The 1,153,433-nt window shown below is 38.5% G+C and overlaps 3 protein-coding genes across 29 annotated transcripts; 2 read left to right on the forward strand and 1 right to left on the reverse strand.

Moving 5' to 3' along the window:
* The first annotated feature begins 132,979 nt into the window (after positions 1 to 132,979).
* PPFIA2 (PTPRF interacting protein alpha 2) lies at positions 132,980 to 625,462 on the forward strand. Of its 24 annotated transcripts, XM_080661577.1 has the most exons (34): positions 132,980 to 133,205; positions 133,933 to 134,039; positions 138,095 to 138,345; positions 225,641 to 225,694; positions 439,950 to 440,051; positions 450,144 to 450,308; positions 457,064 to 457,138; positions 491,663 to 491,779; positions 515,704 to 515,925; positions 524,927 to 525,073; positions 526,081 to 526,215; positions 531,952 to 532,038; positions 532,465 to 532,548; positions 532,817 to 532,948; positions 534,605 to 534,667; positions 539,009 to 539,100; positions 541,521 to 541,656; positions 543,391 to 543,611; positions 548,236 to 548,473; positions 550,981 to 551,010; positions 554,386 to 554,516; positions 556,941 to 557,095; positions 566,291 to 566,384; positions 585,882 to 585,963; positions 592,135 to 592,335; positions 600,217 to 600,279; positions 601,630 to 601,659; positions 603,395 to 603,588; positions 607,626 to 607,723; positions 615,045 to 615,220; positions 616,089 to 616,157; positions 620,650 to 620,809; positions 621,977 to 622,068; positions 624,083 to 625,462. In XM_080661577.1, the coding sequence occupies exons 3-33, from the start codon at positions 138,097 to 138,099 to the stop codon at positions 622,033 to 622,035; spliced, it is 3,861 nt and encodes a 1,286-aa protein (XP_080517703.1). In that variant the 5' UTR covers positions 132,980 to 133,205; positions 133,933 to 134,039; positions 138,095 to 138,096; the 3' UTR covers positions 622,036 to 622,068; positions 624,083 to 625,462. The 24 variants fall into 24 exon arrangements, with proteins under 24 accessions (XP_080517703.1, XP_080517693.1, XP_080517712.1 ...); XM_080661567.1 differs by lacking the exon at positions 531,952 to 532,038; XM_080661586.1 differs by lacking the exon at positions 621,977 to 622,068 and having other exon boundaries at positions 624,083 to 625,461.
* Positions 625,463 to 626,101: 639 nt separating this feature from the next.
* On the reverse strand, positions 626,102 to 822,059 carry ACSS3 (acyl-CoA synthetase short chain family member 3). The gene is made up of 16 exons (XM_080661591.1): positions 821,629 to 822,059; positions 777,841 to 777,985; positions 744,702 to 744,890; positions 739,712 to 739,846; positions 736,105 to 736,245; positions 726,628 to 726,708; positions 726,452 to 726,547; positions 695,905 to 696,056; positions 684,985 to 685,088; positions 668,224 to 668,319; positions 664,774 to 664,837; positions 648,344 to 648,425; positions 646,109 to 646,231; positions 629,438 to 629,537; positions 629,176 to 629,351; positions 626,102 to 628,289 (listed from the first exon to the last, which is right to left on the reverse strand). The coding sequence occupies exons 1-16, from the start codon at positions 821,934 to 821,936 to the stop codon at positions 628,221 to 628,223; spliced, it is 2,061 nt and encodes a 686-aa protein (XP_080517717.1). The 5' UTR covers positions 821,937 to 822,059; the 3' UTR covers positions 626,102 to 628,220.
* A 122,915-nt stretch (positions 822,060 to 944,974) lies between these two features.
* On the forward strand, positions 944,975 to 1,105,728 carry LIN7A (lin-7 homolog A, crumbs cell polarity complex component). Of its 4 annotated transcripts, none has more exons than XM_080661518.1 (6): positions 944,975 to 945,378; positions 988,174 to 988,292; positions 1,054,051 to 1,054,122; positions 1,056,724 to 1,056,933; positions 1,089,810 to 1,090,028; positions 1,100,332 to 1,105,728. In XM_080661518.1, the coding sequence occupies exons 1-5, from the start codon at positions 945,336 to 945,338 to the stop codon at positions 1,090,026 to 1,090,028; spliced, it is 663 nt and encodes a 220-aa protein (XP_080517644.1). In that variant the 5' UTR covers positions 944,975 to 945,335; the 3' UTR covers positions 1,100,332 to 1,105,728. The 4 variants fall into 4 exon arrangements, with proteins under 4 accessions (XP_080517644.1, XP_080517646.1, XP_080517645.1 ...); XM_080661521.1 differs by lacking the exon at positions 944,975 to 945,378 and adding an exon at positions 1,054,198 to 1,054,274 and having other exon boundaries at positions 988,232 to 988,292; XM_080661520.1 differs by lacking the exon at positions 1,056,724 to 1,056,933.
* The last annotated feature ends 47,705 nt before the right edge of the window (positions 1,105,729 to 1,153,433 follow it).

Consider the following 1,153,433-nt stretch of genomic DNA (forward strand, 5'->3'; position numbering starts at 1 on the left):
CAGTGCAGCAGTTCTTCCATTATAGACACAGCGGGTCCTCACAGCCAATTGGCCTGGAGGTCAAATCCTCCCAGTGTACCAACAGCAATCAAGACTTAACTACACCAAGACTTTGCACTCAGCCCACAAAGGGGTGTACCAAGAACGTCCACCTCAGGTGATTGGGGAGGCTGAGCTACTGGCCCCTATAGGTCACTTACCACACAAAGCCACTCCATCAACACAGGGAAGCAGCAAAATGCGGAGACAAAGAAACGTGTCACGAATGAAAGAAGTGGAGAAAAGCAAACTACTGGATGACATAGAGTTCAGAACCACATTTATAAGGTTACTCAAGAATCTTCTAAAAACCTCCAAGAAACTTGAGGAGACCTTCAAGGACCTTAATGAGAATGCCAAAAAAATGGAAAAGGACCAGTCAGAAATTAAGCATACACTGTCTGAAATAAAGAACATACAGAAACTCAACTGTAGATCAATGTACCCCAAGAATCAAACCAAAGATCTGAAATATGAGAAAACAAAAAACAAAAAGAAAAAAGAATCCAAAAATATTAAGATAGTGTAAAGAGCCTCTGGGACAACTTTAAGTGTACCAACATCCGAATTTTTGGGGTGCCAGAAGAAGATAGAGAGCAAAATATTGAAAACCTATTAAAAGAAATAAAGACAGAAAACTTTCCCTACCTGGTGAAAATAAATAGGCTTACAAGTTCAGGAAGCGAACAGAACCCCGTACAAGAGGAATCCAAAGAGGACCACACCAAGACACATCATAATTAAAATGCTAAGGGCAAAAGACAAAGAGAGAATCTTGAAAGCAGCAAGAGAATAACGGTTAGTTACCTACAAGGGAGCACCCATACGACTGTCAGCTGATTTCTTGGCAGAAACTATGCAGGCCAGAAGGGAGTGGCAAGAAATATTCAAAGTGATGAACAGCAAGAACCTACAACCAAGATTACTCGACCCAGCAAAGCTATCATTCAGAGTTGAAGGTCAGATAAAGAGCTTCACAGACAAGAAAAAGCTAAAGGAGTTCATCACCACCAAACTGGGATTACATGAAATGCTGAAGGGTATTCTTTAAGAAGAGGAAGAAGAAGAAAAAGGTAAAGATAAAAATTATGAACAACAAAATGACATCAAACACATACCTACCAACAAGTGAATCTAAAAATCAAGTGAATAAAAAATCTGAAGAACAGAATAAACTGGTGAATATAATAGAATCAGGGACATAGAAAGGGAGTGGACTGACAATTCTCAGGGGGAAGGGGGTGTGAGGGGTTCAGGAAGAGATTGGACAAAAATCTTACACCTATGGATGAAGACAGTGGCGGGGGGTAAGGGCATGGTGTGGGGTGGGGAATCAGGTGGAGGGGAGCTATGGGGAAAAAAAAAAAGAGGAACACTTGTAATAATCTGAACAATAAAGATTTATTTAAAAAAAAACACATAAGGCAGGCTTAGTTGAAGCAAACAAAAAAATAAATAAACACAGACACATCAGGAAGTAGAGGTGTTTAAAGAGACTCAGCAGCAGAAGGAAAAAATATTTGTTGGGAAGACTGAGAAGGGATGCATAGGAATGGGGAACATTTTTGCTGTGTGTTTTTTAAGTTGTTAAAGATGAGTTTGTTTTGATGCATTTACTTCACCATTCTCATCAGATGAACTTGCTTCCTTAATCACAGACAAAATGGGACTCAGTAGGTAGAAAACTCCTCGATTCCTTCCACTACAGTTGTCAACTGTCTGCATCATTGTTCAGTATTTGTCCTTCCTTGTACCATGCCAAAGTGGAAAAAAGTGCCTCTCTGGTAATTCCCTCACATAATATTATATAGTAGGATCCAAAAATTAAGTAACTTATTATGTGGGGGTTACATTTTTTGCAGGATTAATAAAATGAATTCTGATCCTGCACAGCTACCCATCCTGAATTCCAGGGGTCTGTCTGCAAGAGTCACATCCAATTTGTTCTGGCTGATGTTTGGAACCATATGATAACTGTTTTCCACTGTGGTTTAAATACGTATGAAGATGATTCTAGGACCTAAAGCTGGTTGTGACTTCTAGCACTTGCAACTCCAGGAATATTCCTAGTTATTGTTACCTTGGGAGATTGAGACTGGAAAATTCTGATAAGATAAAAATCTCTTGCAATACCTGCAGTTTTCCTGCCTGAATTCAATCCCCTTCAATATATTCTCTTCCTTCCAGGAAATAAAAGTTTTGGTCAGCTCCAGTTCGGAATGGGGTCTGATTGGATGACAGAAGCTGATTGGCAGTTTTACTAAATGTTAATTTTCTTTGTCTTCTCAAAAATTTTCTCTAAGATTGTATTATCTTCAGTCACTATCATAATTCTCAGTACATACTAGAATCACAATACAATTTCAAAGACTATGTGAATGAATGAATAAATGAATGAAAATATAGATCATTTTGTGCAAGTTAGAAGAGGCCAGGAAGGAAGAATTTTAGGGAAGGAAGAATTTTAGGAAAGAGGAACTCCTTTTCCTTTTATAACCTCTCTGTTCTGCTGGGAAGATAACAATATAGATTTTTGTCTCACGCAGTACAAAGAAAAAAGAAAATCAGATAATAGGTGTTTGATGTTATTTTTAATTCTCAGAATGGTATTCTGGGTGAATAAAGGATTATAATAATTGGAAATATGTTTAAATGTTTACTTCTTCTAATTTTCAATTCCAAATGAGTTAATTGAAGTAGTTTGATACAATTTTCTTATTTTGGAACAACCAGCCTTATTAAAGTAAGTTATCAGAGATTTAACAGCTGTGGGTTTTAAACTAAGGATAACTATTAAGCTGTGTCTCTTCAGTTTGAAAACAAAGTGCTTTATTTATATTGCTACAATTATAATGTGGTTCTGTTTGGTCAACACCTTTGGAATTTTTTTTTAAAGAAAAAAATATGTATAGCTCAGCTGGTGTGTTCAGTGGTTGAGTGTCGACCTATGAATCAGGAGGTCACAGTTCAATGCCAGAGTTGGGGGCTCCATCTCTAGTAGGGGGCATGCAGGAGGCAACCAATCAATGATTTGCCCTCATCATTGATGTTTTTATCTCTATCTCCCTCTCCCTTGCTCTCTGAAATCAATAAAAATATATTTTTTAAAAGTAAAAATATGTATAGACATGCTTTTTAAATGTTAGTCTTTGGCTTTTTGCACCTTTCTTATTCAAAATTGACATGGAACCCTAATTCTCTTAAAATATTAAGCCATAAAGAAACAGCGATCTAGAATGAGCTTTATTTTTAGCGTATATCTAATAAGTTACTCTGGTCCTGATTTTTTTTTCATACTGCCTAGGTTTATCTCCTGTTATTTCTAAATCATCCTGGAACACTGATTTGTTTGATAAATCCTCTCTGATGAATGAAAAATGGACAAATCCACTTTGAAATCTCTTTTCAGATTATAAAGTGTTGGAGATACTTTAGTATTCAGTGAAGTAGGGGATTCATCAAAAAAGCTAGCTATTGCCCTAACCCGTTTGGCTCCCTGGATAGAGCGCTGGCCTGCAGAGTCAAGGGTCCCAGGTTCAATTCTGGGCAAAGGCATGTACCTTGGTTGCAGGCATATCCCCAGTAGGGGGTCTGCAGGAGGCAGCTGATCGATGTTTCTCATGGATGTTTCTAACTCTCTATCCCTCTCCCTTCCTCTCTGTAAAAAGTCAATTATATATATATATATATATATATATATATATATATATATATATATATGGCTAGTTATTATTGCTAATACAGGAAATTATCACCAGTAGTAGTTGTCCACTGTAAAAATATGTGAATGTAAAAAGGTCCTATGGAAAATAACCTCACAGGGTGATCTGTTTATAAATTCTTAGCTGGGCAAGTCATGGTGGGTAGTCATACCTAGGTACATAAGTCTTTACTAAGAGATTATCTTTGCCTTAAGCAAGCCATGTGCATTGTTTCTGTGCATTAACACACCATTGAGATGCCTCCTTTCATACCCCTCCTTCTAATATCAAGGCCACCCTACCATATTTCTCCTTTTAAAGCATACAAGAGGTAATGTGATCCCCTTATTGCTTTCTCTTACCTTCCTCTAATCACCTATCCCTTCCCTCCTCATCGTAAATGCTTAGAAGAAACTGCAAACTTATTCTCCAAAGCATTTTTCCTGTCTGTCGAGATCTTGATTCCAGCCGTATCCTCTTTTTGACTCAAGTAAACTTTTATAAAATTATCTACAAATTTGAACCTTTCTTATATAAACAAACAAAAATATAGGGTCTCCCAAAAATGTATACACACTTTGAATAGTTATAAAGACAGTGTGTATTAAAATAGATTTCATTTTCAAAATTGAGCTACCAGCTGTTAAAGTGTGTATGCATTTTTTTGGGATACCTTGTGTGATGTTAGTTTAACAGCAGTGCCTGGATAGAAGGCAATCCATATTATGCTATGGCAAATTATTAGGCAATATGTCTGCTGAGGTCACATGGAGGACAGTTATGTACACAATGAACTCAACTTTAGGAGGTGTCGGAAAATAGAAAGCCAATATGTATGTTGGTTGTTGTTTGCATTTGCTCAGGAATTACAGAAAGGGATGAGCTCAAAAATAAAATTGGTGGGTTTGCAAGCAAGAAACAACAGGATTACATAACCCAGAAATCGGGGTCTTAAAATGTTGTTAGAGGCAACTAATTTTAGAACATAAACAATAAAAATAACATTAAGAAACAAAGACTGATTTGAGCAACAAAGCCTTTATCTTTCCACTACCCAACTATCAGAATCCTAAACTCCAAAGCATAGGCAACACCACATGCTGGTGAGGATGTGGAGCAACAGGAACTCTCATTCATTGCTGATGAAAATGAAACAGCCACTTTGGAAGAAGTTGACAGTTTCTCACAAAGCTAACCATACGCTTTAGCAACCCTGCTCCTATGTATGTACACAAAGTTATTGAAAACGTGTCCATACAAAAACATGCACATAAATGTTAATGGCAGTTTTATAATAATTATCTCAAATTGGAAGCAAGCAAAATGTCCTTCCATCGGTAAACATATGAACAAATGGTGGTACATCCATACAATGATAAAGAGAAATGAGCTATCAGGCCAGAAGAAGACATAGACAGACCTTAGATGTATTTTGCTATGTGAAAGAAGCCAGGCTAAAAAGTCTACATATTTGCTGTCTGATGCCAATTATATGACATTCTAGAAAAGGCAAAACTATGGAGACAGTGAAAAAAAATAGTGGTTGCCAGCCCCCTCTCCCACAAATACACATCTGGAAGTATGTCATACATTAAGATTTTAAGCCACTACAAACGATAATCTCAGCTTTGACTGGAATTTTCTGTTGATCTGTGAAGAACCTTGAAGAAGTTTGAGCTTCAGCAGTTGGCTTGTTTCTTATTCTCCACAAGACTAAGGAAATAATATTTGAAATAAATAAAAATGAGAATCTAAGAATGTTGTACAAATTATTTTTATAACTTTGAGTAGTAACTTCATGTAAACTTTTGGGGATCTTTAAGTAAATATTTTCCTTCTTATTACTCTATTTTTTTTTTTTAGAACAAATAGTATCTTCTGGAGTGTTTGTGTGTGAGCTTCTCAGTTTGTGAGAGAGAAATAGAGTGGTGTGTGTGTGTGTTCATGTGTAAAAATAAGAAGTCTGCGCAAATGACACTGGTGAGAGAACGAAAAACAAAACAGGTTTGGCTTATCAAAGCACTGGCAGACACTGTAGTATGGTGGAAAGAATTTGGACTTTGAGATTAAGAAGTTTTGTGTTTAATTCAGGTTTTAGTTTCCCTAATCTCTATGAGTGTTTATTTACTTATTTGCAAGTGATTTATAGCTCTTAAGATTATATGAGGTGATACATGCAAAGGGATTGGCTCATGGTAGAAACTCAATAAATGTTAGCTAGTTTTATTCTGCTGATATTTAAAAACCATTGAAATTGCTTGAATAAATAGTGGGTCATATTAAGAAGTAATATGAGACATTTCTTTAGTCAGGGCACCATACAGATCTTGGTCCAACTCCATGTAGATTCTTTTATACAAATGAGTAAACTTTTCTTTATATTAAGTCTTAATTATTAAACATTTACTGAACAATTATTTTTAGTACATACTAAAGTAAATGCATTTAAAATATATAATTATTTTCTTCAAAATGCTTAGAAAAAAATTCAGAGAGTGATTATTTATATGTCCAATAAAACAAATATAACAGTGTTAAAAATTGAATGCTGATTCACAAGTGAGGTCAGATTACTATGATGTGGGAATGTTGGAAAAATTCAAGTGGAAAATGAAGGATTTTATCTGCATATTAAAAGAGGAAAATGGCTTAAATAAATATGTGGGGTCAGAACACCAGAGAAGAGTAGATGACTGATGTTGAGTGTTCACTGTATTTCAGACACTACCTACAAATACCTAAGTATTCAGATAGGGCCTGATAGTGTTTGCATACAAAAAGATGGAGAGAGAGAGAGAGAATGAGAGACAAAGAGATAAATCTTCATTTCAACTCTTAAAATTAGCTATTATTAATTCAGTTTTGCAGATAAAGAAATGGAAAATTATTCCATTGAGAAACTTGTCAGGTTCTTATGGCCAGCAGGAAAGAACTCTGTTTACCAGCCCAATTCTGACCCATTAGTATGTGCTCTTTCTAATACAATAAGGTACTTCTTAGACATTACAGTGTTTTTTTAAGAGAGATAGTGAAATACAAGGTTAGAGAGGCTAAATTATGCTCTCCCAAATTCACTGATTTCTGTAAAGATCAAGAGTAAGGCTGGGACACTCAGGTGGAAACAGGGAAAAATATAAAAAAATGTCAGTCTTATGAAATACTAACCCAACTTTTCATTTTGACCTTTAACTTACAAGTTTAGAAAGAAATTCTTGAGATGACTAATATCTCTTTTCTTTTATAATATTTGTTTTTTGTTTTTTTTTAATATTTTATTGATTTTTTACAGAGAGGAAGGGAGAGGGATAGAGAGTTAGAAACATCGATGAGAGAGAAACATCGATGAGAGAGAAACATCGATCAGCTGCCTCCTGCACACCCCTCACTGGGGATGTGCCCGCAACCAAGGTACATGCCCTTGACCGGAATCGCACCTGGGACCTTTCAGTCCGCAGGCCGACGCTCTATCCACTGAGCCAAACCGGTTAGGGCTATAATATTTGTTTTTATAAATTTTGATTTATTAGCAATCCCTCCTATCTTCATAGGTGTTTTCTGAGTAAATGTGTTTGAAATTTATAAGTTGACATCAGCAGTCAGGGCACTGGATTTAGTTTGCATTGTATCATCAAAATAGAATCTAGTAGTTTTTCATTTTATTTTTTTAAATGTTTTTATTGATTTCAGAGAGGAAGAGAGATAAAAACATCAATGATGAAAGAGAGTCATTGATGGGCTGCCTCCTGTATGCCCACTACTGGGGATCAAGCCTGAAACCTGAGTATGTGCCCCTGACTGGAATCGAACCCAAGACCCTTCAGTCCATAGGTTGATGCTCTATCCACTGAGCAGAACCAGCTAGGGCAGTTTTTCATTTTAATATGTTTAAATTTGTTTAGATTATAAGAATTTTCTTTTTGTTTGGATAGCATTTGAGTTATATAGTATTTACAATATAATTTTATCTTTATTGATATATATCAGGTTGTATAGAATCATTAACAACTAGAGGCCCAGTGCATGAATTTGTGCCCCGATGGGGGATGATTGGGCCAGGCCAGTGGGGAGGAGGGGATGTGGGAGGTTAGCCAGCCAGCTCAACCCATGATGGGGTGGGGGGAGCAGTCAGGGGTGGGGCCAGCCAGGGGGAGTGGCTGCAAGAGGTTGGCCGGCCAGCCCCGCCCCCGATCTGGCCGGGGCTGGCTGGGGAGAGGGACTGTCTCCCAATTGGGCCGGTTGGCCGGCCGCAGTGCATGTCATAGTGATAAGTCGTTCCAGTTGTTCCAGCATTTTGGTCGCTTGGCTTTTAAATATATAGATGAGCAATAGTCAAATATTTATGGGTATATCACCAAGGCCAGTAAAAGGAATCATCATGATTTATTGTTACAGTGCTTGAACATATTATGCAAGGCTTTAATTTCTATCTTCTTTGATGAGACATCTTCAAAAGGTAAGAGAGTACATACAGATTGAGGAAATAGTTACAGACTTTCTACTTCATGATTAATTTTATCAGTTTTATACATATGGTTTGTTTTGTACCATTATTTAACACCATCTATTAATATTGCTATAAAATTCTGTTGGAATCAACTATTTGCTCTCTTGAGGGAGAGTTTTTTGATAGTCAAATTAATTTTCTACAACATTCTGTAACATATTCATTGTCTTTTACACAAGCCTTACATTGTTTGCTTAGATCAGCACTAGATTTTTCTCAAATTAGTTTAGCATATTATTTTCTTGTGAGGCTATTATTTGTTGTTTAAGCTTGTGGCTTAAAATGTATCTGTATATTATTAGATTTTCCTAGAAGTTGGCCAACTGCTTTATGTCCTATGTACTAAAATTTTGTCCTAATCATAATATTTACTATCTTTTGGTGTTTTGCGTAAAAAATGTAACACATAATCAGTGCATATGATATTTATAATATAGGCATACATAAACAAGAAAATGCTACCCATAGTTCTATAACACAGGGGTAATTATCATTAACCTAGATATGTGTGAGAGAAAAAATAAATACATAGATGCAAAAGTTATATTAGAATGTTTAATTTTCTTGGTGAAGTTAGATTCAGACACACATTTTTCCCAAAGAATATAAATAAATGGCCAATGCGTACATGAAAAGATGGCGAATTTTAGTAATAATAAAGACAGTACAAATCAAAACCACAAGTAGATAACACCCCGCACTTGTTAGATGGCTATTGTTTTAAAAAAAAGAAAAAGAAAGAGAAAAAGAAAGGAAAGGAGAGGAAAGGGGAAAAAAAGAAAAAAAAAGAAGAGGAAAAGAAAAGAGTGTTGGTGAGTTTGTGGAAAAATTGGAATCCTTGTATACTGTTGGTGGGAATGTAAAATGATGCAGCCACTATGGAAACCAGTGTGGAGATACCAAAAAAATTAAAAATAGTATTACCAAACAGTCCCTTACTATTCAACTTATAAGTGTCCAATCTGACAGCAACAGAGATTGATACCAAGTCCCCAGTATGGTACCATTCCTCAGGTGGTCAGCTAGCTACCTGGTGACAAGTTGACTACACTGCACTGCTTTCATCATGGGAGAGACAGTGCTTTGTTCTAATTGGAATGGACACTTACCTTGGATATGGTGTTTTTCCTCCCTACACACAATGCTTGTGTCATAACTATCATCCAAGAATCCACAGAATGCCTTATCCCTTATCCACAGTCATGGTGTTTCATACACAGTGCTTGTGATCAAGGAATCACTTCACAACAAATAATGTGTGGGCCTATGCACACAGAATTCACTGGACTTATCATGTTCACTGTCATCTTGAAGCAATTGTCCTGTGCTACAGATTTCAGATTTGCCAACATGGAAAACCACATGAGCCAATTCCTTAAAATAAACTTATCCTATATAATAAAGATGTAATATGCCAATGGTCGTTACACAGTGAAGCGTAACAACCGACTGCGTACCGACCAGATCATGGATCAGGAGGAGGGTGGGGCAGTGAGCTACAAGCGAGCAGTGGAGGGCTACAGGAGGGGGCAGAGTGGCAGAGGGCTACAGGAGGGGGGTGGGGGTCAGAGGGAGCTACAGGAGGGCAGGACAGCAGGTAGAGAGCTACAGGAGGGTGGCAGCGAGCTACTGTCTACAAGCGGGCAGCAGAGAGCTCTGGGAGAGGGCAGGGCAGCAAACTATGGGGGAGTGGGGGGCAGAGGGAACTACAGGAGGGCAGGGCAGTGGGCAGAGGGTTACTAGAGGGTGACAGCGAGCTACTGGAAAGCTACTGGTGCACAGATTCGTGCACAGGGCTACTAGCTGTATCTAATAAAAAGGGAATATGCAAATTGACTGTCACACCATAACAAAGATGGCTGTGCCCACAGTGGAAGCAAGGATTCCGTAACACAAGATGGCTGCACCCACAACAGGCAGGGATCCTGTAACACAAGATGGCTGCGCCCACAGTGGAGGCTGAGTTCCCATAACGAGCCTTAATGAGCAATCAGCAGGGACCTGAGGCTGCACCCCCTGCCTGGCGGGGCTTGACAGGGAATCTCAGGCCACGCCCCCACCTGGCAGGGCTTGACAGGGGACCTCAGGCCATGACCCCTGGCTCAGGCCAGGGTACCTCAGTCTTCACCCCCCGCCCTGGCACTGGGCCAAGCAACCTGAGGCCGCAGCCCCCACCCGACTTGGTTTGACAGGGATGGGGCTGGCCGGGTCTGGATCTAGCCCAATGGGGATGGGGCTGGCCGGGTCTGGGTCTCCTGCGTTTTTGAAGTGCATGCAGGTGGTGGGCGAGGACTTGACTCTAGGTCCCACGGCACACCCCAGACTCTGACAGGAGGAAAATTTTCATATACATTTTACTAATTTTCTTTCTTCTCTGACACTTCTCTTATAGAGAAAGGGCAAACAGAAATATTAAAATATTTCCTCTAATTAATTCCCTTTTAATGTGCATGAATTTTGTGCACCAGGTCACTAGTGATATATATGTATGGATATCTCCTATTGGTTCTGTTTTTCTGGCGAAACCTCACACAACAAGTTTTTAAAATTATTTAAGTATCCGTTAGCTTATCTCTTGCATGTAATAATAAAACTTCTTATATGATAGAGTTAAGAGTAAAAAATGAAAGGCCTTAAGAAAAGATCTATGACTTCCTTGAGAAAAAAGACATTTTATCTGTGAATACCAGCTTTATATTGTGCCCAGAAGATCCTGAAAGCCTGCCCTGCAGAGTTCGGATTTACTTTTTCAGCTCCAATAATTGTGCAATCCAATTTCTTGTAATAATTTTCTTTTTATACAGGGTGTCCCCAAAATGTATACATACTTTAACAGCTAGTAGTTGAATTTTGAAAATGAAATGTATTTTTTTAATATATTTTATTGATATTTCACAGAGAGGAAGGGAGAGAGATAGAGAGCTAGAAACATCGATGAGAGAGAAACATCGATCAGCTGCCTCCTGCACACCTCCCACTGGGGATGTGCCCGCAACCAAGGTACATGCCCTTGACCGGAATCGAACCCGGGACCTTTCAGTCCGCAGGCCGACGCTCTATCCACTGAGCCAAACCGGTTTCGGCTGAAATGTATTTTAATAAACACTTCCTTTATAATTATTCAAAGTGTGTGTATACATTTTTTGGGGGGACACTATATATATATGTCTCTTACTGGTTCTGTTTCTCTGAACCTTGGCTGATAAAGGCTGACAACTGAGAATTGCCTACTAACACAATGCCTAGTAGCGGTTGATTAATCCTTCGGTCCATAAGGGATACCTAAGCTGGACATCACAGTGTTCACTGTGGGTTAGTTGATTATTTCTTGTTCTCTTCATTTTACATTCAAATTCACACTTACTAGACAGATCAAGAAAGATGGGGGGAATGGGAATAGCTATGAAGCTATTGTACTAGAGATGACTCTCATATTCAGGATGAAGAAATCCCATTCAAGCAGTCTTCGATTCACTCTAATTGAAAGGTCTGGGGGCAATGCGAGCTTCACCTGCTGTTAAACGTGGGGATTCAAAAAAAATTAATTTTTGGATTTCCATCCTTCATCTTCCACCTTTGCTTTCATCTGGATTAATAGCATTCTCCCCCCTGGTTGGCTCCTCCACTGCTCAGGCCTTCATAAGCCTCACTCATGCAGGCACACCAATGCAAACAAAGAAAACAGAAGATTTAGAAGTACAATTAAGTTTCATTTCTCATATTTGTATGGTAAGACTAATCCTGATCTAATACTATGAGTAAGGTAGGCAAAATATGCAGATTGACCAACGAAATCTGGGCCACTAGCCTACCAATGGAGATAGGGGTTTTAAATTTCATGGAAGGGAAGGAGCTAGAGCCCTGGTGGGTAGGTGATCGTGATATACTTGTTTACAGCTGGAAATCATCATAAAGATAAACTAGAAAAGCACCCACTCTAGGATAAGAAGATAACAAGGATGTTTCTCTGTTGCAACTTCGACTCTGGAAAGAACAATAGTTTCTTATCTATAATAATAAAAGTGTAATATGCTAATTAGACCAGACATCCTTCTGGACAACCTTCCAGATGAAGCCGGGGCTGCGAGGGAAGCCCGGGTCCCAGGTGCCAGAGGGAAGCCGGTGCCAGCAGCCGGGGGAAGAAAGGCCTACTCTTGCACGAATTTTGTGCATCGGGACTCTAGTTATTTAATAAGTAAATAAGTACTTATTAAATAAGCATGTTTAAAATAAAGAATAAAATAAAAAATCAAAAGATAAGAAGTGACAATATTTTATGAAATGGGTGGAATTTAACAAAAATAAAATAAAACATAAAATTAAAGTTTTTTTAATATAGTTATTGAAATTAAAAACCCAGTAGATGGGCCAAATAGCCATTTAAGCACAACATAAGATGAAATTGGTAAAATGAAAAATAGATTGAAGGCAATTACCTAAAATGCAGCACTGAGAATTAAAGAGGAAAAAAAATCTGAAAAATTAAAATAGTGGGAGGATTCAACACATATGAAATAAGAATTACATGACTAGAAACTAAATGAAACAAGAAGCAACAATATTTGAAACTTAAGCTGAAAAGAACTTAGCATATTTGAATTCCTAACTCCTCCTGAAAGGTTTTCTGTGGGTATAGCCTTTGACCAGTTAGTCAATTTGGTAATTGGACTGATTCGTCCCACAAAGTAAATTCTGATGAGCAACATTGAATTATTTCCCTATTCCATTTCTTTCTTTAGTTCTATCTTCACTTTTCATAGTAAACTATTTTTTAATCATGTATACCTATCATGTATATTTTATGATTTGTTTTAACCAATACTTTGGTTAAATTGTATATGAAAGAAATTTAATGACTATAAAACCTTTTGATTAATATAAAACCAATGTATTAGATTCATATTTCTATCTCTGAAAAATCTAGAAAATAAATTCTTCAGTATTTATCTGAACTTCATTATTTAAACACTTAACAATTAGTTTTTTGGGAGATAGGTAAGATGAATTCTACCTATCAAGTCTTTGAGTAGAATTTTATCCCTCCCTAGTCTTAGCATAACATAAAAAGTTATAATAGTATGCCATTTATTTCTATTTTTTAAAGATGATCATAAAATGCTTAATTTTTAATTAAATTTAAAGCATTATTTCTTAAATAGGCTGAGCTGAAATACACATTATTAGAGGTCTTGACACATGTCACTAGATGTAGAAAAATATTGTAACCTAAGAAAAGTTTTGGAGGCATTATTTTATATCAAATAATGTTTGAAAACAAGTAAAGTTGTTTATCCTGGAAAAGAAATTAATAAAAGTAGACCTAATAAGTATCACCATAGATTTTTCAAACACAGTTTTCTTTTGAAAGAGAAATTAGTGTATTATGAAAAGACAAATTTTAAGTTACTTCGTAGAAAACCTTTTTAGTAGCCAGCCATCCAATATTAGAATAAAAATGAATAATTTATGTCATGCTGGATATCAGAAGGTCTAATATAAAAATGATTCCTGAATTAGAGTATAGCAACTACATATAGCAAGTAAAGCAAATTTTTAGTTTTGCTTAAAGGAGAAGAGAAGTGGCACAGAAAGAGACTATGGGACAAGAGAAATTTGTTTTTTTTTTCTTAAACCAGAAGAAAAGACAGCATGGTTATATGTTAAGAAAGATAATCCAGGAGAAAAGGGGTGCATAGAGAAAAAACATTAGGAAAATTATGGAAGCAGAACTCTATGCTGTAAAAAAGCAGGTGGGATGCAGCAGACAAGTGGCAGATACATCTTTGATAGGAATACAAGTTGTTCATTTCTGATAATGTGAGGTGAGGCAGAAACATGAGTATAATGCAGTGGATTGAGTTATATCATGGTGAGAGAATGAAAGGACTCTAATAACATTTAATTACATCTCTTAATTTCCTCTTCCATGAAAATTCTAAAAATAAAAATCTGATTTTTGAACTTTTTTGATTTATGTAAGAAGAGTAAAAATGTACAGAAAGGATACCAACATGTACAGAATATTTACGATATTTCCAGGCACTCTTAATAAAGTTTACTTATTTTATCACATTTTATTTTCATAAAACTGCTGAATTAAAGAAATTAGTGTAATTCTTTTATAGGTAAGTAAACTAAAAATCAGAAAGATGAAGCTATTTGCATAAATGACACACTGCTAGAAGTGACAAAGTCAGGACTTAGAGCAAAGGTCTGGAAAATTTAGATGCCATGTTTCTCCCGTAACTCATCATTGCCTCAGTAATTGAAAACCACATGCAAGAAACCCCATTCAATTTCATTTTAATGAAAAATTAATACTAGTGTGTTTATAAAATCTTTCCTAGCATGTGAATTTTACGATAATGGTTTGAGCAATTATTATAAGCTCCCTTTATTTTCAGTTTTTAAAGACTTTAGAACACATTGGCACTCTGGTAGTACTTAACAGACAATTCCTAAGACAGTGCACTTAGAAGCTAATAAGTATATTTTTACAGTTCAAAATTTATCTCAATTTTCTAACTCCTCCATTATACAACTCCTCTTTGTTGTGTAATTCTGCCCAATAATTATTTGTACATATTTTTTTTGAAATTGACAACACACCATATGTTTAATGTAAAGAACTCAGCACTAGCTTCACAAAGTTTTGAACTTCAAGTAAAATATCTCGCCTTGAAAAACAATGCGGTCCCTGAGAACGCAGGCAGCTGCAGGGGATGGCTTCCCTGGCATGCTGTTATTCTGTGCTCTGGGGGATTCATACGTGATTGATATCTACCCCTGATGTAACTGTGCCCAGAAAACCTGGCCATGGGATTGCAGATTGTCCAGCTGCCCTTGAGAATCAGGAGAGGGGCGCTGGAATATGTTATCGCTGTGGATCTACAGAGCACGAAATAACCAAGTACAAGGCTAAAGAGAGCCAGCTCTTGGTGAATTTCCTTTTGTAAAATGTTTTGCTTGTGGGGAAATGGGCACCTGTCCAGATCATGCCCTGATAATCCCAAAGGAGTCTATGCTGATGGTGGTTGCTGCAGACTCTGTGGCTCTGTGGAAAATTTTAAGAAAGATCTCCCTCACAGTCAGAGTTCAAATCAAATAGTTACAGTTGATTCCTGGGCCAAGAGAATGAGTGCAAGTTACCAATAAATTTTGGATGTGCCTGAACCACTGACACCAAAAACAAAGATACCTAAAGTTGTTAATTTTTGACAATGATCAGTACTATCCTATGTTACCACCTCATTGTTACATTCTCAATTGGGCCTTCTCACAAGTTGGAGCCTGGCTCCTTGGAGAGGCCGATATTGTGAATATCAATATGTCAGATAGTTTCCTGAGCTCTTTCCATCAATGAGTGCTTCTACTGCGTGGAGAAAGTCACTGAAGAAAAGCATAAGATGTTTAAATTGAATACTTTGAAACAACTTGTTTAATAGATAGAACTTAGGTGTAACTAAGTGGTTACATGCTGACTTTTAACAATCATCTTTTTCTTCTTTTTTAAAAAAAAAAATATATTTTTATTGATTTCAGAGAGGAACGGAGAGGAAGAGAAAGAGAGACATCAATGATGAGAGAGAATAATTGATCGGCTGCTTCCTGCACACGCCCTACTGGGGATTGAGCAACACAAGCATGGGCCCTAACTGGGAATTGAACCGTGACCTCCTGGTTCATAGGTCAATGCCTAACCACTGAGAAACACCAGCCAGGCAATCATCTTTTTTTTAAAACCAAATCAAGCTTTCATCTGAACCACCCCTAAACAAAGGGTGACTGCTTTGCATTTAGAAATTAATTTTTGTTTATATTGTTTTCTAGGTTCAAAATATCTATTTATAAGTTGCCACAATATCTGCTGTATTTTAAAAATACTTAATAAAAACTGATTTGCTATTTTTCTGAACACCTAAAAAGAGAAAAAAAAAAGCAGTACAATTTCATAAAGTAATCACTCAGAAGGTGCTGAATATCAGTAATCCCTTTTAATTTGTCTACAGTAGGAAAATCAGTTGTGTGTTCTTCCATTCTATTAGTATACATGGTCATTTATAAATCAACATCTTGACTTTAACAAAACTTATGGACTATGAATGTTCAATTTTTCCCTCCTAAGTGCATGCCATGTTAAGCGTCTTTGCCCTATCTTCTATAGTGTTATCAAATATTTGATGCTATTCATAAATAGGAGATTCATGAATGCTTGAAAGTTCTTTATAAATTGGAGAAAACAAACCTCTATTCTATTTGGCCTAATTATTATTAATATTAATAAATCTCAAAAAAAATTAGAAATAAGTACATTATCAAAAGAGACTGTTAGACATAAAGTGAGCTGAATGCAGAATAATTTAATTGGAAGTAAAAACAAAAGAAACATACTGTAATCCTATATAATAAAAGCCTAAGTGGCGTCACACACTCGCGTGACATCCTTGTGCAATGTCGTCACAAGATGGCCTCCAGAAGATGGCTGCACAAGATGGTCACCACAAGATGGCCGCCAGATGATGGCTGCGTGCACAGTGGAGGCGGGGCCCGGTGGCCACTCTGCACAGTGAGGCCTGGGGGTCCCACAGCTCTGCGTGGCGTGGAGGAGGCTGGTCTCAGCATCTCCGCTGCCTCGCATGGAGGAAGCGGGTCCCAGAGGAGGAGGTGGGTCACATCAGGGGAGGGCAGTTGTGGGCGATTGGGCCGGCAGGAGAGGGCATGTGGGGGCCATCAGGCTTGCAGGGGAGCAGTTAGGCATCAATCAGGCTGGCAGGGGAGTGGTTAGGGGGTGATCAGGCTGGCAGGCAGAAGCGGTTAAGGGCAATCAGGCAGGCAGGCAGGCGAGCGGTTAGGAGCCAGTGGTCCTGGATTGTGAGAAGGATGTTCGACTGCTGGTTTAGGCCTGAAACTGGGAGTGAGACATCCCCTGAGGGTTCCCAGATTGGAGAGGGTGCAGGCTGGGTTGAGGGATACTCCCCGCCCCCAAGAACGAATTTCATCCACCGGGCCTCTGATTATATATAACTTCACCCCTCCTGTCTTTCCTAATGATGGAAACAAGTAACCAAGACTGATAAGGCCTTTAAAAACATTTAAAATGTTCAGGTTATTCAAAGAGAAAATTTTCAGAAAAAGTGTTATAGAATATATAGGGATTTATAAGACAAGGTTAGGCTTTGTTTTTTAAAAACACAAGTCATAACAATGAGAAATATTTAGATAAATTATTTTATGCTGAACATTACGATAATACATTAAAGGCAGTCTAGATCATGTTGGCTTTCTTAAAAAGAGAGCATTGAGCTTTAAGCTGGCTAGAGATTAAGTGGAACTTTTTGATCCCATCAGGCTCTTTTTCTTTGGGCACTTTATTTCAGTTTTATTTTTACCTATAGGCTGTGGTCTTACTCTATGCACGGTACCTACTCTTAAGTTTTGGGTGACTACGGATCTCACTTGATGACCTTCCAAGAGAGTTTTCTTCACTCTGGTCAAGCAGCAATATCATGGCGTGACCTCTGGTGTCATGGGTCAGCCATGCAGCACTAGCCCTTGCCCTTATCATTTGCAGTCCAGGCATTGATCAAAGACTCATTAGAAACCCTCACATGGACTTCTGGATGGACATCATCAGCTTTGAAATTAGCAACCACTTCAGCAGCCCTAACTCTAATCCTTGATCCTTACTTCACAGAGAAACTATGTATTTTGTTTAGTTTTATAATTATTTATGGTGGAGGATAGCTCTAGTACCAATCACTCTATTATTGCTGGAAGTGAAAGCTCTATAGATAAATTATTAACCAAAACATAATCATGGTTTTTTTTTCTCCTAAGAACTCTTTTCTTTCCTGAAGGATATATGCTAAAGCAATCCTTAAAACGATAAACATTATATGTGTGTTGTAGGAGAAAGTAAATATATATTACCTTTTGTAACTTATGCTACTTGTTGGTAAACAAGATTTCCAGCATGCAGTAAAATAATGCAGGAATTAAAGCAAAACAGCTAAAGGTAAAACTGTAATTGTGCAATTCATGGGGAATAGCAGTATGGCCACTTTAATTTTTCCTTTTTAAAAATTTACATATTCCTCAGGTTATCAATTAAAAAGATCTAGAAGCAATGACAACATAGTAGTATTGACCTCTTAATGTCTCTAAATATCATTGCCACTTAAAGGAAGGAAGCCTCCTTGAAAACATGACTGGCTTCAAGTCTGGGTCAGAGGATGTATATGAGGAGGCTGAGACATCATGCTGTGCTGGGAAGTAAGCTAAAAGAACTAATGGTGTTATATCAAAACTTCACAGGAGTTGTCACTGACTAATGATGGGACAATGTGACTCTCAAAGGAAAAAAAAGACGGAATTTGATTAAAACATTGTGAGTATTAAAAGCCATGAGTTTATCATTGTACTTAAAATAAAAAGGATGGACTGAGAAACAAAATTCAGTATACAACATTAGAAATAAATAGTACACTAATCAATAATTTGTAGTAGCAAAAGAATTAATAAATTTTTCTACCTTTCCAACATAAATTGTAAATCATGGTAACAAAAAGACTCTAATGGATGAATAAAAGTTTTTTTTTAGAGAAGAATTCCAGGTAATGAATCTAGAAGGAAGGACATAATTAGAAAAATCACTGTTTTGCTATCATGAACAAAAGGATTGATTTGGGAAATTCCCAGGAATGGATGTTAAAATCATCAGGTGAACTTTGATGTAGAATTTTGAAGTGAAGGAATAGAGATGTCATCATCTAAATCAACATATCAATCAGTGTCACTAAAGTAAGACAATTAGACAATGTGTACCTCCAAAGTGATGCATTATGAAGTACAAAGCATATAGAATGACTTTGTGAAAAAGAAAATAAAGTACCAGAATTGACTCAGATCTTAAAAACTTATACCCAGTCTAACAAAATATATAGTGAAACACCACAAGAAATAATCAGCTAAATCCAGACTGTGGATCATCTATAGGATAACTGATCTAATTTCTCCAAAAAAGCAATGACATGAAATATACAATGGGAGGAGAAGAAACTGGTCTATATTTTATAAAAAAAATAGAGAGAGAAAAAGAGAGAGAGAGGGAGAGAGAGAGAGAGAGATGAGAAATATAATAACTTATTTTCTCTTCCCTTTTTATGATTAATATGTAATTAACACCCCTAAAAAGTCTAGCCTCCCTTGTCTTAAAAGTATAGAACAGCTGCTTATTGAACTGTCTTGTTTTTTGTTTGTTTGTTTTATTTTTTTTAAGCTGGGTGAAAGTACACAGAGGAGTATGTTGGTAAAATATTTACAGAAGAATATGTCTGAAATCCCTTGAAAAAGGCGAGCAGAGAAAAATGAGTGATATTTTTTTGTTTTAAAAAAAGGACAAATCTGAAGATATCTCTTCATAGATGTGGCCAGAATGCTGGAATTGAAAACATTTGAAATAAATATGCTTAAAAAAAGAGAAAGAAAAAAAAAGAATGACTATTTAGGTACAGAAAGAATATCTGCAAATCTCTAAGGAAAAAAGAAGAAAGTCAACAAAGGATCATGATGACAATTTATAGAATTGGAGAAAGGAGGTAATTTTCTGAAAATGCTGGAGTCCAGTCTATGTCTCAATGAAGATAAACTGAACATCAGTTAGAACCAGTCTATAGATATAGCTTATATTATTTGTAGTTTTGAGTGTGTCATCTATTTCCTGCACATACAAAAATGATAAAATTGGCCAATAGTAAGCAAAAAAAAATACTGTTAATAAAACTATTTTAGGTGTGTAAAGGGCATTATATTTCTGAGTACATTGTAAGTGCTCAATAAATGGTATTATTATTATTAGCCAAGATTTATTCTCAATATTGGCATCTTAGTAGAATTCTGGATAGCATTTTACATATGGTATTGCTTTTTAGCATATACTATAGCATTTAATATAGCATTTTACTAAATCCATCTGCCCTTCCCCAAGTTAAAATATGTTACCAATAACTAGAAAGTGGTAGAATAATAACTTTGTTAAGACGTGGGTCTTCACGATTAATTTATTGTCATTTTATAAAAATTCAAGTGCATTTTCCAAAACTGCTGCAGTAGCAGAAGTACATTTACTTTGTTTTATGTCAACTGGGAGAGTCCTCTGTATACAATAGTGTGGTTCAAATACAGTTCAATTTATGATTCAGACAAGAAGGTAAATCATAGAACAAGGTTCTAAAAATAGCCAGTGATTACCTGTCTGCTTCCTGAGTTTCAGATGCTATAGTAAAGCCACTCACTTCTACTTCATTCAGACAATAGCCACAAAATTCAACTGGCCAAATATAAAGCTATGGGATACTCAATAATTAATTTAAACCTAGGTTTTAAATTCTGTGTTCTTCTAATTATTGTTTGTGTGTAATTTTTTGAGAAGGTAAATCTACATGATGCTATTAACGACTTTTTAAAATTCTTTGCTGGTGAGGAAATCAACATCCTAGCCTTCCCTTTGGAATTGCTCTTAAGCTCATACCTGAGCATGATGTAGTCACTATAACACAGCATGGAGTCCCAGATCTTTAATGAGCTAGGCAGAATGACTGGGGTTAGAAGTACTTGAATGTCTACAGGAAGTCCTGCAAGCTTCTTATTGTCAAAAAGATAAAACTGGAAAGAGGGAGCACCACAGTCTTTGGTCAACATATAAACTCAAAAAAAAAAAATTACTTCTATGGCAATATTATGTAATTTACTTTATTCTGTAATTATAATTTTTAAACTACATAATTAGTAATTTTAGTTTTAGTAATTTATTTTATTGACGGTAAAAAATCAAATAAATCTGATTTTGTTAAAAGCCAAATATCCTTTGAGATATATCAGATAAATCCATGTGGAATCTATATTTTTGTCATACATATCCACTATGACTATGAAAGTCAGTAAAGCTTTATATCCCCCTATTTTCCAAAATTCCTTTAACTCAAATTCTTCTGTGTCAACCACCTATGACATTTGTCTTCCAGATTTACAGTTAAGCCATTTGTCAGACATTTCTTTACTCCTGGCACATAGAATACAACCAGCTGTTTTCAATCTTTATCCCTACCAAGCCTTTTGGCTCAGTGACAACATCTCACCTCAAAAGATTCCTTGGTGTCTTGACTACATAGAAAACCAAATGAATATCCATAGTCTCATACCACAGAAAAATGCTTCTGGGAAATGAAAGACTGTTATAGTTGCCCACTGTAATGATAAAAATGGCCAAAAGTACAATTTGTTTACAGATCACCTAGGATAGGACATCACTCTTCATGCTACAGAGTCAATTCTGAACACTTCCCACTTACGAGGAAAAGAAACACTGCTAGCCAGCTGTTGGGATTGTTCATCTTAACTTCTCTAGAATACCTACAGTTTTAAAGATCTAAAAAGTTCATGTTCCATAAAAATCTATGGAAAAATTTTAAGTATAGGTAATAAGAATGTTTAATATTTTAAAAAGTGAACTTAAAAATGTAGTCAATATGATTGACCTTTGTTTTTTATTCACTAACACTTTTTATTAATCAGATCATTTGATTGTTCCTCATAGAATTAAGATTGCCTACTTTTGTAAGTCCCACCTGACAAATGGCAGGCAGCTCAGCAAGGCAGCAGCTATGACACATCCTTCACCATGCTGTAATGTCTTCATGCCCACGCCTTTTTGTGATATAAAGGGGATGGTAGACGGACCAGAAAGAGCAATGAGAAATGCACAGATGATCTCTAATGGTGCCTTCTGGCTCATGGACTCTGGGGCCCAAGATAATCTAAATGATTCATTTAACTCCATTTCTGCCCAGATGGTACTCTGTACATATATATTCAGTGTATATATATTTAGCAATCATAAAAAAATAAGTTTAGAAATCATTACTGCATCGGGCATATTGTAACATTTCATTCTAGGGATTTTTACTGAATTTTTCTCTCCATTGACTACCTTCCCTCCCCAATTTTTTATTTCATATAAAAATACTTATCAAAGTAATATAAAATATAAACCAGTTTAAAAATACAGAGCATTGAAAAATCACACTTCCCATTGCTAATCCCCAGTGCAATGACCTCTCTGTTTCAGTTGTCTCTTCTGATACTTACCTATAGTTTTCTAGGAAACAAGTTGATGCCATCATTTCTTTTTTTTTTTTTTTCCACTTCTTAATTTGTATCTTTGTACATATATATTGACTTCCTTTTATGGTAGATAAAGATTTAGTTTCCCCGTGTTCTTGCTATTCCCTTTCTTCCACTCAATATGGAAATTATAATTTTTAGTTAAATTAGAAATCAGTGTTTAGAATATCATGGTTGTGTAAATGTTATTGTTGAGTGTACTGTGATTTATATTTCCTTTATTGAATACCTTTTAGTGGTTTTAATGTTTTCCCCCATAAATTTGTTGTTGACTTTTCTGGTGAAAATCAAAAATTATAGAAGAATATGGAAAAGTAATGTTAGCCCTGGCCGGTTTGGCTCAGTGGATAGAGCGTCGGCTTGCAGACTGAAAGGTCCCGGGTTCGATTCCAGTCGAGGGCATGTACCTTGGTTGCGGGCACGTCCCCGGTGGGAGGTGTGCAGGAGGCAGCTGATCGATGTTTCTCTCTCATCGATGTTTCTAGCTCTCTATCCCTCTCCCTTCCTCTCTGTAAAAAATCAATAAGGTATATTTAAAAAAAAAAAAAAAAAAAAAAAAAAGAAAAGTAATGTTAAAGACACACAAAGGGAAATTTAAAAGCTAAAAGTCATGTCAATGTATTACAGTTCTTCAGAGAATCAGAATCAATTATATATATATATACATATATATATATATATATATATATATATATATAATTTATATATAATTGATCTGTGTATATTTTATTTATATATGAAATAAGGAATTGGCTCACACACACAACTATGGGGCCTGGCCATCTGCCATGTGGGCCAGCAAACTCAACACTCAGGAGAGTCGGTGGTGCAGTTCTAGTCCAAAGGCCAGCAAGCAGACCCAAGAAAGCCGCTGATGCTGAATTAGTCCAAAGGTAGTCTGCTGGAGAACTCCCTCTAGGTCAGAAGGACCAATCTTTTTATTCTATTCAGGCTTTCAACTCACTGGATGAAGCCCACTCACACTATGGAGAGCAATCTGGTTATTCACAGTTTACTGATTTAAATGTTAATCTCATCCAAAATGACTCTCCAAGTTAATACATAAAATTAACCTTCACATCCATAGTTTTCCTAACTACAAGCACTATATTTAAAATGACATTCTACTTAACCAGAATTTCCCCCAATATGCACATTTTAAGAAAATTATGAGAAAACAAATGGTCTCTTTTGTACATCCTTGTGTTTAAAATAGTAATTGACTTTGTTATAATGTACTGCTAGAAGCTTACTATGGCTTGTTTTTATCAGGGGATACAAAAGTTCAAATAAAAAGAGAACATGAGCTTTCAGTGACTATAATAGAAGCAGGGGGAAAGAAATAAACTATAATTTAAAAAATATGAGTGTTCCGCCTGTCTTCAGGATTCTATTATTTTTTTAAATTGTTTTCACTTTTCTAGACCTGTGCTATACAATGTGGGAGCCATTAGCTACATGTGGCTTTTTAATTTTAAATTAATTAAAATAAAATACAATTGTAAATTCAGTTCCTTAGTCACACTAGCTCCTTCTTTTAAAGGCCACATGTCCTTACTCCACTGCACAGAGCAGATATAGAACATTCATATTCAGTGGCCACATGTCCTTACTACACTGCACAGAACAGATATAGAACATTCATATCATCATGGAATGTTCTGCCCTGGGCAAACATATAGAATAATTAATGATGAACAAAAATATTATTCCTATCTTACAAGATAATTGAAGCATGAGTTGGATTTCTAAAGGCTGCTTGATTCTCTTTTCCATTAATAAAAGCTGTTTGAAATTTAAAACTAAAACTTGAACAAAATCTTACCTTTAAAACATCCCATTAGGACTTCTTGGTCCTTACAACTCAACCTATAATAAAGGCCAAGACATGAAAAATAGCATGGAACATTAGAGGAAGAGCAATATGCTTCATATTTGGGAATGTGGTACATGAAGGGAGAGAGCTAGGCTGTCAGGGGTGGGTAAGGACTAGGTTCTGAACGTGTATGTCAAGCATGTTAAGAAGTTTAACTTGAAAGCTTCACTAGAAACTTTTCTGAACTCCAAAGACAGCTTGGATTGGGAATTAGAGCCAGGGGCAGAATATGTTTGACATTTATTCGGTAGAGGTTGCACATTGGATGTACACTTCTCACATCCTCCCTGAAGGCATTTTTTCCCCTGACAAGGTGTAAAAGTATTGAATTATTTTACAACATTTTTAAAATGCTTGATTTCATAGCAAACTGAACTATGGGCTTCTGGGCTCCATTCTTGCTATCCTACATGGCAAAACTTTTATGGAATGAGAACCTGCAGGGTCCCCTTAATGGAGCCTTTGTACTCAGGCTTGTCACCCAAGATCTGCATTGCTCATATATATATATCACTTGCCCAACTCCTTTATAGAATTTGAATTTATGATCACTTCATTAGGTTATTTTCTTGCCTAACAGAAAATTATTTCCCAAAATGTCTGCTATGCCATCAAATTCCATAAATAAAGACCTTGTTTTTGGTTTACAAACTCTACAAAATTATCAGGCAGAGAGCAGATGGTGTACTATGGGAGAAATTAATAATTTCATTCTCACATTAATGAAGATTGGTTTATTAATGCCTAAATAGGGAGTAGAGTTCTCAGTGAAGGTGATATATAGGGTATATAACTGTTCATGGGTTGAACTTAGAAGCTATTGATACCAAAAGGTCTATGAAACTCTGAGTGATCAGGCTGCAGGGATGAGAGATAAAACAAACAGTCCATAGAAATCAACAAAATTAATTTACTTCTGAAATTAGTGTGTAAAATTCCCTGACTTGTGATAAACACAGCAGCTTAAAAAGCTGCTCACATTGGCTTTTGAATAATTCTGAGTTAGTTGCAGAATTTTGAAATAGTGGCTTAAATATACCATCCTTATTAAACGTATAATATGTTTAATATTCTATGGTAGTTTGAACTCAGAAACACTTTTTAAATCTCATACTCTTCTATATTTTCATGAAAAACAACTTTGAAATCTGTTGTTTTCTCTTCAGGACATATGCAATTAGTCTACATTGGCATTAATCTAAGAGTAAACATCATTAAAATTGTAATGAAACCACTCATACAGCCATTAATAAAATGTGAATAAAATCCATATTTAAAAATTCACATGGTTCTTTCTGTAAATCTATTCAACTTTTCTATTTTTGTCTCAGGCAATTTGGAATTGAAATTTACCGCAGTCAGCAGTTTGTTGGAATGGTTTGATGTCCTATGGGATGATAAAAACTGGGTCAGAGAATTTAGGTCCCATTTGGGAAAATAGAGTATATGCTCCTTTTACTAACTCAAAAACATTGAAAAAAATCTGACTATATAATACAAACATGTCAAACTTGCGACCCACAGGCTGCATGCCTCTTTTATTTGTCCCATGTTAGCCTTTGAGTTTGACATGCTTGATAATACTTTCATTAGTCCTTGCTGAGACTATAAAGAGGAAAAGACATGGTTCCTATTTATCAGGAGCTAGCACATAGCCAGGAGGAAAGACAGCTAACTAGTATCTTGTGATAACTGTAGCAATGATCAGAGGTGACTGCAAAGGGAGCACCTGGGGAGGATAGATTAATATTGCCATGAGAAGCAGAGTTTTCCAAAAAAAGCAATAACAGTGAATTGGACTTAAAAGCAGACTATGATTTTATCTCAAAGCGAAGGGATGTATGAAAGCACATGGCAGGCTCAGAGAGCCATTAGTAAACTCACATGAAAATAAATTTGATGAGTGATAAGGTGGCTAAAGGATATTGGAACCAGATGGCAAAGTGTTTTACATTGAGGCATTGTCCAAGAAAAATTGGAGACAACTGGGAAATGTATACCAAGAATCTTGGAAGTTATATATGTACTTTGAGCAATTTCATGTCTGGGAGTTTATTCTAAGAAAATAATGCCAAATAGACAAGGATGTTCCTTACAGCATTATATAAAAGACAAAAATTTAGAGACATCTGCAATGAATAACATTAGGGGCCTACAGGCATAGACCTTTAGAATAGACATTTAGAATTATCTACATTTTGGTCTGTAAGGATAAGATTTTAAAGTTAAAGCAAACTGAGTTAGACAGGATGAACTTCCAACATCTCTAATTCTCTCCAGAAGCACTATTTCTCATATCCCACTTACAATCTTTCCATAGATTTTAATGAATTATGAATAAACTAGTAGATTCAGGGAATGACTGGGGAAAACAACTGGTAGGCAAAGCAAGTCTTCCAGACAGTCAGGTTTCTGCATTTATATCTATCTCTTCACTCTCATTTCACAGTACCTTTTTTTATATGGTTTATTTATACTTCTTAAAGTGAAATGTATCACTTTTCCTTAAAGTGAAATATTTGTACTATGTTCAGTATACACTAAGTCAACCTCCTATCACAGGTAGTTTTTAAATCCACACTAACCACTAAGTTAAAGAATGGCATATGAAGCCAGGCTGCTAGAATGCAGATTTGGACTCCACCTAGATGACCTTTGACAATTTACTTAGGCCTTTTCACCCTCAGTTTACTCATCTTTAAAAATTTGGATTAAAAACACTACCTACCTATTATGGCTTGAATTGTATTTCTCAAGTACTCATTTGTTGAAGTCCTAAGTCCCAGTACATCAGATCATTACCTTATTTGGAAATAAGGCCATTGCAGATATCTATACTAATAAAAGGGTAATATGCTAATTAGACTGGGTCGACCCGTTATCTTCCGGACTTCATTCCAGACAAAGCCACAGTGGCAGGGGCCAAGGCAAAGGTGGTTAGGGGTGAGATCAGGCTGGCAGGGGAGCAAGCAGTTAGGGGCCATCAGGCCATCAGGGGAGCAAGCAGTTAGGGGCAAGATTAGGCCGGTGTGGGGGAGCAAGCAGTTAGGCGTGAGATCAGGCCAGCAGGGGAGGGCAGTTGGGGCTATCAGGCCAGCAGGGGAGCAAGCAGTTAGGTGGCGATCAAGCCAGCAGGGGAGCAGTTAGGGACAATCAGGCTGTCAGGGGAGCAAGCAGTTAGGGGGCGATCAGGCCAGCAGGGGAGGGCAGTTGGAGGTGATCAGGCTGGCAGGGGAGGGCAGTTGGGGGTGATCAGGCTGGCAGGGGAGCGGTTAGGGGGTGATCAGGCAGTCAGGCAGGCGAGCGGTTAGGAGCCAGTGGTCCCGGATTGTGAGAGGGATGTCCGACTGAATCAGGCCTAAACCATCAGTCAGACATCCCCCAAGGGGTCCCAGATTGGAGAGGGTGCAGGCTGGGCTGAGGGACACACCCCCCATGAACAAATTTCGTGCACTGGGCCTCTAGTAATTAAATAAGGGCCTAATCCAATTAGACTAGTGTCCTTATAAAAAGGGGAAATTTGGACAGACTTATAGGAAGAACATTATGTGAAAATGAAGACAGAGATCTACAAGCCAAAGAATTCCAAAGATTTCCAACAGACTATAGAAACTAGGAAAGAGGCATGGAATAGCCTCCCCCTTGCAGCCATCAGAGGAACCAAACCTATTTATACACACACACACACACACACACACACACACACACACACACACACATATACACACACATACATATACACTAGGGGCCCAGTACACGAAATTCGTGCACTGGCAGCGGGTGGGGGGCCCTCAGCCCAGGCTGCCCCCTCTCACATACTGGGAACCCTCAGGGGATGTCCTACTGAGGCGACGGGGCTGATCAGGGAAGTCACCAGCCCCATCACCCCTCTGCTGCAGCCCCTGCTAGTCACCGCAGCCACCAAAGTGTTTTCACCAACACGGACTCCAGTCCCTTCACCATGAAAAAATGACAACTTTCTTCAGGCATTTTCAAGATATGTCTTTCATAGGATATGACATTTCTTTATTTTTTTTTTTAGCCTCACCTGAGAATATGTTTCCATTGATTTTTAGAGAATGTGGAAGAGAAAGGGAAAGACAGAGAGAAACATCAAAGTGAGAGGAACACTTTGATTGGTTGCCTTCTGCATGAGCCCTGACCTGGGCCCCAGCCAGGGAGGAGCCTGCAACCTAGGTACATGCCCTTGATCAGAATCGAACCGGACCCTGCGGTCGGTAAGCCGAGGCATTATCCACTGAGCCAAACCGGCTAGGGCAGGATGACATTTCTTAGCCCTCCAGCAACGGACCTTCCTTTTTTCTCCAGAAGTGTGATGGAAAAACCCTAGATCACCTTTTTGGATTCTTATACCCAAGTTACTAAAAATATTACTAGTGGCAAACAGGGAGCTTAGCCAATGAGCGTTCAGAAAAAGTATTTCCTCTGTAGTTCACACCAATCACCTCTGATCTCTGGCTCTGCCCCTGCCAAGGCCTAAAGCCTCCGGGCTTGGGCAGGGGACCCCCAACTCCCTCCAATCGCCCAGCTCCGCTCCTGCCCAGGCCCCAAGCCTCTGGCCGGGGCTTGGAGCCTGGGCAGGGGACCCCCAGCTCCCTCCAATCGCCCGATCGCCCGGCTCCACCCCTGCCCAGGCCCCAAGACTCTGGCCCGGGCATGGGGCCTGGACAGGGGACCCCGAGCTCCCTCCGATTGCCCGGCTCCGCCCCTGCCCAGGAGCCCCCTGGCTCAGGCCCTTCCCAGGTTGCTCAGGACCCACCGGGGGCCTACCTCAGAGTGACCTGGGAGCTGAGAAAGTTCCTGGGACCCAGGCTGCTGGGTGCCTACGTATGCAAATTAAGCTCCATCTTTGTTGGGTTAATTTGCATACTCACTCTGATTGGTTGCGGGTGTAGCGGAGGTATGGTCAATGTACATGTTTGTCTATTATTAGGTATGATATATATCTATATATATATATACATATATATATTTATTGTTGAAAGTGTTATAGATGTTCCCCCTTTTTCTCCCCATTAACACCCTTCTCTCGTGCTTCCCCCTCCCAGGCCTTTACCTTACTGTTGTCTTTGTCCATAGGTTATGCATATATGCAAATATGTTCTTTCATTAATCTCTGCAAGCCCCTTCTGCCCCCTTTCCTCTGATATTCCTGTCTGTTCCATGCTTCCATATCTCTGGATCTATTTTTTTCATCAGTTTATTTGTTCAATAGACGCCGCATATAAATGAGAGCATATGATACTTGTCTTCCTCTGACTGGCTTATTTCGCTTAACATAATGCTCTCCAGGTCCCTCCATGCTGTCTCAAAAGTTTCTTTAAAAAAAAATTCCATTTAATTTTTAAAAAAATTCTAGCCTTTCCTCTAGACTGCCCCCTGTTCCAGGAAATGCTGCTATCTTTTTTTTATAACCTTTGATTTGATGTAAAAACTTTAACTCAACTTAGATTTTTTATATCCTTCATGATTGGTCACAACAATCTTATTATTTTTTTTGTGTTCAGATTTTCATAACATTTAGGTGATCTTTTAAAATATGTTTTTATTTATTTTTTAGAGACAGGGAGAAGAAGAGAGAGATAGAAACATTGATGAGAGAGAAACATCAATTGGCTGCCTCCTTCATGCTTCCTACTGGCGATCAAGAGCACAGTGCAGGCATGTGTCCTGACCAGAAATGGAACCACCATCTCTTTGTGCACAGGATGACACTCAACCAACTAAGCCATACCATCTGGGCACATTTAGATGATCTTAATAGTTTCCATATTGTCTTTCCTGTACATTTTATGCACTGATACTCAACACACCATCCTGAAATGCTCTTTTGAGCACGTCATCTCCTTGCTAGAAAATATAGTTTTCAGAAACTGACTTAAATTCTTCAGTTTAGCATTTAAGACTCTTCATGATTAATTGACCATTTAATTGATACTTTACTCCCATTTACATTAGCAGTTATTCTCAGGGGCAGAGAACATAGCAAAAGAAACCCTTCTGCTTTTGCATTTTACCTTGTTCCAAACAAATACTATCGTTCAATGTTCCTATAAATAGGAACATTTCTCCTTTTTTTCCAGAGCAATTTACTTTATTATTTTTATTAACTATATTGTATTTATGAAAAAGTTTATAAAATAATATGAATATTCATGTGCTCATTACCCAGAAATAAATATAGAGCATTAAAAAAATTCTTGGCAGTTCAGTATGCATTCCTCCCCAATCTAATCTCCCTTCTTAAACTTCAGAGAAAATCAGCTTCATGAATGTCTTTATACTTGCATTATGTTTTCATCTCTAAATAATGTACAGTATTATTTTAACATGTAGTATTTTATATTTACTAGTGACCTGGTGCATGAAATTCGTGCACATTAAAAGGGAATTAATTAGAGGAAATATTTTAATATTGCTATTTGCCCTTTCTCTATAATAGAAGTGTCAGAGGTGAAAGAAAATTAGTAAAATGTATATGAAAATCTTCCTCCTGTCAGAGTCTGGGACGTGCCATGGGAACCAGTGTCAAGTGCCTGCCCACCCACATGCACCTTGAAATCATGCAAGACCCAGACCGACTGGCCCCACCCCCATCAAGCCCTGTCTGGTAGGGGGGTGTGACCTCAGGTCACCAGGTCTGGTGCCGGGGCAGGGGGTGGGGCCTGAGGTCCCCCAGCCTAGCTCCAGGGTTGGGGGCATACCTTGAGGTCCCCCCTTCAAGCCCGGTGGGCGGAAGGCATGGCCTGAGGTCCCCTGTCAAACCCCACCAGGTGGGGGATGCAGCCTCAGGTCCCCTGCCCTGGCCCAGTGCCAAGCACCCTTAGGACCCTACTGATTGCTGTTAAGGCTCATTATGGGAACTTGGCCTCCACTGTGGGTGCAGCCATTTTGTTATGGTGTGACAGTTAGTTTGCATGTTCTCTCTTTATTAGATAGGAAGTTGTATGTATTCCTTCTGCTGTAACTGTTTTACTCAGTATTATGCATTTGGTACTCATCATGTTGATGTAGCTCTGGTTAGTTTATTTTCCCTTTTGTATGGATTTTTTATATATGACTATGCCAAATGAATTCATTGTCCTGTTGGTGCACATTTAATTGGTAATTGATTTTATTTTATTCATTTAACAAATACTTACCAATCACTAAGCATAAGAGAAAAATGAAGCCCTCATTTTCCTGAAGCTTATGTTTTTGTACAAATCCATTGTAAACTTCCCAGTGGTGACATTGCTGGGGGGATTGATTATTCATTTATTTAACATCAATAGATAGTGTCAAAATTTTCACCACAGAATTTGTATCAGAATATTAGCATGCTACCTGATCTATAGCCTCATCAATACAAACAAATTTTACCACCCTAATGGATATGAAATAATCTTTCCATATGGCTTTAACATGCAATTTCTTAATTACTGGAAATACACACATTTTGTTAGTTTGTTTTTGTTCCTTATGTTCATAAGCCATTTGTGTTTTCTGTGCTTTTGCCCATTTTACTACTGGAATATTAGACTTTTAAAAACTGATTGGTAGGAGTTCTTTATATTTTTTGCATGATAATCTTATAATTTTCTCTATATAATTTAAAATATCTCTCATATTTACTCTATAATTTTCTCTACAAAATCTTAACAATTTGATACATTTGTCTTTTTAAAAATGTTTTTATTGATTTCAGAGAGAGGAAGGAAGAGGGAGATAGAGATAGAAACATCAATGATGAGAGAGAATCTTCAGTTGGCTGCCTCCAGCATACCCCTGCTGGGGATTGAGCCCACAACTGGGGCATGTACCCTGACCAGGAACCAAACTGTGATCTCATTCATGGGTTGACACTCAAGCACTGAGCAATACCAGCGAGGCTGATACATTAGTCTTAACTTATATATTAACTTTTGTAAATGACATTTATAAATTACATTGTCTAATTTTTTGTGTGTGTGGTTGTGAAAGGATTTTATTTGGGGAAATAAGTCAGGAGTTGGCAAGCTTTTTCTATAAAAGGGTAGTTAGTAATTATTTGGGGCTTTGAATACTAAGAAGCAAAATCTAGGAACTGTTTTCACCCCAAAGCTAAGAGATTTTTTACATTTAAAATCATTTTTAGTTGATAGGTCTTAGAAAAAACAGGCAGCAAAATGGATTTGGTCTGCAGGCTGTAGTTTGCTGACCACTCTAAATTATAGCACACTAAATTATAGCACACTTGAAAAATCTATTTTCAAGTGTAATGCTTTTATACATTTGTGTGAAATTTTTAGTTAGGCAATGATATCATCTTTGATATGGAATAGTTTTACTTTTCTTTTTAATGATCATAAAATTACTTCCTTTATTTTACTGCATTTTATGAGGACTTTCAGAAAAATATTGAGTAAAGTGTTGATTGTGGTATCGTTCTTGTTTTTTATATACTGGCATATCTCATTTTATTGTGCTTTGCTTTATTGCACTTCACAAGTGTTGTGTTTTTTTACAGATTGAAGACAAAACCCTCCACCAGCAAAAATATCACTACTTAATTGTGGTAGTTATTTCATTACAGTGTTTTGGAACCCAAACCTCAGTATCTCCAAGGTAAGCCTATAATAGTGATCATCTTAATATTTCACCATTGGGTATGGTATTTGTTAGGGGCTTGTATTAGTATATTCATCAACTTAAGGGATTATCTTCTGTTCCTAGTTTCCCAAGGGATTATAATAATTATTATTAATTACTATGAATGCACATTTAATCATGTTTAATTCCTTTTCTTTATTTTTAAATTAAGACTATCATATTTTCCTCTTATGACTAAAACAAAACAAGAGATCTTCTGATGTTAAATTCTTTTGCATTACTTGTATTTATTATTGCTAAATAAGATTTACTATTTATTAAGAATTTTTCACCTATGATAATATGTGAGATTAATCTACAAATTTTCTTTGTCATGTTGTCCTTTTCTGGCTTTGGTATCAATGCTATATTTGCTTAATAAAGTGAGTTGGAGAGATACTCATTTTACCACTCTTTCAAAGGATTTGTATGTAATTGAAATTGCCTGTTTCTTGAATATATAGGTCTCACCTGGAAAAAAACACTTAAGACTAGTAGGTTTGGTGTGTGTGTGTGTGTGTGTGTGTGTGTGTGTGTGTGTGTAGATTTTTAAATATGGGTTCCAATTTCTTTAATGGTTATATATCTACTAGAGGCCCGGTGCATGAAAACTCATGCACTGGAGGGGGGTTCCTCAGCCCTGCCCCCTCTCACAGTCCGGGAGCCCTCAGGGGCGGTAGGCGACCCAGTGAACAGGGGAAGGTGATGCCCCCATCGCATCTCTGCTGCTGTCACTGCCAGCAGCGCAAGCCTCAGCCAGCCCTGGTTACCTGAGCCTCGGGTGGCCCTGGGCAGCTGAGTAGCCACCATCCAAGGATTGCCTGCACCTCGGGCCAGCCCTGGGTGGCTGGGGGACTGAGGGGACTGAGGACTATAGAGACAGGTGCGCAGAGCGGCTGGACAACCCTGGGGGCAAGCCCGGCCATGCCGCATGCCTGCCACCCTGGCAGGGCTTGAGGGGACTGGGTGCTGCCATCTTGTGGCTGTGGGCACCGCCATCTTTGAGGGCATGGCAGTCAATTAGCATATTCCCTCCTTATTGGCTGTGGGCACTGCCATCTTTGTGAAGGTGTGACAGCAATTAGCATATTACCTCTTTATTAGATAGGATTAAGATTTTTGTTTCTTAAAAATGAGGTTTGATAAGATGTTTTAGGAAATTGCTTATTTTCATCTAAGTTTTTAAATTCATTGGCATAGATTTGTACTACTTTAAGTTTTCAGATATTTTATTATGGAAAATTTCCAAACATTCATCAAATAGAGTAATGAAATAAACTGCCATGCACCCATTGCCCAACTTCAATTATATATAATTATATAAATATTGTACTATATTATTTTATTTATCTTCCTGACAGATTTCTTTGGTGTATTTTAAAGTAAATTTAATAAGTCATATAATTTTACCTGTAAATAATTTACTATGTATTAATTAATCTATAATAACAAAAGTTTAATATGCTAATTAGACCGGACAGCCGAATGACCTTCCTGATGTCATTCCGGACGTCCTTCTTGACAAAGCTGCGGCTTGGGGGCCAAGGCAGAGGCAGTTAGGGGCAATCAGGCAGGCAGGCAGGCAAGCAGTTAGGGGTGATCAGGCAGGCAGGCAAGTGATTAGAGTTCAGGCAGGCAGGCGGAGTGGTTAGGGGTGATCAGCCAGGCAGGCAGGTAAGCAGTTAACAGCCAGTGGTCCTGGATTGCGAGAGGGATGTGGGATCGGGCCTAAACCAGCAGTTGGACATCCCCCAAGGGATCCTGGATTGCGAGAGGGTGCAGCCGGGCTGAGGAATCCCGCCCCCCCCCCCATGCACAAATTTTGTGCCCTGGGCCTCTAGTAAACTAATAATGACCAATATATGTATTTTAATACACTGTCTGCATTTAGTTTACCTCATTTTGGGGGAATGAGCAGAATGTACCTTTTTGAGGAAAATAATTATGCTTCTAAGTTCAGTCTGATTTTTTCTGTAGTTTCTCACTTAGTAGTAATGAGTTTTAATGCTTATATGACCTTGTTAATCATTTTATCTTCATGGCTGAAAACTATCCTGTAATGATAAGATAATGTTGATCAGAGAGAAAACTTGATTAGAGAATCTGAATTTTAGTTCTCATTATCTATATGTGATTTGCCAAGTCTCTTGCATCTCCAATTCCTTAATTGGATAAACAGAGCAAAAATACTTATCTCCTACTGAGTTTGAGTTTGGCATATAATAATCAACATGAGCAGAATTTTGCAGGAAAAATATCCTATATAATAAAAGGGTAATATGCAAATTGACCGAACGGCAGAATGACTGGTCGCTGTGATGCACACTGACCACCAGGGGACAGACGCTCAATGCAGGAACTCCCTGGTGGTCAGTGTGCTCCCACAGGGGGAGTGCTGCTCAGCCAGAAGCCCAGAAGCCCAGAAGCTGGGCTCACAGCTGACAAGCACAGCGGCAGTGACGGGAGCCTCTCCTGCCTCCGCGGCAGTGCTAAGGATATCCAACTGATGACTCCCAGACTGCAAGAGGGTGCAGGCTGGGCTGAGGGACACCCCTGAGTGCACAAATCTCAGGCACCGGGCCTCTAATCCTATATAATAAAAACCCAGTGACCAAATGGCGGAACGACCAGAACGACTGGTCAACCAGTCACTATAATGCACACTGACCACCAGGGGGCAGATGCTCAATGCAGGAGTTGCCCCCTGGTGGTCAGTGCACTACCACAGTAGGAGTGCTGCTTGGCTGACTGGAATGAGCAGCTGCTCTGGCTGCAAACCCCAGGCCAATAGGCAGGAACCTGGGCTGTAATTGTCTCCTCCTTGCCCCAGGCTCCTCCTCCTTGCTCCCTGCCACCTCCTCCAGGCTCCCGCAGGCCGCCCAATCTGCCACTGGGCTTGCAGAGCTGACCCCAGAGGCTGGGAGGTGGGTTCGTGGCTGCCACGGGATTGAGGCCTACTCCACCTTCTCTCAGTGCTATTGTCCCTGTGACAAGCCCCAACTGGGTCCCCTGAGAGGCGAGTGCTCTGGCTCCACAGAAGATGCTGGACCAAGGAGCAGCCGCTCAGAGGGCCGGTCCACAGCCACTTGTCTGACTGAGATGAGCAATGAGCGGCGCTCCCACAGTGGGCCAATCCCCACAGGCCATGCTCCCCACCAGTGCACGAATATTGTAATCTAGTAATTTAATAAAATTTCTTACTGCTACTTTTTGGAGTTGGGTAGAGGAGATGATAACATTTTCAATTATTCTTTTAAAAGTTTATTTTGTATCTAATGACACAAAAATATTTCTGTAGATTGCCAATATTTATATTTTAATAATTATAGCAGAAATGCTAGGACTATATTATCTGCACATTTTCCATGTACCACTTGCAATCTCTTTTATTTATGCTCATATTTATTTTTCTAACCCTTATATTAATTTTTTTTTCATTATGAGAATAATATTTAAAGACCTATTTACCTCTTATGAAGCCAATAATGCCCATGGAAAGTCTATTTTGAATATAGTTGAATTGTATCTCAAATAGTCTGCCAATACATTTAATCACTCATAATGTGCAAGGCAGAAGTCATTAACTATAGATAGATGTTGGTAATCACTACCTACTTAAGACTTTATTGTTAGAATCTACAAAATCATCTGGATTATTGGTGTGCTATGCCTTCTCTTTTGCCCTTTGCCCTTTTTAAAAAATGGCAAGGCATTTTTATCTGTGTTTTTTTTTAAAGGGGTATTGGGGTTGCTATTGTTAATTTTAAAACATTTTTCTCATTGTAAAAAATGTTGTGTTGAATAATTATTTGGAAAATATGTTTTAAAAAGAGAAATAGAAAAAATGGTAATCCCTTCACCTAAAAAAATATACTATTATTTTGAATTCTTCAATCCCAGTATTTATATGCATTTTACTATTATATTTTCATTTAATAGAAATGTTTGCTAATATATTTTTACTTAAAAACATTTTAAGGAAATTTATATGATAAAATTTAAAGTTCAAATAAAATTTAAAAATTGAACTAAGAAAGAAAAGTAAGTTAAAATGTTAACACTGTGATGTAAGCATACTAATAATTTAGTGAACCCTTTCAAGATCTCTAAGTGCGCGCATGCACACACATACACACACAACATATTCTGATATATCCTGTTAATCATGCTGTTCCATAAGTACCCTTTTCCCTTATCAGCATATTCGAAACTGAACAGGAACAACTTTTAAGAAAAATTACAATAAAGATAAAACTCAAGAGAATTGTTTACTTGAGACCCAGCAGGGAAAGCTTAAATATATAACATTCATTTTTATCTTTTCATGAGGTCTTTCAAATAACTGCCTCATAAATTATTACCTTCTGTGACTTGGTTCATTCTCATGCATTTCTCCATGCGTGTATACAGTAGGCCTTAATTCTACTATGGAGAGCCCATTATTTTGAGTGCTAGAGTTAGCTTCTGGGAAGCAAATGCAGCCCTGCTCTTGAGACATATCAGCTTAGTGAAGAGTAAAAAGAATTAAACATGTATAATACGTATTAGTGACCTACATAGAAAACATCAGCAGGACTTAGAGGAGTGGGCATTCTTCCTAGGGATGAAAATGGTTTAAAAAAATCTTAAAATAAAATATCTGTGTTGAGTCTTAATAATAAAAGGATGTCTGTTTTACATTGTGAAATTTTAAGCCTCAGAGAAAGGAAAAAGAAATCTGAAATCGTATCTGATATTGAAGTAATAGCAACTTCAACAGATTCACTAAGTCAAGAGTGTAAGAGTACCAAATCATAGGTATTGGTAGAAGTAATAAGCCCAATTACAGAAAAAAATTGAGCTAAAAAAAGACTTTTTTTTCCAAATTTATTTCATTTTCAGTGATATGTACTCCTTATCTTATAAGACATAGCTATTTTGTATGACCTCCTGCTATGATGGTGAAATTAGATATTCATTTCAGTAAACACTTCAGTATGTTTTAATTAAAATGCCTTCTGAGAAAATAAAATGTCACATTTTTAAATAGAATTGTAGGTTGCTATAGTAACTAGTAAAACTGTCACTATTTATTCTAAATAACATTAAAGCATCTTTAAAGAGGATAAATCATTTTTGAAATATTCTGACCATTAGTTACTGATATTAAATTGAATTGTATTAACAATTAGTTGGATGTTTCGCATGTGAGAAACTGTAGAAACTATATAGAAAATGAAGAAAGTAGAGCTATCTTTAAAAACAAATATTTAACGTACCTTCTACAAAATAGAAGACTGTTTGGAAACAAATATTTAACGTACCTTCTACAAAATAGAAGACTGTTTCTCTTCACTGATCAGATCATCTGTTAATTTCAAATCATCCGAAAAAATATTTTTTTTTGTTCCCATAATAGTATGCAAGCCACTGAAACATAAGGGTAGCTAAGTGAGGGAACCAGTGAGTGACATAAGTGAGTAATTCATCCTGGAAGTGTGGGCCTCTTGCGGTCAAATCCCTGCAGGAATACTTGTCTCTCCATTGCAGACTTGATGACATTGGAAACAAAAGGGCAAATGAAAACAGTTTAATATTTTGAAGACTGTTTTTGCACAATATAACGAATGCATTATAGAATCTCAGAGATTTCCCGACATCTTTTGAAACTTACAATATTGTATTAGTTTCAGGTGTATAACATAGTGATTAAACATTTACATAACTTAGAATGTGATTGCCCTGGTAATTCTTGTAGTTCTTAATCCCTTCAACTTTTTCACTCCTCTTTCCAACACTCCTATCTGGGAACCATCACTTTATTCTCTGCATGAGTTTGTTTTTGTTTTGTTTGTTTATTCTGTTCTTTAGATTCCACATACAAGTGAAATCATATGGCATTTGTCTTTCTCTGTCTGACTTATTTCACTAGCATAATACCCTCTAATCCATCCATGTTGTCACAAATGGCAAGATTTCATTCACTTTATGGCTGAGTAATATTCAATTGTATATATGTACCACCTCCTCTTTATTCATTTATCTACCCATGGACATTTGAATTACTTCCATATCTTGGCTGTTGTAAATAATGCTGCAGTGAGCATAGGGGTGCATATGTCTTTGACTTTGTGTTTTAGATTTCTTCATATAAATAACTGAAAGTGGAATTTCTAGGCCATATTGTAGTTCTTTTCAATTTTTTTTTTTTGTGGAACCTTTATACTGTTTTCCTTGGTGGCTACACCAATTTACAATCTTACCAACTGTGCACGAGGTCTCCCTTTTTTCCACATCTTCCCAACACTTGTTGTTTATTGACTTATTGATGATAGTTATTCTGGCAGGTGTGATGTGATATCCCATTATGGTTTTAATTTGTATTTCCCTGATGATTAGTGATGCTGAGAATCTTTTCATATGTCTATTGGCCATTTGCATGTCCTCTCTGAAGAAATCTCTGCACATTTTAAAATCAGATTATTGGGTGATTTTTTTTTTTCGTGTGTTGTTGTATGAGTTTGTTATATATTTTAGATATTCTCCCTACCAGATTTATCATTGGTGAATACTAGTATATTCTTCCATTTAGTAGGTTCTTTTTTTGTTTTGTTGACAATTTCGTTCCCTATGCAAAAGCTTTTTAGTTTGATATAGTCCCATTTGTTTATTTTACTGGAGTTGTTTCCTTTGCCCTAGGAGACATATTCAAAAAGTATTACTAAGAGTGATAGCAAAAACTTGCTGCTTATGTTTTCTTTTAGCAGTTTTATGGTTTGGGGTCTTAATTTAAGTCTTTAATCCATTTTGAGTTTATTCTAATATCCTATGTAATAAAAGCCTAATATGCTAAGTGTCCGACCATTTGTTCGAATGTTCGACCACTCGCTATCATGTGCACTGACCACCAGGGGGCAGACGCTCTGACTGGTAGGTTAGCTTGCTGCTGGGGTCCAGCCAATCGGAACTGGGTGAGACAGGCTGGACACGCATTGGAGCCCTCCTGTGGTCCCTCCCTGGTCCCGATTGTGCACTGGTGGGGTCCCTCATTCTGGCCTGCTCCCTCTTACAAGGGGATGTTGGAGAGCTGGTTTCAGCCCAATCCCGGCAGGCCAGGCTGAGGGACCCCACCGGTTCATGAATCCATGCACCGGGCTTCTAGTATGGTATAAGAAAGTAATCCAGTTCCATTCTTTTGCATGTATCTATTCAGTTTTCCCAACACCTTTTATTGAATAAACTGTCTATACCCTACAGTATGTTATTGCCTCCTTTGTCATGGATTAATTGACCATATAGGCATGGGCTTATTTCTGGATTCTCTATCCTTGTTCTAAACATCTATGTGTCTGTTTTTATGCCCATAGAATGCCATTTTGATTACTATATTACTATATTTGTGTAGTATAGTTTAATACTAGGTTGCATGATACCTCCAACTTTGTTCTTTTTCAAGATTACTTTCGCTATTTGAGATCTTTTATGGTTCCATATGATTTTAGGGTTATTTGTTCTAGTTCTGTGAAAAATGTCACTAAAATTTCAATAACCATTAAAAAGGATAAAAGTATACATTCATGCTTTTCCAAGGAATACTATAATATACCAAATAATCAGCTTTTGCTTTAATACAATATTTAATAATATTTTTGTGGGAGAGGAAAGAACATATGACTGATTTTCTTAATTAAGTACCTTAGTCATTAAAATATTTGCACATTTGAGTGCATATATATTTAAGGCATAGTATTGTCAACTTATGGCATTAGTATACTGAAGAGCATAAAAACTGATATTTAAGGCTTAAGATAGCAAAGGTAATTTTACCACACTATAGAGATATTTCTAAATTCCATGTAATTTGTAATTAAATTCTGAACCCAAGTAACAAGAATAATTATATGTTCCTTCTCTAGATTTCTATAATAACCACTTTCATTTATGCATTTATATTACTTTAACATGTCAGAGGGAGTGCATATAAAGTCCAGAATGTTTTAATCAGTGTTTTATAAAGTATTTGGGGGAAAAAACTTGGTAAGAAATCAAGAAAAAAAAAACTTTTAGGAAGGGTTTATGACACATTAACTGCATGTGATTCCTATCCACACATTAAATCACAGTTGTTTTCCATTGTTTCTCTATGTAGTGATTTACATTTTCAAATTTTTTATGTCTCATAATAAGTTTTTGAATTATGTTATCAAATTTGTAAGTTCCTAAATAATGGAACTCCTTTTCATCTAACTTTGAATGGACATCAATCGGTACCTGGTATTTGATTGACTAAAATTGAATTTCATGAAAGACTCCTTCTGTCTGATTTTGAAAAACTTAGATTCATATACTAGCTCTATTATTAATACTCTGAGACACTAGGATAGTTGAAAGCACTCTAAATCTCTGACTTCTCAGCTGTCACATACAGATCATAACATGTTCTGCACTGCTGTCCTCATAGGTCTATTTAGTGCAATAATATGAGTAAAAATGTGGTTGTTTACTCTAAATCCATTGCTTCCTTTCTAATCACACATTGTCCAGCTAAGCCAGGAACTCCCCTTTAGCAACTCATATAAACTATAGGGGACAGATTTTATCAGACCAACCTTTAGTGGCAAATAGTCCTGTTCTCACTTCTTTTTTTTCAATAAAAACAAAACCACAATAAATGTATGTCCAAAAATATTAGCTGATATTCTTTTCTATAGGACAAATTTGTAAAACATCACCAAGGACAAAAATGTGTCTATGTCTATTAATTTTTTAGCATAATTCATAGATCTGGACACTTTGTTAATTCTATTATTCATCTTTAATATGTCTTGTACTTTATCAATTCTGATTGCTTGCATTTCCATTGGAGATGTATGCCTTTCCCTAAGTTGTATTTGTGTCTCAACTAGGCAGTTTTATAAAAAATATATATATAAGAAACATCATAAACCAATTATAGATAGTGTTTTTATGATGTTGTTTTGGCCATAATTTTCTTGAGTTATTTTTACTATGATATCTAACATGTGTTTGACAGTTTTATTAAACTCTCCATAATTACCCAGTGTGAGTATACAATCTGTTTCCTGATGGGCCATGGCTGACACAGAGTGTTAAGTATAGTAGCTAAAAAGGAAATGTAGCTACTGAATGTAAAGGACTTTCATTTCACCAAAAAGGTATAACTTTATGTTATAATCAGGGGGCCACTGAAGATTGTTAAATAGAAGAGTAGCATTTTCAAATTTCAATGCTTATCCTACTAGTAATAACCCAAGGTCATGGCAATTCAATACATCAAGAGATTCTGAAATTTGAGAATTAAGCACATTCAGATCCAGTGATTTAATAAATAAAACATGAGCAAATAGCTTGTCTACATCAGTTTATTGACTGTGATATTTAATCTAGATGAGGCAAGACATGAAAAAGAGGATTTATCAGTAGTAGTCTTTCCTGAAAAACACCTTCAGACTCCTCAAACATTAATGAACTTCCATTCTTAGACCACTTCATCATACCAGCCATTATTATTATCCTTTCCTTGTCTTGCTATCTCAAAAGTACTAACAGACATTCCTTTTACATTTAATCTTGACTGGACTTATATCTTATTCTCACTTATGAGAAGACTCAGAAAATATTCTACCGTATATTTCTTGTTATGCAATTTTTTCTTTTCCCTTTAGTCAAAGTCAAAAACTTCTACAACTTATTCCTAGAAATGTTTTTGTTATCTACTTGTTTCAAAGTTTTTTTTTTTTAACTAGGTATCTATATGGTTAAGTCCCTTACCTTAGATAATACTTGCTCAAATGACTTTTTCTTTTTTAAAATTAAATTTATTGGGGTGACAGTTAATAAGACTATATAGTTTTTAATATACAGGATCGGTATACTGCATTGTGTACCCACCACCCAAAGTCAAATTATCTTCAGTCTCCAGATATTTATCCCCCTTTACCTTTTACTCCCCCTCCCCACCCCATTTCCTCTGGTAACCATCATACTGTTGTCCATGTCTATGACTTTCACTTTTATATCCCACATATGAGTAAAATCACATGGTTCTTAGCTTTTTCTGACCTTATTTTGCTTAGCATGATATTCTCAAGGTCCATCCATGTTGTCACAAATGACAGTAATTCACCTTTTTATGGCTGAGTAGTATTCCTTTGTATATATGTACCACATCTTCTTTATCGAAGCATCTATTGAAGGACATTTTAGTAGTTTCCATCTTGGCCATCATGAATAATGTTGCAATGAATATAGGGTGCATATGTCTTTCTAAATAAATGTTTTCAAAATTTTTGGTTATATACCTAGAAGAGGGTTTGCAGGGTCATATGGTAACTTTATTCTTAAGTTTTTGAGGAACCTCCATACTGTTTTCTATAGTGGCTGTACCAGCTTTACATTTCCAACATCAGTAAATGACGGTTCCTTTTTGTCCACAACCTCTCCAACACTTGTTATTACTTGTCTTATTGATAATATCTATTCAAACAGGTGTGCAATGGTATCTTGTTGTAGTTTTGATTGGCATTTCCCTAATTGAGCATCTTTTCAAATATATATTAGAGGCCCGTTGCACGAAATTTGTGCACTGGGGGGGTGTCCCTCAGCCCAGCCTTCACCCTCTCCAATATGAGACCCCTTGGGGCATGTCTGCCGGTTTAGGCAGTCTGACATCCCTCTTACAATCTGGGACTGCTGGCTCCTAACCGCTCACCTGCCTGCCTGCCTGATCACCCCTAACCACTTTTGCCTGCCAGCCTGATCACCCCTAATAGCTCCCCTGCCAACCATCTTGTGATGACATGGGGGCGGCCATCTTGTGATGACATGGAGGCAGCCATCTTGTGACAACATGGGGGTGGCCATCTTGTGGCAGCCATCTTGTGACAACATGGAGGCAGCCATCTTGTGATGATGTGAGTGTGAGACGCCACCTAGGCTTTTATTAGTATAGATATATGCCATTTGTATGTCTTCTTGTGATAAATGTCTGTTCAGGTCCACTGCCATTTTTTAATTGGATTGTTTGTTTGCTGTTGAGATGTATGATTTTTTTAGATATTTTGAATATTAACCCCTTGCTGGAGCTGTTGTTTGCTAATACCTTCTCCCATTCAATTGTTTGCCTTTTTGTTGTTTTTTTTTTTTGATGATTTCTTTTGCTGTGCAGAAACTTTGTACTTTTATTCATTTACTAGAGGCCTGGTGCATGAAATTCGTGCATGGGGGGTGGTGTCCCTCAGCCCAGCCTGCACTCTCTCCAATCTGGGACCCTGGCTCCCAACTGCTCACCTGCCTGCCTTCCTGATTGCCCCTAACTGCTTCTGCCTGCCAGCCTGATCACCCCCTAACCACTTCCCTGCCAGCCTGATTGCTCCTAACTGCCCTCCCCTGCAGGCCTGGTCACCCCCAACTTCCCTCCTCTGCCAACCGGGGTGACCCCTAAAGGCCCTCCCTTGCAGGTTTGATCACTCCCAACTGCCCTCCCTTGCAGACCTGGTCCCTCCCAACTGCCCTCCCCTGCTGGCCATCTTGTGGCAGCCATCTTGTGTCCACATGGGGGCAGTCATCTTTGACCACATGGAGGCAGCCATCTTGTGTGTTGGAGTTATGGTCAATTTGCATATTACTCTTTTATTAGATAGGATAGAGGCCAGGTGTATGGGTGGGGGCTGGCTGGTTTGCTCTGAAGGGTGTCCTGGATCAAGGTGGGGGTTCCCTTGGGGCATGGGGCAGCCTGGGCGAGGGGCCTGTGGTGGTTTGCAGGTTGGACATGCCCCCCGGTAACCCAAGCAGAGGCCCTGGTATCTGGGATTTATTTATCTTCTATAATTGAAACTTTGTAGCCTGGAGTGGAGTCCAGGGCCGGGCAGGGTGTGTGGGAAGCTTGGCTTCCTCCATTGCCGGGGAAACCCAAGCCTCCTGCTGGCTCCGTGGCAGCAACCATCTTGGTTGGGTTAATTTGCATACTCGTTCCTGATTGGCTGGTGGGCATGGCTTGTTGGTGTAGCGGAGGTATGGTCAATTTGCATATTACTCTTTTATTATATAGGATTTATTTCCATTCATTCATTCACTCATTTTTGCCTTTGCTTCCCTTGTCTTTGGGGTCAAATTCAAAAATCTTCTCTAAGACCAAGGTCCATAACTTAAGTACCTATGTTTTCTTCTGTGTAATTTATTGTTCCAGATCTTATATTTAGGCCCTGGATCTATTTTGAATTAATTTTTGTACATAGTTTCAACTAGTTTTGTACAATGAAACTAGCCACTGCCATTTTTTAATTGGATTGTTTAAATATTCGGATTAAATATATGGTACTGGGAAATTCAAAAAGCCACATAACAAAGAATGAAACTAGTTGACAAAGAATGAAACTATACTAATACCAAGCTGTTTGGATTGTTGATACTCTATAGTATACTAGTAATTTGAAGTTAGGTAGTGCCGGGAGCCATAAAAACAGAGTTCGGTCTCACTTCCTGGTCAGCCCTACTTCCTGATTAAGCAAGAACAAAGAAAGCCCGCGCGCGCCAAAGGCCAAAAGAACCTCCCACATCAGAATAACCAATCAGCTAGGACAGATTCCCAGTCCCCAACCAATCATCCCATGGCAACTCCTTATCCTACCCCTCCCCTCCTGAGTGCTTATATACCACAACACTCGAATGAATAAAAAACAAGGCTTGATCAGAACCTTGTCTTGCCTCCGTTCTTCGCATTCCTTGTTTGTTTCATTCTCTTAGGTGGTTCCTGCGTGCCCTCGTGGTTGCCCCACGAGCCGGGGCAAGGTAGTGTGATACCTCCAGCTTCCTTCTTTCTTTTTTCAGGATTGTTTGGCTATTCGGATTGCTTTGGCTATTTGACCGGGCCTGCAGGGAAGGGCAGTTGGGGGTGACCAGGCCTGCAGGGGAGGGCAGTTAGGGGCAATCAGGCTGGCAGGAAAGTGGTTAGGGGGTGATCAGGCTGGCAGGCAGAAGCGGTTAGGGGCAATTAGGAAGGCAGGCAGGTGAGCAGTTGGGAGCCAGGGTCCCAGATTGGAGAGAGTGCAGGCTGTGCTGAGGGACACCCCTGCCCCCCGTGCATGAATTTCATGCACCGGGCCTCTAGTAAATGAATAAAAGTACAAAGTTTCTGCACAGCAAAAGAAATCATCAAAAAAAAACAACAACAAAAAGGCAAACAATTGAATGGGAGAAGGTATTAGCAAACAACAGCTCCAGCAAGGGGTTAATATTCAAAATATCTAAAAAAATCATACATCTCAACTAGTTTCATTCTTTGTCATGTGGCTTTTTGAATTTCCCAGTACCATTTATTGAAGAGGCTTTCTTTTCTCCATTTTATGTTTTTTATTCCTTTGTCAAAAATTATTTGCCCATACACATTTGGTTTTACTATATCTGGGCTTTCAATTCTGCTCCTTTGGTCTGTATGTCTGTTTCTTTACTAATACCAAGCTGTTTGGATTGTTGATAGTCTATAGTATACTAGTAATTTGAAGTTAGGTAGTGTGATACCTCCAGCTTCCTTCTTTCTTTTTTCAGGATTGCTTTGGCTATTCGGGATATATTGTGGTTCTACAAATCTTATAAATTTTTTTGTTGTATTTCTTTAAAAAGTGGATTTTTTTTTATGGGGATTGTATTAAATCTGTATATTGCTTTGGGTAATATGGGCATTTTAACTATGTTGATCCTTCCAATGCATGGACACAGAATATCTTTCATTTTATTGTGTCTTTTTCAATCTCTTTTAATAATGCTTTGTGATTTTCAGTATATAGGTCCTTCACATCCTTTGTTAAGTTTCTCCTATGAGTTTTCAATAGCAACTTTACACATAATTTAAGTTGTTCAATCTTAATCAAGTTGAATGAGATAGAGCAAAGAGCTCCAGTTAAAATTATATGCTTGTGGTATGTAGGGCCAAATAATCTATAAAAAGTTAGATTCGTTTTAGAAATAGCATAGTGATTGTGCAGTGGTTGGAAAGCCAGGAAGACCACTGAGGGTGCTATTTCGATAGCATAAACAAGAGAAGTTAATTGAGGATAGAGTGTAGGGAAGAAATTTGAAAGTTAGTCACTAAGGAGAACTTGCTGACTAAATGTGGAAGATATTAATAGAAGTTGAGGATGTTTATAACTTGAGTGAGGGTTGGCAAGTGACATGACTATTTCTATCATTTCCTTCAGGATCTCAAATATTGTTGGTGGGATTATAAACTGGTATTTCTTTCTTCCCATTCTCTCATATCATTTCAATTAGGCCTTCATTTTCATCACTCCAGTAAACAAGCTCTTTTCAAGGTCATCTATGTCTTGTATGTTGCTAAACCTTAATGGTCAATTCTGTTCTCATGTTATGTGACCTCTCAGCAGCATTTGACTAAAGTGATCATTATGTTTTCTTCAATATACTGTTGTCACTAGTTTTCTTTCTTGATTTTTTTCTTTCCTTTCAAGTCGCTCTTTCTTTCTTTATTTTTGCTAGTTATTCCTCTTTTCATTGATCTTTTAATGCTTGAATATCACAAGACTCAGCCCTAGGCTCTATTTTTTCTTTATCAACAATCACTTCCTTATAGTCTTATCTAAGATACTCCAACTTTTCCCAAATTTACATTTTCAGATAAGAGATCTCTCTCAAACTCCAGATATGAGTATAATAGTGTTCACTTGACATCTTTATTTAAATTCCATATATATATTTTTTAAACTTAGGTAAAAACATGAAAAATAATGCTATTTATGTTATTTTAGCAAATTGTTTTCTTTCTACATTTGTCATCTTAGGTAATGGAAACTTAAAGTTCTGGATGATTGGACCCAAAATTTTGGAATTATATTTGACTTCCATTTATCTTTACACATCACATACATTCTCATGGGAATATTTTTGTGTTGTTCAAATGTTTCTAAAGTCCAATCATTTACTTTTCCTTTTTTCACAGTATTTCATTATTTATTTATCAGGAGAAACTATTCCTTAGCTCAAATATTCATGTTTCATAGTTCAGGAATACAAGTCAGTGACAAACTTCCATGGAAATCAACCCAAAGAAATTCTTTACGTTCCAAGATCACTTTGTACTCTGAAAGATACCAGCCTTCCTCATCTTCTCAAAATCTTTCATGGAATCATAATTTTGGTAAAAATCTGCATATGCCTTCTTTCTTGGTTCAGCTATATCAAACTTATGGGAAGCTACAACCCCCAGGGATACAATTATGGCTCCAACAATATGAAATCTCAGACACTTGGCCAGAAGGCCATGCATTTGAGGTTTTGGCAAAGTACCAGAAGACATGGTAGTTATATTCTCCCCAACACCAATGTCCCAAGTCCAATCATTTCTTACAAAAGTCAATGCTACAATAGATCCAAAACACCATTAACTCTTAGCTGAAATATTCTAATAGCCTCCTTGTGGATCTTCTTTTCCTTTATCCTTGCCACTATACAGTATCTTCTCAACATAGCATGAAGAGTGCTCCCTTGGAAACATTATTTAGACCATGTCTTCCATATGCTCTAAAATCCATTTTATTAAAAGTAAAACCCAAAGTCTTTATGATGAGCAATAATTTCCTTCATAATCTGTGTCACCACAGACTCTATTATCTTTCTGATTTTATCTCCTACTTACTCACTTCTTCAGCTGCAAGGGCATTGTTGCACATGTATTTTGAACCCATGTTCCCTCTACTTGAATAATCTTCCACTAAATATCTGTATGGTCAACTCCCTCACCTCCTTCAATTCTTGCTCAAATGAGTTGTCAATGGAATTAAATTGCAGGGCACCCCTGCTCAACAGTTCTCCCAATTCTCCTAAGCATATTACACTTCTTTTTTTCTCATTGTGCTTATCACCCTCTAACATACTATGTAATTTAGTTAGTATATGTATTGTCTGTATTCTCTATTTAAATGTAAGTACCAGGAAGGCAGCATTATGTTCTTTTCATTTATTGATGTATTCCATGGATACAAAATGATGATTGACACAATACATATTTTTTTCAATAAATACTTGCTGAATGAATAAGCTATTTCTCAATTTGACATTGTATCATGGCATTAGACATTAGCATACTCTCCAGTAATTTCACTTCAAGGTACATATACCCAAAAGAAACTTTAGCACACTGTACTAGGAGATGTATTCAATCCAAAATATAGAAAGAATGCCTACAACTTAATAGCACAAATCCAAATAATTAATTCTAAAAATGGACAAAGGACTTGAATAGACATTTTTCCAAGGAAGATATCCAAATGGCCAATATGTATAGGAAATGTTGCTCAGCATCATCCTATCTAATAAAAGAGTAATATGCAAATTAACCACCACTCCGCTACACCCACAAGCCACGCCCATCAGCCAATCAGGAGTGAGTATGCAAATTAACCCAACCAAGATGGCTGCGGCCACAGAGAGAGCAGGAGGGAGGTTTAGGTTTCCCCGGTGATGGAGGAAGCCAAGCTTTCCACACACCCTGGCCGGCCCAGGCCTGCACTCCAGGCTACAAAGTTTCAATTATAGAAGATAAATAAATCCCAACAGAAATGGCTGCCGCCACGGAGTGAGCAGAAGGCTTGGCTCAGCTCCAGGCTACAAAGTTTCAATTGTAGAAGATAAATAAATCCCAGATACCTGGGCCTCCGCTTGGGTCGCCGGGAGGTGTGGCCAGCCTGCAAAGCACCACAGGCCCCTCACCCAGGCTGCCCCATGCCCCAAGGGAACCCCTACCCTGATCTGGGACACCCTTCAGGGCAAACCAGCTGGCCCCCACCCATGCACCAGGCTTCTATCCTATCTAATAAAAGAGTAATATGCAGATTGACCATCACTCGAACACACAAGATTGCTGCCCCCATGTGGTCAAAGATGGCTGCCCTTATGTGGACACAAGATGGCCACCACAAGATGGCCAGCAGGGGAGGGCAGTTGGGAGGGACCAGGCCTGCAAGGGAGGGCAATTGTGGGCAATCAGGCCAGCAGGGGAGGGCAGTTGGGAGGGACCAGACCTGCAAGGGAGGGCAGTTGTAGGCGATCAAGCCTGCAGGGGAGGGCAGTTAGGGGTGACCAAGCCAGCAGAGGAGGGAAGTTGGGTGTGACTGGGCCTCCAGGAAAGGGCAATTGGGGGTGACCAGGCCTGCAGGGGAGGGCAGTTAGGGGTGACCAGGCCTGCAGGGAGGGCAGTTAGGGGCAATCAGGCTGGCAGGGGAGCAGTTAGGCATCAATCAGGCTGGCAGGGGAGTGGTTAGGGGGTGATCAGGCTGGCAGGCAGAAGCGGTTAGCAGCAATCAGGATGGCAGGCAGGTGAGAAGTTGGGAGCCAGCAGTCCTGGATTGTGAGAGGAATGTCCGACTGCCCATTTAAGCCCGATTCCACCATGATTAGGCCTAAACGGGCAGTCGGACATCCCTCAAGGGGTCCCAGATTGGAGAGGGTGCAGGCTGGGCTGATGGACACTGCCCCCCTGTGCACGAATTTTGTGCACTGGGCCTCTAGTTAATTATAATGGATATGCAAAACAAAACCACAGTGAGATATTACCTCACACCTATTAGAATAGCTATTATAAAAAATGAAAGATAACAAGTGCTGTCGAGATTGTGGAGAAATTGGAAACTATGTGCCGTTGGTGGGCCTGTAAAATGGTGCAGGTACTATGGAAAACAGTATGTATGTTCCTCAAATAATTAAAATCAGAACTGCCATATAATCTAGCAATATTACTTATGGATATAATATTTAAAAGAATTGCAATCAAGATCTTGAATATATATATGAACTCCTGTGTTTATAGCAGATTTATTCACAATAGCCAAGATATAGAAACAACACAAATATTCCTCAATATATGGATAAGTTAAAAAAAAACAAAAAACATGGTATATACATACAATGGAATACTATTCAGCCTTAAATAAGGATGAAATATTGCCCTTTGCAACAATGTGGAGGAATATATTGGAGGGCATTATGCTAAGTAAAATAAGCCAGTCACAGAAAGACAAATACAGCATAATTCTACTTAGATGAGGTATCTAAAATAGTCAAGGGATATGAATAGTACTGCTAATAGTCCAGTATAGGAAAATTTGCAATAAATCTTAATAACAATGTTAAGTGAAAATGCAGATAGTAATATAAATAAAATATTCAGGTTGCAGATTTGATGAGGAAGAATCCATAGTAAATATAAATAGGGTTAGTGTTTTAATTGTTAGTGGGTAGTGGGTTTATGAATTTTTTTGTTTTTATAAAGAAGAAAAACATGACAGAAAAAAGTGCATGTATGAATCAATGCTAACAGTGTACCATGAACTACATGCTATTTTATCATTCATCTAATTCTCTATATATAACTTCCAAAAAAGAAAGAAGAAGAATATTTGGAATTTGGGAAGAAACTTTCGATTCTCCTTGGTTGTGCGTCAACTTCCTTCCTTCCTTTTTTTCATTTGAAGACCTAGGAATATTCAGAGCAATCATCTTCCATTTATCTGAGCTGGGTGTCTTGGGTCTTACAGAAGAGTGCTCAGTAAGCAACATGAGTCAGGTTATGTTCTGGTATGAAATTAAGAAGTCTTCAAGTGTGATGCAGAATATGAAAAGGTCAAAACACCACCTCTTTTTATGTAGTTTCAAAAAGTGGAAATTTATTCTCAGCATGTAGATATCACAGTGGGAGAATCTGGTGCAGCAATTAACACTCAAAAGTAGTCAAGTGCTCAAGTAGTTTAATACCATGAGATTCTCTGGTTTTTTAAGTAATTTAGAAAAAGCAGAAATATAAATAATCAACTACATACATGAATTAAAATGAAAATAGCCAGCAACATGGTGGAATGATACTTAAAATCAATTTTTTAAAAAAAATATTGTCAAATTTCATTTAGCTCTCCAAATAGAAATGCTCATTTTCTTGCTTTTAAAATATATATGTGCCTTTAAAAATTCAGCAGTATCTTGGTTTCTGAATTTTATTTTACCTTATACACATAATAAAGTAAATATGATGATGAAGATAATATACACATTAGCTATGACACTTTCTGAAAATAAGGAGTTTTTAAAATAATATTATTATGAATATTAGCACTAGAATACCAATGAAAAGTATAAAAAGTAAAATCCAGATCAAATAATTGACATTGTCTAGAAAAGAGCCTAGAGTTTAAATTTTTATTATTCATCATATTTTTTCTTATTGGAAGAGACTTATGAAATATACATCATAATATTCATGCAGGAGAATAGTAAAAATTTTGCTTTCCAAACATGCTTAGTAGTACATGAATAATTTTATGCTGAAAATTATATAATATCAATTATAATTATTTTATAATCAAGAGGTGGATGATACATGTTAAACTAAGTTTTTTTTACTAGAAAATATTCACTCTTTCCATAATGGGAAAGTTTACCACTTTCCTGGCTCTTTACCCTGAAAACAGACTAGTTAAAGTATGACTGAAACAATTATCTTTGGTGATAACAATATAAATACCATCACTAAAGTCTTAGTAAAATTTCTAATAATGATGTAACCAGCTGATATTTTTCTTCTATTAAACATAATTCCATTTTGGATCAATAAGAAAACTGTAGCTTACTCCAAAACAGAGTAGAAAAACAAATCATAGTGGGTTAACTGATTTGCATGCTCGGAGATGTTACCAGCTGCTGTTCTTAATAATAAATGAAGTCATCACTTTCAGCAATCTGGAAAATAAACTGAAGTAATTATGTTTTCAATTTCGATTTAACTGGAAAATAGTTCATAGGAAGGGAGCAAATATTCTCCCAACTAAAAAAAAAGAAAGAAAGAAAAAGAAAAGAAAAGGTTGTAGCCCACTAACAAGCAGGTCAAGTGTGTGTTTTTTACAATGGCCTGACTTATTGGTATGCATACCCCCTAAAGTGAAGAAGGCCTCAGAGGGCCTTAATGCAGAGGCCCAAGAATTAAAATCACAAACTCTATTCAGAGTCAATAGCTATCAAAGGCACTGTCTTGAGATTACTACTCATTTCTGACCTTATTTTTTATTAATAACAAACATTATTGAACATTTAATCTACAGTTTGTTTTCCTGTTACATTAAATATATTTAATCCCCAAAAATATGCTTGAGAAGAGGTTGATGTTATCATTATCCTATTTTAAATGTAAAGAAACTGAAAAGTATTAACTTGCCCAAAGTTACACAGTAAGCAACAGATCTTGGATTTCTTACAGTATTTCTGATTCAAAGCCTGGGATTCCCCCTCCCTGCCACATGATAGTAACTTCCTATGGGCTCATTATTTTTTTTTTGGGTGGGGGAGTTTTTTTTTTAATAAATCTTTATTGTTCAGATTATTACAGGTGTTCCTCTTTTTTTTTCCCCCATAGCTCCCCTCCACCTGATTCCCCACCCCACCCCATGCCCTTACCCCCCGCCACTGTCTTCATCCATAGGTATAAGATTTTTGTCCAATCTCTTCCCGCACCCCTCAGACCCCCTTCCCCCTGAGAATTGTCAGTCCACTCCCTTTCTATGTCCCTGATTCTATTATATTCACCAGTCCATTCCATTCTTCAGATTTTTTATTCACTTGATTTTTAGATTCACTTGTTGGTAGGTATGTATTTGATGTCATTTTGTTGTTCATAATTTTTATCTTTACCTTTTTCTTCTTCTTCCTCTTCTTAAAGAATACCCTTCAGCATTTCATGTAATCCTGGTTTGGTGGTGATAAACTCCTTTAGCTTTTTCTTGTCTGTGAAGCTCTTTATCTGACCTTCAACTCTGAATGATAGCTTTGCTGGGTCGAGTAATCTTGGTTGTAGGTTCTTGCTGTTCATCACTTTGAATATTTCTTGCCACTCCCTTCTGGTCTGCATAGTTTCTGCAGAGAAGCTGACAGTTGTATGGGTACTCCCTTGTAGGTAACTAACCGTTTTTCTCTGGCTGCTTTCAAGATTCTCTCTTTGTCTTTTGCTCTTGGCATTTTAATTATGATGTGTCTTGGTGTGGTCCTCTTTGGATTCCTCTTGTACGGGGTTCTGTGCGCTTCCTGAACTTGTAAGTCTATTTCTTTCACCAGGTAGGGAAAGTTTTCTGTCATTATTTCTTCAAATAGGTTTTCAGTATCTTGCTCTCTCTCTTCTTCTGGCACCCCAAAAATTCAGATGTTGGTACGCTTAAAGTTGTCCCAGAGGCTCCTTACACTATCTTCATATTTTTGGATTCTTTTTTCTTTTTGTTTTTCTGGTTGGGTGATTTTTGTTTCCTCATATTTCAGATCTTTGGTTTGATTCTTGGGGTACGTTGATCTACGGTTGGGTTTCTGTATATTCTTTATTTCAGACAGTGTATGCTTAATTTCTGACTGGTCCTTTTCCATTTTTTTTTTTTTTTGGCATTCTCATTAAGATCCTTAAAGGTCTCACTAAGTTCCTCAGCAGTTTTTAGAAGATTCTTAAGTAACCTTATAAATGTGATTCTGAACTCTATGTCATCCAGTAGTTTGCTTTCCTCCATTTCTTTCATTCGTGACATGTTTCTTTGTCTCCACATTTTGCTGCTTCCCTGTGTTGATGGAGTTGCTTTGTGTGGTAGGTGACCTATAGGGGCCAGTAGTTCAGCCTCCCCAATCACCTAAGGTGGACGCTCTCGGTACACCCCTTTGTGGGCTGAGTGCAAAGTCTTGGTGTAGTTAAGCCTTGATTGCTGTTGGTACACTGGGAGGAATTGACCTCCAGGCCAATTGGCTGTGAGGACCCGCTGTGTCTATAATGGAAGAACTGCTGCGCTGGAGACACGCTTATGGTGCAGGACTTGTTTCAGTGGGGCTTTGCTGCTCACTGAGTCTGCCTCTTGAATGTGTCACTTATGGATGTGAGGAGTTGAAATCTGGTGTCTCACACTGACCACTAGGTACACTGGCTTCTGGATCTCCAATGGGGTGCAGGTCAGCTACTGTCTGAGGCCACCCAGCAGGAGCTAGCTGCAGTGAGAACTACAGTTTTCTCCTCTGTGCTTGGTGTTTGGAGATTTTGGAGCTGTCTGACCCTGGCTGCAAGTTTGCTAGGTTAAGCTGCGATGGGGCAGGCCATTCATATGCTACAGCCACTGCTTGGAGCTTGGGTGGGTTTGTAGGTTGTGTGGGGCAGGGTCTCAGGGCGTCACTAGGCTAGGGCGTGGCAAACAGCAATGGCTGCCAATTAGCTGGCTCTGCGTCTCCGGCCACGTCCCCACGTCCCGCGCCCTAGCGCAGTAAACAATTATTCCTGTGTGCAGCCGTGCAAGCAAGCCACCCTCACTTTCCGACCCAATGGCAGACAGTCCAGCTTCTCCCTGTACAAGTTTGGGTCCCCCGTGTCTCCCCAGAAACTGGAGTTCAGAGTAATCGGGAGCTTGTCTCCCTTCGGGTTGAAAAATACAGCGCTCCCAGTCGCCAGCCACCAGCCCGATTTGTGTGCCTCCATACCTCAGATTTTTAGCACTTGTGCTCCTCTCAATGCTGTTTTCTCTTTCCTTCTAGTTGTAGAACTTCCACTCAGCCAGCTTTCCCATGGTTCTGGGTGATAGACATTTTGTCTTTTAGTTGTAGTTTTGAAATTGTTGTGCGAGGCAGCAGTTTAGGTGTTTACCTATGACGCCATCTTGGATCCTCCCTATGGGCTCATTATTAAACCCACTATTTCCATTCAGGAATTAATATATAGATTGCATGTTTGGTTTAAGAAACATTTTCAAGAGAAACAAAGAAACTCTTTTTAAAAAAAAATATTTTTATTGATTTTAGAGAGGAAGGGAGAGTGAGAGAGAGATAGAAACATCAATGATGAGAGAAAATCATTGATTGGCTACCTCCTGCCTGCCCCACACTGGGGATCAAGCCTGCAACCTTGGCATATGTCCTAACTAGGAATCCAACCATGACCTCCTGGTTCATAGGTCAACACTCAACTACTGAGCAATGCCAGCCAGGCAAATAAACTCTTTATAGCTCCATATAGCACAGGAGTCACAATCTAATACCATAAATATTTAAGATCCCAATGTTCCTGAAGACAGTACTAAAAGCACATTGCAAATAAATTAAAATATTTATTTTATTAGACCTTATAAGTTAGTAGTTGGATACCAGAATTTAGCAACTCAGAGCTACAATGCACAATTGTGGTGCTTTTCACACCCAACTCTACTGGGCACTATTCATGTTGCTGACTGTGTAACTGAGATACACTATTAAATGATATATATCCAACTTCTGTGTATTTCCAATACTTTGTAGAGCTTTGATTTCAAAGAGCTAACACTGGAACACATTTCTTTTGTATGTATTTTGCTAAGCAGTAAATTACCAGGAATTAGTATTTTTTCTTCTTTAATGAAGAGACAGAAATACAAATTAAGCATAATACAATTCTATGTAATCAGAGCCTTAAATATCTATGTTCAAAATAGACCAAAAACAATATGCCTATTGTAAGACATTAGATATTACTAGGGAAGTAGTAGGAGTTCTGGAGTTAATCTGCTGGAATTTGGAGTCTGGCTTTCCTTACTAGAAGTTATTTAACTACTTTATACCTTAGTTTCCTGTTTATAAAGTGAGGGTAACAATAGCACCTGTCTTGTAATTAGTTTTGAGAATATAATGAGCTAGTGTACAGCAACTCCATGGCCCAGTGCTTGTGACACAGAATAGTTCAATTAATGTTCAATAAGTATAAAACAAAATTGCAAATGTGGTAGAAATTTTTGGTTTATAAATAATCTTGCAAATTAATTAGAAAAAAATCAAATAAATTATGACTATAATAGAAACATGCAAGGAGGAAATATAATTAGTACCTAAATGTATATTTTAAAGAAGTAAACTTCAGTCATAAACTAATGCAAAGTGAGGCAAAAAAAAGTGGTGAAAATTTTTCTATGCACTCAGTAAAAAAAGTAGAATAAATATTTATAATAGAGAATGTGATTTAAAGTAGTTTTATCCTTCATTGATAGTACTATAATTATGCAATTATATTGAAAATATGTTTTGCAATATGTATCAAGAAGCATCCTTAATTTTAATAATCTTTGATATAGTAATATTAGTCCTGTGGACCTTATCTAATAAAATAACCTTGATATAAAAAACAAAGACAAAAAATATTTTAATAAGGACATTCTTACATAAATAATAATTTATTTACATAAAAATATTGCATACTGCCCTAGTTGGTTTGGCTCAATGCGTCGGCCTGCGGACTGAAAGGTCCCAGCCAAGGGCACATGCCTGGGTTGCGGGCTCAATCCCCAGTAGAGGGCAGCCGATCAATGATTCTCTCTCATCATTGATGTTTCTATCTCTCCCTCTCCCTTCCTCTCTAAAATCAATAAAATATATTTTAAAAAAATATAGTGCATACTGTTAAAAATAAACACTATAGTTTATACAAAAAAGGAAAATCCTTGGTGTTTTAAGTATAAAGGGGGCAGAAATTATAAATAAGTTTTTTAAAAAGATTAAAAAAATCCTAGATGAAAATACAACATCACATCACAGTAATTATATTATATTCATAGCATTTTTAGTGACTTTTTTTCTTTCCATATTTTGTAATATGGTTACAATACTTTATAATTCTAAAAAGTGTTTAAAAATATATCTCATAAAATATAAATAATATTAAATAAATTCATAATTATGTACATTGTCTACATAAGAAATTTATAAAATAAGCTTTTACTCTTTGGAAACTTTGTAAAAAAAAAAAAAAATGATAGCTCCCTCTCTTTAGTGTTTATCACAAATCAGGCATTATGCTTCACACAGTGATACACATTTAAAAAATTTAAAAGATAGAATGTCCCTGCAATAAGTTTTGGGGCAAGAGAGAAAAGCTAGCTCAGTTTAGGAGTTTGGAGTGATTTGATATCTTAGCCAAATCTTGAAGGATGCGAAAAGTTTGCTAAACTAAAAATGCAGAGGCAGAGGATACGGTATAAAAGATATTAAAGAAAGAAATATCAAAGTGAATTTAAATAGGGAAGAGGCAGTTCATTATTAATATAATGTAAATTGCCAGACAGGAGTAGCAAGAGATGATGTCCAAGAGACAGCCAGTTCATGAGAAAGCAGATATGCAATATTTAGAAAATAAACTCAATAAATAGTTTCCTCTGTTGCTTTAAGTTATGGGCCTCTAATTATCTGCTGAAGGTAATTAACTCACTTCTCCTCAAATTGTGCACCTATATAATCAATTATTTTGCACACAATTTTCATGATTTCACTGAGCACCTGAAATCTATTCATTGACTCTGGAATCTCGTGACAGGTGAATAACAACAACAACAACAACAAAAAACCCAAAACAACAAAACCTGATCTCATTAACTAAACCGAAATGATGACAGTAAAAAAAGGAGCTGTGATTATTTTTATCAGAAGTCTATCAGTAACTTTTGCTTATTCAAAATTAAAACAAATTCCAAACAAATCAACCTTTCCCCACTTCTAAAGCCCCATCCTGGACCAAAGCCACTGTTTGGCTACCTAGCAGACTTCTTAGTTGGTCTCAGTGTTTCCATTCTGCCTTCCTATAAGCTGTTTTCTGCTCTAAAGCCAGAGTGATAAAAGGAACACCAATTCATGCTACCCACTGACTGAGACTCTGAAGGCATTGTATCGCACTTAGCTTAAACCCAAAACCACAACAAGTACCGGAGCCCACAGGACTGGTGCTCTGGCCCTGGCTGACTTCCCCACCCTCACCTGATACCTGCTTTTCTGAGTGCCTGAACTCCAGGCCACTGGTTTCTTCTCTCCACCCACCAAGCTTGTTCCCATCTGAAGCCTTTGAATCTGCTCTTTCCTCTGCATCATATCCTTCCCCAACAGCCTCATGATTGATTTCTTCCTATAATTAAAATCTCAGCTCAAACATTACTCCTGAGAGTAATATTATTGAAAAAGAAATTCCTTAACAACTCAATCAATAGTACCCTGGTACCTTACAGTCACTATCTCAATAATATATTTTATAACAATTATTGTTTGCTATATTGTGATTATTTATGATTATTTACATTAGGTTTCTTTCTTTCCCTCCACAAACCTGTAGGTAGAATTTGACTGCTTTTTTCTCAACATATCTACCTGCCAGGCACATAGTAGGCAGTCGATAAATGTCATTTAAATCAATTTCTCCAAATAATTGAGAATGTATCACGAAGTATTTAGACTAAGTTTAAAATATAGCTTCTATGTGTGTCCTGAACAAATGCGTTAAAATGGACAATATCTTTCAGTAGTTGTTTTATGTTGACATTCCTGAGATGAACAATTAACCTTAGCAAATGAATTTAGGTTTATGTACAGTTCTCTGATTTGTTTTACAACTACCCCTTTTAAAGAACTGACTTAAGTAATTTAAAGTTTGAAATATTTGTGTATCTAAAGGGAACATAAAATTCTCTGTATTTTTCCAGCCTAGCTCCTCTGCCAAGTTGTTTTCCTGCTTATTTGAAGTATAAAGCAAACATTGCTGAAAATTGTTTTGGCATTGCTACTAAGAAACTATACAGTCAGTCCCAAGGATTTGGAACGAGTGAAATAAAAATTTAGCACTGTACTGATTTTTTTTAAGTGTGAGAAAAAGGAAGATTAAACATTGTGTAACTTCTATTTTCTTAAATCCATCATGAAATATAAGTGAGATGATAAATGGTTTTGTTTGCCTGAAATAGCCCTAGTTTATGTTTGGTGTCTTATCCTAATTATTCATACTTTCACTCTCAAAGTATCCCAAAATGGACAGCAAGTTATATGCTAACTATAAGTAGGGGCTATATTAATTTTGGTAGCATTGTGAGAAAAATAATAATAGCATTTACTCTTATAAGTTTCTGTCAGGATTAAATACTTCAGCATATGCAAGTACTTAAAAGGTGTCTGGCATATGATGCATGTGAAATAAATATTAGCTCTCATTATCTAGTTCCTTTGGAAAGGATAGACCAGCAAAAGCTATTCATTTTGGTAGAATGAAAGCATTTAGATTTTAGAAGGTCTAAGCACTAGGTACCCATCATAGGTACCTTTTCCTGTTTGGTTATATTTGATTTTGTTGTTGTTGATCCTCACCTGAGGATATTTTTTTCCATTGACTTTTTTTTAGAGTGGGATGGAGGAAGAGAGAGAGAAAAAAAAAGAGAGAGAGAGAGAAACATTCATGTGAGAGACACATCAATAGGTTGCCTCCCACACGTGCCCCGAGTCGGGTGGGGATTGAACCTATAAACCAGGTATATGCCCCTGCCTGGGAATCGAACCTGAGACCTTTAGTGCATGGGCCAACACTCTAACCATTGAGCACACCAGCCAGAGCTGTATTTGATTTTTACATTATATTTTCAAGCTCCCTGATTTTTCTATGGAAATGAAACCAAATAACCACGCAGACCACCACAGTCTTTTAAAATAATTGCCTCCCTTTGTAGACATTTTTCTAGCATTTTGATTTCACTAGAAACAGGGTTATGCTGAACAAAAGACTGAAAAAATATAACATACTGACATTATTAGGTTATGAATAGTATAGGAATACAAATTTCTTTTCATGTGGGGAGAGAATTAGATTTTGGAGAGTGTGAGAACTGGAAGACAGAAAATCTGTTTGATTAAAGTTATTGTGCTCTAGCTAACATATTCTTCTAGTCCTCTAGTTTTAGAATGAAACTTAATTAGGTAAATCAGTTTCAGATGTAATAGACTCACAACTGAAATGAAAGTATATGTATCATATATCCAACCAACACGAAAGAAATTACTATTCTTGTGTTAAGAAGCATTTTCTTGTATTTAATGATTTAAAAAAAGATTTGAGAATTTCTTTCTTTGTGATCTTCAAGATATTAATTAATATTTCAGAACTACAACTCTTTTATTTTTCTTTAAACTAAACAAAATTTTGTCTTTTAATTTATGTATGGTGATCACATTCATTTTAAAATTGAGGCAATTTACTTAAATTTTACAGCAAACATCCCTAGTTGGTCAGGCGATCTTCACTCTTGAATGTGTCTGTATGAAAGGTCACTATTTCAGAATGCTAAATTACCAAGGTATTTATGACCTTTTCTTAATTTATATATTAATTACAAAAAGATTTTGAAAAGCATTGCTGGTGTATATTTGTCTTTTTATATTCATTGGTCCTTAGTTTACATTGTTATCCAGTTCTAAATATATTCTTCTTAAAATAGATCTTTTTGGAGAAATCTACAGATCCATTTTGAGTGACAATTGCTAGAGAACACAGTAAGCTCCTCTATTCCCAAATTCTGTCACAGAGCAAAGAATTTCAATGCTTATCTTTAGTCTGCATTTCCTCAGACCATGGTCTTCCATGAGTGTACTAGTATTTGTGGGAAATGTTTATTTTTTAACATAACAAGTGTCAAAGTAGCAAAAGTTTTGCATTTAAATTGTGCAAAAATAGATCCTTAAATTGAATTCACAATCAGTTTTACTGGCTTGGATTTATAATACTTCCTATAGAATAAAACAGGAAGTAGAGATCATTTGCCATTTAATTGGTTGTGTAGTACTCTGAACAGTGGAAAGATATCTTTTTTGGGGGGTGACAAATCCTATATGATTGTAAAGAGCGGAAGGATGATGGTTTATCATAAAAGGGTGCTACTGTGAAAAACAAGAAACGGAAAACTTATATTCTGAAAGTGACTAAAAAAATGACAGCCAAAGTAAAGACAACTCCTAAGAAATAATATGTCAGATATTGGCTGTTAAACAGTAACTTCTACATAAGATTGGATTTAAACATATAGCAAAATTGATCATTGTTCATTATTGAATGGATTACTGAAGATTTGGTTAGATTCCATTGAAAAGGCAACCAGAAAAAAGTAGTATTGCCACTTTATCAAATTAACCATTGAGTTATTTTAGATGTTGACTCTTTTCAACATGAATGGAAGCTGGAAAAAAATTGCCACACCCATATCCAGCCATTTTTAGTGCATTATCTGGAACCAATATGCAGAGTTGCTACAGGCTGTTTTTAGGGATGATTCTCAACTTGCATCATTTATTCATTCATTTATCAAATAATTACAATCCTATATAATAAAATCGTAATATGCAAATCGACCAAACGGTGGAACAACCAGTCGGCAGGGGGTGGGGCTGGTGAGCAGGTGGCACCAGGCTAGCCAAGGTGTGTACCAGTGGGCAGAGGGAGGGAATGGCGATGGGGGGGGCACAGTGACCAGCGGCAGCAGAGGGGCAATGGGGGGGACAGTGCCAGTCGCTCACTGGCCTGTGCCATCCCCTGATCAGCCTGCCCTGCCCGGTCGCCTCCCGCAGAGGGAGACCAGACTGTGGCTTAGGCCCGCTAGAGGGAGCAGGCCTAAGCCATTAGTCGGACATCCCCTCAGGACTTCCCAACTGCAAGAGGATGCAGGCCGAGCTGAGGGACCCCCACCCCCAGTAATAAATATAAAAGAAGCAGGCATTCATTGTGCAAAACCCTGGAGATTCAGTATTGACAGAATACTTTGTCTCTTTCGATAATATGAAATACTTTATGGATCAAATGGCATACTAATAATGTGGCTTTAAAAAGTTCAATTTATTGTTTAAATCCTCTTAGATTACAGTTGATTGACATTTTTTAGTTATCTTATAGAAATAACTGACTGATAAGGCAACTGTGCAAATATCAAGGAATATTTCACAGTAAGAGCATTCCTGATAACATTTACTAAGCTTTTACTAAGTGTTAAATCTTTCCTCACAACAATCCTTGGTCAGTTGTATTAGTTAGAATAGGGTAAATTACTCTGGCTGGTGTGGCTCTGTTGGTTGAGCATTGACACATAAATCAAGAGGTTGCTGGTTCAATTCCCAGTCAGGGCATATGCCAAGGTTGTGGCCTGGGTTCCATGTAGGGGTTATGCAGGAGGCAGCTAATTCATGTTTCTCTTTCTCTCTCCCTCTTCCTTCCTCTATCTCTCTAACATAAATTTAAAAAATAAAATAAAAGAATAGAGTAAATTACTTTCAAATGGCTCAAACCTATTTATCAGTTAAATAATCAAAGGTAGGTGGGCAGCTGTTCTTCATGGAGTGATTCATCTGCAATGAGCTAGTTCAGTGAGAAAAAAGACATGGAGGAAAATATCTCTCTTTTTAATAATCTTGGTCCAGAGCAGGCAAACATTACTTCTGTTCAGATTCCATCAGTAAGTGCTAGTAATATGGCCATCCTGGCTGCAGTTAGAGCTGAGAAATGAAGTATATGGATGGGCAAACTTTTCTCAGCGAAACCCAGTGAAGAAGTGGAGAGAGTTAAACAGCTAACCCACCTGCCTAATATGTGTTAATGTGATCCACATTTTACTGATGTGGAAACTGAATAATAGAATTACTCAGAATTTTCCAAGGTATTTTATTCCAATTGATTAAGTAATCTGTTAAATCCTCATTTCTGAAAAAATACTCAGTTTATAGAACTTGAGTGTTGTTAAACATGGACCTGATGATGCAGGGCATGTTGAGGATTTTGAATTTGATCTTTGGATCAAAGAAAAAATATTGAAGATTTTTAGATAAAACAACATGATCATATTTGCATATATATATATACTAGAGGCCTGGTGCATAAAATTCGTGCATGGGGGGATGGGGGGCAGTGTTCCTCAGCCCAGCCTGCACCCTCTCCAATCTGGGACCCCTTGAGGGATGTCTGACCGCCTGTTTAGGCCTGATCCCACCAGGCCTAAATGGGCAGTTGGACATCCCTCTCACAATCCAGGACTGCTGGCTCCCAACTGCTCTCCTGCCTCTGCCTGATTGCCCCTAACTGCTTCTGCCTGCCAGCTCGATCACCCCCTAACCACTCCACTGCCAGACTAATTGACGCTTAACTGCTTCCCTGCCAGCCGGATTGCCCCTAACTGCCCTCCCCTGCCAATCTGGTTGCCCCTAACTGTCCTCTCCTACAGGCCTGATCGCCCCCAACTGCCCTCCCCTGCTGGCCTGGCCCTGTCCAACTGCCCTCCCCTGCAGGCCTGGTCTCCCCCAACTGCCCTCCCCTGCTGGCCTGGTCCCCCCCAACTGCCCTCCCCTGCTGGCCTGGTCTCCCCTACCTGCCCTCCCCTGCTGGCCTGGTTCCCCCCAACTGCCCCCACCTGCAGGCCTGGTCCCCCCCAACTGCCCTCCCCTGCAGGCCTGGTCCCCCCCAACTGCCCTCCCCTGCTGTCCTGGTCCCCCCCAACTGCCCTCCCCTGCTGGCCTGGTCTCCCCCACCTGCCCTCCTCTGCTGGCGTGGTCCCCTTCAACTGCCCTCCCTACATGCCTGGTCTCCCCCAACTGCCCTCCTCTGCAGCCTGTCACCCCCAACTGCCCACAACTGCCCTCCCCTGCCAGCCATCTTGTGGTGGCCATCTTATGTCCATGTGGGGGCAGCCATCTTTGACCACATGGGGGCGGCCATCTTGTGTCTTGGAGTGGTGGTCAATTTGCATATTACTCTTTTATTAAATAGGATATCCTATCTAATAAAGAGGGAATATGCTAATTAACCATCACTCCATCACAAAGATGGCTGCACTCACAGCTGAGGCCAAGTTCCCATAAGGAGCCTTAATAAGCAATCAGCAGGGACCTGAGGCTACACCCTCCCCCGCCTCCATGGGGCTTGACAGGGGACCTCAGGCCACATCCCCCACCTGGCAGAGCTTGACAGGGGACCTCACCTGCACGCCCTGCCCTGGTATCAGGCCAGGAGACCTGAGGTCATGCCCCCCCCGCCCGGCGGGGCTTGACGGGGGACCTCAAGGTACGCTTCCCATCCTGGTACTGGGCTAGGGGACCTCAGGCTGCTCCTCCCACCCCAGCGCCAGGCCGGGTGACCTCAGGCTGCACCCCCCTGCCTGGCTGGACTTGACAAGGAAGCTCAAGATGCACCCCCAGTGCTGGGTTGGGAGACCTCAGGCCATGCCCCCCACCCAGCAGGGCTTGACAGGGGACCTCAGGCCGTGCCCCCTACCCAGCGGGGCTTGACAGGGGACCTCAGACTGTGTTCCTCACCCAGCGGGGCTTGACAGGGAACCTCAGGCTATGCCCCGCACCCGGCAGGGCTTGACGGGGGACCTCAGGCCGTGCCCCATGCCCTGGCACCGGGCCAGGGGACCTGAGGCTATGCCCCCTGCCTGGCAGGGCTTGACAAGGGTGGGACTGGCCGGGTCTGGATCTAGCCCAATGCAGGGGACGGCCGGGTCTGGGTCTCAAGCAATTTTGAGGTGCATGTGGGTGGGCGGGGACTTAACTCTGGGTCCCGTGGTGAGCTCCAGACTCTGACAGGAGGAAGGTTTTCATATACATTTTACTAATTTTCTTTCATCTCTGACACTTCTATTATAGAGAAAGGGCAAATAGCAATATTAAATTATTTCCTCTAATTAATCTCCTTTTAATGTACATGAATTTCGTGCACGGGTCAGTAGTATATATATATTTATTTATTTACAATATATTTTTATTGATTTCAGAGAGAAAAAGAGAGATAGAAACATCAATGATGAGAGAGAATCATTGATCAGCTGCCTCCTGCATGGCCCCTACTGGATATCGAGCCTGCAACCCAGGCATGTGCCCTGACCTGGAATGGAACCATGACTTCCTGGTTCATAGGTCAATGTTCAACCACTGAGCCATGTTGGTCAGGCTACATTTATATTTTTAAATTATATTTATTGGGGTGACATCTATATGTAAAAGCCTAAGCGACTGTTTGACCCTTCGGCCCTTTGACCATTCAACCAGTAGCTATGACGTGCACTGACCACCAGGGGGAAGACACTCAATGCACAGGCATGGAAACATGGAACAGACTGATGAATCTCAGAGGGAAGTGGGGAGGGGAGGGTGGGAAGAGATTAACCAAAAATCTTATATGCATACTAGAGGCCTGGTGCACTGGTGGAGTCCCTAGGCCTGGCCTGCGGGGATCTGGCCGAAACCGGCAGTCTGACATCCCCCGAGGGGTCCTGGATTGCGAGAGGGCACAAGCCAGGCTGAGGGACCCCACCAGTGCACATGCACAGGGCCTCTAGTTGGTAAATAAGATTACAAAGTAAAAAGGGAATCATAAATATATGGTGACATCTTTGCATTTAAAATGATTTGTGGGAAATAGATTGGATTAAGGAAAGAACAGTGAGTTGAGAGTCAGTATCAAGATTCAGCCTACTTTTTTTTCCTTATATTGATTGTAGATCTTCTTCCTTGTCTGAGCTCCCCTTTCAAACAGAGAATCCTGAATTACTTCTCCACTTATGAAAACTACACTCATCAATTCCAAGATAAAGAAGAACATCATAGGAGAAACAAGAAGTAGCCTCTCAGTATGGGGAACAGGAGTTACTTACTGATAGGTAGGGACATAGCCAAAGGGAGCAGGAAGGAGAACAGGAGTGGTAGACAGTGAATGTTTCAAAGCCTGGATTCTTAAAAATCACTGCTCACATCAGTTTTATTTAATTTATGTTTCTTGGCAAGATCTTTGGCTTAGTATAGATAAGCATGATAAATGTTAGAAATGAATACTATATTAATATCATATTTTAAATTTTTGACTGGAAGAGGAAACAGTTTGAAAAGTTAAAGAGACAAATACAATAAATTGTAAGAAAAATTATTTTAAAATGATAATACTTAATCCTGAAAAATATTTTGGATGTGTGGAGTTTTATGTTGTTTCTCAAAGCTGAAGATAAATTATATTCTAGTTGATTAATTATTTTTTTGCTCAACTTAACTATATTATTTTTGGTATTCAAATAGACTTTATCACTTTTGAAGAAACTTGCAAATTACAAATTTATTGCTAACTCTTCTATTCATCTCATATACATTGTGGTCAAATAGGACTAATGTTTCTTAAAAATAATTATATTTTAAATTGTACTTTTGGTTTCAATTATTTTCTTAAGATTGTTTTATTATGCAAAATCTTTACTTTGATTGTCTCAAAGGAATATAGATTAAACCATACAACTTATATAAAATAGATGATATAGATTTTACATTTTTGAAATAAATTCAATTCATTTAACTTGATAATTGACATTCATGGTACTAAAAGTTTTTCTTACACAACTGTACTTAGAAAAATAAGTATTAATTTAATCAGGTTAATAAATTATCTTTCATTTTTTCATTTCCTCTTTGGTACATAGATTCTCTCTAATTTTGATCTCAAGTATTATGCAAAATATATGTAGTTAACTCATCTACATCATTTAATTAAGAGCCTATTAGTACTACAAAATTAAGTAAGTAGCTAAATAAGCTAATATAAGAATTTTTCAAGAGATGTCAATAATATGGGAGTAGATGGGAGAATGGTAGGCATACTGAAAAGTGTAGGTTACTGAAGAGACAAGCTTTGCACTAAATTCCTATTTGAAAACCACATCCAGGTTAACAATTATGTATCTCATTATTTGAAGAAAAAAGAAAATAACAACTTAATAATACTAGTATTATGGGATAAAATTATTGATTATTTTGAAGAAAGAAATATTTTCCTTTAAAATATTTCCATTTTCAACAGTTATTCATCATTTCAGGATATTAATCTAAAAAGATTCATAATCTTTTCAGCAAAGCCTCACAAAGCATGAAGAAAATAGAAGGGAGTCATTTTGTATTCACATAAAAAATTAACCAGAGTGTTTTTCAGACCTGCTTATGCTCAGTCTTAGGCATGAAGCGTGTGAGAGGATGGGAATTCATGAGAGGATGGGGTATTTACCTGGGCACTGCTTCAGCTGAACTTAAGTTTCCACAGATGAAAGTAATGTTGTCTCCTCTACATTTTCAAATCATTTGATCATACCAATTCTTGTATGTGTATTTGTCTGCCTGTGTTTATTTTAAAATTAAAGCACACATTTATAAAATTAATTGCACTAATTTTAAGTCTATGACTGGAGAAATTTTAACATGAGTTTTATATATTAATACACTTATTTAACACTACCAAGATTAATATGTTCAACTCCATGTGATTTTATTTTTATTGTGCTCCATCCAAGAGTCCCTTCCTCCAGAGGTAACCAGTATTTGAATATACACTGAGTGGTCAGATTATTATGACCACCCCATCAGTACTTCGTTGGGCCACCTTTTGCCTACAATACTGTGGCGATTCTTCTTGGCATTGACTCCACGAGATGTTGAAAGGTGATGAGAGGAATCTGACACCATGCCTGATGAATAGCACTGTCCAGTTCTGTGAGATCTGATGGTTGTGGAACCAGCTGTCTGATGGCTCTTTTAACTTCGTCCCACAAATGCTCAATTGGATTGAGATCTGGTGATTGTAGGGGCCACCTAAGCAAGATAAATTTTCCCTCAAGTTCTTGAAACCACTCCTGCACAATATGAGCACCGTGGCATGGTGCATTGACTTGTTGGAAGAAGCCATCTCCATTGGGATATGCCATCAACATGATAGGATGAACTTGATCAGCAACGATACTTAGGTATGTTGTGCTATTCAGACGTTGATCCACATGAATTAAAGGGCCCAAATCATGTCAGGAAAACATGCTCCAAACCATAACCTGCCCCCACCAGCTTGAAGGGTTGTACTCATGCATGTGGGGGTGCATGCTTTCATGCTGTTTCCGTGAAATTCTCACTCTGCCATCTGCATGATGCAACTGGAAACATGATTCATTGGACCACATAACTTTTTTCCAATGCTTGACTGTCCAATCCTTGTGTGAGATGTTTTATCTTGGTAACTGCAGACAGCAAAGGTGTTCGAACAGGCCTTCGACTTCCATATGCCATACGATGCAGTGAACGGTTAATTTACCTACAAACGTCAGGTGGTCATAATAATCTGGCCACTCAATGTATATTACAATAGATTTGTTTCACCTATTCTTGAAGCTAATATAAATTTAATTATACAGTATGTATAACTTTTTTCAATTAAAATGTTATCTGTGAGATCCATTTATGCCATGGTGGTTATTATAAATTTGTTCTTTTTATTACTAGGTGTGCATATACATAATCTATATATCCATTCTATTGTTTATGGCCATTTAAGTTTTTTCAAGTACTTGAGTATCCTATATAATAAAAGCCTAATATGCAAATCGATCAAATGGCAGAACGATCGGTGGAATACCGGTCTCTATGATGTGCACTGACCACAAGGGGGAAGATGCTAAATACAGGAGCTGCCCCCACCCACAGACTCTAGGCCAACCAAGGAACCAAGGCCCCACCAGTAGCCCTGCAGAGGGAGGTGACCAGCGGCGGTGATGGGGGATGGGGCTGGTGAGCGGGCAGCACCAGGCCGGCCAAGGCAGGTGTCAGTGGGGGCCCCTGATTGCCCCATGGTCACTCTACAAATCAGCCCTGATTGCCAGGCAGGCCTAGGGATCCTACCCGTGCATGACTTTCATGCACTGGGCCTCTAGTTATAAATAAAGTTGGATAAACAAATCATTTGGTACACATATGTACTCTTGGGAATTTAAAAGTAGAAGTGATGGGTATAGGGCAGCAACTTTCAACTGGCGTGCTACAAGAATTTTTAAAATATGCCATACCTGACTATTTAGTCAGGGGCACTTAAATTGTCCAGTAAAAAAAAAAAATGAACCTGGATGGCGTGGCTCAGCGCTTGACCATTGAACTATGAACAAGGAGGTCATGGTTTGATTCCTGGTCAGGGCACATGCCTGGGTTGCGGGCTCGATTCCCAGTAGGAGGCCTGCAGAAGGCAGCCAATCAATGATTCTCTCTCATCATTGATGTTTCTATCTCTCTCCCTCTCCCTGCCTCTCTGAAATCAATAAATTTTATTTTTTAAATTACAACAGCCAACACAACAATAGCTGTCAAATGTGAATGAATCAAAATTATACCAATTTTTAAATCAGATCCCCCCAAAATATATATTTTTTGGTGTGCTGCAGAATTTTAATAATTTGTTTATGTATGCCATGAGATGAAAAAAAGTTGAAAATTGCTGGTCTAGGATAAGTGCAGGTGTAATTTTCATAAATACTACCTAAAAATTTGCCTAAGTGGTTGGACAAATTTATACTACCACCAGCAATGTATGAGGGTTTTTCTTACTATATATCTGTTCTAACACTTGGAATGGTCTCTCATCTTAATTTTAGCCACTGTGATAGGTGTTTTGTGGTTTTAATTTCAATTCTTAGATAATAATGTTTATTGCCTATGTGAACATCCTCTTTTGTGAAGTACTTGGTCATCCTTGGCTATTTTTAAATTGAGTCATTTATTAATTTTTTTATTGTTAGTTTAGTGAGAGTTTTTAATATATTCTGAATATGAGTGCTTTGTCAGGTGTATTTATTGTGAATATTTTCTTCTAGTATGTCTTATTCACTCTCTTAATTATAATTTTTAATGATAAGATATTGCTAATTTAATGTTGTACAGTTAGCAATTTTTAGTTAATTTTTGTGTGTGTGCTTGGAAAGTCAGGAAGGCTTAGGATAGAAGCACAGATAGAAGAATTGGGCTTGAATATGATAGGGGCACCTCTTTTGAAAGGAGAAAGATAGAGGAGAGAATGTATATAGATATGTGGTTTGCAAGATAGGTGGGAGGAAGCTGAAAGACTTCCTTTTACTTTTCTTCTGTGAAAGAGCAAGGAAGATCATTTGCTGACAGGGAGGAAGACAAAAGATTGGATGTAGAGAGTGGAAAAGATTTTAAATAATTTATAGAATAAGAAAGCAATTTGACCAGAGAAACTTAGAAGGACAGCTGTTGGGAGGGGTTCAAGGTTAATGTTACTTTGTTATCATAAATTTGCTTATTGTAGAAATCTCTCTAGAAGTAACTGTGCAAATTATTGTCTTGTAGGTATATCTAAAAAATCTTTTCAAAATAAGTTTTCTCACAGACACATATTTCATTACATCTGGATTCTAACTTAATATGAAAATATCCTTTGATACAGAATATTATTATGCTTAGAAATCTTAAGAAAAGTCTTTATTTTAATTTATCTAGATTACAAAAACTCTTGTTTTATCTGTGGTGAAGAAGAAAAATAACTTTATTATTATTTATATGATTAATCATCAGCTGCTTAAAAGTAATTATAAAGTTAATTCAGGTTTTTCCTACCAAAAAATTTTTAATGTTTTTATTTATTTCAAAGAGGAAGGGAGAGGGAGGGTAAGATAGAAACATCAATGATGAGAGAGAATCATTCCTCAGCTGCCTGCTGCACGCCCCTCCTGGGGACTGAGCCTGCAACACGGGCATATGCCCTGATTCAGAACTGAACCATTACCTCCTGTTTCATGGATCGATGCTCAACCACTGAGCCACACAGGCTGGGCCAAAATTTTTATGTATATACATATATCTTATTATACAATCCTTAGGTGAATTTTCCTACTGTATATTTCTTTATATTCCTTTAATTGTCCGGCTTAGAATAGTAATAATTTATGTTTACATAAACTTGAAGATTTACCAAGTATTTTCTCCTGTCTTGCCTAAATTCATGCAACTTTTATGCTATATAACTAGAACATAAACTCAATTCTTTTGATTCTAATCTAGTGCTATTTCCTCTACACACAGGGGGAATAATAATACACTTTTCGTCAGACTGACTTAATTATACTAGAAAATTTGAATTGTATTTATTGATGAGTATGTTTTCATTTGAATATGAAGATACAGTATTTTTTCCTTTTATGTTTCATAAATATTTTGTATAAACTTATTAACTAGTCAGATGATTAAATGCAGTAGACAAGTATTGTTTTTTAATCCTATAATCATTCTTTTTCTTATGGTTTTGTTTGTGGGTTTTTTTGGAGAAGAAAAGAATACCATATGATGTGTATGTGATTTTACCCTAGTTTATTAGTTTTGTAAATGTAGATTCTTTTATTTCAGTTTCATTTTTTTCTAGAGTGAGGCATACCTAAAATTATAAGAAGGAACATTTAACATATAATGTTAAATAACCAAGACATTGATCATCTACATTTTAACTCCATCTATATTTCAGGAAACAATTTCAAAATTTGAAGGTATGATTCATGGTTTAATGTTTTATGTAAATTAACACTGGCTGAGATTCAAAAATAAATAGCAGCACTAATAAAGACAGATTGTTCATATTTTCTCATGACCTACATGAAATGTTTTTGTTTTTGTTACACTATTACATCACTTAAATGACAGTTAAAATATTGCTTTAAAAATCTCCTTAAATCTGAAAAATCAAAACAAGAGCATTTTAAATTTAAATCCATATAAAAGATTTGAGCAGATATTTCTTCAAAGATGACAAGCACATGAAAGATACTCAATTTCATTAGGAAATAAAAATCAAACCACAATGGGTTTCTGTAATATGCCCAGTAGAATTGCAGTGATAAAATAGATAATAATAAATGCTGGAATGATATGGTATCATTTGAACTCATATATTGTTGGTGGGAATGTGAACCTGTGCAGTCACTTTGGGAAAGAGTTTAGCAGTTTCTCAAAATGTTACACATGGAGCTAACTCAGCAATTTCACTCTTCAAAATATATCCAAGGGAAATGAAAACGTGTCCACACAAAGTCTTGTAGATGAATGCTCATAGCAGAATTATTTTTCATAGTCAAAAAGTAGACGCAATCCAAATGTCTATCAACTACTGAATGAATAAACAAAACGGTACATCCATACAAGGGAAATATTATTCAGCAATAAAAAGGGATGAAATCCTGACACATACTACAACATGCATGGAACTTGAAAGCATTATGCTAAATAAAATACCATGTATTATGTAATGACATTAATTTATAAAATATGCAGCATAGGCAAATATATAAAAATAGAAAATAGATTACTGTTGCCTATATCAAAGGAAAATTGCACCAGACAAGCTAAATAGGCAAGGAAGATTTTATTGAAAACTAAAATCTTCCTTGGCTCAGTGGAGAGAGCGTTGGCCTGCGGACTGAAGGGGCCCAGGTTCAATTCCGGTCAAGGGCATGTACCTTGGTTGCGGGCACATCCCCAGTAGGAGGTGTGCAGAAGGCAGCTGATCAATGTTTCTCTCTCACTGATGTTTCTAACTCTCTATCCCTCTCATTTCCTCTCTGTAAAAAAGCAATAAAATATATAAAAAAGAAACTTTTAAAACTATTGCAATAGAGGAGAGAGCCTGAAATAAAAAGTGAAAGAATTGTTAAATGCTGGGGTGAGCTAGGGATGCACTGGAGGACATTAGGGGGGAAAAAGTAGAGGTGAATGGATTGGATGTGGAGTATGAGAGAAAGAGAGGTGTCAGAATAACTTCAACTATTTTATTATGCAATAACTAGAAGGATGAGTTTTCTTTAACTGACATAGGATGAAAGTTTTGGGAGGTAAAACGCAGAGATGGTTAGAGCCATGCTAATTGTGAAATGACTAATAGAGAGATTGAGAATGCAATTGAATCTCTGAAAATGCAATTCAAAGAAAATGACTCAGTATGAGATTTACAGTTGGGAGTCATCACTATATATATATATATAGTGATGTATATATATAGTGATATATGTATCCTATCTAATAAAAGAGTAATATGCAAATTAACCATCACTCTGCTACACCCACAAGCCATGCCCACAAGCCACGCCCACCAGCCAATCAGGAGCGAATATGCAAATATGCCCAACCAAGATGGCTACAGCCACAGAGAGCAGGAGGGAGGCTTGGGTTTCCCCGGCAATGGAGGAAGCCAAGCTTTCTGCCTGCCCTTGCAGGCCTAGGCCTCCACTCAATGCTACAAAGTTTCAATGATAGAAGATAGATAAACCCAAACTGAAATGGTGGCAGCCACGGAGCTGGAAAGAGCAGGAGGCTAGGGTTGCCCCCGGCGATGGAGGAAGCCAAGCTTTCCACACACCCTGGCAAGCCCAGGCCTCTGCTTAAGGCTACAAAGTTTCAATTATAGAAGATAAATAAATCCCAACAGAAATGGCTGCCGCCACAGAGCAAGCAGAAGGCTTGGCTCCGCTCCAGGCTACAAAGTTTCAATTATAGAAGATAAATAAACCCCAGATCCCAGGGCCTCCGCTTGGGTCACCAGGGAGCGTGGCCTGCCTACAAACCACCAAAGGCCCCTCGCCCAGGCCACCCCACGCCCCAAGGGAACCCCCACCCTGATCTGGGACACCCTTCAGGGCAAACCAGCTGGCCCCCACCCGTGCACCAGGCCTCTATCCTATCTAATACAAGAGTAATATGCAGATTGACCATAACTCCAACACACAAGATGGCTACCCCCATGTGGTCAAAGATCCTGCCCCCATGTGGACACAAGATGGCCACCACAAGATGGCCAGCAGGAGAGGGCAGTTGGGAGGGACCAGGCCTGCAAGGAAGGGCACTTGGGGGCAATCAAGCCTGCAGGGGAGGGCAGTTAGGGGTGACCAAGCCAGCAGAGGAGGGAAGTTGGGGGTAACCAGGGCTCCAGGGAAAGGCAGTTGGGAGGGACCCAGGCCTGCAGGGGAGAGCAGTTGGGGGGGACCCAGGCCTGCAGGGGAGGGCAGTTAGGGGTGACCAGGCCTGCAGGGGAGAGCAGTTGGGGGGGACAAGGCCTGCAAGGGAGGGCAGTTAGGGGTGACCAGGCCTGCAGGGGAGGGTAGTTAGGGGAAAACAGGCTGGCAGGGGAGCAGTTAGGCATCAATCAGGCTGGCAGGGGAGTGGTTAGGGGGTGATCAGGCTGGCAGGCAGAAGTGGTTAGGGTCAATCAAGCAGGCAGGCAGCCAAGCAGTTGGGAGCCAGCAGTCCTGGATTGTGAGAGGGATGTCCGACTGCCCGTTTAGGCCCGATCCCACCGGGATCGGGCTTAAACGGGCAGTCGGACATCCCTCGAGGGTCCCAGATTGGAGAGGGTGCAGGCTGGGCTGAGGGACACACCCCCCGTGCACAAATTTCATGCACCAGGCCTCTAGTATGTATACACACACACACACACACACACACACATATATCTCCTATCTAATAAAAGAGTGATATGCAAATTGACCGTACCTCTGCTACACCCACAAGCCACGCCCACCAGTCAATCAGGAGCGAGTATGCAAATTAACTCAACCAAGATGGCAGTTAATTTGCATATCCAGGAGTAGAATGAAGACTGAAGACAGTGTAGAAGGAAGCCAAGTGTTCCAGAAAGGAGCGAAGCTACAGGAGAAGCAAGCAAGTGGGGCTGTGGAGAAGGGAGGGAAGCAGGCAGTGTGGGGGAGAAGGGAGGGAAGCAGGTGGGTTGGCGGAGAAGGGAGGGAAGCAGACCACCGCAGGAAGCCCTATTGCAGTAATCTTCCTGCAACAGGCCTCTAATATATATATATATATATATATATATATATATATATATATATATATATAATTTATGAATGAGATCTCCAAGGAAAGACTAGGTAGAGAGGCAAGTAACCCAAATCCTGAGAGTCAGAAAAGAGACTGAGATAGCCACTATGAAAGGAAGAAACCAAAAATGTATGGTATCCTGGAAGCCAAGGGAATAAAATCTATCAAGATAGAAATGAGCAATTATGTAAATACTACAGGCCTGGTGCACGAATTAGTGTATGGGTGGGGTCCCTCAGCCTGGCTGGTGATCAAGGCCTATTGAGGGGCCGGCCAGCCAGGGGAAGGGACCACAGGAGGTGGGCCAGCTGTGGGGGCTGGGTGCAGGAAATTGGCCAGCCAGGGGAAGGCGCCGTGGGAGATTGGCTGTGGGAAATGCTCCTGCATTGAGTGTCTGCCCCCTGGTGGTCAGTATGTGTCATAGCAACTGGTCGACCAGTCATTCGATCATTCTGGTTGTTTGGTCATAATGGTCACTTAGGCTTTTATATATATAGAAGACTAGAGGCCCGGTGCATGAAATTCGTGTATGGGGGGTGTCCCTCAGCCCAGCCGGCACCCTCTCCAATCTGGGACCCCTTGAGGGATGTCCGACTGCCCGTCGGACAGTCAGACATCCCTCTCACAATCCAGGACTGCTAGCTCCCAACTGCTCACCTGCCTGCCTTCCTGATTGCCCCTAACCACTTCTGCCTGCCAGCCTGATCACCCCCTAACCACTCCCATGCCAGCCTGATTGATGCCTAACTACTCCCCTGCCAGCCTGTTTGCCCTTAACTGCCCTCCCCTACAGGCCTGGTCACCCCTAACTGCCCTCCACTGCATGCCTGGTCACCCCTAAATGCCCTCCCCTGAAGGCCTGGTCCCCCCCAACTGCTCTCCCCTGCAGGCCTAGGTCCCCCCCAGCTACCTTTCCCTGCAGGCCCAGTCACCCCCAACTTCCCTCCTCTGCCAGCCTGGTCACCCCTAACTGCCCTCTGCTACAGGCCTGATCACCCCCAACTGCCCTCCCTTGCAGGCCTGGTCCCTCCCAACTGCCCTCTCCTGCTGGCCATCTTGTGGCAGACATCTTGTGTCCACATGGGGGCAGGATCTTACATGGGGGCAGCCATCTTGTGTGTTGGAGTGATGGTCAATCTGCAAATTACTCTTTTATTAGATAGGATAGAGGCCTGGTGCATGGGTGGGGGCCAGCTGGTTTGCCCTGAAAGGTGTCCCGGATCAGGGTGGGGGTTCCCTTGGGGCGTTGGGTGGCCTGGGCGAGGGGCCTGTGGTGGTTTGCAGGCTGGCCATGCCCCCGACGACCCAAGCGGAGGCCCTGGTATCTGGGATATTTTTTATCTTCTATAATTGAAACTTTGTAGCCTGGAGCGGAGCCAAGCCTTCTGCTGGCTCCATGGTGGCAGCCATTTCTGTTGGGATTTATTTATCTTCTATAATTGAAACTTTGTTGCCTGGAGTGGAGGCCTGGGCCGGCCAGGGTGTGCGGAAAACTTGGCTTCCTATATCTCCAGGGAAACCCAAGCCTCCCTCCTGCTCTCTCCATGGCCACAGCCATCTTGTTTGGGTTAATTTGCCTACTGGCTCCTGATTGGCTTGTGGGCATGGCTTGTGGGTGTAGCAGAGTGATGGTTAATTTGCATATTGCTCTTTTATTAGATAGGATAGCTGAGAGATCAAGTAAGATAAGAAATAAGAATTGACCATGAGATTAAGCAACTGGTGTCTTTGAAACAGTTTTGATTTTTAACATATGACTAGATGGATAACTACAAGAGTTCTTAAATCTCTTCAAGGGTGCCTGTCACCAAGTGTTTTAGTTTCATGAGTGTATGGGAAATATCTTGTAATCAGAAGATCCATCAGAACCATGATCTCAAAAAGTTACTTCTTTGGTGCTTGTTAGTAGCCTTGATAAGTGGAAAACTGTGGCAAAGTAAGATGCCACATTCTATAAGAAAGATGATTTGGGTTACTACATTGATGAACCCTGTCCAGAAAAGTTACTAGTATAGGGTAAGGAGAATATGACTGTATTGTGAATTAAGGCAATTATGATCACCAACCCAGGTCAAAGAAGTGGGGACATAGCTGTATTTCACATTATTTAACTCTTTTTTTTTCTCACTCTTTTTTAACCCATTTTCTTAAATGAACACTAGTTTGGGTTAATATTTTAGGTTTTAGACGGGAATATGATTGAATGAACGTTCTGTGGGACTTTTATGTATCTTCTGTGTTTGGGACACACCTGTCACCTATGTCAAGACAACAGTGTGTGCTGAGAAACAGAAGGACGAACTTCCATATATCTTCTTTTGTGCTTTCAGATTCACTCTCCCCCGGCTCACCTTCCTGGAAAGTGTACCTGTAGAGGTTATCTCAGCAGGCTGTCTTGTCCTCTCACTTCCAAACTGAAACTAGCCAACGAAAATTTCTGAAAGATGTTCAGAAGGAAAGCAGACAGACACATTGGGTATTTAGTGCACGAGTCCTTTCCCTATGGAGTTCCTCAAGCAAAGATTGTCACACTACTAACTTTTAAAATAATCTCTTTAATAAACTATCCTCAATTTATACTAATTGAATATACTATCTGTTTCTTGCTGGCATCTTGATTTATACATTAACTAGAAACCAACCAATAGAAACCAACCAATCAGAACCAAATCTGGGTGAAATGCGAGGAGCCAATGGCTGCCTAAGAGGCGGAGCTTTCGACGCTGACTGGCATAGAAACCGACCAATCAGAACATAATCTGGTTGAACTGTGAAGGCAGAACCTAAGGTGGGGGCTGAGGAGGGGTTTTAAAATATATCTATGATATATTTTTGTTTGCATTGTATTAAGTATGAAGCTAAGTGAATAAATATTTTGGCCACAGAAAATATTCCAAATATTGAAAGCTTTCAAATTAACTGCTACCTTAGGAAAACTGAATATAATATGACCTGGTAAGGTCAGTCATAATAGAGTATAACATTCTTCCAGGAAAACCAAGTTTTTTTTAAGAAGCCTTTATATTAACTTACATACTATCCTATTGATGAACAAGAATGATAAATAAATTATCTATATTGCATTTTTTCTGATCATCCTAACATATAAAAACCCAGGGTCTGTAATGACAGAAGGCTTAACTGAATGTCAGGCTGCGTGCGCAGCAGGCTCCAGTGGGCAGCGACTGGCAAGCGGGCTGAACTGCTGACCTCTCAGGGAAAGAGAGAGGCGGGGCTGATCAGTGGCTATCGTGGATGCTGGCAAGGCCCCAAGAGAGAAGCGGGATCTGATCCGCAGCCTTGAGGACCTTGCTTCTCTCTCTCTTGGGGCCTCGCCAGCAGCAGTGCCTCTCTCTCTCCAAGAGATCAGCAGTTCAGCCCGCTAGCCAGCAGCCTGGGGTGACTGTTGATTAGCCCCGCCTCTCTAATCAGGCCTGGAAATAGGCCCGGAAATAGGCGTGGAGATGCTGACTTGCATAGAAACCAACCAATCAGAACCAAATCTGGGTGAAATGCGAGGAGCCAATGGCTGCCTAAGAGGCGGAGCTTTTGACGCTGACTGGCATAGAAACTGACCAATCAGAACATAATCTGGTTGAACTGTGAAGGCAGAACCTAAGGTGGGGGCTGAGGAGGGGTTTTAATGGCAACAGCTGTTTAGTGTAAGGTGTAAGAAAGTGGTTCAATTTTTTAATAACCGGTTTGGCAGTATAGTGCATATGGCTGGCTATCAGTCCAGATACAGGGATTATGTATTTTTGTCTGCCAAGACCATCTCTTCCTGCTGAAAAAGGTTCCCGCCCACCCCCACCAATTTAAGCAATCCTATCTTATATAATCTATCTATGCTGGAAGCCGATCATTGTTTTATTAATGGAGAGGTGTGGACAGGGAATCCGGAGGGCTGATCAACCTTAATTGCTCTGAAGGGTCAGAGCTAATCACTAGACATTGATAGTTAAAGCAGCCTCCACCTGTTAGTCTTAAGTAAATTCGCTGATTGGCTATTATTGGAGTTTCCTGCCTAGGGGATATTGGTGTATCCCATAATCTTAATCTTAATAAAAGGGATGGCAAGGCTGGAGCGAGTAGTAGTCCTCCCACTAGAGTTGGACTACCACCTGGCCTCCATTTCCCAAATTAATGCTTTTCTAAGTCTCTTTTCATTTGTGTGTGGCCTTCTCCAGAACCCAAACCCTGAACTGGAACACTGAACCATGTGGGACGTGAAAGGGGTTCCCACATTTGGCACCTGACTGAGGGACATCTGGAGGAGATGATATTTTTCACATAGAGAGAAGGGAGGAAAAATACACCAAGAAAAGGTGTGGAAAATTCACCTAGAAAAAGGTGAGGGAAATTCACCGCATGCAAAGCCCACGGACTAACTGCAGAAACCAGATCTGTAAGTAGGGTGGGAACGTCTTTTTCAGCCAGGCTAATGGGGAAGAATTAGATTATAAAATAATGTGGTTTCTTGTTCAAATTAAAATCTTAATTGGTATTTGGAATTTAAAATCTGTAATAAGTGAAACTCTACTGATGAAACCATCTCTGGTGCAGAGAAATTCAAAGGTGGCAGGAGAGGGCAAGGCTATCTGCTCTCCTGCAATGAGATTGCTTAAGGTACTGTTTAAAAATTATAAAAGAACTCACAGGGAAATGCAAATTTTGGCCAAATTGGGTGTTAGTTATTGCTTTGGAAAGCGAAAAAGAAAGAAAAAATTTAAGATCTGTCTATCTTTTAAGCATGAAAAGAAATTTGTCCAGATCTGTTGCTGAAACTTCCCCCGAAGTAAGCAGGATGTGGGGGAAGGGAGACACGTGGTGATCCAATATGGAAGCCCACTCTCCCAGTATGCTAATTTAAAGTTTCCTTTCTCGCCATGAAAAAGTCTTAAAAATTTAGAAATGTGTCTGGAATTTCTGTGCTCGTGGGGAGAGAACCTAGCTGTAAGACAGAATGCGTGAATGGTCTGATTTCGGACATTTAGATTGTCTTCAGCTGGAATCTCTCTGCAAAAGCTATAGAAAATGAGAAACCCAGAACTGGTTCTTTTTCCTAAGAAAAACAGCAAAAAAGTCTTCTCGAAAGAAATTCAAGCTAATTCCAGCAACAGGATTCACATTTCCATAATAAAGAGTAGTTTTTACAATGCTAATGAACCTCGGTCAAAGTTAACTTTTAAGGCCTTCAAGAAAATAAGTAAAATTGTCTCTTATAGAATTTATCCAAAGTAAATGCTTTAAAATAATTATAATTGACTTTAGAATCTCAAAGAAATTGTTGAAATATAGATAAATAATGTATTAATTATAAAGATATAAGTAGCCCAGGTAACTGGCTATGCCCTTTGTTAATGGAGGAAGGGGTAGACGCCCTTCCCCCAGCAGACAGGTAATCTAGTTTCCTGCCAGGAACCATCTTTGAAAAATGTGGTAATTTACACTTGAATAAACCAAACCTGGTTTTCCAGAGCTACTGGCAAATAAAAAGTAAAGTTTAAATTTGCCTCATAAAAAACCTAGAAGACAGAATTGAATCTATTAATTGATTATGTCTTGTATTTTTCTTAAAAATGTAAAGTGTTATTAATCTAGGAAATGCTAAATATATTTGACTTGCCAGCTTTAAAAGTTCAAAGTGCAAATTAAATTGGGAGAAATTATATAGTTGTGGTAATTAAATGCCTAAAGTATAAGAACTTATTTTTGAGAAAATAAAATGTTGTGTTTTCTCTAATAATTAGGAATTCAAAATAAATTGCTTATTATTGGTCTAATTAAAAAAGAGGATTAATTCTGTGATCCCAACCAAAATTTTTCTATGCAAAAACTAGTTTAAAATCTAATTGATATCTTAAAATAATTATAAAAAGTATTAAAATATTTAAATGATATATAGATATTTGTTTGATGGTTTTTTCCATGTTAAAATTTCAAGGCTTTAACAGAGATGATTCTTGGAAACATCCAAGGGCCCAGAGTAATACAGGAAATTTGTTCTCTCTTCTTAAAAGAAATATTTTTGAAATTTAACCGATCTAATATGCTTAAAATTGCATGGAAAGCTTTATCAAATAAAAATTAATAACTTTAGATGTTATAAAGGTTTTGGCCTCTCAGGAGGGCAAAATATTTCTTAAAATCCCAACTTGAAAAACAAAAAGGGGGAATGATGGAGAAATCACCTGCGTGTAGGTTGCACCAAGCCTTAATTACTTTAAATTTCTTCACTTGTGATGCTGATGGAAAGACACCTATGGAGCTACATTGGTGTCAGAATAAAACAAAATAAAATGGTCTAGTTAAATGGAAAGATCCCGAATCTGGTTTATGGAAGGGACCCGATCCATTATTAACCTTTGGCAGAGGGTATGCTTGTATATTTCGAGAGAATTTTTCCAAGCCAGTGTGGATTCCGGCTAGAAATATTAAACTGCAACAGGGACCCAAGAGAGAAACTAGTTAGATTAGTGAAAGAAGATTTCTGCTGGCATTTTGGGGTTTCACTAAAGGCAGGAAAATTTGAGTTGGGGCTACATTTATTCTCCTGTAGAATTCTGTTAGTACTACCCATCCGAGTGTAGGAATGGCTTCCCAGAACTACCACTGCTGTCTACTGTGACAACTTACCCTGCTTTATGACAAGGGGATTCAAGGAAAGAGGATATAATCCTAATATATAAAAAGCCAGGGGCCGTCACGACCTAAACAACTGGATGGACGACTGAACAGCAGGCTGCGTGGGGTGACCAGGCCAGCAGGGGGGTCAGTGAGGCACGACCAAACGACTGAACAGCAGGCTGCATGGGGTGACCAGGCCAGCGGGAGGGGCAGTTAGGGGTGACCAAGCCAGCAGGGGGGGCAGTAAGGGATAACCAGGCCAGCAGTGGGGGGGCAGTTAGGGGCAACCAGGCCAGCAGGGGAGGACAGTTAGGGGCAATCAGGCCAGTGGGGGGGGGGCAGTTGGGGGCAACCAGCGCGGCAGGCAAGGTGGTTAGGGGTGATCAGGATGGCAGGAGGGGGGGCAGTTAGGGGTGATCAGGCAGGCAGGCAGGTGAGCAGTTAGGAGCCAGTGGTCCCAGATTGTGAGAGGGATGTCCCGGATTGAAGAGGGTGCAGGCTGGGCTGAGGGGACCCTCCCCCCCCCCCCATGCACAAATTTCATGCCCTGGGCTTCTAGTATAATATAAACATGTTTTATGGCATCAGAGACCAGAAGTATGTGGACAGCAATGGGGAAAAGAAAAGGTCTAAAATGTATAAATGATACAGATACAGAGCCAGAAGCTAATCTATGAAAACATTCTTCCAATTACTTTAGTATATGTGCTGCCAAAGCAAGCACTCTTCCAATTATTAAATATGTAAAATTGCAGGGGACACTCTCTGTGTCTCTTTCTGTCTGTCTCTCTCTTTTACTCTCTCTGTCTCCCTTCATCTCTTTGTCTCCTTTCACTTTGCCTCTCTCTGTCTCTGTGTCTTTCTCTGTGTCCATCTCTATCAATATGTATCATGGAATTGCTTAAATAGAATTGATCTGTATTTGTTTTGTATGGCACAAATCAGCAGCAATATTACCAAGTCAGGTCTAAAATTAGGGACCAGTGAAACTCATAATCTGTTTCCTTCTAGTTTGGTCAAAGCACAAAAAATGGTGCTCCCTGAGAGAATTGGTCTCATTTTCAGGTCTTTTTGTCCCACCCCACTTGGGTGGCTCACCAACCTGTGTGAACTCCCAACCACTCTTGGAAAGCTCAGCAGACAGGATCCTCTGTACCTTCTGGCCCCACACTAATTCATGCAAAAACTCCGGGGAGTCAAACTGAATTGCCTAATATGCCATATGACCACTTACTCTGATGTGGACAACCCAGGATTGATGTGGGAGAAGATAACACCTGAGAAGCCTTTTTATTCCATAATCCAAAAGGAAATGGGGTAGGACATCCAAACTCTCTCTTGTCTGACTCTTCCTTCCATGTCAAGACCTAGAAGGAAAGATCAGAACACAAGTTTCACCAATTTCACTCTTATCTCTCTTCCCTGCTCTGATAATCTCATGGGTCAGAGAAGAACTGGCTCATCCCCTCCTCTTTATCCTAATTTCTTTCTATTAAGAACAAGAAGCTCTCAGGCTCAGCCATCAAAGGAAGAAGAGGTGTCTTCTCTGTGCTATGCTTGTGCCCTTTATAATTGCCCTTCAATATGTTAAATGGGAGTTGAAACAGTCTGGAAATTTTTTCCTCTCTCCATAGTTTGTTCTTCAAGTCCAATGTCTTGCTAAAGAGAGAAAATTCCTAACCTTTCCTTCCCAGGAACAATAAACCTCCTGGCTTAGCTCTGGAAATAGAAGAAGGAAAAATCAGACATGATTTAAAGGGGAAATTAAAATGCATTTGGGTCGCCATTTGCAAAATATTAATCATGATACACAAGTTTGTGTCTTTCCGCAGTTTTTCCTTTTTTTTCATAACCTTATTCACAACCCTTGTTTTCAGAATGGAACACACAAAAGTGATGGAAACAAACCCTGAAACACTTAAAAGTATAGAAAATTGATATTTCCTACTTAAAAAAAAAAAAGTTCTACTCTACTTATTGTTAATATCCTTGAAACTATGAATTTTAATTTCCTTGGATAAAAGAATTATAATCAAAGTTAGGAAGCCATCCTAATATATAAAGAGCCAGGGTCCATCACTGCCTAAAGGTCCGACCGAACACCAGGCTAGGGTCCCGGCCGGCACAGCAGAAGTCAGTCCTGGGTCCCAGATGCCCATGGTGGGAGTCAGTCCTGGGTCCCGGCCTCCCGTGGCAAGGTGGCGGGAGGGAGCTGTGTGCCCCAGCCGCCCACGGCATGGTGGTGGGAGGGAGCTGTGGGAATAGAGCCATTCTTCCATGAGACTGGCCTCTGGGTCCCTCCCCCCACCCGCAGGCTCCAAGGAACCAGAGCCATGCTGCAGTCAGACTGGCCTCTTGGTCCCACGGGCCGGGGAAGCAGATCCATGCTGCGATGGGACTGGGCGCTCCCTGAGGGGGCCCGGATTGTGAGAGCATGCAGGCTGGGCTGAGAGACCCCCCTGCGTGCACACGTCTTTGTGCACCAGGTCTCTAGTATCTATATAAGAGTATTGACATGTTTGTGCATATGAATAAAACATCAAATTTTTATCTGCCCTTTGTATAACTTACAGCTTAACTCTCAAATTACACATGTGATTTATTTTGTTTTTAATAATATTTAACAAAAATAAATTAAAATTATGTCAGTTATTCTACCAAATGACAACAGAATTTAAATTTATCTTACAAAAACATACTGTCATTCTAATTTTTGCCTAAAAGTAAAATATTAATAACATTCTTCAGTTTATCACATTTTCTATGATAAGTAGAAAGGGAAGGGTTCTGTCTTATCTTTAAAATGATTTTCAATCACTGCAACTATTTTAAACTTTTAAAATTCTGTTATATATTTGCTCTATTAGGGTAATGAGGCAGTTAATTTTCTTTATGATCAAGGATCTGGAGGTTACATGGTCCAGGTCTATACAAGGATGTCTTCATCTTTGTGCTTCTTCTCTCTTCTTTTCCTTCCATCCTTGGCATACACCCTAGACACTTCCTGGTCTTAAGAAAGCTGCTGCACTTCTAATCACCATGTTCACATTCTAAAAAGGAGGAAGGAGAAAGGGGAAGGTCATATGTAAAAGTCTTTTTTTAAAAGAGATTTTGACTTTTCATTCAGGATGTAAAGCTTGAGATGTCCTTCCACATTCTACTGGCCAGAACACTACATCCTGACCAACTCTGGAGTAATGAATATTTTCTTATTGTGCTTCCCAGTCTCTAGAGTAGAGAAAGGTAGAGAGTATTTCAATGAGTTTTGAGTGAGCCATCTGCCAGCATCTGCCACACTGACATGCAGCTGTCTTTTGGCACAAATTCAAACTTAAAGGAACTTTGAAAATACCCTTACCTACCTACATTCAAAATTATAAATTATATTGTAATTATAATTCTTTATTTATAGTAAATGTTTGTGATTTGGGGTAATAAGTATAACTAGTACAGTACCACTTACATACTATGTAACATCTAGTATAATTAAATACTAATTCTGATCTATTATGACAAAAATTTCTTCATGATTAGGACGATAATTCTTAGTCAAACTATTGTAAGCTAACAATATTTTCAAGTATAATAAAATGTCATTGTGTGCAATATTAATTTTCTCCCAGGAAACAAAGGCAATTGATTTTCAATTGAAATTCCACTTGAACTTCAGTGAAAAATTTGTTTGGTCAGCACATCCAAAACAATACAAAAAGAAAAAGGAAAAGGAAAAACTCATGAATGAGAATGAACTTGATTAAAAAGAACATTATATTTAGTTCTTTTATTTTCTTTACGTAAAGTTCTTTATCATAGCTACAGTTCAAGTTATACTATTTCTGATTATGTACTATAACATTGCAGGATAAAAAATTTGAGGATAAGGGTCAGATGGCATTATTTGAGCTTTTGTTTATTTATTTTACAACTAGAGGCCTGGTGCACAAAATTTGTGCATGGGGGGAGGAGTCTCTCAGCCCAGCCTGCACCCTCTCCAATCTGGGATCCCTCTCACAATCCAGGACTGCTGGCTCCCAACCGCTCACCTGCCTGCCTTCCTGATTGCCCCTAACCGCTTCTGCCTGCCAGCCTGATCACCCCCTAACCACTCCCCTGCCAGCCTGATCGACGCCTAACTGCTCCACTGCCAGCCTGATTGCCCCTTACTGCCCTCCCCTGCTGGCCTTGTCACCCCCAACTGTCCTCCCCTGCTAGCCCGGTCACCCCTAACTGTCCTCCCCTGCAGGCCTGGTTGCCCCCAACTGCCCTCCTCTGCTGGCCCGGTCATCCATAACTGCTCTCCCCTGCAGGCCTGGTCCCTCCCAACTGCCCTCCCCTGCCAGCCATGTTGTGGCAGCCATCTTGTGTCCACCTAGAGGCAGCCATCTTTGACCACATGGGGGTGGTCATCTTGTGTGTTGGAGTGATGGTCAATTTGCATATTACTCTTTTATTAGATAGGATAACAGATACCTGGTATATGTTTACAAATGAAAAAATTAATTTGTCTAAATGAGGAAATATACTATGTATTTTATATAATTACTATGAGGGGGGGGGGAAATCCTAAAATCAAGTTATGAAACAAATACAACTAATTTTTCATAAGAAAATAAATATCCCAAAATAAGACTTGATGGGCAGTTTGAGAACTTTTACCTAAATATACAGAAATTACCCATTTGGGAAATATTTATGGAGTATCTACATCAAGCATGTCAAACTTGCAGCCCACGGGCTGCATGCCTCATTTATTTGACCCATGTTAGCCTTTGAGTTTAACATGCTTGATCTACATTTTATTAAGGAATAATTCTAGGTGATGAAAATACAGTCATAAACAAGATAGATGTTAAGATATTTGAACCATATTTATATAGTTCAACCTAGAGAGGAAGAGATTTCTATGCACAATAGTTTAAGGGCCAATAACTAAGAGCCATTAGCTTCTTTTTTCAAGAATTCAGCCCCGCTGGCATGGCTCAGTGGTTGAGCATCAACCTGGAGGTTATGGTTCAATTTCTGGTCAGGACACAAGCCCGGGTTGCAGGCTCGATCCCCACTGTGGGGCATGCAGGAGGCAGCTGATCAGTGATTCTTTCTCATCGTTGATGTTTCTCTCTCTCTCCCTCTCCCTTCCTCTCTGAAAGCAATAAAAATATATTTTAAACAATTAAAAAAAGAAAATAATTCAATCTGGGTGGTCGGTCCCATCATTCCAACTAATGGTATTCTAATTAGCATACTGGACATCAGAAATGGGTTTATATTAGTGAAAGTAGTGGCTCTTGAGTATTATGATGAATACTACATTTGGATTCTCAGTGGAGAACATTCAAGAAAAATCCATTGTGTTTTAGAAATACTTCTGCCGCTGCACAACAAAGCATAAGACTCTAGCAAATCCTTTCTCTTGTAACCTTCCGTCAGCCTCAAGCAGGTCAGTGCCTGAAGATGACCGTAAGTGTAATAGAACAGATTGTTTTATCTGCCCTTTTGGCAAAGTGTGGTTGGAGCTCCTCAAATAAAAGAGAGCTGAATTGTTTTGATTTACAGAATGGTTTGTGTGAACTGTTTTGGGCCAGCTTGCTAATGATTGTATTTACTAATGTCTGACATAGAATTGGTCTGAGGTAACATTCATCCTGATCTAGCAGTAGAACTGTGGAAGAGAAGACTATGGAGGAGGGTCATGCTACCCTGTACTTCTTTGGAAACTGCTGTAATATAAAGCTAAAACCATAAAAGTTTAAGGCTTCTGCATGATCAAATTGTTACCCCAAACAGCAAGCCAGAGTTCTTATTCCAGGTTCTTGTCCCACAAAGTTTGAAGAATAAAAATTGTGGACTAAAAGATTTGAAGCAAAAGTGTGGAAATTTATTGCTAGTTTATACAAACTCCCCCCTGGGAGGGGAGTTACCCCAGAAATGGGTAACTAGTTACCCAGAAATGGGTAACTGGTGAGGTCTCTTCGTCTAAGGGTTTATAAATGCTGGCAGCTTCTTTTTCTGCTCATGCTACTTACTAATTGGGCCCTTCCCATTTTATATCCCCTTGTGTTTTTTCTCAATTGACAGATTTCCCTCTTCCCTGCCTGGTATTGGTTTCAAAGTTTGAAAACCCACTCAGCACTCTCCCTCGACTCCCCCTTCTTTTGTAATATTCTGCTGCCTTTTTTCTTGTAAGATAAACATTCTGGTGGTTTGGAGCTGGCTCCGCCCATCACATACTCATTCCTTTCCCATAGACCCTACCCTAACCGCCTCTCTTATCTCTAAATCCTCTCAAAATCAAATTAGGTCAGATTACAACAAAAACTTCCCTAATCTGTGGAGTTTACATCCTGGTAAGAGAGATGAATAACCCACAAATGTATATACCACATGTTACTATTACACTATTTTATTGGGTACTCACAGAATGCCCCTTAGTAGATGATGATTGAATAAGACCTGAATAAAATGGATTGAAGCAAGTTTAAAAAATTACATCAGCGTAGAGTCTTGTTAGGTATCATCAGGATCTGGGAGCTCTTCTTCCCAAGGTGTACCTAAACCAGGGTTGTTGGAACTACGGGTCTGCTAACCATGCAAAATGAATATCAGGCAGGAGGGAATAGTCCTAAATTCTGTGGAAAGTTTTATCATCTAGTTGTGTGACCTGGAAAAAGACAGAGACTATTTTGTCCTTTATGATATGTAAACTGAAGTTGGAATATAAAGTATCTCATGTTTCTTTCAATTCTAAAATTTAAGTGATTATTATTCTAAATACTAGTACTTTAGGAAATGTTGACCTTCTAGGCTTTGATATAAATGAAAGTCAAGACAAACATTTTTATAAGTACTTTGTTAACATATAATTCACATAATTTACAATTTACCCATTTACAGTGAACAATAATTTCTAGTATATTTACAGTCATGCAACCAAAAGGAGTTTTAGGGGTAAAATAGGCAGATTTAGGGAGTTTTAGAAATAAAGAGGGTCCATGGGGGAGGACTGCAGAGATGGGGGCTTGGAGCTGCCAAAAGGCATACATCCACAGAAAAGAAAAAAGGTGCCACAGGATAAGGAGAGAGGATGATATCCATTTTCAGAAGATAGGGAAAAGCCACAGGGTATGGGGAGAAAAGGAAACGAACTTTCACAAAGGATAGAGAAATGCCAAAAATGGGAGAAAGGAAAACAGATTTTCACAGGAGATAGAGAATTCTACCACTGAATGGGGGAGAAAAAGAGGGGGACACCACATGGGTTTTGAGCTTTGAAGCTGATATTCTACCAATTGGAAGGCTGTATGAAGAAACAAAGAACTGCAGCCTTTATAAACCTTAGAAAAAAGGAGCTTAGTGGGTCACCCCCTTGGTACCCCCTCCATACATGGGAGTCTGTACTTGCTTCCAAGAAATTTCCACCCTTTTCATCTACCACCTTTTATCCGTGGCTTCATTCTTCGAATCCACCTGGACAAGAACCAGGGAAAGAAACAATCCTTGCATCCTGCTCAGGAGAAAACCACCCAACTTACAGCCATCGCCACAATCGATTTTAGAACATTTTCTTCATCCCCAAAAGAAACCCTATACCCATTAGCAATCTTTCTTCACTTTGCCCCAAATTCCTTCACTTCCAGTCCTAGCCAACCACCAATCAACTTTCTTTCTCCGTGGATGTGCCTATACCAACCATTTAATAAAAATGGAATCATATGTGAGTCTTTGTGATTTGCTTCTTTCACTTAACCTAATGCTTCCAAGGTTCATCCATGTTGGAAAATTCATCAGTACTTGATTTCATTTATCACCACATCATATTCCATCAAATGTATATACATCTATTTATTGACATTTGACTTGTTTTCATTCTTGCCTATTATAAATCAGATGCAGCTATGAATATTCATATACATGTTTTTGTGTGGACATATTTTAGCTTTTTCTGGCTACATACCTAGGACTAGAATTACTAAGTCATGTAGTAATGAAAGGTAAAGAATTTTGTTTACTTTATCTTATCTGGGCAAATCCTGAACTTCTTAACTCCAGAGATTAAAAAGCAACAATAGAAAATGGAGCTTCAGGAAAAAAAGCAAACCCTAACTGAAAGAGTAAAGTTTTTTTTTTACAGCTGTCCGTTTTATCTTAAATCTCCAAGGTCTTCCCCCTTCGCCAGTGATGGGAACAAGACCCTTAAACCTGTCCCAGGAAACAGCACCGAGCTAAGAGCAGACAGAGCAAATAGTGCTCTGACAGATAAGAAAAGCAGGACATGAGATTACCGGATGGGACTGTTGACTGAAAACTTAGGCCCTGTCATTAAACATGTTATCAACGAGCCCTGTTGGAATTTCCTGGCGACTTTGTCCTCTCTTCCCCCCTCACATGTGTAACCCCTCGATGTATGGTTTTTGCCTATATATACTTGTAAGACTTTCTCACGATCCGTGAGATAGAGTAAGGGTCTCCCTCTGGGGGTCTTACAGTAACTATACGTTTAATCTTTTGAAAAACTGCCAGATTGTTTTCAAAGCTGTTAACATTTTAAATTATACATGCAGTGTATGAGGTTTCAAATTTTACACAAGGTAACTAGTTAAAGGTAAAGTTTTTTAATTCAAAAAACTTTAATCTTAGGGATAGATTAGCAGTTCAGTCATCCTGGCCCCCAACTTGTTCTTAGAATGTCACAAGTTGTGCTAGAAATACAATGCATGCTTATCAGAGTTTGTTATGCAAGGATTAAAGGAGATACACTTTATAAAATACTAAATACAGAGCCTAGTGCATAGTATACATTCAAAAGTGGCATTTCTTTGTTTTATTATTAACAAAGTTATTAATGAGTGACAGTTGCATATTGATGAAGAGCTCAGATTCTGAACTCAGAATCCCTAGAATTCAGACAAATATTAGGTGTATGATCCCGGAAAGTCATTTATCATCTCTGTGTCTCAGTTTATTTCTTTATAAAATGGTTTTACTAATAGAACCAAGTCACAGGGATGTTGCAAGTACCTAGAAGCTCAGTAAATTTTAATATTATTTATGGCAGAATTGCTTTCAATCTCCTTAATTACCACATTGAAGGTCTCACTTTTTCATTTGTGGAGTTGTATTTGTTTACTTGTGGGTAGAGGAATCTTGAATAGTTTGGTGTTGTGTTTCTATAATTATCTTCCAGTCTGTCACACCCTACTTGTCACACAATTCACACCAAACAATGTTGCCTAGATCATAAACCAGTGGGGAAAATCCCCTATTAAGTGGCCCATTTCCTCAACCCCTGTCACAGTGCTTGATCACCAAAGAGGCTTCTAATTCTGAAAGCTTCCCTGAGGGCAACATCCCCAGGCCTGCACTTGTGTGCAAAGTTGTTTTCACTTTCAGGAAAGGAGCTTTGTTTGCCCTGATAGCACCCATGCAATTACCCATGGGCTCTCAGCTTAGAGTCCAGTCAGGCTCAAATTCAGGTCAGGTATGAGAAAGGAGCAAATCAGCCTGCACAAGCATGCCAGAATCAAACAAAAATATATCTGGATTTTATGTATGAATTTTCTTCAAAAGCACTCAGAACAATTCATACACTTGGATTTGCACAAGCATTATATTGATAACTCTTTTCAAGAACAACATCTCACTGTTCCATATTGCAGGACACTTTTAATGTATCATAATATTTACTCTTGACACGAATACCCTGGAACAGATATTATTGACCCAGATTTGCACTTGAGGAAACAAAGTGTAAGATAACTAACAGAAACAGGCAGATGTAGAGAATAGAGAGAATCAGGACTTGGATCTATGCCTACCTAGTAACCCAACAGCAGATGGATATGCCAATATTTTAATCATTTTCTAAACATTGAACATGTAAGTTTTCCCCCCCAATATCTTGCTTTTAACAGTAATGCTGCAATGAATATAACTGTACATTAATCTTAGTCAGAATTTCTATTACCTCTAGATAAAATAGTAGAAAGTAACACATTAGGTCAAATGGTATGCAATATTTTTTAAAGGTTTTTCTTTTTTTAATACATAAGATTGCTTCCCAAAAAGGTTGTTCTGGCCCTTACTTCCAGCAGAAGTAAGAGTGCCCAATACATGCATTTTAACCCAAAGGAAGAGTGCCCAATTTGTGCACTTTTCCCCACATTGTCATTCTTTGTGAATTTAATAGGTAATGTAGAATATTTACTTACCTATTTCACAATGAGGTTGAAAATTATTGTATGTTTATTAGTTATTCATATTTCTCCTATAAATTGTCTATGCATATCTTTTAAAATAACAACTGGAGCTATTAATGGAATTTTAGAAATTGATTTGTGAGAAATATCTTTTGGGTTCTCACATGTTATATTTCCTCTGCTTAAATTTTGCTTATTATTTTGTTTATGATGGTTTTGATGTCTGTAATAGGTAATAATGTGTTAAAAAACAAAATTCTGTGGTAAATTTGAAAGATCTTATTGGCTTTATTCAACGATTTATGAACTGGGCAATATCCCATCCAAAGAGCCATGCAAAATAGACTGGGGTGGGAAAAGGGAGCTATGCTAGCAAAGAGCAGCTTGTTTGTGTCAAGGTCACCTTTATTAAGGGGCAAATTACCTTACTAGTGCTAACCGGGTAATTTCAGGTTGACTGGTTTAATATTCTGATACCACTGTCATTAGCTAGTTAGTTATTAATAACTAGAGGCCCAGTGCACAAATTCATGCACAGGTGAGATCCCTCGGCCTTCCCAGCGATCAGGGTGATCGGGACTGTCTCGCCCAGTCCTGATCAGGGCCAGCCAGCCAAGGGGGGGGGGACTGCGGGAGGTTGAGTGTCTGCCCCCTGGTGGTCAGTGTGTGTCATTGCTACCGGTCGGTTGTCCAGTCTTAAGGGTTGTTTGGGCTTTTATATAGTTAGATAGAAAAGGAGCAAAGGAAAGGCCAAATATTATAGACATGTCATTTGGGCAGCTTCACTAGGAAGCTGCAATTTCACACTCCCCAGGGGACACCTGTCTATTCCCTACAAAATGTTGGGTGAAGGAATCCAACAAAGGAAGATAGACACATGCCCAGTAAAGTTGGGTGGAGCAGGGAAGGTACTTGTCTGTCAATCAAACCTGGGGACAGAGATGGTTGGCCAGAATAGGTGTGACCATTGCAAGTGTGCCAAAATTTGGGAATACATATCCCTAAACAAAGGAATTTGCTCTCTTGAAACTCTTGTTGCTCTTGGGACTCTTGGCTCTTGTTGCTCAGGGTGCACTCTCTTGTTTTTGTGTGTATGTGGTTTTTGTTTTGTTTGTTTGTTTGTTTGTTTGTTTTTGCTTTTACCCATGTGATCATGGCCATGTGGACCCACACATGCAACTTACTGATAGATTGCAGTGGGGAACACAAGTTAAGCTAGGCTGGTGCTGGACTGGACCTGGCTCCAACATGGAAAGGAAACTCTGGACACTGGCTCTGATTTTAGCTCTACTGAAACCCCAGCTACACTTCTTCTATGAGTGGACTAAGGGAAATGGAACTTTGGAAGCTCAGAGATTTCATTCTGCACAAATAAAAATCATTCATTCTCCCAGGTGAGTCTCAGAGAATTCATTTTCTTGGGCTATCACAAGAACTTCACCCCCAGCAGCAACCGAGGGAGATAAGACCTTCTCCCATCTTTTAGCAATTCTACTCCTGGAAGAGGCTGAAAATGTAATTATTATGTCTCATTTTAGTGACATGGGACTTAGCACAAGTAACTCCATTTTGGGCCTTTTATATCCTTTCTAACATATTGCGGACGGATCACGAGAATTCTTGTTTCCTGTTCTAAGATTTGTGGCCAATTACGAAAATTCTCGGCTTTCCGTTGTGATTTAGAAAGAAATAGTGTAATGGACGATGCATTCGTTGAAGTTAAAAATTACAAAAGGAATTAAAAGTGATTAGTCTCTTGTTAGTAATAAAAATAACTGTTTTTCATATCAATTTTATATTTTTAAAGTGCTCAGTAACCATGGATAGTGATGAAGAATATGATAAAATTCTGGATATATTTGCTGACAATTTATCAGGTATTCCAAGTGAAAGTGATGAAAGCTTTGACAGTGGCAGTGATATAGTTATTCCTTCAAAAAGGTGAAAAATAGTAATTTCAAATGACTCTGAACCTGAAAATTTGAGCAATTCCACACATGATTTTGAGTGTAATTTGTGTCTTGGTTGCTGAGATAATGATTGGTCAAAAGAGGACTTTCAACCTAATTTGGAAAAAATTGAAGGTAATTCTGGGGTTACAGTTATACTGTCTGAGTCTAAAAACATCATTGAAGTCACCAACTTGATTTTTGATGACCATCTGTTTGAATTATTTTGTCATCAATCAAACATATATTATAACCAAAATTTAGGAAAGCACAAAATTTCTAAAGCAACAAAGTGGTCTCCTGTTACTCCAACAGATATGAAAAATTTTTAGGACTTACAGTGCTAATGGGGAATACTTGAAAGGATACTTGGAAAGAATATTGGTCTACAAATCCAGTTCTAGCTGTTCCAAGATTTCCTCCGATGATGAGTGGAAATAGTTTTGAACAAATCTAGACTTATTGGCATTTCAATGACAATGCAAACATGACTAAATCTTCATCCAGGCTATTTAAAATTCAACCTGTACTTGACCACTTTATTAGTAAATTTCAAACAATATATAAACCTATGTGAGAATTATCATTAGATGAAGGCATGATTCCCTGGAGGGGACTTCTTCTATTTTGAACTTACAACCCAGCTAAAATTATTAAATATGGTTTACTTGTAAGAATGGTATGTGAGAGCAAGACTGGGTATATTTGCAATATGGAAATTTACACAGGTGAAGGGAAAAAATTGAATGACTCTATTCTGTCACTACTTCAGCCAGATCTGGAATTAGGGCATCACATATACCAAGATAACTATTACAACAGTGTTTCAATTGCAGAAACTTTATATAAAAAGAAATATCCTACTGAAGTTTGCAAAGAATGCAAAAGTAACGGTAAGAGAAGAGAAATGCGTTACATTTGCCAGCTTTGTTTAGTTCCACTTCATATTCCATACAGTGTTTTACAAAGTATCATACTTTAAAAAGATATTAGCTTGTAAGAACATGTAATAAATAACTTCAAAATGCAACGGATATTTAATTTTAATGTGTGCCCTTAACATTTATGTAAAATATATTTTTTACTCATTCAATAGAAACTTATCTGGCCACTGGGTAAAGCTAGCAATAAAACTAATGGTCAGCAATGTGTTAACATATCTAATAATAATATATGCAAATTAATTTTTCCTTTATGATTTACTCATAATTTTGTGATAGAAACCTTTATTATCTCCTTCCCTTAGGTCACACACCCATGATCATCTATATTAGGGGTCCTCAAACTACAGCCCGCGGGCCACATGCAGCCCGCTGAGGACATTTATCCGGCCTGCCGGGTGCCGCTGCCTGTCCTGCTTAGCAGCCGACTCGTCCCGTGCCCACAGTGCGCATAGGAATTTGTTCATAGTTTTTTTTTTAAACTATAGTCCGGCCCTCCAACGGTCTGAGGGACAGTGAACTGGCCCCCTGTTTAAAAAGTTTGAGGACCCCTGATCTATATCTTCGTCTTATCTATTTGCAGGTGTATGTTTCACATATAATTCTTCAAACTGATTGGCATATTATAGTATACTAGAGGCCCGGTGCATGAAATTCATGCACAGGGAGGGGGGTCCCCTCAGCCCAGCCTGCACCCTCTCTAATCTGGGACCCCTTGGGGGATGTCTGACTGCTGGTTTAGGCCCAATCCAGGATTGGGCCTAAACCAGCAGTCGAACATCTCTCTAACAATCCTGGACTGCTGGCTCCTAAATGCTAACCTGCCTGCCTGCCTGGTCACCCTTAACTACCTCCCCTGCCAGCCTGATCGCCCCTAACTGCCCCCCCTGACAGCCTGGTTGCCCCTAACTGCCCCCTGCTGACGGCCAGGTCGCCCCCAACTGCCCCCTTCCTGCTGGCCTGGTTGCTCTTAACTGCCCTACCCCCACCAGCCTGGTCACCTCTTACTGACCCTGCTGCCAGCCTGGTTGCCCCCAACTGCCCTCCTCTGCCAGCCTGGTCATCCCTAATGCCCCCCCCCACAAGCCTGGTCACCCCCAACTGCCCCCCTCTGCCAGCCTGCTCGCCCCTAACTGCCACACCCTGCTGGCCTGGTCACCCTCAACTGCCCCCCTGCCATGTCCTGGTCACGCCAAACTGCCAGCCTGGTTGCCCTTCATGGACCCCTGCTGGCCTGGTCGCCCCACGCAGCCTGCTTGTTCAGTCATTTGGTCATCCTTCACTAGTGCCCCTGCCGGCCTGGTTGCCCCATGCAGCCTGCTTGTTCAGTTGTTTGGTCATCCCTCACTAAGCTCCCTGCCAGCCTGCTCACCCCACACAGCCTGCTTGTTCAGTCGTTTGGTCATTCCTCACTACCCCACCTGCCGACCTGGATGTAGGCAGCCATCTTGTGAGGCCGTGAGGGTTAATTTGCATATTACCTCTTTATTATATAGGATAGTGTAAGGTTAGAATATAACTATTTTTTTCTCAAATAGCAAAAAATATCTAGCTGTATCATATATTTATTTATTCTTGGTAGTATTTTTAAAACACATTTTTTATTGATTTTAGAGAGACACAGCAAGGGAGAGGGAGAGAGAGAAAAACATTGATGGTTTTCCTCCTGTCCCATACACACCCCAACTGAGGACCAAACCTGCAACCTGGGCATTTGTGGTAACAGGGAATTGAACGGGTGACCTTTCAGTGCATGGGATGATGCTTAACCAACTGAGCTACACCAGCCAGGGCTATTCTTGTAGTTTTTATTAGAGCTCTTAAACCTAGTATGGAGGCTAAAACATTTATTTATTTTTCTTCTACCTTCTAAAAATTATTCTGGCTTCTAAGTTCTTCTGGCTGGATGAATAAGAAAATTAACAGAGACAGATTAACAAGAGAAAAAGCCAAGTTTCAATACATGCACGTGGGGAATTCACATAGGCATGAAAATTCCAAAGACAGCGACATTTTGGACAAAGGAGAAAGAGGGAGAACGGGGTATTAGATTTACAGATAGTTGAGGAACAGCCAGAGCATAAATGGCAGGAAAATTCTTGCTACACAGGCTTGGGGTCTTTCTGCCGGAAGCCCTCTATGTCCCATACTTAATTCAAACTAGCCTATAGCAAATACCCCTAGATCTCCTTCCTGAAGCAAGTTTCTCTCTCTGAATCTCTTGGACAGGAAATGGGGGAGAGTCAAAGGTTCTTTCTGAGTCTTTTGTTTCTCTAATATATGGCTCAAAATCCATACCCCAGAAAGGCAGCTTCAGGCTAGTAAAACTTTGGTCCCTTCAGTAGGTATTATTCTGCATTTTCTTTTTTTATTTTGAACTATCTGTATAAATTTTAGCTTTTTTTTATTATTTGCAAGGAACTGTATGATTCCATAAAGCTAAATAACAAACTAAAATCAGAGTTGGTAAGTGATGCGATGAAGCCACGTTTGAGCAAGCAATCAAGCTCTAAATGATGTATGGTTATCATCACGCTGGTCTGTCTCCATTTTATTTATTTTATTTTTTCTCTTATTTGAGATAGCATATATGTTTCTTACATTTTAGTGACTGCACATATTAAAGGCATTTTAACATTTTCTTACTTTTCCTTTATTACATTTGAGGAGTCAACTTTATGCTATATTTTTAAGGCAATGTTCCCATTAAGTCTTGCCTAGTCTTTTCATTAGCCTAAGGCCATTTCCTCTGTTTTAAACTTTCTCCAGTTTCCTTATTCTTTTATTATACTTTTATTATTTTATTACTTTTTCTATCACCATTTATTTCCCTCTATGCCCTCTTCCAGTTTCCTTATTCTTGAATAATGACTGCTCTATCCCAGTAGTTTGCAGCTCAGCACAGACAAGACGCACATTTTTCTCTTGAAATCCCTCAGTTCCATCTGCGTGCTACCAGAACACTCTCAGATTTTGAGCTGCAAAATCTTAGCCAAATTTCCACTGTCTGACAGCTTTTAGCCAGTATGGTTCTGCAAATCTAAGAATGATGTGCCTCTCATTTTGCCTGTGCTTCCAACTCTAAAGGATAGGACTGTTTTCCCTAGACATTTTGAAAGAAATTGTAGCTCTTTTGCCAGCCTCAGAATGACTGCCTCAGGTACAGTAGTGTTTACATCCCCGGGGGCTGGTTTCCCTGTTTGGAAATGTTCTCACCTGGCCAAGCTACATTACTGGGTTCTTAGTCTCCAGGGCAAATGCTAAAAGTATAAAAGGAACACCTGAAAGTGGAGAAAGATTCAGAGTTTTAATGCAGATCCTGTCTTTCCAAGGGCTCTCACTGCACCATGTGACCGTCCCTGAGCCTCATACTCATGACTTTCCTAGGTGGTCCTGTTTGTTTCACTAGTCAAAACAGAATCTGACACATCTGCTGTGTAGCAGGGGGAATTCCTTGCTGAATGTGCCAAATAAGAGTTAGTACTCTCTCTAGGGCGGTGATTTTCAGCCTCTTTCATCTCATGGCACACATACCATAATTATTAAAACTCTGCCACACACCAAGAAATATATTTTTTACCAACCGGTCAAAAATAGGTATACTTTTGATTTGTTCACACTGGACAGCTATTGTTATATTGACTGTTGTCATTTTTTTATTTGGCAATATAAAGGAAAGGAGGTCAGTACCCCTGACTAAGTAGTCAGGTATTGCATGTTTTAAAATTTTTTGAGGCGCACTGGTTGAAAATTGCTGCTATAGAGTCATGGAGACACAGACACTTGTGATTTCAGGGGTAATTTGAGGAGAAAGCAGAGCAGGTGGATGAGTCAAACACTGAGAAGTGTTAGTCACCAATGTAAGACAAAAGCCATAAGCTGGTTTAAGAATTCTAATACCACACAAACTACGATGATTTACAGGCTTGTAACACCTTATTTCAACCCACCTCCCTGAGAACTGTTCTGGAAGTACATGATTTCAGGCAAGCTAATGGGAGAGTCCTGCCTATTTCTCACTGATGCTTTGTACTTTTTCCTATCTATTTCTCATCATAGAACCCAGTGCAGTGAGGCAATTGTGAGTCACATAAGTGGTTATAAGTTGATTCCGACTAGGTTTTCTTCTCTTAACATTTGGTTTCGTCGTTTTCATCCACCCTGACTTAGCTGCTATGTTTGCGCACATGAAACTCAGATAAAAGCTATATTGACTCTGGAAAGCTTCTGAATCATTCCCTATTCCTGCTTCTTCATTATCTTTAGGAGACACACATAACAAAGTCCTGTTCCTGTTTTTTGTTTGTTTTTTTTTTTTTTGTTTGTTTGTTTTTACTCAAAACCTTTTGGTTCAGGTGTACCTTCTATTTGTTTCTTCCTCCTCACTCAGTTATTACTTTGTATTTACTTGAAACAGTTTCTCAAAACTCACAAGGCCTATTGTTAGGGGTCATTTCAGTAGCTTGCCCATAACCATATACCTGATGAATCAGTGGTAGAACCCTAAGTTAGGGTAAGGATATTAATCTTACTGGTTTACACTTTAAAAATCATTCTAATATACTCATTACCTCAATGAAGGCTATTATTCATTTTATAGTTAATAATGACAAACTGATATAAAATGTATTTTTGCTGAACTATGACATAATATAAATTCTTTATAAAGCTAATAAATGTTGCCTAGATTGCATTCAATTTTATAACAATTCATTAGAACAGTAAATGGGACAATAACGTGGTTAGCAGAGTGTCTGGCACGTAGTGGGTGCTCAACAAGTCTTTCCTATCCTTATTTATTAAGTGACTTACAGATTCCAAATGAGCTGGTATTTACTTTATAGCCAAGGAAGATTTTAAAGCAAATTATTTATCTGGATTTTTTTAGGCTCTGATATTTTTTTAGGCTCTGATATTACACTGTTATTTCCAGTATAATTTATATCTCAGTATGATTAGAATTGACATATCAGAGAGCAGTGTGTTTTTCTTCATCTATTTAAGTTCCTTTAGTGAATGCTGCAGTGAATTGGTCACATCCAGAACTGCATTTTCTGGAAATAAATGTGTTCTTATAAGTCTGCTTTTGACTGTTTACCATAATTTCTACTTGAAAAAAAATTTTAAAAACTTTTAAAATGTTTTTATGCTCTGATTTTTCTTATACAATGTGTATATAAAATGAAAGCCTGCTGATTGAAAATAAGCAATTCCAATTTAATATCATGGCTTCAGTTAGTATCAAATAGACATTAAGGCCAAAGCTGGAAAATGAAATTAAAGACAGTAATAATTTATTTCATAAATACACTGAAGCTTTTTTTTTTCCCCAAAGGATGCCCCACAATTTCTTTGTTTGAAACACTATTGGGCTGTACCTCCATAAGCAATGTTGGGTGAAAATCCCCACCACAGCTTAATCTTTAATACATGGTGTGCATGGAGTTTTCTTTATGGCTGTGATTGGGATTCCAGTGAAATGTGGAAATCAAATTGAAACACATGGTTTCTTCTAAGTAGGATGCAGAGGTGATGTCTTTCCTGGGTTCTTGTCCAGATGGATTCGAAGAATGAAGCCACGGTAGAAAACATTTCTATAAGACTGTTGCTCTGTTTTCATTAGTATCCCAGCCCCCTTCGGTGGCCTATTTAACCAATTGGTGCCATAAATTCCTATAAATTTCTTTTACTCTCTTGTTCCAATCCTTAAATATCTTTTATTTTCAGATATCTATTTTACTTTTGAATAAAAACATTATTTGTCATCAGCAGATGAGTGGATTAAAAACTGTGGTACATCTACACAATGAAATGCTACGCTGCTGTAAAAAGGAAGGAACCCCTACCATTTGCAACAGCATGGATGGAGCTGGAGAGCATTAAGCGAAATAAGTCAGTCAGAGAATGATAAATATTACATGATCTCATTCATTTGTGGATTGTAATGAACAATATAAACTGATGAACAAAAACAGATCCAGAGACAGAGAAGCATCGATCAGATGCTCAAATCTCAGAGGGAAGGTAGGGGAGGGAGGGAGTAAGGGGGAGAGATCAACCAAAGGACTTGTATGCATGCATATAAGCCTAACCAATGGACACAGACACCAGCGGGGTGAGGGAATGAGCGGGGGGGTGGGGGGGGGCGCAATGGGGGGGGGGATAAGGACACATATGTAATACCTTAATCAATAAAGAAAAAAAACACATTATTATTATTATTATTATTATTTATTTTTTTTTTTGTGGAATGACTGGAAGCAGAGTTCCCTGCGGCACTGCTTCCTGGTTTTGTTTTTTTAATTTAATAAATCTTTATTGTTCAGATTATTACAATTGTTTCTCCTTTTTCCCCCCATAGCTCCCTTCCACCCGGTTCCCACCCCACCCTCTGCCCTTACCTCCCCCCACTGTCCTCATCCATAGGTATATGATTTTTGTCCAGTCTCTTCCTGCACCCTCCCCTACCCCTTTCCCCCTGAGAATTATCAGTCCACTCCCTTTCTATGCCCCTGATTCTATTATATTCACCAGTTTATTCTGTTCCTCAGATTTTTAATTCACTTGATTTTTAGGTTCACTTGTTGATAGATATGTATTTGTTGTTCATAATTTTTATCTTTACTTTTTTCTTCTTCCTCTTCTTAAAGAATACCTTTCAGCATTTCATATAATACTGGTTTGGCGGTAATGAACTCCTTTAGCTTTTTCTTATCTGTGAAGCTCTTTATCTGACCTTCCAGGCTGAATGATAACTTTGCTGGGTAGAGTAATCTTGGTTGTAGGTTCTTGCTATTCATCACTTTGAATATTTCTTGCCACTCCCATCTGGCCTGCATAGTTTCTGTTGAGAAATCAGCTGACAATCCTATGGATGCTCCCTTGTAGGTAATTAACTGTTTTTCTCTTGCTGCTTTTAATATTCTCTCTTTGTCTTTTGCTCTTGGCATTTTAATTATGATGTGTCTTGGTGTGGTCCTCTTTGGATTCCTTTTGTTTGGGGTTCTGTGTGCTTCCTGGACTTGTAAGTCTATTTCTTTCACCAGGTAGGGGAAGTTTTCAGTCATTATTTCTTCAAATAGGTTTTCAGTATCTTGCTCTCTCTCTTCTTCTGGCACCCACGTAATTCTGATGTAGGTATGCTTGAAGTTGTCCCAGAGGCTTCTTACACTATCTTCAACTTTTTGCATTCTTTTTGTTTTTGCTTTTCCGGTTGAGTGTTTTTTGCTTCTTTGTTTTTCAAATCTTTGACTTGATTCTTGTGATCCTCTAGTCTGCTGTTGGGTCTCTGTATAATATTTTTTATTTCAGTCAGTATATGTTTAATTTCTAGTTGGTCCTTTTTCATATTTTCGAGGGTCTCGCTAAATTTATCAGCCTTTTCTAGGATATTCTTGAAAAGCCTTATAACCATGGTTTTGGATTCTATATCCAGTCATTTGCCTTCCTCTATTTCTTTCATTTGTGATCTGTTTCTTTGTCTCCGCATTTTCGTTGCTTCCTTGAGTTGGTAGGGTAGTTTTGTGTGCTAGGTGTCCTATAGGGCCCAGTGGGTCAGCCTCCCCAGTTAACCTGAGGTGGACACTCTTGGTGCACCCCTTTGTGGACTGTGTGTACAGCCTTGTTGTAGTTAAGTCTTGATTGTTGTTGGTATCACTGGGAGGAATTGACCTCCAGGCCAGTTGGCTGTGAGGATCAGCTGTGTCTACGCTGGGAGAAGTTCAGTGCTGGAGACAGCCTTATAGGATCAGACTTGCAAAATTGCAAAAGCCTCTGTGCTCAGCTTGGATGGGGTGGAGTCTCAGGGCGGAGCAGACAGTCTTGGCTTCCCATCAGCCCTGCCCTTGCACACGTGCCTCCAGACCTCTGCCTTCCGCCTGACAGTCCAGATTCCCCCCGTAAGAGCGTGGATCCCCAGTGGCTTGGGGTTCAGTGCAGTTAGAACTAGGGTTCAGTGCATTCAGGAGCTTATAATTCCTTTCCGCTAGGGAATGCCTGTGGCAACCTCTGCATTCAGTCTTCTCTGCGAGCACTTGCGCACGCCTGCAGAAACACTGCCCGCTGCGGCTCCCCCATATCTCTGATTTTCCATGTGCCTTTTTCTCTACCGACAGTCCAGACTCCCCCTGTATGAGCCTGGGTCCATGGGGTTTCGCCCGGAACTGGGGTTCAGTGCAGTCAGGGGCTTCCTTCCCCCTCCTGCTAGAGAAAGTCAGCCAGGCACTCAGTCGCCCTTCCTCTCTGTGCGTGTGTCTCCGTACCTCAGCCCTTTGCCACTCCTCTGAGTCTCCGTGTGCTTTTCTCTTTCCTTCTAGTTGTAGAATTTCCATTCAGCCAGCCTTCCTGTGGTTCTGGATGATGTCAGTCCTGTCTTTTAGTTGTAGTTTTGAAATTGTTGTGCGAGGCAGCGGTTTAGGTGCTTACCTATGCCGCCATCTTGGTTTCTCTCAAAACCACATTATTTGTGACAGAAAAAAAGATTTAATATTTTAAGCCCCCAAAACTTTATAAGGAACACTAGAGGCCTCGTGCACGAATTCGAGCATGGGTGGGGTCCATCAGGGTGGCCTGCAGAGATCGGGCCCCAGCTTGCACCCCCAGCCTTGTAGCTCCAGCTCATGGCCCCAGCCTTGCAGCCCTGCAGCCTGGCACCCCACCTTGGCCTGGTGCTGCCCCCTCACCTGCTCCACCATCCCGCTTGCAGGACAATGGATCAGGGCCGGGCCCCCCACCCGGCTACCTCAGTGCCTGGGAGCCCAGCGGTGGCCCTGCCCCTGGTTGCCGCTGCTGGTTGCCATCTGCAGGGTGATCAGCAGGGCAATCAGGCCCCTGCTTGCACCCGCCTTGGCCTGGCACAGCCCCCTCACCTGCTCCACCATCCTGCAGCGGTCCCACTCTTGTCGGGGCCCATCGGGGCCAGCAGCGCCTCCACTGCTGCCCGCTGCCAGCGCTGCATCACCAATGCCTGCCATGTTCCATGCCACCACCTGGTGGTCAGCACATGTCACAGTGAGTGGTTGAACTCCCGGTCTCCTGGTTGAACGACCTCCATAGGGGACAATTTGCATATTAGACTTTTATTATATAGGATGCTTTGCTTACTGAATGAGGTGATAGGAATGAGGACATATGCAAGATTTAGAATTTGAAGGGATAACTGAATTCTGCTGAAGAAGAAACAAGTGAAATGGAGAGACCCTGAGGGCAGATTCCAGAGTTTGAAGGCTGGAGAGAGCTAGAGGAGGGGAATGGAATGAAGGAACTTTGAAAAATTTTCTTAAATTATGTTACATGATTGCAACAATCATGTAACATAATTTTTCAGTGAAATATACATGTAAAGCTGTTGCTTTCTAGAATTGCATTTACTTTGCTGGAGGGTGTGCAAGGGGTTCTTATTCAGAATGGGCACAAATAAGTGAGATGCTGATCAAGAGTACCCCATAACACTTGCATTACCCACAGCTCCAACTTACATCTGAACAGTATAATTTATACTGCTTTTTAAGTTGTATTTTCAGTTAACAATAGGAAAATGATGTATATAATCTTATAACAATGCATTTATAACAAATAAAATGATATCATATTTCCAACTATAGTTCTCTAATTTGTGGACATGTGATAATTATATCTGAATTGAGCTTGTCTTTGAAAATTTCCATTTTTTGTTTGCTACATCATATTCATATTTTTAATCAGATTTGCATTGGTAACAGACAGCCACTTGCCATGTTGTAGTTACAAAGTAGGTTTTGTCATATTTGACAAACTTTAGCCATGTCTTTTTTTTTTATCTCAATTATATTATTTTAGAGAAATGTGGTTTTAGTGTGTCCAGGAAAAAATATACCAGCAAAAATGAATAGTAATAATTGCTTTTCATGTTGACATTTCTTTTGAAAAAAAAAAAAAATGCTGTACCCTCAGACGGCACTATTAGTGCTAATACTCATGTTTAAAAACCATATTTGATTACAGTGTATCACTAAAATTCCTTTTCTGCTAGATTATGTAATTTCTTATAGTATTATAAATTAATAAAATTCACTGAATTACTATCCCTTACAGATAATTCCCGCCTTCCTTTCTACAAAAGAAAGGCTTTCACATAAAATTCCCATCAAAATAATTTTAAGACTCATACCATTTTGTATGCATGTAAAATTCATGTCACATGTACATTCACAAAGGCCCTTCATACTGCTAAAATTAGAATTGGTGAGAACTGATCTAGTGGGGAGGAATGCCAATGCCCTGGGGGTGGGAAGGGGTAAGATGATTTCTGCAGGGAACCCGAGTGCCGATGCTAGAGTCCTGATGGGATTCTTTGTTGACACTTTCAACAGAGATTTTCAGTCATAAACTTTAGATGTTGGTAATTCCTACATTTTGTAAAATGACATAGAACTCGTTTTGTGTGGTATCTTCTATCAAAAGAATTTACTTTTTGTCATTGACTGCCAAAGGCTGATTAGGTAACACAGAAGCTGAATACTAAAAGACTCTTTTATTTAAATTAAAAAATTAATGTCCACAACCTTCTAGAACAAAAAGGTTTATATTCTGTTGCCAGTAGGATAAAGGGATTTAAAAAAAGGATTGCACATGAAATAAAGCAAGACATTTAATGGACATGTATGGAATATTTGTTGAGTGCCTTCTTTGTGTCGTATGGACACTCAATGGAATGGCCTAAAGATTATTTTACTTCTTTCATTTGCTTGGAGAGAATGTTAATGATCAGGTGTCAATTCTCTTTGTGTGTGTGTTGTTTTTTCTCCTCAATTGCCTTACAAATTGGTGTTTAAAAAAGGAAAGATTGTGCCCAGCCAGTATTGCTCAGTAGTAGAGCATCAGCCCAAGAAGCAAGAGATGGCAATCTGATTCCAGTCAGGGCACATGCCCAGGTTGTGGACTCGATCTCCAGAAGGAGGCGTGCAGGAGGCAGCCAATCAATAGTTTCTCTCTCATAGGTGTTTCTATCTCTCTATCCCTCTCCCCTTCTTTCTTTCTCTAAAAACCAATAAAAACATATTTAAAATAAATAAATAAATAAATAATATTAAAAAGCCAGGCTTGTTACTATTACTATTTATGTATATTTGACTGAATCAGGGAAAATATGTCATATAGGAGCAGCATGAGTGTCGCCAGTCCTGCTGGATGTTTTTCCTGCCATCTGCTTCATGATTCTCCACTTTGCTTTTCTGCCCTTCTCTAATAATTCAGCAAACAGAAGGTTGCAGCAATCTCGGTAGTTTTTCTTTCATCCAGCACCCATCCTCTTGTTGATTATTTGTTTCCTTGAGGTCAGATATCAAGAACAAACAAAACTTATTAGAAGGCAGCATGTTGTGGTGTGTAGAGAGAGGGCTTTGGAGCCCAGGGTCTTCGGTTTGAATCGTGGTTTTGTCACTTACTTAGCAGCATGGACTTAAACACAAGTCACATGTTTCTCTGTCACTTGGTTTTCCTATTATAAGATGGTGATAACAATACCTAGCAGGATGTGTGGTGTAATTAAAGATATGAGACATGTAACATTATTAGAACATAAGATGTGTGACTTAAGTGATAGCTAGATGTCAAAAGTAAAATCCAAGGTCTCTGTCCTCAGTAGCTTAGAATATAATTGGAGATCCTTTTTTTTTTTTTTTTTGGTTAATCCTCACCCAAGGATATTTTTCCATTGATTTTTAGAGAGTGTGGAAAGGAAGGGGAGAGATAGAGCGAGAGAGCAACATCGAGAGAGCAACACATGGAATGGTTGGCTCCCGCTCAGTCCCAACCATGGTGGAGCCTGCAACCAAGGTATGTACCCTTGACCGTGAGGTACTCGCCCTTGACCAGAATCAAACCTACGGCCCTTCAATCTGCAGGCCCACGCTCTATCCACTGAGCCAAACCAGCTAGGGCTGGAGATACATTTTACACACAAACACACACACACTCAGTATTACAATACAGTATGTGACTTTGCCAAATTGTTGATCAGGATTATCATTGCTAGAGAATTTTAGAAGCCCATGTGAAAGATTCCATGACATTCATAAGCTAGTGACCTTTTCTGAGCCAAGGGCACCACTGTGAAATCTCTGTCTTGGGCACGTTCTCTTGACAGCAGTTGCCGCAAGACACTAGAAGTGGCTATGGAAGACTACAGAGCTACTGCAAAAATTTAACAATGTGTTAGAGGATGGAATTGTACAGGCAGATAATTCTGTTTACATTGAGATTAACAGCATTTAAAGACTGAGAGGAGCGAGCAGCACAACTAGGTAATTCGCTCACCAAATGTTAAGCAGAGATATAGTAAGCATAATTTTTTCCCACAGATAGTTTGGTAGCATCATTGACTTGAAATGAATTCAGTTGCATTGTGTTACCGATTAGTCCAGAGAAAACCAATTGCAGCTATGTATAAGTATCTTTCCAAATTATTTCCCTAGCAAGTCCACAGCCTGGTGCTAGGGTTCAATTTAATAAAACAGGGCCAAAGCAGCTGTGGCAATGGAAGCATGTAGCTTAACTGCAGAGCTGAGGGCGGGCACACAGGGCTTTATCCAGACCATTTCACAAAGATGTAGCTTCCACAGAAAGCACCTCAGGATTTGCTTTCTTATAAATTCCTCATCTTCCCTTCACTCTTGGCCTCCTACATATAAGAAAGATTAAAAAAAATCTACTGCCCAATAGAATAATAATAATAACTCTCTTATCCTATATGGGCTTAGTACTTTGGAGCTGTCATAGTGAAATCACATAGATCTTAAGCAGTTTTTATTGGCTATCTTCTCTACTAGTAAATTTCTAAATATCTTAAAATGCATTTTAGTGTCTCAAAAATTGCATAATATTCACATTATTGGAAGACAGTCTGTGAATTAAATTTAAAATGTCCCCTATTTTAAAATCACTTTAAACATTGATGAATAGAAATATGAGAAGTTTGGTCAGAATAATTATGTCTCTTGGTAGGAAAGGAAGTGGAAGTGTGAAGAACATGGCTTTTGTTTAAAAAAACAAAATGAATTGTTTGAAATAGGACATTAAAGATGATGAGCAATAGAAAAAGAGCAACATGTTCCCCTATACCCCATCCAGATTGAACGCATCAATTTAGCATTAATATTGAATTTTTGGACTCGAACCCGAATTCTTTGTCCACCGGAATTGAAGAATGAATCCACGAACAGAGGTAGTATAGCAAAGGTGGAGATTTATTGAAGAACAAGTACAGACCCCCACATGGGGAGAGGGAAAGAGTTCCACAGAATGGATTCCCATGTAGGGCGGGGGAAGAGTCCCACTGGGTTCCTTTTCCCTATGGCTTATAAAGGCTGCAGATCCTGGTGCCTTGATATCCCCTCTGATTGGTCACTATTCCCTTAGACTGGTTACTATAGTAACTCCTGAACTCAAAGGTCAAACACCACAAGGGATGTGTGATACCCTCTTCCCTCATTATTCTTTTCTTTCTGGCTTTCTTCCTTCTTTATTTTGTAAATATAGACCTTTTTGGCTACTTCCAGCTCCCTTATCTTATGTAAATGCAACTGTTGCTGCTCCCTGCACCTGGCTTCCTTGTGTTATGGAGATGTACCTTCTTCCAATCTATAGCCCTGTGTTTTTCCATGGACCTCAATTCTAAAAATTCCCTAAGCATGCCTATATACCCCTAAAATTCCTGTTTCAATATGACTATACAAGTCTTCAGAGAAAGAGATTGAAGTCTTCAGAACTCTAAACTCAGACACTGAGAACAGCAAGTAATATATGAGCATTAAAAGTGCCACTTAAACATAGTGTGCTCAAGGACAAATGCCCAAGTTGAAAAACACCTACTGCTCATTATCAATCATAATGAATGTGAGTGGTGCACATTGCAATCCATCTACCAGTCTTTCTTTCTTTCTTTCTTTCTTTCTTTCTTTCTTTCTTTCTTTCTTTCTTTCTTTCTTTCTTCTTTCTTTCTTTCTTTCTTTCTTTCTTTCTTTCTTTCTTTCTTTCTATTTTTTTAAATAAATCTTTATTCAGATTATTACAATTGTTTCTCCTTTTCCCCCCCATAGCTCCCCTCCACCTGGTTCCCATCCCACCTTCTGCCCTTACCTCCCCCACACTGTACTCATCCATGGGTGTATGATTTTTGTCCAGTCTCTTCCTGAACCCCCCATACCCCTTTCCCCCTGAGAGTTATCAGTCCACTCCCTTTCTATGCCCCTGATTCTATTATATTCACCAGATTATTCTGTTCCTCAGGTTTTTAATTCACTTGATTTTTAGGTTTACTTGTTGATAGATTTGTATTTGTTGTTCATAATTTTTATCTTTACTTTTTTCTTCTTCCTCTTCTTTAAGAATACCTTTCAGCATTTCATATAATACTGGTTTGGTGGTGATGAACTCCTTTAGCTGTTTCTTATCTGTGAAGCTCTTTATCTGCCCTTCAATTCTGAATGATAGCTTTGCTGGGTAGAGTAATCTTGGTTGTAGGTTCTTGCTATTCATCACTTTGAATATTTCTTGCCACTCCCGTCTGGCCTGCATAGTTTCTGTTGAGAAATCAGCTGACAATCGTATGGGTGCTCCCTTGTAGGTAATTAACTGTTTTTCTCTTGCTGCTTTTAATATTCTCTCTTTGTCTTTTGCTCTTGGCATTTTAATTATGATGTGTCTTGGGGTGGTCCTCTTTGGATTCCTTTTGTTTGGGGTTCTGTGCACTTCCTGGACTTGTAAGTCTATTTCTTTCACCAGGTGGGGGAAGTTTTCAGTCATTATTTCTTCAAATAGGTTTTCAGTATCTTGCTCTCTCTCTTCTTCTGGCACCCCCATAATTCTGATGTTGGTACGCTTGAAGTTGTCCCAGAGTCTTCTTACACTATCTTCAACTTTTTGCATTCTTTCTTTTTTTTGCTTTTTCGGTTGAGTGTTTTTTGCTTCTTTGTATTTCAATTCTTTGACTTGATTCTTGTGTTCCTCTAGTCTGTTGTTGGGTCTCTGTATAATATTTTTTATTTCAGTCAGTGTATGTTTAATTTCTAGTTGGTCCTTTTTCATATCTTCGAGGGTCTCGTTATATTTATCGGCCTTTTCTAGGATATTCTTGAAAAGCCTTAAAACCGTGGTTTTGAATTCTATATCCAGTTGTTTGTTTTCCTCCATTTCTTTCATTTGTGATCTGTTTCTTTGCCTCTGCATTTTCGTTGCTTCCCTGAGTTTGTAGGGTAGCTTTGTGTGCTAGGTTTCCTATATGGCCCAGTGGGTCGGCCTCCCCAGTTAACCTGAGGTGGACACTCTTGGTGCACCCCTTTGTGGACTGTGTGTACAGCCTTGTTGTAGTTAAGTCTTGATTGTTGTTGGTATCACTGGGAGGAATTGACCTCCAGGCCAGTTGGCTGTAAGGATCAGCTGTGTCTACGCTGGGAGAAGTTCGGTGCTGGAGACAGCCTTATAGGATTAGACTTGCCAAATTGCAATAGCCTCTGTGCTCAGCTTGGATGGGGTGGAGTCTCAGAGCAGAGCAGACAGTCTTGGCTTCCAGTCAGCCTTGCCCTTGTGCTCGTGCGCGCCTGCAGACCTCTGCCTTCCCCAGCTCCTGAGTCTCCGCCCGAGAGTACAGATTCCCCCCACAGGAGCATGGGTCCCCAGGGGCTCGCCTGGAACTGGGGTTTAGTGCAGTCAGAACTGAGGCTCAGTGCAGTCAGGAGCTTCTGACTCCCTTCCACTAGGGAAAGCCTGTGGCAACCTCCACAGCCTTTGTGCACACTGGCATGCGCGCGCCTGCAGACCTCTGCCTTCCCCGGCTCCCGAGTCTCTGCCCGAGAGTTCAGATTCCCCCCCGTAAGAGCACAGGTCCCCAGAGGCTTGCCTGGAACTGGGGTTGAGTGCAGTCAGAATTGGGGTTCAGTGAAGTCAGGAGCTTCGGCCTCCCTTCTGCTAGGGAAAGCCTGTGGCAACCTCCACAGCCTTTGTGCGCACTGGCATGCGCGCGCCTGCAGACCTCTGCCTTCCCCGGCTCCCGAGTCTCTGCCCGAGAGTCCAGATTCCCCCCCGTAAGAGCATGGGTCCCCAGAGGCTCGCCTGGAACTGGGGTTCAGTGCAGTCAGGAGCTTCGGCCTCCCTTCTGCTAGGGAAAGCCTGTGGCAAGCTCCGCAGCCTTTGTGCACACTGGCGCACGCGCCTCCAGAACCCTGCCTGCCGGGGCTGCCCCGGGTCTCCCCCGGGTCCCCGAGTCTCTGGGTGCCTTTCTCTCTACCTGACAGTCCAGACTCCCCCTGTATGAGCCTGGGTCCACGAGGTTTCGCCCGGGACTGGGGTTCAGTGTGGTCGGGGGCTTCCTTCCCCCTTCCGCCAGAGAAAATCAGCCAGGCACTCAGCCACCCTTCCTCTCTGCATGCACAAAGACCCTTTGCCGTACCTCCAATTCTCTGTGAGCTTTTCTCATTCCTTCTAGTTGTAGAATTTTCACTCAGCCAGCTTTCCTGTGGTTCTGGATGGTGTCCGTTCTGTCTTTTAGTTGTAGTTTTGAAATTGTGTGAGGCAGCAGTTTAGGTGCTTACCTATGCCGCCATCTTGGTTTCTCTCATCTACCAGTGTTCTTGACAAAGGAACTGTATCGTTTTTAAAGCATGTGCCCTGAGTGTATGAGTCCACTTTTCAGCTATAGGAATCTATTGGTAAAGCATAATAAGCCCCAAAGAAGTCAAATAGTAGGAGAGCCTTTACTGTGAGTGTGTGTTGTGTGTGTGTGTGTGTGTGTGTGTGTGTGTGTGTGTGTGTAAGAGGGGAAAAAAAGCACCTAGTGTAAATAGAAAGTTCAGATAAACAAACATTGGAAATAGAATTTTTAAGTGCTGTAAAACATTGTGTATTTCAAAACAATGATTCTGAGTATTCACTTAATACTATATTTTTTAAAAGTTTAACCATTCTATTTGGGAAAGGCCAGGAATAATAATGAAACTAATCATACTATCTCTAACTTTTGCTCTGTTCAAATATATTGTGAGTGTAAATTCTACAGTCTATATGAGATCACATCCAAGGATATTTTAATGAAAATATCATAATACTAATGTTTAAACTATTATTAAAATGAGGATTCTGTGTATTGCCCATGTTTTTCACATGCTAGGCAACATTATAGCAGAAGCTGGACATTTTGAAGTAGCAGTTTACCAAGTGCATCTTGCCATACTTAATGCAAGAGTTAATAGTAAAATTTTATGAAAAAATGAAAAATCTTGGACAAATATAAAAATGAATGTGGCACCATAATAGTAAGCATGATCCAAGGTTCTCTTGAGCAACCCAAGAAATGTTGTCATTATGGTTAGGAGTAAAATTAGGAAATACGGTTTTAGGAAAGCTAAAGAAAGAGTTCTGAGAAACAGGGCTGTCAGCACTGCCTACTGTTTCTGCGAGCTCAGGTTAGATGAAGCCTGGAAAATGCCCATTTGGTGTAATGTTGTAGTATAACCCCCATCTTACAAAGGATGCCTCAAAAATTCAAATTATGAAGTCATTTATTAAAAGCTGGCGGCATACAGGGGAGCAAAAGCACTCCAGACCTTGCAGCCTCGAACAGCTTGCCACTTCTGGCTTATATGCAGAATATCACAAAAGTATTGATTACATCTTTGGGTCTGGAATAAGGAACCTGTTTCGCAAAAAGCATTCTTTACAGAAGCAACAATTGAGCAAGTTAGTTATCTAAGGTATTTACGAATCACTGAATCAATAGAAACACATTATTTGGGACCACCAGGGCAATCCTATCTAACCACCAGCCAATCAGGAGTGAATATGCAAATAAACCCAACCAAAATGGCTATGGCCACAGAGAGCAGGAGAGAGGCTTGGGTTTCCCCGGCAATGGAGGAAGCCAAGCTTTCCGCCTGCCCTTGCCGGCCTAGGCCTCCACTCAAGGCTACAAAGTTTCAATGATAGAAGATACATAAACCCAAACAGAAATGGCGGCAGCCACGGAGCTGGAAAGAGCAGGAGGGTAGGGTTGCCCCCAGTGATGGAGGAAGCCAAGCTTTCTGCACACCCTGGCCGGCCCAGGCCTCCACTTAAGGCTACAAAGTTTCAATTATAGAAGATACATAAGTCCCAAAAACAATGGATGCTGCCACAGGCTACAAAGTTTCAATTATAGAAGATAAATAAACCCCAGATACCAGGGCCTCTGCTTGGGTTGCCAGGGGGTGTGGCCAGCCTGCAAACCACCACAGGCCCCTCGCCCAGGCAGCCTCATGCCCCAAGGGAACCCCAACCCTGATCCGGGACACCCTTCAGGGCAAACCAGCTGGCCCCCACCTGTGCACCTGGCCTCTATCCTATCTAATAAAAGAGTAATATGCAGATTGACCATCACTCCAACACACAAGATGGCTGTCCTCATGTAGATATAAGATGGCCACCACAAGATGGCCATCAAGGGAGGGCAGTTGGGAGGGACCAGGCCTGCAAGGGAGGGCAGTTTGGGGGGGACCCAGGCCTGCAGGGGAGAGCAGTTGGGGGGGGACCAGGCCTGCAGTGGAGGGCAGTTAGGGGTGACCAGGCCTGCAGGGGAGGGCAGTTAGGGGGGACCAGGTCTGCAGTAGAGGGCAGTTAGGGGTGACCAGGCCTGCAGTGGAGGGCAGTTAGGGGTGACCAGGCCTGCAGGGGAGTGGTTAGGGGAAATCAGGAAGGCAGGCAGGCAGCAGTTGGGAGCCAGCAGTCTTGAACTGTGAGAGAGATCCCAGATTGGAGAGGGTGCAGGCTGGGCTGAGGGACACCCCCCTCCCCCATGCACGAATTTCATGAACTGGGCCTCTAGTTTAGAATAATTGTGCTGTCCAGATTCCGGGACCACTGAGTCAACCAAAACTCAGTTATCTGTAGCTACTGAGACAATTTAGGATAATTGTGCTGTTCTGATTCCCAGAAGAATGTGCTTCAATAACCAGTGAGATCACAATCAATGGAATATTCAAACCATCATCAATGGAGTATTGGGATAGCATACATAAGTTCAGAAAATCAAAATAACTTTCTATTGTTTTAGCAAACAAATAAGTACAGAACCCAAACAGCAAGGTTAAAATATTAAACAGCAATTTTTACCCAAGGATGGTTGCTACCATACTTCAGTAGTAGCATGAAGCTCAAAGTTGACCTTCATTAGAGAATATTGTTGTGTGTTGTAGAATGAGTGGAAGCTCATGAAATGGAGAGATTATGGGTAAATATGTCAAGAAGATTGGCTATGATACGGAAATTTTGGACTGGAACCCAATTCTTTTTCCACCAGAGCTGAGGATTGAATCCATGGACAGTGGGTAGTATAGCAAAGGTGGAGATTTACTGAAGAACAAGTACAGACTCCCACGTGGGGAGTGGGAAAGAGTCCCACAGAATGGACTCCCACGTGGTGATGATGGGGAAAATGGGACATTTGGGGGGGCTGGCAATTTGAATCTGTGCCAGTAACTTGATGTACATTCTTGGTAGCCTATAATTAAGTCGCTGCCCCTTTCTCCACAATCTGGTATGGTGGGACCTGTTTTTCTGATTGCTCCCAATTTGCAAGGGGGCCATAAACAAAGAATGTAACAGCTTAGCTCCAGGGGAAGGCACTGACACCACCCAGACCAGACATTTAGATACAATCTAACTTCCCCATTCTAACTGACTCAGGATGGGCTGTGGAAGCCCACCACAAAAGCCTGGTAGTTAGGAAACAGATAGAAAACAAAGAAATTGAAGGGTATAGAGAGAAAGTCTCCTCCATATTGGCTTACTCAGGATTTGAAGAACTGACCCCTCGAGTCACTGTACTAGTACATGTGAAACATCTGAAAATAAATGGGTTTATCCTGGACCTCCAAGTACTCCTGTGTATTTTTTGGTCATCTGGTAAATTCTGTAACAGGGAGGGGGAAAGGGTCTCACAGACTTCCTGTTTCCATGGTTTATAAAAGCTGCAGTTCCTGTGTCCTGATATCCCCTCTGATCGGTCTATATTCCCTTTCAAATTGGTTACTATAGTGATTCCTGAGGCCCTCCTCCCTCATAGTCCTTCCATTCCTTCTGGGCTTTCTTCCTCCTTCTTTATTTTGTAAACATAGACCTTTTTTGGCTACTTCTAGTTCCCTTGTCTTATGGAAATATAGCTTCACCTGGCTTCCTTGTGTATGGAAATGTACCTTCTCCCAATCTGTTGCCCTATTTTTTTTTCCCATAGACCCCAATTCTAAAAATTCCCTAAACCTGCCTATATCCCACTAAAATTCTTGTTTCAGCTATAAATGGGAAGAGATCTAGATTATTAATTGATAGTAGAGTAGATAGGCCCTAGGAGGGATTTAAAAGATAGATGAGGCTTGAATAGGTTTGTATGTTTGTAATTATTAGGAGCCAAAAGAAAGGGAGAGGTTGATGATAAAAAAGAGAGGTAGATCAATAGAATAAAACATGGAGAGAGCTCCAGAGCACAAGCATATATTTAAAGCCAATTTAAATGAACTCTGAACATGCTATAAAAAATTTGCTTGTCATTGTGTGAAGCAAACCTAAAGTGAATTAGATCCAACAGAAAGAACAGAAAAAAAGTACACTTATTAAGAGAGGATAAAATAATAAGTTATGAAGACAAAGTCTTCAGTAATTTGAAATGAATTTCACTTTAAACTACATTAAATAAATGAGAAAATATTAAGAAGGTATTATGGCAATAATGAGTTTTAAGTTTTTTTTTAAAATGCTGAATAATTAGGTCAGATTTTCAAGTGAAGATTGAGTGATCATCCTTAGAGATGCAAAATATTCATGGAACCTATAACAAGGATGTTATTAAAGTTTCAGATAAGCGTAATTCAGTTCAAAATAATAAGCTTTCATTTATCTTCCAGAATGTCAGTAAAATTTAGCTCCAAATTTTTTATGGAAACTAAAATTCTATATAATAATTTTTACAGTTTCCAGATGAGAATGTCTGAAACTCTTCTAAAGCTGGAAAACAATTTTTTGAAGAGTTGAAAACCAGTGAAACTGCTATGTATAAATATCTACACTAATAAAAGAGAAAGTTGCAAATTGGCCGTACCTTCGCGACACCCACCAGCCAATCAGGAGTGAGTACGCAAATTAATCCAACAAAGATGGTGGGTTAATTTGCATACACAGGCACCAAGCGGCCGGGGGTGGGACACTTGCATCATTGCCATGGTGATGATGCAGGCATTCCACACCACCCCAGCTCCTCTGGGCCTCTGGGCAGCATGGGAAGGCAGAAAGGCAGCTCCGGATGGAGCGAAGGCGGTGCTGGCAGCCAGGGGAAGGAAGGCCCATTCTTGCATGAATCTTCATGCATCGGGCCTCTAGAAATTAAATAATTCCCCTGTTTAAAAACTTTGGTTCAATTCAGTCATTACATCACTTCTCACATAACAATGTAACTTGTTAAGGTTTAATTTATTGTCTACATTTGGCTGTATCATTCTATCTTTTCATTATTTATACCACTACTGGAAAGAAATCAATATCTGTTTATATGCTACAGCTGATAAAAATAAAGTTTCTTTATTATTAAGGTACATGATAGAGTGGCTAGTAAAAACTTAAAATGAGAAAACCTATATTCTATTATAGGAATATGGCTTTCTTGTTGTCTAACAATATAAAATCATTCTATCTCTTTTTATATTTAATTTCTGCAAGAGAAACAGAATGAGATAACTTTCTATATATTCATAGTAGAACAAATTTCACAGACACAGCTCTTTTCTTTCATAGCATTTTAGCAATACTATGATTATTAATGATATATCTATTTAGTGTTACCACTTATTTCACCCTATATTTTCAAATATTTATAATTAAATAGCTCACTTGCTATCAGAGTAAGTAAAAATAATTTAACAGATTTTTATTTGGAGTGGTGAGAAGCTTATAATATGGCTTAGAAACTAGTATTTTTGTCATGTAGTGAAAGAAAGCACATGAAAGACACAATATCTGCATGCATATGGAGAATATGATTATTAATTGAACTCAAAGAAATTTTAACGTGTGACTTCAGTTTAATCATTAAAAATAAGTCCATGTCTGGTAGCCCAAGCTTAGTGGAGAGAGGTCAGGAGTGAATCTGGAGACCCAAACTGACAGTGTCCAAAACACTCTCCTTGTATGATATCCTTTGAAAACATTACAGAATAACAATTGTATTTCAAAACCTTAATTTGCTTAAGTAGTCCCTCAGGAATGATCATTAGTTTTGTTTTTTCAGTTTTGACTATTATAAACTTATATAATGATGATTTTTATCTTCAGAATGCTATTTTACATATGCTCAATGAAAGAGTATATACTTTAGTTCTGTTTTACTTAGAAGCTTTTGATATTGTTTAATATAAGTAGTTGATATTTTAAAATCCTGTCTCTTACTGTACCTCCCTCAATAATAGAGGCTGTTTTAAAATATTAAAATATGCCTCAAATGATGGACATAACACAAATTAATAGCAGCTCTGACTAATGCAGAACTTCTTCTAGTGTAACCATGGTTTCATCATTGAACATTTCTATTGTTAGTTCCCTATTCTAGTGGAGAAAGGCAAAACAGCAGGACTTTTTGATATCAGGATAATTTGAATGTAAAATGATAGACTATAATACAAAAGGAAGATAGCTGAGCTTTTATGTGAGTATTGAATTAAATATATATATATATATATATATATATATATATATATATATATATATATATCTTAATTTCACAGAGGTAATATGAATTCTTATGCCAAAGCTATGCCTCTAAGTTAAACTTCAATTCATTGTGAAGAATGAAGTGCATGATGAAACATTAAGGCAAACTGTCAATACCAATGCTGAAATGTTGTGATTACAGTTGCTACTCGAGAGCAGGGATCATTTTGCTGAATTCCTTGCCAGTAAATTTATTGTTCAAATAATATGGTCCCTAAAATGTGGTCTAAAATGGATGGCTACAATCAATAGACTTATGATTTATGCATCTGTTGTAGATATTTTCATTGTCAGGTTGCAAAGAAAAGAAAGAGGGCATACCAGTGGGAAATATGTTGAAGATGCAAATTACAGAATATGCTTTCAATTCACTAGTGGCAAGGAAATTTCAAGGTACACACCAGCTTCATATGTTTTTACCTTTTTTTGTAATTAGAAGAGAATAAATGTTCTTAAAAAGGTGTAAAGTGACAAGAGACATTAGCTCCTTTGGTAAATAATATTGAACAATTTTATGTGTTCTTGAAGTTACATTATAAATTTATATTGATCAATAGGTCTGTGACATAATTTATTAAATTAATTGTTATAATGTAAAGTTTAAGTTTAAAAGCTCCCAGAGCAAAACCTTCAAAGATAATAAATTAACATTCCTTTGACCTGTTAGCCAAACTTTGATGGGCATAGAAGATAATTTTTTTTGTTTGTTTTTAGAATTTTGCCCTGAGCTTCATCAAATTATGTTCAAATAAAAAATTCCTATTTCACTTTTTAGAATGCTACATCAAAGTTCCTATTTGGGTTTTGGCATATTTTAAAAAAAACAACTTGTAAATATTCTTTAAACTGATAAATCATAATGGTGATTAATGACCCTCTAAAATAAATTCTTGAAATAGATATTAGAATGGCAGGGTTTTTTTTGTGTGTGTGTTTTTTTTTCAGTTTTCATGATTTGTGTTGAGCTACTATGTACTTTCCTTATTCATTTTTTATGGTCAAGTATTAGAAAACATTTTCTAACTAATCAGAGATGCAGATGACAGGAATAATTATTTTATTTAGTTTTAGCTTTGATTCTAAAACACTGTATTAAAGAGAAAAAGAAACAATATTTATGGCCTGATTTTCTTTTTTCTTTTCTTTCTTTCTTCCTTTCTTTCTTTCTTTCTTTCTTTCTTTCTTTCTTTCTTTCTTTCTTTCTTTCTAATTGTCTAAAGTTTTACATATGTCTCTTTTTTCCCCAATTGACACCCCCCGCCCCATCCATTCCCACCCCGGGCAAGCCCCATTGCCTCAGTGTCTGTGTCCATTGTGGCTTGATTTTCTTATAAAAATGGTTTAATTATTAGTAGTATTAATATTATTATTAAGAATTGATTTCTTTTTAGTTCACAGAATGGTGTCATATGTAATGATTTACTATGGAAATCATATATGATTCTCAGGTTTCTTAAATGTGAATTCATTACCAGTACAAAGTGGAGTTAGAACATTAGAAATGTATTTTAAACCCTACTCAGCATACCTTCTATTTACCATTTGATCTGACCATATTTTAAATTCTTTGGAGAAATGTAGTATAATTAATTTTATTATCTTCCACAAATATATATATAACAATTTTTTTCTGTGTATCACACAAAGATAAGCAAATGATTTGTTTTACTCTGTTTCTTTTTGCCTTTTTACATTAGCTTTTAAAGTGACTTTACTTTCAAAGATCTGAATCAAAGGGTAGTGTTAGCACTTATTTTAAAGGTGTCATTTAAGATTTTAATATACTTTTCTTTCACAATAATTAAATTGTGAACTGCTTGGCTATAATGGTTCCTGATACAAAAAATTTTTACTATAGGGATATCATTTAAGAACAAATTTATTTCAGAAAACTGATAGTATAATGGATATCACATCATTAACCTTGAAACCAAGACCTATAATTAGCTAAAGTTGACAAAGAACAAAAGTCACCATCTGAAGGTTATCCTGAACATCTTGATCTAATTTCTAAAGAACAAACCATTTCTTTTAACACTTGATCACAAAATAATAACTGTAAATTAGTCTACACTAAATCACCTTGTGGTACCTGTGGAGTGGTTTTGTCACATGATAGGGAAATGACCACGAAGGAAATATTAGATTACTTTTGCTGATATTCACATGGTGCCTGATCCATAATGTATACACCTACTAAGCTAGTGGTTTTATTAATCTTCTCCAATTAGCCAATGTGGTTAGTCCTTTCTAAAATGTGCCATTCCTTCACCAAGTATAGGTTTTCCTAAAGTTTTTAAAATAGATAACCCTTAAGCCTTGAATAGTCTTCCCACTTGAGTAAGTTAAAGATATCTTCAGGTCACATAAAAGTAATTAATCAAACCATTCAAAGGACTTTTAGGTAAAGATGTGGCCTTTAATTTACGTGGCATGTACATTATTCCAGTAAAATACAAGAAAATAAATAAGTACAAATGTAATTTGGGATTTTTTTCAACTAGTATAGGTTTGTAAAATAATATAATGTAAGATTAAAATGTAAATACCTAATGTACAAGTTCATGAAAGAAATAACATCTCTTATTCATATAAATGTAAATAATAGAGATGAAGGAAGGAAGGAAGGAAGGAAGGAAGGAAGGAAAGAAGGAAAGAAGGAAGGAAGGAAGGAAGGAAGGAAGAAAAGAAAGAGAGTAAGAAGGAAGGAAGAAAGACTGTTAAAACAGTCATTATTTATGGAATGACTGGGCATCAAATATTTCATGCAGATGGTACTGATCAATGACAAATATTCTTAGTTGCATGCTCATTTTACAATGTTTTGACAGTACCTATTTTATTAGTTATATCTTCAAGTGTTTAGCCAATTTTAAATGTGCATAATCCTTCTGTACAGCTTGAATTTATTTTTAGAATACATTTATATGGACTATTATGAGTTATTTGTTAAAATTAGAGCTTCTGATATAAGTTTAATGTCTCCTAAAATGAACCTAAGCATAAATTATACATTTAAATTCATAAAATGTAATGTTTATGGCAGTAAACATAACAGGATATAATAATACTACAGGCACGGTACACAAAATGCATGGATGGATAGGGTCCCTAGGCCTGGCCAGTGATCAGGGCCAATCAGTGCCTTCTGGCTGCCGGCCGGGGCCTTCCTTCATTCCACGTCACCCCCTGGTGATCAGTGCATGTCATAGCAAGCAATAAGTCTCCTGGTCCAACTCCCGCGGGGACAATTTGCATATTAGGCTTTTATATATATAGATTTTTAAACACTGTCTGACAGGAGTATCAAGTTTATACTTAAAGTAAAAATAAAGAAATTTAATTAAATTATATTTTCCCATATTATAAAAAAACTCTGTTTTAATCCTAATACAATTTTAATATTCAGTTTTTTATAACATGCACCTAAATATTCAAATTACCTTATAGTACTTAAAAGAATTTCCTGTAATATGCCTTCTATTTGAAAATTTTGTCTTATTTTACCATAAAAATAATATCTGGGAGGTAATTATTTTTAGTAGCCCGCATTTTATTTAAGATTTTGAAAATGGTTTCTTGCTTTGGCAGAATTCATCCTGATTCTTGAAGCCTTATCAGAACTCTGGATAAGCCTTCCCAGATGTTGCAAATCAACAAAGAATTCCTATTTAGAGATCCTCACATTTTCTGTGTCCTGAGTCTTTCCTGCTACACCCTCACTTGTCAGCCTCCTACCTCAGTTTCTCTCCATGGCAGAACTTAGGAAAAAATTTAAAGTAAGCTTAGAGCCACTATGGTGTTCATTAAATGTTATAAAATGATTGAATAAAAGTGTGCCTTAAAAGAAAGACAGAATAAAATGTCTTCTCATAACTACTATACATGACGATATCAGAAGTTAGCTTGGCAAAATATTGGTGAGGTAGGAGGGATAAATGAATAAAAAAATAAAATTGTATTTGATGTAGGAAAAGTTATTTGAGTGAACGATGTCTTTGCATATTTTAGTTTAATATTAAAAAAAATAAATGTTGGGAAACCAAGATGGTGGCATAAGGTATACACCTGTACGTGCTGCCTCTCACAACCACACCAAAACTACAACTAAAAGACAAAACAACTATCACCCAGAACCACGGGAAAGCTGATGGAGTAGAAGTTCTACAACTAGAAGGAAAGAAAGAAGCTCATTGAGACTGTGTAGGAGGTGCAAAGGCTCTGAAAAGCAGAGGCAAGGAGGCACACATAAACCAGGCTGGCGACTGGGTGCGCTGTTTTTTCCAATTGGAAGGGACATACAAGCTCCCGACTGATCTGAACTCCAGTTTCCGGTGAGAATCTGGGGACCCAGACACATATGTGGAGAAACTGGACTGTCTGGCATTGGGTCGGAAAGTGAGGGAGGCTTTCTCACAGAGGTGCACGCAGGAATCATTGTTTACTGCTCTGGGGCGTGGGACACAAGGACGCGGAAACGTGGAGATGCAGAGAGGGCTGACTGGCAGCCATTGCTGTTTGCCACACCCTAGTGATTCCCTGAGACCCTGCCCCACCCAATTTACAAACCCGCTCTCGCTGTGCGCAGCAGCTTTTGCATATGAATAGCCTGCCCTTTCACAGCTTAAACTAACAAATTTCAGGTGGGTCAGACAGCTCCAAAACTTCCAAACCCCAAGCAAAGAGGAGAAATATGCAGATCTCACTGTAGCTCCTGCTGGGTGGCCTCAGACAGTAGCTGACTTGCACCTCCTTGGAGATCCAGGAACCAGTGTACCTAGAGGTCAGTGTGAGACAACACCAGATTTCAACTCCTCACATACATAAGTGACACACTCAGGGGGCAGACTTAGTGAGCACCAAAGCCCCACTGAAGCAATTTCTGCCCCATAAGGGTGTCTCCAGCATAGCAGTTCTTCCATTATAGACACAGCTGATCCTCATAGCCAGTTGGCCTGGAGGTCAATTCCTCCCAGTGTAGCAACAGCAATCAAGGCTTAACTACAACAAGACTGTGCACACAGCCCACAAAGGGGTGCACGAAGAGTGTCCACCTCAGGTGATTGGGGAGGCTGAGCCACTGGGCCCTATAGGTCACCTACCACATAAAGCCACTACATCAACACAGGGAAGCAGCCAAAATGTGGAGACAAAGAAACATGTCAGGAATGAAAGAAATGGAGGAAAGCAAACTACTGGATATAGAGTTCAAAATCACAGTTATAAGGTTACTCAAGAATCTTCTAGAAACCTCCGAGAAACTTAGTGAGACCTCTGAGGAACTTAGTGAGACATTCAAGGATCTTAATGAGAATGCCAAAAAAATGGAAAAGGACCAGTCAGAAATTAAGCATACACTGTCTGAAATAAACAATAATATACAGAAATCCAACAGTAGACTAGAGGACCCCAAGAATCAAACCAAAGATTTGAAATATGAGGAAGCAAAAAACACCCAACCAGAAAAACAAAAAGAAAAAAGAATGCAAAAATATGAAGATAGTGTAAGGAGCCTCTGGAACAACGTCAAGCATACCAACATCAGAATTATGGGGGTGCCAGAAGAAGAGAGAGAGCAAGATACTGAAAACCTATTTGAAGAAATAATGACTGAAAATTTCCCCCATCTGGTGAAAGAAATAGACTTACAAGTTCAGGAAGCACAGAGAACCCCAAACAAAAGGAATCCAAAGAGGACCACACCAAGACACATCATAATTAAAATGCCAAGGGCAAAAGACAAAGAGAGAATCTTGAAAGCAGCAAGAGAAAAACAGTTAGTTACCTACAAGGGAGTACTCATATGACTATCAGCTGATTTCTCAACAGAAACTATGCAGGCCAGAAGGGAGTGGCAAGAAATATTCAAAGTGATGAATAGCAAGAACCTACAACCAAGATTACTCTACCCAGCAAAGCTATCATTTAGAATTGAAGGTCAGATAAAGAGCTTCACAGACTAGAAGAAGCTAAAGGAGTTCAGCACCACCAAACCAGGATTATATGAAATGCTGAAGGGTATTCTTTAAGAAGAGGAAGAAGAAGAAAAAGGTAAAGATAAAAAATATGAACAACAAAGTGACAACAAATACATATCTATCAAGTGACTCTAAAAATCAAGTGAATAAAAAATTTGATGAACAGAATAAACTGGTGAATATAATAGAATCAGGGGCATAGAAAGGGAGTGGACTGACAATTCTCAGGGGGAAGTGGGCGTGAGGGGTGCGGGAAGAGATTGGACAAAAATTGTATATCTATGGATGAGGACAGTGGCGGGGGGTAAGGGCACGGGGTGTGGGGGGGAATCAGGTGGAGGGGAGCTATGGGGGGAAAAAGAGGAACATCTGTAATAATTTTAACAATAAAGATTTATTAAAAAAATAAAAATAAATAAATGTTTTCTTTTCTTGAGTAAGTCCAGTGTGTCAGCTACTAATTCAAGTGCATTGAAGCACATACAACTCTTTACCTTTTTAAAGTAAAAACAATACCTTAGAACAGCAAATTTCAACCTTGTGCCATAGCAGGCACACTGGTGTGCCACAAGAATTTTTAAAAACATGCAATACCTGACTATTTAGTCAGGGCATTGACTTCTTTCCCCTTAGGTTTTCAAATTAAGAACTGAGGACAGCCAACACAACAATAGCTGGCCAATGTGAATGAGTGAAAGTTTCATTATTTTTTCTTTAGATTGGCAAAAAAATGTTTTTGGGGGTACCTCAGAATTTTAGTTATGAGTTCATGTGTGACACGAGGTAAAAAGGTTGGAAGTTGCTGCCTTAGTACAGTTTAAGTAGATATTTATTGCTTGTTTTGACTGGTTGCTCATCTGAATTTAACAATCATTATGGTAACTGCTCAAAGAGAGTATGTCAGATTTATCCTATCTACTGTGTCTGGCACAATAAATATTTGTTGGATGAATTAATAATTTACTGTTTTAAACACAGGGATATTTTCTATTGATATAAAACACATGTAATCCTAAAATAGTTGTACTATTAATGTTTTACCATGTGTTCTTATTTTTTTAAGCGAGCTCTCATATAGCCTTGTCAAAGAATAATATTATCTGAGATTAATAAACTAAATGGTATGTTGATGGCATAAATCTATAGATATACTAGTAAAAGCCTAAGCGACTATTATGACCAGAACAACCAGTCGACCAGTCACTATGATGTGCACTGACCACCAGGGGGCAGACACTCAATGCAGGAGCTTCCCCCTGGTGGTCAGTGCACTCCCACAGTGGGAGCGCTGCTCAGCCAGAAGCCAGGCTTGTGGCTGGCAAGCGCAGCTGCAGCGGCTGGAGCCTCTCCGGCCTTCATGGCAGTGCTACCCAGCAGCAGTGGTGGCAGGTGCTGCAGGTCAGGATGAGTCGTGGCGTGGCAGCTGGGCCTGGCCCCGGCTTGGGCTCCTCCCCAGTCACCTGCTGCTTTGGCACTGCTACATCCCTTGGGGGATGTCAGACTGCCGGTTTTGGCTTGACTTGCAGGGATCGGGCTGAAACTGGCAGTCTTACATCCCCTGAGGGGTCCCAGATTGCGAGAGGGTACAGGCCAGGCTGAAGGACCCCACCTGTGCACAAATCCGTGCACCAGGGCTCTAATATTAACATAAATTTTATATAATTTAGTTATATATTCTCTAGATGAAACCTCAGAATTCAAAGAAAGCAAGGTATCTATTAGGAACATCCCTGACTTTCATCTGCTTATATAAATTCGATCTATGGTGACCTCTAATTTTTATCTCACTGCAAATACTAGGTTTTGCCTGGTTTCTCTGGTCTCAAAATACTGATGCTAATAATAGCTGGCATTTATTTAGCTCTGTATATAAATGATCTCTTTTAATTCTATGACGCAGATACTATTTTATCTCTATTTTATACATAATGAAATGGGAAATACAGAAAATTTAAATAATCTGCTTAAGGTTAGCTAGCATATGATAGGATTTGAAACTGGGCAGTCTGCTTAATTAATACTTTCAAGAATACATTTTATTCCCTTACTTAGGGCCAGTGTCCTCGCTTGCTCTTGCAAGGTCTGGAACTCTGCTCATGTCTGTATCTGAGTAAACCTCACATGATTCCCGGCATTCCGTTTGCCCCTACTCAACTGCTGTTGGCAGTTTGGCACCACTTGGTGATAACTTACATATTATAAGATTATTTTAGGTTTTGTGGCTGAATGGGAATTCATAGGTTCCAGAGGACATCCAGTTGACTGACATCTGGTTGGTTGATATCAGGGTTTTGTTGTTTGTTTATTTGTTTTATTTTGGGCGTAATCCATGGAGATAACCCTGGGAAAATATTTGGGGTTATGGAGAACCCAGTTTGCCTCTTCACTTGTCAAAATAAATTGTCATATGGGACATCACCTTGATACACCAGTGGCCTCCAAATATATTATCAGCAAACTATATCAGTGGTCATAAAATAGAAAAGCTCACAGAACAAATTAGTGAAATCACACATTTTATCAAATCTATTGAAAACACACAGAAGCAGAGAAAAGAGCTAGGATAAATTAACATACCTATGATAAGGTACAGTGTAGAAGGACAACACCATCTGAATCCTGGGGCATGTAATGTTCAGATGTCCTGTTCTTCTCTCTGCTGCACCAACCTTCCACACTGATGGTATGGTTTCGAGGGCCAGAGTTGAAGTTTGAGCTAGGAGTCCACAGGCAGAAGACACTCTGGGGCAACAACACATCCTTGTTCCACTAGCGAGATGCAGGAACAATTATACCTGGCAGAGATGTAGCTCTCCAATTAGCTGAAAGAACAGTCATGAGCTTCATTTGTATTACTTAGCAGAAAACATATAGTGTTGTAATTGAGGTCACCTATGGATGGCCAAAAAAGATTTGAGAATGATCAATTTTTTTTTGGCATATCTAGTGTTATCTGAACACCTACAAGCTCTTATATATTTATTCTTAGGCATACATACATGTTATAAATATATAGTACCTAGGTGTCTCATGAATATTTGGTATCTCTTATCTTTCCATCTCTTTCTGTCTGTGTTTGACACACAGGTGATCTGCTTTCTCATACTTCATTCCTATGAATTCTGCCCATTTCTAACAAACATTTTGCTTATCAGCTACTTATATATTCTTATTCTTAAAATACTTTGCCTACGTTTTTAAAACCTATTAATCTAATATAATTGAATTTTTAATAATAAATATGCATTTCATAAAGGTAGGCTGCTTGATTGTATTTGCTAAATTGGCTTCAATAATATTCTTATTATCGTGTGATTTTGATGCTCTTCACACCAAGAGGAATTGGGCGGGGAGGTTGTTTTTTCTCTTTGAAATCAAGAGAGCTCATTACTATGATCTAATGACAGAGTGTGGTGGAAGTGACACTATGTGACTTTCAAAGCTAGGTCATGAAATGTGAAGCAGCTTCTGCTGACATGTCTGACTGCCCTTAAGCTGCTGTGCTGTGATGAAGTCCAAACTATCCCATTTAGCAATACCACATGGAGAAGTCGAAAGAAGAGAGAGAGAGAGAGAGAGAGAGAGAGAGAGAGAGAGAGAGAGAGAGAGGGAGCCTATCCCTCCGAGTCAGCCCTAGCTGCTTTAGTTGTCCCTACACTGTTACATTGCACCCCATGAGAGATTCCAAGCCAGAACTACCTAGGCAAGCTATGATCAAATTCCTGGCCCACTAATACTATGATAAATAAGAAAAAGATAGTTGTTTTAAACTACTAAATTTGGAAATAATTTTTAAAATATATTTTATTGATTTTTTTTACAGAGGAAGGGAGAGGGATAGAGAGTTAGAAACATTGATGAGAAAGAAACATTGATCAGCTGCCTCCTGCACACCCCCTACTGGGGATGTGCCCGAAACCAAGGTACATGCCCTTGACCGGAATTGAACCTGGGACCCTTCAGTCAGCAGGCCGACGCTCTATTCACTGATCCAAACAGGTCAGGGCTGGAAATAATTTTTTAAGTACATGCCAGGACACTTGCCATTTTCCCACTTGGTCTTGACCATCCTTCCACATCTCACTCCTCTGTATTCATGAGATATAAATTTGAGTCCACCTCTTTTAAGACTGAACATAAGACAAGAGCCAGTTACTAAAGACATATATAACAATCATTTTGGAGAAAGTTTTCTACACAACATCAACTGTCTAGGAATTATTCTTTTTTTTTAAATATATTTTATTGATTTTTAACAGAGAGGAAGGGAGAGAGATAGTTAAAAACATCGATGAGAGAGAAACATCAATCAGCTGCCTCCTGCACACTCCCTACTGGGTATATGCCCACAACCAAGGTACATGCCCTTGACCCGAATCGAACCTGGGACCCTTGAGTCTGCAGGCTGACTCTCTATCCACTGAGCCAAACCGGTTAAAGCTAGGAATTACTCTTAATAATTTTTTATTGAAGATGCTGTCTTCTATTCACAGTCTTTATAAGCATACATTTGTATTCCTCATTGCTGTATGAATCTTTAAACTGCATTCTATAAGGATTATCCATGTAAGTTATTTTTTAAAAATATACTTTTATTGATTTCAAAGAGGAAGGGAGAGAGAGAGAGAGAAAGAGAGAGAGAGAGAGAGAGAGAGAGAGAGAGAGAGAGAGAGAGAGAGAAACATCAGTGATGAGAGGGAATCATTGATCAGCTGTCTCATGCATGCCCCATATTGGGGATCGAACCTGCAACCCGGGCATGTCCCTGATCTGGAATCTAACTATAACCTCCTGGTTCATGGGTCAACACTCAACCACTGAACAACACCAGCCATGCATTATCATTTTATTTTTATTTAATTTACTATCCATGACTGCTTACATGTCTTTGAATGGTGAACACTAAGGAAAAGCTTATTTTTATGTTGGTGAATTTTCTTTCCCCAATGATTTCTACTCTGAAGAAAAGCAATACTCACTTATCTCAACTTCATCCACTTTATCTGTGTTGCCAATTGAAACAAAGAAATATTGGATTGGTATCAGTGATGTCAATGATTGAAGTAATTAGGTAATCATTAATAATTTTGAATCAAATTCTGGAAGATTTATGTTTACTAGAAGTTAAAAAGTACCTGCCTAGCTTCTTCAGACACTTCATTTGAAAACCCAGGAATTAATTCTACTGACTTTTATTTTATTCATCTGTAAAACTGGAATTAGATTAGAACTCCCAGCATAATATCCTATGATTCTTTAATTACAAAGTGAGGTTGCCTGAATTGGAACAAAAAATGAAAACCTTTATTATGAGGGTTCATGTTAGAATAAATCTTTCTAAGTAAAAACAATTAGAGAATACAATTAGAATTTTTTTCCCTTTTAATATTTTATCTCAGGGATTAAAAATATATTTCCTACAATGTTATTTTGTTCTTTAATAAGAATAAAAAATATTCCAAAAGCCATCACTATTTAACTTATTTTAGAGCCCTTATATTGCTCTTGGATTGATGTCTGATAGCATTAAAGAATGCAAAAAATAAAAATCTCAAACTCGTTTCCTCTTATCACACCTTGACTTCAAAAAATAAGTTTTTGCTGTTTTGTAACACTAAGATATTCTTAGTTATGAGTTGAAATCTCAGTGACTATTTGTCAAATTGCTACATTTTACAGTAATCCCATAGAAATGCATAGATAAAGGTTGATTAATGCACCCTTTCACAACAATTTATTTTGTGAGAATTAATACTTATACATGTAGTGGAGGCACAAGAGCCAGCAAGTGTGTGCTTAGCATAGCTTTCATATTCTGTAGTTTGCTTCTTTAGACAAATAAGAAGAGTAATGTGTAACATATAAAATAAAATACATAATGTCATGTAGTTGTTTTAATAATGTTAATATAAACTATTGTGAATATAGGTGAAGTATTTTCATAAATGGGTAGCTATCTATTTGAAATGAGGTGATATTAATATCAACATGTCTGTTACAACTAATATTACTTGTTTTCATTTTGCATGAAAATTATCCTTGTACTTAAAAGAAAATTACTGCCATTACTAAGTCGTTATTATTGTCATGGTCCATGCTTAATTACCCATTTTCTTTGGTGCATGATTTAAGTAAACTTTATCTTTACAAACAAAGCTATATTTGATTTAAATAAAACAAGTGCTTCTTCTCATTATTATTACTACTAGAGGCCCAGTGCACGAATTTATGCACCAGTGGGGTCCCTCAGCCTGGCCTGCGGAATTGGGCCAAAACCGGCTCTCCAATATCCCTCAAGGGGTCCCAGATTGCGAGAGGGTGCAGGCCAGGCCGAGGGACCCCACTGGTGCACAATCAGGGCTGGGGTGGGATGTGGGAGGCTGGCCAGCTGGGGAGGGACTGCGGGGGTGAGGGGGGGGCTCCAGGGTGTGTCCGGCCCATCTCGCTCAGTCCTGATGAGCCAAACCCCAGCAGCAAGCTAACCTACTGGTCAGAGCATCTGCCCCCTGGTGGTCAGTGCATGTCATAGTGAGCAGTTGAGTGGCCTTAGTATATCATTAGCATATTACGCTTTGATTGGTTGAACAGACGATCGGACACTTAGCATATTAGGCTTTTATTATATAGGATCACTTTTACTACGAACAGAACATGCAATATGTAGAATATCTAAAGAGATGGAAAGACTAGCCATCATAGTAAAAATGAAAGTGGTTGTACTTAAGAGTATATAGACAAGAATACTCATATTAAAATAAAATGCAGTAGAAGAATTAGTGAGTGTGGCTGATAATATTGTATGCCTCTATAGACTAATTCATTTCATTGACATTAGGTACTAAGACTAAAGAAAGAGGTAGCAAATAGTTGACTATTTAGGAGGTAAGCTATTTCATCTTAATAATTGATTCTGACCTATCAAAAACTAGTAGGAGTAGATGATAAAGTCAGCATAATAATTGGTTTTATATTTGTATGAGAGATTTTTGTCCTGAGTGAAAAATATTTATCAGTTGTTTTTCTTGTTCTGTAGAATAAGTACTTATTGTACAGAACAAGAAATATTTTTGTTCAGGTTAATTTCTTCAGATTAATGTAATCAGTGGTTCTCAAAGTTGGATTTCTGACCTAGCACTATTATTAGCATTACTTAGGAATTTATTAGGAATGCAAAATCTCTGGCTACACCACAGATCTATTGAGTATGAAACTGGGACCCGTCTTAGAAATCTGTATTGTAACAAGCCCTTTGGACATTCTCTTGCATGCTAAGTTAGAGGGTCGTGAAACTTGAATAACTGGTGCAGGGAGTGACTTTTTTCATGTGAATTGATTAACCTGATGTTTTCTGCAAAGTTGCTCCTTAATAATGCCTCTCAGTTTGATAGAAAATGTTATTTATACTCTTGACTATAATGTTGGGAGTGATAACAGTAGAATGTATAGTTTCTAAGCTGAGAGTATCCATAAAGACTATATCTTCTTAATTAAAAACGTTTACTTCACAACTATTCTCTGCCTTCCATTATCAAATTCTTCCTTTCTGTGATACCACTATGGAGTAGTCTTTCAACTCTGTTATGTCAACTGAATGTGCAGGGTTTATACTTAGAACTACAACTTCTATTTGATATGGGAATGGGAGTCAGGCAAATGAAGACTTGCTGGAAATGACCCTGTATTTGAAAAATGTTTACTACCAAAAGAAATTACAACCAAGGGTTAAGAAGGAAGGAATTCTCGGACAAAGAGACATATTAACTGTCTTTTAAAATGTGAAGGTCTATCATGTAAAAGACATTTTATGTCTTCTGGGGAATTCTAGAGAGTGAGAGTTATGAGCGCTGATATGTGATTAATATGATAAAGCTATTATTTAATCAGATGTATTTGAAAATGGACTGGGCTGCCTTTGTGTTAATAGGTTTCTTATGGTTAAGAGTATTTAAGTCACAGCAAAGGATGACATGATAGGGTGGTTTAGAACTTGCTGCTCACGGTGTGATCCCATCTGGGAGCTGTCAGAAATGCAGAAACTCAGAGTCCACCCCAATCCTAGTGAATCATAATCTGAAATTTAATAAGATCCACGAATGGTCTACATGTACATTAAATTTGGGAGAGTGTTCCAGTTGACATATAGTGAATCTTCATATTATTCTATATTTAATTTTTACGGAATTATCTTGTGATTCAGAATTTGAATAACAATCTAGAAGAGACTGGGAAGGGGGTACTTGACTTCCCATTTCACGGTGGAGTCACTAAATGAATTAAATGCTACCCTCAAAATGAAAGATCATATCTTGAATATTGTACTTAGGGAGCTGGTATTTGAATATTATTTCATTAGTTAGCTTGTGACTCTTTGCTTTAAACAAAAGTAAAACATACCTTTTAGATTTATTGCACTATGTCCTGAAGGTACTTGCACTAACCCCAACATTATTCCTAATGTTTAACCCTCTTCCCAGTTCCCTTCTGTACACCCCCTTTTTTTCATGGAAACTAGGATATGTGAATTTCCTACACAGAAGCTTTTCTTTTTTGCTGAGAGTAGGTATTGGTTTTGTCTTCTGCTTTCTCCCTGCTCCTGGGAGATGAGATGGGTTTGTATGAATGAAGAAGGGAAGGAGAATGGGTAAAGGGACATGTAGGTATAGAGAAACTAGAACGCTATGGAGATCAGACTGCCCAAAGCTGAAATTTACTAGGGCAGGGAGTACTTAACACACAATCTTCATCGCCAAAGCAATGAATGGAGAAGAACTGTAGAGGTAATGAGAAGTGACAGATGCCACCACACCCTGGATTGACTCAGGTCTTTACAACCGTGACTGTCATGCCCTCGTCCTGGGAGAAGGAAGCTGCTTAAAGAAATGAGCACAGGAGACCAGAGAGCCAGAAGGTGCCCAAGCCCATTCCCCTCCCCAGCAGCGCGGGCAGACGCACGGTTTCCTGCAAAGACCATTGTGTGTGGGGAGGCTCGGTGAGGAAGAGCCTACTCCTCCCCACACCTGCCCATCCCTAGCTCCCGCCTTCGCCAGGGGCACTGGGACCAGCGCGAGCCCAGCAGCCTGGCAGCGGCTTCGGGGCAGTCGTGTGTATCCGCGAGCGCGTGTGCGTGAGGAGGAGAGAGCGAAGACGTGATTACTTCAGAATTTATTTAAGGGCCGGTGGAAACCACTGCAGCAGCTTCCAGGGGAAGCCCTTGTTCCAGAGGAAGAGGAGGTGGCTGCTGCCAAGGAGGAGGAGGGGGAGAGACGGAGGAGGAGCAGCGGCAGCAGCAACAGCAAGAGGCAAGTGAGGAGAGATGCTGTAGCATCCAAAGCGGCTCCCAGCAGGTTGGTCCTCCCGGCCCATGGATGCCAGCAAGGAGGCTTGCAAAGAGGCTGGGAGGAGAAACTGGGTGTGTGGGGTTGACTGCTCGACTGCTTGCCTTTCCAGAGAAGAACTGCCTTTTTTTTTTTTTTTTTTAAGTGAAACGAGACACCGTAGCGCGGAAATAGGCTGGGGGCCAGGAGGGCACCTGTCCTGCCTCTCGCATCCCTGGGGACTCGCTTCCCTTTAGCTTTCCTACTTCGGGCGTCAGCGGTAAACTCCGGAGGGGCTCCAGGAGGGGGATGTGGTGGAGAACTTCCCTGCCAGTTACTCAGCATCCTTTTCCCCGAAGCTCACGTTTGGGGAGATACCCTGCGGGTGGCTTGGACCTGGAGGGGGAGCAGTGCCACTAGATTAAGTTTTTACAGGTCCAACCCAGCCCCCAGTTCCCGGCTCCCCGCGCCGGGTGTCCGGCTGCACGCGTGGAGCTGGGGCGGCTCTGGCAAAGGGGCTGCTGCTGCTTTAAGAGCTGCCTCCCCCTCTCCTCCCTTTGACAATGGTCTGAACCGAGCTCTGCTTCCCAAAGCAAAATTTGTAATATGCCATTTTTCCGATGGACGCTTCTCCTTTTGGCTGCTGACGGAGCCGCGGGAAGATGCGGAGCCGCTGCCTCGCCACCCAGCCGCGGCAGGTTCCGGAGGGCGCGGGGGCGCGCGCGTGTCTAAGCTGCCTTTCTCCTCCCATTGCCAGGGAAATGGTCCTGGAGCGCCGGGCGTGAGCCTCCCCTCTGGTCCAGCCGGAGACTGCGGTTGTCATTGATCAATTGAAGAAGCAGAACCCGAAATTACTGGCATTAGGTACAATAACTGTATTTGAGTTACATGGTCTCCCCTACCGCTTTATTTATTTTTTAACTCCCTCCCCACCCCGGCCCCACCCCGCCCCCAGGGAAGATGAGATGCAAATTCCTCCTTGCCAATTACTGCTCTGTACCTTTTGCTTTCCACCAGACTCCCATCCCTCCTATTTCTCTACTGCCTCCCTACTTGGTTCCCTCCTGTTGGGCAGAATGAAGAATGTTAAGTGTGGAAATGATGAAGTCAACTTCTTCAGGGGGTGGGGGTGTGGCCGAGAGATAGCTGTCCAGCCCTGTGAGATGATCTGGCTCTTTGGCCAGCTGTAGAGGCACTGGGGTAAAGAAAGTGCAAAATGCTTCCTTAGAGGCGATGGTATTATTTCCTGAGGACAGGGGATTTTAGAGTTAAATAGGAGGAGGAATATTCATGTAACATAATCAGACAATAGCTAGGATTTCTCTCAAGGAATTACTTTTGTGTGTGTGTTAACTGAGATGGAGCTGGGTTAGTTCTTAAAACTCAAGCTTTGCAAAAGAAACTAACTACCAAAGATAATTTCATCTTTGCCTCTACTAAGGTCTAAATCCTAGTGATCTGCCTGAATAAAGTGATTCACTGACAGAAAAAAAAAAAAAGCCTTTTGTAGCACTATTATATCTATATAGGTATTGCTTAAATGGTATATATTGCTAAGAAACACATTGGATCTTGAAGCTTTTGAGTACTGGCTTCAGTGGGCATTCAAACTTTTATTTTGAAATCTGAGAGATTTAGGAGACAGTCAAGGTTATGTGCTAAGAATAAGGGAGTTGGTTTTCCTTGTATAAAATTATTCAAGCTAAATTTAAGCACTGGGATAATTAAACCAACCAAGTTTATTGTTGTTGTTTTTTCCTTTTAAAATACAATAATCTCTACCCGGTCTTGAGACCTTCAATAATTTAATGAACAAGGCATACACATCTAGAAGAGGATAATGTAATTCATGTATCCCATTGACTTTGGAGAGGAGGAGATGAAAAGGCAAATATCAAAGCAAAGTGTTAGTAACCCCTTCCGGTTTTTCAGGAATTATGCTATGCAAGGCAGTTGCAATTTTGAAAATTATTAGAAAAGTTAAAAGTGGCATATGAAGATGAAATGTACTAGAGGTTGAATGACCATAGACTCCTGGACTGTCCAAGTTGCTTCAGATGTCATCTATTCTATGAGAGGGTGTTTAATCTTACACTGAATATCTATTTTTAATTGTTTTTAATTCCTAAAATGTGCATTTAAGAAATAGGTTACATTATATTTTGAGGATTATACAAATATTTTGTAATTTATATTAGAATCTGAGTTCTATTGCAAGAAGCTAAAGTAGTTCATGAAAGTGCCTTATTTTTTGTAGAAACATCCCCCTCCCTGCCCAGTTTTCTCGAGAAGAGTTCAGATGTATTTATTTGGGTTGACTGCTGGTTAAGAAAAGCATCATGTATTTATCTTATTTCCTAAGTAATTTTTGCATAGTTTGATTTTTTAAGTTGAATGTGGAGAGTTCAGAGTACCCAATGAAATTAAATGTTTAGGCATGGAAATATAATGAATCAAAAACCAAAATATTCTTTCTGAAAAGATGAATGTTGGCCACTTTATAATAAAAAGAAATACTTGAATTTCTAAAAGCCCTTTATTATTTTACTGTGTAATCTCAGTCAGGTATATGATCAGAGCATTAGAACACTTTTTTTAAAGCATAGATTATTAACCCGACTTTACAGAAGTTTTGACAGGTGCAGTGACTTTCCCTGGTTCACATGCTACAGGAGTGAAATTGAATCCAGTTACTTGAGTGTAGATTTGATAGACTTTCTGAAGTCCCCAAGGTGATTCTTCTCATCATAGCATCTTTGAACTTACTCAAAACCCAGCTTTTATAGCCTGGTGACAAGTCTTTGTTAGAAGTAGTGTAGTATATTCAGGAGAAAATTATAACGGAGTTAATCAATGAAGTTGTGTTTTTTTCATTGGAATTTAAAGTGAAGATGGGCTAGTGGCTTTCTTTCAAGAAGGATATAATTTAAAATATATATTTAATAATGTTTAAGTAATCCTAAAATTTAAACCTTGCAAGTGTTTTGACACAAATTGTCACAATGCTACCATTTTCTCTTCCAGTATTTTGTTGTAACCGTACATGTCAAACAAACAAACAAACAAACAAACAAAAAACACACAAAAAATTCTACATTGGCTCCTGGTAATGATTTCTCAGAATGACACAGCTGTTCAGTGTGTATGTCATGCATGGCAAGTAAACTAATCGTTTTAAATATTAAAATGTGTTGGAACACTTTTTTGTTTTGCAATTCCCTTTCAATCAATGTAAAGAAAATTTGTAAGTTTAGGAGTCTTTTTATTCCATCTTTGTGATAGTGTTTGAATAAAATTCAAATTAAAAAATACAAATAATATTTTATTTTTATCATTAAGTGCTTAACAATAGTAACAATGTATGTGTATGTGTGTGTGTGTGTGTGCCTGTGTGCACACGTGTGCATTAATACATCCTGTGTGTGTACCTTGTTATTTATTTTAGGGTGAATAAGAAATTGAACAAGTCAAATTCTTACCTACAGATAGCCCACTGTTTTGAATGATAAGCAATAATTCAAAGCATTATCTTGAATTATTCTAAAAATTGCCCTCCTTAATTTTTTTACATAGGGTATCAGTGACAAAAGTACTTTCCTCTTATCTTTCTGAAAGTTTCTCCTAGCTTTCAGTGAGCCCTGATCAAATCATTTACAGATCATTGAATTTCTCTCCTCAATAATTCAATTTATAGAAAGAATTACATAAAAATAATTAACTATTGAGCTGTTAAGTCTTGACATTTTATTTGAAAATATCATCCTAAACGTTTTCCCCAAGGACAGGAACATGTAGGCAGAAAAATGAATTGACCTTGCATTATAAAACCAGAGAATGCTTCAGGATCAACAACCAAACCAGCCTTTCTCCACATCAGCCTTCTACAAAACCAAGCCCTCTAATTAATAGCTCCTGGCCTCAGGACAACAGCTGAAGCTGAGATGTGTTTGATTCTTTTAAAAATATAAGACAGAGCATAAATGAGAAAAACAGATAATTTCTGATTATTAAAATGCCACACAATAGATCAATGTTGTATCTTAATGTCTGTGTTGTCTATTTAAAAATAAATCAATAAATTATTATTTTTTAAATATCCTGTGTAGTTAATTTATTTCATGACTGGTAACCTCTGATTAGCAGCTGAGATGTGAAGTTACTGCATTGGCTAATGTAATTTATGGTATCAGTTTTGTGGAATATTCGGAAGTGTTAATTTGTATTGTTTGGATGAAAACCAGACAATGCAGCTCACAGGAAACAAAGGAATATTTAGTGCAATTAGTAGTATATTAATCTAAACAAATGTATGTACCTCAGTCTGTTTCATAAAGCTTATATTTAATTCAGGCACTTTACCTTGTAGTCTACTGCAGGAATTTAGGGAGAGAGCATGTAAAAATAATAAAATGGGAGTTTTGAAGTAAAAAAAGCTTTAAATTGGTGTGAAAAAAATGTTGATAAAATAAAAAAGTAAAAACTGTTTATTGTATAAACAGAATACTCTCTTATTTGTGAATTTTGCTGAATAAAAGAGTGAACATTAATTCATTGAATTAAGTCATTTAAAAATAATTTACTGCCCACCCATCAAGTGGCAGACACTGCTTGTTGTTAACAATATATAACAAATAAAGATAACATGAAGGTATTAGCAATGAGGGATTTGTAAATTTATAGGGGAAGAAAGATGATCAATTAACAAATGTAGTGACATGTTACTATAAATTGAATTAGGTGTAATAAATCATGAAAAAAATCACTTTTCTTTGAGATAAAAATATTTAGTTTGCTTGGAATAAGGGAAAAAGAGACAATTAGGCTAAGGAGCTGCAAAGCATTTGCTGGGTTGAGGCCTGGGCAGCATTATTGGAAAACATTTCTTTACTAAGACTTCCCTCCCCTTTACTTTCTTTAAGCAATGATGTGTGAAGTGATGCCCACGATTAATGAGGACACCCCAATGAGCCAAAGGGGGTCCCAAAGCAGTGGCTCGGACTCAGACTCCCATTTTGAGCAGCTGATGGTGAATATGCTCGATGAAAGGGACCGTCTTCTAGACACCCTACGCGAGACCCAAGAAAGTCTTTCACTTGCCCAGCAAAGACTGCAGGATGTCATCTACGACAGAGATTCGCTCCAGAGACAGCTCAACTCAGCCCTGCCACAGGTATGCTTCCTCGTAGCTTTTGTCCTTCCAACTGCAATTGAAAATGTGATAAGACTTAAGTAAGCTTTGTTTTATTTCCATTCTTATAATTATGTTTCTCTTTATAATATATGGTATGTATGTTTTGGTGAGAAAAAAAAATTAGGAATAGATACTAATTCACATAAAACCTTGCCTCAAAGACAATTGTGGTATGTTGGTGATGGGAAGTGTGAAGCATGAGTTTCTATCTGGTCTTTTCTTTTTCTTTTTTTAATTTAATCTGTAGGTTTTGGTGGGGGCAGAAAATCACCTGTTGATCATCAGAATATGGGAACAGTTCATTTCTTTTCCTTGTTTTTTTAAATACAATCATGACATTTGGAAGTATGTACTTTCCGCTTTCAGTTGTGTGTTCTATCTTTGGAAGGGATAATAGTTTGGAAAACTACTGTTTAATTATTTTGATTTAGACAGTGTTAGGAATATTTCTTTAAAAATGCCTAATCCTGCTTAAAAATTCTGGGAGTTATTGATATATTGCCTTCTCCACTCAAAAACATTTCAACCAGTTTCTTTTAATAAACTATTTTGGAAATTAGAAAAAAGGCAAAAGTTCAGCACTTATTCCCACAAACTTAAAATTGTTAGATGAGTTATTTTTTAGAATATTTTTGTCAAGAATATCATTTTATAAAAAATATAAAATTTTAAGGATTTCCAGATTAATTATATACAAAGTTAGTAATGAAAGTTAATTTTCTTATTTAAGAGTAGCATACTTGTATTTACTTGAGGTGTGGAAAAAAGCACAGGAAATGAATGAGATTCTTAATAACCACTTCCAATATATACTATATTTTTTGTATAATATACAAAAAATCGGTCCTCTGCTTTACTACAATATAGCTAATGTTGAAGAGTTTACTTCTCTCTGTGAAATTATATCTTGTAAATATTATGCTTTCATAAATATTAAAATGTATATAATGAAAGTTGATGAAATTCTAAGCCCAGCTGTATTATTAACTTGCACTGTGATGGTGAGGTACTGATCACTATCAGAATGGATAGGATCACCTAGAACCGTGGTCGGCAAACTGCGGCTCACGAGCCACATGCGGCTCTTTGGCCCCTTGAGTGTGGCTCTTCCACAAAATACCACGGCCTGGGCGAGTCTATTTTGAAGAAGTGGCATTAGAAGAAGTTTAAGTTTAAAAAATTTGGTTCTCAAAAGAAATTTCAATAGTTGTATGTTGATATTTGGCTCTGTTGACTAATGAGTTTGCTGACCACTGACCTAGAACCTTTTTCACACCCCATTAGGTAATCCCATAACTTTATATGGATAACACCTGTCCTAGACTTTTCATTTTCAGTCAGCTTGTCTTGCTTTGAGATACAATCATATTTCCAGTAACTCTCACCTGTAGGTACACTGGTGTGTCTAATTACACTGGATGAGTTGTGTTCATTTCAAAAACTTCATCAATAATTTTATTCTTAAAGCTAGACATTTCTGTCTTTGCAATTGTTCTTCACAAGGTAATTTCTAGAGTGATCACATCAAGTTTAATCCTCACTAGGATTATTTGAGTTGGTCAGTGCTGCTGTTAAAGGGTGGTCCCTGAACCAAACATATTATTCATTATCTTCTGTGACAAGCATAGACTGGGACAGTCATTTCTCTTTCTGGATAGAGTGTTTCATTATAAGAAGCATAGGATTGTATTATATCTGGGAGCAGCTTCAACATACTTTCAGTATGTCCTGGGACAGTAGCCAACTTACAACTGAGTTGCATAAATGTTACCTGTGTTCCCCTTTTCCCTACGCCTCTTGGAAGTTGACTCTTTGGTCCTAAGTGTACGAATATGCATGTACCCCTCCTATATTTATCTTTTCATATTTTATTCAAGCCTGATGGTGTTGATTTGGATCCTAACTCTATCAAAGTGATTTTAAGAATAATTTAGGCTTTTGAATTTTTTTCTCTATCTTTACAAAAAGAGTGATTATTTCATAAGGATGCTGAAAATAGAAAGTACTAGAACAATATATATTTTTGGGGAAAAGAAATAAAACTGGAAATGTTTTCATACATAATAATATTGTATAGATAAATCTATTCTTAAAGGTATAAGGATGAAAATTTTAATTCTAGAAATTCGGTTGTGTTGAATATCTGGTTTATAACATGACCTAAAATTTCAAGTTTTGAATTTTAGTCAATCTCTTATCCAAACACTTTGGGGCCAGGTGTTTTAGAATTCAGAATTTTCCTTAGTGTTTTGTATAAATGTAATCAATATTATGGAATACTCCAGCAGATGGGTTCTGGATAGAATCCCATAAATATACATTTACATATCTGAAGATAATTCTATGAATATTTCTATTGCATGGAAAAAATAAAAACTATAAATGTCTCATGTTAGTACAGGCTTGGTCTTGCCACCCTTCAAGGTTGAAACATACAACAAAATATCAGTTTATAGAATGTATAGGTTTGGGAATTATATACTAGGCATTATGAACCTGTACATTTAGATGCACATAGTTTCAATCTGATCTACAAATACTTGGACACATTTCTTTAATATTGTTTTGTAGTTTACAATTATAAATATCAAATACTCTGAGTAATCCACAGGTTCTTAAGTGATAGTCCTGTCATTTTAATTACCTACTCTGTACCTTAAGGGCTATAGGTTTTCTATAAGTAATAGAAGAGTATTCTTTAATTGCTATCTTTGAATCTTTTTCAATATTTTGTAAGCAATGCACTTGCACTGTTTGGTGGCACTGCATTTGACATTTATCTTGACAGAGAAAGTGATTACCATAAATGTTAGTTTTAAGGCAGAAATAAAGCATGTAAATTTGAAAATTACTATAAATACATCAAGTGAAAATTATTTTAGCAAATATGGGAGAAAATTCAAAGCAGAGTCAAACTTTATGACACATCATTGTAAAAATTGCCTATCTAATACTTTTAGGTATTGATGACTTGGTGCTTTGCTTTAGTTACTTTCTCTCATCATTCTTTTATGAACAATGCATCAGTGATTAGTTCTTCACTATATGAGTGGGTATAAATGTGTTTAAATAGTACTTATAATTTAAAATTATTCCACATCTCCAGGCCTGATGTTTCTAAACTATACACTCAATTTTTTACCTCACACAGATCCATTTACATGTTCCACAGAACCTCAGATTCAATGTGCCTCAAACTCAGTCATCATCTGTCTCCCATTCCTCAACCTAATCTGCTTGAATTCCTCACCCAGACACCTGAGAATCCTCATAGATGAAGTCTTCTCCCTCATCTCTGAATTTAGTGCTCTTTGGGCCATACTGTTTTTAATCTCTTAAGTAATTCTCAAATCTCTCTGTATTTTCTGGTTTTCTGCAGCTGGACTATAGTGTTCCTCCTCAATATCTTTGACTCACTTCTCATTCCAGCCTAGTCTTTATATCTTCCCAGAAGGCTTCTCTGAATTCCCAAGTATATTTCCTCTGTGTTCCTTACCCTTATTATTTACCATATTATCATTAAGATATCTGATTAGGTGACTAGATTGTAGACTCCTTGAGAGCAGGCACATATGTCAATCATCTACAACTCTCTCAACCAGTAGAGTAACAGTATTAAGTACTTTCAAGGTAAAACTAGACTAAATGTATACGGTTTAATGTAGAAAGAGCAATACATTTGAAATGGGAAGATTTGGTTGGTATTGTGACTCTACCATACATCATAATTTGAGTCAGGACTTCAGATTTCCATACTACAAAAAGTGGTTAATACAAATACCTCAAATGATAGTTTATGATGATTAAAGAAAAGAATATAAATAATAATGTAAGTAAAAATTAATTAATTTGTAAAGCATTATATAAAAAATGATTGTATTTGTTTAATCCAGAATGCCAAAAGATAAACTAATTTCTACATATGTATGTCAATGGGCATTAGAACAACTTGCTAGGAATATTGATAAAATAAACAGTCTAACATTTTTGAAATCAGGATAAATATTTGTTAATTACCAATATGTTTATTAAGAATATTTAAAGAAAAATTAAAGACAGTGAGATTTCTATTGCAAAAAATCATATATAAAAGTTTAAAAATAATTTTTATCATTTTATTTAATATTTATTGAAGGCCTTCTGTATATTATTAAATGGTTACATATGTTTGTAAAAGGACTAGAATAAAAGGAATACAATTTGGTTCCCAGAGAATTTAGGGAATAGAGTTGCTTTGCAAAAATATGTAAGTGGATCAAAATTAATATGGTAAAAGATTATAGAAGTACTGGAAATATTTGAGATATAATATTGATTGTGATTAACAGCAGAAAGTTTCATGTGGAAAGCAATTTTAGAGAGTTATTTTTAGGAGAAGGTTGGAAATAACTCGAGGGTATTCCATGTGAAGGAGTAGAGTTTTGCATAGGCCTCTGTTCAAGGACATTTGGGGGATAGAAATTCAGCCTGTACTCTGCTTTCAGGGTTAGGCTTTGGGTTTCCTGATATTCACAGTGTCCTTTTTTTTTTTTTTTCTTAAAGAAGACTAGGAATTAAATTAAATAAGGAGAATAACAATTGTTTATTGAAGGGTTGTAGGGTAGGAATGAAATTTTTTATAGTGTCAGTGGAGGAGTGGAAGAGTGTGGCCTGTTCATATGTGTGGTGACAGCTAAAAACAGGAGTTTGTCTACAGGATAATTAGTAAAATTATGAATGAACTGGTGATATGATAAGGTGATAATGAAGAAATATTATTCTGATGTTTGAATTAGGATAGATTGCATACTATTCACGTATTAGCTATCTTGCTAAAACAATGCTGTGTGACAAACAACACAAAAGCTCAGTGTCTTGCAAAAATACTGGTTTATGAAATTCAGGTGATCTTGACTTGGATTGGTTGATCTTGGCTGTGCTCACTTATGCCACTGGTTAGCTAAAGGTTGGCATGGTTAGTTATACTGGCCATTGTCTGATATAGTTGGCCTTAGCTAGACCAACTGGGGTCACTCAGCCCTATGCATGCGTTTAATCCTGCAATAGGCCAGATTATTCATGGTCATGGCAAAGGACTATGAGCAAAGCAGAAATAAGCAAGTGCTCCATAAGCTTCTTCTTGGGTATATTTTGCTAATATCACTTGGCCTATACCAGAGACCAAGTAGAAAGCAATACAAAATTACATGGAAAAACTACAGGGAGGGGTGAAGAAGGGACCATGAGTGCAATTCATCTATTGTTAAAATAATGCTGTGTAATCTACGCTAAAAGAGTTACTTAGGTAATCATTATGTTAGGGAAACATTATCATGGTAATGTGTCAGTTTTGGTGAAATGTAGGAATTTAAAATAGGATTGTGAACCTTGAATATAACAGAAACAATACAAATGGAAAGAATATTGAGGAGAAAAAAGAAACAAGAACTAGTAATGAACTGAATGGCCAAGGCGTTGGACTTGAGTTGGAAGATTTGATTATTTATTTATTTAAAATATATTTTATTGCTTTCAGAGAGGAAGGGAGAGGGAGAGAGAGAGATAGGAACATCAATGATGAGAGAGAATCATTGATCAGCTGCCTCCTGCACGCACCTCACTGGGGATCAAGCCCACAACCCAGGCATGTGCCCTGACTGGGAATTGAACCATGACCCCCAGGTTCATAGGTCAATGATAAACCACTGAGCCATGCAGGCCAGGCAGAAGATTTGAATTTGAATTGGAGTCCTTTCACATACTAGCTGAGGAACCACTGGTACATAACTTGACTTCTCTGAAACTCTGTTTCCTTAATTGGAAGAAGGGATGATACCTTCTCTCAGGAGTGGTTGAAAAGAGCTGTGTGTATGTGCTTCAGAAACCCTGAACATTATAAAATGTCAGGAGGTACTTTTCATAAACTGGAATGTACTCATATATTCTCTGAAGAGGAATTAAATTAAAAGAGGCTACTTGTGGAGAAGAGAGATATGTTTTTATTTTGACATTTTATTTATTTATTTATTTAACTTTATATTTAATGTTGACACTAATTACAGATGTCCCATTTCCCCCTTTGCCCACCTCTACCCAACCTTCACTCCCCCTTCCCTCTGGCAATCACTGCACTGCAGTCTGTGTCTATGGTTTATGCATATATTTTCTTTGGCTAATTCTTTCACCTTCCTTCATCCACTTCCCCAATCCCCTCCCTTCTGATAGCTGTCAATCTGTTCTATGCTTCCATGCCTCTGGTTCTATTTTGTTCAACAGTTTATTTTGTTCCTTAGATCCCACATATAAGTGAGATCATATGGTATTTGTCTTTCTCTGACTGGTTTATTTCACTTAGCATAATAATCTCCAGTTTATACTTTGACATTTTAAAATGCAAAATATTTAAGTAAAACTTGCTGAGAGTGACAGAAGTTACTTTTATTCTGGAGGCACACTACCTAGGTATCTTTTTGGCTTGCTAGTTACTAGCTCAATAACTTTGGTCAAAGTAGTTAATTCAAATAATGATAGAACCTGCCTTATAGGATCATTATGAGAAATAAATGAGCTGGAACATGTCAAATGACCAATTCAATGCCTCATAGATAGTACATGCTCAATAAATGTTAAAAGCCACTATTGATGCTGTTATTATTACCATAGGTGTTATCATCACTATTAGCCAACCTTAACTGCACAATTTTACTGGGTATTAATGAACACTGGCACACAGTGAAAGCACTAAAATCCTTACTGTCCAAAATCTTTATCAAATTTTGCAAGTCCTTTTATTATTTATTTGTGTGGTGTTTTTTTATTAATCTTAACTACACTCTTCTAAATAGTTTTCCCAAATTCTCCACTTCTTCAAAGGCCACTCTTATGTGTTTCTTGATTAAGTCAAACAACATTCTTTCCTATTGTGCTGAGAAGATAAAATCTGGGTTGAGCTTCTAGCTTTTCAGGGAAACCTAATGCCACCACACTAAGCAACAGGCCAATTTTATCCCTTGCTCCTGTCAGAGAAAGATGCTGAATTTTTTACTACCTCTTATTGTAGTCATTTTATTTTCTTGATGGCTATTTCTATCAGTTGGCTATTTTCCCGCCCAGGCAACTGAAGTGGTATTCACTTGAAGCTTTTATTTTTCATTATTTCTATCTCTTTTTTTAACCTTTATAATAAGACTTCTATTATCACCATTCTTCTAAAACTGTATGCTGTCAATGGATGCAGTTTTTTAAATCTATCAATCCTCTTTCTCTCTCTATACTCCTTACATCTTTGTGCCAAGCAATGCTATTAATTATTTTATCTTGAAATTCTAATGTCCTTAATTCTCCATAACCATTCATTTTCTAGGCTACTAGGTATGTTGTCCTTCAATATACATTCATTTCTCACATACCACTATACACTTATTTAAACCCATAATTGTCTTTATTTACTATGTTCTCTAATCTTAAGCATTGCTTTTCCTGCATAGGACTAATACTTCACTCTAAATCCTTGATCCCTCCTCATCTCCTCCAAGTATTTTTTTTTCTGGCTTTTGGGGTAACATTAAAATCTATCCCTTAAAAGTAAAACGATGACAAGTACAATACTAATAATAAAAACAAAAACAAAACACTGTCTCCACAATCTAACTTTTCTTTTCCTATAAACTTATTTCCCAACTTGTCTGTCCTCACCTTCTATTTACTCTTTGAGCAAATGCAGTTTGGCTTTCCCTCTAACTCACTGCTCAAAATTAAGTCTCCATTAACCAATTAATGAATGAGGTTGTTTTGTTTTATTAAAATTCACCGTAAAATTTGACATTGTGATTACTACCTTCTCAACAAAACAAAGCACCTACTCTCTTGATTTTTATGACACCAAACTGTCTTGGTTTTTAAATCATTTTGATTTTTTCTCTAATTTTTTTTATATGTGTAGCTCCTCATCTAGCCACTCTTTAAATGTTAAATAAGATGAATAATAGCAATAGCTAACATCTCTGAACTCTCCCACAATGCCAGGCAATGTTTCATTTAAGTATCACATATTAAAATGGGAGTCTTTCTTTCTGTTGAGAGGAGGCTAAATAAGTGAGGTGTAAGACTTTACTTGCAGGGCTTGATAAGATATAGTCCTACTAATAAGTCCAGCATTAGCTCAAACTCCATTTTAAGATTCTAAAATTTGAGGTGGTAAAGCTCAAAAGGATGGGGTTTTCTTGGAGAGCTGTTGCTTTGCTGTGTATAATCTACCACTCTATGTATGAGGGCTGAGTGGTTCCTGTTCAACTTAACTAAGTGAGAAGGTCTTCAGGGAAAACATTCAGAGAGCTTGATGTTTCTTTTTTTTCGAGATGGAGATGAAGGATATAGAGTCTGATGTCTGTTTCCTCTAAGATGAAGATGAAGGATATAGCGTCTGAAGTCAGATGTAGCTTGAGATATCCTGCGTCTATGGTAGATTAAAGAGTCATATATCAGGCAAGTTGTAAGAACTCCAATGCCAATACAAAAGTTGGTGATTTTTTGAAGAGCCAATGGGACCCTCAAAACGGGAGTTTGGCCCAGTTGGTTCAGCTTAGTTGGTTGAGCATCGTCCCATGCAGCAAGAGATTGCCTACCAGGGGTCCTCAAACTACGGCCCGCGGGCCACGTGCAGCCCGCTGAGGACATTTATACGGCCCGCCGGGTGCCGCTGCCTGTCCTGCTTAGCAGCCGACTCGTCCCAGGCCCGCAGTGCGCATAGGAATTTCTTCATAGTTTTTTTTTTTTAAACTATAGTCCGGCCCTCCAATGGTCTGAGGGACAGTGAACTGGCCCCCTGTTTAAAAAGTTTGAGGACCCCTGGGCCCTATTCCATTCCTGGTCAGGGCACATGCCCAGTTGTGGGCTCAATCCACAGTAGGAGGCATGCAGGAGGCAGCCAATTGATATTCTATCTCATCAATACTTCTATCTCTCTCACCCTCTTCCTTCCTCTCTCTGAAATTTCTGAAATCAATAAAAACATATTTTTAAAAAGGGGAGGAGCTTGCTTAGGATTATTTTGGTGTAAACCTACAGAGTAAGTACTTTCCTTGTTAGAAGAAGCCCAGGTACCTAAATAGTGAACAATAAGTGAGGATTGGGTGATTGGTACCAAAGAAGAGACTGAGAGCAAGTCAATAAAACTGGGGAAGAACCATTTCTACTTGGGAAAGCCACAAATATACTCCAGAAGGAGGGTCACTAATTATATATATTTTAATATATTTTTATTGATTTCAGAGAGGAAGAGAGAGGGAGAGATAGAAACATCAATGATGAAGAAGAATCATTGATCAGCTGCCTCCTGAACACCCCCCACTGGGAATCAAGCCTGAAACCCCAGCATGTGTCCTGACCAGGGATAGAACTGTGACCTCCTGGTTCTTAGGTTGATCCTCAACCACTGAGCCACACCGGTCAGGCAAGGAGCCCAATTTTATCCTCAGAGCAATGGGAACACATAGTAGTGTTTTAAACATGGAAGCATCCTGATTAAATACTGTTATGAACTGTCCATGTTCATAGAAAAGGCCAGCTACCTTTCAAGTGTTCTAGATCTCATCCTCTCTTGCTATTCCAGGATAAAACATTCCTCTTTGTTTTCTACATCATCAATGTTTCTATCTCTAATGGATTATAGCCAAGAGCATTAAATAGTCTTATATTTATCCCATTTAAGAAATCTATTAATGACCCTGCCCTACCAAGCTACCACTGCTTTTTTCTTTTCCAGTACAGCAAAAGTATTTTTTAAATTATGTTCACTTTATTTTTTTAATAATTTCTCTTGAATCCATTTCAGTTAGGTATTCACTCAATCAACTTTATCTAACTGCTCTTGTGAACATTATCTATAACTTCCATATTGCTAAACGTAATGATCAATTCTCTGCCTTCATTCCTGTTTATCAATATATATAGTAGATTTCTCCCTTCTGTAAACATTTCCATTAGGCTCTAGGGCATCTCACTTGTCTGGTTTTTCTCCTACTTCATTGCTCACTCCTCAGTCTTTATTATTGGTTATGCCTCATCCTCCAGGGTTTAGTTCCTGTACCTTTTCTCAAGTCTCGACTGACACCATTAACGATCTCTTTCATCTCCTGGCTTTACACATCAGCTAAATGTTGATGATGCAAATGTGTATTTCTCATCTAGACATTTTCTTTGATGTGCAAACTCATATTGCCAAGTCAGAAATTTAACATGTCCAAAACTGAGTTCATGATTTTCATTTAGTCTTCTTCATGTCAATTAATAGCAATGCCAATTTTCCATTGGCCTAGGCCAGAACCGTAGTGTCTTATTTTGTTCACATTCTGTATTTAGTCTAGCAGTTAAGTCTATCCGTTTTATCTTCAAAAGTATATGTAGAACTGAATCACTATAATCACCTCTACAACTTGATCCTGATTAGTCTTCATCTCAGACCTGGGGATTAGACAGGATTTTCCTAAATAGTCTCCTTGCTTGGGTGCTTGTACCTCACCAGGAATAGCAAGTGATATTCTGATTTTGATAAAAGGTAAGTCATGTTGGTTTTAAATCCACTCAAATCTCTGAAATGCCTGCCCATCTCAAAGTACAAGCCCAAATTTTAAACTGGCCGAGGTCTAACATCTGTCCCCTTCTTTTTCTCTGTCTGATCTCATCTGCAGTTTTCTAGCTTACTCACTCTATCCCACCACCCAGGTGTTCTTGCTGTTCAACATTTCAGACAGTTGCCTTAGGGATTTTGCACTGGCTTTTTCCTACGCCTGGGAAAGTTGTCCTCCTACCATTTGACTTGCTTTCTCAAGTCAATCAAGGCTTTACTCAGCTATCACCTCCTCAGTGAGGCTAGGCCTGATCACCCTATTTAAAATTGTAATAGCCCCTACTTAATTACTCCCAACCCCTAGTCTCAGCTTTCACTCCATAGCACACAACCATCCAACACAGTGTATATTATATTTCTTTGTCCTGTTTATTAACTCTTTCTCCCTCTACTAGATTCTGTTCTGTGAGCCAGGGGATTCTTTTCCAAAGGTTTACAGCTGTATTTTCTACCTATAACAGTATCTGGCATTTGATTGCTGTTCAAAAATACTAAGTAATAAAATGAAAATAAAAATAATTCTTTTGCATGTTGAACATATTTCATGATATTTCTTCTGTGCTTAATTGGCAAGTCATATAGTCTGAATTATTAGGATATATTAAATATCTGGATAAAACAAGAAACAAATACAACTTATAGAGCTTTATACTATACTAAAGTCATAGTATAAAAAGGATGGTGTTAATATTGCACCTCAAAGCCCCTGCTAGAATGAAGTGTGTTTTATATCAAGAGGTGGAGGCATTTTGAATATTTTATAAATCAGATCAAAGATCAGGATGTAAATTACTTGCTTTGAAAATATGCATAAAGGATATAGATCCAAGTCTTTTAAAATTCAAATTCCAATCTTTTTTTTTTTTTTTATTAAGGAGTGTTTTTATAAAATAAATGATATGGATCATTTTGTGATGTTGTAATACTACTAACACTATTTGATAGCTATGTCTGACTTTCATTTTATAGAAGGACAAAAATAAAATAATGTTTTGGTTGTTTTTTAATTTTTGAATCAGTTGTTGTAATCATTGATTTTTTTACTTGCTCTCTCTTTCTCTCAGAAGGAATGATATCAACAGGAAAATGGCCACTAGATGAGTGTCTAACCTGTTTTCTACAGAATTTCACAGAGTGATTTCTTATACTTAATATTAGCATATAGATGATTCATTTATTTTTGAAGTGTTCCTAAAAACCCATGTTAATTTTGATGCTAATTAGAGGAAATTATTTAAGAATGGATGTGATTAGAATTTGATACTACATTATTCTACAGTAAGCTAATTTTCTTGATTATTCTGACCTATGATTCTTTTTTTTAAATGCCCACTTGCTGGGTAATCTGCTTCAATTAGGATATGTAATATATTGGCTCAAAATTTTATCAATACTTGTGAGAGTTTAGAAGTTACATGTTTTGGTGACTTATTATATACTATAGGCCCAGTGCACAAAATTTGTGCATAGGGTGTGTGTGTGTCCCTCAGCCCAGCCTGCACTCTCTCCAATCTGGGACATCCCTCTCACAATCCAGGACTGCTGGCTCCCAACTGCTCGCCTGCCTGCCTGCCTGATTACCCCTAACCACTTCTGCCTGCCAGCCTGATCACCCCCTAACCACTCCCCTGCCAGCCTGATCAATGCCTAACTGCTCCCCTGTAAGCCTGTTTGCCCCTAACTGCCCTCCCCTGCCAGCCTGGTCACCCCTAACTGCCCTCCCCTGCAGGCCTGGGTCCCCCTAAACTATCCTCCCCTGCAGGCCTGGTCTCCCCCAACTGCCCTTCCCTGCAGGCCTGGTCGCCCCTAACTGCCCTCCCCTGCAGGCCTGATCACCCCCAACTGCCCTCCCTTGCAAGCCTGGTCCCTCCCAACTGCTCTCCCCTGATTGCCCACAACTGCCCTCCCCTGCCAGCCATCTTGTGGCAGCCATCTTACGTCCACATGAGGGTGGCCATCTTGTGTGTTGGAGCAACAGTCAATTTGCATATTACTCTTTTATTAGATAGGATTTTTAATGGACCAAGCTTAAAAAATAATACTTGTTATTTGAAAGTTTTTCATGATGAAGGTCTTACCTAGAGGTCTATTTCTAAGATAAAGGAGATAAATCACTTTCAAATATTACCAAGATTATTTTATCTTTGTTAATTTTATATATGAGAAATATTATTTAACAATATGCATAAAATGTCATTTAAAAAGTCTAATAGCCAGTTGCCTCATATACTGTCACTAGAAGCCTGGTGTATGGGATTCGTGCACTGGTGGAAGGGCGTGGCCTTCTGTGGGAGCGCCACACCCACTGTGGGAGTGCACTGACCACCAGGGGGCAGCTCCTGCATTGAGCATCTGCTCCCTGGTGGTCAGTGCGCATCATAGCGACTGGTTGACTGGTTGACCGGTTGTTCTGGTCATTCTGCCATTCGGTCGCTGGGCTTTTATTATATAGGACTAGAATATGGTCCCATAAACTATATTCAATCAATATAAAATAATTCCTGGGAGTTGACATTGATAGAGTTAGAAGAAACATATCTATTAGGATCTTTTCTTGTAGAAAAATGGTGTGTCTTGGGCAAATCCTTCTCATTTGGAGCTGAGACTCTGAAGGGTTGTAGTATAGAAGAAATAATCCCTGGATGATAGATCTTCCCAGAAATTGGACAGAGTGATTGAGGATTGCTATTTTCTCAGACACATGGCCAGGACAAATAGATATTCCCTCTGGAAGAAGATAATATAATCCTAAAACTAAAATGACTTCCACTAACAATTTTATAAATAAAATGACTGAAACACATACAAAAATCCTATCTAATAAAAGAGTAATATGCAGATTGACCATCACTCCAACACACAAGATGGCTGCCCCCATGTGGACACAAGATGGCCACCACAAGATGGCCAGCAGGGGAGGGCAGTTGGGAGGGACCCAGGCCTGCAGGGGAGAGCACTTGGGGTTGACCAGGCCTGCAGGGGAGGGCAGTTAGGGGTGACCAGGCCTGCAGGGGAGGGCAGTTAGGGGCAAACAGGCTGGGAGGGAAGCAGTTAGGCATCAATCAGGCTGGCAGGGGAGTGGTTAGGGGTGATCAGGCTGGCAGGCAGAAGCGGTTAGGGGCAATCAGGAAGGCAGGCAGGTGAGCAGTTGGGAACCAGCAGTCCTGGATTGTGAGAGGGATGTCCAACTGCCCGGTGGGATTGGGCCTAAATGGGCAGCCGGACATCCCTCGAGGGGTCTCAGATTGGAGAGGGTGCAGGCTGGGCTGAGGGACACCACCCTCCCCCCCCCCCCCCCCCGTGCACAAATTTCGTGCACCTGGCCTCTAGTAACCATATAAATGAGATGACAAGGAATCAAAAATACATTTTTTGCAGATCTGACTTAAAAAAAATAGGTTTAATTTTGATTCATTCACACCAGATGGCTATTGTGTTGGCTGTTGTCACTTTTTATTTGACAGCCTAAGGGAAAAGAGGTCAGTGCCCTGACTAAATAGTCAGGTAGTGCATGTTTTAAAAAATTTGGCATACTGGTTGAAAATTGCTGCTCTAGACCAATGAACTTGCCAAATATACTGAGTTAGCCCCTCTAAAACTAGGGAAAAAACAGGTATTAATGTCTGAGACCAAACTTTCCCCCTATTCCAAACTCTTCATTCTTCTCTATCCTTCTTTTTGAATTAGGTCATAAGTGAATAAAAAAGTTAACATTTGTGATTTTCTAAATAAACAGAGCTGGTCCATCATGCACAGTCTGCCATTACTAGAAACAGAAGTTTATAAGCTTTAATGAGTACAATGAATGTAATTAATTCAATAGACAGCTTAAAGCAATTTTCTTAAGATAAACAGGTCAATTTCTGTGAAAAAAAAATAGCAATTATATTTCTTAATTCATTTTCTGGTTGACTCCTAGTCTTGTTAAATATTCCTGCTAGGATTCTGATGTCAGTAACTGTTTCAACTGTGTTAAAAAAATAATCTTCTTTCTTCAGCACTTCCTCCTTCAAATACATCCTTCTTGCAGCTGCAAAATTATCTATTTTAAATGCAAATTTGACTATGCTTCTCCCTTTCTTAAAATGCTTCCATGTTCACAAGAAGGAAAAAGAAAATCACCCAAAACTACTAGAACCAATAAACTAATTCAGCAAGGTCACAGGATAAAAGGTGCATATAAAAAATATTTATTGTTTCTATATAGTATCTAAAAGTGGTCAATAATGGCTGTTGTCACTTTTTATTTGACAGCCTAAGGGAAAAGAGGTCAGTGCCCTGACTAAATAGTCAGGTAGTGCATGTTTTAAGAAAATTGAAATTAAGAAAATAATTTCATTCAAAATAGTACCAAAAATAGTAAAATAATTAAGACTAAATTTAACAAAATGCATGCAAGGCTTATGTACTGAAAATAACAAAATGTTACAAAGAAAAATTAAAGATTTTGAACAGATGGAGAGATATTCCATGCTCATGTTTTGGAAGACTCAAAATTATTAAGATAGCCTATATGCACCAATTGATCTATAGATTGAGCACAATTCCTATCAAAATGTCAGATGGCTCTTTTTTAGCAAGGGAGAAGGTGATTCTAAGATTTATAAAAGCAAAAAAGAACAAAATAGCCAAAACAATGTTGAAAATTAATAACAAAGTTGAAAAACTTAAATTACTGATTTCACTACTTATTTAAAAGTGCAGTGATCAATAAAGGCTAAAGACAGCATATTCTTAACATAGCTTAAAAATAGACATAAGGCTAGAACAATGGAAAACAATAGAGTACAAAACTAAACTCTAAGATTTATGGTCAATTGATTTAACAACTATACCAAAAGTCTTCAATGTAGAAACGATAGTCTTTTCAATAAATTATGCTGGGATGAATTGATATTCACATATGCAAAAAGATTAATTTAGGTCTTTACCATGCACTATCCATAAAAATCAACCCGAAATGGCCCAGAGACCTAAATGCAAGAGCAAAACTATATACATCTTAGAAGAAAAGAATAAGATCTTTGAGACCTTGAATTATGGCACATAATTCATGAGAAAAATAATAAATTGAACTTCATCAAAGTTAAAAACTTTTATACTTCAAAAGGCACTGTCAAGAAAATAAAAAGACAGACACCTAGAGAAAATATTTCCAAATCGCTAATCTAATAAAAGACTTGTATTCAGAATATATAAAAACTCTCACAACTGAATAAGAAAACAACTTAGTAAACAGGACGTGATGTCAGGAACAGAGCTGAATAATAGTTCCACACTCCTATTCTCTACTCAACAACAATTTGACATCTTTTCATGGCAAAGTGCCTTTGTGGGGGCTGTGGGATCCAGCACCATATGCAAAGGGACCCAGGAGAAGTCTCACTCAATTGAGTGTCAGGTAATAGACATATTGACCTGGGTTCGAGTTTGAACTCTGCAATGGCTCCAGTCCCTGGTAACTACAGTCCAGGAACTCATGGAGAAAAATGTCAGACAGATACCCCTGGTCGAGAAAGTCTTTCTGGAAGTTCAGGTTTCCAGTGAAGTTGCAGCATCAACAAAATTGGTACAGTCACTATGGAGGGTCCTCAAAAAAGTAAAAATAGAACTATCACATGACCCAGAAATTCACCTCTGGGCATATTTTTTTAAAATATATTTTTATTGATTTTTTACAGAGAGGAAAAGAGAGGGATAGATAGTTAGAAACATCAATGAGAGAGAAACATCAATCAGCTGCCTCCTGCACACCTCCCAATGGGGATGTGCCCACAACCAAGGTACATGCCCTTGACCGGAATCGAACCTGGGACATTTCAGTCTGCAGGGTGACACTCTATCCACTGAACCAAACTGGTTTCGGCAGGGCATATTTGTAAAGAAAATGATATCAGGACCTAGAAGAGATATCTGCAAATGCAGAATTACAATAGCCAAGATATAGAAAATACCTAAGTGTGTGCCAATGGATGAAAGCATAATATACAATGGAATATTATTCAGTCATGATAAGAAGGAAATCCTGACACTTGCAAAAACATGAATAGATATTGAAAGCATTATGCTAAGTGAACTAAGTCAGACATAGAAAGACAAACACTGCATGATATTACTTATATGGGAATCTAAAAAAAGTCAAAATCATAGAAATAGATTGTAGAATGGTTGTTGCTAGGGCCTGGGGAGTAGGGGATTTGTGGGGGATGTTGGTGAGATATTGTTTTAAAGATACAAACTTTGAGATATAAGAAATAATTTCAGAGGATCTAATGTCCAGCAATATGCCTATCCTATATAATAAAGGGGTAATATGCAAATGGACCATCACTCCAACACACAAGATGGCCACCCCTATGTGGTCAAAGATGGCCGCCCCTATGTGGATACAAGATGGCCACCACAAGATGGCCGGCAGGGGAGGGCAGTTGTGGGAAGACATGTTGAACCCAGGTCAATATGTCTATTACCTAACACTCACTTGAGTGAGACTTCTCCTGGGTTTCTTTGCATATGGTGCTGGATCCCACAGCCCCCACAAAGGCACTTTGCCATGAAAAGATGTCAAATTGTTGTTGAGTGGAGAATAGGAGTGTGGGACTATTATTTAGCTCTGTTCCTGACATCACGTCTTGTTTACCAAGATTTTAACTGAGTTGTTAAAATCTATGTGGTCAAAGATGGCCACCCCTATGTGGACACAATATGGCCACCACAAGATGGCCAGCAGAGGAGGGCAGTTGGGGAGGATCCAGGCCAGCAGGGGAGGGCAGTTAGTGGCAATTGGACTGGCAGGGGAGCTGTTAGGCATTGATCAGGCTGGCAGGGGAGTGGTTAGGGGGTGATCAGGCTGGCAGGCAGAAGTGGTTAGGGGCAATCAGGCAGGCAGGCAGGCGAGAGGTTGGGAGCCAGCAGTCCTGGATTGTGATCGGGCCTAAATGGGCAGTCAGACATCCCTCGAGGGGTCCCAGATTGGAGAGGGTGCAGGCTGGGCTGAGGGACACACCCTCACATGCACGAATTTCATGCACTGGGCCTCTAGTAGTTAATACCATATTGTTTACTTGAAAGTTGCTAAGAGAGTAGATTAAATGTTCTCATCACAACAAAGAAACAATAATTATTTGTGGTCATGGAGTTGTAACTAACCCTATTGTGGGAATCATTTTGCAATGTCTGAGTGTATCAAATCATCCTGTGGTACACCTTAAACCTACACAATGTTATATGTCAATTATGTCACAATAAAACTGGAAAAAATTAAAATATTGGAACATTAAAAATGGGAAAACAATTTGAAATGATGTTTTATCACTAATGATAAATGGATGTCAGTAAGCACATGTAAGCACTCAACACATTTAGTCATTATGAATTCAAATTAAAGGCACACTTCACATTTATAAATAAAAAGACATCCAATACCAACTGTTAATGGTATTGTAGAGATCCTATAACTTCCATAAATTGCTAATTGGCATATAATATGGTACAATCACCATGAAAACTTAGTGGCAGCTTTCTAAATAGTTAAGCTTAAATTCCATTCTTAGAAATCTACCCAAGAGAAATGAAAACATATGTCCACATATAACCTGTTTACAAATGTTTATAGCAGCATTATTCATGATAGCCAAAATGGCAGCAGCATAAACATTCCTGAACTGCCAAATTAGTAAACAAAATAAGTGTATATTCATGCGATGGTATGCTATTCAGCAATATCAATAATAAACTACTGATACTCAAAAGCATTATCCCAAGTGAAAGAAGCCAGTCACAAATGGTATGATTTTATTCATATGAAATATATAGAAAAGGCAAAGATAGAGTGATGGAAAGTATATTAAAGTTTTGAGGGATAGAGGTGGGAATATGAAGTGGCTGCAGTTGAGCAGTAGGGATCTCTTTGGGATAATGGAAATATTCTAAAATGGTATTGTGGCGATGATGACATAACACTATGAATTTATTAAAATCAGGCCATTGTACATTTAAAGCAGATGAATTTTATGGTATTTAAATTATTTATCAATTAAGATCTTTAAAAAAACAACACATTTTTTCATGGTTCTCAGTCATCTAAAACAGTTTTCCCAAACTTGACTGAAGATAGGAATCACTCACAGTGCTTCTTGATAATGACATATTCTCTAGAGTTTTTTATCATATTTTTAACAATTACCTTGGGTAATTCACATAGATTTGGAAAGCACTAACCTGGAATATAAATCATTACGTTTTTACTATATCTTTAGGGTCTGACCTCTAATCTGCCTCTCTCACCTCATATTCTTTCACTCTCTGCCTCATAACTTAAGATACCTGTCTAAACTTCCTTATTAATGCTGTCCTGCTCAATGTCATTTCATGCATTTTTTTTTCTCCAAATGAAATATAATCTCTGAGAATATAGATATATTATCTTATGTTTCCCCAAACTACTAATGCAGTCCTGAGCCTGGCTTTATTTGCAATTAACAATTGTTAGATATTTCAAGGGTTCACCTGAATTAAGAGAAACTCAAATTATGAGCTCCACAGTCCCAGGGAGAGCACTCATAATTTTCACCAGAGTGTTCTCAGATTTGGGCACTATATGCACCCCTCAAATAGGAAATGGTGGTGACATGAGAGCATGGTTTTATCTAGGACATGAATTGATTATCTTTTGCCTGCATTTCTACCCTCAATAATTTTATGTATTTTCAGAAGACACAGATCCTAATCAGAAAATTATAATACCGGGTGGGACAAAAGTAGGTTTATAGTTGTTTATATAAAAAATAATGCAAAAATTAATAAATAATGATACAAGAATAAACTGCATTTTGTGTACTCACAAGTGTAGAGCTAATTTTGCCCCACTTTATATAATGGTTATGTACTAGACAGGCATGTGACTACTAGCATGGGAACACATAGAATGGACAGGAGTTCACTGTACTGGGCTTACAGAAATGGAAAAGAAAAATGAAAAATACCTCTCCTTCTAGAAATGCTTAGCTTATTTGAGGTGACTGACGAGTAAACCTATATTTACGGTGTTATGTGATAGAAGCATGGCAATGATGGAAGTATGCAGATAATGAATAGTGCACAGTAGTGGAATGGTAGAAGAGGAGAAACATCTGTTCATCATGTATTATACTACTCCCAAGTACTACATTAGATGACTCCTACACATAGTTTACTCTCATTGGGGTCCAGAATGCAATCCCTTTAATTATATTTCATATATAGTAAGATAAAGTCTCAGAAAAGTTTGTTTTCTACTCTCACATTATTGGTGTCAGGAGCAGGATTTAAATACAAATTTCCCTGATTTATCTTATTTCTTTTAAATTATTGTTCTTGTGGTAAGAATACTTAACATGAAATTTATCCTCTTAAATATTTTAAATGCACACAATACACAGTATTGTTAACTATAGGCACAAAGTTTATTGAACAGCACATCTCCAGAACTTATTCATCTTATAAACTGAAACTTTATACCATTACACCTTTGAAATACAGCTTCTCTTAAAGCACTTAACATGTTAGCGTCAAAGGCAGTCAAAGATAGTCAAGAACAGTATTAAACATGTGATACTTACTAGTTGTTTTACATTTTTTTAAAAAAAATATTTTATTGATTTTTTACAGAGAGGAAGGGAGAGGGATAGAGAGTTAGAAACATTGATGAGAGAGAAACATCGATCAGCTGCCTCCTGCACACCTCCTACTGGGGATGTGCACCCAACCAAGGTACATGCCCTTGACGGGAATCGAACCTGGGACCTTTCAGTCCACAGGTCAACGCTCTATCCACTGAGCCAAACCAGCTAGGGCGATATTTCTGGGGGAATTATTTAACCTGAATCTTAAAGAAAAAGATTCTTAAAAATGATAACTCACATGTTAGAACTGGAATTACATGTATTTCATCATCATAAACTTAAATATAATGTATATTTATATATGTAGTCTGTCTATATAAGAGACCACAAAGGGATAGCTGTTTTACTTTAAGGAATCTCCTCACTAAAAGATTTGTCAAAAACATAAGACCAGATATAACTAAGATAATTTTTTTCTGATGCTGTGAGCTGATTTTCAACACAGTTTACACATATATTTTGCTGATTTTCCACTTTGAGTCACATACTGACCTTGTTCAATTTTTGCCTGTTCTTGGAAGTTGTCTTAATTTGCTTTTTTGTGCTTTGCAGTACATGTTCAGGTATCTATATCTACAATTACTTGAAGGTCAATTTAAGTAGATTTTTATCACTGGCTATACTAAGGGAGAGGTACTTTTCTCAAAATTAAAATTTATATATTGATTTTCTCATTTATTATGTCACTAATTGTTTTTTCTTTTTTCTTCTTTGATATTGCATTTGCTTTTTTGCTTTGGCAGTTAACTGGCTTTGTTTGCTTTTCTTCCTGCAACATATGTAAGAAATACAAATTAGTGTATCCTGTTTTCTTTTTAAAAATTATCCATAGTATTTTATAGCAAAATTAGGAAAATAATTGCATCACTTTTGTATAGACTATGAAGAGGAAGAATTTAGCACTTCTCTCTTTTTACTGTTTTCTCATACTGAACTTACCCCTCTGTATTAACATGAATTAATATTTATTTTTAGAAACTTTTATACAAGATTTTTATCCAAGACGTATTGTCTTGAAGTACAAAGAAAAAGCACTGCCTGTGAAATTTGATGTTTAGATTTCAAGTTACATCAACCTTGAGCCTCTCCATGCCAAAGGGTCTTCATGTTTGAATCAGCAAAAAAAGACTTAACCCACAGATTCAAATATTTCACCTTGTTAGGGAGGGAAGTGGAAAGATACACTGGAAAGTTTCAGTTTCAATCTCAATCCTCCTAGACAGATAAGAAAAGAAGAAAAGAGGATGAAAAAGTAAAAAACATTTTTAAAAAATAGTATTTTATTGATTTTTTTACAGAGAGGAAGGGAGAGGGAGAGAGAGAGATAGAAACATCGATGAGAGAGAAACATCAATCAGCTGCCTCCTGCACACCCCCTACTGGGGATGTGCCCACAACCAAGGTACATGCCCTTGACCGGAATCGAACCTGGGACCCTTGAGTCCGCAGGCCAACGTTCTATCCACTGAGCCAAACCGGTTAGGGCGAAAAACATTTTTTTTAAAAATATGTTTTTATTGAATTTTAGAGAGAGAGGGAGGGAGAGGGAGAAAGAGATAGAAACATCAATGAGGGAGAAACATCAATCTCAGTCAGCTACCTCTTGCATACCCTCCACTGGGGATCCAGCTGGCAACCCATATGTGTGCCCTGACTGGGAATCAAACCGGTGACCTCTTGGTGCATGGGTCAACACTCAACCACTGAACCAGTGGGGTGAGAAAACATTTTTTGAGCAGCCAGCACTGGGTGGGGTGTCAAAGCAGCATCCCCACCCTGGTGGAGTCCAGAAGGGACGTGCCACACCAGCTCTCTGCCAACTCCCCAACCCTGCTTCCATGCCTTACTGGGACACCAAGCCTTATAGGCTGCACTCTGTGGTGGCTGTTGCTGCCTCCTCTCGTGTGACCAGCTCACTGTGGCTGGTAAAGGAGCTCAAGGCCTTGGGCAGGGAGCCCTGCTCCAAATGAACATCTGGCCAGCTGTCTGAGGGACCTGAAAGCAGCTGAAGCTCTGTGAGCATTGTGTGGAGGGGGACAAAGCACTTCCTCAAGGCCAAGGACAGTACCTACCAGATACTATCTGACCCCCTCAGGCCTGGGTTGCACACTGAGGGGAGGAGGACAAAGGTAGCTCTCTTGGCCCCCTTGGGGGCACTGGAAATGGCAAAAACTTTGGCCACCAATTTTTGGCCCCTGAAGGCACCAAGCATTCTCAGTGTCAATACCTTCAGCCGAGAGCATACTTCAGCTACCTCTTGTCTCCTATGTCATCCCTGTGGGCCCCCTCCAGACCCTCTGCTTGGCACTGGCCTGGGTACTGTCCCCAAATAAAGGAACTGTTTCCAAACAACAAAACAAAAAAAGACTCATTGACCAGCTATGGAAAAGGTTGAATTTCAACTGAACTTAGTAGCAGTGCTATCAACGTGTGGAAGTGGTGGTAGTTGGAATCAGAGTAGCAATATCAGGATGTCAGGAGTCACAGAAATGTAATGGGTAAGCAAACATTATTGACTCTTTTTTGCTATCATTAAAGAGTACTATTTGAGTGCTTAAAATTTTCACTTTTCTTTTTAATCTTTTTGTAATTGATAGTATCTATTTCTTATCTTAATTGTTTGTAATCCTCAGGAAAGTATGACTGTTTTACATTAGAAACTTCTCAGAAGCAAAGCTTGTATCTAATTAAATTTTGAGTGTGCCCAACACTACACTATCTAGCATATTGTAACTTTTTTTTTTTTGGCACATTTTCAGTGAAGCAGGGTAGGCAAAGCCAGTTTCAGTAAATTTAAGAGAAATTGAGTTGAGTAGAATAAGAGATTTTAAGTATTTAAGAGATGTTTCAAGGAATTTGCTATAAACAGGAAGATATAAATAGATGGTAGCTGATGGGTAAAGTAAATAAAGATACTTTTTTTTCTTTCTTTTAGGTAGAATAACAGGATGTTCTTATAGTTACGGATGCTGATAGGAATAATTCATACATTTGTGGTGTATGAAGAGGAGAGATTTCCTGGAATTATGTTGTTGAGAAGGTTGACAGGGAAAGTACTGACAATAGCTGCAGTAAGAGAATACACATTTTTTTCTATGTAGTATCTGAGATGTTAAAGGATGTTAGTAGAGGTGCTGGTGAGTCAACTGATGTGATCAGGGAGCCTGTTGCTTTAATTTCAGTGCAGTAGGGATCATGGGCATCAGCTGAAATTGAATATGGGAGAGTAGTGGGAGGATAGAAGAGATGCAAAATAGTTTTCTAAGAGAGTGAAAGAAAAATGAATTAGATGTGGAATATGATTGCTGGAAAGCGTGAAGGATTCTGTTAGATTTGTTAAAGTAGCTATTACTTTACCTGTTGTTGTTTTTTTCATTTTGTGTACCCATGCTTGTCCCTTCCCCTTTATCTTGATTAGAATACTCAAAAGGTGGTCCGTTTGTTCTGTTTTCAACTTACGGACTTTTATTTGGTTTATAACTTTTTAATATTTGTTTCTGTATTTATCAATTTATTTTTTACCATTTAAAAAGATTTTATCCTATATTCTGTAGGTTTATCTTATTTTTCTTACTTTGTGACTTGGATGTTTAATCTCATTTTTTTTATTAATATGGATATTAAAGATATCCCCCCCACACCCCAAACTGTTTTGGTTTCTTTCCAATAGGTTCTGATATGCTATATTTAAAATATTCTGCAATTTAAAAAAATGTTTAAATAGTTTTGAAAGGATTTGGGGGGGTTATTTTCTAATTTTATTAGTATTTCTATTTTTATAAATTGTGATAATAAATTGTGGTCTCTACTTCCAAATTATTGATTTTCTTATGTTTTAATATGATAACATTTTTGAACTTTCTAAAACAGTTTGGGAAAAAACTTTATTTTTTGTATTTCAATTTATAGAATTTAAGGCACATTTCAGGTAGACATATATTATTATGTTATTAAGTTCTTCTAAATTGTTATTTAATTTTTGTTCACTTGATCTCACATGAACTGAAAAAAATCTGAATTAATTATAAAGGCAATTTAATAACATTTTGTCATTCCTTATAATTATAGAGCTTTCAAATTATCAGCCAGGCATAACATAATGGCATTTTGAAACTTATAATAAATGGAACAATTAACAATCACTATTAACAATGTCAAATCAACCTATTTACAGAAGATATTCTACGAATCTTTTAATGTTATTTTTAACATTCAAATTTAGAAATAAACAGTTGCAGTCAAGCCAAAAGGTGACTGGAAATACTCTCACATGAAACAGTGAAGTTTTCTGTTTTTCCCCTTATATTTGCAGATAACTCCATTATTTAAAGTAAGAAAAGTAATCATAATTTGAAATTCTTTAAAATGTGCTTCAGTTTCAAACATTTTAGTTGACAATTCAGATAAAATTAACAGAAAATGTCACATAATTTATCTCATTTACAGTCTTGAAGGAGAAATGTCTATTAATTTTACCCTCTAATTTGTGCTTTCAGAAATAAAGCACCTTAAGTAGGGAAATTATCCCATTGTAATATGCAGAACTTTCTCAATGAGCTTGCTTTATAGACAGAAATTATAGAGTATCTTTATATTTCATAATTTGCATTACAATAGATGTTATTTGCAAGAACTTAATGTACGCAACTGAAAGCTTTTCAGTGTGTACAGGGAATTGTATTCTGTGAAGTGATGTCATGATTTTTTTCTTTATGTAGAAGAGTAATTATTTTCTTGGACACCTGGAGTATATGTTAGATTTAGAATACCCAGGACAGAATAGATGACTATTATGATATGTAAGAGTATATCTCATTGATTCCCCAAGTACCTCAATATAGACAGTTTTCTACAGAATGATAATCTTTCTTTGTTCACTGTTTTCAAGAAACTAAAAAAAATAATTAACTTTCTATTTATTTACATTCTTTTAACATTATATATTTAAAACAATTATAGGTATATCCTATGTTATTTCAATTAATTGTCTCCATACACTGTGAGGCAGCTTGTACAATCTTGGCTGTGAAATCTCTGTAGACTGACAAAGCATATCCTCTTTATGTTTTGTGTTCAATTGCAAGCAGAAAAGGTGAAGTGAACTAGTCAGTATTTTGAGATGTTAATTATGGGTTTCAAAGGAGTTGCATGGAGTTAGCAGAGCAGTGAAATTGAGGCGGTGAAATAAAGACCCAGTATATTTATAACCTTTATGTTCCTGAACATGTTTGCCTATGTGCTTAAACCTGTACACATGTGCAACTAAACTTAATTGAGGCGAGGCACAGATGACAGAGGTTATATCTGAGGCAGTTTGTTTGCTGTTATTTATTGCCAATTGGTGTGCGGTTTATGTATTTCAGAGACCTGAAACGCTGAAGAGGTAATTAGTATATTTTATGCTTGACACATGCACCTTCACGAAATCTCAGAAGAGAAATTTGAAAATAAATCATGTCATGGCAAGACAGCAAGACCAGTTTAGATAGGCATTAATTGGACAAGTTTTTTTCAAAATAGGGATCTTCATTAGGAAGGTTAGAATGAAGTGATTTGGAAAATCAATATTAAGACCTGAATTTTGAATGATAAAAAACTTCCCATGTGGAAGCTGAAGCCTGCCTGAGGGGATGTTCTGATTTGCAAGCTAGAGGGCAAGGGACAGGAAATACATAAACTCTTCCTCAAGGGACTTTACTGTGGGCAGCTGAAGCTTAATGTAGGAAGTGAGATGGGTGCACTTTCATGGCATTCTGTGATGGTAGGCAATATCTTGTAGATAAATGAGGAATTATTTTAAAAAATAATTGAAGGAAATTACATAGGCATTGTTACCTGTAAAAATATATTACAAAGGCCAGTCTCAGATCTATTAGGTCTATTTCCAGTCAATGTAGATTTGAGAATAAGTTATGTGTGAAATGCACATCAATAGAATTTTAAAAAATTTATATCAGAGGCAGGTTGATAGGCACATCATCAAGTTCTTATTGTTGGTGTTATACACAGTCTTCTATTATTGCATGTCCCAAGACCACTTGATTTTTTGTTAAGATTAAACTTGGCTGGAAAGTGGAAGGTGAGGGAGACTGAAGAGTATGTCATACTGCAGAACTCTGTCTGGGTTATACTGCTCCATATATTGCATAATCTATATAAAGTTTGGCATGAAAAATGTTATTTTAGAGATAAGTGCTATAGAAAAAGTTTTCCCTGAAAAGTGGATGGGTTTTTCTTCCTAGACAACAGGAACAATTATAAATCACAGGTCTAAACTATTGACCTCCACATGTCACTACGTATTTTGGTTTTTCAACTCATTGTTTTAAATAGAAATGATAGCTAATGTTTACTAAGTACTTATATCAGACATTCTGTAGTCCCATCGAAATCCTCACAAAACCCTTCTGAGGTAAATACTATTATTATTTTGTTTTCAGGTGAGGCATAGAGAGCGTGATTGTTATATTCAAGGTCAAACAACAGTAAGTGATGAAGCCAAGATATCAACTCAGGCAGTCTGATTGGAGACATGATTATTTTTTAATCTCCCAACTATGATTTAATTTCAAATTTGGTGCATTTTACATAAAATCTATAATTCCAGTTTCTCTTAAAACTTGGGTAATCTGGTGACTGGAGAGTTTGCATTTCTTCATAAAAGCAATGAATTTCAGCTGAACAGCAATTGCTCTTTAGACACATTTCAGTAGGGCTGTTCCAGTTGTTTGTGCTCATGGGAGTTGTGACCCTGATTGTAAGTCATTATGTCCTCCTCTTCATTTTGATCACCAGGTTATTCAGAACTATCTTTGAGACTAAATAGTAAACTGCTTTTTCCTTTTGGTATTGAATTTTAATCTTTATAGTTCACTATTTTATTGTGTGCATTTCTTTATAGGCATGTCAAAGTCTTCGTAGGGTATTTTACTCGACTATTATGTTAAAATCTCTTCTGTGATTATGTAAAGATCTAGGTTTTTAAATAGGCACACATGTTGCTGTAAAGGATTTAAATAGATGTTTATGGAAGTGTATTAGAGCATCTATAGTTCATCTGTGTTTTAAGTATATGAAGTTTATGGAACTAAAAAATATGTGGATGATAGTGCACCAGAGCTATAGTATGATATTAAAAAGAAAGAGGTAGAGTTACTTTTCAAAAAGACTTAGAAAAAAATAGTATTTTTTTCTAGTGGTAAAATTTTGGGGAATATGTTTTCTGAGACCCCAATTCATTTGAAGTCATGTTCCAGTAGCAGCTACCTAGTCATTGGCGGTAGCCTTAGAGACCAAATTACTGTATGTGCATGTGCATGTATGTGTGTGTGTGTGTGTATGTGTGTGTGTGTGTGTCCATTCACTTGTTAACTGGAATGAAGTCAACATGTATTAATAGAATAAATATTCTGCACAATTCACTTTACTAGATATGGAAAACATAGTAACCATAAGTCCTGTCCAGTTGGAGCTTATAAATACATTGAGTAATTCAATACATATTAGAACACATGCAGAACAAAATATAAAGTCCTTGAGACCAGACCATAGTTAAGCAGGGGGATTTTTCTAGGAAAATCTTGTGGTCAATCTTGGCCCCATTTTACACCTGCTTCTCCATTTCATTAGAGGCCCTATACTTTCCCCCTTTATTGTAGTACTAATGTAACTTCTAATAGCTGTAGCTAGGTAATAAAAACTGCTTTTTTTTTTTTTTGTCTTGCTAAAGTGTTACATTTTATCCATTACATAATCACTTCCCTGTCTGTTGCCTTTTCCAACTTGAGACATAAGGTACATTTTATGTGTCAATTCTAATTTATTTGGTATTACTCCCACACAGAAACATTTCATTTTCTCTGAACATATAATATTTTATCATTTTTATGAGGTTTCATTGGTCAGAAATCTTTCGAACTAACATAAGTTGATTCTTGCTAATTAAAGACAAACACAAATTTATTGTAAGTGTTTAAGGCAACTCAGAGTCTCAGAAAGGAAAAGTTAGGTCTCAGAAAGAATAGTAACCAAGGAAAATACAGGGATGTGAACAGGAACTAAGGGACATCAATAGGTTGTTTGCATATGAGCTGAATCACCTCCAAATTTTTTCAGCCTTCCTGACATTCTGTTCAGAATTCATATTCTGAGGTAAGAGATTTGAAGCAGCGTCAGTTTAGTCAAAGCCCATACTTCAACAGAGGAGAGCAGTACTTTAATTGACAGTTCTAATGTAATGGGGAGAAATATTGTTCCAAAGAACTTGAGGTCTCATTAACACAAGGAAGAATTAATGCTGTGCAGGAAAACCAACACAATGACAAATCTCAAATTCTACCAATTTTAGGTTTTCTGATATGTGTGTAGCTCTTGGCCATACAAGAATGACGTTGTATATATATTTGACATGAAGACCCAAATGTATTTAGTGCCAGTAATTTCAATCAATACATTCCCCAAATTCTATAATCAGTGAAGTATTTAAAAAAAAAACACAACATTTCTCTTCCTAATTAAAGAATTCTGTTGAGAGCAATTTCTGTCTGTATAGAAGAAAGAACAATTAGGGATTTGATTTTATTTGAAATGTAATATGTGGGCATATGTAGGCCATGCTTCCTCACCAGTTTTAACATAGGTTATTTCATAGAATCATACTTGACCTCTTAAAGTGGAGAAACGCCAGACTATTTTTAAATTATAATGAGTTTTCTTGAGATTTACTAACTCTAAATACATTTAGAATGGATAAAATTTGTCAATAAAACATCACTCTTTAACTATAAGCAAATGAAATAAGTGCTCTGTCAGACTCAAATAGTATAAATGTTTAAAATAATAGTTTTAAAGTATATTAGGCCAAGTATGCCATGATGTTATTTTTCAGAAATATCTTATTGTAAAAGTCAGTAGTGATACACAGTATTTAGAAATGACTTTGTCCCACTATGGCATGAAAATAAATAAATATATATTATAATATATGTAATTGTAGAAAAGAAATAAGGTTTTACTCAGTGACCCTTTTAAGATCTGTGTTTGAATGCTGTTTTAAATATAAATTTTAGTAAACTTAAAGATGTTCAGCTAAAAGCTCTACCTCTTCTAAATGTATCAATTAGACTTAGATTTTCTTTTTTTGCTATTTATGTATATTTTTATAATTTTTATTGAATTTATTGGGGTGACATTGCTTAATAAAATTATATATGTGTTTCAGGTATACAATTCTATAATACATCATCCGTTTATTATATTGTGTGTTCACCACCCCAACTCAAGTCTCCTATCACCATTTATCCCCCTTTACCTTCTTCTCCCTTACCCCACTCCCCTTTCCCCCTGCTAATCTTTATACTGTTGTCTGTGTCTATGAGGTTTTTTTCTTTGCTGAATCCCTTCACCTTTTTCACCCCTCCGACTCTCCTCCCCTCTGACAGCTGTCAGCTTGTTTTCTGTATCTATGAGTTTGTTTCTATTTTGTTTGTTAGCTTATTTTGTTCTTTAGATTCATATATAAGTGAAATCATGTGATACTTATATTTCTCTGACTGGCCTACTTCACTAAGCATAACACTCTCCAGGTCCATTCATGTTGTCGCAAAAGGCAAGAGTTCCTTCTTTTTTATAGCCAAGTAGTATTTCATTCTGTAAATGTACCATAGTTGTTTTATCTAATTTTCTGCTGATGGGCATTTGGGCTGCTTCCAAATCAGAGCTATTATAAATAATGCTGCAATGAACATTCTTTTCAATGGTGTTTTGGGTTTCTTAGGATATACTGCCAGAAGTGGAATCACTAGGTCAAAAAGCAGTTATATTTTTAATTTTTTGAGGTAACTCCATACTACTTTCCACAGTGGCTGTACCAGTCTGCATTAACACCAACAGTGCACAAGGGTTCCTTTTTCTCCACATCCTTGACAACATGTGTTGTTGTTTTTTTAATTTATTCATGGTAGCCTTTGTGACAGGTGTGAGGTGATATCTCATTGTGGTTTTAATTTGCATTTCTCTGATGATTAGTGACTTTTAGCATCATTTTATATGTCTATTGGCCATATGTATGTCCACTTTGGAGAAGTGTCTATTTAGGCCTTCTGCCCATTTTTGAATTGGATTGGTTGTTCATTTTTGTTTGTTTTGGTGCTGAATTGTATGAGTTTTTTTTATAAATTTTGGATATTAACTCCTGATCTTATGTATCATTGGCAAGTATGTTCTCCCATTCAGTGGGTTGGTTTTTTTTCATTTTTTGAAGGTTTCTTTTGCTGTGCAGAACTTTTTAGTTTGATGTAGTCCTACCTGTTTATTTTTTTCTTTTCTTTTCCTTGCCCAAGGAGATATATCAGAAAAAAATATTGCTAAATGTCTGAAATTTTACTGCCTATGTTTGCTTCTAGGATTTTTATGGTTTTGAATCTAACATTAAGTCTTTAACCCATTTTTAGTTTACATATGGTGTAAGAAGATGGTATAGTTTCATTTTTTGGCATGTATCAGTCCAATTTTTATAACATAAACTATTTTTATTCAATTGTATGTTTTTGCTTCCTTTGTCAAATATTAATTGACCATAAAGGCATGGGTTTATTTCTGGGTTCTCTATTTTGTTTCATTGATCTATATGTCTGTTTTTATGCCAATACCATGATGTTTTGATTACTATGGCCTTGTAGTATTGTTTGACATCAGGTAGCATGATTCCTCCAAATTTCTTCTTATTTCTCAAGATTGCTGTTGCTATTGGGGTCTTTTGTGGCTCCATATACATTTTTGGGATATTTGTTTTAGTTCTGTCAAATATGTCATTGGTATCTTGATAGGAATTATGTTGAATCTGTAGATTGCTTTGGGTAGTATGGACATTTTAATGATGTTAATTTTTCCTACCCATGAACATGGTATATGCATCTACTTATTTGTATCTTCTTCAATTTCTTTCTTTGGTGCCTTATAATTTCCCAAGTACAAGGTATTTTACATCATTGTTTAAATTTATTCCTAGGTACATATGTAATACCTTAATCAATAAAGAAATTAAAAAAATAAATTTATTCCTAGGTATTTTATTTTTTATTTTTTAATATAATTGTAAATGGGATTGTTTTCTTAGTTTTCCTTTGTGATAGTTCATTATTAGTGTAAAAAAATGCAACTGATTTCTGAGCCGTGGCTGGGTAGCTCAAATGGTTAGAATATTGTCCTGATACTCCACAGTTGCAGGTCAGATCCCTCCTGGTCAGGGCAATTATAGGACTCAACTAATGAATTCACAAATAAGTAGAAGAGCAAATCAGTGTTTTTCTCTCTCTCTTTCCCCCCTCTCTGTCTTTCTAAAAACAAATCAATTAAAATATTTTTAAAATGCAACTGATTCTGGATATTTATTTTGTATCCTGCTACTTTACTAAATTCATTTATCAGTTCTAGTAGTTTTTTTCATGGGATATTTTGAGTTCTCTATATACAGTATCATGTCATCTGCAAATAATGACAGGTTTACTTCTTCCTTTCCAATTTGGATGCCTTTTATTTCTTCTTCTTGTCTGACTGCTCTGACTAGGACTTCCAGTATTATCCTATCTAATAAAAGAGTAATATGCAAATTGACCGCACCTCTGCTACATCCACAAGCCATGCCCACCAGCCAATCAGGAGCAAGTATGCAAATTAACCCAACCAAGATGGCTGCAGCCACGGAGAGAGCAGGAGGCTTGGGTTTTCCCAGCAATGGAGGAAGCCAAGCTTTCTGCCTGCCATGGCCTGCCTTGGCCTCCGCTTAAGGCTACAAAGTATCAGTTATAGAAGTTAAATAAATCTCAACAAAAATGGCAGCGGCCACGGAGCAAGCAGGAGGCTTGGCTCCGCTCAAGGCTACAAAGTTTCAAGTATAGAAGATAAATAAATCCCAGATACCAGGGCCTCCGCTTGGGTTGCTGGGGGGCATAGCCAGCCTGCAAAACACCACAGGCCCCTCACCCAGGCTGCCCCATGCCCCAAGGGAACCCCACCCTGATCTGGGACACCCTTCAGGAAAAACCAGCCGGCCCCCACCCGTGCACCAGCCTCTATCCTATCTAATCCTATCTAATAAAAGAATAATATGCAAATTGACCATCACTCCAACACACCAGATGGCTGCCCCCATGTGGTCAAAGATGACTGCCCCCATGTGGACACAAGATGGCCACCACAAGATGGCCAGCAGGGGAGGCAGTTGGAACGGACCAAGTCTGCAAGGGAGGGCAGTTGTGGGCGATCAGGCCAGCATGGGAGGGCAGTTGGGAGGGACCAGGCCTGCAAGGGAGGGCAGTTGAGGGTGATCAGGCCTGCAGGGGAGAGCAGTTAAGGTTGACCAGGCCGGCAGAGGAGGGAAGTTGGGGGTGACCGTGCCTGCAGGGAAGGGCAGTTCGGGGGGACCCAGGCCTGCAGGGGAGAGCAGTTGGGGGGGAACCAGGCCTGCAGGGGAGGGCAGTTAGGGGCAAACAGGCTGGCAGGGGAGCAGTTAGGCATCAATCAGGCTGGCAGGGGAGTGGTTAGGGGGTGATCAGGCTGGCAGGCAGAAGCGGTTAGGGGCAATCAGGAAGGCAGGCCGGTGAGCAGTTGGGAACCAGCAGTCCTGGATTGTGAGAGGGATGTCCGACTGCCCGTTTAGGCCCGATCCTACCGGGCCTTAACGGGCAGTCGGACATCCCTTGAGGGGTCCCAGATTGGAGAGGGTGCAGGCTGGGCTGAGGGACACACCCCCTCCCATGCACGAATTTCATGCACCAGGACTCTAGTGTTGAATAATAGTGATGGAAGCAGACATCCCTGTCTTGTTTCTGATCTTTAGGGAAACACTTCTAGTTTTTGCCCATTGAGTATGATATTGTCTTTGAGTTTGTCATATATTACCTTTATTATGTTGAATTATGTTCCATTTATTCCCACTTTGCTGAGAGTTTTATCATAAACTAGAGGCCCGATGCACAAAGATTTGTGCAAGAATAGGCCTTCCTTCCCCTGGCTGCCGGCACCCAGGACCCGGGACTTTGCTCTGGCCCAGAGCTGTCTTCTGCCTTCGCTTGCTGCCCAGAGGTCCAAAGGGGCCAGGGAGGGGCGGAATGCCTGTGTCATCGCCATGGCGACGTCGCAAGCATCCTGGCCTGGTTGGTGCCATCTTTGTTGAGTCAATTTGCATATTCCCTCCTTATTGGCTGTGGGCGCTTCCATCTTTGTCGTGAAGTGATGGTCAATTTGCATATTCCGTCTTTATTAGATATGATGGGTGCTGGGTTTTATCAAATGCTTATTTGCATTTATTAATATGATCATGTGATTTTTATCATTCATTTTGTTTATGTGGTGTATCACATTTATTAATTGGCATCTAACCTTGCATCCTCAAAATAAATCCCACTTGGTCATGGCGTATAATCTTTTAAGGTATTGCTATATCTGGTTTGCTTATATTTTGTTAAGGATTTTAGTACGTATGTTCATTAGGGATATTGGCTTATGACATATTTTTTTTAGTGTTTTAATCTGATTTTGGAATTAGGATAATGCTGGCCTTATAAAATGAGCTTGGAAGTCTTCCTTCCTTTTGAATTTTTGAAATAATTTCAAGAAGATAGATGTTAGTTTCTCTTTGAATGTTTGGTAAAATTCACCTGTGAAAGCTGTCTGGTCCAGGACTTTTATTTCCTGTGAGTTTTTTTTTTTTTAAATTACAGCCTCAATTTCATTAGTTGTAATTTGTTTATTTAGATTTTCTGATTCTTCCTGATTCAGTTTTGGAAGAGTGTACATTTCTAGGAATTTATCCATTTTGTCCAAATTGTCTGATTTGTTGGCATATAGTTGTTTGTAATATTTCCTTACAATCTTTTATTTCTTTGATGTCAGTTGTTCTCCTCTTCATTTCTGATTTTATTTATTTGGGTTATTTTTTTTTTTCTTGCTGAGTCTGGTTAAAGGTTTGTCAATCTTGTTTATCTTTTCAAGAACCAGCTCTTGTTTTCATTGATACTTTGTATATTTTTAGACTCTATTTCATTTTCTTCCTTCTACTCACTTTGGGTTTTGTTTGTTGTTCTTTTTTTCAGTTCCTTTAAGTATAAAATTGTGTTGTTTATTTGAAATTTTTCTTCCTTCTTAATGTAGAGCTGTAATGCTATGAATTACCCTCTTAGGACTGCTTTTGCTGTGTCTTATAGATTTTGTGTTGTAATGTTTTGATTTTCATTCGTTTAAATGTATCTTTTGATTTCTTCTTTTATCAAAAGGAAGAAATCATTGTGTAGTAACTTGTTATTTAACCTCCATGTCTTTGTGTGTTTTTCAAATATTTTTCTTGTGATTAATTTCTAATTTCAGACCATTGTAGTCAGAGAAGATGCTTAATGTGATTTCAATCTTCATAAATTTATTGAGACTTATTTTGTGGTCTAGTATGTGGTCTATCCCAGAAAAGGTTCCATATGCACTTGAAAAAAAATGTATATTCTGGTGTTTTGGTGTGAAATGTTCAGAAGATATAAATTAAATCTACCTGATCTAATCTGTCTTTTAAGGCCACTGTTTCCTTGTTGATTTTCTTCTGGAATATCTATCCATTGATATCAATGTGGACTTTGGTTTCTTTTTTATATCATTGGTATCTCAGCACATTTTAAAAATGTAAGAAGTGTGACACAGAGATGAAAATTAGATTTCTATTTCAAGTTTATCTCCTCAGTAAAGGGTGATTTATTTGAATGCCAAATAATTAGGAAGCAGTATTGGGGTTAGAAATTTTATATAGGAGAATTGCCATCATAGTAAGCTATGGGGTCTTTAAGATAAAACCAGAAACTTAAGAAATTGTTTAAAAAAATAAACAAGTATGGCTTTGCGTTGGAGAATATAAAAATATTTTATTTAATAGAAGCATTGGATACAGTTACTCTTCACTAAATCAAAACATCAGCAACAACAGAGGCTTGCAGCCATTAGTAAATATTTCTTGAAATGGAATATTTCCTTTAAACCAATAGAGATAATAGGATATCATTAGTGTTATTGGTATTCATGTGCAGTTATTTTCAAATTACTTTATGACTACTTACTGATTATCCTTCACGGATAGTCTGCTGTTCTCCATTCATCGACTTGAACGTAAAATACTTTGCATTGGCACTAGTGGGATTCACAATTTGTGGAGGATAGTCATCCTGGCAGTTGCATGTAAGGAAAATATGGCTCACTTGTTGAAAACAGTTATCACTATTTCTCTTTCCCCAAGGTGGTGAAATTACAGCTAGAATAAATGCCAAGCCAATGCCAGACTGTGAGCACGCATTCCCTGCACATCAGCCAGCTAGCTCTTATTCTCTCACAGTTTTGCCATTGATTGGATGACATTAAGATTTGGGACTTAAACACATGGAGCCTAATATGCAGAAACTGTTCAAAAATTTCTAGCAGATTTTCTTTCAAATGTATTAAATGGGAAGTCACTTTCGATACATTTTAGAGTTCTATCTTTATCCTTTAGCTACAATGTAAATTTTTCCATTGTAGAAATGCTTTAAAATTGAGGAGTTAGACCAGAGGCATTCGAGAGTCTTCTGGTTCTAAAATTATGATGAAGATATCTTGTGGAACTTGGTACTTTTTAAATAAAATATGTTTGTATCGATTTCAAAGAGAGGAAGGGGGAAGAAGAGAGGATAAAAACATCAATGATAAGAGAGAATCATTGATTGGCTGGCTCCTACACGCCCCCTACTGATGATCAAGCCTGCTACCCGTGCATGTTCCATGACTAGGAATCAAACAATGACCTTCTGGTACATGGGTTGACGCTCATCCATTGTGTAACACTGGCCTGGCCGTTTTGGTTGTTGTTGTTGTAGTCTAAGAGTTCAACACCATACAATGATCGTTAAGGCTCTCGCACTACCCTTTTCATTTCCAGCCTCAGCTCCTACTTTATCCCTTGTTACCCACCCTTCAGCCACACCTACCTTTTCAATCTTCCTAGAACATCCCATTGCTAGTTCTGTATTGATTTACACTCTCTCTTCTCTCGGATAACTGCAGAACCAGGATTCTTAATTTCCTCAGGTCTCTTCTCAAACTTCACATTATCAGAGATGCCTTCCTTGTCCACCTTATCTAAAAGAGCAATTTCTCTACCAATGTCATTCTCCACCCACATAGACATGTCACCATCTGAAATATTAAATGTTTATGGGCTTAATTTTATCTCCCTCTGGTAATGGATAATGTCTGTTCCTTGTCTGGATTCCTCTACTGACCACTCCCAGGTGCTTCTGTCTCCCTATCCTGGGGATATTGTCCTCAATCCAAACAGGAGCTGCCTTTCAACGAGGCCATGCTCCCCCACACCAGGAGTACACAGTCTAGCCCCTTCCCTCACAGGGCAGCCAACTGTGCTGCAGTTGCTACTTCACATTTTCTCAATGGGATCAATTTGAAGCCTGTCTTCAGTGAAGTCTGAATTATTGCTTAGATCTTACTTCTCCTGCCAAATTCTGCTTCCTCCATTTATTTTCTTTTGAGAGCACTTTACTGTTGGATTGCTTGCTCAAGAATTCACACCTCAGGCTCTGTCTATGGAACTTGACCCGAGACACCACTCTGGGATATAAGCTCCCTGAGGTTAGACAATGAGTCTCCTTTATTCACTGCTATATTTCCGGCACCAGGAGAGTGCCTGACATATGTAGGTGCTTAAATTATTTTGAATGGCCGTGTTAGTCTTGAGGGCTCTAATTATTTTACATAGAGCAACACTCTAGGTTATTTGAGCACTCATTCTGCCATTCCATATACCAGTTTCACCCTTCTCACTTGCAAGCATCTTAAAATTCAATCAAATAGAGGATCATTAACCTAAATATTTTGTTAACCAACATTGGATTTTCTGCAATTCTATAATGATTTAGGCTAGAGGTCAACAAACTATGTCCTGTGGGCCAAATCCAGCCCTCTTTTGTGTAGCTCACAAAATCAGAAGGCTTTTACATTTTTTAATCATTGAAAAAGATAAAAAGAAAACTAAGTCAGGGTACATGGGAACTGTATTTAAATTCCAGTGTTTATGACTAAAGTTATATTGAAGCACAGCCATGATCATTGATTTATGTATTGTCTATGTTTGCTTCCATGCTACAAAGGCAGAATTCTTAGTAGCTGCAACAGAGACTGCATATCAGGGTGAGCAAAAGTAGTCTAATAATAACAATAAATAATATAATGACAAATAAATAAATAATAATATAAGAATAAACTCTATTTTGTGTACTCACAACTGTAAACCTGTGTATGACCTTCAAAGCCTAAAATTTTTCTATCTGATCCACTGCAAAAGAAGTTTGCTGACCCCAGATTTCTTTTTTTTAATATATTTTATTGATATTTCACAGAGAGGAAGGGAGAGGGATAGAGAGTTAGAAACATCGATGAGAGAGAAACATCGATCAGCTGCCTCCTGCACACCTCCCACTGGGGATGTGCCCACAACCAAGGTACATGCCCTTGACCGGAATCGAACCCGGGACCCTTCAGTCCACAGGCTGACGCTCTATCCGCTGAGCCAAACCGGTTTTGGCTGACCCCAGATTTAAATTCCCAATTTTCCCACTATCTTTGGATTTTTAGAAGTATCACTTCAGATCATGCAGTGTCTTTAGTACATCAAGGCCTATGATGCCATGCCTTGCCATGTCATCATTTTCTGACCTCTTCAATTTAGCACCAACTTTACTGTTTCCTGGTGGGAAGTTAATCTTTCCCTGGTTGACAGCTCCTACTTGTCCAGCTAGTAATCTTTCTTAGTTATCCAAAGATCCACAGCTCTGAGTACATTTGCTGTCTTACCTAGAAAAACATTCCCAGCATAGGTCTTGCTAACAGAAACAAGAAAAATGAATAAAATACACAAAAATGTAACAAAATAATCCCACTTATGGCAATTTTCTTCTGAGAGTTCTTTATGATTTAGCAGGTGCAAGTCTTAAAATCCTTTATTCCAGAAGAAACTACTTTTAGCAGCATTCCTTCTAACATGCATTGCTTAGAGAACAGGTCTCCCCTCCCCGCTACAAACAGTGTACAGAGGAGAGAATGTTTGTGTGTGTATGTGTGTGTGTTGGTGCTTTCCAACTAAGAGGTAGTTTATTATCTAGTTGAAGATCTGTTAAGTAAAAAATAAAATTTAAAACAATAATCATGGATTACACTTGATATAAAAAATGAATTTCGCCTGGCCAGTGTGGCTCAGTGGTTGAGCATTGACCCATGAACCAAGAGGTCCCCAGTTTGATTCCTGGCCAGGCACATGCCTGGTTATGGGCTCAATTCCCAGTCGGGAGTGTGCAGGAGGCAGTCTGTCAATGTCTCTCTCTCTCTCATCAATGTTTCTATCTTTCTCTCTCCCTAAAAACCAATAAAAACATTAAAAATGAATATCTTGGCAGTTATATCAACTGTGTTATGATTTAGTTATCTCGGTTAGCAGTTAGACCAGGGGTCCTCAAACTTTTTAAACAGGGGGCCAGTTCACTGTCCCTCAGACCGTGGCAGGGCCGGACTATAGTTTAAAAAAAAACAACTATGAACAAATTCCTATGCACACTGCGGGCCCGGGATGAGTTGGCTGCTAAGCAGGACAGGCAGCAGCACCTGGCGGGCCGGATAAATGTCCTTGGCGGGCCGCATGTGGCCTGCGGGCCGTGGTTTGAGGACCCCTGAGTTAGACCATAGTTCTAACGAGTTGAAAAGGATAAGCTTATTTTCTGCTTAGGCAAATTAGCTTTATGCATTTCTCTGGACACACAACTTCTATTTAGTGACATATTTTGTTGGCCCAGCTCTTGGTTTGCATAGAGAATAAAGCAATAGAGAAGATAAAACCAATATAATTTAAGTAAATAACTTTTATTCACATTCTAGAAGAAAACATATATTATGCTACAAATTCATATTACATTTTAATATTTATAAAACTTGATTATATGTACAGAAACTCAATGGTAAAATTAAGGTCATGAAAATTATGGTCATGACAATCAATTAAGATCATGATAATCAATACTAAAACCAAATATTTGGAAACTATATAAATGTTAAATATTATTACTTTATTTACTTAGTAAATCTGTTAGATTTATTAAAGAAAAAATTTCTGGTTCTTCCTAAAGTTTTTAACTGAATTATAAGTTAAAATTTATTACTTCCATAGAAATTTAAAAATTGTGTTCTCTATCTCTGTGAAAAATACTTTGGAATTTTGATGGAGGCTCTGCTGAATCTGTATGTTACTGTAAATCTTCTTTTTTAACAATATTAATTATGTTGATCCATGGGCACTGTATATCTTCCCATTTATTTATGTATTCAATTTCTTTCATCTGTATCTTATAGTTAGTGCAGAGACCTTACACCTCCCTGGTTAAATTAATTTCTTATTATTTTATTGGTTTTGATTCTATTGTAAATGTGATTATTTTCTTTATTTTCAGATAGTTTATTGTTACTATATAAAAATGCAATTGATTTCCATATGTTGATTTTGTATCCTACAACTTTACCTAGTTCATTTGTTAGTTCTAATTGTTTTGTGATGGAGCCTTGAGGGTTTTCCATGTACAATACCATGTCTTTTGCAAACAGAGACAACTTTACTTCTTCCTTTCCAATTTTGATGACTTTATTTCGGTTTTTGACTAATTGCTTTGGCTAGGACTTCTAGTGTTATATTGAGTAGGAGTGGTAAAAGTGAGTATCCTTACTTTTTTTTTTTTGAGCTTTATCTTTTGATTGTTACCCTTTATTTTATTAAGATGGTACATCACATTTATTTATTTATTTTATTTTTTAAAGTATACTGTTTTTCTCGCCTGAACCATTTATTTATTTATTTATTTATTTATTTATTTATTTATTTATTTTAAATTTCATAAATCTTTATTGTTCAGATTATTACAATTGTTCCTCTTTTTTCCCCCATAGCTCCCCTCCACCTGGTTCCCACCCCACCCTCTGCCCTATGCCCCCACCCCCACTGTCCTCATCCATAGGTGTACGATTTTTGTCCAGTCTCTTCCTGCACCCCCCTTATCTCTTTCCCCCGAGAATTGTCAGTCCACTCCCTTTCTATGCCCCTGATTCTATTATATTCACCAGTTTATTCTGTTCATCAGATTTTTTATTCACTTGATTTTTAGATTCACTTGTTGAGAGATATGTATTTGTTGTTCATAATTTTTATCTTTACCTTTTTCTTCTTCTTCCTCTTCTTAAAGAATACCTTTCAGCATTTCATTTAATACTGGTTTGGTGTTGATGAACTCCTTTAGCTTTTTCTTATCTGTGAAGCTCTTTATCTGACCTTCAATTCTGAATGACAGCTTTGCTGGGTATAGTAATATTGGTTGTAGGTTCTTGCTATTCATCACTTTGAATATTTCTTGCCACTCCCTTCTGGCCTGCATAGTTTCTGTTGAGAAATCAGCTGACAATTGTATGGGTGCTCCCTTGTAGGTAATTAACGGTTTTTCTCTTGCTGTTCTTAATATTCTCTCTTTGTCTTTTGCTCTTGGCATTTTAATGATGATGTGTCTTGGTGTGGTCCTCTTTGGATTCCTCTTGTTTGGGGTTCTGTGTGCTTCCGGGACTTGTAAGTCTATTTCTTTCACCAGGTGGTGGAAGTTTTCTGTCATTATTTCTTCAAATAGGTTTTCAGTATCTTGCTCTCTCTCTTCTGGCACCCCTATAATTCGGATGTTGGTATGCTTGAGGTTGTCCCAGAGGTTCCTTATACTATCTTCAAATTTTTGGATTCTTTTTTCTTTTTGCTTTTCCAGTTGAGTGTTTTTTGCTTCTTTGTATTTCAAATCTTTGACTTGATTCTAGCGGTCCTCTAGTCTGCTGTTGGGTCTCTGTATAATATTTTTTATTTCAGTCAGTGTATGTTTAATTTCTAGTTGTTTCTTTTTCATATCCTTGAGGGTCTCGCTAAATTTATCGGCCTTTTCTAGGAAATTCTTGAAAAACCTTTTAACCATGGTTTTGAACTCTATATCCAGTCATTTGCTTTCCTCCATTTCTTTCGTTTGTGACCTGTTTCTTTATCTCCACATATTCGCTGCTTCCCTGAGTTGGTAGAGTGGCTTTGTGTGCTAGGTGTCCTATATGGCCCAGTGGTTCAGCCTCCCCAGTTACCTGAGGTGGACACTCTTGGTGCACCCCTTTATGGACTGTGTGCACAGCCTTGTTGTAGTTAAGTCTTGATTGTTTTTGGTATCACTGGGAGGAATTGACCTCCAGGCCAATTGGCTGTGAGGATCAGCTGTGTCTACGCTGGGAGAACTTCTGTGCTGGAGACACCCTTATGAGACAAGACTTGCAAAATTGCAAAAGCTCTGTGCTCAGCTTGGATGGGGCAGAGTCTTAGGGCGAAGCAGACAGCCTTGGCTTCCCACCCCTGCCCTATGAGGCCCCTGGGTCTCAGTGTCCCTCAGTAATCACTGCAAGCACCTCTGAGAGAAAGCCACCCTCAAGTTTCGCCCGCTGCCAGACAGTCCAGTTTCTCCCCAAATGAGCCTGGGTTCCCAGAGTCTCACCCGGAACTGGAGTTCAGTGCAGTCAGGAGCTTCCATCTCCCTCCCAGTTGAGAAAGCCAGCCGCACACTCACCAGTCAGTCCTCTCCGCATGTGCGTGTCTCTGTACCTCAGCCTTTTGCAGCTCCTCTGAGTCTCAATGTGCTTTTCTCTTTCCTTCTAGTTGTAGAATTTTCACTCAGCCAGCTTTTCTGTGGTTCTGGATGGTGTCCATTTTGTCTTTTATTTGTAGTTTCAAAATTGTACGAGGCAGCAGTTTAGGTGTTTACCTATGCCGCCATCTTGGTTTCTCCACATTTATTTATTTTTAAAATGTATTTATTTATTTATGTTTACTTATTTATTCATTTATTTTTGATCCTCACTGAGGATATGTGTTGGGTTTTTTTGTTGTTGTTGTTTTTGTGTTTAGTTTTAGAGAGAGAGCAAAGGAGAGGGAGAGAGAGAGAGAGAGAGAAGTATCAATGAAAGAGAGAAACATGAATCATTTGCCTCCCATACACATCCTGACCCAGCATTAAACCCACAACCTGGGTGTTTGCCCTGATTTATAATCCACCTGAGCCCTTTTGCTGTACCAGACAATGCTTCAACCAACCAAGCCACACTGGCCAGATTAGTATCACATTTATTGTATAAGGTGAACCATCCTTGCATCCTAAGGATGAATCCCACTTTATCAATGTGTATGATCCTTTCAGTGTGATATAGAATTGGGTTTGCTGGAATTTTGTTGAGAATTTTTCATCTTTATCCATCAGCAATATTGGCCGGAAGCTTTTTTTTCTTGTAGTGTCCTCATCTGGCCCTCATAAAAGGGTAATTATGGACACTTAAAATGAGTTTGAGAGTATTCCCTCTGCTTCAGTTTTTAGGATGAGTTTGAGAAGGATTGGCATTAATTATTTTTTAAATGTTTGGTAGAATTCACCAGTGAATCCGGAGTCCAAATAATCTAAACAATCTTGAGAATGATAATAAAATAGGAGAATCACACTACTAATTTCAACCTATATTGCAAAGCTATGGTGATCAAAACAGTGTCATGCTAGCATAAAAAAAGACACATAGACAAATGCAACAGAATTGAGACCCCAAAAGTAGACCCGCACATATATGGTCAATAATATTTGACAAGGAAGCTAAGGATAAACAATGGGTGAAAGAATCATCTCTTTAATAAATATTGTTAATAAAACTGGATATTCAAATAGAGAAGAATGAAATGTACCCTTATCTTGTACCACAAAAATTAACTCAAAATGGATTAAAAACTTAAGTACAATCTGAAACTGCATTACTCCTAAAAGAAAACTTAGGGAAATACTCCTTGACATTGTTTTTTGTTTTTTTGTTTATTTTTTATTGTCTAAAGTTTTACGTATGTGTCCTTTTTCCCCCCACTTGACTCCCCCGGCCCCCCAGCCATTCCCACCCTGGGCAAGTCCTTGCCGCCTCAGTGTCTGTGTCCATTGGTTATGCTAATATGCATGCATACAAGTCCTTTGGTTGCTCTCAAACCCCCCACTCCCCTGCCATTTGTCTCTGGATCTATTCCTGTTCATCAAATTATATTGATCATTATATCCCACATATGAATGAGATCATGTGATATTTATCTTTCTCCAACTGGCTTATTTCGCTTAGCATAATGCTCTCCAGTTCCATCCATGCTGTTGCAAATGGTAAAAGTTCCTTCTTCTTTATAGGGGCATAGTATTCCATTGTGTAGATGTACTACAGTTTTCTAATCCACTCATCTGCTGATGGGCACTTAGCTGTGTCTAAATCTTAGCTATTGTAAATTGTGCTGCTATGAACATGGGGGTGTATATATCCTTTCTGATTGGTGTTTCTGGCTTCTTGGGATATAATTCTAGAAGGGAGATTACTGGGTCAAATGGGAGTTTCATTTTTAACTTTTTGAGAAAACTCCATACTGTTTTCCACAGTGGATACACCAGTCTGCATTCCCATCAGCAGTGCACAAGGGTTCCTTTTTCTCCATGTCCACGCCAGCACTTGTCCTTTGTTGATTTGTTGATGATAGCCATTATGACAGGTGTGAGATGGTATCTTATTGTTGTTTTGATTTGAATCTCTCGGATGATTAGTGACTCTGAGCATGTTTTCATTTCTCTCAGCCTTCTGTATGTCCTCTTTCGAAAAGTGTCTATTTAGGTCCTTTGCCCATTTTTTGATTGGTTCGTTTATTAAGTTGTATGATTTGTTAAGTTGTATGATTTCATTTGTTAAGTTGTATGATTTCTCTGTAAATTTTGGAGATTAAACCCTTATCTGAAATATCATTGGCAAATATGTTCTCACATGCAGTGGCTTTCTTGTTGTTTTGTTGATGGTTTCTTTTGCTGTGCATAAGCTTATTTTTATGTAGTCCCATTTGTTTATTTTCTCCTTAGTCTTTATTTCCCTAGGAGCTGTGTCAGTAAAGATATTGCTACGACATATGTCTGCTATTTTGCTGCCTGTGGAGTCTTGTAGGATTTTTATGGTTTCCCATCTTACATTTAAGTCCTTTAGCCATTTTGAGTTTGTTTTTGTGTATGGTGTAAGTTGGTGATCTAGTTTCATTTTTTTGTATGTATCTGACCAATTTTCCCAACACCATTTATTGAAGAGACTGTCTTGACTCCATTGTATGCTCTTGTCTCCTTTGTCAAATATTAATTGAGTATAATGGCTTGTGTCAATTTCTGCATTCTCTGTTCTGTTCCACTGGTCTGTATATCTGTTCTTGTGCTAGTACCAGACAGTTTTGAGAACCGTGACTTGGTAATATAGCTTGATATCTGGTGCTGTGATCCCTCCAACTTTGTTCTTTCTCAGGATTGCTGTGGCTATTCAGGGTCTTTTATTTTATTCCAGATGAATTTTTGGAGAATTTTTTCTAGGTCTTTGAAGTATGCCGTTGGTATTTTAATGGGGATTGCATTAAATTTATAGATTGCTTTAGGTAGTATGGACATTTTAATGATGTTGATTCTACCAATCCATGAACATGGTATGTTCTTCCATTTGTTTATGTCTTCCTCTATCTCTTTTTTCAATGTCCTGTAGTTTTCTGAGTACCGTACACGTCTTTTACCTCCTTAGTTAAGTTTATCCCTAGGTATCTTAATTTTTTTGGTGCAATGGTAAATGGGATTTTTTTTTTTTCATTTCTCTTTCTGTGAGTTCATTATTGTTGTAGAAAAGTCCATAGATTTCTGGGTTTTAATTTTGTATCCCGCTACATGGCCGAATTCATTTATTAGGGCTAGTAGTTTTTTGATGGAGTCTTTGGAGTTTTCTATGTTTACTACCATGTCATCTATGAATAAGGACAGTTTTACTTCTTCTTTTACAATTTGGATGCCTTTTATTTCTTCTTCTTGTCTGATCACTATGGCTAGCACTTCCAGTACTATATCGAACAGGAGTAGTGAGAGTGGGCATCACTGTCTTGTTCCTGTTCTCAGGGGAAATGAGTTTAGTTTTTGCTCATTGAGTATGATGTTGGCTGAAGGTTTGTCATATAAGGCTTTTATTATGTTGAGGTATGATCCCTCTATTCTCACTTTGCGTAAAGTTTTTGTCAAGAAAGGGTATTGGATTTTGTCAAATGCTTTTTCTGCATCAATTGATATGATTATGTGATTTTTGTCTCTCAATTTGTTTATGTGATATATCACATTTATTGATTTGTGGATATTGTACCATCCTTGCATCCCTGGAATAAATCCCACTTGGTCATGGTGTATGCACTTTCTAATGTAATGCTGAATCTGATTTGCTAGAATTTTGTTGAGGATTTTAGCATCTATGTTCATCAAGGATATTGGCCTGTAATTCTTTTTTTTGGTGGTGTCTTTATCTGGTTTTGGGATTAGGGTAATGCTGGCTTCATAGAAAGAGCTTAGAAGTGTGCCTTCCTCTTGAATTTTTTGGAATAGTCTGAGGAGGATAGGTTTTAATTCTTTGAATGGTTGGTAGAACTCCCCTATAAAGCCATCCAGACCAGGGCTTTTGTTTGCTGGAAGATTTTTGATCATTGCTTCAATTTCTTTGGTAGATATCGGCCTATTCAGGTTTTTTTATTCATCCTGCTTGAGTTTTGGGAGCCTGTATTTTTCTCAGAATATGTTCATTTCATCTAAGTTGTCCATTTTGTTGGAATAGAGTTGTTCATAGTATTTTTTCATAAACGTTTGTATGTCTGTGGAATCGGTTGTTACTTCGCCTCTTTCATTTCTGATTTTGTTTATTTGGGTTCTCTCTTTGCTTCTTGGTGAGCCTGGCTAGAGGTTCATCAATCTTGTTTATCCTTTCAAAGAACCAGCTCTTGGTTTTGTTGATCTTTTATATATATATATATTTTTTTGGTCTCTATGCCATTTATTTACACTCTGATCTTTATTATTTCCTTCCTTCTGCTTATGCTGGGCTTTTCTTGTTGCTCTCTTTCTAACTCTTTGAGTTATAGGGTTAGATAATTTATTACCATTTTTTTCTTGTTTTTTTAGGTAGGCCTGTAGAGCTATGAACTTCCCTCTCAAGACTGCTTTCACTGTGTCCCATGGATTTTGGTTTGTTGTGTTTTCATTTTTGTTTGTTGCCATGATGCTTTTTATTTCTTCTTTGATCTCTTTGGTAATCCAATCATTGTTTCATAACATGCTATTTAGCCTCCAGGTGTTTGATTTTTTTCATTGTTTTGATTGTAGTTGATTTCTAATTTTATGCCATTGTGATCTCACTTGATATGATTTCTATCTTCTTGAATTTGAAGAGACTTTGCCTGTGTCCCAATATGTGGTATCTTTGAAAATGACCCATGTGCGCTTGAGAACAATGTATATTCTGTGGCTTTGGGGTGAAATGTTCTGAAGATGTCAATTAATTCCATCTGATCTAGTGAGTCATTTATGATTGATGTTTCTTTGCTGATTTTTTGTTTAGAGTATCTATCCAGTGCTGTTAGTGGGGTATTAAAGTCTCCTACTATAACTGTATTGCTGTTAATCACTCCCTTGATATCCTCCAGAAGTTTTTTTTATGTATTTGGGTGCTCCTGTATTGGGTGCATATATGTTTACTAGAGTTATATCTTCTTGTTGAATTACTCCTTTTAGTATTAAGAAGTGGCCTTCCTTATCTCTTGTTATGGCTTTCACTTTGAGGTCTAATTTGTCAGTGATAAGTATTGCTACCCCAGCTTTTTTAAATTTCCATTCGCTTAAAAAACCTTTTTCCATCCTTTCACCATCAGTCTGTTTGAGTCCTCTGTTCTGAGGTGGATCTCCTGTAGACAGCAGATATATGGGTCATGTTTTCTTATCCACTCAGCTACCCTATGTCTTTTGATTGGGGCATTTAATCTATTTATATTTAAAGTTATTATTGATAAGAACTTGTCACCATTTTTATTCTTTATGCCTGTGTTCCTTCTTCCCTTCCTATTTCTTCTTTTTACAGCAGTCCCTTTTGTATTCCTTGCATGGCTGGTTTGGTGGTAATAAACTCCCTTAGTCCTTTTATGTCTGTGAAGATCCTGATTTCACCCTCAACTTTGGTTGGTAGCATTGCTGGGTACAGTATTCTTGGATTCAGAATGTTTATTTGCATGACTTTGTATATTTCATTCCATTCCCTTCTGGCCTGATGTGTTTCTGTTGAGAAATCAGTTGATAGTCTGATGGGAGATCCTTTGTAAGTAACTTTCTGTGTCTATCTGGCAGCCTTTAAGATTCTTACTTTGTCATTGGTGTTTGCCAATTTAATTGTAATGTTTCTTGGTGTTGGTGTTTTTGGGTTCATCTTATTTGGGACTCTGTGAGCTTCTTGGACTTGTGTGAGTTTTTTCTTCTTCTCAATATCAGGGAAGTTTTCTGTCATTATTTCTTTAAATAGGTTTTCTATTCCTTCTTCAGTTTCCTCTCCTTTAGGGACCCCTATTATACAGATGTTTAATTTCATGTTGTCCCAAAGTTCACTTAGGCTCTCCTCCTGTTTTTTAAGTTTTGTTTGTTTGTTTTTTTTTGTTTTCCAGTTGCTGCTCTGCTTCTTTATTTTTTCCTACATTGTCTTCTGGCTCACTGATGTGGTCCTCCGCTTCTTCTAGTCTACTGTTGATGCTTTCTATTTTGTTCTTTATTGCAGCGATGCCATTTTTCATTTCCTCTTAGTTCTTACACGTATTTTTGAATATGTCTTCCAACCTTTTCAGCATCCTTATGACCATTGCTCTGAATTCTTTCTCTGACATACTGCTTACCTCCATTTTGTTTACTTCCTTTTCCGGTGATTCCTCCTTTTCTTTTGTATGGGGGCTGTTTTTTTTTTGTCTCCCCACGTTTGCTCCTCTCAGCATCTCTGGTTATGTAGCTCTGTCTCTCCTGTGTTGACTTAAAAGCACAAAATATGACATGACAGGACACAACATACAGGATCCAAACACAAATGTATTCATGATACCAATAACCCCAAACGAAGGTGACCACCAGAGAAAAGTGAATTAGGTGAGAGGAAAAGAGTGTAAATATGATGTTGAGAAAAGGAAAAAATGTAATATAGGAAAGAAAGAGAAAAAAAAAAGAAGGGGAAAAATATATGTATATGGGGAGAAAACTCCAAAAAACTAACAACTAATCAAAAAAATGCAAATAACAAACACCCAAACAACAAATGCCCAGCTGAATCTGAGGAGGTGGTGCTCTCTCTAGGTCAGTGGTCAGCAAACTGCGGCTCATGAGCCACATGTGGCTCGCGAGCCATGGTTTGCTGCTCTGTTCACTAATGAGTTTGCCGACCACTGGTATAGGGGATTAATCACAAGGAACAACAACAGCCTGTAATTATTGGAATCAAGAGTCTAGGTCAGTGGTCTACAAACTCATTAGTCAACAGAGCAGCAAACCGCAGCTCGCGAGATGCATGTGGCTCGCGAGCCACAGTTTGCCGACCACTACTCTAGGTGATCTCTGACCTTTCCATCCAGGATTGCCTCACCAGCTGTGTTGCATTCACCAATTCCATGTGAATGTCATTCGATTCAGTTGTTCCTTCTATCTACTCTGTGAGAAGCACAGGCCCGTCTGCGTATTCGAAGCCACTTTGTCTCCCCCTGGACAAACTTTTTAGATGCCTGCGGCCATGGAGGCTGGAGTCTCAGTGTCCCTGGGTTCTCAGCTGAGGCAGCTGTTCCCTTGCCGATGTGGTTGTAGGGTCCCAGGAGGTATCCGAGGTCTCTCCAGTTGAAGGTAAGGCTGGGCTTCTGATCACAGCCTGTCTCCCATTCAAGATGGCGTGGTCTCTGCAGCAGAGCTGGCTGCTTGGGGAGATATTTCAGCAGTAGTAGAGGCTGCCTGGCCAGAGGAGCCTGGTCGGCCAGTCCCCAATAGTCCTGTGGAATATAGCTGTCCCTCACTCACACATACAGACACTTCCCGCACATCCACACACTCTCCTTTCATTCTCTCACTCACACACTATCTTGCAGCCTGCCATCTTGTCAGTCGCCATCTTGGATTGAGAAATCTTGACATTGGTCTTGGCAATGAGTTTTTGGCTATGACACCAAAGCACAAACAATAAAAGCAAAAATAAACAAGCAGGGCTACAGTAAACCGAAAAGCTTCTGTACAACAAATGAAACAATCAAGAACATGAAAAGCCAACCCACAGAATGGGAGAAAATATTTTTAAACCATATAACTGACAAGGGGTTAATGATATTCAAAATACATAAGGAAATCATAAAGTCAATTGCAGAAAAACAGTCTGATTTAAAAATGGGCAAAAGACCTAAATAGACACTTTTTAAAACAAGATATATAAAAGTCCAACAGATACATGAAAATGTGCCCAACTTCAGTAATCATGAGGGAAATGCAAATCAAAACCAGACCGAGATGTCACATTACACCTATTGTCAAAAAATACAAGTGATAACAACTGTTGGCAAAAAATGTAGAGAAAGGGAACCTTATGTACTGTTGGTGCAAATATAAATTGGCATAGACATTATAGATAACTGTATGGAGGTTCCTCAAAAAAATTAAAAATAGAATTACTATATGATCCAGCAATCCCACTTCTGTGTATAGACCTGAAGTAAATAAAATGTATATCTCAAAGAAATACCTGCATCTCCATGTTTATTATGGAATTATTCACAATATCCAAGACATTGACACAACCTAATTGTTTGTTGATAGATGGATGGAGAGGGAAGAAGGGACAAATGGAGGGAGATAGAAAAAGTAAGAGAGAGAGAGAGAAAGAGAGAGAGAGAGAGAGAGAGAGAGAGGTATCGATGAGAGAGAGAAACATTTGTGATAGGTATATTTTATATATTCCTATTTAACATCAGATGGGAACTATTGAGTTTGTAGAATCTAAAACATTGTATTAATAGAAACTGAGAGTAGACTGACGGTTTACCAGGGGCTGTGAATGTGGGGAAATAAGGGGTGTTAGTCAAAGGAAACAAACTTTCTTAATAAAATAAATTCTGGAGATCTAATAATATATAGCATGGTTGAATAGTTACTAATACTGTATTGTATACTAAAATTTGCTGAGAGAATAGATCTTAAAAAATGTTCTTAAAAAAAAAAAAAGAAACGAAAAGAAAAGAGAAAGGTAACCATGTGAAGTGATGGATGTGTTAACTAACCTTATTGTGGTAATTAGTTCACAATATATATGTGTTTCAAATAATTACATCCTACAACTTAAACTTTTACACAATGTTATTCGCCAACTATATTTTTAAAAAGCTGGAAAAATTAAAATTTGTTTATATATCAAGATCAGTCATATGTAATGAGCTATATATAACTTGGTAATATATATTTTATTTTAAACTAGAGGCCTAGTGCACGAAATTCATGCATTGGTAGGGTCCCTAGTGGCTGCTGGCTGCCGGCCAGGTACTCCCTCCCTTCCCCCAGCCATCCCTGCCCCTACCCCCTGGAGGAACTCCTGGAAGAACTATAGTCAAGGGGACAATTTGCATACTATGCTTTTATTATATAGGATCATTTTTAATTAATAAAAATACAATCTATAATAAAATTGTGTACACTTGAAATCTAATTTTATTAACTAATATCACCCCAATCTATACTAATAAAAGGGTAATATGCTAATTAGATCTACATCTTCCGGACATCATTCCAGACGTCCTTCCTGATGAAGCTGGTGCCGGGTAAAGTTAGCCGGGTTCCCAGGCGCCTGCCGGCGGCAGGAGGAGGGAAACCCAGGTCCCAGGTGCCAGAGGGAAGCCGGTGCCAGCAGCCGGGGGAAGGAAGGCCTACTCTTGCATGAATTTTCATACAATGGGCCTATAGTCTATACTAGTAAAAGGGTAATATGCTAATTAGACCGGGCGTCTTCTGGATGTCCTTCCAGACAAAGCCACAGTGGCAGGGGCTGAGGCAGAGGTGGTTAGGGGCCATCAGGCCAGCAGGGCAGAGCAGTTAGGGGCCATCAGGCCGGCAGGGGAGAGCAGTTAGGGATGATCAGGCCAGCAGGGCAGAGCAGTTAGGGGTGATCAGGCTGGCAGGGGAGAGTGGTTAAGGGCGATTCAGCAGGCATGCAGAGTGGTTAGGGGCGATCAGGCAGGCAGGCAGGTGAGTGGTTAGGAGCCAGCAATCCCACAGGGATCAGGCCTAAACTGGCAGTCAGACATCCCCCGAGGGGTCCCAGATTGGAGAGGGTGCAGGCCAGTCTGAGGGACCCCCCCAGGCACGAATTTTGTGCACCAAGCCTTTAATAATTCAATAAGAATTTATAAAAATATATAAATAAAAATGAAATATACCAAAATAGAAAGAAAATAGGAATTGAAGACTAATGCATAATGGGGTTTCTTTCTGGGATGATAAAATTCTTCTGAAAATAGTGGTGATGGTTATACAACTTTGTGGATATACTGACAATTACTGACTTTTACACATTAATAGAGTGAATTTTATGGCATGTGAATTATACCTCAATAAAAATAATAAAAGATTAAAAAAAAAAACAAGGTAAAATGAATAAAGGATCTACAGGCCATTAACTTCACTTAAATTCCTGTGAATTATATTACTTTGTCAGTAATTGTTCATTTCTTTTATAAGTTGTATTTCCTTGTCTTTGTTTTGTACATCCAAATTACAAAGCATTATACATAAAATGTGTGTTTTTATTATTGATTAGAGGACTGGTGCATAAAATTCGTGCACGAGGGGGTGTCCCTCAGCCCAGCCTGCACCCTCTCCAATCTGGGACTGCCAGTTGGACATCCCTCTCACAATCCAGGACTGCTGGCTCCCAACTGCTCGCCTGCCTGCCTTCCTGATTGCCCCTAACTGCTTCTGCCTGCCAGCCTGATCACCCCCTAACCACTCCCCTGCCAGCCTGATTGATGCCTAACTGCTCCTCTGTCAGCCTGTTTTCTCCTAACTGCCCTCCCCTGCAGGCTGGTCACCCCTAACTGCTCTCCCCTGCATGCCTGGTCCCCCCTAACTGCCCTCCCCTGCAGGCCTGATCAGCCACAACTGCCCTCCCTTGCAGGCCTGGTCCCTCCCAACTGCCCTCCCCTGCTGGCCATCTTGTGGTGGCCATCTTGTGTCCACATGGGGGCAGGATCTTTGACCACATGGGGGCAGCCATCTTGTGTGTTTGGAGTGATGGTCAATCTGCATATTACTCTTTTATTAGATAGGATAGAGGCCTGGTGCATGGGTGGGGGCCAGCTGGTTTGCCCTGAAGGGTGTCCCGGATCAGGGTGAGGGTTCCCTTGGGGCGTGGGGCGGCCTGGGCGAGGGGCCTGTGGTGGTTTGCAGGCTGGCCACGCCTTCCGGTAACCCAAGCGGAGGCCCTGGTATCTGGGATCTATTTATATTCTATAATTGAAACTTTGTAGCCTTAAGCGGAGGGTGTGCAGAAAGCTTGGCTTCCTCCGTCGCCGGGGGCAACCCTAGCCTCCTGCTCTTTCCAGCTCCGTGGCTGCCGCCATTTCAGTTTGGGTTTATGTATCTTCTATCATTGAAACTTTGTAGCCTTGAGTGGAGGCCTAGGCCGGCAAGGGCAGGCGGAAAGCTTGGCTTCCTCCATTGCCGGGGAAACCCAAGCCTCCCTCCTGCTCTCTGTGGCCGTAGCCATCTTGGTTGGGTTTATTTGCATATTCGCTCTGATTGGCTGGTGGGCGTGGCTGGTGGGCATGGCTGGTGGGCGTAGCGGAGTGATGGTTATTTTGCATATTACTCTTTTATTAGATAGGATTCTAGCATTAAAGTTTATGCTCATAAAGTCTTTGAGACAATTTTTCATTCTTCTCAGTAATATTACTGCCTTTACCTTAATGTCATTTTTTTTTAATGCTAAGAAAAAGCACACAATATTTGATTATCTCCTAATCGGCCTATACCTAGTAGATTTTCTTCATGTGAGGCTTGAACATTAAATCATCTGAGAAATTGTTTTATTTATTATCCCCTATTTAAAAAGAATTAAAAATGCTCTCTACATAAAATTTAGGGGACAGGTATGCATTTAAGAACATTTACCGTATTCAGCTATTACTATGTTGCTATTAATATAATTAAATTATTATACTTACTATAATAATGTAATTAATATAGTTAAATTATCTTAATATTAGTAAAGCGGAGGCATACATGAATGAAGATAAAGCGTTCATACTCTTTATCAAATGTATATAAAGTGTTTCCAGTAGTACAGCTCTATGTAAAAATTGTGTTATATGGTCTGCTGCATATATTAGGAAATTATCTGCATTTAAGTACCAGAGGTCTTGTGGCAGGCATCTTGTAAGATTAGGGCCAAAGAGTGCTTTTATTTCTTCAGTGATTTGACCTCCTATTGCCTTCCAGGTTAATAATAAGAATAATGGCTGAGCAAAATTGATAAACAGACTTTTCTCTTCATTAACATCTATTGATCATTTACAGATATTTATAACAAATCCCTCATCAATTACCTCTTGAAAATGGTAAGTATTGTCATGTGCTCTTGGCATTCCATGCCATGAATTAATGTATGTTTTTGTGGTCATTGCCTTTATTTTCATAAAACAATATCAATTTATATTTCCCTTGGTTCATTGTTAAAATCAAAGAGTCTTCCCCTATCCAGGTACAATATCTCTATGACATCTAGTATGTATCTTTTATGAATGTACTTGCAAAACATAATATTGTTGCCCAGCCGGGTGTAGCTCAGCGGTTGAGCGTCAACCCAGGAACCAAGAGGTCAACTGTTCGATTCCCGGTCAGGGCATATGCCCAGGTTGTGGGCTCAATCCCCAGTGGGGGTGTGTGCAGGAGGCAGCCAATCAATGATTCTCTCTCATCATTGATGTTTCTATCTCTTTCTCCCTCTCCCTTCCTCTCTGAAATCAATAAAAATATATTAAAAAGACCATAATATTGTCATAGGACATTGTCTGAAGGATATTCAGAACCTGTTTCTTCAGATCCTATTCTAACTTTTTAAAATTTGAACAATATAATTTTTTCTCATTTTCCCAGCATCTAAATGTCAATATGCACCAAGGTTGGTCCTCTGTTTTCTCTTTCTACATGGACTCAGGGTGAGCTCATCCAGTCTCAATGGCATTAAATACAATTTGTAGTGGGATAACCCCCAAATTGCATTTCCAGCTAGAAATTTTTCCTCAAGGAGGACTCACATCTTTAACTATTTACTCAATAGTTCCCATCTGACATTAAATAGAGATATGAAATAGAACATACCTATAACTCGAAACCCTTATTTCTACCCCCAGACACCCCAAAATTACTCATATAACTGCCTACCAAATCTTTGTAACATATTCAATTTTTTCACTTGCTTAGGCCAAAATTTGAAATCACCTTATTTAATTTTCTTTCTCACACACGTGCAAACCAGCACTTAATCTTCTTGGTTCTGCTTTCATTACAGAGAAATGAATGTGTGCATGTGTGCATGAAAACACGCACACATATTTATATACATATTTCCAATTTCATCTGCCCCCTCTATCTCTTTGACCCAGCCCACTCTCCTTTCTGTTTTCTTTTCTCTAATCTCATCGGTACCTTGGATATTCTTCAGAACTCCTCCTGGCATGGTTTCCTCCCAGAGATTTACATGGATCACTCCAGTTCATTTCACACTTCATTCAAATGTCAGTCTATTATTGAGGTCTGTGCCCACCATTCTATATAAAATATCTTCCCTTACCTTTGACTTTTTCATCCACATCCTTATGGCTAGTTGACAAACTATTTATAATTTGTCACTCTTCTCTAGAATATAAGCTTCGTAAGAGCAGAAATTTGGTTTTATTCTTTGCTATTTTCCCAGAGGCTGGAAGAGTAAGAGACACATAGTTAGTACTCAATAAAATTTGATCAATAAATTAATCAGGCTGACCTGGGAGTTAAATTAGACAGCAGGAAACTTCATGACAGTGACATGGGAAATATGCTACAGAATAAATACTCTGGCAAGCCCATGACACATAGCTAACACATTAGGATTTCCAGAACTTGCTAGGAGTAATTGAAATTGGAATGATGTAGAACAGCAGAAGTTGGCCTTGCTGAATCAAGGAAATGTTTTCTCTATTACACACTTTCATTATGACCCTGTCATAACTTCAGACTATGGAATCTGGGGGAAAGTGTAAGTTATATGAAGCAGTAGACAATATTCTGTAGACGCAGTCGGCCTGGCTTTGTGTCTTAGTTCTGCTGCTCCTAGCTGTGTGACCTTGAGCAAATTTCTTAATTTTTTGATGTGTCAATTTTCTTGTCTGTTGAATAAGAATACACATAATGTGAATGTCATAATATTGCTATGAAGATTAAATGAATTAATACCCTTAAAGCTCTTAGTATATAGTCAGTCCTCAAAACATTTATTGTTTATAATAATTTCTAATAAATTTGTACTATAATATTCAAGGGAACCATAGAAATACTAATCATGGTTATGTTACACACTGGTGAAGTCTGACCTACTAAGTTCCATTATGCGCAGAAAAGAGCAAGAAAATGAACAAAGTTAACCAGAGTATTTTAGACTTCCAGAAATGGGCTCCAGTTCTTGCCTTGAGAATAATGAGCTTTTGATAAAAGCAAACTTGACATACTCAGTGGGACTTTAGTCACACCATCACTTCATCATCTCTCTTGGCAATGTGGTTGAAAATCAAAACATTTAAGGAAGTCTGAAGCTACTGACAGGATGGCATCTCCATGATGCAAGTTAAAGGCTCAATTGGAAGTATAAAAACAGTGACACCCCACTAAAAAAATCTCTGTTTTATTGTGAGAGCCAGAGTGAAGGGGCTGAGTCACCCACTAAGCCACCTGTTAAATCGTGTTTCAACAAACTGTATCTACTTTCAGAATATATTTGAGAGTGGGTTGTTCATTAGCCAGCACTGAAAACATTGTGTGGTACTGAAATGCAACCTAGAAACACGAAATCTCTGTAACTGATACTAACTTATTACACCCCTACTCTAAGCTTCTAAGTACACTTACAAGTTTCGTTATCCTGCTTCTAAGGAACATTCTTATAAACCCAAATTAAAGTCAGTTGGGAAAGACACATGAGCAATTATGGGGTTTCAGCATTTTTTTATTCCACAGAAACAATATTATTTGGGAAGTTCTCTTTGAGATTTATCAATATAAAATATTAAGCACTTTGTATCAAACTATTATAATTGCACTTTTATCTAAGCCTCAACACATTCAAACTTGCAAAGTCATTTCTCTGATATCATTTATAGATATTTTTAAATATTAAAGATGAAAGTGAGACCAACATAATAACATGTAAATGTGTAATATGTATTATAAGGTATGCACATTTTGTATACATGTACATCTAATTTTCACTTGGGATAAAGTGGAACCTTTTTTTTAAAAAAATGTTTTTATTGATTTTAAAGAGAGAAGAAGGGAGAAGGACAGAGAGATAGAAACACTGATAGGCTGCCTCCTTCACACCCCCACAGGGGATCGAGCCCACAACCTGGGCATGTGCCCTGACAGGGAATTGAACTGGTGACCTCTTGGTTTATGGGTCAACGCTCAACCACTGAGCCCCACAGGCCAGGCAAAGTGGGACCTTTTAAAATTTGATACTAAAAATAAAAATTCTGAGTTAAAGACTGATTGTCTATAAAACAGCTAAAGATAAACTTGTAAAAGATAACATGCATATGAAAAATTGGAAAAACATTTGCAACTGAATTATTTGACTATTTATATTAAGTATTTTAAATAAATTAATAGATCTTAGAAATCAATTTAAAGCATAAGCTTTCTAATGGGAAAACATACCAAAGGCAATAAACAATTTATTCAAAAAGGAATAATATATCCTCTCCTATTGAACTGTCAAGTATTCATAATTTCAGTATTGCTAAGAAGAGTATGGAGAAATTGTCACTTATACTCAATGTTGATATAAGTAGAAACCAGTAAAACATTTTTGCGAACAGTATGGCAACATGAGGTAAATTTTTAAATGTGTATATTTTAATTTACTTAGCAATTTAACTTAGGGAAATATCTGGAGGAAACAACCAGGCAAGTGATCAAATATCTAAGTACAAGGATGTGAATCAAAATATCTTACCTAATAATAGACAGACATGTAAATTGACTGTACCTTCGCTACGCCCACAGCCAATCAGGATTGAGTATGCAAATTAACACAACAAAGATGGTGGGTTAATTTGCATATGCAGGCATGGAGCAGCCGGGAGGGATGGGATGCCTGCTATGGGGGGGAGGGGTGGCGGAGGGAGCTACAGGAGCGGTGCTCCGGCTGGGAGTGAGGACTTGCTGGCTCCCAGGCGGCTGGGAGTGAAGCCAGGGGAAGGAAGGCCTATTCTTGCACGAATATCATTCAATGAGCCTATAGTTGTTTATAATTGTATAAAATGGTGCAAATCTATGTATCCAACAATAGGGGATTTGATAACCAAGTCTGGTGTATTCAAATGGTGGACTACCCTGTAACCATTAAAATATATGCTGCAGAGATATGCTTATGGACTTTGAAACAATATGCATACCATCAGTCTGCTAAAGGTAGTTTGTTAATGGCAAATAGGTTTCTGCTCTCCTAGGTATATGTTCCACAGAGGAAAGTCCAACAATAAGTAACTATTCACATAAATTAACAAGATTCTTTCAAATTTGATGGCTGTTCTGAGGGAAAGGAGGGAATAATTTTTGCCATTAAGGGAAATGATGAGCTCTTAGAAAGGGAACTTTGGAGATTCCTTTGGAATAGTAATGTTTTAACTGAGATCTAAATGAAAATAAAAACCTAGTTGTGAGGCCACTGAAGAACATAGTCTTCTAGGGAGAGGGAGCAGCATGAACAAAGATTATCAGGGTTCCAGGGCTGGAGCAGGATGAAGATCTATGTGATGGAGGGACCTGAGCAGTGAGAAGGGGGGTGAAAAAAGAAGTCTGAGATGCTAGTAATCTAAGGGCCCTGGTGCTTCATTAGAAGAAAGGAAGAAAGGAATCTTAGTGCAATGTATGAATTAAGCAGGACTTATAGTTATAAAAATAATAAAACAATTTAATTTTTTTATTAATCCTCCCCTGAGGATATTTATTCCATTGTTTGTTTTTGTTTTGTTTTTAGAGAGAGTGGAAGGAAGGGAGGGAGGGGTAAGAGAGACAGAGAGAGAGAAACATTAATGTGAGAGAAACACATCCATTGGTCGCCTCCTGTACACACCCAGACTAGAGCAGGGGATGGAACTTGCAACCCAGGTATGTGCCCTTGATGGAGAATCAAACCCACAACCCTTTGGTGTGTGCATTGATGCTCTAACCACTGAGCACACTGGGCTGGCTTAAAACAATTTTATTTTTAAAATTACCTTGCCTTGAAAAGTAAAAATTCAGATAGAATCTTTAGTATTGACTTCCTAAAAGAACACTGCCTGCCTTCCCTAACAGTTTAACAGGTAATCTGGTTCATTGAATCACAGTTAATTGTGAAACTTTCAAAATTAGCAGAAATCTTCCATTAGGAGCCCAGTGATTATGTTTATTAGTATTTGTGGACTGATTTGTTATTATGGACAAAATGCTATTACTGTGTAATTTCATGCATTTTAACAGCTGTGTTATTCCCAGTCATTTAAATAACACTATAAACTGAGTCTCTTATATTAACACAGTAGAGTAACAATCCATTTTATTTTAAGACACTTCACAGAAATTAGTGGAACTATGTGATTAGTTCAATGTTGTTGAATACCACTATTGCTTCATGTTAACTCAGCTAAATAAATATTAGATGTAATTTTATACAAGAAATAATTTTATCAAAATTACTTTAAAAACATTTCATATGAGGTTCATTGACTTACAAGAAATTTCTAAACATATTTTTCTTAATTTTATTACAGCAAATTGTCAATGGATCCCCAAATCTTTAGTTTTAATAAATAGGTATTGCCCATTTAAAGCCATTTTCAATTTGATTCCTTTTGTTGTCATCTTCTGTGCTTTTATATTTCTTAAAATTAAAAAAGTAAAGATAATCAATGAATATGTTGCTATGTACATTTCTACCTGATGTTCACAGTTTGATTTTATCTTTAGTTTTAACATATACAAAATTCTATTGGAAATCAGTAGATTCAGTTGAAGGGTGTTATACATGAGTCAGAAAAATAAAGAATTTTTGTAAGTTGATTTTCTAGGGTTGTAGAAATAATAGAAATAACACAATAAATAGCCTCATTTAAAAAAATAAAGGTGGTTATGAAACTTTCCACTAGTGCAGCACAATATTGTAGAATCTTTTCATGTTTAATTAAAATTATAAAATACTAGAGGCCCGGTGCACAAAATTCGTGCACAGGAGTGGGGGTAGGTCCCATAGCCTGGCCTGCACCCTCTCCAATCGGGGACCCCTTGAGACTGCTGGCTCCTAACTGCTTACCTGCCTGCCGGCCTGATCGCCCTAACTGCTTTCCCCTGCTGACCTGATCCCCCTAACTGCTCTCCCCTTCTGGCCTGATCCTTCTAACTGCCAATGATGTACTATAAAATCGTACCCTTGAAACTTGTATAACCTTGTTAACCAATGTCAACCCAATAAATACAATAAAAATTTTAAAAAGGAAATCTGAAGAGTGGTTAAAGAGGAATAGAACTAAGAGAAAGTCCAATATTTCATGGAAGACAGTTTTATGGATTAAAATTTTAAGAAGTGAGGATTCAACCCTGTTATGGTAGTATTGACAGCTAATAGTAATTTAATTTAACAACACATTGAGATCATTGTGCCCTTGGCAAAATAGAATTCAATAGAATTGTGGAAGTAGAAACAGGTCTGGAATTGTATAAGTAAAAATATGGAGAGAGGAAAATGTATGTTACTTCTTCTAGAAGATAGATTAAAAAGAGGAGAGACAGGGACCTATCTGGAGGATGAATCAGGGCTAAGAAATACATATTCACAACCAATATTATTTAAAGTTATAAGAGAGAAAAAATATGATGATAAAATCCACTAAAATAAAACTTTTACATATGGAATCATCATTTATTCCAATAATTTATGTTTTTCTTTTTCTTTTGTTTACCTTTAACCTACAGCAATTCTAATATTCAAAGAAAATGCTAACTTTTGTTTTAGGGTACATTTCATATTTTTAAGGTAATATATTCTTGACAGATGCTTATAATACTACTATAAAAAAGTAATTTTGCCACTGCACAATTTTTCTAACATGAAAATAGCCATGATGTTTTAAAAAACTTTAAATCCAGAAAATATTTCTGCAAAACTCATGTTTATCCAACCTTAAAATCATTAAAAATAATGTTCAAATATTATGCTTATTTTAACCATATATATAATGAATACCAGAGTAGGGTGTGCTGAACACCAACAATTTTTAAACTGCTATCGAAGCAAATCAAATTCAAGTCACTATTCAAACATTAATAAAAGCTAAAGCAAAATCAATTGAGTAGTGACTTTATGCCCTATATACCACCTTTAGTAATTCTTAAATCCTATAATGTTTTATTTCTGAAGTCTTTCTGTGGTTTCATTATAGGTCTATGGCCTGATTCTGCATATCCTTTGATAGTAGAATGTATTATCTAAAGGTGTTTCTGGATTAATTTTCTCATGAATAGCAAATATCTTAGCTCTATCAATATTTATAATAAAGTCCCTTGTGCTCAAATGTACTTTATTATAATATATGGTCATTGTCATGGAACATGCAACAGGTAACTTATATTCAGTATATTCAAAGCCATTACTTTAAGGGTGAAAATTAATGAATGTTTCCACTAACTCTCTGTTTATATGTGTATGTGTCTGTATAAGTATTTATATGTATTTTACAATTTCATATATATATGAAATTGTTTAATACATATATATATGAAAAGAACTAGGTAAGTTGACATTAATAACACATATAAAATGCACATTACATACACCCTCCACAAGCACAGGGAATGATAAAAGTTATACAAATTAATGTCAATTAATTAATTAAATTTAAAAAGGATTTGTCTCAAATTATAAACAAAATGTTTCCCCCTCAGTTCTTATATCTTCATATTCCTTTTTTGATACTTTATCCACAGCCATTCTACATTAGCAAGCCTCCTTTCTTAGAAATAAATATTTTCAATTCTTGGCTTACTAAATCGGAAACTCTCAGAATAAGGCCTGGAATCTGCATGTTTGTCATCTTCATGTTTCTTTTCTGGTAGCATTCAGGTAGATATTTTTACGTGGCTTTAACAATGTTGCCCAACAAATTTATTTGAATGGACTTATTTTTATCACCTTGGTTATGGTATTCTGTATTTCAGATTCCAAACACCATATATAAATAAAAAAATTATAATGTCAAATCAAATTGCTTGATTTTTCATTCTAGCCTGATTTGAGTTGAAAGAGCTTATTCATCCAGTCATTCAATTGTGTTTGTTGAGTGCCCATCATATGTAGACATTGATCCAGGTGCCTGGAAATTGAGTGGTGAACAAAGCAAAGTCTTGGCCTTGAGGAAATATGCTGGGAAAGAAACAACATAAGTGTATTTGTAACATTTTGGAAGTTTCTCTATTGATTGATTTTCATTTCACTAAAGAGAACCCATGTTGTCTTGCAGTTTCTGAATTAATGTTTTTGATAAAAAGTGGTATAAATTTTCCTCCTCTGGATAATGTAAATCTGTAGTCAATAATGTTATATACTTATGGACAGATTTTTTTTTTAGCTGAAGTGGTCTGTAAAACTCTTCATAATTATAAATATGAATTATTTAATTTCCCTGCTTTGTCTTCCCTTCCCTTCTCTTCCCTTCTCTTTCTTTCCCTTCCCTTCACCAGCTAATTGGATATATGTTTCTAGTCTGAGTTGAGAGGTTGTTGCAAGGAAAAAGAATTGTGACTAGAGTAAATAATTATGTTTTGTAAATGTTTTTAAATAATTTAGTATAATTTTTCATAACATTGTATGGTATAACATTTAGTGAATTAGAATAGCCTAAGGTTTTAAAAATAATTACTGAGAAATTACTTCATTTGGAGTGTACACTTTCTGATAAGATTGCCCAACTGAGAAAGACAGGGAAAGATATCTTTCTTTTTATATTTAATTTACTGTATAATTAAAAGGTATTCATTAAATTTATAAATTTGAGGAAAATCTGCATTTCCTGTGTAAGCCTTCCACTTTTCTCATTAGGTAATGTCTATCTATGATTCATTTCAACAACAACAAAATGATACTAGGTTCATAATAAACCCGGATATAAAATTGAAATCTTTTACTTTAACATGCAAAAAATTTTTTACTTCTCAAGAGACAAAAACCAAGGCCAAAGGTAGAACTTTATTTCCTTTTAAGTGTATGAGGTTTAAGGATAAAAGAGTATCTTTTCATCTAGTGGAGAAAAACATAGTAGGAGATCAAATAAAACAGGACTAATTGGATCCCATTTTATTGCCTATTTTTTTAAAAAATGTCCATAAAATCTTTAATTCCTTTCCTGAAAGAAGAGCTCATGATATGCCTTGAAAAATTGCTTGATCTTGATAAAAAATAAACTCTTAAAAAATGGAAGTATAGTAACATGTATTATAAATGAAAATTTTTGCTGAAACCATTATATATACACATACTTAAAAGAGGTCCTGCTTATTAATAGGCTCCTATTAAACCTGCAAAAATATTATGAGATCTGTTAACCTTGCTTTATGGCTTTCCTTTAGAAGAGAAGCATGTTTGCTTCATGGTTTTGTAAGTCAAATATGCAAGGTTTAAATAGACAAATGTGCAAGATGTCAGACTTTTTTCTTACTGTTCACTAATTCACAATGTCTGCTGATGAAACCGGGCTACAGCATCCTTTGTGATTGGATTATGAGGGTGAAGAGCCTGTAGGCCATACACCTGGTAGAAAAATTGAAAAGCCAGATTAATTTAATATTTAAAGTAAAACAAAGCAAAAGAAAATTGAAATAATTACTATTGCTACTTAGCTGCTACGAGCTAACCCTTGTTTGCATCTACTATGTATAGTCAATTACTCTCCCAACAACCATGTGAGATATGTACTATTATTATACAAGTTTTATACATGATACAATAAGCATAGAAATGTTAAGTAACTAGCCTAAGTTTACCTATCTAATCAGTGGCAAAGTCAGGATTTAAACGTAGATACCCTGTCTCTAAAGCTCCGGTTTTAATTAAGTTTTACAGCCCAGGTATTAATACTAACACTAAACTACAGGACACAACCACTATATGTTGAAATTAAGTTAGCTTCTTCATTGATTTTCTGATTCTCAAATTCTGGATAAATTCCTTTCTCTCATTGTTGGAGACCCTGATTGTTCATACAATTGTATAACAGCACCGGGTATTAGGAATGAGGTCAGAGAGTTGCCTAAGGAAATCAGAGTTGGGTAATATAAAATGCAAAACCATTTAGAAGAAGCAGAAATCTATTGATAATGTAGTGGCAATCATTGGTGTGTGGAGTATGTATTTGCATATGTGTACACACACAGAGTGAGGCCATATCATTCATAAATGTTCAAATAAGTGGGGAATTCTTTATATGGAATTTTAGGAATATCTTATATACCTTATAGTGGCTCCTAAAAAATACTTTTAAATTACCTTATTTATTACTAAAGCACTAGGTAGAAATGAATTGGATACATATGTTCGTATTTTTATTATGTGGTCCACATTGAATAAGGATATTTTAATCTATGTTGTAAAATATCTCAAGTTAAAAATAAAGTATGAGTCATCTGCTATGATGGTATATTCAGCAGCTAAAAATCACAGTGCTTTTAAAACATTCTACTGTGTCAATTTTACCAAGTTATTCATACATAATTGAAAAGACATTGCTTTTTTTTATAGGATTTCACATAATAACTGATAACTGATAATTACACTGAGTGTCCAGATTATTATGATCTCTGAATGCATACACACACACACACACACACACACACACACACACACACGAGTGGCCAGATTATTATGCGTTCAGAGATCATAATAATCTGGACACTCAGTGTATATGACTTTGAGGGATCAAAACTCAACCTCATAGTAATCATCACAAAAAATGTTTTCTTAGAAATGTAAGGATCTTTAAATATTCAGAAATGGCCAAGACAATAGAAATGTGTGTGTGTGTGTGTGTGTGTGTGTAAGAAACTATATTGTGAGTTATATGTATTTTAAAATAATTCATACTGAAATTATCAACAATGCAGACAATCAGTTAGTCACTTCATATTTTTGCCTCAACATTGCTTCTCTTTTAGAAATATAGAGTTGTACAAATGCATAAAACTATGAACAAGAAAAATGTTTATTTTTATAGATTATATTGGTAAAGAAGTTTAATACTGTGAAATATTTTAATTTTATATAGAGCTCTTATATGGTGAATATATAAAATTGAATGATAAATTAGAAATGTATGAAATTTGAGTTTAGTTGTTTTTTTCAATTATTCTTTTATTTGTAAACAAGTATATAGTTTTGTAAATCTCGAAACTTACTGGCTTAAAACAACAGCATTTATTACCTTAGAACATATGTGGATAGGGGTTTGGTGCAGTTTATCTGGGTTCTCTGACTCAAGATCTCTCACAAAGCTTCAATCTACTAGTAAGTATTAGCTCAGGCTGTGGTCATCTCAGGCTCAAATATGGGAGAAGGGCTTCTAAATTCACCTACATGAGCTTAGCAAGCTTCAGTTCCTGGCTAGTTGTGGGCATGAGACATTCATTTCCTGCCACATGGACCTCCCTATAGGGATATTCACAATGTGTCAGCTTATCCAGAGGATTGTGACAGAGAAAAATATAGAGATGTCACAGGTTTTTGTAATCTAATCTCAGAAATGACATCTCAACATTTTTGCCATATTTTAATTAGGTCCAGCCCACACACAAGGGGAGAACATTACACAAGGGCATAAATTCCAGGAGATGAAATCATTGAGAGTCTTCCAACCAGAATTTCCAAAGCATCTTAAACAAATTATAAAATAAACAAGATGTATCTTTTTCTTTTCTTTTTGATAATTTTCATTCTTATAGATTGTCTCACTGGGTGCTATCTCTGTTCTGAAATTACAATTTTCTTTCCATGATTCATTAAAGTTTGCTTTGAGCTATTCTCTATCAATAGGCATTTACTGAAGTTACCTTATTTTATGAGCAAAACATTTGGCAAATGCAAAGCAGACAATAAAAGAATGAGTAACTTAATGTACTTCCCCCCAATGAATTTATACTGGAGGTGCTTAAGATTGGGTAGAATTTGTTGAAATGATTTAGTTAGTGTTAGTGACTAATTACAATAAGTGTTCTAAGGCTTCAATGACAGAAAAGAAGAATAATGTATAAGGAAAATTTCAGATTCTCGGACTTGAAAGGGAATACTTTTTGGCATAGGCCTTACGAAGGCCTTGTTTCCACCAGACAGGAAACTCCACTGCCTACTTCATGCATACTTCCATGGTTTGGGGTTTTTTTGAATCAACATATTTATTTGGAGCCTACAGAAGACAGTGAGTTGTAGATAAATGTTGGTTAAGGGTGTTAGAATTTATATGGAAAAAAACACAAAGGATGATAATGTAAGGCAATATATACATTAACATAAATAATTAGAAATTTAGTGGACAGAGGTCACAGTCTGATCAAGAGAGTGCTGTTTTGAATCTGAGTTATCTTTACAGTTCCTGTGATTCAGGCCAGACTATTCTGGCTTACATTTTTAATATCCCCCTGCAGTTGCTGAATAAGGATCCATCAAAGATGTCCATATCTTAATTTTCAGAATCTGCAAATATGTTACCTACCATGGTAAAAGGGACTTTGCAGGCATGTTTAAGGATCTTGAGGTGGGCAGGTTGTTCTAAATTACCTGCATGGATCCAGTGTAATCATAAGGGTCTTTATGAGAGGAAGGCAAGAGGCGTAGAGTCAGAAAAAGATGTGAAAAATGAAACCACAGATTGGAGTGATACTCTTTGAAGGAGAGTGGGGCCATGAGCCAAGGAATACTAGTGGCCTCAGAAGCAAAAAAAAGGCAAGGAATTTAGTTCTGTCCTGAAGTTGTAGAGTTCTGACCTCCAGAGCCGTAAGAGAATACATTTGTGTTGTTATAAGCCACTAAATCTGTAATAACTTGTTAAAGCAGCAACAAAAATTTAATTCACTCCTTCACTTCTGGGATTTCACTCATTCCTACCCAGGCTAGTTTGATTAACCCTTCTAAGTAGTCCTCTTGGGTTCAACTACCTTTCAAGATGCTCTCCTTCCTATATAGCCCAAATCTGGTCATCAAGAGAGGGAGAGAGAGAGAGAGAGAGAGAGAGAGAGAGAGAGAGAGAGAGAGAGAGAGAGAGGAGAGAGAGAGAGAGAGAGAGAGAGAGAGAGAGAGAGAGAGAGAGAGAGGAGAGAGTTTTTTTGTTTTTTTTGTTTTGTTTTGTTTTGAGGTTAGGCAGTAAGAAACAGGTGCACAGGCTTTGGTGCCCAGGTCTGAAGATGCCAAACATTCTGAAAAGCAATGACATAAAGAAGACAACAATTGTTGGTGAAGATATGAAGAAACTGGAACCCTGATTCACTGTTGGTGGGAATGCAAAATGCTGGAACCTCTATGGAAAACAACATGGAAATTGCTCAAAAAAATTAAAAATAGAAGTACCATATTGTCCAGCAATTCCACTTCTGGGTATTTATTTATAAGAATTAAAATCAGGATCTCAAACAGATATTAGCATTTCTATGTTTATTGCAGCACCGTTCATAGCAGCTGAGATATAGGTAAGACTCAAATGGATGACAGGGTAAAGAAAATGTGGAATGTACTCACATACACACAGTGGTATATTATACAGTCTTTAAAAATAGGAAATCCTTTTGCCCAGCCGGCGTGGCTCTGCAGTTGAGCACTGACCCTGAAACAGGAGATCAGGGTTCAATTCCCAGTTAGGGCACATGTTCAGGTTGTGGGCTCGATCCTCAGTGTGGGGTATGCAGGAGGCAGCCAATTAATGATTCTCTCTCATCACTGATGTTTTTGTTTTCTTTCCCTCTCCCTTCTCTGAACTCAATAAAAATATATTTTTTAAAAGGAAATTCTGCAAATGCAATAATATGGATGAACTTTGAAGACATTATGCTAAGTGAAATAAGCCAGTCACAAAAGGAAAATTCTACATGATTCCACTTATATGAGGTATATAAAATAGTCAAAGTCATAGAAGCAGGGAATACATATATACATATATATGAAAGAGAGAGAGAGAGAAAGCACGTGCACGTGTGAGAGAGATTTGGCTGATTTGATTTTTTGGAAACTTTACCAGATGAATAAAAGAAAACAAGACTGTGTATACAACATATGCTCACTACTAAATATTCTGCCGTATGTTTATTAAACATATATGTACACATGAATATATAAAAAAAATCCTATCTAATAAAAGAGTAATATGCAAATTGGCCGCACCTCCACTACACCCACAAGCCACGCCCACCAGCCATTAAGGAGCGAGTATGCAAATTAACCCAACCAAGATGGCTGTGGCAATGGAGCGAGCAGGAGGCTTGGGTTTCCGCAGCAATGGAGGAAGCCAAGCTTCCCTTACACCCTGGCTGGCCCTGGACTCCACTCAAGGCTACAAAGTTTCAATTATAGAATATAAATAGATCCCAGATACCAGGGCCTCTGCTTGGGTCCAGGGGGCGTGGCCAGCCTGCAAACCACCACAGGCCCCTTGCCCAGGCCACGCCATGCCCCAAGGAAACCCTCACCCTGATCTGGGACACCCTTCTGGGCAAACCAGCTGGCCCTCACCCTGCACCAGGCCTCTATCCTATCTAATAAAAGAGTAATATGCAAATTGACCATCATTCCAACACACAAGATGGCTGCCCCCATGTGGACACAAGATGGCCACCACAAGATGGCCAGCAGAGGAGGGCAGTTGGGAGGGACCAGGCCTGCAAGGGAGGGCAGTTGGGGGTGATCAGGCCTGCAGGGGAGGGCAGTTAGGGGTGACCAGGCTTGCAGGGGAGGGCAGTTAGGGGCAATCAAGCTGGCAGGGGAGTGGTTAGGGGTGATCAGGCTGGTGGGCAGAAGTGGTTAGGGGCAATCAGGAAGGCAGGCAGGCAAGCAGTTAGGAGCCAGCCGTCCTGGATTGTGAGAGGGATGTCCGACTGCCCGTTTAGGCCCGATCCTACTGGGATCGGGCCTAAACGGGCAGTCGGACATCCCTCGAGGGGTCCCAGATTGGAGAGGGTGCAGGCTGGGCTGAGGAACACCCCCCCATGCACGAATTTCATGCACTGGGCCTCTAGTATAATAAAATATATTATAAATATATAAATATATAAAATATATTATAAATATATTATAATATATAAAATATTACACAATCTGGGACTGCTGGCTCCTAACCACTCACCTGCCTGCCTGCCTGATTGCCCCTAACTGCCTCTGCCTGCCTGCCTGCCTGATCACCCCTAACTTCCCTCCCCTGCCGATCTGATCTTGCCCCCAACTGTCTCCCCTGCCATCCTGATCTCACCCCCAAATGCCCTCCCCTGCCATCCTGTTCACCCCTAACTGTCTTTGCCTCAGCCCCCACCACCATGGTTTTTGTCTGGAAGGAAGTCAGATGTCCAGAAGAGGGCCAACTGACCTGGTGTAATTAGCATATTACTCTTTTATTGGTATAGATCAGTGGTCGGCAAACTGCAGCTTACAAGCTGCGGTTTGCCGCTCTGTTGACTAATGAGTTTGCCAACCACTGGTATAGATTATATAGGATAGGATTGCTTAAATGGGGGCGGGGAGCCATTTTCAGCAGAAGGAGATGCTCTTTGCAGACAAAAATACATAATCCTTATATCTGGACTGATAGCCAGCTATATGCACTATACTGCCAAACTGATCAATAAAAATTTGAACCGCTTTCTTACACCTTACACCAAACAGCTGTTGCCCTTAAAACCCCTCCTCAGCCCCCACCTTAGGTTCTGCCTTTGCAGCTCACCCAGATTAGGTTTTGATTGGTCAGTTTCTATGCCAGTCAGCATCTTTGGGCCTGTCTCCAGGCCTGTACAGAGAGGTGGGGCCTGATCAGCAACCCCCTCAGAGGCCCAGAGAGAAAGAAAGGCACAGCTGCTGGCCAGGCCCAGAGAGAAAGAGAGAGGCAAGGACTGATCAACAGCTGCTACAGAGGCTATGGATCAGGCCCTGCTTCTCTCTCCAGGCCTCTCTCTGGGCCTGATCCACAACCCCCTTGGCAGTCAGTGCTGGGTCACCACGGCAACCCAGCACTGATTGCAGGACTGACTTCCAGTGTTTGGTCAAGCCTTTGGTCGTTACGGATCCTGGGTTTTTATATATATTAGGATATTTCTTACCCAATATACCAATAAGAAAGATGCTTATCAATTCTTCCAGAACCTTTTATATAGTATTTTAGCATGGTCTTGTGTAGCTCCTTGCTCGAGAATATGGGGATACTTGTCACCATAGCTTAGTTTTTGACCTTTGGGCCAAGCTAAATTAGAGAAATTTTCTAGTTTCAATATTGGGTTATATATAGCTACTATATTATTCATTCAAAATTCACAATTTAGTTTTGGGGATGCTAGAGGCAAAGGAATAAAACTAGTCTACTATTAAAAAATAACTGCTGCCCTACTATTAAAAAGTAACTGTAACTCAGTTGGTTAGAGTGCCATCCTGATATGCCAAGGTTGTGGGTTCAATACCTGGTCAGGGAACATCCAAGAGTCAAACAATGAATGCATAAATAGAGATTTGGTTGATTTCTTAGAAACTTAATCAGATGAATAAAAGAAAACAAGACTGTCTATACAACATATATTGACTACTGAACATTCTGCCATTGACTAAATTTCCAGTTTGGAAGATTCTCGAATTATGCTCTAGTCTCAATTAGTTTAGTAGCATAATATCAGTGCATTTTATTATATGTTTTAGTCAGTTTCATTTCCTTTCATTTAGTAGTATTTTGAGAATGTGATGTTGATATTGCATTGATTCATATCAGAATCCTGGTAGCATAAATTCAAATGGAACTGCCCAGAAGAAAAATAGAGAAATTATGTCTTATTGCTATTTCTGGTTACCATTATAATCTTCATTAATCATTTAAATAACAGAAGAAATAGGAAATGATTTTTAAACATACTTTCTGTGGTTTTAAATGTGGCAAATTTTCCCCCAAAGAAAAAAGCAATGCAAAGGGAATTAGTCTGCACATCACTTACATTCAAGTTAGACTTCTTTCTGAAATTTTTGCAAATCTGTTTTTAGATAGTGCTACTAATTGCTGTTGTTTTCTAGTTCCCATTTCTTTCCCCAGCTCCATCTGATTCCTGCAGGGCTAGTATTTCTAAAATGAAGGTATGGACACGAAATACTTAATATTTAGGTGAAAAATCTTATACCAGATTTCTCTGAAAGTGTAAAGTTAATGAATTGAAAATATTTTATCTGTTTGTTTTTTTTTTTACCACATGACTACATTAGAAAATAAGAGATTAATTGCAGAACTTATATGCATATATGCATAACCCATGGACACAGAAAATAGTGCGGTAAAGGCGGGGGGGGGAGGGCAGGTGCAATGTGGAGGGGGTCTAGTATTATAGACATCTGTAATACTTTAAACAATAAAGATAAATAAATAAATATATGTTATTTGCCCTATTTTTGTTTTCAGTTAACAAGCAATTCTTCCTTGCATTTATTTATAAAGCAAAATGATAAATGGCCTGAAGGTATAATATTCAGTGGAACTGCAGATAATAACAGTTGGAAAAGACAGACATATTTTATTCTCCTATTAAAATATTGCATTAGGAAAATCTCCTTTATTTTTTTGTTAATCTTCATGTGAAGATATTTTTCCCCACAGATTTTTAGAGAGAGTGGAAGAGGGAGGGACAGGGAGAGAGAAAGAAACATTGATGTGAGAGAGACACATCAGTTGGTTGCTGCCTGTATACACCCAACTGGGACCTGGATCAAACCTACAACCTATTGAGATGGGAATTTGGCAAGCCGACTCTCCTTGTGGGTTCTTGTCCTGCGAAGTTTGAAGAATAAAATTAGCAAACCAAAAGGCTATTTAGTGAAAATGTGGAAGATTATTGTAAGTGTATACAAACTCCTCCTGGGAAGAGGTCCCTAAAGGGGAACCCACTTAGGAGGGGGTCTCCAAATGGAGAAAGCCTCTCTCTTCCTCTAAAATGGGAAAAGAGCAGTCCTTCGAGTCCCTTTGTCTTAGGCTTTGTATATGCTGGTAGCTTCTTTGTCTGAACATCTCGCTTTCTAATTGGACCCTTCCTTAATTTATGTCCCCTGTGCTCTCCTAATTGCCTACTTGCCCCCTCTGTCCTTATAGGGTATCAGTTCCAAAGTTTCAAAGCTCACCTGGGTGCCTTCCTCTTCTTCTCCCCCTTATCTTGTAACATTCCTCTGTCCTCTGTGAATGTAAGATAAGCAATCTGGCTTGGAGCTATCACCACCTGTTATGTATGTCTTCCTCCCCCATGGGATGCCTTTCCTGTCTCTAAAATTCCTTTTACCCTGTTTCCCCGAAAATAAGACAGTGTCTTATATTAATGTTTGCTCCCAAAGACGTGCTAAGTCTTATTTTCAGGGGATGTCTTATTTTTCCATGAAGAAGAACATGGTACACATTTATTGTTAAATGAAAATAAAGGAAATTTATTACCTGTATACGGTACGGTAGTACAGTAGTTGTCAACACAAACCAGACAAACTGTGAATCCTACAGTATCAAGAATTTACTCATTTATTCAATGACAATCATGTCATCATCTTCTGGAACATCATCATAACAATCCAATTCCTGAATTTCCTGGTGAATTTCTTGTGACTCCATTTCTTTCAGAATCAGTGGACCAAATCTCTCATGTTTAGCAATAGCACTGTCTTTAAATGAGTACTTCTTGTCAAGGTAGCCTGCTCGCAGTGCACTTGCAATGCAACTGTCAGTGATTTTCTCCCATGAATTCTTCACCCAAGTCACAACTTCTTGCAGTTTAGGTTTCACAAAGTTTCCACGCTGATTTCTCTCCATTCTATTTTCAATGTAGTCATAATTTCCATGTGCAAATTGTCTTTGAATAGCTTGTTTATTGCAATACCAAGAGTCTGGAGATAGGCCGTCATTCCTGCGGGAATCATTATCTGATCTATTTTTCTTTCCTAAAGAAATGTCTTCATGTCTTTAGCGCAGTGAGTGCTGGCTGCATCCCAGACTAGCAGACCTCTTTGGCTCCCTCGCATAACAAGCAGCAGCATTAAATCGACCCACTTCCTTATAACTGCTTGTGTGGCCCAGGCTTCTTCAGTTTCAAGAATAAAAATGCCCAAAACACGTTCAATCTTTTCCTTCTTGCCCTTAGAAATGATTAAAGGTGGGATTTTAGTGCCATCCAGACGAATTGCCAAAATACAGGAAACATGTGCACTTTCATAAGCAGTGGAGGGAATGTACACTAAGGAGGCACTCCACTGTTCAATTGTTGTTTGAGATGATTGGCCCATAAACACTGCAGTTTCATCCACAGCAATCATGTTGGAAAGATTGTATTTAGAGAAGTCAGCATCATCAATAAAGGACTTGAATGCAAGTGCTCGCTTAATAACTTGAGTATCTTCCAACCTAAACAATGTTGGTAGATCTTCTTAAAGACAGTTCACTTCACTGAAGGAAATTATCCAGCCAGTGTTGTGATGCTTTGAAGTCTTCGGGGGCTATGTCAAACTGTGGTGCCATTGCAAGGGCAAATTCTTGAATCTGAGCCCTATTCACAACCAAAGCCTTTGCTCTCCTGTCAACAACCCATTCACAGATCAGGTCTTCCAGCTCGGAAAATAATGGTTGCCGACCTGATCCACACTTGCGCTTTTTAGCATTTCCCTTGTCCACTTGTTCAATGAGGTTACCATACTCTGCTCGCCATTTTCGGACCAATCGGATACTCAACATCTTCTCTTTGCAGAAAGCAGTAAGATTTTGGCCCCAAGAGTCTTCCACGATTCATTTCTTGTACTCCACGAAGTAGCTTTTTCTTTTTTGTGCTCATTTCTAGGGGTAAAAAAAAGGAATTGGGGTATCAAGGTGTGGGGAGGGGGATCACTCAAAATGACACAGGGGGGATCAGTGGGGGGAATCAAAATGGCACAGAAGAATCAGAGGGGGGATTACCATTTTAGTAACCCCTTTTGATCCTCCTGTGTCATTTTGATTGCCCCCTCTGACCCTCCTGTGTCATTTTGATTGCCCCCTCTGATCCTCCTGTGTCATTTTAAGTGATCCCCCTCCCCCCACCCCTGTGCCACTGAACACCTTCACCAGACATCCCCCCTACCCCTTTATCAGACATTTACCCCCTGGGGCCTGCCTGGGGACTGTCACTGGGCTTGCTGGGGCCTGGATCTGGGCTGGAGCAGGGTCTGCCACTGACTGAGAACCTTCAGTCATCATGAAGGCGGCCGTGAGCATCAGGTAGTGTCACCAGCACTCACCACCTTTGCCACGTCCCGTCCGCTCTAATCCTCCTGTTCTTCTACATGCATCTGCGAAAGTCTCCTCCTCTCTCCCGCCCCGCGCTCACCGCTCACTCCGACCTCCGCTCTGCCTCCACACAGCAGTGACGTCAGGACTCCGCATAACGTCACTGGTTGCTAGACGCCAGTCGGGGCGGCCCTAGCAACCAGTTTACGGTAAATTAATTTTCATTCTGAGACAGAGCCTGGGGGCCTTATTTTCGGGGGATGCCTTATATTTCACTCAGAAGGAAACCTGTAAGTAGGTCTTATTTTCGGAGGATGTTTTATTTTTGGGGAAACACGGTACTAGGTAAGCGCCCTTGACTGGGAATTGAACCCTTCAGTGAGCAGGCAGACGTTCTAACCACTGAGCAGCCGGCCAGTGTTAATCTCATTTATTTTTTTTAACCCAGTGAATATTTTAAGTCATTATTTAATGATTCAGAAATAAAACCTGATTTTTAAAAGAAGGCTAGGGCACTGTATTTTTTTCCTTGTTATATACTTGTGTTTTGTGTTAGAAAGGGAAAGATCAAGCATTATTAATTAATTGGAGATTTCATTGTAAACTAAGATCACAGTAATTAAGCCTCTCTGACTCTCAACCAACAAAGGCTGATAGATAAAACTCCCATAAATTATGTATATCTAGGTTTATACACTGATATTCTCTTTTAAGTGTTAGATGCTTCCTCTCAGTTGCTAGAGCACATTTCAAACAGGTTCAAAGCTGTCCACCACGGTCCATAACCAGGTGATGCCAGATACTCAATAAAAGAGGAATAAAATGTTATAGGTTCCTGGTATGGATTTTATTCAATAAATAATTCTTACTCTAGAGCAAAACAATTGCTCAATTTTTAGAAGAAATAATAAAAATGATATATTTTTAAATGACAGTGTAAAACTTATAGCAATGTCATAGAAATACATAAAAATTTTAGGGCTAATTGAGGAGGTAAAATACAAAACAGGACCTCTTGCCTTTCAGGCAAAACACAGAAATCTAATGGGGATTATAGCCAAACTTTATCTATATCTGGGATTTATGTACATGCATTCTAATGCATGTATGTTTAAACACATATCCTATAATATGTGCTCATAATCTATCTTAATTTTATTCATGTGTAATCCAATTTGTGCCAGTGCATGATTCCATGGATAATAATAGCTAATATTAATTTAAAATTTACTATAAGTTATCAATAGTAGCTTTCCATGTACTTTCATAATATTCTAAGATCCTCCAAGTACCTACTAGGACATAGATTAACTTATTTTATATGAAGAACAAAATTGCCCAAGGTCACACAGTTAATACTAGTGAAGCCAGGCTTGGACCTGTTCTCTTGATCTCTATGATATTTTTTCTTGCATGTGTTGCATCTTACAGGTTTGAGCAGAATTGAAATGCTGCTAGCTACCCCTCTGGCAGGGTCTCTTGGGACAGTGCTTATGTTATTTTGAAAAAATATATAACCAGTTGTCTTGCCATTCAGAATTTCAATTTCTACAGTAAACTCAAAGATAATCAGCTTCTCAATGGCTGGTTTACAATAACAAAACCAATATATAAACATAATTCAAATCTGTTCATGTAGAATAATGCACATTTCAAAGTGGTCCCAAGTACCAATGTCAGCTAAATCAGTTCATTCTTTCCCTGTAGAAGGAGTTCATGGGAAGCTAAATTTAACATTGATTTATTTAATTCCTTTAACTATTTTTGGTCATTCTTTGTGATAGCTTCTGAGTCTACAGAGATGATAAGTGCACCACTGAGTTGTTTAACCCTTAAGTGCTTGGGAAAGATGAATGAGTAAAATGAAAATTATAAAATGGTGGACTAAGAGTCATGACAGAGTTAAGTACAAGATGCTGTGGAAGTAACAGTAAGTAGAACAATTACCCTCATCTGGGGACTCAAGAAAGTCTCCTAAGAGGTGGTAAAGCCTGGGATAAGTCTCAAAGGGTGACTAAGATGTATCTGGAGGAGAGAGGTGACTTTCTAGGCAGGGGGAGCTGTGGTGCAAAAGCATAAATACAAAAACAAACAAAAAACACAAAGAGGAGGAATAGAGTGTATTCTGATGGGAGTATAATATCTCTTTTAGGAAGTGTTGAAGGGTGAAATGAGAAAAGTAGTTGAGAACTTTGTAATGAAAGACCTTGCTATTTTTTTCTTCCTAAGAAGAATGAGGACCTTATTAAGAAGTAACCTATACATATTTGCATTTGAAATACAACATTCTGGAGCAGTGGTTCTTTTCAAACTACATCAGACTCACTTGAAGGACTTGTTAAACAGTTTCTGGAATAAGCAAATATCGGGGGAAAGTATATCATTGTCTAACTGCCTAACCACTAAGCAATACACCCCAAACCAATTTATATTTATATATATATATATATATATATATATATATATATATATGCATTACTATGTTTCCAGTGACACTGATACTACTGTCCCCCAGTTTAGGGGTGAGAGTGGAAAAAATAACTTAAAAATATAGCTCACAAAAGACATTATTTTGGAGAAAACGAGGGAGGGATGGGGAAAAATAAAAAGAGGCTTTGAACTAAGGTAATGAATGCAGTGGTTATTGAAAAAAAAGGAATAGATAGGCTGAGCAGATATTTCTAAGGTAAATACCAACAGGGAAAAGTGTTGGAGGACGAAATCAAATGGGAACAGTTGACCATAGAATGGCAGAGGAGAGGAGATGATGTCTGATTTGTATATATGGAGTTTGAGATAATAAGGAAACATTGATGTGTGAAAGTTGACAAGGAGGAACTGAATGAGACTAAGTCAGGATTTAGCAAAAAGTTGCCTTTATCAGCCATATGGGACAAAACAGTCATGGAAGAAAATAGACACGATAAAAGCAGTTCAAAAATTTCATAAAGGAAAGTGCTTCAAAGAGAGCACTCCCTGGAAATAAAAATAAGCCTTAAATCTGGCACTTTCTTCAGACAACCCTATTCCATGGTTCACTGACACAATTGTGTCTTTGATATATATTAGATTGCCTGTTTAGGTTTGAATTTGAGGTGAATATTTAGAAATTAGAAATATATAGCAAAAAATCTTTGGAATTTTACTTTTTTGCTAAATCCGATAGTATTAACTCTCATATCCATAGATCAAACAAGGATATTCTCTTTTCTATCAGAAAAGAATATGTGTCTTGAAAATACCATTGCAGTTTCATTCATATACAAATATTAAATGAGTACATTTTCTCTCAAGTCACTTTGTGGCATGCCAAGAAATCCCCCCTTTTATGTACCTCAACTTATGCAAGAGAGCACAATTGTTAAAAATGATTGCCTGTGGAGTCAGCCTGTCTACATTTGAACACCTATTAACTGTATGATCTTGGTCAAATTATTTAAACTCTTAAAAATTCAGTTTCACATCTTGAAAATGGTGAGAATAATGCCAGGTAAAAGAGCTAGGATGCTATTTAATGAGGCAGTAGAGCTCAGTGTGATGACTAGTACAGTAAATCCTCAATAAATGTTAGTTATTATGTTACCCAGCCAAGTTCATAGGACAAACTTACACAATATGCATTCAAAAATGAAGTAAAAGACTGAATATGAAATACTCAAACTTGGTTTCATTCTATAAAATGTTCCCCTCGCAACCCCTGTTATAATTTTAACACTTATTTCCCAAAATTCTTCCTCATGTTGTTCTGCAGATGGACATACTCTTAGATAAAAGATCCCTGAAGTCAGAGAGCATGTCATAAAGTCTGGATTTCATGCACCAGATTGGGTGTGGCAACTTGCACTTATTATGTATTCACTATATGCTTGTTGACTAAATTGTCTTTGCCATTCTGAGTCTGTACTAAACTCTGAACCCTTTGAAAGCTGTGACCTTGACTTATTCATCATCATGTTCTCGGTGTCCAGCAGTGCCTCAGTCACAACAGAGGCTCAATCATTCTTTTTTTGAAGGCATTAATTATGTGGTTCAAGGAAAATTCAGATTTGGGCTGGAATATGCTCAAAGTAAAAGTCTAGTCATTTTTTTTAGACTAATGACTAAATAGGACTCCTTCTGACTTCCATAGGAAAGATGATTTCTAAAATTGGTTGTGTGTGCTTCCTCCTATTTCTCTGCCTCCCTGTAAAGTCGCCAAGGCAACACTAACAGCTTAAATCTGGTAGAGTAGAAAGATGCCTCATCAACAAACTCAGTTTTATTATTTGGATGCTTGCCTCAAGGAGCTGTGATGAAAGACAGTTTCTATTAAGCAATGTGTGAAAAAAACTGAATGATTTAAAAAAAAATATTGTCTTCTGACTGTTACTCATTCCCAGTGCTGTGAAACTTCTTACATGAGATGTTACATAAAAATAAAGTAGTGACCTTTAGTCTAATATATTTGAACTCCTTATCAATACTAAGCACAAAGTTTTTAAGCATTGATTTATTCATTGTATAATGATTAAGGTATCAGGTCTTTAATCTGTACTAATAATAGCATTTGCCAGAAAATAAATTTAACGTATTGTTTATTGCCTATTGAATTATTTTGTACATTTTCCTTCTTATGAACTGGAATTCCTGGGATATATAAAATGTATTTCCTCAAAAGGAGACAATACAGAGTTGAGTGCATTTTCCTTTAGGAGGATATCTCATTAGAGAATCATAATGAAATAGAAAGCACACTGGGCTTGAGGTTAGACCACTTGGGATTTTAAAGTCTCTTTCCAGCATTCCCCAGTTATGTGATCCTCGGCAAGTCATTCATTAGTTGTTGTGCAGACACTATAGCCTTGAGCTATGCTTTCAAAATGATACATTTATAGAAAAATGAGAAATACTTAATCATTTACATAATCTGAGCCTTCTCGGCTTTTTAATGTATAAAACATGGTATTATGTGCTTCATTCATTTATTCATTCATTCATTCAAGTATTTATTGAGCTTCCACTGTGGCAAGCTGTTCTAGAGGCTGTTGTTCCCCCTTTGCTGGACTCTTCATAATATTGTTCTTTTTCCTTATTACTTCTTTGGGCTTAAGGGTGGTTATGATCTCCTGCTGTTGCTAGCCCATGTACCTCAACTTTCTTCTCAATTCACTAAGCCATTCATACTTCTATAAAATATACTTTTGTTAAACGTTCTTTTATAGTGTTTTTTTAATGCAATTTATTTCTGGGTGAAACCTTCACTGATTTAGACAGCTCGTTAGGGAAAATTTGTCTGAGATTTTGATACTTAAACTTAGATATCCGAATGAAGTGAGTTAACTAGGAGGCTATCTAAGGAATAAGCATCTTAAACAGCAGGAAAAGCATGAGCAAAGGCCCTGAGATAGGAGCCATATTTGGACTGTTTGTGAAACAGCAATGCGGCCAGTGATACTGGTGGCATGAAGTGAGGGGGTTAATGGTGCAAAAGAAATCAATGTTATGGCCAATGCCAGATCACCAAAGGGCATTGCTAGACATAGTAATAAGCTTGTATTTTATTTTAAGAATAATGGGGCATGACTGGTGTAGCTCAGTAGTTAAATGTGGACCTATGAAGCAAGAGGTTGAGGTTCAAGTCCTGGTTGGGGCATATGCCTGGGTTGTGGGCTCAATCCCCAGTGGGAGATGTGCAAGAGGCAACCAATCAATGCTTCTCTCTCATCAATGATGTTTCCATATCCCTCTCCCTCTCCCTGATTCCTCTCTGAAATCACAAGGGATTAGGATGATGTGAATATAGGTGGTAAGAAATAGTCAAATTCAAGGCATATTTTAGAGATAAAATTGGCAGGATTTGCTGATGAATTTGGACCTGAGAACCTAGGTGAGTGATAATGTCAAGGTGGACAGCAATGGGACAAGAACCTAATTTGGAGGAGATGTTCAGGTGGAAATCAAGTTTGATTTTGCAAATGAAGATTGGAGTAGGCATTGTGGATCTCACAGAAGTTAAGGCTGAAATGAATTCACAAGTCATCAACATACATGGTATTTAAAGCCATGGTATTTAATAAATTGATATAGAAGATGAAACTAAATTGAAACCAAGAGAAAAAAAAGTATTTCAAGGAGGATGGAGTGGCCCACTGTGTCAAATATGGCTTAGAAATCAAGAAAAATGATAATGACGCAGTGACAATTGATTCAGTCAACTCGGTAGCATTGGCAACCTTGATAAAACAGGTTGCAATGATGTAGTGGGGACAGCAACCTGCTTCAAGAGAAATAGGAGATGAGGAATAGTTTCAGGAATTTTTCAACAAAAGGGATGAGAGAAATGCTTAATTTTGATATTTCGAGTATATGAATTATGAAAACATCTCTACAAACATAAAACCTCGTCAAATAATTTTAAAGGCTTTGAAACAAATTTTGAAAAAAAGTATTCAATAAAAATTATTGATATTTTACTATTTTATACAATGTACTGATGCACTTTCATAGAATGTCTAATGCACTAAAATGTACTCTATATTGAAATATAATCACTTTCTTCCAAAGAATTTCTAAAATAGTCCCAAATTATAAATATGCATAAGTCAAATTTTAAAATAGTCCTAGCTGGTAACAATATTGTTATGCTTCAAGTATCTTCATATTATATAAAGTTATTTTTTTGGAAAAGTAATGCTTGAAAACTTGATATAAAGTTTAAATTGACTATCAGGTTTATAGTAAAGACTAGAGGTCTGGTGCATGAAATTCATGCACAGGTAGGATCCCTAGGCCTGGCCAGCGATCAGGGCCCATTGGGGCCTTCTGGCTGCTGGCAGGGGCCTTCCTTCATTCTGCGCTATGCCCTGGTGGTCAGCGCACATCATAGCGAGTGATCGAGCTCCCGGTCTCCTGGTCAAACTTCCAAGGGGACAATTTGCATATTAGGCTTATATATATATATAGAGATGTTCTGGGTCTTGTGGCATGTGTAATATCAGATTCAATTGACTATTTATAATCTTATTTTCATAATTTTTAATGTACTTGACATCCAAACTATTTTAACATTTTTTTCTTGACCATAACTCTTCAGAAATAAAAATAAGGATCCAGCAATAGCCTTGAAAGAGACCTCAAATTCCAATATCCTCTTCCCACCTCTACACAGAGGAAGCAGGACTTACATCTAAACTTAACGACTTGCACTGAAAACCACATGATTAATCCCCATAGCTCCATCACTCAAATTGTCTGTCAAGGGGAAAATATGTTAACTATTGGCGCACAGATCATAGGGAGGGGGTGTGGATGGAAAACCAACAGCATCAGTTCAGCATAACGTGGAGTTTATTTTAAACCTGTGCTGAGGTGTTACCCAGGCTCCAGGATGCCCTCAAATCTCACTCTACTTGTAGCTCTGACACTGATTGCCTCACTCCATCTGCGGGTCAACTTTCCAAAGCTTTAAGACTTCTGATTCACAGGTCAGCCTTGGATTACCAGGTTTCCATCCCAGGAACAGAGCTGCCCAATAATAAAAGAGACTGACTCTACACAGTTTGCATCAAGGGCTGGCTAACAATCTCACTTAGGTATTTGACACCTTGGAGAGAGAAGTGAAACTTTCATTACCTGAATTTTTTTTTCAAGAAATAAAGTTGATTATATAATTGATAGGTCCTAGTTTGTTTGTTGTTGTTTTTTTCTGTGCAGCTGATAACAAGTCATATAGCAGAGGCTATATATTACTGGTATTAAGCCACAAGCAGTCTGTGAGCATGCAGGCAAGTGCCAGGTTGTCTTCTCACACTTCTATAAATTTGACTTCTATAAAGGAGAGAACGAGTCCAAATAGATTTTTAAATATTTTATTGAATATACAGCATGAACAAAGTCATGGTAGCATCAGCTCTACATGTCCTTAGAAGAGCTAGGACTAGGGTGAGCCAAGTAAAGTACTTAGGGCACAAAGTTTAAGGAGTCCCTCACTTCCAGTATTGTATAACTGCCAAACCTGTTCTTGCAGGACTCTAATAATGAGGTTAATAGGGCACAACTTTTAAGGAGATACTAAATCTCAGGGTCCTGCAAGTGCAGGGTTAGCACTTGTATGACACTTAGAATGAGTGCCTCCTTAAATTTTACACCTTTAGCACACCACTTGCCTCATTCTAATTCTGGCCCTGATCCCTAGTTCCACAGCACTACTTTGAATTGGATGGGTCAGATGGTAAACAATATGAGCAGGGGAGTTGCTCTGTTGGCAAAAGCTAATTCCATATTGCACCCAGGCAGTTTTATAGACTGCAGATGGATCTGGTTTGGAGAAAAGTGAGGTGGACAGTACCATGCCTCATTGGTGCCAGGGAGGAGAATGATAAACAGCCACGTGGAGGCTCTTCATAAGACCATCTACCTTGTTATGTTTTTGGGTGGCTCCCAGGGGATTCCACCAGCCTATGGTATAGCCTTGCCTTTGTGGATAAGTGCAAAGTCACCAGATGCCAGGGTGAAGCTATTCCTTGACAACTAGTATTAAAAACACAGGTTGGGCATCATGCAAATAGCTGTGTGATACTAGGTAAATTATATAAACACTTAACCTGTTAAGTGAGAAAAGAAAGAGCTAACTTATCTATACTAATAAAAGAGTAACATGCAAATTGACTGTACCTTTGCGATGCTCACCAGCCAATCAGGAGTGAGTATGCAAATTAACCCAACAAAGATGGCGAGTTAATTTGCATACACAGGCACCAAGCAGCCGGGGGCGGGGCGGGATGCTTGCGTCCTCGCCATGGCGTTCTACACTGCCCCAGCCACTCCAGGCCTCTGGGCAGCATGGGAAGGCGGAAAGGCAGCTCCGGCCAGAGTGAAGGTAGTGCCAGCAGCCAGGGGAAGGAAGGCCTGTTTTTGCACGAATCTTCGTGCATCAGGCCTCTAGTGTTAACATAAGAAACATTCAAACCTGTGAAGAATTTGTTTGAGATTATTTGAACCAAACTGTTGACAATTGCTGGGAAACAGACTCAGAAGGAATTGAGATAAGTCTCCTGGGAATGGCAGTTTTGCACCTTATTTTATATATTACAATCACAAGAAGAGATGTAACTGGGTTACATGAAATCCACTGGTGATAGATTAGGGAGGTGGGAAAAAAGCAAAGGGGGTGGAAACCTCTGGGATTGGATAAAAAGTAAAATGATAGATGCATGCTTCTTTTACATAGGTGGGTAAAGGATAGTTAACAGTCAACACTTAACACAATAACAATAGCAGATAACATTAACAATGAGGAAATTTGTGGTTTCTGCCCCAGTGCATTGGTTGTGCCTTGAAGGGTCAGAAAAAGGGAAGTTACCCTGACATTTCAAAGGTATGTTATAGTAGATGCAAAAAAAGACAATAGGCTCAGTTAAGGTCAAGGTTGATTTTCGTCAGGGAAGGTACCAGCCTAGAATATGACTACCTACCATAGACTGCTTTTAATTAAGAAAGTTTTAATTTCAGACCATCCTTTGTGGTTACTTTATGTCTCTGAGTTTGCAAGGCCACTCCGCAGGCCCTCCCTGAGCTTGTCAGGTTAGCATGTGGGCCCTTTTCGTCCACACTTATAGGGCTGCTATAACCACCTTATAAGGCTGTTTATAATGTGTATAAAACATTTAAAGAGAGTGCCTAGAATGTAAATGTTCAGTAAGTGGTAGCTAGTTTATTAGCTATTAAATCTAAAGCATGAAGTATAATAGAGTTAATAAATTCTATAACAGTAAAAAATCAAAGTTTGTTTTAAATTTTTTAATCAAACAAATATTACTACAGTAGTTAGTTTAAAAGTTTTCTAGGATATCAATGTCTTTACTTTTTGATGTCCCCTTTGCTTGCTATCTATATAAAAGTAGATTAAAAAATGCATTTGTCAAGGGTTTTGGTTATATTTTGTAGATAAAATATTTAATAAACATAAAAAATATTTACTCACTTTTAATTATGTTTGGAGCATCTCAAAATAATTATTTATTTAACCTATTAATTTTACCACAAAAAAAGCATTTATACACACTTATGCTCATTCATACCTGATTTTTTTTTTTTTTGAGAGATGAAACATGCTTAACAGGGGTGTCTGTCCAAGTAGGACACTCTTTTTCAACTTATGCTCAAAGTAGAACATAAGCTCAAAAAAGTTTTTCAATTAAACAAGTGAATGGAATAAAAATGTACATCTATACTCTGTTTACAGCCATGAGTTCAGAGTTTGCTTTAATTCACCATGTTAAAAACCATAAATATCAATGCATTTCTATTTATTTTCTAAATTCTCCTTTGCTTTATTTTTCTCAGGACCATGACTACCATGAAAAGCTTAAGATTTGGGAAGTCTGAAAATTTTCCCAGTTTATCTATGATAGCAAGAAATTTGTGATGGAACTTTTAACACTATGACAAAATGCATAAAATTGCTAAAATACTTTTGAAAACTGAATCAATTTCTCTATTATCTCTGGTAATACCATCAGCAATTCTATTGTTAATTTAAGTTATATGCCTTTCTATGAAGAACAAAAGGTATTAACTCAAAATGTACTTAACATAATATTATTTCATTGTAAATGTACTCACAATAAACCTTTCATAGGAATAGAATTTGGAACTTTTTTTAGTCATGCTCATAACAAGAAAATGGGTTATGTATTTTTCTGTTAATCTAATAGTGTAGCCATTTTACTACCAAATCTTCTCAGTTCATCCCTTAAAATTCTGAAACATTTTTAAAAATTATGTTATCTTTGGATTTATAAGGAATATTAATTTTGTTTGGCAACTTATGAATATGTTTTATACTTTACTTTTAAGGTCATAATTTATAGATGACTTAATAGAAATGTTAAAGAACATGCAAGATCTAATAATGTAGGTGATTTGGTTGTTTATAGTGTGCATGGTATTGGAATAAAGAATTTTAACAGGATGGAGAGGGGGGAACATTTTAAAAATAGAACAATACGGGAGTATTAATTAGGATCTTTTAGGTTTTGAGAGCTAGAAACAATCTAAAATTTGAAGGCAGGGAGAAAATTTAGTATCAAACATTGCTCAAACAATAAAATTGAGGACTTAGACTATACCATTATACCTTCCAGAACCTAAATTGCCTTAATTCTCTGGCAGGCTCCTACAACATTTGAAGCAATTTTTATAAGCCTTTTTATGGAGCTAGAGTCAGGGAGCAGGAGGGTTCCCCAAAGGAATGCTGGATAAGAAAACATATTATATACAATATATCCATTACAGAGAAGCAGCTTAACTTTTTTGGCTAGCATCCCTTGTGATTTTTTGTCATTTATGGCCCTAATAAAATATGCATGTAGAAATTCATCACCCACTGAGTTCCCATTTAAAATCAGCTTCTCCAAATGGAAACTTGCGTTGCACCATCCCTTTCTTCTCCCCTGCCTTCAGTGTTTTCTTCACATGCTTATTTGAGCCCCATATTTGTTGTTAAGATTCCCCCTTTTTTTTTTGAGATAATCAGGGAAATGTTCTGATTAAGTCCCAATGAACTAGTAACATAATCTTCATGATATAAAGGTGTTGGCTGTTTCTCTGATCATAGTTATCTATTTTCTTCTTTCTATCTTTATTCAATTATCTTTCATTTGATGTTTTTAATACAACAATATTCCCCCAGGTTCCTCAACCCTGTATGTACGAGATGCAAACATATAAGAAGTGACCAGGATCACACGAAAGAAACTTTTTAGCAAATAGTGTAACTTTTCAGGATAACCCCAAACTCCTAACTGACAGCCTTTGAGCAGACAGTTTTTGTTTGTTTGCTTTTTTCATTTTGGAGGTGTGGGACCATGATTTTAAAATTAAAACACTTGCAAACATTAACATCCTGAGAGATTTTACTTAAAACTGTGCACGTTTAGCTTCTTTTGGCAAAGTCGTATGATTAGAAAACATGGAACCAAAGCCCTACAATGACCCAGTGGAGCTCTGCTTGTCCCTGCAATATGCATGCTCTCCAGTGTGTACAGCATCACTCAGTTCTCCATCGGCAATACCTTTGACAATCAGTCTACTCAGGCATGATCTGCTATGGTTACTGATTCCAGATTAGAAATGATCCTTGTAAAAGAATAGCTAATCTACCCATACCTGTTTATAGTTTCATCTATGTATGAAACCAGAGTCCAGTGCTCATGCTACTACCCGTCACTATCCAGCCAACATGCAGAGATAGGGATTAGATTATAAATGCGCTTAATATCAGATGCTGGAAATCTGGGAAGGTGACGGGTGAAAACCCTGACATCCATCTTCCCCTTAAACTTGTTAGGAATAACCTTTTATAGGGGAATCAGGGGAAGAGAATATGGGTAAGGAGTGTAGAGGGGGGTTCTGGTGACCTGCAGTCCTAAAATTTGAGTCCCTGTGGGGGTCCTGGGTCTTGATGAATGTCTTCATTACTGGTCCTCAGAACAGGATGGCCAGTGTTCTGAAACAGGTCAAGGGGTGATCGGGTGTGCATCATCCTGGTGTTTCTGAGACCTAACCCCTCAGCCTCCGCATTCCTGGTGGCCAGGAGTGTAAGTCCAGGGCTGGATTAAAAGTCTCGGTTCTTATCTGGCCAACTGAGAACTGCAACAAAATCTTAGCCAGAACATAAGGTTAAACACATACAGTTGATGAATCAATTACTTACACATCCTGTTAGTAAAGGGAACGGAAAGGAAAGATAAAGGAAGAAGAAGAAGAAAAAGCAATCCTATTTTATTCTACCCTGGTACCCCTATTTTATAACAGATGAACTATGGGTGATTTAATCATTTCTGTAGGTTCAGCATTTTCCATGGGATTAGTATTCTTGCAAATGACATATTATATTGAAGTTTCATTAATTTTTTTTCATTTCCTTTCTGCACTTCAGCTCCTCAGAGAACAAAACATCTGCTCTCCCACCTAGAGCCTTTTTTTGTATAGTCAGGAATAGTTCGTCTATTTATATTTTTTTGTTTTTACAGATTGTACAGAGTAGGAAACAAATATAAATTTTTAGATACAGGCTGTTTGTATAGTATTTGTATAGCAAGATGGTCTAAAAACAAAACAAATGTAGCTGATTTACCTAAGTTTGTAGCTTAAAGAAAATATTACACTGTGGGACTGGGAAGTTCTCCATGCTGTTGAGTAGCATTTTACAATCAACACCTCTCCCCTTTTCAGGATATCGAATCCCTAACAGGAGGTCTGACTGGTTCTAAGGGGGCTGATCCACCGGTAAGTTAGCTTCTTCATTAAATTTAACTATTAACGAATTGAATTATGTACACACCAGATCATCAGATGGTCACTTGCATACAACGGTCATAGAGGTAACTTTTTGAAATATATAGCTATTGCAGTAACTAATACAAAATTGTGAACTTGCCTTGTGGTGTCATTTGGTGTTTTAAAAAGTTTTAATAACCCATAAAATTCTTTTCCATGTATTGACTCTAAAAATAAGAATAAAAGCTTCATTAGAATATGTAAATGCTTTTATGTCCTACTAATGGATTATACCAAAAGTTAAAATCTTTTGGAACTTGAGAATTCACCTTTCCAAATATAAGTGTATGATTTGGGTTGCAATATATTTTCTAATTATTCTTTCAGCCTATTTAATCAACAGTATTGATTCGTGATATTGCTGTTTCTTTTTTACTTTACTTAGGAAGCCTCTAGAAATTTAGAAAAAGTGTTCAAAAGTTTTAAAGAAATCATTTTGTTGTTGTAGTTTTTTTTTCCATTGAGAAAAAGAGTGAAAGGGAGGGAGGAATGGAGAGAGGGAGGGAGGGAGAGAGAGAGGTAAAAGGATGTGAGAGAAATGGGAATTGAACCTTTGATCCTTTGGTGCGTAGGCTGACCTTGTAACCACTGAGCGAAATGAGCCAGGGTGAGAGAATTATCATTTTTGCTCAATAGTCTAGTTTTGGAGCATTTTGTTTTTTTCTGTGATGTCTGATTTCAGAAAACATTAATTAATATAACATTCCTGTGATTTCATGTTTGAAGTACAAACATGAACTCATGCTGTATGTCTAAAGTAATAAGATTCAATTTATTTCAGCAGTCAATGCAGTAACGTTATCACCATTTGCTTTTTTACTTAGCATTGTAAGATTTAATGTGGAACCAAAGTTATCAGTTTTTAGCTGGACTGCATGTAGGCATCCAGGTGAAGAATGTTATTACATTGAAACACCAGTGAGCTGTTAAAAAGAAAACTTTTAGTTGTAGCTTTTCTCTTCTGTCTCTCTCTCATGTGTCTCATCTTCATCAAAATGCAGGAATTTAAAAAATGTATTGTCTTCAGATAGTTGCTTATATTTGGTTCCTGAGCCTATTAGATTTCAGTGTAAGACAAGGTGAAATGTAAGTCAGCACAGGAAGCATATTGCGACAGGATTTATGGCCAACTTTATATGTAAGCAGTATAGGTCACTGCTTATGTGATATAATTTCACCCTGCTGTCTTGCATAGTGTTTGTACATAATCTAATGAACAAAATAAACTGATGAACAAAATTGATCCACAGACATAGAAGCATGGAATAGACTGTGGAATCTCAGAAGAAAGGTGGGGGTGGATGGGTGGGTGGGAAGAGATCACCCAAAGACCTTGTAGGCATATATGCATAACCCATGGACACAGACAATAGGGTGGTGAAGGCCTGGGGTGGGAGAATGGGGTGGGCTAGGAGGCGTGAAAGGGGGGGAAAAAGGGGACATATGTAATACTTTCAACAATGAAGATTTTAAAAAGTGGCATCACTGCGTCAAATGGGAGTTCCATTTTTAATTTTTTGAGGAAACTCCATACTGTTCTCCACAGTGGCTGTACCAGTCTGCATTCCCACCAGCAGTGTACTAGGGTTTCATTTTCCCCACATCCTCACCAGCACTTGTCATTTGTTGATGATAGCCATTCTGACAGATGTGAGGTGATACCTCATTGCCCTTTAATTTGCATCTCTGGGATGATTACTGACTGAGCATTTTTTCATGTCTCTTGGCTTTCTGTATGACCACTTTGGAGGAGTGTCTATTTATGTCCTTTGCCCATTTTTAAATTGGATTGTTCGTCTTCCTTTTGTTAAGTTGTATGAATTCTTTATATATTTTGGATATTAACCCTTTATCAGATGTATCATTGCCAAATATGTTCTTCCATGCATTGGGCTCTCATTTCACAAACAAAGGGGACATCTGTAATACTTTCAACAATAAAGATAAATAAATAAAAAAGATTAAAAAAAAGAAAATAAAAATAAATGCGTTTCCTTTAATGTATCTTTCTTACCTGTGCATTGATTCTGGAAGTAATTTTGCAATTAAGATCAATCAGTTTTAAAACGATTTTTCTCTTGTTCAAAACAAAACTAAACACCTATCTTCAGCAAATAGCAATAGAACTCTTATCCATTATTTACATGTTAAAATAATTTGGTTTATCATGTCCTGTCAAGAAAGCATCATTCTGCCCGGCCGGTGTGATTCAGTGGTTGAGTGTTGAACTATGAACCAAGAGTCAAGGTTTGATTACTGGTCAGGGTACATGCCCAGGTTGCAGGCTTGATCCCAAGTCGAGGGCACGTAGGAATCAGCCAATCAATGATTCACTCTCATCATTGATGTTTCTCTTTCTCCGTCTCTCTTCCTCTCTGAAATCAATAAAAACATATTAACAACAACAACAACAACACACAAGAAACATCTTTTCAAGCATAAATGATTGAGTGAGCATAAAGCCTAATTATTGGAAGCCCCTTGCAGGGGAAAAGGTCACAGGCAGGCAAGATGGTGTTCTGAACTCAAACTTAACCAACTTCATTCCCATTCACTAAATGTGAAGTGCATATGTGTATGTATGTTTACACATATGCATGTTTTTTTCTTTTGACATAATTTATAATATTGTGAAGATACAGGTTCTCTCTTTGCTATGTCCTGCTAAGATAATGGATATTTTATACCGCTGCTTACAACGACTGAAATTCAATGGCTGTGCTTACTTTATAATGTTTGTAGAGTGGAGAACACAATGCATATTTCAGAGTACATAAGAGTTTAGGCAATCTGGGGGAGGGGTAGTAAAAGTACACATAACTTTAGTGTCTCCCATGTTAAAGAACAAGCTGGAGTGCATTACCAGGAGCTATGTAATGAAATAATTTTTAGTCCCCCCTAAAGCTTATATAAAGTAGTCTTAAGTAAGAAGTTGAAATGGTGATAGTATTCTAGGAGTTACTTCAATCATTTAAAAATAAGGCTTTTAACGAAGCTATTATTTTTGCCCCCAAGTTAGAAAACTGAAGTCAGGTTAAATTATACATAATCTAAATCTATTTGAAGTTTTATATTTTTTTTTCTTTAAAAATGCCTTTGCAATAGTCATTTAAATCTCTGTTATGCATTTTTAAAATTGTATCTTTTGTATAAATATTTACAATGAATTTCTAAATCCTTTCTATGATGAAATTTTCATTGGTAAAAAAATGAAGGTTCTCTGATTTTTCATTCCTTGAACAGAATATATAAAGTGCTGAAAGAATGCATAGCTGTGGACTTATTTCTTTACCAGTATAATGAAATCCCAGATATATCTTTAAATGTTATATTTAAAAATTGCAAATTTTTCTGTGGGTAGACATAAATATTACTCCTGAAGCATAAGAAAAAAGTGAATTTTGCACTTTTTAAAATAACCAAGTGGGTATAAAAGTTGTGTCAAATTTTGCAAATGTTATAAATAAATTTGTGTAGTAATAAGAATAAATTTGAGGAACTCCAGAAATATACTTTGCACTAATTAAGGCTAAGTAGGTATTTTAAAACTTCAATTAGTCTCAGTTTTAATGCTAATAATGAAAGAACCAGTCATTCATGTTTTCAGGGGGGCAATTCAAGTTTTCTAATGGTCTTCTTCTGAAAAGGATTTTAAAAAGCATGTTTTTAAATTCAGACCCTGGAAATTAGTTGCTGCAGCAAAAAAAACTTGCAGATTTTTTCTAAATCACATAGTTATAGAAAATAAATTCTATCAGTAAGAACAATATTATCTGTTAAATGTTAACTTAGAATTTTATTTGAAATATTCTATTAGATATTCTACATTTGACATGTTTTTCATTTACAAAAATCGGATTACAGAATAATCTTCAGTATAAAAACAGTATACATTTATATATAAAAATTAAGGGAAAGAAAATAGATAATTAAAATCTAAAGGGTAAAAAATTACTAAATAGAATTTTTAAAAATAATTGCCATAGTGTTTTAAATTTTAAATATTAACAATATTAACTTGTGAACTATAAGTTATCAGGGGTTTTTCACATGATTGTCACCCAGCCTTTCGGAAGCCAGGGTAAGGTCTAAGCAGCTTAGCTGCATATGGCCAAGAGGATTCTGGATACTGAAGCACTGGGTACAAGGTCTGAACATTCACTCAACTGTACCCGCTGTACCTGGAATCTGGAGAGCTGTGTTATGCAGTTCCAAATGGAACCAGTAGTGTGACATATTGCTTTCCTGTCTTGGGCCAGTGAGCCAGTGACGTAGAGGTGTTAGTCAGCCCCTAGACAGGAGCCAGGATTTTTCCCAGACTGTGGGCAAGATTTAAGGTGGGATTTAGTAGCTCAGCTTGTTCACCAATATTACGTTTATTCATGTAGACCCAAACAGACTAACATACACAATGAAAGGAGTTTCTCTTTTATTTAATTTTGTTAAATGTATTGGGATGTCACTGGTAAATAAGATTATGTAAGTTTCAACTGCAACTCTATAATGCATCATTTATATATTGCATTGTGTATTTATGACCTAAATTCAAGTCTCCTTTCATCACAATACATTTGACCCCCTTTACCCTCTTCTGCCTCCCCCTCCCACCCCATACTCTGGTAACCATCATACTGTTGTCTTTGTTTATGCGTTTTTTGTTTGTTTGTTGTTTTTTGTTTTATATTCTACATGAGTGAAATCATAAGGTTCTTGTCTTTTTCTGTCTGTCTTATTTCACTTAGCATGATATTCTCAAGATCCATTCACTTTGTCCCAAATGGCAGTATTTCATCTTTTCTTATGGCTAAGCAGAATTCCACTGTATGTATGTACCACATCTTTATCCAATCATCCACCAAAGGATATTCAATGTCTTGGTCAACATGAATAATGCTTCAGTGAACATAAGGGGTACATATTTTTACTTATAGATGTCTTCAGTTTTTAAGGCAGATACCCAGAAAAGGGTTTTCTGAATCATATGGTAGCTCTATTTTTTAGAGGAAATTCTGTACTGTTTTCCATAGTGGCTGCCAGCAAAGTATGAGGGTTCCATTTTGTCCATAGCCTCTCCAACACTTGTTACTTCCAACACTCGATAATGGATTATAGCCATTCTAACAGGTATGAGTTAGAATCTCACTGTGGCTTTGATTTGTATTTCCCTTATATCTAATGGAATTGAGTTTATTTTCATGTATTGTTGGTCTTTCTGTGTCTTCTTGGAAGAAATGTTTCAAGAAATGATCAATAAAATAAAAAAGGCAACTACCTGAGTGGGAGAAAAATATTTGCAAATAATACCTCTGAGAGGCTGATGTCCAAAATATCTAAAGAACTCATATAACAACTAAAAACAAAAAATCCAATTAAAAATGGCCAGAGGACCTGAGTTTCATTTGGTTTAAGAAACATTCTGATTATTAAGTAGCTATTTGTTTTCTTATCATTTCTGATTTGTTTTAAAGGTTAATAGAGACAAAATTTAATAAGGAGGAATGTGGGCCAAATCTTAGATGACATGAAATATTCCTGAAAACATTGGACAAAGGTGGGAGTGTGATATTTCAGAGTGCTTTTATGGGTGTTTGAATAAATTTCACCTCCTTGCATCATCTGGAATTTACAGCAAGTTTGCCACTTGGGGTATGCAATTCTCTTGTTTTCCTTTCTATTTTTTACCTTTGGAGTAATAAGATCTATAAATTTTCTTTCTTCAAAACTTGGTACTTTTTAATTGTTCTAAGTTTCCTTTATCTAAATGCCAATGGTTCTCTTTATTTCTAAAGTGTGGTTAAAAAGTGATTCCCTATCTAATTCCTATCCTTGGGCTTGATATGCATATTCTACAGCTCTATTAATTTTTTCCCCACGGAGGAACCAGAATTGTACATTCCATGTTTTTGTACTTTTTGTTCTCAATTTAATGGTCTTCCTGTTGGTTCTTAACAATGTGAATAAATACTCCACAGAATTGAAAACCAATTTAATTTCCTGAGGATGTTGTTTAGACCAGGTTATATATTTTTCAAATTGTAGATGATCTTAAAATTTAAAAGCCTCCAAAACTGATTTTAATTTGACTACTCAGAAAATGCCAATGTTCTACTCATCTGCTTCAAAGAATAAAGGAATAAAATAGGTGAATCTAAATCATGACCTAATTTAATATATTTTAACCTGAATGTTATGTTGCTATATTACTTACTTTTATTCTCCTATTTTTAGTCTGAATTTGGTGTATATTTCAGTGTATACTATGTGCTAGACATTTGGTTAGGTTTTGGAAATACAAAGGCCAAATACAGTTTTATATTTCAGAATCTTGCAATATAGTGAAGTAGGGAGGTTAGTAAAAACCAATTACAATATACTGTAAGCAAAGAATGAGATAAAAGTAAGAGGGTTATGTAATCCAACTGGTGGGAATGAAAAAGGGCTGGAAAATCAAGAAGGTAAAGGAAAAGAAATAACTTGATAATTGCAGGATGAGTTGGAGTTTGCCAGCTGAGGAAGGTGGTGCATAGTATTTTAAGCAGAGGAAATAGTGTCTGCATAGGTCAAAAAATGAGAAAATAACTTAGTGTGGATAGATTAAGAAATAATGTAGAGGATAGGAAGTAGGAGGTTGTCAGGGCAAGAAATAAGACATTTCATGGAAGGAATTTGAACTCTATATTAAGGATCATGAGGGCCCATTACAATTTTTAAATAGGCGAATCATTTAATCAGCTCTCTCCTTTAGAAACATTTTCTTGGCTGGTTAGAGAGTGAGTCAGAGAAAAGTCTAAAGCAGGAAGACCAGTGAAAAGACTCTTATAGTCATGCAAAGTATAGATGATGAAAATGATTATGATAACTTTTTAGAGTGTATATCCCACTTTATTATAAAATGAAACTGAGAGAAATATCTCAGGAGAAAGTCACCATTTTATTTTGAGTAAAACACTAAGTTATTAACATAAGCCTCTAGAGCAGTGGTTCTCAACCTTTCTAAAGCTGCGACCCTTTAATACAGTTCCTCATGTTGTGGTGACCCCCAACCATAAAATTATTTTCGTTGCTACTTCATAACTGTAATTTTGCTACTGTTAAGGAATCATAATGTAAATATCTGTGTTTTCCGATGGTCGCGACCCACAGGTTGAGAACCTTTAGCAGGGTCGCCTAAGACCATCGGAAAACACAGATATTTACATTACAATTCATAACAGTAGCAAAATTACAGTTATGAAGTAGCAACGAAAATAATTTTATGGTTGGGGGTCACCACAACATGAGGAACTGTATTAAAGGGTCATGGCATTAGAAAGGTTGAGAACCACTGCTCTAGAGTGACAGTGAGAATGGAGAGGAATAAGCACTTGAGATGTTAAGGACATAATGAATACACAAGAACTGGAGGTTGTTTGGAGGGAGAAGAATGAAGCTTATTGCGAAGTCAAGGCTGAATTTGAACTTTCTATTTTGACAACTGAGTGGCTGGAGTCATCATACATAGGAATAAGAATCCCACAAGCTACAGAATTTTTGGAAGGGTGATGATGAGTTCAGTTTTGGACACATTAAATTGAGCTAACTGGTTTGGCAATACATAAATGCTTTTGGAATTTACAGGTGATATCTCATTTATAGCCTTTTATTTGGACATATTCAGTAGTGAATTGGAACTATTGGAGTTGATGAAATCAATCCCCACCCCCTCCAAATGTACTCTGTGTGGGAAGATAAAAGAGTTCTTCTATGAGAAAGAAAAGCATTGAATAAAAATCAGAGGAAAGGGAAAGATCGGAACAAGTGCATGCCTCAAAAAAAGATAATACAGAGATGGATACAAGGAAGGAACACCAGGAAGATGTGGAATCATGAATGCCAAGGTCAAAAGAGGGTGGCAAAAATGATTTATTAGCAGTTTCATGAAGTTGAGAATTCAAGGACAAATTACTCATTGAAATTTAGCAGCAAGAAGATAGAGGGTGATTTGGTGAAAGTAATTTTAGTGGAGTAATTCAGGTGCAAATTTCCAGTGGCCTGAAAGATTAAATGGAAGATAATAATTGGATTCAGTGGCCATAGAAAACAATTTCAAAGTGCTTAATTATGAAAGAAGTGGGAGGGAATAATGAAAGAACATGAGGTTGTGAGACAATTATTTTAAAAAGAGAAAATTTGAGTGTTGAAATATGTGGAAAGCACATAAAGAGGGAGGAGAATTAGGGACAAAAAGAATGGACTCCAGGGCATGTCATATAGAAAGAGCAATGTCTCTTCAAATTTGAAATGAGAGTAGAAAAAAAAAAAAAGAAGCTGATGCAAACATATTTGCAGATAGGGATCTTACAAAGTTGAGAGTTTCTATTTAATGGCTTCTATTTTCCCCACAAGTTTTTAAAAAAGTGAATTAGCTGACAGTGACAGGGGAGATGATGGGATCAGATGTTTAAGGAATATGGAGAAAATTTACCTAGCATGATGGATTGTGAGGAAACTAGGTAAACCATAGATGAATTAGTGGAAAGTGTTTGAATATTATATGTCTTATTTATTCATCATGTTCAATATAACTAGGTATCAGCCTCTTGAAAGCAGGAATTTCTATCTGGCTTATAGCTGCATCCCCAATGCTCTGAACATGTCTGGCACATATTAGCCTTAAATAAATGTTTAATGAGCAAAGAAATGAACCAAGCTTGATAAACACTAATAAATCTTCAGACAGAAAAAAAATGTGGATGAGCTATTGCAAACTTCAATAAATAAGAGAGTAATAGGTGTGAAATGGAACTTGCATTGTTGATTCAGAATTTTATTTAAAGACACAAAGCATTGTAACATTGGTAATAAGGATCCCCATGTTCTATGGAGAAGTGCTAGACATACTCACTACAGACTTAACTGCAGTAGTAACAGTCCAGCATATATAAATCACCACATTTAGTCTCTCTAAAATAAGACCAAAAGGACTCATTAGCAGAATTTCAGCTTGTAGGGAAGTCCTGAAGGGTTTTTACTTGTGAGAGACAACATTGTGCTTCTCCAAAGCCAAATGAGGGCGGGCCCAAAGCAAGGACTCATAGATGGTCTCTGAATTTGAATATTTATTCAGCAGCTAAATCAGCATGTGATTCCATGGAATAGATGTGAGGACAGAAAGAAATTGATGTGTATCCCTTGGAATTTGAGGACATGAATAAAATTGAGTCAGATATTCCTACTAGAGGCCCAGTGCACAAAATTTGTGCATGGGGGGGGGGGTGTCCCTCAGCCCAGCCTGCACCCTCTCCAATCTGGGACCCCTCGGGGGATGTCCGACTGCCCGTTTAGGCCTGATCCTGTGGGATCGGGCCTAAACGGGCAGTCAGACATCCCTCTCACAATCCAGGATGGCTGGCTCCCAACTGCTCACCTGCCTGCCTTCCTGATTGCCCCTAATGGCTTTTGCCTGCCAGCCTGATTGATGCCTAACTGCTCCCTGCTAGCCTGTTTGCCCCTAACTGCCCTCCCCTGAAGGCCTGGTCACCCCTAAATGCCTTCCCCTGCAGGCCTGGGTCCTCCCCAACTGCCCTTCCCTGCAGGCCCAGTCACCCGCAACTTCCCTCCTCTGCCGGCCTGGTCACCCCTAAATGCATTCCCCTGAAGGCCTGGTCCCCCTCAACTGCCCTCCCTTGCAGGCCTGGTCCCTCCCAACTGCCCTCCCCTGCTAGCCTTCTTGTGGTGGCCATCTTGTGTCCACATGGGGGCAGGATCTTTGACCACATGGGGGCAGCCATCTTGTGTGTTGGAGTGATGGTCAACCTGCATATTACTCTTTTATTAGATAGGATAGAGGCCTGGTGCATGGGTGAAGGCCAGCTGGTTTGCCCTGAAGGGTGTCCCGGATCAGGGTAGGGGTTCCCTTGGGGCATGGGGCAGCCTGGGCGAGAGGTCTGTGGTGGTTTGCAGGCCGGCCACGCCCCCTGGCAACCCAAGTGGAGGCCCTGGTATCTGGGGTTTATTTATCTTCTATAATTGAAACTTTGTAGCCTTGAGTTGAGGCCTGGGCCCGCCAAGGTGTGGGGAAAGCTTGGCTTCCTCCATCGCCAGGGAAACCCAAGCCTCCCTCCTGCTCGCTCTGTGGCTGCAGCCATCTTGGTTGGGGTTAATTTGCATACTCACTCCTGATTGGCTGGTGGGTGTGGCTGGTGGGCGTAGCAGAGTGATGGTTAATTTGCATATTACTCTTTTATTAGATAGGATATGCTAGTGTAGCTGTAGGATAGGAAAGAAAGAAATCAACATTTTAATTAATCTATTAATATTTCAATTTATCAGAATAGGTATTTAAAATGTTAGTGACATGATTATCTAGTCAAAATAATGAAAGATTGTTCATATGCAGGAATTTTATCATGAGAGAGATGTGATGCTTAGTATATGTGGCACCCAAAGATCTCCATGATTGGTAATTTCCTACTCATTAGTGCATTACTGATTAGAACTGTTTAAACATCTATATTTCAACACAATTGAATTACTTAATCGGAGGGCACATTAGAATGTGGGTTTCTATATTAAAAATTAAATTATGCTAAATATGAAAGTGAGCAAGATATATGATTTATTAAAAATATGTTTTTATTGATTTTAGAGAGAGGAAGGGAGAGTGATAGAAACATTGATGAGAGAGAAACATCCATCATCTGCCCTGCTGCATGCCCATCCCTCATTGGGGATCTAGCCTACAACCCTGTGGCATGTGCCCTGACCAGGAATCATACTGGTGAACTCCTGGTTCATGGGCTGATGCTCAACCACTAAGCAACACTGACCTGGCAAAATATATGAATTTTCAGGCTAATACTTGAAAACTGGGTTTAGAATAACACTGAATATGGGAAGCATTTTTATATCTTCCAGCATATCGTTTCACTGGTGGTTAATATGATAGGAAACATTCTAGAAATTTTTTCAGTATTGGTGAAGTTATTTGGGAAGCTCAGAATAATAAAACAACTCCTTACTGGAAATAGATGTACACGTTATTACAGTTAATGTCAAAGGTACTTGAAAATTTTTTTTAAGGAAAACCAATATATAATGAAAAAAGACAAATAAAATCAGAAACGTATTATTGCAAAGATATATTAATTTTGTTAATACTAAAACATTGCAATATATATTGAGATATACTTAGTTTCCTGGTTATATAATTTAAAGTGTAATGTGAATTATTTTAATTTGCCTCTCTTTGCTCCCCTAAATATCTATCATAATTTAGGCCAAAATAATAATATACTTGCAACTACAGATATTGTTCATACTTGTATTTTGTTCTTTTTTTCTACCTTCTTTTCTATTTCTGTTTAATTTTATTATATAAAGATTCATTTGTATATGTGCACAGATACTTAATATAGCATATATAAACATATAAATCTATATAAAACATATATCCTATATAATAAAGAGGTAATATGCAACTTGACCATCACTCCATTGCACAAGATGGCTGCCCCCATGTGGTCAAATGGCCACCACAAGATGGCTGGCAGGGGAGGGCAGTTGTGGGCAGTCAGGCCAGCAGGGGAGGGCAGTTGGGGGTGACCAGGCCTGCAGGGAAGGTCAGTTAGGGGCAACCAGGCCTGCAGGAGAGGGCAGTTGGAGGTGACCAGGCCTGCAGGGGAGGGCAGTTGGGGGTAATCCGGCCAGCAGGGGAGCAGTTAGGCATTTATCAGGCTGGCAGGGGAGTTGTTAGGGGTGATCAGGCTGGCAGGCAGAAGCAGTTAGGGGAAATCAGGCAGGCAGGCAGGCAGGCAAGTGGTTGGGAGTTAGCAGTCCTGGATTGTGAGAGGGATGTCCCAGATTGGAGAGGGTGCAGGCTGGGCTGAGGGAAACCCCCCCCCCCCCCAGTGCACAAATTTTGTGCACTGGCCCTCTATAAGCACATATTTATTTTCATGTATTTCTTCTTTAAAAAAAGGATATTTTAGTTTCTTGAGTCCTTGACTAAACAAAAGGGCATGTTCTAATTAGACTGTTCTTATCTAACACAATAAAGTGGGACTATTTTTATTCTTGATCGAAGATGCATATACTATAGGATGTTTGTGAGAAAAAGGGATAGATGAACACAGCTTTATACATAAAATTGCTCATTAACATAAAAAATACAAAGTAAAATTGAAGGTTTATGTGCCTATTGTGTACTCAGCACAATATTCTGGATACTTTAGAAAAAATAAAATATAACTCAGTGCTATAAATATTTGCCCTCTAACTGGGTAATAGTTGTTTCTTTTAAAAACATGATTCATAAGTGTAAAAAAAGGTATGTAGGTAAATAATTACTTTTGTGTTATAGGGAAATAATGATGATAATTATATTGGGGGAGATTTTCTTTTTATTTTCTGGTAGACTTATTTTAAAAGGTGAACGTTGAACCAGGCCTTAAATTAATCTGTATCAAATTAAAATCTTTATTTTGAATAAAAGGAAATCAAGAGTCTTTCTCCCCCTGCTATCCAATAGTACAATTCTGTAGGCTTTGGCAACAAATAACGCTGGCTGTAATAAAGCTGGCTGCTGCCACTTATTTACAGTATGTTTGTTTAAATTTAATTGCCAAAGTTATTTAGACTATTAAATTTAGACTGGTTTTTAAATATATTTTTAAAAGTATCCTATCTAATGAAGAGGGAATATGCTAATTGATCCTCATGCCATCACAAAGATGGCGGCGCCCACAGCCAATAAGGAGGGACTATGCTAATTGACTTCGATGCCCTCAAAGATGGTGGCGCCCACAGCCACAAGATGGCAGCGCCCAGTTCTCTCAGCCCCATCAGGGCGGCAGGCACATGGCAAGGCCGGGGCCGCCCTCAGGTGGGCCCAGCTGCTCTGTGCGCCTGCCTCCGAAGTCCCCCAGTCCCCTCAGCACCCCCCAGCCACCCAGGGCCAGCCCAAGGTGCAGGCAAGCCTCAGATGGCGGCTGCCCAGGGCTGCGTGAAGCTCAAGTAACCAGGGTCGGCCAAGGGTTGTGCTCCTGGCAGTGGCAGCAGCAGAGGTGTTATGGGGCATTGCCTTCCCCTGATTGCTGGATTGTCTCCTGCCCCTGAGGGCTCCCGGACTGTGAGAGGGGGCAGGCCGGGCTGAGGGAACCCTCCTCCAGTGCATGAATTTTCATGCACTGGGCCTCTGGTATATATACTGAGTGGCCAGATTATTGTGATCTCTGAATGCATAATAATCTGGCCACTCAGTGTATATCCTATATAATAAAAGGCTAATATACAAATTGTCCCCTTGACCAGGAGTTCGACCAGCAAGCAGGCCGACCAACCACCCATGTCCCCTCCCCCTGACCAGGCTGGCCGGACCCCACCCATGCACGAATTCATGCACCGGGCCTCACACACTGAGTGGTCAGATTATTATGCATTTAGAGATCATAATAATCTGGCCACTCAGTGTATATTTTCCTTAATAAGCCCCAGACAACTTCTATTTGGGCTGCTTAACAGCTAAACACCTATTCCTAAGCCTCAATGAGTTTAGGCTGCTGGGGATGCTTGAACCCAGCTGGCCCTCTAATGGGCCCTTCCAGCATAGCCTGAGGCAGTAGGACATCCACAGATCCAGGGCTGCTGCTGTTGCCTTCTCAGGGATCCCAATGACATGGTTGATGCTCCATCTCCTTTGGCAAGATGAGAAAATGTTCTGAGAATTTTCCTTCTTTTTGTCATTATTTATTTATTAATCATAGCTTGGGTGGGTAAGAAACTACAACCTTCTTTGGCTTGGGATCCTCCCCTTCTTCCTCATTAGGCTTCCAGAAGAGGCAGCATTAGGGCTTTCCTGCCCTCTAACTCTACCCAGGAACTTATGTCTCTGGGAAGGAACACTTATCTGGAAGGAAAACAACTTGCTCTAGTTACCTCTCAGTAACTAAATTGTCTGTTTCAAATGCTTACTGTCTGGGAAACATGAAACAACAAAATGCAAATGCCTGAAATTGTATGCATAGTCTCTCTCGCCCTCCCCCCGCCCCCAACTTTACGTTACTCATAAGCACTACAGCAAGCATGTCAAACTCACGGCCCTCAGGGCACATGTGGCCCACAATGAATATTTTTGCAGCCCAGACAACATAATGGTATTAAGAAACATTTTAATAAAAATTTTGTAACTTAATTTTTATAATATCCTGTTATACATAATTATTAATAACGAACTACAATGTTCGCTAATGACTGATTACTATAATCATGTTGCATTCATTTTCCTTATGTGCCTTACCTGCAGGCCCACCATTTCTCTCCACTAATACTAGCAGCGAATATTTTAGCAGCCTATTGCATGTCGTTAGTCTTGGAATGACTTGTTTGGTGTGCGCAACAGGAAATATTTTGCATTCGGAGAACAAGAAAAATAGGTTTATTTGTGTTACGCTTATTAATTTGTGCAGTTATTCAGTGTCTGATAAGTTAATGTTCAAGAAAAGATATTAATTTTTATTAAAATGTTCTATTATTTTATGTCAATGATTACTCATTTACTTCAGCCCTCTGTGTTCAGCATGTCTCTATCAAAATAAACCTATGGTTCTATGAAAATTGAAGCTTTTGTTTTTTTGTGGCCCACATAACTTAAACCTTGTTTATTTGTCCTGTGCTAGCCTTTGAGTTTGACATGCTTGCACTACAGATCCTTTAAAAAGGAATCTGATTATATATTCATAATAAATTAAAGTTGAGATTCTGCAGAACTCCTACTTTCAACTAAAATCTGTGTTGATTTAAGAACACCACCTAAGGATATGACCTAAAGATTTTATGATAGGCTATTAAATTATTTTTCAAAAAGATATTTGAAACAATTGAAGTGTTTTTAAAGTTATAAATATTATAGGAAAAGTAGAAGAGTTATAATATTAAAAATTTAATATTTGGCCATAAAAGTTCACCAAGGTCCCTGACCTAAATAATCTTATGGCTATATAAATTCTCTATATATTCTTACATTTTACTCATGGGAACCATTTATATTTTTACTGGAGTATGATGAGTTTTATGGTAATGCTAGCTATTTTCTCTATTTTTACTTTTCTTTATCACAGATTAAAATGTGTAATACACATGAATGACTGTTTTTCTTCTGCAAATAATTCTTTCTGCAATAAAAAAAAAAAAGCCCTGTTAGTAGGTCTATCCAAAAACACTGGGTTTTATTTAATTTACATCACCATTCTCTAAAAGACAAAGAAACTAACTAAAATTTGACATTACAACCAATAATATTATTCTAACTTTGAAATAGAAGTATATAAGTAATTGCATTAAATATAAATGGGAAGAAATAGTCAATGTGAGGTAATGATTGTCCAAATAAATTTCTAAAATATATACATAGCTTATAAAAAAAGTCTAAAATATAAGAAATAAGAAAGGTTTTTACTAAAATGATAGAAAATATCCTCCTATCTAATAAAAGGGTAATATGCAAATTAACCATCACTCCATGACAAAAATGGCGGTGCCTATAGCCACAAATATGGCAGTGTCAGCCGGAGCCATGGAGTCAGTGGAGCAGGCAGGAGGCTTAGCTTCCTTCATCACCAGGCAACGAAGGAAGCCAAGCCTCCTGCATGCCCAGGCCGGCTGCTAAAGGAGACATGCAGGGAGTGCAGTGGGGATACACGCAGGGAGTGACCGAGGTTCCCTGTCTGGGGATTCCAAATCCACCATTGGTTCCTTTCACCGCTGATTCCCCTCCTCGCAGGTATCCTCCATGCAAAAGCCATTCCGTGCAAATATGTCATGTCCTAATGGGTGAATCCTAAACCAAATGAGTGTCACATCTGGGCAACCTAACTCCCGTTAGAAAAAGGACCTGGGAGGAGGGATTTAGGAGTCAGGAAGCCATCGTGACCTGCTCAGTCTCCGGAACTGCTGTCAAACACAGGCAGTCTGAGACCCTCCCAGACACCACCTGAACTAAACCTGAGAACCAAGATATTTTCAAGGCCCAAAGCTGACGGGGGTAAGGGGGCAGGGGAGCAAAGCAAGCACAACAGCCAACTCAACCAAAGACACAGGAGCCTAAGAGAATGCAGAGAAAGGTCCTGGCCACCATGTCCCACAGTCGAGAAGCAGAGTCAGAATCAAGAAGTAAAGTCTTACCTCAGCGCTGGGGTGTTTAAAAGTATCTAAAAATAGCAGTTCCATCGCGGAGTCCATTGCCATGTTTGCCGCAGATGGAAGGTGTGCAGAGGACTTCCAGGGCAGCCCTATAACCTGGGGGTGACAGCGGCTCTGGAGAGGGAGAGACTGCAGCACTTCCGGTGTCCAAAGAGCTAGCGCAGCAAACCTTGGCCTATCCGGAAGCTCAGTGCTGCTGGAAGTTGCTGGCTCTACCTTCTCCAGCACGGTGGAGAAAGGCTGAGAGAGGAGAGGCAGATACGGTGGCTCCAGTGGTCCAAATCCTGTCATTGTCTCCATTACCTAGCCTCTGTGCCCTCCAGGACAGCCTCAGTACCAGTGCAGAGGAGGCTTTGGAGAGCGTAGTGGTGAGGAGAATGCTTCTGACTCTGGATACCAGTGAAACCGTTGTCAAGAGCTTTTCTGGGGCTGGCAGGAAAATGCAGCAATGAGGGAAAAATAATGGCTCAAAACGAAGAGGTTGTTCTTTTTTTTTTTTTTTTTTTTTTCTCATCAGTAAAATGTGAATATTACCTAAACCACAGACTTTGCGAGAATTAACTGAAATAAAATTCCAGAAATTGTATAACAGCCAGGCTGAAGTGGATAGGTTGGTTGAGTGTGTGCGTGGTCCTGTGCACGGAAAGGTTGCAGGTTTGATTCCAGGTCAGGGAACATACCTGGCACATACCTGGGTTTCAAGTTGGATCCCTGGTAAGGGCTCCTAAGGAAGGCAATTGAAGGGATGTTTCTTACATTGATGTTTCTCTCTCTCCCTCTTCCTTCAACTCTCTCTAAAAATCAATGGAAAAATGAATTAATGCCATATCTACAAATGTGGATAATCTAAAAAGAAGTGGTGGTGGTGAGGGGTTGCTAACCAGTTTGGCTCAGTGGATAGAGCATCGGCCTGCGGATTCCGGTCAAGAGCATGTACCTTGGTTGCAGGCACTTCCCCAGTTGGAGGTGTGCAGGAGGCAGCTGATTAATGTTTCTCTCTCATCGATGTTTCTAACTCTCTATTCCTCTCCCTTCCTGTCCATAAAAAAAATCAATAAGATATATTTAGAAAAAACAACAGGGTAAAAGAGGTTGAATATATACTGTATAATTTAAAGTGTGTAAAATAATATAACTTTTTAGGGGTATATATGTTATCTATACTAATAAAAGGGTAATATGCTAATTAGACCAGACATCTTTCGGACATCCATCCAGATATCCTTCTGGACAAAGCCACAGTGGTGGGGATTGAGGCAGAGGCCATTAGGGGCAATCAGGCCAGCAGGGGAGGGCACTTAAGGGCTACCAGGTTGGCAGAGGAGGGCACTTAGGAGCTACCAGGTTGTCAGGGGAGCAGTTAGGCATCAATCAGGCTGGCAGGGGAGTGGTTAGGGGGTGATCAGGCTGGCAGGCAGGCAAGCAGTTGGGAGCAGCAGTCCTGGATTGTGAGAGGGATGTCCCCCAAGGGGTCCCAGATTGGAGAGGGTTCAGGTTGGTCTGAGGGACACCTCCCTCCCCGTGCATGAATTTCATGCACCAGGCCTCTAGTATATCATATAATATGATTTTTAATCAAATAATAACAATAAAAAATTAAATATAAAAAATAAGATACTTAAGTATAAAAATTGATATACCAGTAAGATAGAAATGTTTAATGCTTATGTACCTGATAAACACTTTAAAATGTAGAAAACAAAAATCAACAGAAGTAAAAGGAGAATAAAAACATGGTGGAGCATGTTAATATTTCTCTCAGCACATGACTGAACAAAAAAATGAATTTGTAAATAATTCAAATATTATCAAAAAAATGAATTTGATGATAATTTTACCAATGTGATAAATAAACTTGTCCTCAGTGATATATAGAGAATCCTGCACTTATTTCCCATAATCGACAAATGCGCATCATATAGAAAGACTCAACAAATTTCAAAGAATTGAAATGATGTACAATGTGTTTTCTTACAATAGCAGAATCCAGCTAGAAATCAATGCAAAAAAATGAAACTTATAATATGATAAATATAAAATACTGAATTTTTTGCAAAATATGGCATATATGTCTAATTAACTCATTGGTCAGAGAATTAAAAATAAAAAAAATAAGAAAATTGAATTCAATAATATTTATATACTAAACATTGTAACTCCCTAGTTATAGTACTCTTAGAGAAAATTTATGGCATTAATCTATATAGTTGAAAAAACATTCTAAAATTTGATTATCTGAGCACTTATTTCAAGAAGCTAGGAAATAGAAGAGCAAATAAAACCTGGGATATATAGAAAGGAGGAAATAATGAAACTAATAGCAAAAATTAATAGAGTAGAAATATTTAACATAGAGTATAAACAAATCTGAAAGTTGATGTAAAAATATTGATAATTCTCTGGTGGGTTGATAAACAAGTGAGACGCTGTAAATACTTTAAAAAATAAAATAATTTGAACACAACTTATGCTGATGAATTTAAACTGTAGATGCAATAGAGAAATTCCTAGGAAAATACATTTTAACCAAGATGACACAAGAAATAAAAAATGCAAATACTGTAATTTCACATTATAGAAATGGAATCTTCAATTAAAAATATTCTCACAAAGAAAACTCTAGTGAACACTATAATTATTTAATGAATTATACCAACTATTAAAATTTCTAAAAGTCAGTTAAAAAGAAGAAGGACTTTCCAAGTTATTTTATAAATTGTAGTAGTTTTCTATTGCTGTGTAACAAATTACCACAAACTTTCAGGCTTAAAGCAATACACTTATTATCTACCTGTGGACCAGGAATCTGGGACTAGCTTAGGTGGGTCCTCTACTCAGGGTTTAACTGACTGCAATCAAGGTGTAGGCTAGGCTATGTGCATGTGTAAGTGTACACACATATTATATACATATATATATGTAATGTGGAAATGACATCCAGTTGCCTTTACCATAATCTGTTTAGTTAGAAGCAAATCACATGAACATGGGGGACACCTCTGTCTGACACATGCGGCCAGAAAAAAAATTATTTTTGATTAATCCTCACCCAAGGACATTTTTTTCCATTATTATTTTTTTTTAAGAAAGAGTGGAAGGGAAGGGGTGGGAAAGAGAGAAACATTGAAGTGAGACACATCAATTGGTTGCCTCCCTCATGCGCCCTTATTGGGGCCTGGAGCCCAGGTATGTGCCTTTGACCAGGAATCAAACTTGCAACCCTCTCGTGTGCTCTGGCTGAAGATCTGAACACTGGGAAACCACCAGCCAGGGCAAGGCCAGAATAATTTTAAATTAAATTGAAATAATTTAAAAATGTAAAATTGAAATTTTAAAAGCATTAGTTTAATCTTTATAATTCAATGAATATAATTCACCACCTTAATTAAGAGGGACAAATCATATGATCATCACATAGGTACAGATAAAATATAGATAAAATTTGGCATTTATAATTACATACTTTTATATTATACTAGAGCCACAATGCACGATATTCGTGCAAGAGTAGGCCTTCCTTCCCCTGGCTGTTGGCACCGGCTTTCCTCTGGCACCCGGGACGTGGGCTTCCCTCTGGCCCCGGCTTCATCCGGAAGGATGTCCGGAATGACGTCTGGTCTAATTAGCATATTACCCTTTTATTATTACAGATATGAGTGGCCCAGTGCACAAAATTCATGCACATTAAAAGGGAATAAATTAGAGGAAATATTTTAATATTGCTATTTGCCTTTTCTCTATAATAGAAGTGTTAGGGATGAAAGCAAATTAGTAAAATGTATATGAAAATCTCCCTCCTGTCAGAGTCCAGGGCGTGCCACACCCACCCATGCACACCTTGAAATTGTGCAAGACCCAGACCTGGCCGGTCCTACCCCTGTTAAGCCCCACCGGGCGGGGGTCGCAGCATCAGGGCTCCTGTCAAACCCTGCTGGGCAGGGGGCACGGCCTCAGTTCCCCTGGCCCTGGCATGAGGGCGCGAGGGTGGGAGGGCATGAGGGTGCTAAGACCATTTGCATATTAACTCTATTATAAAGGATTGGTCATATAATGATTAAAATTATGTAGTGATTTAGTATCATTAGCTATTGACATAATAATTATTTTTAATGATATTTCTACATTCTAGAAATAGAAGTAAAGTTCCTTATTAATTAATTAATTGATGTCATTATTTTATCTAAATATTTATTAAATAACATTTGCCAGGAACTCATGTTTTCCCCATTCATATGCACTCATGAGGATTTCTTCTTTTAAAATATTGGCAGCTCTCCATACACATTCATTATACAGAGAAGACTACTCTATACTTATTTATTTATACATCAAAGTACTTATAAACTAAAAGTACTCAAAATGTATTCTACACTTATCAAAATGTATATCTATATTTATATTTAATAATAATTTTTTTCTCTCTCACTCTTCTTTCCTTCCTTTTTATTTAACCAAACATAATAGCTCTTTCCGATCTTTCCATATTTAACAGCTAGAGTTGTATCTAATTTTTAAAATTTATCTACTTAGTCCCTTATAATAGCTAAACTATATACACTTATTTTTTGGCCAACCATACTAAATTAATGAAATGAAAAATCTTCAAGGAAATGTGACTTTCATCCTAGTTTGAAATTTTAAAAGTGAAAAGAAGTTACATTATTATAAGTAAATTATATAATACTAGAGGCCCTGTGCACGAATTTGTGCACGGGAGGGGGTTGTGCCCCTCAGTCCAGCCTGCACCCTCTCCTATCTGGGATCCCTCAAGGGATGTCCAACTGCCCATTTAGGCCCAATCCCAGTAGGATCGGGCCTAAACAGGCAGTCGGACATCCCTCTCACAATCCAGGACTCCTGGCTTCCAACCGCTCACCTGCCTGCCTTCCTGATTGCCCCTAACCGCTTCTGCCTGCCAGCCTGATCACCCCTAACCACTCCCCTGCCAGCCTGATTGATGCCTAACTGCTCCCCTGCCAGCCTGATTGCTCCCAACTGCTCTCCCCTGCAGGCCTGTTTACCCCTAACTGCCCTCCCCTGCAGGCCTGGTCATCCCTAACTGCCCTCCCCTGCAGGCCTGGTCCCCCCAACTGCTCTCCCCTGCAGGTCTGCCCCCCCCAACTGCCCTTCCCTGCAGGCCCAGTCACCCCCAACTTCCCTCCTCTGCCGGCCTGGTCACCCCTAACTGCCCTCCCCTGCAGGCCTGAACCCTCCCAACTGCTCTCCCCTGCAGGCCTGGGTACCCCCCAACTGCCCTTCCTGCGGGCCCAGTCGCCCCCAACTTCCCTCCCTTGCAGGCCTGGGTCCCCCCAAACTGCTCTTCCCTGTAGGCCCGGTCACCCCAACTTCCCTCCTCTGCCAACCTGGTCACCCCCAAGGCCTGGTCCCTCCCAACTGCCCTCCCCTGCTGGCCATCTTTTGGTGGCCATCTTGTGTCCACATGGGGGGAGCCATCTTGTGTGTTGGAGTGACGGTCAATTTGCATATCACTCTTTTATTAGATAGGATAGAGGCCTGGTGCACGGGTTGGGGCTGGATGGTTTGCCCTGTAGGGCATCCCAGATCAGGGTGGGGGTTCCTGTGGGGAATGGGGTGGCCTGGGCGAGGGGCCTGTGGTGGTTTGTGGCCAGCCACGCCCCCAGCAACCCAAGTGGAAGCCTTGGTATCTGGGATTTATTTATCTTCTATAATTGAAACTTTGTAGCCTTGAGCAGAGGCCAGGGCAGGTCGGGGCGGGGCGGGGCAGGAAGCTTGGCTTACCCATCTCTGGGGAAACCCAAGCCTCCTGCTCGCTCAGTGGCTGTAGCCATTTTTGTTGGGATTTATTTATCTTCTATAATTGAAATTTTTTAGCCTTGAGTGGAGTCCAGGGCTGGCCAGGGTGTGGGGGAAGCTTGGCTTCCTCCATTGCTAGGGAAACCCAAGCCTCCTGCTCGCTCTGTGGCCACAGCCATCTTTGTTGGGTTAATTTGCATATTCACTCCTGCTTGGATGGTGGGTTTGGCTTGTGGGTGTAGTGGAGATACGATCAATTTGCATGTTTCTCTTTTATTAGTATAAATACTTCCCAGATATTAGGAGTTTGGAAATTTTTGAAGAAATTAATGTAATATATATTATATACTTTTAAAATTATTATGGAAATGTATAAAAAAGTGTTCTGCTCATTATATAGAAAAATAACCAACTCCAGAATTAAGATTTAAAAACTAATATATTTTTTTATTTTGCTACTCTGTGCATAACTTTAATTCTAAAAACAAATCAAAATGCATGCATTATTACTAATAATTAGTCAAGAATTTATGTTAGTATAGTTTTAAAATATTGATAAATGTCTGGAACCTGTTTCTTGCAATTTTGTTTTGTATATCTCATGCTTTTTAATATTAGGACTTAATATCTCTCATCCTAAAAAAATTTTTTTAGATATAAAATAGCATTTACTTGATAAGCTACAGTACAGTTGATATCCTGGATGATATGCTAAGATGCCCTTCCTTCATTCCTTTCTTTTGCCCTTCTTTCCGCCCTTTCTTCCTTCCACTCTCCCTTCCTTCCTCTCTCCTTCCTTTTCCCTTTAAAATTCTTATGGACCAATTTCTTTTGAAGCACTAATCAACTCTTTGGATTGGATTATATAGCCATCCTGATTGCTTATAGAAACTAGATGATGTTAGATGTCATAAGAAACACAGGAAAAATGCCATGTTCTAGCCCAGCCGTGGGCAAACTACGGCCCGCGGGCCGGATTCGGCCCGTTCGGCTGTTCTATCCGGCCCGCGGAGCCAAAAGAGCAGAGGGTTCTCTTGCTCTCCCCTCTGCTCCTTCACCAGCAGCAGTGTTAACATGGCAACGTCAGGAAACACAGCCGCAGCTCCTTCTTCTGAGTGGGTGGATTTATATCCGCCCATTCAGTAGAAGGAACAACCTCTCAATCTTCCAGAGGCTCCTTGTAATGCCCATGGACGCGTCCCCCGACATCACCCTGGGAATGCGTAGACACGTTATCGTGGTGATGTAGGGAGACACGCCCCTGGAGAGCACAGTATCAGAGCATTAGCTAAAAAGGAGACCAACAACACTGTTCCCACTGAAGTTGATGTTTTAAAGACCAAAAACCTTTCAATCCAGTCTATGTTGCCATCTACATCTACGTCCCGGGCATAATTTAGAAGTTGCACTAAAGAAAATGTTTAATTTACTGTTTACACATTTTGTTCTTTTCTATTTGTTTTAGTTTTAAATTATTTTATTATATTTAAGTTTAATTTGAAAGGCTTTTGTACCTTTCCTTTGTTAGGCAATTTTATTTTGCCTTTGCCATCTTCAATATAAGGTATGTTATTGTGCTATGATTCCTCCATTTTTTGAAGTTGCAAATTATAATAATTAGTGTTTACATTCTTCTTGTTAAAATGTTTGAAATGAATAAAACTATTGAAATAAAAAAAAAGACTGTACCCTTTTATGTAATGATGTTTACTTTGAATTTATATTAGTTCACACAAACACTCCATCATGCTTTTGTTCCGGCCCTCCGGTCCAGTTTAAGAACCCATTGTGGCCCTCGAGTCAAAAAGTTTGCCCACCCCTGAGCTAGAAGAATTCTTGCCCTTACCGCAGTGGCAGATATGTTTCTCTTTTCGTGCCTGTCCCCACACAGTAGGTGAGCCCAACTTTCAAAAGAGCGGTAGACGTCCCTTGGTCAAGGAGCTCCCAGGATGTCTGATCTCATAAAAGCCCACATGAAGCTTTAAGTAATTTGTTAAAATGTGAGCTTATTTCTTACCTACTTTTATGGCTGCTTTCAGTTGTATCCCATATTGCGAGTGTCCCACGTCCCACGTGGTTCAGGGTTCAGGTTCAGGGTTCGGGTTTGGGTTTGGGCTCTGGAGGAGGCCACACACAAATGAAAGAGACAAGACAAGAAATAATAATTTGGAAATTGGGGGCCAGGCGGAAGCCCAAGGAAGGACTCCTCCTTGCTCTGGCCTTGCCATCCCTTTTATTCAGGTTTGGGATACACCCATAGCCCTTAGGCAGGCAATTCCAGTAATAGCTCGGTGATAGCCTCTCAGCAAGGATTTACGTAAGACTAAAAGGTGGAAGTTGCTTCAGCTGCCTTTGTCCCAACTAGACAGTGCGAGTATGGCTCTGACCTTTGCCAGAGCTCAAGGTCTCGAGCCTTCCAGGTTCCTTGTCCACACCTCTCTGCTAGTGAAGACAATGGGCGGTTTCCCACACCATATCTTGCCAATAATTAAACAGATTGTGTATCCTGTCTTTCCTCAGATGGGCTTGTCACCTTGGAAACTTGGGTCTTCTGGATATCTTGCATCTTCAGCTCTCTGACTATTAAATAAAAATCTATGTTTTTTAGATTACCTGGTTCTTTTTCATTGTTAGCATGGGAACAATGATCTCTTAACATTTTTCTATATCCTAAGTGTTGAAATAGCACTGCTCATGTAATTTATTTTTTCCACTATGCTCATCTAATTTATCTTTTCCAGTATTAAATAAAAGAAGAATATATTCTTCTTATTTTGCTTAGTTACTAGATGAACTCTTTGGCTTGTGCTGAGAGGTGATATGAACCAAATAATGTAAAATTTTGAATATTAGAATGGGCTTCAGGTAGGTGAGATGCAAATTCTGAGATTTGAGGGAACATAGAATGTTGAAGAAATAGCAGACTCAATCTTCCCTCTTTATACTCAGGAAATTATATCCTTGAAAGAAATGGTGGATAAAAATTACTATCATTATTTCTTCTTTCTTTAGTTTTATTTCCTTCTTTCTGTGCTCTTCTAGTTTCCCTGTTTCCAAAGAACAACTGTCCCACACAAGCTTATCTCCCTACTATCTTTTATTCCATGTTTTTACTTAAAAATAGGATGCATTTTCCTATTTAGATTTTAGCACTGAATTTTGAAAACCTCTATATTTTCAGTGACTGTATTGCTACCAAAACTTATTTGTACATTTGGCATTTAAAAAATGAATCCTAACTGTAATCCAATAAGTGAAAGATCAATAAAGATAACATTTAAGTGACATAGCACTTTCAGTAATCATTTGATCATTTACGATATGCTGATGCTATCATGTCATCAAATATAGAACAAAACTGCTTTCTGCTATGATTTTTAAATAAAGAGCACCACCTTGTGGGAATACATGCTTGTATGAAATGGAAGACAGGAATCTTAAAGGAATAATAATTCATTTTAAAATACTTTTAATTTATACTATATCAAATTATTAGTGTAGATGGAAAACATCATACCTTTTCCTAAGAAAAATACAAAACAGGAATATAGAGTTATAATTTTTTATTGTCTAATCATATGTTAGTTTTTTTTTTCATATTTTATGAAACAATAAAAAATCCCCTACAAATTTATAATTTTTAATGATTACTTTTATACAAACATTCTGTTAAAAATAATTTTTGGTATAGAACAATAATTAGCATTTTAATAAATTATTACTATTACCTAATTAAAAAAAAATAGCCTTACTTAACCTAAATGCATATAAGCATAACCAATGGATGCAAGACACTGGTGGGGGGAGTTGGTGAGGGCATGTGCTGGGGGGTAGGAGAGGCGGGGGGAAGGTCAATGGGGGAATAAAGGAAACGTATGTACTTCTATTTGTAATACTTTAAACAATAAAATAAAATTTTAAAAAATGGAAACCAAAACTGAGGGTGTATTTAGTGTGTCCACTTACTTATGTATGACCAATGGTAGGCTAAATATATTCATAGAAACACCATTCCTGTTTGTCTGACTAGTTTTTGATCAATTGTCAGACATTAGAATATAGCAATGCTTCATTGTCTTATACTGGGGAATAAATTATTTATCAAAAGTAAATTTTGTTATCATAATAGAACAATGCACAACATATACTATTGTCTGCTTAAAGAAAATATTCACTTTTTTCTAGAGTCTTATGTTTTAAACAGCAGATAATAAATGCATCTAGTGTTTCATGGAATTTAATGTGAAAAAAATCTTAACATTTTTATGATTAAATTGTTTCTATTTCTTTTTAAAGTTCCATATTTTACATTGTTTCATTCCAACTAACTTTTAAAGGTTGGACTAAAGTTTGCTGATATTCCTCTTATACTGGGGAGCCCAGAGCTAGAAACTAGTCCTCCTCCCAAATATAAAAAGAATGTAGGTTTTTTCATCTTGCAAAATTAAACATTGTAGTTATATTTTGGAATGCTAACTTACCATACTACTTTTCAATAACAAATTATATCATGGTTCTAAATTGAAATTAAAGAAAAAATATGTTATGTTGTTTGCTTTTGTAATTGTTTATTGTTTAAAGATGGAATTTTCTTAAGCCAGATTTCCCCTAGATTCTTCTAACATGTTTATGTATCCAGATTCTGTTCTTTGTTTCTTGTTTCTCTAAATTTAAGTGATAAATATAATTTATAAATGTACCTTTGCATCTTCATATACAACAGTGAATTATAAAGGGTAAGTAACAAATTTGGAGTTTTGCTCCTGGTAACCCTACACTCAGGTGACTCCCAACCAGTCATTCCTTCTTATAGAAACCATCTCACAAGACACCATACAGCCTTCATGTCCTTATCTTTCCATCAAGAGCCTCAGCTCAGCCAAAACCGGTTTGGCTCAGTGGATAGAGCGTCAGCCTGCGGACTGAAGGGTCCCAGGTTCGATTCTGGTCAAGGGCATGTAACTTGGTTGCGGGCACATCCCCAGTGGGAGGTGTGCAGGAGGCAGCTGGTTGATGTTTCTCTCTCATCGATGTTTCTGACTATCACTCTTCCTTCCTCTCTGTAAAAAATCAATAAAATATATTTAAAAAAAAAAAAAAAAAGAGCCTCAGCTCAGGTAATTATACCCACCAGGATTATTGGGCTTTAGTAATATTTATCTCTTTATTCTTATAACTAAATATAATCCAAATGAATCTTGTACTTATGGCTGTGTTCATGAATAATTTATTGCATCTAATAAAAGTATGACTCCAAAGAACTAAAGATAACAGATTTATTGGACTTTGCATGATTTTCAGAAATCATACAGGATAATTAATAGAAGCTTTAGGACAAGAATCTGGGCATGTACTTTGTCATTGAGGGATCTTTGATGTTTATATTTCAGTTTTCAGATAGATATCTTCCATATGGTATATTTATTGGAAACCTGTCCAGAGAGATGACATGTGGAAATAAATTATTTGAATAAATTTAAAATCAATAATTTCTTTGCTTTTTTAACCAATCTGAATAGAGTGCTGAATGATAGCATGCTGCTTTTTTATAGTGACATTTTAAATAATTTGGGTATGTGTGTTTCAAGAATCAAGTGAACAAATATATATAAAGTCTTAGTACAGTGTCTGACACATATAAGGAGCTGAATATATTTGCAGTTATTATTAATATCATCATTGCTAGATTCCCAGGAAAGTCTTGTAGAAAATAGAAGGTTCAGAAGGCTATAACTATGAGGTTTCTTTTTTTTAAATCCTCACCAGGGGATATGTTTTCTTTCATTGATTTTAGAGAGAGAGAAAGGGAGAGAAAGATGGTGAGAAAGAGAAACATCGATGTAAGAAACATTGATCTGTTGCCTCCTGCATATGCCCTGACCAAGGATCGAACCTACGACCTGGATATGTGCCTTGACCAGGGATTGAACCCATGACCCTTTGCTGCATGGAATGATGCTCTAATCAACTGAGACACACTAGCTGGCTAGAGAAACCTATATAAGTTCTTATATAATTCTATATAGAAATTATAAATTACTAGGGGCCCAGTGCACGAATTCGTGCACCTTGAAAGGAACTGTGGGCCATGAGTCTGCAGTGGGCACAGGGGTGGGTCTTGGCCCATCTCTGAGCCCCCACCCAGCCCCTCGTGCTGCAGCCCCTGGTACCCTGTCTGCTGGCAGCCCCACTCCTGCTGCTGTCAATTCCATGCACTGATGGCGCTGGTCCCGCTGGCACTTGCTGCTGGCAAGGAACGATTGGGGCTGGCACCAGGAGCAGGTGTGAGCAGGGCTATCACCATCAGTGGGTGTGAGCGGCCACTGCTGCCCTATCACCCCTCAGAAGCAGGGGGCGGTGGAGAAGCCATCAGGGGCAATCGAGGTCAGCAGCTGCCGCTCGCACCCGTTGACAGCACCGAGCGATCGGGACTGGCACCAGGAACCGGCAGCAGGTGCGAACGGTGGCTGCCAGCCCCGATTGCTCCTCAGGAGCAGTGGGAGGTGGGGAAGCCCTGAGGGCGATCAGGGCCAGCAGCCACTGCTCACACCTGCTGATAGCGCTGTGCGATTGGGGCCGGCACCGGGTGCCGGCAGTGGGTGAAGCGCTGGGCAGAACTGCAGCGCACAGGAGCAAAGGATTTTCAGTAACCACCAGAGGCTTCCGCTGATGACAGTGACCAGTGCCTTGCCTTGGTCTGGCGCCCCCACTCACCTGCTCCACCATCGTGCCGGATGACGCCCTCCATGTCCCGTGCATGCCTCCTGGTAGTCAGTGCACATCATAGCGACCTGTTGTTAGGTTGTTCCGCTGTTCGGTCTATTTGCATATTAGCCTTTTATTATATAGGGTAATTCTGTATAACTAGAGCTCACCTTCTATTTTTCTACTTTTTTGGTTGATCTCTTTAATTCTTAGTGATATATGCAATTGTCATGTTAGTCTTATAAAATGATTTGCACCTTGAAAGGAACTATGATATATATATATATATATATATATATATATATATATATATATATATATATATATATATAATCTATCTCCTATAAAATAAAAGAATAATATGCAAATTGACTGTCACTCCAACACACAAGATGGCTGCCCCCATGTGGTCAAAGATCCTGCCCCCATGTGGACACAAGATGGCCAGCAGGGGAGGGCAGTTGGGAGGGACAGGCCTGCAAGGGAGGGCAGTTGGGGGTGACCAAGCCTGTAGGGGAGGGCAGTTAGGGGTGACCAGGCTGTCAGAGGAAGGAAGTTGGGGGCAACTGGGCCTGCAGGGAAGGGCAGTTGAGGGGGACCCAGGCCTGCAGGGGAGAGCAGTTGTGGGGGACCCAGGCCTGCAGGGGAGGGCAGTTAGGGGTGACCAGGCCTGCAGGGAAGGGCAGTTAGGGGCAAACAGGCTGGCAGGGGAGCAGTTAGGCATCAATCAGGCTGGCAGGGGAGTGGTTAGGGGGTGATCAGGCTGGCAGGCAGAAGCAGTTAGTGGCAATCAGGAAGGCAGGCAGGTGAGCAGTTGGGAGCCAGCAGTCCTGGATTGTGAGAGGGATGTCCGACTGCCCGTTTAGGCCCGATCCTACTGGATCGGGCCTAAACGGGCAGCGGACATCCCTTGAGGGGTCCCAGATTGGAGAGGGTGCAGGCTGGGCTGAGGGACACCCCCAACCCTGTGCACGAATTTCATGCACCGGGCCTCTAGTATATATATAATCTCTAATATTTGAAATAGCAAGGTTAGGGTAACTGCCATAATGTCTTATCAGAAGGTAAAATATATCAATGAATTTAATCCATATGACATTATTACAAGAAAATAATACAAAAGTTTGAAATACATTATACAAGTATAAGATTGGGTGAATAGTAAGTAGACCAGTTTGACTAGAGCAGAGTTTTCATAAGTAAATAGACTACACTTTGATGCATAACAACACCCCTGACACTTAGTGTTTTAAAACAGTAAACATTTATTTAGCTGGACTTGAATTCTGTGGGGCAGCAATTTGGGATGGGCTCTACCAGGCAGCTCTGCTGATGTGTGCTCCTAGTATGTTCAGGTGAGCTTGGCTGGGTTTGTTCATATGACTTTGGTCAGTGACTAGATCAAGGGTGCTGTCTGGTTCAAGTGGTTCAGCGGGAATGGCGCATCTCGTGTGGCCTCTCATCCTGCAGCAGGCTTGGCCAGTTGGCAGAGGTCTCAAAAGAGAGCGCAGGAGTATAAACTGTCTCTTAAGGCTTTAATTCAGAAGTCAGACAACTTAATTTCTGGAAGATTCTGTGCTTCACAATAAATCACAAGCCAGCCAGCCAGATTTAAGAACTGGGTAGCTGTGTTCCATTTGTTCATGGGTGAATCTGCAAAGAAGTGTGGTCACTTTTGTAATCTAACACAACCAGAATTTAGCCATGGAAATGGTATACTCTGTGAGATTATAATCAATAGAACTGGGAATCACAGAAATAAATGAAGAAGGGAGAAGAATAAACTTAAATTGTGTGAACTAAGTGACTTAGTTTATGAGAAGCAATATGATTTATGCATTAATATTTGCAGTAATGATGCCTGGCTGGTATTGTTCAGTGGTTAGAGCATCGGCCTGCACACAGAAGGGTTGCAAGTTCTATCCTTGGCTGGGGTGTGTGCGGGAGGCAACTGATCGATGTGACTCTCTCACTTCCTCCCTTCCACTCTCTGTAAAATTCAATGGAAAAAATATTGTCAGGTGAGACACACACACAATTTGCAGTAATGTTGATCTGGATTAAAAGTCCATTTAATTTTACCACCAATTCCTGTCTCCAAAAACTGGCCTTAGTTATGTCATTTCTTTTTTCCCTGTAAGTCCCCATTTGTTTCTTCCTTGACAAAACAACAACAAAACAAACAAACAAACAAAAAAAACCCTGAAAATTATAACAACTACCTATTAGGCTATTGAGAGAATTAAATAAAATCATGCAAATAAAGTGCATAACTGTATGCATGCTATGGTAAGGGCTCAATTGCCCTGACTGGTTTGGCTCAATGGATAGAGCGTCAGTCTGCGGACTGAAAGGCCCCTGTTCGATTCTGGTCAAGGGCATGTGCCTTGGTTGCGGGTACATCCCCAGTGGGGGGTGTGCAGGAGGCAGCTGATCGATGTTTTTAACTCTCTATTCCTCTCCCTTCCTCTCTGTAAAAAATCAATAAAATATTTAAAAAAAAACTATCAATAGTTTATTATTTATAGAATTCACATTTTTCTTAGTAGTAATATGAATAATATTCTGCTTACAACAAAAATATATCTCAGAAGGAAAACTCATTTGAAAGTAATTCTGTTTTGGACAAGGTTTGATTACATAGTCAATCTATATATTCGTTGGGACATTGAAAATTTAAAACTGGACTGTTAGGTGAATATCACAGGGAGAGATGTCCATATAGAGATCATAGTGAAAACCATGGGAATGAATGAAATATAGAGCAAAAATCTGTGCAAGAAAAAGAGCAGGTAGCTAAAACTGATTAATTTGGCATGTTTAATCAAATATGTAAGATAACTAGAGGCCTGGTGCACAAAATTCATGCACTTGGGGCGGAGGTCCCTCAGCCTGGCCTGTGCCCTCTCACAACCCGGGAGCCCTTGGGGGATGTCCGACTGATGACTTAGAGGGCTGAAGCCAGGGGTGGGCAAACTTTTTGACTCGAGGGCCACAATGGGTTCTTAAACTGGACCGGAGGGCCGGAACAAAAGCATGGATGGAGTGTTTGTGTGAACTAATATAAATTCAAAGTAAAGGAGCGGAGGGGAGAGCAAGAGAATCCTCCACTCTTTCGGCTCCGCGGGCCGGATAGAACAGCTGAATGGGCCGGATCCGGCCCGTGGGCCGTGGTTTGCCCACGGCTGGCCTAAGCCATCAGTCAGACATCCTTAGCATTGCCACGGAGGCAGGAGAGGCTCCCGCCACCACCAATGCATTCATCAGCTATGAGTCTGGCTCAGGGCTTCTGCCTGAGTGGCGCTTCCCCTGTGGGAGCACACTGACCACCAGGGGGCAGCTCCTGCATTGAGCATTTGCCCACTAGTGGTCAGTGTGCATCATAGCGAATGGTTGTTCTGCAGTTCGGTTGATTTGTATATTAGCCTTTTATTATATAGGATATGGCATTTTTGTTATTGTTTGCTTTTCTGGCACTAAATTTTTGCTCATTCTGTTTCCAATCATTAACATAATCACCAACTGTTAGAATTCTATTCCTTTGCAAAGGCTTATTTCATACATCCCCTGCTTTCTGTGCTTAATGATCTCAGCCTGAAGTATGGTGTAGGCAAAAAATAACAGTTCAAGGATTATTTTAATTGAATAAAAAGTAGATACAAGATCCATAATATAAATACAATTCCAAAATTTTATTATAAACCTAATATTATATAAACATTAAATTTAAATAACCATACTAGAGGCCCGGTGTATGAAATTCGTGCATAGGGTAGGGTGTCCCTCAGCCCAGCCTGCGCCCTCTGACAATCCAGGATCCCTTGGGTAGGGTCCGTAGGCCTGGCCAGCGATCAGGACCTATGGGGGATTCCCTTCCCCTGGCTTCCACTGCTTGCCATCTGTACGGCGCTGTCCCCCCTCCCACACCAGTGCTTGTCTCCCTCTGTGGGTGATTGCTGGCCGGCCCCACACACTAGCCACAGCATCGCTGGCCAGTGGCCTGGGCCTCTCTCTGTGGGGTGATCAATCATGGGGCCCCCAGATGGATTGCCCCATAGAGGGAGGCCCCGCCCACACGCCGCAGTGCCGCCAGCTGGGTGGCCTGAGCTGCCCTTGGCCGGGCAATGGATCGCGGGGCTCTGTGAATTGATGGCTTCACAGAGGGATGCCCTGCTCATCCGCTGCAGTGCCGCCAGCCAGGTAGCCTGGGCCTCCCTTTGCAGGGTGATTGATCATGCAGCTCCGCAATCAATTGCCCAGCAGAGAGAGGCCCCGCCATCCAGCCGGGGCTCTGCGATCAATCGCCATGCAGAGGGTGGCCTGGTCCTCCCTCTTCTGGGCGATCTATCGCGGAGCCCCCCAACCCATCGTATCACACCCACCTTGGCGGGCCTGGCACCAGTGTGTGTCATAGCATGGTTGTCCAGAAGGTCTTTCGGATGGTTGTTCTGCTGTTCGGTCGTTCGGTCGATTTTCATATTACACCTTTATTACATATACTAGTATATTTATATGTAATCATGTTCACATTCAAGGATCATTAATCATAGCTAAGCTTCCTCTAAACTCAACTATTTAAAAAAAACACGACAAAAACTATTAGCAATATAAACTTAGCACTATTAGGTAACTAACATTGATTATAATTAATTACCGCTGAGATGGGACACCATAGAATCATCTGGTTCCTTCAAAAGCAACCTGACATTCATTTCTTTTTAATGGTTTACCACAGGACAGAGGATTGCCCAGATTGTTAGCAATGTGAGCCTCAGTTTTATGATTGGATATTATGAGATTAGTGTGAATTCTTTATGAATTATATAATTTTTCAGTTCTGTTTAGTAAACACTTCCTTAGCATGTATTATGTGAAGGATGTCCTTGTTCATCAATTAAGAAAATTTTTTACAACCGATGTGTGAAACACATATATTTTAACTCTTAGTTTAAGTTAAAAAAACATTTCAGTAGAACATGTTTGACTGCATATTATATCTTATTGTTGACTTAGGAAAACTAAATTTTTCAACTGAGTAGACAGTCTTTATAAGTGTGGTTAAGGGAACGTGTGTAGTTTAGTCGTGCTGAAGGTGGCAGGGGATGTGGGTGACTGTATTTAATTTTTCCAGCTGCAGGCCATATTTTGATATAGTGGAGATATTTCAAGTCTTGAGAGTGAATGCTCTATTGTAGATTCTATTTTCTTTTTGTCAGAGATGCTCTGAATCTTGTTTTTGTTGCAGGTGGTATTTGGAAATTGGATCCAGAGGAACATGTTTTAATAGGAAAAAAAGTTCGGGACATTTGTACCAGTCAAACATACTCCTACACCACTCATCTGGTAGTTGTTATTGCTTTTGTAGTTTTATTTTGTTTCTTCATGAGGCAGATATTGAGTGATGAACAGGATTGTTGGCTTTCATATCTGAAACACTACAATTCCCTTAGTAACTAGTATTTCCTTGAAAGGAGATTAAGAGACCAGCGACAGGAAACTAGAGAAGAAATATGGAAAAGAGTATCCAAAAAAACATTAAAGTGGGAAAGAAAATTTAAGGCATAAAAGAGAATACTGGAATTGCTGTCTCCATTTTACTATATTAAATATGGAACTTTAAGAAATCCTTGTATAAAGACTCAGATTTATAAAATGATTATCATGCTACATAGATCTTATGTGTATAAAATCAGCTAAACAAACATTGCTCCAAGATTCATCCATAGTTTGCTACTTCTCTCTCTACATAAAATCATCCAAACTTGCAACTGCAAATATACCTATAAAAATGATCTGTCACTATAAAGATAAATTTATCTCTTAACATACAGAAACTTCTACTTATTGTGTTTTCCTGAGTTCTAGATCCACTTTATAACTTGGGTGTCATATAAGCACTTGAAGTACAAATTCAGTGTTACCTTCATTTTTTCTCCTGTATATTAAATTTTATTTATTTATTTTTCTTTTTTATTGTTTTATTTTTTACTGAATTTGTTGGGGTGACACTTGGTCAGCTACCAAGATAGGTGCTCCAGTTCAGAACTTGAATATCATTCTTAAATCTTCCTTTTCCTGATACACACTTTCATAGCCAACTTTCATCAATTTAATCTCCAATTTCCATCAATTTAATCTTTAAATTACACCTTTGCAACAGCCTGGCTAGACCTGAAGAGCATGATGCTAAGTGAAATAAGCCTGTCAGAGAAAGACAAGCACCATACAATGTACTCATATGTAGAATCTCATGAACAAAATGAATTAACAAGCTAAATAGAGACAGAGTCATAGAGAGCAGGCTGACAGCTGTTGGGGTCGGGGCCTGGGGTGGGTGGAAAGATTGAGCAAAAAGAAAAAAAAAAGAGAAAGAACTCTAGGATATGGACAACAGTGTGGTGATTGCTGGGTGGAGAGAGGTGGAATAGAGTATGGGGGGTAAACGGGGATGGACTAAGATGTGACTTGGGGTAGTGAACACACAATACAATATACAGATAATGTGTTGTAGAATTGTGCAACTGAAATCTGTAATTTTATTAATCAGTTTCATCTAAATAAATTCAATAAAATAGAATAATAAAAAGATGAATAAGTAAAAAATGTATACAGGAGAAAATGAGAGTTTCAATAAAATGACCAAAGCTATAAAGGGAACCAAATGGAAATTTTGGAACCAAAATGTATATAAGCAAAAATAAAAACTCAATGGCTGAGCTCAATACCAGAATGGAGAAGGCAGAGGAATGAATCACTGAAGCTGGTGACAAAAATAGCTTTGGGACTTTAAAATAGTAAATATCCATCTTGTGTGAAAAAGCCTGAAACATATATGTATGACCTTAATTACATAAAATGGAAGCTTAGTTGTGAAGATACACACAGGGGACTTAGAAGGACACGTCAATCTGTAAAATGCTTGTGATTATGGATGATTTTGTTCTTCGCTTCTTGTGTTTTTCAGTTTCCTATTATATACACGTTAACTTTAAAACATAAATGTTACTTTAAAAACCTAAAAAAAAATAAAGATTACCTAATCTGAAAGACAAAGGGTAAATAAACTGTAAAACAAAGTAAACGGAGTCTCATATACATACAGAATTGAAACAAAATCTCTTTTATTTTTGTCAAGTCCAAGAAGAAAAAGCGAAAAAGGGTGAGCTGGAAAAGTATTCTTAGAAATAGTGGCTGAAATTTTTCCATTTTTTGAGCAAGTTTCAAATGGGATAAATTTAAGCAAGTCCTCACCAAGACACATCATAGTCAAATTTCTAAAAATAAAGACAAAGAAAAAAAAATCTTAAAAGCAACCAGAGAGAAAAGACACATTATCTAGAGCTGAAAACCAATCCAAATGACAGTAGAATTTTATCAAAAACTTTGGAAGTGCCGAGAGAAAAGAACTATCAACACAGACTCTTATATCCAGTGAAAGTATCCTTTAAAATGCAAGGGATAATTATGACATTCTCATTTGAGAGCAAAATAAGAGAATTTGGCACCCAGAGACCTACTCCAAAAGAATTCAAAAGAAAATTCTCTAAATGGAAAGGAAATGATAAAAGAAGGAAACTTAGAATATCGGGAAGAAAGAAAAAACAGAAAGATTAAAAAAAATAGGCTTTCCTTCTCCTCTTGGGTTTTCAAAATTATGTTTAATGGTTGAAACAAAAGTTATTACACTGTCTAATGTGGTTCTCAAAACTAATTATGATGACAAGCATTGTCTATGAAAATTGTACTATAATGCGCAGCATGTGCCTTCAAGGAAAAATGGTAATCCACTTTTCTTCACAAGCGGGTAATGAAAAATCCTCCAGGGGAAGGAACCACGGAGAATTAATGTGTAAGACATGAGAATGACTCAATTTCATAAAGTTATTAACAGCCTTGCCAGCTCTGGTCAACAGCACAATTGCAATTGGACTGGGCCACTTCATTAATTCACCTGAAGGCCAAAAATGTGCCCCCTGCTCTAAAGAACACAGAGCTTAACCATTTTTTTTTTTTCATCCCACAGAGTAAGCTTACTGAATTAATCCTGGTTTATGAAAAATGGGACTATTCAGTTGTAAGCAGGAACATTCAAAGAAAGAATAAAGGCTTCTGGCCTTATCCACAACTTTAAACCTTTGCTATAAATTTGTATTGTAAATTATAAAAAAGATGCCAACCTTCAAACCAACAGTTTATATAGAGCAGCTTATGAGAACAAAACTTGCTATTGCAAAGGTTACAGGAATTTCTAGAAATAAAAGAATCTCCAACTTTTATTTTGCATCCATATTTGGTGTGACAGGACATATTTCAGCTTTACTGAAATAATAAAATAATAACATTTTGCTTATATTTTGAAGTGAACAGCAGCTTAACATTGACAGTACCATTAAGTAGATTTTTTTTACTTTCAAACTTTGCCAGAGTCCAGCATTCTCTTATTTTTGCCTTGTATTTTCCTGAGTTCCTAATAAAACTATAAACAATCTCTCTATTAGCTTTTTCCTACACAAAGGAAAAATAAAATTACCTTAGGTATCACCCTGATGAGGGATTATGGCTAATTTTATACTCTCCTATCTTGTTTAATGTTTCCATTTCTCCTTATCTTCTTACATTAAATTATAAAATTTTTATCTGAATAAATGTGTGATTTCTTTATTTCACTCATAAAATTCTTCTGCCTTGAAATGCTCTATTCCTGTATTTACCATATCCTTCTTTCCTGGCAAGCTCCTTTTTGCTTTTAAGAATGAATTTAAAAGTCACCACCTCTGGGAAATCCCTGCAAGCATTTTTTTTTTCTGTCCTGGAAAAAACAAACAAACTAGCTAGCTAGCTAGCTGGCTAACTAACTAACTAGTCATGACTACAGGATTACAGCACTGTTTCTCTAACCTGAGTTCCCAGATAAGCTCCAGAATATCCTGTATCACATTGTGGTAGAGTTTTTTACATATCAATCTCCATAAGGCTGTCATAAACTGAAAGGTGGGGACAATGAGAAATGTATCATCAAATCTGCTGTATCTAACTCAGTACATAGCACATCACTGCAGTGTTTGGTTTATTAAATATTTTAAGGGGAAATAAGCCTTTTCCCATCTAATCATCCTAAGCCATTCTAGAGGTATTTTTTTAAATCTCTTGCATTAAAAACAAACAAACAACATGAGAGAGAGAGAGAGAGAGAGAGAGAGAGAGAGAGAGAGAGAGAGATATCCCAGATGTGCTCCAAATGTATGAAATTGGAAAGTGTTCTCTTTTCCTATAGTAGTAATTCTGTTAAGACAGAAGGGTGATATATTAAAAATAGAAACACCCCAAATTTTGAAGTCAGACAAACACCACATTCATTACTTAAGAGATATTTAATCAGAATACATTTTTCTAACCTCTGCAAGACTTAGTTTTTCTCATTAATACATTAACTACCTCAAAAGAGTTGTCATCCATATAAACTATGATAAACCACGTAAATATATTTAGAGTTCTTCACACAGCAAAGGAATCATTACGCTTCCTAATGAGAAAAAAACCGAGATTCCAGTTAGGTCTCCAGAACCACTGAAGATCAGAGTGCCAAGAACTTGGATAAAGATCTATTGGTTGTCCAGGGCCCATGTGGCTGGGACCGGAAAGGAAGCATGCAGCAGTTCAGAACATCTACGGGCCATAGAGGCCGGCAGGGCACAGAGATAGGTGTGTCTGTAAAACTGGGACCCACTGACTACATCCTAGCTTGCTTCTCTTTGCCTCAGAGACTAAAAGGAGCTGCATTTGCAGCTTGAATATTTACTTTCTAATTTCTGTGGCAGGTGAGAATTTAAACTCACTATGTAATTCCTATGATCAGTTAAAGCAAGCCAATGATAAAGCAAGGGAATGAAATAGGCAAAGAAAAGAGCAAAAATGAAATAGCAAAGAATTTCAGACCAATGTAGTGTTTTTCTTTCCATCTACCAATTGTATTTTTGCAATGCCTTTATTTGCTATTTTTGCATTTTTTACTATCTTATTGCAATATACACTTGAACACTTCCAGATATATGATCATATTTATATATATGAGGCCCGGTGCACAAAATTCATGCAAGAGTAGACTTTCCTTTCCCCGGCTGCTGGTACCAGCTTCCCTCTGGCACCCGGAACCTGGGCTTCCCTCCAGCCACCGGCAGGTACTCGGGACCTGGGCTTCCCTCTCAGCCCCGGCTTCATCTGGAAGGTTGTCTGGTCTAATTAGCATACTATGCTTTTATTAAAAGCGTAATATGCTAATTAGACTGGACATCCTTCTGGACATCCTTCCTTCTGGACAAAGCTGCAGCAGGACAGGGCCGAGGCAGAGGCAGCAGAGGCCCCTGGCCACAGCCGCAGTGGGAGGGTGCCGGGGCCAAGACCCCTGCATGAATTTTGTGCATTGGACCTCTAGTTATAGATAGTTACACACACATGTAGTGAAATTTATTATAAACATCTACTTTTGTACATTTTAATGGTTTACAGTAGTAGAAACCTATGAATTAAGTGAATATAGTATGTGTCCTTAAGAATGGACACAAATAATATTCACACAGTACACATTTGACTTGCCCTTGACTTATCATTACTGATGTTAACAACTAACATGTACTGAGTAGTTATTTTGTGCTAGATAATGTGCCAAGTCACTGAGGCATTATGTCATGCCTCTAAGTCACATTACTAACATATGAGGTAAGTTCTATGATTACTACTATTTTGCACATGAAGAGACTTGTTTGGAGATTGTACCTACAACAGGTTAGAGCCAAAACTGGAAGTTAGGTCTGTTGGGAATGAAGGCTTTACTCTTCAACACAATTCTATATGGCTTACATGCTTAGGAGTCACTGTAAAGCATTATTGGGATGTAAGTGTTCACATAAGCATAAACACTGAATAGTACACGTGTGATAATTATGTTGTACCTTGGTTGGATGGTATCTTCCAAATTTAAGACTAAGCAATTCGCGAGCTAGATCTATATTTATTACCAGAAAAAAAGTTGATAAAGAATGAAAACCTTAATTTTGAAATTTGCCTTTTGCCTCAGTATTTTTACAAAACCATTTTATAATTTTACTAGAGGCCCAGTGCATGGATTCATGCACCTGTGGGGTCCTTTGGCCTGGCCTGCAGGGATCAGGCCGAAACCTGCTCTCTGACATCCCCCAAAGGGTCCCAGGTTGCAAGAGGGCAGTTCTCAGGTGACATACCCCGGAATTGAGCTCCCGCCTCTCTGGTTCCGAGTGTGTCACCCGAGAACCACAGCTGCCAAGTCACTACAGCTTGGCAGCTCCTGCATTGAGTGTCTGTCCCCTGGTGGTCAGTGTGCATCATAGCTACTAGTCGAAGCGTCTGCCCCCTGGTGGTCATTGTGCATCATAGTTACTGGTCGGACAGTCGAATGTTCGGACAGTCACTTAGGCTTTTATATATATAGATATCAGATTGTCAATTATTTTCTATTCATTTTAACACATCATCAGATCTTTGGTTAGGTAGGGTAGAGCATTAGCCAAAGGAACTGGATACAGAAAGAATCTTTTTCAGAAGGCCAGTTATTCATTCAATAAGAATTTTATTTTAAACCTAGGGTTCAGAATTTAGTCTCACTTTTAAGTGAACATGATTTTTTGCCATACAACATTGACAAGTTTAATTATATAATCCAAACTTTATATTCTAAATGCATTTATATAAATAACTAGAAATGTATATTTTAGAGTAAGCATTGAAATTAATATATAATTATATGAATCAGGTTTAAAAAATTCTACAGACTGATAAAGTCTAGCAGCATAATTTTTAAAAAGAAAGCATTATGCAATTATATATAAAATATTTTCTCTTTTGTGATATGTCTGAAATAGCTATAGATTGAGCTATTGTAGCAATGTGTTTTATTTCTGATAAAGTAAAATTTATTGAGTTTTATGATTTTACTTTGATTTTTTGAAGGCAGTGGTTTAGAAAAGAAAGGATATAATAAATTGGAAAGTCATCAGGACTAGAACATCAAAAAAGTCTTCCAAAAGCAATCTGATTATGACATAGTCTAAAGATAATAAAAGTAGTAAAACATGATAATAGGAGATATTTGTCTGTTCTTTGGGTCTCCCAGAACCTGGAACTCTTCCCTGTGTTTGGGGAATCCTTCATCATATACTTTTCCCCCAATGCCAGTTTTATTGAATTATAATTTTTGTGTAGCATTTTATTGAATTATAATTTTTGTGTAGCATTGTATAAGTTTAAGGTACACAACATGATTTATGTATATAATGTGACATGGTTACCACAGTAAGTTTAGTTAACATCTATTACATCTCATAGTTGCAATTTTCCCCCTTAATAATGAGAATTTTAAAGATTTCTCTAAGTAACTTTCAAATATGCAATAAATTATTGTTAACTATAGTCACCATGCTGTACATTACATCCCTAGAATTTATCTTATAATTGGAAGTTTATTTCCTTTGGTCACCTTCACCCACTTCTTCCTCTCCCCAACCCTGCCTTGGCATCCAGCAATCTGTTCTCTGTATCTATGAATTTTTTCTTTTTAATACTATGCATGAAATCATATAGCATGTGTCTCTTTTATCTCAGTCTTATATCACTTAACATAATGCCCTCACGTTTCATTCACGTTGTTAAAAATAGCACGGTGTCTTTCTATTTATGGCAGAATAATATTCCATTCTCTCTGTGTATCTCACTTTCTTTATCCATCCATCAATAGACACTTAGGTTGTTTCTATGTCTTGGCTGTTGTAAATAATGCTTGCAATGAACTTGGGTTAAAAATATCTCTTTGAAATAGTGATTTCATTTCTGTCAGAGATATGCCCAGAAATGAAATTGCTGAATTTTATGGTAGATCTATATTTAATTTTTTGAGGAATCTCCATACTATTTTCTATAGTGTCTGGACCAATTTACATTCCAACCAGCAGTGCACAAGGGTTCCCTTTTTTCCACATCCATGTCAACACATCTCTTGTCTTTTTTATAATAGCCATTTTAGCAGGTATGAGTTGTATCTCATTGTGGTTTTAATTTGCATTTTCCTAATAGTTAATCATCATTTTCCTGATGGTTAGTCATGTTAAATATTTTTCTATGTTGGCCATGTAGATACCTTCTTTGGAAAAAATGTCTATTCAGGTCCTTCACCCATTTTTAAATTGGATTATTATTATTATTATTATTATTTTTATTATTACTATTGAGTTGTAAGTATCCCTCACTATCTACCCCAGGGAAGTGGAGCCCATGTATCCTGTAGAAGTCACATAAATACTGTATTTTTAGGCTCTCGTGTGACTGTGCAGTTAATGTATTCCTGGACCTGGCAAGTCTGATGTACTCAACCAGGGTTGGAATTGAAAGGTGATCAAATTAGTATCTGCAATTGGGGAATTAAACATATAATTATATATTTTCTACTACTGTAACAAATTATCACAAATTTGGTAAGTTAAAACATTAAAAAGATATTATTATCTTACTTTTCTAGACGTCAGAAGTCTGAAATTGGTCTCACTGAGCTAAAATCAAGGTGTCAGCCAGTCTGTATTCCTTTCTGGAAGTTCTAAGGAAGAATCTTTTTATTTCTTTATTTTCTAGTGTTTAGAGTCCACCTGCATTCCTTGGCTCACTGCCCCTTTCTCCATCTCCAAGCCAACAGTGTTCAAATCACTCTCACACCCTTGCATTCCGACTCCCTCTTTTAAGGACGGATGTGGTTGCATTTTGGACTACTGAATGACCCAGAATAATCTTTCCATTTCAAGATTCTTAAATTAATCATATCTATAAAGCCCTTTTGTCACGTGAGGCATCATATTCACCCATTTCAGTCATTGAGATGTGGACATTTTGGGGTAGCCATTACCCAGCCTATCACAAAAATCCTTTCTGGTGGCTCACCAGAAGCAGCAATATTTATTCTGCAGGAGCAACAGTGACCTAGATCCTAGAGAGGACATCTGGAGCCCAGTGGAAACTGTCCATTTAGTGGCATTCCATGTTCTGTGACAGCAGCGTCCAATTCTGGTGGTTCCGGGAGTGGAAGTTTAATGTTTGGTGTGATCCCAGTTACTCCCAAACCTTCTCTTTGTATTTTTCAGGTGGCAGGTGCCTCAGATTTTTGGTGGTTCTATGAGCTATTAAGTACCCTTTTTATACATTCTTTTTTGTTGCTTAAGTTAATGAGAACCCTGACTATATGGAAGAGAGGGGTGAATGCAGACCATATAGAGGGAATAGATGAGATACATGATGCGAGGTCCAGGCAAAATAACAACAACAAAAACACACCAAAAAACAAAACAAAACAAAACAACAACAAAACAGAGTTTCCAGCTGTTCAAAAAAATAATCATTGACTTATTGAATAAATGTAGTGACTAACTAGTTATTTTTAATGTTAAAGACTTTTCATCTAAAACATACAGGGTGGGGCAGAAGTAGGTTTACAGTTGTGAGTATGTGCAAGTTTATTCTTGTATTCTTTATTAATTATTGTATTATTTTCCATATCAAAAACTGTAAACCTACTTTTGCACAACCCTGTATTTTATATGACTTCTATATTTTAAGTGGCTATCTAGTTAAATCAGACTGTCAAAGCTCACCCAATTCAATGTAAAATTTATTAATGTAATCACTACAGTATAATATATATATATATATATATATATATATATATATCCTCAGATCTATGATACATAAACATTTACAAAGCTTGCATGATCTAATTTATTATTGTGATGGTGACTACAGAGCTTGCTTTACCTTTCTTCTTGGCATATATCCCTCTGGAAGAGATAGAAAGTTCAACTAATTTAGTTTACCCAGGGGAGCTTACTCAGCAGCTCTCTGCTTGTGGTCCTTTTCTTCCATTCTATTGGCTCTGGGTCCCCCTCCCTCCTTGCTATTCTTACACTGAAAACAACAGAAGACCACGAACATCATGTGTCACTGTGTCCCTTTGCTCTAAAAAGAACTACTTCTGAAACTTGCAAATGTGACGAGGAAGCAGAAGTTCAAAAACAGAGGACTTAAGTAGATCTTTTGATTTACATTCTAGAAATCAGGTACAGAAAGTAAAAAAAAAAAACAAAAAAACAAAAAAAAAAAACAAGAATGGAGCAATTAATTATTAGTTCTTGCTAATAGGACACATCTAAAATGGATATTAAGATCACCTGGCTCAAACTTCTCATTTTACAAATGAGGAAAGCGAGGCCTACAAAACTTAAATAGCTCAGGATCAATAACCTTTAACAGCTGAGTTGTATGATTGTTTTATTTCTTAAACAATCTTTGAAAATTAAAGAGCTTAGTTTACTAAGTATGTTAGGTAACCAAAAAGAAAGCTACTTCTAATAGTAATACTAGTTCTTTTCTAATACTCAATATTAATATTATATCCTAAAATTTCTCTTTATGCTAAAAATTATATTAAAGGGAGCTCTAGAACTTTATTTTTTTTAAATTAAGTCATCATGTTGGTTTTATGGGTCAATGAATGTCCATGGACTAAAACTAATAACCATAGTGAGCCTAAATTCTCTTTTTATAGTATTTCTTTAATAATTATACTGGAATCAATATTGAATTTTCAGAAATAAAGATTTTGCTTACAATTCACATTGAACACTAGTCATGAGGATTTCATATTGAAATATTAAAAAGTGAATGTTAAAATATTAATAAACCCTGAAAGGATTTAATAATAGAAAAATAAAAATAAACATTGTCATTTTGTCATTAGTAGCATTAAATATGGCCACAAGAGGGCAATATATGAAAATAATTGAAATTCCAAGGAAAACTTTAAAGGATTTAATATGTGGATATTATATGGTATCTTTGATCATTAATTTAGCATTATTGTTAGAATAGATAAAAGGGGTCCATTTTCACTACATAGTATTTAATATTTTTCTAAACTTAGACAAATTAAGCTCTAAATTTTCCTGTAGGTTGTGATGCTGACAGCTATTAGTAGATACATCCCATGTGTGACACAGGAATATGATTACTTGTTTGTAGTAACAATATTTTGAAAAACAATCATAATGTCAATACTGTCCTAGGATAGTGACAATCTATCAATGATCAAAATGACCCATTTTTAAAGACTGTCATGAAGCTTAATGACCCTTGCCTAATCACTGATAATGCCAATTACCTGCTTTCAAGCACATGACGTAAACTGAAGGGGAAAAAGGAACCCTTATAAATTAAGATCTCTTATAATAGATAAAACTAGGTTGATTACTAATTTGTCTCCACCCCTATGACTGAAGGTAATGTAGCATAAAATGATTACATTTTACCTAATCAAAGAGGAAAAAGTTTTTAGATGATAAAGAATGTTTTGACATATTGATCACTTCAAAATCTCTGCCCACCCTAAACTCCCACCCCAACAATTCCCAAAATAATGCATGTATTCTAAAATGCTTTTTTCTTCTTAGGGAAATAGTGCAATAGAGTCTTCCAATTGAATTTCTGGAAGCAGGTGTCCTTTATGATAGCATCACCTTAATTCCTGCCAAGAACATAGTGTTCAGCACACGATTCCAATTTTATTAATTTCATTATTGTTTGCAGTGCTTTGACCATTCTACCAGACATACTGCAGGGTGACTCAAACAGCTCAAGAGATCATTTCTATTTATATCTGACATTGCATATATTTTGTAACAGGCCTTAATTGTTAGTATTATACCATTTTAAATTTAATAAGGATGTAAATATAATACTGGATTAAATATTTATAGAATTACATTTTAGGTGGTTCCTCAGATCATGTAATTAGCTTTAATTTGAGATTTTATGAGTCAAAATAGCTCCATTAGTAGGAAATATCCCTTTGATGTGCATTGGAAGAAGCTCCAGAATAGCTTCTTTTCAACTCATGAAGAAAATTTCTCCCAGGTAGTTTTAAAGTCCTTTTTGACCTCGGATGAGTTCTCTCTACTACCTTTGATGTTCCTGTAAGTAGAGGAGGATGTATAAATTACATTGATAACCTTGCTATAAATGATATCAACATGAGATGATGCTCAGGAAATGAGTAACGAAAACTAGCTTTACATATTCTACCCTAAAAGGAGGCAAAACAGAGTAAGAGCAAGAAAGAGGAAAATAATTTGCCAGGATTTAAGGTGGACAAATTTGGGTTCTGTATCTGAGAGGCACCAGAGTATAATCAAGAGGTAGAGGCCACTTCTCTGCACATGTGCTCTCACTTGCCTGCATTCTGCCCTAAGCCTGCTCTGCACATGTGCTGTCAGCTCCTGTGGTCTGTGCATTGGCATCACCTGGCCACCAAATGCTGTCAGTCTTTGTCTCATATGCTACAACTATGCTGGACAACTTTGGCCGAATTTCTAAAGCTCATTCAGGCTTCCTTTCAGGTCTTTTATTGTTATTATTATTATTAATTACTAGAGGCCCGGCGCATGAAATTCTGTGTGGGTACGGTCCCTAGACCTTGCCTGCAGTCAGGGCCATCTTCTTTGGCTGCCTGCAGCCTGCCCCACCCCCTGCTGCCACTCACCCCTGGTTCCCCGTTTGCCATCGGGCAATTGGAGCCGGCCGGTTGGGGAAAGGGACTGAGAGGTGGTCAGTGCACCTCATAGTGATTGGTCGAGCGGTCGTTCTGGTCCTTTCACTGTTAGGGTCAATTTGCATATTACCCTGTTATTATATGGGATTATTATTATTATTATTATTATTATTATTATTTTAAACTGAGAGACATTTGCTAAGGTTGGCCAAGGAACCAAGGAAGATCACCTGTCAGGGCAGCACTGTATAGATGATTCCAATCCTGGGTTTTGACCTACAGCATTCAGGTCTTTTCTATCACCCTGAGTTTTCCTGCCTTTTTGGGGTGCCATCTAAATGGAGCTTAGATTTCAATAATGAACCTGAGTACTGTATCTGAAGTAAAGCATGATTATTCTTGCTGAATTTCTTATCTCAGGATGTGAATACAGGCAGTCCTCAGGTTATGTCGGAATTGACTTACATCATTTTGTGGTTATGTCGCCATCTCCCATTTACAGTATTTATAAAAAAAAAAGTTCCATCATTTCGATGTATGTACATATGTGCTTTATGTTTTTTATTATTTATTTACCACAAGTAAAGGTCAGGAATTGTTATCTTTCTTTTAATTTTTTTTACTGTTTTACTTCATTCCTGCTGTGTATGTGCTCCATATGAGTGACGTAGGTGCTTATGTAGGTGGGTCCTGACTTACGGTGAAAATTGAGTTACATCACGCCATAGGAACGGATCTCCAATGTAACCCGAGGACTGTCTCTATAGGCTTTGAATTCTTCATTCACATCTCTTTCCACGTGTTTAGGACATGTCCATGCAAATTGGACATATTATAGACAACCTTGTCATATCAGAATTAATGAGATTTAGAAGGTTAGGCCCCAACCATGCATGATCCAACCTTGGCATATCAGAATTAATGAAATTGATAAGGTTGGGCCCAAACTATGAGCCTAATTAAAGTGTGTAAGTGCACAAGCTAGAAACTAGCCATTAATCTGAGTCCAAATATCTTTATAGGTTGTATACAATACTCATGAGCTGAAGAGATACATTTATGATATCCCAGAAGCCTCCTACTCTTTATGTACAGCATAGTTGTATATAATATATAGTATATTCATACAGACATTTAGTCTTTTTTCTAAGAAAAATAAAATCACAGTTATAGTGATTTTACTTTATTTTAGTAATGGTAGTGACATATCCCAGACTGTCATACATTTTTAATGAAATAACCATATTTTTGAGCCAAGTCCCCGTACAGCTAAGGACAACTCTTTGCAACAGAGTGTTGAGCATGAGGTAAATTCTAGTACCACTTGAGAGAGTAAAACTGATTAATACCTCTGTATTAACAAACTAGGTTAATATTTTACATGAAATTTGCCCAATGATTCACATTTTATTGGACAATTTAAGTTATTCTAAAATTTTTTTAATAGCCTGGTTAGTTACAGAATGGCCTAACTTTCTTTACTTCTGAAAATTGATATAATCCTATATAATAAAAAGGTGATATGCAAATTGACCATCACACCCTCACACAAGATGGCCGCCCCCATGTGGTCACAAGATGGCCGCCCCCATGTGGTCACAAGATGGCTGCCCCCATGTGGTCACAAGACAGCCATCACAAGATGGCCAGCAGGGGAGGGCAGTTGGGGGCGACTGGGCCTGCAGGGAAGGTAGGGCAGTTGGGGGCAACCAGGCTGGCAGGGGAGGGCAGTTAGGGGTGACTGGGCTGGCAGGGAGGGCAGTTGGGAGCGACCGGGACAGCAGGGGAGGGCAGTTGGGGGCGATAAGGCCGGCAGGGGAGCAGTTAGGCGTCAATCAGGCTGGCAGGTGAGTGGTTAGGGGGTGATCAGGCTGGCAGGCAGAAGTGGTTAGGGGCAATCAGGCAGGCAGGCAGGCAAGCTGTTGGGAGCCAGCAGTCCCAGATTTTGAGAGGGATGTCTGACTGCCGGTTTAGGATCCTTGTGGGATCGGGCCTAAACCGGCAGTCGGACATCCCTAAGGGGTCCCAGATTGGAGAGGGTACAGGCTGGGCTGAGGGACACCCCCCCTGCCAGTGCATGAATTTCATGCCCCGGGCCTCTAGTATTTAACATATGGAAAGATTTTTAAATGTATGTAACCTGTAACTGAGAAGTAGTTACTTCTATCAAAATTCTGAGAAAGACCAAAACCAGTAAAAGAGTATGGTTAATGTCTATGTTAAAAGGTGGAGAGGCTAATCTTAATTGGTTTAATCATACTTATCATGATTATATATTATATATTAAATTTGCTCTGGGACAAGTGCTAAAACAATGTACAGATTATTGGAGTAGCCTCACCCTGAACCCAACAAGTTAATAATTAAGGCATGGGGTACATAGAAATTAGCAAGTATTCATCTACTCTATATTTTCCTGGATTTGCAAGTTGGCATATGATTATCAATTACTCTAAGAAGAGTATACAAGTGCTTGAAAATGTGAAATTCCATTTTCCAATCCACCTGTTTCTTCCTATTCACCATTTCACATGGAATCTTTTCCCTTGGCAAGGGCAGGGTAGATTAATCACAACAACCAATTAGTACAAAATAAAATGACAGGTAATTCACTATCAAAGTATATGTTATGATTAAAAAATAGTGAAATTTGGTTTTTGGAATATATGTGTTTTTCTTTTTATGCAGCTATTTGAGCAGTGGCCCCAATGTGGTTGCCTTGTTTACAAGGAGATAAAAGGAGTATTAAGTAATTTTGCCTTTTTGACCCCAATCACAATCTTACCTTCATCATATCTTAGGTGAATAATGATGTGGTTAATACTTCTCTATTCAAAATAAACTCAAACTCCAAATGCAAAACATGGTATCTTTAGCTACCACATAATTTTCATTTAAAATATTTTCTGGTGTCCTAATTCATGTAACTTGGAATCTAATTATTTAAGTAACCCTGTAGAAGTTCTTTTAACTATATGTCATTACATCACATACTCTATGTCTCAACGACTATGGTTCTTTATAACAATGCAAAAATATAAATTTTTATAATGAACCAGTTAATAAATATTACTGTCCTTCCTCCTAGGCATAGTTGTGAGTGTCTTTACTCTCATGTGGCTTACAGTATCAATTTATAGAGGAAGAAAAAATAATATAGATATTCTGCCACATTTTCTAATTCATATGTATGTATATATATATTAGTGCTAAAAGTTAATAAGCAATTATTCATGCTTCAGAAGAGAATGACAGTTAATTGACAGAGAAAAGTATACAAATTATTCTAATGTAAGAAATGCAGTTATAACCCTTCTAATGAAACTATTAACTGAATGATCTAGGAGTATGTGAGAGGGAGAAATTATACCATCATGTCTGGAGGTTTCAATAGAAGAATAAATAATTATTACATGAACATTTATATTTTCACAAATTTTAATTACTTGGTAATCACATAGGGATTGATTGCAACTATGACAAATTGAGTTATTTAGAATGCGAAATTTTCCTCTCTCCCATCTTGCATACCCTTGCATACACACAGCCCTTTTAAGAATTCAGTTAGCCCTAGCCGGTGTAGCTCAGTGTATAGAGCATTGGCCTACGTACCTTGATTGCAAGTTCGATCCTGCCGGGGATCATGTGGGAGGCTCACTGGATGTTTCTCTCTTTCTGTCTTTCTCCTTCCCTTCTACTCTCTCTGGAAATCAATGTAAAAATATCCTCAAGCCGAAACCGGTTTGGCTCAGTGGATAGAGCGTCAGCCTGCGGACTGAAAGGTCCCAGGTTCGATTCCGGTCAAGGGCACGTACCTTAGTTGCGGGCACATCCCCAGTAGGAGGTGTGCAGGAGGCAGCTGATCGATGTTTCTTTCTCATCGATGTTTCTAACTCTCTATCCCTCTCCCTTCCTCTCTGTAAAAAAATCAATAAAATATATTAAAAAAAAATATCCTCAAATGAGGATTAACAATAACAAAAAGAATTCAAAGTTAAATATTTATTTCTTTTTGGAGTTACCTGCAAACTGGGTTTTAACTACCCTATGATTACTTTTGCTTGTATGCTTTTTGTTTTGTTTTATCTGCTTTTTTGCACACTTTTAATCTGAGTGGAAAAACCTAATGCCACATAACCACTTTCTAAGGCTTTCTCCTTCCCTAATCACCTTAATGATTATTGGCTTAAGTAAAGTTAGAAAGATAATTCCTTAATTCCCAAGTTTATTTCAATTACCAAATATTGTTATGTTTCTATTTTGACCCAAACCACAGTGTATTATCTATAATTGGGGAGTAACTAATGTTTTCTTCTAAAAGGTGAATGTGCGTTTTTGGGCCTCCCTCCTATTCAGGTCTATAATTCTACTATGCAAAGGAGCTTGTATCAAGCAGACATTTTACCCACCAGTCCTGGGAACAGTGTTGCACTTTGGCTTTGTGTATGGTAACTGGTGTTCATTCTTTCAACAAATACTCATCAATTAGCTATTTTATGTGAAGCACTGTATAAGCACTGAAGTCACAGCAGTGAGCAAAACAAAATCCCCTGCCATTGTAGAATTTACATAATTCTAGAAGGAGGAGAAAATGATTTAGTTTCATTCCAGGTCTAGTGTCTTTTTTGTATTGGATTTGTATAAGAAAAGATCCAGAGGTGTATCTAGATCATTAGGACATTTGTTCTTTTGAGTGTCTGGCTTTAGGAGCTGTACCCGCACATGCACAGGGTTCAATCATGGACACAATGCATATGCAGTCTGAAGACAGGTTGTAGTGGAAGTCTTATATTGTAAATGTGAGACTGACATCTTTGGCAGATTATTTAACTGCTCACATTTATAAACTAGTGGTGCATCTTTCAGCCTTAGACAGAAAAATTAATGTTTAAGTTTTATATAATGGATTGATGAAGTTAAAGATACTAGTATATCATTGTAGGTCATTATAATTGCCTAAGGTACTAATCATTTTTTAAAAAAATATATTTTTATTGATTTCAGAGAGGAAGGGAGAGGGGAGAGAGATATAGAAACATCAATGATGAGAGAGAATCATTGATCTGGTTACTTCTTGCATGCCCCCTACTGGGATTGAGCTCGCAACCCAGGCATGTATGTGCTCTGACCAGGAATCGAACCATGACCTCCAGGTTCACAGGTTCATGCTCAACCAGTGAGCCATGTTGGCTGGGCTAGATACTAATAATTTTAATGAGCGTTTATAAATACCAGTTTGTATTTCTAATGGCATTTATCTACTCTTTTAAAATAGTTCCATACATTTTGAGCATTTCTATTTTCACTGTTTTGAATACCTCCTGAAAGTCTCACATCTCTAAATAAACTGGACAATGCTCTTGAGGGACCCCACAAGTTTGCTTTTCTATTCACACTTCCACTTACAGCTGGCTGGAAGGCTAATCTCCCATTTGATCAAAATAGATTTATGTTGGATGCAATTATAGGTTCATTATCATATCTGCTCTTCAGTGCAACTTCTTTCTTCCCCAAGGTAGTTGAGGAGAAGCATATTCACTCTCTTGTTCTTAAATGTGGTACATCTGTAATAGTGTCAACAATGAAAAATAAAAATAAAAATAGCTCTTAAATAAAAGCTTTTTTGTCTTAAAAAAAAAACCACACCCAAAAACCTTTAAAAACATCTCTTAACCCCTTACCTTAGAGTTAATATGTTATTTCTGAAATGGATAAACCTTGCTGTATATATGTATTCTTACTCATATCAGTTTAATTGTCTTCTAAACTATAAATTTTCTCTTTTATAAATTATATGTTATTTAAAACTAGTGGCCCAGTGCACAGATTTATGCACATTAAAAGGAAATTAATTAGAAGAAAAATGTGTGTGGTAATTACATTACTGCAAGAAATTATATGTCAAAATGGTATATATAATATAGTATTATAAAATTAAAACATGTCTCTCCAAATTCAAGAGGATTGAAATCATATTAAGCATCTTCTCAGATCACAATGGCATAAAATTAGAAATCAACTACTATAAAAACAATCACAAAAAATCAAACATTTTGAGGCTGAATAGCATATTATTAAACAATGAGTGGGTTACCAAAGAGATCAAAGAAGAAATAAAAAACATCCTGGAAACAAACAACAATGAAAACACAACAATCCAAAATCTTTGGGACACAGTGAAAGAAATCCGGAGAGGGAAGTTCATAGCATTACAGGCCTACCTCAAAAAACAAGAAGAACCTGGTAATAAAACATCTAACTCTGTAACTTGAAGAATTAGAAAGAGAGCAATAAGAAAAGCCCAGTGTGAGCAAAAGGAAGGAAATAATCAAGATCAAAGAGAAAATAAATGACATAGAGACAAAAAAGAAATATCAATGGAACCAAGAGCTGGTTCTTTGAAAGGATAAACAAGATTGATGAACTTCTAACCAGGTTCACCAAGAAGCAAAGAGAGAGGACCCAAATAAACAAATTAGAAATGAAAGAGGTAAAATAACAACAGACCCCACAGAAATACAAAGGATTGTTAGAAAATACTATGAACAACTCTATTCAAACAAACTAGACAACCTAGAAGGAATGGACATATTCCTAAAAAAATGCGACCTTCCAAAACTCAACCAGGAGTAATCAAAAAATCTGAATAGGATAATAACTATGGAGGAAATTGAAGCAATAATCCAAAAACTTCCAACAAACAAAAGCCCTGGACCAGACGGCTTCACAGGGGAGTTTTACCAAACATTCAAAGAAGAAATAAAACCTATCTTCCTCAGACGATTCAAAAAAAATTCAAGAGGAAGGAGCAATTTCCAAGCTCTTTCTACGAAGTTGCAGTACCCTAATCCCAAAACCAGATAAAGACAATACAAAGAAAGAGAATTACAGGCCAATATCTCTCATGAACATACACGCCAAAATCCTCAACAAAATTCTAGCAAATCGAATCCAGCATTACATTAGAAAGATCATACATCATGACCAAGTGGGACTTATTCTGGGGATGCAAGGATGGTACAATATATGCAAATCAATCAATGTGATATACCACATAAAAAAACTGAGAGATAAAAACAATATAATCATATCCATTGATGCAGAAAAAACATTTGACAAAATCCAACACCCTTTCTTGATAAAAACTCTCAGCAAGGTGGGAATAGAAGGATCATACCTCAACATAATAAAAGCCATATATGACAAACCCACAGCCAACATAATACTCAATAGGCAAAAACTAAAACCATTTCCCCTAAGAACAGGAACAAAACAGGGATGCCCACTCTCACCACTCCTGTTTGACATAGTACTGAGAAGTACTAGCCATTGTGATCAGACAAGAAGAAGAAATAAAAGGCATCCAAATTGGAAAAGAAGAAGTAAAGTGTCCTTATTTGCAGATGACATGATATTGTACTTGAAAACCCCAAAGACTCCATCAGAAAACTACTAGACTTAAAAAATGAATTGGGCAATGTAGCAGGATACAAAATTAACACCCAGAAGTCTATGGCTTTTCTATACACCAATAATGAACTCACAGAAAGAGAAGTTAAAAAAGCAATCCCATTTCCAATTGCACCAAAAAAATTAAGATACCTAGGAATAAACTTAACCAAGGACACAAAAGACCTGTACTCAGAAAATTTCAGGATGCTAAAAAAAGAGCTAGAGGAAGACATGAACAAATGGAAGACTATACCATGTTCATGGATTGGTAGAATAAACATCATTAAAATGTCCATACTACCCAAAGCAATCTATAAATTCAACACAATCCCCATTAAAATACTAACGGCATACTTCAAAGACCTAGAAAAAAATTCTCTAAAAATTAATCTGAAATAAAAAAGACCCCTAATAGCCACAGCAATCCTGAGAAAGAAGAACAATGTTGGAGGGATCACAATACCAGATATCAAGCTATACTACAAAGCCACTGTTCTCAAAACTGCCTGTTACTGCCACCAGAACAGACATATAGACCAGTGGAACAGAGCAGAGAACCCAAAAATTGACACAAGTCATTATGCTCAATTACTATTTGACAAAGGAGGCAAGAGCATACAATGGAGACAAGACAGTCTCTTCAACAAATGGTGTTGGGAAAACTAGGCAAGATACTTGCAAAAAAATGGGACTAGACCACCAACTTACACCATACACAAAAATAAACTCAAAATGGATAAAGGACTTAAACATAAGATGGGAAACCATAAAAATCTTAGAAGAAGCCATAGGCAGCAAAATAGCAGGCATTTGTCGTAGCAATATCTTTACCAATACAGCTCCTAGGGCAATGGAAAGTAAAAAGAAAATAAACAAATGGGACTACATCAAAATAAAAAGCTTCTGCACAGCAAAAGAAACCATCAACAACACATCAAGAAAGCCCACTGCATGGGAGAACATATTTGCCAATGTTATCTCCGATAAGGGTTTAATCTCCAACATTTACAGGGAACTCATACAACTTAACAAAAGGAAGATAAATGATCCAATCAAAAAATGGGCAAAGGACCTAAATAGACACTTCTCAAAAGAGGACATTCAGAAAGCCAAGAGACATATGAAAACATGCTCAAAGTCACTAATCATCTGAGAGATGCAAATCAAAATGACAATGAGGGTACCATCTCACACCTGTCAGAATGACTACCATCAACAAATCAAAAAACAACAAGTTCTGGAGAGGATGGGGAGAAAAAGGAACCCTCCTTCATTGCTGGTGGAAATCCAGAATGGTTCAGCCACTCTGGAAAACAGTATGGCATTTCCTCAAAAAATTAAAAATGGAGCTGCCATTTGACCCAGTAATACCATTTCTAGCTATATATTCCAAGAAACTAGAAACACCAATCAGAAAGGATATATGCCCCCCTATGTTCATAGCAGCACAATTCACCATAGCTAAGATTTGGAAACAGCCTAAATGCCCATCAGCAGATGAATGGATTAGAAAACTGGGGTACATCTACACAATGGAATACTATGCTGCTATAAAAAAGAAGGAATTCTTACCATTTGCAACAGCATGGATGGAACTGGAGAGCATTATGCTAAGGGAAATAAGTCAGTCAGTGAAAGATAAATACCACATGTTCTCACTCATTTATGGATAATAAAGAACATTATAAACTGTTGAACAAAAATAGACAGAGGCAAAGAAGCATTGAACAGACTGTCAAACTACAGCAGAAAGGTAGGGGAGGGTTGGGGAGGTAAGAGATCAACCAAAGAACTTGTATGCATGCATATAAGCACTACCAACAGATGCAAGACATTGGGGGGGGGGCGTGGAGGGGGAGATAAGGGCAAGTGCCAGGGGGAAGGGGAGACCAGGGGGAAGTCAATGGGGGGGAAAAGGAGACATATGTGCTGCTATTTGTAATACCTTAAATAGTAAAATAAAATAAAACAATAAAATTTTTTAAAAGGTAAAAATTAAAACATGCATGTGATTGGCACCAGCAAATGATTTATAGGAATCATGCATGCACGAGTCAAGGATTATTTTTAAATTGCCAGTGCACGTCATATGTACCGGCCGGTTGGTCAGTCAGACGGTCAATGAATAAATCGCAGTGTGGTTCATGTTGAATGTCAACAAAAACAACCAAATTCATGATCGACTATGACAGATCGAAACACACGTGTGCCATTGGTGCCAATGAGAGCTTTATATATATCGCACATGCGTGAGTCGATGTTTATTTTTAAATTGCTAGTGGGCTTCATATGTACACAAGCAATTATTCATGTGTACATATGTCCCAGCTGGTCAGTCATTTGGACAGTCGGACAGACAGACAGTCGGTCACTTAGCCTTTTATATATAGAGATTATTGCTAGGTGGCCCTGGTTATCCCCAGTATGCTATCTGCAGTTTTGGAGGTTTTGCAAGTGTGAGATGTCATAATCTGGGGGAGGGAGAGAACGAAGCATTGACAATATAGGCACATTCAATTCTATCAAGTCCATTTTCCCAGACCTTCAGTGATTGCTTCAAATACTACTTACTTTAATTTCTAAACCACTTTCTTTTATGTTTCTGCCAGTGTTTTCTAAGTGCTTAACAGGGCTCTAGAACTGTGTCAAGATGCATCAAGGAGAGCTTCAGCAGGGACTCTTGAATAGGCAGGTCTCTGATTTTGTGACTCCTGCCTCAAGCAAAGAAACACCACTCTATATGGCTTATATCTTGTACTGCCACATATAATTTTATTTAAAATGCATTTTCCACTTAGAAAAAATATTTAAAATTACTAACCACTGGATTATATTAATATTTTACTTGAAGAATCTACGTTGAGCCCCCTAGCACTAATATCTAGAACTCTCGGATTATTTTGGGTGTGGTGTTGAGCCCTGTATCAAACTGCAAGCACAGGTTGTTTATTAGTGCCTTTCCATCATGGCCTGCCATTCAATTCAGAATAGGAAAATAATATGTGACAATTTGTCACTGCATTGGTCAGCACAGTGGATTTTGGTGATTGTTGGCAGGAAAATACCAGCTCCTTTCCCAGACCACCTGGCTTGCTGTCCAAGTTACCAGTTTGGACAAAAAGGCTACCATCTCTAGAAAGCTCTCACTTCAATCATGAGCTTCAGATGGGCTGCTTCAGTGATGAAACACCCAAACCCAGCATAAGCCTTATTCACCTCACTTTTTAGCTTTTTATGTGTGTTCTTTCACATTTCACTGGACTTTTTAATATTGGGGTCTGGAGGGTTCAACCATTGGACCACTCTTCTTACCTCCCTATATTTACTCCCTTTAAAATATACAGTAAAGACTCCCAAATTTATAATTTTTGCCAGGACTTTACACTGAAATCCAAGCTCCTATGTCCACTACTTCTTTGAGATCTCCATGTGAATGTCTAATATGTATCTAAAACTCAACATGATGAAAACTGAGCTCTAGATATTTCTTCCAAACCTGATGCGACTATAGTCTCCCCATCACAGTTTATCATGACTTCATCCTTTCTCTGTGTAGGTAAGATTCTTGGAGTTGTGCTTGTTTACTATTTCCCTCACATTCAAATCTACTTCAAAATATTTTTAGAGTCCAACTATGTCACCTTCACCACTACCACTTTGGTCTGAGCTCTCTCTAGCTTTTACCTGCATAGACTTTAGCTTGTTTCCCTTTTTCCCATCTAACCACCCCTCCCCATGCTTTATCCTCAATCCAGAAGTCAGAATGATATTTTTAAAATGTTGTTCAATCATTTAATTATGTCACTCTTTATTGTTGAGAGTATTACAGATGCCCCCTCTTTTTCACCCCCATAGCCTCCTCCTGGCACCTGTCCCTCCCAGGCCTTCTCCACCCGATTGTTTGAATCCATAGGTAATGCAATTATGCATATAAAAATCTTTGGCTAATATTTCCCACCTACCCTTCCCTCTGAGATTTGTCACTTTGTTACATGTTTCCATGCCTCTGGTTCTATTTTATTCATCTGTTTACTTTGTTCATTAGATTCCTTGTTTGTTTATTTTGATTTTTAGATTCAATTGTTGATAGATATGTATTTATTGTCATTTTATATATATATATATATATATATATATATATATATATATATATATATATAATTCTTTTTCTTTCTAACTGCTTTCCTCTTGCTGCTTTTAAGATTCTCTCTTTGTCTTTAACCTTTGGTATTTTAATTATTGACTTATTTGAAGAAATAATGACAGAAAACTTCCCCTACTTGGTGAAGGAAATAGACTTACAAGTCCAGGAAGCATAAGAGGAATGAAAAGAGGCCCACACCAAGACACATCATAATCATCTGCTACTCTTTTGCTCACACCCCAGCTTGGATACACCACCCTCCTGTCTTTCAGTCACACTCTAAGCATGCTACCACCTTAGCACCTTTGTATATCTTCTTTGCTCTGCCTGGTACCCTCTCTGTTATCCATGTGGCTCACTCCCTCACCTCAAGTCCATTTCTGCTCAAATATTATTTTCTCATTGAAGCCTTCTCTACCTATCTTTAAAAATTGAGTTTCCTACTCCTCCCGACTTTTCTTTTTCTCCTCCATAGTACTTATCACCTCCCCATATGCTGTATACATTTCTTATTTATTCCATTGGAAGATAAGCTCCATGAGGAAAGGAAACGTTTTTCTGTGTTGCTCACAGTAGAATCTTTAGCAGTTCAAACAGATTTGGGAGCGCTAAAAAGATTTGTTAAATGAATAAATGATCTTTCCTTCAATATCTAAATAATATTGTGCTTTACTATGGGTGTTTCAGTGCCTTTAATATTTCTGAAGATACCAAAGGGGATTTTAAATTTGCCTGCCATTTGCCTCAGTCTTCTTACTTCTGATTCTTGCTGCATGTCCTAGTCGAAGGACCTCAGATACTCGCAACCCCTGCTAACAGATTCTGTCCCTGGCCTAAACTTCTTTGGTTTATGCATGGATGTAGCCTCAGCACCTTTCTTCCCCAAGTCGTCAGTAGTGAAGGTTTTAAGGAATGATTTTAACATAACAAAAGATTCCATTGCCAAACAGAAAACAGTAAAAAATCAACACTAGATATAATGGTTCATGAAATTTATTGGCCATCCTCTGCCTCAGATTATGTCCTTCTTGCTATCTCTTACCTGAAGCTTTGGATATTTGTTTATACTTTTATAGTTCTAGGTTTCAGTTATAGTATATCAAACTACAAAAGTTGGTACATTAACCTTATAGATTATGAACATAATTTGGGTAGTTTTGATTGTTTCTATATCTATTTTGGATCCAGAAGACAAAATTGAACCATGTGAACATTTCCTGTTTGGAGTTTTCATGAATAAATGTTTTTCCTTTGAAATATTAATTATACATTTAGTGTAAGATATTTTACTTTTGATGTGTTTCTGTTTTATCCTGTTAATAAAGAATTTGCATTAATCTAATCAATATTTATCTTTATCATTGAGCAGGTTTTTAAAAATAGTTAGCTTTATTTTGCTTGTGGCCATAAGGGAAATTATATTTTGTATTGTGAATATTAAACTTTAACAACTCACTAAAAAAAACATGGATTTTTATAATGTGTTTGCCTTTGATCCCTATGGGAGAAACTCTAAAACTGCCAGAAAAGCAGTTCAGTGTTTGAGTTGCAAAAGTAATAAAGATCTTACTCAAATTTCTTGTTACAGAAAAATATTTTTTGCTAATTCTAAAAAGTAAGTAAAATTTTCTTAATATCTTACAGTAAATTTATATCAGGTCAGGATATTAACTAGGCCACTCACCTTTCAAAGGCATGTATACTCTTTTTCTTAAACCAGGCCATATCCAGGTAGAAATTTCAAGGGTGAGAAAAAAACAACTGATGACTACATCCTGTGGCCTTTCAGTGGACTGCTTTGCTGACATCTGTGACCACCTGGGATTATAAAGTTATGTATCCAGCATACATGATTAACTAGGCTTACACATCTATTTCACTAACCCCTTAAGCATCATTGTCATCAGGAACAAAGCTCCTAAGAACAGAAGGATCATTAACCAATTCAGGTGCTCCTAGTCCTTTACTAGGGAGAGTGTTTGCTTTACTCTAAGGACAAATATAAGAATATAGTAAGTAGCATATCAGAAAAAAAATCAGGCTTCTATGACTATTATTGAATTATGATTTAACTCAAAAAATCAGTGAAATGAATTTCACAATCTTTGTGTTTTAATTTTTATAAGAATATATAGTTGAGGTTTTTAATAATTAGATATGCCATTTGAAAAATAATTACATTCAGGTTTTGAATGTATCCCCAATGCATAATACAAAACTTAGGACAGTATAAGCACTCAGTTGATAACTGTCGAGTTAATGAATGGTGGTCTCATTTAGAGAGGTTTGGCAAAACATTGTTATCTATAGAAGTGCCATGGGCATCAAAAGCAGAATCTTTAAATATGAAAATTTTTTCAATTATTGAGAAATAATATATTGTTTGTTAAATTTCAACCTAGCTGGTTTTGCTCAGTGGATAGAGTGTCGGCCTGCAGGCTGAAGGGTCCAAGGTTTGATTCCGGTCAAGGGCACATGGCTGGGGCTGGGGGCATGCAGGAGGCAGCCAATCAATAATTCTCTCTCATCATTGATGTTTCTGTCTCTCTCCTCCTTTCCCTTCCTCTCTGAAATCAATAAAAATAAGTTTTTTAAAATTTCAGTTTTCTTGGCTCTACTTGTGTTTAATAGCCATCAGCTGAAGTTAATTATTATCTATATTTTTTTATTCAATAAATACTTAATTCACAACTTTATGCCAAACATTGTCCTAAGCCCTGGGAATGCAAATTAATAAAATAGAAAAAAATCTTTTCATAAAATGATTAAATATTATATAAAGTGTAAAATACAATGAGGAAAATAAAGCTTATCAAGAGAAGAGAGAGTTGCACTGTGAGAGTGGAGGCAAACATTTTGCACTCTCTTCAGTTAAGGACTTTCAGAAGTATTGACATTTGGGCAGACACCTAAATAACTGATGGAGGGAACCATATGACTTGGCTCGGCTGGGAGAAAGCCAGGCAAAAGGAACAGCGATTGCATATACCAAGGGAAGAACATGCTTAATATGCGATTTGAAATCACAACCCACTGATCCCTTTTCCTTTGTCCTAGTTCCTGTCCCACTTCCTGGCTTAGCTTCTCTGCCTTGTACTTACTTACTATAGCATTGATGGTTTCTGCACTTTTTCCCTCTGGAAGCATGTTTGTCTACTGTGTTCACCAATGAATCCTAAATGCCTAGAATAGCAGCTAGCTTATAGTTGATGCTCAATAAATCCACACTATATTGACTGACATTATATTCTAGGAATTTCAAGGAGATTGTGTGGTCAGTGGACAATGTGTAGGAACATACTGATATAAAGTGATGACAGAGAGGTGCAGGAAAAAAAACTGTATGGCTTTTTAGGACATGGGAAGGACTTTTGATTTTCTCCAAAGTGTGATAGGAAGCTATTGGAGGATTGAGAGTAAGAGCGTGAAATGGTCTGATTTACACATTTACCGATCTTATAGGCTGTTGTGTGGAGGACACAATCCACATTCTCCAGGAGTGCCCAGGTGAGTGGACAGGTGCACCATTACTGAAACTCACCTACTGCATACCTCAATAAGGGCTATAGCTGAAGTACAGATGAGCTTGTGTGGGCATAAAAAGATTGTGGACTGGCACGAATTTATAGAAGAAGGGTCACTAGAACTGGATCTTGAGTGTGAGTAAAAAGAGAATTATGGGCAACAGAAAATAATTGAGAAAGGGATAAAAGCAACACAATCTACTGGTGAAAAGAAAATAAATTTAGAAACTAAATTTGATTCTGAGTTATTGAGGGGGTGACAATGACTGTAAGTGTTTTACTATATTATCTGACTTAGTTTTCACAACACCCCAATAAGTTAAAACCTATTTTGATTGTCACTTCTCAGAGAAGAAAACTGAGGCTTGGAGAAGCTAAATTAAAGCTTTTTTCATCAAGAAAGTAGAAGCATGGGGGTTTGAACTTGGATCTCTGACACTAGAGCCCATGTACCGAGTTGATGATTTAATAATAATACAACCAGAATTTAAATCAAGATTTTATCTTGTGTATCTAATCAGTTTGATCTAACTAATATTTATTTTGTGTGACTGGAGATGTCAATGTACATAATGCTGTCCTAGGTACTGTAATCATGTTACTGATTATGTGTCTTTTGATATTAAAGGAAAGTAGTTATCATAAGAATTTCTGCCTTTGTTATGATATGTTAATATTTATGTTTCCTTTTACTTATTTATGTGTAGTGAATGTCAAGTACAAGGCAGATAAATTGAAGAAACTAATGTATGTCCATAATTCATCATGCCATAATAAACTCATGTGTCTCTGCACGGCCTCCTAATCAACAAGCCACAAAACTGTGGCTCGACCATAGCTGTTTAGGTGTCTACATTTCCATCTGAGAGGCTGTGACCCAGGACGTTTTTAATAGCTCACTATCAATATGTTCAAAATGAAGTTTTGCTGTGGTCATTCCCTAAATGGTATTTAACCTTTTATTACTTATTTAGCTATTGGACTGAAGAATATACTAATGATATAGAACTACTAATGGTCACATGACCTGGACTTAGAAGAGAGGGTCAACATTTAGAAATGGAATTTAATGGAGAAAAACATAAAAAGATAAACTTCTCAAAGAAGAAATATTAACCAGAGATATTTTGAGGATAAAAGTACACCAGATCTATGTTTCTGAAACTTTTTCACATTTTGGCACAAATGAAAATCATTATATTTCTGCTTCACAGCAATGAAGAGAGGGGAGCATGCTCAAACATAGAATTGACTACTGCAGGAGCTCAGGAAGTCCCAGGATTTAAGGAGTCACTGAAGCAGAGAGACTGATGTTTCAGCACGCCTGTAACCTACTTGCAACACTGGTTGGGAAGCTCTGCCCCAGTTAGCTCAGAAGTATTCATTGTATGACCAAAAAGAGCAGGACATTTTATCTCCCTTATGTTCAGTTTCACTATAAAATAAAAGAATTGCACTACATTAGTGACCCCTCCATTCTGTGTGCACATTGAAAAACACCTGGGGAGATTTAGAAAAGTACCCATTTGGCATACTTAAACTAATTAAAACAAAATCACTAGAGGTGAAGCCTAAACACTGGTGTTTTAAAGAGCACCCCAGTGGTTTCTAAGGTTTACTGTGCTAGATTATATCCAGGGTCTTCTATATCTCTAACCATCTGGGACTTTAATAAATGGCAAGGGATGTTCTATAGCAACCTAAATTTGGAGAATAAATATGTGACTGTTTTAAAGGGGCTATCAAGGAAAAGTCATAGAAGAGACTGTTCCAGAAAAGGGAATATAAACCATTGCTAAGGAAGCATAAGAAGATACCATGTGAACTTAAACTTGCTGGGAAGCTTCTCTTTTTTCTTGTGACAAAACTCAAGTGGAAATATCAGTCTCAGACTTTGAGATGAAAGAAAAAAAAATAAGAGGAGCAAATACATGTAAGTTTGTAAGAAAAGGAATTTCAGTATAAAACTGTGAACTGTTCATCTGTGGAGAGTGAGTGAACAGCAATGGGAGAGAGGTTGTAAACAGACTGGAAAAGGGCTTATTGAGCTTCTGTGAAAAGAAAGTGGGAGTGAATGAGGGCCAGGCAGTGTAGAAGGCATGTTGGGGTTGAGGAGGTCTGATGTAAGCCAACAGCACACAGAAACTCAGGTTGTAGCAGAGATTCTGAAAAATTGGATTAATGCAATTTTTTACTGAATGGGTCAAAGTATATTAGGAAATTAGGATGAGGGTATTTCCAAGAAAATGGAAGAAACAATAGACCATGATTTTTAGTTAGGTATAAAGACACATAATTAAGAGTTTATTATGTCATGATGAATTATGGACATATACAATTTACATGCCGCACCCCCCCCCCCCAGGAAGAAATGGTTTCCTTAATAAGAGAGTTTGAGAGAATAAACTGGATATGTGTGGCACATACCTTCCCTCCCTTGTTATCACTCTATGGAACTGCCCGCCTCCAGAGAGCATGCATTCTTTTGTTTTTAATTTTGTTTTATTGCTTAAAGTATTACAAAGAGTAGTACATATGTCTCCTTTTTTTCCCCATTGACCTTCCCCTGGCCTCCCCTACCCGCCAGTATCTTACTTCCATTGGTTATGCTTATATGCATGCATACAAGTCCTTCGGTTGATCTCTTACTCCACCCCCCCAACCCTCCCCAGCCTTCCCGCTGTAGTTTGACAGTCTGTTCGATGTTGCTCTGCCTCTGTATCTATTTTTGTTCATCAGTTTATAATGGTCTTTATTATCCATAAATGAGTGAAATCATGTGGTATTTTTCTTTCATTGACTGGCTTATTTCACTTATCATAATGCTCTCCAGTTTCATCCATGCTGTTGCAAATGGTAAGAATTCCTTCTTTTTATTAGCAGCATAGTATTTCATTGTGTAGATGTACTCCAGTTTTCTAATCCATTTATCTGCTGATGGGCATTTAGGCTGTTTCCAAATCTTAGCTATGGTGAATTGTGCTGCTATGAACATAGGGGGGCATATATCCTTTCTGATTGGTGTTTCTAGTTTCTTGGAATATATACCTAGAAATGGTACTACTGGGTCAAATGGCAGCTCCATTTTTAATTTTTTGAGGAAATGCCATACTGTTTTCCAGAGTGGCTGAACCATTCTGGATTTCCACCAGCAATGAAGGAGGGTTCCTTTTTCTCCCCATCCTCTCCAGAACTTGTCGTTTTTTGATTTGTTGATGGTAGTCATTCTGACAGGTGTGAGATGGTACCCTCATTGTCATTTTGATTTGCATCTCTCAGATGATTAGTGACTTTGAGCATGTTTTCATATGTCTCTTGGCTTTCTGAATGTCCTCTTTTGAGAAGTGTCTATATAGGTCCTTTGCCCATTTTTTGATTGGATTGTTTATCTTCCTTTTGTTAAGTTGTATGAGTTCCCTATAAATGTTGGAGATTAAACCCTTATCGGAGATAACATTGGCAAATATGTTCTCCCATGCAGTGGGCTTTCTTGATGTGTTGTTGATGGTTTCTTTTGCTGTGCACAAGCTTTTTATTTTGATGTAGTCCCATTTGTTTATTTTCTTTTTACTTTCCATTGCCCTAGGAGCTGTATCGGTAAAGATATTGCTACGACAAATGTCTGCTATTTTGCTGTCTATGACTTCTTCTAAGATTTTTATGGTTTCCCATATTATGTTTAAGTCCTTTATCCATTTTGAGTTTATTTTTGTATATGGTGTAAGTTGGTGGTCTAGTTTCATTTTTTTGCAAGTATCTGTCCAGTTTTCCCAACACCATTTATTGAAGAGACTGTCTTGTTTCCATTGTATGCTCTTGCCTCCTTTGTCAAATATTAATTGAGCATACTGGCTTCTATCGATTTTTGGGTTCTCTGTTCTGTTCCACTGATCTATATGTCTGTTCTGGTGTCAGTACTAGGCAGTTTTGAGAATAGTGGCTTTGTAGTACAGCTTGATATCTGGTATTCTGATTCACTCCTACATTGTTCTTCTTTCTCAAGATTGCTGCAGCTCTTTGGGGTCTTTTTTTATTTCAGATAAATTTTTAGAGAATTTTTTCTAGGTCTTTGAAGTATGCTGTTGGTGTTTTAATGGGGATTGCATTAAATTTATAGATTGCTTTAGGTTGTATGGACATTTTAATGATGTTGATTCTACCAATCCATGAACATGGTATGTTCTTCCATTTGTTTATGTCTTCCTCTATCTCTTTTTTCAATGTTCTGTAGTTTTCTGAGTACAGGTCTTTTACGTCCTTAGTTAAGTTTATTCCTAGGTATCTTAATTTTTTTTGGTGCAATGGTAAATGGGATTGTTTTTTCTTTTTTTTTTTTTTTCCGCTTCTCTTTCCTAGAGTCATTATTATTGTATAAAAAGGCCATAGATTTCTGGGTATTAATTTTGTATCCTGCTACTTTGCCAAATTCACTTATTAGGTCCAGTAGGTTTTGATGGAGTCTTTGGGGTTTTCTATGTATAGTATCATGTCATCTATGAATAAGGACACTTTTACTTCTTCTTTTCCAATTTGGATGCCTTTTATTTCTTCTTCTTGTCTGATAACTATGGCTAGCACTTCCAGTACTATATTGAACAGGAGTGGTGAAAGTAGGCATCCCTGTCTTGTTCCCATTCTTAGGGGAAATTAGTTTAGTTTTGCCCACTGAGTATGATGTTTGCTGTAGGTTTGTCATATAAGGCTTTTATTATGTTGAAGTATGATCCCTCTATTCCCACTTTGCTGAGAGTTTTTATCAAGAAAGGGTGGTAGATTTTTAAAAATGCTTTATCTGCATCAATTGATATGATTATGTGATATTTGTCTCTCAGTTTGTTGATGTGATGTCTCACATTTATTGATTTGTGGATATTGTACCATTCTTGCATCCCTGGAATAAATCCCACTTGGTCATGGTGTATGATCTTTCTAATGTAATGCTGGATTCGATTTGCTAGAATTTTGTTGTGGATTTTGGTGTCTAAGTTCATGAGGGATATTGGCCTGTAATTCTCTTTCTTTGTATTGACTTTATCTGGTTTTGGGATTAGGGTGATTCTGGCTTCATAGAAAGAGCTTGGAAATTGCTCCTTCCTCTTGAATTTTTTTGGAATAGTCTGAGGAAGATAGGTTTTATTTCTTCCTTGAATGTGTGATAAAACTCCCCTGTGAAGCTGTCTGGCCCCGGGCTTTTGTTTGCTGCAAAATTGTTGATCACTGCTTCAATATCTTTGGTAGTTATCAGCCTATTCAGGTTTTTTTTTTATTTTTCTTGATTGAGTTTTGGAAGCTTGTATTTTTCTAAGAATATGTCCATTTCAACTAGGTTGTCCATTTTGTTGGAATAGAGTTGTTCATAGTATTTTTTCATAATCGTTTGTATTTCTGTGGGATTGGTTGTTCACCTCTTTCATTTCTGATTTGTTTATTTGGGTCCTCTCTCTTTGCTTCTTGGTGAGCCTGGCTAGAGTTTCATCAATCTTGTTTATTCTTTCAAAGAACCAGCTCTTGGTTTTGTTGATCTTTTGTTTTTTTTTGTTGTTGTTGTTTTTGTTTTTTTTGTCTCTATGTCATTTATCTCCACTCTGATCTTTATTATTTCCTTCCTTCTGCTTACGCTTGGCTTTTCTTATTGCTCTCTTTCTAATTCTTTGAGTTGTAGGGTTAGATAATTTATTACCATGTTTTCTTGTTTTTTGAGATAGGCCTGCAGAGCTATGAACTTCCCTCTCAATACTGCTTTCGCTCTGTCCCATAGATTTTGGAAGTTGTGTTTTCATTGTCATTTGTTGCCATGATGCTTTTTATTTCTTCTTTGATCTCTTTGGTAACTGAATCATTTTTTAATATTATGCCATTTAGCCTCCAAGTGCTTGATTTATTTTCATTGTTTTTATTGTACTTGATTTTTAATTTTATGCCATTGTGATCTGAGAAGATGCTTGATATGATTTCTATCTTCTTGAATTTGAAGAGACATTTCCTGTGCCCCAATATGTGATTTATTTTTGAAAATGACCCATATGCACATGAGAAGAATGTATATTCTGTGGCTTTGGGGGGAAATGTTCTGAAGATGTCAATTAATTCCATCTGGTCTAGTGAGTCATTTAGGATTGATGTTACTTTGCTGATTTTTTGTTTAGAGGATTTATCCAGTGCTGTTAGTGGGGTATTAAAGTCTACTATAACTGTATTGCTGTCAATCTCTCCCTTGATATCTTCCAGGAGTTTTTTTTTATGTATTTGGGTGCTCCTGTATTGGGTGCATATATGTTTACCAGAGTTATATCTTCTTGTTGAATTACTCCCTTTAGTATTATGAAGTAGCTTTCCTTATCTCTTGTTATGGCCTTCATTTTGAGATCTAATTTGTTGGATATAAGTATTGCGACCCCAGCTTTTTTTTTCATTTTCATTTGCCTGGAAAAACTTTTTCCATCCCTTCACCATCAGTCTGTATGAGTCCTTTGTTCTAAGGTGGGTTTCCTGTAGACAGCAGATATATGGGTCATGTTTTCTTACCCACTCAGCTACCCTATGTTTTTTGATTGGGACATTTAATCCATTTACATTTAAAGTTATTATTGATAGGTACTTGTTTGTCGCCATTTTAATTCTTTATGCGTGTGTTCCTTCTTCCTTCCTATTTCGTCTTTTTATAGCAGACCCTTTAGCATTTCTTGCATTGCTGGTTTGGTGGTAATAAACTTCTTTAGTTCTTTTATGTCTGTGAAGCTCCTGATTTCACCCTCAATTTTTATTAATAGCCTTGCTTAGTACAGTATTCTTGGATTCAGACCCTTGGTTTGCATGACTTTGTATATTTCATTCCATTGGCCTGATGTGTTTCTGTTGAGAAATAAGTTGATAGTCTGATGGGAGATCCTTTGTAAGTAACTTTCTGTCTCTCTCTGGCAGCCTTTAATATTCTTACTTTGTCGTTGGTATTTGCTAATTTAATTATAATGTGTCTTGGTGTCGATCTTTTGGGGTTCATCTTGTATGGGACTCTGTGAGCTTCTTGGACTTGTGTGAGTTTTTTATTCCTGATATCAGGGAAGTTTTCTGTCATTATTTCTTCAATAGGTTTTCTATTCCTTGCTCAGTTTCCTCTCCTTCTGGCACCCCTATTATACAGATGTCGTTTCATTTCATGTTGTCCCAAAGTTCCCTTAGGCTCTCCTCCTGTTTTTTAAGTTTTTTGGTTTTTTTTTCTAGATGCTGTTCTGCTTGGGTATTTTTTTTTCTACCTTGTCTTCTAGCTCACTGATGCAGTCCTCTGCTTCTTCTACTCTACTGTTGATGCTTTCTATTGAGTTCTTTATTGCACCAATGTCATTTTTCATTTCTTCTTGGTTCTTCTTCATTTCCTCTTGGTTCTTACACATATTGTTGAACTTGTCTTCCATTCTTTTCAGCGACTTTATAACCATTGTTCTGAATTCTTTCTCTTTCATATTTCTTGCCTTCATTTCATTTACTTCCTTTTCTGGTGATTTTTTCTTTACTTTTGTATGTGGCCTGTTTCTTTGTCTCCCCATGATCACTCTTCTCAGGGTTTTGGTTATGTAGCTTTCTCTCTCCTGCATTGACTGATGGACACAAAATATAATACAACAAGACATAATGCATAGGGCACCAAATGCAAATATAGTCACAATACTAATTCCCCTAAATAAAGGTGACCACGAGAAAAGAGAATTAGGAAATAAAGGAGAGTACAAAAATGATGTTGAGAAAAGGAAAAAAAATGTAAGAGAGAAAAGAAATAGAAGAAAAAAAGAAGGGTGGAATATTTATATGGGGAGAAAACTCCAATAAAACAACTAATCCAAAAAAATGCAAACAACAAACACCCAGAGATGAATGCAAACTACAAAGAACAACTAATCTAAAAAATTCAAACAACAAACACCCAGATGAATCCAAGGAGGCAGAGCTTATTTCCAAGAGGTAAGGTCAAGGAGCTGAATGAATGGGGAAATAGCCACAATTCAATATAGAGGAGGTAGAAAGAGAATGGGTGTGTAAGAAGAAAAGTAAAAAACTAAATATAAAAAAGAAAAAATATATATATTAAAATATATATATAAAAGAATACATATATAATTTTCCTCCTTCTTTAATCTATCTATCTATGTATTTGTTTACTATTGGAAAAGGAGGATAGAGAGTAGATAGGCCTTAGTTGGTGATTGGAATTAGTTAAGCTATTAGTAGAAGAAGAGAACAAGCGAGAAGAGGAAAAACAGAGGCAAAAACAAACAAACAAACAAACAAAAATAACTAACCAATAATCAAACAACAACAAGACAGACAGAAATAAAAAGGCAAAAAAAAAAAAAAAGAAAAAGAATTTGGATAGTGCAGAAAGAGAAGACAGAAGTGTGTATGGGTTTGGAGCAGGGGAGAAGAAATTAGATATATGAGTAAGATCAATTTTTAACAGGGAGTAAAAAGAAAGGGTAGAGAAAAACTAAAGCAGGAACAGGGTAAGAGAAACATGACCAAAAAGGGGGAAAGTGATGAAGAGAGTGTAGGCATAAAGGAAAAATTGAGATAGAGTAAAATAATGCTAAAGGGAAAATCAAAATAGAATATATAACACTAATCCCAAAAGAAAAGAAAAGAAATGAAAAAATAACATAAAATAAAACTTTTAAAAAGGGTAAAATGATAGTATTAATACTAATAGTTAAAAAAATATAATAAAAAAGGTAAAATCGAGTGAGAAAAAAATTAGTTTCTTAAGTAACATAAAAAATAAAAATGTGAAGTAGTGAAGGTCATTCACTTCCTCCACTGTTCTGCTTGGCACGTCTTTTTCCTTGAAGGTAGTCAGCACAGTATTGAAATTCCCTGCGATTCATGGCTCCTCTGTGTCATAAGCCACAATCTTATTTTCAAGCAGGTGGGATCTCTCTGCTCTCTTTGGTTCTCAGCCTGTCTCTAGTTGTATTTACACACAACAGTTAATTTCTGCTACAGCCCCTGGGTGGCAGTGTTTCTGTCTTAATATCCAGGGCTAAAAGGGCTCTCTATGCTGGCTCTGCAAGCAATTCTGTGTGAGATTCTGTGCGCGACTCTGCCCAGCCGGTACAGTACTTCAGGCTGCCTTTCCGGGTTCGGTCCAGCTGTGGGTTAACATCTAGAATCCCCTTCTGCCAGCTGCCCTGTGGACCCCCTTCCACATTCGAGGGCTACACTGACCCCAGTGGCTGTGAATTTTGTGGGGGGCAGTCTTTCTCTGAGGCTCTAGTTCCCACTGTGTGCGTTTCTCTCTCCAGCCTGGATCCCAAATCTCACCTTTCTTTAGGCAATGCCAGCTGTGTTTTAATCCGCCAGTTCTGGGTGGGTGGTCTTTGATTCAGCTGTTTCTTCTGCTCTGTGAGAAGGCGCAGGGCCCGTCCATGAATTCCCACCATTTGTCTCCCCCTGAGCGGACCTCCCAGGCACCTGTGGTCAGGGAGGTTGGAGTTCCGTTGTTTGTGGATTCCCAGCTGAGGCAACTGGTCCCTGGGCGGTGTGGTTGTAAGGTCCCGGGAGGTATCTGAGATCCCCCCGGCTGAAGATAAGGCTGGGGTTCCAATCACGGTCAGTCTCCCAGCACAGCTGTCTCCCCTTCAAGATGGCGCGGCCTCTGCAGCAGAGCTGCCGCTCTTGGAAGAGATTTCAGCTGCAGCAGAGGCTGCCCAGTCAGGGGGCGCCGATCATCAGTCCCCAACAGTCCCTTGGAGTATAGCTGTCCCTCACTCACAAATACTGACACTCCCCACACGTCCACGCACTCTCCTTTCGTTCTCTCACTCTCACACTATCTAGCAGCCTGCCGTCCCATTGGCAGCCGTCTTTCCAGAGAGCATGCATTCTAGACTGCTTTCTGCCATCCTGGAAAAAAAAAAACTTTGTAGTTTTTTGCAACCCACTCGTCGACAGCCAAAGCCTTGAATTTAAGGAGGTAAAGTCAACTGATTTGCTTGCATATCTAAGGTATGTTCTTTAATAAGGTATATTTTTATATTCTCCCTTTCTCTTACATACCTGTTCTGTACCGCTCCCTCACTACTCATTCACAACACTCTCCCCCAACCTTACTCTCAGTTGGTTTCCATACACCTTAAGTTCCTGATAACTGGCACAAACTCCCACCATCACAATGACCAGCATGGGAACCCACATGCTCTGCCTTCCCACCTGTTATCAAAAATGGTGTCCTCTTCCTCTCTAAAGTCAATCTCTTCTCTCGTGGATTCTCCTTTCACCTAATGAAGGACATTCCTCCAGAAATTTGTCTCTTTCCATCTACCTCATCAATTCTTCACCTTCTCATAGAGCCTTTCCTCAGGACAACAACTTGTTCTTATTTCTCTTTTCCTTGCAAGCCACCGTCTCATTTCTTTGGTTCCCTTTGCAACAATATGCTTTAAGACTGTTGTATAAGAACACTTTTCCCAAATTTTCTCCTCCCATTTCATCATAAACTGACTTCAGTTATATTCGGATGCATGAGCAAACATTAAGCAGCAGCCTTGTAGGTTGCATGTTGTAAAAAGAAAGACTAAGATTTTTAAGTGAAACTCTCTGTAGCCTGAAAAGTTATTTTGGAAGGAAATAAAGAGAGGTTTTCTTCAAACATCTGAAGAATGTAATTGAAAGTCAATATATTTGGCCTCATAAACTAAAGTAAATAATTTATGTTTTTGTCTCCCTGACAAAGTTTATGTAAAGTTATTTAAAAACTAATTTAAGAAGTCTAATTAATATCATTTATTGTCCATAACCTAGGACAAGTGAAGTTAAAAAATAAACCTTATTTCAGATTAATTTAAATTGGCTTTCTTTTTACAACATGCAACCTACAAGGCTGCTGCTTAATGTTTGCTCATGCATCCGAATAGCCATGTTACAAGAAATCTCATTACAGTAAACTTGACTACTATTTTACTGTCAGATTTAATACTCTTAACAACAATCTTAGTTTACCCTGTAAATATCAGTGATATTTTCTATTAAGCTAGAATTTTATTTTTAAAGAGTATCCCTTTTTGCTAATTAGCATATACAGAGGGATCATGGGCGGTCTCAGTAACTTTATTCAAAGAGAGGGGTTGGCCTTTGCTGTTTCAAGATGGTGGCCCCCAGGGGAGCAGCAAGCCATGAGGCCAACATGGCAGCTGTCAAGTCAGGCAGTCCAAAAATGGTGACTGTCTAAACTGTTAAAGCCACAACTGCACTGCAGACAAACAGAAATCTCACTAGCTGTTTCTGGTGGCTTTATTAGAATTTAATTGTTTATAATTTAAGTAGGTATCTTTAATTGAAAAAGCAAAGCAAACTTAGTAAATGTTTACGTCTGATTCACAAGGCGCAAAAGCGGCCCCACCTTCAGCCTAATTAAAAAAGCAGGTGGCTATGGGCTTTTTGTCATTTTAACTTTCTGCTGTTGGATTTTAAGAAACATTTTGCCCTCCTTAAAGGCCAAAACATTCACAACATTTATAAGTAAAATATAGTTATTAATTTTTATTTGATAAAGCTTTCCATGCAATTTCAAGTATATTAGCTGAGTTAAATTCAAAATATTTCCTTTAAGAAGAGAGAATAACTTCTTGAATTACTCTGGGCCCTTGGAGCTCTCCAAGAATCATCTCTTGGTTAAAGCCTTGAAATTTTAACATGGAAAAAAACCATCAAACAAATATCTATATATGATTTAAAGATTTTATTACTTTTTATAATTATCTTAAGATATCAATTAAATTTTAACTGGTCTTTATATTAAAAATTTTAGTTGGGATCACAGAATTAATCCTCTTATTTAATTAGACCAATTAACAACATATTTTAAATTCCTAATTATCAGAGAAAACACATTTTATTTTCTCAAAAACAAATTTCTATAGGCATTTAATTACCACTATATAATTTCTCCCAATTTAATTTGAACTTTAAACTTTTAGAGCTGGCAAGTCAAATATTTAGCATTTCTTTATATTAATAACACTTATATTTTTAAGAATAAATTTCAAAAATACAAGACATAATCAATCAATAGATTCAATTCTGTCCTCTAGATTTTTCTCATAAGGAAGCAAACTTCCAAAATTTTAAGCTGCCATAACCCACATTTCTGGATGGCAAAATAGGTTCCGCAAAGGCTTAATCAATGGACTTTAAACCGACCATAATTTTTCTGCCCGGGGAAATTGAGTAGCAAGCCTGCAGGTATTCAAATGCAAAATTGTCCTTAAAGAATGGCTACTGGCGGGAAGCTGATTTCAAACAAGCCACATTTAAATTAGCATACTGGGAGAGTGGGCTTCCCTATTGGATTGCCACATGTCTCCCTTCCCCCACATCCTGCTTACTTCAGGGGAAGCGTAGGAACAGATCTGGCTGCATATCTTTTCATGCTTAATAGATAAAGACAGATCTTAAATTTTTTTCTTTTTTCGCTTTCCAAAGTAATTACTAGCACCCAATTTGGCCAAATTTTGCATTTCCCTGCGAGTTCTTCTATAATTTTTAGACAAAACTTTAAGTATAGCCCTGCCCTCTCCTGCCACCTTTGAATTTCTCCACACCAGAGGCGGTTTCAGAAGCAGGGTTTCATTTCTTATTACAGATTTTAGATTCCAAATATAAATTAAGATTTTAATTTGAACAAGAAACCACATTCCTTAAACATGCAAACCAAAAGTCTATGATAAAGTTTACTTTATAACCTAATTCTGCCCCTTTAGCCTGGCTGAAAAAGACGTTCCCACCCTACTTACAGATCGTGACTTCTGCAACTGATTGTGGGCTTTGCGTGCTGTGAATTACCCTCACCTATATGGTGAATTCTTCCTTACCTTTTCAGTGAATTCTTCCCCACCTTTTTAGTGTATTCTTCCTTTCTTCACTCTAAGCGAAATATCATCCCCTCCAGAGGTCCCACGTCGAAGGCGCCAGTTGTGAGTGTCCCCCCCACGTTCCGTGTGGCTCAGGGTTCAGGTTCAGGGTTTGGGCTCTGGAGGAGGCCGCACGCAAATGAAAGAGACTAGAAAATATTAATTTGGAAATATCGGGGGCCAGGCAGGAGCCCAGCTCAAGAAGAAGGACTCCGCTTTGCTCCGGCCTAGATCCCTTTTATTCAGGTTTTGGGATACACCCATAGCCCTTAGGCAGGCAATTCCAATGATAGCCCATCAGTAAGCATTTACATAAGACTAAAAGGTGGAAGTTGCTTCAGTTCCCTTTGTCTCAACTAGACAGTGGGCTCTGACCTTTCAGAGCTTCAAGGTTAACCAGCCTTCCGGGTTCCTTGTCCACACCTCTCTGCTAGTGAAGGCAATGGGCGGCTTCCAACAAGTATATATATAAGTATGTATGTGTGTATATATGCATGTACATGTGCAAACATACATACACATATACATGTTTGTATATATGTGTATAATGCATACACAAATACATGCATACATCTACACACATGCCTAAATATACACACATATAGATTATGTTAAAAAACATATTCTCGTCAAGATGTGGATTAAAGCCAAATTTAATATTTCTCTTGTTATAAATGAAAGTTTATAAATTTAAATTTTAATATGCTCAAAATTTTTTTTAGCTACATGGCTACAAATCTTGAGGGTTCCCAATAAATTCTAAATATCATCTTCATTTATTTGGGACATCTTAATGAATAGTTTACTAACAAAGAAATCACTTGAACTTAGAAGAAAATGCCAAAGGAGTTCTTTGTTTTTTTTCCTGTTTATTTGTTTGTTTGGGTGCCCCAAGAAAAAAAGCTCACTGCTAAGATGGATTACACCTGTTGGATGGAGCTTCCTACAAAATGCAAAGTGTTTATTACTAGGTTCATCTGCTCTTCATTTCTGTCCTAACTGTAACAGGTGTCTGGCACAACATTACTTCTCAGTAAGGATTTCTTGAACACCTGAGTGAGTAAATGCCATCTTATATCTTTTTACACATTGATCCTTCTCTTTGGAAAGCTTTTAACTTCCTGGTTTTGACAGGGGCACTTTGATATCTCTTGAGTTAGGTGCTTTTCAGATGAACTCATTTAGTGTGCTGTAGCTTAAATCAGTCTTAAGCATTTATTAGGCTGCATTTTAGTTGTCATACTTGCTGTCTACCTCTTATAAGTTGATGTCTCTCCCACCAAATTTAAAGTTTCTTGAAGGAATAGACCATATATTTTATAACCATACTAGAGGCCTGGTGCATGAAATTCGTGAATGGGTAGGGTCCATGGCCTGGCTGCTGGCTGCTGGCCGGGGCCTTTCTGCATTCTGCACCACCCACTGGTGGTCAGCACACATCATACAAGCAATTGAACTCCCAGTCTCCCGGTCGAACTCCCAAGGGGACACTTTGCATATTAGACTTGTATATTTATAGATCTCCAGGGCCTGGAAATTGTACCAGTTCTCTACAACCATAATAGACAAGGCAGGATTCTTTATCCTTAGCAATTTTCAGACCTGGGCACCACTTTTCCTATACTTATCTGGCCGAGAGAGAAAGTTGCATTTTCTCCAAATAGCCCATCAGAAGAATGAAATAATGTCATTATCATAAATAGCTTACATAGAAGAAACATTATGGAAAAAATGTAGGTTTTGACAATTTTCAGCAATATTTAGAATAAAACACCATCTATACATTAATTATATATTTATACTGTTTTGTCCTGCTTCTTTTAACATTAGTTCCTACTACTATCTTTTCCTTCCCACACAAGAAATATGAAAAAGAAAAACATATTCTTATTGGCCCAAAAGCTTCAGAATTCCAAATTAAGATAATTTGCTGGTTGATACAAATTCAGCAAATATATGAGAATATATTATACCAGAAATATTTGTTTACTGGCCCCCCTACAATAAAAATGAGAAAGCTAGTGAATTGTCTGGTGAAAATTACATCAGACCAACTTACAGGTAAGCATAAAAGTACATGGAGGTTATATTTGCACATTTTTTCCTGTCACTTCAACATAATTCTTTAAATAAAATAATTGTAGATATATTCTGCTTCAAGACAATCAAATCAAATTTTTCTTTTAAAACCTGGTTTTCAAGAAGATTCACTTTTGTTTTGGAGACATTATTTCTACTCTCAACTCTTTAGTAAGCATGATTTATGGGGCCCCATTAGCAACAGGAACACTTAGTGTGACCACAACATATATCTTCAAGTGAGAAGAATGAAAATATCTTACATACATCATTAGTTACTGCAACTGGTAAGCTTATAAAGTTTATTTAATTTAAGAGTCATTGGAATAAATTCTATCTAGACTAAGAAATCAAAATGGATAAAAACATGATTATTTTGAAAAATAACCTAATATGGATATTTAAATAATTCTGAAAAATATAAAACAATTTTCAAGTTCATGTGCAGTGCTAATTAAGATTGTAGTTAAGGGGACTAATAGTTTTATCAAGTAGGTAATTTATATAGGAGAAAAAACCTTTTTTTTTTTATTGTTGACCCCTCCTCCCATCCCCCGTCCCACCCCAGGCCTTAATCACATTATTGTCTGTCCATGGGCTATGATTACATGCATATAAATTCTATGGCCAATCTCTTGCCCTCCTCCCCTATTACGGTAGATATATCACTCTATTCCATGCATCCATGTCTTTGGACCCATTTTATGTGTCAGTTTATTTTGTTCATTAGATTTCACGTATAAGTGAGATCACGTGATGTTTGTCTTTCTCTGTCTGGCTTATTTTGCTTAGCATAAGAATCTTCAGGTCTATCCATGCTCTTACAAAGGGAAGGAGATTCTTTTTTATATTTGCATAGTGTTCCATTGTTTACATGTAACACAGCTATTTTATCTATTCATCTACTGATAGGCACTTGGGCTGTTTCCAGATCTTACTATTGTAAATTGTGTTGCTATGAACATAGGAGTGCATACATTCTTTCTGATTGCTATATCCAGATTTTTAGGATATATTCCCAGAACTGGATTGATGTGTAAAGTAGCAGTTCCATTTAAATTTTTTGAGAAAGCTACATGCTGTTTTCCACAGTGGCTGCACCAGTCCACATTGCCACCAGTAGGGCACTAGTGTTCCCTTTCTACATTATCACCAGCTTTATAGTTTTTTTGATTTTTGATGGTAACCATTCTGGCAGGTGTGAAGTGATACCTTATTTTAATTTTAATTGGCATCTCTCTGATGACTAGTGACGTTGAACATTTTTTCATATGTCCATTAGCCATCTGTATGTCCCCTTTGGAGATGTGTCTATTCAGGCCCTTTGCCCACTTTTTAATTGTATTGTTTATCTTCTTTCTGTTGAGTTGTATAAGTTCTTTATATATTTTGGAAATTAATCCCTTATCAAATGTATGGTTGGCAAATATATTTTCCCATATAGTGGGTTCCATTTTCATTTTGTTGAAGGTTTCTTTTGCTGCACAGCAGCTTTTAGTTTTATGTAGTCCCACTTGTTTATTTTCTCCTTCGTTTCTCTTGCCCTAGGAAATGTATCAGCAAATGAGAGATATCTGAGATTTTGCTGCCTATGGTTTCTTCTAGGGTTTTTATGGTTTCATGACTTACATTTAAGTCTTTTATCCATTTTGAGTTTATTCTTGTGTATGGTGTAAGTTGGTGATCTAGTTTCACTTTTTCTGCATGTATCTGTCCAATTTTTCCCAACACCATTTATTGAAGAGACTATCTTTTCTCCATTGTATGCTCTTGCCTCTTCTGTCAAATATTAATTGACCATAATGGTATGGGTCAATTTCTGGGTTCTCTGTTCTGTTCCATTGATCTATAATGCCTTTTCTAGTGCCAGTACCAGGATGTTTTAATTAAAATAGCTTTGTAGTATAGTTGATATTCGGTATTGTGATCCCCCCAAATTTGTTCTTTCTCAAGATTGTTGAAGCTATTTGGGGTATTTTTGGGTTCCATATAAATTTTTGGAGTATTTGTTCTAGATCTGTGAAATATGCCATTGGAATATTAACAGGGATTGCATCGAATCTATACATTGCTTTGGGTAGTATGGACATTTTAATGATGTTATTTCTTCCAATCCATGAAAACAGTATATGCTTCCACTTGTTTATATCTTCCTCTATTTCTTTTTTCAAAGTCCTATAGTATAGGTCTTTACCTCTTTGGTTTATTCCTAGTATATATTATTGCATTGGTAAATGGGATTTTTAAAATAGTTTCTCTTATATAAAAATGCCATTGATTTCTGGATGTTAATTTTGTATCCTGATATTTTGACAAATTCATTTATTATGTCTAGCAGTATTTTGGTGGAATCTTTATGATTTTCTATGTACAACATCATATCATCTGTGAATAATGACAGTTTTACTTCCTCCTTTCCAATTTGGATGCCTTTTACTTTTTCTTCTTGTCTGTTTTCTTCTTGTCTCTATGTTGAAAAAGGTTAGTGAAAGTGGACATCCCTAATGTTAAGGAAAAAGCCTTTTGTTTTTGCCCATTGAGTATGATGTGAGCTGTACTTGTGTCATATACATAATTTATTAAGTTGAGATATTATCCCTCTAGTCCAGCCGTGGGCAAACTACGGCCCGCGGGCCGGATCCGGCTGTTCTATCCGGTTCTCTTGCTCTCCACTCCACTCCTTTACTTTGAATTTATATTAGTTCACACAAACACTCCATCCATGCTTTTGTTCCGGCCCTCCGGTCCAGTTTAAGAACCCATTGTGGCCCTCGAGTCAAAGTTTGCCCACCCCTGCTAGTCCCACTTTGCTGAAATTTTTCATCAAAAGTGGGTCCTGGATTATTTCGGATAATTTTTCAGGGTCTATTGATATGATCATGTGATTTTTATCTTCCAATTTATTTATATGATGTATCACATTTATTGGTTTGCAAATATTGTACCAGTCTTGCATTCTAGGAATAAATCCCACTTGGTCAAGGTGTATGATCTTTTTAATATGTTTCTACATCCAATTTGCTAATATTTTGTGAGCGTGTTTTATTCTGAGGTGGGTCTCTGATAAACAGCATATGTATGGGTCATGATTTCTTATCTATTATCTACCTTATGTTGTTTGATTAGAGCATTTACTTCATTTACATTTAAGATTATTATTGATAGGTACTTCTTTATTGCCATTTTTATAATTTATGCCTATGTTCCTTTCTCTTTCTCTCTACTTCCTCTTCTCACAGAGTTCCTTTAACATTTCTTGCAGTGGTGGTTTGCTGGTTAAATACTCCTTTAGCCTTTTTGTGGTCTTGAAAGCTCTTTATTTAAGCTTCAATTTTGGTATATTTTTATTCATTTCAGAGAGGAAGGGAGAGGGAGTGAGAGATAGAAACATCAATGATGAAAGAGAATCATTGATTGGCTGCCACCTGCATGTCCCACAACAGGGATTGAGTTCACAACCTGGGCATGTGCCCCAACCATGAATCAAACTGTGGCCTCCTGGTTCACAGGTCGACACTCAATGACTGAGCAATGCTGGCGTGGCTTCACCTTTAATTTTGAATGCAAGCCTGGCTGGATAGAGTATTCTTGGTTTCAGATCCTTGCTTTTCATTACTTTAAGTACCTCATGCCATTCTCTTCTGGCTTATAGAGTTTCTAGAGAGAAATCAGGTGACAGCCTTATGGGAGCTCCCTTGTAGCTAACTCTCTCTCTATTGCTGCCTTCAAGATTCTCTCATTGTCTTTAATGTTTGCCATTTTAATTATGACGTGTCTTAGAGTGGTTCTCTTTGGGTTCATTTTGATTGGGACTCTCTTTGCTTCCTAAACTTGTGTGACTTTTTCCTTCACCAGATTAGAAAAGTTTACTGTCATTATTTTCTCAAACAGATTCTCTAAACCTCACTTACTTTATACTCCTTCTAGTACGCCTATGATGTGGATGTTGTTCTGTTTCATGTTGTCCCAAAGTTCCCTTAAACTGTCCTCATACCTCTTAAGTATTTTTCACTCTGCTACTCTGATTGAGTGATTTTTTTCTATCTTTCCTTCTAATTTACTGATTCGATCCTCTGATTCTTCTAACCTACTGTTAATTCCTTCCAGTATATTCTTTATTTCAGCTATGTCATACTTTATTTTTGACTGGTTGTTTTATGTGGATTCTATATCCCTTTTCATGCTGTTGAGCATGCTAAAAACTATAACTTTATACTGTGTTTCTGATAAATTACTTCCCTCTATTTCATTTAACTCTTTTTCTAGAGATTCCTTTTGGGCCTGTTTCTTTGTTTTCTGCATTTTTTTTTTGTTTTGTTTTGTTTCTTTATGTTTGTCTCTGTGTATTAGATAACACTGCTATGCCTCCCAGTCTTGGTGAGGTGGATTTCTTGTGTGAAACAGTGGTGTAGTCTTCTTGATCTTCTGAGCTTGGTGCTGTAGGCATATCCCTTGTGTGGGTTATGTGGGCCCTTCTGTTAAATTTGGCTCTTGACTGCTATTGTCCCATTCATGGGTTGGCTCAGCACTCAGGCTGGCTGACTGTGAGGCTCAACTCTGACCATGTCATGAATAGTGTTATACAGGTGCTGATAGAACAGAACAGACATAAGACCACACCAAAAACAACACACACACACACACACACACACACACACACACACACATGCACAAAATAATTACAAAAAAAAGACTAAAAAAGAGAAAAAAAGAAAAACACAAGACCAAGAGAATTAGAGGAGAAAAAAAAAGAATCCCCGAAAAAGAGAATATAAAAGAAAAAAATGAATAGAAATAAAACAGAATAAGAGTTTAAAAAGAATGAAGAAAGAAAATGACAATAATTCTTAAAAATGTAATAATAGTAAATAAAATAAAATATAAAATGGGTAAAGAGAAAAGAAAAAAGTAAAATTAAAAATAAAGAAAAGAGAAAGAGAAAAAATAAAATAACAAAAGGAAAGAGAGAATAAGAGATATGAAAGAAAAAAAAAAGAGGAAAATGAAAACAACCTTTGGATCTGCTGTTTGTGAAGCTCGCTGAATTTGTTCTGATGTTGTTGAATCTGGCACCTTGTTGTGTCCATCCTGGGTATCCTGGGAGGTTCTCTGGGGCAAAACAATGTGAGTCAGGGTCCCTGCCTGGCCCTGTGCAACCTGACTGAATCAGGGCAGGGCAGAGCCCCAAGTAGTCCAGTAGGTGAAGCATCTGTATCCCAGAGGCTGGGTCTGCCTCAGGTCTCGCTCCTTGAATGTCCCTGTTTTGATCTGCTCTCTTTTCCCAAGTGAAACGGCTCTGCGAGTGTATCTGGGTTCTGGCCAGGATAGTTTAAACAGACTCGAGTTGGGGGTGGTGCCTGTAGCTTTCTAGGAGGGGGACTGGGCACTCCCCTCCTTCAAAGGCCTCAGCTCTGCCTGGATCACTGGAACCCCCCTTTAGCCCCGCTTGGCGCTACCATCTTTCAGTGGGCAGGCCCACACTAGGTGGGGTTCCGCCCAGGCTCCCACCTAACCAAATGGCTGATTACCCCATGTCACCATACCTAGCCACATGGGCACAGATTTCCAGTGCAGAATGGAGAAAATAAACATCTAGAAAATAATCATCTGTGTGCTCAATAACACAGAACAGAAGCATGTCAAAAGGAAACAGGAGCAACAATTTGAGTATCAAAATATATTACATTGTATTGTATTATCACTTAAAATGTACAATAAATATACCATAGTATATACTGATATAAATAACTGATTAAAAATAATTAGAGGAGAAGAGGCAAATTTTTTATACAAATTTTCTATACAAAAAAATAGTCTATTTAATATATGTAGATACTAACCCCTCCCTATCACCTCATTGAGGGTGCACTAAATTAGTGACTAACTTCCAAAAATAGAGTATGTGCCCTAACCGGTTTGGCTCAGTGGATAGAGCATGGGCCTGCAGACTGAAGGGTCCCAGGTTCGATTCTGGTCAAGGGCATGTACCTTGGTTGCAGGCACATCCCCAGTAGGGGGCGTGCAAGAGGCAGCTGATCGATGTTTCTCTCTCATAGATGTTTCTAACTCTCTATCCCTCTCCCTTCTTCTCTGTAAAAAATCAATAAAAATATATTTTAAAAAAATAAAGTATAGCTAGAGAAAAACAATAACTTTGCAGTAGAGAAACCTGGAAAACACTACCTTAAGCAAGTGAAGGTTAGTATCAGTAGTGATATGTGGACATCAGTACCCCAATATGATATGATGGGGTCACTTCACTGATATGATGTGATGAGGACACTTTGCCTCTGTGGTATTCTTCCCCCAAATTCATGGCTCTTGTCTAGCATGAGGAAATCATTAAGCAAAATTAATATATGCATCAGAGCAGGGGACCTACAGGATACTTGAGCAGTACTTTTATTTTAATTGTTGTTTTTTGGGGTTTTTTTATTGATTTCAGAGAGGAAGGGAGAAGGAGAGAGAGATAGAAACATCAATGATGAGAGAGAATCATTGATCGGCTGCCTCCTGCACACCTCCTTCTGGGGATTGAGCCTGCAACCTGGGCATGTGCCTTTGACTGGAATCAAACTTGGGACCCTTCAGTCTGCAGGCGGATGCTCTATCTACTGAGCCAAACCAGCTAGGCCATGGGCAGTACTTCTTGATAGTCTACTGAAGATATTTCAAGCAAAAGATAAAAACAAAAGCTGAGAAGCTTTCACAGACCAAATGAAACTGGTAGATGTGGAAAACAAATTAAATGTGCTACCCTGGGTTGCAACCTGGAATAGAAAGGGGACATCAACAGAAAGATTAGTGAAATACAAATAAAGTCTAGAGTTTGGTTAATAATAATGTACCAATATCAGTTCCTTATTTTGATAAATGTACCACAGTAATGTAAGATGTTAATTGGGGAAACTGGGTGAGGAATTTATAGGAACTCTCTGTACTATCTTTGCAACCTTACTATAAATCTAAAATTAAACCCAAATTAAGCATTTATTTAAAAATTATCTTCTGGTTCATTGAGCAGTTTTCTAGGTAAACTATTACCTACTCTCATAATTTACCAGACTGTAAGAATCTCATCTGCAGAACTGATAATCTTTTTTTCTGCTTCCTCCTCATTGATATTATAAATTTGAATCATAATTGGAGAATCTAAGTACAAATGAATAATAAGTTAATTTTAAGACACTACTTTTGGCTCATTCTGTCTCTGTCCTCCTAAAGTCTCCACCTTGGAACCATGTGTAAATGGAGCATTTATTTTTACCTCTAAAAAGTGTAAAGTCATCTGAATATGATCTTTTATACAGACTGAATAATTTGTGTTAAAAGACAGAAGAATGAGCATGCTTTGCAATGTAGCCTAGATGTTTACAATTAATATTTTTGGATCTTGTGTCAAAATTCTATGCATCTGAAAGATATATTGTTTTTTATATATGAGATAAAGTTTGACTTTTTAAAATGTACTTTTTTAGACATTGATTGTGAAATTTAATAATTTTTAGTTAAAATGGGAAAATAGAATAATGATTATGTTCATATTATGATGTTCTTTAAGAGTTCAGAAAAATAGAAATATTTAGTGCATTTTATTTTATAATAATCCTAGTATTATATAGCCTTACTGAGTTATATGCTTGGGGCCTGGGTGTCCTAGCCAGCTATAATATGCTTTGATCTATAAATCTAAAAAGAATCCTTTACTTTCACATAAAGGGCTTTGTACAAAAATTGAAAACCTTGTTGAAAATACTGGGAGTGACAAAGAGATTTGGAAACACACAGAAATAAGAGCGATGGAACAATAATTTGTTACTACATACAGCTTGAAACATGCCTCAGGTTAGTCAGAAGAGGTCCTCTGAATTACACTGTGCACGCTTCCCTGAAATGAAACTGTATGTTATTGGTTAACCAGGATATTTAGCATAATCACTCTGCTAGACTGTGGTGGAGGGAGGTGATTATCACTGAGAACAGATGGGCAGGTCCAGAGCACTGCCAGATTTTGCACAAGCTCCATTTACTGTTGCTTCTTGCTTTTTTCTTTCTGTGTTTAAAAGATTTTTTAAAACATTCTATGCTCTAAAGAACTAGCTACACAAAAGGTCAGTGGCTGATGACCTTTCAGCTTAGATTTCAAACGTAGGAGAAAGATTCAAAATGTTATCACTGTGTATCTATGAAGGATGGGGCAGATTTCATTTTACCCTCTAGCCTCCCTCAATGCATGCACGGATTTATCTGTACGCTAAGCTCTCTGCTCTGCATCTGTAGCTCCTTGTGGATTATATTGTCTCTGTGATCAGAAATGATTTTCTCGGATATGAACACCGTTTCTGGCTCCCCTAAAGTGCATCCTCCTAATGGGACCCGGTTTTACACTTTTCAAGTAAGTGTGCTTTAAATAACTTCACTACTTAAGAAGTTAATATATAGTCAAACTTATAATAAAAGGAAAATAAGGAAAGAAAAACTGCAAAGTGTAAAAGTATTAAAGAGGATATAAGAATGAATAACATGCATGTCAGTTTAATCTATGCTTTAAATATGGAAATAAGATGGTATTAGAATTATTTGTGAATTCAAGAAAAATAGTAGTGAATAATTCATTTTCACAGGGATTTTTAAATTTCTACAGTATCATCCTTGAGGGCTTGTGAGATGTATCTCCTAATATTGTTATTTGTGGCTATGATATGGTGAACATTATAGATTTACTTCCCTTATATATCACAGAGAGTAGAATTAAATTACATTTTATGGAACTTTGCAAACTATGTCCTCTGGGCTTAGAAAAACATTTGGTATTTTATATACATAATAATATAATTCCTATTTTTTAAATTTTTATGTGTGCAATATATGAGCAATTAGCAATGGAGAAAGCATAAGTATCACATTTAATATGCTTTGCAATTTGAGGTAAAGTAGAAACTCATTAAGATGGAAGATTTGGGGTATTATCAAAAAGTCAAAATGATTTATAATATATATGTAATAGTAAATTACAAAGCTGTTACCTACTAAATGTATTTCAACTGCCAGAGAATAAATCAGTCATTCATCCAGAAAATGGTTAAGTCTAAACTAAATCAGATTCTACCTCATTTTTTTTATCCTCAAATTGCATCTTTCAGTCTTGAGCCTTACTCTGTTATTCAGTCATGTCATCATTACGTGAAAAGGAATTATGAACCTCGTTTCTCTGTACAATTTCCATTATGGGAATATAAACATCCTGGCATTTAATTATCTTAGCAACATAATTATAATGTTCTGAAACAAACTATAAAGACCTAGAGAATTAATATAGTAGAGGTAGTCTTAGTTCTTTAAAAGGTGGCTCTGAATAAGTGCATATCTTATTTATTAAAGTCTCTTACCTTTGCAAACTATAAGCAGTAGATATAATTTCTCTCTCTCTCTCTCTCTCTCTCTCTCTCTCTCTCTCTCTCTCTCTCTCTCCCATTTTATACTTCTATTTTTAATCCTGTCGCCTCTCCTGCTTTACACTGATGTCTACTGATAGTGCAAGTCTGTGCTGTTACAGAATGTATTCACTTCCCAATGGCAATATCCTTATTGTGGCAGTGACTCAAAATGCAAGTGCCCTGGGGCTGTTCTACAAAATCATTACTTTTTTTTTTTTTCTTCTTCGTAGACTGAGACATAACATTCTTTACAACATCTCGTAGCTGGCTCTTTGGGGCAGCTTTTGACATTAGGTTTTCTACTTCAGCCTCTTAAAGTGTAAGGGTCAGTGAGTTCCATATGCTCAATCATGACACAGGCTTTCTACAATTCCTTCAGTAAAGATCTTGCTGACACCTTTCTTGGCAGGTGATTTTCTTGAAAAGACCCTGGAATGATTTTTAAGCACCCTGTTATTTTGTTCATATTATAACAATTTGTGTAAAAACTCTAGGATTTCAGATAAATTAAAAATGTTGGCAAATGTAAACTCTATTCTACATTTTTACTTTATAAAATAGTATTTGATCTTGACATTTATGATAACAGGAAATGTGCTTAACTTTTAGTTGCTATTGTTAGTTTTTGGTGGAAGAAAAGGAAGAAAGAAAGATGGTTTTAACAAGCATGAAGGTAAAGGTTTATAAAAGTTGACTCTGCTTTTATTTTCAAGGGACAGAATTAAACATGATCATATTTCTTATTTATATACCTTAATCTATTTTAAGGCAATGTATTTTCTTTGTTTGAAATACTGTTACAAGAGATAAGATGCTATAAAAATAATAAATCATTTTTAAGAATGTATCCTGCAAAAATGATTAGTTAAATTTTCAAAAGTGGTTCTCATTATGGAATGGTATAATTGCATTTCTGAAGTGATTCGGCATCAAGGAGTTGAGATTTTAATGCTTACTTTCTTAAAATTATTCTAGCACAAGAGTTAACATATGCAAAAAAACATTGAAGATAGTTTAGCATGAATAAAACCGAATTTTAGTTTTGTCTTCTCATTAAATATTCAAACTATCCTGTCATTTTTGCTGAAATTGTACATACCAAATTTTAAGAGTAATATTTAGAATGCATTTCACCAAAGTAGTTTAAAGGTAAAAGGACAACAAATAAGAAGTTGAGGGATAAGATTTTCTTTATCATTGCATTTTAATTTAGTCAATGATGGTTTTAACAAGCATGAAGGTAAAGGTTTATAAAAGTTGACTCTGTTTTTATTTTCAAAGGGACACATGCAAATTATCTTTTTATAGTTCATCTGACACTTAATTTAAATTAATTTCCCTTTGTGTGATATCTCACTGCTATATTACGAGGAATATACTTTTGTCAGCATTTTTTCTGTTGAGAGGTGCCTGAACATTTTATCAATCAATGATACCAATGCCCAGTTTACACTATATGTTTAGTAAATTACTTATCACCAAAATTAAGTTCTGGAGTATAGTTGTCTAGAATGCCCTTGATTGACAACAATTAGGATTGAATGCTACTATAAGAAAAGATTAATTATAATATATGTATGCATGAGAATTATCAATTTATGGGGCTCAAATACTTGGGAAACCTACTTTAAAATAAAATTAAATGGATATATGTGTTTAATATAGAATATATGAATGCAGTAACTTCTCCTTAATTTTATGTCCCAAATAATGATGTCCCTACATGCTTTTACATTTAGTTCTATTTTTCCAAATAAAAACATTTACATGCTTTACTAAACCTCTAGATCGGTTAATTATCACATAATGTGTTAATCTTCCCAGAGGTATTGGTGACTAACACCCCCACCCCCCTTTCCCAGAAATTAAATATCTCAATCTAGTCATTTTCAAACTGTCTGCACAGCCCTGAGGTTTCATGGGAGTTTGTCAGTTTTTGGTAGACACAGTAGGGAACAGGAATACATTCTTTTGAAGCCCTTAATGTTTCCTTATTCTACATTTACCTGCTCTATGCAAGCTTTTATGAGCAATAACAAGTAGTGTGCTATATCAAAAACACATTTGCAAACCACTTTCTAAACCAAAGGAATTCATTTCTGACAGGAGCACTTTTATCTATTATTCCTGGTCCTTAAGGAATAAAGTTTATTTCCCTAGCTTGGCATGAAAAGCCCTTTGTGGTCTGGGTCACATGCAACATACTGCTTTACTGTGTTTTCCCAGAAAGTTGCCTGCCCATGTGCTTCTGATATCTTTGCCTCATCACTGCCTGCCCATTGGAACATTGTTTTTACTAAAGACTCATCTTAAATGCTACCTCCCTCGTGAAGCCTTCACTCATTCACCTCATTTCTGCATGCCTTAGTAAATGCCTTTTCTTTGATCCTTTGCCTGTTCTTGCCACTATCAAAGCACTTACGTTTTTATTTAATCTCTGAGAACATTTTATCAATCTGTCTCTAACACTTGGATACCTCCAGTATCTCTGTTTAATAAGGTGGGGGCATTTATATAAAAGTTAAGTGATTAATATGAACATTTAACACAATATGGGCAGGTTGTGAGGGATAACTACATATTATTAAAGAAAATACCTAAAGATTTAGCAAGGTAAATTTGTTTAATACTCAGCTTCTGTGTACCATGATTGTACCAAAATAGGTAACCGTTCCCTGAGTAATCAATGAAATGCTTTAATTTTATTATTTTAAAATATATTTCTAGCTTGAAAAGCACAAATTGATAGTTACAAAATAGTCATGGGGATGTGAGTACAGCATAGGATATAAAATCAATAATATTGTAATAACTATGTCTGGTGCCAGCTGGGTACTGGAAATATCAGGGGAAACACCTTGTAAAATATATAATTGTCTAATCACCATGTTGTACACATGACATCAATACAAAATAATATGGAATGTAAACTGTAATTGAAAAACTAATAAAAAAAATTTTAAAAATTTTAAATGTATATTTCTGTGACAGCTAGACAAAAACCTTTTTGAGAATTTTTCCTTTATATCTCTTTACCGTTCCTTATTAATTGGTATTTTTCACATTTTATTCAAGAGATATTTAAAATTTGATTTGTTTATACTTTGCAATTTAAAGATATAATTAGCACTTGAAAATATTTAGATGACTAATAGGCAAGCTGGAAGTCTCAATGGCAGGAATGATTTCACTCAAAAGATATGACTGGTAATTAGTGTAAAACCATACCTTTGTGAGCAAATGAGGTTGAGGTAATTCTGTCTGTTCAGCACAGAACCAGACTTTTTTAGATTTTGTCATTTTAGCACTACTAGAAATCCACCATTATTTTTATATTATTTGGGGCACATTATGACTTCTTATTGTTAATCATTTTTAAATGCATTGGAAGTATCTAGCAGAATGGTTGGAAAATGTTTTTACTTATGCATTTTTTAGAAGAATGAAGGCACAGATGCTAAGAAAGGCAGAGCCCTTGGCTCCAGGACTGCATAGTAATGCAGGCCACAGTCCCCAGCTAAATGAGAGACCCAGGGTTTTTCTCTGTCTCCCAACTGCATGCAGCCATAATTATGAGTAACAGAGATACACCAGAGGTATTTGCAGCAGGTGGACCAGCATGTTCAAAGTTACTTACTGGTGTATGGGAAAGGCAGCATTTCATATAACTGGAGCATAAGTTGGAGATAGTAAAAGACTAAAAATAAAAAACTCAAACTCCAGAATATAGAGATAAATTTAAATGTAATTTGCAGGATATTGGACTTGAGACTTAAGGATTGTCAGTGAGGACTGACAGGCTAGTATTTCTGTTTAGTTAGAATACTGGATTGCGCCTCTGTTGGGTGGTGGACTAGAGCAGAAAGAACAAATTCATAGCTTTCTACTCTATCCAGATGAATTGTCATGATTTCCCTTCTTTACAGATGAAACAACAACAAAAACACACCTGATGCTCACAAAAAGTACCCAGGTAGTTGTTTACAATGCAGAGAGTAAGTAAAGTAGCTCCTTTCTGAACACAGGATTATAGAACACAAAAGTCCAAGCTTTTTCTTCTATATTCAACTGGCTAAAGTGTTTATGGTAGAATTCAGCAGCAAAAATATTCCCAGCTATATAATTTCTAATCTTGATTATCTATTCATTCTGAAATTTATACAAATTTGGCTCCACCACTTCAAAGCATTCTATTGTAAAGACTTGTTAGGTTTTTAAACTTCAGGCTTTCATTAGTTACACTGCTCCATTTTGTCTTTACTGATACAATATTCTCATAGTTGGAAATACATTTTTATAGTAACCGAATTGTCAATAAACTTATATCCTGTAATTGCACTGAAAGACAAAATGGAAATTGAGGGGGAAAGCCTTTCCTAAATACACACCTTTGTTAATTTAATAATACTCTTTACGTAAGTGAGGTTAACACTAGAAGTCACCGAGTAGCCACTGGGGCTCCATGTAGGAAAGGATAACTGTTCCAACTGCAGAGATTTCTGCTTAATAGAAACCTACTAGGCTATACGTTCTGTGAGGACAGGTACTGTGTCCTTTTTACTATTAAATCAGTACCATCAAGCAGAGTGCCTGGCACATAGCCATGATTGGGAAATATGTATTGCATTGAATTACAAATTGAAAATAAGAATGTCTTGCTAGGCATTGATGATATTCTGATTTAAAATGACCTTCCCCTAGGAACACATCAATGGTTGTACAATTCCCAGGCTGAGGTCCACACATATAACTCACCTATACCTAGCTAAAATAGCGCTAAGTTTCAGGTCATGCCTCAAAGGGAGGGGAAGTGCATATTGGTAAATGATTTAAGAGACTTTTAAGATAAAGCATTTTATGCACTGAGCACAGTGCCTGGTGGTAAGAGCTCAGTAAGCAGCTGGAAGCAGCCAGAGTTGGGGTCTGTAGACCATAATAGAGGTGGCAAGAATGTGAGCAAGAAAAGTTAAGAAGGAGAGAGAAGTCATTAAGAGATACGTTCAAAAGATGTATTAACTCACTGAATGAAGGACACAGAAGAGAAAAAAGCTAGATAACCTCTGAAGTTTCTAGCGAGGGAGAGAGGAATGTGGAGGAGGAGCAGCTTTTGAAAACAATATACTGAGTCAGATTTGGACAGATTGAGTAGACAGTTGGAAACACAGGTTTGGCTCTCTGGAGAGAGGCCTGTGAGTAGTAAATGTAAATGTGTGAAGCATCTGCTTACAGGGGAGGGAATGCTATAGAAATGGATAAAATGACCTTGGCATAGAATGAGGAGAATGGGGCAGGTGGGGTGGGACATGAAATCCTTGGACACATTGACATACCCAGAATTATCATTTTGAGCATGTGTGCTTGGTCCATTTTGCAAACACATTTTGGAAGCTCTTTCCTTATCTCCCCTCCTTTGAATATTTACCCTGAACCTAATTCAAGTTAGATGCTTCTGCCTCTTTAGGTGTGGATATGCTTTATTTTGTAAATGTGTTTTGAAAGCTAGTTTCCTTTCAACTCCCTCCATGATGTCATCTCTGGACCTTAATTCAAGTTAAATCCTCCAGTCCTTATACTTCAAAAAAGTAATTAGAGTGTCTACTGTACTGTTTATTATACTCCATTTGGTTTTCCACGTATCTTTCTTTACCACTAATTTGTGAACTTTTATATCTGTTTATTGACACCTAGCCTATCAAATAGAGGCACGAGCTTTTAGGTTGAGTGAATGAATTCGTGTTTAGTTGAAGATTGCCTAAAATGAATTATCTTCTATTAATTTGTTAAGACATTCAACAAATCCTGTTGAGTATCCCCATTATGCCAGACTTTAGCAATAGTGAACAAAACACCTGGTTTTCACACTTAAAAATCTTTGAGTTAACTCAAGGAAAATTACTTAAAAGCTATAATAGCACATTATTTGGGTTGACTTTAAAGGTACATATAGATATTATTTTTATAATGTGGTAACTTTAATTAAATAATTTTATTTTTAAATCCACTTTTCATTCTGGTTAACAGTTAACTTTTCACTGTTACCCTAGTGGTAACAATAAGATTGCATAATGATTAAGAGAATCTCTTTTGGAGTTAAACACATGGTTCAAAATGAGAGTGTGGCTATGGAGTGTGGCTATGGACAAGTGGGATTATTTCTGAATTTCCACTTTCCTTGACTAATGCAAAGGAATAAGACTAGGCCAGGAGATCATTATGAACTCTAAAAGGATCATTTGTGAAATCATGTATAAAGTGTTTTCTTCCAATAAAGATGCCACTCAATTAAGATTAGCTAATGTTGCCCAGCTGTGTGACTCAGTTGGTTGAGTGTCCTCCCATGCACCAGGAGGTCACCGGTTCAATTCCTAGTCAGGACACATGCCTGGGTTGCAGGCTTGATCCCTACTAGGGGGATGTGCAAGAAAGAGCAGATCAATGTTTCTTTCTCATTGATGTTTCTTTCTCTCCCTCTCCCTTACTCTCTCTGAAATCAATAAAAATATATTTTAAATAAGATAAGTAGTGTTTTAGTGATTAATTTGCTTTCTAAATAATAGCATAATTTATTCCACAAATGATGGTTTTATTTTAGCTTTTTCTTAATTTAGAAAAGAACTCTAAGAGAGCATATTCACCACTTTAAATACTTCATTTTAAATACTTTATACATAAGGAAGTTTATTAAAATATATGTAATTGACTTTTAAATATCTTAATTGTATATAAAATATTTTTGTGCTTATAAAATATAAACTTTCAGAGTTTATTGATATTGATATTAAGTATCCTTTTGGACATACATTTGGATTTCTTTTATACTTATTTGTATTTTAAAATTTATTTTTAAGTTTACTTTGTATCTTCATTATTACTTTTATTATCATCTCAAGCTTTACATACATACAAATGCAAATTTAAAATCACCTTTTTATGAAATTGGCAATTTTGGGTACAATTCAAAATATCTACAAATTAAAAGAGGCTAGTTCACATTGTGTCCTGGGTGCTCTGTATAGTGTGTAAAGATTTAAAGTAGCGTACATTACTGAGAGTCAACAAGATTTGGTGCTATGTGCAGGAGAACTGTATGAGAATTACTGAGCATCTCAAAAATTATTAGGCATTTTAACAATGTTAAAAGTGTATAATATTTTTAAAGAATATCACAAAATGATATTTTGAGTTTATCACAAAGCAGAAGTTAAATGAAAATTAAATGAAAAACAGAAATATCATTTTAAAAATGAGCATAACCTAGTTCTTATAGCTTAAATATTCACAATTTTAATTGTGTAAAGGAAAAATACAGAAAATATTTGTTTTCTACCAATAATATTTGCTTTTTACCAATAAAATCAATAAAAAGCCACAGTTCTGAGCTATAAGATCATGTTAAGCTGTTCTACAGCATACTGCTCCTTTTTATCCTGTATTTTTGTTTTTCTTATTTAGTACATCATCAATCTGCATTTTTTAAGATGATCTAGCTTTGAAGTTACAGTAGGCCTATGGGGAGCCACAAAAGTATTTTGATTCATGTTACAAAAAAAGGCTTCTTTGAAATTCTAAAAGATATAAGCTATCATAAATAAAACATGAAAATTCACTGTATTTGAAGAATTACACTTTATTATTATTTAACTGCTTTGTTTTAATACCATTTTGTTTAGGATGTTAAAATATGTGCATAAAGAATCAAATGTTTTAACAATGAGATAATACAGTTCAAATATTTGCATACACGTTTCTTTCATTCAGGAAACACTTATTAATAACTTACTTTACATATGGTCTATATTTTTAAGGAACAAGTATTTCAATACGTAATAGGTAAAAATAAATATTAAAGTATCATTCAAAATTCAGTGATACTGTGCTAAGTCAGGTAATTTCAAATGTATCTTTAAGAAATAATATTACTTGAAAAAAAATAGTAAGGACCTTCAAAATAACTCTTTCACAAGACAGTTAAAAAAATTAATTTTCAACCCATATATATTAGCCATATTCTATGAATGGCCAAGAGGATATTACCTATGCGACTATCCTAGACAGAGCTCCACTATTTCTTTCCCTTTATTTTTAGAAATTGTTTTAGATTTTTAAAAGAAAAATGTACTAGCATAATATAGGAAACTTCAAAAGAAAAACAGATTCAGGAATTTATGGACTTATGCCTACTATGTGCCAGGTTCTGATCTATGAATTGGATATATAGTGAGCAAAGTGAACTATGAAGCTTACAATCTAGAAGGATGGAAGAGAAAGTAAATAGGACACTATATAGCATGTTAAATGGTATTGAATGCTAAGGAGAAATACAGACCATAAAAAGTGGAGGAGTATTGGAATATCCAGTTTGAACCATGTGGGCAGGGAAGCTCTCCTAAAGAAGAGACCATCTGAATGAAGACCTGAAGTTATCAGAGCAGCTTTTTACATCTCTGTACTAGAATGAGCTGAAGGGTAGTTTCTTCAGTGCCATCACCAGGTAGGTTAACAACCTGCATTCAACTACTCAAGATTTTCATTCAAGGGAGAGAAAACAGGGTTGGCCCAACCTGGACTTGCCTTAATCATAAATGTGCTGTCATCTGCTTGCCATCTAACTGGTTTGCCTAACCTCTGTCCCAAAGTTTTACTATTTTAATTTAATGAGATTTATCGTAAACAGGCTGTGGTGTTCAACAGATTTTAGACTTTCTTTAAGACATAAGAAAGTGTTCATTACATCTCTGTATTCCTCACTGCTCCAAGAACTTCCTTCATACCCCATCCTCTCTTCAATTTCTTTTTGCCTCAAATATCACTAATTCTTTAGAGTTCAGTGAAATTTATGTCTTCTATGAATGCTTCATAGTGTCTAGTTAGGTTCACCTACCAGTGTGCTAAGATCCCATAAAAAGTTTTCTTTACCACAATCATAATAATTAACAGAAATCTAATTTAAGTATCATATGTGTTTCCTCATCTATACTAATAAAAGGGTAATATGCTAATTAGACTGAGAGACCTTCCGGACGTCCTTCTGGACAAAGCCATGGTGGCAGGGCCAGGTCAGAAGCAGTTAGGGGTGATCAGGTCAGGAGGGGAGGGCAGTTGAGGACAAGCAGGCCGGCAGGGGGGGCACTTGGGGGTGAGCAGGCCGGCAAGGGGGCAGTTGGCGGCAGGCAGAGTGGTTAGGGGTGATCAGGCAGGCAGGCAGGTGAGCAGTTAGGAGCCAGCGGTCCCGGATTGCAAGAGGGACGTCCGACTACTGGGATTGGGCCTAAACTGGCAGTCGGACATCCCCCAAGGGGTCCCAGATTGGAGAGGGTGCAGTTTGGACTGAGGGACATCCCCCCTCCTCCGTGCACGAATTTCATGCACTAGGCCACTAGTTATATTATATTTTCCTTAAGGACAAAGTATATATTTATTATATGAACAAACTGTAAGTGCCCAATAAATGTTTAAATATATAAAAGATGTTGACAATTATCCCAAAGATCACAAAATGTATTTTGTACTAATCTTTATGTTGATTAAACTTGACATTGTGACTATAAAATATTAATTATCTGACAGAGATAGTTGATTAGTCTCATTATATTGTATGTTTATGTTTATGGGTGTGTGTGTGTGGGTGTGGGTGTGTATGATTATTGATATTGTTTTCTTTGTTTATTTGGTGGAGAATTTATAATTATGTAATAATTTATTTTTGTAAGAATTTTAAAAATATTCCTAAATTTTAAATAAATATACTCATTCAATATTATGTCCACCAAATTATGTCATGATACGTACACTTCATATGACCTTTATATAAACTTAGATGCTCCATTTCAATTTGTTTGATGCTCTACATTACCAGATTACAAATCAACTTCAATTTTCTTTCCTCATCTAATATTTTTTTCTAAAGTTATCACTGTTAACTAGTAAATCTTCTTTATTCTATAATTATATAGTATAACAGTTTGAAGTCAGAGTGGAATGTTAGTGATCCTCTGCCTACTGGACAGGTAACATAATCTCTCTAACTTCACTTTTTTTTTTTTCATCTGTGAAATAGGGTAAATAGAATTACCAACTTCAAAGAATTAAGGCCAATTGAGGTGCTTACCATAGATCTCACATGAACACATGCAAAACAGGTATATCTACAGAAGCCTCTTTATTAATTTTATTATTATCATATCAAATATTTGAATGAAATACTTTGTTTCTCAAGACTATATTTACTTCTTACTCTTAATGCAAATTCTCTCTGGGATTTGAAAGTGGACTTTCAGATTTTATGTTATTGACTACAGTTTATTTTACCCCTTCTTTCTTGTGGATTAGCGTTTTATATAGATACTAGAAGCCCGGTGCACGAAATTCGTGCACTGCGGGGGAAGGGGGGGGGCGCGTTCCTCAGCCCAACCTACACCCTGTCCAATCTGGAACCCCTCGAGAGATGTCTGACTGCCTGTTTAGGCCCAATCCAGGCAGTCGGACATCCCTTTCACAATCTAGGACTGCTGGCTCCCAACTGCTCACCTGCCTGCCTGCCTGATTGCCCCTAACCGCTTCTGCCTGCCAGCCTGATCACCCCCTAACCACTCACCTGCCAGCCTGATCGATGCCTAACTGCTCCTCTGCCAGCCTCATCATCCCCAACTGCCCTCCCCTGACAACCCGGTCACCCCCAAATGCCCTCCCCTGCATATTCCCCCTTTATTAGATAGGGTTTTTTCTTTAGTATATTGAACAGCCCTACCTGGTTTGGCTCAGTGGATGGAGCATCGGCCTGCAGATTCAAGGGTCCCAGGTTCGATTCTGGTCAAGGGCATGTACCTTGGTTGGGGGTACATACCCAGTGGGGAATGTGCAGGAGGCAGCTGATCGATGTTTCTCTCTCATAGATGTTTCTAGCTCTCTATCCCTTTCCCTTCCTCTCTGTAAAAAATCAATAAAATTTATATTTTAAAAAAAGAAACATTTAAGATTCCTCCATATCTGCCTGGCTGGTGTTACTCAGTGGTTGAGACCCCAGGCTGCCACGCCTGGCCGGGGATGGCGCCATTGGGGGTGCGTGCCCCGGCCAGGCTGAGACCCCAGCCCAGGCTATGGCTGGGGATCGTGCCGGGTGCTGGCGCCTCCCAGCTGGACACCCCGGGCTGCCGCCGCTGGGCAGGGATCGCTGCGTGGGGGGCAGGCAACTCGCAGCAGGACACCCTGGACTGCCACTGCTGGCCAGGGATTGCGCCGCAGGGGGTGCACCCTGGCCAGGCTGAGACCCCAGCCCAGGCTGTGGCAGAAGATCGTGTGGCGAGGGTGCGCGGCCCTGCCAGCCTGAGACCCCAGCCCAGGCTGTGTCCAGGGATTGTGCCGGGGCTGGTGCCTCCCAGCTGGATACCCTGGGATGCCTCTGCTGGCCAGGGATCATGCTGCAGGGGGTGCACCCCAGCCAGGCTGAGACCCCAGCCCAGGCTGCCGCTGCTGGGCAGAAGATCGCGTGGTGGGGGTGCGCAGCCCTGCGGGCCTGAGACCCCAGCCCAGGCTGTGGCAGAAGATCGCGTGGTGGGGGTGCGCAGCCCTGCGGGCCTGAGACCCCAGCCCAGGCTGTGGCCGGGGATCATGCTGGGCACTGGCGCCTCCCAGCCGGACACCCCCGGCTGCCGCTGCTGGGCGGGGATCGCTGCATGGGGGTTGGGTGCCTCCCAGCCGGTCACACCGGACTGCCGCTGCTGGGTGGACTGGGGGACTCCGGTGGGGCTAAGAGGACTGGGCGCCGCCATCTTGTGGCTATGGATGCCGCCATTTTTGTAGCAGAGTGACAGTTAATTTGCATATTACTCTTTTATTAGATAGGACTAGAGGCCCATTGCATGATATGCGTGCAAGAATAGGCCTTTCTTCCCCTGGCTTCACTCCCAGCCACCCGGGGCTGCCCGGGAGACAGCACGTCCCCGCTCCTACCGGGAGCCAGAGCCGGCAAGTCCTCGCTTCTGTCTGGAGCACCACTCCAGTAGCTCCCTCAGCCGCCCTCCTTCCCCTCATAGTAGGCTTCACACCGCTGCGCACCTGCATATGCAAATTAACCTCCATCTTTGTTGGGTTATGAATCTTCATTTAAAACAGAATTCCAGGTATTGTCTATGCAGAAATGTCACAAATTGGAAAACAGGAGGCAAGAGATGGAGAAACTATAGCACTATGAAAGGTACTTTCTATTTGAAAGGTAACTGATGAGCAGAGGTTAAATATCCACAGTGACATCCTTTCGTGTTTTGTGTTTTACTTTTTTGTTCTTTTAGATTTTTCATTGACTTTTATAGGGAGAGGAAGAATGAGGGAGGGAATGAGAGAAACATCGATGTAAGACTGAAGCATCGATGAGCTGCCTCCTGCACCACCACCCCCAGGATCAAGCCTACAACCCAAGCATGTGCAAGGGACAATACCCAACCAACTGAGACACACTGGCCAGGGCTTCCTCTAGTTTTAAGTAATTATTCTATTTTAGAAAAACATGCTTTGATTTGTTGTAATGAAGGCATTATTTCTTTCATGAGCCAGTTTTAAAATCCAATTGATGAATTAATTGTTAGGATTTCAAACTAAAATAAGCTGATTAAATGGTAGACCAGCCCTCAGTAATGATGACCTTTAGCTTATTCCTCCTTTAGGGCACATGTTTGTCATGAAATTTCCAAATTCAGACTTAATATATTGCCATGTCAAGAATAATACTCACCTGTTGTTAATTAATGATTTACCTGTCACCTGGAGACTGTGTAAAATAAACAAAACCTTTAAGTTGTCCACAATAGTAAACAACCAGCTTTAAAATTCTGATTTTAAATTAGATCTTGATCAAAATAATTCATGTTCATTAGAAGACAGGTGTTATGTGGTTGCTCTTCCTGTACTATACAATATTTAAATATCAAGAATAATCCATATTGTGTGTTTGGTCATTATTTTTAAGCCTTCAGCTGAACTCAGTATTAAGGCCTACAAATTGTGGCTTTGCTTTCATAAAATATCTGCCTCTATGCCAAGATATATTTGCAAGGTCAAAACTACAGATTCATAAGAAAACAGTAATGTTAAAAATTCATGAGAGGGTCCTATCTACTCTGCTATTGGTTATTAATTCACTAATTCCTTATCTTAAGATTTTTCTGCATCTATCTTCACTGACAAGAAAATTATAAATATTAATTTAATAGAGCAAAAATAAGCTTTGATATTAAATATACTTTATCTAGAAAGATTATTTAAATAATGGTATTATTAATGTGGATTAATGTTTCCATTTCCTGCACTTTATACTATATTAAAAAGGTGCAATGTTAATATCTAGCAGGATCAGCTCAGAACAGACAATATTTTTGGAAAGTATCATGTTGTAGTTGAAAGTGTAATATTTGGAACCAGATCAACATATATCATGCCACTTACTACTTATGTGACTTTTGGCCAGTTATTTAATTACTTTGAATTTTAGTTCTCTCACTATAAATTGAAAATAATAAAACCTGCCTCATAAGAATTTTGTGAATATTAGAAATGAAGTAAAGGAATTTTATAAAGATTAGAAATGAGTAAACTACCAAGTATATGATAGGCTTTTTACAATAAAAATGATGATAATAATAATAAAATAAGAATATGAATAATACCTGATTTAACCTGGCTGATGTGACTCAGTGGTTGAGCGTCAACCTATGAACTGGGAGGTCACAGTTCAATTCCTGGTCAGGGCACATGCCTGGGTTGCAAGCTCAATCCCCAGTAGGTGACATGCAGGAGGCAGCCAGTCAATGATTCTCTCTCATCATTGATGTTTCTATCCCTTTCTCCCTCTCCCTTCCTCTCTGAAATCAATAAAAATATTTCTTTAAAGACCTAATTTCGTTTCTAACTTCCAAAGTAACTGCCATTGACCCTCACTTCCTAAAATGTATGCCTTTGTGTAAACTTGTCCTTTATTAAATTAAAACTGACCCCCAACATATGGTGCAAGTCAAAGAATGTGCCTTCTGAAATGAGATCGTAAAGGCACTGCAGCTTCCACTTTGCTTTCTTGGAATTGTTCTCAATCCAGCTACCATGCTGTGAGGGTGCTGCAAAAGTCCTGGGCTCATGCTTGCACAAAGAGGAACTAATGCCCCCAGCCAACAGCCAGCACTAAATTGCCACTCATGAGAGTGAAACACTTTGGAAGTGGATCCTCGAGCAGTAGTCATGCCTTCAGATGACTGCTGCCCCATCCAACCTCTGATTGCAACCACATGACAGGTCCCAAGGCAACTACCAAACTGACTCACAAAAACAATGAGAGATAATAAATAATTGTTTATCAGCCACAAAATTTTGGGATGTTTATGCAACATAAATTGCCTACGTTGAAAGACAACTTTGTCATCTCTAAGCAAGTTCATGGAAATATAGTCTGTCCATGTATCTATCATTGCCCTAACATACCTTCCTAGCCAAACTGACTTGCTTGTGGTCCACCTAATTTATATTTGCTCCCCACTTAATCTCAATACTTTTACTTCATGAGAACATCAGTCTCAGAACATCAATATCTAACACATTAAACCTATTTTATTGGTCTTTCTTCCTGTCTTTTCTTAGATGTGTACACAATAACACTTATAAGTTGCTGGTCAGCAGGTACATTATTGTCTTGAAATCCTTTGATAGCTGATATGGTCTAATCTCATTTTATGGAGATTAAATGAATGTATAGAGATTTTTTGGGAAGTTTTAATTCATTACTTCCCACAAATGCTCTTTTTTTTTTTTTGGCATGAAATTCGACATTTTTAAGTGTAAAAATATCTATGATGTTAACACCTTCAGAAAATTGGACATATGAAGTTTTGAAGCTTGTTGTCAATACAACAAAATAGCATACATATCAAATCACATATATATCAACATATGTGTAACTCCAGCTATTGAAAAAAATCCGCATTATTAACCGGTATAAAATTAACCGGTATACATCTAGTATAAAATTTAATTATATAAATGTTTTTAAAATCTTTGCATTAGCTCAGCAAAATAATACTTCAAGCAACTTTTAAAAAATATTTATTTATATATATATATTATTTATATATTCCAATGACATTTATATGATATTGACAGGAGATACTTATTTACATGTGTGTAGGTGATACTATTGGAAACTTACATAAACTCATTGGGAATGTAAACCTATATTATTAATAAACAAAAAGAAAGCAGTAATCATGCACCAGGTTCAAGAAAAATAGTAAAATAGAGAAATTAAATGTTATCTAAGGGGTTAACAAAGGCCATTATATTAGATAGTATTAGTTAGGATAAGGTTAAATTTGTGTATTTAAAAAATCTTAAAACAGCATTGACTAAAACAACAGAGAAGTTATTTTCTTTCTCACATAAAATACTACTGGATACAAGTGGTCCATGTCCAACTGCAAGGGAGGCTGGTGTAGCCATGTGGATTGTGCTTCTGCCTGAAATGCTCTTTACTCCTTCCCTCCCCCCACCATCTGGTTAATATCCATTCACTTTGCAAACCTCAGATCTAAAGTCATTTTCTCAGGCAAGCAATGGTAGGCATTGATACTTGCCTCTAAATATCCATTTGTTCTCTATTAAAAGATTCTAAATTCTTAATTAGTCACATTTTATAGCACTATATCAATTCATACTTTCTTATAGCTAGGCATGGCTATATGAATAAGTTCTCACTAGTATAAGGGGACAGGTTGTGTGAAATTTCTAGGAAGCTCTTTAAAAGAGATGGAAGCAGACATTCCTTCCTGCTAGTTGGAATGCAAAGCTGATCACTGAATATCAAACATCCATCTTTGATAATGAGGCAAAGCACATGCTTAAATTGGCAGAAACAAAGGAAAGGGAATATGGGCTTCTGTCAACTTAGAGCTTCTTCCACTCATAGCCCTGGACCACTTATATTCAGTAGTTTTTTAGATCAGAGAGCAGTCAACTTTTGTTTCTGTCACTTTTGCTCTGTAAATTTTATATCCATCTGAATCTTATCAACATTATAAAAGGCCAGGGTCTGTAACATCCAAAATGACCAAATGGACGACCAAACACCAGGAAGTGCATGGAGCACCTCTAGGTTCCTCCCGGCTCCCCGCCCCTAGGCTCCCCTGGCTGGATGGCCAACGGGGAACCAAGGGGAACCGGGCTGGGTAGCAGCAGAGCGGGACTGGGGACTGGCCAGCAGGCACAAGGCAGACCTCCTGGTCCCTCCCCCCAGCGAGCAGGTTCCAATCGATCCTCAGTTTCTTCTGAAAGGAACGTGGCACCTCCACTGCGCAGCCTCCCCGGACGCGGACTCACCACTGTGAGAGGCTCGGGAGTGGAGACTTCAACAAGGACTTCAGCGCCTGCAGCGACCCTCAGCCTTCACTACTGGGAGGTGGACGGAGAGCATCAGCTTTAAAGCACAAACACTCTCCTTGGGGGGAAAAACCGTCACCTCCCTACTCCACAGCTGCTTCCGTGTCTGCAAGAAACTGCATGCTCCTCCCTGTGGGGCCAGAGCCTGAGTTGAGTGGTTCCACGATGGCGGAGGGGCTGAGCCAGGTGGCTGGGCCAGTGCAGGGATGGAGGGAGGGAGGGCAGGGAAGGAGCAAGGGGACAGCCCTGGCTCCCTGCACCTCCTCCCACAGGCTTAACCCTTCCTGGCGTTATGATAAAAGGAGTTGTGTGTTTCTAACTCTCTCCAGGTAAAGGAAACAAGTGTCTGTTGGCTTCCGATCTTACTCTCCCAGCCACCAGTTAATCCCTCTGGATGCATCATATCGAACCTCCAAAGGATCTGAGGGGCAGGTTCAACCTTCATTCTGTAGTTGAGGAAACTGACCAATACACACATGGGTCTCATGCCTCAGTGTCAATTCCCGTGGAAATCTCCGGGTAATAACTCAGATTGTATATCTAAGGGTATATTTTTTTCTGTGTTCATGTTTAATTCAACCCCAGGAATCAAATGATACAATAAAGAATAAAATGAGTTCAGAGGGCTCAGCATTGTATTCCCAGGACCCTTGGTCCCACACAAACCAACGAGCTCAGTTATCCTGAGATGAAAGAAAAGGAAAGAGAAACGTGAAAGGTTTCCCAGCTCAGTCACAGAGACATCTCATAGCCACATACTAAGGACACGACATTAACTTAGGGGTGGAAAGGACACAAAAGGAATAGAAGATGGAGCCATTTCCATTCAGATTCAAACCAAGTTAAAGAGGCAGAAGAAACACTGGATGCCATGGAAGAATAAGATGAAACGGTCCAGTAGGGAGTGTCACACACCTGGGGCTCCGGACATGATGGGAGGAGGGAGGGGGCTGGGTGAGAGGAAGTGCATGGAAAGGCCTGGGAGTAGGAACAAAAGGGTGATATGCAGAAGGTGGGCCCTACCAGGTGATGACAGGGGGCAAGCCTGCAGGAGGTGACCAAGTGCCCCCACCTCTGCTGAGGGGTGCATGCGTCTGTCCTGGGAGCTGCGGCTGATGGAGAGGGAGGCCATGGCTCTATGTGGATGGGTTGCCAATGAGAGCCTCCCTGTAGCCACAGTACTCGGTGTTCTCAACACAGCAGGAGCACAGGATCATGTACACAACGTCATGAAAGAAAAAGCATCCTATTCCCAACTTATTCACAGACTTCTATTTCTGGTATCTATATTCCCAATGTGTCCACAAGCACATTTGGAAAAAGAAAAAAGGTTTCTATGTGATGTGACTGCATCTTAGAAAACCCAAGTGATCACAACTAGAGCACTTTTAACACCTAATGAGCCAAATACACTGATGAACAAAAATAGACCCAGAGACACAGACACATGAACAGACTGTGGAACCTCAGAGGGAAGGCGGGGGAGGGTGGGAGGGTGGGTGGGAAGAGATCAACCAATGGCCTGTGTGCATATATGCATCACCCCTGGACACAGACAATGGGGTGGTGAGGGCCTGGGGGTGGGTAGTAGGCTGGAAAAGATTAATGAAGGGAAAGGGGACCTATGTAAATCATTCAACAATAAAGATTTAATAAAAACAGTAAAAAATAAAAAAGTAAAATAACATAAAATAAAAGCCAAGAATAACTGCCCTGGCTGGGTGGCTCCATTGGTTGGAGCTTTGTCCTGTACATTGAAAGATCCTGTCGAGTCCCTGGTCTCTGAGTCATAGGGCTGCTTCCCCATGTTCCCCAGAATGCACTGCTCAGTAACCATCTATACTAATAAAAGGGTACTATGTTAATTAGAATGGACGTCCCTCCAGACAAAGCCATGGTGGCAGGGGCTGAGGCAGAGTCAGTTAGGGGTGGCCAGGCCAGCAGGGGAGGGCGGTTAGGGGTGATCAGGCCAGCAGGCAGAAATGGTTAGGGGCAATCAGACAGGCAGGGGAGCAGTTAGGGGCATCAAGCAGCCAAGCAGAGGTGGTTAGAGGCAATCAGGTAGGCAGGGGAGTGGTTAGGGGCATCAGGCAGCCAGGCAGAGTGGTTAGGGGTGATCAGGCAGGCAGGCAGGTGAGTGGTTAGGAGCCAGCAGTCCCCGATTGTGACAGGGATGTCTGACTGCCGGTTTAGGCCAGATCCCTGTGGGACATCCCACAAGGGGTCCTGGATTGGAGAGGGTGCAGGCCGGGCTAAGGAATTTTGTGCACCAGGCCTCTAGTCCTAATATAAAAGTCTTTACTGACCCATTAGACAAGGTCAAGTTCCTCTGTTTTATAGGTTTATGACACCATATTCTTTTGTTTCTCACTAGTTATCTCAGTATAGAATTATACGTTTATATATATTGTCTTTTTAAAAAATAAAAACTCTAGACAGCAGGGCCATGTATGTTTTTACTCACTGTTACTCACTGAAATCTATTGTTGTACTGCCCACAAAGTCAATATTTCATAAATATTTGTTTTAGAAGGAATGATCACAAGGTCAATATGTAAGAGCTGAGATTGATAAACTTGAGTAGGACTTAAAATTCTTCATGAAGTACTGTGAATAATGATTATTTTCTGGTTGTCTGTTCAACAGTAGTAATGGATTTATAACTATTTACTTTGTTATAAGACTTAATTGGTGAGAGGAATAATGTGAGAAATACTCTATTTTGGTGGGATGATGAAATTTACTATTCTCATTACTCTGTGATGAAATCCACAGTTTTAGGTATTTTCTTATATTTCTCTTTAATTTCAGGAACTATTTCCATTATGGATATGGAAGTATTGGAAAGTAATTATTAAGTGTATGTTGACAAATCTATTATCAAGTTAGAAATTTAATAGTCTTAAGGTGATTTTTAAAATCCATGATCCCACAAATATTGCAATTTTTTAAATATATATATTGATTTTTTACAGAGAGGAAGGGAGAGGGATAAAGAGTTAGAAACATCAATGAGAGAGCAACATCAATCAGCTGCCTCCTGCACACTCCCTACTGGGTATGTGCCCGCAACCAATGTACACGCCCTTGACCGGAATCGAACCTGGGACCCTTGAGTCAGCAGGTCGACACCCTATCCATTGAGCCAAACTGGTTAGGGCACAAATATTGCAATTTTAAATTTAAAGGACATCCCTTTGAAATGATTATTCTTTAACTTCCTATACAGGTTGAAAAAAATTAAATACATGTATATGAATCTTTTTTTGCTTCATAATAGAGTATTAGGCCAGTTTTCAGAATCAAGGAAACCATTTATTTAGCATTCAGATTAGTCTTAATTAATTCCATTAAAATATCAAAATCTTTCGGTTGCATGTCATGTAACCTCAGGTAACACAAAGCCTTACCACAGCAAACAACTTGGCAAATGTAAGAGCAGTGTGAACCACAAAAGAACCAATTAAGTTAGGACTTTGTTTCTATAAATGGACATGTGATTCACTGGATGCAAGACCTCTTGGGCCAATGGAGGTTTTTTCCTAGAAAATAAAAGACATATAGGAATACCATGGTAACTAGGGATAGAAATATATTTGCAAATATTTGTTCATGGGAGCTGAAAATTTAGGAATTATGTGGCATTCATTTAGTCTTAATGAAAAATTTTATCCCTGGGAAGCTGAATATTGTGATATAGTAGTAAGAATCACCTGCTCTAATTCTGACCATTTTCTATTTAAAGGGGTTTATAAAAGTTTTTTTAATATAAGGAATTTCTAAATTCTGATGGGCCTTTTGAAATATTGAGAAAACAGTAATGGTCACTGTAGTTTGGGGTTTAGATATATTCTAATTCTTTAAAAACTGATCATTGCTATTTAATTCCACGATTAAAACAAAAAATATATTAAGAAGCAATACATCAACAGATTGTAAGGCGTGGCCTGCAAGCTTCTGGCTGCACAGAAGTAGATGATAAAAGAGGAAATGTGAAAGTTATTTTTCCTGGGTGTCTACAGAAAATGGTTATGTAGCCCATGATAACTATTTCTGTACTGTGATATTAGAAAATGTAACATTAAACATGCAATTGAATACCATCTGTCTAGTTGCAAGTCAAAATCATGATCACAGATCTGACATATTAATTAAGTAAAGCTCTAATGAGAGGAAGAAAGTAAGAGGTACAATTCTGTCTGAGAATGTTTTCAGTCTAGAACAGATTCGATTGCTGTGTGTGGTTCTTTTTTAGTTATTAGAATGTTTTTTAAGTTAGAAAGAAATAGTAACCTCTCTATGACCTTAAGGTCACCAACACTTCTTTAACAGCAATAGATATTAAAAAATAATTTAACATAGTTAAGGACAATAGTTAATTGCTGTTCCAAAGGAACATCTATACTAATAAAAGGGTAACATGCTAATTAGACCGAATCAACTGGAAGTATTCCAGACGTCCGATATCCTTCTGGACAAAGCCACGGTGGGAGGGGCCAAGGCAGAGGTGGTTAGGGGCAATCACACTGGCAGGGAAGCAAGCAGTTAGGGGTACAATCAGGCTGGCGTGGGGGAGCAAGCAGTTAGGGGCGAGATCAGGCCAGTGCGGGGGATCAAGCAGCTAGGGGCACAATCAGGCTGGCAGGGGAGCAGTTAGGGGTGATCAAGTCAGCAGGGGAGCAGTTAGGGGTGATCAGGCAATCAGGCAGAGGTGGTTAGGAGCAATCAGGCCAGCAGGAAAGCAGTTAGGTGGATCAGGTCGGCAGGGGAGCAGTTAGGGGTGATCAGATCGGCAGGCAGAGGTGGTTCGGGGAGATCAGGTCGACAGGAGAGCAGTTAGAGGCATCAGGCTGGCAGGCAGAGTGGTTAAGGGCGATCAGGTAGGCAGGCAGGCGAGCGGTTAGGAGCCAGCAGTCCCGAATTGCGAGAGGGATGTCCAACTGCCGGTTTAGGCCTAAACCAGCGGTTGGACATCCCCCAAGGGGTCCCGAATTGGAGAGGGTGCAGGCCGGGCTGAGGGACCGCCCCCCCCCCCCCCCGGTGCATGATTTTCGTGCAGTGCACCGGCCTCTAGTTTTAAATAACAGTTTTGAAGTTCCTGGCATCAGTGATTGAACCCATGCTTCTCTTTTTCTGTATTCCTTAAGGGAAGTTACAAATCCTTAGATGGGGAGGTAAAGAAAGACCTGTGATTGTGGTTGTCAGATCCAAGGCAAGCTCAGAACCAGCTGGTGAAATCAGAGGCAGAGAGTGAAATGTGGGGATTCAACTTTACCCAAGAAGAGCTTATTATTCTGCTGTTCCCCCTATGAAGATGCAGTCTTGATAATGCCATATGTGGTTCAAGAATTAGAAGGATAGATGTTGGTCAATGTTTTCTAAATAGACATGCAGAGACTGTTAACATTCCAAAATGGTGACATAAGGTCTAAACTTAAAACACTTATGTGTTGTTATTAGCAGAGAATGTGATGGCAGTTGTACTGGTGCTTTAGAGTACGAATGGATAAGGACACAGAAGGCCAAAATATTCTACATTTGTGTGGTCCCTTCTTTTCTTAAGTTCTGTAACCATCACATGTAAATTGGGAACTTTGGATCAAGTATACCTGTGCTTTTCTTTTCCACCGATCTCCAACACAATTTTAAAAATCTCAGGATAGTCATATTGACATTTGGAGCACAATATTTAAACTTATTGTTAGTTTATTTGTTTGTTTATTAAATGTATTTTCACCTTCTTGTGATACTAATCAAGCTATATTAGTTCCTATTATATATTGTATAAGTACTTTTAATTAAAGGTTGTATCTTATGGGTAGAGGCAGGGTTGGGATGGAGAGTGCTCTACATGGAAAGAGAAGCAAATGTAAATCTGAAGTGGAAGATTGGTGAATCCTAAGGAAACAGAGACCAGTGTGGCTGGAGCCAGAGTGCTCACAGGGTCACAGAACTGCATATCTGGCATGTTCTGAGGCATACCCTAAAAGGGGTCGCTCTTTAGCTTCCCTATCAAGACTCAGAATCCACACTGGCTGAGATAAAATAATTGGAGAATTTTTTGTTGGAATGCCACTTTCATATGTGGAAGAAGTGGATAGACCACATTGCATTTCCCTTTTGTTAATGTCTTAATACCTATAGTGCATCAATATATACTGTTTCATATAATCTTGAACAAAAATTTTGTAGGCCTAGGAAATATAGTATTCTCTAAATATTTTTAGAATAAGTGAGTGACTAAATTATTAAATTTATATAATTATCATGAGTTATAAAGCACAGGGAACCAGGTAACTTTGTTTTACAAACACATAAAGTGCACAATCTGTGATCTGTCTAAAGTGGTTCACTCACATGCTAACTAGTTGACCTTTATAATAACCCAGTGCGGTAGGTAGTGTTATTATTCTATTCTTGCATGAGTAACTTGCTCAAGGCCATACAGCTAGTAAGTGGAAGAGCTGTGATTTCAACCCAAGCTGCCTGCTTCTGAGTCCTTGAACCAATGTGCTAGACTTCCTCTATGTAAGCTGGGCTGCTCTGTTGCTGGTTGCCAGGTAAAGCAGAGAGAGAGTTGATAGTATATATAAATATTTTTCTCCCCATTTTTAAACTGGATTGTTTGTCTTCCTTTTGTTAACTTGTATGAGTTCCTTATATATTTTGGATGTTAACTCTTTATCAGATGTATCATTGCCAAATATATTCTCCCATACAGTGGGCTCCCTTTTTGTTTTGTTGATAGTTTCTTTTTCTGTGCAGAAGCTTTTTATTTTGATGTAGTTCTATTTATTTATTTTCTGATTAGTTTCCCTTACCCTAGGAGATGTATCCACAAACATATTGCTATGAGAGATGTCTGAGATTTTGCTGCCCTATGGTTTCTTCTTAGATTTTTATGGTTCCTCAGCTTATATTTAAGTCTTTTATCCATTTGGAGTTTATTCTTATGTATGGTGTAAGTTGGTGGCCTAATTTCATTTTTTTTTTTGCATGTATCTATCCAATTTTCCCAGCACCATTTATTGAAGAGACTGACTTTACTTCATTGTATGCTCTTGCCCTCCATTGTAAAATATTAATTGAGCGGAATTGCTTGGGTTAATTTCTCTGTTCTGTTCCATTGATCTATATGCCTATTCTTATGCCAGTACCAGGCTGTTTTGATTACAGTGGCTTTGCAATATAACTTAATATCTGGTATTGTGATTCCTCCAACCTTGTTCTTCTTTCTCAAGATTGCTGTGGCTATTCAGGGTTTTTTGGTTCCATATAAATTTTTGGAGTATTTGTTCTAGATCTGTGAAATATGCCGTTGGTATTTTAATAGGGATTGCATTGAATCTATAGATTGCTTTGGGTAGTATGGAAATTTTAATGATGTTCATTTTACCAATCCATGATCACAGAATACTCTCCCTCTCTCTCTTTTTTTCAACATCCTGTAGTTTTCTGAGTACAAGTCTTTTACCTTCCTGGTTAAGTTTATTCCTAAGTATCTTAATTTTTTGTTGCAATGGTAAATGGGATTATTTCTTTAGTTTCTCTTTCTGAGAATTCACTATTTGTGTGACCTAAATAGGTACTTCTTCAAAGTGAACATACAGATGGCCAAGAGAAATATGAAAAAATACTCAAAATCACTGATCATCAGAGAGAGGCAAATTAAAAGGACAATGAGGTGTCACCTCACACTTGTCAGAATGACTACCATCAACAAATCAAAATATGACAAGTTCTGGCAATGATGTAGAGAAAGGGGAACCCTAGTACACTGCTGGTGGGACTGCAGACTGGTGTAACCATTACGGAAAACAGTATGGAATTTCCTAAAAAATTTAAATATGAAACTGCCATTTGACCCAGTGATCCCACTTCTAGGAATATATCCTAAGAGACCTAAAACACCAATCAGAAAGAATGTGTGCACCCCTATGCTCATAGCAGCACAACTTACAGCTAAAATTTAGAAACGGCACAAGTGCCCATCAGTAGATGAGTGAATAAAATAGCTGCAGTACATTTACACCATGGAATAGTATGCAGCAGTAAAAAGAAGGATCTTTTCTCCTTTGAGGCAACATGGAGGAACCTGGAGAGTAGCATATTAAGCAAAATAAGCCAGTCAGAGAAAGACAAATATCACATGATCTCACTCATATATGGAATCTAATGAACAAAATAAACTGATAAACAAAATAGATCCAGGGACATAGAAGGATGGAACAGACATAGAATCTCAGAGGAAAGGCGAGGGAGGGTGGATGGTGGGAAGAGATCAACCAAAGAACTTGCATGCATATATGTATATCCTATGGACACAGACAAGGCCTGGGGCGGGTTGGGAGATAGAAGGGGTAATGGAGCAAAAGTGGTGACATGTGTAATACTTTTAACAATAAAGATTAAAAAAATAAATAAATCAGGTTTCTAAAAAACATATTTTTTTCTTCTAATATTTTTCCTTTATGTGTTTACTATGTTATTAGATATTTTCCTTTATCTTTCTCTACCACAATGCCCTGTTCAATACTCAGAATATAGTTCAGAGATGTTAATTGCAGTAGTTGATCAATACATGGGACTCTAAATCTGGGATTGTATGAAAGAATATGTTATATCTTTTTTCCCCCTAGTTTTATTGAACAGTGTACTCAAAAATTGTTTTTAATTAATTTTTTTGTTTAAGTATAGTTGGTATACAATCCTATGTTGGTTACATTAGTTTCAGGTATACAATATAGTGATTCAACATTTTTGTACCTTATATGTTATATCTTTTTATCCAAAGAATTTTCAATCTTGGAGTCATCCTCAATATAGACATGCTCTAATTAAGTTCTGTGAATGCTGGTATCATAGGTAGTTGTGTAAGCACAGAAGAGCTGAGTGGAAAAACAAATTCTCAGTGTAAAAAGAAACACAAAGAATGTTTTTTTTGTAATGGATACAATAAATGTTCTAGAAGGATTTTTTACTGCAGGAGGCAACTTAAGCTTGGCTATGTATGTGATAGTTTGTGAATCTGTATTTGTAGAGCAGTAAACATTTTATAATAATAAAAACCGTAAGGAAAACTTATTTTTAGTGATTTTAAAACTATCTTTCTAAGATGAAATTATATCTCCTGCTAGGCATTGTGGAGTTATTTTTATAATCTGCATTGCAGTTTACTATGGTGTAATTAACAAATGACTTTTTGTCTTTAAATTACATTACTATATAAGGGTGTCCTCAAAAGATGTGTACACATTTTGAATGATTATAAAGGCCGTGTTTACTAACAGACAGTTCATTTTCAAAATCTGAAAGATCTACAGAAATGAATCACTTTTCGTCAATGCCTATCTTCAAATTGATGACTGTTCTGATCCAAGCGCTGCTGATAACGTGGAGCAATGAAACCGGAAACATTGAGAATCCTTTCCTGCGATATTTCTGCCCTCAATTTGTTGACTGTTGATGGTTTTGTACTATAAACTTTAGCTTGTTTGTATCCCCATTAAAAAAAAAAAAAAGCCTAGTGGCACTTTAGGGTAAATTTTCTTTTTTTCAAAGCTTAGTCTGGCTTCACCCATTATTTCACAACAGTTAAAACTGAAAAGGAGTGAAAATTAAGTGAGTTATCAGCTGTTAAATTGTGTATACATTTTTTGGGACACCCTATGTAAGCTTTGTTTTATTATTAATTGTTAAGGATAGAGAAAGGGAGAGGGAGAGAGAAATATTGATGTAAGAGTGAAGAAGAAACATTGATAGACTGCTTCCTGCATGCCCCTTACCAGGGATGGAGTTCTCAACCTGGGCATATATCCTGACGGGAACTGAAACTGCCATCTTTTGATACACGGGATGACCCACAACCAGCTGAGCCATACTGGTCAGGGCTTTATATTATAATCTTTTCAACTGAATGGGTCAAAAGTTTCTCCTTCTTTTAAACAAAAGTGTCTATATTTTCATGAATGTTAGAGAATGAATACATTTTTGAAAACAAAACAAGATAGCATAAAGATGTACAATAGATTATTTTTAATGAGTCATGCATACTATATTTGTCTTGTCAAAAATAGCAGCATCTCTTATTGCTCATAATCCAACTCCCATCACCCTGCCTAAACACATTTCACGATTTGGCAACAGCAGTTGTCTTTCTCTAAATTTAAGTTGGCAAGAAGTGAAGAAAAAAAAATACCACAAAACTTTGTATGGACTTTGCAAGAAATCAGTGGGGCCTATGAGTTTTGAAAATTCTCCTCTAAAATTTTACCATTTTGGAGTAGCATACAAACCAATATTAAATGCAATTGTGGAGTTAAGAAATAGCATCTCTCATAGTATTTTTACTGTATGTAGTCAAAACAGTCTTGTCCTTCGACAGGTTACTTTTGGCTCCTGTTGTTAACCATATAGGAAATCACCATATATTTGAGAAATAGGAAGCAGTGATAGGAATAGGTTGAAAACAAAGAGAAAGGAAAAAGGGTGAACAGTTGCTTTGCTGAGTGTGAAACAGTTTTGGATAACTATATAGTGATCTATATTAATAGGGAATGCAATTTAAACTTCAAATTTAGACATGGAGTTTGTATTACAGATAGACTTGACTTTAACACCTTTACTACTTCTTCCAAGCTATTAACCTTGGGTGACTGATTTACCCTCTTCAAACATATAAAAGAAATAATGATAGTGTCCTATTTATAGATTTTTCATATTAAATAAAATAGTATATATAAAACTTTTTGCATAATTCTTATATTCATTAAAGGACAGTGAGTGGAAGATTGATCTTATTATTTAATTTATCCTTCATTTCACAATAAAAATGTTCTAAACTTGTTCACTATTCTAATTTTGAGTTTGTCATTTGACGTTAAATAAAAACATAAGATAATGTTCCATGTACAGTATGATTCTATTAGTATAAGTGTTTTTGAGTGAATGCATTTGTATGGCATTGGACTGCCAATTTCCACCTGATCTCCACAGGCCACACCGAGGGACCCCACTGGTGCACGAATCCGTGCACCAGGCCTCTAGTATTAGATAAAGGAGAGATATGTAAGGCAGACAGAAGATCTGACCATAACAGGTTACTGTTTGGTACTCTGAGGTGAGCCTCCCTCACCCAGGGCTATAAGGGAGTTTGGTTTCCTAGGCTCCCTGTTTCCCCAGTAGGATGTACTGACCTGTGCTTTCTCAGGTTAAATCTTCCTGAGAGGACATGCTACAGGCAGCTGATTTGAGGACCTGTGGGCTTGCAATTGGGCTAGCAATGCAAAACAACATTTTGATCCAGCAGTCAAGGCAGAGGGGTGGACCACACATTCGAGAAAACTCAGTGGAACCTGGGGCTTAGGTAAGGATAAGCTGCCTGACAATGGTGATAAGGCTTTCACAGAGATTTCAAGTTACATTAACCACAAATAGTTTTTGAATATAAAAGATAAGACCCATTACCAGTCAGATAAGGGACTTAAGGAGGTAAAGGACTTTGTCCTTTGAGGTCCTTGACTCTTGTCCTTTTTATGGAAGTTTCTATAAGCCCCACCACTCTGAGCTGTCATCTCGGATAGAAACCAGGGCATCAGATATAGATGTCTTGGTGATCAAAGATTTACCTAAAGGAACTGTTTAAATGATCAGACATGGATTAAGTTAATTTTTTATCTTTTACCCAGATTAGGTGAATTCCAGGTTAAACAAACAACTCACTCTGTACCTTCAAACATAGTGTTAATCACACTTATGACATGGTATTGCACTGCAGTTCTGACACTGACTACCCAGAGTTTGCACAGCTTTCACAGATTGAGGGCAGAGTCCTCCACAAGACACCCTACACTGCACACACCAGATGCAAGCTTTGGGGTTCCCTAGTCACCCAAACTTCTAAACAACTGGTTATAAATTTGAGGCTTTCCACTACCTGCTCAGGTTTGATCATTTAGTAAAATTTCAAAGAGCTCACAGAGAGGCTATACTCAAATTAAGTTTCACTATAATAGATACAAATCAGGACAAGACAAATGTAGGGACACATAGGATGAGATCTGGGAGGGTTGCAAATGTAAAGCTTCCCTGTTATCAGGATGCCTCACCCTTCTGGCATATTGATGTGTGTTACCAACCAGGAAGTTTATTAAGCTTCAGATGTCCAAAGTTCTTGTTGGGGTTTTATTATACCTGTATGGTTAGTTGATTCACTGGCCGAATGATTGAACTCCACCTTTAGTCCTCTCCATTCATTGGAAGTCAAGAGGTCAGGTTGATTTCACATGACTCAAAGCCCCAACCTTCTAACCACATGGTTGATCTTTCTGGCTTGCTCAGACCCTATCCTGAAACTTTCAGAGTGCCTACCATGAGTCACCTCATAGACTCAGTCCCCCAGGAATAATAGAGACACTTTAGCACTGGGGACATTCCAAGGATTTAGAAGCTCCTTCCTAGAAACTGGGATAAAAAACAAATTCTTTATTATACAACTAGAGGCCCTCTGCCCAGCCTGCCCCCCTTCACAGTCCAGGAGCCCTCAGGGCGGAAGATGACCTGACAATCAGGGGAAGGCAATGCCCCCATCACACCTCTGCTGCTGCCACTGCCAGCAGCGCAAGCTTGGCCAACCCTGGTTACCTGAGCCTCGGGCCAGCCCTGGGTGGCTGGGCAGCCGCCATCCGAGGCTTGCCTGTGCCTCGACCGGCCCTACTTGCCTGAGCCTCAGTCAGTGGGGAGTGCAGGAGGACCCAAGGCTCCCGGCAGGGCTGTGGGGACTCCGGCGGCAGGCACGCAGAGCAGCCAGCCCCAGCTGAGGAAAGGAGGATACTCTCAATGACATGAGTTATAACTTCCAATCTGTTGGACACCACAGTCAGGCTTCAGCGTTGGGAGAGGGAGGAAGAGAGAGATGGGCAGCTCGTTGGAGGAGCCTGGGCAAGCTGTCAGTCAGTAGGGGGTGCAGGAGGACCCGAGGCCTCTGGCGGGGCTGACAGGACTCCGGCAGCAGGCACGCAGAGCAGCCGGCTCTGCCCCCCCACTGTGGGTGCCGCCATCTTGTGATGGCATGATGGTCAATATGCAAATTCCCTCTTTATAATATAGGATAGTTTACATATTTGAGTTGTTATTGTTAGAATTTTATTTTAACAAAATTCAATAGTTTCCTGAGACAAACTTTCATACCATCAAAATGTTTCTTATACTATGTATATGTGTATAGTTGAGTACTTATATAAATATGTATTTTATGCATATAAGTGTGTATACAGATATCTTATGTAAATGAGAAAGTATATATTGAAGTGGAGTGGCACTTCACTTGCACAGGTAACTTATGTAAATTCAACTATGCATATACTGCAACACCAAAAAAAGGGACACAAACACCATTTAAATATTACAGAAGACTCCATGCAGTGAGCGTATCCCCACCAAGGGAGTGTGAGAGGGGAAACCCGAACAATTTGTGAAGTTGTTCCTGTTGTTTTTCATGGTGTGAGCACCTCATGATGCTGAATGCAATCCCAGTTTTTAAGGCTACTTCTCATACATTTGAAAGTGCACACTGTGTTTTTCATACAAGAAAGTTGTTATGTCAGGGTAGGTCCGCCTTTTGGTACTCTTCCCTAGTAGGAGAGAGATGTGCTAATTTGGGGGAGGAAATTGCCTGGAGTGTACTTAGTTGGACATAGTACGCTGATGGGCAGTGCTGTGTCTCCCTGAGGGATTGTCGAGAGCAGTTTTGAATAAATTGATTTTTGCCTTATGAACTGACTTTAAAAGTTAACTCTCCAGAGAGAAAATGTGATTTCCCTGTAAACATTTATGTAGGAGAGGTTTGAGGCAGGTTTCAAATACGGGTCTGCCTTTAACAACTAATTTTTCAAAATGAAGGAAATAGTTGTAGATTTACCCTAAAATGACATGATCACATGACAAATAGAAGGCTATCTGTTGCATTTTTTATGACATTTTTTGAGGCTCAGATTGTAATATTTTATAAGGTATAAAAGACATTTGTGGAATATGATTTTCTCATTCTTCTTTTTTAGGACAACACCCGATTAGCTATGTTGAGTAATATCCATTTGAAGGTCTAACCCTATATTTTGGAGTTGGTCTGTCATTTTATAATTGGAGTAAATGAGGGGGTGAGAAAACACATGTAATACTTATTAAAATATTTTTTCTTTAGACTATTATAAATAGTTCAGTAAAGGGTGTGCATGCTTCACTGTATAGGGTGACCATGGTGGTCAATTTGCCTTTTTGTAAAAAGATCATTTGATTCAGAGCATCCTGGCTTCTAATTCAGTGTTGCCCTTAGCAGTGGTTCTCAAACTTTTTAATGCCACGACCCTTTAATACAGTTCCTCATGTTGTGGTGACCACCAACCATAAAATTATTTTCGTTGCTACTTCATAACTGTAATTTTGCTACTGTTAATGAATCGTAATGTAAATATCTGTGTTTTCTGATGGTCTTAGGCAACACTGCTAGTGGTTCTCAACCTGTGGGTCGCGACCCACAGGTTGAGAACCGCTGCTGTAGAGCCTAAGACCTTCGGAAACCGCTGCTGTAGAGCCTAAGACCTTTTCCCTGTAACTATCTGTTTAAGGAAAACAAATTAAAACCAATCGTAATGTAAATATCTGTGTTTTCCGAAGGTCTTAGGCTCTACAGCAGCGGTTCTCAACCTGTGGGTCGCGACCCACAGGTTGAGAACCACTAGCAGTGTTGCCTAAGACCATCAGAAAACACAGATATTTACATTACGATTCATTAACAGTAGCAAAATTACAGTTATGAAGTAGCAACGAAAATAATTTTATGGTTGGTGGTCACCACAACATGAGGAACTGTATTAAAGGGTCGTGGCATTAAAAAGTTTGAGAACCACTGCCCCTATGCATTCTGTCTTCCAGAGAGTTAGTTCCTTCTTTGTAAAATAATGAGTTTGGACCAAATGATCTCTAAGTTCCCTTCACCTTTAATAGTCTACAGTTCTATAAGTTTTCTCATTTCAAATAATCTGTCTTTGAAGTACCATTTGAATAATGATTAATTTCATACATAGTCAATGAAGATGAATATTTTCTATTTGAAATATTAATAAAAACTAATATAATTCAAAATAATTACTTTTCATATTTAAGCCGGCTTTATAAAATGAGTGATATTTTATGTCATTCACACAGTATTCTTTTTTTAATTTTTAAATTGATTTCAGAGAGGAAGGGAGAGGGAGAGAGATAGAAACATCGATGATGAGAGAGAACCATCGATCGGTTGCCTCCTGCAGGCCCCACGCTGGGGATCGAGCCAGCAATGCAGGCATGTGCCCTGATGGGGTATCGAACTTCCACCTCTTGGTTCATATATCAATGCTCAACCACTGAACCATGCTGGCCAGGCCACACAGCATTCTTTAGAAGCCTTTTGTGCTTGCTTATTTTCACATAAAGGATGAGATTTATATAGAGTAATTTTTATCAATTTTATATACTTGAATGGAAAGAGTGATTTGTATTAAAGGTTTTAAATAAGCCCTCTTCCATGACGCCATACTATAATATAAATATTTCTATTATAGCATTTATCATATTTTATAACGATTATTTGTGTACTTGTTTCCCCTCAAAAGTTCAGATATCATATTTTACTGAGTTTTATACTTTGGCATTTGGCATCTATAATGATTGATGCCTGCTATATAGTAATGATTTGATATCTGTTAAGTGAACAAATTGATGAATAGTTACTGAATAGTGTGTCATTATAGAAGCCAAGAATAGAGACAGTTTTAAAGGAAGGAGTCATAACTTGTGTCAAATATTAGAGAGATTAGATGTAGACTAAAGGGACCATTGGATTCATTTCACTAGAAATGAAGCCAGATTGCAATGTACAAATTAAAACCAATGGAAGCAGTGAAGTGAGACCCCTTAAGCAGAGTTGTAATAAGGAGAAATCTAAGGCAGTAGAATAGAGGTTGTCAATACATTAAAGGCATTGTTATAAATCCTTAAATATATCAGTGTTATATAATGTTTGACAGTCATGCAGAAGGATCTAGTGGAGATACTAGGGGAGAAAGATACCCAGGAGAGTGGTGGAGTGACACAGCAGAGAAGTACAAGACAAAAGTAATGGCAGAGGCAAACGTATCTTTGGAAAGAAATAAATGGCTGAGATCTTTGGAAAAAATCATTTAAAAAGAAAATGAATACATTTTTGAAAAGAGGACAAGATGAAAAAATTAACTCCTAAGTGAGAAAGACAGAATGTGGAGACTACAACCTCTCTGTGTAGACAATATTTATTGTGTATTGCCAAGTATAATGACTTACAAGAATATCTCTTCATGCCTAATACCTTACAGTAATATTTATATTCCCATATTGGAATTCTCCAGAGCAAGTGGTTGTTATAGAGTCAATGCAAATTTAATGACTGCACACGCTTTTTTAAAAAATTTTTAATTGCTTTTTTAGAGAGAAAGAGAGAAAACACACACATCAACTTGTTGTTTCACTTATTTATGCATTCCTTGGTTAATTCTTGTATGTGCCCTGACCAGGAATTGAACCTGCAACCTTGATGTATCAGGATAACACTCTAACCAACTGAGCTACCCAGCCAGGGCCTATACACTCTTGAAATATTCCTCAGCTATCACCTTTGGTCCTAAGAATTTTCACTGCTTTTCCTAATAGTATTTTCCCTGTAACTATCTGTTTAAGGAAAACAAATTCTTGATCTGCAATAAAAACATCCTCTGAATCATTTTTATTTTATATGCTGGATTAATTACTTTTTACTTATGTTATGAGTTTATGATCAGAAAACATCTATGTAAATAATACTTGATTTAGGTTAGCCTACATTTTTCTTAGTAATTTATCACTTTTAGATTCATTCAATTTTTATGTTTCTTTCACTGGGTTTTCATTATTTTATTCTTTGTGTCCCATAACATATTTATCTTTCTGCAATGCTAGGCAACAGACAAATGTTATAAAATTAGGTCTGAAAAAAAACATGAAGGACCATTCTTTTCTTAAGAGATAAGAAAACTTTAGAATAAAGAAGTCCTGTCAATATTAACTTATTAAATGATTTTTATCTTTGATAATATTCCTGTTTTCTGTCACTAGTTAAAAAAAAATGTGAACACAGAGTATTTGTTACAGTTAAAAGAAAGTCTAGCCATAATTCACTGGACATAAAAGGCTGTCACTGAATGCTGAATATTACTGCCTCCACTTTGTTGGGATAAATTGGCCTTGTCCATGTTGCTGCTTATCATGTTTCAGATTATAAACCTCAGGTAGAAGCATTCATATGGCTGAATGTGTAGGTGCTAAGAATCAGCATAGCATCTGGTTTTTAGGAGAATCAGAAAAGAAGATGCTTTGTACTTGTACACATAAAGTTTCGGGGCTGTATGAAGTCCCATTTTTTAAAAATTAGGGGACCTAACAGGTAGGTCCCCTGAATAAAAACTTCTTAAGGCTAAAATAGAAAAGAATCAAGAAGATTAAAAGAAAGGAGTACAGCCCTAACCGGTTTGGCTCAGTGGATAGAGCGTTGGCCTGCAGACTGAAGGGTCCCAGGTTCGATTCCGGTCAAGGGCATGTACCTTGGTTATGGGCACATCCCCACTAGGAGGTGTGCAAGAGGCAGCTGATCGATGTTTCTCTCCCATCGATGTTTCTAACTCTCTATCCCTCTTCCTTCCTCTCTGTAACAAATCAATAAAATATATTAAAAAAAAAGAAAGAAAGAAAGGAGTACAGTTAAGAAGAGTGAGTCTGCTCATATTCAAGTATTCTTTCTTTTTTTTATTCCTGAGACCCAGTTCTATTCCTGTCCCTCACTTGTATAAGGCACCACTTATCCTTATAATGATTTATGCTTCTTACTTAATTCCAGCTGTTTATCTGTTTACTATGGTTGTTGTAAAGATGTTCCTTATTTGTAGGCCAATTAAAATAAGATAAAATATGGTGAGATTTGATGTCGATGAAATTGTCAAATCCTATATAATAAAAGGCTAATAAGCAAATTGACCGAACGGCAGAACGATCTGTCGCTATGACGCATACTGACCACCAGGGGGCAGACGCTCAATGCAGGAGCTGCCCCCTGGTGGTCAGTGCGCTCCTACGGCGGAGGGGAGGGGGTGCCACTCAGCCAGAAGGCGGGCTCACGGCTGTCGAGCGCAGCAGCGATGGCGGGAGCCTCTCCCACCTCTGTGGCAGCGCTAAAGATGTCCAACTGATGGGAAGCTGGCCTAAGCCATCAGTTGGACATCCTCTGAGGGCTCCTGGACTGCGAGCGGCATGGGCTGGGCTGAGGGACCTCCCCGCTCACCAGTGCACAAATCTCCTGCACCGGGCCTCTAGTATTTATATAATGTTTGATATTTAGAAACTTTTAAATGATGGAATAACTACCATAAATAATGCCACATTACATTAACATACAAAGTTTTTAGTAATTGGAGAAAACAAAGGAATTGTATCTCTGAAAAAGCCTACATGTTTTGCATAGAGACAGAACTAGTCTTTCAAGGTTTAACTTACCAATAATAGGTTATTTCCATTTCAACAAATGAAAAAAATTGTTTGTGTGTTGTTGTTGTTTTGTCCCCCCCCCCAAAAAAAAAGTACTTTAGCTTATTAGTCTACATTCACAGAACAAATAACAAACTTCTCTCTGGGTTCAAGTAGAGAGTATTCCTGTGTAGCATATTAACATTTTAAATTAACTTTCACATAGAACATTTTCTAGATTTTAGTTGCCTTCTTCTTTAAGACCTTTTCAAAACAACTGTCCCAAATTAATACAATGTATTTAAGAATAATACTGATAGCAGAGGTTTTTTAATTAGATAATTTTTATTATTAAAATGCATGTATGTTTTCTATATCTTCTTGATTCTAGATGTATAATAGCTAGTATTTACAAAAGATGCAACAGTTCTTGAATTGTGATTCTGAATTATAATCATAATTCCTGAATTATTAGCACAATAAATATTTTATCAAAGTTATTGCTTTTTATTTATCTACTAGAGGCCTGGTGCACAAAATTTGTGCACAGGAGGGGTCCCCTCAGCCCAGCCTGCACCCTCTCCAATCCAGGACCCCTTGGAGGATGTCTGACTGCTGGTTTAGTGGGATCAGACCTAATCTGGCAGTCAGACATCCCTCTCACATTCCGGGACCACTGGCTCCTAACTGCTCTCCTGCCTGCCTGCCTGATCATCCCTAACTGCCCCCCCTGCTGGCCTGGTTGCCCCGCACTGCCCCCCTGCTGGCCTGGTTGCCCCGCACTGCCCCCCTGCTGGCCTGGTCACCCCTAACTGTCCCCTCTGCTGTCCTGGTCACCCCATGTAGCCTGGTTGTTTGATTGCCCCTCATTGCCCCCCCCCCCCCCCCCGCCAGCCTGGTCACCCCACGCAGCCGGCTGCTCAGTCATTTGGTTGGCCCTCACTAACACCCCTGCTGGCCTGGTTGCCCCACACAGCCTGTTCTGTCATCCATTCGGTTGTTTCAGTTGCGACAGTTGCTTAGTCTTTTATATATACAGACTAGAGGCCCATTGCACAAAGATTTATGCAATAGGTCTTCCATCCCCTGGCTGCCAGCACCAGTCTGGCACCCAGGACCCAGGCCTTCACTCTGGCCACTGCCTTCCATCTTTGTTCCAGCCGGAGCACCACTCCTGTAGCTCCTTCCACCCCCCGCTCTCCCCCTCATAGCAGGCATCCCACCCTGCCCAGCTGCTCTGCGCCTGCATGTGTGCAGCGCAGAGGCCCAGAGTGGCTGGGGGGGCAGGGCTGCTTCCATCTTTGTCAGGTTAATTTGCATACTCACTCCTGATTGGCTGGTGGGTGTCATTAAGTGACGGTCAATTTGCATATTTCTCTTTTATTAGTGTAGATGTGATCAGAAGAATAGGTATCTTTAAATTATTCTTTAAACTATAATGTGTGACCATATTTATTAATTTTTAATTGTTGAAAAAAAACCCATATGGAACTTTATTTTAATCAGACTGCTGTTTTCACACTTAACATAGAGAGCACCTTTTCCAACCTTGGTGGGAAACTTCTCTATACTATCAAACCCCTCATTTCCTCTCACTTCACCCACTTATGTGAATTCTACACCTTCTCACTTCCTCTCTGAGTCATCTCTGGATATCCCCCATACTGTAGTCTCCTTTCTTTGAATTCCATGTATAATCTTCTAATATCTAACTCAAAAGTGTTAATGCAAACATTAACTTAGATAGAATCTATACAATAACTGATTTCTTTTAGGTGCTCAATAAACACAAAATCTCCTTTTGATGAAGTACATAACTATCTTAAGGCAGAAATGTTTACTTGATGTTAAACCAAATCATGCACTAAATGGGTGCTTTTTCGTGATGTGTTATAATAAACTAGAGGCCTGGTGCAAAAATTCATGCATGGGTGGGGTCCCTCAGCCTGGCCAGCAATTGGGCCGATCGGGGCCAATCAAGGCCGGCTGGCTGTGGGGAGGGACCGAGGGAGGTTGGCCGGCCAAGGAAGGTTGGCTGTGGGAGCACACTGACACCAGGGAGAAGCTCCTGCATTGAGCATCTGCCCCCTGGTGGTCAGTGAGTTATCATAGCAACCGGTTGACCAGTCATTTGGTCAACTGGTTGCAATGGTCACTTAGGCTTTTATATATATAGATACTTTTTGAAAAGAAAGTGGAGAAGCTTTGGAAAGTGATGGCTTTTACTTAGAAAACAGAAGTTTATAGCTTTCATCTGTTACCAATTTCATTAAAACTCTGTGTGGTAATTGAGACAAAGTGATTCATTAAACTAAATTAGTCAGTGCTCCAGAGAATATAAAAAGTATTCAACAGAAGACAAACCTTTGATCTATATAAGTTTACTTTTTCTTTTTTACTTGATGATTCTTTTTTCAGAGAGAGAGAGAGAGGAAGGGAAAGGGATAGTGAGATAGAAAGATGAATGAGAGGAAAACATCAATTTGCTGCCTTCTATATTCTCCCTACTGGGGATTGAGCCCACAACCCAGTCTTGTGCCCTGATCAGGAATTGAACCAGCCACCTTTTGGCTCATGTGTCAATGCTCAACCACGGAGCGACACCAGCCAGCCTTGTCTACATATGTGTAGCAACCCCTGGTTTACCTTCAGCAATGTTTCTACACTAGCGGTTTTCTCCTGCACCGCATTTCAGTAAGCCATATCTCTCCTGTGTGCATCATCAATCATACCATAAATTTAGTAGTTTATTTGTAAAGTTGTCAGTCATCCAAAGATGCCATTTTTATATAAAATTAACCAGTTTTCTGTGCCACTTTGTTAACCAGGGAATATAATAATTTGGCAATTTTTAGAATGCTAAAATGCATATCTCATAATTATAAGGTGACAACACCAAAACATTAACAGTAATTATCTTTGTGTTGCAGCATTTAGGATGACTTTTTTTCTTAAGAGCTGTCATTTCCATCTTTCAATTTGGTCATTTCTACATGAAACCTAGCCTGCCTATATAATTGATCTTGTAGAAGTTGCCAGAGGTGACTATTTGCGAAGCAAAACTTGCTTTTTCATACTTGTCAGATTAAAACCCCTCAGTGGCTCCTAATTTTGATAAAAGAAGTCTATCCTTTCTAATACAGTTCAAAAGACCCTCGGGGCTGACTCCTGAGGATGTTTTTGGCATCATTTCTTGCTGTTTTATTGCAATTTGTATTTATTTAGTTCCACTGCACTTTACAATCTGTTTCTTATTCCTGTGTGTTTGCTGACTTTATTGCACCTTCACCAGGAAAACTCTACTTAACCTTTCACAATTCTTCAGATTTCTCCTCTTTCTTCATTAATACACCAAGTGTTTTCTATTGAGAAACTACTTATGATGAGATAAAGTAGACAAAATATAGCTGTCTTAAAGCCTCTTGCCTAATAAAAAGCACATATTTATGAAATACTTAAATATAAATATAAAAATTAGATAATAGCTATAAAGTAAGGGGATGAGGTTCCAAGAAACTTTCCTAGATGAAGTCAAGAACTAAAAGAAAATTTGGCTTTAGCTATTCAAAGGAGGGCAAGGAATGGGTTGGTGACTGAACAAGCCCCTGGACAATAGATTCGATTAAGCATTTTTCTTGGCACTCCTATATGACTATCTACACATCTCAATCTCAGAACTTATCTCATTAATGTATTATTTCTACTTGCTCTGCCAGAGAGATGGTAAAATTTTTGAAGCATAAACTGTGTCTAATTTGTTCTTGCTTTTTCTATTGTAGTTGCCTGTCACATAGTAGGCACCCAAAACTATTTTAGGAATTATTGTAGCCTACTTGACATATTATGTCTCAAAGTAGTGAGATTAAATTAGTTTCAATATCAAAAGGGGGAAAGTTGGGCATAAAGACAACATATTATGCTCATGTATTTTGCTCTTTGCCATCTCATGTGATATATACAGTGTAGTGAACCCCTTTCACATCCCATGTGGTTCAGGGTTCAGGTTCAGGGTTTGGGCTCTGGAGGAGGCCGCACACAAATGAAAGAGACTAGAAAATATTAATTTGGAAATATTGGGGGCCAGGCGGGAGTCCAACTCAAGGGGAAGGACTCCACCCTGCTCTGGCCTTGCTATCCCTTTTATTAAGACTATGGGATACACCCATAGCCTTTAGGCAGGCAATTCCAATAATGGCCAATCAGCAAGAATTTACATAAGACTGAAAGGTGGAAGTTGCTTTAGCTACCATTGTCTCAACTAAACAGTGGGTGGTTGGCTCTGACCTTTCAGAGCTTTCAAGGTTGACCAGCCTTCCGGGTTCCTTGTCCACACCTCTCTGCTAGTGAAGACAATGGGTGGCTTCCAACAATACAGTCTGTATATGTCTTTCTTCCTGTGTAAGTCACAATAGAAATATATTCTCATCTTAAATGAATCATAGGAATAATTTTGGCATGTTATTACACTCTTAAATGTATTATTGAATTCAGTAAGTCAGTGCTGAAAAATAACTAAGATATATATAGAAATAAGCAATTAGCTTTTCATTTAGAATCAAAGCTCATTTATCATAATTTGTGCAGAATTTCTTTACACAAAAGGTTTATTGATATCTATTCTCCCTGATTGGAAGTCTCAATAGATTAAATGTACTAACTTTATTCTGATCATCCAACATTTCGTTAAATTTTCTAAGTTTAAGCTTCTATGTTCACCAAGAAATTATTCCCATACTAATAGAATCCAAGGCACCTGTACTGGAGCTGAAATTTAAATTTAGGTCTTTGTGATTCCAAATATGATCTCTTTCTCCTATCCTATGCTTTCTCTTGCTTGCTAATATAAGGTTTCATGGTGTTAAAACATAGGTAAAGCAAACATTTACATGATTAAGCTAAATTGGTATTTAGAACTATAAATTTAGGATCTGAAGAAGTTTTCTTTGAGAGAGAGCACAGTTTTCTACCTGGCAAATAGAAGGCTTTTAAGTAAATCAATCCAGTTTTTATTTAGAAATGAACTAAGACTTCTGATAAATCTTCTAGATCTTTTTCAAAATACATATGATTATCTGTTAATATTTTATAAGAACACTCAAATAGTGAGGTAATGTCAGTTAATACTGCTTATTACATATTGATTACATACTGCTTTTTACATATAATTCAATATCTAATACCAAAGGATTCTCTCTCTCTCTCTCTCTCTTTTTCTCTTACACACACACACACACACACACACACACACACACACACACACTTTGTTTTTTAAGAAAGAAATGCCAATATTTTTGAAACTACTTTAAACATCTTTAACCAACTACCTCTAGTTTCTGTACCACTTAAACCATATTTTGCCTTCTTGCATACTGGCCTCTGGTACTTGTGTTCCTCTGGATCTCAGGAATAGCCCAATAAATGTCAGTTAAAAAAGATGAGAACAAGAAACAAGGTTCACAGCTCTTCTGCTTCTGTTAATGTGAAGTATAATAATGCCATGTGTTTAATTTTTTTATGGAGGAGGTCACATAGGTCAGTCCATAAATTAGCCTTTGAGCTTTTTATTCAGGCCAAATGAGTCTACTGAGATAAGATGTTACATAATTTGAGCAGATGTATGTCAACATCAATCTGTAGAAAAACATGAGCCAGAACACTGCAAAGGAAATTAGCATCATGGAAGGCACTGGATAAGAGAAATAAATGAAATGCAAAGTTATTTAATAATTATCTTTACATTGCAATTTAAAGATATTTCCAACATCCCATCTAAATATGAAGATTTTTGTGATGTTCTTGTGAGCTATCTGAATTAGTAGCACATAGTTCACATTCTTAACTCTGGAATTATTTCACCCTAGAAAAAAAGTTTAATGTCATCTTGGGTATAATTTTTGATATATATTTATATATACATAAAATTCCCTTAGGTTGCCACAGGAAAACACTAATTTACCTTTGGGAGAAAAATGAATTTTCCAATCAAACATCAGAGAACCCATAACACACAACTCCATGGAATTCTAATCCTGTATCATCTTTTCTTGCCCTCTAATTTCCTTACCACCTAAAATATGTGTGTATACACACACACACACACACACACACACACACACACACACACACACACGGCTACCACCATGCCCACATTCCTTTTTTTTTTTTTTTTAAGAGGAACAGAGTTCTTTAACACTTACTTTTGAAGTATAGTAATCTGTTATTACCCGAGTTTTGTACAAGTTTGAGTATCCTGAAGCAATTCTTGACTTCTTTAGACAAATAAAGGATGGCATTTTTTGTGTGATGGCAAATATCTTTTATATTTTCAACTATGGTATAAACTATATTGTTTTCAAAAGCTTCAATATGTTTTTAATTTTAAAGACTATTAATTCTTGGATGAAGTTAAAAATGAGATTAAGCTAGCCAAATAGCCCTATATTGTAATTTAAGAGTTTAGAAAAACAAGCCACATGTGTTGTCTAGTGAAGAAAGGCCTATATTTTGGCTTTTTAAATACACAACATATTCATCTAGAAATGGCACTAACTCCACTGACATAGAATAGAAACATGTGTATATTCATCACCTATATTACAGTGTGTGCTTCCCCAGTGCATTCTAGCCAGAGTGTAAGTGGGCAAGTATAGTATACCCCATTTTCACTAATTAGACTACACTTGGCATTGCAGAACTTTAAGTACTTAGCAAAAGGCTGGCCATATCTCTAAGTATTTTACAAGTCTCCAGAAATGTCTCAGGGGTCTTTCTAAACAAATCCTTTGAGCTGCTGTTATTTTAATTGACTATGCTGGTGGCCTCTTTGATGTGCATTGTTCTACAGCTCTGCAATCATACAAGCAAGGCTTCTCTTCACTGCCACTATATGCCAGGGCCATGCTACATTCTATGCCAAAATGTGGGAACACTCTTTCTGGGTGGTGCAATTATTGGTGATTTATTTGTATTTTGCTTATCTGTATGTTATTTCCTAATTTTTCTCAGTGAGCTTATATCCAACTATATATGAAAATCTATTTGTATTAGGGTAAGGAAGTATCCATTGTGGTAACTATAAATCAGTCTTCCATTCCTTCTAAATACTGATTTAAGGTCCAAGCTCCACCAGCTGAGAAGTGCAGAGAACATTTGGAAAACGGTGTATATGTTTCTCTATATATTTCAACTTAGTCATGAGAACAATCAGGCATGATACAAAAATATTTATTACATACAAGGTAGAGTGAATCAAATATCTCCTTTGAGAAATGAGCCACAACCTGTGTATCCCAAGAAACTACATTTGATAAACCCAGTAAAATCTCATCTTTTTATGGTGATTTGTGTATAAATAAGATAGATTTGAATAGCAAGATCATGAGTCAAAAACTTTTTAAACATTATTATTCATATTAGAATGGCAGATTTCAAATAAGACTGCCTAGATCTAATGCTGGAGAAATTAATGGGCCAGACTTCCCAGACATGAGTGGGAGTGAGGCTCCTTTGATATCTTCAGAAAATGAATTTTCTAAGATTTGCATGGGAGGATGGGATGTGGAAGAAGGCTTTACTGGCATGCAGTTACATTGCTCAGATTCCAAAGTCCCCTGCCCCTTAAGCCAGTCCTGGAAAAGGTGCGACTGGAGTTCAGTAAAGTCAGAAACAAGGCCAGTGTCCAGAGTTTCTGTTCCACGTTGCAGCTGGGTGTGGCTCAGCATTCATTTCAGATTAAAGTCCATTAGTCCATGTATGGAGCCTAACATGGTCATTCTCCATGCAGGGCAGGCAAGTGCAGTCCCCCTACGGCAGAAGTCCCAAGAGGGCCTGGTGCCCTGGAGCCAAGAGAGAGAAGGGCTAGATTTCCTTTGTTTTAAAGTTTATATAGATTTCAAGTGCTTCCAGTGGCCACACCCATCCTGGCCAATGACCTGTTTCCAGGTGTGATTGATGGGCAATCATTTTCTCATGTCACTCAGACCTTAGTGGGCATGTGTCAAAACTGCCTTTGTCTAGTCCCCTCCCCCATCAATCTGTGGGGAATCAATTTGGAGAATGTTAAAGGTAGCTTTGGGGCAAAGCTGTATGAATGGCATGCCTATATTTTTTGGTCTCCCCTTTCACTCCTTTTCGGTTAAATAATAACCAGGATATTACAAAGGTATCATTCCTAGGGAGAACCCTATTGTGCCATCCTATGGCTCTGATTTAAGAAGTTCTTTAGTTTGCCAAAATATATACATTTCTTGTGAGTGTGAGTTAGTTTCTACCACTTTTTTCTTTATTCTATAATGTATATCTAAGATATATACTTCTGAAGATTTACATTCCTTCCCACTATTTAAAAAATACAGTGTGGATTTTATATTAAAACTAGTAACCCTGCACACGAATCCATGCACCAGTAGCTCTCTGCCACCCTCCTATAGCTCTCCCCCTGCTGCCCTGCCCTCCTGTAGCTCCCCTCGCCCTCCTACCCCTTCCCCCCACCCCATAGCTTGCTGCCCTGTCCCCTCCTATAGCTTTTCACCACCCACTTGTAGTTCGCTGCCCCACTCTCCTGCAGATCCATGATCTGGTTGTTACACCTCAAAGCATAACGGATAATTAGCATATTCCTCTCTTATTATATAGGATATATAGGATATTGCTCATTTGTATGTTATGTCAGATAGCATCAATAAAATGTGCAACAATTTTTTAAGTAAAATTTTGGGGTGACATGGCTTAATAAAATTATAAAGGTTTCAAATATACAATTCTATGATACATCACCACCCCAAGTCAAGTCTCCTTTCTTTACCATTTACCCCCCCTTATATCCTCTTCTACCTCCCACTAGCTCCCTTTCCCTCTAGTAATCACCCATACCATTGTCTTTGTTATTGTTTTTTCCTTTTTTGCTTTGCTTCATGTTCTGCAAATTTTTATTATAATACTGATAATTTTTAAATCTAGATAAATTTAGATGTGTCAGATAACTAAAGATATATATTTTAATCCAGTGAAGACCATTTATTATTCAAAATGCATAAAAATGTTGTGGTATTATATTACTATATATTAATGCTTTAACAAATTTGAATTATGATGATTAATATAACAAATTGTTCCATTAAGAGAGAGCTATGTAATGGCTCCCATGAAATCTGAATCAGGAACAATTCCATATTCTTACCTCTCAGATTTTAAAGAACAGAAACACAGAAATTTTCTTTGCCACCTTTGGGCTAATAAGATAGAAAAACAGGATGTACATTATATTTTGTTTTTATTAGCTATGTAGAATTCTTAAAAGCACACATGAAACATTTGAACATATATTTAAATTTATATTTGAGAGAGGAAAGTAGAGAAAGAAACATCTATGTAAGAGAAACATTGATTGATTGCCTCCCTGACCAAGGATCAAACCCAAAAACCTTTTGGTGTACGGGACGATACTCCAACCAACTGAGCCACACCAGCCAGGGCTGAACATATTTTTAAATAATATAATTAAAATGTTTTGTCTCGCATGAAGTAAAAGAAAATATACTGTACACCCAACCATATTACATAGATCTAATTAATGAAATTAGATGTAATTTTAAAGTTATCATCCAGGGCCCTTATTCCCAAGCACATGACCTGTAACTAGAAACCCACCATTCTTCAAGGACCTTGCTGATCCCTTTTCCTATGATAATTCATTTGGCAATTGAGAAACATAATATGCTAATCAAATTTCAATGGCTAAGGTTTAGTGAATTTATAAATTGTTCCTATAAACATTTATACAAATTAGGCCATGGCTTTCCTATAGAAACCTTTCCTGAGTCTCAGCTGATAGAGATATAATATACGGCCAGGGAGTTTGTAAGCACATTTAGCTTAAGCATCAATTCTCTCAGACCATTAATACTCTAAGTAAATTTCCCATTTAGCAAGCTAAATGCTATTTAATTTGAAATGGTTCAGTTATGATCTGAAATTACTTAACTCTGAGTAATGGCCCAGACTTACTGTATTTTCAGCAATGAACTTAAATAATAGAGAAAGGAAATTACTAGAGCTATTCACCTATGCAAGGAGTAACTTTAAGGATAGCTAGTGGAAATCGCTGAAATAATGCTTATTCCCAGAACAATTGATAGCCTTTGTGATAAGATCTTTGAATAAGAAAGCATTAACTCTAACAATTATTTAAATCTTAAGGGTTGATCAATTTTAAAGATTCTTCTGTGCTAAGCAGAAATAAAATGTGCAGAAATTCTAAAAAGAGTGAGTTTGATGTGTGCCTCTAGCAGAAGTGATTTTAAATGTTCTTTAAGATTTGGGGGATTGGGAACTGTGAAAATCTATCCTGTGTAAGAAACTGCTAATCTGGGAATATCATGATAAATGAAAGCACACCTGATCCCTCCACTCCTGGAGCTTTCAGTCCAGTTGACAGACAAATATGAACCAAGTAATCACTCTACGTAATGTACAGCTATAAATCAAGGAAAGATATATAGTTCTATGACAGCATGTAAGAATGACTTTCCTTCAACTTGGGGAGGGACAGAAATGCTTCCCATAGGTAAATATAATTACACTAGAGAGTCGGTGCATGAAATTTGTGCACGGATCGGGGGAAGGTCCCCTCAGCCCAACCTGCACCCTCTCCAATCCGGGACCCCTCGGGGGATGTCCAACTGCCGGTTTAGGCCCGATCCCAAGGATCGGGCCTTAACTGGCAGTCGGACATCCCTCTCACAATCTGGACCGCTGGCTCTTACTCACCTGCCTGCCTGCCTGGTCACCCCTAACTGCCCCCCTTACCAGCCTGATAACCCCTCACTGCCTCTGCGTGCTGGACTGATCACCCCTGACTGCCCTGTACTGCTGACCCGGTTGCTTTCAACTGCCCCCTCCCTGCTGGCCTAGTCACTCCTAACTGCCCTCCCCTCTGGCCTGGTCACCCCTTACTGCTCCCCTTGCTCACCTGGTTGTCCCCAACTGCCCTATCCCTGCTGGCCTGGTGGCTCCTAACTGCCCCCTGACATCCTAATCACCCCAACTGCCCCCTTGCAGGCCTGGCCACCCCCAACTGCACACCCCCCCTGCTGGCCTGGTTGCCCCTAACTGCCCCCCCACCCCCCGCTGGCCTGGTCACCTTTTACTGCCCCTCTGCCAGCCTGGTCGCCCCTGACTGACCCCCTGCCGGCCTGGTTGCCCCCAACTTCCCCCCCCCCTTCTGGCCTGGTTGTCCCCAACTGCCCACCCTGCCGGCCTGGTCACCCCTCACAGCCCCCCACCAGCCTGGTTACCCACGCAGCCTGCTGTTCAGTCATTTGGTCGACCCTCACTAACCCCCCTGCCGGCCTGGTTGTCCCATGCAGCCTGCTTGTTCAGTTGTTTGGTCATCCCTCACTAACCCCCCTGCTGGCCTGGTCGTAGGCAGCCAACTTATGAGGGTGTGATGGTTAATTTGCATATTACCCCTTTATTATATAGGATTCCTTTAAATATATTTTCATTGAGTTTATTGAAGTTATATTGGTTAATAAAATTATATGTTTCAGGTGTACAATTATATAATTCATCATCTATATATAGTATGTGTTCACCACTCAAAGTCTAGTCTCCTTCCATCACCATTTATAATTTATGCTCCCTTTACCCTCTTTACCTGCCCCCTCATCTCCCCTTTCTCTCTGGTAGTCACCAGGCTGATGTTGCGTCTATGAGTTCTTTTTGTTTAATTTTTTCTTAATTCCTTCACCTATTTCACCCAGACCACCAATATACCATTCCACTTTACCCCTAACAGTCGTCAGTCTGTTCTCAGTATATATGAGTTTGTTTTTATTTTGTTTTCTTTATATCAGATGTACTACCTCAATTCTCTAGCAGTCTCTGTAATTACAATTTTGTGGTAAAATGAGTTATATTGCCAATGATTCAAATTTAAATGTGAATAGGAATGGGGATTTTATCAATCAGAATAACCAATATTTTAAGAATGCTTGGTAGAACTTATATTGAAGTAATTAGATGATTTTAACTTCATTTTGTGAAAAAAAAAAAAAAAACTACTGTGTGTGTGTGTGTGTGTGTTTGAATCAAACAATCTCATTGAGAAAAAAATAAAAGTAGGAGCTAGCAAGATAACTTAGGTCACATATAAATACTAGAGGCCCGGTGCATGACATTTGTGCATTGGGGGGTATCACTCAGCCCAGCCTGCACCCTCTCCAATCTGGGACCCCTCAGGGGATGTCCGACTGCCCTCCCCTGCTGACCCAGTTGCCCCCAACCGCCCTCCCCTGCTGGCCTGGTTGCCCCTAACCACCCTCCCCTGCCGGCCCAGTCACCCCCAACTGCCCTCTGCTGCCAGCCCGGTCACCCCCAACTGCCTTCCCCTGCCAACCCGGTCGCCCCCAACTGCCCTCCCCTGCCTGCCTGGTCGCCCCTAACTGCCCTCCCCCGCTGCTATGGTCACCCCTAACTGCCTTCCCCTGCTGGCTTGGTTGCCCCTAACTGCCCTCCCCTGCTGGCTTGATCGCCCACAACTATCTTCCCCTGCCGGCCATCTTGTGGTGGCCATCTTTGACCACATGGGGGTGGCCATCTTGTGCAATGGCATGAGGGTCAGTTTGCATATTACCTCTTTTATTATACAGGATGGGTTTTTCAGTAGTTAAATAAATTAAGAGCTGCTAGTTAAAATTTATAGTGAATCCAAAAATTAGACAATCTGCCACATTTTTGCTAAAAATGAAAAACACTAATAAATGCAAGATATAAACCTTACATTTTAAGCTTCTCTTAGTTTTATCATAAATTTCAGTAATAAGGACCCCAATAAGAGATAGTTCCCAGGATTCATGCTATATGTGGAATTTCTCTCTTAAATTAGTTTATTGTCATTGATAAGGTTTTTGCTTGATGTCTTACCAGCTGCATAAGTTGATGCAGTGGGCAGATAGATTGAATCAAAACAATCTAACAAAGCATGTATCAAAAAGCTGGATCAAATTTCCCCATTTCTGTCCCATTGCCTACATAACCTCACCTTCAGCAACAAGTTTTTGCTGATAGGATAGTCTAAATCCAATCAACAACTTGTACATTTAGTTATGAAAAGTTTTGCATCCTTTAATATTCATAAAAATTGTAAGAAATTTCCTCTAGCTGATCACAAAACCAGTTTATAATATCACATGATCTCAATCATATGTGGGATATAATGATCAACATAATTTGATGAACAAAAATAGATCCAGAGACAAATGGCAGGGGAGGTAGGGGGAGGGTTAGAGAGCAACCAAAGGACTTGTATGCATGCATATTAGCATAACCAATGGACACAGACACTGGGGCAGTAAGGGCTTGCCCGGGGTGGGAATGGCTGGGGTGGGGGGTGGGGGGCGGGGGGTGTTAATCAGGGAAAAAGGAGATATATGTAAAACTTTAGACAATTAAAAAAAACAGTTTATCAAAGAGATGTTTTAAAATATTAGAATCTCAATGATCCCACTTTATTATGCATAAGACACATTATTCATTTGATAGTGTGGGGCGTTAAGAATGAGTCACCCCAAGATGTGCCTCAGTGGCATGCAAATTACTTTGAGCTAAAGGCAATTTTAGTTTCAGATTCAAGAGAAACGTCTGTCCACTTGTTTAACTAACTAGAAGAACTTGAATTAGGGGGCCTTGTCCCAAATGAGATTATCAAATATAATTCTTCTGACCTATCTGTAGTGCAGAGCAAACTTCCATTTAGTAAGCATCTGCTCTTCCTTTCATCCTGCAATGACTCTTTGAAGCCCCAAAAGTATATTACCTCATCGCTAGCTCAGGATGGTTTACATACCTCAACCCCACTTTTGATCTCTGAACCTCTTGTGCATGTGGGGTTTCTGGTTAGCTCGTGTACACAGGGTTCCCATACATATGTGTGAATTAAATCTGTCTCATGTCTATTTGATTATTAGACCAGCCAGAACCTTGAGGTTAGAGAAAAGTTTGTTCCTCTCCCACAGTAGCCATGGACTCTTGTTTATGCATTGGTTAATTTTGGTAAAATAATTACCACACACTTATCAATGAATAATTATTGGACTAGCAGCACCTCAGGTATTTGATCAAATTAGTAAGTTTTCATTATGATGAATCAGTAATGATAAGGAGAAATTATGAAAATGTGATGTACATTATCAGAGTATTTGGAAATAGTTAGCTGGTGATTTAGGAGTACCCAATCCAGTGATTCTCATGTGTCATGGCTAGTCACAGAGTAGTGGTCTCAGAATCACCAGGGGTGTTTTTCAACATAAACATTTCTTGGCCCCATGCCAAAAGATTCTCATTCATCAGTCTATTTCAAGTTATACCCCAAGGGTATTTATTTCTAAAAACTATTAGAATTATCCTGATGGGCAACAAGGTGCAGGAGCCACTGAACTTGACTATGTTCTATTATATTTTGTAAGGAACCTACTCAAACATCCAGAGAAAGTGTAACTAGTATGTATATCTCTGAGCCTTAAGGTTTTTGTTCTGGATACATGATTTGGGATTCTGGATATGTTCTCCTCCTCAGTTGCAATTAAAATTTAGTTTTGAAAAATACCTCAACTTCATCAACTTGCTGATTTACTAACTTGTGTTCTAATCTTATTCATGTCCTTTATGTAATTAATTATAATGTTTTGTGTTTTGCCATCCAAAATGTCAGTAAAAAATTAAATAACAAAAACTCATGACTAAAGAAGTATTTGTTTTCTTCTAATGAATGTCACCATTTGAAAATCATGCCTATTAAAATTTACAGATTATTAAACCAAAGAATCTCAGATGAGTAAGGCATAAACACTTTTTGAAAAATATGATTAAGAGTGAATGCCAACATTATCCCTTATTTATAGCTATCATATTTAATGAGATTTTATTTAGCTAATAATATACATGATAATGATTTTATACATAATATTATGTTATAAAATACTATATCACTCATCATATAGTCTAAATTGGAATTGCAATTTAAATGCTTTCTATTTTAAAATAACAGAAATATATTTTTAAATCACCGTTATCTTATATGCATTTCCCACAACATGTAGTACAGAATATTAGAAAGGTTATTTGAAAATAATTGTCAAATACATTATTAAATACTTTATGTATATACGTATGTATAGATATAGATATAGAGATACTTTTTTCAGAATTTTTAATCTTCTAGTCCATGTAGTGAATGCCTAATAGACAGACATAGCATATAACACTTCCAAAATTTATATGACCATAAAACCCTATGTTTTTAAAGTATTTAAAGGAGCACTCTGGGAATTGCTAAACTACATCCAATAAACTTCGTTAAGATTTTCTCACTAACTATGCCCTGTGATTTTATTCTTGAAAGAACTTCTACCCTAAAAAAACAGAGCGAAGAACCTTAGTTACCAGACTATCCACCTAATCCTATCACCGAGTTTGAAATGAACTTACATGGTACTGAACAAGAAAAACCCTGACATACATTTCAAACAGTCTTCAGTTATTGTGCTGAAAAATTGTATCGGATTTTGGTTCAGAAAACATTTCTATTTTAAATAAAAGAACTAATAACTTCTACTTGATCTATTACCCTTTCACTTGAACATAATCAATTGCTTCTGTAAGACTGTTCACCACGCCAGAAAAAACTCCCACTTAGGAGAATATGAGTACTATGGAGTGACATCTTTCTCAAATATCTGCCCAGATTTCTTTCTTTTTTTTTTTTTTAAAGTTTTCTTTCTATATTTTCATTCTAACATGCATTTATTTATTTATTTATTTTAAATATATTTTATTGATTTTTCACAGAGAGGAAGGAAGAGGGATGGATAGTCAGAAACATCAATGAGAGAGAAACATCGATCAGCTGCCTCTTGCACACCTCCTACTGGGGATGTGCCCGCAACCAAGTTACATGCCCTTGACCGGAATCGAACCCGGGACCTTTCAGTTCGCAGGCTGACGCTCTATCCACTGAGCCAAACCGGTTTTGGCTCTGCCCAGATTTCTTAAACATTTTTTTTCCTGGATCTGAGGAAGAGAAACTAGGCTTTCTATTAGATTTTGGACTATTAAATGCAAACGTTAGTCAGTTTGGAGGCCATGTTTTTCTCCACTAAGATGAGAAAATGTAAAGAAGCCATTTTACAGAGAAAGAAAATATGAAAGGTTTAGGAAGGAGTAGAGAAGAAAGGTTTCTAGTTCCAGTTGCCCCAGAGACTCAGACACATGCCAATCTTTGAGTTCCAAGAGTACCCCCTCTATCCCAGAAATATGTCCCATGCTGGCTTAAGGAAATTTAATTTGGATTGCTGTCATTTTTTACTATTTGAGTACTGGAAATTATATCTCCCATCCAACTGATTTAGTCCAACTGATACATTTTTTCTCCTATGTATATCTCAACACCAGTTGTATCCTACCTTCCTCACTGCTGCTATTTTAGTTCAGGCTCATTATTTTATTTCAGTTATTAAAGCACCATTCTACTGGGTCCTGTGATAGCCTATTAAAAATTAAGTTGCAATATCTAACATGTAAATTGTATCAGGTCTATAACAAAAAAAAAAATGTTTCAAATCAATTAAAAATGTTCTGTCTTTCCACTGCTCATTTAAGATTTTGCCCAAAACAAAATCTTAAAATGTTGTAAAGACCATACTTAATCAGGTTCCAACTCCATCTCTTACCACATCACACATTCTATAATTCAGTTACCCACTGTTACTGAACAAGAACTCCAAAAGATGGTATCTCAAAACAATAATTTATTACTATTTCTTATTATCTGAAAGTTGATTGGATGATTCTCATTTGGAGTCTCTCATGACATTGCAGTTGGAAAGCAGTTGAGATTGGAGTCATGTGAAGTCTCAACTGGACTATGTGTTAAAGATGGCTTTTTAGGTAAACTATTTCTTTTTATATTTTCTATTACAGTTTACATTCAATATTATTTTACACTAGAGTGCCGGTGCATGAAATTCGTACACAGGTAGAGTCCCTAGGCCTGGCCAGCAATCAGGGCCCATCAGGGCCTTCCTTCGTTCTGTGCTGCCCCCTGGTAGTCAGAGCACATCATAACAAGCAATAGAACTCTCAGTCTCCCGATTGAACTCCTGCAGGGACACTTTGCATATTAGCCTTTTATATATATATATATCAGCTTCAGGTGGACAGCATAGTTATTGGACAATCATATACTTTACAAAGTGGTCCTCCCAATATTTCAAGTACCCACCTGGCACAGTATTATAATATTATTGACTGTATTCCCTATGCCGTACTCTACATTAACATGACTATTTTGTAACTACCAGTTTGTACTTCTCAATCTCTTTACCTTTTTCACCCAGCTGCTCCAACCTCTTTCAAAATATATCACTTTAATACCCTACCTCCTGTGTAATCGTATCACATCATCCTGTATATGCCCTGTCAAAGATATCTTATTACTGTTTCTTCAAATAAATTACCTCTGTGTACAAATGTTCTCCCCTTGGTCTAAAATGCCTTAACTTCCTAAGTGGCTGGCAAATTCTTACCCATCCTTGAAGACTTAGCTCAGATCAGTTGTTGCTTTATATGTGTGAATTCTCTCCCTAGCCATGAGCTCTATATGCCCTGGATTTTTTCTGCTGCTTAAACACCTCACACAGCTCTATTATAGTGGTTAGTGTATTGCATGCAACTTTTTTCACTTGTGTATCTTTCTGCTTAGACTGTGAATTTTGAAAGAACAACAATTTTGTTGTTTATATCTCCTTTTTCTAGTGCTAATTAATTAGTCTATCTACTTGAGATTAAAAATAAATTTTAGACTACAAAAATGTTTTATCTAAGAAGTTCACAAACTCTTCTGAGGAAGAAAATTGTTTTTGCATTGGAATGTATCTTAATGAGCTTGTTTTTTTTTAAATTAAGATAAATGCTCTGGAGTTGCTTTTTAAGAGACAGAGACAATTAAATTGCTTTATATAATAAATTAATTGGGATATGTGGGTGTGGGACCCCAGCAGGAAAATGGTTCAGCTGGACAGAATGGTTCAGCATTAACAGTAATGTGAAGAAATGGTGACTAAAAAAAAAACTATTTAAGAATGCTTTATATTCAGATTATTATTTTAATTCTGCTGTTATGAATTACTATTATTAATTCTGAGATTACTTTTATTATTTGTTAAATATGCAAATGCCTTATGTGAATGATGTTTTGAGAATATTTAGGGGGAAAGGCTATATATCATTGCTGACATGTACACATAAGGAACTGTTTGACATTGAAATGGGGACTCAGAACTGTTGGACATTGAAATTGGGACTCAAACATTTTTTGTTATTATATGTGTATTTCTAGTCTGCAGAGGCAAGATTTTTTAAAGGAAAGAAATGGGGAAAAAAATAGATACAGAGGCAAAGAAGCATTGAACAGACTGTCAAACTACAGCGGGAAGGCAGGGGAGGTTGGGGCGGGGGCTGTAAGAGATCAACCGAAGGACTTGTATGCACGCATATAAGCATAACCAATGATACAAGACACTGAGCGGGGTGGGGGGGCAGGTAAAGGCATGTACTGGGGGGTAGGGGAGGCCGGGTGGAGGTCAATGGGGAAAAAAGGAGACATATGTACTATTTGTAATACTTCAAACAATTAAAAAAAATTCAGTGAGTCAAGAACTTTGGAGTTAAGAGGATGTTATGAGAATTAACACTCCTGTATTTTTAGAAACATCAAAGAGCAATGGATTAGGCTTCCCATAGAACCTGATTTGGAGGTAATAAAACTAAACAAGTGTGTTTGGCTGCCTGCCACAACAAAAACTGAACCTCGTGAGTCAGGTGCTGGTGCAAATGGAAAAAGGTTTATTCCGGTGCCAGGACCTGGGAGAATGGTGGACTCCCATCTCAAAGACCATCTACTCTTCCTGCTCAAGCTGTGGTTCTTATAGAAATAGGGGAAACAGGGCTTTTTTTCTCTATCCAATTATCTTGCTAGCTTTTGGTGTGCTGGGGCCCTACCCATTCATTGTTTTAGCCTTTGGCACACTCAGTGTAAGAACTTTCCCCTGCACCATCTTGGCCAATTGGGGAAACTCCCCAGTACTCCCTGATGGTCTACAGTAACAGTAGCAGTCAATATTATTTAAATATCAAAATAAAGGAGACCTCTGTTAGCAACTAGATCATATTTTTATAGAAGCTAAATTTTCTGTCAGTTCCTGTAGGGTCTTTAATGTGCATCATTAGATATCTTAAAAGTAGATTTTTTTTTCTTAGAATATACATTAATTCTCCACTTGTTAATTAAAAAACTATTTCCAATTATGAATGGTAGTGACTGGTATATTTCCAATAAAGTATGTAAATCTTTTTTGACATCATTAAAGGACAGAAGGTTCTAGGAAAACAGAGGCATAGCTTGAACTATATATAAATGAAAGCAATAATAAATGCATGTACCAATGCTCTTTTCAGAGAGGCATGTGTTACTAAAAGATACAGTTGGGTTGGGACAGATGGATGAGTATGATTCACTACTGGTGTAGAAGGAAGCTATGGCTTAAAAACATTGACTTCTATTACTTCTCTTCTGAGAAACTAAGCTCTCTTGTATTTTTAATAATTAAATTTACCAACTAAAGCTTTGGAATAATGTAAATATTTTCTTTGCAAATTTAGTATTATAGTTCCATAATAAGCACTTGCAGTCTCTTTGTGTAAAATCATAGTACCTACTGTAACATTAGTTTAATGACTGCCCTCATAATTTCTAACTGCAGCTACAGGAGTCATGAATTAATATTGTCATTGTCTAAAAGTGTATAAATATCCTAATTCTCTTCTCACTTTTTAAAAGTAAGAATAGTCCTTTGCCAGTAGAGTTCTGTTTCCTTTACTTATTACATGTTTCCTAGGTATTTTTATTATTGTGATAATTTGAGATCAGTTATTATTTCTATTTTTCTGATTAAAATATTAATTAGTCACCTGGGCTTTACATATATTGTGAAAGAACTTTAAAGAAAATAAAGTTAAATTCATTAACTTTACAGAATTAAGCTCAAATCTGTAATTATATTTGTTCTTTCTATAATTCTCTGTTGGCTTTTCAATTAAATATATTATGGATCCATTTACAAGTTAGTCAACCAGTTACCAGTTACCATAAAGTGAGGTATATAGAATTTTATTTTAGACTGAAGTTCAGAGGTAGATTTTTGATATCTGGATTTACTATCATTCAAAAATATTTAATTGATCATATTTTTGGTAATAAAATAGGAATTCAAATGCAACTTGTATAATATAACTTAGGTTTGTAGTTAATTTAAAGTGAGCATAATTCCATAAAATGAGCACAATTTCCATAAAAGATAAGGACAGTTTTTCATGGACAAATAATTTTGCTGCCAACCCCAAATTCTAGGTGCTGGAAACTATTATTTCCTTTTCCCTTTCAACACACTCACCCCAGCATCTGCCACACTTCTCACAGCCAGCCTTAGGGCATGATGAGGAACTGAGAAGTCACAACCTGCTAACTCTTCACACTGAAGGGTGGGAAGCTCTAGGGACTAATGGTGTTCAAACTTCCCTGACCCTAGCCCTGACTTATAATAAATCCAGTGCTTCCCAAGGCAATGCTCTTTTATATTTCCTAAAGTGAAGTTCATACATGTAATTCGTCTAAATACATAATTTTAAAAAATATATAATATTCTGAGTGCAAAAGAGCTGTTAAAGAAAGTTAATGCATAATAAATGGCATGTATTTTGATATGTAACTATCCAAGCATGTCCAGACATAATCAATTAGATGCTATTACTTCTGTACATGATCTCTGTGAATGTGGCAGATGAGATATTAACATATCACATATTGGCAACTTGAGTCATTAGTAATGGGGCTTTCCAAAAAATCTTCAAATAAAACAGAGTCTGGTCAATATTCCTTTGCTACTGAAGTCTCAATACTTCTAGACCCTCTCACCTGACAGACAAATATATGTGTACACTAATATAGATAGATGATAGATAGGTGATAGATAGATAGATAGATAGATAGATAGATAGATAGATAGATGATAGATAGATAGATAGATAGCAGATAGATAGATAATAGATGGACAGATCTGTATTAGTTTCCTGTGGATGCTGTAAGAAATTGCCACAAACTGGGTGCGATAAAACACATACAAATATATTCTTTCATAATCTGGAGGCAAGGTTTCCAAAACTGAGTTGTAGGCAGAGCCACACTCCTTCCCAAGGCTCTAGAGGAGAATCCATTCCTTGCCTTTTCCAACTTTAAGTCATTCTCAGCATCCCTTGGTTTCTGGCCACATCACTCCAATTTCGGCTTCTGTGGTCTCATTGCCTCCTCCTCTTCTGTCTCAAAATTTCTTCTGCCTTTCTTTTATAATGATACATGCGATTGCATTTAGGGATCACCAGGATAAACTAGATTAGCTTCTCTCAAGTTCTTTAATTTAATCACATATTTTGCCAAATAAGGTGATTTATTCACTCTTTTGCTATGTAAGGTAATAGTTATAGGTTCCAAGGATTAGGACAGACACATCTTTGTAGGGGTCATTAATCAGCTCAATACAGTGTTTTTCTATACTTAGTATCAAACTAAGCATGAATTAATTTTGCTCTTTCTAGCCATCAGTAGCCTTCCATTTACTTAATTTTTCAATTCCATTATATATCTACTACAGGCCCAGTGCAGGAATTTGTGCATGGGTGGGTCTTGCTGGGAGGAGGGGCTGTAGGCAGTTGGCTGGCTGGCCCCACCCCTGATGGGTGGGGGGGCAGGAGGAGGGACCATGGGCAGTTGGCCGGCCCCGCCCCCTGGTGGAACTCCCAGTCGAGGGGACAATTTGCATATTAGCCTTTTATTATATTGGACACACGTGATTTTCAGCCTTTTTCATCTCATGGTACACATAAACTAATTACTAAAATTCTGTGGCACACCCAAAAATATATTTTTTGCTGATCGAACAAAAAAAATGGCTATAATTCTGATTCATTCACACTAGAAGGCTATTGTTGTTTTGGCTGTTGTCACGTTTTTATTTGCCAATCTAAAACAAAAGAGGTCAGTGTCTCAGACTAAATACTCAGGTATTACATGTTTTAAAAATTCTTACAGCACATCAGTGTGCCAACACACACTGGTTGAAAATCACTGATGTATAGTAATTTCAAAATTGTTACCTTGTAGCCTGGAGCAAGTCAACTCCTGAGCAAGTTGATTCAAGAAAAAGTGTCTTTTGCCCAGTTGTAGTGGCTCAGTGCTTAATTGACCTATGAACAAAGGAGGTCAAGGTTCAATTCCAGTTCAGGGCACATGCCCCAGTTGTGGTCTTAGTTGCCGGTGTGGGGGCATGCAGGAGGCTGCCAATTGATTCTCTCTCATCATTGATGTTTCTATCTCTTTCCCTTCCTTTCTGAAATCAATAAAAATATATTAAAAAAAGAAAAAGTGTATTTTTATCCCAGAAGCCTGATCTCAGATGTCCTACTCAAGAAACTATTAGTCCTTTGTTTACTGATCACTTTAAAGATATAATCTATATCATTAACATAAAGAAAGGTAGCTATTTGTTGAGCAATAACAATTGTTTTCACAAGTTTGTTATAGTTTTCATAGAAGAACATAAGCCCTTTTCCAAGATGTCATAGATACTATAAAGATCATATAGGGAGCTACCAAAAGGGATTTACTTTGCTTTATTTCTTCTTAGTGTTGTGATTTTCTTCTGGTACTTGATTTTCCACCACAAAAGACAACTTCTTTCATGGGAACTTCTTGTATAACATTAATTTTTACATAAAATTATCTTGCATTAGTATGGACAGCTATTGAAAAGGATTCTCAGATTTGACTATGCCATGGACACTTTCCTACAGCTGCATTCATTTGAATAGCAGTTATTAAAAAGGAAAAGCCTGCCAATTAAGTCTGTAATACAAGAAAAAATTGGAAATGATAAGGTTCTCTGTAAGAGAATAAACAAACTATTTTTTCTTTATCATAAAAGACTAGCAATTAAAACAAATGAACTATAACTAGATGTAAACATACTTATAAGTTTTAAAAATTTAGTGTTAAGTTAAAAAACAAGTTATTTATGCAAATTCTTAAACAGAATGATACTGTATATTTTATATGAATGCAGATATATGTATAATATGCAAGAATTCATATGGGAATAATATATTTCATCTTCAGGATGGTGGATATCCCTGGAAAAAGTGATAAGGGATTCAGTGAGGAGTTACAAGCTTTAATTGTATCTATGAAATGTATTTTTTGAAAGGGAAAATAAAAATCAATGCAGAAATATAAAATGTCTCTAAAATCTTGATAGGTACAAGTTGTATGTCATATTATTTCTGTACTTTTCTATGTGTTATTTTATTGAAATGCACCAAAATACCCTGGTATTCTAAACTGTGATAACATATGAATAAGGATAATTATTTGAGTATGTAAATTTTTGTTTTGAATATTCCCTATTTTACCCATAATAACAGAAAAGAATGTATAGACACACACAATCTGCCCTTAAAATATTTTTAAAGCCATAGTTAAAGAGCTATATTTATTTAAAATTAAACAGTTGATAAATTCCCCTAGTCCCAAAGTTTCTTCTTTTAATGAGAGATAATGTCTTCCATCTATTTTAATAGTAACTTAATTTTTGCTGAGTTTTTTGTTTGACAAAACATTGTCACACAAATGAGAGATTAATCTCAGCCCTCATGGTGAGTTTACAGGAAGGGGTGTTCTGGTTGTATATTATTGTTGAATATGATGAGATTCTGAGAGGTTAAATCACTTTCCTCAAAATTAGTTGTTGGGCTGGTATCGAACCTCTACAGTCTATTCTTAAAACTGTCAATTCTTATTATTCTTTGTGATCAAAACTCTCCAAAAGCTCCCCATCTCACTCCAAATAAAATCTCAAAATCTTAAATGACATACAAATCAAAATTTACAATCTAACTTCACCACACACTATCTATTTTCTAGTTTACTCCATTCTGGCTATATGACTTCCATTCTATCATACACACACACACACACACACACACACACACACACACACACAGCAGGACTTTATACCTTAGAACCTTTGCATTTGCAGTTTATATTAGAATGCTTTAATGCCTGAAACCCACATGCTCACCTCCTTCAAGTCTTTGTTCAAATAGCATTTTAATTAGACCTACTGGGATTTCCCAATTTAAAATTAAAAACCCTCTCTTCATCCTTTATTCTCAGTATTTCCAAACTCCCTGTACCATCTCTATTATTTTCTCCAAAATACATATCATCTTCTCTCTTATTATATAAAATACATATTTATTGGATTTTAAAATGTATGTTCATCCCCACCAGAATATAAACTCTATAGTAATGTTTTGTATATGCATATATCTAAACATCTAGAATAGTAGTATCTGGCACTCAGTAGGAATATTTTATGAAGGAATTAATTAGTCATCAAGACCCACAACTTCATCTTCCTTGTTTGCCTCAGTTATTGTCACGATAATATCAACATTTACTGCTTTATGTGAACATGCAGTGATTGTGCTATGCATTTACTATACTTTGTCTTTTTAATATACAAAACCAACTTTTGAGGTGGCCATTATTATGCTTATGTTACAAATGAGGAAGCAGGCTAATTGGAATATAGTAACTTTCTAACACTACCATTTAGTAGGGATGACAACATTGATTCAATAAAATCTGATCTAAGATTTGGAACCTTAACCACTGTACTGTGATGCCTGCTCTTCACTCATTGACTTGTACTTATCATCAGATTATGAACATGGTTGCTGTGGGTCTTTGTTTAAGACATGACTCACTCTTAGTGTGTGTCCAACATCAAAAATGTAACCCTGGAAGATTGTGGGGAGGAGACTGATCTAGAGAAAATTCAGTAAGGCGATGTCTCACCTTGAGATCCCTGATAGCCTGTCAGCTCTCTTCTCCCTCAGAGCTCTAGCCTCTTCTTCTGATTAAATTTCTTCACTGGCCAGGCACTGTGCCAGGCCCTGGAAAGCACTGGTGAAACAACTCATTCACAATCTAATGGGAAGAAGGGGTTCTTAAAATAATGTGTGATCTGCACTCTAGTAGAGGTGTGTTGACAGAATAAATGGTCTATCAAGAGCACCTGAGTTTCCCAGGATGTTTGGGGAGGCATCTCAGGGATCTGGGTTAGATGAGTAAATTATCCACAAAACATGGTGGAGAGCAGGGAGGGAATCCAAAAACACATGTGGGCAAAGGCACAGAAGTGAGAAAGAACTGATGTATCTTTGGATGCCTTTGGTTCTACTTCAGGCCACACTGTATTTTTCTCTCTCCTGCCCTTATCTCTTTTACTTCTTTTATTTCTTTTTTTTCTTATAAGTTAGGGAGAGAGGAGTTTGGGTACAGTGTCTGGATTGCCAATGGGGAGGATTTTTGAAAAAAAAAAAAAATGGAACAAGTAAGTCAAATATTTTAATGTTGGATTTTACTTACTATGTAATTGTCCCAGCAGAGATTTTTTTTTTAAATTTCATATCACATCAAATAAATTCTCTATTGCCTGGTTTCTCTGTGACTGTATCTATAAAATGCATGTGTATTTAAGTGTTTTACAGAAGATATATATTTTTCATTCTTTACCCTTCTGCTTCCCACTGAGGGTTTAGGGCTATATTGTACAGACAGTGTATACTGGATAAATTAATATTTACTGATGAAAATCATGAATTTGTCAGGCACTGGCAGACAGCCACTCATGGCTTTTAAAAGATGTTTAAATTTCACATTTAATATATATTGCATAACATATATTATTAATTAGGTGATCTGCAGTAGCCAATATGTCATTAGCATATTTTTATTACTCCTTAGGAAATTAAATAGTTTCATTCTTTTCAATATAAAATTTGGGAACATTAAGAGATCGTTTCTACTTTTTTTTTGTGATAAACTCATGAAGAAAGACATCTTTAGCGGGTATCTAAAATAAGGTTTTTGATATTTTTTGTATGGTATTTAAATAGTTTAGAAAATATAACTAAAAGCTGTATTTGTTAAGCATAATAAGATTCTTAAATAAAAATTACAGTTTGTGCCCTCTCTGGTTTGGCTCAATGGATAAAGCATCGGACTGTGGACTGAAGGGTCCTGGGTTCGATTCCCGTCAAAGGGAACGTACCTCTGTTGCAAGCTCCATTCCCCCTCCCCCGCTCTGGTCCCTGCACAAGTGGGAGTCAACCAATTGATGTGTCTCTCTCACATGGATATTTCTCTCTGTCTTTTCCCCTCCCTTTTACTCTCTAAAAATCAATGGAAAAAATATCCTTGGGTAAGAATTAACAACAACAAAATTACAGTTTATATGCAATGTTCAATATTCATGAGTATGTTAGAGTAAAATTTGGAAATTCTGCTGAGCCAGTGAGGTTAACTGTGTTGATAGTTCGGAATACATTTATCTTGTTACGAGTTTATCTTCAGCTAATCTGATGGGAGAGTAAATAACAGTTGTCAGCTTTGTTGGGATTGATGAATTTTAAGTGCTATGACAATTAATTCTTCTAGTGTATTCTATGCATGCTGAGAAGCTGACTATATTTATAGCACTTATATTTTCACTGAAGACATTGCTTTGATGATGTGTGAAAATGGATTTAGGGAACAAATGTGAAAATCTGGTTTTGCTTGTATTTTATGACTTGACCAATTTAGTGTAGTAACTAATAGCACAATTTGCTAATGTTTTTTTTCCTAGTTTTTACATTGTATTTTATTCTGATTTCACATACAAAAGGTGGATTTGTATTCAGCAACAATAAGGGCAATATGAATGAAGAAGTATTTCAAGTTAATAGTCTTATAATGGAACTGAAATTTTCATACAATTCCTAAATTTAAGAAAAAATCCTTCACATATTCTTATTTTCTACAATGGATATGTTTTTATTCTTGAGCTTTTATTGTTTTATATGAAGAAATGTGTGATACTATCATAAATGAGACCTCAGTTTCTTTCAGCTTAAAATAGTCTAATTTTACATAATTAGTCCATTTTTGGGGGGGATAAGGGGAGATGTGTTTCTATCCATGCTCATGAACTTTCCTCCTTCCCTTCTTGTACAGATAGTATCAGGGTGGAGGGGGAAACAGGTATTTTTGTCGTATTGAGTTAGAATTTCTTCCATTTAGTTGTCTCACCATGATCTCATGGCAGGCATCATCTGCAGTGAAATTTTACCTTCTAGAAATCTGGGCATCATGATCTGGTGTCCCCTGAAGTGTGGTTGGCCCCATCTGATCTTGCAAGTATTGTTCTGGAACCCAGTGCTGATGACTGTAGACCTAGCCTTTGCCTGTAGTCAAGAGTTCCCACGCTCTGAGACTCTCTTATCCTGAAACCAGGCCTTTTGAAATCCACACCGCTCTCAGAACTTCCACATAGCCCATGGTGCCCATTGCCCTGCAGATTTCAACTACATGTTTCATATTCCAGGATGGAGTGTTTCAGATCTTCTGAGGCCTTTCTCATATCTATTCATTTCGACAGCTTCTTCAGTCATTACCTGTTGGCCATAGCACCTGCTAACATGGGGGCTTCTCTGAGAACACTGGGGCTTTCTAGGGCTACCCCGGGGGAAACAGGGAATATCTCCAAGATGATCACTTCTCCAATCTACCTGAATTAGTTCAGTCCATCTAAACCTATTTGTATGTCAGTTACTTTATCTGCTCTTACTTCTGATTTCATGGTCTATCATCTTAACTTTGGTTCTTGAGAGATGTAAACTCTGCTTTGGTTGTTTCTAGAAAAGCTTTGACTCTATTTTGAAAGTCTGTCTTTCTATGAATTATTGATTTTGAAACTCAAAGTTCAATCATGAATTATTGGTCCTTGGCATCCAACCATGACTTTCTCTAAAATAATTCTAAAAGAATAAAAAGTAACAAGAAAAAAACTTAATTTCCAAAAAGAAAAAAATGCATTGGCAATATTTCAAAACATTGGCCTCCTTCATTGTATCCATTCTTTTACTTGGTAAAAAGTCCAGCAAAGTAGTAATGCTCTAAAGGTAAATATGATGTCATTATACAATGTTGCTAGACTAGGGCAACTACCTGAAGCAAAGAAATATGAATATAGGAACCATTATAATTAAAGAGGATCTTTGCCATAACATTGGTAAGTTCTAATAATTTTTTTCACATTTGTCACTAGGACTATTTCTAATTCAGAGCAATTTTGCAAACAATTTCACTCCCACCCAAAAACTTTACAAGTTTTAAAAGCTCATAAACAGTGGAAAATCACCGTGGAAAGTCTGCAGTTGAGCATAACCTATCATCAATTATTTCTTACAGATTTTGAGGTCTCCTCAGTAGTACTTAAAAAAAAATAACTTGGGCATAAGGAGTAGGATAAAAAGGGATTGAGTATATACACCATATAGAGAATATATGTATAAATTTGGTAGATCCTAGAATCATAAATGATCCTTGGGGAAAATTAGTACCTTTATAGAGTGTCCTTTTATATTAAAATGTTACAGCATTATTTATAACAGTACCATACTTGAATACCTATAAGCATTTTGAACGTTTTAACCAGTTTCCTTTTCATCACTTTTACAACACTAAAATATATAAATCCCGTTCTTCAGCCAGGTATTGGTGATATTGGATATGAAACTGGACCCTACTTTGCTCAGAAGGCTAAGTGCCCCTTCACAGCATTCATATCAGTGTTATAACACAAAGTTGGAATGTCAGCTAAATTTTAGCAAGAAAAAAAAATTAAAAAAAGAAAGAAAAAGAAAAAGAAATACACGAGGAACACACTATTAATAAAAAAAAAACTCTTAAGTGATATTTGAAAAATGGAGACAAGTTATTGGTTGAGATAAAGAGGCTTTTGCTTCTGAGTGAGAAATATTTCAGTTAATATGTTGAGAAGGAGTGAGATGCAAACAACAAATTTAAAAACATTTGTAGGCAATCTGCTAAAAAGAATGAGGTTATGGTTTGAAAAGAACCAAAGAGTAGGCACAGTTCTTGATTTGCTAATAAATAAAGAGCAAGGTAGATTTCATCATAATATTAAGAGCTTGCTAATAACTAATACCTAAAATTCTAAAAATGGAATAGACTGTATCTAAAAGAGATGGCTTCCGGTAACTAGATATTTACAGAGAAGCTAAATAGCTCTTCTTTTCTTTCTTCTTTCTTTCTTTCTTTCTTTCTTTCTTTCTTTCTTTCTTTCTTTCTTTCTTTTTTGTACATAGAGTAAAATTCCTAACTACATAGTTTCTTATTTGTGTTTTCTTTTATTGTTGATTTATTGCATTTCCCACCCACTGCTCCTTCAGTTGCAAGCAACAGACACATGTGAATTAGATCAAGAACAGGGGCTATTAATTACAAAGTTTTGAAGGGCCTCACAAAATCCAAAAATGGAGTGAAAGGACTGCCTGACTTCAAGAGGACTGGCAGGCCTTTGTGAGCTGAGTTACTCTGGTACTGCATGATTCTTATCTCACTGTTGTTTTTTATGTCTTCTCTATCCTCCTTTCTCTACAAATTGGCTTAGTCATCAATTTGCACAAATCTGAAAATCTCCACCCCAGAACCTAAGGGTACACAATCTTCCAGCTGTAAAGCTCACTAACAACCTCTAAATCTGTCATTTGATTGGATTAACTCATTTGTTAAAGCCAGACCACCCAAGTCATAAATTTCCTCTGGTAAATGTCATGGCTGCTTTTATTTCAGAAAACTATTTTGATCCAGCTAACTGTGGCCAAAAGTTGTGATTGGGGAGACAAGATTGCACTAAAGATAATGCTAACCTTTTAGGAAACTGAGTAACTCAGTATGTGTCTATTACATTTATTTAATTAATATGTATTTAATTAATTTTCAGTTATTTCCAGAAGTGATTTCATAAACCTGGCAGTTGATCTCTAAGTTTCTTTCTAATTTTTAGATTGTCATCATATCTTACCAATTTTGTTGTTATGACACATTTTACTGGTAATAAAATATCACAATTATCTCTTTTCATAATTATTATAAAATATGTTTTTGTATCCATTGATTTACATATAATCTTAGAGTGCACTGTGACTGTTTTATATGCAAAATGTAATTTTTTATTGTTCATGCTGCTTATTCTGTGTTGTGTGGGTGAGCACTGTAGTTCCATGACTCTGAGAACAAATTTGGCTTTAGCACATTTCTTCTGTTGCTGATTATTGAGATAATTATTCTAAAGTTGCTGAGGAAATATGTGTAATGAAAGTTTTGTAGCTTGTGTTGCTAGTGTAATATTTCATTTTATTTACTTATTTATTGGTGAACTTAAGTGTAGGCATAGACAATCTATAATAATAAAAGGGTAATATGCTAATTAGACCAGACGTCTTCTGGACGTCATTCTGGATGTCCTTCCTGACAAAGCTGGGGCCGGAGGGAAGCCAGCTGGGTCCCAGGAGCCTGCTGGTGGCTGGAGGAGGGAAGCCCGGGTTCTGGGTGCTGGAGAGAAGCTGGTGCTGGCAGCCAGGGGGAAGGAAGGCCTACTCTTGCACAAATTTTCATGCATTGGGCCTCTATAAAGCAAGACTGCATAGGGCTGAACACATAAGTGCTCAGTAGTTCGAGCAGAATGTAGATTCCCTCCCATTGTCAGGAACTCCTTGTATTTATTTATTTATTTGTTTTTTGTTAATCCTCACCTGAGGATATTTTTCCATTGATTTTTAGAAAGAGTGAAGAGAGAGGTGAGACACAAAGAGAGAAACATCTATGTGAGAGAGAAATATCAATTGGTTGCCTCCCACATGGGTCCGGGGATTGAGCCTGCAATCTAGGTTCATGCCATTGATTAGAATCGAACCTAGGGCCCTTCAGTCTGCGGGCTGATGCTCTATCCACTGAACCAAACCAGCTAGGGCAGGAACTCCTTTTATTGCACCTCATACCTAGAAGTTATGTGTGCCTGCTTCCACTTGTAAACCAGCTGTGCTCAAAACAAGTTATTGTCTCTAGAATATATGAAGGGTGTGTGGGTATCTTCTTTGGCAGAATGCAGATGCTTTATCTAGTTTTGCTCTGGAAAGTGGAGTCCTGTGCATCTTACCTAGTGTTATTTTTTTTTTAATTTTTCTTTATTGATTAAGGTATTACACATGTGTCATTATCCCCCCATTGCTCCCCTACCTCCTCACTCATGCCCTCACCCCCCTGTTGTCTGTGTCCATTGGTTAAGCATCTATGCATTCATACAAGTCCTTTGGTTGATCTCTCCCCCTTATCCCCACAATCCCCTACCTTCCCTCTGAGGTTTGACAATCTGATCGATGCTTCTCTGTCTCTGGATCTGTTTTTGTTCATCAGTTTATGTTGTTCATTATATTCCATAAATGAGTGAGATGATGTGATATTGATCTTTCTCTGACTGGCTTATTTCACTTAGCATAGCACTATCCAGTTCCATCCATGCTGTTGCAAATGGTAAGAATTCCTTCTTTCTTACTGCAGCGTAGTATTCCATTGTGTCCAATATTTACAGGGAACTCATACAACTTAACAAAAGGAAGATAAACAATCCAATAAAAAAATGGGCAAAGGACCTAAATAGACACTTTTCGAAAGAAGACAGAAGGAAGGCCAAGAGACATATGGAAACATGCTCAAAGCCACTAATCATCCAAGAGATGCAAATCAAAACAACAATTTGGTACCATCTCACACCTGTCAGAATGGCTATTATCAACAAATCAACAAAGGACAAGTGCTGGTGAGGATGTGGAGAAAAAGGAACCCTCGTGCACTGCTGGTTGGAATGCAGACTGGTGCAGCCACTGTGGAGAACAGTATGGAGTTTCCTCAAAAAACTAAAAATGGAACTCCCATTTGACCCAGTGATCCCACTTCTAGGAATATATCCCAAGAAACTACAAAACACCAATCAGAAAGGATATATGCACCCCTATGTTCATAGCAGCACAATTCACCATAGCTAAGATTTGGAAACAGCCTAAGTGCCCAAGAGCAGATGAGTGGATTACCTAGGCTTTTTGTTGAATCTTTAAATTCCTCTTATGTATATCAGTGTCTGGATTCTTTGTGTGTTTTTTTTTTTAATATATTTTATTGATTTTTTTACACAAAGGAAGGGAGAAGGAGAGAGAGTTAGAAACATTGATGAGAGAGAAACATCAATCAGCTGCCTCCGGCACACCCCCTACTGGGGATGTGCCTGCAACCAAGGTACATGCCCTTGACCGGAATCGAACCTAGGACCCTTGAGTCCGCAGGCTGATGCTCTATCCACTGAGCCAAACTGGTTAGGGCATGGATTCTTGATCCTTTCAATAGCCTGTGTGCTTTAAGACTTATCCTGACATTCCGTGTCTACTGATGGTGGCTGCTCTGATGTTTGTTCATTTGATCAATGTTTTTCTCTCTCATTTATTCAACAGAAATTATTGAGTATCTACTCAGGAGCAGGCACTAGTCTAGGAACTGGGATATTGAAATGAATAAAATAAATAAAAGGCCCTCCCTGTGGAGCTTGCATTCCAGTGGAAGCTCCTGGCGATGAAGATAAATAAAATATATAGTATTTCAGGTGATCATCAAACACTAAAGAGAGAAGTAAAGCAAGGGACGCTGGAGGTCTTAGGGAAGGCTTCTCTGAAAAGGTTACATTTGGGTAAGAACTCAAAGTAAGTGAGGAAGGAACTATGCAGATATTTGTGTGTGTGGTGGGGAGGGGTCACTGTGGACTTTATCAAGATGAGTTTTGCTCAGGAAGGTTTCAGAGAGAATAGAAGAAGTGGAAGTAAATATCATGAGTAGATACAACATTTTAAAATAATTTTATTCTAAAGAGAAGCAGAAAAATGGGATGGTAATAGAAAATGAGAGGATTAATAATGTGTTTTTTTAGGATAGTTAAAATTGCAACATGATAGTATATTGATAGTACTGGTCCAGTGGGAAGAGAAAATAAATGATGCATCAGATACCCAACTCTGGTTTCATGGTCTGTTTTCATACCTCTTAAAGTAAGATATTGATCATCTCAATTCTTACAGGCAAAAAAAACCAAACAAACAAAAAAACTTATGGTTCAAAAATAAATACACAAACATTTTGATTATATAATTGGCATGGATTTTCCAAAATTAATCCTCTTTGCCATGAGTATTTTACAGAATTCACTTAATTTCCCACCAGTTTTGTTATTATACATAACGTTGGCTCTGATAAAATGCTAATTTAAATTTTTATGGAGAGAAATATATTATTTTAACCATTAGGTAATACTCTCATCTAGAAGCATAGGTAAAATTCTGTTACGGGAATTCCAAAATATGAGTAACTATATCTGTCAATTAAAACAGAAACAAATCACATGTATACTAAACCTAATCAGAATCATCAGGTATTAAGAGCTAGAGATAAACATTGTCAGAAAAACTAATATGTTAAATATCTTAAAACATCTGATATCTGTTACTTCTCTATTTGCAACTCAACATTAAGCTGAGATGCATTATTTTCTGCTTACATTACTATATGATGATTATATTAACAGAATGTCAAAACAATTCAGTTGACATTCTCTAAATAATTAATTTAATGACTGCATGTTCATTTTACTAGTATATCAAGTTTTAGCAATGCCCTGAAAACATAGTTTTAGAAACTGCAACAGGTCAAACTAACTGCTTTATGTTAAAGCAATAGAATCCCAACTTAAACTTGTTTTAAACTGTGAAGAAATTTACTGGTAACTCAAAACCCAAAAATAAGGCAGGACTCAGCACTAGGTGGTATAATACTTCCATTATGTCATCAATAACACAGTTTATTCTGTTTCTCTGCTCTGCACTACACACATCTCCACTCCCAACAGGCAAAACGCAGAGCCATAGATCGGCTTCCATTACAACCAGGGCCACATACTCCCTTATTCACATCTAGCAGGAGACAGGCCAGTTTCTGTTTCCAGAATTCCAAGGAAGAGATTCACTGAGAATGATTTCCTAGGACAGGGACTGAGACCAAGGAAATAAAAAAAAATGCTAATTCTTCCAAGTCAAACGGTTCTCTGAAGTTAGGAGATTAATCAGCTTTTCTCAGACTGCTGGGGATGCATGTAGGAGGGATAAATAACTGTTCTAAAATCTGGATACCTAGAAAGGAGAAAAAGAGGCAGCAATTTCCATTACTGTAACCTTGATTTTTATTAGAATTTCTTAACTTTTATATTTTACCAATGACTATATTTCTTAGATAAGAATAGTGCAGAAATTTATAGGAATTATTGTGTAAATATATTATTCAAGTCAACAATAAAAGATTTACTGATGTACATAGTTTTTTAGATGAGATGTGGACCCTGCCTTCACGAAACGTAAGTCTCACTATGAAGAAAAATGCAAATGAGTTAGTTACAGCATGTAACTGAGTTACTCTACTAAGAGAACATATAAAAAGATCCGTATTAGTTTTCTAGTGCTGAATAATAAATTACCACAAATATAGCAATTGAAAACAACCCATATTCATTTTCTCACAGTTGACTTGGTTCACAATCTGGGCATAATCTAGCTGTTTTCTGTTCAGTGTTAAAAGCCCATAATGAAGACATCAGTCAGCCCTGAGTTCTCATCTTGAGCTCAGGGTCCCCTTTCAAGTACACAGGGTCGTTGGCAGAATTCAGGCTCTTATATTTGTAGTACCAAGGCCCTCAGCTCCCAGAGACCACCTGCAATGTCTTTCAAAATCAGCAGGAGAGTCCCTCTCATTTCAAGGTTGGACCCGTCCTCCTTTGAAAGCTTTTCACTTGAATAAGCCAACCTCACCCAAGATATTAATACGTTTGATTAATTCAAAATCAACTAATTTGGAACTTTAACTACATATGCAAAATCCCTAAACCTTTGCCATATTTTATTGACTAGGAGCAAATCACAGTTCCTGTCCACACTGAAGGGAAGGGATATACAGAAAGTGAACAATAGAGAAAAAAAGGTGAGGGTCATGATCCTGTCCCTGGGTTTCATCCACCGCAGGAACCAAATGGACTCTATCTAAAGGAGCAGAGGATTATGAAGGAAGGCTTCAAATAATGGACAAAATGTGAGTTTGGTAATGGAAAATAAGTACAATTATTTTTAGGCAGAATAAGAGAGGAAAGGGCATGGAGGTACTGAACTAAAATGAGCAAAAGTATGAAGTTCTAAAAGGAAACAAATAACATGTGTTACAGATAAGTAGGTCCAACATGGTTAAATCAAAATTTTGATAACAAAAAATTGCTTAGGCTTTGACCATATATGGCCATATCATAATATGTAATAAAAGGATTAGACTGTTTTTGCATATGCAATGGAAAATGATTACAGGCATTTTTGCTTTTGCTCATGTGTTCTTTCATTCATTCATTTACCCATTCATTCATCAATCTACACTAATAAAAGATAAACATGCAAATTAACCATCACTCAGCTACGCCTGCAAGCCACGCCAACCAGCCAATCAGGAGCAAGTATGCAAATTAACCCAACCAAGATGGTGGCTGGCCATGGAGCTGGAGCAAGCAGGAGGCTTGGGTTGCCCCGGCAATGGAGGAAGCCAAATTTCCCGTCCACCCTGGCTGGCTCTGGCCTCCACTCAAGGCTACAAAGTTTCAATTATAGAAGATAAATAAATCCTAGATACTTGCTTACAGCCAGCCCTGGCCTCCACTCAAGGAGGCACTGAAAAAAAAAGAAAAAGAAAAAAAGGAGGGGCTAGGACCTTGGGTCGCTGGGGGGTGATCAGGCCAGGATGGGATGGCAGGGGCCGTTGAGGGTAAGCAGACCAGCAGGGGGGCCAGTTGAGGGTGAGCAGACCATCAGTGGGGGTCAGTTGGAGGTGATCAGGACAGCAGGGGGGGAGGGGAAGTTTGGAGTGATCAGGCCAGCAGGGGTACAGTTGGGGGTGAGCAGGCCAGTGAGGAGGGAAGGTGGGGGCAAGCAGGCCAGCAGGGGGGCAGTTGGGGTGATTAGGCTGGTGGGGGGGGCATTTGGGGGCAAGCAGGCCAGCGGCGGGGAGCAGTTGAGGGTGAGCAGGCCAGCATGCAGAGTGGTTAGGGGCAATCAGACAGGCAGGCAGGCAGGTGAGCGGCTGGAGCCATCAGTCCCGGATTGTGAGAGGGGTGTCTGACTGCCGGTTTAGGCCAGATCCCTGTAAACCAGCAGTAGGACATGCTTCGAGGGGTCCCAGATTGGAGAGGGGTGCAGGCCTGGCTGAGGAACACCCCCCCCCCATGCACGAATTTCATGCACTGGGCCACTAGTGTGTGTGTGTGTGTGTGTGTGTGTGTGTGTGTGTGTGTATATATATATATAAATAATATGGCACCTTGTGTAAGGCACCTCTTAAATGCCAAGGGCATGAAGGTTAATGATGCCCTTTCTCTGCCATTGGGGACTGCAGTCTAGTGAGTAATGAGTCCAGTTTGTTTAGCAACTGTATAAACATGACTGACACAATTACAAATCTGTGATTTACCTGGTTCAGTCCCAGAGATACTTTGCCATCCAAGAACACAGTTCAGCAACTAAAATTATTTCAAAATAATTAATTTCTTTATTTATGTTTCTTAAAATTGGAAAAAGAACACGAAGTTTTCAACTATTTCCTAAACTCCCCCTGTTCTTTTTCTTATCCACCTTCCTCATATACTGCAGCTGCTTTCATCCTTATCTTTGTAAATTACCTGGAAAAACTCAACAGCTTATTCACATTCTCCATATCCCCCCACCTCATGTCCTTTTCTATTTATATACAAATAGGAAGGAACCAGTTCTAAGAAGTTGGAAAACCTCCTTATGGGAAAAGGCAAAGAAAACAACAACAACAAAACTGGTTAGACACCACAAAAATCTCCTTATGCAACAAGAGGATGTGAAGCATGAGGGACTAGTCATATTTTAATACTTTTAATTTTGTCAAAGAACAATAAAGAGTAAATATTTTAATGCAGGACAAAAACAAACAAAATGTTAACTGTGTAAGACTTTATTAAAAATATTGCAGCCAGCCTATGTGGATCAGTGGTTGAGTGTCGACCTATGAACCAGGAGGTCATGTTTCAATTCCTGGTCAGGGCACACGCCCAAGTTATGCTGGCTCAATCCCTGAGGGGAGAGGCAACTGATCTCTCTCATCATTGATATTTCTATCTCTCTCTCCCTTTCTCTCTGAAGTCTCTCTCTCTCTCTCTATATATATATATGGTATATATGTGTGTATGTGTGTATATATATATATGGTATATATGTGTGTATGTGTGTATATATTTAGAAAGCATTGCAATGTAAGAACAGCTGAAGATGAGAGTTTTGTGGGAACTAAGATGCTTGACATTTTAGAAGATAAATTGATAAAGGACTATCAAAGTTTAGTTTTGTTTTGAGAATTATTCATTTTCCATATTTTTGGAGAGTATGTGGAAATGGCTATTGCTTTAATCATGGAACTGGATGTAGAGAGAACAGAACTAGGCCATGGTTTAACAGTTCTTGATGGGTAAATATGGGTTTAGCGAGGTGTAGGTGGAAAGATCAAACTAACTAAGGTCTTGCTTAAGTTAGTGGGGATTTTAATTTTTTAGTATCATTCATAATATAAAGTTAAATTCTAGGTTCTTTGTCAATGCAGAGTATAGATATTACTCCCAGGTTAGGGGAGGGAAGGCCAGGAAAAACTTTCTTATAAATAGTAATTTACCAAATAATTCAAATGTTTGAGTGACAGAAATGTGTAAGGCAATGAGGGTTAAGTGTCCATGGATATGAGAAGCAGAACGAGTGGAAGGTCAAAATATTTATATTGAGATAAATTTAAAATACAAAATAAAACTAGGTGTTGGAATGGGTCAACCACATGACAAGTAAAGCTTCTCACACTGATAAGAATATAGAAGGTGGTCAGTTCTAAGAAGGTGTGATTTCTATAAGTGTCTCAAGGAATAAAGAACTATTTACTAACCAGAAAAAAGGGAGACTGTGAGAGACAGGTTAGCTATATTGCAAAACTGTTTCTCTTTCCTGTAGGGCACTGGGTTACAGTATATTTCCCATCTTCCTTTGCTCTTAGGAGCAGCGTTATGACAGATTTATGGTTGATGAAATGGTGACTACAAAAGCACACACCGGTTTCTAGTCTGGCCTATAAAATCCCATGTAACTCTCTATAGATGGGTGTTGATTCCCCATGCAAATTAGAAGCAGCATGGTAAAGACCATAGAACCTCCATCAGCCTGGATCCTTGAGTGAGTATAGGTGGATTCACTCCAGATTGCTAATTAGAAGAGCTTCTATTGAGATTTAAGGGTTTCTCTGTTAATAGAAGCTACCATTACCTTAACTAATAGAAAATGTTGTCTTCATGAGTAAAGGAGAGTGATGCATTCTAAATAAAGCTTGGTTTCAGTCAAAGCAGGCAGATGGAAAGGCTTTTGTGAAGAATTTAAGTAAATAAGAGAGTTATTTATCAAGGAAAATGACTTTTGAGAAAAAAAATTATGGAAGAAAAAAAAGTGGAGTAAAATGATGAAGTGATGTAACTTTTATAAAGATTAATCATGCAACACTGGAGGCAGAAAGCTTGTGTGATTTCCTATTCAGAAGTATGTCTGTTGTAGACTTAAAGAGATGTAAGTGCTGATTGATTCAAGTTTTATATCTAAAAAATGTTGCATAAGAACTTCTAAAACACTCTTCCAGAGAGCTAACCTTCGGATAGGTATAATATCCTATTTTAATGTATCATGTTTCTGAACATGTAAGAGATAAAGTTACATTGAATTGTCTTATATTGTATTCTATGTATAGAATCCATAGAAGATGGTAGAGGCATATTTCTAAAAATAAGGTATCTGTGCATGCCTGACAGTACTTATTCCTTGGGAAGGTGTAGGAAGTGGAATCAAGAGAAAGGTACAGGGGAGAAACCAAGATGGCGACATAGGTAAACACCTAACCTGCTGTCTCGCACAACAATTTCAAAACTACAACTGAAAGACAAAACGGACATCATCCAGAACCACAGGAAGGTTGGCTGAGTGGAAATTCTACAACTAGAAGGAAAGAGAAAAGCACACTGAGACTCAGAGGAGCTGCAGGAGGCAGAGGTACTGAGACGCGTGCACGCAGAGAGGACTGGCAACTGAGTGCGCGGCTGGCTTTCTCAAGTGGGAGGGAGACAAAAGCTCCCAACTGCGCTGAACTCCAGTTCTGGGCAAGACTCTGGGGACCCAGACTCATATGGGGTGAAACTGGACTATCAGGAAAGAGAAAAGCACATTGAGACTCAGAGCAACTGCAGAAGGCAGAGGTAGGGAGGCACGCGTGGAGAGGGTGAGCAACTGAGTATGTGGCTGGCTTTCTCAACCAGGAGGGAGACAAAAGCTCCAGACTGCACTGAACTCCAGTTCTGGGCGAGACTCTGGGGACCCAGATTCATTCGGGGAGAAACTGGACTGTCTGGCAGCAGGCAGAACTTGAGGGCGGCTTTCTCTCAGAGGTGCTTGCAGCGATTACCACAGGACACTGAGACACAGGTGCCTATTAGGGCAGGGCTGATGGGAAGCCAAGACTGTCTGCTCTGCCCTGAGACTCTGCCCCATCCAAGCTGAGCACAGAGGCTTTTGCAGGTCTTATCTCATAAGGGTGTCTCCAGCACAGAAGTTCTCCCAGCGTAGACACAGCTGATCCTCACAGCCAATTGGCCTGGAGGTCAATTCCTCCCAGTGATACCAATAATAATTAAGGCTTAACTACAACAAGACTGTGCACACAGCCCACAGAGGGGTGCACCAAGAGTGTTAACCTCAGTTAACTGGGGAGGCTAAGCCACTGGGCCCTATAGGACACCTAGCACACAAAGCCACTCTATCAACTCAGGGAAGCAGCCAAAATGCAGAGACAAAGAAACAGATCACAAATGAAAGAAATGGAGGAAAGCAAATGACTGGATATAGAGTTCAAAACCATGGTTATAAGGTTTTTCAAGAATTTTCTAGAAAAGGCCAATAAATTTAGCGAGACACTCGAGGATATGAAAAAGGACCCTAGATAATTTCCCTGATAATATTTGGTTGAAAGAAGAACAATTGTAAAAACTAATCCTTGCTCTTATCTATATCTATATATATAAAAAGTTAAGTGACCAGCCGACTGGCCAGAAGTTATGACACGCACTGACCTCCAGGGGCCAGACACTCAACACAGGAGCTATGGAGCTGAGGTGACTTGGCAGCAGCAGTTCTTGGGTGAAGCATCATGGAACCAGAGAGGAGGGAGCCTGATTACGGGGTGTGTCACTCGAGAACCACCCTCTCAGAATTGGGGACCCCTCAAAAATATGTCAGAGAGCCAGTTTTGGCCTGATCCCTGCAGGCCAGGCCGAGGGACCCACCCGCCAGAGGGACCCTGCTCACTCCACAGATGCCCTCTGAGCCAGGGCACCGCCCCAGGTGTGGCAGGCCAGGGAGGGACCATGGGAGGTTGGCTCCAGGGTGTGTCCAGACAGTCTAGCCCAGTCCTGTCCCACCAGCCACCTTTTAATTAATTTCCTTTCAATGTGCACAAATCCATGCATCTGGGCATTAGTCCTAATATATAAAAACCAGGTGCTGTCACGACTGAAACAATAGTAAGGATAACCGAACAACAGGCTGCGTGGGGCAACCAGGCCAACAGGGGGGTTAGTGAGGGATGAACAAATGACTGTACAGCAGGCTGCATGGGGTGACCAGGCTGGCAGGGGAGTTAGTGAAAGATGACCAAACAACTGAACAGCAGGTTCCGTGGGGCGACTAGGCCAGCAGGGGGGTTAGTGAGGGACAACCAAACGATTGAACAGCAGGCTGTGTGGGGCGACCAGGCTAGCAGGGGGGCAGTTGGGGTCAGTCAGGCTGGCAGGGGAGGCAGTGAAGGGTGACCAGGCCAGTGGGAGGGGGCATTTAGGGGCAACCAGGCCAGCAGAGGGGGGCAGTTGGGGGCAATCAGGCTGGCAGGAGGGGCAGTTGGGGGTGACCAGACTATCGGGGGGACAGTTATGGGTGATCAGGCCATTGCGGGGGCAGTTAGTGGTAGCTAGGTTGGCGGAGGGGGCGCATTTGGGGGTGATCAGGCAGGCAGGCAGGTGAGCAATTAGGAGCTAGCAGTCCCAGGTTTTGAGAGGGATGTCTTACTGCCGGTTTAGGCCAGATCCCCGGGATTGGGCCTAAACTGGCTGTCAGACATCCACCGAGGGTCTCCAATTGGATAGGGTGCAGGCTGCGCTGAGGGCCCCCCCTCCCCCCATGAATTTCATGCACTGGACCTCTAGTATATATATAAAAGCCTAATATGCTAGTGCCCGACCGTTTGACCGTTCAACTAGTCACTATGACACACACTGACCACCACGGGGCAGATGCTCTGACCGGTAGGTTAGCTTGCTGCTGGGATCAGCTGATTGGGACTGGGCGAGACAGACCAGACATGCCCTGGAGCCCTCCTGCAGTCCCTCCCCTGGCCCGATCGTGCACTGGTGGGGTCCCTTGGCCTGGCCTGCACCCTCTCGCAATCTGGGATCCCTCAGGGGATGTTGGAGAGCTAGTTTTCGGCGCGATCTGTGCACTGGGTCTCTAGTCCTTTCTAATAAAAGAGTAATATGCAAATTAACCATCACTCTGCTACACCCACAGGCCATGCCCACCAGCCAATCAGGAGTGAGTATGCAAATTAACCCAACCAAGATGGCTGCAGCCACAGAGGGAGCAGGAGGGAGGCTTGGGTTTCCCCGGCAATGGAGGAAGCCAAGCTTTCCGCACATCCTGGCTGGCCCAAGCCTCCGCTTAAGGCTACAAAGTTTCAATTATAGAAGACAAATAAATTCCAACAGAAATGACTGCCACCCCAGAGCGAGCAGAAGGCTTGGCTCCACTCCAGGCTACAAAGTTTCAATTGTAGAAGATAAATAAACCCCAGATACCAGGGCCTCCGCTTGGGTCACTGAGGGGTGTGGCCGGCCTGCAAACCACCACAGGCCCCTCACCCAGGCTGCCCCATGCCCCAAGGGAACCCCCACCCTGATCCAGAACACCCTTAAGGGCAAACCAGCTGGCCCCCACCTGTGCACCAGGCCTCTATCCTATCTAATAAAAGAGTAATATGCAGATTGACCATCAGTCCAACACACAAGATGGCTGCCCCCATGTGGTCAAAGATCCTGCCCCCATGTGGATACAAGATGGCCACCACAAGGTGGCCAGCTGGGGGGTGGAGTTGGGAGGGACCAGGCCTGCAAGGAGGGCAGTTGGGGGTGACCAGACCAGCAGAAGAGGGAAGTTGGGGGCGACCAGGCCTGCAGGGGAGCAGTTAGACATCAATCAGGCTGGCAGGGGAGTGGTTGGGGGTGATCAGGCTAGCAGGCAGAAGTGGTTAGGGGCAATCAGGAAGGCAGGCAGGTGAGCAGTTGGGAGCCAGCAGTCCTGGATTGTGAGAGGGATGTCCAACTGCCCGTTTAGTCCCAATTCAGGTAGGATCGGGCCTAATCGGGCAGTTGGACATCCCTTAAGGGGTCCCAGATTGGGGAGGGTGCAGGCTGGGCTGAGGGACACACACCCCCGAGCACGAATTTCATGCACCGGGCCTTTATATAACATCCTACAATGAAAACCTTGTACAAAATCAGGCAGTGCTAGATGCAATTTAACTTCTTCATAATACAATAAAATTGACTTATACATAAAAATGTGAAATGATTTGAATAAAAGTCCATTAGCATTTCAAAACCTCTCCATTTAGATAACCTATTACTATTCAAAATCCTACTCCAATTAAGAAAATAGGATAGGCACTGACCACATATAGACTGCACTTACTATTGTGGATCATGCATTAAAGGTGCTTGCAATATTTTGGCTCTTTTCCAACAAATTAGTGATTAGTAAATAATAACCCTCCATCCACTCAATTAGATGACTAATATGTCAAATTGCCAACCACAGAGTTACTGTATTAAGCAGCATTTATTAAGGGCTGTTATCTCGGGTATGCAGGAGACTCTAAACTCACTTTGATCTTTTGTTAGTAATCATTAGATCACACTTTCTTTCTTGTGACTCCTTAAATTTCTAGGTGTCAAAAATATTTTTTTTATTAGTGCTATTCATTTAGTTATACTCTGATAATTCTTATATGGGTATTTAGAACCACTCTTTTTTTTAAAAAAAATGTACTTGTATCTAGCATTATAAACTAGAGTAACATATATTTTTTAAAAATGGTTTCTACTATTATCTTTTACAAAATGTCAATAATTTTATTCTTTTCCACCTTCCCTCCTTCCCCAAAAAGCATTATAAACCAAATTCCGTCCCCAGGCTACCAGGCACTGCATGATATCTATCCTGCCTATCTATCTATGCTCTCTCTTCTCTTAACACGCTCACTGTCAGGCATTCTGTTCCCAGCACACTAGATCTTAGAACATGCAGTGCTGTTCCCAACAGAGGAAAGTTGTGGATGCTCTCCAGAACTCCTGACCTCCTTCCTCACAGCTCTTCTCTGGATGGACTGCTTCCTCTTGTTCAGATCTGTCACCTATTTGTTATCCTCCCAAACCTGTCAAAGTGCCAGGCATATAGTAGGTGACCAAAAAATATTTGTTGGAAGAAGGAAAGAAAGAAGGAGGAAAGGAAAAGGGGAAGAAAATTGTAATTGTCCTTTGCACTTTTTATTGCACACTCTATGGAGTTCCAAATACATAAACCCAAATAATTTCATTTTAACACTAACCCATCATATTATTATAAGCTCTAAATAGCATTTTGTGTGATATAAGCTTCTATAGTTAAAGAATGCAGATCTTAGGAGCATGTTAATTACACAGGATTTGAAACATTTATTTAAGTGTACTATTTCATGCAATTTGACATACTATAGATCTCTGAATGGTGCATTATAGCAACAAAAACAGCATTACTGTACACAGTCAAAGATAGATGCCTGTTAGTAAACTGAGAAGGCTCCCTATTTCATGCTTGTGCAGTGTAGATCTTTATAATTAGCTGATCAGTTTAAATAGTTTTTACTAATTTCATTTTCTTCTCCATTTCTTATTAATAGATTCTAATGGTTGGTTTAACTGATATAATTAATAACTTGGGAAGTACATTATGACTGCTGAAAGGCATCACTAAAATGAATCTTTCAATATTCAAGCTATTTAATTTTCTTCCTGAAAGATTGAAGAGAGTAGAATCAATTTGAAGAGAATAATAGTTTTAAAACAACATTAATAAAATTAATTGACCAATTTAAGAATTTATTCAATTAGTTATCACACATATTTTTAATGTTCAAAAATTACATTGTTACTCTAGCTGAATTATCATAAAAAATGTGGGAGATTTTATAAGGAAAAATAAAAAAGGAGAAATTTCAAAGATATATATTCAATTTTCATGATATATAGCAAAAAGAATAGAATGCTTTTGTATTTCTTATATATCATTTACAAAATGAACTTTTCCATTTAAATTTCTTGGATAGTCGAAGTAGAATTTTAAGGATTTGCTTCATTTAGAATTGGAATACAGTATGATTTATTTATTCAACACAATATTTGAGCACCCATAACATGGCAGTCAGTGTTCTAATTAAACAAAGGAATTATTACAAAATAATTATGTTATTAATTTACTCAGTAAATACTTATTGAGCTCTTATTATATACCAGACACTATTGTACATTCTGGGGCAACAATAGTGAACAAAAGTGTCTATGACATCATGGAAATTATAGTCAAGTAGGGAAAGAGGCAGCTAGATAGATGATAGATAGATGATAGATAGATAGATAGATAGATAGATAGATAGATAAGTAGATGATAGATAGATGTTATGGAAAGTTACAAGGCAGGAAAAGTAGTTTCGAGAGTGTCCAGGGAGAGAAAGAGATACTTGGAAGGGTGAAGAAATCTGCGAAATTATAATGATGATTATAATGATGGTTGAGAGTATCTAAGATAGCTAGGGATGTGAGGACATGAGAAAGAATGAAGAGATGATATGCAGCAGATGTGAGTCCTTCTAGCTTTGAAGTAGTATTGAATTTTGGGTGAGAGAGTAGTTAGAAATGAGAAGACAGTACATAGAAAATATGTTTAAAATTGAGATTATGGGAATCGGGGTGTAGCTATTGTTATTAGCGGGACATTATATGACCTTGAAAGTGAAAAGGTTAAGATTGTTTTGCATGAATATTGAATCATCAAAAAATTCTAACTGGAAAAACAAAAGTGGTGGTAAGCCAGGTGTTAAAATCTTTAAGGAATGAAGGAAACAAATTGAATTATGTCTTTAAATTACTGCAATGAAGAAAGGTGGCAGGCAGTGCAGTCTGAGAGTTTGGACTTGTGGGAACCATGCCAGAGATTCCTGGTAGTCAAGGCCAATTAAAGCATGGAGGCCTTGTTGTTAATACACCGAATGTCCAAGGCCACTCTGTGCCTAGACTAAGATACCATAAGGAGGTGCAAGGCCACAGCAATCTCATGGTACACTGTGCCCTTCTGTAGACAAAATAATTGATGTCAACTAGCCTCTTTTGTGTAAGTAGTATTAAAAGTATGTCACTAAGGCTGGAGAGCTCAGACAAAGCTGGAGAGACAGAGCTGAGAGCTGGTACTGCTACACTGTAAGGCTGAGAGCTCATAGAGAGCTCAGATATAGCTACCATGTTAACCAGAGTGTGTTAGGAAGAAGAGACAGGAGAAGCTGCTGAGCCAAAGAGCTCAGATACTGCAATGATGTGAGGTGGTGAGTTTAGAGGTAGTGTGTGGCTGCTCAGAAAATGGCTGTGAGCACAGAAATTAATGCTGCTTTTGTAGGAAAGATCTGTATTTACCAGCCTGTGTGTGGCTGCATATATGGAACTTTGCTGTAAAGAACTGTTTTGTCTAATGACTTATGGCCACTGGCTTCTGCAATAAAGACTCATTCTTATACACCCACAACTTCTCAGGGCTTCTCCGTCTAAGACACAGCATCCTAGGAGGTCCAGCCCCAGGCAGAGGGGCTAAGACCCGACACCTGTAACTAGGACTAAGTTCCCAACCATTAGTACAGTGGGCAGGATTCGAGAAGGAACCTGCCCTGGAGTAGCTGGGGAGAACTTAGAAGAATATAGGAACTCAAAGCAACTTAGAGCAGCAGTGCTGTCAGTGCTCAAGCTGTCTCTGACAGGACTTCAAAAGTGAAAGTTTCAGGAAGGAAATGGTTTGGAAATGACAATGAAGAGTAGGCTGCTATATTAAAAATTTCATCGGGCACCTAAGGCACTTCCATAAGAAACCAGCCTTACAGGTTTATCTGGTGGGTAGGTAGATATTCAAAACATCCCACCCTCTTTCTAGTGGGCCTTGAATAACAGAATGTGGAAAGCTATAACCTACATTTTCAAGATTCTCTTGCAGCCATGGTTCCCGATGTGATTTAGGCTCAGTCAGTTTCATGTTCTCTCAGAAAGCTCTCTTTCTGTGGCTTCTTCTCTGCTGGATGACAGCACACCAAAGAAGTGAGTGGGGCTTCTGTGGCAGCCTCCCAGAGGTCTCAGCACCCTGTCAGCTTCTCTGAGCGGCTGCATGCGGCACAGATCTCACTGGAGCAGTAACTGTGGTTCTGGTGCTGCCATGGCTTATTTTCCTGGCCCTGGCAGCGGTGCTGGAGGCTGGAGGCTGGAGCCTTTCTGACTGGGGAGGAGAGCAGTTCCCTGGATCCCTGTTCTGTGGAATTCGTTACTAACTCTGTGATCTCATTCAGCCAATTAATATGCCCTGACAAATCCCCCACCAGCTAGAATGAAATTCCATTTCTCTAATAGAATCTGAACAATACCGAACAGTTACTCAGAGCTACATGGAATTCCATTTGGTAGACAGACAGGGAGAAGTTATGGATAAATATCACATAAATGATTTAATTTAGTTTCTCTTTTGCCCATGAAGCCTTCCAAATAAAGATGATTTATTTAATGTGTTTTCCTCTGGGTTCAATAGAATTTCATGTTTGGCATTATCAATATCTTTTACTAACTATCTAGATACTCATGGTACTTTACTAAGTGATCTACATATTTCAGATGCATGTCTTTTTTTTAACTTTTTTTAAAAAATATATTTTATTGATTTCTTACAGAGAGGAAAGGGAGATGATAGATAGTTAGAAACATCGATGAGAGAGAAACATCGATCAGCTGCCTCCTGCACACCTCCTACTGGGGATGTGCCTGCAACCCAGGTAAATGCCCTTGACCAGAATCGAACCCGGACCCTTCAGTCCGCAGGCCGACACTCTATCCACTGAGCCAAACCGGTCAGGGCGTCTTTTCTTTTTTTTTATATATTTTATTGAATTTTTTTTTTTTTTACAGAGAGGAAGGGAGAGGGATAGAGAGTTAGAAACATCTATCAGCTGCCTCCTAAACACCCCCTACTGGGGATGTGCCTGCAACCAAGGTACATGCCCTTGACCAGAATTGAACCTGGAACCCTTCAGTTCGTAGGCCTACGCTCTATCCACTGAGCCAAACCAGTACGGCATGCATGTCTTTTCTTAATTAACCTTCTAAAACAGTTAACACAAGAATAGACATATTTACATAAAACAACTGTATTCATTTCCTGTGGCTGCTGTAATAAAGTATTACAAACTGAGCGGTTTCTGTAACAGAAATTGATTGTCTCACAGCTGTGGATGCTCAGTCTGAAATCTAGGTGTTGGCAGGATAGATTCCTTTGGAGAGCCGTGAGGGAGAATTTGTCCCATGCCTCTTGCCTCCCTCTGGTTGCCTCTGGGATTCCTTATAGATAGTGTTCTCCTGTGTCTTGACATTGTTTTTCAGGTATATGTCTGTCTGTCTGTCCAAATTTCCCTATTTATAAGGACAAAAAAACATTGAGTTAAGACCCAAACCAAATAACCTCATCTGAATGTGATCATCTATAAAGCTCTTATTTCCAAATAAGGCCACACACAGGTACTGGGGGTTAGGACTTCATCAGTTGTAGGGGAACATAATTCAACCCTGGACAACCAAATGAATATATAAACATCTGGTAACTGAAAGTTAAGTGTTTAGTAGAGTTGACAAATAGAGACCAGAAGATTTTACATTGTATCTAATTTACTTATTTAATCTCAACAACAACTCTACCAAGAAATATCCTCATTTTAGCAGTGAGCAGACTATCTGTGGGTAGTTGCTTAATTTGACTGAATATAAACAAGCATAAAGACAGTATTTGATCTCTGGAATTCTAAAACAAATCTATTTGAAATAAATCCAATGTACTTTTCCACTCTTCTACACTGTTTTTTCCCCCAAAAAAACTACATAAGAATTATAAATCTAGAGGAGAGAAGATGGCGACTGGCAGGAAGGTAGGGAGGGAGAGAGTGTGAGAGAGTGAGGAACCCATAGAGGAGAGTGTAGACGTGTGTGGTGTGTGTGTGTGTGTATGAGCTAGGGACAGTTAGATTCTGCAGGTCTTCCAAACCAGGCAGTCTTAGACAGCGGAGCCCCATGCACAATGCGGACACTTCTGGGCGGCCGGTGCGGGCACGGAGACCACGCCATCTTGAGAAACACAGCTGCTTGAGACTAGGATCCTGGCCTCAGCACCACCCAATCGCGTCTCAGACACAAACCAGGACCCTGTAGCCACTGGGGACAGAGACCTGTGACCACAGCTGCAGACCAACAGACAACAAGAATCCAGACATCCCGGCCACAGATTTCTGTGAGTCAAGGAGCCTATCCCCCTCCCAGCAGGCTAGTGCCATAGTAACTGATAGACCTGCCCTTCACAAGGGGCCACAGCACCCCTACAGGAATTTGAGCCTGCGCACGCACAGAGACTGGGAATCTGCTCCCCACAACGCAATCGGGCGACCAAACCTGAAGCCCATGCAGGGCGTCAGTGCCACCTGACATTGATTCTGGGCAAGCGCACACGGAAGTCTGTTTTCCGCAGTGCAGGCACGCCACAGTGCTACTGTGCAACCCAGTCCCCCATGGTGACTGGGACCCAGATTCTTCCAGCGGGAGGCAGCACTGAGCATCACTGACTTGACTCTGTTTCTTATTGCGTGCACCTGGGATCCCTGACTCACAGCACATTCACACAAAAAGCCAGTGTCTCCAATTCTTGGTGCATGCGCACACAGGGACCCTGATTCTCAGTGAGAAGACGCACAAAGCAACAGAGACTCTGATACTCGATTCTAGGTGCAGACACAGGGGAACTTTGACTGCTGGCACGTGCTAGGAGACTCTGATTTTCGGCACATGCCAACAGCGCGGTGCAGGCAGGGTCCCTGATTCTAGGTGCGCACACGAGACCACACTGAGTGCTGGTAACACTGACCCTGGGCCAGCCTGGTTCCCACCAACCCACAGCAGCCACACGTCTTAGTGTCAGAGCACTTCAGTGACACTCGGGTGGTGTAAAGCTCTCACGGCACACAGCCCAGGTTCATGCAACTCAAAATTTGAACCTTCTGGTGATAGTCAGAATGGGGAGACGACACAATCCCCAGAGGAAAGAAAATGAAGCATTGCCAAGAAGTGAAATTGAAGCATGCAACATGACCTAAAAAGAGTTCAGAGTAATGGTTGTGCAATTCATACACCGGATGGATGAGAAAATCAACAACCTGTGCAAGAATTAGGAAGAAATGAAAAGTGATATAGCTACAATCAAAAACACCATGGAAAGTTTCAACAGTAGACTAGAAGAAGCAGAGGACCGAATTAGTGAGTTAGAAGATAAGATAGAGAAACAAGCTCAATCTGAACAGCAACTGGAGAAAAAAATTAAAAAGCAGAAGGAGAGCCTAAGTGCACATGGGACATTTTCAAAAATAGACCACATAATGGGTCACAAACAAAGTCTCCCCAAATTTAAGAAGATTGAAATCATACCAAGCATCTTCTCAGACCACAATGGCATAAAATTAGAAATAAACTACAATAAAAAACAATCCAAAAATCTCAAACAACTTAGAAGCTGAATAGCATGCTATTAAATAATGACTGGGTTACCAATGAGATCAAAGAAGAAATTAAAAACATCCTGGAAACTAATGACAACAAAAACACAACAATCTATGGAAAACAATGAAAGCAGTCCTGAGAGGGAAGTTTATAGCTCGACAGGCCTACCTCAAAAAACAAGAAAAAATGGTAATAAATCATCTAAATCTGCAACTCAAAGAGTTAGAAAGAGAGCAACAAGAAAAGCCCAGAGTGAGCAGAAGGAAGGAAATAATAAAGATCAGAGCGGAGATAAATGACATAGAGACAAAAAACAAAACAAAACAAAAACACCCAAAAACAATAAAAAAGATCAACAAAACCAAGAGCTGGTTCTTTGAAAGGATAAACAAGATTGATGAACCTCTAGCCAGGCTCACCAAGAAACAAAGAGAGAGGACCCAAATAAACAAAATCAGAAATAAGAGAGGTTAAATAACAACAGACCCCACAGAAATACAAAGGATTGTTTAAAAAATACTACGAACAACTCTATTCCAACAAACTAGACAACCTGGAGGAAATGGACATATTCCTAGAAAAATAAAACCTTCCAAAACTCAATCAGAAGACTCTAAAAATCTCAATAAGCTGATAACTATGGAAGAAATTGAAGCAGTCATCAAAAAGCTCCCAGCAAACAAAAGCCTGGGGCCAGATGTCTTCACAGGGGAGTTTTACCAAACATTCAAGGAAGAACTAAAACCTATCCTCCTCAGACTATTCCAAAAAATTCAAGAGGAAGGAACACTTTCAAACTCATTCTATGAAGCCAGCATCACCCTAATACCAAAACCAGATAAAGACAACACAATGAAAGAGAATTATAGGCCAATATCCCTCATGAACATAGATGCCAAAATCCTCAACAAAATTCTAGCAAATCGGATCCAGCAATACATCAGAAAGATCATACACCATGACCAAGTAGGATTTATCCCAGGGATGAAAGGATGGTACAATATCCACAAATCAATAAACGTGATACATCACATAAACAAATTGAGAGATAAAAATCACACAGTCATATCAATTGATGCAGAAAAAGCATTTGACAAAATCCAACACCCTTTCTTGATAAAAACTCTCAACAAGGTGGGAATAGAAGGATCATACCTCAACATAATAAAAGCCATATATGACAAACCCACAGCCAACATCATACTCTGTGGACAAAAACTAAAACCATTTCCCCTAAGAACAGGAACAAGACAGAGATGCCTACCCTTACCACTCCTGTTTGACATAGTACTGGAAGTACTAACCATTGTAGTCAGACAAGAAGAAGAAATAAAAGGCATCCAAATTGGAAAAGAAGAAGTAAAACTGTCCTTATTTGCAGATGACATGATATTGTACATAGAAAACCCTAAAGACTCCATCAAAAAATTATTAGACTTAATAAATGAATTTGGCAATGTAGCAGTATACAAAATTAATGCCAAGAAATCTATGGCATTTCTTTACACCAATAGTGAACTTACAGAAAGAAAGACTAAAAAAGCAATCCCAATTACCATCACACCAAAAAAATTAAGATACTTAGGAATAAACTTAACTAAGGAGGTAAAAGACATATATGCGAAAAACTACAGGACACTGAGAAAAGAGATAGAGGAAGACATAAACAGATGGAAGAACACACCATGTTCATGGATTGGTAGAATCAACATCATCAAAATGTCCATACTACCCAAAGCAATCTATAGATTCAGTGCAATCCCCATTAAAATACCAACGGCATTTTTCACAGACCTACAACAAACTTTCCAAAAATTCATCTGGAATAAAAAAAGTCCCCGAATAGCTGCAGCAATCCTGAGAAAGGAGAACAAAGTAGGTGGGATCTCAATACCAGATATCAAGCCACTGATCTTAAAATAGCCTGGTACTGGCACAAGAACAGACATATAGATCAATGGAATAGAATAGAGAACCCAGAAATCGACTCAAACCACTATGCACAATTAATATTTGACAAAGGAGGCATGAACATAAAATGGAGTCAAGACAGTCTCTTCAACAAATGGTGTCGGGAAAACTGGACAGATACATGCAAAAAAATGAAGCTAGACCACCAACTTATACCATACACAAAAATAAACTCAAAATGGATAAAGAACTTAAACATAAGACAGGAAACCATAAAAATACTAGAGGAATCCACAGGCAGCGAAATCTCAGACATATGCCGAAGCAAGTTCTTCACTGATACTGCTCGTAGGGCAATGGAAACTAAAGAGAAAATAAACAATTGGGATTACATCAGAATAAAAAGCCTTTGTACAGCAAGAGAAACCATCAACAAAACAAGAAAGCCCACTGCATGGCTGAACATATTTGCCAATGTCATCACTGATAAGGGTTTAATCTCCAATATTTACAAGGAACTCATACAACTTAACAAAAGGAAGATAAACAATCTAATCAAAAAAATGGGCAACGGACCTAAATAGATACTTTTCGAAGGAGGACAGAAGGAAGGCCAAGAGACATATGAAAACATGCTCAAAGTCACTAATTATCTGAGAGATGCAAATCAAAACGATAATGCAGTATCATCTCACACCTGTCAGAATGGCTATCATCAACAAATCAACAAAGGACAAGTGTTGGTGAGGATGTGGAGAAAAAGGAACCCTAGTGCACTGCTGGTGGGAATGCAGATTGGTGCAGCCACTGTGGAGAACAGTATGGAGTTTCCTCAAAAGACTAAAAATGGAACTCCCATTTGACCCTGCGATCCCATTTCTAATAATATACCCCAAAAAGCTAGAAACACCAGTCAGAAAGGATATATGCAACCCTATGTTCATAGCAGCACAATTTACCATAGCTAAGATGTGGAAACAGCCTTAGTGGCCATCAGCAGATGAGTGGATTAAAAAACTGTGGTACATCTACGCAATGGAATACTATGCTGTGGTAAAAAAGAAGGAATTCTTACCATTTGCAACAGCATGGATGGAACTGGAGAGCATTATGCTAAGTGAAATAAGCCAGTAGGAGAAAGATAAATACCACATGATCTCACTCATCTATGGAATATAATGAACAACATAAACTGATGAACAGGGACAGATCCAGAGACAGAGAAGCATCGAACAGACTGTCAAGACTCAGAGGGAAGGTAAGGGAGGGTAAGGGTAAGGAGGAAAGATCAACCAAAGGACTTGTATGCATGCATATAAGCCTAACCAATGGACATGAACACCAGGGGGGTGAGGAGATGAGTGGGGGGGGGGCGGTTGGGAGGTTAATTGAGAGATGAGGACACATATGTAATACCTTAATCAATAAAGAAATTAAAAAAATAAAATAAAATAAAATTTGTCTGAGGAAAAAAAAGTTATAAATCTAGGAAGTATTTTTCCTTTATTTTTCACTGCCAAAAAATAGTTATATTGTAAGGACTATTTTCTAAAAACAATATTATAATAACAATTTCAATCATGAAGAACAGAAAATTTGCTATGCTTGGAATTTAAGAACCTTCCTAGGTACATATAATGGAAACTTGGTAAGAGTTTTGGTAAGAGATGATGAGAGCAGTGGGCAAGGAGAGAAGAAATGAGATCCCAGAAATATATCTGAAGTTGAATGTATGTCTTGATGATTCATTGGATGTTAATGATGAGAAAAAAAAAAAGGAGTTTAGAATAACTCCTATATTTCTGATTTGAAAAAAGAGGTCAGTCATAAAAACACATTCACATGACTATGGAAAAATATTAAAAAAAGAAGATATATAGAAAGTAAGTTTTTAGGACACTGAGTTTGAGGTGATTTTGCAACATCTAGATGATGCACACTTACTAAGAAGTTCCAATATGAGAATCTGAGCTGATGGGAGAAGCCTGGACTGCACATCAGAGTAAATGCTGAAGTGCGGCCAGATCCAAACATGAATCAGAAATCAGACAAATGGATGATGAAGCTGAAATAACTGTGGCACATTGTTTAGAATTATTTGCTATTTATATTTTATTAACTTAATTATGTAAGCACAGTATGTTGATCAATGTAAATATTATGCATTTGGATTTTTGTATTATCAGAGTGTGTTTATAAACATGTTGGATAATTGTCAAGATTTCTGAGAAACAACAGGATTTATTCTACAATAAATTTCCTTCTGATTTATCCTATGCCAACCATTCAGTACATCAAGCTGGTAGGAAGGAGGATTGTAGCCTTATTGTAGATTTCATTACTGTTGAGTTAGCATTATCTTTTATTTTTCAGGTGCCAAATATTATTTATTACAAATAAATAATGATTTTAATAGTCAGGTCATTTTTATAGTGTTTTAAAAGCAAATAAGTGACATAAGATTCATGGAGATGTCAGTAATAGGAACGTGTTATACTTTCTTATTAAATTCCTTTTAGTTTGCACATGTGTGATTAAAGTTAATAGTAGGAAAGAATACTGAAGAAATGCACAAAAAATGTATCAGAAGACAGGCACTAAGAATACACAAGGGTTTTTCTTTATAATAAAAGAGTGACAGCTTAAATGGTAAAATTTCATAAAATAACAAATGAGCTCATTTTTTTCTACAATCTATTATCAAGGAAAGGATAGTGGATTGAAGAAAGTAAAAAGCTAAATCAAGCAGAATAGCTTAGTATATTTACTTTAAGAAATAGAACCAAATTTGTTATTGTATAAAAGTAATTATTTTGAATTTCCAACTGTGTCAAAATATATTATTTAGTGTATCAGAATACCATGCTATGGGAGGGTAGAGGAAGGTAGAAGAGGGCAAAGGATAGATAAATGGTGATAAAAAGAGACGACTTTGAATGGTGAGCATACAATACAATATACAGATGATGTATTATAGAATTGTATACTTGAAACCTATGTAGTTTTATTAACCAATGTCACCCCAATAAATTCAATAAAAAGAGGAATACCATGGTACATCTCTAAAGTTTTTCTCCTAATTGCATGGTCTTAATAAAGAGTTTACTTACATGGGAATAACTTATAAGAGAGTACAGAGCTCCAAAAAAATCCTAACTTTATATGGATAAAATGCTCATTAAAAATACTCATTAAAAGATTAAAATAAAATACCTTAACTTACAATGAATTCATTTCCTCAGATGATTGCAAAAGGGAAGTTACAGGCATTTGTCATTATTTGGCAACCCAGATGTGAATTACTATTATTGGGTGCAAAAATCAAGGCCTTCATTCTAACTGTTGCATATCACTTAAAGTAGTCTGCTCTTAGGGTAAATAGAGGCTATTCAATAAATTACAATAATCCAAAAGATTTTCTCCTTAATGAGTTTTAAACCAAGCATTACTTCGCAGTTTGCCCTAGTTTTCTATATATTGTAGATTCTGCTTAAAATAACTTTTTTATGTTTATGCAAAGCCACCCACTAAGATTTGAAGTCAATTTTTAAAATGTAGGATTTATAAATAGAGAAAAATGCACAATCCACTCCACTTAGGTACCCAGGAAAATTAATTTCTGAGGGAAGTATAGATTTTGGCTCATATTTTACCTATAAAGTTGTCAAAAACTGCATAAATGACAAAAACAGTTTGCATCTTTTTTTTTCTTCTTCTTCATTTATTAAAACTTATTCTTTTTATGAAACAATGAGTGAGTAGTTACATGTGTGTCTAGACTTGCCTGGCTAGAGTTGCATCAGAGTCAGGTTGTGAAAAACTGAGTATTGCCGTGTTAAACTATTTATCTTTCCCGTGTAAATAATGGAAATTTATCTGTCTCTCTATCTCTCTCTTTTTTTTCCCTACAATCTGATGGACAGATCTGAGTCTCAGGGATATATTTTGGAACTCTGAAAGGCTGTCTGTATAGTAAAGATTCTAAATGGCAGGAAATTAAAAGGCTGCTACCACCGTCCTTACCAGAGGAATTGATCTGGACCAGGGCAGTGGCAATGGGAGGGAGATAATGAGAGAAGAGTACTAATCAGAAAGGTGTTGGCTATGGCAGGAGGGAATGTTTAGCCTGGAGATAAAATACACACACACACACACACACACACACACACATAAGGTTTCAAAATAATTGAAGAGCTCTTTTTTGGTTTCATATTAAATTCTTTCTCCCTCTCTGCCTTTGTCTCTGTCTCTCGGTCTCTCTCTTTACCTTTCTCTACTCCCCTGCACCTCTATTTACTTCTCTTTTAAAATTTCTGTAGGCAGATGCCTTTCAATGGAGGCCATACTCTCTCCTAGAAGAGACATTCCAAACAAAGGGAGCAGTATAAGTTTATTAAATAGTAGATGGTGGCCTGATTTTACTAACTCTTAGATACAATTTAGATAAATAATAAAAAATAAATTTAGATTCATTTGAGTTCAGATTCTCTAAGAGTGAGGCTAAGAAAGATTGAAAGGTTGGTTCATCATGAGAAAAGGTCATTTGATCTATTTTCTTAAAATTACAAGTCAGGTTAGAGCATGACTTTCATGAAAATATGGTATTCCACTGGAAAAGAGAGAAGTGCTCCAAAATGCTCATCCCTTTTCCTTCAAGGAAATGTTGCTCATTATGTAATTTCCTGTCCGTGCCAGGGCTCAGATCTGCTCCACTTCAAAACCACAGTGGCGTCTCTAGTCCTGTGCATCCTTGCCTTTCATTTTCTTGTTCTTTGATCTACTTTAGCAGAAAATGAAAATAAGAACACTACATATACTTAAGAACTGATCTTCACCTGGAAATAACATTGCCTTTAGCATATTCTTTTAAAATTTTCATTTAAAAAATAAAAATATGAATGATACACTTCTAACAATATGTATAAAGAGATAGCAAAATATAACCACATGATATTAGCTTTTATAAACTGGCTAGTATTATTTAGTAATAATAATCCATGCCTCAAACATTTGCGGAAGCCAATAGTGGAAAGCATATTTACTTATGTATCCTGTCATTTGATAAATGTGTTTTGGGAAACTATTAGGCAGCAGGTACTTCTCTAAGCCTCATAATATAACAAGTCTCAAAATAAAATAATGTGCCTCTGTCATGAAGCATACAGTATTCAGAGGGAATCTATATATATAAAAGGCTAATATGCTAAGTGTACGGCTGGCCGACTAGTCACTATGATGCGCACTGACCACCAGGAGGCAGACGCTCAATGCAGGAGCTGCCGAGCTGCAGTGACTTGGCAGCAGCGGTTCTCGGGTGATGCACCCCAAAACCAGAGAGGAGGGAGCCTGATTCCTCACGGGGCCACAGGATTCCACCTTTAGCCGTGGATTATGTTGTTGCTGGGGCACTTTTGGCCCCGAATCTGGTTTCCTGCACACTTGCATTTGCGTTCCACACCCTGTATGACAGCAGCTTTGCAGAGTGCCCTCTCGCACTCCTGGACCCCTCGGGGGATATCGGAGAGCCAGTTTTGGCCCGATCCCTGCAGGCCAGGCTGAGGGACCCCACCTGCCAGAGGGACCCCACTCACTCCGCAACCACCAGGAAGGGACCCTGGGAATTTGGCTCCAGGGTGTGTCTGGCCCATCTAGCCCAGTCCTGCCCCACTGGCCAACTTCTAATTAATTTTCTTTCAATGTGCACAAATCCATGCACTGGTCACTAGTAGATAATAAACAAAACAAGCAAATATAGAGTATGATAGGTAATAATAAATGTCCTGGTTGAAAACCAAGCAAAGAAGGGATAATGCAAATTTAATTAAGGAGGTCAGAAAATTCCTTGATGAAAATGGGACATTTGAATAAAGATTTAACTAAGATGAGGGGGAAAAATATCTGGGAAAAGACAAGGAAATAACAAGTGAAAAAGCCCTGAGGTGGAAGTATCCTGTCATGTTTGAGCAAAGAAGACAATATGCTATAAGAGAATGTATTAGAATAAAACTAACCATAAATGCAATGATAAGAGAGGAGTACAGATAGTAGGGGATGTTGTAAGCAATAGCAAAGACTTTGGCTTTTACTGTGAGTGAGGAAGAAGCAACTGGAAGCTGGTCTGATTTTGGTGTGAACAGGATTTCTTGGCTACCGTGTTTAAAATAGACTGAAGTAGGGCAACTACTATTATTAGCAATGGCTTGGACCCCTTCCCTGAAGCAGCTTTATCTGTGTTAATCTGATTATAAGGAGTAGAGGTCAGAGGTACAAGAGTTAAATCCACAGACAAATGGAAATAACAGTTGAGAAATCAGGTTCAAATTAACAGATACAATTCAGAAAAGTCCACAGTTTGAAGATATGGGCCATATAGCAGGTTGAGATATGAACAATCATTAGCAAAATGAATGAATGAGCATTTGACACCCTAAATGTTATTTAATATTACATAACACCCAAGTAAGATAAAATCTGATTATATTAATTTAAATTATATATTTTTTAAAAATAGAAATTGAGCAGCATCTATTGTGTATCAATGGAGGCATGTTGTTAGATTGACAAGATGTTGGATGCTTGGTGCCAAAAGTAGCATCATGTGTGAATTGCAGTCATTGAGCTTGAAGCTTTCTAATCTGAAGTGCCTAGGAATTTGGGTAAAATGTGCACATGAACTCAAAATGACTAAAGGCTCATTTATATTATTTAATTCATATTTAACAAAATGGATGGAATGCTCATTGTGTCCCAAGCACTTTACTACAAGCAGAGGCTGGGCAGGGGTGGGTGGTACAGAGGTACATAGTTCAGAAAGGGTGTCATTGCAGTGATTGTGAGGTCAGGCTTTGGGCTAAAGAAGAGAATTCTAGTCATTTCTTGCTAGCTTTGTGACATTGAGTAATTTCATCTTTCTAAACTTCAGTTTCCTCAAGTGTAAATGGTGATCACAGTATCTGCTTCATAGGGCTGATGGAAGATTAAATGAAATAATTATATCAAGTGTTTAGCAGAGAGCCAAGCACATAAGGACTCAGTTAATGATGGTAGTTCCTCTGTGGCTGCTTTTTGTCTGAATTGAATTATTTACAGGTTAAGATAGCAAACTCTAAGTTTTGCACTGTTATGTATTTTAAAATAGATTGATATATAGATAGACAAATACATGGTAGATAGATAGATAGATGATAGATAGATGATAAATGGTCTAATGTAATTTCAAGAAAAAAAACAACACTAAAGATATCTGAGGGAATAAAAACAAAATGTCACCTAGATAGGTGAGGGAGCAAATAGACTGGATTTTGAAGAATTAGTTTAAGTTTCCATTCATTCATTTGTTGTCCGTCACTTAATTAATGCACATTTTGTTGTACTATATCCTGGAGCTGTACCAGGAACTGAAAACACAAACCTTTATAAGAAATAATCTTTGCCCACTTTTTTCCACTCTGATGGCAAATAGCAACTTGTTAGAATCAAGTTACACTATGTGAATATTTGTTCTCTAAAGCTTCCTGTGAGTTACATGCTCTGAGAGTGAAAAGGAGGTAAAGGTTGATTCTGTTTACAGTAATGAGAGAAGGAAAATGAAAAGAAAATCCTAGCAGTGCCTGTTCTAGGTGCTTTACATGCTCACTTCACCTCATCACAACCCTCTGAATTAAGTGCTTCCTCCTTTGACAGGTGAGGAAACTTAGTTCAAGTCACATAAGTAGCAAAGAGAAGCATTGGGATTTAAGCATGGCCACAGCTAACTTCTGTGAGAAAGGAGGTTCACGTTGCTATCTGCGACAAGGAAAGGAGACCTGGAATATTTGCGAGCAAGTCTAATTGACAACCTGCTTTGAGGGACAGCTCACAGCTGAGTTGGCTGAAGTCCATCAGTGTGCAAGGATTACATCCTTTAAGGGTTCCTGGTAAGAGCTGGAAACAGCAATGCAGGGTATTGGATGAGTGGTATCTGGAGAGATTGCCAAGTAGCCACTCAGGCATGGAACCTCACATGAAACGAAAAGTGCCTGGGAAGCACTGGGCTGCCCAGGCCTCCATCTGAATGATGTTACCAGGTGGACTTTTCATTTTTAATCGGAACCCCGAAGCCTTGCGCATGAAGAAATTTGTTCTGCAAGTTCAAGATCTTTGCACATATAGTGTTAAAGCCAAGAGTAAAGGTCAGAGTCTTTGTGTTGAGTTTCTAATTTTGCTATATTCCTACATGGAATTCTTCGTTTCTGTTGCGTGTGGATCAAGGAGCCATCAGAAACAGAGAAACATGCTTTGTTTGCACTTCAGGATTGCATGATCTATAACTACTTATTTGCAGCAGAGTAGGACTAGCCATGTGAAAGCTGTTGGAGGGAGACAAACAAAAACCTTCTTCACCTCTAGCAGGATCCAATCCATATACAGTTGAGTAGCATTGAATAAGAATTTTACAAAACCCTGTGTGCTGTGGATCTTATTGTTCACATCATTGCTTATTTTCAAAAGGGGTCAGAGGCACAGAAATATCATCACCAATGATCTCAGGGCAATTACCAGGGAAACTCCCCTAAAGAATGGGATCAGAATTGGGATTTCATTGGTGATATCAGGAGGATGTGTGCCTTTCAAGCACAGACTCAGAAAGTGTGTGTGATTTCTATGTCCAGGTGAGAAAGAAAGGGGGCATGCTATAACCCCAGGTCTTTACCCCTTACTACCTGGCTGACTTTGAAGATTTTAATCCTATTGAACTCCACTCTACTTGCTGTAGAATAGGGGTAATAATAGTTACCTCACAGGCTTCTCAGAATTAAGGGATATGATGGAATGCATGTTACAAACAGGTGGTTTGTCTTCCCTTCTCCCTCTTTCCCTGCTACTCAAAAATATTATTACTATTAACTGAACCTCTAACTCCAAAGTGAGAATTAACCAAGGAGTGAGGGTGGACTCCCCTAGAAGAAGCTTTAGGCTGAGCCTCTCTGCTCAGGTATAGAATAAAAGAGAGGAGAGATAAAATGAAAGAGAAACAGAGTGATGGCCCTTTTTTTGAGATTATCAGAAATTTTCTTAGTTGAAACCAAAGGAAAGAATAACAGGCAGGGCCTCCCACGAGTTGTCATAGTTGATAGCAAAAGATAAAGAGTAGATGTGGAATGGTGCACTCTTGGAAGAGGCAGTAGAGAGACATGGTACAGAGACAGATGTATGTCCTGGCAGGAAGAATGTTCCATGAGTTCACTGCTGGGATGGCAGAGGTGACAATGGTTGACAGAAGTACTGGCATTCATGTAGCCCTTACCTGCTAGCTTATAGCATTGGCTTATGGTCAACAGGCCAAAAATGCCAGCAGAGGGTCTCATCATTTTTTCTCCATTGCTTGATGCCCAATACTTTTCTTTACCTCACTTTTCCCAAGAGAAATGTGTATTTTTAAATACCTATGACCTGCATCCCGAGAGGGCACAATAAGAAGGGTGCCGCGCCTCTGTGGTATTTTAAACAAAAACTTATAAGGTCTGTGTAATCTTGGAGAAATATCAAATTAACCCAAATTGAGGATCATTATACAAAAATCTGTGGCCAGTACTGATAAAACATGTCATGATCATGGAAAACTGAGAAACTCACAGTTTAGAGAAGACTAAGAAGACGTGATGACTAAATCCAACATGATTTTGTGACAGAATAAGAATATTAGTGGAAAAACTTTGGAAATATGAGTGGCTTAGTTAATAGTTTTGCACCAATGTTAATGTCTTAGCTTTAATAAATGTTCTGTGGTTATGTCAGATGCTAACAGTAAGGGAAGCTAGTGAAGGGTATATGGGAAGTCTTTGTACTATCTCTGTAACTCTTCTGTAAATCTAAAGCTATCTCAAACTAAAATTTAAAATGCTATATGGTACATACCACAGTGTGTCTGCAAGTCATATCACCTTTTCATACCTTTGTGAGAACAGCAGCCATTAGGATTTTTGTTAGTTTTACCAGCATTTGGGATACAGCGCCCCCCCCACCCCCACCCCCACCGCTGCGCTCCATCTGTCACTTTTCCCTTATTGAAGGTGAAGGAAACTGTTTAGAACTAGAACTTTAGGTTGTTTTTAAGAGCACCAAAAAGGGACCTAACTGAAATATAGGAACTTATTTAGATGCAAGATCAACATGAGGGAAGGGAGAAAACCCTTCTAATAGCTCATCTCCATTATGTTTTGTTATGTAACTCATTCCAAAAGCATATAAGGAAAACTGAGATCTAATAAAGAAAAGAATAATACAAAGCTTAATTTGCAAGTAATCTTGGGAAGAACAGATACTAAATTACTAGTCCCATCTAGAAATTCAAAGGCATCTTATTTTTTTAATCTTTAATTTTCAGTATTGTTGAGCCAAAAAATAATCATGAAATGACCTGAAAATGTGGCCTTGGTGCAATTGCTACTTCTCGTTTTTATTAATCACAAAGAACAAGCTCTAAGGGGATTATTTCTGTAGTCAAAACTGTCATTGGTGACTAAAGCATTCGGTTGTCTCTAGGGAAGTGGGACTGCTGCCAAACCACTCACATGCATGAGGAGCTAAGCATGGGTGAGGACATTTATTTTGACCTTTATGATTCAGGGCTATTAATTAGGACACATTTTGTAACCAATTGTTGGATTTTTAAAATAAATCATCTGTAACCCCACTCTGCAGGGCGCTGGAGCCCCAGTAGGGGTAAAGCCATTTTAAAATCTATTTGTTCTGAGACACATCATAGTCAAGAAAAAGAGCAAGCTGTGGTACATGGCATAAGATATCCACCTTCTCAGGTTTATTTTTATGCCTCAAAGCTGGCTCCCCTTTCTATGGTACTAAGCCATCCTTCTAGTCTTACAGATTATATATACAGTATAAATATATATATCCTTTCTGTTTTATTCCTAAATGCTGAATATCTCATCCTATCCCAGAGGGTTGTAGTAGGCTGGAAACATTGAACTCTGACCATGTGTATTAAAGTTGACAAAGTAGGCAGAGTAAAAGATTATTTTATCAAATTTTTCCTTCATCTCTATCTATGATTATTTTGCCACATTTGCTTTATCTGTTTCTTTTTCCAACTTCTTATCTGAAACATTTGAAAGTAAGTGGCAGATAACATGGCACCTCACTCTCAAAGACTGAGTGTGTCTCTTGCAACAATGAAGACTTTCTTCTATTATAACAACAGTAATGTTATCACACCCAATAGACTTCACAGGATAAAATAATATTATCTAACAAATAGTCTATGTTCAGTCTCCTCCAATTACCCTCCAAGTATTCTTATTCTTCATAGCTTTTTATTCATCCTAGAATTTAATCAAGGACCATATATTGACCTATGATTGGATTTTCCATGAGCTCCCTTTTCTAAAACTGATTTGTCCATTGAAGAATTCAATTGATTCTCCTTTATCGCATATAACTCTACAATTACATGTCTCTCTATTTATATATAAAAAGAAAGACAAAAGAGAAAAGAAAGGAAAAATAGGAAGAAAGGGAGGGAGAGAGAAGATGCATCATTTTCATCAATCTCTAATTTCTTTCTGGTACATTGCTCTGTTACAAAAACTCCAGGGGCACCAAGCAATGAGACAAAATACAAAACTGGCATCTGTAAAGTATTTTTTAGTCAAGTTGTGATGTATTTTTCATTTTAGGCAGAGTTAAAAAATATTTATAATTAAATTTTATTAACACAAAAATTAAATTCTATATTTTATAATTATACATCAGACTTTATAATATTTGTATATAATTTTTTATTTTGACCAATAATTTGACTGAAAATAATTAGTCACTAATATTGACTAATAATATTTTGACTAATAATAATTGAGAATTAAAACAAAAAGAATAATTCAAAAACCAAAGCCTTATTTTATTACACACTTTAATTTACTTAAATATGTTTATTGCAGCAAACATATTAGGTGATCAATAAGTGACTTGATACTTAAAAATACATTTCATGAGATTAAGAAATAAAATGGAAATACAATTTAGGCAGAACAAAAATAGAAAATATATGTCTTAAAGAAGAATTTGTATTTATTTATGTTTTAGTGGATAATGGTGATTATTATTGCAAATAATAAATTATTTGCAATAATAAAATTGCAAATGTATTGTGATTCAATTTGATGCATTTAAAAGAGTCATGTTACAGTTATATTTTAATATGTCAAAATTTATAACATATTAAAATTATATTCTTGCTTCCAATTAAACATAAAGTAACAAATTTTATATAAGATGCCTGAGGAGTTACATTCCTTAAATGTCTTTTTTTTAAATATATTTTATTGATTTTTTACAGAGAGGAAGGGAGAGGGATAGAGAGTTAGAAACATCGATAAAAGAGAAACACTGATCAGCTGCCTCCTGCACACCCCCTACTGGGGATATGCCCGCAACCAATGTACATGCCCACTGACTGGAATCGAACCTGGGGACCCTTCAGTCCGCAGGCTGACACTCTGAGCCAAACCGGTCAGGGCTCCTTAAATGTCTTTAAGGAATCATTGAGTAAACAATGTTTGAAGACCTAAATAATACTTTCACATATTCAATTTCTCTCAAATTTCCAAACGGCCTTTCTCATTTTCAGTTGTTGACTCTGCTTCCTACACTAACTGAGAACACAGAATTTTCCAACATTCCACCTCCCCACATACTTGCATGTTATACATGTATGTTCTATTTCCTCTGTGGAAAAATAGGCCCTGCCCCAGCAAAGGCCCTGCCCATGCTCCCCTCTCTCCTCCTCAAAGACAGAGTTTTAGTAATTCTTCCCTCTTTCTCCTTGATCAATTCCCCTCTTCTTCTGGGTCTTTTCCATTAATGTTCAAAATTCTGTTATTTTTCTGATGTTAATAATAATACATAATAACACCCCCCCCAGTTCCACTTGTGCTTCTAGTTACACCTGTCACTTCAATTTCTCTCATTTCCTTTACAGCAAAATGACTCAAAAAATTGTACTTGCTGATTTTCTCCAATTTCTGTCTTCTAATTCTTTCATGTTCTGCCCCCAACTTGTCAGTGAAACATCAAAATCAAGAACATCAGTGATCTTTGTGTTGCCAAGTCTAGTGATTTATTTGTATTCTTTGGGGGTATTTAGCAGAGTTGATTACTCCCTCCTTAAACATGTTTCCACCTTCTAGTAACATATTCCTCTGCTTTCTCTCCCTCCTCTCTGCCCACTCTCTCTCAGTTTATTTCATTGACTCCCTCCTTATCTCCCCAATATCCAAACATTGAGGAGTGCACCAGAATCATTATGAATACTCTTCTTTGTATTCATTGTATCTCATATCTTTAGTAATCTTGGCTGGATCATAAATTTAAGTGCCATTTGATAAGTAATGACTCCCAAATTAATGTCTTTAACCTAGACCCCTCCCCTAAATTCCAGACTTCAAAAATACATCTTAATTTTCTGATAAGCATCACAATTCATTTAACAGATCAAAAACTGACCTCCTGACTTCCAGGCCCTGACCCAAACCTGCTCTTCTTATAATTTTCTCAATCTCTATCATTTTCGCCTAGTTGCTTTAAACAAAATTCTCTAAATCATGGCCAACATCCTTAAATTTTCTCTTTATCTCACACCCACATATACATGTTTCAACATACCCTGTTGTCTCCCAGGGCTAACACTGATTCAAGTCACTATTACTCTTTCCAGGTTTTTGCAATAGCCCTCTCCTTGATCTCCCTACTTCCTCTTTTGTCCCACTCTTCAAGCAGCTGCCTAAAGGGTTATATAAACACAGAAATCAGATCACGTGATTTTCCTGCTCACAATGTTCCAATTGTTTCCAAAAACCAAGTCCTTACTATAGCATAGAGAGAGTACCTCACACTTGAGTCTGAAGTCACCCCTGGAACTTGGTTTCCTTTTCCCTTGCTCAATCTGCTCAAATACTCTGACATTTATACCCAACCGTCCATTATATCAGAAGCACTCTACCCACCCCTCAGATATCCGAGTCTTACTTTGTCACTCACTCACACCTTTAGTCCTTTGGTCATACTCCTCCAGTGTTTTCTGCCTACCCTGTCTAAACTCAGATCCCTCTCCCATTTTGTTTTATTCCTTAGCACTTACCACCATCTAATATAGTCTATGTTTGCTAATTTGTCTTCTTTATTTGTATGTCTTCCAAGCCCCCATCACCATCTCTACAAAGAAGCAAGCTCCGTAATAGCAAGGCGTTTTGGCAATTTTGACTGAATAGGGTCTATTATATTTCCATTTTCTGGTAGAGCACCTGATCCTCTTTTAGGAAGTCTATCAATGTTTATGACTAAAGAAATGCAAGAATGAAAAAGATGATTTTTTAAAAAGAGATCACTGATACATTTTTGGCCCCCTTTTTTTGCTGATTTTATTATGTCAAACATAACAAGCGTGTGAATTGATACTTCTTTTCATAAAACAATTTCTAAGACAATTTGAAATAATCTTCATAATTAGGAACACAAAACTCTTTCTGCTTAAATCTGAAGAAAAATGGATTCTCATTAAATCCTGGGACAGCTGGAGAAGTGTTCACTGAAGTACTGGAACTTAAGCCTTAAAAAAAATAAAAGAGAGAGAGAGAGAGAGAGAGAGAGAGAGAGAGAGACGCCCTAACCCCGTGGTTGGCAAACTGCGGCTCTCGAGCCACATGCGGCTCTTTGGCCCCTTGAGTGTGGCTCTTCCACAAAATACCACGGCCTGGGTGAGTCTATTTTGAAGAAGTGGCATTAGAAGAAGTTTAAGTTTAAAAAATTTGGCTCTCAAAAGAAATTTCAATCATTGTACTGTTGATATTTGGCTCTGTTGACTAATGAGTTTGCCGACCACTGCTCTAACCGATTTGGCTCAGTGGATGGAGCATCATCAGCCTGCCGACTGAAGGGTCCCAGGTTCAATTCTGGACAGGGGCATGTACCTTGGTTTCGGGCACATCCCCAGTAGGGGGTGTGCAGGAGGCAGCTGATGGATGATTCTCTCTCATCAATGTTTCTAACACCCTATCCTTCTCCCTTCCTCTCTGTAAAAAATTAATAAAATATATTTTTTTAAAAAAAGAGGATTTAGAAGTGTATAAAGGTGAATAAGTGAATATTCCAGGCAAGAGAAGTGATGTGAAGCTAAACTGAACAAGCAGAACTGTATGTAAACATGCGTTTTCCCTGAGGCAGAGCATGCCTTTCCAAGGAGTAGAAGCTATGGTTTGGAGCTCTAGGTAGAGACTAGCACATGGTGACCTTGAACAAAGGGCTAAGGACTATTTTTAAAAATTTATCTTTATTGTTGAAAGCATCACAGATGCCCCCCCTTTTGTCCCCAATGGCCTCTCTCTTTCCCACTCCCGTCCCCTCCCCAGGCCTTCACCCCACTATTGTCTGTGTCCATGGGTTAAGCATATATACCTTTAAGTTCTTTAGTTGATCTCTTCCCTCCCTCTCCTCCCCTCTGAGGCTCCCCAGTCTGTGGCATGCTTCCATGAACAAAGGGCTAAGGACTTTTTATTTTATCCTCTAGGTGTGGATATTTTCAAATGTGGTGACATATGTTGGGTTTGGGAAGGGGGAATAAAATGGCCAAACAAGGCTTTGGGAGAAGTGGCATTCTAGCTGTAAAATGAATTAAATATAAAACTAAAGGTAGAGAACCCACATGAACATTTCATTAGATGTTAATTTCAGTAGCGTGGGGATTAAAAATGTAATGCCTAATTCAGGGACAATACCAGAAGGTAGTTTTCCTAAAGCCTGATAGACTAGAGAGAGAGAGTCACTGGTAAGAAGGGGTTGCAGAAACCTAACTTACAACAGGTAAAAAGGGAAGCCCTTTCTCAGAAGATGGTATTGAAGAGGGGAGAGCATTCCTGTCAATGAAAAGCAAACCCAAAGTCCATCTGTGGGTGAGAGTTGGTGTTATAGAGGAACAGGTAAAAGTGGCATTATGCTCAAGTGGGAAATGTCAGGACTTGAGGCCAGAAATAAAGTCGAGACCTTGAAGAAATGGAGTCAGAAAATGGCTTATGGTCCACAAATTAAGGTGTCATGTTCTTTAATTGAAAGATACTTAGTAGAGGATTTACACTTCAAAGAAAGTTGAATGCTTGATTGGGAATGTTAAACATGAGGGAAATCAATGGAACATGTACCAGCAAGTGCCTCAGTGCCAGGAGCAGCAGTGTAAAATGAGAACAAAGCAGGAAGAGGCTGATGAGACAGGGAAAATGGCACATTGGAAAGGTAGAGCTGGGCACCGAAATAGAGAATCTGATGGTGTGCAGCTTTAGAAGTCTAAAGAAAGTTTTGTTGCTGCTTTTCCCTCTGCACAGTCAAATCTACTTAACAACATTTATATTTGATGAATGTGAACCTGACACCTGAAATTCCTATAGAAACTAAATATTCAAACTTCAGCAAACCTCTGATTGCATGTAGTGCTCTTACTTTTGCATTTTCTTAGATATAAACATCCAATTTAGAAGAAATAAGATGTTGCTCGTTTAGAAGCATTAGTGATGGTAAATGGTGGTAGAGACATCCATGGAAACGAAAGATGCTGATAGCCTGGATGCATTTCTCTCTATTTGGCAATTATGAGCTTCCATTGAGGCGGTGTTTATGTTTATGCTGAGTTTGCATTTCCAATTTTCAGTGGATTGCATTTCTAGAAACACCCTACAAAGCAATATGGAAATAATTAACATACAACAACAAAAAAATAATTTTCTAAAAGGTGACCTTAGAGCTGCTAAAATTCCCTGGGTGGAACCATTTGTGAATTGGTGGACATTGTAAGTTTGAACTGCATATTTCCAAACTACTTAATTACTTTAATTCAACATGAATTTTTCAAGCATGTGTTCAACACTGCTAAGGTGTTTATTCATGATACCAAGATGAATATTATAATGGAGAAGATCTTATCATGGGGAACCTGGACATATATACAAAAGAAAGACTATCATAGTAAGAACAATTGATATGAGACATGTGATCGATGATATATAAGTAGATAGATGATAGATAGATAGATAGATAGATTAAAGAAATCGAGAGGAAGAGAGGTAATTTATTTCTAACTGGGGGAATATCTGAGTACCCTTCTCTATCTATAGTAGTAAAATACAAAATGAATCTTAAAATATAGGAAGTTATGCAGCAAGAGTTAGACATTTTTGTCAACCTCCGCTTATGCAATGTTTTGAATTGTTAAATATGATGCATTGGCAAATTTCAAGAAATGCAGGGTATTTTTTCTTTGTGTTATTTTTATTGCTTTAAACTGGCAATTGAAAACATTTACAGATATAAACATCCAAATAAACAGAATATTTGGTAAAATACTTTAAAAATAATTATATGTTATAAATATGTTAATGTATTAATAACTTCTCTATACAATATTCGCATACTGAGCTACTAGGGAACCATTTTTTTAATATATTTTATTGATTTTTTACAGAGAGGAAGGGAGAGGGATAGAGAGTTAGAAACATCAATGAGAGACAAACATCGATCAGCTGTCTCCTGCACACCCCCTACTGGACATGTGCCCGCAACCAAGGTACATGCCCTTGACTGGAATCGAACCTGGGACCCTTGAGTCTGCAGGCCGACACTATCCACTGAGCCAAACCAGTCAGGGCCAGGGAACCATTTTTTAAAAGTTTCTCTAATACTTTAACACTTTAAATACCTGAAAACTCATGAACTACGTGATTAATTAGCAATGCCCATGACTATAACAGTTTATCATTTTTGTAACTGTCAGTGTTACCAAATTAAAATATATTTAGAATATGGTAAACAGTATATGTGATCCAAGAAAAGCTGGGCATTGGTGATCTGGTCTGACCAATTTGTGAAAATAACACAGGTACTTGTTCATGTGGCTGAACTCTGCAATTTTAGAACTGTTGTGCTGTGCTCAATTGTATACCACCTCTATCTCATTAGGTAATTTGTTCATTCAAATACATTGGGGTCCTGCTCTGCTCAATTACCTTGTTGTGAGAAGGATACAAAAATAAAAATACCACAATCTGTGCTCTGCAGAATCATGTGGTCTCCTGTGGGTCTTTGGACAACTGCACAAATAATTACAGCACCGTGAATAGATAACTCTATGGGAAACTTCAGGACGGATTTCCAAGTCCTTTCTGCAGAAGATAGGCTTCTTAGAACAGAATATATGCCATCTAAGTCTTAGAGAATAAGGGCGGGTTTTCCAGGTAATCAAGGCAAGCAAGAGCTACCTGAGCAGAGGGAAAAGGTTGTACCAGATAGAGATCACAGCGCCTTAGGTAGACACTGTAAGGCAGTGGGCTTTTTTTTTTTTTTAATATTTTTTTTTATATATATATTTTATTGATTTTTTTTTACAGAGAGGAAGGAAGAGGGATAGATAGTCAGAAACATCGATCAGCCGCCTCCTGCACACCTCCCACTGGGGATGTGCCCGCAACCAAGCCACATGCCCTTGACCGGAATCGAACCCGGGACCCCTCAGTCCGCAGGCTGACGCTCTATCCACTGAGCCAAACCGGTTTTGGCAAGGCAGTGGGCTTTTGCGTGAGTGGCCTCACTTACTTAAATGCTATCAGGAGACAGATCACAGAGATTTTAAGCAGAGGAGGTAAGGATGATACTGAGTTTTTGAAAGATTACTTTGGTTGCCTTATGGAGGGGAAAGGCCCTGGTTTCAGGAAGAGTTGATAAGAGTCTGGGCAAAAAATAAGCCTGATCTTAACTAAGACAGCAGTAGTGAAGGAGAGTGTCGATAGATACAAAAGAGAACAAAAATGTTGAATGACAAAACATCATCTAATTAGCTATTTTGACAGAAAGACAAAGATAAATCTTTGTGTTACTGTCTCTTCCTCTTTTTATTTGCATTTATATGTGTGTATTGGTGGTAACTTCAGTGATATCCCCAGTTATAATGGAGTACGAGGTAAGGCACAGATATTTAACACCCAGCTCTGAAATGGCAAAATGGCAAGTGATGAGAATTGTAAATGGTGGTAATGGGAGGAAACAGATGACAAAATAGTGTATTTTACTAGTGAAGTTGAAGTGGATTCTGACTTCATATGGTTATACCCTCTGTATGTTTTATATTTGTCTGATCCTGTTCTCCAAATGCAAATATTTTTTAAAAACTATAATAATAAAACAAGAGGAAAAGACACTGAAAGATAGACCATTGGGGTAAGTGTGACATTGGTCTATTTATAGGAGGGAGAAAGGTGACCCTTGGGAAGGTAATAATAAAATGTCCATTGAATAATAAAAGAGGAAAAGACAATGAAAGATAGACCATTGAAGCCCTCTGATTTATTCTGTATAGTATCATTGCATAAGAGAACTTTTCTTTGGATAAGTACTGGAATTCTCAGCAATGATTAGTGTATTCACAAAGTAATTAACTCCATTACATTTATTTTAAATCACCAATTTAAATGTTAAAATGAATAAAAATGTAAATGGAAATGCAAATGTTAACCATAAAATCAGATTATGGAATTTATTACCCTCTCATACATTTTAAATTATTTGTGAGTATGATATATTTTTTATCTCACACATTCTAAATTATTTGTGCATAAGATATTTTTTATCTTCTTTTTTTATGGTCATTTATATAAATTATTCTTTCTGTCCAGTTCTGTCCAGATTTTTAAAAACATCAGCCATGCTATCAAGCAGCTGTCATCATCATGATATTAGGTCCAAATGTCACTGTACTGTTTTTCTTGCTATAACAGAAATAACTGAAATTGACTATGATAGAATTCTGTTGGTGGACTTGAGGGCATGGATGTCAAATACCAGCCATGGCAGCCCATGGTGAATGTAACAATGTCAGTACTTATGGATTGGTAGAGTTTGGAGACATACAACTTACTCCTAGAATCACTTGTGACATGAGCCTCCCTCAAAGATGTGAGCTGTAAGTTTGTTCCAGTAATACAAAAATAATAACAAATAGTTAATAGTTATCAAATACTTACACTTGTCTAAGTACTTTACATGAATAGCTTAATTAAGTCTCATAGCAGCCTAATGAGACTGTGTTTGGTTCTGTGATTAATCCTTTTTCTAAAGGAGAATAAAGTGAAGCACAAAAAAGTAAATTTCCCAAGGATACACAGCTTCTAAAAGATGGAGCTGGAATTCAAACACATCTGCCTCTTGAGCTGGAGGGTTTTTTTGTTTTGTTTTTATTGTTCACACTATTACAGATTGCCTCCGCTTTGTCCCCCTCCCCCTGGCTTCCCCTCCTCCCCTCACCACATGGAGCTGGAGGTTTTAACCACTATGCTACTTTACCTTCCCAAGGGTCACCTTTCTCCCTCCTGTAAATAGACCAATGTCACACTCACCCCGACGGACATTCTAGATCAGCCCAGTCAAGGCCAGTTGAGGTTCCCGATTCTTCAAGCTTAACATTGGGTGCTGTGCATGTCCACATGGTTTTCATTCCTAAGGAAGCTCCCTAAAGGCAGGGATCACATTACGTTTTGCCAAATATGAATTTCCATTGAATAAATAAAGGAATTCATTAATATATACATTTTTAAAAAATCTGGGGAGGGTGGTTGTGTGGGAAGTGATCAACCAAAGAACTTGTATGCATATATGCATAACCCATGACACAGACAATAGGGTGGTGAAGGCCTGGCATGGGGAATGGGGGATGGGAGCAGGCTAGAAGGGATTAATGGGGGAAAAGGAGACAAATATAATATTTTCAACAATAAATATTTCATTTAAAAAATAAATCTGGCCCCAGGGTTTTACATGATTCATTATCTGACTATAAGAAGGACATGGACTTGGCTGGCATATGTATGGAATTTCTGGGTATATTGTAACTCAATGGTTAAAATTTTGAGAAAGTACCAAACTGTTTTATAAAGTGACAGTGCTGTTTTTAAATACCACTAAAACAGTGAAGGAAGGTTCTATGTAATTTTTATGGTACATAGCTGAGTTGCAAAAAAATTCTACCACCACTTCTATAGCATACATTTTCACTTTAACACAATATAGTGTACAACACAGTATAGCTGGAACATCCTTAGACTGTAAACAGACATTTAGAGTTGAATCCTGTTTTACCCAACTTTGTGATGTCTGCATTATTTGGGAAACTGACAGTCACTTCTAAAATGGTGAATAAATAAATGGTGAATGAATAAATGGATTTATCATTTAATAAAAATACCTTTCTGACTTCCTTAAAGTCATTCTTTGACTGTGAAGCAACTCTTTCAAGTGAAAGCTCTTCAAATAATGAAGCTAGCTCTCATCCCCCCTCCTCTCAGTCCTGAGGTTTACGGTTATTTTCTTCAAAAGAAACTAACAGAAAGCATTGCACTGTTGAAATGTGAATATTTTAGTTGATTGAATTATTTTAAATATAGCTCATATTTTATGTGATATTAACCAGATGTCTTGTTTTCCTTTTATAAACTTATTAATTTTTTATGTTACATTTAATCATGTGTCTCACAAACTAGGTAATTGGCAGAGAAAAAACAAATTTTCTAAGGATAATTCTCTGATGACTTGAATCATGTTTAATGTTCATTCAACATAGGAAATCAACATCTATAAAAATTTTACTAGGTTTAACTTCTACTTTCTGCAAATGTGAAAAAATGAAAGTCTGAAACACCTTCCCGGTACAAAAACCGAGATAAAATTCAACAAATAGGCCACCGAAAAAACAGTACAATATTTTCTGAAGACTTGAGCATCTTGAAGACATTTTCTGGTTCCAGGAGCTAGAAACTTGGGTTTTAATGTCAATGTATTACCTATATAATAAAGAGGTAATATGCAATGTGGTATGTTGGGAACAAGGAAGGAGACAAGGTCTTGAACCTGGGAAAAACAAGAGTTGGAACTAAAACCCTGTATAAATCCAGAACCACACTCAGAGCCAAGATAGTCTAGAGGAAATCTATCAGCAAAAAGGTGTCAGGAAAACTATCAATATAAATTTGAGTTAAAGTTTAGGAAAATACAAGGATTACCACAATGCTGGCCTGAAAACAATTGAAGTTCAGATAATTATTAATTCTTTAAACTCATAGTAGTCCCTTCTTCATAGTGCCTAACAGAAGGAAAAATATATTCCCTCTTAAGGAAGTTCTTCTATTAGATTTTACAGAATTCCCACAGATTAAGATAACCAAATATGTTCTTGCAATCAGTTTTAAGTCAGGATAATTAAGTTGCCTTGTGCTACAGTTAGAAGAAACAATAAGTAGAAAATTCTATTCTCAAATATATCAATTATCTATACTAATAAAAGCCTAGATGGCATCTCGCCCTCACATCATCACAAGATGGCCACCCCCATGTCATCACAAGATGGCCATCACAAGATGGCCAGCAGGGGAGGGCAGTTGTGGGCGATCAGGCAGGCAAGGGAAGGCAATTGGGGGTGGCCAGGATGGCAGGGGAGGGCAGTTGGGGGCAATCGGGCCGGCAGGGGAGCAGTTAGGCTTCAATTAGGCTGGCAGGGGAGCGGTTAGGGGGTGATCAGGCTGGCAGGAAGAAGCAGTTAGGGGCAATCAGGCAGGCAGGCAGGTGAGCAGTTAGGAGCCAGCAGTTCCAAATTGTGAGAGGGGTGTCCCAGATTGGAGAGGGTGCAGGCTGGGCTTAGGGACACCCTCTCCCCCCCTTCCCACCCCCCGTGCATGAATTTTGTGTGCTGGGCCTCTAGTTAGAATTATAATACCCATAATATAAAGTAAGTTTAAAATGCTTAAAGAATAATATTTTCAAAAAAATGAAACTGGTATGCCATGTTTTAAAATTTATTCCTCAACAGCTTTGTCAGAAATAAGATTTTAGTTCTATTTTTTTTTTTAATTTCTACAAATCTTTATTAAAAATTTCCATCACTAAATGTGCTTTACTGGGATCTGAAAATTTACTACCCTAGCTTAAAAAAAAATCAAAGGAAGAGTAGCATGAATAATTTAAAGTGATAGTTAACTCATCAAAAAAGACCATTTTCTTTTAATGTTTTATGTATCATTTTGTTCTAAACAATCACATTTTAACATTTGTCAATATTGTACAACCCTTCAGGATCCCCCTTTTGTACATACCATTCATGATTTCACCACCCAATGATCCTATGACTTGTCCATTCAAAGCAATAGAGCACTATTAGCAAACTTGTGGCTAACTAGAAGAAGGCTAAAACTTCTTTTATACCTTGAAAGCAGATTTAGAAATACTAAATAGATTTTTGCTTACTTGTGAAGTAAAGATGCTTTTAAAGAACACCATTAATCAAACAACAGTAAAAAACACCTGTAGTACATTTACACAATGAAATACTACTTGGCTGAAAATTTTATTCTCAAAAAAAAAGAAAAAAAAAAAAAAAGGAAATCTTACCTTTTGAGACAACATGGATGGACCTGGAGATTATTATGCTAAATGAAAGCCAGTCAGAGAAAGACAAATACCGTATGATCTTACTTAAATGTGGACTCTAATGAATAAAATAAAGTGACAAACAAAATAGAAACACAGGCATGGACAGAGGGAACAGACTGATAGCGGTCACAAGAGAAGCTTGGGGGACTGAATGAAAGAAGATGAAGGGATTAAGCAGCACACATATATATGAGGGAAAAGGGGTTGCAGGTAAGTGGAGGTGAGCAAAGGGGGGATGGGGATTTAAAGAGACTGCTTGGGGTGATGGGTGCTGATGATGTTTTGTTGAATTGTACACTTGAAACCTGTGTAGTTTTGCAAACCAATGTCACCCCAATAAGTACAATTAAAAACAATAAAAGCCAGCCTGGCCGGTGGTGCTCAGTGGTTGAGAATCAACCTATGAACCATGAGGCCATGGTTTGATTCCCAGTCAGGGCATATGCCTGGTTTGTGGGCTCAACCCCCAGTGCGGGGCATGCAGGAGGCAGCTGATCAATGATTCTCTCTCATCATTGATATTTCTATCTCTCTCTCCCTTTCTCTTCCTCTCTGAAATATATATATATATATATATATATATATATATATATATATATATATATAAAAATAATCCTATATAATAAAGAGGTAATATGCAAATTGACCATCACTCCAACACACAAGATGGCTGCCCCCATGTGGTCAAAGGTGGCTGCCCCCATGTGGACACAAGATGGCTACCACAAGATGGCCAGCAGGGAAGGGCAGTTGGGAGGGCAACCAGGCTTGCAGGGGAGGGCAGTTGGGGGCAACCAGGCCAGCAGGGGAGGGCAGTTGGGGGTGACCAGGCTGGCAGGGGAGTGGTTAGGGGGTGATCAGGCTGGCAGGAAGAAGCAGTTAGGGGCAATCAAGCAGGCAGGCAGGTGAGCAGTTGGGAGCCAGCAGTCCCAAATTGTGAGAGGGATGTCCCAGATTGGAGAGGGTGCAGGCTGGGCTGAGGGACACACCCCCTTGTGCACAAATTTAGTGCACCAGGCCTCTACTAATAAAACAAAAGCCAAAAAATAAGAGCAACTAAGTTACTAGACAATGTACTGTGTATTAGTGTATATTTATAAATGTGGGGTTGTTTAAAATAGAATGTAAAAATTCAACATTAAGAAAATGTTGAAAATGTTTTCTTCTCTGATTTATAACCTGCTTTTACTTTTTTTCTTTATAAAATTTTCTTTTTCCTATATAAAATGTTACTGCTCATGTAGTATGTTCTTTCTCTTGATGTATATCATTAAATGAACCATTTTAACACCAAAGATAAATCGGCCCTCATAGAGTTTACCATCTGATTATATACATTGACTTAATCAACATTTCATTTTCCCAAGCAATATTAGCTTAAGTAAATAAAAAAGGAGCAAAGAGTGTTATGGGCCCTCAAAGTGGTTTTCTTGTTGATTTCTCTGCATAATGTGTACAACAGTCAATCATTCTAATGCAATTTTATGCATGTAAACAAATAATGGTAATGAAGTCATGGTTCTTCAGTTGAAGAATTCTCTACAATAGAATTTTTTAACTTGGACTATTTGCAATATTTATTTTTTAAAGAAGATGTAAAAAATGTACAATTCTAGAAGAGGATGGCAAACAGGATTTATCTCAGGTGTCAGTTAGGCTATTAAGTAGTTGCTGTTTAAAGTCCAGCATCAAGAAATGTTATGAGATTGCTTCAAGAAAAAAAAGTGATTATTTCATGTTGTCTCAGGCCAGGAAAGATAGAGTGTGAAAGATAAAGTGTGAACATACATGTAATTTATTAGATAAAATTGTAGAAAAACAGTTTAAGTAGTAAAAATCAATATATTACGTACCTGATACATTTCACTCTTTACATGAAATTTTATGCATGTGTATGTTTAGATACCAATTCATTATTGACAGGACTTGTTTCATATGACTAAATATCTGAAAGATAGACAGAAGTCAAGAGTTTTTCCTAAATTTGACTAAATCTGCAGAATTCTTATGAATAGTTGCAAAGGTTAAGAATAGATGTGAGTGATTTTACATATAGTTTTCTTGAAAAATGTATCATGCTCCCCAAGAAATAAGAATCTTTTGAATTTCTTTCTCCTTCTACTGACTTAAAAGCTACTCAGAACTGAGAGAAAGTCCCCTGGGAGAAGAATGGAAAATGGCAAGGAGGGAATATGGTATATTTCTTATGTAAATTGTTTTTTTTAATATATTTTGTTGCTGGGTGAAGGACATACAAATGGACAGAATAGGAATGAAAAATTTTCCGATGCTGACAATAAACAAATGCTGTTGAAGTTGAAAGAATGGAGTATCCACAAGACTGAATGTCTATTACAAGGAGTAGGCAAGGATGTTATTACCTTCATAAATTCAGCAAGGTCCAGAATTCTACTCTTGGCAAGTCCAGAAATTTGGTGTTTTCTATGTCTTTGAATGGTTGCTAAAGGAGATAAAATTAATGATGTCATTCACCTGCTTAAATCCCCTCCATTGCTCCCATTGCCCTTTACCAAAGACCACAATAACTAAGATAGCTCATATTTGATACACCTGTACCCTACTGCCTTTTTAAAATAGCTTTACTGACATCTCATACCGTTTTATCCACCCACTTAACATGCAATTTATTGTCTTGTGTACCTATACACACAATCAATTTTAGAACATTCTCATTACCCCCAAAAGAAATACTGTGCCCCTAAGCTGTCACCTCCTCCAATCTCCCTATCTTCCATACTAGCCTTAGCAACCACTAATTTACTTCCTGGTTCTACATATTTACCTTTTCTGGACTATTTCATATTAATGGAATTATATAATACACAGTCCTTTGTGACTGGCTTCTTTAACTTAGCATATTTGCAAGGTTCATCTAGGTTATAGTATGTATCAGGACTTTAGTTTTTATTTTTGCACAATATTCATATATATATTGTATATTCTATATTAAAAATATTTATTATTGAAAGTATTATATATGTTCCCCTACTTCCCCCATTGACCCATTCTAGCCCACTCTCACCCCTTACCCCCTGCCCCAGGCCTTCACCATCCTACTGTCTATGTCCATGGGTTATGCATATATGCATAAAAGTTTTTTGGTTGATCTCTTCTCCCCCACCTTTCCTCTGAGATTTGACAGTCTGTGCCATGTTTCTGTGTCTCTGGATCTATTTTGTTCAACAGTTTATTTTGGTCATTAGATTCCACATATGAATGAGATCATGTGATACTTGTCTTTCTCTGACTAGCTTATTTCTACATTTTTAAATCCATTCTTTAATTGTTGGACATTTGGGTTCTTGCCATTTTTTAATTTTAAGGAATAATGCTGACAAATATCCACACAAGTTTCTGTGTGGGCATGTTTTCTACTTTATTGGATTTATTCCTAATAGTGAAATTGCTTGATCATATAAAAACTGTTTTTACTGTTTGAAAGACTGATGGACGTTTTTTCAAAGGAGTTGTATTACTTTTCATTCCCACCAGCAGTGTAGGAGGCTTCTCCACATCCCTGCCAACACTTATTATTTATCTTTTGATTATAGTCTTTCTGGTGGGTGTGAAGTCATATTTCATTGTGATTTTAAATTGTATTTCCCTGATGGTTAGTGATGTTGAAAATCTTTTCATTTGCTTATTGGCCATTTGTACATCTTTGGAGAACTGTCTATTCAGGTCCTTTGCACAATTTTAATTGGGTTACTTGTCTTTTTATTAATGAGTTATAATAGATAAATATATAGATGATTGAAGTGCAAAAGTTATTAATTTTTATGTTGTATTAGTCATCTCAGGCTGCCATACCAAAATACTAGAGACTGGGTGACTTAAACAGACTTGTTTTCTCACAGTTCCAGTGGCTGAAAAATCTGAGTTCAGGGTGCCACCATGGCCAAGTCCTCTTCCTGGCTTATACACAGCTACTTTCTGGCTGTATCCTCACATGGGAGAGACAGAGAGGAAAGGAGGAAGAGAAGGGGGGCGGGATCTGGTGCCTCTTTCTCTACTTATAAAGGCAATAATCACATCATGAGGGCCCCACCACTATTTAAACTATATTATTTCCCAAAGGCCCCATCTCCAAATACCATTACATTGGTCATCAGGGCTTAAACATATGAATTTGAGAGAACACAATTCAGGCCATAGCAGATGGTGTCCAATTTATCTATTTTTTCTTGTGTTGCTTGGGCTTTTAGTATCATATTTAAGAAACCATTGCCTAATCCAAGATTATGATTTACCCCTATGGTTATTTGTAAGAGTATTATCATTAAGTGTACTTAGATTTTTTTTGGGGGGGGGGGACTTTAGAAATCATTCATGCTGTTGTCCCCTTGATCTGGAAAAATTTGTATTTAACATATATTTTGCCTCACTTACTCTTACCCATTTTTCACATATTGTCTTAGATGCCCCCTGCCTACACATACCCTCTACATGGATTACTTGAACTGTGCCTGTGCTTTCTGAGCACCCTAGATATAGCCCGTTTAACAAATTTATCATATTGTATTGTAATTGCTTCAGTTACCTTCATTTACCATGTCTTTTTCACCATTATACACATTATAATGTCTGAAAACATTACAGGGTCTTCTTCATATTAGCATTCAATATTTCATGGAGTCAGGAAGCAAATGATCAAGATATCAGTTTATTAATTTACAATAAGGCTCGGCTGACATGGTTCAGTGGTTGAGCATTGACCTATGAACCAGAAGATCATGGTTCAATTCTTGGTGAAGGCACATGCCCGGGTTGCAGGTTCGATCCCCAGTGTGGGGGGAGCAGGAGGCAGCCGATCAATGATTCTCTCTCATCATTGATGTTTTTACCTCTCTCTCCCCCTTCCTCTCTGAAATCAATACAAATATATTTTAAAAAAAGAAATAGAATTGTCAAGCAGACCTGCTGTCCAAACTGGGCTGAAAAGAGCAAATCTCTTCTTGAAGGAAACCACACACACAAAATTCAGTTACCTAATCGTCTAAGAGCATTTCTTGGTATTCGTGGACTCAGAACTTGTGACATTATCTCAACATTCAATGACACATGTCGCATTTGTGTGTCCTGACACTTCCAGAACACACATATGCTTGTTTCTATCCCTATTCCAAGATGACTGTACTCCTTGAGCCTGGACTCCCTTTCAGACTGAGAGTGTTTAGATATTTAGGTCTTTCTTTTCTGTTATTTGGGGCCATCCTCTCCCCTTTTCATTGACAAATAATATAATGGAACACAAATGTTATTCTCTGAGCCAGGTTCTACTCTTATAAATGCTACACACAGTACAATTCTCTAAATCAGGACAATATGTTTAGATATACTTTATAACTTATAATAGAGGCCCGGTGCATGAATTCATGCATGGGTGGGGTCCAGCCAGACTGCCCTGATCAGGGCTGATCTGGGCAGGACAGGCCGGGGGGAGGGGTCCCAGGAGGTTCACTGGCCAGCCCCACCCCCCAGTCGAACTAGTCGAGGGGACAATTTGCATATTAGGCTTTTATTATATAGAATAGCACCCATTACACCTTTTTTTTTTTTTTTTTTTGAGAGAGAGAGAGAAACATGGACATGAGAGAAAAACATTAGTCTGCTGCCTCCCACATGCTCCCCAAGTGGGAATCAAACCCACAACCTTTTGATTTATGGGACAATGTTCCAACCAGCTGAGTCACACTGCACAGGTGCCCACTATACCATTTTAACTCAGTGAATAGCAAGAATGTCAGCCCAAATATTTTTGTTATATAATTATAACTGTTAATTGCTAGAGAGACATGATTTAGTTTTGTTTAGAGTCTGAGCTTTGTTGGGGTATGTTAGGAGAGTTAAACATTCAGTTGGATGCTATTTTGTGTGCCTGAGAGTGTTCGCCACAGCAGGTGTTATGTAACCAGATGCTAAAGCCTTTGAAATTAATCTGTAGCATCTTGTCAAACATGCCTCCTGCTTTACACTGTCAAAGCTGTTGAAAATTGGCTTTATCTGGCAACAGAGTTTTTGGTTGGCAATGACTTGGCCCTGACATGCTTTAGCTACAATGCTTACTAGGCCAGGTGATTTTACTAACGTATTAGAATGCTGAGTTTTAATAAATTTTCAAATGCTTCAAGCATCAAATAAACAAAATATCCTTTGGTAATCAGTTGAGATAAAATATATTTTTCTTCTCTTTTTATAAAGATAAGTCAAGATTAAGGACAAGGTCATGAACTGGGTCTCAGAACTAGAAGGCATGGTTTCTCTGTTAGGATTTGTCTCTGATGATCCTTCTCTCTCTTATTTCATACTAGAGGCCCAGGGCACAAATTCGTGCATGGGTGGGGTCCCTCAAGGTGGCCTGCGGTGATCAGGCCCCAGCTTGTGCCCTCAACCTCACAGCCCCAGCTCAAGCCCCCAGCCTTGCAGCCCCACAGCCCTGCCTAGCACCCTGCCTTGGCCTGGTGTTGCCCCCTCACCAGCTCCACCATTCTGCCTGCACAGTGATCAATCAGGGCCGCCCTCCCCCTCACCCAGCCACTGCCGCTGGTCACTATCTGTGGGGTGTTTGGGCCCCCACTCGCACCTGCCTTGGTCTGGCACCATCCGCTCACCTGCTCCACCATCCCGCTGTGGTCCCACTCTTGTGGGGGCCCATCAGGCCAGCAGGGCTTCCACTGCCACCCGCTGCCAGTGCTGCGTCGCTGATGCCCGCCATGTTCTGTACCGCCCCTCATGGTCAGTGCACATCATAGGGAGTGGTCGAACTCCCAGTTGAATTCCTGGTGGAATGACCGCCCAAGGGGACAATTTGCATATTAGGCTTTTATTATATAGGATGTTTGATACTATAATATCAGGCCTAAGGGCTTTTTCTATTTGGGAGAAAAGAACAGGGGGAGCTGGAATAGGTTAAAGGGGAAGGATACTTGATGCGGGTAACTTTGGTATTGGTTCTAGGCCATTGAGTCTGTGTTTCTCATTCCAGTAATAACATACACAGGAACAGGATTTGGAAATTAAAGAAGCTGCTCAAATTTAGGATTTGGGAAACTCCTCAGACAAAGAGCCAGCGCTCAAAGGAGTGGAGTCTTCATTGTCCATCCTACTCACCTGTGTAGTAGGCTTTAGGCCAGCCGTGGGCAAACTATGGCCCGCGGGCCAGATCCAGCCAATTCAGCTGTTCTATCCGGCCCGAGGAGCCGAAAGAGTGGAGGGTTCTCTTGCTCTCCCCTCTGCTCCTTTACTTTGAATTTATATTAGTTCACACATCCATGCTTTTGTTCCGGCCCTCCGGTCCAGTTTAAGAACCCATTGTGGCCCTCGAGTCAAAAAGTTTGCCCACCCCTGCTTAGGCTGTACTCCTGGATTCTGGCCAGACTTGTAGACAGCTGGGCTCCTCTCAAACAGCACCTCATAACAACCAACACTAGAGTTCACTGAAACTTCAAATACGTTTTATCCTGTCATTGTATTTCATTCTTCAGACAACATCTTGAGAGTTGTGTGAGCCCCAGGGTAGTAATAGATGCAATCAGAGAATGTGGGGGGAATAAGAGCAGATAAGTTCAGAGACGTGTTCTAGGGGACTTTTAAAAACAGTTTTATGATGTCCAGAGAATTTTCTCATAGTTTTCATCTTTATGGACATTAACATGATGTTCTCTTTTTAAAAGAGAACATAGAGTGTTATTTGATGTGCTCCAGATAATAAAAACCGAATTAATTGATCAGCAAGAATTTACTAAGTACAAAGGAACAAAGAAGTACAACAAGCCATTTTCTCTTATAAAAATGTGCTGGATATTTTTACTTTATCATATTAATGTCAATCATTTTTAATATGCTAGTCTACTAATGATACAGTGAGACCCTCCTTTCTTTATTGTTACTCTTAAAATAAATCATACTGTCTCTGATTATAAGGAGTAATATTAGGATCCCCCACCCAAAAAAAATGAGGGATATTTAACAATGAGATTTATCTAAGTGAGTTATTTTAGTCAGTTACATGACTCAACTTACATTTCAGTTACCATTAATGAAAAAACACTGCATGATTTTTGCACTTCCTGAAGCATCTAATGAAATATACTATCTAGAGTATATCATTCATTGGACATCTATTACAACCAGAAATTATGCTAGTCTTATTTGTACTAAGGCTCTCATTTTTTTTTTTTTTTTGGTATGTTAACACTTTATTTTTTAGAGCAGTTGAGATTCACAACAAAACTGAGAGGAAGGTACATAGATTTTCTATATACCAATTGCCCCCCCCACCTACATGTGTAGCCTCCCTCATTATCAACATCCCACAGCAGATGGCACATTTCCTACAATTTATGAGCCTACATTGACACATCATTATTATCCAAAGTCCATAGTTTACATTATGGTTCTCTCTCAGTGTCATATATTCTATGGGTCTGAAAAACGTATAATGACATGTATCTGTCATCATAGTACTATACAGAGTGTTTTCACTATCCTAAAAACCCTCTGTGCTGCACCTATTCATCCCAACCCCCTTTGATTCAATGGCTGACAACCACTGTCTCCATAGTTTTAACTTTTCCACAGTCATATCGTTGGAATTATATAGTATGTATTATTGGCTCCTTTCACTTAATAATATTCATTTTGGGTTCTTCCATGTGTTCTCATGGCTTGATAGCTCATTTCTTTTTAGCACTGATTAATAATTCATTGTATAAATGTACCACAGTTTATTTATCCACTCGCCTATTGAAGGACATCTTGGTTGTTTCCAGGTTTGGGCAACTATGAATAAGCTGCTGTAACATCCATGTGCAGGGTTTGTTGTAGATATATTTTCAATTCCTTTTGGATAAATATCAAGAAGTATGGCTGCTGAATCATATGAACTAATAATCTCATTTTTTTACCTGCATCCATCTAATAAGAAAGCATGCTACCTACATTTCCCAGAAAGACAACTGAGGCTATTGGACCTAGATATGACCCTAACTCTGTTTCACCCTGAAATTTGTACTGTGTAGACCATGGCACAGTGACTTCCTGGAGCAGGCAGGGTATAAAGCCAATTTACACATTAGGTACAGTGAAAGCACTGCTTAAGGTTCACAATACTTTTTACTTTTCATGAAAATGTTTTAATTATCTTTAAAAGTAAAAGAAAAAAATGAATATAAACCAGTCTGGATTATATTTATCTCTCTATCTGCTGAGTAATAAAACACAGTTTTTAATAATTTTTTATGAACAAATGGGCCCACAAATGCAAAAGTACCTAGGACCCACCAAAGTTATAATGTCAATTTGGGGGGAACTAAAAAAACTAGCTTGCTTCTAAATATGTTCCCAACCAACCTGTGATAACATTGCCTGCCTCCAGGATTCAACAACCAAAAGGAAGCTTCTCTACCAATTGCTGTTAAAAAGCACCTGATACCTGGGGCAGCTCCATGCACATATTGACAAATTAAAGTCCGGGAAGCAAAGCAGAGATTTTATATAAGATGGCACATTTCAGTGGGAGTGTAGTAAGTGAAGCATGGTAGGAACACTACTTGATAGCCAGACAGCCTGAGGCTGCCTGATAGCACCTACATTTGATTTCAACCAACATCCACTTTTTGGACTTTTTGATGCCAGTTACCTTGACTAGAGGATTTTTTAAAACAAAAGTTACCTAATACCTATGTCGACATACCATAAGAGAGCTGTCATAGCATGTTTGATTTTAAGTAGACTTGTATGTCTCAGGCCACTATTAATGCATTAAAATAATCTTCTACTATGCAGTTTTAGGGAAAAAACAAAGTAGTTCTCTTATTGGTGTATGGACACACAAAAATCAAGGAAGCACAAAATATTATTTGCATGGTGTTTAAATCTCATTTTCTTTTTAAATTGAGCATCCTTACTCAGCAATTTCTGTGAAACTCTAGGAGTCCTGTTGTGCCTGTCAAATTGTATTAGCTCTGTAGGAAGTTCTGCCTTCAAGCTGTCTAGCCCAGGGCTGACCATGAGACAAGGCTGTGTCACACATAATTTTGGATGACAGCTTACCCTGAGCTTGTGCAATTCTAGGAGGCAATTAGAATACTGGAGGTCATTAACACTGTGTTTGATTATGTAACATAGTATAGAAAAAAAATTACACACACACACACACACACACATTGGTGGGGTATTGATTTCTATGAAACAAATGTGTGTGTTTTTTTTCCAAACCTAATGATTTCTAAAGTAAATTTCTAAAGTCTCTTGTGAAATTATAGCCAATATTCAGAGATATGTGTACATATAAAATTTAAGGAATATATTGTATTTTATTGTTTTGTTTTCATCTCTCCAATGAAGTACTTCTGATATTAATTTGTTCTAAAATGTATGTTCTATGGTGTAAGGAAGGATGTATTTTATATATGTAAATTTATGTGCAGTTTCATCCAAAAATATACATATTTGAAATCCAAAGCTTCCTACTGAGTATTACAAATAGAATTTTTTAGCAGAATTTTCAATTTCCAAAAGAAGAGACACACAAATATAGTAAATTGGGGGCATAGCCTAAGGAAGTCATTATAAAAACATTTTGAAGCAGTTAGTTTTGTCTAATTTAAGTGCTAGATGGTCAAGTCAGCATACTCTTCATGCCATATGCTTCCCTCGGAGCTAGTTTTGATTTGCACAAATGTTAGATGGTTGGAGAATAAACTTAAAAGATGCTTTTTTGTGGTTGGTGAGGGTGTTGTTGGTGCTCAGTGAAGCTGAATTCCAACTCAGCCTTTATTTTACTCTTCTTTCTCACACTGGTTTGCACTTAGATATACGGCTGCAGGAATAAGGCCATTATCAGTTCATTCATTTAGTAACCACAAGGTTAGAGAATGCAGGCTTTATTGCTAGGTAAAGAACGTTAAAACTGTAATTATGATGAATGGACTGTCATAGATTGCTCTGGAGACTTCTGTCAATGACTTGAAATTAAAAGGTTGATTTTCCCTCTTGCCATGCAGCGTCTCCTGACCTGCTTTTCTGAGGTGAGGACTCACCTATTAAACCAGGGCCTTTCAAACATTTCAATAATGAGAAAATATACCTCCCTCCCCGCAACTAAACCTCCTGGAGTTAGCACACCATTCTGTAATGAGTCAGGGAAGTTAACAGTCTCTTTTCAGTACTCCTATGTTTAATATTAAATATCAAAAAATGGACTTTAAGGTACACATGTATAAAAATTGAATGTTCGCCTAACTGGTGTGGCTCAGTGGTTGAATGTCAACCTATGAACCAGGAGGTCACAGTTCAATTCCTGGTCAGGGTACATGCCCGGATTGTGGGCTCAATCCCTGGGTGGTGAAGGGTGGGGAGGGGGCTGTCAGGCAGCCAATCAATGATTCTTTCTCAGTATTGATGTTTCTATTTCTCTCTCCCTCTCGCTTCCTCTCTGAAATCAATAAAAATATAAAAATAATTGAATGTTCTACACCTGTCCAATGATGGGCAGCCTGGTAGGCTGTGGTGATTTACAGGGTGGAAAGAGCATGAGGAGAAGAGATGAAGGAGAATGCCAGAGGAAGCTCTGACTCTATACACTCTTCTGACCAGGTTACTTCTGTGGAATCTAAGTAGGCACAGGAACTGAGTGAATCTGTATTTTGCCCTTTTATTTTTCACTTTGAGAATAACACATGTGGGACCAAAACAAGAGAAGATTGTTTGCGTGAAACTGATTGAGAATAACCCACTGATCTAAGGGCTATTATTTGAAACATTAACAGCTCAGCCACTTAAATTACTCAAGTTTACCCTTAGCTGGATACCAGTATGCACTGGTGAAACCACCAATAAGATAAAAAGGAAGGTTACCTGTGCTCTAGGGTTTGAAGAGCCCGAGGGATGTTGATACCAGCATGGACATTGCCAAATAATTTTGTGATCCTTGCTGGAGTTAAACCTTTTTATACAAATTGTGTTACCTGTATTATAAGCTAAAAAGGCTGCCATGATACTAAATCATGTAACAGATGTAAGGTTCCTACAAAGCCCTGGCCTATAATAAATGCTCAAGAAATAAGACTTTAAGAAGGAAAAGGAAAGGCAGTAACACTAGGAATTTAGCTGAAAATGAGCAACTTTATGTAATTTAAGAGACTTGTAATTTATAATTAGGAGGACAAGAAAATTAGATGACTGTGTTGGTAAATAAGAAATGACATCTTCAAAGACATCATGAGTTGAACTAGAATCAAGGGGGATTGATGAAGCTAAAAATGATGCACTCCTGAGTAAAATGTTTGACTGGTGAATGAATGCCTGAGTGCCTGTAAACTTACTGTGAGCAAGGGCTTTTACTTGCTTCTTTCACTACCATCTCTCCCTTGCACTTAGAATAGTGCCCAATACTTAGGGAGTGCTTGTGTGTGTGTGTGTGTGGTGTGTGGTGTGTGTGTGTGTGTGTGTGGTGTGTATGTGTGTGATGTGCATGAATACATGCTGAGAAAGAACAGGACATTCCCTTTGGTCTGTGGGTACTTATATAGCACTGTGTCCTCACTGCTTCTTAAAATTCCAGGAAAAAATACAGAGTAGGGAAAGTAATTTTGGTTCTTGGGCAAGTAAGAATTTTGGCAGACTGTGTTTGGGAACACAATGATTAGTCTGAAAAGTTGTTGAGTATAATTTGTGGTTGGTAACAGATCTATGACTCCCATCTCAGTGATTCAAAGCAAACTCAGCGCCATTGAAATCAGAAATGGTGAAGTGAAAATGAAGTTTCCTTCTCACATTATCCTTCACTGTGTTCAGCTTCTACCAATACTCTCCGTTATCACTGTGTTCTCTTTCTTTTTTATTTTTTACCATAAAGTGTATTTTTTAATCTTTCCATGTTGCTATATAAAGATCTAACCTACTTATTTTGCTCTTTGTATAATATTCCATTATGTATATTTAGTTTACTTAATTCATTCATTTTATTGTAGATGGAAATTTGGATATTCCCAATTCTTTTATTTTTTAACTCTTTATTGTTGAGAGTATTACAGATGTTCCTCCATCCCCTATCCCTCCATTGCACCCTCCACTGAGATACCACCCTGCCCCAGGCCTTCATCACCCTATTTATTGTCTATGTCCATGGGTAATGCATGTATGCATATAAGATCTTTGATTAATCTCTTCCCGCCCCTGCCCCCCACTTCCCTCTGAGGTTCATCAGTCTGTTTCATGTTTCCACGCCTCTGGTTCTATTTTATTCATCAGTTTATTTAATTCATTAGATTCCTTATTTATTTTTAGACTCAATTGTTGATAGATATGTATTTATTGCCATTTTATTGTTCATATTTTTAGATATATATATTTTTTTTCATTTTCTTCTTCTTAAAGAAGACCCTTCAACATTTTATGGTTTGGTGGTAATGAACTCCTTTAGCTTTTTCTTGTCTGTGAAGCTCTTTATCTGACCTTCAATTCTAAATGATAGCTTTGCTGGGTAGAGTAATCTTGGTTGTAAGTCCTTGCTTTTCATCACTTTGATTATTTCTTGCAACTCGCCTCTGGCCTACAAAGTTTCTGTTGAGAAATCAGCTGACAGTAATATGGGTGCACCCCTTTCCAAGAGAAAGCGCCCCCCTCCCACCCCAGTTTATGCTCTGATGTGATAATTTAGTCCCTCCCTGTATGTCCCTGGATCCTTTAAAGTCTGTTTAAATTTTATGTATTTGAAACTAGGAAGCTCTGAAAAGTTCTGTGATCTTGAAAAAAATATAATTTTTACAAAGACTGAAAGGACAAATTAGAAGAAGAAAGCTCATGATCAGGAAGAAAAAAAACAACTTACTAGTATTGTCCTCACTTAGAATGAAATAGATTGTTTGGGTTCAAAGTCCAGCTATACTATTGACTAAGTGTCTAACTTTGGGGAAATATCTTAATTTCTCTATGCCTCAATGAGATTTAGAAAAAGAAAATGTATACTCTTAGAGCAGTTTTAGGTTCACAACAAAATTGAGGGACAGGTACAGAGCTTTCTCATATACCTCCTGTAACCACACATGCATAGCCTCCCTCATTAAAAAATATCCCCCATCAGAGTGGTACATTTCTTATATGTAATTGATGAACTTACATTGACACAGCATCTCCTAAAGTCCACAGTTTACATTATGGTTCACTCTACATTATGGTACATTCTACATGTTTGAAAAATGTATAATGATATACGGTATATCTGTCATGCTATCATACAGAGTATTCTACTGTCTTAAAAAATTATCTGTACTTGGTCTATTTATCCACCCACCCTCATAGAAATCCTGGCAACAATTAATCTTTTTACTATATCCATAGTTTTGATTCTTTTTTCACAATGGCATATAGTTGGAATCATACAGAATGTAGCCTTTATCAGATTGTTGTTGTTCTTTTTCACTTAGTAATATGCATTTAATGCTCCTCCATGTTTCTTTCCTGGCTTGATAGCTCATTTCATTTTTAGCACTTTATAATATTCCATTGTTTGGATATAGCACCGTTTATTTTTCTACCTACCTAAGGGCAACTTAGTTACTTCCAAGTTTTAGCAATTATGAATAAAGCTGCTATAAACACTCATGTGCAGATTTTTCTGTAGATAGTTCTCAACTCTTTGGGTTAAATACCAAGGTGTGAGATTGATGGATTATATGATAAGAAAATATAGTTTTATTTAGTGAGTTATTATATTTTTCTGGGTTTTATTAGGATGAGTTAGATAATCCATATAAATTGCTTGGCAGAGTACTAGGCATGTCAATCCATGTTAATTGTATTTTCTGATATTATTTCATAAAAGATTATATAAAACTCGGTTATTGACAGTATGGATGGAAAAGTAGATAGAGAAAAAAATCAGAGGAAAGGTGTAAAATCATTTGATAATTAACTCCATGTGAAGTATTCGCATCTGTAGCAGTCCTAGATATGCAAAATGTGTTGTCTAATACTTGTTCCTCTGCATGGAAGGAATACCCTGCCTTGGGTCTCCTAGTTCACCAACCTCCCTTTGAACTAATTAAGAAGGTTCATGCAAAGTAATTGTAAGTAATGGTTATCTAATTCTTCAGATAAAAAAAAGAGTATTGCTAAATGCACCCTAGATCTGAATCATATAAACCCAATGAACAACTAAGGTTAAAATGGTATAGTGGAAAAGCACTAGACAAACAGTCTGGAGAACCAAGTTCATGGCCTAACTCACTCTCTATGGCTTGTTTTGTAAACTTGAATTTAATTCTTAGTAATCAAGTTTCCTCCACCATAAAATAGGAATGACACTCCCCCACTGGTTATTAGAGAGCAAGATGAGATAGTGAATGTGAAAGTAGTGCCTGAAATATTCAAGAAGTCAATAAGTGTAAGTCTAATTTTAATATATGGAGTCACTAAATAACTTGCTCATAATGAGTGCCATGATAATAAATAAAAAATGTTAAGCCATCTGTCACCAATAGCATCTTGACTAATTTCTGTCGTGGTACATTTCTTACAACTGATGAATCTACATTGACACTTCATCACTCAATTTTGAATACCTGAATGCACTTGCAGAGTTATATTTTTCTCTTATTCTCTACACATAAAAGCATATTTCTACATTGCAGATGGTTTGATAATAGAAATACATAGGAAGAAGCCAAAAAAATCATGTATTATTTCACTACCTGGAAATATTCAATTCCTTTTGGTTTTTTATCTTTCTGTATATAGCAAGCTAAATCTCCAGAAGGATCAACCCAAATATATGTTTCTTAAAATGGCTATGTTTGATTTCTGCTTTATCATAATATTCATGCATTACATTTAAAGGTTACATTTAAGTGACTATATGTTTGCATCTTTTTTGTTGTTGTTAATCCTCTCCTGAGGATATTTTTTTCATTGATTTTTAGAGAGAGTGGAAGGGAGGGGGAGAGAGAGAGAGAGAGAAATTTCGATGTGAAAGTGACACATTGATTGGTTGCCAGGGATCAAGCTTGCAACTGAGGTACATGCCCTTGACTGGAATCAAATCCAGGACTCTTCAGTCCTGGGGCTGACACTCTATCCACTGAGCCAAACCATGGAAGGGCTAAATGACTATATGTTAATAATGGACAATACAGAACCTTTGTCTCTTTCTTCTTTTCTCCATCAAAGTATGCAATTTATACAAAGGCTTCATTTTTATGCAAATGTTTATTGTTTTCTACTTGTTTATTTCCACTCTACAGTTAAATAACATATCAGAGGATATCAATAGCATTTAAGCAGCAGCAATTAGGGGAGAAAACCTTTATATGTAAGGCCAGCCCAAATGGAACAAGGGACTCTTTCATCTTGATTCTAAGCTCTCCTTCTATTCTGATGGCTTTGAAGTGTTCACTTGGGCTGAAGCCACTCAGAAAAATTCAGCAAAATAAGTGGTTTGACGCAAGCAAAAATATAAACCCTCAACCTTTCCCAGCTTTGCATAATCATCACATTCATTTACTTGATACTAAATTTGCCTTTGTGGAGGTTACGTTAACTAAACATATTTCCCCCATTTTTTTAAACTTCTGACAGTGCCTTCTCAGTCTGCAGCTAAGTTTTCCCAAATACTTAAATATTTGACAAGCACCAATTTTATTACTAAGACTCACTCTAAATTGTTTAATGATAATATAGATCTGTTTATTATTTTTCAAAAATATTTTAAAACGATGACTGCTTATAAGAGTAGCAGAATAGGCAAATTAGATTTCTTAATCTTCTTTTAAAGTAATTTTTACTGTGTCTAAACTCTGCTTAATAGTAAAATTGTCCATATTACATACAGTTGTTTGTATGAAAAATGATACAATAATCAGTAAGTAATAATACCAGAATGAACTCTATGTTTCCTGTACTGTACTCAGGACTCTAAATCTAAACCTCCTTTTGCCCCACCCTATACTGTCTGATCCCATTTGGGGGAAGGCAGTCACTGAAGGTTCCTCCAAAGTGTCATTTGTTGCACAGAGGAATACTCCAAAACTTCCAACATTTAATAACATAGCCCGTTTTTATTTACTGAAAATAAATATTAATTGAGGACCCACTATGTCTTAGACGTTAGGAGTGTAGTAGTGAAGTCAGACAAAGTCCCATTTCATATGGAGCTTACAATTAAGAAGGAAAGCTATGCATAAATTAGTAAGAGACCCTTTGATAATGTTACCAAGTCTTATGTCCACTTGTTATTTTGTAAGAGGTACATTCTCTTTCTTCATCTTGTTAATGGGTAAATGAACTTTTTAATCTCTCAATAGCACATTTAGTAGGATTTTTTGGGTTGATGTTGGTAGTGGTATTTTTGTTGTGTGTTTTTTGATGATCCAGTCACAACATTGCTCTATAGGAATAAAAGTGTCAGATTTTTTGAATGGTTAACAAAATTAGCCAAATTTAAATTTCTATATTATTAATACATTATCATACTAATGTTAAGTTCAGTATGATATATCTGATACATTTTGAAATATATTTTATCCATTCATCTAAGCAGCATACTATAATAAAATGTGTATGTTAAATATAATGGATTCAAATTTTTTGAATGTTGGTGTCAAATTAATTTAATAACAGCAATATATATATATATATATATATATATATATATATACTCAATTGAGTCATTTTTTCATTCTTTACATTCAAAAGATTAGACTTTGATCTTTTTATGTATGTTCGAATCTTTTTTTTCTTAATCTGAAATGTGTCTTCAAATATGTTTTATTCCCTTTTCAGGAATTTGCTGCACTGACAAAAGAATTAAATGCATGTAGGGAACAACTTCTAGAAAAGGAAGAAGAAATTTCTGAACTTAAAGCTGAAAGAAATAACACAAGAGTAAGTATAAAACTGCCTCTGCTTGAAATTGATTCCATATATAATTCAGTGCCTTGTCTCTTATATGTGCATAAAAAATAAATATTTAAAAATTTCAGGAAGACTTTAAGCAGACATCACTTACAGTCAGTTACGCAAAGTAAAGGACAATATACTACAAAACTCAAAATAGGAAGACAGGAAACCTAAATTACAGTTTTGGCTACTAAATCACTATGTTGCCTTAGAAAATGTCCTTTCCTCCTGTCCTTTTTGCTTTTTTCAATTTTAAAAAGAAAGGCTGGGTTTCAATACAGAATTTCAGACTTTCAGAGTGTTATACTGGAATGGGAGACCAATACTTCAGCGGTTGGAGATAGGCACAGGGGGAGGTTTGAGGGGGAGCATGAGTTTCGATTATGAGATAATATGAGGGAGTGTTGTGGCAGTGGCCTTACCTCACCCAGCAAAATATTTATTTTTATATATTTTTTTTAAGTTTTAAAATGTAAAATCACTGGAACAGAAATCCCCAAGTTAAAAGAGACACACTTTTTCTGTTTTAGAAGATTGCCATGGAGACTTTCATTTCTGATTTCTGAGTTTAGGAAACTGATGGAATATACTATATTCTCCTCTTGGAAACCCATGTATTGTTTCAATCTCATGACATTTAACATTCAGGTTCAAAATGTGATTAAAGATGCTGTCTTTTCTAGTTATGAAGTCACTAAATTTAATAAAATACATAAATTACCATAATATCCAGAAATGAGAGCAGCTATTCTACTAATGAACATAGAGAAAAAATACTTTTGTGTGATATAATTCAACTTTATATAAAGTAGGTGAAAAATATTTTAAATGTTAGAGTTCTAACAGATTAAGGCTGAGAAAACAAGGCGTAGTTAATGTACTTGTTCATTTTATGCTTGGTCTTAGAGAGTAATATAAAAATTATAGCTTCATAAACAGTGAGCTAGTGCTCTAATGAGAGATACTGCTACATGAACAATGGTTATATGATCAGATTCAGTTTATCTCCTTATTCATCAGGGGCTTGTTTTATGTGTGTGCACACAGGAACTGGTTTTTATTGTAACTTTGATGAGCCAGTCTTATGGACTGACTGCTCCAAATAGGACAAAACCAGAAGTTTAGATCATGTTATTTAGGGGTCAGGTTAATTTTTCCTTTCTCCCTCTATATATTGCCCCGCCCTTGACTTTTAAGTTACACTGTATTTTTTCCCACCCGAATTTAAAGTTTATTTCTGCCATGAGCTTTATTCTGCCCTGTTTCACTGCTCTCTGTTTTAACACTTTTGGCTACATTCCCTGATGTAGCACAATATGCCAGATGTAAAAGTAGGAGCCGGAAGCTGAAAATGGAGGGAGATGCAAACCTCCAGGTAGCTTTCAACTATTTCTCATATTTAAAATGCACAGAAACCTTCTTAATGGTTGTGTATGTATTTCTGCTTTATGTAGCCTTTCTTTCAACATCACTGTTACTCCTTTCCACAGCCCTATGTGGGAGATGTTGTAATTATCTCCATTTTACAGATGAGTCAGCTGAGCTCAGAAAAGGGCAGATAACTTGCCAGAAGTCATGCAGTGATAAATAGCAGATAAGGGGTTTGAAAACTAAGGCAGAATAACTCCAGAGTCTGTACCCTTGGCCATAAGGCCTTCAACATAATTACTCAAGTTAAATCCATGAAAAAACTCCTAGATTTACTACAGCTTATATGAGACATTGCCTAAGAATTAATTGCTACAGTATGGAGTGTGTCAGTTCTCCTTACTTGTGACTAATTTCAGAGAACTGGGAGATTTGGGGACAGCATCCACACGGTTTTCACCATATTATACCCCAAGAGGTCCAAGAGTACCTGTGACTATTGTACCTGCAAAGGAACTTGGGTAATAAAAGAACTAAGGCAAGCTATATTTGAAATACCTATTCAGGAGTCAATGTGATCAAAATACAAGTATTAAGTTCCATTATGACAGCAGAAATTGAAGCCATTAATTTTAAACATGAATAATAGTTACTTTGAAAAGATGGATAAACCTGGAGAATGTTTTTCTTTTCTTTCTTTTAAAATTCATTTAAAATTATTTTTGACATACAAATATTATATTACTTTCAGGTGTACAAATTAGTGATTAGCCATTTATGTACCTTATGAAGTCATCACTGGAATCTGTCTAGTACTCATCTGCCACCATTCATAGTTAGTACAGTATTATTGACTATACTAGAGGCCTGATGCATGAAATTCATGCAAGGGGCTCGGCCTTCGCAACCGTGGCGGCTTGCCTCAGCCCTTGCAGCCGCAGTGGCTTGCCTCGGACCTCATAGCCCTGGTTTCGTCAAGAAGGTCGTCCAGAAGGACGTCTGGAAGGTCATTTGGCTGTCTGGTCTAATTAGCATATAATGCTTTTATTATTATCGATAGAATGAACTTGCTTAATTAGACCTGCTTTTGATTTAGCTAAACTTTTTCCAGCCTAATGAAATACCCCAACTTCTCTTTCAGGTAATTGTCAGCAACACAGCAGTCATAATATCAACATGAAGCAGATTATTACTGTAGATCACGCAGGGAGAAAAAGGGTTAAATATTTAACTGCAGCAGTGTTTGACTATATTCTGTGCAGTGAGAAAACGTGAAGTCATTTTCAAGGTCCACCATTTCTTACTTTTTTTCAGTTGGGTCAAGTTTCTAAGCTTTCTACTAGTAAATCTCCATTTTCCAGCTAATGAAAAGAAAATAGGATTCCACTGAGTTTCCTATCTACCTACTCCAGGGTTTCTGTGAGGATGAAATGAGATGAGGCACAGGAAAACGCTTCATAGACATTTGGTTAAAGTGTAAAATGTTTTCACCTGGATATAAAGCAAGTCATGTTCCTGGGCTGAAGAAACTCCAAGGAGGCTAGTTGCGAGGGAGAGGAAGCCAGGAGTTTCTACATTACCTGACACCCACAGCCACTGTTTCCGGGCTGGGCTGGACTGTGGGCCACATTTTGCGCCATAGGGTCTTGGCAGAGTTGGCTGTGATTTGGTGGGTTGTCGCTCCAGGGTGGTGCCGGGGCCTGTGTTGCTTTGTGGGCGCAGTTCCATGGTGCTGTTTCTCTGTAAATGGCCAGTGCACGTCACGGCAGCTCCTGTGTTGAACGTCTGCCCCCTGGTGGTCAGTGTGCATCATAGCAATCAGTCACACAGACACTTAGCTTATTAGCCTTTTATATATAGAGACTAGAGGCCCGGTGCACGAAATTCGTGCATTGGGGGTGTGTCCTTCAGCCCAGCTTGCACACCCTCCAATCTGGGACCCCTCGAAGGATGTCCGACTGCTCACCAGGATCGGGCCTAAACGGGCAGTCAGACATCCCTCTCACAATCCAGGACTGCTGGCTCCCAACCGCTCACCTGCCTTCCTTCCTGATTGCCCCTAACCGCTTCTGCTGCCAGCCTGATCACCCCCTAACCACTCCCCTGCCAGCCTGATTGATGCCTAACTGCTCCCCTGCCGCCCAATTGCCCCTAACTGCCCTCCCCTGCTGGCCTGGTCACCCCTAACTGTCCTCCCCTGCAGGCCTGGTCCCCCCCAACTGCCCTCCCCTGCTGGCCTGGTCACCCCTAACTGTCTTCCCTTGCAAGCCTGGTCATTTCTAACTGCCCTCCCCTTGCCGGCCTGGTTGCCCCTTAACTGCCCTCCTCTGCAGGCCTGGTTGCCCCCAACAGCCCTCCCCTGCTGGCCCAGTCACCCCTAATTTCCCTTCCTTGCAAGCCTGGTTACCTCTAAGTGCCCTTCTCTGCCGGCCTGGCCATCCCCAACTTCCCTTCCCTGAAGTCCTGGTCACCCCCAACTGCCCTCCCCTGCTGGCCCGGTCACCCCTAATTTCCCTCCCTTGCCAGCCTGGTTGCCCCTAATTGCCCTACCCTGCCAGCCCAATTTCCTGCTCCTAACTGCCCTCCCCTGCTGGCCTGGTTGCCCCTAACTGCTCTCCGCTGCATATCTGGTTGCCCCCAACTGCCCTCCCCTGCAGGTCTGGTCACCCCCAACTACGCTCCCCTGCAGGCCCGGTCACCCCTAAATGCCCTCCCCTGCCGGCCTGATCACCCCTAAATGCCCTCCCCTGCAGGCCTGGTCTCCCCAAACTGCCCTCCCCTGCTGGCCTGATTGGCCCCAACTGCCCTCCCTTGCAGGCCTGGTCCCTCCCAACTGCCCTCCCCTGCCAGCCATCTTGTCGTGGCCATCTTGTGTCCACATGGGGGTGACCATCTTGTGTGTTGGAGTGATGATCAATTTGCATATTACCTCTTTATTATATAGGATTCCCTACAGCCCTGTGACTATTTTTATAATTGGTGATTTGTACTTCTTAATCTCCTTTACTTTTTTCACCCATCCTCCACCTAGAAAACATTTCTCTACTTTCCTTAAAATCAGTTATATGGAGGACTTTTTTGTTGTTGATTATGTCAAAGGAAAATGAATTTATGAAGTCTTCCTTGTGCGAAGTATTGATTATATGACAACTACATAAGTTACATAACCACCTCTGACCTTCTCCATCACACAAAAAATATAAATGGCTGAAAACTAGCCATAGCTCTCTCTTCTTCCATAATGCCCTATTAAATGTTGCTAAATATAACAGTTTTATAGATTTTATACAATCGTTTTTCTTCTACATGTTGTGTTTTTCCCCTTGCTATAAACACCTACTTATTGGTCATTTAGAGAAAGCAACAAGCTAGTAATTTCTTCTCACACCTGCAAAAAATTTTGATTGGTGAGAAAGTTTAAAGTAGAATTGCATGTTTTAATTCCCATGGTTCTCATAAACTTGTCCTTTTATCTTGAGTAGTTAACATATAGATTGAAATAACACAAAAAAGACAGTTACAAATAAAACTCATAAATGGATAGAGTTATTTGTGTTATTTTTTAGTATCATAAAAAAAATAGAGCAGAAAGGGCCCTCCTGTTTGATATTTGGATGAAGTATACCTTCTTTCAAATAGAAAACAGAAGTTTTAAATGGAGTTGAATGAATAAAGTTTATTTAATACATCAAGTAATAAAAATGATAATAATATAATAGCTAAATTAATTAAATACAGAATGTTTTTCTAAGGGTTTCACATGTTTAACCCACTTTATCCTTGTGGCAATCCCACTTTCCCCCCTTAACTGATGGGAAAACTAACATAATAAGTAACTTGCATCAGGTCACATGACTGATAAGTGGCATACCCAGGGAATCCACTGCTCAGCTTAACCAGAGGCTATGTATCTAAGAAATCATATTCCTATGTCATTCACAAGTCATAAGTGCTATGACAAATTGTGTTTAAGGAAGAGCAGAGTTCTTTTTTTTTTTTTTTTGTAATTCATTCCTAATCTGTTCAGTAATTTATTTTTGCCTAAATTGTGTAGAAAAGAATGTACTAGGCATTTATTGTGATGTCCAAGCTGAAAGTTGTGGCTATGTATCACATTGTCACTACAGAAACAACTGGTCCCCTGCCCCGAAATATGAGTGAATGAAAGAAATCAAAGTAATCACTAGAGTTGCTCTTAAATCCAACTGCTTCAAGTAATTGAATTGAGGACATCCAAATAAAAGCATCCTAATGTGCCAAAACCGGTTTGGCTCAGTGGATAGAGCGTCAGCCTGCGGACTGAAAGGTCCCAGGTTCGATTCCAGTCAAGGGCACGTAACTTGGTTGCGGGCACATCCCCAGAAGGAGGTGTGCAAGAGGCAGCTGATAGATGTTTCTCTCTCATCGATGTTTCTAACTCTCTATCCCTCTTCCTTCCTCTCTGTAAAAAATCAATAAAATGTATTTCAAAAAAAAAGCATCCTAATGTTATACTTGATTGTACAAATATTATAGCAAGTATTTACAGAAACTATTAAACAGGCTTTATTGATTAATATTTCCACACTAATAAAATATAGAAAAAGGTGATTAAACAAAACTTGTCATTCCTAAAACTCTGATCACACTTAGACAGTTATATTTAGAGAAAATAACTTATTCCTGATGTTATTTCAACTTAATTTGATTACTAAAATTTACATGGCTTTTTTAAATTATCTGAATTAATGAAGAGATAAAGGAAAACCAAAAATGTTGATATAGTTACTATCTCTTAATATCAGAGTGGAGAATTTTTTATATGTTCTTATTAATTTCAGAGAGGAGGGGAGAAGGAGAAAGAGATAGAAACATCAATGATGAGAGAGAATCGTTGATCTGCTGCCTCCTGCACGACCCTCACTGGGGCTCGAGCCTGCAGCCTGGGCATGTGCCCTAATTGAGAATCTAGCCTTGACCTCCTGGTTCATAGGTCGACACTCAACCACTGAGCCATGCCGGCTGGGCTCAGAGTGGAGAATTTTTGTTGTTGCTTTGGAACTGTTTCAACTGTTTTTGTGGCTGAAGATCTCAAAGGATGGTTGTAATGATTGCATAACTTTGAAAAGAAAGCTTTGATTTCAAAAGTCAGAAATAATAAAGCTGAAATTTCATCTCATGGGTCATAAACTAAAACTAAGACCTAATTGTCCTTAATTCAAATTAAAGACCTAATTTGAATCAATTCTTACTATGCCCTTTTATTTTTATCTAAATGAATTATATAAATGTTCAAATACAGACACCTGCCACTACCAAAGAAAAGCTTCCCATTCCTGACAAACCTTTCTACACAAGTTAATAAACTTCCTCCAAAAACATTTTCTCAATGATTATAAAATACAATCCAACTGAGAAAAAAGAAGACCCTAGCAGTGAAAAGCAGGTGAAGATACATGTGTATGCATACATGGGTACTTTCTACTTCAATGCCACTTGTGATTGGAAATAATTGTGCACAATGTTACATCAAATTCAGATATTAATATGAAGATATATAGTTTTAGAAATTTAATTCAAGAATTTCCAATGGTGCCATATGTGTGCATGCATATATGACATGTTCCTTTGTATACATATATATATACTGTGGTCATTTAAAGTGAACTCCAACATAGGATTAATGGCGATTCATATAAGTCTCTGAATTTTTTTTTTAGTATACCTCTGCAAGCTTTATTAAATATTATACTAAAGTGTGGCTTCAAGAAACGGTACAATTAGCAGATTTTTAGTGGTGTCTTAGATTAGTTCTTTTTATTGTTAATTTATTTTCATTTGTAAGCTTAAAATCCATAGATACATGCTACATTAGAATATCAGTAGCCACATTATCCAGGCTAGATAATTTATATTTATCATTAACTTAAATCGTCAAGTACTAAGCATACGTTATGTAAAATGTTTTCGTAGGTATTGAAGATTATCTAGGATAAGTTAATTTAAGCTCTTAAGGAGTCTGTTTTATATTAATAAAAATACATTTGTTTTTATTATTGTATAGATGAGAGTTACTAGTTGCACATAAAAGTACAGCTTAGCTGTTTTAATCAAGAAGAAATTACTAGTAATTAAGGTATATAAAAATCTCTAAACTGAGCTTCCAGGCACAATTTCTAGGACCACATTTCTTAGTCTTGTAAATTTTCCTCACACTCCCAGTCCCAGTAACATGCATGCACCCTTTGCTACAAACTGTGCCAGCAAAACAGATGCCCCGCCCATCACGTTTCCTCATCTCACCCCCTCAGAATCCGTCCTGTGCTTGTGGCTCTGGTTAGCTGACTCTTAAGTTACATATCTGCCACCTAGTGGTAGCCATGACTGAGAAATGTTTCTTGGATCCTATGTTACTGAGACAATAGCATTCAGAATGTGGGGAACTATTAAATATGGAGGGTTTGTTCATAAGATTTGGGGCAACCACAGCTGTCAAGTCTACAGTACAATCTAACTTTTATCAGCTTCTTTTCCATATTAAAATTCTAAACAACAGTATTACCGACATGTATCCACTCAACAAATACTTATTGTGTATCTACTAGTATAGAAGTCAGGAACTAAGCCAATATTCAAATATCAAGATCAAATAAATCAAGATAAACATAGTATCTACTCTCATGGAGTTTATATTTTAATGAGGAAACAGAATAAAATTTAGTGAAACTGTTCTTGAGAAATTACACAGCATGATATGTTATGAAGAAAATAAGCAAGAGATTCAAATAGAGGATTATGGAGGCTGGGAAGAGGAGAGACCTACTTTACATGGAGTATCAAGCAAGTGTTTCTTTGAGAGGGTGATGTATAAAATGAGATTAAAGAATGAGAAAAAGCTGGTCACGTGGCAAGCCAAAGGAAGAGTATTCCAGGCAGAAGTTTCAAGATATGCAAAGGCTCGGCATATTGAAGATCCAAAAGTAGGCATATGTGGTCAGAGCATGCTTTGCCAGGGAAAGACTAACACCAGATGATGTTGGAGAAATAGGCAGGTTAAGTGCATAAAATGCTACATAACCTACCTGAAACTGATTGGATTTAATAAGTTCTGGCATGTATCTATAGAATTCAAGAGTAGAATACCATGAATATAATCAGAAGTTGATAAATGAAAGGAAAAATCCTTGAAATATCAATATTTGTGTCATCTTCATACAGAAATTCTATTACTATTATTTTGACCCTTAAACATGACCTCTACCTACTGATTTGTGTATGCTTAAAATCTCAGGTTTTTATGTTTCTTTATGTCAGTGGCATGGCAATGTTTTCTGACACTGACCCATAATTTAAAAAGTTAATGTAGAGAAATTAACTTTTTAAACATTAAGAAATATGATACTAATATGTGACACTGAATCTAACGACATTATGAAAATCAAAAATTTTCATTACTGTGTAAGCTTTAGGAAAAAATCCTGGGATTTTTATTTCCACCCCAGTATCTTCTATTTGCTTTTTCATCTTGTTCGAGGAACTTCTGCTTTATTTTGCACAGACACCATTTTTTTAGCCTATGCTTCCACCATCCTCCTGAAATGCTCTCCTACAAAACCGACTGGTCATTGTCATTCTTCAATAGCAACATTTTAATAACTGATAACCCAGTAGTTTTTTTTAATTTTCTTCTCTTATATCTTTGCTTTTAGTGGCAAAACTCCCTTATAAAATAAAATAAAGGTGATATTCTAAGTCACAAAACATTTAAAAGCAAATTTTATCTAGGAAAAGTCAAAGCATAGAGTCTGTAACATACTGAAACCACTGGACTTCTATCTATCCCTGACCTCTATCATGCCTCCAGAGGCCACTCTGGGTAAATGAAGGTTCTAGACTACTCAGTTTAAAAATTATTTATACCTGAAACTAATATATATATACATATATATATATATTACATGTCAACTGTAATTAAAAAATAAAAAATGATTTAAAAAATTATGTCCTTTAACCTCTTTTTCCAAAATGACTATTGCAATTTTCAGTTACTCTATTCCAGTTGATAGCATACATTTTTATGAAATAGTTTAAAAATTCATTGTACATAAAATTATTAGTGATTATCACTATATAATTACTATAGCAACTTGTAATTGTGATTATTACTGTAATCACTATACAACATGTGATTATCATTACAATCACATTTAAAGCCATGTGATTATTATGCACATTTCCTTCAAATAAAAAAAATTAAATAACCAAATATAAATGGAATTAATTTTGACTTTAAACATTATTAACAAAGCCATCATACATAGTGCAATGTTCTTTAATAATTTTCATATTGAGTCACACATATTATGTTGTGTTCTACTGAATCCATACTCAAATGGTTAAATTTTCCAAAAGAATGTATAAAATTTACATTATATTTTTAAATTCAGTAATTTTAATATAATAGAAATGCAATTTAGTTGATTTTCCCCCTATCACCTTTTATCCCCTCTAATATGTGACACTAATAGCATTGCAGTGCTATTTCGTTTTAACGTATTTTATGAAGACTGGTTTGGACTCTGGTTTGCACTTTTTGCCACTTACCTGCATTATTATCTGAGGTTATTATTAGATATTATGTAAACCTGCAATCTTTTAAGGTTGAAGTCATTTTTAAGAATTAATGACGGAAATCTATAAGATAATTCTATTTTCTGTTAAACTCAACAGCTGTTACTGGAGCATTTGGAGTGCCTTGTGTCACGACACGAAAGGTCTCTAAGAATGACGGTGGTAAAACGGCAAGCCCAGTCCCCCTCGGGAGTTTCCAGTGAAGTTGAGGTTCTCAAGGCACTGAAATCTTTGTTTGAGCACCACAAGGCCTTGGATGAAAAGGTACAGTATTGTAAAAGGATTCTTACAATTTTACATGTCAACTTTACTTCAAAAAAGCTATATTGAAAAAAAACTTTACTGAAAGTAAAAAGTATAGTAATGGCAAAAGATTTCAGTTTAACTGTGCTTTTGCTGAGGATTGCAGCAACTGTGCTCCTTGTCTTCATCCATGACACTCCCGACTCCTGATCAGTCAGTTCAGAGGAATAACTTTGAGTTATAAGAAAATTAGTTTTAATAAATGCAACAGGATTACTGTGTATATATTGGTAATATTCATAACTATGTGGATGTTTTTAATGTCACTGGATATATGGCTTCTCAAGTTAGACTTCTGTTATGGTACATTATGGTCCAACTCCCTATTGCCAATTGAAATTTAATATTATCATTCAGCTCTTCTTTCTTTTTCGTTTTCTCTTGCCCCACCTCTCTCTGAAATGCATGTGTATAGATGCCAACATTAGAGACAACTAATTGGCATTTAAGCATATCTTGAGGTATATATTATAACCATACAATATTTATATGTTTCTAATATCATAGTTCTGAATATACATTTTTAAGCCTCTGAATATAATAGCATAATGTATTAGTAGAAAAACCTACTTTAGGTCTTTTTTAAAGTAGCCATAAATTTCTTTCAGCTGTTCCTCAGATAAATTCTACTGACATAAGCCAATATGATGATAATATCCTCTGCATATTAGTAAGGTTTGTGACATAATTTCTATTTTGTAAATTTTAAAGAACGAACATTTAAAAATTAATAAAGCTTTAGGATTTTGTAAAGTGGAAATTGGGTCACTTCATTGTAAACTATCAGAAAAGTTCTGATAGTTTAAAAATCCAAACTAGGGATTCTTACACAGTTATATCTAGGTTTTGTCATGCAGGCACTCTTGCTCTATGTAATATTTATATACATATATATTTTTATCATTGGTATTTCAGATGTTCTTTGAGCTGGTGTTTATGTGGAATATATACATAATGATAACTATAGTTCTGTTTTCCAGATGATTAGGAATAAATTATTTTATTTTTCATTTTAGCTCTGAGAGGTGACTTATTTATGAATATTGAATAAAACAAAATGAAAATTATATAATGATTCCTGATAAACATAATATCAACAAATATTGCTTATCAAATCATCATTTAATATATTTAATGTTGTTTCACATTATATCCCCTTTCTTATTACAAAAGTATATTTTTAAGAATTTCCAAGACTTTATAGAATATCCGTTATGTGTCAGACTCCTTGACAGATATTTGGCACAAAAAGATAAATAATATATTCTTCTTACAACTGAGGAGTTTATAATTAGTACTGCAGATTCACATGTCAATAACAGGCACTACTAAGAAGATGTATATAATGCGATAAGGAGTCACTTATTCTGCTTGAGAAAGTGACAAGGAACTCATGAATATATTCATAGAGGGGGTGACATTTGATCTGGGTATTAAAAATGTGTCAGGGATTTTAAGCAGAGAAATAAAGATACTTTAAACACTACGACCAATATATAATATAACCCAGAGGTATATGAAGAACAGGGCCTGTTCAGAGAAAATTTAACATAACTTGAATGAAGGTTCTTGGGCATGTGTGGTTTGGGATGCTCCCTAGAAGCACCCCACATCATTTAAGTGAGGAATACTTTTATGAAGGAGTGAATAAGAATCAATAAACAGCATTTAAGACAAATAATCTGATAGATGTGCATACATTTAAGAAGAAAATTATTGCTGTACAACCTAGAATATAGAAATAATTTACTATCAGTTCAGTGAACTCAGCATAATTAAATGAAGTGTTTTATGCCATGGCCCCAGAAGCTGTAATATGATGTAATAACTCACCAGGTGTGTCTTGCATATTAGTAAGTTTAGGGACAACTGAACTGATATCAACTAAGTAATGCTCAACAGCCTAAAGGAAAACTGTCATGACTTTGGGCTCTGAAGTTGGACAGACATGCATACGTGTCATCTCTAAGCATCTTCTTTTTTTGAGGAGAGAATAATAGCACCTAACTCATAGAGTTGTCATGAGGATTAGGTATGATCTGACATGCAAAGCTCTTAGCTCATGCTCAGCATGTGTAAAATGCTCAGTGAATGTTAAATGAATATTACTATTAACATGAGTAAGTTTCAGCATTTGACAAAACTTTAAAACTATGTAAAGATATTATCACTGTTGATTTTCATGCTTGTTTTCAATAGTGTTTCAGCCCTAACTGGTTTGGCTCAGTGAATAGAGTGCTGGCCCATGGACTGAAGCGTCCTGGGTTCGATTCTGGTCAAGGGTACGTACCTTGGTTGCAGGCTACATCCTCAGTAGGGGGCATGCAGGAAGCTGGCTGATGTTTCTCTCTCATTGATGCTTCTATCTCTCTATCCCTCTCCCTTCCTTTCTCTAAAATCAGTAAAATATATTTTAAAAATAAATATTTCACTTAGTTATTGAGGAATTAATATGTGCCTAAGCACCTTCATAGACAATTTATCTAACTAAGAATAAGACACAGCTTCTCATGATGATAGGAATGTGTGCAGAAACAGACATAAAAAAATAATTACAATATTTCAATTTAATTTATGGACATTATATTAAAATATAGCTAGAAGATCAAATATGCAATTAACCATATCTTGAGAGCAAGAAACTACCAACTTTATCATACAGGGTTTAGAACACCTGAATAACTAAATACAGTATAAAAGCTTGAGCATGCTATGGACAATTACAATGACTGGCAGTCTTCATTACTGATGTCCTTATTCATACATCCACTAAGTTGTAAGGTAGGATTTTTACAATTAGCTAAGACCAACAGTAATTTTGACATCACCATCTAATATTTTCACCAATTCTATAGGCTGGAGGAAATAAGAAATATACATGTGTTTTGTATTGACTATTTTTTTAAAAATATGTAGGCGATACATGGCAACTATAGCAAAAATATCAAATATATATGCACTTCCCATTAATTTCTATGATCTAATATAACAGTACCAAAACTGGGTTTGAACTTTTGCTATTTTAAGATTTCCTCACAATGGTGTTGTTACAAGATGGATAATTCCAAAATGAAATCCTGCCATGACTTTATACTTATTTAAAATGTATGTTTATCCCACCAAAATTTCTTTTCATTCTAAAACACATTTGTTGCATTTAGGGATTTGTTTTATTTTAATTCCCAGGGATACAAATTTCTGTGGCTTTGAAAGATCATTTGGGAAGAAAAAAACCCACATAATTATTTTTATAGCATTATGAAGAATATAGATGTAACAAATGAAATTATATGCCAGATATTCTATACATACATAAAATATATATTTTGGGGGTTATACTATAGCTTTCTAAATAAACAATCAATATATCTTAATGTAAAGACTATGCAGGAATTGATGAATTGAACATAGTCAAATAGTAAAAAAAAAATAATAAAGTTAAGATTAGAGCCAAGGCTATAAATTGTGTAATTATATTTAGGGGAAAAAAGAACACCAAATCCAACAAGAAGAATTAATGAAATTATGGTATCCTGCTGATGCTATGCTCAGAGCAGAGCAAAAAGGTGAAAGGCTTGTCAGATATACTATTTTTTTCCCTATCGATGGAGTTCCACCTATGCGCACAAGGTAAAATGTTAGTGTCCTTTAAACCCTGGAAAAGTTACCCTTTTGTCCTACCTACTGTTTCTTTACTAAGTTTAACATAAATTAGTGAATGGTGAATTATATACAGAAAACAATTCATCTTAACATAAATGTGAATAAAAATTCATCTAATGTATTGATATTTATATCAGCAGTGTTTACATTTAGAACATTAATTCAAAATATATTCAGAAATTATTTTTATTTTCTTGTAAAGACAGCCCAGATTCATTACTTTGTGGATAATATAATATTAAGTTTTTAATGCTATTCTAAATTTATTGAGGGGTGATACTGTTTTCTTGAAGGCTTAGTACAGTGGTTCTCAACCTTTCTAATGCCACGACCCTTTAATACAGTTCCTCATGTTGTGGTGACCCCCAACCATAAAATTATTTTCGTTGCTACTTCATAACTGTAATTTTGCTACTGTTAATGAATCGTAATGTAAATATCTGTGTTTTCCGATGGTCTTAGGTGACCCTGCTAGCTGTTCTCAACCTGTGGGTCGCTCTATAGCAGCGGTTCTCAACCTGTGGGTCGCAACCCACAGGTTGAGAACAGCTAGCAGGGTCACCTAAGACCATCTAAATGGTCTCTTCACACCAGTCTAAATGAGATCCAATCAATGTTACATACAGTGAAAACATTTCCTTATATTTAACCACTAGGGGCCCAGTGCACGAAATTTGTGCACTGGGGAGGGGTCCCTCAGCCCAGCCTGCCCCCTCTCACATATTGGGAGCCCTCAGGAGATGTCCCGTTGGGAGCTGACCTAAGCCACAGTTTGGCCTCCCTTTGCGGGAGGCGACCGGGCTGATCAGGAAAAGGCGCCAGCCCCATCATCCCACTGCTGCAGCCACTGCCAGTCACCGCAGCTGCCAAGGTATTTTCATCAACATGGACTCCAGTCCCTTCACCATGAAAAAATGACAACTTTCTTTAAACATTTTCAAGATGTGTCTTTCATAGGATATGACATTTCTTTCTTTATTTTTCTATTTATCCTCAACTGAGGATGTTTTCATTGATATTTTCCCCCTTCCCTCTGATCCCAGGCTCAGCCCCTGCCCAAGCCTAAAGCCTCCGCCCCAGGCTTTAGGCTTGGGAAGGGATTCCCCCCTGCCCCTCCTATCGCAGGCTCGGCCCCTTCCCACGCCTAAGGCCTCTGCCAGTTGGCTGGCTGGGAGTGACCTGGGTGCTGAGGAGGTTCCCGGGACCCAGGTATGTATGCAAATTAACTTCCATCTTTGTTAGGTTAATTTACATACTCACTCTGATTGGCTGTGGGCATAGCAGAGGTATGGTCAATTTACATGTTTCTCTATTATTAGGTAAGATTGCTGTTCTCATCAACTAGGATTCCTAAACCTTTATCAGAATACCCATATTTATAGTTGGTACTTTAGGAAGTGGGCATAAAACTTTACAATCATCCTTGTTAAACATCGAGCACAACTACTGAAATTCTCTGTTCATATCTGCATTCCACATAGCAGTAGTCCTCCTATTTTCATGCCTGGGGGATATTTGCTTCTTTGGCATCTTTCCAAGATGTTCATACAAAAGTATTTCCTAAGTCACATCATCAAAAAGTTTCTTCCAAGTAGCTCTTGTTCAGTTATTAATCAGAATAAGTTTTATGCATTTTTTTAAAAAAACTTTTATTGATTTCAGAGAGGAAGGGGGAGGGAGAGAGAGATAGAAACATCAATGATGAGAGAGTATCATTGATTGGCTGCCTCCTGCACACCCCCTACTGGGGGTCAAGCCTGCAACCCCAGCATGTGCCCTTGATTAGAATTGAACCCAGGATTTTCATTCTGCAGGCTAATGCTCTATCCACTCAGCCAAACCAGCATAAGCATTTTTATGAACAATTGGATATTCGTCTAACAGCACTGATACCTGGCAGTCCATCTAGTATGCCTAGATATCATGAAGTATCTGCATAATTGTTTTTGTTATCAAATATCCATTTACGTATATGTATTAGCAATTTGCAGAGAATTTGAGCATAATGAAAATAACTAATGTTAACCTCCACTCATATACTTATTCTTTATTACTCAAGATTATTTCAAGATTTAAGTACAGTCAGTCACCTGAATATATATCAGATAACATTATACAGTATAAAAGTATATTGAGATTTTTGAAAATTTCAAATTAGATTTTAGATTTATAGGACACTAGTGCTTTTTGTTTGTTTGCTAATTGGAAAATAATGTGTTTTTTTTGTTGTTTTATTTTTAAATATTTTATTGATTTTTTACGGAGAGGAAGAGAGAGGGATAGAAAGTTAGAAACATCGATGAGAGAGAAACATTGATCACTGCCTCCTGCACACTCCCTACTGGGTATGTGCCCACAACCAAGGTACATGCCCTTGACCAGAATCGAACCCGGGACCCTTCAGTCCGCAGGCCGATGCTCTGAGCCAAACCGGTTAGGGCGGAAAATAATGTTTTAACTGCAACTTAAAAATTGTTGTCTATGGCCCTGGCCAGTGTGGCTCAGTTGGTTGAGCATCATCCCATGCCCTGAGAGGTTGCCGGTTCCGTCCCGTTCAGGGCAGTTGCCTGGGTTGCTGCTTGATCCCCAGTGGGAGTCATGAAGGAGGCAGCCGATGGATGTCTCTCATTGATATTTCTCTTTCTCCCTTTCCCTTCCTCTCTCTCTCTCTCCCTCTCTAACATATTTAAAATTGCTTGTATGTTTTTATCTATTTCATATATTATCTAACCTATATTCCTCATTAAATCTTACTAAACTTTTAAATTTGGCCTTCACATACTATGAATCAGAATTGAGAACAAGATGGGTCAATCTCCAAAACCACCAGAAAATCTATCCTCTGAACACTAAAAGGACTTAGTTACAAGGAAGTCTCTTTTGACACAGTGGCACAATGAGATGACAATGTATTCATCGTATTCCCGAATGCTTAGGACTATAAATAGTGGGAAAACAGCCAACTGTGACTGTCTTTGATGATGTTAATGGCGGATTAGCAGTTTAACATGTATGGGATGTACATTACGGCACATTTTTGGTTTTTCTTCCAGGTAAGGGAGCGACTGAGGGTTTCTTTAGAAAGAGTCTCTACACTGGAAGAAGAACTAGCTGCTGCTAATCAGGAGGTAACATACCAAACTTTCTCCTCTTCTGAGGTGCAATATTGCTAACATTATTTCCCTCATGTTTTATGTCACATTTATTAAAACTGTCACACAGAATAAATTACATTCTGTATCTGCCACTGAACAAGGCCTGTTGAAACTGGTTGCCAGTCATGTTTTCTCATTTCCGGTGATTCAAATCTGTCACTGAGAGATGAAAGGAGACTTAGCAAGAGCTAGTGACATGCAAACTAGTGAGATGGGGATTGAGAAAGACTGCAGTCAGAATGCCAGTCCTTCTGAGAAGCAAAACTTGGCTCCAAAATTGAAAAACATGAAAATTTTCTGTTAAACTTAGATAATGTTGCAAATGAAGTTAATTCCTTGGAGATATAAATATATTTCCCCTCGGGACCTTATTATTCTTATCTTCTAAAAAACATTGTGCCCATGTTTAGTGGCATCATTGAATCCATTTCATTTTATCTAATCCATAATTTTAAGAAAATATTTTGTAATCATCTCAGACTTAAAGAGCTGTTTTTTTTTTCTTCCTTTTTTTAATGTATATTTATTTATTTATTTATTAAAAATTTATCTTTATTGTTGAAAGTATTACAGAGCTTTTTTCTTTAGAAGATTTTGCCTCTTTTGGTTATTAGTGCACAAATGAACTTGGGCCATTAGACTATATAACAAATTTATAAGTACATATAACAAATTTAAGCTGTATATACCACTAAAATAGCCGTCTCTCTCTCTTTTCTTCCCTCTCTCTTTTTCATTCACACACACACACACACACACACACACACACTCACATACGCACTTTATCAATGAGGATATTTTTTCCAGAACTTTATTCTTATCATGTCAATATTGTTATTACTAGTAGTGGACATAATAAAATAATTCAATAATTATTGAATTGTTCAATAAATCAGTAAAGAAGTGTGAGGTTAATGTAATTAATTATGTATTATCAAGGGATTTGTAAGAAAATAATATTCACATTTACACTACACACACAAACAAATTTACACATTTCTAAATCAGGCTAAAAATTTTACCCAATACAAACTCCCTGCTCTTTAAAATAAGAAGTTTATATATGCTTTTCTTTGTTCCAGGTTTAACAATTTAAATATCAGAAGTAATGGACTTTTAATTACAGGAAGAATGAGTTTCATGTGAATTAAAGACTAACAGTGTTAAAAAGCATAAATGGTGGAACAACAGTTTAAAATATATAGAGAAAAAGCTTTTTAGCAACCAGATAGCTTAGCAAACTGGATGGAGAAAAGAACTACTAAGATAATGGGTAATGACAAAAACTCAGTCTTTTCAGGAGAGAGAATATGTAAATTATCTGCAATGTGAGTGTGCTAATTCCTAGAGTGTGCAGGAAGAAAATGTTAAGTGTATGTATTTTGTCATTGTTATTATGTTTATCTTGGGTGAATCAAAATGTTTTATTAATAAGGGTAAACAAACAAAAGGTTTGGTGACTACTGATTTGAAAGTCTTGCTTAATATGGCAGTAGTAAAGTTTCTATTTGTCATAAACAAAGGGACCACCTGGCTGAAGCATTTATGCTGAAATAAAAATGTTCTATACATTCCAGTGAGGCTCTGAAACTTTGCTCCAGAGATGGCAACTGAAGAGTCCAGTTACATAGAGAAACAGCAATTGAGAACAAAAGTGGAGAAAATTTTGTCTTTAACACAGTTTTAGCCCTCAAATATTGTTGTTGTCTCTTGTAGGCTGTATGGTACATTTGATCGCTTATGGTATATAGATTAATTAATTTTAAATCACTGAAATTACTCTCAAAATACTGTAGCCTTTCTGAATGCTTTTGTTTTAAATTGTTTATATAAATAAGAGGAAAGTAATTGTGTACTCATTATAAACTTCAATATATTTTGTTGTTGTTGATTGTAATTAATTTCCATGAGACTTAACCTGAGTTAAGGAATGCAAAGATCCAGCAAAAAATATAAAAAATAAAGGTATCTTAGTTCTCAAACAATAAATAGTTTATAAGTAATTAGTGATTTTTAAAGAAAGAACATAAGAACAAGTCAACTTTTCTTTACAATGCTATTTATATTTCACAATGAAATACTAAAAAAAATCAGAAAACACAGCTTGACTTGTTTCTCTATAGTAACAGCAATTAGTACAAGAAATTTTTATAAGTAAGTCATCGTTTATTGATGATAACAATACATTTAGAAAACTGACAAAAATCAGTTTAGAAAAATTCATGCTAATGGCAGCTTTAGAAAGGGGAACTAGATAGTTAGGATATTAAAGGAAATAATTGAAGAAGGTACTTTAGAAAATAAAGAGAAAATTTTTATTTTAAAAAAGCAAAACTTACTTAAGAGCACATTCTTAAGAGTCAAATAAAAACATGTAAGATAGAAGAAAAGCAATCAGTTATTAGAACAAAATTTCTGCAAATGACTAAATGAGCTGGCAGTTGGGGAACATTTCATTTGATGCTTTAGATTTTAAACTAAAATTATGATGTAGTTAGAAGTGTCCCTTATAATTCCTTTTTTTAAAAACCTAGCATGAATCTCTTCACATTCTACCTTTTTAAAAAATTTTTACTGTTGAAAGTATCACATATATCCGCCTTTCCCCCCCACCCCATTAACCTTTCTAGCCCTCCCTGCCCCTTGCAAAAGGTCTTCACCACCCTATTGTCTATGTCCATGGGTTATGCATACACATTCTTTGGTTGATCAGTTCTCACCCACCCACCTCCTCCACCTTTCCTCTGAGATTCCACATTCTGTTCCATGCATCTATGTCTCTGGATCTATTTCGTTCATCAGTTTATTTTGCTCATTAGATTCCACATATGAGTGACATAACAAATCCCTTATAATTCAAATCTATTTGTTTCCTGAGTTCATATAACAAGCTTGGAGAGTGAGAATATCACATTACTAGAATCTGTTTAATTCCTAGATTTCTGGTCGTGATAATGGGATTTCAGATAACAAGGAATTTATCCAAACATTTTTCTGAATTATTTCACTTTCTGGATTCAGAAGGAGAAATCAGAGCACAGGAGTTCAGACTGCAAGTGATACCTTGATATATACATATCCTATCTAATAAAAGAGTAATATGCAAATTAACCATCACTCCGCTACACCCACAAGCAACGCCCACAAGCCAATCAAGAGCGAGTATGCAAATTAACCCAACCAAGATGGCTGCGGCCACAGAGAGAGCAGGAGGGAGGCTTAGGTTTCCCCAGCGATGGAGAAAGTCAAGCTTTCCACACACCCTGGCTGGCCCAGGCCTGCACTCCAGGCTACAAAGTTTCAATTACAAAAGATAAATAAATCCCAACAAAAATGGCTGCCAACATGGAGCGAGCAGAAGGCTTGGCTCCGCTCCAGGCTACAAAGTTTCAATTGTAGAAGATAAATAAACCCCAGATACCAGGGCCTCTGCTTGGGTCGCTGGGGGGCGTGGCCAGCCTGCAAACCACCACAGGCCCCTCACCCAGGCCACCTCATGCCCCAAGGGAACCCCCACCCTGATCCAAGACACCCTTCAGGGCAAACCAGCTGGCCCCCATCCATGCACCAGGCCTCTATCCTATCTAATAAAAGAGTAATATGCAGATTGACCATCATTCCAACACACAAGATGACTACCCCCATGTGGACACAAGATGGCCACCACAAGATGGCCAGCAGGGGAGGGCAGTTGGGAGGAACCAGGCCTGCAAGGGAGGGCAGTTGTGGGAGATCAGGCCAGCAGGGGAGGGCAGTTGGAAGGGACCAGGCCTGCAAGGGAGGCAGTTGGGGGCAATCAAGCCTGCAGGGGAGGGCAGTTATGGGTGACCAGGCCGGCAGAGGAGGGAAGTTGGGGGTGACCGGGCCTGCAGGGAAGGGCAGTTGGGAGGGACCCAGGCCTGCAGGGGAGAGCAGTTGCGGGGACCAGGCCTGCAGGGGAGGGCAGTTAGGGGTGACCAGGCCTGCAGGGGAGGGCAGTTAGGGGAAAAAACACTAACTGCTGGCAGGGGAGCAGTTAGGCATCAATCAGGCTGGCAGGGGAGTGGTTAGGGCAGCCGTGGGCAAACTATGGCCCACGGGCTGGATCCGGCCCATTCGGCTGTTCTATCTGGCCCGCGGAGCTGAAAGAGCGGAATAGTTCTCTTGCTCTCCCCTTCGCTCCTTCACCAGCAGCAGTGTTTACATGGCAACGTCAGGAAACATGGCCACAGCTCCTTCTTCTGAGTGAGTGGATTTATATCTGCCCATTCAGTAGAAGGAACAACCTCTCAATCTTCCAGAGGCTCCTTGTAATGCCCACGGACGCGTCCCCCGACATCGCCCTGGGAATGCGTAGACACGTTATCGTGGTGATGTAGGGAGACACGCCCCTGGAGAGCACAGTATCAGAGCATTAGCTAAAAAGGAGACCAACAACACTGTTCCCACTGAAGTTGATGTTTTAAAGACCAAAAACCTTTCAACCCAGTCTACATTGCCATCTACATCTACATCCCGGCCATAATTTGGAAGTTGCACTAAAGAAAATGTTTAATTTACTGTTTACACATTTTGTTCTTTTCTATTTGTTTTAGTTTTAAATTATTTTATTATATTTAAGTTTAATTTGAAAGGCTTTTGTACCTTTCCTTTGTTAGGCAATTTTATTTTGCCTTTGCCATCTTCAATATAAGGTATATTATTGTGCTATGATTCCTCCATTTTTTGAAGTTTCAAATTATAATAATTAGTGTTTACATTCTTCTTGTTAAAATGTTTGAAATGAATAAAACTATTGAAATAAAAAAAAAAAGACCGTACCCTTTTATGTAATGATGTTTACTTTGAATTTATATTAGTTCACACAAACACTCCATCCATGCTTTTGTTCCGGCCCTCCGGTCCAGTTTAAGAACCCATTGTGGCCCTCGAGTCAAAAATTTTGCCCACCCCTGGGTTAGGGGGTGATCAGGTTGGCAGGCAGAAGCCGTTAGGGGCAATCAGGAAAGCAGGCAGGCAAGCAGTTGGAAGCCAGCAGTCCTGGATTGTGAGAAGGATGTCCGACTGCCCATTTAGGCCCGATCCTACCAGGCAGTCGGACATCCCTCAAGGGATCCCAGATTGGATAGGATGCAGGCTGGGCTGAGGGAAACCCCCCACTGTGCACGAATATTGTGCACCGGGCCTCTAGTATGTATATAACAATATATATGCTTATGTAGAGTCTAAAAGATGATAGAGTTTATTCTATCATCATTATATTGCATTAATAGTTTATTCTATAATCTATGTATTGTTATTCCATTTCCCTCTGTTTCTTTGTCTCTTATTGTTTTTCCCTTAAACCATTCTCACAGATGGTTTTGAAGTTATCTCTCTTTAGTATCTTTTCTTTATATAATCTTTCCCATGGAGGCCTCATCTATTTGTCATTCATCCGAGGCTTCAGCCATGACTCCTGTGGAAAAGAAACCAAATCTATAGTTCAAAGTCCATGCTCTTTTCTGAGCTTCACAGAAGATTTTAGACACTGGTTTAGCATTTCTACACAGTTTTGCTAATGGTTCTATAGATTGTTCTTGGCCACAGGTGTCCAGCATGGAACCCAAGGAGAGATTAACATCCAGTTCAGGATTTGCTAATCAGGATATGCACCTTCAGGGCTGTAATCACCTACAGAGAATTATTTTCTAATATATACAAAGGCACCATATGCACTGTTGAGCCTGAATCTCCACCTAGTTTCCCATGTCCCTTAGATTTTCTATGGCACTTGAATGCAATGAAATAAGTAGCATTATTAAAAAGAATATGAGACTATATATGTTCTGTTCTGGAAAGAGCTCCAAAACATTCTATTTTACAAAAAGGAAGAAGTTGCATAAAATGATCCTAATTTTGTATAAATACAAATAATAATAATAATAATAATATGTTATTGTGAGCATAGAAAAAAAAATTAGATAGACATACCAAATTGTTATTATTAGTTGTTTCTTGTGTTTGCAAGTGTATGTACTATATATTTCTGTAGCATTTGAATTTTAATAACTTTTTATTATATTATAAACAAATAAAACAATAAACATATTTTAGAGTAAGATGTAATTTTCCATACTTGATCATTCTATTGATCACTTAATAATAATAGCTAATATTTACTGAGTACTTTAAACCTCTAGGCACTATGCTAAATACATTTATATCAGCAGAATAATACTGGAGTTACATACTACTATGCTACAGATGAGCTCCTAATGTGACACTTCTCTCTGATTTGAAAATGTGCTTGTCTTTGCATTTGTCATAACTCTCTGTATTGAGGGAGTTCCAATCCATATATTTAACTGTTTCATAATCTACCCTCCCCAATCTATTTACTCTCATTGTTTTCCACATACATTAAAACCACCATAATTCAAGTCTTCATTATTTCACACCTGGGATTTTATAATAGACTAGAGGCCTGATGTACGACATTCGTGCACTGCGGGGAGAGGGGACATCCCTCAGCCTGCCTGTGCCCTCTCACAGGCCTGGACCCCTTGGGGGATGTCCGTGTGCTGGCTTAGGTAGTCAGACATCCCTCTCGAATTCCGGGACCCCTCACTCCTTACTGTTTGCTGCTCCTTAGCGCTGCCTTGGAGACAGGAGAGGCTCCTGCCACCGCCACTGTGCTTGCCAGTCGTGACCCGGCTTCTGGCTGAGCAGAGCTCCTGCTGTGGGAGCGCACTGACCACCAGGGCGCAGCTCCTGTGTTGAGCACCTGCCCCCTGGTGGTCAGTGCGTGTCATAATGACCGGTCGTTCCGCCGTTTGGTCAATTTGCATATTAGCCTTTTATTATATAGGATTTCTGTCTGTTCATCCCCTATCCCTTTCTGCTATATAATTCTTCACCCATAAACCTATTAAGCAAAATCCAATCATAATGATTATTTTTCATAACATATTCCAATATGTAATATATACTTACATATAATGTGTGCCATATTAATATATTAATAACATAATGATATAGTGTACTATATTAATATATAATGACATATATTACATAGACCTTTAATATACCATCAAGAACCTCTTCAATGGCCCTAACCTTTAAATCCAGCTCTAACTTCCACTACCCCTACTGCCTCTACTAAGGTCTTGTTCAATCACTGTATTCATTGTTTTTGAAAGCAGCCCACATTTTTCCTGCCTCTAAATCTTATGCTGATGTCTCTCTTGGAATGCCTCCACAACTCTAATTCACCCACTGAAATTATAGTTCCCCATTGAAACTCAAGTTCAGACATCATCACAATTTTGATGAAATATTTTATGGTTTCTTGCCAACAGCCTTTGCTCCTTAGTTTAAATTGCTAAAGCTTATTGCTTCAGCACTTATTATGAATGCTCACCAAGCATTAGGGTTAATTATATGCATGCATAAGCCAGGTTGTTAGTTCCTTGAGAAAATGGACTGCATCTCGCTCATTTTTATTTGTTTCACTCAGCACAATGATATGACCCTTGTGATCAACATATATTTGTCAAATTTCATTGTATAGAGTTTGTGGTAACCAGTGTTTTCACATTGTTCCTTAGCTATTTCCTTAATAGAGCGTTTGAATAACTTTAAGCATGCTCAATAAACACCAATGTATTGATCATATACATCAAATTAGTAAGATGTTTCTTCAAAATATAGTTATGGAGCAACTACCATATGCAGAAAATCCTGTGAGTCTCTGACAGACAGGAATAGGAAAAAATAAAATGAGTAAAAAATTATGCAAATTTACATGTAATTTGCTCTCAAGTGATAGAGATGCACATATAAACATATTGGTAAAATGTAATTTAGTGCAAAACTAGAAGTCCAGAAGAGCAGAGAGGAGAAGGGTATTTATTCTGATTAGAGAATTCTAACCTATGAAGAAAGACTAAGATTTAGCTTCAAAAGTGATAGAAAACATTTCAGGCTGAGCAGCCAGTAAGATTAAGAGAACCTGAAATTGGTTGATTCTATAATCCTATCTAATAAAAGAGTAATATGCAAATTAATCATCACTCCGCTACACCCACAAGCCACACCCACCAGCCAATCAGGAGCGAGTATGCAAATTAACCCAACCAAGATGGCTGCAGCCATGGAGCAAGCAGGAGGCTTGGGTTTTCCCGGCAACAGAGGAAGCCAAGCTTTCCGCACACCCTGGACAGCCCAGGCCTCCACTCAAGGCTACAAAGTTTCAATTATAGAAGATAAATAAATCCCAGATACCAGGGCCTCCACTTGGGTGGCCGGGGGGGCATGGCCAGCCTGAAAACCACCACAGGCCCCTCGCCCAGGCCACCCCACATCCCAAGGGAACCCTCACCCTGATCTGGGACACCCTTCAGGGCAAACCAGCTGCCCGCCACCCATGTACCAGGCCTCTATCCTATCTAATAAAAGAGTAATATGCAGATTGACCATCACTCCAACACACAAGATGGCTGCCCCCATGTGGACACAAGATGGCTGCCACAAGATAGCCAGCAGGGGAGGGCAGTTGGGAGAGACCAGGGCTGCAAGGGAGGGCAGTTGTGGGAGATCAGGCCATCAGGGGAGAACAGTTGGGAGGGACCAGGCCTGCAAGGGAGGGCAGTTGAGGGTGATCAAGCCTGCAGAGGAGGGCAGTTGTGGGTGATCAGGCCTGCAGGAGAGGGCAGTTAGGGGTGACCAGGCCTGCAGGGGAGAGCAGTTGGGGAGGACCAGGCCTGCAGGGAAGGGCAATTAGGGGTGACCAGGCCTGCAGGGGAGGGCAATTAAGGGTGACCAGGCCTGCAGGGGAGAGCAGTTGAGGGAGACCAAACCTGCAGAGGAGGGCAGTTAGGGGCAAACAGGCTGGCAGGAGAGCCGTTAAACATCAATCAGGCTGGCAGGGGAATGGTTAGGAGGTGATCAGGCTGGCAGGCAGAAGCGGTTAGGGGCAATCAGGAAGGCAGGCAGGCGAGCAGCTGGGAGCCAGCAGTCTTGGATTGTGAGAGGGATGTCCGACTGCCTGTTTAGGCCTGATCCTACTGGGATCAGCCTAAATGGTCAGTCAGACATCCCTCGAGGGGTCCCAGATTGGAGAGGGTGTAGGCTGGGCTGAGGGACACACCCCTCCATGTACAAATTTTATGCACCGGGCCTCTAGTAATGTATAATGTGTTAGTAAGAATCAAGTTGTGAAAATATATAGATGTGGAGGGTGGAGATACTGATAGGACTCAGATTTCAGAGTGCCTGAAGGACATGATCAAAATTTGGAATTCATATTTTATAAAATGAGAAAGCACTGAAGGTATAGTTTTGATTTGATTTGTTTTTGTTTTGTAAAAGGAATATCACTAAAAGGATGTGATGTGTGTGTGTGTGTGTGTGTGTGTGTGTGTAAATATTAGATTAGAACTGGAAAGTTGACATAATCTGATGTAACTTGTTGATCTGATATGTGATTTTGATCATAACATTTCAATTCAGCAAACATTTGATGGGCATATTCTGTTAATCAGGCAGTATGTTCACTACTTGGGATCAAAATATATAATAATAAAACTCAGATATTAATAAAGCAATCATTCTTCTTTTTAGTATGGGAGATAGACATGAGAGAAAGTAATTATAATGGTGTGTTATTTAATGAGCAGAGTTTCAGGTTGGGAAGATGAGAAAGTTATAAAGATGGATGGTGGTGATGGTTGCATAACAATCTGAATGTCACAACACCACTGAACTGTACACTTAAAATGGTTAAAATATTAAATTTTATGTTATGTACACTTTACCACAAAAAATGTAATTATAATATAGTATGACTAATGTGAAAATTAAAGTAAGTGAAAGGTTTAATAAGTACAAAGTTTACTTACTTTTTTTAGTATTACAAGAGAGTAGTTAATTGTATGGGCATGGATGAAGAAAAGCAGAAGGTGTTAAAAAAAAAAAAAGTCTTCCTAGAGAAATCATGTCATTTGCAAGAGCATGAATGAATCTTGAGGACCTTATATTAAGTGAAATAAGTCAGACAGATAGAGAAAGACAAATACTGTCTGACCTTTCTTTCATGTAAAATGTAAGAATGTCAAACTCATATTAACAGAGTAGATTAGTAGTTTCCAGGGACTGAGGGGTTGAGGGAAATGGGGATACATTGGTCTAAGGATACAAGCTTTCCCTTACAAGATGAATAAGATTAAGATATCTAACGTATAGCATGGTGACTATAGTCACCAATACTATATTACATACTTAAAATTTGATGAGAGTAGAGCTTCAATGTTCTCATCACCAAAAAAGGTGACTATGTGAGATAATAGCTGTGTTATTTAACCTTTTTGTGATAATCATTTCTAAATACATACATATATCAAATCATCACATTTTGCACCTTAAGCTTACACAGTGGTACTTGTTAATTACATCTCAATAGAGCTGGAAAAATATTTTTAAAATATTCCAACAGGAAAAAAGTTACCTGCAATTTGAAGGGTGACTATAAAGCACTTACCAAATGGACTTGGAGGAAGAGAAAGCCAGCAGGAGGAGGGAATGGGAAGAAGCTGCAGTGACAGCAGATCTGAGTTAGGGATGGCTGGACCGGGCTTCCCCCTGTAGAAAATGGTGAGCCAACAAAGAGTTTGTAAGGAGGGAAGAGATACGATCATATTTTTAATTTTGCAGACCAATTGTACCCACAAAAATTAAAGGTAAAACTATATATGATAGAAAATGTACAGTGTTTATAGTTCAGATTTTGAAAGAAAAAATTCTTGAAAGAAATGAGGGGCTAGTGTGAGAAAATACTGAACTGTGTAGAATAGAAGTATTACACCTGTCTGTTATTTCTTATGTCCTTTTAGTGCTGGAAAATATAGATATAGATGAAAAAAGCAATATTGAAATGAATATATGTAATCAAAATTTGCTTTTATTTTTTGCCTGTTTGAATAGCCCACACAGGCTGACTGTATTTTTGTTATCACTTAAAATTGGAAACTACAACAATGTAAAATCAAAGCAAGTAAAAAGAATAAATAGATTACATTCTAAGAATATGTATTCTCCTTTAGAAGAAGTCTGTATACTTTTTAAATTATTTAACTAAAGTAGACATATGGATTATTCTGAAACTACAGAAAAATTTAATTGACAGACTAATTTTCAGTGATACACAAATGTGCTTATTTGAAAAGCTTTTCTACATGATAGCATTATACATAAAAAGAACTGATATAGAGTTACAGGCTGAATTTTATATTGTATGTTCTGTTTATTCCAACCATTTAATTTAATAACTTTCAATTAGAATTTTCTTAAAGAAATTGACATTCAATTTTACCTTATCTACAACCACCCTCAATCTATTACAATTCTACCTGAAGTTCTATTTCTTTAGAAAAGCGAAATAAGCCAGTCAGAGAAAGACAAGTGTCACATGATCTCATTCATATGTGGTATCTAATGAACAACATAAATTGATGAACAAAAACAGACCCAGAGACATAAAAACATTGAACAGACTGTCAAACCTCAGAGGGAAGGCAGGGTACAGTACGGAGGTAGGGGGTGGGGGGAAGATCAACCAATGAACGCATATGTGTATATGCATAACCCATAGACACAGAAAATAGGGTGGTGAAGGCTTGAGGGGGCAGAGAGGGAAAGGACAAGGGGGGGAGGGATATATGTAATACTTTGAACAATAAAGACTTATTTAAAAAATAAAGAACTTTCATAGACAAATAAAGTACCATTTATGGATCAGGACAGAGGGAGGAGGTTGAGGCAACAGCATGTTTGAGAGGTTAATAAAACCATGGATGGAGCATGGCTCTTGCTTTAAATGCATCTCACCATTTAATGGTTGCAACAATCCTTTTGAGTTGTTTTAAAAATAAGTAGTCTGGCCGAAACCAGTTTGGCTCAGTGGATAGAGCGTCGGCCTGCGGACTGGAAGGTCCCGGGTTCGATTCCGGTCAAGGGCATGTACCTTGGTTGCGGGCACATCCTCAGTGGGAGGTGTGCAGGAGGCAGCTGATCGATGTTTCTCTCTCATCGATGTTTCTAGCTCTCTATCCCTCTCCCTTCCTCTCTGTGAAATATCAATAAAATATATTTTAAAAAAAATAAAAAATAAAAATAAGTAGTCTGTTGGATTTATGGAAAGGAATGGAAAAGGTGAATAAATACCAAAAAAAAGTGGAACTTACATTAAAAAGACAATAAGAAGCTGGGAAGGAGCAATGAAAGCTGGAAACAAAAGTGACTCAGTCTTTGAAGCAAATAAACATAGTGATAGAGATATAGAGATAGAGGGATGGAGGGATGGAAGAAGGAAGGGAGAGAGAGAGAGAGAGAGAGAGAGAGAGAGAGAGAGAGAAACAAAAGAGAGAGTTTTATGTGTAGGGATTGGAGGTGATCAACAGTGTCAAAAGTTCCATGAAGGCATATAGGATGATGTCTAACATGAGGCAATTAGACTTACCATTAGAAGGTCACTAGAAATGCTTGCAAAGACAGTTTCAATAACTGTAATGCAAGGAGAATAGCTGTGATAAAAGGAAATTGAGTCAGAAACTTTAAAATGTGAGATGCTAATACTCTTTTGAGAAGTTTGCAACACAGAAGAGTGGAAAGTAAAACCTGAATATGAAAGCAATAGTAAGAGACAGCCTATTGAAAATGCTTATAGCCAGTAGAAAGAAAGATGGAAGACACAAAGGGAAGGGATTATCAATGGGCAACACAATAGAGGATAAGCATGATTTCAAAACCAGTAACAGGTAGCAGAACCGCTTCCTCTGAGAAATGGGGGAAGGGGAAGGGGATGTGAACGGAAACTCATTAAGTTTCCACAACACTTAATCTATTACAATTCTACCACAGTATTTCCTTGTCTAAATCTATGAAGTTGTGTTATTCATAATAATTTGAAAGAAAGAGATACAAATATGAAGTTAAAGTTGTCTCAGATGACTTTAGTCACTTGGAATAAATCCAGAGGTGAAATGTTTCCCTGAAACTTAACAGGGGTAAAAATCAGGATGCTTCTGAAATCCATAAGCAACTCAGCTATATTTAGACAGAAGGAAATTTAATGGCTAAAATAATCCCAGAAAATCATGTGGAATGTGGGAGAGTTGTTGAGCAGTACTTATTAAAGGACTGGGGTAACTGATAATAGTATTATTCTGAAGTGATTAAATTATTTCCAAATCCCAAAATTGATGTTATTTATCTTGATAGACCCTGTGCCAATTGCTCATTTTCTTTTTTTTTTCATTTTAATTATATTTATTTTTTTGTCTCTGAGTTAAAGGCAGACATAATTTTTGTTTATCACTGTCTTTATAATAACAACTAATCTTAAAACTTTCTAATGTATACTACATATCCTAATTCAGCTGAGTTATTTTCATCATTAGTAAGTGTATGAAACTATTTTCATTATTAGTAAATCCTATTAGTCAAAATCAAGTTTTTTGGTTTGATTAGCATTTGAAGCAAATCACCATGGTTAAACTTACCAAGAAATAGCATTTTTTTAATGACAACAGTATTTGCATAAGATACTGATGTCCTTGCAGCTCTAAACATATATCCCTAGAAGACAATGTAAAATTCTTTGATGTAATGTTTTTAGCTTGCCTGCAAACTGTTAGGAGTTTCCAAAGAATCCACTTAGTGGAACCAATTTTCCCTGTTGGAATTGTATTATTTGGGTGTAGAAAAGTATATAGTTCTTAATTGTTTTTATTTCATGGAAGAGTTTAATGATAGTTGAATAGTTGAATGATGTCCTTTTTTTTTTTTTTTTTTTTGCTTTATATTGCTTTCAGCACTGTCAAACTGGCAGTAATTTACAAATGCCTGCGTTTTCTTATTATATCTCTAAATTATCCTTTATAATAATATTGCATTGTAAAGATAGGTATAGAAACAAAATTACCCACATTATTATCATCAATAGAAAATGTCTTCTTTGCCATTGATAATTTTACTGTTCCAGTACAAAGATTCTTTTTCCAAATAAAAGGAAATCAAGATGTCTATGATAACTATGTTAGAACCCAACAATGAAAAGAGAGCTAAAGAAATTACTGTTTTCCACTTCCACTATTTTTACAATTGCCAAGCATTTGTTTAAAATATAGTTAAAAATGACTCCTGTTGTATGTAAGAAATTTGAAGTCTGTTTGCAGTCTTTTCAGACTCTTCTGTTTTGAATATATATCTTTTTTGATAAAAGCATAGGATGTGTTCTTCTTGTGAAAACAGACCTGGTTGTTTTATTTTGCACATGGAGATTTGAAGTGCTTTTTTCTCTTCATATTAATAACAAGATCATGTTTGATATTAATGCTTTGATCATAAACCTCATAAATTGGCCCATTTATTTTACCCATGTGTTTACTAGAGTATTCTTATGAGACAGATGAATTATTTTAAAAAGTTAAATGGAATACATTTTAATGAAATTCATCAAGAAACAAGTTTCAAAGTAAAAAATAAAAGAGAATGCTTAAATTGAAGTCAAAAGAGTCTAGTTTGGGTCCTTTATCTATCACTTATTAATTATGTAACACCTGGTAATTTATTTAACCTTTATGTATCTCAGTTTTCTCATCTGTGAAATGGAATATGAACACATTTTGGAATGGCCTATCTTTCAAATTTCATGACATTTGGATGAAATAATATACAAGAAAGTATGTTGTAAACTTTATGTACTAAAGTTGTATTGTTAGTATCATGCTCAAAGTTCAATATCAGCTAGTTAGTAGCCAAGTAGATAAAATTTCTTTTCAGTTGACAATTTGAACTTGGAGATAAACAAAATAATAGTATTTTATTTTATACTTAGGCCTAAATCTTCTTTTATTGGGTAAATAAATACTGTACCGTGTTTGTTTATAGGAAGATCCTGTACCACTACCTGAATTTTAGAAATGACTTGCAATTCACTTATTTATGCTAATAATAAAAGCATCTACAATTTTGAGGGGGAGATTATTCTATGCCTGGCACTATGCTAAGCATTATAAAACACTTCCCCCAAACATGCATATGGGCACATACATTTTTCACTTAATCATCGCAATTACCCTATGAGAAAAGTGTAATTACTACTAGCACTTTGCAAATGAGGAAACTGAGGCTTAGAGGAACTAAATGAAATATTATGGATGTTATCCCTAGTTAGAAAGAATTGAAAGCCAGAATGTCTGACTCTAAATTTGAATATTTAACAGTTGCCACTGGAATGCCTGGCCTTTCTCTTAATAAAAAATAAAATAAAATCTTTATATATGAAAACTGTGTTTCTAAATTCACAGTTTATCTTCTACCAGCTATTTAAATTCATCATGACATCTTTATATTGTTATATTTCCATGGATTATTTCAAGGTTCATAACTTTATTATATTGACAGAGAAAAAAAACAGGTGTTAACTAAGATAATAAAAAGTCTTAAATCAATTAGTTAAATTAACATGCCTTTAAATTGCCAAATATTGGGTTGAAATTAAACACTCAACTCTGTAGAAAAACACACACATTAAAACATCTAGTATGTGAAGTTCTTTGGATGAATTGGATTAATGGATTTTAAACCTTGCATCTAAATATTTTTCCTTGGTGTATTTCAGTATCAGTGGTTCTGGATAGTTTTCTGAAGTCTATGGCATAAGGGCATTGTATTGGTCATTGTTTTCCGTGTAGAAAATGTGAGATTTCAAGTTACATTAAACAAGATGAGAGGATTTCTGCAGCATGGCTTTATTTCCATTTCATTTTTAAAGGGAAAGAACAATGAATCTCAAATGTTGAGAAATTTGAAAGTTCCAAATAAGCGAACATTTGGGACACTAAAAGGAAATGATTGTCAAAAGGATGCATGGATTGCTTTAATCTGTTTGTTGTAGTTGCTGTTGTTTTATTATTTTTGTAAATAGTAATTTGTTCATGATTTTAATTTTTAAAAACTTTGTAGCAGAAAACATCACAAATTTCATCACCTGGTATGTACCATATGAAATTTATTTGTCTTAGACTTTTGGGGAAGGGTTGCTTCAACAAACTAGCATAGTCTGGTTGGCTTAAACAACAAACACTTATTTCTCACAATTCCAGAAGCTGGAAAGTCAAATATCAAGGCGCTGGCAAAGTCAGTGCCTGGTGAGAGCCTGCTTTCCTGGTTCACAGATGATGCATTCTCTTTGTGTCTTCTCATAGCAGAATGAGCGAGAGAGACCTCTAGGGTCTCCTTTGTAAGGACACTAAATCCACTTCATGTGGGGTCCACCCTCATTACCTAATCACACTCCAAAGGCCCCATCTCCTACCACCATCACATTGGGTGTTAGTATCCAACATACGAATACTGGGGGGACAGAAACATTCAATCCATAACACCATTACCATGCTGAGCCAACCTTCCAAGTCTGAGGGCACAATCCTTCACAAGACTGTCTGACTTCTGACACCAGCTGCATACAGGGGGTTCCCAAATGTCCTCTCGGGTTCAGTAGTTCACGAGGAAGACTAACAGAACTCACTGAAAGCTAATATACTCACAGTCATGGCTTATCATTTTTTATTGTCTTAATTTTATTTTTTAAATAATTATTTATTGTTGAAAGTATTACATATGTACCCCTTTTCCCCAGTTGGTCCCCCTCCAGCCCACCCCGACCCCCCACCCCTGGCCCCACTGTCCCATTATCTGTGTCCATGGGCCCTGGTCATGGTTTATTATAGGGAAATGTTATAGACCAAAATTAGCCAAAGAAAGAAGCACATAGGGCAGAGTCTGGGAGGGTTTTAAATGTCCATTGTCCTTAGGATGCATTTCTCTCCTAGAACTGATATGTGATAATACACACAGAGCACTGCCAACCCAGGAGGCTCACCAAATCTCTGAGTGTCCCGAGTTTTTACTGAGGTTTCATTATAGAAGAATCATTAATTGTTTGTCCCTGTCACTGATCTCAGCCTCCAGTTCAAGATGCGAAGCCTCCTAAATCATATGGTAGGTCATCCTGGCATAACCTACACCTAAGGTAAGACAATATTAAGTGTGGCCAGCCCCACCCTAAGGTCCAGACCCCACCCTAAACAAAGCTATTTCTAGCAGGTGTAAAAATAGATTACTTCCCAAAAGCTTAGGACAGAGACCTGACCTCTTTGGGCAGAGCCAAATTCTTTATTTCACAGCTATCAATCATCATAACTTTATATCTTAGTTGAATATTTTTATGAACACTTATCATTGAAATTATCTTCTTATTTAATAATATGTTGATAGAACCAACATGTTATTTTCCACCAAAAAAGCACTATGATTGTGAGAAATAAGGAAGAAAAATCTGCAAATAAAATCATAATATGTGTTAAGAAAATTTTTTAAAATCCATTTTGTTTTGTTTTGTTTTTGTTTTTTTTTTTAAAAAAAGGAAAGGAGGAAGAGAAAAGAGGAGAGAGAAAATATATAGTTTTTAAGAAAAAATACAATACAGTTAGATTCTAGTGCGTTAACAATATTTCTGGGAGATCGTATGCTTTTGAGATGCTGGACCAAATCAAGCACTACTGAAATGCTGCCTTTTCTCACTCTGCCAGGCAGCTTCAATCACTTACCTCTCCTCACCTTCAGGTCTACAGATCCCCACATCATGAGATAATCACTGTTACTAACAGAGAGAGTTTATAAAGCATGAAGTGCTATCACCATTTTAAACATGCAGAAAACATGGTTCTAAAGCTTGAAGCAACTCACCCGAAATGCACAAGCTAGTAAATGCCTGAGCCACTGCCCTTGTCTGTGTACTACTCATTTCTTTGAATTTCTCCTTTTTAAATATCTTCACAAGGTTTGGGTTATTATCCACTGATTCCCATAAATACAGGCATTATCTTTCCAAGGGATTGGATAAATTTGTATCCTCACTGATGTTTCTGTGTATCCAGAACAGAAGGGCTGGGGGAGGAAAATAAGCTATCATTTCAATACTAGAGGTCCGGTGCATGAAATTCATGCACAGCGGTGGGCGGGGGGGTGTCCCTCAACCCAGCCTGCACCCTCTCCAATCTGGGACCCCTTGGGGGATGTCCAACTGCTGGTTTAGGCCTGATCCCACAGTCAGACATCCCTCTCACAATCCGGGACTGCTGGGTCCTAACCACTCGCCTGCCTGCCTGCCTGATTGTCCCTAACCACTCTGCATGCCAGCCTGATCACCCCCTAACCGTTCCCCTGCTGGCCTGATTGACACCTAACTCCTCCCCTGCTGGCATGATCATCCCCAATTGCCCTCCTCTGCCGGCCCAGTCACCTCCAACTGTCCTCCACTTCTGGCCTGATCACCCCTAACTGCCTTCCCCTGCAGGGCTGAGGGGACTGGGGGACTCCAGCTGGATGAGGCGGGGCTGAGGGGACTGGACGCCGCCATATTGTGGCTGTGGGTGCTGTCATCTTATGAGGGCATGGCAGTCAATTAGCATATTCCCTCTTTATGGGCTGTGGGTGCTGCCATTTGTGAGGGCATGATGGTCAATTAGCATATTCCCTTTTCATTATATAGGACTAGAGGCCCAGTGCACGGGTTTGTGCACCAGTGGGGTCCCTTGGCCTGGTCTGCACCCGCTCGCAATCCGGGACCCCTCGGGGAATGTCAGACTTCCAGTTTCAGCCTGATCCCCACAGGCCAGGCTGAGGGACCCCACTGATGCATGGCCTCTAGAATGCATATAAGATCTTTGGTTAATCTCTTCCCACCCTCCTCCTCCCCTCCTTCCTTCTGAGATTCATCAGTCTGTTCCATTTTTCTATATCTGTGCATTGAGCATCTGCCCCCTGGTGGTCAGTGAGCATCATAGCACCGGTTGAATGGTCGAATAGTCACTTAGGTTTTTTATATATAAACTAGAGGCCCAGTGCACGACACTCGTGCACTGGGGGTTGGGGGGGTCCCTCAGCCCGGCCTGTGCCCTCTACCAGTCTGGGAACCCTTGGGGGATGTCCACATCCCTCTCGTAACCCAGAACCCCTCCTTCCTTACCGCCTGCCTGCTCACTGCTCCTTACTACTCAGCTCGCTGCTCCTTAGCACTGACGGGGAGGCGAAGAGGCTCTCGCCACCACCGCTCCACTCATCAGCCATGAACCTGGCTTCTGGCCGAGCAGCGCTTCCCCTGTGGGAGCACATTGACCACTGGGGGCAGCTCCTGCATTGAATGTCTGTCCCCTGGTGGTCAGAGCACATTATAGCAACCGGTCGTCCCGCTGTTCAGTCGATTTGCATATTAGGCTTTTATTATATAGGACTAGAGGCCCAATGCATGGATTCGTGCACTGGTGGGGTTTCTCGGCCTGGCCTGTGGGTATCAGTGGACCTCCACGTGGCTGCAGCCCTGCCTTACCCGCCAGCTCGTTGGGCTCCAGCCTGCTGTCCATGTCGATCCCACATAGCACGAAGTAGTGTGTGAAGCATCAGGTACCCGGGGGGGAGCCCAAGCTCAGGTTGGGCACCGTGCCGCTCCCACTCATCCTGGCCCCACTGCACCTGCCGCTGCCGCTCAGGTGCAAAGGGGGAGTGTCTGTGGGAGAGGTTCGCATCACTGCAGCTGCGTCCGCCAGTCGTCAGCCTGGCATCTGGTGCCCATCAGTCAGCTGAGCAGTGGGAGCACACTGACCACCAGGGGGCAGCTCCTGCATTGAGCACCTGCCCCCTGGGGGTCAGTGACCATCATAGCTACTGGCCGGTTGTGTGGTTGCTTAGGCTTTCATATTGTAGATTAGATAGAAGGAGAGCAATCTGCTGAATCTCTGATGTGCTTTAAAAAATTCTTTCTGATACATAGAAACCTGTCACCAAAGAAGAGACATAGAGGTATATGTCATATAACAGCATCACTTGAAAAATTCAAATGTATCCAAGCTATCTGAACTCAACAAAATAAAAGAAAAAACTTATATAATTGATTCTCATTTGAGCCTATAGTTGAGAACTAGAGGGGAAACATGGTAGATAAAAACCATGGGCTTTGAAGCAGACAGACATGGGTTTGACTCCCTAGCCTGCCATTTGCAAGCTATGTGACTTTAGATAAGTCATTTTTTCATTTCAAACCTGTAAATATCTATCAGTAAAAACTGGATAAGATCAATACCTACCTGAAAGTATTGTATCAATGAAATGAGATAATGCAAAATTAAAAAAAAAAAGTCTAGCACAATGACTATATCACTCACTAAATGATAAATAGCATGCTAATAATCAAAATTGTGTTGATGATTCTTACTTCTCTAATGAAAATAAGTTGGGAGACACATAGAACTTTTCCCATGAAAGGGTGATTAAAATATCATGCAAGTGTTCAGGAGCTTTTGGCCCAACATTATTTAGAACTCCTGGAATATGCTTTGGAATGTAGGACTAAGTTCACCAGAAATGAAACTAACATGCTCAAAACACTTTTCCAGGTATTCAACATAAGGTTCAGGGAGTGACACCTTTAGGCTCAATGTGGAAATACCTATGAGGTCAAGACTGAGTCCTGGATTTGCTGCAAGAGGACACTAATGACCTAAATGTTTGGACCAACATACACCCTGATCCCCATTCCTGGCCTTAAGTCATTCAGATCGTAACCCAGTCCTCCAAGGGACTCTGATATATGTCTCATGCATGACTTGGCTAACATCCAACCCTGCATCACCTTGCCTTACTTGGTATTTGGGTTGAATATTAAACTCCATCTGCCCATCAGATCACCTCATGGTAACACCCCCAGTCCAAAATGGTGCTCAGACCAAGTGTGCAATTATCTTTGCACACTTCCTACCATGATGGTAGAAAACCTATGGTTATTGAATTTATTGCTGAGGACCATGACCCCTTGAAATGTAAGAAAGAACATTCCATTTATATCATAATTATTCATATCACTGGTAGAGCGCATCATCTTAGACATACTTCCTGTAACAGCTAAAGTAACTAATTTAACTGTTCACAAACTCAGTATGGTGTTTCCAAACTACGTAGGTGGTTCTAAATCATAAGATCCATTTGTGTAACTTTCTTTTTTCCTTTTTTACTGATAGAGTTTATCAGAATTTTTATTGGCTTGACACATACACACACACACACACACACACACACACATACACACGACTTGTATCTTTCGGTTGAAGTGCTTGCCACAATTGTTTGGGTTGAAGTGCCTATCCACTTCTAGCCAGCAGGATATGGAAGCGGATCAAGAAACATATGAGGATAACATAACTTTTAGAGGCACGATAAGGAAGTAGTACCAATGATTTTTGCTTACTTTCATTTAACAAAACTTGTTTCACAATCACTCTAAGCTGTAAAAGAGACCAGCAAGTACAACCTGTATTTACTTGGCCATATGAAGGATTTCTATTGCTAAAGAGTAAGAGAATGAATATTGAAGTTCAATAAATAACATCTAGAACACAGAATATAAAGAATGCTTGATCACAATGTACATATATATCAAAACCTCACTTTAATACTTTAAAGACTTACAATTTTATTTGAAAATTATAGCTCAAAGAAAGTAAAAAAATTAACTCCAAAATAGAGTGCTTGGAATTTATTAGTAAATTTAATAAAGTTTTGTAAAATATAGACACAAATATCAATTGCATTCCCATACCAGCAGTAATTAAGTAGAAATAAAAGTTAAAAAAAAACTGAAGACAATGAAAAAATTTATAAAAATGTATATAAAGGTAATATTTCAATATCATACTTATATTTAGCAGAAACAATAATCATTCAGTAAACATTTAGTAAAACATTAATCACCAGCACTTATAAGTTACCTAAAGCATAAGAGCCTCTCTTCTAAGTGTTTTATACATTTTATTTAATTTTATCTTCACATTAGTAACCTTTGAGGTTGGCGTTACAAATGTCAGCATTGACAGAGGGAGAGAGAGAGGGTAGGGAAGGAACCTGAGGCACATAGACGGAAAATAACTTAAGTCCACACTGTCAAAAAGTAGTGGAACCAGAATTCTACTTCATATTTCATGCTGTTAATCAGTGCTCTATACTATCTACTGGACAGTACTAAGCACTGTTTGGAGCCTTGAGGACATATAGGTAACCAAGTCAGAAACAACCAAAGACCTTGTATGCATATATGCATAACCCATGGACACAGACAATAGGATGGTGAGGGCCTGGAGCAGGGGACCAGAGCAGGCTAGAAGAGGTAAATGAGGGGAAAGGGGGACATATGTAATACTTTCAACAATAAAGATTAAAAAAGGAAAAAGAAAGAACCCCAGCCTTCAAAGAACTAATATTAGAAATATAAATTTAAAAATAATTTTAGTGATAAAATCTGTGAAAAAATTTACAAAACTATGGGTAGAGTATTGAAAATGTTATCCACACTTATTTTTAAAACTAGAGACCTGGTGCATGAACTTGTGCACAGGTGGGGTCCCTCAGCCTGGCCAGTGATCAGGGCCAATCGGTGCTGGCCCCGCCAGGGGGAGGGGCCACGGGAGGTTGGCTGTGGGAGGGCACTGACCACCAGGGACAGCTCCTGCATTAAGCATCAGCTTCCTGGTGGTCAGTGAGCGTCATAGCGACTGGTCAACCAATCATTCTGGTCATCCTAGTCATTCAGTCATAATGGTCACTTAGGCTTTTATATATATTGATATTTTTGTGTTATCTTAGTTCTTATTTTTATAATATGATTAACTAATTCATCATGTCATCCAAAATATTCCTTTTTCAGACACAAGTATACCAAATCATATATGAAAAATACATTCACTCAGTTCAGTATTTCAGTTCCATAGATAAGTTATCCAATGTTTCTACTGATTTAAATGAAATTAGAAATAATGTGTTCAAGTGAAAAAGAGGGCATAAATCTAAAAATCAGGAGTAAGAGTTATAGTTCTGACTTTCACTGGGTTCATTAGAACAGGTTTTTTTTAGGGATGCACATAAACTACTACACGAGGGATCTGAAAACTCTTCTCTGAAGGGCTAATAAATATCTTAGGCTCAGTGGCCATATGGTCTCTAACAAGACTCCTCTACCATTGTAGAGCGAAAGCAATCATAGACAATTATGTGAAAAGTGAGCCTGGCCACTTTCCAATAAAAATGAATTTGTGGACACTGAAAACGAAACTTCTTATAATTTTTATGTGTCACAAAGTATTCTCCTTCTTTTGACTATTTTCAACCGTTCAAAAATGCGCAACCATTTTTAGCGTGTAGGCTTGACAAAAATAGGAGCCTGAAGCGGATCACCCCTCTACTGGATGATCACAGAGGTAACCCCTAGAGGCCCAATCTGTCACAGGCCGTCAGCAGTCTTTCACTGGGCTGCTGCCTCTGCCTCCAGTAACGGGACATGAGAAAAACTGCGCTTGAAGAATTCATGTGTTAGTCCTCAGACTAAGGGGTGTGTAAGGGTCACCTGGAAGCATATTAAAATTCAGATTCATTAAGTGGATTCCATACTTTTAACAAGTACTGTCGGTGATTTTGATGAAAGTGACTTTGAACAGCTAATAAGAACCTTGACATAAATAAGACATAAATATAGAGCATATAACCCATAAACAGGAGATTACAAAGCAGTGAGATAAGGATCACAAGAGAAATAAGAAGGAGAAAAAGAATACATCATTTTCTCAGAACAGTAAAGAGTAGTTAGGAGTTAGTGTGGACAAGTGGGTGAAAGTTTCAAGTATAAAACCTTCATTCTATATAGAATACTTATTTGGGTGCTGTGAATATATTCTGCCCTGGCTGAGAAAAGAAGTTTGAGGGCAAGAAATGAAATGAGCAGACACACAGCGGACCAGAGCTGTGATCTCCAGCCAGGGAGATTTTATTTCTCAGGAGTGGTTCTCCCATTTGCTAGCTCTGTGACTACAGGGCTATTTCCTGCCATCCTCTCTGCCTCAATTAGCTCCATTCTAATAATAGAACTTATCTTGTGAGGTTGTTGTGAGATTTAAATGAGTTTTTACATGCCAAATACTTAAAACTGTGCTTAGCAGAGAGTAAATATTACTGTTATTGATGTTGATGCTGATGTTTTTAGCCATGATACTGTCCGACTCATTTTAAAGATGACTGAACTGGCATGTAAGAGGTGGAATGTGTGTTCTACATTGGGACTGATGACGTGGAAATTTGTTGGGGACAGGAAGAGATTTATCATTCATTCATTTTCTGTAAGCTTCATTTTCTTTACCCATAAAAATAAAGTATGAAGATCACATAAGTTCTGTTCCCTTTACAAGCTGACATTTTTTTAATATGTTCACATTTAAAAATCACATAAAAATAAAATTGAAATGCACCCAAAAGAATACAACATATGATTAATTCCATTAATGCCCAAGCAAATGGATTACTTTTAAAGGAATTGTTCAGAATAATGGGTTTACTGTGCTTTTGTTATTTCTAAGGAACGCACTAAATGGGTAAATTCTTTTTCTTGCCCTGGCTTGCTGTTTTATATGCAAAAATGACTAATGGATATTGTTTCCGCCTTCTGTATTTTCTCAAGTACAATTCAAGCACTTTGAAATCCTTTTCCCCCCGCCTTAAGACTCTTTCCCCTTAGCATGCAGAGCAAAAGAGAATTGTTCTAAGACACAGCCTATAATTTTGTCACTTCAGCTCTGACTGGGAAAAAAACACACAAAAAAACTAAAGTGTGTACTTATAGTGTTAGCCATGCCTGGCTGAGGAGGTTAAATCTCATGGTGCTGAAAGGGGAATATATTCCATCTTCAAAGAGATTAATTTTATTTATTATTTTATATGCTTGCCCATCTCTTTTTATAAGTGATATTGAGATATAATTGATATACACCATTGCACATATGTAATATGCACTTTTTTTTTTTGTAGTTTGGACATGTGCATACACTCATTATAACATTACCACAATCAAAGTACTAAACGTATCCTTCACCTCAAAAAAATGTTGTGTTCTTTTGTTGATTTGTTCTTATTATTTTTTGTTAACTGTAGGCACTACCAGTATGTTGTATAGGAGATCCCTCGAACTCATTCATCTCACATAACTGAAATGATATAAATTGAGCAAGAACTCTTGATTTCCCCATCACCTCAACCCCCCCCCCCCCCCCCCAATGCACCAAATTTCTTGTCTGATCTCAGAGGCTAAGCAGGGTAGGGCATGGTTAATACTCAGATAAGAGAGATTAAATTAAATGTGACTTTTTTAAAAAGTACAATATTTATTGATAGAAATGTAGCATGTTTGAATTTTGAAAGCGGAACTTTCATTCTAAAATATCCAAAAATTCCTGACAGTGGATAAATCTCACTTGAATAAGCAGATGACAGAGACATGATTAGTATTACATAAGTTCACCTTATTAATCTCATAATCAGCATTTTCTCAAAGCATTTTAATACTTCCTTATACAAAGCAATGAAAGTAGAAACTTTTATTCCTGTCTTAAGATATTTCATAAAAAATAAACATTTATTGAAACTTTGAAAAAGGGACTCATTCACAGAGCTACTCTGAACTGATTATTTCTGGACCCAAAAAACAGCAAGAATAAGGAGTCCAAGTTATTCCAACTCTCTTCTTGGAATAACTTGGACTCCTTATTCTTGCTGTTTTTTTGTTGTTTGTTTGTTTGTTTGTTTGTTTGTTTTGAGGGGGCGAGATAATTACTGCGGTCAGCTGTTCTGCCCTTAGGTGAAGGCCAAGTCAAGTTAGAGGGTTAGAGGCCTGGGGGAGTGACAGTGGGGAACATCATGAAGGCAGCCTCTATTCTATGCCAAGATGCCATTTATAATAATCCATACCTTTAGTAAGTCCTATTTTTTCCCACTGAGAGACATGTTACAAGATAAACAGAAGCATAATAAAAATTTTAAGAGTTTATTTGAACTCTTGAGTTGAACCGGAAGTGGTCCTCACCACCACTCCAGGATAGGAGTCGGAAAAGACTTTTACAGGTCCCCCCCCCACCCCGATTCCAGAGTAGAGCATTCCTAGTGAAGCATCCCTAAGCCTTGATGGCATAAAGCAAAGAATATCCCCTGCTTTCCAAAGTGCGCCTTATTTCTCAATTTTTATAGTTACCCAATTAATATATAAGTACACAAATCCAAACTATTGTGGCTAGAGAGTTACTTAAATGGAAATTGTAAATCCCTTCTGTTCTTCTAGTTGCTTTTTTTTTGTTTTTGTTTTTATATTGCAACCTCAGTGTAATCTAAGCATGGAATTCAGCTTAATTAAAATAACTATGTGTGCAGAAGCAAATTATGTGTTGGTGTGGTGAGACTTCTGTGAGTCTCGCTCTTGAAATTGTTAATTGAGATTGGGGTAAAAATAGATGAAAATAATCTTTGTTAATTAAATGCAGGCACTGTCTGGAAGTCGTTGTTAAGTAGGTAAAGGCAAATATGAACTTGAAGACCTCAGAATGCAGATCCCTGGAGCATTAACATGAGGCATAGATATGATTTATTTTTAAAAGTAGCTAGGAAATTTTCAAGGTAAATTGAAATGCCTGTGACACATAGATTGATCATTTAAAATGATAAGTAATGTAAACAGTATGATTTTAATTCCTAGGTATCATGGGAGACATCTTCTAACTGTATCCAAATTATTTTGCCAAATCGGGGCAAGTAAATTCCCCTGCTATCAGCCCACAGAATAGTAGCAGGACTAGATAAATATTTGGATTGTGTATCCTGTGAATTTTTTTTAATGTTTTTTAAATAGCATTATAGAGTAATGCTTATAAACATAAATTTTGAAGGTATCAGACCTGGTTTGGAGATCTGCCTATGTAGTTTCTTTTTCTTATGACCTCAAGTATATTGCTTATTTGCTCTATGCTATTTTCTTCCTTTGTAAAATAAAAACAATAATATCCAATTTATAAGGTTATTGGGAGGATTAAATGAAATATTACATTCAAACTGCTTTGCATGTATGTGGCACATCATAGATGTTCAAGATATAGCAGCTATTCTTATTGCTAGTAGTTCTTAATTACAAATTTATTTTCAAAACTCCTATCTCTTATTTTTCTTTTTTCCTTAACTTCAGAAAATGTCATGTACATTAATATTTCCAAAAATGAAGAAGAGGGGGTTAGGGGGAGTAAAAACTAAATTAATTTACATTTATTTTCTTTCCTACTTTAAGAATTATGTTAACAGAAATAAATTCCTAGACACCCTTGGAATTCCATTTTTCCATCTGTTGTCAATCAACTCTAAATCTAATGTGTATAAACACAGCATGTAGTTCAATGCACCTGAAACACATTAACTAGACTGCAATATACTTGTAAGGATTTTAAGACATGATGAAATTGCCTACTACTTTATATTTCCATCCTATCTCTTTCTGACTTTCATTAAGCTGCTTTGCCATGATCCTACAAGGCTATGTTCTTTTCTTTCTTAATTTCCCCCAATCAATTCTTCTATGTTGAGGACTCTCTTTTAACCTTGAATCATGTAATATAAACTTTGGGAAATACTTTAAGTTTATATAGTCTTCTATGTGGATGACTAATTTTTTTCTCCATGCATAAATACTTGATTACTTTTTCATTCAATTTATCCAATTCCCTACAGTTCTTTTTCAGTCATACGGTTTGCTGTCATTCAATACTTCATAACATTTCTAGAGTGCCTTCTATTTGTCAGCCATTACTCTAAGAACTGGGAATAAATAATCAGATATAGCTTCTGGTCTCAAGGCACTCAGTGCCAAGATGGGCAGTCAGAAAACTAACAGCCAACTGTGATAAGAGTGACGTTTGGATGACATGAGTCACTGGAGAATACTAAGGGATTACATAACTTAAATCCCTGGAAGGTAGAATGGTCTCAGAACCCATTCCAAAGTGAGTGTCATATAAGCTAAGAACTAAAAGATGACTAAAAGGCAGTTAAAAAGAGGAAGAGTATGTAGAGAAAACCTCAGTCTACCTCCTATATTTCTCCTTTACTCTCGCACTACTACCACATCCACAATACTTCTGATACCAGGTACATGGGAGTTTGTCCTCCACCAAGCAATTCTATTGAGGCAACTACTATTGAACTCAATTCTCACACTCTTCACTTGGAGATAGTGTCAGATCTCACAGGGCTCAGTCCCATAACATTACTCCCATCACATTTTAGATGCCAATGGCAAGTGCAAATTATCACCTGTGCCTCTGACTAATTGGCTTTAAATCAGAGGTTCTTTCAACCTCCTTGGGTTTGATGAATATGTTAGAGCAGCTCACAGAACTCAGGAAAACAGCTTCAACTTATGTTTACACATTATTAAAGGGTATGCTAAAGGATACAGATGAACAACCAGATGAAGATATCTGGAAGCATCCTGAGTGCAAGAGCTTCTGTCCCTGTGAAATTGGGGTGCATCACCCTCCCAGTACATGGATTCATCACCAATCTGAAAGTTCCCTGACACCTGCACTTCAGGGATTTTTAAGGAGGCGTCATTATATAGGCATGATCAAACAACTCCATTTCCAGTCCCTCTCCCCTCTCTGGAGAATGGGAGATGGGACTGAAAATGCCAAGCTTCCAATCATAGCTTAGGTCTTCTGGTGACCAGCCTCCATCCAGAAGTACATCCAGAGTCACCTCAGTAGAACAAAAGATGCTCCGACTGCTCTTATCACAGAGGAATTTACAAGGGTTTTAGGAATTTTATGCCAGGTATTAAAGACAGAGACATATATATTTATACTAGAGGCCCGGTGCATGAAATTCTTGCATGGGGGTGTGTGTCCCTCGGCCCAGCCTGCACCCTCTCCAATCTGGGACCCCTCGAGGGATGTCCGACTGCCCGTTTTGGCCCGATCCCGGTAGGTTCGGGCCTAAATGGGCAGTCGGACATCCCTCTCACAATCCAGGACTGCTGGCTCCCAACTGCTCGCCTGCATGCCTTCCTGATTGCCCCTAACTGCTTCTTCCTGCCAGCCTGATCACCCCCTAACCACTCCCCTGTCAGCCTGATTGATGCCTAACTGCTCTTCTGCCAGCCTGTTTGCCCCTAACTGCCCTCCCCTGCAGGCCTGGTCACCCCTAACTGCCCTGCCCTGTAGGCCTGGTCACCCCTAACTGCCCTCCCCTGCAGGCCTGGTCCCCCCCAACTGCTCTCACCTGCAGGCCTGGGTCCCCCCAACTGCCCTTCCCTGCAGGCCCAGTCGCCCCCAACTTCCCTCCTCTGCCAGCCTGGTCACCCCCAACTGCCCTCCCTTGTAGGCCTGGTCCCTCCCAACTGCCCTTCCCTGCTGGCCATCTTGTGGTGGCCATCTTGTGTCCACATGGGGGCATCCATCTTTGACCACATGGGGGCAGCCATCTTGTGTGTTGGAGTGATGGTCAATTTGCATATTACTCTTTTATTAGATAGGATGGAGGCCTGGTGCCTGAGTGGGGGCCAGCTGGTTTGCCCTGAAGGGTGTCCCGGATCAGGGTGGGGGTTCCCTTGGGATATGGGGTGGCCTGGGTCAGGGGCCTGTGGTGGTTTGCAGGCAGGCCATGCCCCCCAGCAACCCAAGCAGAGGCCCTGGTATCTGGGATTTATTTATCTTCTATAATTGAAACTTTGTAGCCTTGAATGGAGGCCTAGGCCGGCCAGGGTATGCAGAAAGCTTGGCTTCCTCCATTACTGGGGAAACCCAAGCCTCCTGTTTGCTCCGTGGCCACAGCCACCTTGGTTGGGTTAATTTGCATACTCGCTCCTGATTGGCTGGTGGGCGTGGCTGGTGGGTGTAGTAGAGGTATGGTCAATTTGCATGTTACTCTTTTATTTTTATATACATATTTTTTTTCTATCATCTCACAAAGGATAATCCAAGTGAATAAAAACTCAGTCAAGATGGCATTTTCTATGTGTGTGAAAGCAATACCTTCAATAAGCCAGAACACAAAGTGTGGATAGGAAGATAAAGTTGAAGAGGTGAATGGAGGTCTTTGTTATTATGTAATAAAGTCTTAATGTACACCAAAGTTGCCTAAGTACTTTACAGTACAAACATTAAAAGGTATTATTATTCCTCATTTTATAGCAGAGGAGCATGAACTTGAGTTTAAGTAATGTGTACAAGGTCATATAGCCAGTTACACCTAAAGAGGCCAGGACTCAATCAAGGCCTTTCAAGATTATTTAAGGATAAATAAACTACATGCACATTATTACTTGTCTCAAAGTCTGCTTTGAAGAAATCTCAAACTTCGTTAGAAAGCATAGTGCAGGTAAACAGTTGTTTTAAAGATGCAAATTTCTATAATGTGTTTAGCACAATCTCAAGCACATTTTAAGAGCTTAACAACTTATTGCTATTTTGTTATCTTACTGCATTTTTTCTTTTTCTTTTCTTTTCTTTTTTTGTTGTTGTTTTGTTTTGTTTTGCTAGAATGCAATCTCATTGCTTGATCTGCCTTTTTCCCAGTGGTGTCTGATACTTAGAACAGTGATTAATGAGTATTTGTTGAATAAAGGGATTAATACATCTTAAACTCTTGAGAAATTTCAAAATTCAGGAATATAAATTGTATTTTCTCCAAAATCACTTTATTTAAAGAATCACACGTTTCTGTATATTTCCTTAATAACCTCAAGTTCTAAAGCATCAGTTTTCACTGGTGTTTAGTTTCCTTTTGAATAGGACATTTTACATCATTTGAAGAACTCACTGAAACATTTGCATGAATCTCAAACTCTGTTTTCAATAAGGATTTACATCTTCCCCACCCTCTCTGCCTGGAGAGCTCTTCTCTATGATATCCACATTGCTGTCTTTGTCCCATGTCCTCAGGTCTACACCCAGAAAGCACCCAATTCCTAGTGAAGCTGCACCTTACAGCACCTCTCCCATGCTTTCATTTACAGTTTGCAATTATCACCATTTAAAAATGTATGCTACTTATTTTTGTTTATAGTTTCTCTCCTCTGACAAGAATTAAAGTTTTGTTAAGGCAAGAATTTCTTCTTTCCTCTTGGTTTGTTTTTCCCCAATGCCCGGGCTCAATGAAAATTTGTGAAGTGAATGAATCACTCCAGGTTGGCAGGGAAAAAAGTTGTTCAAAGACAAGGGGATAGGAGAGCATCTGTTGGAAGACATGGTAGAATCCCAGAGGGAGTTTGGTAGAAACAAGGAATGAGAGCTAGGGAGTTTTTCAGACTTGAAAAACCACCAAAAGTCCATTGTATTGGGGTCAGAGCTTCTCAAGCAGAATTCCAGAAAGATAGAAGCATGCAGAGGCCAGAGCTTTAGTTGAACTGCTTTCGTTTTTTTAGTCTCCTGTCCTAATTCCATCTTCCTCCAGATACTTTTTGCACAGAAATAGTGAACCTGTAGTACTAGGAACACATAGAGCTCTTATATAAGAAAAAGTTTCGCCAAAACCGGTTTGGCTCAGTGGACAGAGCATCAGCCTGCGGACTGAGGGGTCCCAGGTTGGATTCCGGTCAAGGGCATGTAACTTGGTTGCGGGCACATCCCCAGTGGGAGGTGTGCAGGAGGCAGCTGATCGATGTTTCTCTCTCATCGATGTTTCTGACTATCTATCCCTCTTCCTTCCTCTCTGTAAAAAATCAATAAAATATATTTAAAAAATAAAAATAAAAAAAAATAAAAAGTTTCTCCCATTGTGCCTGGTAATTATTAGTAATCTTTATTAGTAATTTTATTAGTAATTTTACAAAATCTCCTCTTAGCAATTCCATATGCTGTGTTGCCTTCCATGTTCCCTGCTATATTTGCAGGACACTATTATTATTATTATTATTATTATTATTATTATTATTATTTTAGTCCTCATCCAAGGATATTTTTTCCATTGATATTTTTAGAAAGAGTAGAGAGGAGGGAGGTGGATGTGGAGGAGAGAGAGAAAAAGAAAGAGAGAGAGAGAGAGAGAGAGAGAGAGAGAGAGAGAGAGAGAGGAACATCGATTTGAGAGAGATACATCAATTGGTGGCCTTCGGAACTCACCCTGGTCTGGGGTAGGGGATCAAGCTTGCAACAAAGGTACATAGCAAGGACACTTTTAGTTGCAAGTGACAGAAAACTATCCAAACTAGTTTGAACACAAAGGGGAAATTTTTGGCTTTTATTGCTGAAATGCCAGAGGTACAGACAAATATAGTCAATACTATTGTAATAACAATGTATGGTGCCAGGTGGGTACTGGAAATATCAGGGGGAACACTTTATAAAGCATACGATTATCTAACCACTACACTGGATGCATGCCTGAAACTAATACAAAATAATATCGAATGTAAACTGTAATTGAAAAATAAAATTTAAAAAGAAGTCAGGAGAAACCACAGATGATTTAAAAAAAAATGGCAAAAGAAGTAAAAAAAAAAAAAAAAAGAAAAAAGCTAGAATCAGGAACAGAGAAATTCATCAGGACTCCATCTCAGCCCCCTGCTTTCTCCACAAGGCAGAACTACAATAATGGCAAACAGCACCCTATCATCTCCTACCAGCTTCTCTTCCATAGCAGAGAGAATCTCCCCCCATACCTCTGCCAGAAGCATCTCAAGGAACATGCTAATTGCCCTGACTTGGATCATGTGCCCAGCTATTTGCCATCAGCTCTGACCCCTTGAGTGACAGTCCCTCTAGGATTAGAGTTGAAAGGGAAATCCGGAAATTCTCCAATGAAAACGTGAGATGTTGTTACCAAAAGGAATGTGAAGGGATGGTGGGCATTTAGAAACAAATGTCAATGAACACTTGACAAGTAAGTCATGGTTGATAAGCTAAAATGATTGTGGAAATGTCTCCTGACTCCATTTCCATGGGCCTTCAGGGGACTGAAAATGCATGCACAACTTGCCTATATAAGAATGATATGTGCAGGGCTAATTCATTTTGGTTTTCCTTTTATTTAATCCATTTCTACACTAACTAACACAAAAGGATGTCTCTGAAGGAGTTCTCAAACACTTTACATCTTTATCTTTTGTTATTTCCAGATGAGTTAGTTTTACACTCATTGTTTTTCCATATTCATTCATTATGTAACTGAACACATTTTTATTGAATACTATGCACATAATAATATGATTGCTGCTTCATATGAAAATGTTTCCAATAAGACATTCCTTTGAAAATTATTTTCTCATGAGATATTATTAGTTCTTCTGTTAGCTAAATAAACAAGCAAAGTGAGTAAATAGGGAATAAAATATTATATTTTAATGAGTGAAACACCCACAAAAATAAGCAGGGAGATTGTAATAAGTGTTTGACATCAAGGTGTGTTTTCTCTGAGGGATGGTGTGTCAGCTGAGTTGGGAAGGCTGGGATTGTACGGGCTGGTCTGAGCTGGGGAAGGATGGATGTTCAGGCAGGAAGATCATGTTTCTCAGTTCTGGGTAAGGAAGAGTCTGGTACATTTAAGGGACAGAAAGGAGGTAATTGTGGCCAAAGGGATCATGTAGGAAGTTAGAGACCTTGTTAAGTAGTTTCAATGCAGATTCAATAAGTTGGGAAGACATTGAGGTTCTTTAGAAAGCTGAGAAATGACACAATATTAATGTAAATTTAAAAGAAGAAACTGGCTGCTTTGTGAAAGATAGATTGTAGATGAGCAAGAATGGGAGCAAGGGGGCTAATCATTCAGTGATTGCAGTACTTCAAGAAACGGCATTTACATCGTTGTTCTTCATGGTGTGGTGATGTGCCCCTAGAAAATGACATGCCATATGTTCAAGTGCTGGAGCACATGTGCAAGTTCACTTGGTCTTGTGAACACATCACGGTCCATCTGGGCACTGAAGCAGTGGCAGGTAGCAGTGCAAACACCCAACTAATTTATGTCTTTTGTTTACTTGATGATTATTGGGTGATAATTTTCTTTAATTAACTACTATATTTGGACTAGCTGTGCTAAGACAATGGTCATTAAAATAAGACAGTGAGACCAATTTAATTCTAAGTACTTATGATAGTGCTACAAGTATTTAAGTCCAGCTTATGTGTTTGTTAGCTTTTAAATTGCAGATACATTATTTCTTAGGGTAAATGTGCTAAAAATTGGCCTTCAGCTTTCAATCTTTTTATTTGTCTTTTTTGTATGCTTTAAAAATATAGACCAATGCAAATTTTATCATATTTCATAAATTAATTTTGAAGGTAATTTCTGATTTAACAACACATGGATCATACTTTTAATTAGGTACATTTCCAACCTGATAGATACATTTTCCAAGTAGAAAATTTTTAAAGAAAATTTTCACATTCCTATAAATATTACAAATGTTATTCAAAATGCTGATCAATTTTTGAAAATATTTTTGAAATAATGAGTAAAACAATGTTTATTTTCTGATTGTTTGTGTTCATTAGCTCTTAATCACATTCAAGTAAATTCAAATTTTTTATACTTTATGTTCTACTTTAGATTTTAAAAGCTTGTCTTTTTATTTTACAGATTGTTGCCTTGCGTGAACAAAATGTTCATATACAAAGGAAAATGGCATCAAGTGAGGGATCCACGGAGTCAGAACATCTTGAAGGGATGGAACCTGGCCAGAAAGTTCATGAAAAGGTATGACCCATAATAACATGCTCCTATATGGAAATGCTTACTTGCTATACATCATTTGACAGGAATATAAAATCCATGTAATAATTATTATATTTTGATTTGTTTGTCAAAAGTTCATGATGATTCCTTTTCATTTATTGTTCTCAATTTGATTCTCTTAAAAATATGTATGTGTTTATGCCCTGGCAGTGTAGCTCACTTGGTTGGAGCATCGTCCAGTATACCAAAAGGTGGTTGGTTCAATTCCTGGTCAAGGCACATACCCAGGTTTCAGCTTCAGTCCTGTATGGGGGAGTGTACAGGAGGCAACTTATCAATGGATTGGTATTTCTCTCTCACATCAATGTTTCTCCCTCTCTCTCCTTTGTCTCTCTAAAAGACAATAAACATATCCTTGAATGAGGATTTTTCAAAAATATGTGTATTTATGCGTATACATATATGAATTTCTCATTACTTACTATTAATTTGATTCTCTTAAAAATAATTCAATCCTATCTAATAAAAGAGTAATGTGCAAATTGACCGTACCTCCGCTACACCCACCAGCCACGCCCACCAGCCAATCAGGAGCAAGTATGCAAGTTAACCCAACCAAGATGGCTACGGCCACAGAGAGAGCAGGAGGCTTGGGTTTCCCTAGCAATGGAGGAAGCCAAGCTTCCCACCTGCCCTGGCCGGCTGAGGCCTGCACTCAAGGCTACAAAGTTTCAATTATAGAAGATAAATAAATCCCAACAATAATGGCAGCAGCCACAGAGCTGGAGAGAGCAGGAGGCTTGAGTTGCTCCCGGTGATGGAGGAAGCCAAGCTTCAGCAGCCCTGGCCTGCCTTGGCCTCTGCTCAAAGCTACAAAGTTTCAATTATAGAAGATAAATAAATCCCAACAAAAATGGATGCCACCACAGAGCAACCAGAAGGCTTGGCTCCGCTCAAGGCTACAAAGTTTCAAATATAGAAGATGAATAAATCCTAGATACCAGGGCCTCCGCTTGGCATGGCCAGCCTGCAAACCATCACAGGCCCCTCACCCAGGCTGCCCCATGCCCCAAGGAAACCCCCACCCTGATCCGGGACACCCTTCAGGGCAAACCAGCTGACCCCCACCTGTGCACCAGGACTCTATCCTATCTAATAAAAGAGTAATATGCAAATTGACCATCACTCCAACACACAAGATGGCTGCGCCCATGTGGTCAAAGATGACTGTCCCATGTGGACACAGATGGCCAGCAGAGGAGGGCAGTTGGGAGGGTCCAGGCCTGCAAGGGAGGGCAGTTGGGGGCAATCAAGCCTGCAGGGTAGGGCAGTTAGGGGTGACCAGGCCGGTAGAGGAGGAAGTTGGGGGCGACCGGGCCTGCAGGGAAGGGCAGTTGGGGGGGGACCCAGGCCTGCAGGGGAGAGCAGTTAGGGTCAAACAGGCTGGCAGGGAGCAGTTAGGTATCAATCAGGCTGGCAGGGGACTGGTTAGGGGGTGATCAGGCTGGCAGGCAGAAGCAGTTAGGGGCAATCAGGAAGTCAGGCAGGTGAGCAGTTGGGAGCCAGCAGTCCTGGATTGTGAGAAGGATGTCCAACTGCCCGTTTAGGCCCAATTCAGGTAGGATCAGGCCTAAACGGGCAGTCGGACATCCCTCGAGGGGTCCCAGATTGGGGAGGGTGCAGGCTGGTCTGAGGGACACATACCCCCGTGCACAAATTTCGTGCACTGGGCTTCTAGTTATATATAACAAGAGGCCCAGTGCACGAAATTCATGCACTCAGGCAGGGGGTGGGTTCCTTCAGCCTGGCCTGAGCCTTCACACAGTCTGCTGTGATTGATTGCCCTGCAGAGGGTGGTCCCACCCACCGCCGCCAGCTGGGTAGCCCGGGCCTCCCTCTTTGAGGCGATCGTGGAGCCCCCAGCTGGTGGCCTGGGCCTCCCTCTGCAGGGCAATTGTGGGGTAATGGCGTAGCCCCCCGACCAATCGCATCACACCTGCCTTGGCGGCGGCAGTCAATGCTGGGTCACCACAGGGCCCGCGACCCAGGAGAGACCAGGAGGTCAGCAGTTCAGCCCACTCGCCAGTCCCCGCCCACCGGAGCCTGCTGCCCACGCAGCCTGGCGTTCAGTCGTCCTTTCGGTCGTTTTGGATGTTATGGACCCTGGCTCTTTATATATTAGGATTATATACCCAGGACTTTTTAAAGAACAAGAACAATAATTTTGATTTGTAACTGGTATTATGTACAGTTGTCAAAAATCTGTGATTTATCACTACAAAAACGTTTGGTAATTTCTTATTTTACTTAGTATTTTCTGTTTGTTTGGGAAGACCTTGGCAATACTCCTATAAATGATAAATTGCATAAAAGAATATCTAAAGTCATGGGATTTTTACTGCTTTTTTGGAAGGGAGTGTTTCTCCATTGGGTGGGGCTTAGACCCAGGCCAAGGAAACCAGCAGTCTGTTTGGCCCTTTTCTGTGCTGAACCACTTGTATCCAGCGCAAGAGGAAGAAGGTTCATTGCCGGTAGGTCTGGAGTCAGGTAAATGTGCACATCCTGTGCATGAGGCTCAGGCAATCTCCTGACATTTGTCTTCAATAAGTTTTGTCTTTGGGTGGAACTCTTTAATCATCAAGATCACAGGAATCAGGTAGATAAATTGGTGCCATTGTAAATGTCAAGAGGTTTTAAAACATAGAGATTAAGAAGCCACAAAACAAATAGCACCAGACTTTTTACTAGAAAATAAATTGAGCACTTCCTCACTTACCCAGTTGAAATAAATGGAAGGACTTCTTATGTTTCCAAATTCGGGTAAAAAAGCAAAGGAAGCCAAATAAACCAGACTGATTTCTGAGAACAACCACCAAGTCTTGTGGCTATGAAGCAAACAGCCCTTATTTAAGGTTTCATTATTTTAAGCTTTACCCATGTATTTTATAGATATTAAAATAAATATTAAAATAAACTGACAGCTAGATTTTATAAGCTGTATCTCAAATCTGAATAATATTATCTCTCTTTCCTTCAGATAAATGAACTGACACTAACTCACTAAATAAATCACCAAGATCTTCAGAATAAGGCATTTGTACATGGAACTAAATTTAGAAAACTAACATGTAATTTTCTATTACTGTTTAATTTTATTTTATGAATACTATATTTTATATGTATTTTATTTTATTGCTGTTTTATTTTAATTATGTCATCAGTAATACAGTGCTATCTCTTTCCTCAGAGAATAATAGAATCACACTCATTTGGATATAAAAATGGACTTTATAGTCATCTAGTCTTTGTTTTAGAAGTCTATAAAATATTGTCTTCTATAACACTGCTAATTTACAATCATCCGGACTAGAATTAAAGAAAGATGCCTTTCAAAGGCATAAAACCTTGACCTCTTGTCTACTAAAATAAAACTATTTGATGCTGAAGAATTCTTCTAGTACTTCTGAAGGGGAGGGTTACTCATACAAGTATTTTTTTTCAAATATCGTTTAAGATATAAATCCTAAATATCCAAGCATTATAGAATATAAGAATTCATGTCAGATTAAGTTTCAGAAATTACAGAAATAGGACGAGGACCTATGTATAACTGATGTTTGTCTTATGGACTCCATAGGTAGAGGAGTATATATGGAAGATTCTGAATACCTGTCTTTAACTTTCTTTGCCTTCCAGTTTTTTGTGAAGGCATTTCAACCAGTGTGGAGAAATTCTGTGACATTGCTTCTCACCCACTCTTTTTCCCCCTCTTTATTTATTTTTTCCATCACTATTTATCCCACCTATACTCCCATCCACCTCCAAGCCCCCTGCACTCACCATACCGTTGTTCTTGTCCATTAGTTCTTATTTCATTTTTTCCATTACCAATTATCACTTCTATGCCCTCTTTCAAATCCTCCTCTTTCCCCCCACCCATAATCACCATAGTGTTGCCTATTTCCATGAGTCCTCTCTCTCTTTTTTTTTCTTTTTTGCTCAAACCCTCCACACTCCCTAACAATCCCCCCTGCCCCAAACAGAACTGTCTGCCTGCTCTCTATCTGTGAGTCTGTCTCAATTTTGCTAGGCAGACCAGTTTGTTCATTAAATTCCACATATGCATGAAACCATACAGTACTTGTCTTTCTTTGACTGGCTTATTTCACTTAGTGTAATGTTTTACAAGTCCATCCATGCTGTTGCAAAGGATAAAATTTTCTTCCTTTTTATGGCCAAGTAGTATTCCATTATGTATATATACCATAGCTATATTATCCATTCTTCTACTGATGGACACTTGGGCTGTAGAGAACCCAGAAATAAAGTCACTCAATCTTTTTAAAAATTATTTTATTTTTTAATATTTTTATTGATTTCAGAGAAGAGAGAGAGAGAAAGATATAAAAACTTCAATGATGAGAGAGAATCATTGATTGGCTATCTCCTGCACAAGCCCACAACCCAGGCATGTGCCCTGACCGGGAATCAAATCTTAACCTCCTGGTTCATAGGTTGACGCTCAACCACTGAGCCATGCTAGCTGGGCAGAAGGATAATTTCTAAATGCTTTGGAATAATGATATACTAATATTGTTTAATATATCATACCCCTATCCTCCAAGTGAAGCTAAAATATGTCATGTGTACATATTTTTTAAATTTAAAAGTAAACTGTGTTTTAGTTTATATGACACCTGAGATGATTCAAGAAAGCTCTCCAAAAGATTTATTTATATCACAATTCCTTGCCTGACATTTTCCCAGCTTTATTGTGATATAATTGATGTATAACATTGTGTACATTTAAGATGTACAATGTAATGATTTGGTAAATGGTTAAAGTAAAATGATTCCAATAAGGTTAGTTAACACATTCACTACCTCACATAGTTATCTTTTGTGTAGGGAGGGGGATGAGGATATTTAAGATCTATTCTTTTAGCAATTTTCAAGCATACAATACATTATTGTTAACTATAATCGCCATGCTGTATATTAGATCCTCAGAACTTATTCATTTCCTAACTGCTGACATTTCTTAATAAAATATGAAATAATATCCTAATTATTACTTTATCATCCTTAAGTAAATACTCCTCAATTGCACGCATATAACATTGCAAAGCATCTTTTCTTTTCAAAATTATCTCCTATAACATGATTATTTAAACTATATCAATATCATTGAATAACAAATACCATAGCATTGTCATTTAAATCCTAACACTTAGTTTTTACTGAGAACTGCTCCAGAGGTATTTTCAAACCTCAAAGAAAAAGAGCATATTATTTTGAGGGAGTGTCTATGTAATGAAATTTATCAGTGTGGGATGATTGTTGCATTAGTATATAAATTGCAAAATAGTTGTTGGGGGGAAAATGACAAACTAAGGTGAGGTACTATGGAACAGTCAGAAAATGACTTGTAAATCCTAGTCACATGGATTACTCTTTGTTTAGGGCAGTAAGGTTACTTAAATTGTAACTAAGTTACAATTTAATTAAGTTACTAGTAATTAAGTTACTGGTCTGTCTGGGTTATTAGCCACAGGAGATATTTTATGTCTGTGGCTTGAGAACCCTGCTGACAAAATAGTTGATAAAAATAGTCTTATAAGAGCACAGTCTGAAACAGGCCTATTACTCGTAAAAAACTTCTGTAATCATTAACATTTTCAAAACAAAAAGTGAAAAGAAAATATAAGCTGAACTGAAACAAGTTCAAATGTTTTTAATCAGTTGTTCTAGAAGAGCATAAATATTCCTCGGGTAACAAAAATTTTCAGAACATAAAATTTTACCTCATTAGGAGTTCAGAGCTGAGCTCAAAGCTTTCGTTCTGTTGCTTTCTAGGGGACGGTTAATTTGTCAGGTTTTTTTTTTTTTTTTTTCAATAAACATGCTACTCTCGCTCCTGGATCGTATTGTCTGCACTTACAACTATTTTTTCTTGCTGTAAATGTTTACTAAGTGATGTGGATAAGCAGAATGCTAGACAGCGATGGAGACTCAGGAGACATAGTCCCTGAAATACATTCACCAGGAAACTGGAAGGAGACATAAATATGCCCCTCCCCCCCAAAAAAATAATATTACAGAAGATGATAAAGTGGACTCAAAATGATACTACAGTTTAAAGAAGAGATCAGTTATTTCTGATTGGGGGTGTCAGAGAGACAGTGTGGAGCACTGATTTGTTTGGACCTGGATGCAAATTCCATTTCTGCCAATTATTAGCAGTGTTCCTGTGACCATAGGCTTCTGCCTCCCTGCGCATCAGTTGCAGGGTAATATGCCTAACTTACAGCTTTGTTGCAAGAAATAGAAACACTAACAATGAATGACAAAAATCTTGGCACATTGATTACAAGCATTAAATCGTGTAGTTTTAGTATTTCATAATAATGGGCTTTCATGTGCATTCATTTTTTTTATATATATTTTATTGATATTTTACAGAGAGGAAGGGAGAGGGATAGAGAGTTAGAAACATCGATGAGAGAGAAACATCGATCAGCTGCCTCCTGCACACCCCCTACTGGGGATGTGCCCGCAACCAAGGTAGGTGCCTTTGACCGGAATCGAACCTGGGACCTTTCAGTCCGCAGGCCGACGCTCTATCCACTGAGCCAAACCGGTTTCGGCTGCATTCATTTTTTAATAAGTATTTTGTGATGATCTTATTAAAGGTGCTAGGAAATAGGTCCTGGTCTAGGTAGGTCGGAGTAATGAACAAGACAGATGAGGACACTGGCAAGAATTAAATACATATAAGTGGTGAAAGGGGGTCAAAAGGTAAAAAGAAGAAATGTTTTTTAAAAAGCAGTGAATGCGAACTAAGGTGGGTGGGGGAGGATGTTAAATAGTCATGGCAAGGAAGGACTTCCTTTAGGACCAAGCTGAGGTTTCACCTGGGACTTGAAGCTTAGAGTTTCTGAGGCAAAGGAAGCACAGTGTACACGGTACACCAAGGATAGGAAAGAGCTTCTTTGGCACATTCTCTGGCAGGAAAGGTGACAAGGTAACAGAAGCCTAGTGGTCGGGGAAAGAGCAGCAGGGGACAGAACAGCAGTGAGTAAGTTCTTGTAGGCTGCGGTAAGGAGCCCAATGTTTTCAAAAATATTTTTATTTAATTCAGAGAGGAAGGGAGAGGGAGAGAGAGATAGAAAAATCAATGATGAGAGAGAATCATTCATTGTGTGCCTTCTGCATACCCCACACTGGGGATCGAGCCTGCAACCGGGGCATGTGCACTGACCAAAAATCAAACCATGACCTCTTGGTTCATAGCTCGATGCTTAACCACTGAGCCACACCAGTCAGGCAAGGAGCCTGATTTTATCCTCAAAACAATAGGAACACACAGCAGTATTTAAAACATGGGAGCATCCTGATTAAATACTTTTGGAGCAATCAGTTGCATTACAATTTTATGTGGATTTTTCATTTTTTCACATATTAGATTTCTAAAGTAGGTAGAGATTTTTCTTTTATTAATTTTATAGATATTAATTTTATGGGACCCTTGTCTTCTCACTTCCAGACAATAGTGTGTTCTCACATTCCCTCATGCCAGGTTGATTTCTCTAGGTGTTTTGATGATTTAAAAAATGTCTCTCTAACCCAGCCGTGGGCAAACTCCGGCCCGCGGGCCGGATTCGGCCCGTTCAGCTGTTCTATCCGGCCCGTGGAGCCGAAAGACCGTACCCTTTTATGTAATGATGTTTACTTTGAATTTATATTAGTTCACACAAACACTCCATCCATGCTTTTGTTCCGGCCCTCCGGTCCAGTTTAAGAACCCATTGTGGCCCTCAAGTCAAAAAGTTTGCCCACCCCTGCTCTAACCCAATCTGATTGTTTCCAGTCATTTATTATTTCATAATTATACATATTTACTTGTTTCCTAAAGTTGATTATTTTATTACATACAAGAATATGCTTTTTAAGAAAATTCTTTAATTTTTTCCACAACTTCTTTCATTAATTTTACTCTGAACCAATTCTCCAAATCAGTGGCATTCAAAATTTTTGAGCACTCTAAATATGGCTCTTACCACTGGGCAAGAGGCCATGCTCTGGGCCCACAACTTATGGAATCTTGCTTTAGCCCTATGTGCTCCTCTCTGTGAGGTAAGAAGTTCATGGGAACAAAGGAAATTATACATCCATGACTGACATGTACACCCCTTGTTACCATATGACAGGTACTTGGAAGCCAAGACTTTCTGACCAAATAGAACTTAGCTGATCTTCAGTGCTTGTATGGGCCCATATAATAAACTAGAGGCCCGGTGCACAAAATTCATGCACTGGGGTGGGGGGGGGGTTCCCTCAGCCTGGCCTGCACCCTCTTGCAGTCTGGGACCCCTCACTCCTTACCACCCACCTGCTTGTTGCATCTGCCCCCTGGTGGGGAGGGACCTTGGGAAGGCTCCAGGGCATGTCCAGCCTGTCTCTATTGGCCAGACCCCAGCAGCAAGCTAACCTACCAGTTGGAGCATCTGCCCCCTGGTGGTCAGTGCACATCATAGTGACTGGTTGACCAGTCAGCTGTCTGCCCCCTGGTGGTCCATGCACATCATAGCAAGCAGTTGAGCAACCTTAGCATATCATTAGCATATTACACTTTGATTGGTTGAACAGCTGACTGGACGACCATACACACACCTGTGCTGGAACAAAGGCCAGGTATTGGACACTGGTCCCAATCCATAGTCCTACTTTCCTCCTGGTAAGTTCTCCTTGTGAACTCTTGGAGAACTTTCTGATCCAGTCAAATGTCTTAGTCTGTAGAATTCAGAATAACTTTGAACTTCACAGCTGAATGGAGACGAGTCTTTTGTTTATTTGTTTCCCTCTCTCTCCTGAGGGTTTCTGGTAATTAAGAAAATTATCCTCCTTCTCTCCTCTCATACCAAGACACAGTGCAAGAGACATTTTGTCAAGTTTCATAAAATATTCTTCCTCTGGGTCAGGGGTAACTACTTATCTTATACGTATGTGCATATCAAAGAGGACTGCTTAGTGATTCTTTCAGGAAGAAAGGAGATCTTCTCCAGTGTTACTCCTTTATTCTATAGCTGAACAAAGAGACATTTGAAGATTTGCAATTGAAAACAAAAATAAAAAACAAATTTTTCATTATACATACTTCACCTCCTTATATCTTCTAACTATATTGATCATTAAAATGTTACAGGGGAACATGTTAATGATCAATAACATGTTTATTGATCATGTTTATTTTTCCACATAAATTTTTTAATTTGTTTACTTCATGTTGTAACATAAAAATATTTTTTATTTTTACATTTCTGAGTATTAACATTAATCATTAATCAAAATTAACATGAACATTAACATTGAATAAAAATTACTCATGTTTTATTTAGAGTTAAGATACCATAAAATGGAATATGTTTCCATCAAGCCATATACATGGAATATAGTGAATGAATTATATTTTAATTTCAATATTATGAGAATATCAGAACTTCAAAATAACAGCTATTCTTCTGATAAAAATATATTTACTTTTAAATTCGGTGGGAATTAAAAATGGCTTATAATTTCTATGAAAATAATAACAATTTTATACTTATTAAAAAAACACTATTGACCACATTTAACTAAAGATCTAACAAGTAAAGTTATATCAGCTGGATATTTTCATTAAATAAAATTATAGGGAATTTACTGTCATAATGACTTTGCAACTCTCAATGTTAAATAATAAAATTATTAATGGAGAAATAACTGTAAAAAATCATTGGGTTTAGAAATTTTCCAACCAGGTCAATATTTGTCAACTTTATTATTTATTTTCTGTTTTTTGTGCCCTATGCTTTTATTTATTTATTTATTTATTTATCTATTTATTTAAAAATATGTATTTTTTATTGCTTTCAGAGAGGAAGGGAGAGGGAGAGAGAAAGAAAAACATCAATGAGAGAGAATCATTGATTGGCTGCCTTGGGCACGCCCCCTACTGGGGATTGAGCCCACAACCCAATTCTGTGCACTTTACCAGAATCGAACCCGAGACCCTTCAGTCCACAGGCCAATGCTCTATCCACTGAACCAAACTGGTTAGGGCTTTTTTTATTTTTTTAAATTAAATTTATTGGGGTGACTTTGGTTAATAAAATTATATAGGTTTCAAGTGTACATTTCTATGATACATGGTCTGTATATTGCATTGTGTGCCCACCACCCAAAGTCAAACCATCGTCTGTCAACATGTATTTGACTCCCTTTACCTTTTATTACCCCAGCCCTCTGGTAATCACCATACCATTGTCTGTGTCCATGTGTTTTTGTTTGTTTGTTTTTCTTGTTTGTTCATTTGTTGCTTTCAGTTTTGTATCCCCAATATAAGTGAAATCATATGAATCTTAACTTTTTCTGTCTGACTTATTTTGGTTAAAATGATGTTATCACAGCCCACCAATGCTGTTGCAAATAGCAGTATTTCATCTTTCTTATGGTTGAGTAGTATTCCACTGTACATATGTATCACATCTTCTTTATCTAATCATCTATCAAAAAAACACTTCTGTTGTTTTCTGTGTCTTGGCCATGTATAATGCTGTAATGATCATAGGGGTACAAATAGCCAACAGATACGTGAAAAGATGCTCAACATTACTAGCTATTAGAGAAATGCAAATCAAAACTACAATAAGATACCACCTCACACCTGCTAGAATGACTACTATCAACAAGGCAAGTAATAACAAGTGTTGGAGAGGTTGTGGAGAAAAGAAACCTTCATTCACTGCTGGTAGGAATGAAAACTGGTACAGCCACTATGTAAAACCATATTTAGGTTCCTCAAAAAATTAAGAACAGAGTTACTATATAACCCACCAACCCCTCTTCTGGGTATCTACCTGAAAATTTTGAAAACATTTATTGCAAAGATATATGCACTTTTGTGTTCATTGCAGCATTATTCACAGTGGCCAAGACATGGTCAATTCTCTTTAAAAGGTTGATCCTTCTCATTTTTCAGAAATAAGGGATGAATTCAAGTTTTTTTTTCAATTTTAAATACTAAATATTTTTAATTAGTTAATAATAGAATCAATACTAATGTGGGATTCTATTATCATATCTTTTATTACAACCATTTCATTACTCATTTTATTATTTTATTATTTTATTTTTACTCTTTCCCTTTTAATGTCAGACAATTTTTCAGGTTTTATGACTAAATTAGATACAGTAGTTAGAAAAGTACCTGGATAATATAGACCTATGGTTCTTAACCCCAACTAAGCATTATAATTACTTAGGGAGTAAAATCAAGTATATGTCTTGACCTCACCCACAGATATGGTCTAGAGTAGCATCCATTCTATAGTTTTAGTCACTCTGCCAAGGATTCAAATGTGTGGTCATGGCTGAGAATAACTGATATGGAGTACAAATGTAATTTCTGCTTTCCTCTAGGCTTTAGATTTGCAGGGACTGTAAATAGTTTATATATGATGAAATAGATTTAAGTCAATGGGGAATTAAAAGTAACAGTTGTGAATTCTGTACTGGAGAACCTATCTGTAGGTCAAGATTTGAAATCTGAGGCCAGGTCTGATTTCTGAGAGCTGAAAAGCAATGTGGAGATTAACAAACACAGTATAGGTGAACCAAAATGCCCCAAAGTCATAGCATTGAATCCTTTGGATTAGCCAGTGCTTAAATGCTTTCTCAACTTTATCTTGGTTGTTAATTATTTCGTTGCTTGATTTGGTTTATTCTTTCTTTCCCCACCTTATGCTACTTTCAGGCAAGAAATTTCATATTCTAAGCATCCAACCTGGTGACATATGGTAGAGGCAAAACAGATAGTAAAGTTTTGGTGATTGAATCAAAGAAAGGATAAATGAAACAATGAATGAACAAAAGAAAGAATAAAAGAGAGAGGGAGGAAGAGAGAAAGAACAGAGTCTTGGTAATATGACACTGGAATAAGAATGCCTGGGTTCAGATCTTAACCAAATTACTTTTTTAGTAGTTTGACATTAAACAAAGTACACTCTGTGATTAGATTTCCTTTTGTGTATTCAATAGGTTGTCATAGAGATAAAATAGTTTATACACATAATACACTTAGAACAGTGCCTAAAACATAGTCAGAACTTAATAAATGTTAACAAAATAAAGTAATGTAAAAACCCATGCATACTGATAGCCAAAAAATTACCAGCAATATATTCTTGGATAAGCAAGTACTCAATAAATGTTAGTTAGTATTGTTAATTGGCATTATTCTAATGAACGATACAGTCTTTCAAATTTAAGGATTTGAAGTAAAATAAGGAGCATAACAATCTTTTAGAATGAAAGGAAATATTTGTTAGAGCATCATATTGGCAAAAGTGTTCCAAAGTTCTTCCCTAGGTCAATGCCTGGTTTAGGACTTATTCATATATTCACAATTAGACTTTATTATTGGCCTATGGAATCCCTAATTGATTTGGCCCTTAATTCTATATATACATTTCTTTCACCCTGATACATTGCTGATGCTCATCTATACTAATAAAAGGGTAGTATGCTAATTAGACCAGGAGACCTTCTGGATGTCTTTCCAGACAAAGCCATGGTGGCAGGGCCGAGGCAGAGACAGCAGTTGGGGCAATCAGGCCAGGAGGGGAGGGCAGTTGAAGGTGATCAGGCCAGTGGGGGGGGGCAATTGGGGGCAAGCAGGCCAGCAGTGGGGGGGTTAGTTGGGGGCGAGCAGGCTGGCGGGGGGGGGCAGTTGGGGGCGATCAGGCTGGCAAGGGGGGCAGTTGAGAGTGAGAAGGCCGGTGGGGGGGTAGCTGGGGGCAAGCAGATTGGCAGGCAGAGTGGTTAGGGGCCATCAGGCAGGCAGGCAGGTGAATGGTTAGGAGCCAGCGGTCCCGGATGGGAGGGGAATATCTGACTGCCAGTTTAGGCCCAATCCCTACTGGCAGTCGGACATCCCCCAAGGGGTCCCAGATTGGAGAGGGTGCAGGCCGGGCTGAGGGACACCCCCCCCCTCCCCATGCATGAATTTTGTGCACCGGGCCACTAGTAAAATTTATAATGAACTATCATCTCTACTTTTTCATTTTTATTTTTATGCCTATAAATACTTTTCCTGTTTCAATTTGTGGTGGTTTTTTTTGTTTGTTTGTTGTTTAGTTCTACATTTATTTAGTACTACATTTCTCTTCTCCTCACAGAATAAAATCTACTTTACAAAACTTTCCCATTTTATGGATTCATTCAAATCCTACAAAGAATTTTTAATGCTAGATTCCTTATGTTAATGATTGCAAATTTTAGTGTAAGTTCTCTAACCAAGCAATACTTAATCTCTAACCATAAAATTTTATAGAACTATTTTCAGAAATGGAATGGAACGGCTCAGTGTTTATCCCTAAATGCTGATAAGTTTTAAGTATATCTGTGCCTTTAATATCTGAATTTAATTAATAGTAATGAGAAGATAGAAGAGGGCTACGCAGTTAGAGACGGGGGAGTGGAAGTGGATTGCTGCAGACATGGCAGAAAGCAGCTTGATGAGAAAAATCACAGACAGACAAAATGACCTAGAACTAAACTCCGATGGGCAGGGAGAACTAGAGCCAGCTATAAGGGAGTTACTAAGGCAACCCAGCTGGGCAGGGAAAGAAGGGTGACTGGAAATTTGAGCTTTAAAATGTATGGATGTTATTAAGGCAGGCAGCTAGCAGATTACCAGTCACAAGGCAGTGAGGCATATAACCAATCCTAAAGATGTTGCTAAGGCAGAATTATTTGAAAGAACCAATTAGAAGCTAGCAAAGTATATATCTATGCCTAGACAAAGAAGCTTAACAGGCAACCCACTTTGGGCCTGCTCCCTGCCTGTTACAGGGAGTAATTCTATCTCTCAATAAACTTTGCTTCTGCTTACCTTCTATGCCCATGAACTCTTCAATTTTGTGATACAATGAACTCCAACAGAAATTTTGGCATCAGTAAGATGAATTACTAAGTTCTGCTCTTTGGCCCCACCTTTTTCTGATGTTTCTCTCATACATTGATGTTTCTCTCTCTCCCACCCCCTTCTTTTGGTTCTCTCTAAAATCAGTAAAAACATATTCTTGGATGAGGTATAATAATAATGATAACAATAACAGTAATAACAATAAAATTATATGTTATTTTTCTAAGATAAAAATCAGTTTTTATATGGCCTTCCTACTTTGAGATTATGAAAACATATTCAGCTTACAATAAAATGTATTTAAGGTGATTTGAACACATGAAATATTACACATTTTTAAACATAAAAGATTCATAAAAAGTTCAGAAAAAATTTTGAATATGAAAATTTTTCCATGGAGAAGTACCAAATTCCAAAGTGGTGTAAAAAATATGCAGTACACAACCGTTCTTTAAAGCAATTAAGGAGGTTAGCATTTTAAAAGTGTTTTATTTTAGTTGCCTGATTGCTGTTTATATTTGGTTAAAATTGTTCTTACCTTGAGCCCATTAAAAAATATGCAGTTTTTAAAGAAGATTTTAATGGATCTCAGGTGCACAGAATTGGAATAACCATTTTCCTAATTAGAAAATGAACATCATTCAGTTGCATTGAACAAATATTTGTTGAATATATATATATATATATATATATATATATATATCCATATATATATATACATATATCCATATATATATATATCCATATATATATATATATATATATATATATATATATATATATATATGTTAGAGGCCCGGTGCATGAAATTTGTGCACTCGGGGTGGAGGTCCCTCAGCCAGGCCTGCACCCTCTCACAGTTCGGGAGCCCTCAGGGGATGTCCAACTAACGGCTTAGGCCCATTCCAGGCACCTGGGACCCGGGCTTCCCTTGCAGCCCCAGCTTTGTCTGGAAGATCGTCCAAAAGGATGTCCAAAGAACATCGGGTCTAATTAGCATATTATGCTTTTATTATTATAGAGGATATATATTATTATTATTATGCTTTTATTATTATATATATATATACACTAGAGGCCTGGTGCACAAAATTCATGCACGGGGGAGGGGTTGTCCCTCAGCCCAGCCTGCACCCTCTCCAATCTGGGACCCCTCAAGGGATGTCCGACTGTCCATTTAAGCCCACCAGGATTGGGCTTAAACAGGCAGTCGGACATCCCTCTCACAATCCAGGACTGCTACCTCCCAACTGCTCGCCTGCCTGCCTTCCTGATTGCCCCTAACTGCTTCTTCCTGCCAGCCTGATCACCCCCTAACCACTCCCCTGCCAGCCTGATTGATGCCTAACTGCTCCCTTGCCAGCCTGTTTGCCCCTAACTGCCCTCCCCTGCAGGCCTGGTCACCCCTAACTGCCCTCCCTTGCAGGCCTGGGTCTCTCCCAACTGCCCTCCCCTGCTGGCATCATCACCCACAACTGCCCTCCCCTGCTGGCCATCTTGTGGTGGCCATCTTGTGTCCACATGGGGGCAGGATCTTTGACCACATGGGGGCAGCCATCTTGTGTGTTGGCATGATGGTCAATCTGCATATTACTCTTTTATTATATAGGATAGAGGCCTGGTGCATGGGTGGGGGCCAGCTGGTTTGCCCTGAAGGGTGTCCCGGATCAGGTTGGGGTTCCCTTGGGGTGTGGGGCGGCCTGGCGAGGGGCCTGTGGTGGTTTGCAGGCCGGCCACGCCCCCTGGTGACCCAAGTCGAGGCCCTGGTATCTGGGGTTTATTTATCTTCTACAATTGAAACTTTGTAGCCTGGAGCGGAGCCAAGCCTTCTGCTTGCTCCTTGGCGGCAGCCATTTTTTGGGGGGATTTATATATCTTCTATGATTGAAACCTTGTAGCCTTAAGCAGAGGCCTGGGCTGGCCAGGGTGTGCGGAAAGCTTGGCTTCCTCCATCGCCGGGGAAACCCAAGCCTCCCTCCTGCTCTCTGTGGCCATAGCCATCTTGGTTGGGTTTATTTGCATATTTGCTCCTGATTGGTTGGTGGGTGTGGCTTGTGGGTGTGCCTTGTGGGCATGGCTTGTGGGTGTAGCAGAGTGATGGTTAATTTGCATATTACTCTTTTATTATATAGGATATATATTCATACAAACAAACATACACACTACATTCTTGGTACTTGTCCATACCACACAGCATGTATGACTTTATGATGTTGATTTATATGTTCTGAATATAAGCAATACAGTAAAGAGTAGATGAACTAAACTGGGAATTCAAAGTTCTGCATTTTAATTTAGATCAGCTGTGTGATTCTCAGTTTCTCCAAAAAATAATTTATGGCACTAAAATCCTAAATGTAATTTTTTAATTATGTAAAACATTTTTCAAAGTAAAGATTTGTCTTTAGTAAGTTTTATAGTTTCTAAAAATCGCTTTATTTAGTTGATGGCAGAAAGTTCTCACTGTGAGGAGGTAGGAGTTATAGTAAAGCTTATACTTGCCTAGTTACTTGTAAGCAGTGTTCAGAGTTAGGAGATATCTGCTATTATGACAAGAACCCTTAATATTTGTCCAGGATGCCGTTACATCATGACCGTTCACAGGGTGGGTGGGGCTGCGGGGTGGCACTCCAGGTCTAAGCGCAATTTCGTCCAGCCCAGGCATACTCCCCTGCAACCCTCAGCCAAATCCCTTAATATTATACCTTAGTTATCACAAATTTGGACATAAATGACTGGAAATTGGCTCTCACCTTCTTCCCTAAACCAGTTCTCAATTGCTACCTAGTGATCAGAAACTGACTTTTCCAGTTCAATGAGTAGTTAGTTGTGAGCTGCATAAAGGTCACTATCAATGTTTTCACGTGTTGGGTCCATAAAAGCTGTCTAAAAGTTTGTTTCTCATTAGTTTCCCAATAATGCAGCACTACATTGTATGTACTAATGCACGCCTAGGGAGAGGGGCATGATTTAGGAAAGTCAGGCCCCTTCCCCTGAGAGCAATTTCTGGGGACATTCTCAGCCCTGATCCCTCAGCTAGTAACAATCTCACCAGAGAGGAGAATAAAGATGTTGAAGAAGGATCTGTCAACCTACTGCAGTGTCCAACCAACGTTCTTATGTAGTTGTAATATCTCTTATCATTTCATTAGATAATTAGAGGTTCAGTATCTGCAATGCTAAAGTTCAGTAATACCTTCAAAGTATTAGGCCTATAGATAGATCTGACTGACATCTTAAAATACTATCTTAAGTCTGACTTCATCTTTTTTTTTTTGCCCATTTTTCTCACTGTTTGTTTTTTTTTAAATACATTTTTATTAATTTCAGAGAGGAAGGGAGAGGGACAGATAGAAACATCCATGGTGAGAGAGAATCACTGATTGGCTGCCTCCTGCACACCCCCTAATGAGGATCGAGTCTGCAACCTGGGTATGTGCCCCTGACCAAATCAAACCTGGGACCCTTCAGTCTGCAGACTGATGCTCTATCCACTGAGCAAAACTGTCTAGGGCTTTCTCACTGTTTTTACGTTGCTTTCTGCTCTCCCCCTTTTCTCCTGTAGTCAGTTGCTCTTTTTTTTCCAATTGATTGAGAGAGAGAGAGAGAGAGAGAGAGAGAGGGAGAGAGAGAGAGAGAGAGAGAGGATAGAATTACAGATTTAGTATTACAAATTTGTTGTTCTACTTATTTATGCATTCGTTGGTTGTTTCATGTTTGCGCCCTGAACAGGGATAGAACCCACAGTCTTGGAGTATCAGGATGACACTCTAATCAACTAAGCTACCCAGCCAGGGATATAACATTTTTAATTAAATTTTTTATTTTGAGATTATGTAGATTCACATGTGGTTCAAAGAAATATTGTATAGATATTTAGCACACCCTTTGCTCATTCCTAAATGATTTCATGAACTGTACAAAATTGCACAATAAAAATCACAGGGCTAAGGAGTAAAAGGGACTTGCAGCACACATTAAAAACTTTGCCAGTGACATAAAAAAGAGATATAAAACTAATAAAAATGGTAGCAGTTTTACATATGCTACATGGTCAAGAATAGCATAAATACTATGATAAATAGAACTCTTTACCTTGAAAAAGACCTGAAGTTTGCTGATGGAATGGATGACAAAAAGGTTAATAGCTGTGAGTTATTGTGTGATGGTGGAAGGAGGGGTATCCGAAATCAGACAGAAATTTATAACACAGATGCAGATGGTTTGTCTCTAAGCACACAGTGAACTGAGGTCAGTGCTAGATGTTTGGGAAAGGTGCATGTGTGTATTTTGTATGTTTCCACATTGATTGGTTCGGGTAGATGCAGTTTTCTGTATTTAGCCAGTGATTCTCAGAGATGAAACAATGTGTTAAGAGGACACAAAAGTTACCTATGTCCAAATTGTTTCTTAATATATCTATTGTGTTGGAACAAATTTATATTTTCCAAACAAGCATTATAGTGGAATTGAGCGTACTTTTTTGTTGTTTCCCATTTTGTTAGTTCAACTTGGTTGGGCTCTTTTTCTCTTAGCACCATTTCTGTCTAATTGTTGCACTGTCTTTACCACAAAACTTTTTCAATGTGGCTAGGCTGTAGGCAAGCTTTTGAAGACATGGGTCACACTAGCAGCCCCTTCAGAAAGGGGAAAAGCCAATTTCACATTACTTAATTCTTTTCAGTCTTCTTTCCATAGATTGTGTCCACTCATAACTTTTATTTTGATAGCAATATAGAGATCAAGACTTGTCTATACTTTTGTTCCAGCTAAGTCACATTCACAGTGGGGGACAACCTTCTTCAAAAGAAAATGTTGCATTAGTTCTTCATCTGAGTGTCATTGAAAATAAAACTTGCAGATGCACACAGGATCTTGAGTAAAAATAGAAAATATTACATGTTTTCTATCCCCTTACTTATTATTTAATAACTAGAGGCCCAGTGCATGAATTTGTGCACACTGAAAGGAAATTAATTAGAATAAATATTTTAGAGGCTGGAGAGGGACCCGAGGTAGGGCTCCAGGGTGTGTCCAGCCCGTCTCACCCAGTCCCAATCGGCCAGACCCCAGCATCAAGCTAACCTACTGGTCAAAGTGCCTGCCCTCTGGTGGTCAGTACATGTCATAGTGACTGGTATAGCAGTCAACCAAGTGGTCGACCAATCAGTTGGACACTTAGCACATTGGGCTTTTATATATATAGATAATATACTGTTACATAAATGTAATATTACTTATAATATACTAGAGGCCCGGTGAACGAAATTTGTGCACTCGGCGGGGGCGGGGGGGGGGTCCCCTCAACACACCCTGAGCCCTCTCACAGTCCAGGAGCCCTCAGGGGATGTCCAACTGATGGCTTAAGCCTGCACGGGGAGCGGGCCTAAGCCAGTAGTCAGACATCCTTAGCACTGCCGTGGAGGCACGAGAGGCTCCCATCACTGCCGCTGTGCTCACCAGCCATGAGCCCGGCTCAGGGCTTCTGGCTGAGTGGCGCTCCCCTGTGGGAGCACACTGACCACCAGAGGACAGCTCCTGCATTAAGCATCTGCCCCCTGGTAGTCAGTGTGTGTCATAGCGTCTGGTCATTCCGCCATTATGTCGATTTGCATATTAGCCTTTTAATATATAGGATCTTATATATAATCTATATATATAATGGAGGAATATGCAAATTTGCCCGGGATGCCGTTACATCACGACCGTTCACAGGGTGGGCGGGGCTGTGGGATGGCACTCTAGGTCTAAGCGCAATTTCGTCTGGCCCAGGCATACTCCCCTGCAACCCGCAGCCAAATCCCAACACCGAACTGGGGTTTACTAAACTTTACTGGAGCTGCTCCCCACACCCCTACCCCCTGCCCCAGGACCACGCTGCCCACAGCAGGTCGCCCTGGCAGCATCCTGACAGGCGAGCGGCCTGGGAGAGCTGAGTGGGGCGGGAACTGCACGGAGCCACAAAGGGGCAGAGCCGCAGGACCCAAGCTCCCAGGGGTCTGAGGAGAGCACCTGAAGGAAGAGGAAGCTTCAGTGAAGCAGCCAGCCAGGAGGCGGGCAGCCCAAGGGGTGCAGAGCGGCGCCGAGGTGGGGTGCACCACAGGGGGCTCGGGCTGGGGCAAGGGGCCAGTGGACGGGGATCTGCCTCACCCGCGGAGAATGAGATTCTGCAGTGACCCCAATACGCGGGTGGGCCTGGCAGGAAATGCTGGCTTCGAAGAATGCCCTGATGGAGGGGCGCAGACCTGCAGCCCTGAGGCGGGAGTTGAGGGGTGGCGCCACCTCAGTGGAGGGGCACCGCACTGCTGGGTACCCCACTGCGGCGGTTCGGTGAAGCTCCCAGCGCTAACCGGGCCTCGCTGCAGCCTGCACATTTGAGAGGCCGTGACTCCTGCTCCTGCCTTGGCCCAAAAGCAAGCCTTGCACCTGCCCTGCCCTCAGTTCCCACCCCTCCCTGCCCCACCCCGCCCCACAGCAACGCATGCCTGCACGGTGATTGTGAAACCTACCATCTGCTCCCCAGAAGGGACGCAATAATGAATGGGGGCGGGGGAGAGGAAAGAATGTGGAGCATCCATGATGAAGAGGTGCTTGGGTACGAGGCTCGGAAGCCTCACGGGAGTTTTGTTCTGTTTGACCCGCCGCTGTCCCTTAGGAAAGGCGGAGAGCGCAGTTGTGAGGGCTCCCTGTGTGCTGAGTCCAGCTCCACAACCAACTGGAATTGGCCTCAGTTTCCTGGTCTGTAAAATGGATTAAGCGTGTCCCAGTGCCTTCACTGAGCTTTGAGGGCCAATTGAGATACTATATAAGAAAATGAGGGCAGAAGTGAGAAAGAAAAGGAAGGGTGAGCAACATGAAAGAAAGACTGGAAGGAACCTGTAAACCCATTGTCACTTAAATAGGGAATATAGTCAATGGTGTTGTAATGATGGCATGATGCCAGGTGGGTACTGGAAATATCCGGGAACACTCTGTAAGGTATATGATTGTCTAACCACTATTCTGTAACTAATATAAAACCTGAAACTAATACAAAATAATATTGAATGTAAAGAAATGAAAAAGGAGTGAAATTTTTATAAACTTCCAAGTTTAAATAAAGGCTGTAAAGGAAGGAAGGGGGCGGAATAAAAATAGTATTTTTCATTTTACCACTTTATTGTCTTTTCAGTACATGAAAAAGACAGTTGTCTTTATATGGTGCTTTCATATTTTTCTAAGTCATTATCTCATTTGATATTAAGGGCAACTTAAAGACAAGATAATTATTCCCTCCACTATTCAAAGAAAGGAAATCTTGGTGTCTGGCCCCAATGATTCAATCGCCAAGCCCTTATTGTAAGCAGGATTAGTGAAATTTTCTGTGAAGGGTCATATCTATACTAATAAAAGCCTTGGGGGTGATCAAGCCAGCAGGGGAGGGCAGTTGGGGGCAATCAGGCCAGCAGGGGAGCAGTTAGGCATCAATCAGGCTGGCAGGGGAGCAGTTAGGAGGCGATCAGGCTGGCAGGCAGAAGCGATTAGGGGCAATCAGGCAGGCAGGCAGGCAGACAAGTGGTTAGGAGCCAGTGGTCCTGGATTGTGAGAGGGATGTTCAACTACCAGTTTAGGCCCGGTCCCACAGGCAGTTGGACATCCCCCAAGGGGTTCCAGATTGGAGAGGGTGCAGGCTGGGCTAAGGGACACTGCCCCCCCGTGCATGAATTTCATGCACCGGGCCACTAGTTTATACCATAATAGCTGCCACTTATTAAATGTTTAGCATATGCCAGTGTTTTGTGTGAAGCCATGTATAATCTATATATATAAAACCCTAAGTGACCGGTCGCTATGACATGCACTGACCACCAGGGGGAAGATGCTCAACACAGGAGCTGCCTCCTGGGCATCAGTGCACTCCCACAGTGGGAGCGCCACTCAGCTGACGGACGGGCACCAGATGCTGGGCTCATGGCTGGCAAGCACAGCTGTGGCAGTGCAAACCTCTCCCACCTCTGCAGCATGCTACTGAGCGGTGGCAGTGGCAGGCACAGTGGGGCAGGAATGAGAGGGAGCAGTGCGGTGCCCAGTCCAGGCTTGGACTCCTCCCAGGCCGCCTGCCACTTCATGCACTACTACATCCCTCAGGGGATGTAGGACTGCCAGTTTCAGCCAATCCCTGCAGGCCAGGGCCTCTAGTCCTATCTAATAAATAGGAAATATGCTAATTGACCATCTCGCCCTCACAAAAGATGGTGGCTCCCACAGCCAATAAGGAGGTAATATGCTAATTGACTGTCACGCCCTCAAAGATGGCGGTGCCCACAGCCATAAGATGGCAGTGCTCAGTCCCCTCAGCCCCGCCAGGGCAGCAGGCACACAGCAGGGCTGGGCCTACCTCCAGACAGGTCTGGCCACTCTGCGCAGCTGCCTCCAGAGTCTCCTAGTCCCCTCAGCTCCCCAGCCGCTCAGGGCCAGCCCGAGGTGCAGGCAAGCCACAGATGGTGGCTGCCCAGCCACCCAGGTCTGGCCCAAGGTGCAGGCAAGCCTCGGAAGTCAGCTGCCCAGCCGCCCAAGGCCACCTGAGGCTCAGGTTACCAGGGCCGGCCAAGGCTTGCACTGCTGGCAGTGGCAGCAGCAGAGGTGTGATGGAGGCATCACCTTCCCCTGATTGCTGGGTCACCTCTTGCCCCTGAGGGCTCCCGGACTGTGAGAGGGGGCAGGCCGGGCTGAGGGACCTCCCACTGCAGTGCATGAATTTTCATACACCAGGCCTCTAGTAAATATATAATACCTTTGAGTTCCAATGCCTCTGTTAACCTGTTTGAAAATCACTGATTTACCTTTATATTCTAACTAGGGGCCTGGTGCATGGATTCATGAACTGGTGGGGTCCCTCAGCCTGGCCTGTGCCCTCTTGCAATCCAGGACTGCTTGGGGGATGTAGTGGTGCGTGAAGCGGCAGGCAGCCAGGGAGGAGCCCGGGCCCGGGCTGCACTGCTTCCGCTCATCCTGGCCCCACTACGCCTGCTGTTGCTGCTTGGGCACACAGGACAAGTGTCCACGGGAGAGGCTATTGCCTGCTGCAGCTGCACTTGCCAGCTGGTGCCCGACTGTCAGCTGAACGGCACTCCTGCTGTGGGAGCGCACTGACCACCAAGGGGCAGCTCCTGCATTGAGCGTTTGCCCCCTAATGGTCAGTGCACATCATAGCTACCAGCCGGTTGTCCGGTCCTCTGGTCATCCAGTCACTTAAGCTTTTATATATATAGACTAGAGGCCTGGTGCATGAAATTTGTGCACTGGGGGGCGGGGGAAGGGTGTCCCTCAGCCCAGCCTGCACCCTCTCCAATCTGGGATCGGGCCTAAACCGGCAGTTGGACATCCCTCTCACAATTCAGGACTGCTGGCTCCTAACCACTCGCCTGCCTGGCTGCCTGATTGCCCCTAACCACTCTGCCTGCCAGCCTGATAGCCCCCTAATGGCTCCTCTGCCAGTCTGATTGACACCTAACCGCTCCCCTGCCAGCATGATTGACACCTAACTGCTCCCCTGTAGCCCAATCACCCCCAACTGCCCTCCCCTGCAGGCCCAGTCGCCCCCAACTACCCTCCTCCGCTGACCATCTTGTGACAATGTGGGGGCGGCCATCTTGTGATGACGTGGGGGTGGCCATCTTGTGGCAGCTATCTTGTGACTATGTGCAGGTGACCATCTTGTGACGACATGGGGCGGCCATCTTGTGGCAGCCATCTTGTGATGATGTGTGGGGGCCATCTTGTGACAACGTGGGCATGAGGGTCAATTTGCATATTACCTATTTATTATATAGGATGTCAATTAAGAGTTCTTGTTAGAGACTTAGTTTTCCTCTTAAATTAACTCTTTTAGAGTTCTTATTTCTCAGTGTGAAAGCCGTATCCATTTCATTTCTTTAAGTTTGTGAATTGTAAATTGAAGATGAGAAAATCCTAAGTACTGTCTTTTCTTTTCCTGCAGCGTTTGTCCAATGGTTCTATAGACTCAACTGATGACACTAGTCAAATAGTCGAACTACAGGAATTGCTTGAAAAGCAAAACTATGAAATGGCCCAAATGAAAGAACGTTTAGCAGCACTTTCTTCCCGAGTGGGAGAGGTAGAACAAGAAGCAGAGACAGCAAGAAAGGATCTCATTAAAACGGAAGAAATGAATACTAAATATCAAAGGGACATCAGGGAGGTGAGTGATTAATAACACTTTCAGTCTTTACTTCCTGAATGCTGTCTCTGAGGTGCTTTTTCCACAATATCCCCTGTGGTAATACTCTTTTCATCTCAAAAGACCATAATCTGGGTGTATTGTGTTAGTTATGAAACTTGTTCAATAAGGCAAATATTGTTTACTTCAACATTCCTTTAAATATGTGTGGAAAGAAATTTTGATATCAAGTCTCAGATATAATAAAAAATTGTTTATAGTTTTTAAAGATTTTCTAAAAATTGTGGAGCTGTTCATTTTAAACAACCCTTGATATAAATATGCAAAGTGAATTGTTATGCTCTTAGATATGGGACTAGACATTTTAAAAATTTCCCCTCTCATTTTTGGATTAATAGACATTAATGTGAATGTGTATGTTTGTATGTGCTAACTGTCCTTTTTCTATACATTCAGTTCTCACTAGGCTTAACATCATATTATCTACTCTTTAAAAGAGAGTACTGGAAAGTTACTACAAAAGACACAATGAGATTATTTATTTGTAACATTTTCAAATCATTTTATAGCTAAGGTGAAAAGTTTAGAAGTTTTTCACTTTCTCACTCTATTTAATTAAAAAGAAGATTATATTTATGGAAATTTTATTTTGCGACTTACTGTTTCCATTTTTACATATTCATTTAAATAATACATTTTAGACATTTTATATCTTTTGTACACACTGAGTGGCCAGATTATTATGATCTCTGAACGCATAATAATCTGGCCACTCAGTGTATATCCTATATAATAAAAGGCTAATATGCAAATTGTCCCCTCGACCAGGAGTTCAACCAGCAAGCAGGCCAGCCAACTGCCCATGTCCCCTCCCCCTGGCCAGGCTGGACGGACCCCACCCATGCACGAATTCATGCACTGGGCCTCAGAGATCATAATAATCTGGCCACTCAGTGTATATTTAACTATTTTTATTGAAGTTTAACCTACTCTGTGTAACCAGTTTTTTTCTTCCCATTTTATCTTCAGTTTATTTTTTCATACTTTTGCCTTCACTGTCCTATCCAGACTGTTCTTATTCACATTGTCCTTGACCTCCATGTTGCTGAATCTAGGGACCACTTCTCAGTTCTCTGAAGCACTTGATCCAGTTCTCACTCCCTGGAGCACTTTTTCACTTGGCTAATAGCACACTGCACTCGCCTGATTTTCCTCCAGCCTGCTTACTACTCCCATTTCAGCCGCCTTTACTGGCTCAGCTTCCTGCCCAGTCATGGCGAGCTATCCTTTCTCAATCTACCTTTACTCCCTGAGTAAGTTCATGCAGGCTCATGGCTCCAAAAACCAGCTAGTGACTTATGACTCCCAGTTTATATCTCCAGCTTATCCTTCTCTCCTGATTTCCTGATGCCTGTGTCTACATTTCCAATGGGTCTCTCAAAATTAGATTTCTCAATATTGTTTTCCTGCTATTCCCCTAGGAAGCCAGGCTTGCTCGAAGTCCTACACATCTGAACCTGTGGCAACCCTATTATTGTTGCTCAGGCTAAAATCCATCCTTGGAGTTGTCCTTGATACCTCTCCTGTTTACATTGCAATCAAAGTACTTGCAGTACCTGCAAGCTATGTACTGTCTGACCTCCTAGAACTCATCTTCTAATCTTTCATGTTACCCCATCTGTTCAGTTAAGGGGGCCTATTAAACAAACCAGGCCTATTCTTTTACATTTTCTTTTCCCTCTGCCTTTGCTCAAATGTTTTCTCAGTGAAGTGTTCCCTATCCATGCTATTTACACATACACACCCTCCCTCTTCTCTCATTTTTAGTCTCACAGCATTACTGCACCTGAAACAATTCATATTTTACTGATTTACTTGTTTATCATATGCCTTTCAACTAGACATAAAAATTTATAAGGGATGTAATTTTTTGTTTTGTTTACTGCTCCATTTGAATCACTTACATAACTATTGAGCATATGATAGACACTCAAACACTTTTATTGAGATAATGAATATTTATAGATGTTTGATGTCAACCTCAAAAGGCATGGATGAGATTAGAATAAAGTCCTAAAACAATGTCTACTCTCTCAGAAAAAAAATACGTGACGCAGGAAGTGGTAGATTGCTCTACCACTGCACTAATAAAGACACTGAGCTCTCTATACCCTTATATTAATTAACAGCCTATAGATACGTCTCTTATCTTAACTCCTCCTCACAACCCAAACTCAGAGAATTTATAAAGTAAATGAATTTAATATCACTGTTAAGGAATACTGAGATTTCTGGCCAATAAACTACCAAGACAATTTCTTGAGGCAAATTCTGTATTTTTTTATTTTCTTAGTCCTAGAGATTTAGCTGTTTTCCTTTCATTTACCACTCATCTATTTTATTCACACTTATTTAATCCAGTGTCACAGATAGACCGCAGCATCAGCAGCTCCCTCTTTCTTACTGCTGATGTAAAAATAGTTCCTTGATTCTCATAGTCTTTGAATGTAGGTGACAAAAAAATTTTTCAATTATCTGGTGCCAGGTGTTCTTTTATTGGGAATCCCTTCTATTAATGTGTAAGCTGTTCTTCCTTCAGATGAGTTATTTTAAAATATAACTATTCTTATCAGCTATACAATTTTTATGTAGCTGTACTTTAGGAGAGTTTCATAAGAAAGGAATGTCTGCCCTTTTTCACCTTTGAAGGGAAGTTGCAAACACTAGTGCCTTCAGAGCCAGATGGCAGTATAAATGTATGAAGGGCCAGGTGCCGGATAGTAGAAAGTGATAGAGTTAATGAAACCTGGACAAGGAGCCTACACTCCGCCCACATGCATCACCTGTGTGTGTGGTGTGTGTGTGTGTGTGGTGTGTGTGTGTGTGTGTGTGTGTGTGTGTGTGTGTGTGTGTGTTAAAGACACTGTGAAGGTCAAATAAAATATTTTCAGATTCATGTCACAGGCTATAGGCTCCTGGTTTGCTGCTATGAATTTCTTGAGACCAACCAGGAAAACTAATTTCGGTACATTATATCTACACAATAGAGAAGGTACTTGTCATTACCCCACTTTTCTCAGGTGAATAATCTAAGGTTTTAGTGAGATGAAGTGACTTGTCCAAGGCCTATGCACTGACCTCCCCACTCCCTCAGGCCCCAGTACCAGGAAGACATAGGACAAGCCTGACTTCAAAACCTATGGTTCTTACACTTTGATTAGCTTTCAAAATCAGTGAGATGCAGGCATTACTTCAGTGGTAGAAACTGTCCTAAAAATGCAGCTACCATATAACGGCCCCCTAAATGATCAATCTTTTGATCATTTTTCCCAATAAGCTTGAAGATATACAAAGCACATACTTAAAAAGGTATCATTTACTCACACTCATAGCCCCAGACTTAGCTTTTATTTTCCTGAATAATAATGCATCCTTGGACTGTGGTCACACAAAATCTACTAGATTGCAAATATTTTAGTAGAAAAAAAATTAAGCTGATTTATCTTGCTACCTCTGCTAGCACAGTATGATTTACATCTATACTAATAAAAGGGTAATATGCAAATTGGTCAGTACACTCTCACAGTAATGGCCAAACAACAGGCTGTGTGGGGCAACCAGGCCGGCGGGGGGGGGGGGGGGGGGGCAGTGAGGGGCAACCAAATGACCAAACAGCAGGCTGTGTGGTGTGACAGGCTGGCAGGGGGGCAGTTGGCAGCAACCAGGCCAGCAGGGGAGCCAGTGAGGGGTGACCAAATGACTGAACAGCAGGCTGCATGCGGCAACCAGGCCAGCAGGGGGGTTAGTGAGGGATGACCAAACAACTAAACAGCAGGCTGTGTGGGGCAACCAGGCCGGCAGGGGCACAGTTGGCAGCAACCAGGCTGGCAGGGGGGCCAGTGAGGGGTGACCAGGCCAGCTGGGGCAATCAGGCCAGTGGGGGGGCAGTTGGGTGGACCAGGTCGGTGGGGGGGGGGCAGTTAGGGTGATCAGGCCAGCAGCAGGGGCAGTTGGGGGTGACCAGGCTGGCAGGGGGGCAGTTAGGGGAGATCAGGACAGCAGGCAGAGGCGGTTGGGGGTGATCAGGCTCACAAGGGGGCAGTTAGGGGCAATCAGGCAGGCAGGCAGATGAGCAGTTAGGAATCAGCAGTCCCAGATTGTGAGAGGGTGCAGGCTAGGCTGCAGGGACACCCCCCGCCCCGCCCCATGCAGAAATTTCGTCCACCAAGCCTCTAGTGTTGAATAAACAATAAATAGTTATAGAATTAAGAAAAAATTCTGTAATAAGAAAAACTAACTATATAATTAAAACTGAAGTGTATTTTTCTTTGCATGTGAGAACAATCAAATATATCTGAAATGAATTATTTTAGTATGCTTCATTATTGCTTTCAAATATAGTTTTGTAACTCTTCTTTGTCAAGAAATGTCTATCTAAATTTATTTTGATTTGAAGTTTAGTTTTAGTTGCTTGACAAATTGATTGTGACCTACTAGAGTAGGGGGACTGGATCAAGTCTAGGCATAGCATACATTTGGAAAACACAGACTACATCGTCCTTAGTGTTGGGAAAGTGTTTTTAAGAGCAGCTACTATTGGTTATCTTCAGGTGTTTGATCCAAAAGCACAGTCTGAAAGTTCAGCTAAAACCTATTTTTCCTGCAATGTTTGAAAATACAATGGTCAGAACAAATCAAGAAATCTACTAACATGCAAAAGAGTAGGGAAATTATCTGTTTAAAGCCTTAGTTTTCAAAAGTAAAAAACAGGAAAAAAAAGTAAACATAAAAAATCTCATAACAGAAGTTTAGCTCTCCACTTTTTAATCAGAAGGCTACTAATCAGGCATCCTAGCTAATAAAAGAGTAATATGCAAATTGACCATGCCTCTGCTACACCCACAAGCCACACCCACCAGCCAATCAGGAGTGAGTATGCAAATTAACCCAACCAAGATGGCTGCAGCCACGGAGCTACAGCAAGCAGGAAGGTTGGGTTTCCCCTGCAATGGAGAAAGCCAAGCTTCCCTGCTGCCCTGGCTGGCCCAGGCCTATACTCAAGGCTACAAAGTTTAAATTATAGAAGATAAATAAATCCCAACAAAAATGGCAGCAGCTATGGAGTTGGAGAGAGCAGGAGGCTTGAGTTGCCTCCAGCGATGGAGGAAGCCAAGCTCCCACAGCCCTGGCCTGCCTTGGCCTCTGCTACAAAATTTCAATTATAGAAAATAAATAAATCCCAACAAAAATGGCTGTGGCCACAGAGTGAGCAGGAGGCTTGGCTCTGCTCAAGGCTACAAAGTTTCAATTATAGAAGATAAATAAACCCCAGATACCAGGGCCTCCGCTTAGGTCACTGGGGGGCATGACCAACCTGCAAACCACCACAGAACCCTCGCCCAAGCCACCCCACACCCCAAGGAAACCCCCACCCTGATCCGGGACACCCTTCAGGGCAAACCAGCTGGCCCCCACCCGTGCACCAGGCCTCTATCCTATCTAATCCTATCTAATAAAAGAGTAATATGCACGTTGACCATCACTCCAACACACAAGATGGCTGCGCCCATGTGGTCAAAGATGGCTGCCCCCATGTGGACACAAGATGGCTACGACAAGATGGCCAGCAGGGGAGGGCAGTTGGGAGGGACCAGGTCTGCAAGGGAGGGCAGTTGTGGGTGATGATGCCAGCAGGGGAGGGCAGTTAGGGGTGACCAGGCTGGCAGAGGAGGGAAGTTGGGGGTGACCAGGCCTGCAGGGAAGGGCTTTTGGGGGAGATCCAGGCCTGCAGGGGACAGCAATTGGGGGAGACCAGGCCTGCAGGGGAGGGCAGTTAGAGGCAATCAGGCAGGCAGGAGAGCAGTTAGGCATCAATCATGCTGTCAGGGGGGTGGTTAGGGGGTGATCAGGCTGGCAGGCAGAAGCGGTTAAGGGCAATCAGGAAGGCAAGCAGGCAAGCAGTTGGGAGCCAGTTGGATTGTGAGAGGGATTCCTGGTAGGATCGGGCCTAAACAGGCAGTGGAACATCCCTCTAGGGGTCCCAGATTGGAAAAGGTGCAGGCTGGGCTGAGGGACACACACCCCCATGCACAAATTTCTTGCACTGGGCCTCTAGTTGAATATAATATCACATTAAATATGTTGATATGCAAAGAGTTAGAATTTTTTGTGAAGTCTTTAAATTATATTTTATTTTACAAATGAAATCAGCTTACCTTTCCAACTTCCTATAAAAGCTCATCAAATGGTTGCTAAATGATTAAATAAATTTTGTCTTTTCTATTATCTGAAATATGGAATTGTATTCTTCACTTTACTAGATTTATGGAGTTATATTTATTTGATATAGTCAACTTCAGTTTATAAATAAACTTCAGGTCAAGAAATAAATTGAATCTTTCATCTGTTTTTCTCCTTTTTTAGATAGTGTTTTCAGGGATGAGGAAAAGCTTTCTTTTTTAGAAATTCCAAGTGACACACAGAGAAAAGATATTCTTGAACTTGTAAATTCAAAATTTATTTTTGTCAACACAGCTTACAGTTAAAAATTGAATCTCCCACATGAATCACTGACCCAAAATGTAAAACCAAAGTCACATACAATGATTCCTGCATTTAATGTATGGCACAACCATATCAGTTAATTGTAGGCATAATACCAATTAATAATAAAAGTTGTGGATTATTTATTGAGTGTGTTTTCTTCATGAGACACCATACAAAGTATTTCAATATCAGAGCAAACATACTGCAACAACATTATATAGTAACCGCCAATATTCTACTCCCCCAAAAAAATGGGAGGTTAAGCAACATTGCAATATTTACCTGATAACAAAGGTAATATGTATCAAAGCTAGGATTTGCAAAAAGTATGTACTACTCTAGGATCTGTGTTCTGAAGAAACATACCTATGCCTTTTACTGAATTTATTGCCATTAAATTTAATGCAAATTTTATAGGTGCACACTAGTTTCAGAATTTTCTCTTTGAGCTAAAACATTAGCAAGATATCCCAGAGTTCTGAATGAAAATGAAATTAACAGGAGTCAATATTAACAATTGTATGTGCTCTGAAGGGATGCCCTGCCATCATTGAACTAAAATTATATAAAAATAGTCAAAATTTGCCCTAACCAGTTTGGCTCAGTGGATAGAGTGTCAGCCTGAGGACTCAAGTGTCCCAGGTTCAATTCTGGTCAAGGGCATGTACCTTGGTTGCGGGCACATACCCAGTAGGGAATGTGCAGGAGGCAGCTGATCGAAGTTTCTCTCTCATCGATGTATCTGACTCTCTATCCCTCTCCCTTCCTCTCTGTAAAAACTCAATAAAATATATATTTTTTTAAAATAGTCAAAATTTAAAATAAAAGTTTTATGAATAGTAACTGTTGTTTGGGTGGCTAAAATCTAGGGTTGTGTACCTAATGTCAAAAAATATAATCTGGATATGTTTTTGCCAAATTGATGGATTACCTGGATTTTATGTATTTGAATTTAATATTCACATAATTAAACAAGCACTCTTTAATTGGGCCTTGAAGGTCAGCAGAACTGAGCTGGACAGAGAAGTCAACAAAAATGAATTCCAGGCGGAAATGAAATCACAGAGTTTATTAGTTTCCCGAAGCTGCGGTAACAATTACCATAAACTGGGTGGCTTAAAACAACAGTAATTCATTCTCTCACAGTTTTGGAGGCTATAAGTTCAATATCAGTAAGGCCATATTACCTCTGAAGGCTCTATCTAGAGAAGAATCTTGATTTGCCACTTCTAGCCTCTGGTGGTTGCTGAGTTTCCTGGGTGTTCTTAGATGGTAACAGTGTAACTACAATCTCTGCCACCTTCTGAATACTGCCCTTTTCTCTGTATGTCTCTGTGTCCCCAGATCTCCCTCTTCTCATTAGAACATAAGTCATTGGATTTAAGGCCCACACTAATGCTGTATGACTTCATCTTAACTCGATTACTTCTGCAAAACCTTATCTACAAATAATGTCAAATTCACAGGTCCTTGTGGATGGATATGAATTTAGGAGGGCTAATAAGGGGAACATGATTCATTCCAATACACAGAGCTAGAGAAGTGTCAGTTCATAAAGCTACTTCTTTTCTAGACTTTGTAGCTCAGATTTTACATTAAAGATGGAGTACAATATGATCAGATTGGCATTTAGAAATGTCTCTTGGTCAGTAGGGTGGAGAATCAGTAAGCAGGAAAAAAAGACCAATAGCAAGATGGTAGGTTAGGCTATTAAAGTGAGAATATTATGCTAAGTGGAATAAGCCAATCAGAGAAAGATAATTATCATATGATCTCACTTATATGTGGAATCTAATGAATGAAAAACCTGATGAACAGAATAGATCCAGAGACACTGGAGCATATAACACACTGACAAATCTCCGAGGGCAAGGCTGAGGGGAGGATGGTGGGAAGAGATTAACCAAAGAATGTATATGCATATATGCATATATGCATATCCTATGGAGAGACAATAATGTGGTGAAGGTTTGGGGAGTGGGCTGGGTGGGAGTGGGGTAAAGGGAGTCAATGGGTAGCAAAAAGGGAGACATCTGTAATACTTTCAACAAAGACACATTCAATTAATTAATTAACCAATTAATTAAAGTGAGAGTTAGGGTGAAGAAATTTTCAAGAATGATCCTAAAATCCTAGGGAGACTGGTGTCATTCCATAGCCAAATAATACAAGAAGAGCTGATTTTTGGGTAGGCAGGGTGACTAGGGACAACATGAGTTTCATGGTAGATATATGTACGCCATTGCATTCTCAGAGAAAGAAAGCTTTCGGTTAACCCAAGATGTAAGAAGAATTCAGACAGACAATTTGGTAAAACTCACATGAAATCTTACTTTCCTCTCATGAAATGGAATAAATTAATATTTACTTCAATAAAGCAATGGTTTCCATGGCTTAGTCTTTTATTTAAATAACAAAGACAATAAGTTAAACTGAGAATCTGATGTGAATTTTTTTTTTATTATTTTAATTGTAGGCCATGGCACAGAAGGAAGATATGGAAGAAAGGATCACAACCCTTGAGAAGCGTTACCTCAGTGCTCAGAGAGAATCTACCTCCATACATGATATGAATGATAAACTAGAAAACGAGTTAGCAAATAAAGAGGCCATCCTCCGGCAGGTTCAGTATCTCTGTTGTTTTTGTTCTGGTCCATGTGTGTGTTCTCACCATTCTCACAAAATGTTGAGTGAATTAAATACACAACAATTATTTCTTCATAATCAATCATTCTCTAAAATTTAGAATGGTGTGAACCAAATATGTGATTTTAAGTAGGTAATTTAGAAGTTGTTCTTAATAATAATAAAAATAATGACTAAAATTTACTTTGGATCTAAACATGAACCCAGAAACTGTGCTAAGTAGTTTACATGTATTACCACACTTAAATCTAACCACCACCTGTGAAGTAAGCACAGTTATTATACTGCCCACAGTAAGGTTCAGCAACATGAACATTTTCTCAAGGTCACACATCTGGTAGTTGCCAGAGTCTGTAATGGAAACTAAAGTCTACCCCACTCCAGAGCAGAAGTGGGCAAACTATATCCTCTGTGACAAAACTATAGCTCTGTTTTGTAAATAAAGTTTTATTGAAACATAGTCATACCCATTATTTAATCATTGTCTATGACTGCTTTTGTGCTACAACAGTAGAATCAAAATATTAGAACAGAAACTATATAATACACAAAGCCTAAAATATTTACTACCTGGCCTTCACAGAAAAATGTTTGCCGATCCCATCTTTTGATCCTAACCATTATAGTACATTACCTCTCCCTCTCCAGATAATTATCTGATTTTCAATATTATGCTAATATGGTACATCAGAAGTGTAAGTACTGATTTGTATTCCATTTGTCCAAGTATATATTCACTGTTAACTTCTTTTCTTTTTGCTGCCATTGGTAAGAGCTTTTCTAAATTTTTTAATGTGCTAAATTTTATTAAGGAATATGGATAAGTAATATATAAAAAACACGAGGGCAATGATCTTTTTGCATGGTAAATGTGGCAGCTAATTTTAAATCTAGGATAATGGCTGAAGTCCAAACCCCCTAGTGAATGGGGTCTGCTATACTAACTGTGACCCTTTAAGTGTCTCTTTCCCACCCCTGTTTCAGATGGAGGAGAAGAACAGACAGTTACAAGAACGACTTGAGCTCGCTGAGCAAAAGTTGCAGCAGACTATGAGAAAAGCTGAGACCTTACCTGAAGTAGAGGCTGAACTGGCTCAGAGAATTGCAGCCCTGACAAAGGTACTGCAATATAACACTTGGTCAACTTAGGTGTGCTCATAGAAATGACTAGTAATCAAAATGGAATCAGTAAAGATTTTATTTAGTCTTTATGAAAATTAAGTTCATCTAATATTTATTACATTGGTTTCATATTTAGGTGAATTTTTTATACTATGTATATCTTATTTATACTGACATGAATGATTAATATATGACTGTGATGATTCCCTTGCCTACTTAAACATTAACAAAAATAAAATGTTATGTCCTTATATTAATTTCCCATGGCAATATTTGCACATCCGAATAATCACAATATAAATACATAGATGATATTTAATATGTATATACATGATACTTAATATGTGTATATATATTTTAATATGCTGAACATAAATTGGTACAATAAATATAGGAAATATCTGAGCAGTTGATTCATTTCTGATTATAGTAAGAAAAAATGTTTAGAAGTTGGAAGTTAGATTTATAGCAGTCTAAGGTCTCCAGCCATTAAATAGTCAGAAGGTGGTTTTAGTGGATACAATTTCTTCTGAACCAATTAAAATCCATAGTATTATATCTCACATTTGCGTGAAATGATATGGTTCTTTGCTTTTTTTTGACTGACTTATTTCACTTAGCGTAATATTCTCAAGTTCCATTCATGTTGTTGCAAATGGCAGTATTTTATCCTTTCATATAGCTGAATAGTATCCCATTGTGTATATGCACCACATCTTCTTTATCCAGTGAATAATGCTTCAATGAACATAGGGGTGCATATATCTTTGCAAATACATATTTTCAAGTTTTTCAGGTATATCCCCAAGAGAGGGATTGCTGGTTGTATGGTAGCTCTATTCTTAATTTTTTGAGAATTGCCATACTACTTTTCATAGTAATTGTACCAGTCTAAATTCTCACCAGCAGTGAATGAGGGTTCCCTTTTGTCCACAACCTTTCCAACACTTGTTATTGCTTGTCTTATTGATAATGGCCACTCTAACAGGTGTGAGGTGGTATCTCATTGTAGTTGTGATTTGCCAGAGGAAAGGTAGTGAGAGAAGAAGGGGTTATGGTGACAAGAGAAGATTTGACTTTGGGTGGTGGGCACATGGTGCAATATCTAGATCTTGTTACATAGAAACTCATACTGGGACCTATATGATCATGTTGACCAATGTCACCCCAATAAATTTAATTTAAAAAATAAAAATAAAAGATAAATATTAAAAAGTAAAATAAAATAAAATCATAGTATTCTGAAGAATGTTCATATTATCTACTATGCTATAGCCATTAGATTCTGCAATTACCTGCATATTTTACAATTCTGCAACCATTATAACGTTTAAAAAAACTATTCTTACCTTTGGCATTGCTTCAAAGTATATATGCATATCACTAAAACAAAAGTCCATATTTTTTACAAAAAGCATGTTTGAATTTTAATATCAATTGAAAATATGCACATATTTTAGATGTTTGCACAATCATTACTGTGTGCTAAGTTGTCTCCTCCACGGCAAGTAAGTGGGTAAACTACAAGTTACAAATTCTGTCATTAGGGATTATTCAAAGCAATTGATGTGGCAATATAAGAGTAAGCACACATATTTGATTTCCTGCAAAAGTAAATAATTAAAGAGGAACAGTAAACTGATACCTATTAATTAAAATAGGGAAGTCAATCGGGTAGAAAAAAGGCAAATGTTTGGCAATGTATTGCAGGGTTAGAAAATGTTGGAATAGTTGGTTATCTATAGAGTATTGGAGGAACTAGCTGAATTAAACATTAGGTGATTAGGGTTATGTTCCAATCTGGATCCTTCCATGGTCATGTACCATGCCATAAATTCCTCTGGCAATTCCAGAAATGTGTGATTTCTAATATAAAGATAAATTTATAATTTAATTTAAATATCTTTTCTAAATTATATAAAAATGTGCAAATATATTAGTAGCATTCTATTTTTTCTTGTGAAGATATTTTCAATTACTATATTATGGATTGAGATATGTACAATTAGTCTTTTTATCTGAGGAACCCAAAAAACTTTTATAAAGAGTTATTTTATTGAATTGAATTATGTTAGTGGCAATTAGGTGGCTAAATAATAAAAAATAAGTTTTGTAAAATTTTAGTGTAAAATAATCATCAATATTATCCTGCGTAAAATACAAGAAAGTTTGGAATCTCTTCCAATCAAACACAATTTAAAATTCAACATAAAATTGCCCCAAATTTACCTCTGATAGACTGAAAATAAAACATAATTTAAAAGGCAATACTTTACATATGAAACTTTAAATTGGATATTCATGAGAATTCTTAATTTAGAATAGTTTATAACTTGAAATATGTGTCTCACTTTTTTGCCTTTCATTTTATTCTCTTGGGCTCTTATTTTGATACATATATTCACTTGTGTACCCAAATAATGTTCTCAGTTTACTCCTACCTCATAATACATTGCTGAAATTTCATTTCATCTGGACCCTTTTGATTTCTTCTTTTTACAGTAGAATTTTATTCTTCTTAAAAAGTGTTTAAAATGCTATAATTTACTCTGCTGCTCCTTCTTACTGATTTCTCTTCTGTCTGACTCTATATCAACAACATTTCAGATATACCATTTTCAGATGATTGCTGCATTTAATTCATCATACATGCTCCTTTAGTGCTGAGATTTTTATCATCAAAACACTCCCTCTGTAACACTTTTAATAATATTTGAAGATCATTCTTTCATATGTTCCCCCCAAGTTTTACGGCCACAACAATCATACTTTTTCTTGCCCTCTGTTCTCAAGGCCATTAGGGAATGTCTCTAGAATTTGATTTATTTATTTTTTTTTTTGAATTGCAATTTGTTTTTATTATCTCACTATTATTGATCATCATAGTCTTTTTCTAGTTCTTAATATTTTTGACTATTCACAAAAATAAGATATTTTTGCCTATTTTAAACCTAAGCTCCTCTCTCCTATATTTTGAATGGTATTCTTAACAACCCACAGACATTTTATTTGGCCTATATATTTTTATACTTTTATTATTAGCTGCCTATTTTTTTTCCTTCCCTTTGGTTCTCCTCTCTATAACTGTCGTTTCTTCTTCATTTCCAAATATATCCACACTCTTCCCAAAACCACTTCTGCCTATGTGATTTTTTTCTTGAATCTTTAGCTGGTTTGGAATTGTCCTGTGCCACATTAAAGAGTGAACACAAGATAAATTCTATATCTCATCAAGGAATGTAAAAAATAGCAGATTGTTCTTGTGTGACGCCGGTGTTTGCAATAACTGCTTAAGCTGCAGTCTTTACAAGGCGAAGGTGAACATAAATCAACGGTGGTTGAAGTTGATCCCAGTGTTTGTTCAGAAATGATGTCCAAATCTATTCTTTGGTTGATAAGGGTATCTTTCTCTCTCTGTGTGTGTGTGTGTGTGTGTGTGTGTGTGTGTGTGTGTGTGTGTAGGAGGTAAACCTCATTTAAGATTTTTAGAAAATCAGAAGTATAACTATGGATAAAACTTAAAATTTAGCTTTTGTGAGTATAAACACAATTAACTAATAAATATTTTGCGCTCCCAATCTTGTTATTTATGATGTTTACTTCTTTAATTACAATGCATATTTCTTCAGTAAGTACATAATTCATCTTAATTCCACAAGGTATTTTATTCATTTTTAGTGCAAGTAAAAAGATCAGCAATGACATAGATATTTAAACATGACAGAATTCTCATTCATTCTCTGAAGTGAAGTTTTACAATGTTTTGGTGTCTTTTCCTTACTTAAGATAGAAACAGGTAGAACCTTTAAGTACCTTGAAAGGCCTACTAGACTTGTATTTTTGAAGATACAGTTTTGGAAATTGAAATGTTTATGTCTTGACTATCTTGAATCAGTGGTATGATTAATTTTCATACCACTGTCTGTTAAATTATATTTTTTAAAATTACAAATACCTTTATGAATTTCAGGGGTCCTCAAACTTTTTAAACAGGGGCCAGTTCACTGTCCCTCAGACCGTTGGAGGGCCGGACTATAGTTTAAAAGAAAAACTATGAACAAATTCCTATGCACACTGCGGGCCCGGGACAAGTCGACTGCTAAGCAGGACAGGCAGCGGCACCCGGCGGGCCGGATAAATGTCCTCGGTGGGCCACATGTGGCCCGCGAGCCGTAGTTTGAGGACCCCTAATAGATTATATAATTTCAACAACATTTTGACCCACTAACAGTTAGTGACTAACCGTATTCTTGATTTAATTCTAAGTTTTAAATGCTGTTATAAAACCGTTTATGACATTTGGAGACTATGATAGCTTTCTGTTTTGCTTCTGCTTAGAATTTGAAGAGAAAATGTGGTTATTGTTATTTCTTCATTATTTCTCATATTTATAAAATAAGAGTATCAGAAGGAAAATTAAAAACTGTAAATGTTGAACCATAACTTGTGTATGCACTCCAGTTAAATGTTAAATGTTATTTGATAGATGAAGTTGGAATTTGTTATACACAATAGTACATATGCATGTGAACCAATACATGAATAGGTGACTATTTCTTTTCAGGTACTGAATGATATATTTACATATAGCCCTATATTTGCATACAGTAAGTTTCACTGTTTTAGAATAAATATATAAAATGTAATAGAATATGGTCTAGAGTTGAATTTTGTTGTCCTGACATAGGTTACTTTTGAGGTTATAATTATTTAAGTTGTAATTATCATGAACATGTTGATGTAATTTTACGTGTAACCTGTGCATAACATACTAAAACAATTCAGCTATCAGCAATGTCACATGTGTTAAACAGTCTGTGTCTGTGGTAACCTGGCAATCACCTCTAAGCCATGTAACTAACCTTGGCACTGGGGAAACTTTAGCTCACAAAGGCATGACACTGCCTATGTACATTAGGGCACTATTTTGTTTCCATAGCAACAAATCAATGCGGAAACAGTTTTGGAGTAGTCACTAGTGCCATTCAGGAGAGTTCACAAATAATTTTTCTTGTCCTCGCAGCATTATTTTGTCACCTCGATAATTTGAGAATTTAATAATACTCATTTAAAAGTTCAAATTAAGACTATCTCTGAGGACATACAGACATAAGGTGTATTTAGAGAACACAAGTCATTTTGCTGCTGTTGCTGAGGAAACCCAATCCTGCTTGAATTGACAATACTACTAATTAACCTTGGGGCTTAGCTTTTCTCTGATTTCTACAGAGTTGAGCTTATAATAAATTTTATTTCAAATTTATTTTATCTGAGTCATTGACTTAGCATATTCCTCAACATTGAGATACCTTGTTTCCATTTTTAAGTAATATGATAAACAAACAAGCAAACCAAAATGCAAAACTTTTAACAAATCTATCGAGATATATTCTAGTGTTTGGTTTCTCATAATTCCAATTATTACATGACTCTTTCAGAGTTGCTTTAATTCATTCTGTAGTAGTCTGTCATCGCCAGCCATCACTAACCTTCCATACCTTAGGTTGGTAGCTTTTTATTTGAACATACCATTGTTTTTCAATTATAACCATCAACTGCATTATGTTCACCAGATATCAGTGTAGATCTTTCCACATAAAGTTCTGTCTATTAAAATATTAAATTTGCTGTCACACTTTTCTTTTAAGCATTCTGTGCTGTGTTCTGTTCGGTGTCAGTGTCTTTAGTTCTGATTTTTCTATTTTGTCCCTCTCCTTTTCCTTGACTTGTTAGTCTGATCCAACCTCTTCTACCTCATCTGATGATTATCAATATGTTATGGAAGCTAAACTACAAGAAATGATCTCCATACGTAGGAAGGTAGTCCTACTGGACTTTACTTTCTATTGCTAAATAGAATCCATCTAAGTTTTTCTTTTCATTTATTAAAATTATGTTACTTTTATTTATTGATAATCGACCATCTGTGCAGTTCAGTGCTTCAGGAGCTTAAGATTGGACAATGGCAGGTTTGTGTTCAAACCATGCACAGTCTGCATGTTACATTTGGCTGATTTCATTGCTCATAAATAACTCTGATGTTTTGCTGATGCTTGGATGTAACAGGCCTTTGTAGCTGACACATTTCAAGCAATGCTGTTCAGCTGCCTGTTTAACTAAAGTTTATTTTTGAAAACTACATTTGCGGTTGGTAGTAGCTTGCTTTACATTTTATTTCAGTTTATTTAGAGGAAACGTGTTCATCAAGTTTTACATGTCAGGTGCATTCTTCATATTTCTTAACAGGCTGAAGAGAGACATGGAAATATTGAAGAACGTATGAGACATCTGGAAGGTCAACTTGAAGAGAAAAATCAAGAACTTCAAAGAGTATGTCTATTAAGCACCTCTACCTCAATGATCAGTTTATGGGTTTATATTCTATATACAAAAAAATGAACGTTTTTCTTGATCATGAGTTGTATTTAAAAAGTTATGGATATGCCCTGTGCACTTTAAAGAAATTAAGTTTCTAGCAATTTAATCAAAATCAACATAAAATTAAATCCATTTTTAAAACTAGAGGAAATGTAAAAACAAACCCAGATACTTATTTAATGATTTTATGTCAAATGTATTTTTTTTTCTTAAATACAAGGCTAGGCAAAGAGAGAAAATGAATGAGGAGCACAACAAAAGGTTATCCGACACTGTGGACAGACTCCTGACTGAGTCCAATGAACGCTTACAGCTACACTTAAAGGAGAGAATGGCTGCTCTAGAGGAGAAGGTAACATAGCAGTAGAGGAGAATCATGTGAACATTTCACAGTGTTCTTGTGCTCATGTTTGTTTTATACCAGCTGGAATCATTACATTGATCAGAGGAGTCATTGACTTTCCTTAATTAAAAAAAAAGATTGTTCTTAGAAATGAATGAACAGTTTCTGTAAAAATAAAATCAATTTTATTTATTTTAATTTTTTTATTTCTTTTCTATAAGATCAATTTTTAAATGAATAAAAATTATTTGTAATATATAAATCTTGCATATTAACATGATCATCTGAGACAATTGTGTTAAATGTGCAGCACTTTTGTGTTAAAAATATTTCATTTGTCCTTTGGTATACAAGGAAGAAGACTGATGAGACAAAAATAAATATGTTGGGGTGTGCAAGGAGGCTTGTTTTGAATTATTCAAATGTTTTAAGTAACCAAATCTATCACTGGTCTAAAAGCCAGACTGTGGGTGAGCTTAATGTTAATCTCAGTACAGAATTTAGGCATGCAATATTTCTAGCTGCATTTTTTTTTAAAAAAAGTGCTTCTGTACAGCCTGCAATTTCATTCACATTTACATATGTCTCATTGATAGCAGGCCGCTTCCAAACCAGCAAGAGTTATATGAGCTGGTTTCCAATTCCACAGTATAAATAAAAGTAGGGGATAAAACCTAGATGTACAAATCATTTTGGAAATTTAGATTGAGTGCCAGTCACTACTTGAGCTAGACATTTTCCCCTGCATCATCCAATAAACCAAAATAGAAAAAATAGGTTTCAGTAAAATGTTAAAATATTTTGATTAATTTACCCATTAGGGAGTCATAAGGCGTGACTTCTTCCCATTCAACTCCAAATGCATGGACTATGCCAATTACTACACTCTTAGTTTAATTTAACTCTGTAAACTTGAAAACAATGAATGGTTTTAAATCACGCTTTGTAGTACTATAAGAACATTATAAAGCTTACAACAGCAATACTTTTATGGAAAGGATTTTTAAAAAATATCTATAATGCAGCTTACAGTATGTTCACATGTTATGATGTGTAACATCGTTTTTTTAAATCACTAAAATTTTACTTTTATTTCTCTATAAAATTAACTATCATAGAAATTGGTAATTCTGCATTTGAAATAGAATTCCAGAAATTGAACATTTAAAAATAAGGACTGGGAGGAGTGGGGAAAAGGTGGGGAAATGGGAGATATCTGTAATACTATCAATAATAAAAATATATTAAAAATAAATAAATAAAAACATGATCTTATCTTTGCTTCTTTTTTCAGATAATAAAAATAATCTGAATTCTTTAGCAACAATACCTCTGGACAATATTGACTTTTTTCTTATTTAAGAGTAACCTAATTATCTCAAATTTTACAGTGACTGAGAGGAGGCACACAGAAATATAAAGATATATTCAATCCATTTGTCAATTCAAATGTTACGAAAAAAGTATCCCATTTAAAGTATTTATTTCTCAGAATGTTAAGGTGTAATGTTTAAAGATTCCATTGAAACATGGTTTTCAAGGAAATCAATAAATAAATGCAGAAAAAATTGATGAAGAAGATTCTTGAGTGATAAAAATAGTTTATATATTTAACTATTTCTGTTTAGTTTGTTAATTATTTCTGGTTTTTTTCCTCTTCTGTAGAATGTTTTAATTCAAGAATCAGAAACTTTCAGGAAGAATCTAGAAGAATCTCTACATGATAAGGTATTATGGAAACTTACATTTTACCTATTTTTCTATTTCACGTTGGTGAATGTTTTATAAAGTAAGTTTCAACAGAAATAATTTTAGGATGTCTTCTTTTTAAAACAATTTAAAATTTTATATTATACATACAAAGAGTTTACATATATTGGGAGAGCTTGATGAATTTTTACAAACTAAACACACTAAAAATCATCATTCTGGAAGCCCCCCTCTCATTAACATATAATCACTACTGAAATACTAAAGGGTAATCACTATATTGACTTCTTAAAGAAAAAAAAATTGATTTTTGACTTGTTTGTACTTTTTATAAATGGAGTAAAAAATGTATACACTATTTTGTGTCTATCGTTTTAGAAGAAATATATTAAATACCTATTATGCATATGAATTATAAGTTATATATTTTCAAACATGAGTCTAGTTCCAAAGTAGCTGAAAATTTTAATTGAGGAGAGAGAACACACCTTTGACAAAGCAATGGGTTGCAAATTAGCAGATACTGAGTGTCAAATTAGTGAAATAGACAATAATAACTACAGGCAGGAGAGATCGCCATACATTCCTGCTATAAAGAAGTCTTCAGGGAAGTGGGACTTGACTAAAACTTTAAGAAAAGGTAGGACTGTGTTGTAAGCCTTTCAAATACAATACATGTAACATGATTGCAGGTGCTTGGTGGGGGAGTGTGTGAGCAGTGAATTTGACATCTTAAATAATAATGGGCATAATGGTTCAGCTGGAATCATTACTGCAGTTGTAAGATATGTGGCAGAAGAGAATCAGGGCCACATTACGAAATGTTAAAAAAAAAGTTGTGATTGGTAATATATCTTTGGTCTCCTTCATTAGCCTGTAAGATTCTTATTAGCAATTTTGTCCTAATTTTATTTTATTATTTGGCAGAAGCAAATGAAATAGTATAAAATTACTAACTTATGAAATGATCTATAAATGTGTGTTGAACAAAAGATGGAATAGAAAGAGAGAAGGGAGAGAGAGAGGGAGGGAAAGAGGAAGTGAAGGAAATGAGAAGGAAGGACAGACAAAAGTGTGAAATATGAAAGGTATTTGAAAACTTAAAAGAATAAAGATAATAGTGAACCAAGAGATTAACCAGTGAACTTATGTACATACTCGAGGCCCAGTGCATGACCTTTGTGTACTGGGGGCGGGGGGAACAGAGATCCTCAGCCCGGCCTGCTCCCTTTTGCTGTCCGGGAGGTGGGGGTGGACGGGGGAGGTCAATGGGGGAAAAAGGAGACATATGTAATACTATATGTAATACTTTTAAAAAAACAACTTTTTGGTCTCACAGTCAATGTGTACACAATCTCCCAAAAGATAGATCTACTAGGACAGTATAATATGATGCTTAGAAGATAGCATCAGATTCTCTTTGAAGTGGTTGAGAATGTTTACATGGGGAGAGATGACATTTCTTCAGGCTCTAGAAGGCAGATATGTTCTTATATAGAGAAGGGTAGGACAGACAAGAGAGCCTATGTAATAGCATAGAGAAAACAAAGATGGTTGATTTGCTGTATCATCAGAAGTTTACTGAGACTGGTATGTGTGTAAAAAGAATTAGATTTTGACCAGATTGTAAATTTTGGACTTGATCCTGTTATGCAGTATTATGTTATCCAAAACTCTGTGTGTTCCTGGCAAGATATCCAGAACCCACTCCCTCACCACCAACCTACCCCAGCCTTTTAACATCAACAATCTTTGTAAGCAACCAGCAGTACCAATCACTCCATGCTTCACATCCTTGTTCATGCCAATTGCCAGAAGAAGCAAATTCATGTCATACTTCATTTCTGAATATCATCTCATATAGTCAAGCATATTTCCTAATCTAACCATATTTCCTATAACGCCTGAAATTCCTACTCAATTCTCTATAATGCATTATCAGTAAAATCCCCTGTGTATGCAACCCCTTCTCTCCATGTTTCTCTTCATCATTCTGATCTCTTAAATTTGAAGTTCTTAGGACTGTCCTTGGATTTCTTCTCTATGTTTAGTCCCTGGTGAACTCATATGGTTTCATGGGTTTAAATACTATCTATGAATTGAGTACTTCAAAATTAAGATCTCCTACTGGGTTTCCTACCCTGAAGGAGTTCATATATGCAAGAATCTACTTTTTAAAAAAGAGTCTACTTAATATCTTTATTTAGACACATAGACAACTCAAACTTAACAGGTCAATCCCTTACATCACCACTTAATCTGACCACCACTGTCAGCAATCTTCTCAGTAAATCACTTCTTTCTCTTAGTTACTCAGGTTAAAAGCCTTGGAGTATTCTTAACCACATTCAGTCTAATAGCAAATTCTGTTCTGTTTTCAAAATATGACCAAATTCAAGCCATACTCTCCATAACACCATTGTTGTCCAAGTCATAATTATCCTGCCTATGTTTTTGGAAGAACACTAATAATTGCATTTCTTCCTTTCCTCCCAATCAATCCAAGTTCATTTTACAGCCATCCGAATGGTCATACCACATCTCAACTCAAAAATCCTCTAATAATTTCCTATCTCACTCAGAATAAAGCCAAAGGCTTTAATGATTTATAAGGCCATTCAGGACTACTCTTCTCAAACCTTGTAATCCTACTTTCTAAATTTACTGCATGCCTGCCTTTGTTGTTAACCTCCCCAATCCAGCCCCACTAGCCTCTTTGCTCACTAAATATACTCCTCCCACTAAGGGGCATTTGTACTTGCTGTTCCTTCTCTCTGCCATGTCTTTTCCTAAGATTTTCCAGTTTTTATAACTGCCTCCCTTTCTTCAGTTCTTTACTCAAATATCACTTTATTGAAGAGCCTTTCCATGTTTTTCCTATTTTCTCCTTCCTACCAACATCCTTAAGACCATATTTGTTTATTGTGTTTTCTGCCAAATTATAAATTACATGAGAGCAGGACATTTGTTAGTTTATTATTGTATCTTAGGTGCCTAGACACAAGAGGTTCTTAGTGCATAATAGTGGAAATAACAAATTAATTAATAAATATAATAAGAAACTGTTGAATATTTTTAAAGTATTGATCTAATCATACATCATTTTTTTAATGATACATCTAACAGAAGAATATGTGGGGAAAATATTGAAGGGAGCATCACCTCTGTGGAAGCTGGTAAAATATTCAGAAAAGAGAAAAAAAGGATGTAGGGTAGAATGGTGGTAGTAAGAATGAAAATAATAGATATGAGAAACTTTACAAAGTTCACATTGACAAAAAAATAATGCGATGAGAAAAGAAGTATGAGTCAAGTAAAATGGCAAACACAGGCCACTTAGAGAGGGAAAAAACAGCAATAGAAAATTCAGAAGGACACATTTAAACACCTATATAATAAAAGCCTAAGCAACATTTTTGGCGGAACAACCAGAATGACCTGTCGCTATGATGCGCACTGGCCACCAGGGGGCAGACGCTTAATGCAGGAGCTGCCCCCTGATGGCCAGTGAGCTCCCACAGGGGGAGCGCTGCTCAGCCAGAAGCTGGGCTCACAGCTGGCGAGAGCCTCTCCTGCCTCCACGGCATTGCTAAGGAGCCGTGAGCCAAATGTTAAGGAGAAGTGAATAGGCAGGTGGTAAGGAGCAAGAGGTCCCAGACTGCAAGTGGGCGCAGACTGAGCTGAGGGACCCCTCCCCAGTGCACAAATTTCGTGCACCAGGCCGCTAGTTTATATTATAAAAATTATAATTATGAAAACAAAATTAAGTGTTTTCATGAGCACTTAAAGGCTATAAGACAACTCTTGATAAATTTTTAGAATGAAACTGATAATGCCAATCTGAGAAAATTATCAGTTGCACAAATAATTGTACTATTATCAAACTGATCATTTAACTCATATTAATTATTTTTTTCCTCATTCTTTTAATTCAGTCCTCTTTCTCCTTCACTTATATATCCTTCTACCCTTATAGAATAATAGAAATCCTTCACTGACTGCATAAATATGACCTTTTCTTATTTTTTAATCCAGTATGGTTTCTACTCTATATTTTTAGTGATGTAAACATAGCTGATCACAACCTTAGTATGCCTGTTTTTTTTTAATTAAAAAATAATGAATTCCAGTAACTGTAGATAGCATTTTGTTGATTTCTGCTGTTCACATTTTCATTACAAGGGGAAAAATCAGGCATGCTTTACTTTCATGACTAATTATTTTTAATAAAATTATATCCATCAGTTTTTCCATTTTTAAAAAGCCTGTAAACTTGATAGCTGGCTTGGTTTATTATAATTGAGTCTTAGTATTATTGGTATTTGCATATCATTTGAGTAACACTTCTTTGATTTTTAGGAAAGATTAGCAGAAGAAATTGAAAAGCTGAGATCTGAACTTGACCAATTGAAAATGAGAACTGGCTCTTTAATTGAACCCACAATATCAAGGTAACATTAAATTAAAAGCTTATCTGCAGTTGACTAAAAACCAATATGAATCTCCTTGTGGTTAATATCTTCTTAAATAAAATAGACAAGAACATGTATTTCCTATTGCTTAGTCATTGCCTTATTTTGACTCCTCACCAATTTAGTTTCTACATTCAAAAATAATTGTATAATTTAGAAATCCTTTCTGCAGATATGCAATAAAAGTTGAAATCACTACCTTTCGTATTCTGCATTTAATTATATAGATAGAAGATATAAAAAGAATCCTGTATAATTAAGAGCTAATATGCTAATTAGACCAGACAGCAGAACGCTTGTCCAGACAACCTTCTGGACGAAGCTGATGCTGCGAGGGCCGGCAGAGGCAGCCAGGACTGCGAGGGCCGAGCCCTTTGCACGAATTTCTTGCATCGGGCCTCTAGTATTAAATGAAGAAATGAACTGTATGGTAGATTACATCTCATTCCAAGAAGAAGTATCAGCTCTTTTCTCTACGTGCAGAAATGTTTTCAATGCTTAATGTTACTGAAGAAATCTCATTGATTATGGTCATTCATATTCAAAGAGCATATAATTATTTTGGTAAAGTAATTGCAAATAAAGAGGAAAAGCAAAATTATATTTGCTAAAGAATTCAAGTTAATTTAGCTTTACTTATCTACTTTGACTCAATACCTAATCTTAAAAAAAGAAGCAATGATACAATTGTTTCTCTCTAGATAGAATTCAATAATTCACATATAAGTTTCTTTTTTGCTTAGAGCCTTTTATTCAAATTCTATAAGAAACCCTAGAAGGGCTCACTCATTTAATCATTTTATTTATTAAGCAATACAATGACATCAGCTATTTGAAACTTTTGACACCACAGATTTCTAGATGTTCATGTTTCATGGTCATATGCTTATGTTAAGAATATTAGTTTCACGAGGGCTGAAGCTAATATTCTTAATATTTTAGTCTCTAATTACTATAATCTCAGTACCTTAAAAAACTGCCATATAGTGTGCTCTCAATCAATATTGTTGAATGAGTGAATATCTGGTAAAACATTTTTCAGGTGTTCAGATGAAAAATCCGAATTAAAAAAATAATTCTAAAGGAGCTTATATTTTTCAGTATAAGTACTGATGAAACATTCAGTATTTTGTGGTTTTTTGCAGACATAAATACATCCAATTTTTTTAAACAGGTAGGTCTTTAATTTAGAAAATCATGCTTATTTTAAAGAAAGTATTCTGACTCTGAATGAAATTAATTCAGTTCCATGTGCTCACATGGTGATGATGATTATGATGATGGAGAAGGAAAAAAAGAGCTGATAAAATAGCAAGGAATGAATATTATTAAATTAACAAATTAAATGTGTTTTAATAGGATCCAATGGTCATTTCATTGTCTTTTTTACTTTCAATCTCAGAAATGCAGAGTTCTAGAGGTGTTGTCTAAAAGTTCACTGCCACAATGAATCATCATGGGCCGCCTAACAATGTGACATTTATTCACAATTACAGAAAGACACAGTACAACTTTCCTCTATGCAGCAGACTGTAGTAGAAATAACACTACACCAAGCATTCTTAGGTTTCAGATATACAATTACTAGCTGTTTGATTTTGGAAAACCCATTTCCTTAATAAGATTCTAATTTTGTATGTATTTTACATCAGTTACATATAAAATACTGGTTGTTTTTTTTTTTTACTATCTCATAAGCTTACTTTGCAGATAAAATGATAAGTAATCAAAGGGGTTTTGTGAACAGTAAATCACACCAAGAGTATAAAGTATTATAGGAATTATTAAGCTAAACTGATGGAATATGTAGTAAGTTACAGTATAACCAAATATTTATTAAATAGCAATTTGTTGGACTGCCATGCTTCTGAGTGCACATAATTAAGAAAGAAACAATGAAGAAAACAGATGGCACATGATAACTTCATCAACTTGTGTTTGATCTTCCAGTTGAGGAGGCAGGAAGAGATGAGCTAAAGTTAGTGATTATCTAGTAACTAATATCCTCTACTAGTATCTCATCTGAGAAGAAAGTAAAATAAGTTGCAGAGTGTCTGCAGACAACCTCATTTGGCTGAACTCTGAAGAAAGATGTGGATAATTAGGACAATAGAAGACATTCTAGAAGCAGAGGGATGGATTACTGGCTTACTCTAAGAAAATTCATACTTGAATTATCTATGGATGTCTTTTGTGAGATAATTGCAAGAGTCACAGGAGATTCACGATCGAAAACATAAGCCTCTGGAGTGACCTCAGAGGGTCAGGACAATTCATCAGTTTCCTTTCTTGAAGTCTATTTCCTTGAGGCTTTATTACCAGTTAAGAAGTGGATAGTGATTTGCTAATAAGTTTAACTTTGGCGATTGACTATATTTCACATTTTTCAATTTTTCCAGGACTCATCTGGACCCCTCAGCTGAGTTGCGCTATTCCGTTGGATCCCTCGTGGACAGCCAGTCTGACTACAGAACCACTAAAGTAATAAGAAGACCACGGAGAGGCCGCATGGGTGTGAGAAGAGATGAGCCAAAGGTTAAACTTTTATTTCAAGTCTCTGATAGTTTTAAGTAAATACGCTATTTCATTTTGGACAGAATTTTAATACCGAGAAGATTAAAAATGCTAACATTTTTATTAGTGTGACATATGCCATGCTTTAAAAACAATGACAAACCTGAAACCCTTACTGTATGCCAGAAATTCAGCTAAGCACTTCCCATGTATTTATCCACATAATCTTATGAATTTGGTGATATGTTTATGCCAATTTAAGATATGAAAATATTGAAGTTAAGAAATGTTGTGTTCAATTACACAGCCAGCAAAGTAATAGATTCAAAACATGAGCTTATGTTTGCATCGTTTTAAATTCCATGTTTCTATCCATTATGCTATTTTGGCGGTTGTATTTTTTGGTTGCTTGGGCACCTAAGCAATGGCATTCATACTGTTGATTAAAATTAATTAAATATTTTAATTGTAATTGCTACTGTAAAAACACTTTGAGGAAAATGTACACAGAATATTGAAGGTGTTTGGAGAGAATTGTCCATGATCAACTGCAGTGCCAGCCTTACATTCACTCAATAACTTCAACTTTGTAAGCTATGCGTGTTCAGTAAGTATGTAGTTGCATTTGATAGAGAACATAATTCCTTTGTTCCCTAAGTATATTTGTTCTTCCAAACCACTTGTATGTGTCCAAAACACTATATAACCTACTTGTCTTTATTTGTACAAACCCTTTCTTTCTTTTTTAACACTTTGTTTTTTAATTAGTACTTATATGTCATGTACAAATTCATCCCTCATAAAAAAAAGGCAATCAGTATCTGTTGAACGGATAGATAAATAAACAAATGAAGAATAAATTAAGTTCATCTTAGTTCTTTTCTCATTTTAATGAAAAATAAATTAATACTACTTAGTACCAAAACAATTTGTGAAATAAAAGCTAATTCAGGTTTTCAAATCTTAAATAAATGCTAAAGGCAATAGCATTATATCATCACAAGATTGAAAAAATAAATAAATAAAACAGCAGAAAACTCTAGGACCTCACTTTTACTCCCAAACCTCTCATACTTCGAGATTACAGATTTAAAAACATTGGTCTATTACTTGGGACTTTCATTCACATGAGGTTTTATTATATCAGTTAAAACATTGGTATGCCTTGGGCTTAAAAAAATCAACCAGGCATTTGAGTAGCAGAGCAATGGAAATGAAATTACTTTGCAAAATTTTTAATAATACTTATTTCAATTTATGTAAATGACTGTTGGGGAGAGAATTCATGTATAATTTTCTGTGTGATAATATTAGTATTCTGAGTCTATAATACAAAAGTGTAGATAAGATGAATTAGTACAAGAAATAGGAATGCTTGAGTACAACAAGTCAATAGAAAGGGTTAATTTGTAAAAAAAAAAAAAAAAAAAAAGAGAGAGAGACAGAGAGAGAAATGTTACAAGCACAAATGCTTTAAAGTAATTCTTACCTCAGTTTGGAGTTGAGCTAGAAATCATGGAGAAGTTTTACATTTATTATTTTTATTTCTATTAAAATGTTGATACTTATGCAGACACTATCTCCCATACTAAAATGCCAAGGAGTTATTTTATTGAACCAATACATTAGAATGTTAATAATCAGTTCCGCTTTTGCCAAGTAATATATAAAAGCATGTGTGCTTTTGTGTTGTTTTTCAGAATATTGCTTTGAAAATGAATAATGTTATCAATACTATAATTGTTCACTGTTCAGGTAAAATCTCTTGGAGATCATGAGTGGAATAGAACTCAACAAATTGGAGTGCTAAGCAGCCACCCTTTTGAAAGTGACACAGAAATATCTGATATTGATGATGATGACAGAGAAACAATTTTTAGCTCAATGGATCTTCTCTCTCCAAGTGGTCATTCTGATGCCCAGACTCTAGCTATGATGCTTCAGGAACAATTGGATGCTATCAACAAAGAAATCAGGTGAGTTCAATTATTCTGGTGGTAATAATTAGAAGACCTGGACATTAAAAATATGATCATTATATCAAAAGTATTGGCATCGACTGGGAGGGTATTGGAACTGCAGAATTTCATACCTCACTCCACATATATTGATTCAGAATGTGCATTTTCATGCCATTCCCTGGATGTCTGTATTATCCTATGTAAAATTAGGGTAGCTTTTGTAAGGAACATACATGAAACATACAGACATGATATGAGGGGAATATGAAAGAATGAGGTAAAGATTAAATCTTCCCCAATGAATTTTAAAGCAATTTTTAAATTTACTATTTAAATGGTATTGGTGGTGATAAGATACATTATCAAGGTACATCTAACACTGCCGTGAAGGTACGAAATAGCATGCAAATTCATGTGCAGCAGGCTCCTTAAAAATATTTAGACATTGGTGTGAAATTAACCATGACTGAATTATTTCAAAAAAGATATTTAAAAAGGTATCTAGATAATAGATAATTTTAAAAGATTAGACTAGAAATTGTACAATTTAACATTCAAGTATTGAGAAATGTCACTATGATCATTTAAATTTTAACTTATGTGTTTTCTTGAATTCCAATGACACCCATGGTCTGTTTCTATTATTACTTTGACTAATCCAGGGAAGAGCCCTACTGTGTCAAGTGGATTTGTTTTCCTTCAAACTAGGAAACTATTCTTAATTTGTTTTTTCAACTGATGAGCACTTTTTACTATTTTGAACAATGCCTTTATTTGTTCTTTCTGACTCTAGCTTTAATCTGTTGACCTCCTACTTTGATTCAAATTTACCTCATTTGCCACTATCATCACCATATTGTACATTATAGTAGTTTCTCATCTGGATGACAATAATAGTTTTACCTGGTTTCTTTGTAGTATTTGGATTTCCAAGCTAGTTCAAACTGACACTGAAGCCAGAGCAGACTTTTTAAAACCCGAATGTACTTATGTACTTTCCTTTTTTAAGCCCTTCAGTTTCTCTTAAGATAAAGATCAAAATTCTTTGATGGTCTGCAATGCCCCATCTTCTTCAACATTCTCTTCCCTTCACCTGTCCTAGTCCATGTTCCATTATACATGACTTCCTGTTCTTTGAATGTTCCATCTATTCCCTTTGTTGTGGCTATTCTTTTCTTCTGGAATATTCTCCTCAATCCACACTGTTCTACCCTAATTCTTCACCCACTTTATACTACTCACCATGAACATCTCACTGTCACTTCTGTCCTTCAGTTCACTTTTCTGTCCTTCAGTTCTTTGTTTTCACTAGATCATATGTTATATAAGAGCTAGGACGTATATCTGGTTTTGCTCACTATTTTATTTCCAAAACTTAGCACTTTGCTTGGTAAATAGAAAGTGCTTCATAAATATTTGATTATTATAAATAGAAAAATACATAAAACATGAATTCCAAATAAATAACACTTCCTGATGCTAATGGTTGAATTCACTAAATAGATTAAAAATCAAGTATGAACCTTTGTGATATTTGTTTTCACACACACACAAAAATACATACACACACTCCCAATAACATCCCTCCAGGGATTCAGCTTTCTTGCATTAGGGTAGAAATTCCCAGCAACAATCATGGCCTAGACTAATTAAGTTGATACCCAAATAATAAATTCAAACTATTGTCTTTTAATATATTCATCACTGCCCCCCTTAATGTAGAGTAAAATAGTTGCTGATTGTAAGACATTAAGAAATACATAAAATTTGAGTACATAGCAACATTTAAAAGAAACAGGCACCTTAATATAAACTGTGGTATTATGCTAACAGTAATTGGAATGTATCTCTAGTTAGAATTTTTCTTATTTCACAAATTAATTATTTCACAAAATATTTTTCTTTTAAATCCTTTTCTCTGGCTTCTTACAGTTCACTGATTCTCTTTTTTTTTAATTTATGTTTTAAATATATATTTTTATTGATTTCAGAGAGGAAGGGAGAAAAAGAGAGAGATAGAAACATCAATGATGAGAGAGAATCATTGATGGGCTGCCTCCTGTATGCCCCCTACTGGGGATCAAGCCTGCAAACTGGGCATGTGCCCTGACCAGAAATCAAACTCAATGCTCAACCACTGAGGCTCATCCGCTGGACTCACTGATTCTCTTAACGAAAGAGATCAAATTACTTTAAACTCATTTATCACTTCAATCGTCATTAATCTGTTCATCTATAGTTAGCTACTATTGGTCCAATTTACTTTTGTCATTTTATTTATTCATTCAGCTTGTCTATGATTCCTATGAGAATCCCTTCCCAACACTCTAGGACATTTTAAAGGAAATCTATTTTGTTATTTCATTTGCTTTCCACGTTTACATCAGGATTAGAAAGATCAATGAATTGACATGTATTTTTTTCCAAATAAATTGAACATCAAGTCAACATTCGATTTTCTGTTTGATTAAACTTTGATGTACCTCTTACTCAACTTATTTCTCTAGGTTTGACTCTCCTTTACAATTAATAGAATACTAGAGTTAATAACTACAAATTATTTATACAACATAACCACATCACCAGATTTTTCTGTAGTCATTATCCACCAATCATTTTAAATGTACAAAAAAATCATTTTTTAAGAGGAGTAAGTTTTTCCATTGGTTTGTGTTTAATGCATTAATGATGCTATAGTCTGATACTTGATAAAGCCTTTATTTTAGATTCTGATCTTTGACTCAAGTTAAAGTGCACCCAAGAAAATAAACTTCAAAGTAGCAGAAGTTAATTCTTTATGTAAGTAAAACTTAGAACTAAGATAAAATTTGCTTTTTAATATTTTTATTGACTGTATTTGTTTAGAGCAGTTTAGGATTCACAGCAAATTTAACTGAGGGGAAGTACAGAGATTTTCCCATATTTCCTCTGACTCCATGTATGCATATTCTTCCCCATAATCAACACCCTACCTCACAGTAGTATGTTTGTTACAGCTGATGGACCTAAATTGACACATCATATTCATCCGAAGTCCACAGTTTACGTTATGGTTTATTCTTGCTGTTGTGCATTCTATGTGTTTGGAAGAATGTATAGTGACATCTACCTATCAATATGGTATCAAAGAGTATTTTCGCTGCCTTAAAATCTGCTGTGTTCTGCCTATTCATCCTTCTCCCCATCCCAAAACCTGGCAACCACTGCTCTTTTCACTGTCTCCATAGTTTTGCCTTTTCCAGAGTGCCATATAGTTGTGATCATATAATATGTAGCCTTTTCAGAGTGGCTTCTTTCATTTAGTCATATGCTTTTAATGTTCTTCTGTGTCTTTTCATGCCTTGATAGCTCATTTCCTTTTAGTGCTGACTAATATTCCAGTTTATTTATCCATTTACTATTGAAGGACATCTTGGTTGCTTCAAAGTTTTGGAAATTTTAAATAAAGATGCTCTAAATATCCATGTACAGGTTTTTGTATGGACATAAGTTTTCAACTTCTTTGAGTAAATACTAAGGAGTATGATTACTGAATCAAATGGTAAGGTTATGTGCAGTTTTATAAGGAACTGCCAAACTTCTTCTGAAAACTTTCAATGATCATAACTTTGAGGTTAAAGAGTATATGTCATTGGAGATCCCAATAAGCCATTTGTAGGTAAAAGGAAATTTCTCAGGAGGTTTCTGTCCCCATTTTTTTCAAACAAACTAGACTGGTACATGGTTTCATTATAACAATATGTAAAATATGTATAGGTTCAACTTAAGTAGGAACTTTATTGAACCCAGCAGAAGCTCTTTATTCTTTGTCTTTGTATAGCTAATATAAACACCTTCTTGAAGCTTGTTTCTATTTAAGCTTTGTCATCTCAAAAGGATCTATAGCAACAGTTTAATTTTATAATTATCTATCATCTGTCATCTCTACATTTTTAAAAATATATTGTTATTGATTTCAGAGAGGAAGAGAGAGATAGAAACATCAATGATGAAAGAAAAGCATTGATTAACTGCCTCCTGCACCCCCCCTACTGGGGATCGAGCGCGCAACCCGGGCATGTGCCCTTGACTGGAATCGAACCTGGGACCCTTCAGCCCGCAGGCCAATGCTCTATCCACTGAGCAAAACCAGCTAGGGACATCTCCACATTATTAAATTGCATGGTGTTTATTTAAAGGTGACTTGGCAAAATACATTAATGTTTAAAAAATGACTTGGTCATTTATTTGTCCAAATGAAAATTATGAATGACCATTTATTTAGGATTTTACCAATTATACTTTGTTATTGGGTTGGAGGTAAGATTTAATAACTTTGTTGTAATCTGAGTTTCTAAAACTCATTTATCAATGTTATCAGTGCAGGAGTTCAAATGTAAGTTTAGGATTAATGGCATAAATTAATTATGCAGGCAATGAGTTTTTCAGGTTATAGTATAGAAGTGGAGAGGAATTGTGTCACTTAGAAAGTTATTTTCTAAATTTCAGCCAGGAAGCCCTTGGATTTAATGAAAGTTATATTCCCTAGAGAAAAAAAGATGAAACTAGTAGATTTGATATAAAATATTCACAGAATTTTTATTGACTTATTAGCATTATCAGAGCATATAATGGATCAAAATTAAACTGTATCTTTCAGGCTAATTCAGGAAGAAAAAGAATCTACAGAGTTACGTGCTGAAGAAATTGAGAACAGAGTAGCTAGTGTGAGCCTGGAAGGCCTGAATTTAGCGCGAGTCCACCCAGGGACCTCCATCACTGCCTCCGTTACAGCGTCTTCACTGGCCAGCTCATCGCCCCCCAGTGGACATTCAACGCCAAAGCTCACACCGCGAAGTCCTGCCAGGGAAATGGATCGGATGGGAGTCATGACACTGGTATGCTGATGCGTCCAGAGAACCTTTGCTGCCGCTAGGATTAATGATACATTAGTTGATACTGACTGGGCTAAGGGCCTTCTGTGTGTTTTATTGTTTCTTCTTTTTACAACAACCCTATATGGTAAGGACAGTTATTAATCCCATTATGAGATGAGGATATGTAATCTACATAGGTGTAACTTTCCCTAGGTTATATAAGTAAATGGAAAAGGTTAATTAAAAGACAAATAGGTAAAATAATAGTTGATACACCGTAAAATCCAGCACAAACTTAATTAATGGAGGATAAATTAATCATACTACAGAAAAATATGAAATGTATATTGTGTTTCTGGTAAGAAGGTTGTAAAGCTTCTATAAAAGTTCACAATGGCTGTGTGTTTGTGTGCGCATGTGTGTGTGTGTGTGTGTGTGTAATATATTGCCAAGATGTTTAATTCGCTTTCTAATGACATTTTTAAATAACTATGTTGCAACCATTTGCAATATGGCTAGTGAATTATATAGATGAAAACTACCTTATAAATAATTGATTTTTAAGTTTTCATTTTACCTTGATGAACTTTCTGTTATGTATATAAATGTAGGTATTTCTTTCTTTGATTATGCAATTGATAACTTAAATAGAAAACTATTTATATGGTGAGGCAATATTGCCCACAGCAAACTTTGTATTTATGGGACTTCCATGCAATAAAATCTGTAGAAGAGAAATGGTGAATTTTTTTAAAAAAGGAAACATTTATCTCCTTAAGACATTAAGCCAGTGAGTCCTCTAGTCTCTGCTGACTTCCATGCTTAATATTAAAAATAGAAGCACAGACAATAGCCATTCAGAAAAAAGACTAACCAATCAGAACCAACTCCAACCAGATACAGAGCAAAATTTTAGCTAATGTACTAAGATATACTAAGGCAGTAACTGAGCTACATTATGATCTACTTATTTTAGAAATCTAGACATCCCTCTGATTTTATTAACTAAAATGGCATTGTCTCTGGCTTAGTTTATGCCTGTTTATTACATGCTACATATTGATGACCTACTTGTCAACTACAGTTAAGTAAGAATCTTGGTCCACAGAGCATAATTTAGTCAGCATTCAAGGCAAGGAAACTGGTTGTTTCTGTACTACTATTATTTACTTACATTTTTACAACATAGTGTTTTGAACTTTTAAGTATTTTCATGAACATTAGTATTATAATCCTTGATAGTGTTATTATTTTTATAGTAATAAGATAAAATATTTCTAATATTTAGATGTGGCATTTGTGTGTTTGACAAGGGTGCCAGTGCTCTCATGAATTTTCTTGAGTAGTCATTATAAATAAATCAGTGGTAAATGAACATTATCACACTATAATTTCAGTACTTAAAGTTACTTAGAACATTTTCTGAGGGTTAACAAGTATTTAAAATGTTGAATATCTGACCTAGATAAACAAGAAATGAAATCCAGAAAGTCCTTATTACCTACTGAAACTTTGTCATCAAATAACAGTAGTGAAACAGATTTTCTTTTACATGTAGAAAATAGTGGAGGAAAGATAATATTGTTGGGTATAATTTAATTTGAATATTCAAAGAAATATTAGAAATTTTATGGACAGAAAATATAGATTGCAAATACATTGTAATTGTTTTGGTTGTCTATGTTTATATGTTTTGCAATCATGTTTATTGTTTTGTTGCATTTATTTTTATTAGTATATCCACTTTTACCTCACCACTAATACATAAGCATAAATGACATGTTAGCAATATCTAATTAGAACACTTGGTGGGGTAAACCTACCCATTTTCTAATAACAAGTAAAATGTAAAGTATAATGGAATAGTTTAACAAAAATCATTTTATTTTCATAAGAAAAAGCAACAAAGGTATTAAGTGAATAAGGTTCATATGGAATCATAAAGAATTAGCTTTATAAAATATGCTGTAAAAGAGCATTGACAAGAAAATAGCAGCTCCAAAAACATGTTATACTGAGGTCAGAGCTTGTGGCACTTGGGAATGGGGGATGCGTCAGTGTCCAGGAAGACTGAGATCCCTCACCACCTGCCCAAGGGAGGCCCAAGGCTCTGCACAGATGGGCAAAAGCAGTGTTTGTAAACTCCATGTATATGGACTGAATATGTGTTTATGCACAATCTTTTCATGGCCATTTACATTTTACTGGGAGGATTTAGTTCCATATTTATTTCTGGCTAGCTCGCTCTATTTGTGCTTTATGCTTCCTAGGGCCCATGTCTCATATCTGATGCCTGTGCACAGGTCACATGCCCTACCCATGCCATCCAGGAAGTTCCCTCTCTAAAGTGACTCCGGAGAGGAGTGCTCTTATAATGATTTTAACAAGTAAATATAAACACATTTATCTAGGAAAAAATGGAATAAAAAAAAAAGTCAAATTATAGATACTATTTAAATTGTGACATGGTTAAATGATAATCATTAACTAGTTGTGTTTTATGTTGCTTTTATTACTGCCAATCACAGCCAAGTGATCTGAGGAAACACCGGAGAAAGGTACTGTCAACACCTTTCCTATGACTACTAGTGAATATTGTTTTTTTTCTGTGAAAGCTTTAAAATTATATTCCTTGTTTAAATACTGCAGTAACATAAAAAAAGAAAGAGTAAAAGCATTTAAGCATTATTGAATTCTTTAAATATGACCATAAGAGCAAATGTCTTAAAACAAAAATTTTTTTTCATGCTTTTTTTGGGTCAATCATTAGATTATGGGGACTAAGTATTCTGATTTTCTACAGAAGATTTAGAGCACTGTTGCTACAAAAAATTATATAGTTTACTATCTCTACTAGAACAAGAGCAAATGTAGGTTTTACTATTATTCAGCTATGGTGAGGCCAACAGGTCAGGAGACAACTGCAATGAAAAGATGACTTGTTAATTTTTCCAAGAGGATGGGCTCACCATGGGATGTAGGGCCACAGGGGAGCCAGGATGGGTCAGGAGACAGAGAGAGTGGGGGAAAGCATGAGCAGGAGACTTTATTATGGTTTCTGTGGGAAAGACAAGGCGAAGTAAGGTGAGTAGGGTTAGGATCGGCTGTTTTGAATAATTTTGGTGGGCTCTAGGGAGAGTGGCTGTCTCTAGTTGTCTAATGCCTGACCCGGATGATTACAGCTGAGGAATATTGCTTCCTGAAGTGTAAGAGCAGATAGGTAAGATGGTGTGGGATCCAGATCTGGATTGATTGATTTTCATGTGGAAGACCCACTCCAATGAAGTGGTTTGCTTTCTCTAGGATTTAGCTAGCCCTGGGAGAGGCAGTCTCTCCTGGCTCAGGATGGCCCCAGGTGCCAGAGCATCAAGAATATAGAAAATATGCAAATATAGTTAATACACTGCTTTCCTGTTCAGAACGAGATCAAGAGCATAAATATTGAAATAGGGAATAAAATGGACTCCAGTGCTGGGAACATAGAAAAAAAAAATCCGAGTAAAATTTCAGTAAGTAAAGAAAGAAAAATTACAAAGCAAGATCCTTTTCAGAAATTCAGCCTCAGGGAATTCAGAGAGCTGATGATTGATTGGTAAGAAAGGTAGGTTATGGAAAGATTACAAGCTAAAAATTGTTGCATATCAGGGTGAGGAGTTACCTGCATGATTTCATTTCCACTTTAAAAGAAAACATTAAAGTAAGTATCATTGCCTCCATTTTATTGATGAAGATATTTATTCTTAGTTAGCACATGTGGTAAGTAATTACCACAAATAAGAGAAACCAGGATTCAAATCCAGCTCTGATTCCAAAGCCCTTCTCTTCAATTTTGTTTATATAGTGTGAACTCTCAGCATTATTCAGAGGAACAGTTTGTGCATAGTGTTCTTAAAAGCTGGTATTCAAAAAGTCAGCATAGTTTGACTGGCAGATCGAAGAGAGGAGGGTATTTTATAACAATGTGTTTCAGGAGAACATCTGGGAGCAGAAATCATCATGCTTAGCAGAAACAAAGTGGAAAACAGTCATGGTTAGATCATGAACTGTGAACCATAAATACATATTAGGAAGAGTATGGAAACACACTTCATGAGTTGAAATGGAATGTGAGTTTAGGAAGGGTTTGATATAATGCTGGAAATAGTTCTTGGAAAAGATTCTTTTGATGACACTATGTTAGTTGAAATGGAGAGAGAAAATTCTATGGAGATACCTGCCTAAACCATTGAGAGTAATCTAGGCTTGGATGACAAAAGCACAGAAAAACAATTTCATTAAGTTTCTCCAATGCATGAGGTCTCCATCATATATAAACACAGTTAAGCATAATAACTTAATGTAGAAACAAGCAAGACATTGCATAGACATAAAAAGAGAACACAGCTTTAACATTTTTGCCATAGCCATATTTAGAACTTTTTTCATCAGAACTTCTGCAACTATTTCTTTAAGCTATGCTTTCCACAGTTTTTCTATCACCATATGTATTTTTAATGCACAATGATGCTATAAAGTAAATATGGCATTATTACAAAAACATACCTTTACAAATAGCTTGATTATTGAAAAGTCTTATTTTAATACAGCTCTTTATCTCTATCTCTGTCAAAATTTATGCAATCAGGATTTGTTCTGGATTCTGAAATACAGTGTTCTTTAAGGAAATCCCTTCCACCTCATCTTCTTAGGGTTTTCTGTCTGCCTTTGTCAATTTTCTCATGACAAGTGATGAGATGAAACAATTTGCAAGAATTATGTTTAGACCTTTTATTATCGTCCTTTTAAAAATAAAGTTTTTTATTTAAACTGTAACTCATTTTTAAACACTCTGAATACATTTCTTTAGCGTGAGCAATTTAAAGCATAATCTGATAAAGTTATATTTTGACAGCTTGTGTTCTCGCTTCAAAAATCCCCCACTGAAAAGATGTTCATGCTATGATAGCCTGACTATGCATTTTTAGTAAATTCGCTCTAATTTTAGTAAATTATTTATATTCTGATATATTAAAATAGATTCCAAAATAAAGCACCTGGGGATTAAAGCACCTAGGTTTCCCAGGTCCCATTTTGCTCTCTTGCCATGGAAAAAGTCCAGTCTTGCCTTCAGCAGGGCTAGGATTAAAGCCACTGCCCAGAGTTCCTGCTCCATATTAAAGCACAGTCCAGTCCGGGATCTGGCTAACTTAGCTTGTGTTCCCAGCTGCATTCCATTGCACGTGGGGTCCACGTGGCCGGGCCATGGTGCTGCTTAAGGCCATATGGCAGGCTGGCACACAGGTGAGTGTGGGTCACCTATCAAGAGAGGTCAAGAGCTGGCAAGAGGACCACAGAGAGAGCATTATAACTGGGAGCTTAGCCATTAACCCTTCAGAATTTCGTGTGCTTGCAGTGCCTCTATCTCCTAGACAACCATTTTTCTCAGGTTGGATAGGCAGGCAAGCTATGTCACGCTGACTTCACTGCACAAGCACCCATCTCCCCCTTCGCTGGGTCCCTTCCCCCAGCGATCTGCAGGGAATGGACAGGTGGTTCCCTGGGGAGTGTGAAGTTGCAGCTTCCTGATGAAGCTGCCCAGGTGATCATGCTGATAATGTCTGGCTTCCCCTTTGCTCCTTTCCTATTGTTAATATTGACTAGCTAATTATGACTATAACACCTGCATATTGATCTTTGGTTTTTATTTACTCTTAAACATTTTTTGTAGTAGGTCCATATTTACTTTAACTGGAGTGTCTACACTTTTAAAAAGCTATTGAATTAACACTCTTTAATAATGTGAATTTATATATGTAAAACCTTTATGCCCCAAGTTTTTTGGATTGTTTTTGTGTTAGATTTTCTCAAATAGCCTTGCTTTGATGATTCTCCATTTTTATTCATTTTAGTTGAAATTTAAAAAGTTCATCTGAATATATTGTTTTTACTTGTAGATTGCAGTGGTGGAAGAAGATGGTCGGGAGGATAAAGCAACAATTAAATGTGAAACTTCCCCTCCCCCGACCCCTAGAACCATCAGGATGACTCACACCCTCCCTTCTTCCTACCACAATGAGGCCAGAAGGTATGACTGACTCTCCCAGCACACAGACACAGTGCCCGCGCCCCTCCTGAAAACATTCCTCTTCCTTTCAATGTGGTCAGACTGCTTAAAATTTTATATAACATTTTTATTTCAACTTGTGAAATAAATAGAAACAATATCACAATTTTCACAATATTTGTGAAAAGAACCAATTTTCATTCTGGCATCAAATTTTTAGTTTTAAAATTAACTTTACATTTGTGGTCCTGTTATTAGCCAATATTTATAAGAATAGCTCTTCTCTCTCAAATGTGGGATATAAAACTGAAACTAGCGAAACTAGCAGTGTGGTGGTTGCCAGAGGGAAGGGGAAGGGGGGAGAACGGGGTCCTAATATATGGTGACAGGAGAAGATTTGACTTGGGGTGGTGTTGTAATGTACAGATCTTGTAATATAGAAACCCACACCTGAAACTTATATGATCATGTTGACCAATGTCACCCTAATAAATTTAATAGAAGAAAAAAAAAAGAATAGCTCTTCTATTTTTGGTGTATATTTTCTATTGAAATAGAATCAGGCTAGATGAAGAACTTATTAGGAATAGTAACAAAAACTGCAGGGATTCTAGGATGTGGGGGCAGAAAACTTTCTACCTCTTTCCTTTTAGGTTTTTTGGCTGCTCTAAATTAAATTGACATTAGACAGATTAACAGTAAAAAACAACATATTTCATTCATATGGGAGCCCCATAAAATTAGGAGATTCCCTGGCAGTTGGTCTTATATTGAGGCTTACAAGAAGGGGTTAAGGGTCTGGAGCTTCAAAGGGGAGGAAGATAATTCATGGAAAAATGAGATCTTATGTTTGGTAAGTAAACGTTGGCCATGCTATGCAGATAAGTCCTTCTGATATAAAAAGTTTTCTCACTTAATAGCTCTCTTCCAGGTACAGGCCTCTGACCTAACTTCTTTTGGGTAGTTAGGGGGGAGGCATAAAGCTTCTCCTGGGAGTGCTGGACTCTGGCTGTCTTCAGCTTAAAATAATCCCCAGGCCAAAGTGGCACCTCCCAAGGTGGCATACTCTGCTCCCATCAAGGACAATACTATACATTTGGCTTGGAGTATAAGAGTAATTAAGGTATGAAAAGTCCATGATTGTGCCCCATTTCCCTTTAGCAGACTAGGTACACCACCCTTAGGGTGCTGCTGCTCCTCAGGCAGAAAGTTCTTAGAAAGGAAAAGACACACACACACACACACACACACACACACACACATTTACAAAATATTAAAGGAAAACATAAGGTTATATCGGGAAATATACCATCTGTCATAATGCCATTTCATATTGTCCTTTCCATCTACCCAAAAAATTGCAAGCAGATCTATATAATAATAAATGACATAAATTTAAGCATGCAATTTAATCTTAACTGTATGTCCTTTTTCTGCCATCAATTGCAGCATCTCTAGATTCATAATTGGTATAAGTGAACATAATGATTAATACTTTAAGTAAGAATCTGCCTTCTAAATAGTATGGGTTTTACAACAAATATTTTTGAAAACAGAGCTTTTTGTTCTGGCAAGCACTATTTCTGTTGTGCTTATTTTTAATTCCTAATGCTTCAAAATAGATACTTCCTTCACTGTCAAAAAAAATGAATTATATTGTCACATAAGAAAAGCAACAGTTTAGGGATTGTGAACTCAAATTAATTCAAATGAGTAAGTAACATTAAATCATTTATTATGTCATTGTCAATTGAATAGCTGTAGAAAAAAGAATGAGGGCAATATTTATTGAACCTTTCCTATTAATACAGTGTCAAATACACTGACCAGGAATGGAACCTAGACCAACTGCTTGAATATCATTTCAGCTTATCATGTACATCAAAGAATACCTTAAGACTACAAGAAAAAGTATATAATAATCACTAGGGTATACGTTTTGTTACTTCTGAATCCCAACCAGATGATTTTAAATTGAGTGAATTAGGTTCCAAAACTGAGAGAAAGAATGTTATATGAAAATCCAGTGAAACCATCCATTAGACTTCATTATTAGTTATATTTAAATTTCTTAACATATGTTATTAGGTTTAAGGTTTTAAAAGCACTCAGAGAAAAAATAGGTAAAGAGTCAAGTGCTAAATAATAGAAGGTCATTTAACATGTAGTTAATAAAGCCATCTATGTTTACTGATTAGCTTGAGATTGTACAAAAAATAAGGGAAAAGATCAGTTGGAACAAAAATAAAATTTTTAGAGAAAATTTGGAGGCTCAGGGCCCTAGGATGTGAGACCATATTTCAGTTTAAGAGGAAAAGTGAGCAGAAAGGGAGAAAACTTCAGAAGTCTACATATTTCTCCTCTCAGACCTTTATAAGGGAAGCAAGTACGTACCTTGTGGATGTTGCATTAAAATGAGCGTTTGCCCTCCTTTGTGGTTTGCAGTAGTTTAGCTGCCTCCCTGGAGCCAGACAGCCTTGGGCTTGGCAGTGCCAACAGCAGCCAAGACTCTCTTCACAAGGCCCCCAAGAAGAAGGGAATCAAGTCTTCGATAGGACGATTGTTTGGTAAAAAAGAAAAAGCTCGGCTTGGACAGCTCCGTAAGTATGCGTGTTTGACTTTCTACTGCTACTCGCTTCAGTCACTTCTGAGTGTCCATCTGTTTTTATTTCATTTTCTTTCTCAGTTTTGTCTTTTTCCTACCAATGAAAATGGAAGGTAAGAAAGGATGGCATGGAAAGCAATGCAGTTGAGGAATGATAATGTCCAAAAACCATGTCAAAATTCTGAATCATGTCCTAGGATTTGGAACTGTTAGTTGAGTTTATCTCATACAGGAAGAGAAACACAAATTATCCTGAGAATAGCTATGCTAGATGGTATGGAGGAATAAAACTGTCAAAATAAAACTATGAAAATGTTCACTTAGTTTCATTAGGAATAATAAACAACAATGAAGGAATTCTTAGTAATTCATATAGAACAATATTTGTAAAGGGGTGTTATTTGCCTTATATAACAATTTGAATACTTAGGTTAATAAGGTAAACTTCAGATGTGGTAGATCAGCCAATGTGACTACACTGATAGCCCCTACCCATGGAGGAACAAATTTAGTATACTACATATAATATATTTTTATAAATGTACTACTAGCAAAGGCGATATGTATATGGAAACCCCCATACATAAAAATATACAGCCTTTCATTTAAAACAACAAAACTATTCAGCATGTTTCTGGCCTAGGAACGTTTGCCTGCTATGTTCTATGTTTGTCCTGTCCAAACAGCTACTAACAGGGTTTCTGAAACCCAAGATCCATGATTATGCATCAGTAATTAGAAACCTGACTGGCTTGATTTTTAATTTTATCAGAAAGTATTAACCTATTTTGAAACAAAGCAAATTAAGCTGTGTTAAAAATAGCCATGTCAAACAAACCTTGTTTGTTTCATTGACAAAGTTGTTCTGTAACAGAACAGGAAAGGTAGTGGACAAGATGTCAAAACGGGGTGTGGATGATGGGAAAATTATGTGGCAGTTATAATTGGTTGAGTAACACTGCTGTAATAGTGCCAATTAATAGAGTGATGCCACCTAGCTAAAGGTCTCTCATGGGTTGGTTATGACTCTCTCTCTCCTCGTTCAGCACATCCCCTAATTGCCTAGACATGAACATTTCAACAACACAAATATCTGATTTATAGATTACTAATATGGTTATAAATCACAAAGTTTAAGAAAAAGACGTATTCGTAAATACTGTCTAAAATGTAAAATATGGAGGCTCTTAAAGATTCAATTCTAAACATTTTATAAGAAAAATTCAGAAATTTCAAGTAACTCTAAAGTCAATATATTAGTCAATAAAGTTAGGCCACATTAATAGACATAGCATTGGGATAAAAGAAGACTTTTCTATTCTACTCCACTGTAGTAAGATAACAGCCAAGGAATAGTATCCATTTCTGTTTACTGCACTTTTAGAGGCATATCATAACCTTGGAGGAAGGTTAGAGGGGAGGATTAAGCTCATGTACAGGACTGAACTCATGTGAGGAATAGATACATAGATGAATGTGTTTATTCTTCTTGCTGAGCCAAAGGTATGGCTGATTGCAAATATTTGAAGAGCTATTATGTGGAAGAGCTGTTGGTTTTTTCATTGTTAAAATGAGGGTATAAAACTAGAACCAAAGTGTTAATAAAAGATTATCTTCATCTCAATGTAAGAAGAAGTGTCAGAATTATATCCACAGAGCTGGCTTTTGAGGTAAGGCCTTCTTGGTTACTGAAAACTAGGTAAATTATAAAGCAAAAGCTGGGTAAATACTAGGAAGATGTGTTGTGGAGGGGATCCAAGCATTGGAAAGATAGTTTGACTGGATGACTTCTAAGATTTAATTCAAATCTAGTAATACTGAATCTATGACACTCTAACATTTAAGCCTATATCAAACAACCTTTTTTTTTTTACAAAACATATGCTATTAATTGTTTACTATAAAATGCATGTGTATTTTTAAAATTACAGACTTTCAGAGTTAGACAATATCTAAGATCATGTAGTGTTCCACACTCTCTAGTATATGAAAATAGAGATGAGTTCAATAATGGTTAAGGGTATTAGTTCCCAGCTCTCACTACCTAGTCTAGTGCTCCAGATAATATACTCTTGGAACCATTTTAATTAAAAAAAAAATACCTCATTAAGCTCCTAGTCCCATGGAACAAGTTTGGTAACTTAATGAAATTAAAAACATGACTATTTCATCAAGTTTATAACTTTTTTAGGATATTGCACATAAGTGCATAAAAATTAAAAAGTAATTCAAGGTAACAGTAAAAAAGACATCATAGAATACAGTATAATTTTTTATTAAAGATACAGACATAATGTAAGAAAGGAGTTCAGATTATTAATTTTCTCTCCCTAGATACATTTGATTCTACTAGGAAAATCTAAGTGAAATTTTTCTACAGAATTGAAAAGGTGTAGAGCTAGAGTTTCAAATAGAGCTGATACCTGAGAAAGGGTACTGAAGTGACATGAAAGAAAAAAAACCTCTAAGGGGAGTGTGCTAGAAACAACTTGGGTCTTTTCTGTGGTTAGTCAGGAAGTGGGTTATTGGCTGGGGTAAGGAATGGGAAACCAAATTATTAAGCACAGGAAATGGTTGGGCTTAAGATAAAGTTACCTAACTGTGGAGAGATTGGAAATGCAGAGCTCAAAAGACAACAACTTGAAGCAGAGACACGCACACAAATTAAATGATCTAAATTCCAGGGTCAAGTAGGAGGCTAGGAGTTAGAGCAATCAAGTACCTTGCTAAGAGGCAGTTAACCTAAAGCTTATGAAAACGGTAATAGCGTGTGAAGACAAGGTAGAGGTGTTAAAGCATTTATTGCTTCTAGGGGAATTATCTGCTCCATAGGATCTTAACATTCATTGGTTTACTACCTGGGAAACACAGTTCTCCCAGGTCTGCAGAGAGCCCTAATAATAATGACTACAGAGAAAAACAGAACAGAACACACATGACCAGCCTAGCTGATGTTAACAGTGAATAGTGAGGATAAAGACAAGAGGCCATTGACAGACATTGTAAGAGAAGGAACCATAATCAAGAACAAAAGGATCTTTAAGAATGGAGAGTTGGATAAGTAGAACCCAATATAGCAAAGCTGTGAAAAATGAGTAAAAAGAGCACTGTCCCTCAGGGGAACACAGCCATGCCTTTCCCTTCCCTCGCTTCTTCCCCCAGGCTCCTTACCTTTGCCTTTGTCTCTCCTGTGCTCCAGAGGCCCTTCTTTGGCTTCTGTAACTTGTTTCCTGAGCCTGCTGGCTCACTTATAAGATCTCTGTAATTTTCTAAATAAACTTTCTCTTATAATCTAATAAAAGGGTAATATGCTAATTAGGCAGGATGTCTTCCGGACAACCATCTGGACGTCCTTCCTGACAAAGCCATGCCCAGAAGAAGACGCCTGCCAGTGGTCCCAGGGGTGCCAGCAGCTGCTGCTGTGGCCTGGGAGAGGGAGAAGCCACCTTCCCACTGTCCCCTGCGGCTACGGCCGGCCCAGGCAAAGCCGGCCTGGGTCCCAGATGCCTGCGGCTGGCCAGAGGAGGGAATCCTGGGTCCCACGTGCGGGGCCAAGGCAGAGGTGTTTGAGGGCGATCAGGCAGGCAGGCAAGTGGTTAGGGGCAATCAAGCTGGCAGGGAAGCAGTTAGGAGCCAGCGGTCCTGGATTGTGAGAGGTATGTCCAACTGCCGGTTTAGGCCCGATCCCTGTAGGGCATACAGGGATTGGGCCTAAACCGGCAGTCGGACATCCCCCATGGGGTTCAGAATGGGAAAGGGTGCAGGCCAGGCTGAGGAACCCCCCTCCTGTGCACGAATTTTGTGCACCGGGCCTCTAGTTTGAAAACGAAAGAGGAAAATATATTAATTGTGAACAGGCAGAATCCCCAATTAAAGATATATAAAATGGATATATTATTGATTTTTTAAACTACTTTTACAAATTTCCTTTAAATGCATATAAAAAATAATACATTTCAGAGGCATTTTGCCTACTAAATTGAATATCCCTTTCGTTTATAGCCATCTGCCAGATTGTATTGGAATTGTTTGAACTCATTGACCTGCTATAATCAGCATAATAAAGAAAATGATGTCATCATGACAAAAACGGACTCAAGATTGCACCGGTATTATTTAGCAAGCACCTTTCTACACATAAAATTTGGGTGGTTGTGCTCACCTTTTCCAAAAAAATAAAAATTAGATTATTTCTAGATGCTATGGAACCAACAGATATAATATAAATTTCACAAAGTATCAGTTAGAGATGACTCATTCTCTGCATGCTGAAAGGGCCTTTTTTTGAAGAAATCAGTATTTAGCTTCAACTGTGAACATTTTTTACACATTCTCTATGAGTCTGGCACTGCCTAGATGCCTCCTCCAGAGAGCTAACAGACATGGCATCAATTAAGTACCCATTTATCAATTCAAGTGTAAATACAAACTAATAAAGAGAGGTCCAATAAAAGAAAGATGAAGATAATGATCAGCAGCAGTTTATAGTCTTAATCTGTCTGTAGTTAGAGCTCCCCCTTTTTAATACAGGTACTTCTGCTGGGAAAAAATGGAGAGGCAGAAACCTTAAATTGCAGAATTGGGCCAGAAATTTTACCTCAAGGGCCATCATGAAATAAATTATTTTGAATGGCGTCTAAGGCCCAGGCAACATAGAGATATTTTCCTTCACAATCCAAATGAACAAATATCCCCATCTAGTATTACTCATAGATCTGGGCATAGGAGGGTCTTTCCTTGAATTCCTCAGCCTGGGTCTTGTGCTGCAAAATATGAGGCTTCCTTTGTTGAAATTCTCTAAGAGCTTCCCTCTGGTGCCTAGGAGAGGCTGGCCCAGGATTGCTTTCTGGGCAAAGAACCCTCAGTAAAAACCTATACTTGAGTGGGTCCAATTTCTGGAAGCATTGAAAGTTTCTGTTGTGTCTCAGACCTTGAGACCAGTATCACCTAATATAACTAAACCATGTGGACCAGGGTCTCTGTTTCTTCCCATCAGGGTGCTCTCTACTTCTCTACCCCATGCCTGGGGGTGACAAGATGTCTTGCTGAGCCCAGAGACTTTTGCACTATGCAGTTGTTCTGGACCAGTGACCTCCCCTGGTTCTAGGAGAGTGCCCTAGCAAGTGAAACATTCACTTCTGCTTGTCAGAATGATATTATATAAGATTGAACCACTAAATTGTTGCTGCATTGATTTGGGGTTACTCAGAGTGTTTATATAGAAAATGGGTTGGAAAAAAATTGAATTGGGCTCCTCACACTCACGGGGTCCTCAAACTTTTTAAACAGGGGGCCAGTTCACTGTCCCTCAGACCGTTGGAGGGCCGGACTATAGTTTTAAAAAAAAAAAAACTATGAACAAATTCCTATGCGCACTGCGGGCCTGGGATGAGTTGGTTGCTAAGCAGGACAGGCAGCGGCACCCGGCAGGCCGGATAAATGTCCTCAGCGGGCCGCATGTGGCCCACGGGCCGTAGTTTGAGGACGCCTGCATAGGACAATTCCAAGACAATTCTCTAACAATTCCAAGTCCTCAAGTTCCTTGCAAAAGTATACCTGAGTGAAAAATAGCCCAGAGAACTTCAAGAATTTTGACTTGTGCTTTTGTATGTGCAACTACTAGGGGACCACGGAAAAAGTGATACACACTTTGTTATCTGAGTACCCACTGAATCATGAGACTCAAGCCTTCTATGACTAAATACCCTATGCCATGAGATGTCTGGAGTTAATGTTGTTCTCTCCACATTCCTAATGGATTTTCTAGAGAAAAAGTCACTCACAAGCCAGTGTTTCTCATCAGGGGCACTCTTGTCATCTTCAGAAGGGCAAGCTAAAGTATTCTCTACTCATTGATGTTTAGAATCTTTGTCCCCTATTTAATGAATATCAACTGCACTTTGCAGTCATGGTGACATCTAAACATGTAGCCCACTCTTCCCACCCACATAAGTGAATATTTACGCTCACTCTCTGGAAGACTGACACTTATCTCCAGTCCAAGAGCCAACAGATAGATAATGCAAACCACAAATGTGAGTCACATATGTAATTTTTAATTTTCTAGTAGCCACATTAAGAAAAGTGAAAAGAGACAGGTGAGATGAGTTTTAGTAATACATCTTATTCAAACCAATGTAAGAAAATTTTATTTTAAGTGTAATCAATATAACATTATCAATTAGATATTATATATATACTTTTGTACTAAGTTTTCAAAATCTTGTGCATATTTATAATGAAATAGTTTGGAATAGCCACAATTCAAGTGCTCAATAGCCACATATGACTAATGAATAAAAGTGGTATAGATAAATAGATATTACCAAAGTTATAGATATTACCATAGGAGCCTGCTGATGCCTGGGACAAAGTGAGACTGACTTACTTTTACCATTTAGGTAGCTGATCAGGTATGTAACAAGATGTACCTGGGATTTATGGGGCAGCTAGGTCAAGTCTATGAAAGAATGTTCTTCTCATTTAACAATAGTTTAATTGAGCTAAAAATGCATGTATTTAGACTTGATCCTGCTTAAGGGTACATTTCTACATGTGATGCATAAAAATAAATTTACCTACTATATTAAATTGTAATTTTCTATAGGCATTTTTAAACCAGATGTGTCCACAAGTCTCTATTCAAAGGACCTTAGGTTTTGAAGTACTCAGGGTATTTCCAAACTCCTCATGCTTTTTATTTTTATGATTTTAATCATGAGAAGCAACATTTACAACCTATTTTTTTCTAGATCTAGTTTGACTCTCAAAATCATTGTAGAGCTTTCTTTGTTTCTCTTCTTCCAGAATTTTTATTGTTAAAAATGTTATTTCTCTATCATTGAAATCTAGGGTTCTTAATAAAGTTAACATCAGAATTAAACTGTTATTCTTTGTTCTGAAGAATAAGAAGCCTAACTGATCCAACCACCAGGTGGCTGGAAATGTCTCACAGTTTTGAATGGGTCTACCTCATCAATCTCTATGTCCCCATCTGTACTGTGAAAATTTTGTAACTTTAAAAGTGAACAATCATTTACATTTAAAGAATAGAATTTTATTGTTAATTGCAGATTGGGAATAATAATTTATGAATGTACAGTAAGACAAGTATATCAATGAGAGAAATAAATGAAAATATTCATTCACTGTACATATGGAAAAATCCCATGATTCAAGATCATCCCCAAGAGTGCCTTAGTTAGGATTTGGACAACTTCACAAATGGCACCAAAAAATGAAAATCTCTCATAATAAAAAAAGTCTTTAAGTATTAACTGCACATGTTCATATTTGAATAAAATAAATTTTGGTCCCCAAACTGTGAAGCTCTTCATAAGATCTAGATAGCAATAAATGTGTTTTCAATCAAATAGTAGTTTCTTATAGCATTCAGTAGCAGAGTTACTAGGCTATGAGAGTAACTTGTTATATCAGTGTTCCAAAATTAATAGTATCAAGTATTATAAATTATTCACTAAAATAAATTATGAAAAACAGCAGCAACAAAATTTGTCTCTGGTTAAGTCCTGCAAAGGAAATGTCCGTTACAATGACAGAGAATAAATTTGTCTTTATTAGTTCTTATTTACTGACATACTGGCAACATTTTTTTGTAGTCTTTGTAAGAGTTAATATTAACTTAAATCTTTGTACCTAATCTTGAGCTTAATTGGAGTCTAAATCCCTTACATATTAAGATATATATAAAATCTTAATCCACTTAAGAATAGTGAGCATTTTCAGATTTTTTTATTATTATCTTAAGTTTTAAAATGTCTTCTTTTTCCCCAATTGACCGCCCCCCCAACCATTCCCACCCCGGGCAAGCCCCACCAACCCCGTGTCTGTGTCCATTGGATATGCTAATATGCATGCATACAAGTCCTTTGGTTGCTCTCTAACCTCCCCCACCTCCCCTGCCATTTGTCTCTGGATCTATTTTTGTTCATCAAATTATGTTGATCACTATATCCCACATATGAGTGAGATCATGTGATATTTATCTTTCTCCAACTGGCTTATTTCGCTTAGCATAGCATTTTCAGATTTTTTCACACAGAATAAATATTAAAGAGAAAACAGAGCCCAGAATTAAGTTCTCATTTTTTATTGTAACACATTCTGTATGAATTAATTACATGTTTAGGGATTCTGAATTAAATAATTGTATTGGAAAAATGTGTAATTCTGTGTTTGATGCTTAACATATTTTTTTCCTTTCTCCTTTCATTCCAAGGTTACATATATTTTATATACTCCAAAGCAAATAAAATTGCCACTAACCCAAATAATTTTTTTTATTTACTGGATATAAAGAATCCTTTCAAGGGTCTTTTTGAAAATAGACTTAGAATTTTTTCCAGGTATTATAAAATTTGCAAAACAAAACCTGCCAGAACATATGAAATTCTGGAAGTAAGGTTTAAACTGGGTATAGGGATCATGCAGGTGAGCAAAAGAGGATTCCAGAAGCTAGAAGTGAAAAGCTTTTAGAAATCAGGGAATGCCTCTCCATTCTCTTGACTTGGAATTGAAGACATACACCTGAGTTTCTACTCACTGGACTATCAATTAACCCAATTATATAAGAAGTCTTTTAAAAGTTTTAAATGTTGCCCGGCCACCGTGGCTCTGTGGTTGAGCATCAACCTGTGAACCAGAAGGTCACGGTTCGATTCCTGGTGGGGACACTATGCCTGGGTTGCGGGCTCGATCCCAGTGGGGGGCATGCAGGAGGCAGCCGATCAGTGATTCTCTCTCATCATTGATATTTCTATCTCTCTCCCCCTCTCCCTTCCTTTCTGAAATCAATAAAAACACTTAAAAAAAAAAAAGCTTTAAATGTTGAAAAACTCAATACTCCACAAATATTTGCTCTTATTTTTTATTAAAAAGAGATCACAAGACTTTCAAATTACATATTCATGTGTTTATCAGTATACAGGCCACATGTTTTATGTTGCTCTGAGTTACCATTGATAGTGTAACAGTATGCACTATTTTTTTTTCATTCTCTCAGTGTATGTTTATGCATGTTGGTTTGGAAATATAAACACATTCAAAAAATGTGTGTGGGGGGTGAGGAGAAAGTGTGGTAGTAAACAGTTGCTCAAATAAATTTTTTAGAACTTAATTGCAGAATTGACACAATATGTTTAATCTAATGTGGATAGTTACTTCTTCACAGGAGGCTTCATGGAGACTGAAGCTGCGGCTCAGGAGTCCCTGGGGTTAGGCAAACTTGGAACTCAAGCTGAGAAGGATAGAAGACTGAAGAAAAAGTAGGTTTGGAGATTTTTACCCTCCTTTTTTAAACTTTAATTTACACCTTTTCATTGCTTATAGGGAATTTAAAAAGAGGCTAGTTGGAAGAAAACAACTGACTGATGGATATTGCCCTGGTATTTCCTAAAACTATTCAGTGCTCGAGTTTCCTTGTTCTAATAGGCTAGAGTTTGAAATAACATTTCTCTAAATATAGTTGTGTTATTTCAAAACACAAATATATTAAAATATTTAAATGAAGCCTTACAAATAATGTAATAGTCTGTTTGATGTGACATTCAGTACTATATCAGTATGATAAAATGAGAGAGTATGCCATTCATCTTTGTGTTTCTTCTCATGATAAAGTATCTCCTCTTAAAATGGAATATTTAAAAGGAGAAATTTCTCTGAATGATTGAATATAAACTTATTTTAGACTTGCAGCAGATTGTTTTGCATCTGTCAGGAAACTGATAGTGTATCTTTTCATTCACATATAATATGGAACATTTAAGTAACTTGCAAAATTGGCAAATTTTGAGTCCCACCAGCTATTGGAAAGCAAGTGGATCCATAAATAACATTTTTTGAATACATAATAACATTTTCAGTGAGGAAATAGCACCTTTAGAATATATTTTTAAAAGCTAAAGAATTTCTCTTTATTCCAGAATCTATTGGCTGGTTACTCCGCAACGGTTCATGGCTCTAGTCATCATTGTAACAGAGAGTCTAACATAGATGCTCTCATGGTTATAACATTCAGACTAATCAGCTTACTTCATATGTTGCCAGCTCACTTGCATTGCAGATGTTTACTAAGAAGGAGGAAATATGTACTTAAAAGTTGCAGAACAACTCACTAGCCAAGTTGTTTCATTAATTTGCTATTTATAAAAATTAGGTATTTATCCAAATTCAGTAGAAATACTCTGCAGAAAATAAAAGTAACATTGAAAACTTATTTTTAAAATACAATGAAATGTTCAGTAGCATTCCATACTAGCAAACATTTTCTTTAGTTAATTATACTTCAAAATATACATTTAAACATTACCATAATATGCTTGAAATCTCTTACTTTTATTTATTCCTATCAAGGATTGTTATATTCAATTTTATGCTTATATGTTGAGAGAGAGAAATTAAAAATCTTCTTTGGTAGATTCTTTAAAATTTATTTCAAGTCTAAAGGATTTTTAATTTTATTCTCTGAAAATTACTTTACATCTAAAGGAATAAGAAGAGTCAAAACCCAGTCTGGCTAATAGACCTCCTTTACTTCTCTTAAAAGTTATTTTTTGCCCTAGCCTGTATGCTCAGTGGATAGAGCGTCGGCCTGTGGACCTAAAGGTCCCAGGTTTGATTCCAGTCAAGGGCACATGCCTGGGTTGTGGGCTTGGTCCAACGTGCAGGAGGCAGCCAATCAATGATTCCCTCTCATCATTGATGTTTCTCTCTCTCTCTTCCTCTCCCTTCCTCTCTGAAATAAATGAAGGTATATATTTTTTAAAGTTATATTTAATTTTTCTCTCAATGAAATATTTACATACAATGGAAACCTGGCCACCTTTCACATTGCATACAAGGCTTATATTGAGGCATGCATTACATAGTTCATTGTGTGTTTTTTTTTATGGGACCAAATTAAATGTCTCTTTTGATGGCTACTAAAGTTAAATATCCCAATTATACAATGATCTTAAAATATATATATTATTATTATTATCTATTATTAACTTTACATATTATCTATTATTATTATTATCTATTATTAACAATTCCATAATTAATGTTATGGAATTGTTTTTCAAATCCTACATACCCTCATAGGCAGAAGCTGATTTTAGTTCTGGATTGAGTTTGAAAATATTCCTATGCTTGACTTTTGAGTTTATTTTGCAATATATTTAAGCAAAATATGATTTTAAAATGTATTAAATAGAATATTGTCACTAATATAATAATAATATTGAAAGCATTATTTAATATAAGCTAAAATTTATTAGTTATTTTCTATAGAATAATAGTACTTGGATTAAAGTGAATTCAATGAAGTTAATCAATGGAAGATAGTATTTCTTTTATTATTGTTTATCCCATAGCAAGAACCCTCTGACCATAAATATATAACCAGGATGTGTGAGACGTATATATAGTGCTAACACTTATTCAGGACTTGCATGACACTATACTGTGGTTTCTGGATTACTAAAGGGTGAAGTGTTTTCATGTAATGAATTATATAAGATAGACAAGTTAAATTATTCTTAAATTTTCTAAAGTATTTAAAATTTTATTGAAACAATTCCATTGTTCTTTTTTTCTAAAGATACCCTGTTCTTTTTAAATGTGCTTCAAGGAATACAATTTTCTGTGTTAAATTTTCATGTGCATTTATTTTCTTTCAGGATGGAAAATAATTCAAGTACATTTTATTAGAAAGATAAACAAAACCATAAAATGGAACTTCTTTCAAAAAGTTGAACACTATGAGTTATACATTTTAGTTGCTATGACCATGGTTTCCTACCAATTTTTTTTATTCTAGTCTTTGGCCAAAAAAATAATGATTCCAGAACAAAGTACTTTGATCGATATTCACTGTCCCAAAGTTGATATCAGAGATCCATTAGTCTCTTAAGGAATTGGCAGACCTGTAGAAAAATTTTATTTTTAACTTTTCTAGGACATCAGGTAGTTAAAATGGACAATCTGTGATTTTTAATTTAATTGTGAATAATTTTCTCTAAAGATGTTAGTTATGGCACATTTTTAAAAACCATACGTTCATAGAGCAATATTCAAGACATTCTGAATTTTTGCAAAGTTCAGAAATTTGTAATGTTGCCAGTCCCAAAGAAAAGTCTAATTTGAGGTACATTTACCATCCAGCAAATTGAGCACACAAGATTTAGAACAGCTTACTAGATCTGTGTTCCTACTTTATTATAGTTTAACTTTTCTTTATGGTACAGGCATTTGTTTTTCTTATGTTTCTAGCTATTGTCCAATGATGAGAAATAGAAAATCAACAATACTGGATCTGCTAAAGCACCCACTATTCAAAACATCTTATCAACCTTCACCTTTCTGAGTTAGGTATGATCACACAGGTGCTATTCTTTCATCAGAACATCTAACCTAGCCTAAGTCAATCTATTATTATTATTAAGGTTCACATTTACTATGCCTTATTTCTGTTATACTTTCCTTTAAAACTTAAATTCCTTAATTTTTTCCAGCAGGTTTATGTAGAGTGCTGCTAATACCAATAATTATTGTGTCAAACTGACAGAACCACGTTGAGTAATTTACATTCATTTTTCTGGCCTTCACCCTTAAAATTTGTCCATTTTTTTCTGTAGCCCACGTGGTATAGCTCCTAATCTTTAAGGATTTAGTCATTTATTCTTATTATAGATCTCTGTATTAAAAATATGATTTCTCATAATTTTCTTGATGTCAAGTCCCTCTGGAGGGTCACTACTCTCTGAGATCTTGTCCATCAGCTTCTGTTTGATTTAATTGGACTACAAACACTTTTCTGATTTAACACAAACTAAACATCTCTATTTCTGAGGCTCACATTACAAACAACAGGACCTAAGAACTTGTCCTCTTTCCTTTTATACCTGTCACCCAATCTTCAAGAATGTATTTCCCTTTCTTAGCTTTCCAGCAATGTTTTAGGCTAACACCTAAAGTTACTTGTTCAAGCTGGTCAACCACAGCTACAAAAAATAATTGCATGATATAAAAGGCCCACTGTAGGGCCAAAAACTTACATGGTCTGGCACATCAAAAACCTCAATTTCTGAATGTTTTTTGACTCCATGAATCCCTGAATTTCACTTAGAATATAGATGTGGTCTTTTAGGACTCAGTAAATAGAAGCTCTGCTCTTTGACTAAAGTTTAAGATCTTTTTGATTCTAGACAAAAGAGTCAAACAATTAGAGATCACAATACCAGCTTTATTGCTGAAAGAGCTATTAGAACTTGACTTAAGTATATGGAAAAAAGAGGATTTCCTAAAACTGAATCCCCAAATTTGATAAACTTACCTGACACAGAAAGAGCTGGATAGTCAAAGGCTTCCAGGATGCACAAGTGTTGTCCCACGCCTCCTTCAGAATAGCATCTACAATATCCCGAGTCCATCAATACGTTAATCTAGAATCAAGGACCATAAACTCACAAGGAAGGAGATTAAATTTTATGTCATTAACATCTTTTCCTAAAGAAGAACATTTTGAAATACCAATGTCAAATGTTTTGTATTAATGTCTCACCAGATTTCTTACCTTAATGTTCTCTCCTGGAATATATTTAACTGCCAATTATCCATATCACCTCTCTGGGAATGTGATGATAGGATGTGTGGCAAACTCCCTAAATACTTAGAGCTCTGAAAATATGTTTTACATCTAAAATTAGTTGATAATTGCCCGAAGTGTAAAACTATTGATTTAAAATAATTTCCCCTCAAAACTTTGAAAGTATTACTCTTCTTGCTTCCAGTTTTGTCCACTGTCAATTGCTTGTCATTCTTTCATATTTAACATGTAGTGTTTCTTTATACACTCTCTTTCTCTCTCTGAAAGTTTAAGATTTTTCTCTTTATCTTTGGGGTTCAGAAATGCTATAAGTGTGTTTATAATCAAATTTTTTTATGTTTCATTTTTCTAATTTATACTTTTAATCTGAAGATTTATTAGACTGGACTATCTTACACATATTGGCCTAAAGGACTTTTATTTCTAGATTCAACTTTGTTTCCAAGAAACTAATTTTTATAGATACTATGCATTGAAGATAAAGTTATCTGTTTCATAGCATTACACCTTTTTTAGCATTTGGACAGTCCTTGACAGGCAGTGAACACATTAAAATTCATGTATATCCAGTGGATGGTTACTTATCTCCATAAATATAAATTCTGAAAATTTTATATCAATTTTTTATCTGCTATCATTTCCCCCTACATTTTAACACTGTACAATTTTTTACAAAAACCATATATTCATGCTGAAATCTGTATCTTGAGATGAATTCATATACAGATAGCAAATGAATATGAATATATTGACTAATTTATCATTTTTAATCTTTAGTTATAATATAGATAACATATTATTATATGTTTTATTTGCTATGTTCTCCTGAACATAGCAAATAAATATGGGTTTTATATTTGAAATCAATTTTTCAACATCATTAAAACTAAATTAACATTCCAACCCAGATATCAGCAGCATCCTCAGAGAAGAGTTTATCCTTGGAGCATGGCAGTCACAGTTAATCACTATCAATGAATCTTTATGTTAGAGCTTCAAAGACATAAAAGTGAAGCTCTGTAGATTTAGTTAATTTATTTCCATTGCAATCCTAAGGGTCTCCTTCAGTGCATAATCAATAATGTGTTTCGAGACTCTGCACTTTTAATCTTTGGTATTTGGAAGGTTCCGAGATTAGCTATCTCTAAGCAAAACAAATGTCACTGAAAATATTCATAAAGGTATCACAGAAATTCCACGACAGTCTTTCACTTAATAAATATTTATTAAGGGCCTATATGCCAAGTTAAATTTAAAAACAGGTTGTGCTTCAGAGGTTAATTAATGTTTTGGAGGCTTTGAATACATTTTCCCATCTAAGTAATGCTGTATATATGGAAGGTAAATGTCTTCACTTGCCCCACAAATATCTATTTTGTAAGCATGGTAAAGGAACTAAATCTTGTGAGATGAAGCAAAAAGGGGGATTCTCTAGTAGGGTATTAGAGATCTCAGAGATTGCAGAAACAACAGAATCAGGACAACTTCAAAATTTTAACAATAACCAAGTATGAAATATTTCTCTAGAGTGTTGTCAATACTCATATCTTCTATTTCACGTTTATAAATTCCTAGGTGAAGCATCTGTAAATATAAAAAAAGATATTTGCACTTGGCTCAGTTAGCTGTCATCAAGGGTTCATTTAGGTACAGACATGGCTATAGGGGAACACTCCTGAGCAACCAACTCAAAAGGATCTAATAGTGTAGAATTTTTCAGAACCTAAACACAAGGTTCTCAATATTTCTCTCTCAGAAAATGTGTCCTGACTTCCTTGTTGGAACTCTAGAAGTGTGTCTTCTCTACCTGCACTAACCTAGAACAATCATGGCCTTGCCATCTGATCATGGATAGTCCTGCCTGGCTCCAAACAAGGACAGTGTAAGAATTCCCTGGAACCTAAAAAATAGTAACATCCAAAGGCTAAAAGCTCATATACATTGAAATTTCTTAGGAAAAATCAAGCTAAAGGAACCAAGTACTCTCTCTATATATTTTATCTATTTAGGAAGGAAAAACATATAGAAAGAATGGAGTTGCTGTTTTGAACCTACAGTACAATATTAATAGACTAGAGGCCCGGTGCAGGAATCCATGCACCAGTGGGGTCCCTCAGCCTGGCCTGTGGGGATCGGCCGAAACCAGCTCTCCAACATCCCCTGAGGGGTCCCGGATTGTGAGAGGGCACAGGCCAGGCCGAGGGATCCCACTGGTGCACAAACCTGTGCACCAGGTCTCTAGTATGCACATAAGATCTTTAGTTAATCTCTGCTCACCTTCCTCCCTTCCCACTTCCCTCCGAGATTCATCAGTCTGTTCCATGTTTCCATGCCTGTGGTTTCTACTCCTGCATTGAGCATCTGCCCCCTGGTGGTCAGTGCATGTCATAGCTACCAGTTGGACAGTTGAATGGTCTGACAATAGGCCAGTCTTTTAGGCTTTTATATATAGAGAGATTACAGAGGAAATAAAACAGAAGCCCTAGAAACTCTTCATATTTTCTGTCCATAGAAAATGTAAAATAAGAATTAGTAATAGGAAATTAAAACTCAAGATAGCTACATGTACTGAAAGAAAGACCTTTTCTAAATACATTTATATTGTTTGTCTTGATTGATATTAGAGAGACAGACATGAAGACAATGATTGCACTAAGTATTTCAGGGGGCACTGTCCCTTCTCTAAGTCACTGGTCTTCCAACAGAATAAGAAAAATACCACAAGCCTAAAGCCACCTAATGTTCTTATTTAAAAGATATTATCCAAGTTAAAGATTGGTTCACCTCACTGTTACTTTTCAAACTAAAGATTAAACATTTATCAGATCATCACCAAGAATAAATGGAGTCTCTTAACTATAAACTGTGCCCTTAAAATTTTCTAAGTTTTCTAGACATGCAGAAGAGGAAAAATGCTGTAGAAACACTATGTGTTGAGTTCAGCAAGGTATTTCATATACTTTTTAAAAGATACTTCTGAACATGGGATGAGATTAATAAAATGCACTTATTATAACTGATGGGACAGTTGTAATCAGAGGGGCTGAGAATTTAATTGATGATGACTGAGTGAAATAATAGGTGGCCAACTCAGCACTTTTATAAATGATTTAAATAAGAATAACAGTTTTGTGAAAGCTTGAAGCTAGAAGACATAGTCGAGTTTTTTACATAAATACTTTCGTTTAAGGAAGACCTTTAGATCCAAATCTAACATGATGAAGTTTAATAAAGGCAATTATATAATTCTATATCCATTTCATTACTATACATATTATTTGTGTGTAGGAGGATGTGTATAATGTAACCTCAGCTCCTAAGGAAAATTTTTCTGCAAAAATGATAAATTAGCAATGTCTGGCAAAGAAGTTAATGACTTTCAATATCCATAAAAGCAATTAATAAGGCCAAAAATCTATGCACTGACTGGATGATAGCCAGATATTGTGTTAATTTCTGGGAAATAAGCTTGAAGCAGATGTATTTGAGGCAGCATATATTCAGAGGAAATGACCAGTATAGCAAAATGACACCAAACCATTTCTCCACGGAGTGTTATACTAGTAAATAACTAGGAATATGTGGAGTGTAGACAGCAAAGATCCAGATGCTGCCAAGCAGACGTGTTCTTTAAGGCTTAGTGATAAAATCTTGGGCCAAAAGCAGAGTTTATTACAAACAAATTTGAGCTAAGTCTAAGTGAGAACCGATAGTGATCACAGGTCTGAGAAGAAAGAATTGACCACCTGGAGTTGTTTCTCACGTTTCTGTCCAATATGGACCTGCCAAGCATATGTATGTGGTAAGATTATGATAAGGAAGATTCAAATTTCAGCTGTGAAATTGGGTTCTACACTCTTTAAATTGTCCCTGCCCTGGGGTTTATTATGATCTATATAATTCGGAGAACTGGATTCAGAACCTCTGCTTTTTTTAAACACTTGCAGTGCTGCATATTGTAGGCAATCAAATTAGAGTTTCTGAATAACTACGTGTGCGATTAGAAGCTGGGTGGGAAAGAAGAAAACCTAAGAAAATGGAACAGGCACTAGGGCAGTGACCTCTACACAGAAGACCAAACCAGAAACCTGGGTTTCATCCCTAGTCTCCCTTTTCCTTCTTCCTCTATGCACCTTGATGTACCACTATCACTATCACCTCTGTTGTATACTATCAATCACTCTCACCTCTGTGTTCCTATCACTTTCATGTACCATCACTCCATATACTAGCTCTTTAAAAATCTCTCAAGCATGTTGATTTTTTTCTTCTCTTTCTCATACCATTTAAAACAATCTTTATACTTCCAGTCTTGCCTTCCTGTAATCTACTCTTCACACTTCTGCTAAAGAGCTCTAAGTCATATTTTGTAGCCTGCCTAAAATTCCCCAACCATTCCTTAGCAGCCATAGGATACATTCCAAATGCCTTTATGTAGCCCATAAATTCCTACATTATCTAGTCTCTATTTATCTCACCATCTCTGTTTCCTGTATTTCTGATCATGCACTCTATGGTCTTAATATGCTTAATATCTAGCTCTTGTTATGATTACTCCTATATCCTAGTGCGCATGTATTCTGTTCCATTTTCCTCCTCCATCCTTTGTATAGTAATGATAGTAATATATTTCATATGTATTAAATAATACTTAATAATCACATGAAGCAGTTATAATATTCCAACTATTATTCTATACATTTTAAGTTGTATTACATCTTAATTTTCACAACGCCTTTGAGGTAGAAACTGCTATTCCCTTCCACACATGAGGAAATGTAGCTTTCCAGACACTGTGGTTCACAAAAGTGCAGATCTCCTGAGCCTAGATTACATCTGAATTAGGTAGGACTTCAGGATAAGGCCACAATTTAAAGAATATGTAGTCCAGTCTTTCAGCTGGACCTTAAATCTCTATATAATTTAAAATGGTCTATATAGGGAGTAAAAAAAATACCTCATTCTCTTTATACTCTGAAAAAGTAACATATATTTTCCTCTAGAGAATAGTTTCTTACCCAACTTTATTCCCTCCTTCAAAATGATCAACAAATATATTCAAACCAAGACAAAGATAGGTAGTTTCAAAACACAAAATTTAGCCATGTATATAACTGACTTTTTCTGATATAATTAACCCCACATAATATTCCAAAGCTTAATATAACAATAGTAATTATCACTAATAAATAACCAATATAAAAATGTAAATGTGTGCTTAAATCAATCTAACATTATTTATTCCAATAAAACTTACAAAATCAGTGTCTAATAACAAGGATAATTTCATTCCTTTTCTAAAAAGAAAAACTGTCACTAATTAAGGTACATTTGCATAACTGCTGACATCTTAATTTAGAAAGAATTCTCCATATTTGTTTCTACAAATATAGGATGTTGCATTAGTTCTGTATTGTATTTTTCATAAGACCACTGAAGATATGGTTTCCATATTTATTTAAAATTAGCCATTCATGAAGCAAGTTTCTTTTCCTTGTCTTCACATTTCTAAGAAGAGTAGTGAGCCTTCGTGTCCTATTGCCAGGGTTTTATTTAAAATGTCTTTACCAAGCCGAAACAGGTTTGGCTCAGTGGATAGAGCGTCGGCCTGCGGACTGAAGGGTCCCGGGTTCGATTCCGGTCAAGGGCACGTACCTTGGTTGCGGGCACATCCCCAGTAGGGGGTGTGCAGGAGGCAGCTGATCGATGTTTCTCTCTCATCGATGTTTCTAGCTCTCTATCCCTCTTCCTTCCTCTCTGTAAAATATCAATAAAATATATTTAAAAAATAATAATAAAATGTCTTTACCAAAATACATTTATTTCAAAAATATATATGTATGTGTATATATGTATATTTTATGTTATATGTACATACAAACATACCATTAAATGTGCTTCTTTCTAATTCTACAATATCAAATGTTTTATTTTGGGCTTCATTGAGTTAAGTTTGCTAGGCAAATGAATAACAAGATTCTTAGAAGAATAAAGGTTCTTAACCTCTTTTAAAAATATCTCCAAAAGCTATTTGAAGTCAGTATTAACTTTAAAGAAAATACTAAAGTAGTGTCATGATGAACCATACTTAAAACTTCTGAACCATTTGCTTTCATATACAAGGATTAGAAGAAATGTGCTTGGCTATCTATTTTTATCTGTATCCCATCATCTGACTTTCTATATAAAGCCATTCCTGCCATTAGCCTGGGGTGCTCTTATATCCACGGAGCTCACCCCATCACAGCCTGGCCTTTAAGTTTCAGAGCTTCATCACTTTCAATATTATTCTCTACTCCAACTAACTCCCCATGGTCATATTCTGAATCTTGTCGTCATCCCGAGTCATTCTATTTCAGAAGTACTGATTTAAGTATATCATTCCTCTCAAACTAGAGTCTTCTCCTTTCAACATGCTTTATGGACTTCTTCCACTGTCGTATTTATAGACTTCTATTCTTGCACACTGCATTAGCCCTTCTCTGTCCTCTCCTCTTTCCCTTTTCAGCTTAGATTCCATGTCCATAATTTCAACGCAACCAAACATTCCTAAATTTTTTTACTTCTCTTTCCTTTGCTCATAGCCATGTGTCATAAACACAGCCACCACTGAATTTTTATTCTCCATGTCTATATTTGGGATCCTTTGTGCTTCTGGAGAAAATTACAGCAAGGAAACTTGCACCAGCTTCATTTAGGATTTCAGTGCTGCCCAGTAATCTTGATATGTTCCTCTCACCAGTTTTACTCTCTGCAACTTTTGTTAGAGACCTCCATTCTGCTTAAACGTGGATCTTCTGCAAATGAGCTCACATTCTACCTTAGAAAGAGAATAAAGGGAACAGCTGAGTGCTCTGACTTATTTATTGTCTAATGCACACTAACACTTGCCCTAATACTGTTTTTTATTATTATTACAGGAAACTAGGCTCCTGTCTTCTTACTTAAGATCATCCCTTCCCATTTTCTCAGTTATGTTGAGCCTATTACTACTTGCTCTTAGATCTTCAAATTCTGTTCTCTTCTGTGTATGGCCATCACCATTCAAACATTCTCAAGTTTACTCTATTAAAAAAATCCTTTCTTCATTCCACTTTTCCACTCCAGTTATTACCCATTCACTCCTAACTCTGGTGCTAATAATTGATTTAAAAATATTTCTGACTTATCAACTTGAACCTTCAAAAGCCAGAGGCAATTAAATTATACATGTAAAGCTCATTTAGTGAATTATTTCATGTGAAATATGAATTATTTTACATCCACAGTTGACTTGTTCGTGAACAGGTGAAAGCCCATTCATTTAATAGGTGATCTAGAAAGAGAAAGTAAGACAACTGATGTGTAAGGTGCCTGTTCTGAAATATAACACATGTGTTAGCTGGTAATGTCTTCTTGTTGTGCTGATGTTCCCAAGGAAAACATTATGCCAATAATTGGATTTGATTTTATTCATTAGATGGTAATTAACCGGCTCTTTTCTATGTCAATTAAAATTTATTTGCCTATTACTTACAGTGGTCTTTAACTAAAGAACATTTATTCTTGACAGAATCTCTCTTGCTATTATCATAACCTTGGCAATCTGGATTGGAGAATAATGAGGTTATATGTAACTACAAATAACTGCTTGTAGGAAAGAATGTATTAATTTTTATAGTAGAAATTAAACACTTTATCTTTGCATATATATCTTTGATACAAATTTATAATTTATTACCACAAAAATATCTGAGTTACTTATGACTATTAGCTTTCTGTTTTTTGCGGAAGATATATTTTAGAAAGTCATGAGCTAAAATACTTAATATTCTAAAGTGAGATACCTGTTCAAAGTGACTCTTAAATTAATTGACTATGGAGGAGATAAAAGTTTACAATAACTATAAGAAAACAGATAACTTACACAAATTGATAAGAAATATAGTAAAACTTAAAGTGATATTTTTTTATTTGTGTTTCCCATTTGTTTTAATTATTTCTCATGTTTTATATTTAAGGTATTTTTATTGGTGCAAATTTTCTATTTTCAAAAATTATAAATGAAGATGTGAGGAATATTAATATTCTACTTTGTGCAGATTTAACCTGCTTGTTTTAATGGAGAGCAATTTCTAGATAACTGGTAGGCTATGGAAGATAATTTTGTCCATGGTAATAACTGGCCCAAATTTTGGGGCCAGTTTTTGTGTAAAGCTCAGAAATTGCCTTGTTTTCAAAGCTCATAAAAAAGTTCACAGGCATGTTGACAGGAAAATCACCTTTATCACTTAGAAGCTATCTCTTTTTGGTTTTAATTTTCTTTGTTGTATGTATGATGTAAAAAGTATGATTTAACTTGCTTAGGACATTGTGGTGCCAACTTGTTTGGACAATTATTTTTGTTTCTTTGAAAATTTAAAGGGCTTGCCCCAGCTGTTCTGGTACTAAGGTCAAAGAATATACACTTCTTGTAGTGCTCATTTAATAAAGTAATACATGGTTTCTCTGAATGAATGCGTTTAGAGGAGGCACGTGCAGGGTGTTCCATTGCCACGACAAGTTTTTCTTTATAATGATTATACAATAATCAAGAAAACTCTGATTTGCCTTTTTTCTGAGATAGGAACTTCTTCATATTTTGTTACATTGAATATATTTTATGAGTTGTAGTAAAAGTTTTCTTTTTCTAATATTTAGTCTAGTATGCTTGTCTAGAAAATTTTAAATAATATTTCCATGGCTTTTTGTTGAATTATTTAAATTCCATATTTTCCCAGTGCCTCTACTATATCCAGGGAACAGGTGGGCTCCTTCAAACACTACATTTAAATCAATGTTGTTTTTGTGGTGATTTCTGATAATATTGATGAACCAATCTCATTCATTATTTTTCCTCATAGCAATATTTATAAAGATCTGCTCAAATAAATGTTTCTGTTGAAAGAGATTCAATTGGCACAAATTCAACACTATTCTGCCAGTTCAGATAAAGGAAGAAGTAGTGTGGCAAGCAAAGAATAATATAATTATTTTATACTTTCTCATGTTCTGATTACTAGCACATATCTATATACAAATATAAAAAATACTGATTATTATAGCAATTGATAGAATAATAAAATTATGGACCTGGAATGCACAAATGTATTTTTGCCCCAAATTGAGGAAATTCAAGGTCAGAACTTTCTAGTTATTTTGACCTAATCATGTGTGAAAACTAGAATACAGACATTCTGATGCTCAAACCAGTTCTTTCTTCAAGTTGCTGCCTCTTCGGAAGTCTTCCGAAGTCTTCTGTACTTCTGGAGCTCTAACAGTAGGCTTATATGGCTGTATAAGCCATGCAGTGAGTTATTTGCTTCTACTTGTAAAATAACCCAGGAGTGCACTGAGGCAAAGAATGTCCTTTGACAGGTGCCTGATTTCCTCCCAGGGTATACTAGAGGCTGGGGAAAATGTGGTCACGCATGTTTCAGAGTGGCTCATTTTCAAGAGACAGACTTACTGGTCAACTATTAGAACTCCCCTCAGGCTGGTCATGCTTTTGGACGCAGTGAGTATGTGTGTCATGGTGAAATAACAATAAGACACCATATCTTTCTCATATTTGAGCTTTCACACATCTGAAATAATGCTCTTATTTTATTCCACGGCTTTCTTTGAATTGAAATGTATGCATTAACATTTGTGTGCTTTTCTTTTCCATCCATCCTTCTCCATCTCATGAAAAGCACATCTGGGTAAGTTGAATCACCATGGCTGGTGAACATGTTTATTTTCAGCATCATCCTCTTTTTGTTTTATCTTTAGTATTTCTCTTTTCAGTTGTAACACAAGCTGCACTGCCTCTGACCAAAAACAAAAATTGGGAAGTGTATTTATTTCTACAGCATCAAAGGAATCATTGGTTCAGAGAAATGTTCATATTTGAATTAATTATGTTGGCCTTCCAGGCAACTGTGTTTTGGTTCTTTTAGACACATGTCAACAGATATCCAGACATCATCTCCCCTAGTTCTTAAGTCATTCTCTGCGAGTTAGTGTGGCATTCACTTGCAGGCTGTTTGGGTATTTTCAACTATGCTGCATGACCAACTCTACCTGTGTGTTTCCCAGTGCTCTGCGGTTCTGCATTGACATTGTAGTCAAGAGAGAATTTTTGTCAATTACTACAACTGCACTTACACGAAGAGGGAGAATGCTAGATGTCCCCCAGTAGCACCTTTATACTCAGGTTCCAAAGTCAATCTTATTTTTGGTTGAAACTTTTCATTTTGTGTTCTTTCCATTGTTTCCTGTATGTGGGTTAATTTTTAAGGCTTTAAACATTTATACTATCCAGATTACAGTTTCAAATTTTACCTTTTGAATTAAATTAGAGTATACTAGTTATTCCTAAAACAAATCGAGCTTCAATGTAAAACAAATTATGCATAATTTTATAAAATATTTACATTGGTGTAAACTTTGCATTGGTAACCTGGGGGGAGCTATTTAACACACTTTAGATGGGCAGACATGTTGCTCTTAAATGCAAAGCCAAAAGTTGGAGGGAGGAGTAAATAAAATAGCTCCTATGCTATGCAATTATCCAGGAAGCTGTGGAGAGTTTTAGTAACTGGCTATATGAATATCTTTTATACTGATATAAGGTCATGTGCTTTATAATAATACTTAGTTCACTAGCATGGTTTATATTTGTTTTATTTTCTTCTATAATTTCAAATTATAGTTATTACTATTACTTAATTAACAATGCAATATTTACTCCAGTTAGGAAATTCATAATACTAATGAAAACTCTAATAGGTATTCTTAAAAATGCAAGGCAAGCTATGGTTAGAGTGCTGTTTAGCTATGCTGGCCAAATGCAAGTTGTACAAACTTACATTTTCAAATTAATAAATACCTTGACAATAGATTTTAAAGCATATTATTTTCATGTCATCGCTTAACATTGGTCTTCCATGTTTTAATGATTTCTAAGTTTCATAAGGAAAATAATCCCAAGGAATAAAACTTCATTTCTGTATCTCTTTTGAATGAAATTTGAAAAATAATGAATGAATAAGGTGTTGCCATTTATGGACTTTAAGGAACCAATATAATTGCCTTAATTCTAAAATGCAGTTTCTTGTCTCGCACATGCTCCTGAAACTTAAACATTTTGGATATCAAAATAGTTTCCTTAGTACAGTTGCTAAAAGGAAGCTTAGGTGGCTAAAATGTCAGGAGAAGATAGAACAAACAGTGTTGTGCAAAATTTTGGGGTGGAAAGAACATTGAATTAGGAGTCAGAAGACAAGAACTTAAGCCCCAACTTTCCCACTTATTTCCTGCATTCCCTTGAGTGACTAAGGTGACCTAGGCATGTGCTCTGTACTCACCAATATTACTCTCAACTTTGTAATTCTCACAACAGCATAAGAAAATATGAATAACCTCAGAAGTATGGAAATTGGAAACTTCAAATTGGAGTTAAAGAGGGCTTAAATTAAATGAAGTACTAAAGTAATCTAGTCTAAATGGTATGCAAATAATCTGAAAATTTACCAATGTTCCTCTAGTAAGTCCCCAATTGGGCGAACAGAACACAGTGAAAATGTTTAATGGAAGGTAATGCAAACCCCTCTAGTTTTCAGTAACAGCATGAGTAATTGTATTGTACCATCATATTTGTGTGTGTGTGTGCGTGTGTGTATTTTTAATGGTTTTCATTAAATTTAAAATCAAGTGAAGAAAGAAATTATGTAAATCCCAACTCAGATTCACACATAAATTCAATGTCCTGTCAGAGACTATGCTTTCCATTTCAAAACAACTTGAAGAAAAAAGGTTTCAATATGAATGAACTCTGGTTTTAATGTAATCAAATCACTTCAGTCTGAACAACCTAGCTTGTGTTCCTAGACTCTAAATCAAACACTGCTTAAATATGTAATGGACTTTTATATGCACTGCATGTAAAAATGCACCATAATACAATATACAAACACATACAATTGCACACACACAAAATCACAGTGTGCTGTGCTTTCCAAATCAAGTCAAACATGTTAATGTTGAATTTGAAACTCTTCATTTTATGCAGCTAAATATGTATATTTAGCTAATCAATATTCTGAAGCAACTGATTGAGATTTATAATATAGTTCTGTTTGGAATAATCATGTTAAGATATACATTTTCAGCATACAGATGTTAAAAGAAAAACTGAAGTGCATACTCTTACTAAAGTTATGAGAGTATACGATTTAAACACAACAAACAAAACAAAAACAACTTTTGAAGGGCCACATTGTCCATTGATTTTTCAAAAAATTGTATGGTAAAATATCTGTTCAGTAAGAGAAAATAATTATTAAGCACACTGGATTGACTCTTAACCAGATTTTCATCCCGAATCCCAAACCAGGTCAAACTTTTGGAATCATCTGGAATGGAAACTTCTGACAAAGTGGCTCAAAAAATGGACTACAAAAATACATTATGGGATGCAGTTTACTGAAACAAAAGTACCGTAATAGAAGGTTTTGTCTACCTATTCAACATTCACAATTATTTTTAAGAACCTCCTTTGTGCCTGACCTTGTTTTAGATGCTTCAAATTTACCTCCAAACAGAATATATGAAACCTCACTCTTCTTTCAACTTATTTTCTGTTGGGATATGACAGAGAGGAATAAATGACACTTTAAGTTAGAAAATAAAAATAATAAAGCAAGGGATAGGGATAAGAAGTGCCTGTTGGGTATTATGAGAGGGAGGGTAAGAGACATTCAGAGAGAAGGTGACATTTGAGTAAAGACTTAACGTAGGTAGGGAAGTAAGCCATGTGGAGATGGAGAAGACAAGAATTTCAGACAGAGTGAAATAGCAGGTGCAAATGTCCTGAGGCAGAAAGAGGCCTGGGCTGTTTTCAGGTAACAGCAAGGACACCAGTGTCATCAGGTGATATGAGCCAAAGAGATGAAGAGAGTAGGGTAGATTCTATGAGCCTCTTTGGCCTTTATTCTCAGTGATACAGGAAGTAATTGAAAATTTATGAGTAGAGATTACATCATCTGACTTAAGTTTTAACAGGATCACTCTACCTTGTGTGGTGCACTTTTATTAGGAAACTAGGCAGAACTTTCACAATTAAAGTTTTCTAACTTTTAAAAATGGCTTTTGGACAACTCATATAACTCACATGTGAAAATGTTATGTGCTTTCTAAGTGTTGAGTGCATACTTCTTGTTTCTTTTCTTTTATTGAATGTAGAAAAGACTGTTATAAATGTATGCTTGTTACTTCCACTTTAATGCCACTCACCTGTCACATAATTGACAATGTTCCTTTCCATAATGTATGTAAATTACAACTCTTACTCATGCTCTTCACCTCTGTAGAGGTCTACTCTAAAGGAGATCTTCTCTAAATGTTCTTGCACATATTCCACGCTCAGTTCCTGCCTCTCCGCCCTTACTGCTTATCCTGCCTGGAACACGATCCCTATCTCCTTTCTGCCTGCCTTTCAAAGCTTAGTTGCCACAAAGACTTCACCAATTGTTTCCCATGCTATTAGCCCCCTTTATGAAATCCTCACACTCAGAATATGCATTACTGATTTTTAACACCTATTTGCATATTTCATAATGTTTTCAGACAGTTTCGTGTGTTTACTTTTTTTTATCTAACCAGGGACCTCCTGGAAAACTGGGTCCATGTCTATTTCCTCAGATGTTCAATAAGTACCTGATGGTTGGTTGGTTGACCCACTTCAACCCATTTCTCTCAATATATCAGTCACAGTGAGACTAGGCTATTTGAATCTGGTTTTCAATGAAGGGATGGCATGAGGGAGTGGGTGATGGCAGAGCAAGCCAGGTGAGGAAGCCCTTTGTAGTGTTGGGGATTCAGGGCATCCGTGTCGCTGTTGCCTTTGCCAGGTGTTGAATAGCTTACTTGCAGAATGTATCCATGCTTTTCTTGCTATCCCATCAATTGAAACAACAGTTGATTTATGTGTCTTTTCAGCCACTATAACTTCAATATTTGTTTTGTTTTCTTCCTTATTTTTCACAATGCATACTTCTTGGTAGCATCCTTTGCAAATACAAAAAGCTCTCCTATTGGAAGTCATTTTTGATTATGTATTTTAACATATTTTAGTCCACTGTAATAAGCAATTAATTGACAGAAAATAAATACTTTACTTTGGAGTTGATATATGATATTAATTATGGATTCCTAAGCACAAAATATACACACTCAAAAAACCAATTATTATATATATTTTTATTATTTGTGTGTAAGATCAAAGCATACTAAGGAACAGAGCATACATTTTTAATATAGTCCTGGCCAGGTATATATAGCAAGAAAACAAACTTGCTATGTCAATAATAAGCAAACTCAAATTGGTTTTGTAAATGGACGTCAATTCTAAAGGCTCAGGAGTAGGGACAGTGATTATAGATGCATTTGTCAAGGCTCTTTACAACTTTTTATTGTCAGAAACAAACATTTGTTGTTATTGAAGTGTTTTGCTTTCATTAAAAACAGAAGTGGTTATAAATGGAAAAGAGTGTATTATTGAATTTCAGACCTTACATTCTTCATTGTGATAGAAGTCAATTTACTTTAGAGTTCTCTTCAAATGAGAACTAACTTTGTAGTCTAATCAAAGAACTAACTTCTAAGATAGCCACCTGGACTACAGAGAGTTCTAAAACTAAGCACATCTTTTGAATTCGGCTAAAATTACCAAATTTATCTTCTGCCTCTATACACAGGCATTTCCTCTACCACTGAAATAATAAGGGAAAACGAGCAAGACAGATGGAAGAAACCACATTTAGACCTCATAATGTGTACTTGAATATGCTGATGTGGGCCATTTTCTTGCTAAAGGGATAAGATACTTGCTGATAATATAATTCAGCTTCTTAGTGATTAACATTTAATGGTTGAATTTTAATGAATAAATGTTAGGGAAAATTATTTTTAGATGTCACTGTTTAATTTCTAATAAAATCAATGAGTGGTTTGCATGCATTACTCAAAGGAAGGAGGAATTCTGTTATTCTATATTATCTCATAAAAAGCTTATAAAGGATTATTTGATTTATTTAAAAATAATGTAATTTAAAATAATCACAGCCACCTTTTACCATTTTATCTAACTAATCTCTGTTATACACTTCAGGCATGAACTTCTAGAGGAAGCTCGAAGGAAGGGCTTACCTTTTGCCCAGTGGGATGGGCCCACAGTGGTTGCATGGCTAGAGGTAAGAGAATTAAACCAGAAGGCTCTTGATTCAATCACTAATTTGGTAGTTGTTTTTGTTGTTGCTTTTTAGAGAGACAGGTAAAGGCAGGTTTTGAAGTAGCTTTCCAATAGACTGTAATATCTCAGAAAAGAAATAGTTGCTTTTTCTAGGGACCTGTGAACATTGCAATTTAACTGTATTGCTTTCTTGTGCTTGAGGCAGAAGGATATACCCAGTGGATAAAAGGGAGTTTCTCTAAATTCCACCCTCTTTATGTCTAGAGTAAGAGAATAATTAGTTTTTGAGCCACATTTTTTTGTTGCAAGAAAACCTTGGTCCCAGCCCATCAGTCCAGGGTCCTTTCTCACCAGCAGGTTACAGAGAAGAGCCATTTTTGGCATTCTCCCAAAAGATACCACGTCCACCTAACTGCAGAGAACTGTTCCTTTGCTTATAGTATAATTCCTGAACCTAATTCTCTAATGCCTAGGGACCAGCTAGATTTAACCACTTGGAATAAAACAGAAGATGTATCCCCTTTTTCTCTTCTGTGTCTAAACTGAATGTTATGATAAAACAAGAGCTACATTCAGCATTCCCTGCACAACGCAGGGGGCTGGGAAAATTCAGTAATACCTGAGCAGAGTGGAGGGCATCAGGAGCCAAGTAGGACAATTCTGGAAATGCATACTTGACCACAGGGGTCCCTCATGCTACTTATCAGGAGGGTTCACTGCCCCTTCTATTTAGTTGAGTAGAGTGGGCTTCTGGGATATGCCAATGTCAGGGCAAAGAAGAACACGGGCTTTTCCTGCCTGCCGGAGGCAATTAGAACTCATTACTTCCAGTGGTTTGGGATTATAAAGTTACCCACATTCATTAGCATATCATACCCAGAGCAGAAGAGTTGATCAATGAGAAAAAATTAAAACCCTTATGAGTTTTTAAAATGGTCTTGTATAGATAGATATGAAAAGTTTTTTTTTTTCCTTGGCCTGGAAGAAAGAAACTCTGTCTTGCTTTATTTTACTCTCTTCTATCAGGGGATTTTTAGCATTTTAGTAATCAGAGCTGCTTCTTCCAAACATGTCTTTAAAATTTCTATATTTTAGAAATAATTTATAAAACAAAATGCTTAAGGAAGCACCCCTCAAATTTCATAGCCTTTCTTTGATCAGCTTCATTCCAATAAAGTGAGCTATACTTTGACAGAGAGTTAGCTGCTATTTTGGCAAGTGAAGAAAACAATCCTTTTAATAAAATAAAATAAACAGATTTACTGACTTTAAAGGGCTAGGAAAGGACAGGCAGTGAGGTTTGTGCTAATTAAACATATCTGAGCATACAAAAATTGCTCATAATGTGCTTCTTAAAGTGACTCAGATTATAAAATGAAGTAAGATAAATGAGCAGGGTGATCCAATGAATGAGAGCTCCTAACTCTCACCTCCATTAGCACCTCCTGGGCATACAGCCTGCTAAGAATGATGCAGAGAAGTAAGCCTGATGCTTCATACACCATTTATCCACACCAAAAACTTTTAAGTCTAATCATGAATGACATTGATAACAGTGTATTGGCAAGCATTTGGATAAGTCCAAAAATTTCCGCAAGTTGTTTTGTTTTTTGTTTTGTTTGTTTGTTTTGTTTTGGCAGGGGTTTTGAAATCCAAATATCGTACTTAAAAGAGAGGAAGTGGAAAATAACTAGGGTCCAGCGAAGGTATATGGAGATGTTTAGTTATTTTGAACAACCTGTGTTTATAAACTAAGAGGTCAAGTACCATCTTCAGTCATATCTAATCATATCTGTCTAGGTAAGGTCAATTCCTTGGCCTAATCTGCTGGAAGAGTATATAAAAGATTCAGTCAAGCACTATACTAGATCCCCTCTCTCCTTTCTTTTATTTCAATCACAGCCTGATCCACATTGAATCAAAGACTTGGCTTTTTGTTTCCCTTATAGAGACAAGTAGCCTTTCAATGTGGCAGACTTTTTTTTTTTAATATATTTTATTGATTTTTTACAGAGAGGAAGGAAGAGGGATAGATAGTCAGAAACATCAATGAGAGAGAAACATTGATCAGCTGCCTCTTGCACACCTCCTACTGGGGATGTGCCCACAACCAAGTTACATGCCCTTGACCGGAATCGAACCTGGGACCTTTCAGTCCACAGGCTGACGTTCTATCCACTGAGCCAAACCGGTTTGGGCAATGTGGCAGACTTTTTTAAAATAAAGGATATCTGTATTAGTTACCTATTACTATGTAAAAACTTATCTCCAGACTGAGCATTTATTTTTCCTCATGACTTCTGTGGGTCAGGAATCTGGACATGGCTTAGCTACGACTCTCTTCAGTCTCTCACCACCAGTGTGGCAGTGTTCTCAAGGCTTGACTTGGGGAGAATACACTTTCAAGCTGACTTGGGTTTTCACAGTCATGATGCAGTGTCTTGCTAGCTGTTGTCCAGAAACATCTATTCTTTGCCATGTGGGCATCTTCACGGGGCTTCTCACAACATGGAAGCTGGCTTCCTGCAGAACAAGAGCTCTGAGAGGAAAAAGGTGAAGAGGGCTAGCAGGAATGAAGCCTTGGTCTTTTTATAATCTAATCTGAAAAGCACTATCCCTTCACTTTTATCATAGTCTGTTCCTTAAAAACTCAAAGGAACAAGATTATACAAGGGCAGGAATATTAGAAAGGGGAGCTCATTGGGATCCATCTTAGAAGCTGCCCAACACAATGCCTTAGAGCAGTGGTTGGCAAACTCATTAGTCAACAGAGCCAAATATCAACAGTACAACGATTGAAATTTCTTTTGAGAGCCAAATTTTTTAAACTTAAACTTCTTCTAATGCCACTTCTTCAAAATAGACTCACCCAGGCTGTGGTATTTTGTGGAAGAGCCACACTCAAGGGGCCAAAGAGCTGCATGTGGCTCGCGAGCCACAGTTTGCCGACCACTTAGAGTAATGAGGCTGAATCCCTTCACTTTACAAATGAGAAAAATAAGGCTGAGGTTTAGAGGGTCACATGACTCACTGATGATAGGGACAGAATTAGATAGAGCCAGGCCTTCTGATACTTGGCATTGCATTTTGCTGATTTATTGTTTTCTGTCTTCCTCTTCTCACTTTTCTCACTCTCATTCTCTCCTTTTGCTCTATCTGTTCCCATCAACAAATAAACAGCCCTCTAAACTTAGTATTTTGGAAAAATAAATAAATAAATAAAAATAAACTTAGTATTTTGGCTATTGCAAAACCAAGGTTTAGGAGGGGAAACCAAGATGGCGGCATAGGTAAACACCTAAACTGCTGCCTCGCACAACAATATCAAAACCACAACTAAAAGACAAAACGGACACCATCCAGAACCACAGGAAAGCTGACTGAGTGGAAATTCTACAACTAGAAGAAAAGAGGAAAGCACATTGAGACTCAGAGGAGCTGCAAAAGGCTGAGGTATGGAGACGTGCACGCAGAGAGGATGGGCGGCTGTGTGCATGGGCGGCTGAGTGTGAGGCTGGCTTTCTAAAGCGGGAGGGAGATGGAAGCTCCCAACTGCGCTGAACCTCAGTTCCGGGTGAGTTTCTGGGAAGCTCGACTCATTCGGGGAGAAACTGGACTGTCTGGCAGCGGGTGAAACACTTGGGCGGCTTTCTCTCAGAGGTGTTTGCAGCAATTACCGAGGGACACTGAGACCCCGGGGACTCATAGGGCAGGGCTGATGGGAAACCAAGGCTGTCTGCTCCACCCTGAAACTCTGCCCCATCCAAGCTGAGCACAGAGGCTTTTGCAATTTTGCAAGTCTTGTCTCATAAGAGTGTCTCCAGCACAGAAGTTCTCCCAGCATAGACACAGCTGATCCTCACAGCCAATTGGCCTGGAGGTCAATTCCTCCCAGTGATACCAACAACAATCAAGGCTTAACTACAACAAGACTGTGCACACAGCCCACAAAGGGGTGCACCAAGAGTGTCCACCTCAGGTAACTGGGGAGGCTGAGCCACTGTGCCCTATAGGACACCTAGCACACAAAGCTACTCTACCAACTCAGGGAAGCAGCGAAAATGCAGAGATAAAGAAACAGATCACAAATGAAAGAAATGGAGGAAAGCAAATGACTGGATATAGAGTTCAAAACCATGGTTATAAGGTTTTTCAAGAATTTCCTAGAAAAGGCCAATAAATTTAGCGAGACCCTCGAGGATATGAAAAAGGACCAACTAGAAATTAAACATACACTGACTGAAATAAAAAATATTATACAGAGACCTAACAGCAGACTAGAGTACCGCAAGAACCAAGTCAAAGATTTGAAATACAAAGAAGCAAAAAACAGCCAGAAAAGCAAAAAGAAAAAAGAATCCAAAAATTTAAAGATAATGTAAGGAGCCTCTGGGACAACCTCAAGTGTACCAACATCCAAATTATGGGGGTGCCAGAAGAAGAGAGAGAGCAAGATACTGAAAACCTATTAGAAGAAATAATGACAGACAACTTCCCCCAACTGGTGAAAGAAATAGACTTACAAGTCCAGGAAGCGCAGAGAACCCCAAACAAAAGGAATCCAAAGAGGACCACACCAAGACACATCATAATTAAAATGCCAAGAGCAAAAGACAAAGAGAGAATATTAAAAGCAGCAAGAGAAAAACAGTCAATTACCTATGAGGAAGCACCCATACAATTATCAGCTGATTTCTCTACAGAAACTATGCAGGCCAGACAGGAGTGGCAAGAAATATTCAAAGTGATGAATAGCAAGAACCTAAAACCAAGATTACTCTACCCAGCAAAGCTATCATTCAGAATTGAAGGGCAGATAAAGAGCTTCACAGATAAGAAAAAGCTGAAGGAGTTCATCACCACCAAACCAGTATTATATGAAATGCTGAAAAGTATTCTTTAAGAAGAGGAAGAAGAAGAAAAAGGTAAAGATAAAAATTATGAACAACAAATACATGTCTATCAACAAGTGAATCTAAAAATCAAGTGAATAAAAAAAATCTGATGAACAGAATAAACAGGTGAATATAATAGAATCAGGGGCATAGAAAGGGAGTGGACTGACAATTCTCGGGGGGAGAGGGGTGTGGGGGGTGCGGGAAGAGACTGGACAAAAACCGTACACCTATGGATGAAGACAGTGGGGTGGAGGTAAGGGCAGAGGGTGGGGTGGGAACTGGGTGGAGAGGAGCTATGGGGGGGGGAAAGAGGAACAATTGTAATAATCTGAACAATAAAGATTTATTAAATTTAATAAAAAAGAAAAACCCAGGTTTAAACTGCTCATTTGTATGTGCTCTGCTTCTTACTCAGAGCTAAGTGAAAGGATGGTTTTTTACCCATAACTCATGATGAGGGAAAGTGGAGGGAACATTCATTTTCTAAGTATATGTAATCCAGATGCCACAACATGCCTGAGAATCGGCATCCATCCAGGGCTTACGATGAGTGTCAGTCACTGTGCTGTGCTGATTCAAATATCTCTCAAGAACATTACAGCAAACTTGAAAAATTGAAATCCCTAATTTCTAATTCATTATTCATGTTGTTACTCTCTTTAGCTAAAGGTTTATAAATTTAGTGTCTTTTATTGGCACATTTCATTCTCCATAAGTTTGTTCATATAGAACCTCTAATTAATTTCACACAAGCATTACATGGTGTAGGTTGATGCGTGATAAATGTGGCTTAGCTACATGGCAGGCTTTGATCAAAATTATGGGGCTGGAGGTGGTAGCTGGCTCTTTCTGTGACAGAATTTCTCACACTCAGAATCCCAAAGGAGAATTATAAATTGAAGTCACTCATTCAACAAACACTGATTGAGCCTTTACCAAATGCAGCTTGTAGCTGTTCTTGTTGTAACTCCAAGGGGGTATTTGGTGTTGCACAACTATTAATTTTATCCCAAATAATAATACTTAGTTGTTACTTTGCAGACTCCGGAAACTCAATTTCAAATCTTCACTGTCTACCTGAAATTTTAAAATAAGTTACTTAATGTCCCTGTTCATCTGTCTCTTCTGGGGAAAATAATAGCATCTATCTCACTGGATGGTAGAAACAAGAGGGTTCGTACATGTAAAGTACTTAGAACAGTGCCTGGCACATAAGAGACACTAACATATTAATTATTATTGTAATCTGGTATGTATTTTTTTCTATCCAACAGCTCTGGTTGGGAATGCCTGCCTGGTACGTGGCAGCCTGCCGAGCCAATGTGAAGAGCGGTGCCATCATGTCTGCTTTGTCAGACACTGAGATCCAGAGAGAAATTGGAATCAGCAATCCCCTGCATCGTTTAAAGCTCCGATTAGCAATCCAGGAGATGGTTTCCCTAACAAGCCCTTCAGCTCCTCCAACATCCCGAACTGTGAGTCAATTTGTGCTCCTTCCCCCTCGCAGGGCTGGGTGAATAACAGCATCTCTGAGTCCACAGAGCAGAATGGTGGCAGCACACATTTCCATGTCAGCGTGAATTATTCTGGAGAGATTTAGCTTGCTCTTCATTAACCTTGCTGCTCCTTCCAATAGGTTTTCAACTGCGGAGCTGTGATTGCTATCAGATTTGAAGGCTGCAACCAAGATAGACTTTTGAACTAGTCGCTAGACTAATGTGTGTGTTTTTTTTCTTTTTCCTCCCAACCAACTAGACCCCAAGCAAACTCATTTTCAGGATGTCCCCTTTTTTAATATAATTCAACACCTCAGGTGATTAGCTGTTGGCATTAGTGTTTTCTGAAGATACAATACTTAATGCACAGCTTCTGATGCGATTTTCATATTTATGAAAGTACAGAACTATTTGATGTTTTATAAATACCAAGTGGGGTACTTCCCTTCAAACTCTACTAGCTTCTCATTTATAAATCCCTATCCTTCTCATAATTTTACCATATCCTAAAATTAGGAAATAAAAAATGCCTAAAAATATGCACACAAGCTGATTAATTTAAATACTTAGAAAAACTCTCAAATGATATTCATTCTTCCTTTGTCTAGTCCTGAATTATATCTTTTGCTGATAAAGGATGTGGTTTCTGTGTTAACTGGACTTCTCTGGCCCCATTTCTTATACAGAATAATATATTATGAAAAAAGGAAGTAAATTTCAGTGGTGGATAGTAAAGGGATATTATGTTAATGCAGTTTTTATATTTGGTCTTAAATGGTTTTGGAGAATTTGCTTCATTTTTACTGTATCTACCTTTATATTCCTTCCCAGTGTACTAGATTCTAATGCCAGAAATACATTAAATTTAAAAACCTTTCTTTCTTTCTTTCTTTCTTTCTTTCTTTCTTTCATAATTCCATTTTAACTTTCTCTTAAATTACATGTGGAAAATATATAATTTTAAAAACTTATGTATAACGTATTTTCAATTATATATAAATGCTGTATACTATAGCTGAAGTACTACTCCAGTTACAAAATAATTCAAAACAAAAACTGAGCAGGCATTAAAGTGAAGTTATTGCAAACCGAATTATAAACAAATCTAAGAGTTTCCTCAACAATTTCTAACTGAGAAAGAAGGATCACAACTGGTTTATATCAACACTCTCCTCCCAAGAGAAAATGCATACAAAATTACTAAAAATTTCTAGCCTTGCAAAATGAAGAGCATTTGGAGTTCCAGCTTCAAGACGGAAAATAGAATATACCTTATCATTTGTTTAGCATCCTGTTTAATTCTTAATGGAAAATAGAATAATTAAGCACTATTTCTCTAAAAAGACCTAAGCAAACTAAAGGGATGTAAAAACTATTAAAGGTGAGTGGATGCTTGGTTGTTCAAAGAACAATCAAGTGTGAAAAGAGTGTATGAGACTTCATAATCTAGCCTCAGTTCAACCAAAAGCTTTATTTCCTCAGATCAGGTCCCAACAACACAGAACTTCTTTCAGTTGCCTAAGCTTTTGTGCTCTTGGTTGATTAACGGCTTTTGTAATTGATCTTTCTTCTGCCTGGATCATCTTCCCACTCAAGATTACCATCCTTCTTCAACTCACCCTTTATCTAATGATTCCTGAATGTCTTTTTTCTACAAAGCTTCCGCTAGCTTCCACGCCTGGCTCTGGTTTCCTTCCTGAGTTTCCATCTGGGTACTTAGAAAAACCATTTTATAATTTTCTCTCCTTGATTCATCCCGCACTAGGCCAAGCAAAAATATTATCAGATTATCCATAGTCCCGAAGCCTTAACTCAGTGCCTGGCAAATTGTGGATAATCCGTAAGTATCCTTCTTAAAAACGATGCTTCACAAGTTACCCTACCCACCATTAGAGAGGAACTAAATGTGTATGGCCCTGACTTCAGAGAGGGCAACTATGGCGAGGAAAGTCAGACGTGCTTACGAGTAGGTATAGTAGGAGATGATATATTTTAATTTCTAAATGCGAGATAGAAGCAAAATGCTATGCAGTGGTCGGCAAACTGCGGCTCGCGAGCCACATGCGGCTCTTTGGCCCCTTGAGTGTGGCTCTTCCACAAAATACCACGTGTGGGCACACACGTACAGTGCGATTGAAACTTCTTGGCCCATGCACAGAAGTCGGTTTTCGGCTCTCAAAAGAAATTTCAATCGTTGTACTGTTGATATTTGGCTCTGTTGACTAATGAGTTTGCCGACCACTGGTAGGCCTTTCCTTTCCCTTTTGTTAACACTGATTATCACATTACTTAAATTTATATTTTTTAAATTACTAGTGAAGTTAAAATTTTGATATGCTTATTGATTTAGTATTTAATGAATTCCCTATTTTTAATCTTTTCCATTTTCCTGTAGGATTGTAGAAATTTTCATCTTTTTACTAATGTCTAAAAGTTCTTTATTCACAGAAGATATACACCCTTTGCCAAATATTAGTTCAAGTTACATGAGATAAAGTTAATTTCTATTTGTTTTAAAAATGATCTACTGAGTGCTCTTTTTTTTTCTATTCCATCTACGTGGAAGTAGTTACTCATTTCTAGTATATATATCAAAGTATGATTTGCTTTTCAAGAAGAAAAAAAGAAACTAAAACTAAACTTCTAAACTTCTAGTATGAATCCGCTGCATCAAGTAAACACGAAAACATACAAAAGTGTTTTTTTTAAGAAATATTTTAATGTCCAGAAAACTGCAATTAGTCCAGATCAGGGGTCCTCAAACTTTTTAAACAGGGGGCCGGTTCACTGTCCCTCAGACTGTTGGAGGGCCGGACTATAGTTTAAAAAAAACAAAACTATGAACAAATTCCTATGCGCACTGCGGGCCCGGGACTAATCGGCTGCTAAGCAGGACAGGCAGTGGCACCCGGCGGGCCGGATAAATGTCCTCGGCGGGCCGCATGTGGCCCGCGGGCTATAGTTTGAGGACGCCTGGTCCAGATCATTCAAGTTCTTTTGTAGGTTGAGGTTTGGGTTTGGATTCCTCAGCCAGGTGTATCTTATCTGTTCACTCAAGTTCTCAGGAGAAAATGACAAGGTACTTAGGCTCTTCTTTTCCAGCTGAACAGAACTTCTGCCTGATTCTGCCTCCTTTTCGTATAGATAAAATGGACCAAACCATCAAAAGGAAAATCTGAGGTTTACATTGATTATTTCCTTTCTCCAGTCCTAACCTTCCAGTTTTCTTTCTTCCTAACCTGGTGTTACTGTAGAAGGCCTTTTACCTAATAGAATAGGGACGCAGGTGTCAGTTAATTGACATCACCATCATTAATTTTAAAGAATATTTGGTTTAAAAGTATGTCATAAAGAATAAGTTACATGCTTTAAATATTTTTTCTTAAGTAAAAATATGTAAATGTTCACAACTTTTAAATTGAGATGAAACACCTAATACTTTCTTTGAGTATGATTCCATTGCCTGGAGTTCCACATTATCACTCTTTCATAACCTCATCCATAAAGCATCATCAATTTCACAAGTTTGAGTTTCTTTTTAAAGTGATAACTTCATGATACTCAAAAAGCTATTTGAGTGCAAAATCCTCCTAGATATTTACAATTTCTTCCCCGACTTTGACCAAGTTATATCTCATTGATAATGTATTTTAAGATTTGCCTTTATCTAGGCTTTTCAAATAATTCAACTTATACATAAGCCAAATTTCTTTATTTTTTACTTTATTTTATATTTAAGTCACCTGATTTTTAAAAAGTGCAATGGAAATAAATAGGATTGTGAGCAAATACAAATGATCTTTGGTAAAAATATAATTCAGCAAGTTTGATCAGATATGTAAGGCATAAGATAGGCATCAGTCAGCACAAAGTACAGGGGAAAGACAGACTATTTATTAAACTAAACATGTGTCTGGGTGCAGATTGCTTAACAAAATTTCTAATGATATTGTACTAATAGCTGACATTAAGTTCCAACCCCTATTCTAAGTGTTTTAAATGTAATAATACCGCACGACAACACTAGGAAGATAAGTCCTTTTAATACATCTGTTTTACAGATGGGAAAACTGATGTACCGAGAGTTAAGTGACTTGTCCAAGGGCAAACTCCTATGTGGTTTCCCCCAGAATCTATGATCCTAACAGGTGCATCTCCTGCTTCCTGTACTCCATCAGTTTTCTTTCTCTTTTACAGCATCCATCAAATCTGCTTCGGTTCCCCCTTTCATTATTATTAACCTTATAAACCTCAATCTTTAATGTGAATAAGATGAGGTATAATTATTATAATGGAAAATATGTATTTTCTTATGAGAAACATCAATTCAGAAAAGGGAAAAATGTGGATCTAGGCCATTTTGAATGTGAAAGTAAATTTCAAGTCAATGTACTTTGGAATCCTATATAATAAAAGGTTAACGTGCAAATTGTCCCCATGCGCGGGAGTTCGACTGACTGGGAGTTAGATGTGCGCTGACCACCAGGGGGCGGCGCTGAACATGGCAGGCGTCAGCGACTCATTGCTGGCAGTGGGTGGCAGTGGAGGCACTGCCTGCCCCAATGGGCCCCGACAAGAGTGGGACTGTGGCAGGATGGTGGAGCAGGTGAGCAGGTGGCGCCAGGCCAAGACGGGTGTGAGTGGGGCCCTCGGTCGCCACACAGATTGGCCCTAATCACTGGCCAGGCCTAGGGACCCTACCCGTGCACTGATTTCGTGCAGCGGAACTCTAGTACAATCATAAATTAAAAAATACTTCAAAATGACTTAAGTAGCAACAGAAGTTACTTCCAACTAGGTAAGGTTAAGGTTTATTCTGAAGTTCTGGCTGCTTTACTTATGTTATTTTTCTGACATCAAGAGAATACATTACTTTCCCCTAATTAATTTTTATGATTTATTTCTTAAGCTCACTTTGACATTTATTTTTATGTCATAATTTTCTCCTGAATGATTTAATTCGGTGAGTCCTTTAAACCTTCACATATTTTAGGAATTTTTCTCCCAGTTTTCATTTGATAATACTGTTTAAATATTCGACTCCATCTGGACCTAGTTGAGGCAGGGGTCATCTCAAACACAAAATTTAAGGTGACACTCACTATCGGCGGCCGACCCTGCACTTGCAAACCCCTGAAAGTGAGGCTTCCTTAAATTTAGTTCAGTCAGCATCTCACCTGCATCATCATAGTCCCAGCATGTATCAGAATATATTATATTGTAACGTAAACCTTTCAGTGATTTTCTAGTATGAAGTGTGTGGTTTTAGCCACTTAACAGAAGTAGAGTTTAAAATTTAGAGAGGTTTAGGAAATGTCCTATGGTAGTTACTGAGAAGTGGAACTGGTAGAATGCAAGCCTCCTGATTATAATTTGTTAAATTACCAGATAATTTCACAAATTGTAATTGAAATCAAATCAATCACTTGTTAGACTCAGATGGTATTAGCCACACAGAAAAATAAATGACTACTGGTTTGCATTCTTCAGGTCCAATGGCAGGGAGTGGATGATTTTCAGTGACTCTCAGAGAATTACAACCAATGATGTGATGCTTGTCCTTTATGCCTTTCCAGCCTAGCTTTTGTACTCTGTCCTTGGACCAAGACACCAGTGTCCACATTGCCTAGTGTTGCTCAAAGCCTCTTACTCTAGCTATTCACTAAGATACGCTCTCTGCTGAAACTCTCATGCTCTACCTCACCCTTTTATTAATTACCTCATGTAAGCTCCATCCCTTAAGTTGGTGGCGAAAAGAAAGAAGTCTGAATATCTTGCTACATCTGGACTTGCTTATAAAATAAACTTGTTAAAACCTCGACTAATGGCTAATTGATTGAGCTGTGTAGAAGCTATTGTATGAGTAACTTTACAAGATTCTAGAGCAGACAGTGTTCCTCACTAGTAGAACTAAAGATCAAAGGTGAATGAGTAACATATAATTTCAGAAGGTTTGCCAACCATACTGTAGAAAATTGCACTGGACATATACTCATGTTGCATATAAAGGTACAGATTCAAACCATAGCTTACAGCACTTTGCCCATCCAAGAATTTGGTAACAGATTGGCAAATATAAACTTTAAGATAACCTGTTAGATTATACATGTATGCATTTTAGGTTTCTTAGACGGGGAGGGAGATCATTATTTGAATTCACAGTCAAGGTGGAGGCTACAGAAATCATTGTAAATACAGACGGGCTTAAACAAATTTCCTATCAGGTGATCATCACCGAAGCTCAGTTTGAAGACAGCACAGGCACTTGGGCAAAGCTCTGTGACCACTGGGTATAAAGGGCATGTGACAGATGAGTGGGAAGTTCTTTTTAGCATAATACTCAACACGAGCTCCATAAGGTTTACAATTAAGATCAATCCCAGAAATTGAGGGGTAAAGGGGAAGGGATTTTAATGACAGGGATGGCTCTTGTATTCTAAGTATATTTTACAGGTGTGTGCAGTTATATCCCATAGAAATAATCAGATATACTCCAATTTCCAAATAGTAGAGAAATGAGAATTCTGTACATATATATGATGACTGTTCACGGTTGTTGTATTTTTATTCCCATATGATTTACTTATAATTATGAGTATTTACTACTCAACTCTTTTTTGTTAGTCAATTATGTGTAATTTTCTTATATATGAAATTTCTCATATCGAATTACATTCATCATTTTAGTTTATATGTAGCTATTTTTAAATTATTTTAAACTGTATTATTTATAGTAGAAGGAAATTCAAACATGGTACTTATGTGAATGCTTGCAAAGGCTAGACTAGAGAAAATTATGTGGGTGACCTGTTGGGGTATCAACTTTTCTATTTCCAATTCTTTAAAACTAAACACGTTCTAAGCAAGTAACAAGCAATGGGTAGGATATAAATTCCATTGTAACTGGAGGATTGATGTACTTGGATGACCTTGCAATGTTTGGAGATGTTTCCCGGTGAAATGGTGGGATTTGATGAGAAGTGGTTCCCAGTGGCCATGACCATCAGCGATATGCCTGATCCTTTGTGTTACTAAGTGGACTTTGGTTTAGAAATTGTACATTATTCAGTGTATAAAACAAATATCATGGGCTGTTTTATTTGGAAAGTAAATTATGTGTTATAGTAGAATAGTGCCTGCTGGACGGAAAATTTTCTTTTACATCATGTTCTCTATAATGATAGAGGAGACTGCTGAAAAATTAGGAAATAGATTTTGTAATTTCTAACAGTATATAGAAAAGCTGGAAATACCTTCTATTAAATAAAAACAGCATTTCACTTCCTTTTCTTCTATAAGAATAGAGGGAAACAGCACATTTACTGAATTGTAAAAGGAAGAATACATTTGGAAAAAGTTGACATCGGTTTCCAGACAGGTTATAACAGTGCTTTTAGCTTTTTATTGACAACCAATTTTCTCTTTCCAAGGACATTGAAGAATCAAAACTCTGTGAATGGAATACTGGTGATAACAGAACAAAACGTATATGCCTTTGTTTTCTGAAGAAAACAATTTAAAAATACACTCTTCTACAGTTCAAATTCAATCCATTCTCTGTGGCTACAATTGCCACATATCTTTGAAAGGGAAGTTTTGATTAAGTCATTTTCCGAATTAATAAACACAAAAGTATTATTTTAAATCTGTCTTACAGGAGCTCCACAGAATGCCTTTCTTTTAATCCTTTTAAGTAGAAGCAAAGGGGAGCCACGAGCAAGCCAGCAATGCTCTCCCGTGCATAGCATAGCGGCAGGAGCACGCTGTGTTGCTGTGGTGTTGACTTACTGTGGCTCTGCCTTTCTTCTTTACACGCTTCCCTCCCTGGGTCCCACTGCTTCCCTCCGGGCCTCCTTGCAGCCTTCAGGCAACGTTTGGGTGACGCATGAAGAAATGGAAACTCTTGCAGCTCCAGCGAAAACGGTTAGTCCATACGGCTCTATTGAACATGAAGAAAAGTTACTTTGCTGCTATTTGGATGATAAAGCTGTTTTGTTCACGATGGGTTGAAATAATGGGGTATGGTTCTATAGTGTGATGTAATAATAACTAACATTTTTGTTATGGTTTTAGTTTTGTGCACTTTGACATTTTTCAGTGAAGCAGTGCTAGACTGTGATAATGTGGTTAATGTCATAAGCATCTGTAATATGCAAACACTACTCAGTAACAACTTATATATCCATTTTGCAACATTGGTAACAAATATCACTTAGTATTGGGCACATTCACATTTAATACATATTACCAAACCCAATAAAACTTGTAATAGAAAAATTTAGATTGAATACTCATTTTTAATGCAATCATTTTATTTCTTGTATTTTAGCATTTCAGAGAGAGCACTTTACCCTATCCCCCCTCCAAAAAATGTTCTATTATTTGGTATTCAAAGAACAGGCTTAAAAAATTCTTGGTGACACTGATTGTAATTGTCTACTTTTAAAAATATATTACATATGGTCATTTTTTAAATTTAAAGTAGCAAAGTTGAGCACGACATGCATTTTATTCTTACCAACTTTTTAACAATTTAAATCTACTTTCAGTTTCATCCCTATTTGAAAAACGTATTATCCTGTTTATGGTGGATAAAAATGCCAATGCCCAGGACTAATTCCACTTCTGGTTTAGTTTGTTGTGTTAGTTTTGTCTTTTTTGGTTTTGCTTGTTTTGGCTGTTGCAGACATCTATTTGATTACCACAAAACTTTCTTAGAGGGATGCAGCTATTTTCCCACTTTGTTAATTTACTTTATATAAGAGTTCTCCATCATATATGTGAGTGTATGCTTGTATGAGTGTGTGTGTGTGTATGTACGCATGCATGTGTGTGTGTGTGTGTAAAACAATGGGCTGCATAGGGGTATTGCAGGCTATACATATATAATGTATATTTTATAATATATGTCCACATTTGTGTATTATGTTTTTATGTATATGATCAGAAATTTTTATTATAATTCATTACATTTGGGAAAGAACACACTTTTAAGAATTAAAAAGAGTTTAGAATTACCAGATCAAATGTATCATGAAAATTCCATGTGTCATATGTGTGTATTTAGTTAGAATTAATTAGAAACTATTAATTAGTAGTTGCCTTTGAACTGCTAAATTGATTGTTGTGATCTGAATAAGAATCTGTCTTTAGCTTCATCTGTCATAATTAGCACTTTCAATAACAGTTTTGCTTTTTAGAAATTTCACTATAATAATTTGAAATTAATTTACACTTATCTGCTTTATTAATCACTCTCTGCTGCTAACACAGAAAGAATCTGAGGAAGGAAGCTGGGCCCAGGTAGGAAATTCAAATGCTTTAAAACAGTATCACTAGTACCCTATGAGGATATAAAGTAAGAAACTGTTTTATTTTAAATTATAATATTATAATTGAATATACAAAATTATAAATCTTCCCTTCGCCCAAAATTAGGCTAACATACATTTATATTTATTATGCTTAATTATATTTATCCTTTTAGATCACCATATTTTGCAAAGAGGATGATTATCGTTTTACACCTGGCCTCTTTTTAAAAGGAACTCTCATTTATTCTTCAAAAGAATCAACTGTAACTTAAATTTCTCTGAAATCACCCATGAATATATTTAATCAGGGATCATTCAACTTGGATATAAGGGTGGGGGAAATTAAACATTTATTTGGAATCACATTTGCTTTCAAGTATAGTGGGAAGTGTGTGAAGACTGGGGTGGGAGGGATGCTGTCAGCATTGCAATTGCAAGTCAAAAGCTTCTCCCATTTATTAGGATGGCAATAGAAGACACACATATTCACTTGGAGCAAACATGTTCACAAGGAAGTTGCGCGTTTCCTAGCATTCCACATGCTGTATAGCTGAAAGAATTACAGTCATGTACCAACATTTTGGTCACTGAAAGGCTGCTTTCACAGCATGGCCTAGGTGTGCAGTAGACTATACCCTCCAGGTCTGTGTACGTGCACACGGTGGTGTTCCCAAAATGATGAAATCACCTAAGGACATATTTCACAGAACCTATCCCCACTATCCAGCGGTGTAACGTGTGTTATAGTTAATGCGATTCAAACCTTTGACTATAAGGAAAATTTCAGTAGTTATTATTAAGAACTACATTTACACATTCAGTAAATTAGCACTGCATTAGGTTTTGATTTGGTAAGAATGTCATCATTTTTAAGAACACACCAAAAAAAGGAAGCACCTAGATTTTTGTTAGAAATATGCAATTCCAGTTGTCATTTGATAAGGACAAACACTATAAAATTAACAGAGAGTAATAATCTTTACTGAAAATTGGTTTAGAGGTGATGTTTGCTTCTACTTTTCATTTTGGCTGTTACAAACAGCGTTTGGTAAGATCATTTCATCTTGTTATATTTAAGAATTGGATTACCATTTTTAGTTTTTTAAAATGCCCTACTTCTTTAAGTACAGGGTCTATGTAGATTGATTTCTAAAAAAGACTGATTCTTTCCAATCATCTTTATGAAATATGGCTCATGCTTCACTAAGTAATGACAATTGTACACCTAAAACTTCAGCATTCTGTCTCTCTAGCCTTGTTGCTCCTTTCTTATTCATGTACTATTTTCTCTCTTACATTAGGATGATTTGCCATTACACCATAGCATTGTCACATCATCAAAGAGAAGCAAATGGTGGAGTATTAGTTAACAGTCAAATAAAATAAATTAACTAAACCTATTTATGTAAAGAACACTTAAGCTCAGCATTTGTATTATGGCATTAATTCTAATTTTCATTAAAAAATGCACGTTTGTATAAAATGTAATTCCTTTTGAGAATACAAAATGAAAAACATCATTTTCTATAGACAAGTACCTTGATACATGTACACGGAGTTCCACTTTGTACCAAAGTAAATCGCATCTTGGAGGTTAAATATTAGTTCGGCCTTGTTTCCATATATCATAGCAATTAAATATCAGTTATAATAATAGACAATACCCCCCAATTACCATCTCATTTTATTGGCTAAGAGACTTGACTGCTATAAAACAATTCTAGTGTCCGGTTTTCCTACAGACCCTGGCATATGGAGATATGAACCACGAGTGGATTGGAAATGAATGGCTTCCCAGCCTGGGGTTACCTCAATACCGAAGTTACTTTATGGAGTGCTTGGTAGATGCAAGAATGTTAGATCATCTAACAAAAAAGGATCTCCGTGTCCATTTAAAAATGGTGGATAGTTTCCATCGGTAGGTTTCTTCCAAAGAGTCATTAAAGTAAAACAATAAATAATGTACATATTTAAGCAGCGCATGACTGCTTAAATCAAAAAGAGATGTAACTAATTCAAAAAGAGATATTTAGGAAATAGAGAGTATTTGCTATTCTGTGAACATCTAGTTGACAAAATATTTCCATGCAGCAAATTACAGGGCCTATCTAATGTACCACTGTGTGCAGATTAGGTGCCCAAAGCTTATCAAACTGTACATTGTAAAATTATCATACAGCATAATTTTTTCTTTATCTTTGGAAATCCCATGTTTGTGATTTTTATCTATGTATGTTTTTATATTATAAAATTATTTATAAATAATAAAATTAATTTAGTTTTAACTATAAATATATGTGATTATAAGTTACATAACTTAGGGATATACTAGAAAAAATTGAGAAGAAATTCTGCTGTAAAAACACTTTGTGTTTTTGCTTTTGTATAAATCTTTTAGTGCTTTTACTTATTTGTACATTAATTTTCAGGGGGAAAAATCCTGAATGGATTGTGAAACAGCTGTAAGGACACAGATGAATAAAATGCAATTTCTTTTTCAAGTTCTTTGCCATTGAGGCAGTAAAAATAGGCTTGTTATAATAGCATGTCATAAATGTTATGCTGCAGCTTGATATCTTCGTAGGTTATGTGAAAAATTGTCAGTTGGATTGTGATTGTCTTATGTATGGTTGATTATGATGGTAATTAATAAACATAAATATAGATGAATTTAGCTTGGGAAACTATTTGGTCACATCCTGTCCAACAGTAAACTAGGGACTAAAGGAAAATGATATAAAAATCAGATACATAGCCCTGCCCAGGTGGCTCAGTTGGTTGGAGTTTAATCCCATACCCCAAAAAGGTTTCAGGTTTGATTCCTGGTCAAGAAACATAGCTAGGTTGGGGGTTCAATCCCCAGGCAGGGTGCAGCTGATCAATGTTTCTATCTCACAGTTTAATCCCATACCCCAAAAAGGTTTCAGGTTTGATTCCTGGTCAAGAAACATAGCTAGGTTGGGGGTTCAATCCCCAGGCAGGGTGCAGCTGATCAATGTTTCTATCTCACATGGGTGTTTCTCATTTTCCTCTCTCTCTTTAAAAAAATTTTAATATCATATATGATGACATCAAGTTAGTATAAAAAGATAATAATTGGGACTCTTTAATCAAAGGTATGCAAATACTTTGAATCTTAATAGAGTTATTAACACTGTTGGATTAAATGAGGTACAGATAAATATAACACTTTTCTGTTTATTGATTTGAGAGAGAGAGAGATAAAGATATTTGTTGTTCCACTTATTTATGCATTCATTGATTGATTCTTGTATGTGCCCACAACAGGGAAGTCTTGGCATATGGGATGAAGCTTTAACTAACTGAGCTACCTGCAAGGGACATAACATAGTTTTTAAAAACCATTAAAATATTGGATGGGAAATCCATGATTTAAAAACAGTTCAAGTGAGAAAGATATGTGACTTGTAGCTGACACAAATACCTCAGTTTGGGTTAATGACTCGCCAGGGCATATTTAGATTGTGTTTATTGGCAGGCATAATAGTAGTCCTACCATATGGTGAGATGACAATGACAAATTGTATTAATTTATATACATTAAATTGTTCTTGATAAAGTGATAACAGTCTGGTGGAAAGGTTGAAGAAATTAAAGACATTTAACTTGGATATGGGAAGACTTCAGATAAGTTCTCTATGCTTTAATATACTTATGTGATGGAAGAATAATATTTGTTCTGTTGAACATGCACTTTTCTAGTTCAAACAGGTGTAGATACTAAGATGAGTGATTTGTGTTCAATAGAAACTTTGGATCACTCTCAATTGCCCTCTAGCATACACATTGTGACATAATGAGTTCCCTGTCTCTGAGTATTTAGGCCCTCACATTTTGCATAGTTGCATTAGACCCTTGCATACTAGAATTTTTGATGACACACTTGTATTTCTTCCCATTCTTCACTAGATCTACTTTTTTTAGATCTACTTTTAATCACTTTATTATTATAGTAGAAATAACTATTATAATAATCAAGTTTTCTTTTTTAAAAAAATAAAAATTACTCAAATGGCAGGGTTCTTGTTTGTTCCAGGAAATACACAAGCTTCATCTTTATTCTGTGCTTAGGTCTGATGTGTAGCAGGTAGTACCTAACTGCATACTGCATCTCATGGTCTTGACAGCCCATGGATGGAAGTCTGATAGACACTGTTTTAATAAGATATATCCTCTTTATAGCACAACCTTATATTACATATAAAAACTTGAAGAGCCATTGATTTAACTTCAAGCAGCCTAATGTCTATGATGTTTATTATATCGACATTTTAAAGTATCCCACTGAATTAATTTGCTAGGGCTGCCATAATAAAATACCACAGACTGGGTGGCTTAAACAACAGACATTTATTTTCTCGCAACTCTGGAATCATAAAATCTGGGATCAAGGTGCCAGCAGGATTGGTTTCCCCTTGCATCGCAGACGGCCACCTTCTCTCCTGTGTCCTCACATTGTCTCTGCTCTGCGTGTGCACCTGCATAGTTCCTGTCTGTCTGTGCAAATTCCCTCTTCCTATGAAGACATCATTAGTCAGACTGGAATAAGGCTTACTCTAAAGGCTGTGTTTTAACTTAATTACATCGTTTAAGACTCTATCTCCAAATACAGTCACATTCTGAAGTACTACTGGGTGTTAGGACTTAAACATGAATTTGGGGGAACATAACTCAGCCTATGACACTCAGTGCAGATTTCATTTTCCTCTAATTGTGAAATATTTTGAGCTCCACATTGTCTTTATTAAACTGAAGGGCTTAGGATTGCATCCTAATTATGACCATTACACTTAGGAGTAACCTGGCCAATGTGTATGTATAAAATTTGTGTGTATTTCTAAACACCTAAGAGATCACTAATGATCAATGTTCTTTCCTGTTAAAGCTTGAAGATCCCTACTTTAGTACACTCTTCCACATCCTTTATATCTGATATTTCCAAATCTCCTCCTTTCTTCTCTCTAGACATTTCTGGTTTCTGGGCTTACTTTTCATGCCTGTGGCAACTGTATTATTATGACCATTATTTTGGCAGCACAGACACATTAATTGAGTTCCTTGTCCCCTAGGTTTATTTATTTTTCTCATCTTCTGTTTTGCTACCAGATTATTCTTCCTTAAACCAGAAATTTACTTTCTCCTGTGAAAACTGCCTAATAAAATCTGTAGCACCTGGGTGTATTCCACACTTACACTGAATGCAAAGCTTTTCTTAATAGAACTCCACTCTCTCTATATAATATTATTTCTCTTGACTTCCTACCATGGATTTTAACCCCAGATAGTGTACCTGAGTATCACCAGGCATTTAAACTTTCATCTGCAGCCCCATGGTCATGATGCTCTATTTTCTTTAATAACTCTTTTTTTTGCACCTGATTCTTTAAGGATCAGTCAAGTTTCTGCTCTTCATTCCAGAGTTCCAATGTCTGCGGATTTGTTCCTTTCACATACTTCTGTATCACTTAGAGTTGGTGGCTGTTCATCTTAGTATTTGGTTATCTCATTACTTCACTTATTCATATTTTTATATTACTGTCCTCATTAGTTTTAAAAGAGTGTATAAATTTCACATATATTCTTTCCTGTCTCCATAATAGTGACTCTTTAAATTATTTTCAAAAGAGTGAAATGTTCACTTATCAAAATAGCCTAATGGAAGACAAAAGCCTATGAATAAATGACATAATCCATAGTTATTTTCATGACTGTACTTTTCTCATTTTGCAAGTATTTTTTTCTCTTTAAAAACACTGTGTGCTTAGTTAGATAACTGTGATTTTATTTTCCTGCAATACTAAAGAATTTAATTACAGATGTAGTATATTAACCTGTTGCCCTAAAAGTAGTGCACACTGTTGACTCTGCTTAATCAAGGAACATTCTTCATCTGCTGAGTATATTTAACATGTTTTTTACTTTAAAAAATAACAGAACAAGTTTACAGTATGGGATTATGTGCTTAAAAAGGTTGAATTATGACAGAAAAGAGCTGGAAAGAAGACGAGAAGCAAGCCAACATGAAATAAAAGGTAATATACTTTCTTTCATATCAGACGCCTTTTGGGGGAAGGCGGTTAGCTTTAACTGTTATGAACCTAAAATGCTGTGTGTTTTACAATGATCATTAAGTAACCTAAGTGTTTGGCTTAGAACTGTGTCATCATTATTTCTTTTTCATTAGTTTTCTGATTAAAATACAGAAAAGAATATCATATCTTTGCAAGGTAAATATCTCATTTGATAAATATCTCAAATGATCTTTTAAACTGAAATTTATTCCTCTGAACTTATTAATTATACATTCTGTTTTTTTCTAAAGGTGCCTCCATATAGATATTTTTGTTAAACTTTTAATAGAACATTCTCATTATGATTCAGAGAAATATGGTATATAGTTTATTTTTTGTAGTTCATCTTTGGTTTCTATCATTTGAATTTAAGGGATTCCACTTTCTAGTTTTCTTTCTGAAGTATATTTTCCTAGTAGATTTTATTTATGCTTGGTCTCACCACATGGAATATTCATATATAGATAGACATAAAGAAGAAGAATTACCCATTTGGTCCTACATCAAATATTGTATTAGTACTTGACAGTTGCTGTTTAGAGTGTAGCTCTGAGAAAAAATAAACTTCCATAATTCACTAAGATTAAACACAGACAACTTCCTATGATAAGTAGCTGTGAGTGAGGTTATAAATAGCCCCTATTTCCTGTAACTGATCTGATGACATTTACAAGAATAACTCTTGACTGTGACTAGGGGATCTCTGTTATTATCTGAAGTGTTAATTAACCTTGACCTTAATAAACAGCTTTCAAAAGTGAAGAGACCATGTGAATATCAAGAATGTACTAACATTTAATTTGTTGCTAAGAAACAGTCAGCTCTGATCTCTGGCCATTTATTGTTTAGGTCCAGAGGGTCTCTAAAAAGATTTAAAGTCAGGACATAAATTTGGCTTAGAAACAGATTTATATAAAGGGATTTGATTTACAAAATGGAAAAAAAAAAGATATATTGTCGTTCTGAAGAAGAAAAGTTTGGATTATTTGTCTTCAACCTATAAATAAATTATTTTATATACTTGATGACTTTTAACTACAGTTGTGGTGATGGAATTTTTGACTATACATATTGACGTAGGTGTTCCAGGGGTCCCAGGACCCAAAGGTCCATCACCCACTGTGGGTGCTTAGTTTCCCGCAGGAAAGAATTCAAAGGCTAGTCAGTGTGGAGTTTAAAGGGAAAGAGAGCTTACTAGTGAAGCAGTGAGATAGACAGAAGGCTACTCCACAGACAGAACAGCCTTCCCCCCGCCCCCAGTGGTATTTACTTCATTCATTGAGGCACATTTAATCGAGAGGTAGGGCATTTAATAAGGGGGAGGAATATTTAGAAATTTTCCGGGAAAGGGTGGAGACTTCTTGGAAGAGCACTGTTGGCCATTCTGTGTCTTTATATGGGCTTCTGCTTCCTATCACTGTAGTGTGTCTCTTAGCATGTTAATGTATTGCAATGAGCAAATAATGAGGCTAGGGGTTACCACAGGGTGGAATTAGTCATTTGTGTTGGATTGAGCTGGTTCTAAGCCATAAATCTGTTGGGGGTGGGGTCTTACTATCTCTGAGATAATCCTGGTAGCCCTTATGGGTTACAGCCATTTCACCACATACCCTATCTCAATATATTTGAGAAAAAAATGGTGACTGTTTAATATTTCTTAGACTATCAAAATATAAACCCAGCTCTAAAAAAAAACAAACCCTTCCTATTTACAATCCATTTAGTAGAAAGAAAACTGGACAGTTTTGTTGTTTTCTTGAGAAAACTATTATCCTGTGAGTTTTTAAAAATGTTGCATTTAGTGAAAAAAACGGATAACCATTGCTATCAGCTATACATACCTGCCCAACTCTTGAAGTGCAAGTGTGCTATACTCAAGAGTTAGAACTAATCAGTTGCTATCAACAGTAGCAGATTAATAAAACCAAAGTATAATGCTAACCAACTTACATCCTATTTGCTGGCCAGAGGTCAGTGATCATAGCCAGTCCTTGCAGCTGATTGGCCTGGGAATAAATCCCTCCCATTGACTTGCCAACAGCAATCAAGGCTTAACCACAAGAAGAGAGTGAACACAGCCCTCATGGGGGATGCACCTCAAGTACCCAGCTGGGGTGATCTGGGAGGTAGTGTCACTGGACTGTGCAGGACACCTACTACATTAGGCCACTCTGTAAAGCTCTACCTAATACATAGAAACAAACACAAAGAGACTGTGAAAATGAGGAGATAAAGAAACACACCCCAAATGACAGAACAGAATAAAATTATAGAAAAAGAACTAAACAAATGGGGACAAGCAATCTATTAGATGCAGAGTTCAAAACAGTGCTTTTCAGGATGTTCAATGAATGTAGTAAGAACCTCAACAGCTTAAAAAGGACCAGTCACAAATGAAGGATGCGCTAACTAAAATGAAAAATAATGTATTAGGAATCAGTAATAGAGTAGATGAAGCCAAAAATCAAATCCACAATTTGAAATATAAGGAAGCAAAAAATACCTGATCAGAATAGAAAAGAAAAAAAAAAAAAGAATCCAAAAAATAAAGATAGTGAAAGGAGCCTTTGGGATAACTTCAAGGGTACCAACATTTGCATCATAGGAATGACTGAAGAATAAGAGAGACAGCAAGAAATTGAAAATATATTTGAAGAAATAATGACTGGAAAACTTCCCTAACTTGGTGAAGGAAATAGACATACAAGTCTAGCAAGCACAGAGAATCCCAAACAAGATGAACACAAAGAGGCCCACACCAAGACAAATACTTAAAATGCAAATGGTTGAAGACAAAGCAAGAAGCCTAAAAGCAGCAAGAAGAAGCCTAAAAGCGGCAATAGAAAAGCAGTTAATTACCTACAAAAAACTTGTCAGCTGATTTTTCAACAGAAACTTTTCAGGACAGAAAGGATTGGCAAGAAATATTCAGTGAAGAAAACCAAGGACCTACAACCAAAAATTACCCAATAGAGTTATCATTTAGAATTGAAGGACAGATAAAGAGCTTCCCACACAAGGAAAAGCTAAAGGAGTCCATCACTACCAAACCAGTATTATATGAGATGTTAAAGGCTCTTCTTTAAAAAGAAGAAAAAAATATAAAAAATATGAACAATTAAATGGTAATCAATACATATCTATCAAAAATTGAATCTAAAAGTCAAAATAAATAAACAAGCAAAACTGAAACAGATTCATAAAGAGAACATTTTGCCCTAGCAGGTTTTGCTCAATGGATAGAGCATCAGCCTGAAGGGCACATACTGATTGCAGCTTGATCCCTGGCCCTGGTTAGAGCACATGCAGGAGGCAACAAATCAATGTATCTCCCTCACATCAATGTTTCTCTCTGTCTTTTCTCCTCCTTTCCACTCTCTCTAAAAATCAATGGAAAATATCCTAATGTGAGGATTAACAACAAAAAAGAGAACATTTTGATGGTTGCCAGATAGGAGGAGGGTTGGGGGATGGGTATAAAAGGTGAAAGGATTGGGAAGTACAAATTGGTTGTTACAGAATAGTAATGGAGATGTAAACTACAGTATAGGGAATATAGTTAATATTCTAATAACTATGTTTGGTGTCAGATGGGTGAGAGATTTATCCAGGTGATAACTTAGTGTTATGTAATGTCTAATCACTGTGTTGTGCACCTGAAGCTAATATACTATTGTATGTCAACTGTAATTAAAAAATAAAAATTATTTTAAATGAAAAAATAAAGAAGTAAACACATGAAAATTTGAAGAAGCAGAAGATTTAAAACTGAAATTAAGAAATTGGTGGTTTAATAGTAAAATAGAATTTTAATGAAAAAAAAAAAGACTCATCAACCCTGGCTAGTTTGGCTCAGTGGATGGAGCATTGGCCTGCGGACTGAAGACTCCCAGGTTCGATTCTGATCAAGGGTACATGCCCGGGTTGCAGGCTAGATCCCTAGTAGAAGGCATGCAGGAGGCAGCCAGGTCAGTGATTCTCTTTCATCATTGACATTTCTATCCCTATCTCTCCCTCTCCCTTCCTCTCTGAAATCAATAAAAATGTATTTTTTTTAAAAAAAAAAAAAAAGACCCATCACTTGAAAACATGTGGCCTGAGACTTACATGAAAAGAAACAAAAGAATGAATGATATAAAACAGATCATTAGAGACAATGATCTGTGAGGAATCTAGTACAGGTATAATTGGAATCCCAGAAAGAGAGATAAGAGAGAATGAGGAAGAATCAATATTTGAAGATAATGGTGGAGATTTTTGGAAAAAAATAATGAAAACAGGCTACAGATTCACGATACCCAATGCATGTCAAACAAGGTTAAAAAGGAAAGGAGGTGAGGAGGGAATACATCTAGATACATTGTAGTAAAACTGCTGAAAATCATGACCCCAAAAAAAGAAAAAAAAATAATAAAAATAAAAAAAAACACCTTAGAATCTGCCAGAGAAAACTCCACATTACTTTCAAAGGAGCAGCATGAGGTATCTAACTCCACAACGGAAATAACACCAGAGAAAAATAGAATGACATCCTTAAAATTTTTCTTAAAACTAACCTCTCATCTAAAAGCCTGTAACTGTATGCCCATCAATATTAAAGGCAAAATTAATACAGGTTCAGACAAATAAAATCTGAGAGATTACATTACCAGAAAATCCAAAGAGAAAATAAATATTAGAATGAGTTATTAAGGCAAAAATAAACTAATCCTACAGAACATTTTTAAATGCAGGCAGTATAAGGAGAATGGAAGGAATGTATGGGAAATTTTAATCTACACTGATAAAAGAGAAATATGCAAATTGACCATACCTCTGTGATGCCCACCAGCTAATCAGGAGTGCTATGCAAATTAACCCAACAAAGATGGCGGGTTAATTTGCATACACAGGCGCAGAGTGAAGACTGAAGACTGAAAGACGACTGAAGATTGAAGATGACTGAAGACTGAAGAGGCTTGGCTTCTCCGCTGCGGCCGGAGCGGAGGCCTAGGTCCTGGGTGCCGGAGGAAAACTGGTGCCGGCAGCCAGGGGAAGGAAGGCCTATTGCACGAATCTTCGTACAACGGGCTTCTCGTAATGATAATAAAAGCAATAAATAGTAATGTCTGTGGAACTTGAATTTCACATAGAAATAATAGATATTATAACAACTATAATGCAAAAGGCAAGAAGGGAATAAATGAAATTAAATTGAAGTTCTTTTCATTATCTAGGAGTGATAAAAGTACTGATTTGTAGTAGATTATAAATCAAAGATGCATATTAGGCTTTAAAAGCTAATGGAGTGGTAGAATAAAATAATTTTTAAATGACATAGCTTGTAAAAAGGCAAGGAAGGAGAGAAAAGGAACAAAATACAGGTAAGACAAATTGAAATATAGTAGATTTAAACTCAAATATCTGAACAATAATATCAAATGAAAGGGAATTAACTAATCTGATTAAAGAAACCATTGAAAAATTAAAACTATTATATGCACTTTCCAATCATAAATATAAGGTCATAGAAAAGTCGGAAGTAAAGGCGATAAGCAAGCACTAAGGAAAGCTGCTGTGGTTTTTCTAATATCAGAAGATAGAACTTAAGGCAGGAAGCATTACTATATATAAAATGGGTATTTTATAATAAAAGGGAAGATGTGGCAAATTTGTATGCATGTGATATATAGACTTAAAATAGGAAAAGCAAAATCAGACAGATCTAAACATAGATATTTTCCTAATCATAGTGGGAGAGACTAAAAATATTAGAAATTGATAAGACACATAGATAAAATCAGTTAATAAAGATATGGGAGATTTGGAAAAATATGCTTAAAAATTTGAACCTAGCCCTAGCTGGTGCTCAGTGGTTATAGCATCGGCCCTTGGACTGAAGGGTCCCAGGTTACAGGCTTCATCCCCACTGGGGCACATGGGGGAGGCAACAATTGATGTGTCTCTCTCACATCGATGTTTCTCTCTCTCTGTCTTTCCCCCTCCCTTCCATTTTTTCTAAAATTCAATGGGAAAAATATCTCCAGGTGAGGATTAACAAAAAATTTGAACCTAATTGAGATGAAGGAACCTCTATGGAGCTGAGGCATCACCATCATTTTATGGCTTTAATGTTGTACACAAGAAAACCTCACTTGGTTAAATGAATGCATTAAGACAAATTAGTAATGCTTTTTAAAAATGTTGTATATAAATACACTTTCTCACTTTCCCTTCAAAAAATACTACCTTGCTTTTTTAAATGGGAGACATTGAAAACTAATTTCCAAAATCTCCTTCATACTTTTTCTAAAAAGGTGTATGTTTCATTTAGAAAGAAAAAATGAACAGAAAAATGTGCTTTTACTGTAATAATAATTTATGAGTTTCATTTGCCTTTCTATAGGATTTAGGAAAATGTTTCCATTCCTTTTTCTAATTTCCCCTTAAGTTCCTTACATTTTTTTTTTCCTATGGAACATTCTATTCTTTCTATTTTGGTCATTGCTATATAGCATTCTTTCAACTCATATTGGGAAGAAATGGAAAAAAAATAATAATATACACTTTTATATGTTTTCATCTAAAAAAGGCATTTATGATATTTTTCCCTAAAGGTTTTAGTTTCAGAAAATAAAATTTACTGTGTTTCATACCTCAGTAAAATACTACTTTTAAAGCTACCGGTAATAGGAAAATCAACTTGTGATTTGACTGAGTGATTGATTTTTGCATTAGTATGTGATTTTAAATAATGAATTGCCAAAATAGCAGGGAAGTATCAAATTAGCTAGTCCTTGTTTTATCTTGCTGCTCTTGTCTCTGATTTATTACTTCAGGTGGAAAAAAAAGTATCTTTTAGTCTATATGAAATGTTTACATAGTGGTTAAAAACTCTGATGAAGACCCTTTCTAGGTTCTCATCTTGCTCTCTTTACTGAAGCTGTGTATCAAGAAATATCCCCATCTGGTGGCAAAAATATTGAACTTCAGACAGACCCCGGAGCTTCTAAGTGAAAACAAGAAACACAGACATTGTGTTCCATGTGATGGAAGGGCTCTCATATCAGTGACAACAAACTCTTAAAAGTGACAACTTTTCTCTAGGTTAAAAGTACAAATGCTTAGTTGTTAGGACAGTAAATACACGCAACCTAAGGGGTCCAGCCGGGTGCATTAGGGAGTGGATAAAGAAATCAGCATACATGCTGAGTTGGCCAGAATGCCTGTGGCCCATTTCAGCCAGTAGTTTTGTTTATTATGCAAAATATTGCAGCCTAAAATGATGCACCTCTTTTCCTAGATGTGTTGGTGTGGAGCAATGATCGAGTTATTCGCTGGATCCAAGCAATTGGCCTTCGAGAATATGCAAATAATATCCTTGAGAGTGGAGTGCACGGCTCACTGATAGCCCTGGATGAGAACTTTGACTACAGCAGCTTGGCTTTGTTACTACAGATTCCAACACAGAACACCCAGGCAAGCCCTCTGAGCTGCAGCCACAGTGCCTCATTTACATCACAACAAGCTAAACTTTAGGTGGTGGTGGTGGTGGGTGGGGGGGACGTTGAGGGTATTAATGATTCCTAAGGAGACAGCTCAACCTTTGAAATATGTCACTGGGGCTTTCATTTCAAGTTACTGAATTTCTATCCAAAACATTATCATACAATTAAGCTGGAAGGCATTTGGAGGTTATGTGATCCAACCTTGCACCTGAATGCCAGATTCCCCAAAACAGTGTCCCTGACAGATGGCCTCGGTCTCTGCCTCTCTGAGAGGCAGTCATTTCTATTTACATATCTGGATTATACAGACACTTAGCATTGGGGATGCCATGGATTCCCAAATCTGGATAACTGTTTGAATCACCGGAGTTCCTTAAAATTTTTAAATAAAACCTGCAACCTATATCACAGGCCTAATAAATCAGGTATCAAGAGATAAGTCAAAAGAATCTTACTTATCTAAAGTTTCCCCAAATGGAAATCATTGACCAGGTTTGAGAACTTCCTGAATAGACTTGTTCAAAATTCAGCAGTCTAACTTCACTTTTTATTTTGTTTTTATGTCTTTTAAATTTTATAGAAAAGTTTCCATTTCAATAAACTAGCAAAGTGAGGACATTTATGTGAGGCTATTTCTCTACTGTTCATAGATGAAAGCAAGTTGCCCTACCTTTTATTTATAGGTTAAATTTACAATAGCTTGTAGAGATGGAGGAATAAAAACTTAAGATGCCATAAATGAAACAGGGTTTGTAATGCTTTCTCAGATAAATATAATCTCTATTTTTTTTAAATGCAATGTGACTTCAGTGTTGGTGACTGTTATTTGATGTCAACAGGCCAGGCAGATTCTTGAAAGGGAATACAATAACCTCCTGGCTCTGGGAACGGAGCGTCGGCTGGATGAAGTAAGTCCTTATCTGTCATTCAAAAGGATCCTGTGAGTACAAGCAAAATGGCTCTCAAGGAATACTACCCCAAAATTAATCAGATGTTTGCTCCATGGATAGCATCTAGAATTTTTCCCAGTATTGTTCCTAAATATTACATTTTATTACTCATTTTATTTTTGAAAGAACTTCATGAATTTATGAATATCATATCAACAGTTAGAAACACTAAGATGCAATTCAAAACAAGACTGCTTTTCATGAGCTGTGAATGCAAAATAACATTAGGCAACATTTTTTTAAAATTGTAAGTAATGATAACACCAATCCTAATAAATTTAGCTTTTAATAAGAAATGTGCTTATTTCTTAAATATCAGTATATCTTCACAGGAAATTTTAGGATATTAAAATGAAGAGAACGTCTTTGAATAAATGGGGAACTTTTCATAATTTTAGATAGCAATATTGAGTCTTCCTTAAAAATATATGAATAACATTTTACCAGTTGTAGGATTTGAGTGTAAGAATCCCTCTACATCATATATGCATGTTTAAACAATTTGAAAAATAATAAACATTGAAGTAGCCTCCTGAGATGAAGAAATACAAGAGACCTGGCAGGGTAGCTCAGTAGATTAGAGTGTCATCCCGAAATGTCAATGTTGCAGTTTTGATCCCTGGTCAGGGCATATACAATAAACCAATAAATTCATAAATAAGTGGAACAACAAACTTACGTTTCTCCCCCTCTCTCTCTCTTTCTGACTCTCTCAAATCAGTACATTAAAAAGAAAGTGTATTTCTTAAAATAAAAATAAAAGAAAGAAATACAAGCGCCATTAGCAGACTCTGCTCGATAGTCACTGTGGACTTTAATAGCCCTGAGTTTTACACGGTCTCTTAGGAAGCAGTGAGGAAACGTGAGCTTGAAGAGATGCATAATTGTGTGTCACAAAATGCAGCTCTTTCTTGGCTACAAAGAAAAGCTGATTAAAATAGTTTTGTGAATGAACCAAGAAAACTCTAACATGATGCAATAATGCCACATCCAAATGGACAGGGCCGATAATCTTGGTATTATAAAACCCAAACTGCCTTTGTGGAGGAGGTTGTAGGCTGGTAAACTCTACAGTTCTGACCTCAACTAACTTCCTATAAATTCATACTCCTGTCCAGTCAGGATAATGAGTAATATTTTTTAAAGCCAGTTAATATTTAACTGATATTAATTGGCTAAGTAGATTGATAATCTTTTAAATCCTTATTAATTGCTGAATCAAAGATAGTCTGCATACACCCATACACACTTTTAAATACAATATTCTTCTTGCTTAAAATTTGCAAAAACATTGTAATAAAAAGTATTAAGGGCCTGCCATGTTGCTGCATTTTAAGATGCAGACTGACCTGAAGGAGCTGTCTGGTAGGGATACAGCCTGGGTGATTGACAGAGCTGCTTCCTGAAAGTAACAAGAGGAAAGTTCTGAATGGGATGTGTCTATCTGCCTTTAAATCATATAGCTGCTTCTTATTATTGTTAAAGACACAGCAAATGATTTTATCGTTCAAACCCTCTATTCTCTTCTGTCCTAGCTTTTTGTTTGTTTCTTTCTCTCTCTCTCTCTCTCTCTCTCTCTCTCTCTCTCTCTCTCTCTCTCTCTTTTTTTTTTTTTTTGAGTATAAACAAATGAACTAAACAGCTTGCCCACAACCAGAGTGGACTTGTTTGTGGGATTGATCACATTCAGATTCAACGGAAATAATTTGAAAACTCATGTGTTTCCACAGACTCTGACTTCAATTAAGAGGATGTATTTTAACCTCATCGCATGGATTTTTTCCCATGATGTAGCCGCTTTATTGTTCCCATTAACTTTCTGCAGTAACACTATGTGGAAAGAGCAGAAGTCAAGAATCATGATTTAAGTTCTTAAATGTATGGCTTATTTTTGAGCCCTTCACTCATACATTATCAGAGTTATTATCCTTACAATGGAAAATAGTGTTATGTAGAACTGAAGAATATCTGTGTTGATGCAACAACTTCTCCAAGACTCAAGAAGTCAGAGAGGCCACAACTGTGAAACGTTGCTTAACTGCATCAGTGAACATTTGGAGATTTAGGTCAATGTAAAACCAAACAGAGGAGGAGTAGCAGACATTTCTCAAACTGTAAAATGTCTACCAAGTCTAAGCAAAATTTTGATATTGATAATAAGAATTCTAAGAGAACAGTGGATATATATAATTACAAGTGACCTTGTGTGTCATTTAATTAAATTCACAATCTATGATGAAGAATCCCCTATAGTGTTACTTATTTATAACAGTGATAATTTGAGCTGAATGTCAATCATTCCGTATGTTAAAATGAAGTCACCTGAGTTAGTGGGTCAAACATGCACTCTTAGCTATAACTTCAGGGAATACACAGTCCTTCCCTAGATGAGAAACTTAGTAATATAAGAAGATAAGATCTATGTGGGATGACTAATATTTTCCTTAGAATTAGATAGAAGAATGATATTAATTAAATGCTAAATTACATATTGGTGCTAATCAATGTAGAGAAAAGAATTGTGTCTGTGCAGGTACTTTGTGTATGCACAGAGAGGGGAAAAAAAGTATCATCCATATATAATAGAATCAGCAACCAGAATTACATTTATAAAACAGCAACCAGAGTTACATTATGCTTTTAGTAGCATCTAAAGGGAACATGCATTTATTATAGTGACTAGAGGCCCGGTGCACAAAATTGGTGCACCGGAGGGGGGGGGGGTGTCACTCAGCCCAGCCTGCACCCTCTCCAATCTGGGACCCCTCTCACAATCCAGGACTGCTGGCTTCCAACTGCTCACCGGCCTGCCTGCCTGATTGCCCCTAACTGCTTCTACTTGCCAGCCTGATCACCCCCTAAACACTCCCCTGCCAGCCTGACTAATGCCTAACTGCTCCCGTGCCAGCCCAATTGCCCCCAACTGCCTTCCCCTGCAGGCCTGATTACCCCCAACTGCCCTCCCCTGCTGGCCCAGTCACCCCTAACTTCCCTCCCTTGCCAGCCTGGTCACCCCCAACTGCCCTCCTCTGCAGGCCTGGTCACCCTGCCCTGCCCTCCCCTGCAGACCTGGTCACCCCCAACTGCCCTCCCCTGCAGGCCTGGTTGCCCCCAACTGCTCTCCCCTGAAGGCCTGGCCCCCCCAACTGCTCTCCCCTGCAAGCCCGGTCCCCCCCTAACTGCACTCCCCTGCAGGCCTGGTCGCCCCCAACTGCCCTCCCCTGCAGGCCCAGTTGCCCCCAACTGCTCTCCCCTGAAGGCCTGGCCCCCCCAACTGCTCTCCCCTGCAAGCCCGGTCCCCCCCTAACTGCACTCCCCTGCAGGCCTGATCGCCCCCAAATGCCCTCCCTTTCAGGCCTGGTCCCTCCCAACTGCCCTCCCCTGCTGGCCATCTTGTGTCCACATCTTTGACCACATGGGTACGGCCATGAGTGATGGTCAATTTGCATATTACCTCTTTATTATATAGGATGTTGCCCAGGCTGCACAGGTTTTTCAACAAATAAAAAATTAATTCTGTATCAGCTAAAATCTAACATGTGACAAATTGAGTTTCTTACATAGAATATGGGTTATAGTATCCAATATGAGGCAGGCTATGTCAAATATAAATTCCTATAACATATATATCTTGTACACATAGAAACAACATTTATAAAATAGTTATTCCAGTATATGAGCCAACACTTATTCAACTAAGTATATTGTACATAAAACCTGTTTGCATAAAGTGCAACGAAGTATAATTTTGGGAAAAATGTTGGGGTTTTATTTTAGGTTTTCAAAGATGTTTCCTTTTATAGATGACAAACCCTGGATTTGAAATCATATGAAAACTTTATATAAACATTTGTTTCAAATTTCCTGCATTTTCATTTTGTAATCAAAATAAAGCATTACATGATATGTACTAGAGGCCCGGTGCACGAAATCCGTGCACTCGAGGGGCAGGGGAGGCATCCCTCAGCCTGGCCTTCGCCCTCTCACAGTCCGGGAGCCCTCGGGCGATGTCCAACTGATGGCTTAGGCCCAGTCCCCAAGGGAGCAGGCCTAAGCCATCAGTCGGACATCTTTAACTCTGCTGTGGAAGTGGGAGAGGCTCCTGCCACCACTGCTGTGCTCACCAGCTGTGAGCCTGGCTTCTGGCTGAGCGGTGCTCCCCATGTGGGAGCACACTGACCACCAGGGGGCAGCTCCTGTGTTGAGCATCTGCCCCCTTGTGGTCAGTGCATATCATAGCGACTGGTTGACCGGTCGACTGTCTGCCCCCTGGTGGTCAGTGCATGTCATAGCGAGCAATTGAGTGGCCTTAGTATATCATTAGCATATTACACTTTGATTGATTGAACGGATGACCAGACACTTAGCATATTAGGCTTTTATTATATAGGATATTTGATGGGCTGAATGTAAATAATCAATGTTCCATGTTTTAACTCTGTACTGGCAGAGCGATGACAAGAATTTCAGGCGTGGATCAACCTGGAGAAGGCAGTTTCCTCCCCGTGAAGTACATGGAATCAGCATGATGCCTGGTTCCTCAGAAACATTACCAGCCGGATTCAGGTTAACCACAACATCTGGGCAGTCAAGGAAAATGGCGACGGATGGTACAGATGTTTTGCATTTCTGCTTATAAAGTGAAAAGCTCGTTTAGCAAATGCTAGTATCATTCTCTGACCTTGCATAGCTTTTTGAAATTGTTTTCTTGAGTTGGTTTGCTCTGCTTGAAGTTTGCTTTGCTTTCATCAGACCAGACTCTTTTGCAAACTGCTAATGCATGAGCTCATGGCACCTTATTCACATTTAAACAATGATTTATAATATCCTAAAAAGAACAATGTTGGCTAATGTTCACATCTAGGAAGAATAATAAGCATCAGCATGATTTGTGTTTCTTTGCTCTTCTATTCCTAAAATAAATAATGTGTTTAATTAGAGGTAGTAAATGGAAATTAACTCTACTATCATCCACATTTTCGAATATTTCAAGTTTTATATGTCACCTTAGGAACTCAGACTCATCAGATACTCTCACCTTTGACCAAGGTAGAAGGCCGTAAATAAACAAGCACAAGCATGAGAAGAGAATTAAACAAACACAAAACCAACAGTCATTTCCCAATGAGCATTTCCTTCTGTGGACATTAGAATTGTGTTACCTACTTTCCAAAAAAAAAAAAAAAGCCATTCCAGAGGAGAGACAACTAGGCATGTAGTCACAATGTTATTTCTGTTTGATAAGCATTAAAAAGCAAATAGCCCCACTCTATTATGGCAATCACCTAGAACTGTTTCTTCCCAAGTTAACAGTTATCATGGCCTTTAAAATTCATTCACACATAAACTGTGACCTTTGAGACACATGTTTTCTAACTTGTTAATATTATGGAGCATGCTAGCAAAATGTATGAGTAATTTAACATAATTAAAATTAGTGTAGAACCCCTTCAATACTCTGAAGGGAAAACACTCACCCTACTAAATTCTCTAGAGCCCTCTTTGCTTCCAAAGCAGAAGCGCCCTGGGGAGCTGCTCTTGTTGCAGATTTCATCTCAGGAGAATGCACAGCTTGAAAGCTCAGTTGAATCGCATTGGAATACATTTTCATTAGTAACTTGGTCTAGAGAAAAGGAATGTGAGTGGCTTATATCTGAGAGAAAGAATGTCTACTGTTAAGTTCAGGCTCCCTTTATGCAAGCAAAAGAAATCTTTCTCATCTGAAATTTTGTGCTCAATCGTCCAAGTCCCTCTAAAGCCCTTTTCTCCATTTGCAGTTGCCTCTTCAAGACTGCAGAGGTTAGACAACTCCACTGTTCGCACATACTCATGTTGACAAGCCACTCAAAGGAGGCAGCACTGACTTGCTGTGAGTAGTTTTCCCTGGCTGACAAAAACCAAACCACCACAAAAATGGAACCTACATAGTCTAGTAAATATACACAATACTCTTTGGTACGGCCTAGCAGAACAGAGGTGAGATAACCCCTTGGAATTGCTAGAGGGTGGAAAGGAATCTATATTTTAACGCTTCATCTAGGATTTTCTATCATCATCTGTCTGCTGTGGTTCAAGGTCTGTTTGTCTGTCGGAGGCCTGTCATTATCTTAGTAGACACCAATGTGTTGCTACCACAGTCTTCTACTTTTTAGTAGGATATTATATTGACGCTCATAGCAATATTTATTGATGAGAGTTTGGCGCTTACAGAAAAATACACTTTTAAGTGAGTATTTTAATAGGGGAAGCTGAAGTACCAGGGAGTGATTTTCAGAATTAAATAGTGGCAGAGACAGGAAAATGATCTGGAGATGATTTCATATTAAAAACATAACTGAGAATTATTTTGAACTTTTAGTATGTTATTTTTCACCACTATGATTTATATTTGTTGAAATTAAATATGAATTTTAAGTATCTCGGGCTTAAAGCATAGGAACAAAGTTAAATTACTTTGTAAGAATTGTGGACAGGACTAAAGAAAAACCTTGAAATGTAATCATAAGGTGTAAGGCATGTGTATTTACAGAAATACTAGTTGGTGAAATTGACTTGCAAATCTTTGCCAAAATGGAGTTTCACTAGCAGTCTTAGAAAAACTGTGGCTTCCTAGATTATAAATGTCAAGTGCTCATAAAACACTTTTTAACCTAAAACTGTACTTTACCAAAATACTTTACCATTCACAGTGAATTAATATTTTGGAAAAATACTTTGTAGAGCAATAATTAGAAGAAAATGTATGCACAGATACGGGAGAGGAAGCAGTTATAGGCAGAGGAACAGCTCATCTTGTGCTGTTTATTCATTGCCGTGAACAAAAAGCTCCACACAACTTATTGTTGGTCTTTGGGGCCTAATTTGGGAGCTGATATGTTGCCTTATTTAGGTCACTATTTGAAGCTGCTGCTAAAACAAAAAGCCTTCAGATAAGAGATTTAATTTCAGAATATAAAACCCTAACATTAAAATTTTAATTGCAGTATGCAATTTGGCATCTAATTGGGCATGATCTAAAGTATATAATAATTTGGCTAATTTGGCTAAATGAGAAGCTTTTTAAAATACTGTTTGGAATAGCTTCTATATATAACATAATTTTCCCCAGAAATGAATACTTCACTAAGTTACAAATGTCTACTTAATATGTTGAGTAGTGCTTGCTTCTTAGCTTTTGACTGATGGGTAGAATAACTCTTTAACTATTTGCAATCTGTATTTTGTGCATGGCATTCAAGTTCATATTTTCTAGTTTTTACCATTCAATGGAAAAAGCTTCTTATTTACAATAGGTTAATTTTGGACAACCAATTTTTATTTTGACATAACATTAGCAATTTTGTCATTAAAATAATTTAGAACATATTATTTATTATTTATTTTGTGTCAAGAATAGTAATTGTGGACTTTTCCTAAAAATATTATGAAAGGAAGAAAATCAATGATGCTATATCCCAGACCCAGATCCTTTAAAATTTATTATCATTATATTGTCATAATTAAACCAACATATCTCCAAAAGAGCTCTAAAATATATGAGCTAGAATACAAATCTATTCTAAGGAATAGATCAACTACGCCCAATTTATTATTAAGCAAGCTGTAAATATTTCAAAGGGACTGCTGACATTTTCTTTGAACACCTTTTTTTTTTATATCCCAATCATACTTTCCACAAAATTGAGCAAATATCATTTATTAAGCTTGCCTGCACAGAATTGGAGAAGAGCAAATGTTCATTACATACAGCTGTTGGTTACATCCTAGATGATATCCTGTTCATTATCTCTTAGGACAGAAGGAGGCAGGCTGCATGGCGGCAGCAGGTGTAACGGGGGAGGGGGACTTTTCAGTAAACTAACGCTGTCCATTGAACATTCTAGATGTCGTCTTTTCGGTCTACCCTACCTAAAGTGCACTACCATCCAAGAAGACGAGCAGTGAACACCTTTGTGAAAACTGAATTCTAAGGAAATAACCACAAGTAATGGTTTATTAAACTGAAAATGTGATTTTGGGGGGAGTCAGATATTATGTTTGATTAGTTCACTACAGTTGTAAGAAAATGCTTAAGTCATTTGAATAATAAACATCATCCACATCATAACTTCTGTACAACAGATGCTTTTATGAAATGGAGCCACCTGTTTTTTCATGTTTTATTGTAATATACTAGGCATTTATGTATTACTGTGTATGTATTTCTTTTTAAATGTGTAAGTCTTATGTAAATGGATATAAATATGATTTTTTTAAAAATAAAATATATGGTTCATGGAGTCTCAAGTGCAAACATTTGACAATACCAAGTACTGTTTGTATTTTACCATTCCACCATTTTTACAGTTTTTGAATTATAACAGTCAAATTGGTATGTTTCCTGGAAGCATGTTTCATGCCTCCACATGTTTCACCTTCAAAGTCTGTCAATACTTAAAGCTGAAAACCTGCCTCTGATCATGTAAAAAAGAATGATTTAACCTGGAACTGGAGCCAAAAATAGACCTCTCAAGGCAATCAGGGATGTCCTCTTATCTTTAGATATAGCACTGTGACGGCTCGATCTCCTTTTCAATACAAGACAAAACCAAACTGTTTACAAGAGTCAAAAAAATTATTTAAAAAAATTTATAAAGAAAAAGACATTATCTTCTCTTGTTACCTGTGGACCAATAATTTTTTTTTCCTTACTAAGAACCACATGTCCATTCAAATACCTTGAACCGCCAGCAAGAACTGTTCAGTGAATGTCAACCACTGCAAAGTCCCAGGCGCATTTCCACTGGAAGAAAACAAAACCCGCAGCCCTCCCCTTTTGTCAGTGTACCAGGGCAATAGCCAGTCATGTCTAATGTCATAAGCTTTTAGCCGAGATGGCCTTGTTTCGACTTCCCTGAAGTCAGTCTTATCAGAGGAAATAAATGAAAGACAGAATGATTAACATATACAGTGTATAAAGTATAGAAGAGTAATCTCTTCCCTGTGGCTTTATTTGGTGGTGTTACTGTTGTTTATTCTTTGTTTATATGGGAGATTTCAGAGTAAAACCTATTTAAGAATACATTTATCTATCTGCTGATTTTCTGCTGTTTGATCTTATTAAGTGCAAGACCTGTCATTAGTAATTTCATTTTTGTATTTAATTTGCTATGTTTGCACGTACATTACATTTGTTTTGATGTCTATTTTTGTTTAAACAGATTCAGTCATAAAGTAATGGTAACAAAAGCCCTCTCCATTGTCAATAAAAAAGAATACTTCCAATCCTCTGTTTAAGCTTTGTTTTCTAGTCACGTAAAGTTGAACAATTTACTGAAAATCATTCTCTTAAGGAATCTCCTCAAAAGTGAGTCAGCCACAAGGGGGAGTACTAAACTTGCTTATGAGAGTGATTTTACAATTTTCTGAATATGTTGCCTGGGCAGAAACAATGGAAAAGAGCTTTTTAAGCTCATCTGAACATGGGGATGCTGACTCACAGAAGTGAAATATAATATAAAAACTACATTATAACAATATCAACTACATTTGTATCTACTCTTATACAGGATTTAATCACAGAAGTTTCTCCCCTTTAGAGATCATAAGCAAGAAATAGTAATCATTTATAACAGACTCAAATATATAGGGATAAATAAGATCCAGCTATGTGTCTCATGAAAGCATAAAATACTCTTTAATTTATAGGATAATATCTGTCAGATTCTAAAATCCATTTAATCCACTTAAAAACCATTTAATGACCATCTGGCAATATTATACATTTTCACATAATTAATAATCTAAGTCTTTACAAATACAGTTTTATATAAATCAAACTGCTTTTTAAATGAAAAAAAGGTCTTAATTGTATATACCCAATATATTTTCATGAGCAAAATAACTTGAAAAACACTTCTATAGATTTTAAAAGAAAATATTTATATTTTAATTTTTCTAATGTCTTACAGTAAAAAATTATGAAAATATGAAAGATCATACAGAATTTAATTCATCAAATTTAAATATGATTGCATTTTTAGTAACATTATATTGTTATTTTTAAAGGTACATTTAATTTGGAATATTTAGGTACTATGTAGTAAAAGTGCTTTATGATATAAGTATTAACATAGAAATTTCCTTTCCTCCCCCTCCCCAAATTTTAAGCAATCTGATGACTTGAGTGTCTTTCTGGTCCCATAATTATTAGTGTAAACGTGACATCCTCTGACCCTGCAAAGGAGATATATTTTCTCAACCAGACACAAGAAAAAGCTGCTTTCCCAGTCTTGTGCATTGTTTTCTTCTCACTCAACTAGAAAATAGCTCCAGCCTGCTTACTGAAGTGTCTCTTCTGATGTGATTACCAGGGAAAATGTGCAAGAGATCAAAGTTGTAACCCTTTACACACTTCTTGCATCTGTGTAATATACCTTGAGTTTATTATACCTTGCAAATGATACAGTTTCAGATAAGGAATTTCCATCTCAAATTAACTGACTCTTACATGAAAAAGTAAGGTAATACAATTAAATGCTAAGACATAAAAATGGACTATTTGTTAAGATTACAAATGTGATAACGGACTAAATGTACCCAATATAAGCTACACTTTAAGAAACTCAACAGTTTTAAACTATAAACTGAAGGTCTGTCTAGTTGGTTTAATTGAGGTTACTAAAATAATTAACAAAAACAACTGGATGAATGTAGTTTTTCCAGACGTAACCATCAAGAAGCCAATTTAAGCAAATAGAAATTTACTTGAAGAAGTCATTTATTTGAATAGTCTATGGTCCAAGTAAAAAGCACACATTTTCAAAATGTCTTTATACAGTTTGTAAGCAATTTTATAAAACAGACAAGTAAATATTTTCTTTATCTAATATCTCTGACATATATTTCATGTACCCAGACTATCATATTAGGACAGCTGTTCTTCACAATAATGTTCCTGATGGACTGAAAGATTAAGGAATACTTTGAGTACCATCAAAGACTCAATGGGCATGGCATATTTTTGTGTTTAAATGAATTCTTTGATTACTGATAACATGTCCAACTCTATGTAAACCAAATATTTAATTATCCATATTGTCTACTCTGATTAATTGGAACATTATCATAAGCTTAACAAAGATTCATTTTCCATGTTTTAAAAAATATATCAATGGTTTTATAGAAGTTTAAATGCAAAGACGTGTTTGGATGTCACAATATTTTTAGCGCGTTATTTAAAAATTAGAGATTTTACATAAAAATCTGATATTTTTGTTTCTCTTAGCATAATGTAAAAACTTCTATATTTCTTCCTGAAGAGCTTTCTTTTTGCCAGTGTACCCCATTTCGTATCATTTCCTTGTTTCCATAAGAAGCGGGAATCATTAAGTACAGTCCACTAAGAACCAAAACAAGGGGAGGGGCTCCAAAAGACCCTCATCTCCATGACAGAGAAAGGGTTAAATGACCTCCAGACTCTTGGCCAGGCACAGGATTCCCCTGATAAGTAACAAATGACCTGACCCCAGAGCTGTATCCAGGAAGCCAGCTTTCCCTCAGGAAATGACAAGACAGATCCAGCTACCTAGGAAATCACCGATTAGATGATAACCATGCATGTGGGCAACTCAGTAACATTAGAAAACATTTTAAATTTCCATAAGAAAAATTGTAATCATTTTTTTACTTCAACTTGAATTTTAGGTTTTGGGTCAAAGCTGCAGATGCCTATTTTTAAGAAGTGGCTCTATATTAATGTCACTTTGAATCACAATGCTTTTGGGGGAGGTACAATTTTTAGAAATCATTCATTAGATATGTTTTTCTAAAATTAAAGTGCTAGACAACCTATAATGAGTCATGTTACAAATAATCGATAACAATGCTAATTGGGTCTAATCACTAGTCTTCCAGTGCATTTTTTTTAAGAGCACACTTCAAAATTCACATTTCAGTTTGCAAGTAATTTCGATGTAAATAGTTATTTCTGTGAAATAATTCAAAAAACTTGACTCCAATTAGAAAATTGACTCAAAAAAGTCATGATGCCTGTTTTAGCACATCTTCTATGTGCCTAAAAATGCTGGGGTCTTCGATCGTAGGCGTTACCTGAAAAGAGAAGTAGAGGTATGAGTGCACTTCCTTGAAACCCTTTCATACATTCTATAATTAAATAATTACATGCAATGTTGGATTCCCCATTATCTTATAATACTCATACGTAAATGTTCAAAAATAGGGAACTTTGAACCTAATATTTTAAAATGTCCCTCAGCTCTCCAGAATGACAAAACAAACTGTCCTGTTAGCAAAACTAATGGTCCTCAATGCTACTTTCTACAGAATTCCTCTTGAGACTTTCTATGTGCCTCTATAAAAATAAAAATTTTTTTTGCATTTGCTCATGCACTACTCTACTATTAAAATAGGTATATCTCGGTAGGTACAATATGCAAATTTTAAAATACATATGCGTGGATCAGCCTAAAGTTTCCTATAATAATTTTCACTCAATACAATTAGCATATTTATCAATGCAAAGAGTTTAACCATGTATAGCCAGCCTTGATTACTTGCTTTCTCACTAACAGCCATTCATGAATACAATGCAGGAAAATGTAATTCAGTAAAGATTTCATTTCCAGATATGTACACATATAATACCTTAATAAAAAAAAAAGAAAAAGAAAAAAAAAAGATTGCATTTCCACAAGTTTGATTGGATTTAACTAACGTATTTACTAATAATAATATTTTCACACACTGATTCTTATATTCTCAAAACATATGATTTTAATTAATCTGTGGTTCTCCAAAGCCATGATTCCTACAGAGTGGCTATGCAATTTCTCACTTAACATTTAAAAAAGTGCTATTATGTGTATTTTAGGGATGCAATTCATGCTTAAGAACCATTTTTAAGAACTTTGCTGATGCCAAAGAAATGGGGATAAACCATTTCAAAACTCAACATTGAATATCCTTGATAATTTACCTTATAAGGCTTGCCATTGACAAGGGCAGACAGAGCTGACCGTGGAATTTTGCCTGATCGAGTTTTTGGTAATTGTTTGACAAAAACTGCATTTCGAAAAGCAGCCACAGGGCCAATGCTCTGTCTAACGTGCTTCACAATTTCTTCCAACACTTGTTCCTCGGTTGTATTGATACCTAGGGAGAAGGTCAGATGGGAAGCCGTGAATTAATCTTAGTTAATCATTCAGGGCCCAAACAGGAAGGGAGGACAAAGCTCTTACCTTTTCTCAACACGCAGAGGGCTAAGGGGACATGTCCTTTCAAAGGGTCTTCCTTGCCAACAACAGCGCAGTCAGCCACAGTGCCATGGGAAAGGACTGACTGTAATAAGGAAAAGCATTCATTTAGTGAGTGTGTGTGTGTGTGTGTGTGTGTGTGTGTGTGTAAATTATTTTAACTGGGAAACTAAGTACATGTCAGATAACTCAAAAACACATATCTGTCTGTGTGAAAATCACTACTAATTCACAATTCATATCTTACTACTGGTGTGAATGGTTAGGACCCCCACAGTAGTCACTTACAAAGGCTGACAGTAATTAAGACAAATTGCTTAGTTTACCTGGAAAGTAAGGAATTTGTTTCTTCATCTCAATTGTTTATTAGTGAAGTCAGGGAAAATATGCCGGGGACACCACAGGTTAACCAATTGCAACCGGTCTCTGAAAACAGACAGCCTCAAGGTGATCTGGCTTTAGTGCTGGCAACCAAAAGCTCACCTACCGGGAGTCCATGGCAGCCCCAGGACTAAAGACGGGGTGCTTATATTTTTGCATCTGTTACTAAGCAAAGACTAGAGCGTTTATTTTCTTGAGTGACCACCCAACCAGAGAAGACTTTCCGAAACAAAAGAAGAGACTGGACATGGAGTGAAGCCCTGACATCAAGGAATCACATTGTCCAGGAGCCATTTTCATATGTTCACCCGAAGCTCTCAGTGTCTTAAAGTGAATATCCAAAAAGCTATTTTCTGAAAAAGTAATACGTATTTCAGTGACTGCAAACCTCTAGTGACCAGACAAAACAGTGAACAAGATACCAACAGTTCATTTAGAACAGTGGTCGTCAAACTGCAGCTCTGTTGACTAATGAGTTTGCCGACCACTGATTCAGAAGTTCTCATTTTTTCTTCCAGTCAGTCATTCAACAAAGATTTACTAAATACTTCCTGTGTTCCAGCCACTGCGCTAGATTCAATGGTGAGCAAAAATAGGCAGAGCGCGATCTCATGGTGCCTATGGCCCAGGAGGGGAGAACAATATTAACAATCAAGCCTAAATATTTGATTATCATAAATGTCTAAATATAAAAGTGTAAGGTCTTTGAGGCATTAATCTGTTTTTATATGTGAAATAGAGCAAAAGTAACCAAGTTGGCCGAAGGATACAGATGTCAGAGAAGCCTTCCCTTAGGAAATGACAATAAGCTCCGGTCTAAAGGATTAGTAGACATTGATTAGGCAAAGAGGAGGGAGCCCTGTGGAAGGACTGTGCATGTACAGTCACACCTGAAAGAAACCAGAGTGGCCGGAAAGCAGGCGCAAGGCAGAGAAGATGAAGCTGCAGAGGTAAAGAGAGGCTGTGCAAAGACTTCCAATTGTAGTTTTGGCAGCACTGGGTGGTAATAAAGCACTTTCAGGAGTTGAGAAAGAGATGCAAGATCAGACGGATTCTTAAAATTAACTTTGTAATTTAGAGTAGTTTTAGGTTCATAGAAAACAGCAGAAGTACAGAAAGTTCCCATATACCTCCTACTCCTGTATACGAACAGCTTTCCCCACCATCAAAACCCCTCACCACAGCGGTATGTTGTTACAAGTGATGAACCAACATTGACACATCATGACCCTAGTCCAGTGGTCAGCAAACTCATTAGTCAACAAAGCGGCAAACCGCGGCTCGTGAGCCACATGTGGCTCGCGTAGTCCATAGTTTACTATAGAGTTCACTCTTGGTGTACATCCCACGTGTTTTACGACATGTATCCACCATTACGATATTTTTCAGAATGGCTTCACTGCCCTAAAAAAACCTGTGCTCTGCCTATTTATCCCTCACTTCCCCCCAATCCTTGGCAACCAGTGATCTTTCTACTGTCTCCAAAGTCCTTTTCCAGAATGTCTGTAGTTGGAATAAAACAGTAGATAGCCTTTTCAGATTGGCTTCTTTCACCTCTGAGTGGATTTTGAAAAACACAAGCTTGTTTCACCTGTGGAGGATAAGTCGCAGATTGTTGAGTGAGTATCACAGTTCGTGCAGTGAAACCACATAAGAGGCTCCTAGAGTAGACCAAGGATATAGCAGCGGGACTGAAGATTCTAGAGTTTATTTAGAAGTAAAATGGATACAGGTGATAAATTTGATATGGAACACGAAGAAGCGAAGAGTTAAGAATGATTCTGTGTATTTGGTTGAGCAGCTGGTTGGGTAGTGATGTCATTTTCTAAGCAAGAAAATGCTACTGAGGACTAGGCCTGAGAGGAAAGAACATGTAATAAGTCTTGGAGACTTACTGAAGGAGTGTTGAGACATCCAAGCCAAAGCAGTTGGAGCTGAGGAAAGGCTCAACCTGGAGATGCATATTTGAATAGCATTAATATTAGATGCTAATGAAGGCTGTGGACATGGACAAATTCGGGAGAAAGCAGTGAGAGAAAAAGAGTGAAAGCCTTAAGGAACTGCAACAGCTAATGGCTACATGAAAAAGAAGCAGCGGATAAACTTGACTAAAAAGGTACAACCAGACAGGTAGGAGAGAAATCAACGGAGTCTGGGACATTTCACTTTCAACTCCCAAACTTTCCATGAAGAAACTTTTTCTTTTGATTGAGCCAAATGAAAAATGAACGTTCTCTCCTCTGAGCTCCTAGAAAACTCAATGAACTGCTAGAAGTTTTGGTATAAACCTGGTGTGCTACCTCACACAGCCCTAATTAAACATACAAGTCAACCTTTCTCCTCTGTCCTATCGCTAGCATCCACTTTGAAATTTTGAATTGCAAGGGTTCACATCCACACAGGTTTTGACTTCTATAGTGTAGAGGGTAGAACTTGTTAAATAAATAGTTTCTGTACTACATGTTTTATTAACTTCATTGCTAAGGTAAATACATCCATGCCCTCCTTCCATTAGCTGGGCCTGACTAAAGCACATACTCGACTATGCAATGCCACGTTCTCCCACTGCTTCAATTTGAACTCTCAGATGCTTCCAGCAGCTTTCCCATTTGTTAAGGTCTTAATTACTTTTTCAATTTGTGTGTTGAGAGTAGAAACAAATTTTACTGCCAGGGATTTGTTTGGGTAGTCACCAGTTCATGGAAAAGAATACTTTGTGTGGCAGGAGGGATAGTAGATGGGATGGGGTCAATTCTGTAATTCTGATTTACTATTCCTATTTTTATGAGTAGAGAAAAACAATTGACTACTTGGCTAACCAGAGTTAAAAGTGTAAAAAAAAAAAACAACAACCCACACTTATTACAGTGTTCCTTGGTGCCATGAGCCTCTGTTCCTGAGTTTTTGAAATGCCAAGATATCAGTTCAACTCACTGTAAAAAAAAAATCAATCATTCAGATATTTTGTCACTTAACCTATATGACTGTAATTTTAACTAAATTAAACATCAAAACTTCTAATTTTTCATTCTTTCACATTGTTATTTTAAGCTCAACATGTTGCCTTCCTCAATCTTAGTGTGTGTGTGGGTTTTTTTGTTTGTTTTTTTAATATATCTTATTGATTTTTTACAAAGAGGAAGGGAGAGGGATAGAGAGTTAGAAACATCGATGAGAGAGAAACATCAATCAGCTGCCTCCTGCACACCTCCTACTGGGGCTGTGCCAGCAACCAAGGTACATTCCCTTGACCAAAACCAAACCTGGGACCTTTCAGTCTGCGGGCTGATGCTCTATCCACTGAGCCAAACCGGTTAAGGCAATCTTAGTGTTTTTAGAAGTAGATGGGAAAATGTTGACTGGTTTTCTATAAGGGCAAGGAGTATTTTAAAATCAGAAGTAATATATAACACAGTTCTCTATAATTTCAGTTTCCCATTTTTTCTGTGTATAAATTCTTAAAAATCTGTGAGAGATGATCCCTTTCCATAATTGCATGTCATCTGTAAATGAGGTTCATTATTATAGTGGATAAAATATTATATTGACCTATCAGTGTTAAAATGATACCATAAAGGAAGGAGGCAACCAACTTCCTATGTTGGCCCCACCAACCATACTGACATGTGAAATAATGATTTCAACAACTGAGTCATTATAAAAGAAAACATCAAAATATGCCTTGCCAACATTTGAGGGACATAAGTGAGCCAAATGTCCAGTGAGGAAAGACAATCAAAAGCCACATTTGTACATTCCCTTTGTATAAATTCTATGGTGCAGCTGTAAAAAAGGAGACTCTCTTACCCTTTGGGACAGCATGGAGGGACCTGGAGAGTAAAATGCTAGTGAAATAAGCCAGTCTGAGAAAGACAAGTATCACATGCTCTCACTCATATGTGGAATCGAATGAACAAAATAAACTGATGGACAAAATAGATCCAGAGACACAGAAGCATGAAACAGACTGAGGAATCTGAGAGGGAAGGCAGGGATAAGGGTGGTGGTAGTGGGGAGAGTAAGTGGGAAACTTACATGCATACTAGAGGCCCGGTGCATGTAATTCATGCACGGAGGAGGGGGTTCCCCTCAGCCCAGCCTGCACGCTCTCCAATCTGGGAATGTATCCTCGGGGAATGTCCGACTGTCCACGGGATTGGGCCTAAACCGGCTGTCGGACATCCCTCTCACAATCCTGCACCACTGGCTCCTAACTGCTCACCTGCCTGCCTGCCTGATCACCCCTAACTGACACCCTGTCAGCCTGGTCGCCCCTCACTGCCCCCCCTGCCAGCCTGGTAACCCCAAACATGCTGCTGTTCGGTCATTTGGTCGCCCCTCACTAACCCCCCTGCCGGCCTGGTCACCCCACACAGCCTGCTGTTCAGTTGTTACTGTGAGGGTGTCCTGACCAACTTGCATATTACCCTTTTCTTAATATAGATATGCATAACCCATGAACACAGACAATAGTGTGGTGAAGGCCTGGGAGGGGCGGGTGTGGGATAGAGGGGATATGGGGGAAAAGAGGGAGTGCATCTCTAATACTTTCAACAATAAAGATAATTTTTTTAAAAGAAAGTGACTGTGAAATAAATAAAACAAATAAATAATTAACTAAATTCTATGACAAAACTGTGGTTAATAGACAAATCCCCCCTAAAGATAAAACTTAAATGGTAATTGTCTCACCAAAGTAAGTATATAAATAGGTAATAGGTCTGATGTCTGTTATTCATTGTTACAGGTGACTTCCAGTTTTGTGTGAATTTTAATGAATTAAAAGGTTGCACCTTTAGTCAGCTATATTACATCAACTTCTCAATACTTTGTTGAGTATTTTCATTTAAGAAAACATAGTTTAAATCAAGCACCCCATAAGATGTGAGGAGCTGAAGAAGAGGAATGTTTCTTCATTTCCTCTGACATTGGAGTCATTTAGAAAATCTCCAGATTCCACATCTTCATCAATAATCATATTGATATACTAAGGAAAATATTCAGCTATTTTATATTTATGTAAATCCAGGAATGAGTTAATGCTGGGTAGAAGTGAAATTGCATGGCTTCTTTGTTGAATATGCACTTTATAGAAATATATTCAACTACAGGCCCGGTGCACAAAATTCGTGCATGGGGTGGGGGGTGTCCCTCAGCCCAGCCTGCACCCTCTCCAATCTGAGACCCCTCAAGGGATGTCCAACTAAACGGGCAGTCGGACATCCCTCTCACAGTCCAGGACTGCTGGCTCCCAACTGCTCGCCTGCCTGCCTTCCGGATTGCCCCTAACCGCTTCTGCCTGCCAGCCTGATCACCCCCTAACCACTCCCCTGCCAGCCTGATTGATGCCTAACTGCTCCCCTGTCAGCCTGTTTTCCCCTAACTGCCCTCCCCTGCAGGCCAGGTCACCCCTAACTGCCCTCCCCTGCAGGCCTTTTCCCCCCCAACTGCTCTCCTGCAGGCCTGGGTCCCTCCCAACTGCCTTTCCCTGCAGGCCTGGTTGCCCCCAACTTCCCTCCTCTGCCGGCCTGGTCACCCCTAACTGCCCTCCCCTGCAGGCTTGATCGCCCCCAATTGCCCTCCCTTGCAGGCCTGGTCCCTCCCAACTGCCCTCCCCTGATGGCCATCTTGGGGTGGCCATCTTGTGTCCACATGGGGGCAGGATCTTTGACTACATGGGGGCAGCCATCTTGTGTGTTGGAGTGATGGTCGATCTGCATATTACTCTTTTATTAGATAGGACAGAGGCCTGGTGCATGGGTGGGGGCCAGCTGGTTTGCCCTGAAGGGTGTCCCGGATCAGGGTGGGGGTTCCCTTGGGGCATGGGGCGGCCTGGGCGAGGGGCCTGTGGTGGTTTGCAGGCCGGCCACGCCCCCTGGTGACCCAAGTGGAGGCCTGGTATCTGGGGTTTATTTATCTCCTACAATTGAAACTTTGTAGCCTGGAGCAGAGCCAAGCCTTCTGCTCGCTCTGTGGTGGCAGCCATTTCTGTTGGGATTTATGTATCTTCTATAATTGAAACTTTGTAGCCTTAAGTGGAGGTCTGGGCCGGCCAGGGTGTGCGGAAAGCTTGGCTTCCTCCATCGCTGCGGGCAACCCTAGCCTCCTGCTCTTTCCAGCTCTGTGGCTGCCGCCATTTCTCTTTGGGTTTATGTATCTTCTATAATTGAAACTTTGTAGCCTTGAGTGGAGGCCTAGGCCAGCAAGGGCAGGCAGAAAGCTTGGCTTCCTCCATTGCCGGGGAAACCCAAGCCTCCCTCCTGCTCTCTGTGGCCGTAGCCATCTTGGTTGGGTTTATTTGCATATTCACTCCTGATTGGCTTGTGGGCGTGGCTTGTGGGCCTGGCTTGTGGGTGTAGCGGAGTGATGGTTAATTTGCATATTACTCTTTTATTAGATAGGTTTTTGAAGAAATCATTCCTGAAATAGTGAACAAGATAGCTAACTTGTTCAGAACAACCTTCAAAAGGCAAATTATATGTGAACACTGCCCTGGGCTCTAAATGCAATATTTAACACAAGATTTCCAAGTTTTCAAGATACTACTAGGTACATTTAACAAACTGGAACCTAAGCTACCAGAGAAACAATGGAACAGGAAGCCAAATTTGTTCCCTGGAGATATGTCTGCATGAAAGGGTCTGCCCACAACTGCGAAAGAGAACCAAGCACGAAGGACCACACTGACGCGTAGTAATTTCGGCTCAGAAGACCTGACTACTAGATTTCAGATCTAATTTCCTTAAGAACACTTTGAACTTCCACCAAAGTGTCCCAAATGCCCAGCTAGATGCTAGGCTTTTAAAGATTAATCAACTGTTCAAAGAGATATGATTATTACTTAACAGTTACAGAAGGCCTCACACATATTGGTATCTTCAAGGGAAATGTCCTCTTAAATGTCCTTTTATAAAAGCTCTCTTAGGACTCTACTTTCTTATGATGAGAAGAGAAAATAACATAGGGTTTCCTGAAATGTTTTGGATAATAACAATTTTAATAGAATTTCTGTTTGATTAAGTCTTAGTTTTATTTTGAGAAGATGGAAAAGCACAGATATTTTCACCATATATGAAACAACATCCTGTCCACTTTTAATTTCTACAAATGAGACTTCCAAGAGATTAAAACCCTCAAGTCTTATTTTACAAAGGCAAAATGAAATCTAGCATTCTCTACTGAGAATCCTGGAAAAGCATTTATATATCCAGTAAGGTTTGGGCACTTTCATAAAAGCTGGTTATGGCATCAATGTTGTAAACATTTCACATACATCTTAACTGTCACTGAATTAAGCATTTGTGCTAGGAGGTGAGAAAAGGCCAATAAGGCGTGCTAGTTTACAACTCTCTCCAGTTGATCCCAATATAGAAAAGACAAACCTGATAGAAACTGAGATACTTTCTTATCAGATATCAATATGAATTAAAAGGTTAACCATTTAATTCACATAAAGGCTTGAAGGCTGAGAGGTGTCCTGTTATGTGCTGTAAGTATTCTAAGACTCGGTGACAACATTCCTGTTAAATGCCATTGATTCTAGCACAGTTTTTCAATTTTAACTGGCTACCTTTTGCCTGGCTCACTCTGCTGTTACATATTGTGATAAAAATGTCAGCAGAAACATATTAAAGTACAATATGTATTTAAATAGGTTGATACTTCTCCTTTCATTCTAAAAAAAACAGAACAAAGAAGTTTGATTGTTATTAAGATCTGTGCATATAATCTCATATTTTGATTAGCTGAGTCAGCCATAATGAAAGTAAATACTGGAAGTAATCTCCTACAAGCAAGAAATTAAAAGTTCATAGAACCAGAACCACCTTTTGCCACCACATTAAAATATTTGAAGCGTAAATTTCAATTTCAAGTTATCACAAAATCCAGAGTCAGTTAAAAACAAGATAATATTGTGTATGCACATAAAGGTCACATATTCTAAGCCATTTTCTAAAATGCTTTCCTTTTACTCAAATATAGTAAATCCTCAATTCTGTGGACCTCTATTTAATGGTCTTCAGATTTATCGGACAATATTTCTGCTCCATATGTCATATGTGAAAATTAAGACCCTGTTAATTTTAAAACTCTGTTAACCAAAATTTGCTAATAATCAAGTAACAGGTTATTTTTTTGTTATTAATTCAGTTATTTTTAACAAATTTTAGTAAATAGGCCGTATGTTGGAAAAAAACACTGCAGTAATTTCTCCAACATAAATATTTCATATCTACAACCATAGTCTACAAATTTAAACCCAAGAGTCACCACTCGTAAACAATGTCCCGTGAATGATTAGCACGTGATCACACCACACTGTGAGCAGTAATTGGTTCTGTTGTCACATGGCGTGATTTTTTGCAGCAGTTTTAACACTGCTCATTGATGTTCCCATGCCACGCCCCAGATGTGTGCATTTGTTTACTCAGAGTGGCTGGTGAAAGCACACATATACTAGTCCTATTCAGTATAAATTTAAAATTACTGTAATACATATAGGAAACTTTCCTGTGGAATTAAACTTTTCATACATACTTAATTTTAATTACACAAACGTGTCTACATAAGTAAAAACAGGTAAACTAACTAAGCTATCAATTTTTTAACATACGCATTCAGAAAACCTACTCTGTTATATAACAGACTTTTGGCTTTAATGGACACCCCCTCGCCAGAATTAGTCCACTATATGGAGCTTTCACTGTAACTTCTCATTGCCCCTTTTTTAAAAAGTCACTTGACAAGCAGTGTTAAGCTATTAAATTTAGGCTGAAGATAAGTACGTCCTTTAAATAAGGTGATCATCTTTTAATCAAAGGAAGGGAACTAAACTTGGATTCTGCATACTCTAACCCCACTGCATTTTAATCACACTACTTTAGATATTTGCTTTCATTTAAACTGCAGTTTGTCCCACTCTGTCTAAACTATCCTCGCTTTGGTTCTAGAGAAGACAGAATAAATACATCCCACCTTATCACTTCCACTAATTGCAATGAAAAAACTCTGGGTTAAGTTACAGATCAGAAAATTCTACCAAACATGAGAGACAGCCTGATGGTGAGTCTCCTGTTTTGTTTGGTGGTTTATGGGTTGCTTGGTTGGCTTGGAGGGTTTTACATTTTTGTGTTGTTGTTTTTTTTTTTTTGTGGTTTGTTTGTTGGTGGGGTTTGCCTCCAATATATTCCGGTCTGGGTGCCAGAGTAGCCCCAAATGTGCCAATGAATACAGACAACAAAGCCCAAGAAATGCATGCTACGAAATACATACTGTGTCTAGCCAGAGATCCAGGAAAAAGAAGCAGAGATGCTGGGACACATAATCGTTTTACTTTTATCCTCCCTACTCCGGATGAACATCAGCAAAGAAGCAGCGCCCCTTTCTCCCTACAGAACTGGAGCAAGTATGTTGTCTCCACACACCCTGCACCAAGAGAGCCTGGGGAGATTCAGTGTCACTTGCCCTCCCACCAGCAGCTATCCAGTCCCTGAGAGCGGATCCCTGTTGACTTGCCTTGCTCTATACCCGGTGAGTGCTAGCAAGGACACAGAGTCCGTCTCTCTCCCCAGGGCCACTGTACCTCGCAGAACTGAGCACGAAAGCCCTAGCTCTCTTTACAAAAGAGCAGGAAGGGGAGCTTTGGGAATCAAAGACTGAGGAACAGATCGCGCAGAAGCAGGAGCTAGAGAAAAGGGTATTTTATTGTAACTGTGCAGAAACTTCATTTCTGTAATAGGACCTTTTCTCCTTGCTTTCCTTGTGACTCCAAGTGGCCTCATCCAGGATCTTGACTTAGCTGCCTCCTTCTCCTGCAGGACCACTCCCTTCCTCATCAAGCCCTCAGGACAATGAGACCCTGGTCAGCATTAAACAATCTTAGGAACCAAGCCTTGGGCTATTGACCACCAAGACAAGTTTCAATCAAACCAAAGATAACATCTAGGCCTCACTTGTGTCTCAGCTCCACCAGAACCAGAAAAGTGGAATGATCACATTTTTGCAAAACCAGATGAAGCGACCCATGGCTGACATCAGGACTAGATGCACTGATCAGCTACCCTCTACCCTAGCACCGACCAAACAGTAGAGACCATGACCCTGACCATGACCCTAACTCCCTTAGTCACCATGATTAATGCTTTTCCCCTATGTAACCATCCCAGGGAAGCCATCAAAAGAGGTCTTTGAGCATGAGGTCACCTGTGACTCTGGGTATTTTCCTTAAAAATAAAACTTTACTTTCTTGGCTGCAAACTCCTGTTCACATTTGCTTGGGTTTTGATGCGCACAGGCAAGCAACCCCCTTTAGATCAGTAACGGAGTCAGCACAGAGAAGATTCTGAACACTTAACTGTCAGATTGACCTTTGGGAGAGACACGTATGAGATGAACTACAGTAGCACTGCAAAGGCTTTGGAAACTGAGCTGACGTTGAAAGCACAGTCCACAGAAAGTGGGTAAGGAGATATGGTCTGATCTTGACCACCTGCTAAAATAAAGAATCATAAGAACACAAATCCAGATGGTTTAAACAGAATCCGGAATCTCATAATGCAATATTCAAAATATCCAGGATAAAATCTAAAATTACTGGACATTTAAAAAAGTGAGGAAAATTAATAATTAAAAAATATAGAAAAAATTAAAATCAAAAAAGAAAAAAAAAATGAGGAATAACTAAATACCACTTAAGAAAAAAGACAATGAGCAGATGCAAACCCAAGATGACCCAAATATTAGAATCACCAGACAAATATTTTAATGCAGCTTTTACAATAGTGCGGGAATAAAACTTGCATGAATTTATCTTGTAAAAAAAAACCTGTAGCCTCCTGAGAATTTTAAAATACCATGAGAATTAGAGTTGCAGATATTTGTCTAGTTAATTGCTCTGATCTAATAGGATAATACAATTTTTCTAGTTTCCCTGAGCGGGCCAAATGATTATCGCTTAACCCAGTGGTCGGCAAACTGCGGTTTGCGAGCCACTGTTTGCCGCTCTGTTGACTAATGAGTTTGCCGACCACTGGCTTAACCCCTAGGTTAAACTCCCAAGGTGGGAGGGAGACTGGCTCACTCTTTTCCTAGATATTTACATATCAAAAAGATGAAGACTCAGAAACATTTCTAGGTTGTAAAGGTTGAAGACAGGGGGTTATCTTGCTCCAGGAGAGATTTTATTTACATATCAAAGAGTTGAAGTTTGGATTCAGGCCCTTAGGTTTCCAAGAAGACTCTTCCAGGAGGGTGAAAGGTAGCTGCCTCCTTCCTCTTTATAAGCAGAGAAAAATCATTTTCCTTATTTCTCATCTAGGGAGTGTCTGGCTACTCATGTAGGGACATTTCCCATCAGCTCTCATGTGTTACCTAGGATTAAGATCTGGGATAAGAAGGTGATGACACACTTATTATTAAGAAATCTGTCTATTATCCAAAGCACATCTTTGCACATTCAGGATAAAATTAACAAATGGCCCAAGAAGTATGGGCAAACACTTTTAGAATAAATGGAAACAAAATTTCTTAGGAAAAAAAACAAAAGTTACAAAAGGAACCAAATGACTTAAAAGAAAAGAGAAAAGCTGATATGGGGGAAGTGAAAAGAGAAAAGGCAAAACAAACAAACAAGAACAGCTAATAAACTAGTAGACATAAATATATCAATAATTAATTTAAATGTAAATGATCTAAAGACACCAGTTAAAAGATAAATAGTACAAGATTGGATAAAGATAAAAACAAGATCCAACTATTTCATATCTACAGGAAATCCACAGGAAGCATAATTATCCAGATAGATTAAAAATGAAAGAATGGAAAAAGATAGATGACAATATTATAAATATTATCCATAAAAAATAAAGTTGCTATATAATTATCACACAAAACTAACTTAAGAACAATGAATATTACCCTTTTTTAAATCAATATACTAAAACAATAATGCATTGCAACTAAATGAGGTTTATCCCAGCAATGAAAGGCTGAACAGTTGAAAATTAATTAATATAATTCACCATATTAACAGTATTAAAAATAAAACCGCACATTCATATCGATACAGGCACATAAAGCATTTGACAAAATTCAACATTAATTTAAGATTTTTTTTAAATTCAGCACATTAGTAATAGAAGGAAACTTCCTCATTTGATAAAGGTCATCTATTACAGAAAAACCTATAGGTTATAGCATTCTTAATGTCAAGATACTAAATTATTTTACCCTAAGATAATGAATAAGACAAGGCTGTATGCTTTCAACACTCTTATTTAATATCATATTGGAAGTTCAAGCCATTTCAAGAAAGCAAGAAAAAAAGAGATTCAGATTGGAAAGAAAACACTAAAACCATCTCTATTCACAGACATTAATGTCCACACAGGACATCCAAAGGAATCTACAAAACAAAAACAACCTAAAAGTAATGAGTTTAATGAGATCACAGGATATATATCAGTTTAGAAAATCAATAGTGTTTTTATGGACTAGCTATGAAAATTTGAAAGCCCCCCAAATTTTTAATTTATAATAGCTAAAAATATTAAATACATAGGTATAAATCTAACAAACTATAATCAGACTCTGTAAATTAAAAGTGCAAAATGTTGATAAAACCTATCAAAAACATCTAAATAAATTGAGAGACATACAAAGTTTATGAATTGGAAGATTCAGTGCAGTTCAAATAATAATTTTTCCCAAATCAATCTATATAGATTTAACATAATCCTAATCAAAATTCATGCAGGAATTACTGTAACAATCCAAAAGCTCATCATAAAGTATATATAGAAAAAAAAGAAAAGAAAACCAGAACACCCAAAATATTTGTGAAAAAAAAGCAAATGTGGATATTATTCAACTATTAAGACGTTCTATAAAGCTACAGTCTGAATACAAAATAGTATTGATGACAAAGATAAACACATAGATCAATGAAACAGAAGAGATACTCTAAAAATAGACCCACTCAAATATTGTCAGCTGATTTTTGTCAAAGATGCAAGGGCAATTCAACAGAGAAAGTCCAGTCTTTGCAACAAATGATGCTTGGAATAACTGACATCCATATTTAAAAAACATAATCCTCCATGTACATCTTGCATCATATACAAAAACAAAAATCCTAAAAACATAAATGTAAACTAATATAAAGTGCAAATCCATAAAATTAAATGTAAAACTATACAACTCTTAGGGGAAAACAAAGGAGAAAATATTTATGATAATTAGTTAGGAAATCATTCTTAGGTGCAACACCAAAATTAAAATCTATAAAGAAAAAAAATTGGGGTGCGGCATGAGTGGGGGTTGGGGGGTAATGGGGGAATAAGGACACATATGTATAAAAATAATAAAATAAAAAAATAATTAAAAAAATAGAAAAGAAAAAAAATTGGTGAATTAGACCATCTATAGAATAAAAGCCTAAGTGACCATTAAGGTGGAATGACCGGAATGACTAGTTGCTATGATGCACACTGACCACCAGGGGCAGATGCTCAACACAGGAGCTGCCCCCTGCTCCCTGGTGGTCAGTGCACTCCCATAAGGGTGCAGCTGCTCAGCCAGAAGCCTGGCTCATGCCTGGCAAGTGCAGCGGCACAGCCAACCAAGCTGTAAGGAGTCTGCCACTAAGGAGCAGCGAACTGAGCGGTAAGGAGCAAGCAGGCAGGTGGTAAGGAATGAGGGATCCCGGACATCCCCTGAGGGGTCCAAGACTGCGAGATGGTGCAGGCTGGGCTGAAGGAACCACCGCCCCGCCCAGTGCACGAATTTCATGCACCAGGCCTCTAGTAGCAATATAAAAGACACATTTGGTCTGTTAAGAACATTTTCAATAGAATAAAAAGACCAGTCATAGACTGGAAGAAAATATTTGTATACCTCATATCAAGGAACTTGTATCCAGAATATCTAAAGAACTCTCAAAACATAACAATAATAAAACAACCCAATTTTTTAAAAAATTGGAAGATTTTAACAAATATTTCACCAAAAAAAGATATGTGGATGGCAAATAAGCATATGAAAAGATGTCCAACATATTAGCCATTACGGACAAAGAAATTAAAATTAATGAGACACTCTTACATAGCTATTCAAATGGTGAAAATAAAAAATAATGACAAATACAAGTGCTTATGAAGATGGGAAGAAAGAGGAACCCTGGCAATGTAGGTGGGAATGTAAAATGACATGGCCTTTTTAGAAAACAGTGTAGCAGTTTCTTATAAACCTAAACACACACTTACCATATAACCTAGTAAACTATAGGTATTTATCATAAACTAGAGGCCCAGTGCATGGACTCAAGCACTGGTGGGGTCCCTCAGCCTGGCCTGTGCCCTGTCACAATCTGGGACCCCTCGGGGGATGTCGGACTGCTGGTTTTGGCCTGATCCCCACAGTGGGGATCCTTAGTGGGGATTGGGCTGAAACCAGCAGTCTGACAACCCCCGAGGGATGTAGTAGTGTGTGAAGTGGCCGGGGAGGAGCTGGAGCCCGGGTAGGGTGCCGCACCACTCCCGCTCATCCCAGCCCTGCTGGGCCTGCTGCCGCTGCCTGGCACCCATTTGTCAGCTGAGTGGTGCTCCTGCTGTGGGAGCAACTGAACACCAGGGGGCAGCTCCTGCATTGAGTGTCTGGCCCTGGTGGTCAGTGCGCGTCATAGTGACCAGTCATTTGGTTGTTTGGTCGTTCAGTTGCTTGATCGCTTAGGCTTTTATATATATAATAGAGGCCCGGTGCATGAAATTTGTGCATGAGGGGGGGGGGGTTCCTCAGCCCAGCCTGCACCCTCTCCAATCCGGGACATCCCTCTCACAATCCTGGACCACTGGCTCCTAATCTCTCACCTGCCTGCCTGCCTGGTCGCCCCTAACTGCACCCCCCCCGCCAGCCTGATTGCCCCCTAACCACCTCTGCCTGCCAGCCTGACTGCCCATAACTTCTCCCCCTTCTGGCCTGGTCACCCCTAACCAACCCCCGCTACCAGCCAGGTCACCCCCAACTGCCCCCTCCCTGCCGGCCTGGTAGCTCCTAACTGCCCCCCTCCCCGCCAGCCTGGTCATCCCCAACTGCCCCTGCTGCTGGCCTGGTTGCCCCTCATGGCCCACCCCCGCTGGTCTAGTCACCCCATGCAGCCTGCTGTTCAGTCATTTAATCTTCCCTCACTAACCGCCCTGCCAGCCTGATCGCCCCACACAGCCTGCTTATTCAGTGGTTTGGTTGTCCTTCACTAATCCCCCTGCCGGCCTGGTTGTAGGCAGCCATCTTGTGAGGGCATGATGGTCAATTTGCATAGTACCTCTTTATTATATAGGATAAGTAAAAAGTAACTTTGCACAAAAAAACCTATACTTGAATATATATATACCAGCATTATTTATAATTGCCTCAAGCTACAAACAATCCAAATATCCCTTAATGGGTGAATGGGTACATAAACTGGTTGGCACAGCCATACGATGGAATACTGCACAGCGATATGAAAGGACAGATTACTGATGTACACAGTTACTGGGATGGCCTCAAATGTATTTTCCTGAATGAAATAACCCCGTTTCAAAAGGTTACATACTAGTACTGCGTTATTTCTTTATAGGACATTCTAGAGAATGTGTAAACAATGAAACAAAAAAATCAGTGGATACCAGGGGTTAGAAATAGAGAGGGTCAGAGTACGAAAATGACATGAGGGAGTTCTTTGATAGTGTTGAAATTTTTCTGTATCCCTTCTATGGTGATGGTTACAAGAATATATACAAGTAAAAAAAACACACCTCATATTATTATAAAAAGTGGATTTTACTCTATGTAAAGGTGAAAAATTAAAAACATTTTAAAAACCTCTTCTGGGTACTTTGTGTAACTTACATTGGCAGAAAATTCTCATGATTTAAGAGTATAATAAAATGTTTAAATTTACACCACTTTAAGACTATGAACAAACCTGGTTATGAAGCAGGAGAAAAATCAAGAAGCTAGAAGCAATCAAGGAGCAAGTATCAAAAGACAAGTGTATATAGACTGCCCCATAAATAACATGTACATAAAAATTCCGTACTATCACTCAGACAGAAATGCGGGAGTGTATGGAGAACATGAAAAAGCACAGGAGAGGTGAGATACCAGAGTAACCTAGCCACTCCTTGAAATGAAGGGTGTGGTGATTTTCCAGGTTGAATAATTTAAACTCAGTACTGACTTTGGCTCAGCTTTGTTCCTAAACATTACCCAGCATAGAAGACCAACATTCATCAATACCTCTTCAATGGCACCTGCAGAAATCCTGTGACCTGCAACATTTATCACGTCATCAACTCGTGACATAACATACAAATAACCTTCTTCATCCATGTAACCAGCATCCATGGTGTCATAATATCCCTGAAAATCAGAATAAATAATCTCTAATTAGCATATACTATTGGGTAATATAATCATTTTAAGGCTGATAAAATGTATAAAATGTCTCAAAATCAATTTATTGTATGCATTTGACTTTTTCATAACTAGCCTATGAAATTAAATTACTTTTGATTGTTGAAAGCTTAATAGAAACTCTTTGCTCCACTAATAACCAGGAATAAATTAAAATTTTCTTATATGTGTTTGAGTTAAGCTTTTGGACTTAGAGTTGTAAAGCTTATGAACCAAATTTCTTTTTTTAAAGTGAAAAGTAATAGCTCAACATTTCCAATTTGGTGTTGCCAAGTAATTCTTTGGTAGACTTATTCTCTAATTGTGATAATAATTAAAAGCTTTAAATCTCTCTATGAATAATTATAAAACAGAGCACAGTTTATTAACATGGGTTAGGATTGAAATCTTGCTTCAGTGAAACATAATAAAGTAGTCAGTATGAAATTAAATTTTTAATCAACTCAAGGGAGCAGTACATCTTCACTGGTCCAGAAGTCATGTAGAATGAAGAATCAAGAATAAGTATAAAGAAATAAATATCATGTCGCTAATGTCTCTGAGTTATCTTGATACCTATGTTTGTGAGCATGGGCTTTGGAACTGATCCCAGAGTCACTATTTGTGTTTCTTAATCTTTCTCACACTCAGTATGCTCATCTTATAAGGCTTTTGTGAGCCATAAAGGAGATGGTGCATGTAAAGAGGACAGACCCTGGTGCGTCGTGAGTCCTCAATAATTGGCACTAATTGCAATAACGACTGCAATTACTATTAGAGAGGGAATGTGAGGTATTAGTTCAAGAGCATGGACTCTGGAGCTAGATTATATGGGTTCAAATGTTAGCTCTGTTACTTCTAAGCTATGGTCAAGTTACTCAATCCTCTGTGCTATTAACCCCTTAGATGAGAGATTTGAGATCAGGATAACAAAACAGAGTACAGACTCACTACCTGTAGTTTAAACATAAACTGGGTCATTGAAAAAGCTTTCAGTGTTAAAGGCGATCATGTTGAAACCACATGCACAGAGTATTTGCTTTTGGCAGGTTGTAATTAATCATACCAGTATTCTGATGACTGGACTGATCTACTGGACTAACTGATGTCAACTATACTAACAAATCTTCCTCACCACAGTCACTCAGGGGTATGTTTAATCTTGGCTACTGAGGTCATTTACCTGTGAGATCTCTTTCTAAAGGAAGCTATTTCAATTTTTGTCATTTGTCTAGTTAATTAGGTTAGTTGTCCTTCACTCACAAATAAAAAAGATAGAATTCTAAATACTTCAATTCACTTTTTCCTTTTAATGAAACTGTGAACATTCTCTTTACCTAATGCATCATGAAGACCACGTATCTCTCTCAAGGAAGGAAACAGAAATGAGATGACAGCAAAAAGATGACTGTGGGACCTGATGTGTATTATCAATAAAGTTCTGTTACAGACATAAAGCACATGACCGTGGCACAGAGGAGCAGGTACATTGTAAAACAAAAAACAGGGAGACACTCTTTGTTATCCAGGTCACTGGGTGCTGGTTGTTGAGAACACTGTCTTTATCCTGTATTTGTATTTTTAAATGTGATTTTAAAATAAAGAACTCAGGGAATACACAGAAAAGAATGTCAAAAATACGAAAAGAGATGGAAAGATACAACTTCTGAAAAGTCAATTGTTTTTTGCTCAATAACCAGGAGCAGAAGTGGTCAAGGGGTCTTAATGACAGTGTACATTTCTGATCAGGTGCTTTCAATCTCTGACGGAGTCCAATGGAGGAAATAATATAGAGCCCAAATAAGTTTTACTCTCACAAAAACTTTTCGATACTGAGGGCTGTTAAATTCCAGGAAAAGTTGCTAAAACAAAATGAGAAAATTTATGTCTGGAGAGTAATAAAAATAAATATAAAAATGACATACTTATGTAGTTTGGGCATTATTATCCCTGAAATCTGGAATCTGGTCCAGACATCTTTTCAAAGTTGCTTTGTCATCTACACTCTTAGGAGCAAGTTGCCAGGAACTATAGAGAAGTCTATAAGAAGATTAAAAGAAAGTATAATAAAGTTCTTACAGGAAATTTTTCAAAGTATAAGTGCTTGAATGCTTCCTGATTCTTCCAGAGTCCTGAAAAAGCCCCAGGTGGTAATGGCAACCTTATATAAAAACAGAGCAGTTAGAATTTGTATAAAAGCAGTAAAAGAGGGCAGGTTGATTAGAACTAAAAACGTTCTAGTGTGATAGACAATTACAATTCAAGTCCTATAATTAAGATGCAACCTTAAATCTGCTGGATAGATCATGTCTAATTGAAGCTGAAGTAGTTGACCTCTATTTAGCAGAGTCATTGAGGGATGACTGTGGTTTCTGGGAAGGGCACACATTTGGCATTTGAGTCATTATTAGCAGCAACCATTGTTTCAAAAAGAAGTATAACATTTATTTAAAAAGCCAAAATACATCACTAAATTACTTTTTAAGAAAAATATCCTTCTACCATGGTCAAATCAATTCACTTTTTTTTTAGGTATCTTGAACGCACCAATTAAACATCCCATGAACAATCTTGTTCATAAGCAATGTGCCTCCCCAATCTGTGAATTCTCTCTCACTCCTCCCCCTTCAATTATTTCTTTTCACGACCATACAAACCTATGTGATCTCTCACTTCTATGAATGAAATAGAAGGTAGTATACATTGCTTTTTTCCGATCAGTTTCCTCTTGATACCATTGTAATTAGCTAGTTATTAAAAAGGAAAGGAGCAAAGGAGAGGCCAAACATTATAGGTATGTCATTTGGGCAGCTTCACCAGGAAGCTGCAACTTCACACTTCCCAGGGAGCCACAGGCCCACTCCCTGCAGATCACGGGAGAAAGTGTCCCCCAAAGGGGAGGTGAGTGCATGCACAGTGCGTCCGGTGACATAGGGAAGATGCGTGTCAGTTAAACCTTGGAACAGAGATCATGGGCTAGAGGGGCAGAGCCACTACAAGACCATGAAAATTTGGGAATATATAATCCCCTAGACAAAGGAATTTGTTCTCTTGTGTGGCTCCTGTGGCTTCTTGGCTCTTGGCTCACCACTCCGTTAGCTCTCTGGTTACTGTGTCTTTGCTCCTGCCTGGGTTCCCCTATGGCCATGTGGCCTTGCAGACCCCACAGGCAATGGACTGATGAACTCGAGTGGAGAACACAAACTAAGCTAGCCTGACACTGGACTGGATGTGTGCTCCAACATGGAGCAGAAACTCTGGACCCTGGCTTTGATTCTAGCTCTGCTGAAGCCACAGCTGCACTTCTTATATGATGGGACTGAGGGGAATGGGACCTTGGAAATTCAGGGGTGTAATTCCACAGAAATAAAGCTTTCTATCATACCTCACCCTCCCATGGAGGCCTCCAGAAATTCTTACTCCAGCAGCATCCTAAGAACCCCACTTCCATCAATAACACTCTTATATTTCCTTCTTTCCTCCATATGACCAAGCAGGTGTTATACACATAGCAAGGGCTTAATATCTATCTATATATCTATCTATCTATCTACCTACCATCTATCTACACTAATAAAAGAGAAATATGCAAATTGACAGTACCTCCATGACGCCCATCAGCCAATCAGGAGTGAGTATACAAAATAACTCCCCCCCAAAAAAAGATGGTGAGTTAATTTGCATACGCAGGCACAGAGCAGCCGAGTGCGGCGGGAAGCCTGCTATGAGGGGGCGGGTGGGGGTGGAGGGAGCTACAAGTGCAGTGATCTGGCTGGAGCAGAGAAGACTGAAGGTGGCAGCCAGAGCGAAGGCTTGGGTCCCAGGTGCCAGAGGAAAACCGGTGCCAGCAGCCAGGGGAAGGAAGGCCTATTGCACAAATCTTTGTGCAATGGGCCTCTAGTCTGTAAATAAATTAATAGATTCTTATATCAGTTCCCTATAGGAAGTGCCACCTAACTAAAATAATCACCCAGTGTGTTTTCTGGATACAAAAACATTTTAGATGTTTTATAGTTTGGAAGTTTAGATTCTGTAAAACTTAAAAGGATTTTCAAAAACCTAGCCTCCTGTACTCACACAGTAAAAATACTAAGAGAAATGGTTACTTCACAGGGCTGATACTGAGAAAATTAAACACAAAGTAGACGTGGCTATTGCCCACATGAAGCAACTTCATGCACCCTCCACCCCACCCTTAGAAATGGGAAGCACTGAATTGTAATCTCACTTTCTGTCAGGCAGGAAATGAGATCAGGTTAAAAGTGGGATCCAGCTGCAATTGCCCATTTCCACCAAGTCCAGCCTCCCAGTAGGTCCTCCCTTGTTAGATCTACTTTTTGTAGTATTTTAAATTGTATGTAAAAGCATTTTGTAATCTGTTAAAAAAAAAAAAAAAAAACTACTGAGATGTTGCTATGTTGTTGCTGTTGCTTTTGTTACTATTATTGTTCATCAAGAAACTCCAGTGAAGCCAGCAGGAGAAAGCAGGTAATCCCCTCAGGTCCTTTTAATTGATTTTGTTATGTTAATCCTTCTAAACCATCAAGTAAATAATTTTACTTCATCAGTTTCCAAGTTAATATTTTACAACCCAGTGTAAAATTATTAATTACTAGAGGCCCGGTGCATGAAAATTCAAATTGCTTTTGGCAGGATAAGTAAAAAGTAATTTTTGCACAAAAAAACCTATACTTGAATATATATACCAGCATTATTTATAATTGCCTCAAGCTAGAAACAATCCAAATATCCCTTAATGGGTGAATGGGCACTGGAGGCGGGGGGGGGGGGGGTCCCTCAGCCCGGCCTGCCCTCTTTCACAGTCCAGGAGCCCTCAGGGGTGGGAGGCAACCCAGTGATCAGGGGAAGGTGACACCCCCATCACACCTCTGCTGCTGCCACTGCCGGCAGCTCAAGCCTCGGCTGGCCCTGTTACCTGAGCCTTGGGCGGCCCTGGGTGGCTGGGCTGCCGCCATCCGAGGCTTGCCTGCACCTTGGGCTGGCCCTGGGTGGCTGGGGGTGCTGAGGGGACTGGGGGACTCCAGAGGCAGGCGAGCGGAGCGGCCGGACCCGCCTGGGGGCGGGCCTGGCCATGCCAAGTGCCTGCTGCCCTGGCGGGGTTGAGGGGACTGGGTGCTGCCATCTTGTGGCTGTGGGCAAAGCCATCTTTGAGGGCATGGCAGTCAATTAGCATATTCCCTCCTTATTGGCTTGTGGGCACCACCATATTTTTGAGGGTGTGATGGTCAATTAGCATATTGCCTCTTTATTAGATAGGATTAAACATTCAACTAAAACAGGACTATGGCAACCACTAAAAAGCTTCTAAATGTACTAGCGACATTTTCAAGGATAAAGAAGTGAAGAGGACACTAAGAAGAGGTGACGAATCAAAATCCAATAGGGACCAAAAGAAATATAATTCATGAGTGAAGCCAACTAAATGTAAACAGCAACAATAACCTTATGGAGAGGCATTCTGCTTGCACATTAAATGACAAGTAATTTTCAGTTGTTTCCAAGAAATACAGTATGTCCCAAAAAATATATATATATATCCACTTTGAATAATTATTAATTCCAATGGGTTAAATCTGAAAAGAAAGAAACATCCATTGAGCTATCAGCTGTTAAATGTGTATACATTTTTTGGGGGACATTCTAAATATGATGCATAGTCCATTCTTTCTTTTTTGGTGACTTTTTAAAAAATATGTATTTTTATTGATTTCAGAGAGGAAGGGAGAGGGAAAGAGAGATAGAAACATGAATGATGAGAGAGAATCATCGAGTGGCTGCCTCCCACATGGCCGCCACTGGGGACCGAGCCCACAACCTGGGCCTGTGCCCCTTACCGGAATTGAACTCAGGACCCTTTAGTTCGCAGGCCAGCACCCCATCTGAGCCAAATCAGCCAGGGCATGTAATATTTTTAAAAAAACACATCAGTATAAGAACATATTTCCCTACAATAAGAAAAGTAAAAGGTAACTATAATAAAGTGTGGCAACTGACATTCAGGCTGGATTAGGGACAATAGAGAGTAGTGGGGTCTGAGGCAAATTAGAATGCACATGTCAGGTTTAATGAGAGCAGCTGTTTTTTAGTTCCCACTTGATTGGTGATATACAGATATTCTGATCCAAATCCTTAAGCACATATTATTGCCCATACTAAGAACAATGCATATAAAAGGACACGCTGTTAAACAAGCATCTCTATCATTTTATCTATCTCAAATTCAAGATTTGGTCCACCAGCATCTAGACCAGGGGTGGGCAAACTTTTTGACTCGAGGGCCACAATGGGTTCTTAAACTGGACCGGATGGCCGGAACAAAAGCATGGATTGAGTGTTTGTGTGAACTAATATAAATTCAAAGTAAAGGAGCAGAGAGGAGAGCAAGAGAACCCTCCGCTCTTTCGGCTCCGCGGGCCGGATAGAACAGCCGAACGGGCTATCTCCTCACAGTAAATGGAGATACCTAAGTGTTTACAATAATTATCCAAGTGAGTTAATATGTAGCGTGTTGAATATTCCCTGGTGGTTTGACATGTACCTAATTCAATGAATATATATGGGACCAAGAGTTTCACATTTTTCAGTACAAATGTTATTGGCAAGAAAGGGAACATCTTATACTTCCCAGAAGTTGAATACATTTATCATCTCTATTCTTGAAAGATCCCTGATAATCTTAGTTGGTTCACAAAACTTTAAATATCTGCATAAATTTTCTGAAGAACAGGAACAGTATGTATTTTTATACTATCTCTCGTTCCTGTGAGAGAAGTCTACATAAGAATATTATATCTATAGACCTTGAAAATCAAGAATAATGTGTCAAGAGTGCAGAATAAGGAGAAATTCGAGATCAAACACTAGTGTTAAAAAAGGACCAAAGGAAGAAGACTATTGACCCCTGGGTGTTGCTCAGTTGGTTGAATGTCATTCCATGCACCAAGAGGACACTGGTTCAACTCCTAGTTAGGGCACGTGCCTAGGTTTCAGACTCGATCCGCAGTAGGTGTGCAGAAGACAGCTGCTCAATGTTTCTCTCTCTCCCTCGCCCTTCCTTCTTCTCTAAAATCAATATTTTTTTTAAAAAAAAGACCATTGAACAAAATAAAGTAAAAATAAGAGATGTATGGAACTAAGAGAAATAGTATCTTAGGAGTCACCAGAGCAGAGTGTTAATATTGACTGGGTGTTCAACATGGTTAAATGAAGTGCACATGTTTGAAAGTGAATTCAACAGAGGTCATGGAATCAGTAATTAAGATATTTTGGGTATCCTTAGGATTTCCATTTCAATAGAGTGAAGGAGGCAATACTGGAGTGATTAAGGAGTAAACAGGAAGTAATTGGAGGCAGTGAGGTCAGACTATACTTTTTTAAAAGTGTGGGTCACTAGAAGGAGAGATATGAATCAGTGGTTTAATGTAGAGAGGCAAGCTGATTTAGGATGACAAAGATTTGAATAGAACTGGCCAATGGGAAAAGGATGAAAATATTAAAGTTAGAGAAGGAAACAGCAGAGGAATTATTCAATTGTGTTGTTCATTCACTTATTAATTTATTCATTCATTCATGCATGCATGCATTAACCCATGCATTTATTTTCTTGATTCAATCAATAGTGTTGGGTGCTTGGTGTTCCTCAGTCACTTTGTTAGACACTGAGGATACAAACTTATAATCTCTGGCTTCAGCCTCAAGAAGATCCTGGCATTACTGTGCACTACAAGAAATGAGTGTTCTTTAGAATACAATAGGGAGGCTGTCATGAATGATGTCTATCCATTAAGTAAATGAAATAACAACAATATGTACACATTTAAGATGTTTGTCAGGAATGTTTCACAGCAAGTGGTTAAACCTTATACTGCTAGATCTACTTAGAAGAAAAGATTTTTAACACTAGCCAAGTTACAGACCTGCTGGAAATGGCATTAAGTGTCCATCACAAGTCATTTTTAAGATTCTCCCAGAAAACTACTTCATTATTGCCAAGTATAATTGAGGAACAAGCTAAAAGGCAAGATGAGAAATTGCATTTGGTAATTAGTAGTACAAAATAAACAAATGCTCTATGTTCTTCACTAATAAACTCTGGTATCTTTAAAAATTCAGATGTTGTTATCTGAATATTAAAAAAGGGACTCTAAAGAAAGAATCTTGGAAGATGCAATCTAGTAGTCCTTAAGAAAAGAGGAAAAGAGAAGGTTCCAGAATTTGTGAACATATATCAATGAAGTAAAAAAAAGTGAGAGAAGCAATAACCTCCAGAGAGAAGTGATGTATGTATGAGCTATAGAGCAGAGAGAACAGAACTTTTTTAAGAGTATTCCAAATTATCACTTTCCCCATTGCCATCTTAATCATCATTTTATATTACATTCAGGTCTTCCTTCTGGAATAGAGGGTACACTGGGGCTCTTTTTCTGAAGTGATAGAAAAAGGACATTTGTGTGTGTGTGTGTGTGTGTGTGTGTATGTGTGTGTGTGTAGTTATAATAACAAAAATACCTGGCAGAAGGAAGGAAAATTTATGAAAATACTAAGATATATGCTGGTTGTTGCCTATACACATCCTTCAAATCCAAAAGCAAATGTTACCACGCTGTGATACTTTCCCCAACTCTTCCAATCTTCCAAGCAGAGTAAAAAGGGAAGTTTTGTTACAACCTTTCGAGTTATGAATCAGGAGTTCCTCTTAGAGAATGTCCTTTCCAAAGAGACCAATCTTGAGAGAACCAAGATGGTGGTGTAGGTAAATGTTGGTTCTCACAGGCTTTCACACCACATCAAAATTACAACTAAAACACAGAACAACCATCATTCAGAACTACCTGAAAGCTGGCTGAATGGAAGTCCTAAACTAGACAAGAAGAAAGCGCATTGAGACTGGTAGGAGGGTGGGAGGTGCGGAACAGGCTGGTCCAACATCCACGTGTGATTTTGCCTGCAGAGATATCTTGGCTGCAGAGGCCTCCCGTGAGGAGAAAGGAGTCCCAGTCACACACCAGACCTCCAGTCCATGGGTGCCAGAGCTGGGAAGAGAAGTCCCCGTGACTTCAGGCTGTAAAAACCAGCAGGGATTGTGGCTGAATGACAAGGAGCCTGACAGAAACCCAGGAAATTCCCCTTGAAGGGCCAGCAGATGAACTTACATGGACATGCTCCCTCTAAGTTCCAGCTTTGGGGCAAAGACTCGGGGAGATACAGAGACATACAGGGAGGAAATGGATTGTCTGGCATCAGAGCAAGAACTTGGTGGCGGCTTTTTCCAAGACAGGGCTGCTCATATGGGTCATTGTTCCTATGCTGAGACCCCATCCTATCCCTGAGCTGACAGGCTGCCATGTCTGAGTTTCCATCAGCCTGGCTCACACTGTTCCCTCCACCCTGGTAATTCTCTGAGATCCCACCCATCCAATTTGCACGCCCACCCAGGCTGTTTGCAGCTGCTTTTTCATCTGAACAGCCTGTCCTGGCTCAGGCTTCAGACTTTCCTAAAATCTCACAAACAAGCAGCAGCTGAAGTCAGCATGCCTCAAACCTATCAATCAAAGGCCCAAGACCTGGCACTAGCACCATCCTGCCTTGCTTCACAGCTGGGCCTCCCCTGGGCTCTTTCTAACCCAATACAAGTAGCAGCCATCAATGCCAGATAAGATGGTCTATAGTCATTGCTCCATCAGGAACCCATGTGGTAACAGATGTAAACTGAACATATAACTCCTGTTCCTTAGAGAATCTGAAGTTAGCTTCCAACTTTGCACTGCCAGTATTTCCTATGGTTTCTATAGGCTTTACTCAAGGTTTTCATATGAAACTGCTTTTTATCTTCCCAGAAGAAACTAACTAGGCCATAATTTCTTACTCTCTGGGCAGACAAATGAGAAGGTAATAAATGTGAGTTTTAGCTATCCAACTGCCTTCCCCTGTAGGCCTGGTCTCCCCGCAACTGCCCTCCCCTGCAGGCCTGGGTGCCCCCCCAAAAAGACTGTCCTCCCTGCAGGCCTGGTCTCCCCCAACTGCCCTCCTCTGTTGGCCCAGTCATCCCTAACTGTCCTCCCTGCTGACCTGATAGCCCACAACTGCCCTCCCCTGCAGGCCTGGTCCCCCCCAACTGCCCTCCCCTGCAGGTCTGGTCACCCCCAACTGCCCTCCCCTGTAGGCCTGGTCTCCCCGCAACTGCCCTCCCCTGCAGGCCTGGGTGCCCCCCCCCAAAAAAACTGTCCTCCCTGCAGGCCTGGTCTCCCCCAACTGCCCTCCCCTGCTGGCCTGGTCTCCCCCAACTGCCCTCCTCTGTTGGCCCAGTCATCCCTAACTGTCCTCCCTGCTGACCTGATAGCCCACAACTGCCCTCCCCTGCAGGCCTGGTCCCCCCCAACTGCCTTCCCCTGCTGGCCTGGTCCCCCCCAACTGCCCTCCCCTGCAGGCCTGGTCACCCCTAACTGCCCACAACCACCCTCTCCTGCTGGCCCAGTCACCCCAACTGCCCTCCTGTGCTGGCCTGGTCACCCCTAACTGCCCTCCCCTGCAGGCCTGGGTTCCCCCCCAAACTGTCCTCCCCTTCTGGGGACCAGGCCAGTACAGGAGGGAGTTAGGGGTGACCAGGCCAGCAGGGGAGGGCAATTGGGAGCAATCAGACCTGCAGGGGAGGACAGTTAAGGGCAACCAGACTGGCAGGGAGGGCAGTTAGGGGTGACCAGGCCCAGCAGGGGAGGGCAGTTAGGGGCAATTGGGCTGGCCGGGAAGCAGTTAGGCATTGATCAGGCTGGCAGGGGAGTGGTTAGGAGGTTATCAGGATGGCAGGCAGAAGTGGTTAGGGGCAATCAGGCAGAGGCAGGCAAGCAGCTGGGAAGCAGTAGTCCTGGATTGTGAGAGGGATGTCCGACCGCCCGTTTAGGACCGCCTAAACAGGCGGTCGGACATCCCTCAAGGGGTCCCAGATTGGAGAGTGTGCAGGCTGGACTGAGGGACTCCCCCTCCCCGACCCCGTGCACGAATTTTGTGCACTGGGTTTCTAGTATAACTACTAATGATGTTTAGATTCCTGGGTTTAAATGAGGATAATGCCTGTCCCACTGCCCACATAACAGTGTTGTTGTAAGGCTTTAAATGATTACACTGAAATCTATAAATGAGATTTAGAAAAGAACAGCATTACAATTATATGACTTTCTTGATTTTGCTCAAAGGATACATTGATAAAAAGAAAGCTGTCCTGAACCTCCCCCAAGACAGCAACACAATGACTAAATCACTCTTCTAAGCTGTAAAGATGTAAACTAACATCATTAAGGGCCCAGAGTGCAGTATTTGGAGGCTGAGAGATTGGCAGACACCAGAGTAAAAGGCATTGGTATGGTGCCATACAGCTCTCTCACCCCGTCACTACCTTCAGGGCACAGGGCATGGAAACAGCAGGGGGCAAACAAGCCACACTTCCAATAGCAACCACTAGATCTATTCGGAGAAAATGTCTGCCCACGAGAGAGGACGAGCCAGAGACCTACGGCTTTAATAACAGTGAGCGCTGTGGTACTGAGGAAGGCAATTACAGTTAAAATGTTCTCTCATGCTCTGCTTTGTGTTGACTGGGAATTACTGACTCCTATTTTTATTTCTCAATTTAGAGTTCTGGATGCAATTGCAGGGGCACCTTCTAAAATTCATGAACATTTTGTATTCATAGAAATTCAGATATCCTAACTTTCCCACTAAATTAACTGCCTGGAGTAAGTTTCAAATCAAAGGAATTTTCTAATAACTGTGCAGACATGTCATTTTCTACGAGAAAGGTTAATCCTGTGAATGCAAGTAATCTATGAAAACTGCAGGATTCATGTCCATTGCACTCTAAAGTCTGCAATGGCTTAGAAATCACTAAAATGCCCACCTTCCAGTAAAGGAATCCCCAGGAGAGCCAAGCTGAGATTCTAGAAAGCCTTAACAAAGGAGTTTGAAATACCAAAGGGGATCAAGCACTTTGCTCAAAATTACTACATATCACTTTTGTGATTTGGGATGAGTCATCTATACATATAAAAGCCAAGTGACCAAAACAACCGGAACGACCGGAAAGACCGGTTGCTATGACATGCACTGTGGCTGGCCAACCGGCCCAATGGGGGCGGGGCCAGCCAACCAACCTCTTGCGGCCCTTCCCCCCAGCTGGCCCGGCTCCCTAGTGGCCCCCCCACACCCCAATTGGAGTAGGGCCGGCCAGCCAACCTCCTGTTGCCCCTCCCACCAGCCGACCCTGGTCCCGATCGCCCCCCCACCTCGATCAGGGGTGGGGTGGGATGGCCAACCTCCCATGTCCCCTCCCCCTGGCTGGCTGTCCCCGATTGGCCCCTATCTGGGCAGGCCGGCCACACCCTATCTGTACATGAATTGGTGCACCAGGCCTCTAGTCTAATATAATAAAGTGAATTATTACATTTAGTATCTTATATAGTATGGAAATATTACTATAGCTGCAAATTTTAAAGAAAGTGCCAGAAATAGTTTCCATCTTTTTTATACTATTTACAATAGCTTTTATTGTAAAACAAGAATATTTACAAAAAGCAAACAGGATTAAAACAATGTCATTATTTTTATTGACTTATTTTAATATAGTTTGAAGCCCATATTTTTCAAATATTCCATGCAAATGTTTCCCTCTATTCTTCCTAATCACTGTAAGTATAACTAGTGAACATAAATGGCATTAGGAAATATTTCTCTTCAAAGGCTATTCCACTTAATTATTATACAGAGCATGCTCAGCAGGAGCTTTTGATGCCAGCGCAGTTTTAAGCCCTTCATGGACTGAATCCTTTTTATTACTAGTGGCCTTGCCCCTCATCCATGAAAATAAAATGAAATATAACAATGTACCATATGAACTGGAACATTTTCTAAAAAATAGTAAGTTGTAAATTTGCTTTTGAAATCATTTGAAAAGAAGTTTCATATATAGTTTACCATTGGTTATTATTTCCCACCTACCATTGTACAGATACGGGAATCATGAGAAGTGAGAAAGTACAGCCTAAAAATTATTTGCAAATAAAATAAAAAAATATGAAGACTAAATTGGCTATGAAGTTGTTATAATGTAAAATTTTATAGATATTTAATTAAACATGTTGATTATGTATTTCTGAAATTTGGGGATCTATACATTTCTTAGAGTTTAGAATCTCAGATATTTTGTGGACATTGGACACTGTATATAATCCCTAATGAAACACCATTTACAGTCCACCAAGGGGTTCAGTCCTTTTCTCTGGAAAGGACTATGCTTGCAGATCATAGACCTTCTTTAAAATGTTCTCTACAAAGGAAAATAAATTAATTATAAAAATAAAGTGTGGTCCAAAGAGAAAGAATGATTATCTCTAAATTACATAGTGTTTTTTAAAAATCACAATAATTTTTATTAAGTTATGGTGTGCTTTTTTCCGTTCACTTAATTCAATTAAGCATTTATTTATTATGTGCTTTAAAAATAATTTATTGGCCTTTTTCCATTCTAGAAAAGGCACACCAGACAAGTAATGGACACAAACAATTCTTCCTGATAGATTAGATGCTAAATATGAGAACATCTTATGAATACTGCAAGCAGTCATTGGAATGCAGGAATAATTGTTAGGTCAAGGAGGTAGGCTGGGATACTGGATGTGTGAGTTTCAAAAGGAAATCCTTGCTCTCACAGACAAAAATGAGTTCCTGAAATAACGTTTCAAACACTGTTCTATTAAAAAGGAGATTTTGGTAATAATTTTATTTTCTGAATATTTTACCTTACTTTTTAAATATAATCCTATCTAATAAAAGAGTAATATGCAAATTGACCGTACCTCCACCACACCCACCAGCCAATCAGGAGCGAATATGCAAATAAACCCAACCAAGATGGCTACAGCCACAGAGAGCAGGAGGGAGGCTTGGGTTTCCCTGGCAATGGAGGAAGCCAAGCTTTCCGCCTGACCTTGCTGGCCCAGGCCTCCACTCAATACTACAAAGTTTCAATGATAGAAAATAAATAAAGCCCAACAGAAATGGCGGCAGCCACAGAGCTGGAAAGAGCAGGAGGCTAGGGTTGCCCGCGGCGATGGAGGAAGCCAAGCTTCTGAAGCCCTGGCCTGCCTTGGCCTCCGCTTAAGGCTACAAAGTTTCAATTATAGAAGATACATAAATCCCAACAGAAATGGCTGCCGCCATGGAGTGAGCAGAAGGCTTGGCTCCACTCCAGGCTACAAAGTTTCAATTGTAGAAGATAAATAAACCCAAGATCCCACGGCCTCTGCTTGGGTCTCCGGGGTGCATGGCCGGCCTGCAAACCACCACAGGCCCCTTGCCCAGGCCGCCACATGCCCCAAAGGAACCCCCACCCTGATCCGGGACACCCTTCAGGGCAAACCAGCTGGCCCTCACCCATGCACCAAGCCTTTATCCTATCTAATAAAAGAGTAATATGCAGATTGACCATCACACAACACACAAGATGGCTGCCCCCATGTGGTCAAAGATCCTGCCCCCATGTGGACACAAGATGGCCACCACAAGATGGCCAGTAGGGGAGGGCTGTTGGGCAGAACCAGGCCTGCAAGGGAGGGCAGTTGTGGGCGATCAGGCCAGCAGGGGAGGGCAGTTGCGAGGGACCAGGCCTGCAAGGGAGGGCAGTTGGGGGCAATCAAGCCTGCTGGGGAGGGCAGTTAGGGGTGACCCGGCCAGCAGAGGAGGGAAGTTGGGGGTGACTGAGTCTGCAGGGAAGAGCAGTTGGGGGGAGCCCAGGCCTGCAGGGGAGAGCAGTTGGGGGGTACCAGGCCTGCATGGGAGGGCAGTTAGGGGTGACCAGGCCTGCAGGGGAGGGCAGTTAGGGGAAAACAGGCTGGCAGGGGAGCAGTTAGGCATCAATCAGGCTAGCAGGGGAGTGGTTAGGGGGTGATCAGGCTGGCAGGCAGAAGCGGTTAGGGGCAATCAGGAAGGCCGGCAAGCGAGCAGTTGGGAGCCAGCAGTCCTGGATTGTGAGAGGGATGTCCGACTGCCCGTTTAGGCCCGATCCCACTGGGATCGGACCTAAACGGGCAGTCGGACATCCCTTGAGGGGTCCCAGATTGGAGAGAGTGCAGGCTGGGCTGAGGGACAACCCCCCCCCCCCACCATGCACGAATTTCGTACACCAGGCCTCTAGTTATATATATATGTGTATGTATGTAATACACACACACACACACACACACACACCTAGTTTCACTATTAACTGAAGGAAAGAATCAAAGTCTACTGCACGTCATTATACATTGTATCCTCAAATAATTTATAATGAAATCTCAAAAATCCCAGATCTGAACAATAAAATTCCCGGTTTAGGAATAGAGAGATAGGAAAATCAGTCTGTATTGGCAGCAATCTAAACCTAGAATGCTTTTGGCAGTAGTCATGTTACTTCAATTAGTTGAAGTGATACTAATGGCTTCAAGAAAAAGTAATTATAGTTTCTGTAGGGTATTATTATATTACTAGTGGCCCAGTGCATGGATTCGTGCACACTGAAAGGAAAATAATTAGAAGAAATATTTTAATATTACTATTTGCCCTTTCTCTGTAATGAAAGTGTCAGTGCCACCCCCTCACCTGCCCCACCATCCTGCCTGCGGGGTGATCAATCAGGGCCGGCCCCCCACCCAGCTCACTCAGCACTTGGGAGCCAGGCAGCAGACCTGCCCCCACTGCTGCTGACGCTGGTCACTGTCTGCGGGGCGATTGGCGGGGCCATCGGGCCCCCGCTCGCACCGGCCTTGGCCTGGCACCGCCCGCTCCCCTGCTCCACCACCCCGCTGTGGTCCAGCTCTCATCTGGGCCCATCAGGGCTGGAAGCACCTCCACTGCTGCCTGTGCCACATCACAGACACCCACCATGTCCGCGCCACCCCCTGTGGTCAGCACACATCATAGCGAGTGGTCGAACTCCCAGTCGAGACAATTTGCATATTAGGCTTTTATTATATAGGATATTATTTTTGAATGGATATGGGGCAAAGCCACTGATAATTAGAGAGCAGAGCACATGAGGGCTTTAAAGTTGTGCTAAGTATCAAATGCCACCACTGAGATCTTGCAAAAGTTGCTTTATGAAATAGGTGACTCACTTATAGTTGGGAGATTATATAAAAATCTATGCTGCTGGAGTGCTTTTAAAGGCTCTCAAAACCATGTGCTTCCCTAAGCAAGCTAAACATCCACTGACAATCTTGTTCAGATTAATTCTTTAGCAACCCCTCCGGCAACCCACAACATTTTCCCCCATATAGGTCAAATTTCAACTAGTCCTATGTTTATATGCATTCTGGTTCAGAAAAATATGAGAACAATTAGCATATTCAACATTTAACTTTTCCATTTACCAAAAAAATGTTTTAAAATTTAAACTTGTAATAAAAGTGATATAGTGCTTACATGTTTACTGATAACATAAGAATCTGCAAAGAACTACATCAGAATGTGTATCTCCTTTATTAGTGTTTTGTAAAATTAAAGTATTTCTACATGAAGAAATACATTTTTTAAATTACTATTTTTCATTTACTTTTCACAGAATTTAAAATGTTTTATTAACCTGAGACAATCTGCTTCCAATATGAGAATGCCAAGTAAAAAACACTATTCCAAATAAATGGGAAAACAAACCTGTTAGAAGACTTGACATGCAGTGTTATTTATAGCAGCTCATTCTACTCAAACCATATCCGTAAACTTTACTAAACCATTCAGTGAAACTCCAAAATCAGAGGCACTAAAGCAACCTATGAAGCACGATGAATAGTATCAATTATTAAAACGACACACTCTGCTCTACTCAGGTTGCTCAGTTGGTTGGAGCATCGCCCTGCCAACCAAAAGGTGGTGGGCTCAAATCCTGCTCAGAGCCCATACCTTGGTTGCAGGTTCAGTCCTGGTCAGGGGGTGAAAGGGAGGCAACCAATCTCTCTCTCTTTCTCTTTCTCTCTCTCTCTCTCTCTCTCTCTCTCTCTCTCTCTCTCTCTCTCTCTCTCTCCCTCAAAAATCAATAAAAACAGCCCTAACTGGTTTGGTTCAGTGGATAGAGCATTGGTCTGTGGACTGAAGGGTCCCAGGTTTGATTCCACTCAAGGGCATGTATCTTGGTTGCGGGCACATCCCCAGTAGGAGGTGTGCAGGAGGCAGCTGATCGATGTTTCCCTCTCATTGATGTTTCTAACTCTCTATCCCTCTCCCTTCCTCTCTGTAAAAAATCAATAAAATACATTTTTTTAAAAAATCAATAAAAACATATTCTCGGTAGGGATTTAAAAAATTGTTTATAAAGAAAGAAAAGCCAATGACACATTCTGTGTGTCTCCCAGCTTAGTCAACTTCTACTTCAGCTTCCGTCAGCAGAGTAATTTTAAAGTATTGATTTAATCAAGGCACATTTAAATATTTTCAGATTTTAGCACTTTGTCTATCAAATGAACAATGACAAAAAATGTTAACAGCAAATTATACTTGATGAGTCAGGAATTTTATATTATGCTAAGTGATTGACTCAGTAATCACACTTTTAGAAAACTATTCAAATACTATAGTAATTACCAGGAAGGGAGAAAAGGCAACACAAAGATGTTCATTCAGAATTATTTATGAACGTAAGTTTTGAAAAAATGACTAAGAGGCTTAGAATGGGGGTAAACATTTTTAAGCAGAGAAAAAGTTAAAATGCTCATGAAACAGGGTTAAGGAAAAACAGCGATACACAAGAATAAACCAAATTGGTTCAACAACCTAAAATGTTTGTCAAAAAGAGGAAAGTCATATATATATATATTATATATACATATATATATATATAACAATTTTTAGATACAATTTTTAAAAGATTGTATCTAAATTTGTTCTAATTTATGGGACTTACATGTATAAATTGTAAGTATTGGCACTGTGTATTTTCAAACAGTATTCAAGCTCATTCTGTAACCTCCTCACTAATAATATCATTCATTGCAAGCATTTCATTTTCTTAAAATTACATATCATCTAGAGCCCCGATGCACAAAAATTCGTGAAAGAGTAGGCCTTCCTTCCCGTGGCTGCCAGCACCGGCTTACCTCTGGCACCGGCTTACCTCTGGCACCTGGACCCAGGCTTCCCTCCTCTGGCCGCCAGCAGGCACTCGGGCTGCTTCTCTCCTCCAGCTGCCCACAGGCACCCAGGACCCGGGCTGGCTTCCCTCGGGCTGCCCGCAGGCACCCGGGACCTGAACCAGCTTCCCTCAGGCTGCCCGCAAGCACCCAGTACCCCAGCCAGCTTCCCCCAGGCCTCCCACAGGCACCTGGGACCCCAGTCGGCTTCCCTCCAGCTCTGGTTTTGTCAGGAAGGATGTCCAGAATGACGTCGGAAGATATCAGGTCTAATTAGGATATTACCCTTTTATTATTATAGATTCTTGCTCTTTTAAATAGTAGTATTGCAATTTTACTTACTTTACCACAATATTTCCTAAACACCGAGCCTTCAGTTTTTGCATGTTGTCATCCAAAATCATAACTGCAAAATAAAATACAAATAAATGCTTTGACTAAAAATACGTGACCTTAAAGCATAAATGTTTCCCTATTTTCTATATTCAACATCAAAACTGTAGCTTAAAAAGAGGCATCTTTTAATTCCTGTAAGACCATCCTATATAATAAAGAGCTAATATGCAAATGGCTGTCACACCCTCACACCCTCACGCCGGGGCTGGGGGACCTGAGGCCGTGCCACCCGCCCTGCAGGGCTTGACGGGGGTGGGGCCAGCCGGGTTTGGGTCTCACGCGATTTCAAGGCACGCGCAGGTGGGCAGGGACTTGACTCTGGGTCCTGTGTTGCGTCCCAGACTCTGACAGGAGGGAGATTTTCATATACATTTTACTCATTTTCTTTCATCTCTGACACTTCTATTATAGAGAAAGGGAAAATAGTAATATTAAAATATTTCCTCTCATTAATTCCCTTTTAATGTGCATGAATTTCATGCACCGGGGCACTAGTTAATATATAAGTAAGCGAAAATGTCTCACAAAAAATGTAGAATACATGCTTTTGATTTCTAACAAGATCATGAATTCTCCTTAGAATCTTCCATAAAGACATTATATTGCAAACATACTAGTAATTTCATAATCTATGTTCATATCCATTTGAACATAGCCTTCTATTCTATAAAAAAACATTAAAAATATGTTCAGCTTTTCAAAAATTAAAGGAAACAAGTAAAGTTTTAAAATATACCAAAAAATACTTCAAGCACTAAAAATAAAGTACTTAAAAGCCTGGAAATCCTATTTTTCTGATGTAAGACTTAATATCTACTTACAAGCCTTACAGGTCAGTTTAACCTTCCCAAATATTATCCCAGTGCTTTCTGTGTTATACTGTTAAAATCCTGAATGATTTTAGATCAAAGTATTATCCACTTTCAGTAACCTTAGTAGAACCTGGAAATGAGGCTGTATCATCATGTTTTAAGCTTTAATAGATTCTTTATGTAGCTTCATCCATCCAGGTTATTCCACTGAAAGAAGCTATGAGAAAAGAAGGACATTATCCCCAGAAAAAATTAATCACTCCCTTCTTTGTGTGCCCATAGCACTTCGTTTTAAAATTCCATTCTGACAATTATTAGCAGGGCAGCTATCTGTCTCTCACTGGATTGTGAGTTCATTAAGGGTAGAGGCCAAGCCTAATTCATCTTTGTTTCCCGGAATCCCAGTACAGTGGCCGTTTACTATGTGTCCCTGAGCACAGTCTATTACCCCTTCAATTTCCCTATCTAAAAAGTGAGGGTAATTCCTTTCTCATGGTGTTGGTATAAGAATTACTTGGGGGTGGAAATAAAGTGGCACGCTTGTATAAGATATTCAATGAATGTGAAGTTATTTTATAGTATATTGAATGTTTTTCACACACACAAAAAAATGGTACACTTTCTTTTCTCAAATAAATGCTGCTTTTTATTCTAATATTGAATGTTACATTATTCTTCTGAATCTCTGAAAAGCCACAAAACATAAAGGTCGTGAGTCATAAAGTCACTATTTCCTTGGTTATAAATATTTTAGTTCTAATGTTTAACCTGTAATGGCTTTCAGACAATAAAAAATGTCTGTACTGAAAATCCATGAGGCATCAAAGCTTAACTCTTCCTTACAACTGGATATGAAAACGGCACTGAAACTACTGAAGGGAAATGTGTTCCACATCTCCCACATCTTCAGTGCCTAAAAATGGCTCAGCACTAAAGCAATTTTTCTGACAAAAGGAGTAGGGATGACAGAACTGTTTAAAGTAAAGGGAGGATTTCACTAACACTGGATTCGCCTTTCCAAACCTGGAGAAATCACTGACTTCACAGAATAGCTATTTCTGCCCTTTAAAAAAAAATCTTACGTGTCTTTTTATAAATATACCTGCTGGGTTAAACCAAATGATCCACATTATCTTAACTAGTCATTGTCCTAGGAGGAAAATACAATGTTTTTAGGTTGGAGAAGCAAAAGACAAATATCTCAATTTTATAATTTACATGCAAATAGGAACTATTATGCAGGAATCATACTCTGTCCCACAAAGCTGGGTTTTCCTCACAAATCTGTTAGGCTAAATCGTGTGACCTTATGCAAATACCAACTTGGGCGCCTCATTTTCCTTGTCTGGAAAATGAATGTATGAGTCTGCATCGAGTCAGTCCACCTGGCTGCTCTGAGATATCGGCACCCTTCCCAGCTCAGACTTAGTGCAGACCTTCCACAGGCGGTCGCTGTGCTAATGCTTCATGGTGCCATCACAGCACAGCAGCCCTCTGAAGCAGGTGGAGTAAGGAAATGGAAGGTTTGCAAAGTTAGATGACGTCCCTAATTATGCAACTAGGGAATGGAGCCCAAGGGAATGTACTGAGCTATTATAATCACTACCAACAATTTAACAACAAATACTGAAGGATATTGTGGATGAAAAGATTTTTGTTTTTAGAGTCCTTATTCTTTATATTTATTACTAGCCAGAAGGTTCAAAAGCCTTATCATCACTCCTAAATTTTAAAAAAGTAGCATAATGAAAAAAAACAACCTGCAGCTTTTGTAACAAAAACAAGCAAATAAACAAAAATAAGTAAAACACAATGATTTGCATTGTCTTCAGAAGCTAACCAGCTATGTTACCTTTGGAAAGTCGTTTAGTCATTCTGGGCACCAGTTAGTTCATCTTTAAAATGGTACCAATATCTCTGAATTCAATATACTTCAGCATGAAATAAAATAATGTATATAAAGTACTGGTTAACTAGCAGGTTTCATAACATAGTAATTTCACATCCTTATATTTTTTAATTTAAAACTTATTTTCCAATTACAGTTTATATTCAATATGATTTTTATTAGTTTCAAATGTACAGCATAGTGGTTAGACAATAATATACTTTACAAAGTGTTCCCCTAATATTCCTAATACCCACCTGGCATCATACATAGCTATCAGAATATTATTGACTATATTCCCTATGCTGTACTTTACATCCCCATGAATATTTTATAACAATCAATGTGTATGTTTTAATCCCTTCACCTTTTTCACCCAGTCTCTCAACCCTCCTCCCTTCTGGCAATGATCAGTCTGTTCTTTGTATCACATCCATATCCTCAACATGCCTTATAAATGATATTATTTTCTTGGTTAAAATGTCACTTAGGACATGTTATTGGAAGCCTATAATCTTACTTATGGTCAAATTGGCTAATAAAAATTAAGGCATTCCTTATTAATACAGGTATTCATTCAATCAAATACTTACTAAGCACCTAGCATGATTCATGCAATATGATTCACGCTAAACACAAAAAAAGTACCAAATTTATTAACCTCAGATATTTATAAAAATCAGGGTCATTTCTCACCATTGTATCCTGGAACACACTTTCCTGCTTGCCCTGGAGGAGGTGTTTTAGAATTGCCTAATCCAATGCATGACGCTGTAATTGGGGATCCAGTCTCTGGAAAAAGAAATATTTATCGTTTAATGTTTCAACTTGAGATCACGATTTCTTCAGTGTGTTCTCTGTCCTTCTCCACCAAGTTTGTCACAGAATTGAAATGCATGAGAAGATCAATAGTGCCGATGCATTATTTAAAAATGAAAAAAATCCAGTAATTTATGCTATCTTGACATTTTAAAAACTTGAGGATACATAGAGTAACACATATAATAGTGCTTCTTTTAGGGAAAAGAAAGCCCTCACTAGTGTTTTCGGCTGTAAATGGCAGGTGCCAAGAATGGAGAATTGTGTGACTGGGAGAGGTTTACAACACATGTTATAAGTGAAAAGTTCTCTAGAAAAGATGCTCTTAACTCATCTAGAGTTATTTTCTCATTTTATCACGGCAACGTGCAAAATATTTCTGTTATTTATAACTTAGTCTCTGGAATAAGTAACCCAACCATCTTTAAAACTATATGAACAATATCATACTCTAATATTTTAAAGAACTACCTTTGCCTGGAGACACTGGCATCTGAAGCTAAATTTACCAATGCTTTATCAAAGTGCTCTGGGTCTGTTTTTCCTGGGTTTCTAGAAGACCCAAAACATAGAAAGAAAGATATTTACACTATGCTGCTTATTTCAGCAAGACCAGAGACTATTAGCCTGCACTGAAAAGCAAAAATGTTAAATTTCTTTATCTCGAATGGTAACACTCAGAAAAATAGCAGCTGTTATATTATAACTTAGCTCTGAAAGTGATTAGTTTTATGAAAGAGTTCATTTGTTATTATTAGTAAATACAAGTTTAAACTTAACAGAATCTTTTAGATATGAGTTTTGTATCTGTGAAGGGGCAGGATAAGAGGGGATTGATAGTGAAAATTTTCAGAACTACTCGCTTAACATTATACACATGCATACACCCCAGGGACTAGTTGCCAACCCAATCAGATCCAAAGTAATCCAAAGTATTAAAAATATCTACCTTCCTAAGTACTCAGAATGTATTCCTTCCACTATGGGCCCTACCATAATTTATCACACAGTTTTATATCACTTTAGAGTGATGGGAAGAATTTATTACTATTCTTTACTTTCTGGCAACGTTCAGTTTATTATTCACATTTTATGGATGGTGGCTCAGCTGGCATCAATAACAGAAGATGGACTCTTGAACATTAAAACACAGTCCCTAAGTCACAGCCCGGTGCTTATGGTGCTAAGCCATATGGCCACCACTGAGGAGGAGCAGCAAGTACCCAGAGCAGACGTTTATTATGTTTAACAAAGAATTCTCAAATCTTTTTTCATAGCAAGACAGAAAATGGGAATGTATCTTATGAAATGGAATCCATCCGCCATGCAGCCTCCTGGCCATTCCCAGCACAGTCAAAGCAGGGGAGGAGATCCACAGGTTTAGAAGGGTCGACAGCATTTTCCCCTTTGCTTTTTAACAACTAAGTGCTCACCTCAGCTGTCCCCCAGAACTGATGGGAGAGACAACGGCAGCAGTGATGACAGGAAGCAGCCCTGTGGAGTGAGGTTCTTAAAGGTAGGTGCACAGACAGAGCAGGCGACATAGGAAACAGTGATGCTGGGGCACATTAGGAAAGGAGATATCCCCTTCAAATGCTACTGTTCCCCCTCCCACCCTTGTGGGAAGCAGCTGCTAACGTAAATCTGCTATTTTAAATCTTGCCCAGCTGGCGTGGCTCAGTGGTTGAGCATCCACCTTTGAACCAGGAGGTCACAGTTCGGTTCCAGATCAGGGCACATGCCCAGGTTGCGAGCTCGATCCCCAGTGTGGGACATGCAGGAGGCATCCGATAATGATTCTGTCTCAACATTGATGTTTCTATTTCTCTCCTTCTCCCTTCCTCTCTAAAATCAATAAAAATATATTTTTTAAAAATAATAAAAATAAAGGAAAGCTTATCAAGTTTAGTTTATCAACAGGGGTACTCCAGTCATCTGAATTTCAAACTCACCACATTTCTTAACAACATAAGGCTTCTCAGCAACTTGTCAACAGATGGCTGAAGACCCTACACAGTACCTTCTAATGGCTCTAGTTCCTGCCACCTAAAAGAAAAACAAAGAACCACTACATTCAAACTCTAACTGCACCCCACTTCAACTCATCTTACTGTGGATTCCTATACAAGACACCAGCACTCTGCTCTTCCTGTAAGATCAGAGAGTGTGGGAGAGGAGGTGAGAATACAACCTTGTCTTAAGTAAGGACATAAGAAAGGATCAGTGAAGCACTGTCGATACTGACTGCCTAAATAAGCTAACATTACACATACTTCCTGAGATTCTTAAGCATCTTTGTATAGTGATTACATATTTATAACCTTTTAACCTTCACTTGTTTTGTTATAGTTCATAGTTGTAAGACGACTATGAAAAGCATATCTTTAAATGATTATTTTCAATGAATTCTAAGGGCAGTGAAAAGGATTATCCAGTCAGTTACTTAAACTATATGATATTACTTTATACCTTGAACATTAGCAATTTGAGTATCTCATTGACCTTATTGGGATATCCATTTAGGGGATTCGAAAGAAAAACACACACGGATGGTAGTTACATGAAAATGATGCAATTGGACAAAGTGCCAGTTCCTAGGACTCTAAGCATAATAAGGAGTCATACTTAGGACAAAAGTGGGATGAGAAAGACCATCATGGTAGTACAGAAACTTTATACCTCTGAATTTCCTGAGGCCCCAAAACTGAACCGCCTGTAGGACAAGCACACACACGTGTGGGCACAGACCTCATAACCGCCTGGCTCTCAGGCTGGTGCATGTGCAGAATAGGCTCTGGATAGGGAAAGCCCCCAGGCGTGCTGCCGCCCTTAACCAAACTCCAAGGGCCTCCTCAAGCCCCATTTTAAAGATGTCCTAATGCCCTGACCGGTTTGGCTCAGTGGATAGAGCGTCGGCCTGCGGACTCAAGGGTCCCGGGTTCGATTCCAGTCAAGGGCATGTATCTTGGTTGCGGGCACATCCCTAGTGGGGGGTGTGCAGGAGGCAGCTGATCAATGTTCTCTCTCATTGATGTTTCTAACTCTCTATCCCTCTCCCTTCCTCTCTGTAACAAATCAATAAAATATATTTAAAAAAAAAAAAAAAAAAAAAAAAAAAAGATGTCCTAAAAACCTCTGCTTCACACCGCCCAGGCTACAATGAATAGGCGAGCAGTTACCCAGGGAGATAGGAAATCCAAGCATGACACTGTGACTGAGAAACAGCTACATTAAACAATATAGAACATTTTCTTTGAAGAAGAGAATACAGTACTGCATTTGGAGAAATCTTTTAAAAGACCCCTAACTTAGAAACACACAATGCTTAGCAATTCAACAGCACAATTTCTTTAGAGAAGAGACAACCAGGAAGAAGATGGCAGGGAATTGAAGAATGTGAAGGATAAGTTACCTTGGCACATTTATATGCATACTGCATTAGAAGCTAATACAGACACTTCACTTTTTTGTATGAGTCTTTACTGCCTCACTCTACCCTGTTGCATTAGTGAGCTGTTACCTAAATGAATTCTTCTTAACACTTGTCACTCTAAAGCAGGGCTGGGGAACATCCAGCCAGTGGGCCATATAAGGCCCAAGAAATCATTTTAGGGTTGAGCTAATTAAATATTTGACCAAATATAGCAGGCTAATTTTTAAGTTGATCATTTTATATGGCCCACAAATGATGTTACAAATATCCAATTGGCCCTTGGCATAAAAAAAAAAACAGTTCCCCACCCCTGCTCTAAAGGAAGGAAAGAGAAGTAATATACATTATATTTTCAAAGAGAAACTATGCTGTGTACCATGCTAATGTTTGTGTGTTTATATATGTGTGTATACATGCAAAAACATAGTGAGGCCTAACCAAGAAAATTTACCCTGGTGTGCGTAGTTCTTTCAGAGAAGGAGAAGAATGAATAGACAAGGCACCTCATGAGGGTCTCTGAAGAGAATTCGAAGGGAAGAGAAATCACCCACACTGTGTGTCAAAGGAACAAAAATCCTTGTGACAGAGTGAACCCAGTCTCTCACATTTGCAAATGGAAGCAATGGTGGTATGTATCACTTATTAGCAAATATTTATTGAGCAACTATTATAGTTTAGGTTCTGTCCTTAGAACTGGGGATACATTAATAAACAAGAGTAGGGATCATCATACTCTACTTATATTCTAGTTGGAAAGAAAAATAAAAAAGAAACACATGTAAAAGTAAAACATAAGGCCTGTTAAAGAGTGATACGCATTCAGAATATGAAGAAAGCATAGGCAGGGTCTGAGACATAATGGAGAGATACTGCAAATTTAGATTATGCGGCCAGGAAAATCCTCCCTGAGAAGGTGACATTTGAGTAAAGATGGAAAAAAACAATAAGGACATGTGTCATTTACATATCTAGGGTCAAAGAATCCAAGAGGAAAGAACCAGAAGTGCAAAGGTCCTGAGATAGGTTTATCCCTAGGAGGTTGGAGAAGCAGTAAGGCAGCCAGTGTGACTCAGGCAGAATAAATGAGGAAAGTATTAATAGAAAAGAAGCTCAGAGAGGTAAATGAGGAGACAGATCATAAAGACAACTTCAGCCTGGCCAGCATCACTCAGTGGTTGAACCAGGAGGTCACAGTGCAATTCTCAGTCAGGGCACATCCCGGTTGCAGGCTCAGTCCTCAGTAGGGGGTGTGCAGGAGGCAACCGATCAATGATTCTCTCTCATCATTGATGTTTCTCTCTCTCCCTCTCCCTTCCTCTCTGAAAACAATACAAATGTGTCCAAAACAAAAACAACAACTACTTCAAAGTCCTTGTAAGACTTTAAGCTTTAAGTCTGGGTGATGCTGCAAGCTAATGAGAGCTTTTGAACAAAATGCTAATGAATCACAACAATGCAAGTAAGATTTACTTACACATTTGTACATCATTTAGGTTCTATTAACAAGTTTATTTTATTTGGGGTTTTGAGAGAGATGTATGGGAAGAAGTACATGGACAGACATAAGCTATATGAGAATAGTTGACTAATGGTAGAGATTCCTGTGGCTTCCTCAACATCAGGAACCAATTCACAGAAGAATTCACTAGACTTACAGAAATGCTAAGGCCTAGTTGCATGGTATATGGGAAACGGCCCACACAAACCAAAGATGATAACTTTTGTTGTTGCTGTTAATCCTCACCCGAGGATATTTTTCCATTGATTTTTAGAGACTCGAAGGGAAGGGAAGAGACAGAGAGAAAGAACATCAATGTGAGAGAGACACATCAGTTGGTTGCCTCCCGCACCCGCCCTGACCAGGGCCAGGGATGGCGCCTGCAACCTAGGTACATGCCCTTGACTGGAATCGAACCCAGGACCCTTCAGTCTGCAGGCCTACGCTCTATCCACTGATCCAAACCGGCTAGGGCAAGATGATCACTTTTGTTATATAAGTGTTGGTGTGTATACAGATGAATACAACATTTCTGAGTGGCAATTTGTCAATTTAAAAAATCCTTAAAAATGCACATACCCTTTAACCTAGTTGTTCCAGGTAAGGGATATATACAAGGAAATATTTGTAGAAGTTCACAAATATTAAGCAACAAAGACATTCATCACATATTATTTATATTAAAGTTTAGAAGATTATCCAAAAATATGGAATGGTCTATATCAAGTAGTAATGCAAAGCCATTCAAACACTCTAAGATATATCTGATTGGAAATAATTCTCACAAAATGTTGTTTAGAAAATTTGTAAAACAAAATACCCAATATCATCTTTTTTAAAAAATACCTGTAATATACACTGAGCAAAAATAAACATCTGGGCAAGACACATTAACATTTTAACAGAAGTTACTTCTGAATGGTGAGCAAAAGGGATATTATGTTGAAGAGTTCAAAAGGTTCCATCTATAACATTGGAATTTGTCCACAGTGGGGATAAAAGGGGCTGCAATTTGTTTGCTACCCCTCCTTACACATGTCTTCTCTTTTTTAATATGGGTCACCTTTTGAAGGATCTGACAAATAGAAAAAAAATGGAAATGATACCTTGTTTCTAGGCACAGGCCTTCAGAATTTTAGAACACTGTTTCTGGAACCTCTGAGCAGCATGTAAGATGGCCTCTTACTGTAAATCCTCCAAGATAAAAATGCCACTGGCAGCCCAGCCGGCGTGGCTCAGTGGATGAGCGTCAACTTATGAACCAGGAGGTAGGGGTTCTATTCCGGGTCAGGGCACATGCCTGGGTTGCGGGCTCAATCCCCAGTGTGAGGCATGCAGGAGGCACCCAATCAATGATTCTCTCTCATCATTGATGTTTCTATCTCTCTCTCCCTCTCTGAAATCAATAAAAAATTTTTTTTAAAAAAAATGCCACGGGCAGGTGTTTCTATCAACCATCTCCAGCCATTCCCAGGCAGGAGAATGAAGTGATCTTGGACCCACCAGCCCAGCCCATTCATCACTAAGTACCTCTAAGTTGTATCAATCAAGAGCACCCTGAGCAAACTCCCTGGCTGATCTCTGCCCCTAGCCCTGATACACAAAACCATGATATATGGTTGTTGTTTTAAGCCACTGGGTTTTGAATTTTTCTTTTTTTACAAAGTAATAGATTCTTAAAACACTCACCACTAAAAATATTACAAAATATTTCAAAAGAGAATGAGTGGAATTCTCAAAAAGAATTGGGCACATAATTATATGAAAACATTCTCCTAGCCTCTGACAGTTGGAATCAGATATTGTCTGTGTGCTTTGAAAATCATTGTGTCAGCAGGACCACACACAGTCCAGTCCTGGACATTTCATCCTCAGGAACTGTTTGCTGATAAGTTAATGCATATTTTTACATGATTTTAGGCTCCAGTTCCCATCATTGAGATCAGAGTACTTAAAAAAAAAAAAAAAAAGCAAATCACAGAATGCAATCCCATAATGAACAAGAGAACAGAAGAAACAGAGGACTCAGGGAAAAAGAAAAATATTGTATGTTACAGCTATACTTCCGTTGCAATCTTTTCTTATTCCAAGAATTATAATTAAAAGTCAGTCCTTCAATACATATTTATTAAATATATTCCACTCAGTGAAAGGCATTTTTTGGGGGAAAGGGAACGTCCAGGGTGAAAAGATATGGTAAACAGAAATAGCAGCATGTGCAAAGGTAGAGACGTTAGACCATGTAGGGAATGCCTGCAAGTTGTTCAACAGAGCAAAGCTTGGGGGTGGTGGGTAGACAAGCGATAATAAGAAACAAATGAGATAGATGAACAGAGGCAGATCCCGACGTGTTTTCTATGCAATGTTAAGGAATCTGGATAAGTCCAGGAACACGGGGAGACACAGAGGGATTTAGCAGAAGCAATTTGCTCAGAATTGCATTTTACAAAAATCTCTTCAGTAGCAAAGTGGAGCACTGCACCAACAACCCCAACCCAGGAAATCAGTTTGATGTTGCTGCTCTGATGTCCTGGAAGATGAGACTAAATTTGAGGCATACTCAGGATCAAAAGCTCTTGGTGATTGTTGGGGGGTGGGGAAGACAGCCCTGGAATTTGGTTTACAAATAAGAATTAGCACAGAAAGAAGAGTAGGTATGAGTGAGGGTTAAGAAGAACACAGTGGCTCTGTACATAAGCGGTCCTGCACATCCGGAACCCTGCTGTCCTGCCTCCACTGTAGTTCTAGAAACACTACATTTAAGCAATATGGCTTGAGAAGCTGGTGGCCCATGCAGAGAACTGAAGTCCTGGAAGTAACTAATTCAGCAACCTAGTACCATGGAGGCATATGTATCACAGCATCGTCATGGGCATAGAAGCAATGTGTAAAGAAACCATTCTCTCCACCTCTGAATCTATATAGTGAGCCATAAATAACTTGAATGGTGGTATCAGAAAGAAAGCAGAAAAATGAGACGTACCCGTGAAAGAAAATCAATTTAATCTTTGTGTTCACAAGATGGTAGGATTAAAGTTTAAAATACTTAATTCAAAGCAGCCTACCTTTTCCTACTGGAAGCAGCCCATTAATTCAAACTGTGAGACATCAGTCTTATCCCACACCCTTACCAGCACGCTGCCTCTGACTGTGGAGAAACTCATAAATAACCTGCTGTTGAATTAGATAAGAATACAGCACTAATGAAGGTGTAAGACATATGGAGGGAGAAGTCTGGACAATGCAGAACAATGAGAGTTCCAGTTCTAATCGTAACTAGCTAGTCGACGTTGGGAAATTTATCTGTGATTACTTTCCTCATCTATAAATTGAACTCTTACATTCCAAGTTTTCTTGAGTCTGGATTATGGACAGACCAGGGTGCTAAAACGGCCTTTACATTCATGAAGGGTTATTTATAGAGAGGAAAGGAAAGAAAAACATTTATTGAGTGTTACTGTGCACCAGCAACTCTGCTGCACTGTTTGTATATATTTCACTTCATGTCAAGCTTTCTACAGGCCCCTGTGAAAAAGCCTGAGCAGAGCACGGACTTGCCTGTAGCTATAGTCCAAGTGATTGAACCAGGATTTAAACACAGTGCTATTAGGGTTCCACATCACTTTTCACTACCTTTTCACTTTTGCAAGAATAATCATATGTTGTTTTCCAAATAAGAACTAACAGCAAAAGAAGAATCAGGAGCTATATTGTGGGGCCGATAGACCCCCAGTGCAGGAGTTTATATGCAAATTTTCAGACAGTAAGGTTTGTCAAGGAAGGGTTTAAGAATTCGTTTTCTTGATAAAGATCTACAAACACATGACATATTTCACCATTCTAGATCAGATTAAGTGTGATTCTTGCCAAGGGCAGATTTAGAATAGGTATATTTCAAAGACCAAACCAACTTTGTATTATTAATCGATTTCCCAGTGTTTAGTATCTTGTCTGATATAATAATGAGCACAAATAGAGATTCTTAAAAGCAATTCTATTTACCCTAACTGCTTCATGTATAGTAATCACATTTGAAAAATACCCGACTTGAAGTTATTTCTATGTTTAATGCTATAAAGATGAAAATGTCTGATTCAATGACCACTATTTGACTTGGGGCATTATTTTCAGAAGGATTAACAATTTGTAAACAGTGATTCACCTTCAAAAGAGAAAGAGAAAGTCTCATCAAGCCCGCCTAACATTTGGCAAAAGATTATTCCCTCTACAAACCAAATTCACATAGTTTACCTCTAAGCTCCTGCTTCTCAAATTATCAGTAAAAATTACCTACTTTAAAGTAAAGAAGACTGCTCCAAATGAAAAAAAAAATGTGGTTGCCAGGCAACAAAGATAACATCGGGTCTTTTTTTTTTCTCTCACCAGATGGATACCGTCAGCATCACTAGCTGAACATTGCTGAGATGGCATTGTGTCAATGTAACTAACTGTTCTTCCCTCAGTAACAACTTCTCATGCTAAATTATATACATTTTCTTTTCCATGAATGAATAAAAGATATACATTTCTTTTCGAACATTACATCAAGAAAAGGAAAAATATAGCAGTGATTCATTCCTGTTACCAAAGACTGCATTGTACTATTAGAAAGCCGCATGAAGTATACACTGAACAACTCAGTCCATGGGGCAATGGCATTGCCAGTCCAGGCCAACCCAGCCTTTTGATGTCCACAGTGTGCATTTCAGAGTCTGCTTCAACCCATTTGAAAATCTTTGAAAATCCAAAAATGTACTTTAATGAAAACTTTTCACCATAGCCCAAATTTGATGGACTCAGAAATTAAGTAAAACCCAGAAGCAAGGAATGACAAAGAGTTGAAAAATAAAACCTAGGAAGACAGCATTTGATTGAACAAGGAATATTTTACTCCAAGATCTGCTGTCAGAGGAGCATTGGCTAGAGACTACTGGTTCCCAAACCACAGAGTAAAGGTTTTAAATCATTAAAGATTGAGTCTTCAAGGTAATGTCACCAAGAAGATGTTTTCTTCATTGTCTTGTCAGTCATATAGAGCCTCTTATGTATTCACCCTAAGAAGGAATTTTGCGGGAAAATATACAGGATTTTGCAGGGGGCACAAGCTAAGTATGTATTCATTAGAAGAAAGGCGCTCATAGCTAGCACATAGTTGTAAAATGTTTTTGAAAAGGCAGAAATAACAAGTGTCATAATGCTTCTGGTGTTGAATTCCAGACATGGAGAAAATTGCCTATTATCAGCTGAACTTAGAACTACAGACTGACAGATTGAAACCTTTCTGCAATAAGTACATCAAATCTGATGCACAAAAGTGGAATGTTAGAGAATGCAAAGGTAACAAAGGAAAAGGATGATTCAGAAAAAAAAAATGGCTTAAACTTTGATACCCTACCTATAAAATTTTCAAATCCTGGCTGTATTCACAATTAGTCTACTTAGAAGGAACGAGACAGTGCTATATTTGAGTCTGTACCATCTCCTATAGAAATCTCTCCCCAGGATAATTACCATTAAACTATAGAGACTTATTCCATTTTGTGTTTTTGATTCTTGTAAGTAAAATATATTACTGTCTTTTTAAAATATCCTGAGCTAATGGATCTTTCCAGATAAACCAAAGTATGAGGACTAAATTGAGCCAGCCTAACCAATTTTTGAGTTCACAACTATTGTCCCAGTTGTCCTTTCTCAGGAAATATGTCTTACCAAACTGCAAAAATAAGGATTATCACATCAAGTAACCTTGACACATTTTAATAACACAGTATGAGGATGTGTGCGCTTTGAGGATCAACGATTTTGATTTAAAACTGGCATGATTGAATTTGCTGGAGCCTTTGGGTCCGCTTTAATAAAATCCAGAATTATCAGATTCCTTCTCAAAGGAGGAGGATTTAGGCTATATACAGAATATGGTTACTTCAGAACTAGCAATCACAATTAAAACTGCAGCAGGTCAATCAAACAGGGAGAGAAATACTGTGATTACTGCAAGATGTAGGAACTCAGCCAAGAAGGCTCAAGGCAGATAAAGTAAGATCAATAACTTTAATCGTCACCAGTGTCTCAATCCATTAGGTGACTGTTTTCCCATTGAAATCCCTCCATGGGGTTTTAAAAATTCTGTGAAAAAGTTTAGTCTTCCATTGAAGTGACAGAAACAAAACAAATAAACGAGCCACAAAATCACCCAGTGCTGCTCAAGTGGCTGGGCCTAAGGATACTTGAAACACTTTCAACATAAGCTCTGTATCTTCTCATGGGAACACACAGATATGTCCTGCCAGCAGGTAGAAGGAATCATGGATTCTTTTGATCTAAACCATTTACCAAGTTGTCCCTTATAAACACCATTATGGAACTTGAATATTCTAACTTTGTAGCTGTTGTCTTTGATTAACTGATAGCAAGTGAAGGAATGAAGTGTTTCTACCTAGGATTAAATAGCATTAAAAAGTGGGAAGTCAGCTCAGATGGTGTGGCGCAGTGGTTGAGCATCGACCCATAAGCCACGAGGTCACCAGTTCAATTCCTGGTCAGGGCACATGGCCGGGTTATGGGCTGGGGCAGTGGTCAGCAAACTGAGGCTCGCGAGCCACATTCGGCCAGCGAGCCGCGGTTTGCCACTCTGTTGACTGAGTTTGCTGACCACTGACCTAGACTCTCGATTCCAATAATTACAGGCTGTTGTTGTTCCTTGTGATTAAGCCCCTATCCCAGTGGTCGGCAAACTCATTAGTCAACAGAGCGGCAAACCGCAGCTCTCGAGCTGCATGTGGCTCGCGAGCCGCAGTTTGCCGACCACTGGGCTGGGGTGTGCAGGATGATGTTTCTTTCTCATCAATATTTCTATCTCTCTCCCTCTTCCTTCCTCTCTTTCTAAAAATCAATAAAAACATATATATTTTTTAAAAGTGGGAAGTCAAACTGTCTTGTTACAATCATTTCTAAACCAGTGGTTCTCAACCTTTCTAATGCCGCGACCCTTTAATACAGGTCCTCATGTTGTGGTGACCCCCAACCATAAAATTATTTTCGTTGCTCCTTCATAACTGTAATTTTGCTACTGTTAATGAATTGTAATGTAAATATCTGTGTTTTCCGATGGTCTTAGGTGTCCCTGCTAACGGTTCTCAACCTGTGGGTCGCAGCCCACAGGTTGAGAACCGCTGCTGTAGGGCCTAAGACCATCGGAAAACACAGATATTTACATGATATTTACATTACAATTCATAACAGTAGCAAAATTACAGTTATGAAGTAGCAACGAAAATAATTTTATGGTTGGGGGTCACCACAACATGGCAAACTGTATTAAAGGGTTGCGGCATTAGAAAGGTTGAGAACCACTGATCTATACTAGTAAAAGGGTAATATGCTAATTAGACCAGATAGACTGATGTAATTCTGGTCATTCTTCCTGACAAAGCCAGTGGCATGGCCAGCCTGCAAACCACCCACAGCCCCTCGCCCAGGCCTTCCCTGTCTCCCAGTGGGGACCCCCACCCTGACGGGAGTGTGGATGGCCTGCAAACTGCCCAAGGCCCCCTCGCCTAGGCCAGCCCCGCCCCCCAGCAGGGACCCCCCCACACCCTGATCCAGGGCCCCCTCAGGGCAGGCCAGCCAGCCCCACCCTTGCACGAGGCCTCTATTCTATATAATAATCTATATAATAAAAGGGTAATATGTAAATTGACCCTAATGGCAGAACGACCACTGGACCAGTCACTATGAGGTGCACTGACCACCTCTTGGTCCCTTTCCCCGGGCTGGCTCTGATCACCTGATGGCCATCCGCAGCAGGGGGCAGGACCGGCAAGTGGGCAGGAACAGCCGACCTCTTGGTCCCTTCCCCTGGCCGTCAGGCACCGATCACCCAATGGTGAACAGGGAACCGGGGGTGGGTGGCAGCGGGGGGTGGGGCCGGCTGCAGGCAGCTGGGAAGGATGACCCTGATCACAGGCCAGGCCTAGGGACCATACCCACACACAAATTTCATGCACTGGGCCTCTGATGTTGTATAATAAACTGGAAAGAAAAGAAAGGAGAGGGGAGGGGAGGGGAGGGGAGGGGAGCGGAGGGGAGAAAGGAAGAAAAATAAAACCTCGAAAAGGAATGAATTCTAATAGGTTTTGGGTTTTAGTAGTCAGTTTCTGAAATTTAATTCTTTTTTGTACTTGGTCATTCGCTCATAAGAAAAACAATTCCTTTATAGTCATCTTGAATAAAAAAAAAAATCCTTTTGAAGGACACTGTGCACTGAACTGACAGTTTTTTCTTCTAAACCTGTGCTTTCTGTCTGATTTGTGGAAAAGCTGTTCTTAGAACTAAAAATTATCTATAACAGTACACTGCACACCTGAGGATAATGACATTCTGTCTATTTACTTTTTGGCATATGAATTGCCATATCTTGATGGAACATATCTGTTCTCTTAATTTTCCCTTTTTAAATTATGATTATAGCATCCCTGTTTCTCTATCTTTATGTAAAAAAAATATGAAAAATCTTTTCAATAATCCAGATGCTTTCAATCACCCTATCTATAAGTTACTGTGAAGATTAAACATCTAGGTGACAACAATTCATCTTTTATCCAGATTACAACTCACCTTTCTACACATAGCAAGACCAATTTCCTTCATGAGAGCATGAAATGCTTACATCATTAGAATCCAAAACAAGGGCTTAATGCTTCAGTAATGCTGAACTGAGACTATTCTTTATTTAAATGCTCCTATGAAAAATTGATCTGCTCTTGAATTTTCCATGATTAGTTCTCAATTTAGAATCTTAGATATTATTCAAATCAGATATCAAAGTTGGTATTAGTGGGCCAAAAGGGGATGTTAGTCACTGGAAATGTGTTGTTGCTAATACAAATTTCATATGTAACAAAACCTACATGGTAATAAAGTGGATTGACTGTGTGTGCCTTCTTATAAACCAAATCACAGAAACCAATCAATTTTTTTCATACATTTTAGTTACTTAACATATCCTTTACTAATTCCAATTACACATCCAAGTTTTCTAAACAGCTCATGTGTACACACATATTAATGTGATCAGAGAGCAAATTCATAAATTATACATCATATGGAAGGCTCATAAAAGTATGCAATTATATTAAAAATCACTTCCTAAGTCAATAACAAGATAGAGACCTTGTGAAAAACTTGAAATTTGAAATGAAGAAAAGTATTCCTTTGGGAAAAGCTTAACATTCCCTCACCTGTTATCCAATTTTTACTGGCATACCTCTTATAGAACTGTTCTACCATCTATTTGACATGTATAACATTAGGAAATTCATGAATATGCTAGAAATATTGAATTTTTCTTTCCTTTTAAGAGGTAAGTGTAATCCATAAAGTATTTGTCTTTTCCCCCTGATGGTTTAACATTAAATTAAAGTCACCTTAAGATAAATTTGATATCACCTTAAGAAAGTGAGTGGTTGCAAATGGTAACCACTCCACAATTATTTACCACAACATACAACTTTGAAAATAATTATTTTTTTTCAATGCAAATGAGAAAAGATTCTAACTACGTTTTGTTAGTAGCTGACATCTACATCACCTCAGGGGAATTTCTTTTATAAAGTACAAAATTACCTAGTTAGCTAGCAAGCTACCTACCTACCTGTCCATATGTATGTATTTGTGTGCTTTAATTGGACACAATATCAAATGCAGTGCAGTTGAATGGGGCGGGGCGGGGGGAAGGGATGGAAAGAATAAGTCATTATTAGCACAGATCCACTCTGTTTTTCACAGTAATGAGCAGCCATTCAAACTTGATTAAAGTGACAGCACACTGACATAATGTGGCTATTAATTCCCTCTGAACAATACATTAAAGAAAAATTTGGAATTCACATGAAACTCAGTACCCACCAGGGACTTCATATGCTTGTTTCTCAGGCTTCAGTGAGCTTGTCTGTACGCCTGAATGCCCTAACTACATATATCTGCACTGGCTGTTATACACAAATTTATCAATAAAAAGTAAAAGAATTATAATTGTATTTGTTAATGTGTTGCTTTCCTTCAGCAAGCTTTGGCATAGTCAACATTCAGGAGGAAAAAATAAAAACATAAGACCTCTTTGCAAGCATCTGTGTAAAGTCACTTCAGTGTTGGGAACAACACTTCCATTAGACCAAAGGGCAACCATCTCAAAGGTGACAGGATATTGTTCTCTTCAGCTTAGGGAAATGACTGCTAAATTCTCCTGGTAAGTAGGAGATGCATCAATTCGATAAATACTCTTCCTGAGAGAGGCAATAATTCTTTACTTGTTTTTATGTATTTCTATACATAGCATTGCTCTTTCTCCAAATTTAATGTTACCTTTCTTTATTTCCTAAATAGTTACAAATCTAAATTCAGATAAGAAGTTCCTCTTTTAGTTAGCAAATCAAACTAAAGGGAATAGAAACTCTTTCTGATTTTCATTTTATTTAAGGGACACCTTTTCTGCTCTGATCATTTGTTTTACATTAGATATTACAAAGGATATAGAAAACACACTTTTTTCCTAAGAGTAATATCCAAGAAGATAATATAAAAGCTACAGTTTATCAGAATCAGAGTTCTAAAATGACAAATCCTGAACTTCAGTTTTAGTCACTCACTTGACCTTTAGATTATAAACATTTTTTAAATCAGATGTAATTTTTGCAAAGAAACTTTATCAATGTTTAATCCAAATTCGATACTCTTCCCTAGTTGCTCATAAGATGGAGATCTGAAAACACTAGTATAAAAGGGTTGATCTGTTGTATTGGTTTAAGCAGAACTGAACTGAAATACGTACACATGAAGGCCTACAAGGTTCTCATAGCTCATAGCTACTCTCAGTAGCTCAGAGGGAAACCCAACAAAATCCTTACACTCAGTAAGGAGCAGAACAGATTCCAAATAATCTACTGACTTTCACATATACACACAATTATTCCTCAAAAAAAGCAGCAGAAAAGTGTGTGTGTGTGTGTGTGTGTGTGTTTATTTGTACCAAAGCTTATATTCTATCTATTTAATATGACAGTTTGTTTTCCAAGGGTCACTTAGGGGGAGGAAAATCGGAAATAAATCAAATAAGTTTATAAATAAGTATATATAATATGTGTGTGTTGAAGAAAAATACATTTTCTGCCTTGAATGCTAAGCAGAAATATTCAATTTTATAGAGCACAAGAAGAGAGCCAGACAATCACAGGATATCCTGAGAGAAACAGTGCTTGTAAGAAAAACACACACAAAAACCTCTTAGAGCAGTGTGCAGGGAGTACAGGAAAGCAGAGAGAAGAGATGAGTGATGAGAGTAATTTAAGTCAGGGCAGATGATAATGAGGATTCCACAGCTCAAAGACAATGGGAGTACTGAAGACAACAGACACTTCAAAGGAAAATCTGAAGTTTAGTGACTTACTGGATATGGAAAATAAAGAAGAGGAGAAGCAAAAGAGGTGTTTGGTGCTTTACACCTAGGGACCAAGAGAATGGTGGCATCAATGTAATTTATTGAAGACATTTTTAACAATAGAATAATCAAACAACTGCCATTTCTGCTGAAACCAGAACCATCTTAATGCTGAGTTTGTGTCTGATCGTCGGAGTTCAGAACTTCCTCCAATTCCTGCAGTGTTTTTGAGCCTTTCTGCAATATTTATGTACATATTTAGAAAATGCTCACCAGTTTGCCACCAATGGTCTAAGACGGGTACTCTGAAGACCTTTTTGGACCATTCCAGAGTCTCAACATCACATCGTTCTCCAGCCACAAATAATGTTTTAAACCTAAATATAAGAGGGAGAGTGAATTCAAATTATTCCTTGAAAATAAATCTAAATAAATTCATCTATGTTCTTTTAAACATTGTACAATCTAACCACATTAATTTTTTCTGAGGAAAGCAGCCATATTACCAGTATATCATACTGCAAAATGGTGAGAGGCATGATTTGTTTTGACCCAAATGGAACTTAATACACATCATGGCATTGGAGAGAGGTATTTCAAAAGTGTAATTCACAGCTACAGCTTCTCAGCTTTGAAAAGAGCAATCAAGTTGATCGCTATCATAATCTGTCATCTTCATCTAATGATTAAAGTTTAAAACCCCTTCCCCCCTTGACATTATCTCTGTTAATTTTAGCTACAAGTTTGATTGCTATGTTCTACTTAGGTCTACACACAAAATACACTCTCAAGTATCAGCTAAGACAACAATTATGCTCATAAATATGAGGCAAGTTCTTCTTCTGATGAGTTTATTTGGTAATGAGTACTCTGATTTCAAGCACATATTTCCCCTATTCCAAGGGCGTATAAAGTAAATACCATTATGGCCTTCAAAGTTTAAAAAGGCTCTTATGGAAAGGAATACATGACTACTGAGAAATGAAGAATCTTTGGCAGGGAGCACCATGCCACAAAATAAAAAGGATGAAATAGAAAAATAGAATTGGTTTGACACTGTTGCTGCATCATTGAGAGAATGACTATTTTTCTTCCATTCTCAATGCCCATGACCTGTTAAGAAAAGGAATGAGTGCATGAAGAGTGAATTTATATCATCAAGTAAAAGAACAATCAGATAAATGAAAACCTGCCTATCCAATGTAATACAGCCACAGAAGATTTATTGCCAGTCCCTAAACTTATATCATCTCATGAAGATTCATGGAGATTCAAATATTCCCATCTTTACTTTCTAACAACATGCATTTCCTGTCTCTGCTATAAACACATATTTCATTCTATAATTATTTGTTTCTTATCTATTTCCCACAGTGCACTGTGAGCCCCTTAGGAGCAGTCATCTTTATACCTCAATACCAGTAAAAATACCTGGGAATTGTAGATACTGAAACATTTCTAGAAGCTTAGAAAGACGAAGTACAGAGGTGGGGAGTTGGCAAAGTTTATGTCAGCTTGACTCATTCTATTGAGTAAAAGAGGAGGCATGTTGTTTTGTAAGAGCATGGAAATTGACAAAGGAACAAAGGCTGGAAAAAAGAAAAGTCTTGATTATTTTGGAGAATTTTAAATGTATTACATAAAAGTGAAAGAACTAAAGAGCAGCTTCTTGGCTTTCATAAACTCAATCAGTAACCTAAGAGGCTAAGTAGACATAGCACAGGTTGGGCGTAGTACAGAAAAGAAGGGATGGCAAATCAATGTTTGGGAATCTAAGCAAGGCAAGAGAAATGGGGAAACAAGGTAGGAATAGCCATGATGGAGAAAATTACCAGGAAAAATAGAGGGGTAAGAGACAGGAAGAAATAATAGTGGGGTCACAGAAGAAATTTTTAAAAATCAGTGAAAGCAAAGGCACTGTAGAATCAGGAAAAAAAGAGCACCTAGTTGTGAGAGGAGAAATTTCAAACTTGGAGATCTTTAAAATGTGTCTCTTCTGAGAGAGGATAGTGTTTATGGTAGCAGAGAGAATCTAACATTGAAAGACACTGGGTAAAATAAGTGTATTGATAGAGAAATTTACCCTCAAGATATTAAAAATCACTCAAGGATGGTAGCAGTCAAGAGGAGAGAGGAAGTCCATGGCTTGTTGACTAAAGTTGCTGAAGAGAGCTCTGAAGAGAAGAGAGGATTACATAAATTGCAAGAGCTTTGATAGAAGATGATCGATTAAAAGAACAGAGGGATCAAACTCTCATGAGATCAACTTTAATATCCTCCTTAACTTTTATAAATAATCATGACCCTAAAGGTGCAGTTTGACCTCAAGAGTCTCAATGTGGACATTTCAGACACTCAACAGCCACAGTAGCTAGTGGCCACCAAATGGAATAATGCAGTTAGATCCTGGCTTTCTGAAGAAGCAGCAAAATTCCTACATTAGCCAGGATGATAAAATTTTTTAGTTAACACTATATACACAATTCCTCCTCAAACCATTATGTCAATATTTTTTTTTACTTGTATCTGAGTGCATGTGCGTGTGTGGGTGTGCAAGTGACAATAAATGCAACAAAGACAAATGATAATCTGTTACTTAATGTTTCTACAAGGAGACTGTCATCACAACAGCTTTGCAAAATTTTGGGTTTGGTTTGGTTTGGCTCAATAACTTGTCATAGTTATAAACTTCATATAATGGTGCAAGGCACTGCCAAAAATAATGTTTGAGCCTGGCTGGTGTGGCTTGGTGGTTGAGCATCCACCAATGAACTAGGAGGTCATGGTTCCATTCCTGACCGGGACACATGCCTGAGTTTTGGGTTGGATCCCCAGTAGGGGGCATGCAGGAAGCAGCAGATCAATGATTCGCTCTCATCATTGATGTTTCTCTCTCTCCCTCTCCCTTCCTCTCTGAATTCAATAAAAATATATTTTTTTAAACTAATGTTTCAGTAGTTGCCTAGTGGCGTATTTTCCAACTACTTAGCCACTAGTCAGGCCTGGGCCTCATCATGAAGGGGCTTGTAGAGCAGTCTAAGAAATTTAGATATCATCATGAAGGAAGTGAGAAGCTAATTAAAGCCAATTAACGATTTTAAACAGGAGAATGGCACAGGGAGATTTTTGCTTTAGGAAGCTCTAGAGAGGCAGACATGGAATTATTCAGGTCTGAGCAAACAGACTTATCACTACAAGACAATTCTCATTTCCTTTAAAATCCCTTTAGAATACATTGTATGTTATTGGAAGAAGAAAACCAACACATAAATAAACAACAACAAAAAAAAAGCCTCTCAATTACTTAATCCTAAATAAAAGTACAATGTAAGAAAACATAATTTGGAGGAAAACACAGGTAATCATGACAAACTGTAAAAGCAGAAAAGACTGAATGAAAATGTAGTCCCGTTGTTTTTGTGCTGCTTCAAGTTGTATTACACATACTTTTGAGACTGACAATTGATACATGATTTAAAATTTAGATTAAGTTAAAAGTATATTGTTTTTGTATATCATAGGAAATTTGAGCAATGAAAAGAATAAACACATGTTATTGTACATATTAGGATTTTTATTGTAATTTTGCCATTTATGACTGCAGGAGGTTTCAAACATAGTTTTCCAATTGATCAAAGAACTATTCTTTGTATTTCATTGAAGATGTAATAAAAGGAAAGAAAATGTAATCATTTTCTAGAGCATATTTTATCTTTTTTACCTCCTTTTTCATCAATAATACAAGTGTAGCCTAGCCAGTGTGGCTCAGTAGCTGAGCATCGACCTATGAACCAGGAGGTCACTATTCAATTCCAGTCAGGGCACATGTCCAGGTTTTGGGCTGGATCCCCAGTGGGAGTATGTGGGAGGCAGCTGATCTCATCATTGATGTTTCTCTCTCTCCCATTCCCTTCCTCTCTGAAATCAATAAAAATATATTTATAATAATACCTGTGTAATAAATTTATTAGTCTAAAACTTTTCTTTAAGAACAGAATTTAATTTCCAATAGTTTGCTGTTTGAAAAAGTAAACAATATTCACCTGGCTGGTGTTGTTCAGTGGTTGAGCATGGACTCATGAACCAGGAGGTCAGGGACATGCCTGGGTTTCAGCTTCAATCAATACCCAGAGGGGGCTTGCAGGGGCAGCTAATTGATGATATTACTCTCATCATTAATGTTTATATCTCTCTCTACTCTCCCTACTTCCCTCTGAAATCAATAAAAACATATTTTTTAAAAGGATATTATGCATCTAGATAATTTGTATTAAAATATATAAAATGACAGGTTTGGCTGATGCCAACAACATAAATAAAGAAAAAAGGGAAGAGATTTATAGTTATAAATGGCCACATTTCCATCATCTGTCAAACCACAGATTACTTCAAAGAGCTCTAGATGTCCCAGATAGTTATATGTTTAGTTTATATATAAAACTGAAGATCTAGAACTTCAAAAGTATTTATTAATAAAAATGATGCTAAACATTGTCAATTAAAAATGTTAGCACAAAATAATTTTTGGCTAATGAAGAAACAATAACTTGATATTACCAGCATTTTTACAAGTTTTATCATAATTTTTATTTAATTAATTTTTGGCATTATTTCCCAGCCAAGTAAATTACAATTAAATAATTAAATTATTACAATAATAAGCCATGCACTAGCAATGAATTCATATCTGATGGCAAATTTTAGTATTATGTATCTTAAAACTTAGTATTTATTCTTATGGTTGTCCATTACAATTCTATTATTTTTCTTTCCTTAGATTTGAATTACATTAATATTATGGTAGTAATCTTTAAGCTGGCACTAAAGCAAAATAGAAATATTTGATATACAATAAAAGATGGTAAAAGTGCCCTAACCAGTTTGGCTCAGTGGATAGAGCGTCGGCTTGCGGACTGAAAGGTCCCAGGTTCAATTCCGGTCAGGGCATGTAGCTTGCTTGCGGCTACATCCCCAGTAGGAGGTGTGCAGGAGGCAGCTGATCTGTTTCTCTCTCATTGATGTTTCTAACTCTCTATCCCTCTTCCTTCCTCTCTGTAAAGAATCAATAAAATATGTATTTTTTAAAATGGTAAAAGTGACAGCTAGCTTCATTGCAAGTTAGAGAATCCTTTCCATTTCCATTAAAATCAAGATGAGAAAAAATTTTGAAATCATTGGTGATGTAGAAAAATGTGAAAGTAGTATAAACACTTCCTTTCCCTGGATACATTACAAACTATCATTCACCTGTGGCTATTAAAAACTTAAATCAATTAAAATTTTAAAAAATTGAAAGTATCATTTTTTTAGCAGTATTAATCTTTTGTCAAGAGTTTAGTAGTGACATGTGGCTAGTACCTACCTTATTATAGAGCTCAGTTTTATTATATAGTGCTACCCTAGATAATTATAGACTAACTAGAGGCCTGGTGCATGGATTCGTGCACCAGTGGGGTCCCTCAACCTGGTCTGAACCCTCTCGCAATTCGGGACCCCTTGGGGGATGTCGGACTGCCCGTTTCAGGGACTGGGCTGAAACCGGCAGTCCAACATCCCCCAAGGGATGTAGTAGTGTGTGAAGTGGCAGGCAGCCGGGGAGGAGGCCGAGCCCAGCCGAGCGCCGCACTACTCCTGCTCATCCTGGCCCTGGTGGGCCTGCCGCCACTCAGTAAGCTTGCTGAGCAGCGCTCCTGCTGTGGGAGCACACTGATCACCAGGGGGCAGCTCCTGCATTGAGCGTCTGACCCCTGGTGGTCAGTGCACGTCATAGAGACCGGTTGACCAGTCTTTCAGTTGCTTAGGCTTTTATATACATAGATTAATTATCTGGGTGATATTCTGATGGTAGCACACACAAAAAATGAATCTACTTACAAATTTATAATACTAAAAATATAAAGAAAAAAGATGATATGCAATATTCAGAGTAGGAAAAAGGAGAGGGGGCCATTAATGGGAAGGAGAACTATACACCTTCTCCCAACTTTATGTAAAACTGAGTACAATTTAAGATTAGAATAAAGTTGAAAATTAAGCAAAAAGGAAACAAAAATGGTAGTGTTATCAAATTAATTTTAGTCAAAATGGACAGGAAGCTGCACTGAAATTAATAAAGAGCTAAAAGATAAATTCTAGTGAAGAATTTCCAGTTAATAAAGTAGGGACAGAAGAAAACTAAAATGAATGTCTTATTCAAGGTCCATAAACTACCAAACCAGTGAAAATTACTCTTTACTTATGCCAAAAGAAGTTAAATAAAAATAGATGATTTCAGTGATGCCTCATCAACTCCTAGTTCACATGACAAACATCATTATTTTTTGCCATCAGTGTTCCTGTGGTTATCTCCATCGTTCCTTCATTCTATTTTCTCCTACTGGTCCCCAGGAGAAGGAAATTACTTTTTCAACAGAAAACTCAAAGTACTTTTTGAAAAAACTCTCCACCATTTTGTTACTGTTATTTACCATATTAATTTTGGCTTCTGTTTAAACACAATATCCCATTATGATTATTATGCCAAATATATAAATTAAACAAAATAATTTATTGGTTTTAGCAGTTACTTATTTTTTTACCCATACCATTCCCCCACGTGTATTTTTCCTTTTATGGAAGTCTTTGGATTTTAAGTCCTTTTAGCTTTGTCCATATGAACAGTTGTCTATTTTGCCCTCAGTCTTTAATTAAAAAAAAAAAAAATTAGTTTGACAATTCTCCCTCAGCACTTTGAAGATCTTTCACAATTGTCATTTGAAATCTATTAGCATCAGTTTTATTTTTCCTTTTTGGTGCTCTGTTGATTCTCTCTGGTAGTTTATAGACTTTATCTATAGCCTCAACTTATGTTTTACAACTTCCAAACAGCATGTCCAATGAGAATTTACTTATATCTGACCTGCTTACTACTTGGATGGCACTTCCACCTGGGATACACCTGAATACAACCAGCCTTACCACTTTCTATTCCAGTCATTTCCAGTCTATAGAAATGTTTTTGTTTTTTAGATCATCTCTGATGCTAGGCTTTTTCTCTTTTGAATTAGATCTCATTGCTAAGTAATTGGAAAAGAAAGGCTGCATGAAGTATGAGGTAATGTGATATCTTGAATGGAACTCCCAGCACTGAATACAGGAGTGGGCAAAGTAGGTTTACAGTTGTTCATATGGAAAAAGACATTCAGGTTATGATTATTACAATAGCTTTATTAACTCAAAGGAATGTCACAATGGCAAAGCATACTTACGTATAATCTCATAAGTGCTCCAATTGCCAGCCTTCATTATTTACACATTCTTATAGACTACTTGCTATAATCAAACACAATTGTAAACCTACTTTTGCCCACTCCTGTATTTACTAACTTGATTAAGATTGAACTAGAAAACCATCCTATATAATAAAAGAGTAATATGCAAATTAACCATCACTCTGCTACGCCCACAAGCCATGCCCACCAGCCAATCAGGAGCAAATATGCAAATAGACCAAACCAAGATAGCTATGGCCACAGAGAGCAGGAGGGAGGCTTGGGTTTCCCCGGCAATGGAGGAAGCCAAGCTTTCCGCCTGCCCTTGCCGGCCTAGGCCTCCACTCAAGGCTACAAAGTTTCAATGATAGAAGATACATAAACCCAAACAGAAATGGCGGCAGCCACGGAGCTGGAAAGAGCAGGAGGCTAGGGTTGCCCCTGGTGATGGAGGAAGCCAAGCTTTCCACACACCCTGGCCGGCCCAGGCCTCGCTTAAGGCTACAAAGTTTCAATTATAGAAGATACATAAATCCCAACAGAAATGGCTACTGCCACGGAGCAAGCAGAAGGCTTGGCTCAACTCCAGGCTACAAAGTTTCAATTGTAGAAGATAAATAAACCCCAGATCCCAGGGCCTCCGCTTGGGTCACCTGGGGGTGTGGTCGGCCTGCAAACCACCACAGGCCCCTCGCCCAGGCCGCCCCATGCCCCAAGGGAACCCCCACCCTGATCCGGGACACCCTTCAGGGCAAACCAGCTGGCCCCCACCCTTGCACCAGGCCTCTATCCTATCTAATAAAAGAGTAATATGCAGATTGACCATCACTCCAACACACAAGATGGCTGTCCCCATGTGGACACAAGATGGCCACCACAGATGGCCAGCAAGGGAGGACTGTTGGGAGGGACCAGGCCTGCAAGGGAGGGCAGTTGGGGGCAATCAAGCCTGCAGGGGAGGGCAGTTAGGGGTGACCAAGCTGGCAGAGGAGGGAAGTTGGGGGCAACCAGGCCTGCAGGGAAAGGCAGTTGGAAGGGCCCAGGGCTGCAGGGGAGAGCAGTTAGGGGTGACCAGGCCAGCAGGGGAGGGCAGTTAGGGACAAACAGGCTGGCAGGGGAGCAGTTAGGCATCAATCAGGCTGGCAGGGGAGTGGTTAGGGGGTGATCAGGCTGGCAGGCAGAAGTGGTTAGGGGCAATCAGGAAGGCAGGCAGGCGAGCATTTGGGAGCCAGCAGTCCTGGATTGTGAGAGGGATGTCCGACTGCCGGTTTAAGCCCGATCCTGGTGGGATCGGGCCTAAACGGGCAGTCGGACATCCCTCGAGGGGTCCCAGATTGGAGAGGGTGCAGGCTGGGCTGAGAGAAACCCCCCACCCCCATGCACGAATTTCATACACCGGGCCTCTAGTAGGAAAATAAACTACTATGATATGATGTAAAAGGGAAATGAGTTAGAAAGCAGAAGATAATAATAGCTAAGACTTAGTCTATGTTAGGAATTGTTACAAGTGCTTTGCATGACTTAGATACCTTTTATTTTCATTATATTCTTGCTCTATTACTCTTTACAGTGAATAAAGGTGGGGGAGGGAGACTATATCCAAGGTCTCATACAGCCAGTGAATGGTAGATTGAATCCAGCTAGTCTAACTCCAGAGTCAGAATCTTAACTACCATAGTGTACTGCCTAGTTCCAGCTTTGCCCCAGAGTAGCTGTGAAATCCAAGGGAAGCTATTTCACCTCTCTATGACAACGTTTTCTCAACTGTAAAATGAAATGATTACATTAGAAGACTTCTAAACTATTTTTCCAAACTCTAGTCGACTATGATAAAATGAATATTTAGTTCTGGTTATGTAAGTACAAAAGGTCTTGAGCATAAGTATAAAAATATAGTTGTATGAGAAGAGTTGAATTCCGGTATTTATTCGGTCTCTAAACCATATTTAACCCTTTGTGGACCTCAGTTTCCTTGTTTTTAAAATGAGATAGTTGGATTTCTGAGATCCCTTCTGTTTCTAACATTCTCTTAGTCCACAAATGAGAATCCATTAAAGTAGTTCAATGAATGTATTATCTTTGAATAGATTAAAAACATATGAAAAGTGAAAGTTGCTTTTGTCCCACAAATGATAAAAATCTCTAGGCTTTGTTAAGTTTCTTACTTTACCTCTCATAGTTAAAGAAAGTTGGTGGTATTTGGTTAGGAATGTGGGGCCTAGTCAAACTGCCTGAATTATTTTCTTTCTAAACAGTTACTTAAATGCTCTGGGACCAATGTTACTCATTTGTATGATGAAGATAATCACAATTCCTATTTATTATGACAAAGCAAGATAAAAATAAACTGCTTATGCCTGGCACGTAGGAGATTTTGAGTATTTGCACTTATTAGTAGTAGTAACTTGAATAATTGAGGGTGTTTGCAGAGTCTTCATTCCTAAATACCTATTAGAAACATGTGCACATCATCATAAATAATTTAGGTGCCTAAAGACAAAGGAGCAGGATGAGGAGGAACTTACTGCAATTTCTTTTATGCTAAAATCTGACTCCATATCTTTATGTGTCCTTTGGAAAACGATGACTTAATAGCCAGTTAGGATTGTTTGATGCTTTAAACATTAAGCAAATTAGAAACAGCTCCTGCCTTCACAGAGAAGATGGCATCTAAAGCCACATACAAATGGAAAATGAAGACGATGCAGCAAATGAGCAACCTTAGTTTGCTGGTCACACAACTGAATGCCCTGCAATCAGAATGCATTTGTCAGTAAAGAGACACTGCAAGAAACCACAATCACTGCTTCTTCAAAAGCCCTGGAATTGTCTTAAGATGTGAAGATTATACACAGCCTCAAATGCATTTACAAAGTTTATATTTCTATCCTTTTGACTAAAATGCAGGAAAACTAATTGAAATGTCACAATTGAGTGAATAGAGGGTTAGTATAAATATTATAATAGAGGATTCATTTTATGAACACCTTTTATTTTAACAAGGAAGTACTCTTTGGATGATAAGTAAATTTGATGTAAACACAGATCTACTTTTTCACAAAATAAAAAAGGAAAAAGAAACAAATAAAACCACTGACCCTGCCAAAACCGATTGCTTACATCTGCAATCGGTGTTATCTATTTTTAATTCCTTCTTTGGGCCATAGCAACACAAAATTAATAACATTTGGCTTTTAACTTAAAAAATTCAAACCAACTTCATGCAAACACAGTTTCTGACTTGAGTAAACAATAAAATCTCTTCCTTTAGTTTATGATAGCAGTGACCTATTTCAAAGAGGTTCAGTGAGAATCGATGCTGGAAACTGCCTTAAAGATACAAATTGCTATAATTATCTTTATATATACATATCATTAAGCTAAAGAGAATGTCAATAAGCCAGCACAAAAGTATCTAAACTATTCACAGCATATTATTATAAAATAATAAAAATACGTTCTTTTACTCTTTCAACAAAGGTAATTTGAGCTATAAAATTCATATTTTATCTGTATATGTAAAATAAAACAATATTTTTCTTCTATTAAAACCATTATTTTATTTTCAAAAGACAGGTATATTCAGAGTTAGAGATAAATACAGATTATATAAGTACATATCTATATAAAATGCATGTATGTATGCATTTTAATTTATAGTCAGCATTTTACTTTAAGAAAAATATAAGCAGAGTAGTTTTAAAAATATTTGGGTAATATTTGAACTGAAATAAGCATGATGAGGTATTTAAAAATATCCATGGTGTAATTAAAATAATTCCAAATGTTTCAAAGATATGTTTAGAACAGTCATTCTTAATATCATACAGAATGTTTTGGCTCTCTCCACAGAAGATATTGCAATGCCAGAAAAAAATAAAATGTTCAGTCATTCACTCAGATTGCAGTTTTTGATGTAATTTGCCTTGTGCATCCCATTCACCTTGTTAGTGAGTACTGCTTCCCCAAGGCTGCCCCAGGGTCCTGTTGACGGATTGCTCTAATTGCAGTGGGTGCTGTAAACAAGGCAGCTACTCCATGCTCTGCCAGCACGCGGAAATAAGCGCCAGCATCTGGTGTTCCCACAGGCTTCCCCTACAATGAGATTCATTTAAAATGTCACTGGGTAAAATGCCTCATATTTCATTGACGGGTTAATATTTATACGTTTAACACAGAAATGTTAATAAACTGGGATTCTCAACAAATCTTACTTTTAAAATATTCCTATGTTCTATCATAAATAAAACAAACCAAATGCCCAGGCATCAGAGAGGTCGTTTGTCCCATTACAACACCCTAAAAGCTTTTCAAACTCCAATTTTTCTTTTCTCAAGTTTTGTAATTCAAACTAATAGTATCCAACAGTCTTCTATTTTATAAGAAATTAAATATATGGTTTTGTATGGTAGGCTGAATGAGAAATATAGGTATTAGCAATTGCTAACTTATCTTTTTTTCATGATCACTATTACAAGTGACAATAGTAAATCTTAAAATATCTGAGAAGAGAGAAAAATCTGGAATCACAGTGATTTCTGAGAAATGACCTTTTCAATTAAATGTCTCACTTCAAGGATAGCAAATTCTATGAATTTTTTTAAAATTCAGTAAGACATCCCAAAATGCATGTTTTCCACAGCCTCAAAATGACATTAACATGTCCAGTCAAAATTCATGCATAAAAATCTAACAGTTATGACAAACGATGCAATTAAAAAGAACACAAAGCATTTTTAATTGATGTTTCTGCAAAGTGGAAAATAAGCATGTCATTTAAACAAATAAATAATTCTGTAAAATGTTGAAATGACCCACAAAAATCTATCTGGCTCTGCCATACCCCTTATTCTTCAATCCATTCTCATCTATGCTGCTTCTTCTGTGTTTCTAAATCAACGTGCCTGCAATGTTAATATATGTTATATATGTACCATTTCTTAAACTTTTTTGACCACATATCCCATCTGAGCACCCCAAGGATCTTATGGTCTGAAAAACACACTTGGGAAACACTGAACTAAGGTAAAAGGAGGGAAGAATTTGCTGGCAGTAAACTTAGAGATCTCCCCACAGAGAATAAATGAAAGATAATAACATAAGGCAGACCATAACTGTTCAATAATATAGATTTACTATCTACTTCTAATTGATAGGGCATGACTTCAATTTTACTTTTATTTTTTTCATAGTTGTTTTTATTATTCTTTAATGAAAATTACATTAATTAAAAAAACTCTTTAGGACTTCCTTATGTTCTATTGCTTTTTTTTTTTTTTGCTCCCTTTTAAAAATATATTTTTATTGATTTTAGAGAGGAAAGAAGAGGGAGACAAAGATAGAAATATCAATGATGAGAGAGCATCATTGATCGGTTACCTACTACAAGCCCCTTACTGAGGATCAAGCCCACAACCCAGGCATGTGCCCTGATCAGGAATCGAACCATGACCTTCTAGTTCTTTAGTCGACACTCAACCACTGAGTCATACCGGCTGGCCTCTCTTGCTCTTTAAATACAAAAGGAAGTATTATTGCAACTAGAAATTTATTTTTTATTATCCCAGCTATCCCAAAAGACTTGATTGCATTTTATTTCATTACCACCTCATATAGATCAACACACTGACACAGTATACAATCTGGCAACTCATGTACATAATTTGACTAACACATTTTGAAGCCTTAAGCACAGTGGTCTAAAAATGAGTCAGCAACTTTATTCTTTCTAATCAAATAAGGTAAACGTTTGACTTTTACTTCTTTGATCTGTCTTAGGCACTGATCAGTTCATTGTGCAGTAGATTGTGACTTTGGGAAACTTGATCTTAACCTCATCTACCCTAATCTACACTAATAAAAGAGAAACATGAAAATTAACCATCACTCCGCTACGCCAAGCCATGCCCACCAGCCAGTCAGAGTGAGTATGCAAATTAACCCATCAAAGATGGCAAGTAAATGTGCATATGCAGGCAGAGCTGGCAGCGCCATGGCCCGCCCCTGGGGGTCCAGGTCCATCTGGGCCGGGGGAGGCCGGGTGGGCAGCGGGGGAGGGGCAGTGGCCTATCTAGCCACTCCTGTGGGGCCCCGGGAACATTGCAGCCCAGGGGAGGCATGGTTGGCCAGCCTAGCCACTCCTGTGGGGCTCCGGGAACATTGCAGCCCAGGGGAGGCATGGCCCGCCAGCCTAGCCACTCCCGTGGGGCTCTGGGAACATCGCTGCCTCAGGGAGGGGCGGCTGGGCCTGCTTAGCCACTCCCATGGGGCCCTGGGAACATTGCAGGCATGGGGTTGCTGAGACCCAGACAGGGCCTCTGGCCACACATTCACAGCTTCGTGGAGACCGACTCTACCAGCCCAGCCGGTGGCCATGTGTCTGGGCCACAGGGTGCCCTTCAAGAAGTGACACAGAGAGGAGGTGCGGGAGGAAATCCAGAAAATGGGATGTGGGGGTTCAAGACTCACTTCCTTTGGGCTTTGTCCTTCTTGGTCTTGGTTCTTTTCTTTCGGGCCTGGAGCCCAAGCACTGCAGGAGAGAGGGGTGGATGAAGGCCGAATGTGGAAGAAGAGGCATGAGGCCCGACTGCGGGGCTGCCTGAGGGGCGGCTCCAGGGCGAGTGCCACAGCTTTGGCGAAGCGGCTGGCCAGGAGGTGGGTGTTCCAAGGGGCACCGAGCAGCGCCTCAGCATCCCTCTATCTATGAGGACACCCCACACAGGCGCTGCCTTCGCCAGCAGGCTCTGGGTGACATCTGCAAATGCTACTGCAACCCCTAGCATTCTGGGCAAAGAACTGACCCTATGCCCCTCTGGGTACCAGGCTTGCTAGGAGTGTGCTGTCACCAATGCCATAGATCAAAGGCAAAAACCTGGTGAGGCGGGGTGCACAAGAGGGGGCTCGGGCTGAGGCAGGGGACCAGCGGGCAGGGATCTGCCTCGCCTGCGGAGAGAGAGGTTCTGCAGTGGCCCCAAGGCGCTGGTGGGCCCGGCCAGGGATCAAGGGGCATGGAAGGACACCGGGGCAGAGGGGCAAGGACCCGCAGCCCTGAGGCGGGGGTTGAGGGGCGGTGCCACCCCAGTGGAGGGGTGCCACACTGCAGGGTACCGGACTGACTGACGTGATTCAGAGAAGCTCCCAGTGCTAACCGGCGTGTCCCAGTGCCTTCACTGAGCTTTGAGGGCCAGTTGAGATACTATATAAGGAAAATGAGGGAAGAAGTGAGAAAGAAAAGGAAAGGCGAACAACACAAAAGAAAGACTGAAAGGAACCTGTAAACCCATTGTCACTTAAGTAGGGAATATAGTCAATAGTGTTGTAATGATGGTATGATGCCAGATGGGTACTGGAAATATCGGGGAACACTTTGTAAAGTATACGATTGTCTAACCACTATTCTGTAACTAATATAAAACCTGAAACCAATACAAAATAATATTGAATGTAAAGAAGTGAAAACTGGAGTGAAATTTTTATAAATTTCCAAGTTTAAATATAGGCTGTAAAGGAAGGAAGGGGGAGAATAAAAATAGTGTTTTTCATTTTACCACTTTATTGTCTTTTCAGTACATGAAAAAGACAGTTGGCTTTAAATGGTGCTTTTATATTTTTCTAAGTCATTATCTCATTTTAATTTCAGGGCAACTTAAAGACAAGATAATTATTCCCTCCATTATTCAAAGAAAGGAAATCTTGGTGTCTGGTCCCAATGATTCAATCGTTAAGCCCTTATTGTAAAGCAGGGTTAGTAAAATTTTCTGTGAAGGGTCATATCTATACTAATAAAAGCCTTGGGGGTGATCAGGCCATCAGGGGAGGGTAGTTGGGGGCAATCAGGCTGACAGAGGAGCAGTTAGGAAGGAGTCAATCAGGCCGGCAAGGGAGCAGTTAGGGGGCAATCAGGCAGGCAGGTGAGCAGTTAGGAGCCAGCGGTACCAGATTGTGAGAGGGATGTCCGACTGAAGGTTTAGGCCGGATCCCTGTTGATCGGGCCTAAACCTTCAGTTGGACATCCCCCAAGGGGTCCCAGATTGGAGAGGGTGCAGACTGGGTTGAGGGACACTCTCCCCAGTGCAGAAATTTCGTGCACCGGGCCTCTAGTAAGGAATGATTTGTCAGCTGACCTTATGCAATTGACTTGCCATTTTCTTGCCTGCTAAATCAGAATAAATCACTGATCTAATATTTCCTCAATAAGCTAAAAGCACTGAGATAATATTTTAAGTAGTCTGACCTCCAATTAAGAAAGATATTTTATACCCAATCAAAGTTCATGCGACAATAATATACTTACTAAAAGATGATATGAGCATCATAATGAAAATGCTATCCCATAATGACTACCTACATAGAGGGCACAATTTGATGTAGTTTACAATGCCTTTAATTAATTATGTCTAAAGATAACAATAATGATTAAAGTATTAGAAATATTAGTTAGAAACATTACCATACTTTTATAAATAATATAAAATTATAACGATTGTTGCATTTCTGACACTGTGCCGAATTTTCATTAATTTTATATTTACCCAGTATAAAAATCAGATATCATATCATTACTATTAGGACACTGAAGGATGGATATATAAAAGTTTACAATGTTTTTTGTTGATCTCAATAGGTTATTTTGCATTTTATTGTCCATTCCCAGATCATTCAAGGCTATGAATATGATGTTTCCTTATTTTAGAACTGCTTTACTATTTATATATTTTAAAATTTTATTTTCTTATGGATTTCTATTTGATCTCAAATCTTAAGTAAAACATATTACGATATAGTAAAGAACTTATTGCTCCCCAAAACAACTGAGGATTAATACAAACATTAGGTTCTGAATGATGTAAACACTTCAGGTAATACTATGCATCACTGAGCAAGATCTTGCATCAGAAACCATCATCCACATAAAAACAAGTCATACTAAATTAGGTAGTGCTAATATATTTATTCACCTAATAAATATTTATTGAGCATCTACTATGGGCTACTGTTCTAAATGCTGGGAATAATTTTATGAGCAAACTAGGTAAGGTTCTGCTCTAATGGGACTTATATTCTGCTAATTATGGGTATCTGTGTGACATAATATTATTAAAAATTACACAGCAGATGGTACAAACTATTTGTGTCTAATAAAGGGAAGGAATAAAGTAATAAATATAGGATCCATACGTTCTTAACAACAATCACCACTAGAGCTTTAGAAAAATGAAGCAAAGCCTGTAAAGCCACTTTCATTAGGAGCGCTAAATAAAAGTGACTCAGGAACTTATTGATTTTATTGAATACTCTTCTCTCCTGCCCTCCTGCACGTACATGGGCTCCTGTACACGTGCAACACGCGCGCACGCCCGCGCACACACACACACACACACACACGCACACATGCGCACACACACGCGCGCGCACAAATAGGCAATATCATCCCTTCACAATGCTTTTTTAAAGTAACCAGTAACACACTAATTATGCTGAACTGCCAGAGAGGAAAAATGACGCTAATTTCAGAACTTGTGAGAAAATTCTAAGATTGTAGGTATTTTTAACAAAAAATATGCACACCAAAAGCAACAATACACCTAAAAGGTGAAAGTAATTTTAAAAATTCTTCAAAACTCAAATCTATGTCCTTACCATTTGCTTTTATTTTCTTCCCTTAACCTAAAGTCTACCCTGTTGGTTGCTGCCCAGAAAATAAAGGCAAAAAGCAATCCCTACAGTGGCAAAGCAGAGGTTATAAGCTTTCTGCTGTTATAAATCATGAAATTTTTACATTAGAGGTTCATAGACGATCAATTGCCCATATTTATAATGTGGTTAGTGGGATGTTACAAAGCACTGAAAACAAGACAGTTACCAAATATCTTGAAATTAACCCGCACTTACGAGTTTCTACTACTTATGTTTCAATGTATTAATATTTATGGGCCACAAATGATAGGTCCTGAGTTAAAAAACCAGGTAATGTCTTGACTTCTCACATAACTCCCAATGAGGTTACGTTTTCAACATAGGACAGTAGTAGAATATAGCAACTTAGCAAAACAAAGATATAAAACAGAGCTAAACCTTTGAGCAAAAAAAATCACTTACTTTATTAATAACCCCATGATTTCCATTTATCTACAGCTTGGAGTCAAAGCTACTTGTGGTTTCTCAAATTTTGACATAAAAACTTTTGAGTCAATTGCAGTTTTGCCTCTTTCTGTGGAAGGATTAAAAACACACCTGGTCTTTTTTTTAGAACATTTCTGAGAATGTTACCAAAGGCATGCTTCTATAGCATTTCTAAGGTGAAGACAGCACCATCCTTATGGACTAGTCCTAAATTTCATTTCAGCAGACAGGTGTAGCAGTGTTGACTTGTTTATTTTGGAGGAGTAATGAAATTAGCAATGGCATTTGCTGAATCCCTACTACATGCCTCCTGCTTTTATCAATGAATGGGAGTTTGGGTATATATACATCTAAACTTGAGGATGTATTAGTGAAAAAAGCAAAATGCAAATATTGTGCATACCAACTGTACAATGCCATTTGTATAAAAAAGGAGAAAAGATACTTCATACATAAATTAACTACTGTACATATAAGATTTAGTGCTTCCCAGTGAGAGACATTGAACAGCTGGAAACTGGAAAGTGAGATTTGCACTCTTTACTCTTTTGTGGGTTTTGAAATGTGAACCAAATGAGTATATAACCTCTTTCAAAAAATGGGCTTTTTCTTCCCTAAAGTTCTTCTTTCTATAATTAACATTAACTTTCCTAATGTTGAAAACATTACTGCTGCTTTAAAGCTACAAGGGATCATTGCCCCAAGCCTTAGGACTCCCAGACATAGAATTCGTTACTAAAGCAGGCTCCTTTTTAAGGGGAAAAATTTACTTATAAATACAATATGGTGATTAAGAATTTCTATCAGATGAACTTCCTTGGTTATTTTCTAGAAACTTCCCATCATTCCATCAGCATCACCCTCCTTTATCTTATCCATACCAACATCTAATCCAGTGATGGTCAACCCTGAATGTACATTAGAACTTCTTAGAATGCTTTTGAAAGTATCAATGCCTAGTTCCCACTCCCAGAGATCCGAACCTAACTGGCCTTGAGTTGGGGCTGGGCATTGTTATGGTTTATGCGAGCCCTAAGCGATTCTAACCTGTAGCCAGGATTGAGAACCAATGTGTCCTTAGACAGTAGGCACTGCCTGACACTACATTATTCTTGAATACCTGCCTGCCTGGTTGCCCTAGTGGAGGAGCCTAGAATCTAATACCAGCCTTTGCTGGTTCTCTCTATCTGTTATAAACAAATGAGCCAATCTGAATATTAATAAAATAATGTACTAATAATTGCAATTTGACTATTGGGGTCATATACTGTGAAAGTAATTTGGGAGAAGTGCCTCACTGTTTCACATTCTTTATGCCTTGATCTATAAACCAGATTCTAGACTGGACATACATATCATGAATTGTAGACCTGGCACCTGCTATTTTTCCAAAAATGTAATAACCTTTACATCTTTGCCTAGCCCAGCAGCTTGTTCTGTGTTGCCTAGAGACCTTTTAGAGCTATCCTTGTCATCAGAGGTTTTAGTTTGCACTGCTCAGGAGGATTTTATCTTAATTGTATCTAGATGAAGGGTTCCTGACCTGGACTTCAGGGGAGTTCATGAATATTTTGAAAAAAAAAAATAAATGTGTACATTGTCATTTTCCTAGTGAGTGAAGTTAAGAGCTTTTGTCAGATCTGGCAAGGACTGCATAAACTAAAGTTTTCTAGGTATATGAGAGCCTGTGTTTAGCTCTGAGAAACAGCTTGAATGGTGCTAGAATCACATAGGTAGGTAGGTAGACCATAACATCTGTTCTTTTTCTTCTCCACAGAATGGATGTCCCTTTATACAATCCTTTTAACACACCTCCATCAAAGGGCTACAGATACACTCAAAAACCAAAAACCTAGTGGCCAATCTGAGATCCTCAACCAGCCTGGCTTCATGTCTCTCCTATTAGTTGATTATATGAAACTGTCATTTTTGTAAAACAAAACCAACCAAATATCAGCAATTTTACATGGTTTGAATTAATACATTCCATAAGCTTTCTACTTTGACAATCTCTCTTTATTGTCTTCTGTGGTAGATACGACAGAGTTGTAATTCCTCATGTTGAGTCCTCCCTTTCTTTAGTTGAGAATGTGCTTTGGCTTCCAGACCCAATAGGGTAAGACTTTTCCAAGGCAATGTATGGCTCCAAGATCCTTCCAGAGATATTTACATATATTAAAGATGTGTGTATTTCTGATTCTAACTAAATCTATCTCTTTTGTACACACTTTCAGCTATAAGATTTGTATTGTATAACTAGAGGCCCGGTGCACGAAATTCATGCACAGGTGTGTGTGTCCCTCAGCCCAACCTGAACCCTCTCCAATCTGGGACCCCTCGAGGGATGTCTGACTGCCCGTTTAAGCCTGATCGGGCAGTCGGACAGCCCTCTCACAATCCAGGACTGCTGGCTCCCAACTGCTTGCCTGCCTGCCTTCCTAATTGCCCCTAACCGCTTCTGCCTGCCAGCTTGATCACCCCCTAACCACTCCCCTGCCAGCCTGATTGATGCCTAACTGCTCCCCTACCAGCTTGTTTTCCCCTAACTGACTTCCCCTACAGGCCTGGTCCCTCCCACTGCTCTCCCCTGCAGGCCTGGGTCCCTCCCAACTGCCTTTCCCTGCAGGCCTGGTTGCCCCCAACTTCCCTCCTCTGCTGGCTTGGTCACCCCTAACTGCCCTCCCCTGCAGGCTTGATCGCCCCCAACTGCCCTCCCTTGGAGGCCTGGTCCCTCCCAACTGCCCTCCCCTGCTGGCCATCTTGTGGCAGCCATCTTGTGTCCACATGGGGACAGCCATCTTGTGTGTTGGAGTGATGGTCAATCTGCATATTACTCTTTTATTAGATAGGATTAAAACTTTCAAAAGTAGAACAAATATTCTCACCAAAAAATAAACAAACAGATAAATAAATGAGGCGATTGATGTTTTAATTAACTAGGTAGGAGCAATGCTGTCACAATTTACATGTGTTTAATATCATCACAATGTACACCTTAAATATCCTACAATTTTTTGTCAATTATACCTTGATAATGTTTTTTAAAAATTTAAGAAAAATTTATCTACCCCTTTTGGTTTGGTTCTTCCCCTGCCTTCTTCCAGCTCTGAGAGTTGGTCATGTTGGGCCAGTGAACAGGCCATTGCTTCCACCTAGGTCATAAGAGTCTACCTGTCTCACTAAAAAGATGCTTAACTCTGAAGTATTGATGCCAGGTAAATGAAGCAGAACACTGGAACTGGTAATCTTGCAGGACCAGTACTGAGCTAATTAGGGACTCTGACATATTTACCATTCTCATCAGTCACAGGGAGCCTTTATCACTAGGAGAGCTGGTGGCTCATGACTTCTAGCTTTCATCTCTGAATTCTTCCATGCTGATGTACAATCACTCTGCTATTCTGCACTAGAGGGACCAATTAAGGTGGTTTTCTTTTTATTTATAGTGAATAGTGAGACTTTGCTGTAAGCAGAGAAATTAAATGGCATCTTGCTTTATTACACTTCCAGATTTCTGCCAAGAAAATAAAGGGTGGCTATTCCATATGCATGTATACTGACATTCAACTTGAGGTTGTACAAAGCCTGGCTCCTCCATACCATTGAATCCTTTACATAAAAAGTCCTCAAACGTGCACATATGTTCCCATGTTAAAAAGCAAAACACAATAAACCTTCCTAAAAAATTGCTCTCAGACAGGTGGTTAATGACACCTAATCTCCAAAACTCTCCTCAGTTGCTGCCTGGCCAGACCTCTCTCTGTACCACTCAGACTGCTGAGGCCTTGTCTTCTGAAAAACCTCCCCTCCACTGGTCTTCAGGACACCTGGCTTTTCTGATTCTCCTACGGCCTCTCCAATTTTTCATTCTCAATTTACATTGTGCCCCTTCCTAAATCTTCACCTCTCTGAGTATCTTCATCACCTTAGGGGTTAAATTACTAACTTTTCTACATCTGTAATTCTGAAAGTTTTCCTGAGCTTCAAACCTGGTCCCCAGCAGCATGCAAATGTCTGAGTAGCACCTTTAAACTCAACATTACCAAAATCAAAAGTACCATTTCCCCAGCACAATAGTCTTGGCTCTACTGCAGTATTTCAGTTGATAACTGCCATTATGTAAGTTGTCCTAACTGAAGACATCACAGCTATGTTCAACGTCCTGTTTACGTCGTTCTTGTAATATCCACCCGAATCCCCATCATCCTGCCTTTTTATTTTTATTTTTTTTAAAATATATTTTATTGATATTTTACAGAGAGGAAGGGAGAGGGATAGAGAGCTAGAAACATCGATGAGAGAGAAACATCGATCAGCTGCCTCCTGCACACCCCCCACTGGGGATGTGCCCACAACCAAGGTACATGCCCTTGACCGGAATCGAACCCGGGACCCTTCAGTCCGCAGGCCGACGCTCTATCCGCTGAGCCAAACCGGTTTCGGCATCATCCTGCCTTTTTAATGTTCAGACCACTGGTTCTGGCCATGGAGTTTGCACTTCTTAACTGCTTCCCAACTGTTCCTCTAAAATGTAGCAAGAGGGCACTGACCTTAAATGAGTGAGATCATGTGACATTTCACTCATTTGTGGAATATAATGAACAACATAAACTGATGAACAAAAACAGATCCAGAGACAGAGAAACAATGATCAGACCATCAAACCTCAGAGGGAAGGTAGGGGAGGGGGGGAAGGGGAAGAGAACAACCAAAGGACTTGTATGCATGCATATAACCCTAACCAATGGACACAGGCAATAGGGGGGTGAGGGCATGAGTGGGGGATGGGGGGGTAATAGGGGAACGACACATATGTAACACCTTAATCAATAAAGAAATTTAAAAAAAGAGAGAGAGCACTGACCTTGGAGCCAGAAAACCTTGTTTCAAATCCTAGCTCCATCTGGTAATTTAATGTCTTTGATCCTCAGTTTCTGCTGTAAATAGGGGCTCCAAATATTTGCCCCATGGGTTTGTAGAGAGAGAATTAATTAAGGCCTTGTATATAAGTGCTTAGAAGAGTTCTTATTACCCAACATTCAATCAATAGTAGCTACTATTATGATTTGTACTGTCTTATCCACAGTTTTCTCTGTCTAGTATAGTCCATAAACTTCCATTAAGGGACTGGTGGGAAGTTTTGAGTCAGAGTGGCATCCCAACTCTGCCATTTACAAGATATGTGACCTAAAGCAACTTATTTAATTTCTTTGATCTTCATTTAGTTCTATCATCAGAAAACTGCATCCAAACAGGTACAAGAATTAAATATAGAGTATTTATCATAAGCCATGGCTCATTATAGTTTCTGAACATTTTTTCATATCTTTTACATAGAGTAAAAAATTATTTAGTCTTGATTTGTTTGCTTTCTGTCCTCTATATTGTTCTCTTTAAATATAGTGTCTGGATTTTCAGTGCAAGGAGTGCACCTGATTTTATTCTGTTTCCCTATCAGTCCCTAGCAAGATAGGCACCAATAAATATTATTGATGGAGCTATGACAATAGCTGAACTTGCTTGCGCCAACATAAAACACAGGCGCACATAGAGAAAAATAAACTAAACAATAAATATCTTTGTACAACTTGGTCGAGTGAGAGAGAAATCTAAAAGATGCTGGCATCAGCTTTACAATCTTTCCCAATTGAGAAAATCACATTATATGGCCTGAATCAGAGAAAAAAGTGAGTCCCACTGTTTTTTCTCATTCCATAGATACAGAGAAGGACATTGGTGATATACTACATTAAAAGACTATCATTTTCCATTACATGATGGTGAAAACAAAGGACTATGATGTGTGCCCACTGAGTACACTAGTTAGCAACACTGTGCCTACTAGTCTTAAATAAAGTAACATATCCCTCTTCCTGAAAGAAGCAAATCTCTCTTCCTAAAATAGGGATAATCAAATTAGACAAAACAGATTAACGTAAGTGAAATGCAAAGTTCTTATAAAAAGAAGATAACTACAATAAATACAGGTAAAATTATAATGTTAAAATGAAGGGTCTAAGTATTCAGAGGGTCCATTTGAGGAAAATACACTATAGGATGACTTCATGAAGACTATGGGTCCAGAGCAGCATTGACAGAAGTAGATGACATATGCATTAAAGATACACTGGGGATAATTTCACAGGAGTGTTCAATACAAAAACAATCCTCAGTATTTGAAATATGAAATGTTCAAACTTGGAGAAGGTTTAAAGTTCTGTCCGTGAATATACAGCAGTAATAGTTATTAATATTTTGAAAATATGTGTAAAATATGTGTATATAAGTAATGCTGTTATATTTTACTATATGTAATATACATATATATCATATTCTTTGAAGACTTCAAACTCATTTCACATACATTATCTTATTTTATTCCTATACAAATAAAGGAGAGAGTAGAGCTAATTTTCACAGTAATCATTCATAAAGAGAAAAAAGGCAAGATTATCTAAACTATTCCTTCCTCCTATGCATTCAGGAAAAGAGCATTCAATAAGAGATTATTAAACTTAATATTTTGAAGTTTATATATATATATATATATATATGTGTATATATATGTATATATATATACACACACACACACACATATATATACAGTGTAAAATTAGTAATGATAAAGCTCATAAAAAAATAAAAATGAAAGGTTATAAACATATGGGTAATGGTAAACCATGAACTGCATTATTCACAGATGAAAGACTTCAAGGCCACTCTTATTTCTCTCACAAGTTCTACTCTAAAAGAACAGACTCTTGAAAGGAGAGACCACTTTGTTATTTTCCACATCTGCCTCTCATTCTTCAAAGTTGTTGGTAGCAGGATCACCACATCCTGTGTGCTGATTCCTTTGCAGGGCGCTTAGAGAGAATTAATGGGCTCCAAGGGAGCTGCTCTAGTGCTGTGATGACTGCTTCGAGTTGTGAGGACAAACAGACTGAAAGAAGAAATGTTGAATATCTGAAAATTCAAACATTACAGTGACTGGCTCACACGGGAATGAAAGATTGGCATTTATATTGTATAATTCTATTCTGGGAAAGAATAAATTCATATTTCTAAATAACAACAGTAGCTTATAATAGCATTTTATTGTATTATTATATTCTGGCAACTATTCTAAGGCCTTTTCATGGATTCACCAATTTAATGCCACATAAGGAAAGTACAATTAATATTTATATTTATACAGGAGAGAATTGAGGCTGAGAGCAGTTAAGTAGCTTGTCTGAGGCCAAACTATTTGTAGACATTTCAGGAATCATAGTATGGAAGTCTTAATTGCTATGCTTCCTCTCAAACACTAAAATTTTCCACTAATTTAGAATGAAACCTTTCTTCACTAAATGCATTTGAAGAGTCAGCTTTACTCACTATGAATATAAATTGGAATAAATTCCAGAGTCATAAACATTAAAACATGCTATCAAATCATATACTTATTCTAGATAAAGAAAAACAATGACCTTGGAGCAGATTCACAGATGTACTGAATTGAGAGAACATGTGTCCACCCTCTATTTTAATGATGAAGAAATGGATTCTAGAAGAGGTAGATTTAGTTCACCTAATGTTATATAGGCAAATAAAGGCAGAGGAAGACAAATAACACAGATATTCATATTTCCAGACAAGTGACTATGCTCCCACACCACAGTTCAGAATCTTACATCCTCTACTTCCTCTAACTAATTTATTGCCTGAGTAGGCAGATGTAGTACATATCTTCAAAGTTAATTATTGAATTATTAACAGACAACCATCTGCCCTGGCTAATCTAGTGAGCATACTCTGAAGAGATTATCGAAGTAGTTTGCTGCTTGAAGTTAACAATTTGTGAAATGCAAGCTAATTTGAAATCAGAGGAAGCTTCCATTCCTTGAAAACTTTCAAAGAGAACGTTATCACACAAATATGACATTTGCCATATCAAGATCAAGTATGCCAACCAGTTTATGGTATAATGCCAAGCTAGATTTAAGGTGTCTAATAACTAATATTCTATTCTAGGTAATAACTAAGCGCAAAAAGAGTACACTGATTTCTTTTTTTTAAATTTAAGATAAAATATATTTTGTGTCATTTGATATATGAGCAGTTTTACATCATTTTCCCCAAGTTTCACTGAAGTATAATGAACAAATAAAAACTGGCTGTATTTGAGCTGTACTACTTGATGTTTAGATACATGTGTACATTGTGAAATAATCACTGCAATCAAGCTAATTAATATACTCACTACCTCACATAGTACCATTCTTTTCTTTTTTCTTTTCTTTGTGTTTTTTTTTTGTGTGTGTGTGTGTGTTGAGAACACTTACAATCTACCCACTTAGCAAATTTCAAGTATACAATACATTATCGTTAACTATACAACATTACTGCACATTACATCTCCAGAATCTATGAATAGTGAATAACTAATATTTTGTACCTTTTGGCCAACATCTTTCTACCCAACAGCAGAAAAATAGACATTCTTATCAAGAAAATATGAAACATTTTCCAGGACAGCTTACATGTAAGGTCACAAAACAAGTCTTAAATTTAAGAAAATAGAAATCATTCCAAGTATCTTTTCTGACCACAGTGGAATGAAACTATAAATCAGTAATAGTAAGAAAACAGAAAAAAATTCATAAATATATGAAAACTAAACAAAACACTCTTTAATGATCGGGTTAAAAAGGAAATCACAGGAAAAATTTTTAAAGTATCTCAAAACAGATAAAAATGAAAACACAACATACCAAAATTAGGGAATGCAAAAAAAGCAATAGTAAGAGGAAAGTTTATAGGGATAAATGCTGACATTTAAAAAAAAGATATTAAATAAACAAACAAATTTTACACCTCAAGAAACTAGAGAAGGAACAAGACCCTACTAAACCCCCATATAAACAATCAATGTAAGAGAAACCAAGACCGCAAAAGGAGGACAAACTGTTAAAAAGTTAGAAAGAGTAGAGTTCAGTTTGGTTCCATAAGCATTTATTGAATGCTTCTATGCATGCTATGCATTGTGCCAAGAGACTAGTTTTTGAGCTATTTACACTATATGGGGTATAAACAGATAGTTTCAGTACAATGTGGTCATCTCAGTGACAGACATGCTCCATGGACAAGAAAACCATGGAACAAGGCACTGAGTACAGCCAAAGATGTGACAGGAGCCTCTGGAGAGATGATAACATATAAGCAGTCTTCAAGGTTAGTAGGAATTAACAAGATATGAGAAAATCAAAGTCATGCCAGGCCAAAGAAACAGCATGAACAACAGAAAAGGGCATGGAGCACAAGAGTGGAGAGAGGGAGAGAGAATGGCCTGCAAGGAGCTATCAGGGTTGATGCCACTGAGAGAAAAATAAAATCAGATCGAAGAGGCCCTTTGACTTTTGAAGTCACTGTTGGCTTTTGCTACAGCAGCTTCTATGAAGTGATGTGGACAGAACTTGGACTCCCGTGGAATGAAGAATATGTTCAGACAGTGTGGGTAGAGTGTTTTTTCAAGGATCTTAGTGCAGAAGAAAATGAAGATAGGCTAGCTAGAAGTGGAAAATTTTCTAAAAGGCTTAGTTTTGTGATTACAGAGAATTGAGTATGTTTGTAAGTCATAGGAAAGAAACCAGAGTTCAGAGAAAAGTTTTCAAAATGTAGCTTAGGCCACTCAGTGGTGTGGAGACGACCAGCTGAACATTTCAATTGCGAGAGGATTCAGACTCCGGCTACTTCTTTTTGGATTCCATTGCCCTAGAAGCTGAATCGGAAAAGTTATTGCTACAACATACATCTGGAGGGAAAAAATGGCGGCGGAATAGAAAGACGTGTCCCGAGCCTTGTCCTGGAGCAGATAGAAAGAACAGCTGAGGGTCACATGGGGAGTGTCTGTTGGTGAGTTAAGGGACAGCTATACTCCAAGAGAAGGTGGTGGACTGCTGGACAGGGTTTCCCTGACCGGGCAGCCCCCACTGCTGCTAGGTTCCCTCCTGGAGCCAACGGCTCAGAAGCGGAGACCGCGTCATCTTGAAGGGGAAAGTGGATGTTATCGGAAGCCTGAAGATCTACAACTGTGGCACCCACCAAACAGCTGCGAACCCCAGAGCACCGATCCCCAATTGGCGCAAACACGCGGATTCAGAGGAGCTCTACACTCCACCACGGAAAGGTCAGATTTCGCCTGGGATAAGGAGAGACAGAACTACATAACCAGACACCTGGAGAAGAAAGACCATGGGGAGACAAAGAAACAGCCCACATATGAAAGAAAAGCAGGCATCACCAGAAAAGGAAGTAAATAAAATGGAGGCAAGCAACCTGTCAGAGAAAGAATTCAGAGAAATGGTCGTAAGGTGGCTGAAAAGAATGAAAGACAAATTCGAAAATTTGAGTAAGAACCAAGAGGAAATGAAGAAGAACCAAGAAGAAATGAAAAATGACATCGCTGCTGTAAAGAACTCAATAGAAAGCATCAAGAGTAGACTGAAAGAAGCAGAGGACCGCATCAGTGAGCTAGAAGACAAGGTAGAGAAAAATACCCAAGTAGAGCATCTTCTAGAAAAAAAAATTAAAAAGCAAGAAGAGAGCCTAAGGGAACTTTGGGACTACACAAAACAAAACAACATCCGCATAATAGGGGTTTGAGAAGGAGAGGAAACTGAGCAAGGAATAGAAAACCTGTTTGAAGAAATAATGACAGAAAACTTCCCTGATATAGGGAAGGAAAAAACCCACACAAATCCAAGAAGCTCACAGAGTCCCAAGCAAAATGAACCCCAAAAGACCAAAACCAAGGCACATTATAATTAAATTGGCAAACACCAACGACAAAGTAAGAATCTTAAAAGCAGCCAGAGAGAGACAGAAAGTTACCTACAAAGGAACCCCAATCAGACTAGCAACTGATTTCTCAACAGAAACTCATCAAGCCAGAAGGGAATGGAATAAAATATACAGAGTCATGCAAAGGAAGGGTCTGAATCCAAGAATACTGTACCCAGCAAGGCTATCAATCAAAATTGAAGGTGAAATCAGGAGCTTCACAGACAAAAAAGGACTAAGGGAGTTTGCTACCACCAAACCAGCAATGCAAGAAATGCTAAAGTGTCTGCTGTAAAAAAAGAAGAAATAGGAAGCGAAGAAGGAACACAGGGGTATAAAATAAAAATGGCGACAAATAAGTACCTATCAATAATAACTTTAAATGTAAATGGATTAAATGCCCCAATCAAAAGATGTAGGGTAACAAATTGGATAAGAAAACATGACCCATATATCTGCTGTCTATAGGAAACCCACCTTAGAAAAAAGGACACACACAGACTGAGGGTGAAGGGATGGAAAAAGGCTTTTCAGGCGAATGGAAATGAAAAAAAAGCTGGGGTAGCAATACTTATATCTGACAAATTAGATCTCAAAGTGAAGGACATAACAAGAGATAAGGAAGGCCACTTCATAATACTAAAGGGAGCAATCCAACAAGAAGAAATAATTCTGGTAAACATATACGCACCAAATACAGGAGCCCCCAAATACATAAAAAAAAACTCTTGGAGGATATCAAAGAAGAGATTGACAGCAATACAATCATAGTAGGAGACTTTAATGCCCCACTATCACCATTGGACAAATCCTCTAAACAAAATATCAGCAAAGAAACATCAATCCTAAATGACTCACTAGACCAGATGGAATTGATTGAGATCTTCAGAGCATTTCACCCCAAAGCCACAGAATATACATTCTTCTCAAGTGCACATGGGTCATTTTCAAAGATAGACCATATGTTGGGTCATAGGTAAAGTCTCTTCAAATTCAAGATAGAAATCATATCAAGCATCTTCTCAGATCACAGTGGCATAAAACTGGAAATCAACTACAATAAAAACAATCCAAAAAGATCAAACACATGGAGACTAAACAGCATGCTATTAAACAATGATTGGGTTACCAGGGAGATCAAGGAAGAAATAAAAAAACAACATGGCAACAAATGACAATGAAAACACAACAATCCAAAATCTATGGGACACAGTGAAAGCAGTCTTGAGAGGGAAGTTCATAGCTCTACAAGCCTACTGCCAAAAAAACAAGAAATAATGGTAATAAATTACCTAACCATACAACTTAAAGAGTTAGAAAGAGAGCAACAAGAAAAACCCAGTGTAAGCAGAAGGAAGGAAATAATAAAGATCAGAGTGGAGATAAACGACATTGAGACCAAAAAAACAATACAAAAGATCAACAAAACCAAGAGCTGGTTCTTTGAAAGGATAAACAAGATTGATGAACCTCTAGCCAGGCTCACCAAGAAGCAAAGAGAGAGGACCCAAATACACAAAATCAGAAATGAATGAGGTGAAATAACAACAGACCCCACCGAAATACAAAGGATTGTTAAAAAATACTATGAACAACTCTATTCCAACAAACTGGACAACCTAGAGGAAATGGACATATTCCTAGAAAAATATAACCTTCCAAAACTCAATCAGGAAGAATCTAAACATCTCAATAGGCAAATAATTATGGAAGAAATTGAAGCAGTCATCAAAAAGCTTCCAGCAAACAAAAGCCTGGGGCCAGACGGCTTCACAGGGGAGTTTTACCAAACATTCAAAGAAGAACTAAAACCTATCCTCCTCAGACTATTCCAAAAAATTCAAGAGGAAGGAACACTTGCAAGCTCATTCTATGAAGCCAGCATCACCCTAATACCAAAACCAGATAAAGACAATACAATGAAAGAGAATTACAGGCCAATATCCCTAATGAACATAGATGACAAAATCCTCAACAAAATTCTAGCAAATCGGATCCAGCACTACATCAGAAAGATCAGACACCATGACCAGGTAGGATTTATCCCAGGAATGCAAGGATAATACAATATCAGCAAATCAATAAACGTGATACATCACATAAACAAATTGAGAGATAAAAATCACATAATCATATAAATTGATGCAGAAAAAGCATTTGACAAAATCCAACACCCTTTCTTGATAAAATCTCTCAACAAGGTGGGAATAGAAGGATCATACCTCAACATAATAAAAGCTATCTATGATAAACCCACAGCTAACATCATACTCAATGGGCAAAAACTAAAACCATTTCCCCTAAGAACAGGAACAAGACAGGGATGCCCACTCTCACCACTCCTGTTCGACGTAGTACTGGAAGTATTAGCCATTGCAATTAGACAAGAAGAAGAAATAAAAGACATCCAAATTGGAAAAGAAGAAGTAAAGCTGTCCTTATTTGCAGATGACATGATATTGTATATTAAAAAACCCGAAAGACTCCATAAATATACTAATAGACAATAAATGAATTCGGCAATGTAGCAGTTTACAAATTTAATGCCAAGAAATCTATGGCATTTCTATACACCAATAGTGAACTTACAGAAAGAGAGACTAAAAAAGCAATCCCATTTCCCATCGCACCAAAAAAATTAAGATACTTAGGAATAAACTTAACTAAGGAGGTAAAAGACCTATAGGCGGAAAAGTACAAGACACTGAAAAAAGAGATAGAGGAAGACGTAAACAGATGGAAGAACATACCTTGTTCATGGATTGGGAGAATCAACATCATTAAAATGTCCATACTACCCAAAGCAATCTATAGATTCAATGCAATCCCCATTAAAATACCAACGGCATATTTCACAGACCTAGAAAGAACTCTCCAAAAATTCATCTGGAATTAAAAAAAGACCCCAAATAGCCACAGCAATCCTAAGAAAGAAGAACAAAGTAGGTGGGATCTCAATACCAGATTTTAAGCTGTATTACAAAGCCACTGTTCTCAAAACTGCCTGGTACTGGCACAAGAACAGACCTATAGATCAATGGAATAGAACAGAGAACCCAGATATCGACCCAAATCACTATGCTCAATTAATATTTGACAAAGGAGGCATGAACATACAATGGAGTCAAGACAGTCTCTTCAATAAATGGTGTTGGGAAACTTGGACAGATACATGCAAAAAAATGAAACTAGACCACCAACTTACACCATACACAAAAATAAACTCAAAATGGATCAAGGACTTAAACATATGATGAGAAACCATAAAAATACTAGAGGAATCCACAGCCAGAAAAATCTCTGACATATGCCGAAGCAATTTCTTCACCGATACTGCTCCTAGGGCAATGGAAACTAAAGAGAAAATAAACAAATGGGACTACATCAAAATAGAAAGCTTTTGCACAGCAAAGGAGACCATCAATAAAACAACAAGAAAGTCCACTGCATGGGAGAATATATTTGCCAATGATATCAACGATAAGGGTTTAATCTCCAACATTTACAGGGAACTCATGCAACTTAACAAAAAGAAGATAAACAACCCAATCAAAAAATGGGCAACTGATCTAAATAGACACTTTTCGAAAGAAGACAGAAGGAAGGCCAAGAGACATATGAAAACCTGCTCACAGTCACTAATCATCAGAGAGATGCAAATCAAAACAACAATGCAGTACCATCTCACACCTATCAGAATGGCTATTATCAACAAATCAACAAATGACAAGTGCTGGCGAGGATGCAGAGAAAAAGGAACCCTCATGCACTGTTGGTAGGAATGCAGACTGGTGCAGCCACTGTGGAGAACAGTATGGAGTTTCCTCAAAAAACTAAAAATGGAACTCCCATTTGACCCAGTGATCCCACTTCTATGAATATATCCCAAGAAACTAGAAACACCAATCAGAAAGGATATATGTACCCCTATGTTCATAGCAGCACAATTCACCATAGCTAAGATTTGGAAACAGGCTAAGTGCCCATCAGCAGATGAGTGGATTAAAAAACTGTGGTACATCTACACAATGGAATACTACCCTGCGGTAAAAAAGAAGGAGTTCTTACCATTTGCAACAACATGGATGGAGATGGAGAGCATTATGCTAAGTGAAATAAGCCAGGCAGAGAAAGATAAATATCACATGATCTCACTCATTTGTGGATTATAATGAACAACATAAATTGATGAACAAAAATAGATCCAGAGACAGAGAAACATCAATCAGAACGTCAAACTTCAGGGAAGGTAGGGGAGGGTGGGGTAAGGGGAAGAGATCAACCAAAGGACTTATATGCATGCATATAACCCTAATCAATGGACACAGACAACAGGGGGGTGGGGTCATGAATGGGAGGTGGGGGGTAATGGGGTTATAAGGACACATATGTAATACCTTAATCAATAAAGAAATTTAAAAAAATGTAGCTTACTTCATTCACTCTTCTGCAAAAACAAGTATTTACAGAGCATCTACTGTTCTTGAGCACATAATTCCAGATAAAGATAAACAACCAAGACCCTTTTAGAGGTGGTTTAATGGGTCAAAATCTGACTTAAATAACCCAACCATTTAGAGATAGAAAACCAGCCAGGTAAAAATTAAGGAACGCTAATATCTTCAAGTGGTGACTGGAAGAATTCCACAAATATAGAAAATAGTCTCTAATTTTTTTCAGAATCATTGCATTGCAGGATTTTACGGTTTTAAAGGACCTTGACATGGCCTAATACTATTATCCACATCCCACATATAAAATTCCCTTCTCCTCATTCCTCGTCTGATTTGAGAGACTTTATATAATAGAGAACCTTTTATTTAAGAAGTTGCCTATTCTACTACTGGACAATTAAATTTATCTCTAATTATTCCCAAAATATTGCCCTCTATAACTCTGCATTACTACACTATTTCCTTTATTTTTTTTTTTTTTTTTTTTTTTTTTTCAAATTTTTATTAAGGTATTATATGTGTACATATCTTATCATTGCCCCCGACCCCCACCCCACTCCCATATATGCCCTCACCCCCCAATGTTTTGCATCCGTTGGTTACTCTTATATACATGCATATAAGTCCTTCAGTTGATCTCTTATTTCCCCCACCTCTCCCTAACCTTACCACTGTAATTTGACAGTCTGTTTGATGCTTTACTGCCTCTGTAACTATCTTTTTGTTCATCAGTTTATAATGTTTTTCATTATCCCCAAATGAGTGGGATCATGTGGTATTTTTCTTTCATTGACTGGCTTATTTCACTTAGCATAATGTTCTCTAATTCCATCCAAGTGCCTACAAATGGTAGTAATTCCTTCTTTTTTACGGCAGCATAGTATTCCATTGTGTAGATGTACCATAGTTTTCTGATCCAGTCATCTGCTGATGGGCATTTAGGCTGTTTCCAAATCTTAGCTATTGTAAATTGTGCTGCTATGAACATAGGGGTGCATATATCCTTTCTGATTGGTGTTTCTGGTTTCTTAGGATATATTCCTAGGAGTGGGATTACTGGGTCAAATGGGAGTTCCATTTTCAGTTTTTTGAGGAAACTCCATACTGTTCTCCACAGTGGCTGCACCAGTCTGCATTCCCACCAGCAGTGCACGAGGGTTCCTTTTTCTCCGCATCCTCGCCAACACTTGTCGTTTGTTGATTTGTTGATGATAGCCATTCTGACAGGTGTGAGATGGTATCGCATTGTTGTTTTGATTTGCATCTCTCGGATAATTAGTGACTTTGAGCATGTTTTCATGTGTCTCTTGGCCTTCCTTCTGTCTTCTTTCGAAAAGCTTCTATTTAGGTCCGTTGCCCATTTTTTTATTGGATCATTTATCTTCCTTTTATTAAGTTGTATAAGCTGCCTGTAGATGTTGGAAATTAAACCTTTATCAGTGATACCATTTGCAAATATGTTCTCCCATACAGTGGGGTTTCTTGTTGTTTTGTTGATGGTTTCTTTTGCTGTGCAAAAGCTTTTTATTTTGATGTAGTCCCATTTGTTTATTTTCTGTTTGGCTTCCATTACCCTAGGGGCAGTATCACTGAAAAAGTTCTTTTGGCATATGTCTGAGATTTTGCTGCCTGTGGATTCCTCTAGTATTTTTATGGTTTCCCGTCTTATATTTAAGTCCTGTACCCATTTTGAGTTTATTTTTGTGTATGGTGTAAGTTGGTGATCTAGTTTCATTTTTTTGCATGTATCTGTCCAATTTTCCCAACACCATTTATTAAAGAGACTGTCTTGACTCCATTGTATGCTCATGCCTCCTTTGTCAAATATTAAATGCGCATATTGGTTTGGGTCGATATCTGGATTCTCTATTCTGTTCCATTGATCTATATGTCTGTTCTTGTGCCAGTACCAGGCTGTTTTGAGGACAGTGGCTTTGTAATACAGCTTGAAATCTGGTATTGAGATCCCTCCTACTTTATTCTTCTTTCTCAGGATTGCTGTGGCTATTCGGGGTCTTTTTTTATTCCAGATGAATTTTTGGAGAGTTCTTTCTAGGTCTGTGAAATATGCTGTTGGTATTTTAATGGGGAGTGCATTGAATCTATAGATTGCTTTGGGTAGTATGGACATTTTAATGATGTTGATTCTACCAATCCATGAACATGGTATGTTCTTCCATCTGTTTACATCTTCCTCTATCTCTTTTTTCAGTGTCCTGTAGTTTTCCGCATATAGGTCTTTTACCTCCTTGGTTAGGTTTATTCCTAAGTATCTTAATTTTTTTGGTGCGATGGAAAATGGGATTGCTTTTTTAGTCTCTCTTTCTGTAAGTTCATTGTTGGTGTATAGAAATGCCATAGATTTCTTGGTGTTAATTTTGTATCCTGCTACATTGCCGAATTCATTTATTAAGTCTGTTAGTTTTTTGATGGAGTCTTTCGGGTTTTTTATGTACAATATCATGTCATCTGCAAATAAGGACAGCTTTACTTCTTCTTTTCCAATTTGGATGCCTTTTATTTCTTCTTCTTGTCTAATTGCAGTGGCTAATACTTCCAGTACTATGTCAAACAGGAGTGGTGAGAGTGGGCATCCCTGTCTTGTTCCTGTTCTTAGGGGAAATGGTTTTAGTTTTTGCCCATTGAGTATGATGTTAGCTGTGGGTTTATCATATATAGCTTTTATGATGTTGAGGTATGATCCTTCTATTCCCACCTTGTTGAGAGTTTTTATCAAGAAAGGGTGTTGGATTTTGTCAAATGCTTTTTCTGCATCAATTGATATGACTATGTGATTTTTATCTCTCAATTTGTTTATGTGATGTATCACATTTATTGATTTGCGGATATTGAACCATCCTTGCATTCCTGGGATAAATCCTACTTGGTCATGGTGTATGATCTTTCTGATGTACTGCTGGATCCTATTTGCTAGAATTTTATTGAGGATTTTGGCATCTACATTCATGAGGGATATTGGCCTGTAATTCTCCTTCATTGTGTTGTCTTTATCTGGTTTTTGTATTAGGGTGATGCTGGCTTCATAGAAGGAGCTGGGAAGTGTTCCTTCCTCTTGAATTTTTTGGAATAGCCTGAGGAGGATAGGTTTTAGTTCTTTCTTGAATGTTTGGTAGAACTCTCCTGTGAAGCCGTCTGGCCCCGGGCTTTTGTTTGCCGGAAGCTCTTTGATGACTGCTTCAATTTCTTCCATAGTTACTGGCATGTTGAGCTGTTTAGATTCTTCCTGATTGAGTTTTGGAAGGTTATATTTTTCTAGGAATATGTCCATTTCCTCCAGGTTGTCCAGTTTGTTGGAATAGAGTTGTTCGTAGTATTTTTTAACAATCCTTTGTATTTCGGCAGGATCTGTTGTTATTTCACCTCTTTCATTTCTGATCTTGTTTATTTGGGTCCTCTCCCTTTGCTTCTTGGTGAGCCTGGCTAGAGGTTCATCAATCTTGTTTATCCTTTCAAAGAACCAGCTCTTGGTTTTGTTGATCTTTTGTATTGTTTCTTTGGTCTCTATGTCGTTTATCTGTGCTCTGATCTTTATTATTTCCTTCCTTCTGCTTACACTGGGCTTTTCTTGTTGCTCTTTTTCTAACTCTTTGAGTTGTTGGGTTAGGTAATTTATTACCCCTGTTTCTTGTTTTTTGCAGTAGGCTTGTAGAGCTATGAACTTCCCTCTCAAGACTGCTTTCGCTGTGTCCCATAGATTTTGGATTGTAGTGTTTTCATTGTCATTTGTTGTCATGATGTTTTTTATTTCTTCTTTGATCTCTCTGGTAACCCAGTCATGGTTTAATAGCATGCTGTTTAGTCTCCATGTGTTTGATTTCTTTGGGTTGTTTTTATTGTAGTTGATTTCCAGTTTTATGCCACTGTGGTCTGAGAAGATGCTTGATATGATTTCTATCTTCTTGAATTTGAAGAGACTTTGCCTATGTCCCAACATATGGTCTATCTTTGAAAATGACCCATGTGCGCTTGAGAAGAATGTATATTCTGTGGCTTTGGGGTGAAATGTTCTGAAGATGTCAATTAATTCCATCTGGTCTAGTGAGTCATTTAGGATTGATGTTTCTTTGCTGATGTTTTGTTTAGAGGATTTGTCCAATGGTGATAGTGGGGTATTAAAGTCTCCTACTATGATTGTATTGCTGTCAATGTCTCCCTTAATATCCTCCAGGAGTTTTTTTATGTATTTGGGTGCTCCTGTATTGGGTGCATATATGTTTACCAGAGTTATTTCTTCTTGTTGGATTGCTCCCTTTAGTATTATGAAATGGCCTTCCTTATCTCTTGTTATGTCCTTCAGTTTGAGATCTAATTTGTCAGAAATAAGTATTGCTACCCCAGCTTTTTTTTCAGTTCCATTTGCCTGGAAAACCTTTTTCCATCCCTTCACCCTCAGTCTGTGTGCGTCTTTTTTTCTGAGGTGGGTTTCTTGTAGACAGCAGATATATGGGTTGTGTTTTCTTATCCAATCTGTTACCCTATGTCTTTTGATTGGGGCATCTAATCCATTTACATTTAAAGTTATTATTGATAGGTACTTATTTGTCGCCATTCCTATTCTTTACCCCTGTGTTACTTCTTCGCTTCCTGTTTCTTTCTTTCTTTCTTTTTTTTTTTTTTTTTACAGTAGACCCTTTAGCATTTCTTGCATTGCTGGTTTGGTGGTAATAAATTCCCTTAGTCCTTTTTTGTCTGTGAAGCTCCTGATTTCACCTTCAATTTTGATTGACAGCCTTGCTGGGTACAGTATTCTTGGATTCAGCCCCTTCCTTTGCATGACTTTGTATATTTCATTCCATTCCCTTCTGGCCTGATGAGTTTCTGTTGAGAAATCAGTTGCTAGTCTGATGGGGGTTCCTTTGTATGTAACTTTCTGTCTCTCTCTTGCTGCTTTTAAGATTCTTACTTTGTCGTTGGTGTTTGCCAATTTAATTATAATGTGCCTTGGCGTCGGTCTTTTGGGGTTCATTTTGCTTGGGATTCTGTGAGCTTCTTGGATTTGTGTGGGTTTTTTCTTCCCTATATCTGGGAAATTTTCTGTCATTATTTCTTCAAAGAGGTTTTCTATTCCTTGCTCAGCTTCCTTTCCTTCTGGAACCCCTATTATGCGGATGTTGTTTTGTTTCGTGTTGTCCCAAAGTTCCCTTAGGCTCTCCTCCTGCCTTTTAATTTTTTTTTCTAGAAGTTGCTTTTCTTGGGTATTTTTTTCCATCTTGTCTTCTAGCTCACTGATGCGGTCCTCTGCTTCTTCTAGTCTACTCTTGATGCTTTCTATTGAGTTCTTTACAGCAGCGATGTCATTTTTCATTTCTTCTTGGTTCTTCTTCATTTCCTCTTGGTTCTTGCTCATATTGTCAAATTTGTCTTCCATTCTTTTCAGCCACCTTATGACCATTTCTCTGAATTCTTTTTCTGGAAGGTTGCTTGCCTCCATTTCGTTTACTTCCTTTTCTGGTGATGCCTGCTTTTCTTTCATATGCGGGCTGCTTCTTTGTCTCCCCATGGTCTCTCTTCTCTGGGTGTCTGGTTATGTAGTTCTCTCTCTCCTGGGTTGATTTAAAGGCACAAAATACAGCACTACCAGGTACAACTCACAAGGCACTGAACAGAAATGTATTCACGATATTAATAACCTCCAATAAAGGTGACCACCAGAGAAAGGCAAATTAGGTGATAGGAGAGAAAGAAGAAGAGGAAAAAAGAAAGAAAGAAAGAAAAAAAAGAAAAAAGGAGTGTGAAAATGAAATTGGGAAAAGGGAAAGTAAAGAGAAAAAAAAAAAGTAAGAGAGACAAGAAAGTGACTAAGAGAGAAAGGGGAACAGACTATATATATTGGGGATAAAACTCCAATAGAACAATCACTGATCCCAGCAAATGCCAGCAACAAGTGCCTGGGGATTAATACAAACTACAACACCAACTAATATGGATTGAGGCAAGGGAAAGCTGAAGCACAAAACAAACAAAAAAATAAACAAAAGAAGAATAAGCAAAACAATCTCACAAAAACAGCATAAAAATTGGATATAATCTACATTCAAGCAAACAACAACAAAAGGACAGAGAGAAGGACAAGTTTATGGATAGCTCAGACAGCGAAGGGAGAGGTGTATGTGGACTTGGAGCAGGGGATTAGAGATTAGATATGTAAGTAGGGTGAAATTTTGACAAGGGGTAAACAGAAAGAATAGGGAAAATCTAAAGCAGTAAAAGGGTAAGACAAACAGGACACTGAAAAGGGGGAGGTTAGGAAGAGAGTGATGGCCTAAAGGTAGAGTTGAGATAGAGTAAAACGATGCTAAAGGAAAGATAAAAAATAGAATGTAGAACCCTAATCCCAAAATAAAATGAAGAGAAAATAAAATGACACTTTAAAAAAAAAAAAAAAAAAAAAAAGATAAAATAGCAGTAGTAGTAATACGGATTGAAAATAAAAATGTAATCATTAAAAAGGTAAAATCAAGTGATGAAAAAAGAAAAAAAAGTTTCTTGATTAAAGGATGCAAAAAATGAAAATAAAAAAAAATAAAAAAATAAAAAAATAAAAGGTAAAAATAAAATGTGAAGTAGTGAAGGTCATTCACTTCCTCTGTTTTTCTGTTTGGCACGCCTGTTTCTCAGTCCAGACAGTATTGCAGTTCCCTGCGATCCACTGCTCTTCGGTGTTGTAAGCCAGTCCTGATTTTAAGCAGGCGGTGTGTCTTAATTTCTCGTATTCCTTTATTTTTGATTACGCAAGAGTCAATTTGTGATTCAGCCCCTGGGTGGCAGTGTTTCTGGATTAACTTCCGGGTCTATCTATGGCCTCTCTAGGCAGTGTTAGAGCCTTCTTTCCCTGTGGCACTGCCACCGGCCTGTGGGCGTGGTCTGCCTCAGAGCTGACTCTCTGATGGTCACTCCCCGCTCCGATCCCCAGGTTCCAGAAAAACAACTTTCCCCTGCAGTCTCCCAGGGTGTCCCCAACTGGGTGATCCTATGTATTGGGCTTAGTAATCAGAAGCAAGGATTTGAAGAGGAAAAAGCCCAAGTGTGCGAACTCCAGGACTGCGAGTAAACCCAGGCACAAAGGGAGCGCACGGGCTGCGCGTAAGTCTGGACAGCCTGAAATTCTTAGGGTGTCCCTGCACTTCAGATCAAAATGGGTTGCTTTTTAGAGTGCCCTTCTCTTAGCAGCTCTGAGGACCCCTTTCCACAATCACAGATCACGCCAGCCCCTACAGCCACGGATTTTTCTAGGCACAGACTTCCCTGGTCCTCCAGCTCCCGCAAAACGCGCGTTCCTCTCTCCCGCCGGGACCAGAGACCTCACCTTATCCCAGGCGAAATCTGACCTTTCCGTGGTGGAGTGTAGAGCTCCTCTGAACCCGTGTGCTTGCGCCAGTTGGGGAGCGTTGTTCTGGGGCTCGCAGCTGTTCCTAGGGTGCCGCAGTTGTGGATTCTCAGGCTTCAGATAAGCTCCACTTTCCGGATCAAGATGGCGCAGACTCCGCGTCCAAGCCCGCAGCTCCGGGAGGGGACCCAGCCGCAGTTGGTGCTGCCAGGTCAGGGGAACCCCGTTCAGCAGTCCCCCACCTCCTTCTGGAATTCAGCTGTCTCCCAACCAGCCAACAAACACTCCTTGTGCGTCCCTCAGCTGTTCTTTCTTTCTGCTCCGGGACAAGGCTCGGAACACGTCTGTCTATTCCGCCGCCATTATTCCCTCTCCTCTACACTATTTCCTTTATATATAGCAATTCTTTAAATATCAAAAGATACTGAACATATACTAGTATACACACTAAATATTTTATCTTTCAAACCGACCTTTCACAATTCCTTCATTTCTTTTTCATATGACATTATTTTCATCCTAGTCCCCTTCTTTCAGATGGTTTTTTGTTCATTTGTTTGTTTTGTTAATTCTCACCCAAGAATATTTTTCCATTGATTTTTTTTTTTAAGAGAGAGAGAGTGGAAGGGAGGGGGAATGGTGAGAGACAGAGATCGATGTGAGAAAGACACATCGATTGGTTGCCTCCCGCACACACCCCACAGGTGATCAAACCTGCAGCCTCACAGGTGATCAAACCTGTATGTGCCCTTGACAAGGAATTGAACCCGTGACCCTTCCATACTTGGGCTGATGCTCTAATCACTGAACTGCACTGGCTAGGCTCCAGATGCTTTCTAATAAGTTAATTATTTTTTCTCCTCCCCATTAACCTGAACACAAATTTCCAAATGTGAAAGAATAAAATAAGATCATAACATTATATATGGCATTTTTAAAAGCAATCCTACCAACTGCTTTTGTTTGAATTATGGACAATTATAATGCACAAGGACTTAACCACATAAACTGCAACCAACTCAAGTTTCCCATACTTCATTTCTGCAATTATTTTTAATATAAAACTAAGATAAAGATTTCCATATTTCCCTATCTTGTGCTTTTTATACCAAAAGCCCAATTTCATTTCAACACTGATTTAGTAAACTACCATTTGGCTATTCCTCTAAAATTTGGCCTCCTGCAACTCTAAATATGTGTTTTAAGTATTTATAAAAGGCACAGATAAAATTAAACATAATGATCATATGAGCAAAATTTTTCTAATATAAACACAGAAATCTTATTCCTGGGTGACATTAATCCATGTAACAGAATCTTAAAGCAAAAATTTATTTAGCTATAAATCTGGTCAGCCTATGATTTTCTTCCATGTTTGTGTATCCATCATCAGAAACCAGTGAAAACATCTACCTAAAATCAAGACATCATACATTTGGAAACCCATTAATCCTATAAGAAAAGGTGAATCTTTGTTGCTTATTTTAGGATAACTATTTTCTTTACTAAGATTCTAAAATCAGTATTAATATAATATTTTCTAGAAATCTATTAGGGATAGACATCAAGTTTTTAGTGTACATTTTTCAGAATTTAATTTTTTATGGCATTGTTCCACAAATAAAGATAAAAAAATGTCCCCTGTCCCAATTCTAAGTTTTCTACTCTGACGTAGAACTACTTCCCAAAATGTTTCAGTAAAATAATATTATGTATATGTTGCATTAATTTCATTTTATTACCTCATATAAAACTGTTGTGTTCCCATGAAGAAGCGGTCCATAACAGATATAGGAATGTCCAACAACCCAGCCTAAGTCAGAAGCTGCCCACCACACCTAAAAAAATATAACATAATAAGATGCATGTGTCTTAATCAGAGAAATGTCATGTAAAGTGAATTTATATCCATGATTACCTCTCCAGGTTGAAGTCCATAGATAGAAGACATTGTCCAGTTTAGCATTACAGCATAACCCCCAGTGGGCCTAACCACACCCTAAATGAAAGAAAAAATAAAACTAAAATTAATAATGTGTTAAAAGAATCTCTGTCTTCCTAGTATCTACCTAAAAAGGTTTCTGTTTAAAGTATGTCATCTTTCTTAAGCTACAAATCACTTTGGCTTTTATATAATTGTATCTGAGTCATTACTTCTTTGGCTCCTCCAATAATAAACACAGAATAAATTGTCCACATCAGTCCACTTGCAGAATCCATTCTCACAGATCATTCTTGACCTTTTAAATAAAAACTTAGGATTTCACAGAATCACATGCAATAAGAATGTATTCTAGTGGTAACATAAATTAAAAACATTACATTTTCAGGTGTATTTCCAGAACAAAAATGAAAACTCAAAATTAAGTGCACAGAAAGACCAAAGGTAGCCGTGTGTCTAAAATAAAGACTAACATAGGATGTCTATCCCCTAATATTATTACATTTTAGTATGTTTAGAAGAAAAAAAGACATGTTCTACCAGAGCCTCATTACAATGCTGCACTGGGGATCATGCTAGCCCAGTACTGAGCTGAGCAATTCTTTAGTGCTGAATTCTGGAACTCTGAGGAATCAACTCTGGTGGGTTGGATCTAAGGCTGACAGATTTGCCTTATATTACATTTTGGGCAACAGTAGGGATTGAACCAGCTTCTAGCAGCTATCCACAACATTGAACATATGCAACTTTTATGCAGTCATACTTGAAAACTGAGCAAAGTATCATGATAAATAAGAACTGATGGTAAATTTAATAATTTTGTTTACTGCTTTATTATAAATATTAGTCATCATTGGCTCAAAAAAGGACCTGATATTAATATTTAAAGCAGGAAGGTGAATGCTTGCTAAGAAATATTCAATATTTCACTCAAATGCAATATGAAGCATTTTTAGTAGAGCCATAATAATTACTCTGTGCAGAAAATAATTATTTTACTCAAAGGGCACATGTGGTTCTAGTGTACCTAATTGCACCACTTTGGCATAGTTCTGCAACTGTAACACACATACGTAAATGAGTGAATACAAAAGAAATCGACTTTCTGTCAGTTACTAAAATTTCTGCTCTCCTCGGGTACCACTAATAAAACATAGGTACCAAGCTGTGGAACACATTTTATCTACTAGCAGTAACACCTGGTCCCTTAGCAAATATCATTTTGTTGACATTTGACAGCTACTTTCTGGGTTGTATGACATAGTTAGCATGCAGCTGGCTCTCTTGATCACTTTGGGAGAATTAAAAATCCTAAGCATCTCCCCATGTAAGGTGGGCAGCTCTTTCCCCAATTTATTCTGTATTATCTTTCATGTATTTTGCTAATTCCTTTGTCCTATTGAGAAGGTCGTTTCCTATGGTTTAATAGCTTGATGAATTTGATGGTAATCAACTTGCAAAAGCTCTTTTCTGAAAAACTGTATTCATTTTGTGGAGAAAAAAGTGAACTTTTTCATAGAAAATATGTTATCCATATATTACAGTAGACAGTGATAATGTCAGTAATGATTGCACTCAAAATGTTTTAGAATTTTCTCTCCACCTCCTGTCTCTGCATTCAGACCTCATTTTTATCAAAAATTATAAATATTATAATGGGTCAAATTTTAGGTTATGTAGTATGAGGGTAAGGTAAATCAACTAGAAGTGATAAAAAGGAATCAAAGGCTTGGGATGACATAAATAAATAGCAATTCATTTGGGACATTTAGAAGATAACTTAAAGGATAGGTTACAAAATTTCTATTTACCTCTCAAGTGATTACTTTTTAAAGTATTTTTACCAACGCTGCTCTGCCTGTAGAATGGTACATATTTAATTCATTTGACCCCCCCAAAAAAGTGAGGCTTAAAAATGAGATCATGCATGGTAAAGCATTTAAAATTATAAATGCTAAAATTTAAAATCTTATTAACAAAATTATTTCCTTAGTTCTAGCAATTTTTGATTTTTATTTCTCCTTGTGCTAATCCCACCCAAAAGGCAGAAATGTCAAAATAATTAGGTTACCATCAAAGACTCTCATTAAAAACAATTAAAATGGAGGTAAAGGAAAGATAAAATCCATATTTGCTTTTTTAAAAAATATATTTCTTTATTGATTTCAGAGAGGAAGGGAGAAGGAGAGACAGAAACATCAATGATGACAGAGAATCACTGATTGGCTGCCTCCTGCAGAGCCACCACTGGGGATCAAGCCCGCATCCCAGGCATGTGCCCTTGGCTGTAATCGAACCTGGGACCCTTCAGTCCGTAGGCTGACGCTCTATACACTGAGCCAAGCCATATTTGCTTTTTATTGGTCTCTGAAATCCACTTATTTTTATTTTGTTAAAGGATGAGTGAAATAATTTCCATCAATCATCACTTTGTCATTCACTAATTTAAACTCTAGATCTGAAATTTAGTATTGCCTCCAAAATATTCAGATAATAGTTTGCAATTTTCTGAACATTTAATATGGTGCAGAAAAAAGAACTGCATCATTTCATATTCTTCATTCAGATCTTTTACAAGAAGATTGAAGGTTAAAAAAATTAAAAGATTATGTTAAAAAAGAGGTTATTACAATATTGCTATTAACATGTGTCTAAAAAGAAAGTATTTTTGTTTCTTGTTTATAATCCTACTTTACAGGTAATGATAAAATGCAAAAGAGAAATCTTACTGAGCCTTTGAAAACACATAAATCATGTTTTAAAAAATCATCATATTCTAAGTACACCAAATTGATCAAAAACTAAAAATAGTATCTGAACATATATTTGAAACTTGGGTATGAGGTAAAAATACTTATTTAATGTCAATGCTTAACCCTGAAACATAAGCACACTGCATTTTACCCTTTTGAGTCTCTGTTATTACTTTTTTATGTATTTACACTCTATATACCTTAAAAGTAAAGACAGTCGATGACCTAATATATGCTCAGAAAAACTCTGTAACCTGCCAATGTACTGCTCTGTTTTCTGTGGAATTGGCCATTATACTTAGTCTTCTGCAGAACTTGAAAGGCAGCCAGGTGGGAATAACACTCCATTCCACAAATAAAGACATAAAAATGAATTCTACCTCAGAAACAGGAAAGGAGACAATGAGAATGTGCTCTTTAAAAAAAGAAAAGAAAAGGAATAAAATGGTAAAAGCCACTTTCAATGTAAGGGCATTTTTAAAAATTCAATCTGTACAAATAAAATGGAAGGCTAACCATTAATTACCCAGGAGTGGGACCAGAGAATTGTCACAGATGGCTCCATGTGGTGTCCAGCTTAATGAGCTGTCTTTGAAGACAAGGACAGCCACAAATGGGACCGTTAAAGTAAAACAGAAACCAGGTAAATATCAAGTGTTATGCAGTTTTGGTTGTTGCAAGTTAAAATAGTTAGAACAATATGGGTTGTAGCAGAAGAGGAAGGAAGACTGAGGTGTTTGATAAGAATAAGAGCTTGAAATTCTTCATCCTAAACATGTTTTTAAATTGATCTATAAAAATAAGAGAAAAATCTCAAAATACTCAGGTAAAAGAATTCTGGAATATGTGACATACTTTGCTTCCTAAATTGAGCCCCTCTGTCACCCAAATCTGTGATAAAGGCTTATATAAGGAAAATGTACATTTACATACGAGATATACATATTTATTCACACACACGTATGTAAATGTATCTATCTATACGTATTGTGTGTTTACATATGTTTTACTTATGCATGTTTTATCTATTTCATATATATTAATTTCAGCCTGACAAGTTGAGAAAAAGAAATAAAGCAAGAAGAAAGAAGAAAAATATTTTGCCTGAAGAAAATCCATCACTAAGTAATGGTTGCGGTCAGCAAATTGAGAAGAAAAAAGGTATGGTTCTGATAACTTAAAAAAATCCAACACATCAACATTATTCTTTTCTTATAATGGCTAGGCAGATGATATTCCCTCTTCCTAGAGTAAGTCTCCACCCCCACCCCTCTTCTGAACTTGGTTAGCTCCTAGTTCATCACACAAGGCTGAAAGCCCATCACTACCCCTCCGTGATATCAAGCAAAAAGCAGAGGTGCTGCCACCTCTGCTGGACATTGTCCAGGATCCCACAGTAACCGCGTTCCATCCTCTTCCATGGCCCCATGGCCTGCACACCTCCTCCGAGCACTGACAGCCCGGACCTAGTGCTGGGTCTCCACTATGCTGGTGTCTTTGTCTGTCAGCACAGTGTCTGGCATAGAAGAGTACTTCAATACATTTGTCCACAGGTTAAATGACTGAACGTTAATTGAATGAGCACATGTATGAAAAATCTTCTTAAAAATACTCTTCTTGGTTCAGGGGAAACCTTTGAAACTTGTAAAACTTAGTGAATCATATCAGTAGAAATGGAATGGTTCCATTTAGGATATTTCAGCAAACATAAAATCTCTTGCTACAAGCTCTGATGCTGCCTCTATGAGCAGTAGACATTTTTATTGATCTGAACAACTGTGAGGTAATGGGCAACGAACGGTGTAACAAGTCCAGCATTTTAACTACAGGAACTGTAACACAGATAAGAAACTTCACTGCTTTTATAGTTGACTTTTTAATTTTTTTTTGGGGGGGAGGGTAGGGAATATGAATAAGTCCCCTAACGTGCAGGAATGAAGTGACATAAGCTGTATAAATGCACATTGGGAGGAAAGCCCTTATCTACCCCTTCCTGGCATGCCTTCCTTTCAGGCTTCTCCTTTTGGTTTCTTTTCCCCTGATCTCCTTTGGCACCGGACTTATTTTTTACTTTTTTTTTTTGAGGGGGGGGGTGCGGGGGGAGGGGTGCGTGTGGAATAGGTTTCACTATCCCTCAGTGATACCAAGCAAAAAGAAGATAAATATGACTGTCACTAAATCTCCCACTTCCCCAAGGGCACCCCATCCAGATGAGGAATTCTTCGATCATGAAGCTCTTTGAAGTATCCTGAATGCTGGCAACCTATCCAAACAGGAGAGAGGCCCACAAGACAGTAATGTATGCAAAGCAGCACGGCTGTGGCTGCCAGGATATTCACAGCAGCTAACAGATTAACCTGTCATAGAGCAACCTGACAAACCCAGGGCTGGCAGAAGCAGAGATGCAAATACGCCCTAAACATAACTGCAAATTCTAACCAAAGAACAGACTGTCTTATGTGTATCTTATATGTGCCTAGGAGAAATGAGCATTTTTAAGCAGGATGGGCTAACATTATTTTTCCTCATGAAGATTAAAGATTGAGAAATAAAACTATCTGATGACATAAAATTTATATCTAAATGCTGCATAAATGAATGTGGGCTCATCTTTCCTGTACTTCTATTCTGAGAACCCAAATATTAAATGTTCAGATCCCATTAATCCTGATTATACCTACCAAAACTGAAGTGAGAATCTTATGAAGAAAAAGGATGCTGGAAGCTAACTGCAGGAGTAAGAGATCATTTAAGAAATGACTTTTGGGCAATGTATAATCTCAAGGCATTTGAAATTCTAAAGTTCACTAAGGAGATGACAGAAGTATTTCTTAGTGATCTTGAGAGACGATTAGTTTCTCTTGCCATGCTACATGTCCGACTTTCCAAAATCTACCGACTCCCCTGATGTAAACACCAGACCTCACACTGATGACCCAGAGGGTCTACCAGAATCTACAAACCCAGATGTATTTCTTGGACTCAGATCTTCACCTCCAACTATTGACTAAGCATCTTCATGTTAAAAATGACACATCACACGCAATATGTTAAAAAAAAAAACAACAACAACAATAACAACTCTCCGTTTCCCCAGCCCTAATTCTTCCTCCTGTGTTTCTAGCTCAGGAAATGTTCAAAAGTTCTCCCATGTTCTCAGGTTCAAAGTCTTGGACTCCTCCTCTGCCTCCGTCCTATCCTTGAACCAAATTGATTCCTCCTTATTAAGTGAGCTGTCCTAAGTAAAGGCCTAAACTAATGAAACAACCTGAAATATCCTTGCCTCTGTTGTTTATATGTGCTTATATTTCCAATAAAATGTTGCAAGGGTTACTTTCCTTCATGTTTTTTCTCCTGCTTAAAAAGTATTAGTGCCCTCCATCCCTTACATACAGAATATGAACCTAAACTTCTTACTTCAAGAGTGTTTGGCTCTCGCCTATATGTATAGCCATTTCTTCTTCCCTTGCACAGCCTGCACTATCCATCCTGAAAGCTCCCTTACACATTCCTGCCTTTGCTTATGCTGGACCACTCTGCCTGGGATGCCCTCCTCACTGTGATGTCACTCTCTGAAGTTCTATTCATCCTTCCAGGGTCACCTTATCAAGAGCTTTCTCTGATAGAAATGTACTCCCACTTCTCCCATCACTCTGCCCCCTTGCCCCACTTTATGTTTCTTCATATCACTTACATTGCAGAGCTCTTTAGTTGTTTAGCGCCTGTGTCCCAGTTAGAGAATATAAACTTCTCAAAGGACAGTCAGACACCTATGTGTGTGCTCAATAATATTTGATGAATAAATTGAATGCAATCCTTCAGGTACCATTGAATTTCATCTTTTACTGGAGAGAAACAGTTTTGCCCTCTCAGAGCAAGAGCACCATTCAGCCCTGGCTGAGTAGCTCAGTTGGTTAGAGCAGTGGTTGGCAAACTGCGGTTCGCAAGCCAATGTGGCTCGCGAGCCGTGGTTTGCCGCTCTGTTGACTAATGAGTTTGCCGACCACTGGGTTAGAGTATCATCCAATATGCCCAGGTAGGGAATTTGATCCCTGGTCAGGACATATACAAGAATTAACCAATCCTATATAATAAAAGGCTAATATGCAAATCGACTGAACAGCAGAACAATGGGTTGCTATTAAGCACACTGATCACCAGGGGACAGACGCTAAATGCAGGAGCTGCCCCCTAGTGGTCAGTGCACTCCTACACGGGGAGCACCGCTCAGCCAGAAGCCGGACTCAGGGTTGGTGAGCGCAGCATTGGTGGTGGGACACTCTCCTGCCTCCGTAGCAGTGCTAAGGATGTCCAACTGACAACTTAGGCATGCTCCCCAAGGCTAAGCCATCAGTGGGACATCCCCTGAGGGTTCCTGGACTGCGAAAGGGTGCAGACTGGGCTGAGAGGACCCCTCCCCCCCAGTGCAAGAATTTCGTGCACTGGGCCTCTAGTGAATGTATTAATAATTGGAATAACAAATTGATGTTTCTCTCTCGCTCACTCCCTCTTTCTCTAAAAAAATAAAGGTATTTCTTTAAAAAAAAAAAAACAGTCTATCTTGCATTATCTGTGTGTATATATATTTTTCAACCTCACTAAACTGAAGGGATTGTGGTTTACTCATATTTTTATCTCATTTAGTCCAGAATGAAAACTCAATGAATGTATATTGAATTGAGCTAAATTCAATGTGACTAAAGATCACCAAACAATTAAAGCCTTTGCCAATCACTGAAACAGATTAACTTCAATATGGCACAATAAAATAAATGAGAATAATGAGAACTTCAAATGATCTTCAGTTTGAGCATCTAGAAATCTAGAAGAGAAATTCTTGACCCAGAGAAACCCTGTAATAACTAGAATATGTCCTTATTTGGAACCACAACTTGTTAGATTTAATGCTCTCTATATTGTTTTCTTTTCTTTCTACTACACTGGCTGAGTCCGTTTTGAGTTCCTTTGTGAGTCCTCCCACAAAGATCTCCAACCAGGCCACAGTGAGTTTCAGAGTAATTTAAAATATTGAGGTGATACAAATGCTCTTATAAGATTCCTTCAGGCTTTTATTTTATTTTATTTTTTTAAATATGTTCCTATTGTTTCAGAGAGAGGAAGGTAGGAGGAGAGAGTTAGAAACATCAATTATAAGAGAGAATTATCCATCGGCAGCCTCCTGCACACACCTTCCTGTGGCTTTTAAGGAGCTAAAATGACTTTCTTTCTGTTTTTTTTTTTGTTTGTTTTGCTTTTGGTTAGGTTCCTTTCATGTTGAAAATTTTATATTAGATTAAAACTTGCTTTTGTTTTACAGCCAAGCATTCAGTTGGACTCTATGTGATTGGCACATAATGTAAAACTGCAAAAAGTGGAGGGTCAGGATTTTGTTCAGCAGATGACTTGAACAAGCTGAGTCTTCAGTATAACAAATATTTATTTTTCTAATGACTTAAGCTGTTTTCCAAAAGAATGCTAAGGCTTTGATTCTACCATGACACAAATAACTTTATGTGTATGTCTTTATTTATTTATTTATTTATGTACTCAACAGACATTTATGAGTGCCAACTACACACAAAGCACACAATGATAGACTAAAATGTCATAAAATATGGTCTCTCTCTTCAGCAAGATTATATTCCCCTACCAACTGTTTTCTTATTTACAGCAAGTGAGTTTATATGGAACATCTTAATTTTCCTTTTTTAAGATTATTAACCATTTATGTTTTTAAAACTCTGATGCTATAGAGAACTAATATTAAGCAAAATGCCACTGTCCTCTTGGATGTGAGTGATTGTGAACATCCTTCCCCCACTAAAATTCTATGACTCAATGAGTGTTGAACCCTCTAATAGAGATGAATAGGAAGATGATATTGCAAGCCATTATAAAATTTGTATAAAGAAACAGTATTGTTTGGCAATACCAGGCAGAAGTGGAATTTGTTATCTGACATCTTCATAAATATTGATGCTTTTAACTTTGTTTTGTGAAGACACCTTTCATGGTAAGCAGATTTAAAAATCCTGAGTGTCTTCAGTACTAAAAATCAAAGAGTTCAATACTCAGGATAAATTGCTTGTTGTTCACACTGTCTACACCAATTCCTGAACTTGTATTTATAACAAAGAATTACACTCCCCTAAATCAAAAATCAATCCCATACTGTATAAAAGTTATACCTAAACTTAAAAAATAGTTCACTTAAACTATACTTTTATAAAATTCTATTAAACCAACTGATATTCAGTCAAATCTCTATTAATATTAATAGCTTAAGCAATTGTACATTGCTGATATAAGTGAAGAGTTTGGAAAAAATTGGGGCAAAGTCCTTGACCTTAAATATAATTCATACTAGAGGCCTGGTGCACGAATTCATGCACAGGTAAGGTCCAGCCAGCCCACCCTGATTGGGAGGGGAGGGGCCGATCAGGGCTGGCCAGGGGAAGGGGCTGCAGGCGGTTGGCCAGCCAGCCCCACCCCCTAGTCGAACTCCCAGTCGAGGGGACAATTTGTATATTAGCCTTTTATTATGTAGGATTTTTCTGTTTTTAAACACATTTCTTTAAACTATAAAGTACCTAAGTCTAAACTTCAAGGTATAGTCTGCAAGCATTGTCAGCTAGTAAACAAATATTTTCTGTGCAAAAGAAGTCTGCCACTATATACTTATCTCTAAGAGAGTGAATACCTTCGGTAAACCTGTTGTTCCAGATGTGTAAAGAATATATAGTGGATGTTCCGAAAGAACAGGAACACAATCGTGTGACTGTGCTTTTGCCATCTCTTCATCCCAATCAAGGTCACGACCTGGAGCCAAAGGAACTGTCTCCTAGGGAGCAAAAATTTGGGAATAGGCATTGAACAACGATTAAAATCAGAGAACAATGTTAGTCTGAGCATCTGACTTACAATCTAGGCTGTCTATATAGCACTAAATATCATATTTATAAATATCTCAGATAAATGTTCATAAAAAGTCCAACAGTTGACATTGGCTTCGAATCTGGGGCTAACCTGAAGAAACGCAATGTGATACAGTCATGTTTTCATCAACAAAGCTTAACTAACAGTTTCATGTTTTCATAAATGTGTTTTCATTATTAACTTTATAAACTAATTTCTATTTTTTGTAACCAATTTCTTTTCCTTTGGAACTATCATCTTTACAATCAAATGTCAACTAACCCATTAAGATTTATTTTTATACAAGGGTCATTTAGGAATAATATTGTGGCTGTCTTTCAAAATGGGAGAATATTAAATCATTTTCAAGGGTAGGGGAAAAATCTACTTTTGCTTTTTCAAGAAGAAAAATCAGTTTTGAAAATTAATGAGGGTATGTGACATATCTAAAATGCTATCCAAATTTTGCTCCATCATGTCATTGATTCACATGGTAGAAATGTTTGAGTTTTTCTTTTTGTTCTTACAACCAAGCTCTGTGTTGTAAACTTTATGATAACAGAGTCATGAGTTAGACACATATACCTTAAAAGAAGGTAGGCAGACCCCTTTACAACTTGTGCTAGTGAAATAGGCCAGATTCGTAAAGAGAAAGGAAGTGGCTTATGGAAAAATTATCCTCATGGAGAGTTACATCTATCTAAGTAGAGTTAAGACCCAGTACATGTCGAGTTATTTTCTGAAATGATAACTGAACTCAAGATTAGGAAGCTTACAGTTGGTAAACTTGTTAGTATAGGCACAAGGCAAGGCTACCAATTCCTTGGTGAAAGTTAGTAAGATCTACCTAGAACATAGGTGATCATCATTCATCAAAGTGAGGCTAAAACCAGAGACTATGGGAGATTTAGAAGAGCCAGGCCGTTTTTGTTTTGGGGGCTCCTTAGTGTGTTGATCAGGGTTGTTAAATTGGTCCTATTTTTAAATGCAAACATTTACAAATTAACACTTCAATATAACATCACAATTGCAATGCCTATATGAATAAACACACTGATAAATAACAATTTGAATTGGCTTTCATGAAGGTGAAGTTTTAGGCATCTCCAGCCTCACTTTGAAAACCCCCAGTATGCCACTTAGATAAGTGAAAATAGTTAACAGTGACCAAATTATATATGTTTTCATTTGTTTTTATTCATCAGACAGACATAACTAATTTCAAATTATCAAGCCTTTGACATCATATTACAGAACTTTAAAAAAAATCATAATGCACAATTAAAAATGCCAACTGAGTCATCACAAAAATAATTACAAATCAAGTGAAATGAGGACTTGAATGCCTGGTTATTTTTCAGGCTCAGAAACACAGGCATGTGTGTAAAACAGATGTGATAAAAAGAAGAGAGGAAAAATTCAACACTAGTTTTGACATATATACATTTACTTCTAAACACAAGTCCTTCTTAGTTGTTAACATTCTTAAAAGGCAATAATTGGGGCAACAGTAGAACTGACTGATAGGATATTCTTTTGATTGGCTTGCCTGAGGCTTAGGAGGGTCAGCCAGATTTTTATCTCCTCTGGCAAAAAAGCAAATCTGGTTAATGAAAGATTCCACTAAGCTTCAATTTGTGTCTCTCTAAAGTCAAAGTAAAGTCAGTCCACTGGGCTTATTTACTGCCTGCACAGCAGTTCTAATATGAAGAACAAGACACATCCAAAGCCTTCATCTAAAATAAAGATATGTCAAAATAGAAGGAAGGGTCTTTAAAAAAAGGGAGAGGAAGAGAAAGGGAGACAGTTATGTATGGGAGGAGTGGAGGAAGAATGTATCTCTACTCATTAAGAGGAAAGAGAAGAGATTTGCGCTAGAAAAATCTTACTAGGAAACATTCATATCCATTGCTGGTGTGTTATAAAGTAAAAGAAATATGTTGGTTAAAAGTTATTTAACTGAAATTCAAATCTTGACTCCACCACCTTACTAGGTATGACTTTGGGCTATGATTTCTCCATGACTCACTTTCTTCATCTGCAAAATGAGACTAGTAATAGCATCTATTTTATGGGTTTGTGAGAATTAAATAAGAAGTATTTGAAAGTACTCAGCATCAGATCTGGCCTAAGTTCTTTACAAATTCTACATGAATTCATCCATGTGTGAATAGCACACACATACCTACATAAATGCTTGTGTGTGTATGTGTGTGTTCCCTCTCTAACCTTCTCTCACCCAAAGACTTCTTTATTGCTGATATTGCATTCCCTGATTTAAGAGCAACAAACCTTTTTTAAAAATATGCTTGAGGTCATCTGAAAGAAACTTAAAATTCTTCTTTGACACAGTACGAATATTAAAATCATTGAGTACAGCAGTTCATGAGCCACAGACAACTAAAACTTTACACAGGAATTTAATGTGGTGAAGAGAATTGCTAGGTGGTAATCAAAATGACAATTTTTACTGCTCTCTGTTCTTATATCTTATCATTTAAGCATTTTTTGCAAATAAGCTCTCAAGAGTTCCACAAAATTATACATGATCATTTCCACTATAGTAATTTTTCTTATGCAAAAAAAATTAATCTGCTAGAAACTCAAGTTGGTCCTACTATAAATACCTGAATATGTGCTTGAATGCAAAAAGAAGGTCCAATTTACTAGGAAAAGCAATTGTAATATATATTCATTGATGTATTATACTGCTTTTTTTTCCTTCAAGGATCACAGAGTAAGGTATCTGTTTAGAATATTCAAATATTGGTTTCCTAAATATAATTTTTACTTCTGGACTAAATACCTTTCTAAATTTTTAAAAAATAACTTACATACACAATAATCATACCTTTCCACAAGGCAGGATAGCTTAGGAAGTAGGCAGGCAGTCAGAGTGCATGCGTTCAGGTCATGACCCTGACACTAGCTGGGTAAGTTTCTTTCTCTTCATCCAATTCCTTTTCTTTAAAATAAGAATAATGCTATCACCTAGGTCACAGTTACCCAGAGGATTTTTTTAAATGATTCACTAGTAGAGTGTCTTAAAAATCATATGGTAGGCAGTCAGTAAGTGTTACTAGCACTATTATTATGGCAATAATTTATATTAATAAATGATATCCCAATAGACTATACAGATAATCAACTCATTAATAAGATAGCTATTTCTGTGTTTCCATCTTTTTATTTTAAGCTAGTTTGTTTTTTATAAAGAGAGAAAGTATCAGTCATATCTAATATCTGGGTTTTTTTTTTTGCCAAAAATAGAAAGCATATTCAGGAAGTACATTTAATAGTTCATAAATTAAGGGTTTGTGTTAAATGGTCAAAACAAGAATCATTCTTAACACATCACTATAAGCAAGAACCAAATTCAATGTTCAAATTACCATATTTGGACGATTATAAATGAGAACTTTATCTGGTTTGTGTTGTCCAATTCTCAGCGCTTCTTCTAGAAGTGGTATGTATTCTACCTTCCTTCCAGGTTCAATGCCAAAGGATGCTGTAACCACCACCTTGGGCTACAATTAAAAATAAAATAAAAAATGAGAAAGCTTAACAACCCTATTTAAGGTGATCACAGTATTTCAGGTGCAGACAAGCAGTTTAACATTTTTAAAGAAATGCTTGAATAATTTTGTTCTCTATTGACTAAATAAATGACCTAAAAACCAATAAGCCCTTTTTAAATGTTATAAGCCTAACCACTTTCACATAAATCTCACTTACCTGTTCAAAATTACACATCAATATGCTTTCAGCTACTAAGTATGAGCTGCAAAAATGCTTTCCAAAGAAATCATTAGGCCAGTGGATTTGCCGTGAACCAGTAAAATGAACCAGTAGGGCCCCCTCACTTGCATAGGCCCCATAACAATCGGCTGTTGCTGAAGTTGAAGCATTTTCTTAGGTGGAGGGGGCGGGGGGGGGGGGCAGCCCAGTTGAAGTATTTTTAACTGGTTTTGTTTTGTTTTGTTTTTATGTAAGCATCTCGGCTTAAATGCCTAGAGACAGAAGGAAGGAACCCAAATCTCTGATAATTCTTTTATGATTCTTTTTTCATTCTAAATACATATTCATTTTCTATAAATATTTGTAATTTTGTCATATTTTTTTTTCTTAAAAGAGCCCCCAAATGATTTAGGCTTCAAAACCCACAAAGCCTGAACCTGCCTCTGTCATTAAGACACACTCAACACTTTTCTTTACCTGACAACTAGTTATTGAAGATGTACATAGATGGAGCTAAAAGGCATTCCTGGAAGAGGCCGAAGAAGTTAGGTTAATCTCCCTCCCTCAGTACACCCTGGGCAAGCCTCAGATGTCCAACGATGTCAGTGTTCCTTCATCCCCACCACTGCACAGGAAGCTCTCCCTGGCCAAATGTGGGTCCCTTTCGCCTCTGCTATCTCTGGCACAATGCTTGCCATACCATAAGCTCTGAATAAATATTTGTGGAGCTGAACCAAAATTCTCCTTAATTTGGAAAAACAAACACGTCATTATTCTTTTACATACACTATTTCTTCACCAAGAAATCCAAAGCAAATAGATAATAAATTATTCAGGAGACAGATAATCAATCGGAGATAGTGCATCTATTCCTGAATTCTAATTTCTGGTTACAACACATTTCATCTAGAGAAGGTTTATATTATGCCAAATATATGCATATACAGTACTTTCTGCTTTTTGAATATCATTTAATATTCACAGAGCTGAGGCTCCGTGCAGTTACATAGTTTGCCCCAGGTTGTAAGTGGTGAAATGAGAGAGAGGCCCATTCTGTCTGATTACAGAAATATTCTCTTTTGCCTAGATCAAGCTGCCTTTTAAAAGGAAAAGAAAAAGTAAGTCTTATTTCCTTTTATCATATTTTAAAGGTCAGACATTTAAATATAATTCATCACATTTTAATATCTTTAATACTTACAAAAATAACTCTAGATAACATTCCCTAAGATTAGAATTTTGAATAAATAAAAATTACATATCAAATTAAAAACATCTAGAATATGTCAAAACTTGAATAATTTAATAAAGTCAAAATTAGACTCTCCCTCTACAAAAATAATAATCTTTTTTCACATTTCTATTAGTCTTTTATTGGAGGTTTTGAGGCAAGATAGTAAGAAACTATGAAAATTCCTTGGCAAGTGGAATGGGGAAACTGAGACAAATAGCAGAACAACTGGCCAAGCAATTTACAGCCAGATAATAAATTGCAAGGGCAGACTTCCCTCAGTCCTGGTCCCTCTTTAGTGACATTCTTTGAAGGTGAAACTGACCAGAGAATGACTCTGATACACTCACTTTAATGAATCAGCATATTAAAGGGCACACCTGGAAAGTTGATGAGTAGTCTATTGAGATCCTCACTTGAGAGCTCCCCTAAAATTCCAGTCTTTAGAAAGTAGATTAAACAAAATTTAAAACAAAGGACCCAGTGGGCACTTGCTCTCTTGAACATGGCTGCACCTTCTTTCTTCAGGCATGTATCTTTGCTTTTTTTCTCCTAAGCGCTAAGGGTCCCCGTGAGACTTGCAAGCAGGGAAGTAGTGGGTAGTGGCAGCTTGTCCCGGGCTAATCCCCTGAACCTATCTCCAAGGAACCTCCTTTTTGCCTCTGCTACTTGTTTCCTGAGGCCACACAGCCCAGCTGGCTCACTTCTTCTGCCTTTGTGACTTTCTTTCTAAAAGGCCAACGCATCTCTCTGAGCAACCGCTCTAATCTTCTCTTCCAGAATACTTTTGCTTTGCATGCTAAATAAACTTCCTCCTGCACTAGAGCTCTTGGTTCTGAATTCTTTCTTTGCCAAACTCAAGAACTGAGAGCTAATAGTTTTATTTGGTCTTGACTGACTTATTACAATATATTCTTTCCATCTTCTGTTTAAAATATAACTTTTTCTTCAGCCTATTTATTTGAAAATCATGACATCAAAATCATCTCTGATTTCAACTATTACTTGTATCAAAATACCTCAGATATACATCTCTATCTCCATCTTCTTGTGTGTGTTTTTTTTTTAATATATTTTATTGATATTTTACAGAGAGGAAGGGAGAGGGATAGAGAGTTTGAAACATCGATGAGAGAGAAACATCGATCAGCTGCCTCCTGCACACCTCCTACTGGGGATGTGCCCGCAACCAAGGTACATGCCCTTGACTGGAATCGAACCTGCGACCTTTCAGTCCGCAGGCTGACGCTCTATCCACTGAGCCAAACCGGTTTTGGCATCCATCTTCTTGCTTTTAATTTGACATGATTAAAAGTCTTGGCCATAAAATAATGCACTTATTGCATAAACTTCTTAAAATGGTGTGTGTGTGTGTGTGTGTTAGATAACAACTCCTCCACTGGTACAGCATATGTTCTTTAAATACTTATTTTTTATATATCTCAGCTTCCTCACATCATATGAAATTTTACAAGAAGGAAAGAATATATCTCATACCTTTATCCAAATGGTGTTTAGACTTCTGCAGGTAAAAAACTGGAGTTTATACCTTCCTCAGAGAAGTCCCCACTGCCCACTGATTTGCAGGTCAATGATTGCCTGATATTTCCCTCTAGATTTCCCTTCAGAAGAACTAACTCAACATGTTTTAAAAAGAGAGAGAGAAAGAGAAATCCATCCAGTTAATCCACAAACCAGCTTCTAGTTCTAATAAATGATCTATTCCAAATGAAGTCAGACATGCAAAATTTCACTTTATGCCTAGCACTCAGGGGACCTTCAATATACAGGGTGTCCCAAAAGTGTATACATATTTTGAATAATTATAAAGGCAGTAGTTATTAAAAGACATTTAATTTTCAAAATGTAATAGAATCTACAGACATTGTGTGTATACATTAGTTTCCTTCCTTGTTAAGAATGTCTCATCTTGGGCTTATAAAATGCTAAGGTAAATCATCTTTTACTCTTTATTTTAAAAAATAGTTTATTGGTTTTTAGAGAGAGAGAGGAAGGGAGATGGAGTGAGTGAAACATCTATATGAGAGTGAAACAACAATCTGCTGTCTCCCACACACCCCACACTGGAGATTGAGCACAAAACCTAGGCACGCACCCTTGACCAGGAATGGAACTGACAACCTCCTGGTGCATGGGACAATGCCCAAGCGATGGAGCCACATGAGCCAGGACAATCATCTCTTATTCGTATAACAAACAACCTTCCTTTCTACATCTCCCCACTGCTATTACTCTCCTGTACATCACCCATTGCTTCACAAAAAGACCACCTTCCAAAGGTTCTTATTCCAGCCTCTCACCTCTGTCCCACTCATCATATGGAAAGACTTGCCTCCTCTTAACATTGCTTAAAACAGGACATGTGTCTGCTCAAACCCTTTGACTAGACAAGGTCTACAGGATCCAGTTCAGACAGAAGCTGCCTTTGCAAGATCACCTTCTGTCCCTCTGCAGTCACATTGGTCTATTCAGTAGCCTCCAAATGAAGTTTACCCTTTCTCACCTCTAATGCTAGATTTATATTGTTTTTCTCTCCTTTTGTATCCCATGAGGTTATTCTCTTCAACTAGCTGAATTTTAGCCAAGATCTAAGTACAATCTCACTTCCTTTGACCACCCAACTAAAAGAAATCTCACTTCTTTGACCATCCAACTAAAAGAAACTAGGGGTCTGCAAACTATGGTTGAGAGCCACACCTTGCCAACTGCTATGAGTTTTTTACATAGCATCTAAGACTGCTTTTGTGCTATGACAGAACTCAGTAGTTGCAACAGAAACCATGTAACCCACATGCTTAAAATGTTTACTATCTGTAACATACAAAAATATTTTCTGATCAATGCTCTAAATTAATAAAATAATAATAGCTAACTTTATTTTATGAGTCCTCTATGTCAGGCACCCTTATCAAGTTTATTTAGCATCCAATTTAAACTTGCAACTCTACTCCTCACTGACACCCTCTCTTATTCTCTGTGCTACCCCATCATTTCTGGAAGCATGTAGAGTATAAAACTAGTTATGTGTCCCCACCATTTGATAAGAATCATTTACTATCCTGTTCCAAGGATAGTACCAAGCACATAGTGGGAGCTTAATAAATATATGTAGAATAAATAAATTAGTTATTTTACTTGTCTTATACACTCAAATATATGTCAGACGAACTTATATTTTATATTCCTCACTGCACCTAGCAAGATGCCTTTCATGTACTACTGATGCAAAAATAAATTTTTGATTAACAGATATATGCCAAAGAAAAAGTAAACTTTAAGTATCCTGTATTAAAGGAGGATCTAATAAGTACAGATCACTCTTGGATGATTCATCCACAGATATGGTTGTACTATACATACTACTGCTTGATTTCTCCAAATAAAGCTCTTACCTTTGCATGATCAATGCGGGTACTTAGTTCTTTGGATGCAAATCCCCCAAATATAAGACTGTGGATGGCTCCTATCCGGGCGCATGCCAGCATGGTATAGATTGCCTGAGGGATCATAGGCATGTAGATAACCACAGTGTCACCTTTCTGGACACCATGCTTGACCAAAACACCAGCCAGCTTAGAGACCTGTAACAAAATCATTAGATCAGCAAAGTGTTTTCTGTGTTCTTTCACTAAAAAGTTAAGTAGGTAACACAAGAAGGTGACCGCCCTCTTGGTAGTGAATTAAAGAAGCCTGAGACCCATATTTGATGATGGTGATGATGATGATGATGGTTTAGATAGTGACAATAATAACAGATATTATAACAACTGACTACAAGTCAGATTACTATTTTTAGACCATATGAACTTCATGGCCTAAATGGCTTAATTATTCATATAACAACATGATTTCTGAGCAGCTATTACATGTCATATGTTGTATGCAGAATTGGGAATACAACATTGGAAAGCAGAGACAGACTTGTTCCCATGGAGCTTTTATTCTAAAGGTAAATCAGTCACATGAATAGAAAATTAAAATGATTATAGATTTAGATAAATGTTGGGTTAACTATTGAAGACAAGTATGTATTATGAAAGAAAACAAATCACTTATACACTTATAAGGTAAAAAGACAAAGTATATTATTATTTCTATTTTAAAGATAAGGTAACTGAGGCTCAGAAATAATAAATAGCTAATCAGAGGTAAGAGAGCTAGAAACTGGTGTAGCCAAGATACCATCACAGTTTTTTTGGCTTCATGCTCTCTGCCTCAAGTCAATTATTTTTCTTCATAGTTTTTATGCTAATTACCTATACAAAGTGACTGCCCTCTATACTGAGACCAAATGTACAAATGTCTTTATTCTTTAACATATGTTTTTGCAATTTCTAGTAATAAAAACAAAATAGATCATAAGTCCATACATGATATAATTTATTGCAAGAAAACTTTCCCTGGGCAATTACCTCCTGTGGGAGGTATGCCCAGACCTAAGTGAATAAGACATTCACCCTTCCTTCATTTTAAAAATATATATTGAGTATCTGTATATGCCAGACACTGTTTTTTGAAACATCAGTAAACAAAATTAGATAAATATTTCTATCCTCGGAGTGCTTATATTTTAGCAAAAGAAATATATTCCTATATAATAAAGAGGTAATATGCAAATTGACCATCAAGCCCTCACAAGATAGCTGCCTACGACCAGGCCAGCAGGGGAGTTAGTGAGGGACGACCAAATGACTGAACAAGCAGGCTGCATGGGACGACCAGGCCAGCAGCGGAGGCAGTTGGGGGAGATCAGGCCGGCGGGGGGGGGGGGGGGGGGGTTGACAGTGAGGGGTGATCAGGCTGGCGGACGGGGGAGAGTTAGGGGCAACCAAGCAGGCAGGCAGGTGAGTGGTTAGGAGCCAGCAGTCCCGGATTGTGAGAGGGATGTCCGAATGCTGGTTTAAGACATCCCCCAGCAGTCAGACATCCCCCTAGGAGTCCCGGATTGGAGAGAGTGCAGGCTGGACTGAGGGGGATTCACCCCCCCCCCCCGTGCACAAATTCCATGCACTGGGCCTCTAGTTTATAATAAACATAAGTAAATTATTTGTTATGTTAAAGGTAATCAGTACTATTGAGTAGGGGGGAGTAGAGCAAAGTAGATGGGATTGGAAGTGCAGGGGGTGTAATTTTCAATGGGACAAACAGAACAGACCTCACTAAGAAAGTGACATTTTAGCCAAGACATGTGGCAGGTTGAGAATAAGTGTGTATCTGTGAGTCTACTATTTCAGGCAGAGAGAATACCAGTACAAAGGTGTCAGGGGGATCAGATGTTATGACAAAAGGGAATAGCAGGGAGACTAGGGGATCTGGAACAGGAAAAAAAATGTAAAAATATGGTTGTAGATCAGGTCAGACAGCTAAAAGAGCCTGCAGGGATCCGGTGGGTGACTGGGAGGAATATGTCTTGCCTTTAAATATGACTGTTCAAGATAATGAACTGAGAAGGCCTGAAAGAAGGAAGTAGGCCACATGGCTTTTTGTGGTTCCTTTCACTTCACTCTGCTGCTCCTACTTTTTGAACAAGTTTTTTTTTTTTTTATGTTTTTATTGATGTCAGAGAGAAAGGGAGAGGGAGAGAGAGATAGAAACATCAATGATGAGAGAGAATCATTGATTGGCTGCTTCCTGCATACCCCCTCTGGGGATTGAGCCCGCAACGTGGGCATATGCCCTGACCGGGAATCGAACCAGTGACCTCTTGGTTCCTGGGTCGATGCTCAACCACTGAGCTACACCTGGCTAGGCTGAACAAGTTTAAAGGATCTGAATCCTGATCATTCTTAATTATTTTTTTTCTTTTGATTCACTTCCTCTGTTCGGATGGGGAAAGATGTGGTCAAGGTTAAGAATGTTGGTGAAAGAAAATAACAACTATCTAAGCATCTTATTCTCCTCTACATTGCAAACTACCTATAATTCAGTGCTACATTTCAAGAACTCAAAGCTGCCCCATAGAAAGTTACAAGAAGGACACATGAAAATAATATAAATTATGCACTTAAATTCTATGTGGAGTTCAGAACCAAGATAAACACGGAAAAGTCATATCCAAACATCTGTGTGCAATCTCTGCAGAAAGTGGCCGTGCTCCGTGATGACGTTACTGCGCTTCCCACTTAAGGTACAGCAGCGGGAGAGACCAACAAGAAGAGCTTGTCCTATTTACAGCTATAATCTCAGCATCTCCATAGTGGCTGTTGGTGAATAAAATATAATATAAAATAATATAAAATATAATATTCAACAAGACTCCATAATTCAGCAACTTTATATTCCAGTTCCACCTCATAATGTTGTTGAAAGATGCCAAAATGTTTTCTGTTCTCTAAACGAAGTAAAATAAATAAATTCAAGACTGCCCTAGCCAGATTGGCTCAGTGAATAGCTCATCTGCCCTGGGACTGAAGGGTCCCAGGTTTGATTCTGGTCAAGGGCATCTACCTAGGTTGCAGGCTCGATCCTGGCCCTGGTCCGGGCAGGGGTGGGAGGCAACCATTCAATGCATCTCTCACATCGATGTTTCTCTCTGTGTGTCTCTCCCTCTCCCTTCGACTCTCTCTAGAAATCAATGGCAAAATAGCCTCAGGTGAGGATTAACAAAATAAACAAGCAAACAAGTAAACAAACAAATCCTATCTAATAAAAGAGTAATATGCAAATTGACCATCACTCCAAGACACAAGATGGCCACCTCCATGTGGTCAAAGATGGCTGCCCTGATGTGGACACAAGATGGTCATCACAAGATGGCCTGCAGGGGAGGGCAGTTGTAGCCAGTTGGGGGAGACCAAGCCAGCAAGGAAGGGCAGTTGGGGGGGACCCAGGCCTGCAGGGGAGGGCAGTTGGGGGGGAACCAGGCATGCAGTGGAGGACAGTTGTGGGGGACCCAGGCCTGCAGAAAAGGGCAGTTGGGGGGGACAAACCTGCAGGGGAGGGCAGTTGGGGGGGAACAGGCCTACAGGGGAGGGCAGTTGTGGGCTATCAGGCCAGCAGGAGAGGGCAGTTGTGGGGGGGGGCAGGCCTGCAGTGGAAGGCAGTTTGGGGGGGGGGGGGAACCAGGCCTGAAGGAGAGGGCAGTTGGGGGGACCAGGACAGCAGGGGGGCAGTTGGGGGGGACCAGACCTGCAGGGGAGGGCAGTTGTGGGGGACCAGGCCTGCAGGGGAGAAGAGTTGGGGGGACCCAGGCCTGCAGGGAAGGGCAGTTGGGGGGGACCAGGCCTGCAGGGGAGGACAGTTGGGGGGGCAGGCCTACAGGGGAGAGCAGTTGCGGGGGACCAGGCCTGAAGGGGAAGGCAGATGGGGGGGGAACCAGGCATGCAGTGGAGGACATTTGCGGTGGGGGACAACCCAGGCCTGCAGGGGAGGGCAGTTATGGGCGATCAGGCCAGCAGGGAGGGCAGTTAGGGGTGACCGGGCCGGCAGAGGAGGGCAGTTGGGGGGGTACCAGGCCTGCAGGGAAGGGCAGTTGTTGGCGATCAGGCCAGCAGGGAGGGCAGTTAGGGGTGACTGGGCCAGCAGAGAAGGGCAGTTGGGGGAGACCAGGCCAGCAGGGGAGGGCAGTTGGAGGGGGCCAGGCCTGCAAGGGAGGGCAGTTAGGGGTGACCGGGCTGGCAAGGGAGGGCAGTTAGGGGCAATCGGGCCAGCAGGGGAGCAGTTAGGGGCAATCAGGCCAGCAGAGGAGCAGTTAGGCATCAATCAAGCTGGCAGGGGAATGGTTAGGGGGTGGATCAGGTGGCAGGCAGAAGCGGTTAGGGGAAATCAGGCAGAGGCAGGCAAGCAGTTGGGACCAGCAGTCCTGGATTGTGAGAGGTATGTCCAACTGCCTGTTTAGGCCTGATCCCTCAAGGGGTTCCAGATTGGGGAGGGTGCAGGCTGGGCTGAGGGACACACACCCCCCGTGCACGAATTTCGTGCACTGGGCCTCTAGTAAATAAATAAATTCAAGACCTTTTTTGAAACAAAGATCTAAAACTGGCCAAATGTTATTCCAAAATACTTGTGAGCCAACATGTTAAAATTCGAGGTTTCGTATACAAATCCAGCTTTCTAGTTCCTCTAGAGAAACTGGAAGGTCTAACAGCCTGGGTTTCTGTTCTTGAATGACAACCATCAATTAACCTGTGATCAGCTGGCTGCTCAGTTAGCCATACAACTCGCCGTTCCCTGGGTCTACTGATCACGGAGCTTGCATTTTTTCCATTCTGAATTTAAAATGTATTTTCTACATCTTGTTTATGTTATGTGCTTACACCATTCTTTTATAACCACAGAATAAGATATATGCCAATAATTGATTTTTCTCCCACCCACTTCTTCCATTTATATTATCTGCTTGGCAACTGTAGGCATGAGTTGTTAACCACTGCCCAGAAGACACTTGTCAAATTAGGCTGCACCAGATCTCTATAACCGCTAGAGGGCGGGCATTTGGCCTAGTTCAGTGGTCGGCAAACTGCGGCTCTGTTGACTGAGTTTGCCGACCACTGGGATAGGGGCTTAATCACAAGGAACAACAACAGCCTGTAATTATTGGAATCAAGAGTCTAGGCCAGTGGTCGGCAAACTCATTAGTCAACAGAGCAACCGCAGCTCGCGAGCCACAGTTTGCCGACCACTGGCCTAGTGTACTAAGTACCTTGCTTCTTGCAGCTACTCCTCAGTATTTTGATATTTTGCTAACCACATCACAGATGTCCTAAAGACAAAAGTTTTATAGAATCAATAGAGAAAAGTTATTTTGTAGTACTTGCTAGGGATAAATGTCACCCCAGTAAAATTATCTATTGAAACTTCTAAATTTAAAACATATATGTATATATATGAGAAAATGTGTTTCTGATGAGACTTCTGGTAAATAGGCTTATGAAAAATAAAACATTAGCTCACAGCAAGAAAAAAATAAATGGAAATCAATTTAATATTAAAATATTTAATGTTTCATTAAAAATATTCCTTATGAATATTAAATCAAGAGTTGGTTAAAATGAGCCCCAGAGCAAAATATTTAATAGTCTTGTCTCAGATGCAAATAAAGTCATTTTGAAGATAAGTGTAGACTACAGTGAAGGATATGAGGGAACATCTAGAAATCCCAGTCACCCAAGAGATGACAATAACTCAAATAAAGTGCTATGAAATTTTAACACAAAGGGCAATTTGATGATTGCTATTTCAGGGTTCACCTTGTTTTTATCGACTTTCAAATTAAAAAATTATCAAGAAAAGAAAAATGGATATTATTTTTATTCAATGGTATCTATATTCTTATCTTACCATAGATGTCTCAGTATAGAGATAATTTTTATTATTTTTCCAAAGGTAAAATATGTTCACGTATATCTTGTATAACGTATTGTTTTTCAACTGAGGAAAAAGTTAAGTCATCTGCAATTTACCCTATCCATATTCACCTTTACACCTTTTTAAATATGTGTTTTAATTTATCAACAACTTAATAGCTTTACGTCAGGCACACACCACTAAATTTGGTTTTTATGCCGACATCAAAGATAATCTTTATCCCATGCAATTATGGCCAGGCTGTGCTCCTCTGCCAGACTGAGGATACCTGAGCTGTAAAAGAAGGCACACAAAACACACGGATATATTCATTTAGATACGACATTGCTCGCTTCTTTCCATTAAGAGTATATGAAGTATCCTGTCACTGATTCAATTTTGTGTATAGTATCTGCTCTGTGTCCTATACGAAGTCAAGTCTGCAGATGCAAAAATAAGGAAGATATGGCCATTAAAGCAAATAAATTCAGAGCCCAGGAAAAAATAGTGTGGCCCAAAAAGGGGCCACATATTCAACCTGACAAGCTCAGGAGAGGCCTGAGTGGCCTTGCAAACTCAGAGACTTAAAGTAACCAGACAGGATGGTCTGAAATTAAAACGTCCTACCTAAAAGCAAGTCAAGTAGGTAATCAAAGTGGGTATTTCCCTATTTTGCCTTCTCCCACCTCCCTAATCTATCCCCAGTGAATTTCATGTAACCCTCCTTAGGCAGCCTCCTTTGATTCTAATATATAAAGTAAGCAGTGAAACTGCCATTCTGGGGAACATTTTCTCAATCCTTTGACATCTTGCTTCATGGCAACTGTTGTCAGTTTGCCTCAAATAAACTCATAAAAATTCTTACAGGTTTGGATGTTTCTTATGTTGACAATAGCATACATAAATAGTAATTATAAAATAAGAAAATGCAACAACAGATATTCATGTAATGTAACATAGTATACACATATATTTGTTTTACCTGCAAAGTAAAACTTTAAATTTTCTATAATAATTAAAGCATAACATGCAAATCCACCGAACGGCCGAACGGCGGAACAACCCTCTGGACGACCTTCCGGACAAAGCGGGGCTGCGAGGCTGCAGGGGCCAAGGCAGCCAGGGCTGCGAAGGCCTACTCTTGCACGAACATCATGCATCGGGCCTCCAGCGGAATTATAAAGTGAAAGCACACTAGTACCAGTAACGAAGAAGATTTCAATAAAGTTTTTATTTATTCACTCTGCAAAATCTTCATTCAAAAGCAGACTGTGGATTAGTATAATTCCATGAGCAAATGCCCATAACACAAATATAAACATTAGTGGAAACCAACCAAACACTGTGTTCTAAAGAGTATATTAGCACTTGCTTCACAAAGAGCAAATGTGTCCATTGAAAGAAAATCATGTTTATATGACAAAGATAGTATTGGTGTCCAAATTATAGCAAACAGGCAACAATCCTGGGCAACCTCAGAACATGTCAAAGAAAACTATACAAAGAGAAAAACAAGAGAAAGCATATTTTCAGGCTTCAATGATGTCACACTGCAAACCTGGTCTAATCACAGGAAGTTGAACTGATTTAAAACCAATAATAATATCTGAGAAAACAGTTTACTAAAATTAGGGATAAATGAGCTGTTCTTCAGAATTATAGAATTTCCCACAGAAAGAGATGATTATCTAAAGTGCTTGCATTTTACTTTAAAATATATTAAGTCAATCCTGTAGACACACACACACACACACACACACACACACACACACACACATCACACACACGTTTTGGTTTTTCAGCTTGGACACACATACAGAAGATAAAAATTTATAGTGAATCTGATACCATTGTAACTACCCCAGTTGCTAATAACAGGAAAGGAGCAAAGGGAAAGCCACATGCGATAGGCATGTCATTTGTGCAGCTTTGCCAGGAAGCTGCAGTTGAACACCCCCAGGTCTGCTCTCCACAGATCGCTGGGGGAAGGCATTGACGGGGAGAACAGATGCACGCCCAGTAAGGTCCGGGTGAAATAGGGAAGGTACTGGTCTGTCAGTCACATGTGGAAACAGGCCATTGGCCGGAGCAGGCGTGGCCACTGCAAGCGTGGGAAGATTTGGAAGATTTAATCGCCTCAACAAAGAAGTTTGCTGCTTTGTTTTTAGGACTCTTAGGACTCTTGTTGCAGGGGGCATGCTCTCGTGGCTCCCCTGCTCTCGCCCACAGGGTCCACAGCCATGTGGATCCCACACACAATGGACTAATGGACTGCACCAGCCTGATGCTGAACTGGGCCAGCTCCAACATGGAAAGGAAACTCTGGACATCGGCTTTGCTTTTAGCTCTGCTGGAGCCCCAGTTATACTTCTTCCAGGACTGGATGAAGGGAAATGGGACTTTGGAGACGCAGCAATATAATTCCACACAAATAAAAATCACTCATCCTTCCGTGCAAGTCTCAGAAAATTCTTATTATCACTATCGACAACACAGAGAAAAATATATTTTATATTTAAAAATGGAGTTCTATGGCCGAAACCGGTTTGGCTCAGTGGATAGAGCGTCGGCCTGTGGACTGAAGGGTCCCGGGTTCGATTCCGGTCAAGGGCATGTACCTTGGTTGCGGGCACATCCCCAGTGGGGGGTGTGCAGGAGGCAGCTGATCGATGTTTCTCTCTCATCGATGTTTCTAGCTCTCTATCCCTCTCCCTTCCTCTCTGTAAAAAATCAATAAAATATATTTTAAAAAAATGGAGTTCTATGAAGTTTTGGAAGAAAAATTGTAAAATCTTATGTTCAAAACAGTTATCTGCCAGTGTGTTAGAATACATTTACTTACACACTTCTTCTCAAATAAGTTATCTGCCAGTGTGTTAGAATACATTTACTAACACACTTCTTCTCAAATAATTTTCTCCAAATGACGGAATAAATATCTTTACTCAGAATAATCGTTTTTCTCATTTCCATTTTCTTCAAGGGGGTTTCAAGCAATATTTAGTCATTTTAAGACTGTATTTGCAAGCAAAATGAAAGCGAATTGTTTAATCCATTTAGTTCCGGCTCAAAATAACCACAATTTCAATAATCTGTATGCTTTCAATACTAATGTGATTTTCAGACTATATTTCATAGAAAATTAGTTCAATCCAACATTTCTCTGTGCATATGAGCTCAGAGGCTTGATAAAGAATGTGTTCTTCCATTTCTTTAATATTCATATGCTGTGATTTTTAAATAGGTCATCAGAATTTATCACATCTTGAAAGGGACATCTTGTTAATTTTTTAAAATGTACTTCTATTTAACAATTTGGCTATTGTTGACAGAGAAAATAATCCTACATCAAGGAGAAGTCCAAGGTCTAAAAGAATGGAAATGAAAAATGTAATTGATGCTTATTATTAACACATGACAATAGTACAGTGTATGTAACAAAAAGGGATAGAAAATAGTTCATGATTGCCTTCCCTTTTTTACCATTTTACATCTTTCTATTTTAGGCATTAATGGTCAAATAATAATGACTTCCACCTGCTTTTACTCATTTGCTAGTTTCTGCCAAATTCCTAAATTTCATGGCATTTGTCATTTAAATCAGGTATTTGCCTGAGAAAATAAAGGATGTTCAGAAAGGATAGAGCACGAATTTAGGGTGAAGTGGGTAGTGAGATGGGCTGAAGAGATATAGAGATTCAATATCATATCATTTAGAACTGTATTAAGCCCAGGTAAGTATAGATTTAGCATAAGAACATTAAAAATTTGACAGTGTTAAATCCTCTTTAGAAGTAGGCACTTTCCATATTTTTACAATGCAATGATTGTTTCAAGAAATAGGATTGTGACAATAGAGATAAAAATAAATGATACGATTTGAGAAATACTTAGTGTAGGATGTATTGGTGATTGATGGATGCAGGGAACGAGGAAGTGGAAGGGAAGTTTAAGAATGGGTCCAGGTTTTTGGTTTAGCAACTGGTTGGTTAGAAAGTGATGCCATTCAGAATGTTGGTTCCTTGGTTTGAATTAATGTTCCTGACAAGCTTAAAGCATGGAGGTGGAAATGTCAGAAGTTTAAAGTAGACTTTGGAGGGCAGACATAAAACATATTAAAGACATGCTAAAGAAAAAATGAAAATACAGCATTGAAATCCCAGGGGATACTGAGAACCATGAATTTATAGTAAACTCATAATATCTGGAGTTATGTGATTTTTTTTTTCTCTAAGAGGATTCACCATATTAAGATTGTGGACAAAAAGGGGCCACATGTTTACCTGACTAGCTTAGGGAAGGCCTATGTGGCAGCCTTGCAAACTCAGAGACCTAAAGTAACCACAAAGGATGGTCTGAAATTAAAACTTTCTAACTAAAAGCAGTCTATGGAAGGTAGTCATGTCCTACGCTAGAATTTTCCCTGACAAAACTCAATCTTTACCTTAACTAAGCCTGTCTATAGTCTTCTACATCTATGATAGTGTTAATGTAAGAAACATTCAAACCTATAAAGAACTATTGTGAGTTTATTTGAGCAGAATCTTAATGCTCCCTAGCAAGTGTCAACAGTTTGGCTCAAATAAACTCACAAAAATTCTTTACAGGTTTGAATGTTTCTTACATTAACATTACTTGGTGTAGTCAGCAGAATTCCAAAGAAGCTCACCCAGAACTATGCCATGGACCCAGACCAGGTGCTAGGATCCTGGCCATTGGGTGAACTTGAGTGCGTTATCTCTTGGAAGCAGGACCTTCCCTTGCTTGTTGGTACAGGGTCTGACTTTCTTTGAGCTATATTTTTAAAATCCTCAAGGTGTATCTAAGGTTAAGGGTTTACAGAACCCAGGCTAAGGCGAGACTGGAGGAAAAAAAAAAATTGGGTGGCTGGGTTTTATTTTGGCTTTTCAATTGGCATAGTTTTCTGAGAGTCTGAGAAAACAAACAAACAAACAAACAAAAAAACCCTTCATCATATAAATGAGAGCTGAACTCATTCAGCAACAAACATAAAGGGGCACAGCCTCCCTAGAGCCTGACTCTTGGTGTTCTTAGGCAACTAAGAATCTTTGTGGAGGTGTCAGAGGTAATTTCTTATGACGTGCAAGAGCCCCACAGGGAAGTCCTAACTCAACGGTAATTAACTGACTTGCTCCTCCACAGGCTGCCTAAGGCTTGGCCTGCCAGGGCCCCAAGCCCTTCTGGTTGTTTTACACAGCCTGGAGAGAAACTGAGGCACGTGAAAGGGTTGAATGCGACTCAAGGGCTGAGATTCTCATGGAGCTCAACCCATAAGCAGCACACTTCAACCCATTACACAATATCCCTAGAAACTTTGCTCTGACTGCAGCTTTCCCAAGACGTCAACAAGGTTTATATGCTCACAAATTGATGCTGCTTAAACCTTGTTCTTACATCACCTAATTGTTATTGATTGAATGTATATAAAAATTTTTTATAGTTATTATCCTCCTTATGGTTTCCTAGTGGAAACAGTATCTCCTCTCCTGATCCCCCTCCTTTATTAGATATGAAAAAACTTAGGTACCTAATAATCTTTCCTACCTACTAGACAATAACATTATGATTATAAGCTATGATAATGAAGTTAATGTTTTATGGGCCACCCACAGGTCTTCTTCTACTATCAATATAAGATTTGGTACGTTTTTTTCTGACTGTATGTATCATAGAGGACCCATCTTTGGCGAACCCCTCAAAGAACACCTCGCTAATAATTACCCTGGTAGCATTATATATGGATCTAATCTGGATGAGTATTTTAGATGAATATTGTCTAACTATAGGAGTGGATGAAACTACTAACTGCCCAGAAGAAAAATTAGAGCTTCTGGATAATAAAATAGTAGAAAGTCTTAATTCATCTGGCCAAACTTATCATAAGATACAAGTGACAGTGGATATGTCCAAGAGACTCGACCCTGTTGCATCCAGTTAGCCTGCTTGCCTCCGGACCGTAGCGGTCACAGCTATGCGGTTGAGGCTTTGCTCGGGAGCACACCGGAGCGCTGGATGTCAAATGCTTGAGTCATCCAGTTTCAGGCTCTTCTGCTACCAGCCTCCTTCCTGATGATGACCCTGAGGAACCTCTACAGAACTGTTTAGAGGTCGACGACTTTGTAAAGACAGCCCACCTGGGCCTCACTGACACCCCGCTGGCATCGCCGGATGAGGTACTGTTCATGGAGGGGAGCAGTTCTGTCCAGGAAGCAATCAGGTATGCGGGGGCGGTGGTGGTTGCTTTGGACCAAACCATCTGATCTCAGGCGCTCGCCCGCAGGACTTCGGCACAGAAGGCCCAGTTGATGGCCCTTATTCAGGCTCTCTGGTGGGCAAGGGAAGAATCAGTGACAATTTGTGCTGATGGCGGGTCTGCGATTGCAACAGCTCATGTGCGGAGTGCTGCTGCAGGGTATGGGGACTCCACAGAGGCAAGAGGGAACCGGGCCCCAGACAAAGCGGCCCGGAAGGCTGCCCTGGAAACCAGTGGGGCCTCTACAGATTCTGGTGGGGAAAGGCTGAAATGCATAACTAATTTTTACTCAAGTTCTTACAGGCTTTGCAGTCTACCCAGAAAGCAATCCAGAAGCACGTCAGAGATGTTCTTCTGATCCAGTCCATCCCTTCCAACCTGGTGACTCTGTTTGGGTAAAGACCACCCAAGGACTGACTGCTACCTGGAGGGAACCACATACCGTCATCCTGACCACCCCCACTGCTCTCAGGGTTGCAGGACTGAACACCTGGATACCAGAAACACCCCCTGTGGATTCGTTGCTCCACAAGGCTAAAAGAAGCTTGTGGGACAAGGGGGTGGGGGGAATGAAGAGGAAACTGATCTTGCAGAATTTGTTATCTAAATGCAGAGGCCATGGAACTGAACAATGCACTGCCCTTCGTGGGGGAGGGTTGTTATGCTGGTGCCAGGATGGACCATCGGATGTGGCCTGACACCTGGGGGCCTTCCTGCAGGGCCACGAAGGGGGCAGGGGGCATATCTGCAGGACAAGGACCCCAGCGGGATATATATATAGACAGGCTCTCTGCATGTTTCTTCACTCTGATTTGGAAATTATTCCCGGAGTCCACTAGTGTTAATAAACGAGGTCCCTCCCTTTCTCTAGGAAGCGTGCTTGGTATTTCTGTGGTCTTCTGTAACAGTAAAACTTTAGAATCTAACAGTATAAGTAGGGAAGTGAAAACAGAAGGGACCCTTAGTGGGTGACTATACAAAGTCAGAACCATTTAGTATTTACATGGAAATTGTGTCTAAAATTGCCAACTATCTGAAAATGTATTTTTGTTACATTGTGTAAGAATACCAGATTTTAAAAGAGATACATACTCTGAAAGTTTTAAGCTCCAATTTACATATGTCCTTTACTCTTCCTCCCCCTCTCCCCCTCCCCATCTACCAAAAAGGCCTAACTCCAGGATTATTTCATGCACCTGTGTCCAGCTGATCCTCACATATCCTCCTGTTGTCCTGGGGAAATTCTACTATGATACCCCCCTTGCCCTCCACTGTTCACCCCATTGCTCAGCTTAACCCACCTCAGGCAATTTCTTTGGCACAGACCACCTCCACTCACCTCCTTCACAGGAACATCAATATCTTTAACTAAAATGCTCAGGAAGACCTCCCAAACTTCCTCGTTGGTCTCTATTTAACTCTGAACATTCCTCTAATTAAACCTGGTTTTCTCTAGCACCAATTTTCCAAAACTTTTTAATTTGTATACATTTTATTTCTGTCCCTTACTTATGAGCATTGCAAGGATATTAACTATTATTTTTGTCACTGTGAATGCACTCTATTTCAGCTATATTATGTGTTAAACACTTCGGTGGCTAGATTAGAACACAAGCACCACTCAGAAAAGTACTATTCATAGATATATGGGGGAATACAGTGAAAATTCTAATTTAACAGTTCTCAAATGAATTTTTAAAATATAGCTCATTTCAAAGTTAATTACTTTCTGTATGTCTCCTGGGGAGTTTCTGAAGAAAATAGTCCAAGTCCTGACACAAATTTTATTACATTTTTTAAAATGTAGCCCATCTGGACTAAAATGAAACACAAAATTCAACTAATAGAGAAGTCACTTTCACAATTTTGTATTCATATCTATACCTTTATATAGATATCTGAAGAAATTAGCATAATGTGGTTAACATGCAAATTTTCCAAATGTATGTTTAAAAAGTTATAGAATATACTATATATTATTAATTATATTATTATTAAGAGCATTCAATTTAGTACAAATTTATGTAAGTCATCTAGATATAGTTGTATTCCTTCAATAAACATAAAGGCTGTGGTAATTAATATTTCCCTACGTACTTGTTTATACAGTAACCAGAGGCCTGGTGCACGAAATTCGTGCACGGGGGTGTGTGTCCCTCAGCCCAGCCTGCACCCTCTCCAATCTGGGACCCCTCAAAGGATGTCCGACTGCCCGTTTAGGCCCGATCCCGGTGGATCAGGCCTAAACGGGCAGTCGGACATCCCTCTCACAATCCAGGACTGCTAGCTCCCAACTGCTCGCCTGCCTGCCTTCTTGATTGCCCCTAACCGCTTCTGCCTGCCAGCCTGATCACCCCCTAACCACTCCCCTGCCAGCCTGATTGATGCCTAACTGCTCCCCTGCCAGCCTGTTTTCCCCTAACTGCCCTCCCCTGCAGGCCTGGTCACCCCTAATTGCCCTCCCCTGCTGGCCATCTTGTGGTGGCCATCTTGTGTCCACATGGGGGCAGGATCTTTGACCACATGGGCGCAGCCATCCTGTGTGTTGGAGTGATGGTCAATCTGCATATTACTCTTTTATTAGATAGGATAGAGGCCTGGTGCACGGGGGGGGAGGGGAGGGCCGGGGGGGCAGCTGTTTTGCCCTGAAGGGTGTCCCAGATCAGGGTGGGGGTTCCCTTGGGGCGTGGGGCGGCCTGGGCAAGGGGCCTGTGGTGGTTTGCAGGCCAGCCACGCCCCCTGGTGACCCAAGCGGAGGCCCTGGTATCTGGGGTTTATTTATCTTCTACAATTGAAACTTTGTAGCCGGGAGCGGAGCCAAGCCTTCTGCTTGCTCTGTGGTGGCAGCCATTTCTGTTGGGGTTTATGTATCTTCTATAATTGAAACTTTGTAGCCTTAATCGGAGGCCTGGGCCGGCCAGGGTGTGCAGAAAGCTTGGCTTCCTCCATCGCAGGGGGCAACCCTAGTCTCCTGCTCTTTCCAGCTCCGTGGCTGCCGCCATTTCTGTTTGGATTTATGTATCTTCTATCATTGAAACTTTGTAGCCTTGAGTGGACGCCTAGGCCGGCAAGGGCAGGCGGAAAGCTTGGCTTCCTCCATTGCCAGGGAAACCCAAGCTTCCCTCCTGCTCTCTGTGGCCATAGCCATCTTGGTTGGGTTTATTTGCATATTCGCTCCTGATTGGCTGGTGGGCGTGGCTTGTGGGCGTGGCCTGTGGGTGTAGTGGAGTGGCGGCTAATTTGCATATTACTCTTTTATTAGATAGGATAAACATGCAAAATGAAAAAGTTACTATTTTTTAAAAATTACAGTGTGGCTGCTATAAACACCACGTTAAATAGCTAATGGAAAATATTCTTTTCAAAGTAGCAAAACTCACGCTGTCAATTAAAGCCAGATTTCTTTCACTTTATCTAATAAATGTTTAATGTAGTGTGTCTGAATCTGAGGTGTATGGAGATATTTTCATGGTCCGTGAGTTCTCTATGAGAATGTGTAAACTTTGTGTTTTCATTTGAGAACAATTTAAAAAATTAATACAGCATATTCTGGATTGTTTGATCACACATACAATTTCATTGTATTTTGGTGTTTGTTTATATAATCTATAAGAATAAAAGGGTAATATGCTAATTAGAACTTCCGGGAAAAGCCGTAGAGGGCAGGGCCAAGGCAGAGGCAGCAGAGGCGCCCCCCCCCCCCGCCCCAGCCGTGGAAGAGGCGGAAGAGGCCCCCAGCTGCAGCGGTGGCGGGCGAGGGCCAGGGCTAAGACCCTTGCACAAATTTCATGCATCAGGCCTTTACTCTCATATAATTTCCTATAAAGGCCAGATGATGTCACAGAGCATCCTAATATACAAAAACCCAGGGTCCATAACATCCAAAATGACCAAAGGCTCGGCCTACAGGAAGTCAGTGCTGCAGTGAGTGCCGGGTTGCCCTGGTGACCCGGTACTGACTGCCGCTGCTATGGGCACGGTAACCCAGCACTGACTGCTGAGGAGGCTGTGGATCAGGCCCAGAGAGAGGCCCAGGGAGAGAGAGGCAGGATCTGATCCGCAGCCCCCCTGGTAGCTGTTGATCAGCCATTGCCTCTCTCTTTCTCTCCGGGCTTTGCCAGCAGCCACACCTCTCTGATCAGGCCCAGAGATAGGCCCGGAGACGCTGACTGGCATAGAAACCAACCACTCAGAACCAAATCTGGGTGAACTGTGAGGAGCCAATGGCTGCTTAGGAGGCAGAGCTTTTGATGCTGACTGGCATAGAAACCAACCAATCATAATGTAATCTGGGTGAACTGCAAAGGCAGAACCTAAGGTGAAGACTGAGTAGGGGTTTTAAGGGCAACAACTATTTGGTTTAAGGTGTAAGAAAGCAGTTTAATTTTTTAATGACCAGTTTGGCATTATAGTGCATATGGTTGGCTATCAGTCCATATATAGGGATTATGTATTTTTGTCTGCCAAGAGCACCTCCTCCTGCTGAAAAAGGCTTCCCCCTCCTCATTTAAGCAATCCTATCCTATATAATCTATCTATACTAATAAAAGGGTAATATGCTAATTAGACCAGATTAACCGGCCATCTTCCAGACGTCCGACTTGCTTCCAGACAAAGCCATGGTGGTGGGGGCCAAGGCAAAGAGCGCAGTTGGGTGCGAGATCAGGCCTGCAGGGGAGGGCAGCTGGGGGCGAGATCAGGCCAGCAGGGGAGGGCAGTTAGGGGCGATCAGGCAAGCACAGGTAGTTAGGGGAGATCAGGCCAGCAGGGGAGAGCAGTTGGGGTGAGATCAAGCTGGCAGGGGATGGCAGTTGGGGGCGAGATCAAGCTGGCAGGGGAGGGCAGTTGGGGGCAAGATCAGGCCAGCAGGGGAAGGCAGTTAGTGGCAATCAGGCAGGCAGAGTCAGTTAGGGGTGATCAGGCCGATAGGGGAGAGCAGTTGGGGGCGAGATCAGGCCTGCAGGGGAGGGCAGTTGGGGGCGATCAGGCAGGCAGAGGTAGTTAGGGGAGATCAGGCTAGCAGGCGAGAGCAGTTGGGGGTGAGATCAGGCTGGCAGGGGAGGGCAGTTAGTGGTAATCAGGCAGGCAGAGGCAGTTAGGGGTGATCAGGCCTGCAGGGGAGGGCCGTTGGGGTCAAGATCCAGCCAGCAGGGGAGGGCTGTTGGGGGTGAGATCAGGCCGGCAGGGGAGAGCAGTTGGGGGCGAGATTAGGCTGGCAGGGGAAGGCAGTTATGGATGATCAGGCAGGCAGGCAGAGGCAGTTAGGGGCGATCAGGCAGGCAGGCAGGTGAGCGGTTAGGAGCCAGAGGTCCCAGATCGTGCCTAAACCGGCAGTTGGATATCCCCCAAGGGGTCCCCAATTGGAGAGGGTGCCGGCTGGGCTGAGGGAACCCCCCCATGCACAAATTTCGTGCACCGGGCCACTAGTTGTGTAATAAAAGACTTTATAACTACTACTATGACAAGAGAATTAAGACATCACAGGAAAAATGTGGCCAAACTTAAAGCATTAGGGGTGCAGCACTCAGAACCATAAGCACTTTGCAATAAGTCATTTAGTTCCAGCAAAACATCACTCAGTACAATGAAATTAATATTGTCAATTTGAGCTTGACTGAGACTTTCTAGATTTGCTTTTATCCTGTTCATAAGTCAGATATGGCTTTGTATATGTATAGAGTTTACTAGTAAAAAGAATATCAAGGCTTAGTTTTAACTTAAAATAAAAATAATGTAAGCCAATACAAAAACTATGTAAGAATATTTTTCCTTTATACAGTATTTGGATATCTCACAATTTTGAGAAAAACATGATTTCTTTGTGTTTTTCTTCATGAAGTAAGAAAAACATGAAAAAGTACAAGATGTGAACAGGAACCTTGCACCATTTGCATCAATCCTGCACTGATTAGTTAATCAAAGCTTTAATTAAGCAAACACCTCTGGCATTTTTACAGACAGTACATAAAACATGACAACTACCCTGACTGCATCAACCACACTTCCTAGCATTTGTGTATGTTCCTGTTAACCTTTATGGTTTTGTTGGTCAATACATCCTGAAAGTCAATCAATATATACGAAGGGCTCAGAGAGAACTTGTGAAATACCCTGGAGGGTCAAGGACGTGCGATCACTGCAATAGCTGCGTCTGTCCAAATAGCATTAACATCACTCAACAAAAGGAGCCATACATCTTTTAAAAATGAAAAATTCCCCAATATAATGCATACACTAGTAACTAATAAACAAAGCAAACATAGTTCATCACATATGCCAAGATTTTATCATAAACACATATAAAAATAGATCAAATTTCCCATAAAAACTATATATGATAAAGTTAATGTAATTCAGTCTTGTAATGGGAACAAAATTATCTTAAATCAAGTATGGCATGAGAAAATAAATAATCAATTTCCCCAAGTTCTCTAATCTTGACAATAATTCTACTGAATGGAAACTTCCATTGATTTATTCAAATTTATTTTACTTAATTATTACAAATGCACATATGTGAGCATAAAACTGCCAAATGAAATAAAATGTTAACACTATCACTTCTCATATCTACATATTTATTGATTTCAAAGTTTTATATAAAAAATGTTATGTTTCATACACTCAAAATATGAATCTATCCTTATATCGTATTTGCATCACTCAAGCCACTCGATGTCTTCAATTTATTTTAATTAGTTTTATCCTCTACTTGCTATAAAAATTATGTCAAGTCAAATTATTTCACAGTTTCATGCATAATCAAAGGTCAGGCACTAAAAGTGTTGATGCATTCAGCTGTCCTCAAGTTGCTGACTATATTACAGGTGCAAATATGCTAGTCAATACATAAGAAAATAACTGTTATTAATTCCTCCCGCTTCCACTTGTAGAAACAATTTTTTTGTATTTCCTATTCTGCTCCTCTTTGAATTTAAAAACTGCCTGTCTCCCCTCTTTACCTTTCAATAATCATTTTGTTTTGTTTCCCCTTTAATTCATCTTGCTGGCCGAGAACTTCGACAAGCAAAGACAATCAGGTTTGTCTTCAGAGTGCACAGCTTCATCATTAAGGATGTCAGCTCCAACTCTTGAATAAACACACCTGCAGCAGTCCTTCGGAGACACCTGTTGGCAGATATGTCCACAGCAGATATTTCTATCTTTCTATCATGACTTAGCTAATACATTACTTTCTCAGCAGAGCCTTCTCTGACCTGCTAGGGCCAGGTTGGTCCCTTCTTCTGTGCTACCAATGCTCAAAGATTTCTTGCTATTTTATCATACAATTAGAGGCCCGGTGCATGAAATTCATGCATGGGTAAGGTCCCTAGGCCTTGCCAGCGATCAGGGCCAATCGGGGCCTTCCTTCCCCTGGCTGCTGGCTGGGGCCTTCCTTTGTTCCGCAGTGCCCTCTGGAGGTCAGCGCATGTCATAGCAAGTGGTCGAACTCCCAGTCGGTCAAACTCTGAAGGGGACAGATTGCATATTAGCCTTTTATTATATAGGATTGGTCTTGTCTTTTTCTCACCAGGCTAACTATGAACTCCTTGGATGAATAATTTATCTTATTCATCTTTCTGACCCCACTGCCTACTACAAGAAATGACACATCATGGGCATTCAATATGTGTCTGAGGAGTACATATCACTGAAGATGTCTTCTTCTCTATTTCTAGCACACTACCGATTGAGAATTTATTTTTACCTTCTAGTTGTTTCCCTGAGCTCAATATATATTGACATTAATGGGTTACACTCATCCTATATAATAGAGGTAATATGGAAATTGACCATCACTCCAACACACAAGATGGCCGCCCACACGTGGTCAAAGATGGCCACCACAAGATAGCCAGCAGGGGAGGGCAGTTGGGTGTGACCGGGCCAACAGTTCAGGGCAACCAGGCCTGCAGGGGAGGACAGTTGGGGAGGGACCCAGGCCTGCAGGGGAGGGCAGTTGGGGGCAACCAGGCCAGCAGGGGAGAGCAGTTAGGGGGAACCAGGCCTACAGGAGAGGGCAGTTGAGTGGGACCAGGCCTGCAGGGGAGGGCAGTTGAGGGGACCAGGCCAGCAGGAGAGGGCATTTGGGAGTGACCAGGCTGGCAAGGGAGGGCAGTTAGGGGTGCCTGGGCCAGCAGGGGAGGGAAGTTGGGGGTGACCAGGCCTGCAGGAGAGGGCAGTAAGGGGTGACCAGGCTGGCAGGGGCGGGAAGTTAGGGGCAATCAGGCTGGCAGGAGAGTAGTTAGGGGGTGAACAGGCTGGCAGGCAGAAGTGGTTGGGGGCAATCAGGCAGGAAGGCAGGCGAGCAGTTGGAAGCCAGCAGTCCTAGATTGTGAGAGGGATCCCAGATTGGAGAGGGTGCAGGCTGGGCTGAGGGACACCCCTGCCCCCATGCATGAATTTCATGCACCGGGCCTCTAGTTTATATATAAGAACTGGTATTTATTTTGCCTTAAAAAATATAAAAAATAGGCCCTGGCCAGTTTGGCTCACTGGATAGAGCGTCGGCCTGGGGACTGAAGGGTCCCAGGTTCGATTCCGGTCAAGGGCATGTACCTTGGTTGCGGGCACATCCCCAGTAGGGGGTGTGCAGGATGCAGCTGATTGATGCTTCTCTCTCATTGATGTTTCTGGCTCTCTATCCCTCTCCCTTCCTCTCTGTAAAAAATCAATAAAATATATTTTTTTTAAAAATGTAAAGAATAGTTGTGGCAGAAACCCCTAATTGTCCATCAAATTTTCTCCAACTTGACTAGATATCCCAGCTTTTCTTGTAGCCAATGGCCAAATGGGATGTGCCAGGACATCATATATGACAGTTCTGAGTATAGGCCCTAAAACAGCACATCAGAGTCTTTGCATCCTCCTCTGCTATCCCAAGTGTTGGGAGACCCATACCTTTGTCTCAGCTTCAAAGATGAAGATGACAGCAATGAACTTGGGAATGAAGGCACAATAAGATTTTATCTGGGTCATGCCAAACTGACCCTCATCATCTTTGCATGAGAAATGCTTTTTAAAAAATTTTAGCTACTATGCTATTGGGTATTTTTGTTTTAGCAGCTTAGCCTTCAACCTAACATTTAAGAATTAAAAAAAAAAAAAAATGATGTCAGTTATTAGGCAATTTTAAATGATGAAAATCACCCAAGTAGATTTTTTATGTAATAGTAGAGGCCCGGTGCATGAAAATTTATGCACTGGAGGGGCGGGAGTTCCTCAGCCTGCCTGCCTCCTCTCACACTCCGGGAGCCCTCAGGGGCGGGAGGCGACCCAGTGATCAGGGGAAGGCGATGCCCCATCACACCTCTGCTACTGCCACTGCCAGCAGTGCAAGCCTTGGCCGGCCCTGGTTACCTGAGCCTCGGGTGGCCCTGGGTGGCTGGGCAGCCAACATCCCGGGCTTGCCTGTGCCTCGGGCCGGTCCTGGGTGACTGGGCAGCCGACACCCAAGGCTTGCCTGCGCCTTGAGCCAGCCCTGGGCAGCTGGGGGGCTGAGGGGACTGGGGGACTCTGGAGGCGGGTGCACAGGCCTGGTCACACGCCTGCTGCCCTGGTGGGGCTGAGGGGACTGGGCACTGTCATCTTGTGGCTGTGGGCACCGCCATCTTTGAGGGCATGGCAGTCAATTAGCATATTCCCTCCTTATTGGCTGTGGGCACTGCCATCTTTGTAACGGTGTGAGAGTCAATTAGCATATTCCCTCTTTACTAGCTAGGAAAACTGAAAAAAAGAGAACTAAAGCACTTTTCCCATGATTCTATGTGAAAATTATGCAGAAACCTTTCCTTGGAGTGCAATATGAGAAACACTGCGAATGACAGGGAGCAAGCAGGGCATTTACAGTGGCTGCTCTATGATAGGGAGAATCAGACTTTTTTCAAACCCAGTAGGCACAGTCAGAGATCCAAGGTAGGATGCATACATGAAATAGCTCCCATGTGCCAAAAGCCACACCCTATCCTTTAATTGCCCACGGATCAGCAAATGCTGATACTGTTAAGGGGATTTAAACTAAGTGGTGCCTATTCATTTTTCTCATGGATCTTAGTCATCTCCTGGTTCCCAATCTTGCCCACTACAGTCTTTTTTTCTTCAGAGAAGCCAAAATGATTTATTTAACAACATGGAGCTTCCCATTATACCTAGAATGAGATATAGTCTTTACCCTGGCCTGCAAAGCCCAACATGATCCGACTTCTGGATACTCTCCTGACCTCATCTTCCACCACTCTCCTAGCATAGCCAACCTCCTGGTTCTCCCGAGTGACCTAAGTCTATTCTTGCTTCAGGACTTCTGCCTGATAGACTGTTCACTCAGATGTTCACATGGTTCTCTCCAGTCATCACTATGTCACTGTGTCTTCTCAGAGACAAGAAGTTTTCTACAAACCTAGCTAAAATGGCAGCCCAAGTCACTCTATAACCTTAATATTTTTCTTTAATTAGGCTTCATGCACCAGTGGGGTCCTTCAGCCAGGCCTGCATCCTCTCACAATCTGGGACCCTTGGGGGATGTCAGACTGCTGGTTTTGGGCTGCCAGTCCAACATCCCCTGAGGGATGTAGTAATGCACAAATTGGCAGGTGTCTGGGGAGGAGCCCCAGCCTGGGCCAGGCACTGTGCCATTCCCGCTCATCCTGGCCCTACTGTCACCACTCGGTAGCGCTGCCACAGAGGCAGGAGAGGATTGTGCCACCACAGCTTTGCATACCATCCATGAGCCCGGCATCTGCCACCCAACGGTCAGCTGAGCAACCCTCTCACTGTGGGAGTGCACTGACCACCAGGGGACAGCTCCTGCATTGAGCGACTGCTCCCTAATGGACAGTGCACATCATAATGACCAGTCATTTGGTCGTTTGGTCACTTAGGCTTTTACATATATAGATAGATAGATAGATAGATAGATAGATAGATAGATAGATAGATTATAATTTTATTTATAGCACTAGAGGCCCGGTGCACGAAATTCATTCATGGGTGTGTGTGTGTGTGTGTGTGTGTGTGTGTGTGTGTGTGTCCCTCAGCCCAGCCTGCACCCTCTCCAATCTGGGACTCCTTGAGGTATATCCGACTGCCCCTTTAGGCCTGATCCTACCAGGCAGTCAGACATCCCTCTCATAACCCAGGACTGCTGGCTCCCAACCACTTACCTGCCTGCCTGCCTGATTGCCCCTAACTGCTTCTGCCTGCCAGCCTGATCACCCCCTGACTACACCCCTGCCAGGCTGATCGATGCTTAACTGCTCCCCTGCTGGCCTGATTGCCCCTAACTGCCCTCCCCTGCTGGCCTGGTCACCCTTTACTGTCCTCCCCTGCCGGCCTGGTCGCCACTAACTGCCTTCCCCTGCCGGCCCGATTGCTCCTAACTGCCCTCCCCTGCTGGCCTGGTTGCCCCTAACTGTCCTCCCCTGCTGGCCTGGATCCCCCCAACTGCCCTCCCCTGCAATCCTGGTCCCCCCTCCAACTTCCCTCCTCTGTAGGGTTGGTCCTACCCAACTGCCCTCCCCTGCAGGCATGGTTTCCCCTGGTCACCCCCAACTACCCCCTCTAATGGCCTGGATCCCCCCAACTGCCCTCCCCTGCAGGCTTGGTCCCCCTCAACTGCCCTCCTCTGCCGTCCCGGTCACCCCAAACTGCCATCCCTTTCAGGCCTGGTCCCTCCCAACTGCCCTCCCCTGCTGGCCTGATCGCCCACAACTGTCCTCCCCTGGTGGCCATCTTCTGGCGGCCATCTTGTGTCCACATGGGGGTGGCTATCTTGTGTGTTGGAGTGGTGGTCAATTTGCATATTACCTCTTAATTATATAGGATATCTCCCCAGTAAATGTGCAAATTTCCTGTGGGCAAAGTTATTATCATTCACTACTGTACTCCATGCTATCCACAGTAGTACCAGATATATATTAGGTGTCCTAACAATATGTTGTGAGTAAATTAATTTGACTCCATCATCATTCCAGCCTGAGAAATTAAATTCAAAGCCAGATTATCTACTGATTCTTTGGCATTAACTTTGTAAAAGGTTGGAGTTTAGCCACCCTGAAGATAAGACGAATCATCTAAAAAAATATATTAATTAAATATATGTAAGAACAAAAGCTATTGGAGCAGATTTCTAATTTTCTAAGATTGAACAAGTAAGGTAAATTTAAGCAGACCTTTAGGTAAGGGAGGATCTAAACTTTTACAGTCAGGCAATGCATTAAAACAAGAAAGATTCTCAACCTATTAAAAAACAAGAATTCCTCAATGTAAAAAAAAAATCACAATGTAGAGGACATAAATGGTATTTTGGGAAATACTTATCTTTTGTAAACAACAATTATTCTTTTATTTTTAATGAATGAGGTATTGAATGTTCTACTCAAGAACTCAGTATTATAATATAAGCTTATGCTATGAGGCCTGTATTAGGTGCTTGTGTGGATAAAATAAATAAGTATGATGATATTACCTCTCTCCTCAAGGAGTTTTTACTCCAGTTGAAAGGTACACTAATAAGTAGGTACACTAATAATGTAAGTACATTGATAAGTAAGATAAAAAGCAAAAATTAACTATGCATGAAGAAAGGTACAAGTAAAGAGTTCTGGACTTCAAAGCATGTGAAATAGCTTCGGGAATAGGGAAAGATGGAAACAAGTGAGTTCTCATTTCAAACAGTAATCTTGATTTCATAAACAACATCATCTCTAAAAATCTGGCTGAGTTCTCAAATTCAAAGGAGCTGGTTACATTGCTGTTGCTTTGGGTGAATGTAAAAATTATCTTTAGACATTTTTAGTTTTAAATATGCAAATCTAAACATGGAATAAAAGAAGCTAGGAGATACTAAAATATTGTTTTCTTATTTAATTTCTTCCTATGTTATATATTAAATTGTTCTAATATTTATTTTCTGTACTTGGGGTGCTCTTAAATTTTATTAAGTCTAAAAGTTATTCAAAACAAGGTTCCAGTTAGAATCTTGATGAAAAAATTTAAATCATTAGTTGTTGTATACTCAACTTCCATTTCAAATTAAATACGTAGGCCCTCAGTTTACGTCGGAGATCTGTACTGCTGGCACGACGTAACGCGATTTTCGCCGTAAGTCGGAGCCCACCTGCATAAGCACCTATGTCACTCACATGGAGCACATACACAGCAGTAATGAAGTGAAACAGTAAAAAATTTTAAAAGACAGATAACAATTCCTGACCTTTACTTGTGGTAAATAAATAGTAAAAAACACAAAGCACGTATATACATAAGTCGAAATGACGGAACATTATTTTATAAAAATAAATGGGAAATGGCGACATAACCACGAAACAATGTACGTCGAGTCTAACGTAACCCGAGGACTGTCTGTACAGTGTTTCTGCTAAATCTCATTATGCAGCCTTGTATTATACAACATAGATCACAAAAATAATGACACTTATAAAAAATAAGGTTGAACCAAACCACTAAAAATCAACATATCTAGAGCCTTTTAATGTTTATAAAAGTACTTGTGTAGCATTATCTTCAGTAGGTCATTTCCAGCTTTAAACACTGGGGCTCATGCTTCCTGCTTTAAGCTATTCTACTGGAGGACGTCTGCTTCCAAATTTCTTTCCAAAAAAAGACTACGAGAGATGACTAAAGGGTAGATTTGTATCATTAATTATATTTAAAACAGGGGAGAATGTCTTCTCTGCTTTAGATTCTTAAAACCACTTAATTCATCAACACTTGCATTACAACATCTTCATCATTTTTTTCTTTAAGGTTTTCAAATACTGACAAGGTATTTTCTTTAAACGTAAGAAAGTCTCCCCTTGGCTTGCTAAGATGGTGATAATGCCATAGAAGAATAAATAGTCAAAATATCTGAATAGGCCCTTGAGAAAAGTGCAACAAAAATGGCCAAGCAGCACAGGGAAAGGAGCTCAAGTTCACTAGACATTAAGGAAAAGCAACTTAAAACCACAATGCAGCCCTGGCTAATGTGGCTCAGTTGACTGAGCACAGTTCAGTGCACCAGGGGATGCTGGTTTGACTCTTGATGAGGGGCCCTGGTTGCAGGCTCTATCCCACATAGGCGGCATGCAGGAGGCAGCAGATGGATGTTAGCTCTCTCATTGATGTTTTGCTCTTCCTCTCCCTTTCTCTCTTTCTGAAAATCAACAAAATATTCTTTAAAAATTCCTATATAATAAAACCTAATATGCTAAGTGTCCGGTCATCCGTTCAACCAATCAAAGCATAATATGCTAATGATATGCTAAGTCTGCTCAACCACTTACTATGACGTGCACTGACCACCCAGGGGTAGACACTCTGACAGGTAGTTTAGCTTGCTTCTGGGGTCGGGACAATTGGGACTGAGCATGACAGGCCAGACACACTGAAGCCCTCCCGCGTCCCTCCCCGGCCTTGATCGTGCACTGATGGGATCCCTTGGCCTGGCCTGTGTCCTCTCACAATCCAAAACCCCTTGGGGGATGTTGGAGAGCCAGTTTCGGCCTGATCCCGCAAGCCAGGCCGAGGGACCCCAATGGTGCACAAATTCATGCACCGGGCCTCTAGTAATAACATAATGCAATATCACTACACATTCATCAGGAAGGCCAAACTTAAGACTTGGGATTCTCAATGCTAAGTGTGACAACCAGCATGCTCATATACCAGAAGTGGGATATACATTGGTACAACCACTCTGGAAGACTGTTTGACACTATCTACTCAAACTGAACACATACACATTCCATCAACCAGCCATCTCACTCCTGAGAACAGTCCCAAACAAATGCATACATTTTGTCACAAAAATCAGTGCACAAACATATATACAGCAGCAGCATTTGTCATAGCCCAAAACTAGTCACTACCCAAATGACCAAACTACAACCTCTTGCAATGAGATAAAAGGATCTCATAAACAAACCGTTGAGTGAAAAAAGCCAGATGCAAAAAAGTACGTTCTATTATTCAATTTACTAGAGGCCCAATGCATGAAATTCGTGCATGGGTAGGGTCCCTAGGCCTGGCCAGCGATCAGGGTCGATCAGGTTCCCCACCTCCCTACCTCCTCCTTCCCTCGCCACCCGCACGCCGCCACCGCACAGTTCCCCACCTCCTGTTTCCCTCGCTCCCTCAGCGCCCTGCCACCGCTGCTGGTTGCCAACCATGTTCCGTGCTGCCCCCTGGTGGTCAGCACCCTTCATAGCAAGCGATTGAACTCCTGGTCCCATGGTCGAACTCTCAAGGGGACACTTTGCATATCAGCTTTTTATATATATATAGATTCAAAGTTCAAAACAGGTAAACCTCATCTTTTAATATCTGGATATAATCATGTGACAGTGTGAGGGGGGAATGACTAAGGGGAAGCATGATAAGGGCTTCTAGGGGGCTGGGCATATTCTGTCTCTGGTTATATGACAGATCTCCTTGCATGCACATGTTTTATTTGTGAAAATCTATAAGCTTTGCCTTTATAATCTATGCACTAATCTGAATGTATGTTACATTTCAATAAAAGGTTTTTACAAATTACATGTTAGGAAAAATCATACATTAACCACCCTAAGAGTTCCCTTTTATACTAGCATCACTCACCTATATTCCAGCATGAAAAGGGTGATTTACCGTACAGAGATAGTTTTCAGTGGAGCTGACAGTTACACAAATGAAGTTGTTATTGATTTTTTAGGAAGTTTAAGGAAAGGAAACTGGTAATGGGCACTGTTGTATCCTTTCCCCTCAACAAGGCAACCACGGGCAGGACTGATTTTCTGCATTGTCTGGATTTTGTGTTTTAGGTTTTTACTTGAGGAAGTACTGATGCTGTGACAGGCAAAAGGCTATGATATTACCTCACCCTGACATATTTCTGAGACAACAGGATGCACACTTTGAAGAGAGCTTCCCAAAGGGCAGAGATTGGAAGGAGGACTTCTCGTGAGCCTAGATTTCAGAGTAATTGTCTCCTCTAAATTATTCAACCTTCATAATTTAACTACTGCTGTAATTATATTTCCAAAAATTACTTTCAGTAGAGACAGCAGACACTTTCAGTTTAAATTAAATCAGGAAAATTTAGCACACACTGGGCTTTATCAAATTCGCCTGCATACATATATTTAAAAAAATTCTCAAATGCCCTTTAGGGGATTGTGTTCTTCTTTAGTGAATAAATGTGTAAAAAATGTATAATTGTATTGATATAAATAAAACAAATTTACCAGATACAAAGGTAAATTTGAAATAAAATTAGAGTTGGACAAATTAAATTCAATGTAGAAATATCTAAAAATGATAAACACCATATATGATATATGCAAACACATACAAAGAAACTTTCACACTTGCACACCTTTTATTTCACTGAGATTTGATATAGCTACTAACTTGAACAGAGTTAAGAAAAGAAGGACACAACAAACATATACCCATCGCCTGGAATACAGAGAGGAAATATTCATCCTGAACTACTAAGCCAAATATAAAAAAGTTAAAATCTTTTACAGATATTAAGAAGTTGGGATTTACTTGGAAAGATCAAGTTCTATTACTGATGCAATTTAAAGAAAAGAAGTTTCTGCAATAATGGAAACTAGAGTCACGTAGAATGGTATTTCATTCATCCATTCCTTCATCATTCAACACATGTTTACTATGTACCAACCACTGTTCCTGTGGACAAAACAAAAATCCCTGCCCTCATGGAACTTACATCCTAAAAGAAAAAATGACACTCAACTACTCCAGCAGAAGGCAGGGAAGTACAAAGGCACTCAGGGGGAATGAAGCAGGCCAGGAGAGCTGGCCGTAGGAGGCAGGGCAGCTGGGGAGTTCAGTACAGCGTGGTGGCCACAGGAGTAGGTCACAGGAGCCAGATCACAATGAACCACAGGTCACAGAGTTGGATTTTGTTCTTTTCTCTCCACTGCCCTCAGGATAAAGTACAAATACAGAGTGTAGCACTCTCAGTCCTCCAGTCTGGCTCACTCCAGCCTTCTCTCTCTCTAAAATCACTTGAGCTGCACTTTCCACCAAATCCACGGGGGGCACCAGGCTCTCTCTTCCCTGAGTATCCCTGTGTCCTGATCCTTCAGCTGCAAGAACTTCTCCCCCAGTTCTCCCAGTTCTCCCTTCCCACTTTTGGTCCTCTGCACTAATGTTAGGTATTGACTCTTCCAGAAAACCTTCCTGTGTCCTATTGTGGTAGGCAGTTAGACATAAGCTGAGCACAGATGATGGGCCAGGTACAGAAAGTCACCGGGGCGGAAAGCCCTGGTTGCCAAGCAACAGGCAAAACTGGAAAAACAAGAACCTCACCCCCCAGGGTAACCTTCCCTCCCCTAGTATATCGCTGGTCATGGGGTTTGGATCCTCTGACCTTTCATATCACTGCTCATTCGGTTTAGACCCCCTGACCTTTCTTTCCTAGAGATAACATCTAGGCCTCAGTTGTGTTGCAGCTACAGACCCAGAAAAGCAACAAAACCAGACAAGGGACTCCAGGGCTAAGGTCAGGACCAGCTGTAATGAATAATGACCCCCTGCCCTGGTGCTGACCAATCAGTGGAGACCCCGACCCTGAAGGGACACACCTGGAAAACTACTGAATATTCTATTGAGATCCTCTCCTGGGACCTCCCCTAAAATCTCCACCCTTAAAACCCTTAGGAGAAAGGACCTAGTACTCGCTCTCCTCCCAGGAGCTCCCCCACCCCAGGCATTTCCCCTCCTTATCCTCCTTCTATGCCCCCCAGGCACGTTACCTTTGCCTTCCTCTCTTGTAAGCTCCAAGGACCCTTCTTTTGCCTCTGTAACTTGTTTCCTGAGCCCATTTCTTCTACCACTCATTTCTTCCACCTATGTGATATTCTAAATAAATCTTCTCATATAGTTTGGGTCTTGCCTCTGAATTCTTTCTTAGCCAGAACTCAAGTACTGAGGTTGCTGAACCCAAGTCCTATCTTACCCCACTGGTCTCACACCTGGTGCTGATCTTGCCATGCCAACACTATGAACTCCTGGCTGAGCTGAGGTTTTCCCATGTGTTTCCACAGAATATAACACTACCCTCATCATATTCTTTACTATGCTTACATGCTATTGTAACCCCTTGAAAATAAGGAATGGGTCCATTTACCTGGTATCATATGCTCCTAACAGGGTTTGGCATATAAAATAAATATTTGTTGAATGAATATTGGATCTTAAACCAGGCTCAAATCTCTCTATAAAAATCTTAAAGGATTATTTACATTATTTGATCTACATAAAGATGACAATTTTGGAAAAAGCTCTAATTCTGAATCATTCTGTAAAATCTCCAGTTCTTTCATGTCACTGAACCAATTTAGCCTTAAGTTAGCTGGTTCACTAATTAAATAAGAAATACTAGGTTCAGTTTTACCTAGCCAGAAGCTCCCGGTAGAAATAAGGGGAGAGTAAAACAAGTAGAGTGTAAGGCTCTTCTTTTTGTTTGTTCGCAATGGCATTACCCATTAAATCCTTCTTTGTTTGCTCTACTTAATAAAATAAAGGCCACAGGCAACCAGGAGCTGGTAATCAACGTGCAGCACAGTGTCCCTCTTCCCTAGCAGATCCTCCTTCAGTGTTTGGAGAAGCAAAGCCTGGGGACTCAGGCTGTCAGCAGGTGACAGAAACAGACCTTTAAGTACTCGATGACAAGCTGAACTGAAACCAATAAACCCGTACAAACCTCAGAAGGGTCTGAAGCTACACTTAATATTGAAAAATCAAGATGAGTAAGCAAAACAGATTTAAAGTCAAATGTGGACATGTATTCATCATATATATGTATGTCATTGGTTAAAAAGAAAACGGAAAATGAGAAGAACAGCAACCATTATTTAACTCTTCTGTTTTTAGGTTTCTCTGAAGCTTTTTCTTTGACTCTGATGTTTGGCTATATATCAATTATAATATGTTGATATAGATAACATTTTTCTAATACGTAAATTAGTTTTCTAATCTGTATACCCATTAAGATTTACTAGTATGTAAGGCCTAATAATATAAAATGGGAGTGTGACAATATGCCTAAAGAGGAATAAGTTTTGAGTCAAAGAATAAACCTTCTCTATAAGCTAAAAATGAAAACCTAAAATAAAATATGGAATATAACATGTTATCAAGAAACTGATGCTGAATTATTAAGGCAGGGCCTCAAATGTAATAACAAAGTCATTTGGTAATGGCATGCATATCTTCCTCAGCCCTAAGAGAAGCTCTGTCTCTGTATAATTTATTCAGAAAATACACAGTTCCAGCTTACAGATCAATCTAAAGTATCCAATAGTGTATTTTCAGACTATTTTGTTTGTTCTGTCTTGGGCTATCACTTCTTATCAGATTGGAATTCCCCACGTATGAGTACTAAAACGAGGCAGGGCCCCAATTCCTACTCTGTCAATCTAGGTTCTAGAAGGAAATTAATTCAAGTAAGCAACTCTAAATTCTAGACAATTTGTGGGCTCTCAACTCTCCACTGCTGCCCCTTATACCTTGCGGGGTGCCATTTTTCTGCGTCTGGTTCTTCCCTTTTCGTAAATGCCTCCATGTTTTTTAAATCAGCTGACGCTGTGATTGTCACCCCGTCTGAGCAAAACTGGCTTCTGTTTATTTTCTCTTGACGGTTAGCAACAAGTCAGGATGGGGAGTTCATTGTTTTGTCTCAGTTGCCTTTCTTGAATTCTCTTAGAAGGCTAAACAGGAACATTGTGGACACAAAAGGATGTAATTTCAGAGTCAGAGAAAGTTGAGCAAACTTTCTAAAAACTGAATGGGAACCCTAAATAGGTTAAAAAAAAAAAAGCAAAAGAAGAAAATGTGATTCAAAAAGCCTTAATTTAAAAGCAAATGCTTGAAACCCTGGCATGACAGACTGCTCAACCAGTAATTGTTAACTAGTGGTGATTTTGCCAGCCAGGGGACATTGAGCAGCATTTGGAGTCCTTTATGACCATCACAGCGGGAGGGAGGGGTGCTGCTGACATCTAATGAGTAGAAAATTGGGTGCTAAACATCCTACAATGTACATAACAGCACCCACAACAAAGAAGTCTCTGGTTTAAAATGTCAATAGTGTCAAGATTGAGGTACCCTGCCCTACACTACTATTTCCCTTTAAATCAGATATAAATAAATGCCCCACAGAGCTAAAATAACTCTCCCCAGTCCACAATACCCAGACACTGTTATGATTGCCTCTGAAACCTCATTTCTACCCTAATGTTCAAAGAGAGTCTCAGAACTCATCTGTCAATATCATGATTCACCTAAGAACTACACAGGTGGGGAAAAACTAAAAAAGAATCAATAGGGGAAAGGAATGAGCACAGTCAAAGAGCTGTAAAGGGCCAGGAGTGCCTGAGGGAGGGATAGGACACCCAGGGTGAAAATACAGTTGTGTTCATGGCCATGAAAATTGGGAAATAAAACTCTGAGGGATGCCGTGATCAGAATCCAACGTGTCTTATACATCACAGCAGCCCATATTTTTACTTCCTGCTTAACAGTCATCTTTAAGGAAAAAAATTCTAAGCGGTGTGAAGAAATATGTTTGTTTCTTAGAAAAAAAAAATCTCTGGTGTCAGTTTAGGTGAAGATCTGACATGAGCAGACATGGTAATAAGGAAGTTAGGAGACAGCCTCAATAGTACAAAAGCTAAAATTAGAATAGCTGGATGGAGGTGATGGCAACGGAGATGAAAAACAAAGACCAGAGAGGATTTAAAACCTATTCTTAGGGATTTCCAGTTCTGTAAAACATAACTTTAAAGGATAAAAACACTTTGAAAGAGTTAACAAATCTCTGTGTCCACTGTGCATCGAAAGAAAAATATGGTAACATGTCAATGGATTAAGAGAAGTAAAGGTTATGCAATGATCATGTATGCTATTTGAATAATTTCCCTATGACTTCTAAATAACATACAGAAAATTTATGGTATTACCTGCTCCAGGACTTCTTTATAGGTAATAGTTGCTTTAGTGTTTGTAACAGGACTGTCATAGATGATAGCAATCTTATCTCCTTTGCCATTTTCAATATGACGATCAATGGCATTATAACAAATGTTAAGCATGCCTTCCACAAACCTGAAAAATAATTGGAAAGTAAAAGTAAATGACTCTTTTCAAAAGATATTATTGCTTAGTTAGCTTTGTATATTTCTAGTTTGGCAGAGTTGCCCTAAAAACACTGCTTCCCTGCGCATGTTATGCTAGGTAATGATAGCTATAAACTGGATATATAAGATGATTGAGAGGCATTTTTATTTTATTTTAATGATTGTGTATTTATTTTGATGTGGACTAAAAAAATACCTCACACTTCTAGGTTATATTTTTGTGGATTGTATTGCTTAGGATGAAACTATAGAGCAATAAAATAATCTACATGGATGAAATGAATTGTATATAAGTGCAGACACAATAGGCTGAAGGAACAAATGGTAGCTGTATGACTGAAGACTGGGTACGGACTGTAAAAAAACAAGCTTACTGGAAAACTCGTCTACTTTGAAAGATATTTAGATGATAGATAGATAGGACATTAGTTTCAATTAAATATATCTCCAATTGCATAAAAAATAGGTGAGCTCCTTCCACATGTTGGAAATGCTTCATCATTTAAATAAAAAATGGGCATGCACATAAAATTCTAATTTTTAAAATTTGCAATTAAGTACTTTTCACCTCATAGTTGATCAATGTCTTCCTATGAAAATGCAGGCATCATGTATAGATGAAGATACTTTTTAAGAAAATACAACTCATTTTTTAAAAAAGGCTAATCATTTACCACTTTTTGAGGAGGAGAGGATTAAAATAAAAATACAAGCACACAAAAAAATGGTTCATTTGTCAGACTAGCAAACATTATAACAATGCCAAATGACAGGGGGGAAAATAGTGAAGCCACAAGAAAAAATCCTGTTAAATAGCTGAGTATCACCTTCAAGTCTTCACTCAAAGAGCCTTGTGTGAAATTAAGCAGGAAATTAAGAATAGCTACAGATACAGTGGCAGCATTACGAAGGAGCAGGTTCAGAATGCAGCAGCAGGAGGGATCATTTCATCACAATCAAACAATGCTAAATACTCCAATAATACTGAATTTGACTACCTTATAGCACAGCACAGGAAGTGGTTAATATAATCATTCTGAATTACCAAGTGTGAGAGCTTCAATACTTGTTCAAAAATACTGACCTAGCCAGTTTTCTCAGTGGTTAGAACTCAGGCCCTTGGACTGAAGGATTGTGGGTTCAATTCCAGTCAAGGGCATATACCTTGGTTGTAGGCTGATCCCCGCCCAGGTTGGGGAGTGTGTAAGAGGCAACCAATCAATGTGTCTCTCTCACATCAATGTTTCTATCTCTCTCTAAATGTCAATGGAAACAAAATATCTTCAGGTGAGGGTTAATATATATATACTAGTGGCCCGGTGCATGAAATTCGTGCACAGCGGGGGGATGTCCCTCAGCCCAGCCTGCACCCTCTCCAATCTGGAACCCCTGGAAGGATGTCCTACTGCCGGTTTACAGGGAACGGGCCTAAACCAGCAGTCGGACATCCTTCTCTCAATCCGGGACTGCTGGCTCCTAACCACTCTGCCTGCTGGCCTGCTTGCCCCCAACTGCCCCCCGCCGCTGGCTTGCTCCCCCCAAATGCCCCCCCACCAGCCTGATCACCCCCAACTGCCTTCCGTGCCAGCCTGCTCACCCCCAACTGCCCCCCTGCTGGCCTGCTCACTCCAAACTGCCTCCCTGCTGTCCTGATCACTTCCAACTGACCCCCACTGATGGCCTGCTCACCCCCAACTGGCCCCCTGCTGGTCTGCTTACCCCCAATGGCCCCACACCCCCACCAGCCTGATCACCCTCAACTGCCATCCCATCCTGGCCTGATCACCCACAACTGCCCTCCCTTCTTGGTCTCTAACCACCTCTACCTTGGCCCCGCCACCATGGCTTTGTCCAGAAAAATGTCCGGAAGGTCTCCTGGAAGGTCTCCCAGTCTAATTAGCATATTACCTTTTTATTAGTATAGATAGAGGCCTGGTGCACGGGTGGGGGCCCGCTGGTTTGCCCTGAAGGGTGTCCCAGATCAGGGTAGGGGTTCCCTTGGGGCATGGGGTAGCCTGGGCGAGTGGCCTATGGTGGTTTGCAGGCTGGCCACACCCCCATGGGTTGAGGGTCCCAGCTGGGGGGGCGTGGCCAGCCTGGGTGAGGGGCTGGTGGCTGTTTGCAGGCTGGCCACACCCCCTGGCGACTCAACTTCCCAGGCCCTCCTTTTTTTTATTTATTTTTTTTCAGCGCCTCCTTGAGCAGAAGCCAGAGCCAGCTGGAAGAAGGTATCTGGGATTTATTTATCTTCTATAATTGAAACTTTGTAGCCTTGAGCAGAGGCCAGGGCCAGCCAGGGGAGGTGGGAAGCTTGGCTTCCTCCATTGCTGAGGTCAACCCAAGCCTCCTGCTTGCTCCAGCTACGTTACCGCCATCATCTTGGTTGAGTTAATTTGCATACTCGCTCTGATTGGCTGGTGGGCGTAGCAGAGGTACAGTCAATTTGCATGTTTCTCTTTTATTAGATAGGATATATGTATTTCATTATTTATTGTCTTTCCGTCTCCCCACCTCCTGGCGTGAAGAACAACTCCCTTGGTTTTGGGCTCATCCATGTGACTTGCCTTGGCTAATCATCAGACACAATACAAGCAGAGGCCTGAAAGCACTTGGACAACTGGGCGTGGTCTACTGCACCTCTGCCTTCCCCTGCAGAAGAGCCTCTAGGTATTACCGCTGCCTCTTCCTCATCCAGAATAAATATTTGCAGGTGGGAACAGAGCCCAAAAGAAGAAAGAAGTCCAGTCCAGCCAGATACATGTCTTGGAGCAATGCCTCTGTGTGTGTATGTGAGGGTAGGGGTCAGTTTGCAAAACAACAATATATTTCATGGAATATTCTTCCTTTGCCAAATTTTTAAATGACAGTAAGCTCTAACATTCTATATCCATCCCTTTACTCACTTCATATACATTCTCTAAGTGATCTCAACACTCCTATGGTTTCAATCTCCATCTTTAACACTGATCTCCTTTCTGAGTTCCATACATTATAACCAATAGCCTTCTGGACATTAATACTTGAAAAAATATGTCCAATTATAATCATTTTCAGCCAGCCTCCAACCCATAACCCATTCTGTCAGCTTAAAATACAAGTACCAGTTCAAGACACAAAAGTATTTATTTGGGAATCCAAGAATGGCAATTTTCAGGGTAAACAGATTTAGGAAGAAACCCAAAGAGTGTCCAGATTACAGAAGAGGGAATCAAGTTTTTTATGAGAAAGAAGAAAGAAAGAAGAAAGAAAGAAAGAAAGAAAGAAAGAAAGAAAGAAAGAAAGAAAGAAAGAAAGAAAGAAAAAGAAAAGTTGGTTTTAAAGGAGTTCATTGGTACTAACAATGCTAGATTTGTACTTCATTGATTGGTCAAGTGAAATCGTCACTAGGTAAAATTTCACTTTTGTCAGTCCTATCAACAGGAAATTCTCACTCTTGCCGACATAGAATGTGGGTGGTTTGGCTCCATTCAAAGGTTCAGAAAGCAGGACATACAAGACAGTTCCTCTGTAATGGCTGCTCCAGCTCCATTTTAAAATGGCTCCACTTATGTCAACTTTCACATTTTCCCCTTCTGATCAAGATATTTTTTCAAAAGGATCACAGATTAACCATTGTAGTGGATTTTCTCAATTTCTTCTTGTGTTCACATTGTGATCTCCTGTCACTAGGAATGTTCATTCGTGGTAGTCATATTCATGTAAGAGAGAAATTGGTTTTCTCTGGAGCCTTTAGACCACATTTGCCAAAACTGAGGAAGGCTAGTCATCCATTCCTATGAAATAACAGTTAGCAGAGTTCAGCATAGGCAGTCAAATCATTTTCAGTCTTGTCTCTTAATTGTCCATCTAAGATCCTATGTGGATTAAAAATCAATTCAAAATGTGTGCTACCATTATTCTTGTAGAGTTCTTATAGTATTGTGAAAGATAGTAGATATAAGTTTAATAATAGCAATTATTCTTAAAATTAAAAACAGGACACAAATTCCAAATAGTAGAATAATTCTAAATCATGAGGCTATCCCTTTTAAACAGGTCAAAAGACCAAAAGCTTTCTAGAGGCACTGATAACCAATGGCCTTATTCTCTGATTTTGTGAGATTGTGTTTCAATTTATCCTGAAAAATTTATTCAAGCACACAGGTGGTGACAAAGACATCATCACCTTGCTTTGCTAGAACATAGTCAAAAGAAATACAGTTATGTGAAACAATGTGAGAAAATAAATTTAAAGATATTTCTAGAACAGCCATGGCTTTGGCAATAGATTCAGCAATATCCCCTAAAGTCCTAATGTTTTAGGCAAATTTCTGTCCATTTATTCAATTATGCCAATACCCCACCATTGAAATAAAATTCTCAAGAATCTTCATTATCAGAGACATCACCTGGCAATTCCCATTTTGTTCTGTGATGTAAATTCAAGGGTGATGACCAATCCTAAGTCTCTGATTGACTACGTAATGAAATAGATGTAACCAGTAATCCAACTGTGCAGTAACTTCCCAGTAGATAAGAATTTAAGCAACTCCACCATAGATTTTTCTGCCAAGTACAAGTGAAAATAAATCCTTATGGGACCCAGATAACGGGGTTATGATAATGAAATTTGACTAAAGTAAGGGTTTGAAGGGAGTAGGCACAGTGAAACTGTTGTAGAGCCAGCCAGACATCATAGACCTGTTGAAAGGAGTGCTCCAGTCATTGTGAAGTTCAAGAGAGGTTCCCCTATTGCAGGGATACTTTTATGTAATAGAATTTTAGCTAAAAAAAAAAAAAAGGCAGTAGCCTGTCTACAAGGAGAGCAGATGCATAGTGAACTCATTCAAATAACAGCATTGCTATGAAAATAAGAATACTAATTGAGTTTCTGAATTCCAGGGGGATAAGGTAGAGTGGAAAGTTATTGTTTCACTTTTGTTCACAAAGATATACTTTACCAAATTGTTTTTAAGTCACAGATAGCTTAAGAGAAAAAGTTTCCTTAAATGCAATTCATTGGTATGACCTGAAAGTTATCAGAGACTTGTATTCAAAAGTATTTGTCAGAGTCCTTTCCATGAATTTCTCTAAAGATGAAGCATCAAAGTAAAATAGTAACTGTCTATAAATGACAAAACTTTAAAATGCCCAATTTTAAAGATAGGTGAGTGTTCATCACAAATAAATGGACAAAGAAGCCCAGTGGTTGAGCGTCAGCCCATGAACCAGGAGGTCATGACTGGATTCCCAGTCAGGGTACATGCCCAGGTTTCAGGCTCCATCCCCAGTAGATGGTGTGCAGGAGGCAGCCTGTTGATGTTTCTCTCTCACTGATGCTTCTACCTCTCTATTCCTCTCCCTTCCTCTCTAAAATCAATAAAAATACAGTTTTTCAAAAATTAATTGACAAAAAATTCTGTTATTTCTGTAATATACCCATTATGAGAAGATAACTGCAATTATGACTGATAGCAGGTCATATAAGAATTTAGGAATGTTGAGGCATAAGGTAAGCACATTGGCATATTGGTTATTTAGAATTAAAGTTAATTGAAAAGCAATGAATATAATGCCCAAAAATTTTTGATCCTTTGGGTAAAAAGATATAAAAGCTGACTGCTTTTTGGTCAGTCTCTGAGTATTAATAACATCTCTTGTATGCACAAAATTAAATTGACTTCTCTCCTTTTAATCTGTTTTAAGTCAATTTTACTAATCCAGCCATATTAACTCAAGAGGGGCAAGGAGAAAATTTCCCCCTCCCTGACAGAAATGTTATATAATGTTGGGAAAACATTAATATATTACTAATACTCAGCCATGCAATATAACCTAAGAAGGTGAGTCATCATTTATTTGACAATGCCATGTAATCTAACATATCAAGTAAGCCTAACTGGTTTATTATCTTTCTTCTTATCTTTATCAAGTAAGCCTTACTGGTTTATTATCTTTCTTCTTATCTTTATCAAGTAAGCCTTACTGGTTTATTATCTTTCTTCTATGAGGAGAACGAACAAATCTTTTGGAATGTTCTAGGGAGCTTCTTAAAAATCCCAAAGTTAGCTAAAAGTGAAGAGGACTTAATCTAAAATTTGATTTGGGGAAGTTTGTCAAAAATACAAAAAGGTATGACATTTGGCTAAATAGGGTCACAGATCTTTATGAACCCATACCTAATGATTTACTCAACCCAAGTGACAACAGATTTCAAAGGTGAATACAGGAGATTACACAATTTTTAGCAAAACTTAGGTCCTTTAATATTGAGGAGACTAGGTTTATTCAAATAATCAAAGACTTGATGCTAGAGATACCATGAAGCACAGAAATTATTCTGATAAAACACACCTTTGTTTTTTAGGTAGGCAACTTAAAAGATAACAAAACTTTCCATTTGTTATCAAAAGCAGACTAAAAGTCCAACAAAACTTTAACCTTTCAACAGAGAGAAGACCAATTCTAATTTTGTATCAGTGGACTTTTAATATTTAAATAAATTTATTTCAATCTTAATGAGTTTGGCCTTGCATAAATTCCTTTCCAAAGATTCTTTTTCCATGAACCTCTATAATATTCTTTTTCTTTATACTCAAATTTTATCAAGTTTTGGTTTGTTTGTTTTTGTTTTTGGTGTCTTTTTAGGTCAAAATTATTTTATTTTCCATCAACAAATGTATTTTATTCCTCATAATTCCTTTTACTGAAGCATAAGTTACACTTTCCTTGCACACAAAGATGTTCCTCTTATTATGTCAATATCTTTATATTATTAGTAGAATGCTTAACCTTTAGAAACATCAATTTCTAGTGAAAACTAAGAATTAAGGAATTATAAACTGTCTTTTACATTCTGTAGACTGACAAACATAAATATTTTTTATAATCTCTAAAAGCACGTGCTTTTTTATAAAAAATTTCTTAGGATGGCAAAAAACATGTTTACTAGTAGACCACAATAGCTTTAATTTCTCTGCAAAAGAAAGCAAAAAGTGGATAAATCTATGATTGGTAATTAATGTTTGGAAATTATCTAAATATGCTATAATTTTCTATCATTTAACTTAATTCTACATAGTTTAAAACTGTCTTCAGCAATATTTTCATTATTTTAAATTATCCTGGGGTGATGTTTCTCTTAGAGAAATATTGGTTACAATTCTTTTTATTACATCAGTAGGCTAGATTCCTAAAATCCAACAACACCCATACGCACACACAAATAAAATAAATTCCTTTCTGAAAATATTAAATCAATTTATATTGCCATCAGAAATATCTGGAAACCCACCTACCTAATAAAAGAGTAACATGCTAATTGACCATACCTTTGCGATGCCTACCAGCCAATCAGGAGGGAGTATGCAAATTAACCCAACAAATATGGTGGATTAATTTGCATACATGGGCACCAAGCGGCCGGGGTGACATGGGACACCATGGCGATGACGAAAGTGTTCAGCACCACCCCCGGCTGCTCCGGACCTCTGAGCAGCATAGGAAGGCGGAAAGGTGGCTCCAGGCCAGAGCAGAAAGAAGGCTCTGGCCAGAGCGAAGGCAGTGCCAGCAGCCAGGGAAAGGAAGACCCATTCTGGCACGAATCTTCGTGCATCGGGCTTCTAGTTTCATCATATTTCTGTAAGCACAGATTATTCTAAACCTACAATTTAAGAAGTAAAAATGGTTTTGATTTCTTTGGTTACTATTTTTTTTTTATTTCTTTTTATTTTTTTAGCCTCACTAGAGGATATTTTTTCCATTGATATTTATTTATTTATTTTTATTGTTTAAAGTATTACATATATTAGTACATATATCTCTTTTCCCCCATTGACCTTACCCCAGCTTCCCCTATCCCCTGTCGCATGCCCTCATCCCACCCCCCCACTGTCTTATATGCATTTGTGTGTTTATATGCATGCATACAAGTACTCTGGTTGATCTATTTCCCTCCTTCCCCAACACTCCCCAGTCTTCCCGCTGTAATAATTTAAGAGTCTGTTCGGTGCTTTACTGGCTCTGTATCTATCTTTTTATTCATCAGGTTATAATGTTCTTTATTTTCCATAAGTGACTGAGATCATGAGGTATTTTTCTTTCATTGCCTGGCTTATTTCACTTAACATAATGCTCTCCAGGTCCATCCATGCTGCTGCAAATGGTAAGAATTCCTTCTTTTTTATAGCAGCGTAGTATTCCATTGTGTAGATGTACCATAGTTTTCTAATCCACTCATCTGCTGATGGGCATTTAGGCTGTTTCCAAATCATAGCTATGGTGAATTGTGCTGCTATAAACATAGAGGTGCATATATCCTTTCTGATTGGTGTTTGTAGTTTCTTGGGAATTATTCCTAGAAGTGGGATTCATGGGTCAAATGAGAGCTCCATTTTTAGTTTTTTGAGGAAAGTCAATATTGTTCTCCACAGTGGCTGCACCAGTCTGCATTCCCACCAGCAGTGCACGAGAATTCCTTTTTCTTCGCATCCTCGCCAGCACTTGTCGTTTGTTGATGATTGCTATTCTGACAGGTGTGAGATGGTACCGCATTGTCATTTTGATTTGCATCTCTCGGATAATTAGTGACTTTGAGCATGTTTTCATGTGTCTCTTGGCCTTCATTCTGTCTTATTTAGAAGAGAGTCTATTTAGGTCCGTTGCCCATTTTTTTATTGGATCATTTATCGTCCTTTTATTGAGTTGTGTAAGTTCCCTGTAGATGTTGAAGATAAGACCTTTATCAGTGATAACATTTGCAAATGTGTTCTCCCATGCAGTGGGCTTTCTTGTTATTTGGTTGATGGTTCCTTTGCTGTGCAAAAGCTTTTTATTTTGATGTAGTCTCATTTGTTTATTTTCTCTTTAGCTTCCATTGCCCTAGGAGCAGTATCGGTGAAGAAATTGCTTTGGCATATGTCTGAGATTTCGCTGCCTGTGAATTCCTCTAGTATTTTAATGTTTCCCGTCTTATGTTTAAGTCCTTGATCCATTTTGAGTTTATTTTTGTGTATGGTGTAAGTTGGTGGTCTAGTTTCATTTTTTTGCATGTATCTGTCCAAGTTTCCCAACACCATTTATTGAAGAGACTGTCTTGACTCCATTGTATGTTCATGCCTCCTTTGTCAAATATTAATTGAGCATAGTGGTTTGAGTTGATATCTGGATTCTCTATTCTATTCCATTGGTCAATATGTCTGTTCGTGGGCCATCACCAGACTGTTTTGAGAACAGTGGCTTTGTAATACAGCTTGAAATCTGGTATTGAGATCCCACCTACTTTGTTCTTCTTTCTTAGGATTGCTGTGGCTATTTGGGGTCCTTTTTTAATCCAGATGAATTTTTGGAGAGTTCTTTCTAGGTCTGTGAAATATGCCCTTGGTATTTTAATGGGGAGTGCATTGAATCTATACATTGCTTTGGGTAGTATGGACATTTTAATGATGTTGATTCTACCAATCCATGAACATGGTATGTTCTTCCATCTGTTTACGTCTTCCTCTATCTCTTTTTTCAGTGTCGTGTAGTTTTCCGCATATAGGTCTTTTACCTCCTTAGTTAAGTTTATTCCTAGGTATCTTAATTTTTTCGGTGCGATGGTAAATGGAATTGATGATTTAGTCTCTCTTTCTGTAAGTTCATTATTGGTGTATAGAAATGCCATAGATTTCTTAGCATTAAATTTGTATCCTGCTACATTGCCGAATTCATTTATTAAGTCTATTATTATATTTATGGAGTCTTTCGGGGTTTTTTTTGTACAATATCATGTCATCTACAAATAAGGACAGCTTTACTTCTTCTTTTCCAATTTGGATGCCTTTTATTTCTTCTTCTTGTCTAATTGCAATGGCTAATACTTCCAGTACTATGTCAAACAGGAGTGGTGAGAGTGGGCATCCCTGTCTTGTTCCTGTTCTTAGGGGAAATGGTTTTAGTTTTTGCCCATTGAGTATGATGTTAGCTGTGGGTTTATCATAGATAGCTTTTATTATGTTGAGGTATGATCCTTCTATTCCCACCTTGTTGAGAGGTTTTATCAAGAAAGGGTGTTGGATTTTGTCAAATGCTTTTTCTGGATCAATTGATATGACTTCGTGATTTTTATCTCTCAATTTGTTTATGTGATGTATCATGTTTATTGATTTGCAGATATTGCACCATACTTGCATTCCGGGGATAAATCCTACTTGGTCATGGTTTATGATCTTTCTGATGTAGTGCTGGATATGATTTGCTAGAATTTTGTTGAGGATTTTGGCATCTATGTTCATTAGGGATATTGGCCTGTAATTCTCTTTCATTGTGTTGTCTTTATCTGGTTTTGGTATTAGGGTGATGCTGGCTTCATAGAATGAGCTTGCAAGTGTTGCTTCCTCTTGAATTTTTTGGAATAGTCTGAAGAGGATAGGTTTTAGTTCTTCCTTGAATGCTTGGTGAAACTCCCCTGTGAAGCCATTTGGCCCCAGGCTTTTATTTGCTGGAAGCTTTTTGATGACTGCTTCAATTTCTTTCATAGTTATTGGCCTATTGAGATGTTTAGTTTCTTCCTGCTTGAGTTTTGGAAGGTTATATTTTTCTAGGAATATGTCCATTTCCTCCAGGTTGTCCAATTTGTTGGAATAGAGTTGTTCATAGTATTTTTTAACAATCCTTTGTATTTCGGTGGGGTCTGTAGTTATTTCACCTCTTTCATTTCTGATTTTGTTTATTTGGATCCTCTCTCTTTGCTTCTTGGTGAGCCTGGCTAGAGGTTCATCAATCTTGTTTATCTTTTCAAAGAACCAGCTCTTGGTTTTGTTGATCTTTTGCATTGTTTCTTTGGTCTCAATGTCGTTTATCTCCATTCTGATCTTTATTATTTCCTTCCTTCTGCTTACACTGGGCTTTTCTTGTTGCTCTCTTACTAACACTTTGAGTTGTAGGGTTAGGTAATTTATTACCATTGTTTCTTGTTTTTTGCTGTAGGCTTGTACAGCTATTTACTTCCCTCTCGAGACTGCTTTCGCTGTGTCCCATAGATTTTGGATTGTTGTGTTTTCATTGTCATTTGTTGTCATGATGTTTTTTATTTCTTCCTTGATCTCCCTGGTAACCCAGTCATTGTTTAATAGCATGCTGTTTAGTCTCCATGTGTTTGATTTTTTTGGATTGTTTTTATTGTATTTGATTTCCACTGTGATCTGAGAAGATGCTTGGTATGATTTCTGTCTTCTTGAATTTGAAGAGACTTTGCCTATGACCCAACATATGGTCTATCTTTGAAAATGACCCATGTGCACTTGAGAAGAATGTATATTCTGTGGCTTTGGGGTGAAATGTTCTGAAGATCTCAATTAATTCCATCTGGTCTAGTGAGTCATTTAGGATTGATGTTTCTTTGCTGATTTTTTGTTTAGAGGATTTGTCCAATGGTGATAGTGGGGTATTAAAGTCTCCTACTTTGATTGTATTGCTGCCAATCTCTCCCTTGATATCTTCCAGGAGTTTTTTTTATGTATTTGGGTGCTCCTGTACTGGGTGTGTATATGTATACCAGAGTTATTTCTTCTTGTTGAATTGCTCCCTTTAGTATTATGAAGTGGCCCTCCTTATCTCTTGTTATGTCCTTCACTTTGAGATCTAATTTGTCAAATATAAGTATTGCTACCCCAGCTTTTTTTTTCATTTCTATTCCCCTGAAAAGCCTTTTTCCATCCCTTCACCCTCAGTCTGTGTGCATCTTTTTTTCTAAGGTAGGTTTCTTGTAGACAGCAGATATATGGGTCATGTTTTCTTATCCCATCTGTTACCCTATGTCTTTTGATTGGGGCATTTAATCCATTTACATTTAAAGTTATTATTGATAGGTACTTATTTGTCACCATTTTTATTTTTTACCCCTATGTTCCTTCTTCGCTTCCTATTTCTTTTTTTTTTTACAGCAGACCCTTTAGCATTTCTTGCATTGCTGGTTTGGTGGTAGTTAACTCCCTTAGTCCTTTTTTGTCTGTGAAGCTCCTGATTTCACCTTCAATTTTGATTGATAGCCTTGCTGGGTACAGTATTCTTGGATTCAGACCCTTCCTTTGCATGACTTTGTATATTTCATTCCATTCCCTTCTGGCCTGATGAGTTTCTGTTGAGATATCAGTTGCTAGTCTGATTGGGGTTCCTTTGTAGGTAACTTTCTGTCTCTCTCTGGCCTCTTTTAAGATTCTTACTTTGTCATTGGTGTTTGCCAATTTAATTATAATGTGCCTTGGTTTCGGTCTTTTGGGGTTCATTTTGCTTGGGACTCTGTGAGCTTCTTGGATTTGTGTGAGTTTTTTCTTCCCTATATCAGGGAAGTTTTCTGTCATTATTTCTTCAAACAGGTTTTCTATTCCTTGCTCAGCTTCCTCTCCTTCTCGAACCCCTATTATGTGGATGTTGTTTTGTTTTGTGTTGTCCCAAAGTTCCCTCAGGCTCTCCTCCTGCCTTTTAATTTTTTTTTCTAGAAGCTGCTCTACTTGGGTATTTTTTTCCATCTTGTCTTCTAGCTCACTGATGTGGTCCTCTGCTTCTTCTTGTCTACTCTTGATGCTTTCTATTGAGTTCTTTACAGCAGCAATGTCATTTTTCATTTCTTCTTCTTTCTTCTTCATTTCCTCTTGGTTCTTACTCATAATTTCGAATTTGTCTTTCATTCTTTCAGCCACCTTACGACCATTTCTCTGAATTCTTTCTATGACAGGTTGCTTGCCTCCATTTTGCTTACTTCCTTTTCTGGTGATGCCTGCTTTTCTTTCATATGTGGGCTGTTTCTTTGTCTCCTCATGGTCTCTCTTCTCCGGGTGTCTGGTTATGTAGTTCTTTCTCTCCTGCGTTGATTTAAAGGCACAAAATACAACACAACCAGGTACAATGCACAAGGCACTGAACAGAAATGTATTCATGATATTAATAACCCCATATAAAGGTGACCACCAGAGAAAGGCAAATTAGAGGATAGTAGAGAAAGAAGAGGAAAAAAAAAACAAAGGAGTGCAAAAATGAAATTGGGAAAAGGAAAAACAAAGTAAGAGAGAAGAGAAAGAGAATAAGAAAGAAAAGGGGAACAAACTATAAATATGGGCAGAAAACTCCAATAGAACAGCCACTAATCACAATAAATGCCAGCAACAAGTACCTAGAGATGAATACAAACTACAAACAACAACTAATATCAAGCGAGGCGAGGGAAAACAGAAGCAAAAAACAAAACAAACAAAAAAAAGAATAAGCAAAACAATCTCACAAAGAAGCATAAAAAATCGATACAGTCAACATTCAAGCAAACAACAACAAAAGGACAGAGAGAAAAACAATTTTTTGGATAGTGAAGACAGAGAAGAGAAAGATGTGTATGGACTTGGAGAAAGGGATTGGAAATTAGATATATAAGTAGGGTGAAATTTTAACGGGGTAAAAAGAAAGGATAGGGAAAATCTAAAGCAGGAAAAGTGTAAGAGAAACAGGACAACAAAAGGGCAAATTTAGGAAGAGAGTAATGGCATAAAGGTAGAGTTGAGATAGGGTAAAATGATGCTAAAGTAAAGATGAAAACAGAATGTAGAACACTAATCCCAAAGTAAAATAAAGAGAAAATAAAATGACACTTTAAAAAAAAAAAAAGGTAAAATAGTAGTAGTAATAATATTGATTGAAAATAAAAATGTAATAATTATAAAGGTAAAACCAAGTGAGAAAAAGTGAAAAAAAATAGTTTCTTAAGTAAAAGATGAAAAAAATAAAAAAATAAAAAAATTTAAAATAAAAAAATAAAAATAAAAAAAATGTGCAGTAGTGAAGGTCATTCACTTCCTCTATTTTTCTGTTTGGCATGCCTGTTTCCCAGTCAGGACAGTATTGCAGTTCCCTGTGTTCCACTGCTCCTCATTGTTGTAAGCCAGTCCTGATTTTTAAGCAGGCAGTGTGTCTTATTTTCTTGTATTCCTTTATTTGTGATTACGCAAGAGTTAATTTGTGATTCAGCCCCTGGGTGGCAGTGTTTCTGGATTGACCTCCAGGTCTATAGGTCCTCTCTAGCCTGTCCTTAGATCCTGCTTTCCCTGTGGCACTCAATACCAGTTTGTGGGAGTGGGCTGCCCCAGAGCTGGTTCTCCTGACGGTCACTCTCAGCTCTGATCGCCAGGTTCCAGAAAAACAACTTCCCCCTGCAGTCTCCTAGGGTGTTCACAACTGGGTGATCCTACCGTGTTTCCCCGAAAATAAGACAGTGTCTTATATTAATTTTTGCTCCCAAAGACACGCTAGGTCTTATTTTCAGGGGATATCTTATTTTTCATGAAGAAGAATACGGTACACATTTATTGTTAAATGAAAATAAAGGAAATTTATTACCTGTATACGGTACGGTAGTACGGTAGTTGTCAACACAAACCAGACAAACTGTGAATCCTACAGTATCAAGAATTTACTCATTTATTCAATGACAATCATGTCATCATCTTCTGGAACATCATCATAACAATCCAATTCCTGAATTTCCTGGTGAATTTCTTGTGACTCCATTTCTTTCAGAATCAGTGGACCAAATCTCTCATGTTTAGCAATAGCACTGTCTTTAAATGAGTACTTCTTGTCAAGGTAGCCTGCTTGCAATGCATTTGCAATGCAACTGTCAGTGATTTTCTCCCATGAATTCTTCACCCAGTCACAACTTCTTGCAGTTTAGGTTTCACAAAGTTTCCACGCTGATTTCTCTCCATTCTATTTTCAATGTAGTCATTAATTTCCATGCGCAAATTGTCTTTGAATGGCTTGTTCATTGCAATATCAAGAGTCTGGAGATAGGCCATCATTCCTGCGGGAATCATTATCTGATCTATTTTTCTTTCGTGAAGAAATGTCTTCATGTCTTTAGCGCGGTGAGTGCTGGCTGCAACCCAGACTAGCAGACCTCTTTGGCTCCCTCGCATAACAAGCGGCAGCATTAAATCGACCCTCTTCCTTATAACTGCTTGTGTGGCCCAGGCTTTTTCAGTTTCCAGAATAAAAACCACCAAAACACGTTCAATCTTTTCCTTCTTGCCCTTAGAAATGATTAAAGGTGGGATTTTAGTGCCATCCAGAGGAATTGCCAAAATACAGGAAACACGTGCACTTTCGTAAGCAGTGGAGGGAATGTACGCTAAGGAGGCACCCCGCTGTTCAATTGTTGTTTGAGATGATTGGCCCATAAACACTGCAGTTTCATCCATAGCAATCATGTTGGAAAGATTGTATTTAGAGAAGTCAGCATCATCAATAAAGGACTTGAATGCAAGTGCTCGCTTAATAACTTGAGTATCTTCCAACCTAAACAATGTTGTAGATCTTCTTAAAGACAGTTCACTTCGCTGAAGGAAATTATCCAGCCAGTGTTGTGATGCTTTGAAGTCTTCGGGGGCTATGTCAAACTGTGGTGCCATTGCAAGGGCAAATTCTTGAATCTGAGCCCTATTCACAACCAAAGCCTTTGCTCTCCTGTCAACAACCCATTCACAGATCAGGTCTTCCAGCTCGGAAAATAATGGTTGCCGACCTGATCCACACTTGCGCTTTTTAGCATTTCCCTTGTCCACTTGTTCAATGAGGTTACCATACTCTGCTCGCCATTTTCGGACCAATCGGATACTCAACATCTTCTCTTTGCAGAAAGCAGTAAGATTTTGGCCCCAAGAGTCTTCCACGATTCCTTTCTTGTACTCCACGGAGTAGCTTTTTCTTTTTGCACTCATTTCTAGGGGTAAAAAAAAAAGGAATTGGGGTATCAAGGTGGGGAGGAGGAATCACTCAAAATGACACAGGGGGGATCAGAGGGGGGAATCAAAATGGCACAGGAGAATCAGAGGGGGGATTACCATTTTAGTAACCCCTTTTGATCCTCCTGTGTCATTTTGATTGCCCCCTCTGATCCTCCTGTGTCATTTTAAGTGTTCCCCCTCCCCCCACCCCTGTGCCACTGAACACCTTCACCAGACATCCCCCCTATCCCTTTATCAGACATTTACCCCCTGGGGCCTGCCTGGGGACTGTCACTGGGCTTGCTGGGGCCTGGATCTGGGCTGGAGCAGGGTCTGCCACTGACTGAGAACCTTCAGTCATCATGAAGGCGGCTGCGAGCATCAGGTAGTGTCACCAGAGATAGACCAGCACTCACCACCTTCGCCGCGTCCTGTCCGCTCTAATCCTGCTGTTCTTCTACATGCATCTGCGAAAGTCTCCTCCTCTCTCCTGCCCCGCGCTCACTGCTCACTCCGACCTCCGCTCCGCCTCCACACAGCAGTGACGTCACGACTCCGCGTAACGTCACTGGTTGCTAGACGCCAGTCGGGGCGGCCCTAGCGACCAGTTTACGGTAAATTAATTTTCATTCTGAGACAGAGCCTGGGGGCCCTTATTTTCGGGGGATGCCTTATATTTCACTCAGAAGGAAACCTGTAAGCAGGTCTTATTTTCGGAGGATGTCTTATTTTCGGGGAACACGGTATGTATTGGGCTTAGTAATCAGAAGCAAAGATTTAAAGAGGAAATCGCAAGTGTGTGAACTCCGGGGCTGCACGCAAGTCTGCACAGTCCTTTTTTTCCCCTTATGTCCAAGCAGCCAGCACACTGTTAAAATTTCTAGGCTGTCCCACGCCAGATGAAAATGGGTTGCTTTTTAGAGATCCCCTTTGTTAGCAGCTCTGAGGACCCCCTTCCACATTCACTGATCATGCCAACCCCAACAGCCACAGATTCTTCTAGGAACAGACTTCCCCCAGTCCTCCAGCTCCCACAGTGCGCGTGTTTCTCTGTCCCATCGGGACCAGAGACCTCACCTTATCCTGAAATCTGACCCCTCCGTGGTGGAGTGTAGAAATCTGACCCCTCCTCTGAATCTGCGTTTTTGTGCCAATTGGGGACTGGTGTTCTGGGTTTTGCAGCTGTTCGATGGGTGCTGTAGTTGCAGATTTTCAGGCTTCTGATAACATCCACTTTCCCCTTCAAGATGGCACGGTCTCTGCGTCCAAGCTGGTGGCTCCAGCAGGGGACCCAGCAGCAGTGGGGGCTGCCCGGTCAGGGTAGCCCTGTCCAGCAGTCCCCCACCTTCTCCTGGAGTATAGCTGTCCCTTAACTCACCAACAAACACTCCCCGTGCGACCCTCAGCTGCTCTTTCTATCTGTTCCGGGACAAGGCTTGGGACACGTCTGTCTATTCCACCGCCATTTTTTTTTTTTTTTTTTTTTTTTTTGGTTACTACTATTAAGTACAATGTCTTTTCAATGTTGCAAAGGTCTTTATATAGGACATTGAACTTAAGTCTGACATTATAACAAGTTGTTTTCTAAAATTTTTCACTAATTTTAATTTGTGGTGTTCAAGACATTAAAAATTTTTAAATTTTTAGGTAGTCAAACTCATCATTTTCTTTTGCAAGTTTTTCCTCTAAGATAGTTAATTCTACTCTCTTCTTGTTTCTTTTTTTATTGATCTTAAACATGCCAATAATTTATTCATGTATGTACATAATATATATGCAACATGTTACATATATATTACACATATGTATTGTATATGTGTGTGCATACATATTGTGATGCAGCAGTACAATTATATTTTTTATTTATCATTAGTCAATTTTTCTAGCATCATTTTTTAACTTATCCATACTGTCCTCATTCATTTATGATACTCCATTCTTTCCATATGTATTTGCATTATATATGTACAGATGATAGATGACAGATAGATGATAGATAGATGATAGATAGATAGATAGATAGATAGATGAAAGTCTTTGTCAGGGCTAGATAGTTTCTAGATATAACTACTGGAATGTGCTGTCAATAGAGTCTTGTGAATAGCTCTTTAAACTCAACTTGTAGTTCCCACTGAGGAAAGAAACAAAATAATTTCATATTCTTTACTCTACCCCACTCCTGCCCCATATCCTTTATGCAGAAAAATTTAAGTAATCTGAAGTGTACCCTATAGACTACTTGTAAAACAGGGAAAAAAGCCACCATAAAATTAAATTGACAATAGTGGAACCACTAGCAATGTCCTACCACTGGTCAGAACAGTGGCAATTTTTGAAATATATAAAGCAGATAGGAGCAGAATGACTAAGTCCAGAAATCAGGAGAAACATGGTAGATCTGAGTGCACTAACACAGAGAGAGTTCTGTATCATGTTATTCACTGTTAAGTCAAAATAAAAGAAAGAAAATAAAGGTGTAGCCCAGCTGACATGTCTCAGTGGTTGAGTATTGACCTATGAACTAGAAGGTCATTGTTCAATTCCGGGTCAGGGCACATGCCCAAGTTGCAGGCTCGATCCCCAGTGTGGGGCGTGACGGAGGCAGCTGATCAATGATTCTCTCTCATCATTGATGTTTTTGTGTCTCCCTCCCTCTCCCTTCCTCTCTGAAATCAATAAAATATATTTAGAAAAAGAAAGGTATAGAAGAATTTACACAACCAAAGCCATATATTACATTCACAAGAAACCTATAAACCTTAGCTAAGCATGTAATAAGACTCACCAAAACAAAACAAAACAAAAACTCACTCAATAAAACTTGAACTAAATATAAAATCAGAGGCAGGTACAAAAAGGGTAACATGCTAATTAGACCAGATAGACGGGACATCTTCCGGACATCCTTCTGGACAAAGCCATGGTGGCAGGGGCCAAGGTAGAGGCAGTTAGGGGCGGTCAGGTCAGCAGGGGAGAACAGTTAGGGGCAATCAGGCTGGCAGGGGAGCAGTTAGGGCAGCCGTGGGCAAACTACGGCCCATGGGCCAGATCCGGCTGTTCTATCCAGTTCTCTTGCTCTCCCCTCTGCTCATTTACTTTGAATTTATATTAGTTCACACAAACACTCCATCCATGCTTTTGTTCCGGCCCTCCGGTCCAGTTTAAGAACCCATTGTGGCCCTCGAGTCAAAAAGTTTGCCCACCCCTGAGTTAGGGGCATCAGGCTGGCAGGGGAGTGGTTAGGGGAGATCAGATAGGCAGGCAGGTGAGCGGTTAGGAGCCAGCGGTCCTGGATTGTGAGAGGAATGTCCAATGCCAGCAGTTGGACATCCTCTGAGGAGTCCCAGATTGGAGAGGGTTCAGGCCGGACTGAGAGACACCCCCCCTCCCCCGTTCACCAATTTCATGCACTGGGCCTCTAGTTAACACATAAGCAACCACCTGCCTATACACACATACATACATACAGACATAACACATCAGACAAATGGTTAACAGCCTAGAGCAGCCGTGGGCAAACTACGGCCCGCAGGCAGGATCCGGCTGTTCTATCCGGTTCTCTTGCTCTCCCCTACGCTCCTTTACTTTGAATTTATATTAGTTCACACAAACACTCCATCCATGCTTTTGTTCCGGCCCTCTGGTCCAGATTAAGAACCCATTGTGGCCCTCGAGTCAAAAAGTTTGCCCACCCCTGGCCTAGAGTCTAAATTTCTGAAATAGGGAGAGCTTCTACATGGATGCTCTAGGATATTTAAAACCTGCAGAACACGAACAGGCTCTATATAACTTCTAGGGGAAGTTATACCATTGCCACCTGGAAACCCCCTCTTCTCCCTTAAACAATCCCTGGAAATTGGGTCATAGGAAGAAGGACTCCACAAATCAAAATCTGAATTAATTAACAAGTGAAGGGGATCTTTACTTGGATTCTGAAATCTACTCCACTCACCTAACTGCATCTTACACTCAGATGAGTGTATGCGTGTGTGTAGATAGGTAGGTAGGTAGGTAATAGATATATATATATATATGCAGATGGAGATATGAAGTGAAAGACAACATATTTTCAACATAAATAACAAGGGGAAAGATATATTTGCAACTTCAATATTTAAAGTGTACCTAAAAATCAATGAGAAAAAAAATTAAAACCTAATGGCAAAGAATCTCAGCATACTATCCACAGAGGAAAAAGACAATAATGGCCAATAAACAAAAAAAAAAATAGTCATGCTCAGCCTTACCAACAATCAGGAAATGAACATTAAAACAATGAGATGCCGTTTTCCACCACTGGATTGATATAAAGGTATAATAAATAGTGTTGGTGAGAGTAAAGAGAAACTGGCATTCTTATATAATGTTGATGACCAAATACATTAGTTCAACAATTTAGGAAGCGATATATATCTCCAAATGTACTTTTCAAAGCAAGATGCTTATGTTAATCTCTGTGCTGCATAAAAGAACAAGAAAGAGTCTAGAAAAATTAGACAAGATAATGCTAATAGTGGTAAATTTGGGGCAAGAAAAAAAATGAGGGACAGTATGGAGAAGGGGTAGTCTATATTTTTATCTAATAAATACTTTTGTGTTAATTTTTATGAACATGTATTCATGTATTGAATGGGTTATTTAAATACATTTCTATAAAAATATAAATTAAAGCAGTCAAGATTGCTTGGCTTCAGTCTTATTGAATCATCAACTTTATAATCAGTAAAATTAGCATTAATAAAATGTTTTAATGAAATAAACACCTCTTTTCAACTTCATCTAGTAAAAAGGAATATTTATGACAACATCTAAACTTGGGTTTAAGAAACTAAAAATTGGGTCATAAACTTTTTTGCTCCTTAATTTTATTTATTTTTGTCATCAAAATCAACCTCAGGCAGCTGAGCAGTCGTAATAAATGGTTACATAGAACCTTCAAATCACATAGATTTGCTATAAATCTGTCATCGTCGTTCCTGTTGTCCACTATGATTTTGGTTGCCCTCATTCTAGCCACTTACAAGACTGCCCTTTCACACCCACTTAAAATGAGGTATGGCCATAAAGTCTGCTATGGCCACAGAAGTAATCAAGGAAGTTTTTAAGATCCAACGTATGTTTACCACAGCTCCTTCTTTCTTCTGGCCACAAGAATGAGTGACAGTCCAAGTGGTAACTATCGGCTGGTATCCTTGAGTGAGGATGGATGGCATGGAGCAAATCTCCCAGGTAACCTAAGATAAACTCGTATGAGTGACACATACCTGGGCTTTTTAATCCAGGGAGATTTGAGGGTTGTTTATTCCTGCAGCAAAATCTAGTGTAGCCTGACTGATATAAAAGTCTTAAGATTCATCAATTTTAGCAAATTGAAACAAACTTTAAAATTGTCATATTTCATAATTTGAGAAGCAGTAGGATACAACCCAGGGCAACCAAAATACAAGGAATCTCAATTAGTATAATTATATAGTCACTACAGTAATGTTAGACGTCCTTGCAAAGGAGTCAAGCTGTGCTATCATCAGTGTCTGAACTGACAAAGGCATTGCTGAGGGTCTTGAGAAGGAGCTCCGAAAGAAGAAAGTTCTTGAAACTCCTTATGAATTTGTTCTTGCACATACTTTTCTGTTTTCCCCTGCCTTTTCCTCACTAATCCCTACTAGCTTATATCTAACATAAAAACTTAGACTCAGGCCCTGACCGGTTTGGCTCAGTGAATAGAGTGTCAGCCTGCAGACTGAAGGGTCCCAGGTTCAATTCCAGTCAAGGGCATGTACCTTGGTTGCGGACACATCCCCAGTAGGGGTGTGCAGGAGGCAGCTGATCAATGTTTCCCTCTCATAGATGTTTCTAAGTCTCTATCCCTCTCCCTTCCTCTCTGTAAAAAATCAATAAAGTATATTTTAAAAAAAACATACAAAAAAAACTTAGACACAGCTCTTTGGAGGGAAGGCAATCTTGTTTCAATTTGATTTATTATCATCCTCACCACAGCCTAACCTGAATCAGACTTCAGAGCACCTAATACCAACCAGACTTTAGCCCATTCTGTGTTTCACTTTGGCTTTGCTCATCAAATGTCCCACTGGAGTGTGTATTTGGCCTACACAACGGGCTAGGTCAATGAATATGGTAGATGTCTGAAGGGTTTTTAAGAGGCTGGGAGCCTAACAAGTTCCACAGTCTTGAGCTCTGGGCCCCATCAATTCCCAGAGATTACCACCAATTTACCCTTTGTTGAGAGCTAAAATTTTGTTCTTTAAGCATGCATTTATTAAATCAATTTTTAAACATTATAAAATGAAATAAAACCTGACACTCAAAAAAATATTACTTCTTTTAGAGGGGAAAATTGATAGCATTTACTCTGTGAATTTGATTACCCAGCTATGGAAAGTTAAATTAATAAAATCTAAAATGTTGCTCTCAACCGCTTCCACCCACTTCAAGAATAAAATGTAATGTACTTCAAACAGTGTGACCCATGTAACTCACAAAGGGTCATATTGCAATTTGCATGAAATAACTGTTAAAGCTTCCTCCAGCACAACCACATTTAGTAGTCACAATGTCCAACCCTCTCTATATGCTCAGCTACTGACTTCTGTAGTCTGCATATATTCATTGTTAAATAACTGGAAAGTCCAACTCAAAATTAACTTTCTGATATGATCTTCCTTCTTTGGATCATATTATAATTTCCTTCTTTTATGACCTACTATTTGGGTCTTCATTTAATCACAATTTCATTTTTTAAAAAGTCACATTCTTTTTCACAATTTAATAAATCAAGGGAAAAGATGATGAATGCATTTGGTTATCTATATAATAAAATACTAAATCCACATACTAGTGATAAATATATCCTATCTAATAAAAGGGTAATATGCAAATTAACCATCACTCTGTCACAAATATGGCAGTGCCCAGTCCTCTCAGGCCTGCTGGAGTCCCCCAATCCCAGGGCGGGGGGCGGGGGAGAGCAGCAACTGAGAACGGGCAGCATGAGCAGCCCGGCGGAATGCTTGCTTCGTCGCCTGGCCGCGAATGGGCCTCTGGGCCACAGAGAGCCTCTGGGCAGCGGGCACGGAGTGGCCAGGCCCCACAGAGAGCTACTGGTGCACGGATTCATGTGCAGGGCTACTAGTCTATATATATAAAAGCCTAAGTGACCATCGCAACCAAACGGATGACTGAACAGGCTGTGTGGGGTGACTAGGCCAGCAGGGGAGTTAGTGAGAGGCAACCAAATGACTGAGCAGCAGGCTGCGTGGGGTGACCAGGCCGGCAGGGGTGTTAGTGAGGGACGACCAAACGACTGAGAAGTAGGCTGTGTGGGGTGACCAGGCTGGCAGGGGGGTTAGTGAGGGGCAACCAAATGACTGAGCAGCAGGCTGCATGGGGCGACCAGGCCAGCAGGGGGGGCAGTAAGGGGCGACCAGGCCAGTGGGGGGGGGGGAGCAGTTAGGGGCAACCAGGCCAGCAGGGGGGCAGTTGGCGTGACTAGGCCAGCAACAGGGGCAGTTGGGGGTGACTAGGCCAGCAGGGGGGGCAGTTAGGGGTGATCAGGCAGGCAGGTGAGGAGTTAGGAGCCAGTGGTCCTTATTGTGAGAGGGATGTCTGACTGACAATCGGGCCTAAGACATCCCCCGAGGGGTCCTGGATTGAAGAGAGTGCAGGCTGGGCTGAGGGGACCACCCCCCGCCCCCCCCATGCACAAATTTCGTGCACCAGTCCTCTAGTAGCCTTTATAAGAAACAATTCATTATTTTATCAGAAGACTTCAACCACCTATATATTGATAAATTTTCTATCAATAATAATTTTCTCAGGGTCCCTATGTGCGCATGCACCAAAAATTGGAGTCACTGGCTCTTAGTGTGAATGCACTGGGAATCAGGGATCCCAGGCTATTGATGAATTTTCTATCAATAATAATTTTCTCTTTAATGGTGTTTCTACTCAACAAATTTAATAATAATTTGTTGCTGATTAGACTTGAGACTGTGAAGGAATGAAGAAAAATATAACTGGGAACATGTTCTTCACTCTCAAAAGGTAGACTAATTTGTAATAACTATAATACAAAGCAAAATGTGGCAAACTTTCCTTGTACAGATGTAAACTAAGTATAATGAAAGCACAGAGCAAAAGATTAATTCCAACTAATGAAATACGGTAAGGAGCCAGTAGATGTTGAAAGGGATGTAGTAGAGTGTAAAGGCCTGAGCTTTAAGGTCAAAGGACCACAGTTCAAATTTCAGAGATGTCATTTACTAACTGCATGATTGCAGGCAAATTAACATGTCTAGGCCTTTCTCCCTCATCTTTAAAACCAGTAAAATAAAATAAAAAACAACAACACAGCACTTCGCACCAAAACAATGCTATAAGCATTTAACACAGATTAATTCATTTAATTCTCATAACAAATCTGTGTGTCTGCTAATAGGATCCTCATTTTACCAATGAGGAAACTGAGGTACAAAGAGGTTAGTGGCCTACCTGAGATGCACACTGATGTGTCACAAGCTGGGATTGGATGTCAAGCAGTCAGGCTCCAAGTCTCACCACTATTCTGTTTTCATAAAGTGAGAGTACTCTACACCTACATTTTAGACACATTTACATATGAGGAAACTGGCTAAGATAAGTTATGAAAATACAGTTGTGTGGCAATGTTACAATGGACAAGAGCGCGACACAAAGAGAGGGTGACTGTTTAGAGATTTTTTTCCCGATAAAGTTGTGATAAAGGTGAAAAGGAGGGAGGGATTTGAGAAGTAGGAGGGCTGAAAAAGGGAAATTTTAGAGAAAAGTACGAAGAAATTTTAAAAGGTATATATGAAGAAACCAGGGCTCTAAGAGGGGTCAGCAAACTACAGACACGTGACAAATCTGGCCCACCACCTATGTACGTAAGAAAAGTTCTGTGGGCCCTAACTGGTTTGGCTCAGTGGATAGAGCGTCAGCCTGCAGACTGAAGGGTCCCAGGTTCAATTCCGGTCAAGGGCATGTACCTTGGTTGCAGGCACATCCCTAGTAGGGAGTGTGCAGGAGGCAGCTGATCGATGTTTCTCTCTCATCGATGTTTCTAACTCTCTATCCCTTTTCCTCTCCATTCCTCTCTGTAAGAAATCAATAAAATATATATTTAATAAAAAGGGAAAGAAAAGTTCTATGGAAACACAGCCACACTCAATTGTTTACATATTCTCCGTGGCTGCTTTTGCTCAACAACAGTAGAATTGAGAGGTTACAATGGAACCTATCTAGCACACAAAGCCAAAATTATTTACTATTTGGCCTCTTAAAAACTTTAGCAAATAGCCCTAACTGGTTTGCCTCAGTGGATAGAGCGTCGGCCAGCAGACTGAAGGGTCCCAGGTTCAATTCCGGTCATGGGCATGTACCTTGGTTGCAGGCACATCCCCAGTAGGAGGTGTGCAGGAGGCAGCTGATCGATGTTTCTCTCTCATCAACGTTTCTAACTCTCTATCTCTCTTTCTTCCTCTCTGTAAAAAAATCAATAAAATATATTTAAAAAAAAAAACTTTAGCAAATAAGGCCTGCCCAATAAAAATTTCTGTGATCATGGAAATGTTCTCTATTCCCACGCTTAATAGGGTAGCCACAAGCTACAGATGGCTGGCTAAATGTAAATTTAAATTAATTAAAAGTAAATACAATTTGAAATTTAGCTCCTCAATCACACTAGCCACCTTCCAAGTGTTCAATAGCCACATTTGACTAATGTGACTGCAGAACTGAATTTTAATTTTATTTAATTCTCACTGAATTAAACTTTAATTTCAATAGCCACATTGGATACCGGCTACCATACTGGACAGTGAGTACAGTTTAAGGAATTTCAAAGACACAAAGGTGGTCTACAGAGTCAAATACTAAAGAGAGATGAATTAAGTTAAGGACTCAAGTCAATCCATTGAGTTAAGCAACAAATAGGTATCGATGGTCTTTGGGAGAGCAATTTGGACAGAGCAATGAGGATGGGCCCACCTTGCAGTGGATGCAGAAGTATAAGGGAGAGGAGGACCTGGAGTATGGACAACATGGCCAAGAAGTTAGGATAGACAGAGAAGGAGGAGCCCTCGCCAGTGTGGCTCAGTTGGTTGGAGGCAGTCCCATGCAACAAAAGGTCACCAATTCAATTCTGCCCAGGATTTTGGCTTGATCCCCAAATAAAGGGCATGCCAATAGATGTTTCTCTCTCACATAGATCTTTTTCTTTCTCCATCTCCCTCTGTTTCTAAAATCAATAAAAACAATATTTTTAAAAAGGAAGAAAGAGAAGGAAGATGCTCTGATTTCTCTTTAGTGTGTACAAATCTATCAACTGTTGTATTAAAAGGATGAAAAGTGTAGGTAGCTAAAGGGAGAGGGATGGTAAATTAATGAGAATATTATTTGTTTTTTCAATGGCAATGACAATTGAGACAAGTGCAAAAGTAAGGCAAAGTTCAGGTTCTGTTTTGGAAGTCCAGGTTCATGAGCGCTGCTGAAATAAGAGATGTGTGTTTGGGTTCGGAGCATAACATGAGCTAAGGCACGAAAGACCAGTGCAAGCCTTGTCTTCAAAACCTTGAACGCCTTGTGAAGGGCAGGCAGGCCATGAAAGGATTTTGAGCAGGGGAATGTCTTGCTCAGACATGGATTTCAGGTCAGACTTGAGAGGCATCTCAGAGGCAAATGAGGAAATGGAATCAGTGAGGAACTATTGAGAAGCCTAGGACGTCACGGTAAGTGAGGAAATGGTGGGGAGGGAGGACTGTTGCAGAAACAAATCAAAAGAAACTAGAAGTAGGAGGAAGGATGCTATCAAAGAAAATGGAGGGTTTTTTTTTCATCTCTGAGTGCCAAATATATGTTCTCTTTAAGGGAAATTTCAAATAAGAAAAAAAAAATAGTTGTTAAGTAGGAGAGATAGCTAACATTTTTTAATCACCAATAATGTGCCAGATTCTGAGTTTGATAATTTACATACATCAAATCATTCAATTTACACACCATCCCTTGAGGAAAACAATGTTACTCCCATTTTACATATAAGAAATGAAGCTCAGCGTAGTCAAGTAACTTCCCGGAATTATACAACTAACACATGGCAGACTGGAACCTAGTGCTTTCTAACTCCAATAGAAATGTAATGAATCTCTGATTTTATATGACTGTGGGCTTCTTTGAGTAATTCTTGTACTTTCACTAGACACTATATCCTGTGGCCAGAGACCATGAGCTACCTCATTAATGGTGCACAACAGATGCTCAATAATTATTTTTAAATAGATGTCTTTGGGTGTGAATGAATGTGAATGGAAGTAGTACTCTTCTGACACATTAACACAAATAAGAAAAAGAGTCTCATGAGGTAAATGCTCAGCAGAAACAATGACTAGCTCAAAAGACTACTATTGCCCACAAACAGAGAAGGCTTTAAGCATTTTTTTAAGAGGGCATCATATTGCTTTAGTCACACAGTGACATCCCATCTAAATGAGATACTTGGCCTTGAGCAGTATCAACTGACTGTTCCAGGAAACCCTCCAAATTGGGTAATTGCTTACTTGGGCAGCATAATAACCTTATGGTAATTTAACCACTAGGGATATTGTTTTTGAAAAAGTACTTGGAAAGCACATGTCTCTATAGGACAATTATTTTAACAGAGAAACCTAACACAAAGAGAGAGACTTCTGTAGCCCTATTGATCCTGCATCCATGAGTACACACACTCAGAACCCGGCCCATGCCACCAGCTCGGGCCACAGATTGCCCCATCTCGACATGAAAGGACAGCCCAGACATCTGCACCGGGGCCAGATCATCTCGGATTAAAACTGCGTCAACTGCCAATGGTGAGACATGCAGCCAACAGGAAAAAGAATGGAAACAAAGGCTTTCAAGAAATCAATACCTGTTATCTGAACTGGATTCACTGTCAATGAAAAGAAAAGGCATAAATGAATCATCTTAAAGAGCCTCTGGCTGTGAGTCACGCTTGACAGTTAAATTCAAAGCAGAAGGTGAGGACACCCTTTTACCTTGTTTTATTTTTATTCTAGAGAGAATGCAGGAAACAGAGAATTGAAGAAAAATGAAATAAGACTTGGTTTATTATAAGAAAAGAAAAAGATAAAATTGTAATTAAATTCATATTAAAGGTCAATGTAAAAGATAAGATCAAAATACCTTTAAATTTCAAAGCATGAATTTATTAAAATTTAAATATAATCCTAAATGCATATAAACTTAAAAGTACATTTTCAAGGAAAGTAAACTTCATTAGATAGCCCTTTTCAAGAGAGCACTTAACACACTCTTAGGGGCAGCAGTCCTCAAGAACAAATTCAAAAACAAGACATGATAAGGAAACAAACTCCAAATCAGGGCAGATTCTCAGAAAACCCCACCTACAGACCAGGAGCCCACAGAGGCCCAAGAAGATAACCCTGCAAACCTCAAAGCAGAGTACCAGGAGCGGGCAGAGAGAAGGCACACTCTCCATTGTCAACTGGTATTTGTTGGAGAGAAGAGAAGATGCATGTCTGTCAGCACTTAATACTGATGATAGTAATAATGAAGTGATAGAGAAAGAACAAAAATGAAAGGGCGATGGGGAGAGAGGAGAAGAGATTGCAGCCCAGCACCATGCATGGAGGAGGAAGCCAATTTTCTGACATGGTGTTATCTCACTCTGGTCAAGGAGAAAAGGAAAGAAGAGAGGGGAGAAATATGTCAAGATTGAAACTAACGTGCTCTAAACCTTAGGACTTTAGGACTGCCTGTTTTTCTGTTTCCACATTACATCTTTGCCTTAGCTGCCCTTTTATTTCTCTTTAAGGCTCTAACTCATGCATTATGGCACACTTCTATTCTGATGAAACTCCTCTGCAACTGACAGTCCCAGAAGGCCAACACCCCATTCATTAACTCATTCTGCACAACACAGCTCATGTCCACAGAGAGGTGTTTAATACAAGCTCTTATTAAAGAGGAGGAACACAATCAATCATTTTAGAATATCAAAGAAGAAATTGTTCTTCCCATTGAGCCTTTTAAATTCTTCAGAGATTATTTCTATAAAGACTATGTAATTGGGGAAAATACAAAGGGAGCATCAATTTTGTTTTATTGCTTAAATAAAAAGGTCTGAAGCAAATATGACACAATTTTGAGGTTTTACAGAGCCTAGTATTCAGTGTCCACTAAATTATTACCTTTATTTTTCTCTAAATATTTCCTAAGGAAAAAGGCTGTGGGACCTTATGCACAATATTTATTAATCTTTTCTGAGAAAAAATTTGACAATGTACATCAGAAAGTATATAAATTCTCTTTGACTCAGAAATCTAACAATTCTTCAGTAGGAAGGAAGAAAAGAAAGAGAGAGGAAGAGACAAATAGACAGTGAGAGAGAAATCTTTGGAATTCTGAACAAAGATGCAAGTGTATCATCTGCCTGTTCACAATAGCAAAAAAAGAGAAACCACTTAAATATCAACATAATGGGATTGTGAAATAATTTTACATTTACCAAACAATAAGTTAAAATATTCTGCATACATTGAAAATCATGAAATAGAATAGCAGCCGTGGGCAAACTACGGCCCACGGGCCGGATCCGGCCGTTCGGCTGTTCTATCTGGCCCGCGGAGCCGAAAGAGCGGAGGGTTCTCTTGCTCTCCCCTCCGCTCCTTTACTTTGAATTTATATTAGTTCACACAAACACTCCATCCATGCTTTTGATCCGGCCCTCCGGTCCAGTTTAAGAACCCATTGTGGCCCTCGAGTCAAAAAGTTTGCCCACCCCTGGAATAGAGGAATGAAAAAATCACAACGTACTATAACTGAAAAAAGGAGATATCAAGTAGTATGGGTAATATAATTATATTTTTTGTAAGAAGAAAAATAGAGCCCAGACTGACAAACATGCACAGATTATAGTTTTTAAAAAGGCAAACATGTACACATGCAAAAATATGAGTGCATACAAAAAATGGTAAATCTGAACAAGGGTTGTAGTCTAGTGAACTGTATTGCCAATATCAAGTTTGGTTTTGATAAGGTCCTATGGTTATGTAAGATGTTACCCTTGGGGGAAGCTGAGTGATCAGTACAAAGGACCTCTCTGTACTACTTTTGCAACTTCTTGTGAGTCTTTAATTATTCCAAAATAAAAATTTTAAAAGAAAGAAATGAAAGATTGAAGGGAAATATACTGAGATACATACTGGGAATATATTTAGATATTGAACTACAGCTGATTTTTCCATCTATTTTGGCTTTTCTAAGTTTAAATAAAATGTAAAGTAATACTTCTTTGTGAAACAAAACATAAACCTAAATTTTAATCAGAATTATTTTTGAATAAAGAAATATCAATGAAAAGTAATTAGTCAAGCCCTAACCGGTTTGGCTCAGTGGATAGAGCGTCGGCCTGCGGACTGAAGGGTCCCAGGTTCAATACCAGTCAAGGGCATGTATCTTGGTTGCGGGCACATCCCCAGTGGGGGGTGTACAGGAGGCAGCTGATCAATGTTTCTCTCTCATCCGATGTTTCTAACTCTCTATCCTTCTCCCTTCCTCTCTGTAAAAAATCAATAAAATATATTTTTTTAAAAAGTAATTAGTCAAACCTAGGTCTCAAACCTTATCTTTATAAAACCTCTGCTCTTTTCATTAAAATACACTATATCTTTCATCTGACTTCCAACCTTCACCTCTCACCAAAACAGCCTGACACACAGATACAAACATAACATAGACATACCTACAAAGATAAACCTAACATAACTAACTAGATATTATTAAGCATAAATTAAAATGTTAAGGAAAGTAGACAAAAAAAATGTATTATGCCTTTTTTCCTCAAAATAATATGAGAACAATGTCACAAACTACATCTTTGTTCTCTTAGCCAACTCCCCCACTATCTACATGTTCGTAAATAAACAATTTTCCATTAATATTCAATAATTTGAAACTTGAATACAGTGAAGCCTGCTCAAATATCCAAAAGTTCATTATCTAGCTAATATTAACCAAGCCCATCAGTTCCTTTTATTCTCTTTTTGTTTCTTACTTGTCTTTTCCTCAACTAAGAGAAAAATGAGAGGCTACACAAAGGGATAAAATTAAATTCACGGAGTCTTTTTACTAGTATCTGTTAAAGAATTCATTAGTTAGAGAACGACTGCTATTCACCAACTAAATGGTCCATACCACTCATGATTACTCTTCTTTTATTAAGCAGGCAGATGAAAACTATGTTATTACAAGCAGAAACACTTTTTTCCTTTGATGTATGACATTGTTCTTCAAAGTTATACACTATCTAGACTCTCATTCAATGCCTGGATTAGTGCCTGGCTCACAGAAGACATTTAATAAACATTTGCTGAATGAACAAGAGAAAGAAGGAAATGAGGAAACAAATGAGTTAATGAATGAATAAATTTTAGAACCAAAAAAACCCTGCACTTTTATAACAGGTCAACAAATAGATATGCATTTATTGACTTTAAATCTGTAACACTGGTATTATGAGGACAAAACAGGGTTGATTAGAGAGGAAATGTGACACAATTAGAAGATTCTGCACTCTGAAGTCTAACAGATCTGGTTTTTCATGCCAGATCTGCCACCTGCATGCCAAGTGAACACAAGCAAGTTACTTAACCTTCCTAAATTCTTCTTTAAGAAAGTATGTTCTTGCCCTGGCCAGTGTGGATCAGTTGGTTAGAGTATTGTCCATACACCAAAAGGTCAAGGGTTTGATTCCTGGTCAGGGCACACACCCAGGTTTTGGATTCGATCCCCAGTCAGGGTGCTTATTGGAGGCAACTGATTGATGTTTCTCTCTCACATTCATGTTTCTCTCTCTCTCTCTCTCTCTCTCTCTCTCTCTCTCTCTCTGCCCCTCTCCCTTCCTTTCTCTCTAAATCAATAAAAACATATACTCAGGAGAGGATTAAAAATAAAAAAATAAAATAAAAAATTTTTTAAAGAAAGTATGTTCTTGAAAAGTTTAAAAAACTATGTTAAGGGATATTATTGTAGTTATTATTATCATAATATATTTTGTCTCCTATAACACCTTAACACACATTCACAAACACACACATATGCACACACACAATACATACATATTGAGTATGATCATCCTTTAGGATTTAAGAGATTTTATTTTTTTTTTAATATTATTTTATTGATTTTTCACAGAGAGGAAGGGAGAGGGAGAGAGAGTTAGAAACATCGATGAGAGAGAAACATCGATCAGCTGCCTCCTGCACACCCCCTACTGGGGATGGAGCCCGCAACCAAGGTACATGCCCTTGACCGGAATCAAACCTGGGACCCTTCAGTCCACAGGCCGATGCTCTATCCACTGAGCCAAACCGGTTAGGGTGGATTTAAGAGATTTTAATGCAACAGTATTATTATTGCCATACAATACAGTTTTTCAAATAACTAGATACTTAGTAAGAAAAACTTCCTGATTAAAGGTATTTTGATTAATTATAAATTTTATATTAAATATTAAATAATATAGTAATATAAAATTTTATCTTAACATGAACATTAATCCTTTTATAACTTAATTAAATTAAGATACAATTTTTATCAAATTAGATCTACTAAGCCTATAATTACAATCATATGTCAAACAGCTCTTAAACTATTTAAATAATGAGATGTTTATAGTAGACATATGTACAAGATCTTGAACAATCAGGACCCAACATTTTAAACTGACAATAAAATCAGCTGTATATATATATATTTTTTAAATTCAAGCTTTTATCAGAATAAAATCAGCTTTTGTTCCAAATAACGTAAATATTAAGAGTGTTGTCATTTGTGGCAGTACCATAAATGTGTCCCAAAAGAAATAATACTTTTATTATCTGATTGCTAACCTATTTTTTTCTTTTTCATTGAAGAACAGTTTATATATCTCTATATATAAAAGCCAAGCAACCAGAACGACGCAACGACTGGAACAACCGGTCACTATGATGCACACTGACCCAATCAGGGCCCCAATTGCTGCCCCCCCAACCTCCCACGGCCCCTCCCCCTGGCCCCTCCCTACAGCCAGCCCTGCCCCTGATCAGCCCCCATCAGGGCGGGCCGGCCAGACCTCACACATGCATGAATTCATGCACCAGGCCTCTAGTAATATTATATTAGTTTCAGGTGTGAAATATGATGATTTAATATTGGTATAATTGCTAAGTCATCACCACAATAAGTCTAGTTACTATCCATCATCATACCTTGTTAAAATTTTCTTTCCTGTGATGATTTACTCTCTTAGCAACTTTCAACGAACATCATGTTATATATTACATTCCCATGGCTTATTTATTTTATAATTAGAAGTTTGAACCTTTTGACCCCTTCAGCAAATTCACCCAGCCCAGATCGCTCTTTCTTCCCCTCTGGCAATCACCAATCAGTTCTCTGTATTTATAAACTTGTTGTGTGTGTGTGTGTGTGTGTGTGTGTGTGTTTGCTTTGGTTTGGTTCATTTTTTAGATCCAACATACAAGTGAAATCATATGGTATTTGTCTTTCTTTCATCACTTTTATTCACCAATTTTAACTTGGTCATTAAAATTTGATATATTTGGTTAACATATGTACTACACAATGACTATCTAGTAACATAATATTGATCCAGCTCTTAAATCTGAAATTCTTAGTCTGATATGTGCCAAAGAGACAATTTTTCCAATCTATACTCACATGGGTACTTGGTCTGTATCACAGAAGTAAAGTATTTCCCTCCTTGCAATATAAGTGTCTTTGGCTTGATGACTAAGAAACCTATGCCAATGTAAAATATTCTCTACTACAACTTAAATATAAATGAGCTAAAAAGGAGCAAAGGGATCCAATTGCCTCATAATAAAACTTAGAGCCATGAAGAGAATTTCCAACCCTTTGATGATTTCATTCATGGGTCATTTTGGGTTCTGGTGGGATGGATAATTCAAGTAATATCTAGATGCAATTTATGTACAAATCAAGATTAAGAGATGGATAAAGAAGGTTAATCTGAATGTAGACCTATGAACCAGGAGGTCAGGGTTTGATTCCCGGTCAGGGCACATGCCTGGGTTGTGAGCTCAATCCCCATTAGGGGGCATGCAGGAGATAGCTGATCAATGATTCTCTCTCATCATTGATGTTTCTATCTCTCTATCCCTCTTCCTTCCTCTCTGAAATCAATAAAAAATATATTTTTTTTAAAAAAAAGGTTAATCTGCATATGTTAAAGTTTTAAAATCAATTCAATTGATATACACAGTTATGTTCATTCCACTATGGAGATAATAGAGGTGACTGAGACCTGATCCCTGCCCTTCCATGACCTCGTGGTGATTTGTTAAATTACTGGTAAGACCTAAGCATTGTAGAACATGAGCATTTACAATGGATGTATAGTGACAAAATGGAGATGAGTATTGAGCATTCTTTGCCAAACTAGTTTAAAGGGAAATAAGATTCAAGGTGATGTGCTTTTTAGGAAAGATGCATTTGTCAAGAAGACATGTGCAAGTTGACTCTGGGAAAACAATGAAGATATATTCCTCTAAAATGAGAGGAGGGTGGAAGACACATCTATAATAATAAAAGCGTAATATGCTAATTAGACCAGACAGGTGAACGACCTTCTGGACATCCTTCTGGACAAAGCCGCGATGACAGGGGCTGAGGCAGAGGCAGTTAGGGGCAATCAGGCAGGAATGCAGAGTGGTTAGGGGTAATCAGGCAGGCAGGCAGAAGGATTGGGGTGATCAGTCAGGAAGACAGAGTGGTTAGGGGCAATCAGGCAGGCAAGCAGGAGAGTGGTTAGGAGCCAGCAGTCCAGGATGGCGAGAGGGATGTCTGACTGCTGGTTTAGGCCCTAAACTGGCATTTGGACATCCCCCGAGGGGTCCTGGATTGCGAGAAGGTGCAGGCCAGGCTGAGGAACCCCCACTTGCTCACTCCGTGCATGAATTTCATGCACCAGGCCTCTAGTAGAAACATAAACAACAAATGAGGAGAAGGGAAGTTACATCTCTGATTAAAAATTTTTAGAATTCTTACATTGTTCTCATTCTTCTGTACCCTCTAGGACCTAGGTCCTGACATCTAAACAGTCATATGTCACTGGATAGAAGTTAAAAGTGTAGTTACAACTAAATACAGAAATTAAGCTATATGATGTGACCCAACTAGGTTAAAAATTAAGTCCACCCCTATTCAACATGTGGTTTAGTTAACACAGCTACAAAAATGCATTTTATGTAATAAGTTGTTGGGAGAATTAAAAGAAACATGCATATATAATCTTAGTATAGGCCTAACCCAGAGCAAGTGCCCAATAATCAGTAACTGCTGTTATCATTGCCATGGTTGTTACTGTTGTTGTCATAATCATTATTGAGAGACAAGGCATCGTCTTTAAGGAAAGGAATAGCTCAGTCACAAACTAGAGAATAATCACATACAAGTATCCTCCCTAATCCGGTACAGATTCTGTAAATGTACCAAGTCTTCTTGTGGCAGACCTCCTAAACACTCAAAGGCAGCATTGAATATTTTTAGATCATTTGTTCCCCAAAATTTGGCAACATCTATGGAATAATACAGGAAAATGAGCGAGCCCACAACTCATTGTCCTTACACTGAATTTCAAAAAATGAGTTGTTCATGTTCAAATTAAGAAAGCTATATGCAATATAATTCCTAAGAAACTCGTCTCTGCAATGAACAGACACAGGCCTGTCCACCTGCACTAGAATCAAGATGAAAAAGACGTGAAAGAAAAACAGTAAAGAATATTATATGTGAATGCATTAAAAAATAAACTCATCAACTTCCATAATTATAAACATTCAACAAGTTCTAGTATTTTCTTTTATTAACAGATTGGAAGAAAGGAAAAGTTTCAAATATTCATAAGTAGGTGATAATTAGGTTATTTATCACCATGTTCCCATAACAATAATATTCAAGCATACTGTAAGCAATGAATAATGTGGTCATTACACATTTTCCTTAAGCCAGAAAACCAACAGAGCATTTTTTAAAAAATATATATTTTATTGATTTTTTACAGAGAGGAAGGGAGAGGGATAGAGAGCCAGAAACATCAATGAGAGAGAAACATTGATCAGCTGCCTCCTGCACACCCCCTACTGGGGATGTGCCCGCAACCAAGGTACATGCCCTTGACTAGAATCGAACCTGGGACCCTTCAGTCCGCAAGCTGAGGCTCCATCCACTGAGCCAAACCAGTTAGGGCCAACAGAGCATTTTTACTAGAGGAGAATAATATTGTTTTCTACTGTCCAGGAAATATTTCTAAAGTAGGTAATAATTAGTATAAAGCTTTCCTCCCCTCCTCTCCCCTTTGGGACTATTGTACATTTTTTAAATATTTTATGTATAAAATATAGTTCCCCCCCCAAAAAAAAACAAACAAACACATAAGCCTCTTATTCTATATTTAATAGTGATATTTTCCAAATGTTACTAAGATGTAGATTTAGATTTTTAAAGTTGCTTATAGTGGTTTTCAATAGAGAAGGGGTAAGAAAAGAAAGAAAAACTAAAATTAACTGAGGCTATTGTTATAGCACAATATAATGTAGTACTTAGATAGAATCTAGATAAGTAGATTGCCTGGGTTGAAATCTTAGATCTGCTATTCAATAGTTTTATAAGCTTAGGCAAGTAGCCTAAAGTCTCTGCATCTCTATTTTTACCCCCATTACATGAGAATAAAAATTGAAAGGGTTGTTATAAATATTAAATAAATTAAAGCATTTAGCATTGTACCTGGCTCATAGCATGGATGCAAATAAAGCTTAGCTGTTTTAACTATATGCTAGACACTACTTCCGTACATTAGCACACTTACTCATTTTAAATATCCTATACAGTTATTTCTTCTCAATCAATAAGGATGGGTTGGATTCACTACAATAACCGTAAACTTTCTATAACTTGAAAAGAATAAATGTTTATTTCTCACTTATGATTCAGTGCAGGTTCAAGTGGACTCCCAAAGCATTGTCATCTATGCATTTCTGCTCAGCAATCCCGACTTCTGCTATGCTACATGTGCTTCCACAATAACTGTGACAGACTGGAGGGCACTAAGCATTGAAGCACTGACACGCCTTACTCCTCTAATGGCCATAGCTAAGCTAATCACATAACCATGCTGATGTGGGGAAATTCTATCTTCTCCTGTGCTCAGAAGTAGAGGAGAACAGATATTGCTGAACAATAATACCCATCACAGCCCGAATTTTATAATCCCATTTTATGACTGTTTGAGGCAAGGTGCAGTTCAAAGAGTGGAGCCAACATTTTAACCCACAAATCAGAATCAGATTGTTTTCTCCACAAATAATGATCCTCAACTTTTCTTCACTCACCAAAATAGGCTCTCTGATAAATTTCCATTGGCAATAGTGGCAAACTTCATTCAGCCTTGATTAAGGGGAGAGTTGGGAGGAAGACTAAATCAGGGCATTTGTGGTTTAGAAAAGCACTTAACTCTCAATTGAGAATCAATGAAGCTCTATAAAAATAAGAAAAAGTGTAGAGAAAGCAAAGTGAGATTAGTGCAAAACTAGACTTTTCTAAGCTCCAATACATTCACTTAGTTATTTAGCTAATTCTATATAATAAAAGGCTAATATGCAAATTGTCTCCTCAACCAGGAGTTCGACTGGGAGTTCAACCAGGATTTCTACAAGGGGTCAGGGCCAGCCAACCACCCTCGGCCCCTCCCCTGGCCGTGCACAAATTCGTGCACCAGGCCTCTAGTAGTCAATAATACCAATTTTATGTCCCTCCAGCTACTAATTTTTTTAATCAATCTATGATACTAAATTTTTTTTTTTGCAAATATCTATATTGGTCATGTCCACAGTAAATACTTAGCATTCTTTCTTTTTCCTTAATCTTCCCAAGTTTATTTTACTTAACTGATGTATCCATTTAGGAGAGAAATCTTGAAAGATTATACTTGGGAGATGTTGTTATTCTAATATCAAAACCTAAGGAGAAGGTGCTCCTATTGTCCAGAGTTAGCTCTTAAGTCAAACACCTACTAGACTAGTTGTTCTTCTCCCACTTAGAGCAATTTGTGTTTTAAATTAGTAAAATTCACTATTTAATACTTGAAAGTCATAAATGAAACTCTAACTCGGAATTTGAAAGAGTTTCTTTTTTAGCTATCCTAAGACTGTGAACTGGACTATTTCAAACTCAAAACTTCAACTTCAACTTCCCTAGATATTACAATAGTACCTCTCCTTACCTCTCCAATAGTACTGTCTCTTACACCAGTTAGCCACAATGCCAGTGAAAGCAAATATAATTAAACCTTTTATAACAAGTACTCTATCCACATAGTTTAGATCAAGAATTTGAGTTCCACATTCAGATATGCTTCCTAAAACCATAATTTTAAGAAGTTATTACAACATTTATATATATTTTTTCACAAAGATGCCTTGGTTTCCCACATATTTCTCTTGCAAATGTAACACCACAATGAAAAGTAATGCTCTCCTTCATGAAGTTGCTGCTTTTTGCTTATGAAAGTGGAATTTTATTTATTTTTTTTAAGAAGGAGGAAGAGGAGAAGGAGAGGGAAGAAATGACTCAAGCCACTGGATTTCTTTCTCAATGACAGTATATGGCATGAACAAAGGAAAAGTAAGCCACCTTCCAGGAGGTGCTCAGAGCTTGGCTTTCCCCGACACCTGGTAGTGGACTGGTAGCAGCTGCTTGAATTTCCATTGTCCATTGATTGTGCCCTTTGTCAGGCAATCCACCCTTGCTTATGTAATTGCAGCATTCCTGCAGTTCGCTCTGTTCTGTCCTAAAGGCTCAGTTGCAGCACAGACTGAGAAACTTAGATACAGCATAGCACCAAGCTGCTGACCTTCAGAAATAAGATGAGGCCCATCTTTTACAACTGTTTTTTTGATGAGTACTGTATTTCCAACAGGCCATTTTCATGCTGACCATGTGTCTTCTAAAAATGTTTATATTTAGAAAAAATGTTATATTTAAGTTTAGGTATACCTATACTGTACACAATATTATGAATAAAATCATTTCCTTTAGAGTTTGTCAAAAGGGGGCAAATTTTTCATCCTTAGATAAAACTCTGGCCTTCAAAAGAATTCAATATTAAATTCTGAAACATATAAAGGAAATTTCACAGAATCTTAATAAGGCTTTAAAAAAGATTGAATTTCCCTAACAGTTGAATGTGCCTGACTAACTGTTTGCCACAGAACCAAAATTCAGTAGGGGAATTAAATTACTTTCTGGTCATATAAAATTCACATTATACTTTCCTTATTTGTTTTCCTTTTAAACAATGTCAAACTCATAGAAAAGTTCCAAGCACAAGATAAAGAAGTTTTCCCCTCTGAACAACTTACTGACCTGTTGCCTGACAACCTTAGAATAATTGAACAAATATTATTTCATCCCTTTCCCGCTGTCTCTTCTTCCTTGTCAATCTCACAATCAAATGTTTAGCTATCTAGCTGAATAGTCTATAACAGGAGCATATAGATCTGCTGAGTAGTTCTTTATTCCATCTTTTAAATTTCCACCTCATTTATTTCATGAACTTGTAGTATCTAAAGAAAAATATAATAATAAGCCACAAAGTTCAACTTGCAAAAACAGGGTGCCCTGCTGATGAGGAATAGTTTCAAATAAGCAAAATTCCCTTTATTCCTGTTTCACAGATTTTTTCACTTCTGCCTTTAAACATGGGTTTCTCCTAAATGGGGCAGAGGAAAAAGTAGAGAGAGTGAGGAAACTATCTTTCAGGTAACCTAGGCACCTTCTCATGCTGTCATCCTATCTCCCTTCGGTCACTGGGTCACTGTCAAATAGATCCATGTGTTTACCTATCATCAGTTCACTCTGAAATGCATTGCTCTGGCTTTAGCCTTCATCTCTCCATTGATATCACATTATTAAAAGACACTGATGATTTTTAAGTCAAAACTGATCTTTCAATCCTCAATAGCCTCAAAACATCTTTAGAGCCCATGACCTCTATGGACTTCCCTTCTTTTGCCTCTCCTCTTTCTCATACTCCATGACACAAAAATACCCTACTCTTGCTTCTACTTCTTTGAACAAGTCCCAACCATTCCACAGTTTTTTTCCTCCTCTTTGTCTCCCTACACTCAACATCCACCAGGCTTTAACTCTCATCTCTTTGCAATTTATAGTCAAAACCATAATTCTACATCAATTCCCTCTCACATTTTCAACCGATTATATTTAATTTTGCAACCAATTCCTCCACTTGGACTTTTGACTCATATTCTTGCAGTCACCACAACTTTTTTTCTTCCCTGCACCCCAGCCAGCCAGTCACTATGTCTAATTTTTCCTGGAACAGCAGCTACTCAGTTCCAGCCAAGTTTTACCACAGAAGAATGCTGACCCACTGCTGACAGATGGTCTGCTTTTTGTTTTCTTTTCAGGACAAGTCCAAAATGTGACTTGTTAAAGGAAATTTAAATTTTAGATGAGATCTTCCAATGTTTAAATACTGATAACTAATTTTTATAAACAAACAAAAAATATCCAGCATCTGGATCAAACAAAACCTATCTGCAGTCTGTCCGATTGTGACTTGTAGCCTGCAGAGTGAATGCAAATGCCTTAGCATGCTTTCTGAGTCTTCTTAAACCATCCTGAAACTACCTTCTGAATTCCATTACCAGTAATTAAAAATAACCACTACAAGCCAACTGTTTTGGAATACTATATATATTCCAAGCACACTTGGATCTTTCATATCTCCATGCCTTTGCCATGTTTGTTCCCCACATTAAAAAAAAAAAAAAAAAAGTTTTTTTTTTTCCTAAGTCCCACTTTATGATCAGTTCAAAAGCTACCATTTCTCTGAAAACTTCCTGAACCACATTAGCTTATGAGACCATCTCTCTCATAGTCTAAAGACACTAATACCTAGTACTGTGTGCCAGGAACAGTCCCGGACATTTTATAAGTCCCTCCCCCCATACAATCCTAAGAAATTGATACTACCATTATGAAAATATTGAAGATATCCCAAGGTAAGGGGCAGAGCTGGGGTTGTAACTTCGCAGAAACTCCATTTCTTTAACATGATCCTTTCTCCTTTGAACTTGTCTCCATCTGTCAGAGTCCACTCCCTTCCTTAATCATTAAGTCCTTAGGACATCAGATTCTGTTCAGTATCAATGTGCCTTAAGAACAAAGCCTCAGGTCTATTGACCACAAAACAGAGTTTCCTTCAAAGTAAAGATAGCATCTTGACTTCATTGAGTTTCAGTCCCAGGCCCATGAAAGCATTAAGACCCTACCTTAACTGGACCACAGCCTCAGGAAACCAGGCAGAACAGTGCTCTGGCTGACATCAGCACCTGATACAAAGATCAACTCCTCCCTTTCCTGGTCCCAACCCATCAGTAGAACCCAGGATCCCAACTCTTTTAACCACCATGATTAATGATTTTCCCCCTATATCAACCATGCCCGGGAAGCCACTGGGGAGCCAGATCTTTGAACATTAGTTTACCTGAGACTCCAAGCTTGGCACCATTTCCTCAGCTAATACTTCATTTTCTTGGCTGCAAACTCCTCTTGTGTTTGATTGCGCTTTAATGTGCCCAAATAGACCCATTTAGTCTGGTAACAGGGTTGAACTAACAGCTGTCTTGTTCCAGTGCAAAAAGAGTAGGACACTCATGTTTTAAACACGTTATATGATATGTGTTATGTGGGAGGAAAAAAAGTGTTCAAATCCTTAGCACGACTCCTAAGACCACTCGGAATATGGCTCTCTTCTTCCATTTCTTGATAATTTTCCTGTCATTCCTTAAGCCTCAGCCACATTAGCCTGCTTTCAGTTTATAGAGTTTACTGAGCTATTATATAACTCAAGACCTTTGCAAATGCTGTTTTCATTGTCTGGAATGGTCCTCCCCTCTTCTCACATCTAATCTTTATTATTCATGTGAACCCATTTTAAAGATTTCCTAAAGACTCTTTTTTTTTCAGTAGTGTTTGACTGAATAGTAGTGTTAGAATAATATTATTTGACTAAATAACATCATTCAGTTGTTGTCCTTTCTCCTCCATGTATGCTTGGCCACTGCCTTATGTTTGGCCCTCGTTTTTTGTTTGGACAAGCCCAGTGACTTCTTGAGTTCTTTGCACAGTGTATTGGAAGGGATGGCCACATAAATCATTTCAGTACCATACTTTATGACAGATATGTGGACAGAGAACTTTGAGAGCACACTCTTAGGAGAGGAAATAATCTGTGTTTTGATCTAAGAAACACTAGGAGGGTTTCCTGCTCCTAAAATAACTGTAGTACGAGAGTGCAAAATACCTCTTCTTCCTTTAACATTTACAGGGCCTATTTCATTCAAGTCATGGTCTTAATTCTTTATTTAATCTCCATACTATTTCTATATTTATATATATATATATGAAAACTTAAGCACAGAGAGATTAAGTAGCATGCCTGTGAACACACAGCCAGGAACTGCAAAAGCCAGGACTCCAGCCCAGTATTCTGGTTCCAGCTCTCAATCATCATGATTCCCAAAAGGCAGGGGCCACACATTACTCATTGGTGATACCTAGTACTTGGGTCATTGCCAGGCATGTAAAAGAGGATGAGTCAAACACTACTGTCAAAATAAGAAGTGGAAGAGGAAAGGCCCTCAGATTCTAAAGGGAAAACCATGCAAACATTTTCAAACAGGACAGGACAGCGTAGGGTAGCAACACAGATCAGCTCTGGTCCACCTACCCTTCCCCACTTCAGGTTTCCTGCCTTCAACACGGAGACATTTGTCAGATGCAAACCTGACCATCTCACTGCTGGGAACTTGGAAGTGGGAAACCTTCTTGTAGTGCTTCTAAAACTTTTTCAGGAAACATTGCTCCCTAATGGCTGGCAGATGAGAGCAACCACAGTCATACCGGTGAGGTGCATGTCCCAAAAAGTAGCCTCAACTCTGAGTTCTCACAGACTGTGTCTCACCCTTACTATTCTAGCAAGTTGGTGTTTATTCTATAATGTATCTCTGACTGCTGTAATATAAAAAAAAATGTTTATAACTGCTTACAACTGCCGCTCTAGAAGAAAAGCCTTTGCTCCTACCATGATTTCTAGCACCACCTGGCCTCTCTGTGCATTCTCTCTGGGCACTCCCACACTCCAGCTTCACACACAGAACAGGGCTATGGAGCTCCTTGCCATGACACATAAAACCCTTCTGGACCCAGCCCTGACTGACAGCCCCTCTCCCACCTCTTCAGCTAACACAATGAGAAACAATCGAATTTCAACCTGATTTCCAGCTCCTGCTCTCTAAGACTTAGGTACTTGAGGACTTTGAGAAGACACACTCACCCTCCCCAAACCTATTTGGGTGTGAATTTACTGAAGTCTTTCCTCCACGGCCACTTAGCCATATTTCCCTAGTTTAATAGAGTGCTTGCATTTGTTTACATGGCTTCCTCCCATGTTAGGCTGTGCTGCTCCTGGAGACAGGCCCTTGATTTCATCAGTTAACATCCCAGTGCCGCGCAGAGCCCTGCCATACAGGTAAATCTGTCTACAGGAAACGGGGCACCCAATAGATAACCGACTTCCTCAAGAGTAGGCAAGAAAGCTGTGGAATTGAAATGAAACACAAACTGAAATCTCCAGTCTCGATTTCCATTCCTAATAGAACGCCGGGTTCCCGGTGCAGGGGACGTCGAGGCCAGAGATGGGGTGGGCGAAGGAGTCACTCACCAGCTGGTGGAAGGGTGCCTGTTCTCTAGCGTTTTGGTCCAGGGCTTGTACCAGCTGATCTGCTCCGCGGCTTTGCCCCAGAACCTCTCGGGGTCAGCCACCGAGGCCGCGAAGTGGGTCTTGTACTCGCCGCCACCGCCCGAGGAAAGCGCGCGGCAGCCGCGGCCCCCGAGAGCGCTCCGCGGACCCGGGGCCACGTACGCCCTGCGGGCCGGGCCGGCTCCCCGAGCCTGGGAGGGCCCGGGCAGGGGTCCCCCGAGCCCTCCGGCGCCGGTGACTTTGCGGCATTGCAGCCAAGACGGCTTCATCGCCGCTAGCTGCCCCCACCCCCTGCAGGATCTGCGATCTGCGGCCCCCGAGTGCACTTCTCGGGCGACGATTGGGGTGCCGGAGACTTCCTGGGCCCCGAGGGTAGCAGGCGGGAGGCGGGGGCTAATTGCGAAGTGAGTCGCAGCCTAGGAGTTTGGAAGTCACACTAGAGTCGCCGGGAAAAACCGACCTGGAGCCGCGGAGGAAGCAACAGGCTGGCGGAACTGGGGGGGGAGGGTAGGGGGAGGGTCGGAGAGTGAGATGCGGGGAGGGGAGAGGCGTCACATTGCCCTTGCGCGTGGTGACGGTGGCCCTGCAAGAAATCCAGCCTTTCCATGCATTGCCCAGTTCGCGGTTCCCAGGAATAGCGCCCTCAAACTGCAGCACGGCCTCCCTTCTCTCACACAAGAGCCCCTGGGATGAGGCCCATGGGCCCATCTCACTCAGTTTTCAGGCAAGCGAGTTGTGCTCACCCTCTGGGCAAATCTCTGGAGAGCGAGCTTGGGGGGGCGGCCTCGCCGCTGGCCTGCAGCGGAAGCCAGCAACCCCGGGGTGTGCGGCGAGGGCCCTGAAGTGTGCGTCTTATTTATGTATTGTTTCAACTCAACTCAATCCCTGATTATTAAAAACACCAGCGGCTCCAGGGTAAAGACTGCTCCAGGATTTCCTGGCAGCTGGGAGTAGGAGGAGTGGTAGGAGGTTTTGATGGCAGAATTGGGAAATGCTTCCTGAAAAGGGGGTGAATGACAGGCCCCTGGGATAGATAACCCCACTGAGATAAGGGCTTCACCTGCTGACTGAACTCCCCACCGGACTAGAAGCAAAAAGAAGAATGGACTTGTTACATTTCCTCCCTACCAATTGCCTCTTTGGAGTTTCTGTGGACCTTTTATTGATAATGAGGGGGGAAAAAATGAAGACCTGAGGAAAAGAGGAAGCTGAAGAAAATTAAAAGAGAAAGGCGTTATAAATTAGTATCTGGGCTTACCATTCTTCAAGCTCCTTCCCTATTTTCCGCATGTTAGTGAAATTCATGTGCGATCTCATTTGCCTTAGGAACATGCCAAACGTTCCATTTTGGTGTGGCAGTATTTTCTGTTTTAAATGAAAGATGTGCATTTCCAAATCTGAAGTGAGAAATAGTGGAATGCCCTGGCCCTAGGAAGGATTGTAAACCTGAGAAGTTGTAAACAGATTATTCTGCAGGAAAAGATAAGGGTTAAGCAGAACAGAGATAAATCTATTGCAAAACAAACAAACAAGAATCTCTAGGCACCTGGGCTATTTCCTTTCAACTGAGAAGGCACTAGACTTCCCTGACTCCTGCAGAGTACTTTATTCCTTCTAATGGCCTCAAATCAAAATGATTTCCAATAACAAAGACATTTGTCACCATTTGAATCCAGAGAAAGTTACAAAGCTATTTAACCTCCTGTCTCCCTCCTTTCCTCTGCTCAGTTGCTTAATGCTGCTCTCTGGTATACAAGATCCCCTGACCCCGAAGTATTTTCTATTGTATTACAATGATGTCCACCTTAGCATTTTCTTAACAAATGTGTGAGCACCTACACAGCGAGGTAAGGTTGATGCAGGAGCTATGAAGAAAGGAAGCAATCATTGACCTACTGTGTGTATGCACGGCATTCCCACTTTCAAATATGTTAGCTCCCCCGATTCTCAAAGGAGCACTGAGAAGTGGGAACTATAATCCCCACCCCCACATTTACAAACAGAGGTTAACCTGCTCAAGGCCACGCAGCTACCAAGCCAAACAGGAATCAAACCTTGTTGATGCTCAGAGCAACCCAACCACCTAGTGAGGCATGTGTGCCCTGAGATGGATCACCACTGTCTCAAGGTGGAGGCCTTGCTCAGGGACAGTCTACTTCAGTCCTGCCACTTACCCCAGCACTCTATACAAACATTACCATTTTCTCTGTGGTCCCTGACTTTAATAAGATGGGGAATCTGATTCCAAAGCCCACGATTTTACCACCAGGCTAATTTTCTTTTTATTTTAAAAAATTAGACATCCAATAAAATATGACAAATTGAATTCCCAGATGTGTTTTTCTTCATCTAGAAACACTACTGGAAAAGGATAAAAAAAAAAAAAACCTCCACAAAAACAGAGAACAGAAGAGAATAAACCAAATAGGAGAATGGAAAAGAAAGGTGGATTTTTTGTCTATGACTTAAAAGGAGGGGTGGGTGCTGAATTTAACGGCTTTTAGAGGAGAAAATGATTTTCTCATGATTTGGAGGCCTGAGGTTCCTGTTGTGAGAATAAACAAGTCATCTTTTCTGTCAAAGAACAGTTTAGCTGGCCACCATTTTGGACCGTGTGACTTGGCAGCAGCCATGTTGGCCGCATGGCTTGCAGCTCCCCTGGGGGCCACCATCTTGAAACAGCAAAGACCAACCCCTCCCTTTGAATTAGCCAATCGCGAAAGACGGTGCGCCTGAGCTCCAATCAAGAACAAAGGACAGGTCACGTGCGTCAGGGATTATAAAGCCAAGCAGACTGTCTGCTCGGTGTGCACGCCCTTCCAGACCATGTGTGTGCACCCTTCTACATAGAAGTAAATATGTTTGTCTTGCTGCCTGGCTCCCAAGTGTTTTGTATTCTACCAGAACCCCTGACTTGGGGGGCTTGCCTTATTTCTAACACTGTCAAGGTTCAAACTGAAGGTTAAGGGGTTAAAAACAAAAGGATTAATTAAAAGATTGTGTGAGGTGAAGTTAGACCCTGCACATTGACAGATGAAACCATCTTCTCTGGGCTCAGCAGTACAATAGTCTACAGGGGATGCCTGAAAACTTAGATAGTACTGAAACCTACATATGTGATATTTTTGCTATACATACATACATACCTTTTCACTTAAAGGAAGCACTTTTCTGGCTTCTCTTTGGCATATTCAGATTGCCATAATTAGTGCCCTTCTACTTTGGGCCCATTATTAAATAAAGTGAAGGTTACTTGAACACAAGCACCACAATATCAAGATAATCCTGATAACCAAGATGGCAAGTGAATGAGTGACGTGCAGGAAGCATGTGCACAGCTTGGGTACTCTGGACAAAGAGATGATGCATATCCCAGGCAGGATGGAGCTGGACGGTGTGAGATTTCATCAAAACAGATCATAATGGAAAAAGCTATAAATTGTTCATTTATATAATTTCCCATATAATAGTTTTTGGGCTACAGTTGACCATGGGTAACAGACTGCAGAAAGTGAAACCACAGATGGGGTGGGGGTGGGGGGTGGCAACTGTCCATTGTCTTGTTTTGAGTAATTGTACAAAATAGACTGTTAATGTAAGTTCCATTACAGGGCAAGGAAAGAGCATGAGTGAAGGCACAGTCCAACAAAGGCTAGGGTGTAGTGTATGGGTGGAGCAGGAGTGGGCAATTAGACTAGAAACATTTACTGGAGCCAGATAAGGAAATGTGAAGTAGTGTCAAATGCAGTCCAGGGCCTAAGGGTAGACCATTGGCCTTTATATTAAGACTAAAGGCCCGGTGAATGGAATTCGTGCACTGGTTGGGGGTGGGGAGTGGCCTGTGGAGACCAGCCCACTGCAGGAGCAGCCACTCATCCTGGTCAGCTGAGCAACACTCACACTGTGGGAGCACACTGACCACCAGGGGGCAGCTCCTGCATTGAGCGTCTGCGCCCTGGTGCTCAGTGCGTGTCATAGCTACTGGTTGACCGATCATTTTGGTCATTCTGCCATTTGGATGCTGGGTTTTTATTATATAAAATAATAAAAGCTGCTTGACTGGTCACTAAGCATATGAGTCTCAATTGAGTCTCAGTTTGAATCCTAGTACCTAATAGGTGGGAAAACTTGGAAAATACGTTAATTCCCTACACTGGCCTGGCCGGTATTGCTCAGTGGTTGGAATGTCAGCCCAATACACTGAAGGGTCTCAGTTTCCATTCCCAGTCAAGGGCATGTACCTGGATTGCAGGTTCAATCCCTGGCCCCCAGTCTGGGTGCATGCGGGAGGTGACCAATGGATGTATCTCTCTCACACCAATATTTCTCTCTCTCTCACTATCCCCCCACACCCCCCAACCACTCCCTCCCTCCCTTCCACTCTCTCTAAAGAGCAATGGAAAAAATATTCTCAGTGAGAATTAACAAAAATTAAAATAAAATATTAATTCCTACACTGTAATTTTAGTATCTGTATTCTGAAGTTTAGATATGTGTAAACTGTTTAGTATCAGGGCAGTAGCAAATCAAACTAATTTAGGACAGCAGCAAAGCCTGTGAATAACCAATCAACCCAAAAAAATAAAACCAAAAACTCTGGCTTTATTACCATACTTAAAATTGTACGATCAGATAATTTCTAAAGAAATTATTTTAATTTAACCATATATATATATATATATATATATATATATATATATATATATATACATATATATATATATATATGTACTATTTTTTAATTACATTTTTAACTAATTTGGGGACAGGTAATCACAATCTTTCAAAAGTTTAAACATGCCCTAGCCAGTTTTGCTCAGTGGATAGAGCTTTGGCCTGCATACTGAAGGGTCCCAGGTTCGATTCAGGCCAAGGGCATATGCCCAGGCTGTGGACTCAATTCCCATATTAGGGGGTGTGCAGGAGGCAGCCAATCAATGATTCTCTCTCATCATTGATGTTTCTAACTCTCTCTACCTCTCCCCTCCTCTCTGAAATCAATAAAAAATATATTTTTAAAAGAAAGTTTAAACACTCTAAAACTCTAGCTTTTTAATACACAATATTTATTTCATTGTATGTCAATAAGTGGTATATATTAATGTGCTATCTAATATGACATTTAAACACCTTAAACCAGTGGTTCTCAACCTTTCTAATGTCGTGACCTTTTAATACACTTCCTCATGTTGTGGTGACCCCCAACCATAAAATTATTTTCATTGCTACTTCATAATTGTAATTTTGCTACTGTTATGAATCGTAATGTAAATATCTGTGTTTTCCGATGGTCTTAGGTTCTACAGCAATGATTCTCAACCTGTGGGTCGTGACCCACAGGTTGAGAACTGCTAGCAGGGTCGCCTAAACTGAAAAACACAGATATTTACATTACAATTCATTAACAGTAGTAAAATTACAGTTATGAAGTAGCAACAAAAATAATTTTATGGTTGGGGGTCACCACAACATGAGGAACTGTATTAAAGGGTCGCAGCATTAGAAAGGTTGAGAACCACTGCCTTAAACAAAGATGAATTAATCAGATTATCCAAGAAGAGCTTTCTAGTACATAGAAAAAGCATAATTATGGAGAGGGTGCAGAAAAAGTAGAGTATAGCATATAAAGCCTGCTTTTTAAAAAATGAGAGGAGAGGAATCTGGAGTCAGAATACTTAGTAATGCCTAAAGGAAAGATGCTAAAAATAATAATAATAAAACAGAAGGAAAGCAGAGTAAAGTTAGAATTGAAAGGGAAAAAAAGATACAGAAATTTTACAAGTCATTTACCCCACATTTACTTACAATTTTTGGCTACATTTGGCCCTCCCTAGTACAAGTAAACCTTACCAGAGAGAAGAAAAGTTATTAAAGAGAACACAATTTAAAAAGAATGGTAGATTACCCTGTTCATGTGTTGTGTTAGCCATATAATTTATATTTTCACATAAATTTGTGAAGAGTCAAATGTCTGACTTTGGGTAAGTAGGTAAATATTAGAGCTACTGAGATTTTGCTTATGACAAAAACAAGAATGTTCCTATATATCTAATTTCTTGGTTAGTGTGAAAGTTTGTCAAGTAAACATGGAAGCGTTTGCACAAAGTATTTTATCTCTGCAGCAAAGGCAAGCTGAGCTGAAATTTGAGGCTTCAGAAACATTGCTTATTTATTCCAGTTTAGCAAAGGGTTTCTGGAAACTATGCTGATGTTCATAGCTTAAAAAATATTTTTAAAACTTCTAAAGTGATGTGGTACAGTTGCCGTGCCACTGTAGACACTCCCAGTTGCAGATTTCAAACTAGAACAGCCTAGAAAATGGACTCTGAGAAGAAAACACACATTCTGAGGAAAATAACTCCAGACCCCTTTATTGCATGGCCCAGCAGCCTTACCCAAGTTTTGGTACCAGAATCCTGCCTATAATCCATTCTCATTTCCTAGGGCAAGATTCAGAAATAGAAATCTGTATTTTCCATGTTTATTGGTGCCCAATGAGTACCGGGGCCTTCCTGGTACCTCAATCCCCATTGCCCACTACACCTCACTAAAGACCTATATCCCCTACGTGTTATGATCCGGGACTGTAGTGGCTATGGAGAAAGATAAGAACCTAAGGGACTCAGACTGAACTTCAGCAGGGGCAGCACAACGGGATTTCACAACAGGATTCATGTGAAAGTAGGGGTGTACTCGGTAACCCTCGTGACAGTGAAGTCCGCTTCCCTGGGAAAGTGTATGAAGAGGAAGTGGGCCATTCTCTCCGCCGCCCGGTTAACCCAGTTTAACAAAGTTGAAGAAGGCACCCAGTGTGATAAGAGCTGGTGGCCAGAAGCAGAGCTTGAGAAATCCTCTGAGCAAATGCCCTTGGTAAATGAAGAGTCATCACTGCACAACGAAGAGATCAAGGAAAAAGTCCAGGAATCGGACATTAAACGCAGGTGACAATGCCTGGAACATATTTTTAAATGGTAAGACAGTGTTTTTTAAGAAAAATGCTGTCTTGAAACATTGTTCTTCCAGACGATTCAGGTGACTGTGAGTTGGAAGAGGAAGAGTATGGGGTAGAGTGGCCCTTTGAAGAAGTTAGTAGTCTGAGATCTAAAGAAAGGTTTTATCATGAGGCCTACAGGGCATCTGGGTTGTCTGGAGAGCTCTCTTTATCCCTAAGTTGTCTGGCCTTCCAGAAATAAGAACAATAATAATAAGTATGCTGAATATAAGAACATCCTTTCAACATGGTTTATATGTTGAAGACAAAGGAGGACTGTGAAATCATGTATAGCAAGTTGTAAACACAACAAACCATGGCTAAGCAGGAGGCACTGGAATCCAAGAGAGTCCCAGAAATCACTGGAATGAAACAAATGACTGAGTTCCAGCTACAAAGAAGGGCCATCATCCTGATGGGTTAGAACATGTGATTTCTTTAAGTTGTTATAACGACAAACAAGTTAAGCCTTTGGAATTATAAGATGTAAAATAAATAAATTGAGTTGCAGCTGTATAAAAATGTTTTAATAAAACAAATAACATTCCAATCTAAGGGAAGACTTTGTACAACTCCAGTTTATTCTAGCAACCAAATAAAATAAGGCATGGGATTCATCCATCAGGTTTATTGTTATTTCTGATTTTAAAAAATGTAACCAAAATTTATTTCTAGCTAACAAAAAGTATTTAGCTGATTCTACTTTGGGGAGAAAAAAAAACTGGACAGGAACAACCTAGGCAAAGATTTCCAAGCATGTTTTTAAATTCTTGGCTTTTTTCTCTCTGCATCTGCATAGCAATTGAGGAAAAAATATCTCATCATTACAGTTGTGATGAAAAAAATTCAATAAATTACTAATATTTTAATCAGATCATAAAAATCCTTGAGAGATCACTGTAATTATTCTGCATACATAGTTCCTAAGAAATTCCCCCTTTTCTCTTTCATATTCCTAAACTAAAACCAATATGTGGCATTTAAATATTTACAATAACAGAGGATTACACCTGCAAAACTTTAAGTATAGCAAATGATCTTGTTAGGGAAAAACAATGAAAAAGAAAAAATATCCTTTGGAATAATATTTTTCATAAAGTATAGTGGATTGTTCACATCACCTTAAGTTGCCAGTTTTGTGTGTGTGTGTGTGTGTGTGTGTGTGTGTGTGGTGGGAGGATATGAAATTAAACTAGAAAATGAAACTCAAAGCCAGTTTGTCAAAACAAGAGCTACTCTTATGTAACAAGGAGGTGGTCATTAATTTGGGGGTTTTAAGACAAAACAATGACTTCAACTGAAGTACTAGTGTAAAATGGAATGAAATATAGAGATAGAGGAGAGAAACCAAGATGGCGGCATAGGTAAACACCTGAACTGCTGCCTCACACAACAATTTCAAAACTACAACTAAAAGACAAAACAGACATCATCCAGAACCACAGGAAGTCTGGCTGAGTGGAAATTCTACAACTAGAAGGAAAGAGAAAAGCTCACAGAGAATTGGAGGAGCTGCAGAAGGCAGAGGTACGGAGGCATGTGCAGAGAGGGCTAGCAACTGAGTACGTGGCTGGCTTTCTCAATTGGGAGGGAGACAAAAGCTCCCAACTGCTCTGAACTCCAGTTCTGAGCGAGACTCTGGGGACCCAGACTCATACAGGGAGAAACTGGACTGTCTGGCAGCAGGCAAAACTCAAGGGCAGCTTTCTCTCAGAGGTGCTTGCAGCAATTACCAAGGGACACTGCGACCCAGGCGCCTCTTAGGGCAGGGCTGATGGGAAGCAATTGCTGCTTGCTCCGCCCTGAGACTCCGCCCCATCTAAGCTGAGTGCAGAGGCTTTTGCATATGAATGGCCTGGTCCTTTGAATTCTAAACTTATCTAATGAGCTGCCGCTGAGTCAGTGAGACCCAGAACATCCAAAAGAAGGCCCAAGGCCCCACAGCAGCTTGCATTGCTTCACAGCTGGGCCTCATCTGGGCACCTCCAAACCCCAAACAAAGAAGAGGAATCTGCAGATCTCTCCATAGCTCCTGCTGGGTGGCCTCAGGCAGAGGTTAAATTAGCACCTCCTTGGTGATCCAAGAGCGAGTGTACCCAGGGGTCAGAGCGGGACCATCCAGATTACAACTCCTCAGATCCATAAGGAACACACTCAGGGGGCAGACTCAGCGAGCACCAAAGCCCCACAGAAGCAAGTCTTGTCTCATAAGGGTGTCTCCAGCACAGTAGTTCTCCCAGCATAGACACAGCTGATCCTCACAGCCAATTGGCCTGGAGGTCAATTCCTCCCAATGATACCAACAAGAATCAAGGCTTAACTACAACAAGACTGTGCACACAGTCCACAAAGGGGTGCACCAAGAGTGTCCACCTCAGGTAACTGGGGAGGCTGAGCCACTGGGCCCCATAGGACACCTAGCACACAAAGCCATTCTATCAACTCAGGGAAGCAGCCAAAATGCGGAGACAAAGAAACAGATCACAAATAACAGAAATGGAGGAAAGCAAACTACTGGATATAGAATTCAAAACCACAGTTATAAGGTTTTTCCAAGAATTTTCTAGAAAAGGCCAATAAATTTAGTGAGACCCTCGAGGATATGAAAAAGGACCAACTAGAAATTAAGCATACACTGACTGAAATAAAAAATATTATACAGAGATCTAATAACAGACTAGAGCAACGCAAGAATCAAGTCAAAGATTTAAAATACAAAGACACAAAAAACACCCAACCAGAAAAGTAAAAAGAAAAAAGAATCCAAAAATATGAAGATAGTGTAAGGACCCTCGGGGACAACTTCAAGTGTACCAACATCAGAATTATGAAGGTGCCAGAGAAGAGAGAGAGCAAGATACTGAAAACCTATTTGAAGAAATTATGACCCAAAACTTCCCCCACTGGTGAAAGAAATAGACTTACAAGTCCAGGAAGCACACAGAACCCCAAACAAAAGGAATCCAAAGAGGACCACATCAAGACACATCATAATTAAAATGCAGCAAGAGAAAAACAGTTAGTTACCTACAAGGGAGCACCCATATGATTGTCAGCTGATTTCTCAACAGAAACTATGCAGGCCAGACGGGAGTGAAAAGAAATATTCAAAGTGATGAATAGCAAGAACCTACAACCAAGATTACTTTACCCAGCAAAGCTATCATTCAGAATTGAAGGGCAGATAAAGAGTTTCACAGATAAGAAAAAGCAAAAGGAGTTCATCACCACCAAACCAGTATTATATGAAATGCTGAAAGGTATTCTTTAAGAAGAGGAAGAAGAAAAGGTAAAGATAAAAATTATGAACAACAAATACATAACTATCAACAAGTGAATCTAAAAATCAAGTGAATAAAAAATCTAATGAACAGAATAAACTGGTGAATATAATAGAACCAGGGACATAGAAAGGGGGAAGGGGATGAGGGGGTTGTGGGAAGAGACTGGACAAAAATTGTACACTTATGGATGAGGACAGTGGGGGGGCGGTAAGGGCAGAGGGTGGGTGGGAACTGGGTGGAGGGGAGCTATGGGGGATAAAAGAGGAACAATTGTAATAATCTGAATAATAAAGATTTATTAAAAAATAAAAAAAGAGAGACAAGACTTTAGGTAGATCATGAAACCAAGTGTCTCATTTGTTTATTTCAAGCACTGAAGATAAAAAAAAAAGTATGGAATATGTATTGGTTATTTTGACACCTTTTTGCAACCATTATTTTGAATGATGAGATGCTTAGATGACTCTTGTGGTACCTTCATGTTCTATCTGTTGATAGCATTTCCTAACTGATTTTAGATTTGAACAAGTACATATTTACACTTGCTTAGGATATTTACTTTAAAGGGGATTTTTGTACAATTTATGGAGTGCTCCTGAATGTATTCAGAATTTTGTGTATAAAACAATTCCAATTGACTTCTCTTTGTTATTTGCTTGCACTTCCTTTTTGTTTAATTTAGATAGTCCTATATCTTGATGTGAATATAATGTTTCTTTCTTTATAGCTATCTATAATAATAAAAGGGTAATATGCTAATTAGACCAGAAGACCTTCCAGATGAAGCTGGGGTTGTGAGGGAAGCCCTGTCCCAGGTGCTAGAGGGAAGCAGGTGCCAGAAGCCTGGGAAGGAAGGCGTACTCTTGCATGAATTTCGTGCATCGGGCCTCTACTGTACTTATAACTCTATGTAGATATAGAGTCTATTTATGTAAAACATTGTATTGTTTATTCCCTCTGAAACTTGTATCAGCCTAGTATACTAGTAAACCAACTCGTCACAATTGAAAAAGCAAGAAAATGTATTGGTTATTTAATTTCATTTTTCATCATTTTTTTGTATTGTTTAATAACAACAAACTTCAAGTAATATTACTGAGCTCTTCTAAACTGTTTTAGCTACTGGTATCTCCTCATTTTATCTCTGCTTAAGAGCTATGACAACACAAATAGACAGTACAAAGGTTTAGGTTTTTTGGTAGAGGATTACACCTGCAAAACTTGCTGTAAATGTCTCTGTGTGTGTGTGTGTGTGTGTGTGTGTTTATGTGAAGTGACTATTCTACTTTCTTATTCTTTGCCACCTCTAAGGTACATTTCTTTATCACTTCTCCAGTGAACTAACATAATAGCCTGCTAACCCAACTCCCTTTCTGCAGGTTCACCTACCTCCCATCATTCAGTTAATCACAAGTAAATACTGCGTGCCTCTCAACATGCTCATCAGGCAGGTTTCCAGGGACACAAAGGATGGTTAATAAACAACTAAGAATCCAACTCTGTTTGCAGGAAGCTCAAGATCTAGGCAGGAGTGAAACAAATAAACAATTACCATGTAGTTTGCTAAGCCTTCTAAGAGGTAGGTGAAAATGCAGTAGCGGAGGACCAAGGAATGGAATGGAAGACACTGTGTTCAAGGCAAAGGGAATCATTCTAAAACATAAATCAACATCTCTTGCTTAAAATGTATCCCCAACTCCCCACCTCCTATAGTGAAAAGTCCAGAGCCCTTAGCATAGACCTTTGGTTTCACGTGGTGTCTGCACTACTCCCCGAGGGGGCATTTGGAAGTGAGTAGTGTACTGCTATAGACTGCTGTCTGATAAATTATAGCCTAATTTAGCAGCTTAAAACATGTTTGTTTGTTCGTTATCTTACATGAGCTTCTGTGGATCAGGAATCAGAATGGCTTAGCTGGGTGTTTCTGGCTCTAATGAGAACAGCCAGGCTATTGGTCAGAATTACTGTCATCAGAATGGGCAGGAGAATCTGGCTGTTGGCAGGAGCCTTTAGTTCCAGACCACTTGCTTTCCCTAGAGCCTAGAGTGACATGAGTGGTTGAGGTGTGTGTGTGTGTGTGTGTGTGTGTGTGTGTGTATGAGAGAGAGAGAGAGAGAGAGAGAGAGAGAGAGAGAGAGAGAGAGAGAGAGAGAGAGAGAGAGAGAAACCAAGGGACTCCACAATCTTTTATAACGCAGTCTCCAAATGGCAAATTATCATTTCTGTTTTATGCTGTTGGTCACACAGACAAACTCTTGTGTAATGTAGGAGGAGATTATGCAAGGGTGTGAATAGCAAGAGTCTGGATGATTGGCGACCAGCTTGGATACTTTTGGTTTGTCATGACTGGAGATTGCTGCTAGCAAGAGAAGGGTCCTAAAGTCTTGCACAATAAAAAATTGCAGTCCCTCATCAAGTTACCAACAGTGTTGCCAAATAGCCCTTCTACACTTTGCATACACTATCTTTTTTTTACTTGCACACATCTGTGCTCTATCTGTGTCTGGCTTCTCCCAGTTCCCTGTAAAATGCAATTCCTTTTGATCTCCACAAATCTTCCTTCTGGCTCCAGTGTCTTCTTCACCTTGGCAATCTTTCAAACACTCTCTTCAGGATTTTGTACAAATATCTTCATCTCCTGGATGCATTCCCTGATCACATTAAGCAGATGAGCCCTTGCTTCTCTCTGCCTTATTCATATCGTTGTTATAGCTCTATTATACTGCGGTGATTATTCCTTTACCAACCCTTCTCCCGCAGAAGGCTGTTAACCCCTTGCACAACTATGTTTTATAATCTTAGTTTAATCTCAGTGTCCCATACCTTATGCAGTCCCTGCACATAGTAAACATATCTCAATACAAGTTAGTTGAATGAATGATTTAATTAGTGGCATGCTGTCTCTTTGTGAATGTGTATGTACAGGATTGTGCTTTTTAAGAGGTAATTGTACAATGTGAAAGCTTGATTTGTTCTGTTTTAACCCAGACTCTGCTTGTTCCATTGTTTCTTGTTAAGGTGCAAATCTGCCTTCATATAATAATAGCTCACACCTCAGAAAAAAACTTTTAAAAAGAAATGTTTATATCCTAACACATTATAACAATAGATAAATAATATTTTATATAAGGATGTGGCCTATGATGAAAATTAAAGAAGTAAAGGGTGAGTGAGTAACATTCCTTAAGAGGTGATATTAAAACTAAGACCTGAATTATGGGAGAAAATTGCCATGTGAATACCTGTGGGAAGAGAACTTTAGATAGAAGAACAGAGAGGCCAACAAATGCAAGGTCTCTGTGCTTGGGACAAGCTTGGCATATATGGGAGTTAGAAAGTTGGCCGGTAATGTTGAAGAAATTTAAAAGGTTGAGAGATTTAGAATGAGAGGAGGAACTAGATCATGAAGGACCTTATAGCCTATGGAAAGGAGTTTAGATTTTACTCTAAATACAGAGATTGAATGAATTTCAAAAACAAAAGTGTTATCTGATTTATGCTTATAAAGTTTTAAAATTTTGAGCCTTCTATTCTGGTCTTTACTATAACCCAGCGATTTTCAACTGGTGTGCCGCAAGAAGTTTTAAAACATGCAATACCTGACTATTTAGTCAGGGACACTGATCTCTTTCCCCTTCTATTGTCAAAATAATAATTTAAAAAATGACAATAGCCAGAACAACAATAGCTGTCCAATGTGAAGGAATCAAAATTGTACCAACATCAGAATTACAAGGAGTCTCTGTTATTTGAAATAACATTTTTGCTTACTGATTTTAGGGGTGAATGAAGTGCTTCTCTTAATTAATTCAACTTAAGAGGAAGTGAGCATTTTACATTACATTATATTTCTTATTTTGCAGATGAGAAAATTGGGATTCAGAGAAGGAAGGGAACTTGCCCAAGGATCCACAGCTAGTAAGTGGGAAGCTGTAATTTAACCCAGATGAGATAGACTTAGATGGCCTAAGCTCTTAATGACTAAATCCCTTAATCAGAATTTCTCAGTCCCTTAGGGACCACTTATGTTGAAACTGTATCTGTGGGTCCCTAAGGGTCTATGAATCCTAGGTTGGGAAATATACAATTAATGACAGAACACAGTCTTATTACGTCATATTTTGGTCTAATAAAACCATAGTTTACATAGAAATTACAAGGCATGATTAATTTAAATGTAGCATGATAATAAAAGAATCTATTAGAGTATCTAAAATGTGTTAATACACACATGCATACCTATTTATCCAACTATTCTTTCGGTTACTGAAGGGTGTGGATGTGGCTGGGTACATGTAGAGAGTTTTAGTTTTCTTTAAATTCTGCCTTTACAATACTCTTTGGAGCAGTCTTTAAACCTAGGTATGCAAACCATTATAACACCAAGATTTTAAAAGAAATAAAGTTGCAAGGACAGCTTAAAGAGTATCAATATACATTTACTCAATTTCATATGTGTTCTTTCCTAAGATTGATCCAGCTGAGAGTAAATCTGTGAAAGAGATTTAAAAGCAGATTTCCTCCATCCTCCTCCCACTCCCTATCTCTTCTATCCTGCTTCACAAAAGAAAGATTCACCTCAAAAATCTCTCTGAACATCAAAGTGACTTCAGAATATCAGTGCAAGAAAACAAATCACTGTCAATAAATAACCAAGGAAGCATAAATCATCTTAGGACTTGTGTCTTTTCCAGTATTATAGATATTTCTGTTAAAGGTAAACTGACATTTAAAACAGATTGATAATTGATAATTGTGGTTTAAAAATCTCACCTCTTCCAGCTCCCCACTATTGTCAAAGAATGCATCAATTTTGAGGGAATTCCACAATAGCAAACCAAATAACATATAATTAAGAAATATTTCCTCTGAAAACAGATATGTAAATTTTATTTAAATACTAGAGGCCTGGTGCACGGATTCGTGCATGGGTGGGGTCCCTCGGCCTGGCTGGCAATCAGGGCTGATCGGAGCCCCTCTTGCCCAGTCCTGATGGGGGTCAATCGGGGCTTGCCGGCCAGGGGGAGCAGATGTGGAAGATTGGCTGTAGGAGTGCACTGACCACCAGGGGGCAGTTCCTGCATTGAGCATCTGCCCCCTGGTGGTCAGTGTGAGTCATAGCAACCAGTCGACCAATTGTTTGGTCAACTGGGCATAACGGTTGCTTAGGCTTTTATATATATAAAATATAGATAAGCAGTTCCTTTCAGCTTTTCTCAACACGCATCTCTGGAACTTGTCATTATCTGGGGAAAAAAAGAACAACTTTGAAGAGCTGAAGCAGATACCTAGTAGGTTAATGAATTACATCTTTTTTACTATAATTGGAATATATTTTGAGACTACCAAAAATTTTCAAGAGACATTGGATAAAACAATAAAACCTGCGGATAAAATTTTTATAATTTCTTTCTGAATTGGTATGTATTATTCAATAAAGTAGTTAAGAAATTGTATCAAGTCACTTCATGAAATACTTACTCTAATTATTTAACCTTCCTCTTATTCTATCTTATAAAATTACTATATTCTCTATATTTTATTAACAAAAATAAAAACATATTGCCCTTTTGTTTGGCTCAGTGAATATAGCATTGGCCTGTGGACTGGAGGGTCCCAGGTTCAATTCAAGTCAAGGGCACATGCCTGGGTTGTGGGCTCAATCCCTAGTGGGGGCATGCAGAAGGCAGCCAATCAATGATTCTCTCTCATCATTGATCTTTGTATCTCTCTCTCCCTCTCCCTTCCATTCTGAAATCAATATATATATATTTAAATATATAAATATATGTGTGTGTGTGTGAGTGTGTGTGTGTGTGTGCGCGCTATCTGCCAGACTGCTCAGTTTTGAGTAATAGAGAGTTTCTCTTTATTTAGATACAAGAAAATTTAATCATCATGGATAATAAAATTAATAGAGTTCTTTCTGTCTTTATACATTACTAGAGGCCCGATACACGAAATTAGTGCAAGGGTAGGCCTTTCTACCCCCAGCTGCTGCACCAGCTTCCCTCTGGCACCTAGGACCCAGGCTTCCCTCCAGCCCTGGCTTCGTCTGGAAGGATGTCTGGCCTAATTTGCATATTACCCTTTTATTATTATAGATTTTAATTTAATTACTCTCAGTGACTAAGCATCAGAGTTTTTGATACATGTATGTACACTTATTTAAGAAGAAAATTATTTCTGGGTAAATAAATAATTTATGATTTGAGTTACATATTACACTAGAGGCCCGTTGCACGATATTCGTGCAAGAATAGGCCTTCCTTCCCCTGGTTTCGCTCCCGGGCCACCCAAAAGCCTGCAAGTCCCCGCTCCAGGGCAGCCTGGGAGCCGCCAAGTCCCCACTCCTGGCTGGAGCACCGCTCCTGTAGCTCCCTTTGCCCCTCTCCCCCTCATAGTAGGCATCCCGCCCCGCCTGGCCGCTCTCCGCCTGCATATGCAAATTAACCCGCCATCTTTGTTGGGTTAATTTGCATACTCACTCCTGATTGGCTGTGGGCATAGAGGAGGTATGGTCAATTTACATGTTTGTCTATTATTAGGTAAGATTACTTTATTAAAAATCCATATATATAAAAGCCTAAGCAACCATTCGACCATTCAACTGGTAGCTATGATGTGCACTGACCATCAGGGGGCAGATGCTTTGGCTGGTAAGCTAGCTTGCTGCTGGGGTCTGGCTGATCGGGACTGGGCAAGACAGGCCAGACACACCCTGGGGCCAGACACACCCTGGAACCCTTGCACTGTCCCTCCCCAGTCCTGATCGTGCACCGGTGGGGTCCCTGGGCCTGGTCTGTGCCCTCTTGCAATCCGGGACCCCTCAGGGGATGTAGGAGAGCCAGTTTTGGCCTGATCCCCGCAGGCCAAGCCGAGGGACCCCATCGGTGCATGAATCCGGGCCTCTAGTAAGTAATCATCTATAATAATAAAAGTGTAATATGCTAATTAGACCGGAGGACTTTCCGAACGAAGCTGGGGCTGTGAGGGAAGCCCTGGTGCCGGGTGCCCGCCAGTGGCCAGAGGGAAGCCCGGGTCCCGGGTGCCAGAGGGAAGCCAGTGCCAGCAGCCGGGGGAAGGAAGGCCTGCTCTTGCACGAATTTTGTGCATCGGGACTCTAGTAAATACCATATTGATTTATAATTTTGTTTTATAAGCTATTATAAATTATATGAATTAATGAGGTCTTGATTAAGAGGACTTATTATATCCTCTTATTAAGAAAACATGTTCTGTATCATATTTCTCAGTGATTTTTTAAAAACTTTTCAAAATAAGTATTAGAATTCTTATTTAAATAAAAAAATGAAGTTAGATTTTCCTTGTCAGAAAATATTTTCATTAATGGCTTTTTGGCTTGACAATGAGAACTGGCTTTACCAATTAAATTGACTGGTAATTAAATTTAGATAAATCTGTAACTCCAAAGTTTTATAAATTTTATTTAAAACACATGGCAAGATAAAAACCTATTATTAAAAATATTATATTGGAAAATGTGTGCTAAAATTAAGAATGTTTTTATTTTCCAAAGCTTTCTGAGTATATTGGGGTGGGGGGTGGCAGCTGTAATTAAGTAGATAAGAGAACAACCCAGAGCAATAAAACCTGAATTCAAATCCTGAATTCACTAGTTTCTAGCCAAGAGATTTTAGGTAAGTGACTTAACCTGTCCATACTTTAGATTTTCATCTTTAAAATGGGATATCAACAGGGCCTAAAGTTGTGATGAAGATTGAGTGGTTAATAGTTAGGTTAAACTGAATAAAATTTCCATGTTCAACCATTTTTAACCTCTAGAGACAGTGGTTTCACATGGTCAAACTAATAAAGTTCGTAGAACAAACGGTGCCTGGCAAATGGTGAGAATTATACTGTAGAATTCTTAGCTCTTGTTCAGTTAAACTAGGTGCCATTAATGAGAGTAACTGTTACAGATAATAGTTGCTTAATAAGCCATAGCAGAGTACTTTCCAGAAATAGAAAAAGTAAATGATTTTGACCACTAGGTAACAAATTCTTTTGAAGTTAATGGTTTTCAAATTATTTGCTTTTGATAAAGTTGAAGGAGGACCTAGTTGACCTACTAGTAAATAGGTTTTATTTTTTTTTTACCAAAAATATATCTTTATTGACTTCAGAGAGGAAGGGAGAGGGAGAGATAGAAACATCAATGATGAGAGGGAATCATTGATTGGCTGCCTCCCGCATGCCCCCTACTGGGGATGGAGCCCACAACCCAGGCATGCACCCCAACTGGGAATCGAATCATGACTTCCTGGTTCATAGGTTGACACTTAACCACTGAGCCATGTCAGCTGGGTGTAAATAGGTTATTAATAGTGATTTTTAAAAAAATATATTTTATTGATTTTTTACAGAGAGGAAGGGAGAGGGATAGAGAGTTAGAAACATCGATGAGAGAGAAACATCGATCAGCCGCCTCCTGCACACCCCACACTGGGGACGTGCCTGCAACCAAGGTACATGCCCTTGACCAGAATCAAACCTGGGACCTTTCAGTCCGCAGGCTGATGCTCTATCCACTGAGCCAAACCGGTTTCGGCTTAATAGTGATTTTTGATGATAGATTACTATGAGTTTACTTCTAACAGGAAAAATTCAAGTAACTGAGTTATATTAAAAAATACACTCATTCCTATAAATATATTAATGAAACCAATTTTTTGGTCTGTACAATTATAAAAATGAAAAATCAAAATAGAGGTGATCCTGAACTTGTTGCAGTCTAACATTAAGTAATATATATCTTTGCATATATTAATATTTTAAAATAGTTTAATCTCATTAGCAGATTCATTTCTAATAAAAATTCTAATTTATAATAAAAGTTTACTTTTAGTTTTTGGGATAACATTCATTGAATATGTTGTTTATGATGAATTGTATATCATATTGAAATAGCTCAATTCAGAAAAAAATGCCTATTAAATATATAATTATAAGAAATTTTTAATAGACCAATTCAATTTATATCCATAATCTAATTATCTTGTGCCTGAACAGATAGGAATATATCAGTAAGTGCTGTATAAGATACCCTGTTGACTTCTTTAATTTCTGGGGGTGGCACTTCCTCAGGCCTTCTCTCTTCGATTTGGTGAGCACTATTTCTTTACTCTTAAAGCCAAGAAGTGAAAAACCACAGTTTCTTCCCTGGGTTAATAATTCATAACTTGGATCAATTCTGGCTCTCCCTACTCTCTAAGTTTCCACTTAAAAAGACTTGGTGTTGGGATAAACACCAGGGCAATGATCTGGAATGGCTGAGTTATTTGCATTGTAATAAGCTGTCAGGGAGTTCAAGACCTCTTAATTATTCTTAGCATTCTTTAGAATGCAGGGAATTGATCCTCCTTTTTTCTTGGTCTTAGATATTAGTTGTTGAACTGAAGACTATTAATAAGCAAATCAATACTCAGTACCCACACACAGAATGAAGCACATATTTTTAAAAAATCTTTATTTTTAAAAGTATTACATATGTCCTCTCTTTTCTCCATTGACCCCCTCCAGCCTCCCCCTCCAAGCCCACAGATTTTGTACAAAGGGTAGAAACATCCTCAGATTCTGGGGGGCTGAGGGAGAGATAGGAACCAAAATGAGGTTTTATAAACTATGCTTTCTAGCTCTTAAACAGGTACTATATAAATCCAAGACAGTCTGTCAACTGGAGATTTTATCAGCACCACAGAATGTCTATACTATACTTTATAAAACATATTTCACTGAGATCTACTTAAAAATAAAAAATATATACCCATTTCTAAATTATCTGTCATTTTATTTAGAAATTTCAGGAAAAATAATGAAATAAAATTAAGATTATTACCATCAGCATCTTAGGTTAAAATTAAAAACTATATATATATATATTTGTTTTGTTTTGTTTTTGTTTGCTTGCTGGTTAATCCTCAACCGAGGATATTTTCTTTTTTCTTTTTTTTTAATTTAATAAATCTTTATTGTTCAGATTATTTTTTAAAATAAATCTTTATTGTTCAGATTATTACAAGTGTTCCTCTTTTTTTTTCCCCCATAGCTCCCCTCCACCTGATTCCCCACCCCACCCCATGCCCTTACCCCCGGCCACTGTCTTCATCCATAGGTGTAAGATTTTTGTCCAATCTCTTCCCACACCCCTCACACCCCCTTCCTCCTGAGAATTGTCAGTCCACTCCCTTTCTATGTCCCTGACTCTATTATATTACCCAGTCCATTCTGTTCTTCAGATTTTTTATTCACTTGATTTTTAGATTCACTTGTTGGTAGGTATGTATTTGATGTCATTTTGTTGTTCATAATTTTTATCTTTACCTCTTCTTAAAGAATACCCTTCAGCATTTCATGTAATCCTGGTTTGGTGGTGATGAACTCCTTTAGCTTTTTCTTGTCTGTGAAGCTCTTTATCTGACCTTCAACTCTGAATGATAGCTTTGCTGGGTAGAGTAATCTTGGTTGTAGGTTCTTGCTATTCATCACTTTGAATATTTCTGGCCACTCCCTTCTGGCCTGCATAGTTTCTGTTGAGAAATCAGCTGACAATCATATGGGTGCTCCCTTGTAGGTAATTAACTGTTTTTCTCTTGCTGCTTTTAAGATTCTCTCTTTGTCTTTTGTTCTTGGCATTTTAATTATGATGTGTCTTGGTGTGGTCCTCTTTGGATTCCTTTTGTTTGGGGTTCTGTGTGCTTCCTGGACTTGTAAGTCTATTTCTTTCACCAGGTGGGGGAAGTTTTCAGTCATTATTTCTTCCAATAGGTTTTCAGTATCTTGCTCTCTCTCTTCTTCTGGTACCCCCATAATTCTGTTGTTGGTACGCTTGAAGTTGTCCCAGAGGCTTCTTACACTATCTTCAACTTTTTGGATTCTTTTTTTCTTTTTTTTTTGCTTTTCTGGTTGAGAGTTTTTTTGCTTCTTTGTATTTCAAATCTTTGACTTGATTCTTGCGTTCCTCTAGTCTGCTGTTGGGTCTCTGTATAATATTTTTTATTTCAGTCAGTGTATGTTTAATTTCTAGTTGGTCCTTTTTCATATCTTCGAGGGTCTCGTTATATTTATCAGCCTTTTCTAGGATATTCTTGAAAAGCCTTATATCCATGGTTTTGATTTCTATATCCAGTCATTTGTTTCCCCCCATTTCTTTCTTTGTGATCTGTTTCTTCGTCTCCCCATTTTTCACTGCTTCCCTAAGTTGGTAGGGTAGCTTTGTGTACTAGGTTTCCTATATGGCCCAGTGGGTCGGCCTCCCCAGTTAACCTGAGGTGGACACTCTTGGTGCACCCCTTTGTGAACTGTGTGTACAGCCTTGTTGTAGTTAAGTCTTGATTGTTGTTGGTATCACTGGGAGGAATTGACCTCCAGGCCAGTTGGCTGTGAGGATCAGCTGTATCTGCACTGGGAGATTTTAGGTGCTGTAGACAGCCTTATAGGATTAGCCTTGCCAGATTGCAAAAGCCTCTGTGCTCAGCTTGGAAGGGGTGGAGTCTCAGGGCGGGGCAGACAGTCTTGGCTTTCCGTCAGCCCTGCCCTTGCGCGAGTCTCCATAACTCTGCCTTCCACGGTTCCCGAGTTTCCTTCTTACAGTCCAGATTTCCCCCCTAAGAGCGTGGGTCCCCAGGGGCTCGCCTGGAACTGTGGTTCAGTGCAGTCGGAACTGGGGTTCAGTGCAGTCAGGAGCTTCCAACTCCCTTCCACTAGGGACAGCCTGTGGTAACCTCCGCAGTCAGTCTTTGTGCGCACTCGCGCCCCCAGACCCCTGCCGCCACGGCTCCCCTGAGTCTCTGAGTCTCCGAGTCTCTGTGTGCCTTTCTCTCTATCTGACAGTCCAAACTCCCCCTGTATGAGCCTGGGTCCACAGGGTTTCACCCGGAACTGAGGTTCAGTGCAGTCGAGGGCTTCCTTCCCCCTCCCGCCAGAGAAAGCCAGCCAGGCACTCCGCTGCCCTTCCTCTCTGTGCGCGCGTGTCTCTGTACCTCAGCCCCTTGCTGCTCCTTCTCCGTGAGCTTTCCTTTTTCCTTCTAGTTGTAGAATTTCCACTCAGCCAGCTTTCCTGTGGTTCTGGATGGTGTCCGTTCTATCTTTTAGTTGTAGTTTTGAAATTGTTGTGCGGGGCAGCAGTTTAGGTGCTTACCTATGCTGCCATCTTGGTTTCTCCTAAAATTAAAAACTATTTTTAGTCCTTCATTATCAATTATTTAAAACTTTATTACAGAATAAATTATCAAAACTAGAAGAAAAGAAAAAACACATAAGAAAAAATATAATAATTGTGCCAATGAAATTATATTATTTTTATAAGGACTTCAACAATCTGGATGTAAAGACTATTGCCCCAGTATCCAGATAATCTCTAAAAATGATTATCTAACAACATTGCTTCTTTCTTTGTTTCTGTTTGATCACCATTCTCTCATTTATCACTGACCTAATCAATTCAACATCATTGGGGGCTGGGAAGAGGCTTTTAGTACATGAAAACAAATGAATTTTAGAGACAATCTTAGTTCTCTATAATGTAGATCTAACGAAGTAACAATATAGTCAACTCAGGTAATATTGGTAAGAATAAAATCACAGATTAAAGTTTGGGATTATATAACATAACTTGGAGAGTTCCTAAGGGAATGCTCACTAATCTTGCAGTTTTCAATTATTATCTTCTGAGAATACTGTTATTTAGGACTGATTGTGGCCTTACATGTGGAAAGACAGCAGATTCTGAAGTTTATATGAGACTTTTCATCTATATTATAAATAAATATAAAAACTTCTCAAGACAGTGCTTACATTTAGTAACATAATAGTATTGAACACAATGCATTATTTTCTATGTCATTTGCTCATTGATAATAACTTTGATTTCTTTTTGGAGTGGACAATCTTTTGGCAACTTCAACATCTGTAACAAATCTGAGAACCTGATAATAAGTGGATAAAGTTCTGATCCTTTGAAATATTTGGTATTCTAAGATTCATCAGTGTTGTTTATTGGCTAGATCCATGATTCAACATTAATGCAATGAATGCGCTTTTCCAACAAGTTTTGCTATTTTATTTCTCTGTCCACATAAAATCAGAAAGAGTAGAATTGAAAGTTTCATTTGAGAATGCATGCATTCATTTTGCAAGTATTTTCTTCAAGCTTCCCATGTGCTCAGCAAACTAAAATGATTTATAACTAAATAATAGTAAGGGAAGACATAGAAAAATAACCATACTAAAGCCATGGATTAAATTGGTGATAATGAAAATGACTCTGAAATGTTAAAAGAAGAGCAAAATTATGCTTGATATTTTTTGTTTCTGAAAACAAGTAGGTAAGTGTTTTTATTTTAGTAAGATTTTTTAATTTTCTCTTTAGTAGGATTATAACTTAAAATACATATTGTTGAAAATATTACCTTTGATACATAAAGAAAAAATTTATAAGTAATTCATTTATTGAAGCAATGCATTTTACAATCACAGCAGGAATGGCAATAATAATAAGTAATTGTCTCTCTGTTTCTTTAGAAACTTTTAGAATTTATTCTCATAAAAATAGTCATCTCTAAAGGCCAGAACAGCAATGTAATAAGCTGGAGATTAATTACAATTACATTATGTCTCAGAAAATGGGCATTGTGTAGTAAGGTACAGCAAGATTCCTGGGAGAAATCACATTGGTTATTTTCAGTTGGCTATTTCTATTAGATACAGGAATAGCACTGAGAAGCTTTGAAAATTTAATGGTGTCTGTCCTCCCTAGAGGAGTAAATCCGTAAATTGAAAGGAAACATTATGCCGGATTTCAAAGTAGAATATTGTGAATTATGTACACAAATTAATGTCAGTGGTGAGAGAAAACAATCAAACATTACACATGTTAAACCAGCCATGTAGAATGGCATGGGTTCATAAGTTCAAGGCCTTCATGAAATACTCTTGTGGGCAGGTCAACATTTCAATCAAACTTGAAAATAAAATCCTCAGGTCTATGACTGAACGTATTTTCCAGTCTGTGTTACATATGCACTATCACATTTTGTTACCCTACAAAATGCCTAGGTTCCAAAAATAAGCACAAATGGTCACCTCCAATCAAGTTATTAGCAACCCAGTGAAATTCAATCTGGCTAAAAACCAAAATTCGCAGTCTGCTGTCTGATCTCCTACAGATGTTCTTTCTTCCCTGTACGATCTATCCTTTGTTTTAACCTGTCAACATACATCAGTGCTAATCACTACCCAAAACAGCTATGCAGGACCATCTCTATATTTTGAAATGTAAAGGTGACCATTGTTTCTGAGCAAATGTTTCATATTTTACTTGCCATTTCCTGATTTCTGAGCTTTCCCCAGGAATGACAGTTTTAAGTCACTAATCCTACATTATCGTTATATTTCTATAAAAGTATTCTGTTAACTGTTCTTAGCACCCCATTTTATGTAATTATATTTATAAGTGCAAATGAAATAAAAATAAAAATTCTACCGAATCTTTGATTCATCCACTTGTAAAGCAATTGAGTAAAATAAAAACCTGTCATCTGTTCTGTTATTCAAAATCCAAATGTTTATAACGTGGTCCTCAGTAGCTTTTTAATAGTTATGATTCCAGGAGAAATATATTAAGATAATTTTTGACAGCATTCTCAAAATATGTATTTTGGACTCTCAGCATCTTTATCAATTTACTATTGATATGTATCAGTTTTTCTTTCCATTTCTTTTCTATTGCAAACTTATGGAGATGTTTTAAATAATGAAAATAGCTTTTAGCTTTTTAAAAATATTTTATTGATTTTTTACAGAGAGGAAGGGAGAGGGATAGAGAGTCAGAAACATCGATGAGAGAGAAACATTGATCAGCTGCCTCCTGCACACCTCCCACTGGGGCTGTCCCCGCAACCAAGGTACATGCTCTTGACCGGAATCGAACCTGGGACCTTTTAGTCCACAGTCTGACGCTCCATCCACTGAGCCAAACCGGCCAGGGCTAGCTTTTTTTTTTAATGCTAAAAGGAAATGAAAGAAAAATTTGTTTACCTTGGCATAATCACAAAAACTCAAAAGAATGAGTCTTTAGATGTTTTACAATTGGGAAAAATAGAGCTTTTTTAATAGCAATATTGTATAAAATCACCAGATGGCATCCCCCAGTCCTTGTAGAAGATTTCTGTTCTCTTGGTAGACAAAACAATTGAAAGAACAACAAAAAATTAATCTGCACCAAAAATGGAGATGTTTCTAAGTCCTAGCTGCTTATTTTTGTATTGTACTTTTCTCATTGAAGTTAGTCCCCTGCTTCCACTTTTACCAATATTAAAAAACTCAAATATTTATTGCCTACATGAACTATAAGGTTTATGACCAAGCAAAGGCTTAGAAGTGAGCACTAAAATTCTCTTCTTAAACTCTCTTTCTAAGGACATAAAGTCCAGGTTGTATGTCAAATGCCTGACTGATTCTCATAACATGATAGTGAGTCTTCAGAATCAAAGCTGTTTTGCTACTAAAGGCACAGCCCATAAGGCAAAATTATATGAGCAATTTCTAAGCTGAGCTCCCTGATCATTCTTGTTTTTCTCTGAGAACCTCAAGCTGTGGTTTACAAACAGAATGTGCTGTGAAATAGCAAATGGATTTTAACTTATCTGTTACCTTGGGGCTTTGTTTACTGCCCTAAATGGAGAAGCAGCGGGATATACAGAGAGAATTCTGGCAAAGAATGCCTTCTAGAACTGTTTCCCATGCCCTCTTCTGAAGAAAAATATTGTTGTGGTCAAATGTGTTGTAGAAATGCAGTAACTGATTAAACAAAGATAAATGTTTTTATTTATCTGCTTGTTTGAGATGGCCTAGAGCTTTTCCTATTCTAATGTTGGGTGAATGCCTCAAAAGGAAATATGGATAAAAGCAGTGTGAACTGTTATTTCACCCCAGCATACATCTTTTGTTTATTTCTTCTGAAGGTTTATATTCAACCGAATGTACTTAGGGAATGTTGGCCTAGTAGAAGCTAATGGTAACCACTTGTTTTAAAAAATCAATTACAAAAATGCCAATACTATCATTAATGGTGTATGTTGCTGTTTCGTGTGCCATTATTAATGAATGCGAAGATTTGGAATATTTTTCTATTCCAATTTCTATTGGAAAACAGTCTATTTTAGATGTGATGTGTATCATCATGCATTTTTCTCAAAGAGAAATCCCTGTACATTTAAAAATACCCGAGTAAATGACTAAATTTGTTACATTTCTATATGAGACGTGTTGATGCAAACTGTGACATGGTACGATTGTTTAAATAGATTGTTTAAAAAATTCCTGCTGAATCAACGTATGTTAAAGTATGAAGAGGTCAATAGAACCGTTTAATAAATTTACCTCCCTCATTTTAAGGAAATTCCAGCTCAAGGAGGTAAAATATGTTCAAGTTTGAGTATTGGGGGGAGAAGCAGAAATTAAGATAAAACAATAATAAACAAAAAAGGATACCTGTGGTAGAAATGAGACAATTTTTCTCTCTCTCCCATATTTGGAGCCCAAAGATTTCCAGCCCAGGATTCTGTCTTGTTGACACGTTAAAGGGCTTCCATTCCCAAGGCCACCTCAAGGTCCTGTGAAAGCTACTGTAGTTTTAGCATTTTGATGTTCCTTCTAAACAGCGACAAGGAAGAACAGATGAAAAGGATGTTCGTTAAGAGCATTTTCTGGAAGTTGCACACCCTGCTCTCCTTATATTCATTAGCTAAAATTTAGACACATAATCAAACATAAAAGCAAGGAAGTTGTGTGCCCAGGTAAAAATTGAGAAGAAAGTGAGAAGAGTGATTAGGAGATAATTAGCACCTTCCGCCACTCAGGAAGCTAATTAAGACAGAACTTTAAAGTTAATTCAGCTCTTTAGAATTCCTGTCTATTTCTTCTTTACCACATTTCCACTTATTATGTGAATATTCTCAAGTTCTTCATTATTAAATCGGTCATGTTCTATGTCAAGTTTTCCCTACCTCACAAACCTTTTTCTAACTACCCTACCTCAGAATGGTGAGTTAGCTCTTTGAATTGTGATGTATTCAGTCAAACCACAAATCCCAGCTTACATTGTATTGCAGACACTGACTTCTGTTTGTGTGTGTCTTTCTGTACCTGCATTGCAGATTTCAAGAGGCTAGGGAGCACAACTTTACTACTGGCGGTACCTGGCCCTGGTTTGTGATTTTCTAGATCACATGGCCTTTGAGTCTTCATTCTGGTTTACTGGGTGTAACCTTGTTACACACTAATGTACAAAAATTCATCCCACCTTCTGCCTCCAATAGAACCACACATCAGCTCTTCTTATGAGTGCCAACTAACATGTTGGAACACTGTAGCCATGATGCACAGAAGAAGAAATCTTGAATTTTGATCCTCTCCTCAGTGCTCAAACATATGATACTTTAATAGAGTCAAAGTTTGCAGATTGTTGGCCTACAGACTGGATCTAGTTTTAGATATATATTTTGGTTCATACAAGGTCATTAAAAGAGTGATTTAGTAGTCAACATTTAAAAATCAGGAGATGTCATGTTAAAAAAACAAACAAACTGAATTTCTAGGTTCTCCTGAAAATTCAAAGGTCTGGCAACTTGGTTCAACATGCTCACATGTTATTAATTGGCATGAGCTGAGTATCTGTTTTCTGTTTGGAAGAGACAATGCTATGTGTTCACTAAATCAATCTTTCTTCCTTTCCTTTCCTTCCTTCCTTATTTCTTTCCCTCCCTCTCTCCCTCCCTCCCTCCCTCCTTCCCTCTTTCTTTCTTTCTTTCTTTCTTTCTTTCTTTCTTTCTTTCTTTCTTTCTTTCTTTCTTTCTTTCTTTCTTTCTCTCTTTCTTTCTCTCTTTCTTTCATCTTTCTGTTTCTCCCCCCCCTCTTCCTTCCTTCCTTCCTTCCTTCCTTCCTTCCTTCCTTCCTTCCTTCCTTCCTTCCTTCCTTCTTTTTTTGAGCATACAACCAAGCTATATTTCTCAATAAATTAGGTTTGCATATTTGATCGAGTTCAACAAATCAAATGTAGTTAAAAGTGATTTATGTCACTTCAAGGCATGACTGTTGAAAAAGTTGTCTATATATGATTCCCAATGCTCAAGTTCTTACCTTGTATGTCTGACTATACAGAGGATATGGTTGGAAGACTTCAAGGTCATAAGAGATGACGGAGGCACTGCCTGGAAGAAGCCTGGATCCCTGAACTACTCCTGGAGTAGAGTACCCATGCTAATTTTCACTGTAACATAAACAGTAAAGAAACCTTTGTTGTTATAAACCATAGGAATTTGAGGATTATTTGTTACATCATTTAACCAAACCTAATACACCCACTTAGGCAGTGGTAGGCAATCTAGTTCATCATGATCTCCATCAAGCCTGATTTATCTTCCTACTTCTGGTAAGGAGTTGACATTTTGACTCAAATTATGCATCTAGAGTAGTAATGTAGTAAGTTTTTAGGAGCAAATTTAAAAGGAATTTGACAAACTGAAGCACTTAAAAATTAATTTACCAAAGTCTGGATTACTTATAATTAAAAACACTTGAAAGAATTATGAATGTACAGCTTAGAAATGGTAACTTTAAGATATATTTTAAACAATTTCCAAATATTTGAAAGGGTTGATGCAGTGAAAATTTGAGTTTGCTCTGCATTGCTTTTGAGGGTATATTAGGATCACTGGATAAAAATACAAACTGAAATTCCATCCTTCCAAGAGATTACATTGGGTTAATAGGTTGAACTAGAAGACCTCTGAATTCCAGAAAAGTTCTTGGATTTTATTAAGTTGGTGTGATAAAAATTATTCATCTTATATGTAAGTGGCTCTGCTTTCTTTGAAATACAATATTTGTTTTTGTTGTGGTTTGGTTTTTATTGTTGCAGTGAGCTTACAGTGATTTGCTTTTCAAAGTAAACTTCAGCTATGTTACAGATTGATTGGTTGTTAAGAATGCAAAATGAAATTGCCTTGGTAAAATAATTAGTAATCAATAGGCATTATTAATAAGAGCATTTTTATAGTTTCTAATATTAAAGATAGATACATGAGCTTTTTTTTTTCATATAAATCTTCTTAACAGGTCCAATGACTATTCAATTAAATTTTGTACATTTTTTCCAGAATCCCAGTTAATGTTAATATCATTAAAATATATTTATGACTTTTCTAAAATAGTTCCTTTACTTAAAAACACCATGTATTTCCATGTTTCTGCCCATCTCTATATTTTTTAAATCTGTATGACCTAATGTGAAATGACTATGTAAAAAATACAGTTGAAGTTACCTGACTTCCCCTTTCCCAATTTTAACTTTATTATTATTCTTAAATCCTTACCTGATATGTTTTTATTGATTTTAGAGAGAGAGGAAGGGAAAGGAAAAGAGTAGGAGAGAGAGAGAGAGAGAGAGAGAGAGAGAGAGAGAGAGAGATTGGTTGCCTTCCGATCCATTGCCTCCCTTGCCTCCCATACACACCCCGACTGGGCATTGAACCCACAACCTTTTGGTATACAGGAAGACACTCCAACCAACTAAGCCACCAAGCAGAACTCCTTCCCCAATTCTATTTACCTCTTTCTCTTTCCAGAAATAACCATTAGCTACAATTTGGACTGTATCATTTCTATGCATGTTTTTGAATTATTACTCTACTAGAGGCCTGCTGCATGAAAATTTGAGCAAGAATAGGCCTTCCTTCCCCCGGCTGCCAGCACCCAGGATCTGGGCTGGCTTCCCTCTGGCCCTGGCTTTGTTAGAAAGGACATCCGGAATGATGTCTGGAAGACATCTGGTCTAATTAACATATTACCCTTTTATTATTATAGACTAGTTGCCCGGTGCACGGAATTCATGCACATTAAAAGGGAATTAATTAGAAGAAATATTTTAATATTGCTATTTGCCCTTCCCCTATAATAGAAGTGTCAGAGATTAAAGAAAATTAGTAAAATGTATATAAAATCTCCCTCCTGTCAGAGTCTGGGGCACACCATGGGACCTAGAGTCAAGTCCCCGCCCACCACCCATACCCTCTTCGAAAATGCAGGAGACCCAGACCTGGCCAGCCCCAACCCCATTGGCTGAGAGCCAGACCCAGCTGGCCCCAGCCTTGTCAAGCCCCTCCAGGCAGGGGGCACAACCTCAGGTCCCCCATCAAGCCCTGCCAGGCGGGGACTGTGGCCTGAGGTCTCTTGTCAAGCCCCACCAGGTGAGGGGTGTGGCCTGAGGTACCTGTCAAGCCCTGCAGGGTGGGGGGCAGAGCCTGAAGTCCCCTGGCCCAGTGCTGGGGCGGGGGGCACAGTCTGAGGCCTCCCGACCTGGTGCCAGGGCGGGGAGCATGGCCTGAGGTCTCTTGGCCTGGAGCTGGGGCGGGGGGTGCAGCCTGAGGTCCCTTGTCAAACTCTGCCAGGTGGGGGATGTGGCCTGAGGTCCCCTGGCTTGGCGCTGGGGTTGGGGGTGCAGCCTGAGGTCCCCCATCAAGTCCTGCTGGGGGGGGCCATGATCTGAGGTCCCTCCTCAAGCCCCACCAGGTGAGGGGCATGGCCTGAGGTCTCTGTCAAGCCCTGCTGGGCAGGGGGCATGGCCTGAAGTCTCCCAGCCCTGCGCCAGGGCGAGGGGGAGGGGCACGGCCTGAGGTGTCCCATCAAGCCCCATGGGGTAGGGGGGTGTGGCCTGAGGTCCCCTGTCAAGCCCAGCCCTCATGCAGCTTCACCTCAGCGCTGGGCGGGGACGCACGCAGGCAGCATGACATTAGCGCTGGGGGCGGAAGTCCCCACCCCTGTCCCCGCCCCCCAGCTCCTGTGCATGGGCAACCTGTTGACTGGTCATGACTCAGACACCATTAGGACCAATTAGCATATACCTCTTTATTATATAGGATAAGCAAGTATCAATAAGCTATATATAATTGATTTGCCTGTTTAAAAAACATATATATATATATATGCACCACATGGAATTGAATTTGCTTTTTTTATTCAACATTATGTTTTGTTTTCAATAAAGTACATGCATTTCTGGTATATATTTTATATTTTCCTTTAAGCATTCAAACAATTAACTAATTTGTGGAATAGATAATCCATTCATATGCCACCAAAGTCAGTAAGCATCAAACACTGCTTACAGAGTTTAAAGTCTCCCTCCCATCTCTGTACTTTAGCCACCTAGTTTCCATCCACCCACCTCAGTCACAAAAATAGGTACCCATGGTTACTAGTTTCTTGTGTAGCCTTCCTGAAATGCCTTAGATGTATAAATAAATGGTATTGTGCTATGTATGCACTGTATGTACATTGCTTTTTTAAAGTTAAAATAAATTGATTTTCTTTTCATGTCAGTGCATAAAAGGCATCCTTTTTCCTTTCTTAGTGTAGCATTATGTATGTTCCATTTCATGCACTGTTGGCTGGAGGCCTTCCTCCCTTCCTTGCCAGATGGGCCTCTCCATAGGGCAACTTACAATATGGCAGCTTGCTTCTTCCACAGCAAGGACTCTACGAGAGAGATAATGCCAAATACACAGAGAGCTACAAAGAATAGGAAATAAAATAATAGATGAACATGCATCGGTGTGAAAATAGAACACTAGAGCAGCCAACAGATGTTCACTAGGAAGCACTGTGAGACAGTACAACCGGAACTGACAGGAGGTGGAGTTTTGGCATATTCCAAATGTAGGTAAATGCCAGGGCTTGCAGTAAGGAAGCTTAAAGGAGTAGGAATATGCTAATAAGGCTCAAACATGACCTGCCAAGGCCAATTTTCAGGGCAAGATCGCAGGGAGTAAGTGTTGGCAATGGAATGCAGACTTAGCATGGCATAGGTAACAGAGGGGAAGGAAAGGGTCTCTCCAGGTAAAAGAACAGAGAGCAGAGCCAGGAATATCAGAAAGCAAGGTACTATAAAAAGCTACAGAAGAGGAAGCTCTGTGAAATTAGAAAACATATCTGAGTCAAGTCTTCCCTTGAAAGGTTGGGAAAATGAATTTCACACAAAAATAAGCATGCAAAAAATATTAAGGTTGAGTCCCATATTAGTAAGTAAAAAGAGAATAAAGATCAAAAGCACATCCATACAATGAAAGGACCTCAGAAAAGACATCCTCTAAATAGATAGGTAGACAAATAAATATATATTAAAACCTTACCTACTACCTCAAAATGAGATAAAAGTATCAAGAAAATTACATAATGGTGGGGGGGCGCTGTAAGAGATCAACTGAAGGACTTGTACGCATGCATATAAGCATAACAAATGGATAAAAGACACTGGGGGGGGGGGGCAGGTAAAGGCATGTACTGGGGGGAAGGGGAGGCCGGGGGGAGGTCAATGGGGAAAAAAAAGAGACATATGTACTACTATTTGTAATACTTCAAACAATTAAAAAAATAAATAAATTAAAAAATAAAATAAAACAAAAAAAGAAAATTACATAAGAAATAAATGCATAAAAATACCACATAAAATCAGACTTTAAAAAATTCAGAAATGAGATAACAGAATTTTTTAAAAAATCATGTTTTATTATTTAAATGCTCTTATGAATATTTTGTGCCTATAACTTGGAACATATGTGCTAGAGTTTCACTGAGGTATATGCCTAGATATAAAATTGCTTCATTGAAGTGTGTGCACATCTTTAAATTGACTAAATATTGCCAAGTTGTTATCTAAAATGGTTATGCAAGTTTACATTCACACCAATATGTTAGGAGATTCAACAATTCTACTTAAACTACCCACATATTTATGGTCAGACTGTTACAATTTTGCCAGTCTATTTTGTGTGAAATTGTATCAAAACATTTAAATTTTTATCTCTGTGATTACTAATGAGGTATAGCGTTTTAAATACAATGTTTATCATATTTCTTTCTGAATTACCTACTTACATCCTTTACCTATTTTCTTCTGTATTGTTTTTTTTCTCATTGATAGTAATAATTCCTTTCTCCTTCTCCTTCTCCTTCTCCTTCTCCTTCTCCTTCTCCTTCTTCTTCTTTTTTCTTCTTCTTCTCTTCCTCCTCCTCCTCCTCCTCCTCCTCCTCCTCCTCCTTCTTCTTTTGTTAATCCTCACCTGAGGATTTTTTCCCCATTGATTTTTAGAGAGAGTGGAAGGGAGGGGAATGGGGTGAGAGAGACAGAGAGAGAGAGAGGGAGAGAGAGAGACAGAGAGAGAGACATTTATGTGAGAGAGACACATGGATTAATTGTCTTTTACACTCTGACTAAGGGTGGGATCTAACCCAAAACTCAAACCTAAAACCCAAACCCAAAACCCAGATATGTGCTCTTGGTATGAGGTTTGATGCTCTAACCATTGAGCTACAGGTCAGGGCTTGATTGTAATAATTCTTTTACCTATTCTGAAAAACACTACTCTGCTATATGCATGTTTAAGTATCCTATTTTAAATTCCAGATTTTTATTTATTTATTTTCAATGTCAATGTCTCTTTTTAAAACAAAACTTGCCATTTTTATGTAGTATATATTTCAACAAATTTTTATATATGCTTTGTGGTGTTATGTTATTGTGTTTTTTTCTCTCCTGTCCCAATAAGAAACATAAATGTCCTATACATTCTTCAACATTTTATACAGTTTTGCTCTAATAATTGAGTCTTGAATCCACGTGGACTCGATTTTATGAGGTATGATGTGAGGTATGGTTCTAATTAGTATTTCGATAATCACATGGAAGCCAGTTTTTCACCAACACAAACAATACTGCAAATGGCATCCTTGTGCTCAAAGGCAGGTGTTCCTCTAAGGTAGCACCTGGAAGTGCAGGTACTGGAGTAAAGAGTGTGCTCATTTTTGTATTCATTAGCTATTGCCAAATTATTTTTCTAAGAAAATTTTCAAGTTGACACTATCAACAATGAAGTCTGAGTTCTACTTTCCTATGAATGTCATCAAATATTAATTTGCACCAATCTGATTAATGTTAATTGCTCTATCAGTAGTCATTTTACAAAGTCATTTTTTTCTTTCAGTTTGTTTACTTGGGATATATTACATAATTACTTGTTCAAAGTGGATGATCTATTTTCTGAGTTTGCATGATTTGTAAATCCCACATTATTTTTTTTCAGACCGATAATCAAATATGCACAAAGAACTTATTAAATAATGACCCCTTTCTCCTATTGTTGCCTGGTATCTAAGACATGATCTTAAAGATAAGGTAAAGAAACTTACCATTATTCATTTGAATGTTCTCATCACCGTGCTTTAAATATTCATAATACTAATATCTTAGGTCTGTATGAACACTTGATAATTTTAACATACATTTCAGTATTTAAAACCCAGATTACAGTTTCTCATAATTAAACATAATAGAAGTAAAATCATTTTTGTGTAGATGAGTCACTTTCAATTATTTAGTTACCTATTATTTAATGTTTCTTTTTTTTAAAATAAATCTTTATTCAGATTATTACAATTGTTTCTCCTTTTTCCCCCCATAGCTCCCCTCCACCAGGTTCCCACCCCACCTTCTGCCCTTACCTCCCCCTACTGTCCTCATCCATGGGTGTATGATTTTTGTCCAGTCTCTTCCTGAACCCCCCCATACCCCTTTCCCCCTGAGAATTATCAGTCCACTCCCTTTCTATGCCCCTGATTCTATTATATTCACCAGATTATTCTGTTCCTCAGGTTTTAATTCACTTGATTTTTAGGTTCACTTGTTGATAGGTATGTATTTGTTGTTCATAGTTTTTATCTTTACCTTTTTCTTCTTCTTCCTCTTCTTAAAGAATACCTTTCAGCATTTCATATAATACTGGTTTGGTGCTGATGAACTCCTTTAGCTTTTTCTTATCTGTCCTTCAATTCTGAATGATAGCTTTGCTGAGTAGAGTAATCTTGGTTGTAGGTTCTTGCTATTCATCACTTTGAATATTTCTGGCCACTCCCGTCTGGCCTGCATAGTTTCTGTTGAGAAATCAGCTGACAATCGTATGGGTGCTCCCTTGAGGGTAATTAACTGTTTTTCTCTTGCTGCTTTTAATATTCTCTCTTTGTCTTTTGCTCTTGGCATTTTAATTATGATGTGTCTTGGTGTGGTCCTCTTTGGATTCCTTTTGTTTGGGGTTCTGTGAGCTTCCTGGACTTGTAAGTCTATTTCTTTCACCAGGTGGGGGAAGTTTTCGGTCATTATTTCTTCAGATAGGTTTTCAGTATCTTGCTCTCTCTCTTCTTCTGGCACCCCCATAATTCTGATGTTGGTACGCTTGAAGTTGTCCCAGAGTCTTCTTACACTATCTTCAACTTTTTGGATTTTTTTTTTTTGCTTTTTGCTTTTTCGGTTGAGTGTTTTTTGCTTCTTTGTATTTCAATTCTTTGACTTGATTCTTGTGTTCCTCTAGTCTGTTGTTGGGTCTCTGTATAATATTTTTTATTTCAGTCAGTGTATGTTTAATTTCTAGTTGGTCATTTTTCATATCTTCGAGGGTCTTGTTATATTTATCGGCCTTTTCTAGGATATTCTTGAAAAGCCTTATAACCGTGGTTTTGAATTCTATATCCAGTCATTTGTTTTCCTCCATTTCTTTCGTTTGTGATCTGTTTCTTTGACGCCGCATTTTCACTGCTTCCCTGAGTTGGTAGGGTAGATTTGTGTGCTAGGTTTCCTATGTGGCCCAGTGGGTTGGCCTCCCCAGTCACCTGAGGTGGACACTCTTGGTGCACCCCTTTGTGGACTGTGTGTACAGCCTTGTTGTAGTTAAGTCTTGATTGTTGTTGGTATCACTGGAAGGAATTGACCTCCAGGCCAGTTGGCTGTAAGGATCAGCTATGTCTATGCTGGGAGAAGTTCGGTGCTGGAGACAGCCTTATAGGATTAGACTTGCCAAATTGCAATAGCCTCTGTGCTCAGCTTGGATGGGGTGGAGTCTCAGGGCGGAGCTGACAGTCTTGGCTTCCAGTCAGCCTTGCCCTTGTGTGCGTGCGTGCCTGCAGACCTCTGCCTTCCCCGGCTCCCGAGTCTCTGCCCGAGAGTCCAGGTCTCCCCCACCCCCCGTAAGAGTGCGGGTCCTCAGGGGCTCGCCTGGAATTGGGGTTCAGTGAAGTCAGGAGCTTCGGACTCCCTTCTGCTAGGGACAGCCTGTGGCAACCTCCGCAGCCTTTGTGCACACTGGCGCGCGTGCCCCCAGAACCCTGCCTGCTGGGGCTCCCCTGGGTCTCCCCCGGGTCTCCGAGTCTCTGGGTGCCTTTCTCTCTACCTGACAGTCCAGACTCCCCCTGTATGAGCCTGGGTCCATGGGTTTTCGCCAGGGACTGGGGTTCAGTGCAGTCAGAACTGGGGTTCAGTGCGGTTGGGGGCTTCCTTCCCTCTTCCGCCAGAGAAAGTCAGCCAGGCTCTCAGCCACCCTTCCTCTCTGCGCGCACAACGACCCTTTGCCGTACCTCCAATTCTTTGTGAGCTTTTCTCTTTCCTTCTAGTTGTAGAATTTTCACTCGGTCAGCTTTCCTGTGGTTCTGGATGGTGTCCGTTCTGTCTTTTAGTTGTAGTTTTGAAATTGTTGTGCGAGGCAGCAGTTTAGGTGCTTACCTATGCCACCATCTTGGTTTCTCTATTATTCAATATTTCATCAAAAATGCCTGCATATTTATATCAACTTTCTGTTTACTGCTTAGATTATTCATGCCTGAGTGGAGTGTCAGCTGCAGAAATAGGAGGTTAATGAGTTTTATGGGGATACCTCATTCCAAGAACAAAAACTGGAAAAGGAATATAACACAAGTGCCTGCATACTAATATGGCCCCTTGTTAGAACCAATTTCAGGGGCACAAGATGATAGATAGTTCATACACAATATACATCTCCTTTAGAGAGGCTTGTATTTCCAGTTCGGTTTACTTTGTATAAATTAATCTATAGACACTGTACAAATACTAAACATATAAGCAACAGTACCCAAAGGCAGAGATTGCCATTACTCTACCCCAAATACTGCCTTATTCTGCACTTGCTCAGATTTTATTTTAGACTATTAACTTGTTCTACTTTTCTTTCTTCTTTTTTTAAAAGAGTCTTTGTTATTTGTAATAGAAATGGGACATCATAAAAATAAACATTTAACTTATTAGCATACTACACAGACATTCTTTTTCTTTGAAAGAGACCCTTAATCTACTTTGGTGAAGATAATGCATTATAAATCAACTTTTTAAAACACGTTTAATCTATGCTCTACACTGCTAGTCTATTGGGACTGCAAGCAAATTTAATTTAAAGGAGTGAAATTTAAATATAAACTTTATGTTCTATGAAGCACATGGAAAATAGAGAACTAAAGTAATTATTCATGCATTTCAGGTTAAAAATTCCAATCCTATCTAATAAAAGGGTAATATGCAAATTAACCATCACTCCATCACAAAGATGGTGGTGCCCATAGCCACAAGATGGAGGCACCCAGTTCTCTCAGCCCCACTGGAGTCCCCCACTGAGAGTGGGCAGTATGAGCAGCCTGGTGGAATGCTTGCTTCATCACCACGACGACAAAGCAAGCATTCCGTGCCTGGCCGTGGATGGGTCTCTGTCCAGGCCGGGATGTGGAACGCTTGTGTTGTCGCCCCGGTGATGAGGCAAGTGTTCCATGCCTGGCCACAGATGGGCCTCTGGGCTGCAGAGAGCCTCTGGGCAGTGGGCGTGGAGCGGCCAGGCCCTGCAGAGAGCTACTGACATACGAATTTGTGTGCAGAGCTACTAATACGGTATATCTATAATAATAAAAGCATAATATGCAAATCGACCAAACAGCAGAACGACTATCCAGACGACCTTCTTATGACTATACTATGACACCCACTGGTGCCAGGCCAGCCAAGGTGGGTGTGATGCGACTGGTTGGGGGCCCGGTCATCGCCCCATGATCGCCCTGCAGAGGGAGGCCCTGGTCACTGGCTGGCAGGGCGATCAATCAGGAGGCTCCATGATTGCCCCAAAGAGGGAGGTCCAGGGCACCAGCCAGTGGGTTGTGGCAGGTGGCAGGTCTTCCCTCTGTGGGGGTGATACATTGCAAAGCCCCAGCCATGTGGGCAGGGCCTACCTCTTTGGGGCGATCAATCATGGGGCACCCAGACTATGAGAGGGCACAGTCTGGACTGAGGGACCCCTCTCCTGCATGAGTTTCATGCCCTGGGCCTCTAATGTATAAATAAAAAGAAAGACTTTGAATCTGTATAATTTAGATAAATTATTGTGTGTATGGATTCTGTGTGTAGTGTGTGTGTGTGTGTGTGTGTGTGTGCGCGCAGCAAAATACATGGAATTATAAGACATTCTAATGTTCATGAAAAATTGGGTCTTTATTTTATAGTAAGAGTTAAAAAAAGACTTCTGAAGAACCCTATGTTTCTTAAGTCAAGTGAAGTTTACAAAGCAATATTTTCAAATGGTATTTAGAAGGATTTCATTAACTTGTCTGAAATGGGAAAATGTAGTTTGATTTGCTTTTAAATTTCACTTTAACTGTATTCAGAATTTTTGAATGGGTACTCTCTAAATTTCTTAATTTCCTCAGCTTTCAAAGAGAGTAAATTTTAGTCATTAAAGTAGAAAGGTGCTGGTTCCTTCACACACATGCACACACACAAACACACACACACAATACTTTGATATTATGGTGCTCAGGTGACAATGAGGAAGGGTATAGAAAAGAGAGACAAATGGTAATGAACCTGTAATCACTAATTTATATGGACACTTTACATATATTATTTATATTATCATTGTGATTGATGCTATCTATCTCTTGTAATCCACTCATTTATTTCATTGTTTTTGAAAAAATGTTCTTTGTTTTTACCAAATGATCTGAGAGATGTTAACATCAATTTGCATGGTTACAGAGGCAGGGTCAGGATTTGAACTTTATAATTTCTATAACTATAAAATCAATACCCTGTCCAACATACAACCCATCAAAAAGTAAACAGGGAATTTTGACTAAGGCTAATAAGATGTGAAAACGTGTCCAATAAAACTATGAATTTACTCTAATGCTCTTCTATGTTGTAAGGTAGGAATGAATGTATTGCCAACACCATTTATCTAAGAAATACATTTTTTAGAAAATTAAAAAACATTAGATATTACTACTAACAGGACCTATAATGTTATAGAATTTGCAAAATATTTTATATGATTTAGATTTCATTCTTTGAAGGATTGCTTTCTGCCAGTCATGATTCTATTATCACATTTCATCTATTCAACAAGCCAGCAAGGAAAGTATTATTAGCCAATTTTTGTAGAAGACACTGAGGTTTAAACACTGACCAATATATAGAATCCTTCAAGGACTTCCCAAATTTAATAAAAGTTCTCCAAACTCCTAATTCTCTAATTTTTTACTCTTCCCACTACCCCACACAGACTGTTCAATACATCAAGATAAAGGACACTTAAGAGTCTAACAGTGATTTAAAGTTAGATAAATAGAACAATTATTGTGATTATTCAAACTTCCAAAATTTCTTTTCTATACAGAGTAATCCAAGTATTTGGATTCCAAAACATCCAAATAATTATCTCAATCTTTTCACTTTGCCCAAAGAAGTTAACTGGGGGGAAAAAACAACTCAACATGAAAACCTTTTCAGTGAGATAAAAAAATAATAAACACTTTTTAAAAAGTCCTTGAATGTGCTGTTAGTGAATGCAATGTTTCCATTCATCATTTAGGAAGGCCATCTATCTTATCAGGTAAACATCATGGCTTTGGAGTTCTGACTTTGAGAATTAAAATCCTAGTTCTAAAAAATATTTTCTTGTGTGTTTGCGTTTTCATTTATTCCCCAGTTTGCAAAATTATATGACTAAAGGGAACAAGGATTATTCTAATGTTACTGCACTGGGAAAAACAAGCATTATAGTGTACTAGAGGCCTGGTGCACGAAATTCGTGCATGGGGTGGGGAGGGGTTGGGGAGGAGTGGGACCCTCAGTCTGGCCTGCACCCTCTCCAATCTGGGACCCCTTGGGGAATGTCTGACCTCTGGTTTGTGCCCACACTTTTAACAGATGACAGCTCCATTGTTGTTTCTTTTCATGCTTAAACCCATTGTAATTAGTAGGTATTCAAAGTGTGTATACATTTTAGGGTGACACCCTGTATATCTCTAGTCAGCTGTGAAAGGAACCAATGGCGGATTTGGAACCCCCAGACAGGGATCTTTGCTCACTCCCCGAATGTCTCCCCACTCCACTTTCTGCCTTCGCGGGCAGCAGGAGAATCAATGTTTTCTCTCATTACTTGGAAAAGCACGTCCTGTCACCCGCTGCCCGGCAGGAGTGTGCTAGTCTCCAAGCAAGTGAGGCTCAGTCAGGGCAGCCTTCGCTCATGGGTGCCGGCACCCAAAGTGCACATTCCTCCTCTGCAGTCGCCCCGACTATCCCACCATTTCTCTGAGAGGACGGAACTCCTCACCTCCTCTGGGTTCCTGATCTTGAACGCTGACAGAAGGCACCTCAGTGAGGGCCGCCCGCGCCCACCAGGTGTGTCTGTCTGCACCTGCTCCCACATCAGCACCTGCACTGGCCTCTGTGGGAACAGGGCATCACCACTCCACCCTCTCACTGTCATCTCACAGGCACCCATCCTTAGCACCCAGAACACCCAGACACTCTCCAAAAGATACGAGCTTGCAGTGGGGGACGTGCACACATCCTGTGGGGGACATAGGCATGCTGGGGTTGATGTAAGTGCGGCAGAGGGGCAGGGGAGGGGGGGACTTGCGCACCATGGTCCGGGACTGTTGCAGGCGCGTGTGGGTGACAGCACGCTGGGGTACATTCGCATGCCAGGGGGGAGGAGAGGATGCGCAGATCCGCAAACCCCTGTGGCGCGGCCAGGAGGACGTCAATCTGGCCCACCACCATGGCTGTCCCTGTGATCTCACACTTTCTGGGCCCGGGACTTGCGCAGCCACTCCTCGGCACTGCTGACCTGCAGGCTCTATTTCAGCTTGGCCCACAGGCTCCACTTGGCATGCTCATGGCTGCCACTGCAGCCATGTGGGGAGTACAGGCTACCCTCTGCCCGCCTGCCTCCCCTGCCCAGAGGCTCTCTGCACCCTCTGCCCACAGGCCTGGAGCAGCCTGGGTGGGGTGGGACGCCTGCGTGCTGCCCACTGGCCTGGAGCTGGGCACCTAGCTTCATCGCCTTAGACGGTGTGTTCTGGGCAGGTGGGTGGGCAGGCAGCCCGGCTCACCCACTGGCAGCCCTGCGACTCCACGCACTGCCCACCAGCCCAGAGTAGCCAGGGTGGGACAGATGCCTGCCTTTCTCGCTTGGCAATGAACTCAGGAGTCCGGCCCCTCCCCCAGCCGATTGGCGCCTGTGCCCATAGGCCTGGGGGCATTCTGGGACCCCCGCCCCTCAGAGCCTATGCGTGGGACTACAGGCTAGGTGTGGCTTGGGTCCCCAGGATGTTTCCGGGACCCAGGTCGCTCGGTGCCTGTGTATGCAAATTAACCCGCCAAAGATGGTGGGTTAATTTGCATACTCCTCCTGATTGGCTGGTAAGCATAGCGGAGGTACGGTCAATTTACATGTTTCTTTTTTATTATATAGGACTAGAGGCCTGGTGCATGAAATTCGTGCACGGAAGGGGGGTTCCCTCAACTCAGCCTGCACCCTCTCCAATTGGGCACCCTTTGCGGGATGTCCGACTGCCTGGGATCGGGCCTAAACCAGCCGTCAGACATCCCTCTCACAATCTGGGACCACTGGCTCCTAACTGCTCACCTGCCTGCCTGCCTGATTGCCCCTAACTACCTCTGCCTGCCAGCCTGATCACCCGTAACTGCCCTCTCCTGCAGGCCTGATGTTGCCCCCAACTGCCCTTCTCTACTGGCCAATTTGGTTCTGATTGGTCGGTTCCTATGCCAGTGTCAAAAGCTTCGCCTCCTAGGCAGCCATTGGCTCCCCATAGCACCCAGATTTGGTTCTCATTGGTCAGTTCCTATGCCAGTCAGCGTCAGAAGCTCTGCCTCCTAGGCAGCCATTGGTTCCCCACAGTACCCACCTTTGGTTCTGATTGGTCACTTCCTCCAGGCCTATCTCTGGGCCTATCTCTGGGCCTGATCAAAGAGGCGGGGCTTAACAACAGCCCCTGCAGAGGCCAGGAGAGAAAAAAAACCCTGACTGCTGGCGAAGACCAGAAAGAAAGAGGGAGAGAAAGAGAGAGGTAAGTACACTGATCAACAGCTTCCACTGAGGCTGCAGATCAGACCCTGACTCACTTTCTGGGTCTCAGCCACCTGGCCAGTCAGTGCTGGGTCGACAGGCTGCAGCTGGACAACCCAGCGCTGACTTCCGGATGGTCTGTGTTTGGTCACAGGCTCGTCCCCTTCCCAAGCCTAAAGCCTCTGCCCCAGGCTTTAGACTTGGGAAACGGGCACCCCCCCCCCCCCCCAGCCCCTCTGATTACAGGCTCAGCCCCTTCCCCGATGACCAGCTGGGAGTGACCTGGGTGCCAAGGAGGTTCCCGGGACCCAGGTATGTATGCAAATTAACCGCCATCTTTGTTGGGTTAATTTGCATACTCACTCTGATTGGCTGTGGGTGTAGTGGAGATACGGTCAATTTACATGTTTCTCTATTATTAGGTAAGATTATTTAGCAGAATATTTACAAGTTTCTGTTGACCTTGTTGGTTGAGCATGACAACTAAATATTATCTAATAAAGAGGGAATATGCTAATTGATCATCATGCCCTCACAAAGATGGTGACACACACAGCCAATAAGGAGGGAATATGCTAATTGACTGCCATGCCCTCAAAGATGGCAGTGCCCACAGCTATAAGATGGCGGCTCCCAGTCCCCTCAGCCCCCCAGCTGCCCAGGGCCGGCCTGAGGTGCAGACAAGCCTCAGATGGTGGCTGCCCAGCCATCCAGGGGTGCCTGAGGCTCAGGTAACCAGGGCCGGCCAAGGCTTGTGCTGCCTGCTGGCAGGGGCAGCAGCAGAGGTGTGATGGGGCATCGCTTTCTCCTGATCGCGGTCGCCTCCCGCCCCTGAGAGCTCCTGGACTGTGAGAGGGGCAGGATGGGCTGAGGAACCCCCACCTCCAGGGCATGAATTTTCATGCACCAGTCCTCTAGTGTAATAATAAAAAGCATTAATCATAACAGTCTTGCAAAGTAATTCTTTGAATACAGAAATTTGCATAATTAGCCCATGAAATGGGGATAACATTTCTGAATTTAACTTTCCCCATGTAATGGAGATATAATGTGTGTATGACTCATTTAGAATGCTTGACTGTAAGTTTCGAAAAACTACTCAAAACAAACTTAAAAACCAAAATTTAGTGGCTCACATAAATTAAGAGTTCAGAGGTTTCAGGAATGCTTTGCTCACAGCTTTGGCTCCATTTTTCTAAGTTTTGTGCCAATGTTGGCTTACTTCAGGGTAACCAAATGGCTGCTTTAGTTATAAGCTTCCCATCTCACACTGCTCACTCCTGAATAAGAGAGCCTTTCTCTTCTCATAACCATCAGATACAAGCCCTTCAAGCTTCATCCAGATTTAATTAGCTTAGGTGCCCATGTCTACCCTTTAAAATTATTTTTAACTCAAAGAGTGGGAAGGAGTACTCTTACTGACTGAGGCCAATGTGTTGATCTAAGGGTAGGCTCAGTCTGAAACAGACCACGTAGTGACTTCACAATGAGGAAAAAGACAGGAATAGTGGCTGGAGATGCCAGATTCAGTGTCTCCTGCAGCCTGCCTGATAGGGTGGTAAAGAAAAATTGAAAGAAATAATCTCTGTAACACACCCACCAGAGCTTGTGACACACAATAAAAGATACATAAACATTAGGTAATATTATTCTAATACTTTTATTACTTTATTTTCATTTCATTTGATGATTTTATTAGCAAGAAAAATGAAATATAATGCAAGATTATATATAGTATCTTGGAAATAATTTTTCTAAAGGACAGGTCTGGATTGGACTGTTGTTATTTTATGTGCTGAATTTGCCTGTACAGAGAGCCAAATCATATAATTTGATTCAAACATTTTTTGCTCTTGCCCTACCTCATTTTTTCCATGAAAAAATATTTACAAATTAAATTAATCATTCAGCAATGGTTGATTTGGCAACAAAAACTTCACTAGTTTTTTTTTAGTTAGTTCATTGGTTCTCAAGTTGCATCTATTTGTAATACACTTTCAAATGCATTAATTTTGGCTGGATACTTTAAAGGATTGAAAGAAAATGAATGATTTTTCAGAAACTCATTTCATGAAATTGAAGAGCTTAAAACTCCTCATTGCACAGTTACTCAACTATCTTCTTCAGAACTGAGCCACTATGTAGTTTTATTTTCTATTCTGACCACACTCCTGAACTCACAAGACAGTTTTCACATATGCTGATAAACTTGTCATTCCTCTTTTCTTCACTTTCCCTTTCCCCACACCTCTTTTAATTCTAAGACATTCTGTTGCTTCGCCAAACCCAGCTTTTCATAATTATAGTAATAGGTAAAATTTATTGAGTCATTATTATTTCCCAGAGACTGTTCTAAACTTTTTATATGCATTAACTCTTCTCATCCTCAAAATGATGACATTCCTTGTGAAGGACTCTTAGGTTCCTTCATGTAGTAGCACACATTATGGTGAATCCTTCAATAAGTCTCTCTTATAGAAATCTATGCTTCAAGGAGTTATTTTTATAGTTTGAATAGATCACCACAAGAAAGAATGCTTATGTTGCCATCCCCAGCACACATGCACACACACATATATACACACGTAACTACTATGTGATAAATCTAGAACTCTTCAACTAGCATGGGTCTTCATGCACAGGAACTTTACAGTTCTTAAGATTACAGCTTCATATTCATGTACACCAAAGACTGCTCATGTGTTTCTGAATCATTGTTTCACATTCCTATAAGAGGGAATCTGATTGGCCCAGCTAGGGTTAAATGTTTATAAATGATTAATTCACCAATATCCAGGAGATAGAATCCTATAGGTTAAAAGAAGGAGGAGAAGGAGGAAAATGGGGGAAGGGAGAAGAATTAAATCTATCATAGACTGATCAGTTTTTGCTATGAGTAATAATCTCCCTGACGGAAGGGAGCAGCATTATATCAGTGCTTAGTGAAATTGGAGGACATGGGGGCATACAGAAACCAGCAGAGGATGGACAAAGAAAAAGAAAAGATACTCTACAGAGATAGTTCCTTCACTTTATGTCGAAGGGTCTGAGGAAGTGCTTTAGTGATGAACATGGAAAATTTGTGAATTATTTATAGTTATTTAATTGTGTTTAACTGCCTTGTACACTTGATTTTCTCTGTAGTGTGAGCTGAATCATTCTCATTCAATTTTTCGTATTTTGAGTCAAAGAAATCTTCCTAACATTATTGGGAATAAGAGCTTCCATCAGAAATTGTAGTTAAGATTCTTATACTCAGAGGGCAGACCTGATTAATTAACAAGCCTTACAGAATACTGCAGTAATAATTATTGCTGTGTGGAAGTATTCTGTCATTATCCTTGTTCTTTTAAAAAATGTTCTTTCTACGAGCACAGAAGTGAAAGTGAATAGAGAAAGAAAGCAAAACGAAAACAACTAAGGACTCATACTCAGAAGTGCAATCATCGTTTCCCTGGATGCGATGTCTATAGACAGTTCTTCACGTGTTTTTCATTAGAGAGCAACTGACACTCTGAGTTCCAGTCAGAAGCTGTCAACGCTCTTTCTCTCTTCTTAGATGTTTGATCTTTCTCTCCACTGTCCTGGAGAGCACCACAGTTTTATTCGTTACCACGAAGAACCACAGAATTATTTCAAGAAGCTAACCAGTTAGTATCTATAGTTTCCACTGTAAATATTGACATGGAGAGCTATGAGCTACATGCATACAAGTTCTTTGGTTGATCTCTTCCTCCCAAGTCTCCCCCACCCCAACCACCCTCCCCTGCCTTCCCTCTGAAGTTTGAGGTTTTTTCGATGCTTCTATGTCTCTGGATCTATTTTTGTTCATCAGTTTATGTTGTTCATAATATTCCACAAATGAGTGACATCATGTGATACTTATTCTTCTCTGACTGGCTTATTTCGCTTATCATAATGCTCTCCAGGTCCATCCAAGCTGTTGTAAATGGTAAGAGTCCTTTCTTTTTACAGCAGCATAGTATTCCATTGTGTAGATGTACCACTATTTTTTTTATTTATTGATTAAGGTATTACATATGTGTCTTTATCCACCATTGCCCCCCCCTCCCCCCAAACCCGTTCATGCCCTCACCTCCCTGGTGTCTGTGTTCATTGGTTAGGCCTATATGCATGCATACAAGTCTTTTGGTTGATCTCTCCTCCTTACCCCCACCCTCACCTACCTTCCCTCTGAGGTTTGACAGTCTGATTGATGCTTCTCTGTCTCTGGATCTGTTTTTGTTCATCAGTTTATGTTGTTCATTATAATCCACAAATGACTGAGATCATGTGATATTTATCTTTCTCTGCCTGACTTATTTTGCTTAGCATAATGCTCTCCAGGACCATCCATGCTGTTGCAAATGGTAGGAGTTTCTTCCTTTTTATAGCAGTGTAGTATTCCACTGTGTAGATGTACCACAGCTTTTTTTTTATTATTAAGGTATTATATGTGTACATATCTTACCATTGCCCCCCCCACCCCACTCCCATACATGCCCTCACCTCCCAATGTTTTGCATCCGTTGGTTACTGTTATATACATGCATATAAGTCCTTCAGTTGATCTCTTATTTCCCCCACCTCTCCCTAACCTTACCGCTGTAATTTGACAGTCTGTTTGATGCTTTACTGCCTCTGTATCTATCTTTTTGTTCATCAGTTTATAATGTTTTTCATTATCCCCAAATGAGTGAGATCATGTGGTATTTTTCTTTCATTGACTGGCTTATTTCACTTAGCATAATGTTCTCTAATTCCATCCAGGTGCCTACAAATGGTAGTAATTCCTTCTTTTTTATGGCAGCATAGTATTCCATTGTGTAGATGTACCATAGTTTTCTGATCCAGTCATCTGCTGATGGGCACTTAGGCTGTTTCCAAATCTTAGCTATTGTAAATTGTGCTGCAATGAACATAGGGGTACATATGTTCTTTCTGATTGGTGTTTCTGATTTCTTGGGATATATTCCTAGGAGCAAGATTATTTGGTCAAATGGGAGTTCCATTTTTAGTTTTTTGAGGAAACTCCATACTGTTTTCCACAGTGGCTGCACCAATCTGCATTCCCACCAGCAGTGCACAAAGGTTCCTTTTTCTCTGCATCCTTGCCAGCACTTGTCCTCTGTTGATTGTTGATGATAGACATTCTGACTAGTGTGAGATGGTATCTCCTTATCATTTTGATTTGCATCTCTCAGATGATTAGTGACTTAAAGCATGTTTTCATATGTCTCTTGGCCTTCTGTATGTCTGCTTTCTCAAAGTGTCTATTTAGGTCCTTTGTCCATTTTTTGACTGGATTGCTTATCTTCCTTTTGTTAAGTTGTATGAGTTCCCTATATATTTTGGAGATTAAAACCTAATCAGATGTCACATTGGCAAATATGTTGTTCCATGCAGTGGGCTTTCTTGTTATTTTTTTGATGGTTTCTTTTGCTGTACAGAATCTTTTTATTTTGTTGTAGTCCCATTTGTTTTTCTCCTTTGTTTCCATTGTCCTAGGAGATGTGGTCTGTAATTCTCTTTCTTTGTAGTGTCTTTATCTGGTTTTTGGATTAAGGTAATGCTGGCTTCATTACCCTAATGAACATATTTTCAGGTTTTTTATTTGTTTGGTTGTTTTTGGCCAACTAAATTTTCTCTCTTTTTTTGCCTCTATCTTTTCTTCATTTATAAACTTGAGATTTATGTTTTTCTTATTGATTGATTTTTCTCAATATTTTTATTAAGTAGGTATTGAATAAGATTCATATTCTAAAGACAAGTTTTCTTTATTACATTTTTTCTTTGTTTTTAACATTCCACTTTGAAAAATTTAGACTTACAAAGGAATTACAAACATAGAGTGGTCCCGTCTACCCTTCATCCAGCTTTCTTTACCTGACCACTGTACAACTATCTTATCTAATAAAAGAGTAATATTCAAATTAACAGTCACTCCAACACAAAGATGGTAGCGCCTATAGCCACAAGATGGCGGCGCCCAGTCCTCTCAGCCCCACTGGAGTCCTCCAGTCCCGGGGGGCAGCTGCTGAGAGCAGGGCCTGCTTGGCCATTGCCAGCGGTGACCCTGGCGCGGCCAAGCAGGCCCCACAGACAGTGCACAGCAGGGCCTGCTTGGCGGTCACCCGCGGCAACCCGGGAGCAGCCAAGTGGGCCCCGCAGACAGCAGAGAACCACGGGGAGTGGGCCTAAGCCGTCAGTAGGACATCCCCTGAGGGCTCCCAGATTGGAGAAGGTGCAGGTCGGGCTGAGGGACCCTCCCCACCCCCATGCATGAATTTTGTGCACCAGGCCTCTAGTCAAAAATAAATAGTAAACCTTGGCACAATACTATTAACTAAATACAGATTTTGTTTAGACTTTCACCAGACTTTCTACTAATATCCCCTTTTCTTTTTGTTTTGACAGTTAGTCCAGAATACCACACTGTATTTAGTCATCTCTAGTCTGTGATAGTTTCTCAGTCACTCCTTGTCCTTTTGAACTTCATGCTTTTGAGGAGTACTTGTGAGGTATGCTGTAGAATCTCTCCCAATTTTGGTTTGTCTAATATTTTCTCATGATTAGGTCCGAGCTATGGGTTTTGGGGACATTTACTACAGAAGTTATGTGTTCTACTCAGTGGATTATATCAGTATATGCATGATATTGCTCTGTCCTGTTACTGGGGATGCTAACCTTGGTCACTTGGTTAAGGTAGTGTCTGACATGTTTCTCCAATATAATTTTACTGTTTTTCCCTTAAATATCAATAAACTCCATGCACAGGTGGGGTCTCTCGGCCTGGCCTATGATCAGGGCTGATTTGGGCCAATCAGGGCTGGCTGGCTGGGGGGAGGGACCACAGGAGGTTGGCCAGACACAGGAGGTTGGCTGTGAGAGCACAGTGATCACCAGGGGGCAGCTCCTGCTTTGAGCGCCTGCCCCCTGGTGGTTAGTGCGCATCATAGCAACCGGTCATTCAGTCAACCGGTTGTAATGGTCACTTAGGCTTTTATATATATAGATATTTGGAAAAGGAGATACTTTGAGGCTATGCAAAAATTCTGTGAAGACAACTTTTCTGGTGGATGCATGTAAATTAATTATCTTGGTACAGTCACTGGTTTATAACTGTGTCCTTGGTGGAATAGCTATTCTTAATTTCATAAAAATCAACTTACCAATCTTTTCTTTTATAGTTTGCTTTTTATGAACTGTTTCAGGAATCTTTGCATACCTCAAGCATGTAAAGACATTCTCCTACACTTTATCCTGGAAGCTTTATTATTTTACCTTTTATATTTATATCTATGATCTATCTCAAATTAATTTTTTTGCATCAAGGTTCACTCATCTATACTAATAAAAGAGTAATATGCTAATTAGACCAGGTGACCAGACATCTTCTAGATGTCTGACTTCCTTTTGGACAGTTAGGGTCAACCAGGCCAGCAGGGGGGCTTTTGGAGGGTGAGCAGGCTGATGGGGGGCAGTTGGGGGGCAACCAGACTGGCAGGCAGGTGAGTGGTTAGGAGCCAGGGGTCCAGGATTGTGAGAGGGATGTCCACCTGCCGGTTTAGGCTCGATCCAGCAGGGATCAGGCCTAAACCAACAGTTGGACATCCCCCAAGAGGTCCCTGATTAGAGAGGGTGCAGGCCAGGTTGAGAGACTCCCCATGCACAATTTCATGCACCAGGCCTCTAGTATCTATACTAATAAAAGGGTAATATGATAATTAGACTGGGAGACCTTATGTCCTCCCAGACAAAGCCATGGTGGCAGGGCGGAGGCAGAGGTGGTTAGGGCCAGAAGCCTGGCAGGGGGGCATTCAGGGGTGAGCAGGCCGGCAGGAAGAGTGGTTAGGGGCAATCAGGCAGGCAGGCAGAGGCAGTTAATGGCAATCAGGCAGGCAGGCAGAGGTTAGGGGCAATCAGGCAGGCAGGCAGAGGTGTTAGGGGCAATGAGGCAGTCAGGCAGAGGCAGTTAGGGGAAATCAGGCAGGCAGGCAGGTGAGCAGTTAGGAGCCAGCAGTCCTGGATTGCAAGAGGGATGTCCAACTGCTGGTTTAGTGGGATCAGGCTTAAACCGGCAGTTGGACATCCCCCAAGGGGTCCCAGATTGGAGAGGGTGCAGGCTGGGCTGAGGGACACCACCCCCATGCATGAATTTTTTGCACCGGGCCTCTAGTTAATTATAAATATCCAGCTGACCTAGCAGCACTCATTGAAAAGACCATCTTTGTATCACAAACTCCAATGTTGTTCTTATCACAAAACTGATGAGTAAATATGTGGGAATCTATCTCTGAACTCTATTGTGTTTCCTTAATCTACATGTTTATCTTTGTGATAATATCACAAATTCACAATTACTGTACCTTTATATGTCTAATATATAGTAATATAAGTAATCCATTTTTATTCTTCTTCAAAATTTCCTTGACTCATATAAATCTTTTGCATTTTCTTATAAATTTTATAATTAGCTTGTTAATTTTCATTTAAAAATATCCTCAAATTTTTATTGGGATTTTGTTTAATTGATAGTTTAATTTGGATGGGGTATAAGATCTTTAGTGTTTTAGTTTTCTATTGCTGCATAACACATTACCACAAACTTAGGGAATTAAAACAACACATTAATTATCTAATTTTCCAAAGTCCCAAGTCTGGGCATGGTATTTTTGGGTTCTCTGCCCAGAGCCAGGGCTCACAAGGTTGCAGTCAAACTATTGGTAGGGACTTATATCTGATCTGAGGCGCAGGGTCTGCTTCCAAGTATTTGTTCCTTTTTTCTTTCTGCATAAATCACTTTGACTAATTGTTGTGAAAATTATGGTAGCACAACAATTTGACTACGTCCTGTTCCAGATGTAAAATGAATTGGGGGTTAGGAAAAGGGATGTGAGATAGAAAAGGGAAGTTGAAGAGACAGGCTGAAGAGGAGAGTGAGAAGGAGGAAAGGAAGTTAGAGCAAGAAGAAATATATAAGTCCTGGGGAAGGCAGCCCTAAATTAAACACCTCTGGCAGGTAAAACCTGATGAAGATTTTTTTAAATCTGCATTTGGTAAATCAGGCCTGGAGGGAGGAATAGTTAAATAAATAGCACAAGACAACCTAGATACCCCTAATATGGAAGAGATAAGAAGATGGAGAGATTGGGAGAAAGAGAACCAGATTCCTGTTGGCTCTTTCTTACCACCAGGCCCTGTTCTTAGGTGAGTGTATGAGTGAGCAAGGTGGGTGGGGATGTACTACAATGTAGTTTTGACCAAAAGTTCATCAACACTGGCTTTCCCCTTGGGTGAGTCCCGACCCAAGGTCAGGCACACCTAATCCAGCTGGCTCCACCTCACAGTTTGTGCAGGTGAGAAACTGGTCCCTGTCTGTGTCAGCAGTCTGGATAAACTCAAAGGTGAAACTCACCTGTGTTTTGTAGGCTTGGACTGAGATTTTCTCCTTGATTCCTTTAATGTTGCTGAAGGCCTGACACTGGGGGTAAATGGGATTGACTGACCAATGCCTGTGGTGAAGTTTACATAGGGTTTGCGGTCTGTGTTGCCAATAGAAATACCTGGGAAACAATATTGACTTCCAGGAAGACAGACAGTGTGACTGATGGAGTAGCTGGCAGGCCAAGGCCTGATTGTCAGAGGGGCTGACAGACAGGGGTCAGAGGCACTCAACAGGTGGAACTGGATGTAGTCATCAGCCTCGATGTTCTTGAGGAGCTCTGGGGTCTCCTGGACTGTCGGTGTAAGGTGAATCCTGGAGTTGATTGTGGCTTGGATCATTGTGGGTATAACTTCACCTTGACTGCTGCATTAAACATGGTAAGTGCCATGAATATCCTTACCAGCTCATTGGTTATGTGACTTATATCCAGTTAACCTGAGGCCTGGGTCAGAGGTAAGAAATCAGTATTTGTTCTTTGATTATGTAGAACGGGGAGCAGCTTACTTCTTTAAGATCAGAGGAAAGAATCTCTGATTTCTTCCTTCTTTGCTTCTAAATCCTCTTCAAAGGGCTCATGTGATTAGTTGGACCCACCTAGGATAATTGCCCTTTTCTTACCGTAAACAAATTAGGGACCTTAATTATATCTGAGAAATTCTTTTGCCTTTGACATAAGGGAGAAGCAAGTTAAAGGTCCTGCCCACAGTCATGAGGAGGAGATTATGGAAAAGTGTGAATCATTAGGGCTCATTTTTAAGTTTTGCACAGTATGAAGTAGTCAATATTCCAACCCATGAACATTATATTCTCTCTATTTATTTATGCCATTTTCAAATTTTCTCAGCCATATTTTGTAGTTTTCTTTTCAGAGATTTAGCACATCTATTGGAAGATTTTTTCTTAGGAATTATATATTTTTATATTTTATCATTATATGTTAGTATTATTTTTTAATTCCTATTTTAAACATATAGAAATAAAATGTAATTTTGCATATTAACTTTGAATCCAGCAATCTTGCTAAATGTACACAGATACTTTTACTAGTTAACCTGTAAATATTACTAGATTTTATACATACAAAATCATGTTAGCTAATTGTTGTTATACTTTTTTTCATGCTTATTTCATGAGAAAGAACATATAGTACAAAGTTTAATAGAAGTGGTAATAGTGCCATTCTTGTTTTATTCCTGACCTAAGGGGAAAAATGTTAAATTCACCACTAAGTATGATGCTGTGTTTTTTTGGAAACTGTATTTACCAATTGAGTAGGTTTACTTCCCTTCCATTGCAATTTGTGAAGATTTTTTGTTCATTTATCAGACTGAGTATTGAATATTATCAAATTCTTTTTCTGCATATATTAATGATTATATTTTTATTCTTTATTCTTTTAATGTGGTTAATTATATTGATAACTTTTCTAATATTAAACCAACCATACTTTACTGAAATAAATTACTCTTCATCATGATAATACATAATATATTTTTATCTCATACTTTATTTAATTTGCTAATTTTATTTAAGGGTTTTGCTTGCATGTCATGAGAGATATTGGCCTGTAATTTTTCTTTTTTATATTATCCTTGTCAGGTTTTGATATTGATATAATTGTAATAATCTGGTTATTAATGAACAGAAAAGAAATGAAGGGAAGGCATGCCAATTGTACAGTTTTGCCAGAATGCTCTAGATTAACACTCTTTAGATTTGTTTCCGGTAGGTTGTTGGGGGAAGAGACTGGACAACAGACCCATGCCCAATAAGGTCTGGATGACATGGAAAGATGCTTATTTGTCAATCACACCTGGGAACAAGTCAGGGGACAAAATAGGTGTGGCCACTGCAAACGCAAAAAGATGTGCTACTTAAACTCCTAAACAAAGGGAGTGCCTTTCTTGCTCTGTTGTGCTCTTGGCCCTCTTGCTCTCTTGGGACTCTTGTGGCAGGGACTATGCTCCCCTGCATTTGCCTGCGTGGCTCATGGCCATGTGAGACCAACACAATGGACTAATGGACTAAATCTAGCCTAATGTTCTGCCAGACTCAACTCCACCATGGAACAGAAACTCTGCTGAGGCCCCAGGCACACCTTTTCCAGTACTGTTTTAAAAGACATGAGACTTGCCCTAGCCAGTTTGGCTTAGTGGATAGAGTAGGCCTGCAGACTGAAGGGTCCCTGGTTCAATTCTGGTCAAGGGCACATGCCCAGGTTGCAGGCTCAATCTTCAGTAGGGGATATGCAAGAGGCAGATGATCAATGATTCTCTCTCATCATTGATTTCTATCTTTCTCTACCTCTCCCTTCCTCTCTGAAATCAATAAAAATATATTAAAAAAAAAAGACCTGGGACTTTGCAAACCGAAGAATATAACTCTATGCAAATAAAAACCACTCATTTTTCCATATAAGTCAGAAAATTATTTTTCTCAAGATATCACAATAACCCCACTCCCATGAGTGATGGAGAAATTCCACCCATTCAATTCTCTGGCAACAATATCAGGTTTATTCGGTCCTCACACATTAGGAAGTAGTCCCTCTTTTTATATTCCAGAAAAGTTTTGTTTTAATTGGTATTACTTCTTCCCAATATGTTTAGAAGAACTTACCAGTAAAGGCTGATATTTTATTTTTTTGTGAAGATTTTAAGTTACTGATTCAATTTCTTTTTTTAAAATATATTTTTATTGGTTTCAGAGAGGAAGAGAGAGAGAGAGAAATATCAATGATGAGAGAGAATCATTGACCAGCTGCCTCCTGCATGCCCCGTACCAGGAATCGAGCCCACAACCTGGGCATGTGCCCTAACCTGGAATCGAACTGTGACCTTTTGGTTCATAGGTCAACGCTCAACCACTGAGAGCTCTGCTTAATACACAATAACATTGAGATTTCATCATTTCATCATCTTTGGGTCCTCAGTGTTAAAATCTATGTATTTTTCACTGGGTAGCATCATGCCTGTGGATAAAAAGGGGGCCACATCCTAAACCTGGCAAGCTCCGGGGAGGCCAGCATGATGGGCCTTTCATTTTCCATATCAAAAGTAGTCACATATGATGGTTTGAACATAAAGATTTGTAACTAAACGCAGGTCAGTGGTGGGTAACCATGTCCTAGACCTGCAGCTTCCTTGACAAAGTTTCAATCTTTATCTTAAGTGAGCCTGTCTACTGTCTTTTTGTATCATTTTTTACTGTGATAGTACTCTCCTCTTCCAGACCCTTCATGGCACATTCACCATAGAGCCTCTCATTCTATCTTGTTCCCCACATGCCCTCTCTATGTGCTGTCAGTGTTAATCATTAACGATCCTATACCCACCAATGTGAAAAAGGCGTGTCTCTGTTTTACTTTTATCCAGTCTCAGAGATTTCCCCTCTTCACTTTCTCCAGCCCCTTTAATCTACCACCAATGGATTTTATGTAACCTTCCCTACGTCTCCTCCTTTTATTGTCATGTATAAAATAAACTGTACAATGGCCATTCTCCAGAGCACTTTCTTAATCCATCGAAACTTTGCTTCCTGGCCATTGTTATCAGTTTGGCTCAAATAAACTCATAAATATTATCTATGTGTTTGAATGTTTCGTATGTAGACATACCTTAAACTGCTGCCTGCCTGCCATAAAGAGAAGAATCAGTTGAAAACTAGTCTCAGTACTGGTGGGAAACAACTGCCAAGGTTAGGAAAGATAATCAGAATAATGGGAGGAGGAGTCCAGCATGAAGATTAAATGTTGGGGATGCAGGAAGATGTCCTCCTATAGATTCTTCACAGATTTGCTTAAGATTGGTTCTATAAATCATATTTATTTTACAAGTGGGAATAACTGAAAAATGAATACTTTGATCAAATTTAAAGACTACATTTTTAATCCTTTCACATAGGTTATTTAAATGCTGAGGAGAGTTATATTTCTTTTCTGCTGTCTTGGGAAGGGTTTTTGGTAAACTAATATATCTTCTATGTGTATAAAAGATTTTTTCCCTAAACACAAGAGATGTGTACAGACTAAGATTAAACTATGTAAAAAAAAAAACACAGATAAGGCACATAGCTTATCTTCTGGCAAATCTTTTGCATTTTCTATTAAGTCAATGTTACAGTAGTTTCAGAATTCTTTGTGACTAATATTAATATCATAAACCTTAGAGCTGATAAAGACAATCTAATTTTTCTCACTCCCCAGGTGATGAACAAAGAGCTAAATCCCAACTCAGATCTAAATCAGAGGTGATTCCACAACATTACTAGTAAAATGCCGTTGTCCCTTACATATTTGTTTTTATTTCAAGAATCAAACTGAGATCTATAAAAGAATAATGTTTAAATTTTTGAATAAGTACTTTAGACAAAACACATTGTTTTAGTATAATATTTTGTTCCTAAACTTGAATAGCTATTTTGTTTACTTTTATGTCATTTAAAGATACTAAAATAATATTATCAGCATTTAAAACCATAAAAATTTATATGAAATCTACTCAAAATTCTTCCTTGGATAATTGGCATTATCATAAACTAGGGGCCTGGTGCACAAAATTCGTGCACTGGCGGGGGGGGTGGTGTCCCTCAGCCCAGCCTGCCCCCTCTCACATACTGGCAGTCCTCAGGGGATGTTCTACTGATGGCTTAGGCCTGCTCCCTGAGTGGGCCTAAGTCGCAGTGTGGCCTCCCTTTGTGGGAGGCAACCAGACTGATCAGGGGAAGGCACCAGCCCCATCACCCCGCTGCTGCAGCCACTGCCAGTCACCACAGCCACCGACGTGTTTTCATCAACACGGACTCCAGTCCCTTCACCATGAAAAATGACAACTTTCTTTAGGCATTTTCAAGATGTCTCTTTCATAGGATATGACATTTTTTTCTTTATTTTATTTTTTATCCTCACCTGAGGATATGTTTCCATTGATTTTTAGAGAATGTGGAAGAGAAAGGGAAAGACAGAGAGAAACATCAAAGTGAGAGGAACACTTTGATTGGTTGCCTCCTGCATGAGCCCTGACCTGGGCCCCAGCCAGGGAGAAGCCTGCAACCTAGGTACATGCCCTTGATGAAAATCGAACCCGGACCCTGCGGTCGGCAGGTCGAGGCTCTATCCACTGAGCCAAACCGGCTAGGGCAGGATATGACATTTCTTAGCCCTCCAGCAGCTGACCTTCGTTTTTTCTCCAGAAGTGAGGTGGAAAAACCCTAGATCACCTTTTTGGATTCTTATTACCCAAGTTACTAAGAATATTACCAGTGGCATACAGGAAGCTTAGCCAATGAGCGGTCAGAAAAGGTGTTTCCTCTGTAGTTCACACTGATCGCCGGCTCAGCCCCTGCCCAGGCCTAAAGCCTCTGGCCCAGGCTTTAGGACTGGGCAGGGGCCCCACCTCAGCTCTGATCCCAGGCTTGGCCCTGCCCAGAGGCCCCCTGGCTCAGGCCCTTCCCAGGCTGCTCAGGGCCCACGTGGGACCTACCTCCAAGTGACCTGGGTGCCGAGAATGTTCCTATGACCCAGGCTGCTGGTGCCTACATATGCAAATTAACCGCCATCTTTGTTGGGTTAATTTGTATACTCACTCTGATTGGCTGTGGGCATAGCAGAGGTACGGTCAGTTTACATGTTTGTCTATTATTAGGTAAGATAATGCAAACACATCATTTGAAAATTTCTTCTTTTTAAAAAAATGTATATATATTTTTATTGATTTCAGAAAGGCAGGGAGAGGGAGAAAAACATCAATGATGAGAAGGAATCATTGATTGGCTGCCTCCTGCATTCTCCCTCCTGGGGATTGAGCCTACAACGTGGGCATGTGCCCTGACAGTGAATCAAACCTTGACCTCCTGGTTTATAGGTCGATGGTCAACCACTGAGCCACACTGGCTGGGCAGAAAATTTCTTCTTCAAAAAGCACAAACTCAAGCCTTCGAGTGGGAGATATAAACAGTGTATCTTTTATTTGAGTTTAAATTACTTACAGTTTTTAAAACATGAAAGTTTACTGAAAATTATTCTTTTAAATTGACACAGTGTTTTTAATATTGTGTGTCCTGCAGTTCTGATGTCCTTCTATTCATACAATACATTATTTTGAACAAAGAGCCGATGCCTTGAAATGCATGTTGTTGCATTTTATTAAGCAAATGTCTAAGGAGAGCAAATTATTTATTTATTTATTTATTTATTTATTATTGGACAGAAAATACTTTAGTGCTACATAATAGAGAATTGAAAAACAGCTTAGTCAGTCACTTGGATTTTTAAAAGTTATATCAAGTAAAAAATACTTGGGGAAGTATTATCAAATCGTACATAGACTCCAATGTTTTAAATTATTAGATCTATGAAATTATATCTGTAAAATGTAATTATAAGAATGTTTATTAGAGGTAGAACAATATTCTGTTTTGAGCAATTTTTTCTCAACCTTCCAACTTCAGAAAAGAGATATATATGAAGAATAAAGTAAATGAAATGAAAGAACTATTTTTTAAAAATACCTAGCCATTCTTCTTTCAGGTGAGCTGTGTTTTGATCATTAATTTCTATGCTTATATAAAATTGTGAGACCAAATTTTGAGAATCACTGTTTTGAACCACTTGATTCTTTTCTACCTTTTTTTCAAATTACATTTGCCTATTTTTCTAAAATTTTATATGGTCATACTGATTGAAAGTTTTCCCCTCCTCTGAACTGACATTATTTGCATACATGGAATATATGTTTTTATTATCTGCTATTATTTTGAGCCATAGAAAATTTCCATTTGAATAATGAAAGCCATCAAAATATTGGTAATTTTATATAACTCAAATTAACATTTGACAACCAGTTAGTGTATGCTTTCAAATGTGTGATTTATTTAATTCCCTCGTGTACTCATTGTGTATTGCATTTTATTATATGTAATTAAATACATATCATTTTTCCATCTAGCTTGTAAATGCCTAAGGAAAAGGAATGTCACATTATTTGTTTTTAATTAATTAGAAGGAATGAATGAGCAAGTGGAAGTAGCTGTGGGGAAGGTGCAAATAGAGTTATAGCTTTAATACTTAGAACATTTCTTAGCCAGGGCTTTTTATGTAAAACATAGTTAGAAAAGAGAAAAGCAATATAAAAATGTCTTTAATATCTGATATGTTTTTAATCCAGAAGCATAGATATCCATTCATTTATTCATTCAACAGTATGTGGTTTATACCTATTATTTTTAGACATCACACTAGGTATGAAAGGCAAACATAATATCAAATATTTATTGAGTTTTTATATGCCAGGTGTAATTCTAAATATTTTACACATTTTAATTAATTTTGTGCTCACAAGAAACTTATGATATATTATCTATAGTTAGCAAATGGTGAAAATGAGATGCAGAGAAGTTAAGTAACATACTCAAGGGCACATAGCTCATAAATGGCAGAGATGGGCTTCAGACAATACAATCTAGTTCCAAAGTCCTTTCCTTTAATCACTGTCTCATATGTTCCTCAAGATAAAATCCAGATACAACATCCACTAAACTCTGAGGCCCCAAATCATTTGTATTGTATTTATTACTTCATCCTGAGTATCCAAACCAATGCCTGGCACCTCTTATGTGCAGAATAGCTGTGGATGAATTAATGAAAGGCTGTGGATGAATTAATGAAAGGCTACTTAAGAAGAAATAGCTGTGGATGAATTAATGAAAGGCTACTTAAGAAGAAATCCTCTGGAGAAGTGATATACAGAGACAGAATCTGTAATTGAGACTTGAAATGAAGTATTGTGGAAGGTCTCAGAATGCAGGACCTAATCTTGCCTAATAGAATTAGGACAGGTTTTCTGAGTAACATGAACAGTATTTAAAAGATATTAGCTATACAGTATCCCTGGTGTAGAAAACAGCATTTGCAAAAAGCTCTGAGTCTTGTGCTGAGTCTGATTCTACTGCTGGGTGTTAATAGAATATAGCAGAACAGAGAAAACTGGCAAATTCATCTGGGTTTTCACTGTGAAGGGGAAACGTATTTCAATCTCAGGATATTGCATTTTTATCCTATGGGCAATGGTAAGGCAAGCTGGCTTGCTTTCTTCTTCTCTCTTACTGTTTAAATCATGAATTAGTGTTTTGTTTTTTTGTTGTTCTCATTATATTTACTCCCAAGAATATCTCAGCTAGATTTAGTGAAATATCAGTTATTAAAACAATAAATTTCAGATGTTAAAACTATGTAGCAAAGTATTAAACCAAACCTCCACAAGGTCAAGAAGAATGACTAGTAATTTAACTGTTAGAACAAAAAAGAAACACTTTCAGAGGAAAATAGCAGAGTGCACAGTTTCTACAAATTTTGCTCACAATGTCTAACATGTAATAAAAAGTACTAGACTTAACAGAAGCAGGAACATGACTCATTGTCAGGACATTTGTTCAGTGGGGTTAACAGCAGACTGGAAACAATAGAAGTGTGTCAGTGAACTTGAACATATATCAGTTGAAATTATCCAATCTGAAGATAGAGAAAAACTTGTAAAAAAGAATGAGTAGACATTTAGTAAACTGTGATTTAAAGAAAAAAAGTGGTGTGGCATACATGTGACCAGAGTTCTAGAAAAAGAGGAGAGAGAATAGAGTAGAAAATATTTGTAGAAATTTTTTACAAATTTGGTGAATAACAAGAATTTCAGCTAAACACCACACAGATAAATGCTAAGAAAGTACACTGAGGGAAAACATAATCAAACCACAAATCAATATCAATGACAAACAGTGTCTTAAGTAGCAAGAGGGGGAAAAAGATATATTGCATTCAGGGGAACAACAATATGAATTAAGTGGACTGATTTCTCACTAGGAAAACAATGAATAACATGAAACGACACTGTTAATGTATTAATAGAAATCAGAATTCTATGTCTTGCATAAATATTAGTTAACAATAAAGGTAAAAGACATTTTTCAGATAAGACCAAACTGATAGAATTCATCTCAGAGATCTGCATTTCAAGAAATGTTGAAGACAATTGGGCAGACTGTTCTTGTTCCTTTCTGTATTCCTCTCATTGCACATCACAACAGCTTTTACAAGGTAGTGCTCAATAATTTTTTTCAAAATCCATGTTTGTAATTAATTAACATTAAAATGTACTTTTGGACCAGTTATCTGAGCTATCAACACCTCATTCTCCAACTTTATTTTTCCAATTACTGTTTAATGAATCCTATTCTGTTTTTCCTGGCAATTGAAAATTCTGACAAAAGATTACCAGTACTCTCCAGAAATTTAACTAAAATTTGGCCAATATTTAGAGAGTGAATGAGACCTTCTTTTATAGAAACAGAAATTCTGAATAACCAATTATTTTCCTTGACAGAGTTATGGTTTCCTTTTGTTGCTGCCTGAAGCACCCAAGTACTTGCCTTTTGTTTAGAGACTTAAACATCATCATGGTATAATACGTTTGAATATTACTACCTTTATTTTCCAGACACAATACAACTTAAAAAGCATTAACATGCACTTTTCTGGCATATGGTTTAACCTACGGCCTGCAAGAAAAAATTATTGGAAATAATCTGGAACTGCTGTATGACTTTTTGTTTGCTTCTTTGTTTTTATTTTTGTTTTTGTTTTTTGTAAGGACAAAAATTTACTACAACCCTAAACTTTCTATTCTGTATTTTAATTACCTTAATTTTCAAAACTAGAATATAAACTTCTCATGAATAGAATAGAATCCTTTGGTCCTCCTTTGAGAAAGATTATTTCCCATTAATGTCTGGTACTTGCCCATAATAAGGCCCCAGTTTTCCCTGACATCCTGTGATGACAGTTTCTCCTGCAAGTTCCACGGGTCTCATATGTTTTTGTTTTATATACATACTAGGGGCCCAGTGCATAAATTCATGCACCTTGAAAGGAACTGTGGGCCACGAGGCTGCGGTGGGCCCAGCGGTGGGTCTCAGCCCATCCTCTGTGCCCCCACCTGGCCCCTCCTGCCACAGTCCCCGGTCCCCTGTCTGCCTGCAGCCCTGCTCCTGGAGCTGCAGCTCCTACACACTGATGGCGCCGGTCCCACTCACACCACTGACAGCACAGAGTGATTGAGGCCAGCACCAGCAGCACCCAGGTGTGAGTGGCGGCTGCTGCCCTGATCATCCCTCAGGAGCAGGGGGAAGTGGAGAAGCCCTCAGTTGCCGTCAGGGCCAGCAGCTGCCCCTCCCATCTGCTGATGGTGCTAAGTGATTGGGATCTGCGCTGGGCACTGGCAGCGGGTGTGAGCAGCGGCTCTGGCACCAGCTGCAGGTGCAAGTGGGGCCAGTGCTGGCAGTGGGTGTGGTGTGAGTGCTGGGCAGGACCGTGGCATGTGGGAGCAAATAATTTTCAGTAACTACCAGAGGCTGGTCCCGATGACAGTAACTGGTGCCCTGCCTTCATCTGGGCACCCCTGCTCACCTGCTCCACAATCCCACCGCGACCAATGCCTGCCATGTTCCACACACGCCCCCTGGTGGTCAGCGCACGTCATAGGGACTGGTTGTTCAATTGTTCTGGTTGTTCCACCTTTCAGTCTATTTGCATATTAGCCTTTTATTATATATGATAGCTTTCAGAATTTCCATGCTTTCTAGTTCTGTAGGACATAGAGTGTTTGAATTTCCCTTTTCTCTTCTTACTCACAAATGATTCTTTATATTGTTTCTAGGAGAGCAATGAGAAGATAAGTAATAAGCTGTTGCTCCTTTTTTCAGAGACTGAATTTATAAAATATTTATAGTGACTTAATAAATCTGCTATGACAGAATGGATCTTTTCTCTCCACTAAAATCGCTGCTCATTAAATATATTAATATACTTTTTATAGCATCTCATCACTACTAAAGTTAATGTTAAATTAAAATTTTTCATCAACTAATCTAACTTTAAGTTAATTAATGTTCAGGCATCCTGTGTCTATTCTAAGAATGTGTGATTAACATTTTAAAAGCTAAGTTGAGTTTATACCTAGGGAATTGTACCAGCAGTGGTAGCTGGATTACAAGGTACTTTGGTGGATAATGATAAAAGTAAAATGAATCCAAAGAAAAACACAGTGAGCTCTCTACTTGAATATCTTTAATATTTAGAAAACTGTAAATCACTGGAATGATCTATTTTTTAATCATTAATTTATTATTCATATGACCTGTTCTTTGATGTTTTTATGAGATTGGTCTGATTATGAATATGGTCAAATCAAAATTGTGTATGAAAGGCTATTCATTTTTTTAATGAGGAAGGAAATTAATAGCTATTATTGTATGTATAAAAATAGCTCAATTAAAAATTATTATCAGGTTTCTAATTTTCATTTTTTTTTATTTTAAGCTATAAATAATGATCAATATACAAGATTGATCCACTCTTATCCAAGCTACATATCAGCCTTCTATAATTAAACTTATATTTATCACAGCTGTAGAGTCTCTCCTCCAACTAACAAAATTGTCTCAAATAATTCTAGTGGTATATTTATATTAAGGACTAACCTGTCTAATAATACTATACTGCATGTATATTTCAACTATCCTACATCATTACCTTTAAATGTTGATACCTTCTGCTTGGTTAATTTTGGTTACAATTTTGAATTCAGCATATTGTGGGGTTTTTTACACTCTTATTTCACAGTTTTAATTCAAAGTTCTTTGATTAATAGTTTACAGGTGCTATATGGAATCTGCTTCAAAGAATAAACTGAATACTTCTGTCAAAGTATGACAACAACACTGTGGTTATTGTTGTATACCTACATTACTGCATTTTATGTAGTTTACCTCCAGTCATACAAACCATTTCATTATTAATAACTTAATTGTTTGATCATTCTCTTCTTTCAGGTCTTAACTAAAATGTTATCTTCTTGGCAAGGCCTTCCCTGGCCATCTGTTTAAAAATACTCCTCCAATGTCCTCTGCCTCCAACCTGACTATTTGCTGGAACATTTATTACCCTCTGATATTTTATATTTTATTATTTGTTTATGGTCTGTCTCGGTTCTCTAAAATTTAAACTTTATGATGTCAGAGATGCTATATGCCCTTGTTCATGCTCTAATTACTGCTACCAGAATAGTTCCTGGAATGTACTAGGTTCTCAATAAATACTATTTGAATAAACAAAAAGCAAAATCCAGAATGATAAGGACATTGTAAGCAAAGACATATAAAAAGTGCAGTTGTTACAGGAAGTAATGGAGAATGCTTTTGAATAAAACTGTTTAATTATATTATGTAATACTAGAGGCCCAGTGCACGAATTCCTGCATGGTTAGGGTCTAGCTGGCCCAGCCCCAATCAGGGAATCGAGGCTGGGCCTGTTGGGAGGAGGAGACTGTGGGAGGTTGGCCGGCTGGCCTGCCCTGATCAGGGTCTGATCAGGGACAGGCCAGCTGTGGGGAGGGGGCGGGGCTAGCTGTGGGGAGGGGCTGTGGGCAGTTGGATGGCCTGCCCCACCCCTAAATGGGGTGGGGGTGCCGATCAGGGGAGGAGCTGGCTGGGGAGGGGCCGAGGGCCAATTGGGTTGGTGGGGGATGATCGGGGGTGGGGCCGACCATGGGGAGAGGCTGTGAGTGGTGGGCTGGCCACCCCTCCCCCAAATGAGGTTAGGGTGGTGACCAGGGACCAGCAGCCTGGGGGAGGGGCCATGGATGGTTGGCCAGCTGGCCCTGCCCTGCTCCTGATCAGAGTGAGGGGGCCGATCGGGGGCAGAGCTGGCTAGGGGAAGGGTCCACAGGCAGTTGGCCCTGGCCCTGATTGGAGTGGGGGGGATATGGGGTGGGGCTGGCTGGGGGGAGGGGCTGTGGGCCCATGGGGTGGTGGGGGCTGATCTGGGTTGGTTCTCTGACCAGTCGTTCTGGTCGTTACAGTGTTCTGGTCGCTGGCTTTTTATATACTGTATATAGATGCTGTTTAATATTTTTAGTAAGATTTGACAACAAAAGTCTGTATATATGAGTTTCTGTACTCCCTTGTAATACACAGTTGTATAGAGCCATAATATCTGGCAGAATCTTGAGACAGGAAATAAGAAAGAAGTTCTCAGTACTCTGGATTCATGTTTACAATGAAGATATTAAATGATGAGCTGAGCATTTGCTGTGAGGGGTTGGAATATTGTGAAGCTAGAAAACTGAACCAGATGTGCTGGTGGTAGGTTGCCTCTCCATTTCCCCTCAGATGCTGTCTCATTTAGCCATCATCATTGTGACTTGCTTTTCAGTGCCAAGACCACTCTGCATGTAAAACACTAGACAGACAGCTTTGTCTCTTGCTTTCCCCCCCAATCTTCTGGCTGGCATACATAGTACTCTGGGAAATAAAGACTCCCAAAATAGTTGGTTTCTCTACCAGTTAAGGTGCTTCTAAGTGTCTAATGGAGCAAAGGATTCTATGACTGAGTAGCTATGGATATCAATATCAAAGCAGCTGCAATCATCGCTCATTTTGGCACTAGTGCCTAATGTAGGATGAAGGAAGTAGCAATATGCCAGGTGGAGATAAGTCACTTAGCTGGCTGATTACATCAAATTGCTTCCAATATAATCGGCCAGGACACATTTGTCAAATTGGCATTCCAAATCATTATAAAGAAGTTGCATTAATTACCTAGTTATATGGCTTAATATTATGTATTCTGAATGTGCTCACCGTGGGCACTTATTAAAAATATTACTATATAGAGGTGAAAATAGAACAAGTAAAATCACAGCTGAAATTTTTTGGTAATATTAGATATATTTTTACATTCTAACCCTGTAATAGTGTACTAACCATAAACTCTGTTAGTTACCCATGAATGTTTTTGATTAGTCTAAAATCTAACAAGTATACTAAGGTATTTGCTGAGAAAATTAAGAAAAATAGTCTGAAACTTACAACATTCAGCACTGAATTTTCTTGTGTCATTCTCCCACTAGAGTCAATCAAGATTAGATTGTACCTTATTTTTACATTTCTGTAGTTCTCCATTGCTATGTGTCTGCCAGCTCTTGGATCACAATTCAGCTGTGCTGTGCCCTGCACACATTCCTCTTCATTAGGAGGCTTTATTGGTTGGCTGTGATGAGGTTTAACACAGTCCCTTGATCCCAGAGAGTTCCCTGTCTTTGCCATTTTCTCATTTCATTACATTGAGAAAATGAAAGACAGGCAGGATTGGGGCATAGTATACATCATTTTTCTAACCTTTGAAACTGATGACATGTCAAATAGCAACAAAAATTCCTCTTGAGTCTTAGTATAGTAATGTTAAAAGTAATGTAAATAGTGATTGCAGTGTCTGTCTTCCTCTTCTATTAAAAATAAAGGTTGAATACTACTGCCTTGACACTATAACAAATATTTTTTATGCTTTTTAAAAGCTGTTCTCAGAACTAAGTGATTTCCTTTCTTAGAGACTTTAATACATTGACAACATCAAAATTAAGAATATAAATTGTTGATGGAGGCTTTTTCTTATCATTTCAAAATACTCTAGTCAGTGAAGGCTCTAAAATGTTACTCCTGGCACTGAAAACATCCTTCAAACTATTAGTAATGACTATCTTAGAACAGATTTTACCTTTAAAAATTTTTTGACTTGCTAAAACCAGAAATATTACTTTTTGAAATTTAAAATATGTATATAAATTTGATCACAAAATAAGAAACTCTCACTTTGAATTATTTAGTAAGCCCTTAGTTTTTATTCAGCACATTTATGAGTCATAAATTTATTTGCCATAAACAAGAAAATACACTTATTCCACTGTGTTTATTCTTGGGTATTTACATAGTGGACATTTTACTTCTTTATTCTACTGCTTTTATCCTACCACTTATTATCCTACCATCCATCGTATTTGTGAAGAATTCCCCTGATTCAATTGATGAGAGAGTTTGATCTGATAGAAAAGATGAAGGATTCAAACATCCCCTCTCCCTGACTTCCCTGGAGTGTCAGCTCATGATGCTGGACCAGTGAAATTCTTCAGCTTTGATCTTGAATCTGCAAAGATGCAGATACAGTTAAAGACTTTAACCAAGCAGTACTTAGAGTCCTGAAGAAGTGTTAAGAATGCTATCCTTAGCATTAACTTGACTGTATTCCCTGATTCCTAACCTTTTAGTACCTACTTTTTCCTGATACTTATTCTCTAACCTTTCTATACATTCTTTTTTAAAAATTTTTAATTAAGGTATTATATGTGTACATATCTTACCATTGCCCCCCCAACCCCACTCCCATACATGCCCTCATCCCCCAATGTTTTGCATCAGTTGGTTATTCTTATATGCATGCATATAAGTCCTTCGGTTGATCTCTTATTTCCCCCACCTCTCCCTAACCTTCCCACTGTAATTTGACAGTCTGTTTGATGCTTTACTGCCTCTGTATCTATCTTTTTGTTCATCAGTTTATAATATTTTTCATTATCCACAAATGAGTGAGATCATGTGGTATTTTTCTTTCGTTGACTGGCTTATTTCACTCAGCATAATGTTCTCCAATTACATCCAGGTTGCTACAAATGGTAGTAATTCCTTCTTTTTTATGGCAGCATAGTATTCCATTGTGTAGATGTACCATAGTTTTCTGATCCAGTCATCTGCTGACGGGCACATAGGCTGCTTCTAAATCTTAGCTATTGCAAATTGTGCTGCTATGAACATAAGGGTGCATATATCCTTTCTGATTGGTGTTTCTAGTTTCTGAGGATATATTCCTAGGAGTGAGATTACTGGGTCAAATGGGAGTTCCATTTTCAGTTTTTTGAGGAAACTCCATACTGTTCTCCACAGTGGCTGCACCAGTATGCATTCCCACCAGCAGTGCACGAGGGTTCCTTTTTCTCCGCATCCTCGCCAACACTTGTCGTTTGTTGGTTTGTTGATGATAGCCATTCTGACAGGTGTGAGATGGTATCGCATTGAACTAATTATTGTTGATTCAGGGAAATAACTCCTTTTTTTGAAAATTTATCTTTATTGCTGAAAGCATTACAGATGTCACTTTTGTTTGTGTTTTTTTTCCCCAGTGACCCCTTCCACACTGTACCCGCCTCTCCCAGGCCTTCACTGCTCTATTGTCTGTGTCCATGGTTTATGCATGTATGCATATAAGTTCCCCGGTTATTCACTTCCCTTCAATCCTCCTACCCCCATCTTCTCCCTGAAATTCATCAGTCTGTTCCATGCTTCTATGTCTTTGGTTCTATTTTATTCATAAGTTTGTTTTGTTCATTAGATTCCAGATATGAGTGAGAGATCATGGGATACTTATCTTTCTCTGACTGGCTTATTTCACTTAGCATAATATTCTCCAGGTCCATCCATGCTGTTGTAAATGGTAAGAGTTCTTTCTTTTTTATGGCAGCATAGTATTCCATTGTGTAAATGCACCACAGCTTTTTTATCCACTCATCTGCTGATGGGCACTTGGCTGTTTCCAAATCTTAGCTATTGTAAATTGTACTGCTATGAACAAAGGGGTGCATATTTTTTCTGATTGGTGTTTCTGATTTCTTAGTGTATATGTAATCCTAGAAGTGGGATCACTGGGTCAAATGGGAGTTCCATTTTTAATGTTTTGAGGAAACCGCATACTGTTTTTCACAGTGGCTGCTCCAGTCTGGATTCCCACCAGCAATGTACTAGGATTCCCTTTTCTCCACACCATCGCCACCACTTGTCCTTTGTTGATGATAGCCATTCTGACGGTGTGAGGTGATGCCTCATTATTGTTTTAATTTGAATCTCTTGGATGATTAGTGACTTTGAGCATTTTTTCATGTACTGTATCTATTCAGGTCTTTTGCCCATTTTTTAATTGGATTGTTTGTCTTCCTTTTGTTAAGTTGTATGAGTTCCCTGTATATTTTGGAAATGAAACCTTTATCGAATGGATCATTGACAAATACATTCTCCCATGCAATGGACTCTCTTTTCATTTTGTTAATGGTTTCTTTTGCTGTGCAGAAGCTTTTTATTTTGATATAGTCCCATGTGTTTATTTTCTCATTAGTTTCCTTTGTCCTAGAGATGTATCAGTAATCACATTGCTACGAGAGATGTCTGAGACTTTGCTGCCTATGGTTTCCTCTAAGATTTTTATGATTTTATGACTTACATTTAAGTTTTTTATCCATTTTGAGTTTATTCTTGCGTATGGTGTAATTTGGTGGTCTAGTTTCATGTATCAACACCATTTTTTTTTTGCATGTATCAACACCATTTATTGAAGAGACTGTCTTGACTCCATGTATACCCTTGCCTCCTTTGTCAAATATTAATTGAGCATAATGGCTTGGGTCAATTTCTGGAGTCTCCATTCTGTTCCATTGATCTATATGCCTGTTCTTTTGCTAGTACCAGTATGTTTTGATTATGGTGACTTTGCATGTAGAATAACTTGATATCTACATACAAAGGAGGGTATTGTGATCCCTCCAACTTTGTTCTTTTTTTCTCAAGATTGCTGCAGGTTTTTGGTTCCATATAAATTTTTAGAGTGCTTGTTTTATATCTCTGAAATATGCCATTGGCATTTTAATAAGGATTGCATTGAATCTATAGATTGCTTTGGGTAGTAGGGACTTTTTAATGACTTTGATTCTATCAATCCATGAACATGGTACTAGTATATTCTTCCACTTGTTTATATCTTCCCCATCTCTTTGTCAACATCCTGTAGTTTCGTGAGTATAGGTCATTTACCTCCTTGATTAAATTTATTCCTAGGTACCTTAATTTTTGTGTTGCAATGGTAAATGGGATTGTTTGTTTAGTGTTTTGTTTTTTTTTTGAGTTCATTATTGGTGTATAAAAAAGCCATAATTTCTGGGTGTTAATTTTGTATCCTGCTAGGTTGACAAATTCATTTATTAAGTCTAGTAGTTTTTAGATGGAGTCTTTAAAGTTTTCTTCTTCTTAAGTTCTCCAGAGTTGGTGCTGTTGCTTATGACAAAAGCACTGGTGAAGAAATTGTTTCTCGGAAATAGATTGTAGACAGCAGATGCTTAGAGAAATGAGGATTCTTGGATTGGGTATGGCCTAAAGACTGCTCAATGGGAGTAAAATCTCCTCTTGCTATTCACAGGTAGAAATATGGCAACATATGTATGCAGGCATGAGGAATTCAAGACTGTAGGATGGGATGACTACAGTTATTTACACTGGAAAGCTTAAAGAAACAGAAGGAGAATAAGACCTGCGCTATTCATTATGGTACCACTAGTCCCATATAGCTAAATAAACCCTGGATATTAAATACTTAGTGTTTTTAAGAAGAGTGTAAAATATCTGATTATTAATTTATATGCTGTTTATAGGTTAAAATATAATATATTTGGGTATATTGGGTTAAATAAATGATAAAAATTAATTTCATTTGGCTCTTTTTTAAAAATATATATTTTATTGATTTTTTTTTTTACAGAGAGGAAGGGAGAGGGATAGAGAGTTAGAAACATCGACCAGAGAGAAACATCCGATCAGCTGCCTCCTGCACACCCCGTATTGGGGATGTGCCCGCAACCAAGGTACATGCCCTTGACTAGAATCGAACCTGGGACCCTTCAGTCCGCAGGCTGATGCTCTATCCACTGAACCAAACCGGGCAGGGCTTCATCTGGTTCTTTTGTCTTTTAAAAATGTGGTACTAGAAAAAATTAAATTGTGTAAGATACATTTCTGGCTTACAAATTAAGGCATTTGTTGAAAAAGAGTGAGGACAAAATAGCGATGGCTGTACTGATGAGATTCGGGAAGACTTGAAATACCTCATTCCCCAGTCCCACTAACCTTCTCTTGCCAGATAAAGAAATCCCTTACCATTTGCTTAAAACATTATAACTTTCTTTCATGAGACTGTTACATAAACAGTTAAACCATTTTCCTTCATAGCCAGTGGTCCATCCTTCATGGTCTCCAGGTTTCCAATTAGAACCACGTATCAACATGGTTCCTACAGGCTCGACGAATTTCAGAACTTTGATATTTATGTCTGTAAATGTGTAAGAACATGAGTGGAAATAGATGATAAGGTTGCTCAACAAAAGAGGGAGTGAAACTGGGCTGCAGGTATCAATAAGAGCACACCTCCATGGATCCTGATTCAGTGTGTTGCCTCAACCAGCTGACATGTATCTAATTACTTGCTTTCCTAAAGTGACTTGTGACTAGTTACCTACATAACTTGTCCAGATCTTTCAGGGAATTGGTAAAGCAAGTCCAGTTAGTTCCCAGTATGCCACCGTGCTCCTGCTGTCTGGAGAGCTCACTGTAGTCAAAAAGCTGGTGGAGTTCTGACCAAAATCTGCCCAATGGAAGCCTGATTTGTAGAGATTTTATTTCAGAATTCCTGAAATTTTTCTGTAGATCTAATTTTTTTGCTGAAGTTAACCAGAGTTCATTTTTATTATTCACAATAGAGGGCACTCATTGGTTGACATATATTTATGAAATTTAGTAATGTCTTCCATTATTTGGAAAGGGTACTGCTGATCTTGATTAGAATATGCCTGTTTAATCAAGGCTTTGAAACTAAATAATTGTGTGACTTTGAGCATTTACCTTTTTCACTTGTAAAATTAGGGTATTTGAGTATTATTTGGATTGATTATTTATATCATAATTGAATATGCATATAATAAGTGTCTCCAAACTAAATTTATTTTTAACCCAGCATTTTGACAGTTCCCTGCCCAAATATCCATGTGACAACAGAATTAGAATTATTGACAAAGCCTGCTCCAAACCTGAGGGTTTTTTAAATTTTTATTTTATTTTCCTGCTCAGTGATATATCCACCCAAATCCTAAAACATAAAACTACATTCACTAGTTTATCTCCTAAAAATGTTCTTCTTCCTATTTTCTTTAAACAATGTGGCTATCGCCTTTGATTAATTTACAACAATTACAACTAAGCCAACCTCTTCCTATATAATTAAAGCCTAATATGCTAAGTGTCCGGTCATCCAGTCGGCCATTCAACAATCAAAGTGTAATATGCTAATGATATGCTAAGGCAACTCAACTGCTCGCTATGACGTGCACTGACCACCAGGGGGCAGACACTCCAACCGGTAGGTTAGCTTGCTTCTGGGGTCCTGCCAATTGGGACTGAGTGAGATGGGCCAGACACGCCCTGGAGCCTGCCTGTGGTCCCTCCCCAGCTGGCCAACCTCCCATATCCCTCCCCTGCCCCAATCAGGCACCAGTGGGGTCCCTCAGCCTGGCCTGTGCCTTCTCGTAATCCAGGACCCTTCAGGGTATGTCAGAGAGCCAGATTCAGCCCGATTCCGCAGATCAGGCAGAGGGAACCCACTGATGCATGAATTTGTGCACCGGGCCCCTAGTTAGTCTATAATATAACATAATCCCCAGGCCAAAGAGGAAGACAAGTATAAAAGGAAATAATTTTTCAAATATATTATCATTGTGTTTAGTGCCACAAAGTTTAATAAGATGCTAGGAGAACACAAAAGGAGACACCTGGCAAGTAATAGCCTCTCGAGAAGTAATGTATTTTTCAGAGGTGTATTAGAGATGGGATCTGGATCACATTAAGTCTGGCAGCTGATGAGCACTGGGCTGTTCTCTAGCTGATGTGCTTCATGCAGATCAAACTGAAGCACAGGATAAAGGGTGGAGTGCCAGCCTGCTGGCATCAGAATGCTTATTAATTCTTGTTTCTTCTTGGAGTTCTGGAGCCTGAACCCTCAAAGGCCTTGGATCCAGGTTTCATCCCCTCACCAGTCCGAAGTAGATCTTTATGTCACCTGAGAAAGAGAGTGATGAAAAGGTAACTAAATATCTTCTGGTTGCTTCAAACATCAAGATATCTCCAAAATGTGCATGGCCTTTTCTTCTCCTTGTTAGCTCCATTTTCTTTTAAACTAAGAGAATAAAATCTTCAACATTCAGGAAATCAGTACCATTCAGTTCAGAATTCTCCTTCAGAAGCAGAGGCCTATACAAATCCACTTTCCACAAAACAAGAAGTAGATTTTCTTTTAGAATAGTGGCCTCATTTTCTTTGCCACTTTCATTTAATTTAGGTCCTACGCATGAGTTTATTTTCACAGAGATATTTATAGAGAGGAGAAGAAAAGACAGAGAAGTTTAGATTTGAATTTCTCCATTGCCTTCAAGATATCAGGACTCTCTCTATGGACCATGAATGCATTTTCTTCATAGTACCAGCTTCCTAAACATGACAGCCTGGTGGCTAAGTGCCAGGTTCTGGAGTGAGTAGGCTAGGTTATTGTTTATATTATCACTACATGGAAAAGTCATTTAATGATTTAGGCCTCAACTTTCCAGCCTATAAAATGTGAGCAATAATAAGATTCTGGTGGGGAGTGGATGAAATACATTTGTGAAGTGTTTGGCACAGTGCCTGGCCAATATCTGGTCAATAAATGTTAGCTATTAATATACACATCATCACATTTCTAACAAGTACCCAGTATCAGAACAGCAGTGGGCACTGGGAAGCACAGACAGATGAGGAAAGGAGCATATTCATGTTACACAGGCAGCCCATGGAAACATTGTAATTTATATAAAACCTATGCTCATCTACATTATTCATTTTAACCACTTTTATTGACTATGTGTGTTTTGATTGACCTTTACTTATTGCATTACAAAGCAGCACATTGTAATGTTTAAGAATAAAATCACTGGAGTCAGAATGCCTGGATACAAATGCAATCTTTAGCATTTTTGAGCTGGGCAATGTCAGACGAGTTACCTCGCTGAGCTTCTGCTTTTACAGCTTTAAAATAGGGGTAATAATGGTGCCTCCTTTTAAAGTTGTGAGAATTAAGTGAAATAAGATACAGGAAGTTCTCAGAACAGAGTCTAGCACAGGATGAGTATTCAAGAAATATTAGCTCAAATTAATTGTTATACACTATCAGAGACTTATGATGTCCTTCCCCCAAATTAATAGGTTCTTATTTCTTATTCTGTAATGCCTATTTAAGAATATTGCTCAGTGTGGTAAGAGCTGATCACATTTTCATTGAAAAAGCTCAGACTAAAATAAGCAGTGTTGGCAAATCTCAAATGTTCATGATTGATTTAAACAATTTCATGGTATCAGCTAGGAATCAGAAAAATAAAGCAGCCACTTTGGGATTTCAAGCAGAAAGAAATTTAATACTGTGAACTAGTGGCTTACATATATATAGTTAGGGCGAGAGGAGAGCAATTAGGGAAAGCACTAATGGTTACTCACTATTTCTCAGTTTTATCACCAGCCTGAGAGGATGAGGACGTTCCAGGAATCCAGGAAACTTCCACTAATGCGTGCAGCCAACAGTACACAGATGGACAAGTGCCAGGGCATCCGAAGAAGCTGCAAAGCATCGCATCTGTTGAAAGTCACACGTTATTCTTACTGGACAAAGAATAATTGTTTCTGCTTCTTTCAAATTGTTTCTGTGGCCTCTGCTTGGTGGACTCTAAACCAGAAGCATGCTGGCAAAAAAATTCTTGGAAATGTGTTTTCTAAACTTGCAGTCACTGTGTTATGAGGACACCAAGAAAAGGAAATAAAGGTGCATGCTGGTTGCTCTAGAAGAAATAATATGCAATGCAGCCACTCCTTTGCCCATTCAGCAGCCATGTAGACTGCGTACCTGTATTTAAATTTAAAAAGAACAGTAAAAACAATAAAATAACAACATTCTTAAATCTAACATATGGCAATTATTTCTTATTCAATTGCAGGTGTAATCACTCTCTCCATGAGAAAAGATCCCAAATTCTATTAGTTACTTTATCCAAATTAGGATATTAATTATCTTTCTAGTTTGATCACAATGTTTTTGATAAACTTTAACTTAATCAATTATAGTTTCCCACCACCGAAATACTTTTAGTAAATTAGTATGATAAAGAAAAAAAAAATGACTTAAGTTAATATATACAAATACAGGGTGAAGCAAATGTAGGTTTACAGTTGTGAGTACATGAAACAGTTTATTCTTGTATTATTATTTATTAATTATCATATTATTTTCCATACAAATAACTGTAAATCTACTTCCTCCCAACCGTATATATTTATGACAAATTAATCAAGAAAGTATTTCTGGGCACTATACTTAGATAGGAACCAATAATTAATATCAGTAACTTATTTTTTCTCCTAATTGTTTGATGTCATCTTTGTCCTCAGTTGGCTTGTAATTCTTTACCTGGTAGAGTGCCCGAAACCTTAATGGTCCTACATGAATTTGTTTTTTTGTTTTTTTTTCCAGATTTTATTTTATTTTTATTTTTTTAAAATCTTTATTCAGATTATTACAATTGTTTCTCCTTTTTCCCCCCATAGCTCCCCTCCACCCGGTTCCCACCCCACCTTCTGCCCTTACCTCCCCGCCACTGTCCTCATCCATAGGTGTATGATTTTTGTCCAGTCTCTTCCTGAACCCCCCCCCTACCCCTTTCCCCCTGAGAATTATCAGTCCACTCACTTTCTATGCCCCTGATTCTATTATATTCACCAGATTATTCTGTTCCTCAGGTTTTTAATTCACTTGATTTTTAGGTTCACTTGTTGATAGATATGTATTTGTTGTTCCTAATTTTTCTCTTTACTTTTTTCTTCTTCTTCTTCTTTAAGAATACCTTTCAGCATTTCATATAATACTGGTTTGGTGGTGATGAACTCCTTTAGCTTTTTCTTATCTGTGAAGCTCTTTATCTGCCCTTCAATTCTGAATGATAGCTTTGCTGGGTAGAGTAATCTTGGTTGCAGGTTCTTGTTATTCATCACTTTGAAAATTTCTTGCCACTCCCGTCTGGCCTGCATAGTTTCTGTTGAGAAATCAGCTGACAGTCGTATGGGTGCTCCCTTGTAGGTAACTAACTGTTTTTCTCTTGCTGCTTTTAATATTCTCTCTTTGTCTTTTGCTCTTGGCATTTTAATTATGATGTGTCTTGGTGTGGTCCTCTTTGGATTCCTTTTGTTTGGGGTTCTGTGCGCTTCCTGGACTTGTAAGTCTATTTCTTTCACCAGGTGGGGGAAGTTTTCAGTCATTATTTCTTCAAATAGGTTTTCAGTATCTTGCTCTCTCTCTTCTTCTGGCACCCCCATAATTCTGATGTTGGTACGCTTGAAGTTGTCCCAGAGTCTTCTTACACTATCTTCAACTTTTTGGATTTTTTTTTCTTTTTGCTTTTTCGGTTGAGTGTTTTTTGCTTCTTTGTATTTCAATTCTTTGACTTGATTCTTGTGTTCCTCTAGTCTGTTGTTGGGTCTCTGTATAATATTTTTTATTTCAGTCAGTGTATGTTTAATTTCTAGTTGGTCGTTTTTCATATCTTCGAGGGTCTCGTTATATTTATCGGCCTTTTCTAGGATATTCTTGAAAAGCCTTATAACCGTGGTTTTGAATTCTATATCCAGTCGTTTGTTTTCCTCCATTTCTTTCATTTGTGATCTGTTTCTTTGACGCCGCATTTTCACTGCTTCCCTGAGTTGGTAGGGTAGATTTGTGTGCTAGGTTTCCTATATGGCCCAATGGGTCGGCCTCCCCAGTTCACCTGAGGTGGACACTCTTGGTGCACCCCTTTGTGGACTGTGTGTGCAGCCTTGTTGTAGTTAAGTCTTGATTGTTGTTGGTATCACTGGGAGGAATTGACCTCCAGGCCAGTTGGCTGTAAGGATCAGCTGTGTCTACGCTGGGAGAAGTTCAGTGCTGGAGACAGCCTTATAGGATTAGACTTGCCAAATTGCAATAGCCTCTGTGCTCAGCTTGGATGGGGTGGAGTCTCAGGGCGGTGCAGACAGTCTTGGCTTCCAGTTAGCCTTGCCCTTGTGCACGTGCGCACCTGCAGACCTCTGCCTTCCTCGGCTCCCGAGTCTCTGCCCGAGAGTCCAGAATCCCCCCACAAGAGCGTGGGTCCCCAGGGGCTCGCCTGGAACTGGGGTTCAGTGCAGTCAGAACTGGGGCTCAGTGCAGTCAGGAGCTTCTGACTCCCTTCCACTAGGGAAAGCCTATGGCAACCTCTGTAGCCTTTGTGCGCACTGGCATGCGCGTGCCTGCAGACCTTTGCCTTCCCCGGCTCCGGAGTCTCTGCCCGAGAGTCCAGATTCCCCCCGTAAGAGCGCGGGTCCCCAGGGGCTCGCCTGGATCTGGGGTTCAGTGCAGTCAGAAATGGGGTTCAGTGCAGTCAGGAGCTTCGGACTCCCTTCTGCTAGGGACAGCCTGTGGCAACCTCCGCAGCCTTTGTGCACACTGGAGCGTGCGCCTCCAGAACCCTGCCTGCAGGGGCTCCCCGGGTCTCCCCCGGGTCTCCGAGTCTCCGGGTGCCTTTCTCTCTACCTGACAGTCCAGACTCCCCCTGTATGAACCTGGGTCCATGGGGTTTCGCCTGGGACTGGGGTTCAGTGCAGTCAGAACTGGGGTTCAGTGTGGTCGGGGGCTTCCTTCCCCCTTCCGCCAGAGAAAGTCAGCCAGGTTCTCAGCCACCCTTCCTCTCTGCGCGCACAAAGACCCTTTGCCGTACCTCCAATTCTCTGTGACCTTTTCTCTTTCCTTCTAGTTGTAGAATTTCCACTCAGCCAGCTTTCCTGTTGTTCTGTATGGTGTCCATTCTGTCATTTAGTTGTAGTTTTGAAATTGTTGTGCGTGGCAGCAGTTTAGGTGCTTACCTATGCCGCCATCTTGGTTTCTCTGGTCCCACATGAATTTGATTGCTCTAGTCCTCCATTAATGCCTCCCACCACAGATGGACACAGTAAGAGTTTCCCAGAGAATCCCTTCTATTTCACATGGTACCCCACTAATTAGCAGAAACCTTATTTTTCCTTAATAATCAAGACCAATCACTCCAAACTGTTCAGGAAACCACTTCTTTGTCTGTTGTTTCATTGGAAATCTCAACTTCTGCTTTCATAGAAATTTCATTATTTCCTTTGGTAGAAGCATTCCTCCCTAGGAACCAGAGAGCCAACGTTGTCGGACAGAAATTGGCACATCAGTGATGAGACGAGCCGCTCTGGTTTGCTCTAGAGAGATGCATGTGTTCTCATTATACTTCTAGATGCCTGGGTACCAGATAAGACCAGGGAATCCCATGGATATTAGTTTACTCCCTCCCTTGTAGCACAGTAACTGAGTTCCTTGGTCAGAAACAGTGTTTGGGACCCTATGACACTAAGTCCAAGGTTGATACTGCTGGCAAAAGTTTATGGGAATTGGAAGGAAAATACATATCCACAGTTCCAAAGAGCTCAAATTGCTCCCTTTAATAAAAGATAAACATTTAATGTATCAATTTGCTACCAGGTGAGTGGTTGGTCCTAGGGAATGTGTCATACTGGGGACTCAGCTTTTATCTCAGCCCTGACAAACCAGGTGCACAGCACGTGTTCACTGGCCAACGGTGTTCATCTTGGAGAAATTACACTATGTGGCTTACCTTGGCATAACTTCCATCTGACCTGCCTTGGACACTTTGTTTTTGAAATCACTGAGCAAACAATGGGGTAGTTGTTGAAAGAGACTGATTAACATCCACAGACCAGGTCATCTTGTCTACCTTATTATTATTGAGAGTCTTTTATGCAATGTATAACCCTTTACTGAGGTCCTCTTCTTCTTCTATTCATCTCCCATTTACTTCCTCCTCCGACTTCCTTGTCACTAATGTTTCAGTCAAGTCCCTTCCATGTTCATCAATATCCAGTAAATCCATTGAAATCATATTCTAATTGATATCTAACCCATTTAGCTGGTCATCTCCTTTACCAGCAAAATGAAACACTATATGTAAACACTGCTCAAAGTTCTGCCCACCAGGATCCCAGTTGAGTAGAGTAGTTATGCTATCTATAATTGTATAGTTTTGACTGGCTGCAAATCTTTTTTAATGTGTAAAACAACCTTGAAAATTTTCTTTCTCATACAATTGGTCATAAAAAACTCCCCATGAGGTCACAGGTACAGGTTGAGGAAAAGGTGAAGATGCTTGTTGCCTACAGAATCTAAAGAGGCCTTTCTCTCAATGGCGGCAGAGTAAAAGGTGTAGAAACACATGTTTTGCATTGGAGGGAGTATGTTAATATGACAGGGGCCACTGGTACATTAGAAACTTCACTGAGGTAACAGGCTCCAGAATTTTTATAAAGATTACTTTTCAGCTTCTGGCATATTATGTGACATGCCATGGCATCTAGGACTGTTGGAAGCTGCCCATTGTCCTCACTAGCAGAGAGGTATGGACAAGGAACCCAGAAGGCTGGTCAACCTTGAAGCTCTGAAAGGTCAGAGCCAACCACCCACTGTCTAGTTGAGACAATGGTAGCTGAAGCAACTTCCAGCTTTTAGTTTTATGTAAATCCTTGCTGATTGGCTGTTATTGGAATTGCCTGCCTAAAGGCTATGGGTGTATCCCATAGTCTTAATAAAAGGGATAACAAGGCCAGAGCGGGAGCGGGGTGGAGTCCTTCCCCTTGAGTTGGGCTCCCGCCTGGCCCCCAATATTTCCAAATTAATATTTTCTAGTCTCTTTCATTTGCGTGCGGCCTCCTCCAGAGCCCGAACCCTGAACCTGAATGCTGAACCACGGGGACGTGGGGAAGATACTCGCAACTGGCAGCCCAACATGGGGTACTCCCATAGGACTTTCGTTGATTCTTGCCAACCAGATCCAAAGAGGATGTCATCAGTGTAGTAAACCCCAAATCTTATGGGTTGGAGAAATTATTAAGATTCCTGTGGAGAAATATTGAAATAACTCTGGTAAGTAAAATAAAACTTCTACCAGTAATATTCTTTACTAAGTTTAACTTCCAAGACTAGCTATAAGTTTTTTATTTGTGTGAATTAGGGGTCTAAGAAAACATGAAATTGGGTGAGAAGAAAAATACTTTTATATCTAATAAGCAGATTTATAAAACAAAACAGATGAATAAACATGATTTCTAAGAAGAGAATTATAATGTAAAAAGAGCAAGTAATCATGCAAAAGATACCAAGATGGAATCATAGGGTAGAAAAAGTAAGAACTTAAATTTTAGAGAGATAATGATATAGAATGCTAGAGTAATCTATACATGAGTTATTCTATCTACCTTAATTATTTTTTTTTAATTAACAACTATGAAAGGGAAAATATCCTAAGTGTTGAAAGCATTTATGACTGGTTTATATGAAAAATGACATCTTACAGGAAAATCATAGATTTCATTTGAAATTTAAATGTGTCCAATGTTCATTTTTATGTAAATGTTCAAAATTCTAAATGCTGATTCATTATTTTTGTTTTCTTAGTTGCCATTATTGTGAAAAAATTATGTATTTCTCTTGAATAGTTCATCATTCTTTCCTGGTAAAGTTAGTCACTTTCATGCTACTGTTATAAATTAGGACAATATCTCTGGTTCTAGAAATAATTTTCTTTGCTTCAGTTGAAACATAATATTTATAAAAACTTATGTTTCCCCCAAATGTCTTTCAATGTAACATTATTTAATAATTCTTTTAGCTATTTAGTTTCATTTACTTACAATGTTATTCTAAAGATTCATCCATGTTGTAGCATGTACCAGTACTTTATTCTTTTATTACAAGCCCAGTGCATGAATTCGTGCATGGGTGGGGTCCCCAAGGGAGGTGGGGGAGAGGGAGCGGCCAGGAAACAATCAGCTCTCCCCTCTGGGTGTACAGTGGGACGCCCTTGCTGGCCCAGGATCTGGATCTGTCCCACTGACATTCGTGCTGGTTGTCGGGAGCCGCCTGGTGGCCACTTTTATATTGTTTCTTCCTTGTGGAGCATCTAGGGAGGGGAAGTGGATGCGGTGCCCGAGGCCGACTTCCAGGAGGCCAGCGGCATTGTCAGGATCTTGCTAGCGGTGCTGATCCATCGATGCCTGGCCCGTTCTCCAGAGATTGGACCTACAGGACTGCTGAGGGAGTGAGTGGCTGCCACTGGGCTGGTGGGCCGCCCGGATGGGGATGGGTTGGTCAGCTGAGCAGTGCTCCTGCTGTGGGAGTGCACTGACCACCAGGGGGCAGCTCCTGTGTTGAGCATCTGCCCCCTGGTGGTCAGTGCACATCATAGTGACCGGCCATTTGCCAAAACCGACTCTCTGACATCCCCCGAGGGGTCCTGGACTGCGAGAAGGTGCAGGCTAGGCCGAGGGACCCCACTGGTGCACATTGGGCCAGGGAGGGACTCAGGAAGTTGGCCAGCCAGGGAGGGACCATGGAAGGGCTCCAGGGCATGTCTGGCCCATCTCGCTTAGTCCCAATTGGCTGGACCCCAGAAGCAACCTAACCTACTGGTCAGAGAGTCTGCCCTTTGGTGGTCAGTGCATGTCATAGCCACTGGTCAACTAGTTGACTGTCTGCCCCCTGGTGGTCAGGGCACGTCATAGTAAGCGGTTGAGTGACCTTAGCATATCATTAGCATATTACACTTTGATTGGTTGAATGGCTGACCGGTCACTTAGCATATTAGGCTTTTATTATATAGGATTGAATTTTACTAGTATTTAAATTAATATAAAATTAGACAAAATTGGATACTGAAAGTAAATGGAAAAAGATAATATGTGGTGTTAAAGTTGCAAGGTTTCCATTTGTGTATCTTCTTTGGGAATATCTCTAATTCAAATCTTTTGCCCATTTTAAAATAAGATCATTTATTTTTTATTGTTGAATTGTAAGAGTTCTTTGTATATTCTGGATACAAGTTCCTTTTTCAGATATATGATTTGCAAACATTATCTTATGTTCTTTGGGTATTTTGTTGTTATTGTTTGTGTGTGTGTTGTTTGTTTATTTGTTTTTTACTTTATTGATGCTGTCTTTTGAAACCAAAAGTTTTTAATTTGATGAAGATGAATGTATCTATTCTTGTTTTTGTTGCTTGTGCTTTTGGTATCATATTTAAGAGACTATTGTCTAATCCAAATTCATAAAGATTTACGCTTTTGTATTCTAGGAGTTTTATAGTTTTAATCATTACATTTATGTCTTGGCTCTATTTTGAGTTGATTTTTGTATATGGTATGTGGTAGCGGTTCAACTTCATTTTTTTGATTGTAGATACCCAGTTTCCCAGCACTGTTTGTTGAAAAAACTATCCAAGTTATTGATGTCTACAGCTAGCATTTCTATTTGCTTGTTATTCATCTATAAAACATATAGGTATGAATAAACACACTGAGCCAATATAAAAATTATTTTCCATTATTATTTCTAATGGTTGGTAACTTAGCACCATTCCTGAATCATTCCATTCTCTGTTTTTCTTGCCAACAGGATTATGGCCTAGATTTACCAATAAAAAGCACTCATGTGAGAAATGAAAAGCATTGCTTCTGAATCAATAGTGAGATAGACATGAGTTCCAGCAATTCTCAGAAGTGAAGCCTCTGAGAAGTCCCCTGCGGATTATCCACCTTGGGGCTACAGGTAGCTATGAACTTACATAAATGGATCCCTCATTTCCTGATATTGCCCAAGTCTCAGGAAGGTAGCAGTGAACCTGAGGGTTAGAGTGTTTTTTCTGATCTTTACTCTTCCAACATACCCAAAAGTTTTCTAAGATTCTAGTTCCTTGTATTAAATCTCTTCCTTCTTGGATTATTTAAAATAGTTTTCTTTTCTTTCTTTTATTAAAGCTTAAATGATATAGCCTGGCAGTTGTGGCTCAGTGGTTGAGCATTGATCAATGAACCAGGAGGTCAGGGTTCGATTACCGGTCGGGGCACATGTCCCGTTTGTGGGCTAGGTTCCCAGTGTAGCGGGTGCAGGAGGCAGCTGATAGATGATTCCCTCTCATCATTGATGTTTCTATCTCTCTCTCCTTCTCCTTTTCTCTCTGAAACGAATAAAAATATTAAAAAAAAAACACCTTACTGATATATTTATGTTGGGAGATATGCCACACACATATTTTCAAGTACTGTGGAATCAAAATTGTATTCACATATTTAAGAAACTTTCTTTTGAAACATTAACTATTATAAGCAGCTTTCTCATGCTGCTATCTCCCTTTCCTTGGTACTGCTGTAGCTTTACCTCGGATACCTACAAAAGACAGAAAGTCTTCCACTTGTGCTTCTTGCTGAGAATCACTGTCTCAGTGCCTCTGGCATAATGGACTCTACTCTCTATCTTTTGCAGAACCACAGCCCACAAAATTTTCTTTCTGCTTTCACCAGATGTCATGAACAATTGTGGGACCTTCTCTGATTTCTTTTTGGAGGGCTGAGTGTTTGTGAGAGTGCATGTAGAAAATAGTTTTTATTTTTCAACTTAGAAAAAGAGTTGCCAAAGTATTATTTTCTGTTCATTTTGGTTTCACCAAGTTGCCCATTTTTTATAGTATATTCTGATTCTATAACCGAGGCATGTAGACCAATAAATTGATAGAAATGTTGATGTCTCTAAATACACATGCAAAGACTACTATTTTCTGAGAACCAACTATGTGTCAGATACTGTATGATGCATTTTGCATGATAATAAGAGTTAACAATTCTTAATGCATACTATGTTTAAGGCATTAAGTTAAAGTGTTTATACCCATTATCTTATTAAATCATTAAACAGGTATGAGGCAGGTACTGTTATTTCCATCTCACCGATGAAGAAACAGACTCAAAAAGGGTGAATAATGTTCCCATGATTACAGAGTTGCTAGGTAGCAAAGCTGTCAAACCCAGTTCTTTGTGGCCCTGAAGTCCATCTTTTTTTTTTTTTTTAATATATTTTATTGATTTTTTACAGAGAGGAAGGAAGAGGGATAGAGAGTTAGAAACACTGATGAGAGAGAAAAATCCCCTACTGGGGATGTGCCTGCAACCAAGGTACATGCCCTTGACTGGAATCAAATCTGGGACCCTTCAGTCTGCAGGCCGATGCTCTATTCACTGAGCCAAACTGGTCAGGGCCATCTTTTTTTATTTGGCAATCAATTTTGTGACCTATATTTGTGCACATATTAAAGGAGTTTGTAATTCCCTTCTGTATTATTTTAATCTGTCCTCTATTACCATAGGGTGTTTTGTGTGTGTTTTATATAAACAAATAATACAGTCACCTTTGCTCATAATTCTTGGATGGTTTCCTACACTATGCAATCTATACTTTTTAGCATGGCTCAAAAGGTATTTGTGATTTGATCATTTGAACCTATTGAGTCTTAGTATCTCTATTTCCTTCATATTTTATCTTTATCAAATTTGTTTTCCCCACTGCCTGGAATGCTTATATGTATGACAAACTTCTAATCATTCTTCAAGTCTTGCCTCCAAACATCACATGTGTGAAGAAGGTTTTGTTAATTTGATTTCTTCAGGAAGACTTGGACAGATCTTTGTCTCTACTCTCATTGATTCTTGCATCATTGTGTTAGCAAGTCTGCCTCCATCATTGATGTGTTGTGAAAATTAAATAAAATTGTCCTTGTAAAAGACTCGCTAGAATTCCTAGCACACCGGGAATGCTCATCAAAATGGTAGCTATTATTTTTTTACTTGTATTATTAAGCATTATACAAATATATGAACTTAGCACTTTGAAACTTTATTTTTATTATAGTTTTCCATTTTTTATTGTTCTACTTTTATATTGTAAATTCTCTACATAGTGTGTGTGCTTATGCCAGAAAAAAAAATCCTGGGACTATTCTAGGTTAATATTTACTTGCTGCTGAAACTGTCTAGTTGGGAAGTGAACAAATTTAAAAGCTTTTAGACCCTAAAATAGAAATACATTTTGTGATGGTATACATGTTGGTTTGTATTTAGTGTGATTGATTGCAAGGAATTGAAATGAACCAGCTGAGAATCTCTGATAATGACAGAGAGGAACCATTGTTTCAGTCGCTCAGCTACTTAACAGGCTGTGGTACCAGGCCTCCATTTGGGGACAGTGTGATGGAACCACACCAACACTTTACCTGCTCTGCTGCCTGCCACGGTGTGCTGATGAAGATACCATCTCTTCACTGACAGGAGGAAGGCGATACAGTGGGGACTCCCAGACTCTCCAAATACACATCTAATTCCTAGTCCTTCTGTTAGGGAAGTCATGCAGTGTGACCTCAGTGAGAGCCAATGCTAAAGTGGTCTCATGTTCTTAAGCTAAAAGTGAGTATATCATGTCATGTCATCATCATCCTAAAACATAAAAGAACCCAAGACAGGCATGGAGTGAGGTGTATGACCTCAGGCATTAGTAATGCACTATCTTTTTTCTTTATACCACAAATTACTAGCAATATTTTTGTCCCATACCAGACATTGAGGGGAAAATAAAAGAAAAGAAAGGGAAAAAGAGAGGCAGAAGAAAATGGAGAGAGAGAGAGAGAGAGAGAGAGAGAGAGAGAGAGAGGAAGAAGAGAGAAGGAAGGAGAGAAACAAGGAAAGGGGAAGAAAGCAAAAGGAAGGGAGGGTTGGAAGTAACATTTCTCATTTTTACTGACTGCAACATACCCGTTTTTCATTTTCTTGCTGCCTATTTCTCTGAATTGTTTCCTGCTGAAGGTTTCTTTTTCTCCACATCTTTTTGCATTGCCCTGCTACAACCAGTTTCTATTGTAACCATTCTTTTATGCTAAAAGCTATTATGGAAGACACTAGAGGCCCAGTGCACGAAATTCTTGCACAGGTAGGGTCCCTAGGCCTGGCCTGCGATCAGGGCTGATTGGTGCCTTCCTGCTGCCAGCCGGAGCTTCCCTTCCCCAGTTGCCAGCCACAGGCTGGGGCCTTCCTTCATTCCACGCAGCCCTCTGGTGGTCAGTGCACGTCATAGCAAGCAATTGAACTCCCTGTCTCCCAGTCCAACTCCCGAGGGGACACTTTGCATATTAACCTTTTATATGTATAGACTAGAGGTCCAGTGCACGAAATTCATGCCCTCTAACTGTCCGGGAGCCCTGTGATTAATCACCCCAAAGAAGTAGGCCCCTGCCCACTCATCTGGGGCTCCATGATGGATTACCCCTGCAGAGGGAGGCCCTGACCATCTGCCGCAGCCCACCTGTTGGTGGCCTGGGCCTCCCTCTTTGGGGCAATTGTGAAGCCCCCTGATTGATCAATCGCCCTGCTGACCTGTGGCCTGGGCTTCCCTCTGCAGGGCAATCGTGGGGTGATGGCCAGGCCCCCAACCAATTGTATCACATCCATCTTGGCTGGCCTGGCACCAGTGGGTGTCATAGTGTGGTCGTTGGAAGGTCGTCTGGATGGTTGTTCTTCTGTTCAGTCATTCGGTGATTTGCATATTATGCTTTTATTATTAAGGTAACTAGAGCTTTCTGGGATGGACAAGAAGAAAATATATCCTCTTAAAGTTAGGAATGCCCATATGACTGTCTCAGAACATTAAATGTGAGCAATAGTAATGAGTGTATTTGTCTCTATTTGAATAGAAGCATTTCAGAGTGGGGAGCAAATGTTTGCATTCTTCCTCCCTGTCAAAGCAAATGGGGAAGATCACATTGTAAGGGTGACTTGACTTGTAAGCTAGCAGAATGTCTCTCAGTTTGAATCCTCGTGTTATGCTCAGCTCTTAGGCTAAGTCATGTTCACATATAAGTAAGTAGTGAAATGTATTTTAAGTGACTACAATTTTAGTGTTTTTTACTACTGCAACATAACCTTGCATATTCTGAATAATAGACACCCATTTTCTTTATACACATGGAAAGAGACATCACTCCTTTAGTTCAATAAAAGATCCTGTTACATCAACTAGACCACAGAGAAAGAGAACTTAGTAGACATACCATTAATAACAATTATTTTGAGGTGGTAGAACTTATTTGTAAGAAGGGTTCTGGATTAGGGAAGAATTGAGTCACAGCTATGACAAGGAGAACACCCATTATTTCTATCTATTTTGACTTTTATATGATAAAAGATGGATTCTAATGACTCCATCCTTTCCTAGTCCAGTACCCTTCTTACAAATAAGTTCTATTTCCTCCAAATAATTGCTATTAATAGTAATTTGAACTCAATTCCAGCCTGAGTTCTGACAGTCCAGTTCCTTTGGTTTCATGGTACTCATAGATGTTAAGAAACGTAGAAGGCTGGATCATTCTGGTTTGCTTTTTCTCATTTCAGGGAATTAAGAGTGATAAGAGCAAAACTGTCTCGTTATTTCCCAGGGATGTGTCTATAGTTCTACACAAAATTAAACAGGTCAGTCTGACAACATTAATTACTTTTCTGATGAGGAAAACTTTAAAAAGTTTATTATTCTTCAGTTATGTATTCACTGAACAGAATTTTACTTTATGAAGATAGTAGCTCAGGCAGTTTTCTACATGCCAGATAGTGATAAGGGCTACAAATAAAATTAAACAGGGCTCTGGGCTATGCAGTGCCTGGGATGTGGGTCACTTTAGATTAGGTGGTCAGGGGAGACTCCTTACTTTATTAGCGTGAGCACAGTGTGCTCTTCCGGGTGAGCTCACACTGCCTTGGACGCTGTGCAAAACAAAAACAAAAGTAGCAGAAAATAGAAAATTGCCCTCCAAGGTATTAGTGAATTTGGGAAGGAAGATGATCAGATTGACTTCAGAGGACCTGATCAACTCCCCTGTTTTGCCACTCACACCATAACCCCCTTCCATTATTCAGGCCTTGTCCAAATCCAGCCCAAACATCAGAGTAAGACGGGTTTATGAATATGGTGAGTCACACCACCATCTGACTCTCTGCATTTGGCTCTGAGTGACACTCCAGGCATGAAGAGCTGCAGAGCCAATTCATTTCAGCACTGAAAAAATCATCACTATTGTATTCAGTAAACAGGCTTATTTTTTATCACAATGCTTTTATTGACATATATGAAAAAAGAGAATTATTCTTATCAACACGAAATTTCAAAAGGGTCCATTAGAAGTTCAAGTGCCTTGTAGAACCAAAGACATTTTGTTCTTTGTTGACAGCAAATGAAATAGTCATTTAGAGAAACCACTAGAGCATGGTTAACTGGCCAACACAACTAAATGCACGGTGGATTCAAGTCTTTCACTGCCGCCTGGAAGGGCCATTACTGAGCCTCAGTGCACAGTCACCTAAAACTTCTCCACTAGAGATTTTCACACACGCAGAGGCTGACACTCCATAAACTGGTCAGTGGCTTAGCTGCCACCTACAATCTGAAAAGGAAGGAAGAAGGGTAACCAGGGTTTATTTAGCAGTGTCTTTGATGGCTGCCCAGGCAATGTGCTAGCTCCTTTATGTGTATTGCCTTGTTCCAGGTGCCCTTCATTTCCAATTGGAATATTTCACCAGGGCAACAACCTCTGCCCTGATATACACTCTTCAGTTCTGTTCAAGTCATTCTGCAGCATTTACCAGGACATAGACGCGGAGGCCCCACAGCTCTAAGAATAGTTATCAGTGCAAGAGAACAGTGTGCATATCCTCAGAAAAGAAGTAAATACAAGTTGATAAATGGCTAAAGGTGCCATTTACTGAATCCCCTTCTAGAAACTATATTCAGGAAATGGTATAACCATATTCAATGCTATGCTATAATCATATTCAAATTATACATACATAACCCCTTTCATTTAAAAAAAAATAGAAAAGAAAGTAAATAAAGGATTCTAACCTCTTGCCTCTGTTTTTATAAAAGCTTTTTTATGTAGTAAGATCAGCAAAGAAAAGATAATGTAAATACTGGAAGGAGATGAAGGGAAGAGCCAAATAGTGGAACACAGGTTGAGTGCCTCTGTGGAGTACCCCCTCAGGCAAGAACATAAATTAAGCCATTCCCCATGGTTGATGCACAGTAGCAGACTGAATATTAAGGCAAGGTTTGAGATTCTTATTGTCTGAATTTTTGTTGTTCCTTTTTGTAACTAACGTATATTGGACTTTCCCCCCAAATTTCAATTTGAACCAAGGTTATAAAAGTGATCTGAATTGTATATTAGCCATTTTACATCCTCATGAAATCTCTATATATGACACATTTGAAAGCGGATAATTATCTGAGGTATATTTAGAGTAGGAAGGCCCATACAAGAAAATGTGAATTGCATTTTAACATTTATCCATAAATTAATTACACAAGCATTTGTGCATAAATAGAAATTGTTGAATTTTCTTCATATATTAATTATTGACCAAAATCTTATGAATGGGTAGATACACATTATTCAGGCATTATTTTTTTTCTTATGTGGACTAAAACTATAGAAATAAAATATGAGCCTGTAGGGTAATTGAAAAACCACTGCATTTTACAATTATCAGATAAAGTCTAAGGTGATGAATACTGTCTTTAAAATTCCTAGGAAACCATAATTAAAAAAAAATTGTAAACTAAGCATGGTTTTATTTTGCAGGCCTTTGAAGCTATAACTCAACTGATGCCTGCTTCTGTTCATTTAACCTATTGTCCCCTCACTCTCCCATTTTCAAGCTGGTGATAATAATAACGTCTGGTATCTCATAGGGGCTATTATGAAGATAAATGGGATAATATATGTGAGTATGCTTTGGGTTACTTGAAAGACTATATATAGAGAGATTTTAAATAATACAAATATATTACATATAAATTAAAATTTGGCTAACATTAATTGTTTCTTAAGAACTATACAATGAATATTTAATAATATTTTAAACTTTATTTTTAATAAAATGTCATGAACATATTCTATATATTTTCAATATAAGAATCAATGATTTATCACATCTTCTGATTCAGGTGATTTAGAATAAGAGCTATTGATTTTTTTTTCTTTTGACTTTATTATTTTTGATCACTCTAAACTCCTCATGGGCCAGCACTCACTGGCATATTTTCTGGCCTGTTTGCTAACCTCAGAAACACACCTACACCTTTCTACCATGCGTTACAACTATAAACAGTTAAGTCAACGGCTATCTAGAGTTAACAAATTATATCCTTCACGTTGATTTCTAAAAGCCATTGTGTTATCTTCAGCCTTAATTGTGCTATTTTCAGCCCTCCATTTTATCCACAATAGAGAGGAGCAATGATGCAAGTTATTAGAAACAACAGATAATCCATTGATCCCTCCAGCAGAATAAGCTATGCTGTGTGCAATGCGTGGGGACAGTTGAGGTGATTGAAAAAAATGTGGCTGTAACTGGGTTGAATTTATTTTTTCTATGGCTTTAGTATATCTTTGGAGGGGAGTCCCAGCTGGGTTCTCCAGCCCCCCAGTTAAATTGTGGCTATTCATGGTTTCAAGGTCATGACTAGTCAGAAAATGAATGTAGATTAATATTGGGAATTGAATTTAATTCTCATTACTCTGGAGAAATAGCACTGGGAATGGATACTCTGCTTGCTTGTCTAATAGATCTTTATCCTGTTGTCCCAAGGCACCTTGCCTACAGAAATATCTTCACTTGGACAAATAAATGAGCCAGACAATTGCATGCATTCTTTAAAAGGCCAAAAGCATGAATTGTGCACTTTTGCTCCCAGCAACTAGAATAGTGGTTGGGATGTAACAGATGCACTGTAAATTAAGCTTACATCAATAAATGAATGACTTGAAAAAATACTCGTTAACCATTTTAGATCTCAATTTTGGAAAATGTCACTTGTATTCTGAGGTCAGAGGAAATTAGAAAAACAGGCTTAGAAAGGAACTTGTGAAAAAATGGTGGAATTCGGATAGTCCTTGCACAGGCCACTTTGTTAGAAAGTGGGAACATCTTATTAAGCTATTTAGTTAAATATAAACAAAGCAAGTACTCTGCCTCTTCTTCTTTATTCTTGACAGAGACTGCGGAAACTATTTGGATCTTTTGAGCTCTATTTAAATATTTGTTTCTTTGTCCAAAATGTCTTCTCTCTCTCCCTCTCACTCTCTCTTTCCATATAGTCACAAAGGATGCCATGCAATAGCAAAGTATTTGCCTTTGTAAAGATTGTGTATTATTCTCTGGGAAGTTACTCATAAATAAAAAGAGTTGATTCTCAGTCACTTATGATTATGAGTATCTGACCTTTAACCAGGAATTAAATGGTGGGTGCAACACTTGAGAGGGATACATGTTTCACATGCTGTTAAAACAAGACACAATAGGGGAGTTAAAATAAACAAAGAGGTTCTCCAATAAGAAGTAAATGATGGAACCACACTCTAAGCTCAAGGAGTGCTGAGAAATATCTTGCTCTGTTTTGGGAAACTTTTGTGGAATTTCTGTATTTCACAGATCCAAATATTACACTAAACAATTTTCTTGTTAAATGAAGTTAATTAGTCTGCAACTTGCATTAGAAAGCCCAAATTATTAAGAATTTGTCTTAATAATTGGTAAAGGAATTGGACACTTCTATTTTTACTAATACTGTTAGAAACCAATCAGAGTATGGAAATATAATGTTCTAAAAGTTAAAAATATAACTCATGAAAAAGAGTATATGTGCTGCCAAAGCAAGCAGAACTCACAAACATATAAAGTAAGCTCATTTTGAAAACCTAACTTAAAGATTAAGCCAGAGGTTAAACTGGTCCGATGGAGTATAGGAAAGGTCAAAGTATGTATAGGAACAGGAAGGGAAAAATACTCATATGGCATTGTTAGATGAAATACTAAATTGCTTAATATCTTCCAAGACCATAAAACATAACCTCTGTGGTTATCTTTTCTACCAGACAGAAATCATTTGTGTCTAAACTGGACAAAATTCATTTGCAATTTAACAATTTTCTAAAGGTTAACATCTAACTGCACAGAGAATGAAACCATATCAATAGTAAATCAAACAAATTGAATCATCTTAGAGAATTAGGTAAGTTTTGCACAGACCCATTGGACAGTGTTAGAATATGACATAGGAAGGCCATGCAGTTATTCCTTTACATCCTAAGGTTTGGATATCTTTTCTTAGTAAGGGAAGGGAAATAAAATCTGGCAAATTCAACCTTAAATTTGGGTGAGAACGGGACTCCTTCTCTAACTGGAGCTTAAGCAGTGGGCCAGGACTCTGATGAAGAGAGATAGACTCAGAAACATACTATGTGGTAAGAATAACTTGTTCCTGGCTATTGAGAGGCAGGTCAGAAACCAGGCCAGGGCATGCCCTGTGACAGGACTCTGTAAGGATAGGCCTGGATTAGTCCACTCCAAAAGCAGTCTCCTTTCATTGTAATTGTAATTTATCCTGTGTTCTGATAGCTTTTCTTTATGTCCAGTTTACAATAAAATCCTGCCAAGTGGTAGTCTCATTGTTAGCTTTGTTGTGGGAAATTAAAGAGAGGAACTGCTCCATATTTGGGTGAGGTATTCATGTTAAGTATGAGAAAGGCAAGGAGCAGTGGTTTTCCTCATGCTGAAGCCAATGTAGTGGTAGCAGCAGGCGCTCAAGGGAAGGTGAACTGGCAAGAAAACCATCTGAAATGATTTACCATTGAGATTGTTGGTTATACAAAGAGGAGGGGCTATATAGATCAAGTTTAGATGATGCCAATGGCACATGAAGATTGGGTCATATGTGATACCTGGACAGGTATGTTTCAGAAAGGGGACCCTGGGGAAAAAAAATAGTTTATTTTCCTTGGGCAAATGAATGAGGGTCCAAAGAACCTTGTTTGTTGGTTTGTAATAGAATGATTGCAGGTATGAATTCTAGAATTATATTACCTTGGTTCAAATCTAAATTTCACTTCTTAATAGTTATGTGAATTTGATATTACTTTGCTTCTTTATGCCTCAGTTTCTTCACTGGTGAAATAGGTATAAAGCATAACTACCACACAGAGTTGTTATGAGAACTAAATGAATCTATCTATCATCTATCGATCTATCTAATCTATCTATCTTAAAATACTTGAATTGTTGCATATCATATTGTATGCATCTTGGTTATTTTCTGCGGGCATAGCTCTAGATTTGCCTTCCTATACCCACTTTTGAATTGCAGGAGTGGTAGCCTGCAAACTATATTTTCCTTGCTAGTTGGGTTCAGAAGACTGGAAAACAAGAGGAAGAGAGGTGCCCTTGGAGATGCCTTCAGCGGAAGTGGTAGCAGCAGTGTGATGCAAGCTCTTTGTGGGAATGTGCCTCCCAGGTTCCCAATCAGTTGCAATAACTCCAGGGACAGAGCTTCCAACAAAGTAATGGTAAGGATGGGTATCAGCACAGGAGTGGCAACAACTCTGGATCAATGGGTAAACCTTTGTATTTTGTTCATTTCTCAGTTCCAACAATGTTGTAACTAATTCAATGCACAAATCCCTTTGCACTTGAAATACCTAGAGTGATTTATGCTTTTCTGACTATTGAATACAACTATTACTATTTTATCATATGTTATGATATTATGTTTTATTATATCATTTATATTATGAATATCAGTTCTCTGAAACATTATCTAGTAACAAAAAAAGTCTAACCATGTGACCTTCCTATGCATCTTTTCTAATCCTTTATTCTAGTTCTTCTCCCCACAGACTTTGTCCTTGACATATATATATATATATGTGTATATATATATATATATATATATATATATACACATATATACATACATATACATATACATATATATGTGTATATATATATATATATATATATACACACACACACACATATATATATATATATATGGTTACATGAGCTGGTGTCTCATTTAAATACACCACTATAGGTTTATATCTATCACTGATTAATGGCCTAGTGGGAGGAGAAATTTGTTTCATTTGATAGTAGTCTAAGAAAAATCATTGGTATTTTGGAGAACAGATTTTGAATAATTAGAAAAATGTATAATCAATAATAGGAGAATTTTTATGTCCTGCATAAGGCTAATGCATCTAGAAGTATTGTGTGATTTGCCTTTAATACATTATCTTTCTCCAGTTCTTTATTGATTATTCATGACTTATAATAGCTTGAGGGAGTAAATATGCACCACACACTAGGCCATTTCACAGCTGAAGCAAATGCTGTTGATTTCCAGTAGCTGGACTGCCTTGGTAAGAGGAACGTTGCATTTAGAATTATGAATTCATAGAAGGATTTGTGAATGTGAGGGCTTACCACTGAAGAATATTTGAAAAATGGTCTGGAAATGGCAAAATATATACAGGGAAAGTATCTGGCTCAGCAATGGATTTACAGTGTTCTAAGAAATCAATTTGGCTCACATTAGGGTGTCTTTATTTTTCTTTGGTTCTCTTTCTTACCTTTCTTTGGCAGTTTAAGTCCATCTTGAAATTGTCATATCCGTCTTTCCTCATTGTTTCCTCTGCTAGTCTCTGGAGAGGACTATTGTTGAATTTGTCATCTTCACATGCTGGTTTTTGCTGGTGAACAAGTAGCTCCTCATTAAACAGTTACAGTGATACCTAACTGGCCAAAAACCATGTTAGCCGGAAAATGTCTTTACTTTGAATGACCCTTTTCAACAGCATATTTCAGCAAACGGCTTTGTGTCTAGGTTGATCTATCCTATCTAATAAAAAAGTAATATGCAAATTGACCATACCTCCGCCACACCCACAAGCCACACCCACCAGCCAATCAGGAGCAAATATGCAAATAAACCCAACCAAGATGGCTGCGGCCACAGAGAGCAGGAGGGAGGCTTGGGTTTCCCCTGCAATGGAGGAAGCCAAGCTTTCCGCCTGCCCTTGCTGGCCTAGGCCTCCACTCCAGGCTACAAAGTTTCAATTATAGAAGATAAATAAATCCCAACAAAAATGGCAGCAGCCACGGAGGTGGAGAGAGCAAGAGGCTAGGGTTACCCCTGGCGATGGAGGAAGCCAAGCTTCTGCAGCCCTGGCCTGCCTTGGCCTCCGCTTAAGGCTACAAAGTTTCAATTATAAAAGATAAATAAATGCCAACAGAAATGGCTGTGGCCACGGAGCAAGCAGAAGGCTTGGCTCCGCTCCAGGCTACAAAGTTTCAATTGTAGAAGATAAATAAATCCCAGTTACCAGGGCCTCCGCTTGGGTCACCGGGGGGCATGGCCGGCCTGAAAACCACCACAGGTCCCTTTGCCCCATGCCCCAAGGGAACCCCCACTCTGATCCAGGACACCCTTCAGGGCAAACCAGCTGGCCCCCACCTGTGCACCAGGCCTCTATCCTATCTAATAAAAGGGTAATATGCAGATTGACCATCACTCCAACACACAAGATGGCTGCCCCCAGGTGGTCAAAGATCCTGCTCCCATGTGGACACAAGATGGCCACCACAAGATGGCCAGCAGGGGAGGGCAGTTGGGAGGGACCAGGCCTGCAAGGGAGGGCAGTTGGGGATGATAAAGCCTGCAGAGGAGGGCAGTTAGGGGTGACCAGGCTGGCAGAGGAGGGAAGTTGGGGGTGAGCAGGCCTGCAGGGAAGGGCAGTTGGTGGGGGGGGGGGACCCAGGCCTGCAGGGTAGAGCAGTTGGGGGTTACCAGGCCTGCAATGGAGGGCAGTTAGGGGTGACCAGGCCTGCAGGGGAGGGCAGTTAAGGGCAAACAGGCTGGCAGGGGAGCAGTTAGACATCAATAAGGCTGGCAGGGGAGTGGTTAGGGGGTGATCAGGCTGGCAGGCAGAAGCGGTTAGGGGCAATCAGGAAGGCAGGCAGGGGAGCGGTTGGGAGCCAGCAGTCCTGGATTGTGAGAGGGATGTCCAACTGCCCACTGGGATTGGGCCTAAACGGGCAGTCAGACATCCCTTGAGGGGTCCCAGGTTGGAGAGGGTGCAGGCTGGGCTGAGGGACACCCCCCACCCCCTGTGCACAAATTTTGTGCACCGGGCCTCTAGTTTATTAATAACCTGGAGTTTATAAGTGTACAACATGAGACCAAAAGTAAATAAGATTAACATTCAAGTACTGCATGTAGAACCAACCTCTTTGCTGCAGTTATATCGCTTCTGACATCTGATTAGTCTATACATGAAACAGTCTACTACTTTCTGAAAGCTGGAAAAAGAAAACACAAAGAAATGCAGGGCTACAATTTGCAGAGTCAACTGAAAGACACTAAGGTGAAATAAAAATAACACCGGCTCTATAATCAGACCACTTGGGCTCAATTCCTAACTCTTTCGCTCTCTTTCTCTCTCTCTCTCCTATGTTAGGCCTCCTCTTGTATACAGCAGCCACACATATGACATATATTTAGCCTGTTGCCTATTTTTATAAATAAAGTTTTATTGGTAAACAATACCTATTTGCTTACATATTGTCTATGGCTGCTTTTTTACTTCAAAGGCAGAGACCATATAGTTTCAGAGCCTAAAATATTTACTCTCTGGTCCTTTACAGAAAGCATTTGCTAATCTCTGACTTAGATTATAGTAGAAGCTCAAGAAATATTAGTTCCTTCCCCTTAGTTTGAAAAAATATGACAGAACATCTAGTGCCCAGATCTTGGTTTCTAATACCCTTTTCCAGCAAAAAAGGAAACCATGACTCCTTGGAGAAATGGCTCATTTTACAGCTAGGGAAAAAAATGTACATGATAAGCCTGAAGCATCTATAGTGCTAGAAAGTAAAGAAGTGCTAAAAAAAATAAAAACACAACAAGAAATGAAGGTATTCCTGATGGTTAAAGCTGAAACAATGTGAATAAATAAGTAATTGTATTGGATTATAACTCAAAGTCCAAAATAAATCCCCATGAGGCCATACTAATACCCATATCTGATTGAATAAATAACAGAAGAGAATAGAAAAATCTCCAGTAAAGAATTCCAAATACTTTTTATATATATTCTGCCCTCAAGGATGTGAAATATACCAGTGCACTCCTTAAGTTTGGCTGTGCATAGTGACTTCCTTTAAAAAGTACAGTATGAAAAATAGGCAAAAGGAGTAATTTATAGTGTAGAAACCTGACAAACACTACCTGTGCCCGGTGGTCATGGCCAACATCAACAGTGATAAGTCAGGTTGAGAGTATGCACTCTGATATGATGGGGTGAGAAAGCTAGTTTGTGATCTTCCTCCACAAAATATGTAAACCAGGTCTAAGCATGAGAAAAAATGTAAAAAAACAAAAACACAACTGAGGAGCATTCTACAAAATATCTGACCAGTACTCCTTGAAATTGTCAAGATCATCAAAACACAAGGGAAATCTGAGAAACCTTAACAGGCAAGAGGAAGCTAAGAAGACATAAGTACCAAATATAAAGTGGTTTGCTGGAAGGAATTTTGGAACAGAAAAAGCTCATTAGGTGAAAAATGAGGAAATATGAATTAACTATGGACTTTAGTATCAATATTGTTGCCATATTTATTGTAACCAATATGCAAATGTAAGTTGTAAATAATATGGGAAACTAGGTTTAGGTATATATGAACTATCTGTTCTATTTTAATAATTTTTCTGTAAATATAAAACTATTCTAAAATAAAATGTTTATTGAAAGATTTGGCATAAAACACTTGAACAGTTATTGTATTTAGATGGCCATATCTTACAAATTTAGATATAGAAATTATTTCACCATATGGATCTAACTAAGCAGACTAAAATGAACAAAAGAGCTCCAAATGTATATATTCCCTTACAGTAATATACTATACTTTTACTTGAAAATTGATTCAGCTTTGAATTTGTAACTAATAGGCTTTGATCCTAAAAATACTAGAGAAATAAGAAACTCTATTTCAAGTAGAAAAGACAAAATAGCAGGAAATAACAGTCATGCTCTGAAATATAATAAAGTCATTCAGATGTTATATGTAATAACAGTACAAAGGAGAGAAGGATACAGTTAAATGGTAAAATCTACTGGAGACATATTTAATTCAGGCATTGTATTTTGGGAACTATCCCGAAACAGTAAGATTTAGCACAACATTTGGGAAATTAGAGTGATTAATACAATAGAATGGCAGTTCATTGTATAGTTGGAAGGGAAAATCAACATACTAAGAAAGAAAACAAGTTTTTCTGTCATTTAAAGGAAAAAAAATACTCTAACCCTCAAACATATTTCCCTAACAAATAAACTATCCCTAGGTAGAAAAATGTGCAGCTTATACTTCAAGGGCAAGTCTATGCCAAAAAGAAACTAAAATTGACACACCATTTATTCTAGAAATCATTCAAGTTTGAATGCTTTAAAAAGTTAAGCAAATAAATTCAAAGCTGTCATCAGAAACATTTTAAATTTGTGATGACATGCTTAGTTATAAATGATGATTCTAAGCCAAATTAAGCCATACTGGCAATCTTTCTGAAAGAAAAACTGATATTTCACAAGGGCTAGGTTAGGTCATGTTGGAATAAGTTATCATTGATACACTGGGCCTCTGATTCTAGAAGCAAATTAATAAACCCTGATTCAATCTTCAGGAAATATCTTTTTCAATTTATTTAAATTTAAGGAAGCAATGCAGTATTTTAGGAGACTGATGATATTCCCTTCAAAAGACATATTTTTGCAAATGAGTTAACCACAAATCAATTATTTCAATGGCTTACCCTGATATAATAGAAAAAAAAAACATTAAGAATCACCCTACCTTTGCCCAGAAAATAATTTTTAAACAGACAGTCCACAAACAATTAAATATAATAAAGTAATTTAATCTATTCTATGATGCTAGATCAGAGAATATCTGTTAAATAGAAAAAGAATTTTATTAGCTTATTGGTACTCTATGTTAATACTTAAATATAGAAATCTATACAATGTGCTATTAGGAATTTCATTGTCAAAATAATTTTCAAAATCTGATTATATCAATTAACTCCAAGTTGAGTATATAAATTCTACACATGTTTGCTTTGGTCTGATGTCTATAGTTTGAATATTTTTCCAAAGCAACTAGTATTTATTTCAATGAAGAGTAAAACATTAAAGTTGAAACACACAGACTGATTCCTTTGATTGCTTGATAGTTATACTGTCTAATGTCTTGGCTAAAAGGTAAGGAATTAATTTTGCTTTTCCCTTAATATCTTTAGCACAGATCATTTATCAAGATTCATTTATATTTAGCAAAGTTTATTGATCACATAATTTGCATCAGGTATTGTGCTAAAACTCTAGAGATATAACCATGAGCAAAATCAGAAAGGATCTCTGTCCTCAAAAAATTATAGGCTCGATAGAAGGGACAAATATTCAATAATCATATAAACAAATGTGAAACTGCTCTTGTAGAAATTTCTGGGAAGGACAAGTGCATGATACTATGTGATTTAGCAAGAGTTGTAAAAAGCTTCTCTGAGAGTAACACTTGAGATCAGATCTATAGTAAAGAGTAAAGAAAAGTTCACTAGACCAAGAGAAGAGGGAGAATTTCTCAGGTAGAGGGAAGAATATATGATACTATATTCTGGTGGAACATGGTTTTGACCACGTGTGAACTTTGAAGATCATAGTAAGAATACTTGCTTTTATCTTTAGAGCACAGGGAAGCATTGAAGGGTTTTAACCAAAAGTGATATAACTACTTTTGTATTTAAAAAGTGTCATGCAGTCTATTATATAGATAAATGATCAGATAGGTCTGGCCTGGATGCAGGTTGATTAGTTAAAAGGTTATTATAAAATCCAGGAGTCAGTTTTTGAGAATTGATTTTTTTTTCCCTAAAGATGCTAAAAGGTAGATAAATTTGAGAGCCATTTAGGAAGCAATATGCACTGAACTTGATGATGGGAGATAAAAGAAAGAGAAACAGGTATAAAAATTAGCCTCTGAATTTCTGACTAGTGCAGCCTGAAGTGTCTTGGGGCTATTCATTGAAACAAAGTAGAAAAGAAGATTAAAATGTGGAGAAAAATGATGTAGAGGAGAATGAGTCAATTTTGGGATGCTGACTTGAAGATATAACTGAGCCATTCAAGAAGGGATGACCCACTATCAGAATGGCAGAGTAAGAATCTCTGAAAATCTGCCCTGACCAGTTTGGCTCAGTGGATGGAGCTTCGGCCTGCGGACTCAAGGGTCCCAGGTTCGATTTCAGTCAGGGGCATGTACCTTGGTTGCGGGCACATCCTCAGTGGGGGGTGTGCAGGAGGCAGCTGAGCAGGAGGCAGCTGAGCAGGAGGCAGCTGATCGATGTTTCTCTCTCATTGATGTTTCTAACTCTCTCTCCCTCTCCCTTCCTCTCTGTAAAAAAATCAATAAAATATATTAAAAAAAAAAGAATCTCTGAAAATCTGCTCCCTATAAAAAACAATAAAAATACTAGCAATAATTGTTCAAATCAACATTTTTTTAACCTGGAAATTAACCAAAGCTTGCAACAAGGACAGAATATTTTATGAAAGAAAAATGGCTAAATCTCAGTAAGAACAATGATCTCTGTGGCATTTCAACCTGTCTTGCTCATGTCACCCTCTTCCTAGCTCCATAGCAGCACTGAAAACACCAAGCTCACAATATAAAGCTGTAACAGCAGCAGCCTAGCAGCCACTGGGTGGGACAGAGTGGGTTTGGAGTTACCTAAAGCCCCATCTCCAGAGAAGTGTTATTATTTGAACTTAGCAGCTGCTAAAAGTCAAGCTACATTTTTAGGATTTGCCTTTATTTGACCTAATTCAAAACTCCCTTGTGTGTCATATCGCTCATGTATTTGTAGAAAACAGTTAGCGGTAATTGTCCAACATTGCAGCTACCTAAAGCAAGGATACTAGCTGCACCTAACGGGAGGTTGATCAAAAATCTTGGAAAGGGAAATGGGAGAAAGAGATATCCATGGGGGAATTTGTAAAGGTCCAGTTTATTCTTGAAAATGTGCAAGATCATACACATATGCAGGGTTATGCATATGCCCTAGAATGACTTGAGAAGGCCCTCATTTCTCACTTTTGGCTAATGCTGTGCCCAAGTAGAAAGTGGAGACTAAGTTGGAGTTTTCACTGTGTGCTGGAGGATTGAAGGCATAACCCACTTTCAAGCAGGGCCCTCAGCAAACACTGGGAGACTTATTGGTTCAGGGCCTTTGAGAAAATCTTTGTCTAGTCATTAGCTGATCCGTACGTTAACTGAGAAGAGACTTCACTAGCTGCGCACAACAAAGAACACACTGAATTACTCCAAGAAAGTCACTTCACTGGCGGGATTTTAAAGCAGTGCAGCCATTTTAGAAACACTTTAGCAGATCCTAAAATTGTTAAATATGAATTTACCAGAAGATCCAGCAATTCCACTCCTAGGTATATGCCTAGAAGAAATGAAAACCTATGTCTACACAAAAATTCATACGTGAATATTTGCAGCAGCATTAATCGTATAGCAACAAAGCAGAAACACCCAAAACAGCTGAAGAATGGATAAAAATATAATATATCTATACAGGGACTATTATTTGTCCATAAAAAGGAATAGAGTACTGACATTTGCTATAATATGGATGAACCTTAAAACATCATGGTAAGTGAACAAAAATGCAGACACAAAAAGATCATATATTATATGACCTTATTTATATTAAATTTCCAGAATATATAATTTACAGAAATAGAAGATTTGTGGCTGCTAGGAATTCGAGGAAGCTGAAATGGGGAATGACTGCTACAGTGTATGGTATTTTCTCTAGGGATGATGATAATATTATAAAATTATATAGCAGTGATGGCTGTAAATATACTTAATTGTGTGCTTTAAGTGGTTGAATTTTTGGCATGTGAATTATCTCAATGAAGTTATTAAAAATAAAAAAGATAGAATGATAATCCTGAATGTTTGGTGTTTAAAGAAAGGATGATAACTTTGGACACAAGGGTAATAACTTTGGACACAAGTTAAAAAAGTTTTGTCACTATTTTAAATACGTTGAGAAATAAAAAGTTTTATAATTGTCTTAGTTCAGGCTGCTATAACAGAATACCATAGACTGGGTGACTTATTAACAATAGAAATATATTTCCCACAGTTCTGGAGGCTGGGAAGTCCAAGATCAAGGCACCAGAAGATTCTATGTGTGATGAGGGTTCTTAGATGGCCATCTTCCTGGTTCTTAGATGGCTATCTTCTTGCTCTGTTCTCTCACATGGTGGAAGGGGTGAGGGAGCTCTCTAGGCTATATTCTATAAGGGCACTAATCTCATTCATGAGGGCTCCATCTCATAACCGAATCATTTCCCAAAGGCCCCACACCCAAATGCCATCACATTGGGGTCTTTGGATTTCAACACATAAATTTTGGAGAGAGAGTGCATCCATAGCAATAATAAAATTACAGAGTACAATTTTTAAAATGAATATAAAAATAAAGTAGGAGAGATATGGGATGCAATGAGGAAATGATTGCAGGAAACATCCTAGAGGTATTACATAATATCCCTGGTTCACACTGGCTTAAAGTTCTCATGTTAGAGAACATAAATATTCAAAAGTTACTTTTAAAGCAGTCAAGAAATACTATTAAGCGAAAACCTGCCAGCTAAGAAGATTAAAGCATATGGTCCTTTGTTGTTTCCCAAACTACTAAACTTTTCAGAGGAATTTGGATAACAGGACAAAGCATTAAGACAGCAAGAACTAAAGAGAGCGTTTCATAGTCATAGAAATAGCCAAATGCAAAAGACAAATAGTTTTTAAGACATTGGTCCTGTGCCTTGAGAATGCTTCAAGGATTTTCAAGAGGAGTTAGAGATGTGCACAGGTTGTATGAATAAAGAAAAGAGATTTAAATGAAAAAGAAACATTTTACTCCATATTTGTGATCCATTCAAATCACAACTCAATTCTAAGGGCAAATTAAATGCATCTGCAAGAAAAGCTAAAGCAAGCATTTTGGGCGTGTTAGTTGTTATAAGAAATCCATTGTGCCATCAAAGAAATCAATCTCCTCATTGATTCTCTTATTTTAGGTAATTATATTCTCTCTATCTTGCTTTGTCCACATTAGAGTCTTATTCAAAGAAGTGATCTTGGCCCAATGATATTTAAACAATTGCCAACCTTGAATACTAATATCAGAACTACCAATAAGGAACAGACTGGGCTAGTGAGAGATGAGTTAGCTTTTGAACAGTGGATGAAAAGCTGAAATGGTCCATGGTAGGTTTTTAAATGTAGTTTTTTGAGAGGTCTGAGTAGGGCAGAGTAAAAGGAAAGTGGGCTTTGAAATCAGGCTTATGAGAGAGAGTGGTTATATTCCTTAGCTTCTCTGTGTATTGAATTATTTATCTGTAAATAGAGAGTAATAATATCTTCTTCATAGAGATGAAGGAAAGATTAAATTTTAAAATGTTAGTAAATACTCTAAGTGTACCTGGCACATAATAGGCCCTCAATTACAGTAGCTATTATTCCACTTGTGATTATAGAATTTTACTTTATGTTATAACAATGAAAAGCATCAGAAGAAGAAATATTGTTTTGACATTATACAATGTCCAGATATTTATAAATCATTGTAATAAGCTTTGAGGAAAAGTGATTAAAATTAATAATCTCTACCTAAATATGGCACACAGATGCAGTGCCTATGAAACAGTGTTATCCTCATTGTCTAATTTAAAATAAAAATGAAAGATTAACCTCAAATGAGATCATACAACAACTGTGGTAGAATGAGAAAAATGAAGAAAAAAATGTCAGACTCTTTTGTTCCTTTTCTCCTTCACAGATGAAAAGTAGAACAGGAAAAAAAAAAAAAAAAACACCCGATTGTTTTTCAAGTAACTGTATTTGCCACTCAAATAGTATATATGCCTGAATGCTCACTAGTCTTTTACATTATGTAGGAAGCATTCTGGTCTGGCCATCCTACAAAGGAAAGTTAGCTACAGAATTGCATTGGTGACTTATATCACAGCAAATTTTCATTATTATAATTTTCTGCCAACTCAGAAGTGTGATGAAATCAGTGTATCTTCACCTATTAGCATCCTAAGTGCACCACATAATCTCAGACACGCTGAATAAATATTGGTTGAATAAGTGATATATTTAAACTGAGTATGTGAGGAACCCATTTGCCACCACTTTTCAGTAGGAAAGGATACAACTTGCCCTTATACAACAGAGAGTTGGACAACCCCATATCTGATGTCTCTACTAGACAAAAGCTCAATGGAGGGGCTGGCAGCAAAGGGGTCAAGTTTAAGTAATTGGACTTACAGAAGGTGTGCTGTGTGGTGTGCTGTGTGTGTGTGTGCAGATAACGGAACTAGTGGTTTTAAGGCAGAGCACTTAGAGAAACCATTCTTTTGAGAATTCTAGCTTATCTGGGTTGGATATGTGAGGATATGTGATTGAAACTTGGTTAGGTACAATGGTCAGGGAGGTTTCTTTTTGGCCAAGTAGTGAAAACATTTTATGCAGTAGAAGTAAACTGGTAGATCTTAGTGCAGTGGATGTATATTACATATACATTTAACTTTTCAGATGGATTTATAGCCTAACCCCCCATTTGATATGCAATTGATGCTAAAGAACATGAGACTGACTCTATTCAGTGAGGCCTCAAAATATACTGACAGACTAAAAAGATAGATGCAGGAAGTCGAGGTCACTTCTATATCTTTTCCAAGAATAGCATGCACGTCCATCTGCTCACACATGATTTAGATGAAAACCCAGCATGCATTACCTACTGTGTGCCAGGGGACACTTTATCTCATTACCTCCTCATTACCTCCTCCCAGTGAACAATTTATTTATATTTATTAAGTTACCTAAGCTGATTTATTAAAGCAGAATGGAGTAAATCCTTCAGGCAAACAGAAACATTTTACAATTCTCATCCATCATTTGTTCTCTACTAGGAACTTTATAGTCAACATAAAGTCAGGAGGAATAGCAAACACAACTACTGTAATCCAGACACAGATTCTCTCATTTGATCTTCGCAACAACCTATTCCGTCGGTACAATTATAATCCAGTTTTACAGCTGTGGAAACAGAGCAAGAGACATTAAGTCCTTTGGCCAAGGCCACACAGGTAGTAAGCAATGGATCTAGGATTCCACGTTCACAGACTGATTTCAAAGCAGGAACTCCTAACCTCCAAGCCATTCTGTCACTGAGCACTAGGTCATTCCCTGCCAAGGGTTTAGACTTTGTTTTAAGTTTAGTACAGGACTCTTCAAATTTTAATGCACTTACGAATTACTATATACAAGTATAGACCCTAAATCAAGTTTTATGAGTGATATAAAGGATTTCAAGGGCAATTTTGCCTTACCAGATGCCTTTAGAACTTAACCCTGGGAAGAAGCAGTCTCACTGTAATTTGCAAATTACAGCCAGCCTGTAAAGCAGAGGCAATGTAAGCAGAAGTCCACCCTCCCTAGCAGGGTGCTTGAATGTGCCAAATACAGATATCTTACCTATTCATTAGCTCTCAGAAGCTTTAGGTAAGACTAGTCTGCCTGCTGTAGTGCAGTTAGTACACACAATCCTATCTGATAAAGAGGGAATATGCTAATGGACCCTCACGCTGTCACAAAGATGGCGACGCCCACAGCCAATAAGAAGGGAATATGCTAATTGACTGCCCCGCCCTCAAAGATGGCAGCGCCCACAGCCACAAGATGGCAGCGCTCAATCCCCTCAGCCCCACTGGGGCGGCAGGCACAAGGCCCATACCCAGAAGCTCCACGTGCCTGCCTCCAGAATGCCCCAGTCCCTTCAGCCCCCAGGCTGCCCAGAGACAGCCCAAGGCACAGGCAAGCCTCGGATGACAGCTGCCCAGCCACCCAGGGTCGCCTGAGGCTCAGGTAACCAGGGCCGGCCAAGGCTTGCACTGACAGCAGTGGCAGCAGCAGAGGTGTGATGGGGCATCGCCTTCCCCTGATCGCAGGGTTGCCTCCTGCCCCTGAGGGCTCCCGGAGTGTGAGAGGAGACAGGCAGGCTGAGGAACTCCCGCCCCTCCAGTGCATAAATTTTCATGCACTGAGCCTCTAGTTTAAGATACAAAATAAATATGTACTTAGAAACATAATTTTATTAGTATTGTTGCCTATTCAGACAAGCCTTAATAACTTTTCATTAATTCATTTATTTGTCCATTTCCTATTTCCCTTTCTTCTTTCCATTTGTTCATTATTTACCCACTCTTTTTTTAAAAGAATGTATTTTATTGATTTTTTACAGAGAGGAAGATAGAACCAGAAACATCGATGAGAGAGAAACATCAATCAGCTGCCTCCTGCACACTCCCCACTGGGGATATGCCCGCAACCAAGGTACATGCCATTGACCAGAATCGAACCTGGGACCCTTGAGTCCGCAGGCCGATGCTCTATCCACTGAGCCAAACTGGTTGGGGCTATTTACCCACTCTTATGTGCTAGATGAGGGGACAAAAGATAAAAACAAAACCCAAACATAGTCTTGTCCATGTTCAGTTTTTGTCCTTTAAATGAGTAAGGAACGTCTATATTTCCCAGTATTGGTTTAACTCTCAGCAACAGGCCCAACATTAATTAGTGGAACTAGGTCTTTTGCCTAAAGCCATAGAAAAATTTTTAGATGTATAGAATTATGTCTTGATATTTACACTTTAGAACTCTAATGAATACAATTCTGGCACAAGATGAGGTTTATAAAAGTCTCATTTGAATTTGGTAAATGCATTTGTTTGTCATTGTGAAACTTTCTTTTTTTCTAATCCTCACAAGAGGTCATGCTTAGAGAGAGGAAGATGTGTGGGGGTGGGGAAGAGAGAGAGAGAGAGAGAGAGAGAGAGAGAGACAGGTCATGTGAGAGAGAGACATTGATTGATCATTTGCCTTCCAAATCCGCATATGTCCTGTCTTGACCAGGGATTGAACAGGCAATCTTTTGATGCACAAGACTGAGCCACTCTGGTGGATGTGAACCTTTCTTTTGCTGCTAGATAAAAGCTGGGGGCTAAATTTCAGTGGTCTATATTCTATTTTTATATTTCCACATTTAATATTTTCTTTAAAAGAGTTCCCGACTTTAACTTTTAAATGTTCCAATGATACAAATAGAATTATACAATATTTTGATGCCTAAGCACTATTGTATCTAAATGACAATGTCTAAGTCATGAGTAACATCAGGATATTATTCAATGAATATTGTAGGAGGTAGAGATTCCAGGCCAAGAAGATTCCAGGCAACTTACCTCTCATTCTGAAGGAAACATTTCTATTCCCTCAGTGCACTAAGGTGATGTCCATTGTGAAGAGTTTATCTGATGGAGATAAGGATGTTGCCAAGTTTTAGAAGGACATCTTAACATGTTGTAATTAGTTTAGATTTTATAAAACATGTATTTTGTATGCCCAGGAAAATGAATGTCTGAGTCATGGTTTCCAAATAAATAAAAGAAAAATCAAAACCATAAATAAGCCTATGAAAAACATAATTATATAAGCCTTTCTAACATAGAATGCACTTGGGTTTGTAAAAATTAAAAGACGATATTACATGATTTTTTTAAGCCAGGCAATGACAATTTTAAAGTTTTTTTTTTTTTAACTTTATGTTTTACACTATTTTAGATGTCCCCATCCCCACTTTTGCCCACAATTTTAAACTTATATGTAATTCAAAAGCTTACAAATTAAATTTGTATTTGTTTCACTAAACTATACAATAAAATGGGTAACCTGATGATGGTTGTTTTCTAGAACTCTATTTGAAAGATGAAGACAAAAGAGGAAAGTTTTATTTATTCCCCTTTAAAATAAGAATTTTTCATTTAATAAGATGATTTACAGTCCACAGAAGGTTGTTTTATGTTTCTCCTTGCTACCTTCAGTTCCCTTGTGATATGTGTAATTGCTTTCCAAATTTAGCAAAAGAATATCTCAAAAAATAATATAATTGGAAAGGCAATATTTGTATTTATAAAAAGGATGAAAGTAAAAGCCCATACAGGAGTAGAAAATTTGAAAAATTAGAGCATGAAGAAAAGAATATATTAGTAGATGAAAAATACAGGCATTCTTTAATTTACAAATATTAACTTTCTGAATTAACAAACTATTAAAAGAGTGTTGATAGTATTCTGAAGCCTCAAATGTAAAGAGAATTTAAACAAGGAGTTGATGATAGTTAGGTAGTAGCAACCTTGACACATTATTAAGCTGTATCCCACATCTAAATCACATTGTAAAGATGAGGACCTAGGGGAATATAAAAACCAAATTATTGAAGTTGCATATTTGGAGTCAGAAGTTCTTTCCTTACAGAAAAAGAAAAAAACAAAAAAAACCAAAAAAAAAACAATTGCTATAGTCAATGACTAGGTGGTTCCCAAAGGACTAGAAAACTACTAAAAAAGAAAAATGACCTGTCAGGTGATAATTAAAATTACCTGCAGGCTTAGCATTGGTGGTGTACCACAATCCCCAGCATGCAATGGAGACATCTAGTAAAATGCCTTTTTCCTCAAAAAATCTATATTTCAATGAGGTTACTTGGTAATATTTTCCATGGAACTATATTTCTTATTTTATACTGAAAATGAAGAGATGAATGGTAGTTTCTTTATTTTTAAAATGCCTTGGAAGTCAACTTTATAGAATATATTTCTTCAATAACCCAAGGAGTCAGGGGAGGAAAAAAAATCAGACATGGTCTATAAATAATAACCAGTGAAGAAAATATAACAAGTATAGAGATGAAGGAAAATTGAAGGGCAGAAATATAAATGCTGCAATTTTAGCTCCACTTTTTCTCCTGAATGATGTTGAATGCAACAATTAACGTGGCACTAACCTCCACCCACACTTTTCATTGGCTCAGTGGGAGCTCTTCACAGAGCTACAATTATGAGCTGCACATAACACGAAATTGTTAACTTGCTCATTTACCATCTCTCCTATTCCCTAAGTATTTTATCTCATCTACTAATGTGAAAGTTCCACTGACATCAAATGCAAATACTTTGGCTTAAAAGCTATAATATTTATATACATCCCATATGAACATGAAAGATAAATCTCATATCTATGATTAAAATGTCTTATACACACTTGAATCGTTGTCTTCCATATCCACTAGTCTGAATAAAAATACCAGCCACTATGTATAAACACATTACAATGCTAAAAATGTATGGTAGGAATGTTGTCCACATTAAGGCCTGAGGTAAGGAGAGAAAGATACTTTTGCCTGATAATACATGGTGGGCAAAATTAGGTTTACAGTTGTAACACAAATAAGGCAATAATTAATGAGTAATAAGACAAGAATAAACAATGTGTTTCTTGTACTCACAACTGTAAACCTACTTTTGCCAACCCCCCTGTATAATTACTATAGGCTCAGTGACATTTTCCATTTTTTCCAAGCTTCATCTTTAATTTTAAAATTGCTGTTACTAGTGATTATAACAGAAATGGCATAAATGACTCAGCGCACCACCTTTTAAATCTCTGTAGCCACTCTCTCCTTGTCTAGTTCATGTTCTTTAAAACATTTCAACTGGATTAACTAATCATAATTTTTTCAAAACTCATCTTGAAATGAAGAGGTTTTCTCAATAATTCCTGAAAGCCTTCCCTAATGGACATGTCATCCTTTATGTAATACCAGTGTTTGTTTATATCCTAGCTGCATAAAAATCTCTCTTCTCTTCCCCATTATATGAGTGTTGCTCTTTTTATACTATTTAGGGATAAAATACTAGTAAGCTACTATGATTATTATTTCAGAAATGAGCAGAGCTATTTGAGGGCATATACATGACATGTTAAGAAGAATGTGGCTGTTAAGAAATCTTGAGTCCTCAGAATTTCAAACTTAAGCCACTGTGTATTTTTTCTTTGTATGCTAACAATTCTTTTACAGCCCAAATCATCAGCCCTCAAAAAAGTAATATGTGTTTTCTTATCTACCATGATAAACATTGAAGAGAACGGTGCCTCCAAACAATGAACTAAGACTTTGATGTGAGGCCTATCTCTATGGCCTCAGAATGGATTGTTCTCTTCAGATGTGACAAGAACATCATCAGTTGATATGAATAATTTTGACCTTCTATTAATATATATTTGAAACTTGCAATCATTTTTCTAGAATAGATTTTAATGTGCTATTTCTAAAAGAACCTCACATTACCTTCCAGCCCAGAAAGCCTGGAAAGTCTTCTGAATAAATTCTAAACTCTGTTAAGGTGGCTCCAAAGCCTTCTACAATACTTACCATTCCCCTTCTTTACCAGCTTCTTTCTAGTGTTCATATTTTGTTACTCCCCTCATGTTTTCCATTTTTCAGTCAAGTGGACTCTTTCAAAAATAAAGTAAAAACCATTGTTTCCTGGCTCCATACATTTGCACATTCCCTTCAGTTCAACTGAAATGTTTTTCAACCTTACTTTCCCCTAAAAAAATTCTTCTATTTTTAGACTCAGCATATGCCATCTTTTTCATGATGACTTCCATATTCCATGTAATACTTTGTTCATAAGTCTGTATGTTGTGGTATTTAACATGCTTACCCTGATTTGCAGATAATAAATTCATGTAGGTTTGGGTCTAAATATTATTTATCCTTTTATTATAAACTAGAGGCCCGGTGCACGAATTCGTGCACAGGTGGGGTCCCTCAGCCTGGCTGGTGATTGAGCCAATTGGGGCCGGCCAACTGGGCAGGAGGGACCATGGAGGTTGGCTGGCCATGGGAGGTTGGCTGTGGGAGTGCACTGACCACCAGGGAGCAGCTCCTGCATTGAGTGTTTGCCCCCTGGTGGTCAGTGTGCTTCATAGCTACTGTCTGGTCATCCAGTCATAATGGTCATTTAGGCTTTTATATATATAGATCTCAAAAGAATATACAAATATGCTTGTATAAAGCAAGCAATCAATAAATATAGTTGAACTAATTTTCCTTTGTAAAATGCTAGGCGGTATGGTTCTTTTATTTATTCTTTAATTCATGAATGTTTACTAAACATCAATTATATGCTAGGCAATGAGTATATAGTGGCAAACTAAACATTGTCACTTTGCTCATGAAATTTACAATCTAGTATTATAATATAGTGTAATATATAAAGCACTGGCTGATTGTGGCCTGAGCTTCAGTTTGAGCTCCTAGAAAAATCATTATTTGACTGGATGAAACTTATTTAATAATATCAATATCAATGCTGTTGGGTTTTTTGTTTTTTTTTTCACAAACCAAATACATGCATGTAGATATTTGCTAAGTAATTATAGAACAGTCATAAAGAAATAGAAATAAGCTCTAAACAAGTATTTTAGTAGGCCTAGTATAATTTACTAAAAGTTAATAATAAAAAACATGAAGAGTATGCATTGCTTTAGATAAGCAATTGCCAACCTTTTCTCATCTTCTGGCAGACATAAACCAATTGCTAAATAGTCAGGTATTGCATGTTTTAAAAATTCTTGTGGCACATCTGTGTGCTGGGGCACACCAGTGGAAAATCTCTGCTTTGGGTAAATGATGACCATATTGGAAAATCCTGGGCAGGATTTCCCCAGAGTTGTAAGTCCTCTCTCCACCCATGTTTTACTCATTCAGGCTGTCATGATGGAGAAGAGCACTTTCCTCTAATAAGTTCAGTACTCTCAGAAGAAAGTGAAGACACTAAATAATGGCTAAACTATAGAGTGTCATTTTTTTTAAAATAAATATTAAAGAGAGTTATTCACAAAGTCACTCACAAAGTCCATAGTTCAGTATGTAAGGGATTCCAGAGCAGGAATTGCATGACCCAAGCATTATCAATTACCTCAGGTGGAGAAAATCCCCGAAAGACTGACTAAACATGGACTTTGATCCACTTCTGTCAACCCTATTCGATAGTTATTTCAAAAACTCTCTACTCTTCTCAGACGTTCTTTGGTCCTAGCACATGTAGGACATTATCAAAATTATGGAAGCCTTCCTACGGAATCTCCCTCAATCTCTTCACAGATTCTACAAACCTACCTGCAACGGTGTCCATCATCTCTTCTTCAGGTTCCATGGAAGGAAGTATCCTTCTCTCACCAAGACCTATCTTGCCACCTATTCTCCAAATCCCTCTTCCCTCACCTGCCTTCCTGGTAATCATATGCTATCTCTTACAGCTTCTACTATATCTTCAACCCTCCGTCTCTGCTAGCTACTTCTCCCCAGGATGTAAACATGCTCAAGTCTTCTTAGCACACCATAAACTGCCCATCTTTGGAGAAGTATGTTCAGAATTCCCAGGTTAGTTTAAATACCTTAATTATGCATCATGTACTTTCCTTCATAGTGTTTATAACTATTTTAATTTAGAAATAATTCCACAAATACCAATAACTGCAGTAAGGTACTGATGGTCTTGAATACTGTTTTATCTTTAGTGCTTAGCAAATACAGTACTTGGTACATAGTAGCCACTTGACATGAAATCATATAATAAAAGAATGAATGTATAGGAATGTATATTCTCTCTCTCTCTCTCTCTCTCTCTCTCTCTCTCTCTCTCTCTCTCTCTCTCTCTCCTCCTTTCCTCCTCCCTCCCTTCTTACCTCCTTTCCCCACCCACACAGACTATTCTAAAACAAATGGCTTTCATAACTTTTGGTAACAAAATTTCCTGCTTAGCTTTAAAAGCAGCAGTAGCAGTAAGGTGATTTTTTTATTATTTGGGTAGTGGTACAGGAAGGAGAGGCAGAGAGGAAAAAAGAAAGGGCCCATGATGGTAGTCACTGTCTCCTAAGCATGGCAGAGTACACAGCCACCCATTCTCCTGGTAGGCTTTCACCTGTCATCTACAGGGCCCACGGAAAGCAACAACCTTACATGCAGCCAATGAAGAAAATTAATTAGAAGAAAGATTCGTGCAGTAATTATGTTATTGCAAAAAATTACATGTCAAAATAGTATATATAATATTGTATTATAAAATTAAAATACAAAATATTTTAATATCGCTATTTGCCCTTTCTCTTAATAGAAGTGTCAGAGGTGAAAGAAAATTAGTAAAATGTATATGAAAATAATATATAATTTGATTAATAAATTAACAATAACAACATGATATAAGAGCAAAAGACATAATATAAAAATAAAACATGATATGAAAACAACATTAATAAAAATAATGATTGATAAATTGATTAATAAATAAACAACATGATATAACAACAACAAAGTGCCAATACTTGGTCTTCAGATAATCTGGCGTCGTGTGTGATTGGCACCAGTGAGAGCTTTATTATTTTTTTCTTATTTTTTTAAGAGAAATTTTTTTTATTAAGGTATTATATGTGTACATATCTTACCAGTGAGAGCTTTATATGTATCATGCATGCACAGGTCGATGTGTATTTTTAAATTGCCAGTGTGTGTCATATGTACCAGCCGGTCAGTCAGTCAGATGGTCAGATGGACATACAATCGATCACTTAGCCTTTTATATATATAGATTATTTGTCATAGTGCATTGCAACAATTCATTTGCAGTGTTCAAAACTGAATTCAGTATAAAAATTGAGGAATGAATATTTGTGTGCATGTGCACACACCTGCACACACACATGCATTTAAAGTATAAGCCAAATAGAAATAAAAATAAAAATACTAGTAGTCTTTTGTGGTAGAGATGATTTTCATGGACCCCCCCTACCTACACAAATTTGGCATTGATTTAGTTGCAATAAAGATAAGACCAGTAGAGAGCACTACATGCACTTATAAAATATTCTTTCAAGTACTAACTAGTAACAACATTGAGTGAAAAAAAATGTTTCTCATTTTAATTTTTACTTATATTTTTACCAATTAGAATCAATGTGCTATTTTGTTTGAAAAATAAAGTACTTAAACATTTCCTTGTGTTTTTGTTGTGTTCCTATCTCATTTTATTTGGTGAAAATAAAAGACAATCAAATATCTAAAAGTAGATTTTTTTAGATTTTTGCTTTAAAAAATTTTTTTAACTTGCTTTAGACATATATGCTGGTAGCTTCCTAGCTGAAAAATATGGTAATCATTGTTGACTTACTAATTTGCTGGATGCTGTATCATACCACATATTTTAAACAGAATTAAATGGCCTATGGCAACTAGTTGTTGTTTTCCCAATCACTTTGGCATTTTCGGTTTTAGAAACTCAATTAAATATCACATTACTATTGAGCTATCAATTGGCATGTGATAGAATGCATACAATGAAGCAAAAATAAAATGGCCACAGGCATTATAACCTGGAAGCATAGTACTGAAAGTGGCCATATTATACAAAAGTACAGGGCCATAACTGAATGGAATGCATGCTTTTCAATATGATATAAACAAGAAAAATGTTTTATATGTAGCATTGTTTGAGATGGCGAAGACCTAAAAACACCTTAAAGTGCATCGACATGAAACAATTTGAATGGAATTTTATGAAGCTAAGAAGGATTATTTAATCTATATGTGTTGACATGAAGATATCACTAGATACAATAACCAAGGTGTAAAATACAGTGTATAGTAATGCTATCTGAATTTTTGAAAAGATGTGTGTGCATGTATGGATTTTCTGAAAGAATACACACACAAAAAGAACCCTATTAACATTGGTTTCATGTGGTGAGTGGGCCTTTGTAATACCCTTTGGGAATTTTTTTCCATGTGCATTATTTTACACTTAAAATATCTAAACAAAAATCCTGTTAAAAAGAGAACACATACACTATATCAAATATTAAATAGAATACTTTACTTGCCTGTCCTAGATAAAAATGGCAGAGATTTGCTTGCTTTCTTCATTTGCTTGAGATTGCTTTGATTTGGGGGTTAAATAAAAACATGTGTTTGGCTTTATTAACCCCTACTGATCTATGCAAAATCCAGTGACAGGAACCTGAAGATATTCAGAACTAAAGCCATCCTTATTTGTCTCAAATTTTCTCATCCTAGTAAAATTCTCAAGAGGCCAAAATAAAGCCATAATGTTATTTATTATGTAAGTAAATGCTTTGAGCAAGAAGTAAAATTAAGAAATCTTTCAAAGAGGAAATTTCTCAGAGACAATGCACTTCAGGAAGCAGATGTACCTTGCCTAACTGCAGACTTGGGGAATGGCATAGTAAGATTATAAGCATCAGAAAGTCCCACCTACATGTACAAAGAGTTAAGGGCCAGAAAGGCAGGGAAGGCAGAGAATCTGAGAGTGATGAACTTATTTTAACAGCACAATTTGATCTCACTGATAAGTTTTAAGAAAAAGATAATTTATGCTTCAGGTTGAGCCCAGCATATCAGACTTAAATGCAAACTAATTAAAATTGTAGTAATCTTTGCTTTACATTAGAGCATCAGAAGACAAAAATAAGGGTTTGAAAGTCTCTTCTGAATGTGCTGTCCATACTAATGATGCATTTTGCTCTTAAACTTGCTAATTACTGACATGCATGTCCCTCAGCACAACTAAATTCTGTTACTAGCCTCAATTCCTGTCCTGTGTCATAATCTGGGAAGAATTTGAAGGTGGCCTTTTCATCTATTTCTGCTGAATATCCTTAATCAATTTCATAGTACTAGAATTAGAAATAAATAAGTTTAGCTGGATTAAAAATATAAAGTCAGAAATTGAGGTGATTTAAGAAAAAAAAGCCACTTAATCCATATTGTAAATGAAGCTAAAGTCCCAAACAAATGAACAATGTGATTTTTTCCAAGGTCAAGGTAATAGCGAAATAGATACTCAGTTATAATGATCATATCCCTCCTTTTTCTTTCGTTTCTCATGAAATGTCTTTGAAGATTCTGGTTCACCAGTTAGCAATCTTTCAATTCAAAATTGCAAAGAGTAGCTTTCTGCTCAAAGGTTTAATGTTTTATTATCTACATACAGGAAAGAAATATTTACAAGTTTCTCCTGAAAGTGAATGTAAAGGGCCTCCAGCAAGCCTTCACAGAATCCAGACTTTCCTTCTTTCCCATATACCTTTAACACATACACATTTATAATATCACTGATTCTTATTGGTACATTTTTATAATTAATTCTATGCTTTTTCATTGATGCTTCTATTTCCTTTCCAAATATTTTATAAACTCCTCAGAAATAACATGAATGTCTTTATTTCTTCTAACTCCATCTCAGGTCCAGTATCCTAGTCAGTACTCCATCAAGTACTGTGTAGATTTGTTATTTAAATTTTTTTTTCCATCATGTACAATGTGACCATTCTAAAGTAGTCTCCTCCACTGCTGCATATTTCATCACAACTCCTTGTTTTTTTGTGTGGACTTTGTGGTATCCTGGTAAATGTTTAACAACTGGCTTTCCAGGGGGACAGGCTATACTGTATATTGTATTTCCCAATCGCCATTGTGTAAATACTCCCACCATGGCCAATAGGAAGATACCTATGTGCTGTCACTAAAAGTGATGTTGGGACAAGATGCACACAGTTGGGTTTTGAATAACAGTGTGAACAGGCCTTAACATATCACTCTTTGTTGTCTTTACTACTACTTAGGATTACCTGATTTATTATGTATTTGTATTTTATGTCTCCCATCATAAAAACTAGGCTCTATAAAGACAGACAATCTTAACACCTTTAACACTGAATCTCTGCAGGCACAGAAAAACTACTGGCATATAGCAGGTCCATAATAAACATGTGTTGGGTAAGAATAATTTTTTACTAAAAATCTTCAATTTTTAATGTACCACAGTAATGGTGATACAATTTTTTAAATTAATAAAGATTTTGAGTTCTAAAAGTTTGGAAATACCTCTTGAATATATGTGAGAAAAAAGATGAGTCCAGAGTTACTTTAAAAAATCATTTTATCTTGCTCTCTTTTATCATGTGGGCTTTCCCAGTGCTGTCAATATGAAGTTGGGATGCATAAAGGGAAAGAAAAAAATTCATATTTCAGTATAAAAAATCTATCATAATTTCAAACTTCGAAATCAGAAAATTTGCATTTTCAACTAAAACAAAAACATAATTTTATATTCTACTAGAGGCCCGGTGCATGAAAATTCATGCACTGGAGGGGGGCGGTCCCTCAGCCCGGCCTGCCTTCTCTCACAGTCTGGGAGCCCTCAGGGGTGGGAGGCGACCCAGCGATCAGGGGAAGGCGATGCCCCATCACACCTCTGCTGCTGCCACTGCAGGCAGCACAAGCCTCAGCCGGCCCTGGTTACTGAGCCGCAGTGGCCCTGGGTGACTGGGGGGCTGTGGGGACTGAGGGACTCTGGAAGCAGGCATAAGGAGCGGCCAGGCCAACCTGGGGGCTGAGGGGACTGGGCCCTGCCATCATGTGGCTGTGGGCACCGCCATCTTTGAGGGCATGGCAGTCAATTAGCATATTCCTTCCTTATTGGCTGTGGGCTCCGCCATCTTTGAGGTCGGGGCAGTCAATTAGCATATTCTCTCCTTATTGGCTGTGGGTGCTGCCATCTTTGCAATGGCATGAGGGTCAATTAGCATATTCCCTCTTTATTAGATAGGATGAGTTAAGTAGTCCTAAATAAAACACCAAGTATCACATGATCGCACTTATATGTAGAATCCAAGTAACAAAATAAACTAATGAATGGGGTGAATCCAGACACTTCAAACATGGAACAGAGTGCGAAATCTCAGAGGGAAGGCAGGGGAGGGTGGATGAGTGCCAGGTTATGAAGGCCTGGGGTAGGGGTGGGCTGGAGGGCGCCAATTAGGGGAAAAAGGGAACATATATAATACTTTAACAATAAAGAATTATTTAAAATAAATAAAAATAAACCACCTTAGTATCAAAAAGACTTTGCACCTATTATATGTACTATTCCCTAAGGCAGAATCAGAGTAAAAGTTAATTAGAATACTTATTAGAGGCCCAGTGCATGAAATTCGTGCACAGGGGTGTGTGTCCCTCAGCCCAGCCTGCACCCTCTCCAATCTGGGACCCCTTGAGGGATATCTGACTGCCCGGTGGGATCAGGCCTAAACAGGCAGTTGGACATCCCTCTCACAATCCAGGACTGCTGGCTCCTAACTGCTCGCCTGCCTGCCTGCCTGATTTCCCCTAACTGCTTCTGCCTGCCAGCCTAATCATCCCCTAGCCACTCCCCTGCCAGCCTGATCGATGCCTAACTGTTCCCCTGCCAGCCCGATTGCCCCTAACTGCCCTCCCCTGCCAGCCCGGTCAACCCTAACTACCCTCCCCTGCTGGCCTGGTCGCCCTCAACTGCCTTCCATTACAGGCCTGGTCCCCCCAACTGCCCTCCCCTATAGGCCTTGTCACTCCCAACTGCCCTCCCCTGCTGGCCTGATTGCCCTCCCCTGCTGGCCATCTTGTGTCCACATGGGGATGGCCATCTTGTGTGTTGGAGTGATGGTCAATTTGCATATTACCTCTTTATTATATAGGATGATTTGCATGACAACTGGTAATCCTATCTAATAAAGAAGGAATATGCTAATTGACCCTTACACCATCACAAAGATGGTGGTACCCACAGCCAATAAGCAGGGAATATGCTAATTGACTGCCCCGCCCTCAAAGATGGCAGCACCCACAGCCACAAGAAGGCGGCGCCCAGTCTCCTCAGCCCTGCTGGGGCAGCAGGTGTGCAGCAAGGCCAGGCTGCCCAGGGCCGGCCCAAGGTGCACGCAAGCCTCAGATGGCAGCTGCCCAGCCACCCAGGGCTGGCCTGAGGTGCAAGCAAGCCTTGGATGGTAGCTGTCCAGCTGCCCAGGGCCCCCCGAGGCTCAGGTAACCAGGGCCAGCTGAGGCTTGTGCTGCCGGCAGTGGCAGCAGCAGAGGTGTGATGAGGTATCACCTTCCCCTGATCGCCGGGTTGCCTCTCGCCCCTGAGGGCTCCCAGACTGTGAGAGGGGGCAGTCCGGGCTGAGGGAACCCCCTCCTGTGCATGAATTTTCATGCACCGGGTCTCTAGTATAAAATAATGCAAATAAAACCCTACAACTGAGGAATTATTCAGATGACAGATTTTCTTCTCTCAAGGCTCTTTTCTATTTCTTTTGAAAGAAATAAAAATAATTAGAATTTACTGTTAATATTTACATTTCATCTTCAATTTTCTAATATCCAACTCTGAATTAGTAACTCTTCATTTTATTCTGTTAGTAATTTTTAATGCAGATGCTGCAACACAGTTGTGTTTTTTTTTTTTTTCTCAGCCCAGATTGTATTTGTACATTTCCTTCTATGGTGGACACAAAGTTATTAATGAAAAAGTTCATTTTACTTCTGTTAATTATACTATCACAATCTGACTCTCAATGGCTGTCTGTAGGTTTGTTTTTCTTATACTCCGAATTGAACTACCTGTTTTACTCAAACATGCAACATGCAACATGCCTGCTCTCCTGTCCCTGGCTTTACTCCTGGGAATGCCCTTCTCCTTAGCTCCATCTTTTGTGATTCTGACATTATTCTAGACCCAATTCAAATGCCAAATTGTTCATTCTTTGTATAGTACTTTGTCACTCATTACTCTCTTTCTTGTTTCTTTATTACTTTGTTTACCGTTTCTCTCTCCCCAGCACAATCAGGGCCTTTTCTTGTTCACTGAAATACCAGTGCCTAAAACAGTGCATAGATGGTAGGTACATTAAGTATTTGTTGAATGAACAGAAAAAAATAGTTATCAAACCAATCTAAGGACAAAATAAATATAATAAAATTCTCTATAGATAATGGTTTAAAAAATAACCACCTATATCCATTTGTGTTCCAAAGTATAGGTTGGCACTTCAGCTTAATCTAGTGTTATTTTGTCAAAGCTGTGAGAATTACTGGTAAGGAAGACAACATGATATTTTGAATCAGTCAAAAATAATTTCTAACACCAAAGACTGAAAGAATTCCAGTTCTAAGGTGTTATTTTCCTCATATGTAACTGTGCTTGTTACACTCCATTTATAATCTAACTAAACACATTTTTTGGTATGCTAAGATTTTATGCAAACCTCTTGATTTTGTCACATAATTAAAAAAGATTCAATGAAGTAAAAAAGACCTTAATGTAGTTTTGAATGCTTTTTTTTTTTTACAAGAACAGATTTTATATTTCGAAGTAGATAGTCATTTTAATATTAACCTATATAAAATGAAATCTGTATCATAGTTTTTTTCTACTTTAACTTAAATTTCCTATATGCATCCTCCCTCTTTTAAACATATCTCAAACATAACAACAAAAGAGAAAGGAACTCTGAAATACAATGCTGAAATCATGAAATCTTCAAAAGTACAAAATAAAGTCTCTTTAAATTTATTATTATTTTTAAAATGTATTTTCATTGACTTTAGAGAGAGAGGAAGGTCAAGGGAGAGACAGAGAGAGAAAAACATAAATCAGCTGACACCTACCTGTCCCCCTCCCGCTGGGGATCTAGCCTGCAACCTGGGCAGCAGCAACCTCTCAGTGCAGAGGACAGAGGATGACGCTCAATCCACTGAGCCACTCTGGCCAGGCTCAAGTCTTTTTCTTTCTTTTTAAAATATATTTTTACTGATTTCAGAGAGGAAGGGAGAGGGAGAGAGAGATAGAAACATCAATGATGAGAGAGAATCATTGATCGGCTGCTTCTTGTATGCCCTCCATTGGGGATAGAGCCTGAAACCCGGGCATGTGCCCTGACCGGGAATTGAACTGGTGACCTCCTAGTTCCCGGGTCAATACTCAACCACTGAGTACATCTGGCTGGGCTAAAGTCTTTTTCTTAATGAACAGCATAGGCACTACTAAACAGGTGTTACTTAACCTCTGAGTCTCAGTTTTGCTTATCTATAAAATGAAATAACAATACTACTTTTTCTGGGTTGAAAAGAGGAGGAAAGAGAAAACAGCCGATGCCTGGCACATATAAAGTGCTTAGTAGGTATATATTGAATGAATGAATTCTATTAAAAACACAGGTGCCAATGAACTAAATTACTATATATAGTTTAATGAAAAATAGTAATTAATGATTGTGTAACCAAATAGCTAAAAGTATAATCATATGTGTTTTAACAATTCTCTGATTAATACACAATCAATAGAGCAGCATAAATATGAATAGATCAAGTACATTGACCTGAAACACTATGGGTGGCATAGGAGTGGTCCAAGCAATTATTCAAGAGACCTAAGTATGGTCACATCTACCCAAGCAAAAGAAGAGATTACAGAAATTTTCTTATGTCTTAAATAGAAATTCACATATGTTATTGGAGAGACAGTAGTTAGTTATTCATACTTCATTAAAAAATAAATCCTAACAGATAATGATTGTTTATTATTCATTTTCTATACCTGCATAGGCACCAGCTAAAGGCATTGAAGTTCTAGCTATTAGAAATAATAACCAATTAATGTATGGTTATTCATGCTTCCTCTTACTTTCCCTTTCAGTCTCTACAAAAACCCTACATTGTCAATGCAGTAAGAATTATAGAACACATTTTCAATTAGGGAGCTCAAGGCATAAGTCTAGAAACATACTATTCAATGTTTGGTGTTGGGGAGACATTAGAAAACAAAGATAAAAATCCATCATGGGCCTTACAGTCTCAGATTTGTGTTGAAATAGGTACAATTATGACTTTTGGAGTTATGAATGAAGCTGCTCAAATACATATTCATAATAAAGTATGTTCTTAAAGAACTTCATTAGTAGCCAGGGGATTTGTATGTTCTTTTCACCCTCAATTATTGAATGAGGGTTGACATTTTGTGCAAGGCCTTGGAACATACTATGCTTTTATTGTGCACAATTCAACTTCTTTCTGTTGTTTGATTTAGGGGATGTGAATAATGATAATCAAGCAGAATTGTTGCTTCTTCCTCAGTCCCATAGTACTTCCTTTCTGTGATGCTTAGAGCACTTGCTGCATAGCTTGCTCATTTGTCTCCCAGCCTGGACCCAGCACTGTCCAGGGACAGGGCGACATCTCATTAATCTCTGCAAGGCCAGAGCCTAGCAGAGTGCTTGCCACACAGTTCAGGTGGGATGTATGTTTGCTGTATGTATAGATTTATATATGCCTTTCTTTCTCAAAGCACATTCAGATCCTCACAAAACTCAGCAAGATTGAAAGGTAGAATTGGTTTCCTCTTTTACAGACTCTCAGTGAGAGTGAAGGTTATTCCCATGTTTGACAGATGAGGAAACTGGGGATCAGTGAGGAATCATGTGATTTCTAAAGAAAAAATAACAAAGATTTGAATTTCAAGATCAGGTTCTTTCTAAAACACTCAGTGAAAATATAGGCACATTGAACTATTTCAGGGATGTCTTTAGAGTCTGTTGAATGTATGGCCATTTTTTACTTTCTGAAATCATTGGTGAAATCTTGTTTCCTTTTTTAAAAAATGTAGACCAATGTCCCAGCCAGTGTGGCTCAGCAGTTGAGTATCAATCTATGAACTAGAAGATGGCGGTTCAATTCCCAGGGCACATGCCTGGGTTGTGGGCTCAATTCCCAGTAGGGGGTGTACAAAAGGCAGCTGATCAATGATTCTCTCTCATCAGTGGTGTTTCTATCTCTCTCTTCCTCCCTGAAATCAATAAAAATATATTAAAAATAAGTAGAATAAATAAAAATGTAGGCCATGGATGCAAAAGATCTCCAGAAATCATCCATTTTGTCATCAGAAGACAATGATATGGATCATATACAAATATTTTGCTTAAAAACAGAATGTATTGCTGGCCAAAAACAATTCTGCTCTGTTCTAGGGAAGGGAATGGAGGCAGCTTTGTCCTTTCCAATCCTAAACCCATGGTCATCACCATTCTGCTTATGTAAGATTTCTATATACTTGATTTCTTTACCAGGAACTGAGTCCCTGCAGTGGCAAGATAGTGAAAGCAGTTGAAGAGGTCATAGCCAGTACCCGAAGGTTTTAGTAATTGAATTCTGATCAACGGACTCTGAAGCCACCCTTTTAATAACATCACATCCCACTAGATCATAAGCTACAGGGAAGTAGGAACTGTATTCAGTTCCTAAATCAGGCCATGGCACATGGCCTGTCACACTCCTAGCTCTATTCCTGACATACATGTTCATAAGTGACAACTGGATAAGCACCGGCTACATAGATCAACCTGAAAACCTGCTAGGGACATGTTTTGCAAACTTAGTAATGGAACTTCTCTTCGTGTTTTTTATTTAAAACCATTTTTAAGAAGTTTGCTTTTAAGATAAGTTATTTTCTAGGCAATACACTCAGGTCTTTAATGGAGACCTAGTGATGGAACCCTGGCCTTAAGTCAGTTATCTTGATACTGTTATAAGTCAACATTCCAAAAAAACATAATAACAGAAATTAACAGCAACTACACATAAATCCCAGCGTTTCTGAGCTAGAAGCATTTTCTCCCCAGGGGATGGGATTACAGGTTTGACAAATTCTTTTCATCTGAAAAAAAAAAAAAAAATCACCTCTCTACCTCCCTGCCCCCAGCCCTCTTCCACCTTCTCCCTCCCCCTGGGGCACGCATCCTCTGACCATCGCATCTCACTGGGAAGTTGGAAGAAAGCAACACACCAGCTGCACCCATGTGTGCTCCTTGGGCGGGAACAGCGAAGTTCCCGGGCAGAGCCTTCCGTCCCTGAGCCGGCGACGCAGTAGCTCCGATACCTGCTCAGCCTCACGCGGCATCTGAAGGTCTGTCCGCAGCGAAACAGTTGCGTCTCCATCTGGCTGCCAACCCACCCAAGCTTTCTTCTCCTCCACCACCGCCACCTTCCCTCCTTCCCCCCTCCTTCCCCTCCTTTCCATCTTCCCTCTCCACCCCCGCCCCCAATCTCCTCCTCTTTTTCTCACTAAAAACGGTTGCTGCTGCTGAAGCCGAGCGTCACTTGGGCTCCCACCGCAGACATGGCGACATTGACAGTGGTCCAGCCGCTCACTCTGGACAGAGGTAAGGGAGCGACTCTCCCGTCAGGCCATTGCCTCCCCTCTGCCTCCTCTTCTGTCCCCGCCAACTGCCACCGGGACAGGCGGACATGCTCGGGCGGGGGGAACAGAGCGAGCGAGCGAGCGAGCGAGCAAGGACGAGCGAAGAAGGCGAGGCGTTCGCGCTGAGAGCAGGAGACTTTCTTCCCCTTTCTCTGCCTGCCGCTCCCCGCCGGGCCGGCCGAGGGGTGCCTTCGCCGGCCCAGGAGCCCTCACCGCCACTCCCAGCCCCTCGCCCGGTCGCCTCGGGCCGCCGGCTTTGTTGGAGCGGATGCGCGGCGACCGCCAGGCGCCCGGGGCTCCGGGTTGCAGAGGGGCAGGGAGGAAGCTCTCCGTGCCGTGCCCGGCGGGGGCGCCTGCAGCCCGAGACCTGGGAAGCACGGCTGGGGGGGGGGGGGGGGGGGGGGGAGGTGGGATCCAGGAAGGAGGAAGTTTGTCCCTGCGCCGGGGGCGATGGTCCGTCCAGCTCCCAGTGCCCTGGCAGCTGCCCGGGGGCGGGCCAGGCGCACCCCGGGGCAACGGTGCCAGGGCGCACGGCGGTGGGGCTGCGGCGGCGGGAGTTGCTCTTGGCCAAAAGGGCAACGCGGAGCGCGGGCAGCGCGGTGCCCCGGCTGGGGGCGCATCGTCACTGCAGCTGAGTCCGGTTATTCCCGGCTCCGAAGGTGGAGGGGGTCGCATCTGCCCCCACCGCCCGGTGCTCTCCGGCAGGGGCAGCCCTCAGTTTCCCTTGCCCCGCCAGCCTCGTTCTCTTCCACCCGTAGCCACCCACCGCGGTGCCCGGGCTGCGGAATGCGCTGGGACGCAGCGCAGACTGGATTGAAATTCAACTTCTGACCTGCGACCCTGTGCGCCCAGCTCTCTGACTTGATGGGGAAGCGGTGTTTGCTTTCTCCCCAAGTCCTCCTCAAGCCTGAGGATGAAGACATCCGCTTGGATCGGGGCCTCTCTGCTGCACCCGTGAGGGGTGATACCTGTCACCGAGTGTTGGGTTTTCCTTCTGGCTTTCCCTGTCCAGTTGTGAAGGCGCTCGAGTCCCGCGACCCTGCAGCGGAGGACACCTGCTTGTCCCCCTCCGCAGCGGCCGGATTTAGGACTCTGGGTGGCCGTTTGGAAATGGTGTGTTCAGACGAAAATGATTTAGTTTGATGTGCCTCTAAAAATATTCTTCTTAGCGGCTTAAATTGGACTGTGGGACAAGGCAAAAGAGCATCCTGCTGCGAGTACAGTGAAAAAGCCAGTGAGGTTTTTAATTTGGAGAGATTGTGGGTGACTTTAAGGCAATCTGTTGGCGCCAGAACAGATCTTATTTGGTGCCCATAGCAACTTGGCTTGGGGGTAAAAGTTGAATTTTTTTATTTATTTTGGGAAATGTTAATTTGCAAACTTGTAAATTAATAACAGTAGTAAAAGAACTCAGAAATCCATTGTATAACCCATGATTTCACTCCAATATCATCATCTGCACTAAGCAGGATAAATCCATTGCCACTAAGAGCCAAACAGATGGCAAGCTACGAGAAATTATGTATTTTCTAAGTATTTCTGTTTTAATGTAATGAGCTCTTATATTGTCTCATTACTTAATCAGTCTTTAAATAGCTCAAGTAAATGGACTACAGTAGGAGAAAAAAAACACACAAAACTCCAAGATAATTTCATACCTGAGCAATTTATATACTACTACATACTACTGAAAATAGTTCACTTTTTGGTTTTACCTTAGCCCTTAGATGCCTCCCTCAGTTGTGGAGTGGAAATGCAATCTGACCAAGAGCTCTTCTTAAAGTTTGTTCTTGTTCACAGCCAGGCTGTCCCTGTCCTTCCCAGTGTGATTAGTTTCATGCAGTAAGGAGCTCAAGAGGCAAGCTGGGAGAGTCTGGTTGTAGCTGAATAAATTAATTCACCAACAGCTCAGTGCAAAGTCTGTAATTTACTGATGATGGGTTATTGGTAGGATTGCTGTGCATAAAGTCAATATGTAAAAGTATTTTTATCTCTTGGTCATTAAAATATAATTCATTGATTAATTTCACCATTAAACTGATGAAATAAAGAATTCTGAAAAAAAAAAAGAGTCTCTTAAAAGATGAAGCCAAATACTACTTATCTGGGTCCTAGTTGTAACTCTGATACTTTGCATGAGTCAGTTAGTCTCTCTGGGCATCAGGTTTCCACTGTGCAACATAAGGAGTTTGGCTGAGATGACTCTGACACTGTGCAACTTTAATTTGATTCATTAAAATTAGGACTCAGTTTCTGGTCACCCACTGGAAGACTTTTCAAGCTCACCCCAGTTGCCCAGGTTGTTTTGATGTCCTTTGATGTGCACTGAAGTCACCTGCCGCTTTGGCTCCATCAAAACATTTCTCACACTGTTGCATCTGGCTCCTCACTGAATAGAGCTCCTTCAAGGAAGAGGCCATTTCTAAACTCATCTTTGTGTTCTCAGTGTCTGACCTTGTCCCTGATCACAGTAGAAAAATCACACATTAGTGTAAGTGAACTAAGGACTGCAGTAACTTAATCACTGTTAAAATATAGGGATTTGGCAGTGAACTGAGGTACAGTTTATAGATTCACAACATTTTGGCCCTGAAAAGGATGGCAGGGAGAACATAGGCCGGCAGTTTAATGTTTCGTTTTCCCTACATACTTGACAATTACTATCAGTTACCATAGCTCACCAAGGCTGTGATTATTAACCATGGGGGATTGTAGCAGGTGGGCAAAGGAGAGGGAGGAAGGAAGATGTTTGACAAAACCTCCAAGGACATCTCAGCAAACCTGAATTCATGTCCATAATTTGAGAGCCAGTTCTTTTTTAGCATCTTCATTTTTTCAAATGAAAAACATGCAGGAAAGGACAGGATACTATTCTAGGTACTGGGAGATTTTACGTTACAATCTAATTTTTCTTATTTGATGCCCTTTGGCACCATAAATTGATTTATCTGGAATCTTCATGGCAAAGGTTTTAAGCAAACTAATCAAAGCTATGGATTGAAATTAAGATTTACTCCTCCCAGAATACAAAAGGTATCTGAAAGGAAGACACTCAGAGTATGTGCTAGCTTCTTGGGTCTTGTCTGGGAAGCAAGCCTTTGCCAGGACCAGGCTGGGCCCTGAAAGGGCAGTTTAAGGTTTTCACTTCTCTGTGCATGTCCTAAACTCTTTTCCATCTACCATTAAGACCTCATAGTAACTTTGTGGAGGCCTCTGGATAGCTATTGGCAGAATAGGTTCCTATTCATTCTGGTCCCAGTCCTGATGATTTTTCATTTATTTATTGTATGTCTACTATGTGTGAGACCCCACTATGGGATTGGCATGCATGGTGAACTAAACAGACATAATTCATCTTTGTTGTAATTAGAATCTACCCAGAGATAAAGATTAAACACACATACACACACACACACACACACACACACAAATGCACATATATAAGCAAACCATTCATCATTTATTTATAACCTAATCTATACAAGATGTTGTAGGAATATCAGAAACAATGTTCCTGCTTTTATGGTCCTTAAGAGTCTAGTGGGAGAAACAGATAATAAGTAAGGAATTAATTAATTCAACAAAAAAGTGTTGAGTGACAGCCTATGGCAAGCATGGTTTTAAGCAATGTGGCAGTACTAAAGAACAAAGCAGATAAAGTTCTAACGGAGTTTACATGCTAATGAAGGAGTTGCACATTGAACACATACATATACAACTATAAGTGCCAGTGAGAAAAATAAGACTGCATCCAAGAGAGCAGTAGGGGCTGCTGTTTGAAGTATGATAGTCAAGGAAGGTCCTCTGGGTTGGTGACATTTAAGAGACCTGATGAAACTTAGGAGCAAACTTTGTAGCTGTACTCTGGAGAAGAACCTCCCGTGTACACCCTGGGACCATCAAGGGAATTGTTGAGAAGATGTGAACACAGCGGAGAGTCATAGAAACTGGGATGTGAGGAGTTGATAGCCAGGAGCTAAATGATGTAACTTATTCATAGGATTTTAGATTAATTGAAAATATGAACTGCTCACAAGACAAGTAACATGACATAAGGATAGAGGAAAATAGGGAAGGACCTATTTAGACAGTGATGGTTAAGGAAGGCTCACTTAAACATTTAAACAGTTCTGATGTATTAATAAAATCCTTAGGAAAAAAAGTATTCTGGAAAGAGGGAAGAATACACAGAAGAGCAGTTTCATATGTACAACTCAGCTACTATCTCTTTAATACATCTATAACCAATCAAATGGTTAAAAAATATTACCAAGGAATAATAACACTCTATATATCCTTTCTTGGTTTTTAGTATACCAAGAAAATCTATAGATCTGTATTTTGCTTATTTTTCCTAAGCGAAAGCATCATATGTTATAACTAGATTTTCAAATGTAAATTAAATAGATATCACTATGCATAAATTTACATGTGAAATCTAAGTAGTCATAATATGCGATATATTCATTTTCATTTTAATCCTGACTAATAAAAAGGGAATATGCTAATTGACCCTCACACCATCGCAAAGATGGTAACACCCACAGCCAATAAGGAGGGAATATCCTAATTGCCTGCCCCACCCTCAAAGGTGGTGGCACCCTCAGCCAATAAGGAGGGAATATGCTAATTGACTGCCCCACCCTCAAAGATGGAGGCGCCCACAGCCAATAAGGAGGGAATATGCTAATTAACTGCCACACCCTCAAAGATGGCAGTGCCCACAGCCACAAGATGGTGGCTCCCAGTCCCCTCAGCCCTACCGGGTGGGCAGGCACATGGCAAGGCCCAGCTGCTCCACATGCCTGCCTCCGGAGTCCCCCAGTCCCCTCAGCCTCCCAGCCATCCAGGGCCGGCCCGAGATGTAGGCAAGCCTTAGATGGCGGCTGCCCAGCTGCCCAGGGCCGGCCCAAGGCACAGGCAAGCCTCAGATGGCGGCTGCCCAGCCACCCAGGGCCACCCGAGGCTCAGGCAGGCTTCGGATGGCAGCTGCCCAGCCGCCCAGGGCCACCTGAGGCTCAGGTAACCGGCTGAGGCTTGCGCTCTGCCAGCAGTGGCAGCAGCAGAGGTGTGATGGGGCGTCGCCTTCCCCTGATCACCAGGTCGCCTTCTGCCCCTGAGGGCTCCCGGACTGTGAGAAATGGTAGGCTGGGCTGAGGGACCCCCCGCTCCAGTGCATGAATTTTCATGCACCGGGCCTGTAGTATTTTATATTAGACAGTGATGTAGAAAGTAGCACTTGAAAGTTACCCTTGTGGCAAAGAAAAGATGCTGATAAAGAGATTAGTGTGGATCTTCTCTTCCAGAATTTCAAGCATTCACAGCAATTCTTCCCTACAGCAGAGGTCAGTTTACCCAGATTTCAGTCTCTAAAATCAGAAATGACCTTCAGTTAAGCTCAAGGGAACAAAGCAACATATCAGCCATGACACTCAACACCTTCATGACAAAGAACATGGGAATAGGTCACTATGTAACTTCATGGACTCAGTCACTTTCTTAAGTCCAGTTGCTCCAACACTCCTTTCACTTTCTATGTCAAGGTCAGAAAAAGGTAACAATAGAATTTTTCAAAATTTCACTTCTGCTACCATTTCTCTCTAATTTTCAGCAGAATGGCTTAAAAATAATGGCTTATAAAAATAATACAAAGCCAATTTGTAGAGAGAAATGGATAATTAAGACAATTTTGAGGAGTAATTAATATTGTGCTATCTTAAATATTTGAGACTGTTTATGAAATAATCAGTAGCTTACAATCTTCATCTGGTGCTTATATAAGAGAAAATGTTGTTGTCAACCGTCATCTAACTTTTCTGTGAATTAAATTCAACTTGGATAATTTGCGTAAGTGTAAATGGAAATCTTGATTTCTTGGCTTCTAAAATGTCATACATCAAAATATTGATTAAACAACTCTTGATGTGTTTCCTCTTTAAAATTTTTGTCCTTTAAAAATTCTAAAACCAAGAACTTTTATGTTGTAGGTTCCGACCTTATGGAGAAAAATAACATGAGAGCAAGAATTGAATGCAAATGAAAATCTCATGGCACTACACTTTTCATAGCATTTGTGATACATTAAAATTTTTCTCTCTTCCTTTCACTTTTCAACACATGCAGAGCTTATTACTTTATGTATATCCAGATTCAAGCCTTGGGGCAAGCCCATAGCTTTTCTAATAAGCTGTATTCACCAGTTTTTATAAGATCTGTATTTGCCTGGAAATTGCTTTTGCTCACAGTCTAAAAGGACTTGCCCTTTCTCCCCTTCTCTCTCCTCTCTCTCCTTGATATATATAAAACATTAGGAGACATTAACCAAGAAGAAAAGTAAAAATTAAGTTAGTTCTTATGTTGCTTTAAAAATATTTCCCCCAGTAATTGTGATGGGAAGGAAAGAGAGAGGGGCTGATTATATGTTATGTCTCTTGTCCTAAAGCCTTCTCACATCAGCAGTCAGATATGTTTTAGTCTACAAACATTAAGTGCTTGCTTGCTTGCTTTCTCATGTTTTCTGTAGGTGTCACTAAACATTAAAAATTATTGAACTTTTTAAAAATAGCAAATCAATATTTGAGTGTTTACTTTTTCACTATGTAGTTCTAGGCCATTTTCCAGGAGTCAGAATTCTGTCACATTTACCTTTTCTTTCCTTTTTGATAATGAAAAGTTGGAAAGAGACGGACCCAAATTTCAAATTTCATTATTAGAGAAAGGTATTTTGCATTTAATGGGAGTCTTATACACAGCTTTGAAGTGGAAAAGAAATTGAGAAATTAATGACAGAGTTTCCAGAAAAAGAAAAATAAATGTGGCGAGTACCTTCTAATGTGGTGTGTCAGCTATCTAAGCCCTAAGATGGATTTGGTGTGCTCTGCTCAGTTATGAAATTAATGATTTTGCTTTTGGAGTGTTTTTTTCAGGAATCACAACTAGGGAAAGGGGACTATCAAGTGAGAAAATGTATACTGGATATTAGGGATTGTATTATAGGTACAAAGCCAATACCACTTAGAGGTTTTTCTTTTTTAATTTTTATTTTAAGCCTTAATATTTTCTATTAGGATATAGTTTTTATCAGATCAGAGATGTAGAACCCAACACATTGTTTGGCATATAGTTGGCATACTCAACATTTGTCTTTTGGTTGAAGGAATGAATGAAGTTGATTTAGTTGGACCCAGTATCCTGAGAGTCATTCTTAATGGGAAAAAAGCCTTCCAACCTATAATAATGCAATGGCTATCTTAGGTTGTTACCTTTCCTCTGTGTGTGTAGCAGACTCCTAAAAGTGGAAAGCTTTCCAGGGCCAAGAGAAGAGGCGAGGGGTTGGTGTTGGTGTTTGTAGCTCTACTTCCATTGCTTGAATGTGCATGCTGTCTTAACTTGTTATTAAATCCGGCAAGTTAATGCCAGAATACAACTGAAAAGGTTTAAAAAAAGGTGGGTGGGTGGGGCCCCAGCAGAATCCCCCCCCCCCTTACACAAGATACTCTGTTTCATCTTATTTATTTTTTAACTACAAATGGATGAATGATAAAGTTATGTCCTGATAAACAAGTTAATGTGAATCTAATTTGAAATCACTCTGTATTTGCAAATGTAAGCATAACCTTAAAGTCATATTGATAGCCTAAGGTCATACATATGATTGAATTTACTAAGTAGTATGCTGGCTGAATTTGAAGACTTGCTAATAAAAATATATATGGTCAAGGACAACTTGGTAATTATGTTGATTGAGAATTATTTTGCTGTTATATTTAGATAGTTATTTGTCTTGGACAGAAAACTAGAACTTCTAATTTAAACTGGTGGTAACTTCCTTTTAAGAACACTATAACTATTTCAAGTCCAACTGGTTTTGCTATTTTTGTTTACTTGCCTTGTGTGTTAATAGTTAATATATTTTGGCATAATATGTTTTTTCTATCAAAGAATTATCTTAAACAAAAAGGATAGAATAATGGGGATCACAGAATTGCAATAAGATTTAAATACCCAAAGTAGATGAGAAAGAAAAAATAAAATGACAGCTGAGTTTTGGAGAATGGCAGAGAGACTGCTGAAAATGGTTTTTGAAGATTATTGGAGAAGAGCAGTAATTGTTCACAGACAAGTATTTTGGCTTCCAAAAAGGCGAGAAGGACACTGTAATCCAACCTACCTGTCAGAAAAATCTAAGGCATATTCATACAAGAGTGGGATCCTGGCATTTAGAAAAGAAAGTGGTAATCCCACAGAGCTTTCATGGGATCACTGAGGATAGGTCTTGTCAAACTTTTAAGCATGTGCCATAGCCATACTACTCATGACATCACAATTCTTGTGGAAAATGTGGAGGTGTGTGAAGGGGATGGTTGCTCCCTTGGGTTTCAAGTGGTTGAAACACTAAACCAAGGCAGTTTCCTTCTCTGTCTTATTCAACACTATTATCAATATCTTGTACTAGGGTAATGGGAGATTTTTACAGGTGACCTAGAACTGGACGGAATAGCAAATGCTTTGACCAACCATATCAATGTTCTAAAATTCTACCTAGCTTGAATGACAGTGTTAAAGAACAAACTCTAACCTGGAACATTAAAAATCTAATTGGCTTTATTAAGTGATTCTTGAATCTGTCAGCATCCCATGTAGCAACCAGGAAGGCACACTTACGAGCTGTACAAAACGGAAGGTGTTTGTAAGCAGAAAGAGGGTGACTAAGAAGTTAAAAAAGTAGATTATTTTAGGCAGGGACAGCTTCCCTTAAGAGAAGGATGGGGGTTTAACCAGGCAGATGACCACACTAGTGTTGATCAGGAAATTCCAGATTGATTGGTTTAAAATTCCAGTCCTGGGAGAGGCTGAAACTGCAGTCAGGTTACTTATTAAGTTTTTGTTTGGTGACATAGCTTAGCAAAAGTGCCTCCATTTTGGCACGTGTGTGTGTGTGTGTGTGTGTGTGTGTGTGTGTGTGTGTAACAACAGGTTACAATAAAAGAGATAAAATTTAGTGGAAATGAAATGTGATTTTCATTCATTCATTCATCAGCAAAAGGGAGCCAGCCCCGGCTATTCACTTTTCTTGTTTGTACTGTCCAGGAAACACCGCCACACAGGACTCCGCTCAAGCACATTGGAAACCTCTTACAGGGCCTGGCCCTAGGTCAGGCCATTGGGACAGTCCTGGGCTGGGGCAGGGGAGGCTTAGAATGGCAAACAGGTACTCCAGAGCCAGCCTGCCTGGATTGGAAACACTAGACTGTTTTCCAATCTGTGTTCTTATTTGTAAAATGGCAAATGATAAAAATAGGACAGACCTCATAGGAAGCTGGCTTTAAATAAGTTAATATGTAGAAAACACTTAGAACAGGCTTGACATATTAACTACTCAACAATGAAAATTATTTCTTCCTTGAATCCTAGAAGACATGTACTCCCACCCTGCTGCCAGAGGCAGGGACAGATAATGCTTGTTGCCTACAGACATACTTAGAGGCACGGAACCTGCTTACTAGTATTTTAGTATTCTCTAGAAGCAGGGAGCATTTGGACGTGCCTGCAGGTCAAAACAAAAAGGTTCCTGTATCTGTATACTCACCTAATCTGCCAACCCACTCTTCCCCAAAATCACTTCTTTCTTGATGCTCCAATAATACTTTTTTACATAATCCTGGGAGAGCACTTACTACACAAAGTTAAATTTTCCTTTTACACTGCTGTCACTCTGACACCGTAAGTTATTTACACACATGTTTGTGTACCTATTGTTCACTGCAGTGCCTGAAATGTAAGTGCTCACATGTGTGCTGACTATATTAGTGTTTTGTCTTTAAGTGTCGCATCATTTCAGGGTTAAAACTAGGTAAGTGAGCAGAGATACAAGATGACAGATTTTTATTCAAGAAGAAATTCCCTACATTTATGCTCTTCAAAATTTATTCTCTTCTGGGAATTAGTGAACATCCTATTACTGGATTACTGGAAACATACAGGCAAAAATTGAATGACAAATTGGGAAAGTTGTTACAAACAGACTTTAAGATTCAGTAATTGTTTAGGATAGGGATTAGACTTTTTGTCGATGTTCAATGTTTTTATTCTATTTATGTGAGGTATATCAAAAGTGTACTAAATAGTTGACTGGGGAAAATATAACCAAGAGTGACTTTTTTTTATTCCTTTTCAGTGTTATTTGATTATAAAGCATCACGAGACACTGAAGTAGGCAAACATATGCCAGTCAGGGTGTGAGCTCTGGATCCAGACGTCTGGATACAAACCCTTCCTCTCCCTGCTTCTTCCTAGCTATGTAACCTTGGCCTGTTCCTATCTTCTCTGTACTTTCATTTTCAACTGTGAAAATGAATGTACTAATGCTCTGTACCTCTTCAGGTTGCTGTAAAAATTAACCAAGAAAACATATGCAAGTGCTAGGAGCTCTGCCAGGTCCATAGTAAGTGCTCAGTAATGAGTGATTATCCTCCCCGCTTCTCCCAGGAGCCTGCCTTTTCCCAGTGCAATAAATGGGAAGTGCAATAGACAGATATGGGGATGAATTGCAATTCTGCCACTTATTATCTATGGAAGCTTAGAGTATTGCTTACTCTCTCCTCATTTTTCTTCATTCTTAGTACGGGAATAAAGACACCCACTTTGCATGGTGATACACTCCTTTGATTCTTCCTTCAATTAGCCATTCAAGGAAAAGTGAATGAGAATCTCCTCTGTGTCAGGTCCCAAATCAAGGGCTGGGGGAAAGCTTGCAGTCTAGGGAAGGTAGACATTAGACAGTTAACTTATGATAACATAGTTTGAGTATTTTAGCAACAGCTCACACATAATGAGCATTTACAACATGCCAGGCATTGTGCTTAGTGCTTTTCCTGTTTCATTTCAATTAGTCCTCACAAGAGGCCTTTGAGGCAGATGCCGTTAGTGTTTTGAAGAAGTGGGAATTGAGGCATAAAGATGCTAAATAAAGCAACAGAAGCAAGCAATAGGAGCTCAGGTTGGTTGGTTCTTGAGGCCTTGAGCTTAATCACCATACTACACCGGGGAGAGCAAGTACATAGGTCTGTAACAGGGTCTGTAACAAGCCTTGGAGAACTTGAACTTGTAAGGGCACCAACACAGAAGTGCTTGCAAAGGCTTCGAAGAACAGGCAGACAGGTAGGAGGCACACCGGGACAGCAGTTGCCAAGGACAAAAGGGAAAGAACTTTGTCCAATGCTTACAAAAAGAATGTAAATTAAATGTTGGTAAAGAACAATTTTTTTTAATATAATTTAAGTGATGTATTTGAAAAGTCTAGTAGAATTATTAGAAAATAGCAGGTGTTTAATAAATGGTTGTGCTTAGTATTCATGGCAGCTATTAATTTCTTAAACCTAAAAATCAAAATGCTCATAGATAGAATGGTAAGAAAGTGCCAGCAATATTTCGTTCCTTCTTCCCATGCTGTGCCAGTGACCCAAGAGGCGATGGCTGTGACATTCAGATTACCTTTCAGTGATCTGTAATGCATAGGCAGAGCTTCTCTACAGACCTGGCTGTGATAATAGCGCCCCAAAGCTCCTTTCCCTACAATCCTTGCCTTCAGTTAAGGTATGTGAGAGGGATTTGAGAGCATAGCAGCATGAAGAGATATTTGGGACTTCTCTTCTCCCTTCGAGATTAGCTCTTGCCCTGGCCAGGTTGCTCAGTTGGTTGGAGTGTCGTCCTGTACACCAGGAGATTGCAAGTTCAATCCTGGTCAGGGCACATACCTAGGTTGTGGGTTTGATCCCAGCCAGGGCAAGTACAGGAGGCAATGTTTCTCTCTCACCTTGATATTTTCCCCTCTCTTTCTTTCTGTCCCTTCCTCTCTCTGAAAATTAATAAAAACATCCTTGGGTGAGGATTAAAAAAAAAAAAAAGATTAGTTCTAAATGTTCTGAAGGGCATAAGCACTCTCTGCTTACCCATCATCATTAAAATATATGTCTTGAGGTTTTAATATATATTTCACTGGATCAAGTAATCCCATATTTGTATAACATTAAATGTATAAGACATGTTCTACTTAAGTAAAACTTACAAGCTGTCTCCTTTAAGCCAAAAGTTATTAATTTAAAAACATTTTAACCTAAAAATAGAGGATTAATTTCCTTCTCTGGTATGGCATATGTTCTCTAGAAAATGGGGTTTTGTAAAGGGATAGTGGATGTTAAGACAAATAAGGCAGTAAAACCTCATGCATATTACAGAAGCAATGCCGAGATGTTTATTTTGACTGCTCATAGGGAAATTCTGTGTCACTCCAGCTTCTCAGACCTACTTTAGTTCCTTGAGGTTGACAGATAGATGCCTCTGGATAAATGAGGTATTCTCTGACCATGCAGACACTTATTTCTTCTGATATCACACGGTGTCTAAGTACTGCCAGTTTGGCATCCAAATGATAACTGGGAATTACAAAGTGTTAAGACTGGGTGTATGCTATGGACTGAATGTTTGTGTGTCCCCTATCTTTCCCCTCCAAAATCCGTGTGTTGAAACCCTAAGTCCCAATGTGATAGACTTTGGAGGTTGAGCCTTTCAGATAAGGTCATAAGGGTGGGCCCTTATGATGAGGTTAATGTCCTTAGACAAAGAAGAAACCAGAACAAACTCTCTCTCCATCATGTCAAGACACTTCCAGAAAGCAGAAGTCTATAATTCAGGACAAGGTTTTCCCCAGAAACTGAATCTACTGGCTCCTTAATCTTGGACTTCCCAGCTTCCAGAACTGTGATAAATAAATGTCTGCTTTTTAAGACACTTAGTCCCTGGTGACCCCTTGGTTCCTAGGTCGATGCTCAACCACTGAGCCACACTGGCTGGACAATACTTTACTCATCTAATAATGATGGTGAACTTTGCTAATCTTGCTATGTCTTTTTGTTTTTGTTTTGTTTGTAGTGGTGGCCATAGGGTTGACAATATATATGTTTAATTTGTCACATTCTCCCTTCAAATAACATTATTTATTTCCTTCAATAAACTTCCACTTGCTTCCTCTCATCATTTGTACTATTTTAGTATGCAGTCTATAAACCCATAATTCATTGCTACTAATTTGCTTTTAACCAGAGGTCATGAGCTATAACCCACAGGCCAAATCCAGCCTGTGAGCTAAGAATGTTTTTCACATTTTTAAATGTTTGAAAAAATATGTGACATCTGAAAATTATATTAAATTCAAATTTCAATGTCTATAAGTAAAGTTTTACTGGAATATAGCCATACTTATTAATTTATATATTGTCTATGGCTGCTTTTATGCTGCAATGGCAAGTTGCAACAGAGACCATTTGGTCTGTGAAGCTTAAAACTATGTACTATCTGACTCAGAGAAAATACTCACCAACCTCTGCTTTTAGAGCATTAAAAGTGAGAAGAGAAAATGTCGTTTCTATTTACCTTTAATTTAACTATTTGAGGAGCTCCATGCTCAACTTCCAGTCTTCCCTGGGTACCTGTGTCCCATATGGTGCTCTCTCTTTGCTCTCTACCTCCCCCAAGGGGTAGGCTGTTGTTGCTTATTATTTGGTACTTACTAGCCTGGTGCTGGGAGAACAAGGTGCCTCTCTGTTTTCCTGCCCCAACCTCAGCCTCAGGAAGGCCCTGTGCCTGCATACAAAAATGGGCTTTCTTAGTGATTCTGCCACTCTTGGGTCTACTAGACCAAACTCTGTCCTCCTGGTTGGAGGGTCTTGTATGGGGGAGTTCCCTGTCCAGTGGTAGGGGGCCGCTAATAGTATTGTTACAGGATCCTGGAAATAGGTCTGCTTTCTGCTTTCACTGCCCTTGCCCTTGGGTGCAGTGGTTCTCAACCTTTCTAATGCCGCGACCCTTTAATACAGTTCCTCATGTTGTGGTGACCCCCAACCATAAAATTATTTTCGTTGCTACTTCATAACTGTAATTTTGCTACTGTTATGAATCGTAATGTAAACATCTGTGTTTTCCATGGTCTTAGGCTCTACAGCAGCGGTTCTCAACCTGTGGGTCGCGACCCACAGGTTAAGAACCATTAGCAGGGTCACGACCCACAGGTTGAGAACCGCTGCTGTAGAGCCTAAGACCATGGAAAACACAGATATTTGCATTAGGATTCGTAACAGTAGCAAAATTACAGTTATGAAGTAGCAACGAAAATAATTTTATGGTTGAGGGTCACCACAACATGAGGAACTGTATTAAAGGGTTGCGGCATTAGAAAGGTTGAGAACCACTGAGGATTTGCTTTTACTTTCTCCCACTTGTAATGATCTTTACTTCTAGTCTTTGCCCCGATCCATTCTTTCTTATGAGCTCTCAGTGAAAGTCTGTGGAAAAAATCCCACCAGTACTACCCACAGAGGTCCTATACTCCCATACCTGCTCACATTTGAACTTTCATGAATTTGTTTTAAATTTAGCTGAATTCTTCCTACTAACTTGTATGACACCACTTCTGCCCATGCTCTGCTAGGACGGGTTTTTATATGCTTTACTGTTTTGCAGAATTAACTCATCCTGTGTGAGCTATATAATTCACACTAACCTAGTTGAATAAGACATTTTATTCCCAGTTGGGAAGACAGATTTCGAAAGCATTTTGCAGCCTGGCTAATTTTTGCTACTTATTTGTACATCTGAGCAACTATTTGGTCAAGCAGACTGTCTTTATGTTGTTGCTCATATTCCAAATTAAATTCCAACTTAGAGACTAATTTGAATGAATCTGTAACATGGCAAGCTGAGCTAACACAGAACCTTGCTCATTACAAACATCGAGATGTGCTAGATAAAATTTAACAATTAAAAGACTATCTATAGCTTTAGATTGCAAATGAAAAAGTGTAACCCCTAGGTTCCAGAATTGAAAAGGGAAGTGAAGACTGGAACCATAGTGATATTCACCTGACACCTTGGTAAAAGTGAGGGAGGGAAATAAAAAGGGTGCTAAATGGTCCCAGACTTAGCAATAAGCCCATGGCGGGGGGGTCAGTGCAAGACCAGGGCATGAGATCTGTACCATTACCACACCCCAATCTGCATTGCTTAGCTTGGAGTCTGAATATACACCACAGAGTTGGTTCAGGAAAGTTTCTCCCAAGAAACGTACATAAAATGAATCCTAAGCTAGGACAGATCAAAAGAAGTAAAATGAAAGACAGCACTCTTCAGAAACTTCTAGCTCCATTGGTTTCTCATAGACTATACAATCTCTGACACAGACATGCTCACAGTTAATTACACAGTAGCAACACGAAAGCGATAAAACATTGGAGTGGTCACAACAGACTAGAATGTAAATGAGCCCTGTGTTTCTGGCAGAAGGAAGAGAAATTCAGAGAGAAGAAAGTATGTCTGAAAAACGAAAAAAGCTTGACAGAAGAAAGCAGAAAGAGACTATAAAATAAGCATATTTATAATTATTAAAATATATTTAAAGAGAATGGAAACTATAAGAAAAGAACATGACACCAAAAATAGGTGATTTTTAAAAAAAGATTATTGCAAAATATGGGGAAGAATGCTAAAAATTTTTGAAAAATAAAATGACATCAAATTATTAAATTTTTGAAAAATTTAAAAACATTTATTAACAAGATCATTATATACAGGAAAAGAATCACTTAAATACCACCATTTTCACTTTATCCGATGCTATAGGCTTATACTAGAAATGATTGTTGAACCTGAAAGGAAGCTATTGTGGGTTAAGTATTAAAATATCCAGGAACTGTTCATGAGGGTTGTGTTCGGTTTTGATTTTTCTGAGATATTAATCTGATGGTGCCATTCAGTGCATTAAACTCTTCAGTGGCTTCCTGTTGTCCCAGATTCTTAACACAGCTGGCCAGCTGAGTTTTCTGGAGTGGGATTCCAGCGTTTTGTCCTCCCACCTCCCTCTCACCACTCTGTATGGCGGCCACTGTTTTAGAGTTCCTTCCATTTGTAAACATACTCTCCTGAATTTGCTATTCCTTTGCCTGAAATGCTTTTTCCTCAGATAATAATGAGCTTCATTCAGCCTCTGCTCAAGCTTTACCTCCTGGGAAATATTATCCATATTTAAGCAGTCTTCTTTCCCTACTCTCATCATTTTTTATTTTCCATCCCAGATTTGTTTTCATAGCATTTTTATTAACTGACCATATCCACATTTTTTTTTTCCTTGCACATGGCCTTTCCTCTTTACTTCTTATGTTTGAAATGCCCTAAGACCATAGCCTGGTACATGATAGGTGTCAAGTGAATATTTGTTGAATGAACAAATAAACTCAGGGTCTTGGCAATATTGTTCTCTTTGTGGGAAGCTCTTCATTTCCACTTTTTCCTGGGAAACTCCTACTTGTCTTCTTAGCATTCACGTTTCTGATTCCTGAAATCTTTTCTTGTTCCCTCAGCCTAGGTTGGATTCCTTTGTTTTATGTTTCTACAGCACCTTATAATGTTCTTTTTCAAATTCCTTCAATGATTCACTCAACAAATAGTTATCGAGTGCCTACTATGTTCCAATCCCTGTTCTAGGCCCTGGGGATGCAGTAGTGAACACAACAGATATGATCTCAACTCTCATGAAGCTAATATTCTAGTGAGCAGGGGTGGAGGGCAGACAAGAAGTAAATAAACAAGTATACAGTACCTCATATAATCATAGGAGTGTAAGAAAACATGAAGCAGGATTATGGGAAGAGAGAGCCAAGGAAATAAGGGTCTGCCCTTTTACATGGAGGACCCAGGAAGTTGTCACATATTAGATAAGGGTTTTTTTTGTTTGTTTTAATTTTTATCTTTTGTTTTTATTTTTAAATGTATTTTGATTGATTTCAGAGAGGAAGAGAAAGGGAAAGAGATAGAAACATCAATGATGAGAGAGTATCATTGATTGGCTGCATCCTGCATGACCCCCCCCCCCCCACCATAGGGATTGAACCCACAAACCAGGCAGGAATCTAACCATGACCTCCTGGTTCATAGGCCTATACTCAACCATTGAGCCATACCAGCCAGGCTTGTATTAGATGTTTTAAAAGAGAAATTGTAAGGAACTGAGGGATTGGCCCAATGAAAACTGGGAAGACCTGAGTCAGAGGAAACAGCAAGTGTACTAGTAAATGTCAGAGTCAATAAATCTCTAAAGGTGTGTAGGAACAGGAATGAGCCCAGTGTGGCTGGGTGGAGTGAACAAGGAAATGGTAGGCAGTAGTAACAGATGAAGTCAAAGAGAGACTTCTTACAAACTTGTTTTTTGACAAGTGATGGCATTTTAGTTTTCACAGTTCTCACTGGGATGGGCAGGGGAGAGGGCAAGGGTCAGGGTGCAGGCTTAGGCAGGATAGTCCTAAGAACCCCAGGTCCTGAAGGTGCAGCCCAGGAACAGCTGAGAGGGGGTGAAAGGCTGCACCTACAACTTTCAGAAATGAGGGCTACGGCGGGGAGCTGGTCCAGCCCAGCCATCCCAGCAGAAGATCAGCACCAGCTCTTTTCCATACTGCTGTGGTGGTCCGGGCAGGAAGGACTCCACGCAGTGAGGTCACCACACAGAAGCTGTGGCTAACCTGCCTCCAGCAGTTATGATGGGCTGCTGAGAGCCAGCTCAGGGCCTCCTACAAGGCGGCGTGGATATTCTTGTGGAACTGAACTGCGCGCTGAAGGTAGGATACCCTGCCCATGGACTGGGTGAGCTGGGGCTTGCTGTTTTAGACACTTTGGCTCTTAAGCTAAAATATTAAAGCCACTAGAGGGATTTTAGTTTGAGCAGACTCTTTCTGCTATGTTGACCAAGGGGTAAAGGGTAGACAGGGAGATTAGTTAGAAAGTTATGAAAACAATCCAGATCAGAGGTGGAGGTGGGTAGTAGTAGCAGGAAAGGTCATAATAAGTGGTCAAATTCTGGATACATTTGGAAGACATAGCCAGCAGGATTTGATGAAAGGTTGAAAATAGGGTTTGAGAGAAACAAAGCAGTCGATGATGGATCGGGTGTCTGGCCTGAGTACCTGAAAAGGTGAAGCTTCATTCTACTGAGATTGGGAAGGTTATAGAAGAGCATATTGGGAAGGGCTAGTCTAGGAGGATTATAGATTTCAGTCACTTTAAGATATCAGATACCCACATAAAGAGTTTGAGTTGGCAGCTGTAGATAAAATTCTGGAACTCTAGAGAAAAGTCCAGGACAGAGATATAAATAGGGGAATTATCAACATATAGATAGCATTTAAAGCCATCTGGAGGATAGAAAAGACATGATGTTTGATGACTCAGCTCTGGGTAATTCTAACATTTAAAGATAGAGAAGATGAGGATGCACCAGCCAGGGAGAAAAACCAAAAGAAAGTGGTGATCAGAACCTTTGAAGAAGATGGGAAGGATTATCTGGGTGAAATGCTAGGAGTGAGGTAAGATGTCCTCTGGCAATTGATGTCATTGTGTCTAGCTGTGGAGGTCCTCGGTGTCCCTGACACTTGGTTGAAATAGCAGGTGAAAGCTTCATTGGAGTAGTTTCAGCAGGGGATAGACACAGATATTTAGAGACAGTATTAATAACTTTTTCAAGAACTTTGGCTTTCAAAGGGAGTAGAGAAATAGTAAGGTAGCTGGAGGGAGATATAATTCTCAACATGCTTGAAACTCCTGTGTGTGTAAGAATAGTAAGTACTATATGTGGTAACAACTATGTCCATCCTGTTGACTGCTTTTTGCAGAGTATAATGCTTGACCCAAAGTGTATGATCATTGAATATTTCTTGAACAAATAAATACTATTCATAAAATTATAACTAATATTTGTTATGGTTTAGAAATATTTTCAACAAATGTTACTTTAAAAAAATTCAGCAAGAATATGTATTTTGACACTGGTGAAAGCAGGAAGTGATTGCAGGTAATATGATCAGTCCACATCTACTTACCAGTTTCCCAGCTGACTCATTTATGCTAAGCACCGCATACCATCTTTATTTCAGAAAAACCTGAAATATGCAAATTAATTTGCTAAAAATATTCAGTGCAGGTTGCTTTAATTATGTATAGCAGCGTTTTTCAAACAATGGAGAAAATAAAGTAAATATATTTTTCTTCAGCAAAGTAGACTGATTTAAGTTTGGTGAGCATCAGGAAATCATCAAGTCTTTAAAGAGATGCTTATAGTACCATAGTTGTGTGTGAAAGTTTGATTCATTGCTAAGTGATGGTATGCATCTATTTGATGCAGCACATTTATTTGATATGAAGATGAGCAGTTGTAGTACAACATAATATCCTCAGCTTGACATCTGGCTAACTACAGAGATGAAGTCATGAAAGATCAGATAAAACATGTAGGTTGCAGATAGATAGGGGTGCTTAGCTTTCTTTGATGGATAATTGAGAGTGTTTAAAAATTTTGAGCAGAAAGGGGAAATGATCTGAGTTATATATCTATTAACTAATATGAAAATTGGTTACAGAATTGAATGGATGGGGAAAATCAGTGTTTTACAAACATTATTCTGGGGTATTTTATTGGGGGCTCCTTGAAAAAAAATATTGCATGGTAAATGAAATAGGAAATATTGGGTTTCCCAACATTGGGTTAAACAAACTTAAAGATGTTCCTTTACTGTAGCCTATGCTATACTTTTTGAATATCCAAGTCCTGTGGAATATGGTACTCTTTGTTCAAGGGAGCCTACTATTCTTGGAACAGTTTGACAATTATGTACTATATTATTGTGGTAATTGGATGACCTGACCTGGACTTCAGAGGGGTTGTGGGAATGGAAAGGGAGAAAGAGATAACAGTAGGCATGCCTTATTGACTAGTAGGTGGGGAAGTAAGGAAAGAAAAAATCAAAGGGGAAACATTGCTTCAAAAAGTTGGTGAGTGTAGCTTAGCACAATGAGCTTTAGAATGCTGGGGGCGGGTGGGGGGATGAACAAATAAAAGTCAGGGTGCTTTGATCTGGGAACAGTATTTAAGGCTGGAAACAAGTTTCAGAAGCACAGACACTAGTCTATAGTGCTGGAGAATAATCTTGAAACGGTTAGAGCATAAATTGGGGATATTGAAGAAGTAATAGCTACAGATTTCTTTGATAAAAATTGCAGGAATCAAGCAAAAGACTAGTTTTAGAAAAGATACAGCAACAAGTACTTGAAAATAAGTACTTTTTTATTAGTGTGAGTAGCATAATTTTCACTATTCAGGCTGAGATATAAAAAGAAAAGTGATGTAAAAAATGTTTTTTTCTGTTCAGCATATTAATTCACCATGGCAGGAAGGAGTAATGCATCCTTCAGAAATCTTGACATAGTCAGTGGGCAATCAGTGTTTTCTGACAAGCAGGGATTCCTCCCTGTTTTAGCTTTGTCATTCCTCCTGTGAGTATTGCTTCATGATGATCCACTGTGTCCATATCAGGATTATAATTCTAGATTTACACCTCCTGTCCTTGACATTCTCAGAGGTCTACCTTCAGGGCCTTCTTGCAAGCCCTGCGTTCTCAGAGAAACCATTGTTTGTTAGAACTGTGCTTGTCAGCACATGCAGATGTATCAGGAAAAATGTAAGAATTTACAGAACACCTGAAAGGCTGAAAAGGCATTGCCACCAGAAATAAAAACTTAAAAAAAAAAATTGGCAAACTGAGATTAAGTAAAATACAACACAATATGTCCTTTGTGGTATTAATATTCTTTGCATAATTAGGTCTACATGCATTTATGTTCATATGGAAATCCATGTAACAAAACATGCAGATGCATTTTCAAGGTCATAATGTAGAGTTTGGAGGATAAATATGGAGCAGACAGTAAATTCATAGGAAAATGAAGTCAGCCAGCTCTCCCCAGATGGTCACCTTTATACTGTTTTTTATAGCTTGTGAATTAGGTACCTATGTTTTCTTCAACTCTCTCCTGACATTTGAATTCTTGCATTTGAATTGCAAATAAAAACAATGAATCTTGATTTTTTTCCACACAAAAGCCCACCATGTTTTTGGTCTTCTTTTTTCTTGGGATGCAATAACACATTCATATTTTGGGATTCTTAGTTATTTTAATTTTACAATTTATTGGCTGGTGTGATAATAGAAATGCAAGTGTAATGGTTCAATTCACATAAAGGCTTTCTTTTTGCATTTTTAAGGACACTGGCTTGAGTAATTTTTAACATTTGTTTAATTTAAAAATATGGATATTACAAATTTTTTATAAATATTTTTGAAAGATCTATGATTCATTATCAGAACAGTCACATTGATTCATATTTAATTCAGTTTAAAGTGTTCCTTCAATATAATAGTCACATGTTAGGTACATCATCTACCCTCACATATAAGAAGAACAATGCCTTTAAATAAACAATGATTTTCAGGTAAACGGTACACTTTTCTCACTCACTGCTTTCAAACTTCTGTGACACTTGAACTGGCACTCTATTCTTGAAGTGTCAGAAAAAATGATAAGGCTACTTCGATCAGTGCTTATAAATCAGCACAATAATTTATTCTTTCTTTTGCATTGTTTATATTCATTAATAAATATTGACATTGAGATTCATGCAGAAAAAAAGGGATTCCTTAGAGAGACATATTAATTTTTTTCCATATCTCTTAGAGATACCCTTGATAAATGTAACAGAAAAGTAAATGTGTTTAAAGCATGAGTAAAATGTGATGAATTACTTTGCACCTGAGATGAGGTATTCAGTGAATGTATAATTAAAGATAAAACTACTCAGTAAATTATGGCAGGAGTGGTTTATGTTAAAACCACTTGAAAAATAATGCCTTTCAAATTAAAATTGTTTATGTCTGAGTAATTTGTCTTGTGTTAAAAAATGTGATATTATACTCAGATCAAAGCATTCAGATGGTGTTTTTCAGGTTTGAAAGATAAAACAAAGCTAAGCTTATTTTATTTAATCATCTCCAAAATGGTACAAAACCAAACCATTTACTATAAATTCAAGGCCTTGTTGAAGAAGTCATTTCAAGTTTATTGCATTTGTCTATTTATTTTGAGTTAATTATATCCTAATGGCTCATGAACTAGAAAAGGTACAATTATAATTTTGGGACAGTTAGTAGTCTATGGGCTTAAATATTTTTTATCTGACAGGAAAATATAAAATTATTTTTAAATCTAATATGAGGTCCCAATATGTTTTTACCTAAATAAATGCTTTATTTGTAATTTTTAAAATTCCTCATGTATAGAGTCTATAGCCCAACCTCTAATCTTCATCTCCTACAATTTTTAAAGATTACATTTAAAAATGATTCTGATACATTTTCATGTGCAGAGATTGAATCCTCCTATCAATAAAGAGATAATATGCAAATTGACTGTCACTCCAACACACAAGATGGCTGCCCCCATGTGGACACAAGATAGCTACCACAAGATGGCCAGCAGGGGAGGGCAGTTTTGGGCGATCAGGCCAGCAGGGGAGGGCAGTTGGGGGGGACCAGGCCTGCAGGGAAGGGCAATTGGGGGGGACCAGGCCTGCAGGAGAGGGCAGTTAGGGGTAATCAGGCTGGCAGGGGAGCAGTTAGGAATCGATCAGTCTGGGAGGGGAGTGATTAGGGGGTGATCAAACTGGCAGGCAGAAGTGGTTAGGGGCAATCAGGCAGGCAGGCAGGGGAGCAGTTGGGAGCCAGCAGTCCTGGATTGTGAGAGGGATGTCCAACTGCCTGTTTAGGCCCGATCCCAGGATCGGGCCTAAACGTGTAGTTGGACATCCCTCGAGGGGTCCCAGATTGGAGGGCATGCAGGCTGGGCTGAGGGACACCCCCCACTCTGTTCACGAATTTTGTGTTCCAAGCCTCTAGTTCAGGGGTGGGCAAACTTTTTGACTCGAGGGCCACAATGGGTTCTTAAACTGGACCGGAGGGCTGGAACAAAAGCATGGATGGAGTGTTTGTGTGAACTAATATAAATTCAAAGTAAAGGAGTGGAGGGGAGAGCAAGAGAACCGGATAGAACAGCCGGATCTGGCCCACGGGCCGTAGTTTGCCCACGGCTGCTCTAGTTACTACTATAAAGCTAGTGAGCAATCATTTGAGCAATGTGCATTGAATAACTTTGAGCCAGACAACCCTACCCCTTAACACTTCCTTCATCTTCTGGGCTAGTATTTTCTTTTGGCTCATTACTTATTCAATAAATATTTAATGAGTACCTGCCATGATTTGTGGACATCAAAGGAGAACAAAAAATAATCATGTTCTGTTCTCATGAAGCTTACAATCTACAGGAAAGACAATCAAATGATTATGAAGATAAATGTAAAATTACAATAATGATAAATACTAGGAAGCAAAAACATATGGTACTATGAAAGGACCATGGCAATAGTAGGCATTTAATAGTAGACAGTTAATATTTGTTAGCTGGATTAATGAAAACTAATAATGAAAAGGATAACATGGAGAATTGCTCTAGAGAAAGCTTCCCTGAGGAAGTTATATTTGACTCGAGATCTGAAGCATGAATAAGCATTTAGTTGGTAAAGAGTGTAGGAAAAAGGTCTCAAACAAAAAGAAAAACAAGGATTTATGTCAAGATTGAACATGACAGAAAAAAAGAATGAGCCTGTAATAAGAGTTTAAAATAGAACATGGTGCCAGGGGAAACTGGAGTGATTGATCTTTATTCATAAAACTAGAGGCCGGATGCACGAAAATTCATGCAAGAGTAGGCCTTCCTTCCTCTGGCTGCTGGCACCAGCATTCCTCTGGCACCCAGGACCCGGGCGGCTTCCCTCTGGCCCTGACTTCATCTGGAAGGACGTCTGTCTAATTAGCATATTAACCTTTTATTATTATAGATGATTGTCTATGTAGAAAATTCTATAGAATTTACCAAAAAGCTACTAAAACTAATAAGTGACTTTAGTGAGGTGAGAAGACACAAGGTTAACATAAAAATATCAATTGTACTTCTATATAATAGCAATGAACAATTGGAAACTAAATTAAAAATAATAATATTTATAATATTTATAAAATCATGAAACAGAGTTAAATTTTGCAAAAGATGTGTAAGACTTGTATACTGAAAAGTATAAAACATTGCAGAGAGGAATTAAAGCTCTAAATAAATAGGATGGTATACTATACTCATGGGATCAGAAGACTCAGTATTGTAAAGATGTTATTTTTCCCAAATTGTTACACAGACTAAACACTATCTCAGTTAAAAAGTCAGCAGCCTTTTTTTTTGTTTGTTTTGGTAGAAATTGACAAGTTGATTGTAAAGTTTATATGAAAATGCAGAGAATATAGAATAGCAAAATTGAAAAACAAGAACAAAGTTGGAGGGTTTACAGTACTATATTTCAAAACTTAGTATAAACATAGTAATCAAGAGAGTGTGATATTAGTGTATTGATATATAGATCAATAAAATAGAATAGATTTCAGAAATAAGCCCACAGATATGTAGCCATTGATATTCAACAATTGTGTTGTGGAAACTAAATGGAGAAAAGCTAGTCCTTTCAATAAATAATACTATAAAAATTAGATACCGATATGCAAAAATATTGAACCACAAAATACTCAAAAATCAACTCAAAATGGGCCATAAATCTAAATGTAAGACCTAAAAGTATATTATTTTAAAAGAAATTATCTATATAGAAGAAAATATTTGAGACCTTGAGTTAATCCAAGATTTCTTAGATTGAATGTAAAAAGCAAGAACCATAATAAAAAATGATCATAAATTTAAAATTATTGGTCTTTGAAAGGTATTGTTAAGAAATTTAGAAGACAAGCCAAGGACTAGGATAAAGTATTTATAAAACATATCTGATAAAGAATCTAGAATACATAAAGAGCTCATAAAACTCAATAATTAAACAAAATAAATGACGCAACAAAAAAAAAATAAAAAAATATTAGATTAGACACTTCACCAAAAAAAAGTATAGATGGTAATAATTACATGAAAAGATATCCAAAACCATAAATATTTATGGAAAAGAAAATTAAAAGTACTCCACAGTACCTTTATTAGAATGTTTTTTAAAGGTCTCGTTCCTGTGTGTGATTTTTTTAAAGAAAACTTTACTCTGCGTCACTATTGTCTCAAGTACAGAACAGCGTAGAAATGGCTCTTTCCTCATGCACGATCTCTTACCTTAGTCTCAGTGCCTTCAGTCTTCTCTCTCCAGTAATTAGTTTTCATTTGATAATAAATGTTCATCCTTGCAAATTATCTCTATGATCAAAACCTCAGGCCAATTATTTGATGTCCTTTGTCCTCAGTTTCCTTATACTTAAGAAGTAGAGGCTGGAGCATGAAATTCCTTCCAATTCTGTGATACTAGTCTCTCTCCTACATTTGATAACTTTTTTATAAAAATCAAGCAAAATTAGCATACTTCACTTACATTTAACCCATCTATGGAATCAATAGATGCATACAGATATCTACTCTGGTGAGTCACCTCCATATACAACTGTGCATATTAAAACTATAGCATTTATTTTTATAATTTTCATTAGTTTTTCCCTAGTCAGGTTGATTTCTAGTCAGGACACATGGTTTTATTGTAACTTTTATTACATACTGGTGTAACTGAATTTCATAAAAAATATAAGCATGGATCTAGTATATATGTGAATATGGATTGTTAATATGCTGGAATAATAATTGGCACACATTTGTGTGTACAGCAAGCTATTTTTAATTAGGGCCAAATGAAAAAACAAGTCTCAACAATATCAGTTAAGCACTGAATAGTGTAGGGGAAAATATCTGGCCTGGGATTCAGAGTATCTTAGTCTTAGTTCTGGCTTCATCATTGATATTTCAGACGACTAAGAAATGTTCAAGACTAGGAGTGACTGAACCATCCCACCCAGTGCAAACCATCTCTTTATTCCTCCTTGCTGAGGGGGCTCTTTCTCCGTCACTTGCATACCTCCAAGTCTTCGATATAGGCTCTTATTATTGGAAATTGTACCCACTTTAGGCTCTTATTATTGGAAACTGTACCCACTTCGATATAGGCTCTTATTATTGGAAACTGTAGCTGGATGAGAATACCTATTAGATTGTGGAATCAAACAGTTTAATCTAAACAGTATAAATATTAAATGAAAACAAAAAAATCACCAACTTTTTGAGAATGAGCATCTTTTTAAAGGTACCTATCTCAAAAATTATCACAGAGAAAACAGAATTAATATAGCAAACAGAGTACAGGTTTTGATTTACTAGTCTGGTGGTTCAGTGGGCTGGAGCATCAGCCCATACACCAAAAGGTTGATTCCTAGTCAAGACACATGGCTTGGTTGCAGGCTTGATCCCTGGTAGAGGAGCATGCAGGAGGCAGCCAATCAATGTGTTCCTCCCCTCCCCTCTCTTCCCCTCCCCTCCCCTCTCTCCTCCCCTCTCCCCTTCCCTCTCTCCTCCCCTCCTCTCTCTCTTTAAAGAATCAATTTAAAATTTTAAAAAAATGTTGACTCTGAAGTGTTGGAGGACGGGGAAAGCCCAATAACAAAAGTTGGCAAGAAAAGCTAAAGTAATATCTAACAAAGATCCAGGTGGAGATGAGTTTACAGTGACCTGCTCTTTAAACAATAGATACTTCTAAAATATTTTTACTATTCCAGAGCATATGTTAAAATTAATAGAAAAATATTTGGTAACTCAGTAAGTGAGTCAGAATTCTATTACTTCGAATATAAAGAATGGTTTGATAACAGAGAGAATGATTCTCATAAAATGAAAATTTTAAAGAAATGGAATCACCATATATGCACGATGATAATTCTTAGTAAACTAATGAATTTTGGGACTTAGAGAAAATTAAATAAAATAGCTAGTTTTATTTTAAGCTAAAGTAATTCATTTGTTAAATCATTTTGAATAATTTTTGAAAGCTTTTATTTTAAATTTAGAAAAATAATGATTAATAATAGTCTTTATAACATATATAATGTGTTAAACAATTTTTAAGCAAATAAAATATATCTAAAGATATGTCCATCAGCCCAGCCTGTACCCTCTCCAATCCAGAACTGCTGGCTCCCAACTGCTCACCTGCCTGCCTTCCTGATTGCCCCTAACCTGCTTCTGCCTGCCAGCCTGATCACCCCCTAACCACTCCCCTGCCAGCCTGATTGATGCCTAACTGCTCCCCTGCCAGCCTGTTTGCCCCTAACTGCCCTCCCCTGCAGGCCTGGTCACCCCTAACTGCCCTCCCCTGCAGGCCTGGCCACCCCTAATTGCCCTCCCCTGCAGGCCTGGTCACCCCTAACTGCCCTCCCCTGCAGGCCTGGCCACCCCTAATTGCCCTCCCCTGAAGGCCTGGTACTCCCCAACTGCTCTCCCCGGCAGGCCTGGGTCCCCCCCAAACTGCCCTTCCCTGCAGGCCTGGTCACCCCCAACTTCCCTCCTCTGCCGGCCTGGTCACCCCTAACTGCCCTCCCCTGCAGGCTTGATCGCCCCCAACTATCCTCCCTTGCAGGCCTGGTCCCTCCCAACTGCCCTCCCCTGCTGGCCTGATTGCCCACAACTGCCTTCCCTTGCAGGCCTGGGTCCCCCCCAACTGCCCTTCCCTGCAGGCCCGATCACCCCCAACTTCCCTCCTCTGCAGGCCTGGTCACCCCTAACTGCCCTCTCCTGCAGGCTTGATTGCCCCCAACTGCCCTCTCTTGCAGGCCTGGTTCCTCCCAATTGCCCTCCCCTGCTGGCCATCTTGTGGTGGCCATCTTGTGTCCACATGGGGGCAGGATCTGTGACCACATGGGGGCAGCCATCTTGTGTGTTGGAGTGATGGTCAATCTGCATATTACTCTTGTATTAGATAGGATAGAGGTCTGGTGCACAGGTGGGGGCCAGCTGGTTTGCCCTGAAGGGTGTCCCAGATCAGGGTGGGGGTTCCCTTGGGGAGTGGGGCAGCCTGGGCAAGGGGCCTGTGGTGGTTTGCAGGCCAGCCACACCCCCCGGTGACCCAAGCGAAGGCCCTGGTATCTGGGATTTATTTATCTTCTACAATTGAAACTTTGTGGCCTGGAGCAGAGCCAAGCCTTCTGCTCCCTTCGTGGTGGCAGCCATTTCTGTTGGGATTTATTTATCTTCTATAATTGAAACTTTGTAGCCTTAAGCGGAGGCCTGGGACGGCAAGGGCAGGCGGAAAGCTTGGCTTCCTCCATTGCCAGGGAAACCCAAGCCTCCCTCCTGCTCTCTGTGGCTGCAGCCATCTTGGTTGGGTTTATTTGCATATTCCCTCCTGATTGGCTGGTGGGCGTGGCTTGTGGGTGTAGTGGAGGTATGACAATTTCCATATTACTCTTTTATTAGATAGGATTTTTAAAAAAGCACTCAAGTTTGATCATCTTTCAATTTATTCACTCTGTCATATAACTATACTTATGACTTAACACTTCATTAGTCACTAATAGCTTACAATGCAAATGCCTTTTTCTCCATTTTTTTAAATCCTCCTGGAGCATATGTTTTTAATGATTTGAGAGGAAGAGGGGGAGAGAGAGAAAACATCAATGTGAGAGAGAAACATCGATTGCCTCCCGTACAACCAGGGATCCAACCTGCAACCTGGGTATGTGCGCTGACCAGGAATCTAACCCACCGTGCTCTGGTGTACTGGATGATGCTCTGATCAACTGAGCCAGATTGGCCTGCGTTTTCCTCCTTTTCTATTCCCAGTGTATCATTTATAAAAGAAACATCAATAGAAAGTGTGAGAAAGCCCTTAGGAATTTAACATAATCAGGAAAAACTCATTATTTCATGATTTGTACTTGGAATTTTTTAATAATCTTTTATTCAACTTGAGAGTAATCATGGTCTCAACAAAATACGTAAACTATTCACCATAACAATTTATACAAACACCAGGCTTCAGTTTGTCCTCTCAGCATCTTTAAATGATGTGGATGGCACCACACTAACTTCACCATACAATTTTCCAAGTAACTAAGAAACTGATGACAGTATGATATAGTAGTGATAAGGTAAAAGAGGAAACATATTATTAAGGAGCCTGATAGCAGAATAATATATCAAAGTGTCAGCTTAGATAAAAACATTCATCTGTTTTCTAGTATAAAAGATATTTGAGGACATGAAAAGTTAAATTTGTAAGGTTTCTTTACAACAAGCTCTCTGAAAAACCCCACTTGATTGGGTGTCTCTCCAGCAATTTCCTGTTAAAGCCTTTCCCTTCCAATTTCCTGAGTGCTATGAAAAAGGGAATTGGGATTTGTTAATAATAATTACAAGGAAAAACTCCCATTTTTATGGTATACACAGATGGGATCAGTACCTATATAAAAGCTTGGTATTTTTAAGCTAAGGAAATATTACAACTCATGGAGCTGAAAGGTATGCATCTTTTTATGTCTAGTGTTTTAAGATGCCTGACAATAATTATTTAACTAACCTTGAGTGAGAAGTCTTTAAATAAGGAATTAAGGAAGGAAAGGTAAAATATAGAGACTTCAGTTTAAACTGAAAGCTCTGTGTATGTGTCTGGTTTTTTATCCAGCTGCATCTAAAATGAAGTGAGGTCATAGATGAAATGTAAACAAGGAATAGTGTGGATGGACAGGTCTCATCATTGCTGGTGGTGTTCTGTTGAGGTGTCATATTGCTAGTCTGTACCTGGCAGTTTTATTGTGTTTCTACAGAAATACTGCCAGTGTACTTAACTAGCTAATGAATAAGTGCACATTATATGCATTTTCCCCCAAGAAACTTCAGAAACAATTTGTCTGCATACAAATTGTAGTTTGGACAACGTACTTTAAAACAACTGCCCAGAGCCCTAGCCAGTTTTTCTCAGTAGATAGAGCATCAGCCTGAGGACTGAAGGGTCCTGGGTTTGATTTGGGTCAAAGGCACGTACCTAGGATGCAGGCTTGATCCCCAGACCTAGTCAGAGCATGTGTCTCTCCCCCTCCCTTCCACTCTCTCTAAAAATCAATGGAAAAATATCCTCAAATGAGGATTAAAAAACAACAACAACAACAACAACAAAAAAAACCTTCCCAGAGAGCCTAAAATAAGATTTCCTTAAAAATATTCACAAGTGCTAAAATGACCTCTGATCCACTTTCAAGTCATACCAATTAGTTCTTACTTCTCCCGTTCATAGATAAAATTTGATGATTACAGAAAGATGGAGTTCAGTCTGTTAAATTCTAATTTTCTCAGAATTTACATTTTGTAAGAAATCTAAATATTGTCAAATAGAGGTTAACACAAATATCATTGTTAGCTAGTGAATACAAACACTTATATAAATACTAGAGGCCTGGTGCATGAAATGCGTGCACTTGGAGGGGGGGTCCCTCAGCCCAGACTGCACATCTCGGAACAGGCCTAAGCCATCAGTCGGACATTCTTAGCACTGCCACAGAGGCGGGATAGGCTCCCACCACTGCTGCTGCGCTAGCCAGCCATGAGCCCAGCTTCTGGCTGAGTGGTGCTCTCCCTGTGGGAGCACACTGACCACCTGGAGACAGCTCCTGCATTAAGCATCTGTCCTCTGGTGGTCAGTGTGTGTCATAGCGACTGGTCGTTCTGCTGTTTGGTCGATTTGCATATTAGCCTTTTATTATATAGGATAATGAGAAAATATAATTCCATACAATTAATTCTATTGGGTAAACAATTTTTAAGTACCTACAGTTGTCATTATTCTGTGTGGGATACAATGGCATATACAAAAATTAATAGGAGCCTGGCTGGCATGGCTCAGTGGTTGAGTGTCGACCTATGAACCAGGAGGTCATAGTTCAATTCCAGGTCAGGCACATGCATGAGTTGTGGGCTCATCATTGATGTTTCTATCTCTCTCTCTCCCTCTTTCTTCTTCTCTAAAATCAATAAAAATATATATTTTTAAAAATTAATAGGATACAGGTGCTATAGTATGTAGAAATAAAAAAAAAGGTCAGTAGATTGTTGAACTTCTTTGAGACATACAAAATTGATTACATTTGGGCCAGGTCTAATCGCTCATAGACTCACAAAACACAATCAATTTGCATGGATGCCATGAGGCTAGAAATAAGTGAAAATGAAATGAGCTAACTTGAATGTGATTAGGAAGATTGTAGTTGGCTATCATTATATAAAGACATATATGCAAGATTAAATAGAAAAGTGAGGTGAAACTATAGAAGAAAATGAAAGACATCAAACACAATAGAGATAAGAGAAAACTCAAACAAAAATGAAGGTGGGACTTTAGGTTTCCTGAGGTCTCAGGTAATGGTAGGCAAATCAAGCCTCAATTTTAGCTGTTTGGGAAAATTAGATGATTTTTTTTTTTTTTAAAGGAAGGAAGAAAAAAAAAAAAAGAACAAAATTCTGAATAGAGTTCCTAGAAACACTGGGAACACATTACTCACTGCAACCACATAACGGATTGTTTAACAAAGAAAGCCATAGCTTAAGCTTTGTCTACCCAAAGGTTTGTTTATTGTGTAAGTATCACTCTCAAATGAAATAGCTACCTTCTATTTGAGAGAATCTCTTAGCTGCTACAGCCTTTCATTTGGAAGCTGAGTCTGGGACAGGATTTTGTCATTCTATAAATTTCTAATTTAAAAATTCTAGTATTATCAAACTTTTCTGTGACATACATCAATGTCATCCCAAATCCCATGAAGGAAAGGTCACTCTGCATTTTATAAATATAAATTGGGATAATTTTAACAGCATAATGAGTAAAGTTTTTTAATTTGAGCACATTTAAATTGTGCCGTTCCTCAATCGGAGGGTTTACCAGTTAGTCTGCATTTAAGGAACATGGCAAGTTGTTGTCAGATCAAAGCAGAGATGAGTTTCTGATGATAGGGACACTCTGATGGTTATGTCTCCTTAGTAACCTGTAAATTGACAGTTTCCTTTCATATCACAGCAATGGAGGTACAGAGCATTATTGGCCATTTATTTTATTTTGTTGGTACACGTTCTCTGTTGTTCAGCATTAGATTTTTAAACTGAGTATTCTTTGGCCCAATTTTTAGATATATCAAAAAGCTAGTGATAAGTCAATATTTTACATACACTATTTAAACTGTAGTCTTAATAATAGCTTCTATAATACTGTGCATGAAACACTGACTTAAGGCTTGATATAGTGTTTATAGCCATTTTACTTAACTGCTCAAATATGAGTATGTCTTTTAACGAAATTTTACCATTTGCAACACATGGATGGACCTAGAGGGTATTATGTTAAGTGAAATATGTCAGTCAGAGAAAGACATATACCATGTAACTTCACTTATATATGAAATGTAAAGAACAATATAAACAAACAAAATGGAAATAGACTTATAGATACAGAGAACAGATTGATGGTTGCCAGAAACGAAGATGGTTGGGGAACTGGGTGAAAAAGATAAAGGGAATGAGAAGTAGAGATTGGTAGTTACAAAATAGTTATGGAAATATAAAGTACAGCATAGGAAATATAGTCCATAATATTGTAAAAACTATGTATGGTGCCAGGTGGGTATTGAAAATATCAGGGGGAACACTTTATAAAGTACGTGATTGTTTAATCCAGCCGTGGGCAAACTACGGCCCGCGGGCCGGATCCGGCTGTTCTATCCAGTTCTCTTGCTCTCCCCTCCGCTCCTTTACTTTGAATTTATATTAGTTCACACAAACACTCCATCCATGCTTTTGTTCCGGCCCTCCGGTCCAGTTTAAGAACCCATTGTGGCCCTCGAGTCAAAATGTTTGCCCACCCCTGCTGCTAGACACTATGTTGTACACCTGAAACTAATACAAATTAATATTAAATGTAAATTGTAATTGAAAAAATTTTATTTCAAGAGTATGTCTTTTAAAAGAGGACATCTTATCACCTTATCAAAGAAATTTGGGTAGCATAATTTTCTGTCTATAATTTTACATTTTCTCTTCCAACATTATCACAAATAGAACAAGAAGTAAGCATTCAGTAAGGCTTAGGAGTAAGAAAGGCTTAGGAGAAAAGATGATCTAGATCTTATATCATACTAGAGGCCCGGTGCAGGAAAATTCTTGCATTTGGGGGAGTCCCTCAGGCCGGCCTGTGCCCTCTCACAGTCCAGGAGCCCATGGGGGATGTCCAACTGATGGCTTAGGCCCGCTGCCACGGAGGTAGGAGAGGCTCCTGCCACCGCCGCTGTGCTCACCAGCCATGAGCCAGGCTTCTGATAGGGGGAGCGCACTGACCACCAGGAGGCAGCTCCTGCATCGAGCATCTTCCCCCTGGTGGTCAGTGCACATCATAGTGACTGGTCATTCCACTGTTCAGTCAATTTGCATTAGCCTTTTATTATATAGGATGCCAGGCACCCTATTAAAATCTCATTAAATTACATTCCCATTTAGACCTTATGGTGACTATATAAAGTCAGTGTTGCCACATTTTATTTCCCAGGTCTCCTTGACTTTCAGGTTTATACCCATATTATCCAACTATTTGTCACAGTGATAAAACATTTTATATAATCCCATATTGACCCTGAATTAATGGATTTTATATGGACAGGGAGAGAAAAACAGGGGAAAGTGCTACCCTCTTACTATATTTTAAAAATAATTTTGTCTTCAGGGTGATGATTATTCTTGCTACTTATTAAATTTAGCCAAAGAATATATATGTGTAACCCACAAACACGGTTAACAGTGTGGTGATGGCCAGAGGTAAGAGGGGCCAGGGCTGGGGAGGAGGGGGCAGTTAAAGGGGGAAAAAATAGGGACGTCTATAGTAGTGTCAACAATAAATTTGTTGCCATCATTTGAGTATAAGTAAAGCTACAGCCACAATTACTGATGAAACACTAAGGCATGTGACTGTATTACTAATAATCCTTTTCTGCTTAAGAAACATCCAATTGAGACCTCATCATATAGCTGTGCACCCTCAGGGTGATGATTCTTCTTCTGCCCACCTGTGCCATTCATGCATTGCCCTCCCCACTGCCACCATTCCAGTCTGGCTTCACCATACTTTGCCAAGGCCAGTGTAATGACCTTCTTCCCAGCTGGTCTCCTGTGTATACCATTGGTCCACTTTAATTCATGTTCCAAACAAAAGTCATGCTGATATTTATAAAATGTGAATCAGATGATGTCATCTCTCTGGTAAAATCTCTTCAATGGTTTTCTTTAGCAAAGTGTAATAAACTATAATCTTCTTATGAAATATTTACACAAAACCCGGTTCTGTTTACTTCTCAAACTTTGCCTTCTATCTAGTGGAGTGCTGGGATTGGTGCCTTCTTAAGAACTTATTGTCAAATAGTCAGGAATTTTGCAAGCTAGCGATATCATGTTGGTAGCTTGAAACAGACGTGGGAGTGTTCACACTACAGAAATCAGCAAATACCACAAATCAGGGCTTTTTTGCTTTTTTGTATTTATTTAGGAGAGCTGATAGTTAATCACTTACCAGCATGCCACTGTTGCTATTGCTCTCTGCCTTACTCACCATGTTCCCCTGACCCTGGTTTTGTCTATTCTTCTAACATCTAAGCTTGCTCCTCTCACTGTGGGGTCTTTGCCCTTGCTGTTCTCTTTGGATCATTCTCCTTTGGACTGTCATATGACTCTGGCTCCTTTTCAACATTCAAGTCTAAGTCCAAATGTTACCTTCTCAAGAGGCTTTCTAGGACTACTTAACCAAAGGACCACCATTTGTGACTAGTTTCTTTAGAGCATAAACTTTATCATGGCTGCCTAAAGGAGTGCCTTTAAAGTCATGTGCTCTGTGTCAGCTTGTATTTGGTTGCAAGCCACAGAAAATCAAATAGTAAAGCATGTATTTGTCACATAGGTAAGAATCATGGGGTTGCACAGTTCAAAGCTAGTATACCAGCTCAGTGATTACATTAAGGGCCTTCCTTCTTCCTGCTCCACCTTTCTTAGCATGTAATCATCATTGTCATAATCACAAAATGGCCCTTTCACCTCTGGGCACTTTAAGATGTCGTAGCTGGCAAGAGAATAGGGAAACAGGAAGGGTGCAAAGACCGAAATGCTGAAGGCATAGGCCAGCAGTTTGTCCATTTAAACAGCTTTCTTGGCAGGAGACTATTCAGGTGAATATCTGAAATTAGGTAATTTTATTAACTAATGTCACCCCAATAAATTCAATGAAAAAAGAAAAGAAAAGGCTTTCCTGGAAGCCATACCCAATGACATTTTACACTTGTAACAACTTGGCCAAATTGCAAAAGAGTCTAGAAAGAGAAGTATGTTTGTTTTCTAGCTTTTGCAGTAGAAGAAAGCAAGGAATACTTTGGTTTTCTCTGGCTTTGGGTCAAATAACTTATATTGTATCTAAACATTTTTTAATGTAATTAGTGAACAATATGCTCTAAGTGACCAGCTCCATCTTCATCCAAATTCTAGATTCGAATGAGTCACGGATTCAATTTGGCAGTCAAAATGTCAACCAAGTTAATTAAAATTCATCATTAAGGAAAGAGATGATAATTGGACTATTCTTGATATCTGGAAGCTCATCTCATTTACGTTGTAATATTTTGTTGTTGTTTCTAGTTACAGTGTTCAACCTGTGTTAAAGAAAAAAATTTCCAAAAATTATATTACCTTACCATCGTAGGCAATTGATGATGATTGATGATTTTTCAATGTGATAACAAAACGTGTTGAAGCCGAAACCGGTTTGGCTCAGTGGATAGAGTGTCAGCCTGCGGACTGAAAGGTCCCAGGTTAGATTCCGGTCAAGGGCATGTACCTTGGTTGCGGGTGCGTCCCCAGTGGGGGGTGTGCAGGAGGCAGCTGATCGATGTTTCTCTCTCATCGATGTTTCTAACTCTCTATCCCTCTCCCTTCCTCTCTGTAAAAAATCAATAAAATATATTTTTTTAAAAAAAAAACGTGTTGAAGAGTTACCTTTGGGCACTATTATGACTGTTTCCCCACCTTACAATGATCATGATGCTATATTTAAAAAACAAATTTGCCATATCTGTATTGTTTGATCTTTAATCTCTTTTCTGGGACAGAATAGATAAATAAATAAAAACATGGGCATTGGAGTCAAACACATCTGGTTTTGAGTCCTGGCCCTATTATTTACTAGATGTATAGCCTTGGGGCAGATAATTCATTTTTCTGAGACTTCATTGTTGTTATTTTTATTTTTACTTTAACTATAAAATGGAACAGTAGAAATCCTTTCATATACTTGTGAGAACTTAATCACATGATCTAAATAAGGCAAGTGAGTACTGAATAAATGATGGCTATCAACTTCCTTTGTTTTGGGTCACATAATAAACTGTCAGTACCCTGTAACGTGCATTTGTGAGCCACTTCCTGCATCAGAACCACCTGAGATCACTAGTAAAAGCAGATTTCAAGCTCCATGCTCAGCTTCTTCTGCTTCTCTTCTTAAAATTTTCAACCAAGGATGTGTTTATTGATTTGAGAGAGAGAGAGAGAGAGAAATTTTGATGTGAGAGATAAACATGGATTGGTTGCCTCTCACACATGCCCCAACCAGACGACTGAACCTGCAACCTAGGCTTGTGCCCTGACCTGGAATGGAACCTGCAAACTTTTGTGCATGCAACGATTTCAAAAAACTGGGCCACACCAGCCAGGTCTTTTTCTTCTTCTTCTTTTTAAATCTCAGTTTTCAGTAAATGGTCCAGAGTTAAATTTTTATGTTGACTAAAATTTGAGAACCACTATTTTCAGCCTTCAAGCAAGGATTTGTTGGTCAGATTCACTTAATCTCTGTGTATAACCTTGGGGAACAGGTGCTGGGAATGATTTTAAGGATATGGATTCCTGAGCCACATCTCAAATACAGCCCAGAGTCTAGAGCCATAATGCCAAAATTCAAATCCTAACTGTACAACTTACTAGCTCTTTCCTTGGAGAAGTAATTTTAACTCCATATGTCTCATTTTCCTTTTATATAAAATGGGGATAATAATAATACCGACTTCATAGTGCTGTTAAGAGAAGGAAAATGTTTAGATCAATGTCCTACTAAACACTACATGTGTCAGCAATTAGTATTATGAGTAGCATTGCCGTGTCTCCAGGATGTGCTTTGAGAGTCCCTATCAGTGATTCTCAACAGAGCCACACTTTATGAACACTGGGAGCTCTGAAAATTCTAATGTCCAGGTCATAGCCCAGGATGATGAAATCAGAAATATATGTGGGAAGGACCTAGGTATTTGTTTTTCATTTGTATTTCCCCAGTGCTCCCAGGTTATTCCAGTGGATAGACAAAGCTGAGAACTGTTCCTCCATATCATTTGAGAGCTCTCCAGGTGATTCTGATGACCAGGGAGTACCAACGGAGAGGGGTGTACAGATATCCCTTGTTCTCCTGCACTTCAGTTTTTGCACATAAAGAAACTGGCATTTTTACACATTGAAGACAAGGATTTCCATCAACAAAAAGATTATGACTCACTTTATTGTGATACTTGCTTTATTGCAGGGGTCTGGAACCTAAACCGCAATATCTCAGAGGTATGCCTGTACCAGTAAATGGAATAGGGGTTAATCATTATTGAGGGAAGAAGGATTAAGAGCTCAGCCTCTGACCAAAAGCCTGCAGAGCACAGAACTATTATAAAAGTACTGAATGTTGAAGGGAAAGGCTGCTAAAAGAAAAACTGTGATTGGAATAAAAATAAAAGGCACATGGTTTTGAATCACTTAGATTCAGATTCCAAACCCAGATCTCCTATTTATTGATGAGATACTTAAATTTTCTATAAGCCTCAATTTTTTTTCATTGTATAGTGTGGGTTTTTTAAGGATAAAATGGGTTAAAAGATGTAAAGCTTTTAGCATACAATGACCCTTGCTTCATAGACATTAAATAAAAGTATTGTTGTTGCTTTTAGAAGTGAGGATTAATGGAATGCAGAGTGTAAGAAAGAGTGAGGAGTCAAGGGTAATAGCCAATATTTTGCTTAAATAATGGAATAAATGGTAGAGGTATGAACCCGAGAATTGGCAGACAAGAGGAGTTTGGTTTCTGAGAACTTCATGCTCTGTTGTTTTGTAAATTAGTCTCCCTAGTCCTTACCTAATATTTCTTTTAATCTGAGCTGTACTAGTAAACCCAGACTTATATGTCAGTAACCAGATTTGATAGCTTCATAAAATAAGTGTAAGGAAGTTCTGAATAAGAAACTTAAGGGAACTCACAAATAAACTGCACACATTTTATGGCAATCATTTAAGAACAAGTACTTTGCTGATTCAAAGGCTTCTTTTGCTGCCTTCCAGGTCCAGGCCTTGCAGATTTCTGGCACTTTTACAGACCTAAAGGGAATCAGAACTCATATCCAGCTTGTCACTCACCACCTCTTTGTTTGCAGCACCAGCCAGGTCTGGGCTGGAGGGACCTAAAAATCACTTTTGGTTTTCAGACTTCTTTTGGCCTTTTAGCAACTGCTGTCTATCCCATAACCCTTGGGTGGGTACGAGCAAGCTGGTTCAGGTCCAAGTGAGCACTGCTCCTCAGTTCTGTGCCTCTGATCGGATGGGCAGAGAGGGAGGCAGATCAAGTCCATTGCCTGTGCAACCAGGAAAGAGATTCTTGTCCCCCTTCTTGCAGGCACCCTCAATGGCTACAATGGGTTCTGGTGGAACACTTCTCATTTAGTTGATAGAAGGGAAGCAAAAGACCTAGTATGCTGTCCAAGTTAATGACTTAGCAATTCCCCATGAATTTTCTTTCATCTCACAATGATGTGTTTTTTTAAGGACTGGAAAAGGCCTATGGTATAATGTAACAGGGCTGGCCCAGCTTTTAATAAGTCTTAATGGGGTGTGTCTGGTTTCCTTGATGGCTCTTTTTGAATGATATTTCTCAACTTTGGAAGGTCATAGGAATCATCTGGAAGCTATAAAAAATAACTGATGACTAGATCCCACTTTTAGAAATTTTTATTTATTTGGTCTGGAGCAGCAGGCTGGTTTAAAAATTTCACAACTGATTCTAATGAGCAGCCTTTGCTAAGGAATACTGGTTGCGAATGTGAATGATAACTAGCACTAATTACTTTTATTCACGGGCTTTTAATTATTCTCCTGGAAGCATCCTATTCAGTATCCTGTAGCATAGTGTGTTAAAGAATAACAGAAAATGCAAGAAGAGTTCCCGTAGTGCTGGGGCTGAGAGAGCATTTTGTTTACGTTCTCTACTAATGGGATCTGTGAACCAACAACTTCAGAATCACCAAGCATCTGTTTAAAAGGCAAAATGTTGAGCCTTATCCTCACACCTCCTGAATCAATCTCTTTAAAGTGGAGCTGAGGCATCAGGAACCTACATTTTAATAAGTTCACCTAGATTATTCTTGGGCACATTCATGATTTAGAACCATTAATCTGTACCAGAGCTTCTCAACCCTGACTGCGCATTAGAATCACATCAAGGCTATAAAAATAGCCATGCCAACTAGGCCAGGGGTTCTCAACCTTGGCTGAACTTTAGCATCACCTGGAGGCCTTTTAAAAGCCTCATGCCCAGACTCCACCCTGTGCCAATCACATCAGACCCTCCAGGGGTGGGACCCAAGGGATCTATAGTTTTTAAAGTTTCTCATGTGATACCAATCTACAGCCAGGATGAGAACACACTGTTCTGAATATTCTGGTTCAGTTTGTTTGGGGTGGGTCTTAGGCATTAATCATTTTTAAATGCACTCCAGATCATTTTAGTGTGCAGCCAAGGTTAAAAACTGATGACTATCAGGTTTTGAACTTCCCCAAGTGTACTTACTCAATACACTTTAGCCTACAGATTCAGGCTTTTCCCGCACCAAATCCAAGCCAGTGTAGACCAAGGCTGATAGGGATGGTCTCATGAGAATTTATATGTCCACCTAGACATAAATCTCTAATCCTTGCCTTTCTGAACCAGTCTCATTCATTCATTTATCATTCATTCAACAAATGTGTACTAAACACCTAATATTTGTTAAGTAATCTGCACTAAACTATGTATACAATGACAAATACAGTATTGTTCCTGATACCTCAAGAGGCTTATAGATTTGCAAGGGTATTTTTTTTTTTTTTTTTTGCAAACAGGTATTGTGGAGAAAATTATTACAATGGATGAGTGAACAAAGACCTGTAGGAATACAGATATGGTAGCAACTAAATCTGCCTTGGAAAAACAGGGAAGACATGTCTAAGTCTTCTTAGTTCTTTGAATGCCCACACTCTCTTGACAAGACTTCAATTTGCACTTATTTTCCTGGAACATTCTTCCCCTTTTCTCCACCTGAACTTCCTACCTAGACTCTGCTTAGCTGCTGTTACTGCCACAAAGAGGTCTGATCTCATGGATGATGATAAATGTCTTTATTATATGTCCATGCACTAACTTGCAGGAATTCTTTTGTAGCACACACTCTCTTTATTGCATGCCTATGACCCATCAAGTCTGTAAGTTCCATGGAAGCAAGAGCAATGGGCTGACTCCTTTACCACTGTGCGTCCTTTGCACAGCACAGTTCCTAACACTCCTAGATGAATGAATAAATTGCATCCCAAGAACAGGGGCTGCTATGTACAGAGCCATAGAGGCATGCAATTCTGTGGCATTTTCTAGAATAACAAAACTTTTGGGTGGCCAGTGTATAAGATGGGCAGGAGGGGGTCTCTAGAGGTGAGTCAGAAGAGGCAGTAGTTAAGGGTCTTGTGTGTAACCCTAAGTGGTATGAACTTCATCCTGGAGGCAGTGGGAAGCCAGAGAAGGTTTTATATGGGGGAGTAGAATAATGGAGGTTTATCAACCAGAACAATAATTCTGGAAGCGGTGTGGGAGATGGACTGAAAAAGAAAAGATTGATTTAAAGAACAGTTAGTTTTAGTACTATTGGTAAAAAATAATAAAGGCTTCCTTGAAGTAATGAGTCAAAGGGGCTCTGTTCAAAAAGCATTTTTGAGATAAAATTTATAGCACTTACTGACTAACTGCTTGTGGGGGTGAATGTGAGAGATGGTGCCATGGCCTAGCTTGGAAGACAGGGTGGGTGTGGAAATATGGAGTATAGGCAGAGAAGAGCTAGTTCCAGGATTTTTTTTTTTAAAAAGCTCATTTTTAAACAGGTTGATAGTTTCATATATCTGAGGACATATAGGTGTAGAGACTTTTGTGCAATTAGAAATGCATAAAATTCTTAGCTTGGTAACTTATTGATTGTGGATGTGGCTGGTATTATCCAATTGACTATGTTGACTTTCAGCTTATGTACAAAAAGACAAACTTTTGAAAAGGCAGTGTCACATTGATTTCATGATTTGTACTTCTTTGGGCCACCATTGCCAAACCACTTGGCAATATGCCAAGGGAAAATCTTCATTTAAATAACTTATTGGATATATTCTTTGGTCAGATACATACACCTATGAAAATCCCACCTGAATTCTGAGGTGATAACGATTTTATTTTAGGTAGCTATGCTGTAATATTCCTTTCTCATTTGATAGTGAGTTCAGAAAGGAAGTGTCTTATTGTTCTTGTTAAACTTAGTACTACATCTAATAGGAACACAAATAAATTAGTGGCTGGCTGGCTGGCTGAATTTATAATCTAACAGCAAAGGATGTGGAATACTTTCTAGAACTAATCATTTAGGAATTGAAAACCTGTATTCTTGTGTGTGTGTGTGTGTGTGAAGCCCCACTTGAGGATATTTTTTCCCATAGAGAGAATGGAAGGGAGGGAGAAGGAAAGAGAAAGAGAGAGGCACAGAGAGACAGAGAGAGACCAGGGATCCAAACTGCAACCAGGGTATATGACCTTGACTGGGAATTGAACTCATGACCCTTTGGTCTGAGGGCTAAGACTCTAACCACTTAGCAGCCAGCCAGGGAGAAAACCTCGATTTTATACGTAAACACCTAAGTGAATTTTCAGTGAGTTATTGACTACATACAGCAACAGAAGTAGAAGAGACCACGGTAGGCATTACTAAAATGGCCTTTCATCATATCATTTTCTCTTGGCAATGCAAAACCAACCTGGGAATTTTAAAGCTATGGCCATACAATGCTATGTTTCTTGACACAGTAACCCTTGATATTGTGAACCATATGAAGAGGCTGTAGGAGAAAAAAATGATTACAGTTTGACAGAAGAGAGATGATGGTGAGGGCGTGGAATAATGCAATGGTAGTTAAATGGAGAGAGGCCGTTGACTAATTCATTCATTATCAAATATTTATTCACTGAATTATACCAGACTCTGGGGATGCAGTGATGACCAAACCAGATAAATTCCTACCATTTAGGAGTTTATAGACGAGTGTAAGAGATGCACATTAATCAAATCATTATACTAATAAAGGTGAACCTGCAGATGTGATAAATGTGGTATGGGTAAGGAAAAGTCAAGCTGAGAAACCATCTCAGAAAGAAAATTGACAGGACTCATTCGGTTATCGGGGTGTCAGAATAAATAAAAGACATATTTCCTGCTCTATTTCTGAAAGAATATTCAAACTGATTTGTGTGACAAATATTACACATGAAATGACATCAAAGAAAATGTATTCAGTGACAAATTGTGTGGAACAGATTTAAATGACTTTTTAATCAAAAGATTAGATCAATAAGCTATGAATCGTAAATTCTGATTTTGCAGTTAATTCCACTTAATTTTCATCATCGCTATTCAGTTGGAATGATGTTGCTTTGCTGACGAGACAGTTACTGTAGATCTTTTCATTTCTTTTTTTTTTTTTTTAAATTTAGATGTTGCCAGAGCAATTGAATTACTGGAAAAACTACAGGAATCTGGAGAAGTCCCAGTGCACAAACTACAATCCCTTAAGAAAGTGCTTCAGAGTGAGTTCTGTACTGCTATTCGAGAGGTATGACACTAAGATTCTAATAACTATGTTCAGCCATATGTATTCTGAATGGAAAACATATCTTTTCCACACAAACAGTTGAAATAGTTAAGATCAGACCTACATCTTTGCCTGCCATTTTTAGCTCCTTGGACAGATGATAAAATATAATTTAATCTGTTAAATTCTTTATTTAGATCCAGTCAGGATTTATATGGTCATATAAAACCCAGGGTTTATCTTATGGTACCAATAAAGTGACTACCTTTGCAGGTTAACTATTACGTGTCAACTATTTAGCAGTCACATGAAGTCATCTGGAAGTCCAGTTAGAAATAATCATAATTAATGAGGGCTGAGATTTTCTTTAAAGAACATTTAACTAAGTCTTTCACAGGCAAATCTGAAAAAGTAATTGCCTACTGACTGAAGTGATAGTTATCCAAATATTACTAGTGCAGCGATTGTCAACCTTTTACTAATACATCTCATGGCATGAGCTAATTACTAAAATTCTTTGGCACTCCAAAATATATATTTTTTGCCAATCTGACAAAAAATAAGTGTAATTTGATAGATTTATAAAAAATAATAATAGTAATTGCCTACCCTTTTTGTTCCAAAGTTACTTTTAAAAAAAGCATGTGCTTATACTTGTATATAAGAACTTCTGGTATCAAGAATCAGACACAACCTTATTATGAGAGTTGACTAATAAGATGCAACTTTATTATATGACCTATAATTTACCATTCCAGACAGGGAATTCATACCGGATGGCTATTATTGTGTTGGCTGTTGTCATTTTTGTATTTGACAATCTAAGAGAAAAGAGGTCAGTGCTCCTGACTAAATAGTCAGGTGTTGCATTTTAAACATTCTTGTGGCACATCAGTTGAAAATTGCTGGTCTAGTGCAATAATGGAAAATCTCTGAACAGGCTGACATGACCTTCTAAAAAATCTTTGTAATGTTCTCCTGGTTAATGGTTTTAGGATTCCTAAAGTGAAAAAAAAGTGTTATAATGACCATTTGAATAGTGTATTGACTTGTGGTAAAATTGACTTGTTAATTAATGAATTTAATTGTCTACAAGTTCACTTGAGAGATATATGCTATGTTGCTTTTTAAATGAAATAATATTCAGTAAACCTATCACCCCTTCCCCATCATGTACTAAGTGATAATTTCTTAATTAGAACCTGAAGTCCATAAATCCAGCATATATGCCTTGGTAGAAGTCCCTAATAATGAAGTACCTTACATCTTCCCCAAAGAGTTGAACCCCATGACTACCTGGAGAGTTTGTTGTAGCAGAAGTCATACACCTCCCTCTTTGCAACTCTGCATGTGGCTAATGCACATTTTTAAATTTTTTTTAATTAATTAATTTATTTATTTATTCCTCACTCAATGTTTTCATTGATTTTAAGAGAGGAAAGAAGAGATAAAAGGGAAAGGAGGGAGGGAAGGAGAGAGAGAGAGAAAGAGAGAGAGAGAGAGAAACATCAATTGGCTGCCTCCTCCACGTGCTCTGACAGGTGATCAAACCCTCAGCCTAGGTATGTGCCCTGACCAGGAATTAACCCTGCAACCTTCTGGTATATGGGACGATGCTTCAACTAACAACACTTGGCCAAGGCAATGTACATTTTTTTACCGCAACAATGCTAACTATGTGTAGTCCCTAGGTGGGAACAATCCAGGTGACTAAGGTAGAGACACCTCTGTCACTATAGATTTAAACTGCAGCCTACCCAATGTGGTTACATTTGGATTTTGCTGAGCTTTGATTTAGACTGTACTTGTGCTAAATCTTTATCTACAAAGTTGTTGACTATTGTTGACTATTACATTTTTGTTTATAATGACCAGAGCTTGAGTAAGTAACCATAATTTTATCTCCAAGTTTTAATGTATAAATTTGACCAAAAGCTGCAAGGAAATTTCTCAGTGTATGAATTCTTGACACCAGCTGCTCAGTGAGAAAGGTAAAGGATATGAGAAACCCCATGGGCCTCCTCTTGATTAGACTCCTGTAGTCACTCTGTAGAGTATACCAAGGTTAAATCGCGTGTACGCTCTTTTCTTCCTTCACAGAGTGCTACTTCCCTGAGATTTGGTGGCTAACTTTTCATTTTTAGATATTCTATCACTTCTTTAACATTCCACAGGACTAACTAAAGGATATGGCACATCAAATATACATATATGCTTACTTGGAATTTGGCTTGTGATCCATGCAAAGTCCCTACCTTCATGGAACTTATATTTCAGTGAGAAAATGATGATAAATATGCAGTACAATGTCAGAGAGTGACAAAACTATAGAGATAAAGAAAAAAAGGATTAAGGGAGTAGGATTAAGGCACTATTAAGTTAGGATGATACAAAAATAACCTGTTTAAAGTGATTGGATGAGTCATATATATATCGGGGGGTGGGCGTAGTATAGCGTTTTGGTCACAGGAAGCCACAACTGCAAAACCAGAGGCAGGGCCTGGCTGGCGTGGGCTCAGTGGTTGAGTGTTGATCTATGAACCAGGAGATCATGGTTCGATTCCCGGTCACGGCACATGCCTAGCTTGTGGGCTCGATCCCAAGTGTGGGGCATGCAGGAGGCAGCTGATCAATGATTCTCTCTCATCATTGATGTTTCTATCTCTCTCACTCTTTCCTCTCTGCCATATTCTCATCTCTCACTTGATCTAATCTTTCCTTTATTGCTGGATTCCCTTGTTTCTACTTCTGCAAACATACATTTGTATTTTCACAACAGTCAGAGACTTTTTATTAAAATTTATTTTTTATTGATTTCAGAGAGGAAGGGAGAGGGAGAGAGATAGAAACATCAATGATGAAAGAAAATCATTGATCGGCTGCCTCCTGCACACCCCCACTGGGGATTGAGCCCTCAACAGGCATGTGCCCTGACCGGGAATCGAACCATGGCCTCATGACCTCCTGGTTCCTAAATTGACACTCAACAACCACACCATGCCATCCAGGCACCAGAGACCTTTTGAAATCTAATCAAGTCTGGTCAAAACTCTTGGAAGGTTTCCTATCATTTATTTTAAAACTGTATTTTGAAAACTATATAATTTTATTAAGCAATGTTACCCCAATAACTTCAATGAAAATTTAAAAATAAAAAAAGAAAAGTGCAAGTAGGAAGTATGATGAATGATCTGAAAATTACAATGGTGAATATCTAAAAATTAAATTTTATTGATCCAAGAACCCTTTTATTCTTTGTCTCTAGGGTATTGACTGCTATGCTGGCATGAGAAGTTTTGGTTTCTTATTCAAATAATGCTTAACATTTTTGTGGTTACATTATTTGAGTTTTGAGAAATATTTGTTAGTTAATGCTTTCCAGTGTGAAAGTTATGATTTTCTTTATGACTGGTAGAGAAGAGAACAAAAAGTACAGGGGTATTATTCTTAGTTGCATTTGTCAGAGCAAAAACAGTACAGGTCATGCCATTGCCAACATGACTGTAAAATCCACATTACACTCAAAAAGAAAGTAGGGCAATAAATGCCAAATTTTTAATTGCCTTACACAAGCATAACAGTAGATATTGTTACACACTGAAGTAATCCCATATTTTGTTTTACATTTTGATTAAACCACTTAATCAGCTCTTAGCATATGTGCAGCTCTTATCAGGGAAGAAGAGTTTAATGAAATTTTGTTTTTTACTGAAAATGGATGATTAAAATGTTTTTTAAAATATATTTTTGTTGATTTTTAGAGAGAGAAAGGGAAAAGGAGAGTTAGAAACATCAATGAGAGAGAAACCAATCAACTGAAGAATAGTTAAATGAAATTTCGTTTAGTTTTTTACTGAAAGTGGATGATTAAAATTTTTTAAATATGATTTCTAGAGAGAGGAAGGGAAAGGGAAAGAGAGATAGAAACATCGATGAGAGAGAAACATCAATCAGCTGCCTCCTGTACATCCCCTACTGGGGATAGAGTCTGCAACCCAGGCATGTGCCCTGACCGGGAATCAAACCAGTGACCTCTTGGGGCATGGATTGAGGCTCAAACACTGAGCAACACTGGCTGGGCCTAAAAATGGATGATTAAAAGTGATTACATGTTTTCTCCCCTTAACTATTTTTCTGTAATCTGTACGTTCTGTGTACATCAGTACTGAAATACGACCATCTGGGTATATAAATAAGAAAGGCATTGATTTATTAATAAATATGTTTCAGTTGAATGCCAATCCACATACAGCTTTATTCATAGAATACTGATAATAGTAGGCGATACTTATCTTGCTTGTGTTTTATTGCTGAAGGAGCTCGAAAGGACCTAATTAATAATTAAATTGCATCCATTCTGTGCAGGTAATTTCAGAGAACAGGACAGATAAATGGGCTGGCACACAATGCTGCTTTTCCATCAGAAGAGGTGATGACTGACAGGAGAAAGTTCACACACATTTTTGAATGAAAGATAAAATTATAAATTTTATGGTGCTTCCTTGGCTAGTGTGCTCAGTTGGTTGGAGCAGCCTTCCTTACACCGAAAAATTACTGGTACAATTCCCAGTCAGGGCACATTCCTGGGTTGTGGGTTTGATCCCCTGTTAGGGCATGTATGGAAGGCAACCAATGTTTCTCTCTCACATTAATGTTCCTTCCTCTCTCTCTCTCTCTCATATAAATGAACATATCCTTGAGTGAGAATAAAACAAAACTTATGGTACTGATAATCCCAGTGAAAACCATTTCTGTGATTTTAAGTGGCTTCCTTAAATTTTTGTTCATTGCTGTATTAATTAGCTTGAATGATCTAAACTTATACATTAAATATAAAGTAATTTAAGGGTTGAAATGTACATATTATAAAATATTGTTTTTGGATAAAATAGTTTCTTAAGAGAATTGAATTGCTGTTCAAATAGCTCTATTGCCAAGAGATGGACTTTCCCCCAACACTTTATATTCTTTGGGCCTTAGAGGGGAAAAAAAATCAATAGTATATGAGTGGTCATATTTTCAGAGGACATCCAATTTCTGCAACAGAATACAAAGGAGTTCTTTCTGAAACTAAAATAATAATAAACAGAACTAGCAATCTATGTACTACCATCATTTTCCAACTTTATAACATCCAGGCTTCCTGCTTTCCTGGGTGATGTGCTCATTGATCTGGCGTGTGAGATGCTGCTGAGAGAGGTCTGAAGTGAGGACTTACTCCCACACTTATGACTGTCATATGCACGTTTGACCCAAAAATGCAGAACTAAATAACAGTCATCAAAAACTGCCTTCCTTGGGCAGTGACCAGTGTATGTTAGTGTTTTCTAATGTAGTAGAACTGAAGAATAAGAAAATGAACCAACTCCATATGGAATCTATCATTCTGTGATAGCAGGGTTGCTGAAAAATAGTCCAGTTCTCTTCTCCTTCAGCTAGAGGTGGCCATGGCAACTGCTTTTGCTAAGGAAATGCGAGTGGAAGTGATCTGTGCCACTTCTCATAGAAGCCTTTGAATCAGTGCATGATTTGCTATGTCTTTCCCTTTGCCATGTAACTAGTGATGTCTTAGAAGATAAATATCAATCAGCCTGGGTTGCAAAGTGAAAAAATGAGAACTATAGGCTTTAGCCAACCTTTCACTAACGTGTCGCCTGAGTAAGAAGTAAACCTCTGTTAACCTAAGCCTCCAAGATATTGGGGTTATCGTACCATAGAATAACCCAAGTTATTCTGACTGCTAATGCACAACCACTAAGTCAAATATACCTCGGATAAAGGATATATGCAGCTTCCTCCCTGTAACTGTGGTAAAACAAAATTAATTTAAAACAATTATGTTGTATGTTTAGTAAGCTGTGATAAATCTTCTTAACACTTTATGAAATTGGTAACCAATGTATATACCCATGCCCATTAGGTGGTTCATGATTTTTTAAAAATTTGAGACACTTGGATCATAGATTGTGTTTGCTTCTAGATTATGTCCCATTTGTTCCTACTCTCAATTTTTTCTTTCCAAGGAGGCTCCAAACTTTAATAATAATATGTTGACAATATGGAATGGTTTTATTTTAAGGCACTCCATATAGTAAGAATAACCTGTCATAAAACAAGGAATTAAGGACTTGGTAATATTTAGCCACAGAAAGAGAAAAATTGTGTTTAACATGATGCTTGCCATTTGTTATTTGGTAGGATAACGGGAGAGGGAAGTAACTAGGCTAGACCACAGGATGATCCATAGAAGAACACAGGTAACTAAAGATAACTACCAGTACCAAGCAATGGTTTCACTCGTAATGTAGGAAGTTCCTATAACTACAGCAGAGGTTAGATCTTTGTATGTCAGATCACTTTAGAGCAAGAGTTGTGTTTTTTGATACCTCTTATTTTTTAATTAAACTTATTGGGGTGACAATGGTTAATAAAATTATATAGGTTTCAAGTGTACAATTCTATAATACATCAACTGTATATTGGATTGTGGGCCCACCACCCAAAGTCAAATCATCTTTTATCACCATATATTTGACCACCTTTGCTCTTCTGTTACTAGCCCCCCTTTCCCTCTGGGAACCACCATACTGTTGTCTGTGTCTATAAGTTTTTGTATGTTTTTCTTGTTTGTTATTTGTTGCTTTCAGTTTTGTATCCCACGTATGAGTGAAATCATATGGCTCTTAATTTCTTTGGTCTGACTTATTTCACTTTGCATGATAGTCTCAAGTCTATCCATGTTGTACCAAATACAGTATTTCATCTTTTCTTATGGTTGAGTAGTATTCCTTTGAATATATTCACCACATCTTCTTTATCCAATCATCTAGCGAAGGACACTTCAGTTGTTTCCATTTCTTGGCCACCATGAATAATGCTGCAATGACCATAGGGAGGCATATATCTGTGCAAATAAATTTTTTGGGGGGAAACCAAGATGGCGGCATAAGGTATACACCTGTATGTGCTGCCTCTCACAACCACACCAAAACTACAACTAAAAGACAAAATGTCTATCACCCACAACCATGGGAAAGCTGGATGAGTAGAAAACTAGAAGGAAAGAGAAAAGAGAATTGAGGCGTGCACAAGCGCGGAAAAGCTGAGGTACGGAGGCGCGTGAATCAGGCTGGCAACTGGGTGCTCTATTTTTTTCAACCCAAAGGGAGACACAAGCTCCTGATTACTCTGAACTCCAGTTTCTGGTGAGACTCTGGGGACCCAGACTCCTATGGGGAGAAGCTGGACTGTCTGCCATCGGGTAGGAAAGTGAGGGTGGCTTTCTTGCAGAGGTGTGCGCAGGAGTCATTGTTTACTGTGCTGGGGCGCAGGACGCGGGGACGTGGAAACTCGGAGACACAGAGATGGCTGACTGGCAGCCATTGCTGTTTGCCACCCCTAGCCTAGTGACTCCCTGAGACCCCGCCCTGCACAATTTACAAACCCACCCAAGCTCTGAGCAGCGGCTTTTGCATATAAATGGTCAGACAGTTCCAAAACTTCCAAACCCCACGCAAAGAGGAGAAATCTGCAGATCTCACTGTAGCTCCTGCTGGGTGGCCTCAGACAGTAGCTGACCTGCACCCCATTGGAGATCCAGAAGCCAGTGTACCTAGTGGTCAGTGTGAGATGACACCAGATTTCAACACCTCACATCCATAAGTGACACATTCAAGAGGCAGACTCAGTGAGCACCAAAGCCCCACTGAAACAAGTCCTGCTCCATAAGGGTGTCTCCAGCACAGCAGTTCTTCCATTATAGACACAGCCGGTCCTCACAGCCAATTGGCCTGGAGGTCAATTCCTCCCAGTGTACCAATAGCAATCAAGGCTTAACTACAACAAGACTTTGCACTCAGCCCACAAAGTGGTGCACCAAGAGTGTCCACCTCAGGTGATAGAGGAGGCTGAACCACTGGGCCCTATAGGTCACCTACCTCAGAAAACCACCCCATCAACACAGGGAAGTAGCCAAAATGCGGAGACAAAGAAACATGTCACGAATGAAAGAAATGGAGGAAAGCAAACTACTGGACATAGAGTTCAAAACCACATTTATAAGGTTACTCAAGAATCTGATAAAAACCTCTGAGGAACTTAGTGAGACCTTTACAAATCTTAAGGAGAATGCCAAGAAAATGGAAAAGGACCAGTCAGAAATTAAACATACACTGTCTGAAATAAAGAATATACAGAAATTCAACAGTAGACCAAAGGACCCCAAGAATCAAACCAAAGATTTGAAATATGAGGAAACAAAAAATACCCAAGCAGAAAAACAAAAAGAAAAAAGAATCCAAAAATATGAAGATAGTGTAAGGAGCCTCTGGGACAACTTTAAGCGTACCAACATCAGAATTATTGGGGTGCCAGAAGAAGAGAGAGAGCAAAATATTGAAAACTATTAGAAGAAATAATGACAGAAAACTTTCCCTACCTGGTGAAAGAAATAGACTTACAAGTCCAGGAAGCGCAGAGAACCCCAAACAAGAGGAATCCAAAGAGGACCACACCAAGACACATCATAATCGAAATGCCAAGGGCAAAAGACAAAGAGAGAATATTGAAAGCAGCAAGAGAAAAACAGTTAGTTACCTACAAGGGAGTACCCACATGACTGTCAGCTGATTTCTCAATAGATACTATGCAGGCCAAAAGGGAATGGGAAGAAATATTCACAGTGAGGATCAGCAAGAACCTACAACCAAGATTACTCTACCCAGCAAACCTATCATTTAGAATTGAAGGTCAGATAAAGAGCTTCACAGACAAGAAAAAAAAGCTAAAGGAGTTCATCACCACCAAACCGGGATTATATGAAATGCTGAAGGGTATTCTTTAAGAAGAGGAAGAAGAAGAAAAAGGTAAAGATAAAAATTATGAACAACAAAATGACAACAAATACATGCCTATCAACAAGTGAATCTAAAATTCAAGTGAATAAAAAAATCTGATGAACAGAATAAACTGATGAGTATAATAGAATCAGGGGCATAGAAAGGGAGTGGACTGACAATTCTCGGGGGGAAGGGGGTGTGAGGGGTACGGGAAGAGATTGGACAAAAATCTTACACCTATGGATGAGGACAGTGGCGGGGGGTAAGGGCATGGGGTAGGGTGGGGAATCAGGTGGAGGGGAGCTATGGGGGGAAAAAAGAGGAACATCTGTAATAATCTGAACAATAAAGATTTATTTTAAAAAATTTTTTGGGGGGTAGATACCCACAAGAGGGGTTGCTGGTAATTCCATTCTTAATTTTTTGAGGAGCCTTCATACTGTTTTCCATAGTGGCATACTAGCTTACATTTCCACCAGCAGTGAATGAGGGTTCCTTTTTCTCCATAACCTCTCCAGTATTTGTTATTACTTGTCTTGTTGATAATAGGCACTCAAACAGGTGTGAGGTGGTATCTCATTTTGTTTGATTTGCATTTCCTGTATAGCTAGTGAAGTTTAAGATGTTTTTATGTATCTGTTGGCCATTTGTATTTCTTTGTGGGGTAAGTGTCTGTTCAGGTCCTCTGCCCATTTTTAAATTTGGTTGTTTGGGGTTGAGTTGTATGAGTTCTTTATATAGTTTCGATATTAACCCCTTGTCAGAGATGTTGTTTGCAAATATCTTCTCCCATTTGGCTGGTTGCCTTTTTGTTTTGCTGTTGGTTCTTTTACTGTGCAGAACCTTTTTGTTTGATATAGTCCCATTCATTTATTTTTACCTTTACAGTCTCAGTTCTCAAACATCTCCCATCTCAAAAAAGTTGTTCATGGAAAAAATGTCTCAAATGTGGAACAAAACTTCAGTTCTGGACCTGACAACCCTTTCATGCAGATGTTTCAGCATGACAGAAAGTGTCTCTCAAGCCACAAACAGGAGAGAATGCAAGTCAGTTTACTGATAATATTTCAGTAAATTGTGCTGTGAATATTTTCATATGGGTTTTGTTTTGTTTTGTTTTGTTTTTGTTGTTGTTTTGCTGGTGAAGATGATTTGCACAATTTTAGAACATAAAGAGGCCATCGAGAATGCCAAAGTTGCCCAGCTGGTGTGGCTCAGTGGTTGAGCTTAGACTTATGAACCAGGAAGTCATGGGCACACCTTCCAGTTGAGGGCTCTATTCCCAGGATGGGGCAAGCAGGAGGCAGCCAGTCAATGATTCTCTCTCATTATTGACGTTTCTATTTCTCTCTCCCTCTCCCTTCCTCTCTCTGAAGCCCAATAAAAAATTTATATTTTAAAAAAATGCTAATGTTGCTAAGGGTGTGAAAGAAATAATGATCATAGGCAGTTGAATAAGTAGAAAAACTTGTTGATTTAGATAAGCAAAAAGCAGTTAGCTGGTGACAGCATTTAGAAGGCAGCAATATGTGAAAAAGCAAAGATGCTGCGTACCGACTTCCTGAAAGACTCCCCTGGAATGAGTGCTGAAAATGATACATTTATGGCTAGTAGAGGGTGGTTTGATAAATTTAAGAAAAGGAGTGTTTGTTTATAGATTAAGCAGTACATTAAACATGTACTGTATATAAGGCAGGTTAAAACAGGAATCATTTGGGGGTCTAGAATGAATTAATTCAATTTACATTATTTCTAATGGGGAAAAAATGATGTGGTTTTCAAACAAATCACTTCTTGAACAGCTTTCTGGAACAAGTCAGGTTTGAGAACTGAGATTCCACTGTACTTCTCTTGCCTTTGAGGTCAAATTCATAAAATATTCTCTATGACCAACGTCCATTAGCCTAGTACCTATGTTTTCTTCTTTGTAACTTATTGTTTCAGGGCTTATGTTTATCTTTGATTGATCCATTTTCAGTTAATATTTGTTTATGGGGACAAACAGTTCAGCAATTTTCAACCTTTTTCATCTCATGGCACACAAACTAATTATTAAAAATCCTTGGCACACCAAAAATATAATTTCTGCTGATCTGACAAGAAAAAAAAGCCATAATTTTGATTCATTCACACTGGATGGCTATTGTTGTATTGGCTGTTGTCATTTTATTTTATTTTATTTGAAAGTCTAAGAGAAAAGAGGTTAGTACCTCTGACTAAATAGTCAGGTATTGCATATTTTAAAAATTCTTGCAGCACATCAGTGTGCAGTAGCACACCAGTTGAAAATTGCTGGTCTAATTTCATTCCTTTGCATGTGGTTTTCCAGCTTTCCCAGCACAATTTATTGAAGAGGATTTCTTTCCTTTATTGTCACTTCTGGACCTGACAACCCTTTCCCAGCACAATTTATTGAAGAGGATTTCTTCTATTTTTGGCTTCTTTATTGAAAATTATTTGCTCATATACATATGGTTTTGTGTCTGGATTCTCAGTTCTGTTCCACTGGGTAGGGTGTCTGTTTTTCTGCCAATACCATGCTCTTTTTGATTATTATCACTTTGTAGTATAATTTGAAGTCAGGAGTCTGGGAGTGTGATACCTCCAGCATTGTTCTTTTTTCTTAGGTTTGCTTTGGCTATTCAGGTTCTTTTGTGGTTCCATATAAATTTGATTTTTTTTTGTTCTATTTCTTTTAAAAAAAGTCATTTGGATCTTTATGGGGATCGCATTAAATCTGTATATTGCTTTGGGTAATATGGACATTTTAATTATGGTAATTCTCCCCCATGAACGCAGAATATTTTTCCATTTCATTGTTTTTAGAATACATATATCTCCTTCACATCCTTTGTTAAGTTTATTCCTAGGTATATTATTCTTTTGCAATTGCAAAAGGAATTGTTTTTTGCATTTATTTTTCTGAAATTTTATTCTTAGTGTATAGGAAAGCAGTGGATTTTTGTACATTGATTTTTATATCCTGCAACTTTACTGTATTTGTTGATGTTTCAACTGGTCTTTTGGTAGAATCTTTTGGATTCTCTATGTACAAAATCATGTCATTGGCAAAAAGGGACAATTTTACTTCTTCATTCCCAATTTGGATGCTTTTTATTTCTTTTACTAGTAGTTGCCTAGGACTTCCACTACTATGGTGAGAGTGAAAATCCTTGCCTTGTTCCTGATCTTAGAGGAAAAGCTTTCCAGTTTTCACCATTGAGTGTTATAATAGCTGATGGTGTATCATATATGGCCTTCATTATGTTGAGGTACTTTCCTCTTATACCCATTTTATTGAGTGTTGTAAGCATAAATAGGTGTTGTATCTTATCAAATGCCTTTTCTCTATAGATAAGATCATATGACTTTTAGTCTTTATTTTGTTAATGTGGTATATTACATTAATCAATTTGTATATGTCAAACCATCCTTGAGCCCCTGGAATGAACCCCAACTTGATCATGATGTATTATTTGTTTAATGTATTTTTGTATTTGATTTGCTTGTATTTTGTTTCAGAATTTTGCATCTGTTTTCATCAGATATATTGTTTTGTAGTTTTATTTTTTCGTGCCAGATTTTGGTATCAGTGTTATGTTGGCCTCATAAAATGTGTTAAGAAGTATTGCCTCTTCTTCAATTTTTGGAAGAGTTTGAATGTTCACTAGTGAAGCCATCAGGTCTTGAGCATTTATTTGTTGGGAGGTTTTTTTTTTTGTTTTTTTGTTTTTTTAATATATCTTTTATTGATTTCAGAGAGGAAGGGAAAGCGAGAGATGGAAACATCAATGATGAGAGAGAATCAGTGATCGGCTGCCTCCTACAAGCCCCACAATAGGGATCCAGCCCACAACCCAGGCATGTGCCCTGACCAGGAATCCAACTGTGACCTCCTGGTTCATAGATCCATACTCAACCACTGAGCCATGCTGGCCAGGCTGTTGGGAAGTTTTTGATGGCTGTTTCAACTTCCTCACTGTTGATAAGTCTACTAGTATTTAGATTTTCCAGTTCTTCATGATTCAGTATAGGAAAGCTATACTTTCCTAAAACTTTTTCATTTCTTCCAGGTTACTACATTTGGTGGCATACAATCTTTCATAATATTATTCTTGTATGATCCTTTGTATTCCCATGATATCTATGATAACTTCTTTTTTTTAAATTTCTGATTTTCTTTATTTGAGTTCTTTCGCTTTCTTCCTAGCCAGAGTTTTGTCAATTTTATTAATCTTTTCAAAGAACCAGCTTTCTGTTGCATTTAATTTTTTGTATAGTCTTTTTGTTCTCTATTTCATTCAATTCTCCTGTAATTTTTATTATTTTTTTTCTGCTGACTTTGGGCTGCTTTTGTTTTTATTTTTCAGGTTCTTTGAGATGTAATGTTAGGTTGTTTTCTTGGGATTTTTCTTTTTTCTTCAGACTGCCCTGTAATGTTATAAACTTACCTCTTATTATTGCTTTTGCTACATCCCAGAAATTTTGATATGTCATATTATCATTTTCATTTGTCTCTATATATTCTTTAATCTCACATTTTATTTCCTTTCTAACCCCATCATTTTTTACTAGCATGTTGTTTAATTTTCACATTTTTGTGGATTTTTTTGCCTCCTTTTTGCAATTGATTTTTAATTTCAAAGCATTGTGATTGAAGAATATGCATAGTATGATGTCAATCTTCTTAAATTTGTCGAGGCTAGTTTTGTGTCCTAACTTATGGTCTATCCTTGAGAATGTTCCATGTGTACTGGACAAGAATGTATAGTATGATGTTCTGGGGTAAAAGGTTCTGTAAATATAAATTATGTCCATTTGCTCTAGTGTCTCATTTAAGACCCATATTTCTTTATTGATTTTCTGTTTGGTTGATATGTCTAGAGCTGTCAGTGGAGTATTTAGGTCCCTCTAAATGCTGGTGTTTTTGTCAGTTTCTCTCTTTAGTTCTGTTGGTAGTTTCTTTATATATATTGGTGCTCCCTGATTTGGGTGCATATATATTGAGAAGTGTTATGTCTTCTTGATGTAATGTCCCCTTTATCATTATAAAATGTCCATCTTTGTATCTTTGTCTCTTGTTACCTTTGTTATCTTGAAGTCTATTTTGTCAGATATAAGTATGGCTACACCCACTCTTCTGTGTATGCCATTTGCTTGGGAATTGTTTTCCATCCTTTCACATTCAGTCTATATTTGTCTTTGCAGCTTAGGTGTGTCTCCTAAAGGCAGCATATGGTGGGGGTTTTTTTGTTGTTTTGTTTTGTTTTTTAAATCCAGTCTGCTACTCTGTGCCTTTTTACTAGTAAATTCAGTCCATTTACATTTAGGGTAATTATTAATGTATGAGGATTTCCTATAGCCACTTTATCTTTTGTTTTCTGGTAGTTCTATGCTTCCATTTGTTCTTTTTCTTTTTGTCTGTTGTTTTGGTTTGGTGGTATTCTATTCTTTTTTCCTCTGTTTCCACTTTTTATTGTTTTTTTTTTTTAATTCTTTATTGTTTAAAGTATTACATAAGTCTCCTTTTTCCCTCACTGACCTCTCCCCAGCTGCCCCCACCTCCTAGCACATCCCCCCCACCCCCACTCTCTGTCCATTGGTTATGCTTATATGCATGCATACAAGTCCCTTGGTTGATCTCTTACCCCCTCACCTCCCACCTTCCCTCACAGGTTGGACAGTCTGTTTGATGCTTCAATGACTCTGATTCTATTTTTGTTGTTAGTTTATGTTGTTCATTATATTACACAAATGAGTGAGATCATGTGATATTTATCTGTCTGACTGACTTATTTTGCTTAGCATAATGCTCTCGAGTTCCATTCATGCTGTTGCAAATGTTAAGAATGCTTTCCTTTTTACAGCAGCATAGTATTCCATTGTGTAGATGTTCCACAGTTTTCTAATCCACTCATCTGCTGATGGGCACTTAGGCTGTTTCCAAATCTTAGCTATGGTGAATTGTGCTGCTATGAACATAGGGGTGCATATATCCTTTTTGATTGGTGTTTCTGTTTTTTGGGGATATATTCTAGAAGTGGGATTACTGGGTCAAATGGGAGTTCCATTTTTAGTTTTTTGAGGAAACACCATACTGTTTTCCACAGTGGCTGCACCAGTCTGCATTCCCACCAGCAGTGCAAAAGGGTTCCTTTTTATCTGTATCCTCGCCAGCACTTGTGATTTGTTGATTTGTTGATTTGTTGATGATAGCCCTTCTGACAGGTGTGAGATGGTACCTCATTGTTGTTTTGAATTGTATCTCTAGGATGATTAGTGACTTTGAACATATTTTCATATGTCTCTCAGCCTTCTGTATGTCAGCTTTTGAAAAGTGTCTATTTAGGTCCTTTGCCCATTTTTTGATTGGGTTGTTTGTCTTCCTTTTGTTAAGTTGTATGTGTTCCCTGTAAATTTTGGAGATTAAACCCTTATCGGAGATAACATTGGCAAATATGTTCTCCCATGCAGTGGGCTTTCTTGTTTTGTTGATGGTTTCTTTTGCTGTGCAGAAGCTTTGTATTTTGATGTAGTCCCATTTGTTTATTTTCCCCTTAGTTTCCATTGCCCTAGGAGCTGTATCAGTAAAGATATTGCTACAACAAATGTCTGCTATTTTGCTGCCTATGGCTTCTTCTAAGATTTTTATGGTTTCCCATCTTACATTTAAGTCCTTTATCCATTTTGAGTTTATTTTGTGAATGGTTGGTGTTCTAATTTAATTTTTTTGCATGTATCTGTTCAATTTTTCCAACACCATTAATTGAAGAGACTATCTTGACTCCATTATATACTCTTGCGTCCTTTGTCAAAAATTAATTGAGCATAATGTCTTGGGTCAACTTCTGGGTTTTCTATTCTGTTCCATTGGTCTATATGTCTGGTCTTGTGCCAGTACCAGGCAGTTTTGAGAACAGTGGCTTTATAGTATAGTTGGATATCTGGTATTGTGATCCCTCCAACTTTGTCCTTTCTCAAGATTGCTGCAGCTATTCGGGATCTGTTTTTATTCCAGATGAATTTTTGGAGAGTTTGTTCTAGGTTTGTGAAATATGCCATTGGTATTTTAATGGGGATTGCATTGAATCTATAGATTGCTTTGGGTAGTATGGACATTTTAATGATGTTGATTCTACCAATCCATGAACATGGTATATTCTTCCATTTGTTTATGTCTTCCTCTATCTCTTTTTTCAATGTCCTATAATTTTCTGAGTACAGGTCTTTTACCCCCTTAGTTAAGTTTATTCCAAGGTATCTTAATTTTGTGTTGCAATGGTAAATGGGATTGTGTTTTTAGTTTCTCTTTCTGTGAGTTCATTGTTGGTGTATAAAAAAGCCATAGATTTCTGGGTGTTAATTTTATATCCTGCTACATTGCCAAATTTATTTATTAAATCTAATAGTTTTTTTATGGCCTTTGGAATTTTCTATGTACAATATCATGTCATCTGCGAATAATGACAATTTTACTTCTTCTTTTCCAATATGGATGCCTTTTATTTCTTCTTCTTGTCTGATCGCTATGGCTAGCACTTCCAGTACTATGTTGAACAGGAATCATGAAAGTGGTCTTGGTCCTGTTCTTAGGGGAAATGATTTTAGTTTTTGCCCATTGAGTAACATGTTGGCTGTAGGTTTTTCATATAAGGCTTTTATTATGTTGAGGTGTTATCCCTCTATTTCAACCTTGCTGAGAGTTTTTACCAAGAAAGAATGTTGGATTATATCAAATGCCTTTTCTGCATCAATTGATATGATTATGTGATTTTTATCTCAGTTTGTTTATGTGATATATAACATTTATTGATTTGCTGATATTGAACCAGCCTTGTATCCCTGGAATAAGTCCCATTTGGTCATGGTGTATGATCTTTCTAATGTAATAATGGATCTGATTTGCTAGAATTTTGTTGAGGATTTTAGCATCTATATTCCTCAGGGATATTGGCCTGTAATCTCTTTCTTTGTGGTGTCTTTATCTGGTTTGGGGATTAGGGTAATGCTGGCTTCATAGAAAGAGCTTGGAAGTTTACCTTCCTCTTGAATTTTTTGGAATAGTCTGAGAAGGATAGGTTTTGATTCTTCTTTGAATGTTTGGTAAAACTCCCCTGTGAAGCCATCTGGCATGGGGCTTTTGTTTGCTGGGAGTTTTTTGATGACTGCTTCAAATTCCTCCTTAGTTATGGGCCTGTTGTGATTTTTATATTCTTCTTGATTGAGTTTTGGAAGTTCGTATATTTCTAGGAATATGTCTATTTCCTCTAGGTTGTTTAGTTTGTTGGAATAGAGTTGTTCATAGTATTTTAAAAAAAAATTTTTTTTTTACAATCCTTTGTATTTCTGTGGGGTCTGTTGTTATTTCACTTCTTTCATTTCTTATTTTGTTTATTTGGGTCCTCTCTCTTTGTTTCTTGGTGAGCTTAGCTAGAGGTTCATCTATCATGTTTATTTTTTCAAAGAACCAGCTCTTGGTTTCATTGATCTTTTGTATTTTGTTTTGTTTTGTCTCTATGTCATTTATTTCTGCTCTGATCTTTATTATCATTTATTTCTGCTCTGATCTTTATTATCTCCTTCCTTCTGCTCATTCTGAGCTTTTCTTGTTGCTATCTTTCTAATTCTTTAAGTTGTAGAGTTAGGTATTTTATTACCATTTTTTCTTATATTTTGAGGTAGGCCTGTAATACTATGAACTTCCCTCTCCAGACTGCTTTCACTGTGTCCCATAGGTTTTAGATTGTTGTGTTTTCATTGTCATTTGGTTCCAGGGTGTTTTTAAGTTCTTCTTTGATCTTTTTGGTAACCCAATCATTGTTTAATAGCATGCTATTCAGCCTCCAAGTGTTTGAATTTTTTTGGTTATTTTTATTGGAGTTCATTTCTAATATTATGCCATTGTTGCCTGAGAAGACACTTGATATGATTTCAATCTTCTTGAATTTGGAGAGACTTTGCCCGTGATACAATATGTAGTCTATCTTTGAAAATGTTCCTTGTGCACTTAATAAGAATGTATATTCTGTAGCTTTGGGGTAAAATGTGCTGAAGATGTCAATTAAGTCCATCTGATCTAGTGAGTCATTTAGGATTGCTGCTTCTTTACTGATTTTTTTTTCTGAAGGATTTATCCAGTGATGTCAGTGGGGCATTAAAGTCCCCTACTATGATTGTATTGCTGTTGACATCTCCCTTGTTATTTTCCAGAAGTTTTTTTTTATATATTTGGGTGCATATATGTTTACCAGAGTTATATCCTCTTGTTGTATTAATCCCTTTAGTATTATGAAGTGGCCTTCCTTATCTCTTGTTATGGCCTTCACTTTGAAGTCTATTCTGTCAGATATAATATTTTTTCATTTTCATTTGCCTGAAAAATATTTTTCCATCCCTTCACTTTCAGTCTGTGTGAGTCACTTGTTATAAGGTGGGTCTCTTGTAGACAGCATATATACAGGTCATGTTTTCTTATCCATTCAGCCACTTGATGACTTTTGATTGGAGCATTTAATCCATTTACATTTAGAATTATTATTGATAGGTATTTGTTTGTAGCCATTTTTATTTTTTATGCCTGTGTTCCTTCTTTCCTTTTTTTTCCTTCTTTTTACAGCAATCCCTTTAGCATTTCTTGCATTGCTGGCTTGGTAGTGATAAACTCCCTTAGCCTTTTTTTTTTTTTTTTTGTCTGTGAAGCTCCTGATTTCCCCTTCAATTTTGATTGATAGCCTTGCTAGATAGAGTATTCTTGGATTCAGTGCCTTGTTTTGCATCACCTTGTATACTTCCTTCCATTACTTTCTGGCCTGATATGTTTCTGATGAGAAATCATTTGATAATATAATGGGAGATCCCTTGTATGTAACTTTCTGTCTCTCTCTTGCAGCCTTTAAGATTCTCTCTTTGTCATTAATGTTTGCCATTGTAATTATGATGTGTCATCGTGTGGGTCTTTTGGGGTTCATCTTGTTTGGGACTCTCTGTGCTTGTGTAATTTTTTTTCTTGCCTAAATCAGGGAAGTTTTCTGACATTATTTCTTTAAATAGGTTTTCTAACCCTTGCTCCTCTTCTTGTCTTTCTGGCACCCCTAGTATCCCTATGTTGCTTCGTTTCATGTTGTCCCAAACCTCCCTCCGGCTCTCCTCCTGTCTTTTGATTGTTTTATTTTTTTCCATTTGCAGTTCAGATTGTGTGTGTTTTGCTTCCCTATCTTCTAATTCACTAATTCAGGCCTCCACTTCTCCTAGTCTACTGTGGAAAGCTTCCATGGTGGGTTTTATTGTAGCTATATCACTCTTTATTTCTTCCTGATTCTTACATAGGTTGCTGATTTTTTCATCCATCTGATTTATGAATTGTATCACCCTTATGTTGAATTCTTTTTCTGACATATTGCATGCCTCTGTTTCATTTAGTTCCTTTTCTGGAGATTCCCTCCTTTTCTTTCCTTTGTTGTTTTTTTTTTTCCATTTTTGTTTTTGTTTATTTTTTTTGGTCTCCCCATTTTTTGCTGTCTCTTCCTGGCTCTGGGCTATTTGCTTAGGGTCCGAGGGGCTGAGGCCCCTCGCAGTCCAATGGTCCTGGATTCGCTAGTCCCAGGGGCTAGGTCTGCCTTGAGGTTCACACCTTTATTGTTTTTTCTCTGAGTTGTACCTCCCTCTCCCACAGTTCTGGTCCCTCAATTATCTGTTTCTCGGGGTTGGTGGGGGCAGGTGCACAGTACCTCTAGTGTGCAACTCTCTGTGAAGGCCCAGAGCCCTCTGGCATGCAGTTTGTTGTGCTGCTCCAGCCCCTAAGGCAGGATGGTGCCCTAGGTCCCTCTGGCACTGCACTTGCAGTATGTACCTGTGACCTGGTGCTGGTCGCACCAGCAGCTCTGACCTGGGCTGTGGGGAAGGCATGTGCCAGGTGACAGGTCTGTTTATGCTGGTGGCAGAGTACCCACTGGCTCAAGGCTCTGTCTTTGCCAGGCGCATAGCACACACTGGGCTGCAGCTCTGACTGTGCTAGAGTGGGGTGCGCCCCAGACAAAGGGTCTGTCTGTGCTGGCGGTGGAGCGCGCTCTGTCTTTGTCAGGGTGTGGGGCACTCACCCAGCAAAGTCTCTGTCTGCAGGCAGAGCACGCTCAGTCTATGCTGGTGGCTGGGAGCTCACCCTGGTCTGTGCCAGAGGTGGAGTTATCACCCTGCAAAGGCTCTGCCTAAGCTGGTGGCAGAGCATGCTCATTCTGTGCAAGGGGCAGGATGCTCGCCTGGCTAAGACTCTCTCAGAGGAGGCAGGTACCACACACCCAGCTGAGGTTCTGTATTGGGATTTGGGATGGAGCGGGGAGTGGGGAACACATGGCTTGTACTCACAGTGCGAGGACCTGAAGTGTGGGATCTGGAAATGCTGGGTTTGGGCTCTGGTAGGAGGCTCAGCCCTAGAGGTCTGTCTGATGTGCTCTCACTGGAGACGTCAGGGACCCACGTTGCATTGCTCACTGCCAGAGCATGGTGGTGGTTCCACACAGGTTATGGCTGGCAAGCGGCTCCCAGCACAGGTCCGGGGGTGTTATCTGAGGTCAGTCCTTATGTTGGTGTGGCAGCACTCTTGGCCTCTTTTGCTCCCCTCTATAAGATGGTGTGCTTTCTGCATCAAAGCCAAGCTGGTGAGGGGGTGCCCACGGTGGTAGCAGGGGCTCCACATCTAAGCAAGCCGATCTGCCAGTCCTTGGGACTCCCAAGATATCTATCTGTCCCTCACTCACCCACCCACACACCACACATGGTCCACACATGCTCCTCTTGCTTCTTTACTCTGTCACACTCTCTCCCTTCCTGCAGTCCTGTCAGCCACCATCTCCAGAATCCTCCACTTTTTTATTGTTGAAACTATTACAGGTGTTTCCTCTTTTTTTTTAAGTTACATGTCTCAATTTAGTATGTGTGCAGTTATCATTAGGTTTATATAAAAGAGTTTCACATATACAGCAGCTTTGTTCTGCATGCATCTAATTTTCACCTCCCTTTGCAAATTCAGATCTTTACTGCCTCCCCTTTTATGTTTTTATTGTCACAAAGTATCCTTATTTATACTGTGAGCTCCTTTATGAATTGCCATGGCTATTGTTTTGTTCCTCTTTTTTAATGCTATTACCTCCTTTAGCCTGTATGCAGTGTTTAAGTGTAGAGTACCCTTACCTAAGAAAAGGTTGTAATATCCTGCTCCTGTCATAGTTTTGTGACCTTTTGTTCTTTGTTCCAGGTAGAATAACCCCCTAAGAACAAGAGTTTTAATTTCAAAGCAAATGTATATTTGCTTTATTTTTGTTTGTTTGTTTGTTTGTTTTTCCTTTGTGTGCAGAATATTTTTATTGCAACATATGCTTTGAATGTTTTACTTTAAACATGAATAGAGTGGCATGAATCCATTATGTAAACTTATCATCCTTGTTATATAATGACATCTAGAATAGCATTGCTGTCATCAGAAGGAACGATAATATATCAGACATTATGTTTTTGTATAGCTCTTTCTATTCATATTGAACTTAGCTTAAGTTGGGGAATGACAAAGAAAATAAAACTTGCTGGCTCTTCATTTCCTTAGGTTTTATTTGCATTGCTAAATGTGATTGGACACAAAAGTCAGACTGTTTCTTGTGTGCTAAGTTTCCTGCCAACAAGAAATCAAAAAAGCTTATTTCTGAGAATCCTGAAAATATATCACATGATATAGAATTTTTATTTTCTGGAGCAAAAGTCCAATTTTAAAAGACTAGAAGTTTATCACAACTTACAATTTCCTGAACATGTCTTGAGATGTTTCCAAGCAAGAGGTACCATAAAAAAGTGGAGAAAACTTTATTAAATTATGTACTATAGAAATGTTTGAAATGGTTGGTTGTTCAGGACAACAACAAAACAAAAATAAAAGAGTGCCTCTGTTCACTTGATATAACTACTTCTGAACTTTGACATTTTGCTAATGTTTTGAAGCCAGTTGTCAAAATAACAGCTGTGCTATTCCCACTTGGCATGCTATTTGATGAAAAAAATGATTGTTACAGTAAAACTCTGATTTTTATCTATCATACTAGAGGCCCGGTGCATGAAAATTCATGCACTGGAGGGGGGCGGGTCCCTCAACCTGATCTGCCCCCTCTCACAGTCCGGGAGCGCTCAGCGGTGGGAGGTGACCTGGCGATCAGGGGAAGGCGACACCCCCATCACACCTCTGCTGCTGCCACTGCCAGTAAATGCAAGCCTTGGCTGGCCCTGGTTAACTCGGGTGGCCCTGGGTGGCTGGGCAGCTGCCATCCAAGGCTTGCCTGTGTCTCAGGCCGGCCCTGGGTGGCTGGGCAGCCACCATCCGAGGCTTGCTTGTGCCTTGGCTGGCCCTGGGCGGCTGGGCAGCAGACATCCGAGGCTTGCCTGCACCTTGGGCATCGGCTGGGCAACCACCATTCAAGGCTTGCCTGCGCCTTGGGCCAGCCTTGGGCAGCTGGGGGCCTGAGGGGACAGGGGGACTCCGGAGGCTGGCAGGCAGCAAGGCCGGGCCTGCCTGGACTGAGGGGATTGGGCGCCACCATCTTGTGGCTGTGGGCACTGCCATCTCTGAGGGTGGGGCAGTCAATTAGCATATTCCCTCCTTATTGGCTGTGGGCACCGCCATCTTTGTGACAGCATGAGGGTCAATTAGCATATTCCTGCTTTATTAGATAGGGTGAATGCTGATGTCCTATTGTGTGCATGTGTGTGCGTGTGTGTGTGTGTGTGTGTGTGTGTGTGTGTGTGTGTGTGTGTGAGAGAGAGAGAGAGAGAGAGAGAGAGAGAGAGAGAGAGAGAAGAGACCAACTCTACGTATACTTTTAAGGGTCAAGTTGTTCCAACAGTGAATTATTTTTGTGAAGCAAAATTTCTAATGGAAGACTAATCTTGATACTATATGTACATGTGAAGTGCATATGGATATGTACATATGAGGTGCATATGGAGTTTCTGGGTCAAACATTCAGCTTGATTATTCTGGTGAAGACATAGGTTCTACTTTTCATAGAGACTTATTACTTCCAGCATGCATTAATGACAGCCTGCTCCATGAAAAGTCGTCCAGTAATTTTATAGCCAGAGCCTGGAACCTATATTTTCATGTTTTTATTTAGAAATGGAACAAAATGTGTTCTTTTTACTGTCAATTTTTGTTGGCTTTCCAAGAGGATGTGTTAATATGCTTGGTTGAACTTGAGTTGAAAATTTTACTTTACTTATTTTTTTAAGTAAACAATTGCTGTATATCTTAAAACAATTTGATAACAATATCTTAAAGAAATTTACCAGTGGTTTGACCTTCTTGTAGATGTAAGGAGGGTAGGTAGTGGTTAGATTCCAGATTTCCTGAACTTGTCTGGTGCTGCTGGAAACACCAGCTATTTTGGAGGAAGAGATTAAAGCCCAAAATGTGTGACATTTCCCATGTTGAAAGATGGATATCTACAAGGAAAGGGAGTGGAAAAGGAGAAAGACTTGTCAATTTATCCACAGGGAATATCTACCTCTGGAAAGACTGTAAAACTCTTTTAAATGTTACTTCTGCTTAGATGACTTAAAATTGAAAAAAGGATTCAAACATCTTTCCTTGCTGACACAGGCTGCATTGTTGATGCCAACCTTTCCAAAAATAACTTCATTTGACTTTTTATAGAATTTCAATTCAACTTGAAGTGTCTTGGAGAAAGCACAGGTGTCTTGACCCAAGTCTACTCTGCTCAGATAGGGAATTTAATTCTGTTTGATGTGAGTTACAACTTTGAACAGTTGCTGTTATTGAAATAGACTAAAAATTGATTGAGCACTAAAAATGACATTAATATTTCCAGGTAAAGGGTAACTCCAAATTTTAATTTCTTCCAAGCCAAATAAAACAGTCTTCTCATTGAAATATATTTTAAGCAGAGTTTTCTCTTTATATGATTTAGTTAATTTGGATTTTTTTTTACAGAGAACAGCCATTAATTTCTATCAAAAAAGTAATAACTCAATGTCCAAGGCAAAAATATGTCATGAATATTTAGACATGAGTGTGTTTTTCTTGGAATAACACTATAACATCATTAGATTCTCAAAAGAGTCTATGATATCTTCTCCCATCCCCACCCTTAACCCCCAAAATGAAGACTACTCTCTACTAAGGGATTCGGGTATCAGCTGAGAAAGATTACTTGAATAGTTGGTTTCTGTCTCTAAGGTCCTTCCAATTCCATCAATCTATAGTTACATAGCAAGTAATCCATTTTTTCATGTAAATTACATGGCATTATGTAAGACTGATATGTATGGGTGGTAGGAATATGTGATTATGTGAGACTATATGAATAGGAAGGGAAGACAGATACTATGAATATTTTAAATTGATAAAATAATAAAAAATAAATGTAGTCATTTTATTGAGCTTTTGCAGAATATAATCTAAATTTTATGAAAAGAAACTGTAAAAACAAAATGACTAATTATATCACTCACTTAAAACAGAATTTTTATACTATAGTTATAGTTCTATTTCTGCAACTTTTTCAGAGAAAAGACATATTTTTACTATTTGAGGCATGTTCGTATAATCAACATGCTACTTTCTGGTAGCAAGAACAGGGTCTGGTGGCAGGAACCATCCTAGACTATAATTGCACTAATGGGTCATTGATCTTAAAGATATGTAAACAGACCTTCACAAATAGTCTTAATGACTCTGTTGGGTAAATACTCCACTCAAGTTTTTCAATTTGCTATTCAAATGATAAAATAAACAGTACATCTTTCCAGAAGCTTGTAATTACATATACTTACACTATAGTTTGAAATAACAGAGTTCACAAAGTATTTGAATTTTTATCAGTCAGATAGAGTGAATGTTCTTCCTTCTGTTTACATCATGGAACTGGAAATCAGAATTTCTATTTTTAGCACATGCACAACAACTGTTTTTGTCCCCCTTGAACGCCCCCCCTCCAGTGAACAAGTCCTTTAACCCTTTCTTTCTTCAGTATTGCCAACATATGTGGAGACAAGTCCATTTGTACAAGCCCTCTAAAAGGAATCTTAAGTTACAAAAAGGCCTTTTTATCAAATGTGCTGTTAAACCTCAGTATGATTTGCACATAGAAAAGGAAATGAAATTAGTGTCACTCATAACTCAAACATATGCAAGGCAATTATTTTTACCTTTCTCCCTTCCTTCATACAAGATTTAGGGCTGAAAACTGACCACTATATCTGTAATCATTTTTTCCTTGCTTTTTATATAGTCTGTGTGCTTGTATATTTTCCTCAAATATACTATTTTAATTTAATTTGTTTAGAATGTTATAAAAGGTACTAGAGGCCCGGTGCACGGAATTCATGCACTGGGTAGGGGGTTGTCTCTCAGCTCAGCCTGCCCCCTCTCACAGACTGGGAGCCCTCAGGGGATGTCCTACGTGGGGAGTGGGCCTAAGCCACAGTCTGGCCTCCCCCTGCGGGAGGTGACTGGGCTGATCAGGGGAAGGTGCCAGCCCCATCACAGTGCTGCTGCTGCCACTGCCACAGCTGCCAAGGTGTTTTTCATCAACACGGACTCCAGTCCCTTCACCACGAAAAAATGACAACTTTCTTTAGGCATTTTCAAGATGTGTCTTTCATAGGATATGACATTTCTTTCTTTCTTTTTTTATCCTCACCTGAGGATATGTTTCCATTGATTTTTAGAGAGCTTGGAAGAGAGAGGGAAAGACAGAGAGAAACATCAGTGTGAGAGGGACACTTCAATTGGTTGCCTCCTGCATGAGCCCTGACCTGGGCCCTGGCCAGGGAGGAGCCTGCAACCTAGGTACATGCCCTTGATCAGAATCGAACCCGGACCCTGCAGTCGGCAGGCCAAGGCTCTATCCACTGAGCCAAACTGGCTAGGGCAGGATATGACATTTCTTAGCCCCTCCAGCAGCAGAATTTAGTATTTTCCTCCAGGAGTGTGGTAGAAAAACCCTAGGTCACCTTCTTGGATTCTTATTACCCAAGTTACCAAGAACACTGTGAGTGGCAGCGTACAGGGAGCTTAGCCAATGAGCCTTCAGAAAAGGTGTTTCCTCTGCAGCTCATGCGCAGAGGACCCCCTGTGTTGTGTCCGCTGAGCTTCTGTCCGCTGGGCTTCTGTCCGCTGGGCTGGGGGCATGCCCTGAGATACGCAGCAGCCACTGGGGGCACGCCCCCTGCCCAGCAGCCTTGCGTTGTGTCCACAACCCTCCCTCCCTCCATGTCCTGCCCTGGCCGCTATGGGCACCTCCATCTTTGTCGCAGAGTGATGGTTAATTTGTATATTACCCTTTTATTAGATTAGATCTGATGAAATACTTTTAGATTTAACATCATACTGCTAAGATTCAGTCATGCCTTTGTTGTTGTTCTTGTTGCTGTAGTCATTTGTTACACTGTTGGGTGATATTCCATTGTGTAAACATACCACAGTTTAAATTCATTCTCCCATGGATAAGCATTTGAGTTGTTTCCAGGTTTGCACTATGATCATCAGAGCTGATATTAAAATACTATACATGCATTTCTGCCTAGCTGGAGGGTTCAGTTGGTTGAGTATCATCCTGTGCACCAAAAGGTTGGTGGTTCAATTCTCGGTCAGGGCATATACCTGCATTTCAGGCACATATGGAAAGCAACTGATCAATGTTTCTCTCTCACATCGATGTTCCTTTCTCTCTCTCTCTCTCTCTCTCTCTCTCTCTCTCTCTGTCTCTCTCTCTCTCTTTCTCTCTCTCCTTTTCTTTCTCTAAGCATGTCCTCGGGTAAGGACTTAAAAAAAAAGAGACATGAGTTTCTTGTTAGATGACTGAGACTTCTTTCGGGTATATATCTAGAAGTGGAATTTCTGGATCATTAGATGTAAAAATGTTCAGCTTTAAGAGATACTGTCAAATCATTTTCAAACTGGAACATTCCATTTTATACTCCAACAAGCAATATAGTAGAAATTGTATATCCACATTACCTCTAACACTTGGCGTCTGAGAAATTTAATCTTTTACCAACTGAATATACTAAAATGGTATCTTATTGTAGTCATCATTTACATTTAACTGACCACCAAATTGTTGAATATATTGTAATTATTGTTCATATATGTTTCTCTTTCTGTGAAACATATATTCACATATTTTTCTACTGATTTGTGCTCTTAGATACACTTTTATATTTCTTTTATAATTATTTTATTAATTATTTTACTGGTGGTGTAGTAAATATATTCTCCTACTTTGTAACCTGTCTTTAAGATATCTTTCATGAAGCTAACCAGTTTGTCTCAGTGGATAGAGTGTCGGCCTGTGGACTGAAGGGTCCCAGGTTCGATTCCGGTCAAGGGCATGTACCTTGGTTGCAGGCACATCCCAGTGGGGGGTGTGCAGGAGGCGGCTGATTGATGTTTCTATCTCATCGATGTTTCTAACTCTCTATCTCTCTCCCTTCCGCTCTGTAAAAAATCAATAAAATATATTTTAAAAAAAGATGAATTTCATGAATACAATTCTTAATTTTAAATATTCACATTGTTCGTTTTTTAAATAATCAATGCTTTTCTGGTATATCATTTAATAACTATTTTTCTACCTCAGTGTCTAAAAGATATTCACCAATATTTTATTCTAAAAGTAAAAACTTTATTTTGCATAGTTTTTTCTTAATTCACCTAGAGTTGATTTTTGTAAATAGTATGAAATAGGATTCAATTTTGACTTTTATCTATAAGGGTAACTATTTCCATCTTTGTTTATTGAGTAATCCATAATATCCTCCCTGATCTGTCACATTAACATACACCAAAGACAATACACATGGATCTGTTTTAGGATTTTCTGGTAACTTGTTCAATTTATCTGTTCTTTCATTATTGCCCTACTTACATCATTTGGGAGAGCCAAGGCAACCAGTTTTGAGTGGGGCAGGGCATGGTTTTAATCCTAACTGGTTGTGATCCTAACCTTTTGTTTCAGTAGGATGTTTGTGTGTGTGTGTGTGTGTGTGTGTGTAAAAGTAAATTAATAAAAGCAAGCCATCCATGAATTAATGGACAATGATGAATATGTGCCATAAACTAAAGATTATGATAATTCCAATTCTGTTCTTTGCACCTGAGGTCCAATGGGGGAAGAAAAAAAAAAGAACATAGTCTAATGATCTCAAACAGGGAATAGTTCCACATTCATGACTGTGGGTCTCTTTTAATTTCTTTCATCAAGGTTAATTAATATTTTAAGTCAAGTCATCTATCTTACTTGACTGAAGGCAGTTTTTCAATCATCACAGCAAAATTAGCACCTAGCATTGTGTCTGCCAAATAATGAGCATTTAATAAATATTTGTTGGATGCATGAAGAAATTCATTAAGGTGGTTCATTCTCATCAGTACACAAACATATATTTTTTCAAAGCCTTGAATTTTCAATGAGCTCATACAAATTCCAGATAAAACATGATTATACCTCTAGTTCAGAATAAGATTTTACTTACATTAAAATGGCTTCTAACCTTGAAAGGGTGATATGTAATTATAATCAAAATTTTATTAAAAATGTAAAAGGGGACTGAGGTATGTGGACTGGATTAAAGAAGGTGAAGAGATTGGCTGAAGATCATACATGCATAACTCATAGACACAGACCCCAGTGGGGTGATAGCCAGAGGGGATGGTGGGCTGTGTGGAGGTAGGCAAAGGTGGGGGAAATGAGGACAGCTGTAATAGTGGCAACAATAAAAATACAGTTAAAAAATAAAAATTGTCCCTAACCTTGACAATTGATCTGTAATTAGAATCGAACTTTCAAGGTATTGTATACATTGGTCTGAATGTGCAAATATGTAACACGTGCATTTTCATTTAGTAAATGTATGAATTTTGTAATGTGTGCAGGGTGAAATAGGAACCTTAGAAAGTACCTAGTCCTGTGGTTCTTAGCCTTTAGAATGTCATAAACTTCCTTGTGAATTTGAGGATAACAAATCAAGTTAAATTTTGGTCTGTTTTTCATGGATTATGTACATATGCGTACATATATATATATATTTAAGTGGTTAGTGAACCTCTGAAATTGATCCATTTGGCACCTTGACCTGTTAAAACCTCTTAATATACAAATGAAAAAGTAAGATCTGGAAAGTATCAGCTGTTTTTCAAACCAGTGAGTGCCTGAGTTAGTACCAGAACTGAGTCTCCTGAATCCTGATCTAGTTCTAGTTCCACTTGCTATGAACAGTGGCAAAAACAGAACATTCTGAAATGTGGAAAAAATGAAACATCGTTTCACTACTTATCAGTACTAAAATAAAATAACTGGGAAATTGCATCATGATTCCCATTTTTATAATTCCTATTCATATCTGTGTCCCATGTGTACCAACAGCATTATTTTGAATTTTTGCCTCTAGTGGTTTCTTTGCCTCATTTAACACATGACAATGCATTGTGGTTTAGTAATATATTCTCTCATATATTTGTTATTCAAATCTCCAGGAGGTAATGTAAAAAATTAGTCACTAATTATTGTATAATTGGCATTATATTATCAAAACAAGTTATGGCAGTTCCAGAAAATTTCAACCCCTTCTGGAATATCTAGTATTTTTAAGACCAAACTTTAGCAAGTGTGTTTTAGGATCTGTCACAAATATGCATGTCTATTCAAAAGTACCCATAGTCCTTTTCTTAGTAAGTGAGCACTAGAGCCAAGGAAACTTTTGTTAAACCCATATCCACAACGTTATTGAGAAGGCTTGCTCTCCTAGATAAAAATAGAAGAAATGTTACAGGTAACCTTGTCTTCTCAAACTACCTTGTCTTTCCATGTCTACTTATTGACCGTAAAAGGGACCCCAAATATTTATTAAGCCTGACACTTGGAAACTTTTTGAACTACGTTTTCTCCATGCTGCTGTTTCCCTAGGTCAGCAGTGGTCCATCCCAGATTTGCCTACTTTCCCAAGTTCAGCCCCAAATTACTTAGTTATCTATTCCCCATTCGCTAGCACCTAGAAGTGCAGTCAGAGCACCTAGTCCTGTCAGTTGACAGGTAAGAGACAGCAATTGTTATGAAAAGCATCTTTCCAAGTTGTTCAGGGGCTATGCAAAGAAATAAGCAAATAGAAAAATCAAATAAAGAACCAACAAGCAACAACAAAAACAACACAAAAAACCATTTACCTTAGAGTCATTGGGAGAGGGATTAGGGGCCAGCAGAGATAGATGCTCCTCCTTCCCTCAGACTTGCTTCTGGAAAGATGGGACCAGTGCCCAGGGACACAGGGGACAAGGATGGCATGGAGGACTGGATAGCCAACAGAAGCATCACCTTGATGACAATGGGCAGATGTGGATTTTCCATGTTAATTGTCATAATGTTCCTTTTACTTTTAGGTCAGGAAAGGAGAGGGAAATTAGTCTTTCTCGAACACCCAATAGAATAGATAATTTCTCTTTTGCTGATTTCCTTGACATCATTTTCTTCTCATACTTTTCTAAACAATTTTCAGGTTCTACCCTGAATATCAGCTGACATGTAGCCATATAAGGATGACAGTGCCACACACATATTTCTAAAGAATTTTCAGGGCTAACTATTTTCGAGGAATATAAACCCATAGGGAGTCAATGTGGGAAAGGTTACTGACAGTATAACAATATTAAAGAATCCTATCTCCTGGGGTTCCTGATGGAAAAGACATTCCCTTCAATCTCCTCGATGGCATCTGCTTGACTACCAGGTATTTGTGACATTGTCTTTCAGAAAGTGAGTTGTAACTGGAGTCTATTAACATTTCATTGAAAATCATTTGATTTCCTCACAGATGGGACAGTAATTACTTCAGTGTCCAGGACAGATAATAACCAACTGCCACTATACATTGAGAGAATTGTGATCACTAAGTAAATTAGACATTCCTAAACAAGCTATAAAATATGTCCTTCCTACAGATATGACAAAGATTTGTGTTAATTATATTTCAATAAAAATTAAAATAGCCAGACAATATTGGAAGAAGTCAAGGTCTCAGAAATTGATAAAGACACCGTAGTAGTTCAAAACAACTTTTCAACAATAAATATTTTAAATCTTTGAAGTTAGTTCCATGAGAGGACAATAATTTATTAATTATTGTGCTTCAAGATTTTACAGTTATGAGTGTGATTCAAATCACATTGTTGATAGTTCATGCAAAATACCTTGTCAAGCATAAGCAACTACTCCAACAATGGTTCAGAGGAAGAGTCATTTAGAATGTTCGTTTGCCTTAATTAATTTTGGCACACTATTACAGCGGAGGGAGAAATGTTCAAGATCTCCATGACTTATGGACTGAAAGTAATAGAATCACTGAATCAAATTAATACTCAGATTTTCATTTTAGAAAGAATAAACTTGGGCAAGAAAGAATCCATTTAAAATATTAATTTAATCATCATGGTATAAAATTAAAAATGAAATTGACTATTATAACTATTACTTTATAATAATTGCATTAACAAATGCAAAGACAAATTGAAGTATATTTGAACATGTGACTATGCAAATGAGTTTTCTTCAAATTGAATTTCTATATAATGAAAATTGGGTCCTGTTAAGTTATAGCTTTATAAAAAAAATCTCAGAACACTTATTCTGTTTTTAATTTAGTTAGCTAAGTAGTTATAATGATCTACTAATGAGAAAAAGAAATATTGAGTAATGTGATCTTTTTAAAAAACATTTTCATTTTGTATAATATAAAATGATGATTTGCTCTCATTCAATTCCCAGTGATAACAAGTTTTACATTTGTGTGTTTATTAAAAGATTCTAGAAAGTTTTTGACCATCAAATGCATTTAATTTTGAAAGATGTTTCACAATGGTGATTAATTAAACATAAACTTATAAGCAAAATATTTATAAGTTAATCATCGATTTGGTTATTTTGTTTATTCACTGCCAATAGTCAGGTATTTACAAATACTGATTTCCTTTTCGAAAGGCAGTATTTATAATTGTTAGAAAAACATATGCTTATTGAGCCATATTTCAGTGTATTTGGTATTCATGTACATATTGGCAGCTAAAAAGAAGGGTAAAAGGAGAGTATATATACAATATTTAATTTGAATAGATAACATGTTTCAATGGATTTAAAAACAGTTGCATTGTAATTAAGCTTATTGATTTGCTCTGCTAATAAAGATATAAACTGTTTGAGATATTGTTTCACACACTGCAATTTAATATATGTAATTTTATTTTATTTTAAGTTATTTAGGAAATAAATTCCCTCTATGTTGTGTGCTCTCTGAGAGACAGTTCCTGTTTCCCACCCTTCTCCATCACCTTCTCTTTCATGTGGCCATTAAACACCAAGTAACCACTGATATCTTCTCTTTACCTGTTCTCATCCCGCTGCCTTTATTTTCTAATGTGTCTGGAAGAAGGAGAATGAGATGGATACATTTATCCTCACTATTTTTAGCCTGAGCTTGTTTAATTCTGTCTATGATATTGGTTCTTTTAAAAAATGTAGCAGTTACTAGTTAAATGACCTGGGGGCTTAGATTATTTCTATGCGAATGCTTTTCCCAAAGCAGAAATTTCCATTGACCTTTCCTAAGGTACATACACAGAATAACTTTTTAGAATCCTATTTGCTGCTAAACATAATGCAAACATATCATACACGTAGTCTTTATTTAAATGGTAAATTATGCCCCACGAGTGAATCTGAATGTACCTATGATAATGCCACAAAAAATATTTTTCTGATTGACTATGCAAATTAATTTTGCATCAACTTATGAACCATGAGGTCACAGTTCCATTCCAGGCCTGGGCTGTGGGTTTGCTCTTCAGTAGGGGGCATGCAGGAGGCAACCTAACCAATCAATGATTCTCTCTCATCATTGGTGTTTCTATCTCTCTCTCCCTTCCTCTCTGAAATCAATAAAAATATTTTTTAAATAAATAAATTTTTTCTATGCAAAGAAATATTAATTTTCAATTGGCAGCCAGCGCCTGGAGGAGCTCTTTGGGAAGTGCGTGACTCTGACATACATGGTCTGGCCCTAGTCTTGGCTCAATAACTTTTCTCCTCATAATGTCTAATTACAAGAGACATTGTCTTTCTCTGTGATCTCCCAGTAAGCCATTCATGATGGTGCTAAACACTTAGGTGTTTGTTGTGATTTAGTGCATCATTGGAACCTTTCCTCAGTCCTCTATGCCTGCTGAGCTCCCCACCTCTGTTTATTTGACAGCAGCGGCTTGGCTTCCACCCAGGACTTGTCCGGTATTTGTATATAGCATCAGTTCTGATCACCTGGACTGGCAGGATTTACCTTGCTCCTTATCAATGAAGAGAGTGTGCTTACTTAGTAATTACTCTGGAACTCCTCAAGGGCACCAAGCAAGACTGTGCCCTGCACACTTTAGGGACACCATTTATTTTCATGCTCATCTGGATTTGAATATTTATCATTAGTTTCCTGGCAGATGGCTGTGTCTTGAGGAATGACCAGTTTTTTCTAACATGCACAGAGGCACCAGTTGTGCTAAGTACACGACTGGATTCCCATAGCATATTCTTTGTCAGTTTGTGCATTTATAACTGAGGGGCAATATTTTATACATTGAAATTATAAGAGAAATCCCAAATCTATCATGAATTAGCAAAAGTTCCTGGAGCATTACAACTTAGCAAGTTTCCTCTTTCTGACTTAATCATCCTCATATCTTTTCATTTCCTTCATGCAGGGTAGTTTCCCTTTCCTTCAGTCACCTGTGTACCTCTTAACACATTCCAAAGTTCATGAGCAATGCTTACTGGAAATACCTGATTCTGTCATTTTATACTTTACTAGTGACTCAGCGCACAGATTCGTACACATTGAAAGGAAATTAATTAGAAGGTGGCCTGCGGGGCGGGACTGAGCGAGACAGGCTGGAAACACCCTGGAGCCAACCTCCCATAGTTTCTCCCTGGCATCTGTGGAGTGAGCGGGGTCCCTCCGGCAGGTGGGGTCCTCAGCCTGGCCTGTGGTGATTGGGATGAAACTGGCATTCCAACATCCGCTGAGGGGTCCCAGAGTGCGAGAGGACACTCTGCAAAGTTGCTGTCATACAGGGAGTGGAATGCAAATGCAAGTGTGCAGGAAACCAGATTCAGGGCCGACAGTGCCCCAGCAACAACATAACCCATGGCAGAAGATGGAATCATGCAGCCCCACGAGGAATCGGGCTCTCTCCGCTGCCAAGTCATTGCAGCTCGGCAGCTCCTGCATTGAGGGTCTGCCCCTGGTGGTCAGTGTGTGTCATAGCAACCGGTTGGATGGTCAGACACTTAGCATATTAGCCTTTTATATATAGACTAAAGGCCTGGTGCATGAAATTTGTGCACAGGGGAGGGGGTGTCCCTCAGCCCAGCCTGCACCCTTTCCAGTAGGATTGGGCCTAAACGGGCAGTTGGACATCCCTCTCACAATCCAGGACTGCTGGCTCCCAACTGCTCGCCTGCCTGCCTTCCTGATTGCCCATAATCGCTTCTGCCTGCCAGCCTGATCATCCCCTAACCACTCCCCTGCCAGCCTAATTGCCCCTAACTGCCCTCCCCTGCCAGCCTGATTGCCCCTAACTGCCCTCCCCTGCAGCCTGGGTCCCCCCAACTGCCCTTCCTTGCAGGCCCAGGAACCCCCAACTTCCCTCCTCTGCTGCCCTGGTCACCCCTAACTGCCCTCCCCTGCAGGCTTGATCGCCCCCAACTGCCCTCCCTTGCAGGCCTGGTCCCTCCCAACTGCCCTCCCCTGCTGGCCTGATTGCCCACAACTGTCCTCCCTTGCTGGCCATCTTGTGGCAGCCATCTTGTGTCCACATGGGGGCAGCCATCTTTGACCACATGGGGGCAGCCATCTTGTGTGTTGGAGTGACAGTCAATTTGCATATTATTCTTTTATTAGATAGGATAGAGGCCTGGTGCATGGGTGGGGGCCGGCTGGTTTGCCCTGAAGGGTGTCCTGGATCAGGGTGGGGGTTCCCTTGGGGCATGGGGTGGCCTGGGCGAGGGGCCTGTGGTGGTTTGCAGGCTGGCCACGCCCCATGGCGACCCATGTGGAGGCCCTGGTATCTGGGATTTATGTATCTTCTATAATTGAAACTTTGTAGCCTTGAGTGGAGGCCTGGGCCTGCCAGGGTGTGCGGAAAGCTTGGCTTCCTCCATTGCTGGGGAAACCCAAGCCTCCTGCTCGCTCCGTGACTGCAGCCATCTTGGTTGGGTTTATTTGCATACTCACTCCTGATTGGCTGGTGGTCATAGCTTGTGGGTGTAGCCTAGTATGGTTAATTTGCATATTACTCTTTTATTAGATAGGATAATGTTGGTTTACATGCAATACTGTTATATAATTCAGGCCCACTTGCTCTCAGTACCCCCTGGGCAAGATTAGAAAGCATTCAAATGTAGTGTTCTCTTAGACCAGTGGTCGGCAAACTGCGGCTCGTGAGCCACATGTGGCTCTTTGGCCCCTTGAGTGTGGCTCTTTCACAAAAATACCACGTGCGGGCGTGCACGTACAGTGCGATTGAAACTTCGTGGCCCATGCGCAGAAGTCGGTTTTTGTCTCTCAAAAGAAATTTCAATCGTTGTACTGTTGATATTTGGCTCTGTTGACTAATGAGTTTGCCGACCACTGTCTTAGACTGAAAAGAAGACAATTTGTAAAAAAAACCTATTAACTTAGACATTTAGACATTATTCAATTTAGTTATGCTTTTAGTAGCTATATAGTAATTTAACTATATATATGTATATATATATATAGCCATCTACTTAGAATCTTCAAAAATAGATGTTATTTAGTGAAATAATTTCCAACAGTTTTACAATTAAGGATATGTCCATTCTAAGTATACCTGTGATACAAAAAAAAAAAAAAAAAAAAGTCAGAGAGTGCCATTGGTCATTGTTTTCAGCCCAAACCTCTGGGGACTTTTGCTGAGCTTATCCCAGAGAGCTCTGATGAACTGCAGAGCCTGTTGCCTGAAGATAAGTCACACCCAGCCACTAAGCAGTCTACTCAAGCAGTTTGAATTGGGTAGGAGGGACAGACATATTCCAGTGTTCCCAGATTCCCCCCCGCCCACTGAGGAATTCTCTAATTCTGATTGAAATGCTGCATTTATGTGTGACCAGAAAACCGTATGCATCTTTAATATTGAAGTCCCTTCCCATGAAGCCTTGAGCTTTGTGGGCTTCTACTCATTTGTCTCATGAACTATATGTTATTTTTCTTTGTAAAGTTTAGTATACCTTGGTTTAAACTGATAAATGCCTATGCCTTTTCTCCATCTAAGCCCAAACTTGGGCCACCTTAACTTCACCTTGTGCTTCACCTTGCAGCTTCTTGCTGGCAATGTGTGTCTTTGTTTAGATTGGTCATCACATCCCTGTCCATCTTCCTTAAGTGTCAAGTGCAGAGCAGTTGAGATGCAGTGGTTCTGGTTTTTGACACTGAAGAACAGTCTCTGCTCTAGGATTTCCTCAAGAGTGAGCATGCCCTGCTACTGAGAGTGATTATGCCTTATGGGAACCCCTGGTGAAACCAGCCCAGAGGCAAGTACTGGCCTCCGTGATCTTACCCAGCAGGTTGTACCAGTATATGCTCACTTAGTGCATTAAAGCTGAGCCTTAGGTCTGCTGAGCAGCTTGGCAGGCAGCATTTCAGATCTGTATTCAGGGGACAGTTAAATGAGATACTGGCCACCTCCTGGTTTCTGGATTAATTAGTTCCTGGGAACTTTGACCTAAATTATACCAGAAGACAAATAATACGACAGCTGTGTAATCCTGTCAAGTTTTTTCCTGCCTTACCAGCATGGCTGTCTCTTTATCCTTGAGTAGGTGAACCCTGACATGTTGGAGGAACTTTGTGAGTGATTACCCTGGTGCTAGGCAGATGGCCTCCATAATTACTGTTGCACTCTCCTGGGGGCAACTTCAGCACTATTGGAGAGAAGAAACGCCACCAAGGTGCAGTCGGGTTGCTAACCGTCCATCCGTTATTTTGCTGCAGGAGGCCTAAACTAGCTGCTTCCAGCTCTCCCTTTGCTTTGCTGTCAGTGTAGTAACACTTCAGGGATAAGTATTTTTATATGGACTGTAAGTCCTTAAATGTAAATAGAAACACTACGGGCATGTTACATTGGTAATATGAAACACTTGCCGACCACGGTAAAGACAACAGAGTGGTGAAGGCCTGGGCGGGGGTCAATGGGGAAATCAAACAAACAAACAAACAAACAAACAAATGGGGCATCTGTAATACTTTCAACAATAAAGATAAATTTTTAAAAAATTGCTGAAGAAATTTTTTACACATTTCTAGGCCTATGGAGGATGGGCTGCAAATACTAGCAAACTGTCAATTAAAAATAATCAATGTTTACTATAAGCCCTTACCACTAAGACATGCTTTGAGAATGAGGTTGTTTTCAGTTGATATTCCTCTGAGCCCTGACATCATCATGATTGCTCATTTTTATGAAGCATAATGTTCTTACGAAGACAGGAGTGTAAAAAAAAATTCACAAGAAGCCTTGCGGAAGAGGGAACCTATCCAAATAGATGGCAAGCTGTGGAATGGAGTAGATTGAGCATGGAGAAGAGGAGAGAGCAGATAGATATTCTAGCTTTCCTACCAAACTGCTTCTTTCTCTTTTTTCTTACAGGAAGAAATATGATTTTATTCAGGTGCCTACACCACCTACCTCTTCATCCCTGCACTCCACATGACTCAGGGAAGGGTGACCCCAAGCTCGGCTAAATCTGATTGGTTTTACAGTGTCAATCCCCAGTGAGTGATTCATTCCGAGGGTGGTGGGCAATACCCTCATCTTGCCAATGTAGCCTGAGTGGCCGTCCCAGTGACAGTTTCTGATAAATACATGATAGTTATTTATTTTTTATATTTTTATTGATTCCAGAGAGGGAGGAAGAGGAAGAGAGAGATAGAAACATCCATGATGAGAGAGAATCATGGATCGGCTGTCTCCTGCAAGTCCCCCACTGGAAATCGAGCCCACAACTCGGGCATGTGCCCTTGACCGGAATCGAACCTGGGACCTTTCAGTTCGCAGGCTGATGCTTTATCCACTGAGCCAAACCAGCTTGGGCATATGATAGCTATTTAAAAGAGACAACATCTGCTGGATGTTGTCCTGTCTGGATAGGATTTTGGGACCCTGAGAGTCTTTGAGGGCCACAAGGAGAACAAGCCTCCAAAGACAAAGCTGACTTTCTGAGCATTTCAGAGGAGGAAAAACCTGGGGCCTTGATGAGAAGATTAAGTCCCTAAACGAATTCTCTAGATTCACTTTACCTTGAATTTTCTTGTGATTAGCCATTCTCAGTGCTTGAGCCAGTGGTTCCCAAACTTTACTGCACCCCAGAGAGCTTTTAAAATCCTGCTGCCCAGCTCTCACCCATTTGCAATTTGATCAGAATGTTGGGTGGGAGCCAGACATCAGTGTATTTGAAGGGTCCCCAGGTGATTCCATTATGCAGCAACATTTGCAAGCCATCTGGTCTGGGCCATTTTGAATTTTATCTTTTGTTATTTCCATCTGAGTGCTTCCTATCTGAAACAACAGGATTTAAAGTAAAAAAACAAGCAAAAAAAAACCAAAAAACCAATACCATTATGTGTATGAGTAGCTGCACTGGGTTAAAAAACAACAACCCAGAAACAATAGAGTCAGAAAAATGCTTTAATAGTTTTCAGAAGGAACTCTAAGTCAGTTACTTAGCAATCTAATTGAATGATATTCAAATGCAGTCAAGTACCTACTACTCTTGGTAGTCTTACTGATTATTTCCTTTTATAAAGCTTTGTATCTGTTTAATTATCTGAAGTTTAATTTATGTAAAATAATTAAAAGTGAGACAACCTTTCCATCTTTATAAAATTTGCTCTCTGAAGATTGTGTGGATAATAGAAACAAAGATTGGTTTCTATTTTATATAATATCAAGAAGGGAATCAATGGTAAGATATGTACACATATAATACCTTAATAAAAAAATTTTTAAAAAAAAGGAAGATTTATTATCTGTGTCAGCTGTTGCAAGTCCTCCCAAACACACACACACACACACATACACACACACACACACACACAATGTTGTTTTTTTTAAACCACTGGTGAATCATAGATTAAGACCCTGTCATATTGTAACTTCTTGCCTGGTTCATGATTATTGTAATATTGAATTTAGGAAACCATCAAAAACAGTGATTTGCAACCTTTTTCATCTCATGACACTACTAATATCTAAAGTTCTGTGGCACACCAAAAAATATAGTTTTTGCCAATCTGACAAAAAAAGTAGGGGTAATTTTCATTCATTCACAACAGATGGCTATTGTGTTGGCTATTGTCATTTTTTTTTTTTTAATTTGACAGTCTAAGGCAGTGATCAGCAAACTGCGGCTCGCGAGCTGCGGTTTGCCGCTCTGTTGACCAATGAGTTTGCCGACCACTGACCTAGACTCTCGATTCCAATAATTACAGGCTGTTGTTGTTCCTTGTGATTAAGCCCCTATCCCAGTGGTCGGCAAACACATTAGTCAACAGAGCGGCAAACTGCGGCTTGCGAGCCGCAGGTGGCTCGAGAGACGCAGTTTGAGGACCACTGGAAGGGAAAAGAGGTCAGTGCCCCTGTCTAAACACTAAGGTACTGCATGTTTTAAGAAATCTTGGGGCACACGGGTGTGCCTGCTGTGACACACTCGTTGAAAAATCGCTGAGCTAAGAAACAGTCCACACTTTATACTCCACATGGCAGACACGGTCAACAAACCCAATAGCTCACTGTGAATCCTGGCAATAATTCTATGACAACCAATTTATAGAAGAAACATTTCTATGCTTATTTTGAGAAGGGGACCTTCTCTTCGTCTACCTCTTCAGGGTAGTCATCACAGAGCAGTTAGTCACCAACTCCTCCCCTTTGGTGACTAAGAGCCAGAGGGCAGTGGCCCATTTCTCTGGTCACACTTTCATAAAATACAACGCAGTGGACTCGGATCTTGCTGAGAATCTCAGTGTCACCTTATAGGTCAAGAGGGGATATTTTGGTACCCTAAGATAGGACACTGTTTGTGATCACACTACATCATGATCTGATATGACAGCTGCCGGAAAAAACAACAACACAACAAAACTTGTAGTTTTGGAGGAAATGTTCTCCATAGCTCCCACCTCTCCTTGATCCCATTCCTCTTCCCTGTATACTCGTTGGACTGGGACTTTCATTTCCTACTTTGTCTTCAAGCAAGGTGATGAAAGCCGGATAGATGCTACACACGCCTAGTCTCATAGGCAGCAGGATGTGCCATTCAGTTTAAAAAACAAGCCTGGGAAATTGACAGATGAATGGGCTTTGCCTTTCACTGGCATATCAGTGTGTAGTTTCCTTAATATTATAACACAGACAGGTAATCTGCTTAACAGGTGAGAAAAGTGACTACCCAATCTTGTTCTTTAAATAAAAGATTAAAAATATGCATTTATATAGGCAGTAAGAATACAAAGAGGACACGATTGACTTAGAAAGAGGCAAGGAATCAGAAGATTTTTAAAATATATATAATTTTTATTTCAGAGAGGAAAGGAGAGGGAAAGAGAGAAACATCAATGATGAGAGAGAATCATTGATCAGCTGCCTTCTGCACACCCAAACTGGGGATCGAGCCCACAACCTGGGCATGTGCCTTGACTGGGAATTGAACCATGACCTCCTGGTTCATATGTCAATGCTCAGCCACTGAGCCACGCCAGCCTGGCAAGATTATTGTTGTTGTTTTTTTAAAGATGAGTTATGCTGACAATTATCTCTGATTAAAATGAATGGGCAATGTGACAGGAATAATCACTGGCTGAGAGAGAGATTCTTTGCACCCATCTGAATTGAGAGCACTTACCTGACTGATGGTAGGTAGTAATGAAACACCTCAACCTAATTAAAACTTTCTAAGCTCCCCTCCCATACCTTCAAAGCTTAGGTTCTTATAAGATTGCATTTGAAGGATATGGAAATACAAAGGCAGACTTTTGTCATGCCTAAGGACAGATTAATAATACATTCAGGTTCACATTATCTTCCATGTTGATAAAACTGACCTATTTTTTCTTCCAGAGAGAAAATGTCATGTGAAATGTTTTCATACAAAAGTGTTGCATTTTTTATATGTCTTACTTCTTACATTCTATAATTAAACCTGGCATATCACTTTCAAAAGTTAAATGAAGTTTAGTTCATTTTCAGGTCTGGGCTTTTTAATGAGTTAGCATCTCCTCTGACAAGTGGCATTTATAGCTTTGCATGCCATATGATTTTTCTGACAGTTGTGATAATGATGCAGATGTTTTTCTTTGTGGGGATCTTCCAACAATATCCCTAATGAAAACACAAGCCTGTTTCCTGGCAAATAAAAAAAACATTACTGAAAAAAAAATTCAAATGCTTTCATCCTTAGATGGCAAATGTAAACAATCCATTATTTTCTTCACATAGTTTTGGTTGTTTTCTGTTACAGCAGAAAAAGTGACCATTTTCTTTGGCTTCTTTTTTTCCTGGTCTTGATGTAAAACCAACTTGAACAAAATCTTAAGCAGATCCACGGGGAGCTGGGATTTTCAGTGCACTGGGGTTATAATTAGAGTAGAGGGGTCAAGCCTTATGAAGTGACTCTTGAATTTGACTTGCTATGTCATCTTGACCTTATGTCTAGAGAAGCTGAATTGGTTTCAACAAAAAAATAAATAAATACAGTTGCTATAACTATTATTCCCTTAAACTTATGAGTGTAATTTTTGTCTTTTGAGGTTTACATACATGGAAATAATGAAAGATCTGTGTAAATAATATTTAATAAATATTTTTAAAATTGTGGTATAATTCACATATGTAACAAATCATTTTATTAACATGAAATTTTTTGGGGAAAATGCTGCTGTGATTTTTGCAAAACTAAACTCTAGATATATTTTGGCGTTTAGGAGAATGTTTGCTTTTAGTGTGTTTCAAAAACAAGCTTTTTATTAATTAGCTTTTAAAAAAAGAACTTCCAATTGGTATGAACAAGAAATGTACTTACCCTAACCTTTAGTATATCGTAATAAGAACACTTAACATGAGATATAATTTTAAAGTATGCAATGTATAGTATTGTTGAATATAGGTGCAGTGTTGAACTTCAGAACTCTAGGACTTGTTCAGCTTGCTTAGTTGAAACTTTATGGCTATTGTTTAGTAATTGCCCATTTTCCCATTGCTCCAACTCCAAGCAACCACCATTCCACTCTTTGTTCTATTAATTTGAATTATTTAGCAGAACACATGAAAAAAGATGAAATGGAAAACTTCTTTCCATGGTCTAGTGCAGTGGTCGGCACTCATTAGTCAACAGAGCCAAATATCAACAGTACAACGATTGAAATTTCTTTTGAGAGCCAAATTTTTTAAACTTAAACTTCTTCTAATGCCACTTCTTCAAAATAGACTCACCCAGGCCGTGGTATTTTGTGGAAGAGCCACACTCAAGGGGCCAAAGAGCCGCATGTGGCTCGCAAGCCGCAGTTTGCCGACCACTGGTCTAGCGTTTCTGTAAAAATGAGCAGGACAATGTCAGGAAAGTGGAGCCTGCTCTGATATTCTTCATTCTGTAGCTTCTTAAATGAATTATCATTATACAATCAATCCTCATTATTCATGGATTCTATATTTGTGAACTCACCCCTATTTGTGATTCATTTAGATGGAATCACGCAGTATTTGTCTCTCTGTGACTAGCATAAACAAAAGACAAGTGTTGGCTATGATGTGGAGAAATTGGAACCCTTGCACACTGTTGGTAGGAATGCAGCTGCTATGGAAAGCAGTATGGAATTTCTCAAATTTGAGGAAACTTCTGAGTATTTATCCAAAAGAATTGAAATCAGGGTCTTGAAGATATATTAGCACTTACCCTATTCTTTTCTTTTTAACTTCCAATATTATTTTGTATTGGTTTCAGGTATACAGCACAGTGGTTAGACAATCACATATTTTACAAAGTGTTCCCCCCGATATTTCCAGTAACCACCTGGCACCATACACATTTATCACAATATTATTAACTATATTCCTTATTCTGTATTTACATTTCCTCACATACCTTAGTCTTAAGCATCAAGCATGACAACCTTATTCATGAGCTTCACAACGAGCCTGATCCATACCTCCAGATGGGGTACAGAATAGGGTGAAGATAAGACATGTTTGTTGTACCAATTGCTTGGTTGTGAAACAGTGGTGTTTTAAATGTATTTATATGTGTTAAGAGGACTAAGTCAAATGCCACATCAGATGGGCCACATCAAAATATTCTCATTTTCAAAACGTATTTACCTCCTGGGGGTTATTATGAGCCTCCGTTCTCTCATACTTGGGAGACTGTGCCATCATAGGTATTAGGACATGTAAGTAAACAGCTCACCAAAAATGGAGAAGGAAACAATCTGGGTAATTCAAGGCAAAAAAAAAAACACCTGTCCTTATAGCAGTTTGTGTGCACTTACGGATAGGTGATTTTGTTCTCGCTCTTATCTTTGAGAAGATACGTTGACTGCTCTTTTGTATGACCAACGTTTGAACATTTTTAGGCTTTACCTTGATAAACAAAGTATGTTTAATTATGTTTATTTACTTGCTCTATTTCAATTACCTCTTTAATCTTAAGAAAATGGAGAACAAAGTCATTATTTCTGAGTGTCCACTTAGCCCTTGAATGAATGAACTTGAAATAAAACTCTAACAGAAGTCTGTCTTAATGCCAGCAGTTTTTAAATCCCCTTTCGTTTCTCCTTCTTTCTTTTTATCAAACCTGTGCATTTTAAAAGCTAAGGGTTTTCTTTGGTCCCTAATTCGAACTTAGTGATTGTTTTATAGTCATAACATGCACTTTATGAAATTCATTATACAGAGCCAAGTCTGATGCCTTGAACATAAGTTGAATTTATTAGAACACATGAGAAAAGATGAAATGGAAAACTCCTCTCCATAAAGTGTATAGTCTGGTGTTTTCATAATAATGAGCCAGGAAAGAGGAGGCAGTTCTGATATTCTTTTGTAGCTTCTTAAATGAATTATCCTTATACAATTGATCCTCATTATTCATGAATTCCATATTTGTGAATTTACCTACTTGCTACATTTTATTTTGTAGTCATTATTTAATTTGCAGAGTTGTGAAAAATTTGAGTCACCCACTGAGCACCCTCATTTTTCAAACCTATTTTCATAAATACATTATGGCACATTTATAAGATCAAATATGATGGCACCATTAAAATAATGAAGAAGAGTATTGAATACGTAGGGAAACTATACCCAATATTTAAGTGAAAATCAAATTATAAAAAGTATATCATGAGTAAGTTGATATTGATTTTTTAAGTCAATAAATAAGACAGACTAGGAATATGCCCCCCAAAATATTAACAGTGGCTGCATCCTGGTATGAAATTATATAATTTTTAAAATTTATTGCTTGTATAGTTCTATATTGTACAAATTTTCTGTAACATATATATGAATTACTTTTACTGTCAAATCACTTAAACATTTATTTCTTTGTATTTCCTTTCTCCTGAATATATGTCATTTTAAAAAGAGTATATGTGAGTTATTTAAATTTAAAATACTATGCCTTAGCTCTATAGGTTAAACAAGACTAAGGCTTGGCTTATAAGTTGCCTAAGTAGATGTTGAAGCCCATCAAAAACCTCTCTACTTCTCACTCTAAATTTCTCCTAGAGGATAACATAGACACCAAGGGCTTCATTTTCCAACTAAATAGTAGCTCACAAATTAATATTACAGCCTATATCTTCTGACCTTCAGACCTATATATCTAGCTGAATACTGAACATCCCTTAGAGATCACAAGACAACTCAAATAACATTAGCTAAGTCAAATTTATTATCCCTTATTCTGCTCACATGACCAAACTGAAATTCTTCCAATCTGTTCTCACTCAAAGCTTACCATCACCAAGTTCTGTTCAATTTACTCCTTAATTGAACTCACTATTCTGCCCTGAATTGTATCCAACCTTTCCTGCCCACCAAACTAAAATAGTTTCCCTTCAATCATAATCTGTTTATGAAGTCCAAAATATTGTATGGGACATACTTAAACTAAAAATTAATCGTTTCTCTAAAATTCAAGTTTAATTGCACATCCTGTATTTTTAGTGCTACCTCTGGTAACCTTATTGTTAGCTATAGTAATTTTAACTCAATCAATGGAATATTGAGGTTGGTTCTTAATATGTGAGCTAAATTTTTTCTTTTTTCTTTTTTTTTAATATATTTTATTTTATTTTATTTTTAATAAATCTTTATTCAGATTATTACAATTATTTCTCCATTTTCCCCCCATAGCTCCCCTCCACCCATTTCCCACCCCACCTTCTGCCCTTACCTCCCCCACACTGTCCTCATCCATAGGTGTATGATTTTTGTCCATTCTCTTCATGAACCCCCCATACCCCTTTCCCCCTGAGAATTATCAGTCCACTCCCTTTCTATGCCCCTGATTCTATTATATTCACCAGATTATTCTGTTCCTCAGGTTTTTAATTCACTTGATTTTTAGGTTCGCTTGTTGATAGATATGTATTTGTTGTTCATAATTTTTCTCTTTACTTTTTTCTTCTTCCTCTTCTTTAAGAATACCTTTCAGCATTTCATATAATACTGGTTTGGTGGTGATGAACTCCTTCAGCTTTTTCTTATCTGTGAAGCTCTTTATCTGCCCTTCAATTCTGAATGATAGCTTTGCTGGGTAGAGTAATCTTGGTTGTAGGTTCTTGCTATTCATCACATTGAAAATTTCTTGCCACTCCCGTCTGGCCTGCATAGTTTCTGTTGAGAAGTCAGCTGACAGTCGTATGGGTGCTCCCTTGTAGGTAATTAACTGTTTTTCTCTTGCTGCTTTTAATATTCTCTCTTTGTCTTTTGCTCTTGGCATTTTAATTATGATGTGTCTTGGTGTGGTCCTCTTTGGATTCCTTTTGTTTGGGGTTTTGTGGGCTTCCTGGACTTGTAAGTCTATTTCTTTCACCAGGTGGGGGAAGTTTTCTGTCATTATTTCTTCAAATAGGTTTTCAGTATCTTGCTCTCTCTCTTCTTCTGGCACCCCCATAATTCTGATGTTGGTACGCTTGAAGTTGTCCCAGAGTCTTCTTACATTATCTTCAACTTTTTGGATTTTTTTTTTGCTTTTTGCTTTTTCGGTTGAGTGTTTTTTGCTTCTTTGTATTTCAATTCTTTGACTTGATTCTTGGGTTCTTCTATTCTGTTTCTGGGTCTCTGTATAATATTTTTTATTTCAGTCAGTGTATGTTTAATTTCTAGTTGGTCCTTTTTCATATCTTCGAGGGTCTCGTTATATTTATCGGCCTTTTCTAGGATATTCTTAAAAAGTCTTATAACCGTGGTTTTGAATTCTATATCCAGTTGTTTGTTTTCCTCCATTTCTTTCGTTTGTGATCTGATTCTTTGACCCCGCATTTTCACTGATTCCCTGAGTTGGTAAGGTAGATATTTGTGCTAGGTTTCCAATATGGCCCAGTGGGTCTGCTTCCCCAGTTAACCTGAGGTGGACACTCTTGGTGCACCCCTTTGTGGACTGTGTGTACAGCCTTGTTGTAATTAAGTCTTTATTGTTGTTGGTATCACTGGGAAGAATTGACCTCCGGGCCAGTTGGCTGTAAGGATCAGCTGTGTCTATGCTGGGAGAAGTTCGGTGCTGGAGACAGCCTTATAGGATTAGACTTGCCAAATTGCAATAGCCTCTGTGCTCAGCTTGGATGGGGTGGAGTCTCAGTTTTGGCTTCCTGTCAGCCTTGCCCTTGCGCGCATGTGCGCTTTCAGTCCTCCGCCTTCCCCAGCTCGAGTCTCCGCCTGAGAGTCCAGACTCCCCCCACAAGAGCGTGGGTCCCCAGGGGCTCGCCTGGAACTGGGGTTCACTGCGGTCAGAACTGGGGCTCAGTGCCGTCAGGAGCCTCTGACTCCCTTTCACTAGGGAAAGCCTGTGGCAACCTCCGCAGCCTTTGTGCGCACTGGCACACGCACGTGCGCTTTCAGTCCTCCGCCTTCCCCGGCTCCCGAGTCTCCGCCCGAGAGTCCAGACTCCCCCACAAGAGCGTGGGTCCCCAGGGGCTCGCCTGGAACTGGGGTTCACTGCAGTCAGAATTGGGGCTCAGTGCAGTCAGAATCCTCTGACTCCCTTCCACTAGGGAAAGCCTGTGGCAACTTCCGCAGCCTTTGTGCGCACTGGCACACGCACGTGCGCTTTCAGTCCTCCGCCTTCCCCGGCTCCCGAGTCTCCGCCCGAGAGTCCAGACTCCCCCACAAGAGCGTGGGTCCCCAGGGGCTCGCCTGGAACTGGGGTTCACTGCAGTCAGAATTGGGGCTCAGTGCAGTCAGAATCCTCTGACTCCCTTCCACTAGGGAAAGCCTGTGGCAACTTCCGCAGCCTTTGTGCGCACTGGCACACGCACGTGCGCTTTCAGTCCTCCGCCTTCCCTGGCTACCGAGTCTCCGCCCGAGAGTCCAGACTCCCCCACAAGAGCGTGGGTCCCCAGGGGCTCGCCTGGAACTGGGGTTCACTGCAGTCAGAATTGGGGCTCAGTGCAGTCAGAATCCTCTGACTCCCTTCCACTAGGGAAAGCCTGTGGCAACTTCCGCAGCCTTTGTGCGCACTGGCGCGTGCGTGCGCGCGCGGGCACTTTCAGTCCTCCGCCTTCCCAGGCTCCCGAGTCTCCGCCCGAGAGTCCAGACTCCCCCCATAAGAGCGTGGGTCCCCAGGGGTTCGCCCGGACCTGGGGTTCAGTGCTGTCAGAACTGGGGTTCAGTGCGGTCGGAAGCTTCCTTCCCCCTTCCGCCAGAGAAAGTCAGCCAGGCTCTCAGCCGCCCTTCCTCTCTGTGCGCACAAAGCCCCTTTGCCGTACCTCCAATTCTCTGTGAGCTTTCCTCTTTCCTTCTAGTTGTAGAATTTTCACTCAGCCAGCTTTCCTGTGGTTCTGGATGGTGTCCGTTCTGTCTTTTAGTTGTAGTTTTGAAATTGTTGTGCGAGGCAGCAGTTTAGGTGTTTACCTATGCCGCCATCTTGATTTCTCCTAAATTTTTTCTTTAGTGTTCATGGTTTAGCTGATATAGCTAATATGACAATAATATTAACCTAATTGATCCAAAATGATTAATTTATTTTCCAGATAAAGACTTTTTTTAAGAAGCAGGGACTGATTTTACAACGCTTGAAAACTTTTATCTACACTGGTCATCTCAAGCCTGCTGAGCCAATATCCTAGCACACTGGGATCCTTCATGAGGTTTCCCATTGTCTTAATCCAATCAGTAAAATGAGTCTGATTTAGGCCCCAAACTTTGTTTGAGTTTTACTCAAAATAAGAAAATACAGATCCATTCCCTTTGAATTGTGCTATACTACTTGGAAATGACATTTTCCCAAGATTTTGCTCATGCATCTCCTACAACAGGGGACTCTGGTTGTGTAACAAGGACAGAACGGGAACAGCTGCCTTAAGGGAATTCTTTTTTTTAGTCAACCATAAGGAAAAAGATTTCTCCCTGGTGGCCTGGCCACTTGCCATGTGGACCCTGTGGAAATGCTCTGTTATTTGTAATTCACTTTTTCCTTGCAGTTATTAAACGATTTGCACAAAATACTTAGTTTGTACTACCTTATGAAAGCTAAATATGTTAACCCACTAGGTAATATAAGCCAGTTAATAAAATAAATAGCGAACTTAATGCTTAATGGCACCATTTAAAAATTATAGTCATTCTTTAGTTTTATAACTCCGCAACTAAATTATTCTGCTTTTATATAATAGAATATTTAGTTGTGAAATTATGAAACTGAACAAAGTATTTTCTGTTCCCTTTGGAAAATTAAGTATATGGCATAGTCATTTCAATTCATTTAAAACAAGTGATATAAATAACTTCTTGAAATTTCAAAATTGATAGAAATTCTGAGGACTGTGTTATGTAACATATCAATAGCCCTGATGCTTCCCTAATGAGTTCCTTAAGAGTCAAAAACAAATTAAAGAATGTGAAATTTACTGTCATTCAGAAGGGAGCATTAAATCCACTTTGTTAAGTGATTCCAAAAGACCTTCCTTAAAGATCCTCTGTTCCCTCTTACATCATTTAGGAGGTAGAGTAATAAATAACTTTCTTCATGAGTCCTACTCATTAGAATTAAGCTATAAACAGCATTTCAGAAACAATCCCAGTTCCTTTGTAACTTGGCTAGGCAGATGGGGAGATATTTAAAGGCATTACTTTGTCCAAAATGTTCTTCATCTCCAATTGATCTAAATCTAAGCATTGAAGATCACTTGTAATTTGAGACTATATTTTCCTTCAGTCTAGTAAGAACATTTTCACATAAATTCACTATAAGACACAAGACTGGTAAAAATCACAGACCCTTTCAATTTAACTTATCTATTACTGTAGTTTACTTAATATCCTTTAAAGCAAATCATAAATGGCATTTATCATATTGGAGCAGGAAGTCTGATTCATGTGATTAATCTTGGAAATACATGTGTGAGCTGTGAGAGATAGATTGAGTTTTCAATGCTATTAGGAAGATACATGGCCCTAGCCAGTTTTGCTCAATGAATAGAGCCTCAGCCCTTGGACAGAAGGGTCCCAGTTTTGATTCCTGTCAGGGACACATACTGGGGTTGTGGGCTCTATCCCCAGTAGGGGGCATGCCCGAGGCAGTGGATCAATGATTCTCTCTCATCATCATTGATATTTCTCTCTCTCTCTCCCTCTCCCTTCCTTTCTGAAATCAATAAAAATATATTTTAAAAAAGAAGGCACATCATATTGTACATAGAAAGTCTTAAAGATTCCATCAAAAAAATGACTAGACTTAATAAATAAATTTGTCAATCTAGAAGGATACAAATTAACACCCAGAAATCTATGGCCTTTTAATACACCAATAATGAACTCATAGAAAGAGAAACTAAAAAAAAATCTCATTTACCATTGCAACAAAAAAATTAAGATACCTAGGAATAAACTTAACTAAGGAGATTACTGAGAAAACTACAGGAACTATACTCCAAAAACTACAGAATTTTGAAAAAAAAGAGAAAGAGGAAGACATAAACAAATGGGAGAATATATTGTGTTCATAGATTGGTAGACTCAACAACATAAGAATGTCCATACTACCCAAAGCAATCTATAGATTCAATGCAATCCCCATTTAAATACCAATGGCATATTTCACATACCTAGAACAAACTCTCCAAAAATTAATCTGGAATAAAAAAAGACCCTGAATAGCCATAGCAATCCTGATAAAGAAGAACAAAGTAGGAGGAATCACAATACCAGATATCAAGCTATATTACAAAGCCACTGTTCTCAAAACTGCCTGGTACTGGCACAAGAACAGACATATAGACCAATGGAACAGAACAGAGAACCCAGAAATAGACCTAAGCCATTATAGTCAATTAATATTTGACAAAGGAGGCAAGAGCATACAATGGAGTCAAGATAGTCTCTTCAATAAATGATGTTGGGAAAATTGGACATTTACATGAAAAAAAAAATGAAACTAGACCACCAACTTAACACCATACACAAAAAAATAAACTCAACATGGATAAAGGATGTAAACATAAGAAAGGAAACCACAAAAATCTTAGAAGAATCCATAGGCAGCAAAATATCAGATGTATCTTTACTGATACAGCTCGTAGGGCAATGAAAACTAAGGAGAAAATAAACTAATGGGACTACATTAAAATAAAAAGCTTTTGCACAGCGAAAGAAACCATCAACAAAACAAGAAAGCCCACTGCATGGGAGAACATATTTGCCAATGTTATCTCCAATAATGGTTTAATCTCCAAAATTTATAGGAACTCATACAACTTAACAAAAGGAAGATAAACAATCCAATCAAAAAATGAGCAAAGCACCTAAATAGACACTTTTTTTAAAGTGGACATAGAGGGCCAAGAGACATATGAAAACATGCTCAAAGTCACTAATAATCTGAGAGAGGTAAATCAAAATGACAACGAGGTACTATCTCGCACCTGTCAGAATGGCTATCATCAACAAATCACAAGTGCTGGTGAGGATGCAGATAAAAAGGAACCCTCATGCACTGCTGGTGGGAATGCAGACTGGTGCAGCCACTGTGGAAAACAGTATAGAATTTCCTCAAAAAATTAAAAATGGAACTCCCAGTCGACCCAGTAATCCTACTTCTAGGAATATATCCCTAGAAACTAGAAACACCAATCAGAAAGGATATATGCACCCCTATGTTCATAGCAGCACAATTTACAATAGCTAAGATTTGGAACCAGCCTAAGTGCCCATCAGCAGATGAGTGGATTAGAAAACTGCAGTACATATACACAAGGGAATACTATGCTGCTGTAAAAAAGAAGGAACTTTTACCATTTGCAACAGCATGGATGGACCTGGAGACCATTATGCTAAATGAAATAAGCCAATCGGAGAAAGAGAAATATCATAAGATCTCACTCATTTGTGGAATATAATCCTATATAATAAAAGAGTAATATGCAAATTGACCGTGCCTCTGCTACACCCACAAGCCACGCCTACCAACCAATCAGGAGTGAGTATGCAAATTAACCCAACCAAGATGGCTGCAGCCACGGAGCGAGCAGGAGGCTTGGGTTTCCCTGGCGATGGAGGAAGCCAAGCTTTCTGCTCACCCTGGCCTGCCCTGGCCTCTGCTCAAGGCTAGAAAGTTTTAATTATAGAAGATAAATAAATCCCAGATACTAGGGCCTCAGGTTGGGTCTCTGGGGGGCGTGGCTGGCCTGAAAACCACCACAGGCCCCTCGCCCAGGCCACCCCATGCCCCAAGGGAACCCCCACCCTGATCCGGGACACCCTTCAGGGCAAACCAGCTGGCCCCCACCCGTGCACCAGGCCTCTATCCTATCTAATAAAAGAGTAATATGCAGATTGACCATCACTCCAACACACAAGATGGCTGCCCACATGTGGTCAAAGATCCTGCCCCCATGTGTACACAAGATGGCCACCATAAGGTGGCCAGCAGAGGAGGGACCAGGTCTGCAAGGGAGGGCAGTTGTGGGCGATCAGGCCAGCAGGGGAGGGCAGTTGGGATGGACCAGGCCTGCAAGGGAGAGCAGTTGGGGGCGATCAAGCCTGCAGGGGAGGGCAGTTAGGGGTGACCAGGCCGGCAGGGAAGGTCAGTTGCGGGGGACCCAGGCCCGCAGAGGAGAGCAGTTCGGGGGGACCAGGCCTGCAGGGAAGAGCAGTTAGGGGTGACAAGGCCGGCAGAGGAGGGCAGTTAGGGGGGACCAGGCCTGCAGGATAGGGCAGTTAGGGGCAAACAGGCTGGCAGGGGAGCAGTTAGGTATCAATCAGGCTGGCAGGGGAAAGGGTGGGGGGTGATCAGGCTGGCAGGCAGAAGCGGTTAGGGGCAATCAGGAAGGCAGACAGGCAAGCAGTTGGGAGCCAGCAGTCCTGGATTGTGAGAGGGATGTCTGACTGCCCGTTTAGGCCTGGGTGCTGGGAAAATTGGAATGGAAATAGACTATTGTTTGTCTAAAAATGTATCAGGCCTAAATGGGCAGTCAGACATCCCTTGAGGGGTCCCAGATTGGAGAGGGTGCAGGCTGGGCTGAGGGACATCCCCCCCTGTGCACGAATTTTGTGCACCAGGCCTCCAGTGAACAACAATAAACAAAAAAAGATCCAGAGACATAAAAGCATTGAACAGACCTTCAGAGGGAAGGCAAGGGGAGGAATGGGACGGCGGGGTGTGTGTGGGGGGAGGTAAGAGATCAACCAGAGGACTTGTATGCATGCATATGAGCATAACCTATGGACACAGACAGTAGGGGGGTGAGGGCAAGTGCTGGGGGGTGGGAACGGCTGGGGAGAGGTCAATGGGGGAAAAAGGAGACATATGTAATACTTTAAACAATAAAGAATTTAAATTTTAAAAAATGTATCAAAGGACACCGATTGTTTTCATGTCTTAACCACCATGAATAATGCTGCAATGAACATAGGGGTTGGTAAGTCTTTACAAATAAATGTTTTCATATCTGGGGGTTATATATCCAGGACAGGGGTTGCTGGGTCATATGAAACTCTATTCTCAATTTTTTGAGAAATCTCCATACTGTTTTCCATAGTGGTTTTCCAGTTTACATTCCTAGCAGTAGTGAATGAGGGTTCCTTTTTCTTCACAACCTCTCCAACACTTGTTATTACTTGTCTTGTTGATAATAGGCATTCTAACAGGTGTGAGGTGATATCTCATTGTAGTTTTGATTTGCATTTCTCTAATAGTTAGAGAATTTGAGCATCTTTTCATATATCTTCTTGAGAGAAGTGTTTGTTCAGGTCCTCTGCCCATTTTTATTGCATTGTTTGATGTTGTTGAGTTGTATGAGTTCTTTGTATATTTTGGACATCAACCCCTTCTTGGAGCTGTTGTTTGCAAATATCATCTCCCATTCAGTTGGTTGACTTTTTGTGTTGTTGGCTTCTTTTGCTGTGCAAAAGCTTTTTAGTTTGATATAATTCCATTCATTAGTTTTTGCCTTCACTTCCCTTGCCTTTGGGGTTAAATTCATAAAATGTCCTCCACAACTAAGATTCATAAGTTTAGTATCTATGTTTTCTTTTATGCAATTTACTGTTGCAGATCTTATATCTCGGCATTTGATCTATTTTGAATTAATTTTTGTACATGGAGACAAACAACAGTCTATTTCCATTCCAATTTTCCCAGCACCATTTAGTGAAGATGCTTTCTTTTCTTTATTTTATGTTTTTGGCTCCTTTATAAAAAATTATTTGCCCATACACGTTGTTTTTTTTCTAGGCTCAATTCTATTCCATTGGTCTGTGTGTCTGTTTTTCTGCCAATAACATGATGCTGTGTTATTGTTTTTTTTTTTTTAATTATTGTCTCTGTGTAATATAATTTGAAGTCAAGGAGTGTGAAATCTCCCAATTTGTGTTTTTTCCCCCTCAGGATTGCTTGGCCATTCAGTGTATTTTGTGGCTTCATTCAAATCTGACAATTTTTCTTTCTATTTCTTTAAAATAATAGAATTTAGATAACTGGTAAAGAAGATGTGTACATATATGCAATGGAATACTACTCAGCTATAAGAAATGATGAATACTGCCACTTGTGACAACATGGATGGACCTTGAGAATATGATGCTAAGCAAAATAAATCAGAAAGAAAAAGTTAAGAACTATATGATTTCACTAATATGTGGAATATAAAACTGCAAGCAACAAATGAAAAGAAAAAGTAAAACAAATAAAAACTCATAGATACAGCCTAGTTGTTAGCAGAGGTAAAATGGGTTGGGGGCTTTGTAAAAGGTAAAGGGGGTCAAATATATGGTGATGGAAGAGGATTTGACTTTGGGTGGTGGCTACACAGTGCAATATGAAGATCATGTATCATAGAAATGTGCACCTGAAACATATATAATCTTATTAACCAATGTCAACCCAATAAATTTAATAAAAAGAAATAAAATACAATTATAAAAATGTTGGTACCATAGCCAGAGGTCCAGACATGCTCAAATCCTTTTCTTCATTTCCTCCTTCATTCTCAGGGAGTTACCAACCAAGGAAGCCAGGTGAAAGGACCATACCAAATAGGAAACAAATGACCACTTTGGTATTAGCATGGGACGCACACAAATCCTGTCTACTGAAACTTTATCTGGTAAAATATAGGTTAGAGAGTGAAGTCTGGGCTCAGACGCCTAAGTGGACCTCTCCTCTCCCACCCCTTTGCCTCCAGTCTGAATCTGAGATGTGTTTGTTGTTGTTGTGTTTTTTTTTGGCCTAAGAAGGTGGAATATAAAATGAGAGGAACAGCTACATCTGCTGCAAAGCAGGTAACCCCCACCTGAATTCTTAGCCACTAGTAAACTGTGGCTAAGGCAGGTCCTGGGTGCTGACCATGAGGGTGTTGGTGCAATAAGTAAGCAGGTGTGCGAGGCTAACATGTGAGTGGGAGAGCCAGAAATTTCTAGGCCCAGCATGTCACATTTGTTTACAGTCTTCAAGATTCAGTGGTGTGTTTTTGTTTGTCTGTTTTTAATGACAAGTAACGCTGTCCTCTGAATGGATAACAAAGCAAGACCCTTACACATGCTGTCTACAAGAGACTCACTTCAGATTGAAAGACACATACAGACTGAAAGTAAAGGGGTGGAGAAAGATATTACATGAAGATGGAAGCAAACAAACAAAAAATTTGGGATAGCAATACTTAGACCAGACAAAATAGGCTTTAAAACAAAGGCTATATAACAAGAGACAAAGAAGGAACCAGCAACTCCATGTCTGGGTATTTATCCAAAGAAACCCCAAACACTAAATTGAAAACACATATGCATTCGTATATTGATTGCAGCATTATTTACAAAAGCCAAGGTATGGAAGCAACCTAAGTGCCCACTGATAGATGAATGGACAAAGAAGAAGTAGTGCATATAGTCAATGACTCAGCCACAAAAAAGGAATGAAATGTTGCCATCTGCAACAGCATGGCAGGAGCTAGAGCAGTGGTTCTCAACCTTTCTAATGCCGCGTCATAGGCGACCCTACTAGCGGTTCTCACAGGTTGAGAACCGCTGCTATAGAGCCTAAGACCATCGGAAAACACAGATATTTACATTACGATTCATTAACAGTAGCAAAATTACAGTTATGAAGTAGCAACGAAAATAATTTTATGGCTGGGGGTCACCACAACATGAGGAACTGTATTAAAGGCGGCATTAGAAAGGTTGAGAACCACTGAGCTAGAGGGTATCATGCTGAGTAAAAAGCCAGACATAGGAAGACAAATGTCATATGATTTCACTTACATGTGGAATCTAAAAAAAATAATATTGTAATAACTATGTGTGGTGCCAGATGGGGACTAGATTTATCAGGGTGATCACTTAGTAAATTATATGATGTCTAATCACTGAGTTGTACACCTGAAACTAATATAATACTGTATGTGAATTGTAATTGAAAAATAAAAATATATATATTTAGAGTAAAAAAATAAGTTAAAAATGTTTTTAAAAATCATGCTATTTTATTGTGATGACTTGCTTATCAGATGTATTCTGTGTGGATACAATTGAAGTAGGACACTGTATTAATGCCAAATTTATTTCTTGAAGACAATAGTTGTATCAACAAGTGTTAACTGAGTTTCTTCTTCAGTACTAAAGGAAGTTCTGTCTGGTCAAAGACATCTACTATGTTTTGTATCAGCATGCTTGAAAACAATAGCAGTGAAGTAATAAAACAGACTTTCAGAAAGAAGGTCTTTTGGGTGCTTTGTGACTAAAATCTACAAGAGTCTTTTTGTGTTTCCCTTCCCAGTTTGAGGAAATAAAGAGTACTTCCATGGCACTGTTGTCACTGAACACAGAAGAAATGCTTCCCCTTCAAGTTCATGCCCCATTTCTGGAAGGAATGTCAGTCGCCATATTGATTTTACGAGTAATATCATCAAATGTCTGCTTTAATGACTGAATCCTTTTTTGTAAATCATTTCAGCCTAATAGAGTTGTATTGTCCTTGGCTTCTTTATACCTGTCAGTATTTTTCTTGTCCAATGGGTGGCATGTTGCCATCAAAGTTGATGGCCATATAAAGAGATGTAGACAAAGACATTACTCTGGAAATTTCACCTTCTTCGATTTTCACAGGATTGATTTGATCCTTGATGGTCTTACTGTAGCAGATTTGATTTGTAACCAGTGTGCCATTTAATTTTTTTTCTCACAAATAATCGTTTGTTCTAGACATTAAATTTTATATCCTAAATTATTTAGTTTACAGGAATTCTAACACTGCACTTTTGAAGAGAATGTTTCCATAGTCACAAAAGCACATGGAAACTATATATGATTGCTATAGCTTTGAATATATAAACATTTTTATGGCTGCTGTTTTCCCAAAATGAAAGAAAAAATCAAGGCAGAAATTAGGTGTTTGGAAAATATATTTTTCTTAGTAGATGAACCAATTTTCAATTGATCTGGATTTCTACAAAACTTCCTAAAATAAGTAGATCATGTATTCAGTGATGTAAGCTCTATTTCTATTTTATTCCAGTCATATCAAATGCAATACTTCACTTCAGAGCACTTGATTGTTGCAGAACTGGTTTTCAATCCACTAAGTGCAATAAAATTTAGAGCAAAATATTTATTTTAGATACCCTTCTTGTCCTAAAACCTGCTTTCAGAAAACTTGTCATTTTTATTATCCTATACTAGAGGCCCGGTGCACAAAATTCGTGCCCCGGGGGGGGGGGGTGTCCCTCAGCCCAGTCTGCACCCTCTCCAATCTGGGACCCCTTGAGGGATATCTGACTGCCCTCTCACAATCCAGGACTACTGGCTCCCAACTGCTCACCTGCCTGCCTTCCTGATTGCCCCTAACTGCTTCTGCCTGCCAGCCTGATCACCCCCTAACCACTCTCCTGCCAGCCTGATTGATGTCTAACTACTCCCCTGCCAGCCTGTTTGCCCCTAACTTCCCTCCTCTGCTGGCCTGGTCACCCCTAACTGCCCTCCCCTGCAGGCTTAATCACCCCCAACTGCTCTACCTTGCAGGCCTGGTCCCTCCTAACTGACCTCCCCTGCTGGCCTGATCACCCACAACTGCCCTCCCCTGCAGGCTTGATCACCCCCAACTGCTCTCCCTTGCAGGCCTGGTCCCTCCTAACTGACCTCCCCTGCTGGCCTGATCACCCACAACTGCCCTCCCTTGCAGGCTTGGTCCCTCCCAACTGCCCTCCCCTGCTGGCCATCTTGTGTCCACATGGGGGCAGGATCTTTGACCACATGTGGGCAGCCATCTTGTGTGTTGGAGTGATGGTCAATCTGCATATTACTCTTTTATTAGATAGGATAGAGGCCTGGTGCACGGGTGGGGGCCAGCTGGTTTGCCCTGATGGGTGTCCCGGATCAGGGTGGGGGTTCCCTTGGGGCATGGGGAAGCCTGGGCGAGGGGCCTGTGGTGGTTTTCAGGCTGGCCACGCCCCCCCGGCGACCCAAGCAGAGGCCCTGGTATCTGGGATTTATTTATTTTCTACAATTGAAACTTTGTAGCCTGGAGTGGAGCTAAGCCTTCTGCTTGCTCCGTGGCGGCAGCCATTTCTGTTGGGATTTATTTATTTTCTATAATTGAAACTTTGTAGCCTTAAGCAGAGGCCTGGGCCGGCCAGAGTGTGTGGAAAGCCTGGCTTCCTCCATCGTCTGGGAAACCCAAGCCTCCCTCCTGCTCGCTCAGTGGCTGCAGCCATCTTGGTTGGGTTAATTTGCATACTCAACTCCTGATTGGCTGGTGGGCGTGGCTTGTGGGTGTAGTGGAGTGATGGTTAATTTGCATATTACTCTTTTATTAGATAGGATAATAAAGAGGTAATATGCAAATGGACCCTCATGCCCTCACACAAGATGGCTGCCCCCATGTGGTCAAAGATGGCCACCACAAGATGGCCGGCAGGGGAGGGTAGTTGTGGGTGTTCAGACCCGCAGGGGAGGGCAGTTAGGAGTGACCAGGCCAGCAGGGGAGGGCAGTTGGGAGCAACCAGGCCAGCAAGGGAGGGCAGTTAGGGGCGATCAGGCCTGCAGGGGAGGGCAGTTAGGTGTGACCAGGCTGGCAGGGGAGGGCAGTTGGGGGTGACCAGGCTGGCAGGGGAGGGCAGTTGCGGGTGACTCGGCTGCCAGGGGAGGGCAGTTGGGGGCAACTGGGCCAGCAGGGGAGGGCAATTGGGGGAGATCGGGCCAGTAGGGGAGCAGTTAGGCATTGATCAAGCTGGCGGGGGAGTGGTTAGGGCAGCCATAGGCAAACTATGGCCCGTGGGCCGGATCTGGCCCGTTCGGCTGTTCTATCCAGCCCGCGGAGCTGAAAGAGCGGAGGTTTCTCTTGCTCTCCCCTCCGCTCCTTTACTTTGAATTTATATTAGTTCACACAAACACTCCATCCATGCTTTTGTTCCGGCCCTCTGGTCCAGTTTAAGAACCCATTGTGGCCCTCGAGTGAAAAAGTTTGCCCACCCCTGGGTTAGGGGGTGATCAGGCTAGCAGGCAGGTGAGTGGTTGGGAGCTAGCAGTCCCATATTGTGAGAGGGATGTCCGACTGACAGGGATCAGGCCTAAACCGGCAGTCGGACATCCCCCAAGGGGTTCCAGATTGGAGAGGGTGCAGGCTGGGCTGAGGGACCACCCCTCTGCCTCAGTGCATGAATTTCATGCACTGGGCCTCTAGTATTACGATAAAAAACGTAGTGGTATAATATCGTGAATGATGTCCAAACATTCAGGTTGACTATAATTATAAAAAGATGAGGGGGGGACTAAATCTTTACTTTTGTTGTGAAAATATTTAAATTTTTAAAGTTAGATGCTATATCAAATGACCTTTTTTTTTTTTTACTCTTCCCCAAGTTTCCAAATCTGAAAAACAATAAACCCATTAGAAATTATAGATAAGTATAGATGTAAATATCAGTCTTACTATTTACATTGTTTTTTATTAGCAAAAAGTACAGTCTTGCTTGCTTTTTAAAAAATAGATTTCTTTATTTATTTCAGAGAGGAAATGAGAGGGAGAGAGAAATAGAAACATTAATAATGAGAGAATCATTGGTCGGCTGCCTCCTGCATGCCCTGTACTGGGAATCAAACCTGCAACATGGCCCTCTTGGTTCATAGGTCCATGCTCAACCACTGAGCCAAGTCAGCTGGGCCTTGCTTGCTTTAAAAAAAAAAAAAAAAAAAAAAAAAAAAAATATATATATATATATATATATATATATATATATATGTATTGATTGAGAAACATCAATTTTGTTGTTCCACTTATTTATGCATTTATTGGTTGAGTCTTGTATGTTTCCTCACCGGGGTTTGAACCCACAACTCTGGTTCATGGAGACAACACTGCAACAAACTGAACCACCTTGTTAAGGCTTGCTTGCTTTTTCATAGGAGCTATCCACTTAGTAAGCCTTAATGAACACAATAATATGGTAGGACTTGGGCTATATCATTTTCTTATTTGGACTTTGTTTTTTATTAATTTTCTCTAATAATTTTGATAATGTCTTTTTTTTTCTCCCTTGAGGTAACTTGGTCTAATGTCATTTTCATTTTTAATAAAGTTGTAGAAAAGTTTATTTATTTATTTATTTATTTATTTTTGCCAGTCACTGATATAGAGGGGTTTATTTAATCCTAATTGTAATTCTATTGACATTTTAGCAGCCAGCCTATTCATAATGAAGTAGCACAAAATCTCTGGTACATCCTATATTTGAAAGACATATTACCAACCATTTCAGTATATCTGTTGCTTTGCACATTTACAAACTTTGAACATTGAGGGCTAATGTCATCTTTTTGTTATATTAAAACTTTCTTAAATATATGTAGGTCTTTGTGTTTTAAAGCTTTTATTTTTAGTTTCCAAAATTATGATTAAATTTATGAATATTTTCATTTTTAAAAAGTCAGGTTTATTGAAGTATAATTAACATGGAGTAATATTTCCCCTTTTCAGCATATAGTTCTAAAAGTTTTAATAATCACCTATTATCATGTAAACATCACCATTATCCATTGTATTAATTGATATACTTGCATTTGATTATTCATTCACAGTTGAAAGCTATCTGAGTTGTTTCCAGTTTGTGGCAATGATAAATAAAACTACTATAAGTGTTTACATCTCATTTTTTAATGAACATACACTTTTACTTTTTATTTTTTTGTTAATTATCTCCTGAGGATATTTTTTTTTTCATTGCTATTCAGAGAGTGGAAAAGAGGGAAGGAGGGGAATAGGGACAGAGGAGAGAGAGAGAAACATAATGTGAGAGAGACCCATCAATTGGTTGCCTCCTGCACGCACCCTAACCAGCGCCAAGGTTGTAACCTACAGCCCAGGTACATGCCCTTGACCAGGAATCGAACTTTCAGGCCGACACTCTAATGACATGACCATGACTAATGAACATACATTTATATTTATCTTGGATAAGTAGCTAGAAGTAGATAACTGAATCCTATAGTAAGTGCAGATTTAACTTTGTAGAAAACGGTTATCTTGTCTTCTCTTGTGCTATTTTCCATTCCAACCGGCAATATTTGAGAGTTCTAGTTGTTCAACATTCTTGTACTTATTAAGTATTGTCAGTATTTTTTTTAAAACTAGACATTCTATTAAGTGTGTAGATGTACCTAATTATGCTTTTAATTTCAATTTTTCCCTAGTGACTATGTTGAGTATCTTTTCATATTAGTCACCCATATATCTTCCTTGATGACATACCTGTTCAAACACATTACCCAATTTTTAATCAGGTTGTTTTCTTATTATTGACTTTGGAGAGTTCTTTATGTGTTCTGGATATGAGACCTTTATCAACTATGTGTTTTGCAATTATTTTCTCCCAGTCAATTTGTCTTTTCCTTTTCTTAACAGTGTCTTTCAAAGAGTTAGTCTCTACCCCCCCTTTTATTAAACTATAATTTTAGTCTATCCTTTTTCAGTTTCTAAGCCCTCAGGTTAACAATTTGCACCAATTCCTAATGAGCAAATTATAATATAAGTTTTGGAATCTGATGGGGATAGAAGATAACCAACTTTAAAGACAGCATGCTTCTATATATGTTTTATTTGAATACTATAACAATCAGGAATTGTCTTGGCTGAAAGTAGCAAAAAGTCAAACTTTAGTGGCTTAAACATATAGGACTATTTTTCCTGGTTGCAAGTTGAGAGAAAGGCAGCTGCTTGCCAGGATTCATTATATCCACACTTAGGACAAGAAGTAGAGACGGGAAAAGAACAGAACTTGTACCAAGAGAGCAAAACTTTCCCAGAAGTCTCTCCGCTACTTTCAATTGAATTCTCATTGGACAGAACTGGGTCATAGAGCCAGGCAATGCTCAGCAGAGCAGGTTGGGTTAGGATGGCCTACCCAGTGTCTTCCTCACACAGAAATTTCTTTTTTATTTCTTTAATATATTTTTATTTATTTCAGAGAGGAAGGGAGAGGGAGAGAGAGATAGAAACATCAATGATGAGAGAGAACCATTAATCTGCTGCCTCCTGCATGACCCCTACTGGGGAATGAGCCTGCAACCTGGGCATGTGACCTGACCAGGAATCAAACCAATGACCTCTTGGTTCATGGGTTGATGCTCAACGACTGAGCCACACCAGCCGGCCGATCAATGCTTATGAAATGTGGATAAACTTCTTGTCCTAGGAGATTTCTTCCCAAAAGATTAGGGCCAAATAATGTAGAAAACATTAAATAATAATAATAATTACCCCAATTATATTAATGTAAGACTTAAATGTAGATCTATTAGTCAGCATAACCTTTATGCTTTCTTCAACATCTTCTGCTCCCATTCTTACTATTTCACCTAAAAATAAATGGTGGAGAAACCAAGATGGCGGCATAGGTAAACACCTGAACTGCTGTCTTGCACAACAATTTCAAAACCACAACTAAAAGATACAATGGACATCATCCAGAACCACAGAAAGACTGACTGAGTGGAAATTCTACAACTAGAAGAAAAAACAAAAGCACACTGAGACTCAGAGGAGCTGCAGAAGGCAGAGGTACTGAGGTGTGCGTGCTGAGAGGGCTGGCAACTGAGTACGTTGCTGGCTTTCTCAATCGGGAGGGAGACCAAAGCTCCTGACTGCTCTGAAATTTAGTTCCAGGCGAAACTCTGGGGACCCAGACTCTGGACTGTCTGGCCGTGGGCGAAACTTGAGAGCAGCTTTCTCTCAGAAGTGCTTGCAGTGATTACTGTGGGACACTGAGACCCAGGGGCCTCTTAGGGCAGGGCTGACAGGAAGCCATTGCTATTTGCTCCACCCTGAGATCCCACCCCACGAAGCCATTGCTGTTTGCTCCACACTGAGACTTCGCCACATCCAAGTGAGCACAGAGGCTTTTGCATATGAATGGCCTGGTCCTTTCAATTCTAAACTTACCTAACAAACTGCAGCTGAGTCAGAGAGCCCCAGAACATCCAAAAGGAGGCCCAAGGCCCCATGGCAGCTTGCATTGCTTCACAGCTGGCCCTCATTTGGGCACCTCCAAAACCCAAACAAAGAAGAGGAATCTGTGGATTTCTCCATAGCTCCTGCTGGGTGGCCTCAGGCAGAGACTAAATTAGCACCTCCTTGGAGATCCAAGAACCAGTGTACCCAGGAGTCAGAGTGGGGCCATCCGGATTACAACTCCTCAGATCCATAAGGGATACACTCAGGGGGCAGACTCAGTGAGCACAAAAGCCCCACTGAAGCAAGCTTTGCTCCATAAGGGTGTCTCCAGCACAGAAATTCTCCCATTGTAGACACAGCTGATCCTCACAGCCAATTGGCCTGGAGGTCAATTCCTCCCAGTGATACCAACAACAATCAAGGCTTAACTACAACAAGACTGTGCACACAGCCCACAAAGGGGTGCACCAAGAGTGTCCACCTCAGGTAACTGGGGAGGCTGAGCCACTGGGCCCTATAAAACACCTAGCACACAAAGCCACTCTATCAACTCAGGGAAGCAGCCAAAATGCAGAGACAAAGAAACAGGTCACAAATGACAGAAATGGAGGAAAGCAAACAACTGGATATAAAGTTCAAACCCACAGTTATAAGGTTTTTCAAGAATTTTCTAGAAAAGGCCGATAAATTTAGCAAGACCCTCAAGGATATGAAAAAGGACCAACTAGAAATTAAGCATACACTGACTGAATAAAACATAATATACAGAGATCCAACAGCAGACTAGAGGATCGCAAGAATCAAGTGAAAGATTTGAAATACAAAGAAGCAGAAAACACCCAACCGGAAAAGCAAAAAGCAAAAAGAATAAAAAAATATGAAGATAGTATAAGGAGCCTCTGCAACAACTTCAAGCGTACCAACATCCAAATTATGGGGGTGCCAGAAGAAGAGAGAGAGCAAGATACTGAAAACCTATTTGAAGAAATAATGACTGAAAACTTCCCCCACCTGGTGAAAGAAATAGACTTACATATCCAGGAAGCTCAGAGAACCCCAAACAAAAGGAATTCAAAGAGGACCACACCAAGACACATCATAATTAAAATGCCAAGAGCAAAAGACAAAGAGAGAATATTAAAAGCAGCAAGAGGAAAACAGTTAGTTACCTACAAGGGAGTACCCATACGACTGTCAGCTGATTTCTCAACAGAAACTATGCAGGCCAGACAGGAGTGGCAAAAAATATTCAAAGTGATGAGTAGCAAGAACCTACAACCAAGATTACTCTACCCAGCAAAGCTATCATTCAGAATTGAATGAGCTTCACAGATAAGAAAAAGCTAAAGGAGTTCATCACTGCCAAACCAGTATTATATGAAATGCTGAAAGGTATTCTTTAAAAAGAGGAAGAAGAAGAAAAAGATAAAGATAAAAATGATGAACAACAAATACACATCTATCAACAAGTGAATCTAAAAATCAAGTGAATGAAAAATCTGATGAACAGAATAAACTGGTGAATATAATAGAATCAGGGGCATAGAAAGGGAGTGGACTGACAATTCTCAGGGGGAAAAGGGTGTGGGGGGTTCGGGAAGAGACTGGACAAAAATCGTACACCTATGGATGAGGACAGTGGGGTGGGGGTAAGGGCAGAGGGTGGGGTGGGAACCGGGTGAAGGGGAGCTATGGGGGGAAAAAAAGAGGAACAATTGTAATAATCTGAACAATAAAGATTTATTTAAAAAAATAACTGGGGGAACCTGACAGGTAATGAAAGTTTTGGAGGTGAGCCAAGAAATGAGCCCAGTTAGACTGTTGAAGCGCTCTGATTAACTGTGCTTTAAACTATTTGGGTGTGTATACAGAGTGAGTTCTATATTTTTATATATACTTTTGTAAGGCTACCTATCAGATTGGACTAAGCATGATTTTGAAAAAAGTTGTAATATTGACTAGACTTACTGTGGTGAATATTTCGTAATATTTACGAAATCATTTTTTTGTGCATCTGAAACTAATAAAACATTATATTAGTCAGTTATCTCTCAGTTAAAAAAATAAATAATTAAAAAATAAATGGTAACTTGAGCTCATAGTTGGTATGTTGCTCTATGTTACTAGTTTTAAGGACCTCTTACTTTACTCGTCTTTGTTCTGAATACATTTTTGTCTATGAATTCTGAGTGTGTCAAGACAGTAACATATCTACCAACATGCAAAGAAAAGATAATTATCCTGGTTTTGTGGAATATTGATTTGGAAAACTATTTTGAAAGTGTTACATAGATTTAAGAAGTACATTTTTATCACATATTTTACAGATAGAGCTATATATAATGGTAAACTATCTTTACCAACAAAGTAATTTTTATAATATATAGAAGAAAAATTAATATGAGTTTCTATATTTGATAAACATGGATAGCCAAATTTAAAACCTATGAATAAAAGTGATTGCCTTCTCTGCCCCAAACTCCATCCTCTACCCCCTAAGTCACCCCCCTCCCAAAAAAAAAATACGAGGTATTTTTGGCCCAAGGCATCAGGATAATTGATTCAGACCTATTTCACTTTGTGATAGGGAACTTTTGTATTGCAATGAAAATGTATCATATTGTCTGCAATGAAAGAATTAATATTCTTAATGTTCTTACACATTCTTTTTTTATGTGTACATTTTAGGTGTATCAATATATGCATGAAACGATAACTGTTAATGGCTGTCCCGAATTCCGTGCCAGGGCCACAGCAAAGGTAAGGCTTGAGTAACTTTAAAAATATACTTAACCCCAGTGATCTAGTAATTGATTGTGCGCGTGTGTGTTTCAGGTATTCTCGTGTGTACACTGTAAGAGAATTTAGACATCAGTGGCAGCCCAGAGTCTAGAACCAGTACTACTTCCCAGGTAAAAATCCTAATGGAAAATTAAACGTTTCTGCTGCTTCTGTAGCTTAAGAAAGGAGAATGATTTCATTAAACTCACTAAATGTCCATTTGGCACAAGCAAATCTACTCACTCATTGTATGAAATACTACTTGGGTTTCTAAAACATTCCTCTGATCCAAAAGAACCTGTTCCCTGTTCAGTGCAAGAAGATTTATTTGAATAAGTCTAAAGATCTGACTTAAGTTAATCATTGAGAGAACTCACCTGATACCCAACGATGTAGGATTCGTCCATTTATTCAGCTGGGCCGTGGGTAGCTGAAAGAATGTGATGCTGACCCAAAGGGAAGGCCTGTCACCTTTTGTGGTAGTGACCACATTTGCTCTGTAAAAACTTAAATCCAGATATTGCAGAGGCCCTACTAATGGAAATGTTACAGCAATAGGATCAGGAAATTATCTGGAAAATAGACCATTAGGAAATGATAGTTAAAAACTAAAATCGCTAATGCAGTTCTTAGTTTGAAATACAGAAATATTATAGTGCATACACACTTGCTTTTTAAAAGCTTTTCTGTTTTTAATAGTGTATAAGGAGTAAGAACTGGTGAAAATAATTAGAATTTTTCATTTAAAATTTTTTTTTGTGTTACATCACCTCTTGCTTGATTTCCTTCCTATCACTGAACACAATAGATTTGTCAGAGTGTTGTTTTTTTTTAACCCAAACAAAAAGAGGATGCTATTATCATTACATCATGCTTTGCTTGTACTGAAGTGGAACACACACAGAAAAAATGATCCCTCCATGGTTTAATTAAGGGGAAAGTGAATTATGTAGTATTTTACCATTCTCATTTCTTATTCATGTAGAACAGCAGGATAGCAGCATAATGTTGCAATAGCCAATATTTTCTGGTTGTTTCTGGGCTGTCTGCATTGCATCCATGTCAGCCATTAAATCTATGCATGATGACAAGGTTTGCATGAGCAAATGCATGAAGCTGAAAACAAGCCATTATTTCCATATCATTCACTATCTTTCACTAAATGCAGACAGTAGCATAATGCTGAATTGATGTGATAATGCTGTGTGTGGAAAAGAATGTACAGTAGTTGCAAATCAATATTTTTATAGTCTTGAGTGAATCACTTTATAGTAGGCATCGAATCAACTATGCTTAAGAAAGGTTAATGGAGGTGGAAAATAAGCAGGCAGAGAATTTTTTCTTGATAGAAACTACATCATTGCTCTAATTTTATTTCCATGAAGGGTTGGAACTAATGGTAAGTTGTTTCCTTCAACTTATTTTTAAAAATTAATAGTAATGAATTTTAAAATACGATAATATCCATATTAAATGATATTTTGTACAGCTAGGTATAAAATAATAGACTTTTCATCGTGCCTACATTGCTACAGTAGTTGAAATATTAATGTAAAATGTCAGGGGAGAAAACCTGTGCCAGAGAAGAGGACCTCTCAAAACAATCCTATGTAAATAAAAGGCTAATATGCAAATCAACTCAACAGCAGAATGACCAGTCGCTATGACATGCATTAACCACCAGGGGGCAGACGCTCAATGCAAGAGCTGCCCCTGGTGGTCAGTGCACTCCCACAGGGGGAGCGCTGCTCAGCCAGAAGCCAGGCACAAGGCTGGTGAGCGGCGGTGGCGGGAGCCTCTCCCGCCTCCACGGCAGTACCTAAGAATGTCCGACTAATGGCTTAGGCCATCCCCCCGAGGTCTCCTGGACTGCAAGAGGGCACAGGCCAGGCTGAGGGACCACAACCCCAAGTGCACGAATTTCATGCACTGGGCCTCTAGAATGAAATATTGATGTGAAATAATAATCTGTTTGAATCTATTATTTCATTATAGCTTTTATTTTCTTTTAGATATCCCCACAAAAACACCAAATTTGCTAAGGTAGTGGTCTGCCAATAGCAAAATTATAGATATATTTACCAGCTTTATATATTTAAGTGCCCCTCAGTGTATTGAATAAATATTTATGAAGATTTGTGTGCAAGCACCAGGTTAGACTATGTGTCATACAAAGAAGTGGAAGCCACAAACTCTGCCCTTCATGTGTCCATAGTCACCATACATACATAATAATTATAGTATATGTGTCATATGTAGGTAGCATATAGGCCAATCCTATTTGGAGTTCAAGAATAAGAGGAATTCCATATGAGGTAATTGGGAAAGATATTTCTGTACAAGGTAAATTATTATCATTATGGATAATGTCTAGAAAGCTGGAAATAGCTGAACTTGGCTTTACCAAGGAAAGGAATCATAAATGACATCTAAATGAAGAACACCTCTCCATTTTGTGCTCTTTCCTTCACAGGAAAAATACTATGAAAATATGAGGAGATGCCTGACCTCCCCACTGCAAATTATAGGATTAGCCTTCCTTCCTTCCTTCTACTACCAAATTACCATCTTGTCTTTCAGGCAACAGTTGCAGCTTTTGCTGCTAGTGAAGGCCACTCCCACCCTCGGGTAGTCGAACTGCCAAAGACTGATGAAGGCCTTGGTTTTAACGTGATGGGAGGAAAGGAGCAAAATTCCCCCATTTATATCTCTCGCATCATTCCTGGCGGGGTGGCCGAAAGACACGGAGGCCTTAAAAGAGGAGACCAGCTGCTATCAGTGAACGGAGTGGTATGTTCATAACATGACCAGAAGTTTTCTCCTTAAGCACATTCTCTCTCCCCTTCCCCTCCACCCCGCCCCCGCCTCCGCCCCGCTGTTACTGAAGTCAGTGTTGAAATCCTGGAACAAATCATAATTTTGTGTCCAAACAGCTTTCTAAGCATTGATGAATATTAAACTAGCAAAAACAGTGGTTTTACAGTTTTTAAACATATTTATTTTACCTTTTTTAAAAATAAATCTTTATTGTTCAGAATTACAGTTGTTCCTCTTTTTCGCCCCCCATAGCTCCCCTCCACCTGGTTTCCACCCCACCCTCTGCCCTTACACCCCCCATTGTCCTCATCCATAGGTGTACCATTTTTGTCCAGTCTCTTCCCGCACCCCCCACACCCCTTTCTCTCCAAGAATTGTCAGTCCACTCCCTTTCTATGCCCCTGATTCTATTATATTCACCAGTTTATTCTGTTCATCACATTTTTTATTCACTTGATTTTTAGATTCACTTGTTGATAGATATGTATTTGTTGTCACTTTGTTGTTCATCATTTTTATCTTTACCTTTTTCTTCTTCTTCCTCTTCTTAAAGAATACCCTTCAGCATTTCATATAATACTGGTTTGGCAGTGATGAACTCCTTTAGCTTTTTCTTATCTGTGAAGCTTTTTATCTGACCTTCAATTCTGAATGATAGCTTTGCTGGGTAGAGTAATCTTGGTTGTAGGTTCTTGCTATTCATCACTTTGAATATTTCTTGCCACTCCCTTCTGGCCTGCATAGTTTCTGTTGAGAAATCAGCTGATAATCATATGGGTACTCCCTTGTAGGTAACTATTTTTCTCTTGCTGCTTTTAAGGTTCTCTCTTTGTCTTTTGCCCTTGGCATTTTCATTATTTGTGTCTTAGTTGTGGTCCTCTTTGGATTCCTTTTGTTTGGGGTTCTCTGCGCTTCCTGGACATGTAAGTCTATTTCTTTCACCAGGTAGGGGACGTTTTCTGTCATTATTTCTTCAAATACGTTTTCAATATCTTGCTCTCTCTCTTCTTCTGGCACCCCCATAATTCGGATGTTGGTATGCTTGAAGTTGTCCCAGAGGCTCCTTACACTATCTTCATATTTTTTGGATGTTTTTTGCTTTTCTGGTTGGGTGTTTTTTGCTTCTTTGTATTTCATATCTTTCACTTGATTCTTGAGATCTTCTCATCTGCTGTTGGATCTCTGTATGTTATTCTTTATTTCAGTCAGTGTATGCTTAATTTCTAGTTGGTCCTTTTTCATATCCTTGAGGGTCTCACTAAATTTCTCAGGGCTTTCTAGAAGATTCTTGAGTAACCTTATAACCGTGGTTTTGAACTCTATATCCAGTCGTTTGCTTTCCATTTCTGTCATTTGTGACCTGTTTCTTTGTCTCTGCATTTTGGCTGCTTCCCTGTGTTGATAGAGTGGCTTTGCGTGCTAGGTGTTTTATAGGGCCCAGTGGCTGAGCCTCCCCAGGCACCTGAGGTGGACACTCTTGGTGCACCCCTTTGTGGGCTGTGTGCACAGTCTTGTTGTAGTTAAGCCTTGATTGTTGTTGGTATCACTGGGAGGAATTGACCTCCAGGCCAATTGGCTGTGAGGATCAGCTGTGTCTACAATGGGAGAATTTCTGTGCTGGAGACACCCTTATGGGGCAAAGCTTGCTTCAGTGGGGCTTTGGTGCTCACTAAGTCTGCCCCCTGAGTGTGTTCCTTATAGATCTGAAGAGTTGTAATCTGGATGGTCTCACACTGACCACTGGGTACACTGACTCTTGGATCTCCAAGGAGTTGCAAAGTCAGCCACTGCCTGAGGCCACCTAGCAGGAGCTACAGAGAGATCTGCAGATTCCTCCTCTTTGTTTGGTGTTTGGAGGTGCCCAGGTGAGGCCCAGCTGTGAAGCAATGCAAGCTGCTGTGAAGCCTTGGGCCTTCTTTTGGAAGCTCTGGGGCTCTCTGACCCAGCTGCAGTTTGTTAGGTAATTTTAGATTGCAAAAGGCCAGGCCATTCATATGCAAAAGCCTCTGCACACAGCTTGGGTGGGGTTGTAAATTGGGTGGGGTGGGGTCTCAGGGAATCACCAGGGTGGAGCAAACAGCAATGGCTGACCATCAGCCCTGCCTGGAAGAAGTCCCGTGGCACCATGCAGGAACTATGATCGCTGCAAGCACCTCTGAGAGAAACCTGCCCTCGAGTTCAGCCCGATGCCAGAAAGTCCAGTTTCTCCCCATATGAGTCTGGGTCCCCAGAGTCTCGCCCGGAACTGGAGTTCAGAGCAATTGGGATCTGGTGTCTCCCTCCAGATTGAAAAAGACAACAGCATACTCAGTTGCCAGCCCCTTTTCCCACGCGTGCCTCCGTACCTCTGCACTTCACTTCCACACCTCCGCATCTCCTCTGTCTCAGTGTGCTTTTCTCTTTCCTTCTAGTTGTAGAATTTCCACTCAGCCAGCCTTCCTATGGTTCTGGATGATATACGTTTTGTCTTTTAGTTGTAGTTTTGAAGTGGTTGTGCAAGTCGGCAAGTTCAGGTGTTTACCTATGCCGGCATCTTGTTTACTCCTGATTTTACAGTTTTTATGTCTCATTTCATCTTGTCCAGATGTGATATATATGCAATACTTGGAAAATCATCCCACCTCATAGAATTTCTCCCATATATACTTTAATTGAATTAATGGTTAGAAGAACATAATAATTTCCAGGCACTCTTTATTCAATTTACTATAAGCAAATACATTTTAAAAATAAAGATAAAACTCTTCACCCTAAATTTTTTATTTTAATTAAAGAGGAAGGATAATTTTCATATACATAATAATATATATGGAAAAAGGTAATTTGCAGGTAATTCTTTAAGACAAGTGTGCAACAATAGTATAATAAAAATATACCAGCCTCTGAATATTTGATTATATTATCTATTATTTTATATATTTATTTATTTTCACATGAAATTAAACTAAAGTAAGTAACATTTTAAAGTAAAAGCAGGAACATACTTTTTTTTTTTTATAATAACCTCATAGTCTTTGGATGCAGTTACTTCCACATGTAATAATGAGTTGCCAAAGAAATAGCTTACTCTAAAATGAATAATTTTATCCCCATAACTTCTACCTACATCAAAAATAAACTAAAAGTACACATTTCAGAAGCATAAATAGGATTATGTCAATGATTACTTTTCTATTAATCTAAGATCTTTTTCTTAAGAACTTAAGATTTTAATAAATAAAATCAATTTGTGTGCTTTTTTGTGGACACATGATTTCGCTTAGACTATCTAAAATAAAATTCATTTTAAAATGTAATATTTTATTTGTAACTATGGAGGAAATTGTTCTGTATTTATATCTTGTGTTTTATTTCTTTTTTATTTTTAGCCTGACTAGTAGTTTTATAGAACCCAAAACCATTCAACTCTGCTGGTCTCTGATGTGTTTCAAAATCATCAACCCATGAATATTTTAGACCATTTCAGCATTTGAATTCTAAAATTATCATTTCATTTACTTTTCTCTATGTAACAATGCTTTGAGATGAGCTTTTTATTGACTTTTGGATAACTGTGACTTTTTCAAAACCTGTTTCAACTGATAATTTCAGAGTCAAACTCTAGTAGACTACTTGAGAGCTTGGTCATGTAATTATGCCACAAAGTAATTAATCTGTGCCTCAGTGTATGAATTTATAATTTCTCTGAGTATATTGGGTAGATAAAAAGAAAGTATGGGTTTTAAAACATGAAAGTACAAAAAGGAACCAAAAATATATTAATAGTAATTGTAATTATATAAAGCAACAATAAATACATATGAAATCACTTTAATAGGTAGTTGACTTCTAACTATCAGTCAAGGTGAGCTAAAAAGTCTTTATTTAACCCATACACTTGCAGGGGACACATCTGTAGGCTTTTATTTTATTCTAATTTTATATATTTTATTGATTTTTACAGAGAGGAAGGGCGAGGGATAGAGAGTTAGAAACATCGACGAGAGAGAAACATCGATCAGCTGCCTCCTGCACACCCCCTACTGGGGATGTGCCCGCAACCAAGGTACATGCCCTTGCCCAGAATCGAACCTGGGACCCTTCAGTCCTCAGGCCGACGCTCTATCCACTGAGCCAAACCGGTCAGGGCTCACATCTGTAGACTTTTAATAATTACTCATTCATTCCTGGCAATGACCAGGTGGGAGGCTTTAAGTGGTAGTGGTGGGTGAGGGGATTAGAGGAATGAAATCAGGCACATAAGACTCTGCCACCCAATATCTATATGATTATGGATTAATGTGCCCTAAACTTGAATTTCCTAATATGGATAAGGGGAGTAGTGACTCAAAGGGTGCTGACGAAGATTAAAATAAGACAAAATGTCCATTGAGAAGTGTCCAGTGATCATTTGGTCGCACACATCTTTGATAGATAAGGGTGGTTTCCAATGCAGGTTGAAGAATGTTAGCAATCCTCCTATTATCATACTAATGCTAATTATGTTAAAAGTAAGCCTTAAACCAACTTTTGCTAAACTTACAGGCATATTTTAGCAAACATTTATTAGCAAAAAAAAAAAAAAAAGCCTAATAGATTCATGCAACCTTTTCAATAAGTTTGGTGAAATCATAGGAAGGTTTATGCCACTAATTTTGCCAATGAGAATGCACTTCTGCCATATTTTTGCTAATAAGCAAAACATTATTTGTTCATTGAAATAGATATAACAAATGCTTTTATAGTAGCCAACCTCTAAAGTGTTGCCTTTCTGATATAATGCCATCTGACCACCTCGGATTGGTTAAAAAAACTTCTAAATTTGGTGTTTAAGATATTGCACATCCATATAATCAAGCCATATATTATAAATGATCTATTTTAAAGTATTTAAAAGTAACATATATATTTTAACAGTGTCTAATATTTAACAGATGTTCATCAAGAGCTAGTTTTCCTTCTGTCAATGAGAAACTGTACGGCCCAGGGGGCTTCCCATAGTCACACAAAGAGTGGTTAATCCGAGGCAAAGTTTCATATAGCATGCTTGATAATGAGTCACTAATTTCACCAATGCGAATGCACTTCTGCCATATTTTTGCTAATAACACCAATCCAGAAGCCTTTTTAATATAAATAATTCCAGTCAAACAGAAATATTTCATTAAAAAAATTTACTCTGTATTGAAAGGGCCAAAAAAGAAAAAGAGAGAAAATATTAGCAAATGATCAAATTATTACTATTTACACTTAAAATAAAGAACCATTTGGGGAAATTAATATGGAACATTTTCAGAACATGCCATTCTAAACTGAGAGCACATTCTGGAACAGCATGATTTGTAGGACTGACAACTGCTCAGGACTCTAGGGGAAATTTCCTAATGCCCTACTTAGAAAGTAAAGAAATTATTCCACAGATCTTTAAACATCTGAAAAGATAAAGCATCTTAGAAGTCAAAAAGAAGGAAACTCATACCAGCTCAGCTTTCATTAGGAGAATTTTTTTTTTTTTTTTTTTTTTTTTTTTTACTATCCCTGAGCTCCAAAAGAAATTTCCTATGAGATTTTTACTGAGACATTGAATCAAATGCATTTTTATAGAAAATACAGAGGCCTTTTGTGTATGGCTGCTGCTAAAGTCAACTCTCGGTAAAAACTTAGAGCTGAATTCTCAATAAAAATTTAACATTAACAGGAAGTGAAAATGTTACAGATAGAATCTATAGCTATTTAATGATCTCCTGTTCACCCTTTTATGCCCAAGTGTTTCATCAGCAATTTTGAGAAAAGACTAAAGGATTTTTTATAAAGGCAACAGCTGAGGTGGAGCCAGTAGATACATTTAGTGATAGAGTCCAGATATAAAAAATCTCAATAGCAATAGGCCTAATTGACTAAGAATCTACAGGAAGTCCTGCTCCTAAACCCAGAAAACTAGCTACCTGTGTGCAGAATTAAGGAGAAATGGCTAAACATCATAACCTGGAAAAAAAAAGACAAAATGCCTCGGTGATTTCCATTGATTTTAAGAAAAATATGAGGCAAGTTGGGAAAAACAAAAACATGTTAATGTGATTGTAGGGGCCATGACTACAAATATTGTGCACAGATATGGGTATTAGTCCAGCTCTTGAACATGCTGTTCAGCTCATAGCTCATTGTGCTACCCAATCCTGGTTCCATCCTTATGAAGAACAATAAGGTAGTTCAGAAATGGGCAGTCCTGCATACAATGAACAAGTTAAAGAAGGACTTGAGCCGTTTAGGATAGAGAAGAAAACATTAAGGGAATGATGGCTGTCTTCAGTCTTACTGCACTGTGTGAGGCACCAGATGGCAGAGCCAAGACCAGTGGATAAGTCACAAGGAAGGCAGATTTCAGCTTATTAGAACAGTGCTTTTAAACACTTAGAGCTCTATAAATAGAGAAAGACTGAATCATGAAATAGAATGTGTCCCCCATTTGATGTTTTAATCAGAGATTAGATGACCACTAGTAAGAATATTTCAAAATTCCTGCACTGTGTAGAGCTAGAACAGTTGGCCCAAAGTCCACTCTAACCCTGTGACTCTGATTCTGCGTCTTCAGATGAGATTTTGTCGATACTGCCATATACTCCTACACATACATACACATACACACATCTCCTCATACAGGTAAGCAGGCTCCACCTAGTCTCTATGCACACAACTGAGACATTTTTTTCTGAACAGAAAACAGAGTATAAATATACTACAATAAAATACCTATTATATTTTTATTTATTTAGTACTTTAAATGGAGAAAGCCAAAAAGAATCAACCTGCATATGATATCCTACTAGTACTGAGGGAAAAAGGGCAGGTGGGAAGCAGGAAGCAAAGGACAAAAAGATAAAATCAAATCACAAGAACTTTAAAAATATGTCATAGAGAAAGGAGGCCTTCATTAGCATCTGAAATCCAAGCATAGTTTTAGAGCATCATTGGTAGGAAAATTGCAGTTAAATTCACCCAGCTCTGTAGTTAATCCTAAATAAAGCCATTGATACAGTGTATGCACAGTGCTAATTGATTTTTAAGCATAACAGATGAATGAGCAAAAATTTAGGGATGGAACAGAATAAATTGTTTTCCTGGAATCTTGCCTTTTTCCATTTTATAAATATCTATGCCAAGTTAAGAGTGAGTACTCACAGCTCAAATTATTTATGCAGGAAGACTGTCAGGTGTGGAATGAGGACGGGAAAAAAACCAGAAAGTTAGAACTCTGGATTTGAGTGCTATGAAGCTACAGCACATCAAGAGGAAATGTGTATTAAAATCTTAGTTCTCTGTTATCTAAACAAAGAGAAAACACAAATAAAAAGATTTTTAAATTGCTCTGAACTACTGTAAGATTTCTGTGAAAATGTAAGCTCCATTTTAAAATGCCTGCCCATTGACAGCAGTAATTTTTTTGTTCATTGCCTTGTCTTTAGTCTTAGAACAGTCCCTGAAATGTAGTGGAAGCACCATATACATTTTTTTTAAAAACTCAAGGCACCACGGTAAGCACTTTACATAATGAATTTATTATTTCCCCACAATTATCTTTTTGCGGTAGGTGCTATTATTAGCTCTCTCATTTTACAGATGAGGTAACTGAGGAAGAGAAAAACCACGTAACTTGTCCAAGGTCACACAGCTTCTGAATGACAGCTAGAAATTCTAACCCAGGCAGTCTGGCCTTATTCATAATAATTGAAGGGTAAATAATTATCTTAGTCATTGCTCAATTAGTATTTTCATATATGGTATAGAAAAGGTCAAGGTGTCTTCATCTTTATGGGTTTACATCAGAGCATTTTTTGGTGGGGAGAGGGTCTATTGTTTTTCTCAAATTCTCATAAGAGTCTATGACCTTTAAAAAATTGAGAACTAGTCTTCAAAATAGTCACATGTTGAGAAAAGGAGATTACATGTTGAGAATTCAAATGGCTCAGAATAAGGAGAAGGCATGAGGATTTGAACTGTCCCATGCCTGCCTAACTCATCACTCCTCCACTTTGTGCCAAGAACCAGAGTGTGGCCTGGACAGCTGGTGTAGCCCTGATGCACACTCACTCTCCAGGTCCACTTGACTTAGAGGGGAGCACAGGCAGACATAAAGAGGGGGGAGGCAGAGCCGCAGCCTTGGGCTGCCCCAGAGGCCTGGGTTGAGCATCCCCACCTCAGTACTAGGCTTAGGCCTCAAGTAAAGCAATTCCCACATTCTCTCTCTGCCTAGGAGTCATTTCCAGATTCTTTACCTTTTTTGGCATCTGAGTGGGAGACTTTGGGGTTATAATTAAATAGAAGTGAAGACTGGAATTTCAGGTAAATGTTGAACATTTTTGTTCATTGAATGGTATCATGTGATACTCCATTCACAATTGTGAAGGAGCCAAGACAAGTACAATTAGGTTGTTTTATTTCATTCACCTTTGGAATGGCACAAACAAGGCAGCGTAATCCAGTATATTTTGCAACACTAAGCAGGTGGCATTGAATCCCCTTCATTCTGAGTTGGCTCATGACAAGAGTCCTTTTCATTTAAAAAGTGGAACAGGGAGGTATTGTGCTATCCTAAAAGAATAAGTAACAAGAGCTCACCAGCCAAAAGTGCTACATTCTCACCCTGTGATTTCAGCAGCAGGTATGAGCACCAGGTATATTACTTCTCAGATTAGCTCTCAGACACTGTTAAACCAACTTGAGCTTTGAGCAATACCCTGAGATTGTGTTGATAAAATTGATTGAAAATGTATCAGTGCAAGAACATACTCACATCTAGCCAGTGTAAAAGTACAAATCTCTAGACCAGTGGTTCTCAACCTTTTTAATGCCGTGACCCTTTAATACAGTTCCTCATGTTGTGGTGACCCCCAACCATAAAATTATTTTCGTTGCTACTTCATAACTGTCATTTTGCTACTGTTATGAATGATAATGTAAATATCTGTGTTTTCCGATGGTCTTAGGCTCTACAGCAGCGGTTCTCAACCTGTGGGTCATGACCTGTGGGTCTAGATGCTAGAGAGCATTCCCACACGTGGGGTCAGACTGACCTAAATCTCCATTTAGATTGCTGATAGAAGGTATTTGACTACTCAATTTAGTTGCTGGTGCAGTCTTTTTCATAGTTAATGCCATCATTTTCTTACCATTTGTTGTTTGTGTTTTCCTCATTTTGTGCTATTTTCACAATGTTTTTGTTCATTCAACAATTATTTGTAGAGCAATTATTATGTGATAGCTGCTGAGCTAAGCCCTGGGTATAGATGGCGAACAAAACTGAAAAGGTTACAACCCTCTTGGAACTTTTTGCCGGGTAGAAGGCAAGAAAATGATGATGGTAATAATAAACATATGCATATAAGTGTATATGTAACTGGTGATATATCTACCCTGTGTCCCACCCTAAAGGAAATTCCCCCAGTGATTCAGTTCAGTTCTACATTGGTCAAATAATGAGATTTTTACTCCTCATGTATATTAAGTTTCTTATGGCTATTGTGACAAATTACCACAAAGTGGGTTTAAACAATAAAAAAACTGTTCTCTCTCAGCTCTGGAGGCCAGAAGTCAGAAATCAGCTAGAGTGACCCAAACCCAAGGTGAGCGGGACTGTGTTCCCTCCAAAGGCTCTAGAGGAGACTCCCTTCCTTGCTTGTTCCGGCCCCTGGGGGCTGTCCGCACTCCTTGACTTGCAGCCGCCTCACTCAGATCCCTGCTTCCGTGGGAACATTACCTTCTCTTCTGTGTGAAGTGCCCCTCTACTTCCCTCTTGTGGGCACCCTTGTGCTTGCACTTAGGGCCCACCAAGATAATGCAGAATAATATCCTCAAAAGCCTTAACTTAATCACATCTGCAAAGACCCTTTTTCCATGTAAGGCAACAATTACAGTTCCAGGGAATAAGATTTGATGTCTTTGAGGGCCATTATTCAGCCTTCTACAATGTGTTTAGATCCTAAATCCAGAGGCCTTACAAGTGTCCAGGACAAGGAATGGGACCAGTTGTCCACAGATCCTGGGCACATTGGTTTTCCACTATAAGGATAGCATGTGCTGAGTATGTCCACCTACTCCAGGTTCTGACAATGCAAGTTCCTTCTTCCCTCCCACTTTGGGTACTTTTATCTTTTACAGTCAATGAAGCCCCTCAGCCTCATCGTCTTCCTTCCCCCAGCCCCAACCCTGTCTAGTCTTTGGATGGTGAAAAAATGAAAACATTTCTTTCTACCTTACAGCTAAAAGCTTTCAACTAATTTTGAGTCTTTTTTTTTTTTTTTTTTTTTTTTAGCTCCAGGTGTGGGCTGAAGGAAGCAATGGGGGAGGGGAAATACACAAAGAATACAAATTTTTACTTCAGGATGTAACACTGTCTTATAATTAAATGCTATGACAAGTGTTAAAGGGGAAGAGGGGGAAGAAAATAAGGTGTCATGTAAGAGAAGAGGCACTACCATTAACAGTGTTAGGTATGGCCTTTTTGAGGGGTGACATTTAACCTGAGGCTGGGGGCAAGGAAGCCTCAGTCATTATCAGAAGAAAGAGCTTGTGAGAAGGTCCCCAGGTAAGGAAGTTCATGACTTGCCTTGTAGGAGTAGCTGAAAGAAGAACAGAGTGACAGGACATGGAGAGTCAGATAAGATAGCTGAAGAGTTGGTTGGGAGCCAGATGAGGCACCAGGTGCTACAAAAATGTCTATTTTGTTTTAAGTACAAAAGGAATCTTAATGTTGTCCAACTCATAATCTAGTGATACATTAAGGATTTTTAATATCTTTTTGACTGTTCATTTAGAAATGAAAACATGTTTTTCTCTATTTCAGTAATTATTATTTCCATATTGAAGTTTTTTATATAATCTAAAAAACTTCAATATGGAAATAATAATTATATAATCTAAACCATGTCACTAAGTTCTGACATCTAATAACTTTAAGAGCCATTTTGTCTTTCTATTGATACATTCAATAGACATTAGAAAACTTTTACTTTATTGTCAATTGATATTTTCAACATTTCAAATAAAACATTGCATTTCGAGTTCTTCTAGTTTTTGAGGAATTTAAGATATTCTAACCATAATATGATCAGTAACTTTTTGAGACTCATTTCATTGTCCATAAAGCAGAAATAACAATACCTTTCTCAAAGTGCTGCTCTGCAGATTGAGAGAAAGTATGTGAAAGTATCTGCCACTATGGTGGGTACTATTTAAAGATACAGTATCTGTTCATTACTATTAACTATTTATTATTATTATTAACTGTTAATATAAATTCCTTTCCTCTAAGGCAGATAATATCCTCCTCCTATCTTATAATTTCACCTGCATATAGACTTCTATTCTCAGCTTAGACTAAGTCATTTCCTCTGCTCTCTGTTTAACTTCAGGAGACAGTAAAAGTCCCCCATTGAATATTCTAATTCAGAGACAGTTGAATCCCACTTATTAGAAGGTATTGACAAGTCCTTGGATTTTTTTGGCATCTTTACATCTGCAAAACTGATGTAACGACACCTGTTCTTTCTATTTTTTTTCCGAACAGGATAAAAGAGAGAATTAATAAATATAACACTGGCAAAAATAAGACCTTATCTTTCCACAAAACACATTCCTGTATATTATTATTAAACAGCTTTTTTTTTATCACACTCCTAGACGGGTCTTTCCATATTTACTATTGTGACAAAGTCTCAATGTACAAAAGCAGAAAATGTAAGTACTGCAGTAATCATCCTTCTAATATTGGCTGAAAAATACGTGGTTCATCTCAGGAGAACACCGTGTTTGCCTTTAAATTCTGTGTTAGGTCAAGTTCTGGCATCATTCATGCTTTGTGGAACTTACCAAACCCAATTACCAGTTCCTGTTTTAACCATTGGTAGAGAAGCCAATTTCTATTGCCCAAAAGCTATGCTTTATGATTCATTTGATGCCTATCTTGATTGAGAAGGAACATTCTTCTAACTCAGTGGTCGGCAAACTCATTAGTCAACAGAGCCAAATATCAACAGTACAATGATTGAAATTTCTTTTGAGAGCCAAATTTTTTAAACTTAAACTTCTTCTAACACTGCTTCTTCAACATAAACTCACCCAGGTCATGGTATTTTGTGGAAGAGCCACACTCAAGGGGCCAAAGAGCCGCATGTGGCTTGCGAGCCGCAGTTTGCCAACCACGGTTCTAACTTATTCAGCATAGGTCTATAGACGGCCAGCACCCACCTAAAGCAGAGTTAGAATGTTGTTAATTTGCCACAGCTGCATAAGTATACCTAATGAGATGCAAACCAAATTAAACCTGAGTGCATACAGTTATTTATAATGGATTTCAATCTCATCGTCTTCTTGATTTTTCTCAAAGAAAAAAAAAAAGAGACTGATACAAAGGGAACTCAAATAATATGTCATAAATTAAGTGTGCTTCCTGGGAGGTCCATGTGAGATGCCCAAACTCTAACTCAGCTGTAAGGAGCTGCGCCTCAGATGCGGGAAATGCAGTGAGAGAGTCTTGACAGCTGTGGTGCAGAACCTCACCTTTCTTAGTTCAGCCAAAGGGCATGGCCAGTTTCAAGAAGTTGTATAGTACTGATACAAGCTAAAATATCAATTTAAGAATATATATATATTATATGTATAGTATATATAATAAAAAGATTCAAATGAATAAAAACTTCTTATTTAAAATAATAAAATCTAAATCAAAGTTTAAAAAAGAAAAAGAAGTTGCTTGGTATGTCATTTTGAACCACAGGCCTTCCCTCCTTGGTTTGCTCTGTTTTCTCATAGACAGAGTCATTAGTTGGTAATTTTTATCACTGTCGACTTTACTTTAAAATGTAAATTACATTCCAGCCCTTCGGTGGCACCTAAACTCTTCTCAAAAGAAGTCATATTTCTATTCATAGGTGTGTGACTATTATCATCAACTGTATAAATATAGGATAGCTTAAGTTTTAAGAATGTAACTTTCAATACAAACCCAGGCAGAGACTTTACCTCCTGGAGTTAAAATATGCATATGTTGTCATTATTATTATTATTTTTTAATTTAAATCACTGCAAGGCTGGTATGCACCAGATTTGATCTCCTAGCACTTGCCTAGGCTGGTTCATCACCAGTACCAGAACCTCAGCTCAGCTTTTTCATTCTGAACTCATTGCCACATATGCACTAGTCATTATATATTCAGAAATATTGTAAAATTGTTATTAGAAAAGTTGAGGATCCTAGACTGTCTCTGAGCTTCTACCTCTAGGAGCCAAGGAAGCATGATGTTGCACTGGATTTGGTTTGCAAAGGGCTCTCCTTGAAGTAGGAGTGATAAATTTGGCTACTGTGTGTCCAAGAGGAGATTATACAACAGAGTGGAGATGACCAAGTGGGAATTGTGTCCATCTCAACAGGAAATGCCGCCTTGCAGTTCCAGCCAGTTATTGCCACTGGGGAAAGCCAACAGTGTTGGCAGATAATTCAGAATTAAAAAAAAAAGAAAACAACACAAAAACCTTCTGGTTTTGTAGAGGATGTGTAGGATCTTATAGGTTAAATAGTAGTCATCCAGGGAAATGTCAGAGTGAGTGGGTTGGTGCAAAAATACTTCAGGCAATGTGGACAACATATGCACTAACATATAAGAAATAGCATGCTGTGTAACTGATGAGTAAGGCAAGGCATGGTGGTATTGGGGTTGGAGGGATGGACAAGGTCTCCTAAGCCATGAGAAGGAGCCTGGACTTGCCATCTGAAGGTGGTAGGAAGCGGCAAACAGAACATGGCTTTGTTCTGGCGAGTGCCAGCTTGTGGGAGTGTAGAAGTGGAGGAAATCTGAAGGTAGCAAGAGCAACTAGGATTCTCTTAGGAGTTTTGGAGGGACGTGGTGAAGGTCTGAACTGGAAGAAGAGGAATTAGGATGGAGAGAAAGGAAGAGATTTGAAAACTATTTTGGAGGTAATGGTGTTATAACCAAGACTTCATGATTGATTGGATGTGAGATAAAAGAAAGGGAACTACCAAGGCAGTCCCAAGTTCCTGGTGTGGAACCTATCTCCTGTTGATACAGGAGAAAAGGAAGTTCGGGTGAGAAGGTGAGGCACTTCATACTCAGCAGTTTGTGGTGTCTGTGGGTTATACAGGTGAAAGTGTACAAAATAGAACGATTTCATTTGGTTTTGGATAAGTGCTTAGGTTTGAATTTAGTTTTATGGGTGTTAATTTAAAATGAATTAACTGAGTTCTAGCAAACTGACAGCATTTGAAAGTAGAAAACTTAAGAAAAAAAAAACTACTATGTAAACTTCTCACTAAATTAATGATTTGTCTTAATCAGAGTTTCTCAACCTTGGAACAGTTAATATTTTGAACTGGATAATTCTTTCTTGAGGAGGCTGTTCTGTGCATTGTAGGATGGTCAGAGGTATACCTGGCCAGTAACACTCCTCACTCCAGTGGTAACCATCAAAAATGTCTCCAGATATTGTCAACTGTCCTCCAAGGGGCAAAAATCATACCTGTTTGAGACCCATCACCTTAAACTAAATTAGTCCAATTTCATGGAGACTGATGCAAACCAAGCAGGAGTTGTACTTTTAAAATCCGAATGGCATATATTATATATTACATGGTGTGTGTGAATAGAATGGATTTACCAGATCAGCATGTAGGGAACTCCACAGGTGGACCATTCTGGAAAATTCTTCATCCAAGGCTTGTCCATGAATTGAGGACTCTGTGGAGAAGAGCCCTGCAGTTGACCTTAATTACTGGGGATGACAAAGGCGAAGAGACTGCCAGCTCACCACTATTGAATCTTTCTCTGCAGGCAAACAGTGTTTTAAGAATTTCTCCTTATAGGCGTTAATCAGACTGCCAAAAAGTAATTAACAATGTGCCATGTGACTGGCACTGAGGAAGGGACAGTTTAAACAAAGAACAGTTCATTAAAGGGGCTTAGTTTTAGCTAATTCCCCTAGAAATGTCAAGTTAAGTTTTTCATAAACAGAGGTGGCTGCATTACTCATAATTTGCCCTAGCTTTAGCTTTGGGTGATTTTACAAATATTTTACCAGTGTCATAAACAGAAATGTGCTAAGGCCTCACCACTTTTCCCTTCTGCCTTAGCAGAGAAGGCAGAGTATCTGACCACTTAGAGTCTGTGACCGGAGGCCACAGGGAACTGAGAATTCTCTGAGTTTTACAAATGGGTCTGAAATGAGGTTGGCCACCAGGAAGATGGGGGACAGTTGTTAATCCTGAAATTCTCTTTATTTTTGTGTCCATGATCTGTTTTAAGTTTTTAAAGATTATATTAAATGATCAGTATTACATTGCCAGTCACTGTTAAGTAGTAGAAGAAGCAACTTTAAATATCACTGCCCATGCTAGAGCAATTTAGACAGAGATAATTACCAAAGGAACCCATTGCACACATCGTTTCACATGGGTCCTATTTTATTAATTGGTAGTAGGGATAATGCAGAGCTGTATGATGCTAGTTATCAGGTCACACATCAATCATTTTATGGTATTGATATGGGCAGCTGTTAGAAATATGACTTCCTCTGGTTGTATTGACTATAATTTTACACATATTTTGAGTGTTCCACAAAGAAGCCCAATTACTTTAAACCTGTGTGGTCTTTAATATATGTATTTATTATTTAAAGAAAATCATCAAGCATTTAATTATGTGCAACTTTTAGTAGGCACGTTTGATTATCCTGTGAATAAAACAAATCAAACAGAATCGTTAAAATTCCTGTGATGCACTTGTAATTATTTGTAGGAATGCAGGGACTTGAGTCAGACTTGTAACTTGAACTACCTTTGTTGGATTACTCCACCTAGATCTCTACATGATTATCTGCTTTCTCTAATAGATTAGCTGCAGTTGTTCTACCAATCCCTTAGTTTGAGAGATATTAAATAGGGCAGTAAGCTGACAAAGTACACATAAATGACCTGTGTCTATAGCATATATGTGTCCAAACAAGTTTAGATAACATTTTCTGGACACAGTCTTCATATTCACTTATTCGTTAAAAGAGTATTTACTAAGCATCTGTAGGCACTATTTGAAGCAGTCAGGATTCTCTGATAGAGAAAAATAAAAGAAAGATTTTTTCCTTCATGGAGTCTATATTCCAGTAGGGTAGATAAGCAATAAGCAAAACAAATAAGTAAATACATTTAATGTTAGATGGTGGCAACTACTAAAGAAAATATAAGAGAGAGAGAGAAAGAGATAGGGATCAGTAGAGTGTAAGGAGGACAGGAAGTGCCAGGGTATGAAAGGAAGTGCCTGGGGAGAGTAGCCTAAGTGAGAAGGTGATATTTGCAGAGTGGTTTAAAGCAGGTAAGGGGGTGAGCCACCTGAGTATCTAGGGAAGAACATTCCACCCAGAAGAAAGAGTCAAAGTCCCTAGATGGAAAAGCTTTGGCAGATTGGAGCAGCATCAAGGAAGCTAGACATGAGTTAAGTGGTAGTACCTCATTTAAAAATTTTTTTTTTAAGTTTCTGCGAATTAAAAAATTGCAACTTTTAAAAGTATATTTTCTACTTAAATTACATTAAAATGGTATTTAAAAATCCCCACACACTAGGTTTAGAAATAAAGCAGGCAGTTCCCCAAATGTAGTGACAAAATTGATAACAAAAGTAACAGAAAAGCTTTGCGTTGAGAGCTAACAGGCCAGGCATTTGCTAAGCATTCTGAGTGCACTGGGCCATTTAATTCTTTTTTTTTTTAAATATATTTTATTGATTTTTTACAGAGAGGAAGGGAGAGGGATAGAGAGTTAGAAACATCGATGAGAGAGAAACATTGATTAGCTGCCTCCTGCACACCTCCTACTGGGGATGTGCCCGCAACCAAGGTACGTGCCACCTTGACCGGAATCGAACCTGGGACCTTTCAGTCCTCAGGCCGACGCTCTATCCACTGAGCCAAACCGGTTTCGGCTGGGCCATTTAATTCTTACAGACTAATTCCTTGTGATTTATGGAGTTGGAGGAGTAATTTGGTAACTTCTCTAAACCTTAGTTTCCACATTGCTAAGAGATGATATTAGTGGCTACCATGTTTTTATGATACAACATAGTTCCTAACACATAATGAGTACTAAATAAGTGTTGTGATAATTGCTGCTAGTTCAATATTAAGGCATCAGTCATTGTTTTAAACAAGAAATCATTGTTTTCTCAGAGAAGTAACAACATAGTTAAGTCACAAATTTGTTGAACAAACATTAACCAATCCATAAAACTTAGATATTTATTTAGTCATTCATTTGGCAAATTATTATTGGAACTGGCATTTAGTCACTAGTGAAATAAAAAATAAATATCCCTGATTTCATGCTTATAGGTCTGAGGAGGAAATAGGCAAGGAAGAAGATCATCTTTACAACATAAGTTATTTTATAAATAATGAAAAGTATGGTGTTCCCTCAGAGGTCAGAAAAGGGGCATTAACCCCACGTATGGGAGTGCCAGAGACAGCTCATCCTGTGGAGAAAAGCTCATAGGCAAGTAGGTATTGGGTAGGTGATTAGAGGCGGTGAGGGGGGTGAAAATGCCATATTAAGAGGAAACAATATTAAAGTCGAGACATTAGAGAAAATTGCATATTCTTCTGTTTGGAGAGTTCAGAGTTGGCAAATGAGACTGAAAATATAAGCTGGGGCCAGCTTGTAATGAGGCACATGGAGCTGAAGACTTTGAGCTGTATCTGAGCAATATGGGGACTCAGAAGGATTTTAAGCAGGAGAGTGACGTGATAAATTTGCATTTTAGGATGATTACTGTGATTGCAATGTGAAGAGTGGTTTAGAAGGGGCCAGAATTAGAGGCAAGGCAACCAATGTTCTATCTACGAGAGGGAACAGATCTCATTATGCAGGGAATAGCTGTTTCTTTGTTTGTTACAACACACTTATTTGGGGGAAAGGAAGGAGAGGATCAATAATAACCATAGCAAAGGAGAAAAATAAAGCCAACTCATTTCATTTTCAAAAACATTGCTAGGTTGACTGATTTGTAACTCTCTCTGGGATTTTACTTCTATCAAGCTCAAAGTCACTGCAGTTTTTCATCTTAGGAGCCATTAGATGAAAAGCAAAAATTTAAACATGCAGTATTTCATAATTTTTTTCTCCCCATTCCCCCGTCGGACACAATTCCCTGAAAGCCTGGATTTATAGCACTCACACTTAAGCATGAATGATCTACCAGGCCATATCACTGAAATGCTAGCACGGATAAATAAACAACCAAGGAGAAACAGAAGAAAGAAAGTCAGGTTTCAACACATGAAGGGTATCAGGAGAAAAAGCATTCCATCCTGGTCGTTTCAGCAGAATTTCGGTGGCAATCCCTTATAATTGGGGCTTTGAAGCAGCCGCAGACCACATTTCTACATTCATAATTTCTGAGGTAATGCAACTAAAAATCCCTTCATTTCACCTAAATTACACAGGCAGTTACAGTCACAGTTGATTTTTGCTCAAATCACTTCAAAGCTGTGTTTCAAAGCACTTTTTAAAGAAAATTACACTTTGCCTCACCTTCTCCAGTTTGTTCTAAGATGACTTTTCCTCTCATTTTCATTTTCCTCATGATGATGCTGCACTAATGTAGTAAAACAAATTATACAAGAAATATGTGACTGTGTGCTTATGAGATTTGTAAATAATTCCTTGTGAAAAGACTGAAATCAGATTGAAAAGTCCCTTTACCACTCGCCTCTCCTTCCCTCCGCCCCAGTTCCTTCCTCTCCCCCACGAAGAATTGCTCTGATGGTGTGCTTTCATCCAAACATTTTCCTTGCACTCAAGTGCACATGCACATTAGCACACAAACATACAGTTATTTGATTACTTATTTATTAATTTCTAGAGATAAAATTATGATACTGCAGTGGTTAGAAGGCCAGGCTTGGAAACCGTTAATGGTGTGCCCATTGAAATTTACTGTGCCTCATTTTCCCCATCTACAAAATGGAATGATAACATCACATCCCCCACCAGGTTGTTAGGGAGAGTAACTATTTTGATAAATTTAAAGCAGATAAGAAAGTATCTGACAGGAGATACTCAAGGAATGTTAGTTGTTGTTATCATTATTATTATTATTTTAAGTAAGTTGTAAAACCAATACTAGTACACCAATATTTTATTTTATTATTTTATTTTTTTCTTTATTGATTAAGGTATTACATATGTATCCATGTCCCCCCATTGCCCCCTCTACACCAATATTTTCATACTCTTACTCTATGACTTGCTTTCTCAGTTAGAAGTACATCTTGGATATTGAGCCTTGTCAGTACTTACTTAGGTTTTGCAATCTGCTATGTAGTATTCCATAGTATGTGGATACCATAGTGAATTTAAACATTCTCCTACTGATAGATATTGAGTTTGTTACCCAATTGGTTTTTTGTGTGATTGTGAACACTGCTTCAATGAAAATCTTGATGTATATGAATAACTATTTTGGGTGGTGAATACTGGTATGTGGTAAGCCAGGTTAAGAGGATATGGACATAAATTCTTTTAGCAGATACTGCCAAATTGACCTCCAATTTCTATTTCCATATTGTATTTCCATACACATCTCACCAAATCCTTGGCAATACATTACCATTTTTTAAAAGTAAGTGACTCATTTTTATCCCATTCTGGTGTTAATTTGCACATCCCTAACTAAAGGTACAGTTGAGCCTCTGTTACCTGAGGACTTTGTGAGAGGGAACTAGTGGTACAAAACCCTGGCAGGAATGACCCAGGCACGTACAATACCAAACAACAACAACAACAAAAACACCTCCAGTGTGATTTTGGATATGAATGAGAGAGGAAGTCTTAGAAAATGAACTTGGGAAGGCAGGTTGGGAGTAGAGAGTGAAGGTCTTTGTAGGCCATTGTAAGGTATTATCACTTTATTTGGGGCAGGAAAATGACATACTAGAGAATATGTGCTATTTGGAGTGAACTTTGAATGATGGGGGGGGGGGGGGGCGGGGGGGTGGTTTACTAAGACAGGAGAATGGAGAAGGCTAAGGGAATAAAACAGAAATTATGGCCCCGGCTGGGTGGCTCAGTTCGTTGGAGCATCTTCCGTATACCACAAAGGTTGCGGGTTAAATTCCCATTCAGGGCACATACCCAGGTTGTGGGTTCAATGCCTGGTTGGGATATTTAGGGGAGACAACCAATAAATGTTTCTCTCTCTCTCTCTTTCTCTCCCCACATTTCTCTCTCTCTTAAAATCAATAAACATATCCTTGAGTGAGGATAAAAAAACACAAATAAAAAATAATGGAAACATGAAGATAGGTGGTAAAATCAAAAGCATGGTGTTGCTCATATACTGAAGATAAATATAAAAAACAGAATTGGATCTGCCTCTTTAAGGAAGTGCTTTGCATGCTATAGGACATTTTAATTTTAATTTTTAGAAATTGAGGGAATATTCGTGTGGTACCTGCATTTACTGGGTGCATACTGTGAGCCAAATTTAGTCTTAGTATTTTACATTAGGATTTCATTAAATCTTAAAGGATATCTTTGAAGAAAATGTTACTTACTCCACTGTTTTGTATGTGTGGTAACAGGTTCAGGGAGATGAAATAACTTGTCCTGAATCATACAGTTGGTAACCTTTGGGCGTAAGCCTCAAAGCCAGGATTCCCTGAATTAGTAAGTAAATGCTGGGAGGGTACTATGCACTGTGCTGGATCTGGGGGAGAAACAACCAAGGCAGCACAGTCCTGCCAAGGACAGAATCCACCATAGCTGTGTCCTTTCTGCTCTTCACTAGATTATAAACCAGAGCTTGGAAAGACTATGTGATTCAGACCAAAATCGGGAGAAGAGTTTAATAAGCTAAAGGTTATTTTATAGCCCAGACAAGAAATTGCAAGGATGAGATGGTAAATGGGGAATAACTATTAACCTGAATTATGACTAATTGGCGGTGGATTAAGGGGAGAGTTACTAATAAAGATGTCCTCGGGGTATTAAGTTGGGGTGGCTGCATGGCTGGTGATAGCAGGAACCAGAAAGAAGGGGAGACAAGAATCTTTGGAGGTTAGATCCAGTTAGAGCATTTAAAATAAGTAAGTTTTATTTGGTAGACCTACCTGAAAATCTTAGCATAAATCACTCGTGACAAATTCCAAGAATATTCTGTGGGTGTGCTTTTAATTGGAAAAGTCATTTATATGCAGAGCCAGAGAGATATTGGACAGTAAGCCTGATTTTTTTTTTTTTTTTTTTTTACTTTCCACTTCTCCTGCAAGAAGGCATCTGCATTGTTGAGTCTCTGCAATCTAATTAGATGTTATAGCTATTATTAACATGTTTTATTTATGGCACACAGCAACATAAAGGTCCCTGCTGCTTTACACTTCACAGGAAACACATTTGACAGTTCTGGACTCAGACAACTTCTATCTAGATTTGTGGGGTTTCTCCCATATGCTATATATTAATTGTCTGAGCAACTAGGATTCTGAAACAGGTTAAATAATAGAGTGTATCCTTTGAGTAATTTCAGGAACCTATTATTGTCTCTGTGACACCCCTTAGAAAATGATGGTCTCTGTGAGATCACTAGAATAAGATGCTGAAGGGAGAAAAAAACACCAACTATTCTGGCTGACAGAATTCTGGGTCCTGCAGCATAATGCATGCTGTCATCTCCAGAGAGAAGACAGGATGATGAATTCCATGCTTATTAGTAAAATAAGGTTTCCCACAAACTTCTTATAACCTCGCATGTGGGTTTTTTGTAAGTTGAAAAAAAATGTCATAGAACCATCCAGCACTAGCCCTGTCCCCACCACAATAACAACGCACCTGCTGTAAAAGTCAGTGGGGACTACTTGAAGGATGGGCTTTGGTATTGGTCCTCAGGGATAGCAGCCAGGGTCCAGGTTTGCAGCACTGGCTCGTCAACATGTAAAAGCCCTCGCCTGAGTCTGGCTACTTCTTCTAAACTAGCGTTGCCATTCTAAGCCCAGCTCCATCATCCTTGGGATTCTTTAGTGGCAGGAGATCATGCTCCATGGTGCCAGGTCTGCCTTAGGGTCTTGGCAGAATTGCAGTGAGTGAAAATGACATGGGTGGCCTCAAAGCTACTTTTCAAACCTCTCTCTTAACTCAGATCTCTACTTGCTTTCCCCTTCCTCATGCCCTTTGGTGTTCAACGGGCAGGGGGAGAGAGAGAAACATTGATGTGAGAGAGATACATGGATCAGTTGCATCAAACCTGAAATTTAGGTACCGTGACTGGGAATCAAACTCATGATCTTCCAGTGCATCAGACAATGATGCTACAACTAACTGAGCCACACCAGCCAGGGCCCCTCCTTCTTTGATAAAATTGCTACCCTTCATGACCACTAAAAATTCAAATTCCGCAAGGGCTGCTGATTTAAAAAACAAGCAAAAAACAAATGTGTATTGAAGAAATATCATGTGCCAGAGACACTACTCTGCACTCTTTAATCTTTGCAGCATCTTCCTTTGTCTTCATAGGTGACCACCTGTCTCGGTTTGCCCGGAACAGAGACATTTCCTGGGACTTTCACTCCTAAAACTGGCACTGTCTCTCCCTTGGAACTGAGGCACAGAGGCAGAGGCCATGCTCTAGAGGTCAAAGTTCTCCTCAGGGATTTGTCTACTATTCCCACCCGGATCTGCTGACCCCGATCACTGGCCTGTCTGCCCTGTCACTTTGGCTGTACTAAGGGTCGGTTTGAGGACTGATTTGATTAAGAAGTGACACTAAATTTTAGTGGCTGAGACGTCTTTGCATGTTTCAGTGGAGCTGTAAAAGTGGCGAGTATGAGCGAGGCCATTCTCCGTGGGCATGTGGGGGATGGTGGTTATCACATCCCCCAACTCCTCCCTGTGCCAAACCAGACACTTCTGCTTCTGAACATTTGCAGGAGGTCTTGCCCCTTGGGGATTTAGTGTCACCATGTGTGGTGGCTTGGAGAGTGTGGGCAGGCACAGCATGTGTTTTGGAGGCACAGATCAGTCTGAATCATGATTGGGAAGAGATCCCTCTAATCTTGACTTTCTAGATAAAACCTGCCACTCAAACATTAACAGACTGATTTAAAGATCTCATTTTCTAGGAACATTTTCCCACACAGCTTTGTTCTGTTTTCAATGTGCTCACATTTGTATTATTGACAATGGTTGTGTGTGTGTATGTGTATAAGTATATATGTATATGTGTATATATGTAATACATGTGTGTATGCATATAGACATATGTATGTGTGTACACGTGCATAAATGTATATGTGCTTAGTGTGCGTGCGTGAGTATATATGTGTTTGTGTACATTTGTGTGTGGATGTGTATGTGTTTAATATTCATCCCAACAACCATCAGAATTGTTTTTCAGTCTTTTGGCACTAGAACAGCAGGAGTTGAGCAGAGTTACCATAAAGCATTAAAACTTGAGATGTAGTAGCTGCATCTGTTTCCAGTTTTAGTCTACAGATCTGAAAGGTGGGCTTGAGATCAACCAATTGTTAATTTATGATTTCTGGCACTGATTTTTTTCTTTAAGCTGTTGCTCCCTTCAGGTTTTCTGTCCCTGGGCCTGCTGCTCTTCACTTTCATGTTCCAAACTTTTTTATTTATAACTACTCTCACAGGATAAAAATATGTGTAATCACATATGCTGTCTCCCCTATTAACCTCTTTACTCTTTTGCAGTGTTTGGTTATTTGATGACTTTCCCCTCTCAGGTTTGCTCACACTGTATGATCTATCAAGTGAATCTCCTGTACAAGCTCCTTTCCTTAACTGAGTGTGACACTGTGGAGAGACTGAGACCAACAGTTTTTTTTTATAAACAAATAATGATCATTTGTAATTAGCATATCAATTGTATGTATGGAAATGATGCTTCTAAGTTACTTGAGTGTGATCAGAAGCAGCTGACTTGCCTAAGTAGTTTTAAACATTCTTCCAATGAACTCCGTACACTATTAATTTATTTCGTAAACGTTTGCTTCCTAGATAACATAAAAGAAACTTCTACCTCCTGCAAAGGCAAATTAGATTTTGTTGTTGCTGTTGTCTTTAAGCACTTGAAGCCCTGCAGCAAGATTATTACAGAGGAAATCGTTCAACAAAGAGTTAGCATTTGTTGGATCTCTTCAAGGGCCAGATGCTCTTCCAAAGTGTTTTGTGTATATTAAATTTAATGCTCATAATGGTCCTATTAAGTAGATACTCTGTGATACCCATTTTACAAATGAGCAAATTTAGTCTTGGAGATACTAAGTTCCTTGTTTGACTCACAAAGTTGATAAGTGCAGAAGCTCAAATTCAAACCCAGTACTGGCTACTTAGCCAGATGATAGATAATAGATAGATAGATAGATAGATAGATAGATAGATAGATATGGCTTATTCATTGACTATTTACTGAGCATACAGTAATAAGGGTTACCCTACCCTTGGACAGTCTAGTGACAGCAGAATGATTATAAACTGATAAATTACTGTACACTGAAACAGATATTAATATTTAGGCAGGGAGAAACCAAGATGGCGGCATAGGTAAGCACCTAAACTGCTGCCTCACACAACAATTTCAAAACTACAACTAAAAGACAGAACGGACACCATCCAGAACCACAGGAAAGCTGGCTGAGTGGAAATTCTACAACTAGAAGGAAAGAGAAAAGCTCACAGAGAATTGGAGGTACGGCAAAGGGTCTTTGTGCGCACAGAGAGGAAGGGCAGCTGAGAGCCTGGCTAACTTTCTCTGGCGGAAGGGGGAAGGAAGCCCCCGACCGCACTGAACCCCAGTTCTGACTGCACTGAACCCCAGTCCCGGGTGAAACCCCGTGGACCCAGGCTCATACAGGGGGAGTCTGGACTGTCAGGTAGAGAGAAAGGCACCCAGAGACTCGGAGACCCGGGGGAGACCCAGGGGAGCCCCGGCGGGCAGGAGTCTGGAGGCGCGTGCCAGAGTGCACAAAGGCTGCGGAGGTTGCCACAGGCTTTCCCTAGTGGAAGGGAGTCAGAAGCTCCTGACTGCACTGAGCCCCAGTTCTGACTGCACTGAACCCCAGTTCCAGGCGAGCCCCTGGGGACCCACGCTCTTGTGGGGGGAATCTGGACTCTCGAGCAGAGACTCGAGAGCTGGGGTAGGCAGAGGTCTGAAGGCGCGCACGCAAGGGCAAGGCTGTCTGCTCCGCCCTGAAACTCCACCCCATCCAAGCTGAGCACAGAGGCTATTGCGATTTGGCAAGTCTAATCCTATAAGGCTGTCTCCACCACCGAACTTCTCCCAGCATAGACACAGCTGATCCTTACAGCCAACTGGCCTGGAGGTCAATTCCTCCCAGTGATACCAACAACAATCAAGACTTAACTACAACAAGGCTGTACACACAGTCCACAAAGGGGTGCACCAAGAGTGTCCACCTCAGGTAACTGGGGAGGCCAAACCACTGGGCCATATAGGAAACCTAGCACACAAATCTACCCTACCAACTCAGGGAAGCGGTGAAAATGCGGCATCAAAGAAACAGATCACAAACAAAAGAAATGGAGGAAAACAAACGACTGGATATAGAATTCAAAACCACAGTTATAAGGCTTTTCAAGAATATCCTAGAAAAGGCCGATAAATATAACGAGACCCTCGAAGATATGAAAAAGGACCAACTAGAAATTAAACATACACTGACTGAAATAAAAAATATTATACAGAGACCCAACAACAGACTAGAGGAACACAAGAATCAAGTCAAAGAATTGAAATACAAAGAAGCAAAAAACACTCAACCGAAAAAGCAAAAAGAAAAAAAAAATCCAAAAGGTTGAAGATAGTGTAAGAAGCCTCTGGGACAACTTCAAGCGTACCAACATCAGAATTATGGGGGTGCCAGAAGAAGAGAGAGAGCAAGATACTGAAAACCTATTTGAAGAAATAATGACTGAAAACTTCCCCCACCTGGTGAAAGTAATAGACTTACAGGTCCAGGAAGTGCACAGAACCCCAAACAAAAGGAATCCAAAGAGGACTACACCAAGACACATCATAATTAAAATGCCAAGAGCAAAAGACAAAGAGAGAATCTTAAAAGCAGCAAGAGAAAAACAGTTAATTACCTACAAGGGAGCACCCATACGATTGTCAGCTGATTTCTCAACAGAAACTATGCAGGCTAGACAGGAGTGGCAAGAAATTTTCAAAGTGATGAACAGCAAGAACCTACAACCAAGATTACTATACCCAGCAAAGCTATCATTCAGAATTGAAGGGCAAATAAAGAGCTTCACAGACAAGAAAAAGCTAAAGGAGTTCATCACCACCAAACCAGTATTATATGAAATGCTGAAAGGTATTCTTAAAGAAGAGGAAGAAGAAAAAAGTAAAGAGAAAAATTAAGAACAACAAATACATATCTATAAACAAGTGAACCTAAAAATCAAGTGAATTAAAAACCTGAGGAACAGAATAATCTGGTGAATATAATAGAATCAGGGGCATAGAAAGGGAGTGGACTGATAATTCTCAGGGGGAAAGGAGTATGGGGGGGGGGGTTCAGGAAGAGACTGGACAAAAATCATACACCTATGGATGAGGACAGTGGGGGGAGGTAAGGGCAGAAGGTGGGGTGGAAACCGGGTGGAGGGGAGCTATGGGGGGAAAAAGGAGAAACAATTGTAATAATCTGAATAAAGATTTATTTAAAAAAAAATATATATATATTTAGGCAGGAAGAAAGTACTATGAGAGAGCATTAGCATATTTTTCCCAAGGGATATGTGTGGTACTTTTTATACACTTGCCACTTTTCTTCAGCAGAAGATAATACAGTACATTTAGAACAGGAAATTAACATATTTGAGAAAGGAAAGTATTAAAATCATAAAGGTTTTTTTCTAAATATATCCTGTAGCTTGTGCAGAGATAGTTCATTCTTAATTAACCCAATTAATATCAATTTTTTAAATGACCCAAAATGCTGACTATGGAGCTATACTAAACCACAATTATAAGATTTTCTTACCTAAGCCAGCCCTCTTTCTGCTATAAAAAAGACATGAATAGGGAAAGCCACCAAATGATATATACTTTCTTTTATCTTTTTTAAGGCTGTGGAGTGGTAGGTAAGAGCCTAGTCTCCAGTTCATGTCCACCTGTTCTACTTACTACCTGAGTACCTAGGATAAATTTTCTATAGAGTTGTTGTGAGGATTAGATATAATGCACACATGGCTGTTAGCAGTGCCTAGCACTTAATAAGCACTCAATAACATTAGAGTACACACACATTTATAAATTTAGGCACACATACTTACCATAATATCAGAACACATTAGTTGACTAAAAGCAACTCTATCATAATGATCAATCACCATAACCTTTGTGGGAAAGAAGTGCATCAGTCTTTGACTCTTCTGGACCTTTCCAATTGAGGATCATAACCACTAACTACCTTCATGTAGCCTCACGCGGCTCTTTCACTGGCGCAACTCATACTGTTTAGAGCTAGGAATTGACAGATCTTGTCTTGGTCACTAGTTCTTATCCTTCCACATCACACAAAAACCAATCTACCATGGTCTACGTTAGTTAATCTAGAAAGGCGGAATGAAGTTGTTGAGAGAGCAATCATCAAGAATCATGAGTTCTAATCCATAATTTGTGCAACTAACAAATTTATAATATGGACCAGGTCACAGCCATTCTTGGTGTTTGTTTCCTTATACATTAAGTTGCAAGGAGATAACGAGATTACTTCTAAGGGCCTTTACAAGTATAATGATCTGAGTTTCTGAGCTACTTATTTGCACTAAAATATATTATAATCCAATAATCTTGATAACATTTATTCCCTGATAACACCATTTGGCCCTTAATCTAAAGGAATTATGTGTCATTTAGGAGCCTATGCAGAAACCTAGACTAGATAAGCCTAGAATAACTGATAGGTATAGCCAACTCTCGGTTATCCAACAAAGTGTTTAAGCAATTTATCAGCAAGCTGGGTCAGGATTATGTTCCTGTAAACCTCACAGAGAAAGACTTTCATATAGAACTGGGAATAGGCCATTGTGCAGTGATTGTGCACAGATAACTATATTCCTCCCCAGGGCAGGCATTTCTTCCATTTGCAGTCTTGCAAGGGTCAAAATTTAACAACTATCACAGGGGATAGAGCACATATCATGAGCAAATTCATGTATGCAGTGCAATCCAAAATTCTCTCTTAAAGAGGATTTGTAATCAACCGGAAAATTTGGCATACCAAGAAATGCTATCCATTTTGATATCTCACAATGGTTGGGGATAGAAAAACAATTCAATGATCAGAATGCAGCCATGTTTTACTCACCAGCCACTGAGTTGCTAAACTTCCATCAAGTTAACTAACTTTAAAGCTTCCTAGGCTTACTACTGCATGGGATTGCTAACAAAACAAGTATGAATCTGGTTATTTACTGAACTATTTTCTTCCCAGCTTTCTGAATACAAATATATTCCCTTACTATATGGCATCATTACAAAAGTTTCAGTTTTTATAGTTTAATGCCAGTTTAGTATTTTATTTATGCACTTGGAAGTGGTAATAAAATTATTTGAATCCTCCTTCCCATATTGATTTCTATGAGTATCTTTTAAAAAAAAATAGCAGGAAAAGATAGAAATATTTTCAGGATAGGGATGTCTATTCTTAGTATATTTTAATGTATTTTAGAGAATGCTCATATCCCTTTGCCTTCTTTGCCAGCCCTTACCTCCTTAATTACATCCAGCTTTAACCAGATAGATGCTTGTTGAAAAGTCTTATTAAATTAATCCATGTCAATGACTTCCTCAAGTTTCAATATACACAACAAAACTCTAAAAGCCAGAGGCACAGAAACAGGGCATGGATGGAGCTCAGAGGGAAGGGGGAGGGGATGCTGTCAGAAATTAACCAAAGAACTTACATGCATACATGCATAATCTATGGACATGTATTAAGAGTGAAATATAGACTAAGTCAAAAGTAGGAATAAATTATAAACTTTCAAGGCTCAAGAAATTCCTGTTAACAAGTGTTTGTATGTCAATGTGGATACCCTAACTGAGCACATAATTTGGCCTCTTTTGATGCATGGAATAAGAACTCCATGGGAAAGAAGTCTGCTTTTTTGTTTTATCTTAAAAGAGAATGTAAGAAGAGAGAAAACTGCCTTATTCTTATTAAGAAGTTATCTCAAGGGACTAAAAGCAATCCAGAGATCAATAATAGGTTAAGGAGACAAGCATAAGCACTCAAATTATCCTTAAGAGAGGCAAAGAGAGACCCAGAACAATTTTTGAGATAAGAGTTAAGAAATTTTTTGGAAAACAATTAAAAAACAAATTTAAGGAATGTTTGAAATAATATGTTCTACAAACATTCTTATATTTCTTCAAATCTCTCTGTAAGAGATACCTATTTTCCATTATACTGTTCAGTTGTGTAATTTATATTATTTTAACTAAGCACTGTTAGTAGTAGAAATGAGGAATTATGACACTCTGCCTGGATCTTAGGCAATGGTTCTGTGCACTGGTGAAGAGGACAAAGTAAAAGGTAGGTTAAACCAGGAGACCTGTTAACTCTGCGGAGCTGGAAAGAATCCGAGTCATTATTGAAACCAGAGATAGAGCGTCAAGGCAAAAATGTTTTATTCAAAGACCATGGATTCTGCTGTTCATAAACTAACTGTGTTTGGGGACAGCAGAGCAGGGGCGGGAGAGGGTAAGCTTGATAGTGCTGCAGGGATGGGATCGCACACCAGCCATGTGTGTCTCAGCTATTCACTGTGGCAAGAGCCTAATGGTCCCACAGCCTTCTTGTGGCAACTCTGCAGGTTGCCTAGGACCAAACCAGAGAGGGTCGGACCTGCATTGCCACCATGTGCCCACCATCCAGATATCATTGCTGACATGAACACATAAGGAACTGTTTGACATTGAAACGGGGACTCAGAACTGTTGGACATTGAAATTGGGACTCAAACATTTTTTGTTATTATATGTTTATTTCTAGTCTGCAGAGGCAAGATTTTTTAAAGGAAAGAAATGGGGGGAAAATAGATACAGAGGCAAAGAAGCATTGAACAGACTGTCAAACTATAGTGGGAAGGCAGCGGAGGTTGGGGGAGGGGGGCTGTAAGAGATCAACCGAAGGACTTGCACGCATGCATATAAGCATAACCAATGGATACAAGACACTGGGGCGGGGGCAGGTAAAGGCATGTACTGGGGGGAAGGGGAGGCCGGGGGAGGTCAATGGGAAAAAAAAAAAAGAGACATATGTACTACTATTTGTAATACTTCAAACAATTAAAAAAATAAAAATTAAAAAAAAAACAAATAAATAAATTGCAGGCAATTTTACCCTATTAAATGAAAGTTAATAGAACAAAAGCCAAAAAGTATTCTGGGGACTAATCATCAGGCCTAGAGAATGGTGAATCATTGTTACTGAAACATATAAACACCTAAGTTTTAATATTTAAAAATAAATGAGAAAAGGGAATGGATAACCAAATCACCCAGTTTCCCTTTTAAAGGAGAATTCCATACGTGAACAAGTCATGTGGAGGCAAATTACAAAGAAATTACATGCACACTGAAAATAGAGTTTGTATTGTAGAAAGTTTTTTTTGTCCTTCATGATCTTCCAAAGAATTAAAACTACTAAAATAAATGCTTAATAAACACCTGCTGAGTGACCAAGTCAATGATTGAGAGAATAATGAAAAGAATGATTAGTCAATGAACGAGGCTATTTTCGTAAGCTTCAGCCAGAGATGAAAATTCATTCTGCCCATCAGTTATTTATAACCCTTGCTCTCTATGTAACCCAGATTTGGCGAAGGAGTGGTTATATAAGTTGCCTCCAGGGCTCACAATGGTCATTTCTTAAACTCTTAATATCTGCCTGTTTCCTGACTAATGACTGAAGCAGTGCTCTTAAGGGTCACTGAATGCCTCATTGCTAAATTCAAACCTTTTTTTATCTCAGTCCACATCCACCTTGCTGAAGCAGACTGCAGAATGGAACACAACCTCTTAAATCTTCTGATCTAATCTGTACAATAGTAGGAATATGAATCACAAGATACAATTGAAGTGGGTTTGAAATGTACTCAGTATGATATCCATATTTAGTTTCCCTTCTAGTTGGATTAAAATGTAATCTCAACCTGTTTGGAGCGACCTCTGCCACTTCAGTGCCACTCTTAGGTGTGCTGGCAGTCTTTCAGCCCGCCTTAGTCCCTATTTGTCTCGTCACATAGAATTTCTTCTCTGAGCTTTATCCAGCAAGCAAATCAGAAAGGCCTTTGTACTTCTATCCTGTAAATTGGAGGTTAAACATCTTTCCTGGCAAATAGCTGAGAGGGAAGGGCACTGTCTCCTTTCCTTAGGGTCTTAGAATGTCTGCTTACAACTTTCCTTGGCCTTGCTTCTGCCTAATCCCAACACAGAGAAGCTTTAGAAGGTTTGGGAGAAGTCTCTTTGTGTTTACTTAGAGTAAAGGTAGTTTCTCCAACTATTCTATGCCATTGTGTTCAAGTGATTACTTTGAAACTCAAAAGCCAAGAATTAATTTTATTTTTTGCATTTTGTTATAACTACTTTATAGGGATGTGTGCATCTTTGATTATATTCTTCATACATTCCACTGACAATAAAATTATTTATTATAAAATATTTGACATATAACAAGAGTGCCCTCCAAAAAAATTATGCCAGTTTTTGTGAAATTATTATTAGTGTATGAGAATCCCATTTTCCTACATTCTTGTTAATACACTAAATTTGAAAATATATATTTATGGTTTTTAAATTAAAAATGAAATATTTTGTGTTTAATCTATGTTTGATTACTAGGGAATTTGAACATTGTTCCATAAATTTATGGTACATCTGGGATTTTTTAATTATTACTTGTCATGAGTTCATTTGCCCATTTTGCTAGATCATTATTGACTTGTAAGAGTTTTTCATTTGAAGAATATTAACAAATTGACTGTTGTATATGAAAAATATTTTTCTGGTTTGTTTTTTACTTTTTTATGGTGTGTGAGAAATTGAAACTTACAATTTTTAAATCTGATTTTGTGAATTTTTTATCTTTAGTATTTTTACTTAAGAATTAATGTTTCATTGAAAGATGATGACTGTTCCCCTATGTTACATTTTAGTTGTTTTATGGTTTTATTTTTACATTTAAAATTTAATCAATTTGTTATATTTAGCATTGACTGTGAGATTGGGGTCATTTAATTATTATTTGTTCCAGCATCATTATTTAATAATCCTTTTTCTCTTTGATTTAAATTCCATGTTTTTCATATAATAAAATTGACATATAATGGATCTGCTTCTGGACTCTGTTCTGTTCTGCCTCTCACTACACCAAAAAGACTCGACTTCACTCATGTGAATAAATACTGATATCTGATAGGAAAGCCATCCTTTATTACTATTTCTTAATTTTTCAAAATTTTCCTGACTAGTACATTTACTCTTCCAAATAAAATCTAAATGTTAGTATTATATTTTAGGTCATTATTTCTCCCCCTCTTAACTTGAAGCCCCACCCAATCTATTCTGTACCCTAGTGAATCCTAACCTGATTATAGTTCAACTGCAAAGTGCTAAATAATAATGATGATGGCAATAAATCCTACTTGCCATGGCTTCTCAAAATTTCAAATGTCTATATTTTAATATGATACTAATTTCAGATTTGTCACTCAAGAAAATGAACATGGAAACTCTCCACTTTAAGAAGTGTCACTGTCTTTTCAGAGTGTAGAAGGCGAACACCATGAAAAAGCTGTGGAACTACTCAAGGCTGCTAAGGACAGCGTCAAGCTGGTGGTTCGATACACCCCGAAAGTCCTGGAAGAAATGGAAGCTCGCTTTGAGAAGCTACGGACAGCGCGGCGTCGGCAGCAGCAGCAACTGCTAATTCAGCAGCAGCAGCAGCAGCAGCAGCAACAAGCACAGCAAAACCACATGTCATAGGTGAGAAGTGCCTTCCTCTGTACAGGGAAAGTCCATTGCATATTCCAGTGTTTGTTTGTTTTTTTAAATATATTTTTATTGATTTCAGAGAGGAAGGGAGAGGGAGAGAGAGATAGAAACATCAATGATGAGAGAGAATCATTGATCAGCTGCCTCCTGCACATGCCCCTACTGGGGATCCAGCCTACAACCTGGGCATGTGCCCTAACTGGGAATGGAAGAGAGATCTCCTGATTCATAGTCAATGCTCAACCGCTGAGACACATCAGCTGGGCTAGTGTGTGTGTGTGTGTGTGTTTGTTTGTTTGTTTTAATATGGTTTCTTTGCTGGGATAAAATTATTAGATTTAATAATTAAAAATACAGTCAAACAAATAACAATAATCTCAGAAAATGTAAACGCAATAGATGCTGCTTTGTGTGTCATTCAGCCACATTCTTTGTAAATGCAAGATATTATGGAAAATAATATACTTTGGGAGGACCAGGTACAGACGCTTGATACCTTTTTACAAATTAGGAAAATGCAGCCTCTCTGCAAACCCAGATCCTCAGGCACAAAGCCAGATGACAAGGGTGGAGGCTGAAATCCAGCTCCCCGCTCACTCCCGTGGCCAGTGGCCTTGGCACAGTGCACAGACTAAATAACCTCTAGTGCTGAGGCTGGGAAGACCCCCTTTGGAATATTGAAATACAACTGGTTAGAAAACTGTTTCACTGAAAAGAAAGAAGTAGAGACTTGTTGGTGTCCATGCTAGGAAAGATTTTGAAATTCTCATTAGATGTTCATTTAGAATGTGCCCAAGATGCACCTGCCTTTTCCTATATTCTACTTTGTGGCAAAGAATACTCATATTTTTCTATATAGCTTAAGAAAATTCAAGAAAAAAAACTTAAGAGTCTTTGAAGTATCTGCTATGTGGTAGGCCCTTCTCACATTGTTATCCCTCACCCTCAGAACTATTTAATGTAAGTATCATGAAAACCCACTTTTTTAGATGAAGCTCCAGTAATTTCAGTGGAGTCCCCACAACCATAGTTACAAGTAGCACAGAATTATTTTACTTTTGGCTCTACCAGGTATTTCATCTGCTAACATCAGGTATTCTGGAGTCATATAAATTTATCTTGCTATCTTTTGGAGGCCACCGCTTATATTGTTGGATATCCCTACACTGACATCTGCAAATATTTGTTTGAAATGAGGTTCAAATGCTTTTAGAAAAATGACAAGGGGTAGTGGTGATTTTAACTCCTTCAATGTCAGATTATTATTTACACAACCAGAAACATTGGATATGACATGAGACTTTCAATTTTTTGTGACATTTAAGAAAAGCAGAAGCTACATGGAGAAGTCAAGAGTATGCGATTTTTCCTCAGAGAGCTGGGAATTCAACAATCAATCTTGCTTTCATAGCCCCCTAATCTTATTATATATACATCTTACTTTGGTGTCTTTATCTAAACCTCCATTCCATTTTAAAAGCTACATTTATTCAACAATGAATATTTATTTAGCACTATGATGGGCGAGGTACTGTTCAATAGGCTGAAGAACCAGCATGAGCTAAGAAAAGTCCTTGCTCTCATGGTGCTTACATCCTGATTAGAGGAGACAGTTAATAAATTAAAATATCCTAGAGGGACCAGTATTTTGCAGAGTTAAAATTAGAGACTGGTTAGATCATGACTTTCAATTAGGTGACCAGGGAAAACTTCTCAAAGGAGGTGACATTAAACTTGAAATTGATTAGGAGAAGCCAGAAAGGAGCAAAAGAGGAGGAAAAAAACAGTGTAGTAGTTCTCAGGCTGACATGATCTACTTGATGTTTGAGAAGCAGAAAGAAAGCCAGAGTGGTTAGGAAATAACAAGAAGGACAGTGAAATAGATGGGGGCCAGAAAGCTTTTTAAATCACTGAGGGAAGTTAGATTTTATTGCAATTGAAGCCACTCAAGGTACTTAAGGAGGGGACTGACATGATCTGATTTAGGTATTAAAAATGATAACTCTGGCTGCTATTAAGAGAATAGATTATTGCAGAGTAAGAGTGAAAACAGAGACCAATTAGGAGGCTATTAGTAGTCTAGACAAGTGATGTGGTGGTTTGGAATAGGATGATACCATCAAGAGGGAATGCCATGGATGCACATGGACAAGTTATTTTGTCCATATCATTCTCTCTCATCCATTCTGAGTGTAAAGGTACTTTACATTTATACTTTCAAATCCATTTAAATGTCTCTTTGCTAATAACAATTCACTATTTTTTTAGTCAAGCATTGACACTCATTTCACTAACTCATTTTCTTCCATCCTCAATATTATAGACTTGTACCAATTCTTCTCATTGATATGCCACTGGCCCACAGTGCCAGAAGCCAGTTCCAGCATGTCATAATTGCAAGAGTTTCATGGGAAGGTTGATGGAACTTGGGGACTCAACAAGGGCTGAGTCACATATGTTATCACCTGCTGGGAATAGCTGAAAGGCATTTCCCCAAACCTGAAAGGGATGCATAAATTGATTGCTTGCTGCCAGACAGCTAAGGGCATCTTAATCTACATGTTATTGCCTCCTACTGGCCAAACACTTGAACAGCCATAGGTTATTCCCCACTCTGACAATGGATTCTGTACCTAACCCTACCCTTTGATGTGTATATCTCCACCTCGCCTTAGGACAAATTGTGTTAATAAAAAGCAAGGGGTCCTGAGACAGGAGAACTTGGTTTCTTCAGCCAAGCTCTTCTGCCCCCCCCCCCCAAATGACTTTCAAAATTATGTTTGGTCTCTGGACTCTTATTTAATTTATGCACAGCACCTTCTCCAGGTTCCTGAACCCTTCTAGATGCTGGATCAAGACCACCAGCATTACCACAGTAAATTTTTTTTCTGAAGTATTTTGAAAGAAATATGTTACTATTCTGACTTCTGAGGTCTTACTAAAAACTTACAGCATTATGCTCACTCAATCATCTTTGGAAGTATATAACTTGGCCATAAATATTTGCTGGGCTATAAACTCAACTTCATTTCTCTGTTCCATCTGCCTTCATTAAACCACTTCAGAATTTCCTACTGTCTCACCACCAAAGACTAACATTTTTGATAAAATACAATTACAAACGATGTTTTTCTCTTGCACATGATGTGGTAAAGCTCTGTTTAAGTGAACATTACGTTTATATTTATACTTGCCAAGACAACACTTTCGATCTTACACAGGCATGGACCCTTGAGATAAAGCTGTGGTGACCATTTCAAGTACAAGCAGAATAAAACTGAGTCATGTCACCCAGGGATTTTATGGTGAACTTATAGTCAAAGACCTACATTAGCTCTTGCTCAACTTTTAATTAATTAAGATTTTTAAGGATTAAATGAGATTTGCTACACTTGCTAACTCATGCTATGGTGGCTTTTGCAAAGACATTTGAAGCTAATTTGACATATTTACTTTGAACAGATCCCTGGTATTTTTTAAGTATGACAAATCAAGAAAAGATTAGGTAAAGCAAGAGACTTGTCAGATATTACCTTATTGCTTATCACACAAAATATAATTCCTGTTCTCTAGAAATAACTTTTTAAAAAATCTGAGATGGTATAAATTATGGAGTAATTAGCATGGTAACTGCTGAATACAAATGGAAAAATATGTTGCATGCAGATAGTGTGTGGAGAATGTCCCTTATACCTACTTCTAATGTTAAACTCCATTGAAGTAAAATGCAGTTGTTTTTTCTCCAGCTTCCTTGTTTGGTAAGAAGAAAGAATAGATTACATTTTCTAAAATGTAGAATATGATCACTATACAAACAGAGTGCATGAATATAGGGGTGTTTTTTTTTTTATCTATACTCACTTTTCAAAATTTTATTTTTCAATTACAGTTTACATTAAATGTTATTTTGTATTAGTTTCAGGTATACAGCATAGTGGTTAAACAATCATGTCCTTTACAAAGTGGCCCCCCCAATATTGCAAGTACCCACCTGGCACCATAGGTAATTATTACAATACTAGTGGCCCAGTGCATAAAATTCGTGCACATTAAAAGGGGATTAATTAGAGGAAATATTTTAATATTGCTATTTGTCCTTTCTCTATAATAGAAGTGTCAGAGATGAAAGAAAATTAGTAAAATGTATATAAAACCCTTCCTCCTGTCAGAGTCTGGGGCACACCACGGGACCCAGAGTCAAGTCCCCGCCCACCCACATGTGCCTCAAAATTGCATGAGACCCAGACCCGGCCAGCCCCCGCCCCCATTGGGCTAGATCCAGACCTGGCCAGTCCCACCCTTGTCAAGCCCCACTGGACAGGGGACATAGCCTCAGGACATAGCTCCAGGACGGGGCATGGCCTGAAGTCCCTCAGCCCAGACTGGTGTGGGGGGCATGCCTTGGGGTCCCCCATCAATCCCCACCAGGTGCGGGACATGGACTGAGATCCCCTGTCAAGCCCCACTGGGCAGGGGGCACGGCCTGAGTTCCCCCGACCTAGCACTAGGGGTGCACCTTGAGGTCCCCTGTCAAGCCCCACTGGGTGGGGATTACGGCTTGAGGTCCCCTGTCAAGCCCCACCAGGCAGGGGGGTGCAGCCTCAGGTCCCCTGGCCCGGTGCTGGGGTGGGGGCTGCGGCCTGAGGTCCCCCGTCCTGGTGCCAGCATGGGGTTGTGGCCTGAGGTCCCCCAACCCAGCACTGGGGGTGCTCCTTGAGCTCCCCTGTCAAGCCCTGCTGGGTGGGGGGCATGGCCTGAGGTCCCCTGTCAAGCCCCGCTGGGTGGGGGGGTGTGGTCTGAGGTCCCCCAGCCTGGTGCCGGGGTGGGGGGCATGGCCTGAGGTCCCCCAGCCTGGTGCCGGGGTGGGGGGCATGGCCTGAGGTCCCCCAGCCTGGCGCTGGGGTGCAGGGAGCAGCCTGAGGTCCCCTAGCCCAGCACCAGGACAGGAAGCGTACCTTGAGGTCCCGCATCAAGCCCCGCTGGGCACAGGGCATGGCCTCAGGTTTCCTGGCCTGGCACCGGGGCAGGGGGCATGGCCTGAGGTCCCCCAGCCTGACACCAGGGTGGGCAGTGTGGCCTGAGGTCCCCTGTCAAGCCCTACAGGGACGGGGGAGGGCATAGCCTCAGGTCCCTGCTGATTGTTTGTTAAGGCTCCTTATGGGAACTTGGCCTCAGCTGTGGGTGCAGCCATCTTTGTGACGGAGTGATGGTCAATTAGCATATTCCCTCTTTATTAGCTAGGATTATTGACTATATTCCCTATGCTGTGCTTTACATCCCCGTGATTGTTCTGTAACTACCAATGTGTAGTTCTTAATCCCTTCCCTTTTCCCCCTCACTCCCCCAATCCTCTTCCCCTCTGGTAACCATCAGTCTGTTCTATGTATCTGTGAGTCTGTTTCTGTTTTGTTTGTTTGTTTACTTTGCTCTTTAGATTTCATATATAAGTGAAATCATATGGTATTTGTTTTTCTTTGTCTGACTTATTTCACTTAGTAGAATACCCTTTAGGTCCATCCAAGCTGTCACAAATGGTAAGATTTCATTCTCTTTTATGGTCAAATAATATTCTATTGTATCCAATAGTCTATTGATGGGCACTTGGGTTGCTTCCACTTATGGCTTTTGTAAATATTACTGTAATAAGCATAGAGGTGCATATATGCTTTTGAATTAGTGTTTTTGAAGTATTACATTAATTCAGCTTTAAGCATCTTATTTTTTAAAGACTGATTTTATATACATCCATAAAATATGGAAATATATACTTTATATTTTACCTAGATTCCAAATAATAAAAATAGAAAGAAAGAGGAGTATATCTAGTGATGTCAGCATTATGAGGAAGTCTAGACCACAAGCCTTTTTTATTTCTCTGACCTTCTATTGCTGGAACAAGGATGGAGAATTCATTTACATTCAAAACCAGGCAGGATCTTAGCAGATGTACAAAGCAGCTGGCGTTTGCCAGAGGCCTCACCGGCTCTTTTTGTCCTCCTGCTATTCAGGCCCTCATTTCCTTATTTTGTTCACTACTGAGTGTTCTATACCTTCCAGCACCACGGCCTCAGCCATGGCCGGATGGCCTGATCCAGGGAACACTGCCAGAGCTGCCACCCAGTCACTGGGAGGACCAGGTCCCAGAGGATGACCGATAAAACTAAATCCAAGGAACCCAGAGTAACAAGCTAAAAACTGGACCAGAAATAACCATCATATTGCTGGATGCAAGAACTTCATATATGTCCTGGCCCGTTTTGCTCAGTGGTCAGAGTGTTGGCCTGGGAACTGAAGGGTCTTGGGTTGGATTCTAGTCAAGGGCACCTACCTCAGTTCAGGCTCAATCAGGGACTGTGCGGGAGGCAACTAATCCATGTGTCTCTCTCATATCGGTGCTTCTGTCTCTTCTCCTCCCTTCCATTCTTTATAAAAATCAATGGTAAATATATGGGTGAAAATTAACCAAAAAAAAAAAAGAAAGAAAGGAAGGAAGGAAGGAAGAAAGAACTTCATATATATTAAATGGTTTAATCTTCACAATAATCCTATGAATATTAGGTACTGTCTTTAATCTCATTTTAAAGAAGGAAACAAGCCAAGTTGCATTTAAAAAAGTTGACAGAATGTTTTTCAAAGCTTGTAAGCAATAGGGTAGTGATTCAAACCACAAACATGGGCTTCAGAGCCTCTGTGCCACTCGGCCTCTTTGTTCGGTGGCACCTGCCCTCAAATTCCTCTGTCTCTCCTCACAGACACATTCCCATGAGCTTTCCAGAAATTAATTTTCACGCCAGTTGGAGTTGGAGCTATCCAACTCACCCTCACCACTTACTTTCAAAGCGCTGCCCCATACTTCAAAGTACTTCATTATCACAGCCTATTAATTTCCCATAGCTGCCCTAAAAAATTACCACAGATTTTGTTACTTAAAAGGACACAAATTAACTATCTTGTAATTCTGTAGGACAGAAGTCCAACATAGTCTCACTGGGTTCTAGGAGGCTCTGGGTGGAAATCATTTCCTTGCCTAGTCCAATTCCCAGAGGCTTCTTGCATTCCTTGCCTTGTGGTCCCATTGTCCATCTTTCAAACCAGCAACGGTGGCAGAGATCTGCACTGCATCGTGCACTGCATCGCTCTGAACTCCGTGTCCATCATTACATCCCCTTCCCTGACTCTCTTCTCACTCCCTCTTCACTTTTCATTATACTGGGCCTACCTGGACAATCCAGGTTAAGATAGGGTAACCTACCTATTTTAACATCAGTTGCTTAGCAACCTTCATTCCATCTACAACCTCAATTTCCCTTTACCATGGAATCTAACATATTCACTGGTTCTGGGGTCCAATATTCTGCTTACCACAATGGCCCATTTAAAAGTTAGCAAAGTGCCCCACTGGCATGCCTCAGTGGTTGAGCATCAACCTATGAACCAGGAGGTCACAGTTCGATTCCCAGTCAGGGCACATGCCCAGGTTGTGGGCTCAATCCCCAGCATGGGGCATTCAGGAGGCAGCCCATCAATGATTCTCTCTCATCATTGATGTTTCTATCTCTTCCGCCCTCTCCTTTCCTCTCTGAAATCAATAAAATTATATTTTAAAAAATAAAAGTTAGCAAGGCAAATTAATCAATGGAATTTAAACTAATATGTGAAAAAAACACTAACCTATTGAATTATAAATCCTGAGAAAGAGGAAAATATGAGCACACTTGGGGCAGATGGTTCTTCTCCTTAGGCACTACAGTGACCCACATCGTGGGTGCCCGGTGTTCTCTCAGCTGCTGGCATGTCCCACAGGCCCACTCCCCCTCTTGATGGATGAGGAGATCCAAGACTCTTACTAAAATGTATTTGTTCCGAGACCCACTCCCTTGGGACATGTAAATATATGTATGATAAATAAATTTATTAAAAACAGAATCTTTATATTTCTGTCATTTGGGACTAACAGGAAGTTATTTAATCTAAGTTTCAGTAAAACAGTCTGTTGTGGAGATTAAATAAGCAAAAGCATGTAAAACTCTTACCAAAACATGTGGCAAGTACTAGGTGTACCGGTTACTAATGCGGATTTTGTAATCAAAGAAAACACGATAATTTCAAGAGAAACATCAAAAGTGCTTTACTCAAAGTAATGTCCATCACTAGCTACACATTTCCCCCATCTTTCAGTAATTTGTGGATACCGTCCCAATAGGACTTCTCTTGTTTTGAGGCAAACCATTCAGAGACCCAGTTTTCCACTTCTTCGTACCTTTTGAAGTGCTGCTCAGAAAATGCGTGTGTCATCGATCGGAACAAGTGATAATCTGAAGGAGCAAGGTCTGGTGAATATGGCGGGTGGGTTAATACTTCCCAGGCAAGATCTTTTAACGTGTCTTTAACTGGTTTTGAAGTGTGTGATGGTGCATTATCATGAAGCAAAATTACTTTGCTGTGTCTTCTGGCACATTCTGATCTTTTCTCGATCAATGCGTGGTTCAAATTGATTATTTGTTGTTGGTAGTGATCAGTATTAACGGTTTCACCTGGTTTTAGAAGCTCATAATACACCACACCTTCCTGATCCCACAAAAGGCAGAGCATTGTCTTCTTTCCAAAGCGATTTGGCCTTGAAGTCCATGTTGATGGTTGACGTGGATCACCCCATGATTTTGCATATTTGGGATTCTCAAAATAAATCCACTTTTCATCGCCAGTCACAATGCGATGCAAAAAAGACTTTCTTTGGTGCCACTAAAGCAACATTTCACTGATGACTTTTCGGTTTTCCATTTGTCTTTCGTTCAGTTAATGTGGCACCCATTTTCCTTCCTGTAAAATCTTTCCCATTGCTTGTAAACGATCAGAAATTGTTTGCTGAGCAATGTACAATCTTTCTGCAAGTTGTTTTTGAGTTTGACATGCATCTTCATCCAACAATGCTTGGAATTGTTGGTCTTCAAACTTTTTCAGTTGATCTGGATGTTCTTTGTCTTTCACATCGAAATCATCACTTTTAAAGCGTTTAAACCAGTGTTGACAAGTATCTTGAGGTGGAGCATGTTCACCATAAGCTTCCCAAAGTATACAAAAACTTTTTCTTCAAAATAAAGTAATGAATTAAAACTTTCTGCAAATGCTCTTTTTTTGGCACAAAATTCAACATTTTTAAGCGTAAAAATATCTATGATGTTAACACCTTCAGCAAATTTGACATATGAAGTTTTGAAGCTTGCTGTTAATACAACAAAATAGCACACATATCAAATCACATATATATCAACATATGTGTAACTCCATCTATTGAAAAAAATCCGCATTAGTCACTGGTACACCTAGTAAGTGAGCACCTAGTAGTAGTAGTCATCACGGTCGCCCGTGTTGTGGTTGTTAAAATGTCCTTGACGGATGTCATATGTAATGTCTTACTAGGTGTCTTCTGAAGAAGCACAGTGGCCTCATGCCTGGTTTCAGTTCCACTGTGTGAGCCCACGGGCTTTGAGGCACATCTCTGGGAGGCATGGCAGCTAGAGAGTGCAAGTACTTCCTCCCCCCCCGCCCTCACACACACACACACACACACACACACACACACACACACACACACTTTCACATCAACCAGAACAATTTGTTAACATTTGTTTTGTATATTGTGCTCTGAATTCATAGAAATAAAATTATTTGAAGCTTTAAAATCAAAGGTTGAAAACCAGTGTTCTCTCTGAAAGAAATGTCTCATCATGGTGGAAGAGTGACAGGTCTCAGAGGAGTATTTGGCGAGGCTGCTCCCCCAAACCTGACCATATGGGCAGCTGCCCACTCTGTTGTAGCTGATGTTAGGCTGGCCTTGTGGGAGGAGAAACAGACCTAATATCTGCTTCGGAGAAGAAATATTGGTACTTCCTGCAGGAACACCACTAACTGCCCCTCAGAGTCATATAAAGCTTAGTTATTCTTTGCTTTCATGAAAAACAAACAAACAACAACAACAACAACAAAAACCAGTTACCTGGAATTGGGAGGAAGAAATGTTTTACATTTAAGATGTTTCCAAACTGGTGTTCTTTATTTCATTTTAGGGAACAACGGGTGTCTTTTCCATCCTCATTCAGCAATTACTTCCTTTGCAAACATCAGTGTTTGTTTTTTGTTTTTGTTTTTTTCATATATGGAGGATTGTGTATGAGTGATAGCACCCAAAATAATCCTTGCTGTTCTCAAGGAGAACATACTCTTTTGATATTTTTAGCAAATTGTTAAGTGAATGTTAATCACCGATTTCTCTTCACTCTTTTTCCTCTTTCAGGTCCTTGAAGTAAAGCTACTTGATCAAACATCCAATAGTCACAAATTTGAAACCGTACGTCTGAATCCCAGCACATAGTAAAAAGAGAAGACAACACTGATCATTATACCTGTCAAGAAGCTGTGAACGCGTGGTGTGTAAATTCTTTACCAAGTCAACTCGACACCTTCTTTATCTGGGCTGCTCCCGGGCCGCCCGCTGCTCTTCACACACACAGACCTTCCGTTCACTGCAGTGGGAATCCTCTGTGTGCCCATGGAGAGGTTTTCCCGTCTGCAGACTGAAACAGTGTAAGAATAAAGTCCATGACTTTCAGATTAATCACCAGGGCCAGGATTAAGTAAACCTTGGGTCTATAGCTTTTCCAGAGAATAACAAAACCCTCATTAGGCTATAATTCAAACTGCATCAGTTCAATATTGTCACCACTTAAAACCTGTGCATTGCCCCTCACCCTGACCTGTTTCACGTCCATATTGCTGAGCTGTCAGAATTAGAAATTCAGTTAATTGCAAAGTCAACATCTTTTCCCCTCTTGAAAACAAGTAATTATACTATATTTATACTCTCTTCAGGTTCTTGAAGCAATTGGCTTTTATTTGTTTTCTTGAATTTTATTATGCATTAATAGAGTAGGCCGATATAGCTCAACTTTTAGTTTGCTAGAAGCAAGGATAGAGAAATCTAGTACTGTATTTTTTTTTAATTTAAGCATTGCTTGTATCTATTATTAATTCAACAGAATATAATGTATATTTATTCCACAAAATATATGAGAGTGTATTTGCTACAAACTTAGGTCTTTCCTTACCAAATATTATGAATCTGGTAAGAGAACATTATTAGCAAAGGACCTGGTTTCATGAACTGATCCTCATATGATATTTATATATAACCCTGCCCTCAATATTATTTTTTTGGTTTTATATTTTTGATTGATAAGCTCTAGAGAAATTTGCGCTCTTTCTACCTACACTGATGTGCCGTCATAGAAGTCTATTTGATATTTTAAAGCTTACAGCTTTAACAAAAACTAAATTATAATACGTGTGCATATATATACAAATATGTATGTCATACAAAGTTTACATAGGTTTCTTCGAATATAAAATGGATATTTTTGGCAATCTAAGATCCAAAGTATTATCCCTTATAAAATTAGGCATATGTAAACCAGTGATACTAATATTGTGAATGAAAAGATACTGCTGCTTCTACGGGGTAAAGATACCACCTTCATTCCACAATTCATGTAAGTAAATAGACAATGAGATAATCATCTTTCAGAATCTATAATTTACTGGGAAATGATCTGTTAGAGCCACATATACAGATTATAACTTTTGACTTATGGTAAACCTAGGCACATATGTCTGGTTTTACTCTATGGAATGAATAGGAAGCAATAATTATCTGGGCATTTAAATATCTTAAGCACACAAGTGTACCTGAAAAAAGAATAAATATCCAGTTGAAGTATTCTACATAGATCATTAAAACTGAGGCAAGTATTTGAATATTCTCTCTTCTCAAATGCAGAAATTGATCACCAAAGATAAAATAGAATTCACATTTCAGACAGTCCTCCAAATCAAAAATCTATAAAGCTCAGTTTAGGAACTGTTTTCATGAAAATAAACTAATCAGAATTACCCTACACATTTTAGTTTGCCCTGTCAGGTGATGATGTTGTCAATGCCAAGTTCTGCCTGCTCTTCATAGCCCATCTCCCAACAGAGGATAAACAGCAAGGAAACTAGGAGGTACACCAACTTAACAAGATTCTGCTGTAGTAACAGATTCTCAGGCTTGAAAATATCATTTTTTTACTAGATAGAGCTGGGTGGAGGGCCAGGCTGAGGACTCTGAATATTGTGTAAAATAGGTTTGCAAAAGAGATAAGCATGACTAAAGGGAACAAATGGAGACCACGTGAGTATTATTCAGTTTGAAAGAGGTAGTTCTCATTTTTATAAGAAAAGTTTAATAAAACATATATTTTAGTTATCATTTAACAAAGAAATATTAAAGGTATTTAGGCGATGCCACTGATTCTCAGAAAGGGAAGTCATTGAACCTTTGTAATGAGAAAATGGTCATTTCGACACATTTTAATACATTGTATAAATTTGGAGCTTAAGGTATGTTTTTATTTAGCTGTATTTGGTTAATGTTAAATTATCATGTTTTAGCATCAATATAAATATTTTCATGGAATTACAGAACAATTAACAAATGAGCAGATACCTTACATTTGTGTTTTCTAGAAGTCTTTGTATTTTTGTGCTTCATTTGCATAAAGATAAATGCTAATAAATGTGTGCCAGGCCCTTTGTCACAGTGGAGGGGCAATCCATCACACCTAAGACATCTAAGGATAGAGTACATGTCCCAGTGTTCCTGCATACAAGTGTCCAGTCAAATGGCCACATTTCTTCAGTAAAATCTAGTTGTTGAAATGTAAATCTTCCCCTAAAGTTTTAATCAAAAGTAACTATGCCTAAGACTTAGAGAGGGGAGGAGAAAAATAAAAGCCCAACCGGTGTGGCTCAGTGGTTGAGCATCGATCCATGAACCATCATCAGTTTGATTCTTGGTCAGGGCACATGCCCAGGTTGAGGGCTTGATCCCCAGTTGGGGGCATGCAGGAGGCAGCTGATTGATGTTTCTCTCTCATCAGTGTTTCTGTCTCTGTCCCTCTCCCTTCCTCTCTTTCTAAAATCAATAAAAACATGTAATAAAAAACAAAAGACTTAGAACACTTGTGGTTCTCTAAAGTCTCCCTGAACCTATAGGGAATGGAAAAAATGACAACTTGTCTTAATGCTTTTTATTATTAATGATCATATTAATCACTTCTCTTATGTCCAAAATCGTATTAAAGGTATAATAGTTACTCTTACATGGAGCTCAGTTTCTAATATAATAAACAAATTAGATATTAAAAGTTAAGGGGGGGTGGGGAATCTGTTGTTACTATTCATCAGTGATCCCGGTGAATTTTAGTTCTTTCTCTCGGTTAGGATGGTGGCTGGATTTTTTTAAACTCTCTCTCTCTCTCTCTCTTTTTTTTTTTTTACTTTGAAGGCAAGTACACGTACCCAAACTTTTTCACTGGACATTTATGCTTTAATTCTGGTACCATTTGAAATTGAAATAGAACATCCTTGGGGAGATAATGAGTTCAAATTACAATTGACTTTGGAAAGAATAACAGACTTTCCATGCTTCATGTAATCAATAGGAAATTCTCTATGTGATTACCACTATTCTGTAAGACAATGCTAAGATCTAAATACAAAAGTTGGGGCTTCAAGGCTGTCTCCAAAAAACTTGCTTAGAGATGAATCGCACCAATTTACAAATGCAGTTTTCAACCAGGACAAATCAAACAGGTCTGATAGCAGTGTATTTTACTCAGCTGTGTCTGTAGGACTCCAAGACATTGTAATGTTTTGTGGACATTATTTTAAACATCTATAGATGTTTGTGATATGTTAATAATACGTGAATTTCTCAACTTCTAGCTAGTTTGTGTTTATCCTACAGACTCAGCCTGTTAGACCAACTTTAGAAAGCATTGCAGAGTGAAAATCAATGCTCTAGGATTCAGGAGGCCAACTTAAGGCAACATCTCCCCAGTCTTGGGATAATCCTACCCATCTCGACTCTCTCTCGATCAAGGACTCAATGAGAAAGGGCTGTGACTGTCTTGTGGACTGCTGTATTCCTGGCATCTGATATAAGGTCTGGCACAATGTAGGCAATCAATATTCATTGAATGAATGGATGACAGAACAGGTGGATACACAAATAAATAAATTTTCCTTCTGATCACTTGAAAATGTTTACCAACTTATACGAATTAGCACTATAATTTAAGAATTTCATAGTGATAATTAGAATTGATTCTTCATAAATATTTTCTAGATATATGAGTTTGGAATCAATTACTTTGAAGGCTTTAAGTATTTGAGGACATTTACACAAGGAATGATTTGGGGATTCGGAGTTTTTATAATGAGTAAAATTCAACCTTTCTAGTTCTTTATGAAAGGACCTTGGCAGGGATAATCTAAACATGGAATTCCATTAATAAATTTTATAAAACATATGTTTTTATTAAAAAAAAATAAGAAAAGTCACATCATCAAGCATATTATTAATATCCCCTTTGATATTTATTAACTTTTTTCTAAGGAGTTCATAGTAAGTGGAGATGCCATCCCTAAATCTTGCCTTGCTTTCACAAGATCACTCTCATATTTGATTTCTAGAATGTACCTGAATTTAAGATTAATCACACAGCTATTAAGATATTTTCATGTGTTATTCATTTACCAAATGTTCATTGTGTAACTAATATGTAGTTGATTCTGGAAATACAGTGGCTAATAAGACAGACACAGTGCCCTCATGGAGCTTACTGTGAGGAACTACTCAACACTTACACTAGCAATAACCAGAGTTTCCTGTTCATCAGGTTCCTTGATAAAGCAACTAAAATCCCTAACCCCATGCAAATCATAAAGACTTCATGCACATATTCCTGAGCTGGGTTTTCTAAACACACCACTCAAAAATGCTGCTTAGTTTATCCATACATCATAGTTATATCCCAATGAGGTACGTAAGTATAATTTATTCAGAACTAACATTTAGCTCTTACTGGTTTCTACTGTGCTCAGTACTTTCATAGACTCTCTCATTGAATCCCTTCAACAATTCTACTAAGTAGTTTCCATTTTATAGACAAGAAAACTGAAGCACAGTATGTGACTTGTTCAAGGTCGCACAACTAGCAGGTGGAATTAGGATTTGAACCCATGCACTGTAACACAGGAGCTCATGTGTCTAATCATCATCTGTGGCTTGGGGGACACCATTACATTAAAATAAATGAGTCACTGTATATAAAATACTTTGAAATTGTAAAGTAGAATACTGAAAGATATTTGTAAAGTATTTATAGTCAAAAAACCATGTAAGTGGCAGAAACGAAATGCAATCTTATGTTGTAGCTTCCTCTCATGAACACTTCAAGCCAGGGTAGTGGATAAAAGTACAGGTCCAGAAAACTTCTGACATGTGATAAATATTCTAATGATTTTTCAGAATTATTGGTTGTTAGCCACTGTGTCTCTTTGGTGCTACAAAAAAACCCTGAAAGAAACAAAATCCCTTGCGATAAGGGCTTATAATAAATACACAGTGTGGAGATGAACCAAGGATAGTTCACATTTATAGGGAAAGATGGGCAGTAGTACTATTTTCTCACCATTGCATGTGATTGTGTCTTTCCAATTGTTTTTATTGTTTTTCTGAAAGAGCTGCAAAATTGTGCAGTGGTTCAACCTGACCAAAGTGGTATTATGCTGCTGGGAAGTAAAAATATTAAACACTAGACTGGAAGTATTGTCTTCATTGTCAAATGACTTCAAGTTCTTTTAAAGCATGGATGTAAAAGGATTTTTAGATGCTGAAGGCACCTTAATACCTGGACACCACGTTCCGTGTGTGTTTCTCTATTCCAAACCATATTGTGGGGTCATACTATTGAGTGGTTAGGTTCTGAAGCCAATATGAAAAGCAAATTTAAGATTGGCCTGACTACAAGTAGATCAATGTCCATACTTCCAGAGGCTAGCAGGAAACACCACCTCCTGTGGGAACAGTAAACTCATGGCTCCCTATCATTCACTCATAAAGAGGAATCATATGCATTATTTAAATTTGTTCTTTCTTTGCCCCTCTCAGTTAAATGGGCATGTGATGCAACTTAAATGCTGTTCCATATTGGTGGAAGCAAGGAGTCGTCTTAAGATAACTTTTTATCCCATTCTTTCCTACTACCAATTAGATCCTTCTAAATAGTTAACGTTTTGGTAAGTTTAGCTTTACATATAATACACTAGTCACAGTGGTCAGCAAACCATGGCTCGCGAGCCACATGCAGCTCTTTGGCCCCTTGAGTGTGGCTCTTCCACAAAATACCATGGCCTGGGCAAGTCTATTTTGAAGAAGTAGCGTTAGAAGAAGTTTAAGTTTAAAAAATTTGGCTCTCAAAAGAAATTTCAATCATTGTTCTGTTGATATTTGGCTCTGTTGACTAATGAGTTTGCCGACCACTGCCCTAGTGGATAAATTAAAATGCCTTATGTTCAAAGTCATACTCGTTGACTTCTCTCTATCTCCCTTTTGACAACTTTATTTCTACAGATATTACCATTCTCTGCACAAATGTAGTCATCCTTCTCACTTCCATTCACATCAACTCTTAGATTCTTTACATTTCACCTTGACAAAGTCTCTTGAAACTGTTTTCTCTTATTCATTTTCACTAGTTCTACCTATGTATGCACCCTACTAGGACTCTTGTGAGCTTTTAACTATTTTCCCAATTACCTCGTTTCCCCTTGTTTTTCCTACATATTGATGCTAGATAAATACCCCTGAAGCTATTCCTTTACACAGATCAGATTCTTAGTCAAGATTCTCTGAACCAAAACTCTAGTATGATGTTGGGGACATTATGGTGTCCTCCTATCCACAAGTACAACATACAGAACAGGAAATGTGATGCTATTAAAATCTGGTCATTGGACTGTGAAATACAACCATGAGATTCCATGACACTAAAAATGTCACAAGTTGAAGGAATTAAATATTATGAGAGAATAACAGTGTTGTATGGTGAAGATATCTACCAAGACTGCATCTGACTATGATCCACCAATTCCAAAGTATTTGCTTGGTGTGTGTTGGGTGGCGGGGAGGAGAGGGGTGTGTAAACATGTGGCGATAGGCAAATGTGCTAACATTAGGAAGAGGTATGGTTTATGATGTGTATTTTTCTTCTACATAGCATTGCTCTTTTAGCCTTCCTATTCTATCTTGCAGTTGAAGGTGGCCACTATCTATTCCTGAAAACTGTCCCAAATTTCCTGCTCCTGAGGTTTTCATTATTTCTGAAATGCCACTTTCCTTACCTAATGTATGCCAAAAAAATACCTTCAATTTTAAAAGCCAATTTCCAATGGTACCTCTTCCAAGAAGCTTTTTCTAATTTTTCCAGGCCTGATGTTATCTACTCCATCATCAATTCCCATTGTGATATTTTAGCCTCTCTTTAGGTCTTTTTCTTAGCTTTCTTTTTGTGTGTTTTTTTTTAATTTAATAAATCTTTATTGTTTAGATTATTACAATCATTCCTCTTTTTCTTCCCATAGCTCCCCTCCACCTGGTTCCCACCCCACCCTCTGCCTTTACCACCCCCCACTGTCCTCATCCATAGGTGTGCAATTTTTGTCCAGTCTCTTCCCGCACCCCCCAAACCCCTTTCCCCCCAAGAATTGTAAGTCCACTCCCTTTTTATACACCTGATTCTATTATATTCACCAGATTATTCTGTTCATCAGATTTTTTTATTCACTTGATTTTTAGATTCACTTGTTGATAGATATGTATTTGTTGTTCATAATTTTTATCTTTAGCTTTTTCTTCTTCTTCCTCTTCTTAAAGAATACCTTTCAGCATTTCATATAATACTCGTTTGGTGATGATGAACTCCTTTAGCTTTTTCTTATCTGTGAAGCTCTTTATCTGCCCTTCAATTCTGAATGATAGCTTTGCTGGGTAGAGTAATCTTGGTTGTAGGTTCTTGCTACTCATCACTTTGAATATTTCTTGCCATTCCCGTCTGGCCTGCATAGTTTCTGTTGAGAAATCCACTGACAGTCGTATGGGTGCTCCTTTGTAGGTAACTAGCTGTTTTTCTCTTGCTGCTTTTGAGATTCTCTCTTTGTCTTTTGCTCTTGGCATTTTAATTATGATGTGTCTTGGTGTGGTCCTCTTTGGATTCCTTTTGTTTGGGGTTCTCTGCACTTCCTGGGCTTGTAAGTCTATTTCTTTCACCAGGTGGGGGAAGTTTTCAGTCATTATTTCTTCTAATAGGTTTTCAGTATCTTGCTCTCTCTCTTCTTCTGGCACCCCCATAATTCTGATGTTGGTACGCTTGAAGTTGTCCCAGAGGCTCCTTACACTATCTTCATATTTTTGGATTCTTTTTTCTTTTTTCTTTTCCGGTTGAGTGTTTTTTGCTTCTTTATATTTCAAATTTTTTACTTGATTCTTGCGATCCTCTAGTCTGCTGTTAGATCTCTGTATAATATTTTTTATTCGGTCAGTGTATGCTTAATTTCTAGTTGGTCCTTTTTCATATCCTCGAGGGTCTCGCTAAATTTATCAGCCTTTTCTAGAAAATTCTTGAAAAACTTTATAACCATGGTTTTGAACTCTATATCCAGTCGTTTGCTTTCCTCCATTTCTTTCATTTGTGATCTGTTTCTTTGTCTCCACATTTTGGCTGCTTCCCTGAGTTGATAGAGTGACTTTGTGTGCTAGGTGTCCTTTAGGGCCCAGTGGCTGAGCCTTCTCAGTTACCTGAGGTGGACACTCTTGGTGCACCCCTTTGTGGGCTGTGTGCACAGTCTTGTTGTAGTTAAGCCTTGATTGTTGTTGATATCACTGGGAGGAATTGACCTCCAGGCCAATTGGCTGTGAGGATCAGCTGTGTCTATGCTGGGAGAACTTCTGTGCTGGAGACACACTTATGGGAGAAGACTTGCAAAAGCCTCTGTGCTCAGCTTAAATGGGGCGGAGTCTCAGGGCTGAACTGACAGCATTGGTTTCCCATCAGCCCTGCCCTAATAGGCCCCTGTGTCTCAGTGTCCCATGGTAATTGGTAAATTGCTGCAAGCACCTCTGAGAGAAAGCTGCCCTCGAGTTCCGCCCGCTGCCAGACAGTCCAGTTTCTCCCCGAATGAGTCTGGGTCCCCAGAGTCTGGCCCAGAACTGGAGTTCAGTGCAGTCAGGAGCTTTTGTCTCCCTCCCTCTTGAGAAAGCCAGCCGCGCACTCAGTTGCCAGTCCTCTCCACGTGCGCATCTCAGTACCTCTGCCTCTTGCAGCTCCTCTGAGTCTCGGTGTGCTTTTCTCTTTCCTTCTAGTTGTAGAATTTCCACTCAGCCAGCCTTCCTGTGGTTCTGGATGATGTCCGTTTTGTCTTTTAGTTGTAGTTTTGAAATTGTTGTGCAAGGCAGGAGTTTAGGTGTTTACCTATGCCACCATCTTGGTTTTTCCTTAGCTTGTCTTATAGTATACCCATTTGTGTCTTTACATTCATAAGTCCCCCTGCAGTAATTAATTATGCATGGGATGAGAGCTTAATATTTCTAAATGGAACTACCTTTTACTTGTCAACTTCACAGAATGGCTTCTAGGTTATTTTAGGATCTATCTCAGTTCTCTGTAGCTCACACAAGAAGTTCGTCTGAATAGAGAACTCAACACTAGATATTTTTAGAGGTGAAAAGAGCTTTAATTATGGAATATTTTGATTTTAAACAAAAATAAAGATAAAAGTGTGATATTTATAAACCAAACAAATTCAACATCTAACATAAATATGGTATTAATTTTCCCTCCAACCCCCACAAGGATAGGAAACACAACATCCTAACGGAAAATTCCCACAAATAAACTAAGATGAACTTTTTTTCATTCTTTAAGTTAAAATAATTACAAATAGAACTTCAAGAATTATTCTACATGAACACAACACAATTTTAGAGTTTAATTGCAACCTGACCAATAAATCTTGTTTCCTCTGAGTGTTCATTTATTAACTGCATTGTTGTGTCTAAAAAGACTGTAAGAGTGAGAGGTTGACTAGCTCCCACAGGAGACCCATAGAGGGTCTTTACTTGGATTTTTTGAATTACAACTTCCCAGCATCTGGGTTTCAGCTTTACAAAAACAGGCTTAATTGTTTTTTTCTAGGAAACCTGGGTAAATCTCAGTTAACATCTGTTTTCTCAGAGTAATTATTAATAACACCCTCCTTAGCTTTCAGAAGTACCTTAATTTAGCCCTGGCCAGTTTGGCTCAGTGGATAGAGCGTTGGCCTGCAGACTGAAGGGTCCCACGTTCGATTCTGGTCAAGGGCACATGCCTGGGTTTTGGGCTAGATCCCCAGTAGGGGTGTGCAGGAGGCAGCCAATCAATGATTCTCTCTCATCATTGATGTTTCTATCTCTCCCTTCCTCTCTGAAATCAATAAAAATATATATTTTTTAAAAGTACCTTAATTTAGTCAACATATTATAGCATCAACCTGACTAGAAGTGATAAAGCACTGGGATTATGGTTCACATTAACCTTCCTCATTTCACCAGATAATTGGAAGCATTCTTTTTTGTTGTAAATAATTAAAACAAGATTCAATAGAGCTTGAGTAAAAAGAAAATAAATAAATAAATAAATAAATAAATAAATAAATAAATAAATAAATAACCACTGCCAAGGCAGGCCAGATCCAGGGTCCTGATGTTGATACAATTTTTACCTCTTCATACCTCTCTCTTCCTCAACTCTACTTGTCTCTCCTCTTTGTGTGTGTGTGTGTGTGTGTGTGTGTGTGTGTGTGTGTGGCCGTGGTTATTTATGCTATAGTCAGTTCATCTCCTAGTCCTTTGCAGTACCAGAACTAAGTTATATTTCCTTTACTCTATATCCTTAGAGCTCTTAATCTAAGAGGAAAACCAGACTGCCTTCTCTAGAATCTATATCATTGAGTCAGACTCTGAATGGCCCTGTTTGGCTCTGGTGCTCACCTCTTGAGGCAAATCTCTATGAGAGAAGTGCTATGATTAACTATGCTTGGGTCACATTCTCATCCCTCCTGAGTGTCTACTTACTAGTTGTAGGGAAAACAAGATGGGAAGCACATTAACAGTTTCTACTACAAGGCACACTAAGAAAATAACTACAAAAGAGATAAAAATATCAAAATGAGGGTTCAGTTACAGGTGAGATAACACATTATCTGAGGAAATCAGAAAAAAACTTCTTGGAAGAGATACCAATTGAAAAGGGTATTGAAAGTTGAATGGGATTTGACAGGTATGGAGAGAGTCTGGAATAGCACTGAGATAGACATTGACTGGAGGAGGAGAACTATCCCAATCTTGGATTAAAACAATCATTTATTTAGTTCTTAATTCTGGAGCTCACCAGTTTAAGCTGGGCACAGACAGGCAGTTCTTGTGGGTTTGGCTGGTTGGATTCTCCATGTGTTCATAATCATTTTCACATCAGCTCAATAGCTCAGCTTCTGGGGTTGCCTGACTTCCAAGTGAGGTGCTGCAGTAATCCTCCACGTGGTCCCTAACCCTCCAGCAAGCTAGTTTGGGCTTGTTCTTATGGCAAAAGAAGGAATTCAAGAGAGAGCAGAGGTCCACAAAGCCTTTTGAGAGTTAGGCTCAGACTGATGCAATGTTACTTCCACCACATTCTATTGACCAAAGCAAGTCATGAGGCCAGGTCAGGATCAAGGACTGGAAAAAGAGTCTCTATTTCTTGATGGGTAGTCAAAGCTGTAGTTAATAGCTAACCTTTAAGTACTTATTATGTGCCAAGCACTGCTCTAAGAACTTTATGTATAGTAACACATTTTTATTCTTGCCACACTTTTTATTTCAGAGAAATAGACTACCTGTATAGAAGTAAAGGAAACAGCTGAGTTCAAGGTCAGGAATTCCCTGAACTCTGGTGTTGTCCCTCATCAGAAGTCAGGCCATTATGCATAGTTGCTGTTTGGCTTTCCAACATCCCAGGTAAAGTACAACAGCTAATAGCATGGTATATTACTCAGGCTTCTTCAGAGAAATATATATATATATATATATATATATATATATATATATACACACACACACACACACACACACACACACACACACACACACATATACACCAGAGGCCCAGTGCACAAAATTTGTGCACAGGGGGAAGGGGGGGTTTGAGTCCCTCAGCCCAGCCTGCACCCCCTCCAATCTGGGACCCCTCAAGGGATGTCCGACTGCCTGTTTGGGATCGGGCATAAACGGGCAGTCGGACATCCCTCTCACAATCCAGGACTGCTGGCTCCCAACTGCTCGCCTGCCTGCCTTCCTGATTGCCCCTAACTGCTACTGCCTGCCAGCCTGATCACCCCCTAACCACTCCCCTGCCAGCCTGATTGATGCCTAACTGCTCTCCTGCCAGCCTGTTTGCCCCTAACTGCCTTCCCCTGCAGGCCTGGTCACCCCTAACTGCCCTTCCCTGCAGGCCTGGTCACCCCTAACTGCCCTCCCCTGCAGGCCTGGTACCTCCCAACAGCTCTCCCCTGCAGGCCTGGGTCCCCACCAACTGCCCTCCCCTGCAGGCCTGGTCACCCCTAACTGCCCTCCCCTGCAGGCCTGGTACCCCCCAACTGCTCTCCCCTGCAGGCTCGGTCGCCCCCAACTTCCCTCCTCTGCCAGCCTGGTCACCCCTAACTGCCCTCCCCTGCAGGCTTGATCACCCCCAACTGCCCTCCCTTGAAGGCCTGGTCCCTCCCAACTGCCCCCCCTGCTGGCCTGATTGCCCACAAATGCCCTCCCTTGCAGGCCTGGTTCCTCCCAACTGCCCTCCCCTGCTGGCCATCTTGTGGTGGCCATCTTATGTCCACATGGGAGCAGGATCTTTGAGCACATGGGGGAGCCATCTAGTGTGTTGGAGTGATGGTCAATCTGCATATTACTCTTTTATTAGATAGGTTAGAGGCCTGGTGCATGGGTGGGGGCCAGCTGGTTTGCCCTGAAGAGTGTCCCGGATCAGGGTGGGGGTTCCCATGGGGTGTGGGAGGCCTGGGCAAGGGGCCTGTGGTGGTTTGCAGGCTGGCCACACCCCCCGGTGACCCAAGCAGAGGCCCTGGTATCTAGGATTTATTTATCTTCTACAATTGAAACTTTGTAGCCTGGAGTGGAGCCAAGCCTTCTGCTCGCTCTGTGGCGGCAGCCATTTCTGTTGGGGTTTATGTAACTTCTACAATTGAAACTTTGTAGCCTTAAGCAGAGGCCAAAGCAGGCCAGGGCTGCAGAAGCTTGGCTTCCTCCATCACTGCGGGCAACCCTAGCTTCCTGCTCTCTCTAGCTCTGTGGCTGCCGCCATTTCTGTTGGGCTTTATTTATCTTCTATAATTGAAACTTTGTAGCATTGAGTGGAGGCCTGGGCTGTCAAGGGCAGGTGGAAAGTGTGGCTTCCTCCATTGCCAGGGAAACCCAAGCCTCCCTCCTGCTCTCTGTGGCTGCATCCATCTTGGTTGGGTTTATTTGCATATTCCCTCCTGATTGGCTGCTGGGCGTGGCTTGTGGGTGTAGCAGAGGTATGGTCAATTTGCATATTACACTTTTATTATATAGGATATATATAATAAAATATATAATTTTATTAAAATATAAAAATATCCTATATAATATCCTATATAATAAAGAGGTGATATGCAAATTGACCCTCATGCCCTCACAAAAGATAGCAGCCCCCATGTGATCAAAGATGGCTTCCACAAGATGGCTGGCAGGGGAGAGTAGTTGTGGGCAATCAGGCCTGCAGGGGATGGCAGTTCGGGGGGACCAGGCCTGCAGGGGTGGGCAGTTAGAGGGACCAGGCCTGCAGGGGAGGACAGTTGGGGGTGACCAGGCCTGCAGGGGAGGGCAGTTGGGGGTGACCAGGCTGGCAGGGGAAGGCAGTTGGGGTGACCAGGCTGGCAGGGGAGCAGTTAGGTGTCAATCAGGCTGGCAGGGGAGTGGTTAGGGGGTGATCAGGTTGGCAGGTAGGTGAGCGGTTGGGAGCCAGTAGTCCCGGATTGTGAAAGGGATGTCCAACTGTCAGTTTAGGCAGGGAGCGGGCCTAAACCGGCAGTCAGACATCCTCCGAGTGGTCCCAGATTGGAGACGGTGCAGGCTGGGCTGAGGAACACCCCCTTCCCCACCCAGTGCACAAATTTTGTGCACCGGGCCTCTAGTAGGTATATATGAGAAGATTTATTATAGGAATTGGCTTATGTAACTATGGAGGTGAAGAAATCCCACAACTTGCCATCTGCAAACTGGAGAACCAGAAAAGCTAGTAATGTAATTTAGTCCATGTCTGAGGCCTTGAGGCCTACCTAGAACCAGGAGCAGGAAAAGATGAATATCCTAGATTAAGAAAAGGGAGCAAATTCACCCTTCCTCTGCCTTTTTGTTCAATGCAGGCCCTTACTGAATTGGATGTTGCCCACCTACATTAATGAGGGTGATCTTTACTTTCTTGTCTACTGCTAAATCCTTCCAGAAACATCATCATAGACACACCCAGAAATAATGTTTTACCAGATATCTGGTCATCCCTTAGCCCAGTCAAGTTGACTCAAAAAATTAACCATCACAGATGGTTTCAATCCTATTCCCCCAAACAGAATGTAACCTACAGCAGATATATAATGTTGAGAGAATTTTTTTCTATTGGACAGAATTATGGCTAAGATCAGAAGCTGAAATGAGAATTAACTGTATATTTCCATAATCTAAAGAAAGCCTTGGAATTTCTAAAAGGTAGTACAGTTGACCTCACTCTCTCCAACCCCTCCCCTCCCACCAAGAATTAAAACAGCAGCGAGAGATAGAGGTAGATTGAGACATAAAGATAGATTGATATGAGAGAGGGAGTGAAAGAGGTATAGGGAATGCAGCTTTTTATAGAGAAAGTTTTCCATCTGCACCTCCACTTCATCCAGCTGAAGCCATGTAAGAGAGGGGAGCTTCAAGACCATCTTTCATAAGAAAACATTACTAGCCTTAGCCAGTTTTCTCAGTGGTTAGATCATCAGCCTGTGGCCCGAAGAGTCTCAGGTTCGATTTCCAGTCAAGGGCATGTACTTCAGTTGTAGGTTTCCTAGCCCCAGTAGGGGCGAGTTTGGGAGGCAATCAATGGATGTGTCTCTCACACATTGATGTTTCTCTCTCTCTCCCTTCCTCTCTCCCTTCCACTCTCTCTAGAAGTCATTGGAAAAAAATATCCTTGGGTGAGGATTAAAAAAAAATTTATTAGAAACTCACTCCCCAGATGAATGCTTGCTAAACAGCATAAATCTATCATGCTGAATGGTGTCATTGCTTCTGTAGCTGAGTGCAATGGGGAGGTTTTCAGGAGAGCTTTGGGACATGTCCTTTGAGGTGTGAGAGCATACATGAGCAAAAAGAATAAAGATGGGAAGCCTCTTGCAGGGCCTGTGACAGCAGGGCTTGAAGGGAATGTGGTTCCTGGGAAGAAGATGGGGACCAATGGCCACTTCATTTAAATTCCCTGTGGCCCTCAGGGTTCACAGAAGAGGACCTCAGCCATGCCCTTGGGCCCATGTGTTGAAGTATATTACTTAGATAAGGAACTGAGATAGGCTTGAGCACTACATCAATGTCAGGTTACTATACAAACTTCTAAATGCTTATTCTCACTTAATTTTATTTACCTTTGACCAGTAGCATACCATTTGAAAACCAAGTGTCCTTATGGCTTTGAATAAATTTATCTTTAAATCCTGGCTCTAGAAATAATATTTCTCTATGTATGTATCCCTCAGAGACCAAGTCTTTCCCCCAGATAATCAGCAACACTCTGCAGCAGAAGACAGTAGCCAAACCTGACTAATGATCGCAAAGTCGGAACCTCTGGCAGGCTAAAGATAGTATCTTGCCATAAATTATGTTTCAGCTCCTTAAGCCCTAAGGTGAAACAATTCCCTGGGTACTTTCCTAAGAAACCAGACAGGGGAGGCTAGGACAGACCTCGGAGCATTCCTTAAGACCTGAAGAAATGATTCATACCCTTACCTCTTTTCCAGCCAATCAGCTCCCAGCATAACCTGAACCCGCTAACACATGTGTCTTGTCATTTTGTCCTACATAATCTGTAGCCCACACCCTATCAAGAGTTTGGGCTTGAGCATTAACAGCTCATTCTCCTGGATGGCACCATTCATAATAAAATAGCTAATATTTCTCCACTGCAATTCTTGATGTCTAGTGTTTGGATCTGTCAGCACCAGGTGTACAAACTTTTTCTCTTTGGTGGCATATTCATGGGTCAGAAAGAGTCTATTTGCCACACTTTGAATAGCACAGCGAATGCACACTCTGGAGAAGAACTTTGAATCAAATATAAAGAATTCCATTTTAAATAGAACTGGATTTAATTTCAATAAACATAAGCAACCCAAAGTTGTCCATGATATTATCACAAAGGATTGCAAGGTGGGGTAGAGGGTGTGGATTTGTTACTGAGGCAGGTTAGTAAGAAGCTAGGGAAATGCCTTGGCCACTGGAATGGGAAAACTGAGACAGATAGCTGAACAAACTGGTTAAGCAATGTGCAGCCAGATAGTACATCATGAGGTCTTATTTTCCCTAACCAAGGACACTTAGGAGCACACATTCCAGACCATGCTGGGCAGACCTGCCTTGGTCCTGGTCCCTTTTCAGTGACATTCTTTGAAGGCAAAACTGACCAGAGAATGACCCTGATCCCTCTATCAGATCATTTTGATGAATCAACATTGAAGGACACACCTGAAAAGCTGAGGAATTGAAGCATAAAAATCTCTATTTTGTAAAACTGCTGTTTGAAATTCTCTGTTATTTTTTGATGGTCCCTTATTCTGTAAATTAACTTTGCTTTTTTAGCTTGCTTCAATAATATAAAAGATAAACTTAGCTGTCTGACCTTGTAGGCTAGGGACTAATACTCCCATACTCTCATGCCAGGTGTTTTAGTTACCTGAATAGAACTGTGTCATACTCAAGGTTACAGGCTTCCTGCAAGATATCTACTAAGCATACATAGGGTTCTTTGAAAATTTGCAAAAGGGTGCTCGCTTCGGCAGCACATATACTAAAATTGGAACGATACAGAGAAGATTAGCATGGCCCCTGCGCAAGGATGACACGCAAATTCGTGAAGCGTTCCATATTTTTCAAATTAGACCTCAAACTGAAGGACATAACAAGAGATAAGGAAGGCCATTTCATAATACTAAAGGGAGCAATCCAACAAGAAGAAATAACTCTGGTAAACATATATGCACCCAATACAGGAGCACCCAAATACATAAAAAAACTCCTGGAGGATATTAAGGGAGACATTGACAGCAATACAATCATAGTAGGAGACTTTAATACCCCACTATCACCATTGGACAAATCCTCTAAACAAAACATCAGCAAAGAAACATCAATCCTAAATGACTCACTAGACCAGATGGAATTAATTGACATCTTCAGAACATTTCACCCCAAAGCCACAGAATATACATTCTTCTCAAGCGCACATGGGTCATTTTCAAAGATAGACCATATGTTGGGACATAGGCAAAGTCTCTTCAAATTCAAGAAGATAGAAATCATATCAAGCATCTTCTCAGACCACAGTGGCATAAAACTGGAAATCAACTACAATAAAAACAACCCAAAGAAATCAAACACATGGAGACTAAACAGCATGCTATTAAACCATGACTGGGTTACCAGAGAGATCAAAGAAGAAATAAAAAACATCATGACAACAAATGACAATGAAAACACTACAATCCAAAATCTATGGGACACAGCGAAAGCAGTCTTGAGAGGGAAGTTCATAGCTCTACAAGCCTACTGCAAAAAACAAGAAACAGGGGTAATAAATTACCTAACCCAACAACTCAAAGAGTTAGAAAAAGAGCAACAAGAAAAGCCCAGTGTAAGCAGAAGGAAGGAAATAATAAAGATCAGAGCACAGATAAACGACATAGAGACCAAAGAAACAATACAAAAGATCAACAAAACCAAGAGCTGGTTCTTTGAAAGGATAAACAAGATTGATGAACCTCTAGCCAGGCTCACCAAGAAGCAAAGGGAGAGGACCCAAATAAACAAGATCAGAAATGAAAGAGGTGAAATAACAACAGATCCCGCCGAAATACAAAGGATTGTTAAAAAATACTACGAACAACTCTATTCCAACAAACTGGACAACCTGGAGGAAATGGACATATTCCTAGAAAAATATAACCTTCCAAAACTCAATCAGGAAGAATCTAAACAGCTCAACATGCCAGTAACTATGGAAGAATTTGAAGCAGTCATCAAAGAGCTTCCGGCAAACAAAAGCCCGGGGCCAGACGGCTTCACAGGAGAGTTCTACCAAACATTCAAGGAAGAACTAAAACCTATCCTCCTCAGACTATTCCAAAAAATTCAAGAGGAAGGAACACTTCCCAGCTCCTTCTATGAAGCCAGCATCACCCTAATACAAAAACCAGATAAAGACAACACAATGAAGGAGAATTACAGGCCAATATCCCTCATGAATGTAGATGCCAAAATCCTCAATAAAATTCTAGCAAATAGGATCCAGCAGTACATCAGAAAGATCATACACCATGACCAAGTAGGATTTATCCCAGGAATGCAAGGATGGTTCAATATCCGCAAATCAATAAATGTGATACATCACATAAACAAATTGAGAGATAAAAATCACATAGTCATATCAATTGATGCAGAAAAAGCATTTGACAAAATCCAACACCCTTTCTTGATAAAAACTCTCAACAAGGTGGGAATAGAAGGATCATACCTCAACATCATAAAAGCTATATATGATAAACCCACAGCTAACATCATACTCAATGGGCAAAAACTAAAACCATTTCCCCTAAGAACAGGAACAAGACAGGGATGCCCACTCTCACCACTCCTGTTTGACATAGTACTGGAAGTATTAGCCACTGCAATTAGACAAGAAGAAGAAATAAAAGGCATCCAAATTGGAAAAGAAGAAGTAAAGCTGTCCTTATTTGCAGATGACATGATATTGTACATAAAAAACCCGAAAGACTCCATCAAAAAACTAACAGACTTAATAAATGAATTCAGCAATGTAGCAGGATACAAAATTAACACCAAGAAATCTATGGCATTTCTATACACCAACAATGAACTTACAGAAAGAGAGACTAAAAAAGCAATCCCATTTACCATCGCACCAAAAAAATTAAGATACTTAGGAATAAACCTAACCAAGGAGGTAAAAGACCTATATGCGGAAAACTACAGGACACTGAAAAAAGAGATAGAGGAAGATGTAAACAGATGGAAGAACATACCATGTTCATGGATTGGTAGAATCAACATCATTAAAATGTCCATACTACCCAAAGCAATCTATAGATTCAATGCACTCCCCATTAAAATACCAACGGCGTATTTCACAGACCTAGAAAGAACTCTCCAAAAATTCATCTGGAATAAAAAAAGACCCCGAATAGCCACAGCAATCCTGAGAAAGAAGAATAAAGTAGGAGGGATCTCAATACCAGATTTCAAGCTGTATTACAAAGCCACTGTCATCAAAACAGCCTGGTACTGGCACAAGAACAGACATATAGATCAATGGAACAGAATAGAGAATCCAGATATCGACCCAAACCAATATGCACATTTAATATTTGACAAAGGAGGCATGAGCATACAATGGAGTCAAGACAGTCTCTTTAATAAATGGTGTTGGGAAAATTGGACAGATACATGCAAAAAAATGAAACTAGATCACCAACTTACACCATACACAAAAATAAACTCAAAATGGGTACAGGACTTAAATATAAGACGGGAAACCATAAAAATACTAGAGGAATCCACAGGCAGCAAAATCTCAGACATATGCCAAAAGAACTTTTTCAGTGATACTGCCCCTAGGGTAATGGAAGCCAAACAGAAAATAAACAAATGGGACTACATCAAAATAAAAAGCTTTTGCACAGCAAAAGAAACCATCAACAAAACAACAAGAAACCCCACTGTATGGGAGAACATATTTGCAAATGGTATCACTGATAAAGGTTTAATTTCCAACATCTACAGGCAGCTTATACAACTTAATAAAAGGAAGATAAATGATCCAATAAAAAAATGGGCAACGGACCTAAATAGAAGCTTTTCGAAAGAAGACAGAAGGAAGGCCAAGAGACACATGAAAACATGCTCAAAGTCACTAATTATCCGAGAGATGCAAATCAAAACAACAATGCGATACCATCTCACACCTGTCAGAATGGCTATCATCAACAAATCAACAAACGACAAGTGTTGGCGAGGATGCGGAGAAAAAGGAACCCTCGTGCACTGCTGGTGGGAATGCAGACTGGTGCAGCCACTGTGGAGAACAGTATGGAGTTTCCTCAAAAAACTGAAAATGGAACTCCCATTTGACCCAGTAATCCCACTCCTAGGAATATATCCTAAGAAACCAGAAACACCAATCAGAAAGGATATATGCACCCCTATGTTCATAGCAGCACAATTTACAATAGCTAAGATTTGGAAACAGCCTAAATGCCCATCAGCAGATGACTGGATCAGAAAACTATGGTACATCTACACAATGGAATACTATGCTGCCGTAAAAAAGAAGGAATTACTACCATTTGTAGGCACTTGGATGGAATTAGAGAACATTATGCTAAGTGAAATAAGCCAGTCAATGAAAGAAAAATACCACATGATCCCACTCATTTGGGGATAATGAAAAACATTATAAACTGATGAACAAAAAGATAGTTACAGAGGCAGTAAAGCATCAAACAGACTGTCAAATTACAGTGGTAAGTTTAGGGAGAGGTGGGGGAAATAAGAGATCAACTGAAGGACTTATATGCATGTATATAAGAGTAACCAACGGATGCAAAACATTGGGGGGTGAGGGCATATATGGGAGTGGGGTGGGGGTCGGGGGCAATGATAAGATATGTACACATATAATACCTTAATAAAAATTTGAAAAAAAAAAAAAAGAAAATTTGCAAAAGGGACTGGAACCCCCATATTTGACAGACAAAGGACTAGAAAGATATAAAAGGGAAAAGCTTCCTTTATGTTTTTGCTCAGAATTTTAGAGACACATATTCCTCTGAGCCCACCGGCATAATAAAGACTCCTAATTAATTGGCTCATTAAGGCATCTTCTGTTAAGCTCTCTGATTTACAATATAACAGAATATTCTACTGAGATCCTCTTCTGAGATCTCCCCTGAAATTCCTGCCTTTATAAAACAGATAATAGCCCTCAAGATAAAAAAGCCTGTTCATGTTCTCCTTGGAGCATGCCCATGCCCCTTCTTTTTCCTGGGTGTGTACCTTTGCTCTCTTTCTCTCCTAAACTCTAAGGGTCCCACAAGACTTGCAACCAGAAGAGCAGTGAGCAGTGGCAGCTCATCCTGGGCGAACCCCCTAAAACTGTAACCAAAGCCCCCTTTTCTCTGACTTTCCAGTGAGCGAAAAGCAGCTCTGCCTTGGCTCACTTCTGTCACTGTGACGTTTACTTCTCACTGAGACCCTGCAGCCCTGCATAGCTCACTTCTTTCCTATAATGCTTCTAGGGGGCCAAAGCAGCACCTCTTAGCCTCTGTCCTGTTGCTTCTTCTAGCCTAAGCCTTCCCTTTACTTCACTGACCTCAGCTTTAATTAACATACTCTCAAAATTAGCTGAAATATTTTTAGCATGTAGTTGAGAACCCACACATTATAGGCCCACTAGAGGTAGACGCTCTCCAGGCCTTTCTGGTGACATTACCAGACCATAAAGGGACCCACTTGCCTGTATGCATCAAAGCCTCATCAAACTCAAGCAGAAATTTGCAGTCAATTTAAAGTAAGGGCTTGTTAACTGAGGAAATGGCATCAAACCTGGAGTCTCAGGTAAGCTAATGCTCAAAGACCTGGGTCCCTGATGGCTTCCAGGAAATGAGGAAAAATCATTAGTCATAGTGGCTAAAGGAGTTGAAGTCCTGGGTTCTACTGATTGGTTGTTTGATCATTGTATCAGGTTCTGATGTCAGCCATGGCATTGTTCTGTCTGGTTTTTTGAGGATTTGGTCTGTAGGGTGGTTCCATTTTCATGGGCCTGGGGATGAAACAGAACTGAAATCAAGATGTTATCTTTAGCTTGATTGAAACTGTTTCTGTGGTCAACAGATCTGAGTTTTCTTTAGTTTGGTGCTGACCAGAATCTGATGTCCTAAGGGCCTAATGATTAAGGAAGGGACTGAATGCACAGAAAGGAGAAAGGGTCATTAAAGAAATGTAGTTTCTGCATGACTAAAAATTCAACAAAATGTTCCTAAAAAAAAGTGATTTAATAAAAAAGCAAGAAAACATAATTTATACCACAAGGTGTATTCTTCAATAAACCCATTTATATAACAACTCTAATTTTAAACTTATTTTATCCTTTTGTGAGTGCTTACATTTGAATAAGGTCCAATCACAGGAATAGACTTGCTTCAAAATTTAACCAATCAAGGTAACAGCCCTGTGTAATACTGTGATTTACAATAAGAAAGATTTGGTCTTTCTCTCCTTTCCTGACACAAAGCTCCTAAAACCCTTAGAATTTCCAGAGGAGAGAGTAAAGTGATGTCTTTTGTTATGTTAATAAAGTGGATTTTGGAAAAGCCCTTGGTTAACTAAGGATGGGGGCTGGTAGCCAGTGAAGCTAGCCCTGTGATTAGAGGGTTGGAACTTTTGGTCCTACCCTCTAGACCTCCCAGGAGGGGGGAGGGGCTGCAGATGGAGTTCAGTCACCAATGGCCAATGATCTAATCATCCATCATGTTTACATAATGGAGCCTCCATAAAACCCCAGAACGGGGTTCAGAGAACTTTCAGATGGGTGAATACATGGGAATTTGAGGAGAGTGGTGCTCTCTGAGAGGGCATGGAAGCTCCTGCCCTCTCCCGATACCTTGCCCTATGTTTCTCTTCCATCTGGCTGTTCCTTTTATAATAAACCAGTAACCTACTAAGTGACATGTTTCTCTGAGTTCTGTCAGCAACTCTAACAAAGTAATGGAATCCAAGATGGGGGTCTTTGGTACCTCCAATTTGTAGCTGGTTTGTCAAAATCCCAACTGCAAGGCATCAGCACAGTTATGTTCATGCTTTGTTTCCTGAGTCTAAAATGAAAACTCCTGTTCTCTTTTCTCACCTTCTGTACTGTTTACATAAATGCCTAGTTCAGGTCAGAAAGAAGCATGCAAACCTCTAAAAGAAGTTTGCTTTTTTCCAACCTACTAAAGAAACTGGGTAAGCCAACATGTAGAAGCCTGTTGTAGTTATGTGAGAAATGCTCACCTGTCCGAATTCAAATAATGGACTCAGAGACAGAAGTGTGGTGAACACAAGACTTTTAATAAGTTCTCGAGAGTGGGTGTCCATCTGATTGTACAGGAACACCTGGGGCAGTGGACACAGCCCATTTATTCAGTCCCTCCCCTGGTTCCTCATTGGCTGAGTACTATGGGGTCACCTGTTTCCTCATACATCACCTAGGTCTTATTGTCTCCCACTGGGTCATTTAAAAAAAATTGGGCTGTGGGCTGAGGCCTTTTCTAGTTTTTCTAGTTGCTTCCACTTCCCCCTGTCTAGTTGAGGCAGGAACCTCTGGGGTTACCACCATGATGCTGGACCACGCCCACAGTTCCTCTTCTCTTTTCCCTACATTGTTTGCCCTGGGGAAATTCAGCAACTGGTTCCATAAAAAGCTCACCATGCTGGAGATGGATCACAGAGGCCCATTTACTATTGTTATATGTTCAAAAAGTTGCACAAATTTATATGTTCAGAAAAAAAAATTGCCTATTGTGTTTAAGCGAGTTTTTGAATTTACAATTTTCATTTCAAATATAATTTTAGAGAGTGATCATACTCAACATATCATTATGAGATTTGTACTTCTTATTTACTATTGGACAGAAGTACACCACAGTGTAAAGATATTAGCATATACACTCTGACTAGAAATTATTGAACACAGTCTAACTGTACAGTGGTCGGCAAACTGTGGCTCGCGAGCCACATACAGCTCGCAAGCCATGGTTTGCCTCTCTGTTGACTAATGAGTTTGCCGACCACTGGTCTAACACATACTTCTTTTTCCACAAAATTACATGCCTGATATGTAGAAACGAGTGGTTTACCTTTCTCTGGCCAGTGCTCATAGTACTTACATCTTGATAGCTGGTTCCAATCATGGGCAGCACAGTAAATTAAATGAGAATTGTCATTACCTACAAAATACTGGGGAGGGGGACCTGGATGAAAATGGGGTTCTAAGGCTGTTTGGATTTTGTTTTGTCTGTTCCACAATGGTAATGGTAAAGACATAAAGAGTAGCAAATTTAAAAGGTATAAGCAGGTCTCTCTCCCACTAGAGATATAGACAACAATTTGTTGCTAGTGAAAATGGGTTCTTGAGGTGTTTCAAGAAGTGAGTTTCAGAGGGCACACGTACGAGAGAAATTTAAGTGTAGTGGCAAGATTGATTGGAGTGAAGGGAAATTATAGGTCCTCAGGGAGGTAGAGAAGGGGCAGGCTCTAGCAGCAACTGCCCCGAGATTCCTGATAATCCTCCATATATTTGCTTGTTTGGGGGAACCAGCAGCCTGCCTTTCAAACTGTGAAACCTTCTTCCTAATTCTTCCCAGGCTTGTGTTAGGCCCTCCCCCTAGCCAATCCCTCTCCTGGACCTCCTGTGGTTCTGTGCTCTCCTCCAACTAGATCCATTCCCCAGATTTTCCCAGGCGAGAGACCACCCCTTTATGGCCACCATCTTGACTCTTACTGCCCAGGCCTCCAAGTTCTGCTGCCCCATCTGGTTTCTAATGCCGATGCACCCAGCAGAGGAATTTTCCCTTTACTGGTTCTTCCTCCCCCTGATATTCTGCAGGGAACAAACCAGTGGTTCCCTGGGGAGATTGGAAAGTGGGTCCTTTCTCCCTGCTGGGGGTGAGAGAGGCAGGCAGAGGGGTGTTAATCCCCATGGTGGGGATTTGGCTATCCCCTCGGTATCTGAAGCTGTAACTTCCAGACCTAAGTCTGATTAAGTATAACTTCCAGACTCAAACAGGCACCGTCAATCCAGCTCCCTTCTCTTTGCTAAGTAGCTGCCTATGCTAACAAATGCACCTGGGGATAAAATGCTAAAAGAATGGACTTTTAGTTAAATATAAAGCCATTACTCATACTTTATTCTTAGAGAAAATTGAATCACTACTGAGTGTGTGTGTGTATGTGTGTGTGTGTGTGTGTGTGTGTGTGAGAGAGAGAGAGAGAGAGAGAGAGAGAGAGAGAGAATGAGAGAGAGAGAGAGAGAGACCTTGCTTTATCTTGCTTTATAAGAATTGAGAAGGGACCCACAAATGGTAACAGCTACAGGAAAGTATGTATATGGGTAAATTCTGGTTTTGACAGATCCAAAGCTTTGAGACTTAAAAAAAATTACAAAGGCAATTTCTTACAAAGGTGTGAAAATGAATATTTACTTCGAATAGAAATCACAAGAAATTATAAATTTTGAGAAGCTGACAAATACCACAAAATCTAGATGTGCTACATAATTTTATTTATTTAATGACCCAAAACACTACATAATATTTTTACTAAGTTTTTCTAGTAAACTATAAAAAGAAGGAGAGAATTGAACAATAATTATGCAGTTTTCTCTAAACTGGTCAATCAAAATTTGTTTTTTTATTTTTGGTAGTTTATAAGAGTTTTTTGTAACAATGTTATAACCTGCTATTTGGAATGTCAAATTAATTTTTTAAATTAATTTTTTAAACAGTGGATAACTCACTGTCATATATAACACATAAGTTCTCAGGGGAATTTTTGCTCAGTAACTTACCTTAATATTAATTCTCTTTGAATTGACAGTACTCCTTGTATTGATGTTAGAGAGAGAGGAAGGAAGAGAGAGAGAAAAACATCAATTTATTGTTCCACTTATTTATGCATTCATATGTTGATTCTTATATGTGCTCTGACCAGGCATTGAACCTGAAACCTTGGTGTATCAGGACAGTGCTCTAATCAACTGGCTATCTGGCCAGGGCTTGAATTGACAATACTCTCTAAATACTTTATTACTGAAGTCCTCACTGTAGTGGTAGTTCATTATGAGTGATTTTAAATTTATTTCTGTCAGTATTTCTTGTCCAATAGGCAAGAAATTTACAGCTTTTCCCACATTGTCCATGTAAAACACTCTCTTTTGATTAGATTATATATCAAGCCAAGGGCCCACTCAGACTTTCATTCAAGCTTTTCTTTTTCTCTTAATGATTTACTCTTTTGGAAGAATCTCATTTTGTTGTTGTTGTTGTTATAATATACTTCTTGGTATAAGATTAATTTCTATCAATTTTATCACTTATTTTATGACATTTTCATATTTCACTCCTATGAATTTGAAAGTTATTTCAGTTCATTAGAGAACACATTTTAACATGGCAAAAAAGTCCATATCAAGATTTTATCATTCCTCACTTATATTATTAAAACACTCTATCTTTCTAAATTACAACTAAAATGGAGTATCTGCAACTCAATGTGCCCATACCCCAAACTCAAAGTGCCAAAGACCACTATAGGGGGGAGTATGAATTGGGCCAGTCACAGTGAAAAATGGTTTTGACAGGTTAAATTAAAATGCCCTTTTTTTTCTTTTTTTTGGTAATTGTATAAAAACATATATATGATGATGTGAAAACATTTGCTGGGGCCTCTCTCAGGGCTTTGGAAGTGAGGGGTCCAAAGCTTAAGGCTCATTCAGAGTTAACTTGCAGATGGGTAGGGTTAGGCTCCCTCTGGTTGGGAATGCATGTGTTTTAAGGATCTGGGGACTTAAAGTGCAGGAAAGAAAAACTAAAGAGGCAAGCTGATGCAGTCGTTTTCCAGGCATCCTGGGTTAGATTGAACAGCAGCCATACTGCTTTGGGCTTGAGTATCAAAATGGCAAACTATAAAAAGTGAATAATCACTACCAAGGGAAGCCTACCTTTTTCTTCCTGTGTGTGTGTGTGTGTGTGTGTGTGTGTGTGTGTGTGTGTTAGACAAAAATAGAAGAGGAAGCAGAGGAAAGCCATAGTCTTACCACTCTACCACTCTAGGAATTCAGAAGCATCTTGTGAAACACCAGTCTCCCTCCCAGTTCCAAGAATGACCTTTAATCTTGCTTTCTCTCCTTTTTAGTTGCTTCCTAACAACTGACCTCTAAGACTATAGCTCTGTACAATAGAAATTCAACAAATAGAAATTTCTCTGCATATAAGTTAGAATATTTATGTTATAAAAGGGACATTTGAAGCCTCAGTGAAATTAACAAAACAATTATTTAACCTAATACCTGACCCACCTGCTGTTAAATGAGAGATGCTGGACTTCTGAATGCAATTTTGAAATACTACTATTATTTTTTAATGTGGCCGGGAAATTATATATGGTTTTCCAGTGCTTGTAAGTGTAATTTTCAATCTGACCACCAGGTAGCAGACAAATGCCTTTAAAGAAAGGATCTTCAATCACTTAGACATGAAAATGTCAAAACTTACCACAAAAAGCACATAAATAAAGCCAAAGACATAAATTGTATTGATAAACACAATGATTCTTTAGTTTGAAAGATAAAGCATGCCAGAAGGCATATGCTAAAATAAAACATCGCGGCTATTTTTCATCTCTGTATATTTAAAAGTTTTATCAACTGTCAACGACTTTGTGGGTTTGGACTGAGGAGGCTAGTGTCTCCTCTCCCTGAAAGTGAGCAAGAACTAATGAAAGTAAAGATTACACATGTATCCTGCCCACTTCCTAGAATTATTTGACAAGTCTAAAGAAAGAGAACATTGTAAGACATCACCATAGTTAATCTATGACACAGACTTTCCTAGAAGTTCTCTTTAGTCATAGCAAAGCTAGCTGTAAAAAAGCAAGTGAGTTTTCAATTGATCTGAGCTTGTAAGTGCCAATAAAGAGTTTAGTCTAGTCACCAGGAAATTTTATTTTATATTTGTTTCAGGTGTACAATATATTGATTAGACAATGATATAATTTATGAAGTGATTCCTCTGATACTTCTAGTATCCAGCTGTCACCATCATGGTCATTACAATATTATTGATTATACTAGAGGCCCAGTGCACGAAATTTGTGCACGGGGGGGGGGGTCCCTCAGCCCAACCTGCACCCTCTGCAATCCAGGAGCTCTCAGGGGATGTCCTACTGATGGCTTAGGCCCACTCCTGTGGTTCTCTGCTCTCTGCAGGGCCTGGGGGTTTCGCTGCAGCCATGGAGATGAAGCCCCCATGCCCTGCTGTCCGCTCTCTGCCTGCCGCCACCATGCGCCATGTGAAGGAAGCCCCAGTGCCCTGCAGTGTGCTCTGTCTGCCAGGCCTGGGGGCTTCGCTGACACCGACACACTAAGGAATCCCCCAAGCCCTGCTGTCCGGGCTCTGTCTGCCAGGCCTGGTGGTGTTCCTGCCACCTCTGCACTAAGGAAGCCCCCAAGCCCTGCTGTCCGCTCTCTGCCTGCCGCCGCCATGTGCCATGCGAAGGAAGCCCCAATGCCCTGCAGTGTGCTCTGTCTGCCAGGCCTGGGGGCTTCGCCAACACTGACACACTAAGGAATCCCCCAAGCCCTGCTGTCCTGGCTCTGTCTGCCAGGCCTGGGGGTGTTCCTGCCACCTCTGCACTAAGGAAGCACCCAAGCCCTGCTGTCCGCTCTCTGCCTGCCGCCGCCATGCGCCATGCGAAGGAAGCCCCAATGCCCTGCAGTGTGCTCTGTCTGCCAGGCCTGGGGGTGTTCCCACCACCACCTTGCTAAGGAAGCCCCCAAGCCCTGCTGTCCGGGCTCTGTCTGCCAGGCCTGGGGGTGTTCCCGCCACTTCTGCACTAAGGAAGCCCCCAAGCCCTGCTGTCCGGGCTCTGTCTGCCAGGCCTGGGGCTTCCCTGCCATCACTCTGCGAATGAAGCCCCCATGCCCTGCTGTCTGGGCTCTGTCTGCTGGTCCTGGGTTTCCCTGCTGCTGCCGCGCTAAGGATGCCCCCGAGCCCTGCTGTCCGGGCTCTGTCTGCCATGTCTGGGGGCAGATCTAGCTTCGCTGCTTGGTCCCTGCGAACTCCAGCAGGGCTGACAGGCCCAGACAATGCAGCAGCAGGGCTGAGGGGACTGGGCGCCGCCATCTTGTGGCTATGAGGACCGCCATTTTGTCACAGAGTGATGGTTAATTTGCATATTTCTCATTTATTAGATAGGATTCTCTACTAGAGGCCCAGTGCATGAAAATTCATGCCCTGGAGGGGGGTTCCCTGAGCCTGGTCTGCCCTCTCTCACAGTCTAGGAGTCTTCAGGGGTGGAAGGCGACCCGGCGATCAGGGGAAGGCAATGCCCCCATCACACCTCTGCTGCTGCCACTGCCAGCAGTGCAAGCCTCGGCTGGCCCTGGTTACCTGCACCTCGGGCCAGCCCTGGGTGGCTGGGCAGCCACCATCCAAGGCTTGCCTGCACCTTGGGCCAGCCCTGGGTGGCTGGGGGGCTGTGGGGACTGGGGGACTCCGGAGGCAGACTTGCGGAGCAGCCGGACCTGCCTGGGGGTGGGCCCGGCCTTGCCACGTGCCTGCCACCTCGGCGGGGCCGAGGGGACTGTGCGCCACCATCTTGTGGCTATGGGCGCTGCCATCTTTGATGGCGAGGCAGTCAATTAGCATATTCCCTCTTTACTAGATAGGATGCTGTACTTTACATCCCCATGTCTATTTTATAACTTCTTACTCCCTTCACCTTTTTCAACCAGTCCCCCGCCCCCACCAATCTAGAAACCCTCAGTTTGTCCACTGTCTCTATGAGTCTGTTTCTATTTTGTTTGTTATTTTGTTCTTTAGATTCCACATATAAGTAAAATCATATCGTATTTGTCTTTCTCTGTCTGATTTATTTTACTTAGCATAATGCCCTCTAGGTCCATCCATGTTGTTCAAATTATAAGATTTCATTCTTTTTTTATAGAGTCATTGGCACATTTTAAATTAAATTCCAGTCCATCAACTGTAAAATCAATAGAATTACAGTATAAAATTTTGTTTTCAGGCAAGTTTAAACAGATTATCATTTAATACACAAGATCAAGATGATATGTACCATTAATTTAATTTAAACTAATCACAATGTTATAAAAGCCCTCCCTAGCCCTGGCCGGTTTGGCTCAGTGGGTAGAGCGTCGGCCTGCGGGCTGAAAGGTCCTAGGTTCGATTCCCGTCAAGGGCATGTACCTTGGTTGCGGGCATATCCCCAGTAGGAGGTGTGCAGGAGGCAGCTGATCGATGTTTCTCTCTCATCGATGTTTCTAACTCTCTATCCCTCTCCTTTCCTCTCTGTAAAAAAGTCAATAAAATATATTTTAAAAAAATAAAAATAAAAATAAAAGCCCTCCCTGGCATTTTATTTAAACAGGCTTATTCCAAAGAATAATTATTCTTAGATAGAATTAAGCAGGAAAAGTTGTCTTTGAAATCTCGGAATTCTAATCTTCTCCCTCCCATTCTTTAAACGTTACATACTCTGTTGCCCCAGATCCCGTCTTTCCTGGATGCCATGTATACACATGACTGCTCTTCCCTCTCTCTCCCAACAGCTGTTGTCACGATCTTACGGTAATTACCACAAAGATATAGTGACTGGCTTTCAAAGTTATCCTTCCAAGAACTGACTGCATTTTTAGGGCTTGAATGCATAAGTTGAAGGGACAAGATACAGAACTTTAGACTCAGAAGTCAGGATGTTGGGTTTAAACCCCAGCTCTGCCTCTTGCTAGCAAATTGCTCAACTTCTGTGTGGCTTCTTTTCCTCTTGTGCAAAATGGAGAAAATAGTTATAAGACCTAGCTCATGGGGCTGCTGTGACCCTCAAGTGAGGTCATGGGCCAGTGTCTGACATGATGAAAACTCTTAATGACTGTTAGTTGTATATCTTCATTACAAGAAAGGTTTCTTATTAGCCTCTTCTCAGGTGACTGGAATCATTACCCCTGGTAGGTTTTCTGTTAAATGGGCCAGAAGATTCTGAGCTTCTCTATTATTTAATGCCTGGGACTGCACTTAAAAAAAACACTCATATGACAGTAATTGTCATTCTAAGTAGCCTGTGCATGTCAACCAATCTTTTCCACAAATGCCTCTTGTTTTGTAAAGAGATGTTACTGACTAGATAGGCAAATATTATACTTACTGTAGTCTCAAAGCTCTTTCTCAATTAATAAATTCTAGGATAATTTATGAGATGATTAATAGACATCTCAAACCCAGCACATCCAAAACTTAACTCCTGACCACCCCACCCCTACTTTGGCACCTTCCCATCTCACGTGATGGCAGCTCCCCCTGGCAGGTTTTTAAGCCATATTCATTGGCATGGCCTCCAGTTCCACTATTTCTCTTACATTGCACAGTGTGTCAGGAAATTCTGTTGCTCAACCTTCAAAATATATCCAGAAGCTGACCACTTTTCACTAATTCCATTGCCATTATCTTAGGTCTCAACCACCATCTCTCACTTGAATTCCTGTAATAATTTTCCTGATTGATCTCCCTTACTTCACACCCTCACCCCCAGTCTGTGCTCAACACGGCAGCCAGATTCTTTAAAAATACATCAGATTGTTTCCCTCCTCTGCTCAGTATTCTGTCATGACTCTTCCCTTGGACTTAAAACCAAGGTTTATACAATGCCCTTCTAGGATTTCTGTGACCCAGCTCTCACTTCTCTGCCTTGTGTCCTACCAATCTCATTTAGCTCACTTCCCTCCAATCACATTGGCTTCTGTCCTGCTCCTCAGAAATACCAGGCATGTCCTCCATCAGACCTTGGAGCTAGCTCTTCTCTCTATCCAGAATACTCTCCCCAAGACAATTATTTAACTAATTCCTGCAGATATTGCAACCTGTCTGTCCACACCCCTCACATTCCCAACCCATATTACCCTGTTCTACTTCATCTTGTGTTCCTTAGTACTCATCACCTTCCAATAACATATCTCATTTCTCTCTCTCTCTCTCTCCTTCTCTCTCATGCCATCTTTTATGCTGCTTATTTTATGTTGTCTATTTCTCTCCACTTGAATATAAGCTCCACAAGGGCAGCAATTTTTATCTGTTTTATTCATTGATGTGTCCCAACTACCTACAATATACAATAAATATTTGGTGAATATTTGAGTGGGAGGAGAAAAGTCTATAGGCAGGAATAAAGATACATTGAAGATTTGTTGATCACTGTCTAAGTACTTACACATACAAATTTACTTGTTTTTTCTTTTATATGAGACTAGAGGCCCAGTGCATGAAATTCATGCCCTGCGGGGGAATCCCTCAGCCCAGCCTCTGCCCTCTTGCAGTCCGGGACCCCTTGGGGGATGTCTGCCTAAACCGGCAGTAGGACATCCCTCTCGCAGTCCAGGAATCCTCGCTCCTTACTGCGCCCACCTGCTCGCTGTTCCTTACCGCTTGGCTCACTGCTCCTTAGTGCTGCCGTGGAGGCGGGAGAGGCTCCTGCCACTGCCACTGTGCTTACCAGCCGTGAGCCCAACTTCTGACTGAGGGGCGCTCCCCCTGTGGGAGCACACTGACCACCAGGGGGCAGCTCCTGCATTGAGTGTCTGCCCCCTGGTGGTCAGTGTGCATCATAGCGACTGGTTGTACTGGTCATTCTGTCCTAATGGTCACTTAGGCTTTTATTATATAGATTGGCAAAAATCAAGCCTCTGTTACCCCAGACTTGTATAATCATTTCTTGCCTACTAGGTGCTTTTCAGACACCAGGAGGAGATGCTGAAATACAATAATCATATCATTACCTCTGCATATAATTGGGTCAGGACAATAATAATAAGAATAGGGGTGAGGAATCAGAAAGAAAATAACATGGCGATTTCTTTCAGTGGTGTTTCAGAAGGTATGTAAGTACAACTTTTACAGTGACTCAGCATCTAGCAATCAAGTTCATCAAAATATGCTGATGCTTGTAAGTAATTTTCTTTGGGAAACTGGTTTGGATCCAGAGTATTTAAAAAAAAGTGTAAGCAGAAGCTAAAATTTATTATTTAAAAGTAACTAAATACAAAAAACATGTGTCTAGTGAACATTAGCACTAAGCAATGGGAGTGGCAAAACAGAAAATGAGACATGATCTTTGCCCAGGAAAAGGTTATCCTATCTAATAAAAGAGTAATATGCAAATTGACCACCACTCCAACACACAAGATGGCTGCCCCCATGTGGTCAAAGATCCTGCCCCCTTGTGGACACAAGATGGCCACCACAAGATGGCCAGCAGGGGAGGGCAGTTGAGAGGGACCAGGCCTGCAAGGGAGGGCAGTTGGGAGGGACCAGGCCTGCAAGGGAGGGCAGTTGGGGGCGATCAAGCCTGCAGGGGAGAGCAGTTAGGGATGACCAGGCTGGCAGAGGAGGGAAGTTGGGGGCGACAGGGCCTGCAGTGAAGGGAAGTTGGGGGGGACCCAGGCTTGCAGGGGAGAGCAGTTAGGGGTGACCAGGCCTGCAGGGGAGGACAGTTAGGGGCAAACAGGCTGGCAGGGGAGCAGTTAGGCATCAATCAGGCTGTCAGTGGAGTGGTTAGGGGGTGATCAGTCTGGCAGGCAGAAGCGGTTAGGGGCAATCAGGAAGGCAGGCAGGTGAGCAGTTAGGAGCCAGCAGTCCTGGATTGTGAGAGGGATGTCTGACTGCCCATTTAGGCCCAATCCCGGTAGGGCCTAGATGGGCAGTCGGACATCCCTCAAGGGGTCCCAGATTGGAGAGGGTGCAGGCTGGGCTAAGAGACACACTGCCTCGTGCACGAATTTCATGCACCGGGCCTCTAGTCTATATAATAAAAGCCCAAGCGACTGTTCTAGCAGTGACCAGAACAACCAGTCGCTATGATGCACACTGACCACCACGGGGCAGACACTCAATGCAGGAGTTACCCCCTGGTGGTCAGTGCATTCCCACAGGGGTAGTGCCTCTCAGCCAGAAGCCAGGCTCATGGTTGGCGAGTGCAGCTGCGGTGGTGGGAGCCTCTCCCACCTCCATGGCAGTGCTAAGGAGCAGTGAGACAATTGGTAAGGAGCAGCAAACAGCGAGCAGGCAGGCAGTAAGGAGTGCGGGGTCTGGACTGCGAGAGGGAGCAGGCCGGGCTGAGGGACCCCACCCCAGTGCATGAATTTTGTGCACCATGCCTCTAATAATTGGATAAGAGACAAAAGACATGCAACACCAATGATTATAATTCACTGCATAAGGTGATAAGTGTTATCATAAAGTTACAGAGCACAAGAGAAAAACAGGAATAGGAATGATTAATTTCAATATGTACATATACTTACTTTTACATTTCATTTTAAATTTGTGTGTGCTTATCTCTTGCAAGATGTTTCAACTAAATTGATCTCATCCAACTGCAAATAATTGCTTTGGGCTTTATTTTATGTTATCAGACTCTCTGCTCTTAATTTGTCACTACTTCAATTTGTTTAAGCAATGCTTTGCAAAGTACAAAACCCTGAATCCTGAAGCTTTAAAGATTATTTTTTAAAACTAGTAACTTTACATAATCTGAAGAGTTAACTGGACTCAATTTAATTGATTTCATTATCTGGAGTTAAAATGAATCAGAAAATAAGAATTATGAATTCCATAAAACATAATTTAAGTATCTGTCAAAAGAAAAATATTGTGGTGTTAGCTTTATGAACACTACTATCTGAAAGTATTTTATTTAGATGACCAAAATTATAAATATACAACTAAACCAAAAATTATAAAGAAATTCCTATACTAATACTGTTTTTTAGTGAATAATAAATAACAGCAGAAGCAGAAACCTAGGATTATCTTTGAAACCTCCCTGTTTCCTTTGCTCCAATAACAAATGCGGCATCAAATCATATGAATTTGTACCTCCCCAGCATCTTTCAAATGTATCCATTTCTTTCCACCTTTGCTTCAATCTACCATGTATCTCACCTAGACGATCACAATGGATTAATACCACATGGGATCTGACCCCCTGCAAGTCATTCTCCACCTGTAGCAAGAATGATTCTTGTTTGTTTGTGTGGTTATTTTGAGACCCCAAGTGCCAGGAGTTAGGTTACTTATGTTTCTTAACTCATGGCACTATCAGCATCAGTCTGTGCAACGTCCTTCTCTTATTTATTACTGTCCCCAGCACACCCCATCATTCTTTTCTCCTCTCTTTCTGCTTATTGGTATAGGTAGATGCCAGCGACCTAATGGTTTGCATGTGGCTATGTGCAGCCAGCTCTGCACATTCTCTGCACACAGGGACACAGGGAGTCAGTGTGCCTCACAGTCTGGCCAGCAGGCCTCTGTGCTAACTGGGGAACCTGGGCACTCTGAAAGGGCCTCACATTCAATTGGTTGTATCAACCTCCTACTGATTAGTTAGACCCAAAGTCCCATAAGTCATTGTGTCATTGATTAGATGTTTTTTTCAAGTTATGTCACTCATCATGAATATATACCATAAATCTCTTTACTTTTCAAAATATATTTATATATCTGAGGCACCACAGGTGTTTAGCTCCTTCGAGCCAGATGCTTTATGCTTACCCAAAATGGAATGAACATATTTATGACTTTAACACCCAGTGAGAAAACATGCTTACAAGCAAAGGAACACTTGGTAGGACAGCTTTCTTTCCACCTTTAAGCACTGCAAGATATGTTTATATTTATTTTTATTAATATGTAGGATGAGGCATACTTAACAAAATTGATTTCAAACATGACACATGCCTGACATATCATTCTTCTGCTTCAAATTCCTCAAAGGCTTCTGCTGCTCTTAAGATAAAGACCAAAATATCTAAAATGGCCAGCTCTCTCATACAAAGTCTGGCCTCAGTCCACCTTTCCAGTTTCATCTCAAAACAATTATCTTTATTCCTTTTGATTGAACCCTTGTTCAGTGCAGGAACTTTGTATACATCTGCTTGGAACTGTCTTCCTCAATCCCACTGCTCATCTACCCTACATTCACCCAGTTAACTCCCTTAAAGCTCACAATATTTATTTCTTCCTATGAGAAGCCTTCCCTGATTCTCTAGACTGTATCAGGGTCCCTATCGCTTGTTCTTAAAGCACCATATGTCTTTATTTTGTAAATATTAGATCATTTGTAATTTATCTTTTATCTGCATAATTATTTGATTAATATCTTTCTACTTAGAAAGTACACTCCATTTGTATGCCAGCAATTAGTGCAATGCCATGTTATGTAGTAAGTTTTCATTTATATTCATTGAGTGAATCAATAAATAGAAAGTACTGTCACTAGGTCCTAGTGGAATAGGGCAATTGAGTGCTTATTTTCAGTTAAAAAGTTCAAGTTGGAAGTCTCAAGTTATATTGAGAAGTTCTGCCTGTAATGTAGGCATCTTAAATTTTACTATGAAACTGGATTTTTGCCTTAGTGATGAAAATGCTAGAATAATGGATATATAATTCATGTTTAATGATGTTTTAGACAACAAATGTGACCTGTTGTTAGCCTTAGTATCTAATATCTATGTATTACTAACGGAAGAGTACAGCTTATTAAGCAATAAAAGTGAACGGAATTTGACTCATTAAACATACATAGTTCTTCTAATGAATTTTGGGATTTTTATAGAACATAGCCACAATGCCTATGGGTATGAGTTATGAAATGCCTGAATTGGATATACTCACATTCAATCAAAGAGAGAATTTTGACAATTCTGTTGACACTTCAATGCTTCCACTGGATATTTTTAAATTCTAATATGTATTCTAGGTTGACCAGTATCTAGATTCCTTACTTATTAGTGAAATGAGTTTGCAGGATTCGTCTCATGCTAGCCAAAGATTTATTTCACATCCATGGGGAAAGCTCAAAGACAAGGCAGTTCCACAGTGTTGTCCTTCCCATCTGGGGGGAAGACTTTTCGCCTCCATGCCTGCTAACCTCTGCCCACCCCTGCAAACCTATTCAATGCACTCTAAGTTCAAACAAAACACCTGGGTTTCTTTCTTATTTCCTTGTATTCTCCTATATAATTTAGCTAGGGAGACAAAAATAAATATAGGCTGTTTGCTAAGAGATTTGTAATTTAGTTTTGAACTTACATGAGCAGAAGGAAGGGATCTTATTGAGTGTACAATAGAATAGGGCAGAAGGTTTGAAGTGTGTAGAGGAATGAGCAGCAAAAGACTGAAGATCTTGCCCAGCTAGTGCTATGTGCCTTCGAGAAGACAGCTTTGACACCTTTCATAGCAAGAAGTTTGGGAGTTGAACAGAATCAGTTACTAAAATTATAAAGAGTTTTGGTTAAGAAATATTCAAAGTGATGAATAGCAAGAACCTACAACCAAGATTACTCTACCCCGAAAAGCTATCATTTAGAATTGAAGGTCAAATAAAGAGTTTCACAGACAAGAAAAAGCTAAAGGAGTTCATCACCACCAAACCAGTATTATATGAAATGCTGAAAGGTATGTTTTAAGAAGAGGAAGAAGAAGAAAAAGGTAAAGATAAAAATTATGAACAACAAAGTGACAACAAATACATATCTATCAACAAGTGAATCTAAAAATCAAGTGAATAAAAAATATGATGAACAGAATAAACTGGTGAATATAATAGAATCAGGGGCATAGAAAGAGAGCAGACTGACAATTCTCGGGGGGAAGGGGGTATAGGGAGTGTGGGAAAAGATTGGACAAAAATCTTACACCTATGGATGAGGACAGTGGGGGGAGGGTAAGGGCATGGGGTGGGGTGGGAACCAGGTGGAGGGGAGCTATGGGAGGGAAAAGAGGAACATCTGTAATAATCTGAACAATAAAGATTTATTTAAAAAATAGTTTTGGTTAAGCTAAACTCTGGAAAAGTTGTACTCTCTTTTTTGCCTTTATTCACACCCTTTTATATAATGCTGTTTTATCACTATCTAAATGTTCTTATTAATTTATTAGTTATTAGTTTGTTTGTTGTTTATATTCTCACTAGCCCTACACTCTAAGACTGAGAGTGGAGACCTTGACAGTTTTGATCTGGACTGTGTTTTTATTATCTAAAAAAGCATATGGTACTGACAAGATCCTTAAGAAATTTTTACAAAGTTAATTAAACAAACTTTAAAGTCCCAACAAATATTTCTACCTTCTCTGTAAAGTTCTTCCTGATTTGTTCAGATGAAATTAGTCACTCCCTTTACACTCTATTTGGGAGTATATTTTATTCATCCACCTATTCATTTATTCATTCACACAAAATTCATTGAGTGTGTGCAATATACTCACTACTAAGCACTTTGAGAGCTACTGAAGCTATAAGATTGAATAAAACTCTGTTTTCATGTTAGTCTAGAGGACGAGACAGGAAGTCTAGAGTTCAGACTGAGATGTGCACAGACTTTTAGGAAAGTGCATTGGAAGAGTTCTTTTTTTAAAAAATTTCTTTATTGATTAAGGTATTACATATGTGTCCTTATCCCCCCATTACCCTCCAACCCCCCCCCCCACTCATGCCCTCACCCCCTGTTGTCTGTGTCCATTGGGTAGGCTTATATGCATGGAAGAGCTCTTAACTCAGCCTTCCAAAGTCAGGAAAGGCTTTGGACAGAAGAAACTTTCAAGCTGAGATCTGAAGAATGAGTAGAGGGGAATTGCATTTCAGAAAGAAGCAATGGCAATCGCCAGGCTTAGAAACTAAAATAGAGTATGGCATACCTTAACAGTGACATTGTTCTTCTGACAAATCCCAGCAGGGAGACAATGCCCTGCACAGAGCTAGTGACCAATAAATGTTTATCCCAGTTGTTGTTTTTTCAAATGATAAACAGAGTAATTATGGAAACTAGAAAAATCATCAATAATGAATCGCTCTGTGCTTTCCTTCCTTGATCTAAGAGCAATATAATCTCTCCTATTACACCAATACATGGATGAAATAGGATGCATTCCTACACATATTGTATTTTAAGTACCTTAAAAGACAGAACCCATGTCTTCCATGCAATGGAATTATTGCATAGCACTTACTCTTTTAGTGGCACGACAACTCCTGCTAAGGGTGGTGAAAGGACCTGAGAACCAGCCATTTCCCTGTTCTGTAACCAAACCAGTCCAGCTTGAAGAGGAAATCCTCCTCCTCCTATCTGAGGAGAAGAAATGCAGGTGCTTAAAATTTATCAAAAAGCTTTCGCTACTCTTCGGCAAAAAAACAATGAGCTGTGTTAGCCCTTCAATATTCTGGGTCTTTCAGTATATTCCATGCTAGTTAATATAGAATAACTTTGGGTGATTTCTTGGCAATCATAATTCATGGCTGGCTTTTCTCTATTCTTTATGATGTCCAGCCAACTCCCATCTGTTTTGTAGCTTCAATACAAACTTGTCACAAAAGAGATTCACTGCCCAATGAAATTCAAAGAAGTAGCTGCAGAGATATTTCACATCTCAATCTACAAGAAAAATGCAAATGGAAGAACCCAGGGCACATACAAAGCCTGTTAGTTTCAGAAGAGGTGCCAGTTATCGAGATAATGAAAAGACATACAAAACAGATTGTTCAATGATTACCTCACTCTAAAACCAAACCAAAAAATCATAAAATATAACAGGACCCTAAGGAGAGGGATTGTCAGTCGCAAACCTACTTAATATTGAGCATTCTACCTTGATGGCCATCTCAACCCCAAAGCTTCTTATCATCTTTCCAGTCTATCTCTTTACTTTCTTCTCCTTATCATCCCCACCTCCCCTTTCTTTTCCTCACAATACACATACAAAATTCATAACTTTAAAACAATTTTGATTGACACTGTTCAAAATTATAGCCATTTTAAATAAAAGTTGAGAGTCATAGTTACTTTTGGAAAAAACATGGGCCTGCATTCCTTCTTGATGATAATTAGCTAGAGCCGACTGTGTAAAGCCTCTGGATTCTCTCTCTGCCCCAGTCCTCACTCATCCCTTAATCACATACAGCCTCTTTCACTTGTTTACATGATCTCTCTAGTTTCAATAGTAGTTTGAATTTCACTTCTCTGACTTTTTCTATAGGTGCTATATCTCTTTTAGGGCATATATCACTTAATGTCTATTCTTATAAATATCAATATACAAGTCCTTTCCGCTACTCAGATGCTAGCCCTTTAAGGGGTCTCTGCTTTTTGGGTTACCAAAGGGCCTATAACGAATATTCAATGAATATTTAATGAAAGGATACTGCAGTAGATGAGAAAGTGTCACAGAGTAGAGAAAGGACTAGTACAGGAGTTAGGACATCTGGCTTTTTATTAACATACTACGTGGTTTTTAGCAAGATATACCTCTATTTGGGAGTCTCAGTTTCTGTGTTTTTTAAAATGGGGAAGTTAATTTGAATGCGTTCTTTGAACTATACTTCCCTCAATTTCTATAAATTTGCCAGCTGGGTCACAAAATCACCATGCTCTCTCCCACTGAATATGAGTGGGAAATTATTCTAATTATAGTTTTTGCAAAGGCAGGCAAGAGAGCAAGTCAAAGAAAATAATACTTGGCACATCGTGAATGAGGTTTTAAACCAAATATTTTTAGATTGCATTTTTCTTTTTTTCTTTGATGTGCTGTTATCTAAATCCTCATTTGCAGGGCTCCCATTTCAGATGTGATTTAGAGTTGATAATATGGTAAGAGTCAAGCAACTCTGTCTTCCCCATTATGTGACACAAAAGGGGACAGAGGACACGCGCCACGGAACTCACGATGAGGAATTTGCCGAGTCATGTGTTCCTTTCTGTTCTGCGAGCAGTAAGAATTCCCTTGGCGCGTGGAAGAGAAATAATAATAATTGTAACAAGCTCTGCTTTGTTCCCAGCAGGACTGTCAGAATCTGAAGGGTACTCTTATTTTGCTACTATTACAACTGGGGACACAGGCTCCCTGGTGTCTTTGGGAAGCTGAGAATCATGTCATAGGATGTATTATCTTTCCCCCAACTTGGCATCAGACTGGATGTCTCAAATAAAGGAAATGATTTTCTCCTTAAAATGTATCACTATAGAAATATTAATTAACCATTGATAAAACATCTCAATATAAATCAAAAGGAAACATTAAAATGAAAATCACCTAAAATACTGCCATGTAGACAGTTACTCTTTTTTTTTAAGATAATGCATGTTTATTTTCATTATCTTTTCCAAATATGTTTTTATTGATTTGAGAGAGAGGAGGGAAGAGGGAGAGAGAAACATCCATGGACTGCCTCCTGCACTCCTCCTATTGAGGATCAAGCCCACAACTTGGTCATGTGCCCTGACTGGGAATCAAACGGGCAACCTCTAGGTGCATGGGCTGACACTAACCAGCTGGGCCACACCAACCAGGGTGACAGTTTACCCTTAACAATTCCAAATATATGCACATACACACACATATACGTCATTTTGAAAGGGATATTTGCCATTTCTTCCTCTAGCATCTTTCCCCTACCTACCAACACTGCTATTCTATGGAGTATCATGTTTACCTCCTTCATATGTAATTTTGGTGAGATGGCAAATCTAGGTGTTAAGGAAAAATATTATTTTTCAACTTTTATATTTCTATTTGGAGCAGTCTTTCTCAGCTTCGGCACTACTGACATTGTGAGCCAGAGATTTTTTTGTTGTGGAAGCTCCCCTATTCTTTGTAGGATGTTTAATGGCACCCCTGGCCTTCGCCCACTAGATGCCAGTAACATCCCTCTGATTATGACAACCAAAAATTTTCCCAAACATTGCCACTGGGAGCAAAATTGCCCCCAGTTGAGAACTAGTGGTATAATCGCAAAAAATTCCAAGCCTCTTATTAAGGAGCAGTGACAGGTGTTTGGAGAATGTGGAGGGAGGGACTAAGTATGCATGGCCCAACACCTTATGAATTCCCTTAGGAATCTCTTTGCCTCCAGAGAATATAGATATTATTGTCTAGCCTTGGGCTTCTGATAACGTATTATCTAGAGCTTAAAGTTTGGTGGCGGTTTATGTAATCAAATGTTTATTTTTAAAAAATAGATTGATGGTCAAAATTGTGCTACATGGTATGCTTTTAAGGTTCTGTAGTTCACTTTAAAATGGTATGATTTAGGTAAGTGGCTTTAGGAGTTGAGGTTTTGTAAATGCAAGCTACGTGGTTATTTTGATCTTAACAGATCATCACAGCTTATGGTTGCTTTATCCTCAGGCAATTGACTGAATCTCAGCAAAAAATGGGCCACAATGACCTTGGCATGTGTCAGCGGCTTGGGCTCTAGAATGGGAGCTGCTGTAGCTTGATGGTAAGCTACATCCCAACTTGGCTCTGCCAAAGAGACAGAAAAATTTATTTATTCCCTTTGAACATTGCCAGAGAAACAAATATTTGCTGCTTATGCTATGTTTTTGAGCCAGGCTTTCAGATCGGGACTTTGAACAGCACAGGCTGTTAAGTTCCAAGTGGACTCCACTAGTGAGTTTCAGACTTTGAATTATTAGTGCCAGGCCTAAGCAGACAAGGCAAGATCAGCTGCCTGAAATTTTATTCGTCTTTTTGTTGTCTTCAACTGCGTTCCTGGCAAAGAGCTCACATCTTTTGATTCGTGAGCCATGTCCACATGTTCATACATGTACCCTCTTTTCTGCCATCACCACATGGTCCCAAAATGGCTATGGCTTTCTTCACTATACAAGTTTTGATCAGAGCTTTACATTTCAGAGTAGGTCTAGACTATGATTTTGCTTATATTAGGATGGTCAATTTTGCTAATTAGGAAAAAATAAAATTATGTAGTTCTTTAACATAAAGAGGATATTTCTTCTGTTTGTTTGGAGACAGAGAAACAACCCAATGAAACTGGCAAAACTAAAGACTGTGAAATTAATTAAAGAGCTCTATGTCTGGAACAGCAAACATGCTTCTTAGAAGGAAATCAAGAAATGGTTTGAAAAATAGGTTTCAGCCATATTCTCCTAAAGGAGCAGGATAAGAATAAAAATAAAGGAGAGCAAATAATTAAACTTGAGAAAAAGAAAGCATTTTTAATTTTAATATCATAAATGATATTATAGACAGATATGAAGAGAAAAATAACTTTAGATCATCAAAGCCACAGTAAATAGATATAAAGGGAAAAAAAATAAAATGCTTCTTCCAGATCTCATTTATTTGAAAGAGAATATATAAAACTAGAGGTCTGCAGTCAGTCTCGTCAATAAATGGTGATGGGAAAATTAGATGGATATATGCAAAAAAATGAAACTAGACCACCAAGTTACATTATACACAAAAATAAACTCAAAATGGATAAAGGACTTAAACATAAGACAGGAAATCATAAAAATATTAAAGGAATCCACAGGCAGCAAAATCTCAGATGTATGCTGAAGTAATATCTTCACCGATATATCTCCTAGGGCAATGGAAACTAAAGAGAAAATAAACAAATGGGACTACATCAAAATAAAAAGCTTCTGCACAGCAAAAGAAACCATCAACAAAACAACAAGAAAGCCCACTGCATGGGAGAACATATTTGCCAATGTTATCTCCGATAAGGGTTTAATCTCCAACATTTACAGGGAACTCATGCAGCTTAACAAAAAGAAGATTAAACAACCCAATCAAAAAATGGGCAATTGATCTAAATAGACACTTTTCGAAAGAGCACATACAGAAGGCCAAGAGACATATGAAAACATGCTCAAAGTCACTAATCATCTGAGAGATGCAAGTCAAAACAACAATGAGGCACCATCTCACCCCTGCCAGAATGGCTATCATCAACAAATCAACAAATGACAAGTGCTGGCGAAGATGTGGATAAAAAGAAACCCTCATGCACTGCTGGTGGGGATGTAGACTGCTGCAACCACTGTGGAAAACAGTATGGAGTTGCCTCAAAAAATTAAAAATGGAACTCCCATTTGACCCAGTGATCCCAATTCTAGGAATATATCCCAAGAAACTAGAAACACCAATCAGAAAGGATATATGCACCCCTACGTTCATAGCAGCACAATTGACAATAGTTAAGATTTGGAAACAGCCTAATGAGTGGATTAGAAAACTGTGGTACATCTACACAATGGAATTCTATGCTGCTGTAAAAAAGAAGGGACTCTTACCATTTGCAACAGCATGGATGGACCTGGAGAGTATTATGCTAAGTGAAATAAGCCAGTCAGAAAAAGATAAATATCATTTGATCGCACTCATTTGTGGAACATAATGAACAATATAAACTAATGAACGAAAACAGATCCAGAGACAGTGAAGCATCGAGCAGACCATCAAACCTCAAAGGGAAGGCAGGGTAGGGTGGGGATAAGGGAGAAAGATCAACCAAAGGAATTGTATGCATGCATATAAGCCTAACCAATGGACACAGACACCAGGGGGGGTGAGGGCATGAGTGTGGGGGGGTGATAAGGACACATATGTAATACCTTAATCAATAAAGAAAATTAAAAAAACACACACAGAATTGTGTGAGGCAAATTATATTCAGAACAGTGTCTGAAATATTATATAAACCACACGCAAATATTTGCATTATGCTAACAGAGATAATCAAGTTGGAAGAACAATGATTGTTCAGACTCTAATCTACTCTTGCAATGGTTGTCTTAAGTAGGTGGGAAAGTAACATGTTTTTAGTTATATATGGGTAACAAAGGTTATGTCTTGTTCTATATAAAATTAAACAAATGCCATCAGCCCCTGGTGTTAAGCTAAGGAGTGGCTTATGTCAGAAGAGTCCAAAGAAAAATAAAGGCTAGCTAAATTTCAAAAAAACAAAACAAAACTAGAGGCCCGGTGCACAAAATTCATGCACTGGGGGAGGGGGGTCTCTCAGTCCAGCCTGCACCCTCTCTCAGTCTGAGACCCCTAGGATTGGACTAAGCTGGCAGGCAGACATCCCTCTCACAATCTGGGTTCCCTCATTCCTTACTGCTCGGCTCGCTGCTCCTTAGTGGCAGGCTCCTTACCATCAGTTTGCTGTTCCTTAGCTTTGCTGCAGAGGTGGGAGAGGCTCCCGCCACCACTGCTGTGCTCGCCAGCTGTGAATCTGCCTGTGGCTGAGTGGCTGCTCCCCCTGTGGAAGCGCACTGACCACCAGGGGGCAGCTCCTGGGTTGAGTGTCTGCCCCTGGTGGTCAGTGCACATCATAGTGACTGGTCGTTCGGTCGTAGTGGTTGCTTAGGCTTTTACTATATAGACTAGAGGCCTGATGCATGAAATTCATGCAAATGTAGTCCTTCCTTCCTCTGGCACCCGGGACCCGGGCTTCCCTCCAGCCACTGGCAGGCACCCAGGACTCAGGCTTCCCTCGCAGCCCTTGCTTCGTCGAGAAGGTCGTCTGGAAGGACGTCTGGTCTAATTAGCATAGTATGCTTTTATTATTATAGATAGAGGAATTAGTTCAATTTATTCATAAAGTGAATAAATTAGTTCAATTTATTCATAAAGTAGGGTCCAATAACTTCTAGTAAAGGAAGATCTTAAAATCAGATTATAATGCCTGCTCCACAAAGAGCAAGATTCAGAAAATTACTGACTTTGAACCATGCAGTTAGTTCAAGTAAAGTTGCAAGTGTTGCCCAGCCAGCATGGCTCAGTGGTTGAGCACCAACCCATGAAGCAAGAGGTCACCAGTTTGATTCCTGGTGAGGGCACATGTCCGAATTTTAGACTCGATCCCCAGGAGGGGGCATACAGGAGACAGCTGATTGATGTTTGTCTCTCATCAATGTTTCTATCTCTCTATCCCTCTCCCTTCCTTTCTCTCTAAAAAAAAAAATCAATAAAAACATACTTGTTTTAAAAGCTTCCTAAGCGTGCTGTTTTCGCCAGCCTAAAAAAATAGCACAGCCAAGGGCAGTGAGAGCAGTCATGGAGCTTGTGCCCAGAAAAAAGGGAAGGTTTTGTGAATTAATGCAGAAACACAGCATAAGAAGCACAGATTCTAGTGGGAGACGAAGATAAAAAATGTTTTAAATATGCTGAGCAAAAACAAGTAAGACCTGGTCACAGGGGATCCACACTGAAAATTTCAAACTTTGCAAGGAAATAGCAGTATTACAATGTGTCTGGGTAAGCATTTGCCAAGCTGATTAGGAAGAAAGATTATTCCCAGAGAGAGGGAAAGTGTCTTCAAGACCAAGAGGCATGAGATAAATGCCACAATTGGAGGATTGCAACTAGGTCAAGCAATGGAATGGGCTAATGGCCAGAAATAACCTCAGAGGCCAGATCTTATGTTAATAAAAATAATGCTTGATCCATAGATATCAAGTATGTGTCAGAAGGGGACATGAAACAAAACAAGTTTTAAAAAAACTTGGCTGTGCTATTTTTTAGGCTGGCGAAAACAGCATGCTTAGGAAGCTTTTAATACACACACTTTTAATATTTTTTTCCCTTAGAAGGTCCTAAAAGGTGCCCTTACAATGTGTTTACATGGTCACTTGCAAAAGTAAAACATTTTAACTACTATTCATTAAGATTGCTGTCTCTATTTTGAAGTTTGCAATATCACGCTGCCCTTCCTGTTGGATATGTTGGAATATCTACTGATATTTTTATGATCTGGCCAATGGGAATTTGAGTTGGAAATATGCTTAATTTTAGATTGGGAGATAGTTCCATTATTGTTTACTATCCCCATACAGGCTTTTATTGTGCTAAATTACTTGGCACAGTCACATAAAGGCTTAAGGCCAAGGGTTCAATTATCATGTCAGTTAGTGAGCTGTCCCAAGATGTCCCCACAGAGGAAGCATACAGATAGTGGAGTGGGAGCAAAGTTAGAAATATATGGTGCAGAACATTATTTTACACATTGGATCAACAAACTTGTCAGGAAGGATTCAGTTCTTATTGAGATCTAGTCAAAACAGAAGTTCTCTCATGTAAGGAAAAATACATTATATACAATTTAAAAATACATAATACATTTTAAAGTAAATATAACAAAATTTTAACAGAATCCCTATGTTGAAAGATACTACTTAGCCACACTATAACAAGTGAGCTCATCTGTGTGTATAAGGTCATATCTTTTAGGCACCTCTGCAATCAATTAATGAAGAATTCTATTAGCTATACTAGAAGAAAGACTGAACTATTTTTCTATTTTCTCTATAGATACTTGTTTTACAAACTTAATTGACAAATGAGAAGAGGATGAAAATGTATGCAGTCAAAGAAATGTCAGGAAAAGGTATTATAAAATGTATAAGATAGTTAATTGGTAGAAATAGTGTTATTTTTCTGATTTTAGTGATATTTATGGTATTTGTCAGATTTTTGCATAATTTGTTGTAATTATTGTTCTCATTCTAAACAAATGTTTACTTTTATACCTGATTTTATATTTGTAATTTTTCATTTTTTCTTTTGATATTAATTATACTTTATTTTAAAAGCATATCAATTGTACAAATTTAGTCATTGCCCTAAAAACTGCAATATCCTATGTAATAATAGAGGAATATGCAAATTGTCCATTATGCCCTCATGTAACAACCAATCGCAGCAGGCGTGGGTGGACGGGGACTTGCAGCGCAGGGCGAGAGGCGGGCTGGGGTGCACAGACAACCCTCCACCTGAGGGGCGGCTGCCAGATGAGCTTGGCGGCTTTCAGGAATCGGCTGGCCAGGAGGCGGGCAGCCCAAGGGGCGCAGAGCCGTGCTGAGGCGGGGTACACCGGAGGGGGCTCGGGCTGGGGCAGGGGGCTGGTGGGCAGGGATCTGCCTCGCCCGCAGAGAGCGAGGTTCTGTAGTCACCCCATGACACGAGTTGGCCTGGCAGGGAACAAGGGGAGATGACTGCTGGCATGGAAGGATGCCTAAGAGGAGGGGTGTTGTCCCATAGCCCTGAGGTGCGGGTTGAGGGGCGGCACCACAGCTGTGAGTGCAGTGAGGCGTTGGCAGGGCTGCATGCACAGTGTGTCTGCAGGTGCCCAGCCCCTCCCCTGGCCCCACCCCTGATCAGCCTCTCCCACCCCAATTGAGGATGGGGTGGCTAGCCAACCCCTCCAACCCCCTGCCCCTTGCCCAGGCCGGCCACACCCCCACGCTTTCCCGGGGCTGGGGGTACCCCAGGCAGGCTGCAGGCATGGCATCGGTCAGAGGCAAAGGTCCTGGCTGTCCCTGTCCTAGAGAGTCCTGAAGACCTCAGCAGTGACCAAAGACCAAGACGAGTGGCAAGGTACCTGCCGGTTCTTATGGCTCAAAGTGCCAGGAGGAGGCGGAGCATCTTGAACCTGCAACCCTGGCGTCTGCACACCAAACCTTGGGGCACACCATGCCGGTGGTGCCTGTGGGTGAAAGGAGGAGAGCAGGGAGCTGGGGTGTGGAGCTGGGAGGGGCCTAGAGTCTTCGGGAGCAGCCCCCACACCTGCCCCCCTGGCTGTGGAGTCTGGGCATGGGCAGAGCTGCCTGCCGAGGTTGCTGTGACCCGCACACTCTGGCTGCCAGGCCCTGCTCCCTGCCCAAATCTGGGTTCCCACAGGTGATCGAGTTTCACCAACTCCCAGCCTCAACTCTCCCCAGCTGCAGGAGTGGAGGGAAGCCAAGTGCTGCCGTGCGACACAGCATGCTGGGACCACCACACACCCTGGTTTCCTAAACCGGCTCCTTCAGCTTCCGGAAGTCCCAAGCCCAGCTCGGGCTTGGTCAAAGCCCCTGGTCAGCTCTGCTGCTTGCCTTCCAGGTGCGGCTAGCCCTGAGCCGGTTGTGCTCAGAGAAGCAGCTGCCACTGGGCTTTGTTACGTTAGAGAAATCAAAGAGCTGAGGATAAATATCCTCCCAGCCACTTCCTACGACCCTGGGCCAGGAGGGCTGGGGATGGGGGTAATGGAAAAGGGCTGCTGCTTTGCATTTTATAATGAAAAGACTCCTGCTATGTAGAGAGGAGAGCTGATTCACTTCCAGCAACACCTGGTGTGTTCCCTGCCCCAGCCCTGAAGCCTGACTGCACCAGCAAAGGTGTGTCCGCACAGCCATGTTGGCCTGGCTCCTGGAACGTTGGGAGCACGTTTGAGCTGCATAGATTAAAAAAAAAAAAAAAAGTAAAGATTGAAAAGCACCTCTTTGTACTCAAATGGCACTATATAATGCACATTACAGCATCTGATTTTGTCTTCTGTGTTGATTTTGAGGCAGAGCGCAAACAGGTTCACGGGAAAAGCAGAAAAAAACAAAGGGAAAGGGAGAGAATCCTGCCGCCCACAGCACTGAACATTGTTTTTTTGTTTTTTGTTTTTGTTATTTTTCCTTCTGTTCTTCAAATCAGTATATGCCATTTAAACCACTTTATGGCGTTAGGTAATGAGCTAATGCTTCCTCTATTAAGAGCAAGCAGCAGTGCCTTTCATATGAGTCACATACATTTAATCCATTCAAATGGAGCATACTGAGTGGAGAGAATGGTATGTGTCATTATATAAAGAACTTGGCATTAAGATGCTATCTGGCTGCAGATCTTATTTATTTTGCAATTTAGAGAAGGTAGACAAATCAGGCATTGAAAATGAATGTGCGTGCTTAAGTGCATGACTTTATTTTCATCTGTAACCACCAAAAGACTGAGGTGCATCGATGGGTCCCGAGGTGCGGCAGGTCTGGGGTCTTGTGGTGCAGCGGGCCTGGGTGAGGCTGCATGGCCCGAGTCAGGGCCAGGGGACCTGAGGCCATGCCCCCCCTCCCCTCCCCCCCCCCCCCCCTGGTGCCAGGAAGTGAGACTGTGTTCCCCGCCTGGCAGGGCTTGACGGAGGTGGGGCCAGCTGGGTCTTGGTGTCACCCAATGGGGGTGGGGCCAGCCAGATGGGGGTGGGGCCAGCCAGACACTTCTATTATAGAGAAAGGGCTATAGCAATATTAAAATATTTCCTCTAATTAATTCCCTTTTAATGTGCATGAATTTCGTGCACCAGGCCACTAATACATTTATAACTAATCTAAGTATATTTCAAATAACAGTACTCCAATTCATGGGTAGAGATGATGCAGATAATTTATAACAGAATATTCTTAATTTGTTCCTCCTGTCATTATAAAATAATTATAAATTTATAATAATAAAAGAGCAGATTGTCTGAGAACTGTGTGACAATTTCCAAAGGTATAACATACTAGTAATTGGAATACCAGAATTATTTCAAAAGGAGAAAAAAAGGAGAGTTGAACACAAAAAATATTTGAAGTAGTAATAGCCAAAAACTTTCCAAAAATTACTGACAGACACCAAAACACAGATCCAGGTAGCTCAGTCTTTCAACATCTAGACATACCAAGTTCAAAATGCAGAAAACCAAAGTTGAAGAGAAAATCTTCAAAGAAACCAGAGAGACAGATATGGACAGCTTCAGAGGACAGCTGACAGAGGTGCAGAGGCTCAGTCTCCATTTCAGAAGGGGCTCTTAGGAAAGTATGACAATAAGGAAGCAAAAATAAGGACACTAAAATAATGTTCTGCTTCTTTAAGTGGTCAGTAGGGACATATCAGAAGACATTCACCTGAAAGGGAAAGTCTGACTGAATAATTTTACATTTGTACTCAACTACTTTAAATAATGAGTGGCAAACTTGTGCCCCTCAATGCTTGACATCTACTTATGTGTTACCTTTTTAAAATGCACTCAGAGAATTCTCTATGCAAAGGCTTACTCCTCACTGAAAAATAGTTTCTAAAGCCTTGTCTCATGTAGGCTGAAGAGCAATTACCCAATTCTAGTCTCCTCTAGCTGTCTCACCTAAGTGATGGGAAAGAAAATAAAGAAAAGAAGCATTTGTGAAGGTCACAGCTCAAGGACATAGGCCAACCAAGAGACTGGGATTTAATCATAAGATAATAGGATGCTTGAAGGAGCAGAACACTTCTTTGGTACCTTCCTTGAATAAAAAAAAAATCAGAAGACAAAATAAAATAACAGTTTTCTTTGGCAGCTCTGAAAGTTTTTCACCAGAGAGATGCATCCTTTATCTCTTTCCACTGAGTTAATCCAGTCAGTTTAAAAAGAAGAGACAAACAAAAAAACTACTTTTAAAATTCTTCTCTGCTCTGCCTAGCAATTATGGAATCATTGTACTATTTCAAATGAAGTACTATTCAACAAAATGAATGTCAAGGATTTAAACCAGTATGTTACTCTTATTTCCCCAAGAACATTTTCCCCGCAATAAACACTGAAAAATGTATGATGAGGGCCCTAAGTAACAAACAGCTGAAATTTGTTTCACTTATTATTTGTTCCCTGATTCAGTGTGATAGGATTGTTTCTCATCCTACATAAACCTAAGCTCCTCGAGGGCAGCCCAGTATTGTCTAGTTCTTTTACCTCTGCACATAATCCCAAGTAAATTCTCTGTACACTGGTGACTCCATAAAGACCTGACAACTGGTTATATTTTAAGTCCATATATTCCAAACAGAGGAATAAAGAGGATGAATTCTGACTGACCTAGCATATTCTTCTAAAGAAGGAACATTTGGGAAATATATTTGTAAGAGGCACTCAAGGGTGTCTCCTTCTAAAAGGGCAAAAGAAAAACCTTAAAGCCAGTTGCATCAGAAATGGCATCCATTAATCTCTTTGCCAAGCAGCATAAAGCAGAGAGGCCTTTGAAAGGAGTTGCCCTTAAGAATGGAGTCATGGTTTAATGTGTTTGGTTCGGAGCACCTTGCTTTTAGAAGCCAGCACCTGCAGCAAAACGACAGAGTCGCTGCTTCTGGAAGCAGATTGGGTCATGATACTGATGACATTTATGGCCTAACGTTTCAAGAATTAATTTACAATGGGGATGGTTCTTAGTGCAGTGAATACATCATTGCAGTGAAAGATTGACTCCCAGTTTATCATCTATAAACTATGCAGCCCAGCTTAAGTCCTTTAGGAGGCAAGCATTACAGACATTACTCACAGTTATTTAGGGTTCATAATGCACTCGGAGAATATTTCAAGTATGAAGGTATATGCCACTATAATAAAAACAAGAGCCAAAACCTAGAAAGGGATTTAGAGGGAGAGCGGGGAATAGGAATGTGTTTCAGGTGCCATTGGGCTTCTGCAACATCCCACCAAAACATTTTCTTCATTTAGCTTCTCTTCATCACTTACAGTCAGACTCTCATTTTCATTAAAAAGAAAAATTTCTGTAATTCTATTAGAAAATTCCCATGAAGTGTGTGTCTTTATGTTATTTTGTGGGTTTTATTAAAGTGTTACAAGTCACTCATTTCTAGCCTTCAGTAAAGACTAATATTTTCATAGGACTTCTGAAATATTCTTCAAACGATTCTAAGAACCTATTTTTACAGGGGGAGATAGTTTTTCTAAATATATATATATATATATATATATATATATATATATATATATATACATACTAGAGATACACTGGTAATACATCCACATTTGAATATTGATTAGATACTTGGATATATGAATCAATCTGTTTTAAAATTACAAAAAATTAATATAAGTTAAAATTATGCAAAGGGGACTAACAAAAGCTATTATACCACAGTGAACTAAAACCAATATTTGCATTAGAAGGCGAAAAGAGATGCTAAAGTTATGATTATTAGTACCTATTTTTGGCCATGAAATAGACTTGGAATACATTTTTAATTGAAATCAATATTTTTTCTGTGTCTTTAAATTAGCATCGTTTCTTCTTGAAGATATCCTGAGCACAAACAATGTGTGGGATGGGGCAGTTCCCTAGGGGGACGGTCTGCATGAGCCCTGGGGCAGTAGGGAAAGAGACACGCTCAAGTTAGCTTTCACAAAGGTTTCTGTATAAGCACGCTAAGTGTGCACAGTAGTCCCAGAGCCTGCCCTCATGAGCATCTCCCATTTCTCCCAAGGTATCCTTCCTTCTTATGGTCAGGGTAGATGTATCCGTGTGCAAACAGCACATGAAACCTTAGAGCTGCTTTCAAAAGTCAACTATCTAAAAGTGAAACTATAGCTTAAATAATGATTATATAAGAAGAGTTTATATAAATTGCTATGCACTGTTTGCTTTTTTTAAATAAAAGTGTCCATTTGGAAAAAAGTAAAAATAATGAGGCAATTATATCCCTAGTCCCTTCATCCAAATGCACTGTCAATATTTGTCCATCAATAGCGAGGAATGTATAGTTCAAGTACTGCAGAAAGACTTTACAACAGTTTAGAAAAGGTCATTACTTTTGACTAAACATTTACTAGGAGCTAACATGTAAAGTAATTGAAAAACTTAGCACCATAAAAATAGAAGTCTTTCATATAACTTACCAGTAAGT

This window comes from Plecotus auritus (genome assembly GCF_963455305.1).
Source record: "Plecotus auritus genome assembly, chromosome: 3".
In the NCBI taxonomy this organism is placed as follows: Eukaryota; Metazoa; Chordata; class Mammalia; order Chiroptera; family Vespertilionidae; genus Plecotus; species Plecotus auritus.

Excerpts from the sequence above, each read along its gene's own strand:
- PPFIA2 (XM_080661577.1), top strand. The coding sequence starts at position 138,097 with ATGATGTGTGAAGTGATGCCCACGATTAATGAGGACACCCCAATGAGC. Across the intron at positions 225,695-439,949 it reads CTAAGGGGGCTGATCCACCG|GAATTTGCTGCACTGACAAA; the intron begins GTAAGTTAGCTT and ends TTCCCTTTTCAG. Across the intron at positions 600,280-601,629 it reads TTGCAGCTCCAGCGAAAACG|AAAGAATCTGAGGAAGGAAG; the intron begins GTTAGTCCATAC and ends CTGCTAACACAG.
- LIN7A (XM_080661518.1), top strand. The coding sequence starts at position 945,336 with ATGGCGACATTGACAGTGGTCCAGCCGCTCACTCTGGACAGAG. Across the intron at positions 945,379-988,173 it reads GCCGCTCACTCTGGACAGAG|ATGTTGCCAGAGCAATTGAA; the intron begins GTAAGGGAGCGA and ends TTTTAAATTTAG. Across the intron at positions 1,056,934-1,089,809 it reads TGCTATCAGTGAACGGAGTG|AGTGTAGAAGGCGAACACCA; the intron begins GTATGTTCATAA and ends CTGTCTTTTCAG.
- ACSS3 (XM_080661591.1), bottom strand. The coding sequence starts at position 821,936 with ATGAAGCCGTCTTGGCTGCAATGCCGCAAAGTCACCGGCGCCGGAGGG. Across the intron at positions 726,709-736,104 it reads GAACAACAGGTTTACCGAAG|GGTGTGGTTAGGCCCACTGG; the intron begins GTATTCACTCTC and ends TCTTTCATTTAG. Across the intron at positions 668,320-684,984 it reads AGACCATTGGTGGCAAACTG|AGACTGGATCCCCAATTACA; the intron begins GTGAGCATTTTC and ends TTCTTTTTCCAG.